This window comes from Pezoporus occidentalis, unplaced genomic scaffold, assembly GCF_034315485.1.
Source record: "Pezoporus occidentalis ecotype Australia unplaced genomic scaffold, CSIRO_AGI_Poc_V1 ctg3, whole genome shotgun sequence".
In the NCBI taxonomy this organism is placed as follows: Eukaryota; Metazoa; Chordata; class Aves; order Psittaciformes; family Psittacidae; genus Pezoporus; species Pezoporus occidentalis.
The window spans coordinates 3,062,263-4,215,695 of NW_026914940.1; the positions used below are offsets into that span (position 1 = coordinate 3,062,263).

General features: G+C 41.9%; 6 protein-coding genes, 4 long non-coding RNA genes and 1 other non-coding gene across 41 annotated transcripts; 6 read left to right on the forward strand and 5 right to left on the reverse strand.

Annotated features, from left to right (window-relative positions):
* Positions 1–23,794: 23,794 nt before the first annotated feature.
* Positions 23,795–31,430, reverse strand: LOC134167829 (uncharacterized). Its single transcript, XR_009966297.1, has 4 exons — positions 31,348–31,430; positions 29,155–29,220; positions 28,799–28,973; positions 23,795–26,427 (listed from the first exon to the last, which is right to left on the reverse strand). It is a non-coding gene; the product is annotated as an uncharacterized LOC134167829 (long non-coding RNA).
* An 8,529-nt stretch (positions 31,431–39,959) lies between these two features.
* On the forward strand, positions 39,960–240,952 carry PTK2 (protein tyrosine kinase 2). 27 transcript variants are annotated; one of them, XM_062626924.1, is made up of 37 exons: positions 39,960–40,094; positions 54,006–54,064; positions 79,552–79,578; positions 124,794–125,020; positions 135,710–135,876; positions 142,926–143,013; positions 159,321–159,400; positions 161,127–161,189; positions 165,574–165,628; positions 168,787–168,927; positions 169,638–169,715; positions 170,690–170,797; positions 172,115–172,232; positions 178,394–178,424; positions 180,840–180,892; positions 190,137–190,220; positions 191,416–191,433; positions 195,217–195,273; positions 196,671–196,691; positions 197,730–197,827; positions 199,320–199,404; positions 203,504–203,604; positions 205,328–205,443; positions 207,702–207,802; positions 208,740–208,829; positions 210,142–210,346; positions 216,733–216,844; positions 219,733–219,819; positions 220,998–221,135; positions 222,011–222,142; positions 230,666–230,728; positions 233,174–233,213; positions 233,826–233,932; positions 236,743–236,751; positions 238,093–238,248; positions 238,798–238,878; positions 239,721–240,952. In XM_062626924.1, the coding sequence occupies exons 4-37, from the start codon at positions 124,826–124,828 to the stop codon at positions 239,931–239,933; spliced, it is 3,291 nt and encodes a 1,096-aa protein (XP_062482908.1). In that variant the 5' UTR covers positions 39,960–40,094; positions 54,006–54,064; positions 79,552–79,578; positions 124,794–124,825; the 3' UTR covers positions 239,934–240,952. The 27 variants fall into 27 exon arrangements, with proteins under 27 accessions (XP_062482908.1, XP_062482909.1, XP_062482915.1 ...); XM_062626925.1 differs by lacking the exon at positions 79,552–79,578; XM_062626905.1 differs by lacking the exons at positions 39,960–40,094; positions 54,006–54,064; positions 79,552–79,578 and adding an exon at positions 99,143–99,315.
* LOC134167856 (uncharacterized) lies at positions 239,953–241,430 on the reverse strand. The gene is made up of 2 exons (XR_009966304.1): positions 241,155–241,430; positions 239,953–241,115 (listed from the first exon to the last, which is right to left on the reverse strand). It is a non-coding gene; the product is annotated as an uncharacterized LOC134167856 (long non-coding RNA).
* Positions 241,431–242,152: 722 nt separating this feature from the next.
* Positions 242,153–243,981, reverse strand: RPLP1 (ribosomal protein lateral stalk subunit P1). The gene is made up of 4 exons (XM_062626899.1): positions 243,816–243,981; positions 243,655–243,729; positions 243,323–243,443; positions 242,153–242,273 (listed from the first exon to the last, which is right to left on the reverse strand). The coding sequence occupies exons 1-4, from the start codon at positions 243,885–243,887 to the stop codon at positions 242,194–242,196; spliced, it is 348 nt and encodes a 115-aa protein (XP_062482883.1). The 5' UTR covers positions 243,888–243,981; the 3' UTR covers positions 242,153–242,193.
* An 838-nt stretch (positions 243,982–244,819) lies between these two features.
* On the forward strand, positions 244,820–250,184 carry LOC134167832 (uncharacterized). The gene is made up of 2 exons (XR_009966298.1): positions 244,820–247,472; positions 249,433–250,184. It is a non-coding gene; the product is annotated as an uncharacterized LOC134167832 (long non-coding RNA).
* A 7,297-nt stretch (positions 250,185–257,481) lies between these two features.
* Positions 257,482–312,479, forward strand: AGO2 (argonaute RISC catalytic component 2). 3 transcript variants are annotated; one of them, XM_062626942.1, is made up of 19 exons: positions 257,482–257,766; positions 280,313–280,508; positions 284,284–284,404; positions 289,296–289,480; positions 290,811–290,947; positions 291,082–291,216; positions 294,362–294,449; positions 295,836–295,983; positions 296,306–296,425; positions 296,780–296,902; positions 299,391–299,524; positions 301,251–301,435; positions 303,281–303,440; positions 305,460–305,550; positions 306,297–306,491; positions 307,959–308,093; positions 309,457–309,558; positions 310,360–310,559; positions 310,892–312,479. In XM_062626942.1, exons 1-19 carry the CDS (start codon positions 257,736–257,738, stop codon positions 310,998–311,000), a joined length of 2,595 nt encoding a protein of 864 aa, XP_062482926.1. In that variant the 5' UTR covers positions 257,482–257,735; the 3' UTR covers positions 311,001–312,479. The 3 variants fall into 3 exon arrangements, with proteins under 3 accessions (XP_062482926.1, XP_062482924.1, XP_062482925.1); XM_062626940.1 differs by lacking the exon at positions 257,482–257,766 and adding an exon at positions 271,417–271,588; XM_062626941.1 differs by lacking the exon at positions 257,482–257,766 and adding an exon at positions 271,418–271,588 and having other exon boundaries at positions 289,299–289,480.
* An 18,781-nt stretch (positions 312,480–331,260) lies between these two features.
* Positions 331,261–335,163, reverse strand: CHRAC1 (chromatin accessibility complex subunit 1). The gene is made up of 3 exons (XM_062626963.1): positions 334,987–335,163; positions 334,261–334,387; positions 331,261–333,069 (listed from the first exon to the last, which is right to left on the reverse strand). The coding sequence occupies exons 1-3, from the start codon at positions 335,119–335,121 to the stop codon at positions 332,927–332,929; spliced, it is 405 nt and encodes a 134-aa protein (XP_062482947.1). The 5' UTR covers positions 335,122–335,163; the 3' UTR covers positions 331,261–332,926.
* A 5,250-nt stretch (positions 335,164–340,413) lies between these two features.
* Positions 340,414–839,579, forward strand: TRAPPC9 (trafficking protein particle complex subunit 9). Of its 3 annotated transcripts, XM_062626937.1 has the most exons (23): positions 340,564–340,674; positions 342,295–342,895; positions 353,366–353,511; positions 354,982–355,110; positions 361,746–361,772; positions 363,151–363,272; positions 366,042–366,167; positions 369,011–369,227; positions 372,130–372,273; positions 389,980–390,106; positions 395,326–395,471; positions 400,285–400,370; positions 407,862–407,988; positions 410,081–410,213; positions 416,113–416,276; positions 426,423–426,575; positions 437,993–438,117; positions 506,615–506,757; positions 520,297–520,407; positions 569,443–569,596; positions 580,922–581,012; positions 827,927–828,150; positions 836,550–839,579. In XM_062626937.1, the coding sequence occupies exons 2-23, from the start codon at positions 342,312–342,314 to the stop codon at positions 836,727–836,729; spliced, it is 3,459 nt and encodes a 1,152-aa protein (XP_062482921.1). In that variant the 5' UTR covers positions 340,564–340,674; positions 342,295–342,311; the 3' UTR covers positions 836,730–839,579. The 3 variants fall into 3 exon arrangements, with proteins under 3 accessions (XP_062482919.1, XP_062482920.1, XP_062482921.1); XM_062626935.1 differs by lacking the exons at positions 340,564–340,674; positions 580,922–581,012; positions 827,927–828,150; positions 836,550–839,579 and adding an exon at positions 340,414–340,487 and having other exon boundaries at positions 569,443–569,750; XM_062626936.1 differs by lacking the exons at positions 340,564–340,674; positions 580,922–581,012; positions 827,927–828,150; positions 836,550–839,579 and adding an exon at positions 340,469–340,487 and having other exon boundaries at positions 342,302–342,895; positions 569,443–569,750.
* On the forward strand, positions 479,868–479,940 carry TRNAK-CUU (transfer RNA lysine (anticodon CUU)). The gene has a single exon. It is a non-coding gene; the product is annotated as a tRNA-Lys (tRNA).
* Positions 839,580–888,087: 48,508 nt separating the features above from the next.
* LOC134167858 (uncharacterized) lies at positions 888,088–898,353 on the reverse strand. Its single transcript, XR_009966305.1, has 2 exons — positions 898,156–898,353; positions 888,088–888,924 (listed from the first exon to the last, which is right to left on the reverse strand). It is a non-coding gene; the product is annotated as an uncharacterized LOC134167858 (long non-coding RNA).
* Positions 898,354–898,440: 87 nt separating this feature from the next.
* KCNK9 (potassium two pore domain channel subfamily K member 9) lies at positions 898,441–979,177 on the forward strand. The gene is made up of 2 exons (XM_062626968.1): positions 898,441–899,249; positions 976,254–979,177. The coding sequence occupies exons 1-2, from the start codon at positions 898,670–898,672 to the stop codon at positions 977,093–977,095; spliced, it is 1,422 nt and encodes a 473-aa protein (XP_062482952.1). The 5' UTR covers positions 898,441–898,669; the 3' UTR covers positions 977,096–979,177.
* Positions 979,178–1,153,433: the final 174,256 nt, after the last annotated feature.

Here is a 1,153,433-nt window from a genome sequence, read left to right on the forward strand (position 1 = left end):
ATGAGAAAATGAACATGGGCCGGCTTCAGTGTGCGCTTGCAGCCCGGAAAGCCAACCGTATCCTGGGCTGCATCAAAAGGAGCGTGACCAGCAGGTCCAAGGAGGTGATCCTGCCCCTCTACTCTGCTCTCGTGAGACCTCACCTGGAGTATTGTGTGCAGTTCTGGTGTCCTCAATGTAAGAAGATATAAAATAGAACAAGGGGTGATGGGTTCAAACTGAAACAGAGGAAGTTCAGGTTAGATATAAGGAAGAAGTTCTTTACTGTGAGGGTGGTGAGGCACTGGAATGGGTTGCCCAAGGAAGCTGTGAATGCTCCATCCCTGGCAGTGTTCAAGGCCAGGTTGGACAGAGCCTTGGGTGGCATGGTTTAGTGTGAGGTGTCCCTGCCTGTGGCAGGGGGTTGGAACTGGATGATCTTAAGGTCCTTTCCAACCCAAATCATTCTGTGATTCTATGATCCCTTGTCTCATTCCAACATGAGTAATTACAGCTTTCTCTCCAAATCGTTGTGGAGCTCATGGTCAATGCTGCAGCCACATGGCCTATTCCATGCTGAGCTCCCATCTTCCCTCCCACTGACACAACCAGATTTCCTAGTGGATTCCTGTGTGTGGCAATAAGGGACAAGTCCACAGACCTGCTTCCCTCAAAGCACTCCTCAGCTCCTTGCTTCGTCACACAGACATTCCTCCCTGCATACGTTAGAGCATCACAATATTGCCAGATGCACAGCTCAATAAAGGTACTGAAATAAATCACTGCAGCCAAGGATTCACTTGCTGTTATTAATCATAAGCTATTGCTAATTAATGTCATTACACATCATGACTATTAATCATAATCTGCTGATGCAAGACATATTGTCTCTGGTAGATAAGAAAGAGGAAAAAAGCAAGGAAGCAATATCCACACTTGAAAATGACAGTGGGCAACGTCTGCAAATTCACATCACAGACTTCATGCTAAAAGGAATGTCCCTGCCTCAGTGGCTGCACCTCAGTTATGTTCTAGCCATTACTTGTCACAAAGCCACACACGACCAAACTGGCCATACAGCTTTCAAACACTATGGAGGATATAACATCTTTTGATGATACAAGCTCTCTACTGTGTGGGAAGGGGTAAAGGATTTAAACTGAAACAGGGGAAGTTCAGGTTAGATATAAGGAGGAAGTTCTTTACTGTGAGGGTGCTGAGGCACTGGAATGGGTTGCCCAGGGAGGTTGTGAATGCTCCATCCCTGGTGGTGTTCAAGGCCAGGTTGGACAGAGCCTTGGGTGACATGGTTTAGTGTGAGGTGTCCCTGCCCATGGCAGGGGGGTTGGAACTGGATGATCTGAAGGGCCTTTCCAACCCAAACCAGTCTGTGATTCTATGAATGAGATTTCAGTTAAACTAATTGTCTTTTCCATAGCCCTACACTGCTTTCCCCCAAAACACCCCCATGCTACTCTCTTTATGTTAAGGTCTTTCAAAAGGAGTTCACCAGTTCAGTCCAAATACAAGCTGTTAGGCTTCATCAAGAAAATGCCCATGACTGTTGTTAGGCAGAAGGTGCCATTAGCTGACCCTAAAGATCCATGAAGTCTACACAATGCTACGGTGCAGCAAATAACTTGACATCGGAAGCGCTGGGTTATTAGGATTTGGTTGTCATTAGGCTTAAACACTCATTAATCACTGTTTTTAACCCATAAGGAAAGAAAACAAGATTTCCTTTGGTTTTGTCGTGGTTTAAACCCAGTCAGGTAACTCGTTCGCTCACTTCCCCCCCCCTTTTCTTGGAGGGACGGAGAGGAGAATCGAAAAGAATGCAACTCCCACGGGTTGAGATAAGAACAGTTTAGTAACTAAGGTATAACACAAATCACTACTGCTACCACCAATGATAATAATGATAAAGGAAATAACAAGGGAAGAGAATACATCATCTTAACTCGCCCCCCCCCAGCCCGACCAAGCTCCGACCGATACCTCCTCCAACCTTGCAGTACCCCAGCCCTTCCGGCTCACTCCCAGTTACCTCCTGGGCATGACGTGCTGTGGTATGGAATACCTCTTTGGTCAGTTTGGGTCAGGTGTCCTGTCTCTGCTTCCTCCTGGCCTCCCCTCCTCCCTGGCAGAGCATGAGGCTCACAAAGTCCTTGGCCAAACCTAAACATCACTATCAGCTCTGTTCCCAAGCTGAAAGTCAAAACACTGCACTGCACCAGCTACCAAGAAGGGGAAAAATGAGTGCTACTGCTGAACCCAGGACAGGTTTGCATTTTAAACTCAAGTGGAAATGGAAATGCTGGTGTCTGAAGGTGAAATGCAAGAATGAATCAATTCTGTAGCTCTCTAAATTGATTTGCCCCAGACACGAATTTGTAGTCTTTCCCCTTAAGCAGGCAGCTGGGAGCCTGGATTCCCTGTGCCACAGGAGAGGGCTCACACACAGCCTTCAGCTCCCTGCCTTCGTACTGGGGACTGTGGACATTGCCTGCTCAAAAATGAAATATCCAAGCAGGAGGTTGATCAGGGCCTGCAGCACCTCCTGTATGGAGCCAGGCTGAGAACATTGGGGCTGTTCAGCCTGGAGAAGAGAAGCTGTGTGGAGACCTCAGAGCAGCTTCCAGTGTCTGAAGGGGGCTATAAGGATGCTGGAGAGGGACTCTTCATTAGGGACTGCAGTGACAGGACAAGGGGTGATGGGTTCCAACTGAAACAGGGGAAGTTCAGGTTAGATCTAAGGAAGAAGTTCTTCACTGTGAGGGTGCTGAGGTGCTCACACAGGCTGCCCAGAGAAGTAGTGAATGCTCCATCCCTGGCAGTGTTCAAGGCCAGGGTGGAGGAGCCTTGAGTGACATGGTCTAGTGGAAGATGTCCCTGGCCATGGCAGGGGGGTAGAACTGGATGACCTCAAGGTCCTTTCCAACCCAAACCATTCTGTGAGGCTGTGATTTAAACAGAAACCCACTACAATGGCAATCTTATAAAGGTATGGTGCAAAACCCAGGACATATCTGCTGGCTTTGTGTGTGCAGGCTCAGGGGTAATGGGGTGCCAAGGGTGGTTGTACAGAGGAGAAGGTGTCAGTCCTCTTAAACCCAAGTATTTGTGCCGCATGTTGAGATGGCCACATCTCCATCTGCTGTGGGAGAAAGGGCTGTTGGTCACAGTGGTGAGCTCATTAAAGTGAGATCAGTCGAGATTTAATCTAATACTGAGGATTATTCCGAGTGTAATGCTCAATTAAGTGTGGAGGGGAAAAATGTAACGCATCAAATGAATTGCCAGCTGATTCCCCTGCTTGATTTGGAATGTAGCCCAATACCAAGGAGGGCTGATAAGCTAAGGCAGAACTGTGAAACCAGCAGATGCTGAGGGTTAGTGGTCAGCACAGACGAGGTAAATGTGCCACATCATTACTCATAAACTCTTCAGCAAGCTCTACAAGCATCTTGCTGGGATTATGTACCTGCCAATCTCCACTTCTCTTCACACCAGTGCCTCTAAGAATATTAGAGAACTGCTAAGGTGAGGATTTGCATAAATACATTTACCATGGAAAACTGGAAGAGTTCAGTGTGATGAGTGCTACGGAAGGGCCTCTTCTTTGCAGTTCTCTGTAATCCCAGACTTTTCCCCCCTCCCTCCTTCCTCCTCCAGTCCCAAATCGAACCCACTGCCTCCTCCCCAGCTCCTTCACCTCTCCCAGGCAGCGGCCACACAGGGACAAAGAGGATTCTGTTTGGAATGAAACGTTTTCTTTTGGAGGCATGAAAACGCAGCACCAGGCAGGAAGCCAAGAAGCAAGAGAAGAGAAACATATTCATTAATTAAAACAAGCACTGCTCCCTTTGAACTGAGAGAATCAGGGCAAGGAAGAAACCTGAAGCGATGAGTTCTCAGCCTCTCCAAGAGAAGACCATGCTCCAGGCCAGGCAGGGGCACAGCAAGAGCCTGCACTGCTGCAGGAAGGGAGAGGCATTCCCCAAGCTTCCTCATTGCCCGGCTCAGGGCCCCGTGCCACTTACAGAGCAAAGAGTTAATCCTAACACGAACAGCTCTGTGGGCTGTTGGCACAATATCACAGCAGGGTTTGGGTTTTACCAGCAAGCAGTATTTAATCTTTGCCCAAGGCAGAGCTGTCTTATTTCTCCCTTTATTGGCAGGACACCTTCCCACGCCATTCCCTACAGCCAGACTTTATGGGAGCTCAGCAAGATGATGTCCAGCCAATCCCGACCTCCCTTGTGCATCTTCTCTTCCTCTAAGAGCCTCCCCATCCCTAAGGCTTCCAAGTTCAGCAAGTTGCCATCCTGAATAGTTCATCCAAGCTCCCACACTGCCTCCTCTCCCTGACCAGAGAGGTTAAAAGCATCCCGAGGCTGCTCATTGTTAATGGTGTATGAAGCAATGCTGCCTTTGGGGCTCTCCACGTCGCTCTGAGAAAGGCCAAGCACAGAGTTAGCTTCTACTGCCTGTTACCAGCTACCCATGGCCCTGTTTCTTTGCTGTTTATCACTCTGCTGATCACTATTTATCACTGTTGTTATCATCTCTGTTTATCTGTGGTGCAGGGTATGCAGTGGGAGTCTTCCTCCCACTCTCTCCATGCTGTTCAACACAGTAAAGGGAAAGCATATTTCATACAGTGGTTCAAGATGGGCTGGAGGAGGATGAAAAACCATGAGCCAAGGGATTGAAAAGACCGAGTGGCACCTACAGCTCAAAACTGGCTTTGGGATGTTTTGCTGCAATTCCCCATACTGAAACAGTGGTTTTGCAGCCCCCAGCAGCAATCCCTCTACTCTGTCCTGCTTCTGCACAGGAGTTCCAGGGGCTTTTGCAAGGCTTTTTGAACTCAGAGGGACAAGAGCCACCACTGGCACCACGGGGTTGCATTACCCCATCTGGCTCCAAACTGGGGCGAATGCCTGTAATATTTAGAGCCTTCCCTGTCATTGCCCTCAGGAGGCTCCCAACTGATCCCACAGATGACAAACTGCATTGTCCCGTGCTTATAACACAGAAGACTGCTCTGACAGTCACTCCACAGCCATGCCTCTATGGAAAACTGGCAGAAGAGCACAAGGAAAGGAGGAGGAGTGATGTTTTTACACTAAAAGAGGAGGATTCAGGCTGGATGAATTCCTTACAATGAGGGTGGTGAAACACTGGCACAGGTTGCCCAGAGAGGTGATGGATGCCCCATTCCTGGAGACATTCAAGGCCAGGCTGCATGTGGCTCTGAGCATCCTGATCTAGTTGAAGATGTCCCTGCTCATTGCAGTGGATGAGCTTTGAAGGTCCCTTCCAACCCAAACCATTCTATGATTCTATAAAAAGAGCTGCTATATGCATACACAGAGGAAGAGCATCCTGCAGGATGTGTTACAGGATATGGGGCTTGTCCCAGCACTGTCTTAGCCTCCAAGGGAGCCAGCAGGGATAATGCATCTACCACAAGAGCCTCCTGGCTCCTCAATGGAAGCAAAACATCTCCCCACCGACGCTTGTGGTGTCAGTCCATTGTCAACAGCTCTTAAAGTCTGGGCTAGAAGTTCCAAATAAGAGTGGCATTTGAAATGCACAGAACTCCTACATGATGGAGAAGAGAAGCTGCGTGGAGACCTCAGACCAGCCTTACAGTGTCTGAAGGGGGTCTATAGGGATGCTGAGGATGGACTCTTCATTAGGGACTGTAGTGACAGGACAAGAGGTAACGGGTTAAAACTTAAACAGGGGAAGTTTAGATTGGACATAAGGAGGAAATTCTTTACTGTGAGGGTGCTGAGGCACTGGAATGGGTTGCCCAGGGAAGCTGTGAATGCTCCATCCCTGTCAGTGTTCAAGGCCAAGTTGGACAGAGCCTTAGGGTGACATGGTCTAGTGTGAGGTGTCCCTGCCCATGGCAGGAGGATTAGATCTGGGTGATCTTAAGGTCCTTTCCAACCCAAACCATTCTGTGATGCTATGATTCTATTCTATGAGGAAAAATAAAGCAATGGGATTTATATATAGCATAGTTCTGTATGCTCAGTGTTTTCCCAGTCATCAATCCTGCAAGACTTTCTATACTGTTCTGGCAGTGTCTTGTCCTGGGGCTATTTTGAGGCTGTCAGAGCAGACGGAGCATGCCCAGCTTCAGTGGCATTTGAAGCAGAAGGTGCAGAGTTGCTGGTGCAATTCCAGCCTGACCACACCATCACCTTGCGACAGCCAAAGGGAAACAGCACCAGCCCCAGCGCCTGCGTGTGGTCTGGCAAGTGCCAGGATCAATATCCTCATGAATACCATTGTGACTGAGCACTCTGGTCGAGCAGCTGAGCTGTAGTAAATCCTTCCACTTGCTGTGTCCTTGCTATAGCATCAGGAGGCTTCACCTTGAAACCTGTGTTCAGTTCTGGGCCCCTCACTACAAGAGAGACATTGAGGTGCTGGAGCAGGGCCAGGGAAGGGCAATGGAGCTGGTGCAGGGCCTGGAGCACAAGTGTGATGGGGAACAGCTGAGGGACCTGGGGGGCTCAGTGTGGAGAAGAGAAGGCTCAGGGGGAACCTTATTGCTCCCTACAAGTGCCTGAGAGGAGGATGGAGCCAGGAGGGGCTGGGCTCTGCTCCCAAGGAACAAGGGATGGGACAGGAAGAAACGGCCTCAAGCTGCACCAGGGCAGGTTTAGATGGAGCTGAGGAACAATTCCTTCCCCAGAGGGTGCTCAGGCATTGGAACAGGCTGCCCAGGGCAGGGCTGGAGTCACCATCCCTGGAAGTGTTCACACACTGTGGAGATGAGGCCCTCAGTGCCATAGGTTAGTGGTGGCCTTGGCAGTGCTGGCGTAAAGGCTGGGCTTGGTGATGTTAAAGGTCTTTTCCAACTCAGCTGATTCTATTCTATGACTCTAAGATGAAGATAAATGCCCAGACCAGCCATTTTCAAGTAGAAGAGTAAGAAGAATTCCATCCGGATCTGGTGCAGAACCTGGCACGTCTGTGCATCCCCGAGCACCCCGCGCTGTCCCCAGTCATGCAATTCTTTATAAACAAGCATCTCTTCGCAGTTATTTGCTGGCACTCCATGAAAAGCAAAGCCCTTTCAGTTCTGTCTTTCTGGGCTCTTTATTGAAACCAGGCAGTCGAAACCATGCAGTTCTATTGGAAACAGGACACGAGGACAGTTTTCGCCTGTGTGGCAATGATGTTCTTCTTGAGCTCTGCTCCCAGCGACAGCCTATTCTTCTCCAGGACTTGAACAATAAAGGTCTCAAACAAAGGAGGGTCACACAGCTGGAGAAAGGCTGCTTGAGGTCAGGGCTCCTTCCTTAACCTCACAAAGGGCACTAAGATGGGTTGTGCTGGTCCCGCTTGCCTCACCACAGCTGCTTCCCTAAGCCCAGGAGCTTAAGGAAACACAAGGTCTCCTGCAAGACGGGGTCCACAGTGCTCATAGACCTTTGGGCTTCGGCCCTTCATGCTGCACAGAGGTTGTCTCCACCAAGGTCCCTGCTAATCTTAGGCTGGAGGGCTCCCTCCATGGCTCTGCTCTGACTCCTCTATTTAAAAGGGTGATTTTTGTCAGCTGCAGTCATTTTTAAGCCACAATTTGAGACTTCCTGGCTGTGGGGCTCTTAAAACGTTTTCTAAGCCCATTCCATCCATTTAGGAAAACACAGAGAGAGAGAACACACAAACATGTATTTTGGGTGCAGCTCTGTGCCACTTAATACCACTGGGGTTTTCCACCCTCCCTTTGGACTCCATTCCCCTCTGTAACATGGAAAATCCATTTGTCTGCCTCGCTGGATGCTGAGTGGATAAATGCATTCCATACTTTGAAGCACACTGGCCTGCTTTTATCCTAGTCAGGACATCAAGAGCTCTGCACCACAGGTAGATGGAAACTTGGTGAACCGTGTAAACCACAGCACCCTGGGGAGGCTGAGCTGAGCTAATGCTCAGTGCATACAAAGCACGTGGCTATCCAGAGCTCAGGATGGAAAAGAAACTGATGTCAGAACCAGGTGAAATTGGCACAGTCAGGGTGTTTGTGTGGTTCAACTCCTGTTTTCATAGAATCAGCAAGGTTGGAAAGGACCTTTAAGATCATCAAGTCCATCCTTTTCCCCTGGTAAGCAAGACACAAGTGGCAGAGACAATATTTGCTCTCTGCTTTTATTTCCTCCCTTCCATTCAATGCCAAAATGCCTTTTGTTGTTGGAAATCTTGCCTTGTGCATCCCATCTGCTGCTTCTTCCTGCTGCTCTGGTGCCTTTCTACCTCCATTTCACAGGCACAGGCACTTCCATAACATAGTAGTGAGCAAACCCCCCAGACCAGCCATCACAAGCAGAGCCATCTCCTTCTGCCATGTAATGTGTAAGCGTGGAGTCTCCCTTCTGCAAACCTTGCCACCAAGGCTGATTCACTCTGACCACAGCTTCCCATCCTGTGTGCTTTGCCTTCACTTTCAGCAGCGATGTGCATTCGTGAAGCCAAGAGAGACACCTTCTCTTGGGTGTGAGTTTGAATTCATTATAGTGGGTCTTTTAATGCCATTACAGGCCACACTGAGCCACTGACATGGTGGGACTCTGACTTCCAGATCTGAGTATTAAAGCACAGAATGGTTTGGGTTGGAAGGGACCTTAAAGCTCATCCAGTTCCAAGCCTCTGCACAGGCAGGGACACCTTCCACTAGAGCAGCTTGCTCCAAGCCCCTGTGTCCAACCTGGCCTTGAGCACTTTGTTGTGACACTTCCAAATCAAAAGGTATTTCTCTTCCCTGTGAGCGATGGAAGCTCAGCCTCAAAACTAAGGGATCCAGCTGTTGCTCGTGCTCCTCACATCATCACCAGCAGCAAAACCCCTGTATTCTACTGCAAACAGCCAGACTCATGGTCCAGCCCCCAGCAGGATCCTGGTGAAGGGTGAAACACCCTTTTGATCAGAACCAGCCCAAGGGCAGACACACCAAGCAAGAAGATGCCCTTTCACGTGGCCACTGCTCTGTCTACCCCAGCACTTTAAGGCACTAATGGCAGAAACAGGATATAGCAGAAAAGGTGTGAATTTAGTAATTACACTCTCAGGTCTATTGTATCAGTCCCTGGAATCTTAGGTGTGGGAATTCAAGAGCCAAATGCATTTCTCTTTGCAAAGGGCATTGCAAAAGGCATCTCTCTTTGTCCCCGTATTTGCTCCCACTTTCTTTTTCTTGACATGTTCTTTTTACCCCCCTTTTTGCACATCTCCAGCCCTCACAAGTAACACAGCCCTCACCCTTGCACCACGCAGCATCTGGCTGTTGACACCAAACCCTATTAGCAGCTTATCCATGGTGCAGCCTTGCGTGAAGGTTTGTCAAGGACATTTCCCCATCTAAGACCTGTTATCAGTAAAATTGCCATTCTAAACTCATATGGCCACACAGGTATTCCCCAACGGCAGCTTCCTAATGAATGGGGCTTCTTGCTTTGGAGCTTCTGGGTTTCTTGAGACAAAATACACACCGTTTCCACTCCCCTGTGCGTATTCTTCCACAATCAACGTGCACCTCTAAACCAGCAGTGTATGAGGGTTTGTTAGGAGCTGAGAGAGGTTTGGCTACTTCACCTCTGTCATATTGTAAGATGCAGTGATTCGGGTGTGAATGGAACAGATTCCTATGGATTCATTTGGGATCAGCTTACACTGAAATCTGGATGTTGATGGCCTGCAGAGGAGGTTTTGGCTAAAGGAATGGCCCTACAATCAGGCATCACTTTGGTTTGGGTATCTGTGCCGCTATTTGTGGATAAACCCTCAATACTTTCAGCTTGCACTCAAGGGGATTCACGACAGACAACAGAAGTCTGAAATGGTAGGAAATTAAGGATTTTAAGACTTTAGTATGAGAAGAATTATCTCCTCAGTCACCACCAGGTATGCTTTGATGCTGTCTAGTGGAAAATCCCCCGGTGATGGCAGTAACAAAGACTCCATGCTGATGCACCAAGAAACCTCAGTGCACTTGTCATTACAAAGAGCATCTCTGCAGCATCATCCTGCAGTTCAGGCTGGGAGGGAGATGGGGATGCCACTGTCCTCACCTACAGCACTACGGAAGTACCCATGTTGTGGCAGCAGAAGCCATCCCCAAGCACAGGAGTGGCTCCATCCCAGCTTGGGACTCCCTCCTCTCCTTTTCACCTGCATTCAGCTGGAACCCAAACTGCGTATCCCATTCCCAGTGAATTGCTACCACAAACCCATGTTTATTTTCCTTCCCCTATGCTCGTAAGCAGGATGTTTGGGATCTTCCCTCACATCTTTTCACTCTGATGACAGAAAGGAGGTAGCTATTGCCAGCACATCCAAAAGTAAGTCAGCACCTGGTGATTTTGGCATAGTACATGCTGGTAACTTGACTGTGTGAAGAGAGGAAGGGAAATACTGAGTCAGTGAATACAAAACCTCATCCTTGCTGCAAGGATGCTCTTCTTTCTGATGGCGATACTCCAAAGCAGGTGGCAGCTGAGCAGACAAGCACAAAGCTTCGTTTCTTTGTACAAAACAATGTGAAATGCAGCCACTTTCGATGGTTGGGGGCATCTGGTACTGTTAAACTTTAATACCCTTCTCACTTGGAGCCAGTTTCTGCTTTGATGTGGTGCTGGTTTCAGCAGTGCTCGCTTAAGGTGAATACCTGATTAGCTATGGGGAGATGAAGGGGGGTTTTCTTTCCCTTTTTCTTTTACTTTGGTACTACTGCACACAAAGAGCACCAGTGCCCTTCCCGTGTTAGGAACATACCCCAGAGGAAGTGCCTTGGGGCACGCCTGGCAGTTCAAATGGACTAATTCATGCAGCTTTCCATGCAAGCTCTCTCCGCGCTTCACTCTGTGGTGGTCTCAGTCTTCTGGGGCTCTTTTCTCCCTCAAACCCAGGGCAGCTGCAGAGTAGCTTGTAACAAATACTTCACTACCCCTCAGCACAGCAGCTCTTCTGCACAAGGGCCGTGAGGGATCTGTGAGCACGCAAGGGCTCGCTCCAGGTCTGATTTCTACACCCACAGCAAAGAGCTGTGCACATGTGGGTTTCCAGCAAGATCAAGGCTCTTCCTTCCATTTTCTGCTGGAATAAACCTATTGACCCACTTGGAAAGGGGCCTTCTGAAAGTCTAGATAGATCCTAAATATCTTTTTATCCCTTCTTTCCCCAGGAGAGCGCTGTAATAAGAGGCAGACTATGCAGTACTATGTGTGAGAACAAGGAAAGGGCTGCAATTTAGGGAAAAACAGATAAGAAGACTTTGGTTACCTGAGAACTCCTAAGAAATAAACTCATCAGGCCATTTGCAAAAGCTTCACAGCTTCTCTCTTTGATTTCCTACACCACTTCACAGACAGAACACGGAGTAATAAGTACTCAGAAGCTTCCCAGAGATGCTACAAGATGTTAACTGAATTTCAGGGCAGTTTAGACCTCTCCAGAGCCCATCAATGTGTCGTTCTTAGATAAGTTGGGTTAGTGGTGGAAAGGGAAAGAAACTCCTATACTTTGGAATAATAATATCATCATAACAGTAAGCACTTAAAAAGCCGCTCAACAGAAGAGATGCCAATGTCCTCTATGAATGACTGCTTCACAGGCAGGGGAGACATGGGAGGGTGGATACAGAGCATTAATAGAAGATATGGGTGGCAACTTGCCTGTTGCCATTCAACAGAGCTGAGCTGGGGGGATGTAGTGGCACAGCTGAAGTCACACTTCCTCCAGCCTTTTCCACGCTATTTTTGCCCTTTCACTGTATTCCTGATTTTGAGCTTACTTTTTCCCATTCTCCTGACCTTCTCCTCCTGCCTTCCTCCCCTGTCACTCATTTGGCAAGTAGTTTCTTCACTATCCCCACGAAGAGCAAGACATTTACACCCATTTCATGCCATGTGTTGGGGTAGATCCGAACGTGCTCCTCTTTGTCCTCAGGTGTCTGGGGGACTTCTGGCCATTGTATTACCTGCTGTGAGGACACTTTGTGCTCTCCCGGCAGAGCAGGAATGCAGAGCAGGAGATGCCAGGGGCAGTCAACACGTGGTCCCCCTCTATCTAGAAAGCAGCAATCAGGAAACAAGAAGAACCAAAGCAATGCTTTCCCCACCCAACATCCTCACTACATCATGTCTCTCTCCCTAGTAGCATGACAGGACTCCAGGACCCGACATTCCCATCATCTGGCTCCATCCTGGGGTTTGATAGATCCTGAGGCTCAATAGAGGTGCAGACAGCCTCTGAACCGTGTTCTCCAAGAGAATCTTGCTGGAACCAGTCTCTCAGCACCCTATGGAGTCTGCTGCCTGGGAAAGACAATGCTGATCATTCCAGAAAGCTGCATGGGACATTCAATAGACTTTGTATAACAGAATATCAGCATCCTGACCAGCTCCTCACAGATTCAGTGTTCCTAAAGACAGGAAGAACCGGCTCACTTGCCAAGAGCACACAGCACAGGATGCTCATCCAGTCCTGTTTTCAGCCCAGGAGTTCTTTCTTTCACCACTGTGCAGAATGGTGGTGGATGTTCATCCAAAGCTGTCAAGAGATGGAAAGCCCACCACTGAGCAGCCATCGTGTCCCTGTGTTTAACGAAACTCTTCTTTCTTGGTTCAATTTGACCAGTTTAACCCCCCAGCACTGGCTGCTGTGATGCCTTCCTGCCCAAAGAGCCTGCAGTTACATGGTGCTTCCCCCACGCAGTACATAAGCAGACACCAAGTCATCTTCTGGTCCTCTTTTGCATCAACTAAACAGATGGAACTCCTAAATCTGGCTATGAAGCACTTTTGGTGAGCCTCAGGCTGTCTCCAGCTTCTCCCTCCCACCAACACCAGCTCAGCCCAGCCTTCAGCATCTTCTAAATCAGAACATGCAAACTGGATGCAGCATTTCAGCCACCAAAGGCAAAAAGCTCAGCCCTGCACTGCCCTGGCAGCATGGGCATATGTAGCTGTTCACTTTAAGGTGGGTTTTATTTGTCCCAGTGGTTTCCTAAGTTATTTGTGCCTACTGTGTGACATTCTCCCTTTATAGCAGATGGGGTTTTAATCAAGGTGGTTGGTCAGCTGGTAAAATCCTCTTACAGAAAGCCCCATTCTTTCATATTCTGCTTCAGTACTGGGGAATTATCCCTTTTGAACTCTCCAGTATATTCATTACTGCCCTGGTCCATCCTCCGCCTCTATTGCAAACGAGCCATGTGTTCCTAAGATACCATCAGCTTCCAGTGCACAGACCAATCTGTCAGAATGAAAGCTGAAATACTGTTATCTCGTGTTGGGTGTAATATCTTCTGGGCTAGGAAATGATCACACATCATTTGAGAAACTTCAAGGAGATTTATTTCTGGTTATATGAGACTTCCAGCATACATCTTTGTGATTGAAATCTCCCATTACCCGCTATTTCTTTCCATTTATTACAGAGTAAAGCTCCAGGAGCAACTCACCTCTTGATGGGAGCTCATGGTCTGTAATCCCCTTTACAGGCATAAGCACTCTCACCCCTCACTACACCCCCTAACTTCTTTAGTTGGAGCTTGAATATCTCTGTATTTAACAGCTGAATGGGTCGTGGTCTCCTTCCCACTCAGCCTTTTCACTTGGGCACACACCACCAGGTTGTAGTCAGTACTTTTAATGCTCCAGCCATAACTCAGCATCCTCTCACTCCATTTGGGCAACTGTATCAGGTTCTTTGAATTACAAGCATTTCAATTCCTGTCATTGCCCACGTGCCTCAGAAACATGAAGAAGAATGAACAGGAAGGTGTTCACACAGCCCTCAAATTCCAAGCCTCGATATTGGAAATCGGACCGTTTGCTTTGTCACAGGATCTGCCTTGATGGATGAAACAAATCTGCCAGAGACATTTTGGTAGGTGCTTTTAGGCAAATAACTGCCCCTCTTGTGCTGTGCCAGGTAGCAAGATTGAGGAATGCTATTAAACATTGTCAGTCAGCTGGGGAATGATAAATAACATCCATAGGAGAAACAGGATAACGGGAGAGAGTTGCAGGGGACTCTGCAGCGTCTGCAGAAGACGTTCAATGTCAACCTGCCTCAGAGGAAGGCCCTTTGCCTTTGTTTGGACCTGGGCAGGAAAGGATGTTTATAGGTTGTGTCTTTTAAAGTACACCCTGCCTGGGTCAGAGGCTGTGTTTACATTTGGGGTTTGGGTGTTTTTCAATATCAGCACGAAGACCAAATAACACAGAATCATAGAATAGTTTGGGTTGGAAAGGACCTTAGGATCATCCAGTTCCAACCCCCCTGCCATGGGCAGGGACACCTCACACTAGACCATGTCACCCAAGGCTTCATCCAACCCGGCCTTGAACACCGCCAGGGATGGAGCATTCACAACCTCCCTGGGCAACCCATTCCAGTGCCTCACCACCCTCACAGTAAAGAACTTCTTCCTTATATCCAATCTAAACTTCCCATGTTTGTTTTAACCCATTACCCCTTGTCCCGTCACTACAGTCCCTAATGAAGAGTCCCTCCCCAGCATCCCTATAGCCCCCCTTCAGGTACTGGAAGGCTGCTCTGAGGTCTCCACACATAAATCACTACAGCAGGAAAATCAGGTAATGTCACTTCCACTGCTGCAACAAACTGTAGTTCTGCAAAGCCAAAGGGTAGGAGGGCAAGTCTGCCTCATGGATATACCTGGTGCAGTGCATCTGCAGTGCTGTTTGACCACAAAGCTGAGCACTGGCAGGTCCAGGGCATTTTGAGACAGAAAGGCACACACGGTGGTACAAACCACCACTGCTCTGATGGCAGCTTCTTGGTCCAAGCATATGGAACCAGGGAGCGAGGAGGTGTAGCAGTAATTGCTCCAGGAGTAGGAGGGAACCATTCCTGAAATAGTCAAATCTCCCTCAAAGTCTCCTAAAATGTTCTTCATAACCAGACCAAGAGGAAAATGGAACCAAGTTAAACCAGCAAAGCACCATGCACTGGAATTCCTCTCTCTGTTGGGGAGCAGTTCCCTCTTGGCAGAGTAAAACATCTCAGAGACACTCAACCAGTCCAGGTAGAGTTAAAATCTCACTGCAATTCATAGAATCATAGAAGAGTTTGGGTTGGAAGGGACCTTTAAAGGTTTAGTCCACCCTTCTTGCATGAGCAAGGGCATCCTCAATGAGATCAGGTTGCTCAGAACCACATCCACATGGCCTTGAATGCCTCCAGCAGTGGGGCATCCACCACCTCTTTGGGCACCCTGTGCCAGTGTTTCACCACCCTCACAGGGAAGAACTTCTTCCTTATATCTAACCTGAATCAACCCTCTTTTGGTTCACAACCATCACCCTTTGTCCTATCACTACAGGCACTGATAAAAAGTCTACTCCCACCTTTCTTGTTGGCCCCTTTAGGCACTGGAGCTGCTCTAATGTCTCCTGGAGCCTTCTCCAGGAGACATCTCCAGCTCTCTCAGCCTGTCTTTATAGGAGTATTTAGCCCAGATCTAAAGACAATAAATTCTTTGATATCAGGCCATGAAACTCAGCACCATCAGATGCTGACAGGGACACAGAACACCCTCCAACCATCACAACTGCTTTTACTCTAGAGTAGGTGGTTCCAGGACCTTTTGGACTGTGGAGACTGCCTAACCCCCCATAGTGAACCCCAATGCAAGCAGGAAGAATCCCTCACTTTTTCCCAACCAGCTGCTAAAAGCCTGAGCCCAGCTCAAAAGAAACTGATCTCAACTTAACAAAGAGGTTTACACGTGTGAAAACCAAACAAAGGGGCAGCAGATACAGGTCAGAGGATGGGAGGTGAGCTTTAAACAGGTTGTCCCAGTGTTTTCCTCAGCAGGGACTTGTGTTCAGTCCAAAACGACTTCCCTGTGTTATGTTTGGTTAATTCCACATCTCTATACTCTGCTGGCACAGCGGAGTCTTGCCCAAACGGGATGTTAAAGTGGCACAAGAAGAGGCTCCTCCAGAGCATTTCTGAGGCAGTAGAAACCAGGAGCAGGAAAGCCACAGGCACTTGGGTTCATGCACAGGTTCCAGCCCCAGACTGCTGGCTCTGGAAGCTGGATTTTCATTGATCCTCTGAATTAAGCCCATAATGGTCTGTCCTGGCTTGGGAGCAGGTGCATGTTTACCAAGGGTAGTAACTGCCCTGGAAATAACACTGAGAGAGCCCAAATCCCCATGCAAGGCACTACCAGTAGGAACTTCACACAGAAGACCTTGTTTTGCTTGTTTTAACATGAATACTGCCCTTGGCATCCTATAAGACATCTACATTCCTGTGGGGATAAACGGAGGCTTGTTGCAGCTTTGACTGGTCTCTTGTGAGACACACAACATCTAATTCACTAAAGGATTTCTACTTGTCCCACTCTGGTTGCACTTACATACTCCCACCATGATGCTACTACTTTTAGCTGAGGGGGTTCACATCCTCTTTGATTGCTTTATGCCCTGTAAAGCAAAGGGAAAAGGGATGGGGATACCAGCGCGCGGCTCAGCCCCAAGGTCAAGGCAATGTATCTCAAGGGATCTTTCCATTTCTACACACTTACATCATGGGGTCTGCCCACCCAGTTTCTCTCCCTGGATGCTCCTCTTATCCCAACCAAATTCACCTCACCTCTAAGTGTCTACGTCTGGATTTGGTTTATGACTTGCTCTTTTAATCAGTGGGGAGAAGCAGGTTCATGAAGGATGCAGCCCATCTCAAATCAGGTTTCTGAACCAGCCCCTAGGATGACTCTGCCCTCATCAGCACAGAGGGGAGTCCAGACACTCAGATAGGGCTGTTCTCAAAGGAGCCAGCTTTTAGGTTAGGTCTGAGTTCAAATGGGGAGACCGTCAGCCCTCCAGCCCTCCTTGCTGAGCTGGGAAAGAAAGAATCCCAGGCACAGCCTATTAAACACACTTCCCTTCCCACAGCCTTTTCCTCTCCTCTTACTGAGGAGATGACATTTACATTCTCACAGCACTGAGCACCAGGGACCCCCCCTCTGATTTCATCCTTGGGTGATGCTGTAGTAAAGACAATAGACACGGACTGTGGTGGGGGGGTTGGGAATGGTGCCAGCTCACATTTAAAGGTTATTTCATGGGGAAGAACAGCATTTACAGAAGGCCTTTCACCCCGAGGTGCTTCCCAAACCATAACCATCCATCACCACATCACAGGATGGGCAAAGCAGCCGACTTCGGAGTTCCAGCTGGGAAAATCCCATACACATCCCGCTGCAGGGAGCGATTCATCTGAGAGATACCAAAGGTGAGGCAGTCCTGCACACAAAGGAGGGGTTGCTGCTAGGCTCAAAGCATGTCCAAGCTGCAAAGCAGACCACAGGATCAGCGTTCTCCTCTCTGGAGGTTGTCTGGATGGTCTTTGAGTGTCTGTGCTTAAACAACCAAGAGGTGAAATCGTCTCTGGTTTATTGTGTTTCAAGGTGTTTGCAAGGTCTGCAAACCGTGATTGTTCATCTTGATTTTCTCTCTGAACAAGTATTCCTCTCCATTTCCTTCACATGTGCTTGTGTCAGCCACCCCTTCCTCACAACCAGCAGTCCTGCAGCACATCACCAGTGCAAAGACCCAAAGGAGAAACCAGAACAGGACCATGCCATAGGCAAGCTGCATCATGGACATATCCCAGCATCAGTGACCACCTGAGTGTTTTCCCATCCATCCATAAATAGGGATCTTCAAGCTTCATGGTCCAATTACATGACACTTTTACAGAGGAATCATAGGATACAAAGTGTATAAGAAGGTGATGGTGCAAAGGGGAACCTGAATGTGTATCTGGCATCCTTTAATTTTCATTCACCAGTTTATACTGGGACTTCCTGTTTTTAACAGTGCTCCCTGCCTGTCCCAGTGAAGACTAAGAGGCTTCAGTGCTGGTGTTGAGCACAGAGGCTTTACAACCAGGATTCCTCTCCTGTGTTATGTAGTGCAATGCAGGTTCATTCATTCTTGGCTGGAGCAGACTGAATCAGCACATAGATGAGGGCAACAGAAGGACACCGTTACAATCAGAAGTGAGCAGGAAATACTCAATTGAAGTATTTTGATGTAATTGCCCAAAGGAAAATGCAGATCCTGCAAAAAGAAAAGCTTCTCAATGGTGTCTTTTATGAGACTACAAAATAATCACACACATCAAATATAGGAACCCCCAAATTAGAGACATCAGAGCATCCAGAACCCATGTGAGTCCTTTCTTCCTCTCCCCAACTTCCCCAGTGCACAGTTAGCTCTGCCAGGCCCGGTTTGCTTTCAGTGATTAATGTTCAGCAGCAGCAGCCATTTGTCTCAACCCCTTCTGCAGACCATGGGAGGGAAAACCTGCAGCTCAAGCAGAATTCCTTCCCTGTGCTCCCTGCTCCTGGCATGGCTAGATTCTCCCAACAGCAACGGCAGCTACAGGTGAGTGAAGCAAGGACACAATGCGAGGAGAGGATTTGCTCCATGTCAGAACTGACCCACCCTCTCATCCTTCCAGAGCTGATTGCTCCTTTTCCTTTATTTATACTCATGAACTCCGGAGCGTTTGCTGCATGATAAGAACTGGGATAACCCATTAACCACCTCGAGCTGGGAGGCTGCCCCTGGTGAGATGGGATTTGCACGTCGTGTCCACGTATTCCTGCCATTCAGAGCCTCCCCCAGTTACATCCTCATGCACATTAGCATGAATTAAAGGCTGGTTGCAGAGATCTTGATTCCTATTCTGTTCCTATAATGGGTTTTGTGCTGGCTTTAGCAATCAAACTGAACCTGAAAGACTTCTTGGGCTTCACAGCAAACAAGGCCATGGTAAGCAGCAGAGAGAGTGGAACAGCATTGCCCTTGATGGGTTAACCTCCCCCTGCTCCAGTGTTTCCTGTTTTCTCATTGTCCTTTAAGCTCTATATTTAAGTTACTTACAAGCATTAAATCAGAATTTATGTGCACTGAAAAACATTGACATTATCAATAGTCTAATCCTAATACATAGATATAAATAGGTATGTAATTACTGAAAAGGCATCACTAGAATCTGTCCTTTTAAACAGACAATGTAGAGACGTTATTATGCCTTCTCATGCCAAGTGAGACCATATCATGCCTAGACATTATCTCATTAACATCCTGTTCATTCCCAACTCTAAACCCAGATAACAACTGTTTAGATTTGTGTGTGTATATAATTCGTGGCTTGTCTATCCTTTGGAGAAGTCAAGAGACCCAAGGCTACCTCAGATAAGTGAATTTCCATTCCCACAGGAGACTAGCATATTCCACAGGTCCCTCCTCTGAGTCCAGAAGGTGTCTTTGAACAGGACAACTCTTTGCATCCAAGGAAATGACTAAATTTGTCCTGATCACACCACTTAAAGGTAACTAAAGATATGTACCATGACCTAAACCCTATTCCGTTCATCTCCAGCACAGCATATACGTTAGGAGCATATCATGGAAGATGCTGCTAGAGCTGGAAAAAAGGCAGACAGTCTGATCAGCCTCATTCCCTGATAAAAATCACGTCAAACACTCTGGGAGAAGAGGATAAACATCCTGCCTCCAGTTTCATTCTCTCCATGTTGCCCTGCAATGCTTGAGACAGCAGAGAGATGCTGTGCTTAGCTGGCAGCCCACCGGAAGGCTGAGGTTACCTCCAACATGCCAGAAAGGGTTTTAAACACCTTCATCCTACAAATCCTTTATGGAATTACAAACAAGGGAATCTGGTTACAAAGGGGTGGTGTCAGTCCTAGGAAAGCTGACTCTCCTCCAGGACATTGCTCAACGGATCATGTAACCGGCTTCCAAAGAGACAGCCTGAACTGTCCGCAGCAGCTTTTCACCTTGCCAAGAGCAAGGCTGCAGGGGGAAGCAGGGAGCAAAGAGCATTTCTGCAGCACTGTACTGCTGTGCCTACTGCTGGGACTCAAATGAGGCACCTTAATGCTGTTATGGGTCTCCCTACACCACACTGGCGTGCAGTGGGACCAATACCTCCCATTATCCCCTTTGTTAAGGCAGCTCGGGGAGGTTTGTGCTAGTTACAAGTTTGGCTGATGAGGGAATTGATGTTGGGCTTCTGTAAGAAATGTGCCTTGTAAGAGCTGATGAAGTAACTAAACCAGTCCAAACCCACTGTAAAACACATCAAATGGATTAAGAATTGGCCAACTTCAGGTCTCAAATGTAATTATAACCAGAGAAATTTTCTTTGAGTGGGTGTGTGTTTGGAGAGATACCACGGGACCGAGTCTTGGCTCTGCACTATTGGATTTTATCAACAACCTAGGAAAAAAAAACCCTTTAAGTCATTATCAACAGGTTTTTCAGATGAAAAAGGTTGGGAAAATGGTAAAAAGAAGGAACACAGGTCACTGATTCCAATGGTGATCTGAAGGCAAGCAAGAATGGAGAAAGAAGATATTTGCCTGGTGGGGCTGCAGCGGTTCTACACTGGAAAGCCATGACTGAAATAGGAGTTATCAGCAATCCATGAAATGATCCAATCTGTGTATCTCTAAGCAGAGGAAATCCAGGGAGAAGAGGATGTTGTCTGAGTATTCCCCCTCTCCCAGATCTGCTGGCACATTGTACCCTGCTCTTGTCCACAAAGCAAGCAGGAGGTTGAAAAGCTGGAGACAATTCAAGAGACACAGGAATGTACACAAGCCTGAGAACAATGGCTTACAGGGAGAGATTTAAGGAGCTTGTCAGAAGAGAGCTGAGGGTGACTGGACCGGGATCAGAGAACATCCAGGGAGAAATCCAATATCAGAAGTTGTCTTCAGTGCAGCCAACAGAAACGTCCCAAGGCTTGGTCCAAGTTCCCATACCGGCTGCATGCCTTGGCCATGTCCTGCCACTATAGATGGAAACACATCAACTCTTCTCTCAAAGAAAGATCCAGGTGCCTGGTCCAGCCAAGAGCTACAGCGTGCTCTGACCTGTCCTTCTATCTAGACAAGCCAGGGACTGGGAGCCGGTTGATTCTGGGTGCCAATGTGACCAAACAATTTGGGAGTGGGATCCTCCAGCTCTGTTTTCATTCCGTGGGTTCTGTCTCTGTTCTGATCCCGGTGCCAAAGGAGTGCTGCACTGTTTGAGAGATGTGAATCGGGTGGCATTGCCTGTCTCAGAAAAAGCACTTTGAAAGCTCTCCACTAACCCAACAGACAAAGAGAGCAGGGTCAAGCAAGGAAACTGCTGTCTCCCCAAATGAAGGAAGGATTATGCATTGACCAGTCTGAGCAAGATTAAAACAGAAAGGCTGGGGAGCAACACCACTTTGGAATGCTGTTCATAGGAAAGACATTAAAAGCATCAGTTATTTACTGCACCCATATCTGAGCAGCATTTATTTCCATCGTCCTACCTGCCCCTTTTGGAGACCTCATATCCCATCGCTTCAAAGGCCGGTAGCCAAACATGACAGTTAAGCAAAGGTCACAAAGGGGTGGGTAACATCAGCCTGACTCCATCTGGCTGCAGAAACTGCCTCGAGTGCGGTCCCTCCCTTCTCATGTGTGCGGGATTTCTGCTCCAGCTCTGCTGGGAGATGGCTGGAAGCACAAAGAGGGAAAAATAACCGGTGAATGCGTAACAGGAACAACTTGTTCTTGGATTCAGAGCGGTCTATGGACGGTATGTACACAGTGTTTTGAGTGAAGTATTTGACTAATGATCCCTACAAGGAGTATGGAATAGTTAATGCCTGGAAGTGATATACAGGGATATGGGGAAGTTGGAAGTGGGTGTAACAGAACAAGATCATGATGGTATTTGAGAAAAGCCCACCCCACTGGAGGTAGCTTCCATGGGGGAGCAAGCTGTGAAGAAAGATCACACAATGACGAACATGCTGGATGCTTTAGCACACTTTTAAAGCGTCTTTAACACACTGTAAGAAGAAGAATGTTCCTGTGCTTTGCCAGCAAACACAATGCTGGCTGCATAGTTTTAATTGCAGCAAATTACTGACTTGCACAAGCTTTACAAACCATTGCTGGAACCCGGGCCATTGTACTGGAGAATAATTGCAGTAACTGCTGAAAGTCAAACACGGGGACTAAATAAGTATTGTTCTGTAGGAAGTCCTCAACAAACGGTTGCTTCTTCTGGTTGGACCTTGTGTACACTGCAAAGACTTTCTTATGGCCCTTCTCAAAGCTGATGTGCAAGTGCAAGTGCAACGTATAATTTGAGGTCCTTGGAGTTAGTTGCCCACACAGCTGAATTCCCCATAAGTGCCACATTCCACAAAGCCAAAGCCAGGGCTGTTTATTTATCTTCTCTTCAGTGGGAACTGAGCTTTCTACTGATCACTGCCTGCAGCTGACATGAATTCAGCAGCACAGTGGTAAAACAAGAAGTGCATTCATTTCGCAGCACGTTAAACTGTGGCTGCATTTTAGCCCCTCTGCAATGTGGTTGCTATGGCATTTGTGGGTGGTGGTGAAGATGACAGGAGATTCTCAACATAAATGCCAAACCACGCTGTAATACATGCGATCCTGACCTGCCTTTGATCCAGTGGCTGCTCTTTTATCATCGAATAAAGAGATCAGCTCAGCTTTCCCTGGATGTGAAACTCAAACCAGCAGCGGCTCTGAAAGTGTAAAGCACATGCAAGAAACTTTAAAGGTTGGGTTTTGTGTGATGGGGCCTTCTGAAACCATAGAAGCATTATAAGGAAATGGGAATAAGCTGAGAGTTGCACCTGCCCATGGGCTTTGTCTGAGCAATTCCATCTTGCCATAAAAAGTAATGATCGTCAAGAACATTTATTAACTTAAATACAATGTTTTAATGCCATCGTATTTATCTAGAGGCTTTCTCATCATGTTTATCACCTAGAGGGTTTTCTAGATGGGTGTGAATCCTGTAGCAGAGCTGGGGGTTTCTTTGGTCCCATGCTCTTTATTTACAAAGAACTTGGAAGTTTGTTTCTTGGAAGTTTCTCTTCATCAGGGACGGTAGTGACAGGACAAGGGGTGATGGGTTCCAACTGAAACAGAGGAAGTTCAGGTTAGATATAAGGAAGAAGTTCTTTACTGTGAGGGTAATGAGGCACCGGAATGGGTTGCCCAAGAAAGTTGTGAATGCTCCTTCCCTGGCAGTGTTCAAGGCCAGGCTGGACAGAGCCTTTGGTGACATGGTTTAGTGTGAGGCATCCCTTCCCATGGCAGGGGTTTGGAACTGGATGATCTTAAGGTCCTTTCCAACCCAAACCTTTCTATTATTCTATGAAGTTTGTTTTCCTCAACCTCAAGAAGAATCAAATAATGACAAATGTCTTCCATGGTCCTTTTCCTTAGGACCATGCTTCTCACCTTTGTGCCAGGGGCTGGGGCTTCTTTTTCAGCTGCATGGAAGCTCTTCTCCATGCATGTGTCCTGCACATGCTTTTGTTTGGGCAGCAACAGACAAATGTTTTGTGTAACTGCTGCTGTTATGTCAATTATCTGTGCCTGTAATGAAGATTACTGGTTACTTACAATTATATATATGACTTTAAGACAGTCCTGTGAAATAAAACACAATTATATAGGAAGCAGAAGGTACGGATTTGTGGTTTCTACTCCAGATTAGCAAGCCCAGGATCATAGCAGTGGCTGGTGGCTTCTTTCTTATAGGAAGGTGACACCCTTCCTGCAGGCACACACTTCTTAAACCACTCTGGAGGCTAGGCATCAACAGGCAATGAGAGGATGCTGGCACTGCCCTGCTCCCAGGAGAGCTGCCTGCCCTAAACCTGAGCTTCTCTGATGCTTGTGACAGGGTATCCTACAGTGAGCAAGGTGGGGATAAAGACATTGCCTGCTGCTTGCATTGGCAAGTAAAGCACTGCCAGAAATCAGTACAGCAGAGGATGTGAAACCAGCCTGGAGGTGCCAGATCTTGTCCTTTTGCCTTTCCCTGCATTGTTTTGTGGCCTGCAGCTCCTGACCAAGGTCACAGCCAGCGATATAGCCATTTCCCCAGCAACAGAGAGAGTGAACACCAGGACTATTCACAGACAGAGACTATTCTCTGCGCAGAGCCAGCCAGAGCTTCCCTTGTTCTGTGTAAGCATTTCAGCTCTGGCAGTGTTCATTCAGCAGCATTAACCTACAGCCCCATACAATTATGTACTATATGCTCTTAAATTTTTAATTAGTTACATGCACTTGAGAGCAAATGGTCTCGTTCCCCCCGCCCTACCCCCAGCAGACACATACAACTCCTCTTAGCGCTAATGGGATTTACATGGCTTTGTCAAGTGATAATAAAAGCCTAAACGTCAGCTTCTGCTGACATTTACTGTGTAATTTCCTGCTCTCTCAACACACAGGGAGTATAACTGCGCTAATAAGTGCAACATAACAAGGGGAAAAAACATTAAAGGTTAATGCTCAGCTTTACCCTTATCATTGCTCAAATCTGTTACATAGGTGGTTCTTTTGGAAGTGTTATGCCAAATCACACAGAGATAAGCAAATCCAAGGGAGAACTGATTTAAAAGTGTTGGATGGGGGTTTTCCCCTGTAAAAGGACACATCTGTACTTTGAAACATCTGGGTGAGCAGAAATCTCTGTAGGAGCCTGTGTGTTGTTGCAGCAGCGGAATGGGAGGGTCCATGCAGCACCTTGCTCTTGCTCTGAGGGGAATACACGAAGCAGATAACACCAGCTGGGCTGATTTCATCTATTCTTATAGGCCTCCAGCCTCCGGGTCAGGCAGGCTGGAATCAACAAGTCCTTCAATGGTGCCTCAGCATTTCCTGGGGCTGGAAACAAGGTTTAGTCCCACAGGGTGGGACTCATCCCTTCCAGCTCTGTCTGCAGCATTAACTGCCTCCCACAGTCTTCTTATCCTTAAAGAACCTACATCTTTTTTACTAAGGAATAAGAGTAGCGCACCTGAAGGCTGGTGACAGCAGTTCCCACCTGGACTGTGCATGAGCGGCTTCTCTGTGATTTCTAGCTACAAAGCAGTGGCCTGTTTCTTCCCTTGGAAGAGCCCTGGCCTTTAATGATGAGAAGAAACAGCTACAAATGGGTGTGCACAAGGCTTGTCTCACCCCTGCTCCATCCAGGCAGCTTCAGAGTAGAAAGGGTGTCGTGGTTTCAACCAGGTTTAAACCACAACAAAAGGCTACCTTACAAACTGGATTATTATTAAAGCCATTTCCACAGTCATTCAAACCAAGCCATTTTAAAAGCTCTTCATAATGCCGGTGTTTCTTAATGCTTTGAGGGCTGAATTTTTCATCAAGAACCTTCTTCCTATGAAGGCTTCTCATGCCACGTGCAGAAACACACAGCCTGGACACATTTTATATGGAGTTCCAGTGTGGAGTCTCAATATTGTTCTTCCAGCCATTCCTTATGTGCCGCAGCAGAGGTGACTTGTAAAGGAGAAGCTGAGCACGGAAACACAAACCACTTTAGTAACCTCTAATGTCAATTCTATCCACATGCTAAACTACCTCCCTGAGAAGATCCTATCAGCATCAGCAGTAACACCAGGCAGATCTGTTTATCAGGAAAATCAAAAAGGAAAACCTCTGGAGAGGGTAATGCCCCAGGCTGAACGTGTGTTGGACAGATGCTGAAATCAATCTCCCCTCCCACCCTACAGCCACACAAGCATTTATTGGGATGGCTTGATGGAGTAGCCATGAGATTTGCTGCCTTTTATCTAGCAACTGAAATAAAATGGGAGAAGGGGCTGGTTTTTAAACTTCCATATTGGAAAACTTGTGTGTTCCAAGGGGAATGTCATGCAGGATCAGCTGCGGGCAAATAGAGCCAGCAGTGTCCCACACACATACCAACAGACACAGGGAGCCATACACTGTGTGCAAACACCCTGAAACCCCAAACAAGTATCTTGAACACCAATTGTGCTCCAGAGGAAACACAGCCCATGCCCACACACAGAATGAAGAAGTTAATTAGTGTCTGAATATTTCCTTGCAAGCTTTGGCACTGTGACTGCTTCAGTGAGCATTCAACTAGCGAGAACAAGTGACTCGATGGGAGCAGAATGACTGCTTTCAGTCTGCTGAGATAAATGATAAACCATGCAGGTAAATTGTGCATTGGTTCCATTGCAGATATAATATGGCATGATGGGGAACTGAGGGAAATACTTCTTTTTTAAAGCATATTTGTTTTGATCTAGCACTGACCTTTTAGTATGTTCAGGTCCCTGCAGGGGAGACAAAGCTATTTGTGATCTTCTGTAAGAAGGGATGAAGGAAAAAGGCTTTTCAAGATCACATAAAATCAAGGATCAGCCACAGGGAAATATGTTTTCACCTTCTTAAGTTTTTTATCAGACTTAATTATCTACTCATTATGATCCATTACTCTATAGGACCTCAAGGCAGGATGGGTTTTGCTGGGTCTGCCAAGAAGGGTCATCCATCACCTGTAGTTAGAGAAGAAGGGGTTATCTCCACTATAGCTGGCAGTGGACAGATGAAATACTGTGTACCCATTGCTGTGATCATTTCTATAATCACCCGTCTGAGATGGAAGTTATGATTTTCTCCTGTTATCTCTTTTGAGTGCCTCCAGCAGACAGGTAATGTACCGCTGGGGAAGCAAAGATGTCCAAGGCACCCTGCAGAAGTTTTTATTCTCCCTTTATTGTTAATATAAACAGTAAAGGGAATATAACAAATGGGAAGAGATGGACGGTAGCAAGGGGTATGGATTTATACTTTTCTCTCATAACTTGGGCTTTTGGATTTCTTTTTTGGATAGGATAGGATAGGATAGGATAGGATAGGATAGGATAGGATAGGATAGGATAGGATAGGATAGGAGTGTTTCAGTTGAAAGGAACCTACAATGATCATCTAGTCCAACTGCCTGACTACCCCAGGGCTGTCCAAAACATAAAACATATATTAGAATCACAAACTGGTTTGTGTTGGAAGGAACCTTAAAGCTCATCCAGTTCCAACCCCTGCCATGGGCAGGAACACCTTCCACTAGAGCAGCTTGCTCCAAGCCCCTGTGTCCAACCTGGACTTGAACATTGCCAGGGATGGGGCAGCCACAGCTTCTCTGGGCACCCTGTGCCAGCACCTCAGCACCCTCACAGGGAAGAGCTTCTGCCTAAGAGCTCGTCTCAATCTCCCCTCTGGCAGGTTAAAGCCATTCCCCTTGGCCTGTCCCTACAGGCCCTTGTCCAAAGCCCCTCTCCAGGTTTCTTGTAGCCCCCTTAGGCACTGGAGCTGCTCTAAGGTCTCCCCTTCAAGAGCCTTCTCTTCTCCAGGCTGACCCAGCCCAGCTCTCTCAGCCTGTCTTCACAGGAGACATAAATATATATATATATATATGTTAAAGACATTATGCAAAGTTTTTTAACTCTCTGGTGTTTACTTTACCTATAGGCCAAGTGTGCACCTTGCCTCTAATGGCACAGCAATTTGACTGCAGGTGTTGAAGCTATACATTCCTCTTTTCTGCCTCTAGGGACTGAGGTATAAGCTGGTGCTTCTGCTTCCAGGAACATGACTTGCATGCCAAAATGGGAAGCTCCTGGAACACTGAAGCTAAAACAAGGTTTTCAGGCTGAACTACTCCGTGATCAGAATATGTGCACAGAAATGACTGCTGGAATGGGTACACTGCCAACTATAGTAGAGATACCCCTATAGCAGAGCGACTCTGACTCAGAGTTCAATAGAAGCACTGGTTTCTAAAAAAATAAAGGAGTATTCTCACTGCTGAGACACCTCTTTAGATCTAACAGAAAAACACATTCAGACCTTTGTGTCCAGAATGTGCTGAGGACAAACACTGCTCACATGAGACCATGAGAGTCCCTTCCAGAAAGACTTTTATCCATGGCTTCTACCTGTGTGTTTAAATAATACCTGCGCTTGTGTGATGTTTCCTCTAAAGAGCTCAAAGCACTTGATAGGTACAGGTTTAGCTAAACTGATAGTAGCCTTGGGAAGGTAAGAAGAATTCCCATCTGCAGGCACACCAGGCATAAAACACATAAAACACCTCACTCAAGGTCACTTGGGGTGAGCACAGGAAGTTCTGCTCACTTTTGTGGCCACATTATGGCAACAAAGGATTTGGTTCAGATAAATTAATCACCAAAAAATGACACATCCATCCCACTATCCGTCAGCTCTTCAGAGAAGGGAGCTTTAAAATGCCAGCCTGTTGCAACTGTAATGCAGGCAGCAATTAGTAAGCACTGAAGTGGTGATGCTTCCCATCTCCATCCTTGATGCCTGTTTCCATAAAGCTTTCGTCCTATGTAAAGCTATCTGCTAGACTCTTTCATATGTTCAGGCCTAACTGAATCGATTTTTTGATGGTGTTGGAGCATGTATAGGACAAAGGGAGATAAACCTGTAGAATTGCTTGTGCAATCCCCTGGAGGGGTCTTTGAAGTGAACAAACCCAAGCACTGCAGCTAGTTCTTATTTCAGAGGGCACTACCTGAACGACTCCCAAAGACACAGCTGGGACTGAACTGATGTTTTTGCATTGTGGTGCTTAAGGGAGAAGAGCCCAAAGTGAGTGGGAAGTTATTTAATAGGGCAGAGGCATCTTAAAGGGAAAGAAGAGAACTGGCTGCTGCTTACAGATACAGAAGAGGAGATGGGAAGGGAAAGAACTGTTTAGCCTGAGGTACAACCTAGGGGAAAAGGCAAACACAAATCACAGCACAGGAAAACGTGGGGTGGAGACTGAGAGATGGTTTCTCACTCATGACTGGTTTACTATACACGCTGACTACACACCCTTGAGTAGGACAGAGAAGTTACCTGGTTTGTTATTAAATTTGACCAATTCAGGATAAGGTTTATGCCACAAGATAGCTGGTGATAGCAGAGCACCACAGTGATGACTCAAGAGCTTCCTCTTGGTCCCAACCTCTCTCTTGACAGGATGGTCCCAAACTATCTTGTCTCAGGATAGATCCCCAGGCTTAAGCATTTCCTTTCATAAAGACAATAATGAATGTTAAATAGTAGCATTTATTTTAAAAGAAATAATAAATATGGATAAAATATGTGAAATAAAGAGCTTGCTCCTCCCTTGGGGTGAGCATGGGAGGTTCTGTTCACTTCTGTGGCCACATTATGGCAACAAAGGATTTGGTTCAGATAAAATTAATCACCAAAGAAGGACTTGATCCTCTTTTGGAGTATCATTAGCTCCTTCCTCAGTCTGTTCTTCCAAAATCCTGCTGAACAAGAGAGGAAAAAGGATGAATCATTGCAAAGCTGCAAATATTTGGCCAGTTTAACAGCAGTAAAAAACCATTCTCCTATAGTAATCTCTTCCTCTGTGGGCTCCCTTCCGTTTATTTTAGCTCATGAATGAATATATCGAGAGTGCCTCTTGAAATTCAAGACAAATACTTTAATTTTGAGTGAAAAGACAAAATAATGAAGGATTGTTGATGTATGTACCTAAAAATACACACCACCGGGCCTGTATTTAGGGACATCAAATATTCCACAGGTGACTTTCCGGGATTTTCAATACTTGACACTGCAGCTGCAGAGTAAGAAAGACAACAGAAGCTTGATGGGCTCTAAACCTCAGTTCTTGTGGTCAATAGTTTAGCATTTGTATTATATTTACTGAAGGGACATTGTTCAAGGCAGTAGCTTAAAAATAACACAACTATTGCTATTGAATTTGTTCTTTTCAGTTCTTTTTTCAAGTTTCCTGTGGAGCACTACCCAGGCAGAGTGACTAAAAGTGGTGCAGGGGCTGGATCTATCCATATTAAAACTACAGCTGCAAACTATAGAATCACAAAATGTTTTGGGTTGGAAGGGACCTTAAAGCTCCTCCAGTTCCAACCCCTGCCATGGGCAGGTACAACTTCCACTAGAGCAGCTTGCTCCAAGCCCCTGTGTCCAGCCTGGCCTTGAACACTGCCAGGGATGGGGCAGCCACAGCTTCTCTGGGCACCCTGTGCCAGCGCCTCAGCACCCTCACAGGGAAGAGCTTCTGCCTAAGAGCTCATCTCAGTCTCCCCTCTGGCAGGTTAAAGCCATTCCCCTTGGCCTGTCCCTACAGGCCCTTGTCCAAAGCCCCTCTCCATGTTTCTTGTAGCCCCTTTAGGCACTGGAGCTGCTCTCAGGTCTCCCCTCCAGGAGCCTTCTCTTCTCCAGGCTGACCCAGCCCAGCTCTCTCAGCCTGGCTCCAGAGCAGAGCTGCTCCAGCCCTTGCAGCATCTCTGTGGCCTCCTCTGCACTCGCTCCAACAGCTCCACGTCCCTCTTATATTGGGGGTCCAGAGTTGAACACGTATGTGTGCACAAAGCATATAATATTGTGGCATTTGGTATAGCCTGGTCCTTAACAAAACCAATTGCTTTTCAGCATACCAGAAAGCTTCTCATTATTCTTCAGCTCTCACTTCTGATACACGATGAAGATCACCTGAGACTGACACTCTTCCAAGTATACAGATAACCCTATAAAATAAAACTGAAGCCTACAAATGGTCTCGTGCTGTAGGGAGGGTAGGAGGTACATGGGCCAAGCTGCCCAGATTCTAATATCTGGAGGAAGTGCTGCAAGCAGCACACAGCTCTTTGTTTGCCTACCCAGGCACTTAAGCTGGTGGCTCTGCAGCTGCTTCCAAGTCACTGGAATAGCTGGATATGCTCAAGAAGCCTTTTTTCCCTTACTAAATCATAATAATGGCAAAATACACAAATATTCCCTAAATATCATGTGTTTCCCAGAATATTTACGTATGATTTCAATGTGAACTTCAGGATAACAATATTAGCTGCAGATAAGAATATTTTCCTTGGCACCAGGTTTGAAGTAAAGGACATTATTTCTATTCCTGATATCAACATCTGTGAGTTTTGGGTTTTGGACAAACTGCAGGGCTCCCTCCTTACTTAAAGGGCAAACAAAATGTACCTCTCCAGACAAGAATTTGCTTTTGAAGAGTTGAATATCTTTACAGTGCTTTTTATTACATACTTATTACATATTTATTAGCTATTTTTAGTACATTTTGGCTGCATTAATCTAATTTAAATCATAGTGAAAGAAGCATTGGTGTAACTAACAGCAGCTTGAAAAATCTCTACCCTTGTTGCACCTGCCTGGTAAAGAAGCAAAGCAGCTCAGAATGTATCCAGCTTAACATAAATAGGTTAAAAGGTAGAAGTCTAAAGCAGGAACTGATCAAGCAACATTAAGGAAATCTTTGCTTCTCTGTTCCACACAACCCCAGTCCTTCACTGAAAGTGGAGGAGTTTTTCCTAAGATTCAGATATGAGTGTTGGGAAAACAAGAACTGTATGAAGAAGGAGAAAAAAGCCAGGCTCACACACTTTGCCTTCACTGTTCAGGCAGCTTCAACCTCTTCTGAACCTGTTCTAGCTGTACCTCCCCATATCTTCCCATTGCTTTATAATCTATAATCCCCCCTTTTCTCCCCCCCCACTCCTGGAGGGATGGGGACGAGAATCAAAAGAATGTAATTCCCATGGGTTGAGATAAGAACAGTCCAGTAACTAACGTGTAACACAAACCACTGCTGCTACCACCAATAATAATAATAATGTTAAAGAAAATAACAAGGGAAGAGAATACAACCGCTCACCACCAGCCGACCGATACCCAGCCCAACCCGAGCCCTTCTGGGTAACTGCCCCCAGTTCTACATCCTGGCCATGATGTGTTGTGGTATGGAATACCCCTCTGGTTAGTTTGGGTCAGGTGTCCTGTCTCTGCTTCCTCCCGGCTTCCCCTCCTCCCTGGCAGAGCATGAGACTCACAAAGTCCTTGGTCAGAGTAAACATTACTGAGCAGCAACTAAAAACATCGGTGCTATCAGCGCTGTTCCCAGGCTGAAAGTCAAAACCACAGCACTGCACCAGGTACTAAGAAGGACAAAAATAACTGCTACTGCTGAACCCAGCACAAGTTCATAGCAGGGAACAACAGACTAATGCTGCACTGCTTCTGCTAACTTTGAAGCTATCTGACAGTTAAATATCCTGTATACGTATTATGCTGAAAAGTAATATTCTTACAAAGCTGATATTGCAATGTACAAAAATATGTGTTTCTAACTAAATAAGAAGAAATAATCCCCCTCTGATTTATAAGGCTTTCCCCTTCCTGCATAGCAAAGCAGCCAGATAGCTTTCTAGAGGCAGACATCCATAAGAAAGGAATGTTTGACTCTTTTAGAAGGAGAATCTGTAATTTGGTATACTCCTTTTTGCTGTTCCTGAAGCAGCCTTTCTTCAATGCAATAATTCTGTTATAAAGCAGAACATTCATACATTTAAAACTGATTCAATGAAAATTAGAACTATTGCAGTTTTCTTTTGGGGAAGAGAGCAACATTTCCAAGAACAAATTCTGATTAAAAGCTGTGTTCTAGATGACTCAGCTGCTGTCAAGTCACTTTTCTATAGCTAATGGTGACTTGGAGGCAAGGATATTAGATGGCCACACCAAACAATAATCTCTGTGCAAACTGAAATGCATCTGGCTGCACCTTTCTGTTATAGCAATTGTTTTTAGAATAAAGGAACCCAAGAGAAATATTTGTTTTCATTGCTTCCTACATCAAAGTGGAATGGCAGACAACACGAGGATATATAAGAATACAATTGTTAAGGAATGTGGTCTATTCCGCAGAGGTTATTGCAAAGTATGAACTTGTGCCATATTCAGCTCAGTCCTGCAAAGCAAAACACACTGATTTAAGTCAAATCCCAGGTCTTCCTCTTACCTTTTTTTGTGTGCAGTGTTCTTCCTACAAAGTTCATAAACTCAAATGTGATTTTGAGGTAGTCAGAAACAAAGGCACTTCACAGAACACCTCCAAAGGACACAAAGTTGTGCCTGTACTGAGAAAAGTAGTGAGCAGAACTGTGTGTGTAACATGGTAAAGAAGACAATACAGAAAATCTCTCATTTTCTATACTGCAAATGTATATGCACCAATGAATGTCAGCCAAGGGATAAAGAATAGGATATTCATGAGTTCAACAGTTCCACAAAGAAAGTATTTTCCAGTGCATCATTGTCTTTTAAATGTATCTGCTATGAGAATGAGCTCTATATTTCACCCACTGCAGAGGCTCTCTTCAAACACTGTGTACAAGAGTGGAACCCTTTCTCTGCAGAGTCCTAAATGAGAATACAACTGTTCATTAGGCAACTGAAGAGCAAGGACCTGAACTCAAGAAAATCATAATCCTCTTTTACTTGAGCTTTATTCCAGCTTCCAAAGCAGCACAGGATGAACAAATGAGAGGAATGACAGAAGCCTTCTCCCTCCTGGCTGACTTAAATTTATGAGGTCACTCATCCAGTGGTTCCCAGTAATGACTTCATGTAGGCAGCAGGGACTCTCAATGCAGCCATCGTACAATGAATTCATACAAGTCAGCAGTATCTTGCCTGTAATTTAGAGTAACTCTTTAATAACATGGGGAAAATGTAATGCAAGAGGATTGCCTCTGAGACAGGATGCAGGAGGGGAAGATCCACTCCACCCCTGAAATAAGTGCTAGAACATGTCCTCTTCACTATGTACCCACAGCTCAACACAGCTCTCAAACCCAGTGACCTGGCAGTTAGAGCCCCTATCTCCCATTCTGTTGTTAGGAGAGAAAGAGTGCATTTCCAAGGCCACAATTTTAAGGAAGGTGAGGAGAACCCTATAACTCAGAGGAAAGGCACATGGAACAAGTACTAGTCCTGTATCCTACTTCTAAAATCTGAATCATAGTAGTGTCAAAGTCTTCATGATTCCGGGACAGATTCCAAGATGACTGGTCACCCTGTCTCATCAGAACTCCTTCTACCTAGAAATAAAACTTAGGTTGATAACAAATTCATAGATACTAGAGTTGAATAAACAGAGACTGGAAAATAAAACACTGGAAGATACAATATTCACAGACGTTCAAAATCATTCATTGCAAATAGGATTAGTCAGCAATGGCCACTACTACCCACAAAAAACAGTCTCCTTACTTAATGTATTCGGTTCTGTGTTTGAAAAGAAATCTACAGAACCTTATTCTCTGACATCTAAAATGCCATTTGAAGTGGCTGAAGGACTGCAGGAAGATTTCCTGCCATTTGCTCAGATGTTGAAAAAAGGTGAAAGGAAAAAGACCATTTTCACCAAATGTGGTCACTGTAACCTGTCTAAAGGTAGGTGTTCAGCACATTAACGTTACTGTACATGGATAAAGCTTAATACAGTCTTAAAATGAAACAAAGAAGTTATTCTTCACCAATCCCCCCTGCCCTTGCTGGCTGGACCGATGTCCCAGGGGCCCAGTGGAGATGAGGAGGATTAGATCTATACATTCACATCTGCCTGCTATGAATGTGTTGAAATTTGCATGAAGTACAAGAACTCCTTTGATCAAAACACCTCATACATTTTACACATCAAGGGGCTCTACAGCGCAAGTGTGAGCTCACCAAAGCAGCTGAAGGGATCTGGGGAGGGATTTGACAGGGAACAGCGTGATGATGCTAATGTCACACCTCCTGCAAAAAGCTGACTCGATCTGATGGATGACAAAGAACCAGAGCAGTGTATGGACAAAGTAGGAAAAAAAAAATTAGTTTTTTTCAATACCAGGTTAACTAAAGGATCGTGGGTTGGTGATTGTGGGAGATTTAGATTAGAATTTAGGCAGAAGTTGTCCTTGTGAGGGTGCTGAGGCACTGGCACAGGGTGCCCAGAGAAGCTGTGGCTGCCCCATCCCTGGCAGTGTTCAAGGCCAGGCTGGACACAGGGGCTTGGAGCAAGCTGCTCTAGTGGAAGGTGTCCCTGCACGTGGCAGAGGTTGGAACTGGATGAGCTGTAAGGTTCCTTCTAACCCAAACCATTCTATGATTCTATGATGTGCACATTCACATTATTAACATTTTTGTGTCTTTATTTGGTCAAGTCTGTACCCTCTAACCATGAGGCTTCACATCCCACTGTGCCCCTGACTGCTGTAATGCTCCATCTGGGTGGCATTATGCACTGTTAACATAGGACCTGATCCCTCAGGGTTACTCATGCCACTGGCTCTACTGCTTAAACATGAGAACTCTCCCATAGGAACAATCTGCAGCAGCAGGACAGCAGCAGATTGTAACTGATGATACAGGCATTGTTGTTTTATTTCTACCTACTTATAAATTAGGTATTCACTATATACTTTCCCTTCACCAGTGCCAGCTCTATGTAGACTCATGTATGCAGTTGAAGACTTCTTCATCTGAGGTTGATTTAGAGGATTTAAAAGGAGTAACGTTCTTTTTCTGATGAACGTTACTGTGTATTTTGTGAAATATTTAACATCTTGCCATTTTCTCCTTTTTTTCTCCAAATCCCCCTGCATTTCATCATCACAGCTTGAAGCAGCCCTGCAGTTCAGAGCTACCTGCCTCTCACAAGCCTGCTCTCTCTGGTTGCTTTAATGAATATTTACCATCCTGCAGAAAAGCTGGAATGCCTCACTGCAAAACCACTGGAAAGAACTAGTTCTCTTAAGAGCCATTATCCCCGGCTCCATTGCTTAATAAAAGGAAAGACAATACATGCTGCACTGTAATGAAGTTTCCTACCTTTTTGTTTATTCCAATGCAGCACAGGTTTAATAATCACTGTAAATTAAATGAGATAATGGCATGGACTGGACAAATAACACCATTAGCATTGAACTGAATGTCTTGCCTCAATGTTAATCATCTGATAATAAATTATAAGGGGACTTTTTCCTACCTACCAACAACCTCTGTGCACACAGGGCAAGAAAATCATTTTACTTTTCTGTAAGATCTCAAGAATCAGAAGAAAAGAAGCATCTTCAAAGGCAAAGGTGTAAGTCTCAGCTTATAAAGGGTTAGCTATGTAAAGATTTAGGTGAATTACCTGGGATCTCCTGTTGTCAACTGAGAAAATAGGGGTAACCAGAGAGGAATTCATTGTCCCCTCAATAGGAAGGAAGCTTCTGGAAGCACATCTCTCACAGGCAAATAATTTGGATGAGGGCCTGAAGATGGAGGGGGAAAATGGTGATTTGAATTTGGTTTCCTTGTAGTCCATGCAGGAGCCATGACTATCATCCTGCTCATGTCCCATGAGCTTCTGCTGAAACTATCCCGTAACTTCTCAGTCACTGGATGTGAGCACAGCTCCTCTGCCAGCTGAGAGCCTGGATCCTCAGGTTTGATGGAATTTCCTCTGCATTTGACTAAAAATTACATTCTGTAACATAAGGAAGATTGCCTAGCAAGTGTTTCACCAAAATCAGTGTGTTTTTACAAGCATTTTGCTGATGAAAGAAACCAACAAGAAACCAAGATAAAAATCATCACAGAAACTGAAATTGCCACAAACAATCAACTTGATCTTTTATTTTGGGCTTGCCTTCATCCCATTAAAACCAATGGGAAAGCTCCAAAGAACTCCTTTTCCATATGAAAGAGGGTAACTATTAAAAGATTGAGCAGAAATAGAAGGTTCAGATTCACAGTTTTACCACTGCTCCAGCTTTACTCTGTCTCCTCCATAAATCACCCACGCACCTCTTCATTTTTTTCCACCTGTAAAATGAAGAAAATGGGTAGAATGATGTTGCCCAGAGAACCTACAGAGGATAAAGTTATAAAAACGCAGGGATAGTACTTATTTAGTAAAGCAAAGACATTTGGAAAGATACCTAAAGGAAGAATGTTTATTAAAGCTGTACATAAAATCAATAGAATCATAGAATAGTTAGGGTTGGAAAGGACCTTAAGATCACCCAGTTCCAACACCCTGCCATGGGCAAGGACACCTCACACTAAACCATGTCACCCAAGGCTCTGTCCAACCTGGCCTTGAACACTGCCAGCAATGGAGCATTCACAACCTCCCTGGGCAACCCATTCTCGTGTCTCACCACCCTCACAGTAAAGAACTTCCTCCTTATATCTAACCTGAGCTTCCCCTGTTTAAGTTTTAACCTGTTACCCCTTGTCCTATCACTACAGTCTCTAATGAAGAGTCCCTCCCCAACATCCCTATAGGCCCCCTTCAGACACTGGAAGGCTGCTCTGAGGTCTCCACGCAGCCTTCTCTTCTCCAGGCTGAACAGCCCCAACTTTCTCAGCCTATTTTCATACAGGAGGTGCTCCAGTCCCTGCTCATCCTCATGGCCTCCTCTAGACTTGTTCCAACAGTTCCATGTCCTTTTTACGTTGAGGACACCAGAACTGCACACAATACTCCAGGTGAGGCCTCATTAGAGCAGAGTAGAGGGGCAGGATCACCTCCTTTGACCTGCTGGTCAGGCTCCTTTGGATGCAGCCCAGGATATTGTTGGCTTTCTGGGCTGCGAGCGCACACTGAAGCTGGCTCATGTATCCAGTGCTGCTCCTGTGGGTGCCCCATTTGGGTAGGTCTCTGTGTGGTACCGGGGTCTACTTGAATGCTGGTGCCTCTGCAGGGGGAGGGGACAGCAGAAGCAGCAGCTCAAGTATTAGGGACAAACATGAGAATATGATCAGACAGAACATGAGTCTTAAGTTAGCAGTCTGTGTGAGCCTGAGCTGCAGAGGGATAGGATAAAGCAGGTATCGCTGCTATCCTGTATGTGTAGGATATAGCTGTGGAGAGGAGCAATTTGCCTTCTTGGTCTGTTCATACAGTGAATAATGTGTGAATTTGGCAACTGCAACACTGTCTTATCTTTCCAGTGTGAAACCCAGGGATCTTCTCCACTAGTTTGCTAGGAGGGTAGAGCACTTTGACATCTTTGGATGGAGGCTGAGACAAAGGAGAAATGATTAATACTGGGGATCAAATGCTGGGAAGGGTCATTTAGAGCAATTCCCTGCTATTGCTAACAACCGTATCATACACATTTATGAAGCTCCATTTTCTCTTTCATTTGCTCTTTCCAGTATTTATACTGCTCCTTCCCTGTATATTAATCAGAAAATATACTCCTGTTTTACTCATGCATTTCCTTCCAGTTTTACTATCCCAGCCCTCAGGAGCATCCAATTTTTCATGTGTGTTACTGTGAACACCCTCTTTACTGATCTTCCTTCCCTCCTTCCTTCCTTCTTTCTTTCCTTCCTTTGAACTTATTATATGGTGCTCAACGCATTTGTTTCATGTTCAGAGCTCACCTGATGGACTGGCTTCTATAGGGGCTTGGGGCATTTCAGGTGGGATTCACCTGAAAAATTGCATGTACAGTCTAGGTTTGTCTCCCTTGAGTTTCCCTATAGTGCCTGGAAAAGTGATAAACGAGCATGAGTTGTCTTACCTGAAAGTCAACTACCCATGTTTGCTCAGATGAATCATAGCACCATAGCAGGGACAACTTCCACTAGAGCAGCTTGCTCCAAGCCCCTGTGTCCAACCTGGCCTTGAACACTGCCAGGGATGGGGCAGCCACAGCTTCTCTGGGCACCCTGTGCCAGCGCCTCAGCACCCTCACAGGGAAGAGCTTCTGCCTAAGAGCTCATCTCAGTCTCCCCTCTTTGAGTTTAAAGCCCAACACATGAGGGACATGGAGCTGTTGGAGCGAGGCCAGAGGAGGCCATGGAGATGCTGCGAGGGCTGGAGCAGCTCCGCTCTGGAGCCAGGCTGAGAGAGCTGGGCTGGGTCAGCCTGGAGAAGAGAAGGCTCCTGAAGGGGAGACCTGAGAGCAGCTCCAGTGCCTAAAGGGGCTGCAGGAAACCTGGAGAGGGCTTGGGACAAGGGCCGGAGGGACAGGCCAAGGGGAATGGCTTTAACCTGCCAGAAGGGGAATTGAGATTAGGTAGTAGGCAGATGGTAACAACATCAACACCAAGGCCAGGTTAGATGGGGCTTGGAGCAAGCTGCGCTAATGGAAGGTGTCCCTGCTCATGTCAGGGGTTGGAACTGGATGAGCTTTAAGGTCCCTTCCAACCCAACCCATTTTGTGATTCTATGAACTGTGCTACTGGAAACGAAGCAAGGTCAGAGCTCCCAGAAAAGGCCTCACAGCGAGTTTGCCTGAGGCGTTTTCACGCCTCCAATGGAGACACCGAGGACGGGGCTGCAGAGCCGCTCTGAAAACCAGAGGACCAGGGGTTCACCCTCGCCTCCTCCCGAGCTACCCCCACTTCCACCGGCCCTTCAGGCTTTGCACTGCCTCAGGGAGTGCGCGAGCCATGGCAGAACCCCTTGAGGACGCTCACACACGGTGCGCTCCCCGACACCACCCGCGCCCGCAGCACCTGAGGCGAGCTCTCCGCGCCTGCGCGGGGCGGGGCGGTGCCCCCCGGTGCGAGGGGCGGCAGCGTGACCCCCCCCCCCCCGCCCGCAGCCATGTTAGTGTGGGGAGCGAGCGGAGAGGGCAGCCGCGCATCCCATGGTGCAGCGCGCCGGGAGGGCGGGGAGCGGCCTGGGGTGGCCGGGCCGGGCGGGCGGGCGGGCACGGAGCGCACGCACAGGGACTGCCCGCGCGCACCCAGCGGCAGCGCGGCCGCCTCAGTGCCCCCCTCCGCCGGCGGGACGGGTCCGCCGCTTCCCCGCCCCTTCGCCACAGCCCCTCCGCCGGCCGGAGGCGGCTGCCCGCGGCGCGGTGAGTGCTGAGGGAGAGGCGGGAGGGGCGCGGGGTGCGCGGCGGCACCAACTTACATAACGGGGAGGGGGCCAGGGGTCGGCGGGGAGCGGGTTCTCCTTCCCTGTCTCTCGTCTCCTCAGGGGACGAGCCGCCCGTTACGGCTGTATCCCTCGGGAGGGGCTGCGGTGGGCAGCGGGGCCCCTCGCCCGTGTGTCCGCACACGGACGGTGCCCGCGGCTGAGGTGCGAGCGGAGGACTCCGGGGGTGTGGGCTGAGGTCCTGGCAGAGCCGCTTCCCCCCGTCCTTGCCTCCCTCCCTCTCCCCAGCGGCGCCTCGCTGGGCGGTGCTGCGGGGACGGGCAGGGTGGGAAGGGAACGGGAGAAGAGGAGGCTGCGGGCAGAGCAGCGCTGCACCGCCGGGCCCGGAGGCGAGCCCCGCCGCTCCCTCGCTCCCCGCCCGCCCCGGAGGCTCGGCCGCGCCGGTCGGTCCGGCCGGATGCGCCTTGAGGCGGCTCGGTGAGGCGGAGCGGGACGGTCCGTAGGGTAAACAAAGGGAACGGGAAGGGAGGAGGAGACGGAGACGGAGGGGGGTGTCCGCTCGCTCCGGAGCCGGGCTGCCTGCCGTTGCCTCTGCCTGTCCCCAGGCGCTGCTGAATCCGTGGTGGCCTCATAGAGGCGCGGGGGAAGTGCTGAGGTTTATTCTTTCCCTGTGTGTTGGGTGGTTTTGGCATTTAGGGGTTTGTGTGTGTGGGTTTAGGTTTCTGTTTAGCGGGGTTTGTTCTGTTACTGGGCTCGCTGGAGAGTGGGATTGTGTGGCCCATAGTAGCTCTGTGCTCACAGAAGACGGTTTAACCCGGAGCAAGTGTTCCCAGCGTGGCTGCTGATGGGCCCACGGAGGTTGGGTCACACAGAGGAGCCTTTGCACTTCTTGAAGAAATCCGATATATTTTCCTTTCCGGTTGTAAACCCGATTTTGGAGCGTAGTGAGGATCGTACCTCTGCAGCTGGAGCAGAGTATCTTTCCCCTTAATCCCTGGGACTAATTTTGAGCCATGTGCTGCATATTGCCAGTTTTCACATCCATTCTCTTCCCAAATTTACTTTACTCGGAGGATGCTCTTCTGGAACAGGGGGTAATCTTTCTCTGTGATTTCCCTTTATTTTTCCTGGCTGGAAGACAGTTCTCTGTATTGTTTCTGTGTTAGCTGACTTGCAGTCACTCTCATTCAAGTGTATCCCGTAGGCCCTGGCACTCTGCAGCATCAGTCAGCAGCTCAGATTTTGGCGCTTTGAGTAGGATAGTAGCAGTGCTGTAGTAAATGGGGTGAACAAAAAGTTCACTCGAAAGGAGGAACACTTGGGGATCCATGTTGAAGTATTTAATGGAAATGGTAGCTTAGAAGTGGCGTGGTATTGCAGTGTCCCTTAAAACAGTCAGACTCATTTGGTTCTTTAATATGCTTTCTTTCCCTTTCCCGTGTTAACTGGAAAAGCCCCACATTCCTCAGAGCTAATCTGCCTTTATCATTTCTGCTTCTGTTAAACCTGGGTAAGGTCAAGAGCGTAACTGGATTTGGGCCAGAAAATATTAACTGTTACATAGTTATTTGGAACAGTTTGTTATCTTACTGAGGGTGCCCATGTCCAAAATTCCACCACTTCCTTTCTCCACCCGGCTCCTTTTTTGTTACCTCTGGAATCCGGCTGTTATCCTACCTCCTATCTTTGTTGGAACACCTTTGCCTGTGTTGGTGTGGTTTGTGGATGGGTGCCACAGCCTTTGGCTTTCTTTATGGCTGAGATTCTGTAAGGAATGCAGAGATTGGAGCCCACAAAATACATTTAATGGACCTAAACTCTGAGGTACTGTTAACACCCAAAAGAGGGAAGAGGCAGGAGTTGCTGGGGCACAACCCTTCTCTGACAGGACTGTCATTCAGTCCTGTTCAACAAGAGAAATAGTTGTGGAATTAATTTGTCTTTTGTGCTATTATGTCTCAAATTCATTTTTCTGTAGAATGTGGCTTAATGTTTGTGTTGGTTGGCTTTTTATTTGGTGGGGAAGTTGAAATGGCCACATGAAAGGCAAATAGCATAGTCCATACTTGTCAGAATCTCTAAGCTTTATTTGTCCTCAGCCTTAGGTATTAGTAAAAGTACTCAGTATGTGTAGTAATAACTAGTAGTGTGTCTGGTACTTCATCATCCAGAAGGGAGTATTCTTAGACTACTCAGTGTGTCTTGAACACATAATTTGTTGAAATAGCTTTAAAATGGTTTTAACTTATACCTATCCAGTGATATAACTTTGCTTCAAAGTATGTTACATGCTGTTAAATGGGCATTTTTGGGTTATAAAGGTTTACCACAGGATGACTAATAGTTGAAAGGGGGAATCTTGGTTTTGTAAGTTCCTTCCCCAAGCTAATAGATTCTTGAGGGGTGCTTGAAGGGGAGGAAAGCAGGAGTGCTTTTTGGAGATGAAGTAGTAAACGAGGTGGTTTTGATGGTTTAGGAGATTGTCTCCTGATTTTTAATGCATCTGTAAATGTGGTTGTTCTCAAGAGAAACTCGAGAAACAAGAGGTTGCTTCTTGCCATTTGAAGAACAAAATGTGTGTGTGTTTTCTTCCCCTGGTAGTAGGCATGTCCACACGTAGTAGTACTTTCATGTGATGTAATGCTCGCAGTAACAGTACAGGCTATTCTGTTATTCCCATCCTTGTTTTATCTCTCAGGGCTTGTGGAAAAGTCTTCTTAAAGTGCAGTTTTCAGGTTGTGTCGCTGGATGTTCTTAAATATACATGTGTCTGTTCACTTACAGGTTTTTAGCAGCTGCCTGCACTGGTGTTTAAACAATAGTCATGTTTTGAGTATTGGTACCTATAAGTAGGTTGTAATTTGCTGTGAAATTTGTTCATTCAAAGCTCAAATGTTTTTAGTCTTTTTATCTCAAATTGAACATTTGTAGCTTTACATTTGCTGTAGATTATTGCAGAAGGTGCCTCTGTACTCATGTTCTGGATGAATTTCAATACGTTGGTAGAAAGTATGTAAAAAGGACACTCTTATGGTAGTATTTGTGCTCTAGCTCTTTTTTTTTCCTTGTGTAACAGCTGCCACTCTGGGATACAAGCAGTGAAAACATGGGGTTTATGTACATTTGAGTCTTCATTTCAGACAGTTGTCACTGAAATGTCAAATGTGACACTGATTTAGCTCCATTGGATGTGGTTTCCAGGCTGAATCTGGGTTTCCTCTCATCTCCTGTTGTTGTAAATCTAAAGTTTTAAGTGCCATTGCTGAGTAACATGAAGACATGAACATATTGACTGAATTTGTTGGAAAGGTTTGAATTAAAGGTCAGGATATTAAAAACTGCAATAAGCAAATCCTTACTTTCAGCTCTTGTACGAAACAACAACAGAAATGATTTAGGAACACTCTAAACCTCTTAATTTTGATGTAATTATTTAGCACCTGAACAACAGTGATTGTCTCTCTGAATGGTAACTGCTACATGATAGTTACTGTGTACATAAAACCTGTCTGTTTTGTTTTGAAGTGTTTGAAGAACCCCTAGAGCTTAATGCAGATGAACTGCAAGTTCGGAGTTTGTGAATTGGTAGCAAGTTCAAGTGAGTCTCTTGGTTTTTATGTGACTGCCACTTAGGGACCTCCAAAGTCCAGTGTGTTTTACCACAGCATTCAATGAATGTGTTTTATTGTGTCTGTTAGAAGGGCAGGAAGTTGAAGGAATGGGAAATTAAATGGAGAACATAATATTCGGATAGATAATCTGGTTTTAAGTAGTCTCCTTGGGGTGGGAGAACAAGAACTTCTGTGGAGATGATCTAGTAGATATATGTAAAAGCTCTCATTTTTCATGTCTTGCTCTCCATATTCAGATGAGCTGTTGAGGAAAGTGGCTGTTTGGGAACTGAACTGTTTAAAAACCTTCAGGTTTTATGCTTTAGGCTTAAATGTTTATTTTCCCTATCCTGTTCCTTTGCAACTTCATGTTCTTTCTACTGTATAAGTTTCTGAAGGTGGGAGTTTGATGCTTGCTCAGCAGTTAGTGTTCCTGACAGTGGGATGTGAGTCTTGCAGTTGGGGGAACTTTTGAGTGTTAGGTCTTCATGAACAGAAAATGATTTAAGAAAAACCCAACCCCAACCTTGCAAATAAAAATCATCAAAGAACCAAAACCACAAAATGCTTCAGATGTGGCTTGAGCTGATTTCCTCTGTTAAAGCAGGCATGAGACAGTTGTGATGTCTTGTGCTGGAAGGTGTAAACTGTGAAAACTCGCAAAGGGATGTTCTGAAAGCTAAATCGGTGGCTGTTGGAGGGAGTTGGCACAGGGAATTGTGTATAGGAAAGAAATAGTCTCAGGGATGGCAGAACCATATAAACCAAATGCTCTCTGTCTCTAACAGTACTTGAAATCTGGAGGAGCACATCACTGGTGATGTCAGTAGATGAAGAAGGGATTGGAAAATAGCTTCTGAAATCTGGTTTACAACATTTGAATACAACTTGTGTCAAGTAGAAATCAGCATGGAAGAGGTAAATAACAAAAGCTGATGGCACCAGGCTTTTGTAGAGAACAGCCGATGATTCCTTTGCATCAGTGTTGGCTATGGGTAGAGCTGAATTGTCTTCAGATCTGCAGCAGTCCATGGTTGAACTGGTAACGCTCTCCTGTACTGGATTTCCTTTGTTCCCTGTGACTTCAAGACTGTTTTTTTCCACTCTCCACACTGGTCCTCTGCCCTTTTTTATCATGCTCAGTGCAGAAAGGACATGTAGAAAAGGTTCGGTAGTTTTTGTTGGCTTCCCAGTGCACCAGAGTGCTTTCTTTCCCACTGGGAAGGGGAGCTGAGAAGCACTCAACTTGGTTTCCTTTTTCCTGCAGGCTTACAACTTCATTGAGTTTAATATAGGTCAGTTTAGAGCTTAATCCATAAAATTAATCTTGACCCTTTCTGTGCCCGTGGAGCTGTAATTTAACTCATTTTAAGACCCTGAACTAATTGCCTTTCTTTTGAGCAAATGTGTATAACCAAACACGTGCATCAGTTGTCCTGGATACCGTAGTAGGAGATTACATCTTTCTTGCTGCTATTGTTGTAGATATGTTGATGAACAATAAATTTAGAAGCATTTAGACAGTGTATATGTCAAGAGCCCTTAAATGAGGTATTTCTGTTGCCTTTGCAGATGTAGGGATAGAGCTGGAGCCGTTTGCACTGTTGGGGACAGTAAGAAAGAGGTCAGAGGGCTCCAGTGCCTGTGAACTGTTCCTGCTTCCTGCTGCCAGGCATGGGGTTCTCATTGTTTACCCACATGAAAATGTGCAATTCCTGCTTTTGTTTGATTTGGGGTTGGGGGAGGGGAGAGGGAAAGGACCATCTGGGGCTGGGAAGTGTCTTTGGAAAGCAGAGACAATTTTTCCTTTAGTCCCATTGAAGTTCCTGGGAAGGATTTGAAGCAGCAGCTGATTTTCTTATTTACTTATTCTCATATGGGAAGAGGGAGCTGTGCTCTTTCCTGTTTCCTTGCTGCTGGGATAGCAAATAATTTGCTTGCAGGGAATAAGAGAAGTCTAGTTCAGCAGAAGCTCAGGATGAGCTAAATGATGATGTTTGACAGGTCTGAAGGCACCCTTTTAACCAGGTACTCGGCTCTTCTCCCCAGACTTCTGTTAACGCTGCCAGGAGTATTTACTGATACAGTCCATGGGATGTACAATAGCCAGGAAGTCTCCAGTCCATCAACATTTGATACTGCATTTCCTAGCATTGCCTTCAGCATTCCTGCTACTGAAGGTACTAGTGAGACTTTTAAATCTCAGTGTCTGAGTAAGACCCAGTGGTGATTTATATCAGTCAATGCCCGTTGCATCCTGTCTGCTGTAGGTTGTATGTTAGTTGTGAACACTGAGGCAAGTTTGTCCTCAGTAATACTCTGTAGCATTGAGATCCAGAAATTCTGTGATCTTGGAAAGAGAATTTATTCTTACTGATTTTTAGGCAATCTTTAAATGTGTTTTTTTTTTTTTCTATGAAACATACCGTGAAAGCATAAGATGTGGTGGTATTTTATTGTTTTCATGTAGGTATCTGTTCCTGATTTCCTTTTCTGGACTAGGCAGTTGTAATCCTTCCTTTGAGGGGGAAGGATTGTATTCTGGTTTAGGAGGCTGAATTTTTTATTGGCTGCCTATTCTAAGTAAAGGTTAATCCAGAAAGGAGAAAAATGAAGTCACTGTTTCAAAGAGCACCGTTCCTTTTCATTTTTGGTTAATTCCCCAAGTTGTTTACCATGTTTTTTCCTTTGCTATTCCTAATACTCTTCAAGCAGAAATTCCTTTTGCTAGTGGCTGAATGCTCTTGTGGTTCTTTTAAGCCTGCTTATACCTCAGGTTTTAGGAGATTGCTCCTTCATCCCCTTTGCTTCTTCACTGCTGCTCTTCTGCAGTAGAAGCTGTTTAAAGGCAGAGATGCTTCTTCACAATTGATTTTACACTCCAGGCAGTAGCACACCAAAAAAGCATATAACAGCTACCTTCGTAGCTCAGTTGTTTGAACTACCTGTAAAGAGTTAAACTTCATACTTGAATTCTTTATTAGTCCTTATGTCTCTTTCTTCCCTGTCTTCCCTAGCAAGTGCAAGAACTTGATGGTGGTGGTCTTGTGTTTTTGCCAGTGCCTCAGACTCTTGTGCCTGATACCACTGCTTTTGTTAACCAGTGGTGGGAAGAGATGGGAAACACTGATAACAACTGCAGTATAGGAAGTCAAGAGGCAAGAATTGTATTTCTGCCTCTTCTCTGGCTGCTTCTTTTCCTTTTGATGACTAAAGTAATTCAACTGCTGTGCTGTTGTTTATTCCTCTATAAAATATGGACAGTGCTTTGCTCAGGGTTCACCCTGAAGTGCTTTTCTGTAGAGAGATCTGAAGTACCCCTCACGAGGAGAATGAGAAATCATGATATGGGATCAAAGTTCTTCGTTTAAGGTGCCGTCTTTCTGCTTGGGGTGAGCCTTGGCATGGCTGTTGCAATTAATTCACCTTTGTCAGTGTATTCATTAACCTTTCGTGATGCCTGATTCAGAACTGCATTTCAACTTACTAAATAAATGCACTCAGTTTTATGAGAGGGGGAAAAAAGCTGGTTGAGAATAAACATATAAAGATGCACCTCCCAGTCCACAAGTTGGAGAGTTTTAATCTCTTAAATTCCAGTTTTAATTGCATTGAAGACTTGAATTTTGTAATGTTTTAAACTTGTTTTCCATCGCCAGCCTTCACTCAGGAGACCTTTACATGCTGCAGATGTGGAAGGGGCTTTTGCCTGCAATGAAGCTCTTAACAAGTGTTACAAATGGCAGTTTCTGTTCTGACTGGTGGTAACAGCACCATCATGGGAATGCTGTTAATTAATGGCTAAAGAAGGAATTCTGAGCTCTTATCAGGGCTCATTTTCTATTTGAGGCTTAAATAACTGAAGTAGATGCTTCCATATTCCAGTTGGTTTATTAATTCTTTTAGTTTTCACTAGAGTTTGTGTAAGTCACAAAGCTGGCTGTTTTCTGTGCTAGTTCTGGTGTCTCTCAACTCTACAGCTTCTTTTCCTATTGTTTAGTGCATTTTGAATTGTGGTGTTCAAATACCTGCTCAAAACAAACTTCTCTAGCCCTACAAGAGTGAAACTGTGATGTGCAGGTTATTGATTCATTGGTGCTCAGTTTGTGATTAACCTTGTTCTGCTGCTGCAGAACTGTGCTGTAGCAACGGGGCGAGTACGCGAGTACTTGGAATACCTGTTCTGTTGGGATTTAGTTGGGATTTCAGTTTTGGGCACTGTACATGGAGAAGGGGTTTTCCTCTCTTGGATACTTTTAGTAACAGAAGATACCTAAGAATGTGATGCACAAGAACTGAAAGCATGAAGATGTTAACTTTTCATCTCCGCGTAGTTTTCAGTTACACAAATACATCAGGCTACTACAAGAATGAAGAAAAAGGCTTATGGGGGCTAAACCAAGAAATAGTTGACTCAATAGGACTGAAGACTTGGATTATTGATTTGGGAGGAAGACTTCTAATGCTGAGAACAACAAACCATTGGAATACATTACAGAGGGGGACTTTGTCACTGATGGTCTTTAAGAACAAATCAGGCATGTCAGAAAAGAAATGCTGTTGATCCCTGCCTCGGGGGTGGCACACTGCCAGTATGGCCTCTCGAGACCTCTGCAGCAGTGACTTTAGTGATGTGAACAGGTAAGAGAACATGGGGTTGTTAGTTTCAGGTGTACACTGATAGCAAAAAGTAGTCGACAGCAACTCCAGCAACTGTTTTCTCTGAGCTCTTGTAAGCGATTCCTCTCTGTTCTCTTCCTAGCTGTTGCCTGGGACTGTGCAGCTTTGATGTGATCTGTTGCAGGCAAAGCAGCTTGTATTTTCTTTGGAATGCTGTTCTTTCTTACGGCTGGCTGTAAAGGTCATGGAGAGATGATTATTTTCGGTAAATGAAAGGGTCATGCTCGTGTTTGGAGTCAGATGTTATCTGGATGTGGCTTGAAAACCAGGTTACCATAAAGAGCAATATAGACACCTACAGATTTAATGGAAGAAAACATGCAAGATGTATGTGCATTAACTTCCTGTGCAAGAAAGTAGCCTTAGATGATGGCTTTTCTTATTCCTTTTGGTATCATGCTTTAATTAGTGGTATATTTTATTATCTATTAATAAACTGAGCTTTGCTTTCAGAATAATAGGAACTTCTGGTGAAGCTATATTTTTATGTCTCTCTTTCACTCTTTGATGCAATAGTTTGTGTTTTGGTGTTGCACCAGTAGCTTCCTTGTAGTTGTAAATCCAGTGAATCTGTTTTAAAGCAAGTCAGGGTGTTTTGTCATGGAAGGAGTAAGTCACTCCTGAGATTGGGAAAGAGAATTAAGTAATCTTCAGTGACAGTGGGTATGGAATGGTGTGCATGGCTGTGCTCAATACAGCCTCTGCTGGAAGCGGGTGTAATGACGCACCCCTGCGTTGGAGGTGTTGAAAGTGGATAAACTAGATCTGAGAGCTTTTTAAGCACTGTCGAAATTGAGAGGCAGAAGCTGCTGGAATCAGTGCTACATCTGAGTTTCCAGGGAGCCTTCAAGCTAAAAGGTGAGGCTAATTGTTCATCTATGCAACTTTTGTAAGCTGCTTGCTGTGGTCTGGGAAACTAAAAGTCATTTAACCCCCCCCAACCCTATGGAGGCAAGGGGAAGCCTTGTGTCATTTGTGTTAAACTCTGTTGAATCAGTTATGAAAGCACCTGGTCACACTGGACAGGAGATCTTCATTGTCAAGACAATGGGATAATTTCAGCTTTATGTGGATTTCTTCTTTTGCATTGACTTTGTAAACTGTGGGACTTCATCCAGTAGTGAGGGGATCTCCTCCAAGGAGAGTGTGGCACTGTTGTCATACACATTAGTGTGTATAAATTGTTTAGGACATATTGAATATCTGTGGTTGTCAGGGAAAATCAGTCCATTTCCAGAAGTGGGTAATAGTCCTTTCATTTTGCCCATGTATTTGATGGCACTGTTTAAAGATTCAATTTTAGAAGAGAAATGGGGGGAACAGAAAGTATATGGCATGTGCTTCTCCTGTGGGAATATTCTGAATTAGATTGAGTTTATGACTGGTATTTCTCAGGCTGTGGATGGAAATACAAAGAACAAAAAGCTCCTGTGAAACCTAGTTGAAGGATGGAGTTAAAGAAGGAGCAGGGTATAACACCGAGTGCATTTGTGTTCCACCTTCTGCCTAGAGTTCATGTCAATATTTAATCGTTACAAGAAATCATAGAATGGTTTGGGTTGAAAAGAACTTAAGATCATTTAGTTCTGAACCCCCTTTAGCACTAAATCTAGCTTTAGTACTTGGAATTTCATTCCCTTATTTATGAAGATATGTTACCTCTATGAAATCACTAAGCCACCACGTGGCTTCCTTTAGAAGGGGGTGTGCAGCATACATAGATGTTGAATTCCCAGAATGGGGCTTTAAATAAAGTGAAAGTTTAGTTGTGTTATATGCTACAAGGCCCTGGTTCTTCAGCCTTTGTAGAAGGGTGCGAGTTCCTTTGTGTGACGGCAGTTCTGCTCCTCTCGTGCTGGTTCAGTTCTTTCAACAGCTACTTCTGTGCCTTGTTCTCCTTTCAGCAAAAGAGGAGAGGGAATTCTTCAAGGCAGTGTGTATCACTGGCTTCATTTTACAACTGAGTCAGCTTTTTTGTCTCTTAAAGGCAAACAGAACCTTTAAACTGTTTCATAATCGGAAACACAGGAGTTTCCCTTGCTAGGAAACAGGTTCTGGAGTTTAATGTATTTATTTGTATGGCCTTTTGGAGATAAATGGGATTTGCATTAAAGTTTTTTCTTTTGTTCTATTGAAATACATCCTGAACTGCAGTATTCCCAGGGGGAGTGGGAACATTGGTCATATTATACCAAGCAGCAGATCAGACTGGAACTATGGAACTGAACTGCAGTGAGTTGTGAAAATAAATGTATGTAAACCACATTTGCTTTAATACCTGACTCCTGAAGTTGATAGGAGTAAAATAAAGCAAGACCTTGTGGGTAGTTAGTCAAGGTTGGTGTTAGAAAGGCAAGATGAAAGTAGTGAGTCTTGAAAAGGATTTGAAACACAGTCAAAATGAAATGGGGAGGGGGAGGAAACCAGGTGCCCATGTGCATATAAAGTGAGTACTTAATGCACAGCTGTCACTTGAAATGTAATAGTGTTTAGGACTGAGTCTGGGTTACAGCAGTTTTGTGTTGAACTTGTGTTGTTTAATCTTCCTTTAGGAAGCTGATTTTGTGCAGTGACTTTCACGAATAAGAGGTGATAGTGTGTGTGGACTCCTTTAGTTTGTGTTCCTAATACTATGTGGATTTGAGATCTTTTGAGGTTTGCCCCTTTTTTCCACACTTGGGCTATAACAGTGTGGTTAAAAGGTGAAGAAGTCAGACTGGAGAGGAAGTGGGGTTATACTGGGAGACTTCAAATTTCAGACACCTTCTGTGGAGGTTTAGATGTACAAGAAAGATGCTCTATCGTCTAATTGAAACCCAGGTAGGATTATGCGTGCTTTTTAAGAGGAAAATAGGGAAGTCATAAAAATGAATAACAAAAGCAAAGGAAACAAATAAAACTGGATGAGATGGGTGACTTGCAGCCAGTTGGGAAAAGTTGAAAAAGAATAGTTTTCCACTACCAGAAATGTGTTAAACTTAACATCAAATATTTTGAATTTACTGAAAACCTTTTCATTGTGGAGAAAGGTAGAGAGATTTCAAACCTATGGAAAGTTGTTGGGTGTTTTTTCCCAGGGTGCACATATATATATATATATATATATATATGTATTTATTGTGGAGAAATTAATTTACAAGGGATCATGTTTTTTCCTGCAGAAAATGGAAATAAAAGCACAATAATTTACCTAACCCAAACCACTTTTTGTGTTCAGGCTCCTTTTAACCACTTTGGGAGCTTTCAGCATTTGTCCCTATTAGAATGAGAGTAATTGATGCTTTAAGAAGTGTTACAACTGGTCAGACTGAAGTGTAGGAGAGTCCTTGTCACTGCTTCCTCAGTAGCTAATGAGTGAAATGGATCAGTGAATAACCTGTGAAAGTGAATCTTGGGAAGACAGGCCTAGAAGTGGCTGTCAGTGTAGGGGAGATGGGAGGATGCTGTTCTCGGATCATCTCTGACTGCATTACTCTTGTAGTAGCTAATGACCAGAAGAGAGGCCCTTTATCAGTACTTCAGGGTTGCCATCCAACATCATGTCACAGTGCTGCGTGTTTGTACACTGAGTTTACACACATGGGTAGTTCTGTTGAAAAGCAGTAGAGTAACTTGTGTGGAAAATGTAATATTATTGATGCTTAAGCATTTGGATAATATTTTTCTAGTATATGGCTCGTTTTGGATGTTGGATGTAAGTCCCATGGTATCACACAATTACTTTAACAAATGCTTTAAGGATGCTATTGATGTAACTTCCCATAGGAGGGAACGGTCATTACTATCGGCCTTGGGAATTAAAGACAACTTTTGCTGTATCAGAAAACATCTTTAATTGAATCAATAACTGCTCATGTTTCTAAATCTGAGAAGTGGTCTCAGGAGTGATTTGGGTTGGAAGGGACCTTAAAGCTCATCCAGTTCCAAACCCCTGCCATGGGCAGGGGCACCTTCCAACAGAGCAGGTTGCTCCAAGCCCCTGTGTCCAACCTGCCCTTGAACACTGCCAGGGATGTGGCAACCACAGCTTCTCTGGGCACCCTGTGCCAGCGCCTCAGCACCCTCACAGGGAAGAACTTCTTTCCTGTATCTAATCTAAATCTCCCCTCTTTCAGGTTAAAGCCATTCCCCTTGGCCTGTCCCTCCAGGCCCTTGTCCAAAGCCCCTCTCCAGCTTTCCTGCAGCCCCTTCAGGCACTGGAGCTGTTCTCAGGTCTCCCCTTCAGGAGCCTTCTCTTCTCCAGGCTGACCCAGCCCAGCTCTCTCAGCCTGGCTCCAGAGCAGAGCTGCTCCAACCCTCGCAGCATCTCCATGGCCTCCTCTGGGCTCGCTCCAACAGCTCCATGTCCCTCATGTGCTGCTGCCCCAGAGCTGGATCAGGACTGCAGGGGGGTCTCCCCAGAGCACAGCAGAGGGGCAGGATCCCCTCCCTGAGCTGCTGCTCACGCTCTGGGGGTGCAGCCCAGCACATGGGGAGGTTCTGAGCTCAAGCGCACACTGAAGCCGGGTCCTGGGGAGCTTCTCATTGGCCAACATCCCCAGGTCCTTCTCCTGAGGGCTGCTCTCAGTCCAGTCTCTGCCCAGCCTGGGTTTGTGCTTAGCATTGTCTTGACCCATGTTCAGGACCTTGCACTTGGCACTGTTGTACTTCATGAGGCTGGCATTGGCCACCTCTCAAGCCTGTCCAGGACCCTCTGAATGGCATTGCTTCTCTCCAGTGTGTCAAGCACCCCACACAGCTTGGTGTCATCAGTGCACTCGCTGAGGACTTTTCATAAAGGGCTCTCCCTGGTGTCATTCCTGTTGAGTAAGAGCACCAGTGATGAACAAATTGTTCCAAATCATGACTGATGATTCCATAAAAATATTCGGAGCAGACGTGTTTCTGGGGAGGGCTGTTGTTGGCCCCTCACTCTGGTAGATGTGATGGGACAGTTGCCTGACTCAACAGATACCATGTTAACTTCAGCATCAGTATTCTGAGGCAGTGCCAGGCCTCTTGTGTGCCACCAAAAAGCACTTCAAGTTCTCAGTGGTAGTTTTCCCTGTGGTGTGGATGGGTGTTTCAGGTGATGGTCTGGCTCCTTTCTGTGCCTTTCATCTACAAATGTTTGTTAGTTTGTTACAGCCTTTAAAAAGGTCTCCATGGTTTATTTAAACTTTTCTGTGTACTTTATCTCATCACATTCCTGTGTGGAAATCTATAGATGGCCTTTGTGGGAAAACCTGAAGTAGCTGAAGTGAATTAAGCTTCAGAAACAGTTCTTAAACGTTGATTTCTGAGTGCTTAACACGTAAGCTTGAGCTTTCTGCTGGTATTGCCTTTGTCCCTGTGGTGTGTATTTGTTAGAGAGGCAAAAGCAAATGTAGCCTGTGAAGTAGCCAAGCTGCCTCTGTAGGTAACTTGGCACTGGAGTTCTTTCAGGTTCATCAGTTCCTTTAAGAACAACCCCACAACTCTTTCTGGACAGTGTGCTCTGTGTGTGTGCTGAGCTACATCTGTCTATATTTGTTACTTCAGCTAAGAACTGGCTTGGCTGTCTTCTGATGCACGTACCCGGAGGAAATAAATGCTTTTCACTCGTTCCTCCCGCATGCCTTTTGTTTTCCTCCAGGGAAGCACTTTCTAATTCTAGATCTGGATGCTGCTCATGTTTTGAATCATGCATCAGGGTTTTCAGCACTTGCTGAATTGTTCTTGCCATTAAATGTGTGTGAACTATATTGAAGGTCCACTTCAGAATCCTTTAACCCTCCCCCTTCTTCAAAATCCCAAACCCATACTACAGCCTGTGGAATTGTTGGTTTATGGTGATGGGACTTGCAGGGTTTGTGGGGTATCTGCTTGAGTTCAGAGTAGGCTTCTGGCTTCATTCATGGGTTTTTATTCTGTTTATCTGGTTTTGTTGGGTTTAGCCCTAAGGACTTCCAGCTAAATCAACTTCCATTGTAAAGAAGGTGACGTGGTGCAGCTCGTTGCTTTGGGAGGTTATCTGTCTTCATACTAAGAATGTCAGTTATTTGCTTGTAAGTCTGATGCATATTTGACTGCTTTGGTCAGGAAAATGCCCTAATAAAGTCTAAATGTTTCATTTCAGATTTCATGTTTCACCCTGTGTTGAGCACCTGCTGCTGAGAGCTGGAAAGGCAACTTAAGGTATGTGGAAGAGCTAAGATCTCGCTTTCACACAGGGTTTTATTCTGGGTAGAATGGTTCTAGTTGATGCATTTTGCTTGTTCTTCCCTTGTAATTATTGTTGAGAAACCTCATTTTTAAACAGTGGGTGTTGAACCAGAATTTCTTTTGTCGTCTTCCTTGAGTTTCCTAGAGCTGGTCTGGCTCTGACTGCCCATTTACTGATGGGGACTTTTCATAAGAGCAGGTAGGGATAGGATAAAGGGGAATGGCTTTAAACTGAAAGAGGGGAGACTGAGATTAGATATAGGGAAGAAGTTCTTCTCTTTGAGGGTGCTGAGGCGCTGGCACAGGGTGCCCAGAGAAGCTGTGGCTGCTCCATCCCTGGCAGTGTTCAACGCCAGGTTGGAGAGGGCTTGGAGCAAGCTGCTCTAGTGGAAGGTGCCCCTGCCCATGCAGGGGTTTGGAACTGGATGAGCTTTAAGGTCCGTTCCAACCCAAACCATTCTGTGGTTCATGGCACTTCTGTTCAGCCTGAAGGGTACAGACATGGGTAGACCTGTGCAGGACGGAACTTGCTGTGTATGGGGGGAATTTGTAAGGTGTTTTCTCACCTATTAAACTGGCTGGAAATTGTCTGGCCAGACTGATGTGCTGGTTTGGAGTGATATGTCAATGATTTTCTATCCTCATGTTCTGTTTTCTGCAGTACGTAAAGATTTGTCTTAAGCAATATCTTTGCTGTAGGGATGCTTTGCCTTGTCTTAAGTAGTTCAGCTATTAGCAGGAGTAGAGAAGTTGGGTAACCACAGTATTACAGGAATCTGTTTCTGTTCTGGTTTTGATTCCTTGTGACCCCCCCTTCCTCAGGGTGAATGGTTATGTTTGCAAACTTCAGTTTTCTACTTCACTATACTTGGTATTTCTGACTTCGGCTTTTATTGCGGCTGACATACGTGGATGTTTGGAATATTCTTTCATTTCAGTGTGGCTAAAATACCTTGTTGGATATTTCCCCCCACCTCCCTTTTCTGGTGTGAGTTTCCCTACAACCTTCCTTGTAGTTGGTGGTTTGGGAGCCTGTATTGTATTATTGTTCCTTAAGCTTTGGCAGGTAGTAATAGTTATTTCCTGCTACTTCAAGAGTGCTTTTGCGTCTAGATCTAGAACCATATCACTTACTTCAGGAATGCACTTGAGAACAGAGGAGGTACGGCTGCTCTGCATTTCATATGAACAAGGCCACTAGTGAGACTTCAGGCTGTTACCTTGCATCTCAGCTTCAGAGTATTGCCACTCCAGGATCTCTCCATGTTTTCACCTAAAGGAAATAGCAGAGGGTCACTTGGTGTCTCCTGACTATCTCTATTTGCAGGAGTAGATGTCTTTATTCTTCAGTAGCTTTTTTGCTTAACTTCTTACTTCAGGAGTGCTCTGAATCTTAGTCAGCCTTTCATCAACTTCACATTTCATGTTTATAGTGACTAATTGCTTCTCCTTTCTCATTTCTCCTTTTCTGGTATTGGATGATGTTTGTATTTCTCTTTTCCCAAGATATTCTGTCTACTTTCACCACCCTGAGGAATCGGTGGAGTAGCTTAAAAAAGAGTAGATTTCAGTGTTGTCACTTCAAATGGGAAATAACCAAAGTACCTCAAAGTGAATAAAAAAGCACCAATTTTTATCAAGAATAAATACGCTGACTTTAGTATCTGGTAAATTCTGAGTTGAGTCATAGAAACACAGTAATTTAAAGGGTATTTTCTGAACATGGAAGACTGGTAGCGTGGGAAACAGAAAACAGGAGGGGGACACAAACCAGGGCTCCCCTTATTTATAGAATTGTAGACTGGTTTGGGTTAGAAAGGACCTTAAGATCATCCAGTTCCAACCCCCCTGCCATGGGCAGGGACACCTCACACTAAACCATGTCACCCAGGGCTCTGTCCAGCCTGGCCTTGAACACTGCCTTGGATGGAGCATTCACAACCTCCCTGGGCAACCCATTCCAGTGCCTCACCACCCTCACAGTAAAGAACTTCTTCCTTATATCCAATCTAAACTTCCCCTGTTTCAGTTTTAACCCGTCACACATTGTCCGTGTCACTACAGTCCCTAATGAAGAGTCCCTCCTCAGCATCCTTGTAGCCACCTTCAGACACTGGAAGCTGCTCTAAGGTCTCCATGCAGCTTCTCCAGGCTGAGCAGCCCCAATGTTCTCAGCCTGTCTCTATACAGGAGGTGCTCCAGCCCCTGAGCATCCTTGTGGCCTCCTCTGGGCTTGTTCCAACAGCTCCATGTCCTTACCTTGAGGACACTAGAACTGCACACAATGCTCCAAGTGGGATCTCTATTTAGTTTATCGTATGCAAAGGTCTACAAATCAGACTTCTGATTTCAGGGTGGTTTTAACACATACTTTCATTTTGCTTGACCTTTCCAAAGGAATAGCTCTGACTGTCGTGATGTCGTGTAAAAAGCACATGTTGTATGTGGTGTGACCTGAAGCAGTTTGTTCTTTGGGATACATGGTTTGGAACAGGCAGAAGTGAGTCATATCCTGGTAAAACCATGACAACGAAGTATGTATTAGTTTGTTAGGTAAATATCTGGCAGTACCTTCCTAGATAAGACTTACGGGAAACCTAGCCTTGTGAACATCCAGGCTGGGTAATAATAGTGGCAAGTAAGCAACAGCAAAAGCTGGTACATGTGAATTGTGAATACTTCTGACTTGTCAGGTTTTCATTGAAGTGTGTGTGTTTTTTCCCTGGGGATTTGGTGGAAGGAGGAGATTAGTGCCATTTACTCTTCAAGTTTTCTGTTACATATGCAAATACTGGAATGATGGTTCCAGTGGAAATGACAGAACAGTGTGCTGAATCTCTTGCTTACCACCTTGTTTCTAAGCTGTTAATGGAAGTCTTGTGTTCATATTGCAAATACTCATGCTCTTGTGAGACCTCACCTGGAGTATTGTGTGCAGTTCTGGTGTCCTCAACATAAAAAGGACATGGAACTGTTGGAACAAGTCCAGAGGAGGCCACAAGGATGATCAGGGGACTGGAGCACCTCCCATATGAAGACAGGCTGAGGAAGTTGGGGCTGTTCAGCCTGGAGAAGAGAAGGCTGCGTGGAGACCTCAGAGCAGCCTTCCAGTATCTGAAGGGATGCTGGGGAGGGACTCTTCATTAGGGACTGTAGTGACAGGACAAGGGGTAACGGGTTAAAACTGAAACAGGGGAAGTTTAGTTTGGACATAAGGAAGTTCTTTTCTGTGAGGGTGGTGAGGAACTGGAATGGGTTGCCCAGGGAGGTTGTGAATGCTCCATTGCTGGCAGTGTTCCAGGCCAGGTTGTAGAGAGCCTTGGGTGACACTGATTTAGTGTGAGGTGTCCCTGGCCATGGCAGGGGGGGTTGGAACTAGATGATCTTAAGGTCCTTTCCAGCCCTAACTATTCTATGGTTCTTTGATAGTCTTTTCATTGCAGAGAAGGGCAATGGAGCTGGTGCAGGGCCTGGAGCACAAGTGTGATGGGGAACGGCTGAGGGACCTGGGGGGTTCAGTCTGGAGAAGAGAAGGCTCAGGGGGGACCTTACCGCTCTCTACAGCTACCTGACAGGAGGGTGGAGCCAGGAGGGGGCTGCGCTTTGCTCCCAAGGAACAAGGGATGGGACAAGAGGAAACTGCCTCAAGCTGCATCAGGGCAGGTTTAGATGGAGCTGAGGAACAATTCCTTCCCCAAAGGGTGCTTTGGACCAGGCTGCCCAGGGCAGGGCTGGAGTCACCATCCCTGGAGGCATTTCAAAGATGTGTAGGTGTGGCACTTAAGAACATGGTTTAGTGGTGGACTTGGTAGTGCCAGGTTAACAGTTGGACTCGATCTTAAAGGTCTTTTCCAACCTAAGCAATTCTGTGATTCTTTATTAGTGAATGTGGAAGGTTTATCCATAGGGAGGGGATTATGAGCAGCAGTCTCTTTAGCTTTATAATTCCGATTTACTCCTCAGGCCAGTCCTTATGCACTGGGTTGGTGCAGAACTTCTGTAGGTAAGAGCACTTGTAATTGAGTGGGTGTTTATGGTGAGGTTTCAGAGATGTCAACCTGCCGTTGACAGTAGGTGGTACCAACACTTCCACCCACAGAGCAGCTTCCAAAAGATGTTCTGATTGCAGGGGACATCAGCTGCCTTCCAACTTTGTGGCTTTATTTCAGTTGAAATTGAGCTGGTATTTGGTGAGCAAGCTTGTATCCAGCATGGCACTCTTAAAAGGATGGGAAATCCAGAAATTAATGTTCCTTTTATCTCTTACAGTAAGAAACTTTTCCCTAATGAAACATTAACATTTCATGTTTTCTGTATGTTTTGAATGTTGTGTGTTTAATCTTGTTTTGATACGTTTTCCTTTCTTGCTACAAAATCTCTCTCAAAAGATTTCACTTTGCACTTGAAGCTATCAGGAAAACCACTCTTAAGTGTCAGGATGATGAATGTTGCTTCTGGCCACTGACACCTCTGTGCTTACAGCTCCTCCTGGCTTCTGAAAGGGGAATTCTTCTGGGCTTATCTGGTTTGTTATTGTGGACTTCTGGGCACTGGAGGAAGATTTACTTTTGCACCAAGGTTATGGTAAAGTTCAACTTCTCCCCAGCAGATTGGGCTCACAAATGTGAGTTCACCAGTGTTCCATGCAGAACATGCTTTGCTTCTCTCTGCTGGGGTCTGGCTGCAAAGGGCTCTGTGCTCCATCTGTGCTGGCAGGATTGCCAGGCTCTGAAAGCACTGAGCTTCAATGTGCTGAATGAACACAAACTGTGCCATGTGGTGCTAAGGCCTTTCTGAACTCTGGCCTGGCCTTTGCTCAGCAAAGCTGCTGCTTCTCAGCCCGTCCCCTGAGCAACTGCTGTCTTTTACACAGAACTGAGTGAACTAAGGAAGTCAGTTCTGGTGCTTGTGATACTGGCTCATCCCTCAGTGGAGTTTAGTGAAACCTCAGCCTGTCTGGATTGTGTTGGAATCTGTTACAGAGGTGTAGAATGAAGGAGGGTTTTAATCTTCCCTCTGGAGGTGCCAAAGGTCTTCTGTACACCAAAACAAGTTATTTGTTTTGGTTTCCAGCCCTTCTGGTAAATATGAATAGGGAAATAGAAAGCAGAAAACCAAGTCTGACTCTGTGAATAGTACCCCTTTGTAATATGGCTTGGATGGATCTGTGCTAGCACATGCTGCTCGTGCCAGGAGTAGCCTTGTGATGCTGCTGCTACTTTCCAAGCTGTTTAACTTGCAGATTTCTGAATCATTGACTTGGTTAAATACCCATGAAGCTTTTCCCCGTTGTCAGGGCATCAGCTTTTACGTTGCAGCATTGTTTCAGCTTGGAAACATGGAGAACCCATTCTTCTTGTCTTGGGGCAACTCATTCTTTCCTTCACCACAGCCCTGCAGACACAAACCCGTTCAGGTTTGTGCAACCAGGTTGACATGTTCAAATCAGAGTAAATCTCATCTTTCAAGTCAGGCATGCCTAGGCATGTTTCTTTAGCTATTATGGTGGTAGGCTTGTATTTATAGCCATAATGAAGGTGGATGCAACCCGTTTCATTGGTCTGAAAAGCAAAGCTAACTCTGTCTCCCTGTGGATGTTCTGTTCCATCCCACTCGTGTGTTTATCACTTCTCTAAAAATAGACCCAGAGCTTTTGGGAGTGCAGGGCTGTATCTGCAGTGAAGCTTTTGCTGTGGCTCTGTTTTAGTGAGAACACTTATTCACTGGTCATATAAAATCGTCCTGTGATCCTGTACTTTGGTTCATGGGTTAAGATCTCTACTGCTTGTTGTTTGCTGCAGGAGATGCACAGGACTTTATAACACAGGCCTAGGAAAGTGTGTAAAAGCAGCAGGACGTTCTGAATTGTTCACCCAGATGAGTTTTATATACAATAATCAACGATTATGTGCTCCTCACTGCTACGTGGTAGACTTGTGAACTCTATAGTATGTCCAGACTTAAGACACTTCCTGAATCAGCTCCACATCAGCCTTGCACCTTGGCAGGTGTGTTGCCTTCTGCTTGTAAAAAGAGAACTTGAAGAGAATCTTCTGAGAGCATCAAAGAGACCAACACTGAAACCAGACCATAACCTTTTTCAAGGCTTGGAAAGGTCAATTTTCACCTGTTAGGCTTCCTGTTATCCTTTGTGGTAGTGTTTGTTGGGGTAGCATCTTGAGTTGTGGTTGTAGACCAGGTTGTAATGGGTGTCCTTGTAAGAAAAGGAATATCGGTGGATACACATGTACCAATGAGTAAACACTGTGGAAGAATATTGTCCAGTTTGATAGGCAGCAGGAGCACAAGTGACCACCCAGGGGCTGCTGAGGTTGGGTTGTGTGCAAAAGGAAGATGTGGGTTATTTCCTGGCAGACATTCATGGAGAGCTTCCTCTGAGGAGAAGCAGGCTTGAGTGTGCTTCCTGAAATGTGTTTTAATAAGCAGGGCCCGAGATGCAGGAATCTCACTTCTCAGGAAATTCAGGGCTTATAAATACTGTGCTGTGCTCAAAACAGGACCTGATATTCTGGTTTAACCCTTACCAGCATTGTATGAAGTGACAAATGACTCGTCTTCCTTATGTTTGGCATCCCCTGTTCACAATCCCCACATAATCAGGTTTTCATTTACTTTTCCTGTTCTCTCAATAGCCTCAGTGGTTCTTGTTCACTTTGGATTCACTAAAACCTCAAATTTCTGTGGTGGTATTATCTTGCTGGGAATCTCATGTTGTGTCTGCAGGGTTGGTGATCCTGACCTAGCTGGTGGAAAATCGTGTGATACGTTATTAGAAGCCTCTGCTGTAGCATCTTTCCTTCTCATGTGTTTATTGTTACATATGTAATATACTTAAATAATTTATGAACTATAATTTCTATAGCTTTGATTTATATATTATACATTTGTAAAGTGTTGTGTGTTATGTGTTGTTACATATATATATATTTATATGTAAACAACCAGTATAAATCTTTTCAAGTCAGCCCGACTCTCCTACTACACCTTAATACTCACGCTTTGCCCACCAGGAATTAATATCTACATTATGTGTAGGTGCTTGTAGAGAACTTCATTTGCTTATTGTTTTACTTCTTTGGGGATTGGATTAAATCAATTTGTAGCAGCAGGAAGTGGCAGAAATAGTGGTTTATTCCCTTTATCATATTCTGTACTTCCCAGGCACGCTGCTGTGGAGTAGGTGCTATCAGGAGCGATGCGATTTCTCTTGTTTATGGTAGCTATGACTCAATTCCACTCTTCTTTCCTGTGGCAATAAGTAAAGAAGGCAACTTGGTTTCCCTGAATGAGATTCTGGACACATGCAGCTTGCACAGTGTCTCCTTCATAAGGAGGATGAAGAGGACATGAGAAGGCAATAAGAGCCTCTAACTACACCCATAAATGAATGCATTAACTGTGATATAATGCTCTGTAGCAGGAGGGAGCCTGATTGCCCAGCAGAAGTTACGAATAGCTGTTCCAGGTACCACTGAAGTCCATGGAATGTATATTGTAACCCAGCTCTCAGCTGTATTGTGGAAGGTGCAGTCTTTAAATTAAGATTCCCATTAAATAAAAGGTCATTTCTTATTTTAGTAAAATAATATTTAGAATGTGGAAAGAACAAAGGGCACTTGCGAAGTCATGGATGTCAACAGGGCTCCAAGTTGGGCATTCCAGGTTATTTTTGTATGCACTGTAAGCAGGTGGTTGTGTTGTCATTACTCTCTTTGAGGATCAGTCTACTCAGCTTCACTTTCAGGATAGGGCTATAAAAGCTTGGCAGAAGTGTGGTGGGTATTAAGGCCCAAAGGAATTGGGGCAGCTGTAATCATGGAATTCTTCCTTGATTCTAGATGCTCTCTACAACAGCAATATCCAAAAGGAATGATACGGTTATTAATAAGATAATATTCAGTATATTTTAATTTTCTCCTGGTTTTGGAAGTCTTTTCCTGTTGCTTTGCCAGTTGTAATATTCCTGGGAGTCTGAACCATATTGTATCCATATTGTATTTTAAACAGAACAATTCAGGTTGTACTCCTCTGCCCTTAATATATGCTGACTCCTACAAATCACTTTGCATCTAAATTTGAGTTGGGGTCAATTTATGATGGTGAAGAATAAGTCCTTCTTTGATACCTTAAACATTCCCGAGCACAGGATGTATTTGTAACCAGCCTGAGCCTTGTGCTTCTGGCCCTGTGCTAAATCCCAAACAGATCTGACCCTAAATGAATGTATTGGTTAAACAATGAACCTCTGCATCATTTGGCTGTAGGTTGATGTTGGGTTATTTTGGGTTTTAATTTTAGATGGATGGAAGCAGTTGATGGTATCTGGTGATGGTAGTGAAATGTGGGCTTCAGTTCAGAGCTTTCCTGTTCATAAGGCTTGAAGAGTAGCCAAACCAAAGCTACCTGGAAGATTGTGTATGTGCATATGCATCTGTATGTGGTGTGAAACTTCCACCAGTTACTTTTCTACTTTTTAAAGGAAAAGAACAAGAGTTAGAGCATCAAGTGACATAAAAATCACGGAATGCTGATACTAACACCAGGAATTAGTATTTTTGATGTTGCTTTTGGTAACAAACACTTGGCTTTGGTGAAAAATAGAGCTCCCCCCCTCCGGAAAGGAGGAAAAAGAGTAAGTTACATTGCTTAGTACACCGATAATCTCTGTATCCATAGTGATGCCAGCAGGAAACCTACACAGAACGCAGCACTGTGCTAACTATAAAGGCAGCGTGAGTAATATGGGTCAGAAAATGCTAGTTTAGCTTTTCTAACTTGAACTTCCACTTGAAGGTATCCTCATGCAATGAAAATCTGTGGTGGGCAGAGCACCACAGCTTTGAGAATAGCTGAAATGCACTGCAGAGTTAATTCTTCCTTTAGCATCTAATGCTTTCCTAAGGAAAGCAAGTTGTGCATCCCCTAATTCTTGGTGGGCAAAGTGTGAATACTAAGGAGGGGAGGGAGAGTTGCCTTCAATCAGAAGGCTCATCTGTTTTAAGTACCAGACTAAGTAATCCCTTCCTTCAAATTCCTATATCATTAAAGGAAATATTTAATCCCTAAATTTGGATCTGAACTGTAGAATGTGTTAGGAAAAAAATCTGTGTCATTTGGGTGAGCTGGGTAGAGGTTTTGCTGTAGTAGAAGGGGAGACTTTAGAGCAGCCTTCAAGTCCCTAAAGGGCACCTATGAGAAAGCTGGAGGTAGACTTTTTATAGGTACTGGATAAAAGGGAATGGCTTTAACCTGCCAGAGGGGAGACTGAGATGAGCTCTTAGGAAGAAGCTGTGCCCTGTGAGGGTGCTGAGGCACTGGCACAGGGTGCCCAGAGAAGCTGTGGCTGCCCCATCCCTGGCAGTGTTCAAGGCCAGGTTGGACACAGGGGCTTGGAGCACCCTGCTCTACTGGAAGGTGTCCCTGCCCGTGGCAGGGGTTGGAACTGGATGAGCTTTCAGGTCCTTTCCAGCCCAGACCAGTCTGGGATTCTATAACCAGTTAGAGAAGATTATAGAAACTGATCAAAACTCTTGTTGCCTTTGGGGATATAGACCTATTATTTTTCTCAGTCCTCTTAAGTGGCACTAATGCAGGATTTCTGCAGATTGTCACATATCAGTTAATATTACTTCAGTAAATATTTTTTCTCTATAGCTGGTCTGATGACTGATCGAGGTCATATGTGGTCTGCTGAGGAAATCCTGGTACCTTTGTGTTTTCTGACCTCACTGTTCCCTTGTGTGGTTAAAATCGCCTCAAGTGTGTTTTGAAGCAAGGACTTGTCTTGATTTGTCCACCCTAAAACTCAGCTTTCTGAAGATTGCAGAAGCTGGAAGGAGGGAAGCAGCAGTGAGGGCTGTGTGCAGCACTAGGACAAGGAAAGCTCTCCAAGCCTACAGTATTCCCTGTTTTAGAAAGAAATATGTGGGAAAATTTCAGTTTAGATTGTGTGACTCATGGGACATACTTGACATTTGTAGCTTAAATGGGGTGGTTGTTCCTGAATTTTGTTAAACGCAAGAGATATTAATAAGAACTACATTAAAGTATTCACAGTATGTAATTGCTGAGGCTGTTGGTATTTATTTCACTTTGTGGTTCATAATCTGTGCACTTGGCCCATAACTTCAGTGACATTTTGAACTCCTACACTGACTGCAAATGAAATGCTGAGTTGCGAAGCTTCAAGGCACTTGTGAGTTGTGGTAGACTGATCTTGTGCATGATCATGAGCACATGGGGGTTCTGAAAGCAAGTCTGGATTACAAATTAGTGCATGTTTTATATGTGTGGTTCATATTTAACCCATTTCATGATCTCGAGACTTGCTGTGTTTGCTGTTCAGGTTACTCTGACATGCTTGCAAATATGAAGGGAAATAAGAACAGAAAATAATAAGGAGTAAGTTGCCACTGTCAAGTTGTCTAACATGAAAGTAATCTTGCTTGCCTGTAAGATACTTGGCAGTTCCACACTCCCCATTCACACTGTCCATCTCATGGCATTGTTTCCCAAAAACCCCAAAGGCACACCTCAATTTCTTTGGAGCCTTTGGTCCCAAATGTCAGTATTTAGCCATATTTCTTGAATGAGAGGATTTTGTCCCTAAACATAAATAGCTGTGGCTTGTATGAGGCCATGGGAGTTATCTTTAATATTTCATGCTACTTGAAAGCATTAGGGTGGGTGTTCATTTAGTTCTTCATGTTACAATTGATTGTGTTTCATTTGAATGACGTACCCATCTTTGAAGGGTGTTGGTTGTCCTATAAATGCCACGTGATGGCACTCAAGATGATCGGCTCCATCCGCTTGCCTGCGCTGAGGTCAGGCTCCGCAGGTCCTTCTTCCCCCTTCCTCGCCTTTGCTCACCTCCAGTCAAGTGGGGCCTCCCTAGTTCACCAGGACTGCTGGTAAGTGATGGGAAGTAGCTCCATGAACACTTCTACCAGCTCTCTCAACACCCTTGCGTGGATCCCATCTGGCTTTGTGGACTTCTGTGTGTGTCTCGGTGGTGTAGCAGGTCGCTGACTGTTTGTTTTCCTTTGGATTATGAGGGCTTCATTCTGCTCAGAGTCTTACAGCTCAGGCCTGAAAAAAGGGCAGGAAGAGACTTTTTTGCTAGGGCTTGTAGTAATGGAACAGAGGCGGTGGTTTTAGGCTCGGAGGGTAGATTTAGATTAGATCTAAGGAAGAAATTGGATCACATTCCCTGTGCAGGTGCTGAGGCGCTGGCACAGGGTGCCCAGAGAAGCTGTGGCTGCTTCATCCCTGGCAGTGTTCAAGGCCAGGTTGGGTGGGGCTTGGAGCAATGTGCTCTAGTGTGAGGTGTCCCTGCCGGTAACAGGGACTTGGAACTGGGTGAGCTTTAAGGTCCCTTCCAACACAAACCATTCCCAGACTCACTGATTCCAGCCTTGCTGGGTTACTGGGGAATGCTTTAAGTCACTAACAGACCTAATCCAGATATGAAAAGTCAGTGCTCTGCTTTCTGGAGGCCAGAGCTGCCCCATTTATCCCACATTCTTCTAGAGGATTCCTGTGGATTTTCTTAACTACAGAAATGGAGCCACGCTCCAAAGGTTTCCTTCTGGCCTTGTGACTTTGTCACTGCTCTGTGAGTCAGGAACTGGGAAAAAGGAGATAAATCAACTTAAATGGTGTTCGTGTGGTAGCAGCATTAACATCCTGTCATTTAGGCCGAAAAGAATTCTTCCTCTGGTTTGCTCTGTGCTCTCAGCATCCTGTTGTTAAGAACTTGGGCATGTCTCGTTCTGCGGGGCTGCGGTAGTCAAGTACAAAGTAGGAATTACTTGTACTGCAGTTCCCTGACACATTGTTAGCATAAGCTGTCTGAAATTCCTTTGTACTGTCACAAATGCTTAGGTTGCAGAATGACAAATCTGAGCTGTACCAGAGCTGCCACTGGAACAAGCACACACTCCAGTGCTTTAATGCGATCTCTCGCTGCAGAACAGCAAGGATCTCTGTGGTCAGAAGTCCCTGAGATACCAGCGCCCTTGTGCAGTAGCTGGAGAATTTTGTGCCAGAATTCCTTTAACATTTGATGTTGGAAAACTGAATAAGGTTTTTCCTTTGGGCCTTAGGCCATTTACTTATTCATGCTTGAACTCTAATGATTGTTTTGAGGGTGAGTTTTAGGATACATTTGCCAGCAATTTGGAGAGGGAAGAAAGGGATCTTGATGAACTCTGTTTCAGTGTATTGATGAATTTGAATTTTCAATAAGCATTGTATATGTATTCTGCATGGGAGATAGAAGATATTATTACATCATATTCTTTGTAATGTGGTGTGCTGGGGGTGCCTGACACTTAATACACTGAAAACTGCATCGCAGTGTAATTAAACACTGTCTTCATGTTACTGATGTTGAGACTGTGCGAAACAGCTGTCAGTTCAGCTGTAGCTGATCATGGAATCACAGAATGGTTTGGGTTGGAAGGGACCTTAAGATCATCCAGTTCCAACCCCCTCCCATGAGCACACCTCACACTAAACCATGTCACCCAAGGCTTTGTCCATCCTGGCCCTTCACCAGCTCCATTGCCCTTCCCCAGGCCCGCTCCAGCACCTCAATGTCTCTCTTGTAGCAAGGGGCCCAGAACTGAACACGGGATTTGAGGTGCGGCCTCAGCAGTGCCTAGTACAGTGGCACAGTCACTGCCCTGTCCTGCTGCTGCACTGGTGCTGATCCAGGCCGGGATGCTGTTGGCCTTCTTGGCCATCTGGGCTCAAGCTCATGTTCAGCAGCCATTGTTCAGTACCCCCAGGTCCTTTTCTGCTAAGCAGCTTTTATTAGGGCTTTAACACTCTGTAGTACCTGAACAGTTATCAATATAACATAAGCCTGAGTTAGTAAGGAGCTTAGTGCTTTTTAGCAAAGAAAGACCTGAGCATGTTTGTGAGCAACACTCCCTCAGGATTCCTTTCCTGCTGCTGCCCTTTAAACTGTCTGGTTCATTATTTGTGAGGAAAATGGGTTTGACAGCCTTGAAGACAGAAGCGTTCATTGCACATGCAAATAGTGCTGTCATGCCACAGCCTCAGCCTTGGACTGACAGGAGATGCTTCTTTGAGCACCAGCTCCAGTCTCACCCCAGGACTGTTTGGACTGACTAGTAGACATGTCTCCTGTAACGTGTGTTAGCTTCTGACTTCAAACCACTCTGTATGGACCTCTAAACATTCTTACACAGCAACATCCCATCAGTGCCTTGGGTACTGTGTGGATAATCTAGTTTAAATCAAACCATGATTCATTTTGCGTAGGGTTGTACGCTGCTTCTTACCTTGTCTTAGACAGCATGGACCTGAACTTGAAATGCATTTGGATCCAACCAGTGCTTATCCCACCTGGTTTTAGCCAGAATCAAACTGAGAGTTGTCTTTGCTCTCTTTGTTCTATCTCCCTGGTGTCTGTGGAGTGTGTCAGCATTGTATGAAAGGATATTTCATAGAACCGTAGAATGGTTAGGGTTGGAAAGGACCTTAAGATTCATCCAGTTCCAACCACCTGCCGTGGGCAGGGACACCTCACACCAAACCATGTCACCCAAGGCTCTGTCCAACCTGGCCTTGAACACTGACAGGGATGGAGCATTCACAACCTCCCTGGGCAACCCATTCCAGTGCCTCGCCACCCCCACAGTAAAGAACTTCTTCCTTATATCCAATCTAAACTTCCCCTGTTTCAGTTTTAACCCATTACCCCTTGTCCTGTCACTACAGTCCCTAATGAAGAGTCCCTCCCCAGCATCCCTATAGGCCCCTTTCAGATACTGGAAGGCTGCTCTGAGGTCTCCATGCGGCCTTCTCTTCTCCAGGCTGAACAGCCCCAACTTTCTTAGCCTGTCTTCATATGGGAGGTGCTCCAGCCCTTGATCATCCTTGTGGCCCTTCTCTGGACTTGTTCCAACAGTTCCATGTCCTTTTTATGTTGAGGACACCAGAACTGCACACAATACTCCATATTTGATGAGATTTGACTTTAAATGCCGCAGTCATGGCTTGTGTAGGAGGCAGAACTTGGGTTAGCTGCTGAGGAGGCAGTTGCAGTGTTAACTAAAACCCACAGCTCTTCGACACAGTATTGAGTCTACGGAGTGTGGAGTTTATAAAGCACATCTAATGTTTATCTGCCACCTCGCATGTTGTGAATCTTAAATCTTTCTGTAAGTGTTTCTGGTGGTCTTAATCTCTTTCATGCCAAGAGGCAGAGAGAAATAATGCTTTCAGTTTCATCAAATTAGCTTTTTACCACGCATTAAATTGGTTAAGTAGAGCAGCAGATTAAGGCAAAAATACTGTCTTAAATTGCAATTCAGGGCTGATAGGATCTTAATGATGCCACGCTGAGGTTTTTCAGTGATCTAAGACTCTATTAATCATATATCCCAATGCTACTGCATTAGAAACACACTATTTGACTTGCTCACTTTGCTCATGCGAGTAATGGTGGTGCTTGGAAGTCACAGCAGATAGAATGTGGAGGCTGCACGTGTGTTGTGCTCTGTCAAGCTAACTGGGTCTCCTGTTTGATCATGTTCTTGCAGAGAACAGACGTGTTGGGGGTTTTCCTTTTACACAACTTCGCTGTTGAGCGTCGGGCTCTGACGGCTACATGACAGAAGCAATTAGGAGCAGAAAGCCTCGTGTTGTGTATTGGAACTCTCCCGTCTGCACTCTTGTTCCCCCACTACCCCCTTGTTTCCCTTTGTAATCGAGTTTTTGTCAGTCATCTTCTGGTTTCTGTGTCCTGGTGGATACGTGTGGTTTTCTGCTGCTGTTTTTTCTGCCTGTGGTTCTTCCCCCACCTCACTTGTCATCTTTTTTGCTGTCTTAATTCATCCTCTGTCTCTTTCCCATCTGGAAACCTGCATTAAAGGGGACAGAGAAGCAGAGGAGAAGCTGGGGAAAAGATTTTTCTCTATTTCTACTGGTGCATCTGCCTTGGGGTGGGGAGGAGGGAACTGACCTAACACAAGTGATGCTATCATGAAACATAGGAAGAAAAATTACGTCTGTTTACACAAATGTATAATATACAGCTCTGTAACAACTCTCTTCATAGAAACAGCATCAACCAGGTTGGAAAAACCCTTTAAGATCATCAAGTCCAACATTTATCCCAGCACTGCCAAGGCCACCACTAACATGTCATTAAGGGCATCTGCACGGTTTTGAACACTTCCAGGGATGGCGATTCCACCACTTCCAATGCCTGATCAGCCTTCAGGGAAGAGATTTTTCCTCGTACCCAGTTTAAACCTCCCTTTTTTTTTTTGCCCTTTCCTGATTTGTTGTCTGTATTTGCTGTCCCTAAATTCCTGTTTAAGACCCTGAGTTAGGCTCTGTGTCTTCTTGGCTTAAAAATGCTTACGTACCCTTGTGTAAAGATAGAAATAATAATGTTTGGGTTTATTTCCTTACTGATTCTCCTTGCCCTGTGCCTGCTCTGTTCTTTGACAAATAATTTCGGCAAGTTACCTTTATGACCTATGGTTTGGAAAGCTTTCTGGCTTCCAAAAAAACCCTCAGATCCACCAGAATCATGCTTTGCAGCATGTTGTTGTGCCTCCAAGCAGTGCAGTCATTGGGAGCATTGTAATCTATGTCCCTGGTTAAGACATGTAAGAGTTGCTGAAACAACAGGATTACATTGAAGGAGTTATCCCTGTGCCAGTGGTGGTGAACTTATTGGAAGCACACTGAGCATGCTGTCCTCAGTGCTTCAGTATTTCTTTCATCTCAACCTCATGTCTCACTGGAGAGCTGATTTCAGATTCTCTGTAGCTCTGCCTGCAACTGCCCTAAGCCATGTGCTTGTAAATGATGGAATCATGGAATTGTAAATCATAGATGTGGGTTGGAAGGTGCCTTAAGGCTCATCCAGTTCCAACCACCTGCCATGGGCAGGGACACCTCCTACTAGAGCAGGTTGCTCCAAGCCCCATCCAACCAGTCCTGGTTTGTCCTTGCCAGACCTTGTGCCTGTTTGTCCTGGGATGCTGTGCTTCACTTTGAGAACAAGTTCTAACTGCAGCAAAATTCTTCTCCATCCATAGTATCCTTATGAGACTAAGGAAACACCAGTATTCCTGTTAAAAATAGGTTCAGTCTTTATTGGGGTGGATTTCTGTACAGAGCAAGACTTGAGCAGGTGCTGTCAAGCTGCTTTGGGTGCCTTGCACTAATCCCATTGAGAGCAATAAAAGGTGGTATTTTTTAGGCACTAAGTCGTTTCACACCTACAAGTATTGACCAGTACCAACCTTTTTTTCTTGTTATGGGTAAGTACAGTGCAAGTACAGAGGTGCCCATCTGCTGTTAAACTTCGGACAGACCACTTTGTGTGCTCTTTACTGGAAAGCTGTGCTTTAAATCTGCCCTCCCTCCCTCTGTGCTGGCTGCATTGATCATCTCCAACCTTCTTTCACTCATCTTGAATGTTCTGTAGCTTCAAATGAAAAAAACCCTGAAAACTTGAATTGCAGCTCCTGGAAACCTGCTGTAACAATGGGATCTGTGTGTGGGCCACAGCTATGGAAACTGCATAATTTTACAGGGTTGGAAGATGAAGGGAAGTGACTTTCCCAGCTTTCTAAGGCTTTGTATTAAAAAAAGAGAACTCTTCCTAAAAAAACCCAAATGCCACCAAAGGTGAAAAATAAGATTCTGGTATTAAGAAAAGAAAATCCCTGGTTGTTTTCTTACACTCTTAGCCTGTTAATCTTTTTGACAAGTTACCCTTTTAAATACGCCTCTAGAAAACCCCAAACCCAGGATGTTTTCTCTGACATCTTGGTCTGGGATGTGTAGCTCCATTTGAGTTATTTTTCAGTACTTTGCCTGAAGTAGTTTCTCCTCATTCACTCCTATTCCTGGTTGTGTTCATGGTTTTAATTTCTGTACCTGGAAAAACTTCTATAGAATCATAGAATCACTGAATGGTTTGGGTTGAAAAGAACCTTAAGATCATCCAGTTCCAACCCCCCTGCCATGGGCATGGACACCTCACACTAAACCATGTCACCCAAGGCTCTGTCCAACCTGGCCTTGAACACTGACATTGATGGAGCATTCACAACCTCCCTGGGCAACCCATTCCAGTGCCTCACCACCCTAACAGGAAAGAATTTCCTCCTTATATCCAGTCTAAACTTCCCCTGTTTAAGTTTGAACCCATTACCCCTTGTCTTATCACTACAGTGCCTAATGAAGAGTCCCTCTCCGGCGTCCCCATAGCCCCCCTTCAGATACTGGAAGGCTGCTCTGAGGTCTCCACGCAGCCTTCTCTTCTCCAGGCTGAACAGCCCCAACTTTCTCAGCCTGTCTTCATACGGGAGGTGCTCCAGCCCCTGAGCATCCTCGTGGCCTCCTCTGGACTTGTTCCAACAGTTCCATGTCCTTTTTATGAGGACACCAGAACTGCACACAATACTCCAGGTGAGGTCTCCTGAGAGCAGAGTAGAGGGGCAGGATCACCTCCTTTGACCTGCATACTCGTGCAGGTACGTCTTTATGGGGGTTCGGATACAGGAGCTATAACTTCCTGTCACCTTTTGAAAACAGTGCATGGTCACTGCCCTGGGCCTGCTGGCCACACTATTGCTGACACAGGCCAGGATGCTGGATGAGACCAGTGATCTTCCACTTGGATCACTACCTGGTGGAAGTGGAAGGTAGTGTTTGCATGCCTGGGCTTCTATTTCCTCAGCATCCCCATTGCATCAGGGATGCCAGAGTCAGGTACATCCCTGATTAGTCCTCCTCATCTTTCCTTGTCAGCCTGCTGTGAATCTGACGTCTGTATTTGCTGATGGTAATTGCTTCTAGACCCTTCTGTCACAGGAACTGCTGGGTGCTCCCTGCCAGCTGTGAAGAGAGACACTCCTACTGACTTGATGCTGATCTCCATTAGATCCTGGCCGGATTTGATGGAATGGTGCTGCATTGATTTGCTTTATCTTCTTGTCTTGGTCGTGTTCACGGTGAGCCCCATGTCCTCCCAGCTGAGGGGTCCCAGGTTTTGTACTCTGGCCTTACATGGCAGCCACTCCATGCCTTGGTCAACTCAGATGTCCTGCTTTAGACAGTCTCTACTTCATATTCCTTTTGGTGCAAGGACCTGAACTGAACACGAGATGTGAATGCTGTATTGTTTTGTACAGTAATGTGTTTAAGTACTATGTTTTCAGTACCATTCCTAATGGTACACAATGTCTTACTGCCTTTTTTGGGTCAACCACTGCACTCTGAGCTGATGACTTCAGAGGAAACAGTGACTCAGCCTTCCTCCTGCAGTTGGAACTGGTCAAAGTGCAAGTGTTAAGTGGTTCAAGAGGTATTGCTTGGAATGGTTTTCCCCTATGTGTGTACATCACATCTGTATGTTGAAGTGTGTCTGCTTTTAGCACTTTGCTTCATTTAATGAGATCTTTCTGGATTTTTCCTGTTGATATGGCTTTCACCTACCCATAAGAGCTTAAATATCACCTGTAGACTTGGAGATTTCACTTATTCATTCTGTGATGCTGAGTAAAACCAACTCTTGAGGACTTTACTCCAGTCTCTTCTCTATCCCTGTCTCTCCCCATAGTCAAAAAATCTGTGTAGTACTTGTGTAGCTATTGACAATAAATTCTTTATCGGATTTGCTCAGATACTGCATGTTCTGTAACTCAGTGTGTAATGAGATTGATCCCACCTGCCCCCAGTAGTGATTGAGTAATTTCTCTTGATTTTCTTAACCTCCTTGAATGTATTTCATTTCATCAGATGTAAGGCAGAAGCTCTTCCCTGTGAGGGTGCTGAGGCGCTGGCACAGGGTGCCCAGAGAAGCTGTGGCTGCCCCATCCCTGGCAGTGTTCAAGGCCAGGTTGGACACAGGGGCTTGGAGCAACCTGCTCTAGTGGAAGGTGTCCCTGCCCATGGCAGGGGTTGGAGCTGGATGAGCTTTATGGTCCCTTCCAACCCAAACCAGTGTGAGATTTAGTGTTTTACTATTCAGTATGCCTGGTTTAAAATACTGGTAGCTGGGTAGATAACTGTGGACATGCTCAGTGATGTGGTACAAATGAATTTGAAGTTTCCAGGTGCTCTCCCTTTTAGTTAAGGCCAGAGTTCAGCTGGGATGAAGGAAAAGTCATGCAGATCACTCAGAGCATCTTAATCAGAGCTTCAGTATTTTGAGAATAGACTGGATTGAGAGCAGCCCTCAGGAGAAGGACTTGGGGGTATTAGGTGAGGAGAAGCTCCCCATGACCCAGCTTCAGTGTGCACTTGAGCCCAGAACCCCCCTATGTGCTGGGCTGCACCCTCAGAGCGTGAGCAGCAGCTGAGGGAGGGGATCCTGCCCCTCTGCTGTGCTCTGCGGAGACCCCCTTGCAGTTCTGATCTGCCTCTGGGGCAGCAGCACAACAGGGACATGGAGCTGTTGGAGAAAGTTCCGATGGGGCAACAAGGATGCTGCGAGGGCTGGAATAACCAGATGTATAATTTGAGACAACCACCCCCCTTCTTACTGTTCTGTGCAGTGCTTCAGTTGGTCCTCTTAATTTTTCCTAGCCTTCATTTTGTGTTGCTTTTGTGTTTCCGTGGCAGCAGTTGCATTAACACTAATAACTGGTTAAACAGAGCTGCCCTAGTCTCCCACAGGCTGTGTGTGTCCTGAAGAGGGTCTCTCAGTGGTTCATTCCTGGCTACTTGCTACTTAACCTTTTCAACAGACAGGAGTGAAAGCATTAAATCATCACTGCTGATATTCACAGCTGAAGCAATGATTAAAACAAAGGTCATAAAGACCACAGTGCAGCGTGGCTCTCCTGTGGAGCAGGGTTATAAACCAAAGATGTGTAGGTTTGTACATTGCATTTCTTGTCATCTGGCTGAAGCACCAAAAATATGCTGGCAAGTGCTGTGGATGGAGATGTCTGCCTGGCAGTTATAACTGTCCTATTCCAGCTCTCCCCACACTTACAAAGTGGGCACTTAGTGCTGGATGCTCAGCTCTGCCTAAGGGAAATGCAGTAAATGCTCCAATAAGGGGAAAACTCTGCCTAAGTAAGCAAATAGTTAGGTTTAGTGCTGTTATGTTTGATTTATGAATGCAGCATCATGTACTGGTATGTGCAAAGTGGAGAAATGACTAGAAACAGAAATAGTTTGAGCATTTAAAGACGTGTGAGGATGACCAAAGGTTTAGAGAAATAGGCCATTATAGTGAGCTACGCGTGCCTCTCATTCTGTCTGCATAGCTAATATAAGAAACGGCTTTGAGTCCCTCTTTAAAATTGCCTGAAAATTCCCTTAATAGGAAGTAATATAATAAGGGGCTGTTAAGATTCAGCTCTGCAGATTGCTGAATTGGAAGTAGGTTAGGTTCAGGTTAGAGATAAGGGATGCACTTCCAATGAGGAAGGCAATAAAAAAATACATATCTGGAGCAGCCTAATGAGTGGTCTGTGCTATCTTTTAATCAGGTTGTCAAACTTCTCAACAGCTTCTCCTTAGTGGCTGCTGTCAGGATGAATTCATCCTTCTGCAAGGTCTTCACCTGAGAGATCAGGTGATCATGGATAAATCCTTGAGTTTCTCCACAAATGCAGTGGGTTCAAACTGAAACAGGGGAAGTTCAAGTTAGATATAAGGAAGAAGTTCTTTACTGTGAGGGTGGTGAGGAGCTGGCATGGGTTGCCCAAGGAAGTTGTGAATGCTCCATCCCTGGCAGCGTTCAAGGCCAGGTTGGACAGAGCCTTGGGTGACATGGTCTAGGGTGAGGTGTCCATGCCCATGACAGGGGGTTGGAACTGGATGATCTGAAGGGCCTTTCCAACCCAAACCGTTCTGTGACTCTATGAAATGTAGTTTTGCAAAGCAGTGTTTGTGAAACATTACTTGTTTCCTGGTTACTCTTTTAATAAAGAATAATTTTAATGAAATGGAGATACCATAAAATATCTTGGGAACATCCAGCTGCCTTTTCAGCCTGCCAGAGAGTAATAGGAAGGGAGACCTCCAGGCTCTTGAATCCAGCCTCTAAGCCAACATCCTTCAGCATCGGTCATGCAAAGCTGAATACACATGTGTATTTCTGCTTGATATTGGTACTGAAAAATTACATCTTGTGTAGAGTCTGTGCTGTTCCTCATTCAGTGGGAAGGATTGTTGTCGAATGACATGTGCTCCTCAGCTTCCTGGTGACTGTGGTCTGTGGTTCCTCATGTGCTCTGAGCTTTACTCTTTGCTGGAGTGAGAAATCGGTCCATGAACTGAACATCTCAGTTTGCCTCAAGGGAATGGTGGTAGGGTGGAATCAGTTCCTGCTACAGGAGAACAGGATTACATTTCTTGTGGTCTGCTGCTTACCACAGCCCTGGAAAGAGACCAGTGCTGCAGAAGGGTGAGAGTCTGAGCTTCTGTGCTTGTCTATGGAGCCATAATCTCATTTTACTGAGGTAGGAACATGATGCTCACAGAATAGTCCTGGTTTTGATGATTAGATGTTACTCTTGGAAAGAAGACTGAAAGTTGCGGCTCCATTTCCAAGAAAACATTTGAGGAAACTTTGCCATGCAAAATTCATAGTTTCATAGAAACAAATACAGTGCTGGAGAGACCCAGTACTCAAAGCATCTATCAATGGTGGTAGCAGTAGTGATCTGTGTTATACCTTAGTTACTAAACTGTTCTTATCTCAACCCGTGGGAGTTGCATTCTTTTCGATTCTCCTCTCCGTCCCTCCGAGAGCAGGGGGAGGGCAAGAAAGGGGGGGAAGTGAGCGAACGAATTACCTGACTGGGTTTAAACCACGACACATAGAAACAAATACAGTGCTGGAGAGACCCAGTACTCAAAGCACCTATCAATCATAGAAAAACCTCTTTATGACAGGACCCTCAAAGCCTGTTTGAGGACTCCACTGCCCCAAACCACCTCAGTGCTGATAGAGTAACTGGTAGCAGCCTTTCTCTAAAGTATAGTCTTTCGGTGGTTGTTCCTCAGTAAGCTCATATGGATGTTCGCTCTACTTGCCAAGGTTTCTTTGGCTGACGAGCTTTATTTTGTAGGAGCTCTGCTGTCATTATGGCTTCTTTCCTGTCCTGTTATTGTCATCTGTCCATGGTAGTAGAGAAACCTTGGGTGGAAAGGACCACATGAGGCCATCTGCTCCATCCTCTCTGTTGTACAGCTGGAAGTGTGCTTTGTGTGACAGCATTCTCATGCGTTCAAGAAATGAGTTGTAGGAGGAAAGTCAGTCCAGAGCTTCATCAACCAATAGGACAGCTCCCCTAAATGCTCTTGTGTCTGTCCTTATAGTGATAAACCAGATTAGGAGCCCAGTTCTTGTTTTCTCTTCAAATCTCAGTATTGAGTGACCTTCTCCTCTACAGAGACCTGAGTGCTATAGTGTGCTTCAGAGAGGGGAAGGCTTTGCACAGCAAAGGTGGCAAGTTTGTAAACATGATCATCATAGAATCATAGAATAGTTAGTGTTGGAAAGGACCTTAAAGCTCATCCAGTTCCAACCACCCTGCCATGGGCAGGGACACCTCACACTAAACCATGTCACCCAAGGCTCTGTCCAAACTCACCTTGAACACCACCAGGGATGGAGCGTTCACAGCTTTCTTGGGCAACTCATTCCAGTGCCTCAGCACCCTCACAGTAAAGAACTTCCTCCTTATATCCAATCTAAACTTCCCCTGTTTAAGTTTGAACCCATTACCCCTTGTCCTGTCACTACAGTCCCTAATGAAGAGTCCCTCTCCAGCATCCTTATAGGCCCCCTCTGAGATCTCCGCTCAGCCTTCTCTTCTCCAGGCTGAACAGCCCCAGCTTTCTCAGCCTGTCTTCATACAGGAGGTGCTCCAGGCCCTGATCATCCTCGTGGCCTCCTCTGGACTTGTTCCAACAGTTCCATGTCCTTTTTATGTTGAGGACACCAGAACTGCACACAATACTCCAGGTGAGGTCTCACGAGAGCAGAGTAGAGGGGCAGGATCACCTCCTTCGACCTGCTGGTCACGCTGCTTTTGATGCAGCCCAGGATACGGTTGGCTTTCTGGGCTGCGAGCGCACACTGAAGCTGGCTCATGTATCCAGTGCTGCTCCTGTGGGTGCCCCATTTGGGTAGGTCTCTGTGTGGTACCAGGGTCTACTTGAATGCTGGTGCCTCTGCAGGGGGAGGGGACAGCAGAAGCAGCAGCTCAAGTATTGGGGACGAACACGAGAATCTGATGAGATAAAACATGAGTCTTAAGTTAGCAATGTGTGTGAGCCTGAGCTGCAGAGCAATTGCTGGAGGTGTTTGAAATTGCATGGCTAAGTTCCTGGAATGTAAATGAATGTTTTCTGCTTCTCTGTGTGTATATGATAACGTATTTGTCTGGTGGTGTTTACTGTTATTTGCTTGAAATCTGTTCTGGAAAACACTTAACCAAATAGTCTGCTTTGTGAGTACTAAATGCTTTGATTCAAACGTTTCCAGTACATCAAGCATTAGAAGGACATTGTAATGTTGCTTATAATTTATTGTAGTAACTCATATTTTTTAATGTCATTTTAATTAGAAATGGAATTTAGAGGTTGGTTTCCTTTCCTGTAGAGAAATGACAATGAAATATAGCATTTTCTATGCTGCTTTTTCAGTTGCTTTCCTCAGATGGCCACAGCTGTTTGTGGCCTATGTGACAATCTTATGCCCTAGTGACAAGCAGGGGTGGTTTTGTGACTAGAAGAAAAGTGCATGGAAAGAATTAAACATCTGTGAACAGACCAAAAGGTGCAACATTTCTCCTCATTTCACTTTCCACATGAAGAGTCATTGCTGGGTATTTTCCTGCTGGGAAAAGCTCCCCTCTCCATGTGCTGAGCTGGATTCTGGGCAGGAGCTGTTGCAGGACAAGACTCCAGGCTTTTCCTTCCTGCAGTTTATGCTGTTTCTTCCCATATGGGTGTCTCCTATCTCCAGGCTTTTCTTATTGCATAAAATGGTTTTGTTCATAATTAGACAGCAGGATGAGCATCTTCTGAATGTACCTGCTTACCTTTAAACGTTGTATGTTCTACCACAACACAGCATTCACTATTTTCTTTCTTAGTGTCTTACTGCTGTTTTCATGTTATGCTTTAAGTGTTTCAGTTTCATGTTGTCATTTCATTGTCTCCTCGAAGTACTGCAGTTCCTTTTTGATACTTTTAGTAGGTGTAATTCTTTTTGGTGCTCGTATTTTAGCATGTTTTGCAGGCGCAGACATGGATTGTAAATGAAAGCAAGCATAAGAATCTGTTGGTGATAGCAGAGCTAATATTAAGCCTTCTTACTTCTTCTGTTAGGTAGCAAAGCAGTGACCATCTGCCCTGATAATCTCTGAATCTGTTCCAGTTTCTACACCTGTGGTTAAAGTTCAGTTTACACATGGATTTTGTACCCAGTATGCCACTGTTATCACTTGACATTGTTGTCTCTTTTTAACCACAAAGGGTGCAGACCTTTTTCTTTGGTTCAGTTCAGTGTTCCTCTTGTTTTTGACTAGTTCCACTTTCTCATTCCCCCCACATTTGTTATTTATTTCAGCTTTTGAACCCCTTGATCTGTGTCCCCAGTCCTCATCCTCACAGCCTTTGAAGAATTCTTGCTTTCTGGTTCTCTATGGGTTCTAGTTCCAGTTCTGAATGCTGGTCAGCACCTCCAAGTCTCAGTTACAATCCTGTGTGCTGAGATGACAAGTAGATGTATGAAAAGCAGGCAGGAGGAATATGAATTATAGTTTATATAATTGCCTATTTAGGAAAATTTAACGTCTGTGCATTTATAGTCATGTTTCTTTTTTAGTATGAGCTATTTAGACTCTTAAGACAGTGCTTCTTGTGAAGCTGATGGCAGCTTAAAGACCCTTGGTTTACTATAAAGATATTCAACAGTGTCTCATGCCTCAGTGGCAAAAATCCCTCTCTTTTAATACGATTTCTTGTGTTCCATACTTACCCATTTGTAAGCTTGACTGTTTAAAGGTTTAAGAATAAATAAAACACATAATGTCCTCTTCATATGCAAAGCCTAACCCTGACGCTTTCATCTCCGAACTGATGTAGGTGATAATGGTGAAACCTGTATGCAACACTTCATTTGTGCCTAGTGACCTGTATTCTGCTGCTGCAGTAATGACACTCGTTGCCTACCAGTAGGATCTTTGCCCTTCAGTTAGGTGGGCAAAACCTAATCTTGTTAATGAACAGGGTGAGACAAGGAAAACCACTGATGATTTGCATGTGGCATGCCTGAGAGCTGGTAAATTGCTTAGGATTAACAGTGTGCTTTATTAAACAAGTACAGCCTTGAACAAAAATGAGGCCAATGCGATTTCAGAGCTGTTTTCCCTTCTGTTTCTAATTGTATTCCTTTATTGTTACAGATATTTCAAGACTTCCCTTGCCAGCAGGTAAGTTCTCTTCTTTCATGTATGTCTTGATGTGGCAGCAAGCAGCTTTTAAAGGCTTGCTTGCAATGTAGTCATGCTTTTATAGCATCCATCAGAGTATTGGTTCTTCCTGGCACTGTTCTGATGCTTAGTCATGTGGGGAGCTGAGGTCTAAACAAAGGCTGTTGAGGTACGGATTTTTGTCCTGTTTAAATAGTGTATTTTGACAAGGGGAGGAGGTAACTGAGATGTGTTTATGTGCAGTTGTTAAATATGTGTGGGGTATAGTTAATGCTTGCAGCGACTCAGCACAGCATGTGATCCAGCTGTCAGAAAACCAGATTAGGAGCAGCCACAGATAGTGTTAGTGGTGAATCAGAGGGCCAATGTGCAAGGAAACGTGGATAAAAGGAGTCTCCTTGGGTGGTAGCAGGGAAAGTGACAGACATGTTCACTTGACTGTTGGTCAGAGGGGACTTGTGTTGGAGTTGGAAGGATCCCTCTGCTCTGTTGGACCCTGTGTCTCCTGTCAGTGGTGTTTAAAAGCGAAAACCCTCAGAACAATGACACTAACCCCACCAAAAACCTCAACCCCACCAAAACGCTAACCCCAACAACCTGATTATGGTCTAATTTGGTTATTAGCCAAGTATTAAGCTTTATAAATTGACTTGTGCTGGGGGCTCAACTTGTGAAGTAGCACTCAGAACAAGGATGTCTTCTTTTCCCTATGGGATGGGATTTGTCTATTCACTGTTTGTAATGTGAATTTTGTTGTAGTGCATGACCGTAGTGCACTTTTACTCCTGGTTGAGCAAGGGGTTGGATGTTCATTGTCAAGCCTTGTCCTTGGTCTGTGTTGGCGATTTTTGCTTATGTATCCATTCTTTTATTTCTTCTCACTGAGATGTACTTCGTATCTATCCACAAAATAGCTTTTCACAGGCAAGTATCTGAAGCACAATGGTTCTGAGTCAACAGGAATTTGCTCCAGAGGCAGTTGCTCTTCCCCATTTGAACCAAATGGCAATTGCAATTAAAAGCCTGAGAGCTGATCTGTTGTAGTCTTCCCACAAGAAAAAAATCATGTCTGAAGCAGTCGGAAGGTCTCTAAGTGGGGCAGAAGTTTGCTTTTAAGGAAGGCATCTTTAAAATGACTTTGAGTGCTGGGAGCGGTTGTCAGACAGGGAAGTGCTTGTGGAGAACATGGGGGAAATAAATGCCTGATGTTTTGGGCAGGCCGACAGGAAGGTAAGAGTTGTGGGGTTTTTCAGCAGCTTCTGAAACAAGGATGTGTGAGGCAAGTTGTTCCCAGTTTCCATTTGGATTTGTAGTTTGGTACTGTGACTCTGAGCCACAAGGAGATTATTCTTGTCATTTTGGGGGTGTGTGTGGAACTGTGTTCGTACTTTCTCCCTGTGTCATTGAAGAACTGAGAGAAGGCAGAAATTTGCCCAGCATTTTGAAATGGATTTTTCATCAGGGACTGTAGCGATAGGACAAGGGGTGACGGGTTCCAACTGAAACAGGAAGAGTTCAGGTAAGATATAAGGCAGAAGTTCTTTACTGTGAGGGTGGTGAGGCACTGGAATGGGTTGCCCAAGGAAGTTGTGAATGCTCCGTCCCTGGCAGTGTTCAAGGCCAGGTTGGACACAGGGGCTTGGAGCAAGCTGCTCTAGTGGAAGGTGTCCCTGCCTGTGGCAGGGGGTTGGAACTGGATGAGCTTTAAGGTCCTTTCCAACACAAACCATTCCATGATTGTATGATGGACTTTATGTGCCTGTTTCATCTGCCAGTGACACCAGTACAGAATTAGGAGCACATTGAATGATGGAATTAAAATTCAAGGGAAATCTGACAAACTGTAGAAATACCCAGGATAAAAGAGTGCATTGGAGAAAGATGAGGTTCTGCAACCAGAGGGGAAGTTTTAATTATCAGAACTTGTATCTGCAGTAAATAATGGCATTTTCTCATTTCATGTTTTGAAGAACTTTCTTTTTCCCGGGTGCCACTTTTAGCAATGGACAATAGATGTCAGTAGAAATGCTCTCCTGTCACCTGGTTTTAGTACTCTAGATTTGCATCATAATATCAGGGGGTTTTGCAGTGCTTGAAGACTTTGTAAGGAGGAGACTACTCAAAGTGGTCTTGTTTATGGTGCCTTGTTTGAGCTTGTATTCCATCCACATTTGTTATGGTCAGTGGTATACCAGGGTCACCCAGAACACTTCTTTTTTCTCTTTGATTTCCTAGCAAGTTCTTCTCGTAAAGAAGGATTGATGTGCTGTGGGATGCATTAGTTAACTCCTTGATCAGGAGAGCTATCCCACGTTAATCCATCACTGCTTTGCAGTCTGTGGATCAATTGGTTTTTTACTACCTTGTGATTGAGGCCATGGAGATGAATGTAGAGGAGTTTTGGAATATGAACCAACAAGGGCTTGGAGCGCAACATCTTAAGCTGTTATCATTTCAGAGATGGACAGAGAACACTGTGCTTGTGTCTCGATGTGAAGTTATCTCGGAACAGAAGTGTGGGCCCAGTATGCCTGGATGGATTAAAGTCTAGTTTCCTTTGGTAAACGCAGTGAAACTTTGTCTTTTGGCACTGTTAGGATTAAAACCAATCCCTCCTGGGTTTTGTCACTCTCTTGAGCTTAAGCTATAGCATCTGTGTGCTTCAGGTGACTTTTCTTTAGACTTGGTCCTTCGTTCTTGATCCTGTGGTGCAAATAAGTATTCATTCAGAATGAAGAAATAGTAAAGAAGCAAGAAGCTTTACTGAAGAAGTACACCAGATGGGTACAGGAGAATAAAGACAATAGAAGACAGTAGCATCTACTGGGGTTTCAGTTAAAAATGGAAATCGGTGTTCCTACTAATCTATTACTTCTAGAAGCTGGCCTTCTTCTGGACTTCAAGCTGCTGGTCACAGCCCTTTGAGCCTGACAGTGCAGACGCTTTCAGTTCATCAGTTTGTCTATTAAAGTGTTGTCATAGGAAACAGTGTTGAAAGGCTTGCTAAAGTAAAGAGAAAGCACATCTCCTCATCCATCCAGGTAGCATTTTCATTGTAGAACTCCATTAGGTTGGTGAGGCATGACTTTCCCTTCAGATATCCATGCTGACTACTTCTGGTCATCTTCTTGTCCTCATGCATTTAGAAATAGCTCCCAGGGTGATTTGCTCCATCACCCTGTCAGGAATGGAGATACCTGCACCTTAACAGCCTGTAGTTACCCAGACCCTCCTTTCTTGTCCTTCCTGAAGACAGGCGTTCCATTTGCTTTCTTCCAGCTCTCAGGAGCCTCACCCATTTTCCATGAGTCCATGAAACGGTTTATAGATGGGAAACTTGCCCTGGAAGCAGACCATTGGTTTTCTAGGAATATGCATAGGGATTGAGGAAAAAGGAGGAGATGGGGTAGAAGGAAAGAAGTTTTAATGTAAAGTATTCAGAGTAGGATTTAAACAGACACTCAGGACATAAATCAGGAATATTGGGAATGTTGTGGCACCCCAGTGACTGCTTTAGGCTGTTTTGATGCTCAAATAAGGTGAAACTTGCTGTATTTATTGCTTAGTGGGACTATGACATGGTACATGAGGAAGTGTAGGGAGCAGGAGTCAGTGCTGTGAAAGGTCCTTTGAGTCCTGTGCCCGGTGTTCCTGTGAAGGTGAAGAAGCTGGTAAAGGTGAAGAACCAAGAAAAACCACAGTAGTCTAGCACATTCCTGTATCATTTCCTGGCTGTAGCTCTGGCTCCCAAGGTTTGTTTTGGGGGCATACTCATGTGAGGATCGTTCTTGTTTGCTCCTATGCAGTCATCTCAGTGTATTCCGGTAGTCAAGGGGGCATCATTGTGTCACTTAAATATATACTGTGTAAGGTTTTCTCCTTCTGTGTTCTATTTCACTGCTCTTGTAGGACAAATTGGAATTTATCTGCTTCCTTTGAAATTCATACCATGGATTATGTCTTTAGAACGGGAATTTTGCTGTTTGGAGGGATAAGGATGCTCTTCTGGGGGAAAACGTTCAACTTTTTCTTGCAAGTGACAGCAAAAGGTGTTCTCTTTTTGGGGAGGGAAACACCTGCGATAGAAACTATTGAATTTTATGGTGTTTTGTCAGTAGTAATAGCAGAGGATTTGCAGGAGGATTTGGAACTCTGTACTACATGCTGTCTAAAGGTAAATAACTTGTAATGTTTTACTTAGAAGAGGATGCTTATTTGCTATGACAAGACGTTCAGCTGTTCTGGAGTCAAAGGAATACAGACTGAAAATGCTCATTTGTGGGTTGTGTGCCATTGAATATTCTGTTTCATTCTGTTTGAAACAAAACAGGTGTCTAGGACTGCACTGGCAGCTTAGATGCAACTGAAGCAGTCTGTAAGTGATGTGAACAGAGTTCATTCCATGCTGTTCACCCAAACCTGTGTTCTTAATGACAAACTGGCTGGTGATGGTAGTGCAGAGCAAGCTGAAGGGCCATTGACAAAGGTTATTCAAGCAATGTGCTTGATGTAGAGCTGGAGTCAAATGTTGTCTGGACTCTACCAAGAAATGTGACATTTAGCAGATTTCTGCTGAAGAAATTCTACTTCATAGAACCATAGAATGGTTTGGGTTGGAAGGGACCTTAAAGCTCACCCAGTTCCAACCCCCTGCCACTTGCAGGGACACCTTCCACAAGGGCAGGTTGCTCCAGGCCCTGTCCAGCCTGGCCTTGAACGCTTAAATCTTTGGCCCTGGGGAGCAGCAGCATAAGGAATGCTCATGTCACAAGTGGAGGTTGCTGGTGGCTTGCAGTGGAGAGGTGGAGCTGGTGCACTCGTTTCAATGGGTACCTTTGTGAAGACCTTACTGAGTGTTCCTGTCCAGCTCAGTATGGAACAAATCCTGCTGGAACAAGACATCCTGGTAGTAGCAGAGCAGTTAGATTGTGATCTGCTTTGTACTTGGTGTGTGCAGTGAACTCATTTCCAGTGCTGTAGTTAAGCATCAGCTGGAGAGAGTTGCTTTTATGTTGCAAGACAAGGGGTGATGGGTTCAAACTTAAACAGGAGAGATTTAGGTTGGATCTAAGGCAGAAGTTCTTCCCTGTGAGGGTGCTGAGGCGCTGGCACAGGGTGCCCAGAGAAGCTGTGGCTGCCCCATCCCTGGCAGTGTTCAAGGCCAGGTTGGACACAGGGGCTTGGAGCAAGCTGCTCTAGTGGAAGGTGTCCCTGCCCATGGCAGGGGTTGGAACTGGATGAGCTTTAAGGTCCCTTCCAACCCAAACCATTCTAAGGCTGGCTGTACTCAAGTGTGCTCCTGGTCATTTACCATGGACACTGTGTGGCTGCAAATTTTAGAAGCACTTTTAAAGGGTATTTGGTAAAAGATTAGGAACTTAACAGAATGATTTTTGCTGTAGTGTAGGGTTTGATAGTTTACAACTGTTTGCCGGTGTTGAAGGTGGAAGACAGGGAGCTGTAATAAAGGCACCAGGATATTATGAATGAGTGATGCTGTTGCTTCTGTAGAACACACGCAGCCCTCAGTGGCAGACACTCAGAGTGTCTTGTTCTGGTGGAGAATTACTGAAGGAAAACATGAAATTCGTAAAAACTGAAGAAATGAATAATAATGGTACATGTGCACGAGACCTGAAGCTTTCTTGGGTGAGTGCATCGGAGATGCTTCCTGTTGCATCAGTGTGTTAGGACCTAAGGCTTTCAGAGCAGCAAGTGTGAAGTAAAGGAAGGGTGGGGATGACAGTGTTACTGAAAGCAAGGTTCTGCAGATCAAGCTGGATCTTGTAGAGTTGGTTTATGTAAAATATAAGTTGTTTTTGTTGTGTGAGACCTGGACTGGGAGTGGCGCAGGATCTGCTCCCAAAATACACAGGAGCTTGTTTGAAGCAGAACAGCACGGGCTGCAGTGAAGCAAGAGGAAAAACATTGCCTGGCTGGACTTTTATCAACTACTTTGTTGTAGATAAAATGACCATGAATAAAGGATTCTGTGAGCTTCCCTCTGGTTTGTTTTTGCATCCTTGACAGCTCTTAATGTTCCAGTGCTCTGCTCGTGTAGCTGGTGAATAACTTTTTTATCTCAAGGTTTCTTTGCTCAGCAGAAAATTGGGAAAATTGTACATATTGTAGCTGTGACATCTCCCCTCTTTCCTTTTCTGATTTCATAACTTGCAGAATGGTTTGGGTTGGAAAGGACCTTAAAGCTCATTCAGTTCCAACCCCCTGCCATGAGCGGGGACACCTTCCACTAGAGCAGCTTGCTCCAAGCCCCTGTGTCCAACCTGGCCTTGAACACTGCCAGGGATGGGGCAGCCACAGCTTCTCTGGGCACCCTGTGCCAGCGCCTCAGCACCCTCACAGGGAAGAGCTTCTGCCTAAGAGCTCATCTCAGTCTCCCCTCTGGCAGGTTAAAGCCATTCCCCTTGGCCTGTCCCTCCAGGCCCTTGTCCAAAGCCCCTCTCCAGGTTTCCTGCAGCCCCTTCAGGCACTGGAGCTGCTCTCAGGTCTCCCCTTCAGGAGCCTTCTCTTCTCCAGGCTGAGCCAGCCCAGCTCTCTCAGCCTGGCTCCAGAGCAGAGCTGCTCCAGCCCTCGCAGCATCTCCATGGCCTCCTCTGGGCTCGCTCCAACAGCTCCACGTCCCTCTTGTGCTGCTGCCCCAGAGCTGGATCAGGACTGCAGGGGGGTCTCCCCAGAGCACAGCAGAGGGGCAGGATCCCCTCCCTGAGCTGCTGCTCACGCTCTGGGGGTGCAGCCCAGCACACGGGGGGGTTCTGGGCTCAAGTGCGCACTGAAGCCGGGTCATGGGGAGCTTCTCATTGACCGACACCCCCAGGTCCTTATCCTGAGGGCTGCTCTCAGTCCAGTCTCTGCCCAGCCTGGGCTTGTGCTTTTCAGAAGGTTAAGAACATATTTAAGATAATATCCAAACAGCTTCTCATAGCTGTGATGTTTTTTGGTTTTACTGTGAAGCACTGCAGAAGGTGTTTTATCAGGTATAGAGCTGAGGCTCCTCAGGTTTTCATGTGGAAGGGTCAAACAGAAAAACCACCATCCCAAATCTGTTCTTGTAGGGAGCACATGTTTCCTCAGGTGTTTATTCTGATGAGGGGTCAAAGTAACAGGAGTGGGTTGTTAAATGCCTGTGCCTGTGTTGGTGGGTTGGGATTACACTGGAGATGATGTGAAACTTCTTAAGAAACTCGTGAGGAGCTGTTCAACGCTGGCACAAAAATGTTTTCCAGATTCTGTCTTCATTCACTTGTTGGGGGCTGGAACTGAATGGTCTTAAGGTCCTTTCCAACACAAACTGTTCTGTGATTCTGTTATTCTGTCCCTTTAAAAAGGTGTTTGAAAGTAAACTCTCTGTTAGTCTCCATTCAGGTTACCTGCTGGAATGGTTTCACATGGTTTGAATTTTTAGGCTTTAGCTTTAGGTTTCTCACAGCAGCTCTTTCTCTGAGGGGTTTAACGTAGAGAAATGTTGGAACTCTATTTTCAGGAGTAGTGGAATTGACGTTGTGCTTCTGATTTACCTGCTTTTTACCTCAATCTATGAAGGGTGGGCCAGGGTGTAAGCACACATGGCTGGGGATGGTTTTCTGCTTATCCTGCAGGCACTTTACAGGCACCTCCAGCAAAATGGTTCAGTGTCTTAGTGGAGCAAACATCCATGGGCTCAAAGAGCAGCTGAGCTGCTAATGATAACAGACTGCAACCAAGGCTTTTAGTCCCACTAAAACATCATTGATTAGCATTGAAGTTATGCTGACTGGTCTACTACGTGTCCTCCAAGGGGAGTTGAAACTTGAGGCCTTGTGATAAAGGTGGAGGAGCCAAATGATAGAGTGAGATGTTAGAGGTAGTCATGATCATTTAGGTTCTGTTAACATCAGTAACTGAATTACTGAGATTTTTATGTAGAACTTCTGTATAAACTTGACGGACACTAATGAGGCTTTGTTTAATGACCTGCATCCCTCAAAACTTAAGGGGGAAAAGGAAGCCTATCCTACCCAGAGCAGAATTGAGTAGCCTTAATTCATTCCTTAAAAATACTTAACCTATTAACATAGCAGTTTAAAGATTCTTCCTGTGCTTTCATTTAGGGCTGCTTGAGCACCTCTGCTACCAGTTTAAGTTGGCTGTGCTGTGTTCTCTATGTCCTGGCAGCAAGACAAGGTTTATAGTGTTCCTCTGTTTCTGCATGCACTAATTTTTGTCCCCGTCTCTTGTTTTCTTAATGGCTTTAGTTCTTGGTTGACAGCTTTAGTGTCTTGCTTGAAATGTATTAAATAGGATTGTGGAGAGCAACAGCACAGGGCTTTTGGAAGTGGTGTTCAGCAGCTCAGTACTATACAAGAGATCAGCTTTTGGCCTGTCTCAGGTGCTGTTACCTTGTTCTGTGATGTTTGTAATGCAGGTCATTCTGGCTGCCGTCAGAAAAGGCTTTGTTTTCACATCTGGGGCATGACCAGCAGGTCGAAGGAGGTGATCCTGCCCCTCTACTCTGCTCTTGTGAGACCTCACCTGGAGTGTTGTGTGCAGTTCTGGTGTCCTCAACATAAAAAGGACATGGAACTGTTGGAACAAGTCCAGAGGAGGCCACGAGGATGATCAGGGGACTGGAGCACCTCCTGTGTGAAGATAGCCCCAACTTTCTCAGCCTGTTCAGTTTGGAGAAGAGAAGGCTGCATGGAGACCTCATAGCAGCCTTCCAGTATCTGAAGGGGGCCTATAGGGATGCTGGGGAGGGACTCTTCATCAGGGACTGTAGTGACAGGAGAAGGGGTAATGGGTTAAAACTTAAACAGAGGAAGTTTAGATTGGGTATAAGGAGGAAGTTCTTTCCTGTGAGGGTGCTGAGGCACTGGAATGGGTTGCCCAAGGAAGTTGTGAATGCTCCATCCCTGGCAGTGTTCAAGGCCAGGCTGGACAGAGCCTTGGGTGATATGGTTTAGTGTGAGGTGTCCCTGTCCATGGCAGGGGGTTGAAACTGGATGATGTTAAGGTCCTTTCCACCCCAAACCATTCTGTGATTTTTATGATTCTATCTTCTCTACCATTTGAAGCCATCAGATACTTAACACCTCTTCCTCTAGAAGGGCTGTCCCCAAAATTTAGCTCTTTTCCAGCTGTATCAGTTGGTAGATGTTGCTCTTGCCTAGTTTAATTTTTATAATGGCTTTCTTGAACATGCTTTCAGCTGCATCAAAACTCTGCATTTCCTCCTGAAGTTGTCCTCAAGTCAACAGAAAGAGTTTAGTGCACTTAAAAGATCAGTGGAATTTGGAGCTATGGAGAAGAGGTTGTATTGGTCTGCTCATGCATTTGTGTATTACAAAGATGCAGGCTGGGACTATTTGCTGTCTTTGGAATCCTGAGTGCAGTTTCATCTGGTTTCACAGCTGGTTCGCTAGGCTAACTCGAGCTTTATTTGGTGGTGAGCTCCTGGAAGCCTTCTTAAATGCAAGCAACATGTTCTTGTGTTTTGATTACTCTGATACCTGTCTGCAGGCATTTCTGTAGGCAAACAGAACTGGCTCAAGAGAGCTGTGCTGGGACAGCCTGTCTTGTGTAACTGGAGGAACAATAAGGCTATTTGAGGTGGTGGATTGCTGCATCCGTTAAAAGGTTTTGTTTTAGTTGAAGATGACCTTTGATTCCCCATAACACAGCATAAAATGACTGCCTGAGGAGCTGCTCTTAGAAAGTTCATTGCTGTTCCATGAAGCAGTGATGGAGGTGAATGTTCTTGTGAAGTGAATGTGTCTCCTTAGTATAAAACTGGGAGAGAGGTTGATGAAAGTGAATAGGGATTGGACTTTCTGTGGTTAAGGCTGAGCTACACTGGGCTTTCCTAGAGGTTCTCCTAAACAAGTTCTCAAACACTATTGGAGTTTCTCATACAACAGTTTTGAATCCTAGTTGTGCTCACTGGAGGGGGGGCGGGTTTGGGTCTATTTAACAATATTTTCATAGACTCTTAGACTGGTCTGGGTTGGAAGGGACCTTAAAGCTCATCCAGTTCCAACCCCTGCCATGGGCAGGGACACCTTCCACTAGAGCAGGGTGCTTCAAGCCCCTGTGTCCAACCTGGCCTTGAACACTGCCAGGGATGGGGCAGCCACAGCTTCTCTGGGCACCCTGTGCCAGCGCCTCAGCACCCTCACAGGGAAGAGCTTCTGCCTAAGAGCTCATCTCAGTCTCCCCTCGGGCAGGTTAAAGCTATTCCCCCTTGTTCTATCACCACATCCCCTTGTAATTGTCCCTTATCAGCTTTGTTGTTGGTCCCTACAGGCAGTGGAAGCTGCTGTAAGGTCTCCCCAGAGCCTTCCTGTTTTTTGAAGACATTAGTCTTTGCTTCCTAGGTTGGGCACAGACTTTGCTGAAGCAATAGAGCAGCCTTAGAATCATAGAATGATAGCATGGTTAGGGCTGGAAAGGACCTTTAAGATCATTCAAGTTCCACCTCCCTGCCATGGGTAGGGATGCCTTACCCTAGAGCATGTCACCCAAGGCTCTGTCCAACCTGGCCTTGAACACCGCCAGGGATGGAGCATTCACAACCTCCCTGGGCAACCCATTCCAGTGCCTCACCACCCTCACAGGAAAGAACTTCTTCCTTATATCCAATCTAAACTTCCCCTGTTTAAGTTTTAACCCGTTACCCCTTGTGCTATCGCTACAGTCCCTTATGAAGAGTCCCTCCCCAGCATCCCTATAGGCCCCCTTCAGATACTGGAAGGGTGCTCTGAGATCTCCACGCAGCTTCTCTTCTCCAGGCTGAGCAGCCCCAACTTTCTCAGCCTGTCTTCATACAGGAGGTGCTCCAGCCCCTGATCATTCTCGTGGCCTCCTCTGGACTTGTTCCAACAGTTCCATGTCCTTTTTATGTTGAGGACACCAGAACTGCACACAATACTCCAGGTGAGGTCTCACAAGAGCAGAGTAGAGGGGCAGGATCACCTCCTTCGCCCTGCTGGTCACGCTCCTTTTGATGCAACCCAGGATACAGTTGGCTTAGTGCTGGTGTTATGAAACTTTAAAAAGATGCTATGTAAAAATGAATTACCAGTTTTCTGTCTGCTTAAAGGGAGTCAGCACTGGTGGTTGATTCAGTCTGTAACACTGGAACTTTAAAGTTCCAGAGCTATTTGTCTTACACCTGCAAATATTTGTTTATACATCAGGGCTTTATGCTCTGGTTATCCTTCACTAAGGAATACAGTAGTAACTGTTCCTTGAGTGTATTTTTAAATACAGATGGGAGAATATTGCATTAATGTGAGCTCATCTTCCATTGCATGTAATGGTTTGGAAGTGTGAGGAATTGCTCCCTTTGTGTTTGTGTTTTATGTAACAGTGGGAGCCTTTGAAAATCAGACTTATTCTGAGATGCAGTGATACAGCAATCAGGTGCAATTCTGTGCTAAAAATACGTTTACAGCTAAGTCTTTTTGTAAGCTCTTGTTCTAACTTTGTGGTTAGCATGTGGAGGAGAAGCAGGACAAGGGACACATGTCCAGACAAGGCCATTTCATGTTAACTAATTGAACCCTCTTGGCTGCACCATTCTTTTGTGTTATTAGACAGATGAGAGAGAAAGCCCTGATACGAGCAGACCCTGAAGAGACTTGCTGACCCATAAGCAACTTTATTCTCCTAAATTCCCCCCCTTAGATGTGACTAATTGTTTCTAGGTTACCCTTGAATTAACGAAGAGGGGGTTTAAGATGCATATGGAAGGTCAACTGATCTGCTCACTGGTCCTTTCCACAGAACAGAAGTAATCCTCACAGAATGCGCTTCCTTTAAACAGCATCCAAGGGTTGGAATCCTCCCCTTGAGGTACCTTCTGCTCTGTTTGCCTCATCAATAAAGGTTTTCTCCATAGATAGAGAAAGCTTTATAAGGTCAGAAAGGCTTTGGTGCCCATTCTGGGTTGCTTTGTCTCACTCTGTCACCCCTCTTCTTTCTCCCTATCTGAGAAGGCTGAAAAGGAGTGTGAACTGATGAGTACAGTGAGCAAAGTTATCAGACCTGATTTTGCAGTAAAACAAGGAGCAGGGTGTGTAGGGTTCACTTTTTCTCCTTAGTTTTCCAGGTCTCCATGAAGCAGATTTTGGGGTTTAAGCATTGAATTGTGAATGAGCTCCATGAAGTTGGAACTGGATGATCCTAAGCTCCTTTCTAACCCAAACCATTCTATGATTCTGTGCAAGATGTCTTGAGGATAGCAATGGTTTTGTTGGTTGGTTTTTTTGGTGAATAGCCTAGAACATGTAGAGGAGGAAAATTATAATCAGTGGCCTAAAGAAGGAGTAATTTTAAACCATTCTGAGCTTTCATGGTGCTGACTTTATACTTCTCTGCAGTGAACCTTCACAAAGTAAATGGAAGGAAATAGGAGAACACAAGCGGGTTGCAATGTCCACCCACAAGGAAATCTGCTACAGCTCTGATGCCTGGAAATGAACCCAACCCATATGGATTTAAAAGTGGCCAGTCTTTATTTAGGAAATAATAAACCTAGTGATCCTTCTAACATCTTTTGTCTTAACAGCATGGGCTAGGGAGGTTCCTTTGGGAAGGGGATGTATGGGCAGCCTCAGTAATGCTATGTTCCTCCGGCCTTTTCCCAGCATCCTGCTCTGTTTCCTTTCCCTACCTCTCTACTATCAGTTGGGATTTGAAAATGAAAGCAGGGAATTCTGTCAACTACTCTTTGAAGATGTAGTTCAGAGGATAGTAAGGCGAATTTGGTGAGCATGGGCCAGAAGGTGATGAAGTGTTGCTTTAGTACTCTGTACTTTTCAGAAACACCCTATATATATTGTACGATAAAGCTCACCAATTGAGGAAGATAGCAATAAATTTAGTATTGGATTAAATTTATGGCAAAAGAAGGTCTTAAGCAGACATCCAGCAGTTCATATGCTAGAATGATTTTGTTGGGGTAGTGGAATCTCCTGGTCAATTGAAGCACTCCAGTGTGAATCGTGCAGTGTGTTTTCTTCTGGGCTATTGACTATCCCAAGTTGAAGGTGAGAAGTTTGAGCTTCACTCTGTTGTACTCCTTCCTATCTCAAGCATTCTCTGAGCAACAAATCTTCAAGCAGGTACCACTACAAGTTCAACATGAAGACTAAAATCACAAATCCCAGTTTGTAATTTCATTGGTGGCAACCTCACAAAAGAGCTCTTGGCTTTACAGGCTATGCATGTTACTGGTTTGCTTTGCAGGGGGGGTTGGAACTAGGTGATCTTTAAGGTCCCTTCCAACCCCAATCATTGTTTGATTCTGTTGCTTCCCTAGACTTTACTAAGTCTACTCTTTGCCCTTTTCCTTCGGGAGAAAAGTGGTCTGATTTAATCTTAGAGCAGGGAATTGGAGTTTGTCCATATTGCAAAGATTTAGAGACCAGGTAGATTTCCAAGACAGCTTTAGCAAACTTGAGCTTAGTGTAAGGTAGACTTCAGGAGCCATAATTCCGGATGTGATGTAAAGGTGATGCACCGTTGTTCAGCAGTTCCTGTGAATAAAAGAGATGTTTGACTAAAGAGGAAACTTTGGGCAAATAAGCTTTTCTACTCTGCAATATTACACACACAAAATAATTATAGTAATTAAAAATACCCCAGCCACATAAGGAGCAAGCTTGAGAGGATGAAGATGGATGAAGATTACAGTACAATGCCAGTGTTTGGAGAGCATGTTTGCTGGATACAACCATGGGAAAGCCAAAGGGATGAGGATGCAGAAGATTGTCACATGAGCAATAAACATATTTTCAGCTTAAGAACAGTCACTGGGCACACTTCAGCTTTACAGGCTGGTCTGCAGTTGTCTCAATAAAAAGCATTTGTGGCTTTATAGAGAAAAAATCCTCCGCTTTTCCTGAGGGCAGACTTGGTTTGGGAGCTCTCATTATTGTATTGGCAAAAATAACGCAGTGAAGAAATGTTCTTCAGTCTCTTACATCACTATGGAGATCTTCTAAAACTAAATGTGTGTGTTCTTGTCATGGTTTAAACCCAGTCAGGTAACTCGTTCACTCACTCCCCCCCTTCTTGCCCTCCCCCTGCTCCCAGAGGGACGGAGAGGAGAGTCAAAAAGAATGCAACTTCCACGGGTTGAGATAAGAACAGTTTAGTAACTAAGGTATAACACAAATCACTACTGCTACTACCAATATTAACAATGATAAAGGAAATTACAAGGGAAGAGAATACATCACCTCACCACCAGCCAACTGATAACTCGCCCCCCCCCCCCCAGCCCAACCAAGCACCGACCCATACCTCCTCCAACCCTGCAGTCTCCCAGCCCTTCCGGCTAACTCCCAGTTACCTCCTGGGCATGACATGCTGTGGTATGGAATACCTCTTTGGTCAGTTTGGGTCAGGTGTCCTGTCTCTGCTTCCTCCCGGCTTCCCCTCCTTCCTGGCAGAGCATGAGGCTCACGAAGTCCTTGGCCAAACCAAAACATCGCTATCAGCTCTGTTCCTGAGCCGAAAGTCAAAACACTGCACTGCACCAGCTACCAAGAAGGAGAAAAATGACTGCTACTGCTGAACCCAGGACAGTTCTTCAGCTTCAGTAACTACCAGAGGAATAAACAGTAGCTGTGAAGTGGCTAAAACTCCAACTGAGCAAGTCCAGAATCACAGTGGTGGTTGTGATGTGATTGCTACGCTTCAGGCTGTGGCTCTTCATTCTTTTGTCTTAAAAAGCGAATGGGCTGCTCTCTTCTCTCTGCTGGAAGGAGATGTCTGGTGCTGGGGTGTTCATCTGGTAGCTGAGAGGTTGCAGAAGAGAAATTGAAAAAAAAAACAACCTTTAGTATTGGTTGATGAGGAACTGAACATGAGCTGGCTTCAGTGTGCGCTCACAGCCCAGAAAGCCAACCGTATCCTGGGCTGCATCAAAAGGATCGTGACCAGCAGGTTGAAGGAGGTGATCCTGCCCCTCTACTCTGCTCTTGTGAGACCTCACCTGGAGTATTGTGTGCAGTTCTGGTGTCCTCAACATAAAAAGGACATGGAACTGTTGGAACAAGTCCAGAGAAGGGCCACGAGGATGAGCAGGGGACTGGAGCACCTCCCATATGAAGACAGGCTGAGGAAGTTGGGGCTGTTCAGCCTGGAGAAGAGAAGGCTGCGTGGAGACCTCAGAGCAGCCTTCCAGTATCTGAAAGGGGCCTATAGGGATGCTGGGGAGGGACTCTTCATTAGGGACTGTAGTGACAGGACAATGGGTAATGGGTTAAAACTGAAACAGGGGAAGTTTAGATTGGATATAAGGAAGAAGTTCTTTCCTGTGAGGGTGGTGAGGCACTGGAATGGGTTGCCCAGGGAGGTTGTGAATGCTCCATCCCTGTCAGTGTTCAAGGCCAGGTTGGACAGAGCCTTGGGTGACATGGTTTAGTGTGAAGTGCCCCTGCCCATGGCAGGGGGGTTGGAACTGGATGATCTTAAGGTCCTTTCTAACCCTGACTATTCTATGATTTCAGTATCTGAAGGGGGCCTGTAAGGATGCTGGGGAGGGACTCATCATTAGGGAATGTAGTAATTGGGCAAGGGGTGATGGGTTCAGACTGAAACAGGGGAAGTTCATGTTAGATATAAGGAAGAAGTTCTTTCCTGTAAGGGTGGTGAGGCACTGGAATGGGTTGCCCAGGGAAGTTGTGAATGCTCCATCCCTGTCAGTGCTCAAGGCCAGGCTGGATAGAGCCTTGGGTGACATGGTTTAGTGTGAGGTGTCCCTGCCCATGGCAGGGAGGTTGGAACTTTAATGTTCTTCAGGTCCTTTCCAACCCAAACTATTCTATGATTCTGCAGTCAAACACTGCCTTGATACAGGTCAGCTTTCTTCAGTTTTTGAATACTGAGTTGAGTTTGGTTTGTCAGAGCAATGAACCTCAGGCAAGTGTTCTGTATTTGATTCTGTTCTGCTCCCATTCCAACAGTGCTTGAACTTGCCAGCCAGTCTGATGAACATTTGATGAATAGAGATATTAACTGATGTGAAAATAATTGGTTGAATAGCTGAGAGCTCCTAATGCTGCCATTCACCATGGGAGAAGCTGTAGTCAGCTGCTCTCTGCTGAGCAGACACCCGAGACACCCACAGGAGCTCAGTCTCTAGACATAACCCTAGAGAAAGCCAAGTTCATCTTGTAGGCAGTTTACGTCTTTATTTTTGTTTGGATAAGCTTGAGTAGAAAAAATTACCCAGGCTTTTATGTGCCTCCCCGTTGTACAGAGCTGTTGTTTAACTCTTTATTCCACCAGGCTTTGTGATTCTTGCAGTCGACTTCACTAGGAGACAGGCTCAGCCCTGCAGGCAAAATGAAAGCAAGAACTAAATGCCTTGATACAATCCAAAAGCTCCTGACCTTTCTTCCTTCTCTTGCTTTCACAAAGCCGATGCTGATATTTAGTAGTCGTTCAAACCAGGCTGAAATTGAGCAGCCAAAGTCATACAGTAGAAAGGACTTGAATTTCCTAGGAGGCAAAATGCCATTTCTTAGCTGAGGGCCTTGGCTTGCCTGTTGCTGTTGGGGAAGTCTGGGTTTTTCCTGGTTAGAATGTGTATTTTAGGGAGATGGGCTGTGCTTCTACATGTTCTTGATAGAAACTGATCCTTTCTTCTTAAAAATCAATGTTGGTTTGTGTGGTGTGTGATAGCTGTTAGCATCACTGCTTACACGGTGAGTACTGTGCATATACTATCGCTCTGTGTCAGTACTGTGCAGATGCTATCGCTCTGTGTCAGCATGTGCATTTTCCACAAGAAGAAGGAACATTCCTGTTCCACACTCCTGATTTCTGACAGATGTTCCCTACCTCAGTGAATGCTATAATCTGATTGGCATTACTTAAAACAAATTATTTTACATAAGTGGTACTCAGATACCTACTTAATGAGTCTAAAATGTTTCAAGTATCAAGTATCAAGACCTATTTAACTTTTCTAGGCTTTTTTGGGTTTTGTTTTTCCTTTGTGCCTTGTTTTCTGTTCTATCCCTGCCCTTCTTCCCCCTCCAGCTGAAATTTGGGGGTTTCTTATTTTCTTTAGAACACAAATTTATGCTTTTGGGTGTTTTTCTTTCGTGCAGACAAAACTGATTCTGTTGTTTGAAAGAGGAGAGTGAGCGTATGTCTCTACTGGTTACTACTTACAGTAACAAATAGAACTGAAGTAATGCATAAGCACTAAAAAGCATCAAGGAAATGGTTTATTTTGAAACATACGTACTCAGAGTGTAAAATATGGGGTAACTTCTACAATGGAATTAAAACAATCTCATGCTATGCAGTACGTTGTCTTCACCTTCGTTTTGTAGCCTTATATTACAACAGGGAAGGATGTCCTTGAGGAGAATGATTATAATACTCATGTCATAGAAAGGGTAGCTGTAACCAGCTGACAGCATCTCTTGACACTTGGATTGATAATGTGTAGTAGTCTCATCTGTTAAAAGTATAACAAAAATGCAAGTCCTTACATTCTGTTTATTAAAAGTCTCCTTGGTAATGCACTTACCAGTTGCTGTTTAAAGGGGTTTGTTTTCAGGAATAAAACTGAACTTAAGCCATACCATTTTTACCTCCTCATTTTTTTTAGCTAGATTCTGCAGAACACTTAAAGGAAGGAACGCAGGCGTTTATACATTACACCCTAAAGCACAGAGCAAACCAACTAAAGAAAACTACAGCCTTCTGTTTTGTGATGAAACAGGAGTGACTTGTGCTCAAGGTCATCAGAGAAGCCTGTGGCAGAGCTGGGTGTGTAAAAGCAGCTTTCCTGCGCCGTGAGCTGCAGCTTGAACCAGGAAGGCACCAGTCCTGTATCTGTGCATCTTCTGCAGGCACACAACTGCAGCCATTTCCACGTTTTGCTTTATTATTGAAGGTAAACACAGTCGACCTTGTTGCTGCAACTGTTCGTCTGGCTGCGCAGCACTTAGGGGCTTTGCAAACTTTATGGCAGGGGGAGGAAGGCATCCAGGCATGTCTTCAGTTCCCTTTGGCTTTCTTCAGCCCCAGAAAGAGCTTTGTGCCTGCGCAGTGATGCAGAACATCTGATGGGCCTGGTTGTGGCCTAATCTCTCTCTTTCTCCCCCTTTCCTCCCCTCTTTTTTTCCCCCCTCCTCTTTTTTTCTCCTTTAAACAGAAGAGAAAGCAGTATTAAAAGCAGCATCTGTATTTATCAAGAGTTCTGACACACACCACTGCAGTTCTACATAGCCAGTGTATCGAGCGAGCACGATGGTAGTGTTTTAGGTGAAGAGTGGTAATTAAACACATGCTGTTAGGTGTGTGCTGCTCCAAGTAGGCAGATAGGTTAAGTTGAAGGCTGCTGGCTTTAGATTAATTCCCATTTGGTTACAGTCTTGGATAAGCCTTATGCCTTACTGCTGAGTGAGGAAAGATTACCATGGAATATATAAAGAGCTTTAATGATCAGTGTGAGTCCTGTTCAGTTTATAAATACGTATTTTAGCTGATTCAGTAGTTTCTGATTGTCGTGACATCTTTTGCTAGGAGTAAAATGGGTATTTTTTCCCCTATCCATATGCTGTGTGAATGCCTGTTTATAAACATGGGCTTTTGCAATGCTTCTACTTGCATGTTAAAAGGGAAAATGGATTGCTGTGAGCACTTTTGATGCGAGGTGCTGCAAGTTGAGAAGGAACAAATGCCACGGAGCGTGCGATGTGTGCTTCGGGTGACCTTTGCCTTCTGGGTATATAAAGTCTAAGGAAGTGTGTTATATGTATAGAAGTGTATAAAGAAGCCCTGGCTTTAGAGGAGGGCTGGATGTGGTGCTGTGTACTTACTGGCATGGGCTGTGATATTTGGCCTTTAGTTAAGGCAAATGATTGCTGCCAGGGTTCTTTCATCAATATGAATCAATGATTTCGGTAACTTCAGTAATAATTTTAATCATTTAACCAACGATAATCAGTCATTTCAATAACGTTGTGGCTGTGAGGTGAAGCACGCGGTGCGGCGGGCTCCCACCCCACTGCCCTGGGGAGCTTGTGGCAGTTCCGCGTCTTTAGGGTGCCGGGTGCTTTTCCCCGCAGCACGTACAGGTACAGACCGCCTGATAGCGATGCCCGAGCGTTGGTCCTTGGGGGGAGCGATGCGGTGCGATGCGATGCGGTGGGCCCCGAGCCCGCAGAAAATGGCCGGGGCGCAGGCGGCTCTGCGGAGCGGGCCGGCTCTGAGCCGCAGCTCCGCGGCTGCGGGCGCAGCGAGCAGAAGGGGCAGATTAGCATATTAATGTGGCGCTCGCTAATCGCCTCCCCTCCTTCCTCCCCGCCTCCCTCGCTGAATGGAGGCAGGAGCACGCTCGCTCCGCTGCCCGCTTTCCCCCCTCCTCGGCACCTCGCCGCCGGGAAAGGATGTTCCGCGCTTTCCCTCGCCGAGGCGTGAGGAGATGAAGCGGCGGCGCGGCCTCCCCCCGCCCCGCGCCCGGCCGCGCTGAGGGGCCGCGGTGCTGCTCCTCGTTTAGGGACCGAGCTCGGGTCCCCGCCGCAGCAGCCCCGAGCCGGGACGCTGTAGCCCGGAGCCCGGACGCTGTATCCCGGAGCCCGGCGCGGTCCCCGCCCGCTGTGTGTATGTGGTGGCTGGAGGTCGCCGGCCAGCAGGCCCCGGAGCGAGCAGGTGCCATCTGTATGGAGAAGAGCGGCTGCAGCCCATTCCCGATGTGCTGGGCTAAAGGTACACGGACCTTTATATATATATGTTTTACGTATTTAACCCTTCTCCCCCGTTAATGTAGTGTTCTACCACCTGTGGGTCTAGAGGGATTTTTCCTATAAAGCTATAAAATAAGCTATTTCCATGCTGGTCATGTGCTCGTAGCCGAAGCAGCCTGCAGGATCCTCTTCACCTGACAGCCGTAATGCGCTGGGTTTTTCTGCCTTTGCTTTTCAGACCGTATGAAATTTGAGGAGCGCTTGAGCTGTGTTTGGTTTGTGAGGATCTGACGGATTTGCTTTGTGTTTGATCTTTGTATGTTTGAAACCCCTGCGAGCGGGATTCTGCTTTCACTTACCTGATGGATGGAGTAGTTGGGAAGCGCCTGATCGCAGGTAGCATTTGCAGGGGAAGACTGGCGTCTTTTTACTCACTGCCTTAGAAACTGTGACCCCTCTTCACCTCCCCAAAAGAGACAATACCCAGCCACAAAGCGTGCGTTTATTACGATGAGAGGGGTTTGACTTGAACCCTGGAATCATAGAATCGTTTAGGTTGAAACCGAAGCTTAATTAGATGGACACATGAAACTCATTCCCATGATTATCTTAACTTGCATCCCAGGACATGAATATTTACTCTGTTATAATCTGAACGGTATTTGTATGTTTGTGTTGTGGGTGGGAGCGTACAGGGATTAAGCTCGCAATTCTATTAGTAGCCAAGGAGTCCAGTTTCCTTAGATGGCAAGCAACTAAAAGGTTGTGTGCTGCTGGTTGTAAGCATAGCTTCCCTCGTGTTCACGTTCATTTCAGTGTGCTTTCTTTTTTGGAAGAGGAGCTGGCAGTGAAGTATTGCGTCACTGTAACCTTGGGTCACAGACAGAGGCAGTTACTGCACAAGTTCAGGGGAAACCGATCTGAACCCAGGCTTTGGTTGGCGTAGCTCCTGATGAGTTGTCTTGGAAAGAAACAGCAATACATTTACTGGGAGTTTTTACTGCGTTGTTACGTGGAGGAGGCACAAAAGGAGCGTTTAACACTGCCTTTGTCTTGGATGCTTTCTGCACCTTGCTGAACTGTTCAGACTGAACCGGCATTTGCCACACTCTGGCATATTATAGTAGCACACGTAGTAGAAATAACTTAAAGAGAAGAAGTTACAAAACTTGACCACCGCATCCTGGTAATGTCCCCTGAAGTACAGAATCTGTCAGTAGTAGTTAATAAAACAGTGAGTAACAGTAGCTGGAAACAAAGCTAAAACCGGTTGTGCTTTGCTTTTAACAGCACTTGTTTACCATGAAGGGGTAATAGCCATGCTTACTCCTGTGTGTTGTAAAAAAGAGGTTTAGGTGAATTTGGGATTTTCTCCTTGTTCGAGTCATAAATAAGGTACTGACCAGAGCGTAACTTCCAAAAGTAGGGAGGAAAAATCTTTCCAATGAAAAAACAAGTTGCCACCATCTGTTAAGGCTGGTTAGAAGTAGGGGTATCAGTTTCTCCCTCCTGCTCCAGCACCAGAGGATGGCTGCAGCAGGGATGCTGCTTCTCACAGAAGATGGCTGTACTGGGCATTGATAAAAGGTATTGATTCCCAACCCCCCTCCAGCAGCTAAAATGAATGAAAACCAATCCCTCCCTCTTGCCCTGGTCGCCAGCAAAGTGTTGTCAGAACACACAACTTGAGGGCAGATTGCATCTCCAGCCTGCTCTGCCCCGAAATGGAGGCCAGTCCTATTATTCCTGCTGGGGGGGGGGGGGGGGGGGCAGAAAGGGGGCACCAGGAGTTGCATAAGAGGACAAAGGCACCGGCATCTCCCAGCTGCCAGTTCTGGTGATGGTTTCTAGAAAAAGCCACATCTCAGCCTCCCAAAAGAAATAGGACAGATGAGAACTAGCTCGTGCTATATTTGTCATTGAATGGTGACCATTCCTTAGTTGATGAATACTCTGTGTACTGCTCACCAGCTTAACCTTAGGGAAATGAAACGGATCTGGCCTACTTTGATAAGGGTTGTGAGATATCTACAGTCAAAGAAAGGTAATGTAATTTAGTGTGGATAGCTTTATTCTGGCTCTTTGGCTTTTCTGTTAAAAGCTTCAGGTTACCTGCAGTAAAAAAATGGATAAAACTTTTACAAGTATTTTATAATGTCTTAAAATGTGATCGTGATGTATAAAATGTGTTTTCTTATGCATAACTTCTGTCTGAATGGTCTGTTCTCCTTTTAAATGCAACAGTTTAAGCTTTTGGTATATTAGGTGTGATCTTGTAGCCAGTGTTCGCCTTGGAAATGTTTCAGTGAGTGTGTTCATACAGAGTGTCCTTCTGCTTTGGTTTTAAGTGTTTTTAAATCTAATATCTTCAATCTTCACAGTGATACTGTGTGATGACCTAATTGCAGCTGAGTCTGTGTCTGTAGGACTGCACGAAAGAATATAACTTGCTTTAGAAAGTATTCCTGTAATCTGTGTTGCAGCTTTTGCCTCCTTTTTATGCTGAAGTCCAGTCTCAGCAGTGTTGAATTCAGTGATGAAGTCTGCATCTGTCTACTCCAGATTTAAGAACAGTTTGATAGAACCAAGAGAAAAGTGTGGCTTTTGGTTACTGGCACATTTGTTCTCAGCAAGTGAGTCTATATTGCTTCAGTTCAGTAGTGATAGGAGTTAAACATGTTTGGCTGCTTCTCTCCCCCTTTCCCAAGTAATCTGAGATTTAAAATCTCTGGTCTTTTGGAGTAAACAGGGGGATGCTGAAGTGGATGTCTTGGTCCCTGAGGAGGCAGTTCTTGTTTTCCATCTCAGTGCTGATAATTCATGCCAGTATCAGGGCTGCTTTATTTCTGACTGCAACAGTAGACTGGAAAAGTAGTCCTGAACCATCGAACGCCTCTAATCTTTGGTAATTTCATTAACGGCACAATGTGTTGCACTTTGGTTTAGATACTTTTGCCACTGACCTTTATTCCTGTGTTGCCTGTGGCAGTACCACTTTAAGCTTACAAAGTAACTGGGTGAAAGAAATGTAAATGTAACATTCAAGGATAGCTGGGGATGGCTCTGCTGAATAGGTGGAAATGATCGGAATTATCCCCCAAAGAAGGAGGAAGTTTCATGAATAACTTCCATGCGAAGAGCTCTGTTTAATAATTCATGAACAGTAAATGGCCGTGATGTTGTTAATGTCCAGTGAGTCGTTGGTGAAGGGTGATCACAGCCCTTGAATTCAACCCTTCAGCCTGACATGAAAAGCTCTGTGCTGTCTGAAGAGGATCAAACCTAGTTCAGTCGAAACCCTTGATTAAGAGAAATATCTGGAAATTTAAGCTAGTCGTGTTGTGAAATATATTTAATCATGTGGGAAGGAGTTTTACCCTGTTCATTGCAATCTCTTGATGTTGCAATGTGTTTTAAAATGATAAGCAATTCCAAGTTCAGTGTCTTTGGATTTTTTTCCTGGTGAACCCTGCTGTTCCAGGAGCTGTGCTCAGATGGAACCTGATCTGCTGAGTATAAGCAAGATGGTTGGATACAGAAAAGTTCAGTGCTGTTTCTCCTTCAGCTCAGTCTCTACTGTTTTTTTGCTAAGAGAATACTTGGGTGATAACTGAGTCCCTTAGATTTTACATGATAGGTAACACTAAAAGGGACACAGTGATAAAAACAGAGTAAAGAGAATTGCTGTTACTGTGAAGGTGGACAGGAAAATAGTCTCTAAGTCAGGATTTCTTAACTTTTTAAAACAGATTATATATAAACTGTAGAAATATAACAGTTATTGTGTATTAAGAAGGAAGAAAATCCCTCCTGTTAGCATGAGTGTTCTGCTGCATCTTCACAGTGAGCTCCAGCTGAGGTGAGTGGAAGGAAGCACCCATTCCTGCTCTTCTTGTGGATCTGTAGTGTAGTTTGGGAAGTGCTTTTCCTTGGCTTCCAAGGGCCTGAGGACTGGGAAACGAGTTCAGTCTGTTATTTGACAGTCTGTTGTTAAGAATCACTACTTTGTCTCCATCAGCTGCTATGGCACAACAGCTGTTCCCTTCCAAAGCATAAATCTGCCTGAACTTGTGTTAAACTTTATTCACTCAATGGCTTCTTAAGGTGTGAGAGTTTTAAAGTGTCGAAGCATCTCTTGATTTGTGTGTAGAAAAAAGAAAGCCAGTGTTAATCTCATCCAACCACTGCTTTTCAAAGGCAGTTTCAAACCATTCCTGAGATACCCGTGTCTATTTAAAATAGTCTGGAAAAGCCAAGGGGGTTCTTCCCTGCAGTGTTACAGCATTGATATCCTTCAATATGTATAGGAAGGATGCAGTACTGATGGATTCCCATCAGGGTGATTTGTTTCTTATTCAAAGACTACTGGAATAGAAGATGGAGCTTCTGATATCCTTACAATAAAGGAAAGCAGTGTTTTAGTGCTGGGGTGTTCCCTGTGTAATGGAGATGTATGATCTTATCAGCTGTAGCACCTGGTAATGAACCTCCGAACCAGAGTCACAGGGAATTCTGAGCTGCCTGGGAAAAGCTTAAAACTGAAGGCAGGAAAGAATGTTTTAAATACCCTTTGGAAGATGCAGTAGGAAAAGGCTGAAGAGCAGGGTCTGGAAGTCAGCATTTAAGAGGATGCATTGATGGGACCTTTGCATTTTTGCTGGGAAGTTAAACAGGAGCTTGTGGCCTGAACAGCTTTTTTGTTCAGTTTATATTTGACAGCTTTGATCATAAATTGCACTGTGTCTATGTATATATATTTATTTCCTACATGGCACATATATACACAGGTGTGTGTGTGCACATGCATGGACCCAGCATCATTTTCCATACTCTGGGAACAGCAGAGGTAGTTCAGAATCAGCATCCTTAGCCTACTGAAGGTGGTTTCTTACCTGGCTTTGCTGTTTTAGTGAATGCAGCTCATTGGGCTTCTGGTCTTCATGCGCAGCTTTTATTGCAAGGACTGTTGTAATGAAATACATGTAATGAATAGTATTATGTATGTTATTCTATACAATAGTAGTAGCTGGTGTTTGTAAGTAGTATATCAGCTTGTCTAAGTCCTTCCACTTGCTGAAGTGTGGCTTAAATGAAGCAGTTGCAAATTCATGTCTTGGTGAAGTTTCAGTTTAACAGCAAAGAGTTTGTATTTTCACTTACTGTGAATATGGAAAAAGCACCTCACTGGTATCCTTAAATTCATGACCTGATGGAGATTTGTTCATGGTAATCTACTAAAACCTCGGAGACAAATTAATACACACTCTCACATTGCACTAGGCAAGCCCATACATGCTACTGGCTTCTATAAACTAGCACAGGAAACACAAGACAGGCATAAGGAAATGTGTTTGTGAATATGAAATTAAAACAAGCTCAAGTACAGCACCTCATAAATGTATTTGATTAAAGCACCTACAAAAATACTGTGGCATTTAGGGAGATGTCATCATCTTGCAGAATAAATGAGATCACTGCAATAGCTACTGTTGAATCCGTGTTGAGAATGAGTGGTGCCACTTCTTCATGACAGGTTGTAAGGGATGGGGATTGCTGGGGTCAGGGAGGTGACTTGTGGTTGTCCAGCACTGATGTGATGCTTCATTTACTGACACACAGGAAGAGGCTTGGATTTTCCTCTTCTGATATTGAATGAGAAGTATTTCTGGGTGGAATTCAATCCTGCTGAGTCATTTCATTGACAGTAACCTGTAAACAAACTCCGTTCTTATATATGGTAACCAAGGTTTGTTCCTTTGCCAGAGGAGATGTTGCTTACTGCTTTTCCCAAGCACTGTCACTGCTTCCCAAAGCAGTGTTTCTCCTGCCAGTGATTTCACATCCACAAAACTAAGAACTAAGGGTTTGGTTTGTCTTATTTTTTGGATTTAAGTTGGACTCACTTTGCTTTACTGAGGAAATTCGGAAGGAAAACAAGCTTTTTGCATAGCCTGAGTCTCCTCATCTCAAGTACAGGAAGAAACTCAGTGTGTGACCTTCAGTGGCCATCATTTGGTACAACTGCTCACAGCACCAAAGCACTTGAATGAAGAGCTGCAGAGAGTGTCAAATCAACACATGAAGAGCATAATAAACAAGTGTGGCATTTTGAGACTGAAAGCTAATCTTTAACTTCAATTTGAGGTGCTGTAGAACTGAAACACCCATTTTGTCAGAGGGAATTTAATAGTCTTCCCTTCTACATGCAGTGTTTGATGGCTCATCATACATGAGTTGAACAGGCCCTGAGTGATGTGCCAGTTCCGTTTCAGATTGGAAGAGGTTAGGGATACATGTCCAGAACACTAATGGAAAGCTTTTTTGCTTCTCAACCTTGTAGATGATGCAGATCATCTTCAGTGTCCTGTTCCTTACAGTATGGGATAACCTGTGGCTCTCTGACTAATGATTAAAGAATGGTGGTGCCTTCCAGTCACTGCAGGCTTTGTGCGAGTTACTGTGAGAGTCTGACAAAGCCAATTCTACTTAAAATCGTCAGTAAAACCAGACTTCTCTTCACTTGCATCCCAGACTGGTTGGGTTGGAAGGGACCTTAAAGCTCATCCAGTTCCAACCCCTTCCACGGGCAGGGACACCTTCCACTAGAGCAGCTTGCTCCAAGCCCCTGTGTCCAACCTGGCCTTGAACACTGCCAGGGATGGGGCAGCCACAGCTTCTCTGGGCACCCTGTGCCAGCGCCTCAGCACCCTCACAGGGAAGAGCTTCTGCCTAAGAGCTCATCTCAGTCTCCCCTCTGGCAGGTTAAAGCCTTCCCCTTGGCCTGTCCCTACAGGCCCTTGTCCCAAGCCCCTCTCCAGGTTTCCTGCAGCCCCTTCAGGCACTGGAGCTGCTCTCAGGTCTCCCCTTCAGGAGCCTTCTCTTCTCCAGGCTGACCCAGCCCAGCTCTCTCAGCCTGGCTCCAGAGCAGAGCTGCTCCAGCCCTCTCAGCATCTCCATGGCCTCCTCTGCACTCCCTCCAACAGCTCCATGTCCCTCTTGTGCTGCTGCCCCAGAGCTGGATCAGGACTGCAGGGGGGTCTCCCCAGAGCACAGCAGAGGGCAGGATCCCCTCCCTGAGCTGCTGCTCACGCTCTGGGGGTGCAGCCCAGCACACGGGGGGGTTCTGGGCTCAAGCGCGCACTGAAGCCGGGTCACTGGGAGCTTCTCCTCACCCAACACCCCCAAGTCCTTCTCTTCAGGGCTGCTCTCAGTCCAGTCTCTGCCCAGCCTGGGCTTGTGCTGGGGATTGCCCTGACCCAGGTGCAGGACTTTGTACTTGGCCTTGTTGAACTTCAGGATGTTCTCTGGGGCCCACCGCTCAGCCTGTCCAGGTCCATCTGGATCTCAGTACTTCCCCATGAAGCCAGACTGGTATCTTTATTGCCAGGCACGGATTCCCATGCTGCTGGAGTTTTCTCCTTTTATAAGCGTATAAAGTTACTGTAGCAGAGAACTTTATGGTCAGAAGTAGTTGCAGGGTGAGTAATGACCTGCAGTCCTATTAAATCTCTATTTCTAGGGAGGAGGAATGGGAAAGAACCTGATGTATTCCTGCAGCCTCTCAGCTGGCTTCTGAAGGTAAGGGGCAATAAGATTGAAGCTCTTCTTGGAGGCCTTCTGCTGTTACATTTGCAACTCAGCAATGACCCATTGTCCTTGCTGTTGTGGGGAGATTCCAGTGGGAATCATATTCCTGAAATCCTAGTGTGTGCAGCTCAAAGGGGGTTTTGTCTGGTCTGTGACATGATGGTCACTCCAGATAAACTGCAGAATTGCAACAAAGACAGTTTAGAGTAGTGCAGCCTTTTCAATGTGATCATAAGGGCTGATTCCCACACAGCAGCTTGCATTGCCAGGCGACTTCAGCAGTAGCTTTTTGTCCATTCAGGTGTTTGATTGCAGTGGTCTCTTGCCTCATACTGGTAGAAATCAAAAGGCCCGATTTAAAGGTCTCTGATTTATGGTTGTCAGTAGCTGTGCCTCTCCACATGGACGCATTCATGTCCTGTCCATATCCATCCCAACCCTTTACCAGAGGGTAAATGTACAGCCCAGATGGCTCCACAGGAGTTGTATGCCTGCCCTTCACGCAGTGGTGTTGCAGTGCAGTGCTGCTTTTATCATGGGAGTGGCAAAGGAATCCATGATGTGCACCCCGAGCTGTTCCGAGCAGGGTGAGCTCTGGCACAGAGGTGGTGTGAGCAGATAGAGGTGGTGCCTGTCAGTTCACCAGTTAATATGTGATCAACTCACTGTAGGTATTAGCAGCGGGGAGGCTCTGCTCTATGTCTTTAAATCTGTGCTTTTGAATACTAAGGGTTTTTTTGCTCTAGTTATAATGGGAGGATTTAATGCCTGGGGTTTTCTTACACAGAGGTAGGAAAATGTCATTGCACTGCTGCTGTTCTGCCCTTGAAGTGAAGAATTTGCACCTTAGTGCTTTTGTAACTAAATGCCTTCAGCCCCACTGCTTTTAATTCTGTTTTTAATATATACACTATATAGATTCTATAATGTAAAATATGCAATATTTTATATAGAGATGAGATTTCGGTGATTTTGTTTTGATGGTTCACAAACAAAGTGACAGTAGTTTGTATTTAGCAGCCTTCCAGTAGCTGAAGGGACCAACAAGAAGGATGATGAGGAGCTTTTTCCAAGGGCCTGTAGGGACAGGACGAGGGGGAATGGCTTTAGCCTGCCAGAGGGGAGATTGAGATGAGATTTTAGGCAGAAGTTCTTCCCCGTGAGGGTGACTCTATGATTATGTTATATACATATATATATGTACTCTTGTAGGAGAGTTTTGCTTTCATCTGAGGTATATGTGATGCCTCAGCCCTAGAAAATTCATACAAAGCAGGAATTCATCTATAACCTTCTAACTTATTACCATAAAATTCTGGCATGGAATAGTTTTCCTTCCTTTTATTAGACTTTCTTTGCTCTTTATATCCAGTCTGTGCTTGGTTCCAACAGAACTGCAGCAGTTCTCTTTGAAATGAAAATGCTGCCTTGTTCCTTTCCTCCACTTCTCAGCTGAGGCTGTAGATAGGATGTAGGCTATTGCCCTTCTGTGCGTGCAGGGACAGTCAGCCTGCTGTAATGCCATAAAGCTCCTCATAAAATGTGTCCTTTGTGACTGACTGCAGGTATTACAGGTTTGTAGGGCCTAGTCCTTTCAGGTGTTGAATGCTTCCTCCTTCTGTATCCAGGTGCTCATACGTGTTTTAGTGCTTATCAACTGGGCACAAATTCACTTCTATGGTAACACGTGCTGTTTTCCAGGAGATCCATAAGTGTGCTCATTGCTTTGTAAAATCAAGGCCATACAGGAGAAGGTGGATCCTGAGCACTCTGGTTGTTGGTTTGTCAATTCATTGGTGCTGCGGTGGAATTTGGCACTGGATTTTGATGGACTGTTATTCATGGCTTTGATCGCCGCTCCTCTGTGTTCATTTCCCTTTCCTCTCGCTCCTTGCAAGCCACAGAGCTGCTGTTTGTTTTACCCCTGGGAACTGTTTTGTTGAACCTGTAAGAGTAGATTACATAAATGTTCCAGCAACTTGATGTAGAAGTTCAGAGCTTTCTGTCAAAACAACATGTTCTTAGGAATATTCCCAACGTGATTTGTTCTGTCTCTCTTCAATCTTAACAAACAAACAAGGAGTTGAAGCCTCTCCTGCAGGAAGTCCTGGAAGAATTGACAAACCCTATCCAAAAGGTATATACATTGGTAGACACCTTTGTTAAATGCCTTATAGAACAAAAGAAAACATCAAGGTAAATCTGTAAGTTGAAATCTGTGCTGTGCAGCAACACAGTTCTCTTGGACAGAGCATTGGGTGACCTGGTCTAGTGTGAGGTGTCCCTGCCAATGGCAGGGGGTTGGAACTGGATGATCTTAAGATTGTTTCCGACCCAAACCATTCTGTGATTCTAAATATGCTTATAATGACACAACTGCTGTGTGCAAGGGGAAATGGGAGATGTTTTTAATGGATAACTTGTTTCGCTTTCTGTTACTTCAGTAACAGAAAGTGAAACAAGTTCTGTGTTTAGGTTCAGTATTGATTGTCTTTGACTCAAATCTTTGAGCTGTTTCTTTTGATTAATGAAGGAAATGAAGACTCTCCACTTGTTTGCGTTAAATAACACTGAGCAGACATTGGGGTGAGGAGGGTCTTCAACAGCTCAAGTTGCCCAGAGAGACCTCAACTCTGGAGATCCCGCAAGTAGTAGAATCATAGAGTGGTTTGGGTTAGAAAGGGCCTTAAGATCATCCAGTTCCAACCCCCTGCCATGGGCAGGGACACCTCACACTAAACCATGTCGCCCAAGGCTCTGTCCAGCCTGGCCTTGAACACCACCAGGGATGGAGCATTCACAACTTTCCTGGGCAACCCATTCCAGTGCCTCACCACTCTCACAGAAAAGAACTTCTTCCTTATATCCAGTCTAAACTTCCCTTGTTTCAGTTTGAACCCATTACCCCTTGTCCTGTCACTACAGTCCCTGATGAAGATGCTGCTCTCCGACCTTCAGCAAAAGGGTGGTAGGGGATAGTTAAAACAAGGAAATGGGGATAGGCTGTGCTGCCACTTTGGCAGGGAAGAAACCTGCCCCTGTCTGTTCCCAAAGGCTTATTTTTCTTACAGCAGCACCCTTTTGTGTGTGTCTCCCTTCTGCTACCAGGTACAGCAGTGAAACAGCCTGTGCAGCTGAAGTTCTTGCTGAGGAAAAGCTTTTTTTCACCAGAAGAGTGGAGCAGGGATGTTCCCAGTCCCTTCATCAACTGGCATCTTAAATGAGGAACTAGTCTTGCACATTAATTGGAATTTGCTCTTTATTAAACCTTTCTAACACTGCCTTGGAGTAAATGGAAGATGGTGGCATTGTGGGGGGGTGTCTTTGTTTAGGGGGTTGGGGTTTGGTGTTGGTTTTTACCTGAAGCATAGAGTTTACCATGAAGTCTCATCAAGTATGCTGCTCTGTATTCCTCTTTAGTCTTCTGTTCACTCCTGGAAGTGGGAAAACTCATTTCCTTCTGGAGTGCGAAAACAATTTGCAGCTTATTTCTTTGGAGTAAATCTTATTAACTCTTAATGTCTCAAATCTTACACTGATGTAGAAGGAACATTGTCTCTACAAACACCAGCAGCAGAGCAGTAGGTGCATGGTGCCCCACAGGGGCAGTTCCTTGTTGTTCAAGTGGAACAAAACTGCTCTTGAAGTGTGAGCAGCTCTGCTTTTTGATCTTTGCTTCTCTCCTCACCTCACCTCTTTTTGTTGGCCATCATTTTGTGAGTAGCTTTGGCTTTGACAGAGGAATAGAGCTGCACTGTAAGGGAGCTTTTCTCTTTGAACGCCTGTCATCTGTGCAACTCACTGCACAGTGAGTGAGAGTGAAACGCTCTGCACCTGGTTAAAATGGAATGGAATCATAGAATAGTTACAGAATCATAGAATGGTTTGGGTTGTAAAGGCCCTTAAGATCATCAAGTTCCAACCCCTTCATGGTCAGGGACACCTCATACTAAACCATGTCACCCAAGGCTCTGTCCAACCTGGCTTTGAACACTGCCAGGGAATGGAGCATTCACAACTTCCTTGGGCAACCCATTCCAGTGCCTCACCACTCTCACAGTAAAGAACTTCTTCCTTATATCCAATCTGAACTTCCCCTATATAATGTCTCAGACAGATACTGAGTATCTTTAAAACCCATCCTTTGACATTTGCAAAGTCTTGGGAAATAATGAGAGGTTGGGATGCTTGTGGTGCCACAGAGTGTGGCAGGCATGTTCAAATTAACCTTTTCCCTTTAAACTTCATTCTAGTTACTTGTTGTGTGTTCAGATGGTCTCTGGCCAAAGAAGTCCTTGTAAAAGGTAATGTGGTGCTTCTGCCACCTCTTCAGATCCCTGGCTGAAGATGGTGCCGTGATAGTCATCTGTGAGATGCTTTGTTGATTTTTGTATAGATTACAGGTGCTTATCACTGTCTGCCTGTATCAGAAGCAAACAAGCTCTACTGCTCTATCCTGTTCCCGAGGAACATCATCAACTTCTGCCCATGTCCAAATTATTGGATTTAAGAATTTGATTGATAAGAAAGTATGAAATGATAAACTGCTCTCATACCAGAGCTGCTGTAATGTGTTAGTGAACACTCTGCTACTAAACAAAGGGAAATAGTAATTCTTTTGAGTAAATTAGGTAATTGTACTATTTTTTTCAGATACATCACAGAATGGTTTGGGTTGGAAGGGACCTTAAAGTCATCCATTTCCAACCCCCTGCCATGGGCAGACACACCTCACAGTAAACCATGTCACCCAAGGCTCTGTCCAACCTGGCCTTGAGCACTGCCAGGCATGAAACATTCACCACTTCTTTGGGCACCCTGTGCCAGTGCCTCACCACCATCACAGTAAAGAACTTCTTCCTTAGATCTAACCTGAACTTCCCCTGTTTCACTTTGAACCCATCACCCCTTGTCCTATTGCTATGGTCCCTTGTGGACCCCTTCAGATACTGGAAGCTGCTCTGGGGTCTCCATGCAGCTTCTCTTCTCCAGGCTGAACATAACTACAATGGAGACGATCCTCTTCCTCTTCTATTGGTGCTCTGCCCTCCCTCCTTCTCTTCACCCCTTTTTTGACCAGGTATTAAAAATCAGTAGGTGCTATTCAATAGTTCAGTGTTGTAGGCTCAGAGCTGTCACATTTGAATGGCAAATGATTCATACAGCTGGGTTTCTTCAGCATCCACTGCATTAGAGACTGTTAGAGAACCTTTTAATACCCACTGAGGTGCCTGTTGCCCAAACCTTTCTGAATTTGCTGCTGCCATCTCCCTCCATCCGTTGTCCAGTACCTCCTGTTTAGGGTCCAGTTTATCTGTCACCATGGATCAAGTCACTCCAGCTTTTTCAGGTTCTCTGCTCTGCCCCTTCGTCCTTTTAGTGCACTTCTCTGGACAGTGCTCAAAATGCAGTGGAAATCCCAGTGACTCTTCTACTCTGGTTGTATCTTGGGGTTAAAATAGAATGAAGTTAATCCATAGTTCTCTGTTGGCAAAGGGTTGTATGATGCTGAAGATACAAGACATCTATCCCTTGCTTTAATAAGCACTGACAAAACTTATTCCGAGTTATAAAGATCCTAATTTCAGGCTAAAATGAATAATGCAATGAAATAGTGTATCCTTCAGTTGGAATAGTTTATGATGTCTGTGTCATTTCCCCTAAAGCTACCTGCTGGACCAGTTTGATGGAGGTTTGAGTGACACGAGTCACCTCTGACCTGTGAAATATTGCTGCTTGGATAAAAAAATGCGCTATTTGTAGTGGGGAGGGTGTATTGTCATACCAACATTCTGGTTTGGTGCAGAAATGGATGTGTTTCATACATATTAAAGCACACTTTCTCCATGCTGCAAGGTTGGTTTCCTCTTTTCTCTCTAGCTACTGTGAAATAGTTCTTTTAAATTGATTTTAAACATATTAAGAGCACAGGTTGCAAATATACGAACCCTTTTTGCCTCCTGAAGGAGAGGTGGATCCTTTAGAGAGATTTTGCGGCCAGGGATAACGCAGCATTTGGAAACCTGCACATGTTTAACCCCCCCCAGATGACTATTTCTTTGTGTTCTGATGGGAGCTGCATGAAGATGGGATGGAAAGCTCTGGTTTGTGGAACACTAACTTCATTTCTCACCACCTACTGGTTCTGCAAATGGTTGGATCGTGGGGCACAAATTGCATGTTTCATCATTAGGATGTGGTGGGGAATTGATGTATTGTTTCCAGGGAAATAATGGAATAAAAATGCTGTGTGAAGTAACAGTTTCATCTTTAGGAGTGTTTTTAATGCCTCTCTGTGGTCAGATATAGGAAGATGCAGTAAGTTCTTGTGGAAGTATTAAAACCTCCTTACTGGATTTCTTCAGGTCTGCCCTGGTTTCTTGACCATGAAGGTGTTGCGCCATCATCCCTTGTGTCCTCTGTCCTCACCTGATGGGGACAGCACACACTGGTGGTTCTGTATTGCAGCAGGTTGCTGGTAGGTCTGTCATGGTGGTTGTGCTCAGTGGGGGCTGCCAGAGAATGTGGGAAGTGAATTCCACTACTGATCTTTCCTCAAAACATGCAGCAGTTGAATACTTGATGCTTCCGACCCCACTCCAAGTTGTTTGCAGTGAAATGATTCTCATATCTGGATTTGTTCAGGTGGGCTGAGATGGATGACGTGAGCCACCACACACAGCTGCTTTAAAGGAACAGCCTGGAGCTTGTGGTGGCAAAGGTTGTGTTGTATTGGTTGCCCGTGCAGTGTGAAGCATGGTGTAGTTCTAACCCGGGATGCTTGATATGCCCAGAGGAGAGAGGAAAGCAGTGCCACACACACTGTTGTGGAGTGTTCGTGAGGTGTTTTCCTGCCTGATTTCTTCAACAATTTGAAATGACTTAAACCAGTGAAGCTTAATTGTAACAGAACTTCTTTTGCTGTAGGGGATTGAACCCAGATATCTTACCTTCTGGAGAACAAGGGCATATAATATAGGACAAGGGGGAATGGCTTTAACCTGGCAGAGGGGAAGCAGAGATGAGCTCTTAGGCAGAAGCTCTTCCCTGTGAGGGTGCTGAGGTGCTGGCACAGGGTGCCCAGAGGAGCTGTGGCTGCCCCATCCCTGGCAGTGTTCAAGGCCAGGTTGGACACAGGGGCTTGGAGCAAGCTGCTCTAGTGGAAAGTGTTCCTGCCCATGGCAGGGGAGTCCCTTCCAAACCAAATCATTCTATGTGTGAAAGAGTGGAGGTCCTGGGTTTGGGTTCAGCCCTGCACAGCATGTCCAGAAGATCCACCCAAACTGAAAGCACTGGTAAAGAACCAATAAATCTTAGTGTGCCCCGGGGCAATATGGAATCATTGCTGTTGATTCCAGAAGTCTAGAGAGGGCCTTGACAGAGAGTTTTGAGTGGTTTAAGTGTTTTAAGTTGCCTTTTTAAGTCTGTGTCATGTTTTATTTTGTGGTTTAAGTTAAACTCTTGAAATGGGCCATGGAGTATGTATCTGTTCTAGCTTTACTTAACCGGAGTATTGAGAGTTAGCTGAGGTTTGGCCTTGTGGCTGTTTCATGATTGTGTCACTGCATGAATCCTGGAAGCCACCAGCTGATTTCTTACCAGGCATTACACCTTTAACTCAACCATTAAGTCAAATGCCACCTTTGAGAAGGCTGCTTCTGCTTTCTCTCCTTCGGGTGCAGTAGATGGAGACTTGGAGAAACAAATGCTTAGCTGAAGAATGATGCAGCTGCTATTTGGGTCCTCAAACACAGCATAGGGTCTTGAGGAGCCACGAGCTTTGATTCTTAAAGGGGATCCAAAGGAATATCACATTGTTCAAGATCATTCGTGAGGAGGCACTTAGTACATGACCAGTTCCAGCAACCCCAACTGTGAAAGTCACTTTTTTGCTGTGTGTATGTAGAGATGCACTGAAGTGTGATACCAAAAAGCTTGTAATGTGGAGAATTATTACGGTCGGTGTACTTTGAGCTTCCCTTCAAGCACCTGAATAAGAATCAGGTTGCTCTTCATTTCTGCCTGTAAATCAGAACCTGTAGTTACTGACTGGGGGGGAACACTTGAGCTTTACAGATGATGGAGTTTTGTCAAGGCCATTATCATGCAACACAACAACATGGCTGTTGTCCTGCTCTGTTCCTCTCCAGCACTCAAGTGCCTTTATCTGATGTGTGCTCCTGGTTACAACTGCATTAAGGGAGGTTAAAAATGAAAGGCCCAGACAGTGGAATGTTGTAAAGTGTAGGACTGGGATGCTATTTAGTCAGTAAAACTAGGAAAGGCAAGTTTAAAGTCAGACCCGTGGAATCATAGAATGGTTTGGGTTGGAAAGGACCTTGAGATCATCTAGTTCCAACATTCCCTGCCATGACCAGGGAAACCATAGCCAAACCCAGATGTATGAAGCTGTGCTAGTGCATAGCCAGGATACCTCATAGCTTTCTTTAGCTGCCTCTGGTTTCAGCATTTCTGGTTTTTAATATCTGGGCCCTACACTTGCATTATCACTAATTCTTATTAGTTTATACTCTTCTGGAAAGACAGTAAATTCCCACTGCTTCTGTTTAGTTACAGAGAGGCTGAGAGGAAGAGCTTGTGTTCTGTAGGGCCTCCATAAGGCAATATTTCAGTATTAGAAAAGATTACTTGAATTCTTATGGCTTCACTCTCATGTTTTGATGTTCACAGGAAGGCTGCTGCCAACCAGAAGTGCAGCTTCAAAATAGAGACATTTAACTGAATTGTTTGTTCCATGCAATCACAGAATGGTTATGGTTGGAAATGACCTTGAGATCATCCAAATTCCAACCCCTTGCCATGGGCAGGGACACCATGTCAGCCAAGGCTCTGTCCAGCCTGGCCTTGAACACTGCTAGGGATGGAGCATTCACAACTTCTTTGGGCACCCTGTGCCAGTGCCTCAGCACCCTCACAGTAAAGATCTTCTTTACTTGCTCATCTCTCTAAAACTCACACAACTCTTCTCTACAAGTTGCTAGAGGAATTCAGAAGATCAGCAATAGAAGATAGAATAGCAAGAGAAGATAGAAGGAGCGTGACCAGCAGGTCAAAGGAGGTGAACCTGCCTCTCTGCTCTCTTGAGACCCCACTTGCAGCACTGTGTGCAGTTCTGGTGTCTTCAACATAAAAAGGACATGGAACTGTTGGAACAAGTCCAGAGGAGGCCATGAGGATGATCAGGGGCTGGAGCACCTCCCATATGAAGGCAGGCTGAGCAAGTTAGGGCTGTTCAGCCTGGAGAAGAAAAGGCTGCGTGGAGACCTCAGAGCAGCCTTCCAGTGTCTGAAGGGGGCCTATAGGGATGGTGGGGAGGGACTCTTCCTTAGGGACTAGTGACAGGACAAGGGGTAACGGGTTAAAACTTAAACAGGAGAAGTTTAGATTGGGTATAATGAGGAAGTTCTTCACTGTGAGGGTGGTGAGGCACTGGAATGGGTTGCCCAAGGAAGTTGTGAATGCTCCATCCCTGTCAGTGTTCAAGGCCAGGTTGGACAGAGCCTTGGGCGACATGGTTTATTGTGAGGTGTCCCTGCCCATGGCAGGGGGTTGGAACTGGATGATCTCAAGGTCATTTCCAACCCTAACTATTCTATGATTCTGTGAGTCTATATAAGGGTAGATGAGTGTTTGCTTGGCTTTCAGTGGTGCCACGGGACCACAGAGCAGGTTCAGAGCACTGTTGAGAACTTAGCATAGTATCCAGCTGGATACTTTAGTCTAATTAAAGCATATACAGGCACTGATTGTCTTTGTATTCCCAACACAACTGATGTTTCCTCACTATTAAATTTTTAAATATTAAAAATAGGAATCGGTGCCAACTCCAGAGGGAGTTGTTGATAGCACAGCTTATGCAATGTTACAATTAAAATTGGGTTAAACTGAGTGTGTGAGGTGTGTTAGGACTTAATCCTGTGGGATCAGTGCTGAGACAGATTGGTACCGTTTTGAATGTTGTAGGATGACAAGAGGGCCAAGGCATCTTCATAGAATCATAGAATCCCAGGTTGTAAGGGACCTCAAGGATCATCTGGGCCAACCTGTCTAGGCAAAGCATGACCTAGATTGCATGGCCCAGTACCCTGTCCAGGTGACTTTAAAGTGTCCAAGCTTGGGAAGTCCAGCACTTCCCTGGGGAGATGATTCCAATGGCTGATTGTCCTCATTGGGAAAGATTTCCCTCTTGTGTCCAGTTGGAATCTCCCCAGGAATAACTTGTGCCCATCACCCCTGGTCTTTTCCATTTGACTCCTTGTAAAAAAGGGAGTCTCTGTCTTCTCTGTAGCCACCCTTTAAATACTGGAGCATGGTGGTAAGGTCACCCCTGAGCCTTCTTTTCTCTAGGCTGAACAGACCCAGCTCTCTCTGCTCTTCCTCAGTGGCTTCCCAATCCTTGGATCATCTTAGTGGCTCTTCTCCAGCCTGTCCACGTCTTTTCTGTATAGTGGGGACCAAAACCGAACACAGTATTCCAGATGTGGCCTGGCAAGTGCTGAGTGGGACATTGACTTTATCTCTGCTGGTGATGCCCTTTGGTATAACCCAGCATCCTTGGGGTCACACCTTGGTAAGCGTGAGCTGCTGCTTTGCAGCACCGAGGGTTCAGCTGATTATCAGTACCCTGAACCTTTCCTGTCTCTTCATCCCAAGGCTCAGTGCTGCCCAAGGCCCAGGCTTCTGTAGCACTGAGCAATAGCAATGTACAGGTCCTTAAGACAACCTGTACATGGAGTATGCCCTTGTTTCAATTAGTTTAGATGATACATATAATTTATTAATTGATTGTCGCTGTGATACACTTGTAACAGGCTGAATGTTGTCAGTTTGCTTTGCTTTATATGGATCTTTTAGTCCTTGCTTCTGCTGAATTCCTCCTTCATGCACCCCTGAATGTTTCATCTCCTAAAACATGGGTTACCCATGTTGGCAGCCTGCATTGTTAAACGTGTTTTGACTTTGGTCTCTATCTTTTCCTGTTTTCTGGTGTATTTCTAAAGTGTTTAACTCTGCAAAGAAAGAAAAGCCATATTGAGATGCAGAGTTACTGTTTAGGAACTGTTCCCGGGGGAAAAGGTGTTCAGAGGAGCATGGATGTAGTGAAACATTTGGTGTGTCAGTTTGGACTAAAATAGGTACTAAAACCTCAATTTTGGAATGGTTTTAATGTGGCTACGCAGGCTGTTCTATACTTTGACCTGAGGGCCTTGATCAATGCTTTTGACTGCAAAGAATGTACTTAAAAATAGATATCTGGAGGAGCAGGGCAAGAGCTGTGGCCAGGAGGGGATCAGAGGAGAGGCAGCAGGAGAAATAAATGCATTTTTGGATGCCATAGCAGATATTACCAAGAAGAGTGAATACAGCTGAAAGTTGTCTAAGGTGGAAAAAAGGATCACTGCTTTTCTCTTCTACTTTTGAACATCAGCATTAGCTGAAACAGAACAAGAAAAATAAACTCAGCAGGAACAAGCAGGGACTTCCCAATGTGATTTATGGAAATAGCTGAAATTATTCACTGTTTCTGGAGACAAAAATGATGATAATAGGAAAAAATTACCCTTTCTCCTCTCCTTTTGTGTTTGTCCCTAATTTGAAATCACATCTAATGGTTTTCATACAATCATGGAATGGTTTCGGTTGGAAAGGCCCTTAAGATCATCCAGTTCCAACCCCCCTGCCATGGGCAGGGACACCTCACACTAAACCATGTCACCCAAGGCTCTGTCCAGCCTGGCCTTGAACACTGCCAGGGATGGAGCATTCACCGCTTCCCTGGGCAACCCATTCCAGTGCCTCACCACCTTCACAGTAAAGAACTTCAAAGTTTCACCTTAAATCATTATCTTTAAATGTGTAAGGAGATGTTAACATCAGGTAAATGCAAAAGCCCTTGTGCACACCAAGCACGTTTGCTTCTTCTGGCCTGTGGCATGTACATGTTCTGGGGGTGCTGCTTTGAGCTTTTTCCACTGTCCCATTTGCCTGATCTTCTGGGAATGGGACTGTTGCCATAACCAGGCACTCCAAGCGTGCACCCATGCCACAGAAGCATCTGATTGCATATGCTGTGACTGTTTTCTTAGAAGAAACATGTCTTTTAAGTGCTGCCAAGGATTTTAGCAAGTGACAGCATGTCCAACAGCAAGTGCTGGGACCAGATCTTACCATAAATATATATATAAGGAGATTATAGAATCAGAGAGGGTTGGAAGCGACCTTAAAGCTCATCCGGCTCCAACCTCCTGCCACGGGCAAGGACACCTTCCACTAGAGCAGGTCGCTCCAAGCCGCTGTGTCCAACCTGGCCTTGAACACTGCCAGGGATGGGGCAGGCACAGCTTCTCTGGGCACCCTGTGCCAGTGTTCTCAGTGTAAGGAGGACAATCTCTTCCTTACATCTCATCTCAGTCTAGCCTCCTTCTGTTTAAAGCTGTATGAAATGAATGTCATATGAGATGAATACCATCTGAGATGGCATATCAAAAGTCAGCAGTGTGCTGACTTCTGACAGAGGCTCCTGAAAATATAAACTTTGTCATGAGGAGCACAGTTAAACTTGTACTCAGCATCCTTCCTTTCTGTGAGGTTGAGATAGTCAAGTTAATATTTGCAAGGTGAGCTTCTGCAGGATTTAATACTAGCTGTGAAAATGGATTGAGCTTGAAATTCATGACACGTTTACTGTGTGATGCGAGATGGATTATGGAGAATTCCAAGGAATTTAGAGTGTGAAATAAGAATTTCTTCTTAATTGCCAAATTGCTGAGGTTGGAAGGGACCTGTGGAGATTGTTTGGTCCAGTTGCCCTGCCCAGAGCTTGGTCAGGGCTGTGTCCAGGGATGGTTTGAATATCTCCATGAGTGGAGACTCCACATTCTCTTTGGACAACCTGTTGCAGTGTTCACCTACCCTGTGTAGAATCATAGGATCGGCTGGGTTGGAAAAGACCTTTAAGATCATCAAACCCAACCTTTGCCCCAGGACTGCCAAGTCCACCATTGCCCCATGTGTAGTGCAAACCTTTCTCTTCTATTTAAATGGGAATTTCTGTCATGTTTTTGCTGCTTGCCTTGTGTCCTCACTGGGCATCACTGGGAGCAATCTGGCTCCATCTTAACTGGTATTTACACCCATTGGTAAGATTTCCCTGAGCCTTCTCAAGGCCAAACCATTCTCTCTTATCTTCTTGTATAACAGATGCTCAGATCCCCAAATTATCCTTGTGGTCCTTCACTGGACCATCTCCATTATGTCCATGTCTTGTACTGGTGAGCGCAGCACTGGGCACAGCGCTCCCAGTACCCTCACCAGTACTGAATAAAGGAAGGATCACCTCTCTCAACATGCTGTCAATACTCTACCTGCATTGGTGAAAGAGCTGGTGGCTGCCTTTGCTGCAAGGACTCTTGGTTGGCTTGTTGTCCCTCAGGACATCCAGATGTTTCTCTGTGAAGGTGGTTTTCCAGGTTGGAACTGGATGATCTTTAAGGTCCCTTCCAACCCAAAGCATTCTATGACTTCGTGGTCAGTATACTAAAGCAGCTTTGTTCATGGATGCATGTGTAACTTAAAGGCTTTTATTTCTATTTAATAGCATTACTATTTTAAGTCTTGTAGAATTATTACACCAGGACCAGAGAAGAAATGAGCTCTGAGTTTTTATTGTCTTTTTTATAAATTCTTAGATTTTTAAGAGATTTTATAGATTCTTACAGGTTTTTATAGGTTTGAATTGAGATGGACTAAGTTATTTTGCAGAAATGTGCCCTTTAGCTCACAGATGTTGATGCCTTCAAGCCTGAGATGAGAAGTTGAGCAATATCATAAAAATGTCGTATCTATAAAGGACAAGGTGAAGTCATAGTGTGAGCGATTACAGCCTGGTTCCATGTGGCATGAGCTGGGGAAGGCTGTGGTGTTGGCCGTCTGCCCGTGCTACTATGAGGAACAGTTCTGTTTAGGTTTTAATGCATTATCCAGCTGCTGATAGAGTCATGGAATGGTTTGGATTGGAAAGGACCTTAAAATTATTCAGTTCCAGCCCCCTGCCACGGGCAGGGACACCTTCCACTAGAGCAGGGTGCTCCAAGCCCCTGTGTCCAGCCTGGCCTTGAGCACTGCCAGGGATGGGGCAGCCACAGCTTCTCTGGGCACCCTGTGCCAGCGCCTCAGCACCCTCACAGGGAAGGTGCTCATTTAAACTGAGATCTGTAAGGGCAGGATTACAAATCAGGCTGGTTTGAATTTAGAAGAGCCCAAATAAGCATCTTAGCCGTGGAATCTTAACTTTCTTTGCATTGTAAAGCAACCTACATGTTGTAAACTGGTTGTTTAACTCTCCTGGCTGGAGAGCAGCTCTGCTTTACAAAGCTTTGGCCTCAGGCAGAGTTTTACAGTCACATTATAAACTCAAACCCAGGGGCTGGTTTTAATGGGAATGTTAATAGGTCCGTAACCAGAGGGTACAGCATGTGTTTCTGTACCTTGAGCTATGTGATTTATTGCTCTTGGTACCTCATAAAGCAAGCATTGGGGTTTTTAAAAGAAGTTGTAAGGAGCCCAATGATGACAAATCCTGCAGGAAAACTGCTCTTCTGATTTTGCATAGGGGTGGTTTCACCTTTAGAGACTACGTCCCATAAAACCTGGTGAAAACTGACAGTGCCCTGTACCCAGTACGGGCAGTATGATGTTTGATTCAACATGTTCCCCTCAATGCGATGAATAGCTAAATGATTTTAATCGTGTTTTGTTTGTCCATTGACATTCCACCACCTAAGAGCACTTTTGCATGTAGAAACTGGTGTCTTCCACCACTTTTCCTGTTTGCTGCTCCCAAGGGATACAGATTGTCCATATTTAAGTCTGTGGTCAAACATCTAAATGCTTGTTTCGGTATTTTCCTGTGGCTTTTCTCCCTATTCTTCTTCTGCCAAGTAAAACCTGATGAATGTGTATGGAATACAGCCTGAATACAGGCTTCCTTTTAGTTCTCCTTTACTAAAACAGATGCTCGGTTTGGTCTGTAGCAAATCTTCCTTGCTTAAGCTTGAACTAAAGCTTAGAATCGTAGAATAGTTAGGGTTGGAAAGGACCTTAAGATCATCCAGTTCCAACCCCCCTGCCATGGGCAGGGACACCACACTAGACCATGTCACTCAAGGCTCTGTCCAACCTGGCCTTGAACACCACCAGGGATGGAGCATTCACAACTTCCCTGGGCAACCCATTCCAGTGCCTCACCACCCTCACAGTAAAGAACTTCTTCCTTATATCCAATCTAAACTTCCCCTGTTTAAGTTTTAATCCGTTATTCCTTGTCCTGTCACTACAGTCCCTAATGAAGAGTCCCTCCTCAGCATCCCTATAGGCCCCCTTCAGACACTGGAAGCTGCTCTGAGGTCTCCACACAGCTTCTCTTCTCCAGGCTGAACAGCCCCAACTTTCTCAGCCTGTCTTCATACAGGAGGTGCTCCAGCCCCTGATCATCCTTGTGGCCCTTCTCTGGACTTGTTCCAACAGTTCCATGTCCTTTTTATGTTGAGCACACCAGAACTGCACACAATACTCCAGGTGAAGTCTCACGAGAAGAGCTTAATGCTTTTACTCATGACTTTGAGCATAGGTAGCTTGTTCTGAAGGAGGAAGAACATAAGGCAGAAGTGGCCCATGTCTAAGCCTGAAAATGCTGTTTCATCCCAGCAGTTGCACTATGGAAGGGCTCCATTGACTTGAATTTGTCCTGATGAATCTCTCTGCCCTGTGGCTATTTTAACCACACAGGAGTGGAGCCTGCAGTGAGGAGCATGTACGGTCACGTCTCCTCAGTATTACTTTGCCGCAGGGGGGATTCTTATACCTGCTTCAGCTTTCAAGTCAGGGTTTGTATGAAAACAGCTTGCAAGGTCTTTTGGTGAGGATAAGTCGAGAGTGATGTTGCTGAGGGATCTGTATCTGGTGGTGTAGGGTGGATGGGAGGAAGGGTTTTAAGGCGGGCCTAAGGTTGGCTTAAGACATGGGTATTGATAGCCAGGAAAGAGAACAGGAAAGCAAAGTGCAAAAGCTCTGATGGTTTCTTGTTTTCCAATAGAGGCAACAGGGATATGGAGCTAAGCCGGGGCTTGGGAAGTGGGGAAGTCCCTCAGGGGTCAGACACTGAGAGAATATTGGGGATAAAGGTCTGCTTGGCCTGTTCTCACCATCTTCCCTCAGGGCAGGACATCAGAGGCCTTTTGTCTGACCCAGTTACTGCCCATTTTAATTCTTTTGGTTCTGCTGGATGAATGCAATTCAACCATTTCTTCAGGACACCCTGCTCAGATGGGCTCTTTGTTGCCTCTTTGTCCTGAAGGTCTGAGTTAGGTAAACTCTTTGTTTTAGACTACAAGTCCTGGTTTAGCCTCTAGCAAATGTTGTTTTCTGCAGCCTGAAGATTTCAAGCCTTGATATTGCTGGTGCTAGATTCCTGTTAGGTGAGCTCATGGTGTGGTTTGACATGACTGGTGAGCTGGAGTAATGACTGGTTGGGGAGACGTCTCCCCTCCTGCCCCTGACCACAGGCTCCTTCTGCTGCTCCTCCTCTGTGCTTCTCTTAACATCTATAGCAGCTTCAGGCAGCTGTGGTATAAAACTAAGCCAGTCCTAGAACCCAAATCACCTTCACTTTGTTCCTGATAGCTTCCTGAACCCCATTTTCATGGAGGATGGCATGTTGGTAGCTGCAGCTCTGTTGAAGCCGGCCATTACAGGAGCTCATCTGGAAGCATCAGCCTCTCTTCTGCCTCAAAGGAAAGTAAATGAAGGCTGAGGCTCCCAGCAGCAGTCCTGAAGCAGTCTCCCTCTCCTCCAGCCCCTTTCACAGGCCAGCTTTACAACCAGCAAGGCGTTCGGAGCACCGTGTGTGCCAAAAAGAGCAAGTTTAGTTTATTTTTAACATCTCCAGCATCTCCAACACTGCCTCCCCACTGTCTGCTCCCTGTGAGGAGGAGGAGGAGGGTACAGAAAGCTCCATGCGCTTGTCCAAGGCCTGGAGCAAAGCCCTGCAGTTCTTTGCTGTTTCCAGCCAGCAGACTGGAATGATGCTGACTGTGGCAGGCGAGGGAGGAGGTTTTGTTTGCTCTTTTTCTCTTGTACTGCATTCATTTCTCAGACACCATCTGCTTGTGGCTGACTAAGCTGCAGCAGTAGCCAAGAGGCAGTTTTCTCCTTTTTTTGTTAGAGATGCAAACTCATACCATGGTCCGTGCCTTTGCTACCAGACTGAAAATCATTTGGAAACTGGGCCAGTTGGTGGTAGAGCTTAGCCACTTACTCACTAATTGATGAGAGGATGGACACTGGTGGTGTTAATGGTTCCTCAGTGAATAATGAATCTATCTCTGGGTGGTTTTGAGTTCCCAAAATAGCACAAAACAAGTTGATGTGGCAGTGTCTTAACCTTAGACAGGAGAGCCTGGTGTTGCTGTGCAGCTTCTTAGTGCTCAACCTCCAGTCTGGGCTGTCAGGGTTTCCTTATACTGATCTTTAGAGGTTTGTTCCAAGACCAGAGTTGGTAGATTTTAAGGATGGGAACCCCTGTTAAAACTGGGGGTGCTGTTTGGTCTTGAAGGCTTTGGCAGGGGCCTGGTTAAATCATTGAGAAACTAAAGGAAGAAGTCTTGCTAAAGATACCACTTCTGTTAATGATTGTGGTGGTCAAATTCAGTTCTCTTGCTCTCGTATTATCTGGGTAGTTTTTATGTTTGTAGATGTATAACTTATTTTAGGAGTGGACTCCAAAAATCTCCTTTAAAAACGAGTCTGTATGGATTTCTGGTAGGTGCTTTGTATGAATCAGTGTAAGATCCAGGTATAACTACAATGAATCTCTTTCTTGTTTCCCTTTCCCAGAATATGACAGATACCTAGCATCTAGCAAAACCATGGCAGCGGCTTACCTTGATCCCAACTTGAATCATACACCAAGTTCAAGTGCAAAGACTCATCTCAGTACTGGGATGGAGCGTTCCCCAGGGTCCATGGAACGAGTCTTAAAGGTTTTCCACTACTTTGAAAACAACAGCGAACCGACGACGTGGGCCAGCATCATCCGGCACGGAGATGCTACTGATGTCCGAGTAAGTCTGCTTTGAGCATTCACAAGCCATCTTTAGCTTAAGTGTTAACACCCAAGAAATGGGAGGTTAAAGCAAACAGGAGGTTTGCAGTTCATTTTAAAGAGTCTTTACCTGTTGTAAGGGGTGAGTAAGTTCAGGGAAAGCTTCATGTGGTACCAGCTTTCCTTGAGAACAAATAAAACCTGATGTATGTGTATTATCTTAAACGAATACTCTTCCCATTTCTGCACAATAGAAACTTGGCAGTTACACCACTGGTTGTCAGTCTGGATAGCACTGCTGATATGTGTCAGTTGACTTTTAGCACTTCGTGCTTCCCAAAAGCTTGTGTGACCCCTTATGGCAGGAATGAGAGCTGGAATGAAGGTGACACTTTTTGTATGAACTAAATAATTTAGCATATTTAAATGTAGCTTGTATGTATTTGCATGTTTAAAATGCTTAAATGTAATGTGTACATTACAAAATAGCCTTGCTTGAGCACTCATTCCCCCATGGTGTGGGGAAATGAAGCTGAGGAGTCCATTTTACCCTCAGTAAGTCCCTTTGTTCCCCTCTCTCCCCCCCCAGTCACCAGCTGCTTGTGTTTTTACCATGCTTGTCCTTCAGTTAGTTGGACAGAACTCAAAGCTGGGGGAGTTTTAAGAATAACTTTAAGTATCTGTAATCTGAGAGGTGTGTGGAGCTGTTATGTGTGCATGAAACCCAGTGGTTATTCTGAAGCATGAGTTCTTTCTAATGCTGAGGCCTTTGCTTACCATTTGCTACTCTTACTCCTTGAATTTTTGAGGTGTTGAGGTATTTAAGCTGAAATGAAGCTCACTTCATGTCAGATGCTTTTAAAGCTTCATGGTTTGGTTGGCTTTTAATGATTCTCCAAGAGCAGACTCTTGCATGGTGGTAGGTGGTATGGAGGGTTGTTTCCTTCTCTGAGGTCCTTACTGTAGGAGCAGGTTCCCATCTGTTCAGTGCTGCCAACGTTTGTATTCTCTGCATGTACATTGAATTCCACAACAAAACCCTGGTTCCAATCTGCTGAAGGGAGCTGTTGGGGGTTAAGGAGCTCTGTTGTCTCCTGCCCATCATTTCCTTTGTGTAAGAGAAAACCAAGTAAAAAAGACTGAGGTTTTGAACGTTTTCTCTTCGTCCTGTTTATTTCCTAGCATGGCTGCATATGAAGACACCAAAGAAGCATTCCTCACAAGTAGATCTTGTGGCCCTGATCATAGACCTCTGAAATTCAAGGATTTTCACTGGTGATGATAAGAAAAGCTCTCTCTTGTCAGTTCAGTGAACTCAGATCTGTGTGTAGGAACTTGGCGAGCAAAGCTAAAACAACAAGAAACATTGTCATCAATAGCACACGCTTATTTTTATATAGAATAGGTTGGGTACCACTTGAAACATCTTTGCTCTCTGACTCAAGTATGATGGTTTGAGACACCTAATGTGGTTGATTCATTTCATGAAGTGTAGCCCTTTGTACAAGGGAAGAAAAAGGGTGTCTCAGTATGTTTTTAACCTTGCAAGCCTCTACTGTGAACGGATGTCTATGGATCCTCACATGGGACTTGAAATCCAGGTTGTCTTTCCAAAGAAGTGCATAGAAACTTGAAAAACAAAAGCCGAGATTACATCTGTGGTTCCTCCAGCTCAGAAATACCTGTGGTTATGGGCTTTAGGGATCCAAAACTTACACTCCCTGTAAGAAATTCAGTGCTGAGTTCAAGCTGCAGAGTTACAAATCCTTGTTCTAAGCAAAAACGTGCCATAGCTTTGTATAAAAGCAGGATCAAAAAACCAGGCAAGGAGCAGTTACTGGGGACTTAGCTTAGTTTTTAGCTTTCTTATGTGCACATTAAATGAGATTGTTGTTTCTAAAAGTAATGGGGTTTTTGTATTGTTCTTTCCTGATAGAGAATGTAATGGGTTGCTTTTAAACTTTGTTATTTCAGTCAGTGTGGTTCTTTACTTTGTTAAACCGGGATAGTGACTGTTGAACGTGCAGGTACTCCATAGTAAAGATCCAGCACTGAAGTATTACCATGTCCTGACATTTATTCTAGCAACAGTAAACCCGTGTTGGAGGAGAAGCCTACATTCCATTGGAATGACTGCTGTTCCAGCAAGCTGAATAATTTAAGGTTAAAATAACCTTTAAGGGGTTTTATGCCTTAGTTTTATCATCCCCCCTTCCTTTTGTGGAGGAGCTGGTCTGCAGTAGAACTACATAGAATTACAGACCAAGGAGGAGGCTGGTGCTGGGTTGGGCCTTTGGCTTGTTCCCAAGGAGCTGTGTAAGGATATTCAGAGGTGAATGTCTTTGAGACAGCTCTGCAGTGCAAAGGAAATGCAAGAAGGGTTTTCAGGGCTACTCCCTGGTTAGCACAGCTCCTCTGGGATGGCAGCCCAGGAACCCTTCCAGTGTCCAAAGGAAGTCAGACACTTGGTCTGGAATCTCCAGGGGAGCCAAGTCAAGGTGAAGCAGAGGACTTTGGGGAATGTACTGATACCATGGGGCAATAAGGGTGGGACTTTCTCCACTGAGCTGTGATTTCTGACGTCTTCTGTTTCCAACGAAGTCGAGTTTGTCAATGGAAAGGATGTTTTTGAGAGTGAAAGATGAGAGGAAAGGCTGTTTTCTATGTCTTTTATGGCTTCCTTAGAGTGCATACCTTCTATACCTTAATCTTTGATCATGCAGGGAAACCCTTTTCATTACAAAACTCGTGTTAAGCTCAGATGAGCAGGGCTTAGCTTTCTTTAAGCAGCTAGACTGAAGGTCTGATTTCATTGCTGTTTGACTTGAAATACCTTTAACCGAGACAACAGTGTGGCTGTACATGGGCCTTGCTTTGAGAACTTCTGGCTGTGGCCCTCTGCTTATCCAGGATGGATTTAGTCCCTCAGAGACAGCTGTTTCCTCGGAGGGATGAGTGTTTTCTGCAGTGGATTCAAGGGCAGCTTTTCAATTCTTGGAAATGCTTTCTTGGATTTCAAAGAGCTGGCATGCTTTCCGTACCCTTTTTTTCTCCTTGGCATTATACTGAAGACATGCTTCATTTCCAAGAGAAAAAGGGAAAATAAGGCTTTTATGAATGTGCAAACAGTGGTCTCCTACCACAAATGTGTATATAGATAGCCGTGCATTTGCTGGAGGAAGAAAGGCTGTTTATCTTCCCTATTTATCTTGGCATGGCTTGTTTGGATGTGTTGTCTACGTGCATATTCACAGAGAGGGATTCGCAGCTTTGGGGCTGGAGAGGATGCAGGGCATGCTCTGCCCTGTTCGCAGCCTCAGGTGTGGCATGCAGGAGGGTGGGTGTTGCTGAGATGGAATGTCTTTGGTCTCCAGTGCACCCTGAAAGCAAACACTGCCACCACATCTGGATCAGCAGTTAGGAGTAAATCACCTCTGTGCTTTCAGGAGATGGGGTTGAAGCAGAGTTGGATATTCCATATCAAATATATTCTGTATTTGATAAATGAATGCAGTGCATTTAGATTGAGGGCTTAGAAAGCAGGCACTGGAAACGTGAGCCCTTATAGGTGGCTTTAAGTGGAAGCTGCATTCCCACCCCAGAGGTGCCCAGCTTGCATCCATTACACCTTCTTTTAAACATCTAGTCCTTAGAGCTTATTCTTGAGTAGTAGTTGGGAGAAGTAAAGATGACATTATTTATGTGGAAATAACAACCAGACTTCTCAAAGTAGGCTATTACCAGACGTGTGTCATACCTTGAATCACACACAGGTTGATTTTCTTCCAGTTCTGTCTAAAACATAAACAGATAGAGATGGCATTAAAACTTCAGCTGTCAGCTTTGTCCTTACCTCTGGAGTTGGAGAGAAGCGTGGTGAGAACCCTTTCACACATAAAATGCAGTGTCCAGTGCCCTCTTAACCTGTTCATCATTCAGATGTCTTTTCCCTCTTTCTCTGCAGTAGCACCCTGACATGGTGGCTTCTTGAATGCTGACAGAATAAGCTCAAAAAAGCAGAAGGAAAAAAAGAACATCCTTAGCTAAGGATATACCTCATTTAAATTTGAAGTCAAGGGGCATGACTTGCCTGTGTCCCATCTCAGCATCATGGGCAAAGACCAGAGCAGTTTCATCAGTTTCCCTACTCATCTGCAGAGTCTTATTTTTCATAGGTAGAAGGCATGGATGTGGTACTGGAAGACTGTGCATTCCAAACTGGAACTTCGTGGGAGGAGAAGGAATTATGAGGGAGAGAACTCTTCCCTGTGAGGGTACTGAGGTGCTGGCACAGGGTACCCAGAGAAGCTGTGGCTGCCCCATCCCTGGCAGTATTCAAGGGCCAGGATGAAGGAAATAACAAGGGAAGAGAATACATCATCTCACCACCAGCCAGCCCCCCCCCAGCCCGACCAAGCTCTGGCAGCACCTAACTCCCAGTTACATCCTGGGCATGAATGTGTCAGTTTGGGTCAGGTGTCCTGTCTCTGCTTCCTCCTGGCTCCCCTCCTCCCTGGCAGAGCATGAGGCTCACAAAGTCCTTGGCCAAACCAAAACATCGCTTGTTATCAGCTCCGTTCCCGAGCTGAAAGTCAAAACACTGCACTGCACCAGCTACCAAGAAGGGAAAAAATGACTGCTACTGCTGAACCCAGGACACTGCCCCATCCCTGGCAGTGTTCAAGGCCAGGTTGGACACAGGGGCTTGGAGCACCTTGAATCCTGAATGTGCTTCAGCCCTTCTCATGGAATTCCGACTGATTCTATGCGAAGGCCTGAATCATATTCGGCCAAGACGTCACTAAAGCAGTTTACTGAGCTGCATTACTGTGTTAGGATTTGTTGTTCTTTCCTGTTTGCCTCTCTTCAAGCCCCATCATGTTGCTGTACTTTTATCCAGCAATACAGGAGACCTCAGTATTTGGAGATCCAGTTTGCAGTGGAGGAATGGAAACAGACTCCACAGTTCAAATGATGCCCTATTAGACAAGCTGTCTTCTGGCACCGTGCCAGCTTCCTTCTTGCTGTTTGTTTGCTCATGCTGTGACCTTAGCTCTGCTGGCATAGGTGGTGTGACTGTTTGGCAACCTCAGTCCAACGTAAAATGAATGATTGTCTTAGTGTTGCTCTTAATCCAGATCAGTTCTGCATTCTTGTTACCTGCATCCTCTTGCAGACTGACACAGTTGAGAACACTGCAGGAAGAAAGGAAATAACCTGTTCCTGCTGGCACTGCAGTGCTGCTGAGGGAATAAGGTATTAAAGCCTGATTTGTGAGCATCCCTCAGCATCCACTGCAGCATTCCTGCTTTCCAAACATTGCTCGAGAAGGACATTGCCTGTCTTGAAAAAGGGCAAGAGGTTTGTCAGTCTGACCTCAGTCACTGAGAGCACTGACTGTGTTGTTGTTAAATACGTATCTCCCTTCTGAGAACTTCTGAGTACCAAGAACTCAAACCTATGGACCTGCAACTGTAATCAGTATCAAGCCAGAAGGTATATGGTCTTGTGATAATCTAATTCTAACAGACAAAAACCACCTTTGGTCTTTAGAATGCTTGTGGAAAATACTCTTGATATCCTCAGATGAGACACACATCTGAAATCTGTGGATGGCTTCAAGTCAACAGCACATCCTCCATTAGCGTTTAACCATGCAAGTGCTGGATCCAGGGGAGTTCTCAGACTTTGCAAGGATAGGGGACTTTTTACAAGGGAATATAGTGACAGGGCAAGGGGAAATGGCATTAAGCTGAAAGGGGGCAGATTTAGGTTAGGTCTTCAGCAGAAGCTCTGACCTGTGAGGGTGCTGAGGTGCTGGCACAGGGTGCCCAGAGAAGCTGTGGCTGCCCCATCCCTGGCAGTGCTCAAGGCCAGGTTGGACACAGGGGCTTGGAGCAAGCTGCTCTAGTGGAAGGTGTCCCTGCCCGTGGCAGGGGTTGGAACTGGATGAGCTTTAAGGTCCCTTCCAGCTCAAACCATTCTGGGATTCTATCAATTTCTAGTGGGTTCTTGATGTAAAGCTTCTGAAATTGTCAGCATTTAAAGTACTGTTATTTGGGAAGTGTGCAGTAGGATCACAAAAGTGCTGATTCACCTGAGAAGGCTGGAATGCTGCTCCAGCTCTGCTCCATCAGTGCTCTCAGTGTGTGCTTGGAGGTTCCCTGTGGAATTACGAGTGAGTGAGGAGGGGTGCTTTGGGTGACACATCTGTGTATGGCTTAAGCAACAGAGACACTGAGGCACGTCTGTGGATGTGTTGCTTGAGTTGATGGTGTTGCATGGTGACAAAATCCCAGGCACCAGAATAAGGTGTTTTCAGGCTATAGTTTCAATACATACTTGTTGTGGGGCTTCAGTGGCAGAGTTCTTGTTCAACTGGATCAGTTCCCCAGTCTTGTTTATTGTATGAGTGTCCTGGGTTCAGCAGTAGCAGTCATCTTTCTCCTTCTTGGTAACTGGTGCAGTGCTGTGGTTTTGACTTTCAGGCTGGGAACAGCGCTGATAACACCAATGTTTTTAGTTGCTGCTCAGTCATGTTTACCTTGACCAAGGACTTTGTAAGTCTCATGCTCTGCCAGGGAGGAGGAGAAGCTGGGAGGAAGCAGAGACAGGACACCTGACCCAAACTGACCAAAGAGGTATTCCATACCACAGCATGTCATGCCCACTGTATAAACTGGGGGCAGTTACTCAGAAGGGCTAGATCAACGTGCACAAATGTGTTTGCTGGATCAGTGCAGGAGAGAGGAAGTAGCACAAGAATGAGAAGAGGAGGGATGTGGGCCTTTCTCTTTGAATGTCAGACATGGGCTCATCAGATGACAACCTGCCCTTTAGTGCTGTGAGGGGATGCTAGAGCTTTCCTTCATGGAAATAGTAAATCCATTTGCATCAGAGCTTTATAGTTTACTTGTGTCCAGCTTTTCATTTAAGCTCCCCATATAATAACACCCAGGATTGTATACTTGATATATAAACAGCATTTGCCATATTTGAAGTGCTTGACAAGCTTCAACACAGCGTCTTGTGTCAGAAGTGCTACTTAGAGACTTTTCCTAGTGCAAGACACTTTCTCCTTCCTACTAAATAGGGAAATGAGGTTTACAGTCACACTGGGATTATATATTCCAACTTCAGTTCACTCACTGTAGCACATCAGCTTTGTTAATTTACAAGCAAGCAGTTCATTTCCCCTCAGTTACAGAAGCACAAGGTATTGCTGATACATGCAGGAAGAGCACAGGGGATCTGGTGCCTTTCGGCCTTTCTCTTGTCTTGATTTGTCAGCAGCCTCCTGAACAAACAGTGCTGGAAATTCTATTTTGGGGCACATTCTGCTAATTGAGGACAAATATTAATCTGGTTTTAAAATGAGCTGTGTTGAATATATGTGCGTTCTTCAGATAAATGGGGAGGAATGAGCGCTAACCAGGTTTCTAGCTATTGAAAAGCCTTATGGGGATTAAAGGGAGGGAAAGGGACCCATCACTTCCCTATTAGTGATAGAACTTCCTCTGAGGACTTCCCATTCTCTTCTGCTCAGCTGTACAGCCTATTTTATGGTCAGGATGTACATGTTAGCTCTGGAAACCTAATGAAAGTTAATGTGATTACAGGCAACAGCACTCAATGGGCAGATCGTGGTGCGACTTCCTTACAGTTGGAGGGTGTTTATGACAACAGACACATGAAAACTCCTCATGGAAACTGATATTTGTGTGGGTATCTTGCATATACCCAAAGTGAAATCTGGAGGAGGCTTCTGCTGGAGTCAAGTTTGTAATCCAGGTTGAAGCTTTGGTGTTCCTTACCTGCTTTTCCCCTGCTCAAGAGTGCATCTGAGGAGCTTCCTGAGCTACAGGGCTGGTTGTAGTGGGGTCTGCAGAGACTGCAAGTTTCTTTAGCTGTGCTTCCAGTTAAAGGATCATCATGGCACGTCCCGACAGGATCTTAGTCACTGTTGTGCAGTGGTTAAGCAGTTCAGCTGTCTGCAGACGGCTGATTAAGCATTCTGATCACTACCCCAAGGACCATCAGGCGTGCTTCTGGCAGGGCTCCTCATGTTGTGGCCATGAAAGACAAGAGAAGCTGTCAGCCGTCCTGGAGGGATGGCAGTGGTTTTGTTTGATGCTCTGCTTGCTCTGTGGAGCCTGTCCAAAACACGAGGAGACTCAATGTGTTGTTTACCACCCCATTGGAGTTACACTGACCTGATTGTGGCTGTGGTGCCAGTGCAGGTCTTGGACATTAATCCTGTGCTGTTTGGGAATAGCCGCCAGATAAAACAACCCCTGTCCCGCTGCATGGGAACTGTTTATAAGCTGCACTTCCTCTGCTGTGAGTTCCTGTTGCTGAAGGAACCCACTGGTGTGGTGCTGGTTGATGCTGATAGAAGGTGTGGCTTCAAATCTTCTAACACCCAAATTCTTTGGTTTGTTAATTAAAAAGGAAGTAAGTGGATAGATGTTTCACTTGAGAGGCTTCCCCTGCAGAGCAGCTGTTCTGAGTGTGTTAATCCCCACACTGGCTTATTCCATCAGGCTTAGGTTCTGGCTGTGGTTTGTTGCTATCTGGAGTCAGCTCTTAAATGAAAAGGAAGAGAAGCCCCTTAGGGTGTTTGTTCCGCAGAAGGGCTCTGGGGAGACCTTACAGAAGCTCCAGTGCCTGAAGGGGCTGCAAGAAACCAGGGGAGGGGCTTTGGACAAGGGCGTGTAGGGACAGGACAAGAGGAATGGCTTTAACCTGCCAGAGGGGAGACTGAGATGAGCTCTTAGGCAGAAGCTCTTCCCTGTGAGGGTGCTGAGGCACTGGCACAGGGTGCCCAGAGAAGCTGTGGCTGCCCCATCCCTGGCAGTGTTCAAGGCCAGGTTGGACACAGGGGCTTGGAGCAAGCTGCTCTAGCGGAAGGTGTCCCTGCCCGTGGCAGGGGGTTGGAACTGGATGAGCTTTAAGGTCCCTTCCAACCTAATCCATGCTATCCTAAGTCTCCCTGCCACATGCCAGACGTAGTCTTCCACATGCATCCTGTGTGCTTTGCTGTTTGTGTCCATCTTCCAAGTTTGGGCTCGCCATCGCTTGGCAGTGGATGTCCAGCTTCTGGACACGGGGGAAGACAAAGGGTGCTGGGAGACACAGTGGTACCCACACAAATGATGCTTCTGAGGATGCTCAGGCCACTGCTGTTGGAGGCAGGGTGCTGAGTGTGATGGAACCTCTTTGGATTCAGACTCTGTGAACTTACTGAACACAGGTTGTGCTCCCTTCTGGAGAGTCTTTATTGTTTCTGTACATTTCACTGTGTTGCTACTGCAAGATTATTTAAAGATTGCAGTTGGAGAAGACGTGTGAGCTGATCTAACAGCTCGCTCTCGCCTCACCAGAAGCACGATTCCCCTCCTACATGTGTCATCTTCCCCCTCTAGTCAGATTTAGTGCTTCCTTCGTCTCTTTTGCGGTTTTCTGCTTGCTTTCCTTGCAGAATTGGGGTCTGTAACAATTCCTTTGGGATATGAAATCATGAACTTGGGGAAACAGTTTCATGCTGTAAAAAAACCTTTTGCCTCACTCACTCCGGGAGCCCAAATCTGGCTCCTTTAGTACTTACACTGGCTCGACGTTGATGTGGCCTGAAATTCAGTGCAAGAATCATCAGCTCGTGCATCTGTGTGTATATGTGTGCTTGTGTATTATATGTATGCTTATACACAGAATCAACTCAGTTGGAAAAGACCTTTAAGATCATCAAGTCCAACCTTACACACTCCCACATGAACTCTTCAGGCCATTACAGGGTCGGAAGCAAAGGACTCTGAACTCCTGAAGGAAGCAGTGTCTGGGAGCAGTGATAGCCCGTGCTCCTGCTGAGCTCTGAACTGTGCAGTGATGGGGATGTGCTGCCTTGCAGAGACAAGCCTTGTCTCCTTGGGGTTGTAGGCAGCGGCTCTGATCGCCTGCTGGCTTTCTAATGTGGATAGGAGGAGGACAGCCTGGCAGGCTGCACCTTGCTAATCCACGATCCAGTAACTCATCTCAATTTTAGTTACTGTGTGTTGGAGCTTTCGGACACGGATGGGAAACAGCAAAGTGTTGTCATTCGTTCTAAAGGTTCCTTTCTTGAGCAGAGAGCCTCAAACACTGAGATTTATCACAGAGCAAACAAGTGGGACATTGGTTTTGTTTGAGAATCTGCCCAAATAATTGTTGCTTGCCTCCTTTTATAAGGGATCTGTGCTGAGTCTCGGGAGAAAATGAGATGGGGGATGAGGAGGAAGGAAACCAAGGGGCTGTGATGTGACTGACCAAATCCTGCTGCTGGGGCATCAAATAGGATGAAAGCATGAGATGATTTTCCATTTGTAGATAGGGAATTCCTAAAAGGGCTGGATGTGGGGTTTTTTGAACAAATACATCTTGCTTTCTTCCTCAAACGTACTTTTATATATTGGCTTTTATATTATTCTGTTTTGCATAGAGGAAAAAACAGCTTAATTCTCTGAAGATGAATGGAAATGTGTTTACTGCTGCTTTGTGGAGCCATGCTGGGAAAACGTCAGAGGTTGTAAATGCCTGTCTGAAATAGCAGCTTACAGCGGCACATGTTCGGTGTTCTTACTCAGGCTGATACTTGATTTATTGCTTAGTGTTTTGTATGAGTTATTCCATGGTAATATTTCACATGGTAAAAGTGTGTGTTTCTCTGTTTTAGGGCATAATTCAGAAGATCGTGGACAGTCAAAAAGTGAAAAACGTGGGCTGCTATGGGCTACGGCTCAGTCACCTGCAGTCTGAGGAGGTTCACTGGCTACACTTGGACATGGGGGTATCCAATGTGAGAGAGAAGTTTGAACTAGCCCACCCTTCAGAGGAATGGAAGTAAGGCTACAAATCTGTTCAGTGTCAAAACGGAGTCATTGAAGTCTTTTTCCTTGATAAAACTCTAATTGCTTCACAAAGAAAAATCTTGTGGTGGAATGGGGGGGGGGAGAAAACCAGTAAACTTATCACAAAGGTGTAAGTGGTGATGTGATTCTTTTAAAGGGTTTTTGTTGTTGAAAGGAGCTTCCTGCAAACTGAAGAGAACAGATAAGGGTAACTTGGGATTTAGAGGAGGCATAAAGTAGGAACAGAAATCATAGAATGGTTTGGGTTAGAAAGGAGCTTAAGATCATCCAGTTCCAACTGCCTGCCATGGGCAGGGACACCTCACACTAAACCATGTCACCCAAGGCTCTGTCTCACCTGGCCTTGAACACTGCCAGGGATGGGGCAGCCACAGGTTCTCTGTGCCAGCGCCTCACTGCCCTCACAATAAGGAACTTCTTCCTTATATCTAACTGAACTGTTTCAGTTTGAACCCATCACCCCTTGTCCTATCACTGCAGTCCCTGATGAAAAGTCTCTCCCCAGCATCCTTGTAGCCCCCTTCAGACACTGGAAGCTGCTCTGAGGTCCCCAAGCAGCCTTCTGAGTCATCTTCATGTTGCACATTCTCTTCTGTCCATGCTGCATTTTATTGGTTGTGGGATGTGCATCAGTATTTTCCCTTCTGTATCTCACAAGAAATTTTTCAATAATACAGTGAATTAGAGAATCCAGGAATCCTTTCCATGATAGTAGTGCTGCATGTAAGGTATAAATCATTTATGCTGTGGACATTTATTCCATAGTGTACAAGTGTCAGTTCCATTTATATGTGCCATTACAACTTGCATTATACACATTACAGAACCAAGTTAAATCAGTTTTACAAGCAGAGTTTGCTACTGTTTTGAAGTTTGTGCAAAGGAATTGTATAAATACTCATGAAAGAGCTATGATAAGCTGTAAATTATTCAGTACCTTTCCAGGGTGTCATTTAATGTTTTATCACATGTACGCAGCCTGACATACCTTTTAAACCCATAGAGATTTGCTGTGCATAATCAAAACGCCGCTGTCATATTTGTAATACCATAACACAGAGTGTTTAAGATCATATGACAGTCCTTGTAAAAATATTTAGATTAGTAAAGGGGGCGAAGTCTTGGAATGGTTCTTACATTAAAAGCTTCCTATAGTTTTAATAAAGCAGTAACTGCCTCTTATGTGATTTGTTTGGGGGTTTTTTAGTCATCTAAATTCAAAGGGCTGTGTATTCACAGTGTTCAGAACTCAGATCTCAGCCCTTCTCCTGCACTCATCCAGATACTGGAAGTTACACTGATTGTCAGTAGGTTGTACGTAAAAAGCTACCAGAGTAAAATCAATCTCCTCTTCATAGGCAGCTTTTGTTTGATGCTGTACAGTTTATAAACTGCCAAGGATGAGCTAGCAAAGGGGAGATACAGGGATATGACTCTGCTTCAGATCACATGGCTGTAGTTAGAGTTTAGGAAGGTTAAATAACAGTGAACAGGTCACCCAGAGAAGCTGTGGCTGCCCCATCCCTGGCAGTGTTCAAGGCCAGGCTGGACACAGGGGCTTGGAGCAAGCTGCTCTAGTGGAAGGTGTCCCTGCCCGTGGCAGGGGATTAGAACTGGATGAGCTTTATGGTCCCTTCCAACCCAAAGCAGTCTGGGGTTCTATGACTTGAGGGCAAGGTCACCCCAAATTCTGTCACTTCACTTCCTATGGCAAACAGTTCAGTTTGAGGAGCACTTGGGATTCAGCTTTGCCAATGGTAACCTCAGTTACACTGCAAAAGATGAACAGGAAATCATTGCTTATGGGAAGTCTTTTTTCCCCCATCCTCACATTTGCTTTTACATAGCACTCTGACCTTCTTGCTGTAAAAAGACCTGTATTTTGCAGGAGATAGCAAAGGGCTGAACTATCTTCTGGTGCTTTTTTGTTTGTTTTAAATCACACTCTGTACTACTAATATTACCTTTTCCTACCAAGAAGAAAGATTGGCACTAAAGGTCAGACAGAAACCTTTCATTGACTGTGCCTGCCTTCACTGTACATTTACTTCAGGGATGTTTGTGCTTCTTAACTGGATTAAACCAAATATCCTTCTTCCATTTTATTTTGTTCTCTGGCAATGAAGATAATTCCATCCAACATCAGAACATTCCAAATGCATCTAAATCGTGGTGGAAAAATGCTCAGAGTTACGGTTATTGGAACCTCTTGGTTTGACCAGGAAATAAGTATTCTGGAGTCTGCTGTGGTTTGTGTCATGTTGAGTAATGCTGTCTCACTTCTTTGAGTTAAGCAGGATTTAGCACTCCAGAAGAATTCGAGTGTAATTCCATGCAATTGCTTTAGAATAACCATAGTCTTCCCAATGCCATCTGAGGGTGTCACTCATCACTGAAGTCCAGCAACAGTGCTGCTGTTGGGTTCTCTTGTGATAGAATAAACTGGTAAATGTTCCTTAAGCATTTGCCTGTAGTGATACCTGTGCATGTGAGGTGATCCCAGATGACAAGTGTAATGCAAACAAAATCCTAGGGCTTTCTTAATTTCATTTTAAATTTCATTTAAGGCAATAAATGGAGTGGATTTGTTTGCTTCAGGTTTCCTCTTTGTGTTTATGCTTGCAAGGCAAGTGTTAAACTCACTTTGTGATGAAAAGCTTCCTCTTATAATAGTATTAATAGTTTTAATGATTGGATGCTTTCAAGGGCATTGGGGGGGGAAATGGGAAAGAGCCTTCATCTTCACCTCTGTACTGTTAGGTGAACCAGGGGTAGCAGGATGTGGGACTCTTAAATCTGAAATAGCATCAACTCTCATCATTTTTTATAGTACAGAGCCTTAAACAGCAGTCACAGGTGTCTCTAAAGATGATGTGTGCCCAAGCACCATTCTATTTGCTGGTCGTCTTTGTCCCATGGAAATCCCAAGATGTTCAAGTAACACGTTGTATGTGTTAGAGCTCTCTGTGTTCCCCAAGGGGTAGACACTGTCTGTTAGCTTTGTAGACAATGGAGGTCCTTGTAACCAGGTGACATTCATGCTTTGGCTCTAACAGGTAGCAGGTGTCCCGTCCCAGTCCTTAGCAGTCCCCTACTATAAGTTTCAATAGCTGCAATACAAATGCCTTGGCACTGGCACAAAGCCCAGACCACCTGCAGAATGATTCAGTGAGTTAAGCTGATCTTACAGCTCTGTACCTCTTTTCCTCCACAGTGTGACTTCTCCCCTCTTTTGCTTCCAGTTATGCAGTCCTTTTCTTCTTTGAGCCTTAACGCTCATCTAATCCTTCAGCAAGCTGATTCAGTTCATTACACTCACACAAGGCTCTTCCTTTGTCTGCCCTTTTTGTTCCCATTTTCTCCTTTCTCATTACTTAACTGTTGATGTGAACTGAATCGGAACCTGCTGGAAGCGACCTGTGTGCTTGGGACTGGTGAGATAATTTCTTTCAGTGCCTTTTAGAAGGTTGTTGTGTGGATGGAGCTCCTCTGGGGGATGTGCAGCAGGTTGAGTGAGCCTTTGTGTGGGTGATGGTCAGAGGAGAGGCTACTTGGTATAGGTGGGAGATGAAGAACCTGTAACCAGGGTAAGCAAGTGGACCAAGTGTTCTTTAAGCAATCCAAGGAAGTCTCCAGATCAGTGATTTCAGGTCTTACTGGGCTTTAATGACCCTGACACTGGAAAGGAAGCACAACAGGATGCATGCTCCAGCATGTTCCTGGGTCTCTTGGAGCAGTTCTTTGCATAGGTGCAAGGATGGTCTACAAAGTGATGCTCTTCTGAATCCAGTTCTTGCAGTGTGAGCCTGGGCTGTAGTGACCAAGAAATAGTGGGGTGCCAGCTCCAGAGGGAATGAAAAGGGACTGTGTCATGGTGTAACTGCAGCAGAGTACAGATCCCAGGTCTCCAGAGGACTTTCAGTGGGAATCCTATAGGCAGCATCTCTCAATAGTTGGATAATCCTTCTGGCTTTAACAACTAAGTGTGTGTCTGACTGCTTATGTGGTCTGGTGCAGATGCAGAGCAGTAAGTAGAATAGTAGTCTTCCAGTCATAGTTCTCTCAACCGTAGGGGATCATCAGCTGGGATACTTGCTCGGAAGGCAGACCTGGTCTGTGAGAAAGGGACTCGTCGATCCTCATCACTTGCCTGCATTTCAAAGACGGGATTTAGAGGAAATTAAAATCAAGCCCATCCTTGAGTTGACCTTTGGAAGTCAGCTTCTTCATTCCCATAGGCATAGGCAAAGCTCAGGTTATTAATGGGTAATGAAGGTCACTCTCAGTGACTCTCAGCCAACAGCCAAACTGCTTGGCCCTACCTTGTTTCTCAGGAGATCCTGTTGCAGAAAGCAGTGCTTCTTATTATGGCTCCTCAGTTAAGAAGACAAGTCCCTGTAAAGGAGGAAGAGTGCTTTTCCCATGTTTTCTTTATTCCCAAGAGAAAAGGCAGTCGACATCCTAGTATCACAGAATCATTTAGGTTGGAAAAGATCCTTAAGAGCAAGTCCCACTCTTAACCCAGCACTGCCAAGTCCACCACTAAACCATGTCTGTCCCTCAGCATCACATCTGCACCTCTTAAATACCTCCAGGGGCGGTGACTCCACCACTGGCCTGGGCAGCCTGTTCCAATGCTGGACAGCCCTTCTGGGGAAGAAGATTTTCCTAACATCCAATCTAAACCTCCCCTGGTGCAGCTTGAGGCCCTTTCCTATTGCTTGTTACTTGGGAGAAGAGACCAACCGCCCTCTCTCCATCCTGTCAGGCAGTTGTAGAGAGCAATCAGGTCCCCCCTGAGCCTTCTCTTCTTCGGACTGAAACCCCCCCCCAGGTCCCTCAGCCGTTCCCCATCACACTTGTGCTCCGGGCCCTGCACCAGCTCCGTTGCCCTTCTCTGGCCCTGCTCCAGCACCTCAATGTCTCTTTTGTAGTGAGGGGCCTAGAACTGAACACAGGATTCAAGTATCATGGACTAGATCAGGGTGACTGAGACAGTTTGTGTGCTCTATGTAAGATCATCCAGTTCCAACCCCTGCTACGGGCAGGGACACCTTCCACTAGAGCAGCTTGCTCCAAGCCCCTGTGTCCAACCTGGCCTTGAACACTGCCAGGGATGGGGCAGCCCCAGCTTCTCTGGGCACCCTGTGCCAGCGCCTCAGCACCCTCACAGTAACAAATTTCTTCCTTATGTTCAATCTCAATCTCTCGGGTGTTCTCCACCTCTCTCGTACCTCCTACAGTCCAAAGGCTCTTTAGTTCAAGAACATGTTTTCTGTGCACAAGAAGACTGAATGTGCAGTTTTCTTGATGAAATAATCTTGCCATGCATGGAATAATGCACAGTGTGTGTGTCTGTGTTTGCAGTTTCTGAATTCCCTTTTTCCAGTGATTTCTTTTGAGCCAGTATATTTCCAGTGGCTTCAAAGCAGAGGATACCGCAGCTCCTGTTGCAGTGGAATCTTCAGCAGCAGCAACTCCTAGTAACTTCCTGTCAAATCCCCATATAAGTCTTTGATTGCAGGCAGCCAAACCACTTGCTGAAGGCCTGCTAAAACCAACAGATTGAAATGTTGCAGTATTTGTTCTTACCATCATGAGGAGTTTGTTAAATAGACTTATTTTTGGGTAGGGCTGTAAAGAGTTTCATGCTTCCGATATGCTGTACTGGCACACCCAAAGGGATGAGGACATTTGTTATCGGTGCTTCATGGCAGGAATGTGTTAGAGGAGGAAGTGTGCAATGTGTGTCAAACATTGTGGGTTGTTACCACGGGATAAGCAATAGTAATAAATTTGAGGGTTGGAAGCAGAAGTTTAGGGTTTGAGAAGCAGTAGAAGTTTGGAATAGGTCATGGATCAAGGCCAGTTCTGAATCTCCTTCACTCTGTGGTGTACTGTTAATTTGAAGAACAGGACTGTCACATCAAAAACTGGTTTGCTCAGCCTTTGCATACATCTTGAATAAGGAAGTAGGAAACCTTCATACAGAGAAATTCCTTCTGGAACAGTTCAGAGGTGAATATTACAGCACTTGATCAGAGAAGGAGTAGGGTCATGTTGTCCCGAACATAAGAGGGCTACAGAGATGCTGTGAGGGCTGGAGCAGCTCTGCTCTGGAGCCAACCTGAGAGAGCTGGGCTGGGTCGGGTCAGCCTGGAGAAGAGAAGACTCCTGAAGGGGAGACCTTAGAGCAGCTCCAGTGCCTGAAGGGGCTGCAGGAAACCTGGAGAGGGGCTTGGGACAAGGGCCTGTAGGGACAGGCCAAGAAGAATGACTTTAACCTGCCAGAGGGGAGACTGAGATGAGCTCTTAGGCAGAAGCTCTTCCCTGTGAGGGTGCTGAGGCACTGGCACAGGGTGCCCAGAGAAGCTGTGGCTGCCCCATCCCTGGCAGTGTTCAAGGCCAGGTTGGACACAGGGGCTTGGAGCAAGCTGCTCTAGTGGAAGGTGTCCCTGCCCGTGGCAGGGGGTTGGAACTGGAGGAGCTTTAAGGTCCCTTCCAACACAAACCAGTCCGGGATTCTGTGTTCTTTGAGTAAGCCCTGGTCTTGTCTGTAGGATGTGGCTCCTGGTGAATAACACTGATTGCTACTCTTACTTGCAGCTGCAGGATTTGTGTTGTTAAGTACCATGCTTGTCATAACCAAAGAGAAAAGCATTTGTATGGGGTCACAGCAGTGGTTATGGCAACTTACCTCTGTCACTGCCTAATTGAGGTCTCTCTTCCCATGGATCTGGACCTGGTTGTTATCTGCTCCAAGATTTGATTCTTCAGTCCTCCCTGAACCTTTGAGAAGGTGATGACAGAGGTCCTTTGCAGTCATCTTTATGAAATGTCAGATACTACATTCCAGTTGAGTTCTCCGAGTAGTCAAAAGAGGGATTTTCCCTTTAGTTTTCTGGCTTTATTTTGATTTGATCCTTATTTTTAAGTGTTTGAAGAAGTGCTTTATGTGTGAGGTAATCTCAGTTACTCTTTCTGTCTGCCCTGTTTAATTCTCTTTTTCTTGCTTTCCAGATATGAATTGAGAATTCGATACTTGCCAAAAGGTTTTCTAAACCAGTTCACTGAGGACAAACCAACTCTAAATTTTTTCTATCAGCAGGTATGTTCAGTTCTGCTATTCCTGAATTTGGTGGGGTTTGGGATGACTTTGCTGGATTTGACAAGTTCTGGATTTGTTTATGCAGGGAACATAACTGCAGAGACAGAGTAGATTCAGGGTTGCATATATGAAGCAGAAAGGGCAGGAAGCCCATGGCATCCTTCTTCAGAAGTGATGAGGAATGTTCCCCAAAGCCAAGCTAGTTCTGCAGTTGCCTTCTTTACTCAAATCAAAGTTACTCTTATTCAGCTGACTTCTTATTGTTATTTCACCCTTTATTATTGCCAGCGTGAAGAAGTGGGCAGTTTCACTAGAATTCATTGGAATTACAGTGAAAACATGTTTTTTTTCACTCTTGAGGTTACTTTCATGCTTTGAGTATCTGTTACTGATTAGTAAAACTACAGAATAGTAAAAGTCTCTGTATATTAAGGACCTAAATCATACTTTTGTTCACTTAAATACTTCAAATCTGCTTTTAGACTGGGAAGCTCAAAGTACAGCTTCATGCAGGTATCTTTTAGAGGAGTCTGGACTAGGATGGTTGTAGTACTCCATAAGAATAGACTTTAAGAATCCATGCATCTGTGAAAATTCCAACCTATTATTTATTTCCTACTTGTTAGGTGGGTCTTTCCTGCTCTGTGTGGTATGGTGTTGATGTTCTTATGCTGCAGTGTTGTTAAGAAACAGTTTGTGTTACTAATGGAGACAAATTGAACCAGATAGAGGTTTTTTTGTCATAGTTTTAAGCAAAACTAAATGGAGGATTAGTTGTAATCTGGATTATTTAAAGGAGTCATTTTCTAGAGTATTGTCGTGGTAGAGGTGGAATAAGGTAGGAATGAGAAGCAGGGCAGTGTTGTCAGCTTAAATGGCAGAGCTCATGAACTACACCAGAAAAGCTCTGGAGTTTGGGTTTGAAATAGGATTTAGTTTCTATTTTTGTAATACCTGATGCATTTTGTTGTGTCAAAGGAACAACAAATGACATGGCGATAATGCTACTCAGGTACCAAAGGCTTCTTCCACCAAGGAAAACTGTTCCTGTGACTCCTTTTTGTTGTGTCTCTGCATCACTCAAAAATACCCTGATCCTGGATTGCTTGTTTGGGATGAATAAACCGTGAATAAACCATGATTCTTGAGCAGCACCCACTAAAATTAGGCTGTAACTGGAGCGGGTCCAAAGTGTGGCACCCTTCCGCCCTTGTGAGCAGACACGCTTGCAGATGAGGAACCAATATTTCTGATGAATTTCACATTACTTCATCTGAAAGCAGAATATATCCACTAATGTGCTCATACTCGTTTCTTTAATGTCTTCCAGCCCTTACTGTACACAAACACACCTGCTTTAGGTAGATGACTTGATTTCTTGAATGTGTGATGAAGGTTTTGTATTGATGTATGACAGAGTTGACCTCTGAGGAGACAATTGCAGTGCAGTGATTCTCTGGATGTAGCATCTTAGATCTGGGTGATACACTGTTTCAACCTAAAAATATCTGGATTTTGCCGGCTTTCTAGTACTGCCAGGGGTTCTTGCAGAAACCACAAAATCCTGTTCCCTTTCACTTTAGCAGCAAGTGACTTTCTTCATACTGGCTTTAAACATAGATTTTATAGTGATAGAACAAGGGGGAATGGCTTTGTGCTGAAAGAGGGGAGATTTAAGTTAGGTATTAGGAAGAAGCTCTTCCCTGTGAGGGTGCTGAGGCGCTGGCACAGGGTGCCCAGAGAAGCTGTGGCTGCCCCATCCCTGGCAGTGTTCAAGGCCAGGTTGGACACAGGGGCTTGGAGCAAGCTGCTCTAGTGGAAGGTGTCCCTGCCCGTGGCAGGGGTTGGAGCTGGATGAGCTTTAAGGTCCCTTCCAACCCAGACCAGTCTGGGGTTCTATGATTTGTGTTTCCCATGATACAAAAGTGGGTGATGACTTACAGAACGATTTGCTGCACTCTATCATTGCTCAGTAGCTGGGAAGCTTCCTGCAGCATCCTCTCATTTGTGCCTCAGAGAACTACTTTTTTAAGCAAAGAATTTAAATTGCCAGAGGGATGTTTTTTAACGTTTTGTGAGAAGCACATTTTTACTAAATTGGGGGAAATGATGAGAAATAGACCCAAATGGCTCAGAATAGCAGAAAGGCTTAGAAGGTCTTCAGGAACTGACATGCAAAGGCGAGAGCTTCAAGTATGTGATGATGCCCTGAATCCTGCTTCTGTTCCATAAGGAAAATCAGAGGTTCTTGTCTCCTTGCACATCATTTTTGTTTCACTTCCCCTTTCTCCTCCGCCTTACCCTGAAGTATTTCTAAATGCAGTTGTTCAAAAGTCACTGTTCTTTTTGCTAGGAAGTATTTGGGTCTCCATTGTCATGGAAATGAGGCACACACATTTCCAGAGCTGTCATTCTTTGTCCATGACTGTTTTGCTCCAGAAGTCTCACTTGGCCTCTTGAATACATTAGGAAAAAAATGACTTTTCTCTGATGCAGCGTTAAGGCAACACCACTGACTCAAGAGGAGGCAGCAGGAAATGGATTTGAGCGGTAACACTGCATTATAATGCAGAGTGACAACGGAGTGGGGGGGATGTGGAAAACCAGGGAAAGATGTTTTTTCCCATTCTGTCTCATTGTCATTCCGGCAGCATTTTAACATCCTCTTTGCTGCCCACAGCTCTCAGACACATCGTGTTGTACAGAGGCAAGAACAGCAGAATGTATGGGGGGTGGGGGGTGTGTGTGTGTGGAACTAGATGATCTTAAGGTCCTTTCCAACCCTAACTATTCTATGATTCTATGATCATACATGCACACATGGGTATCACAAGCTTTCTGCACAGAAATAACCACATTAGATAGTGAACATAGGACTTAGTTATAGAACTCTGACAGAATAACATTCTGTAATCAAATTGTGGGTGTAAGTAGAAGTTGAATACATTGCTGTGTCACGTATTATAAGAGAGAAAATAGGAGATTTAGAGGACCAGATGCTGCCCATGGCTAAGTCTTTCGAGATGAGGCCGAGAACCTATTTCTAACGATAACATCTAAACACATGTTGTCTGGCTTATTAAAAATGTATAGCATCAGATTAAGAGTTCATGAGGAGGAAAAGAAATCTGGTGACCTGTGTCACCCTGAATGGTCTGTGGGGTTTAGAAAATGAGATTTTCTATTGAATGTGAGCTGCAGAGCAGTGGCGTTGTTGGAAAAGAAGCCAAGTTAGAGTAAGAGACTAAATCCTCAAGTGATCTTCGTCTTCCAGAAGAGCACAGAACGTCTGTAAAGATAACAAAGCATTACCTTAATCACTGTCAGCAGACGTGGTTTACTCATACAGTTAACCCAAACCACAGTTACCAGGCTGTTAAACTGAAAACTGGCAGGTTTCTCACTTCGCATGCATGACTACTCCCATTCACTCCACCGAGCGCATCGCCCTGGATAAACTGGTGCAAGCATCTCAGTCTTCTCAGCTTGGGCTTAATATGTGAAATGTTGTATTTCATTTTCCTCTTGATTTTCACTGTTTTAGGGATGCTGTGAGCTGGTTTTCGTTTAGATAGTCTTGATTTCCAAGACTCCTGAACAAGTGAAGAACCTGTGAGCAGGATTGCGGGTGCAGCCGTTTGTCATCGGTGGCCGTCATTCTGCCATCTGCAGTGGGCGTAAACTGGTCTAATTGGAAGTGTAAAAGGAGGGCACTTAATGAGGCTTTTCGTAAGAGTGCCCCTGGTTTGCAATCTGCACAGCAAAGGATTAACAGTGTGTGTGAGGGGGGAACCACACAACTTGTGTGTAACATCAGGGTTAGCTGTACTAACACTGGTACCGTGTGGTTCATCAAAGCAGAGAATCACAGAATCCAGGTTGGAAGGGACCTCAAGGATCATCTGGGCCAACCTGTCTAGGCAAAGCATGACCTAGGTTGCATGGCCCAGCACCCTGTCCAGCTGAGTGTTGAAAGCGTCCAGTGTTGGGAAGTCCAGCACTTCCCTGGGGAGATGATTCCAATGACTGATTGTCCTCATTGGGAAAAATTTCCCTCTTGTGTCCAGTTGGAATCTCCCCAGGAATAACTTGTGCCCATCACCCCTGGTCTTTTCCATGTGACTCCTTGTAAAAAGGGAGGCTCCACATTCTTTGAAGCCACCCTTTAAATACTGGAACATGCTGATGAGGTCTTGCCTGAGTTTTCTGAGGGCTGAACAAGCCCAGTTCTCTCAGCCTTTCCTCATATGCATCTTGTGTTTCAGGCTGTGCTGCAGCTTTGAGATGGGGTAGAGAAGCTGACAGTTACTCCATCCCTTTTGACTGGAGGAGATGGGTGTTCAGGACATGTCATTTTACATTCCCATTGAGAGCTCTGATCAACAGCCTAATACTAGAACTGTGTCTTACCTTTTACTGCTGTTTGGAAGGTGTCAAAGGCAGTAGGTGCCTCTGAGGTGTCTTCCATTCAATGAAGCATTTACGTGGTGATGCAGCGCTGTCTTTATTATTCCCCTGGGCCCACGTGCTTACAGTTTCAGCCAAATCAGGCAGATTGGATCCCACCCAGTGCTGGGAGGTTCAAGTGTTCACAAATCAGGAAACCCCAGATTTATGGCTGCCTGCACAGTTGGCAGATGCTCGTGGCGTGGGTTTTATGTCCCAGCCTTCAGCTGTGTCCTGATGTATTGTATGGCCACATCTGAACCAAAGTGAACTTTAATCCCCTCCCCAAAACCTTAACCGTGAAGTACACAGGATTCCTGAGTTAAAAACACTGTGAGTTCATGTGTGTCAGTAACCTTTTGCATTTGTCCTTGTGGGCTGTTTTGTACATCTCAGAAGAATGCAGATCTGTGTCTTCTCCATGAATTTTGTCCATTTCTGAAGAAAAGAGGAAACAAGCATGGAAGTCCAATAGGAGAATTAAAGAATCAGAGTTTTCAAGTAATGAAAATCAGACTTCATGTTTCTCTTGTACTTTGTGGGAGGATTTCCAGTTGCTTTCAATAAGCGTTGGTGACATTCATTGAGGGTGTCTTCCCTTCCCTGTGTTCCATTGATATGGCTGTTGGGAGGTGGAAATAAGGGCGACAGGCTTTCTCTTTTGCCTTAGTGGCTGAGTGAGGAAGGAAAGCCATATCTCACATCAAGATAGGGCTTTGAAAAACACTCATATAATGAGAATCAGACGTAAGCTACTTGAATTGCCTTCCTTTTATCGTGGGACAAGAGCCCGCACACATTTATCCTTCAATAACATGTTAGCCTCCAGTAATTGGAGATGGTTTATCCCTTGATGAAAAGGGAGTAAGCATCTGTATAGGGGGGTGGAGAGGGGGAACCCAGCTCTTGGCATCAGCTGTTCCATTGTCACTGTCCTTGTGCTTCAAACAGGGATTCTTAAAGTAATTTGGGGGGGTTTATTGGATACCAAAGAGCAAGAAAAGGGTGTTTTTATCAGTGTAAAATTCTTCTTCACGCTGCCTTATTTAGCCTGCAATGTGGAGCTGCCCTGGATGTGCACATATATATATGCACACACATATATACACATATATGTATGTGTATGTGTATAAGCATGTATGTGTATATATACACACACATACATATATATACACATATATAATAAAGGAGAACATAGGACTGGGCCATGTTTTGGATTTGCTATTTAAAACAAGTCAAAGTCTGTGTAATGCACAACAGAAAGAATTGCAAACAGAGAGGATGGTCTCAAAGTTAGGGCAGATCAATGATGCTCCACACAAACTGAGCTGAATTCTGTGCCACAGGGATTCTGTGTTTCACCAGACAGGTTCATTTTCATAAGAACACTGTTTTTAGAAGGAAAAGAGGAAAAAAGTGATACCGGTTTTCATTTAAAATAGGAAAAATAACAGGAAAATGCTCTAAGGAAAGAGACCTTGTGTCTGTGGGCAAATGGCACTTTTCTGCTCTGTCTTGGTGTTGTCTGTAAAGATAATGTCAGCACTTTAAAAGCATTTTCTGATATGAAAATTCTCTTTTATATTTTGGCAGATAAATGCATTTATTTTTATAACACTGTCCCCAACACATAGGAGATTTTAAGTGCAGGCAATTACTGTAGTAACTTAATGAGTAAAGTTTTCTAAGGCTTCGGTGTATGAGATATAATTTGAAGTCAGGCTGGGAATTATGCTCTTCAGCCTAATTAAATAACAGCACCTCTTCTACCCTAATAAAACTAGGAGACCTAAAGCGAATGACTTTGACAGGAAGAGCTTTGAAGGGAATCGAGGACACAGGGAGAACAGTTGGCATCCTTCCCAATGGCAGCAGCCTGTTGCACACAGAAAGTGAACCAAGGAAGAGTTCATGATTGACTCATAAACTGTGTCCTGCAGGGAAGCGGTAACACATGTAGGAATTGCAGCTGCTTATAAAGATATCTACGTATGTATTTAAAACATGATCAATTTATAAATCAGTGTGAAGGTCACCTGCTCCTCACAGCTTGCAGAAGTTAATAGAAGTGAGATATCCTTTATGGAGTTTGGTTTCTGGCTGAAATCACACCACCTCATAAAGTACTCATTGTTCAACTAAAGGTTTTATGCTCTCAAAACCATGCTGGCATTGTTGTTATTGATGTTGCTTCTTCTGTAATTGTGCAGCTCCTTTGATATCTTCCAAGTGTTCTGTGTCAAATGCCTGCTTTCTGCTAGCAGTGCTGTATGATAGGAATGTAAAGCCTACTCCTGTTCCTAAATACCCCTGAAACAGTCAGCCAAGCTCAGGCCAAAGCTTTGATTTAGATCTTCCACCTGTCAGTTGGGGTAGTGAGAATAGTGTATGTGGGCTTTCTTGCAGTCATCTATGAATCAATCTTCATTCAACATGTGAAATGTAAAATGCTCAGGACACGTTTCCATGCACAGATGCATGGATATGGCTTTGTTAGTAATCTTGAACAAAATGTCATTCTAATCACTATATTAGGTTGTAAATCACATGCATCAGGCCTAAAATAAGGTAGGCTCATGTTGGTGCTTGGCCTCATTTGTCCTGGAAAAGCAAAACTGTGTCGGAGAGGGTAAGTATAAAATTAGCAGTTAGTAAGGCACGCTTAGTAGGTTGAGTATTCTATGGCTCCCAAGAGTATAGTCCTACTTTAGGGAAGATCTGAGAGGCAGCAGTGCCTATTGCAGTGGCATCTGGAGATCATCCCACTCGGACAGAAGGGATCATTTTTAGTCATTCTGTCCCTAACAATGCCTCGTCAGAAGTTGATTTCCCCCCACCCCATCCCTAATGCCCTTATTATTAACAGAGGAGCTTCCAAAATTAGGTAGAGATGTCAAAGATCACCTCTAGATAATACAGAGTCTGTGACCTTGGATGATGAAGGGGAGGAGCAGCTGAGGGCAGATGGCAAATGAATGTTATCCTGACACTGAATCTGTGCTTTTAACTCAGCTACAAGAGGCCCAAGCCTTAATTTTCCCTAATGTAGACTTCTACAATAAGTAATATTATCAGATGGGTAAATAGGGGAGGGAACACAAACCTGTTTCCCTTCTGTGTATGTTTAAAAAAGCCACCATTATGATCATTAAGGTGGCTCCTAAAAATATTGATGACATTAGAGGCATGCTTTGGGCTTTTGTGCATATGGTACTTCGTTCAAAGCAGATGAGGCACAGATCTGAGGGTTAATTTTGTATAGGATTTGTGAAGCTGCAATGGTGTGGGTTGGAACCCTGTTCTTTCAGGCTGATTATTCTGATTCTGTAATGGAGAAAACTCAGTGTCCTGTGGGAACTTGCTGTTGGTAAACGAGGGTGGGCTCTGCTTTGAAGAGATGGAGGAGCTATCTCCTTTTGAATTTGGTGATGCAGATATAAGCAGTTATATTGGGTGACCTATGAAAGGTGTCCCTGCTCATAGCAGGGGGGCTGGAACTAGATGATCTTTATGGTCCTTTCCAAACCATTCCATGACTGTTCCTCATTAACTGGATGATGTGTCTGTCCCAGGGTGCACTACAGTGTTTCTGTGGTGCATTTAATGCTACAAGAACAATTACAGCAGAAACCACAGAATGTTTGAGATGATGATGTCTGTAGGGTACCACGCAAGAGCTGTGCCATGGATTGTGGTGAACTTCATGTGGTACCTGCTCCAGGTGTGGAACAAAAGAGGAGAGTTTTCACAGTGAGAAGAATTAGCCACTGGAATAATCACTGCAGGGAAGTGGTGATTCCGGAAAAGGAGAAAACGATGTAATGTGACTTTTTGTTGTCCATGCTTCGTTAAACTATTATAATTGCAATTCTTATCCTGCTTACTCAATGGAGAAGGCATTTTGTTTCTTTGTTTGCCTATCTAAATATCTTGTGATTTCTTTTGGTTCTGCACTTAACTCTTTAGGGGGTACTTCATCACCGAAGTGCTGTTTAAATGCAGCTTTCAAAGCAATGCCACTTGGGAACTAAAATCAAGGAGGACTCAGTTGTGTAAGTAGGTCATAGACATTGAAAGTGAAGCAAGAGAAATAGATGGCTTATTTTTACATGTCCTCCTGAAAATTGGGGATTATCCTATGGGAAATGGCAGGGTAACATGAAATGAGCCAGGAAAGCCAGTGCAGTGGCTGGTTATTGGTACTCACCCTGTTTGAGGCATCATTTCATACTGCCATCGCTAAAGAATTTACACCGTAGTTAACACTTTAAACCAAAACTCAGTGGAAAGTTTGGTGATTTTATGTCATAATTTCTAAGGATATACTCAAAATTAAACCTAAAATACATATTTTAAGACACATCAGAGTGGGTTTAGCTCTTGAAGCCCCAAACTCTGGGAAGACGCTCAGTACGAAGCTGAGGATTGTTTTACTCTTGTTCTTAGTAAAGAAATCCCCCTGTAGCTTGGTGGCTTTATGCACTGCAAGGCACTTGTCAGCCTGAGAGAGGCTTTTCCTGGAATACTGCAGCTGCAGGGGAAGCTCGTGTGCAGGAAACTGCAGCAGATGGCTCCTGAAAGCAGCAGCTGGTACATGAAATCCAAAGCCTGTGATAGATTTCTGCTTAAATCATGTGTGCTAGTGCAGGGCTTGTCTCTGCTTTCTCCGGCCTCACAAACACGGGCTGGCCTCTGTCTCCAGTTCTTGTTTGAAATTATACCAGCTGGAATTTGCTGGCCATTTATAGAGGAAAGCGCCCATTATTTCCCAGTGAATTTGAGGAAGTTTGATGTTTCACCATCAGTCATTTGCCCGTTCAAGTAGAAAACCAAATACGTTAAAAGTCTGACATCAGAAAGGAAAGTGGGCTTTTGTTTCGGTGCCTGTCTTCCTGGTGGAAAAAGCTTGGTTCAAGGTTCAGTGTTCTTCCTTTCTTTTGTTGTGATTTAAGAGCATCTTGGAACTTTTGATGCTCAAAAGGCCAGAGACATTGCAGAGATTTTTGTTCTAACTGGTGAATAGTGGCCAAAAAATCAATGGAAGCAGTAGGTGAGAATGCAAAGTAAATAACCAAGTGAATTCTCACTGAGTATCAGGGCGTTTATATGCCAGGGAATCTGTTATGCTGCATGCCTAAATTCTTGTTGGCTTTAAGTACTCGGCTGCCCTTTCTAAACATGGATTCAGTGCACACAGGCAGTGTCTGTTGGGGGGAACTGACAGTTTTCTTTCACTTTTTATTTTACCAGAGCATGGAGAAGACTCCTTTTTCCTACCCCTTAGAGGTGCTGTTATGGTTGGCATTCATGTTTTCCACACAGTGCATCCCTTCCTTGTAGACTGTATGAAGTTGTTGTGACCAAGAAGTTAACTGCAAATGTGAAGCCTACTTGAATTCTTCCTTGCCAGCCTGTGAACAAGCAAATGCAAGTGCCAGTCCTGGGTCGGGGCAGTCCCAAGCACAAACACAGGCTGGGCAGAGAATGGATTGAGAGCAGCCCTGAGGAGAAGGACTTGGGGGTGTTGGGTGATGGGAAGCTCCCCATGACCAAGAAACGTGCACTTGCAGCACAGAAAGACAACTGTGTGCTGGGCTGCATCACCAGCAGCTCAGGGAGGGGATCCTGCCCCTCTGCTGTGCTCTGGGGAGACCCCCCTGCAGTCCTGATCCAGCTCTGGGGCAGCAGCACAAGAGGGACATGGAGCTGTTGGAGCGAGCCCAGAGGAGGCCATGGAGATGCTGCGAGGGCTGGAGCAGCTCTGCTCTGGAGCCAGGCTGAGAGAGCTGGGCTGGGTCAGCCTGGAGAAGAGAAGGCTCCTGAAGGGGAGACCTTAGAGCAGCTCCAGTGCCTGAAGGGGCTGCAGGAAACCTGGAGAGGGGCTTGGGACAAGGGCCTGTAGGGACAGGCCAAGGGGAATGGCTTTAACCTGCCAGAGGGGAGACTGAGATGAGCTCTTAGGCAGAAGCTCTTCCCTGTGAGGGTGCTGAGGCGCTGGCACAGGGTGCTCAGAGAAGCTGTGGCTGCCCCATCCCTGGCAGTGTTCAAGGCCAGGTTGGACACAGGGGCTTGGAGCACGTGGAAGCTCTCCCAGGATCTGGTCTGCGGGGCGAGGCTTCCTCAGGCTTTGGTCAGGGGTTGTGTCCCTGCCACAACTGTAAATCTGATTTCAACTCGTTACATTTACCAGAGCAAATCCTAGGGAAAACCTGAAATCACCACCACAATTTGCAGGAGAAATGATTTTTGCCTCTGTCTTCCCTTATGCTGTTTTCCAGTGTATTTTTTTTCTTCAAGTGCAGATAAGCACATTATGCTAAAGTGCCAAATTGGGTAAGTGGAAGCTAGAGTGTTGCAAGCAACATAAACCAAAGTGTTTCACTTCAGATGCAATAGTCAGGGGTTTTGATTGTTACCAAATAAAAAGTATGTGGGCTTTCAGCAGTAAAACACTTGAACTCATAATCCTGGTGTAAATCTTGAGTGTTGCCATGTTAATCTTTAAGCATTTTTATTGCTAAAGCATTGTAACCATGAAGTACGAGGTGACTGAAGGCTTCATGGAGTCATCATTGAAGAGCGTCTGGTCTCTAGTATGTAGTGTAAGTGAAGTAAGGCCACACAGGTCTAGAAGGAATGCCTGGAAGCCTTTGTTGGGTTGGTGGAAATCAGGTTCCTTCTTTGGCTGGTTGGGTTTTTTGGGGTGGCTTTTTCAAAGGTAGGTTTGTGTGGCGAGTTGATGCAGCGTGCTCTTGCGAACTAGGTAACATTAAGGTACATTAAATAGCATCCTGCAATTGTCTGGTTTAGCTTTTGGAGCGATCGCATTCTGAACAATTAAAATGGGGAGCAGACTAAAAGCAGAGGCACTTGATCTGTGTGAAGAGTATATAAATATATATATTTTGATATATATATATATCTTGGTGCTGTACTCTTCAACCTTCTTTGAGACATTGCAGACTGTTAACTGAATCATAGAATCATAGAATAGTTAGGGTTGGAAAGGACCTTAAGATCATCCAGTTCCAACCCCCTGCCATGGGCAGGGACACCTCACACTAAACCATGTCACCCAAGGCTCTGTCCACCCTGGCCTTGAACACTGCCAGGGATGGAGCATTTGCAGCCTCCCTGGGCAACCCCTTCCAGTGCCTCACCACCCTAACAGGAAAGAATTTCCTCATATCCAATCTAAACTTCCCCTGTTTCAGTTTTAACCTGTTGCCCCTTGTCCTGTCACTACAGTCCCTAATGAAGAGTCCCTCCCCAGCATCCCTATAGGCCCCCTTCAGATTCTGGAAGGCTGCTATGTTCCACCAAGGAGGGCAGTTCTGCACTATAATGTGAGCTTACAGATAACAGTGTCTCCAAAATGCATAGAACAGGATTCATCCTTCCTTTTGACACAGAATCCCAGACTGGTTTGGATTGGAAGGGACCTTAAAGCTCATCCGGTTCTAACTCCCTGCCATGGGCAAGGACACCTCCCCCTACAGCAGGTTGCTCCAAGCCCCTGTGTCCAACCTGGCCTTGAACACTGCCAGGGATGGGGCAGCCACAGCTTCTCTGGGCACCCTGTGCCAGCGCCTCAGCACCCTCATAATAAAGAATCTTCTTCTAAATCCACAGTGTATGGAAATACCTGGTAAAATTCTTTAGGTTTGTCAGAGTTTCATTTCCCTGTCTTTGTATGTATATAGGCTTTAGACTCTTAAAGAGAGGGCCTTCTGTCTCTTAGACAAAAATTAGTCTCATTTCTCTCATCTAAGTATTAACAATAATAATAATGAAAGTAATAATTGAGCAAACACAAAAGACTTGGGGGAAAACTATTCAATAGCTTGTGGCAATGCATTTAATTACCATGAAATTATCTCTTGTGTCTCTTCCATTTCAGATCTGCTCGGGCTTTTTCCTAAGGAGGTTTTGCAGCTTGTGCTGAACCTCTTGCAAAACTCTTATCTCATCTTCGCACGAGCCTCAGTTCATGCATTGATCTAATGCCATCTCAAAGAGAATAGTCAAGAAAAATTAAAGGTGATAAGAGAAGTTTGCATTAGTATTCTGGGAGCAGATATTGAATCTGCTTTCCCCCCCCTCTGTAGACTTAAATGAAATGTAAAGAAGAATGTGTGCAGACAGGTTTCTGAGAGAAGGAAGATAAAATGCATTAATTCCATCCATTTGTTACCTTTGCCATCCATAATAGGATACTGCTCAACCTAGCTAGACCACAAGATTATGGCCAGAGGCTTCCTCAAGCTTATAATCTCTTTGTATAGCTTCCAGTATTTAAATACAGCAATAAATAGGTGTATATAATGTACCTGCAGTGCTTTATGAAAATCCAGTGCAGCTGATTTTGATGAGAGGATATCAGGACTGATGTTGTGAACACTGCTGTTAGTTACTTGTGGACACTGAATAGGGGATTTTTTTTCCCATGTTTTCTTATTTCTAATCCTATTTCATAGGTGGATAAAATCATTTTTATCCCACTCCTCAGGTTGAGTAACAGTGAATGAGAAAGACCTAAAACTCCCCATCCCAGTACCAAGGAACTTCAGATACACACACAAGGGAGAGTCTCTGTTGATTGAAAAGTGTCATGTGTGTTTACTTTACTCCACCTTTATGATGTATCTGTGTTTGTCCATCTCTTTTGGACTGGGATGGGCAAAACCACCCTTTCTGGTGCTTGTCACACTACCCAAGTTGTGCGCTCGAGTCAGCAGCCGTCTGCTTGCAGCGTTGTGGTAAAAACACCTCACTGTTGTCTTGCAAAGAAGCTGAGATTTTTCACAACACTTATTTCTTCTCCCAAATCGTTGGAGTGGGGAATGTTTTAAACTCTCACAGTTGAGTTCTGGTGCCTGTGGTTGCAGAGTCAAACTGGGCAAATGTGACTGCAATCTGTGAACGCTCACAAGCCAGAGGGCAAGAGGAAAGCACCCCCAGCCTGTAATTGTTTGGGTAATGTTGCTTATTTATTTATGGGTAAGTAGTTACTTGAGGCTAGCAGCATTTTGAAACATGTTTGCATGAAACTGAAGATGCTCTTCAGCTGTTTATTTTAATAAATGAAGTAATTCAGTACTGGGATCTACAAGGCAATGAGCTGTTAAGAGAAATTAATACATACAAATATTGTATTCTGTGATGCTGGATTTGTTCATGATAGTCTAGTGGCCTCAAGTGAGTGTTGCTTCTGCAAGGGAGAATTTTATATGTGAAGACTGGAAAAACACTTTGATACACTCAGTTCTTTTTCATGTCTAAATACCTGAAGGAATAGGTCGATAACACGAGGCAGGCCAGCTAATGCTATAGCCTCCTGTCAGGCAGTTGTAGGTAGTGATAAGGTCCCCCCTGAGCCTTCTTTTCTTCAGACTAAACCCCCCCAGGTCCCTCCCTCAGCAGTTCCCCATCACACTTGTGCTCCAGGCCCTGCACCAGCTCCGTTGCCCTTCTCCAGCACCTCAATGTCTCGCTTGTAGTGAGGGGTCCAGAACTGAAAACAGGATTCAAGGAGCAGCCTCACCAGTGCCCAGTGCAGGGGCACAATCACTGCCCTGGTCCTGCTGCCTCACTGGTGCTGATACAGGCCAGGATGCTGGGGGCTTCTTGGCTGCCTGTGCACAAGCTGCTCATGTTCAGCAGCCCTCAGGTCCTTTTCCACTAGCAGCTTTCCAGCCACTCTGCCCCAAGCCTGGAGCATTGCATGGGGTTGTTGTGACCCGAGTGCAGGACCCGGCACTGAGCATTGCCGTAGCTCATGCAATTGGTCTCGGCCCATGGATCCATATCCATGGTAGGTACTGTGGATACACAGTATGTGTGGTCATACAACTGACAGTTCTGTCTGATCTATGCATGGTTGTTCATAAATTATTTCATACGTAAGATGCTTTGTCCATTAGAGCAGTGACTTTACCTGGCTAACACACACAGGACTCTGCACTTAGGGGCTTTCATGGTTTTGAATGAAAATACAGAGTCAAAACGTCTTGCTGGAAGATGCATCTCAGTTTATATCATTTGCACCCTTTGTATTTACCAGATAAAGAGGCTGGGGAGCTTTTTTATTAACCTTTAATTAGCTCAAACCTCATACACGTTACCAGAAAAACTCAACCAAAATGGGGGTTTAACATGAGAAGCTGGTTTTGGTTGGGGTTTTTGTGTCTTCTGTTGTGAGCATAATGAAGAAAAGTACTAATTCTCTGTATTTTGTGTATTACTACCATGGGAACACTAAATTACTATTTCCATAGTGTATACAGATAGCAAACCACATGATGGTGAAGGGCAATTATTCCTTCTCCTGTCTCTCTCATTAGTATTGGTAGGAGTTGAATTGAGAAGTGTTAAAAGCGCGTTGTATGAGTTCAAATCCAAGAAGCTTTGTCCTGATGTTGCAGCTATGTAATAACTAATATTTTCACTCTTGCACAGTTTATCACATCTTTCTTTCATATCTGTCAATAGCACATTAATTTTTTACATCCACTTCATATCTAGGAGGGACTCTGTATTTGTTGCTGGATCCAGCTGGCACATTGATGAGGGAATCCTGTGGTGCACGCTCGTGTTCCTGGGAGGATGCTGACTGGAGAGGACCTCCAGCTGCTGAATCTGCTGCTGCACCTCCTTATCTTTTCAGTTACGGATTTCATAGCAGTAGCAGTTTGAAACAGTTTTCCTTACAACTTGTCATCCCTCCAAAACCCCGTTTTGTGAGGTGTATTGCTTTCATGCCATATAATCTCTTTGATCTCCAAGTCAGTCATGTGGGGTTTTGTGATGCTTCAGGATTTTCTGCAGCTTCAGGATCTTAGGATCTCAATAGCAAGTTTATGATTCCATAAGATAGAGGATAACATGAGGCATTAAAAGAAAAGTTGTACTTCTATAGAGATACGTCCCTGGTAAATGCGTGTTGCTCAGAAGACAGGATTTGCAGGGTTAAGTTCTTCAGCACTCATTCTGTTCAAATTTATTGTCTCTTTGAGGTTAGTAACTGTATAAATTACTTCAGTTTACTTTCAGTGGTCAAAGTGTTAGTAAAAAAGTAGGATTTCTGCCTATATCAATGTTACTAAATGAAACAAGTTCAGGATGAAGCTTTGACCCACCATAATCCGTCTTGTGGAATGCTTGGCATGCTCTGTGGCACAGCTGGGGGACAATGCATGCCAGCCATGGTCCAAGTATGCCGGTTTGACCCTACCATCCTCTGCAGGAGGGATGACCATTTGGCTTCCTCTTGGTCAGAGCACACTCCTTGGCCTGTTTTATTTCCTACTGTAGAGGGTCACCATCTAGTTTCACTCCTTTCTTCTTCTTGCTCATTCAGACACTATTTTAAATCAGTATATATTATGATTTTCACATGCAACTTTTTACTTCCTGCAGTTTCTGTTTTCACAGTATGGATGGACGTGCATGGACAATTGTCCATTCTATCTGCATGATTTTAGATGTGCCTACAGAATAAAAAGCTCCTGACCAAGGTGGTTCAAAAACACAGCATACGTTCCTGTATCTTGACTGCAGATGCAACCATCTGCTCAGCCTCCTGTGATGGTTTTGATTGTACTTAATAAAACACAGATAATATTGATGTAGATAAGGAAGTTTTTTAATCAAGTTCATTGCAGTCAAAATGGATTTCTTGGAGAAGCTCAGGTCATTTGTGGAGAATACGAACATAACTTGTGTTGTCTCTTCATGCACTGTGAAGAGTGAATCCAAAGAGCTAACCAGAAGACGTGTGTATTCTGAAGTTGTTTGGGCAGTGTTTCAGTCTGTATTGGCATTGATCTCCCTGTGACACATACCTGCTTCTTTTGCTGTAGGTGAAAAATGACTATATGTTAGAAATAGCAGATCAAGTGGACCAGGAAATTGCTTTGAAACTAGGCTGCCTTGAAATCCGGTAAGCTCATTGTTTCATTTATTATTTAACATGTTTCTGACTGAATATACACATTAATTTTGGAACTGCTTAGAGTTGATCGATGTCTGACCAATACAGTTGAATAAAGCACTCCTTTTGCAGCAAAGTAGGTTGAAGAAAAGCAGAATTGACTGTGTTGTAACTGATTCCTGATGATAAAATTAACGTTAATTCTGACATGTTAATTTATTACATCTTGATACTGCCTTTTGGGTGAATTCTTCATCCGAATAATTCCAAGACCTCTACAGTGAAGTATATTTAAAAGAATAAGAAATCTGTGGTGTTATTTAGCAAATAGTCTTGTCGTTGTGCCTGCTAAAGGATGTAATTAAAGAGAAATGCTGCTACCTTTCCTCTGTGCATTTCCTCAAGTGTTACTGTGCTATTTTCAAATGATTACATCTTGAAGGATGCTTTGTGGTGGTTTTGGTACTGGTGTCAACTGTGCGTAGACAGCTGGAAAATAAAATAAAGATGTATTTATCAGATGAAGAGATCCTTGAGCTGGTTCCCAGCACAGCTTCTGAAATGCATGTTTGGGGGTTTTGCTAATTTATGGAGAATTTCCAGCCTGAAACGTTTGCTTTGGTTCTACTGTTGTCTCACACAGGGAGGTTAGGGATGGAAGAAGTAAAATTGATAAGAAATTGATGTAAACTCGTTACCAGAGAGTAAAAGTGTCCTTTGAACAGTTCTTCCCAAACTAAAACGCAATTTAGGCTTATGAAACTTCCCAGGTATTCACAGGAGAGCCTGCTGTCTGCTGGTGTTACTGCTGGTAGCCCCAGAGAAAACAAAGCTTCTTTTAATGTAACTGCAGACTCTTTATGCACTTACATTGTTGTTGGTGCCTTACTTCAGAACACGAGGATAATAATGCATGGTTATTTTGTCAGCCAGGGTCTCATGCTGGGAATCTTCAGAGTGTTGTCATGAGATATTTCTTGTAGATGACTGCTAATATTGGTTGATTTGCATTATGGATAAGTAAGAAATTTTCTATGATGTAAAGTAGTTAGAAGGAAGAAGTTATTTGCTTTGAGTATGATGAGGCACTGGCACAGGGTGCCCAGGGAAGCTGTGGCTGCCCCATCCCTGGCAGTGTTCAAGGCCAGGTTGGACACAGGGCTTGGAGCAAGCTGCTCTAGTGAAAGGTGTCCCTGCTGATGGGAGGGTCTTGGAACTGGGTGAGCTTTAAGGTCCCTTCCAACCCAAACCATTCTGTAAGTACTGGTCCACCTTCTCAGTGAAACCAATGATCCCATCCCTCTCTCAGCAGCTACTCAATCTTGATACATGTGTTAGTTTTTTAATGTGAACATATCTGGATTGACACTGGTTTCACTATTGCCTGCTGCCTCTGCTTCTCCCTGTTACATGCACAGGCAGGAGTGCTGATACAAAGGAAGGAGACACTGTTGGAGGTTCAAAGGAGCTGCTGAAGGGCAGGTTAGATGACTTTGGTAGCAGCATAGTTAAGCTGGCTTAAAGTGCTTCTGTAAATGCAGAGCTGCTGTAGTCATGTTTTGTACAATAAAGATCTGATCTGTTGAGGTAGGAAAATAGGGTACTCATATTTATATTTGAATTAATTCTGCCAGTGGTTTCTAATGGTCTCTTAAAGATTTGACTGTGTTGATATTGTAGTTTTAAGCTGGATCATCCAATAATGGTTGCTTTCAAATATTTTTCCTGACTTCAGGAGATCCTACGGAGAGATGAGAGGCAATGCATTAGAAAAGAAGTCCAACTACGAAGTGTTAGAGTAAGTATGATGTTCTAGCTTGGGGTCTGAACTGTTTCCTCATGATGACCATTAAATTCAGTTGATTACAAAAATTCCCATTGTAACTTTGAGTTCCATGAAGTTTGTCGAGATCTTCCAGTGCTTTATTATAAGAAAAGGATGATGAAGCTGTTCAAGGTATAGAAGTAAGAAGAACACCTTTAATTCTAGTCTAGGGAAGCAGGGTTGGAGTTGTTCAAACTGGGTCAAGCCTATTATGATTTGTTGCTATTTTGCTGATGTTTATGGGTTCATCAAGTCTAATTCTGAGGTGATTTTGCTTCTAAATGTTTTTCTGTGCATTCTTCACTTGCGACTCACCTATGGTAAAGTTCGAGTCCCTTGAATACGTTTGTGGCATGAGTTTTAATTGGTTTTACTTCTGTTTGCTCAGGATGTGGATTTCCTGAAGTGTGACCTTGCAGTTAGCAAGTTTACTGTTTATGTATGCCAAATTTGAAGAAGGGCAAGAAGCATCCTTACGCTGAAAGTGTTTTGGTTACTGCTGTGGGTTAATGCCAGCTGGCATTTAAGCCCTCATACTCTCGCACACTCTCCCAAGTGGGCTGGAGGAGAGAAGCAGAACAGTAGAAGTGAGAAAACTTGTGGGTTGAGATAAAGACAGGTTAATGGGTAAAGCACAAGCCACAACACACAAGCAAAGCAGGGAGTTCATTCACCACTTCCTGTGGTCAGGCAGGTGCTCAGCCAACCCCAGGAAAGGCTCCATCATGCATAACAGTGACTTGGGAAGACAAGCGCCATCACTCCGAATGTCCCCTCTTTCTTCTTCCCCCACCTTTATATCCTACGTATGACATCCTGTGGTCTGGAATATCCCTTGGATCAGTTGGGTTCAGCTGGCCCAGCTGTGTCCCCTCGCAACTCCCTTCTGTTTTCTGTCAGTAGTGAAAATGCCCTGGTTGAGGAAATGCAGGAAACAAAATGAGAACGGACTTACAAAGATGAATGGGAAGAGCAGATAGCCACGGCTGAGAGGTGACGTAAAGGAGATCTGAATGTCCTGTGAGTTACAGTGGTTGCCGTTTGCTTCTGTTCCAGTAACAACTTGAGAAGGATGTTCTTGTGTTAGGTATTTGGCAACTCAGAAGCTACAAACAGGAGCACTTAGGTTAACAGCTTTGGAAAAACTGAGATGGAGGAATCCCTGCCCATGGCAGAGGTTGGAACTGGATGATCTATAAGGTCCTTTCCGACCCAAACCAGTCTGGGATTCTGTAACAGATGCCACCAAGTAGTAATTAATAATTACAATAGGTGAGAGTTCCTGGAGGACTCAGCATGGGGCTGCTTCCAATTGAACAGTGGCGTGTTTCTTTCCATCTGTTTTCCACTGTATTGTCCAAGCAGTAACTGATTTGGTAGGAAACAACATAATTCCTGCTATGAAAGACTGAAGTGAAACAAACTCCTGATATGCAGAATCTAACAGCATAAGATGCCATGTAGAATTGGAAAGGTACAGTTGTGCACTTCAAGACGTTATAGTTTATATGTTCTTGAGAGGCAAGATGTGGGTTTATGGGATTTACCTGGAAGAGACAAAGGATAAAAGCACTTTCAAGTGGCTATAGATAATTACAAGCCAGTAAGAGTCTGTGAAAGTGCCAGTGATGCCCAAAATGTTCTTATTCAATCTTATCACCTTAAGAGCTTATAAAGGGGTTATCTACGTAGGTCGTATTTATTTCTCAAGTGAGGCTTTTTGTTTGTTTGAGGTTTTTCACTTGTTTTAGTCCATCTTGAGGCACTTCACCAGCTGAGTGTGATTTTTAAATGGCACTTTTTGCATCTGCTGTGATTGCTCCTTGCCTGGCTTTGTCACACAGCTATTTGATGGATATTTGTCTTTGATCGCATTTTCATACAAGCCCCAATCTGGGTGGGAAATGCTAGATAGAATCAAACTGTTAAGTAGCCTTTAATAGTTGGGCCTTCATGTAATGAAAGAAGAATTTCTTCATGATAAATGTGAAGCCTGTTAGCACAGAACAGGGGTAATTACAAGTACAAAAATGGGAGCTATATGAAGGAACAGCTGCAGCCACAATTTTGTCAAAAGCATGTTAAAGTCTATTATGTTAATCTAACATTACTTTTTTGTTGTAACTTCAATTGAGATGAAAACCAGAAATAAAGATATATGTTCCCTAAAGCTGCTTATCATTCTATGACAAGCGGTATCTGTGTGTAGCTGGTGTTCTATTAATCCTCTTGAAGTTTATACATTAAAAAATGCATTTGCATGTAAGCCCACGAGTGGGATGGAGTAGATGAGGTTAAAAACAAAGCTGTCATAGAACTGCATGAACCAGGATCTTGCTGCTAATTATCTCTTGCTGGCAATCAGAAAGCAGATGTCTGAGTTCTTAATGTGGAGGACTGAGTTGGTGTGTGTCCCGAGTTGGCCATGCCACCCCACGCAGTGCAGCTGAAAAGTGGGAAAACATCAGGTTTGAAGGGTTTTGTGTTTAAAACTCTTTGTATGTTCCAATTTCCAATGGTTAATTCTCTTATTTATAGGTACCCAGAGCTTGTTGTTGCCCATGGCATGAAATCTGTATGCTTCTTGTGTTAAATTCTCCTCCAGTAAAGAAATCTGTTGTCACAGTTAAACACAGGATGAGCTTCATTAACATTATTAGTATTTATTCTTAATTGTTTTATTAAGAGTTGCTTTGTTGTGCTCTGCATAAGTATTTCTGCTGAATTTGTTATCTGTACCAAGGGCTGCTCTACAACTCTCCTTAATAACAGATCAGCTTGTTGCAGCCTTGTGCTTTGGTAGTTAACATGAGTGATACTGGAGCGATGCAGGGTGCTTCGTCTTCCAACACACCATTTCTCTCTCAAATGCTTAATGTTAAACTAATACATCCCTTGTCAAAATGTCTTTGCATGTTATTGAGATGGTAATAGTGTGTTAGATTTATTTAACCGTGTGGGATGATAAACCTCAGAGCATTTGCATTTGAGAAGAAATGCATCAAAGGAATTAGCATTTATGAAAGTTCTATAATCTTCCAGCGCACTGTCATTGCACAGATGCCAGCATGTGCTGCTGCGTATGAACATTCTCCTTTTAATGAGGATGGTTTTAGTATGTTTTGTGAAGTGGGATATTACTTGTCTTTAAAAATACCCTGGGTTATTTTATTGAGTAGGCTTTTTATATTAACTTTAATGTTGGCTTTCTTCTCGTGCCATTAGGTAGCAGTAAATACATACTGTGGCTTTTCTTCCCTTTACCAAATGTAGAAATTCCACGTGTATCTCTGTGTCTGCTCAAAGCATGCAGTCATGGAAAGCTTGCTCTCATACTTGTTTCAGAAGCAGATAAACATGTTTAAAAGAGATTGTAACATCTTATATGTAAAAGGAAAAGGTCAGGAACACCTTTGAGGGGCAGGAAGCTCCGAGTACTTTCCTTATTTGCATTTTTCTGCTAGTTTTTCCTTTTTCTCCTGCAGATTTTCTGCTGATACTGTACAAGCAGTACCGCAGTCACGCAGCATTCGTTACAGCTGGTTGTACAATGATCTTCTGCACTAACTTCTCTCAGGCGTCTTCCTTGGGGCCAGTCTTTAGTTGTAGTGATCCACACGTCAGACATAAGCTGGGTGCAGCACATCTGAGACACACAAGTATTTAATCCTTCCAGCTCTGGGTTTCAAACCAGGGCTGCAGCCCTATCTCTAAGTGTGAAAGTGAGCTTGATGTAATGCAGTTTGCAGAATCCAGGCTTATGGACAGAGTGAAGATCCTGATTTACAGAGGCAAAAAGGGAGGTTTCTTAAATACTCAAAATGAGGAAAAAGTGAGAGTAGGGATTAAAAAAACCCTCTAATTACACTGCTGCAAAGGGTCAAGCAGTAGTGGAACTGCAGTCAATGTGGTTACTGAGGTGATACCACGGAAGTCCTTTCCTTTATGTTGTATCTTCTGGTCTACTCTAATAGAAGTTTTCATGTTGTTCCCTTCTCACCTGACTGTAAGAATATTTTTCCAGTATTCTTTAACTTGTTAAAACATGTGCCAGATTTAATTTTAAGACTTCTGTGTGCCCAAGTCAACATTTCACATAATATCCTTTTGAATTTAAAATAGAAGATACCACTGTCCTGCGTTTGCTATGGAGTGGCTCTGGTTACCATTTTAGGAGTATGGTGTTTGTTACTCTGAGATGGTTAAGGTCCTTACTATGAACATCAGTGACTATATTGCATCTGCTAGTTAAAAACTAACACAAACCAAACCCAGACCCAAACCACCCCCCTGAGAATGGGCACTATAATACTGTCCAGTGGTTGTTACGTTAATGCTCTGTGTGTTTCTGTTTCAGGAAAGATGTTGGTTTAAGAAGGTTTTTCCCGAAGAGTTTGCTAGATTCAGTAAAGGTAATTACAATTCCAGCCAATTGTGGACCACTTACATAAGAAACCTGAAAATTACACAGTTGTTTTCACCATACAGTCAGAATGGAATTGCTGTGGAGTTGTGCTGTCATGGTATAAAATAGCAAAGCTGTCAGATTGGTAGGCAGGTTATAAATCCCAGTAGCAGAGATGTGCAGTTGGCAGAGCTAAGAGAGTAGCGATATATGTGCCTTACTGAGCACAGCTACACCTCAGCCTCTCAAACCTTATGCACAGAAGTTCAGAACAAGACCTCAAGTCCTTTAGTATCAAATACATGTTTTCCTCTTAAAAGTGAAATGAGACTTCTGGAGAAAGAGGAAGGGGACATGAAGGAAAACAGCATCTTTTTAGCAGTAACTCAGTAAACCATATTCTGCCTCCATTGCTCCAGTATCTAACTCATTCAAGGAAGATTGCCAGTAATTTCTACTTAGGTTAATCCTAGCTAAGACTATAAATGTTAGTTGAGTGTTGCTTCCACTGAAGTCCATATGTTCCCAGAATAAAGAATGCAGATTTTTCTCAGCATGCTTTGAAAAGGGGGATTAAGGATGGTCACCAAGTACTTCTACAGCTATAGCTGTCTGATGCGATTGTCTTGGTAAAAATCTCTCTTCACCATTCCTATGTGAAAGGTATAAATCATAAACTGACATTTTAGTGCTGATTTTGGTAAGCAGGGATAACAGAGTTCAACTTAAGGTTTAGGAAGTTTCTAAGTTGTCATTTAAATGAATAAACAGAGAAGGTCTGTTGTGAAGGGCTTTTGTTTCCAGAGACTCCTGAAATCAGCAGCTAATGAAGTCAAGTGGATTTAAGTAATCCCTCTGCATTTTAATTCAAGCAATTATCTGCAACTGTACTCTCTGCTAACGGGAGAAATGGTGGTGAAAGGCTCCAGACGTAAAAGAATGAATGACTGTCTCAAAAATGATATTACGGAGCCAGAAAACTGACCAACAAAGGAAATTGCTCTTTAGAAATCATGTGAGAAGAGCAGAAAGAAGTAGCAGGAATTATCAGAAGGGGAAGCTGAGCAGAACCTTGCAAAGCCATGAAAAAAATGTTGGACATTTCAAGAGGAAAAACAAGGGAAGGAAGAACAGGTCTGCTTTTTAATGAAAATGAAATCCCTGTGAAAAATAATCTGGGATTGGTTCAATTTATTAACTGACTTGCTTTGTGAAGACCAGTGATTTTGAAGTAGCAGGCAAAGGAGGGCTCCTCATGCCCATGAAATAGAAAACTAATAGAATCATAGAATGGTTTGGGTTGGAAAGGGCCTTAAGATCATCCAGTTCCAACCCCCTGCCATGGGCAGGGGCACCTCACACTAAACCATGTCACCCGAGGCTCTGACCAACCTGGCCTTGAACACCAGGGATGGAGCATTCACAACCTCCCTGGGTAACCCACCCTCACAGTAAAGAACTTCTTCCTTATTTCTAACTTGAACTTCCCCTGTTTAAGTTTGAACCCATCACCCTTTGTCCTGTCACTACAGTCCCTAATGAAGAGTCCCTCCCCAGCATCCCTATAGGCCCCCTTCAGATACTGGAAGGCTGCTATGAGGTCTGCATGCAGCCTTCTTCAGGCTGAACAGCTACAACTTTCTCAGCCTATCCTCATACAGGAGATGCTCCAGCCCCTGATCATCCTCGTGGCCTCCTCTGGACTTGTTCCAACAGTTCCATGTCCTTTTTATGTTGAGGACACCAGAACTGCACACAATGCTCCAGGTGAGGTCTCCTGAGAGCAGAGTAGAGGGGTAGGATCACCTCCTCGGACCTGCTGGTCACGCTCCTTTTGATGCAGCCCAGGGTACAGTTGGCTTTCTGGGCTGCGAACACACACTGAAGCCGGCTCATGTTCAGTCTGTCCCTATTAGGTAAAGCTTAGAAGTGTAGTGCACCGGTAATCAGATTGATTAATGTTATACATTAGGAGATGCCAGCTAAACAGAGGATATCACTTTATGTATAGGAAGACCAGAAGGCTGGAAAAATGGAAATCAAAATAATTTCACCCTGCAAAGTATGAGGTGATTGACAAGGGTTCAAAAATAGAAAATTCAGCTTTGTTTAGGTTGCTCATTAAATAACTAAGGAAGTTGGAAGTTTAAACACATCTGTGTTTTAGCTGATCATAGAATGTCTGTAGGACATAATGTAAAACAAAGTAAGTGCTGTCCTAGCAAGTGTCTAGGGAGGTTTCTCCAGGAGGAAACATTAAAATCGTTGGACAGTGCACTATAGCTTATGCATGCTGCAAATAATTCTTTTTATCTGTGTTCAAGAAAGAGTCAGTCTAATTCAACTACAGAGGAAATGTTCTTGAGTCAACAGGTGTTCCATTTTCATTACTTCAGTAGAGAAGAAACCTTCCTGTGTTTAGCTTAATAAACAGTGCCTTAAAGACAGCACTGCTGCTCGGCCTTGCTCTTTGTGTATCATAGGCTCATAGAACACTTTCGGTTGGAAGGGACCTTAAAGCTCATCAAGTTCCAACCCCCTGCCATGGGCAGGGACACTTTCCACTAGAGCAGCTTGCTCCAAGCCCCTGTATCCAACCTGGCCTTGAACACTGCCAGGGATGGGGCAGCCACAGCTTCTGTGGGCACCCTGTGCCAGCGCCTCAGCACCCTCATAGGAAAGAGCTTCTTCCCAATACCTAATGTAAATCTCCTCCCTGTCAGTTTAAAGCCATTCCCCCTTGTCCAGGCTTTACAGCTACGGCTGTGTCGTTACTACCAGGTAAAAGGAAGTTGATTTGCATTAGTAGAAAGGTGTACGTTGCTGTGGGTTTGTATTAGTGCACAGTTAAGTTGGGATAAATGAGGAGTCTTGGAAAAATAGTTCCTGTAAAGGTTACATGTTGTCTTTTATTATCATTTATTCAAAAGATGATTAGTTAGATAGTCCCTCTATAATCTCTCCAACCCTAACTGTTCTATGTTTCTAATGTATAGCAGAGATAATGTTCTTCTAAGCAGAAGTTAGAAGGCAGAACTGATTCTTACATTCTGAAGCTTCTCTTCTTGGGAATAGTCTGCCTCTGATTGATAAAGAACCTGTCAGGGGTACTCTGAGCCGTGATTAGATTTGAAATAACTGATCTTTGAACATTTTAATACCCAGGCCAAAACACTACGAAAATTAATCCAACAAACGTTTCGACAGTTTGCCAACCTCAACAGAGAAGAAAGTATTCTGAAGTTCTTTGAGATCCTCTCTCCAGTGTACCGATTTGACAAGGAATGCTTCAAGTGTGCTCTTGGTGTAAGTAAGCAATGGGCCAGTCACCAGAATACGTTATGACTAATAGGTGTGCTTAGCCCTGCAGCTCACTGCTTGCTTAGTTCCTGGTTTGATGACCAGACAGTTGGAGTTCATTAACAACAAAGTGTATTTATTGATTTTACTTAAAACTTTCTCAATTGACTGCTAAAAACTCACCATTCGTTAGTAGGGTGAGAATTGGATGTTATTAAATACTGTTATTGGTGCTTCTGGTGTGAAAATCAAGCAGATTTGAAGCTGGTTTTGTGAGGAAATGGGACCTCTCAGCTGCTGCTGCTTGTCATTTTTCCCCTGATGCCTTTTAATCTCTACCAATTTCATACCAATTTTGAGAAACAGCTTTAACTCTGCAAGCTTTGTGAAAATAGATCCTCAAGTAGAAATTAGAACAGGAACATCAGTGTCCATGAGAAGAGGAAATACAGGAAATACATAGTGCTCATGTAGACCTAAGGTAAAGCACATGGAAATGCACTTTGAGTAGCAGGGATCCCCAGGAAGCGAGTCAGGAGGAGTTTGCCACTTACAAACCTACTTGATTTTGATACATCTTAAATCATTTGAAGAGTTTAAAAGCTTCTAATGATGAATGACTAAAAAGTGCTGTTCTGAAACTGGGGGATAGCTCCATAGCAGGGTCTTGTCTTACTATTGAAATTCTGCCCTGTCTTTCTCCTTTGATTCTCAAGTCAAGCTGGATTATTTCAGTGGAACTGGCAATCGGTCCGGAAGAAGGAATCAGTTACCTTACAGACAAGGGGGCAAATGTAAGTCTGCTTCTGGTTTCTTTTCTCAGTTACTCTCTTTAACAACCATGACCTGTTGTGAACTGAACTTAAAGAGGGAAATGGCAAGTCTTATGTCTGAGTTAAACACAGAAGAGCATCTACAGTCGTTACTCAGATACTAACTCTTGAGTTGGGATCCGAGAAAATGCAGTTGGGTTAAGTAGAGAAACTGTGTCAGCCTTAGCACTGAATTTGGTGGCTGTTGTACCCAGTGAAGTGCTTGCTTGCAGAATGTAAAGCATTAGTAGTGACTTTCTATTAATAAAACATGCAGCTTATTCTAAATTATTCTTTTTCTTAAGAACGTGTAAAGAAGAGCGTGTTGAATCAGTGTCTGGTATTGCTGGCTCATTTGCTTTACTTTTTACCGCTAATAGCCTTTTCATTACCTGATCTTGACTGTATTACAGTGTTTCCTGTACCCCTCCATGGTGCAAGGAAGTTAGTTCAAAGAGGTTCTTCTAGCAAAACATTTGGGACCTTTACAGTCATGATTTAAGTTGAGCCCATGTCCAATATCTGTTGTAATTAAGGTAGTGAAAAGGTTTGGAGATCAGGAGTCCTTGCCTAGCCAAGAACGTACCTTACAGCACTATGGAGAGGTACGTTAGGTATGCTGTGAGCGTAGGTTCCATGTGGTAACCTGTTGAGATTCCAGTCTTGACCTCCAAGAGGTTTTTCCTACTGTGTACTTCATGTGCTTTAACATGTGGCTGGAGTTACTTAACAGTGACCTCTGTAGGCAAGCTTGGTGCTTGGTTTCATTCTGCAGTATTTGTATGTGTTATTGGTCAGAGCCTAATGAAACTGTGGAAGGAAGCAGAGGGACAGATTTCTACAGGTGTCATTTGGAGGTCAAAGTCTACCTCTGTTTTTGCAGCATCAGGAATAAAGGCAGAGTATTTTGCTGTAGTTTTGCCCTTTTTCTCACTTTCTCCATTGCCTTTCTGCAGCCCACTCATCTAGCAGACTTCAATCAAGTGCAAACTATTCAGTATTCAAACAGTGAAGACAAAGACAGAAAAGGGATGTTGCAACTCAAGATAGCAGGTGCCCCTGAGGTATGATAGTGACCTTTGTGATAAACTTCCTAGTTTTGGTTTGCCTGGGAAGGGAGGAAGATGAGTATATTCTTAATGCAGATATTCTGTATATGTACTTTTGTTCTGGTCCATACTGTCAGCATAATGATGGTTTACTAAATGTACACTTCCTTTCGCATGTGCAGGTTTAAGCTGGGGATTGCCCATCTGTGTATGTGTTCAGTGAGTTCAGTTGTTGTTAAACTGCTCCTCCTGCAGTTACAGGCAGTGCTTTAGGTTTTAACATTTTGCATTCTGGGCATTTTGTGGTTGTCTAGTTTTTTATGTCCTTAAAGGGGAAAGGGAAGTTGAGTGTGAGCAGTTGTCATTATTCTAGTCAGATATTTTTGGTGTTTAAATAGAGCTCGTTACATAGAATCATAGAATAGTTTGGGTTGGAAAGGACCTTAAGATCATCAAGTTCCAACCCTCCTGCCATGGAGAGGGACACCTCACACTAAACCATACCACTAGGTTTTGCATATGTGGCTTGTAGACTTTGATATGTGTAAAAGAAGCCTAATGTAAAAATATGAACTCTTAAATCCAACTTAATAGTAACCTGCTTATGTGTATGATGCTACTTCCTAAAGAGGAAACTGAGCAATTTCACTTTTGTGAAAAAGGGGAAGTATGAAAGAAGGAAAATTTGTTCCCTCGAGTTACATGGAGGCAGAGCTGGAAGTGAAATGGAATCTCTTCCTTGGTCCAGTGCACTGGAAAACAATCACTGTGGTAGGGAAGGATTTAGGACAAGTGGGCAAATCTATGCAGAGGATGATGGATGATGGTGGTATTAAAATCAATAGCATGTCTCTATGTCTCTCATCTCTTTTTCCACTGTCTGTCTTTTTATGTATTTTTTGCAATTGTGAAGGTTATTTTTTAGGGCAAAGAATAATCTGCTGCCAAAGGGTGGAAGATTGATACCACCTGTAAGAGCTTTAAGGAATAAGTGTCTTCAGAACTATCATAATTCCAGCTGTAAAGCCACAGCAGATGTGGTGAATGAACGGTGCTTGACTGGAAATGTAGCTAGCAAGGCACTTAATAAGCCCAGATTAATATTGCATTTGGGTTTAGGGCTTTATTGGTTGTGCTTTCTGAACCTTGTGTTTTACATTTGGTACGTAAAAGGTGAAACAAGAATCTGGTGGTTCTTTACACACGCTTGCAAACTGTAAACAGCAAAATGTGGGTGAGCGAACTTCTGATGCAATGACACAGCTGTCCTACTCAGTGTTTGCAACTGCAATAATACCTCTTTGTTGGTGCCTTGTTTTTTTCCTTCTTCAGCCTCTGACAGTGACAGCGCCATCCTTAACCATTGCAGAGAATATGGCTGACTTGATAGACGGATACTGCCGGCTGGTGAATGGAGCTACGCAATCTTTTATCATCAGGCCACAGAAAGGTAAGGAGGTGTTTCGTTCTGTTAGGTGCTATGGTTGTATCTACTAAGAGATTACTTTGTGCTTGAAAGGAAGACACAAGGTAGCAGCAAACCCCTCACTCGGAGGCTCTTTCAGAGAGATGAACCATGAGGTACTTCTGTTATGAGAAACACTGATATATTACTCCGTCCAAAATGACTTAATTTGGACTGGTTTTCAGTAATCACTGCTTTACTCTAAACTGAACTAGTAGAAGTAAATTATAATTAAAGGCACTCCTAACAAGTATGTGTTATCTTGAAGTGTGATTTCCTAATACATAAGTGGAAATTCGGAGGTTGGTTAGAATGCATCTGGATATGGTTTTGACTCATTTGACTAGGCATGAGAAGTGTCATGAGGTTTTCTCATGAAATAGAACTAAAGCAGAGATGCTTTTTGTACTATCGATCGATTGTTTTTGTAGCAACCCACAAGCTGGAGGCAGTGAGACAAGGGTCCCACAAGGTGCAGGTGCACTTGGCTTTGAAGAGAGAATGTGAATTAAAATTCATTAGAATTAGTGAATAACATCCAAGCAAAGCTGCTTAGGGCAGAAATTTCCATCTTCCTATGCTGATCTTTACTTGTAGAAATTCATCCAACTTCTTTGGTTTCTAAACAGTGAATAAACTACTTCCTTCTTCCCTATTTGTAATACAAGAAAGTGCATGAACTGTCCCAGAAGCACTTCAGTCCAAAGTTCACTCCCCTTTTAGCCACGTTTTTCTGCCTTTTTTCTGATCCTTTGCCAGAGTGACTGACCTTAGGCTCCAGCACAAGCAGCTTTGTTACAATTTCTGGTAGTCATGCAGCCTTCTCTCTGTACAAAGGAAATTCATCCTCCCTCAACACACACTCAGCTCTTGTGGTGCACAGCTCCGTGCTGATGACCCACTGGCACCAAAATTCAACACCAAATAGACAATCACAAGACAGTGATAATGCAAGTTTATTGTTTTAAACTAAACTAGGCACCAGAAACCAGATTTTCATTCCACCAGACTGCTCTGTACCTGTGAGCAATTGTCTTTTGTGCCTCTTTGTTTCTGAAAGATCATGGTTTGGTGTTTATCACTATCCTTGTTCACTCCCCATACTCACTGGGTTGGTGGTTTTCAGCCGGAGCTCTAGCAGCCAAAACTGAGGTTTTAAAACTTTTTCATATCCCAACACATTACCTCCCCACAGCTCTCAGCTCGTGAGTAGCCCTGCCTCTGTGCTCTGCCTTTTCTTTAGAGGCGCACATGTAGAGTATGCCCAGTTCTTACCACTTCTGCACTGGTCTGTTCAGTCTGCACTGCTAGTGCTAGTATCAGCTTGTTCCTCTGCTGTAGAATGGCTTTTATTTTCTTACCTGCCCATAAATGCTCTTAACTCCGCAAAAGATCACTGCCTGATGATTTCAAGTTCTGCCACGGTAGCAATCAGGGGCAGCCAAGACGTTCATAAAGGACATGGTCTTGTGAGAGGCATCCCTGCCCATGGCAGGGGGTTGGAACTGGATGATCTTAAGGTCCTTTCCAACCCAAACCATTCTGTGATTCTGTGACATCATTAAGACAGGCTGAGAGAGTTGGGCTGGGTCAGCGTGGAGAAGAGACGGCTCCTGAAGGGGAGACCTTAGAGCAGCTCCAGTGCCTGAAGGAGCTCCAGGAAACCTGGAGAGGGGCTTTGGACAAGGGCCTGTGGGGACAGGACAAGGGAAATGGCTTTAACCTGCCCGAGGGGAGACTGAGCTGAGCTCTTAGGCAGAAGCTCTTTGCTGTGAGGGTGCTGAGGCGCTGGCACAGGGTGCCCAGAGAAGCTGTGGCTGCCCCATCCCTGGCAGTGTTCAAGGCCAGGTTGGACACAGGGGCTTGGAGCAACCTGCTCTAGTGGAAGGTGTCCCTGTCCTATGCTGTCGTTACCCACCGTAAGAGCACCTCCCTGGCAAAATCTCTACAGGATTTACTGTGTCCTCTTCAATACTTACTTTTCATGATGCTTACAAGCAGCTGCCACCTAAGGTTAGCAGGGCTGCATGGGTCCTCACTTACTGCTGTAGGTGACAGAAAATGGACCCACTCTATTTGTACTTTTTCTTTCCAGTTCTTGTCCTTCTCTGACATGACTTACCGCTTCGCTGTTATATCATCAGATGTAACAGATGATTTTGCTGTTACGTCATCTACACCCACTAAACCCTGTGAAGGGTGAGATCTCTGATTTTATTTTGTTGCACAACTATGCCTTGCACTGTGGGTTGTGGTAGGTATGAATGCAAAATACATCAGTGCATTTAATGGAGTGTGTTTATTTGTGTGATGCTCTTATTGGTGTACTTTAACATCAAGTGAAAGAGCAGTGATTGAGTTCAAGGGACATCACATAGCACTTTGGGAACCCTCCTCTTTATGCAAACATGAAGGGACTCCCTCCAGTTAAAACCAGTCGCGGGGCTCTTTTGTCTGAGGTTCCTTTGTGTGAAGTCTCATAGCAATACTCAACACGTTAATTAAACATCTCCTAGGAGAGCTGTCCCCACCATGAGCTGCATTCCCAGATCCCTCCCGCAGGGAGCTTTGATTGTATAAAGCACATCAGAAACAAATCATGTAGCAAGGCTTCATCTGAGAGATGTGTTTTCTCCTCTCTTTGAGCTTTCCCATCCACTCTTTGTTGTAAATGTACCTGTTTATTGCAAGTCTCCTCATAAATTATCCCTCTTGATTACTAAAAGAGCCTTTGGTTTTTGATATTATCTGTCTTTTTATCCATTAATAATCCAGTTTCTCTTACTTTGGTGAGAGCTCTTGGCAAAGTTTAAGACCTGGGCTGTATTGGTCATATGTCCAATCAGTTTGTTGTATTTTCCGTAAATGTTTTGGTATACAGGTCTGCTTAAACCAACATGGACATTTTAAACATAATGCCTGTATCCATGATCACACTTAACCCTTTACAGGCAAAGAGCACAACTGAAGCAACGGATTAAAGTTGAAACTGATATTAAATGGCTCTTTACTGATGGAGCTGTGCACTCAGCAGCTTTGCTGTGGTCTTAATTCCAGTGGCTGAATTTTGTATCCATTAATCTCTTGAAAGAAGTTTCACAAGTAATGCCAAGTTGTCAAAATGCTTATAAAAGGCTTAAAAAAAAACGGGGAAAACAAACACCTGAGCAACTGAAATAGTTGTCTGATTGTAATTCCTTTATGGAGAACTCACCCTTACATTGAAACATTCCCTTTGAATCCGGGATCTGGAGCTGGGATTACAGGAGTGGTGGAAGGTACTGGATGTCTGTGCCAAGGCTTTGGTAGCTGCAGGGTTGGCTGCTGTGGGAACAGAGATGGGGCTGCCCTGTGCCTGTCTCAGCTGCCTCCACACCATTCCGCCCTTGCCTCTGAGACACATACATTTGATAACTGTCATTAAAACACACATTCATCATGCATTCTTTATGGCTTCCACTTATATCAGCAAAAATTCCCAATGTCAAAATCTATAAAGTAACATCATAGAATCATTTGGGCTGGAAAAGACCCTTAAGATCATAGAGTCCAGCTGTTAATCAAACACTGCCAGGTCCACCACTAAACCATGTCTCGAAGTGCCACATCTACACCTCTTTTAAATACCTCCAGGGATGGTGACTCCACCACTTCTCTGGGCAGCCTATTCCAGTGCTTGACAGCCCTATCATCATCACAAAACCCTAAAGAGAAACAGAACAGTTTATACACAGTAAAACTCTCCTTGTCCCATCATCACTTAGAACAGCGCATTCCCAGCACCAGCATGCAAGCTCCCCCCATTGCTGCAGTGCTGATACTCTTGTCAGCCTTTTTGGCCAATACCTCTTTTTGTTGCTGCCTTGAACGCCTGAAGCTCCACGTTGGGCAGTAGAATGGTGGATTAGGGCCAGCAACAACCTCAGCCACTTCTTACGCCCCTCCCCAGCAGGGCAGTGGGGAGAAAGCAGGGTGAGAAACTTCATGGGTTGAGATGAAGGCAGAGAGATCATTTACCTGTTACTGTCAGGGGCAAAACAGACGTGGCTGGAGATAAATGACTTTTATTACCCATTGAAATAGATTTGGGTTGTGAGAAGCAAAGTTTGAGCAGCTCCTCCCCTGTTGCTCTCCCCTCCCATCCCCACCTTCACTGCTCTGCTCCCAGTCCCTCTCCCCGAGGCGCAGGGGTGCGGATGGGGTCGCGCTCAGCCCAGCACAGCCCCTGTCGCCCACTGCTTCCCCCTCACCCGTGCCCCAGCTCCCTCTGGGGCTCTGCACGGCCTGAATCCCCCCTTGCTGCAGCGTGGGGCCCTCCCCGGGCTACAGGGGGGGGTCATTGCTCCTGTGGGGTCTCTGCAGGGCTGAGGGGATCCCTGCTCCGGGCCTGCAGCACCTCCTGCTTCCTCCTCCTCCTCCCTCCCTTGGGGTCCCGCTGCTGCTGCTCCCTCCTTGGCTTCCTCCTCCTCTGCCTGCACCGCCTTTGACCCTGCCTGGAACCTGTTTTCCACCCCGGCGCCCCCTGCTTGGCTGAGGGTCTCAGCTGGGTCCTGCGCTGGGTCTGCCCTGCAGCCCCATAGCCAGCATTTGGGTACAGGCATCCCAGCACCATCAGGCATATCCCATGTTTTTAACTGAAAATAGAATTGGGCAAAATGTTGTGGGTTTCAACCTGTGAAAAACAACATATGCTTTTATTCTGATGCTGTTAGTAACAAATTTTGACTTCAGACCTACAAGGGTACTAATGAACATCTCATAGTCTGTTTGGGATATAAGCTGTAAACTTATATCCCAAATAGATATAAGATGAGCATCAACTTGGAAACACTGCCCAAAGTGAGCAGTTTGTACCCAGAAACCATGTAGGCGTCTCTAAGACCAGCTTTGATCTGCCATTTCAGCAGCATTTCCATGAGGATGGATTTAGAATCATAGAATACTTAGGGTTGGAAAGGACCTTAAGATCATCCAGTTCCAACCCCCCTGCCATGGACAGGGGCACCTCACACTAAACCATGTCACCCAAGGCTCTGACCAACCTGGCCTTGAACACCACCAGGGATGGAGCATTCACAACCTCCCTGGGTAACCCACACTCACAGTAAAGAACTTCTTCCTTATTTCTAACTTGAACTTCCCCTGTTTAAGTTTGAACCCATCACCCTTTGTCCTATCACTACAGTCCCTGATGAAGAGTCCCTCTCCAGCATCCTTATAGGCCCCCTTCAGATACTGGAAGCTGCTCTGAGGTCTCCACGCAGCCTTTTCTTCTCCAGGCTGAACAGCCCCAACTTTCTCAGCCTGTTTTCATACAGGAGGTGCTCCAGTCCCCTGATCATCCTCGTGGCCTCCTCTGGACTTGTTCCAACAGTTCCATGTCCTTTTTATGTTGAGGACACCAGAACTGCACACAATACTCCAGGTGAGGTCTCACAAGAGCAGAGTAAAGGGGCAGGATCACCTCCTTGGACCTGCTGGTCACGCTCCTTTTGATGTAGCCCAGGATACGGTTGGCTTTCTGGGCTGCAAGCGCACACTGAAGCCGGCTCATGTTCATTTTCTCATCGACCAACACCCCCAAGTCCTTCTCCGCAGGGCTGCTCTGAATCTCTTCTCTGCCCAACCTGTAGCAGTACTGTTATCATAGAAAGACTGGCAAAGATTTGAAAATAGATTACAAAAAGCTAACTTCATCTCTGGCTACTCAGCATTACTATCATCTAATCTCAACCCATACGATAAATTATGTGTTTTAATGATCTATTTCAGTTGTCCTACTTGGAAGTTTTATTGTTTTATTTATATGCTAGGACTTAGCACATCTTGGAGATAGAAGCATTTCTAGAGATGAGATACTGTCATACCTTCTGCAAGTGATTTATTGGAGGTATTTGTTCAGAATGAATAAGAACTTACATATTCTAGTTTGTTTTCTCAGATAAGAGTTTGCCAAAAGGTCTGTATCACTGCTCAGGAGTTGTGTTGAGGCACTGCTTTTAATACATGTATAGAAGAGTCTTGAATCACCAGAGGTTGCTCTGAAAGATGGTTGTTTCAGGCATGTATATGTTACATTGCACATTGAAAGAGCTTATTTGGAAACCTGAAAATGTCTTAATTCTGTTTTCTTCTCGTTTACACAGAAGGTGAAAGAGCTTTACCATCAATACCAAAGTAAGTGTCGTGCTTCCTTTTCTTACATATTTAAGAACAAAACATTTTTAAACATAGTTTTGCTTAAATGGTGCTTTGGGACTTTTTTTATACGTGCTTCATTTTTATTGTTGCTTTGGGGTTCTAGCATAAATAGCAGGTGATGATTTGGGACCATGGGGGCATAAATGACTGACAGAAGTATTAAACTTTTAAAGATACCAGAAATGCAGTCTGGGGGGAGAAGTGCATAATGCATCCATCATGTTTGACAGTAACCAAAGGAGCAAGTTGAAAACACTTGACTGGGATTCAGGCAATTTAGCTTGTGTCCATGGATGTATTTAATTATAGGAGTGATGCTGAACAGCTTTGAATTGCGGTTTCAATCTCAGTGAGTCCATGCTCTTGTTTTTCCTATTTGTCCCCTTTTCTTCTTATGTGAAACACAGAAAGCATTTTTCTGTCTATCATGGTTCTGCCATGTCACCGTTTGTTAATAAAGCTTCCATACTGGGGCCAGTTGAAGTTTGGATCTCAGGGTTCAGTGTAAGAAAGAATACCATTCACACAGCAAACACTGCTTAATCTATTGTTGTAAATATAGTAATGTAGAACATTCTTCTCCAACAGTAATTGTGGATTTGTAAAAAATGCTGATCTTGCATTTTTTCCTCTGGCTAGTTTTACGGTGATACTATACCCAAGGTATGCTGGAGATGCTATCTGCATCTAATAATTCTTGTTATTAGATCTATATATGCTATATATTAGATGTATCTATAGTATGCTAAGATACTTCTGCATTCTTCTCCTTCCCAGGCTTTAAGGTGAATAAGAAAAGATTTCTAATTTAAGCTCTGTTTGAACGAAGAATACTTCTTACGTAGTTGGAGTTGGTAGTCCATAACACAGTGGTAGGCAAGCCCATTAATTCCTCCTGATTCTTCACACTCCTGGTGCCAGTGGATAGGTTTCCATCCTATCTAGTAGGTTGGGATGGGTGTCTCCCCTTTCCACAGGCAGTTCGTTATTGTGGCCTCCTAAACTTCAGTCCTTTAACCAAGCCACTTGGGTTTTTTCTGCTTTTTTTAATCTGGCTGCTTTCTCAATAGCCATGCTCAGACCTGGTTTAAAGTCACGTATCATCACATCATCTCCTTGACCCTTAGCAGGCAGCATCACCAGGATCCAGCAGCAGAAGATAACTGCTGAAAGACCAAATGAAATTTAGCAGTTTATAGTGTCTTCTCTCTTCCTTTTGGGACACATGGACTGTGCCTCCTTTGCCCCAGCCACCTCATTCTGTTTCTTCCTTGATTCCTGGAAGGAGTCCAACGTTATTATTTTACCATTTGGATAGAGTATGGGACACAATTTGTTCCTCAATCTGCAAGAAACCAGCCACTTTGGATACCAGTGCTTGTTCTTCCTACACAGGTCCTGCTGCAGTCCTTTGCTAGCCAGGTTGCTTTCTCATAGTGCAGAAAGAGAGGGGTGAAAATGAAGGCAGGAAAAGGAAATAAAGTTGAGGCTGGAAGCAGTAAAATGGATAAACTTTGTATGCACTCAAATGGAAGAGAAAAAAATACAACTGAGGAACACAATAACTCACTAACTACATAAAGTTTATCCTTTTTATTTATAGGGCTTTCTGCGATAAAGTAGGAGTAAAAGAAAAGCTTCTTCCTGTTTTGGGGGCAGTTTATCAAAACCAAATTTGTATGCTTGAGTCTGTTTAAACAAGGGCATTGCCTATGCTCTTCATCTGGCAGCAGAGGACTGGGCTCTTTTCAGATGCATAAAGCTGGTAGTCAACAGCATCTTGCATCTGGAAAGATGTGCCTTTGCCAGCTGAAATTCCAGATTTCTGAAGGCATGAAGTGCAGTGCTCTCATACAGTTAAAATTGTGTTTCTGCGGAAAAGAAATAGGAGAATTCTTTGGAATTTCTGGTGCTAATGAACAATTATCCCTAATTACATTTAAATGGGTTTTGGAGTTATTTGCTTGACATCTAAATTGATTTTAAATTGTGCAGGATAAGTCATCTTGGAGACAAAAGCTGTTCGTACTCCCAATAGATGATACAGAAAGTAGAAGCACCATCAGATTACGCATATTGACTGTGTTTAGAAGCACACAGTTTAATCTTGAAAGCTTGTTAAACCTGGGTTTTGGTTTCACCTTTCTATTTGCCCTCTCGCTGTGCATCGACGTGCTGATGGAAACAGGAGCGCATTCCCTCTGCTCTCCCTCCCCCCGATGGGTTTGAAATGGTAGATTCCTTTCTGACTTTTCTCCCCCTCCAAAGCTGTCACTGTGGGGAATGGATTGGCCCTGCTAATTACAGTAGGTGCCCTGTTAGGAGGAATTCCCAGTGTATGGGACCGGGAAGAATGTACAGCATTCAGCGCTTCCAACCTCTCTTTTACAGGCTGGCCAACAACGAGAAGCAAGGAGTAAGGTCACACACAGTCTCTGTGTCAGGTAAGGCTCATAAAATCAAATGCAACCTTATTTATAAAGCTAGCAGGCGTTCAGGCAGCCTTGTCACTGATTTGTTTCACTTCTTCCTGTGTGGTGGTTGACTTTGCCAGGACTCGTAGCTCTGCTGCCTTTGTAGTGCAGTTTCTAAAGAGAAACTTATTTGAGCTCTCCTACGTAGTCTCACTTGTGAAAACACTCATTTCCAAGCGGGAGCGCAGGGCCAGGATGCTTCAAAGCAAAGCTGCATGTCAGTATCTTCACTGCACTTTGTGATGAAGTAGAATATTGTGGGTTAGAACTTAAATTACCTGAGTGTGTGTTAATTATGAAGCTTTGAAAAGTGAAAATAGGCAATTAAATATTAATGGTTGCTTTTGGGAAAGAAGAAACTTAATAGCAAGTATTTCTTTGTTACTGCTGTTCAGATCAAAGCGCTTAATTTTCACTATTGAAAATCCTGAGTTAATTGAAGGATGAGCATGGGAGGTGATCCAGGTTGTTCCTACAGCTCAGAGACTGCTAAGGTTTCTCTCAGTTACTGTGGGGTTTTTAAGTATTTATACTTGAGAGAGGACAGTTTCTTTTACAGGATCTTAAATACTTTTGAGGGATTTATTCAGTGCTGGAGTAGAAAATACATTTTGAAATCCTTATGCATAATATTAAAGAGATATTCACTGCAAACCTGCATTAATATTATGTTTTCCTATAGATTTCTAGTATTTGTCTGTGAACCTCAGGAACCAGCACTGGGGCTCGGTCCAGTGTCCACCCTTGACTTACTACAGCCCCACTTTAACAGTAGCGTGAGCACTTAGTGGCATATATTCAAAATGCCAACGTGTTCCGTACAAAAGAAGGGGGAAAGATCTGTAGATGTTTACCCAGTTTCCTACTTTTCAGATTCCTTTCCCCACCCTTAACCTCCTTTTAAAGATGTTTGAGATTCAACCCTCGGCATAGGAAGCCCAAGTAAACAGACCTTTGTGCAAGAAAATAGGTGGCAGGATCTGGGATTAGAACATGTATCAAGTTGCAGAGGTATGATAGAGTTTCCTCAGTTACTGTTACCTCTCCAATAGCAGCTCTTGTTCCTTCAGTCCCTATCAAGCAAGCATGATAGATAAGGTAGATGAGCTTGAAGCATGGTCAGCATGTTCTCTCTTGATTCATACCTGTGTGGCTCGTTTTGGCTGCTGGAAGTTGAAGTTTCTTAAGTGATGAGTGCTGTGCTTGTTCATTGCTGATCTTAAACCTCCTACTCCTCTGCCACCTCAGGATTTTCTAATCTCTGGATTTTTCTAGGAATGCTGATATGCTTTTACTGTTAAAAGCAGTGAGAACTGCTTACTTCATGAGCCTTTACTGCTGTCACTTTGACTTTGCAAATGCAGGTATCTTTTGCTTAATGTGGTACATCTGAAGTACTCTAGTGTCTCAGAGCACAAACTCACTTCTCTACTCTGAAAGTAGTGATTTGGCATGAACATAGGGAAGTTAGTTGTAATACCACTTAACTGGCGGTTAGGGCATCACATAAAGGTGGATGATGGGCAAACGAGAGCTTTGCTGTAGCACCACAACAGTAGCAGTGCTGGAGATGAGCTGGTTACCCAAGTGAATGTCAAGGAAGCTTTAAGGCACAAAGCTGGCTCCTAATGCCATAAACAAAGCAAGAAAATTAAACCAGAAAGTGCCCTTCTCTTTCTTCGTAATACCAAAATCAAAACCAATTAGGTATTCTTCTTGTAGTAAGGTTATATATCCTTCCACACTGAAATCATTGTGCTTATTTCTTATACTATGTTACACTGGGAACACTTGACATAATACTGGAATGATTTAAGCCATTGCATCTATTATTCAATCTTGAGGGTTTGTTCTTCTTTTATTATAATAAGGGTACATAAAACACAGACATACTTGTTCTGTTGTTGAGGGGTTTTGCCCCCAACATGATTTGAAATGCAGTAAGTGTGACATGATTGTGGAGATGAAGTTGCATGATGAGGTTTTTGACTCATCACAAGAATCTCTTGAGTCCCCAAAGGAATCAACTTGCTATAACTGAAGTATTACTTGATGTAGACAGGAAGAAGTGTCACTCCTGTTGTCACATGTAACTGGATCCATCAGTATGGAACAACGGAGGCAACAGATGTACATTATGTTCGCTTAACCCAAGAGCTGCAGGTCAGCAGAGTGACAGCATCCAGTGCAGCGCCAGCTGTGGGTGATGCTATCTTGGTTTGCAGAATAAGAGCTTTTCTCTGGTGACATTTAAATGACTTAGAGCGAAGGGCTTCAAATAAAATGAGCTTTTATAACTTAGTGACAGCTGTAACGTCCTTCATGCCTGTGATAGTTGTAATCAGGAATTAATTCTGCCTGTTGTTTTGCCTGAGATTGCTCCCCTTTGTTTAGACCTCTCCTGATGCTAAAGCTAAAGAGCAAAAGCTGAGACAGGCATTCAGCAGGAAAATTAAGCAGTCAGATGTATTTATAGTACTTACAGCCTTAGTTGCAGGGGAAGTGAATTCCCCACCAGAAGGTGGGGGAACGACCAGTAGCGAAAACCCAGTGTGGACCATGATTTGGTGGTCTGAAAGTATTTGAAGTTGTGTAGGGTTGCAAATGATCCTGATACTGAAAGACTCCTTGTGTGTCTTTTTGAAATGGTTTTTAACCTACCTTGAAATATTTCTGGTCTAGTGAAACGAAAACTTGTTCTTTCCAAGTGTTTCAATATTCCAAAGCATACAAAGATAGAAGGGGTTTCATTTTCTTACTTGTTTTTTTCCTCTCAACAAAGGCCTTTTCAAACTTAGTGAATGGTGTAAAGTTGGTTTCAGGAGTCCAGAGCAGCAGAGTGCTGGGCCTGGGAGCCAAGCTGTGTGTCAACTGAACCAGGTTTCACCACACACCTCTTATTACATGCTTCTGCTTCTGTTTCTTCTGGTGATACTTGTCTGCATTGCTTCTTCAAGTTCCATGTTCCTTGCAGTGGGCATTGTCTTTCACTCTGTGCAAGTAAGGTGCCTACCACATTTTCCTCATTTTTAAAGAATAGTGATAATTTTATCCCTCAAAGAGATAATTCCAGCTTTTACCTTCTTCTCCTTCAACTTCTGTCTTTACATTAAGAAGGAATTCTTTGTACTTAGCCAAGAGCATACAGTCAGGAAACAGTAAGTTCAGACTATTTGCTCTGTGCAAATAGTACATCAAATGTGTAAGGAGCAGCATGCCAGTTTTACTGTGATTTTATGGAGTAGATTTCCTGCTGTTTTGCTTGAACTCCCCATATTAAAACGTTCTTCTCTAGTCTACAGGAGCTTGTTTTGGCCAGCAGTTTGTTTTGAAATAGCAAACCTTAGCCTAAATTAATAAAGGGATGCATTTATTTACTGATAGATGTGCTTCCAAAACTAGTATTTTACCCAGTGAATTATAGATTGTAAGAAGCTCTTAATGAAGTAAAACCAGTAAAGCTGTAGTTTGCTTGCTCCCTTTTAACATAAACTCTGACACGGAGATCTTTGGTTTCTTCTGCCCTATGCTTGCTTATATAAATACAGCTAGGAGGAATAAATAGGATTTGCCTCCTTTGCACTAGAGAAGTCCATGGAAATAAGTTTCTTTACTTGTAGCTCAGTGTTACTTTGCATTCAGTGCTAGAGAATATGACATTTCAGGCCCATTTGTTTCAGCCAGTATTGAACAAGAAGAGGATTGAACAAGTCTTGGCACTGCAGGGTTCTTGGCAGTGTTAGGTTCACGGTTGGACTCAAGGATCTTAATGGTCTTTTCCAACCGAAATGATTCTGTGGTTCTAAGCAGCCACTTGTGGCATTTGGTTATTCAGGTACTGCTCAGTAGAATTAGGTGTTTGTGGAGAGAGAGCTGTAACTGGAAAGAATCAGTCATAGAATCCTGGGTTGGAAGGGACCTCAAGGATCATCTGGGCCAACCTGTCTAGGCAAAGCATGACCTAGATTGCATGGCCCAGTACCCTGTCCAGGTGACTTAAAAGTGGCCAGTGTTGGGGAGTCCAGCACTTCCCTGGGGAGATGATTCCAATGACTGATTGTCCTCATTGGGAAAGATTTCCCTCTTGTGTCCAGTTGGAATCTCCCCAGGAATAACTTGTGCCCATCACCCCTGGTCTTTTCCATGTGACTGGTTGTAAAAAGGAAGGCTCAATCTTATTTATAGCCACCCTTTGAGTACTGGAAGGGGTGATAAGGTCTTGAGTGAGCCTTCTCTTCTCCAGGCTGAACAAGCCCAGCTCTCTCAGCCTTTCCTCACACAGCTTCCCAGTCCTTGGATCATTTTTGTGGCCCTTCTCTGGACCCTGTCCACATCTTTTTTGTATAGCAGGGACCAAAACTGAACACAGTATTCCACCTGTGGCCTGACAAGTGCTGAGCAGAGTGGGAACAAGAGCCAAGTGGAGTGGGCATGACAGTAAGGAAGAAGATTGAACTGTTCTGGTTCAAAGCAGCTTCTGCATGTGCATATTTAATGAAGGAAATTAAAAGGTGATTAAAAAGATGGTCACTGTTTGAGATGTTAAAGCAGACAGTTTAAGTCATGTAAGTAATAAACCCCAGGACACACACCTTTAATAGGGAAATAGGTCTCTTAAAGAGAAGTTAGTTTGTTCCCTGTTACTAACACGAATAGCATTTTAACATCAGGAGGGGTGTAGCTCAAGTGCCTTGTGGTATGGTGGCAGAAGTTTCTAATAATGCTGGTGCAGTATTAGAATGCATAATAATGCCATTGCCTCTCTAAAGAGGGGAAAAAATGTGTTTGCTTATAGGGACTCTAAAAAACTATAACTGCATCCAGGATTTAGATATATCCAGTAACGTGCCCTGTGAAGAAGAAATCGGATCTCTTGGAGAGAGATTCCTTATAGGAACTGAAGGATTTTAGCATCCTGAAAGAGGGGCTTCTCAGTGAGCTTCCAGATTCTGCCTCAGAATCGTGGATTTATAGTATAACATCATTGCACTTAAATCACATATTGTGGTTAACTCCTGGTCATGGCAGTGAAGTGTCATGAGAGTTCTTCTCTAAGGTGCTGATCAGATTCTAGTTGAAGTAGTTGCCAATTGAGTTGTACCGAGTAGCTGAAAATTCAATTTGAATGAAAAAACCCTCTGTTGAACAAGAGAAGCCTGATTTAAGTGAGATTTTAGCCTGCAGAAAAAGATCCTATGGTATAGTTCTTCTGTGAGAGAGACTTCCAGCAGGTTACCTAGAACAGACTGAAATGTAGCAGGAGCCAGAAGTCAAAATGCAGCAAAGAGGAGAGGAGAAACAGTAAATCTATTCACCTGATTTCATAGAATCCCAGAATGGTTTGGGTTGCAAGGGACCTTAAAGCTCATCCAGTTCCAGCCCCTGCCATGGGCAGGGACACCTTCCACTAGAGCAGCTTGCTCCAAGCCCTGTCCAACCTGGCCTTGAACACTGCCAGGGATGGGGCAGCCACAGCTTCTCTGGGCAATCTGTCCTAATTTCAGTATTACAACTCTTTAAGATGTTCTTAATGAAGGAGATGTTGGCCTATGAAGGGACCTGAGTTCATGGGTGAGTGATGTGGGCTAAGAACAAGCAAAGCTATAAGCAAGGATGGAAAGACAAATACCATTTTCCTGAACCACTTCTCCTTGAAAAGCACAGTGCACGCTCTGTTCCGTGATTCCTGAGCTCAAGATGAAGGCCTTTCCTGTGTTCAGCTCTGAAAGAGTTCCTTGTGTAGGACTTGTATTCCTGGTTCCATTTGAATTAGTTGGTAGGGGAAAAGGTGTTCTTTGCTTGAGGTTATAAAGCTGGGGTTTTCTTTCATGTTCATTTTATCCACTCACTCCAAAAAAGGCAATGCTGCAAAGTGTAGTAAAGTTTAAGAGAAAGAATTGTACCTTGAGGGCTTATGACTGTGTACTTGAACTCAGGACTGGGAGATGTTCAAGCCTAAGTTTTACTACAGAGTGATTATACAAACCTTGATGAAGTCATTAGCTTCCAAGGGAGTTCCTTGATTCTTAACTCATCCACATGTTCCACTGATTAATAATATAGCTAAAATACCCTTAATGCTAATAAATCACAGTAATTCAGACTCCCTCACAGTTGAATAGTCTGGTGGTGTTATCTTTCTGTGTATTAGACTGACTAAAATGCAGAAGACCACCAGAATGAGCTGTGGTGACAGTCTAAACATATCTCCTCCATAGAGTGCTCAGGAAGTTACTGCTTTGATTTCATCCATCTGTGTTGTTCATTAGAGAGTTCTATCCTCCTACACTCTTCCTTTGTGATCCGTTCACTTGACTTGAGCAGCCACTTTGCTCTGCCAGCAATAACACTGTGGTATGACTAAAGAAATGTTTCATGCAGTAATAGGACAGGGGGTTGTTGTTTTATGTCTAAACATATGACACTTGGTGCTCATTTAATTTCAAAAGCTTGAAAACAAATAGATTCATTTCTTAGAATCATAGAATGGTTGGGGTTGGAAAGGACCTTAAGATCATCCAGTTCCAACCCCCCCTGCCATGGGCAGGGACACCTCACACTAAACCATGTCACCCAAGGCTCTGTCCAACCTGGCCTTGAACACTGCCAGGGATGGAGCATTCACAGCTTCCCTGAGCAACCCATTCCAGTGCCTCACTACCCTCACAGTAAAGAACTTCTCCCTTATATCCAGTCCAAACTTCCCCTGTTGTACAGATTTTTCCAGGGTTTTCCTAAGAGCAGTTCAGGAGTGTGTGATTAAAATAGAATGGGACATTATCAGTCTCAGCCTTTCAGTATTGGTTATCTACTCACACAATCCCAACCAGTTGCTACAGTAGTAACTGCCCTCTGGCCTGGCCGCATCCTTTCCTACACAGTCTGTTGCATAACAGTGATTTTGCTTTTATCTTCCACAATGATTTCAGTGTATACTTTGTGTTAAGAAGAGGAAATAAATAAATACAGCCCAGTGCAGTTTTCAGCAGCATTTCTGAGATTTATAGGCGTTTAGGTAGACACCAGTGACATCCTGGCTGGAAACTGGTGTGCAGTGGTGGAAATCCTTTAAGTAGTATTCATTTCAAGCAGGTGGTCTCTGAGCTCCTGAAGAAGTTTTGTAATTTCTCTGTTTTTTTAACTTAAAGTTAGCTCTTCACCTAAATCAGTCTTTGTATCTCTACTGAAAGATTTGGACATTTAAGACAAAGCAGTGTTAATGTGGCAGAAGAGTTGAACAAACTTTAGCCAATAGATCGTAAAGGCAAAGTTTGAATGCAGAAGATGGGTTGGACTGAGTGTCACAGGGCATCTACGTGATGAATTAAAACCACCTTTGTCATCGCCATGTGCCCTTCATATGAAACAGGTTAGTCAGGTTTCAGTCAGCTTCTGCTACCCGTGTGTCAGTGGAAGAGGGAGGAGGATTTCAAGCTTAAATTGAGCTTGAGCAGACAGGTCAAGAGTTGAAACATCTCTTCCGTTTCAGACAGCTTGCATTGCTTCCAGTGACTCTATACCTGTTCTTCTGTTTCAGCAGAGTACTGGATTCCTTTATTCTCCTTTCAGTACCTTTTCAGCAGTCTCTTAAAATAGCTGTGGTATTCTTGTCTTTTCTTTCATCCTCTGAAACTTACTGATGAAAGTTACCTCAGGTTTGTGTTAGAATGAAACAGCACTGAAAATTGCTGTGTGATGTTAGGAAGGTAAATCCCTAGGATTGTATTAATGTAGTTTACATGGAAATATTGATATTCCAACTACTCCATAATTTTGCCCTTTTAGCTTTAGCTTTGAATCTGATTAATGTTCAGTCATTTTCCGTGACATTTCCCCAGATAGCAAGTGATTTGTCTCTTTAATCCCCCCAGCAGCTTTTGCAATGGTAATTTTTGTTGCTTAGGATACAGTGATCAATCTCACCCCCCTGTTTCAACTTGGGATTTAGGTCACCATGTTAGCAAAGAATGGGTCGTACATAGAAGTCTATTGCTTGTTAGATTTGCATGCGTGACATTCAACATACAGCTTCCAGACTGGACAGTGATTGAACACAATATACACACCGTCCTGCAGAGCTGTGTAGAAGATGGTGCTTTGTGTCAGTATGGGCTGCTTTGATGGTTCTTAGGTTTCCAGCATCTATGAAAAATGTGAAGTTATCCAAAGTTAATCCTCTTTTTCCACCCTTCCTCCAGTCCCCCCACCACCAATGAATGTGCTGTGCCTGTGGGCTTCTCTACTAGCGCCTGGACCTCCGGGCTGTATTCACTCAGGGTGACTGGACCCGAGTTGTGACTGTGGAGGACTCCCAGGCACAAGATGCGGGTTTTTAGTTGATTGCCTTTTTAAAGCGCCTCTCACATTTCCTGAGATAGAGGAGAGAGAGAAAAGGAGGAAAGGAGAGAGGAGCAAACAGATAACAAGGGAAATAAAAGGAGCAGCTATCTTTAGGTCCTTAGTGTCGATCTGTGTCCTCTTTTCTCACCTTGTGCAATCAGCTGGGGCTTCTTTGTATTTTCTCCCACTCAAAAATCTCTCTTTCTGATAAGTACTTTGCTAATTAAATGCAGTGAGGTGACTAGGAAAGGGGGCAGTGAGGCCAGTATCTAGGGATTTTCACTCAGAGGTCCTGGGAGAGCTACAATAGCAATAGGCATGACAGGTCTGCACTGGGGATAGATCTCCAGACTTGACCATAAAATGTGTCAGTGTTGTATTTCAGTGGGACAGAGCAGCTGTGGTTTTCCTTGTTCTATGTAACCCTGCTATGTGAAATGCTTGTTTTGTGTTAGATTAGGGGTCCAGAGAGTCAATACATCCATGCTGAAGTCTGGTGACTGCCACTAATCAGAATTTAGCTATAGCACAGCCTGGCAGAACTGAGATGGGGATCTTGCAGTAGCAGATTACACTTCTGGGGTAGACAGTATTCTTTGCATGGTGGTGGATATAGCTGGCAAAAGCTGACCTTTTAATAGATAAGAACTTACATTTAAGAATAACTTTGCTGTAGAAAGAAATTTGAAGGAAAGCACCAGACATGCTTTAGAGTTTCAAAAGCATTCGGATATCCATTTGCGTATGCGGAATTGCAGTGTAAACCTTTACCTTTATGTTCGTTCATTGTAGATGTTCTCTCCAGTCTCTTTTCTTTTATTTCCAAATAATTTGTTTCTGTTTTTCTCTTTCCTTTTCTTGCCTCTGTGTAAAGGAGTCAATCACTGTCAACATAAAGTAAAGAAAGCTAGACGCTTTCTCCCTTTCGTCTTCTGTTCCCATGAGTCGCCGCCTAAGGGTACTGCACTGCTCTTTGTATAGGCTGCCTTATTAACCCAAAAGCTGAATATACTAACTCAGTTACTGTTCTTAAACTACTTTAGCCTCAGGTAAACAGAGTTCCAAGAATAATTTCATTACCTTTCTGTTCCCTTACCTCCTATTGAATTGGATTTTCATGCAGCGTGGCAAGTTTGCTGGTCCCCATTTTTATGGGGGGGCTTGTTTTTAAGCATCATATGCTACAACAACAAACATATCAATAATTTCACTTGTACAGCTATGCAGCACCATCTACCATGGATTTTCTGTTAATAGAATTTGACTTCATTCTTGGACCCCTGATACAGCATGCTTATGAATGAAATAGAATAGCAACAATAAGCATCAGCTGAGATCATTTTGAGTTAAATACTGAATATGGCTTTTGGCTGCATACTGGTTCACCACTTGCTCTGGACCAGTTTGGCTTTGTTAGGGGGAAGAAGAATTGGAGTAATAAGTGCATTACTTTTACAACATTAATGTGCATTTTCCTGTCATTTATAAGTAATGTCTGAAGTGCATCAGCTTGTGCTGTGGGGATTGATGGGCCGCTACAGTACATGCGGGATGCGGTGCTTGTTTGAACATCTTCCCAGTAGAGTTGCTCCATTTGCCACTGGTTTAAATTTCAGCTTTTTATGATTGCAATATGCTCTGTATTATTAATACTTAGTTGGCTCAATTTCTTACTCACGTCTTCGTGATAGCACAGGAGTGCGTTTCCTTTGAAAGGGTCAACACCAACTCTTACTTACGCAAAGCCATAAGTGTACGTACGTGCAAAGTCAAATTGATCTGACTCATCTGGCTGTAGATCTGTTTTGTAGTGAAGTATTGAATAAACCCAGAACTTGGTGTTTCTTAACAATGCTTTAAAATAACTAGTTCCACTCCTAAATTTGTGTGTAAATTTATGTTTGAAAGTCATTAACTCTGTTGCATCATACAAGCTTCTTAGAACGTATCTTTGTCCCTTGGGTTTTTAGGTGAGAAGTCTTAAATTCTGCTACTTTTCTGGTTTCTCTTGAGTCAGGTATATAAGATAACTACAGTCTGAATACTTTTGGATTACTCATGAATTTAATAGTATATTTTCCCCTCCCCCTTCTCTGTCCCCTCTCTCTCCCCCTCTGTTTTTCTCTCTCCTTGCATGCCACCTGGATCTGCAGATGAAATTAGTGGGGACGGTAATATGTTTTCTAGTCTGTGTGTTACTAACATGCAATATGCAACTCTTATATCCATAAACCACTTAATGCACATTTCAGTAATGACTTTTATACAGCTTTTCATATTAAAAAGCGGTCTGCTTTGGACATTAGCCAATAAATATTGTGCTGTACAGGCTGTGCAACTAACACTTGCTGCTCAACTGGAATGGGAAAAGGAAAAGCTTATTTCAGACACCCAAGGCTGGGGTATTGCATGGGTTTGCAGTGAGACTTCTGGCATGTTGCAGAGGAAGTTTAGAGGTTTGCAAGAGTGTCCATTCAGTTTGATTTCATCACAGATAGGTTTTGGTCAGTGGTTGAGATTAATGGGTGCAACACAAGAGAAATGAACCTACTAAGTGATACTTTAAAGACATGGCAGCATCCGAGTGCTGTGTACTCTGCTACTACTCCTTGCATACAAAGAAGATGTACAAGACAGATTAATGTAGATGGAATGCAGTTAATCAAGTTTCAGCTGCTCAAACTGATAATTTTAAAGACATTTTAATGTTTTTCTTCAAAACTTTGAACATTATTACAAAAGATTTGACTTTTCCAGACTCTCTAAGTCTTTATTTCTAGAAAATACCCACTTGCTGTCCTCTGGGAACAAGCTGAGTTTTATTTATGGTTTTTTTTAGGGAGATTTTTAGCTATTTTTCCCAAGGATTCCATCTGATGTTGGGAAAAAATCAAACTGCTAGTACTGGTAATGTGTGTATCCTTAGTATTAGAAGTAGGAGGTACTAAAAGGTCATAAAAAGCAGTATGCAAAGAAAGGTGCTAAAAAAATAGAGATAACATCTTGTGGCCTTTCAGTAAAATGTATAAGGGGTGTATAACTGTTCATCTCCTTTCCTTCATGTTTAAATCAAAGTTAATAGTACCCCAGTTTTCTTAAGCATTGAAACCTCAAAGGACATTTTTACTGTCATAAATACAGAAATTGTATTGCAGATACTACCCCTACATAGCTTTTTATTGGTGCTTCTCTTCTATAAATTACAGGCTCTGATAAATTGGAATAATTCATGGAAAGGGAAATTCCAAGCAGGTGGTAAAGGTCATGGATTAGCTGTTATGGATTTAATATCCAAGGATGGTTTTGTACTGTTTAATAAATACACTCAGATTTAGTGAAGCTCAAGTTGGCTCATTTACCTCTACCATCAACTCTGTCCAAAAGCCACCTATTTGGTTTTCCATCTGGAAGAATCTGGGCTTGACCAACAGGTGAAAAGGCTCAGTGCTGGTTGTACAATGTGCAAGAAAGCAGCATCTATGAGCTAGTTTTTCTAGACTGATTAAGGATCTTGAGGATAGGCTATCAAGTGAAATCACTGCTTTGTTGTGTTTAGCGCTTGAGACCACTTTAACACCTTCTTCTTGTTAAAGCAGCCTGGAGAGCTTTGCCTAGCTGAGTTTTGCTTTAGGCTTCACTTAGGTTCTGGAATATCTTAGCAGACTTGGTAATAGCCTCAGTAGTATATGACTAATAGTGGGGTGAAGTCCACAAGTGAAGGAGGTCAGTTATCTGTGGTGCAGAACACTTGGAGCACGTCACTGTTAATACCTTGATGAATTTTCCTCTAATTCCCAGAAGCAATGCCAGGCATGTATAGGAATTATTTTCTGAATTCTTCCTATAGATTCCTCTCTTAAACACATAACAAGAAATATTTGTTTAGTGAATTACATGCATTTAATTAAGGCTACTGAAGACCTTTTTAGTTTCAGGGTGGTTTGGGGCAGTGTATCAAAACCGTGTGTGGTGTTCTGATAATGGATTTATTATGGCTCAATTAATTTAAGATAGAGAGGTGAGCAAACCAAGCCGTTTATCACGTTTTGTAATCACTGGTCCATAACCTACAGTGACGAATGCTCTGGGTTTTTTAAAGACCAATGTGGCACCAGTTCTAGTTTCCAGACTTTAAATTCTTCTCAAATACGTTTCTCATATCATTCAGTCTAGTTTTTTTGCACAGATTAAGAACTTTCTGTAGCCTTAAATACCAGCTTGTAACAATCATTGAGATATACCACACTTAGAAGTTAAAAGCATCTTACCATAATATGGCAAGGAAGCTGAGTGATTTATCCCCATCACGTTGGTGTCACACTGATGGTTTCTTTCAAGCAGATGCATGGGGTTTAGATCAAACTGGAGTTTGTTTTCTACAAAACCATCACTTTATAATGTAGGGAGGGAAAAACCAAGGAAGAGATTAGTGGAGTTTGCTGCCTGTTTAGAATTGTGCACTGTCTTCATACTTAATTGGGTTTTCCTTAGGTGACTGCTTTGCTGTGTCCTAAATAGAAATTTCCTATCAACAATTTAAATGGCATAGAGTTTCCATAGAATTTCCTGGTTCTGTTTGTACAAGACATGGTAAATTCCTGCAGGAGTTGGAAAGAAAAATAGCTTTCATTTCATTTTAGTAGTAAGAAGTAGGGGTCATAGAACTACGTTTGCTGACTGAAGTGTCGAATGTCAGAGGTTAGAGGCAACCTGTAGTTTCCTAATAGTGAAATATTCAGTTTGTCAGAAAATGAAGCCTCTTCTTCATGTATGTGTGTAATATTGATGAGCCTTGCTCTGGTTTCAGAGCTGGCTTAAGTTGCTTGACCTGAGGGCTGCTGCAAAAGCGATCATCCCATCCTTCTTTCCACTCTCACTGTGGCTTCGTCCCATTCACCATTTGGAAGCCATACCTCTAGAAATGACACCAGGGAGAGGTAGGGATATACGTATGCTCCAGGGCAGATGAGGAAAAAAGGGGAGTAAATCATGTCTTTGAGAGGTGGCCCAATATCTGATCACCTGAAACCAGGCACAGAAACCGCATGTTGGATTGGAAATCAATCAGTTTGGAGAGCCTCTTTATGCATTTGAAGTTTGTGAGTAGAATTTATCAGCTTTGACGTGAAAAATTATCTCACTCTTGCAGTTTTCTAACCTACCGAGGGATTTATCTGACCATTAGGAAACAACCTGTACACACTGCAGGTTCTTTAGAGCAGGAGAAAGACCTTCTGAAGTGACTTGACACCATTTGAAACCATTTTGAGACCAGGTTAAGTTTTAAACAGAAGAAGAAATAGACTCTTCTGCCAGTTTTGGGGACTGGTTGTTTTCAAACAGCGTCCAGGAGATGTTGATTCTTGATGTCAGAACCCGCGATGAATTTCCACTAAACAGCAACAATTGAGGCTAATGCAGGAGAAATGGGTGTAAGGCGAGAGTGTGATTTGAAAGATCTTTAGGTTGTAAAAGTCTCTGTGGAAAACAACTCACCTTGCCACACTGCCAGGAGGTAGATGCTGCCCTGGAACATCTTTAGTCTCTGTTCTGCCTGTTTGACATAATAATCCTAGCAAACTATGAGTCACACTTTACTGAACAAAGGTAAAGCAATTTAATCCATTAATAATGTTTTGTCCTTCCTGCAATGGAATTTGCTTTTATAAAGATTTGAAGTCAAAGTTTAGATGATTTTCAGTTGCAGACTTGAAGTTTTTTAAGTACAAATGCCTCTTCCTTTTATTCCTTGCTGAATGCATCTATGTGATGTTGTATAATTGGCACCAAGGTCATTATCATACCATAAATTATGCATGAGCCAGTTTTATTCATGCTATTGTAAATGCGTCCCAGCAATGTGTAATTGGGGGTTGTGACCTATTGATAAATGGGAAATGTTGTTCTGGAGGTGTTTTCATCTGCTTTTCCCGAAACTCTTCCTCCCTTTACAGAGACAGATGACTATGCAGAGATTATAGATGAAGAAGATACTTATACAATGCCGTCGAGTAAGTATGGTGCTTCTCTTGGGAACTTCTCTATCCAAAAGCTTCTTTGCTTTAGCAGGGACTGAATCTTATATTTCAGCCTTAAGTAAATATGTGCGTAAAGAAAATATTGCTCATGGTGTTTTGTAAGCTTTGGTAGTTTTGTAAGGTTTGGTGGTTTTCAAGTTCAGGTTTTGAAGCAAAGAAAACCAACTTCTGGTTTGCTGCTGTTGGTGACTTTTGTGTCTCAAAATGTAGATTTTATGATTGTGATGGCAAACAAAACACTTAAAAAAAGAATGGATGAGGTTTCTAGGGTAAGAGCAAACTGTTTGGAGAGCTTCTGTGTGTTGCTGTCTAAGCATCTTTCACCCTTGCTCTATGACAGACTTGCTGCTCCGTGGTAGAGGAAAGCCAACTGTACCACGTGTTAAAGATGAAAGACTTCAGGAAGAAAAATAACAATTCAAAATTCTTCTGTCTTCATCTTTGAAGCCACAAAAATGAGGCTTTAGCTGCCACAAGGACTTTGTCTTGTGGCATATTTGAATTATATCAACTCAAACTGTCACGGCTAACTCGTTCAATGTAGTAGTCTGGTTTCAGAGTTGTATATGTGAAAATGCAGCTGCGTTTGGGCAACCAAGGATTGCTCTAGGAGCAGACAATCCCTTGATACCCAGGCCCTCAGAAACGCTGGGTTTGCTTAGTTAAGAGGGAAGGATGGTGCTAAACTGGTACCATGTTCAGCTGAAGAGCCGTGGAGTTCACCATGTGGCAGGGATGTTTCATGATCACGTCAGTGTTTGCAGCATCATTTCCACTACTGTGGAAAATACTGGAAAAGCAAGGATATATGTTTTGAAAAACATATATATATATATTTGAACATAAAGATTTGAAAAGCAAGGATATATGTTTTCCAGAAGTAAGCAATGTGTTTTGAATGTCTTGCAGTAAGTCACTACATGGTTCTACTAAAGTAGTTGCAAGATCAAAAAGTATTGTGTTAAATTATGTCCTTTGGTTTTTGTTAACATTTTAACTCTGTGTGGGCTTGGGTGGGTTTTTCCTGCTCTTTTCATTTGAATCCTCATGGAAGTAATTACTTGTGGGCCCAGCCCTCGATGATGCTGAACACTTAAGTGTGCCTACAATTCAGACCCCACGAGATGGGCTGTTGAAGTGAAATTCATTAAGTGCTTTGCTGGATTGAAGTGGACTCAAGTGTTCAGCTCTCAAAGGCCTGAGTCAGTGACGATCACAAGACCTGTGACTTCTGCTAATGTAAACTTAAAATTGCATCAATATATTTCTTCATTTAAAACTAATAACTGTTAAAAAGTGTCTGTCCTTGTCTTGATTGTAAGAAGCTATATTTAAGTAAGCGTTTGATTTTTCTCTTAATTGCACTGCAGAAAGCTATGGAATAGATGAAGGTAACAGGAGCCCCTTTACCATCCCTGTATGCTTGCAGTTTGGAATGATGTGGATTTTTAAGTTTACTCTTCACTTTCATTTAATAAACATGATCTGTAGTTAAACCAGTTAGCTTTGGGATTTTAAAGAGGAAAATGCAGTACTTAAAAAGAAGTGAAAAGGGCATTTATTTGTTATCCAGCTCTAGATGACGTTATTTCTTTGGTGTTAATGAAGCCAAATTAGCAGTCACAAAGTCCTAAACTGGTTGGTTGTGGTTTTTGTCTCTGACTACTACACGGAGAGGTGAAAACATATCCTATGTGTGCTTTTCTGCCAGTCCTGAACTAGTTTCCCATGTCTGCTAGAAATGAAATTGCAACTGAAGTAATTCAGTTGCAATTGATTCAGTGTTTTGCTGAAGCACTGAGCCATTTTTATCATTAATGTTCTCAGTCTGTTAAACCACAGTTAACAAAATTGCCTAAATCTGCCAAACGCATCAATTTTACTTCAGTTACACACTGCTAGCGGTGTAATGCGCTCAAAATTCTGCTCTTTCATTTGATCTTTATTTGCCACGCTCTTGTTTCTCTATTTCTTCTTGCAGTTACCTCTTTAAAAATTCTCTGGGCTCATTTGATGGTTCCAAGATCTAAAAATACCACATAGTGGAGTTCTCTTAAACATCTCAAGCCATGTGTGCTAAGGCCGTATTTAATATCATTGCTGTTGCCCTAGACTGTCCTCTTTGTCTTTTACTGGCTATAATTAAGAAGGGTTCAGTTACCTCTATTGCATTGAAATAAATAATGCATAGTAGTTCATTTAGCAAATCAGATTTCACAATTCCTGCCTCATTGCTTTGGTTCAAACATTTGTTTAAGAGGTTTCCACTGTGTATACGGCATTTGTATAGGTTGGTGTGCAGCAGCTGTTAATCTTAGTAATTCTTATGTGAGACTTTGGAGTGCCTGAGTTTGAGTTTTGTGTCTTGTGGGTTATTTCTTTGCCCTTCCTCAGAAATTTAATATTTGAAGTGCATTATATTCTTATAGCCAGAGATTATGAAATTCAAAGGGAGAGAATTGAGCTGGGGCGCTGCATTGGCGAAGGGCAGTTTGGAGATGTCCACCAAGGAGTTTACATGAGCCCGGTAAGCCTCCCTTCTGAAATAAAGAGAAACCACTGTAAAACCTTTCTAGTTAAAAAATAGCATAAAGCCTAAATGTCTTCCTCAGATGCCTCGGTCTGAGTTTTCCAGAACAAATAAAAACTGATTTTGTCATTTGTTTTTCAGAATAATCAGCATGTAGAGAGTATTTCCCATGCTTCAGATAAGTAGAAAGCTAGCTCCAGAGTAGTTTCTCTATTCCTATATTCCCTTTTTTTATAGATCGGGAAAGAAATCACAAGAGTCAAGTAAATTATTCAGGACTTTAGTACTAAGTCACTGACTCAATCAGAATTGGAAGTCATTCATTTTAACCCTAAGCTTACACTCCCATCTTCATTTTGAGTGTGTCTAAGCATGTGTCCCTTTGGCCATAATCCCATATTGAACATTCAGTGCTGAGCCTGACCTGGGTTTAGCTTTGGCATTTGATGCTGAATCACAGAATCCCAGGTTGGAAGGGACATCGAGGATCATCTGGTCCAACCTCTCTATGCAAAGCATGACTTAGACACCTAAAGGATCTTTCCAGAAGAAAACCTCTTGCAGCTTCTCTGGGCTGTGTGTAACTTACGGAAAAGGGTATCTACACACCAAAGCAAGAGAAGATGAAAGATGCTGCCTGAGCTCTGAGAGTCCTCCTTTGGGCTGCCTTAGTGCATTCATTTTTCAGTGTTCAGAGGGTAAACAGTCAGATGGCAAAATCTGTTCCTGATTGTGAATACGTGTGCTCTGATTAACTTTTGTTTAAGCCTTTGATGTGACTGATTTCGAAGCTAATACGTAAGATCTTTGGTTTACTTTCCTTTGTAGTTTGACTTCAAAATTAGAGCCACTCTTTGCTCTGCAAGAGCCACTAAAAGTCCTTTATTTGGCTTTTCAGGTTGCTTGATGGCATAAGCAAAGTGTGGGGTTTAGGCATATATCTATTTCTGTCTCTGCTTTTGCTAAATATCATCAAGAGTTTACCATCCTCAGTAATACTATTCAGCTAAACTCCCTTCTTTTGTAATAAGTTTTGGATGATTTAACATAGTTTAAAACTGATTAAAAGAAGAAAGCCTTTACTAAGGAAGTTCTTTATTAAGGCAGAAGATCTTCCCTGTGAGTGAAGCTGTGGCTGCCCCATCCTGGCAGTGTTCAAGGCCAGGTTGGACACAGGGGCTTGGAGCAACCTGCTCTAGTGGAAGGTGTCCCTGCCCATGGCAGGGGTTGGGACTGGATGAGCTTTAAGGTCCCTTCCAACCCAAACCATTCATTGATTCTAGGCACATTAGATTTAAATGTTACGCAGTGGGTGTCTAGTTTATAATAATAGTTTAACAGTCAAGCCTTGAAAGTGTAATTTCTTAACTAAATATGTTTTCATGAATAGTACCTTTCTCTAAACACTTTAGGATTTTAAAGGGCTTGGCTTTTGGAGGGCTGTATGTTGTGGGTTCTATTTCACATGTTTCCCAATCATGTCTTTCAGGAGAATCCAGCCATGGCCGTTGCAATCAAAACATGTAAAAACTGCACCTCAGACAGCGTTAGAGAAAAGTTCTTACAAGAAGCCTGTGAGTATTAAAATACTGCTGCTGGGGTAGCTTCTGGAACTGGCCATTGCAAAGACCACAGTATCTCTGCCAGACACTTCTGATTCTGACATAAGTCTTTCATTACTACATAGCATGACCTTTTCCTCTACTGCAGTATGTGCAGTACAGCCTTGCTTTGCCCATGTATACAGTTAATACGGGGTTCTTTGATTTTCTGACTTGAACAGTGATGTCTGAGTCCTGTAAGGCTTCAGAACCAGTTTGAGAATATTAGAGCTCTGATCTTCCATTTTCTTCTTTCTCCTTAATGAATTCACATAGCACCTTTCCCAGTGTATGACTTCCGCAGGTCAGGGGGTTGTCTTTGCTAACAAAGTTGCTAAAATTGTTATGTTTAAGAGTTTGAAAGAGTTGTGAAAATTGAGAATTAAAAATTATGATTGAATAAACCCATTTTCCAAATCATTGCCAACAAATACTGCATTCCCCCAATGATACTTGTCATACATGGAGGGAGGCTTTTTGTGGCGGTAAGTACTAACAGAAAACTTCTCCAAGTGCTGTAGTTACTGCTTTTCTCTACTGTTCGGTCTTGTAATCAAATTGAGATATGAATACAGATCTTAATTCTTCCCTATTATCCTCTGCTGTTGTGTTTCTATAAATGTAATAAAACTATTTTAGATTGGATATAAGGAAGAAGTTCTTTACTGTAAGGGTGCGGAGGAACTGGAATGGGTTGCCCAGGGAGGTTGTGAATGCTCCATCCCTGGCAGTGTTCAAGGCCAGGCTGGACAGAGCCTTGGGTGACATGGTTTAGTGTGAGGTGTCCCTGCCCATGGCAGGGGATTGGAACTGGATGATCTTAAGGTCCTTTCCAGCCCTAACTATTCTATGATTGTATTATACCCATAAATTATTTCATTAAGGCCAGATATTACAATATACTTCTATTCGCTGTTCTTTGTTCCAGGATGTTTTCCTAATTGTTCAGAAAATCTGTGTTCCTGCCTAATGGCTTCTTATTTTTGGATGTCAGACTTCTCTTTAAATTACTATAATTTTTCCCATTATGTTTCTAGCTGTTGGAAAAGTAAATACCATTGCTTGTAGTAATAACTCAGCAGCCGAAGGTAGGCTGCTGTCTCTTCACAATGTAGAAAATAATTGCTCATTGAATGCTCCTTATTATGCTTTGAGCTTGACAGATTAGGAAATGGCAACGTAGTAGACAGATAAATGGGGCTTTTCAGTTCTGATTAAATAGTTTTGCCACTTCTTCTTTCCTGTTTTTAATTCTAATTCCCCTCTGTTACCTTCCTTTTGTTTGTGTTCATACCGCAGCCTCTCAAAAGAATGCTGCCTCCTCGTTCTTAAGAGTACGCCTCAAAACGCCCAAATCCCATTATCTGGAGAGGCAGATTTTGTTATTTCACTGAATTAAGAAATTTATTTCCTAATATTTTAATTTTAAAATATTTGGGGGTTTTCATTATTTGCCTGTGGTGAAGTTTGCAATGCTGAAAAGATGTAGTATTGATTCTTGCAAGGAGGAATACCTCAGATTGAACAGTAGATGAAAGATGTTTTTACATGCATTACTTGTCTTTTCATTCCTCTCTGCTTTTGTGTAGCAGTGTGTGACTATTAATGCATTTGTACATGCTAAAATACAATCCACCTAGTTTGGGGACATCTTCATTGATCTTCCACTGGCTTTTTGGTAAACTGCTCCTTTCTACAAGTAGCTCATTCTTCCTTCCTCTAGAAACTAGGTGGCACAATGATAGAATGACTGCCTTTCTGAATGTGTGAGCTTGTTAGCTGACATTAATTGAACTCGTTTTCCACTTTGCAACAATGGAGTATTTCATGTTTAGAACTTGCAAAACAATATGATATAAAACTATTTGTGTTTTTTTGCCTTTCCATTGCTTTGATAGTTAAAACTCTCTTTGTGCTTCATTTTTACATCAATAAAGCAACACTTCCATGTTATAAAGCATTATAAAGCAGATTGAATTTAGCACAAGAGAGTCCTAAATAATTAGAATGTTTGGAATATATACTTTATTTACTGAGATTTTAAACTAACATTTGGTTCTTAAGAACTAGTTTAGCAATGCGTACTTTGTGAGGTGTCAGAAATAGCTTCCTTCCCTCAAAATCCATTTACTTACAAGGGGAAGAGGGGAATTGAACGATTTAGGAATCTAGCTTCCTTTCTGTGTAGTATTTCAGCAGTTGTGTCATGGTTTAAACCCAGTCAGGCAACTCGTTCACTCAGTCCCCCCTCTCTTTCCCTCCCCCTACTCCCTGAGGGATGGAGAGGAGAATCAGAAAGAATGCAACTCCCACGGGTTGAGATAAGAACAGTTTAGTAACTAAGGTATAACACAGATCACTACTGCTACCACCAATAATAATAATGATAAAGGAAATAACAAGGGAAGAGAATACAACACCTCGCCACCAGCTGAGCGATAACTCGCCCCCCCCAGCCAGACCAAGCTCTGACCGATACCTCCTCCAACCCTGCAGTCTCCCAGCCTTTCCAAGTAACTCCCAGTTACATCCTGGGCATGACATGCTGTGGTATGGAATACCTCTTTGGCTTGCTTGGGTCAGGTGTCCTGTCTCTGCTTCCTCCCGGCTTCCCCTCCTCCCTGGCAGAGCATGAGGCTCACAAAGTCTTTGGCCAAACCAAAACATCAGTGTTATCAGCTCTGTTCCCAGGCTGAAAGTCAAAACACTGCACTGCACCAGCTACCAAGAAGGAGAAACATGACTGCTACTGCTGAACCCAGGACAAGTTGTTACTGCCTGTTTGACGTTGCACATCATTTATTCCTTTTTATTAATGCATGAAGCTATGCCATTGATAGGGATGTTTGTTTTACTGTGTTTTTTTCTGCATTATTCATAAGCCATTAATATTTTAAAGAATATGTCAAGTTTATCTATGTAAGTTTCTTTGCAGGAAAATGTTATAAATTTTTATAGCATTAGGTCTTACAAACAGCATTGTCAAAGGATTTTTCTTGGGATTTGTGGTGTCACAAGGTGTGTTGGTTATGCAGCTGCTGTGTACCAGTGTACAGAAGTAGAATTCAGAGCTCATTGGAATAAGAATCCAGAAGCACCTGCTGGTTTTAGCTTGTGGTTAATTGAAAGCCAAAAGATTTTCAATTCTTGCCTGATTTTAGGTGAACTGAAGCAGACTTTCCAGTTATGTATTTCTGTTGATACTACGAGCTGTAAACGTAACAGAGGTCCTACTTCAAGATTAATTAAGGATGTTTATCAAGGGCACGAGGAAAAATTCTTTACAATGAGGGTGGTAAAATACTGGCACAGGTTGCTCAGACATGTGGTGGATGCACCATCCCTGGAGACATTCAGGGCCAGGCTGGATGTGGATCTGGGCCACCTGATCTAGCTGATGATATCCCTGCTCATGGTAGAGGGTTGGACTAGATGAGCTTTGAAGGACCTTTAAGGATGCTGGGGAGGGACTCTTCATTAGGGACTGTAGTGACAGGACATGGGGTAGTGGGTTCAGACTTAAACAGGGGAAGTTTAGATTGGACATAAGGAAGAAGTTTTTTACTGTGAGGGTGTTGAGGCACTGGAATGGGTTGCCCAAGGAAGTTGTGAACGCCCCATCCCTGTCAGTGTTGAAGGCCAGGTTGGACAGAGCCTTGGGTGACATGGTTTAGTGTGAGGTGTCCCTGCCCATGGCAGGGGGGTTGGAACTGGATGATTTTAAGTTCCTTTCCAACCCCAACTATTCTATGATTCTGTGACCCTTCCAACCCAAACTATTCTACATTCTGTTGTATGATTCAGTAGAAAGGCACAGGTTAATTGATTGTACACTGGATTAATAGCAGGGCAAGAGAACTAGAGCCGAACTTGACTTGCACCTTCCACAGCAGGAGAACAGTACTGCTAAAGCAGTGTTTCCTACTGCCCGCAGACCAGATATTATCGCTTGCAGCAGTTTTGTAGAACTGTGGTTGTATTTTCTGGTGATAGACTAAATGCTTTTTAACTGATTATTTAAGGGGAAAAAAAGGTTTTCTGTAACACACCAACTTATTTCTTTTCCCTTTAGTAACAATGCGTCAGTTTGATCATCCTCACATTGTGAAGCTCATTGGAGTTATTACAGAAAACCCAGTGTGGATAATCATGGAGCTCTGTACACTTGGAGAGGTATGAAAAGTCCTCGTGCAACTTTAGTCTTCTTTTAGCTCACAGATACTTTTACCAAAGACTGAGAGGAACACTTCATGGCACTAACACAAAGGCACTCTCCTCAAACATGATATCGTACGTGTTTGTAGAGTTACAGACTCAGAAACAGGAGTGGCAGCATTTGACCCAACTCCTCCACTGAGGGAACTGCATCAGCTCATACCAAAGTGATGTAGTCATGGTTTTCAGAGAATTCAGTTACTGTTCCAGAGAGAGAGCATGACCTGTGTCGAGATGATGATAATGCAGTATCGTTTAAACAGCATTTTTAAACATACCTTCTAGAAGTGCAGTTATGTTACATCCTTTATTCTTCCTGAGTAACACTGTTTTTTTCCCTTGGAACGCTGAATTTCTTGCTGTTTTTTTTCTGTACAATTTCTGCAGCAGAGGCCTGAGACAAGATAGTGATAGGACAAGGGGCAATGGGTTTAAACTGAAACAGGGGAAGTTCAGGTTAAATCTAAGGAGGAAGTTTTTTACTGTGAGGGTGGTGAGGCACTGGAATGGGTTGCCCACAGAAGTGGTGAATGCTCCATCCCTGGTAGTGTTCAAGGCCAGGTTGGACAGAGCCTTGGGTGACATGGTTTAGTGTGAGGTGTCCCTGCCCATGGCAGGGGATTGAAACTGGATGATTTCAAGGGCCTTTCCAACCCAAACCATTCTGTGATTCTATAATTATTATGTCTTTTGGATGAATGGCTTAAACAAAGCTGGATCTCAGTTTTGATACCTGTTTTGTTTTCTTTGAGCCACGTGTTTCTGTAAACATGAGCTGAAGTGACATTTCTTACTGCATTGTACATTGGTCACTGCAGTTATCAAACTGCAGAGCATTGTCCAAAAAAAACCCAACCTGGGCGGAAAAACCTGTTGTGAAGTCATTTCCTTTCAAGAAATCACAGATTTCCTTTCCAGTGCCCCAATCACTTTTCAAAGCCTTGTTTTAGTTTATAGGCTCTAATGCCACCTTCGGTTGGTCCTAACTGCCTTATACTGGGAATGCAGCTTATAAGTATTCTGCATTGACATTGGCTATCTCTGAGCTAAATCCAGATGTTTTAGCAAATGTACATAAAAATTAATGCTTCCAAAAGAATATTGATCTAATCACTGGGTTGCCCAAGGAAGCTGTGAATGCTCCATCCCTGGCAGTGTTCAAGGCCAGGTTGGACAGCCCTGGGTGACATGGTTTAGTGTGAGATGTCCCTGTCCATGGCAGGGGGTTTGGAACTGGATGATCTTAAGGTCCTTTCCAACCCTAACTATTCTATGGTTCTATGAATCAGTGTTCAGATTGGCCATGTACTGGTTTGGTCTGAAATCAGTTCAGCCAGAAACATGCACAGTTCCCAAGGAAAGAGTGCATAAAAGGTCCAGCAGTGCTTTACTCTCTGGAAGAGCATCATCAGCATTTTGCTCTTCAAAAGGAGCCTGAAAGCAGTGCCCAATGATGTTGTTGTTTGGTTTGGCTAACAGTTTTCACGTAGAAGAATCTGCTTGAGTTTCACCCAGAGTCAAATTCCTTCATGCCAAGGGATTTTGTTTTCTCATCCAGTCTTAAGGGAAGGCATTGCCACTGATGCTCGTGGAAACGTTACAGTTTGAGATATGCCTTGTTCAAATTTGTGGGGTTTTTTGTCCTAACTTCTTTCTGTTTCTTCCTTCTTTGTGCAAAAAGTTGAGATCGTTTTTGCAAGTAAGAAAATACAGCTTGGATCTGGCCTCACTGGTACTCTATGCTTACCAGCTTAGCACAGCACTTGCCTACTTAGAGAGCAAAAGATTTGTACATAGGTAAGATTTCATACATATATATATATATATGGGTATGTGTGTATTTTTGTATGGAACTGATCAGGATTTTAGGTAATACAGCTGGGGCTGTTCAGCCTGAAGAAGAGAAGGTTGCATGGAGACCTCAGTGCAGCCTTCCAGTATCTGAAGGGGACTTACAAGGATTCTGGGGAGGGACTCTTCATTAGGAACTGTAGTAACAAGACAAGGGATAATGGGTTAAAACTGAAACAGGGGAAGTTCAGGTTAGATATAAGGAAGAAGTTCTTCACTGTGAGGGTGGTGAGGCACTGGAATGGGTTGCCCAGGGAGGTTGTGAATGCTCCATCCCTGGCAGTGTTCAAGGCCAGGTTGGACAGAGCCTTGGGTAGCATGGTTTAGCGTGAGGTGTCCCTGCCCATGGCAGGGGGTTGGAACTGGATGATCTCAAGGTCCTTTCCAACCCTAACTATTCTGTGTCTCTATGTTTCTATGAATACATGGTGTCCAAGATACTGGATTTTGGCTGGCATCATTCTGGCTATCAGATACACTTGTCCAAGTGAAGACAAACACAACACATAGTTAAGATTCTTTGAAGCCTTCCTTTTATGTTTCTTTTCCTTGACATCTGATGAATGTGCAACAGCATTACTTGGAAACTCCTAAAATCCATTGAAGCTGGTTTATGGCAGTATCCGTGTTAGAATGCTGTTCTTTCAGATGCTGCCACCAAAATCACACTCTTTTCAAGAGTGACACCTGCTGGCCCACTCCTGGAGTGACTTGGAGATGGGGTTGGGTATTAGAACAGTTTTGAGCTGCCTTGTTGCTTTGTGAGTCAGCTGTAACCTTCCCAATATAGCAAAGCAAAAAAGGGGCATTTGGTTCCCTGAGTAAAGGACAGGGAAAACAAAACACTTGTTAAATACAAGAACTCGCTTAACTAAAAGTTGAACCTCAATTTCCTTCTAGGAATTTTATTCCCTTGAATTTGAGCGTGAGCTTTCTAGGGAGAAGAGGCTGGCTTTAGCCTCTTGCTGTGTGCAATTGAAAGTTCGCAGGCGTCCAGTTATCATGAACTGTTTAATTTTGAACTCAAGTGTTTGCTTTGTATTTAAATACTTACATTCAAAGTCTGTAGATGTGTTGTATATATTGTACATACAAACACATATGTATTAGGTATGTATAGATAGGTAGATATATATATTAAAACACTGTAAATAACAGACCCTTAGGTTGTTATTGATATTTGGGTTTCAGCTGGCTGCTCATGGGTATACCCTTCTCTGGGTAAAAAACTGGCTGAATGGTTGAGCCCAAAAAGTGGTGGTGAATGGAGTTAAATCCAGTTGGTGGCCAGTCCCAAGTGGTGTTCCCCAGGGCTCAGAATCGGGGCCAGTTCTGTTTAATGTCATTATCAGTGATATGGATGAGGGGAACGAGTACACCCTCAGTCAGTTTGCAGATGCACCAAGTTGGGCAGGGGTGTTGGAACAGGCTGACTAGGGCAGTGGTGAAGACATCCTCCCTGGAGGTATTAGAAGGATCTGTGGATGTGGTGCTTAGGGACATGGTTTCATGGTGGACCTGGCAGTGCTGGGTTAATGGTAGGACTCGATGCTCTTAAAGATCTTTTCCAACCTAAGCTGTTTATTTTAATTCCAGCAATAAATTTCCAAAATACAACTTGTTCATAGCACACTGAAATGGGAGGAAGTTCCACTGCTCAGCTGGCTGTACTGCCTTCACTGCTCACAGCAAAGGCTGTCAAGATTTAGTCAAGCCTGCTGAAATCCAGGCTCAACAGACACATGCAAGGCAGGTTGTCTCACCTGGGAATGTGCCTGTCTTCATAATCCCTGTGGCATCACTAAAAACTGAGCCTCATATTAGAAAGCCTCTTGAGATCTTAAACTTTGCAGGGTCAGGAGGCAAATTTTGTGCTGTCCATCAGTTCTAATTGTCAACAGTTGTTCTCTTCTGATATTTAAATAGATGACTAAAACTTCTTCTGACATTGACACTGATGGTTACAGTTACTGCTTATATGGATCAAACATACTGCAGCATTCTGCAGTCTTCTCAAGTCTTCTCAGGATCAGTAAGCAAGGATGTCGTAGTCTTTTCCTTTAGATATGTACCCAAACCACAAATAGAAAAATCATAAGCTCCTCTCAAAGGAGTTTGATGCTTCTGGGTTTTAGTATTTGAAATGATATTTCACCCCTTTGTGTTTTTAAATGACTAGAAATAATGTCTCCTCTGTTTGGCAGGGATATTGCTGCTAGAAATGTGCTGGTATCTGCCACTGACTGTGTGAAATTAGGTGACTTTGGCTTATCCAGATACATGGAAGATAGTACTTACTATAAAGGTAAGCTGATGCTCTGGACCCTTCTATGCCAGGCAGTTGGAACACAATTGGTTCTCACAATACTGAGGCTGTTGTCAAAAGGAATTAACTAGATTTTCTTGGTGTAGCTGCTGTATTTGTATAGGAAGGGAAGCTAGTCAACAGTTTACTAGATGAGGGTAAAGTCCTGAATTACGTGCTTAAGAAGAAGAATCGCAAGGTCTGATTAAGTTGTAAAAGTAGGAAATTCATATGTAGGTAAGAGTCTGCTTTCAAGGTTAAGCTTTCAGTGCTTTCTTCATGAGTTTTAGAAGATTATCCTCATTTGAAGCCTGTTTGAGATGTATATATGGTATATATTATGAAACCATGCATTCATAAATTAATCTTGAATTCATTTCTAATTTTGGTCATAAAATATCCTGTGTCTGTCCTCTTACAGTTCCATGCATTTCATTTCTCTTGTATCACTGTGAGCTCTGTATTGGTTTAATTGCTAAGAGGGGGGAATGCTTTTGACATGATCATTACTTGCTGTGCTTTTGCGGTTTATTGTTGGGGGCTTCACTGGGACGTTTGGGGTATATTTTAGGTTTTGTTGCTTCTTTGTCATTTGATGTAGGCCAAACAACCTGCCCTTTATGAGTCATTTTAAAACACTTGTTCCCTCAAGGAGATATTGTGATGGCCTCAGATTTGGTGCCAGCACCTTCTTAATTGCAGTAGCTACATGTGGAAATAAGAATTAAGTTAAAACTTGAAGGAACTCAGTCTGAATATTTAGGCTGCTCTTCTCTCTAGACCAAGGACTACCAGCAGGTCAGAGAGTGCAGAAATCTCTTGTCCAAAATTTGGTAGCTGAGGTGCTTCACTGGAGATGGGGTTTGCCTGTGAATTATTGCACTGAGAGCAAAATCTGCTAGGAATAACAGCCTGCCTTGTCTTGCCTTCCCTGCAGCTTCCAAAGGAAAATTACCTATCAAATGGATGGCTCCAGAGTCAATCAACTTCCGACGGTTTACCTCAGCTAGCGATGTGTGGATGTTTGGTAAGTGAACACCAGTGGGGCTTCCTAAGGGTCCTGTTGAAGTTTGGTGTTTCATTTTAACTGCTGTAAATGAATCATTTCCAGATACTTGGCACTGCTTTTACCATGTGTTCTGAAAATCCAGTTTCTTCCAGCACATTTTCCAGCTCTTCTGTGTTTTTCTTTCCTTTTTCTACTCAGTAAGCGTAAAGTTTCATGTGCCTTTTTGCCTCTTGTAAGAAGCTGACAGAGGTGAAGGTACAAGGAAATTAGATCATAGTCATAATGGACATGAGTGTTTCACTGTTGTTTTTCCCTCTGATTTCTTTCTGTTACCCCATTGTTCTGTGCTGTTTCTATTTTATATTTTCACTTCCATGGTGATTATCCCTTCTTCCTTGCTTAAAGCATAGATCAGCCTGCCTGTTCCCAGATCTTTAATGCTAGATTCCTACTTAATAGCTCCTATTAGCTTACAAAGTAGGACAAGAAGCTGAGAAAAAATCAGGGTAAATGGGAATATCCTGAAGCTTTGATCTTTTTTCCTAACTATGCAAGCTTTTTAATGGATCTGATCACCTGTGCTCAAACCGGTTGAGACTGATGTTTCCGGGCAGACAGAACAGGGATAGGCTATGTAAAGGGACAGAGATGAGGAGGCTTGAATTAAGAGCAGGGCAGTCAAGTAAGAGTTCACCCTCTTACAAAGTGAAATTTTAACTCAGTAAATGAACTTTTCAGGTTTATTTTAATTTGAAGAAAACTCTCGTACAGTCACAGCTGGAAGAATGAAGCCTGTGGAACGTTCTGGCCAGTCCTGAGCTGGCAGACCATTTTTCCCTTTGTGCTTTTAGCATAGTTTCAGCAGAAACTGCTTTATTACATAGTTTCAGTACAAAAAAAAATGGGATCAGTGCCAGTGTTAAAACACCCTCAAAGGGAAAATAGGCTCTACGTGTCGAAACAAGCCGGTTGGAACTAGTCAAAGGGAAAAGCAAACACAGCTCCTACTACCTCATAAAAAAAGTAGATTTGAATATGAGCAACCCTTCTGATTTACTCTAGGCAGAAGGTAGTTAAATGTGAAGCCAGGCTGCTGTGAGCCAGCTGTGGGTCATGCTTCCTCATAAATTGTTGAGGTTGATGCTGCGGGTGTAATCTCACTGCACATTGCTCCTCTCTGCTGCCAGCCGGTAAGTCAAAATTGATTGCCCAGTTAGGTGTTTCAGTAGCAACCCCACTGTCAGGCTGTACAAAAGTGGGGTTTGTGTCTTTGTAACAGGTTTTGTTGTTTGCTCACAGTGGGGAAAATGTTTTTTGTTGTGTTTCTCAGGTGTGTGTATGTGGGAGATCCTAATGCATGGGGTAAAGCCCTTCCAGGGAGTGAAGAACAATGATGTGATTGGGCGAATTGAGAACGGTGAGCGGCTCCCAATGCCTCCAAACTGCCCTCCTACCCTCTACAGCCTTATGACCAAGTGCTGGGCATACGACCCTAGTAGACGACCCAGGTTTACTGAACTTAAAGCACAACTCAGGTAGGGTTATACTTCGGAAAGGTCGTTTCCTTGTTCAGAAATATTTCTTTTCTATCTTCTGTTACTTTCTTCCTGTGGGAAATGCAAGGCATAATACACTGAGTTTTCTCTTCAGAAGGCCAGGTTGTTGCTACTCTCTTGGAAATCTAGACCTTATCTGTTGGAGATTACGTTAGGCAATAAATTCAGATAACTGGAAATAGGAATCACCTTTCTATCCCAAGAAAAACTCCAGATTCTGGTAGCAGTTATAAGGTTAGCTACGTGTGCTACAGTCCTTGGGGAAGGGGATAGAAAGGATTCAGAGGCATTCCCCACCTTGTCAAACATGCAGTGGACAATTTTGGGATAGAAACATTGTTTCTTAACTAAATGAACCATTAAGTGAGTGCTGTTGAAAGTTACTTTAATCACATATGTAGCACGCTGGTTGCCCTGTGGCAACTGTGTCTGCGTAATTGTGGAGCCTGCAATAAAGGCAGCATCATTAGCTAGGAATTCTTTTGTCCTTAGTAAACCAGGATATAGCCTACCTTATGTTTATCTTGGAATAACTGTGAGCACACACATTGAGGCCAGTCTAAATTCACACCCTACTTTATTCTGCAATGATTTATTCCAGCCTCCATATCTGTATTTCACCAGCCACAGAATGGGAGTGATATTTGAACTTTGAAACATGACTGAGATATTGTGCAGACACATTTGATATTTGTAACCATTTTGGGTATCTTATGAGTGCTCAGTATCTATTTTGCCTAAGTCAATATAAGCTTCAAACAATATGCAGGTATTGTAAACTGTAAATCCTTGGATTTGCTGCAATTCACTGCTGAATTCTTCGGGCCTGTCTTACATCTTGTTTCAAAGTTGTGCTTTGTGGCATTGTTGTAGTGTCATTTTGTGCTGTCACTGGATGTTCATGGTACAAGATGATCCATAAGTGGTTAAAATAAGGGACAGTTGTAATATAATTGTGATGCTGTTTCAGAGTTGCTGGATGGATACCTTGGCTACCTTTCATTTTGTTCCTCTTTCTTAAAGTTTCATATGGTTCCACCATCTGTTCCTATGATAGCTCCTGTGTAGACTAATAAATTACATAGCTGGAGGAGGACTTAGCGCTTCTCGTAAATAACATATCATCCTGTTGACTGTGTGGAGCTAACCACAAAGGAAGGAATGGTAGGGCTGGGTAGGAGTGCAAGGAAAAGGTATGACACAGTTGTGTGATTTGGATCATAGGTGGAAATTGGCAATTCATTTGGGGTTTTCTTTGGCTCTGGAAGAATAAGAGTCTTTATTTGCAGTTGGATTGTACCTGATAATTTACAGCTGGATGGCATGGAGGAAAATGAAGCCCTAAAAGTGTGATTAGGAAGATGCTGTGTAAACTTATCCAGGGAGAGCATCTCACCAGCAAGGGAAGGCGATGAGTGAATCCAGAGTAAAAGTAGCTGTGTTTGGGGGGTGAAATAAATGTAGGCTGTACTTAAAGCAAAGGCAGCAACACTTGGAGAGGGAAGGAAAGAAAAAGGTGAATTATGTTGGAAAGGTGTCTCCAGATAAACTGATCACTGATCAGTGATAAACTGATGCAGATCAGTGCCCAAGAGCGTGCCTCTCCTCAGAATGCACAGCCCAGGGGCGAGAACCAGCACTCAAGACGTGGAGCAAGGCAAACTGTCACTGGTTACAAACCCAGACGTTTCCCAGTGTGTGGATAAGCTCTGATACAGGTCGCCCAGAAAGACTGGAATTTCCATGCTAGCAGGCTTTCCAATCTTCACTGGAAAAGGCTCTGAGCGGCCGGACCAGGAGATCGGAGACTGGAGACCTCCAGGAATCCCTTCCAACCTAAACTATGCTCTGATTCCAGATGAAAAAAGGACCACGGCGATGGGGATTTTGCTCTTCTAGTCATAGGAGATTTGAAGCATTATTTGGTGGAGAGCCTCTCTCCTGGGGCCACAGCAACCCTAAAATCCAGTTTTTGCTCTCTTCTCACCAGAATAGCAGAGCATTTTGTGCCACTTCAAGCTGGTGACATTTCTATCCTGGAAGCTAGGCAGCAGGCTTGTCCTTAGGGCTTCTTTGCTCTGCTCACAGACAGCCAGGCTCTGCTTGGAAAGGTTGCCAATTCCCTTATGATGAGGCAATCTGAGGCAGCCAGAAAAGATTGTGTTTCAAAACTCCCAATTCCCATGAACTTGCAAAAACAAGTCATTTCCCTGGTGGCCTTGTCTGTGTGATGTTGCTGCTGCTGCTCATTCTGGATCCCATCCAGGGCACTCTTTCCAAGCTTAGAGCAGACTGAGTTGTTTGCTTGAAGCCAGTGATACAGCACCTCTGTCTTAATGAGGAAAAGTCCGTGGCTTTGGGAAACAACTTCTTTTCTGCATCTGCAATAGCCCTGATGTGAGCATAAGCATTTCATGTCCTCTCTGTTATTTGTTGCTTTTCCCATTCCATAGTAACATTTGCTTTGCACAAACTTTGTTTGCAGCTGATTGTGCAATGCAAAGATGCTGATTTCTGTTGAATTTATGTAGTGTTATCAGAGTAGTAATAAGCCCTCGTATCTTACAGCATTTCATCTGTCCAGAGCGGATAGGGGTGAATCTTCACAACAAACACCGAAGCAAATGGGTGAATTGTGGACTTCCAAAATTGATTCCTCTTATGATCCTAGGACCCTTCTTTTTTGTGGGGGTGAAGTTAAATGAGGTGTTACCCTGCTACTCCTGTGATTCCATCACTGACTAGGCCAGGGTTAGCATCTGGGGTATTTTCATCAGGAAGCATGTGTTGCCTTGATGTGGTGTGGAAGAGATTTTTAGTCTTGCACTGCATGGTAAATAATATGAAAGGCCCTTTGCAAAGTGTTGAGTGTACCCAGGTCATGCAGTATCACTTTTACAGCATTCTCCTTCAGAGTAACTCCTGGGCTCTTACTGTGACCATACACTTACTATACTATAATCATACACTCACTATACTATAATCATGCACTCACTGTAACCATACACTTCCCATACATCATTGTATTATTAAATGTAATATATTCTTTGCTACCTTCAATGTGTTGCAAGTGTGCTAAGGTAGCAGCAAGGTACTCTCAGGCTTCCTTAACAGTCAGCTCCCAGATTTGTGCTTGTTTTGTGGTGCCCTGAATGTGCCTTTGGATGGTGATTCTGTTAAAACTGGGGTGGTTATTTTGCATTGAAGGTTAATTTGAGCTTTCAAATTAATGGAATTACATGACACTTTCACAGCATCATTGAATGGATTTTGCTCAAGGTACCTATCACTAACCCTTCTTCCTAAAAATAGCAGGATGAGCAGCAGTGGTATCACTGCTGTGCTGAGACTGTGCTCTCTTGGTCACCGATGAAGAAGCGCAGGTTTTAACAGGAGCATCCCAGTGCTGTGGATCACATTAAATGCAGCTCTAAAAAGAATAAAAAGGGGGGAAAAAGACCAATTCATATTTTTCAAGTCTGTTTCTGTGACAACAGATAATTGAGAACTGGACTTGAGCCTTTGTGTGACTGCATTTGATGGAGGTCCTGAAATGTTCTTATAAATTAAAGAAACAAAACTGATTAGAGTGGGGGCAGTTTGAGTCCTCTCCTTTCGTGGCATCCTGTCAGAAGATACTTTAACTCATACTTGAACTGCGTGTTGGAGGCTGTAAAATGCTTCATTAGCCTCTTGCTCCTTGATAGTGACCTTTAGGAATAATCCCCAATCCATATGAAAGTGCTTTTAAATTGGAGCAGTCCTCAAAAATCTCTTCCTCTGCATCCAGCTTTGCATTTCTGATGGCTGAAGACTACAGAGAGAAAAGAATGAGCTGCTTGTTTGGGGTCAGTGCTTCCTGTGGGCTCCTGCACCACCCCAGCAGCAAACAGTGGTCTTGCTGTGCCTTTTGAAATGTAAGGGTACATTTTGGTACTTCAGCTATTCCTGAATCTCCCAGTAGAATTTTCCTTCTCGATGACAGTTTCAGTGCAGAGATTCTTTGTAAGTTAAAGCAGTTTATCAGTTACACAAACTTCTAATAGCTGAGATTTTGCATCAGACATAACCTAGCCAAGAGGATGAGTTAAGTTCGTTCTACCGTAGGATTTACTAGAGCCATTACATGAATAGAATCTCTTCTTGCTCCTTTCTGCTGCTAAAAATACATTCAGTTTGGGAAAATATGCCTAGATTTGACTTCCCTGACCTTCTGCAAATCCTAATAAACTGTTCAGAGTACTTGGAGCAGCTGCACTGAGAAAAGGTCAGAAATATCTCTTGGCATGCTTTTCCTGCCTCTATGGATTGGTCTTCCCTTTGGAAAAACAAAGCTGTTTCTGTGAGTCATTTATATTCCTTGTGTTTTTTCAAGTAATGCTGCTCTGAGGCATTTCTATTTTATATCCTTGTCAGCAGTACTTAAGGGCATCTGAGTACAAATTTGGCTGCAGCTGATGAGCCTTTGACCAGGCTCCTTGCTGGGGAAAGGATCTCCCAGTGGCACGGGCAGGATGGGATGAATTAGGGTTGTAAGGCAAAAAGCTGAGCCTGTAGTATGAAAAGGAAGTTATTTCAGTAGAAATATGTCATTTCCAATGTGATGTGATTTAAGTTAATGGTATTATATTGAATACCTTGACACTGTAGATAAAATGGCTTCAATAGCAAGGCAGATATATACTGGGATTATATTCCTTTTAATGGAAAAGCAGGACTGTGGTGTGGCAAGTTAGACCCATGGCCCCAGATTGTCAGTAAGCCATCTTTAAATATAGTTGGCTGCTTTTAGCTGAATGCTGTTCCACTCCTTTGCTCGGATGAGAGCAACTGCTGTATCAACAGCTTTGTTAGGAAGCTGGGGTTTATTCCTGCAGTGTCTGGATGGAGGTCCTTTATTGTGGGTTTCTTTAAATCTCGTGGTATTCCTTGAAAGATCATAATCATGGTTCGTGGCTGTGGATGCGCATTGACTGATTTCTTGTGCTACATAAAAATGCATGCTGAATGGCTGAAGTGTGACGTAGCTTTGAAACAGTGTTTTTTTGATAGTTCTTTATGGGTTCAAATAGGGAACGCTGCATTTTCCTTATTCTGGAGGAAGAAAGAGGTAAAATAGAAGGATTTTCTCTCTTTAGTTCCCTGTAGCTTTGTTTCTTTGGTATCTTTATCAAGATGACTTTTGCAAATAACTTGTATGATTTTGTTTTTCTTTCACATTCTTGTGTTCCTTTAGCAATGATGGATTGAAATTGCAGCAATGCTTGTAAACTTGCTTTAGCTGCAGTGAGACGAGATGACTTCTCTGCTTTTCAGAAGTGGCATAGATAGTTTGGTGTTTTGGCTGAGTAGGGGAAAGCAAAGTTCCTGTCTCCAGCCAAGCAGGAATTTATTCTTGAAGTAAGCAGCAAAGTTCCAAGATTAGAATAGATTGCTGTAGTTGATCTCATCCCCCTGCATGAGTAATTCTGGGTGGTTATTTAGCAGACTGAGCAGGAGATTATAAACTCAGGACCTAGCTTTGTTTCTGGAAACTCTGGAGCGATAAAGAAGCTGGAATAGCTCCTTCCCGGGATTATCTTTGCCCTGGGGGATAGCGATGTGTAAATAATCCTCCCTGCTCCCATCTCCAGACTACCCCTGTAGCGTGCAGCTCCAGCGGACTTGCAGCTCCCTCTTTCCAAAGCTTCATTCTGAGTAGTTTTCAAATGGCAAATATCCAACGTTAATAATCCACATAGCAGAGCTGGGAGGAGGCTGGCTGTGGGGGCAGCCGTATCACGTTGGACTTCAAACAGGCTTTTTAATAGTCAGAACAGTGGTAAGTAGCAAACGAGTTTTACTGCTGTCTTCTGCTTTGTTGAAAACGGAGCCTTTTGACCTGAATGTTTGAGAAGCGGCGTGAATACCGTCAGCTATTTCTGGTTTGCTAAATGAGTGTGCTGAATGTGTTCCTGGCTAGGCTAAAATGTAAGAGAACATCGTATTTAAAACTCTGTGTGTGTGTGTGTGTGTGTGTGTGTGTGTGACTGCTTTGCTTAAAAGAGAACAAAATCCCAGTGATCTGAAGCTCTGTTTGAGTGTCAGGAAAGGACATTTTGAGGTTTGAACCTTTGCAGCAATTCAGTAGAATTATTTTTCTGTGTAAAATAACTTTTCATGCAAGTAAGCGCTCGGTTTACTGTCTTTGAGGGTTTCTGTCTGTAGTTACACATCAAAAGAGCTGTTAACAAGTGAAGTTTGTGTTTCAGTGCTCAGTCGCTTTGGTGGATGGTGTTCATCAGTCTGAAAATGTGAGAGCTCTGGGGAGAGGTTTCTTAGGCGTGGAACTGGAGTTTTACTTAACTGTAATACGTTTTTCTTAGTACAATACTGGAGGAAGAGAAGCTGCAGCAAGAAGAACGAATGAGAATGGAATCCAGGCGGCAAGTCACAGTATCCTGGGACTCAGGAGGATCAGACGAAGCTCCTCCCAAGGTAGCTAAGCCTGCAAGTTATGTGTGTGTGTTGCTTCAAAGCTTCCTTTGATGGGTTCATTCAAACAATGGCAAATTTTGTCATCATCTGCTAATACTTGCCTGAAATGACCCAGCTCTACCTGGAACTGTTACTAGAACTGATCCATGCTATGATATCACATTATGTGATAATATTGTATTACCATATAGTTTCTGTCTCTTGTTGTTTAACTTGTAAAAGCCTACCATAGTTGCCACAAAATTGTTTCCTGGCTTTTTCATCTTCATTCTTGTAGCACTCACAAAACATTAGCAGCGAGTTCCAGACCAGTGTGTTTATTCATAACACATCTGTGAGAGGATAGAAATGAACTAACTTCATTTTCCTTACTCTGGACAGAAAATTAGGGGGTTGCTTCCAAAGACCTTCTGTGGCTTAGTTTCCACTTAATTTTGTTTCATTACATGTCTGTCCTGTTTGTATGTCGCTGATGTGTTCTGCAGCTGTGGTAGTCTTAACCTCACCAGTTACTGAGCGCTCTCATCTCTCAGGAACTTGTCTCCTCGTCTGAATTATTTAGCACTTTAAAGGATTGAGCCTGTATTTTGAAACGTTTCATTTTATGCAGTCACCACTGCAATGTGGAATATTATCTGTATCCTGATCACCAATAATGGTGTCAGTGGTACTCGTGTGGCATCTTCTGTCGCACACATCCCCAGCCATTCTAGGAAGGCAACCTCTTTTGTCCTGTTTCCCCATCCCCACGTTGTTGCCTGATAGATTTCTGGGCTTGGTTCTGTGTTTTGATAGCTTTATGGCAATCAGGAAATACGGGCAGTGGACTTGCTGCTTTCATTTCAGAGTTAAAAGCAGCAAACAATCCATCAACCTCTTTATTCATTTGAGATCAACCAGCAGGATCTGCTGTATATGTAAATGGATAATGTTCCCAGTTACAGAAGCAGATAAACTGCATAAACTAAAACAATGTGCTATTTGATTATTACAACCTTATTTGAAGAATTTGTTTACTCTTGAAGCTTTGGGGCTAATCCAAACAGAATAAGTACCTTTTACTAATGTAGTATATGAATAAGTACCTTATACTAATGTAATATATGAGCTATGCCATATTAGACATTATCTTTAGAGCTTTAGGTGTGATGTATAAACTCAAACATTTGACTGTGTGTTAAGATGTGTTAAGATTGACATTAATTCTACCACTGCGTATCTTTCTGAGTGGGTCAATACATCCTCACTGTCTGAGCAATGCAGTTGTTGGTTAGGTTTTTTATACAGTATTTTTTGTGTAAAATATAGATCAGAGCATGGTTTGGGTTGGAAGGGACCTTAAAGCTCATCCGCTTCCAAGCCCCCTGCCGTAGGCAAGGACACCTTCCACTAGAGCAGGTTGCTCCAAGCCCCGTCCAACCTGGATGCACATACAAATGTCATTTGAACAAGCTGAGTTTCATGGATAGGAGATTTTGAGTATCTCTTAAGTTATTGTCTAATTTTCTAATGGTGACAACTGATTTTTAAATCCACCAATTCATTATAAGTTTTTCAGGTTGTTACAGGTCTTAAACCCCAGTTTATTTATAGGCTTAAACTACACATTTTCAAATGATTCACAGGTATCACAATTTGTACAATGATATTGCCTGTATTCACAGTGATTTCCATTAGAAACCTAAGACGGGAAATATCCTAGTACAGAATGCTGACACATGCTGAAGTGATGATAAAACTACAATCTGAAAGCAATGTTTTGGTCACCAGAAGGACTGAAGGAGCCCATTTGCAGAACAATTGGAGGCTGTTTTTCCCTCTTTGGTTGCTTTTACTCCTCCTGAAACACACAGCAGCACTCTTACTCAGGCAAAAAATACATATATAAACATATGTACACCATTAGAGGTGAATATCAACCAAAATAACAGAGCAGTTCTGCTTGGAAGATGAAAGTCTGTTGTTCAGAACAACATTTCCCAACGTTACTTCTTTCAGTAGTGTGAAATTCCTGTACCTGCCCTAGCAAAAGGATGATCTGTTCAACATGCATGGAAAACCAGGCTCCTGTAATAGTGCTGTCAGAATTCCTGGTGTCTTTCCTCCTGCTTTCCTGTGATTATACATCTCGTTTTATTGTGTGTAAAGTGTTGCCTTTCTCCTGAAGGGGTAAAGCAAGACAATCAGTTAAAGGCTCCTGATAGGTGTTCTTTAGCTGTTGTTTCTAATAGGAGCTAGTTCTGTCCTGTTTTTTCTTGGCTAGGAACGGGTTGCAGAACCAAAGCGTGGATACTGAAGTGCCCATGGAGTCCAGAATATGATCAAAAGCACCTTCCATGTCGAGCCAGTTGGTTACACAGAAGTGAATGCTCAGAACTAACTTTAACCCTCAGACTTAGCACATGGAAATGCTCGTGCTATGCAAACTGCTAAACCAGTTTGATTTGTGTTCAGACCGAAGCAAAAGAATTTACTTTTGGGAACAGGCACAAAAGCAACAAATTAATGGCAAACCTTTATGTGCTGCACATTGTAAGCTTAGAAACACTGCTCTGTTTGCACCTGGAAACGTGATCGAAGAGTTATGTTCTTAGCTGATGCTGTCTCTAGAGTTGAACAGCGCAGAGCGGGTCATTTAGTGCAAGCAATTAAATATACACAAAGAACTGACAGAGCAAGTGTTGTTTATTGACATACCTGCAAATAATCCAGCCATTTCCAAGTAAAGATGGAGGAAAACTTTATTTTAGTTGTTTAAAAGAAATATTAGTCTTTTTAGAGTGTTTATTGAGGGTTTCTTTTGAGCTTGCTGCTGTGATGCACCACCTGTAAATGTTCTGGTTCCAGTTTCCTGTTTCTAAAGACTAACAATTCCATTACATTTACAGCCCAGTAGGCCTGGTTACCCCAGTCCGAGATCCAGTGAAGGGTTTTATCCAAGTCCACAGCACATGGTACAGCCAAATCATTACCAGGTATTATATTTGTAATGCCATGCATGTGTCTTTTGCTGTGTGGGGTTTATAACTCAGTTGCAGTTGGTGGCATTGATTTGCTCCTTGCGCAGTTTATAGTCATTCCGTTGTGTTCGATGGGTTTTGTTTTACACCAGACCAAATCCCAAAGTGAGCCTGGCAGGTTTCCTCCAGATGGCAAATATTTTCATCTCAGATTCCTGAGGCTGCAGTGAAACACATCAGACATTTCCCTATTTATCAAAGGAATGTGGTGTTCGTGTTAACATTTGTGCTACGCCACAAACCAGCTTTGACTGGGCTTTTCTTTGGCTTATTGATCCTCTGCTCCCTGATGTTTCTCTGTCCCATTTCTGTTTTCTGTTGGCTGATAGCTGCCTTTAGATCTACCACATCACACACTCAGAGGTTTTGCTTTTCTTCTTAATCCTGCTGAAGACATTTAAAGCAAAAGGTTGTCACGAAAGTACTTTAAGCATTCTCAGGTTTGTTCAAAGCTAGTCACATAGAGCAGGCTCAGTTGAGACTTCCTTTATTCCATGGGGAGGGGAAGGCTTTCATTGTTTTAATGAGGACTTCAGACTATTAAACCTACTTTGATTCTCCTGTGGAGAAGTTCTCAGGCCACACAGCTGAGAACACTAATTACATGCTGTCACTTGAGTCTTAAGCTTGTAACCTGCAGCAGAGGGTGTGTTTTTATATGGCTCTGTAGGGTGATGTTTGCGGGCTCCTGGTAACTTGAGTATGAGCTCTGCATGTGTAGCTCTTTTAAATGTATCAGTAGATTTATCTTTGGTCATCAGAAGACTTTGATCTGCTTGACAGAGGTTAAAACGCGCTTTCTAATGCTGCTGTTTTGATAGGTATCCTCAAATAGTTCTAGTTATCCTCAGAAGTTATATATAGGTATACATATATACCCTTATAGTTATTCTCAAATAGTTGCTATTAAGTTACAATAAGCATCCTTAAAGACAAAAAAGGGGGTTTTGTCTCATATTTTGGCTCAGCTTCCTTCTGCTGTTGCTTCCCCTCCTCCCTCTCAGTGACTGCTTGAATTGAGTCATTTCTGCACTCTCATATTGCTTCCTTGGGTGGTGGAAGCTATTAATTATGGGAAAGGATAGGTCTTATTAATGTAACTTTATCTTTGGGTTTTTCACCTCCCTTCAAAGGTGTCTGGCTACCCTGGTTCTCATGGAATACCAGCCATGGCAGGCAGCATTTATCCAGGGCAGGCTTCTCTCTTGGATCAGACAGATGCCTGGAACCATCGGCCTCAGGAAATATCAGTGTGGCAACCAAACATGGAGGTATCGTGAAGTGACACATCTCTTGTTGCACTCTGTACAGTAAATAGGATTTCTTATAAGTGTGCTCTTTATACAAAATCTTGATGGAGATATTACTTATATCTTAACTGAGTGAGTGATAGCAAGTATTTCATGTTTGTTAAAAGAAGGCTTTACTGGAATTTATTGCTGTTAATAGAGATGGGAACAGTCATGTAAAAATATGCAATATCATTACTGTCTAAAAATACCTCTCGTGGGAGATTCCCAGCAAAGCTGAAGGATGGGAGGCTTCTTTGTAACTGTTTCCAGAACAGACAGTGATCTGGTCTCGAAACTGTTCTGGTGTTGGATTCTGTTAGATGCTTTTCAGCGGTGAGGCACTGGAATGGGTTGCCCAGGGAGATTGTGAATGCTCCATCCCTGGCAGTGTTCAAGGCCAGGTTGGACAGAGCCTTGGGTGACATGGTCTAGTGTGAGGCATCCCTGCCCATGGCAGGGGGGTTGGAACTGGGTGATCTTAAGGTCCTTTCCAACCCTAACTATTCTGTGATTCTATGATTCTATTATTGCTCAAGACCAAGAAACCAAAATTGATAGATCTGGATTTGTTGTCCAGCTTAAATGAAGTGCAGTGTATGAAGTGACAAAGTTACTGAAACACAGAACAGAATTCTCCAAATCTTTTCGGTTCCACTGATAAGGAGCAAGATAAAATGTTCCTCGTGGGAAAGGGTTTCCTCTGATGCTCTGCTTCAGTTTATAAGGGGTTGAAGGAGCTCTGCTCGACGGCTGTTGTGCATTTGCCCTTTTAAAATGTGTTCTTTTATAATCTCTTAAATTCTTGCAGCTGCTTTCTCATTTGTGAGACTGAATAAACTTACTCTGGTTTGTAGGATTCAGGCACTTTGGACATAAGAGGAATGAGCCAGGTTCTACCCACACATCTTATGGAGGAGAGGTTGATACGACAGCAACAAGAGATGGAAGAAGATCAGCGCTGGCTCGAAAAAGAGGAACGATTCCTGGTAACACATCATTCCATAGTGCTTCCAAATTCATTCTGATGTTTCCTTTTGTATTGCAGCTTGCTAACACTGCTCACTTCTGTGAAATAAGAATGTGTACTGAGAACACAGGGGTGCCTACCAAAATGTAGGTTTGGAAACAGTGTTTACACCAAGCGTTGAACAGTGAGTCCTGTATTTCAAATACCTGGAAGAGCTCAGGGGTTTAATGAATCTCATTTTACCCAGCTGAGTATTTATTTATGTGTGGGAAATCGTGAGTACAATTTTGTGTCAATCTGGAGATTGCCTCTTTGTTCTTAAGGAGATAGATCTGTGCATACTCCCCCCCTAAAAAAGGGACAGCTATCAGCCATCTAAGACTATAGGAAGAGTTGCAAGCAGACTTGCACTAGAGGGGTAATGTTAGTGGGAAGAAACTTGAGAGCTCTGTAAGGTATGGGGAAGCCCTCACCAAGAGGAGGAAGAAGAAATGCATTGGAAAATGGGATCTCCTGTTGCTGTTTCTCTGCAATTCCATGTTTTCTTGGTATCACTGCCACTAGTGTATGGTTTTAGTTCAACTCTGGCTTCCAGTTGTCAGAATTCAAGTTCTGTGTTAAAGTTCTCTTACTTGAGACTGCTGGCTGCAGATGCAGAAGATGGTGGTAGCACGTTGTTCTCTATAGGCTCATGCTGAGGAGCCTGTGGGCTTGTGATCTTCATCTCACAGGTCGATAATATCCAGTGATGTGCTACGGGCTGTGACAAACATCAGGCACATGTTTGGTACAAGCTTTCAAGGAATTCTAAGTATTTTAGGATTGCTTCGGCTTGGAAGCATAAATGTGCTCTCTGTTTAAAGCAGATCATAGAGCAGTTTGGGTTGGAAGGGACTTTAAAGCTCATCTAGATCCAATTCTGCTGCCATGGGTAGGGACATCTTCCACTGCACCAGGTGATGATAATGATCTGTGGTTTCTGTAAGAGTTCTCTGCACCATCTGGAGCTGTTCTTAGGCACATTCTTAGTTGTACAGATGAATTATTTTAGACACCAAAGCTGCTGGTCCTGATTGTCTCTCATCAATTGAAACAGTTTTTAAGGGATCTTGAAGCTAGGATGTTGAGTTCCTTGAGAATAAGAATTCATGTTTTACTCTGCAGGAAGCCAGTGGGTGGGAATGGAGAGCAGATCTTTTATGTAGATGCTGTTACCAGGACCTTATTCCTTGCCAATTGAATTGTCTTAGTCTCTCAGGGGTTTAGTTATGTGTGGTATTCAGAACTGCTCAGAACAGCCAATGGCTGTGAAGACAGCCAAGGTAGGATAAAGCTCTACTAGCTCTTGAGAGGTACTAATAGATGCCCCCATGTCCAGTACATGTTCAAGCCAGGATCTACATTATGGAGTTAAGGTGTTACTTTTGATTAAAGGATGTTGAAGGTTGCTTTTGGCTGGTTTCCTTGTGAGTGCACTTGGGAATTTGTGGTTTACCATTGGATTCTAGTGAAGAAACCACAGTACCCAGATTGCTTTGTCCAGTTTATGACAAGGGGGAGGAGAGATGAGAATTTCTTCCCTAATTTAGGCATTAACTTTTCCAGTCTCGAGTGCTACCTCTTGCTTGCGATTCTCACAAGCCCAGAAGGTCAAATTGATCCCACTGTCAGTGGAGGTGGTCAAGAGCTCTTTGAGGTTTGCATCTCTTACTGAGAACAAGGCATTGTGATGGCAGGTGGCAGGAGATTGTGTGGGAACTTGCTGAAGAAAGCTTTCTGGCTTTCTCCTGCAGAACAGATAGTGATTGTTTGGAGTGTTTGTTATTGTAGTTTGGTTCAGTCTCTGGACCATTAGGATGTTTACCATCCCCCAGATGGCTCTTTGAGGAGGGACTTGATCATTTTCCCTTTGATTCAGTCCGAGCATATTTTTGGGAAAGAATTACTGTGTTTTCATTATGTCTAAGTTTGTATTGCGAGGAGGCACCATCCCTATTGCCACCCCCTGTTCAAAGGAGAAGTAGCACTGATGAACTTGTGAGCAGCTGTACAGGTTTGACAGAGCTGGATTTGGTTGATGTAAACCCTTAAAGGGTTAGAAAGGCAAGAAACGGGGTAAGTTTGAGTGCAATAAGCATGAACTTCAATGGCCAAAATGTGGAATTGGAGGAATCCATAAGAGACTTCAGTTCTTTTTCTTTCTGTGCTAATGTTTTGACTTTGGGGTTTATACTTTGATGCCTGTTACAGATTATACTGTGTCAAAAGCTAAACAAGCTAATGAGAGCCGCAGGGTCTATTTGAGCCCACAGCAGGATGTGTGTCAGAGGAATCTTTGGTTTATAGATGGGTGTTTCTTGGGTAAGAAATGTGGTTTTCTAGGTTTAGCCCTGAAGAAATCGAGATGGTGAGAAAGTCTTTGTTGGAGGACTTGCAGATCTCCTGAAGGATATCCACAGTCTATACCTGAGAGTGCAGACACAGGTCCGGTATAGAAATAATCCATACATGACAGGCACATGCTCCTTACCCTGTCCTCTAAGGAGTGACAAGTGACATTTCTTCCCTTGGGAGAAGGGTCTTCCCTAATTTCACTGCAGGTGATGTAGGGAAGAGAAGCATCGATGTCATGTCTCTTGCTTTGAGACGGCTTCCTGCTCTAACCCCTTAGCTTGTGATTAAATAGTTTGCCCAAGTCTGGGTCTCCCTTGCCTGCTATAGGCAGGTTTCAGAATATTTTTCCTTTTGAGCACAAAGAACAATGGAGAGGGAAGAGCCAGGCTTTAATTTCTAACTTCTGTGACCATACAGTGGAGGGTTCTCAGCTCAAACTGGCTGCTTGCAAAACCAGCTCTATTGACGCGGTACTCCTGCAGTACATCTCACTCCTGCCATGTAAGAATTGGACTCACAGGGGAGCAACTACAAATCGTGTAATGTCAGACACTGCAACAAGAAGAAAAATCCTCAGTGGGGTTTCTGTTAGTACAGTTCTTGTAACACCAGCTTGCTCATGGCTTGGTTGCTGCTTCTACAGGGAAGAAATACAACTCAAAGCCTGTTAGTATGTGTATAAACAGCAACTAATGCTGTATGCTAGAAGAGACACCCCAGATGAAGAATTAAATTGCAGTGGCATTGAAATGGAAATGGGCCAGTCTTTGGGGAGGTTGTTATCTGTGTAAGCAGTTTGCCTGAATCTGGTCCTTTGAGAACACGTAGCTTGATACTTGAAAGGAGGAATTTGGTTTGCAAGCTGCAGCCTTTAGAGAATCCTGAATGCTGGAATTCTGCTGTAAAAAAGAGAAAACAAACAGAATCCTCTTCATGGGAAACTCCTGAATGAAAATAAATCTGTTGTGGAAAAACTGAAGTGTAAAGAAGTGCTCAATTTTAAATTGTACCACTAAATCCATCAGGAGAAATGGGGGGCGGGCACTTTTTCACACTAGTCTGGTAGCCTTAATGGACCCTGGGGCTTTCATGGTCCTGTGATAAAAGTGCTTTGGGTATCAGCATCTCCAAGGAGGAGGACAGAAATAGCTGAATTATTTTTGAGGAAGCTAAAGCTAAAAGCAGTAGACACTGAGCTTAAAGCTTGATGCAGATCACTGATGAATATGGTGTCTGTTCAGGCTTATGAAGGTGGAGGGGTGCGACGGTTCCAGTACAAACATGTCACATCAAACAAGTGGAAGTCTGATTGGCCTTCTGTGTAAGGAGTCTTGCTGTCTGCAGTGTTATGTGCTTCAGTCTCCTGGGCTGAGGTTTTCACTCATTTATATCCTGAGACATTTGAATACCTTCTTGCACTGTTACATACAGGCAATAGCACAAGAAATTCATGAAGTCTCATTCTGCACTTTCTCATGAGCTATTTTTTGATCATACCCCAAAAAAATGAAACTGATGAAGATTAATCAAGATTTTACTTGTGCATAATGGCATATAGAAGCAGAATGGACAACCTCCATCACCAGAAGCAGAGCTCCACAGTCATGAATGGTTTCTACTGCTGGCATTTGCAGCTCACTGCACCTAAAAGACAGGCTGAGAGAGATGGAGTTGTTCAGCCTGGAGAAGAGAAGGTTTCAGGGAGCCCTTACAGGAGCCCTCCTGAACCTAAACAGGATTACAAGAAAACTGAGAGGGTTTTTTTACAAGGACATGCAGGGATAGGACAAGTTGGAGAATGACTTAAAACTGACAGAGGGGAGACTGAGATGAGCTCTTAGGCAGAAGTTGTTCCCTGTGAGGGTGCTGAGGTGCTGGCACAGGGTGCCCAGAGAAGCTGTGGCTGCCCCATCCCTGGCAGTGTTCAAGGCCAGGCTGGACACAGGGGCTTGGAGCAAGCTGCTCTAGTGGAAGGTGTCCCTGCCCGTGGCAGGGGACTGGAGTGGCATGAGCTTTGGGGTCCCTTCCAACCCAAACCGTTCTATGATTCAGCCCATTACCCTGCAGTCTGGCGTGCATGCTGTGATACTTGCACTTATGTCCAGCACTAGCTGTCCTCTGTGGTCTTTGTTCACACACAAAATCAGCCCATAATAATCAAATAACTCCGTTAGAGCCACAGTGTGTGTATCTCAGTCTTCCAGCCCTGACTTTTTGTGTACAGAATTCATTTAAAAGCAAATACCTTAATTCATTGACTTAAAACAATTTCAGATGCCTCCCTGTGAATGCTTTCAGTTGTGGGTTTGGACAGAATCACCTGTAACCCCAGGCACGAAGCCAGTGGTGATGATGCCACAAGAGCCTCCTGAACCAGTAGTGAGTTAGTTTGCTTTGCAGACGTTGTAGGGAAAGAAGCTATCATCCTGTATCTTTTCAGGGGGATCTTTGAAGTTCAGCTCTAGAGTGAAGTGAGTGATTTTATGCTGTGACTTTTGGCACTGTCACTAACTAGCTCTGAACACTGCAGAACTCTTCTGTTTAATTACCTGCTTCCTCATTCATATTTAGTTTCCAGTTTGAACCTTTTTTTGTGGCCTTCTTGCTGTTATGTGGCATGATTTTTAATCACGTAGAATAAAGAGATATATATGATATATATAGTAACTCCTTAGCAGACCAAACAGTGTTGTCCTGAGAAATGTATAGTCCTTTCCTGTGATAAGTTAAGAAGAAATAACTCACATAGTTTCCTTATCGGGTTTGGGGCTGGGTTTTTTGCTGAAATTCCCACATAGTTGTGGTTTTGCCCTCTTCTGACACTGAGAACTGCAATTCAAATGGAATGGATGGGAACTGCTGCTAAAATAAGGATTCGGTTTTTAGCCTGAGAAAATCCCACCAAGACATTATAATCTGGCATGGCCTGGGAATGCTGAGACTTACATGTTCTTTTATTAGTGAGTAACCAGTAATAGTGGAACTAAAGTAGATGATGTTCCAGTTTGTCAACACAGGCATCCTGTCTGAAAAGTCCTCTACACGGTTCCAGAGATTTCAGATGGAAGACTTTTTATTAAGGAAAAATCCATTGACTTTTGAAGGATTTTGATTTTCTGCAAGATTGTAACAAAATATAGTGCCTCCCTTAAGTATGTATCTGTAATGAATATAGCAAGCCAAGTTGGACAGAGTCTTGGGCTGCATGGTCTAGTGTGAGGTGTCCCTGCCCATGGCAGGGGGTTGGAACTGGATGATCTTCAGGTCCTTTCCAACCCGAACCATTCTGTGATTCTATGAAGCAGAAAAGACTTTGTTTAAACTTTGATTTTAGTTTACTACAGTTGGCACTTCCGCAATAAACATGCTTTAGTTTTATGCTTGAGAAGACCCACTGTAGCAGGAGCATGAAACTCACTGGGAGATGGTTTGTCATCAGTTGGCCACTGTTTAGCTTCAGCCTGGACAAGAGAGAGCTCTGGGAAGATGCTGTAAAATGGTGTGTAAAGTATGGAACAGGTCAGAACAGTCTTTTATGGATTGATCTAGACAGTGTTGCATTATGCACATCTGAAGGACCTCACTATTAAAAGTTCAACACTCTGTTGCTGTTTAATGGCAGCATGAGGGGCTGGAGTTAAAGCTCTCCACCTTAGAAGCATAAGAATTGCTGCTACATAAGACTTTAAAATACACTGGGAGTTTGATCATAGATCTCTCCTTACTTTTAAGATGCCAATACGCAGATCACCAAGATGCAGGTGGGTTGTGCAGCTGTGCAGTGGACCCTCTGGTTTGCCATTACCCATTGGCACTTGGTGTCTTTGTTTTCAGATCAGGGTCTTGGAGAGCCTGGGCAACACCATCACCGTCCATGGCTTCGGTTGCCTGGGGGTGGTGATCAGCAGGGCTCCTTATGTTGGTTTGCAGTGTGTGCAGCAAGTGTGTGTAAAGTTAATAATGCTCATTTTAGTCATATTTTATGTGTATTTACAACCTTTCCGTGAAACAATGCTTAGACTGTAGGTGGGTGCTTGTATCCTGTATGGGATGTCCTGAAGTCTACTCCTGTGCTGCACAGCTGCTGCTGTGGGTGAGTTGAGTAGTTGTGATGTGAGGTTGTAGAATTGGGTGTTTGGAGAGTTTAGATGCTGAAAGGGAGGGCCTTAGTAAGACAGGGAGGGCCTTAGTAAGACAGGGAGGGCAGGAGATGGATATTGTGCCTGTTAATTTAACTTCTGCCTTATAATACAGAAAAACTGTGGTTTGGAATAGTGCATGGTCTTGTGCTTCTGAATCTTTACAATGCTCAGTATTTTGTTATCTTTGGAGTCTGCTTTAGGTGCGTTTCTGGAGTAATGAGTTATTGAAAGTGCAGAGAGGATCCAAACCCCATGTGATTAAATAGTCTTTGGTTATTTCCAGAGACTTTGGGCACTTCCCTGACCAGAAGCGTACATGAAACAAAGGCAAATTGTGAACACCAGTGTAACAGAAATTGAGTAAGTTGTATGCTTAGATGAACAAGGGTAGTTGTTTGTTTCAGCTTAAAAACGTAAGAATCATGACTTACTTTGGATATCTAATGAAGTATCTCACAAACCCATATCAAGTGAGACTTTAAGCGTAAAAAATCCATCATAATAAAGGAAATCCAATGGAAATTAATCAGTGGTAGGTTTCATCATAAGATTTGTCACAAATTCCTGGCAAAACACTGGGAAAGCTCCTGCTTGTGTCTGCTTCAGTTCTCCCTGTTTAAGGTGGGGCTCAATATTTCCCTGTCTCCTATGATTTGTCTGTTTTTCAGCTGCAGGTTCTTTCAGGCAGTGACTGTCTCTGGCTGTGCCTCAGTCAGTGGAGGGCTGAATGAAAATCCAAAGTATAAACCCTTCTGACAGGCCACAGCACAACTGGACTGGTTTTAATGATAAAAGAGCAATATTAGTTCATCTTTGCGAGTGCCATCTGCCCTGCTGGCTGTTTAGACTCGTTTAGCAGGTTGTGCCTTTAGTGCTTCTAGAAGGAAAGAGGGAGAAGGATCTAGAGTAGTTGTAAAGAAGAAGCAGATATATTTGTCCCAAAACTGACCCTGAGAGAACATGGGGTGAGTTTAGTCACAGTATTTACACATCGACATTTCCCTACATAGAAGATGTTCGTTCTCATGCTGTGTGTGTTCATTTATTACACATACAGACATATGAAGGAAGTTGTATTTACACTGATGGAGATCTGGAATGAACCCATTCTCATTAACTCCTCATCCAGTCTCATAGAATAGCGACTTAAAGACTCAGATAAATCCTCTTTGCATTTATGTGCCAGAATTGGTGTGCTTAGAAAACCTGGGTCTTCAGATCATCGCTAACCTGTGTTTCACATTCACTCTTCCTTTGTCTTTCCATGTAATCAGTGTTGTCCTCAAAGAATAAATATACCTGGATTCAAGGCCAGGCTGGACAGAGCCTTGGGTGACACGGTTTAGTGGGAGGGTGGGGGGTTGGAACTGGATGATCTTAAGGTCCTTTCCAACCCTAACTCTTCTATGAGTCTATGATATGCTGGGAAGAGGAGGAAAATGACCAGGTTCTGTGTGTCTCACTTAAAACAGATCAAAGAAAAATTCGCTTGCTCCTTGTATCAGGAGGACACTGCATTTGGATGTCTTCGTTAGCTTTCTGTATCCAAATGCAGTGTTTAAAGCGCTCCAGTAATTGGCCCCATTTGCAGCTTGGCGAGGGAGCCAAGTCCATATAAGCCATCCTCAGTCAGGAAGCGGGAATTAATGCGCGGTGTTTCTCATCCCGTGGTTGCAGTTCTGCTGTTGGGAAGCAGATCATTTCTAAACCCACTTTTGGCTGCCTTTGAGAGAACCCAAATGCAGGATTTCCAGTGTTGTGGTAGGGAAATGGTACTGTCACTGTTTCCAACCAGCATTTCCTGGGGATGGGTGGCTGAGGAGCAGCTGAGGAGGCTGCCAGGAGCAGTTGCAGCAGCGGGGGTGCATAGACTGGGATGAAATAACATCTGTGTTTGTCAGTGTCAGCTTTTAACAGCATTTCCCTGTCCTTACAATGCTTTGGAGTCTCAATTACATGAATCAGTTCAGCAAAGCATGGAGTGAAACCTTGACCCTTTGTTTTAGAAACCCGACGTGCGGCTTTCCAGAAGCAGCATCGACCGAGAGGACGGAGGTCTCCAGGGCCCAGTAAGTATGTGTGGGATCCTCTCATCTCCCACCTCCTTCTCCAGTTTCCTGGTGGAACGTGTACCCTGTCTTGATGGTGGCAGGTGATTTAAAGCTCGTGCTCAGTGTTTCCGCTATCATTGCATGGTTCTGCAGTATTCCAAGAGTCCCAGTTTTGGTGGGAGCAGCAGCCATGGCAAACTTGTACATGCAGCAGTTTGGGGAATTTGGGGTTTGTTGGGGCTTTTTCCCCTCAAAGCTGCTGTTGAAATGAATATTAAATGGATTTTTCAGTGTTCACATGCTGCAGACCTGGGCCTTTTCCTTAAAACTGGGGATAATTTTCTGGAAGTTTTGTCAGCAGGAATAAAATAACTTCTGCAGTTGTTTAAATATCCAAAGGGTTTTCTTACAGGGAATGTAAATGTTGCTGTTGTATTACCCAGCAGTCTGTTTGGGGTAGATGATCCGCTATGAAACAAATGGAATAACCCCCGTAGCCATTCATTTATTGGCAGACAACAGCTGTGGAATTCTTTCTGACTGGCTTCCCTCCTGTCTAAGTAAAGCTATCTCTGCAGTTGTTAAACTGCCATTGGAATCTCTGCATCACACAGATAGAAAAGAGGAAGGGGGGGGGAGTTAGGCATGGGACTGTTATTGATAGAAACCTGATGCTTCATCCACTGTTTGTCTTCAGGGGTCACCTTTAAGTAGTGTAATAGTTAAATTCACTTCCCTGCTTCAGTTGGGGTGTGATTGTAAGCTCCTGGTCTGGCTTCAGTACTTCACTGCTGAAGAATTTAGGGACTCTTCCTGCACTTGCAGCCAAAGCACAGTCATGAATGAGTGTGTTAATGACACACTGCAGCGTGGTCTCCAGACACATCCATGCCTGGAAGAGGCTTTGTTGGAGGCAGAACCATGTTAGTTATTGTTCTGTCTTTGCTATTGCTGCATCTTTATACAAGAGCCAGGAAAGTATCACTGCATTTAGTGCTGCTCATGAGGATGCTTTGAGGTAACGTGAGGTTTTGAAGCCGTGTCAGGGGTTTGGTAGGGTGCAGGTCAGTGGCACTGGGTTTAAAGTACTGCTTGCAGCCAGCTGCTTTCTCTGGCTACTGCTGGATTTCAGCACGACTGCCTAGGGTTAGAATTAAGGTTCCAACACCCAGATGCCAAACTGCTTGTAGGGGAAGTCCTGTCTTCCCGGAGGAGGTAGTTCAATATCAACCCCCATTTGAAAGAGTGTGAAGAAAACACTTACTGATCATTGACAAAATGAGTTATAAAAGAGACTTCTAATCTGTGGTACCTGCATTTCTAGTTCCAGAATTTGACTTTGCATTTTTATAGCTCTTAATACACGCAGAACCTCATTCTGACTGATTTCATTTGCAGTGGGAAATGTCTTGTGCTTCTGACTCACAGAAGTTTGGATTGCTCATTGAGAGGGTGAGAAATAGTGGTTATTTCTAGGAGAAGTGGGATTAAATAATTGCCCAGTGTTGCACATAGATTTCTGTGACAAGGACAGAATCTGGTGCACAGAGGTCGTTTACATCTTCCCACAAAGTGACTTCATGGTTGAGTAGTTGCGGTACTTGGAGGAGTGTAGAGCAGGAAGCACAGCAGCTCTGATTCCTGCTCTGGAGCAAGTGCCTGTAGTTCAGGGGCACTGGGTGGGAGATGCAGTAACACATGAGCCTGTTCTTGGATGTGATGATACAAATGCTAAATTGCCACACACGTTTTATTAGTCCCTAACTGCTGTGCATGTGGCTGTATATGTAACTGTGCACATCGACATTCACTTCAAATGTGCCGCTTTCTGAAAGCAAAGATTCAGGAATTGTTTCAGAGGAATTTTACTCTCCTTCCTCTCTCCTCCCCGTTCTTTTCCCCAGGGTTATCAGGTTGGAAATACTCAGGTTAACAGCACAAGTCAGTTAATGACACGACTGATGGTGCTGGCAGGAAGCAGATGGATTTTCCAGCTATAGAGGGCAGGTGTAGGACAGTGTGGATGTGGGTTTCAGAGGCTCCTGGTGACAGCAGAAGAGTTCCAGGACTTTGGATCTTTGGTTTCTACCCCTGGTTTCTGAAAGTGAAATCTGATTTGAAGTCTGCAGTTACAGACCTGCACTAGGCAGGGGGAAGATGCTGCTTTATTTCTGGTCATCACATTTCTGCTGTAAAGCTTTAAGTTGACAGGACATGATCTGCCCCTCAACCTTCTCTTCTGCAAGCTGAGCACACCAAGTGAACTCAGCCCCTCCGCTAAGTCTTGTTATTAAAGCCCTCTTTAGGTACTGGAAGCTGCTGTAAGGTCTCTCCAGAGCCTTCTCCAGATAGGGTTTTATATTTCACTGTTGGGAAATGGGCTGCTTGCAGTGTTTGAGATGATGCTGATGGAAGTTATGAGCACCACAATAACTGATCTAAATGTGTATTTTTACTTTACAGGCTGGTAACCAGCACATATATCAGCCCGTGGGTAAACCAGGTAAGCAGTAAGTTCCTACACTGTCATCTTGAATCCTTGATCACAAGTCTTGTAGCAGCAGCAGTGAGCAAAGGTTCATGCCAGTATCTTCATACTAGGGGTGGATTCATTTCCAGGTAACTGCACGTAGGTGTTTTGATGCACAAAGTGTTTGGTCTCCAGAGATGCAGTCACCAAAGCCAAGAAGTGTTCAGATCAACAGGCGGGGAGTGTCTGGAGGAAGCTGAATCACTGTGTAGGACTCCACCATGTGGGGAGTTCAGACATGTCAGACAAAAGTAGACACCTACATTTGGGGTTCTGAGTGTCAGAATGAATCACAGCCAGGATTCCTGCCATGAAGAGGTCTGATTTCCCCAGACATAGACGTGTGTGGTACGAAGGGGTGAGTACCAGTCATCTCTGGGGTAGGTGTACTGAGATGAGCAGCACTCACCCCACAAAGGGAGTTCTGAAGTGTCTTTTGATACCTGTAAGACACATACAGATGTGCACCTCCTCTGCTAGTGCAGTAAGGGAAGAGTAACTGCCTTTGTAGTGCTGACAGACCAGAGCTCTGCAGGTGCATCTGATGTGTTGCTCCTCTAAAATGCCTCTTGTTGCATTAACCAGATCACGCAGCTCCGCCAAAGAAACCTCCTCGCCCTGGAGCCCCCGGGCACTTGGGCAGCCTCGCCAGCCTCAACAGCCCCGTGGACAGCTACAACGAAGGGGTGAAGGTACGTCCCTCGGTGCCACGTGAAACGCACTTCAGGAGAGCAAACGTTGCCCTGTGAGGCAGCTCAGTGCTCCTGAAGCAGAGGCTGGGACTGAAGTGACTAAACCCACCCTGTAAATGTTGTCATGGGGCAAACATGCACTGGCCGCTCTCCAGGGAGGTGGGGAGGTACTGGTAGGGTCCTGTCCTCCCGTGCTGTGATTCAGCATCGTCCTCACTAGAACTTTTCCCAGGTGAGCTTATGAGCCGATGAGACTTCCCACAGGGACTCGGCTTCCCTGCTCAGCAGCTTTGTTACGCAGGAAGCAGCACAGCCAAGGGTTCCCAGTTACTTGGTTGTACCAAAGCCTTCTGTCCTTGGTTACAGAGAAGTGAGACGTGTCTGAGCGCTGGTGCTCAAAAACCCCCTGCTGCAGCACCAGGGCTCCTAAAACCCTGTCAGCTCTGGAGAACAGGGGTAGAGGGGAAATGGGTTGTCTGACCTGTGATGGAGATACTTACTAATGTGTCATTTCATCTCCACTGAATAGGCAGTAAAGCCAGAAATGAAACTTTACAGTTTTCTAGCAGAGAGATGCTGCCCCCTCTGTTCATAGAATCATAGAATCCCGCCCTGGTTTGGGTGTGAAGGGACCTTAAAGCTCATCCAGTTCCAACCCCCTGCCACGTCCAGGGACACCTTCCAACAGAGCAGGTTGCTCCAAGCCCTTGTGTCCAACCTGGCCTTGAACACTGCCAGGGATGGGGCAGCCACAGCTTCTCTGGGCACCCTGTGCCAGTGTCCCGTCAGCCCCCTTGTTGCAGTTGGTGTCAATGGAACTGCTCCTTAGCGTGTCCATCACTTTTAAAGTCGTACCTCTAGGTGCTGTTCCATCCTTTGGGACTCTGTTACCTTCCTAATCCAGAGGAAACAAACATGAGTGATCTCAGGACCTCCCGAGAGGATCCAGTGGAGCTATTTCTGATGCTGGCAGTTCCCAGCAGCCAGTTATAATGGTGGTTGGGAATTGTCAGCGTAACAGGAATGCAGCTGATCAATACAATGCAGCTGGACCATCAGCAGCACCCGGGGAGGTGATGTGTTTGTGTCCCAGCTATTGCCCAAGAGGAAAAAGATGGGGTCTGCATTAGAGCCCAGGCTTCTGCAGGTAGATCGGGGCAATCCCTGCTGTAATAATACAGCTCCCCATGGAAGGAGAACCTAATCTAAACCCTGCCAAGCCTGTAGTAAAGAGCAGGAATATATTTAGGGATCAGCGGTGGTGGATTTGAGCAGGATTATTTATTACCACTTGGTGCCAGTGCTTTTCAAGGAGCCAAGCCTCAGAAAATGTCAGCAGTCAGTAAGAGAGGTGTCACTGAGGTTGGTGTCTCTCAAATTGCCTTCCTAAATGCTGATACTGGAGCATGAAAAATGTTCTCTGAAAGGCATCACTTTGACAGCAAACAAACCTGAGCAGCCAAAGCCATCAGCAGTAACAAGTGATGAGATGTGTGTGCTGCATAGCTGCTGTGGTAGGGAAAAAGGCCTGATTCTGGTTTTCCTGTTGAGAGATTCCTGAAATGGGGTTGCTTTATTGCCCCTTGAATCAGACAGCCCATCGTTTCTGGTGGCGTTATAGCTTTGTTAACGCCTGCAGTCCTAAACGTGCTTCAGGGGCTCGTTTCAGACTCCCTGTTCTGTTACAGCCATTGCTGATTCCCACTCCAGCCCCCCTTTTCTGCAGAGTACAAATGAGAGGACTGGAACCTCTTGTCTTCAGGAGCCTTTAGGGCATGTACAGGGAATACCTGGGTTTGTGTTATTAAGTCACCATGTCCACACAAGGGAACTCCTGACTTCACAGTCTGCAGAGCAATGGTGGTGTGTTGGGTATGAACAAGGAAGAAAATGGAGTGCTAAGGAACACAAATGTCCATAGTCTTGGAATGTTGGGGCCTGGCTGTAGGAATTGAGTTGGGTGTAAATCCATCTAGAATGGGTTCTTGGTAGTTTTTAACCATAACTGTGGTCAGTCATCGTGAACAAGAGCTGCACAGTGAGATGCCCACGTGGCTCCTATCATGGCTTTTCTGAAGGAAAAAGGTTTGGGAAGATCCTAGAGCCATCAAATGGTTTGGGCTGGAAGGGACCCCAAAGCTCATCCAGTTCCAACCCCTGCCATGGGCAGGGACACCTTCCACTAGAGCAGGTTGCTCCAAGCCCCTGTGTCCAACCTGGCCTTGAACACTGCCAGGGATGGGGCAGCCACAGCTTCTCTGGGCACCCTGTGCCAGCGCCTCAGCACCCTCATAGTAAAGAATTTCTCATAGTAAAGGACTAAAGAAGATGAATACAACATTCTTTGATAGCTGTTGAGGACTGGGTCGCTTGTATAAAGGCACTAGGGTTGCACAGGATGTGTTGTTTCCCCCCACTGCCAAGGCCCTCTACTCCATTCACCACTTTGCTGCTCACCAGACTGGCTTGCTCCTGCCAAGCTTTGCATGATCTCTTCCCCACGTGTTCAGTGCAAAGCCAGCATGGGTGCATGGCAACTCCTTCCACTTTGAACGCGGGTGCACAGCAGGTCACGAGCACACGGTGCTTCCGTAACAAATGGACCAAGAGCTAACATGAGCGATAGCGTTGAGGATGCGTTTCTGCTGCAGGCTTTTTAACTGGTCTCTGATTGCTACACATGGTTTGGGTTTGGTTTGGTTGGTTTTGGTTTGGTTTTTTTCCTGCTGAATTTTATTAATATTGTTTTTCTTTTTTCCCTTCTTTTGGTAAATTTCTTTAACCTCCCCCCACATTCTGCTCAACCATAGCCATGGAGGGTAAGCAGCGCGCGAGCGTGTGTGTACGTGCCCTATCCCAAAGTGTCTCTGCATGTGACTTTGCCAATGACTGTTTTAACTCCTCGATTGCTGAAACCAATGAGAATCACAGCCTTTCACTGGTGATTGGGGCCATTACAGGGCTCTCCTTCCTAAGGTATATTGGGATCAGTAATACACTAAGATTGAACCTCTGTAATAATTGTCAGTACCCACTTTGTAAATGCCATGACATGGAACCACCATGCACTGAGTCCTGCGCTCCTGCCTTAGGCAAGGTTTCATCCATATATGTTATAGTTTCATCAGGGTAGCATCTCAGGTGCTTCCAGTGAAACAGCTCTGTAGTTAGGGCCACTTGGGGTGGATCTCACACCACCAGGGTGGATGGGCACTGTGGGACCAGTAAAAGAAGCAATTAATTCTTTAACGTTCTGCTCCCACCAAGCACTTGCTTGAGCAGCTCCAAGTGGTGAAGAGCTGAAGGGAACTGGGGTGCTCATGGTTTTCTAAGGGAAGTTTTCTGTCTCTTTTCTGGCCCAGGATTATTTTGGTCTGTGTTGGATTTAACTCCAGACAGATCTGACTCAGTGGGAGCTCTGCATAAGAACTACAGCATTTTTAACCTGTCGAGGTGTTTTTCTGATCTATTGGAAGCAAACTGTATGAAACCATTTGGTGTTTCCCAGCTGTGCTGGTGACACCAGCTTTGTTAACCTGCTGGGAATTTTCACTGAGAGAACAATCATACGCACTGCGATACTCTCTCTGTACTGTATCATTATGTTAACTGTGCCCTGATGTTGTTCTGGAGCACAAAACATCCTGGAGCAAGGAGCCTCATACCTGTTGCCTTAGCAGTGGAACTGTCCATCAGTAGTGAATCATAGCATCATAGCATGGTTTGGGTTGGAAGGGACCCCAAAGCTCATCCAGCTCCAACCCCTGCCACGGGCAGGGACACCTTCCACTAGAGCAGCTTGCTCCAAGCCCCTGTGTCCAACCTGGCCTTGAACACTGCCAGGGATGGGGCAGCCACAGCTTCTCTGGGCAGCCTGGTTACCCCTTAAACAGGTCAAGTGCTTTGCGCTCCTTGTTCCTCAAATTACTTTGATTGTTCAGGGAAGTCCTGGTAGAAGTCCCCCAGTGTCATTCCAAAGATGACGTTCAGTCAGAACTAAAGGAATCTTCCTTCAGACCCGGGTTCGAGCGCACTCATCCAGTGCAGGAACACAGCGGGATCGGGTGGGGGCTGTTGGGAATGTGAGGCTTTCCCGGTTGGGAAGTTGCTGAGCCCCATCTGCTGGGCACAGGCGGTTGAACATCCCCTTGTGCTTCCAGATCCAGCCGCAGGAGATCAGCCCTCCTCCCACCGCCAACCTGGACCGCTCCAATGACAAAGTGTACGAGAACGTGACCGGGCTGGTGAAGGCCGTCATAGAGATGTCCAGTAAGATCCAGCCCGTGCCGCCGGAGGAGTACGTGCCCATGGTGAAGGTACGGAGGCAATCCCTGAAATCCGTGGTTTGTTTCTCCCCTGGATGAGGTCCTCCAGTGGCTTAGGAGAAACTTCCTGACAGCTGGAAGTAAAAGATCTCTGTGTGCTTATGGGGCTGGAGCTTTTAGTGTTAACGGTACTGTAGGCAGTGGTGCTTCCATTCTCCACCTTGCCTGTGCTTATCCAGGGGCTGTGAGTTGTGCATCATCTTAGAATCGTAGAATCATAGAAGAGTTTGGGTTGGAAAGGACCTTAAGATCATCCAGTTCCACCCCCCCTGCCATGGGCAGGGACACCTCACGCTAAACCATGTCACCCAAGGCTCTGTCCAACCTGGCCTTATCTTCTGTGTTTCTTTCTAATTGGCCCTTTGATGTCTGGTTAATGGGGAAACACAGATTTGAGAGTAGGATTTGAAAGTCTCTCCTCCAGGTTCTAACTCCCTTCTTACCCAGATGAGGAATTCAGTTGCTTCCTGCACTCCTACGGTTCTCTCTTCCCTTCCTTCCCAGTTTTTAAAGTTTATTTCCTTGGTTTTCTTTCCATAGGAGGTGGGTTTGGCACTAAGGACTTTACTGGCAACAGTGGATGAGACGCTCCCAGTGCTCCCTGCAAGTACCCACAGAGAGGTACGTGGGGCTCCTGCTGCTCAGTTAGTACATTGCAAGGGAGCCTCAGCCAGGAGTTACCTGGGCATGGTCTGGCTCTCTCTTCATGCGTGCACACACATTGGGGATCACTGAACTTTCTCAGGGACAACCCACACTAGAGCAGGTTGCTCCAAGCCCCATCCAACCTGGCCTTGAACACTGCCAGGGATGGGGCAGCCACAGCTTCTCTGGGCACTCTGTGCCAGTGCCTCAGCACCCTTACAGGGAAGAACCTCTTCCTTAGATCCAATCTAAACTTCCCTGTTTCAGTTTGAACCCGTTACCCCTTGTCCTGTCACTACAGTCCCTAATGAAGAGTCCATCCCCAGCATCCCTATAGGCCCCCTTCAGATACTGGAAGCTGCTCTGAGGTCTCCACGCAGCCTTCTCTTCTCCAGGCTGAACAGCCCCAACTTTCTCAGCCTGTCTTCACACAGGAGGTGCTCCAGCCCCTGATCATCCTCGTGGCCTCCTCTGGACTTGTTCCAACAGTTCCATGTCCTTTTTATGTTGAGGACACCAGAACTGCACACAATACTCCAGGTGAGGTCTCACAAGAGCAGAGCAGAGGGGCAGGATCACCTCCTTAGACCTGCTGGTCACGCTGCTTTGGATGCAGCCCAGGATACGGTTGGCTTTCTGGGCTGTGAGCACTCCGTGCTCCTGCTTTAGAGCAGCGAGTGCCAGTATTCCATCTGCTGCTCCACATGGTGCCCACAGAAGCAGGCCCAGCTGCAGTGTCAGGGGCTGTGGTGGGAGGGTCACTGCTGCATGGGAGATGCTGATGACAGCTTGCACTCGACTGCCTGTTCTCATTCCAGATCGAGATGGCACAGAAGCTGCTTAACTCGGACTTGGCCGAGCTCATCAACAAGATGAAGCTGGCGCAGCAGTACGTCATGACCAGCCTGCAGCAGGAGTACAAGAAGCAGATGCTGACGGCAGCTCACGCTCTGGCTGTGGATGCCAAAAACCTGCTGGATGTTATTGATCAAGCCAGACTGAAAATGATCAGTCAGTCCAGACCGCACTAAGGCACCGAGGGGAGAGCTCCATCCAGGAATCCCGCTTGCGAAAGGATGGTGTTGGCCTTCCACCAGCAGTGAGGATTAACCCAGCGTCGTCCTGGCTTTCCAGCGCCTCTTGCTTCAAGCAGCCCTGACTGCCCGCTGCTGGTTCTCTCTCATGACAAGTTTAACCATGTTTTCCTCACCAAGCCAAGCTGGGATTCGGGAAGTGGCATTATCAGAGATGAAGTTTGTACAGAGAAGTCCTTGAGAGCTGCGGAGCACAAAGCAGCTCTGCACCCATCGCATGGGCCACGCTTAGCCCAGAGCTGCCACAGGGCTGTTGTGGCCTCGGAGCAGCAGATGGGAGAGATATTGTGAAGAATTCGGGGAAACCTCAGGGCTGAGAATTCTTGCCCACAGTATATGAACTATCCAGACTGGAATTTTTGTATTAGAACACTTACGTCGCAATATGCTAATCACAATTTACAGAGAAAAGAGTTAAAAGCTATATTTTCAAGACTTCAGTCATTTCAAGACGAAACTAAAAGCCCTCTCTTCATCTTCCTGCCTTTTACTTTGATGTGAACGTGTGAAGCCTTCGGTTGGAATTAGCTGTAGAACACGACTGAGAACTTTTTTTTCACCGGAATAACGTGCCAGTTCTTTTGTAGCAATGGTGTTTTCCTTGGAAGTGGAAATGCTGCTTTGTACCAGAGCAATTCAGAGCTGCATTTAGAGGAGTTCTGTAACCATCCATGCCCCCCATTTTGATATAATTTATAAAAGACAGATTAAAGCCATGTTGACTCTTTTAAACCCACTGTAGTTAAACTAACCCATCCTTTTGTCTATCTTGCCTGGGAGGAGTTACAGTAGAGCAGTGTAATTAGATTTTCCTTGGTTTTTTCCAGTTATGCCATCTGTTCTGTTAAAATAAAACCCACACTCCCTTCTTGCTGTTGAGGGATATAAATTATTCTCAGGAAGAATATAATGAACTGTACAGTTACTTTGACCTATTAAAAAGGTGTTACCAGTGATATCGTGTGACTGTGTGCGTGTGCATTGCAAGAAAACACTCTTGAGTTTCCTCCCCTTGCAGTTCATTCCCCACCCTAATCCACCAGCATTTCAGAATTCACTTTTGCAGGACCCAAAGAACAACAATGAGCTTTTGAGGAGGAAATCCAGACTTGTGTTTTCCTGAAAGCAGCTTTACTTCCAGCTGTGGAGTACAGCCACAAGTCAGTATCACCGTCAATGTAAGTGACTTGTAATGACTTGGTGGCACTCCTTTAGACTTCTACAATCAATTGTCCTATGGGGAGGTTTCTTTAGAAGGGCTGGGGAATGGTTGCAGGATTGTTTGGAAGCTCAGTGGGGTTCCAGCAGCAACAGGGAACTAAATTCTTCCAATGGGTGCCTGCATCTTTCAGAACAGAAATGAGCTGCAGCTTTGCTGGAAGCTGGGACACTGCAGAGCACATCACGGTTGGGCCAGATGCGGAACTATCTTCCTACATATATGACTCTGGAGACCTTGGTACACAGCAGGGACATGCTCCTAATGCAGTTTTCATTTCAATACACCTGTGGAAGTCAGCCCTTACCTTGTAAAGTCACTCTGGAAAGTCCTGTTCAGAAGTTAAATAGAGACTTAGGTACTTCTATGTATACAATCTTCCACACCCACCCTTCAAAGCAGAAACACAGAAAACGACACACAACAGCATAGACTCGGTGCCTGGTACTGCGAGGCTCCATCTGCTTTAACTGTACCTACTCATGAACAGCCTCCCAGCTTAGCTGCCAACAAGGATCTTTACCTGAAGAGTACAGCTATCCCTACTTGTTCAGTTCAGCCACTGCCCTGCGCTGTGAAACTCACATAATCCCTGCTGTCCGCAGTCCTTACTGCCCCTCTCTAGGTTACATTACCCAGTACGAGGTGGAAGCTGCACTGCTGCTGAAGCATTAACTGGATATGTCGGAGCTTCATGAGAGGCTGCAGCACCGAAGTCACAGCACTAAACATGATCTCATCCTGTAGCTGCCAAGCTCCCATGCTCCCTGTGACATTCCACACTGCCTTACTCCTCACTGTGCCATGCCTGCACTAGGTACAAAGACAAGGAAAGCTGTAAACCCCCTGATCAACACGTGCCGATGGCAGTTTTGGTACCTGCAGGTAACCTGGCTCCTTCATCCACTCCACATGCATCCACTTTAAGAGACAGAAGTACAATTCAATGTTCTTTATTATGGACAGGTACAAAACTAATTAGTCGAAAAGACCAAAGCCCATGTCATCATCAGATTCCTCTGATTCTTCTTTCTTTTCCTCTTCTTTCTTTTCCTCAGCTAGAAAAAGAGAACAGAATCAGCATTTTCAATGTTATCAGCTCACACAGGTCACATGCATAAAGACTTCACGTGAGACAACTAGCATCAAGAAGCAAAGCCTGGGCAGCCCAGACAAAGTAAGCTAATAACTAAGGAAGCGTTCCCCCTAGTAGGAAAATGGGTTTGTGCCTTCAATATTAATGTCTATCATAACTGAAAAGCTTTAGAGAAGCTCATGATGATAAACAGGACGATGAGCCTTAATTCTGAGGTTATCCTCTACACTGAGTGCAAAGCAGTATGCGCTCACAACCCAGAAAGCCAACCGTATCCTGGGCTGCATTAAAAGGAGCGTGACCAGCAGGTCCAAGGAGGTGATCCTGCCCCTCTGCTCTCCTTTTGTGAGACCTCACTTGGAGTACTGTGTGCAGTTCTGGTGTCCTCAACATAAAAGGACATGGAACTGTTGGAGCAAGTCCAGAGGAGGCCACGAGGATGATCAGGGGCTGGAGCACCTCCCATATGAAGACAGGCTGAGAAAGTTGTGGCTGTTCAGCTTGGAAAAGGCTACGTGGAGACCTCCTAGCAGCCTTCCAGTATCTGAAGGGGGCCTATAGGGATGCTGGGGATGGACTCTTCATTCAGGATTGTAGTGACAGGACAAGGGGTAAAGGGTTAAAACTGAAACGGTAAGTTCAGGTTAGATATAAGGAAGAAGTTCTTTCCTGTGAGGGTGGTGAGGCACTGGAATGGGTTGCCCAGGGAGGTTGTGAATGCTCCATCCCTGGCAGTGTTCAAGGCCAGGTTGGACAGAGCCTTGGGTGACATGGTTTAGTGTGAGGTGTCCCTGCCATGGCAGAGCGTTGGAACTGAATGATCTTAAGGTCCCTTCCAACCTAAACCATTCTGTGATCCTAATTCGAGCCCCTCTCAAGGTGAGGCCGTCGTTAACACCCACGTGCACGCTGCAGAGCACAAACCACACCGAAGCTCCAAGAGGAGGAGCCGAGCAGACTCGGGCTGGCAGCAAAGCGCTTTTTAACCGAGCACTTCCAGGTGCCACTTACCAGGGGCAGCACCGCCCGCCGGCGCAGCGCCTCCCGCGGGAGCAGCCGCGGCTGGAGCACCGCCGCCGCCACCGGCTCCTACGTTACAGATCAAGCTCCCGATGTCGATGTTGGCGAGAGCCTGGGGACAAGCGGCATCAAGAAAGCCCCGTTAACACGGGCCCAACACGGAGGGCGGCTCTGCCGGGTCACGGCATCACAGCGGCGACCGCGACGAAGCAGCAGCACGGCACGGCCCGGCCCAACCCGGTGCTGTTCACACCGGTGAACGCGGCATTTCCAAGGTACCCGTGTCGGGTCTGTGGCCCGCGGCAGCCCCCACAGCCACCCACCTTGGCGAAGAGTCCCGGCCAGAAGGGCTCCACGTTCACCCCGGCCGCCTTGATGAGCGCGTTGATCTTGTCCTCCTGCAACGAGACCGGCGCTCAGCACCCGGCCCGGCCGCGCCGCGGCTGCCGCCATCTTGTGCCGGCGCGGCCGGGCCCGCACTCACCGTGACGGTGACTTCGTCATCGTGGAGGATGAGGGCGGAGTAGATGCAGGCGAGCTCGGAGACGGAGGCCATGGCGGGGCTGGGTGCCAGTCGCCGGGGACGGCCTTAGCTTCAGCTGAAGGACACAGCACCTTGGGCCGCCGCGGAGGAAAGGGGCCGCGCCTCCGTGAGGCAGCTTTATAATGGCGCCCTCAGCCAATCGCAACCCCGGAGGACGAACACGCACCACAGGCGTCAGCGGCGCTGCCCAATCTGGGCGCTGCCCGGGAGAGCTCCTCCAATCGCGGCGTAGAAGGGGCCGAGGGCATGGCGGGAAGGGCGGTGTGGGTTAAGGGGCGCTGCAGCGGCCATGGCGGGGCTGCACTGGGCGGCCATGGGGCTCCCGCTCTGCTTCTGCCCGCCCCGGCCATGCCCCGGCCGTGTCCCGGCCCTGCTGCCCCGGCCCCGCTGCCCCGCCCGGCCCATGGGACAGGCCCGTCCTTTGCCGCGCAGGCAGGCAGGGCGCCCCTTAAACACCGGTGTGCTCACAGGGGTCTGCTTTTACCTCAGCGCCTCAGAGTGGAAACAGCCTCGAGGTGTGTCATCCTTATAGAGGGAGCGAGGGCTGTGAACTGCTTGTGCCCGGGTAGGAGCGATCCCCAGCACAGGCCCAGGCTGGGCAGAGACTGGATTGAGAGCAGCCCTGAAGAGAAGGACCTGGGGGTGTTGGGTGAGGAGAAGCTCCCCATGACCCAGCTTCAGTGCGCTCTTGAGCCCAGAACCCCCCCGTGTGCGGGGCTGCACCCCCAGAGCGTGAGCAGCAGCTGAGGGAGGGGATCCTGCCCCTCTGCTGTGCTCTGGGGAGACCCCCCCGCAGTCCTGATCCAGCTCTGGGGCAGCAGCACAAGAGGGACATGGAGCTGTTGGAGCGAGCCCAGAGGAGGCCATGGAGATGCTGCGAGGGCTGGAGCAGCTCTGCTCTGGAGCCAGGCTGAGAGAGCTGGGCTGGGTCAGCCTGGAGAAGAGAAGGCTCCTGAAGGGGAGACCTTAGAGCAGCTCCAGTGCCTGAAGGGGCTGCAGGAAACCTGGAGAGGGGCTTGGGACAAGGGATGTAGGGACAGGCCAAGGGGAATGGCTTTAACCTGCCAGAGGAGAGACTGAGATGAGCTCTTAGGCAGAAGCCCTTCCCTGTGAGGGTGCTGAGGCGCTGGCACAGGGTGCCCAGAGAAGCTGTGGCTGCCCCATCCCTGGCAGTGTTCAAGGCCAGGTTGGACACAGGGGCTTGGAGCAAGCTGCTCTAGTGGAAGGTGTCCCTGCCTGTGGCAGGGGTTGGAGCTGGATGAGCTTTAAGGTCCCTTCCAACCCAAACCATTCTGGGATTTCATGAAAACAAAAAGAAAATGCAGTAGGGAAGACTCATCAGAGCAAACAGCACAAGTCTGATGATGGAGCAGGATGTTAATGCAGTGAACAGGAGAGGCTGAGACCTGCATGTTGTATGTCGGGCAGTGTCCTAAGAGCTGCCACTAGATACAAAGGAATTCCATTTACCTCGGAGTGCAGAATGGCCAATATTTGTTAATAGTCTCCAAAACAAGCCATTCCTATGTACCACTTACAGCATTTAACAAGTGCTGTTATTTAGGGTGTCAAATAAATGCTTTCTGATCTCCTGTTCTTAACAGAAGTGCATTTGATGGATGCCATTCAGAGCACAGTTCATGTGCTGCAGGGCTTGCCTAGAGTCCTGGGACACAGTGTGTTTAGGCCTTTGAGAAGGCACCTCTAAGCAGGGCTGAATCAGCTGTGGTCTGTCTGTTGCTCTCCCAGTAAATGAAGTCTCCTTCCAGCTGTGTCCAGGTTACAGAATCAGCTGAGTCTAATGCAGCTGAATGAGTCAGGACTGTGCAGTTGTAACTCAGATGGTGAATGGCAGGATTGGCGTGTTCGTCATTCCTTTAGAAAGATGGGTGCTTGCTTTGAAACCATTTTGTCCAAAGGAGCAGGAGAAAATGGTTGTTTTGAGTGAGAAGTGGGCACTTCCCTCAATCAGAACATCTTCCCCAGCAGAACAGCTCTATTTGCTATTCATGTGCAGTCAACCCACTTCCAGGCAAGTTACTTAAAGAGCATTTGTTCAGTGTTGGTGATGCTGCAACGGAGCTGGCCCCGGCTGTAGGGGGTATCCACCAGCAGAAAGCCGTTTCCACTCACCAGTGGCAACCAAGCCAGAGCTCTCACAGAAACATGGACCCATCCAGGTCCTTCATTAGTAACTGATGGCGTTAGTGAGAACAGCTGCGTGAGGTGTCACCAAGACACTCTGCTATGCCTGTTGGCAGAGCTATGGGAGGAAACAGGTTAAAAAGCATCAGGGAGTCTGAGAAAGAGGCTGGCTGTGGAACCATGCTCTGCCCTCCCTGAGGTGGGCACAGTCACCAGGAAAAACCAAGCAAGGTCAAGGGGGTCCTGTGTCCTCTCCCCGCCGAGCAGAAGGCAGTAGCTTAAAGGAAATGAGGGAATAGAGGCAAGTCCATGCTCAGGGTTGCAGGCAAAACTTGTCCTTGCCCACTTCCCTTTCCCAGGTGCCTCTGTACAACAGGTAAGAGGCTCTAGATGTGGAAGGGAAGTCAATTGTTAATGTGGATGAGGGTCCCTCTACACTAGAGGTGTTGCCAAGATCAGAAAGGCTTACCCCTGTATTGTGACAGATACATCAGGAAGGATTATAGCTGTAGGTGATTCTCTTCTGAGAGGAACAGAGGGTCTGAAATGCCACAGACCCTCCTGTGAGGGAAGTGCTGCTTTCCTGGGGCCTGGGTTAAGGCCATCACTAAGAAACCTCCTAGCCTGGTATGGCCCTCAGACTGCTGCCCATTACTGCTCTTCCGTGGGGGTGGCGATGAAGTTGCAATGCACAGACCAAGGGCAATCAAAAGAGACTTCGGGGCCTTGGGAAGGTTGGTAAGGGAATCTGGAGCACTGGTAATTTTTCCTCTGTCCTTCCAGTTGCAGGCAATGACACTGGAAGACACAGACAGACCCAGTCTATTAATACATGGCTCTGTGGCTGGTGTCACAGCCACGGTTTTGGGGCTCCTGAGGTAATAGGAGCTAAGAGAGAAACTGGTGAAACACCTCAAATGAATGATGGTTGTTCCACCAAAAAGGTGACAAGCTGACAGCCCAGCTGAAGTCCCTCTACACCAATGCAGCCAGCATGGGCACCTAAAAGGAGGAACTGGAAGCCATCGTGCTGCTAGAAAGCTTACAACCCAGTTGCCATAACTGGAGCTCAGAGGAACAAATCCCATGACTGGAGTGTGACTGCTGCTGGCTGCAGGCTGTTCAGAAGGGACAGGAGGGGAAGGAGGGGGGGGAAATGTCAAGAAATGGATAGATTGTGAAAGCTGTTTCAAGAATAGACACGAGCAGGTTGCAAAGTTAGGGGTAAGAACAGATACTGAGACAACAACGGAACCTTGTAGCTGGTCTTTACTACAGGCTGCCAGATCGAGGACAGCCTATTGATGTAGCCTTATTCCAGCTACAGGAAGCATCACGCTCGCAAGCTCTCATCCTGCTGGGGGACTTCAGCCACCCCAGTGTCTGCTGGAGAAGTACCATGGTGAGCTGTAGGCAATCCTGGAGTGCATTGAGGATAACTTCTTAAGCCAGGTAATAGCCCTACCAGGAGGGATGTGTTACTGGACCTGTTGGCCACCAATGCAAGTGAGCCCATCGGAAACGTCAGGATTGGAGGCAGCCTGGGCTGCAGTGATCATGCAGTGGTGGAGCTCACAGTCCTGAGGGATGTGGGTCAGATGAAGAGTAATGTCAGGACCCTGAATTTTAGGAATGTAAACTTCCCACTGTTCAAGGAGTTAGTCAGTAGGATCCCCTGGGAAGCTGCCAGCATGGACAAGGGAGCAGAACAGAGCTGGCAGATCCTTAAGGACATTTTCCATAGAGCATAAGAGCTCTTGATCCCCATGTATAAGTAATTAAGGAAGGAAGGCAAGAGACCAGCACGGTTGAGTCAAGACCTGCTAGTTAAACCAAAGGGCAAGAAGGAAATGCACAGGCAATGGAAGCAGGGACAGCTATCCTGGGATGAGTATGGGGATGCTGCGTGGCTGTGTGAGAATAGGGTCAGGAGGCCTTATTTTGGCCTTTCAATATTTAAAGGAGTTTTAAGAAAGATGGGCACAGACTTTTTAGCAGGGCTGGTTGTGATAGGACAAGGGGTGATGGCTTTAAACTAAAAGGGGGGAGATTCACACTAGGTACAAGGAAAACAGATTTTATGATGAGTGCGGTGAAACACTGGAACAGGTTACCCAGAGAGATGGTCCCTGGAAACATCCAAGGTCAGGTTAGATGGGGCTCTAGGCAATGGGATCTAGTTGAAGATGTCCCTGCTCATTGCAGGGGGGACTGGACTGCATGACCTCCAACCCAAACCATTCTTTATGATAAATAATTCAAACTTTGAAGAATAAGCTGGAGTAAAATTAGTGAAGAATTTGCAAAAAGCCTGAAAGCTCAGAATTCTCAAATGCCAATTTGCCATTACCAGCACAGTGTGTACAACAGCCTGCTCCTGTTCTGCTCCTTCAGTAAAATCTGAGGATTTATTAGACCATTACAAGTAAAAACTGAGGTAGGCAAAAGGGACTTGACCTCTTGTATCCATCCCTTCCTTGCAATCAGAAACAACTTGAAGTTTCACTGAATGAAGATGTTGGTTGATGAGAAAATGAACATGAGCCAGCTTCAGTGTGTGCTTGCAGTCCAGAAAGTCAACTGTATCCTGGGCTGCGTCAAAAGGAGCGTGACCAGCAGGTCCAGGGAGGTGCTCCTGCCCCTCTACTCTGCTCTTGTGAGACCTCACCTGGAGTATTGTGTGCAGTTCTGGTGTCCTCAGCATAAAAAGGACATGGAACTGTTGGAACAAGTCCAGAGGAGGCCACGAGGATGATCAGGGGCTGGAGCACCTCCTGTATGAAGACAGGCTGAGAAAGTTGGGGCTGTTCAGCCTGGAGAAGAGAAGGCTGCGTGGAGACCTCAGAGCAGCCTTCCAGTGTCTGAAGGGGGCCTATAGGGATGCTGGGGAGGGACTCTTCATTAGGGACTGTAGTGACAGGACAAGGGGTAACGGGTTAAAACTTAAACAGGGGAAGTTTAGACTGGATATAAGGAGGAAATTCTTTCCTGTTAGAGTGGTGAGGCACTGGAATGGGTTGCCCAGGGCAGTTGTGAATGCTCCATTGCTGGCAGTGTTCAAGGCCAGGTTGGACAGAGCCTTGGGTGATATGATTTAGCATAAGGTGTCCCTGGCCATGGCAGGGGGGTTGGAACTTGATGATCTTCAGGTCCTTTCCAACCCTAACGATTCTATGATTCTATGATTCTATGACTCTGCTTACTGCTGTAGACGATAAATGCAGTGTGCTGCAGCACTTAACTTGTGGGTGCTTAACCCTATTAGTGGGGTCACCAGCTCTGAATTTAAGCATTTACTTAAATGTTTTATACAAGGCACAGGGCAAATGTGTACATTTTTAGTTACTTAAAGTAGCAAATAAATGCATCATTCCGTTAGGATGTAATATGGTGGAGCCTCTGTCATTGTTAGGTGCTTGAGGATGGGATTTCACAAGTGACATGCAGGAGCCTGTCTTGTCTGTCCCTCACTCCAGTGTTGCCACAGCCTCTCTTGCTAAAGAACTCCGAGCTGTGCCAATAGGTCCATGGGGTGACCTGGCTGAAAGCTAGCAACATGGAAAGAGAAGATGCCTTTTCAATCGAATGAACTTCCCAATAAAGGTAGCCTGGGAGGTCAGCAGTGGTGGTGTGCAAGCAAACAACAAAACTGGAGGCTTAATAGAGACCAGTCATAATTTGCTTGTGAAAGAAGGTCATATATAGTATATAACTACATTGCAGCTATCAGGAAGCAGAAACCAGAGCTTCTGTTGTGGTGAAATGAACACATTTGGGGACAGTACACAAGCAGTCGTTTTGCTTGTGGCTCTGAAGAAAGGTGAATGCTGGGGGCCAGCTTTTCATACTCTGCTTTAGTGGTGAAAGTAGGAATGGAAACTTGCATAGGCTCTAACAGAGTGAGGAAGAACACTGGTAACAGTTCTGATAGAACAGTCCTTAAGCTAAAAATGGTTTAAAATACTGATGCACTGTTAAAATATGAAGTATGAAGCCCTACCATTTAAATGTGACATTCATATAAGCTTAGGCTTTGGTTAGTAAAGACATTCATTAAATGAGATTTGCCTACATCCTTGTTTCATGGCTGTCTTGCCGCATCTATTGAGTGACACTGATAAGGCTGCTCTCTAGGGGCTCACAATAAATTATGATGAAACCAAATCACTATGTAGTAAGAAAACTAAAAATTAAACCAATTTTGCTGCTTCCCAAAGCTTTTTGAATCCTACTGTCCCGTATCCAGTCAGGATTGCTGATTGACAAAGCTCAATTCCAAGGCAGACCAAGGCTTAAGGTCTAGATGTTTGCAGTGGTGCGTGCTTTTCACCTCTGATCCTGTAACTGTACTTTGTATTAAACATGTCACTATCCTTTTGCAGCAGAACAGTCTCTATTTGGGGAATCTATAGCAAATAGATGGGGGCTTAAAAAGAACCCTAAAAATGCTTCTATGTATTCTACAGTTCCAGAGTAGTGAGTTATTTCCAGGGTGATGAGTTCCAGGCACTGGATCCGGGAAAATCACAGTTCTGGTTTAGGATGACAACACAATTCTGTTGCTACCAAGGTGTTATACAATAGCACAGGAGTGTTTGTGATAAACAAAACAAGTAACTTGGGTATGAAACATCCCTAAAGGGGGTATTTTACATTTAGAGGATGGTCAGGGGTTGTGGCAGAGACTTGCTGTATGTGCCTGTGCATTACTTAACAGCCAAGAGAGGAAAACATCAGCAATGTGCAGATGAACTTGTTTCAAAGCACTGTTACAGTGGTATGTATGTAAGTGGGGAGGGATTATGTGTGTGTATATATGCTCCATTTAAAGAATTGGAGCTTGCTGTGGTGGGAGTGCCAGTTTCAAAATGTAAAGCAAAATTTTACTATTCATTAATATTCATTAGGAAAGCACTCCATACTAATAATCAGTTCTCTCAGTCATTGTCACACTCTTGCACATTATCAGTCATTAGCGCTACATATGCAAAGCAATCAGCCCTTAACACTTCATCCTAAATGAGCTGTGAGTATATCATCCTACAGAGCTGATGTCTTAGAGTTACAACATTGCTGAGATCATTGGTAGTCATCACAATGGTCAAACTCAAGAGGTGTTCACCAGTTGATACTTTCATTCTCTTTCCCTGCCTTTGATTTAACTGTTTTGTTAGTGCTTTTTAACCTTCCTAAGGTGATTCTTCCTTTCTTAGCTCTCAAGGTTGCACTTTCTTTTCTTGTTTAAACTGTTCAAATGGTCTATATTTCATTGGCACTGGGATCCAAATTTCTATACAAGCCCGTATCTCCTGCTTTTAGCAGCCACATTCTAAGGAACTTCAGGTCGTTGATCATCATCAACAGGGTAGGGGGTAGGAAGGTTCTGGACAGGCTGGATCAATGGGCTGTGGCAAATGGAATGAGGTTCAACAACACGAAGTGAAGGGTCCTGCACTTGGGGTGCAACCAACCACATGGAATGCTCCAGGCTTGGGGAAGAGGGACTGGAAAGCTGCTTGGTGGAAAAGGACCTGGGGGTGTTGCTGCCTGAACACGAGCAGCTTGTGCCCAGGCAGCCAAGAAGGCTAATGGTATCCTGGCCTGTATCAGCAGTGGTGTGTCCAGCAGGTCCAGGGCAGTGATCATCCTCCTGCACTGGGCACTGGTGAGGCTACACCTTGAATCTTGTATTCAGTTCTGGGCCCCTCACTACAAGAGAGACATTGAGGTGCTGGAGTGGGGCCAGAGGACAATGGAGCTGGTGCAGGGCCTGGAGCACAAGTGTGATGAGGAACGGCTGAGGGACCTGGGGAGTTCAGTCTGGAGAAGAGAAGGCTCAGGGGGGACCTGATAGCTCCCTACAACTGCCTGACAGGAGGATGGAGAGAGGTGGGGTCAGTCTCTTCTCCCAGGTGACAAGCAATAGGACAAGAGCCTCAAGCTGCACCAGGGGAGGTTTAGATTGGAGATTAAGAACAATTTCTTCACTGAGAGGGTGCTCAGGCATGGGAACAGGCCGCCCAGGGCAGTGGTGGAATCACCATCCATGGAAGTGTTCAAAAACCATGTATATAAGACCCTCAGTGTCATGGTTTAGTGGTGGCCTTGGGAGTGCTGGGGTAAAGTTTGGCCCTGATGATCTTAAAGGTCTTCTCCAACTTCGTGGAGTCTGTGATTTTATTATTACAACAAAGAGCAAAACTCTGTTACTACTTAAAACTGTAATAATCAGCGTACATAACATATCCCCAATAGGTGGTGCTGTATCTTTTTCATAGCGTTCGGATCGTTGGTCCTGATCACTCAGAAAACTTCTTTCTGGAGTGAAGTTAACAATGTAATAAAAGAAATACTTTGGGGGGGGGGGGGGGTGTTATAAATAAATATTGCAATTGATTTGGCAAAAGGAATCAAATGTAGCTTTGTAACTTAGTAATCACAGCACTAAAAGGACAAAAAAAATCAGGTTTTGGTCCCTCTGCCAGGCATTAATTTGGATTTAATCAGTAAGTGTAAAATAATGAACGGTCCATGAGGAGGGCACCAGGACCCTCAACGTCTTTGTAACCATGTGAACACATCAGATTACAGAGTGGCGGTCTGCTTCACTTCTGCTCTGATTTTATATGCAAAGCAGAACATGGAATATGTGAGAAGTCTAATGCAGGCACTCTGGGATAACATCATAAAAGCCAGGCCAGTTGAGAGCTGGGAAGTGTGAGCTTAAATCCCCTCTGAGTTAAGAATAAAACATAGCTCTTTCTGCTCTGAGTACAATTTTTTTGCCACTGTACCATTGTTATCAATGACTAAAAGCCATTTATAAACTAGGGGGATTGATTTAGTTTACAAAGGGAAGGATCCTTAGATCAATGTATCTCTTCTCATGAAAAGACGTATCATTTGTCACTAGCCTATTTGTAGATAAAATATTTACCCCAGATTGCCATTGCTGGTATACCTTATTTTAAAAGCTGGTCCTAAGTACTAAACTTTTCTTCCAAAATGGTTAGAAAATGCTCTGTTTTTCCAAAACTGGTAATTCATTCTTTGAGAGATATCAGTTCTGGGAAATATCGGCTTGAAATCCAGCACTTCTGATGGGTATTGTGTCCAACAGTCACTTCTTTCTTTTTTCCTTTAAAGAAACCTGATTTAAATGTTTAAGCAGTTGTTCTTATCCCACTCTATAATTGTTAGTATCACATATAAATAGCATGTATAAAAGAATGCTCTTACAGAGCTTTCAAACCGCTCTTACAACCCAAACCTTTTCAAGAACTGAGGTCATTTTTGGGTGGAATTGCCCACTAAGACATAATCAGGTTTCACTGTGCTCCAAAACTACTACTGTCGGTGACAGAAAGCATTAGAAATAAAGCAAGTGACATGGCCCAAAGTGAGTGTGTGATGGGAGGTGGAGGAGAGCTGGAACTCTCCCCAGTAACACAGAAATGCTGCTAGAAGTGTATAGTAGCATGAAAAAAGCCTGGAAGCACAGCAGGACTTCTACAGGAGAAAACTGGCTTAAATAACCCAGTATTTAACTGATTGTACATGTCTGCAGTCCCGTATAAACCATCATAAGCCCTTTCCCTTATGAAGTTCTAAATCCACAAAAATCAGATTTAAATCAATGCAAGTGCATTGCACTCTAGGATGTTCCAGGTATTAATTGCTGGGTTTGGGATCTCTGTTTTTGCAGAGTGTTTCTGTAATCAATTGCAGAGTATCCTGTGGAGCCTGAATGAAATGGGGGATATGCATTCAGGGTTTTGGGAGACCTCTCCCGATATTTCACCTATCTTCTGTTGCTTGTTAGCTTGTTATTGTCAAACTGATAGCAGAGTACCATCATTCACTTCTTTTCTGCTGCAACTAAGTCAGGTGTCAGATGAAGTTCTATGTGGGTGCATCCCTTCAGCACGTGAGCTTCACTGATTCCTGCTTTCAGGACAGGATTTCACAAGAATGATATAAAAAGGTCGACCCTGCCTGTGTACTCTGCTCTCGTGAGACCTCACCTGGAGTATCGGGTGCAGTTCTGGTGTCCTCAACATAAAAAGGACATGGAACTGTTGAACAAGTCCAGAGGAGGCCACGAGGATGATCAGGGACTGGAGCACCTCCTGTATGAAGACAGGCTGAGGAAGTTGGGGCTGTTCAGCCTGGAGAAGAGAAGGCTGCATGGAGACCTCATAGCAGCCTTCCAGTACCTGAAGGGGGCCTATAGGGACGCTGGGGGAGGGACTGTTCATTAGAGATTGTAGTGATAGGACAAGGGGTAACGGGTTAAAACTTAAACAGGGGAAATTTATATTGGATATAAGGAAGAAGTTCTTTACTGTAAGGGTGGTGAGGCACTGGAATGGGTTGCCCAGGGAAATTGTGAATACTCCATCCCTGGTGGTGTTCAAGGCCAGATTGGACAGAGCCTTGGGTGACATGGTTTAGTGTGAGGTGTCCCTGCCATGGCAGGGGGTTGAAACTGGATGATCTTAAGGTCCTTTCCAACTCAAACCATTCTGTGATTCTAAGGTGAGACAGAATTATTTGTGTTTATATGTCCCACAGTGGGACAATTTGGGGTTTGTCAGAGATGGGCATTTCCCTGGAAGGCTGTGTTAAGCTCATTCCACACGCCTCCAAACACAATCTGATGGAGGTTAGCTCAGTGCTGCCAGTCAGTAACCAAAGTAGTCAAGCGGATTTGTCTAGAACCCTACAGTGTGTATTCATTCTCTCTTGTACAGGCTCTAACAGGCAGGACAGTATGCAGAATGTTAGAGGGAGTTATCTTCCTAATCAGATCAGAAGATTGATTTAAATGTAATATAAAAAAAACAGATGTTGACTCAGGGACTGCGTGGTTTCCTGTCACCTCAGCATTTACTAATATCTAATATAGCAGAAAGGCCAAATTTCCCTCAGATAACTCTCTTCTGGCTTTTTTGGGGGGATTTCTCCACCCCCATTTTCAGCCTCCAGTAAGTTACAGAGCACAGACCAGAAACTGTTGGTGGTTGAGCAAAAATGTTGCCCAACTCCTCAGAGCAAGGGAAACAGCAATCCCATTGCCAGCTCCCTTGCTTCTAATTTTGCTAGAGCTGCTTGGCTTTACTCTAGAACTGAAGCTGACCCATGATTTGGTCCTTTATTTGTTTATAGTTACTGGTAAGTCTTTACTTTCCAGCAACTTGAGGAGCTTGGAATGCAGACAAATCCAAAATCACTCCAGTGGAAACTCTAGTGGTGACAATGGTTTCAGGAACAACTCACTTGAAGTGAAAGCTGAGCTGTTAATAGCAACCCTTGAACATCTACAAGTGTGAGCCAAAGGGAAGAGTAAACATAAACTGATGTAACTGAAACAGGGAGATGCCTCTATATCCCTTCAAATCCCTCCTACACCTGGGTCGGAGCAATCCCAGGTGCAGCTACAGGTTGGGCAGAGAAGAGATTCAGAGCAGCCCTGTGGAGAAGGACTTGGGGGTGTTGGTCAGTGAGAAAATGAACATGAGCCGGCTTCAGTGTGCGCTCGCAGCCCAGAAAGCCAACCGTATCCTGGGCTGCATCAAAAGGAGCGTGACCAGCAGGTCCAGGGAGGTGATCCTGCCCCTCTGCTCTGCTCTTGTGAGACCTCACCTGGAGTATTGTGTGCAGTTCTGGTGTCCTCAACATAAAAAGGACATGGAACTGTTGGAACAAGTCCAGAGGAGGCCACGAGGATGATCAGGGGCTGGAGCACCTCCTGTATGGAGCCAGGCTGAGGAAGTTGGGGCTGTTCAGCCTGGAGAAGAGAAGGCTGCGTGGAGACCTCAGAGCAGCTTCCAGTATCTGAAGAGGGCTTATAAGGATGCTGAGGAGGGACTCTTCATTAGGGACTGTAGTGACAGGACAAGGGGTAATGGGTTAAAACTGAAACAGGGGAAGTTTAGATTGGATATAAGGAAGAAGTTCTTTAAGGGTGGTGAGGCACTGGGATGGGTTGCCCAGGGAAGTTGTGAATGCTCCATCCCTGGTGGTGTTCAAGGCCAGGCTGGACAGAGCCTTGGGTGACATGGTTTGGTGTGAGGTGTCCCTGGCCATGGCAGGGGGGTTGGAACTGAATGATCTTAAGGTCCTTTCCAACCCTAACGATTCTATGATTCTGTGATTCTAAATATGAACTGATGGAGGATATTAATTGATCAATGAACTATACAAGCCATGTTTGCCTCAGCCTTTGGCAGATAACATTTACTGAAGGAATTTAGTTGACTTTGAGGGGGTTTGACTGTTCTGGGATAAGAGAACTGTGTTACTTGTTTCTAAAGGCTTCCACATCCAAATGGAGCAGGTGAATGGAAGTTTGGATCATAGCTGCTGTCCTGTAATCGTGTAGGTAATACCTTCTGGTGGAAGCGACCATCATTAGCTTGCTCTTTGCCTCCTTAGCAGGTTTGATTTTGTTTTCCTATTTCTCCTCCTGAAAGGAAGAGGTGCCAATGAGGAGATTATAAAAGGATGACAGTTCCCACAGGAATCATCCTCTGACATCTCCCGTGTCTCAGTGCATCATACTGATCAATACCTCTTTAGCATTATGGCTAGTTGGTATACCCTGTATATACATACAGACAGAGATTATCTGGTTGTACAACAGCAAGGTACCACACCACAGCTGGGTTTCATAGATACAATGAAAAGTGGATGTGGTGTAGAGGTGTGAGATCCTCACGGTGACTGATCCGAGGTTTTCACAGCAGTGTTGCTTTTTTCTCATAGGGTGAAATAAGAGAACGCATAGAATGCTTTGGGTTGGATGGTACCTTAAAGCTCACCCAGTTCCAACCCCCTGCCATGGGCAGGGACACCCCCCACTAGACCGTGTCAGCCAGGGCCCTATCCAAAATGAAACAACCAAATCTAATTCTCAAGTAAACAGGGCATTGAAGATCAAGCAGTACATGGAAAACTGATCCCATTCCAGCATCCTTTTTAAGCAGGCATAGCTAGGCAAACTGCCTTAAAGGAGAGGTAGCGAGAGCTAGAGGCACACGGTGGTTTCGCAAGGTTTCTGTGGCAGTCTGGCTGCAACATACACTTTTAGTTTGATGTTGCACCTGCCCAAGGCAGAGGCTTGGTTAAAAGAAGCCATGGTTCCCTCTGGTGGGTGACTCCAGGGCCTACAAAGGCTCCTGCTACACATGGCCGGTGTCTGGTTATCCACACTGGCGCGCTGCAGGAGCAAACCCCAACGTGCCCGAGTGCTGGGGCCGTATCCAGGCCGTGGAACCGCTGCCGGGCGGCAGGCGCAGGCGGACCGCAGGCCAGGGCCCCCTCGCCGCGCCGCCCGCTCCGCTTCCCGCCGGCGCGGGGCCCGCGGGCAGGAGGGCGGTGAAGCCGGCGGCGGGCGGAGCGCCCCTGCCCCGTGACCCCGCGGCTCCTCCCTTGTCCCCACCCACCAGCGCCCGCTCCTCAGTGCCGCCGAGTAACCTGGTTCTGCGGCGCCGGGCCGGCCCTGCTCCCGCTGCTCGCTCTTTTTGTTTTTCCCTCCTTTCCCCTTTTCTTTTCCTCCCCTTTCCCTCCCCTTCCTTCTTCTCCTCCCCCTTCCCCCGACAGCGCAGCCGGGGCTCGGGCTCGCCTCCTTCGCCCCCCTTTTCCCTCCCCTCGAGCTGCCGCCGCGGTAGGGACCTGGAGAGAGGCGCCGCCTCCGCCGCCGCACACGGAGACATGTACCCGGGAGCCACCTCCGCCGGACCCGGTGAGGCTTCGGCCGCTTTCCCTTCCCTCCTCGGGGCTTCCCCCCCTTCTCCCCGAGCGCTTTGCTCCTTCCCTTTCGAGAGGCGGCGGGGTTTGCGCTCGGCGGCCGTTTGTGTGTGGTGTGAGGAGCGGGGACCCTTGGCGCACGAGGCGTCTGTCAGCGCGGGCGTGAGCCCCCTCAGCGGCCACCTCTGCCCCTCTGTCCCCTTCCCTCCAGCGAGCGAGGCGCCGAGGGCCGGCGGTGTGGGGGGAGAAGGACCCTTAGAGATCCCCCCCCTTGTCCCCTCCCCGTGCTCGGGCCTGGCTGAGGCCGCGGCCGGCCGCGCTCGCCGGGGAAGGAGGGGTCAGGCCACCGCCGCCGCCTCGGGAGGGCGGTGAGCGGAGCCTGCGTGTCCGGAGGCCCCTTTTAGGGGAGGGTCGCCTTCCCCTGCCCTCCTCTCCCCTCCCTCTGCCGCGGCGGGAGGCTGGCCCCGGCCTGAGGGCGAGTGGGGCTGTGAGGGGGCCGAGGCGGGGGGGGGCTGCGCCCTTTGCCCGCCGGGGGGTTCCCTCACGGGGCTCTGGGAGCCGCTGCTGGGCCGGCAGGAGACGGCGGAGATCCCCCCCGCCCCGGCCCGCATGGTCCGTCCCCGGGGTGTCCCCTCGGCTGTGCGCTACGTGCTGCCTGCCCCAGGCCAGCGCTCGCTGTTCTGCCAGCTCAGCCTCCTGCTGGCAGCGCGGAGCGGACCGGGGTCTCCATTTCCTCCCTCGCACATCCTCGTAGCGGCGGCATCCTCCGGGGACAGCCTGCGATAGGCGTCTCAGGGCGCGCACAAGTTCAGGCCGCTGTGGCTGTGTTCGCCAGCGAGTGCGCTGTGCCCGTGTGTGGTGGTTAGGTGTAGGTAAACCGCGTTTAGGTGGAGGTAAAGCCGTAATCCAGATGGCGGGTAGGGTTGGAAGAGGTTATGAGCTTCCTTAGATGTCTTCAGGCTCTGTCGGGTACTGAAATCTGTGAGCAGAGGACAAGAAGAAAGGTTACCAACTCATTCAGGGACATCTAACATTATTTAGGGAGACTGTAGAGTTTGTGAGGTGTTTGTTCCATTCGGTGTTAGGCTGTTACTGTGGTGAGAATTCCTGTGCAGGATCTATGATGTTTGGGTGACTGATACCTAGTTTTCTTCTCGAAAAGTTTCAAACGAAGTGGAACTTTGTTTTATATTACTGTTCTCAACAGTTTTGCGTGAAATCTTTCACCTTAGCGGGGTAATCTATCAAAGAATAGTGTAGTGAAATGCAGGACCTGTAACTGAGATGTCTTTTACTGCTTGTTACAAATGTTCCTACTGTAAGGGCATTCCTATCTTAAGATCTTAGGTGTTGGCTTCTTCTCCGATTGAAGAATCGAGACAGACAATCAGGATTATTGCTTTCTTCTTAGAGTGCAGCTCCTCTGGTTTTTCCTTTCCTCCTTTTCTTTCTACAGTGCCCGAAGACTTTAGACACACCAGGAAGATAGGTCTGTGCAGCTCTGTATCCAGAACAATGTTCGCGACTTTCCTCTCGTGTGTAACATCATGTGCACATTTCAGCACTAATAAGTGGGTATCACTATCGATGTAATCATTTGGTGGCTTCTAGAGCCAGGCTTTCTTGCTCAGGTACAGGTATACTTTGAGTTTGCAGGTACTCACAGTGCTCAGATTATGCTGTTGTTGCTGAGGCTGTGATGTTCCCCTCCTGTCGGTACATCTGTGTTGAAACTGTGCATAAGGAGGCAAATAACTGAAAATATCACCAGTGCATGTGCTGAGAGTGGGTTGATGTGTGGGAGTCTCTTTATCTGCTTTTATTTGCTCTGTACCTGACCCTGCCACTGTCCCTTTCACTTGGAATGATCTTACACACCCACCAGCGTTGGTTGCTGCTGTTTACCATTGGGGGCCCGTGTTCAATGTGTAAGGGTATTTTCCTCTTACTGGAACAACTCTCTTAACCTCGGGCTCTTGATAGAACAACCACTATACTGACACGGAATCCTATATTACTGCATGTTAGTGGTGTGTGTCTCAGCCTCCTGGTATTATTCTCTTCCCTCCAGCCAAGCTCATCTTCCGTCTTGTTTACTTCCTAGTTTATCTCTGTGGCTCAGCCCTTTCCCCCTGCGCAGAGCTGGGCAGTGACGGTGCCTGTTCTGGGGTATGAGCTGCAAGTTGTTCTCTACATCATGAGGCTTTCTGTTTCCTTCCTGTGAAATCATCCATAGACAGCCTTAGCTCAGTGGCTTCTAGCAGTCCAGACAGCTTCCTGTTCCACCAAATTTGAGTAGTGTATTTTAAGGGAGCTGGCCTGTATTGTGAACCAGTCTGGAAACAGTATGCTTAGTGCCCTTGTATAAGGCTACGTGTGCCTGTGAGCTGCCAGTGCAAGTTCCCTTCCATATGTGAATCTGATACCTATAAAATCAAAGTGTGCTGGAATCCTGCTCAGAGGAGGGAGCAAGAAGTGTGATTTACAGCCATTCACTGAGCTCCAGCTGCCGTGAAAGCACAAGTTCTCAGCCTCTACATGTCTGTCAGCACATCCTCGACACTGTGTAAATGCTCCATTCATATCTCGTCCAACTTCGATCTTGCCGCCGCTTGCTTCTCTGCACGTTGCTGCTGCATAGAAGCTACTTTGCTCTTCCAGCTCCTGTTGCCAAACTGGACACAGCAGCCAGCCCCGCTGTGAGGGTGCCTGTGGTGGTGGCCTCCTGCCAGTGTAATCGCTCAATTTGCCGCAGGGTTTGCTATTTTCATCTTCATTCTTTTTTCTGGACACAGTAGAAAGCAAGTTAGGAGGCTGTATCTGACTAAGTTCAGAAGATTGCTGCTGAGCGTGGAAACTTTGTTCTAACATGCTGTTGTTACACTGGGAGTAAGAGCTTATTTCATACAAAAGGGGACATCCTGGAATCACTGGGTTTGCGGTTAGAAAACCTATGTTCCTTGCTCCCTTTTCCCAAACACTCTTTGAGTTCTTGACTTGGCGTTGAATTAGCTGAAACATTACATACATGTGCTTTAGTTTTGCCTTCAAGACACTGAAAAGTAATCTGAAAATGATATTCTTTAATTAAGAAATTAGATACTGCTACGTTTTGTTACACGTTTTTGTAGAAAGGCAGAAAATGTCAAAGGAATGTAATAAAAATCCTGTCACTTTAAAGCATTGATTAACACTTGTCTAAACTTCTATAACTTGCGCTGCTTGGTGTTCATGTAGTTACAGATTCTGAATTTGGCTGCTATAGGTTCTCTTTTCATCCTATGAAAGGATATTTGATTTATGTCTGCTGCTCAAGGTCTTGGTTTATTGTAGAAGCAGCAGTTGTCTGAAGAAGAGTGTCTTTGTGAAGGGCGTTACAGCTTTGCATGTAAAATAGAACCTTTTTGTAGCGCAAGAAATGATTTTGAGCCCTCTATCAAACTAGTGAAATTGAGGTTATTTTCTCACTTGTCATTTAGTTGGAAATTACTTCTTTAGAATTGTTAATAGGCTGTTGTAACTTTTGAGTCTCTCGTTTTTCAGCATGTGTACTTGTTTTTAACTCCCATATATTGAAGGTATGTGATGGGTGGATGCTGATTCTCTTTAGGACTCCCTAGTCCTAAAACATGGTGCCATGAAGGGTGTGCTCATGCCTTACTTGGGGTAGTAGAAATGGCATCCTGTGGCCTTACGGAATTTAACTTCACCAGCATCCTCTTAGCTTACACACCAGTAGCAGCAAGAACTCCTGTGTGCCTGTCAAGGGTCTGTCTTTCTTCTGTTAGAAAGCTTTCTTGTATTCTTTCGGGAATGGTTCCGAACCTGCTCTTACTGTGCCAGCTCTGCAGGTATCACAGAGCTGCCCAGTTTCTTTGCCTTAATTTTAGACAGCAGATTGTGTTGAAATTCATTGTAAGCTGCCACACATAGAAGTGGAAATGAGAACTTAATGTACAGCTTCAGCTCTCTTTGGTTTTGCCTGAGAATTTTCCCTTAGATTTGAATTGGATTTGGCAACATTACAACCTACAAAAAACAGTGTTAATTTTTTCCTGTGTGTTGCTGTTGTGGCCAGTGTATTTTCCTAAGGAAGAGAAAGATTGTGTATTGTTTCAGTTAGCTGTGTAGGCTTAAAGTAGCTTAAAGATGAGATAGTCATTTGATGAAAAGATAATTGATGTTGTCATTCGTGTGAGCCAAACTTTCTCCTTTGCTTCCTGAAGTGTATTATTTGCTATCTGAAAAGTCAAACTTTGTTTTTCAGCAGTGATTCTCTCACTGGCTGCATTTACATGGGATTTTGTACACTTAGTTTTCCCTTGTCTTGAAGTTACTCACTTTGGCAGGATCGTCATGTACTCATACATACTCAGTGGTGTGTTGTAATGGATATAGAAAGAGTACAGAGGAACAGCCAAACCTCCCTGACTTCCAGGGAAGTACAACTTTGACAGCTTGTACACCCTCTTCTGCACTGCTGTCACCCCACTCTTCCTGTGTTTCACAGAGGGAAAGGGAGTTCAGTGCTTTAACTCTGTGAGAGAAGATGTCTTAGATTAACATGGTCTGCTCTTAGAATCACAGACTGGTTTGGGTTGGAAAGGACCTTAAGCTCATCCAGATCTAATCCTCCTGCCATGAGCAGGGATGCCTCACACTAAACCATGTCACCCAAGGCTCTGTCCAGCCTGGCCTTGAGCACTGACAGGGATGGAGCATTCACCCCTTCTTTGAGCAACCTGTGCCAGCGCCTCACCACCCTCACAGTAAAGAACTTCTTCCTTATCTCTAACCTGAACTCCCCTTGTTTCAGTTTGAACCCATCACTCTTTGTCCTGTTGCTATGGTCCCTTATGAAGAGCCCCTCTCCAGGATCCTTGTAGCCCCCTTCAGATACCGGAAGACTGCTCTGAGGTCTCCGCTTTTCTCATCCAGGCTGAACAGCCCCAACTTTCTTCTACCCACTTAGAACAGTATGGGAGGGAAAGAGTTTTCTGTTCAAAGAAACAACCCTTCTAAATACTTCTGGCCTTCCAGAAACTGCAGGCATCAGGTTGATGAACGCAGTGAACTTCTAACTGCTGAATTGGCTTTACGAACATACACAGTTCGGACTAATTAGGAACTTTACATGCCTAATGAAAGTGTGTTTTGTGTTGGCTGAGCATGTGCTGACAACAGCTGTACGAAACTTGTAAGACTTGTCACAGTTTTATTGTATATTGCCTCATTTCATGTTTTACCAGAATACTTGTGCGTATTTTTAGTGCTGGAATTTCTAATACTCAGCCTACCATAAAATATCGCTACATTTGAAAATGAAGAAAAGTCCACCTCCAGTATCTTATTTTTGGTAAGTTGCGAAGTAGGAAAAAAATAGCTGGTGGAAAGTATTACGTAGCTTTAACTGTAGTGACTGTGGGTAGGGATCTGTTCCATGCATTGTCCAATTACTTTGCTTTAGTGTCGTGCATCCTTTCTGATGTACACACAAAAGCAGCCCTCTAGAATGTGAAGTATCTCCTGTCCTATTGACTAGGGAAGTGCAGAGATTTCCAGCTCAGTGCAGGGGCTTTTTGATTTCTTTCCACACTTACTGTAATACCCGGAGTTGAACTTAAACATTTCTTTATATGCTTTATACTGTCAAACTTGGCAAAAGCAAAAGACATCATCCCCAGATACACTAGGCAAGGCCAGTCTTCCCTCCTGTCTTACCCCAGAGTAGTAATTTGTTAGTACACAGTTCTCTTTGGTAGCCATTTCTAGGAAATAGTGCTTCAAAGAGACTTTAGTACTGTCCAGGAAGTGGGTTTTTAAATCCTCAGACTGAGATAATGCCCGTAGTTTTGTATGCTCATGACTGCTTTAATAGGTCTTTAACTGTGTTTAGTGAGCACTATAGGTTAGTGCAACTCTTTTTAACTTTTCCATTTTAATTTATTTTGCTTTTACTATTCCTTTTGTTCCAGAGTAAACTTAATGCTGTTAAAGAAAAGGTTTCAGTGTGAGCGTTATTTCATCTCTTTCTCTGGTTTCTCTTTGCATTTTCTATTAGGGAAAAACTCTTTTCCTAAATACCCTTTTTTACAGCATTGCCTCAGTTGTGGAGCTGTGTGGTACCTGGTGACAGGCTTTCTACAAAGGGTAGCTTTTCAACTGTATGACCTCAAAAACCTGGACACAGCCAAGGTAGAAGCAAAGCAGTGATTTAGATGGGGAAGTACTGTTGATAATGAAATAACCAAATCAGTCCAAAGCTTGCTTTGATGTTTTTCCCTCTTGCTGCCATCAGTGATGTGTTTTGAATTAGGTTCTCATTGAGCTCTCCACAGTGCTGCCAGATTCTGTTCGTATTTGGGTTGTGAAACAGGTTTTATTTTTTAGTCACAGATACATTAAGAGTAGTTCTTTCTCTCCTGTTGTAATGTGTCCTCTTTTGTTTTTCGCCAGTGCTGCTCAGTTGTGTCTTATCTTTGTTGTAGGTTTTAATCATGGAATGATTTGTGTTGGAAGGGACCTTAAAGCTCATCCAGTTCCAACCTCACCACTCTCACAGGGAAGAACTTCTGCCTAAGATCTCATCTCACTCTGTCCTCTGTCAGTTTAAAGCCATTCCCCCTTGTTCTATCACTACATGCTCTCATAATAAGTCCCTCTGAAGGCAAAGAATGAAAGGGACTTGTTTACCCAACACTGCACAAGGCAGCCTCCCACACTAATGCCTGCATGACCATGTCTCTCTGCAGCCAGGCTGCATTAGGCTGCTTCAGGATGAACGTGAAACTACACGCTGACACATGGACAGCTTTGAAATCTGCTTTCAGCAAAGGAGAGTTTTATTTTTCAGTTACCTACTTAATGAAGGTTGAATGGAGAGGGACTTTTCCTAAGAGCAGGTAGTGGTAGGACAAGGGAGAATGGCTTTAAACTGAAAAAGGGGATTAGGTATTAGGAAGAAATCCTTCCCTGTGAGGGTGCTGAGGCACTGGCACAGGGTGCCCAGAGAAGCTGTGGCTGCCCCGTCCCTGACAGTGCTCAAGGCCAGGTTGGATTTGGCTTGGAGCAACCTGGTCCAGTGGAAGATGCCCCTGCCTGTGGCAGGGGGTTGGAACTGGATGAGCTTTAAGGTCCCTTCCGCCCCAAACCATTCTGTGGTTCATACCCCCTCCTATTTAGTTTTAGCTGCTTTGCTTCTCTGCAGGAATGCTCATGGTAACACAGGTTTGGGGATCATAGAGCAGACTGAACAGCTGCGTGAAGGCAGGACTTCTCTTTCTGTGCTAGTTCTGTCTTACACCAGCTTAAGTTGTATGTGGGCTTATTACTGCTTGAAGTGAAGTTGTTATGGCCTGGGTCCCACTGTTAATATATGCCATGATAGCTCTGGAGTCGTGAAAGCCTCTGTCTTTGAAAGAAGTGTTAAAATATTTAACTTCTCAGTTAATACAGAATCACTACATACATCTGCACTGTTTTGAGCTCCACATGGCTTTCCAAACAGCTTTTCTGGCAACAACCTGATTGCATTCCCTTGTACAAGTCGCTTTATAATCAGAAGGTGGAGAATATGCTTAATGTTAACTGTTTCACCTGCGGGAAGCGTTAAATCACATAGCACATAGTTCCACCAAACACGTATAAATCGAAACACGTATTTAAACAATACATGAATTTTATGTATCACTGTGTCTCATTCCAACCTGTGTCAGGGTGTGACTGAAGCAAAGGGACTGCAGAGCAAAAATGAAGTCTTTAGTCGTTTGTGGAATCAGCTAATTTCAGCAGGTGTAAAGACAGGCTGAGAACATTGGGGCTGGAGAAGAGAAGCTGCGTGGAGACCTCAGAGCAGCTTTCAGTGTCTGAAGGGAGCCTACAGGGATACTGGAGAGGAGCACTTCATCAGGGGCTGTGGCGACAGGACAAGGGGTGATGAGTTCAAAGTGAAAAAGGGAAGTTCGGGTATATATATATATGTGTGTGTGTGTATATATATGGCAGAAGTTCTTTACTGTGAGGGTGGTGAGTTGCTGGCCCAGGTTGCCCAAAGAAGCTGTGGCTGCCCCATCCCTGGCAGTGTTCAAGGCCAGGCTGGACAAGGCTTGGAGCAAGCTGCTGTAGTGGAAGGTGTCCCTGCCAGTGGCAGGGAGTTGAAACTGGATGAGCTTTAAAGTCCTTTCCAGCCCAAACCATTCTACATTTTGTTGTTGTCCTGGGGAGCTTGGAAATGCATCTTCGAAACTCTCCTGGTTTTACAGCGCAGATCTGCATCCAGGTGGTCAAGTTGATGATTTCTTATGTAGTCTAGAGAAAAAGAAAGTTGTAATGCTTTTCTGGGCACCCTTGGCAGGCTGTGTTAAATACTGTGGGTGGCTCTGTTCGAGCTGCTAATGTCACAGTTTGGAGCTTTAGAGCTTTTTGTCTTCGTGGTGCTTTTTTGTGTGTTCTTAGTTCAGTCATGAAACCTATGGTAGAGCTTATTAATGTGAGAAAATAATGAAATTTAAATGGTAATTTAGTAGTAGGAAGTGTGTGTGGATGTGCTAATGTAGATTTATTTTAAATAAGCCAATTTTAGAAGAATTCCCAAGAGGGGAGGTTTCACTGGCTTAGCTAGATCAATCTAAAAATTGTTTGAAGTTAAACTTGTCATGTAGATGAATAAGGCTTTAAAAGATAATTATTACTGGGGCCTTATTATATACCTTCTGAAACTTGTTTAGCCAGTGTTTACTATTAAAGGACAGACATCTATTCATGCAGAGGGTAAATTCCTATCTAAATGTTGCTGGGTTCTTGGCTTCGCTTCTCCTTTGATACTGAACTTACTCCATTGTCCTTTCATACGACTTGTGGTTTGCAGTGAATGCTCCCTTTCTGCTGGTTTTTATCACTCTCTCTTGGTTGTGTTCTCTTGCCCATCACACTCCATCGTTTCTGTAATCATCATCATGCGGAGGACGAGACTTTGGGAGGCCAGGAGGTTTTTAGCTGTTGGTGAAAGGGAAGGTTTCTCAAGCAAGAATGTGTGTTACCTTCAGCTCTTTCTGACTTGATAATTTCTGTGGAGAAACCTAATGACAGACATAGTTTAAAAAGAAAACCCCCAAAACCACCAACCTTTCAAACCACAAGCAAATAAAATGAAGAGTGAAACCCAAGGTCGGGTAGGAATGACAGTGCAGGAGAACGAAGGTCTTGGTGAATCAGAACAATTCTGTTTGGGAAGAGCATTTAATGAAGGAATGCTTAGGAATAATTCACATGGGTTCAGAATGTTTGCATAAGGGTGTGTTGTTTAAAAGTGAAAGCTTCATTCAGAAGGAGGAAGCTTCCCACCAGGGCAAGGAAGTGAAGCTTTATTGTTTGGGTCTCGCTATGTGATGAGAATACAGCAATGGTGGTGCTTTCCTAATTGTTTCTGACTTGCAAATCCCCTTTAATGTAAAATTACAGTGGAGGTTTAGGCCTCTGTAGGAAACTTATCTGTGCCTTTTCTCTTCAAACTTACCTTTCACAGAATCATTAGAGTAATGCACAGCCCAAAGAAGGGAATTTCCAGGACAAGGTGTGACATGGAGTAGGTTTCTGATAGGAGACAACTACCCAGAGAAAAAAATCAGTGGGGATTTGGACCTCTGTAATAAGATGCCATTATTTGCAGCCTCCTCCCATGTTGTTGCTCTCACTTCTGTGGGGGCACAGTGCAACATCTGAGTTTTGGTTTGTATCAACTAATAAGAGGACTTAAGTTCTCTACAAGAAGCAGGTGGAGGAAAAAAACCCCAGCTGTAATAGGAAAACCCCAGTTCTCCCAGGGGAGTTGTGCTGAAAGCCTCCACTCCCATCGTATCCCAGTTATTCCATGATTACGAACCTGCATTTTACCCCTCTTTTCAGTGATGCTGCAAACCACAGCCTTTCTCTTGAAAGGGCATTAGATGCTATTGAATCTCCTGCATGTTGGAGATGCTCCTCCAGCTGCTCTCGCTATCTAAAATGATAAAATAAAGCATAACCTCAGCTCTTAACTGTGACTGTTTTGAATCTAAGCCATGGAACGGTCATGTTTTTGTAGATTAATCCAGTGTGGGTATGGGAAAAGATTTCTTTTTCAAGGAGATCATGACTGAGTTACAGCTCAGCCCTTGAGTTTTGGAAATAAGAAAACATTTTAGGTATGAAAACAATTTTATTTTTAGATTTTTCCATAAAAGTACTCCTAGCCAAAGCCTGTGGGGTAGAAATGTGCTCACAAAGGTACAGCACAAAATACAGCCATCCTAGCTTCTTGCTTTACTAAGCTGAGGCCAAATAATTTCTGTGTTTCATTGCATTGTGTATAATGTGCCTACCACAGGAAACATGGATTTGAGGCCTCTGTGGTACCAGCTTCTAGCACACTAGAAAGACAGACCAGTGGCACGGAGTAAAGCCCAAGCCATTAGACCTTGTTAAGCTTGGTGGAGCTTGTGTGCATGTGGGCAAGGATATCTCTAATCATAGAGAAGGCCAGAGGAGAGGCATGGGATGGAGTGGCAAGGGATCTGGAAGGAGAAGGAGGGGAAGGAAAAAGTGTTGGCAGGGTGGTTGTGCTGATCAACAGCTCTGGTTCAGGTGATTTAATCATAGAATCACAGAATAGTTTGGGTTGGAAAGGACCTTAAGATCATCCAGTTCCAGCCCCCTGCCATGGGCAGGGACACCTCACACTAAACCATGTCACCCAAGGCTCTGTCCAGCCTCGCCTTGAGCACTGCCAGGGATGGAGCATTTCCACTTCTTTGGGCAGCCTGTTCCAGTGCCTCACCATCCTCACAGTAAAGAACTTCTTCCTTATCTCCAGTCTGAACTTCCCCTGTTTCAGTTTGAACCCATCACCTCTTGTCCTGCAACTACAGTCCCTAATGAAGAGTCCCTCCCCAGCATCCCTATAGGCCCCCTTCAGATACTGGAAGGCTGCTCTGAGGTCTCCACGGAGCCTTCTCTTCTCCAGGCTGAACAGCCCCAACTTTCTCAGCCTGTCTCCATACAGGAGGTGCTCCAGTCCCCTGATCATCCTCGTGGCCTCCTCTGGACTTGCTCCAACAGTTCCATGTCCTTATGTTAAGGACACCATCTATCTAATTTATCCAGTGTGTCTGCTTGTGAGCTGTTACAGAGACCACTCCTCACTATTCCTAATGGGGGAAGAGGAAAATCTGTGAAGCATGGAGACCTCAAGGTATAGAGATGTCGCAGGTGTACAGTCCGATGCTGTAGTTTGATGTTGGTTTGTGCTTTCAGAAAGTGTTGAAATACTTAATTAATGCAGGAGATTTGGGCATAAGTACCCCTCACTGAGCTCAGTTCTGCAGCTGGCATAGACTGAAATGAGTGCTCTCCTTGGGACTGAATGCAAGCACGTGTTCGACTGATACACCAAGCAGTTTGGAAATCCCAGTCTGTGTATAAAAAGTAAATATTACTGGCAGAGTCAATGCTGACGTATAAAGAACTCGTGGTTTACCAGCCTTGTAATGTCTTAAACAGGAAATAATTAAAACCAAAAGACAGTGGAGGTGGGTTATACTGTTTCCTATATTACTTACGCAGTTCCAAGTGTCAGCTAATCAGAAGGAGGGGGAGCCAAGTTTCTTTCCTTACCAAAATGTAACATTTCAGCAAACAAGGGGTAAGGGAAGGGTAATGTGGGATGATGAATACAGAATTTCTGGTTGTACCTTCTTAGGGGAGAAGCAGCAATGTAGAGAGGAATAAGTGCTAGTGGGTGGGGTTTTCTTCGCTTAGAAGATGTGTATATGCACTCCATAGGCCTTTTGGAGTGGCAGGGAACAGATTGTATAGAATGGAGGCATTACTCCTGGCGAATGAAGACATTACTATTGTAGTCTTTATTTCAAATTGCCAGAAAAGGCATCTGGAATTAGTTCAACATCATGAATCATTCTGGTTAAGTGTGATAAATAGCACTAAGAACGTTCTCCATTTCCCCCTTCTTCGAGTAGAGGTTTGCCTGAAGATGGGAGTTTCTTTGTAGTTCTAATTCAACTGGGTTGATGACTTGTGGGTAAGCCAGAAGCATCCCCTCCATTGTTTGCATGAGGCTTACTATTTGGATGACTTAATTCACCACTGCAGTTTGTAATTAAAAGCTTTTGTCTGCATCCCTTAAGAAGGATTTCAGTTGTACTTTGCAGTTCTGAGTGTAGGGATCAGTTAAGCCACCCGGCTTGCTACGAGTGGGCATAGATGTGCTCTTCCACCCCTCATTCTGCTTGCAGGTGGCCGGTAGAATGGGGAGAACCAGTGTGTTAGTATTCAAAACCTTGGAGGATCGCTCTGAAGATGTAGGCCACAGGGAGAATGTACTGACACTTGGTGCCTTTTGCTAGTTGATGTTGTCCAGAAGAAGCCTGTGGGCTAGAAAGAACAATTCTGTATTTATTCCCTGCTGCTTTCTGCTGGAGCATTGATCTCTTCCTCTTTGGTTTTCTGGTATTTTGTTCTTAGTCTTTCACATATTCTTATTTGAAACAGGGTCATAATGTACAAAGCAAGATACATTTATGTCTTCTTTCTCCTTTTCATCTCTTGACTGCAACACCTGCTCACACCATTGGTGTCTGGGAGTCATTCTGGTCTCTGTGGATCATACCACCTCTGGCACTATGAAAGAGATCATGTCTCTTATTTTGCAGAGATCAAAAAGTAACCAAGATAACCAAGAGTGCTGTAGATCTGTAACTGATCATTTGTTCCAGGCAAAATAATCATACACTGGTTTGGGTTGGAAGGGACCCTTAAAGCTCACCTAGGTCTAACCCCCAACAGGCAGGGACATCTTCCACTAGATAAACGGGTTGACTTGAGAATTAACATTGCTTGAATTCTTTTGCAGTAAGTGACAATTAGTCAATAAAAACCATGTCTAGATTGGGTCTGCTGAATGTAATAAGATTACAGTTTGAAGCAGGGCTGTTTATCTAACACTGACTCCTTGGTAAAGTATTTGGTTTCATGCTTCAGCACTAAGAAGCAATCTGGTACAGTGGGATCCCTAAAACATCTGAGTCGTCGTATATGGGACTTCAAATATGACCAAATATGAGGACTGCTCCCTTATTTTTGATCATCAGTGTTGAAGCAGCCCTAGCTCTGATAGCCCACCTTGGTATATGCAGTGTGCTGTGGGTAGAATGTGTGGAGGCTGCTCCCTGAGAGACCAGGAGACCCTTCAGAGAGGGGCTGCATCCAAAATTATGTGAAAGGCGTCATATTTGAATCCTTGACAATACGTGGGCACAGTTTATATATGGTCAGAGTGAGAGAAAATAACAGAAATGGAACATACGCAGAAAAAATTGGGAATGCAAGAAAATAGTTCCTGTGATGGTGGTGAGGCACTGGCACAGGGTGCCCAGAGAAGCTGTGGCTGCCCCATCCTTGGCAGTGTTCAAGGCCAGGTTGGATGGGGCTTGGAGCAAGCTGCTCTAGTGGAGGGTGTCTCTGCCCGTGGCAGGGGTTTAGAACTGGATGAGCTTTAAGGTCCTTCCCAACCCAAACCAGTCTGGGGTTCTATAATTGTCTTTAAGGGTTGGCTTCCAAGTTTAGAGACCTGGGATGAGCAGGTGCTTGAGAGAGTGCAGGAGCAGACTGAATGTGATGGGGAGCAGAGACTCCCCCCATGCCCAAGTGATCTAACTGTTGATAGCATTTTAGGGGCCATTCTAGGAAAATAACAATTTACCTGTGGGGTGATACATGTGGTCTCATGCATGAAGTTGGTACAAATCCAGCTTGCAGGCATAGAGGTAAGCAAGGAATAAGTGAGCTTGAGCTTTAAGAAAAGGAAATGGTAATCTGCAGGTCCAGTGATCCCGGTGGATGGATATGAGTGACAACCTAAATGCACATGCTGGAGCATGCATAGGTGTGTACAGCTGGAGGTGCAACCTGTTTCAAAGCAGAAATGAGGCTCTGGACAAATAAAGCATCATTAACAGTGCTACCTGTTTACTTTGCTACCAAGTTAAAAGAGAAGCAACCCTGAAATTGATTTTTGATGTGTCCAGTGACCATTTTGCTGTACAACTTCACTGTAGTGCAGGGAGTCCAGCACGTGGTTAGTGAGTTGTCCTGAGTAGTCTTAGATATATATACTTCCTTTGCATAAAAAAGGTAAGAATTGTTTTTCCCATTTGCTCGTCACCTGTTTCTATTCCTTCCAATTGCTTCTCAGGTTATTTACTGGGCTCTACCAAGTATTGTTTTCCTAGAGGCTGCATTGTTAGCAGAACACATCATTAAATCTGACACAGTTGAGTAAAGAACCTTCAGCAGTTGATGTCTAAGATAATGCTGGAACAGGCATTAGATGTAACCGAAGTTCTGCTTACATCAGTTCTGCTTCCCTCCGGTGCTTTCCTCATGGTTTGCTGAGTTTTTGGGGATAACCAGCAAGTCTGCTACCTTTATTTGTTGTGCATCATCTAATTCAGCAGTGTGTAGCTTGACTGAAGAGCTTTCAGCTTCCATACTCTAAAACATGCGTAATGAGCAGCTGAGACAGATGTAGAGGTTCCATATATATATAGAGAGAGAGAGAGAGGGAGAGAGAGAGAGAGACTCCTCTACCCCCATAATATCAGGAGCCTAGGAGCTGCAGCTTTAAGTCTTCCTTATCTCCTAGAGAACACTACCAGCCTTTCTCCTATCTTGCTCTAACGGTTCTTAACAGAAAGCCAGTGTGAAAGTTGAACTTCTTTATGAAACCCAGCCTGAAGACAGCCCAGAGATGTGGGTTTCTTTTGGTTTTGTGTTGGGTTTTTGGGGGGTGTCCTGGGTTCAGCAGTAGCAGTCATGTTTTTTTTCCTTTGTGGTAGTTGGTTTGTCTGGTTAGGTCCTAAAAAGAAAAGGCTCAACTCCCTGTACTCCTTTTCTTGCTGTGATAACATATATATGTAAATAAAATACTTAAATTCTGTGAAGATCCTGTCAATGATTCATATTGGATGTTTCCCACATTCTTTTTGAATTCCTTCTATTATTTGTATTTGAATAGCTCTTTGTGGAGATCCTGTTTCCTGCAGCATGGGGTATCCCTTCTCCAAGTCTCCCATCCTCCCACTTCAACTTGCAGTCCCAAAAGGGGCCATTACCCACTTACAAGCCCAGTGACAGGCCACTGAGGTGGCTATGGGGAAGGAGACCATGGCATGCCAGGAGGGGCTAAGAGTCAGGTTTGTTTTGAAGAGAACACTGATCTTCTGGTTGTCTGCAGCTACCAAAGGGGAAGCTATGGAGAAGACAGAGCCAGACATGTGGCAGGTGCACCAGAACAGGGCAACGGGCAGAAGCTGGAACTTCCCAGTTGAGTAAAAGGCAAACTTACTTTGCTACAGGGATGATCAAACACTGGAACAGGTTAAGAAATGTTGCGGAAATTGTGTCCTTGAAGATACTCCAAACTTGACTGGAGAAGCCAACCAGGTCCCTGCCTACGATATTCTATGCTGATGGTACTGAGCACCTCTGCAGCAGCTCCTGGAAAGCCCTTTCCAACAGACGTGTCTGTTCATTTGCCAGTCTTGATTGCTCTTAACTTGATCATGATGAGTGTGTTTGTCATTTTCTTTGCTTCCTGCAGTTCTGGAGGCAAAATAGCTGATCGCTGGTTGAGGGCAAGTTACTAAACCCCATTTTTCCTATGGGGCAATACCTCCTTTCTGTGTCTGTGTGCTGTAGCTGCCAACGAGTATGCACAATGGTTGGTGCTGTCTGCAAGGCTGGGGCTGGCAAAGCAAGGTAGATCACATCAAGTGCTGCAGAACTGAGTTACATATTGAATTGCATTGACGTTCTGGATGCAAACATGAAATTTGGCCTTTTCTTCAGTACTTGGGTATCAAGTCATCAGAGTACCTAGAATACTTTGAAATGCACATCTGTTACTGCACAGCAATATCTGAAAACACTTGTAGTGATGTTCCAGAAGAGCTGCCCTGTTGTCTGATACCAGAAACCTTACCTGAAAGTGGAGCTTCCAAATAAGGTTTCCTTCCTTCTTTCCTTCCTTCACCTTAGTTTCATTTAAAGACTATAGTTTTAGAAGAATGGTTTTAGAGACACATCCTATTGACCAACATAGGTTGCATTAGCCCAGTGCTAAAATATACCTTCAGTTGTGAAAGCATCACCTGATTATTAAATATGCGTTAGGACTTGCCGCACAGGGAAACTTAGTGATATAATTACGCTGGTATAATTATGCTCAGATGATTTCCTGTATCAACAAGCCCTTAGATGCAACTAGTTTGGCCCCTTATTTAGTAACTCATTGGGCCTCTGACTGCACATGAAAATTGCATAATTCTTTGCTAAAGGAAAATGTCCATGTGCAGGTTTAGTGCTGACTGGCAATGCTGCTGGGTGCCGAGCAGAGCAGCAGGTAAGCTATAAGAAATGATGGGGAACAAAGGACGAAAGAAATCATAGACTCATAGAATAGTTAGGGTTGGAAAGGGCCTTAAGATCATCCAGTTCCAACCCCCTGCCATGGGCAGGGACACCTCACACTAAACAACGTCACCCAAGGCTCTGTCCAGCCTGGCCTTGACCACCGCCAGGGATGGAGCATTTCCACTTCTTTGGGCAACCTGTTCCAGTGCCTCACCACCCTCACAATAAAGAACTTCCCCTGTTTCAGTTTGAACCCATCACCCCTTGTCCTATTGCTATGGTCCCTAATGAAGAGTCCCTCTCCACCATCCTTGAATCACAGGGTTTTAAGATTGATAACTCTGAATGTTTAGTTTATGTAAATCGGATGGATTTACATATATATGGATGGATATAATAGAAAGTCTGTTTTTTTATGATAAAAGTAAGCCTTAAGACAGTATACTGGCACCTCCTTGCTCAATACCCAGCTTACCTTAATGCACACCTTTAAAATGGAGCTCCTGGTGATCCCAGTCAACATATCAAGGCTGAAACATTTTCATAATTCAGGTTACCATCTAGCAAATGGGTGAGAAGCTTCTGATATCTACCATTTGGGTGTTCTGGTATATGAGTCTTCATGCTTTAATTCATTCTTCCCTTGACAGAGCTTTAAAATCCAGGTACGCATTTTCCAATGCTTTGAAACACTCTCTCTGTGAAAGCATCATCCATGTTCGTGAAGGGAGCCTTTGAAAAATGGGAATGGAGCAAATAACGTGTGTTGGGGTATGAAGTTTGGCAGGTTTCCTTGGGCAGGGCATCACTCCAAGCTCCAGTGTCCTGCAGTATCCTCTGTAGCACTCCTCGCCATGCTGTAAAACCTTCATAGTAGGAACCTTGGTGCTAAGAGAAGCGTTCTTACATCTGTATGTCTTCTGTCACATTTAAAAGTGAGTGATGGGTGTTATGCAGTGCTTGAACAAGAAGTTGGGGCAGCTCAATCACTTTGAACACAGCAGTTGTGTTTTATGATTGAGACTCATGCTTTTTTCTTTGATAAGAAAGACTAATAACGCTCTATCCTCTCCACACCAAATTCAGTATTTTGTGACCCTACACTTCATGGTTGGGTGCTATAATACTTCTTACACAAGATAGTTTGATTTTACATTCTTAATTTGATGCAGTAGTCCAAAAAGTGAGTTCAGATCAATAGCAGTAATACTTAGGTTTTCCTCTTGAAGTTCAATTCACATCCCTCAGTTCTGTAGCTAACACATACGTGTCTGTTTTATGCGGCAGAAATATAGGTTGACTGCTTATCGGGTCAGTGCTGCTTCTTAATAAACAGCACTTATCTCTTTGAAACAACACCCTGCCCTAAATAAGTTTGTCTGGGGAGTTGAGCCAGAAATAGCTTCTTGGTTTTTATTGGATGGTAAAAAAGAAATCATTGGAAAAGAAGATACTTAACATGAAACTAGACGGTGGTGGTTGTCATGCATTCGGAACAGCATGGATCTTGGGGTTTTCTCTCCCTCACATGTACAGGTTGAAAGACTCCGTGATCACATCTTTCCCCAGGAGTCTGCTGTTCCCAGCATTTCTTGTTACTCTCAAAAGTGAATATATGCCCTCATTTGTATTTAGTTTGTCACTAAACTCCAGTGGAGGAATGTAATCATGCTGTTGAGCAACATGTGTTCGTGTTGATCCCTGAATGCAGATAGATACAGATACTGCAGATAGATGCAGATATTTACAGATAGAGGAGCTTCATTGCACCCCTGTGAGAAGTAATAATCAATCCCATTTTAATATATAGAGAGGAGGACTTGTTGCTTAATTACAAAACTACTTAATTTTACAGCATAAAAAGGTGTGTGTGGGGTCCCCTCTTCAATGATGCTCTTCCTATACTTCCAAATCTTGTAAGCTTCTCTGCATTTCTGAAAACTAGTCATGATGTACCAAATTTGGCACAGAAAAAGGAAGTGGAATTGGGATGTGGCAGTAGATACGGGAGCGTTAGAAGGCATAGAAGTAGGCAGCAAGGAGAAGGGAAATGCTTACTATTGATGATAGTTGACCAGGTAATGGTGGTAATGCAGCTAGGATGCAGTGTGTGCAGAAAATGAAATGTTAATATACAGATACCTGGAGCTTGGGCAGAAAACTGAAATACGGGGATCATGGAATCATCAAACCATGGATTACCAAAAAACACAGAATAATGTTAATGACTAGGAAGTGGCTGTTACAGAAAGAAGAAAGTAAAGATGGAAGTGTAAGTAAAGATGGAAGTGTAAGTGTAGTGATGAACTGCAAAGGTGAAGCAGGAGAACAGCCAAAATCATTGGTGGGGAGCCCCTTTTGATGGTAAATCATGGTAAAAAATGATGGTAAATCAGAATCTGTCAGAGTAGAAGTGAGTGCTTGTACATCCCCTAGATCAGATTTGGAGGTGGGTAATAGAAACCTTTGTGATATTGCAAGTATCAGTATTTGTGGGAGTATTTTTATGTTGCTCTCCAGCTGATAAAGCTGTAAATAACTCGGTTACGTGTCAGATCCACAGCAGAAGGTTCTTTCCACTTAATGACACAGAAACTCTGTGAATTTGTCATGCCAAGCAGAGGGATGTGGTGACTGTGGGGGCCACCTGAGGGAGTCAGTCACCTTCAGAATAATATGTGAAGTAAGCAGAGGTCCTGTAAGTGTTGGGAAATGATGAGAAATCCGTGTCTTGGAAGTCAGGGTGTGCAGGAATTCAGAAAAATGAAAACTCCTAAAGGTTGAGCTGAGTTATGAAGATGCGAAGATAGGCTGAGAGAGTTGGGGCTGTTCAGCCTGGAGAAGAGAAGGCTGCGTGGAGACCTAAGAGCAGCTTCCAGTATCTGAAGGGGGCCTGGAAGGATGCTGGGGAGGGACTCTTCATTAGGGACTGTAGTGACAGGACAAGGGGTAACGGGTTAAAACTTAAACAGGGGAAGTTTAGATTGGATATAAAGAAGTTCTTTACAGTGAGGGTGCTGAGGCACTGGAATGGGTTGCCCAGGGAGGTTGTGAAAGTTCCATCCCTGGCAGTGTTCAAGGCCAGGTTGGACAGAGCCTTGGGTGCCATGGTTTAGTGTGAGGTGTCCCTGCCCATGGCAGGGGGGTTGGAACTGGATGATCTCAAGGTCCTTTCCAGCCCTATTCTATGATTAGAGTCAGCAAGGTATTTCAGCTTGCCTTTCGGGATGTGAATGGCAAAGGTCAGATGCAGATGGGCTGCTTGCGGTGAGCACTGAGTTTTCGGTAGGAGCTTTTGTTTGAAAACTAAGATGTTTTGCCTCATTTTCCAGTACAGGTGTTGACACTGCAAAGGCAAGGTGGATGGCTTGTAAGAATGATACTAAAATGAGAATTTCGGTGTTTGCATTGAAAGCAAAACTGAACGAGTTGGTGGACTTAAACTGGGGAGGCAGAAAAAGCCTTTATCACAGAAACGTGACGTTTTAGGTCATGGAAATTACAAGTATTTAGGAACAAGCATCTTATACATATCAATTGAGATAGTGTTGGAGGATCACAGACTTTAATGGTAATGCTAAAGAAAGGGAGGGGAAAAATCCCCAAATTGAACCTTTGTAATGTGACATCAGAAGGGTGTATGGCTCAGAATGCATTTGGAAGTTCTGAAACAAGCTTCCTGAAGTAAAATAAATGAGAAAACCTAAGAATCTTTTAAATAGAATAACTAACCCCCCCCCCCCCTTCATATCCCCAGTGTCAAACCAAACTGTCTGGATTCTGATGAAATACCTGTATGTGAGGAAATTGGTGCTGAAAGTCAGATTAGTAGAATGGTAAAAATAAATGAGGAGGTTGAGGCCCCCAACACACGAGGGATGTGGAGCTGTTGGAACAAGTCCAGAGGAGGCCACGGAGATGCTGCGAGGGCTGGAGCAGCTCTGCTCTGGAGCCAGGCTGAGAGAGCTGGGCTGGGTCAGCCTGGAGAAGAGAAGGCTCCTGAAGGGGAGACCTTAGAGCAGCTCCAGTGCCTGAAGGGGCTGCAGGAAACCTGGAGAGGGGCTTTGGACAAGGGCCTGGAGGGACAGGCCAAGGGGAATGGCTTTAACCTGCCAGAGGGGAGACTGAGATGAGCTCTTAGGCAGAAGCTCTTCCCTGTGAGGGTGCTGAGGCACTGGCACAGGGTGCCCAGAGAAGCTGTGGCTGCCCCATCTCTGGCAGTGTTCGAGGCCAGGTTGGACACAGGGGCTTGGAGCAAGCTGCTCTAGTGGAAGGTGTCCCTGCCTGTGGCAGGGGTTGGAACTGGATGAGCTTTTGAGGTCCCCTCAACCTAAACCATTCCATGATTCTGTCATGAGTGGGAAACTGGCCATGGGGAGTGTTGAAGGATAAAATGGGAAATGATGCTACTGAGGTTGGGAAGAGTCTTGTTCATTATTTCATTAATGATCTTTACATAAATGTTAGGAATAAGTACCTGAAATTTCATCATGGGGCATATGAGGCCTTGTCCACACAAGGAGGACCTGAGCATCATACAGAATAAAGCAGGATAATAGGTGGTGGGTTAAAAAATTATCTATTAAAGCTCATGTAGCTGGGAGTTAGTAGTGAGCTGAGAGATGGGCACGTGTCTGACTGGTCACTGATGGCCAGAAGCTGCTGTGAACAAGGCAGTGGTACAACAGGTAAATCCAGTTTAGGGCTTGCTAGCCTTCTTTCCAATTCAGAGATGAAAGTATCAGTGTGGCTGTGCTGGACCTTAATGGGACCTCATGTAGAGTAACAGTTGCTCTTGTTCAGGAAGGATGCACTTTAAAAGGAACTGGAAGGATGAGAACAAAGCCTTGTTTGTGGGAAGACACTGGTAGAAGTAGTATAGACTAGAATGAAGAATTAAATGAGAATTTGTTTAAGATCTTAAAATGCAATAAGGAATATTTAATCTTAAGGTCAGTGAGTGTAACCTGACAGTGAATAAATAAGCATGGAAGGATGTTTCAGAGCATGAGAGCACCACATTCCTGGAACAGCTTTCCAGTAGGGAAAGCAAGGGTGGAAAAGTGGTGACTGATGTGCTAATGAAGGGATGTGTATTATTTCTGGTGCTAGCAGAGGACTGAATGGGATAAACCCAGGAAACCACACCTCGAGTTTTACATAGGGAATGAGAAGCCTCCTGTGTTATTTCACACACACAAAGATTTTGCTGCTAGTTGTTACTGTTCTAGAGGGTGGAAACGCTGAGTACTGATGCTGCAGGAGTTTTGGGTACTCAAGTTGGTACCTTATGTGCTTCTCTGTGAATTTTTAGTGGAATTTCCTAGATTGCAATAATCACAAGCAGCTATTTTGCTTCTGCTTCACATTGTCTAATCTGTGGCTGATGTCGGAGCTCAAGAACACAGTACAGCAGACTATTTGCTCTATTTCCTTCCTGTTTATAGGAAGCAGTAGGATACAGTTTAATTCTAATGCATATCATTTTCCAGAGAGCTGCAACATGTAGGAATAGCTCCTGTGCTGTATTCACCTCTTTGACAGGCTGTGCAGTATGGTCATTAGAGCAAAATACATATGGCTGAAATGCATGCATTGTAGTTGCTTTAGATGCATGCAACTCATCCAGATGTGATTGCAGAGCTGGTTTAAGTGGCAGGAACTCCATTCTTATAGGTGTTTGCTCAGATAAATGTGGTTAGGTGAATGGCTTTGGTGTGTGGTTTGAAACTGAGGTTCTTCCCTGCAAAGGAGATCTGGTTCTCACTTTGCCAATGCCCACTTGGTCTCTAAAATTCCCACCTATTCCTATACTTGTAGTATAGGAAAATGCAACTGATTTTAAGGTTTTGTTCAGTAATCGGGGCTTGGTGAACTACCACAGGGAGAAGACAGAATTCAGGGACTCCTAGGAGTAGTGGGTTCTTTTGAGTCATGTTTTTCCCCTAGTTTTTACATTGTTTAACAAAAGTTACTGGTTTAAATGTGCTGTGCTTCATTGTTCAAATAGCCTGTAAATGTGTTTAACTGCCACTTTGGTATAACTGATAGCTAATTTGTACTTGCTTTATTTTCAGTGCTTGCACCTCCTCCACCGTTGCCACCACCAGTACAGGGATATGCCTTTAAACCCCCTCCTCGACCAGATTTTGGCACTTCTGGGAGAACAATCAAACTGCAGGCCAACTTCTTTGAAATGGACATTCCTAAAATAGATATCTACCATTATGAATTGGATATAAAGCCAGAAAAATGCCCTAGAAGAGTTAACAGGTAATAACTCTGTTTTGCTTTTCCTCAGTTTTCCTTTGAAATGCTGGAGAGTGTGTTGTCTTCACTGATGGCTTGCAGGATGTGTCTGTCTTCAAGTCGTTGTTTGTGCTGATAGCTTCCAACTTGGCATATCCATCAACAGGCTTCAAGTCTTTCTGTACCAATTCAAGATTTGAGTGTTAATCGTCCCTTATTTTGATTGAACTTGTCAGCGTCTTAAGATGCTGCTGATCAAAGCCACTGTGACAGATGGATAAAGTGTACTAACTCTAGTGGAGTGAGGTCAGTATAAGCCAAGTTGATAAATACGATTCTTCATATTGCTTGGTTAAATATTGAGTGCAGTTGGCTGACAAGCCCTTCAGAAGGGAGCTGGTGTTACCAGCTTGTTTTTCTAACTTCCCCTGCTGACAGGGGGAGGCAAAACCCACTTGTTTGTGCTGCTGCAATAACATCGTGGAGGGACTAAGAAATTATCCTTCATTAGTGGATTCTATATAAGAAAAAGATATGCTTCTGAAAACAGATAGCAAGGTGAAAACATGCATCAGTTGGTGAAGGAAACAAGCAATTAGGTGTTGCGTTTTGCGTATGTGCCCTATTAGTCAGTGTGGTAACCTCATTGACTTGAAAGAGTGGTGTTGCCAGAAGTGAAACTTGAAAACAAGACTTGGCAATAACTAGAAACCACAAGTGTCATCATTGTAGCTACCTACATCTTGACTGTGGAGGATCGGAATGGTGTGTTTCTGTATTCAAGAGCAAAACCTTTCCTTATTAGAAAAAGAGCACATGGGTGGGATATGCAGTCGGGAACATGAGCAAAGTGTGGAGCCACTTGAATGCCAACGTTTTCTTAATGTGAATTAAGAAACTGGAGTACATTATCAGCTGCGATACTAAAGAATCAGTAATGCTTCATTTTCATAAAGCAGCACCACTGCTCTTTGCTGTCCTTTTTTGATGTATTACCAGTTTAATTTTTAAGCTAGTTGAGAAGTGAATTCAATTTTAAAAGCAAACACTTGTAAGTGTATTAAGCCAAACTCTCTCTTTGCCCAGGGGCAACCCTGCTAATTATACTGAGCTCCTCTTACCACATTGGGGCACTGAAAAGTGTTTGCAGCACTCAGTTTTTTCATAGTGGGAGCCATGAGAGCTTTGCTTTCATTAACAGATACCCCTGCCACCAGCTCCAGCCCTGGCAATTGCTGTTGTCTGGTGCAGATTGCCAATGTTACGTAGCTTCTCTGGGAGCTAAGTGCTGCACTGCTCCTGGGTGTTGTAGCTCAGTGTGGTCACCCCCATGATGGTCCAGCATGTGGGTACTTGCTCACCAATGGCAGAGAGCTTAATTATTAAATCATAAAGCATTTTTTCTCACTGAAGAGGCAGATTATATTCAGTAGCAAGTTCTCTCTCAGCTGACAGCTTCTGACCTGCTCTGCTTTGTCAGGTTAATCACTCCCTCTGTTGTGGTAACAGGAGCAAGTATAAATCTACATATATTAAATGCCTTTTGCAGTAGACAGAGATGTCATAAATGCATTTGTCAGTGGTATGGTGCATATTTCTCGGTGCAGTGTCGGAAGAATACAAATTGGATTCACTTAATGAAGTGTATGTTTTATTTCTTTTAAGTGCTTATGCCTCTGTGTCCTGTAGGTGTACGTGTACACACCTGTGCCTGTGTTTGTGAGCTCTGATCTTTAAGTCCTACATGGATACCTGTATTTTTATGTGTACTTATACATATGTATATAGGATTATGCAGTGCAATTCTAAATTCTATTTATTCATCTGGCTTATGTTTTTCTAGTATTTTTGGTTATATAATTCATATGTATATTTATAGTAAATAGTTCTTGTCATTACTTTATATGTTGTAGCCTCTAGAAAGGATGGAGGGAGATTTTATGTTCATTTACACTGCTCCCTCATCTGTTCCCAGCTTTGTCCTTCAGTTTTATGCTATAACTTACTACAGCTTGGACTATGGCCCTGCAGACCCGCTGCAGGGATGTGTACATGGAAATTCCTTACTGAGACGGGAGCTGGAGCAGGACTGGGAAACACACAGCTGAGACAACGTGGTGTTGTGCCAGACTAATACAGTCTGGCGACAGTTTGTGTCTTGCAGAAAGGCCAGATCTATTTGCATAGTTAGATAGAGTGGGCAGTGTCAGTTTGGTTCTGCTCCGTGGATGCCTTTGGTTTAATTCAGGAGGACAGTGAAGACTCATCCAAGGTTCAAGATGAACTCTGCAGTCGCTGTCCCCAGGTTCTTGCTGTGTTTGCATGATCTCAGTAGAATAGTAAGTCCCAAAGGGCTGAAGTTAGTGAATTGGTAAATCCATCTTCCTTTAACTTCACAGAGAGAAAATAACTTAGTTTTTAGTACGCTTTCTCCACCCACAGCTGAGAACCACCATTGCTGAATGTGGTTTACAGCTTGAAAAGCTTAAGCAGAAGTGTTCATTTTTATATGAAGTAGTTCACAATCGGAAGAACTTGCTCAGTGAGAGAATGGGTTTTCCATTGCTCAGTCCTTAACTCAAGCTTGAAAAATACCTCCTTCCTCCCACCCTCCAGTTTAGGTACTTGTTCAGACACTGCAGACCTGAGGCAGGTATTACTGGGTCAGGTTTTACTCGTACTTCTCTGGAGGTCAGGCAGGTTTCTTTCAGCGGTCACATCTTGTCTTAAAGCCTTGGGACACAGCAAAGAAATTGGCAATTGAAAAAGTCTTCCTCCTTTTCTTGACTGAATTCAGCGTTTCATCTCAAAGTTTTGCTGTAATACCTAGCTGGGTGCTGGGTTAATGACCTTTCCAACTCAAGGCGTATGAAATAGTCACCTGCAGCATCTCTGAGCTGCTGTTTGACAGCAGCACTGTGGTTTCCTTTCTGTGTCACTTTAACCACTTCATGCCCTTTTGCCCCAAGCTGTGCGTTAAGGATCGTGGAGGCAGCATTTTGCAGACTGCTGATGGCTTTCAGGTTTTACAGCCTGAAGGATGTCTCTCTGGGACATTTTGACCAAGGACCTTTGGCATCAAAGGGTGCTGTTTTACCAACAGCCCCCTCGTCATGCAAAGCAGTTTGCATGACCAGTGTGTAAACACTGTGGTTTCACAATGACTTTGTGAGTGGTTACCTCATTCATACAAACACACAACCTAATTCCACTACCCTTAAATGAAGGTGTATTTTTAATATGCACAGGTCCCAGTGACTGCACATAACCAGTTTTGTTGGAGGGAGCCCGGTTCTGCTGCGTACAGGAAAATACTGCATTTAAAAGTGAGCTTTTTTAGCGCAATGCAGAAAGTTTGCATATCACTCATCACAGAATTATTGTCCTTAAGGCTGTAAGCTTGGATTTGAAAGCTTCTCCAGCTGCTGAGCTTTTGGTCCATGATCCTCTGCAGAAAGGACTGTAAGGTGGGGAGCAGAAGCCCCAGGAGAATACCAAGCACCTCTCATTTTGAGTTTGAGAGAGCACAAGTTTTCGCTTTACCACTTTCAGTAGATCACAAAAAAGAGGAAGGAAAGTTTCAATCTGAAACAGCTAAAAATAGTTGCTTTAAGAAAACAGTTTAGTCTGTGAAAAGGTTGCTTTGATTCAGATCAGTCAAACAAATCTTTCCTTTAATACCCCGCAGTGGACAACCCTTTCATTTACCTAATGCCTCTATTCATAAATATTAGTGTTCATCTGCTGCTTCACGTTAGAAGTCAAAAGCTGAATTAACGTTTTCTTTTTATATTTTCAGGGAAATAGTGGAGCATATGGTTCAGCACTTTAAAACCCAGATTTTTGGGGATCGCAAACCAGTGTTTGATGGAAGAAAAAACCTTTATACTGCTATGCCGCTTCCCATTGGGAGAGATAAAGTAAGTTTTAAATAGAAAAGTTTCCAATTGGAGATTTTAAGGTAATATTTGCAGAGCCTTTCTAACAACTGATCAAAACTGATTTTCTGGAATAGACCTATCCTGCTGCTGCTGCTTTGCTCAGAGTGTGGTTTGCCAGGACAGGAAAAGTGAGCTTGTTGCAGTCAAAGGCGGTCATTCCCCTTCCCATATCCTTCTTTCCTGCCTCTCTTTCTCCCCACTTGCATGGTTTCTTCTGGTTTAGTGAGCTGGATCAACTGCCCAAGGCAGCGGCCAGGCTCTGTGCTGGCACTGCAGAGAAAGTGAAAGCACAGTTGGGTTGGGAGAGGGGAGCAGAAGCTGTTGTGTCAGCTCCTTAATCTCATCAAAGCCCACTGTAAGCTGATTCTTGCTCTCCACTAGCTGGGAGAAACTCCTCCATCCCTTCATTGCCTCTGTGGAACCTCTTCCCTAATCCTTTACGATGTGAAAGCCGCATTAATTTAAACTACACAGGTTGAGACCTGCTACCTTAGCCCTGGGGCAGTTGAAGAGGACTCGTGTGTTCTGTTTCCCAGCTCTGTATGTGGGGCAGTGGCCTCTCTGGTCACTCTGGTTGTAGCAGCAAAGAGTACCCCTATCTGTGCCCATTGACTGGTGAAGTAGAAGGGGCTGTGTTGGAACACAAACTCTATAAAGTAATTAAGCCTACACATCTGTGTTCTAGTATCAGATTGGATTTTCTGTGGCCTTGTTTATTTGCATGAACACTTGAAGACAGTCCTTCTTGTTACATGTTTGTAGCACAGTTAATTCCCATTTTTGGGAATGGATTCATATGGTTCCATAGAATTTGACTGCCACGTAGGCAGCAAAAAGAGAGAAAGGTAAATAGCAATGTGGAAAATTGCTTATGTGATTAAAACTGTGAAAAGAGCTTAGGTCACCCAAAATCCAGTAGCAGTGTGCTATAGAGTAGCTCTTGCTATCTTTTGCTGTCTCATGTTGTATCCCTGTGCAGTGCTTGACATAGTTCTACCTGTATCAAGCTCTTGATCTCATATGTGTAAATTTAATTTCCCCCAAATATATTTAAGTGCATGTCATGCAGTAAAGGTCAGTCTCTATTCTAGTCTGTTATTTTTCATTAACTGATAAGGTGGCATCTGGGAAAACTCTAAAGGAATCATTAAAAGTATTAGAGATTATCCCCCCCCCCCCCCCAATTCCACATACTGTATTCCAGTTCCTACAGATCTGCCCATATATTTTACAACAAGTTGGAAGTTCTGCATTAAATCAGTCAAGGCAAATAGAAGAACAGTTTATGGAGGATAAACAAACTGAGATCAAAATAATCCTTGGATCTGATGAAAGTGTGACCCTACTCTGATTAGGAACTGCATAAGATGCCTTCCTCCCTCTCCTGTTCCTTCTGTGCCTGAATGTTGCTCATCAAACAGGACTTGATTCTTGATGTTTTGGATTTTAAAGCCCAGATCTACTAAATCATACATGGTAAAAATGAAGTTGAATTGCAGTATCAGCAGGAAATCCTTTTGATGCCCCAATGCCTTTGTGTCTGTGCAAGTGAGTGGTGCGAGGTAGCTTGTACCTGGGAAGAGGCTGGCTTGAATGATTGTGTTCACCATTTTCGGTGGGACAGGATTATCCAGCCAAAGAGATGATCATTTGCAACAGATGGTCACTGAGGAGTCTTTATAGTGGAGGTTAGCATAAGATGGTTCAGAGAGTTTCATCTGTAGCTCATTTCTAGGCTTACTTTTAATAAACTCCTGTTTTTCCCTGTTGCTCATGGGATGTAGGACTTTGGTTGTTCAGCCATACATAGAATCATAGAATAGTTAGGGTTGGAAAGGACCTTAAGATCATCAAGTTCCAACCCCCCTGCCATGGGCAGGGACAACTCACACTAAACCATGTCACCCAAGGTTCTGTCCAACCTGGTCTTGAACGCTGCCAGGGGTGGAGCATTCACAACTTCCCTGGGCAACCCATTCCAGTGCCTCACCACCCTAACAGGAAAGAACTTGTTTATATCCAATCTAAACTTCCCCTGTTTAAGTTTTAACCTGTTACCCCTTGTCCTATCACTACAGTCCCTAAAGAAGAGTCCCTCCCCAGCATCCCTATAGGCCCCCTTCAGGTACTGGAAGGCTGCTCTGAGGTCTCCACGCAGCCTTCTCTTCACCAGGCTGAACAGCCCCAACTTTCTCAGCCTATCTTCACACGGGAGGTGCTCCAGCCCCTGATCATCCTCGTGGCCTCCTCTGCACTTGTTCCAACAGTTCCATGTCCTTTTTATGTTGAGGACACCAGAACTACACACAATACTCCAGGTGAGGTCTCCTGAGAGCAGGGTAGAGGGGCAGGATTACCTCCTTGGACCTGCTGGTCACGCTCCTTTTGATGCAGCCCAGGATGCATATGTTGATGTTACTACCCTGGAGCAAAGAGCTAATGGAGGTAAATCTTCAGCTGGTTTAAATAGGATGTGGGGAAATGTAGCTTAATGGGGGAATATTTTAAATGGTGCTAAATTGGTTTAAGCATGATTTAAACCAGTATAAATCTTGTAGGCTTTAGGACTTTCCTCTGACACAATTAGATTAAGTTTTGTTGATGGGGTTTTCTGGCTGTTCTGTACATAACAAATGTAGCAAGTTTGCTGCACATCTGATTATATTTAGGTTCCTATTGAAAAGATCCATGAACCTACAGTGATTAATAGGTGATCCTTAATCTCAGTAGTAGAAGACCTTGATTTACTTGCAGTGTACATCGCTAGTGGAAGAACTGATGCTAAACAGAATGCTGACACCAAATTGCCAACATGTTTCCCTCCTGTTGCTCTTTAACTTAATTAATGGACTTTGTCCTCATCTCTTGTCAGTAGTGGCTGTTCTGGGATTAGTTTGGTTCTTTTGTCCTTGCTGACAACCCTCTTCTTTTACAACTTCTGCTATTACATATTCTCTGCCTGGCCTTCATGGTTATCATCTCTGTTTTCATTCCTTCCGTAGCGTACCTTATTTTCAGTCTTTAATTCCTTCATTTCTTTAGACCTTTGGAGATAAATATGGAATATGTAAATAGTAACAGAATATTTTCTTAGTTTTTAAGGAGTATTTTCAGTCTAGGAATTGGAATAGAAATTCTCCAGTCTTGGGTCTTTTATTTCCTCCAGGGTCCTGGGTATTGCAACACAGGTAGTCCTGCTCTACATCTTTTTTCATGCCATTGCAATGAAGGAGTTCTGTAAATTGAAACCAGGAGGGGGGGAAAAATAAAAGTAAATCTTTTTTTTTTTTTTTTTAGATTAAGGGTAGCAGAGCTGTTAATAATCAGAGCAGTTTTGCATTAACAGTATCAGGACTAACAGAAAATATGAAACTTGATTTGGAGGAGACGTTTAGAGGAAAATACAGTTCAGGTGTGACAGATGTTTTCCATCTGCTCTAAATAAGATGCAAGTTGAAGACCTTTTGATGGTGTGGTGGGAAATGAATGCTTCACAGAAGGCTTCCAACCTTTGCCAGCTGAAAACCTGTACCTTTATTTGCACAGCTTTCCAGCAGAGTTAACCTTCTGGGCCAGATTCAGACCGGTGACCCCACAATTAGAGCCTGCAGTTCCCATTGCCTTCCCACAGCCATACAGCTCCTTCCTCTGCTCAAGTCTCCTGGTGAATGGTGTTTGTATGGGAGGAGGGATGTGACTGTAATACTGATTTGGTGTGCACACTCTAAACTGTGAACTCGTCTTTTTGCATACAGGAACGCTTGTTATTTGTGTTTCATCTTTCCTTCCTATTGTTTGACTGGGGAAGCTAACTGTCGCCGAACACCAGCTGATTGCATATATTAGCTTGCTGTTATCCATGTATTATATTTGCTAGCCCACTAATTACAGTTTGTCTGTTAAGTGGATGCCTTCTATATGTAAATTGTGAGCTCCCTAGGACAGGAAAGTACACTGGTTTTGTTTATATGCAGCACAAAGGATACTGTGATCTTGTTATTCCTTGTAGTCACTCCCAGCACTGCTCATCGCTTCAGACAAGCCTTAATTTTAGTCAGTTTAAGAACTTTGTGGTGCTCAGGCTTTCTTTGTTTTAATAAAGAGGAGAAATGAGCATTACAACTAATTACAAGTCATTAGCTGAAGTATTTTACCAAGATGTAGTTTGCCAGTGTTTTTTTAGACACAAAATTCTAAGTAGGGCTTGACATGTCAAAGGAGTGCCCCTGTTTGCTGCCTGATAGCATCACTGCATCGCTACTACTTTGGGGCCATCATTTATTCTTTCTTTGGTACTTCAAAATTGAGAGGGTTTGGGGTTGATGGGTTTTGTGGGGGTTTTGTTTTGTTTGGGGTGTGTTATTTGACCTTTTCTTCTTTGAAAGGTCCTGTTGAATTGTATTTTCTCCTGTTTGAACTATGTCTACAGTAATAGTATTTAAAGCCCTCTGGTGCTCTAGAGAGTGAGTACCAGAAATACATGAATCTTGGCAGGTAGTGACAGACCAGGTTTTACTTCAGATGTGCAGGAGCTGACTTGAGCTGTGATGCATTGCAGTGTGTTAGCTATCTGAAATCAGGTTATCGGATCTTCACAGAGACCTCCCAGTTGATATGCAAGCACTCCCAAATTATAATGTTGACTTAAAGGAGGAGGTAGGTGCCAGCTGGGAAGCACGCCCGCTCTCTGAAATACACCTTTGGAAAGATCTACCTGTAAAAAGAGGCTGTACCTGATGTGTATTGTTTCTTCATCATTGCTTTTTGTCTATTCCCATGCCTTATAGCACTGTGTAGAGGAATCCATCGTCTCTTCCCTTTTCCCCTTTAAATGGAAAGAATCATCTTGGTTTGTTGTTTGGCATTGTTGCAGGTGGAGCTGGAGGTCACGCTGCCAGGAGAAGGAAAGGACAGAATATTTAAGGTGGCTATAAAGTGGATGTCCTGTGTGAGTTTGCAGGCATTACATGATGCTCTTTCTGGTCGGCTGCCGGGTGTCCCATTTGAAACCATCCAAGCACTGGATGTAGTGATGAGGCACTTGCCTTCCATGAGGTGAGGGGAAGACCTTGACTTTGCTTAGTTGGTGGTTTTGTTATTTGAATTGTTTTAGTGGCTTTTTGGGTAGGATGTGCTTTCATAGCTCAACTAAAGCAATAGCTATCTAGCAGATGGTATGCTCAGGCAAGAGGCAGTGCAGTGATTTTCTGCTCATTCAGTGGAATTAGTAACCTCCAGCCTTGGACACAAGACACTTTCCACACTGGTGTTCAGTCTGTGTGCTCTCAGGTGAGGGGTGCCCTGCCATCTCTCATACCCACTTCTCTGTACACCTCAGAGAAGGAAGCTCTCCCCGAGTGGAAAGTAGTTGGAGATTGATGGATGTGTGAGGGTGGCTTTAAAACTTGTTACCCTATTCTGTGTGTCCTTGGGCAGATGTTACTGCTGGTTTTGTATGAAGGACACTGTGCTGTAGGGGAACATTAATGTCACTCACTATAGCTCTTTTTATAGAAAGGAAAATAATTGGGTTTTTTTCTTTCCAAGCAAGTGGAATCTACAGCGTTTGCAGCCAAACCCAGGAGATACTGGGTTTAATTCAGCTGCCGTGAAACAAGTTGCTGAAGACCGCTGATCGAACTGCATTCAGTTGGAAAGTAAAGAACAAAATAGGGCTGAACTTTCCCATTTTGAAGGGCTAAATAGGGAAAATGAGTTAAATTTATGTAAAGATCTTTAAATAGCCTTACAGTACATTGACTTTATCTGCTTATTAGGGATTAAACAAAATCACTTCAGTCAAGTTTTGTAACACAGAAAACAGCCGAGATTTGTTAGTCACACATCTTTGTTCAGAGAACCATACTGGCTCTGGGTTTGATTAGTTTAATGTTAGGTGTGCAGTGCTGAATTTCCATGGAGAAAGATGCCTCAAAAATATCTGTTAAATCAGTTGTTTTCCGTAGATTTCAGGGGAAGCAGTGCATAAATAAGGGGAGAGTTTATTTTAGTGTTGCTTCAATAGCAGGGATGTTTAATTATTTTCTCACTAAAGCATAACTGATTTTTCTAATAGAGTACCAAATAAAAGCATAGCTGAATTTTTAGTAAGAGTACAAAAGATGGTTTTAGCGCTTTTTGTTTGAATTAGTAGGCATAATAAGGAGTATACTGAAAATAGATTTAAACAATTATGAGTAGTGGTCAGTTTCTTACTGTAACTTACCTGGATTTTAAGAGATGTCCTGACGGGAATCTCAGATTGTTGGTAATCTGAAACAGTGACATTTCTCTGCTTTTGTGAATAGGAATTTGCATTAGTTATGGATTTATTACCTTTTTCTTGCTTTAGTTTTATGATCTGAATTTCTTCCCTCTGTTGCAGATATACTCCTGTGGGGCGATCTTTTTTTACAGCATCAGAAGGGTGCTCCAATCCATTGGGTGGTGGCAGAGAAGTTTGGTTTGGCTTCCATCAATCAGTCAGACCTTCATTATGGAAAATGATGTTAAATATTGATGGTAGGTCCTACAGAAACCTTTTCTTCTTCCTTCTTTCCCTTTCAATGGAAAGGCAAAAATTGAGTTCATTTGTTTGATTCCTTCAGAGTTTCCTCAGTATTGCTGTAATTCAATGTTAATGTTTTTGTCTACAGTGTCTGCAACTGCATTTTACAAAGCACAGCCAGTTATTGAGTTCGTGTGTGAAGTTTTGGACTTCAAAAGTATTGAAGAGCAACAAAAACCTCTGACAGATTCCCAAAGGGTAAAGTTTACCAAAGAAATAAAAGGTAATAATTAAAGTACATAAAACTGCTTTGTTCTGTCTGATGATGTTACCACTACAAGCTCAAAATGCATTCTATAGAGGTCGTCTTACTGGGAGACAGATTATCATAACACATGCACTTTCTGAGCAAAGCTAAGAGGCAGGAATTGTTCTATCACTTACATGTATTTTGGGACTTTCAGAAGTCAACCAATCAATGTTATGTTTCAGTCTACTTGTCTTTTTTTCCTGCTACATTAGTTAATCTCTGTAGTTTGCCACTTTGTGGATATAAGGTAAGTTGAGTCAGTTCAGATAAGGATGTGGCTTCAGGTTTGATACATCACTAGTGCAGAAAGTAAGCATATTTATTTATTTACTGAACCATCTATATTTAGGGCTCAGGTATGCACATAAGTAAATTATCAGATATTCAAGAATCTGTGTTTTAGTGCAACCATTAAGATGATGTTTTACTCTAAATGATGGGCTGAACTAAATTTTCTAGCAGACAGATGATTATTTTAATGACATTAGTTACTGGCTCGTGATGTGTGCAAGCTTTTCCTCATTCAAGTGTAGGTTCTCTTGACATACCTTCATTTATTACATTTTTTTGTGGCTCAGCACCACTTGATGAAGTGTCATGTCGAAGTTAATGGCGTGTGTTAGCATCGGAGAACATCTCAGTGCAGAGAGAATACTGAGATCTTTCCACTATGGGGAACAGCATCCTGTATTATGTCAGTCTCCTTAAAAACATTTGATCTTCCCAAATTAATATTGTAAGGCCAGGTTGGACAGAGCCTTGGATGTCATGGTTTAGTGTGAGATGTCCCTGCCCATGGCAAGGGGGTTGGAACTGGATGATCTTAAGGTCCTTTCCAAACCTAACTATTCTATGATCCTGTATTTACTGTAGTGCTTTACTCTTCATAAAGTACCTCCATCTCTACAGTAAACAGGCCAACAAAAAAATCCATTTTTTTCACTTCTGAAATCGTTTGGAAGTGCCAGTCCCAGTTCCATGATAAAGACATTCCAGTTCCTGATCTGATGGTACCAAAACGTTTATAAAGACCTGGGTTTTATGTGGCCTTTGGTTTGTTTGTTTTTTAGATTACCTGATCTTAGATTTTTCCAATTACTGATGCCAAGATTTTCACATTCTAAATTAAACTGTAATTTAGTGATGTGGTTTTGCGCACTGAGGTATTTCATACATATGCTCTCCTGGAAGCAAATTATGCTAATCGTAACTTTAATTCTAAAAGTAAGTTATTCTAATACGTAATGACTGAATCAAAGAGTAGGAGAAAAGGATCTTTCTGGTTTTGTTCACTAAAGGTTTCTTCTGAAAAATCAAAGTCTTTCCTTCATGATGTGCTTGATAGAAAGGACGTTAAAAGAGAAAACCAAGCTCTAACTCTATCCTGCAGCTTCCTTGTGGCCATAAAATGTCCTCAAAACTGTGTTTGCCCAATTAGAAGTTAGCAAGAAAACTATAAATAGATCCTGTGTTTGTACAGGTTGTAACTGTTTTCCAGAGTAATCAGGCACTGAATTGCCAGGTGGTGGTGGTGTTTTTTCCACGAGGATTTCCATTCTTCAGGTGGAAATGACCATTTCCAGTGTGCAGCAGAGCTCGGTGTGAGCTGAGGTCACAGTTTATCTTTTAATGAAATGCTAGGCTACAGAATTTAGAGATATTAATAAAAACATGAAATTATTGAAGGTTTTAGACCACGCAGCTGCTTACTCACATTCCCCCTTCTTCCTCCCCTGCTCCCAAAGGGATGGGGAGGAGAATCTAAAGAATGTAACTCCCATGGGTTGAGATAAGAGCAGTCCAGTAACTAAGGTATAACACAAACCACTGCTGCTACCACCAGTAATAATAATGATAAGGGGAATAACAAGGGAAGAGAATACAACCGCTCACCACCCGCCGACTGACCAGAGCAGCGATCACTCCCTTCCGGGTAACTGCCCCCAGTTTACATCCTGGGCATGACGTGCTGTGGTATGGAATACCTCTTTGGTCAGTTTGGGTCAGGTGTCCTGTCTCTGCTTCCTCCCAGCTTCCCCTCCTCCCTGGCAGAGCATGAGACTCAGAAAGTCCTTGGTCAAACTAAACATTACTGAGCAGCAACTAAAAACATCGGTGTTATCAGTGCTGTTCCCAGGCTGAAAGTCAAAACCACAGCACTGCACCAGCTACTAAGGAGAAAAATGACTGCTACTGCTGAACCCAGGACATAGCCCTAACAAATTACACTAAGATTAATACGTTGTTTGGCAAGTTATCAGTGCCTGTGGCAGATAGGGTAAATTCAGCAGCAGCCTGAGTTTATATACACGTGCAGATGTGTAAGGAATTCCAATCTACAGTCCCCTCTTTCGTATTCCCACACATGGCAACTTCCTATCTCTAATCCTGTCCACGTACATCTGTTTCTGCCTGAGCATGAAAGTAATAGAAATGAAAGCACTGCATTCAAGCTTATACTTGTGGGTAGTGGTAAATTGGAAACACTTCTTCATGGGGAGCTGTGTTGTGCTGGTTTGGGCTGCATAATTTATTCCTCTAGAAGTTATTCGCCTTCAGGTGAGCTTGGCTTTTATGCCAGTGGGATGTGCAGCAGATGTTTGTCTTCATGAAGAGTAAAGCCCCATGGCCTCATTCCCTTGGGCTCCTATAGGCTGAATAGGTATTTCCACCCCCTCTGACTCATTAGTTCAGGGTCGGTTGCAGTAGTTGGAGGTCTCGCAGGCACCGTATGTTTAGACATAAAGTATAAACAAGCTGTGTGCTTCAAGGAGGTTGCATGCCCTTTTTGTCCTTTCACCATCCTGGGCTTCCTAAGAGGTACAGAGTTGGAATTAACAGAATGCACTTTGCTTCGTCTGTGAGCTCTTGGAGCTGTGGGGTTTTGTCTTGTTTGTCTCTAAAGCTCTTTGTTGAACTTTAGCTGAAGCTCAGGGGCTTTGAATGTTAAAGCTATAAATTAGGCTTTTGAGTTCTGTTTGGGATACTCTTTGGTGTTCAGACGATGTACTAAATAGTGAAGAGCTTTACTGCAGAGTTACGTGGTCTGGTGTCGCAGTTTAGGGGGACTAACACCTTGATTTTGAAGAAATGGTGATACTTGTTTTCCAATGTGTAGGTCTGAAGGTGGAGATAACGCACTGTGGACAGATGAAAAGAAAGTACAGAGTGTGCAATGTCACCAGACGTCCAGCAAGTCACCAAACGTAAAGTATTTTGCTGCTTTGTAAGCATATGGTCAGTCTCAGGCCAGAAAAGTATCTGGCCTGGGGAAAAGTAGAATGGTATCTGGAAAAATAGAGAAGTATCTGTTCCTTACTGACATAGGAAGAGCTGTGTTGAGAAATGTTGCTTTCTTTGGTCAATATATTTACAATACACCTCAAAGTATTTACTCCGTGTTGCTGCTGGTTTTGTTCTAGTTTTACTCTAGAACAAATGCTTTGGTGTTTGAGCCAATCTCTTTGTTTTAATCTCTGCTGCTTTGGGGTTGGTTTTTTGGTGTTTGGGGTTTTTTGATTACCTTATTTCTTTATGGATTTCTCCAACATTGAAGAACAGGGTTGCACTATTGGTAACCTGATGCTTCCCAGATCTATTGAGTAGAAAAGCAGTGCCAGCTGGCATAAGCTTTCTAATCTTGATATTACCCATCGGTTTTTCCTGTGGAAATAATGTTTGTTTTCAATCACTAACCAGAGATTTACAGATAACTTGTATGTGGAGGTATTTATTCCTATTTTCAAGCCAGTGGTGTAAGGAGCCAAGCTAATCATAGACTCATGGCGTGGTTAGGGTTGGATAACAGCTGGATAACAAGAAAATAACTGATCAGTATCTAGACCTGGTATTTAATTGTCTGGGCTTTGTTTTGTGCTATCAGTGAAGAAACAGTGTTTGTGTGCCCCTTTGCATGCATATGCAAATGTGTGTGCACATACAGAAGTATTTGTGATGCACAGAAAGAGAGTAGTGCATTTCTGAAGCAGGAATTGGTTTTTGCAACTCTCACAGTACATTCGCTGTTTCCTGTGCATGCTGTATCATAAAATGTAGTACTACACATATCCCAGATAAGCAGGAAATACTAATCTTTGTCTCTAGGGCACATGCTCTAAGGAAACTTAATTCATAGCTTTAGGTATCAAGAATGTTAGAGAAATAGCCTGCTGTTGTACTGTTAGAAGACACAGTAGTGGCAGTGATGGAATCTGAATTCTAGAAGTACACTGTAGTGACAGGACAAGGGGGAATGGGTTCAAGTTGAAACAGGGGAGATTCAGGTTAAGATATAAGGAAGAAGTTGTTTACTGTGAGGGTGGTGAGGCACTGGAATGGGTTGCCCAGGGAAGTTGTGTTCAAGGCCAGGTTGGACAGAGCCTTGGGTGACATGGTTTAGTGTGAGGCGTCCCTGCCCATAGCAGGGGGTTGGAACTGGATGATCTTAAGGTCCCTTCCAACCAAAACCATTCTATGATTTCAACAAATTAGGTTTAATCTCCAGTAAGCTTCACTTGCTTAATACATTTATCAGCACAAGTGTGGGAAATTACATGAAGTAATGTCTTATTTTAATACTTGATTTCCAACAGATTCCCACTTCAGCAGGAGAACGGACAAACAGTTGAATGCACTGTAGCTCAGTATTTTAAGGACAGGCACAAATTAGTTTTACGCTATCCTCACCTTCCATGTTTACAAGTTGGACAGGAGCAGAAACACACATACCTCCCTCTTGAGGCAAGTAAACTTCTGGTTAATACTGGTGTTGGGAGAATGGGGGTTAGAGGCATATTAGCTCAAACCTTCCTTCACTGTACACGTGAAGGTAACCCAGCAGTCTTTGCATGATCCGCATTACAGAGTGATCTCATGAACTATTCTGGTTAATACTGGTATTGGGAGAATGGGGGGTCAGAGGGAAAAGGGCTCAACTATTGACAAGCTGATTTTTGAGTAGCCAACTTTCCAAATTCTCTAGTGCAGCAATGAAAAGAATGCAACAAATCAACCCCCCGTTACACTGTGCTTTTTAACTTCCTTTGGGGGGGGGACATTTCAGGTGTGCAACATAGTGGCAGGACAAAGATGCATAAAGAAACTGACTGACAATCAAACTTCCACTATGATTCGAGCAACTGCCAGATCAGCACCTGACCGTCAAGAAGAGATTAGCAAATTGGTGAGTGGTCTGTTGAAAATGAGTGAAACACAGTAATGGCCTTCATTTTATTGCCATTAGCAGATACTGAATGGTTTGTGCACTATGCACAGGTTGTGAGCTTGTTTTTATAAGCCTTTGCCCATTAATGTGAGAGAAATACATTCTCACAAAATGTTTTTAAGTGGGGTTTTTTGGGTGCTTTATTTCAAATGTTGAGGCATCCGTGTATCCAAGTGGAGTTAACAGAGGTTCTGGATGCATGGCATCACCCATATATAAGGGGTATGTGCCCAAACACAGGTTATCTCAGATTTAGATCATAAAAAGAACTTCTTTTTGTGCAAGAGGTGTCTAATTCCTTTGTAATTTCAGATGCGGAGCGCGAGTTTCAATACTGACCCTTATGTTCGTGAGTTTGGAATCATGGTCAAAGATGAAATGACAGATGTGACTGGTCGAGTCCTGCAGCCTCCTTCCATCCTCTATGGAGGCAGGGTACGTGGAACACATAGTGTGCAATCTGTGATAACTTCTGTAATATGGTGGTTTCAAGTTAGTTATGTTGAATATGATGAGACAATGAATATAAAGTCATCATAATGTTTAGAATTTAAGTGTAAACTTTGAAAGGCCTTAAATGTAATGGCCATTTTGCATCTCCCTCAATTGCTTCTTTATTTCTGAAAGGTTAAAAATCCTTAAGGTAAAGTTAGGAGGAAAAGGTGTGTATTTTTCCTTCACACACTGTTCTGTTGTGTGTTGCAAAAAGAAACCTATGAATAATGGTTCAAGTCAATGTGTATGAGAAGAACAGAGACAGCTTCAATTACTACTGTTCCTATTTTCCTCTCAAATCTGAAATCTTACAGAACATCTCATTGGTTTTGTGTGTTCTGGGTGGCAGCTGTGTTTAGGACAATTAGCTTCAGGTATCTTCTCTGTCAGCATGTTTTTCTCTAGAGCCGTCTCTTCCTGTTGGAGTATTTACTCACAGGTTTTGTTTTTACAATGGCTTTTGAGGTGGCCTTTCCAACATGATCTTCCTATTGTGGTATCCTTCAAAAAAACTTCAGGAAACAGAATTTTCTATCAGTTCTATAACATGTCTTGGTTTTATGCAAGATGAAAGGTTGATAGCTGGGATAACATCATTTGTGGAGGCTTCTGATGTGCCTCTTCTAGATCATATCTGAAGGGGGCCTACAAGGATGCCAGAGAGGGACTCTTCATCATACAACTGTGGAATAGTTAGGGTTGGAAATAACCTTAGGATCATCCAGTTCCAACCCCCTGCCATGGGCAGGGACACCTCACACTAAACCATGTCACCCAAGGCTTTGTCCAACCTGGCCTTGAACACTGCCAGGGATGGAGCATTCACAACTTCATTGGGCAACCCATTCCAGTGCCTCACCGCCCTCATAGTAAAGAACTTCTTCCTTATATCTAACCTGAACTTCCTCTGTTAAAGTTTAAACCCATTGCCCCTTGCCCTATTGCTACAGTCCCTTATAGGTGTGTCGTCGTCCCCCCCCCGAGCATTCACAACTTCCCTGGGCAACCCATTCCAGTGCCTCACCACCCTCACAGTAAAGAACTTCTTCCTTATATCCAGTCTAAACTTCACCTGGTTTAGTTTTAACCCATTACCCCTTGTGTCCTGGCACTACAGTCCCTAATGAAGAGTCCCTCCCCAGCATCCCTATAGGTCCCCTAAAGGAGGACCTATAAGGGTCTGTAGCAATAGGGCAAGGGCAATGGGTTTAAACTTTAACAGAGGAAGTTCAGGTTAGATATAAGGAAGAAGTTCTTTACTATGAGGGTGGTGAGGCACTGGCACAGGTTGCCCAATGAAGTTGTGAATGCTCCATCCCTGGCAGTGTTCAAGGCCAGGCTGGACAGAGCCTTGGGAGACATGGTTTAGTGTGAGGTGTCCCTGCCCATGGCAGGGGGGTTGGAACTGGATGATCTTAAGGTCCTTTTAAACCCAAACCATTCTGTGATGCACAAATCAGACTGTTACCTCCATAAACTGCCAGTGGGAGAGGATCTTGTGTCTTCTACCTAAAGTTCTTCAGACAAAATTGGGCATATTAGCTCAAACCTTACTTCACTGACACGTGAAGATAACCCAGCAGTCTTTGCACGATTCGCATTATAGAGTGATCTCATGAACTGTTCTGGCACCAGGGGAACAAGAGCTTAATGTCAGATGAATGATGGAAACGAATGATGGGGGTGGTAACGTCTTCAAGAGACACAACCCTTTTGCAAAATGAATTATGAAATTTGTGTGGGTGTCCTGAAAAATACCCCTAACTTTTAGCTGTTGCTGCCAAATGAGAAGTCAGACGTCATGGGAACTTGTCTAAAACATCTACAGGATACTGCTACCTTGTAAGGCAGTTAACATCACCAGAGTTACTTCAGTTGTCTCATTATATCCCTTGTCCTCGAGATAACCCATCAAACTAATGTCTGCTTGATGGGAGAGAGGAAAGTGTTGTGCAGGTCAAAGCTGAATAACTGATTGTCTTTGTCAGCTTGTTCACATTTTTCCTATAGAGTTGTGTGAATGGCATGAAACCACTGTTTGCCTCTACTTAGTCATGTTTAAAGGACTGATAAAGTCTCTCTGGAAATTTCACTGAGTGGTTGTAAAGTCGCTGTGGAAATAGCATTGCATACCAAGTGTGAATCCGATTGCTATCTGTGTGTAATTTCTACCTGCTGCTGATTTATATAACCAAATAAAACCATCAGCAATAAAAATGAACAATGTGAGCTTTATTTTTCAGCAAAATGATTGCTACAGTGATAAAATGAACTTTATAAGATAGGATAGATGTTTGAGTAGTGGAGACAAAGACTTCAGAATGGAAGTTGCCTACTAGGGGGAGGGAAGTAGAAGCAGGACTGGTTTATGTTGGCTTGAATCAATTTTTGCCTTAGTGTTTAGTTTTCTTTTTCCTTGCACTTCCAGAATAAAGCAATTGCTACACCAGTTCAAGGAGTCTGGGATATGAGGAATAAACAGTTTCACACTGGAATTGAGATAAAGGTTTGGGCAATCGCGTGCTTTGCTCCCCAGCGCCAGTGCACTGAAGTTCATCTTAAGTAAGTGTTTTTCATAAGATGGTGATTTTCTTATTTATTATGTATGGAAATACCATAATCTCACTTATTTAGAACATGTGAGTTGTTAAATTGTTTGATGGATGGCAGTCAATCTTTAACAGTGCTTCTGAAGTTCTATTTGAAGTTCTATTTGAAGTTGAGGCTGTTCAGCCTGGAGAAGAGAAGGCTGCGTGGAGACCTCAGAGCAGCCTTCCAGTATCTGAAGGGGGCCTATAGGGATGCTGGGGAGGGACTCTTCATTAGGGACTGTAGTGAATAGGAGAAGGGGTGATGGGTTAAAACTTAAACAGGGGAAGTTTGGATTGGATATAAGGAGGAAGTTCTTTACTGTGAGGGTGGTGAGGCACTGGAATGGGTTGCCCAGGGAGGTTGTGAATGCTCCATCCCTGGCAGTGTTCAAGACCAGGTTGAACAAGGCCTTGGGTGAGATGGTTTAGTGTGAGGTGTCCCTGCCCATGGCAGGGGGGGTTGGAACTTGATGACTTTAAGGTCCTTTCCAACCCTAAATATTCTATGATTCTGTTTCATTGCCTTGAATGATGCCACTGTGATTTCAATGCTAGCACCATGAAATCCTCCATATCAGACTTACCAAAAGCAATTTACACTATGTGGCAGGTTTTCTGACAGTGAGGCCTTAGGGCAGACCTTAAGATTAGAAAAAGGATGTAATGATAGGTGTTTATCACCTAGCATTTGTCAAGTGTGAAAGCTAACACATGTGTTGTCTTAGATTCTTTTCCTGGTTATATTCATGCAGAACTTACTTAAAAGGAAAGCTTTAAAAAGCAATCCAACTTTTGTCTACGACTTTCTAGCTGTTAGAGTATCTGTAATGTGCAGGTTGCTGCATTTGCAAGGTGAGTAGGACTAGTTGTTTGGTTGACTTTGAATAGTTGAATGAAACTTCCAGATTTGGTTTCATCTGTTTTGGATGGAACATGAAAACCAAGTTCTTTCATTCATTAAAACACATACCATGTAACATCCATGAACTACATGAATGTTAAAAATGACATCCTGGAGCAACCTGGTCTAGTGGGAGGTGTCCCTGCCCATGGCAGGGGGTTGGAACTGAATGGTCTCTATATCCCCTCCAACCGAAACCATTCCATGAGTCTATGAAAACCAGGTTGTCTCTGTTTCTCACCAGTTCCATCAGAGGGTGAGTTATATTTGCACTATCCTTGGAGAAGGTTCATCTAAATGTCCAGAGCACACCTTTTCTGTGATAACCAGCAAGGTTTTCTTGTGCATTATTACTGATGTTAGATCAGTTCACTGAGACACAATTGCTGGTAACTTCTGCTGGTTGTTTCCTCAACAAAATAAAGGAGGAACTTCAGACATCTTGGTGATACCATGTGGAAGTATGGTAGAGCAGGCCATCCAAAGGATCATTGTTGCAGTGTTTTGGCACAAAGTAGCTTACCTCCTACAGAAAGATCAAATAAGGTGGAATTTGCTTTGGAAATGAAGTTTTTAGTAATGGTGTCATTTATACTCTGTATTTCCTCATCTTCCCCTGTCTTTCCTTCGGGGACTGCATAGGGATAGTCAATTAAAGATGCATTGGGGGAAATTCCCAGCTTTTTGGACAGCTCATCTCTGCAAGTTTAACAGGGCTGTTCCATTAAAAATAAGAACAAAAATCAAGGTGAATTTTGCTACCTGAGGATCAAATGTGTTCATTTCCATCCCTTAGGTCCTTTACAGAACAACTGAGGAAGATTTCCAGAGATGCAGGAATGCCAATCCAGGGGCAGCCATGCTTCTGTAAATATGCCCAGGGAGCTGACAGTGTGGAGCCCATGTTCAGACACCTCAAGAACACTTACACTGGGTTGCAGCTCGTGGTAGTAATTTTGCCAGGAAAAACACCAGTCTATGGTCAGTAAGTGCAAATCCTGTGTGTGTGTTTCAGACACAACTTCGTGTCTCTTTTGGGAAGTATTTGAATGAGAGAAGTTTATTTTAACTACATCAATTCCATTTAGGGAATGGGCTATAAATGATTTTTATTCTCCTTGTGCTGTGTGATGTTTTATATGAAGTTCTTAATTCTTTTCATTAGTTTTGTCTATGCTTTTAGTTTGCTCTTCCACATTCTTCCTGTTGGCTGCATTTGAGATGCAGTGAGGGAGAAAGCTAAAGCAGGGCTTTTGTGAAATGGATTAAATTGATACGTCCTGGATTAAAATATACTTTCTGTAACTTGTGTGCTCAAAATTCCAAGTGATTGAAGAAGTAATGACCTCAAGAATTATGTAGCCTTTAGAACTTCTTTGCCTACTCATGCCATCACCCTTTGTCAGAAGAAGTTGAGTGAAAGAGAAGATTGTGTCAATCACTTCCTTTTCCTATTCTTTCAGGTTTTTTAACTCTTGGGTTGTAAGGATCAGGTGGTAAAAACTCAGCAACTTCAGCTGGTCTTTGTGGAGGCAAACTGACACTTTACATAGCACATACACATAGGTTTTAATATGTTTTAGATAAACCATGCATTTTGGTATTCAGCTAGCTTTTACTATAGCAAGATTGGGTGGTTTCCTATCCTGCCTTCCTCCTCCTTCCACTTAGCTTGCCCAATTGCAGCACCGTCCACTATTTTCTCCTGTAGCTTCATGGACAGCTTCTCTAATGTCTCAGATCTAACAAGCAGCTGCAGATTTGGTTTATCCCATCCCTCACCAATTTAATACAATAGAAAATAATTTCCTAACTTTCTTTTCCCAAGATTACCTCATCTAAGATGAAAAGAGAGGTTTAAGAAGGAAGCTTCCTTGCAAAGCAGGTGGCTCCTCTCTAATTTGTTCAATAGAAATTCAGTGCAAAATGACATTTTCACTTTTCCTGCTTGGCATTAAAAGGGGACTCTTTACTTAACCGCTAAGAGGATGTGGTACCACTCGCATCTGCTTTCCTTGTCATTATCTTTAATTACAGTTCTTTCTGCCCCCTCTAATCATCTCTCTTTGTTTTCTCCCTGTGTTCTCCCATACTCTTGCTCTTCCTATAGCCACAGTCTTGTATTTTCTCCTCTCCTCACCCTGTTCCTCAGAAAGCCTCTTTCCATCTCCTGTTGCCAGAGGAGGGGCTGCATCTTTTCTAAGCCTGTCTTGGAGCCTAAATGTCTTCTGAGTATGGCTCTTTTAAAGCCTTTAAGCCTTAATTTTGTTGTTAACAATAGGATTTGTTTTGACCTTTTGAACAATAAAGTTCTTAATAAGTTCCTTTTGGAGTTTTTATGGGCCATCCTTTGGTGAAGTGGCCACTTCTTCTGCAAGGGGTGAACTGATAAACTTGTTGGCTGAATGTTACTTAGCACATTAATATGGAGTTTGTGTTACTGGTCTGGTGTTCCAGAATGAAACAAGTGCTTATCATCATCATACTTTTCACATTACCAGCTCCATTGGCAAAGGCTTTTCCGTGCTGATAATAAAACACTGTTACTCTAAAATTACAATTAGTGTCATTTAAAGAAAAATCATCGCTAAAATAAGCCACTGGTGCCTTTTAATTATATTTAGGACCCAGTGACTGTGCTGTTGGCAGGTGGAGCAGGAGGGAGGTTCATTGAAGGCTGTGTTTGGGGGTTATGTTTCTCCTTGTTTCTTTAAGCTTAAAGACCCCTTTGCTAAATCTCTGTGGGTAGTTCATTGTCACTGAAGGTCTCTTGTGTTGTTTGTCTTGCCATATGCAAGTATTTATTGGTCGTAATTTGTTCTGCAGCGGAGGTGAAGCGTGTTGGTGACACGGTGCTGGGGATGGCTACGCAGTGCGTCCAGATGAAAAACGTGCAAAGAACAACACCACAGACTCTGTCCAACCTTTGCTTGAAAATCAATGTCAAGCTAGGAGGCGTGAATAACATTCTACTGCCACAGGGAAGGTAAGCTGGCTGTCAGAGAGGAAGGGGGAGTTGCAGCATAAAGAGAACACAGGTCGTACTAGGATAACTGCGTGTTTCATGTGTAGCCATAGCACTGTGGTTTACGTGACTCTTGGGTTACAGAGACTGGAGAGGAATACGTGTTCCAGTTGACATTTGTTATTTCAGTCTGACCATTGGAGTGTACAGCTTCCACTTGAATGAAACGCTTGTGATGCTTTACTTGCCTTGAGTTTCCAGAAGCAAATGGAGAAGTGCCTTTTACTTTATAGCTTGTGGTCAAGATTCTTTGTTTTATTGTATGTCTTCACTTACATAGACATTTAAAAAAACAAGCTGGGAGCAGAAAACGCTTTAACTGGTTTCCAGGTTCAGTTTACATTGCAATTTCTTAGTATTGCATTGATAAGTCTTAGTTATACTGTTACTACATTCCATGAAGTTGCTTTGATACTACTGAATTGCATATCTGACATGTCACTGAAGTCCTGCATATAGGTGGGAGTGAAATATTAACAGAAGGGACCTTGCTGTTGATACACAAACCAGATTTAGTCTTTGTCTGAAATCAAATGTTCTTAAACTGAAACTAATTAAAAGCTTTACTGAAAAATCAGTGACAAGAAATCCTAATGGAAGAATGAACAAAGTAACAGCTTTTGCCTATGCAGGATAGACGAGCCGTGCATAAAGAGATAGACACTTGAATCAAAGCAAACAACTAGGTTTTGCATCATTAAGAAGATGGCATTTTACAATCACTGCATTTCAGTAAGTAGAGGGAGCTCGGGGTAGGATCTGCTGCATCGTTCTTGGGAGCCTGTTTTAAAGAAGTCAGTGTTCTGCTTGGCCCAGATAAGCAAAGTTTCACTTCAGTATACTTAGGCTCGCCAGAAGGTGAAATTAAGAAGTTAGGGAGGAAAAAGAAGAACATGGTATCAGGAGGGATATATATATTGTTTGTTAAATCCTGTTTCTTGAGCTAAATATAGTCAGCCTGGGTTGTGTGCTTGCTGCAGGCTCCTGCTAAATAAAATCCTCATATTACAGAGCATGAATTAGAGCAAGGCACAGTGGGGTGTTTGGGTCTTTGGTTTTAGTTTTGTTTCTCCGAAAGGAGCTAAAGATACTGCTGTGGAAACAAAATAGAAACACACATCATATAAGTAGTTCTATGCTCCTTTTTCATAAACATAAGGCCTCTGTTAAGTGTTGTGTGTTGACAGTAATAATGTGGCCAGAAAGGTGATTTATGTTCATTATACCAAGAAACTGCATTTGTGAAAATGGAGTTAAGGGGGGAAAAAGTGGCACCACTACACACCATACCTGGGCATTCTGGAAAACTGCAGGATTGGGGTATTTAAACCAGAGCTCTGTTATTTTCTGTTGGTTGAGGGGATGGGAGCAGAACAGCTTTTTATTTGTATAATTGCATTGTGAGTTCCAGTGCTATAATTACCTTCAAATGCCTTTTTAGAGAAGGTCTGAAAACAGCTGAATGTACATCACTGTTTCCCGCACACCCACATACACAGATTCTGCTGGCCTAAGATTTCTTGTTTAAAATTGTTTTATTAAGGAATAGAGTTGAAGTTTAAAACTCCCAGTCTAGTCTTTTGGTGTTCTACCCCTGATGCAGTGATTGATGTCTTAAAGGTTTGCTTAAAACCATCATAGAATCATAGGATTGGGTTGGAAGGGACCTTAAGATCATCCAGTTCCAGCCCCCTGCCACAGGCAGTGACACCTTCCACTAGAGCAGGTTGCTCCCAGCCCCGTCCAGCCTGGCCTTGAACACTGCCAGGGATGGGGCAGCCACAGCTTCTCTGGGAAAAGCATAGTTTTCTTCAGAATAATCTACTTTTAAAGTAATTGCTACAATGTCAAGGCCAGTTTGGATGTGCAAATTGTTGACTAATTCACTGCAAGGGTATAAAGTGCAATTTACCTGTTTATAATGTGCTTTATTAAGCATAAGCTTTGCTGCTTTTACAAGTCTCCTTTCTCTTTGATCAGACCACCAGTGTTTCAACAGCCCGTCATATTCCTTGGTGCAGATGTAACTCATCCTCCAGCTGGAGATGGAAAAAAGCCTTCCATTGCTGCAGTGAGTAAATTGTGTAATGATCTTTAACCCCCGCTCTGTCCTGCTGTTCATCTCCAATGCATTTTATTGGTTTCAATTCTTTTGTGGTCCATTTCTTCTCTCCAGTTATAGTGTTATAAATGACTTTTCTGCAGGGATCTAATGAACTTCAGAGAACTTGCTCCAATACTAATTCCTTACATGTGTATAGTAGCTTGTAAAATGCCTGGGTTGCTGCTACACAGAGGAGCTTTTCTATTAGCTGCTATTTATCAGCACCAGTAATGAGTTGGTGCCTGTTTAAATCTGCTTATTCAGTAGTTAAAAATGTTAAGACTTTATCCATTACTGCTGGGGAGCTGGGTTGGCTTAGTTGTAGTTTTAGGTTATTCAAGCTTCCTCATAACACAAAATGTGCAGTAATCTCTTGGAAAGGCTGGGAATGAAAATCTCTGGGGAATGGCCTTTGACTGCATGATGTTAAAACACCTGTAGTGCCTGCTCTGGCTTATTGAATAATGAAGATGTTTGGTGACGGTATGTGCAGTGTCTTATCTGTGGTGCTAAATACACAAAGAACTGAAAAGCCTTCCCTTGGCAGGCAGTGTCTGTTTTAACTGACTTGCAGAGTGTGAATTTGACTCCATCTTTGCTAGGTCAACCACTTAGTTTACACGATACTGTTAGTAAGTGAGTGCACTTACCTTCATGAAATACCTTTAATAAAGTGCTTTGAATGGTTTGATACTAAGCATGTTCTCCAACAGGTTGTAGGAAGCATGGATGCTCATCCTAACCGATACTGTGCCACTGTTCGGGTCCAGCAGCACCGCCAAGAAATCATCCAGGATTTGGCTGCCATGGTCAGGGAGCTGCTTATTCAGTTCTACAAATCAACTCGATTTAAACCAACTCGTATCATCTTCTACAGAGATGGTGTTTCCGAGGGGCAGTTTCAGCAGGTTAGGTTTTTTCTTGCTGAGGTTTTGATTATGTAGGTTTCTGGTAGTAATGTAGCTTTATGTAATTGGAGTTCTGAAAAGAAGTATACCCTCTACAAATTCCTTGCATTCTAACCAAGCAGAGCAGGGAAACTGCTTTCATGTCTTTCACGAGCTTTGTGTTTAATAGTTTCCTCCTTTAAAGTCATGGAATAATAAAATGATACTTCAGTTTGCATTATTTCCCTTTGGAATATTTTGCCTTTGAAATACTTCCCTTTGCAAAATTACAAATGATCAAGTCTACTTCTAGCATTCAAGTTATGTTCAGTATCTGTGACCTGTCCAAGATACATTAGTCCAACTGTATCCCATTGAACTTGGACTATTTTTAAATGAAAAGTATAAGCTACTTTTCCTATTTTTTAAACCAGGATTAATAAATGCTGTATTTTCACATTGCCACTTTTAATTCATTCCTGATGAAACTCGACAAATTCTTGTAATTCTTTTGTTTGCTTACAAGTACCATATTTTATGAGATATTTTCCTATATGGGTTCAAACTGAAACAGGGCAAGTTCAGGTTGGATACAAGGAAGAAGTTCTTTACTGTGAGGGTGCTGAGGCACTGGAATGGGTTGCCCAAACAAGTGGTGAATGCTCCATCCCTGGCAGTGTTCAAGGCCAGGTTGGACAGAGCCTTGGGTGACATGGTTTAGTGTGAGGCATCGCTGCCCGTGGCAAGGGGTTGGAGCTGGATGATCTTAAGGTCCTTTCCAACCCAAACCATTCTGTGATTCTGTAAATTTTAAAGATATTCACATACACTTTTCTGTATTTTTATGTGTAAATTTAAAGATAGAGAATTTAGTGAATTTCTCAAAATCCAAGGGGAAGGAAGTAAAGATCACTTGGTAAACTTGAATTAAGAAAATAATCTTAGTATGAACTTTTGATTTTTTTTTTTTTTTTTCCCCCCTTTTTTTCAGTGATTACTTTATAATTAACCCAAATCCCAAACAACTGCTTTTTGTTCTATTGCCTTCCCCTTCTCCATTCTTACTGATGCCTGCAGTCCTGCCGGAGACTTCACAAAGCTGGGAAAGAGCACATAGTTGAGCAATTCTGGATTGTATCCCTTGTGCTAGCCTGAAAAATAATGAGGCTGTTGTATATTCACTAGCCTAATTAAATGTTCATTTGTATTTGGCAGTTAAGAAGATTTTGACATACAGCTTATTAGTCCAAGCCTTGTGCTTGGAGCTGAACAAATATGGAGCCAGCTCTTTGCCTGGCTCAGGAAACTGGTGATTTAATTTGTTCTCATTAAGTGAAGAGATGAAGGTTTGATGCTGCATGCTTTGACATCTCATTACTGAGTGACAATGAGGAAGGAACATGATAAATAAGAGTCATCTGCAGATAAATAGGAGTAAGAGATAACTATCTTTCGTATTTATCATGCATCTTTGTGTTTATGATTCAGGTCCTCCATCATGAGTTGCTGGCTATCAGAGAAGCATGCATTAAACTAGAAAAGGATTACCAGCCTGGAATTACTTTCATAGTTGTGCAGAAAAGGCATCACACCAGACTCTTCTGTACAGATAAAAATGAACGGGTATGTTCTAATTGGGACCAGCAAGTACCTAGCAGGCAGCCAAGTTCCCTGTTACTCACTCCTTGTTTAGGTAGTAAGAGACTTGTTTGAAAAACTACATAATACAGTGGGTGAGATCCTTTTATCTGGAAAGGAAAACCTTTGTTTTGTGTCCCATATAATAAACTGGTAAGAAGCTTTTATGAACCATCAGCAGGATTTGCTTTTCAACAAGTCTGTCCAGCCTTTATCAGATTTTTCAGGCTTCTTTTCCTTTGTTTTACTGTCTGAAGATCCTCAAGGGTTGAGATTAATCTGAGTGGTGAAGGGTTTATAATGCAGATATCTGCATCTGGAGTTGTAGGCACTCTTGGTTGCAAATGGAGATCTGTGTATTATTTCCAACTGCACTTTAAGGCACATTTCTTGTGATTCCAGCGCTAGTAAGTTCACTGGTTTGGTTATCGTTGACTAGAGAGGTACTCTTGGGTTACCAGCAGGTGTAGACACCTGCACAGTAGACAAATTGTTAGGTAAGGTGAACCCTACACTTTGAGGACACTTTCTTTTCCATTATTGCTACCTTTAAGGTATCCTGTGTGTCTAATGTCAGACATGTGGAGTTTGTTTTGGTACCACCTTTGGTACCAGTACATTATTTGTAGTACTGAAAATCTCAAATGGTTTCATGAGTGTTTCTCAGCTGTTACTGTATCTGTGTGAAGTACATGTAGAATTACTTGATGCGAGGAGATTCCTCAAGTCTGGGATGGAGTCATTGCTGTAAGTGAAGAGTTCCCAATGGCAAACCTCTTTTCACAGATGAGTTTTTTCATGTTGTTCTTCCTTGTGTCAGGCTTCTCTGTGAGCATTTGAAGCCCAGTAGGTTTCAAGGCAATAGTAACTTTAAATGCTGCCATGAAGGTGGTTTTTATATTGATAACATACTACGATAACAGTTGTTAAATTGTTATAAAGAGTATTTTAAAGTTCTGCTTTTAAGTAAAGTGGTTTTGAGGGAAGAGGAGGCCTGTCTTACAGCTGTCCTCTTTCAGGTATAAACAAGAAAAGTTAGAGGGGAATAACCTGTTCTGGGGTAGGAAGATGAAAAGAAATTGACAAATGAGTTGCAGGAAATTCTTTTCACATTAATCAGAAAAGCTAATCCGTGGGTAACTTCTAAAAAGGTTTTTCAGCTCTTTTTTCCCCTCCATAGTAGAGACTCCAGGTTTTCAGTTGAGCAAAACTTGAGTTATTTCAGTTTTGCTTATTGTTTCATTTTGCTTTTCACCGTTTTTGTTTTTTGTGGTCTTTCCTTACTCTGCAGCTGCAAAGGACAAACTCTGTGTGTGCCTTATTGTCTTGGCATTTTCTGTTCACACAGGTTGGAAAAAGTGGAAACATTCCGGCTGGTACCACAGTGGACACAAAAATCACCCATCCATCTGAGTTTGACTTTTACCTGTGTAGTCACGCTGGTATTCAGGTACAGCACTTTGTGTGGGATGGTAACTTTCAAACACTGGTTGGTAGTATTTTCTGTGTTCTTTGCACAGGAGACAAAGGGTACAACTTTCATGTGTGTGTGTTTCAGCTTCTGTGCCATCCACAGCGCTCTTCTGTCATGATTAAACTCTAACAGAAACAATGAAACTAAGCAGTTATGAAGCATCCCCTGTGCATTTAGTTTATTGTGCTTCTCTCCTGTCTATGTATTGCTTTGAATGGTCGGAGGTAGTTGGACTATCTTGCATAGCTGCCTCTTGCATTAAAATCACTTGAAATGTGCATCCAGTTCCTAGGAAACAACTACATTTAGACAGCACCATTGTAATTTCACATATTCTTGTGATTTCCTCCTCCCAGTCAGGAACAGAAGCTAGTAAACAGCAACAGTACTGAATATGCTTTTATCCACAGTATTAAAATTTAACAGTCAACAGGGTCACCAGTTAGATTGCTGTGAGCTGTTAATATTTTGCCTAAAGATACTTTATATGATGGCTTTTTGTCAAAGTTGAGTTTACAAGACGAAAGCTCAGTTCCATAATATCACTTAATTTCAGTAACAGGGATAAAATCCCTGGAAACGCAATCCTATCTAGAAATGCAAAGGGATAAGTTCTGTGGGGGGCACTTTTTAAAGCAAAACTTTGCTGAAGGATGTGGAATTGATCACACATGATTTTTGAGGACGGGTCTGGTTTTGCTGCAGTTGTCCTGCAGAGGTGGGAACGCAAAGAGCTGTGTTTGAAATGCTGACATCCTGTGTGTGATCTGCCTTCAGGGAACAAGCAGACCTTCTCATTACCATGTCCTCTGGGATGACAATCGTTTCTCTTCAGATGAACTGCAGATTCTCACCTATCAGCTGTGTCACACGTATGTACGTTGTACCCGTTCTGTTTCCATCCCTGCACCAGCATATTATGCTCATCTGGTTGCCTTCAGAGCCCGGTATCATCTGGTGGATAAAGAACACGATAGGTAAGTTACATAGTTTTGAAATATAACAGAATTGGAAAGGAAGCAGGAAGGAGGTGGGCTTGTTCATTCTGGGGTCAGTAGTATCCTCAGTTAGCAGTTTGAGCGTAGATTTGGTCTTACCACTGAATGCTAACTGTGGAAAAAGGCAAATGTTCCATTTGCTTCTGTGCTTCTTTTGCTCTCAGAACCTCAGTGGTGTTTTAAGGGTCATTAACTTCTGACCATTCTATTCAGAACAAATGAATGAACCACCACCACATGCAAGGCCAGGCAGATTAAATAGGGTTTCTCTTCCCTCCAACCTTTTTGTTCCCCCCCCCGTTCTCTTGCAGTGCTGAAGGAAGCCACACCTCCGGTCAGAGTAACGGCAGAGATCATCAAGCACTTGCTAAAGCAGTTCAAGTCCATCAGGACACCTTGCGCACTATGTACTTTGCTTGACATGTTTTAATGTTTAGCAACTCAGTACAGTACAGAGTTGGATTCACATGAGACCAGCTGCACTTAGACCAACAGTTGCCCAAGCTACAGTGACAGCCAGCAATGAGTGATGCATCTGAATTCTTTTCCTTTCCCATTTACAAGCAAGCCTTCCGTCCAGAATTTCAGACTCGATTATGAACTGCGTTCTTGTACCAAACCCCACTATTGTTAGAAATGTGGTTTGCCAAAAGTCTCTAAGCTGCTTGCTATAAAACAGACCCTTATTTTATAATTGAATCAAGAGCTGTGATCTCAGGGCTTAGGGAAAAAACAAAAAACCAACCCCCAAACCTCCTCATTCAGTTTGCTATTCATTGAATCGCTTTTAATAATTTGGAAAGATCTAATTCATACTGGAGTTTGGGCTAAAATACCAGGAATTAGCTTTTAATACAAAGGAAAGCAAAGCTTTTTTTTTTTTTTTTTTTTTTTTTTTGGACTCTTGATGAAGCCTTGATGATTCTGGATGCATTTACAAAATTGTTATTTTTCAAAAGAAAAGAGTGACAAAATCCTGGTTTTCACTGTCTTACAAAGATCCTGCTCTGTGTGTCTAAGGGCAAATGTATTTTCTGAAGCTTGTTCTTGAATGTTTTTTATTGTGCTGCATTTGAAAATGTTTTTCATAGACTTAAAGAAGAATTTTAAAGCAAAGACTGAACTCGTACCTAAGCTTTTCGTAGGTCCACTTGGATTGGCAAAAGACAATGTGCCATTGAAAACCTGATTTGTAAGGAGTTTTTTAGAATCACACTGACAGCTAACGTTAGGGTTTGTCATCCAGGACTGTGACACTTACCTTTCCAAAGTCTCTAAAGAATACGGGTCTGTGGTGAGAAATACAGTACAATCCTTTTTCACTGTTGTTTGAGTTAATGTAAATTTTATATATGTTTCACAGTATTAATGTGATAGACTAGATGCTATTATTTATTTTTATTTACTAAGGAGTGCTCATTATACTTCTGTTAACATATCAAGAATGCTTTGGATTTGGAAATGAAAATGTTATCATGGGGACATTACTCTTCAAGTGCAAAAATATGCAATCGACTTTGGGAGGGTTCAGAGATCCAGGCAGTGTATATTGTGTAGCTTGTAACTTGTAGAAAGGCTTTTTAAGCGTGCACGCGACACAGCAGGTTGTACCTGTGCAGTTCAGAGACGCACACAAGACCAACATTCTACATTCATTCAAGCACAAACCAATTGTATGTTATTTATATGTTGAGTATTGGTGAAGCAGGAGCTCTGGTAGAGAGAGTGGCTCACTGTGATTGAGACAGAAGTCAGTATCTATGCAGTAAAGAGAAATCTTATGAAACTGAAGTTTACTTATGAAGGGAGGTGAAACTCTCTTTGTTATGCATAAGGTCAATAGTAAATGTGAGAGTTTTGGCATTCTCTTAGGAGAAGCATTAATTAAAACTGATCATTGTTAGACAAACGCTTCTGTTAGTTTGCACACTGGATTCATAACAAACCATAATACATATGTAAACCATTGCACTAATGATGATGCCACAAGCAGAAAACAGAAGAAGCCCAAGGAACTTGTTTATGCTGACTTGATTTTGTTTATTTTCTTAGATAACTGAAGTAACGTGCTATGAGGCAGGTTTTACACATGTCATTCTCTTCCACTGATCCATTTTGCTTCACCTTTTCCCTTCTCTCTCAGCAGATGCTCAGTCACTGTTTTGAATACATTTACCTCTAGCCACTCAAACGGGCGAGTAGCTTTAACCAGTACAGAGGTCTGTGCCATACAGCAGATAAACTAACCAGTTGCTGTTGAATAAGCTAGAAAATGCCCGACCTTTGCTGCATAAAGAGTTTTAGGTACATAACTTTGTGCAAGATCAGATCTTCAGCTTCTGTGTTGGTTGTCAGTGTTGTTTAGGTGAAATAACACTGTAAAACCTATTAATAGGTTCATTGTATTATTCTAACTTGGTGATTAGGCTGCTGGTTCAGATTTTCTTCTTGGTCATAGTTATGTAAATCCAGGTTTTAAATGTAAATCCAGAGTTTAAATGCTGGTATAACAGAAAGCAAATTCCAGGTCACGTTGTCTGTCTTTCTGTGTTCCAGCCTTTCCATGGTGGATGTGTTGTACTTCTCTGTGCGCTTGCTTGAGAGGTTTCATACTTCAGTGAAGATTTTAATTTGGCAGAGTTTTATATAAGAATTATTTTTTTATATGAATTATTCTTAACAAATAGGAAAAAATTCAACCCTTTAAAGACTCCATTTAGTTTATTTGATGTTTGTTATGCAGAGACCTCTTGGATGTGATATTCCTTCTCCTCTGCCCTCTCTGTGCAGATCTGGAGTAGTAAATGACTTATGCAGGTGGTCAGACGGGGTGAGGAGGGCAGAATCTGTCTTGACCTCAAATCTTATCTCTCAAGCAGACTGTGGACTTCACTGCATCCTGTTCAGGATGCAGTCTTTGGGCTGGAATACTTGTTGCCGCTCCTTGTTGTGAGAAAAGAAGTATTAGGCAGACACTTAATCTGAGAGTAGCCATTGTCTGTGTATGCTCTTGGAAACAAGGAATTTTATGTAGCTTTCCTTCCCCGAGCATGAAGAACTTGGGATGGTTCTATGCATTTCAGGCTAAGCACATTTTTAACTTTTACAATTGTTTTAATCCTCTTAATACTGCTAATTCTTTATGGCTTGATTTCTCCCTCCTTTCCCCTCTCCTCCTTCCCCTGCAAGTGGTGAATTAGTGGATAATTTAAAGCCTTTCTAAAAACATATTGATAAAGTTTATGCTTTGAAAAATACAGTGTGCTCTAAGTCCAGCAGCTACCTTTCTGGGAATGCTTTTAGTATAAATTACATATTCAAAAGTGTCTCCTGCCAAAAACCCTACCAAAACACCTAAACCCATATTCTTAGGGTCTTTTTCTTTCTTACCTCCCATGTGTCTTGTAAGAACAGCAGTATCTCAGGTAAACACAAAGCTCAAGATGTCTCTATCTCACACACATTCCTGCTGTTGAAGTCGCAGCTGAGGTAATTATAACCACTAAGTCACTATGCAGCTCAGGTCAGCAATAACCAAATGTGCGTTACCCTCTGGCAGTTGGGGTTTTAATCATCCCTTGCATGACTTCCATTGTAAGAGAGTGCTGAGCAGGACCTCATCCCTTGCCTTTCTCCTGCTCTTTATGTTCCTGGCAATGACCTTGTCCTTGAATTCGGCCATTGGTGCAGGTTGTCCTGGTGCTGAGAAGTGACAAAACCACCTTATTTCCCGTGCAGGTGTGAGCAGTGTGATGGATAAACTGATCACTGCCAGCACCATGCCATTTCTTTTGTTTTAAAGGAGTGTGCTTGAGGGATGAACTGAGTGCCTGCTATGGGTTTAGTTTTCTCTGATCTTGGTTTTTATGGAAATGGTAACACTGTTGAAACAAAAAATATTCCAAGATTCCAAGTTGGTTGTGGAATTTCTGTCTTCAGAGATGCTCAGACTTGGCTGGATGGGTCCTGGCACAGTCTCAGTTCACTGGACCTGCTTTGGGTACGGGGCTGGACCAGCCATCTCCAAAGAGTCTTTCTGAAGCATGGGGTTGTGTGGCAACAGCAGCTCCTTTTTGGGAGGTGAAAAATAGTATCAACAAACAAAATATACTTTAAAAATGTCCCTTTTTATTATTATTTTTATCTTATGTACAAAACATTACACAATAATTGTTTGCTTGGGTTTGGAACTTTCTGCTCCTGTGGCTGAATAGAAGAATAAGGTATCCACTTCATCTCTTCTAGCACTGGGGAACAGCCGAATTGATCCTTAGGAGGAAACGTCCTGTTGTGAAATGCTGAAAGTAGGTGGATTTGCCTTTGTGTTTATGAGTTTGGCATTCAAGATAGCCCTATGCAATCTTAACACTTCTAGTGTGTGTCTATGCACTGATGTATGGCGTGAGACCACCTGTTTTTGTTAGAGCTCCTCCTGGCCTGGTGTGGTTTAGACTGTTTCAGCAGTCATATTTGGCTTGCTGAATCACAATCAATGATATTCCATCTTTCCAAAGCTCTGGCACATGAACTTCCTCCTTTCTAGATCTGTTGGGTTTTGGGTGAGTTTGTTGTTTGCTGCAGTTGTTAGGGAAAGGTCTTAACCTGCTGGAGCCAGTGTGGAGAATTTACAGGCAGTTTATGCTTAAAACAAGAAATCCTAATAAATACTTCATCCAGGCCCCCAGGCAATGTGTCCTGATTGTAAAAGCAAAAAGGTTGTGAAGGTTTAACTTCAGTTCTGACTCTCTCAGTAACTCCCATGGCCCTTGTCCATTTTTAACTTGTTCACATCTTAGGGGATCACTTTTACAAGTAAGACAAAGAGATCCTATTTCCAAAAGGATTTTTCCATTTCAGCTCCTGAAGGGTAGGTTCTTGTGTGCCCACTTGCCTTCTGAAAAGACTGAAGTTTCTAATTGAGTTAAGAGGCTTCTGAAGCTTTTACCTCAAGTCAGATGTACATGCACAAAGGCTTTTGTTCAGCAGAAGATCAGGAGGGCTTTGCACCTTGTTGCCAGTGCTGCTGTCCTTTCTGCAGCAGTAGGTTCCTCAAATACAGTGGTCATCTGCATCTCCCCTGTAGAACCCCCAACATTTCTTATGCCAGTGAATTGCTGGAATTTAACTGAGAGCAAGGGCAGGAGGAAGGTCTGTGTTAACATCCCCCAGCCAAATAGAATGGATTGTTGTAGGGTTTTCTTACTGTACCTGTTTCTTTTTGAGGAAGAATGTTGGTATTTGAAGTGAGAACAGGTTGTTTCATGCTTATTCAAGACCACAAGTACTAGAAATGCAGCACTGGGACCTTTAGAGATTGAGATGGACACACTTGCCTCTGGATGTAACCAAGTTGAGCATCTGGTGGCATACATGGCCCGAAGGGACTTCTTTCTTTTTGAAGAGCTCTTTTACACATTAACTAAAGGAATGTAAGGAAAGTTTTCATTAGTATTTTTCACACTTGATACCAATGTAATAAAATCGCATTCTTTTCCTAGTTTTTTAATACTTTTCTCCTACAGTAGCATCTCTTCTTGTGTATTGATCCTGCCAATGTGGCTTTCTCAGTTTCTAATGCAGGGCAGTACATTGTTTCATTACTTTTCTATTACATTTGATAACATGCTTCTTGATGCATACATGCAGTCTTTTCTAAGGAAAACTTCAAGTAAAAGGTAATTGCACTGATTATTTTGTTTTTAAACTCCCTTTTTACTGTAGGACTTCTTTTTTGCGTCTGCTGTAGCTGTTTGACATACTGTAAATAGTGCTATGTATAGCAAATACTGAAATGCTGTGGGTACCATTCCTTGTTGTTCTTGCTTCTTGGAATGCTGCCATATTTTCCAGTATTGAGATATGAGCTTTGGGTTTTAAATGTTGTTATACTTTCTGTTTGCATCATAGAATGAATCCAAGGGCACAGTTGCTATATTACAGTGGAAGTATTTAGGGTTCATCTGAGTTTATAAAGTATTTCTTCCTTCTTTATGCACATTTCTCCCACACTGTAAAGATACAAGGACAGGTTTTAAGCCATCAATGTGCTTGTTATCTGTGCAATGTTTAAATGCCAATCTTTGATATCACTGTTAGATAACTTATAGCATTAATGTAATGTCCATACTATCAACTGTAGCTGTCACACGTGTTCCGTGCTTCTTCCAGCATCTAATTCTTGTGTCATATGAAGAACTGGTCTGTGTGGCAAAATCAGTGGAATATTAGGGATTTGGGATCCAAGTTGCAATGTCTTGCTCTCTGTCCCTCCATGGGTGTGATACTGTTGAGTGCAGTGGATGTTTCAGTGCTCTGAACTAAGAAATAGTGTTGTCTCTCTGATTGCCCGCATCAGAAAGCCATTGATCTCCTCTCCATCAGTAGTTGCCTTTTGCTTCTGTAACCCTTGGAAACAGGAGAGACCCAAACTCCAGCCCCATTGTTTAGCATTAGGATGCAGAACAGCAAGTTTTGCCTTCTGTTTCTGAGGGTTAATGACTGGAAAGATGCATTCAACTGAGATGGTTTTAATCTGAAGGTTGAGGAGGGGGGTGTTGTGTGTGCTTGGTGTGGCACCTAATCAGTTTTATCTCATTTAGTGTGTTTTAGTTGCTTTTTCTGTGTTGTTTCTTTGCCTGAAGTGTTAATATGAATGTAATGGCTTGGCCAAATCACTACAAAAGGTGGTTTTGTGATACTCTCTAGTATCAAGCAGATGCAGTTAAAGGCTACCTCCTGTATTCTTCCACAGATGAATTCATTTTTAAAGTGAACCTACTGCTAAGCAGCCAAAATATTCCCAAACCAACTATTTGTACTGTTCTGTTTCTTGCTAGTGAATTAGCAGTGCCATACTGTGATCTTGGATGGCTGCTCGTTGCTCCTTCCGTCTTCCTAAGGTGTAGATGTGGCTTGTTGGGTGTTGAGAAGGTATCAGAAGTGGTAAATCAGACATGTGGCACAATCGCTTTTGGTCAGGGTTACTCGATAGCAACAGCTCCCTCTTCGACCTCTCCCCTCACCCGCTGAGTTTCTGTTGTTTCTGAATGAGAAATGCTTTTGTATTGTAGCTATTGGCCCAAAAATGTCACGTTTCCACTGAAGATGACATGAAGGTGCTTGAAATCTATTTTGAATCTGAGGCAAAAATTATGTATTGAAATATTTTTGTAAGGTATTATTTAGCTAAGTTGACACAAGACTGTAACAGTGAAAATACTGCATCATTCCCTGCTCAGGTCATGATAACCTTTAACATGGGGAAACCAACCCAAACCACCAAAAAAACCCACCCCAAACTCGAGTATGTTCATGTGGTGACTATTGAGTGTCAGTTATATGCAAAGCCTTGGCTGTAACTCAACCTCAAAATAAAGGTGCTTTACCTGACCTGAAATGAAACTGTACAAAACTGTGTTAACACATCACATTCTGTTTACAGTGAATCCAGACAAGCTTCCTCATGTCACAATTAACCACTCTGCTGACAGAAATACTACCTGTTGAAGCACAACGCACTGGTGTAGTCTAATAGCAGTGTTAGAGTTTATTCTTATTTCTTATTTAAAAGTAACTGGGCTTTATGCTCCAGACATTGGCATCTCAGAAGTGAGTTTGCTGGGTTTATATGCTACCTGCAGTTTCATCATCTTCATCCTTGGGTGTAGACACTAACGAAGCTTCTTGATGGCAGGGAGGATTGATGCTCTGACTTTCTGCAGGCCAGTTCCTATTGAGCAGTGGTGAGGGACTGAATAAATCAGCTCAGTAATAGCTGAATGGGGTAAAATCCTGGAAGTTTTGTTCAGTTCTCAGTTATAATTTAACAAAGCTCTTCCCAAAAGCACGAATACAGGCGTTTGCTGTAGAGTAAGTGGCTGCTTTTCAGACAGTATGTCACTACATCTTGTATCACAGATCCATAGACACTATTGATGTTGCTGTGGCCTGGAAGGGGTTTCATGGTACAGGTGTGCTATATCACTTCCCTATGAGCATATTCCGGGGAAACAGAGTGATGTGTTGTGCTTTCTAGACCAGGTCTGCCAATTCAAAGCAGTATCGGGAAGGGATGAGCCCTGTGCCAGGGGCTTGTCATGCCTTTTTAGAAGAGAAATGCCATCTGTGCTATGCCAGCTACCCCATCCCTTGTGGAAATGAGATAAGGAGGTGAGGGGAACCATTTTATTGCAGAGCCGCTGATGAAGCATTTGTGAAGGTGACAGTTACATTACACCCTCTTGGTTTTCCTTATGGCTTCCCTGTGAGGGGGCCCCTGAGTGCAGGCAGAGCTGAGGGACAGCCCCTTGCAGATGGGAAGCAGGCAGTCCCCTGGAGTTGCCTTTTGATTTCAGCCGGCTGTATTGAAGGGCTTTGGACTTGGGTGGCACAAGGACAGGAGTGTTTGCTGGATTTGGAGGTGTGAGAGGATGGCACAAGCCAGTCTTGGGAGCTTTGCACGTGGCAGCACTAAGGAAGTGGATCCACAGCGCAAGGTGAAGGCTGGCTACTCCCTTCCTCCCATCTAAATATCCTCAGAAGAGGAATTGCTTTGAATTTGTCCATGCACTGCGTCAACAGATGCATTTTAAAACTACCTGTGGCTACTCCTCAACCACCAGCCTACCTATGTTCTTTTGAAAAGCCTGCTATTTGCATTGCAAGTCTGTTTTAAAGGGCACATTCATTTTTATGTGGCTCTGATGAGTGCACAGATTTTAGCCTCTTGTGGTTTTTTTAATCCCAACCTTTTGGATGTGCTGTTTTACCAGGTTGCTTTAGTTTTGTTACTCCCCACCCCCTTTCTTTAAGCACAACTGAAATACCTGCTGGAAATCATCAGCAGGGATTACAGATATTGACTAACCTGGAAGCAAGCCTTGGAATTGTCCCTGAAATACAAAGTTTTCTGGCCATTTTATGGTTTTCTGAGTGTGCTTGACAAGCGTGAATTGTGCAAAGGTCAGCAAGCAGGCTTGGGAGTTACTAATCCCTTGGCTTGTGCTCTTTTATTTGCTTTGTTAGGTTAGATTTCCTGTCAGAAAACAAAAATACCTTTAATGTTGACTCTATTTTGTATTTCTCAGCTTTTCTTGTCATACAATCCATGAAGAGAGGAGGCTTCACTCATGCCAGTTTATGTAAAATTGCACATCATTGCTTGCCACATACCTAACTCGCAGCAGATCTGGTCTGTGCTTTCTGGGCACCCCAGAATCTCTGCTGCTTGCCTGTGTGCTGTGGGTAGGATCAAACCTGTTGTGTATCAACAGAACATACAAGTTTGTTTCTAGATTTCACCAAAGTTAATTCTCTATCAGCTGTGAGATGTTCAGATCCCATGGTTTCTGTGCTATAAAAACATAAGGTATACTGCCATGAATTCTGTTGTTCCTGATACGTTTTCTCATAGAACTTCACAAGGCTGAGCCCTTAAATTGCTCATCTCATTTCCAGGCAACAACTTTGTAATTGTATTTTAAATAACATATCTATTTGCCTGACCTCTTGGTTCTAAACTTGAATCTTTAACTGACGCTCAGTTGTCTGTCAGTGCTGAGTCCCATGAATGTCTCCCACCGAAAGATTGTTGCATTTTTCCACTTATTACCTCATTTTGAGCAGTAGAAATAATCTGGGGAGGGATGGGGTTAGATATTATGTGCTTTCTTTCCTAAATGAAGTTTACTTAAGGAATAATTCCCAGTAGACTGCTTGGGAAAGCAAGGCATTTGTTCACGGAGGGGAAGGAAAGAAAAGGAAAAGAAAAACCCAAGAAACAACAAATATTAAGTTTTAGTATTACATATTTTGGAAAATCCAGTTATGAATTAGGTGCAATCTGGCAAAGTTCTGTGCTATCCTGAAGAGGGTTACCACTTGTTTTCTGTAACGTGTTGACAAAGCTGAGTAGATTTTATATATGGATGGATGGATGTGAGTATCCACATGTGTGGTGATCACACGTGTTGGTGAAAGGAGAGCAGGGCTGTTTATAGACTGTTGAAAAAAGCATCAAAGATGGTATCTTGCTGGAAAGATAATAAGCACAATTTCCCTGGTTTTTGCATTACAAAAATCCCTCAGTTCAGGGCAGTTCAGCAGTAAAGATCCAGGCCCAGATTTCTGTGCAGCAAAGTGGTTAACTTGATCTCGGGAGGGCAAGATGGAACCCAGAATGTATTGATTAAATCTGTATTTCTGTTCTTTAGTTTTGGTACATTGCAGGTTTCACTGACATCTGTGAAGGTTTTCATCTTCTGTTTAGTAGTTGTCAAAATGTTTTTTAAATTATTTTTTATAAAATAACTGAAAAAGAACCAAAAATCCATTCAGAAATTTAATATTGTAAATGTTTTCCCTTGGATCCAAATGTTAAAGTTTGCTATTTTTTTGAAAGAAGAGTATAAATAAATACAATGTTAAAGGCCTCATTTCAAGTGGTACTAAATGTATGTTGAGTAGTTTGTGTGTTGCATCTGTAGTCAGATGTCTTGCGCTTGCAGCATAGAGATGATAATAGTTCTGTCTGGCCAAGAGTAGCACTTGTAATACAAGAAGCAGCCAGAGAAATACCCTCAGTTGACTTTGAAATGCATCAGCAGCATTGTAGAATTTACCACGTAGGTTGTAAGCGTCGCTTTATGTTACTCAGCTGAGGCTTCACATAGGTGTGTGTAGTTTAAATACCTGCTGTGTATCTTGCTAGTGTAGTTGAACATTTGCATGATGCTGTGTGGCGATGCCACTTTAAATTAAGCCTTAACAAAGTGAGAAATCTGTCAGATCTTTTTTTCCTCAGAGTATGCAAAAATACTGTTTAACAGAGAGAGCAGGATGTTCCTATAAAGCTCAACCAGTAGAAATCTCACCTGAGGAAGAAAGGGAAACTTGTCGATCTGTATATACTGTGACTGACCTCTTGAGGCACTGGCTGTCACTGTTGCTCTGCAGAAACCAGGCTCGCGGGCATCTCTCCGCAGCCTTCCAAAACCAGGCTTGCTCAAACCTCAGCTTCTTTCTTGGTGGTTGTTGTTGAACGTATTCTCCTCCCTCCCCGGCTAGGAAATCTCTGCTTGAAGGAGGATTGTGATTTAACACTTAAACATACAGCACGGAAAAGCTGTTTCTTGAGTTTTGTGCTTGCTTTCAGATAGTGCCATCATTTCCACTTCTTAATGACTGACACAGAATCCTTCAAACATTTGAAATAGAGGCAAAGAAAGCGTTGGGGACCCAGCTTCCTTTATTTTTTTTGTCTGATTTGGATCTACCTCATTGAAACAGTTGGGTGCTATTGACTCAAATTGTTGAGGAGATTGGCAAAAGCGACCAAACTGCGTGTGCGAACCAAAACCTCTGCGTTCATTGTTCAGAGACAACAATATTGTGTTTGAGTTTGATTCTTTGTGCCTTTCTGTTTTGTTGTTCTTTTCTTTTCCCAGTGCATAACAATCCAAAGTCATCATCTTAATGAGAAACAGTAACTGAATTCTAACCACAAAGTTTAGGAAAAGAATAAAAGCCACAAAATGCTCTTTTAGCAAGGTTTAAAGTATTTATGTCTCAAGAAGTCATGAAATGTAGTGTCACGGCAGACCTAAGCAATGAGAAGTACCCAATAAATAAGTTTTGGAAGCATGTAATCCCAACCCTGGCTATATACATCTCTGTGCATATATGCATATACACATAGAGAGCACAGTTTGTTGTGTCGGTATGTGTGTGCATGTATATGTAAAATAGATACATGTGTGAGGGTGAGGGTATAAAACGTCATTTACTTTTCCACAGTTTTGTATGTAACAGTTTACAACTATGTGTAAGTTTTTCTACTATGTGAAACCTTTTTTACTTCAAAAAAAAAAAAAGAGTTCCTTTTTGGAAAATTTTCAGTTGTGATAAACTATCATTTTTTGAAGCTTAAAAAGAGATAAAAAAATATTACTTTTTACCAGTACCTAATGCAGAGGGGGGATTCTCTTCTGTAAAATCGTATTTAGTTTAATTCGTAAAGAAAAGTCTATCTATGGAACTATAAAAGTGCTGACATTCCATCGTGGCAGGACTTCAAAGCTGTTTCCTACAGGCTTTTTGCTGCAGAGAAGACATGAACAAAAGGAAGATGCCTCTGTTCAATGTGTTTTGTAAAACTGCTCCATCAGGTCTGTACTGAAGCTATATTTTCTAAAGCCTAATCATCCTTTTAATATGCTGCATATAAATGATCAGCATGGTTGCACTTTCTCAAGAATAATGTACGCCCTGCAATTGGCTCATGGATAAGGACTTTAGTTTTTTAACAAAACCAATAGTACTTTGGGCAGAAGGTAATATTTATATAGGTACCTCAAGAAAAAATAAAAAGAGCCTGAAAATGCTGCATTTTGTTCCTTTAACATTTTTCATGTAGCAGTTGTTCGCTTTGATTTTATTTTAGGTGACTAGCTACCTGTTTTGCTTTGGGGGACCCTGATAGCATTTTAGACCGTTGTTTTCTGTTAATCTCGTAGAATGTAGTATCCTTCCTTGGTTTCATGCAGTAGTTTGGGATGGGATTTGCCCTGGTTTATGTACACAAGGGGAGGGGGACCATGAGGAAATACGCTTTATGTAGACATCAGGAAAAGGATACTATATTCCTAAAACAGACAATACATGTTCCTACTTCTTAATTATTAGTTTTGGGTTTGCTCGTACTGCTTTCTTGATTCTTTTCTCAAATACGAGTGTGGAGAGGGGCAGCTTGGAATGGAGGAAACCCAAACTGACCAACCTCACCCTTCTTGGTCCATGTTTTGGGGGTGATGGCGAAGCAGCAGGACATGGGCTTGGCCACGCTGTGTGCCAAATGCTGTTTAATAAGAGTTGTGCCCCATCTCTGAGCAGGACCCATTCTGCTCTCTGGCTGCTTGCTGGTGTGGGTGCGTTGCCTACTTCATTTCTGAGTCAGTAAAAACCTACAAATGTGCAGAGATGGGGAGTTTCTTTGTTGAGAACTGTTGAAGGAAGCTTCAAAGGCTGTGAAATTGAGCATTTATTGTCATGTTTTTAAGCTTAGGTGGGTCCTTTTCCAAGTTTGTTTTACAGCTTGCAAGGTAAAATAGTTTGCACTACTTTTGCAATAAACTCATGAAAAACCTAACAGTTTCTGTTTTGGTTTCTTACTGTATATATACAACTAATACTAAAGATTTAGCATAGTGTTTTTCACCTCAAAACATAAGACTTGTAACAAGCTCAGAATGCTGTAATTCCTGACAAAATAATGATGTGAATGATATTTTATAAAGTTATTTTGTATGGTGTCAATTTTGTTTTGCCTCATAGTATGTCAATAAAATAAAATTCCTCATCTTTACAAGTTGTTGTTTGATGTCTTTAATTTGGCCATTTTCTGCAGTTACTTGTGGACTGGGAGACTTTGTGAGCACACAGTGGGATGTATCCATGGCCTAAGAAATTTTCCATAGTGAGTAGAGGATCACAGAATCGCAGAATCACATAGGTTAGAAAAGACCTTTAAGATTGAGAGCAACCATTAACCTGGTACTGCCAAGTCCACCACTAAACCATGTCCCTAAGCACCACATCTACATGTCTTTTAAGTATCTCTAGGGATGGTGACTCCACCACTGCCCTGGGCAGCCTGTTCCAATGCTTGACAACACTTCTGGGGAAGAAATTGTTCCTAATATCCAATTTAAACCTCCCATGGCACAACTTGAGGCCATTTCCTTTCATTGCTCGTTACTGGGGAGAAGAGACTGACCCCACCTCACTACATCCTCCTCTCAGGCAGTTGTAGGGAGCAATAAGGTCCCCCCTGAGCCTTCTCTTCTCCAGCCTAAACCCCCCCAGGTCCCTCAGCCGTTCCCCATCACACTTGTGCTCCAGGCCCTGCACCAGCTCCGTTGCCCTTCTCTGGACCTGCTCCAGCACCTCCATGTCTGTAGAAGAGCAGGAGGAGGACATCTCATGAATGGGAAGCTGCTGAATGCCACTAAATGGAGAAACCAAGGACATGGGTAAGAAGTCCCTCTGTACTATACAAATAGCAGTTACATTGCAGCATTGGTGCTGTTTCTTTCTTGCTGCCAGAGGCCAGAATCAAATCTAAAATCATTGATTGCTTGGTAGCTCAGAAACCTGTTAAAGAGTCCTAGTGTTTGCTGGTCTGGAGGCTTCTTGTGACGAGAGCCAAAAAGTTCTTCTAGTCCCACTGCCAGCCCTTGCATTATACTTCTTGGATGTATTTCAGGTGGTTCCATGGCCACTCCAGACTTCAGAGGCAGTATGTGCTGCTTTTAACTGTCTTATAAATCTCCAATGACTTATGGAAGGTCAGCCTTTTGGAAATACTTGCTTGCAATCTTACCTTTTGTTGCTTTCTGAGCGATTAAATACACAGAAGTAGCCACTTGGTGTTTACTGTAAGACATCAAGGGGAAGGGGATATCAAAAAGAACTTCAGGTATGCTGAGGAGCTCCTGTTGGGAGCCCAGCCCTGCTAGCACAGATTAGTTTTACTCAGTAACATGAAATAATGTCACAGCAGTCTTCCATTTCAGACAGAGCTTTAACTTTCCCCTTGTTTTTTAAATGCTGCTTTGAATTGGACGTGGGTTTGCTCTGTGTCAAGCTCTAGGGGAAAACAAATACCACTTACTGGGTTTGATGGCAACGAGCCTTGGCGGATGCAAGGCCTTGGAGATGGCTGTGGCAAACGCTGGCAGCTCTGAAGTCCCCATTGAGGATTCTGGCTGAATGAATACAGAAGGGAGTTCAAGATCTTGTGGTCTCACTAATTAACAGAATATGTTCATCATCCCACAGGAAACTTCTAAAGGGAGTGAAATATGGTGATCTGTACTTAGTAACACTGTTCCTTTGTCATGGTTTGCAAGCTTAAGAAGTTTCATCTCCTTTGAACAGCTTTGGCTGGGGGGAAGATCTCACCAGTTAGCACTGTAGGGGAATATACAGCAATATGTATATAATGATAGAGTCATCCTGGAAAGTGTCTCCTGGTCTGTGTTCCTCTGTCTAAAGTCCCTGAACACCTTAAACGGGCCAGGATACCCCAGGGAAACACCAGCAGCAGCTCCCCACCTCGCAGCTGGCCCCCGTGCAGTGCAGGAATGTTCAGCAACTGCAAGCTCTGAACACTCCTAAAAGAAAAAGCCATGTTCCTCATAAGCAAAGCTGGCGCCTTCCCACTATAACCCTGCTCAGAACGTCTGCCATCTTGTTGAGATTTAGCTGTTTATTGCAATGTTTCCCTTACGAGATATGGACAGAGACCTGACTGCAGTACCTGAAAGGTTGTCGTGGGCATCATGGACTTTCCTGTTCCTCCTTTGGGTGTAGGAAGATCTGCCCAGGCCATGGTGGCTGAAGCATTCATAGTTTTGACCCATGAACAGTAAGCTCTTCATCAGAAAAGCTGGCAGGAGGTAAAGTCCTTCAGAGTCAGCAGGGGCAGCTGTGGCCAAGCAGAGGTATCAGAGGCTTTGTGCCATCTGCTTGGGCCCTTCAACAGCAATGGAAGACTTGGTGGTGGGGTGGAAGAAACCCCTGAGCTGTAATGGTAGAAGTCAGAGCCAAGCCCTTTTCTTACCTTCCCTGTTGTTTCAGCTGCAGTTAGACACAGGCTGTGTGATTTCTTTGTTCCAGTGCTCCTCAGTCGCTTTTGGACCAGTCTGAGGAAGTCCATGTTAAATGATGGTGGTCTGGAGCTGGAGCTTTGTAATAGATGGTGAATGTGTCTTTTGATTTACCGCAAGGGACAAAGGTGTGCTGTGAGGGCACTGGGATGTGTCACTTGAAATCCTGCCTTTTGTGTCCCACTGCTCTGGTTTGTGTATTTGCACATCTGATCTCACCTGAAATGTATTTCCTTCAGCGCGTAACCCAGTGTTAACGGGCTGGTTTGGTATTTCTCCTCTTGAAGGACTGATGGGGCCAGAAGCCCCCACAGCTGCTCACTCCTCCTCCTGAGCAGGACAGAGGGAGAAAACAGGATGAGAAGGCTCAAGGGCTGAGGTAAAGATGGGGAGATCACGTACCAGGGACTGCCACAGGTAAATCAGACCTCGCCTTCCCCTCGCCCCTTCCTTCCCAGCCCGACCCCTCTCCCCGAGGCGCAGGGGTGCGGATGGGGTCGCGCTCAGCCCAGCACAGCCCCTCTCGCCCGCAGCTCCCTCCTCACCCCTGCTCCAGCGCGGGCCCTTCCCCGCCCGCACCCTTCAGGGCCCCGCCGGGGCTCTGCAGGGCCGCAGCTCCTGCAGGAAATCCCCCCCTGCTGCGGCGTGGGGCCCTCCCCGGGCTGCAGGGGGGTCTCTGCTCCCGCGGGGTCTCTGCAGGGCTGAGGGGATCCCTGCTCCGGGCCTGCAGCACCTCCTGCTTCCTCCTCCTCCTCCGCCCTCCCTCGGGGTCCCGCTGCTGCTGCTGCTCCCTCCTCGGCTTCCTCCTCCTCTGCCTGCGCCGCCTTTGACCCTGCCTGGAACCTGTTTTCCCCCTTGCCCCCCGCTTGTCTGAGGGGTTCAGCTGGGTCCAGCACGGGGCAGCCCCGGCTTCACCTCACGGAGGGGAGCAGCGCCATGGCCGGTGGCTGGGCACGGGCACCCCGCACACCGGTGTCCCTGCGTCCGTGTTGCTGTACATGAGCTATAGCGTGGCAGGAAGGGGAAGCTGTGAGGAAATAAAGCACAATGGGGTGTGTGTGGAGGGAAACCAGGGTAGGCACTGCATGAACAGGGGTAACCGAGGTGCCACAAGGAGAACCACTTGTGGAGTGATTCATGTTCCTGGTTTTCAGCGTGTGTCCCTCCTTAGGGCGTGCGGCTCCTCCACCCAACCACCTCCAGCTGATTGTTCCTCCTCACACTTTCCCCTCCTCATCACATCTTTGGTCTCATACTGGAAGGTAACCAGTTGTGCAGAGCAAGGGCCTCGGAACTCACTGTGCTTGCTCCTTCTCCCAGGCACACACCATGGCGTTTTGCAGCCTGGCCACAAGGAGAAGGTGACTGCCAGGGCCAGTGTGAGGACATGGTGCATGCCAGGTCTCTTCCCAAGCAGTTTGGCTCTGCTCAGGCTGTGGAGCCACTGCTTGAGCTATGGGTGAGAAGGAAAGGACACATTTCCCTCTGCTGTGACCAACCTGGGATGCAGGACAGTGAGGCACGGCTGACTGCTGGTGTGTGCTACCTGTGACCAGGTACCAGCTGCCAACAGAGCCCAGGTATGTGATGATATGGTCAGGCAGTGGCCTTTTGCCACAGCAGCAGAATTTCCTCCTTCAGTTGACCCTCAGAGGTCTGGCCATGATCTGTCCTGTCCCAAGAAAGCATTTTGTCTGCAGTCCCAGTGCTCCCAGTTGTGTCATGGTGTCACACTGTGTCCTGGACACGTCAGCTGAGCACGCAGACATGCTCCTGCCCAGGCTCGTGAGTATGCAGTGACTGAGGAATGTGTTGGGGATTTTGGTTTTCTCCTTTTTTGGGGGGTGTCTAAAAGCAGAGTACTGGTGTTACCTACCACGTATCATAGAATCATAGAATCGTTAGGGTTGGAAAGGGCCTTAAGATCATCCAGTTCCAACCCCCCTGCCATGGGCAGGGACACCTTACGCTAAATCATATCACCCAAGGCCTCATCCAACCTGGTCTTGAACACTGCCGGGGATGGAGCCTTCACAACTTCCTTGGGCAACCCATTCCAGTGCCTCACCACCCTAACAGGAAAGAATTTCCTAATATCCAATCTAAACTTCCCCTGTTTAAGCTTTAACCCATTACCCCTTGTCTTGTCACTACAGTCCCTAATGAAGAGTCCCCCTTCTCCGCCCCCCAGCGTCCCTATAGCCCTCCTTCATATACTGGAAGGCTGCTCTGAGGTCTCCACGCAGCCTTCTCCAGGCTGAACAGCCCCAGCTTTCTCAGCCTGTCAGTGGTAACCATCTGCAGAGTTACCAGGCATGATCAGCCCCTGCAGATGATGAAGGGTGGGCGATACTTGGGGCTGGCAGCTATTTTAGCACCTTTCACTGAGTCACCAATATCATTCTTCATAAGCTATACCTGGCATCAAGATTGGCTTTAAATAACTCACCACATTTCAGAGGATGCTGCATAATGGACAACTGGATCAGCTGCTCAGACAGATTGAAAACAGAAAATACTGACTCTGAAACTAATCAGAACTGGAATTTCCATAAATGCACCAGGGAACTTACCAGCCCTAAGGCCTTTACCTCAAAATACCTGTGCCCAGCATAAAGACTGCTTTGCCAGGGCTGTTTGAGGTTGCTGCAGTCTTCGATTGTGACCACCTAAGATAACTGTGGGCCAGGTAGTGTTTGGCCTTTGTCATTAGTACCAGTGAGCTGAACAACATTGATGCCAGCTCTGTGATCAGGCTGGTCCTCTGTGACTCTTCAACACAACTGGGGTGCCAGCCAGTGGATTATGCCCCCATGTTTTTATTTATCTGATTTATCCCTACCCTATTTAAACTTCAGAATCATGATGGCAGTTTGTGCTGGGGTACAAGTAGCTTTTCTTTTTCCCCAGAAAAGCTGGCAAGGACTGGACCCATAAAATGTTTGGTGATGCCACACAATTTACATACCCTACTGCAGACAACCCCGTCCCTCCTGACAGGCAGCATTCAGCCCTCAGTTTTCCCACAGATTTCCATGCATTTTTAATAATATTATTCAAAAAAAAAAAACCTGAAACCCAGGCAAACCAACCCTTTCAATAGTTCAGCTCTGCGTGCCCACTTGGGAATTGCGTTGGGGAGAAAGGATCCCTTAGCACTCACTGCAGCTCTCCTGACACAATACCATTTCAATTTATGGTAACTCTGGGAATATTTTTTATAGTACAACATACTTTTGATCTTTTCAAGTAATAAGAGCGCTTGTGTGGCTCAGTAGATTTACTCCTCTGCTAGTGTCTGATCTTACCTGCCTAAAGCCTATTTCTTGCTTTTTTAGAACAAACTTGGGGTGTGATGGATTATGAAGTAGCCAATTCCTTCTGTGTCGTGTTTCAGGAGCAGTTGAGTGTATTTGTGTCTTCTGCCTAAGAAAAGTGTTACTATTTATAACAGTTGTGGTCAATGGCTCAATGTCCGGCTGGAGACCAGTAACGAGTGGTGTCCCTCAGGGATCGGTGTTGGGACCGATCTTGTTTAACATCTTTGTCGCTGACATGGACAGTGGGATTGAGTGCGGCCTCAGCAAGTTTGCCGATGACACCAAGCTGTGTGGTTCGGTTGGTACCCTGGAGGGAAGGAATGCCATCCAGAGGGACCTCGACATGCTTGTGAGGTGGGCTGATGCCAACCTCATGAAGTTTAACCATGACAAGTGCAAGGTCCTACACCTGGGTGGGAGCAATCCCAGGCACAGCTACAGGTTGGGCAGAGAAGAGATTCAGAGCAGCCCTGCGGAGAAGGAGTTGGGGGTGTTGGTTGATGAGAAAATGAACATGAGCCGGCTTCAGTGTGCGCTTGCAGCCCAGAAAGCAACTGTATCCTGGGCTGCATCAAAAGGAGCGTGACCAGCAGGTCCAAGGAGGTGATCCTGCCCCTCTACTCTGCTCTTGTGAGACCTCACCTGGAGTATTGTGTGCAGTTCTGGTGTCCTCAACATAAAAAGGACATGGAGCTGTTGGAACAAGTCCAGAGAAGGGCCACGAGGATGATCAGGGGACTGGAGCACCTCCTGTATGAAGACAGGCTGAGAAAGTTGTGGCTGTTCAGCCTGGAGAAGAGAAGGCTGCATGGAGACCTCACAGCAGCCTTCCAGTATCTGAAGGGGGCCTATAGGGATGCTGGGGAGGGACTCTTCATTAGGGACTGTAGTGATAGGACAAGGGGTAACGGGTTAAAACTCAAACAGGGGAAGTTTAGATTGGATATAAGGAGGAAATTCTTTCCTGTTAGGGTGGTGAGGTACTGGAATGGGTTGCCCAGGGAAGTGACGAATGCTCCATCCCTGGCAGTGTTCAAGCCCAGGTTGGACGAGGCCTTGGGTGACATGTTTTAATGTGAGGTGTCCCTGGCCATGGCAGGGGGGTTGGAACTTGATGATCTTAAGGTCCTTTCCAACTCTAACTATTCTATGATTCTATGATTTAGGCCAGATTGGATGGGACTTTGAACAGCCTGCTCTAGCGGAAGGTATCCCTGCCCATGGCAAGGGGTTGGAACTGGATGATCCTTAAGGTCCCTTCCAACCCAAACCATTCTGTGATTTCCTTGACTGGGAAGACAAAGTAAGTCTTTACCAAACCATCCAAATTAGGGTGTTGCTTGTGACACCTCCCTTCATAACTGATTTAGGGCATTTTGCTGCCCAGCTTTCTGGAGTGAGAGGTATTGTTCCTTAGGTATGTTCCCATGCTTACTTGAGGCATTCTTCACAGACAGGGAGAGACTCTGGTCACTTCTCTCATTCTGATGACAACACTGTGCAAGCGTTAGTTGTGTGCCAGCAGAGGCTGAGTGGATCTAGTTAGTATTGCTGACAGGGCCTACTCAAAGCAGCACAAACCCTTCTGTACCTGCTTCCTTCCTGGAAGGATGAATAGTGAGAGTGCTGGGCTTGTACACTGACCATGTTGTGACTGAAGCTGGACAGAACTGTGAAAAATCTCTGCATCAACTCTCACTTTTCATACAAAACATTTATTTTTAATAAGTTGCATATAAAGGTCTACACAGGACGGTTACCATTTCTCTAGTAAAAAACCCAACAAAACAAACCTAAATGATAAATCCAACTCTGTCACTCAATAGGGAAAAGGGTTGCTCATCCTCACCAATCCACATCTAACAGACTTCAGTGTGCATTTTGGTAAGAACACTTGAGACAAATTCAAGAAGTAAAGTTCACTGAAGTTTCTACATGTACAGTTAAAGGTTCTAGATGTACATATTTACATCATTATCTAACACACACATGTACTGTATACCACCACAGCTGCAGAAACACATTAGGTCTTGGAACACATCTCATCCTCTACTCAGTTCCTGTGCTGACATGGCTATTTGGGCTGCATTACAGAAGGAGCAGTTTTTACAGAAGACTCTTTTAATTGGTTTGGTCTATAGTAATGCCCCAGCACAGTCCCAGAAAAGTGAGAGTTCGATTGGTTATTTGCTCCCTGAGGAGGAGAAAGCTGAGGATAGTAAACACTGTATAAAACACTTCCCCTTACCTCATCGTCCGCTCTAAGGACGGGGAAGGAACCTGTTCTAGTCAGAGGGTGAAAGAGCTTTTGGACTGAAAGCTGCCCTTTGGAAATTTTACATTTGGATAATGATTGTCTGAAGAAGTAATTTTAAATAACCTGAGCAAGTTCTGCTGTCAGATTAGACAAGGCCAATGCAAGGTCCTGCACCTGGGTCACAGCACAAACAGCAAGCACAAACACAGGCTGGGCAGAGCCTGGATTGAGAGCAGAAGGACTTGGGGGTGTTGGTTGATGAAAAGCTCAACATGAGCTGGCAGTGTGCGCTTGAGCCCAGAAACCACCTGTGTGTTGGGCTGCATCAAAAGGAACATGAGCAACAGGTTGAGGGAGGGGACTCTGCCCCTCTGCAGCACTCTGGTGAGACCCCTCCTGCAGTCCTGATCCAGTTCTAGGGCAACAGCACAAGAGGGATGTGGAGCTGCTGGAGTGAGCCCAGAGGAAGCCATGGAGATGCTGCAAGGGCTGGAGCAGCTCTGCTCTGGAGCCAGGCTGAGAGCTGGTTCAGCCTGGAGGAGGCCCTGGAGAGACCTTAGAGCAGCTTCCAGTGCCTAAAGTAGCCACAAGGAACCTGGAGAGGGGCTTTGGACAAGGGCATGTGGTGACAAGACAAGGGGGAATGGCTTTAAACTGACAGAGGGGAGACTGACATTAGGTATTAGGAAAATATTCTTCACTATGAGGGTGCTGAGGTGCTGGCATAGGTTGCCCAGAGAAGCTGTGGCTGCCCCATCCCTGGCACTATTCAAGGCCACGCTGGACAGGGCCTGGAGCAACCTGCTTTAGTGGAAGGTGTCCCTGCCTATGGCAGGTGAGTTGGAACTGGATGATCTTTAAGATCCCTTCCAACCCAATCCATTCTATGGCTTTTATGATCTATATTAGCTCTTCTTACCCCACCGTGTTTCTGAAGAAAGAATTCCATTCTTCAACAAGTGTAAAGTTCAATTTCTCAACTTCTTAAAGCAAAAGCAGATGGCTCAGTGTATAAATATATCCAGCATCTGGATTCTCAGTCACAAAAATAACATCTTTTACAAAACAGAAAATGGATCAACTATGAAGCAATTCTCCACAGACTTAAGATCCAACATCTTCAACAGCTTCATCTTCATCCTCTTCCTCCTCATCCTCTTCATCATCTTCACCCATGTCTCCATCTTGCTTCTCTTTTTCAAGCATTTTTAGATATTTGCTAGCTAGGATCTTCTTTGGCAGGATATCTGGAAGGTAGAATTGTTTCTTTTGTAGTCAGTTTGAATACTTATATTGCCTCATTAATACTCTTGCATCCTTACTACCAAAGAAATGAAGTCAAAACTAGGCTTTGTTAAACCCATTATTATTTAAGTGAATAACCACGAGTTAGTCTGACCTATACAGCTGTAAGAACAAGAGGGAATCACCCACTTGCAGTACAAGTAACCAAGAGGACGAAACATATTTTACGATGGATTACTGACAACTGTCTTTGCTATCTGCTCATGCATGTTATTTATTTCATGTAAAACAGAGTGCTCAGCTACTCAACTGCTTTAGATTCAACAAGCCAGCTACCCCATTTCTGTCCTGCAGAAGCAGTTTTCTGTGTTAAGGTAAAATACTTGCTCAGGGCAATAACAACAGACCTGAGAACAAAGCAGGACTGTGTGCTCTGGAAGTACGTCCATGGGGAACCCAGAGAAAGACCGGGCTGGAACTATCTTATTCTCCACCTATATCCTTGAGGTCTCAAGTATTACAACAAAAATCCAGTATCAGTAAAAAGTGTGTACACACACATTTGGGTACACACACACACACACACACACATATATATATAAAGAAAGAGGAACCATACGATGACTCAGTTTGAAAAACAAGATTTACAGATTTAAATGTGGGATTTTGGGGCCACATAATTTCTCACATAAAGATGTGCTGTGATCTTGTTTTGTAGGCTGAAAGCTTTCAGATGGAGGTGCTATAATTCAAGAAATGCTCAAGGCAATATGCTGCGATCTCCTTAGCCTTGTGTAATTTTGAAGCGCCAGGAAAATTCCCATTCACAAAGAGATTTAAATCAGGTATCAGGAAGAAATTCTTCCCTGTGAGAGTGGTGAGATACTGCCCAGAGAAGCTGTGGCTGCCCCATCCCTGGCAGTGTTCAAGGCCAGGTTGGACACAGGGGCTTGGAGCAACCTGCTCTAGTGGAAGGTGTCCCTGCCCATGGCAGGGGGTGGGAGCTGGATGAGCTTTAAGGTCCCTTCAACCCAAACCATTCTGTGGTTCTATGAAATGTGTTCAGCGATGTAGTTTATGGGTTCCAGTTCAATGGTACACAGAAGATTAATGACCAGTAGGAGAATAATGCAAAAACAGCAAGATTTCATTTTGAGTATTACATACTGGCTTTACCATCATGCTGTAGATACCTGCAAGGAACTGAAAGGTCTCGCACTCTTCTGCAGTATGAGACAGGTCACTGTAAGTTAAAGCGTTCTTCTCCTTGCCTTTGCCATGTTTGTAGGAGTATGCAGCCAAATACTGAACAAAAAGCTCCTAGAAAATTAAAACAAAAGCAAATTGTCAAACTAGGAATGCACATATATAGTTGGCAGCAGTTTTCCTCAATCCTTATTTAAAAGCACAAACACCATATTTAACTGTACATATACTGGATGCTGTGCAGACTCATTTCAGAGAAGCTTAAGGTGAGGTTATGGTTGCATCTCTTTGGAGCACAGACAGTAGGCTTGGCTTCTCAGACACAAGCTCAAACAAACACCTTCCACAGTGCTGCAAATGCCGCTCGGGATCAGAGAGCAGCAGCATCATTTCCACACGGGCTAATTTATATTGATTGCCAGCGGTGGAAATAAGAACGTCCCGATCGCTCCAGACTCGGAGCTCAGCTGGATGGCGAAAGCCGCCTTCGCACGGCGGGAGCCCGAAGCGTGATGCGCCAAGGCCGAGTGACAGACACAGGCAGGAGGGAAGAGGCGCTCCTTGGGGACGAGGCGGGCGCTGACACAGCGCGGCCGCACTGCCCGGAGGCAGCTGCACCTCAGGGAGGCACCGGCACCTCAGGGAGGCACAGGCCCAGCACGGCGGGGAAGCAGCAGGGTCGGAGCAGAAAGAAGGGAAGAGGGAACCGGTACCGTGGCTTTGGCGGTGAGGAACAGCGCGTCCTGGTTGATGCTGGAGACCTCCGGCGAGCTCTTCATGATCACACGGATACGGGACAGGGGCAGCGACACCAGCCGGTTCTCGCCGCCGCTCAACCTCGCCGCCATCTTTCCCCCCCGCCCGGCTCCTTCCCCCCGCCGCCCGGCGAGCGCAGTGCGGCCGCCGCGGCGCGCTGGGAGCTGTAGTCTCCGGCCGCCATGGGGGGCCCGCGATGCCGGCGGCGGGACTACAACTCCCGCCGGGCCGCGCGGCCGCCGCCCGAGCGCCGAGCGGAGCGAGAACTACAAGTCCCATCCCCGCCCGCTGCCGCCTTCCCCCGGCGGCGGGGCCCGCGCTCCAGGTGTTCCGGCGGTCGGTACCCGCCCCGGGCCCCCGCGGGAAGGCGGGTTTCCAGAGGGGAGAGGCGGAGCGGGCCGCGAGGCGTCCCTTCCTCAGCCCCTCGACATGTGCCTTAGCCCCAGGCTAGAGCCTGAGTTTTGGAAACTCATTTTTAATGGCAAATGGGCACATCCTCTATGTACATATTCCAATTACAGGCCAGTGGCTACAAAATCGTCAACTCAAACTGTAATTACAGGCTGCTAAATACCTCTTTTGCTGCTGTAGTACGCTAAAAGGGAATGCTGCCTGGTACTCCTGACACTTGTCTGTGGTATGCTGAGGTGTGGAGGGCACATGGAAACTATTAAGTGATTATGGGGTTTTGTCTTTATTATTAACACATTCCTGTGTGTCTGCTGTGCAGGTACCTGGTTACATGGTTACATGTCAGCCTCAGCCCACTGAAGGCAGTGGGTGTTTTGCTACTGATAGTGTTGGGTCCAGAAGTTCATCTGTGCCCATTTGGATAGGTGCTACTGTACTTCTATTGAGAGGGAGTCAGCTGTTCCAGAAATGATGAGGCATAGTTTGCATTTAATTAATGGCTTGAATAAATAGTTTCTAATATGCTTTACAAACAATATGCCTGATGATTAGTGTTGGGAAGAAGTCTGCTAAGGTAAGTAATTAACATGAGAGAGAAGAATCAGAGAGCCACAGACTGGTTTGTGTTGGAAGGGACCTTAAAGCTCATCCAGCTCCAGCCCCTGTCACTGGCAGGGCCACCTTCCACTAGAGCAGCTTGCTCCAAGCCCCTGTGTCCAACCTGGCCTTGAACGCTGCCAGGGATAGGGCAGCCACAGCTTCTCTGGGCACCCTGTGCCAGCGCCTCAGAACCCTCCCCTCACAGGGAAGGTTCTTCAGAACAAAGGCTTTTTCCATAGTACACAATGCTAGTTCACATAGAATTTAGGGAGGAAAGGGATGTACCCATAAAGATCGTATTAAATAGAAAATACAGGGACTTTGTTAACTATAACTAGCTTATATAGAATTTGTCCAGTAGATAAGGACAAGGCTTTCCTACAGATGATACTGATTTATTAATAAAAGATAGACCCTTAAGCAGTTGTAAGCACCTTAGTGCAAGGATAGTACAATGATGTGTTCACTTGCATCAGTTCTAACATTACTGTATTTGGAGACCTCTGTTACACTTAGCTATTACAGGTAACCTACATCTCTTAGACTGCATAATTCCCTTGAGGTTACAACTTTTGTGAGGCCGTTCTGTGTAAGTTATAGCTGAAGTGAAGCACTGTACCCTATGATACTGTATAGATACCTTAGGTCCTTCGGTTCCTTCTCTGATCCTTATCATCTTGCGACATCTTGTGGACACAGTTGACATTACTATGACAGTGAAGTTCTTGCTTCCATGATTTCAACGTACATATAAACCCTTCAAACTATCAAGATTTCTGAGGTTGTCGAGCTATTTGGATGCCAACTTAGGATCCGTATAGATCCTATGGGATCAAGGGACTTGCCTGCAGGCATTTTACTCATCTGCGGACAATGCAGTTTAAGGTGGTCTGGACAAACCAGGACTCTCTCCTCTTCTAGGTCCTATCTCATCATCAGATATTTCCTCTTTTCCTGTGCAGTGCTCCCTGAAAGGCCACACTGGGATAAGTCTGTGTTCTTCAGCACTGTGATGGGTGGATGATGCCTTCCACCTGACAGATAACAGGAACACAAGCACAGCAAACTTAAAGGCATCTTTCCATGCTGCTAACACAGCTTTAGTCTGTGGGAGACAGAATCACGATGTAGCTGTGGAGCATAAGGCGGGTGTGCTCACACGCTGAGAATACCACGATATTGCAATGTCACTGATGTTTAATCATTTAACTTTTTTAGTATATTTTGAAACAGCACAGTTAATGTTGTACCAGTAATGGAATGGAACTTGTTCCTAATTAAAACAAACAAACCCATAGAGCAGTTCATAGTAAATTATTTCTCTTGAATCAGAACCTAATTGGGTTTGTTATTAAGAATTCTTTGTTAAGCCTGACTGGAAACAGGTAAAATTAATCTCTGCTCCGGAGAGTTCAGAATAACTGTTTGCTTAAAAACTAATACACCCTATTCAGTATGGACTGTTTGTACTAATTACAAACTGCAGAGCAGCATCATATCTCAGTCTTTCCTTTTCTCCTCTTACTTGACTCACCAGACTGCGCTTGAGCTCTTTTTGCTGTGCTTTGTAGACCTGAATAAGTGCAGGTTATTTTTGAGCTCTCTAAATAAATTATGTTTAATAAAAGAGTGGCCAGAGATGCTATTCTTGTTCTTTAGTGAAGAATTGTTTCTTGTTGCTGACATTCTATTACAGAAACTGCATAAGGCAATTGTAGTTCCACTGAAGATCTTGCATTTATTATAGAGAAAATATTACCAGAATATGAGGCAAAAAAAAATCCTGAAGAATTTTCTTTACATAAAACCAGAGCATAGCTAAAAAGATTAGCCACTATGATGCTGAGTGATGTTTTAAAACAAATTCATACACATTTAATAAGACTAATTAGAGAGTAATTAATGATCTGTAATCACAAAAAAAAAAAAATTCAGAATTATTATATGAAGAACAGAGGATAAGTGCTGGACTAGGGAAAAATCTGCTAGTGTCAGCAGACAAGGGAAAGAGCTGAAGTTGGTCTGGCAAAGTATAAATGCAGTATGTGCATAAGTTGTTGGCACAGACAATAATAAATGTAAGGTTATATTTAAAGAAAGAGGTGTCTAGCACAAGATGTATACTGCAACAAAAGAAATTCACTGCTGCAGCAGCATTCTTTAGAATTCAGATTTGCAGTAGAGCCATATAAAAGCAGCATTTATAAACCAGACAAGTTCATGATGAAGAAGAAGTGTTTCTTGTGCAGCGCAAAGAAAAGCTGTTCTGTGGGGATCTGGTGAAGTGTTACTTGGTGGTGATAAGAAGGTTGCATCATATTCAAAATATAAGATAATCAGTCATAGAGTAAGAGGTTGGAAGATACCAAAAGGATCTGAGCAGTTGGTAAACTATATGTTACTGCACAAACGCAAATAGAAAATGACTGAACTGACAACAGTCACTTCAATGTATCTAAACATCTGGAGGTCTCGGGTAAGGCTCGCAGTGTAGCAGTTCCTCCATAACCATAGCTGGAGCAATGAAGATTATCAAAAGCAAAAGTAAATTAATCAAGCTTTTAGGCAGACAATACCACATGTAATCGTCCATTTCTGTTTTTTGATAGATGATACACATTTAGGCAACTTCTCTTTGGAGTTGTTCTACCATGTGGAACTATTCAGAACATTAAATACTTCCATCCCGGAGATCTTAGGAGACTGAGTAGCTTAATGGCAGTAAGTGAGCTCTTAAACACAGCATTTGCAGAGCCACGGGTTTGGCAGAGAAGAGATTCAGAGCAGCCCTGCAGAGAAGGACTTGGGGGTGTTGGTCAACGAGAAAATGAACATGAGCCGGCTTCAGTGTGTGCTCGCAGCCCAGAAAGCCAACCATATCCTGGGCTGCATCAAAAGGAGCATGACCAGCAGGTCGAAGGAGGTGATCCTGCCCCTTTACTCTGCTCTTGTGAGACCTCACCTGGAGTATTGTGTGTAGTTCTGGTGTCCTCAACATAAAAAGGACATGGAACTGTTGGAACAAGTCCAGAGGAGGCCATGAGGATGATCAGGGGCTGGAGCACCTCCTGTATGAAGACAGGCTGAGGAAGTTTGGGCTGTTCAGCCTGGAGAAGAGAAGGCTGCATGGAAACCTCAGAGCAGCCTTCCAGTATCTGAAGGGGGCCTATAGGGATGCTGGAAAGGGACTCTTCATTAGGGACTGTAGTGACAGGACAAGGGGTAACGGGTTAAAACTTAAACAGGGGAAGTTTAGACTGGATATAAGGAGGAAATTCTCTCCTGTGAGGGTGGTGAGGCACTGGAAGGGGTTGCCCAGGGAGGTTGTGAATGCTCCATCCCTGCCAGTGTTCAAGCCCAGGTTGGGCAGAGCCTTGGGTGACATGGTTTAGTGTGAGGTGTCCCTGCCCATGGCAGGGGGATGGAACTGGATGATCTTAAGGTCCTTTCCAACCCAAACCATTCTGTGATTCTGTGCATCACTGAGGCAATCAAGTCGGGTGCCAGTATGATCCACACCTAGAGGTTCTCAAGGCCAGCAACCTGCTCTAGTGGAAGATGCCCCTGCCCATGGCAGAGGGCTGGACCTAGATGAGCTTTAAGGTCCCCTCAACCCAAACCATTCTGATTTGGGGAAACTGGAGATTGCCCTCACCCATGTGCAGGACCTGGCACTTGGCCTCACCAAACTTCACGCCATTCTCACATCCTCCACTGGAAAAGCTCCCTAACTCTGACACAAAGCTCATGCTTCCCAGTCTTCAGATTTTTTGCCCTTTAAGCTACAAGACACCAAAGGCTGATTTCAGGACGTGGAAGTGCTGGGAAGGCTCACTGATGGCCGCTACTGAAGTTTTCAGTTACACAATGGGGACAGTGGCGTCTGGGATTCACCTGCCACTCATGCTCATTGCCTTCAATGAACTCCTCTTATTCTTCGAGGAGTAGCTCGTGTTTGCAGACAGAAGGTGAGGTAGCGATGGGACAGGCACCACGAGCAGCGGACTGAGAGCGACCGGACCGCGCCGCTCCGCTCCCCACACCGAACCGCTCCCCACACGCGGACCCACGGGCACCACTTCCTCACGGTACCGCTCCCCACACCGAACCGCCCCCCACACGCGGACCCACGGGCACCGCTTCCTCACGGTACCGCTCCCCACACGCTGACCCACGGGCACCGCTTCCTCACGGTACCGCTCCCCACACCGAACCGCCCCCCACACGCGGACCCACGGGCACCGCTTCCTCACGGTACCGCTCCCCACACCGAACCGCCCCCCACACGCGGACCCACGGGCACCGCTCCCCTCACAGCTCCCGCCTCCCGCGCGCCCTAGTGCGCATGCCCGCGGTCCCCCGTTGCCGTCAGTTCCGCCGCACCCCGCCCCTGCCCGCCCCGCTCGTCCGGCAGCAGGAGCAGGCGGGGCCGGTTCCTGTCCCGGCTGTGAGTGCCCCCCCTCAGACCTCCTTCCCCCGTTAGTCCACCCGGGGCCACCGCTCCCCCTGTACGCGAGAGACCCGGCCCCGCAGCGGCTCCTCAGGACTCGTTCTTCTCCCGCTCCCTGTCAGACCCTTTCCTTGCGGGGCGCGGGGGGTGTGTGCCTGCCGCTGGGCTTGCCGCTTGTCTTAACGTGCGTTTCCTTTCCCCTCCTAAACTTCGTCGCGCCCAACGCAGGGGTCTGGAGGGCTGTGGGGAAGCGGAGCGGTGGCGGTGCCCCATCGGAGCGGGGTGAAACCCCCATCCTGTCTTTTCCTCCCTTCCCGGCCGCTGCGGCGGAACGCGGTCGGGGCCGGGTGCAGCTCCGCTGCCTGCGGGGCTGGGGAAGGGGCTTCATAGGACCCGGTCTTGCACTGTCGGTCGTGATGAGAGCCCTTCAGAGCGCTGCTTTTCCACCGCCTCTGCTCATGGGTTTAGAACTCGTTGGTTCGTGTTTGGTCAAACCGGTAGTGTCAGTGTGAAGCTGTGTTGCGGGTTTGTTGTTGTTGGTTGCTTGTTTGTTTCTCTTTGGGTGTAGGTACGTGTCAGAGGGTGCTTTGGAGCTGGAATTTACCAAGGGGTCTGTGTGGTTTGGAGGTCTCAGAAGGAACGTGAGGGCTTTGCTATGTGCCGGTTCGTTTAAGACACAGCTGCAGCACAGAAATCGGTTTTAGAGAACTCAGGGGAGAAGGAACTGTAAATGTTTAAATATAAAAGAAGAAAACGTTGCCTGCTCCCGCTGATGAACCTGCATGTGTTTTGAAACAAGAATGATTTCACTTTACCTGAAAAATAAGTGTTTTGGTCTCGATTTCCCTCTGCCTGGCCATGTGGGAGCATTGACAGCTGTGTGAAGTTTGGCCGTTTCGATTTGGTGTTGGTTTACATCCCACCTCACAGTTTCCCGTATTTCCCCAAGATATGGATGGGGCTCGGAGCAGCCTGGTCTGGTAGGAGGTGTCCCTGCCCATGCAGGGGGTTGGAATTGGATGAATATTTAAGGTCCCTTCCAACACTAAACCATGGTATGTTGTGGGGAGAGATTGAAGAGCCTGAGCCCCAGAGGAGCCACTTTCCTCAGTGGCAAGCACTTTGTGGCTCTGGTAGAGTCTCTGTTTCCCCATGTGTTAGGTTGGCTTGTGTGGCTGTGCAGTGAATAAGAAAGTGATTTGGTTGGAAGAAATTAATGGATTTTTGTTTGTGGCCATACTCATACATGACAGAACACTCCTTGAGCACAGTATAGCTTTGTCAGCAGGCTGCATAACTGAAGATTTAGTAAAATGCTGAAAGAATTAGTATTGTAATACATGCCTAAGAAGAAATTCTTCCCTGTGAGGGTGCTGAGGCGCTGGCACAGGGTGCCCAGGGAAGCTGGGGCTGCCCCATCCCTGGCAGTGTTCAAGGCCAGGTTGGATGCAGGGGCTTGGAGCAAGCTGCTCTAGTGGAAAGTGTCCCTGCCCGTGGCAGGAGGTTGGAACTGGGTGAGCTTTAAAGTCCCTTCCAACCCAAACCATAGAATGGTGATTTGGGTTGGAAAGGACCTTAACATTGTCCAGTTCCAACCGCCCTGCCGTGGGCAGGGACACCTCACACTAAACCATGTCACCCAAGGCTCTGTCCAACCTGGCCTTGGACACCGCCAGAGATGGAGCATTCACATGCTGTGATATATACTGGATGCAGAAGTGTTTAGCATGGAAGTCCTGGTTTGATTCAGAAGCCATGTATATATGTGAATGTTAAAAAATAATATGCATTTTTCTCTTACTAGTGTGCAGTTGGTGCAAAATGAGCGTTCCTGACTACATGCAGTGTGCTGAGGACCATCAGACTCTCCTGGTTGTGGTTCAGCCAATTGGCATTGTTCCTGAAGAGAGCTTTTTCAGGATCTACAAGCGCATCTCAGCAGTGAGTCAAGTTAACGTGCGCGACTCTCAGCGGGTGCTGTACATCCGTTACAGGCACCATTACCCCCCAGAGAACAACGAGTGGGGGGATTTTCAGACACACCGGAAGGTTGTGGGGCTGATAACTATTACAGACTGTTCTTCTGCAAAGGACTGGCCTCAGACGTTTGAGAAGTTCCATCTTCACAAGGAGCTGTACAGTGCTACTCTTTATGATTCCCGCTTGTTTGTCTTTGGGCTTCAAGGAGAGATTGCAGAGCAGCCCCGCACAGATGTGGCATTTTATCCCAGTTATGATGAATGTGAAACAGTGGAGAAAAGAATAGAAGATTTTATCGAATCCCTCTTCATAGTGTTGGAGTCTAAGCGACTTGACAGAGCCACTGATAAGTCTGGAGACAAGATCCCACTCCTCTGTGTTCCCTTTGAGAAGAAGGATTTTGTAGGTCTGGACACCGATAGTAGGTAAGCAGCTATTTTTGTCAGCTTGCAGGTCTTGAGAAAATGTGTGGTACTTGTTAGCCTTTAAATAAGCCTATTAGAGAGGACAAAGCACACTGTTGCAAGAAAGGTCATGCCCCGTTCTTATTGTGTATGTCTGCTGCAATTTTAGAGAATCTAATTTGTAGTCTGGCTGTATTTGATGTTTTGAGTTTAGATATATTTAATTTATGAGGCTAATCAGATAGGAGGATGAAGTCACAGGAAATGTTTGTCAGATTCTGCTATAAAAAGACTTTTTGCTGGAAAGCTTCAAATGGTTTATAGATAATACAGTATTAACAAAGAAATTCAATTAACATTGATGAAAAATAATTGTTTATTATGTTGAGTAGTATCTGACTAATCCTACTTACCATGTTTTTTTTTCTCCATAAGCCTCTGTCTACTTTTTTATCAGTGACCATTTGTTTTGGTGACTAAGTCCAGCATCTTCCCCTGTCCCTTGTTTTTATTTGTTTGATCTTGCCCCATCTTGTTTTGCTGTTCTCACAAGTGTTCTTTTTGGTTTTGTGTATGTTATAGATCTTATTTTTTCTCATCACTTCCTAATCATCTGCATGCTCAGCTTTCAGATTTGAGTGTTAACATAGTTCTTGTAAGGGATTAGTAATTCTGGCTTGCTAGCTATGGGCTGGTGCAGGATCTGTTTGAGTTCATTCTTCACAGTCAAATCCAAAGGATGGAAGCAACTATCTTCCTTTTTTTCTGGGAAAAAAACAGAGGTGTGGAAGCCCTATCAAAATCCATAGTATGTTTCATGTCTGTCTTGTACTGCTAGGGATGTAGCAGGGTTATTGTCTGGAAGAACTCAGAGGCATCTGGACAGTGTTGTCCAGAGCTCTCCAGGCAGGCTTGTGGAGCTTCTCATCCTGTTAATCAGCTCTGCCTGCATAGTTAGTCCTAGCCTTAGAATCTGTATGTAAGAATGTGATATACTAATTAGTTTCTAATTAGTTTGAAGCCCTCCATTAAATTGTCTCTGATTGCTTGAAGGACCAGCAGTACCTTTCTGCCCTGCTCCTGCTCCTCTTTGCTGGTGGGCAGTTGAACTTGCTCTGATTTGCTTTACCCAGTGTTGTTCCCTACTTGAGCTACTCTTTCAGTGTTCTGGTTGGTCCCTGCACTATTCAACTCTAATTAGCTGTATAAATTACTAGGTTATTAGTTTTTGTACTCTGCATGGGTGGTAAAGTTGTGTAGACTAGACAAGCCCTTTTAAAATATTGGCTTTAATTACTCAGTTTGGGTGATTACCTTAAACGTAATCACAGAGATTTCCTTTTACAACTGGCTAAGAAAACTGAGTTTTGGCCAAAAATCTCCAAATCAGAATTAATTATGCTGTTCAATTGTGCCTTCTAATTAGCATGCTTCCAAACTGTACTTTGGAAGTCAGTTGCTTACATAAACGACTTATTTATAAGCAGTGGCTGTGTTGTAGCTAGTGGCTAAATAGTTCCTGTGAAGTTCTGAACTGGTGGGGACCTAAAATGACAGGCAGTGTGTTTGTCCACATGTATCCAAGAAGATATTTTATGCTGTTGCCCTGAAGAATTGAATCAGATTTAGTGTGATGCTTCAATTCTTTGCAAAAAACACTGATTTTGTAAATATATGGGTTTATACAGAATTAACCCCTGGTTCAGACAGACATACAGCATTGCTGGGTAGTTTGAATACCACAGTTTTTCCATTGAGTCTAGATCAGTGGATATACCATGTTGCTGCACTTAACTGCCCAAAGAAAAGGTATAAATACTCTCATCCTCCCTCTTTCAGTTCAGGAGTAAGAAAGCTTTTCAGCTTTATTTTGCTGTGGAGTTGGGACTTTTGGCTGGTTTAAAACTTAGGATTTATATATGAATATATAAGATCTTTATATTCAGTTTAGTACTTTGCATGGATGAGGAAGCAAATATTCTGAATGCCTGGAGATTTTTTTATATCTTTGAATTTTGTAACAGAAAGGAGAAGCTTATGTAATCCCAAGTAAGCATCAGAAAAGGAGTTGTCCTCTCCCTGTGCACCATGTACTTGAGACTCTGCACAGAGACCTGGGCACCTCTGGTGGAGCATGATGCATCTCTGCTTGTGTATTCTAGTTCACAGAAATTCAGGACCATGAAATATAATTGAAATAAGATGAGTTTATTAAACTAACCTACACTTTCAAGCCAAAGTTTTGAGATGTGAAATAGTAGTATATTGCATCATTATTTGGATTGCAATAAGAGGTTTTTATTTTAGTGTGTTCTCTTTTGCAGTGACAGGTTACCTAACCAAGGGGAAACCATCACGTTAAGTCGTAACAGGGAGATACAGGCCTTGAAAGAACCTTCTTCAACAGAGTCCAGTGTCTGTTTTTGCAGGATGTGGTGTTGTATAATGCTGTTTAGGGAGGGGTAAAGGTTGCGTGAATGCACATATAAGAACATCTAGTAGAGTAACTTTATCTGCTTTGTTGGTTTTGAGCCTGTCAGGATAATGAGTCTGAAGAATGAATTAAAAAGAAGGGATATTACTGAGATAGTGAGGCAAATGAGACAGCTTATTCTGGATTAGGTGGAAATTTCTAAAGGCTTAAAGGCAAAGAATATCCTCATACTCTTTTATATGTATCCTATGTTCCTTTAAATTTATTAATATAATGTATCCTGACCTCTAAGTCAGTGTGCAACTAACTGGCTAAAAAGCACAAATAATCTATATTAAATAGATGGAAGAGAAGACAGTGAGAAGAGATGAAAAAGAATGCTTGTCACAGAGAGTATATGTCTTTGCTGCTGTAGTTGAAGGTATCTGCTTAGGCTAAATAAGAATATCTCTTCCTGTAACTTCCCAGAGTGAAACTAAATTTCACAGTGTGTAGCAAAGGTCTCATTAGCTATAGAATGCAGCTGTAACCTTGAGCTAATGAACAGGGTTGATAGATTGGGTTAAAAAATGTTAAGAAGTTACATGGGACATAGTAATTATGACCCTAACTATCCTATGATTCTGTGTGATTTAAAGACAAATGAAAAGTACTGAACTTTGGTTTTGTATCTTAAAAGAGACTTTTCTCTAAGCCATTTATCATAAAATATTAAGGTTAGTACTTGCGTTATGAGCAGGACTAGATACACAGAACTGAGCTTCTCTCTCACCCAGTTAGCAAGATGAGCATGAATTTGGCTGCATAATAATTGCAACATGATGGGCTTCTTGTAAGATGCAGAGTTCATAGAATCATAGTATCAATTAGGTTGGAAAACACCTTAGGAAGGTAGATTATGCTCCATTTCAAATAAGGTAATTCTTGGAGAAAGTGGAGCTGATCTTTGTCTTTTGAAAGTTACTTGGGTAATAAGCAGAAGAGACAACATTCAGAGAACTTGTACTGTGATGATGGTGTGCACAAACCCACTGTATTATTTGTGTAGATTTTTTGATTGATAGAAAAATTAATGTATGAAAAATAGTGGGCTTAAGGCCTAAGAAGTTTTTAGAAAAGATTATTCTGTTAAATAGAAGTTGTAGGACTGGGAATCTGACCTTGGTTTAGTTCCTAGAGCAAGGAGCCAATAGGTGATCTTGGTAAACATGTTCAGTTTTGTTTCTTCAGCTGTAAATTAGGTGAAATATTGATGTGATCATAGGGCTGCTGAGAATAATAGAAAAAGTTTCTGGAATCAGTTGTACTTGTTAGTTATTTGTAGAGGCCAGGAGGCTGATTGAAAAGAATGAAAATGCATCTTCTCATGATGATACAAAGGTCCTACAAACCTGAAACTTGGAAAAATACTTGCCAGAAATACCAGCAATCCCATTTGTTTAATTTGTCTATTTTATTTATGTTTTCAGCTTAAAAAAAGAAACATGCCCATGTATGATTATAAATCTACTTGGATAAGCTCATTTTAATGTTGTTTACATCAGTTCGTGTCTTAACTTCTTTTTTAATACTGGTAAGGCATCCATTTAATATTAGTGAGTGATGAGAAAGTAGGGTTGTATTTATAGATGTGTCTTTCTGTACACGATATCGTAGATGGGATTTGTTTGCTGATTTATTGATGATACCTCAGTATGTGTATGTGGCTGTTAATTTTCTTTCTGTTCTCTGTCTTTCTAATTTTTGGTTTGTTCCTTGTTTTTTTTTTCCTCCCTTCTTCTCTCATACTGCCCTGTGAGTTTGTTGTTGGGTCTAAAAAGGTAGGCTGTGATTGCGTCTATTTAAAAGTAGTTAGCTTTCTTCCATCTACTGCCTTTCCACTCCGCCTTCATTGCATATTTTAGTGTGGCTTTTTCTCTTTCTTTTTCAGTACACACAAAAATAATTGCTGCCTGGAGCCTTACAACTGTGGTTGACCCCTTTTTGGCGCATTTGGCAATTATATTTGGTAGCAAGGCTGAGTTCTGTTGTAGGACACACATAATTTGCTTAGGCGGCTGCTGGCCTCTGGAATTTGCTTTATTTTTGAAACTCCAAAGCCATGAAGCTGTTGCTGCCTGTGTTTGGTTTCCAAATTCAAAAGTTCTGGCAGTTGATCAAATGCTGTAGCTGTGTCTTTTCAGTCGGGATAATGTAATGATTGGTGATACCTCTCTAGTTGTGCATGCTAACTGGAATTAGCAGGATTTGATGGACGTTTTTTGTTGAAGCATTTTGCATGAATACTTTTGCAAATTCATTTTGCATGTTTCTTGTTTTTAAATTTGGCCACTTTGAAAAAAAAAAGATATTGGGGCTTCAAACCTATTGCTGGATGGTTTGTAGTGAAAATAAATCCTGTCTTGAAATATAACATTGTTGCTCTGAATTTTCCATAAAATTGTGCTGGGATCCTAGAAAAGAGCTGGGGATAAAAAGCATGTGTTCTTTATGAGGTGGAAGTGGAAATGGTGTTGAGCAGTGCTTTTTGGTTCCTGGAACAGGTTTGTTCTCCAGTTTGAAGCAGTACTAGTGGTCAGTGATAGTCATGATCATGGTTATTATTCTGAAGAGAACATGAAAAGTGTGTTAGGTACCAAATTATCCTTTGAGAATAAGATTCTAAGCAAGTTTTGTAGTCAACTATATGCGTAAATGCATTGAGGAGAGGATCTTCTGAAGGAGTTTTGTATGACTAACGCTCTGGAGTATTCCACATGTGACCCTGCATTGTGTCATTGCTTTCCTTGAGGGTGTTTCCAAGTGCATCACACTTCTGAAGGGGCTTGCGGTATCTTTGGGTATATCTTTGAAATTTAATGTCTTAAATGATCTTCTAGAGGAAAAATAAAGATAATAAATGGGTCTTAGCGGTATGGTCCTACAAGGAGCTGGCCTAGAAAGGTTGTCATCTTATCCTAGAAGAGGTAGCAGTTAATTTACATGGACTTTCTGCCATCAAATAGATTAGAATTAAACAGTAGGGAGCCAAAATAATTAAACAGTGCTTTAATAAAACAACTAAATCTGTAAGCTTCTCACTTTCAGCTTCGTGGCAAGATTCTTCAGGTAAAGCTGTGAAGCAAAACTAGCAGGGTATTAAAATGAATAGTCATAACTTTATGGTGATATATATGCACATGCATGACTTTTCCATTAAATTTGCACCTCAGTATGCTCTGAAGAAGCCATCAGTCACTTAGACATACTTGTAATGACCTGATCTTATAAATTAATGTTAGCTTTTCTTCACAACAGGCTTCCCAAATACAAAGTAAATGAAGTTTTGCTGTCTGTGGAGAGGGGGTTTTGATTCAGTAGAATCATAGAATAGTTAGGGTTGGAATCTTTGCCTTTTGCCTTTTTGGGCATACTTGCAGTAATTGGGGCAGTGGAAAGAAGCCTGAATTCATTGTACTTAATTGTGAGCGTTAAATTAAGACACAGTTTATACATATGGTGCAAACTTACTCTATGATTAGTGAGAAAATGTTTTCCAGGAGGATGGTGAAGGCTTGCAGGGACTGTAGGAGATAGGTCCTATCTTGGCACCACACTGAAAAGCCTTAAAGTAGGTGGAATGAATTCAGTCTTTGAATAATTCATAGCAAATTTCTTCAGCACCAGGGATAAATTATCTGTTTGTTTATAAATAAGGAGAGTTTCTAAGAGAGATGTGTTTTATATGAACAATGTTTATTGATGTCTAAGTGAATAATGCATCCAAACTTTGCATATATTGACATATGCATAAATCTGCAGCAAAATCAGGTATTGGTTAGGAAGAGCTGTTGGTGAGGCTGTATGATTGGTTTTTGGTTCTGATTTAGGAGTCTGCCACCATCTCTTTTCCTTTGGCTGTATGACTCATATTTATCAGCTTAATCATATGCGTTCTGGAAACCCCCAGTTTTGAGAGAATAAGAAGTGTAATTCGTCCATAAACAGAGAGCTCACTTGAAAGTGTAGAGAGAGGAAATTTGAAGTGTTACCGTTTTTGAAAGGTATTAGAGCTGTGTAAGGAAACAATGATTCTCCAATTCCCCTGTTTATTATACAGCACTTTTAATTTCACTCTGAAATGCAGAGATAGTAAAACCTGACTTGTAAACAGCTTGCACTCTCCTGTACAATACTGATTTGACAGTACAGAATATCTTTTTGATGAAGGTATTTATTTCTAATGCAAAGCTCAGACTGAAATCCTGATGAGCTTTGGTGCCTTTCCATGGTTTGTGTAGAGCAGCTTCAGTTTGCACTTTGAATTTTCTTGCCTTTTATTCCTTAAGAATATCTGTAAAGTAGATGCTTGCTGAAAAATAAAAGAAATAGTGCAATTTTTTGACATATCTGAAACATAAAGGACAAGGGTCATATTTAGCTTCATTTAATGTCATCTTCGCATCAGTTGTGAATATGATGTGATAGATCAGAAAAGTGGAAACATTTATATAGGAGTGATTTGTAACTTTTTAGGCAGAGAGGAGCAATAGGAGACATGCTTCTTGCCTCCTTTTATCATTTCTTGTAATCAGTGACACTGGTTCTGGTTGCTTTTCTATTTAAGTTTTACAAGGGCATTGTATGTGCTTCCCTGTATCTTCTCTTTTTAAAGGTCCTCCGTCCATATAGATCATTTACTTTCTCTTCATCTTGAGCTGTTGTTTTTCAAACCAACTGCAAGGAATGAGGCATTTGGTGGCTGAATGCAGTGGTTATCCTTTGGAATTGCTGCTTCCCTCTAGTGTAAAAAACCCAACCCAAGAATCTCAAAAGCAAACAAACCAGTAACATGTAATTGCTTTTATTATTACCATTTCTCCCAGGCTTTCTGCCTTAAAATTTAAAGGAAATAATTTAATATGCTTATTCCTACCAGAACACTTTCTGTGGTTCTGTCTTCTTTTTATTCCCCTCCCATTACAAACTTCATGAAGGCAGTCTGTTCACATGCGTTAGAAGAGGTTATTTTAGCTTCACTTTAATTCATCTCTGGGGTCCTCTGGGAGGTTCTTTGTGGGGAAAAAAAACCACCACCCCAAACCCCATTTCATTCCATAATTATGGTATTTCCTCTTGTAGTCAAGTCTTGCTCTGGGACTGTAGGGTTCAGCGTCTGGAGAACGGATGTTACACTGTTTTGAAGTTGTTAGGTTCAAATATGCTAGGTAATTTTGTAAAAGATATTCTCTTGAACTTAGTTGAATTGAAACAATATCACTATACCTACTAAAATTTAGTAGATATAGTGCTCTAAAAGCTAAAAATGTGGAACTGTGACAGTCAGTCCAAGATGGTTCTTTGTATTTTTTGTAACCCCTTTTAACCAGATTCTTTGGAGATGCTTCAGGTGTATAATAAAAAATGGCATCTTCAGCAATTCTTTTAATTAAAATTCAACTCTCAGGTAACTTCTAGTTTAGTTTAAACCAGCAAAAGAACAAAAATCCCTTGGTACGAAGTTTGGCCAATAAAACTGTAAGCCTGTATATGTACTTAGAAGACATTGTTCAGGAAAAGGATATACTATTGGACTAATGTGTATAGATGAATAAAATATCTAAGTTGGTGCTTAATTTTGCACTAAGAAAACAAGTCTATAATGCAAAGCAAGGATATTCTTGCTAGGGAATGCTTTTGCAAGAGGGTGAACAGGAGAATTGCTGATGGAGAGTAGCATTGTCCTGAACTGGGACTTAATCCATGAGGTGCTTTGAATGTCTAGCATGGTGTACTTCACATCTATTAATGTTTTTTAGATGCAGCTTACTAAACCCACAAAAGTAAATAGGTTAGTGCATTTATCACATGGATTTGTGCCCAAGTCACGTTTTCAGTTGTACCAAAGTGTCTAATATATTCAGTAGGACTTCATTGGCCTTGGCTATTAGTTTTGTTTGGGAAAGGGAAGAACTTCACCATTTATTTTAATATGTAAGTAAAGGAGGAGCAAGAGAAACCCTGCCAGTTCTTCCCTGAAGTGATAGTGGTCTTTCACTGGTCATCCTTTCAGAAGAAAAACATACTTGTTTCACGTTTCTCATTGTTTCACAAGGAGAACAATCAGCCATTGGAATACTCTCTCCAGGGAAATGGCGAACTCCCCAATGTTGGAAACTTTTAAGATTAGGCTGGATATGGTGCTGGGACGTCTAGTCTAGGTTTTGCTTTGCCTGGAAAGGTTGGACCAGATGATCCTTGAGGTCCCTTCCAACGTGGTCTTCTACGATTGTTTCAGGACCATGATGTTTCTAAAACCACAGTATTTCTCTACAAAAATAAGCAACTCTACAAACAGTGAGAAGCTGGTGCTAGCAGCAGTAGCAGTTGCTGCATGGTGAGAGGAGTGAGAGGCCTGCGAGGTCCCCAGTGAGTGTCTGAGGGGGTTTCTGGGCAGGTCCCACCAGTGGAGATAAGCAGGGGTCCCCTGCTTTTTCTCTGTGTGGGCACCAGTGGCATGGTAAAGCAAAACCCAGGAAGATCAAGCAGGAGTTCAGGGCCTTGGGGGCACAAGTGAAAGAGTCATGGGTGCAAGTGATTTTCTGCTTTGTCTTGTCAGACAGTCAGATGGAAGTCAATCCATCTTGAACATCAATACCTGGCTTCATGGCTGGTGGTGTCAGTAGGGCTTTGGTTTCTGTGATCATGGGGAGTCCTTCAACAAATGCAGCCTATCTGGGATTGACAGGATCCACCTTTCCATGCAGGAAAATCTTCTCTAGCAGATAGGCTGACTTCGCCAATACTGCTTTAATTAATGAACTTAGGAAGGTAGTGTCCAAAATTGTGTGACACCTGCATATTCATAAGGAGCATGGTGGATGAGTGCAGCTGTGAGAGTAGTTAGGAGTGCTCTCCAACCCTCTTCAAAGGCAAGATTCCTTGGTTCAGCCAAGTAATATGGACAACAAAAAGGAGGAACTGGTGCTCCATGCACAGCCTGAGAATTATGATGTCAGGAACTACAGAAATGTTGTGGGAATACTCATGACTGGAAGACAGGGCTGATGAAACCTTCAGCTGCTTAAGGAAGACGTGGGCCAGTGGAACCTGCTTCTCATGGGTGACTTCAATTACACTGACATTTCTTGGGAAGCAACACAGTGGTGTACAAGTTGTCCATCAGTTTCCTGGGATACTTCCTGCTGTAGGTGCTGGACCTGCCGCCTAGGAGCAGTGCTAGGTTACTGCTCACAAACCAAGAAGATTTGCTTGGCAACATAGGTTCCAATGGTAGCCTTGGATACAGTGACAGCAGCGTTGTGTGGTTTAAAATCCTGCTGAGCACACTGAAGACCAGTAGCAGCACAAAGACCCTGGATTTTAGAAGAGCCAACAAGTATATGCCTAGAGCCCAGATGCGAGGGATTCCATGGGAAGCATCTATGGAGGGCAAAGGAGCTTGTGAGTGCTGAGAGTTATTCGAGAGCAGCCTCTTGGATGCACCAGAACGGTCCATTCGCTACTAGGGGAAAGGCAGAACAAGAGATTGCCCTGGCTTAGCAGTGAGCTTTTGGGTATGTTTAAAAGCAAAAAAGAAGCATGCCAACTATGGAAAGGCAGCCAAAAATACCCATTGAGGACTAGGAGAACCTTGGTTTGGAGGTTTTCAAGATATAACTGGACAGGGTGCTAAACAATCTGATCTAGGCTCCCCTTCCCATGAAAAGTTGGACCAGAGGAACTTCTGAGGTCCCTTCCAAATGGGATATTCTATGATTGTTTTATTTCATTTGTGACAAAGTCATTAAAGTGCTCTGAAATGTAGGCTTTTACTTTTGACTATCTGTGTAAATGCTGTGTAGCCAAAATACATGAGACATGATTTTTTTTTCAATATATCCCCAAATTATTGGGTGTTTTGCATATTATGCTGGTTAGAATTTGCTCATTTGCTCAGAGACAGTAAATAAATGTTGATCTACTATTAAGGAGGAAAGAAAATTGACTCTAAGTGTTTAATGCCTGAAATAAGCATTTCCTGTAACTAACTGTAAATGGTGTCTTTTATTTTGCAGGCACTATAAGAAGCGCTGCCAGGGCAGGATGCGGAAACACGTTGGTGACCTGTGTTTACAAGCTGGAATGTTACAAGATTCCTTGGTCCATTATCACATGGCGGTGGAACTTCTGCGCTCTGTGAATGACTTTCTGTGGCTTGGAGGTAGGATCAAGTGATGATGGTGATTCAAAGAGTTGCTAAACCTGAGTATATCAGACTGTCTTCTCTAACTTTCCTTCTGTGTTGTATAAAGTAGGGACGATTTTAGTGACCAGCATCTGAATATCAGGTGTGATTAAGAATGAAGTTGAAATAAAAGTGAGTAAGAAGTGAAAAAGGAATGTGTTTGAGAGAACCTGTAACATAAAATGTGTCACTGTAGTGAAGTGCGTACTTTGAAAAAGAAAAATGATTCTTTGGAAAGTATTTGTTTTTTTTCAGTGGATTGTACAGATGTTTTAAAAATCTTTCCTGTGGATATATATTATGGACTGTTGGGAAACGATTTCTGCTTTACATCTACCAAGGTCACAAGTATTTGACTTCCACTGTTATATATTCCTTCCATTCACACTAGGTCCTAGCCTTCACTTTTTTCCTGCCTTTTCTTTTATCCTTTCCCTTTCTCATTCCTGCTTTTTTCTGTTTATTGGATGTACAAGTGATCTTTGAGCACAATTTCTGCTTCTCAAATTCATACCCTTTTAGGACAATTGCTGTCTCCAGTTCTGCTTTTAGCTCTCTCATTCTACTTGAAAATCCATTTAGCTTCCTAAGGTTGCATATTTATCTTACATTTAATTATAATTATCTAATTATGAATAAGTAATAATAGTGATTACTATCAATCATAATATTAATATTTATACATTTATATTATTTATTACATTATAATGTTACATTTAGCTCCATAGGTTACATATTATGAAAACTGTAACACCTTCTGACCTTCCACTTACTTCCTTTTACTTTTCCAAAAAGTTAATGGCTCAGGATTCTTCAGTCAGGAAAGGACATCTTGTGCAGAGCTTGAAAATATTTTAAGACCCATCTGTTGGACAACCAAATTATACTTAAGAGACTCATAGAATAATTTGGGTTGGAGGTGGCTTCTGGTGGTCCCCAAGTCTCGTGTCCTGCTCATATCACATCCATTTAAATCAGGGTGCTCAGGGACCTGTCCAGTTGAGATTGAGGTGTATTTAAGGGTGGAAGTTCTGCAGTCTCTGAGCAGCCTGTTCTAACTTTTTGCTGCTCTTAGTTTGAAAAAACCCAACAACAAAACACAAATTTTACTTCATTAAAGCAGAATTTCTTGTGTCAACTTGTGTTAGCCCTAGTCCAATCACTGCACCTCTTCCGTGGTTTTGTGGGTTTATGTCCATTTGGATTAAGCGTTTTGTATGTCTGTCTTCCTCTATTGTGGCTAGTATAGATTCTGTTTGGGGAGGTCTGATGGTAGACCTTGCCAGTGAAAACAGAGACAAAAAGGACATTGAGTATCTCAGGCTTTTCCATGATGTTTGTCACCAGAGGTCTCCAATTTGAGGTGTACTTCATGTTTGTGTAAACAGACTTTACTACATAATACTTTGCTGCTTCTCTTCTAATCTGTTGTCTTTTTCTTTACAGCTGCTCTTGAGGGGTTATGCTCAGCATCAGTCATTTACCATTATCCGGGTGGTACTGGAGGTAAAGTTGGATCTCGCAGGGCACAAGGAGGTTCTCTTTCTGCTGAGGCAGGCAACAGGCACAGGCCAGGTAAGGATGGGATTTTGGTTTTACTCTGTTTGCCACTGCTGAACATCTGGAAGTTTCCTCCCTGAGTGAGTCCTAACTGTGTAAACTACACCAATGGCAGGATGGAGGAAGGGGGTGGGAAGGGAAGTATGTATTTCTTTTAAAGATTATTACATCAGTGACTTTACTGTTTTGGTCTTAATGTCAACTTGTACTTTGCATAGAGTTGCAAAGGTTTTGATCTCTTCATCTGATTGTTAGTAGTGGCTGCATTAGTTGGAATTTTGCTGGAGGAGATGCCAACAGCTTTCATAAAGTAGGGAATATGTGCAGCTCTGCCACATCACAAGAAGTTAGGTACATTTATTCAGAGGTGTTTCGCTATTCTAAAGTCAATATTTAATAAATAGATTTAGTTAAGTAAATACCGATAAACTAACATAATTTTTAAGGTTTAGCATGCTTTTTCTAAGCTCTCAGATTGAATAACTAATACAAGGATTAACATTGATGTGATAGACATTCTTTGAGAAATGGTCTGCTTAAAGTATTTTAGAAATCACTAGGAGAGTAACACAGAGAAAAAATACCATTAACTCTGCTGTTCACCTGCACCTGGAATATTGTATGCCATTTCCCATAAGAAATCTTGTACCATCCAAGATGTTCTTTCCCTATAGTAAGCCCCATATCCCTGTAGGTAGTAACCAACCCCCCCCCCCCCCCCCCCCAGTCTGTAAAGTGATTCAGAGAATGGTCATGTTAACTGATCTTGATGGGTTTCACCCTGGGCAGCTCTGTTGGGTCTCTAGGTTCTTGGCATTCAGCTGCTTGTCACTGTTCCTCTGCTCCTTTGTGTTTGTGGCAAAGAGCCTTTAATCACATAATGTAACACTTGCCACACAGTGTTAATGCTCCTGGAAGTTTCTGGGGTTCCAGGAGAGGCTGTGTAGGGTAGTGAATGAAAAAGGTTTTATTTATTATGAGCCTGTGTTCTAACACAGCTGCTGCTATGTATATACTCAGGTTCTTATACAGTACTGAAACAACCAGAAGCTGGATTTAAGTGCTGACATTAAGTCCTTTTTGTGTGTAATGTGATGTCGTGGTTTAAACCCAGTCAGGTAATTTCGTTCGCTCACTTCCCCCCCTTTCTTGCCCTCCCCCTGCTCCCGGAGGGACAGAGAGGAGAATCGAAAAGAATGCAACTCCCACGGGTTGAGATAAGAACAGTTTAGTAACTAAGGTATAACACAGATCACTACTGCTACCACCAATGATAACAATGATAAAGGAAATAACAAGGGAAGAGAATACATCATCTCACCACCAGCCGACCGATAACTCGCCCCCCCCCCCAGCCCGACCAAGCTCCGACCGATACCTCCTCCAACCCTGCAGTCTCCCGGCCCTTCCGGCTAACTCCCAGTTACATCCTGGGCATGACGTGCTGTGGTATGGAATACCTCTTTGGTCCGTTTGGGTCAGGTGTCCTGTCTCTACTTCCTCCTGGCTTCCCCTCCTCCCTGGCAGAGCATGAGGCTCACAAAGTCCTTGGCCAAACCTAAACATCACTATCAGCTCTGTTCCCAAGCTGAAAGTCAAAACACTGCACTGCACCAGCTACCAAGGAGGAGAAAAATGACTGCTACTGCTGAACCCAGGACATTATCCACCCCTTATTCCATACCATTCACGTCATACTCAGATCCCACATTTTCAATATACCATCACTCTTATCTTAGTGCATGGACCAGTCCCTATAAAGCTGCTGAGTCCATCTGGTCCATGATGTCAGTCTCCATCTCTTCTAACAGTCTTCCAGATCAGGAGAGACTGTGTGCAGTGTTCACACTCGTGAATAACCTGGGCAATAGTGTCCATTGCTAACTCCACCCCTCGATCATGAGTCCATATCTATGTTGCATCTTTGCTCTGATGGCCTGAAGTGCCATGGGCCCACCAGGCTTAAAATAATTCACTGTCCCCTTAAGCAGTTTCTGCAGCTTGTTGCTGGGGACTCCATACAGCTGCCTTCCATCTCCGACGCTTCCAAAGCACTGGAGGGGCCCAGTGGACTACATAGTTGCCCATACTGTCCCACACACCCTGCCACTCATGACTGTCCAGCCTTGGGGAAAATCTCTTGGTCCCCCCATATCGTCGTCTAACCCCAGACAAGACCCAAACCTGACTCTGCTTAACTTTTGAGATCAGACAAAATGGTGGTGGGTAGAACACAGTCTGTGTGTGTGCCAACATGCTGATCCCCATCACAATCAGCAGGCAGGTCCCAAGGACACCCAAAGGCCATTCAAAATCTTCAGAACTTTCACACGATGCTGCTGTCCTTGTCACTGGGGCTGGTGTAGCTGCTGTGCTTGCCGGCTCTCCCACCACCAGCTTCTCTTTTCCTGAGTCCAGCTCTTCCTCCTCTGCCTTGCTGGGAAATGCCGCGCGGTCTCCTGCATCCTCCTGGGGCTCGGCAGGCGGCTTCCGGGAAACGCTCTCGGCCGTCGCGGGGCTGGGCTCGGCCGCGGGGCTCGGCTCCTCCGCGGGGCTCGGCTCGGCCGCGGGGCTCGGCTCCTCCGCCGCCTTCTCCCACTGCTCGGCAGCCCCTTCCTTCTGCTCCTCGACCGCCCCGACCTCCTCCACCGGCAGCCGTCCCCTCGCGGCCTCCGGCCCCGCTCCCGCCGCCGCTTGGTCCCCGGGGCCGCTCTCCCGGGCCGCTTCGGCTGCCGCCGGCTCCCGAGGCCGCTCCCCCTCGGCTCCCCGCAGCCTCACGAAGATGGAGAGTAGGGTGAGGGCCAGGACGGTGAAGAGCAGCCGGACGGCCAGGTACAAGTCCACGGCCACGTCCATCCCGCCCTGCTGCTGGAGCCCGCCCGTATTACAAGCCATTGCCATAAAGCACAGTGAGACAAGAACCTTAGCCCAGGCCCCATACTTGATAAACACTATCACAGCAAATACCGGCTCTACGTAAGTTACAACATTCTGAAGCTGTGAGATCAAGCAAAACAACTCTGAGAGCCAATAAATCGTCATTGTGATGAGTGACTATTAATCTGGTCAGATCTGTCGTTATCTCAACCCTTCGTGCCCCACGTTGGGCGCCAAAAAAGAACTGTCGTGGTTTAAACCCAGTCAGGTAATTTCGTTCGCTCACTTCCCCCCCTTTCTTGCCCTCCCCCTGCTCCCGGAGGGACAGAGAGGAGAATCGAAAAGAATGCAACTCCCACGGGTTGAGATAAGAACAGTTTAGTAACTAAGGTATAACACAAATCACTACTGCTACCACCAATGATAACAATGATAAAGGAAATAACAAGGGAAGAGAATACATCATCTCACCACCAGCCGACCGATAACTCGCCCCCCCCCCAGCCCGACCAAGCTCCGACCGATACCTCCTCCAACCCTGCAGTCTCCCGGCCCTTCCGGCTAACTCCCAGTTGCATCCTGGGCATGACGTGCTGTGGTATGGAATACCCTTTGGTCCGTTTGGGTCAGGTGTCCTGTCTCTACTTCCTCCTGGCTTCCCCTCCTCCCTGGCAGAGCATGAGGCTCACAAAGTCCTTGGCCAAACCTAAACATCACTATCAGCTCTGTTCCCAAGCTGAAAGTCAAAACACTGCACTGCACCAGCTACCAAGGAGGAGAAAAATGACTGCTACTGCTGAACCCAGGACATGTGATCAGAATGAATCCTTCCATCAAAGGAAAACAACCACTCATCTTTATTCATGTCTAATTCATAATCTAGTTAACCTAGTAAACACTTGCTTTGTATTACCTTTATTGCAAACTGTGTATGTTGACACCAGGTAGTTGATATAATAAAATTACCTTATTTCAGGGGAGAATACTAGTTTTTCATATAATAAGTTACATTAAAATCTGTACTTATGGTCCCATTACCTATGAGGGCATTTTATGTTGTCTGTTACAGTATAATTTTCACAGTTACTGAACTTCATCCACTTTTCAATGAGTATTTAACAGTAGATGTTGCAATCTGTTTGTAATAGGTATTCCTTGTTTCTAAAGAAGGTAATAACTAAGTCATAGCTATTAAAATAATTGAGCAAAATATGTTCTGGGTATATTATTGCTGCTCCTCTATATAAATTATCTTGTAATTCCAAGTCCTGTTTGCAAACTTGTTGGTTTTGTCATGCTTAGTTTCATATGACAAGATTTTCAGAGGATTTTTGTGTGAAGAAAAGCTGGTTACAGGGTTTTGTCATCGCTTCCAGATGAAAATGTTACTTTAGTAGATATTGTTCCCTACCTCTACTTACGATCTCTTGATGTTTTCAGACCTGAACTGCTGAGCTCTATCTAGCCAAACAGCTATTGGTGTGATTTCTTTTTTCCTACAAGGATTTCTGAAAGTTTCTTTTCAATACCTTTTTTTTTGACTCTGCAGTGCCTTTCATTTAAAATCTTTTCAAACTGCACCTTTGTTTATAATCCACGTTATTATAATTAATATTTGGGGACAGGATTTAATCTGGGGAACAAATTCCAATGTATCCTTTCTGTAGGATAAGGCCAGAAACAAAAGGGGTTTCCAAATTCTTTGCAAATCAAGAAAAACTGCACTTGGAACTGACATTCAATTCGTGCCCACTTTTGAGGCATTATAGATGTGAGAGTTACCTGTATTGCTTCCTGATGTGCCTGGAACTGCACCTCTTCTTGTGCCTGTACTTCAGCCTTGACAGGACGGGGTTTCTTGGTACTGTTTTTGTTCCCAGACCCAGTCAAGAGAAACATCTTTCTCTTGAATCTCCTGTGATTTCCGCCATTTGGCATGTTGAGGCTATTGCGCAGGACCTGGCTGCTGAAAAAGCGTGGTGGTGTCTGCTTTATATAGAAACATCTTGGGAAAGAGAAGCATTAATATCATCTCTGTTTGTATGATACAGAGCACAGACTTAAGAAGACAGCATTAAAGGGTTTATTGTTGTACCCTTCGGCTTTTTCTGAAACATTCTGGATAGGACTAGTTCATTCAGAAGAGAGTTGGTTGATAACCTCGTGTTTAAAGTACTTGTCTGGTGGAATGAGGCATGGAATCTTGCCTGCTTCAAGGACAGGTTTCTTCCGTGGTCATTGCCATGAGCAAGGTGCAGTGTTTAGCTGATTGATTATGAAAAGACATGACATGGACCTGTTGGAGGAGTCCAGAGGACACAGTGAAGATGCCCCAAGGGCTGGAGAACCTCTCCTATGAGAGAGTCTAGAGATCCGGGCTTGTTCAGTCTGGAGAAGAGAAGACTCTGGGGAGACCTTAGAGCAGCTCCAGTGCCTAAAGGGGCTACAAGAAACCTGGAGAGAGGGACTTTGGACAAAGACCTGTAGGGACAGGACAAGGGGAATGGCTTTAACCTACCAGAGGGGAGATTGAGATGGGACCTTAGGTGGAAGTTCTTCCCTGTGAGGGTGCTGTGTCGCTGGCATAGGGTGCCAAGGCCAGGTTGGATGGGGCTTGGAGCAAGCTGCTCTAGTGGAAGGTGTCCCTGCCCATGGCAATGGGGTTGGAACTGGATGAGCTTTAAGGTCCCTTCCAACATAAACAATTCTGTGATTCCATGAAAAGGGAACTTTGATTTTTCAGATCTTTAATCAAGGACTTGTCATATTCCTAAATCCTTCTGTTTGTAAGGGGGAGAGCTTTAGGCTGTGTCCCCTTGAAGGGATGGATTCCTGTCTGTAGCTTTCTGTGTAAAAGATGATTTTGAGTTGCTTAGTTCCTGTTGGCCCGGAACCTGGCCGTATTCAGTTGGCTGTGTGATTTTTGCGTTGAATAACCTGAGTTTAGATTGCTTTGTGTGTCCCTTACTAGCAGTTTTGAGTTTCTCTGTTGTGTTTTATTTGCTTGAAGTGCTAAGCTCTTAATTTTGTCACCTGACCTTCCTCTTTCTCCAGGCAGAAGTAGTACACCTGAGTGAAGTGTTGGAATATCTTACTGATCTAGCTCTAAATCTCTACTTCACCAGCCTGAGGTCTGAGCAAATCAACTGAGGGGAGATCCTGCCTCACTCAGAAAGCAATGGCTTTTAAGTGCTTTTAACATTTTACTCCCACGTTTAATCAAAGTTTAGGGCAACAAGGTGTTATATAGCTGATAACCCTACTTGCAATACTCCTGGCAACTATTTTATGTGAATATCCTGGCTCTTTGGGTTGGCTTGACTCAATTATTCAGAAAATTTGGTGGAGTGAAATTAATGGCAATTGAAAGGGATACAGTTGCTTGGAAATGTTATTCATGTGTATTGTGTAGATTAAATGAGCTCCCACAAGGAGATTTAAGTGCTATAGGAGCTGATGTTAGACTACAGTAAGTGGATTGTGATGGAAACTTGCCACCTAAACCAAGAAGAAAGAAAAAGGACATGGCTTTAACTTACGCACTGAAAATTCTTCAGCTGTTGATGTGTTTTAGAATTCATTGCAAGTTTATGGGATTTTTACATTCATTTTTTAACAAAATGAGACTTAACATGTGATGACTTCTTGAAATATAAATGGTAGTCCTGCAAAAGAGCAATGATGATCCTGATAAATCTTATCATTTTGTTCAAGCTTGTTGTGTTGGCTATATTTAAGGCTGAAAACAAAATCATTTTTGTTCCTCCTTTTAGGGGCACAAGAAGTTCTCATTGATCCAGGTACATTATTTTCATGCATGTTTCCAAAGTATTTTCTTTCATTATTTGCATATGTTTTGCATTTGTATAGACAGTTACTGCCATTGGCCAAAACTAGGACTGATTCCTGATGTTGCAGGTTTTGGCTATAAATTTTGAGGAAGCAAAGAGCCTGAAGGGTAACTGGCACAAAATAAATGATGTAGTTCCATGATTGCGTCCCTGTAAATTTTAACCAAGATTGTTTCTTCTCATGAGTAGGGAGGATATACACTTTTTAAACCAACAAACCTAAATGGTCCCATGTAGTCCAGTAGTGCTATGAGGCTCTCAGTCATCAATAATGAAGATTTTTACTTTTAACTTCCATGAAAACCCTAAGGTTTAATCTACAGATGTGCTTGGTGGGATTCTTTGTAGGTTGATGAAGATATAAAATAGTTGTTTCAGCATTTGAGCATAACGTGTTTCTGAATATATACACGGAGTAGAAAGTGTGTTTAACAGATACTTTAACTCTCTGTCCACTGAGAGTGAGAACAGTTCTGAAACACAAAGATTCCATCTCAATAGGGGAACCTTTTGGAAAAATAAATTACCATATAATCCCACAGATGAGCATTTAAAAAGCTACAGATCCTTGCTAAACCTTGGGTTTACATTTTCAATGTTATAATGTTAACTCTGCAGTAAAATTAAATTCTAGACATAAAACGTTCATGGTCTTTGTAATACCCCAGATTTCCTTGGCTTCTGCTTCAGATTCTTACCCCTTATGTATGTAAAGACTCTTTCTGTCTCTCACCTTCTTTCTCATATAAGAAAAGCAATGTCTTGCTGAGCTTCCTTTTAAACATGGAAGGCTCAGATTTGGGGGCCTTTGTTACAACACAACACTAGGTTTTCTGTGATAGGCCATAGGGAAGAGAAGTATGTTTTAAATGATTGGAGGAGGTCACTGTTCTCATAACCAGTTCATTAAAAAAATACACTTTTTGTTTTTTAGGTGTGCTTTAAAAATACAGTTTTTAAAAAGAACAAGGAATAATTGAAAGATTAAAATCACATGTTCATGCAGTAATCTAGCTTTAGCAATCTGATATTTTATGCAGAGTCCAAATGTTTAGATAAGTGCAAAAGATGATGAATATGTTTTGTTTTTACTAAGTGAAAGGTTATTTCCTGTTTGCTGCTTTATGATTGAATCAATTTTTCATGTGTACTCTGTAGCACAGTAAAACAGAACTAGTGTTTTCTAGGTGGGGCATGATTTCTTTCTATGTAGGACAAGTATTTGTGTTTGCTTTGGTCAAACCTACAGCATATCCTTGTTTTCTTCTTAGCTATGTAGTGTTTCCTTAAAGTCCTTCTGCTCATTTCTTACCCTGTTCTGTTCCAGGTGCACTGACTTCAAATGGTATTAATGCAGATACCAGTGCTGAGATAGGACGTGCCAAGAATTGCCTTAGTCCTGAAGACATCATAGATAAATATAAAGAAGCCATCTCTTACTATGGCAAGGTAATCCTGCTTCATTTTGAGAAAGTTTAGTGGAATTCTTGTAAATAATGAATTGCTGTGGTTTTCAGAGCTTCTTCTGAAGCACATGCAATAAAGTTTGTAAACCTTATGATAATGGAAGAAACAAGAATAATTTATACTGTTGAATTAAGTGTTTGGTTTAGAGTCTGGGAATGCCAGATCTTAGGTCAAAACCAACAGCAATGTGCTGCTGTTTACTGTGTCTTCTAGTACTTGGAGGTTTTGAATTAATTGTTCTGTATTTTTAAAGCACTCTGATCATAAGTATTGGATACTTGGAGGTTTGATAACGTGTTTATGGTCCTTAATACATACATCATCAACTCCAGTGATGCTTTTATGTATTGTGTAAACAATGCTTATTTACTGTCCCTGCTTTAAGGCTCTCTGGGGAATTCAGGAGTTTATGAAGACATTGCTGATGATGGATATGATTTTAGGGGCTTGTTCAGGGAGGCTTGGATATAGAGCATGTGGAGAAGTTAAGGGGTCATGGAGGAAATGTGAAGGACAAACAGTTTTAAAACAGGATTTAGAAAAACTAAACAGTTCTCAGCTCTACTGGAGCATTTCTTTGGATCTTTGTGCAAATGCTCAGCACATAATATAAAAGGTGATAAGGTAGCTTAATGTTTGCATTCATAACAAGAGGAAGAAATTATACTGTGACAATAGTGGCTCAGTATCCTAATCAACAGTAAAGATAAGTTTAATTGTATTGAAGTGTAGTTATTTATGCTTTAATCACTGTTTAATTTCAGGTATCTCTCTGTGTGATATTGAAAGTACTTTTAGACTAAGCTATGTAAATACGACCTGGTGTATCCATGTCTGTGTTGAAGGGAGACTATCCAAAGGAATAGATTATATGTGTGAGTTAATTTATGATCAGGAGCAATGGAAGGTGATAGCTTTGGGGATGGTTTCACATAATTGAGTCCATCCATATAACAGTAATTCTCAAGTATGCATTCAGGTTTTTGTTACCTTAAGGGTAAGTTGCTCACCTAGAAAGAATGAGATTGCTTTAGACATATAAAATTGGGGCAGGATATTTACATTTTTACTGTAATAACATACATTCTGCTCTCAGCAAGTAATAACTGCATTTCTTAACAGCTTCACTTGCAGCTAACAAAGATCTTTGTCTTGGGACTGATCTGTAACTGTTCAGGACAATCGTAGTTAGCTTTTGTCTGTTCAAGACTTACAGGTAGAATAACTCCTAGTTCTAATGCTGAGGAATCAGCACTTTCTATGTATTTTTTGTTACCACTTTAAGAAACTTTAGTAGCATTTTCTAAAATGGATTCAATCTCCAATGGTTTGGTTTTTGCTGATGTAAATACATGAGAGGCATGGGGAAGAGTGTGGAAAGCTGCTCGTGAAAAAGGACAGTGGGGGCTGCTGAGCATGAGCAGCTTGTGCCCAGGCAGCCAAGAAGGCCAACAGCATCCTGGCTCTTTTGTCAGGACCAGTGTGGCAGCAGAACCAGGGCAGTAATCATCCCCCTTTAGGCTGGAGAAGGCTCAGGGGGACCATATCACTCTCTATAACAACCTGACAGGAGGTTGTAGTGAGGTGGGGTCAGTCTCTTTTCCCAAGTAACAAGTGATAGGACAAGAGGAAATAGCTTCAAGCTGCACCAGAGGAGGTTTAGATTGGATATTAGTGAAAATATCTTCAGTGAGACAGTGGTCAGGCATTGGAACAGGCTGCCCAGGGCAGTGGTAGAAGTCCTTGGGAGTGTTCAAGGACGAAGCCCTCAGTGACACTGTTTAGTGGTGGTCTTGGCAGTCCTGGGGTAGAGGTTGGGCTTGATGATCTTAAAGGCCTTTTCCAACCTATCTGATTCTATGAGAGGAATACATAAGTGCTTTGGTGAAGTAACTCTTGCGTTTTGTTCTGAGCTTTATTTCCTCCATTAGATTTCAGACATGATAAGTACTCAAACAGTGTTTAACTTCAGCAGGAGATGGGCTGACCGAAATATCCAATATTGGCATTGTTTGAGGAAATAACTTGGTCATATTGTCTAGAAAACTGCCTGTGTTTGTTGCCAGGCTCAGACAGATCAATGCACATCTACTTTGTCTTCTGCCTTTCTTAAGCAAGCTGGATAACTGAAACAGTCATTTACAGAAAATAGTTTGTAAATAGATACTAGAAAACTTAGAATGGTTTGTAATTCACTTGTCAGCGGTGAGAATGTTTTAGCTAAAGAGAAAATGGATGCAGTAAAATTAAAGTTGTTGGCTACAGCGTCCTGTCCTGTATAAAGTATTTCATAGTAAGTAGAAAAGGTAAGATTAATTCCTCATTTATCATGATAGAACAGTTTCAGGTGATGATGAATTATTGTCAAACTGACCCTTTTGCTTACATACCTCTTACACTGGAAGGTAAGTTGCAGACACCTCACCCACACCCACGTATATATGACATTACCCAAAATGATCCTGATATTCCCAAATTTTCTCCTCATCTGAACTCTCAGTCTGAAGTTGTGCCTCAAAATAAGGAAAGTGAATGAAATGACTGAAAGCCATTGTTTTGCATAATAACATTTTAGATGACACCTTAATTTTCAGTTGGATATATGGTGATAATTTAACAGCATAGTCACTGGCATTAAGGAATAGCTGGGTTTGGAAGATGTGACAGCTGATTTATGTGTTGAGCAGAAATACTTATCAAATCTAGCAGGTGAAATACTTCAATATAATTTTAATTTTCCCCCTCTTCAAGTACAAGAATGCTGGGGTGATTGAACTGGAAGCCTGCGTGAAGGCAGTGAGAGTCCTTGCAATACAGAAAAGGAGCATGGAAGCCTCTGAGTTTCTTCAGAATGCAGTTTATATCAACCTTCGTCAGGTCAGTGTGGAAAATCCATTTATTCTTTTCTTGTCTGAGAGATTATGCTGAGGTGTGAAAGTTACTTAGATTCAGGAAACTTCATTTTCTGTATCGCTACCTTCGTTGTCACTAGGACTTCTAAGGATTTTCACATATGCGAGTCTGGTTTAAAAGGTATTCAGAGCTCATCTAAAAACATGAGGACTTAGTTTCAGATTAAAGACTATTGGTTTTTCTCCCTTGTGAAGAAAAAAAATCCAGTTGTTCTGCTGTGATGTTTTACTACAGAAAAATAGCTGCTTGGGACAGATCTGCAATGGATTTTTTTTTTTTTTTTTTTGGTATCTTGTTCAGTGAAACTGTGAGCAAATCAGAAATGATCACTGTTACAAAGTGATTTTAGGAATGATGAGAATGAATAATCTTGTCACAGGTTGCCCAGAGAAGCTGTGGCTGCCCCATCCCTGGCAGTGTTCAAGGCCAGGTTGGATGGCACTTGCAGCAACCTGCTCTAGTGGAAGGTGACCCTGCCTGTGGCAGGGGGCTGGAACTGGAGGAGCTTTAAGGTCCCTTCCAACACAGACCAGTCTCTGATTCTGTGATTCTCTGTATTTTGTTGTAGTTCAGTTGGAATTTAGGGAGTTAGTGCAGCAGAGTGTTTGACAGTTTTCTATAGCTTTCTCCTGAACAAACTGGCAAAATACAGAGTGGATGAGTGGTCTGCAAATGGATAGGAAGTGGGCTAACCAGCCCCTCTCAGAGGGTCCTGATGAAAGGTTTTTACTTGGGCTGGTAGCTTGTCACAGGTGGGGTCCTTGAGGGTTTGATAGAGGGCCCCATGCTGTTCAACACCTTCAGAATATCTGCATGATAGGACTGATGATGATACCAAACTGAGTGGTGAGGTTGGTGCATCAGGTGGAGGAATGAAGACTGGAGCAGCTTTCTTCCTGCTGGAGTAGGTAATGTTGATCTGGTACTTCATGTTCTTTCTGAATAACAGCTTTTGGGGATTCTAATAAACTGTTACAAAGAAGTTGTTCTGTAGTTTACTTTTGTGCCTTGTGTTCTTTCCAGCTGCATTGATTCATGGCAGTTTTCAGCTTGGTGTAATTGCCTTTTTACAACTTTTGTTATAGGGATTGGTCTTTTGTATGGATGGGCGGTATTTTTGCACTGGACCTCATCCTGAGGTTTCAGTTCTGAGGGAAACAGGAACTTCAGCTTCAAAGATTGTCTGGAACTTTCTATAATGATTTACAAGTCTTATCTGCCTATGTCTCTTCAGCAGTCTCTCTGCTGAAGTACTAAGATCTGAGCTACTAGATAAGATCATTATGCCTTCTGTGAAAAGTAAGGCTGCTTTGAGGTCTCTCCTATCCTTATGTCTAGATGTGACTTTTGAAAACAGACTATTTTTTGGTAATTATATTAGGATTTAAGTGACTAAAAGATGTTTTGAAGCTTCATTTATAAGACCTAATTATTTCTGTAAAATTAAACCAATGTGGCATCATCTTTTGCTTTTGAGTGTTTTAAGTATCTGAAGTAAAATGCACAGAATCCACTGATTGATATCTTCAGGTTTGAAGAATGAGTTGCAGAAATGCTGTTTCTGTCCTTTAGTGCTATTTTTGCATGAAGTTTGTCATTTTAAACGCCTTTGCAAAACGTGTTAGAGTCATTTAAAGTATCTTATATTGCTTTTGGTTGTGCATGCCAGGTATTGTGCGCTAGGTGTCAGCATCGGTTCATCACCAGAACTTGATATTGTTAGTGGAAAGTAGGCTTGAAGTAGTTGGTAGCTTCCAGAGTTTTGCAGCAGTTTCTTCTTGGCCGTCTAGTTTCAAAGCAAGACAGTCATTCAAACCAGAGGGGAAAACAGTGGTTACTTGAGACGTGTGGCAATATATTGTTAAGCTAAAGAAGCACATGTTGGTAGTTCCTTGCCAAGTTTGTTTCAACTTTAAGCCTAATGGGGCTTTCAGTAAATTCTTCCTCACTGGTTGGCAGTCTGCATATCATGGAATGAAAATTTTGTGGCTTACAAGATCAGAGACAGGTAAGATAGATAGTAGTATCTATCTACTACTTGAGTTAGTATTTTTCTTACTTTCATAGCCTGAGATTTCAAGAGTAATAATTAGATTCAGTCTTACAGGGATGAAAATATTTAACTTGGTAAATCAGTAGAGTTTGGAAATGATATTTTTTTTTTTTTTTCATTCTACAAGAGAGCTGGAGAGGAACTTTTTACAAGGGCTGTAGGGACAGGACGAGGGGGAATGGCTTTAACCTGCCAGAGAGGAGACTGAGATGAGCTCTTAGGCGAAATTCTTCCCTGTGAGGGTGTTGAGGCGCTGGCACAGGGTGCCCAGAGAAGCTGTGGCTGCCCCATTCGTGGCATTGTTCAAGGCCAGGTTGGACACAGGGGCTTGGAGCACCCTGCTCTAGTGGAAGGTGTCCCTGCCTATGGCAGGTGAGTTGGAACTGGATGAGCTTTTGAGGTCCCTTTAACCCAAGCCACTCTGTGATTCTGTGATCATGTTAAACATCTTCCATGAAATATGGAGCTGTTAGTGACTGTTCTATTTACTCCTTAGTACTACTGAGAAATAAAGTTGGTAAAGAGCTCAGTCTTTGCTGCTTTTGTTAGCTGCTGAACTTGAACCAAGCTTAAGTTCTCCTGTCAGTAAAAGCTGTCATGACTGACTATATGCAAATTCCCTGGCCTTCTTAGTGTTGGAGAAGTCTCTACTACATTTTTCCCCCCCTGCTGCTATTTTTTGTTTAAATTCAGATATATGCTTTAAAATATTGCTTAAAGCCAGTCCTTTTCTCTTTTTCCCTTTACATTTCAGCTTTCAGAAGAAGAAAAAATCCAGCGCTACAGCATTTTGTCTGAGCTGTACGAGCGGATCGGCTTCCACCGCAAGTCTGCTTTCTTCAAGCGCATAGCAGCAATGCAGTGTGCAGCCCCCAGCATCCCAGAGCCTGGCTGGAGGGCCTGCTACAAACTGCTTTTGGAAACCCTCCCTGGCTACAGCTTATCATTGGATCCTAAAGATTTCAGCAAAGGTAAGTGTCTCTGAGAAAGTACTAGCAGAGGACTTCACCCAACCGGCTTTCTGGAACTGATTTCCTTGAGAGATATCAAATGAAGCTAATGTCATTTACCTACACAAAACTGGCTGCAGCAAACAGCAGTTCTTTAACACTGTACCATCACTTTTTCATAGTGTTGCTTTCAAAGACTTAAAGTTTTAATGATTTATATGAATATATTGCTGTATTCCTCCGTTTGCAGCAAATAATTGTGTTATTTATGAGAGCTTCATTTCTACTCTTCTTCAAAATGTCTTTGTTTTTGACTATACAGTACAAAAAAGGCCAGACTTTATTTTCAACTATTTTTTTTCCATGAAGCTCCTTCAACTTCTGCATCCACAATTGTATTTCTTCTGGTATTTGATGCTGTTTGATCTTATAATGAAAGAAAGAAAGAGTCTTTTACACTTTTTTTAATGTATATATATATATAGACACACATATGTATAATGTAATTATACATCTATATATATTTGACCCTATCTGTAGGGTCAAATACATCACATTTTCCCACAGATTAGATCAGAGTGATGTTATCTGTAAGCCTAGCATTTGGTTAAGCCACTTCAACAGTTTTTAGAGGCTAGATACCCTTTGAATTACTATTTTGTTGCATCTATTAAAAACCAATGGAAAAAATAGTCCATAAGAACACATGCCAATTCCTGTAGCTGTTAAATGCTGTGTTCACTTTCTGCAATTTAAGTGCTGTTTCCTTCCCCATTTAGATAAGGTATATTTCAACAATCTTATCAATGTTATCCAAAGCTGTATATAAAGTAATAATTCAAAAAGTTTTCTTGGTTGTAATATACAGTGCTGCTTGAGAACTCCCTTTGAGTAAACCTTTGTTGCCCCAAAACTTGCATTCTTTTACATAGTGGAATTGTTGTGGACCATTCACTAAATGTTACTGCTGCAGGAAAGGAGCAGCAAGCAATGGACTGTGAATGTACTGGTGGAAAAGAGGTGGAGTTCACCAGCATAAAACCTCTGAACTGGTTTAAATATGAATGAACAGCAGCTGGGATATTCTTCTCCCTTTTGTGAGAGTGCATTGACTGTTTCTGAGATTCCAGTTTAATGTTGGAAGTTCAGTTGTCAGTGCAGTTGTTTCTGTGTGTGCTAGGTCACTTAGCCATTGAAATAATGGAGCTATCCAGTCAATTCAGTTAAGGAAGGACATGGAAAAACCCATCTGACTAGCCACTAGGTGATACTTTCCAAGCTCTCTTAGCTCCACTGACAAAACATGCATGTGGACAGCCCACTGTGTGTGTGGATAGTTAGTTATTTTTAAAAGTGATGTGATTTTAGCAGTCACTGAAAGAAATGATTTGTGAGAGGAGGCAGAAAATGCCAACTGGACTAGACAAAAAGATACAAAGGATCTAGGAAGAGGGGATGTGCTGGAATTGTGCCTGGATACAGCTCACCCTGAGCCACCTCCTGCTTCCCCAGTCCAGAGTAGAGCACACCCTCTGGGACAGGACATCTGTACACCTTAGAGGAGCAAATAACATGGGCCCCAATCCCAAACAGGGGTTGGAACTAGATGATCTTTAAGGTCCCTTCCAACCCAGTTATGCTGTGGCCTATGAGGGGAAAGGAGAAGACTGGGGTGAGACTGTGTTGGCAGAACAGGTTGTAGAAGTTCTGCAATAAGTGGCGACATGATTGGTGTTTATCTTCCATATTTAACTTGCTTTCATGTTGCACTGAAGTGCTTTATCTGATTTTTACCCCTAAAATGGCTGTTTCAGTGACATAAAGGAAGGTCACTGTAAAGTCTAAGAACTACTTGATAAGAACGACATTTCACACATGCAAAGTAACAAGACTTATGTGCAGAATCTTAACTCTAAAAGTTTGGTTGCAGTAAATATGGCTGAAAAGTTTGCTGAATGCTGAAGGGTGATACTAGGAAGAAGGCTCTGTAGAAGTTTATGAAGTATTGCACATCTTGGAATAGCTGTTACTTAGAAATTACTGCTCTTGCTTACTACTAAAAGCATGTTAAGTTTGATGAAGAGAACTGTGTATTACTGTTTTGAAAGAAAACTTACATTATTATCTTTTTATTGTTACTGTAGATACTTTGCAAATATGAGATAATTTATAGTCTGAAACTTAGTTTTTAAAGACTGAAAATGAACAAATGTGCTTCATGTCCTGCAGTTTTATTGTTTCTAATTGACTTTTAATGGCCAGGAGAGAACTTAGAGAAAATACCTTTTGCTTGATATTTAAAGAGACTTAAGAAGTACTTGATTTGGATAAAAAATAAATTTTTGTATGAAACTATGTGTAGTGAGGCACTGGCACAGGGTGCCCAGAGAAGCTGTGGCTGCCCCATCCCGGGCAGTGTTCAAGGCCAGGCTGGACACAGGGGCTTGGAGCAAGCTGCTCTAGTGGAAGGTGTCCCTGTCCGTGGCAGGGGTTGGAACTGGATGAGCTTTAAGTTCCCTTCCAACGCAAACGATTTGATGAGTGTAAATCTCATGTGAATTTCTTGTTCAGAGAATTTAAAAAATAAGGCAGATTAAAGGTTTTGTGTATCATTTTGTTTTTACTTCATGGAAAATGTAACTTCATTTTCTGGTTTCTAAGGATAAATTTAGTATAGACAGGCATATATTTAGTATAGACAAGCATATACAACAAAAATTGCTTTCACATTTAAATACTCAGGCAAATGCAAAGATCCTAATCTTAAGTACAAAAATTGGATTTTGTAATTATTGATTCCACTGGGTGATTCTTAAAAGTACCATTAAATTATTGCTTGATATATAAAGGAAACATAACTTTATGATGATTTTCATCTATGATGATTTCTTTTTAAAGTATTCAATGGCTGCTTTCTTTATAGGAACTCACAGAGGATGGGCTGCAGTGCAGATGCGTTTGCTTCATGAACTAGTATATGCTTCCAGAAGAATGGGCAACCCTGCTCTGTGTGTCAGGCATCTGTCTTTCCTTCTCCAGACCATGCTGGATTTTCTTTCTGATCAAGGTATGTTTTTTAAAAGTAAGATGTTGGTACTTTCTTCTGCTTACAGTCAAACAATTTGCCTTTGATTTGAAACATACTTAATTTGAGAAGGAATGGAGAGCACAGAAGTGATGGAATTCTGTATGTGCTGGAGGTAGCTTATTGATGGTATTCAATTCCTTTAAATATGACTGTTCTGACCTTGATGTGTAGTATCTAAAATAAAAATTCCTGTAATATTTTCCATCTGTAGATTGACTCCCTCAAGCCTAATGCTCTGTTTCCTCTGTAAGAATTAAGACTATGATCACAGGGCTTAATTTATGCATGGGTTAAAAAAAGAAGTATTATTTAAAAATGCTACCAGCTTTCATAAGTGCTTTTAATGAAGAGATTGAGTGGAGCTGAGGTTGAAAAGTAAATGCAGAAGAGAAGAGTATGGTAGCTCAGACTAAATCTACCATGAGTTTTCTGACGAAATATGTTTTCTGAGGAAACATTGATTGTGTGGAATCAGAATTCATCTAATTGAGTAGGCACAGTCCTTGTCTCTGTGTTTGAGACAATGACCTTGTAAAATCTGTACGTGATGGAATTGAATTAAACTGTGTTTAACATGGGCAATAGGCTTAAATTTTGATGGTTTCTTCCAAAAGGTATTTTTTAATCCAGCAATAAATTTCAGTGGAATTTGTTAGATTGGAATAAATGTGTCTGGATGATTTTTTTAGAAGTGGTAATGGTGTGTTTGAGGACCCCTTTGTGGGGGAGAACCATGCAGCATTTACAGAGTCAGCTGGAAAAGCAAAAGGTGAAATATTCTTCCTAAGAAATGTAATAAAAGCTAACGAGTTGTCAAGCAGGTTTGTTCACCACCCAGGATAAAGTGGTTGAACTAGTGATGAAAGGGGTTTTAAAAATTGCTTTTCATTCACAGTAAGCAATGTAAAAAGTTTAAATTTTTCAGTATTCCCTTGTTTTATGATAAAGAGGATGGGAGAAAAACGTAGTTTCTTTTCCCTTTTCTCCTTAGTTATGGCCAAATTGACTCCTGCAGCAAAGAAGTTTGCTTCTGAGCTTTTGGCTGCTGATTAATTCCCTCTGTTTAGTGGCACAAATCAGTGGTGGAGGAAGGAGAGGAGCTGAGAGGAACTGAAACTGTTATAAATTATCTTTCTATCTGTAGATCTTACTTGCAGTCAAAAGGTCCTTGGATATACCAGGGCTTTTAATGAAGCTTAGTTGATGGATATATGGAAAGCTTGCTGAAGACAAGGTTTTAAGCTCCTCTGCTGTGCTCGTTTACATCTGGTGATCCTAATCCTAAAAAAGTTTGAAATCCTAAAGTGAGGCATTTTTTGTGTTTCTTGTCTTCAGACATTATACGCTTGAGTAATCTGTGGTAACAGGGGTATTTAGTGTCTTTGAAAAATCAAACTAAATGTTCTCAAGCGTGTTTGGAAAGTAGCTGAATCTTTTTATCTTTCTCCCCTGAAGACATCCAAAATAGAACTCACTGTTGTGTTTGAAGCCTTTTATTGATGGCATGTTGCTCAGACACGGTTAGTGGTGTTCCAAACTAGTTGGAGTGTGGATGACAGTGCCAGAAATGTATTTATGAGATTGGTATTGTGTGATGTTATGCAAGGGTCTGTTTAGCATAGAAAATGACTTAAAATTTATAGTTCTTTCTAAGATGTCAGAATATTAGGGAAAAACGAACCAACAAAACTCCTTCAACCTTGGCTTGTGATAAAAGGACAAAAGCAAGATGATTTGAATGCTAAGGTTTATGCTACTGACTGTTTTAAGTTTGTGGACAGTTTCCCTTATAATATGAACGTTTAGAAAGTGTTGTAATTAGTATTCGTCTCTGATAATAACATGACTGAAACCTTCAGGTTTTCTTAACCAATTAAAGGTTGAATTAGGAAACTGAAGTAATACAGTAGCATTGGTGTTCAAGAATGCTAAGATCTCATTAATCTTCTGTGCTGCACAGAAAGTTTGCCAAGTTACTAGTTCCTAGGGAGAGGAAAACTCAGTCTTTTAAAACTTAAGTTTTCACCTGAATGTGTTTTTTCTTGAATCAAATAAGCGTATTTTAAAGCCTGTAATTGATAATATATGTCAAATCCTACACTTGTATTTAAGGATCAGGTAGTTTGGAGATCATCATTAAAACCAGAGCGAATAGAAGTGAAAACTCTACCTGGTAACTTTCAGCTTAAAACATTTGGCATTGGAACTTAATCTTCTAGCCCTGTTTGTCTTCAGGATTAGCTGCCTCTAGACACAGGAAAAAGAGCATTCATTCTGGTTTGTGAATCTAATTCTCTTTATTTACTAGTTCAGTTGATGCTGAGATAATGAGACTTCAGAAAAGAGAAAAAATTGATTTCTTCTTCAAGCAGGAGTTTAGAAGGTGAAATGTAGTAGTTATGAGAAAGATCTATTAGTTACAAGCTCTTGCTTCTATTCCCAGAACACAAATGCATGCTCAAAACTGGTTTGTCTTTAAAACAGAACTTTATTATGTTTTAATTGAATGATACTTGAGAATTAGTTTAAAATACAACTTTTGTGTACGTTTACTTGAATTACAATTTCCAGCCATCCAGCCTGGCAAATCTGAATAAAAATACCATCAAGGAAATGGGAGATGTCAGTCGCTATTTTAACAACATGGAAGCTAAGAATCCGATTTAAAATTAAGCTATTTAGTTGCATAAATATGTAAAATGCAGTCTTCTGCTTAGCAAAAAAGAGGTACCAAATATTGCATAAAAGCTCTAATCTCCAGCCATTATGTTTTAACGTTAACAAGCCCTTGAGAATCACTCTTTCTTTAAATAAGAATTAAAATGTGCAATTGCAAAGTTGCTTGGAATTAAATCTCTCTCTTTTGCATAATGCTTTTTGAACCATAACACTGTGTAGAGCTCACACTGCATTCAGTTTGGGTAAGGTCAGATACTTCGGAAAATTCTGATATTTTATTGTGGGACTTTATTGATAAAATCCATATGACTTAAAAGGACTGTGATGTTTATTGTGTAGACTATTCTGAGGTAGCTCAGCTATGATTCGAAACACGGAGCAAATATACCTTTGGTATGGTCTTAAGGTCCTTTCCAAGCCTTATGATTCTAAGATAGAAGCATGCCCTCCCTACAGTGGGTGCTCATCATCTTGGCCACACTCACTGATTCTGCTGGAAGACATGAAATCTTCAGTAAAAGACTTGTTACACAACACTTCAGCCAGAGGGCAGATGAGGTCCTGCATGCGATGAAGGACTTAGGGGTTTCTCAGTTGTAACTGGGTATTTTATCTTCAGAAGCAAACCGTATCAGCAAAGTTCATCAGACTCCATAGGGAAGGATTTTTCTGTGTGGATTCTGATTTTCAGTATGCCTACTCTGTTGTATCTCCATACTGACGTTGCACAGGAGACACTAGAGAGTGGCTGAGCTCATTACTTGGTCAAGAGTTGTTTTCAGAGTTTGTCTCAGATAGTGACTGCATGCCATGCTATGCTTGGTCAGTGGGGTGACAAAAACATCTCTCTACCTAAGGAAAAGGTTTTTGTTGCTTTCAAAGGTCCAGAATTGAATTTTCAGACATAAAACTAGTTGCCTGAATTTCACTGATGTGATTCTGAACTCCATGATGGCAGGATTCCATCCCTTACTGCAGTACTGGCTATTACTGGAACTTCATCTGACATGTTGATCCACACCATGCAAACTGTAGAAGTTTGTAAGTTTGGCTGCAAGCTTTTTTCTCATGAAAACAACCTCTCACCATGTAGAAGATGCTTATTCTCAGCCTGTGCTGAGATCATCCTCCCCGATGAAGTATTTCTGCCAAAATTTCTGCTGAATGCTATTTCAGTTCCCCTCATCCTGTACATCAGTTGTGATAGACTTGTCAGTGTTGGCCGGGCAGACCACTCTGATGCCTTGACAGCTCGGAGTTGTTGGTAGCTGGAAGACCAGGGACTGCACACCAATAATCTGAGATCTCTTTTAGAACCTTTCCATCCTCCTTTCAAGGTTGCAGTGCTCAGGTGATGGCTGATACGTCACCTGTGAGGTCTGTGCCTTGTGCAGAGAAGTGATGAGCTTCATGTAAGGAAAAAAACCATAAACCTTCTTTATCTTCAGAAATTATGGCTGGAGCGATCATAATTTGATGATGTCAGACAGTGTCTGACAACTCTTAAAATATGCCTTTCTATCTCACAGCTTGAAAGAGGAAACTATGCAGTATTTTACAGGCATTTTTATTTATAGAACAGATTGGATATGCATTCACTTGGTGAGATTTAAATTTCAAATTCCCCTGTAGCAATATGGGAAATAAGGAAGAATATTAAACTGGGCTCATAAAGATTGACAGCTAGATCAAAAGCAAATGTGGAAATGTCTTTAAGTGTAACCCTTCTGCCAAACATATCGGCAGCGGTAAAAACCAGACTCAGTTTCTGAGGATCTTTACTTCAAACATTATCTTGAATTTCCACCCAAACACCTTGGAAAATGAAATCAAGCTGCATGGGCACTTGGTGAGCTGTACTAAATAGTGTTTCACTGGAGGAAGGGGTAAGGATAACCTATAAACTGCTGCAGCTGTAAAATGTGGAAGGATCTAAAGCTACCTATTGATTTGAGGGATGCTGTATATTCACCTACCTGTATACTATTCCCTTGTCTATGTCTTGCTGTGACTTTCTCCTTTTCTCCCTGTTTGGAACGCCATAGAAAGGGTTTGTTGAGCTGGTGGCTTGCCATTCCTGTCCTGTGTTTGCTGTTCCTTCCACCTTACTTCTCCTTTCATTTTTCCTGTTGTTCATGTTTAGGTCCCAGGAAACAAGATTTCAAGTATTAGAAATAAAATGTAGAATAAACAAATATGAATTCCTGATTTTAGAATAAAACCTTGACAGTAGTATAAAAGAGGAGGTACATAAAAGTAAAGAAGGTAATCGGAGGAAATTAAAAGAAGAGGGTATGTTTGCTGGTAGCACGGAGACTGCTTAAAGATGTCACAGTAGATTCTCAGTAAGCGTATTCTCCTTCTCCATCAGAATAAATGAGAATGAAAATGCAAGGGTAGTTAAACAGCAAAATAAAAGCAGTTAAGGGAGAAAAAAGTTTATTAAAGCGAATGTTGTGTCCAAACATAGAAAGGAGAAGGGAATGTCAATCCTGCTAAATTAAATGAGGTGGGGGAGGAACATAAGCCTAGAAAAGATTTTGAGGCATAACTTGCTGAACTTATGAACGCTAATAACTTCTTCAAACATATTAGAAGTAGGAAGCCTGCCAGAACTGAAACATAATCGAGGTATAAAAAAAGATGCTCAGGGAAGATTGAGATTATCAGGAAATTTTGATCAAGATTTGCTGTTTAGGAAGAAAGATTCTGAGGTTTGGTCCTTCTTCAGAGAATAAATTTGTGGAATCCTTCCAAAGTGTAATTAGAAATGGTTTATGGTACAGTGTGCTCTGAACTGTAAAATGATTAGTAACAAATCCAGGTACCAGATGAGGTTTAAAGATGTTAAAACAATGGTGAAATTAAACAACCGAACTGCTAACATTTGCACTGAATGAATTTCTTAAATTCTCTTCATTCTCATTTTAAAATGACAAATGGCAAATGCATCTTTGCATTTCTTTTAAGAGCTCAGAATGGATAGAAGCTCTTCTGAGGTTGGTATGGCTGCAGTGTAGTTGTTGGCATCCCCATCATCCTAATGATCCTGGCCATCCCAGTGACTCTTTTGACAGGATTTATCGTTCCCTTTACACATGCACAGCTATCTCAGTACTGACTGGGTGTCTGCACCTGACCCTAGTTGTCACCACTTCTCTCCTTAGAATCCCAGGTTGGAAGGATCATCTCAAGGATCATTTGGTCCAGGCAAAACATGACCTAAATTAGATGTCCCAGCACCCTGTTCAGCCAAATCTTGAAAGAGTCCAGTGTTGTGGAATCTCTTCTCTGGAGATGTTATTCCAATGGGTGATTGTTCTAATCGTGAAAAATTTCCCTCTTGTGTCAGAAATTACAGTAAATAACAGTAAGCACATGGATAATTGTGATCTGTGGGAAGGAATTACAACATCTTTGAAGCATGGCATCTTCCCAAGGAATAAATAAGTGTGATTTAGTTAATACAATGTTCCTAAATTAAACAAACCCAACCAGGAAACCAAAAAACCTTTTGGTACATTAATTAATGATTAGAATAGAGAGAAAGAATCAGTAAGTGAAGGAGATTATGGTGTTGAGAAAAGAGACCAGGGTTATTTAGAAGAGTTTCCAGAGTAGACTTGGTTGGGATTTTGTTTCTTCTTGAGAGTGGGAAGTAAGAGATTGTGTGGAAACCTTTTCTTTTAAGCTCTGCTTATGCTGACCATTGTAAGTAATCCCCTGAAGTGTGTGTAATGTGGGCACCAACTGCTTTGCTCTACAGTTGCTTTCCTTTTGTGCTGCAATACTTGGAAATACAGACATAGCCTGTCAGTACTTCATAATGTTTAATCATAAGGAACATTATTCCCAAATATTGCATTTAATTTAGGACAGCATTTCCCCTATGATCCTTTATAGTGTATAAATTCATGTTTAGAAAGGTAAAAAGGGGCTAAAAAGAATGAAGTTTTAATCAGACTGAAGAGAGAATATAATGCAAATTAAAAGTTGATGTAAACTTCTGAGCTGAAGTGAGGCTTCCTTAACTGACACTAATGAACTGGTTTTGATGCATTGTGTTGTATTTTAGTTGACAAAGTACCTGCAAGTTGGTTTTGCCTCACCAATACATCTTTCAAAAGGGAGCTAGTTTGGTTGGTCTTACGTTGCTAAAATGAACTGATTTCAGGATGGAGACTGAAATGTTCAATGTAATTACCAGGGAATATTTATAGCAGCATGGTAGGTTCTTAGCCATTAATTGGAAATCTTTTACACAGCTTCAGCATAGTGCTATATATTATCTCTGTGCATATCTATGAAAAAATATATATTTGTGTATATATATATATAAAGTGTAATTGAAGAGAGGTGTCACCTCCTCTGTGTTTGATGTATAGCAGTGGCACAATATGGAGTAAGAATGAATATATTAAAGCTTGAATGGAAATGCTTTCTGACATAATAAAAGGCTTGGAGATGGTACATGAAGTAGGAGGAAGCCTCTTAGAAGCCACTTAACTCTTATTTATCATGGTACTATGATTTGAGCTTCTTTTCGTCTAGTTCTGTGTTTTCTTCAGTTGTGTACTATGAAAGGACTGTTTTGTACTCTTGTTCCCGAGAGTTGTTCATCTGCAGCACTTTTTCCTGCCTTTTTTAATCCCTCCTTTATTTCCTGTTTAAATTCAAGGCAGTAGCAACAGAGTAAAACTCTCTGGGCTTGCTTTATTCTTCTGTATCTCTCTCTGGAATCAGTGTTATCTAGAGACAAACTGGCTTATTAAATAACTTCACTCAACCTTTTATATTAAGAAGGTGTACTTCATTTTCCTGGAATGCATGTCTTTTAGACTATGTAGAAAGTAAAAGCCCACAATATGTATACATGTTTGTGTTTCAAATAATGATCTGCTTATCTCAGGGTTCCTTGAGAAGCTCTGGTTCAGATCTCAATTCAGTGGATTTATTTTTCTTGAAGTGGAATAAATAAATGAGGCACACTAAACTACCAACAGTGCTAACATTTAAATTCATTTGCAGAGCACAAATTATGAAGACCAGAAGTTTAAGTCATGTTACATGAAAGAAAAATAAATCACTGTAGATAAAATGAAGACTCGTCCAACTGGTCCAGCATTATAAAGCCCAAAGTCTTTCGCACATGATTTACCTTTGTTTAGACTCGTGTTTTGATGAGATTCAGACAAAAAGTCCAGTCAATACCATATCCCAATTCATAGGTGAAACAGAATATCCATCATTACAATGAAATAGTGCTTTTCTTTATGACTAAAGTTCCTTGTTAAGTTGGTTAAAATCATTAATGAAAAACAAAATGAAGTTCCTGAGGTGTAGCTCAAAATTCCTATCTTCATGTAGACAACTCTGACTCTTAAAAAAGCCCGATTTGATTAATTGAGGGAAAAGATACAGGTGTTGAAATGAAGACAAGTGGCAAAGTTTTTGTTGCAGGAGAAAAGATTACTCTGGGAAAGACAAACTTTAATTGGTAGTAGGAAGACATGAAGAATTTGTGCTGTATTTTTAGGAGATGCTATTTTGGTACTGAAGGAAGTACAGTTGTATCCTCAAAAGCAGCGTGGCCAGCAGGTTCAGGGAGGTAATTTTCCCCCTCTACTCACCTGTAGTCTGTGGTTTGGGGGCACAGGACATGGACCTGTTGGAGAAAGTCCAGAAGAGGTCATGAAGATGATCAGGGGGCTGGTGCACCTCTGCAATGGAGGCAGGCTGAGAGAGCTGGGCTGGTTCAGCCTGGAGAAGGGAAGGCTCCAGGGAGAACTTAGAGCAGCTCCCAATGCCTAAAGGGGCTACAAGAAAGCTGGAGAGGAGCTTTGGGCAAGGGCGTGTGGTGACAGGACAAGGGGAATGGCTTTAAACTGACAGAGGGGAGATTGAGATTAGATATAAGGAAGAAATTCTTCCCTGTGAGGGTGCTGAGGCACTGGCACAGGGTGCCCAGAGAAGCTGTGGCTGCCCCATTCCTGGCAGTGTTCAAGGCTAGGTTGGACACAGGGGCTTGGAGCACCTTGCTCTAGTGGAAGGTGTCCCTGCCCATGGCAGGGCGTTGGAACTGGATGAGCTTTAAGGTATTTTCTGACCCAAAGCATTCTGTGATTCCATGAGTTCTCACTCACTGGTCATTTTTAGATCCAGCTGTCCTGTCAGCTTGCATGTGGTTCCTGTCTAACTGGTTACCTAATGTCTATAGGTAGGGGTCTGAAATGTGGCTATTCGGGGCAGTATAAAAACATAGGTAAGTGATGAGGGGAGTAGCTCGAGAGAGGACGCCTTCAACACCGGAGCGGGGGGAGATCAGCGTCCAGGAGCCTCAACTCAGAGCGACAACAGCCACCGGGGGAGCCTCGAGTCCTCGACAGGACCTGCCCAGGAGCCGGCAGCTCAGCTGACGAGAGCGAGCAGCTGACTCACAGGGGGCGGAGCCAGGAGCAGCGGCACCAGCGCTGATTGGTTAAAAACCTGCCCAGGGAACGCGGAGAGCAGAGCGGGTCGGGGCAGTTTGTGTGGGCAGGCGAGCGGGATGGTGAGCGCTCGGCGTGTGATGGTGAGCGCTCGGCGTGTGATGGTGAGCGCTCGGCGTGTGATGGTGAGCGCTCGGCGTGTGATGGTGAGCGCTCGGCGTGTGAGCAGGGCCCGGTCCGGGAGCTCTGCTCTGGCTGCCCCGGCGGTGGCAGCGTAGGCACCCAGACAGAGCCGATGAGAGGGGAGGCTGCAGTGCAGAGAGTGCCTGCACTGGTCTGGTGAGGGGAGGGTGCACAATGGGGAAGGCTGCACTCGGTGCTCCCTGGTGGACGTCCTCCTGCAGCAGGGGCTGAGCCGCGGGATGCTGTTAATAGACTGCGAGATGTCAGGGAAGCTGAGAGGAAGCAGGAATGGTTGCTCCCGGCCCAAACTGTGCAGGGGCCTCGAGCTTCACCTATGCCTCATGAAGGAAAGAAGGAGGCCGTTAACCCGGGAAGCTGGGAATTAGTGACAAAAAAAAAACAACAAAAAAAGGAAGGAAAAGGACAACCAAAAGCAAGGGGCTTCCCCCTAAATCCCCTGTCCCCATGCAGAACCGCTTTGCTGTCCTGCAGGGGGGCTAACGAGGAAGCGCACTCGCGCCAGAAACAGCCGGCTGATGCACTGCTAAAGAAGATCTCTACTGGTGCTGCCAGGAAAAAGCGGCGGGTCGTAGTAGTAGGGGACTCTACCCTGAAAGGGACAGAAGCACTTGTCTGCTGGTCAGACCCCGTCTCAAGGGAGGTGTGCTGCCTAGCGGGGGCACGGATCAGGGATGTGGCAGAGAGGCTGCCTGCTCTAGTAAGTCCCACGGACTATTACCCACTCCTGGTGATACATGTGGGCGCTAGGGACATAGACAGTAGTAGCCTGGGGAACATAAAGGAGGACTACAGAGCACTGGGGGAGGTGGTTAGGGGCTCTGGAGCTCAGGTGGTCTTTTCATCAATTCTCCAGGGTACAGGGGAGGACCTAAAATAAGTTAGGAGGATTGGCCAGGTTAATAACTGGTTAAAAGGGTGGTGTCATAGTCAGGAGTTTGGGTGTCTTGAACACGGGACCCAAACTTGTAGGCCAGGTCGTGTGGGGGCTGGTGGAGCTGGTCTGGTTATCCATAAAGAAGAGGAAGAGCAGTTTTGGCAGGAGGCTTGCCAGACTGGTCAAGGAGGCTTTAAACTAGATGTGTTGGGGAAGGGGGGCATCATTCCATTCCAAAACACCCAGTCAGTGTCCAGCACCTATAATAAATACTCGGAGCAATGTAGAGATATCCCAACCGCTCCAGCCAATGAGCCGGCTTCAGTTGGAGCTCGGCTCAGATGCCTCTCTACAAATGCCCGTAGCATGGGGAACAGACAAGAGGAATTAGAGATGTGTGCACGTCTACAGGGGTATGGTATAATAGGCATCACAGAAACATGGTGGGATGGCTCCTATGACTGGAGTGTTGGAATGGAAGGTTACAGGCTCTTTAGGAAAGACAGGCCTGGCAGGCGGGGAGGGGGAGTTGCCCTTTATGTTAGGGATAGGCTGGAGAGTATGGAACTCTGTCTGGGGACAGGTGAGCAGCCCACAGAGAGTTTGTGGGTCAGGGTTAAAGGGAATATAGCTATGGGAGACATTACTGTGGGGTCTGTTACAGACCGCCTGATCAAGGAGAACCTGCGGATGAAGCCCTCCATAGACAAATAGGAAAAGGCTCACGCTCGCAGGCCCTTGTTCTCATGGGTGACTTCAACCACCCTGACATCTGTTGGAAGGACGGCACGGCCCGGCACAAGCAATCCAGGAGGTTCCTCAATTGTGTGGAAGACAACTTCCTTCTGCAAGTAATAGAGGAGCCGACAAGGAGAGGTGCCGTGCTTGTCCTTGTGCTCACCAACAGGGAAGGGCTTGTTGGAAATGTGATGCTCTAGGGCAGCCTTGGATGCAGCAATCATGAGATGCTCGAATTTGAGATCCTCAGGACAGTGAGAAGAGCGTGCAGCAAGCTCACTGCCCTGGACTTCAAAAGAGCAGACTTTGGCCTCTTCAGGAACCTGCTTAGTAAGATTCCATGGGATACAGTCCTAGAGGGCAGAAGGGCCCAAGACTGTTGGTTGATATTCAAGGATCACCTGCTACAAGCTCAGGAGTGTTGCATCCTAACTAGAAGCAAGTGCAGCAGGAGGGCCAGGAGACATCCTTGGATGGATAAGGAGCTCCTGAGGAAAATTCAATTGAAAAAAGAGGCTTATAATAAGTGGAAGCAAGGACAGATGGCCTGGGAAGAGTACAGGGATGTTGTCCGAGAAGCTAGGGACCAGGTTAGGAAAGCTAAGGCTCAGTTAGAATTAAACTTAGCTAGAGGTATTAAGGATAACCAGAAGGGATTCTACAGGTACATAGCAAATAAAAAACAGACGAGGGAGAATGTAGGCCCCCTCAGGAAGCTATCAGGAGAACTGGCTACACAGGATTTGGAGAAGGCTGAGGTTCTGAATGACTTCTTTGCCTCGGTCTTCACTGGCAAAGGCTCTGACCAAACCACCCAAGTCTTGGAAGGCAGATGCAGGGACTGTGAGAATGAAGACTTTGGGCGCAATGTAGGAGACGATCTGGTTCGAGACCATCTTAAAAATCTGAACGTGCACAAGTCCATGGGTCCTGATGAAATCCATCCGCGGGTCCTGAAGGAGCTGGCAAATGAAGTTGCGAAACGCCTGGCCATCATATTTGAGAAATCATGGCAGTCAGGTGAAGTTCCTGATGACGGGAAAAAGGGAAATATAACCCCCATTTTCAAGAAGGGGAAAATGGATGACCCGGGGAATTACAGAGCAGTCAGTGTCACCTCTGTGCCTGGCAAAATCTTGGAGCAGATTCTCCTGGAAGGCATGCTGAGGCGCATGAAAATCAACAAGGTGCTTGGTGACAGCCAGCATGGCTTCACTAAGGGGAAATCCTGCCTGACCAATTTGGTGGCCTTCTATGATGGGGCTACAGAACTGATGGACAGGGGTAGAGCAGTTGATGTCATCTACCTGGACTTGTGTAAAGCGTTCAACACTGTCCCACACGACATCCTTGTCTCTAAATTGGAGAGACATCAATTTGATGGATGGACCACTCGGTGGATAAAGAACTGGCTGGATGGCCGCATGCAAAGAGTTGTGGTCAATGGTTCAATGTCCGGCTGGAGACCAGTAACGAGTGGTGTCCCTCAGGGATCGGTGTTGGGACCGCTCTTGTTTAACATCTTTGTTGCTGACATGGACAGTGGGATTGAGTGCGCCCTCAGCAAGTTTGCTGATGACACCAAGCTGTGTGGTGTGGTTGATTTGCTGGAGGGAAGGAATGCCATCCAGAGGGACCTTGAAACGCTTGTGAGGTGGGCTGATGCCAACCTCATGAAATTTAACCATGCCAAGTGCAAGGTCCTACACCTGGGTTGGCGCAGTCCCAGGCACAGCTACAGGTTGGGCAGAGAAGAGATTCAGAGCAGCCTTGCGGAGAAGGACTTGGGGGTGTTGGTCGATGAGAAAATGAACATGGGCCGGCTTCAGTGTGCACTTGCAGCCCAGAAAGCCAACCGTATCCTGGGCTGCATCAAAAGGAGCGTGACCAGCAGGTCCAAGGAGGTGATCCTGCCCCTCTACTCTGCTCTTGTGAGACCTCACCTGGAGTATTGTGTGCAGTTCTGGTGTCCTCAACATAAAAAGGACATGGAACTGTTGGAACAAGTCCAGGGAAGGGCCATGAGGATGATCAGGGGCTGGAGCACCTCCTGTATGGAGCCAGGCTGAGGAAGTTGTGGCTGTTCAGCCTGGAGAAGAGAAGGCTGTGTGGAGACCTCAGAGCAGCCTTCCAGTATCTGAAGGGGGCCTATAGAGATGCTGGAGAGGGACTGCTCATTAGAGGTTGTAGTGACAGGACAAGGGGTAACGGGTTAAAACTTAAACAGGGGAAGTTTAGGTTGGATATAAGGAGGAAATTATTTCCTGTTAGGGTGGTGAGACACTGGAATAGGTTGCCCAGGGAGGTTGTGAATGCTCCATCCCTGGCAGTGTTCAAGCCCAGGTTGGACGAAGCCTTGGGTGATATGATTTAGCATAAGGTGTCCCTGCCCATGGCAGGGGGGTTGGAACTGGATGATCCTTAAGGTCCTTTCCAACCCTAACGATTCTATGATTCTATGATGAGATTTATTGCAGGAGGCAATATTGGAATGAGAACTGAGCATTCCTTGTGTTGCTTTCAAAACAACTTGTTCAAGTATCATGTCTCTCAGTAGTTTGAAGTTACGCTTACTTGCTCCATGTATTTTTCAGGAAAACATCAGAGATGCTGTTTGTTTGCTAAAAATGTAGAAAATGCCATCATCTAATGCCCCTCAGACTTATGTCATGGAAAACCAGGTGATGCTTGCCTGCAGATTAGAGGAGACCTGTTCCTTTTCTGCTGAATTAAACCACCATAATACCGAATTAGTGGCTTGCTCATGCAAGTCTTGCTAAGGCACTTCACTCTCCACATTACCTTGCTTGTGGCAGGAAATGTGCTGAGTGTACAACTTGGATGCTTTCCGTCCATCTGTATCTATCTGAAAGTGGTGTTGAGGGACTGCCTGGAAGCTCATGAAGGGTTGCATATGTACTATAATCCAGTCAAGCTAAAAAGTTTGTAGTGGCTACTGTCTATGAATACTCAATTTCTACTTCAGCTTTTGTGAGGGTCTTACCGTGTTTTGTGGCCTTTTGATAATTAGTTTTTGCTGTAAAGAATATACTGCATCTTGATGTCAGGGTGATGCTGAAGAAGGCAGGGTGATGCTGAAGATACTGCTGGCAGCAGACAAGCACTGACCTTGTTTTTCTTCTCTCCCTGTCTGAGGGGCACCAAGCCATTTTCTTCTTTCTTTTGTAAAGCAAAATATATATGGGTGCAGAAGCTACTGTTTCTATTGCTTTTAATGCTGTCAGACTTGACTTTTCTGTCTTGTGACATGTTACTAGTAATCTGTCAAGGAGATGTTGGTGTCTTTCTTCCGGAGAGAGTTGGGTACTGACTGCTCCAGGTGTTCTTGGACTTCTCGTTTGTGAATGTTATTTGCTGTTTTCAGGGGGGAAGGAAAAGATCAGCCAGCACCAAGAACTCCGGGTACTAGGTTTATTTGTTAAAACATTGATTCTGGGCTTATCACCAGGGGAAAAATGGAATTCAGGTGGCTTTGAGCTCTTAGTTTCCCGAGTTTCATTTTCAGTGTTTTAATGGGTTCCATGAGGAAACAGTCATTTGTCTTCCAGAGTAATTGGCAGGTCAGACCTAAAATGTTCCCTTCCTTCATTCTACCTTGCTGTAGGTTGTTCTGTAAGGCACACAGTAACTTGATCAAAGCAAGGTCAACCAGTTATTTGCCAGAAAACAAGCACATTCTTAATATTTGACTTAGTTTTTAATGGGTAATGACTGAGACTCAGTCTGAGTGTTTAAAATCTGTTCAAATATTAAAGAGCTAAAATGTACAGTTCAAGCAATTGTATTCATCTGATTTTAGCCGTTACCTGCCAAGTCATGAAATCCTCTTTGCGTGATACTGTTAAATCACAGTTACTGAAGTGCCTAAAAATACTAGTCTGTAACTAACCTTCCTTCCTTGTGTGTTTTTTCCATGGCTCCATTATTGTGAAATACTGCTTCACATTATTGTGAAACCAGCAGAAAATCTCTTCTTTTTCACATTTAGAAGCTTCCAGTCACAAATGTGTGCTAACTCTGCGTTCAGATTTTTGTATTCTCACATTAGAAGAAGGTCCAGAAAAGCTCTGGGACAAAACCAGTGTTCATTGTGTTGCCATGAAAGTGGTTAAGCAAAAAATCATCAAGAATACTGTTGGAATATTAAGTTGTCAGAAGCAGCCAAAAAAAAAAAAGGTAATGAAACTGATTTGGTATGAAATGGGGGAATTGTGCTAGGTTATACTGAACAAACAGAAGTATGTGCTCAAGTGGCAGCACTGGCTATGACTTGACTTGGTTGGATCTTTGATTGAATCTCTAGAGAAACTGGAGGAAATAAAATGCTGAACGTAGTTATTTCTGATGAGAAAATAACCCATCATTTGTCACTCAGTAATACCTACAGGTGAGTATCCAGTAGTGATCCCAGCTGCAGAGCAGGCTTTTAAAGCTGTGAATTCACAGGTTAAGGGATCAAGTGGTAATTGCTCTACTGCTGACATGTACAACCATGAAGATACTAGGTGGGTGAAAACCTCCAGGAGCAGCTGTTTTCTGTTTCTCCTTTGCAAGGAGAAGGATAAGTACTGGTGATAACTGTTCCAGTCATAGATAGTCATCTAAATTAGAAGTCAGGAAGACTTGGTAGTAGAATAGATTCTCCCGGGAGGTTTCTGATTGTGTCAAATGCGATGACAGGCAGGCAGATGCTAGGAGAATTCGGAGCTGTTGGAAGGTAGCAGTCTGTAGCAGGTTTCTGGCAGCTATTAGGCTTTTCAAATTTGACTTAGTAGGGAAGCTTGAAACATACATTCGTACCACAGAGGTCGGGTAGCAGAGGTGGTGAATGGAGAAAGGCTGGAGGGGGACTTTCTACAAGGGGCATGTAGTGATAGGACAAGGGATAATGGCTTTAACCTGAAAGAGGAGAGATTTAGATTAGATCTAAGGAAGAAACTCTCCACTGTGAGGGTGGTGAGACAATGGAACAGGTTATCCAGAGCAACTGTGGCTGCCCCATCCCTGGCAGTGTTCAAGGCCGGGTTGGATGGGGCTTGGAGCAACCTGCTCTAGTGGAGAGTGTCCCTGCCCATGGTAGGATGTTGGAACTGGATGAGCTTTAAGGTCCCTTTATACCTAACCTGTTCTATGACTCTATAAAGATTTACTTTTAGAAGTGGCTCTCGAACAAGATCATGCAGCTCTTGCTCTTCTGTATCATGAATGCTTCTTGATACGTCCTATTGATGTAGATTTCTTTAGCATCTCAGCTGACATGAGGTGCTAAATAAAAAGTAATGGAGCTGCTGGCTTGGTAGCAGCATGTGTTAAATGGCATTTCATAAAGTATCAGCATAGGAAAATGTCTTGTTTTAGCCTTGTCCTTGCAGAAAGCGTGCTGAGCCTCTGTGAAATAAAAATGTGACTCAAATCTATAAACAAATTAGTTTTGCAGGTGGCAGCATTCTTTCTTTGAATACAATAATTGACAGTGTTTCACACTAGGAAATGAAAGCCAGTTTTCCAGAATGACAGACCTCTAGTTTGATGCAGAATTAAGCTCATACTGTAGTGTTCATCATTCTTGGTAGCTGTGAGCTTTCCATTTCAGTGGATTCTACTTGTACTATATGCCCTTGCTCACCTAACATGGAAAATAACAACCTAAATGCTGTAGCCTAAAAATCTTGTTAAAACACTCAATCTTGAACCTGGCTGTGCTACACTGATTTGAATGTATGTCTATGTCTGGTAATGTGTTTTCTGGAAACATTTCCTACACACAAATAGAATGTAGTGAGTGGCTCAAGAGACAGTTCAGTGAAGCATAGACAGAAGCAAAGAAATTTGTCAGATACGTGGCATTAATTTCATAGTGAAGGCAATTACAATCAATATTTATTTGCTTTGAAAGAGTGCTCATGGCCTTAGAAGCTTACAGACTCAGCTGGATTGATGTGGGCAGCACTAACATTGATGGATGTTTGTGCCTTTCAAGGTGTTTGGGGCAGTGACATGGTTTACTGGATACTTTTCTCTCACTTTTTTCTCGGTCCTTCCCCTCACAGCCTCTGTGCATGACTTTTTACCCGTTCTTAGGGTGCTGAGGCACTGGCACAGGGTGCCCAGAGAAGCTGTGGCTGCTCCATCCTTGGCAGTGCTCAAGGCCAGCTTGGACAGGGCTTGGAGCAGCCTGGTCTAGTGGAAGGTGTCCCTGCCCATGGCAGGAGAGTTGGAACTGGATGATCTTGAGGTCCTTTCCAGCCCTAACTGTTCTATGATTCTATGATTCTAACAGAAGCTAACATCAAGTAATTTGTTTCTCTGCTTTGGTATTGTTTATTCTAATGTTTCAGAGCAGGGCTTGTTGACATAACAATGCCATTATTTTTAGCCATAATATGCTTGAGGCCAGTTGTGTCAGGTATTTAGATTTACTGGATAAATTGTAGGAATCTTTATTTTGACAATGAAAACTAACAAAAAGTAGATACAAACAGACTTTAAAAAGCCTGACAAGGCCAGAAAACTTTCTTGCTTAAGGTTGTTTAATTGTATTTGATCCATTCATTAAAACTTCTGAAGCATATCTCTAAGCATTATGTATAAACATTAGTTGGCATTCCATTAGACTTATTTTGTATAAATACAAAAACAAAACCCAAATAGAACTTTTGGTCATAACTTCATCTTAAACTTTTGTTGCATGTATGTTAGAAATTGTTTTTTAACTTCATTTTCAACAAATTTGTTTTCTAGAAAAGAAAGATGTAACACAGAGCTTGGAAAGCTACACAGCAAAATGCCCTGGTACGATGGAGTACATCACTCTTCCAGATGGTTTGAAGTTACCTCCTGTTCCGTTCACCAAATTGCCTATTGTGAGGTAAGACTCCAAAATAACAATCTCTAACTTTTGCACAGTACCTGTCACACTTTAAAAGATCCTGGAAGGACATAGACTTCTGTAACAGTTGCTCACAGTAACATGGCAAATGTCAAAATGTCAGCTTGTTTTGAGAAGTTACTAGGCAAAAATAGAGCCTTTGAGCAGAAAATACTTTCTGTGGCCTTTAGTTTCAGGAGGAGAGTAGCTTTTTTTGTTTTAAACTGTCACTCAAGAGTTTCTGATACAGATGAGATCTGCAACTGAGATTTAAGTTAGATACCGATCATACTGAAAGTCCACAAGTTGAATGCTGTCTCTGTCTGTGGAGCTTGGAAGTCAGCTGGAACTGATGCTTTTTGTAGCTGTTCCTTTCCGGATGCTGCATTTTGAAGCTGGCACCTTCACTGGTCAGTTCTGCATCTGTGTTCCCTTTAGTGCCTCGGTGCCAAAGCACATCATGCAATCAGTCCTATGAATAATACTGTGTTTAGGTTAAAGTCTAGTATGAAGTATTAGAATTAGAGAAAGAAAACAGCTACTGGGCATCAATGATAAAAGAAAAGGCTAAAAAAATCTTTGCCAAGAAGTGGCTTTTTTGAAGAAGAGATTCTTTCTATTCATAAAAGATATAGTAGAAGTTACTGCAAAGAGTTCTTACAGAGTTTGGAGTTCACAGAGGGATGTCATCAAACATTCCATGAAGCAAAAGTTCTAGTATCAAAGAACATAGGAGATAATAAAGTGCATAACCAAATAATGAAATTTATATTGATTTTCAGATCTTAGTTCTTGAAATGAAAATGCATATTTTACCCTATGGCCACTTTCTGTTACCATGTTCTAACTTACTAATTTCTTTTTACTGAAGAAAGAGATCTTATCTAACTATCTGTAATGCGCTTAATGTGATAGGTCTGTTCACACTAACAATGTTGTGTGGGAGGTGCTTGCTTGAGGTGCTTGCTTAAGGTGCAGGTTTGACCAGAACATATGGCTGGCCGTGGGCAGATGGAATTGTATCTGAAATTGGAATGGTCACACCACTTCTAGTGTCCTGGAAAGAGTGTTTTATCTCCTGGTTGGAGCAAGTACAAAGCTATGTACTGACTGACCATCTAGGTCACCCCTCTTTTAATATGTACTCACAGAGTAAGTCTTCCTTGATGTCTTCCAGCCTTGTTGCCTCACTTAGTGCTGGCAAGGCATCTGGGATGACTTTACAGATACCTGCTTTGCATTGCCTCCGCTGTGTTTCAGTAGTGCAGTGCGTACTTTGGAGTTGCAGCTGGTTTTGGCTTCTTGGTTGTGATGTGAACGTATAATCCCAAAATCATAACTGTTAGAACTAAAGCTGTGTATTACAGTGGGAATGTTAGTTGACTAATTTATTATCAGCTAACCTTGGAGTTGATGTAGTTTCACAAAAAATCTATGTATAGAGCTAAACCAGTCATATTTGACCACCCTAGATCATATTTGCAGTCAAGGCACGTAAGTAGCTGTTTCCCGGTTTTTCTAACATAATTTAGGTGTCTTGTTTAGGATGAATTGAATTACTGGCCTGTGTGGATTATATTGTTTCATTTTCCTTTGGCTTCTTGGTTGGGTGGCCTGTAGCAGACCCCCCCATATAACATCGTCTGTCCTTGCCCTCCTTTTAACCCTGACCCATAAGCTTTTGGTTGGTGCCTTTTCCATCCCAAAGCATAGCTCCATGCACTCTAGGTGGTCACTGACATAGAGGGCAGCGCACACTCCTCATCTCCCCTGCCTGTCCTTCCTGTAGAACCCATATCCTTCCTTCCAGCACTCCAGTCATAGGAGCCATCCAAACATGCCAATAAGATCGTAGCTCTGCAGGGCATGCACATGTCTCTAACTTCTTGGTTATTCCCCATGCTGCGTACGTTTGCATAGAGGCATTTACATTTGTATGCTGAGAGAAAGGGACAAGCACATTATCTTTAGTTGTTATTCCTAGTCCTAGCTTTAAGAAATTGCTCACCATCCAGGTGCTTCATTTACACCATCAGCTTGTGCTGACCTGGCTGCGCTCAGAGTACTGAACATAGTTGCCATGGGGTGAGGACCCCAACATCAGCAGTATTTAACAGCGAAGAGTTCCTGTTTGTGCTCTTCTTCTCCTCTCCCTTTTCTTGTTTTTGAAAGTTCTAGAAAAGTCATAGTGATAAAAATTGGTAATCCAACAAAATACTAGTTGTGTCTATATATAAAGCCTCCATTTTTACATCTACACAGCAGATGTAGCATGCTGTAGAGTTGTCCAGCTAGTTGGAAAATAGCCATGGTGCAGGAGTGCAGAACTCTTTCAGCTAAATCATGCTAATATTTGAGACATAAATTATAAGTGTGTGGAAATGTGATTTTGATTAATGTTGAACAATCTAAGTTTATCATTCCATGCTAGAGCCTTCTAGAAACATCCACATTTTTACTGACAATGATGACTTCTGTTTAATGTTGACATTTCATGGTCTACCAGTTTTTAATCCATTTAATAGGGGGTTCTTAATTTGTATGCAGATTTTTTAATCAAAATACTGTCAAACACTGAAATGCAACAGTGAAGTTGGAACATAGTCACACTGTTACCTTTTTCTCCCCCTTGCCTATAAAGCAATAAGAGATACGGCTTGGCAAAACCTTTATATTCCATTACTCATGTCAACCTAGTATGTAATGTCTACCTGTGCTTTATTTAAGTATAGGCTTCTTTATAGTCTTTCATTTTTTGATGTGCATCATGTCTTTTAATTAGATGATTGGTCATATCATAGAATGGTCTGAGTTGGAAAGGACCTTAAGATCATCCAGTTCCAGCCCCTTGCTGGGGGGGCAGGGATGCCTCACAGTAGACTGTGTTGCCAAAGGCTCTGTCCAGCCTGGCCTTGAACACTGCCAGGGATGGAGTATTTATCATTTCCTTGGGCAACCCATGCCAGTGCCTCACCACCCTCACAGTAAAGAACTTCTTCCTTATATCTAACCTGAACTTCCCCTGTTTCAGTTTAAACCCATCACTCCATGTCCTATCACTACAGTCCCTGATGAAGAGACCCTTTCCAGCATCCTTAGAGCAATCTGGAAAGCTCCGTGATGAATTTTTATTTCTTTCAATGAAGCTTCATAAATTAAAAGCATGTTGGATTGGGAAGTATTCCATTATAGCATAGTATGAAATCATCATCTGGTATTTTCTCAAAATCCAGAATAATTTATTGCTTTTCTATTCTAATAGGTAAGATTTCACTATTCCCATTTTCATAACTTACCTGTTACTAAGACTCATTTTCTTACTAATATACTTAAATTAAGAAAAAAATTTATTCCTTTTCACCAATGATGTCTTTTAGTTGTCCCTATACACTTTTGTTACTACTTTAAATTTACTTGGGGCCATTTTTTATCTTCCTTTTGTCTACTTCATAGACTGGCATTTTTTATTTATCTCCATTTCACCTCTAAGCAAAGTTATTTTTAGTTAACACAACTTTTTCCAAATACAAGATTTTGATCTTTTGGGGTAGCTAGTGAAATTATGTTGTAATTCCTAATTGTCACTCATTTGGATTCAGTCAGGCTGGGCCAGGGACTAGGAAATGTGCATTATTGAAGCTCTTCACACAAAGAAGTTAAATGATTTGCCACGTTCCATGTATGACCTGTGAGGGTACAGCCGATGTGGTTCAAGAGTATTCCTTCCACTGTCATGCATTAAGATGAAGCTTATTAAAACTTACATAAATACTGTTTTATGCAATGAGTGTTTATATAATAATGATGGATGAGCTGAAGCATTTCTCTCTATAAATTAAAATTGCTTTTTATTAGCGCTTTATAAAATTTAATGTTTGCTTCCTCAAATAAGTATCATTTTTTTTTTGTTTGGCTTTAAGTTGCACTCTAATTTCTAGCAAAATTCTATCAGAAGAGGTTTTAAAATACAAAATATTCAGGGATCTGTCACAGTTACTCTTTATTCTTCAGGCTCACGTCTGTTATTTTGCATTTGATTATGATGCAGACACTATCACCAGCCGATAATATATGCATGTAATTTCTTTCTTGTTCCAAGTTACTTTTAGTGTTATCTAGTAACTTCTTCTCAGGTGTTTAATATTGGAGAGATAACATGTCTGTGTAGTGCTACTCTTGCAGCTTTGTTATTTTTCAGCAGTAGCTCATTGTCTTGGTTTTTTTTGTATTCACGTACTTTTTATAACTGTCCTGAGGACTTTTCATGCTCTCAATAACAGCTCATTGTTTTGAAGTAAGCTATGATTCTGTAGCGTTGGCAGGTGAATGACTTCAGCACTATCTTGTAAATGACACAAAATTGTTTTAATAAAGAATACTTATCTGCTTTTCAAAGTGAAGCTACTTACAGAATCGTAGAATCATGGAATGGTTTGGGTTCAAAGGGACCTTAAAACTCATCTGGTTTCCACCCTCTACCACAAGCAGAGACACCTTCCACTAGAGCAGGTTGCTCCAACCCCCATCCAGCCTGGCCTAGAACAGTTACAGGGATGGGGCAGCTTCTCTGGGCAACCTGTTTCTAGATGATTTGATTTTGTATTATAATTTTCTAAATCAGTTTTAAGTTGTTTCTGTGACCTTTACAGTGGAAAAAGGCAGGTTTCTTTCTTAGTGCTCCAGTGCTCTTGTCACAGTATTTGAAGCACTTCGTAAAACATGAGAATTTAATCATGTGCTGTAACATTTATAATCTCTCTGTTTTATTATGGCATTATGAAAGAATGCTAGGGAGCTAAGTTTTCCAGTGGGAGGTGGATGTAGGAAAGGGGGGAGGAAGGGAATTAATCGTTGAAGAAGTTGGGCTTTTATGGCATTCTAGCACTTGGCTTCTTAATTGGTTTTAGAAGTCTCCTTGGGTTTTAGCTAGACCTAACTCACGTGTCTCCTGAATCAGCTCTCTGGTGAGGTTTGGTTTTGTTGGTTTCTACAGCAGATGCTTTTCCTTTGGGATTTCTTTTCTGAGAGCTTTCAGAAACTTTGTCTTCAGTTTCCTTGGGTTGCTATTACTTTCTTTTGTACTGCAGGTGTTTACTTCACGTTTTCTATTTCATGTGTATTAATCAGTGCTCAGAGTGGCATTTAGTATTTATCAGTTCATTTTTAACACAACCAGCTATTATAAAATAGAACTTTAAAAAGTGATTTTTACTCAACAGATCGGTGAAGCTCTTGAACCTCCCAACCAGTCTCCGACCTCACAAAGTGAAAAGTCTACTTGGTCAGAATGTGTCAACCAAAAGCCCCTTCATATATTCTCCAATTATTGCGCACAGTCGTGGGGAAGAAAGAAGTAAGAAAATAGGTAAGAATATTTTTCATCATTTTCCATTGTTTTGTTAAATTAGAAAATCTTTCTTGGTCAAGGAAAGCAAGTATGTACATTGCTTTCTTGTGTTGGAAATAATCAGCTTCTTAGCCTACAGTTCTGAAGAAGCAAAGCTTTGTTTTCTGTGAGACAGTTTCACATTCAAAAGAGGAATAAAGTTTCAGAGATGATCAAATTGATCTTCAGAGGAGATAAACTTCCTTTATTTCCATCTCACGCAAAAGAGAAATCAGGGAAAACTTAGTTCTGACACATTCTGTTCAGCAGTAGCCAGCTTAGCCAGTTATCATGTGTGGTGCCCTGAGGTAGATGCATTGCTGGGGTTTCTCCTTTTCTGATAAGGGTATCATGATGAACATGAAGAAATAAGGGTGAAGGACCTGCAGTTTCTTGGCTGAAAGATGCAAATCCATAGGGAACTGGACTGAGGTCGTTCACCACCTATGGAATCCCAGTGTTAGACTGCTTGGATTTTAAAATTGGTTTTCAATTTCTCTCTTTCAGGAGAAAAAATGCATCTATCTGATATCTTACTATGATTTAACCTGCATTTTGTGAAATGGTTCAAGTTAGGATTTGTGTATGTGCACTGTGTACCATAGGAGTTTTATATTCTACAGGACAGTAGCTCCTTTTATGTTTTTATTTAGCCTAAGGAGATGTCTGAACTCTGTGTGTTCCTGTAAAGCATTTGTCTTTTTAAGTACATACACAGTGTGTTCACTTTTAAAAGCCTTTAATGTTTCGTTCAAAGTTTTGCAAACAAAGGAATGTACAAAATAGAATCAGATACTTCCTTTGAAAGGAGATGGGAAATTTAATGGACTTTGAAACTAATGAGAATATTTTAATTACGTGTATTTAATGAAAAGCAATGCCGTTAACAAATGAACAGTGTTTTTCTTACATGGAAGTATGTAAGCCATATTTTGGTTAAATTATTGTTAGAGCAAAGGAAATCAAGTACTGCTGACAAACCAAAGCAAAACAAAATTCTTTAGAAGTCTTGAGGAAGTGCTTTCAGCTTGAAAAGCTTTTCTGTTTGGAAACAGTAAATGGGATAATTATTTTCTGGTTAAATTGCTTTAATTGCATGCTTGTCATAAGAAATAAACCTGCTGATTTTGATATAAATTTTTCTTTGTTGTTTTAAAGTGCTGATAGTCTAAAGCAGAAAGAATGCACAATGTAGTAAATCTGGCAACTAATGTTATACCTATATTAGATGCTATAAATGTAGCTGTTTAACTAGGACCACATAGTTTTACCTTTTGTAAGCTTTTCCCCCAGGGAAGCAATTCTGTAACATTGCCCTGGTGTCTTTTGCATGGGGTAGCTATATCTTCTGGAAAGGAGACCAGAGGTAGCTAGTGAGATCTCAACATTTCATGGGAAAGGAAGCCCAGACAAGATAATCTAGCACTCTGTCTAGTTGCATCTTGAAAAGCTCTAATAATGTGGACTGTTAGCACATCTCTGGGGAGGTTGTTCCAGTGAATGATCATTTTCACTGTAAGAAATTTCTCTCATTATTAGATGAAACCTCTCTTGGTGCAGCTTGTACTCATTGCCCCTTGCCTTCTCCATCTGTTTCCTTGTGAAAAGAGCCTCTGTCCTCTTTATAGGAAGCCTGGGGTATTGACAAGTTCCCCCTGAGCGTTCTCTTCTCTACGGAGTAGAGACTTAACTCATTCAGTCTTTCCTTATGGGGTTGTTTCAGCATCCTCTTGATCATTTTTGTGGCACTCCATCGCATTCTGTCCACATCTGTCTTGAACAGTGGGGACCAGAACTGGACGTAGTACTTCATGTGTGGCCTGACAATGGCTGAGTAGAGTAGGAAGATCACATCTCTGCTAGCAATGCCCCTGCAAATGCAGCCCAGGATCCAATTCACCTTTGTTGCTGCAGCAGTGTGCTGATGGCTCCTCTTCTGCTTGTCCACCAGGACCCCCAGGTCCTTTCAACAGAGTTGCTCATCAGCCATCTAAAGATCCTGGCCTGTACTGGGCTCTTTGGTTGCGTCATTGCAGGTGCAGGGCATTGCACTTGTCACGTCTGTCCTGGGTTCAGCAGTAGCAGTCATTTTTCTCCTTCTTGGTAGCTGGTGTAGTGCAGTGTTTTGACTTTCAGCTCGGGAACAGAGCTGATAACAAGGATGTTTTGGTTTCAAGGACTTTGTGAGCCTCATGCTCTGCCAGGGAGGAGGGGAAGCCAGGAGGAAGCAGAGACAGGACACCTGACCCAAACTGACCAAAGAGGTATTCCATACCACAGCACGTCATGCCCAGGATGTAACTGGGAGTTAGCCGGAAGGACTGGGAGTCTGCAGGGCTGGAGGAGGTATCGGTCAGAGCTTGGTCAGGCTGGAGGGGGCGAGTTATCGGTAGGCTGGTGGTGAGATGATGTATTCTCTTCCCTTGTTATTTCCTTTATCATTATTATCATTGGTGGTAGCAGTAGTGATTTGTGTTATACCTTAGTTACTAAACTGTTCTTATCTCAACCCGTGGGAGTTGCATTCTTTTGATTCTCCTCTCCGTCCCTCCGGGAGTAGGGGGAGGGAAAGAAGGGGGGAAGTGAGAGAACGAATTACCTGACTGGGTTTAAACCATGACAACGTCTTTGGACGCTACCCTCCCAAGTTCATTAGTTTAAAGCAAGACGGCAAGTCAGCCAAGCCCCTAGCAAAGGTTCTCCTGCGCTTCTTGGTACTTCCTGTCTCTCCCCATTAGGCTGTATTTGTTGAGGGACTCACCATGATCATAGAAACCAAGGCCCCAGTGACCGTACGAGCCCTGAAGCCAGGTATTGATCTGCATAATGGATTGACTTCTGCCTGCACCCCTGATTGGCAAGGCAGAGAAGAAAATCACTTGTGCTGCCAGGGAGTATATTCCAGGGATCATACCTGTAAAATTTAAATAATCCTAGAATCCTTTCTTTTTGGGAGGAAAGGCAGATTAAGGTACCAGACAAATCAGTGGTTTGTGTTTAATACTTCGATGAAATCAATAGTTTCCAACATGTTCTTCTCATTTTCCAGAATCGCTTTTTACGCAGTTATATTCGTGAAAGCGTTGTCAGGAAAAACATTCCAATCTTGTGGTAGTTCTTACAGTGTAGAAATTGATTTAGGAGGACTGAAGTGCCTACTTTGGCTGCTACAAGTGCTTATGTTGATTCAGTCAAGCATAATGGGGCTTCGGTGCTTAGATCTCTTTGAAGCTCTGTACTATACCTCTTTTGAGGAGTAAATGAATCTTTTGGGGACTGCAGAATGCATAGGACATTGTGGACACTAATAAGCAGTTAAATAAAAAGAAATTTACAGAACATCCCTTAGAACTGTGCTTTTGAACATTTTGTTTTAATCACCAGTTTTGCTTTTCAGCTTTCATAGTAATAGAACCTGTTAACAGCTCAGAATGTATGTTTTTAATTTCCACTAGCATTAATTGCAGTTAAACATTTGCATTAAGTACATCTCCCCTGAGCTCTCTAATACTGCTTGCAAAATGTAATCAGGTAGTAAATGGTTGTGAATGCACAATTAGAGTACAGATGGTTTCAACTGTGAATTACAGTCTTAATAATATATATGTATGTTTTACTGGACACTTTCAAATATCCTAGTAAAAAAGAGTTAGTAACATATGTTGAAACTGAGTAAACTAGTAAAGGTTAATCCACAAATGTTATAGATTAGCTTATAGTCATGATTTATTTAACCAAACCAGTTAAACCACCTTTGTTTATTTGGACTGCAGGTCCTCAGCTTGTATGGAGGATCTCATCACGTTCAGGTTTAAGTCTGAATGTCAGATGCATGTGGTTAACTGTAAGAAATATGGAAGGCAGACAAAACCTTGTGGGCTGAAAAGGTTATGAAGTGCTGATGTAAAATAATCTGTCTGCATTGAGCAGTTCCTTAGAACTTGCATCCCTGCTGCTGCCAACACTTCCATAAACTTCTTGCCTCTTTAAATCAAAAAAAACCACACAAATTTGGAAGTTGGCAGGGTGAAGTGTTTTTAAAGTAGAACCTCTGTCTCTTGTTGTGAAATGTGTGCTTTCAGTTGATCTTACTACCTGCTCTATTTTTGTTCATTATCTTACTTAAATATTTTCACAAGTTCCCTGATTTCTTAATGCTTGAGTCTCCCATTTTGTCAACCTCAGAAAATCTGTATCTGTAGATCCTAGTGTCATCTTCTCCTCCCACAGCATCTATTTAGTATTTCCCAAAGAAAATTAATAGGAGAAAACTAAGGTAGCATCTTGCTGGTGAGTAGTTGTTTCCTTCTTAATGTAGAAGGATCTTTTATTTACTCCATATCATCAGCTGTGCCTATATGAAGATTTGTTCCAATTATTTTCAGTTTCCTTCTTCCTGTTGTGTTCATTCCTCATGTAGTTTCTCTAATGTGTACTCTGTACCTAACTCCAAGTACATAAGACTTTAAATGTTTAACATTAAGAAGGCTATGTGTAAGTACTGCTTTGAATGGATGCCTGAGTTAATTTTGCCAATGTAATGTTGGGTTTTTGAACCACTATTACTATTATTTACCCCATTGCTTTGCCTGTGATTTATAGCTTATATCCTGCAGTGCAGGATATGCAAATCCTGTGAACAGGATTTGGATTGTGAAGATTATGTGGAGATGTTAATTTAAAACATAGGGTAATACAGCAGTCTGACAGCTCAGCTGATGATGGCTTTTTATGACACTGTGATTAGGTTAATTCCTAATAATTAAGTTAATTTTATAATCATTTCATGTAGAGTTCCAGTGGGTCCAGGGAGATGTATGTGAAGTTCAGTTGATGGTGTACAACCCTATGCCTTTTGAGCTTCGAGTAGAAAACATGGTAAGTATCTTTCCAAATCTCCACTTTTTGTTATTTTTCTGGAAAATAATTCTCAAATGGACTTTTCTAAATTAGTTTAAAAGAACCATTTACCTCAGTATAACCTCAGTTCAACAGTGCAGTACTGTCAATTTTCTCATATTTGTTGGTGATGAGGTATTGAAGTGAAAATCTCTGCCACTCAGTGTTTAAATGCTTTACTGTTACTGACCCATAAATCAATTCTGTACCTTTCTGCACTGACTAGAACTAATGCTACATAATTTATATATACCGATTTTCAAGTAATGAATATATTCCCAAACCTAATAATTAGTATGTGTTTGCCACTGTAGTTTGAAAATCCTCTTTATGCCAACTAATTTAAAGGTAAAAAGTCCTCCAACTACCAAAGCAACTTAATTTTCGCTCAGTCCTAATCCAGTGTTGTCCTTTATGTTAAATATTTACCTTTAATATTACTTTAAAAAATAAACCCTGTCTCTTAGAGCCTATTGTTAGGTCAGAGAAGAGAAGGCTCAGGAGGGACCTTATCACTCTCTACAACTGCCTGACAAGAGGATGGAGTGAGGTAGGGTCAGTCTCTTCTCCCAAGTTACAAGTGACAGGGCAAGAGGAAATGTCCTCAAGCTATTTCAGGGGAGGTTTAGATTGGATATTAGGAAAAATATCTTCAGCGAGAGGGTGCTCAGGCACTGGAACAGGCTGCCCAGCGCAGTGGTGGAATCACCATCCATGGAACTGTTCACAAACCTTGTAGACGAGTCCCTCAGTGCCATGGGTTAGTGGCGGCCTTGGCAGTGCTGAAGTAAATGCTGGATTTGATGATCTTAAAGGTCTTTTCCAGCTTAGTTGATTGTATATTTCTCTAAGTGAATCAGCATGTGCTTATTTGCTCAGCATTTTTGTTTGTTTGCTTTATTGATAGGTCTACTGCAGTGGCTAGTCAAAAAATTTGACTTAAATTACTGGTAATATGGCACATATAATAAAGTGTTTTTCCATGGGTAATGAACATGCACAAGGGTTGTACTTACAGCATAATACAGTTCATTCTTGGAAACTGACATGCTGATTTCTTCAGCAGCTTTTTCTCTAACTCTCACAGAGGCAATCCAAATTGTTAGGAGTGGGTAGAAAAAGTAGTTTTAAAGCTCTGCATCAGAAAGGACTCTATATAGGACTGAATTTATTTAAGAACATTTTGATTTCTGGTCTAATTTCTATTGTGTAAGTAATGATGTAATTATATATTTAAAAAACTTTGTGTTTGGGTAATATCTTAATGAGGAAATGTCTTATGAGTGCTTACACACACTTAAGAACTCAGAATAGTTATTTGCATAGATGTGCATTCCATCCATTCCCTGAGCAAATTAATTGTAGTAGCGTCAATACTTCTTACTGTTAGCGTGATCAAGTTCTGTCTTTGAATTAATATTCTAATTTAATTGGTAAGCAGAGGATGAAGCAGGCACGCAAACTAGATACAAATAATTGAAGTGATTAACGTAACTCTTTAGTCAGTGCTCCATAAATAGAGTGCTTTGAGAAATTCTGCTGTGCGCTCATGTCAGCTCATTGGTAGAGATGAGTTGATTTTGCTTGATTTGTCTGTGGTAGCAAGACTGTAGCCAGCATGTTGAGGAAAGTAATTATTCCTCTCAATTTGGCAAGTGAGAGACAACGTCTTTAGAACCAATGCCAGTTTTGAGCTCCCTGTACAATAGAAATACTGACATACTTGTGTCAGTCCAGCAATATTACCAAGATGTTACCCCATATACTCGGCTGCATCAAAAGGAGCGTGACCAGCAGGTCGAAGGAGGTGATCCTGCCCCTCTACTCTGCTCTCGTGAGGCCTCACCTGGAGTACTGTGTGCAGTTCTGGTGTCCTCAGCATAAAAAGGACATGGAACTGTTGGAACAAGTCCAGAGGAGGCCACAAGGATGATCAGGGGACTGGAGCACCTCCCGTATGAAGACAGGCTGAGAAAGTTGTGGCTGTTCAGCCTGGAGAAGAGAAGGCTGCGTGGAGACCTCATAGCAGCCTTCCAGTATCTGAAGGGATGCTGGGGAGGGACTCTTCATTAGGGACTGTAGTGACAGGACAAGGGGTAACGGGTTAAAACTTAAACAGGGGAAGTTTAGATTGGATATAAGGAAGAAGTTCTTTACTGTGAGGGTGGTGAGGCACTGGAATGGGTTGCTCAGGGAAGTTGTGAATGCTCCATCCCTGTCAATGTTCAAGGCCAGCTTGGACAGAGCCTTGGGTGAGATGGTTTAGTGTGAGGTGTCCCTGCCCATGGCAGGGAGGTTGGAACTTGATGATCTTAAGGTCCTTTCCAACCCTAACTATTCTATGATTCTATGATTGGCAGGCTGGAATGTATGACACATGAGGTCAGGTTTGAGAGCTACATCTGCTGAGTTTGTAGAGGAGAAGAATACTGGGGTAATTCCTATTGCTTTCCTTGATCCCCAAATGGGAAAGTGTAGTGAAAATGAAACCAGACTCTTACTAGAGGTGCCAAGTGTAAGAGTCAGAGTTGGTGCAGTAATGGAAAACTTTCCTAATAGAAAATTCCCTTTTTTCCAGTCATGAGGGTGATCATACACTAGAACTGGTTGCACAGAGAGAGCATGGGATCTCCACCTACAGAAATCTTCAAAACTTGAGCAGTGAAAAACCTAAACTACTATCAAAGCTGGCATTGTTTTGAGCAGTGGGCTGGGCAGAGGACCTTTAGCATTTCCTTCCAGCCTAGATTGTTCTTGTTTTCCAGTATCGTCTGTGAGCTTTCTAGAATGTGGGAATAGTTATTACTTTATCACAAGAATAAACTGTTCTGGTTTTATTTGAATAATTCAAAGCATTGTTTAATATTTTAAGATGTTTTGTTTTATTATTAACATGTACTCATGCCTGCGGTCCCCATGCCGCCTTGTTGTCTGATTTCTCATCGTGTATCACACTCTGTTATATTAGTCTCACAGAATCATTCATAGCAAATGTATCTTTTTCTGTCAGTTAGTGGGAGTTTCAGCTTGTTTGAAACAACCTTTTTCCTTCTGACTTGGCACCTTACCTTTGCAATATGACAACTCATTCAGGCTTGTTTCCAATGATGGGCAGTATTAAATGTTCTCCATTGCTTGATTGCCTTTGTTCTTTACCCTTTTTGTTGTCCACTGTTAATCATCATGTAACTGTTCTGAAATCGATAGTCTTATACCTTTATTCTGATTTTCCTCCTTATGTTACAATTTCTGATTTCTTGTTCTGTTTGCTTACTTGTTTCTTGTTAAATGAATGCTGGAAGCATTGATCCAACCTTTTACCATGATACTTTTCCCAACGTGTCTTCTTGGGGTTTATGGCTGAGGTTTATGGTTTATGCCCCTGGAGGCATGGGGAGGAGAATTGAAAGAATGTAACTCCCACGGGTTGAGACAAGAGCAGTCCAGCAAACAATGTACAACACAAATCACCACCACTGCCACCAACGACAGCAATGACAAGAGAAAATAACAAGGGAAGAGAATACGATACCACCCGCTGAAAAACGAAGGCTGCTCTGAGGTCTCCACGCAGCCTTCTCTTCTCCAGGCTGAACAGCCTCAGCTTTCTCAGCCTATCTCTGTACAGGAGGTGTTCCAGCCCCTTATCATCCTTGTGGCCTCCTCTCCACTTGCTCCACCATAGGGATAATGTAATTTATAGTATGAAATCATTATTCATACAGAAAGTCTTTGTTCTGTAGTTCTTCTGTTTGGGGCCTGTATTTATTTGAAGACATCTTAAGTGTGGCATTTTAATTAAGGATGCTGTAAGACTCAATTTTAGATACTTTATTTTTGTAAACTTCCAAAACTCCAATCTAGCAAAGAATTCTACGTTAAGGTTTAAAAATGCCATCTAAAATTTTGATAAGTCTTTATAATCAGTCCCATAACTTAGTTTATGATCATTTGAATTGTTTCCATGAACCACTCTTTACTGAATACACATCTTTGTACTGCTTCTGCCATCTTGAGAGTATATTTACTTACTGATTCACTACATTTAATTCAAGCTATATTGGGCAGAAATGTGCACAAGAAAGGTGAGGGGGAGAAGGATAAAAAGGATCATATTTGGTGTTTTCTAGGTCTGCCTAAAATAACCTTACTAGAAATAGTAGGGAAATCTTTCCTTTAAATAAACCTCTGACCCATTTTGTGTAAAGTATTTGAGGACATTGTATAAAGTACATTCAGCATAAAAACTAACTTTGAAGGCAGTGTTACGTTAAAAAAAGAATGGTTGTATTTCAGGATTGGTAAGTAAAGCCTAAAAAAAGCAGTTACGTACTCGTATTGCTTTAACAGCATCCCCAAATGCTACCATTTACATCCAAGTTGTTTTGTGACTCTAAAACTAAATCGAGGTTTGAAGTGATTGAAAGACATGCTGTGATAATAGCATGCATATATTCACTAAGACAGTTTAAACTGCTTTGTAAGAATGCAAGGGAATATAAGATTGGTTTTTTGCATGTGTGTATGATTCATATATTCCCTGAAGAAAGTCTTGTATCTGGGTAACTTTTCCTATAAGATCAGAAAGAGCAATGATTACTAAGCAATTAATAAATATTATTACTTGAAATAATGAATAAGACTCTAGGGGAGAGAAATCTAACACTTATTTCCTTTCATCTGCGTGTCTGATATGTTTGGCTAAAGGATATGACAGTACTTCAGCCTTGATTTCACTGTTAATCTAAACAATTTTTAGGCACCAGAGGGCAATGTTGGGCAAATATTGCTGATTCCTGCTATTCAGCAAACGGCGATATTGAAAATGTCTTTCCGTCATTGTAGATCTGTCATTGTCTTTTTAAACTTATTTGTGTGGGTTAAGTTTTAAGGGTAAGTATCTTGATTTCAGTTTATATCTGGAACTCAGAAGCCTAATTGAGGTTTATATTGGATTTTGTCCATTTCAGTGAGTTTTTATTTTTTCGTAATACCTTTACTTTAAAAACTTAAAGTTCTACTGAATACTAAAAGTCTTACAATGAAAGAAGTGAATGTTCTATTCTCTTTTATGGGATAATAAGTTTGAAGCTGTTTTATTTCTAGTCCAGGCATAGCTTGTGCTTAGTGTAGGTGTTTTGGCATTTGCATTGCATTTGTTCTGTAGAAAATCTCTTCGTTTTCATGGGTTTTGTTGTTGAAGAATAGACTGAGAATGCATTCTTAATGCATTGTGAGAAAAATACCTTGTGCTGAGGACTTATTTTGCTTTAGCAGTTACCTGTGATCAATATGCTGTTATTGTGATCAGCATGATCCAAGGGTGTCATTTTGATATCATTTCAGGGGTTAGGGAACTATGTACACTGAAGATAGCATTTTCTTTTTCCTTGACTGTTACTAAAGCATTTTAATACCATCAATTTTAATACTCTTAATAGTAACTCTTCCTTCTTGTCCATAAGCAGATTCATGTTTTGGGTGATTGTACTCCAGATGCATTCACGTGCCTTTTTGTCTATTACAATCTCTCTTTATCTTGATTTTTGTCTGCTGTTAGTACGCTCCTCTTAAACGCTTTGGCAATGAAGGTGCTTTCTGTGACATGTGGGTTGCAGTCACTGATTCTCCTGAGCCTTGACCATTAGCCTTTAAAATATTACCATTGATTTAATTTTTCTCAGGTCATTTCCCTGTTTTATTTCCTTTCATGGTTGTGATCTTTAGTTTCTCCAGTTTCTCTGATCCATTCCAAGCCTCAGTTCCCTGCAGTAAGTAAGGGAGCTCATAGCTGTCATAGCTCAAACCTTTTAGCTGGGCAGTAAGGTTTTGACTGGCACCTTTGGGGTCAGATGGCAGCCTGTATATGTGCACATATGGCTACTTTAGATGCACTTCCTGAGGCTGTGCTGGTTTATAGCCACCCTTCAAATTATTTTTTCCTTTACAGGACCCTAAAGGGCTTTCAGGGCAATGTCTTCCCATGCACCCCCTCAGTTCAGTTTGATAATGGAGGATGGGGGACCAATTCTTACTAAGTAAGAGCACAAGACTGATTATACTGCAAGAAGTGAAATGGTTGTATATAAATGTGTGTCCTGACATCCAGCTTGATTAAGATGTGAAGCAGAGGAGTAAGGACGTAGGAGAAATCTCCCTCACTGCTTCCCTGTCCCCCTTCCTGAAGGAAAACTGGGCTAATTAGGGCCATGTCTTAATGAGGAGCTTCCCATATTTGAGAAAAGTGACCTGACTGTGGTTTCACAATGGCATTGTAAGTAGTGTTTTGTATATGTTTGTAGGCGCTTGATAGACTGGCTAATTTGGGGAATTGGCTAGTAACGGAAAAATAATGATGTGTATTGCTTGTTTCAAGATAAGTCCAATGCAGTATTAGGAGAAAGTTTGAACTGGAAGGGCTTTCCAGTTTAACCACTGCATTAAATTACCTGATCCTCTCTTAGACACTACCACTGAGGGACATTCTAAAACTCCCAAGATAAACATACTGGGAATGTTTAATGTGGAGTTGGCTCTATTTCAGAGTAGGTAGGTGGATTAGATAATATTCAGAGGTCCCTATCAATTTATCATATTTACATTTGCTATAGCTGATACTGAATAAGACATTGGAGGGGTTTGTTTTTGTCATTGATTTCTTTGTAGGACTTTTAAGTAGTTGCATGGAAGTGTTTAGTTGAGGTGAATCCTGAATAATTCAAATATATTTGGATATTTGGCCAAGTGATAGCTCAGTGCTTTTGGGACTGAAATATTCTGACAAAGCCTTCTGTACCTGTTTTCACAGTGAGTTGTGGAGAGCTTATAGGGTCACCTTTGTTTATGTTCTGAGATTTGCTTCAGCTGCAGCAAAAGCAGAATGATTATGAAGAAGACTGCGGCTAAGTCAGTATTAATGTGAATGTTCCCCCGATTTCTGTGGGGTGAATCTCATGGAAGGATTCATGTTCAGTCACATACTATCAGTTTTGTTTCATCATATCCAGTATTAATTTTTATTGGCTAGTTATTACAATAATTATTTTAACCTCCTTATTCTGAATCGTTCCAGCCAGTATTGATGTTTGATTCCCACTATCCAAAATATAAGCAAATATGTAAGTAAGGTCATAGGTACAGTTAAGCACAGGTACAAACTGTCACCATACAGACTGTATCACTCGTTCTTTTTACTGCGCTTGGATATAAATAGTTATTAGTTTTTCTTACCTCATTCCCACCTCAGATCCTGAAACACATTCCACAGTTGAATACAAATCTTGCCCTGATTCTAGATGTATGCTTCAGTCACTGGAACTTAAAAGCCAAAGTAACTGCTATGAGCAAATGGGAATAAATCGTAAAAGTTTGGGTGATGTAGTGCAAGGCATTAAAATGGAAGTATACATATCATAAAAAGATAAGTGTACAGCATACATGGATTAATCTGTGTAATATGACCTCTTCCAGGGTCTTCTGACAACAGGAGTAGAATTTGAATCTCTTCCTGCGGCTCTTTCTCTACCTGCAGAATCTGGTCTCTACCCGGTTACTCTTGTTGGTGTTCCTCAAACTACTGGGCAGATCACTGTCAATGGTAAGGGGTGTCTTCAGTCATTCTTTTCCTATCAAAACAACTGCATGTTTTACATCTCTGTGGATTACATAAATTAGTACACCACATATATATTTATCACTAAGTTCTCCTCACTAAGTTAAAGCAAAACCAAAAAAAAGACATGTTTTTCTATACGAGACTTCATTAAAAACATGGCCTGATAAGATGCTTGCTTGCAACAGCGGTAATGAACACATACTTACAATATCTCGTGTATGAGAAGAAAAGGGTAATGAACACAAACTCCCCTTTATTAACACTTTCATTTGGAAAGCTTCTGAGGAGGATTACTTGAACCTTTTCATAAGAAAGCAGAAGATAATCTTGCAGTTGGTTTTTCTTAATTAACCATGTTCATGTAAGATGACAAGTTTTTGCAGATTGTTTCTGTAGGAACAATTTAGCCGATGCGTGCTGTGTGCTGCAGTTGAGATATCGTGTCATTAATAAGCCTAAATAAAATGGTGTTTATAGTAAGTAAAGAGAATTAAAGAGCTTTTGTAGAAGACGAGCCGATCAGTCTCCTTGAAAAGGAGATATATGTGAAGATGATAGAGTCAACATGTACTAGGACTGAATCATCTTAACAACACAAAATTTTAGATTCCTGGAATAAAGAGTTACAGGGAAAAAAGCATTTTGATAAAGCTAAACACCAGAAGAAGAAGGCTTTGAACTTGAAGAAACACTGTGCTCACAGATTTTTACTTAAGTGCTTTTCTGTCTACTCATAAAATGATTCTTCATATTATTTCTTTTCTTTTTCCAGAAACTGTTTCGGTGAATACAGAATAGAATCAAAGCATTCAGAACATTTGTGCTGTAGTTGTCTGCTTTTAGTTCCACGTACTAAAAATATATTGCAAGTAGAGGAGTTGATTTCTGTACTTGGTGGCTGTTTGTATGGCAGTGTATCAAAGTTTCCTACAGATAGAGCATATATATATTGTCTGGTAAGGAATTGGAGTGCAGGTGCTTTCCTTCTACAATTAACGTTTTAGAGGGTCAGCTGTGGTCTTCTATGGCAGGTGTGTAGATTTATAGAATGGTTTGGGTTCTGCTACACCAGGTTGCCCCATTCAGTCTGGCCTTGAACACTGCCAGAGATGGGGCAGCCACAGCTTCTCTGGGCACCCTGTGCTAGTGCCTCAGCACCCTCACTATAAAGAACTTCTTTCTGTTATCTAATCTAAATCTCTCTTTCAGTTTAAAGCCATTCCCCTCTGTCCTATGCTCATGTGCCATAGTAAAAAGTTCCTCTCCAGCTTTCTTTTGACCTCTCAAGTTACTGGAAGCTGCTCTGAGGTTTCCTCAGAACCTTCTCCAGGCTGAATCAGCCGAGCTCTTTCAGCCTGGCTCCAGAGCAGAGCAGCTCCAGCCCTCGCAGCATCTCTGTGGCCTCCTCTGGACTTGCTCCAACAGCTCCACGTCCTTTTTGTGTTGGGGGGGGCCCAGAGCTGTATGCAGAGATGCAGGGCGGTCTGAGAGCAGAATAGAGGGTGCGAATTACCTCCTTGGACCTGCTGGTCCAGCTTCTTTTGATGCAGCCCAGGCTTTCTGGGCTGATATCTCTATGTGGGTGTGCATATATGTATGCATGTATACTTCTTTTTTTAACTAAATGATTTCCTTTAGCATTCTTTTAGATTCTGGATACAGTTGAGACTCTTTCCTATAAACAGTTTTTGGAGGATGTAGGGAACTACATCACTGAAGGCTAACAAGTTTTAAGTACACCCATGGATTAGGTGTTGTTTGTATAAAATCTTCATCTCTATACCTTGTGTTGTCATGGGAGTTTTAAGGTTTTGTTTGTTTTTTATCTTACATCTCACAGATATGAAGCCATATATGACTGTTGTTTGTATGTTGTCATGTAATTATAAATGTTGTTTAGGAGGTTTGAAAACCTTTTGTGTACTTTTGTGTCCTGAGAAGGTTTTCTTGTAGAGAAGGTAGTGATTTGAGCAGCAGAAGTATTGGCAAGATCTGACTGGTAAGCTCAGTACTTTTAGACCTTTCAGAATACAGAAATACTCACATCATACTGGTGTTTTCTTCTAAAAATCAGGTTACCACACTTCAGTTTTTGGTGTCTTCAGTGACTGCCTTCTGGACAATCTGCCAGGAGTCAAGACCAATGGTTGTACTGTTGAAGTCGTTCCATCTTTGCCAAGGCTGCAGATCAGTACCTCCCTTCCAAGGTGAGAAACTGAATTCAAGGTTGATTTTATCTGGTCCTGTTTAAGCATTAGTCACATACTGATTAAAACCTCTTTTGTCTGAGTATATAATCAGTGCTTTAGTAAAATAAGACACAGACTGTATCCCTGCTATTTACTTTAGGATATAAATCTGAGTTTTTTGTTTTACTGGCTAAAACCTTGTGATTTCAGAGAAAATATTTTGAGATTTAATTGACTGAGGGATGATTAAACCATATTGTAAAACTGTGTAATGGTCATTCATTGTTAAAATCATACTTCTAAAGGAATGAATCTTTTAAAGGGGAAACAATCAGAAAATCTTGAAGAGGTAATCCATGGAGTTGTGTAGGTTGGAAAGGGTGCCTCTGGAGGTCATCTGGTCCGGGATCTGGCTCGCAGCAGGAATGGCATTCAGAAGTTCTATAACTTAAATGTTAGATCAGGTTACCCAGTTTACAATCTAGTTAATTTTTTATTGTTTCCATGGATGGGGTTTCCCTCACCTCTGTGTGAAATCAGTTCCAATGTCTGACCACATTCAGAAGAGTAAAAATAACCCACTCTTCTCCAAGCTGAACCAACCCAGCACTTTGAACCTGTCCTTGTGTGTCATGTGCTCTTGCCTCCTCATCATATTGATAACCCTCTTCTTGACTTGCTCCAATATATCAATGTTTCCAGTGTTCAGAAGGGGCCCAGACTTGATACCATACTACAGAAACAATATGTTTAAGAGGTACAGGCCTATACACTCATCAAAAAGGACACAGAAGTAGAGTGGGGTTTCATGCAGGTTATTTTGAAGAATGTGGCTGACTAATTCCAGGATTTTAGAGAGGGCTGGTAAGACACTGATTCAGTTCATGTTTTGGAACTGTTCAAGTTTCCAGAGCATTCGTGTGTTAGGCTGCACACTGATGACTGTATCTGAGTCTTGCCATCCAACTACCATTTTAGAAAGTGTTTTAAAAATACAGACTTTCAGGTTTGTTTGTTTGGGGTTTTTATTTTTTCATTTATTTTTAATTTTCCTTTTATATGGTTTAGTCAGTAAAGCAAAGGAACCAGTTTGGTTCTCATTTTTCCATACTGAATTCTACTTTGCTGCTGAGGAATGGCCTGTGTTGGTTGTATTACAGAGATATAAAAGTAATACCCTGATGAAGACAGCAAAATAATAAAACACTGCAGTTAAGTTACATAGACATGGAGTCTGTGTGGTTTAGCTGTAATCGGAATTAATAGTGGATAGTTAAAGTTGCACTTCTAAAAGACATGGTAAAGAAATGAAACAAAGAATATTCTTCATTTGCAGACAGCAGGATAAAATCTGAATCCGATTTCTTGCGTCTTTGCCCAGAGAGGTGGTAGATGCACCAGACCTGGAGACATCCAGCGCCAGGCTGGATGTGGTTCTGAGCAACCTGATGTAGTTGAAGATGTTCCTGCTCATTGCAGGGGGTAGGACTAGATGAACTTTGAAGGTCTCTTCCAACCCAAACTATCCTGTGATCCTATGATCTTGCTGGTTTGGTTTACATCTACATTTGCATTGACACCCATCTTGCCAACATTTGATGTTGACCTCTGTTCTTGAGAGCGTCTTTTCCTGACACAGCACATTAGTTTTTAGAGCTGATGGTCTTTGGAACCTTCATCTGAAGCTGAGCTGCCTTTTCTTAATTTTTCACCAAGTTTATGTATTTTTGAAGTATTTCAGATAATCTTGATCATGTATTTACTGCCTTGTTTCTTTGTAGATAAAACTGCTCGTAAGTAGGAAAAAGTTTGTTTGAAAGGCCAAAGATAGATACCTGTTTGTAATTTCTTCAACAGTTGATTGATCTGATGGTAATTTTTGGGTATAGTTGTATTGGTAAGAATAATTCCAGGCCTTTTTAAGCATACCATAATGTCTTGTTAGAACTGGAAAATCTTTTTTTATTGATCTGTGCTATGGAAGGTCAATTTAATATGCTTAATTTAGCAGAAACTGTAATGAAGCTTGCTGTGGGTTGAGACTGTTAGTATATATTTTCATCATTCTACTTATGCATAAATTTGTATGTATCATATACATATAGTACATAAAAATATGACGCTACTTAGTAAAACAGTTTTGATGGAAAAGCCTATAAAGTAAGAAAATTGAGGGAAGAAAATGCAAAACTATAAATTAAAGAAGTAGTTCTAATATGGATGAGCTTAGACAAATATCGATCATTTTCACAAGAACCAGAAGGTTTTCAGCCAGTGTGCCAGGTATTATAGGTTGCTTTCTTGATGAGTCCTTTCTAATATACTGAAATAATGGTGCAATACTGTGTGCCCCATCTCTTACCATTGCATACCAGTAGTCCTCTCCACTGGATCCTCTGTCTCCCCTTTGTAATGCCTCAGCTATCACACCAGTCCTGTGTTTCTTTTAGTACATGTGCTTGTTACTACTGTCTGTATAAAAGTATGGTTGTGCCAAACAGAGGTAACAGAAATAAAGCAATAGGTGTAGCCACCAGGTCAAAAGAAAAAAACTGCTGCTACAGCAGTGGTAAAGTCAAAGTGAAGTTGCAGGTGGGTCAGGACAAGTTCTGAACAGTCATAGAATCAGACTAGTTTGGATTGGAAAGGATATTTAAGGATCATCTAAAGATCATCTGCACAGCAGGGACTGTTTTTCACTAGAGCAGGTTACTCCAGGCCCCTTCTAACCTGACCCTGAACATTGCCAGGGATGGGGCAGCCACAGCTTCTCTGGGCAGTGTCTTGCCGCACACACAGGGAAGAACGTCCTCCTAACATCCAATCTTAATCTCCCCTCTGTCAGTTTAAAGCCATTCCCCCTTGTCCTGCCACTGCAAGCCTCAATTAAAAGGTTTCTGTGATTCTTATAAACCCCCTTTAAATATTGAAAGGATTCAATAAGGTCTCGCCAGAGCCTTTTCTTCTCCAGGCTGAACCAGCCCAGCTCTCAGCCTGGCTCTAGAACAGAGCTGCTCCAGCCCTTGCAGCATGTTCATGGCCTCCTCTGGACTTGCTCCAACAGCTCCACATCCTTCTTCTGTTAGGGACACTGTTGCTGTACACAGTACTCCAGCTGGGGTCTCATGAGAGTGAAACGGAGGGGGAGAATCATCTCCCTCACCCTCCCGGTCACACTTCTTCTGGATGCAGCCCAGGATATGGTTGGCTTTCCAGGCTGCAAGTGCACATCGCTGGCTAATACCTAATTCTTCATCTACCGTTATACCAGTGACAAGCCTAAGAACAGTTTAGTAACTAAGGTATAACACAAATCACTGCTGCTACCACCAGTGATAATAATGATAAAGGAAATAACAAGGGAAGAGAATACATCATCTCACCACCAGCCGACCGATAACTCGCCCCCCCCCAGCCCGACCAAGCTCTGACCGATACCTCCTCCAACCCTGCAGTCTCCCCGCCCTTCCGGCTAACTCCCAGTTACATCCTGGGCATGACGTGCTGTGGTATGGAATACCTCTTTGGTCAGTTTGGGTCAGGACCCAAACACAGGACACAGTGAACCCAGGACACAGTGACAAGCCTCAGTCCTGAGATCTTGCAAGTCCAGAGCAAAGCTGAAACAAGGTATATAAGAATTAGGATGTCTTTTTAATTTTAAGAAGGTTCATTACAGAAAAGAATGCAGAGGCTGAATTTGCTTGGGCTCACATTTCACATGTACATGTATAAAGTAACTGAAGGTACCATTTGTTTGGTTTGTTAGTTTGAAATTCCTCGATGCTTTTGTCTAAATCTAAAGGGGGAAGAGAAATTCCAAATGCCCAAACTTCAGAGTGCTGCAGTGATAATGGTACATGACAGTAAATTTTCAATGATCAAAAAATGCTTGGTTTATGTACTTGTTACAGGTTCATTCTAAAAGACAAATCTGCTCTTGTTTGTGGATGCTGCTTACATTGTGCTAAGGAAGGATAGGATCGAAAGGAAGGGTAGCAGAAATACCTGCTGAAAGAAGTAACTGAACCTGGGATTACTAACAGATTTATTGGTCATTAATCTCAGTAGCTTTTGCCCTTGTATCCTTGATGCCTTCTGACCACATTGCATAAGCATGAAAAATACAGTCTGAAACTGAACCCCTGCCCATCTGTCTTGTTTTGCAACCCTTCTTTCCCTCATTCGTGTTCTGTTGAGTTCATTTATATTCACTCTTTCACCTTTCACACTGTGAATTTCTTCCATGATCCGTTCCCATAAGGTTTCTGCCCTCTGCTCTCCACTAAACTGCATTCTCCCAACTCCCACATTAATTCTCCTAGCAAAGGTCAATTCTCCTTTATCCATGATGCGTTGTCATAGTGCTGTGGATATCTGCTCTTTCAATAATTGATTGGTTTGACACATTTGTTACATTCAAATTAAATCCTTCATAATCATTTAAATAGATTCTCATGTTTCTGAAGCTTTAGATACCCATGCGTTTTCTCTAACATGTGCAACTCATAGAATAATTTTTTTCTTTACAGTATATTTCTCTACTAAGTATGTCTTACCTCATGTGTTTGATACTGTTATCATTCCTTAAGAAAAGTTTGCATGAACAGCTGCACGAGACAGTGTTGTGGATCTGTCATTAGAGAGTCCCAGACTGGTTTGGGTTGGAAAGAACCTTAAAGCTCATCCAGTTCCAACCCCTGCTACGGGCAGGGACACCTTCCACTAGAGCAGGTTGCTCCAAGCCCCTGTGTCCAACCTGGCCTTGAACACTGCCAGGGATGGGGCAGCCACAGCTTCTCTGGGCACCCTGTGCCAGCGCCTCAGCACCCTCACAGGGAAGAGCTTCTGCCTAAGAGCTCATCTCAGTCTCCTCTCTGGGAGGTTAAAGCCATTCCCCCTTGTCCTGTCTCTACATTCTCTTATTAAAAAGTCCCTAAACCATCATATGTTGGTGGAGTTTGGGAATGCCTAACAATGTAAGAATATGTATCCTCATTTGTGAGTGAGTACAAAGGTTTCATCTTCTGAGATTTCTTCTGGCAGCTGACTGCATTCTTACGTTTGTAGTTTTAATGGGCTGATCAGAGCACAGTATGGACTTTCAGGGTCTTGCAGAGGACTTTCCACCTGGCTTAAAACTTAAAACTTTCCATGGGTTAAAACTTAAAGGTGGGTTAAAACTTAAACAGGGGAAGTTTAGATTGGTTATAAGGAAGAAGTTCTTTACTGTAAGGGTGGTGAGGCACTGGAATGGGTTGCCCAGGGAGGTTGGAAATGCTCCATCCCTGGCAGTGTTCAAGGCCAGGTTTGACAAAGCCTTGGGTGACATGGTTTAGTGTGAGGTGTCCCTGCCCATGGCAGGGGGGTTGGAACTGGATGATCTTGAGGTCCTTTCCAAGCCTAACTATTCTGTGATTCTATGTTTTTTTCAATGTAGTGCTCAACTTCATATTCTCCTCATGGATACTCATTGTTACTCTATAGTGTTCAGTCACTAGGTAGATCAGATACCACTTGTCACGTTTGCTTATTCTCATGATCTAGTTTTCTTTTCTTCTCTTTTCCCTTTCTTACTTTTCTTCTGTTTTCAGCAATTTTAAACTAGCTTTCACAGCCAGGAATACATATTTTATATTGTTTGAAATTTGACTTGTCTTACACATACATTATTAACATTTGCTCTCAATGGGTATAAAAATGATCCTGGCTAAAATGAGAATGGGAAATTGTATCTAATATCTTCAAGACTGGAGTGCAGTAGTTTCTGAGTCTTCAAGGAATAGTTAATAGAATACATACAGTAATATGGAATATATGTATTTTAAAAATATAGTAATATTTGTAGTAAATACTAACTTGGACAGGCTTTTAACTTTCTAATCATAATATTTTGTTCATGTGCCATATTTTATAGGTCTGCTCATACACTTCAGCCTCCTTCAGGAGATGAAATCTCTACTACTGTGTCTGTCCAGCTGTATAATGGAGAGGCCCAACAGCTTATCATTAAGTTAGAAAATATTGGAACAGAACCACTGGAGAAACTAGAGGTCACAGCAAAAACAATCAACACCAAGGGTGTGTATGCTGATTACGCTTCTAAATAATAATGATCGCTTTTTCTCTGGTGAAAGAGGGGCTAGTTGAGTTGTACTTTTTAGGTCAGTTTAGAATACATACTGTAATTTGTGTTATGGAACTGGAATCATTTAGTTTGATTTTATTGCAGGAATATAGAAATGAAAGAGAATGGAAGAAAATAGAATGAAAATGAAAGAAGCTGTAGAACCATTTGTGTGTCAAAGGCTATCACCTGCTTTTGAAAATCTAGAATTCATTTTAATGTTACTTAGGAAAATAAAATCCTGAGGCATTAACTAGGCAAAGGCAGCAATCTTGGGTCTGAATATACTTAATATACATAAATATACTCCTTATGTCTAAATATACTGATTAGTTAATTAAATAAACTACCATTAGCAGTAATGTCTTATTTGAGGAAGCTGAAGTAAATAAGCCTACTTCTCTGTCACTCAGTGAACAAGAAGAAAAGAATTGGGTAAAAGACTTTAAAAAACAGGGCAATGAATGAAGTAAGCTATTGTGAGTTAAATGATTAATTGAAGGTATGGAAGAAATATAGTGCATCTCCTGCTCCCACTTATTTCTCCTGAAATGCTCTGTATATATTAGTATTAAAAAGTAGTCTGATGGGTGAACCTTGCTTTTGTTTTGTGATCTGTTTTATCGGTTTTGGGGGGCATCCTCTGGGGCATTGTTACGAAAATGATTATGAACAGAAGCACTGCAGATGACAAGCAAGATAATCTTTATTGACAATAGAAATACCTTATTTTATTGCAGATTTTGTTCTCTCAGTGACAGAGTATTAAAATGCAGTGCGATACCTGGTGATTTTTGTTCATTTCAGTGTTTGAGCTCATGACTTCTTTTTAGCAGAGTATCCTCTTCTCTTTAACCTGAGAGAATCGGTTGCCAATCATTTAAGAATAGATTTTCTGCCTGAGACTTGTTACCAGGAATGATTTGAGAAGCTGAAATGTATGATGACTTACTGTTCTTATTTCAGTAAATCAACATGTTCCTACTGTGCTTGTTGCTGTATGTATCTGACAGACCAAGTACAGCACAAACATTGAATGGTGAATTTGATGAAATAAAATGTATTGAGTGGTGGTGTACATGGGCCTCTGGATCAGATGCTCATCAGATTCTTAGTACGTAACATTACACAATTAATTGGGTCAGGGCTTTGAAAAAGTGACTTGTCAACTTGAAACCCATCATCGCTCAGTTACAACTTTTGTTAAAAACAATAGGGAAAGAGAAGAGTCGATATATGCAGCTATGAGTTCAGTAAAACCTTAATTTTACTTAATCCTTCATTTTCTTTTGCTGTAGAAAATGTTTATAGTGAAGCCTATTTGAGTATTTGACAGACTCTTAGATGTTAAGTGTGATAATTCTCTTTATCAGAAAAAGGAAAACTAATGATGACTGAGTTTTTCTGATCATGCATATTTCTTAAATCACCATTTTGGAGAACCTTGCCATCAAATCCACAGAATAATGGATGTCTACATGGGCAAGGACCTCTGGAAATAGTTTTAAATCATGTCCTTGTGAAGGCAGAAGTTTACATCAGGTTATCCAGTGTCCTGTCTGGTAGAATCTGCAGCTTCTCGTATTGTTTCACAAAAACAAATGTACCCCTATATTTGGAAGTGTATGATTGAGATGACCCTTGTCATCAGAGGAAAATGCATACTTAAGTATGACTTTTTACATCTCTGTGTGCTGTGGGCGTGATGTAAAGCGCTGGAATACTGTGGCAAAAGAGCTACATTAAGCATGCTATTTCAAATGGGATTGCCTGTAGGCCTTGCAAAGGGTGGACCTTTGCCTTCTTGGCAAATGGGCTCTCTTCCATTTTAATTATTATTGTAAATTGATACAAATGCATAAGGATGGACTCATGATGTATGTGATGTGTGACATGAAATTCTGGTGATGAATGGGGAGGGGAGCTAAAGATTTGTCATGTCAGCAGCTCAGTTTAGTCAGTACTATGTGCATGGAAATAATGTGCTTATGACATTAAATAGTAATTAATAGTAATACAAACTCGTGATATTATATATCAAGTTGAAAGCATATGCAGACACTTATGAACTTGTCTGTAGTGCATTAAAAAGTTCTATTGGGTGTTCTTTACTACTTGTCAGCTGCAGTATGCCTGTGATTTAAGCTGCTCAGGGCCTCCTTGAAAGCTGTTAGGCATCTTTCTCTGCCATGACCATAGCTTGCCTGTCAACCTGGGAGCCTGTGAGAAGTTGTCTAGTTTCAGCCAAATGCAGAGTTTTCAGTCATCCTTTATGTCACCTGATTTGCTTTGGGTTTTTCAGCCTTGGCAGTTGCTTGTAAAACTTTTGTACCTGCTGCACGGCTGCCTGTCTGACTTCCATTTCCTTTCCTTGTGTTTCTGGGGCCATCTTTGAGCACAAAGATGGATGCTGTAAAAGGCAAACATTCTCTGGATGGGATTAGCTGTTGCAGTGCGGTGACCTTTGTTATGTTAGCTATAGCCAGTCCCTTCTCTTGAGGAAGCCCACTTCTCTGGCATTGTTTTCAATGGTGTCTTGTGAATGAGAACCTCCGGAGATCAGGCTTTGAAACTTGCCCTTCCTTACTTCCTCTCTCTTTCAGGTGCACCTCTTTAGTGCTTTTTCCACTCAGGCCCTCAGATAAATGACCAGAAATTGCAGCTCACCCTGTGCGGCTCATAAAGGACATCACAGGGTTTTTGAGTCCTTCAGCAGCCATGTGTCACGGAACAGATCCCGAGGCAAATCAGTAAAAAGGACTTGTCATGCTGGCACAATAAACACATCTGTCATGTCTTTTAATGTCTCGTTGCACGACCCTGTCTACCAGGCTGTGGTGTCTGTAGGTTGGACGTCACATGTATACTGTCAAGGTCAACTCTGTCACCTTGCATTGTCCTTCACTAGATCAGATAGTCTAATGCTTTATTTAGAATGATGACGTGCAAAGCTGAATGCTTTTCATAGACTCATAGAATGGTTTGGGTTGGATGGGACCTTAAAGCTCATCCCGTTCCAGCCCCCTTCCACCAGAGCAGCTTGCTCCAAGCCCCATCGACCTGGCCTTGAACACTGCCAGGGATAGGGCAGCCACAGCTTCTCTGGGCACCCTGTGCCAGTACCTCAGCACCCTCACAGGGAAGAACTTCCTTGTATCTAGTCTAAATCTTCTGTCAGTTTAAAGCCGTTCCTCTTTGTCCTGTCACTACGTGCCCTTGTAAAAAGTCCCATCCTTTGTTTCCAATCTAGGTCTCAGTTGTGGGGTGCACTCTAAAAGCTTTGATAACCCAAGCGTTTGATCTACTCAGGCAAATAGAATGTGGGTATTTTCAAACTTGAAGCCCTAAGATGCGTGCCAGGCATTCTTACAGCCGCACAGGTTGTTAGGCTCTAGTACTGAGCACCAGCTGCACGGGCTGAATGAACTCAGACGATGAAGAAAAACCTTGGTGATCTCTCTTAGAAGTGGTTGACATCTGGAATTTCAACATAGAGAAATAAATTCACCTGTCTCGCTGTATTCTTCCCATGGTCTTGGAACACATCTGCTTGTGGCCTCAGCTGTTTAGCTGTGCCAGACCACAAGTGAAAACCTACTCTGGGTCCAGGTAGCCCATTTTTAGGAACTGTGGCTACCCTGGAATAGATCTGTTTATCTTCTTTTTTGCCAAACAAAACTGTCTAGTCTTTCAAATTGGGAACATTCCATAGAGAGTTGTGAATGCAGGCAGGCTTTTCTCCAGTTAGTCCAGATGTCCTTGTGAAGGCAGGACCACAAGAACTGTTAGTATTTCAGCCCCAGTCTAGCTGCCGTGGATTTACTATCTCTGTTTCTCAGCTCAAGTCTTTTCCCTGCCCACACTGGCTGATTGGGATCATGTTTTTTGTATGATTCTTACTATTTTTTCCACTCATAAATATCAAATGGTTCATTATTTTAGATCTGGTTTTCCCCTCTTTTTAGGAATACTTCCTAATTGCCTAGAGGGAGCTCTGCTAGATATGCTTACTTTGGAAAGAACATAACAAATCCAACAAGTTCATTTCTGTCTATCAGGTCTGAATTCGCAATACTCTGGATTGTCTCCTCAATTCAAAAGATGTTGTTTGCCCCCAGTATAAAAGTAAAATTAATAACAATATTGGTATGCTGCCTATGAGCCAATGAACTACTTAGTGCTTTTAACCTTGTAGTTCTAGTGTGCACACCCCCCAGTTTCTGGTCAGAAACAAAAGGTAGCAGTTACTCTGCAGTGCTAAATACACAGTGTTAATTTTTACTAGGATTTCATACACTGAGGGAAGTTAAGAGGTATGAATGCCAGTGCCTTTGCATTCAGAACTTGTAGTTATTTTGAGGTCCTGTGTTCTGTGCTAGGAATATTGATTTCAGTTGGTGAGGCATCAAGAATCAGATGCACGGATGACCATAGAAGTCTGAAGAGCTTTATTACCATGAAGCACGTCAGATTTCTGTCTTCAGGTGTCTGATCATAATTGCATTTAGTGTACTTTGTGCATATTGAATTCCGAGATGTGGAGTACTCTGGTCTCATCCTTCCGTGCTACTAGATGGAAGCTGCTCTTGCATTTATATTTCTTTTTTAGCTGCTTGGCTTGAGAAGCAGCATTGTTCTGGTTGTTCCGCCCAAACTTCACCTTTCAGGTTCTTCTTTCCACACAGTTTCTTTTTTGTCCTTACTTTTAAACTCTTCTCCCCCAGTTTTCCGAGTAAACCTCCAGGCTCAACTGCATCTTTTTATCCTCCTGTGGTCTTCTCTGCAGGTTTGCGTTTGTCAGGAATCTACAAATATGCTCATAACACTATTCTACGTATATACAGTTTCTTGGATGCTTTAAGTTCAGTTTGCAGTTTGAGGCTGTCTGCAGATCATAATGCTGTGGTTAACGGAGGAATCAGTCCCGTCCTTCATCTTCACCCACAGAAAGACAAAGACATAAGAATTTAACTGTGATTCCAGTGCTAATGGTCCATCTAGCTCAATACTCACTAGGGGATGCTGCTTAGGGAGAGCATGCAAGTATTGCCACTGTTGTTTCTGTTGTGCTTGCTCAGCATGTAGATATATGCATGCATACTCTTTTAATTATCCTCTGAGGACTTGGCCATGAATTTGTCTATCCCATTCTGAAGCTGCTGGTACTGCACACCTCTGCAGTCTCCTGTAGCAACAGATTCCAGAAGTCCACTACCAGATGGGTAGGAAAGTGCTGTATCTGTTTTAATCTGATTTCCTTCTAGTTTTATCAAGTGTTCCCAGTTCTCATACCAGGGAATTTAGTGAACAGCAGTTCTGCATTCACTTTATATGCCATCTTCGTAATGTTTATAATCTGCAGCCATCTTCTGCTCAGCCTTTCAAACTGAAGGGTCTGTGCTCACATGGCAGCTGCTCCACACCTTCATCATTTCAGTTACCGTTCTTTGGACTGTCTCTAGTTCTAGTATATCCTCCATGCAGTACAGAGATCAAATCTGCAAGTGTTTAGGATGTGAGTGCACAAAGTTTTTATACAGTGGGGAACTGCTTCCCCCTTTGACTTGGTCCAGTTCTTCTTCCTGAAGATGACCTGGGTTTTTTTCTTGCTTGGCTTGGTTTGGTGTGTTCTGATGCTGCTCACTAAGCTGATGACACGTGGTGATTCCATGAGTCAATGATGACTCCAGTTTCTTCGTGGAGCTGCAGTTGCCAGATCCAAGTTCAACATACTGGGCACAGCTTGTTCTTCCCCCTCCTCCCAGGTTGTATTATTGTACCTTTATGTATGTTGAAGTCCTATATTTTTCCAACGTGCTCGATTTCGTGAGGTCCGTTTGAGTTTCCTGTTTATGACAGTACTGCTTCTCTAAATGATTTTGAAATCTATTCAAGATGAACTCTCTGGAAATTAATCTGATCAAGTGGCTGATGCAATTTACAGAACAATTTAATGCTGATACATTTTCTTTTTTTGGCCGACCTCAAAATCTGTTAACTCAAAGTTAGGGTTAAGGATTACCCAGAGTTAGATTCTGGGTAAGCTCTTCTATTTGTTACAATTACAGTGATTCGATATCAAGTAAAATAATAAAAGAGGTTAATAATTTAAACTCTACACTAGCAGGCCCTTGTAACTTGTTTGCTAAACACCAGTTTTGGACTGTAGAAACCACTGAATGCAAACATGCCTCAAGTAAGACTGTTTCCCACTGAACTGAAAGGTTTGAAGCCCCATGCCATAGTATAGAAGCTCTTTCCTATGAGGGTGGTAGACACTGGCACAGGGTGCCCAGAGAAGCTGTGGCTGCCCCATCCCTGGCAGTGTTCAAGGTCAGGTTGGACAGGGCTTGGAGCAAGCTGCTCGAGTGGAAGGTGTCCCTGCCTGTGGGAGAGGATTGGAACTGGATGAGCTTTAAGATCCCTTTGAACCCAGACTGTTCTGATTCCATGACTCTAAAATTTACTCTGATGATGGTTACTGAACAAGCTGAAATAAACGTTATTAAACTACAAACCATTCTCTGATAAATATAAATTAGATTTTTCTCTACAGCTTAACTGATAGCTCAGATATTCAGATCTTGTCTTGTAATTGTAGGTGTTAAATTTGAGATGATCCGCAAGGGCTGTTCTCACATGGAAAGTGTTTTCAGTTACAATACCTTCAAATAAATCCCCTACTTAATGAAAGTACATTTTAGAAACAGTTTGTTTATTAAACTGAAGATACACTCGAGTGCTTGGGAGATGTCATTCTTCTTTGCTTACACTGAGGAAAAACATCCCTTTGGCATATTATGTTCTTATGTATCAGGAAAAGGGGATAGAGATTGGCATTCTTGCTAAACTGCTTCTTTTCTTGAAAACAGAAGAAAATCAGAACACTGATATGGTTACAACTAACTTATTAGAGGAGGGCGAGGTGACTTTAAGAATACAATTGCTAGGGTGATATTTTTGTTCTTGCCTCATCTTTGTTATAAAGATGTCTATAATATTGATTTGATGTGAAAAAGCACAAGGCAGCAATTGATGGTCTGTGAGAAAAAGTTGTCTTAGACACAAAGGACTTATTCTTTCTTAGGTAGAAGTCAATGGAAAAATATTCACTGTTTTCCCCTTCTTTAGATGCGGTTGTTTCTGTGCCAAACAACCAAGTTTGAACTGCAATTCTAATTATCCTGTTTTAAAGACCCTTAATTCTAGACTGTGGTTGTTGAGGCAATATTCCCTCCCTGTTTTCACACGTAAGGATTATAGATGAGTCTTTGGAAAGCCTCTGAAATGCCGATACACTAACTCGCTCTTACATACAGTAGCCTTGTGTGAAGTGGAGATGAGCTGCGTGACTTTCAGTGGTCGCTGTGTTACAAAAAACAGAGCTCAAATGGTGTTTCATTGAGCCTCTAGAAGAATTCTTCAGTGTACTTCGGAGTGGTATGCATTGCTATTCATGTGAATGAATAAATATAATATTAGGATTCTCCCAGTCAAACCATCATGTTTATTTTGTGTGTTACAGACTTTTCTTCAGTGTTTAGCATTGTATGGTGCTACAGATGTTAATGAATTTATGGAAGTAGTTGGGAAACAAAGCCCATAAACCAGTTGCTCATTCATGCTTCCCCCAGCAGGGGGAGGGAAGTGAATCAGAAGGACAAAAGTGTCAAAACTCACAGCTAGAGATAAAGGTTGTTTAATAAGCAAAGAGGAAATAAAAACCAAAACAAAATGACATTTTTGGCATGGAATCGTAGCATCACAGGATGGTTTGTGTGGGAAGGGACCTTAAAGCTCATCCAGTTCCATGGGCAGGGACACCTTCCACTAGAGCAGGTTGCTCCAAGCCCCTGTGTCCAATCTGGCCTTGAACACTGCCAGGGATGGGGCAGCCACAGCTTCTCTGGGCAGCCTGAGCCAACTCACAGTGCAAGGTGAGTGGGAACAGAGGAGGCCTTAATGGCATGCAGGTGCTACAGGAATAGCCAAAAAAGCTGGTGAATTATCAACCGCATTCTAGTCACAATTCCAAAACACATCACTGGGCAGGCTGCAGTGAAGAAAATTAACTCCATCTCATCCAGACACTCTACAGTGGATTTCCTACCTCAGGATTATTCACAAAGTGTAGAAAAGAAATAAGACATTAGCAGATACTTCTTGAGCCTATTTAGTATCAGAAGTAAGGTGAATCCAGGAAGAAGTCACAGTGTGATTGTATCATTCTAATCCATAGCAACTATTTCTGTTATCTAAAAAGAAAAGATTTCTCTTGCATAAAGTTCACAGAATATCACTGTTTGATTGCTTTTGCTGAAGGATACTAAAATTTGTGTCCCTCTAGCTTTTTGCATGCTTCATAATTTGATATAAGACATAACTAATTTGCCCTTCTTCCTGAAGCAGACATAACCTTTTGCTCCTCTTTATTTCAAGATGGATCTTTCAGTGTTACTGGAGCACTAAGGAGACTGAATAAGGGGATAAATTATCTCAATGCATTGATGAACAGTAAATATTAGGGTTATTTCCTCAAGTTATCTTCTGGCATGTTAGGCTTAGGAGAGAGGTTAATTATTACAGATGCCTTATCTCATATGGACCAATGATAAATCGTTTATCAAACAAATATCTTTTAACACAAACTAATTCTATTTGGTCTTGTATACTTCGTGCTTCTCAGATTTTATAGAATCACAGAATCATAGAATAGTTTGTGTTGGAAAGGACCTTAACATCATCCAGTTCCAAGACCCCTGCCATGGCCAGGGACACCTCACACTAAACCATCTCTCCCAAGGCTCTGTCCAGCCCGCCTTGAGCAGTGCCAGGGATGGAGCATTAACAAGTACCCTGAGCAACCCATTCCAGTGCCTCACCACCCTTACAAGAAAGAACTTCTTCCTTATATCCAACCTGAATTTCCCCTGTTTAAGTTTGAACCTGTTACCCCTTGTCCTGTCACTACAGTCCCTAATGAAGAGTCCCTCCCCAGCATCCCTATAGGCCCCCTTCAGATACTGGAAGGCTGCTCTGAGGTCTCCACGCAGCTTCTCTTCTCCAGGCTGAACAGCCCCAACTTTCTCAGCCCATCTCCATACGGGAGGTGCTCCAGTCCCCTGATCATCCTCGTGGCCCTTCTCTGGACTTGTTCCAACAGTTCCATGTCCTTTTTATGTTGAGGACACCAGAACTGCACACAATACTCCAGGCGAGGTCTCACGAGAGCAAAGGGGCAGGATCACCTCCCTGGACCTGCTGGTCACGCTCCTTTTGATGCAGGCCAGGGTTGCCCTGACCCAGGTGTAGGACCTTGCACTTGTCATGGTTAAACTTCATGAGGTTGGCATCAGCCCACCTCACAAGCGTGTCAAGGTCCCTCTGGATGGCATTCCTTCCCTCCAGCGTATCAACTGAACCACACAGCTTGGTGTCATCGGCAAACTTTCTGAGGGCGCACTCAATCTCACTGTCCATGTCAGTGACAAAGATGTTAAACAAGACCGGTCCCAACAGCGATCCCTGAGGGGCGCCACTCGTTACTGTTTTCCAGCTGGACATTGAGCCACTGACCCCAACTCTTTGAGAATGGAGTTTATGTTATTAAAAAACTGAAAGAGACAGTGGTCTTTCCAGCCTTCTCCTTGCTCAAGAAGTAACTAATGGTGTCAGAGGTGCTTCAGAATTTAAACTGATTCATTTTGGTGTAGTATTTTGATGAAATTTTGTTCGCATTCATGTGACATTTCCTGTGTTGAAGTCTGTATGATTCAGAGCTATATGAACTTTTACGTCCCTTGCTGATTGTCTTTAAAGTGTATATTTAATGTTGCCTGTTGTGCAATATTTCTTTTTTCTGGTAGTGGTAGTCTTCACTTAAATCTGTATTTTAAGCTTAGTGATCTGTATACTTCCAGGTCAGTGTCAGGAGCTTCTCTGATATCTTTCTAGTGTTGCATTCATTTTTAATGCCCTAATTTTAAACATTTTACAGTTAAACAGTAAATGCCACACAAGTTAATACTCTACAACAGTTATAAACTTAAACTGCCTTAACACAGGTTATGCTTCTGACATAATTACTTCTTTCAATACAGAGAAGCTGTATGGAGACTTCTTGACTTGGAAGCTAGAAGATATGCTCTCCCAGTTTCCTCTAAAACCTGGAAAGGCTGCAACACTCACTGTGACCATTAAAGTGAAGCTGGACTTTTCATGCCAAGAAAACCTTCTGCAAGATCTCAGTGATGGTAAGTTTGTAATTTCTTCTTGCTGCAAGAGCTGTATGTACTCATAAGAAAGCCTTACCCAATAGTGCTGTTTGGTTTAAAATACAGTATTGATGTGGCTGTGTGTTTTCATATTTTTGTCTTGTAACCCAAAGACAATTCCTCAGTGAGCTGTAGGGATTAAAGACTGAATCGTTGTGACAGCTCTGTGCATGACAGTTTGACCAAACAGACCATGATGAGACCTTGCCCTGGTATCTTCTTAAATCTTTCTTGATGGACAGTGTTTTTGGTGTTTAGCATAGAATAGTTAGGGTTGGAAAGGACCTTAAGATCACCTAGTTCCAACCCCCCTGTCATGGGCAGGGACCCCCATGGTATCCTTATCTTATGAAGATAAAAATAGTTTGCAAACACCAGTGAGCTTTAAAGAGAAATAATGTGAAGTTGAATATTTAGTTATTTAAGATTATAGAATTAGTAATTGTAATTGACTGCAGTTTTGCAAGAAGTGACATACTGAAATGTACCAGCACAAGAGGACCTTGCTTGACCAAGTCCAGAAGAGGCCATGAACATGCTCTGATGGCTGGAACATCTCTTCTATGGAGACAGGCTGAAAGAGCTGGGCTTGTTCAGCCTGGAGAAGAGAAGGCTCCAGGGAGACCTTAGAGCAGCTCCCAGTGCCTAAAGGGGCCAGTGAGAAAGCTGGAGAGGGGCTTTTTACAAGGGCAGATAAGGATGGGACAAGGGGAACGGGTTTATCCTGCCAGAGGGGAGATTTAGATTAGACATTAGGCAGAAGCTCTTTCCTGTGAGGGTGCTGAGGCGCTGGCACAGGGTGCCCAGAGAAGCTGTGGCTGCCCCATCCCTGGCAGTGTTCAAGGCCAGGTTGGATGGGGTTTGGAGCAACCTGCTCTAGTGGAAGGTGTCCCTGCCTGTGGCAGGGACTTGGAACTGGGTGAGCTTTAAGGTTACTTCCAACTCAAGCCATTCTAGGAGACTACATTTGTAGAGCAAAATGTCGTAATATCTGTACTGAAAGAAAGTTTCATCTGCTTAAAATCATTGTTTCTTTTGATTAAAAAACCCCACAATGTTTGCTTGTATTAGAATTATCTGGAATTACAAGTACCAGATACTTGTAATGAAGATTTCCTTTTTATAACAAACACACAGTCTCACTGGAGTAATTGCTATACTCTGTATTTTTTCAATTGCATGATCTATTTACACTGATTGGATTAACTTGACAAAACAAGATATTCCTGTATTAAAGTATCATTATTATTTGGCCTGTTTCCCAGGATCCAGTTGCAGGTATGCTTATCACTATCATTAATCCTTAAAGATAAATGTTTCCACTGTAAAAAAAAATACAGCAAAATTCTTTGCATAGCTTACTGAAGTGGAATAGGAGTGATTTCTGTGAGTCATCTTGTAAATGCATTTAGACAGAAATTGTATTAATTGTTAGTAAATATTTTAAATCTCCCTGGTGTAAAATACAGAAACTAGATGAAGTATTTGTGGATTTAATGGCACAAAACCCAGTGTTGCTGCACTAAGATATACTTTAGAACTTACTGGAAAAGCTGATGATGAAGGAAGTCCATGCTGGGATATCAGTGTGCAAACACAGCTGCCAAGGAATTGAGGCTTTGAGAAATGCCCTTGGTAGAAAATGTAATTCCATGCAGCACAATTTCTGCTACAAATTGAGACCCAGGGGTTGAGGGAGCAGATCTGATGCTGATTCTAGGATGATTTTACTCTTTCAGGAGCAGATGATGCCACATTACTTACAGATCACTGAACTTTTGGTCCTCACATACCCTGTAGATGACCTCTCTTTTCCATGGAAATTCTAATGGCGTATTGCTTCCTTACTTTACAAGAGCATTTCTTAGCTCAGAATTAAATTCATTTTTTATTACATTGTGTGGAAAAGGGTACAAGTCAGTTGATTCAAAATTTAAAGAGAACTTAGGAAGTTTAGCTTCTATATGTTGACAGGTTAACATTAATAGGAAAGAAATCAGAGTAATTCAGCTCACAGCCATAGGATTCCAGGCTTTTTTTCTCCTTCTTGTTTTCCTTTCTCCCCGCCTAGTAGTAAGATATCTGGCACAGTCCTTTAGTTTCAAGACAAGCATTGGTTTACAGTTGGACTCAATGATCCTAAAGGTCTTTTCTAACCTCAATGATTCTGTGATTCTAAATGAGAAGGAAGCTGATCGACATAATCAATGTAACATGTATCAAAGTCAGTATTTTAAAATCTAGACATTACTGTCTCTAGTGCCAGTTCTCTTGATTTCATTTTTGCTACTTCCAAATATTTATCTAGCTGTAGAATTTCCTTCACTTGCTCTGTCTCCAAAACCTTTCAAGCGCTCTGAAGCTGCATTTGCCCAGCGGTTTTTCAGGTGAAATCACATACAAACAGAGTATTTTCTAGAAGGAGAAGATAACGCGTTTGTCAGTTTTGACATCAGACAGTTGTGGGATTTGGATTTAGGCCTCTCTTTCTTACCTGTATCTAACTTCTATGGGACAACATGCGAATAAGTTCTTTGAAAATCATTTTTACCTTATTATGTCTGCCCACGTCTTCTTTGACTGGTTGTGGAACTGAAGCCTGGGAGCAATTCAACCTTTTCTCATTCAGTGATGATAAAGGAGTAGAATCCGTTAATGTTTCTTTAGAACTTAGTTATATTTGAGTGCTATTTACTGTGTGTAATCTGAAAGTATTATTAGAGGCAGGCAAGAGCCTGATGTGAAGAACAGTAAAGAGGTAGAAAAATTGATGGCAAATGTGACGTGACTTCTAATCCTATGGTAGCTGTGGTACCTTTTTCTTTTGAAGACCAGATTTATAATAATGATCAAAATACTTTCGTCTTTTAAAAGTAATGCCCTTAGCAGGGCATCTGTTACTTTGATCTGTTTTCATTTGCTGCTGAAATTGTTTCCTTTTATGCTGTTTGTAATCAGGACATAGTACAGAAAGGATAAATTACTGTTGTTTCTGATGAGACACTTATCCAATTGGAAAATAAACTAAGTTATCAATCAGAATTGCTGATCTAATTCTTGTGTGTTGATGGTATACCATCTTGTAAAGAAAAATGTTAGATGTTCTTGTAGATTAAAAGAAGCAAAAACACATGAGTGGCTGTACAGGATCAGATCAGTGACCATCTACTCCAATATCCTGGCTGTGATAGTGCCTAAGAACAGATGTCTGTGGGAGAACATAGAGAAAATCATGAACATACATGCTACTACTTTCCTTTAGGCTCTTGGGCACCAGCTAATGTTAACTTAGGAACTACCAAAGTCTGGTGTGTTTTCTTCTGGTTTTAGGCATAGTTAGTGGGTTTCTCTTTCATAAAGTTCTCTGGTCCCCCCATCAGCACTGTACAACATGCTGTCGCAAGAAGAATCACAGCTAAATTACTTTTAGCAGCTTGGCACTTAGTGGTATCCTTACATAACCTGGTTCTTGTATTGCAAGAAATGGGTAACAGTGCATCTTCTAAATATCATACCTACAGTCATGATTTTATGCATTTCCTCATGTCATTGGCACAGTGGTCTCTTTTGCAGACTGAAGGTTTCTAACTGGCTTAGTTGTTCCTGGCATGTGAACAGTTCCATACTTTGATCAACCTTGTGCCTTTTGAACTCTTCCAGTTCTGTATGTCTGAGGTAGGCTGCACACACTATTTGAGAGGTGATCTATGTATTTCTGTAGTGATGTAATGATGCTCTGCATTTTGTTTTGTATTATTTTCCTTAGAATAATGCAGTAATGCACTGTTTGTCATTTGCTTTTTTGACTGTTGCTGAATGTTGAGTTGATAGATTCATGAATCTGTGAACCATAGCTCCAGGATCTTGCTCCTGAAAATAGCAATATGCTGAGAGCCTTCTATTTCACATGTCAGTTTAGGATTGTTTTTTCCTATTTATTTATACTGAATTTCATTGGACATTTTATTGCCCAGTTGTTAGGTTTTGTAAGGTCCTAGCTGTGATGTCAGGAGCATGCCATTCTGTTGTGTTGTACAGGCTTTCATGCTGGGAATGGATTAATGCACATACAGCCTCATAACACACCAGATAGATAAACATTTAATTTGATTCTAGGGTTGCTACACTAGGTAAGGCAGGAGGAAGCAGTATGAGATTCATCTGCAGAAGGTGTTGGGACATCTAGTCTAGGCCATGCTTTGCCAATAAAGGTTGGACCAGATGATCCTTGAGGTACCTTCCAACCTTGTGCTCTGTGATTCTGTGATCTGCTTGGTACAGACAGGCTTAAGGAGCTTAAGCAATAAGGACTCAATCACCTGCTAAGGAGACCTAAAGAGGTCAATGGGATGCTCACATTATCAGCTTAATGAATTCTCCTTCCCAGTCCTTATACTTTAATTGCTGAAATCCAGTATTTTCCTGATGCTACATGGGAAAAGAGCAGTAGCTGCTCTGTCTGGATTGCATTATACATGGTATCTTACTAGTAGGAAGCAGTCTTAAAAAATGCTTCTGTTATATAGGACTAGTGTTTTCCAACTAAATGAATTAATCTACAATGAACACTTCGTTATGTAAAATGTTAGTGTTCATTCATTCTGTGTATAGGGAACAGAGGCAGGTGTGAGAATATTTAAATTCATAAACTCATTAAAGGAACTAATGAATTACACACTAAGAGAGAAGCAGATCTATGCCTTAAGTCACTCCTTCCCTTCTCTGGGGGAGAAAAGGTAGCAGAGAGATAATAGCATATGTCTAAAAGCAGTCATCTTGAATATTCATTTTAACATCGGTATGCAAGACCATTCTATGTTTCATACCCACTTTGTTGCTGTTCTGTTTAAAAGACTAGAGTTTATCTACTTAAAAGTATAGCTACCCTTATATGGCATGTAGACAACAGGTTTCTTTGGAAGAAAGATACCTGGTTTTGAATTTAAATGAAGTCCTGACAAGTCTTCTGAAGAACTAAGTAGCCTAGAGGACTCTGAGAATAATGGTATAACTGATGATGATGACGATGGAGGTCCTCAGAGATCTTTTGCATCATTTACATGTTACTGTGCTTGGTTGCTGTATTACATTTGATCGTTCAGAATATTCTTTCAAAGTGATGTTAATCTCAAAGAAGTTTTTATCTCTGTGGTTTGAAGATGAATCATCTTGTCTAATAATCTGACTGTTAGAAAGTGGTTTTTTTTAATAACAGTATACAAGTGCTATGGGACCTCAGCCTGTATAACACCCATCCAGTACCTAGGGAGGCCAAAAAGAAAGCTAGAAGGGGAATTTTTCCAAGGGCATGTAGGGACGGGACAAGGGTTAATGACTTTAAACTGAAAAAGGGTAGGTTGAGGAGGAAGTTCTTCCCTGTGAGGGTGCTGAGGCGCTGGCACAGGGTGCCCAGAGAAGCTGTGGCTGCCCCATCCCTGGCAGTGTTCAAGGCCAGGTTGGACACAGGGGCTTGGAGCACCATGCTCTAGCAGAAGGCATCCCTGCCCGTGTCAGGGGGTTGGAACTGGATGAGCTTTAAGGCCCCTTCCAACACAAACCATTCTGGGATTTTATGACTGATTCTATAATCAGTAGTACCAGCCACTATACAAATATGTTATAAGAGATGTTTCAGGCCCCAAATCTTTACGATGTAAATAGCTAAGGCAGACATGATGCAAATAACAATAAATTTTGCTCCTGGCACATACAGGCTAATTGACCTGCCATCCTGTTATGCTGTTTCCTTGCTGAGGCACTTTATTTTAGCATCTAATGCAGTATGCATGAATAATCTCTATTCTTTGAATGTGAATTTCTTTACACTTCATTTGTTTCTTTTGTTGCATTCACCCTTATTCTAAATTTAGCTTCCAACTCTAGTTAGTTCAAACCTCAGGAAGGAATCATTACTTACACTGCATTTGCTATTGTTAATGATTATTACCATCTTCAAATGTAATGGAGTCTTGAGGAAGTGCTTAGTCTGCTATCTGTTGTCTCTGCCCTGCTCCTTGGAGCTAGAGGGTTGATGCATTCCCAGTAGCTCTGCCTGGAGTGCTGCTGCCTGTGGTCTCTCGTGTGACAGTCTTTGGTGTGTTTTCAAGAGAGGGAAGGAACTGCATCTTAATGTCTCCCTGTACTGGGAAGGGTGAAGTGGATTGTATTGCCTTGGAATTCTATCCCCTTCTGTGTTATTCCCCTCTTTGTTGCAGACAGCATGTTGCTAAAATTCTGTATACTTCCAGCAGAATACAAGATGGATCTTTTTTTTTCCTAGGAAAGAAAAAGGCCTATTCTGGTTTGCATTTGGCAAGAATACTCATTCTCCTGTCTGAAGTTCTTTATTTGTGCATGCTGAATGTGCATTAAAACTGTTCCAGTATTCTTAAGAGAATTTTCCTACCAGGAGGCTTTTTGTTTTGAAATTTCTATCAGGCAGTGGATTGACAAAAAAACAAATGGGTTGAGGGACCATTTAGTTTTCATATTTTATGCTCAAGTTATGTACTTTCCCAAACCTATCGTATCTCTTGGGTTATTATTTCAGACTGTTAAAACATTCATGTAAAGATTCAGTAACTACAGTGGTTTTATGTTTTTTAATACGTGGTGATTAGCCTTGACTGAGGGACCTCCCAGCTGCTTGTTCCTGCCCCATCTTAGAATCATAGAATAGTTAGGGTTGGAAAGGACCTTAAGATCATCCAGTTCCAACCCCCCTGCCATGGGCAGGGACACCTCACACTAAACCATGTCACCCAAGGCTCTGTCCAACCTGGCCTTGAACACTGCCAGGGATGGAGCATTCACAACTTCCTTGGGCAACCCATTCCAGTGCCTCACCACCCACACAGTGCTCCATCCCTGGCGGTGTTCAAGTCCAGGTTGGACAGAACCTTGGGTGACATGGTTTAGTTGGAAGTTGATGATCTTAAGGTCCTTTCTAACCCTAACTATTCTATGGTTCTGTGATTAGAATGGGAGAGAAGCTGTCCCGTGTCGGCAGTTTCTTCAGTGTTCAGTCATCAGGTTGTAGATGTCCAGGTTTAGCTCCCTTAGTAAACTCTCCCTCATTCAGATCCAAAACCTCTATTCTCGTGTGGCGTGCTGTGAAAGTGGCTAATGAAGTTAAATTGACAATTTACTTAACATTTGAGAGGGGATAGGAAATGCTGGTAAGAGATTTTGCTCTGTTGTGACAGCAGTGATTGCGATGTTGGAAAGGCGCGTTGTATTTTTGCAGTTACCATGGAAAAAGTGTTGGTCATGTGCTGTTACCATGGAAATATTCAATGTAGAGTCTAGAAATTAGGAAGATTTCTGGACAGAGTAGAAAGACAATTGTTCTTTTTATAGTAAAAGGCTGCTCAAACTGTTTGACAGTATGAACTGATGAAAGGAAACTGTGGAGGATTTAGCATCTTCATACCTCTGAACTTTGTGAGAAAAAAATAAAACATGTAAAATCTCAAAAAATATAAATATCAAGTGATTTGAAACTTGCGGTGAACTCCTTCATTGATGCTCTAATTGATGCTCTCAGTCACCTCTTCTCTTACACCAGAGTTTGCAACCTACCAGGCCTTTTAACAGAATGCGTTACCCCATTCTGCGGCGGCTACTTACTGCCTTGCAGAGGAGCTGGACAAGGTTTAACCACCTTTGCTGCCTGCTTAAAAAACAGAAAACGTTAAATAATTAAACAAAAACATTGCTGGCAGCAGAACATTGTTTTTTGTTCTCTGTGGAGAAGTCCCCTTGAACAGTCAAAGATGCGAAGGGTGAGTCATTTGAAGTATAGCGCAATGCCTTGCAGTAGGGTCTGTGTTGTATGCCATATTGGAGCTCCACAAACTTCAAACAGAAAGGTCGATCACTACAGTGATTACCTTAGACATTGCTTTTAGCCTGGAGCAGAATAGATGCTTCCTTTACTGTAACACCTCCTTTTGCAGGTACAATGTAGGATTAGAAAATTCCTTCTTCCTTCTTCCACAGATTAAATGTTTAAGCTAACCTTTTCCCCAAGAGAATGAAAATAGAATGGGTTTTTAAAAGATAAAACAGTTTAAAAAGACATTAGTTGTAGGTCCATGATGTTGTTTCAGGTATTATCTATTCCTTTCTCAAATAAAGGAAAACTTGTGCCTTTTATATAAAATGAAAAATCTAATGCCATGCAGTTCTTCATGCTTGGTTTTCATGTTTTGCTTTGCAGTTTTGCACACAAATCAGTGACAACTTTTGCTCTGGATACAGAACTGGCCAAAATCATTCATCAATTTGAAAAGAGTATTTTTCCTCAAGTAAACCCTTTTTATTCTCATTAAAAATAGTGTCTCAAATAGATTTATGCTGAGTTGTGTTGGCAGGCTGTCTTGAATTTATTAGCATATTATTGCCTCAAAACTTAGGCTAATAAGTACATTTGCGTCAGTATCAGTTGGCTTTTAAGAGATTCTAAGAGCTGGTCTAGGAGTGGCTTGATACTCGTTATTTCTTGTGTAAGTCAGAAATAAAATACTTCCTAGCCTGTGGAGAATTCTTTCATGCTCTCATTTCACTTTGTTTTCTCTGCTCTTTATAGGTTAGATCAGTGTATGATTTTATATAGATATAAGAGAAAAGACTTTCCTAATTTTAGTTGAATATTCATAAAAACTAGGTTTAGCTGATGTGCTGTCCAGTTTTCCAAGAGAGACGATTGTCTTCCCATGTGTAGCTACTGTGTTCAAGCTTACCCCTTCTGATTTTTGTATCAGTTAGATGCTGCTGATGGATTTTTCTGCAGTGGACCCACATGGAAAAAATATGTTTTAATATTTAATATTAAGGAATGCTCTTAGTTTCAGTGTTCATAGAATTTAAAAGAAGAATTCAAACAATAAGGAAAACCAGGCTAATGCTACGTATGTTTCAAAGTAGTACAGTGTGGACATGTTCCTCTCATGCTCTGGTTGCTCTCTTTTGTTTGGGTTGGTTTGGGTTTGTGTTTGTTTGGTTCTGCTCTAAAGTGTAAGTTAGTAACCACTTAAAGTGAAAAGAAACAGTGATGATGGAACAAGAAGATGAACTGGGGTTTGGCCTACATGATCTCCAAAGCTTCCTTTTCACCAAAACCATTCTATGAAATGCATGGGTTATCACACAAGCTGGTAATTGAAATACAAACCTTTGGGATGTGTAACTGGAACCACTGTTGCTTGAATCTGAGACATCATGATGCCTTATCTTGTTCTTAATCTATGAGGCTATCTAAAACATGGAACAGGTATTACATCATCTATTTCTCTTACTTTGATAAATCTGTGCGAGTCACTTCAATGTCTGCCCCTTAACAGTAACCTGTTAATAAATTTGCTGCTGAACTGTTTAAAGCAGTGTTTGCAGATGCATAATCAAATTCATGCATGGGAAGTTTTGATTAATTCTTAGTAAATCTGCATTGCATGAGCAGGATGTTCTCCCTTGCCTGTCCTGCTTTCTTCCAGTAGCTGAGATACAACAGGGTATTCAAGACATTGGCAATATGTGTGACCAAAGATACAACCCTGGAATATAGGGTATTAGTCTTCCACTTTGAAATCCTATCAGGCTGTCCACTGAGGAGAGCTTGATCTGTGCTGGCTGCCTGAAGGTGGCTGGAAATTAATCTGACTGGCAATAATTTATTTAATTAAAAATTCAATTCATTAAAAGATTAATTAATCTGGCTGGAATTAATCTGAGTGCTTCCATCAGATGGTTGGCCACCCAGATTAATTTAGGAAGACTGCAAGTTTTGTGGTCCTGTAAATTTGTGAGGGGCTTTGTTGTATTTGCATCTTACATCTAACAAAACTCCAAATGCCTGGTCTTAATGTATAGTACATAATGTCTGCTCATACAGAGCTTTTTTTTCTGTTCTTATACTGCCTGGTGATCTCACTATAATTCCTGATTTAGAATTGCTGCATTTAGTGACTAAAGGCTCTGTCTACATTAAGATGAGGCAGTAGGAATGGATTGATATGTAGAAGCACTTGGTGCTAAAGCTCTTGCATTTCACTGGGGTAATTCAGATAATTTACCTGTGTCCATACTTTGGCTCTCTGTATAAGGGATCTCCTCTGCCTGTGACCCAAATTTGTCTGGAGGGCTGCTTGTTGGTGCAGACTGTTATGCCCCATTAGGAATTGGCGTATGTGACCTGTATGTACCCTGGGATTGAAGTCTTTGGTTTTGTTTTCTTTACTCCAAGAAGAATCTATTTTGTACACACTGAAACTGCTCTGCAAACCCAAGTACATGGGGGTGACGATGATATTTGCTTCAAAACCATACCACCAAAGCATGAGGTGTAGCAATGGGAATGGAATGTGATACCAGCAAATACAATTTGATCGGAGCAGTTTCAAACCATGAAATCTCTTTGGGTTTTGTGTAGTAATTTGGTGTTTCCCACATGTTTAGATAGCTCCAGTATGTGAGATTTTGCTTGTATTTCGGTGGTGTTTGTGGATTGCTGTTGCTGTGCACAGCATAAAGGAACAAAATCCTGCCCTTTGGACTACGTGTAAATCTAAATAATAAAAATTGTGAGTCTAGTTTTAGTGTATGTTAAAACTTAAGTATTTTATTTTTTCTTTTTTTGTTCTTACTGTTTTTGATTCAATTTTCACACAATTTAATAGTTTGTGCTTAGAATATAGCTTTGGTAGGATGAAAACCGTAAATATGCACCAGTGTATTAATTTAACTTCAAGTTATACAAGCTTGTCAGCAATAAAAGTTGCTACTAAGTTGTCATATTGTCTTTTATTGCTCTGCCTTACGCCAGTACACAGACTGGTAGTAAATGCCAAACTGAGGGCATTGCTCTAAGGATATAATTTCTGTTAAGCTTTTTCTTGGTTATTAAAATGCAAAGCTCAGTTTCTATTCTGCTTTTCTTATACATGAGAAATAGTTTATGTATTACATCAGTAGATGGTGCAGAATGTGACTCCTCTATTTTCTATTATTTTCCACAGTATGTACTTGAAAAAGGTATCCTAAGGACTCATGTTGGAATTTAGTTTAAAAGATACTAAGCAACTGATAGGGCCACTGTCATGGAAAACAAACATTTATCCTTGTTATCTTTTAATATGGTAAACATTAAACCTAATTTGATATTATTAAGACATCTCTGTTGCAATATTCCAATTGCAGTGACCTTCAGTGAGTTTTTATTCTATTACTCTTTGAGTATATTTGGCTTCTAGAGAAAAATGTGTCAGAATAATCTTTTTGCTTTGCCTTTTTGTATAAAGCCTGAATTTGGTGTATTTTCTCTCCCTTTGATGATAAATTTGTCCCAGTAAAACAGAACATTAGACAACCAAAAGTAATTTCATTTATTCTGTTCCCAGATGGAATCAGTGTTAGTGGACTTCCACTCTCCAGTCCTTTTCGGCAGGTTGTCAAACCGAGAGTAGAGACTAAACCTATTAATCCCCAAGAAAGCAGCAAAGCTGGTGACTTCAGTCATGTGAAGGTAAGTGAGTGACATCAGAATAGGTAATAAACGTGGTGTTCATTGGGCTGTGTTATGGTTTGTTCTGTGATTAAAAATAAAGGTTTCTTTGCTTCATAAATATTTCCCTTCGGGTTTTTTTTTAAGAACAGCTTGATGTTTTGTGTTTGGGTTGCGCCATTAAAGCAAACAGACAAAAAGGTCTAACAGGAGGAGTTGTGGAGTTGGTTATCAGTATGGTATACTCAAGGAACTATCAGTTCTTCGCCTTATGTTGCTTTCTTATGCTGCGTACTCTGAAGGAAGGTGCTTCTGAATGAATTCTTGGTTTTGTTATTTTGAAATGTATGGAAGATTGTTGTACCTTCTAAGCTGTTTGGGATCAAAGTCTTGCCTTCATACTTCTGGAAGGAAGCCTTTTAGAGGTGTTCTTACAAGTAATAGAATAGTTGAGAGAGCCAAAAGGAAAGTAAATAGAAGTAGCAGGATGAAAGAACAATCGTGTAGGTAGAAGCTGCCCTGTGCTTAGTGAGAGAGACTTTTCCCTGGGGTAAGCTGCTGTTTGTTTTTGATCTTGCCTTTGGACACGTGAACTTCCTATTCTGAGCAGTGCAATAAGAACAGCTTCATACTGGCCAGAGTTGCAGAAGATATAATTTAAAGTGATGATAACAAAGAATGTCAAAAATAATACTGTAGAACTTCACTGGTCTCTTCCATGGCTTTGGCTGATGTTTTGCATGCCTTGCAGTACTTGATACATTTCCTGCATGGGTCTGTATTCTCTGTCCATTCAGACAGAATTCAGATTGAGTTTTGTACAATGCAGTACATGACCTAGTGTGCCTTTGGCTGAGAAGCAAACATCAGCCTTGCTTTTCTCAGTAATTTGCTTTGCGTGTGAATTTGCATTCTTTTTGGTGAGATATTTTTTACAATTCTATTTGATCAATAAACAGGTGAAGCTGTTAATTTTTAAGTATGTTTCTTTTAGACCATTAGCACTGCTAATTCATCATCACTTGATGCTGCAGTACGGGAAGGATGGTGACAGCATGTGACGGATGATAAAAAATTAGGAAAGCCTTTCTTTGTATTTTATGACATAACAAGGTATTTCCCAATTGCTCATAAGTATAAATCAGCATGACTGAGGAAACAATTTAATACTTCAGTGAGTAAAATGTCCAGTATTAACTTTTAAGCTTAGAGGTTTGTGCAGAACGTCTAATCTATAGACATGTCTGACTTAGAGAAGCAAGGGGAATGTTATGTGGAAATAGGACTAAAACTCCAGAAATGCAGAACTTCTTTGCACTAAATACATGGAAAAAACCACCCCATTTTGGTGCACTTTTTCCTTGTCAGCCAGTTGTCCTGGCAACCAAGAAGTTGCTGGTTCGCAGTGATCTATGTGATTGTGTTACAAGAGTGTTGAAGAGCTGTAAAGCAGTAACTTAGTTTTTAATGGTGTACAGTGAAACAGTCTGGATGGAATACATGTGCTTGATTCAGTTTTTGGGTACCCAGAATGAATTCTCAATTACTCAATTGGCATTTTATGATGGAAGGATCTTGCAGGTCATCAAATCTGTGTTCAGTAGAGAATATGCATTCCAATAGCATTAAGGGGTTCCTTGCTCTGTGGAGTTACCTGTGTTTTGAGCCTAACTATTAGGACTGCTGTACAGCTCCCATAGCCTGCCCTAAACTAACGATTTACCATGTTAACATCCACTCTAAACCAGGCTTAATCACTAACCTTGCTCTTTTTGTAATGTTTAGAAGAGGTGATTTTTAGAGCAGGTGGGAATAAAAATCAGGACAATAAAGAAGTCAGCAGGAAAAGCTCTGGGGGATGTTTATAAAGTTATATCTCTAATTACTTAAGTATTATCATTCTGATCCTGTATTTACAGAAAGCATCCATGGTAGGAAAAATAGGACTTAGTTTTCCAATATTTGTACGATTTGTCTGTTGTAGATGGGAGAAAACCACAGTAAGGTGGCACCATCTGTAGGGTGATTTACTGTTATGGCTTACTGCATTCTAACAAATGTCCATTTCTGTAATTTCCATTTCTGTTTACAACATTAATAGAAGTAATAATCTTATCTCAGTTTTCCCCAACTAAACTCTTATAAACCAATCATTTGCTATACCTAGATTTAAAATGCTTATGAAGTTTAGAACTATTTAGAAAGAAGTATTTTTTCACCAGGCTATTCACATAATTAGGTCTCTGTATACATGGACATACATAGCTGGTACTGGGCAAATGAGGAGAAGAAATTACCTTTCATAACTGAAGAGATTACAGTTGTCTACTGAGATGGCTTCATTACATCCAGGTTTTTATTTCTGCAGTCTACTTCTTCTGTTTAATGCTGGCTATTTCTGTTAATGCCTTCTCCCTACTTCGATAGTCCTCCCTAATGGGAAGAAACAGAAGTACCACCAGTAGTTTAAAAACCCATCAAATTCCAAATAAACTATCAGGCAGTTATTGTAAATAATTGGGTCTTCTATTCAAAGATAGTATTGGAATGTGTTCTGGTCCAGTTCTTTTGGCTGGGTTTTGAGGAATTTGCTTTATTTTGGGGTTTAACTTTCTTGGTTTTAGACTGGGTATCTTTCAGAGCACACAGATACATGTTTGTCATCTAATACAAACACTTTTGTTCAATCAGAATGTTGTTGTCCAAAATGTAGCAGGCTGGGATATATACAGAAGAGGTGATCCATGATTTCCTTTGAATTTCAGTCACAATTTGATATTTATGAATCTTTCAGAGTTCCCTAGACCCTTCTTAAAAGATATTTCAGTTTCTCTGTTGGTGCAGAACAATTCAGTGCTTGTGGCCTACTGCCTGTGTCCTGCTCAGTGCGACTTGTGATTGATTGCTTGATTATGTTTTAAGGTTTATCTTGTAATAGTCAAGCCAATTACAGTGATTTGACAAGGACTAATGTGAGAAGCAAGTGGGAGTTCTTAAGTTAAGAAACGAGATTGAGCTTAAACAATTTGTTTATGTAGTGAAAATGCTCTGCTGTCATTTATTCATGATTTAGCACTATGTGTCTGTTGTGAATATTCAGGAGTAGTAGTTATTTTTCAGTCCTGCATACTGTGCAGAAGTAGTCTTCATATAAAGTTAATTTTTTGCAAATGAAACTTAACGTACATCAGTGCTTCTCTTGTTGCTGGCTCTGAAACGTCATTGTTTGGGTCTTTATAAGTCTAAATGCTTAAACCTTCCATCCCTACTAGTTTGCCTTACAATTTTGGTGCTTCACTCTTGGATATTGCCAGCATTGCAGTTGAACATCTCTGCAATCTACAGTTTCAGTTTTGCTACAGGCTGGCTTCTAATAAACCAGTTGCTGGCTTCTGGAAATGACTGTTATAATGATCTCATAAATTCGGTATAAAAATTGCTTTATGACTTCATCATAAAGCTTGCTTATACCCTCAAGCTGAATAGAATATCGTGGTGTAATACCATGATGTTCATACCATGGGGTAATACTAAGAGTTCAGATATACTCTTTCCTGCTGTTTGCTACAGAGTAGTTGTGGTCAGCATTGTCTAAAAACCTCGCATCTGTAAAGCAGAGTGAGTTAGTCCCTGCTTAGCTCTGCATTGCTGTGGTTATACTGGTACGTGAAACAGTCTGTTTTGAGGATGAGTCTTACTTTTTGAGTACCACTGCAGTGTGTTTAGATATACAGCTGTTCTGTGTCTTAATGCAAAAGCTGCAGAGAGAAATTCAAACAAATCTCATAATCTCTCAGCAAACAATGTTATTTTTAACCTAGGGAAGTCTGTACTGGTTTTCATGCTTGAAAGCTGAAATTATTTGGCTTAGTCTAGTTCTCAGTGATGGAAGAAAGATGTTATTATTCCATGCCATGTATTATGGCCAAGAGGCTTAGAGATCAGTCTGATCCATGGAAATTTGTTCCTTAAAGTCCCAGTGATTACCATCATGTAATGATAATTCATTGGTTTTCTGGTTTTGTCACAAGGTGAAAAGGAGAATTATTCATCAAGGATCGGTGTAGTGTCCATGGTTTCTTTGGAATAAATCTTCTGGGATTAAGAAGTGCTACATGACATTTGTTTTGAAACTTATATGTTCAGGAGAATTTGTCTCTGCATTCTGAACATGAGTTGTAGTTCCAGAGATTCAGCTGTAGAAACGGGAGAGGTTTGAGTTATCTCATGGACCTACTCTGTTCCGGCACTCTCAATAAATGGTAGGAGGTGTTAAAATATGGTAGGTAGAGTTAATATAATTTAATACACTCTCTTTAGTGTATCTTTTCTGTCTTAGAAGTCTATGAAAATGAGTTACAGGCCTTAATTTGATTTTTTTTTTTTTTTTTTTTTCCATGTAGATTTCAGGCTCTGCTCTTCTGGGCATGGAAATAAGCTGTTGACTGGGCTAAATTTTATATTGTTAATGTTTTTAGCTCAAACTCCTTTAACCCATAATCCTTAAATCTAAGTTTAAGCCCTTACACAAAGCAAGTTGGATTTTTTTTTAACTTTTAAATAATTCTCAATCCTGATGAAGTTAGTGGGGATGTTGAATCTGCAGAATTGAAGTTGAGATTCCTTCTTTCTGGTTCTCTGAGTGTGATCTTAGGCACATACGTACAAACCAGGTTTAGATGTTCTGCTTCCACATTGTCTTATTTTGGAATTCAGTACTATGCTTGGAAATTCTGCGGCCCTGAGTTTTTCTTCAGGATTAAACATGTCAAGTCTTACGAAGAAAAAATAAAGGGAAGACACAAGTCTCTGTGTTTCCCTAATAACTTTCAAGCCTTTGAAGAAGAAGATAAAACCCCCAAAGTTCTTTCATTTCCCTAGTGGATTTTTTAGTAAAAATATATATATACTTTTTTAATAATTTATTGACTTTTGTGAGATATGTGCTGTAAAGACATTCGTATTTCCTGAAGTCTGCTTAGATTGGACCCTTGAGCAAAATGAGTCTTTGCCAGGTATGGAAGGTGTTTTTTGTTGCCTTCGTGGCCAAGAATTGCTGTTTCCTTTGAGGTAAAGTGAATAATAAAAGTAGAGTTGTTCTGTGAAAAGGAGAGTGGGCTGAATTCTTGGTGGTTGGTACCTGTCTGGCAAAACATGAGTGTCATCTGGATTTGGATGAAAGCCTGAAGTTGTTGAGTAGTCTGTGTCCAATGCTCCTAACTTTCCTTCTGTGCAGTTTGACATTGCTGGTATTCCTTTAAGTGCTTTTGGGTTCTAGAAGTAGTTAGTTGAGTATTCAGCAGTATTTCTGCTCACCAGCCCTGTTCCTCTTCTGTGAATTGTTCCACGAAGAAATGAACACTCTGCTGTGCCCTAGAGAGGACTGTTTTTCAGAACACTAAGATTGAATTAAAGCTATTCTCTAGAGCGATGGGAAAAAATATTTGCTGCTCCCCCCTGGAATTGAGTAAATTCAATTCATTTATCTCATCTGGTATTTTACTTTAAGTCTTACCACTGTAGTACCTGCAATTTCAATCCAACACATTTTACAATTTGAAGTACTTATTTTTACCATTTTATTTGACATGAAAGAAGTATTAAAAACTTTGTGTAGTACTGGTAGAAAAATGTGTATAGATTCACTGTCTGCGTGTCAAAAGCACTGTTTTCTCTGGACTTTTCTCATTGTCACTCAATAATAAACAAGAGTTGATAGTCTGCTTATACCCAAACAAATGTCTCATCAAGGCTAGTTACAGCAGGTACAATCTACTCTATCAACCACACTTCATCTATGTTTCTGCCTTGTGTAAAGATGAACTAAGAAAAATTAAAGTTGACATCAACACAATAAACAGTTTATGTCAGCAGTAAAAGACTCTGCAGTTGTGAGAGCTTCTTTACTGAGGGGACATCATTGGTCTTTTTACTCAATGGCAGTAAAATCCCATTGCTGTAGTTAGAATGTGTCAGTATTACATGAGATGGACAATTTCTGGTAGTCTTTCATCAGCTTGCCAGCCTACATTTGCATCATTAGTGTAGTCAGTGAGCATCAACAGCAGACATCATTTGTATAGATGTTACCTGTGCTCAGCATGTTCCAGTGCTGTCATACTAGAAATATTTCTAACCAAAGGAGTTCCCTCTGAGCATCTGTTGTAATTTGGAAGGTAATGTTGGAAGAACCCATTTGGGATGGGGGTACCCTGAGATCACTGTGAAGTCAAAGATTACTTTGGATTGTTGTACTTTGGATCATGGTAGTGCCTAAGAAGTGCTGTCTACAAAACCAGAACAGCAGTAAGTGGTTATTTGCATAATGACATCACAGTAAGAAAGCAGAAATGCTTAATATTAAAGTAAACTTCATGTCTACTACATGATACCTTCCTGTATAGAAGGGCATCAGCTGTGTGGAAAGTGAAGGGAAAAATGGAGGGGAAGGTGACTGGGTTAAAGTAATGGAGAAAAGGTAATGATGGGCTTATGTGAAGACTTGCTAAGGTGGAAACTTGAAGTGGGGAGAGGGTTGGAGCAAATGTTTAGAATAGGGTGCTGAAAATCCAGACAGCTCTGTAAGAAATTTAAGGAATGATTAGAAATTGAGATGTTTGAATGCTCTACTTGCATTGGATGTTACATTTCCTCGCAACAACTCTTCCAGAGGACAGAGATCATCTGTAGCCTAGATAGAGCTTTCGGAATGTAAAGTGCTGTGTGCCACATGGTCAGATGTCACAAATGCAGAATACCTCTGTAGATGTATACCTCAGTTTTGCTCTTGAGAGTTCTTGCATGTTTAGTTTTCCTCTCTTAATAAGAACGGATCAGCTAGGTCAGGCAGGGGGTTTAGACCAAAGACTACTCTTTATTTCAGGTGGCTTATATACATGTTGCTCAGTCTGTGTACTGCTTGTGTTGTGGATCCTTTGGTAATGAAGAGACGTTGCAGTAGTCCTTGAGATTGCTTCTTCCAAATAGAGAATGTTTCAGCACCAAGAGTACAGTTGATCAGACCTCTGATAGACCTACTCCACTTAGTAGACGTAGTTCACAGCAGTGGACTGCCTTTTGTTGGTACTCAGCCTCCGTGCTCACGCTTTGGATTTGGTCTGAATATCTAATTTAAAGCATTTTTTTTTGTCTCTCCTGCAGGTGGATTTTGATTCATTGTATGTACTCCTAAAAGAGAGTATTACCATCCATGTCTGAGTCAGAAGCTCTGTAGCGTATTGGGTATCATGCTGTGCTTCAGCTAATGAACCCTTTCTTTAAAACCCTGCTTATTTTATTCATAGTGCTATACTTTGACTGCGTGTCTTCTAGTTCTTAACAGACTCATGTTCAGTTATATCAGGTTCTGGACCAAGTGAGCTCAAGTATGTTTATGAAAAAAGTTGTAGGTAACATCTAAAGATCTGTTTTATTCCTAAGTGCAAAAAAATCCTAGTCTGAAACACAAGAATTCTTCCAGAATGATTTACCTGGAGATGTGGGAGAGGCTTGCATTCTGTTCCAACTAGAGACTCTTTCAGGTATCTGATATTTAGATTTCATTCATAACGGAAATTCTGGATATTCTGGTTAACTTTATGGACAAATGTATTTACATGCTTCATCCTTACAGAAATTTCATAGAATCATAGAATGGTTTGGGTTGGAAAGGACCTTAAGATCATTCAGTTCCAGCCCCCTGTCGTGGGCAGCGATGCCTCACACTAGACGAGTTTGCTCAAAGCTCTGTCCAGCCTGACGCTGAGCATTTCCAGGGATGGGGCATTCACATCTTCCTTGGGCAGTGTATTCCAGTGCCTCTCCATTTATGTGCATTGATAAACATGGAATTTTGCCATGCTCACTTAGACTGAGCTCGTGATGATAATTTCTAAGGTTTTAGCTTAATCATTAGTGTGCAATTGGCTGGGAGAAGGCAGGTGCTCTGATGGGAAAACATGCTGTCAGAAGCTGAAATGCACCAGAAAGCAGACCTGTGGAGACCAAATGAGAGGGCAGCTCTGATCAGCTGGAGGATTATCCAGTGCCTACATAAATTGATCCAGTGAAGTTACTATATGTGCTTCTGAAACTAATCAAGATTATATTTCAACCCTTGTGAGTGTGAAATTACATGCAGAGACTGTCATACAGTTAACTGTAACCTACATTAAGTTATTGTTCCTGACACAACAAAGTAGCTATTTAATGATCAGTATCAGAGAGAATTTTACTCAACTCTTTAGATCTGGGCTTAGAAAAAAATGTGGCACTATATCAGATTAGAGTTTAGATTATAAAGCATATCTTGTATTAAACAGTTGGAGAAAAGCTGGAGGTTTATTAAAAGTAATCTTATGGATTTGGATTATTCTTTTCTGTAAAGCAGAATTCTGAATATAAGGAATAGATGGAATCAGGCTTTTCATTTCATTCTGAAATTACCGTTATGTCATCTGTTTCAATATCCTGGTACTACGTAGTATGACACACAGTTGTCCTCAGTTGAGTATCTGTACATTCCATTTAGTAGCTTTTCATTTTCCAGTTTTCCATGTAAGTTTCCTAAAATTCTTGGCTGCACTTTCATTTTTAGCTAGATATTTAAACCTTAATCCTTTTAAATGTGCTCTAATACAATCAATATTCTAAAAACTTGCTTGAACAATTTTTGTCGTCCATAATTGAACTTGTGCAGTTCTGTTGGTGCCTTAGCAATGCTAAGGGCCTTCCATCTGCACTTCTTCAGCTTGCCTTTCATCTGGTTAATTCAGCCTTTTGTTTCTCTGCTTTCTCTTTTCACCTTGTAGGTTTTAACTTGAAACTCCATGCTAAGATCTCTTCACCTTCATCCTCATAGCTGTTAGTTTATAACTTCAGAGCCTATAGATAACATATATAGATTCAGATAACGTGAATCGCATAGCAAAACACATAGCAAATAAGTCCTGCTCATGCCTAACAAGGTACTTTTAGTATCTCTGCTTCTTGTTTTGACCCTAAAAATAAGGGAGACTGCTTTGTTATAGCTCTGGAAAACTGCTACCTGGAGAAAATAACTTTTCTAAGTGATTTAGTAAGAAAAGTAAGTTTACATGCAGCATTGTGAGTGTACATTATATTTCCTTTGACTTAGACCCTAATAATGATGCTGTATTACTGTTATAAATCTTCCCCTGAAACAATAACAAATGACCTGCCTCACAAAATCGTTCTGATGTGACAGACTTAACCACATGAGCTTATAAACAGTCATTTAGGATAAAAACAAAGTGTTCTCCAGAAGATCAGTTTGTGAGAAAGGAGGCATGATCTCCAAATTATGGTAACTGGAATGCTTATTCCATAAATGTGATACCACTTTGGATCCTGTGCAGGAATTGCATCCTCATCATCTTCCTTCACATCCCAAACTGCCTGTTCAGTCTTTAATTTCATTGCTAGGTAGTGGTAACACACAATGTCTCCATCCTTATTGTATTCATTTATGTAGCTCCTACACTTTTTATTTATACTTCTTGTCTGGAGCCTATTACCAATAACTTCTCGGAATATATGGAAAAGACATGGATAAGAAAGGGTGATTAAGGTTATTTTTCCTCTCTTTGGAGCATTCTGAACACTGAAATTTAGTTCTTGCATTATAAAATAGTCAGGTTCAAAAAGTAATGATCTAAAAGTTTGCTGCTGAAGTTGATTTCAACCTCATGTTACATTTTTGCTTAAATATTGCTCATGCTGCATATGATAGTCTGTTCTTGACAAATGCTTGGTGGAACTTTTGTGAAATTCCATAGATTTTTATCCATTTAATCTTTTTTCTGTGGTCTTCTAACCACCAGGACCTATTGCACTGGTGAATAATGAAGAATAGCTTTTCTGAAGGCTGAGATAAACACTGTGCCATAGACAGGACTTTCTTAGCAGCATGTGCTTGATTAGTTTAAAATGGCTCAGGTTTTGGTCTGTTGTTTTTTAAAGTACATAGATAAGTTCTTTTTCAACTTGAGAACAAATAAATCTTCAAGTTTGATTTCTTAATAACTTTCAGATAACTTTCTTGCCTTATTCTTGATTTCTCTATCACTGGCACAGTTCATAGTTACTCTTAGAGGTTTGTTCTAGTGTTTTTGCAACTACCCAAAGGAGATAAAGAGCATCTTGATAAAGTAGAATCTTTAGACTGCAGGTCTGCATTTTAGCTAAATGTGGCATTCTTAATAGGTGCCTTACCCAGGAGTAAGAAGGAGAATGAAGTTTAGTCATTTATCACTATGGGGACTTCTAAAGAGTAGGTCAAGTGTGGTAGATTTCCTCAGAAGAAATTGGAAATGCAGAGTGTGATAGCTGTAATTGGTGCCAAGCCATTTTTGAAAGGGCACATCAAAATCTGCTTTACTAACTTGATTTCATCTGGGGAAACGACTGGATAATCATCACAGCAAGCTCCACATTTAATGTTTATGGGGTAAAACAGGTTTTAAATGTCATAGTTTGCAGGTTTTTAGTAAGGTTGTTTGGACTCATGTTCTCATTGAGGGATTGCTTAAGAGAGCTTCAATTTTAGGGCTTTCAGCTGCTATCAGTGAAAACAGGAATGAAATCCCAAATTTTTATGCAGATTTATGTGTAACTGTAGTATTAAGAATAATGTTGTGCAGACTTTATCATTGATCGGTGGTAAAGGCTGACTCTTTCTTGGGCTGAGTAGGAGAAGTTTGACCTTAAAAGCCTTAAATGATCTAAAACTGTCAAAAGTAAGGGAGAGGGTATTTGTAGTACATGGGGGGAAAAAGTGATTCTTGCATAAAGAAATGCAGGTTTTAGTATTGTGTTGCATGGAATAGATCCAAGTTATAGCTCATAATTTGTTGGCTGTTTTAGGAAACTGGTTTCTATGCATTGTCATTAGCCTGCTGTTCTGGCAGTCTATGGCAGTGACTGATGATGTGAGAAAGGAAAAACAGTTGATGAAAAGAATTCTTATATAAAGAAGACAAAGTGAAAGAATTTGGAGATGCTGATCAAATAGAGTGTAATTTATTAGATTTTTCTCTATGGATTGCTTTAGACCGGATTTTTTGTAGGTGTAAACTTATAGTAAATTAAATTTCTAATGTTACTGTGTTTAAATGGAATAAAAATCTTGTTCTCAGGTGGTAGAAGATGTAGAGAAAAGTACTATGACTGCTACTGTGGAAAAATTAATCCTTTGCACTGGAGGATGTTGTTTATGCCTTGAATATTTGCTATGCTCCTTGCCTTAGAGATCTGTAGTTTGATGGTGTATTAATATAAATATTACTAAGTGACTTGGATGTGCATCAAGTGTCTGTAGACATTAAATACAGTAAACATACCATCCTATGCAGTTGTATTTGTAAAAGTGTAGAACTCATAATGACTAGGTGATTTTAACCCGAGACTATTAAAATGCATTGATTTAGCTGAAGTAGGTCTGTGCAAAAGGAAAAGACAAATGATATAAAGCAGTTAAAATCCATGGTTTCTAATAAAGTGATCCTCAGGAGCAAGGAGGCTTCTAGATTACTTTGTGGTGGTAGCTAGTTTATATAGATTTTATTAACTTTACTTTCAGTTCTCCTCTATCTTTGTATAAACTGACTAGCCAACTGAGCAGTGCATTTCAAGTATGGTCCAAGTAACTTCATTAGAATTAAGTCATTCCATAAAACTCCATTCGTTTTTTTTTGTTAGACATGATGCAAATGCAAGTAATAGACAATTTTATTACTACTGCTACTAGACCATGTCACCCAAGGCTCTATCCAACCTGGCCTTGAACACCACCAGGGATGGAGCATTCACAACTTCCTTGGGCAACCCATTCCAGTGCCTTACCCTCACAGTAAAGAACTTCTTCCTTATATTTAATCTAATCTAATCTTCCCCTGTTTAAGTTTTAAATTAATATAGTGGCTGACAGTCCAGAACAAGGGGTAAATGACTTGCTGAAGATCGCACAGGATATACAGTTAGGAATATTTTTGATACAGCCACTAAATGCAGTTCTTACTGGGACTAGTTTGAGAAACAAGTGGTATAAACCTATTCCTTAAGAGCATAAAAAAAAGAAAGGTCTAAAATGCCACATTTTTCAGTGCTGGAGAACTTCAGTATGAGCTTTTCTCTGCTCATCATCTTGATCCTTTTTCCAGAAGCCCTTTCTGGAATTTGCCCCTTGCTCCATGCTTGTTTCTGTAGGCAGTTGTTGATGTCTGCGTGTTTTAATTCTTCCATGTTAATTTCTGTTGCACCTTAATGTTTTTTTCTGCCTCTTGTTTGGTCAGACATTGATGTCATCCACCCAGACCCTCTCTCTGAGTTTATATGACAGCTTGGTAGCCACCTGTAGACTGTATTGTTAGCTCCTGCTCCAGTGTAGAATAGCTAAAAATGGAGAGCAAAGGAGTTGAAATGCAAAAAGTTGGAATGTTATTCAGCAAAAAGCTGTCCCCAAATTTGCTAAGTTACTGTATTTAATGGCATAATAACTTTGACTAAGGTTTCTGTGGAGGAAAATACCCAAACCTACACAAACCAGAACACGTAACCCTCAGATATTAGTTTAGTGGCAGCTCTGCTTACCTTACTTCTTTTGGGGAAGTCACTCGCTTTGAGATGTCCCCAGTGAAAAAGGTAACTGCTGTGGATATGTGAGTCACAGAGAAGACTGGAAGTGGCAGAACCAGTGGGAACCATTTCCAACCTAGCAGCACTTTTTCAGTGCGTATTTTCTTGAGGCAGTTGGCATGTGAAATCAAAATCATGACAATGACTATATGAGAATATTGCCTCTTTATATATTGTCTCCAAAGGGCCTTGTTTCTTCTGGAAAACTAGAGATGATGACATAACTATGTGTGAAACAAGACATGGCATCTCTGCACGGTGTACTGCCAAGTCCTGTTGGGTTCCAGGTACATCACGCTGGCTTGCCTAAATGTGAATGTTCAATCTGCCCTGTAGCAGTAAGGAATAAGATAGTGCATTTGTAATCATAGAATCATAGAATCACAGAATCAAAGCATAGTTTGGGTTGGAAAGGACCTCAAGATCATCCAGTTCCAACCCCCTCCCATGGGCAGGGACACCTCACACTAAACCATCTCACCCAAGGCTTCGTCCAACCTGGCTTTGAACATCACCAGGGATGGAGCATTCACAGCTTCCCTGAGCAACCCATTCCAGTGCCTCACCACCCTTACAGTAAAGAACTTCTTCCTTATATCCAATCTAAACTTCCCCTGTTTGGGTTTTAACCCATTACCCCTTGTCCTGTCACTACAATCCCTAATGAAGAGTCCCTTCCCAGCATCCTTATAGGGCCCCTTCAGGTACTGGAAGGCTGCTGTGAGGTCTCCACGCAGCCTTCTCTTCTCCAGGCTGAACAGCCCCAACTTTCTCAGCCTGTCTTCATATGGGAGGTGCTTGTGTCCTCCTCTGGACTTGTTCCAACAGTTCCATGTCCTTTTTATGTTGAGGAAGTCAGAACTGCACACTTTACTCCAAGTGAGTAATCCAGAATCAAACTTCTAGGGAATACTGGCTGAAAGAGAAAGCGAGGAGGAATCCAGGCATCAACTTAATAATTTTGCTTAGTGAGAAAACCACCTTCTGTATTCTGGACAAATTTTACAGATGCTTCTCTAATCTCTGTTACTGTGATATCCAGCTCATTCCAGCAAGGAATGTATGGGACATGAAGCCAGAAGGACAACTTGAGAGCAATAACCCGAAATAGCTCTGTTTGCCTGTCGTAACAGGGAAGAGGGCTCATAATTGCTACTGTCCAGTGACAGAAGAAAGGCCCAGATCAGTTCTGAGTATCTGGAGTGTGTCTCCCGTGTACAGGGAGCATATGGAAGTGCAAGGGCCATGTCACTGATGCAGAAGCGTCTTCTTCCACGTCTATATCTACATGTTTCTGTTGTAATTTCAGACATGTACACTGCTGCCTTATCCCTTCACTTAGTATTTTCCTCCTTTGTAACACTTGTATGTGTCTACCTATTTCTAGAAAGGTCTTTGCTGGGTAGGTTATTATTTTTATAATAAGCTGTTTGAAGTTGTTCTGCCTTTTGTTGTCGCTTCTCTTCTCTCATAGTATTTTGTACTCACTGAAGTGCTTTGCCATGTACAAAACCCTGGCTTTCTTTTTCAGGAATCTTGCCATCTGTTGAGTACCTTGTACTAGCCTAATGTGTGAAAGTTAGTAAGACTTAGCTCATGTTCTCTTTTCCTCATTTGTTCAGCTTACAGGCTTGCCATCTTACTCGGAGAGAAATTCAAACTGTATGAACAGTAGGCTTTTTAAGGATATGTAGAAGAATAGCAAAGGGGAATAAAAGTCAGTCTATAGCTGGGGCTATAGTGCATTTTCATTTTGCATCTTATTTTTTACTTTGCTTTCTCAGTTCAACAAAATCTCTGTTATGGTGTGTATGTTCTAGATGACAGCATCATGAGGCCATATGGTTTGGGGCTCACAATTCAATTTTTCTCATGTGTTTGAGCATACTCAAATGTGAGGAGTCAGTTGAGAACCACCATGGTGGTAGGCACACTTAAATTTACTGTTAGAAGTTTCCAACATCCCTATTAAAAAGAAATAATAAAAATTAGGTGAGTTAACTAGTTTAAAGTCTTCAAACAGACGTATAGAATCATAGAATAGTTAGGGTTGGAATGGACCTTAAGATCATCAAGTTCCAACCCCCCTGCCATGGCCAGGGACACTTTCCAGTAGACCAGGTTGCTCCAAGCCCTGTGCAACCTGGTCTTGAACACTGCCAGGGATAAGGCATCCACAACTTCTTTGGGCAACCTGTGCCAGGGTCCCACCACCCTCACAGTAAATAATTTGTTCCTAATATCCAATCTCCCCTCTTTCTGCTTAAAGCCATTCCCCCTTGTTCTGTCACTACATGCGCTTATCAAAGTCCCTCTTCAAAACTTTATCAGAAGACTTTTCCCCCCGCAAGTTGGTTTAACACTGTTATAAAGTGTAAGATTTGGTGAACGTTGTGTTACCAGGCTTATGCCCCTGCAAAAACCAACCAAAAATAAAAACTTACTGCAGTCTTCTCAGTGAATCAAGATTTAATGGTGTTCAGAAGAGTTAGAAAGTCTGTGTATCTCTGTTAATGTTCAGTATGCTTTCCCTCCCTGAAGACAATCTGGAATTTATAAAGGTGGAACTTGCTTTTTGAAATCCAAGACTTCGGGTCAGAGGATTTGGAAACCAATGGAAAATGCCCTTTGTGAGCTTGTTCTCTGAGACAAGAAAAGCTTTTTTGAAGTCGTTGCAAAGAAAAATTCAGAATGCTGCAAAATGAGGAACTGGTGAAAGCCTCCACGACAGCGAAATGCTTCATTAAAATTTTGCCAGCCACACTGAAGTGTTGGCCTCGGACTAACCTAAACAAATGTGATGGATTGGCACAGGGCATCTTGCAGTGCTACATAGCAACACAATTTTACAGCTTCTCTTATGTCTTTGCTCTTTTTTCTCTGTGCTGTATTCCTCCTTTGAAGGAAGGTACACATTATCTCAGTCATTTAGTTCCTGCACTTTTGAAATCAGTTCATCACATTTGTGTGGCTACCTCTTTGGAGTTATGGTGGGCCTATTATTTTTCCAGCCGTTAAATAAGCCTTGAATTTTAGCTCATTGTACAGCATAAACAGAGTTAGTTTACACTGCTCTGTCTGTGCGACTGGTTTGCATTTTATTGTTGTTTATGAATTGGGAAAATCTTGCAGAATAGAAACACTTCAAAAGAGATTTCCATATTTTCCTCCATATAACTGGAAATGCAGTTCCTTGCAGTTTTGTCTGTGGGTTTTGTTCAGGGCTCTGTTTGAATTGAAAGCAATTAAATGGAATATAGACACTACAGAGTTACTCTGCAAATTTCTCTGCAGGATTTATACTTGGGGAATAGGATCAGATCTGGAGTGGCTGACAGCAGTTGTGGGGAGTATCAAATGTGGATTATTAGTATAGAGCATGAGAAGCACTGGGGTCCTGGGAGATGAGACTTAATGGGAATTCTGAGGTGAAAGGAATGTGGATTGAGTGAAGTCTACTGTTAAAGGAATTTTAAGTTGAAGAGGCGAGGGGTATCTGTACATCCTTAAGGAATACCATTTTTCTATAATATATGTTTCATAGAATCCCAGCCTGGTTTGGGTTGGAAGGGGCTTTAAAGCTCATCCAGTTCCAAACCCCTGCCACGGGCAGGGACACCTTCCACTAGAGCAGCTTGCTCCAAGTCCCTGTGTCCAACCTGGCCTTGAGCACTGCCAGGGATGGGGCAGCCACAGCTTCTCTGGGCACCCTGTGCCAGCGCCTCAGCACTCTCACAGTGCAGTTTATTTCTAATAGTTAATCTAAATCTCCCCTCCTTCAGCTTAAAACATTTCTATAATTTTTCTATAAATCTATAAAATCTCTATATTAAATTATTTTAATATAACTCTATTAAATTGATAAATCTCCCCTCTTTCAGTTGAAACATTTCTATAACACTTTCTCCTTTTTTTTTTTTTTTTTTAGCAAGAGAACCAGGGATCAAAATTGACAAAGCACGAATAAGAAAGGGTTTTTGGATCATTGTCATATAAATTGGGTTATAGCTTAAGGTTTGCTCCATATTTGACATCACTGCATACATAGTTCATAATCTGAATAATGCTTTTTATATGATGAGGCAAGGATCCTCCTTTCTCATTGAAGCAACAGGGTTAGGAGGATACTGTCATCTGCTCACTGTACTCAATTTAGGTACTCTTTTTACTGTGTGCTTCTCCTTGCTTTAGCTACATTAACTCAGTAACAATTAATTATAGTGTGAATTACTGCAGCTACAAAGAAAATGAACAGGAAAAACACTGAAATTTGGGCATTACTTGCTTTTTTCTTCTGAATCTCATGCTAATGTCCAGATCCTGAAAATAACCGTGGTTGCTACTGTTGTTTTTTTTCTTTCAGGAATTCCCCTGATTGCCTGCCACTGCCACTTCTTGAGCTCTTTCTATGGCTTTATGGTGATATAATCTATGGCAAATTGCTACCCTGCATCTTTTATAAATATTCAGAGCACAGAGTGAAAAGTAATGTGTGACCTCATGGAAGGAACTAAGATTTTTCTTCTGCAGCCAGAGGTTTTAATCTGTGCTATAAACAAAATGATTTAACTGCAAATAACCAGAAGGGAATTGTCAATGTTTCACCCCTCTAATTGCACAGTTTTGTTTGCTTGCTCCTGGGCAGGTTTTCACTTTTCCTTTTTTTTCACTTAGGAACTTAGAAGAAGTTATGCCTTGGAAACTTACCTAGTTCTGTAGCAGTGTTGTGATAACAGTGTCATGTTAAAAATGTCAGCAGTGTCAATACACCCATAGATAAGTGAGTCTATTTATGTCACTGGCCTTTTGAAAGCAATCTTCTTAGAACTGATGTGTGTGTCAGTGCTTATTCTTGAAAATGTAGTGATGCACCTGTTCTGAAATGAATTCAAGATGCTATTTCAGTGTTGTGGCAGGCTTGGCAAGTGTTAAATGCTTTAATCCTTATGTCCTACCAAAACGTGCATACTATTTGGATAAAATTCAGCTTAAATTCTCACAGCATCCCAGCTACTTCTGCTGCCTTTTTTTTTCCCCTCCTTTTTCTTTTTAGCTGGAATCTGAATCTTGCTTTATAGAAATCTGGTTGAAAGTCAAGCCTCTTAATATGTCACCAAAATGAAACTTCCCCATAAAGATAATAGATTAATTTTTAATAGCTTTCTATTTTCCAGCAGTATATGGTTTAAGATAAAGCTGAGGCCAAGTTACTAAAAAACCTAATGATAGCTAGAGAAGGCATGCATAAAGTAACTCATCTGTTGGGCTTCACAGTAGCCACAATGGGAAGTTCATGCTATTTGAAAGGAAAGATACTTTAAAGAATACCACAATTCACTACACTTTGAAACGTGGAGGTTACTTGTCCTACCATTAGCTTGTGATAGATTTTGAAGACGTGACTCTAGAAAAATGGCCCCTGGGAATGGAAAAAATGGACTTGTAACTCAAGTTTTTATTTAAGAAATGTATGTAAAATTTAAGCAGGAAGTCATTATATTAATTTAATATTGCAAGGAAGGAATTTAGATGTGATCTAAACATGAGTCCCCAATATTAATTTAATATCACAAGCTGGATTGAATTGTGAGTGACAAGCTTCTGTCCTAAATGCATACAAATGTTTCCTCTGGATGATGAGCTGATGAAAGTTTATTTTTCATATATTCTATACAAGAATACTTAATTTAAGTCAAATTGCATATGCATATGTATAGGAGATGAAATAGTGGGGAAAACTCAGAAATAATACAGAAGATACATCTTCTGTAGCAGAGAAATTTACACTTCTATTGGAAGTAATTGATCTATCAGGTGTTAAATAATTACAAGAGAAAGGACTGAGATTCCTATGAGTTCCTACATTTCTTAGGACTTCAACAGAGCATACAAAAAGCCCCTCAAGAAAATAATGTACCAAACCAGTTTAGGAATAGTCAGACTATATAACAGGGAAAAGTGTTCAGAAAGATTATTTTTCTTAGATTCCATTACAGAAGAGAAATACCTCAATTTTATTTAGTCCCCAGGGAGCACCTGTAAGCCTGAATAGTCTACATTTGCTTATACTTTCCCTTAGTGATTCAGATGTTTGTAATATTGACCGTCTAAAAATGCAGCAACACAGTTTGCAGGGGAAGAAAACAATGTAATTAAGGCTTTACAAGCAAGCAGTAGATATATTTGAGTAAGTGCAATGTTAAGGTATGGAGCAGAGGTATTTGGATCTGCTGATTTTTTGATGGATATTAATGAAGGCTGCCTGGTTAGTGATCAGAGATTGTTGCTTCAAATTCTCTTGCTGCGTCCTTTCCTTTTTTGTCATATAATTATATGGTATGTTCCCTGGAAATTTATTCTACTTGCATTAAATATATGCATCGATGCTTTTAGCGTTCTTAATCAATAGCCAAGGTTCTGAGCCACGCAAGCTTGGAAATTGCAAAATAAAATCAATTCAGCATTATGAAAAACAGTTTAAGCTGATTATTGCCCTTAAGATTGCATACGAGTAGGTAGGTATAAAAGAAGAGAAAAATAACTTGCTTTTATAAATGAAACTGGAGATATTTCAGTCTTACTTGATTTATATTTAGTAAAAAGCCCACAGTGTCTGTTCTACTTTCAGCTGTCATTTTTGTCAGTTCATAATTTACTTCTTTCTAAACAAGTTTACAAATTTGTTCATTTAAAATTGAAAGTTGGCTGCTGCTGTTTCTGTTTAACACATGCTTGAAAATGTGCTACTTTTGAAGATGCTTATTTAGGTGAAAGCTGAAGTCAAGCATTGGAATGTGTTTACTTTCGGAAGTCTGTTTCGATTGTCTGCCCAGCTAGCTCGCCCATGTTCCTATATTCTTATTTAACTTGAAGGTGGAATGAAAAACCAACCACCATTATTTGTTTAAGATGAATTTGGGAACTAGTTTGTTTCTGCTGAGGAATCTATTACATGAAGTTCTATGCATATAGTTATATATAGTTGTAGAAAAATTCTTCTTACTTTCTGCTGAGAAGTCCTGAGAAGCTGTAGAAATCCTTACACTGTTAAACACGGACTTTTTACCCTGCAATTTTATGCTGAATGGTTTAATTCTGAAAGCTTACAGAATACGTAGTGGTTAGGATGTGGCCCCTTGAATGAAGCTTTGTGGTAAATTTCTCTTTTCAGGAGAGAATTTCTTTGTGTGCTTTGGCGCACAAATAGGTTGATAATAAGGGCAATTGCTTGGAGTGGTTCAGCTCGAATCAAGCAGTCGAGGGATTTTGAATAGATTTTTCTGTTATTATAGGAGTGCCCTTTAAGGGTTGGCTTGGCTGGTGTCTGCTGTCAACTATTCCTTCTTTGCATACATATTTCTGGGGGCACTAGAAGATCCATTGGCTTAACACAGTTGTTTGGGATTGAAAGGACGCAGTATAGTCTCTTAGGAGACCACTTTTTCATTTTAGTGTGGGTTGCTCCATGCCATTTTTCATCGAAGAACATCAAGGTCAAAGTGCTGAAGACAAAAAAAATGGAAAGACATTTTTCAGAGTCAAACAGTATGTTGTAGTTGTGTTATCATTTTTCTGCATTTCTCTGGAGAGATCTGCAGCATTCCTGCGGCGTTTTTCACCAGTCCATGAAAAAGTCTTGAGGCTGTATGATGCTGGCTGTATTCTACATCAGAATAATCACTGTCAGAGTGGAAAACATAAATAAATATATGAAATTATTTTAATTTTCAGGTTCCAATTCATTAAGGAACGTCAATATTTGCATTACTGAGTCATGTTCACTGGCTAGGAGCTGCACAGGTCAAGCAAGAAGGGTATCTGCCTAAAATACAGTGCTGTCTCAGACAAGGCAGAACAGAACAGACAATTCAGGGAGTACAAGAGAACATACCAATGACATCTGTTTATTTATGTAGATATTTATAAGGCATCGTTCAGAGAATCAGACTCACAGAACGATTGAGGTTGGCAGGGACCTCTGGAGTTCATCTGGTCCAGCTCCTTGCTCAAGTAGGGCCACCTCAAGCCAGTTGCTCAGGGCCATGTCCAGATGTCTTCTGAGTATTTCCAAGGATAAAGACTCTGCAGCCTCTCTGGGCTACCTGAGCCAGTGCTTGGTCACCCTCACTGTAAGAAGGTGTTTCCTGATATTCAGTTTGAACCTCCTGTGTTTCATTTTGTGCCCATTGCCTCTGGTCTGGTGGTGGGCACGATTTGGTGGTGGACATGATTGGAAAGAGTCTGGTTCTGTCCTCTTTATAAGATAATAATAATTTTTGGTCCACGTATCATTATAGAAAGAATAATAATGCAGTTTGGGTTGTTGTACACTGACTTCACACTAGGAAAAGGGTAGAAACTATGCTGACCATCCCACTGCTCCTCTGGGTGCAAGGTTGACCCGAGTGCTGGTGAATTGTCAGCTACTGGTGTCCTTCACTGGGAGGAATATGACATAGATGGTTTCTTCTCTAGGATACACTTGGGGTACTTTCACTATGTTTGCTAATGTGTTTTTACACCTTGCTTTTTCTCCATTGGTCTGCAGCTCCATGTTACGTCCAAAATCACTATATATGGTGCCATTTACATCTGTTAGCTATTATTTGTTCTCTTTGTGTTTTTGTCTAGCTCTGTATCTACATTTCTTCATCTGACTGTTGGTGAGTTACTTACAGCCTTTGGGATTTCAAGTGTGAAGCATGTATCCTATCTCTTGTCATGCCATGCCTATATTCCTCTGTGCTGGAACCATGTCTCAAAGTGGCCCGTTACCAGACAGGGCAATACGGTGTTACAGGACAACCCAGTTAGGTGAGACAAAGTTTGGTTTAGATGATCAGTACACAAGGGAGGTGGACATGGGTTCCAGTCACTTCTGTAATGAATGTTCATTCAGGTGAACAGACAGTGATTTGATGGCACTATAGAATGCTAAGTTTTGAAAAAATAGGTGAGTTGAATTACTGTTCCTTGAGAAAGATTGGGGTTTTTCTTCCACCCAATTTATCACATAATTGTGTATAGTCATTGTTGTCAGGAGTAGTTTATATTAACATTGAAAAACAAAACTGGTATCTTTGAGTATTAGCCGCTTTCTGTAAAACAGAGTTCCAACCCAAACCATTCTGTGATTCTATAAATAATCTATTTCCTGAGTGTGGAATCAGAGCAGTTTCTTCCAGTGAAACTCTTAGAAGCAGTGAATTTTGGGTTTTGGCAATAGCCTTTCCCATTTTCTACTGTGAACAGCATCCCTGCTGAAATATCTTACCTGAAAAGCAATGTAAAAATGTCTTCCACAGGAAAACAGGCAATAGTTGTTCTCTTTGAGCATCTCAGTTGTTTTTCTTAAGGAGTAGTTGAAGCATTTTGTTACTACTTTGAAGGAAAATGGTATCATATATATCAAGTAATACTTGATGCTTTACGCATGTGGTTCCTTGATAATACATTTAATAACAGAAGAGATACTGGACTGGAAATTGAGGTTGTGTTAATGACCATAGGCAGCAATGATATCAATTAATCTTCCAGGTCATCAGGTTTACACAGTTTGTTTCATATGAAGTAGAGATGTGATTACTCCTATTGGAAAACTTCAGTGTAGTATTACTTATTTAGTCAAGAAGGAAGAAGAGACAGAAGTCTACTTGTAATTTTTGTTCAGTAGCTGTCCTTTTTAATGTAACACTTTCTGGCTTAATTGTTTGCTCTGTCTTAACTTCCAGTCAGATATTATTGCTATGGCGTGTCTGTATTAAGGACGAACACTGCCAAATATAATACAATATTTCCCCTGATGGTCCTTTTTTATAGATATGCAATATATTATAGTCTTGTCACTTATTTTGTTGTTGGACGGGGTGAAGGGTGAGTAATGATGGGAATATTTGCTGTGAGTTTGGGGAAAGGGAGAAAATAAAGGTCAACATCAATATGAGAAATCTTTCTCCCATGCTACTGTCTTCATCAAAGTGTCAGAACTTGGCTCTTCGCTTCTATGAATTGTTAAAAGAAAGAAAATATACAGTGAGCCTGGGAAGACTGTTTGAATTTTTCAGATGTGAACAGAGTAAGCTGGTTGATAAATTTTATTCTTGATATTCTGATTTATCTGCACTGAGTTTATTTCTCTGCCACCACTTTTTACATGAAAGCTATGGTAATTTTAGCAACAGAACTCGAAAACCAAAGTTCAGCAATGTTTGCCCTTGCATAGCTGGCTTTTAGAGGTCAAAATCCAGGCAGAAGCAAACAAAAAGCATACCCTTCCATTTCTCTCATTCTTGAGATCATGCAGTTCATTTCCATCAATAGGAACTTTATTATTTTATAGCAATATTCAGGTGGCATAGTGGTTAAAGTCCACCGTGTTCCTAGTGCACTTTGGAGTTTGCAGGAAGAAAGTGCAAATGGGAAATCTTGAACCATTCTGGTTCATAGAGAATTGTTTCTGTCCTCACCTTCAGATAAAACTGAAGACAAGGAGAGGAGTTTAAGGTAGGGGAATGGATGACCTGAGGCGGTTGGATGAGCCTAAAACATAGCATTCGTTTAAAATGTGTAAGAGTATAAATAGTCACCAGATGGCACTGTGACTGAAATTTCAACAAGGCAACCATAAATAGAGGCAGATCTTGGAATAAATGGTAGTCTTCTCTGAAGTTGTTATATCAAACAGCGTTCTGGGTTTTTTTCCCCCCGTTTTTCCCTGTGTTGAACTTTAACTGTACCTTTTCTTAGCTTCAGTAGCTAGTGCTCAGGAATTGCTCATTTATCCAAGCAAAAAACATATATGTAAATTGAGCCTTCCAACTGAAACTTGCTAGCAATTAATTTTAGACCATCTGATTAAATTATAATGAACTCAGGAAACTTTTGATATTCTACTTCTAAGGGAATACATGCAACAAATTATTTGAGGAGCACAGTCTGATCAGAGTCAAATGCTACTTGACCAAAGATTTATATCGAAACTGAGTCATAAAGTAATAGAGTATTTGGTTTAAATCTATGGCACGACTTTAACTGGAACTCTGTATTGAACTGTTTACTGCCCTTGGAGTAAAAGCAGTTGTGTAGTAGACATTTTGCACAGAGGGTTTGTCCAATTTCTGTTTTATTTGTAAGAATCAGTTACTTAAATGATGTTTTAAAAGAAATCTTCCAGTCAGGCTACTGCTCACTCTAAAGGCTTATTTTGTCATGAATTTTAATTTTTGAAAAAATACATAATTAGATCTGACATAACTTTCCTTTAGTCCTCAGCATCACACTTTGACCGGTTGAGTAAAGATCTTAGTGGCAGTAATACCACTTGGCAGAGATGCAAAAATCCTAGAGAGAAATGGAGTAGTACTGTCACTATCTGAATTTTCAGGAGTTCAGAGCTGTAATGGACCCTCTGTGTTCTAATTCCGCTGTGATAGATCTAGAAAAAAGATTGCAAGTATTTAAACTTTGAAGAAAGAGCCAATGTGTAGTTGATAATGGACAAATCTGAGCAGAAGTGTTAATTTGTTTTGCCTTGCAGCCTAAATTCACTGCCATGATCGAGTTGATCCATTTGCTTTATGAAAACAGCAATTCTAATTATCCCAAGAGCTTAATATCCAAAGATCTTAAATGGGTAGTACTTTTTCTTTCCTAGTCTCTGATTTTCACTTGCATTTGGAAGTATACATCAAAGATCTTGCCTTCACTGCTGGAAGAACACAAATTCAGTGCACTTTAAACTTTGTCTAATGTCTTATTTTTAATGCAGGTAATACCTTTTAAAACCCTACTACTGAAACTTGCTACACACATACGCACTTCTATTACTCATGGCAGCAGTATAGGCTGGATGCTGACTGGCTAGAAAGTAGCTTTGCAGAAAAGGGCTGGATAGAGGATAGATACAACAGGAGTCAGCAGTGGTGTAGTGTGAGGTGTCCCTACCCATGGCAGGAGGATAGAACTGGGTGATCTTAAGGTCCTTTCCAACCTAACTATGCTGTGAAGGCCAACTCCATACTTGGATGTATCAGCAAAAGGCTGATAGTCAGCAAAAGACTGATATACTTGGATGTGTCAGCAAACAGCTGATAGGCTATCAGTCAATAGGCTTAGGGAAGAGATTCTTGTGAAACCACATCTGGAGTTCTGTGCACAGTTTTGGGTTCCTCTCTATGAAATATATATGGACATGCTGGAGTGAGTCCTGTGGAGGACTGCCATGCTGGTTAGGGCATTGGATTCCATGATGTATGCAGAGAGTTGAGAGAGTTGGGTTTCTGCAGTCTTAGGTGGTGATGTCTAAGAGGGTTGCATGATGGGAGAGTGTAGAGAGGATGGAGCCAGGCTCATATTAGGAATGCACAGTGAAAAACTAGTAAGCACAGTATGGCTGAGATTGGAAAGCACACCAGGAGGTCATCTTGTTCAAGCTCCTGCTCAAGCAAGGCCACCTAAAGTCAGTTGCCCAGTTTCATGTCTAGATGGTTTTTGAACATCTTTAGGGAGGGAGACTCTATAGCCTCTCTGTGCAACCTGTATCAGTGCTCAGTCACCCTCACAGTAAAAAAGAGTTCCAGAAGTTCAGAGGGAAGCTTCTGTTTCAGTCTGTGCTTATTGCCTCTGGTCCTGTCCATTAAGTTTGTGCTCATCACCACTGCTCCTGTCACTGGGTACGGCACAAATAATAAACAATAAGCACAAGCTGGAGCATAAGACATTGAAGTCAAATACTGGGCAAATTCTTGTTCACAGGGAGGATACTCAAACACCAGATGGTTGCTCAGAGATGTTGCAGAATCTCCATCCTAACAGATGTGTTCAGAATTTGACTCAATGAAACCCTAAAACCACCCACTGTAACTTAGCCCTGCTTTGAGCAGAGGGCTGCAGTAGATAACCTTCAGAGCCGAGTTCTTCTCAACTAAAATATTCGATGACGTGACATTATTTACTCTGCAAGCGCATCTTTCTTTGTAAAGATCTTCGTTGTTCGTATCCTCACTTTTTGAATGGCCACAGTTTCCAGTGTACAGTTGCTCAGTAGAAAATCAGCAGGCTGTATTTTTATTTATTAACAAAATGGAAACATTTCCATGAATAAAAAAGGAAGCTTGTTTGCTTTTCATCAATGGACCTAACTGGCCACGGTGGTATTGCTGCCCTGTTGTCAACTGTGATCACAAAGATTTTGACTTAAGATGATGAAAATACTAAAAGCAGCAAGTGGTATTTATAGCTTTTATTGAGAGTGACTGAATTCATGACTACTGAATTTAGAAATCTGTTTTCAGGCTGTTTTCCTTTACTCATATCAAATAGTAGCTCATACACTAGTTAGTAAAAACAGTGTAACCGTTATGTCCTTGTTTCAGTTCTGTGGATGGATGTTAGAAAGAAGCCGAGCTCCAGCAGCTCAGATGATTTTTGTGCTGTTGATTGCCACGTGTTCTTCCCCCTCCCTTCATAAAATGATTTTTGGTGCTGCCCTTGCTTCACGTACTTCAAATTCTAGGCATTACTTTGTGTTTTATAGCAGCCTTTGCAAGGTTTTTTTTTACTGTTGTGCTTTTATTTGTAGCGTTACAGGGAGGAGGGAGGTCAAAAAATGTCACGCTGTCTGTCTCCTGTGTGCCACAGATGTTCATTCCCAGCCTCGTGCAGAAAGAAATTGAAATTCGCTCTGTGTATGTGACAAAGTGTTTGTGAGGACAAGTGTTCAAATGCAATATTGTCGAGCTATTTTTAGCCAGCTGCTGTCCCTATAGTGCTGTTTAAAGATTCAGCTCAGGCTGCTAATAGATATATTTATAACCATTCTGTCAACTGCCCCAGCGTGAGTGCTGTTACAGATGATAATTCTATTCTTGGAAGCAGTGCCATGGTTACCATTCCCCGAGCTGCTCAAATAGAAGCTATACATCTGTACACACTTAGTAACGTTTTAATATACCAACACGTTTGTACACTGCAAGGGAGAACGAAGCTAGACGCGATATTAAAAGAAATAACGCATGCAGAAAAGCACATGAAATAATTAAAGTTGGTGTATTTACTTGTTTAAGAAATAGAATTTCTTTAGTATTGCATGTTCTGAAGTCTGGGTGTGAAGGAAGCTGCATGGGGGGGTTAACTGCATTTTACTGGCATTTATTTTTAATGTAGGCAGTTCAGCTTTACTGTCGTTCCTTTCATGTGAGATTGCCATTGTATAGATGTAGACAGTATAAGTATGTGTAGACATGCTGTCGGTACTGTAAGAAGTCATTATGCTGATAAGATGGGTATTGTGCCTTCTAAGAAATTCAAAATTTTACTAAATTGGAGATTCTCTTCAAAGGTGAAATTTAATACAAAACATTTCAGATGGGTTTACATTCTTGTGTTGTGCTCTAAGCATGGGTTCATGAGGTGCTTTTCCTCTGGAAGCCCCCAGCAGTGGCTTTAGTAGAGTGCCTGGCATCACAGCAAGCACCCGAGTCTATCATGAGGCTGGGTTTCATGTGAAAGCCTCAGGTACTCCTTCGTTTGGACCTGAAACCCAAGTGATCCAAAGTCCTGAAGCTTTTTTAGTCTCTGAATCTTGGCTAAATATTTGCTAAGTGACAGGGCAGAGTCTGGCACTCAGCTGCTTTATTTCCTTTGCCGAAGCACTGAGGAGGCTTTAAATAAGTGTGACTGGAGTGAGGACATTAGGTCCCATGTTTGAATAAGCTGTATTTCTAGTGGCTGCACAACACTGCAGCAGAGACTAGAAAAGAGAGTGCAAACCTGCATAGCAGGGGACGGGTCAGGTCTTTGGAGTTTTTATGTCTATTTTTGATCTGTTTTGTCTGTTAGGTTTGCAGGGAGTTGGACTGTAGAGCCATAAGCAGCAGTAGAAGGCTCTGAATAATGATGATGCATGTCTTGGGATGATGTGCTATCATCCACCATGCTAGGAAAGAGATGACCTAATCTAGTTTTACCCTGTTGCTTCTATGGAGTTGGGGAAAGGGCTTCTGTGAGTCATGGACAGCAGCAGTTAATTTTCTTTGCCTTTACATTCATTAGGTACAGATCAGAAAAGTGCTGTTTTTTAGCTTAGATCTGTGCTAAAAACTTATGTTGCTGCATACTGAGAATAAAGGAGAGTGATGACCATTTTGTTGCCTTGTTTGTCATATTCCTCCTTAAACAGATACTGCTGTCCATTGTAGTGTGGAGAGCTACAGGGATACCTGGTTTGTTCTAGTGAGACAAGTCCTATACTAAGACAAGGAGCAACAGGGCTCCATGTAGCCAAAGGATTTTGTTAAAAAAGAAAGAAATGTCCACAAGTCAACCAGTAATATCGGAAAGCATCTTATTGGTGTAACTAAAATGCAAAAGCCAAGTTTGTTGCTTTGGCTGCTCAGAGGAAAGTTTGTATTTTCAAAGTTTTTCATCCTTTTTACTGGTCTATTAAGTGGGTTTTGTCAAATCTAAGGAATTTCTTGAACAGGTAAAAAAGAGATAATGTACTGGCTCATGTTTTCATGTAGATGGTAGAGCAGTTACTACTTTCACTTAGCAGTCTTGACCATAACTTGTAATCAGTGCAGGCAAGTAGTCCGTGTCTTCTAATTGTGAATGTGATGAGGAATGAATAAATCCAAATGCAAACTCTTTTCATAGGTTTGCTTAAATTTCCTCCAGAAACGTGAATCGTTCTGCAATTTGTCTTTCTAATTTATCCTTGGAATTGGGATGTGACCAATAGTGACTACACGTGATGCATGCATTCAGCTGGTATTGTCTCAAGCATGAGAGCGGTACGCAGTTTCACTGGCCATAAGAGATGGTTGCCAGGTCTCCATGTTATCTTAGTGCTTGGCAGAACCATGCTTTAATCACTCCCTTTCTATTCTTTCCCAAACAACGGAGTTGTTTAACCGGTTGTTTCTTCTCTTCCAGAAGTTTTCCCATGGAATTTTTTTTAGATTCCTGCCAGCCTTGCCTTTTATGTGAGGCTGCAAAGGAGATTGTGACAGATTGGTTTGCAGTTTCATCAATATGCTGCTAATATTCATTTTTACATCTCCCTTTCAGGAAACACAGATGGTCAGGTTTTTTAGATGATTAGTGTGTGACTGAAATTGGGTTTTGGCTAAGAGCTTGTTGGCTCAAAGTCCTCCTTACTGCAGCAGATGACACTGGTTGACAAAGGGGAAAAGATGGGAAGGTAGGGATTTGTTTCTTCAAGAAGGTGTACCTGCATTTAGTTGTCAGGACACATGGTACTTGGCTTAGGTCATTGCTTTTGCTTTTTTGATACAAAGAAAGAAGAGGCATCCAATTATATTTCCTAATGTTCATTTAAAATGCCATTTTCTACTTTTACTGATGAGATGCTGGCTTTAGCTGATGATGTCAAATGTCATTTTTGTGGCTTTGTCTTCAGATGTATTGAATTCCAGTTACCAAGAGTGTATCTATGATACAAAATCTTTCTTCTGTTCAGCATTCTGCCTTTTGGAATGAACACTGCCTTCCAGAATGGTTTTTATTTCTATTTGGAGTCCTAAACTCAACTTTCTTTGCATCCATGTATCTCGGTTTCCTGTTCTCTTGACTGAGAATAGATAGACGTCTTCGTAGATTGAGTTGCTGTCATTCATCTTCTGCTTGGCATATTAGTTTCTTTCCTTTTAAGAAATAATACTTTCCATAGCCCACTTAACAACAAATATGTGTGGTAGACAACAGTGTTCATACCCACATTGTACTGAGATGGTTTGTTAGATGTAGTTTTTCATAGCACTTACTTACAGAATTAAATGCCTACTAGTCTCAAGCAAATACCTGGGACAGCCCCTGCATTTGAATGCAAATTGAAAAGAGAGATGAAGTTATCTAAAAATATCTGTAAGCCTAAAATATTGTTTAGTCTTTGAAAACATTACATTCATAAAGCAGTATCCAATTCCATTTACTGGAGCTGCGCATCAAGAATTCCACCCATGTGTGCACAGAAACTGTGCATTTCTATGCAGCTCTCAATGGAATTTGCTTTATATGGATGTAAAGAAAATAGGAGTTTAATTTGCAAAATATTTCTTTCTGTGGTGATGCTTTTGTGATCTGTTTAAAAACTGGTGTATGACACGTAGAACGCTGGAGACAATTCCAACTTTGAGGAAAACTCTTTCTGGTTCAAAGTTGATGGTTTCCTGCTCTTGTTTATTTAGAGAGATGTCCCATACCCTCAAAAAAATGCAACACTGAGAAGTGGTCACTGTATTTTAGCATTGAATGGAAATTGGAGCATGCTTTGGGAAGCTGAAAGGGAGCAATACAGATGGGCAGAGGGGTTGAAGAGAATCATAGAATGGTTTGGGTTGGAAAGGCCCTTAAGATCATCTAGTTCCAACCCCCTGCCATGGGCAAGGATGCCTCACACTAGACCCCATCACCCAGGTCTCTGTCCAGCCTGGCCTTGAACACTGCCAGGGATGGAGCATTTACGTTGTGTGACATGGACAGCCATGAAGTGCTAAGCAGTTGTAGTTTGCCTGCTCAGCTTCTATTTCATGCTTCCATCAAGTGTGAAAGAAATAGAGTAGGTGTCCTTTGGATGAGAGAAAGATGCATCCTGTGATGGGCTGAAGTGGCCTTGACTGTTCTTTTCTCTGTTCTTTTTGGTTATAGTAGGAGGGGCTTGTGGTACTGTGTAGTTTGGCATAATAGTAACAGCAGTTGGATTTGGTTTTAATTCTAACTATAACTGGTGTTGATATCTAGTGGCAAATATGAATAACATACATGAATTTGGAAAACTTCCCTTTGTGAAAAGTATAGTTCTGATATTCACCACCTGTTTTTAATTCCTTTCTTTTTGTCTCTTTTTGAAAGTATCTTTAAAGAAATTTTTAAAGAATTTATTGTTATTCTATAATCTGAAGACTCATTGGCTAGTAATTGTATTTATCGTGGCCCTAGCTGTAAATCTCCAACATCATTGTTCTTCCAGGGGATCAAGCCCCATCATTCCTGAATGCTGTGGGGCAAGTTAAGACCTGTAATACCCAGACTTTGGAGTAGAGTAAGGAGGAACGTGATTCTCACCTTGCAGATATGGGCCATGCCTAATATCGTAAAGGCCTTTCTCTTTGTCCAGGTCTGCTAAATAAGATCGATGGACTATTAGATCAGATTTCTCTGAGGTTCCAAGTTAACCTAATGGCTTTCTCAAAACCTTTTTCTGTCCATCCTCTGACAGTGCCATTTCGATTTTGACATTCTCTCTTCCAGAAGCCTTGAATTCCCTGCTACTTTTTATTCTAGCAGAACTTGGCACTGTTATATTGCAAGAGAGATCCTGCAAATGATTGGTTATCCCACTGTCCCATTCCCACAGTTTCAAGAATCCATCATTAGCAAGTTCTCGTTTGTCTGAAAATTTGTGGCCAGCTCAGCATCTATCTGCTCTATTGATATTTAAGAGAAGATAATTGCTACTAGACTCCTTGTAAGGACTCATCGTGTTTCTTAGACTTTCAGTTTTAGGATCATTAGTGGTAGCACTGCTGATGAAAGCTGAATGCTCCATTATGAGAAAAAGGACTAAGCTTCTTCAGAAAGCTCTGAGCCATAAGCGCAAAGAACTAATTTTTATAGCCTTAACGTAAGGACATCTATCTTTTTTCTTGATAAAAGAGCAGCCAAGAATACTCTATCTATTCAAAAGTGCTGTGTAAGCAGATCAGTGCAAAAAGTACTTGTTTTACCAAGGTAAAAGTAATTTACTTTCCATACAGCAACAGTACTTTTTCAAGCAGACAAAAGTTTTCAAAAAGTTAGAGAAAGTAAGCATGTCTGTCATCTGGGACAAAAATAGCCCATTTCACACTCAAGAATCCCTTGGATTTCTTGTGTCCTGCCATGTTGTTCCTTTCTAGTGGATGCTGAATGTTATCCTTCATTAAAAGGAGGGCTGCGATTGGGAAATGCTTTTGTTTGCTTTAAATAAGGCTTCATCCGCTTCTTAGTCAGTCAGACTGTATTAATACATCCACCGTAACATTCTCTTGCTGTTTTATTTTGTATGTAGAATTTGTTGTCTGCCAAATAAGGCAGACATTCAGGTTAGATATAAGGAAGATATAAGGATATCAGGGTATATATAAGGAAGAAGTTCTTTATTGTGAGGGTGGTGAGGCCCTGGCACAGGCTGCCCAGAGAAGCGGTGAATGCTCCATCTCTGGTAGTGTTCAAGACCAGGTTGGACAGAGCCTTGGGTGACATGGTTTAGCGTGAGGTGTCCCTGTCCATGGCAGGGGGTTGGAACTGGATGATCTTAAGGTCCTTTCCAACCCAAACCATTCTATGAATTTAAGAAATTAGCCTCTCTTCCCCCCCCACCTCCACCCTGTGGTAGCTTAATCATTCTGTATTAATTCTCTGCAGAGAGTTTATTATTTGATAGATTGCATTCATATTGCTTTGCAGTAGTCTCTATCTATCTGAAGAGCCTCAGTCTATTAAGCCTCTCTTTTTGGGACTTGCTAACTACTAGCTATCCACAATGATCAAGCTGTAATTTATAACCAGTGATTGTAGTAAAAAACTTAGTATATCATTATGTTAACATATTATTAGTAAATTTCGCCACTTACCATCAGCTTTGTTTTCTGATTGTGTTATTGCATTCCGCAGCATCCAATGAGCCAGCACCATCTTGACCCCGGTGATAGTATTTCCCTGCACTGTTTCAGAACTGTGTGCAGCTCTGTGTCGTTTACTGTCAATTGAGCCAGTTTTCTGTGATGAAAACCTTTTCTCTTACCCCATGTACCTTGGTGTTCCTTAAATGCTTTTTAGGGAGCTCTTGGAAAATTTGCACAGAGATCCTTACTCATGTTGACAGTGACTTCCTTGGAAAATGGATTTGGCAGATGTTGTTTCTGACCTTAAAAAACATTCGAGCACTTTGGATGTATCAGTCCCATCCGTTTGTCCACTAACGCTGGTTTCTGTTATGGTTCCTTCCCATTACCCTGTAATTTACAGATCCGTAATTTCCTTTATCATTTGTTGAGAATCTCCTTCCTTTATAAAGGAAGAAAAGCACCTTGGACATTGTTTTGTTTTACACTTTACTCCTGTTTTGCAGATAGTATATACAAAGAGTTCACCAGTTTGGTATGTGTGTTCATGAAGGTCTCTAATGTGAATACCACTGTGGCAATTTGGAATCAGAGAATGGTTTGGGTTGGAAGAGACCTTGAAAGATCATTTCATAAACATTTCCTCCCTGAAAGGGTTGTCAAGCATTGGAACGGGCTGTCCGGGGAAGTGGTTGAGACACCACCCCTGGAGGTATTTAAAAGGCATGTAGATGTGGGGCTGAGGGACATGGTTTAGAGGTGGACTTGGCACTGCTGGGTTAACAGTGGGACTTGATGATTTTAAGGGTCTTTTCCAACCTAAATGACTCTATTTCAGTTTAAAACTACTGTCTCCTGTCCAATCACTACATGCCCTTGTAGAAAGTCTCTCTCTAGATGTATTGTAGTCCCCCCTTAGGCTCTGGAAGCTACTCCAAGGTCTCCCTGGAAGCTTCTTCACTCTGAGCAAGCCCAACTCTCTCAGCCTTTCCTCACAGGAGAGGTGTTCTGGCTCTTGCATCATTTCTATGGCTCTCATTTGGTATTCTTTCCTTATTACTTCTAAAATTTACTGGCCTTCCACATTGAAGATAATTCTAAAGACTCATTGTATATAAAGGAAGTTTAATGTAGTCTAATACATAGAAAAAGAAAAAAAAATACTGAGTGGTAGATAGGCACTGAGAGGTTTGCTGGAGAATTACAATACATTTGTATTTACAGTCTTTCTTCCTATTTATGTCTATGAATATGAATAACTAAAGAAATGTCATTGAGTAACATTTAGAATGGTATGTGCTAGAAATGCTCAAACCCTTTTTGATTGGAAGCTGGCTCTAAACTTGAGTTTAGAAGTTGGAAATGTGATGCTCCTCTGCTTAGGCAGTGAAAAAAGTGAAGAGAAGAATATTCTTAAAACTTAAAAAAACCCTTAGAATCACAGAATGGTTTGGTTTGGAAAGGGCCCTAAAATCATCCAGTTCCAACCCCCTGCCATGGGCAAGGACGCCTCACACTAAACCATGTCACCCCAGGCTCTGTCCAGCCTGGCCTTGAACACTGCCAGGGATGGAGCATTCACAACTTCACTGGGCAACCCATTCCAGTGCCTCACCACCCTCACAGTAAAGAACTTCTTCCTTATGTCCAATCTAAACTTCCCCTGTTTAAGTTTAAAGCCATTCCCCCTTGTCCTGTTGCTACAGTCCCTAATGAAGAGTCCAGAAAAACCCTACAGTGATTTTATGCTCAGTTATCTGTACAGAAAGTTTTTTTTAGGACCTAATTACAAATAAGGGAATCACAGGGAGTTAGTAAAATTACTTTCTGCTCAACTCTACTTACATCTGTGTGTATTGCTCTACCTTTTAGCAGTATTTGTTTGCATATGATGTTGGTAACTGTTATAATAGTAGAACTTTTTTTTCTTCAAGAAGGGCTTGAGGGAGAAATGCCACGCTTGTCAGTGAATGATGAATGCATCGAATAAAGGTTAATTACTTTGTGATTCACAAAACAGCTGAAAGCACAGATGAATGCACCATGGAGACTGACTTCAAAGCAGGATCAGAGCTGACCTTAAGTGGTGCAAGAAATAGTGAAAAGCAGTTTTCTAGGCTAAAAATGAGTAGGAGAACAGAGCTGTGTTTGAAAAGCTTTGGTATCTTTTGCAGAGTAACATCTTTTGTCTGTATTTGGGAACTTTCTGTGTAGGAATGATGAGAGAAATACCAGTTACATCTCTGAAAGCATCTTGAAAATTCGGTCATCGTTTTTCCAGTGTGTAGATTTTGGTAATAAAAGAATAATAGGTAAGAAAAGGCAGTGTCCCAGCTCTAGATGAGCATTTGTATTTTCAGACTACTCGGAGTGATAATTCATTACTCCCTAAAGGTTAAAATAGTAGTAATTTTATTATATTTGATGAGAAAAATGTGCATGCTTGCTATAGTGGTTGCGTCAGTCATTCACTGACTGAAAGTTGTAGAATTGATAGTTAACATTACGAGTAACATGGGATTTTTCTATTTAAGTTTTAGATACATGAGATGCTTCCCACTACTTGATGTTGCCTTGATCTTACAAATGTTCAGCATAGTAATATTTTCAAAGGTTAGAATTTGAAAAACTTGCAGATTTCCTCACAAACTGGAGATTACTCATTCCTACAAATGCTTCTTATTATACTTTCCTCTGACTGTCTTCTTCCTTGTTAAGAGGCAAGGTTATCTGTTCTGTAGCTGCTGAACACATTGACGTTCTTTTTGCAGCTGATATCTGAAAGTCGGTAAAACCTAAATTATTTTAAAATTCCTGCTTAAGAAAAAGTGAAATGTGATGTTCTTTTATGTGTGTGCCATTAAAATAAAATAGCTTCGGTTAATAATACTGCTGTATGATAAGGTTTTTTATCAGAACCTTTTAAAAAACCTTCATATTCTGCCTGAAGAGAGAGTAGGATTTCATTGGGCTTGTACTCACTTTCATTACTGACTTCTTAAACAGATATTCCAGCTGCGGTTAATAAATTTTCCTGTCTGTGTTTGTGGAAGGGATGCTGAATAAATCACAGGAAGTAGAGCTGGGAGGGACTTTAAGAGAATACCCAGTCTCTATCTTGCTGCCTCTAAGGTCCAGTTACCAAGAAGCGATGTTTCTTAGCCATTCTGGAAGAAGCATGGAAAATTCCAAAATCTATATTTAATTATCTTTAGTCTTTGCTATTGCAGAAAGCTATAGAAAGCTTTTCTTTTTGTGTGCTAGTTCTTCCTTTTCATGGTTTTCCTGTCTTCAGTGGAAAACCATCCTCTGCTCATCCCACAATCATAGAATGGTTTGGGGTGAAGGGACCCTGATGGTCATCTAGTTCCAACCCCCTGGCATGGGCAAGGACACCTTCCACATCAGACTTTCAATTACTTAAAAAGCTGTTGTTTGATCTTTTCTTTAGTCTTGCAGATTAGGAGAAAGGACTCTAAATAGGAAATACAGCTTTAATTCAAAACTGAATCGCTTGTTCATTTGTTGACTTTGGGAGAGACGTCTAACACAGCCATTTCAGGGAAAATTCAATTCAAGATGAAGATCTGCTACATCTGGTTGAGCAGAGCTAGATTAACTTCCCGGAGTGTTTCACTTGCAGTCACCAAGCTGTTTCAGATGGAAGGCAAAACTGAATTCTGCAAAACAGTGCCGTAACTAAAAGATGTGGTCCATGTAAGAAGCAGACCCAGACTACTTCAATAGATGAAGAAACCTTCAATTCTCTTCTGGCGTTCTTGGCTGTGCATGGTTGATTTGGCAAGTTTTTAATGTCAGAATGACTTCTGTTATAAATTGAATAACACCACAGAATTGTGTGCTTTTTTGCTCTCAACTGTCAGGTGTAATCAACTAATTTGTGAAACTGTGAGAAACTGATTTTAACAGTAGAATTCTCCTTAAAATGTCTACAATTATGATGCTTCTTTTAACAAGGCTTCTGAGCAGTAGTCAGAGTAAGAAAAAAGGTCAGTGAGCACTATTAGCATACAGTTTGAGATAGTGTGGGCAAACTCTTTGATTAGCTCTGATACAGAGTTTACAACACCTTTACTTACTTGAATACCAGGCAGTTGTAATTTATTTTAAGGCTTTATTCAGAAGGGCATGTGTTTTTTTAGGCTTCTATAGACTGAAGTACCTTATGGCACCAGAGTCACAAAGAAGTGAAAGACTTGAGAAAAAAAAAAAAGTGATACTGATTGGAGCTTAGGAAAAAAAATATATCCTGTTTTCTTCTCCCCTTACACTTTTTAAAGTTGCTTCACCGAATTCCAAGAGGTAGGAAACAGATGGAATACTCTGCATAAAAAAATACGATAGACTTTGTTCATCACCTGCCAGGGTAGCATGTAATGCTGGCATACACAGTGCTTGACAAGAAATGCAGTATGTATGCCTGAACTGAGAAGGCCAGTAACTGTATTTGGAAGGTCAATTCAACACAGAGTTCTTTAAATAAATAGTTTGGCTTTTACTATATGGATTAGTTATTCATAAATTCCATTTCACTCAGTGTTGATTAATAAAATTCTATGATCAGTTTCAATTGTGTTGATCAATCACAGTTTGTAAAGCTTCGCAACAGAACAGGGATATGGAATTGGACAATGTGTTCTACCACTTGTGTTTTCCTTCGTTTCCTTCTGAAGGTCCTAGATAATGTTTAAATGAAATGTTGAGTGCTTTGATTATTACATGCAGTTCCATGCAGAGATAAAGGTGGCTAACATGAATGTATTGGTTGCCTGCATGTATCAACTACTGATACTCTGAGCAAGGCAAGTTAGCAGGGTACACTGAAAGTGTGTGAAGATGCAGGGTTTATTTTATGTATACGTGGTATATGTGCTTATGAAATTTGTTTTTACTGCGTGTGAGAGACTTAATACACACTGAGCTCTAGTTCTGTTAAATCTGATGCAAGTTGGCCTATTGATGGAGACATTTTAATTTGAAGAAGACAGATTCTTTTCAAATTTGAAGTAGCAGAGTGCTGTACATAGAGCTGGTTATTCAGTTTGCCTCAGCAGTTATCTTATTAAGCTATCACCTTGGATAGAATACATTAAATGATTTACAACAAATGAAAACATTGTTTCATAATTGCTATTTAAGTTATAAGCATTTTAGAAGACATTATAACCAAACACACTGCACCAGAAAGTGCCTTTGTAAGTAAATAATTATTAAATTGCAAACGTTTTATATCAGCAGCAGATTTTTCTTTTATTGAGGATTCAATGTAGAATAAAACATTCTTAAGCTTGAAATCTCTTGATGCATTTGATAACATGTGAAGCGAAGTCTTGCATTTTTTCATGGTTTTGCCTTTTCAATGTTTTCTTGTAGTAAGGAAAGATGAATTTGTTTTTCATTTACTACATGTTTCAGCAATATCAAACTTCTCCAGGTGTAGCCAATGAGATTAGTGTTTCTGCAGAGTTTTGAGGCTAAGATATATGTTTTAGTGTAGGTGTTAGCCCTTTTGCATGTTGTTCTAACGTAGTCTGGGTTTCTATGAAGGCGTATGGTGTCCTGTAAAGTCTTTAGGGTTGTTTGAGGTTCTTGTCCAGACTTCAGTGGTCATCTGGTTTGTTTGTCAGTTCCTGATGTTCTTGTACGTAATTACACAAAACAACCTAGAAAAACAGATAACTTTTTCCTGTATATCTACATTTGCATTATGTATGCAGTTATATTAATGTAACCTTCATTAGGTTTTCAGTTGTAAAATGGTGGTGGCTTCTTGGTTTCTAAGAACATAATTTAGTTGGGTTTAGTGGACTTAGCTGTAATACTGTGCTCACAAATGACATAACTAATGAGATTTTTTCTTTTCTCCTGACTGCTGAAATAATGGGGTATAAAGAAGCAAAAAGTGTTTAAATTACTTGCACATGTAACAGATTGAGGCTCTCTTGAGATTCCATTGACTTGGGAAGGAGCATTCAGTTGAACCTCTGCAAAAAGCTTGTTTGCTTTGGCTATCTGAATATGATTTTTCACTGGAGCTTGAGTTCTTTATTTATTGTTCTTTCTTTTGAGCTTAGCTCACTGCTCTTCATTTCTTTAATGTGGTCTTTGTCTCTGGGCCATAACGTCAAGAAATTTCCTTCTTGTGGATCATCTTATGGCCTTTTACTTGATTTTTTGTTCACTTCGGTTGTCCCTTTGACAGTTTGTGTTAGTGGGTTTTATTTGGAGAGGACTAACTGGAAGTTTAACAGATGCTAAATTATATTACAGTCACTACAGTTTTTGGAAACAATTTTTACTGGCTATGAGCTTGCTTAACAAAAGCATAAAACCGCTGTTTCCAGATCCTGGTTTTGACTCAATATTGCATTATGTTTCTTAATCTTTTAAGACGCACATTGACTTTGACATCCATAGTAGTACAATATCTCTCCAGAGAACAGGAGACAGGTATAATGCATCAAAACTAATATTCTGGCCAATTCATTGAGCCCTCTTTCTTTTCTGCTGGGTTGTTTTGTTTTTTTGAGACTGCACGTTAACTTACTGCTTCCAGTGCAAGGTTGCACAGTATTGCTTGGGTTTGGCCTGGCCAGTGTTGCTTTTGGCTGTGATTTCTGCAGTGTAATGTACCATGTCACAATTCAGCAAACCTAATTAGGTTTGGCACTCCATTTACTCCAAGACTGTAGGTTTTCTGTAGATGTGAAAGGTTAAGCAAGCACCAGGTCTAAAGTGCAGATTGGCTGTGGAAAAGCTAACCGCGCTGTTGCTTGGAAGACAAGTAGTTCTTAAATAGCATGACAGTATGAGAGGATTGCATGAGATGAGCGATGTAATGAGATGTTTTTTCTAATAGCCTGTTCATTTATTAGCCCTTATTAACTGATTATTACATTAATAATAGTCCAGGTATAATTTTAATTGCATGAATTTTGAATTTCCTGGCCACGTGGGACTAAGGGAATCAGTCAGAAAGATCTCATGAAAGTGCACATGGGCAGAAGAAAACGTGGTTCTTGAATTCTCTTGTGCCATTATCAAAGCTCTCTGACAAACACAAAGCTGTTTCACAGTGCAGTTCTGGGAGTCTTGAGTATTTGATTTTGAGGTCATACCTTTTGGTATCAAGGCGAGCACCTCCAACACAATCATTGTGCTTTGTTGTAAACATGCTGTACTGGGGAAGAAACTCCTGCGAAGACTTGAAGAAAGGACTATCTTTCCTAAGTGGTGCATAGGTGTGTTTTATGGGTCTCAGATGAATGAATTGCATTCACAACAAATAAGGCATTAACATGCCTCTTTAAAATTTCTACAATAAAAGTGTAAAATGCCTAGATGAGGAGATACCACACTGCAGAGCAATCTGTTCCACTGTCTTGCTGCAGATGTTTAATATAACTTGCTAGAAGTGTTAAGGAGCTAACAAATATATTCAGAATTTGTTTTTAGGCTTTCTCTTTAGCTCCTTTTGCAAATCAGTTTTGTATGCTAGGATTAAAATCTGTTGTTTGTTCCTTTATTTACATAGTATTGAAATGTTCAACAGGGTAAGGTGTTACATATGGAAAATATAGGTAAGGGGAAAGGTAAATGTCATGTTTGATGAAGAGTGAGCTTACCAGAGTTAAAGAGTAGAGCAATTTTCATGAGTCCTTGAAAGGATGTCTTTTATGTATGTGATATCAAATGGAAGTGTTAGAGTGTAAGTCTGAGGTCCATCAAGAATAGAATATTAGTCAAAAAAAACAGTGATGATCTGTTCCCTACTATAGGAAACAAACCTTTTGGATTATTACATTAACGTGATACACTTGTAGTGTTTCAGAATGTGCAATACATCTATATATATACTCTGAGCTAAGGATAAACACTTCTCTGAGAGGGCTTTAGAAGCTTTTTCAGCAAAATGATTATGGTTTGAATAATGGGTGTAGTTGGATGTCAAGTAGTATAGCACTGTTTCACTGGTTACATGTATTTTTCAGATGAGTGGTAGGCTATTTTAGTAGGATATTTTTATTGCCAGTGGCGGTGCAAAAGTGATCTCAAGTGAACAACTTTACTAAGGAAATATCTTCTTATTTTTCTGGTTACTTCCTAGATATCTTTTTCAGATGTAGTAAATCAAATGGCTGATATCTTCAGAACTGTAGTGTAAGGGCTAAATTTTTCTATTTCAAAAAGACATTTTTGTTGGTTTGCTTTTTGTCTTGTCATTTTCTTTCCTTACTCCAAAATCCTTGGTTTATCCTATTTTTGAAACAATGAAAACATCCTTGTTCTGTTTCAATGTCTTTAGCGTTTGCAGTTGATTTGAACTTAGCGTTTCCTTCACATGAAAGTCGGTGATATGAAAATATCGCTGTTTTGTCCCTTCTCAAGCTTTTCTAATATGTGGCATTATACCTTTGATATTATAGTCTTAACTCTTCTAACAAGTTGAACAAATCTGTTGTATTATTTGATATTACCTTATAAGTACTAAGCAATATGTTGCTTTGACTTCACCCATTTTCAAGGATGCTTTAGGTTGTTTTTTCATTCTTACTTCTGATTAGCCATTAAAGCTTGTTTAGTATTCATTTTTTTACTACTTACCCTGTTTGCTTGTTTCCCTCTGATGTAGTATTTCTTCTGTGCTTGTGGTATTCCTGGTATTGTAAGGAATATTAAAGAATTATCCTTATTCTGCTCCGTGAAAACAAATATTATGCACGTATACGAAGGCTTTCTTTGGCCAACGTGCAGAGAGCAAATGCGCTTAACAGGAGGATAGCATTTGTTAGTAGATAAAGGCTGTAAAAGGAGTCACTGTCTAAACTAAAACTCAGGTTTCATGGATTAATGAATGCAGTCCACATACTGTCCGTAGAAATGTTACCAAACATCCCATATATATCAGTATGATTTCCACAAATGTTGCCTTATCTCTCCACTACATTTTATATCCCCCACAAAACTGCTTAGTTGACATTTAAAATTGTCTACCAATCTGCTGCTCCTTATCTAAATGAACTAGTTCCTTATATTCTGGTCTGAGAACTACGTGGTAGTGTAACTTGTTTTGATGACCCTTAGACATTTGAAATTACAGGAGTAGTTAGTTGGAATATAATTATCCAAATTAAAATTAGCCAGAACATGAAGGTTAATACTTCTCTGTTTACAAAACCAGGTTTATAGAATGGAGGCCAGAGTTGCAGTCTTAGGTCTTATCAGGAGGATAATGCTTTCAGCAATGTATTTAATCATGGAATGGTTTGGGTTGCAAGAGACCTTAAAGCCCATTCAGCTCCAACCCCTGCCACGGGCAGGGACACCTTCCACTAGAGGAGGTTGCTCCAAGCCCCTGTGTCCAACCTGGCCTTGAACACTGCCAGGGATGGGGCAGCCACAGCTTCTCTGGGCACCCTGTGCCAGCACCCTCACAGGGAAGAACATTTTACTTACATGTGATCTAAATCTACCTGGCTAGCTCAGTCAGTAGAGCATGACATTCTTAATCTCAGGGTCGTGGGTTTGAGCCCCACGCTGGGTGCCAAAAAGAACTGTTGTGGTTTAAACCCAGCCAGACAGCTCGTTCACTCGCTCCCCCCCGGGAAGACCCCAGTGTCCTTCCGGCTAACTCCCAGTTACCTCCCCGGGCATGACGTGCTGTGGTATGGAATACCTCTTTGGTCAGTTTGGGTCAGGTGTCCTGTCTCTGCTTCCTCCCGGCTTCCCCTCCTCCCTGGCAGAGCTTGAGCCTCACAAAGTCCTTGGTCAGGTTAAACATTACTGAGCAACAACTGAAAACATTGGTGTTATCAGCGCTATTCCCAGGCTGAAAGTCAAAACACAGCACTGCACCAGCTACCAAGAAAGAGAAAAATTGACTGCTGCTGCTGAACCCAGGACACACTTTAAAGCTGTTCCCCCTTGTCCTGTCCCTCCATGACCTTGTGGAAAGCCCCTCTCCAGTTTTTTTTGTTGCCCCTTTAGGCACTGGAAGCTGCTCTGAGGTCTCCCTGGAGCCTTTTCCAGGCTGACCAACCCCAACTGTCTTAGCCTGTCTCCATAACAGAGGTGCTCCAGCATTTAGCAAGGGTCTTTGTGTCCTTCTCTGTACTTGATTCAATATATCCACTTCCTTATGCTGAAGGCCCCACAGCTGAATGCAGTGGTTCAGGTGGGGTCCCCCCAGAGCAGAGTAGAGGGGGAGAATCCCCTGCCTTGACCTACTGGATGCAGCCCATGGCACAGTTGGCTTTCTGGGCTGTAAATACTATACTAGTTAATAAAGTCAGCGCATCATCCTAAAGGAAGAGTGCACGTTCTGAAAGATGAAGGATTTCCGTTTTTTAGACTGCATTATAAGATTTGAAACCATGTATTCATTTTTTCCACAACTCCAATCTAAGCCTAAAGTCTTTCTGTAATGTGGCCCCCTTTACAGTTTGTTTTCTACTTCCCGCAGACTTCCACTACTTGCAGTGTGCAAAGCCTTAATTCTTAAAAACAGAGAATGGGAATGGTTCCTTTAGTTCTTGGAACTGGTAAGGGCGAGGACAATGTAAGTGGCACCTTTATTATGGTTCCACCACCTATATTTAACTCACATTTGATGATATTTCTGACAAGCTGCTTGCATTTAGACAAGTCAGCAGTTCTCAATCATGACACATGGGCTGGGACAGGAGAACAAATCATCTGAAAAGGACAGAAAATAGAGGATTCAATGGTGAGATGTTAGGAAAGACGATATAAAGTAAATATTGAAGGGAATATTATTGTTAATTTTAATCAGTCATTTTGACATCTGTGAAGTGCTGAACGCTTCACTTTTTCTATTACACGTGTGTGTAATAGCTGGAATGAGCAGTAGCATCAAAGAACCAGAAAGACTTAGTTTGTTGTGGTCTTTACAAGCACAAGATTATATAGTTTTAGTGAAAAGTTAGGATTCTACATGCTATATTTCATTTATTAACCTTTTTGAGTTCCTATTAATGATCATCAGCCAGATCTTCTGTGCTTGTTTTTCTGGTTATTTCCAGTATACACTTCATTATTGACAACTACAGCTAGACTTGAGAATGAAAATCATGCCAGTGAATGAATTCATAAAAATGAACAACTTAGGGGAGGAGGGAGTTCACATTAGAGTGCTATTGACTGAATTCAGCTCTTTGTATGGTCATTGTAAGATAAAAGCAAATTATCTGTTTGGGGCCTAGTAAGAAGGAAAGTTTAAGATAATTATGTTTTTATAGACAATTCCAGTGTTGTGGAATGACATTGGCTGGCTTCTTGGGTGCCCCCCCCCAGGCTTCTTCCCCTCCGTAGTAAGGTGGGGAGAGAATTAAATGTAAAAGCTCACGAGTGTCAAAAGAGATGGTAACTGGGAGAGGTAACAGCCAAAACTCAGACTGGGCATTGCCAGAGAGTGGTATCATCATTATTGTTGTAAAGCAGTGAAGGAACAGAGGCTGTCCTGCAGCCCCACAGCCAGCATCTGCTCACTGACACCCTGTTCATATAGGAAAATAATGTAAAAAACCTTCAGTGGAAGTAACTTCCACCCCAAAATGAGGTGCTTCTTTTCCCCCCATTCTTGGCTATTTTCTTGTCAGATCTTCCTGATAAAATTCCTTATGCTCTCAGGTTAAACATACAGTAATGGTGAAAAAAACAGATTCTTTAGGAGGTGATGCAGTAAAAAAAATCCAGTATCTGTAATGAATATGTGTGCAATTAAAACATGAAAATAATGCTATGTAAAACAGTTATCACACCATCCATCATGATCATTCAAAGGAACTGCTATTTTAATAGCAGAACCAGTTTTTACTTTGGGTGTCAGTGAATTTAATGAGCAATTTGCTGTTAATATATTTGGAAGCTATAAAGGGTGAACATTTGCAGGTCATGCTTTCAATATTGGGCCTTTTACAAGAAAGGGGTTTTATCTTTCAAGGATATGATTGTTAGGAATCGCATGTAAAATCAAACTACAGTCCTTTCTCCTGTTCCTTGAGCTCTCCTCCGTGTGGTGCTGTGTATCTACAGCAGTACAAAGCTGAATTTTGGTGAGTGGTTTTCCTATACATTAAGACATGTGACATCAGCTTCTTAGTATGATTGAAGTAGAAGAAAACATTACACATCTATAGATAAATCAGCAACCCGGAACTTTGCATGCATGGATTGTCTGTCACATCTCTGATGTTTTGACTGATATAATAGCACTTAAAAACTCAGGCAGATTGGTGGGTTCCCTTAATAAGGACTTAAAATGTAGTAGATTAAATCTGAATTTATTACCTCTCACATAGGTAATAAATCACATAGGTAATTCCACGTGTACAGGTTGAGTGCAGGATGGGTATTCCAGAAGTGAGGTACATGCACTGTGTGGTGGGAGAAGGAAGTCTTGCGGACAGGTCTGCAGGTATTTGAGCTTTGAGGTCTTGTTCCGTACTATACCAGACCATTCTCTTTAGCATAACTATAAATCACAGATCATCCCTTTACAGATTTTGTTAAGAAAAGTCAAGTTTCTATATACAGATTTACATTAGATATTAGCATGAAATTCTTCCTTATGAGGGTGCTGAAGTGTTGGCACAGGGTGCCCAGAGAAGCTGTGGCTGCCCCATCCCTGGCAGTGTTCAAGGCCAGGTTGGACACAGGAGCTTGGAGCAAGCTGCTCTGGTGGAAGGTGTCCCTGCCTGTGGCAGGGGTTTGGAACTGGATGAGCTTTAAGGTCTCTTCCAAACAAAACCATTCCATGACTGTGTGATTTGCTCTGCATTACAATGGTGAGCATTTTGGCGAATGCCTGATAGGTTTTTAGGGTAGCAGAGTGCTCTGATTTAGGGAAAATTTTAAGTGAATCAGATGAAAAACTAACCGCATCATTGAATAACACTGATTTTTTTTTTTTTTTTTTTTGCTAATAAACCACAGAATTCCAAGTGCTGTCTATGGCCTAGACAGCATGATGGTCCTGATTGTAGGACCTTAAGAGAAATTAGAGAGGTTGTGAGTTTTGGATACAGTGGTAGGAGATTACTCCAACTGTTCTCTTGTAATATGGATCAGGGCTGCACTGGGACATGAATCAGACTAAATTTGTAGACGTGTCTGTTTTATGCCAATGAGAGAAAATCAGTCTCTGATATTGGGGGTTGGAACTAGATTGTCTTAAGGTCCTTTCCAACCCTATCTATTCTATGACTCTATGATTCTGTGATTTCCCCAGGGAGCATGTAGGACCTGGTTCAAGGTTGAGAGGCTGAACTTTCACCTTGTAATAGTGATTTTGGTATGCTTGGATACCACAGCAGCAGGTAGTGTGCAGTTTCTTAAAGCTACGTAAAGCAAATGTCCATAAGCCCAAGAAGAGTTGCTTAAAAGAAAGGAAGCAGTAGGTGAGAGCTAAATCTTGGTAGGTAGCACCCTGTCAGAAGCACAGAACAGAAGTATTTCCATAGGAAAAGCCTTTTGCATATGAAGAATGATTTGAGAAGAGGGTAAGAGACATTGGCATGTTCAAAGAGTAAGGCCAAAGAACACATTAAAAGCAGGATCTTTCAAAAGTGCCCTGAAAACATTTTTCTTAGGACCCAAATTTATGTGGAAAATAATATGGTATGACTGAAGAAAACTAATATTCTTATCAGCAAGAGCACCTCTGAACTGTGAAGTATTGTAATGGTTAAGCTGTCAGCTGTAGTTTGGCACCTCCTGCTTTCAACCATCTTTGTGCTTGAGGATTGATTGATTGACAGATATCAAACATGATGCCAGTACTTTCTGAGAATTCCAGATCTGGGACACTGCAGGCTGCTAAGCCTGATGTCTCTATTGGACACTTAGATAGAATTTGTAATATGGAATGAGTGGACACATGAGTGTGTCCATTATAGTGGGGACAAGGCTATTTTGGTTTACTTTGTTTGAAGTCAGTGCTTCACAGTCCGTATGTTCTTTGAACATGTGAAGAAACACTTGAAAGAAGGACATGGTGAAAGGTTTTCTGGGTTCAGGGAAACATTGAAAAGGATCTGAGATGTTGGGTGGGGATTACTAAATACTTAGAAGTCACCTTTGTTTCAGGCGATCACATAATGTAGTGGTAGGACAAGGGGTAATGGATTAAAACTGAAACGGGAAGTTCAGGTTAGATATAAGGAAGTTCTTTACTGTGAGGGTGGTGAGGCACTGGAACAGGTTGCCCAGAGAAGTGGTGAATGCTCCGTCGGTGGTAGTGTTCAAGGCCAGTTTGGACAGAGCCTTGGGTGACGTGGTCTAGAGTAATGCTTGTTGCTCATGGGAGGGGGGTTGGTACTGGATGATCTTAAGTTCCTTTCCAACCCAAACCGTTCTATGATTCTATTTGTGACTGGGAGAGTGGGTTGGGAAGTATTTTGTGTTCTTTCTTTGGTCTCTAGGCATTCTGTTTTGAGTACTCTATTTGGCCACTCTTATGGCCAATATGAACTGTAAAAGATTATAATTCTTATGTAATGGAATTTACAATAACTGCATCATAATAATATAGAATAACTGTTTTTCTGCAGACTGTGCCATCAGTCAAATTTTATCTTAGTTACGATAGAAGACTGCTTTTAGATTATGTAGTGAATCTCACTAGATTTAGGTGAGCAGGTATCCACCTATGGAAAGGATTGAATGTGGTGCATAGTGGTCTAGTTTTACTGGGAGAAAGAACAGTAAATGAGCATTAAAAACACACTGTCTGAATTATTATTGAAGAGAATGTCCCATCCCTGGCAGTGTTCAAGGCCAGGTTGGACACAGGGGCTTGGAGCAACCTGCTCTAGTGGAAGGTGTCCCTGCCCGTGGCAGGTGATTGGAACTGGATGAGCTTTAAGGTGATCTAGATTATTGCTTCCAGCCCAAACCATTCAAGGATTCTAAGATGCATCCTAGCAAGTACTGAAAGACAGCTGGGAGCTTGATCTTCTAATGCAAAAAATCTGAAGTAGGAAACATTTGGGTTTTTTACATTATTGAACTGACTGTTGATTTTTTTAAGGCATGGTTTTGTATTAGAATTCTTAGTGCAAACCAGGATTTATTTTTGGTTTATATTTCTATGCTCATGTATTGATTCTTGCATCAAACATTTCAAAGCAGCACTTCAAAATGTGACAGTCCGTATAACATGGTGTGATGATTTTGAGAAAATCAATGCAAACCTACGGGCACTTCTAGCACACTTGGTTGTGTAAGTTTGTATTATAATCTCCATTATATGGAAAATGGCTAAGCCCCCTAATTATTCTTTCTCCAATTACCAAGCTTAAACTGTATATTGTATTGGCCTCTTTCACAACCTGAAAGGAGGTTGTAGTGAGGTGGAGTCGGTTTCTTTTCCCAATTAGCAAGCTATAGGAGAAGAGGAAATGGCCTCAAGCTATGCCAGGAGAGGTTTAGATTGGGTATTAGGAAAAGTTTATTCACAGAGAGGGTGGTAAGGCATCGGAACAGGCAGCCCAGGGCAGTGGGAGGTAGAATCACTGTTCTTGGAATCGTTCAACAACTGTTTAGATGAGGTCCTTAGTGATATGGTTTACTTGTGGACTTGGCAGTCCTGGGGTAATGGTTGGACTTGATGATCTTAAAGGTCTTTTCCAACCTATTTGATTCTATGATTCTTTATCTTTTTAAACTAGTGTAGTTAAAAGTAAAATAACTGAATTTATACGAAGCAGGAGGAAGGACGACCAAGGAATAAAACATTGCGGGCAGAGGGCGAGTACTGCATAACTTGCCATGTATTTGCTCTGTAGAACAACCGTTTTCCTTGACGTCATTCCTAAAGTTGTACCCACACTACAATAGAAAGATACTTCTCTGTACAAATTTTTCAGTATCTTGCAAGCTTGTTTGATAGAGCACAACAGGAATTGTGTACCCTGTCAAAATTGGAAGTGTCCTTTGACAAAGTCTGAGACAACTGGCAGACCTTAAATGGAAAAGGTGGCATTTATATCTATCGAAAGCAGCCTCATTTTTATTTATATTTCTGAGAGCTGCCTTATTTTTCCTTCTTGTTTTTCTATCTTTAGGATTTGAAACACTAAAATGAAAAAAAACACACTGAAATGCTGTCTGGCTCTACCATGCTTTTTTATAATCTTAGAATCATAGAATTGTAGAATAGGTAGGGTTTGAAAGGGCTTTAAGATCATCCAGTTCCAACCCCCCTACCATGGAGAGGGACACCTCACACTAAGCCATGTCACCCAATAATCTGTCCAACCTGGCCTTGAACACGGCCAGGGATGGATCCTGCATGAGCACTTTCTTCTCTTCTCTTTGGATTTCTTCCTTTACCTTATTTAATTGGAAAGAATGAAAGTGGAGCAAAGAAAATTAATTATGAAATAAACTTGAAAATAATATTTTCCTTGTATTTTTCCCTCAAATCATTAGAAGCTTGTGGTCATTGAAACAGATGGCTGAGGCCTGACCTGCAGACTGCTGTATGCTGACAAAGGCTTGTGAGTTCTTCTACTTGAACAGGTGCTCTAATGAAGCAGGCTGAAACAGAGCAGAGAGGCAAAGGGTGTGATGGACATGGAGACCATAAATCACAAATGCTACATTTCACTGCCTGAGGACATGAGGTTTTCTTTTTATTAATTGAGGGTATATTTAGAACCCTGCAAACTGTTGTCCACAGCACTTTCTTAAAGTGAGGAAACATTAGCACATGTTGATTTTAATACTTAAAAATGCATAGTCATTCAGTGGTGGTATACAGCCCATTACAAATGTATTTCAAGGACAAATGCATTGCTTTGCAAGGGTTTAGCTGGGTAGTGGAGAAGGAGGGTAGAAGGTCCCTGCTTGCTGTGTCCCGACCACTGTGTCTTGAGTTGTTCTCCACCATCTGAATGTTTTTCCTCCTGGAGAAGAAGGTTGAAAGGCTTGAGAGGGAAAGAATTTTCAAGTGAGAGGTAAGAAAGGGGGAAAATGGGATGGCTGAAAGGATGGGAGCTCTGTCATCAGGACGCTGAGACCTCAGCAGCCAGGGAGACTCATGGGACTAGCAAGAATTGGATCGTCAGCTCTCTCTGGTGAAAGCAAATTGTCATTAGGAAGTAATGTGGCCAAAAAATGTGTTTTTTTAAAAAAGTAACAGTTGCTTCTAAGGATAGAATGTCTATGCTAATAGAGGGGAATATTAGTTTAGACTGTCTCTAATCTGATGCTATGGACATGGATGCCTAATAGTGGACAGAGTACTTCTTCGAGTTTACTATCTCAGAATCATTTCTGTTGGAAGGAATCTCTGGAGTCCTTCTCTGGGGAGAATGAATCTCAAATCTAGTCCAACATACCTGGTCAAACCATGGTCAGCTAGAGCAAGTTATTCAAGGCTATGTCCAATCAGATTTTGAGTATTTCAAAATGGGTGGACACTTCACAAGCTCTTTGGGCAACCTGTTACAGCACTTGATTATGCTAATAATAATAAAGCCCTTCCTTGTGAATAAAGGGAATTTTCTGTATTTCATTTGTACTTACTGCTTCTCATCCTACCACTCGTCTAGTGATTGCCTCTCATCCTTCATCATCTTCCAGCCAGAAGAGCCTGGCTCCATCTTCTTTGGTCCCTCTCACTGGGTATTCATAGACAACATCTCCCTGAGCCTTCCATTCCCCAGGAAGACCACTCCAAGCTCTCTCTCTTTCTTTGTATGATGGATGCTCAAATTTGTCAGTCATCTTCATGAACCTGGGCTGGACTTAACTCCAGTACACCTGTATCTTTACTGGGGAGCCAAGCACTCCTGATGGATCTGAGCAGTAGAGGGGAAGGATCACCTCCCTTGACCTCCTGGCAATACATTCTAATGCAGTCCTTCAGGGTCACTCTGAAATAACCAAGTTTGCATGCTTTAAGACCCCTCCACAACATGAACAAAACCTTAGTAAGTTAGAACAAGTAGGAGATTGACCACAAAAGTATCTTCCTCATCCGGACAAACCAAATCCTGAAAACACGCTCAGTAAAGCCCAAGAGTAGATTGTGCAGAGTTCACACTAAGTCGCCAAGGTGCACTGATAGAAACTGTGCACGTAGGCAGGGAGGACTTATTTAGAAAGCTTTTAAAATTACCTTCTCTCTCATTTTGGTTTTCTTCTTTAAATGTCATCTCTTCTCTGAAGATTGTAACTCCTAAGACAGGGGAAAGAGGCTTTTGGGAGAGAGAAGTTTGGGCTGACCTGAGGTCTCATCATGATTTTGTGGTTAATTTTATTCTGTGGTATTTTAAACCTGGCTATTTTCTTTTTAATGTTTGATGCCTACTGCAGTTACCTTTGCACAATTTTAGAACCAATATTTGAAGTAGTTGCATATAAGCCTAATAACTCACATTTTTCAGAACTCACTTGGATTTCATGTCTGCTTCGGAAGAGATAATTTGCTTTTTTAAATCCACAGAGCTCCATTTTTTTCTCTGATACAGGTTGAATCCAGATAGGTTGCCTTAGGCAAATAATTGCAAATCAGCTGTTAAGCAGCATCTTTAGGAGTAATTTACGCATTCCATATATTAAAGATTCAAGGCTTACGTATTTAATCTGAGTTCTTACATGTCTTTATCTCAATAGGAAAAAGTTCCCCTCATGTTATCTGGTAAAAATAGATCATAATTTGCCAAACAGATTGTTTACCATTTGGTGTGATAAAATTAAAATGGTAGAGATGGACAAGAACAACTTGATTCTTTATATTTTTATTATTTTTTTAAAGCAGGGTGTGACACTTGTCATCTAGATGCAATAAATATAGTGAACTATTCATTGTTGCTTGACTTTGAAGGCAAGCTTTGTCTACTATTTACTTCTTTTAAAGAGATGATAGTACAAATTTACTGGTAAACACTTCTTGACTTTTAAATGTTACAGTTCCTGACTATATTAAGTAAAAGCCCGTGTGGCAGAACACAGCTATGTAATAGTGTTCATAATTCTTCCTGGTAAGCAACTAAAAGGAATGAATGTGTGAATAGGCAGGGAACACATTTTTTAGAGCATAAGGTATCAACAAGTCCTTACCTGAATTTAATCATTTAGCTTTAAAAAGAGGAGCAGGCAAAAGAGGACTTCTGAATGGTTAAAATCATGTATTGTGATACTTGAAATAACCAGTTCTAATTGTCATGTAATTACTTCTATCTTCAAACAAACAAAACCAAACAAAAATCAAAAATCAAAACCCCTCAATAAACTAAAGAGAATAAATTTGATTTGGTTTTCATTGACACAAAGCACCATCATTCAAATTGAATCACTTTGAATTAAAAAAGTAAAATCAAAATAACCAATCAATCATTATTAATTTCCTTTTTTTTTTTTTTTTGGCATCCCTATTTTATCTCAAACCTTTGTGTCCCATGCATTTTTTCCAATGGGATATGAATTTCTTCTGACTTGACTGTTGTCAAGGCTATTGTGTAACTGAATGGGATTGTACCAGTAATTATTCCTGACTTTTAGCGAGGAATTATCCCAGTTATTGCTGCAGTAACTGGGAAGTATTTGGCCTGTTGCATGCAAGTGCAATGTCCTGACCTGCTGTCGGAAGTGGGTATGTAGCAGTTCAGGGCTGGATTCGGGAACAGGCTTCCCAGGGCAGTGGTGGAATCACTGTCCCTGGAAGTGTTCAGAAACCGTGTAAATGAGGCCCTTAGTGACAGGGTTTAGAGACAGACTTGGCAGTGCTGGGGTAAAGGTTGGACTTGATGATCTAAAAGACCTTTTCCAGTCTGGTTGGTGCTATGATTCTACATGTATCACATTCTTTGAGCCCTGTAGAGTTAATTTGCTTTCACTGAACTGCTCAAAATAGTCCTTAGTGATTGCTAGAATATCGTTCTTTAGGCAAAATAATTCATGATGGGCTGTTGGTTATAGTTTATACATTTTCAGACCCATAGGTAGTTGACTAATCCTTTTGCTTAAAATTAATTCCTATGGGTATCATTGCATCTCATGCAGTAGATTTGTCATTGGAGTGAGAAATGGGATGGATAGATGTTTTGATTCTTGTTTTTCTCTGATTGGATTAGTCTGCTTGTGTATGGTTTTTCTATTGTGCATATATTAATTTGCCTTTTGGCGAAATGATTACTAAAATGTCTACAAACCCCTGCAGTATTTTACTAAGATTTGCAAAAATGAGGCATTCTTCCTGTTGGCTGTATAGAAATCACTACATTTGAAGTAATGACATACATTTTTAATACTGTTGAAATTTAAAAAGATCATGTATTTCAAGACAGAATAGAGCATGATGATGTTTAGCAGTAACTCACTAAACATGTATTCTTAATTGCAAGACAAAATAGGAGCATGATGATCATATTTAGCAGTAACCCATTAAACGTATTGTAAGTATCATAAATTCCATAAGAACAGGGTATCAGTACATTGTCTAATCAAGAATGTGCCAGGATCGTTGCAACTTTTAGTAGATACACACAAATAGAATTTGAGATTGTTGCATGTTCTCATTTTTCTTTAGGTGAAAAATGTTCTTAATGTTAGGTTTTGTTTCTTTATTTTCCTGAATCATTCATTCGTAAATAAGGTGAAGACAAAACCCACCTACACATCAGTTGTAATGGAAAGAATTATTGTTCAGTGTATGTTTATGTGAAATTGTTTTTTTTTTCATGTAAGCTGTTAGGGATTAGCACTCTTCCCAGTTATCTCTTTTGGTTGTTTTTTCCCTAATGCCCTTATTTCTGTGGAACTTAACGGATGGCCAAGTAGAACTCACAGAAGCAGGATGGTTTTGGCTTAGGATTTAATCGACTATGAGTAACAGTTGGAAAATGCATGATTATGTGGCTGTTTTAAACCTCTGAAGTTATGAGTCACTGTTTGGGAGTTTCCTGCTGCATATTTATGAAGTTGAGTGAGCTGACTCAGTGTGTTTTTAAAATAAGCATTTGTAATCCTTTTAAATGCGTGTTAACCGCTTAGATAGGAAATCAAGTTAACATCCCTAATAAAATAGAAATAGTGATTTAAACACCAGGTACCACTACTTACTTACTTACTTACTATCTATCTATCTATCTATCTATCTATCTATCTATCTATCTATCTATCTATCTATCTATCTATCTATCTATCTATCTACCTACCTACCTACCTACCTACCTACCTACCTACCTACCTACCTACCTACCTATCAGTCCATTCATCCATCTATAGTATTAAATAGAATCATAGAAAAGTTAGGGTTGGAAAGGACCTTAAGATCATCCAGTTCCAACCCCCCTGCCATGGGCAGGGACACCTCACACTAAACCATGTCACCCTAGACTCCATCCAACCTGGCCTTGAACACTGCCAGAGATGGAGCATTCACAACTTCTTTGGGCAGCCTATTCCAGTGCCTCACCACAGAGTATCTCAAGTTGGAAGGGACCCATAAGAATCACTGAGTCCAACTCCCTGCTCCTCGCAGGATTACCTAAAATTAAATCATATTGCTCAGAGCATTGTCCAGATGGTTCTTGAATATGTAGATATTTGTATATAAAATGTGCATGTGCGTATTTTGCAAAATACTTTTAAATTTAAGAGTTTGCTTAGGTCAGTTCACCACTGGGGATCTCTAGAGAGTAAATTAATCACATGAGAAAGTGTTTTTGCTGTATTTTGTGTGTGTGTATAAGCAGTTGTTGGAAATGGGGGAATATGTTTAATGTTCTTGAGTATCTCGGAAAGAAAAGGAAAGAATCAGGGGCTGTTTTCCTGCTCACACAGAAGATTTTGTCTTTTTGAAAGTGGAGAGTTCTGATTTGTTAGCATATGGTGGTTTTAGGTGGTTTTACAACTGGAATTTGTTATGTTTCCTTCAGGAAAAGATCTCTGAACCTGCTGATTAGTTTTCTTGTTAATGGTGAGTTACTGGACCTCATGGTAATGACCTCCAGTTGATTTCTGAGCATCTATTTTGTTTGAGGCAGGAAAAAACAAAAATTACAGCATACATACGTTAAGGCTTCTTTTTAAGGTTATTTTTAAGGATCTCCTGTTACTTTTAGACCATCATTGATCTATGTGAAGAATACAGACGTGTGAGTAGTGGCAGCTCAAAACCAATAGTAGTCCAAGCTTTTCCCGAATTGCAAGATCATGCTCAGGAATCAATGATAAATGCATACTGCAGACTAGCGTGACATGTGCTGTTCAAATTGTCACTCACTGGCTCTTTATAAACCTGTATTTCTGAGAACACAGTTTGTGATGCCTTTCACCTGTTTTAAGGCCTTTGCCATTGAAAAATTTGTCTGGTTTTGTTGGAACATAGCAGAATTCAAAGCGTATTCTCAGCCTTCAGGAGTCTTTTGTGCACGTGGGACATGGAACAGGCAGTGGTGCTGGAGCCTGCTGGCACGGATTGTGTTTACCTGGCTAAATTAAGGCAAAATGGGATCAGTGAAGTAAGGAAATGAGTTTTAGTGTCATCTCTACTTGTGATTTGTATCTGTAATTATCTTCTTGTGTTTACTGAAGAGATACATCCAAATTCCCTATATAGAAGAAAAACATTTGAGGAAATAACATACACAGGGCTTATTATGAGACATGTATGTTTTAATAATATGAGTGGATGCTTGGTTGCTTGGCATATTAGCTTTTGGATAGCATACCCAGTGAAAGAAAGAAGATACCTTAGAAAGTTGCTGTTCTGTAGCTGTAGGTAGGACCTGATTTCTAGCTAAACTAGAGGACAGATTTACTTTCTGAAGTGATAGTGCGTGAAAACTAATTTCAGTATTTTTTCTTCTGTTACTTTTTATCATCATAAAAAGGAGTAGGAATTTACAACATTCATTCCATATAAACCTCATTAAATCAGTGATAAATTTAGCTCAATAACTTTACTGATTGTGAAAATGATTGTGCTGCTAGGGCCTCTATTTCCAACCCAAGTAGCAGCTGATAAACCTGAAGTACTCAGTCTTTCATATTTATGTGTTAACGGCTGTGCTGAATAAACAGATCCATTGATGAAGTTGTTCAAGCATTCCTGTTTTAAAACCTCATTCTTCACTTACTCCTACTTTTGTACAGTTACTTAGTTGGGCTTGTCCCCCCTAATCACAGGAATTCCTGAAAAATATGAGGATTGTTTAACACAAGAATACAGGAAAGCTCTTTCCTGACTTCTTTTTAAGGTATTTTAGTTACTGCAGAGGAGGATTTGCTTTACCTTTTGAGGGTGCAACTATCATTTTCATTTAGAGTAGAGCAATATTATGAATAAAAAGTATACAAATAGTGAATGGAGCCAGGTTCTTCAGAAGAACAGTGAATGGATTTGAGATCTTCAGGAAAGCATTTGTACTTTCTATGTGCCCTTTGCATGGGGTAGATTTGTCTTGTAAAATAAAAGACTTATTTTGCTTATGTGTGTTAATGGTGATGGTCTCGGACCAGTGTCAGACCATACATCCATAGAAGGTGTATTGGACTCTTCACTCTGTGTCTGGAATATAATCTTCCTATTCTCTTGTGGTTTAAAACTTTGGAATTTTGAATAGTGAAGTTTTATATTGCTATTGGGACAGCAGAGTAACTAATGCAGTTAGTAGTAAATACAGTAAAACCAGACGTGTAACAGCAAAGTTAATACTAGTCAGGTACGTAAGTTGGGCTACACTGTTGAAAGGGTTTTTAGGAAGGGCACTTGTGGTAAGCAAATCTGTCAGAATTCTTTGAAGCATATGCTGAGCTCATGAACAAAGGGAAAATCATTGACACTGCTTACCTGATTCCTAAAACACTTCCAAAAAGGCTGTCATAAAAGGCTTTTTGAGAGATACAAGTATGCTGTGAGATGAAAGTGGAAGTCCTGTCATGAGTCAAGAGCTGGTTTAAGGTGGATAAATGGCCCATTTGCTCAGTGAAAGGTGGTCTGCAGCCTAATTCATACGGATCTGTGTTGTGTTTGTGCTTGTTCATAAAGGATCTGATTATTAGGGTGAATAGGATTGTGTCAGAGTTTATCAATGGTAGCATACATGAAAAGCATGTTGAAGGACTGCAGGCTTGTAATGTGGTAGAGGTGAGTTGTTATTGAAATGGGAGATGAAGATCAGCATTGATCCACATACGTGTTGTTAAGTAATGCAGTGATCAAAAGGCATTCTTAATTCCAAATACAGTGATGGGCTCCTAATTAACTGTTGTCATTCAGGATAGAGATCCTGGAGGTATATGACATTCTAAGATTCATTTTAGAAGTCTATGAAATTACTTTGTAGTAGCAATGCAAAAGGTAAATAGAATATTAGGAATAAAAGAAGGTACAGGAATAAGGAGCCAACCAAAAAGTTTCTTCTGTGTTTACCCCACTTTGTGTGCAGTCTCATCCCTGTTTCTCACAAAGGACATGGTAGAAGAAACAGGGGAGGGATGGGTTAGGGTTGAGGAAGTGTGAAACAGTGTGGAAGTGTTTGGCGTGAATAAAGTAAAACTGAAGAACTTCATTGTGTTACCCAGAGACTTCAGGGTGCTGCATATGAACCTGTTAAGGCTTGGTGGTGTTGCTTTGATTCCCCTCCTGGGTGGGAGGGTTGGAGAAGAAAACTGTCACTCACACTTGCAAACATTGTCATACAGCTTTCTAAAATACTCCTTTGCTTAACTCAAAATATATACTGGCTTGCTGAGTCTGCTTTCACAACCCTTTTCTTAGGATTGTGACTGATTCTGTACTGTGTTGTTACTTCCTTTATAATTTCATGACATGTAGGGCATTTATGCTTGACACATAGAATGTTCTTTGCACTGTTATGGCCTAGAGTTGTTTTTCTCCACTTCTTACAGGTGTGTTCTTTTAGTAAGAACGTAGCTGCCAGCATCTTGTGCCGTTACTTTTGAGAACTCTGCCTGCAAGGTGTAAGGAGCAGCTTGCATTGAAGAAATACATTCAGTGATGCTTCTTTACAGCAACCACCATCTTACATTGCCATTGCTGGGAGAACCAGGCTGACTTGTTGGTCTCCACATAGAGAAATTTCCCGTTTTGAAGGGTGTTTATGTGTGTGTGTGATTTGTTCATCAATATCTATCCTTGCATTTACTCTCCTTTTGTGCTTCAGAATCAGGGCATGATTTCCGAATAAGAGAGGTTACTGAGGAACACATGTGATGACTTGCTCTCCCATTCCTTCAAGTCCTCCAAGAACAGCAAGCAGGGCTCCCTAATTTCCTAGCACATGTTTCTCAAAGAGGTTCTGCCGTTTAGTTTGTGCAATAAACTCTCAATGGGATTCATCCACATAAAAGTGACTTATGTTTAAACTGTTTTAAATCTCTCATCTGTAGCTCAGCCAAGAATGGGATTCTGTGGTAGCTGTGGTCAGCAGTGCTAGGTTGATGGAGGTAAAACCTTTGAGGCACTTAAGAGCATGCATGTTCTGATGCAGTAGTACTGCCCTGGAGACCTGGATGCAATTTGCCTTTAAGTAATGAAAGTAGAATTCTGTGATTAATATTGTATTATATTTCCTGAATATTTCCAGAGGGGAATTGAACTCTAGAAGGGAATTCTGCCCAGAGGAGTAATGCTGTATGTTCCTATCCTTCCCCTGCCTTTTGGAAGTAACAGCTTGTGGTCTAGCTAAACGCCCAGAGTAACTTATGAATGTGTGGCTGCAGTAGCCAGTTAGAAAATGCAGTTTAATGTGAGATGAATACTCTTCAGTAAAAAATTACTGCATATTGTATTTTATCTGTCAGTCTGTGTGTGTGCGTGCTAGAATGACCTTTGGTTCACCCTATTTGTTAATGCAGAACAACTATAGCAGCTTGCCTGTAAACTTCACATTATTCTGCTCACATCCCCGTTCTCATTATAAACATGGCTATTTTTAGCTAGCACAGATTCAGAATATGCCTGGCAAGCTTAAGGGGGATTTATTGAGCTCCTGTGTGTATTCACTAGAGATTCCTAGTTGAAGCTTACTGATTTAGGATTGGGGAGGGGTAAAATGTACTATTTAATCCCCGGCATATGCCTGCAGGAGCTATATTTAGCTTCAGCTACTTGTCATTGCCATTGTGCTATTTTTACAAAGGGATGCAGCAGTTTCATTGTTCAGGGGCTTAACGAGACACTAATGTGGATGGATGAGCTAGATCAACATTGGTGTGCTGCAAGAATTGCTACTGAAAGTCACTGTGTGTGCAGAAGGTGTGCTTGAGCAAAACTGTTAGAGCACAGCAGGCACCTTGTTTGATAGACTAAATTCATCAGATTAACATACATGCTAGAAATTAGGTGTAATTTTGTTTTAGACTAACAGAGCAGTTTAACAGGAATAGCAATATAGGCTTTGTTTGTATTTGTACATAGAAAGGTCTGACTCACTGCAGTGGCACAATTTATTTCATCGCTTAATCAGTTATGAAGAATTTTGTGATAGCTTTTGTGGTCGCCACGTATCCTTTTAATAGAATACAGAGGAGAAAAATTAGTATGGAGAATGCTTGCTGCAGTTTGGTCCTAGAGGATGATTACATATGCGCTACAACCTGATTACATATGCATATCCATTTTATAATGCATGTATCAGGGCTCTTGCCATCACTTACTATACTATTTGGTGCTTTAAGGAACAATATCTACTGGGAGAGTCCTCTTTTACTATTTGGGGCAAAATAGGAATTTTGCCTTGATTGATTAAGTATTCCAGTTGATTTTGATCTGCTTCATGATTTGCATTCAGAGAAATCAGTGGGTACTTCCTGTCCTTTCTTGGCTCTTTAATGTCTGCTTAAAAATACAGGATATATTTTTGAGCTAAATAAGAAAGAAAAGAGTTGTGTCACTTCTAAAAATACAGAAAACCTAAAGTATGTTTTGTGTATCAGAAAATCAGACAGATTAGCAGTAAGTGAAAAGACTGATGTTCTTCAGTAAGAGAGAGAACAAGGAATAGATCTCTTTCTGGAAATTTGCATGATATTTTCTTCTGCAGCTTCTCAGTGTGAATGGAGGTGAGCATGTAGGACTGGCCTGAGGCAGCGAGGAGCAGAAGAGGGCTTGAATGCATGCATGGTTTGGAGCCATGGTCTGCAGCCTGAAGCATCACAAAGGCCACATGGGGCTGTGCATGTGCAACAGCCCTGAGGAATCACAGGATTCCAGGTTGGAAGGGGCTTCAAGGATCATCTGGTCCAACCTTTCTAGGCAGAACATGACCTAGACTAGACGTCCCAGCGCCCTGTCCTGCCTAATATTAAGTGTCCAACACTGGGGAGTCCACCACTTCCCTGGGGAGATTGTTCCAATGGTTTATTGTTCCCATTGGGAAAATTTTTCCTCTTGTGTCCAGTCAGAATCTCCACGGAGTAATTTATGTCCATTACCCCAAGTCTTTTCTGTGTAACTCCTTGTAAAAGGGGAATCTCCATCCGCCTTATAGCCACACTTTAAATACTGGAGCACGGTGAGAGGGTCTCCCCTGAGCCTTCTTTTTGCTAGGCTGAACAAGCCCAGCTCTCTCAGCCTTTCCTCATATGGCTTCCCAGTCCATAGATCATCTTTGTGGCCCTTCTCTGGACTCTTTCCAGCCTCATGTCCCGGCAGCAGCAAGGGAGCTATGGGAAGGCAGAGGCTTGGCAATGGCACCAGCTCTGCATCACTGCAGCTGTGGGACACCATCTGTGCCAGCAACAGTGACACTCCAAGCACGCTTTTGGCTGGCTATCTCTTTGCTATTTCTACTAGTATTTATTGCCAGGGTTACCTGCTGCTTTTGAAAAGAGTGTGGTTAATGTGAGAAACTCACTTTCTTCTTGTTACTGCCAGATAATTTATTAGTTACAGCCAGGCAGCTGAAATTCCTGATCTGTGATTTATTCTCACAGTCCTCATAGCTCTTAAAAGAATTTAAGCATGGCACCCAGTAGAAGAAACTGAGAAATTAAGTTTGTAGAGATCCTCTCGTGCCTTTTGCAAGATGGAACTGATGAAACAATACATTTTTATTTCTCTTTATTACTAATGAATATCCATGATTGCCCATCAGAGTTGAATATGGGAGTGGAATGGTCAGCGAAAGAGAGAGGCAGAGACAGTTTATAAAAATTGGGGTTTATAGTCTGTTTAAGGAGAAAAAATACACCTAAAGAAACCAGAAAACACAAGGCATCCAATGGGAAAAGGGCCTAAAAGTAAGAGAGAATGACTAAACACTCATGAATGGATGGAGCATGTCCTGCTCATGCTAATTTTCATGAGAAGCAGATCAGGAGCATAATGGGATTTGGGAAGAAAATGTGTTTGCTCACGGGCAAATAATTTTTATTTCTATTTTTTATAAAGGAGAGCATATTTGATGATTGCACACCGAGAATAAATTCTTCTTTCAAATTTCAAGCCCTATTTCCATGAGAAATGATATTCATTAGTAAGAATTGTTTTCTATAAGCAGTTCAGGAAGTAAAATGGGAAGTTCATATTCTGAATTTATATATTTTTAGTTTGGTCTTCATGGTCCTTTATTTTTTTTCTTTAAAGGTTGTATCTTAATGGGGAGCTTGCAATGGTACATCCTGGTATGTATTTACAGTTACTGCAGTCAGGATCTGCAGAGTCTCAGGAGCAAACTGCCTGTAGCTAAGTACTGGCATTTCATCGTGTACTAGATGTTGAGATCCACTCAGTGTCATTTTTACTATACTAAAGGAATTTAGAAAAGACCTGAAAATGCAGCTTGTGAGCCTTTCTTACAAAGTATGGTTTGTTAATTTAGTTATAGACAATACTGATAATAATTATCTCAAAAATTAATATTCCAGTTTGGAAAAATATTTGAGGATAAAATCTTGCTTTGCTCTCTGAAACACAAAATGCAGGATATGCAGTGGTGTGGTACCATGAGTAGAAATCTTATAAACCAGAATCTTCTGGTTCTTCTGGTAGAAGATATGCACAGGGATAAAATCAGAGATACTGCTAGTAAAATTGCTCAGGAAGAAAGAAACAAAGAATAAACAAATACATCTACTAAGCAGAATAGATGATGGAGCAGTTAAACCCAGGAGCTTCTGACCTGGACTGGCTCTAACTTGGTATTTACAAAATGAAAAATTTAGATATGTTAGTGTTATTTAAATAGCAGTTATTTTCTAATTTTGCTTTGAATTCTAGTGAGAAAGTGTATATGGGAAGGATTTCCATGGACAGACTGGAGAGAATAATTGTTTGTTTTTTAAACTGGTACCTGCTCTGTACTGAAAGTATGACTGAGGACAAAATGCATGAGAGAAACCAGAATGGTAGATTTTTAATAGTTTATCTGTAAAATATTTCTTGTCATAGAATCCCAGACTGGTTTGTGTTGGAAGGGACCTCAAAAGCTCATCCAGTTCCAGCCCTTGCCACGGGCAGGGACACCTTCCACTAGAGCAGCTTGCTCCAAGCCCTGTGTCCAGCCTGGCCTTGAACACTGCCAGGGATGGGGCAGCCACAGCTTCTCTGGGCACCCTGTGCCAGCGCCTCAGCACCCTCCCAGGGAAGAGCTTCTGCCTAAGAGCTCATCTCGGTCTCTCCTCTGGCAGGTTAAAGCCATTCCCCTTGTCCTGTCCCTACAGGCCCTCGTAAAAAGTCCCTCTCTAGATTACTTGTAGGCCCCTTTAGGTACCGGAAGGTAGTCAATATAGTAATACTGACATATGGTGCCATTGGTCGAGTGTCTTGTCATCTGGAACTTAAGCCGGAAACTCTTTCTTCACTAGCCGAGGGACCAATGAAGTAGTAAAGAATGTATTAAGCCAGACATCGTACAATGTTGAACAATCAGACAAGGTTAAACAATTTATCCGTGTTTTTACTACTGAGTTTCCAGAATGCAATTCTGCTTAAAAACAAGACTCCCACCCGCCTTGTCCATTGCTATTGTGAATTCTAGATGTGTTCAGCTTCTTTTCCTGGCTGCCTGCCCCAAGACGCCAGTATACTCCATCCTTCCTTCCTTATCTTTTGTATGGATCATCCACAGGCAAAATTCTGTTCATGGTGACACCCTGCTGTTTCTTTTTGTTAACACAGTTTGGGGAAATCTAATAAAGTCTATTGGTATTTGTAAAGATGAGTAGAATCTGCAGCTCAGTCTGTTATGAGAGTAGGTTTGACAAGGCCATTGGAGTAAGTGTACAACATTAGTTATATTGGGGACTGTAGCATTTGGACCATTCTTCTGTGCAGGTGCTGCAGAAGAGAGTGGTAAATTGTTTTAAATTGGAGCTTTGTAAGTTTATGAAAGTGTAGGATTCTGTTTCTATCCTAGAGATAGAAAATGAAGCTTTCATATTGTGAAATCCAAGGTACATGTCGTGGTTTAAACCCAGTCAGGTAATTCGTTCGCTCACTTCCCCCCCCCTGCCTCCCCGCACCGGGGATCTCCCCTTCCCCGCTCTCGGAGGGACGGAGAGGAGAATCGAAAAGAATGCAACTCCCACAGGTTGAGATAAGAACAGTTTAGTAACTAAGGTATAACACACATCACTACTGCTACCACCAATGATAATAATGATAAAGGAAATAACAAGGGAAGAGAATACATCATCTCACCACCAGCCGACCGATAACTCGCCCCCCAGGCCCAACCAAGCTCCGACCGATACCTCCTCCAACCCTGCAGTCTCCCAGCCCTTCCGGCTAACTCCCAGTTACATCCTGGGCATGACGTGCTGTGGTATGGAATACCTCTTTGGTCAGTTTGGGTCAGGTGTCCTGTCTCTGCTTCCTCCCGGCTTCCCCTCCTCCCTGGCAGAGCATGAGGCTCACAAAGTCCTTGGCCAAACCAAAACATCGCTTGTTATCAGCTCTGTTCCCGAGCTGAAAGTCAAAACATTGCACTGCACCAGCTACCAAGAAGGGGAAAAATGACTGCTACTGCTGAACCCAGGACATTATCCACCCCTTATTCCATACCATTCACGTCATACTCAGATCCCACATTTTCAATATACCATCACTCTTATCTTAGTGCATGGACCAGTCCCTATAAAGCTGCTGAGTCCATCTGGTCCATGATGTCAGTCTCCATCTCTTCTAACAGTCTTCCAGAGCAGGAGAGACTGTGTGCAGTGTTCACACTCGTGAATAACTAGGGCAATAGTGTCCATTGTTAAGTCCACCCCTTGATCATGAGTCCATCTCTATGTTGCATCTCTGCTCTGATGGCCTGAAGTGCCATGGGCCCACCAGGCTCAAAATAATTCACTGTCCCCTTCAGCAGTTTCTGCAGCTTGTTGCCGGGGACTCCATACAGCTGCCTTCCATCTCCGGTGCTTCCAAAGCACTGGAGGGGCCCAGTGGACTAGATACTTGCCCATACTGTCCCACACACCCTGCCACTCATGACTGTCCAGCCTTGGAGAAAACCTTTTGGTCCCCCTATATCCTCGTCTAACCCCAGACAAGACCCAAACCTGACTCTGCTTAACTTTTGAGATCAGACAAAATGGTTGTGGGTAGAACACAGTCTGTGTGTGTGCCAACATGCTGATCCCCATCACAATCAGCAGGCGGGTCCCAAGGATACCCAAAGGCCATTCAAAACCTTCAGAACTCTCAAACGATGCTGCTGTACTTGTCACTGGGGCTGGTGTAGCTGCTGTACTTGTCACTGGGGCTGGTGTAGCCGCTGTGCTTGCCGGCTCTCCCACCGCCAGCTTCTCTTTTCCCGAGTCCAGCTCTTCCTCCTCTGCCTTGCTGGGAAATGCTGCGTGGTCTCCTGCATCCTCCTGGGGCTCGGCGGGCGGCTTCCGGGGAATGCTCTCGGCCGCCGCGGGGCTGGGCTCTGCCGCGGGGCTCGGCTCCTCCGCCGCCTTCTCCCGCTGCTCGGTAGCCGCTTCCTTCTGCTCCTCGACCGCCCCGACCTCCTCCACCGGCAGCCGTCCCCTCGCGGCCTCCGGCCCCGCTCCCGCCGCCGCTTGGTCCCCGGGGCCGCTCTCCCGGGCCGGTTCGGCTGCCGCCGGCTCCCGGGGCCGCTCCCCCTCGGCTCCCCGCAGCCTCACGAAGATGGAGAGTAGGGTGAGGGCCAGGCCGGTGAAGAGCAGCCGGACGGCCAGGTACAAGTCCACGGCCACGTCCGTCCCGCCCTGCTGCTGGAGCCCGCCCGTATTACAAGCCATTGCCATAAAGCACAGTGAGACAAGAACCTTAGCCCAAGCCCCACACTTGATAAACACTATCACAGCAAATACCGGCTCTACGTAAGTTACAACATTCTGAAGCTGTGAGATCAACAAGAACAACTCTGAGAGCCAATAAATCAGCATTGTGACGAATGACTATTAATCTGGTCAGATCTGTCGTTATCTCAACCCTTCGTGCCCCACGTTGGGTGCCAAAAAGAACTGTCGTGGTTTAAACCCAGTCAGGTAATTCATTCGCTCACTTCCCCCCCCCTGCCTCCCCGCACCGGGGATCTCCCCTTCCCCGCTCTCGGAGGGACGGAGAGGAGAATCGAAAAGAATGCAACTCCCACAGGTTGAGATAAGAACAGTTTAGTAACTAAGGTATAACACACATCACTACTGCTACCACCAATGATAATAATGATAAAGGAAATAACAAGGGAAGAGAATACATCATCTCACCACCAGCCGACCGATAACTCGCCCCCCAGGCCCAACCAAGCTCCGACCGATACCTCCTCCAACCCTGCAGTCCCCCAGCCCTTCCGGCTAACTCCCAGTTACATCCTGGGCATGACGTGCTGTGGTATGGAATACCTCTTTGGTCAGTTTGGGTCAGGTATCCTGTCTCTGCTTCCTCCCGGCTTCCCCTCCTCCCTGGCAGAGCATGAGGCTCACAAAGTCCTTGGCCAAACCAAAACATCGCTTGTTATCAGCTCTGTTCCCGAGCTGAAAGTCAAAACATTGCACTGCACCAGCTACCAAGAAGGGGAAAAATGACTGCTACTGCTGAGCCCAGGACAGTACATGTGGAGAGAGGGATTTAAAGGAGATTGGTAATTATTTGTTAAGATTTTGTTCATATGATACTAATTCAAAACAATAGAACTTTCTCTGATCTCCTGATGTCTCTTGCTCCCCATCCACGTACATTTACAGTCCTGATACAAAGCCTTGTCCTGGGTTCAGCAGTAGCAGTCATTTTTCTCCTTCTTAGTAGCTGGTGCAATGCTGTGGTTCTGACTTTCGGCCCAGGAACAGCACTGATAACACCGATGTTTTTAATTGTTGCTAAGTCATGTTTAGTCTGACCAAGGACTTTGTGAGCCTCATGCTCTGGCAGGGAGGAGGGGAGGCCGGGAGGAAGCAGAGACAGGACACCTGACCCAAACTGACCAAAGAAGTATTCCATACCACAGCACGTCATGGCCACTATATAAACTGGGGGCAGTTACCCAGAAGGGCTAGATCACTGCTGGGTCAGGCTGGGTATTGGTCAGCAGGTGGTGAGCATTTGTATTCTCTTCCCTTGTTATTTCCCTTATCATTATTATTATTGGTGGTAGCAGCAGTGGTTTGTGTGATGCCTTAGTTACTGGGCTGTTCTTAGCTCAACCTATGGGAGTTACATTCTTTAGATTCTCCTCCCCATACCTCCAGGAGCAGGGGAAGGAAAGGGGGGGAGCAACTGCGTGATTTACAGCTGAGCTTAAACCACGAGAAGCCTGCCTGATGTTTGTTTCTTTGTGCCTGTGGGTATGTTTCTACGAACCTTGCAAATTAACATGGCCAGAGAAACAATATAGGTTGGGATGTTCTGTGGTTCTCAGAGATATTCAAACTCTCACATCCTCTGTATGAAATATTCCCAGTTAGATCTTGTATTTCGGGTGAGAAGAAATGTCCTCCTGTTGTCTAGATTACTAGAAGGTCATTAGGTTTTATTTCACTTGTTCCTTTTTCTATGGGACACGTGTAGGGTCATCAGCAGATTTTCTTTGACTGATTCCTCATTTTGACAGGGAGCAAAATTATGGTGATGTTGTTAAACTGTCCTGCTCATCAATGGCACGTAATGGTTGTATTTTTCAGTCTGTCTTTCTGGAGGCTTTTCATTTGGTATAGGACGTTATGAAGGCTTTTGCATCTGGAATGCTAATGCTCTGTGACCTCTTAAACTAACTTTATTACATGTTTACCTGTATTTATATGGGACAGGGCTTAATAAAACAGCTTTGTGCCATGGTCTTGTGAAGAACAAACCATGGATCCATACCACAGTAGCTTTCCCAAGCAGGATACTCTGTCTATTACAGCAATAATACAGAACAAACAGGTTGTCCAAGGAAGTTTTGAATGCTCCATCCCTGGCAGTGTTCAAGCCCAGGCTTAACAGAGCCTTGGGTGACATGGTTTAGTGTGAGGTGTCCCTGCCCATGGTGGGATTTTGGAACTGGGTGATGTTAAGGTCCTTCCAACCCAAACCGTTCTATGATTCTGTAGCTGGAATTTTCACAATTTCCTAATTGATATTGAGGTCCATTCTCATAATATGATGTGAGCAGTGCTAGATCCCTGCACTTACAGAGTCTGGCTCTGATTTTTATTAAATGGTCCAGCTGGTTCATTAGAATGAAGTGTGTTTTGAATGGGTTTGCATTTATTTTATTATTGTATTTAATACTGAGTAGTTCTCCCAACATGACATAAATTTGAGTTCATTAACTACGAATTAGGAACTGACATTAACTGAGTAGATGGTATGTCCTGACTGCCCAGGTAAGGTTTTATTTCTATTGTAAGGTGCCTCTCATGAATTTTAATGAAAGTAAATTAGGAATTTGACTTAGCGCACTTTCCTTAAAAGCAAGTGGGAAATAGGCAAAACATTGAAGCGTGCACATGCAGCAAAATGTCCAGCTCTTGATTTTGGTATGCTTTGAATCAATGGATTGTGGTTGTTTTAAGAAAATGATTGTATCCCTGTTCCTCTTCCTTCAGCAGGACTAAGAAACAGAATGGTATGAAACAGAAATGGGGTTTATTGTAAGGTAGAAAATCCTTAGGTAGTTCCTTAAAAAGAAGTTTGGCATTGTTTCGAAATCTTTTTTAGAAACGGGTCTCCTTTTAGACTTCAGCATAGTATAGCAAAGTCCGTGTAGGGTAGAGGGCTGTCAGTAATCCATAGAGTCATAGAATCGTAGACCGGTTTGGGTTGGGAGGGAACTTAGAGACCGCCTAATTCCAACCCCCTGCCATGGGCAGGGACACCTTCCACCCCATCCAACCCGGCCTTGAACACTGCCAGGGGTGGGACCTCCACAGCTTCTCTGGGCACCCTGTGCCAGTGCTGCCTTCTGCCCATGCTCTGAGATGTGGCAATAGCAGTTGCTTGGGTAGCAGAATGAAGGCTGAATAAATAAAATCCAGTGACACTTCACGAATTCTTGCCTTGCTTCTAGCAGATTCTATTCTGGGAACATAATGAAAGAAGAGATAGTAAATAGTCTGGTTGTATCAAAGGTTTGTTCTGAGTTTGAACACTGATGGTAACCTGGGGACTGGTATTCTGGGACACTTTCCACATGCTGTTTGTTGAGGAAGAAGAAACAAAGCCCCAGATTTCATCACAGAAGTAAAGGCTTGGTACTACTGCAAGACTAATCATCCTCATTTTTAATATTTGCTAACAAATCATGTTCTATGGAACGAGCATCAAAGATGAGCATATGTTTACAGTGAGTTGTTGAGAGACCAGATGCTGTTAGTTTTGCATAATCTTTATGTGTCCACACTCAAAAACTTTAAAGGTTTTCCATTTGATTATGAAGGTAATGGATTGGTGGTTATTTTTCAAGAATATGAAAGAGCATCTCATTTAATAAACCCTAATCTCTGTTAAGCAAAAATAAGCTCTTCATTTTTTCTGTGTTAAATGTGGTATGGAGAGGAATTATGTAAAGGGACATCCAGCTGGCTTTGTTCTGTACTCTTTAGTTTTTGAAAGGATTAGGGAAAAAAAGCAACTGTTTACCTAAGATGCTTACCTAATTTGTTAGATTGCCTTTTTTTCTGGAGATAATAGAATGGATGGATTAGGAAAGCAAATTCTTAGGGCATGGAAACTTTGTTGGTAAATCACTCCTATGGTCTAATTGAATTGAACTTGTAAAATGCACAGTAATGAAACATGGCTAATAAGTAATTTACTTTTATTTCTCTAGACACTGGAAGCTATTTTGAATTTTAAGTACTCTGGCGGACCAGGACATGTTGAAGGATATTACCGGAGCCTTGCGCTAGGCGTTCATGTGGAAGTGGAGCCCTCTGTTTACTTTACACGTGTTAGCACCCTTCCAGCAACAAGGTAAGCCTTGTTTTGCCTGTTGTATATTTGACTCATTGTCTCTGTTATATTGGCTGTAACTTCAAGGTCATGTTGGAAACTTTCAGTGACAACAGCAGCATAGAGGTAAAGAATTATGTGAACAAACGTTCAAAACTCCTCCTTTAGGATTTTGGCCTCCTTTAACTACAGAGTCTGATTAAAGCAATCCATGTGCATTATTGGACAGGTTCTGAAGTTCAGACATGTTTTCATGATGGTTTATTTTACCAGGGACAGGATAGCTCCTGTTTATTGTCAAATTTCACGATTTCTTTCCATATCTTGTGGCTGTTAACGTATGTTGTGCATTACATTGGCTTGTGTTTGTCTAACAATCTTACCCAAAGTTCATGGGTAAATGATCATCTTTGGATGTGAGGAATAAATTGTAAGCATTCTCTCCTGTGGTGCTTGCCTTCTTTGGTTAGCCACAGGGTGGTTTCACATATCCTAGTGAGTTTCAAAAATCACGGTAACGTGCGACGATGGTCAAATGCCATAATCATGAAAATCTAGTTGCCTGAAATTCATCAGCCACTGAGTGCAATCAATTCTAATACGTTTTTTTCTCATAAAGTTGTCTTTATTTGCTGCTAAATGCACGGTTTCTATTTTGTATGTTTTTATTAATTTTATATTACTTACGTACTGCTTAAGCAAAGCAGCTTTTGCAGAAATGAATTCTGTAAGTTAGTGATTTTACTGATCTTTAATTTTTTGCTAACATAAGTTCACTTACATTAGTAGTTTGTTAACGCTAGTTACGTTACTAGTTTTTGCTAATATAAGTTCAGTTACATTAGTAGTTAAATGCTCCACAATCTTTAAATATTTGGGATGTATTCAAACTCTGGCAGTTCCAGAGGTAGCCTTTCAATAGCTGTCATTCAAAGCATGAATAGATTGGCTTGGGTTTGTTGGGAAGAAAGACGATTGAGAATGGGCTTTGTTACAGTGCAAAAGTTCTGAGTTATAAATACTGAGGAAGAGGAAATACTCTTTTAGATGAAGAATGAAATTAGTGCAAGAAGAAGTTGTTATGAATTGGACAGGGGTGTGCCACACCAGCTGTCAACTAGCAGGATTATTGAAAAGAAAGCCAGTGTGTATAGTGGGAGCAAGCATCTTTTGATTTAAATTCTGGTATAATTTCAGTGCAATTAGGTGGTACTACTACTAAAAATAATTGAGAGTGAACTGAATTGGTCCAAAGCATTTCTTCTGATCCTAGGATCTTTTTCATGACGGACTAGGCAGGAAGGAAATACATGCCTAGGAGATACTGGGAACATATTTCATTTATGAAGGAAAGAAACGAGTGATGAGTCGCATACCCCTGCAGAAATGTCAAAGGGTGGATGGACAGCAGCACAGCTTGTAAAACATGAAGTGTTTCTTTTCTTCCTGTGAACAAAGTAGTAAAGCCTCAAGAAAATCTGGGGCTTGATCTTTGAGAAACATGAAGAAAAGTGGACAAGTTGGCAAAAGTCTAGAGCAAGAAGAGTGATGACATGTACCTTACACTAATGCGCAAGTTTAAAGAAACTCTTGGTCTTGCTGAAGCAGAGAAGACTGACAGGGGACTTTAATTTGTAATTACATAGAAGGTATTGCCAAGAGGCTATGTATCTGTTTTTCACAGCAGCTAATACAGTAAATAATGAGCTTTGCATATAGCAATGGAATTTTAGTTTTGGCAAAGATAATGAAACACCAAAACAGTTTTTGTACAAAATGATTAAAAATGAGACAAATAATATTTTGCTTTTAGGAGCAGATTGTGTCCGGCTCTTACAAAAGAGACCTAAAACTGTGTGGCTTTATTGGTAAGCAAGTTTGTCAAGCATTTTGCTGCTTGAAAGTACAGCGTTATAGGCATCATTTTATTCTTTTAGTAACTGCTCTAGTAAAGTAAATCGAATGCTACTTGCAAAGTCAGTGCATAGTATCCGGAACAGCTGTATGCAAAACTCCAGGAACCTTATTAATGACATTCGGAGTTTCATCCCTTCGATGGCACATTTTCAGGCCTTTCAAGGTTTAATAAGCGATCTCCCTTTATTGACCTGGAAGCACCACAGCATTGCCTTTAAATAGCTTTCAAGAAGGTTCATTGTGCAAGTTAAACTACTCAGATGCATTTGTTATCTGCATGCATAGTCCTTTTCTTTCAGCATCAAAAAAAGTTCTTTGTGTTCTGTCTGCTTTTAAATGGACTTCTTGGTTCACTGCAATTCCTTTCTGTAGTCACAGAGTAGATTGGGTGTGAAGCTTGGGTTTGTTTTTGTGTGCTAGTTTTACCCAGCTTGTTTTGTGTAAGACAGCGTTATCCTACCCCTGCCTTGTCAGTCTATTCCCAGGAATTCACTAGGTGAGGAAACTCTTTAATCCTGCAATGTTTAAAAATAGATTGAGGTGCTATAATTCAAAGGTAGAGTTTCTGTGTTGTTCAGCTGTGTACACTTTCACAAGTCTGGTAGCAGCAGAAGCTATATATAGTGGCTCCAATTCAGCCAAGTGCTTCAGCTCATATCGTATGCATTCACTTCATTCTTTGCCTGTTCATCATACTGATCAGCATTTAAGTCAGTGGAAACTTTTATTTTAAGTGATTTGCTGATTGGAGATGTAGTTAGAGATGTGACTGCTTTTAATTAGGGTGCCTAAGCTTTGCTGAGTTGGGGGAAAATAGTGTGATATTTAAATTTCTTTCAGAAATCCTTCATTGAACCCCTGTCAAAAGGCAGGTTTGGGGTTTTTTTGTTACTTTGGGTATATATTGTCTGCTAGGTCATTTAGATTTTAAGCGCTTATTATCTGTTGCTGTTTTGTTCCATATTTTGAGCTTTAGGGATCAGGAGCCCCATTCCTTTACTCTTGCGCTTCCCTGTGTTGATTCTCCATTAGAATAATTCATGTGTCATTCAATATTATGTTTTAGAATGAAAAATAGCAGGAATATCTTGTCTTCCAATCTGCTAAGGGTAACTACTTATCATTAAATGAAACAAAGTTTGCTTTTCTGCCCATACCTGAGACACAATGACAACAAATTTTAAGTCAGATTTTGTACTTTTACTTGGCCTGTTAAAATCTTGAATCTGATTTTCTTTTGATTTGCAGATGAGAGTTCATTTTTTAAATTCTATCGGAGCTGTATTGGTTTAATCATGATAAGAAACTGTATTTTATAATTCACCTTTCTCAGCTGTCATTTCACAATGAAAGTTCTGTTTGCTTGCTTTCTCTGGATTCAGTTTTTTCCCCTTTCTTTTATTGTTTTGCTGTTTTTATTTTACATTGTACCTCAGCAGAAGTAAGAAACAAAACAGCTGCTGGGCTCAAAAAGTCAAAGCAAAATAAAAAACTTTGAACACTGATTTTTCCCTTAGGCCTTCACTGTGAAATCCAGGAAAAATGTTACTGAAATAACTTTTTCCCACCCAATTGTAACGTAAAGTTTATGGTTTATGTAAAAGTCTTCCCAACTTAGCTGGTATGTCTGTTATTTAACCACTTGAGCAGATATGCATGGGAAACAACTGGGAATTTTGGTTTGGTTTCTGTGTTTCTAAATATCCAGCCAAAATTTTGTCTTCCCTCTATGCATAGATTTCTGCTTTATAGGGAGAGTTTTCATTAAGTGCATCTCCTATATATCTTAGGATGTGTTTATCCTGTTTAACTGGGCTAGTCTGTAGAGGCATCCATAGTTAGCTTGATACAGACCTTAAACATGCTGCAGGACCTAATCCGTTGCCTAAGTCTGATTCAGTTATCAGCTCTTCTATTGAAAGAGATGGTGTTCTGTCAGTAAACAGCCGTAATTTCCTCCAAGGATATATCAACCTATGTTCACTCAGCTCACTACATCTGAAAAGAGTGGCAGAACAGCTTTGTACTGGGGAATTGTTTGCCTCTCACCGTGTTCCCTGTAATCCTTGAGTTCTGCTTATTTATGCTTCCAGGGAGAGGATTGTCCCGTGATGCATAATCAAGAATGCAGGTGTTTGAAGCAGTCCTGAAATAGGGTGTAAGAGATAATGAGTTAATGTTGTAAAGTTTTCCCAATTTGCCCCACAACTCACCTAAGTCTTAAAGGGCTTCAGGGATCCACTTGCTTAACCATTTATTTACCATAAGATGCAGACATATCTAAGTAGTAAAATTATATTCCTTGTCTTCTGTAATCGGGTGAATCATAGAATCACAACATGGTTTGGGTTGGAAAGGATCTTAAGGTTATCCAGTTCCAACCCCCTGCCATGAGCAGGGACACCTTCCACTAGTCCAGGTTGCTCAAGGCCCTGTCCAGCCTGATCTTGAGCGCTGGCAGGGTTGGGGCATTCACCACTTCCTTGGGCAGCCTGTTCCAGTGTCTCACCACTCCCACATTAAAGAATTTCTAAGGCATTATCTGCCAGTTTTGTGGGCACTGAACATCCTTCATTATTGCCTTTATCAAAGAGCAGAAAGCGTGAAAAAAAGCCAGAAAAAATACTGCTTCTCTCCCCATGTTTGTAAGAATTCAAGTGAGGGCGTGCTCTGCATGCTGTGAAGTGCCAGTTGGTCTCCTTGTGTCCCTTGCTATTAAGCCATCAATTCAAAAGTGTCTTAAATATGAGTTTAAGCGTTCTACAAAGGTCAGAAAATCAAGGTCTTCCTTATTACAAAGATGGTGAGAGGGTCTGAATTTGTAGATGGAGTCAATCCACAATAACACAGGGGAGCTGCCTTCACTTGGACAAAGTTCAGAAGCCAGATGTGTAAAAGGAATCTTGACTATCAATTCTACCAGTTCAAGGTGGTGAGCAAGGTAAATTTTATGAGGCAACAAACTTTTCTACCTATCTTAAAACCACCGCACAGCTGACAAGGCATCAGCTGCGCATCTCTTTTGGCAAGTGCAGAGGCTTAGACTCTGTTCTTGTAATTGTGTCAGAAAACAGACAAAATGAACTGCAGCAGGTCTGCCACTGTGAAATTCAGAACGTCAGTTCTGGAGCTTCAGGTTAATATTCTTTTCTACCATTTACATAAATCATTTAACTGTCTGGCTTTGAATGTGTCAGTTCATAATAAAGCCTGCAAGGTGCTTCCTTAGTCTAAGACTTTCATTGTTTTGTATTTAAAGTTGAAGTATTTAAACCAGTTTTTCCAACTTGGTTTCACAAGAGTGAATGGAGGCTGCAAAAGAACAGTTTGACTATGTTGAGGGTTCTCAGGCGATCCTCATATTGGTGCAGAGAACTTTGGGTCTTATTTAAATCAGGCGTAATTGTCAGAAATTCCATTCCAGTTTCCAGGGTTGCCCCCGTTTTCACTACAATAAATTGCAGCAAAGCTTTTTCGGCAGTCAGGTTCAGGGAAGAAAACCTGATCATTATAAATCATAGAAGGGAAAGAGTGAACAGCGTGTTTCTTCGGCTGTGCTCGAACAGGCATTTTTTGCTATGCAATAAAAAAGTTCTGTAGCATTTTCTGAAGCAGTTTCTTGTTTTTATGTGGCTGAATTCATAAATTAAATTGTCACATTTGCTGCATGCAGAGTGAGAATCAACCTGTTGACAGGCAGCTGGCTAGCTCTCAGTATTTCAGTGTTCAGATGTCATAGAGCTTTGAATGGTGGAGAGAAACTCTTGTTTGGGTGCTTGAAGAGCAATCTGTTTAGTTTGGAGGAAGGCAGAGATAAGATCTGTGTAAAATGAATGGATAGAGAAAATAATTAGTATTAAAATCACTGTTTTGTTAATGAAAAATGGTAATAATAAAAGCCAGTCAGAATGGAAACCAGGCAAATTCAACTGCAAATAAAGCTCTCATTTTGATCTATGAGACTGATAAACTATTAGAGAAATCTGTTAAGCAATGGATTTAATAACCATTTTTTAATGTTCTCTTTCTAGAATATATTCTTTATTGATACACACACCATTGAGCTCAATATAGACTCTACCAAGTTGGAACCCATGACACATTGGGAGGTTACATCCAATAGTTAAATCACCTTGCTAACCTTAAACTCAGCTAATGGTATAAGGTTGAAGAGGGTTCATGGAAGAGCAGCAGAAAGCAGCTTTAAAGATTAAGGAAATTGATTTTTGAGATCAAAATGTTAAATATGTACAGTTTGGCACATAAGATGTGAGAACATAAATCTGCAAATATTTATAGATGTGCTGGGAACATTTAGCATAATTGAAAAGGTTTACAACTGGGAGAAGTCAAACGAGGACAGTTCTTGGAATATGTGAATAGACCTTTTAACAGTAAGGTGGATAATCTGATTTAATCAGCTGAAGTTACTCTCAAAACTTCATTTTCTGAAGATTTAATAAACAATAAATGAAATTAAAGAAAACCTATTGAAAATTACAATAGCACCAACAAAGATGCTTTAGTTTGTCATTTTGCTATGTTGCTCTTTGTCAGTGAATTTTGGAGAATAGGGTTATCACCTAGCACACCATGGCCAGTGCATCTTCACTTTCTGATGTCTCACTGGGAGTAGGGATACCTGTTAAAGGAGAACAGAAAAGAAACAAAGGAAAAACATGGATGTGAAAACACTCCATGATTTCAGTGGATGGGGAAACTGAGCTGAATCAGGATGCAGGTAACTTGCGAAACCCCCCTGAGTGTTTCTTATTTAAACTGAGTTTAAAACTAAGCTAGAAACAGAACTGCAGTAAGATTATTCACTGAAGTGAGCCCTCATTACAGTGTCGCAGCTGCATCTTGTTTTTAATACTGTGTTAAATGTTACTGAAGACTACCTGCTGCCATTTCAGAGTGGATAGGAACAGTAGTTGCAGTATCTCTGAAGGAAATTTCTGTATCACAGTGTAATTGTCTTTTGCCTTAAGTTCCCTTAGCCCGAATTTTTGACTATTTCTGGAATTCTGACATTGTAAGATTTTCAAACTACAGCATGATTCATCCTGTCACTAACTTGGTTGTTCTATATCCAGAATTCTGCAACGGAGGAGAACAGACATTAATTTATACAAAAAATCTTCAAGATGCTGTTGAATTAACTCAATTTTCAATTAAAAAAAGATAAGGATTCTTATTCTTTATTGTTTGAAATGAGCATTGACTTAAATTTGCATGTCATTGAGACCTTCACATTGTAAATCAATCAACTGAGAAAGTTTCCTTGTCATTTTAGTTTTTACCTGATGCAGAGACTTTTGTGTTACTTGTAAAAAAACATCTTAAATATGGAATTTATGCTAGATTTTTTGAAAGGAAACTTCATGGACAAATAAGGAGAATCACTGAAATGGAAAATGTTTGCACACTGTGGTTTTTTTATGTTCTTCCATTTAGGCTCTGAAACTCTGTTTGACCCAGGCTTGTTTCCTTTCCATTAGCAGTCAAAATGACAGATGTAAAGAAGCGTAAAAGCCTTTCAAGAACTTTTATTCTTTATCCTAGTGTCTATACACAGACCAGTACATCTTCATTTAATTTGGACTTTAATTTAATGCAATCAGTTGTATACCATGCCATTCAGACAAGACAGATGTTGTGTTTGTTGTGTCTGCTGTATTTTTCTGGTTCATTTTATATTGTATCTCCTAGGGAAATGAAATTTATATGGTCACTCTGTTTCTCCCTTGCCCTATGGTACATTTTGACTAATTTCAGCCAGCTTTAGGGAGAAGTTAAATCTGTTCTGCAGACTGGTAACTGGGCAGTGAAGAGATACCCTAAGTTATGTCCCAGTGAGGAAAGGCAGAAGCAGGAGCTCAGCAATTACCTGCTCTATTCCCTGTGCCAGTTGGCAGGGTTGAGCTCAGGGCCAGTCAAAAGCATTGTGCTGTCCACTGTGGTTGCTGGATAGGTGGGAACGGATGGGTGGGTGTATGATGAGGAGCAGGAATGTGGATATATGGGAATTGAGTCTTTTGTGGTGCAATAGTGTTTTTCTGTCCTGTATAGTCCAGAAGAATTGATAGAGTGGGTTATTTGGGTTTTGCAGAAATGGGAAACCTCGTACTAATTAATGCTGTTCTCTTAAGTGCTTTTAAGTCCTAAGTATATGGAATTAAACTAGGTGATGGTTTAATTTTGTGTGTGTAAATGTGTGATGATACCCTGCTATCTCAATAGATGCTTTGGAGAAAAAATAACAGCCACAAAACCAAAACACCAAACACAAACTGACTTCTTTTAGATGCGTTTGACCCAAACTTACTTTAAACAGCTGCTTAGTAGTAGCAGAATGACCCACAACCTCTAAAAAGACTGGGAAGCCACTGATTACCCTGCACAGTGTGTGAAACATTGAGTTCTCCACCTTCTCCGAGTTGAATGGTAACATCTACTTAAGGAGACTTAGAGGACTCAAAATGCTCTCAAAGTGGATTTTTTCCCAGTAATTCACCCTTTACCTCTCTCCTTAGCCCACTAAATATTTAGTATAAACTATTACATGGTTGTAGAAAGGCTGGAAAAGGAAGACATTTTATAAATGTGGGAAAGTCTTTCCCAGTTCCAGGAATCCGTGGCTTATGACTGGTATTTAGAATCATAGAATAGTTAGGGTTGGAAAGGACCTTGAGATCATCCAGTTCCAGCACTCTGCCATGGGCAGGAACACCTCACACTAAATCATCTCACCCAAGTCTCTGTCCAACCTGGCCTTGAACACTGCCAGGAATGGAGCATTCACAACCTCCCTGGGCAACCCATTCCAGTGCCTCACCACCCTAACAGAAAAGAATTTCCTCCTTGTATCCAATTTAAACTTCCCCTGTTTAAGTTTTAACCCGTTACCCCTTGTCCTGTCACTACAGTCCCTAATGAAGAGTCCATCCCCAGCATCCTTACAAGCCCCCTTCAGATGCTGGAAGGCTGCTGTGAGGTCTCCAGGCAGCTTCTATTCTCCAGGCTGAATAGCCACAGCTTTCTCAGCCTATCCTGAGCCACACATGTTGGTGTCATCAGCAGAGTTGCTGAGGGAGCGCTCAATCCCACTGTCCCACTGTATTTCTCAGCCAAAAATGTCGGTAAGCCATTATGGGCTCTAAATTAACCATCTTTTAGATACATTTATTATTTTGAGTATGTTAAGTTTTTTATAAGCTTACACACTTTTTTGTTTTAATTAATTATGTATTATGGAGGGCAGGGTTAATGGTCTGAAATGTCCTTAATTACCTTAAAATCCTTAACAGAAAGGTAATGTTTGTCTGTGGTAAAAAGCTTAGTTTAAGTAAGTAACACATTGCTGACTGGACTTACATGTTGAAGTCCAGCAAAGTCATGCTGGAGTTCCTTTATCACATGTGCGTGAATATAAATTTGCCCCTCAAATCCCATTTACTGCCACTTTGAGATAGGTTCTTTAATTCCTATCTCACCTCCTGTAAGTTCAGCTGTAGTGAAAATTGATATAAATCCTTAATTTGGCTTTCTTGCTCATTCTTTCTTTTCCTTGAACAGTCACTTTCACACAGCTTGTAACTCAGGATCATGTGTTCTACACAGTCCAATTGATTTTAGCATTTCTAAGGTCCCTTCCAACCCCAACCATTTAATGATTCTATTCTATGTTAAAAAAACCCCACCAAACAAATCATGCTGCCTTTCAGATCTTCAGCAAATTCCTCTTCTAGAACTTAAGGGTTTCTTGCTTCCTTTTTAACTTTATTACAGTGTTACCTCTAATTTTCCAGAGCTTCTGCTTTGTCTTGGTTTGCTTACCTGGCTGCAGCTTCCACTATTGGGAATTTTAATTCAATTTAATTGCAATTTTAATTCAAAGATTTTTGTAACCTTTAATTATCTGTGGTTTTCCTTGCTCTAATTGTCTCTTTGATACTATCTTGTACTTACTCTGAATGGCCAGTACTATCTTTTTCTGCACTCTTTATGTTACCTTCAACCATTCTATATCTTATTCTTCTAAGTTTTCAAAGTCCCGTAATAATTCTCAAACTTTTTATTTTTATTTTTTTTTTTTTTTACTTAAAGATTTTCCTGGAGAATGACCTAAAATTTGAAAAGGAAAGAATGATTTCCCCTATATGTCTATTTTGTGTAGTGCTTGAAGAGGATGAAATAAATGTCATGCTGATGAATAATTCTCACTGCATAGTCCAGGAGTTCATATTTGGGACATTTTAGTATTAGGGATGCTGTTTAGTCCTGAAGAGCTGCTGCTTATATAGGTCCTTTCTATTTATGACATGAATTGTTTTATTTGCAAAACTTTCTTTCTGCTGCCAAAAGATACTGCACAAGGCTCGAGTGTTATTTCAGGTAACTTTTGGATTTTCCTATGGGATAAAATTCCTTCCATAAGGAATTTTGTAAACATAGTCTTAGCAGAAGCTGCTTTTGCAGATCATAAACTGGGAGAGGGTAGATTTAGATTAGATACGTGGAAGAAATTCTTCCCTGTGAGGGTGCTGAGGTGCTGGCACAGGGTGCCCAGAGAAGCTGTGGCTGCCCCATCCCTGGCAGTGTTCAAGGCCAGGCTGGACACAGGGGCTTGGAGCAAGCTGCTCTAGTGGAAGGTGTCCCTGCCTGTGGCAGGGGTTGGAACTGGGTGAGCTTTAAGATCCAACCCAATCCATTCTGTGCTTCTCTCATAACTTCATATCTGCTGCAGGGGCAGAAGTTGTTTTACAGGTTTTATCCCACTGCCCCAGTGATGAGATAGAAGCCAGAGTTTTTTTTCTCCCTCTCTCTTTCATTCCTTACTGGTAACAGGGTAGCTACAGACTCAGATACTGCTCTTCCAGTTACTTCTTTCATGTGAACTGTTGAGGAAGGGAGTTTCTAATACGAGCTATGACTCCGTGTATTTTCTAAATTCTTGAGTTTTGACACGGGCTTTAGTCACCCAGCTACCCTCATGCTGCCTTCTCTCTATTCAGTATTCACTGGGGTTTTACCCAAAGAGAGTGAAACCCCTGAAAATGTGTCTAAAAAAGCTTCCACCCCCACTTCTGCTTTCTACTTTTGCCAAGAGATGGGCCACTGCCTCCAAGGAGTGCTTGCTTGTTATTTAGTGCCTGACTGCGTGTGACATTGCTATCACTTTTGTGACCTGAACCTTAAACTCCCGTACTTGTCCTATGAGTGTTCCAGTCTCAAGGGTTTGCAAGCTAGCAGCACAGGTCCTCTTGTATATGCTCTGAAAAGGATGTCTCTTCATTTCTTTTTTTGGAAGGGAGTTGTATTATGAACCAGAGAACCTGTTTCCAAAGTAGGAGATCGGTTCTTAAACTCTTGCTCCTCTTCAGTGTAATTGCCTTTGGAATGGCTGGTGTTTGATTGTAAATTATTATGCAAGAGGATAAATATACTTGGTTGCCTCAGGCACAAAACTGTAGCTTACTTAGTTTGAATATGCATATTTTTGGAAGGATGGCTCTGATGACTCAGCTTACCAGCATACTCCTCTTTCTTCCCTTTATGGAAACTTCTGGTTCCAAATGAACTCTCTCAAATTAATGCTGCTTGTGAGTTCTGCTTCACCGACTACAAGATACTTTTCTCTACTTACTGATTCTGATAGCAGTTATATGGGATGAGATGATCCATAGTCTTTGTGCAATGGCTGTATTATTTTATACTATAATTCACAATGTCACCTAATTTTGTTATATGTGCATTTAAACGTCTTTGATGTTTATAGCTAAAGCTAATTTGTAGTGATGCTTAAGGCTGGAATATTTGTTGTTAGTCATAGAATCATAGACTGGTTTGTGTTGGAAGGGACCTTAAAGATCATCTAGTTCCAACCATTCTGCCATTCACAGGAACACCTTCCACTAGACCAGGTTCCTCAGTCAAAGCCTCATCCAACCTTGAATACTTAAGTAGCTTCTTAGGGAGTTTTGAATTTCAGAGTAGACTGATTAAGCAGTCTGGAGACATTCGAGTCCAGTCTGGATGTAGTTCTGGTCAGCCTGATCTGGTTGAGTATATCCCTCTTCATTGCAGGGGATTTGGACTAGGTGACCTTTGAAAGGTCCCTTCCAACCCAAACTATTCTATGGTTCTATTGCAGCTCTGTGATTGTGTTTGACATTTCACTTTCTGGTTCTGTTGTTATTTGTGCATATTTTCATAAAGAAAAGTTTAGAAATAAGAATAAAAATTTACCATGAAGTTTCTTCTCTGTGGCTTTATCAGTTTGTTATTTCCTAAGGTGACCAAAAATGCGGTTGTTTTATTAATCCTGAATGTTTCTAAGGAAATTTGTATTTGAAGAGTAGTAGCTGAAAAATAAACACTGTGAGAGGTGCCTGTGTTTGCCTTTTTCTTACAGAAGGGACAGTGTTTTCTCAGAGTAGTTGCTCTAATGGAAAAGTACTCGAGTTGGCAGCTTGTTTTGGTCTGTAGAGAAACCAGCTATTGTAGTAAATGGAATTTCTCCCTGACACTGGGCAAGGGTTTAAATTTTTCCTTGTAAATTTATTCTTAACAAGATATTGTCAAGGTAATTTGAAATAATAAATCTCTTTCATGTGAAAGCTCAGAGAACTGAAAAAAATCTGTGGCTTTTTGATAGAAATGAATGAGAATTCAGATGCTATGGGACTTAATATTGGGCAGGTTGTAACTGTCATAGAACTTCTCTTTTAGGCTATACACTTCTGTCTAGTTTTAGTAAAAATAATAATTAGAAAAGTTATTCACTAGAATTATTATTTAAAAATATATTGCTAAAAATACTATTATTTCAGTCAGATAATATTTTAATGTTTCTGCATACCTCAAGGGAGGTGATCCTGCCCCTCTGCTCTGCTCTGCTGTCATGAGGCCTCACCTGGAGTATTGTGTGCAGTTCTGGTGTCCTCAACATAAAAAGGACATGGAACTGTTGGAACAAGTCTAGAGGAGGCCACGAGGATGATCAGGGGCTGGAGCACCTATTGTATGAAGACAGGCTGAGAAAGTTGTGGCTGTTCAGCCTGGAGAAGAGAAGGCTGCATGGAGACCTCAGAGCAGCCTTCCAGTATCTGAAGGGGGCCTATAGGGATGCTGGGGAGGGACTCTTCATTAGGGACTGTAGTGACAGGACAAGGGGTAACGGGTTAAAACTTAAACAGGGGAAGTTTAGATTGGATATAAGGAAGAAGTTCTTTCTTGTAAGAGTGCTGAGGCACTGGAATGGGTTGCCCAGGGAGGTTATGAATGCTCCATCCCTGGCAGTGTTCAAGGCCAGGTTGGACGAGGCCTTGGGTGCCATGGTTTAGTGTGAGGTGTCCCTGCCCATGGCAGGGGGTTGGAACTGGATGATCTTAAGGTCCTTTCCAACTCCAACTATTCTATGATTCTGTAATTCTCTATACATGGTCTAGTGGAAGGTGTTCATGCCCATGGCAGCGGGTTGGTACTAGATGAACTTTAAGGTCCCTTCCAACCCCAGCCATTCTGTGATTGTGTGATACATATTTTTATTTATGTATAAATACTAATTCTGATATATGTATAATAATTTTGTGTTGTGTTACTGAAATTGTGCTATTCTTCTTTCCCCTATCTGAACAGCACTCGGCAGTGCCATCTACTTCTAGATGTCTTCAATTCTACAGAGCATGAGTTGACTATCAGTGCTAGGAATAACGAAGATTTAATTCTGCATTCTGGGGAGTGTCAGCGGTAAGTGCTTTCAGTATTAAAACAGCCCTTGGTTTAACCTGGTTATTTATTTATACATAATTGATGATGTTTAGGACCTATTTTTCTTTTTTAAACATTGTACAAATGTCAAAGAGTATGAGTTTTACTTTCTCTGAGGTGCATCAATGAATTCTGGCAGTATCGCAAGTGAATTTATTCTGACTATGAATCCAGTAGAACTGAGAATAAGAAAATACAGTTGGTTCTGAGGTGTACTGCTCAACTTGTCTTTATAGAATGTTTTAATATATTTTTAGTGTGCTCTGGATGTAGTTAAAACCTGCTCTCACTAGTTTATTATCCTTTCCCAGTATTAAATAGTCTGTATGTGGTTCCCCAGCTGTTTCATTAGTTTTTGTAGAAAGGAAACTGCAGGAAAGAAAAACAGAATTGAAAAAGCAATCACAATTTCAGTGGAAAAAATATTTTACATTAAGTAGGCTGGTTTCTGTATTGGTTCTTACAGCCCTGCTATGGTGATGGTAAAGGTCATTTTGTAGCTAAGTATAACCACTATTTGCCATGATATATCTGCTTAGGTCTCCTACTGCTGGCTGTACCCTTGGTTACTTGGCTTATCTCCTTTAATGATCATTGCATCTTGATAACACCATTTTCATCTTAAAAAGGTGAAAATGTGAAAGAGGAAACATTTCCATTTGCTCATAGGCTATCTCTGCACAGTTCTCTTCTTTGGGAGAGTTCTGCTGCAGTTAAATGATGAAATTGATGAGCTTATTTAAAGGGAAATACTTTTAAGTCTTCAAATCTTAGTCTAAATAGTAAGTTCAAAGTAAACCCCCATCAATTGAAGGAATGCAATTGTCAAAAAAAAATACAGAATAGGCAATGATAGCAGCACATTTAGAAAGCTTTTTGCATTAGTGACTCGAAAAGCACAACCACGACAAGTACATCGACTCAAAGCTAAGCTGAATAGTCTCAATTTTACTTTATCAAGGAATGGACAAAAATATGAGTAACATACAGTGCTTATTCCTTTTAGGTAGAAAGAATTGCCTTTTTCTCTCTCTCTTTCTCTCTTTTTTTTTTTTTTATAAAGCAGTCTAAATACTCACCAGAACATTCATGTTCTTACCTGTTTTGCAGTTAAAATTGGTTTGTAATTTTGGTTTTATGCCTCTTGCTATTTCACATCATTTTTGTACTTGATAAACTGAAAGTTTTCACTCTGAGTTTTTTGGACAATGTGTAACGAATAGAAGTAATGCTGCAATAAACTTGTAAGATTACTTTACATCTCCTGGATTGAATTACTTTTCTTTTCCTGTGGTTTTAAGAATTTCAGTTTTAATCTCTTTAAATCATTATTGCAATGGATATAAACCCTTGCAATAAGTTTTTTGATATAGTCATTTATCAAGGCTGATTGTGTATTTGTTGCAAGTATTTAAACCTTTTAACATTAGTGATTTTTATTCTTAGTGCAAATTGTTTTGTTTGACCCTTGGTTAGAAATTGCATGGGATTTCTTATCAGGTCTAAACTCTTTTGTTACCTACTTCTTAAATGATGACTGGTTTTAACTGTAGTGATGTATACATAGCTCCTGTGTATATTAGAGTTTTAATTCTGATTTTGATCAGAAATTGAGTTTTGGTTCTGATGGATCTGCTACAGAAACGTAGCTGGAACATACACTGGGCCTTAAAATGAGCTTTCCTCTTCTAGCAAAGGGCTTTGGATTATTTTACCAAAAGAAAAAAGAAATTAAAATTCAGAAATCTTCCCCTTTTTTTTGAGCAACGGTTCCAGACCTTTCCTTTTTAACATAGGACAGTCATTCTCAGCAGCTTGCTTTTCTCTTCAGTCCAAATACACAATGCTTGTCCACAAGGCCTACTCTTAGGTTCTCCTTTTATCATATTTTTTCCTTTGGAGATTGATTTTTCTTAATATCTGATTAATATTTAAAGAAAGACTCTGAAGTTCAGGCTTTTTTTCCCCTTCCCTGTACCTTCTGGATTCCATCCTCATTCTTAATGTTTTCCTCATTCCACTTTTTTTTGCCAGCTTTGGTCGTGCTGGCTTCCTTTGTAATTTACACTCCTTCCATTCATCACCATCATTTTGAAATCTCCTGTCCTGACAAAGTGTAGATAGCAGGAAATTGTTTTCTTCATTTCTGTGTTTATTGCTGCAGACTAGATGTGTTTCATATTCTCTGCCTACAGACCTACAAAGAAGGATAATGCTGCATCCTGCTTACGCTTGCCTCTTTGCTTCCCACTTTGTATATTTAGAAGGTGAACCAACTTGGAAGCCTCTGATGTGTTGCTTCTCTTTTCTGTATTATGGAGCCGTCACTGTAGAATACAGGTTTTGCTCCCTTGTGCCTGGTGAAAGGGAATTTGCAGGGGATTCTTACGTTGCTTTTATGTAAGATGAAGCATAGTGATGGAAGGTTCTGGATGCTGCACTTATTAAAGCACTCTCCATAGCATACTTGATTTATAATGAAGGTATATAATTGGCCATGGTGCTGGAAATGAGGAGGACATGGAATGAGAAATGCCAAGAAAAGTCCGGGATCATCAGCAGATCAGTACTGGCACTCTCAAATCTTGCTGGGTCTGTGCAGGGCTGTCCCTAGTATCAGCCTTATTATTTGGTGTGTTCCAGCTCCCTCTTTTTCTCCAGTTTATCTGTATTTATGTAAAAGGGATCGAATGTGTAGAACACTGCACACTTTTTTTACTTGAAAGACTTCAGTTTACTTCAATTAATTGAAAGATAGGGTAATAATAGCTGCTACGGTAAAACTGCATGCAGTATGAAAAATGGTATTATACAATTAAGGAAAAGTGACATTCTCTAGGCTGTTAAAATACTAACTGGAAAATATATGCCTCTTTTTGTACTGTCAGATTATTCCACTGACTAGTGAAGATTATAATTTTAGCTCTCAGAAAACCTTTAGCTTACAATTTACTGTAATTTTAAAGCTGTTGATTGGGAATGTTTCGTGTGTGCATTGTAACTGTTCTCAGAAGCAATGCTATTTTCCCTCTATTTTAGAATAGAGAAACACATGCTTGGCTCCCTGTTGTTTTAGGGTAAGAAATGATAATTTGGGTTTAGAGATAATTTTGTTCATTCATTTTTCTGTCTTTTATCGTTCTATGTTCTGCAGACATACAAATGGAAAGGATCAGCCTTTCATTTTTAACCTGTATCCCAAGATGTTAATTAATTATGAATTGATCTTCCCACTGCCCTTTTTGTTTTCTGTATGCTTTGAAATGTTCCTTTGTGTCCCATTGTGGGAGAAGTAGTGATATGTTTTCCTTTGAGCTCCTTTCAGAAGATTGTGGGGAGAAGAGAGAACTAAGGCTCATTTGGAGAAGAAATGCAATTTGCTCTCCCTCTCCTGTTGAACGTTGAATAAAAGAGAGGTGCAAGAAGGTTCATTACAAAGCTAGGTTAAAAATCAAGTTAGTTTTTGCTGCTTTACATCTGCAGTAGTTCTTTTTTTTAAGCTTTAATAAACACAGTAAAATACATGGGACAACTTTTGTCCTGACAAAAAGTTGCCAGAGAAATTACTCTGCTGAATTGCGTCTGATGGAAGTGATGCTAAGATGTTGGTAACATCTTCAGTTAGTTGCAAATATGTTTGATATACCACACTGTGATGTCAACATGCAGTGTTGATCTATGCAGGTGAATATAATTCACGTGATGATGAGGGGAACAAGTACTGTGAGGGTGGTGAGGCTCTGCCACAGGGTGCCCATAGAAGCTGTAGCTACCCCATCCCTGGCAGTGTTCAAGGCCACACTGGATGGGGATTGGAGCAACCTGGTCTAATGGAAGGTGTCCCATCACAGGGGTTTGGAACTGGATGAGTATTAAGGTCCTTTCCAACCCAAACCATTCCAAGATTCTGTGATGGTAAGGTTCTGTGATATATATTATTAGAAAGTTCAGCCTTCAGACATTTTTCTAGATTAGTGAGATCACCTGTCTGCAAAGCTGTTTCTTGAAGCAGTCATATTACACGCTGTTGAAGTGGCTTTGCTATGACCATAGGAATGTTTTGAATGTAATCAGCAGAGAAACTAAACTTGTTTATCATGGTGATGTGGCATTCAACATACTGTTCTGAAAGGGAAGGGTATGGCAGACAGCTCCTGGGGGGGAGCTGTATTAGGTATGTTAACAAAAAAGTGTTGCCACTAGCAGTGATTTTGATATATTGAAAAACTTAGGTATGGTAATTATTGTGTTTCTTACTTGATTATCAAACCATTAAAATTAATTTTCATGACAACCCTCATTTATGCGTAAATCACTTCATAATTTATGGTAATAGATGTTATCTCATTATGTGCCCCAGGGTATCTTATCTTGTACAGCGTACCCTGCACTGCCTTTACATTTCCATTCTGTGCACGGTGTGTCTGGCATTCGGGAGTGGCAAACATCATCATCACTGGAAGATTTATCATGGTGATGGTCTGAGTAGATCAATCCTCTCATCTATCCTTGTAGTACAACACAACTGAGTTATTAAGGTCTTCCATGTGGATGAGACTCCAAAGTTGGTAGCTGTAGATGTAAAACTTACAGTTTAAAGTTTTCAGACTCTTTTGACGTTGATGTGAGGACCAGAGGAATTAAAGCTTGGGACTGGAGTGAGGAGTTAAGAAATCAAGGGCAAACAGGACCTGGGTAAGAACAGGTGTCAGTCATGAGGAGCTGTGAAGTATTTCTTAATGATTCAGGCATCTTCTCCACCACAGAGAGATCTTCTCCACTAGATGCTGGAATACCATCTAAAATATTTTGAGAGCTGTGTTTCTTTGAGAATAATAAGTAGCCCTGAAGTTCTGGATACCATCACTGGTACAGGCCTGGGGTACTGCAGTATGTGCAGTATTAGTTAACACTGCCTATACATATTGGGAACATTTTGCAAGAAGTCCTCTTCCAAAGGGTATGAGAATTAAAAGTTCTGCCCCTTTTTAAACCGAAGTTCCCTTAATAAATTTATTGTCGTTGTGTAAGTAAATCACAATTGTGATTTCTCATAGCTGCCGAGTCAGTGCCTAATTTGTGTGTTTGTTTATGACAAGGCATGTTGTCTATATGAGAGATTAATGATTTTTTCCTTACACTGCTGTTACAGTTTATGCTTTAAAGACAAAGCTGCTCTGACTAAAGCTTTATGTGCTGTCATCAAGAGAAAATAAAATTTCACAGCAATTTCTCTGGGTCTTCATATTAAATCCATGGCAAGCTGAAAGCTTCTGAGATACCTTCAAGTCAAATAAATAGTACTAAAGTTTTTATTAACTAAAACATGAAAATCACGTGCTGTTTTCAGGGTAATTGTCTTTCTTTTGTCCTAATTTGATATTTTTTTAAATACACATCTAAGTTTTTTAAGGCTTGCCATTTTTTACTAATAGCCAAATCAATTTTTAAATATATACTACATAATTTTGACTGAATAATTAGCTATTTTTAGCAAAGAAATTGGAGAGGGTATGTTTGGGCAGGGGAGGGTGATTTATCTAGCACTGGTCAGATCCACGGTATGGTCCAGTTCTAACGTTCATATACATTACAAAGCACTATGAAAATATTGGAAAAGTTACAGGAGGAATATGCAAAAAATCTACACTGGCAAAGTAATAAACAATGTAAAATAAAGATAAAGGGCAATAGAAGGAATAATAAGGAGAAATGTCAGTTTGGGACTGCTTTATAGTTACAGCACTCAAGGAATTTCTTTGCAGAAAGGGTCATTCTTGCGGTGAGAAGTTAGTCCAGATGCTCTTTTGAGGTCACTTCCAACCTTAGCTCTTCTTTGATTCTGATTCTTTGGTGAAGTATAAAGGAAGGTGATTGCTTGTGGTTGGAAGTCTTCAGTGTGAGTGTATTGCAGAAACCCAACACAGGATTGGCGAAGAGAATAAGAAGTGAGAATTATGAAAGTCCATTCTGCGCACACTGCTATAAGAAAAAGGAGATCAAGTGGTAAAAGGCACACATAATTTATGAAAATATCATAGATGTCGACTTCAGTTTGATAAGCACAGCAAAATTTAAAAGGGATTATTAATGTATTCTGTAAATTTGCGTGGATACAAGGACTCTTTTTAAAGGCTAAGGGAGGTGAGGACACCAAGAAAAATTGAGCTTTGAGCTTTCTGTGAATACAGCTAGAAATTTCTAAGAGATTTCTAGGCCTCAGGCACTGTCAGTGTTCAGCAGCCTCCCTTACAGAGAAGGCATGGCAAAGAAGCCGACTGCTTCTAAAGTGTCCTCAGTGAAATTTGGCAAAGACCTGCCTGCAATTGCTGCACTTTCCAACAGTAAGACGTTTTCCAGTGCTCTGTTGCTGTAATTGATGACGGGAAAACAAATACCCTTGTAGCTTTTACAGCAATAAATACATGAATAGATGCCTGTTCCTCCTTCCATTTCCTCCCTAGTGCAATGGAGTTGTAGAATAATAGAATCAGCTAGGTTGGAAGAGACCCTTAAGATCATCAAGTCCAACCATTACCCTAGACAAGATCATCCTTTTTTCTCAATAGATAGTTATGGCATATTTCCATAGGTGATCATCGAATCACGGAATCCCAGGTTGGAAGGGGCCTCAAGGATCATCTGGTCCAACCTATTTTGGGAAAGCATGACTTAGACTAGGTGGCCTAGCACACTGTGCAGCCAAATCTTAAAAGTGTCCGGTGTTGGAGAATCTACCACTTCCCTGGGGAGATTGAATGTGCAAGAGAATCTCTTTCCTATGATTTGCATTTGAATTTAGCATTTCTGGTTTTGTCAAAACCGCACATATTTGAAACACAGATAAACATCCCTTCTCTAGTTGGTGATATGGAGCCTTCCCCTTGGGTAGGCTTCTCAGGTTTGTCTCATTAGGTGTTTCTCCACTCTCTTTCCCCAGCTCAATGTATTGATTATATCAGTTGGAGGATGCTACATTGGGAAGGCACTTGTTTTGGTATTATATGACTTCTCATAAGATGATTTTTCTCTTCCCACTTCTTCAGAATGAGGTCTGAGTGAATTGACTGTTTTCCTGAATCAGAGGTGACTAACTCGCCACATCTAGCCTGCATGGCAATTTTTCTGACCTCTTTGAACATGGTCTTAACCTCAGGAGTCCCAATTTGTGCTATTTCAAGTGTTTTGTGTATGCAGTTAGGAAGACGGGAGGTTTGTGAATGCAGGTCAAGTTTGTCTCTGACAGAATTTATTAAGTTTAATGGGGTAGTCATAAGCATGGCTAAATAGATTGGCCCGTATACAAAATATCACACAGGTTTAACATAATTTTGCTATCCTGGTTTTATATGATCTATAAATCACTCAAATTCCAAAATAATCATCTTTGTTTTCCCCTTCAATCGGAAGTAGATCACAGGTTGTAGAAAGTGCAAGGTTCAAAATCTGTCTCTGAAAAAGAATAATTGGTTTCAGAATTCAGATTTAGAAATTATTGACAAAATAAGGTTTGGGGGTTTTGTTTTTCCTTCCTTTTTTAACAGAAGAAACGAAACTTTTTTCTTCCTTCATTTTTTTCAATACTTTGGAGACAATTTAAGATTTTGGGTGCTCGGCACATTGGTGTGAGCATTTGACAAAGTGCAGACCCAATAAAAATCGGCTGAATACAATGCTTTTTTATTGGGGGTACATTTTTGTACAATATTTGTGGAAGAAAAAGTAAGAATGTAAGAAAATTTGTATTATTTTCTTTTGTTAGAGAACAATGGAATCACAAGCTAAAGAGTTAAAAATAATGCTTCCTGAAGGAAGTCATAGTTGCGTGGCTTGTGCTTGCCCTCAATTCACACCTACTCCATCCAGTAGATTCATATTGTGGTTTATGGAAAATCCGTGTTTCAACATAGATGGAGGATGGATCAATAGTGGAGAAAGAAGCTGAATGTTATAAGCTTTTCACTGGGCATTATTCTCCTCATTAAATAAGAAATACCAGTATTCACCGGAAGAAATGATTCAGTGGAAATTTGGGGTTCATCTGTTCTTTTTAGTGGATTTTCTGAATGTTCAAGGAGACAGGTAAATAGTATTAACCAACATTGTTTTTTTCTACTGGTGTTTGTCAGTATTTGTGTGAGATGAAACTCGGTCAAAATGTCTGTTCTGTCCTGACCTCTGTGGTCAGCACCCCTGAGGTAGGCTGTTGCTGTCTCTCCTCTTTTAGTAAAGTTAGAAAGTTTCCAAGTTGGAAACCTAGGAACACAAAGTCAAATGATAGACAACCACAAGGTAAAAAGAGGTGCCAGCTCTTATCTGCAGCTCTATTAATACAGTTGGCATGGCTCATTCTTCCCAAAGCCAACAGTGTTATGGGCACATGCCCATATGAATTGGTTCATCCATCACTTTCTTTTGTCCTCTATGACTTTCTGTCTTCGCAGCATTTGTCCTATTCTGTCTCTTTTTCCAGAGGACAAATTCCTTCCCTTAGCCTTTCTTCCTTTATTTTTGTGCTGTTACAGGTGGCATAGTTCCAGTTTATGGTATGGCTCATGGCCTCCAGACTCATAAATTACTTTAAGTAGTGAGTTACTGGGAGAAGAGCGTGTTTGCATGATTCTCTGTCATAGGCCCGGTTAGACACATTACTCTTTCTTTTTACTCACACCTAAAACCTGGTGCCTTGTACATTCACCTAACAGACAAAAAAATGCTGTGGAATTTATTTTCCTAATGAATTAATCTAATATTGTACTTGGAGACTGGAAATAAGAAGTGAAGGATATCTGGATGAGTAGAACCTTTAGAGGTTGTAGGTTCAAATGGTGAAGATAACTGAATAGTTTTAGTCCATTTCCTAATTAACCATCATCTATATTTTCGGGGAAAAAGACACCTAACACATTTTAGGACATTTTTGTTCATGCTGCCAGTAAGAGTGAGCATTTGGGTGTAGGTATAGCTCCGGGTCACACCCGGTTTGATCGATATCCTTAGATAAATAGATTCATTTAGCCTACAGCACTGTCTGTATTTAGGAGCACTTGCTGTGTTTTGTGGCTGTGGTGACATGGTGACTGCATTAATGGGATGAAACAAGATTGTCTTGAGTGGCTGCCAGTTACGTCTGCTTTAATAGCCAAAGAATTTATTAAAGTTGCACTCTGATGTTGCACTGATTTGGCTTCCTGCTTGCTCTCTGATGTTCTGTAAAATATCATGATGGCACAGCATAGATTTTCTGAAGTTGGGAATGAAAATACCAAATTCCTATTAATTTATCTTAGATGATCAAAAGTGTAATTAAAATAGCTGGTTTATGAGTCTTTCCTTCAAGGGGAACAGTCATTTGAAATCAGCACTTCAGCAGCTTGAATTTATTCTTTAGTATCGACATCCATTTACTTCTTCCTTCATTAAGTGGAAACAAAAGCTAAACCAACAGTGATCTGAAAAGATCACTGAAAGATGTTGTGGAAAGGCTCTGGTATAGAAACCTGGCTTTTTATGACATTTTCATTTTGCAGTGACAAAGGTGTCTCTAGAAGCTGGAGTCTTTGTTTTCTCTTTGTTCTCCTGATGCTACTGTACTAACTGGGATCATAGGCAAAACATTGATTCCTTCTTTGGAGTAATGCAAGGATTTATATATTCTACATTAAAAACCCCCAAACTGCTGAATTCTGCTAAGTTTGAATACAAGGTATGATTAGCCCTATAGAAGTGCATAATCTGGTTAGGGAGTGGGGTGATGTTAAGTCCATAATCTTCCCTCTTCATTCACTTTGTCTCTCCACTCCAGCTCACTTTCTTGAAGGCTGGATCTTCCCAAGGGAGAGCTTTACCCATGTTATCTCGGTATGCTTGTAGTTCACAATGCAGCATTTGAAGCAAGTTTATTCAGTTACTGAAAATGCATACTGCTTCTATTTTGTTTTCTTACTGTTGACATCTGTAATTAAAATGAAGAATTCTGCTCTAGTTCTGGATTTTTAAAGAATAATAGACAGTTCTCAACCAGGATCTGTGGAGTTGTTTCATTTTCTGCCTTTCAGAAGTATTGTTGCTTTAGGGAGAGGAACTGTAAATCTGAATCCTGTAGTACTTTGATTTCTGTGTAGTGTTTAAAACTTCCATATATACTTTTAGTATATACTTTTAATATATAAAAGTTCCGTATATACTTCCGTATACACTTTTAAAGTTACTCCTTGTCTTATATAGTGCTTTCGGGCTATGAAAGATCCTGAGATTATGGAAACATTCCAGATTTATTATGTTGAATCATAAGTGGGAACCCTCAGGAAAGAGAGTGACTTGTAATAGAGAAGGTTAATTACAGGTTTATTTCAGTATTTTTTGTGTACAGCTGCATCCTTTAAATGGGCTGAATTGGGAAAGATTAAACATGGTTTTATGCAGGGAAGGTGTAGCTTATAAATCCAGTGAAGTTCTGTTAAGGAGCTAACAAGCTTCAGGGTAATATAATTATTGACCTGTGACAGAGCTTCCCACCAAAGGCTGATCGAGAATCCAAGCTGCTGTGGGATACAAAGGGGAAGTTGTTAATTGGGTAAGAGGAAGGTGACGGAAGAGTGAATGTTCACTTGTAGAGATCACATCATCACTGGAGCCCTTCTGGGGTTTGGGCTAAGCCAGGAGCTGCTCAGCCTCCTTGGAAACTGGGTGGGAAAAGGAGTGAGCAGAGGGCTGGGAAGGTCCCAGTAAACTGATAGTAAACTCTGGACCATAAAGAGGGATCTGACTGTGAGTGACTGCAGAAGGGCAAGATGATGAATTGGCAGGTGAACTTCAGCCTTAATAAAGGCACAGTGATGAACAGGGTGGAAGAAGAATCTGTACTTTAAATAGTGAATGAGCTCAGAGCTGTGTTTTAACTCTTAGGAACTGGATGCAGGTTTTAATACATCTGTGAAAATCCTGCATATGGCTCAATAGTAGTTGACTAGAAAAGCACCATCTTTTTGAGCAGATGCAATCAGCATGGGGTAGGATGTTTTCACTTTGGTACAACCTCACCAAACGAGAAGGTGATACTTGAAAAATATTTAAGTTGAAAGGAAGTGCTAGGAAGAAAACATTTGCAAAAGGGAACAAACCTAATAGGAGAGGTGAATGGAGATACTGTTACACATGGGGGGGTGGGAGAAAATAAAAGCAAGCATAGATGAATGGAAGAATGAATTATAAAACTACTTCATGTTTGATAGCCCAAGATGATTGGTAGTATCTTTTTTCCCTGCTTTCAATTATGGGATTAAAGTTTTGCTGTCTGATTAAGTATTGGTAAGTGGTTAAATGGAAACTGGTTTATTGATTCTTATCTTCACAAACTAAATTATTTACTTCTTGGTGAAGATTTTGCTACTGTCTGCAGATCTCTTCCTGACTCCTGACCTGAAGGTTTCTGGGGTATTTCCACATGTGCAGCTGATGCAGGATTTCCAGTGCTGAAGCATAGCTTTAAGGAGACGAGCTGGTAATGGGTTGGAGCCTGTTTGTACTAGGTAATTTGGGGTTGGAATAGTGGTTTCCTCACAATGGCAGGCGCTGTTCCACATTCTTTTAGTACTCTTGTTTCTCTATTCCTCAGTTGTTTATATTCTCCTCTTTCATAGTCTGCTTTCCCATGGCTTGTGTTGATGTCAGTCAGGGAATTGTAGGCCTGACCTTCAGGTGAGAGGGGAAAGCAGTGGACAAGTATCAACAGCAATCTTTGCTTTCCTATTTTTAAAGTCAACTGAAAGCATTATAAATTCCGTGACAAAAATTAAAAGTTATAATCTGGATAAATTCAGGTGTGTATTGAAACTGGATAAACTCAGTATAACAGAAGAAAGTTTGGCCAGTGGTTTAGTGTGGCTGCATGCCTTAAATAGAGTTAAAAATACTGTTTCTTCTTTGCCATATAAGCCTCCAGAAACTAAGCTTGTTTTGGAAAGGGCCTGCTGAGTCATTGCTTGCATGAGAAATTTTTTCTCTCCAAACTACTCCTGCTATAACACTTTACTAGGTCATCTGTATTTTTCTTGAAGGGTTTATTTGTTGCCTTTATTTTTTTTGTCAGTTCAAACTGAAAGATATGTCAGCTCCACAGAACCCATGGCAGAACATTAATTCTGTTAATAGTTGCTGTGAAACACGTGTGTTAACATCCCAGCCATGGATGTATCTCAGCTAAACCTTCCCCTTTGACAAATGAGGGCCTAAAATGTCAATTATACACACTGATCACCAGAGTTTCCTTCCAGGTTTACCTCATCAAGGAATCTTTGTTCTCAGCCCTATCTTTTATATCCAAAGGGTGCTAATGAGTTGTACATCTCCCAGGGAGTTGGCAGAGCTTGCTCAGCTTCAAGGAGATCTAACACCTGCTAACGCCAGTGCAGAAGCTTGGCTCCTGAGCTGTCAAGACCATATTTAATGGGTTGAAAATCACGAGCTACCATTGATCTGGTTTTTGCAGCGTGTTCTCAAGTGATTTGGTTTTAGGTGATGAATTATTTAGACAAGTATTTTAGTATTTAATTTGCAGTGTTTAAAAGGGGAGAAGCTGCCTCTTTGGGACTAATAAAGGTAAAAAAAATAGAGTTTAGTAATAATTTATTGATAATAATTTCTAAGCTCATAAAGAAGATCCTTCTAGTAGGGTCCTTCTACTACATGAAGATTCAGTTCTGTATGAACAAAACCAGACTTGATGAGAAAGGAACTTCAAGCGGTACACAGAGAAAGTTTTAGTGAACAGTATCTGCATTAATAGTGAGGGTAGGAACAGTGCCTGACACTGTGTATAAACCAGGTGTATCCCTGTGGTTCTGGCCTAGTTGAATTAACACTTTCACCTAGACTAGTTTTTTAGAATATGGGAAAGTCCATCCACATGGACGGACGTCCACATGGATCCACATGTGTACTTTGATATCCCTCAACCACAGAATGGTTTGGGTTGGAAGGGATCTTTAAAGCGCATCCAGTTCCAATCCCCCTTCCATGGGCAGGGACCCCTTCCACTAGACCAGGCTGCTCAAAGCCCTATCACTATCCAGTGATGGGGCAGGTTTGAAATTGGCTTTTTTTTTTTTGTAAGCACTAGAAATGGAAATTGAAATGGACTTTGTGTAGAAAAAGGAGAAACCTTGTTTTTTAAAGCTGTTCACACTGAATACTTGCTTGTGGTCTTTGGAAAAAGTAGTAATTATCTGATATAATTTCCAGCTGATAAATATATGTTTTAAAGAGCTGCACATAGTATTGGCAAATAAGAGAATGTCTACGCTTTATTTTTTTACAAATACCTGTTTTAGTTTCAGAATGTCTTGTTTCACAATACAGTAAAACTGTTATTTTACTCCAGGTCCTGTGGCTGTATATTTTTGTGCCCCTCGATGGAACATTTCACCGTTTACTACTTGGAGTTTTGGCTTGAGTTGTGAGCTATATTTGTTTTGCAAAGAGTAGGCAAACCACGGGTAACATCTGTAAATCTAACCTGCTCCATTTAAATAAAGCTTACACTGAGGTCTTAACAGTTCAGTGACTGAAGAAGTGGAAAGAGAATATAGAATTAGAAAAATACATGTATTAAAGCTACTTGTGTAGCAGTTCACTTACCCGCTGCTCTTTGAAAAAGGGGGCAAGGAAGAAAACAGGGTCTTTAAATAGACTGTCAGACTGCTGCTGCATCAACTTTCTTAGGTGACAGATACTGCATTTCTCATTAATGGTACCTTGCAAGCGCCTGTGGTTGCCATAGGAACTATCTCTGAGTTTTATACCTTAAATTTATCCTGACAAAGGTTATTGTGGCAATTCCTGCTAATTGGCTTTTTTTTTTTTTTTTTTTTTGCTGCTGCTATTTTTATTCCATTTCTCCTCTATTTAAGTTACGGATCCTAATGGAATGAATTGGCAGAATGGTAGTGGGTGAAAAAGTGCTTTACAGAGCAGGACAAATTGGCAGCTAAACTCTGTGTTTTGCTCTTCAGTGCTTGGTCAGAAAAGTCTAAACCAACTTTCAGTGGTAACTAAATTACCTGATTTGTCCTTCAAATATCTTAATATGAAGTAGTATAAATGCTCTTGAAACACAGTTTTGGTCCATGCAGGCTTCTACTATTGTTTATTACCTAACATTAGTCTTGTGTTTATTACCAGGTATTACTACCAGCAGAGATACAAGGAAATAAGCCATATCCTGAAGACCTGAAAAGCTAATTTAAAGCAAGTCTCTAATAAACAGAAGACTGCACAATAAAGAGAGTTAGCCTGGTGCTGTGTTAGCACTTGGGACAGGTGCTGTATTGGTACAAATGCACTCATGTGGCTTCTGCTGGTCCAGCAGGTTAAATTAAAAAGTTATTCATAGGCTGATGATATCAGTGTTTAATTTCTGTGGGTGCTTTAGGGGAGCACAGCTACAACAGTTCTAGTGCCCAAGAAGTCTCAAATTCAGTTGCTTGATTGACTTCAGTCACGTTTTTTAGGCTCGGGACTGAGACAGCAAAGCAGTGACTTGATGAGCACTCCCAGGGTATTCATTTCACGGGTACAGAGCAGCAGAGAAAGTTGCAGGTAGAATGGGGGGCTGTCAAGCACTGTGACTTCTCATAGTGTGGAGGGAACAGTTCAGTTCTGATGAATAGCAAGAAGTGTGATTGGTACAAAATGCAGTGATGAAGAGCACAACACAGTAGGAGTAAGTCAAACCATGCTATTAGAGGAACAGAAGGGGCAGAGGATTCTCAACTTTTAGTAAGGTGAAAGATACTGATGCACATTCAACCCAGTGTTTTGCACTCAGCCAATTTCTGCATGGCAGAGTTCAACCCGTGGCACAGCCAGCATTCATTTGACCTTTCTGTTGAGATACATGAGAAAAACCTCCTAACACTTCACAACCTTTAAACACTGAACTTTCGCAGTTTAATATCTTCAGTCCTGATGTAGATGAGCAGTTAAGTTTAGGGAACAGCAAACTTAAAGGTGTAAGAAGTGTTTTTTTCACAGTTGGCTTCTTCTGAAACATTGAGGCTGAGGCATTCAGTTGCTTTGAAGCCCAAGAACACATCCAGTAGAACTTAGACCAGTTTCATTTTCACTCCTTGTAAGAAGGAATTTACAGGGACTGTGATTCATGTCTGGGAATGGAAGTTCGGTACTAAGACAGAAAGGTCCCTGTGGAAATTTTCTTTGGGCAAGGTGGAGGAGATTAGGGAAGTGTACATCTCCTTAAGGTCTATGCAGGTGTATGTTTCATTCAGCATTGTTTCTTCTTTTTAATTCTCCTCCTTCAGCTTGAAGGGTAAGATGGGGGACAGCTTTATCCTAAGTAGGTGGACAGGACTTATATCTTGTTTACAGTAAGTCTGCCTTTCATATCATTTAAAATAACAGAGCTTTATGGGATGCAAAATTGGTATTTTGTCACTGTGAAGCCAGTTCAATGTTCTTCTGTGGAAACCTCATTCTCTTTCCTTCTGTATTTGATGCTACAATTCCTAACACAGTCAAACTTTCTAGATTTTCCTATATTCTTCATTTGGTGTTTTGATCAAGAACAGAATTCAGAACTGATGCATGCTCATTTTTGGGGAACTTCACTCATTTCATGTAGCCGGTAGTGAATTGGCATAACTAAGTCCATCACATGTTTTTTTCATCTGTATGCTTAAGTACTTTATAGCAGAGGTGTATGTTGTGATTTGAGGCCTCAGGGCCAAAATGGTGAGTGATTTTCTGGCTGTCACGCAGCAGGAAAGTGCCAAGAGCAGAAACACAATCTGCCCTTTTGGGTTTGGTATAGCCATTGCTATTGAGCGCTGAATTCACTGCTCTGGCAGCAGCTGAGCATGTACCACGTACCTGTATGCGGCTATAGGATACATGTGCCATGATCGTAAGAGCTGGGATGTGTAAAGAGCAGCTTGAAAATTGCCAGAAGTTTTAACTTTAAATACACTGGCAATAGTGGTCTGAAATGGAAGTGATGATTTACAGTCACGTAGAGAATTCAGTGCATTGGTCCAGACAAATTGTTTCTTCCTGTGGTCAGTCCTGGAAATACGAGAGCTCTGTTGGAAATCTAAAACTCAATATGGACAAGGAGTAATGGGTTAAAACTTAAACAAGGGGAGTTTAGATTGGACATGAGGAGGAAATTCTTTCCTGTTAGGGTGATGAGGCACTGGAAAGGGTTGCCCAGGGAGGCTGTGAATGCTCCATCCCTAGCGGTGTTCAAGGCCAGGTTGGACAAAGCCTTGGGTGGCATGGTCTAGTGTGGGGTGTCCCTGCTCATGGCAGGGGAGTTGGAACTACATATCTTTAGGTCCTTTCCAACCCTAACTATTCTATAATTCTATGATTGAAGAAGACAGCATTCACATGCCATTGTAATTTTTCAAGCTTTTAAGGCACTTCAGTTTTACATAGCAATTTATACTCATTTGCTGCATAAAAGATGTTCTGGCTGAACACCTACTGAAGAGTTTTTCTTGTGTTGACCATTAACTATAATTTTTGTTTTCAGTAGTTTTATGTCTTTTTGTGTATAAATCCACTGACAATGGGGTGTCCTTTTCCTCTGTGTGTGTTCTCCCTGACACAAAGTGGTTCTGATCAGTACTTAGGTTTTTTATACTTGCTGCTGAAGAAATTACAAAGATTAAGGAATAATAGAAAGTTATGGTAAGAGAAGAAAACATCAATTTAGTTGCAGCAGCAAATGTGTTCACAGATCTTTCACTTAAGCGAATCAAATGTATCTTAATACATCAGAGATAGTAATTTTATTGTTGTTGGAGAGACTATCAAAATTATATTTTATACTATGGTAGAACATAATACATTTTACTGAATTACGAGCTCCATGTTTTATTCTTCATGAAACACTGTTCTATCCAAGAGCATGACATTCATAGAGTCATTCAATTCTTTAGGTTGGAAAAGACCTTTAAGACTGAGTCCAACCGTTAACCTTGCGCTGCAAAGTCCACCACTAAACCATGTCCCTAGCTGCCATGTCTACACATCTTTTAAATCCCTCCAGGGATTTCCCTTCTAGGGAAAAGTTTTTTCCTAATATCCAGTCTAAACCTCCCCTGGTGCCCATCTTGCCTCAGTCTCCTTTCAGGCAGTTGTAGAGAGTGATAAGGTCCTCCCTGAGCCTCCTTTCTTTCAGGCTAAACAGTTCCTTCAGCTGCTCCTCATGAGAGTTATTCTCCAGACCCTTCACCAGCTCCATTGCTCTTCTCTGGCCCCGCTCCAGCACCTCAATGTCTCTCTTGTAGTGAGGGGTCCACTGAACGCAGGATTTGAGGTGCAGCCTCACCAGTGCCCAGTACAGGGACACAACCACTGCCCTGGTCCTGCTGGACACATCACTGCTGATACAGGCCAGGATGCTGTTGTCCTCTTGGCTGCCTGAGTACAAGCTGATTCATATGCAGGCAGCTGTAGACCAGCACTCCCAGATCCTTTTCCACTGAGCAGCTTTCCAGCCACTCTTCCCCACCCCTGTAGCATTGCATGAGGTTGTTGTGACCCGAGTGCAGGACCTGGCACTGAGCCGTGTTGAACGTAGTGCAATTGGACTCAGGCCATCAATGCAGCCTGTTCAGAAAAGTCTAAGGTAGCAATGAGTTTCAGTTGAAGCTAGTTATATACCTGGTTTTGAAAGAATTTAAGTTGGTATATAATAATCATGTAGTGTGTTCTTTCAGAATCTGCTTTGCAGTCTGTATTAAACCCTACTTCTAGATAATTCCAGATGACTAAGCAGACGTACAAACTGAATGGAGTACTCACACAGTTAACACATTTCTGTGATTTCTTGCCATGTGAATCCAGTTTATGAACGACTCACTGTAAGAGGTTTGTCAAAGCTCATGGAGGGTAATGGTCTAATAAAATCTGCAACAAAATTTAATTTGTTTAAAATGACATAAAATTTCAGATTCATGCATTAAAATATAAATCATAAGCTCCTGACAGCTTGAGCCATTCAGAGTTTTTTCTTTGTGTTGTTACCAACAACAGCTACGGTTTAAATGGAATTTAAGACCATTTTGGTTTGGATGTGAATGCTCCATCAAATATATTAATGAAATATGTTTTCACTGAATCTGTCATAGAATCATTTAGGTTGGAAGGGACCTCCTGAGGTTGGGTAGTCTCACCCTGTACTCATGCAGGGTCACCTACCTCAGGTGCTCAGGATCATGCTTAGTCAGCTTTTGAAAGTCTTCATGGATGAAGATTCTATGGCTTCTTTGGATAGCCTCTTTCAGTGTTCAACCATCCTCACAGTAATTTCCTTTTGGTCTCACATTCAGATAGAATTCTGTGTGTTTTATTGTGTCCAGGATCTCTTGGCTTGTCACTGGGCCCTACTGAGAAGAGTCTGGCTCCCTCATCTTCATTTTGTTTCATCTATTTACACACATTGATGAGATCCATCCTGAACCTTCCTTTCTGCAGGCTGAATGGGTCCCAGCTCTCTCAGCCTTTCCTCATATAGAAGATGCTCCAGTTCCTTAATCTCAATGGCTCCATGCTAGACTCATTCCACTCAGTTCATATCTTTCAGTAGGTAGCCCAGCACTAGACCCATCACTCCAGACATCTCTCAGTAGTTGAGAGGATGGGAAGAATCACCTCCATTGGTCTGTGGGCAACACTGCCTAATTCAGTCCAGGATGCTGTTGGCTTTTTTTGCAGTATGGACACATTACTGCCTTGTGGTCAGCTTGTAGTCCCCTAGGGAAACAAAGTCCTTCTCTCCTTCTCAGCTGTTTGGTCTCCACTATATAGTGATGCCTGTGGTTTTTCCTTACCAGGTGCAGGACTTTACATTTCCTCTTTTGCAGTTGAGTTGGAACCCGATGATCTTAAGCTCCTTTCCAACCCTAACTATTCTATGATTCTGTGGTTCTGTGAGATTCTACTTGGTCCATTTCTCCAGGCTGTCAAGGTCACTCTGAATGGCAGCATGACCCTCAGGTGTATCAGAAACTCCCTCCAGTTTCACATTATCTATGAACTTGCTAAGGATACTCTGTGCCCCATAACCAGGTTGTCAGTGAAGATGCTAAGCAGCATTGGACACAGTACTAACTGCTGGTGACTGACTTCCAGCTGAACCTTGCGCCACTGATCACAACCCTGTTGGCTCAGTAATTCAGCTAGTTTCTATCCACCTCACTGTCTGCTTATCTATCTTGTTCTTTGTCAGTTTGTCTATAATGATGTTATGGGAAACAGTGGCAAAGACTTTACTAAATTTGAGGTAGGAACAATGTATGTTTCTGATCCCACCAACTGAGCTACTCACCTCATTGTGAGGTTGTTAAAGCATGGTTTCCCCATCATAAATCCATGCTAACTGCTCCTGATCATCTTCTCATCCTAGATGTTTTTGGAAATGGTTTCTTTGATGGATTTATTTGATGGAATCCTTGATGTTTTTTTTTTCCATCACTTTCCCAGGATTGAAGTGAAGCTGACTGGCCTTAGTCAAAAATGTAACTAGGTCTTTATAATACACTGTGTGCCGTGCATTTTGTCTTTGTAAAAACATTATTGCTGTATGATACTAAGATGTACTGTAGATACTTTAAGATTCATGAGTGCATCTTTGATCTACAAGTATTGATTTGGGAGCTATTACTACTGGCTGCCAGACCTGGTAAAAGTACCAGACCACCAGATAAGGAGCTCCCTCGATGGAGAGTGGAGTACAGCTCTCCAAGGGACCAAAGTGATGGGAAGACCATTCTTGATTCTGAGTACCTCCCAAGTATTCTGTGTTTTACAAACTGATAGAAGCTGAGGCTCAAGGCTTAGGTCTGGTTAAATCTGATTATTTTGTGAAAAATGTGCTTAAATCCTTTAAAAGGTAAGTAATTGAATGTGCTGTGAAGCCATATGCATATGATTTAAATATTGTGATTTTGCCTTCATTATCACAACCTGGAAGCTAGTGGTTATGGTGAGGATTAGAGCTCTGCCCAGCCTTGCCAAGCTCCCTTTCTGAATCTAATCTAACAAATCTGATGCAATTGCTTTTTCTGTTCTCTCGCTGCTATGTTTTGAATTCACCAGAAAATTGAAGGCTGGAGGTCTCAAAGATAGATTTAATTGCTAAAAGTTTTGGCAAATCATTGATGGGTAGAGAGGAAAGAGAAAAATCACTGCTGCTATTCTGAGAAAGACAGAAGTTAGTGAATGTATATTTGATTTGACACCTGGAGCTTTTTGGTTGTTTGGCAGAGAACATGGAGAAATCAAATCTGAGGTTAGAGGATAAAGAAGAGTCAAGTAACACAAATTCTTATGAAACAGGCTTTGTTATTCTTTCTGCTTATGAGATAACTTCCTTGACTAAAAGTAGTGTTCTCAGAGGGAAGGATTTTCACCAAATACTTTCTGTGCTTGTGTTTTACTTTTGTTACAAAGGAATCTGAGTTTTTATCTCCACCTGAGATAACTTGTTATATTGTCTTCAAGGAACACAGTCACTGGACAAAGAACAGAATCCTAGTATCAAGTGTACTCTTTCTGTTAAGGACTGACTGAGTTTTCTAAGACATAATTCTTTTAGGCTGCTGTGTGCCTTCTGCTCCCATGCCTTTGAAAAGCAGTTCTGGAAGTCCAAGCACTTATCTCTACTTCTGCTAGGACTCAGTCCTGAACAATGAAAGGAGTAGGAAGATTCCCCACAGAGCAGCCAATGAGTGAGTTGTGTAGGATGCTGAAAGTCCTCCCTTAACTGAGAGTGATCCAGGAACTGTGGTGCCCAATAAAAATTTGTCCTTCTGGGGTCCATCCTGATGACATTTTGCCCTTTATTTTTCAAATCTCTTTCTTAATTTATTTCTTTTTTTTTGTTAAGAATTTGTTTTGTTTGATGGATTTCTTATTTTTTTCCTTCCTTTCAAAGATTTGAAAGAGTACCAGTGTTATATTCAGTTTCTTTCAACTTTTCGTTATTGTTTTTAAAGATGGCTTTATTGATGATGGTCATTGGACATGTGGAAATCTACCCAGTCTTTTTTGCCACGATCCAGAAAAGCTGAAGATTCTTCACTTGCTTTCATGGTGTCATTTTCTGTATCTCTTTCATGGGTTTTATTTGCATTAGCAAATTACTGGCTTTAAGTATCTAATGGGAAATTTTCATCGCGATCGGATCTCAAAATCTGTGTTGGCATCTCCATTTTTGTCAGTGTGTTTTCTGCAATTGCCTTTAATCCATTCTGTTCAGATCTGACCTGTGTCAGAGATCGGTGCCTCACTGTTTTGTAGATGATATATACATATATGTATATTTTGGCTTTTTTTTTTTCCCATGGTTGTATTTTTCACATTGGAGACTTTTGAATTTTTCCATCTTGTGTATCCCTTAACTTTCCTAGTCTTTATTTGCAGAATGTTGGAAGTATGTTAGAAAATCAGAAGTTAATTATTCAATTCACAGTTTTCTGTTAGTGGTATATGGTAATTAGAAGCTAAAGAGAGGTTCATCACTAAAAGGCTAATTTATTAAATGTGAATAGGTTTGTAATTTTCAAATGATGGCTGTGCTTGTGGTTGATGTCTGATCTCTTAAGACCAAAGATTATTAGGGTTTTAACTCTTTTTATATTCTAAGATCTATCTTTGTTACCTCAGTATTGTTAAAATAAAACTTGGGTTTGGTTTGGTTTGTACCCTCTTTTCAGGTAAAATATTTTTCTTTGTCTTACTGAAGGAAAATTAATTACAAATAGGTTATGTCTGTCTGTGCATCAGAACTGCATAGATGCAGATCAAGAATAAAATACGTGGATCTGAAAGAAGTTAACAGGTTTCCAAAATTACTGTATTTGCTAGAAGATATTTTTGTTGCATCCAAATTACAGCAAAGCCTTACAGGGAGGATTCTAGAGGAAGCACAAGCATTAGAGAGGTATTTTCCGTTAGTGTGAGCAAGATAATACCTACAGGTACAGCATTACAGAGTACTGGAGTGATCAATTCTGCATTGACTGTTACTGAAGCAGAGGCATCCATGTGGCTAATATGCTTTATTGCCATCGTACATACAGTCTAAAAATGACTCCATGTCTGTTCTCTGAGTCAATGGGCAGCTGCAACAGGTTTTTCCCAGTTTCACACAATCAATATATAATGGTTGGTTAGCTGCTTTTCCAGAAGGAAGCATCCCTGCTTTTCATCATCTGCCAAGACACAGTATCCTGATAATTACTGTTTTCCAGATGTGGCTTCCTGACAACCTCGGCACATTTCAGTCATGCATGACCTGTCTCCTTGTTTGAGGGTCTCTGAGCAGGTGAATCACAGAATCAGTCACACATTTATACAATTCAGTTCATTAAACTAGTATGCAGTGGTTTTGCAACTGATTGTTATTAATACCTGAGTAATTATGTCAGTGTTACTAGTGTGTTATTAAAACTGCTTATTATTATATATATTATATTATATTACATTATTGAATTTACTTAAGGTCATTAGTGTCAGGTTACAGCAGTGGAGGTGGGACACATGCTTTGTCTACAGCAGAATGCAGATTCTGGTTATATGCTGTGTATAATAAATGCATAAAATACACATGATGAAGTGGTAATGGATTTAAACTGAAACAGGGGAAGTTCAGGTTAGATATAAGGAAGAATTTGTTTACTGTGAGGGTGGTGAGGCACTGGCACAGGGTGCCCAAAGAAGTGGAAAATCCTCTCTATCCATGGCAGTGTTCAAGGCCAAGTTAGACAGAGCCTTGGGTAACATGGCCTAGTGTGAGGCCTCCCTGCCCATGGCAGGGGGTTGAAACTGGATGATCTTAAGGTTCTTTCCAAACCAAACTATCGTATGATTCCATGGTTTACTGTTACACACACATTTTATTAGTTTTTAAAATGTTTTTCCTCGTTTCAGGTCAGAGATGTCCGAGTAGTTTCTGAACCCAATCGTGTTCTCTTAGTGTTTAAAGCAAAACCAGTTCTTTAATAATGTGCAGAATATGCTGATAAAAAATAAATTTTATAACCTAGGGGAAACAATAACAGTAACAACACTCACAAGATCAAAAAGCAGTAATATGCTCAGCCAAAGTTCTCTGACAAGCAACACTGGGGCCTCTGTTGTTGTTAAACTGGTTTTATACCATCCAGATAAGCAAACAGGGTACAGAACTCCTTTGGCCAGCAAATGAATCATGTCCTATATTTAGAACAGACGATGATCTTTGGGGTGTTGTGTCTGGCCTATGGATTAAGGTTGGTGTAAACGCAATTTTTCTCATAGGAAAAGGTTGTAATTAAGCAAGTGCTTGATCAAAAAATTGTGTTTGGGACTGACTTTGCCTGAAGCTTAGAAAGTCAGAAAACCTAAGTGGTCTACAAGCTTAGGCAGGAGGTGTGTCCGTGGCCAGAAGTGAGGCTGAAGGCAGGAGGCCAGGAAATTAATGTCAAAAACTGTTGTGGTGTGACAACAGCAAGGGCAGAGCTTTGGCTAGGCTGGGTGTTTGGGCCAGCAGTGGAAACTGAAGTTGGAGACCATTCAAGCAAGACATAAAAAGCACAGCAGAAAAAAGCAAAGTGTGGCAAATTACACAATTTTTAGTAGAAATAAAATGTTGTTCTGTCCATTACAATGTAAATAAAGAGCAGCAAGAGTCAGCTGTGTCAAACAGCACAAATGTTATATATGATAATGATGCAGATGTTCAGATTTGGTCTTGATGAGATGTTTGTAATCCTTGTCAAGACTGTGAAAGGGAAGGAGCAGGGATTAAGTAGAAAAGCATCAAAAACAGATACAAAGAAATGAATTTGAAAGTTTGGATAACACAGTCATTTCAGATTCAGGCATAAGAGATTGCATTTGGAGAGGCAAAGATGAAGAGCTTGGATTTCTTAGATTGGAAACTTGCATTATAAGGAAGCAATCTAATAAAATGGAAATGTAGAAAGAAAAATAAGTGAAAGAAATGAGAATGTAGGAACCTACATTCCTGTGCAACAGGGAGGATAGTGTTGCTGGAATAGCAAAGAAACATCAGAGAGAAGGATTCAGGAATGAAGAGTTATTCTTAGTGTGTGCTTAAAAACACAACACCCTTGCTTCTTAGTGCTTGTTAATAAGGAGGAAAACAAGAGGAGAGTTAGGCTTATAAACTCTCCAGTTCTCAACCAACATTTACCCTCTCTCAGCTGCAGACTCTCTTCTGACATATGCCAGAAGACTGGGCTTTCTCTATGTGGTTTGTGTTTATCTGCTGCCTTAGACTCTTCTGTTCCTCAGGGTAATTCTGAGTCATCTTTGAGACGTTGGTCTGCTAAAGCAATAAACCAACTTTCTTGTCTATAAAATTAAGGTTCAATTTTGCATGGTGTGCCAGAAGAGCGATTATGTTTGACAGTTTCAATGTTTTGATTTCACACTGTGCCCCATTTTGAATTGCATCTGTCAAGGTAGAGGAAAGGTTTGGTTCTACAGAGAGCACTGTCTATAAGACATAGTCTTTATTATGCTGCTCAGCAAATTTGCGTATTTGTCTTCAGTGGGCAAAGAATCAGTTTCATTTTGGGTATGATTAAAAAAAGAAAGAATCCATAGGAAATTAAATGGTCAGGAATCAGATAAGGCCTGTTAATGGTGGAGAGTTGTATTACAGTTTTCTACCTTTTTGCTAGCTAGTGAAATGAAAGTGCAGAAAAGTTACAGAAAGTAAATAAAAAGAAATACCCAAATTAGCTGAATTACTGTGATTTAATGTTTGAGGTACAGAGCTTGCCATTGGTTCTCTTTTCCGCTTGCACTCATCAGAGGTAGTTGATTTAAAATAACTCGTTTAGAACATACTGGCATAACTTCAGAAAATTGTTTTAATTGTCTTGTTAATTTGCTCCTTTTTTTTTGTTATTTTAGCCTTTTACATGGGAGAACACTTGCTATTACATGATGCAGTGATTTCTACATAAAAGTAATAATGAGACTGGTCAAGGACTTGGTAGCGATCGTACAGAGTGCACCCATTAACTACTATAACGTTATTTGTACTCTTCAAGCCTTTTCAAACCAATATCGAGTTTCTTGTTATGAAGTCTCTTAAGTGTCCTCCTGGTTGGTCAGGAGAGCATTAATGAAGGCAGCCGGTGTTTTGGCCTCTTAATCCAACAAGAGCTGCTGCTGTTGAAGGAGCAGTAGGGCATTGAAATGCTTGAATGTAGGAGAGGAAGAAGGAGAATCGATTAACACGCATGTTTCAAAATCTGGCTTAAGGGCTGAAGCGAGCAATAAAGAAAAGGGAGCACTAAAGAAAAATCTGCTTTTATGTCTGGTCTTTGAAATGTTTCAAATTGTGGAGAGTTATGTGAAAGAAAATGAATTTAATGGAAACAAGTATTGAAACTGAGAAATGCTTTAGTTCTTAAAGAGAAGTATGGACGGCTATTTAACATCATCCTGAAATTCACTTCAGTTACAAAATACAAATGTTACACGTAGTTGCTGCTATAACATACAGCATTTTGAGGAATAAAGCTTGAAATCTTAAATTTCACCAAAAATCCCTATGAAACCATAGTAGAGGGAAAAAACAGACTTGATGTGCTTTAAGTAGTGCCTGGTACTGAAGTGTTGTTGTCAATGTGTTTGTGATACTAGAATCAGGTACGTGCTCAGAAAGAGAACATGAGAATAAGAAGCTTTACCATTCTGGTGGAGGAGAACCTCGAAACATCCTATTTCGAGGTCATGTAACTGTTTTATAAGCACTGCATGTTGATCCATTGCATGATATTCAGCAGTCTGAGAGAAAAATCAAAGAGGATTTTCCTTTTTTTCTGAATCCAGCAGAAAGTCACTCCTGAACTCCAGTTTAGGAAGGACTATGCTGCATCCTAAGTCAGTGATCCAGGATGCTGCCAGAATGGTACTCAGCTTAGATGCACCAACTTCTATGACCTTGTCAAATTAAAAGAGAATAGAACTTTTACTGTTACAGCAAATTCTTCATCTCTCTGAAGTTTAATGATGCATGTTTTGTTTGAGCTATCGTGGTGTATTATGGTTAGTTTTACTTACGACTCTTTGAACCAGCATACTCCTCCTCGTGTGATAGAACTTCACACTTCAGGAGATTCCCATAAGAACCCAGTTCCCTATTCATTAATTTTCCACAAATAACGTGCTTTACTGATAGAGGATGTTGCTGAGTAACCTTAAAAACTGTAGAAATTAAAAGCCATAGTAAAATGCAGTTTCACAGTTGTTGTGTTGATGGGGCTTTACTGATAAAACTCCCACTAGATTTAAGTTCAGAGCTCACTTTGAAAGCTGCTTGGCGGTTCGGAGCAGTACGTATGTATGAGTTTCCTTGTCTTCATGTTACCTATTTATTTCATGTTACCTGGGTGCTGAAGTGCTAAATTCTTCAGGCTGTGTTCTTCGGATGATGTACCAACCATGTTGTTCTCAGATGCAGATCTGAGTGTTACATCTGTCTTGTATCAATTCTATATAAAAATCAGCATTATGAAATTCCTTAGGGCTTCCCTTTTACATCTTGCTCCCCTTCTCTCACTTATTCCCCAGTTTAACCTCTACTTTCCTCTTACCCCTTCACCTTAAGCTGCTCCCCATCTCAACATATTTCTGAAGCAAAAGGCTTTCCTTCCCCCCCCCCCCCCCTTCCAGTAATATTCTGTGTAGATGTTGGGATTAAGCCAAGGTTGGGGATTTCCTTACAGAGAATTCATTTTTGTGAAATTAGTTGAAACAACAGTATGAAATGAATGTAGAAAACTTTCGGGTTTTGTGAGGGCAGAGATAATGAGCAGGAGATGATCCCACAGGTTTCTGTGTATGTTTCTCTTCTGCTTTGTTAACATGTTTTCTGAGCTAACTATGCTTTATTCAAGCAATCTTTCAAGTGCTTGAATGCAAACCCAACTCTGCACAGCTTCACCTGATAAACAGAAATGCTCTCCTTTTGCAAATGACATGAATATTTATTGCTCTAGACCAATCCCCAAAATGTTTTGTTTGTGTTTTTCAGATCCTTTAATGTTTGGAAATGTTTTATTTATTATCAATGGAAGATCTTTTCTCTATTGCTTTCTAATTAGTAAACATAAACTGAAATGAGGAACTCTTTGAGGATAGACATCTGGAATAACCTTCAGACTGGGTTCTTGCCCTTCCAGTCTTCCTGAATTGTTTGAAGACAGAATTGTCAATGAGTAAGGTTACACACAATCATAGACCACATAAGGATTGCACAGACTCTCTGAACAACCTGTTCCAGCGTTTGACCATGGTCTACTATGTCTAGATGGAATTGCCACTATTTTGATTTGTGCCCATTGCCTCTCGTCCTGTCATTGGGCACCACTGAGAAGAACTTGGATCCGTCCTCTTTGCTCCTTGCCCTCATCAAGTATTTATTCACATGGAGAAGATCCTCCTGAGCATTCTCCTCTCTGGGTTGAACAGCTCTCTCAGCCTTTCCTCATATGACAGATATTCTCATCCCTTAATCATCTTCATCACCCTGTGCTGGACTTGCTTCAGTATGTCCATGTCTCACTTGTATTGTGGAGCCCAGTGTTGGACACCTGAGCAGGGAGGAACGATCCCCTCTCTCAAGCTGCTGCAGTGCTCTACTTAATGCAGCTCAGGATGCCATTGGCCACCTTTGCTACAAGAACATATCACTGGTACATGTGCATCTTGTCTAGCAGGACCCCCAGGGCCTTTTCAGCAAAGCTGTTTTCCAGCCAGTCAACCCCAGCCTCTCCTGGTGCTGAGGTTATCCCTCTCCTGGGATAAGACTTTGCATTACATGATACATTGGTTGTTGCAGCTGGAAGCTACACTTTGTGACCCTGGAGAATGTATCCAGCAATAGGTTTTAATGAGACTAAGGAGAAGAATAATGAGCAGACCTTCTCTGTTTTTATTTTTTCTCTGAGGGTTTAAATTCAGCCTGTAGCTGAAGTATTTTTTTTCCATTGGTACAGGATGCAGTGGTCTTTATTTCAAAATGCTGCTCTATTTACTTCAAAAAGGGAATACAAAACACTGCATATTTTTTCAGGGTAGTTTCCTTTTATTTTTTGTCTTAGCCTTATCTTCAATGGAAAGTCAAGTCAGTTGTTGATTTGGGATTTCAGCTCACACCTCATTCCTTTCTTCTTCAGTTGTAGTTCTTAGACTTCAATATATACCTTATAATTTTGATCTACCAGGGTAAAGATACAGTATGTCATTTTTAAAAGGCTTTCATTAGAACATGACTGTGTGTCTCCTTACCATGAATACGATATTAAACCGTTTCAAAAGTTATCAATATTTGAGTTAGAGTTTCCAATTTAGCACATGTTCTCTTGCAGGAAGCACTAGATAGTTCTGAGCACTGAGTATGATTTCCCCATAAGTAATTAACCTCTAGTTGGGTAGTACTCTAAAGCTTATCTGTGGGATGCTGTAGCTTATATTTTCTTCTCAGAGACATTATTGTGTTTTAATTTTTCTTTCTGTCCTGACTTCTGGTAGTGGTGAATTAACCTCATCTGGTGTCTGATGAGTCCTCTACCAATGAAAGGAAATGCAAATTTGACATCTTGTGGAAAGGGTTGTTTTCTTGAGCTTCACTTAACAGTAAAATCATTTCATCTTTTCTGTAATGTCATCCCCAATTAGATAAGTATTCTACAGAGCAAAGCCATTTGTAACTATTAGAGCGAGAAAAAAGATTTATTTGAAAATATATTGTTTTTTTTTTCAATATTTTGTTAAGATTTCCACCCACATAAATACATACATTTCTTGGTTTTAATACATGTTCAGTAATTTTACTTGACACACTATCATAATCAATACAGGTTTTGATCAAGCGTTATTAAGCAGTGCTGCAGACACTTTCTATCCTGAAATAGATAGAAAGAACTAGAAGAACTTTGATAATATACAGCAAACCCCCTAATTTATTTTGGCATGCACCAGTGTTTGACTGTACTGTCCTTCAAGGATATAACAGCCAAATTCACCTCATTTAATTTAATACATAATTCTTAAGGCATTTTGTGATTTCTCCCAGGAAGTTACTCATTCATCCAGTTGAAAAGAGATTCTTGGGCAGAAAAAGCTGTTTTAGTGTTCATGACTTGTTTGAGGTCATATTACCCAAAATTGACAAATCTTATCAGTAGCATTGAAACTGAGAATCAAATATAATTACTGAGGAAAGGAGCATTTCTGTACATAGCTTTAGCTGGAAACATGAAAGAACCTCAGGACACGATGGTGGTAAATCTATTTTTAAAAGAGAGCATTGCTATTTAATGAAATGCTGAGCCCAGGGAATGCAGTCAAGGATAATCAGAGGCAGTTATCACGTTTGACAGGCTGCACTATTATGGCTTTGTTTCAGCCCATGACTTCTTACTTTGGTGATCAAATGCTCTCTGTGCCTACCTCTGGAGAAAACATTAAAGTTTTAAAAAAGCTTAGTAAGAAGAAAAGTATAGCTGGAAGGGATGGGAGAACGCTTGAAACATCACCTTTGAAATATTTAAACACTTTAAACCAGAGGTTTAATCCCAGGAGGATTGACGTAGTCCATCTTTTGCAAGCTAGATAAACTCAACTTGATGCAGAATCATTGAAGTCCCTGCTTCAGTGGTGTTCAGAGCACACTTGTAAATGGTCTTGTTAGCTTGCTTTTCAAGATCTATAGAGATGAGCTCCCTATCATGATATTCGACCAGGCATAGTCCTGCCACAGCCGAAAAAAGAAAGTTCTCAATGAAGTCTGAATTTCCATTTTAATCGCCATTTTCTCTATATTTTTCAACTTGAAGAAGCATTAAGTATGTTAAAATAATGGCTGATTTAATTTCCATCAGGAGATGGAGAAGAATGTATTAGAAGATCCACATAGGCGAGGTTTCTCATGTAGTGTGATCAACACTGTGCATGTTCTCTGCATTCATAGTAACGAGGCATGGTGCACTATACTGGATTGTTGAAAATTAGTGGTTACTGCCTTAATGCATCTCAAATACGTTTATTCTCCTTCAGTACATCATTCGTAAGTAGCGGAAAGGACGTGCACCAAAGTTTAATTTCAGTTAATAAGTTCAAATAAGTATGCTGTGAACACCAGGAAAATGTTTCACTGATGAGAGCTGCATATTCAAGATTACTCCTACATCTCAAACCATTTTAACTTGAGTATAACTCAGCATAATTGACACTAAAGAACCGCATAGAAATAGCTGTGAACCAGTGGCAACACCTTCACTTTTGTCAATGGTATTTTCCTCACTGGAAGCTCTTCATAGAGCTTCAGCTCTTTGTGTCTGCTGCTTCTGACCTTGTGGGTAGGCAGCTTAAAGTTATTTTTAGACCGTTTGTGAGTGTATTTATGTGACACTGACTCTTTTAAATTTGAAAAGCCAAGAAGCTTTTTATAACGTTGTTAAAGAGGCAGTGGTCATGGCTCAGTAGTTAAAATTGAATTCTGTTTTACACTTAAAAGCTGAGATTTATCCATTTAAGCCCTGCACTGGCTTAATGGTTCAATACAACTGTGTGTTTGCTGGGAAATGATTTCTGGCTGCTTTGCTCTGTTTGTGTGCATTTTTCCCTTAAAAAGACAAGGTATAGTTTGCAGCTTGTACCACCTTTTTGCTATCTTTTCATGTTTTAATGGTTATTCATTTCTGATATTGTGGATATTTTTGAAAAATAATGCAATCTGGGGATAAAACCAAAGCCTCAGTTATACCTAAAATAGAATAAGGTTTGAATGTATCAATCAGCAATTTAAACTAGGGGGAAAACTCAGAGATATCATAACTATTCTCACATTAATCACTGCATATTCAATACATTCATGAGTATAACTTAGCCCAGAGAAAGACTGATGTGTGAGATACTGGAAAAGGGGCAGTTTCACCATGCAGTGACTTGCATTTTGTCTTTCTGATTTTTCTTTTTCCCCTGATGGAATTGAGAGGAGCTTGGCTTGGAATCTCATAAAATACCTTGCTGCTTCTGCATACATTATTTGATCAAAGTCTAGGATCTCCAGGTATTTTTCTGTTAATGAAAACTGGCTGTGGAAATAATGCTTTATAGCAAGCACATCTGTTCTCTTTGTGAAGTTTGCTTTTGATGCACTTTTTCTGTTATTAGAATAAATAGTTGTGGGATGTTTTATTTTCCTTTGAGTGGTTGCCCCATGCACACTTTCTAACATGGATGTGTGCAAATCCAACTGCTTGCCATCAAATACTTTACCTTCTCCTGTACTATGTGGGTATCTCCCAAAGGAGGCTTCATCTACCTGTGTCATTCTTGGCATGGCATTGCAGCTGTGTTCTTTCAGTTTCCTCACTGTCCCCTTTAGAATATTGTCTTGGTTGTGTTCTGAATGCTTAGACAATAATGTATGTAGATAGGTTGCACTTTTGGATGTCGACTTCAAAGCTGTTGGGCTTTGAGGATCTCACTTGTTTCAATCTGTTTCTACCTCTCTATCTTAATTTTTGATGTTTGATCCCAAAGCACATAGATTTTCTGTTCCTGATTTCCTCTTTTCAAGTGAAAAAAGGCAAAAAGTTTCAGAACAGTCAGTCTTCAGGGAGGTCACTGGTTAGTGTGCTCTGTTGTGAATTGCAGAATTACCTTCTCTATTGCCTTATGGCCCTATGGGTATTTACAGTGTGGGGTGGAGTAGACCTCAGTCAAGCAGCCTCTATCAGGTGCAACCGAAGGAGAAAAATACTCTTCATCTGCTCTGATGGGTGCTTATAATTGTGAGTTTCTGTCTTCAACACCTTGCTACAGCCCCCTGTCAGGTCACAGTGCTCTTCAGTGAGCCCCCCAGTTCCGGGGAAATCTCAGTCTTTCCCTGAAGCTTCCACAGCATTAAAACTTCCAGGACTTCCCAAGAACATTTTGGAAACTTTTCCTTGGTAATGCAATTACCTTAATAAAAATATATCATCTGTCTGTGTCCTTGAGATAACTGGAATTATTCTCATCCATAACATGTTATTTACAACATACCCGTTGTTACTGCTGATGTGCTGAACTAAGGCAAACCTGTGTTGTTACAGTGTCTCAGGTTGATGCAGTAGGCACATCCAGCAGCTTATATACGATTTTCTCAGTATCATAAGAGGCAAAGTACTCTGCCAACAAGGAATCATATTGTGGGAGAGCTGGAGAAAGAGAGGCGGTTAGTTCCTTGTGCACAATATGTGCCTCTGGAGCTTGAAGTAACTTTACAAAAGATGCCATTTGTTCTCTGTCCCCTAATCGGGCTCCAGCAATGATCTGTAGCTTTACACAGGCATTGTCAATCTCCCTTACCTGCTTTGGCTGCAGTTGTTGATTCACCAGTGATGGTCATCCTCATGGCATCCCAGACCTCCAAGAGACCATCCTCTTTGTTTCCTCCCTTGAGTTTAATGGGTGTTTGAACACCTTTGTAGACTGTGGTTCTTGAAGTAAATCCAGCTGTTAGGTCCCTCTTAACTACTTTGTCCATGGGCTTTTCTCTGTCTGTTTCAGGAACATTCCTCATGAAATCCTGCTTAGAAACACTGCTAAATGTCTTCCCTGCCAGGTTTCCTCTCATTTGATAAGAATGGAGCTTTACAGCAGCTGTTTTTCTTTAAGAAAGAGAAAAAAAAAGACAGAGACTTATTCTGAATTTCAGAAAATGGTGAACATTTTTTGTGGTTCAAGTTAAGTATGGTAACTGTGGTTGAAATACACTTCTATCACTTCATGAGGAAAACAAGCTTGTTTCTATCCATCTTCTGGGATGTGTGCTTTTCAGACTTAGCATGTTTTACTGTAAATAGAATCAATTTTTCATAGGTCAAGACCACTGTTGGTGCAAGGATGTGTAGTTTGAATTCTCTGTAGCTCTGAGGCTGTTCATGGAGGTCTCTGCATCGATAGCTATGTACATGGCAACTTAAGTGGAGTTATTTTTTATCATTACTTCAAACAGGTACAAAGATTCCTAGAGATGACTGTGCAGCTGTCTCACTTACTCAAGCTAATTTGAGCCATGCTTTTCCTCTGATGATGAGACATGGCCAGCATCTGCAAAGAGGAGCCTTTCATCTTCGGCTTTTACCCTGTTGTGTTTTTTTCCCTGGTTAGGACACAAAATCTCTGATGCATTTAAGAGCACTGGCGCTTTGGGCTCCTTTTATATCAGCAGTGATTGTGTTGCAGGTCCTGGTAGGTGTTAATAGGACTGTATGGTATGTAGTCAAGAAACTAGTGTAAAATGAAGCACAAAACCTTTTGATTTGTCTTGAGTAATTTCTCGCTTCCAAGATAATCTCCTTGACTTAATGTTAAGCACTGAAATGTGCCTGTAACTTCATTTGTGTTCGATACCAACTAAAGATTTGACTCTGCTGTGAGTTCTATACTGGCCCAGATCAGATGTGTTTCTAATTCCCTGATTTGTGTTCCTGATTTCCTGGCTGTAACTAATGATGGATGCTTTTCCTCAATTCCAGCCCTTGTTGAAAGTACCTTAGGAAGGAGGTGCTATAGTAATTATCTTTGTATGTTAATGAGTAAGTTTCCAACAGCTGCTTGGTCTTTTGAGTTATAAAGTTGCCCCAAAGCTCAGATCAGAAGTGCACAGTGTGGGGAGCATCTCTGCACTTAACTGAGCTGCTCACAGAGCTACAGCAAACCCACGTCAGATCACCTAGACAGACTTCTGTTGGCATCAGGAGATAGTGTGACTTGTCTCTTAATTGTGGTGGAAAGGCCAGAGAGTACTTTAACACTGAGCTTAATGAAGTTGATTGCAAACCCTTTAAGACCTGTAGTTGAAAAAGTCAGTTGACTTTTTCCTTTTATCAGTCTCATTTTTTATGTTGAATTTGGTTTGGACATTGAGAGAAGCTGAAGGCTGTGAGGGAAGCACACTAACCTTTTTTGGGTCATTTTCCAACAGCACGTGGATGGGTCAAGGCTTGAATGAGGTGTTAGATGAGGTGATAGGGCTAAGGGGAAAGTACCTTATGTGAATGTAACCAAAACACCCAAATGGACCAGGACATCTTAAAAGAACTTCCAGTGTTTGGTGAACGACCTTCCTTTTCCATGTTTATAAATACCAAAGTCTTTCTAGCTACAGGAGTGGAAAAACATTATGAAGGTTTTCAATATAGCCTGGCCCATGTCTAAGCTACAGAAATGTTAGCTGAATTCTAGTTGCTTGGCCAAATTCTGACCTGCCTTTGCACTGTCTTCTCTTCTGGGCATAGCAGAGACTTTGGAAAAGTTGGGTATTGATAGTGATGAATGGAAAGAAGATTGTAAACATTAATAATCTTGAGTGTGGGGATCAGATGACTGGAAGGGAGGAATTAAAATGATAACCAAAAGAAATTTGATTTGAAGTCACTGACCCATTAAACCATCAGATAGTAACTTAACTTAGTTTAAGCGATTTATGAGTAAGGCTGAAGTTTTGTCTACAGATTTGTCTATATTTTTGAGAAGACTTTTGTGCTCTGAGGAATCATTTTAATTATTAATAGAACTGAGAATAGATGATGTCTTCACTGAAATGAGCAGGGTACATCAAAACAAAGTATTTTTGTACCTTGAGATCAGTAAAGCTACATCTGCTAACTCTCTCACAAGAAATTGTTATTTATTTTCCTGGAAAGGCTCATGGCAGTAAGAATCACAAAGGAATCAAAAATTTCCACCCTTAGAAAAAAAACTCCATTATTAAATCTCCTGAACTTTGGAGGTAATGGAAGTAAAAGAATCATTATTAATTCCATGCACTTGCTTATGTATTTGATAACCATTATTGTTATAAGTGTTATCTTTTTCTCTACTTGATCAGATCTTACTGTTTTGAATCCTGACACGAATATAATAATTTAGTTGCTTTTCCCCCTCTAAATTCAGTTTCGGTTTGTTCATAGTCATTGCACTCTCTATATTCTATATTATTCATTGTTCACTGGATGGAAAAGCAAAATACATATGCAAAATGAAAGGTGAAAGTTAAGAAATTCAGGAACATGCATTTAAAGATAGGAAAGTGTATGCATCGTGCTTGAAGTCGTGAGCTGAGGTCTTGTTTTTCATTTCAATTGAGACTTGTTAAGCACTAAAGTAAACATAGAAAGTGAATTTGTGTTAAGTCGATGAGGTGTTTTTTAAAATGTCCATAATCTTAAATAATATTCAGTGCTGTGTTCTGTAAATAGTGCTCTAAACTGGTTCTTAACATATTTTACATTACTCATGAGCAGCCTTTATCCCATCTCATCCTACAGCAACACTACCATACCCAACAGCATCAGGCACAGCATAGGCATCATACCAATATTTCCTTTTTTTTTCACTTGATATATTGGTGGAAAGCATATTTAAGATGGGCATCACTTATTTCAATTTATTGAAATATTTCAGTTTATTGAAATAAGTATTTCAGTTTATTCTGCTTATTTCAGCAGCTTATTTCAGCTCTCACTTTCTTTCTGAATACACAAGGACTTGACTGGGATGGGACTTAATTAACAATATTCAATCATGACCTTTAATATGAAGAGAATTTAATGAAAGTAAGTTATGGAGTGATTAGTGAGCACTGATAAAATGGTGACAACAAGCAGTAAGTACATATACCCAGGCTTTAATCATGGTATTTAAATCTAGATGAGGAACATTCTGTCAGCAGTCATTGTTTGCTTCCTAGGCTGTTCTGTGTGGGTTCAAGTCAGCTTCTCTCTCATACTTTCTCCTGTATTTTGATGTTAGGTTTCCTTTTCTGCAAAGAGCCAGCCATTTGTAATTTTGAAGGAGAGTTCCTTGTCATTTATCTGGCTTTATCTGAGAGGCTCTGCAGACTGGGCTCCTGTACAATGATATGTTCAAGCACACAGTGACATTAGGAAGTTGGTTTTGTCTGCACTATTTGTCCTGAAAACACGCTCACCAAAACAAGCCCTGTTTTTTGTCTTTCATATGGCCTCTCGCTATTCTCTGTGCTTCTGTCAACTGCACAGACTCAACTTATTTTTGATCCCTTGTGCACAGGAACTGATTGTGAAATAAACAATAAACTATGACTTCCAATATTGAAATGATGATAATGATGTAAGCAGGGTTTCTAAACCTGCTTAGCATGTATTGCAATAGGATAGGAACTTTCTCGAAACAGAAGGTCATAGATTTGCTATTGATTTGATGTTATCTAAAGAAATACAACAATAAAAAGGGATAGAAATTAAGTTACTGGGAATTATTTGAAGGAAAATACCAATTTGGCTTAGAATATACAGGTTGTCCCAGGTTTGTCTCCATATTAGCTGAACAAGTGCAGAATTAATTTAGTTCAAAAAGCAATTTGTGCATAGAGCTGTTTATCCATATCTGATATGAATGAAAAATTATTGGTTTAAGTAAATCATACTGTGTTTTTCTCAAAATGGGGCGAAGATGACTTCATTTTTGACAGGTTTTGACAACATTCAGAAAGAAAAAGTGTAGAAAAGCACCTGGGGAGAGCTAAGTGTTGCTTCTCCTCTTCCCCTGGTTTCTGCAGCCTAGGAGGGTCCCTTGTATCTGAGTTTGGAGTGTGCTTTCACCCTTGCTTTCCAGCTCCTGAAGTAGCTGCCGAGGGCTGGACCAAAGCACCCGTGCAGTGGCTTGAGGACAGGGCTCTGTGTGCTGCTGAGTTGATGCTTGCAGCAAGCAATAGTTAGCCTCAATGCTAACAATGGCTAGAGATGAAGAGCCCCAAAGCTTGTCAATTAGAATTGTTTCACTGCAGGTTTTTTCCCCATTGTGTTATTATTTTGGATTATATTCATGATTATAACCCCAAATTATCCCTACCTATTGTCACTCACATTACAGTTGGCAGTTAATGTAGTGGTTTGGTTTAGTGGTTTCCTGCATTCTGTGTTAGCCTCTGGATTTGCTTAAGAGAACAGTCCAACTGACAAAAACGTATGTAGGAACCTATTTGAAGGATATTACAGGTAAAAAAAAAGAGAAAACTACTATTTTATTACTTTGTCCTCAATTTTGCATCATTAGGGTCTTGTATATTTTTGGAAGAGTGCTGCTATTTAGCGCTACCACCTGGAAGTAACTTGATTTACAATTAAGAAAACTGCTCTTTCTAGTAATATGAACTCTTTAACGTACTATTTTAGTGACATGTCATACAGTGTGTCATGTGCTGATTAAAGTCAAGGTTTGTCCTTTTTGGGAAATGATTCTAATGTAGTCTAGTCAAAGAATTCCATTTAATTACATGTGTAATACAACTTTCTGCCTTTTACTTAATTGGTCTCGCCTACGATGTTTCTGCCTATTAGATGATAATTTGGCAATTTCCAATCTGTGTATCCCTGAGGGAGGCTCAATGGGAATAAATGGGAGTAAAAAAAATCTCTGCAGCTTTATTCCTCGATTTACTGCTTGGTAGTGTTTCTTTTCAGTTGTGTGGATGAAGAGAAATGGAGAATAGTAAGCAATATAAAAGGAAATCTTTTGTATAAAACCCTTAGTTTCAGAACAAAGCAGATTGTGTAATCTTTGCTTAGTATATTTACAGTATTATTTGCTTAATTTAGGATCTATAAACACAATTTTAATAATCTCTGCTTCTAGTTTTAATATCAACCCCATAATCTATTTATACCTGTCTAGTTGAATAACTTGGCAAATCAGCACATCAGGAGCATGGAGGTTTCTTAGTTGTAGATGGGGAAGTTTATAAAGCTGCTACACAGGTCTGTGGTACAGTTTGTCTGGTGGTAGTAGCCTGTCATTTTGGGATAATCTGACTGGGACTTGCTACATGAATTTGTTCTTTAGGTGGGAAAGGTTTGTTTTTTTATTGTCAACTGTCAAATTAGCCTAGCACTGTTTGTGTCTGAATATGTGTCCCCTCTTTGTATTTATAGACTTCAGCTTCTTTGCAGGAACTGGAAACCAAGTGGGACGGATGGTTTTAAAGAAGAAAATATTGGTGATCTCAGTACAAGTGAATTTCAACTGTCTCAAAAGCTGGAAGTGAAAATACATTGATTTCCCCCCCTTGTAAAAGTAGGCAATAAGATTGATTCCTAAACTGGATTCAGTTTGAAGTGGATGCCTAAATCTAGATATGCCTATAATAAAATAACATGTTTTTATTATAGTCAGAAAAATCTAGTCAATGAGTGAAAAGCATACGTAATTTCATGGAAGAGATCTCAGATCATGGTTCTCTGTTTTAGTACCTATGGATTTTTACTTGCAGTTTGCATTTTTTAAAAGGAAAAATTGTCTTGCAGAAAATTAGATAGCATCATCTGTGGAGCTTTTATCTACAAAGAAATACTACAAAGAAGCAGAGATTCCCTGAATTTTCATTAAAATTCTTTCTTAGTACATAAAATTAAGGTTTAGGTAGAATCATAGAATGCTTTGCATTGGAAAGGACCTTATGATCATCCAGTTCCAACCCCCTGCCATGGGCAGGGACACCTCACACTAAACCATGTCTCCCAAGGCTCTGTCCATCCTGGCCTTGAACACTGCCAGGGATGGAGCATTCCCAGCTTCCCTGGGCAACCCATTCCAGTGCCTCAGCACCTTTACAGTAAAGAACTTCTTCCTTATATCCAATCTAAACTTCCCCTGTTTAAGTTTTAACCCTTTATCCCTTGTCCTATTGCTACAGTGAATAGATGAATGAAAAGAATTAGTAAGTTCTTAGGTTAAAGAGAAATGCTGAAAAAAAACCCCACCTTCAGCATTTACATGTTTTAAAACATTGCCAAATCTTCAAATAATATCAGGCTTTTTTTTTTTTTTACTTGAAATAGTTGTTTCTCAGTTTCAGGAGCACTGAGCAGATTAATCTAAAAAAAAAGTATTTTAAAATATATTTGAGATATTTATAGCCTACTAACAAATAAATAAATAAATAAAATATATAAAAGAAATAAATTATTTATTTAAAATAAGTATATAAAATTCATTATATAAAAATTATAAATATATATAAAATAAGTATGTATTTAAAATAAATACATTTTTTATATTTTTAGTCTACTAAGACTGAGTAAAATGACTGCTACTGCTGAACGCAGGACAGCCAGGTATTTTTAAAGCATTATTTAAACTAGCCTGGAGTGAAATACTTAAATAAAAAATGACAGCATTCCTTAATCCTGTTTGGGTACTCCTTATTTTAAGAATACTACTTCTCTAATGATAATTTTGCAAAGCTTTAGTAGCAGACTTAACATGATACCTTCAGTGTGAACTTTTAATTGGAAGTTCAGATTTTGTGGGTTTTGATTTAAATTGTTCCTCATCTGGAAATGTTGTGCTGACTGTGAGAAGAAAGAGAGCTCTGGAAGTCCATCAAAGTGTCATCTCAGACACCATTAGTTGACTGCTCATAAACTATGGTATTTATAATCCCCCTTCCCTCCACTTCCTCCAGATGTAGTTCATAAATGTGTTTTCATAGAAGAAATCTGTGTATATGAAAATCACAGAATCACACAGAATGCTTTGGGTTGGAAGGAACTGCTCATCCAGTTCCAACCCCTCTGCCACGGGCAGGCACACCTTCCACTAGACCAGGTTGCTCAGCCATTGCAGTCATTTTTATGGGAAAGATGATGAGCCTCCGAATACCTATTCCCTGTATCCCCGAGCAGACCCCTTTTCTAAGACTCTGGAGGTGGACAAGGGACCTCAGCTGGCAGCTCACAAGTTTTCACCCATTCTTAACATAACTTTCTAGACCACTCTGAATACAAACTGTTCCATCTCTGCTGGGAGCTTTGGGGTGCTGCTCTCTGCATGTCCTTTTTGGGGACCCGACATGATGAGAAATGTTGCTTTATTAGTGGCATCAGAAATCCTGGTTTTACCTCCAAGTTCTTTCATGCTAGATGCATATTCTGGGAAAGCTTCCCAAGCACGACTTTGCTCGCAGGTGAAATTTTCCTTTCAAAAATTCCAGCTGCTGTGTTCAAACTCTTTTTGAATCATAGGACTCAAGAGCCTTATGATCTAGTTTGATTTTAAGAAGGGGTTTTAATTTGCTTAGTTCTGTGAAGATGCTGCCCAGACTTTAGGCAGGCACGCAAACAGGGCTGTGCAATTGATTGTCGGTATGTAATGTGTGTTCCATACCACCCTAGTTAACTGAGGTGGGTTAATATGGCAGGGAAGTGCTCCAAAATGAGTATTTTTCCATGTGAATAATTAAATAAATACTGCATTTCTAGTTCTAGCGTTCAGCTCTAAGGCTGGTGGCCATTCAGTTTTGCTGTCCTTTCCCATGGGAGCGCAAGTTCATGACTTGCCCAATCTGGCAGGGGAGTTATTTGATGAGAAATGGTGACTTCCAAATGGGATGTATTGGCTTAAAGAACAAAGTATTTTAAAACTGTGATTGTTTTCTAATGTACTAATAAGGCAAATCAGATGCACCGCAGCGGTATGTGGGGCAAAGTGGGCACAGGTAAATCAATGTAAACATGATGAGATAAAAATGAAGACAATCCTAGCTCTGCGTATTGCTGAAGTTGGATCCGGGGCTGCCAAAGGCTGAGTGTAATTAGCAATAAAAGCAATGCCTTGGTTTATTAACCAATCTTTCCTGTGCGAAGTTGCAGAGGGAAAGTGCTTTGAGGCTGTCACATTGACATTTATGAAGGATCTAACTGCTGTTGAGAATTGCTAAGACCAGTGTGGTCTTTCAGGCTGCTGCACTCCACAGTGGGAGAGTTTGGTTTTGGAAAATAGGTTGTTTCTGAGTATGCTTCTAAATACACGTTTATGTGTTATTTGTAGAGGAAGCATTAAATAAACTTATACATACAGAATTTTTAGGGAAAAATACTGTTTAGGTGATGATTTTGTTTGTGTGTGGTAAGGTGTGTATAATTTTTATTAATAGTGTTGAGCAGTTGACTGCAGTGGGACCTATACGCCTCCTCGGGTGAAGCTTACTCATCGGGACTTAAGGTTTTGGGAGCATGATTAAAGCTTCTTGTGCCCCTGCTCATGTTTGTGAATATTATTCCTAATGCCAGTCACAAAATAAGCTCTGCAGGTCAAAACTCAGGCCGTGTTGCTATAGTGGGAGGTATTCATTGCTGTACTGCTGCTTTGCATTCTTAAACTGATCAGGGGACTGGAGCACCTCCTGTATGAAGATAGGCTGAGGAAGTTGGGGCTGTTCAGCCTGGAGAAGAGAAGGCTGCTTGGAGACCTCATAGCAGCCTTCCAGTATCTGAAGGGGGCCTATAGGGATGCTGGGGAGGGACTCTTCATTAGGGACTGTAGTGATAGGACAAGGTGTAATGGGTTCAAACTGAAACAGGGGAAGTTTAGGTTGGACATAAGGAAGAAGTTCTTTACTGTGAGGGTGGTAAGACACTAGAATGGGTTGCCCAAGGAAGCTGTGAATGCTCCATCCCTGGCGGTGTTCAAGGCCAGGTTGGACAGAGCCTTGGGCAACATGGTTTAGTGTGAGGTGTCCCTGCCATGTCAGGGGGGTTGGAACTGGATGATCTTAAGGCCCTTTCCAATCCAAGCTATTCTATGATTCTGTGTCCTGACTGTCCCCCAACTTTAGTCCTTGGCAGGCTAGTTTTAAGTATGGCATTGCTCCCAGAACTTGCTTCTGGGACCCAAGAATCTTTAATAAAGCCTGTATAACTGTATACACTGAAAGAATCAATGAGTCTGTGGCAAAATAAACATTGTCAAGTCCTTGGTCTAACTGGAGTGCAAGACTCTTTAAGGAACTAACTAAGGATTGCTCTGAACAACAGTTGTTTATTTTAAGAAATCTGGAAAATGTGAAGGTGATGTGTGATAGGAGTGTATGGGTTATGGGTCTAGGAAGGAAAATTGTTTGGGAAAACAATGACTTGGGAAAGAATTTGGTTATCACGTTGAATTATCTCAAGGCGAACTTCTACTGCCGTGCTCTGGGGAAAGGGCGGATGTTATCTTTGTGTATAAAAATAGAAGACAAACAAGTAGATTGTGAATTAATAATTCAGTATGAATGTAAAGTCTAGCTGTATCTCAAAGTGACAGTCCATGGTGAAACATCCACACTTGCACGCTAAGATGTGTATAGTATAATTTTACCAAAACACGTTTGAATCACTTTCTTTATGAAAAACTTCTTTTACAAAGAAGTTCAATGTAAAGCTCTGCATCACTTAATTTCCTCTTATATAATCAGTGAGATGGACTGCTTCATGTCATGATTTTTCACCTGTGTAGGCTGTTCTGGTGTTCTGAGCATGTTTTGATTTTGACTAGGATCTCAGTATCTTCTCTGAAGGTAAGCGTTCAGGTGCGTGCCCTGTGTTGTAGTCATCCTCCTTGAAAAGAGGAGCATTGTCTTCGACTGCATGATTGACTGGGGATTTTTAAGCCTTTTCTCTGAAGAGGTAGTTGATGAGAAGCTTGGCATGACCCAGCAATGTGTGCTTGCAGCCAGAAAGGCTGCAGGTTGAGGGAGGGGATTCTTCCCCTCTGCTCCGGTGAGACCCCACCTTGAGAGCTGCATCCAGCTCTAGAGGCCCCAGCAAGAGAACAATGTGGACCTGTTGGGGAGAGTCCAGAGGAGGCCATGAAGATGATCAAAGGGCAATCTTCTTAATCTTTTCCTGAGAAAGTGGAGAAAGCTGGAATGTTAACTAGGCATGACTGTAAAACAGGTTGTTTTGGTCTTATTTGTTGTACCTGACACAAAATATTTTTAATTTACTTATTTTATCTTTTGAACTTTCTGCCGCATGAAGGCAATATTGAATTATACAAATGAGCAACTGACTATGAATATATATCTTTTAAAATTCATATCTGCAATTATTAATATTCTACTGAGAGGTAGGAGGTTCAGTATGGTATTATTTTGGATAATGAGAGGATTGCAATCCTTGCGTAGTTCAGCTGTGATAAAGGGAGGATATTCAACTCAATCTTCAAGTATTACTGTGCTTACTCTTTTCTAGATTCCCTAAAGATGTAAATGACTATTGATTATTAGTCTCTTGTGCCCCTATAGAAATTGCTGCATCTATAGAGCAGGCTATTACCTCTGTTACTTTACATTTCTTATTTCAGTTTTGCTGCATAGTGATTGCCATAGAATTCAAAATTCTTGAAATGGGCAAGTAAAAAAAGGTGGAAGTTGAAGATAATTGTCCTGCCTCTTCATTTCTAGTTTATGGGTTTCAGGTTTGGAGTTAGGAATTAAAAAGCTAGATTCTCAGCATGCATAGTATAACCTCATTTAAACAGAAGATTTATGTAGCTAACTATCTCTGAACACTGTTCCATTTTCAAATATTACATTATATAGAGTAGAACTATTCTTTCCTAGTTAATTTTTAATCATCTGAAACACTGTGGATCGGATAAGTGTAAGCTGTTGAATTTTGCAGGCTTCAGCACTATAGTTTGACTTTTATCTCCTCTTCAATTATTTTAAATAAATAATTAAGTTCTAAATGCAAATTTTTTTTAATTTAATTGACCGTTCCAAGATTAATGGAAAAAATTATCTTTTGCTCTGCATAGTTCTGATATTGAAGCAATCGTTTTTCTTTATGAAGTCAGTTTTAGGCCAGGAGGAGAGATCATTACTTGCAGGTCACTCGAGCTACTTATTTTTACAGTTATATTTTCTAGTAGTGAATGAAATACAGATTGTGGTTCTAAAGCAGTGAAATAATTAGAAGTAAAACTAAGGTGTATGTTAGTTTTAATTTCTTGAGATTCCAATTTTCATCTAGGGATACATATGTGTTCCTCTCACAGGAGATTTGATTCTTGAGGTCCCTCTTTGGCTGTAAATCATTATATACTGGTTTGTCACTCCCATTTTTTACACCAGCCCTTGAACTTGTATTTAGGATACAGTTATAAGTACCTGAAATATCATGTTATAAACCCGTTACGGACAAGATTGCACAGTGGAATTTTCTTAAAGTAGACTTGTCTTTATGCATTTTATTTTTCCTTGTGATAGTGAGAACAATAGTGTCATCCTCACTTCCAGCTTGTCCTGAAATTTCAAGTCATTGAATCTACAGGGACTATTTGTATACATAAGCATTTTGTATAAGCAGTAATGTGGTCTGGCTCTGTGTCTCTACTGTCTGCTTCATATAGGAAAGGAGGATGAGCAGTAAGCATCGTATTGAATGAAGTCTTCCACTGCCTCCTTTCAGCTTCATTATGAAAACAGCTTGCAAACTCATCTCTGGATGATAGTATTTAAATAGGTAGTTAACTATGAGGAAGAGGTTTTGGGTTCCTGTTATATTGTTTCTTCCTAAAGATAATTGAATAAGGACTATCTCTAGATTTTATTCTTCCAGCCTAAGCAGCCTTATTTTATTTACTTAATGAAAGATGAAATTTAACTATGTTAACCAGATTGCTGCTTTTCTTTTAACACCATGCCTGCTTTTAACTCTGTTTTATTTGGAAAGTGTCACATATTTCATTTCGCTTTATAGATTCATCCGCTTACAAGAGATGAGGACATCTACAGAGCTAAAATGCGTCACTGGGGAATAGTGTATGCCTGGGACCTGCCTGCTGTCTTGCTGGGAGCAAGGGCAGGGGTTTATAGCACTATAAGCAGTACTCTTCTACTGAATTTTCCCCCTATTAGTTATATGTGCTACTTGCCACTTCCGTGAAGCTGTTTGTGTTGCTTAGTTTTAATGGCTCTGCTTTGGCAAAGAGGGATGTGCAAGGCACCGGCTTAGGAATTGTCATGATGCCGGTTACAGGAAGTGATTTTTCTCGATACAAAGCCTTTTCTGTTGTACATTTAATTGTCAGGATGGAATAAGATTTCCAGTAAAGTTGAAACTCGTTTTATGAGAAGTGGTGAAATGAACTGCCCAGTGTCTTTAACAATTCTGTACTGTTACTTTAATAGAACTTCAGATAACTGTCATTGAAGTGTCTGCTGTACCATCAGAAGGTTTGTCTTCTTTTTTGCCTCTAAGTCACCCTGACAGGAGACGTGGGATGATGCCACACAGGCATATCATCAGCACTGGCAATGAGCTGACCTTCTCCTCTTCATTCAGTTAATTTGTATTTGAATAATTTGCATCCCTGTAATGATGCTTGCTGTCTGAGCAGCTGTCACAACGGCTTGGGCTCGTTTCATGACAAAACCCAGTAGTTTCAAAATGCGGTTGTTTCGTTATTCATGAAAGCTGTTGTTCCTTTATCCCTTCCCCTGCACAAGCAAGGTTAGCACGAGAGAAGCAAAACGTGATTTGCATTTGCAGGATTGGCTATTTAATGTTTTTACATGATGCAGAGTTCTTATACAAATACCTCATGATTTATTGAAAACTGTTCCTGTAGGAAATTTGGATAGCTACCTCTGAGGCAAAGAAGGTTAAACTGAACTTCTAGTCCCTTTTCCTAGAGCAGTATATGTTTGGACTTATGAGTTTTAAAATCCTTTATGTTTGCCCTGATATGTAATTGCTTTGAAGAGCAAGGTACTATTCATACAGGTACCCTTGCTCAACGTGAGCCATTCATTATCCCAGCTGTGTAATAAAGTGAATGCGTGTTTCAGACAGATTTGTCTTTTTTTTCCTCTTTCTGTATAGATCCTATAGATTCTTGTATATCACAACAAACAAGGACAAATTTGGAGAGAAAAGAAGTGCGGAGAACTCTTGACAAGAAACAGGTTGTAAACTGTAGACAGAAGTGGAGGAAGACTTTTACAGCTAAAATGCATTTCAATTTCATGATTTTGAGGCATAGTACAGTGAGAAAGTTGGGAAATATTCAAGAGGTCTTCAGTGCTTTCTGCTTCTTTTAGGATAAAGCCGGTGTGATTGAAATATGTGGTTTTCTAGTTGGTGATTGTAACCCAAGGTCCAGCTTATCTGTTTTCTGTTTCAGTCAACTGGCTTTAGGAATTGTTTGTTCATTTGTTAATACCTCTGTGGTGAAATGCATCTTTTGGGAGAAATCATCACATGAAAACTGCAGCGAAGAAGCTGTGTTTGTGTAGGGGTACATTTCTAAGTGTGAGTGACTGATTTAGGTTATGGCATTTATTTTTTTGTTTGATTTTTGTGTAAAGCTTTCCAATTTACTACACATTCCATAGGCTGTGGAATAAACACTGAAGCAACGTTATTGATAAAAAATGCAGAGACAAAACTCAATACGGATATTTTTAGCACAAGTGGAAGAAGAATACTGATGATAGAAGGCATATACATCTAAGAAAAAGAGCTAGGATTTAATTTTGTCATGCTTTACTTTGAGTGTAACTATAGTCTCAAAAAACTTTGCTTTATCTCTCTTTGTTGCTTTCTTACATCTGTATTCATAACTGTTTTGTGTGATACTTTTCTCTCCACAGTTCTCTTTTACTCAGGCCTCTTCACTTTCTAGCTGCCAAGTGTGTTGTTGGGGGTAGTTTTGTATCTTCTCATGTGATACATGGTGTCACTGTGCTAAATACGGTATACACAGTATAGCTAAAAACATGGTTAAAAGAACTGGAAAAATAGTAGAGGTTCTGAGTAGTAGGAGCCCTATTTACTAAAGTTTTCCATTCCTTAGAGCTTAATAAAAATTACTTCAAACAGAGCTGTACAGTGAAGCAATGTAAAGAGTAGTCTAGGCTGTATTCCTGAAGCTGATGTGGATTTATTATAGACTGTTGTTGAAAAAAGTGCTTACATGCATTTTTAATTTCCAGAAAAAATATCACCATATTGCCAGTAATGATCCATTAACAGAGGAATGCGTTCGGAATGCCCTCAGTTGCATATTAAATGTTGTTAGGCAGGAATGCTTTTCTAATATATCATTCGCTTAGAAAAGAGTGGCTCCATAATGAGGTGAGAGCTATTTTCCAGGTCCATTGGGAGGTGGATTCTAGATATTTTTGACTGTTCAGAAACCAAGATAATTTGTTGTCAGAATATGACCGCAGGTAACTGGCTGTGAGTACTTACGTGAGAATTTAAGCAGTACTGTGTAGGCAGTTAAAATCAAGTACTGTGTTTGCATCTGCTCGTGTACCAAAGAGTGATGGAGGAAGTTTGGAAACAAAGGCAAAAATGATTTTGGAACGGTCCAGTTGTCTCTGTCTTCCACATGCATTGCCCATGCAAAATCCAGGAAACTCAACCTGCACTTGCAGAATCAAATCATACTTCAGTGCCAGTAAGACTTGATGTTGTTAGTCATGGTTTCAGGCCTGAGTTTTAAAAACCCACTCTACAGATTTTATCTGGGTGTTTTTCATTGCATTCTTTCTGGCCATTTCTGTGATACACTTTTGTTAGCTCAGTGTTAGCTTTTTTATATGCCCAGTGCTTGATGGTCTTCGCATGCAAGTGGGGAACTCTTAATGATCTCTCACTGTAGAAAAATAGCCAAACCAGAAACACCCATTTAGAGAGGAACAGATTCATTCCTCTGCCTTTCTTGATCTTTTAAATGTGAAGATCAGCAAAGATGGGGACTGCAGGAGAAGGAGTTTGTAGGAATAGTAATTGTGCCACCATTGTCTCAGTGCTGTATTTGTACTTTTTAATGATGAAGGTAGTCTTGGAACATTAACAGCTTCTCTTTAGATGTCAGTTTTTGCTCAGGGTGAAACATGATGGGCCTATTTGAACTTCGTAAGTTCTAGGTTATTCCTTGTTACTGTAATTGCCTTGCATTTTCTCCCAGTTTCTTTTAGGGTCAAGATTCTCTGAAATGAATACTAATTATAGACGATCTCTTCTGGTCTGGGGGGATTTCAAAGTTTTTTCTTGTTGACTTTTGTTCCTAGTGTTTTCCTTTTGCAGCATTTATAGAGTATGTTTCTCTCTTTATATGGAACAAGAGTAATCCTGTGTTTTCATGAAATGCCCTTCCCATGCCCCTTGATAGATTGTAGTTGCATTTCATTGTGAATGGTTTCCAAAGCTGTTGCTTGATCTTCTGTTTTCCTGAAGTGCAAAGTCATCTCAAGAGCAATATATTTTAATTCTTCCCTAATTATTTTTCTATTTCAAACGATTCAGGAAATTAAAGCTGGTTTGGCAGCACAGTGTATTAGATCTGCTATAACCAGATTTCATGTGATGTGAGCTGGTCTAAATTCCCTTTTATATTAGATTAGTGATTCTAATTTAACATAGAAATATTTAGTATGCATTACAGCCTAATATATTTAATTTAATTTGCTTTTATGCCTTACCATACATTTAATAAAGCAATTATTTAACCATTTTTTACCAATGAATTATAGTATGAAATTGAAATTAGTATTGTCTGTAATTCATGAAAAAATATTATGCAAGATGGAAGTATCTTCTCACAGAAGAAGACAAGAGCCATATTTAGGCGCTAGTACTGTGGTTATTTTGTCTTTCCTTCCTGGGTTTTATATGGAAATTTTTAGAGGCAAATTTAAGAAGTTGGCTTATAAAACTAATGAAGTGTACGTGGTTTTCCAAGTGTGTTACTGTTCACTTCAAGACGCACTTTTGTCTGAAGTCTTAAGCACACGAGGAACTTTTACATACCAAGAGTGATGGCAAGTGAACCTCAGCAGAACAACAAGAAACATCAACTGGTTGCAACTGCAGAACAGATGACTTGTGTACCACTCACAAAAGCATTAAGATGTTGATTGATGAGTTATGAAAATTCAAACTGTCTTCAGTAGGGTTAGACTTTTATTTTCAGTAGCATAAATCATCTGGGTTATGTATCATTAGTACATAGACTAGATGCCACTGAGACTAATCTATTCTAGTGCTTGGTTTCACAGTGCTCTGCATTTTCTGCAGGAGTATTATCTGTAAAATTGTTATAGTAACAATCCCATTTTTATCCCTCTTTCTTTTTCCTTTGCTACAGTATGGCTGTCCAAGTTGATAAGTTCAATTTTGAGAGCTTCCCAGAATCCCCTACTGATGGGACACAGTTTGCGAATGCAAAGCAGCTGGAAGAAGAAAGGCAACAAGCAAAAGGATTGGAGATTAACAGCAAGCTGGATATTTGCTGGAAAATTATATCCTTTCATAAATACTTGCTTTAAAAATACATAAATAGTGCCCTATGACACATGATATTTTGCAATTCAACTCACTTTATAGCAGTGTTACTGAAAAGAAATGTAATTAGAACTATGAAGCTTGTCATAATTATAGACTCTTTAAGGTTAATTGTGCTGTATATTATTTGGACGATGCTTGGATCTTACTGTAATGGCTTTTCCTGAGTCATTGAGCCTGCCATAAACCCTGTGTGTTTTTCCCAACTTTTAGGCAACAGTTAGGATTGATAAGTAGTAATTTTATAGGGTCAATTTTTTCTATTCTCCCCCACAATGAGTAATTGAATCTTAAAGAAATACATGAAGCTGGATTTAGACAGTTTGCATATATTTAATTAAATTTGAGAAAATCAGAATATATTAAAATAATTTATTTCTGAATCCTCTTTACAGATCTAGTTTTAAGGTTTAGAAAGGACTTGCATGATGACTTAGTCATTCTAAACATAAAATCCCTATAATAATTCTAAATGCAGTAAAATATTGCCTTAGTATTATTAATGAGAAATTACATTTGGTTTTGAGTTAAAATAAACCAATGATGTTGCAGTAAATTTAAAGATTTCCATAAAAAAATCTTCTGCTTGGCTTGTCAAAAATTCACTTTTTCATGGTTTTCATCAGCAAAATGTTCCGTTCAGCCAACAGCCCCCCAAGCCATGTGTTGATACTCAGTATGTTCCAGGAGATTTTTATTTTCACTCAGATCATCCTCAAATTCATGTGATAGGGGGTGGCAGGAAATGAGAGAAGAGTGGCAATCAAATCATGCTTCATCTTTTTGTTCTTTTAATTGTACTTTTTATCTCGTGATCTGATATGATTTTTCATTGCTAATTATTAAGTTAATTTCTCAGGGGTTGTCAAAGGCAAGATGCAAGACATAAATGAGATTCCAGTGCCTTGTTCTGTCCAGGCTCCCTAAGCAACATCTCAGAGAGAGTTCTGTTTATCCAGAATATGTCAATATTTAACCAGAAATCACTCAGAAAATTCCTGTGTTATGGAAGGGTATTCTTTGATACCACACTTGAATTCCTACACTTGGAATTGAATGCATTATTGTAATATTTTTTTCAGGGTGTAAAAATACATTCATTTCTGTTGCTGAGCAACACTGTTTACATCCATTCCATGTTCTGTGTTTAAACCCAGTTTTGATACCAAAACTATCGTGGCTGACATTTAAGTCAGTACCTCAGCAAGACAGTAGGACAAGGCATGAATTCTTTGTGTTAAATTCAGTACAAGAATTAGTTTCTGTGTTTTTAAGATTTGTCATGAATGTTCTCTCTGTTCTTAGAACTAAAACTGTTCTAATGCAAGGAAATGAGTTGCACACGTGCTTAAAAACTCTTCAAGAAAGAGGTACGCTGTTTTCCAGATTACATGTCCTGATTAGAATCAGTTTTTCTCATTACTTTATTTATTACAGCAACATTTAGATGAGAACTAGTAAACCCAAGAATTCTCAGGTCTGCTGAGTTTGAGAAACTTCATTTCTGAGTCATCTGTCCTCTAATCAGAATAATTTGACACTGACCAAGAGGGTTTATTTCCGACATACCGACAGACAACATGGAGAAAGGGATAGATAACTTAACTGTATAAGCCTTGTTTTCCTTCAGAAGCCAGCCTAAATGCAGCCAGGAGATAAGAAGTGTTTGCAGAAATACAAAGGGATATAGTGACTTGTATTTCTTCCTAGAGAAGGCATTTTTGCAAAAAGCCTTTTGAATGGTAAGCCAATGAGATCTCTTTGGTGTCTATCATCTTTGAAATACTTTCTCTGCTAAGTGTATGCATGAGAAGAGGAAGGTATATTTCAGAGAACACAGCTGAGATAATGTTGTTGTAAATAATCTTATATTGTTTACATGGGAGGGGAATGTACTATTTAGCTTGTAATTACTTAAACTCTTAACTGTATTCATTAATACCGTATGAAACCATCGCATAAAGAAGGCTTCAGATTTTATGTATGTGGATTACATTGACTGCAATAAAAAATCAGTTATATGGAACTCCTGTGAGGGCCAAGAATAGCTCACAAGGATGAGGATTTCAGGCTGTGTTTTTACGTCTTAAGGAGCACCAGAAGTATTTTCCAGTATGGAAATTGTCCATTTTTCCATGTTTTATCCATTGAAATATTGAGAGTTTCAAGTGATGAGATTTTCAACGCTTCATTTGTAGAAGTATGGTAAAACTTGATCGATTTTCATATACTTCTGGAGGGCTGAAGGCAGAAGGTAAAGACAACATAGCATATTAATTCAATTTTTATACATTTTTGATAGAATTAAAATAATTAGGAAAAAAGGCCTTCTTATGAAAAAGCTTACAGCCGTGCCATTCCAATTAAGAAACATTGTGGAGTAATGTAATTTAGTGTATCTTTGATATTGTATTGAGATCATTAAAATTAAGACCATGCTGTCTTGCTTTTTAGCATCTGTGAAGCGGCATCTGGTATCAGTGAAACAACTGGAGTTTGTTTTAACACAGGATTTAAACAGACGGAGCACATGTAGTATTCAGGTGGCTAATATTTTCAAATTATGCTTCTTTTCGTATTTTCTAAATATTTTTAAACAAAATTTATATTTTCTTCAGGGACTTTCTAATCATTCTGACTCACAGATTGAGGCATCTGTACAAAGTGTTCTTTGAAGTTTCTGGAGTGCTGTGTCTCTTGCTGAGTACACTAAGATTTTACTCCTGAATTTACCTGAATTCTTCAAAATCTTGAGTTAAGAAATGTCATGCTCCCCATGTGGAAGATGAAGGGCAGGTTAAACTTCTCTTTGTGGTCTTTACAAGCTCTGTGTTAGATTGTTACTCTTCAAAGTATTCCATCGATTTGTGCCATCTACATTTAGACTTCAGAAATTCAAATATGTTCAGGATTACTTCAGAGAATTTGGTTACAGTGCAGGTGGTCCTCAGTTTTAGAAGCATAAGCAAAGGTTTATCGATGTTCGGATGGTGGAAGGATTTCTTCATAGGAAATGCAGGAAGGTTTGGATAGGAACAGCATCAAGACATTATTTATGTTTCAGTTTCCTATCTATTTTAGTTTGCCATAAATCTTGCTGCTGCCTAATGGGCAGTCTTTCCCTGTGTTCTAGCTCTGGGTGCCTCTTGTCACCCTCCTGATGAAGTGAGGTAAGAACATCTTTGCCAGCAGACTTGCTAAGTCTAGTGAGTCTAGCTTTAAACTTGGTGCCTTGCAGGATGCACCCCAAAGCCTGTAGAGCAGTGCAAGAAAGGGGAAGCATGGGCAGGAGAAAGTGATGCGCTAAGTTCACTGAATCTGCCCTGAGTTTTGAGCAAGCCCATGTCAGATGCTTACAGAAGGGTTTGCAAAAGCATATGGAGGAAGAATTAGAGGTCAGTGTGCAGTTTCACAGCTCTGGTGTTATGAGGGTTTCAGAAAGTAGTAGTTTGCGTGAGCATGGTGCACTGACAAGTGGGTACGGTTTATTTAGGAAGGTTGTGCAGAGCTGATGAGGAGGGATTGTTGTGTTCTGCGTAAAGGATGGCTGAGGCACACAGGGAATTGCTAGGAAATGAGAGAAAAAGCTTTTGAATCAAGGACAGAGGAGTCCAGCAGATAGATACAGTGTGCATTTGTAACAGACTACCCAATCAAGAATTGAAGCTTGAAGGATGAAGTATTCCTGGAAGAAGTCTTCCAGTTGCAGGTTAGATTTCTAGAGTACTTGAAGGATGAGCTATTCCTTCAACAACTGGAGGAAGTCTTCCAATTGTGGATTAGATTTCTGGAGTACTTAAAGGACACTTTCTGTGTGCAGCTGCTGGATGGCTTGATTGGCATGTGCTGTACAGGATCTGCTATTTGAAAATAACGAAGATCAAGTTGGAGGGGTGAGGTTTGACAGCAGCCTTGATTACAGTTGCCCTGAGATGGTGGAGTTCAATATCCTGAGATAAGTTAGGAAGGCAAGTAGCAGGATAATAACTCTAGACTGTAGGAGAGGAGGCTTTGGGGAACTGGTAGGCAGGATTGTATAAGCTCTTGGGCTTAGGGCTTCCAGGGCAACCTTCTCAAAACCTAAGAGTTGTAGCAGTCAACAAAGTATATCTGGCTCTTCAAGCAAGGCATATCACAGCGCAACTGTAATAAATTGCAGCTAGGTAAATTCTGGTTAAGCAGTAGGAGAAATCCTTTTTACAATGAGGATGCTGAAACTGTGTGTAGTGGTTTAAACCCAGCCAGACAGCTCGTTCACTCACTTCCCCCCCTTCTTGCCCTCCCCCTACTCCCGGAGGGATGGAGAGGAGAATCGAAAAGAATGCAACTCCCACAGGTTGAGATAAGAACAGTTTAGTAACTAAGGTATAACACAGATCACTACTGCTGCCACTAATAATAATAATGATAAAGGAAATAACAAGGGAAGAGAATACAAAATCTCACCACCAGCCGACCGATAACTCGCCCCCCCAGCCTGACCAAGCACTGACCTATACCTCCTCCAACCCCGCAGTCTCCCAGCTAACTCCCAGTTACATCCTGGGCATGACGTACTGTGGTATGGAATATCTCTTTGGTCAGTTTGGGTCAGGTGTCCTGTCTCTGCTTCCTCCTGGCTTTCCCTCCTCCCTGGCAGAGCATGAGGCTCACAAAGTCCTTGGCCAGACCAAAACATCGCTATCAGCTCTGTTCCCAGGCCGAAAGTCAAAACACTGCACTGCACCAGCTACCAAGAAGGAGAAAAATGACTGCTACTGCTGAACCCAGGGCACAGTGGATCAAGTTATCCAAAAGTTCTGTAAAATTGAAGTCCTTCTTGAAAAATTCTGGACAAGGCCTTGAACAACTTGGTGCAATTCCAGTATTTCTGTGCTTTGAGCACAGGTTTGGACAGTGACTCTGGAATTTCATTATCAATTATTCTGTGATTTGTGCAGCCATGCAGAGGGCTGGTGCAGAAAATGACTGTTGAAAACCAGACTCCTTTTCCTCCTCCTGTCTCCTGCTGTCCCCAGGTTTGATTGCAGCCAGAGAACTTTTCTAATGTACTGTGAAAGAATTGCTGTTTCAGTGAAATGAGAGTATAACATTTTGGAGTCATTTTCTTGAAAATATTCTAAACCTGGCCCTAACAACCTTGAAAATATGAGACTTCCAGCACCACCTTAAAAATCATGTTCCAGTCTTAACTTTTCTAATAGTTAGGCAATTTTTTCTTACTTCAACATTAATTTCTGTGATTTAGCTGATGCCTGGCCTATTTGCAAAGTTTTCTTACAGTTCTGAAATTGTATTATGTGCCTTTCTCCTGTTTTCTCTTTTCTATATTTAAACCTAATTGCCAACATTTTTTCAAAGCCCATTTGCTTTCAGCCATATTGCTGATGTTGTTCTGCAGTATAGCTATATTTTTCTCACTGTGTGGCTTCCACAGTTGTAAGCAATACTTCAGGTGAGATTTCTCATAGAACAAAAGCTTTACCTTCCATGTTTCAGGTACGATGGTTATTCTGAGTACTGTTCTTGAGTTCTTTGGCAAGTTTCCCATGTCTGAGTGATTTATTTTTTTATGTGGTCCAGTATAACTGACTGAATAATTATTCCCAACTTCCATTTATAGACTCATTGACTCTTTCCAGGGTGATACTTGGAACTTTTCTTCATTGAATTTCATCCAAGTGATCTTCATACATTCCATTCATTTATTAGGTCAGTGAATGCTGACATCTTTTCCAAATACATACATTTTAGGAATGTTTTTCTATGTCACCATTTATGTAGCCAGTGGGAATGTTGAAATTAATATGTATAGGACAGAAGCTTGAGGCATTTCATTTGTGAAGTTCTTTGCTGTGAGGGTGGTGAGGCACTGAAATGGGTTGCCCAAGGAAGCTGTGAGTGCTCCATCCCTGGCGGTGTTCAAGGCCAGGTTGGACAGAGCCTTGGGTGACATGGTTTAGTGTGAGGTGTCCCTGCCCATGGCAGGGGGGTTGGAACTGGATGATCTTAAGGTCCTTTCCAACCCTAGCTATTCTGTGATTCCATGCCATCTAGGCTTGACAGCAAACCAGTGACAACTTATGAAAATTTACTTTTCTGTTTGTCTGTTCAGCTTTTCATGACTTCATCTTTATCATAATTATGAATCATAAGTAATGAAAATATTGCATGTTGTGAAACTTTTGTACATCTGTAAAGGTTTCCTTAGAAATACTTTAGTTGGATGGAGCTTTACATTTACATGCTGAGTTTGAGCTTAGCATCAACAATCGTTTGCAAAAGTAACTATTATTTAAGAACCTCAGTAACTGCATGTAATTAGTTTAAGCAGTAAAGCACCACAGTAATAATCAAGCAGAAAGCTTAAAATATGACTAAGGCTACTGCTCTATAAGTAAATTGTGATCATTAATCATTTAAATTTCTTTTTCATTAGTATAATTTCTCTTTATGAACAGTTAATAATTTGCTTATGGTGTGTATACACTTCCACCTGTATTTATTTGCAAAGGAACTGAGAAATATGTTCTTGCAAATAAATCTGTTTAGAGCGATGCAAGATGCAGAATGCAGAGAGAAAAAACATGATTACCTTTAAGATATAAAGCATTTTTAAAAATGGATTGTCTTTTTAAGCAGTAGGTTTTAGACAACATGCTGTGTTATTATTGTGGGTACCCAGCTACACGCTAGACAATCAGAATTAGTATAAAAGAGCAAACTTTTCCTTGGGAACGTAACAAGTTCATTCAACTGTCATTCAGGTTTTCACTCTGAAACATTTTATATCATATACAATCTGTTGCTAAGGAAATGTTAAATAAAGATGCCTACAATGAAAAATTAGGGTTTGATTTTAAGTTTTTTTTAAACAACATTTGGTGGTCTGAGGCCCCCATTGAAACTTATTTCATTGTGCAGATGAAAATGTCTTGAACTGCCAAACGTGAACTGGAGACTGGAAGTGAACTGTTTCAGTCTTGGGTGATTCATGTGTTGTTGATAACAACAACTTGACTGTTGGAAATGAGGCTTGGGTTAACAATTTAACAATCTGACTCTGATGGAAGAGAGGGTTTATAATCCCAGTGAGATGATAGCAAAATATTTGGAGGTTTCCTTAAGCAGATAGATTCTACAAGGTCACACTGAAGTTTGTCAGTCTGAACTTCCATTTGTCTGTGCATTTTTTTAATGAATCTTAAATTCTGGATCTTAATGCTTTTGTCTTTTATCAGACTCGACTTTGAGCTAAGAATGAAAGGATATATTGACAATCCCTGTTGCAGCTGCTTCGCTTTCATTAGCTTCTAAAGGCTTGGCTTAGGAAATAGACAAACTCTTGAGTTCAGCTTTTCTCTTTTTCCTCTGAAGTTGTATTACTCCACATTTTGGTTGCTTTTCATCTCCAAGGTGATGAGTTTGCTACAATATTCAATTTGTGTTTGTGCTATAATGAGCAATTTTATATAATTGCCTGATACATAGTTAGGAGACAAAGATCAATGATACAAAATTCCACGCTATTTCTGTCTATTAGGAATGGTTAGGCCATACCAACTACACTAGTTTCTCTATTAACTTAATTGATTTTTTTTTGCTTTGAGTCTCTTTGGCAGCAGAGTGTAAGCTGAATTAGATGCTTAGTGAACTCTGTGGGCAAAACTTTGGATACTCATTAAAAACCTGTGTTTTGGGGAGATATTTTTAAAGCACCTTTTCTGAATCACTTGGTGCAAGTTGGGCATTTACATTATGTCTGAGCATCTTTTGCCCTATCTGTGGGGCAGCCTGAATACTGCACTGAATGCTGCTAGAACTGCCAGATCTTCCTGGTGAGTAATCTGAAGACAGCAAGGTTGCACTGATCACAGAACAATTTAGGTTGGAAGGAACCTCCTCAGGTCTGTTATAACACTCTGTCCTGCAACTTGTGTTTGTTGCCCCTCTTTGTATTACTTTGCTCCTCCAAGGGAAATCTGGCTCCATCTTTTCTATACCCTCTCCATATTTCTCCATAGCCTTCCTTCTCAAGACCAAACAAGCCCTGTTCTCTCAGGGTTTAATACGTTACATGCTCCAGCTCTCTAATCATCTTGGTAACCCTCCAGGGAATTTTATCCCATATTTCAGTGTCCTGAACTGGGGAAGTCAGACTGGACACAGAATGTAAGAAGTGTAGATATGTAATTTTTATTAGTTGAGGTATAGCTTTGGGTACTTTTTGCACTTATTCCAAGAAGCAGTTGGTTTCAGAACTCATCAGTAGCTGTATTGAATTTGAAATTTAAAAATACGTTTTCCTTGTGGATTACAGAATTATAGAATCATTTATGTTGGAAAAGACCTTTCAACTAATCAAGTCCAGACGTTAACCTAGCACTGCCAAATCCTCCACTAAACCACCACACTACAAATCTTTTAAATACCTCCAGGGCTGGTGACAGGGCAGCCTGTTCCAATACTTGACAACCCTTCTGGGGAAGAAATTGTTCCTAATATCCAATCTAAACCTCCCCTGGTGCAGTTTGAGGCCATTTCCACTTGTCCTATTGCTTGTTATTTGGGAGAAGACACCAACCCTCACTTCACTACAACCTCCTTTTGAGTAGTTGTAGAGAGCAAGAAGGTACCCCCTGAGCCACATCCTTTTCTCCAGGCGAAACCATCCCAGTTCTCTCAGCTACTCCTGACTTGTGCTTTACCCTTTACTGGCTTCGTTGCCTTTCTTTGGACATGCTCCAGCATCTCAATGTTTTCCTGGAGTGAGGGGCCCAAAACCAAACAGGATTCGAGGTGCAGCCTCATCCATGCAGGGGGACAATCACTTCTCTACTCCTGCCCACCACACGTATTGCTGATACAGGCCAGGGTGCTCTTGGCCTTATTGGTCACCCAGGTACAAGCTGGCTTATGTTCAAGTGGCTGTTGATCAACAACCCCAGGTCCTTTTCTTCTGAGAAGCTTTCCAGCCACTCTTCCCCAATCCTGTAGCATTGCATGGGGTTGTTGTGGCCCAAAAGCAGGTCCCAGCACTGAGCCTTGTTGAGCCTCATCCAGTTGGCCTCAGCCCATCAATCCAGCCTGTCCAGATCCCTCTGTAGATCCATGCGAATACGTGGATCTACTTTGATAGCATTTACCAACCATAAAGGATGGAGAATCGCCTATTTTATAGTCATTTTATAGTGGCATCTGAGACATTAATTTTTCCATGGAGCTTTAAGCAGTAAAAATTTGCAATATTCCAGGCACCAATGTGAGCAAGTTAAGTTAGTTTAATGTTACAGTTAATGGCAGCCATTCTGTTTTAAAATGTCTTTTAAAAACTGCCTTTTTATTAGTGTTTTCTCTCACTTATATTCCTTACATTAAGGATGTGATAACAGGATTATTTATCTTTTCTTTCTATGAAGTAATCCAAATTATGTATTCTCTGTCCTATAGTTTGGTTTATGGAAATTATTCTGTTGTGCTGGTGTCCTGGGTCATACAGCAGCAGCGTCTTTTGGAAGTGGTATTCTGCTGCCTTCAGTTTTCCAGTGCATTTATTTAATGGTGTTTACAGCTTTTAGACTCTATAGGGTTTGTGAATTCTTCATTTGTAGTCCTTTTAAGGGGAAAAAAAGGAAAAAAAAAAGCTATTTAAGACATTTTTCAGGGCATAATGAGAATACTAAAAACATTGTGAGAATGCTCTGCAATATATCGATTTTCCTCTTCCGTCTTCTTCTTGAGCTCTTGAGTCTCACTAATTGTTAGATCTCAGGGTTTTTCTTTTACATCTCATGGAGAGCCTGTAAAATTATGTCCTGTGGTAGGAATTAGTTATCTGCAGTGATAACTAATAACTTTTAAATGACACAGACGGGAACATACTTTGTCAGTCAGATGATGTGCCTCTCTTTCCAGAGTTGTGCAGAAAAAAGACTGATCACATTTAGGAGTCTGTTTTTTTAAATGTATTTTTGAGGAACACGGTTCCAGTACTTTTGGAGTTGTTGGCTGAAACCTTGATCAAGCTTGTTAGGAGCTTAGGTCATAGTTACCTTGGGTCACCCCTTCACTTCAGTTGTTTCATTTGAAGACTGAGACTTGAAAGCAGTCTCTTCCCAACATCACAAAGAAGATCCTGCCTCTCCCTTGAGCTTTGTTCCTGTGTGATGCTCCCATTCTGGAAAAGCATGACCTGAGCTGTAAAGACAATAAAGATTGCCAGCGATACTCTAGTGTAAGCACACCAAAGCTCATATGCTGTATGTGTGTCAATGGAGGATCTGTGCTTGCTCCACCTCCCCTCCTTCGTCTCAACCTGGCTGAGAGAGGGGCTTCTTGTGGTACAAAATCGTGCCAAGCCCCTGAATGCAGCTTTGGCCAAATAGAAGATGCTGCTGTCATTTGCATGTGCTTCAAAGCCCTTTGCATTTAGTGCCTCTCTTAAGTAAGGGAATCAGGAATCCTGTTAGAAATGCATGCTATCTTCATTGGTGCATCACATGAAATTATTGTTAATTTGTTTAAATGGATAATACTAATTTTGTATTCCATTGGCTATTGCTTATGCTTTTATTTTAACACTTGTGTAAATGGTTTTGAAGCCCTTCAGAAACAAGAGAGTCTCCTTTTCCCAACGGCTTATTTCAGTGCTTCACTGTCCTTAGAGTAAGAGCAAATTCCTGATTTTTCTCTCGTTTCAGTCTGATCTGGTTTCTGAGCTCATACAGGAGTGAGTAGAAAGGGAAGCTTGCAGGTTATGTGCGTGTGTGATTCTGGTGTGACGTTTGCCCTCGATATCGACATTGTTGCTGCATTGTCTATTGTCCCTTGTACCTCCACAGAAGTGGCACTGAGCCAGTATATGAAGTTATCCTTGCCCCATTTGTGCTTTTTTTTCCTATTGCCCTATTAAATTTTATCCTTTTATTTTGAGATTGCTCTTACTATGTCATTTTGAACTGTGATCTTGCACCGCATCGTGACAGGTTTTTCATTTTTGCAGCTTCCAGACTTTTCTCCCCTTGTGTTTTACTGTGGTTCAAGTACATTTTGCTTTTGCATTTTCATATTTAATGGTTCTCAGTGGAATTAAATTTTATATTCTGAAGATATCAGTTTCTCTAATTATTATCGCTAGTCAGTTCATGGGTTAATAAACCAAATATGTAACATTAGCCTTTACGGAATTGCTTGCTTGGAGTTTTAATATGCAATAATAAAAGTTGTAGGTATCACATGCTCTTTTTCTCTCTGAAACAAAATTTTCCTTAACTCCAATTTACCCTTCCTTGAAACGTGAAGGGGAAGCAAGTGTGGAAGGCGTCCTTAATCAACTGGTCCTGGAGAATCTACAGTTGGCTCCCCTCCAGTGGGGTGAGTAATGTCAAAATCTGTTGATGATCTTTTTAGAGGAGATGCTGGCTTGTAATTTTTGCACAATGAGAATAATAATGTTTTCATTTACTGACAATCTATGATACATGAGAATTTGCTGGGAATTGTATTTTCATTGGGATATGTTACTTAGCTGAAGATAAACCCAAAATCGGTGTCTATTTTATTTTAAGTATCACTGTTCAGTGAGAGTAAATCTGAAACCTGAGTACGCACTTCTTTGTGTAATTTGCAGTCCTTGTATTGTATGAGAGATGGCCACTACTTACATCTTCCCTTTCCCTGACAGTGTGTGTTTTTAAAGTAATTTCTTTAAAGGATTTTCATACGGAATTGTAATATATGTTTTGGTGTATTTCTTACCATGATCCATTTGCATTTGCAGAATTTTAGGTACAGAAAAGGTTGATAAGCTGTGTAGTGGAGAAGAACAGTTTCACATTTAGAATGATGTTCCAATGATGAAATATTGAATAAATTTGATTTCGAAGAGTCGCAATAATGTGACTTCTGTTGACGTTCTTATCAAGGATATTCAGAGCCTTTAGAACACGGGATGTTTTATCCCTAACACTTCTGTGTCAGTTACAAGTTTCAGAAAAAGTCCCCAGTTCATCAGTTTATACTCATATTTTAATTAATTTGATGTCCGAGGGGAAGGCCAATTTTAAGGAACAATCACTGTTGTCTTCATTAACTGGTAAAACTAAAATCACCCCTAACTCTAGTATTTGTTTACTCTTAAATGCTTGAGGTTTTTTCAACCCCAGTAGACCATTATCAACTCATATGTTAAAATTTATAAGCACATTGTTTATAGGTGAGAAGATAAAACTGATGGTTTGAAGTTGCTTGTTGTAAACATGTGAAACTGTCTCTGAACTCATGCTTATTTGGCCTCTGTTCCTCAGAGGATTCAAGGATTTGGTAGCGCTTGCTTGTATGACTGGCCTTGGCTAAGATTGCCCCGGTCTTCATCAGTGAGACAAGCGGTTTGTGTCAGATGTGTGTTGTTGAGCTCAGACAGGTCACTTGAGAGTTGAGTTCTGCAGAGCAGTGTTGACCTTCAGCAGGTTTGTAACCTGGGCTCTGTGTTTGAGAACCTTCCCTTGGCACTTCTGCATGGTAGATAGCATTAAGGATGAAAACCGTAGTTTCTTTCTCCTTCAGTTTCCTTGGGTTTCTTCTTTTTTTAATTTTCTTTCTAATGCCAAATTCCACTATTTTCTTAGTAAAAGAGGCTTTTAGAATTGTAAGATTGTATCCAGTATTCTTGTCTAAATGACAATATTCATAGGTACTCTGATGCACTAGTTGAAAAACATGTACGTAGCTCTGATTCACAATAAAATCTGATTATCCATGGAGTTGGTAATTTCTCAGGCTGTTGCTTAATTCGGTTAAAGAATTCTGGTTACTTTAGTGTTCAGAATGTATGAACACCACCAACACCGTGATATTCTCTGCCTCATAACTTCAGAATCTTTTGAAGCACAATCTCTTGGCTGGTTGTGCCTTAAATGTTAATTTTCTGCATTAAATAAAGAGAAAGTGGGATCCTATGGGATATCAAATACTCGGTTTTCAACAACTTATGTATATTTTCTTTTCGGAATGTTCTGGTGGCAGAAAATACTGTTTTTGATGAAATCTGCTGTATTTTTTTATTCTAATATTTTCTCTCTCTGAAAATGCTATTAATAGAGTGCTTTGTATAACACAAAAAATATGTCAACGTAGAAGATGTAGCACTGCAGAGATTATTGAAGAGGACATTTTGATGAAATGCCTTATTCAACTTGAAAACAGCAAAAAAAAAAAAAAATTGGAGAAATTTTAGTTTCTTTTAATGAACCATAATTTCAAATATTCAGCACTTAAATCTGTGCAAGTTGATTTCACAGTGTTGTAGCCTGGTAGCCCCACCTGCACTCATCATGAGAGGAGCTACTGCAGTCCTTCCAGAAAGTGGTACCATGGCAATACAGGCTAATTTGGTTTTATTAATGTGTGGGATGGAGGAGGAATTAAAAGGTTGTTTTTTTCAGTTCAGTATGTGGGAGTAGTAATAAGGAGTTGTTGGAACGTCTGGCTAATCAAGAGTGTGTGTTTGTGTACGCATGTATTTAGACAATGTGACATACTACCTTTCAGAGTTTAAATTGTCTTTTGGTGCTAGAATATATTTCCTATTCAGTTCTTATAGGCATGGAAAAGTGTTATGTGTTTCTAATCATCTAAGATGTGAGTCCTGTTTTTTTCTCTGGCTTTTTTCTTGATATTTTGATGTGATTGACCTGAACTATCGTGTAAGAATAAGCTCTTTCAGTGGTAGTGATCTATCCCAAGTACCAATAATGACATAAACATATTCAAGCTATCTTAAAAGTTCTTTGACTGTTAATATTTCTACTAAGAGAGAACTGTAAACACATATATTATAATTGATAAGACAATAGTTTACAGATTTTAATTTCTCATCCAGCCTCATCCAGTATTTTGATGTCATTGATAAGAAGGTACTTAAAAAATGCCATAATATTGTAGTGTCAGCTAGGTTTTTTTTTCTCTTAGTCATCACACTGTTTGTAGTCACAACCTTGCTTTGGTTTGAGTTTTGTTTTTTGCATGCTAAGAGTAGATTGCATCTTAATATGAACCCTTTACTACCAGCCATCATAGTAATATAATCTTTGCATATATTGGGTGAAAATTTTGCCTTAGTTTTATGCAATAGAATTGATTCGATGGTTATTCAGGATTTTTGCTATACTGATGGTTCCATTGAAAGGTTTACTCTATTATAAGTGCTCACAGTGAAACACAGATGAATATTTAACAGGGTTTCGATTAAAAAAAATTACTGCCTCTTCTTCAAATTTATAAAAGCTGGACTTCAAAATTCCCTTTAAATATGACATATTTAATTCATATTATATTTAATATTACATGTCTAAAATAATAAAAGCTTATTGAAATAGTTTTTCATGTAAATTTGACAATCCTGGTTTTTATTCATGAAATGCAAGGCAAAGAGTAGAATTAAAAGTGGCACTGAAGTTTTGGTCTGAGGGTAAGAAGTCAGCTCTGAAGGCTGTCAGAGGGAAAAATCTGATTCTTAGTGAACACTGTTGGTTGTGATTTCGTATAATTAAATGACTGGGGAAGAGAGAAGTACTTAAAACATGAGGAATCATAAAAAGAAAATATGTCAAAGGCTAGAGTGAGAGTTCTTAATACGTTGTTAAAAATGATTTTAAGATTTAGGACATCTCTGTAAAATGAAGTTGTCTGTAATGTCCATTAGTAAATCACATGTAATTGAAAAACATAATCTTGCTCAACATCACCAAGTTCAATGTTCTTTACAAGTTATGACATATTTTCTTTTTACTGCTGGGCAACAAACCAAGTGTAGGAATAAATGTGGTTTTAAGGTGAATATATTAATATCATCAAATCAAGAAAACATTGCCTGCAAAGTTTAATGAGGAGAACCAAGACTCTTCAAAGGCATCTGTCGTGCAAGTTCCGTGGTTAGATTCAAAAACGATCAGATGGAGGTATTTGTAGATGCTGGCTGTGCAGTATTTTCTCAGTCGTTATTTGATTTATGTTGCTAGGTTTTGCAAGCAAGCAGAATTCTGAGGCTGAACACTTAACAGTTTGATGGTACTCTTCTGCATTTCATAGCAAAGCTATCATAGGTATAAATTCTGCACACAAAATGGGGCTATTGAACTCGAAATACACTGAGTTTGAAATGAACTGTTGATTTAACCTGGAGTAGGCTGGACTCAGGATGTTCTTACATTCAAATGAGAAGCACCTCTTGAGCAAGAGGTTCTCAACACTTTGCATGTTTAACTTCTTTCACTGCCTGCAGCCACAAAGTACAAACAGCTTTTCTTGATGATTGTCATATATATATGAGTGATGATATATTAGAGAAATTTGACACACAAATTCAGAACTGTAGCTACCTAAAAGTGCTAAATGTTTTAGTATAACAGGAAAACACTTTTCTTTCTTTATAGAAACTAATTGAATAACTGAAAATCAATGATTATACATAAACTCTAAGGGTATTTGCTGTAATATTCTAAGAAACATTTATTTGTCAAGCTTCACCATGGGAAAAGTCCCAAAAAAGGTTTTAGGCTTCATTCTTTTATTTCATTCACTCATTTCTTTCATTCTTCTCTTCTTCCTTTATAATAAAGATGGATTTCAAGACAGGTTGTAATGTTTAAATTAATTACGGATACCTTTTCACAATGCAGTGCATTTAATTTTCTAGTATGCAAGTAAAGGGAAAACTGCTGCTGCATGCTGTCTGGATTATAAGGGTTCAGACTGTATTGTGTGTCTACCTGCATCATGTAGACATATTGTACTTAGAGAAAACTCAAACCTCATATATGAAAGGTGGTTTTAAATTGTCCCTCACAGGTAATTGGAAACAATAGAAGAGGTATTTTGAAGTGTTTTATGAGCATGTGGCTCACGACAGCTTGTTTTGGACATCTGTCTGGATAAGGTTCACCATGGATCTTATGGAAGCATTACTTTTAAAATGAATTCTCTTAATAATCCATCGTGGGTTTTAGCATCAAATCAGAATCAATTTTCACAGCTTGTATCTTTCATGGATCTTAAAATTACTGAAACTACTCACCCATTTTATTTTGCATTTTCCAATCTGACCTTAGACCATAATTAAATCTTTCTCTCCACAATTTCCGTGATTAACTGTTAGGGATTGCGGCAGTGTCAAATCACTGCGTCCTGAACACAGAGGAAAATATTTTAAAGTACCTGTCGGTAAGCAGATGAGGAAATGCTGCATCTCTAAACCTGTGTTTTGGATGCTGCCTTGACACCCTGACAGCTTGTTTCTCCCCAAGGACCTAGTTAAAAAAAGCCAGACATCTGCAGACATGATCACTGGTAACAGTTTTGCTTTAGTCCAGGCAGTCCTAGGGTATTGCTCTTGCCCCATGTTTTAAATTCCAAGGCTGCCTTGGCTGTTTGGTCAAAGACTAGTTTTAATAGGGAACTGTAAGGAAGTAGTTTTACATTCTCTTTTCATAAAGAAACCCCTCATAGGCCATCCAAAGACCACGTAGATTATATAGAGAGAAGCTTGGAAATGTGGAGAGATCAGCAGGGTATATGAAGGTCTGCCCTGCAGAAAAATGTTGAATGTTATCTGTTCATTCATGAAACTGAAATATTCTTTAATTTCTATTTTAGAATTACAGTAGTCTGGCTATTATCATCATTAGAAAGATGAAACCAAAAGTATTAGCCAGAAAATCTGAAGAGTAAGCTGTTCATAAGGTAGAGAACCAGTCTGATTCATGGGAAGACTGAAATCAAGGAGCAATGTGGTGGTAAATGGATTTTACTAGGTAACCAACCTTTACTATCCACTTTTAGAAAAATCTTCAGGTTTTTCATTTTGATTTTTAAGATGCAAGAGAGGTGGGAACACTTTCATATCTCAACAGCTTGTGTGCAGGCTGTTTTGGAGGATATTTTGGCAATGTCAAACAAGCAAAATGCTTTACTTACTGGGAAGTGTTAAGCGACTGGGGTAGTACATTGAAAAAATGGACTAACTTGATAAAACTAGGGCATCTGGCACATGAATAATGTTCTTGCATGTCAAAACATGCTATTGTGTGATATATTTTGAATCAGCTGTTGTTTCTAATTCCTACCAAAGCCTTGGTTACTGTAAACTGAAAGGAAAAAAAACTTGTGGAGAAAAGGTTTTAGCTATAACCAGACCAGCTGTGATTTCAAAGAAAAGATGCTAAGACTATAGAAAGCATGCTAAAGTGAAAATAAATTGCCAAAACCTCTTCTGAAAACTCAGGGAGCTTGAGACAGGTTGGGTAGTGTGCCAGCGGTTACTTCTTAGCAGGTTTCTGAAAGAATTGGTAGTTGAAGCTGCAGATCCTGCATATCTAATAAAGCAGTGAAAATAGAGTGATAAATAATAATGGAGTTGTCTAAGTATGGGTCTAGGACCAGTTTCATCAATGGAAATAGTTACTGATTTTTGCTTAAAAAGAAAAAAAGAAAAGCAAATATGAGGGGGAAGAATAAACTGATGAAACATGCTGATGGCTCAAAGATGAGCACCACCATCTCTCCAAAAAGAGATCAAGCAGTATACTACATAAAGTCACAGAATGATTTGGGGTGGAAGGGACTTTCAGGAATCACCTAGTGCACACCCCTGCCATGGGCAAGGACATCTAGGACACTAGGTTAGGTTGCACAAAGCCCCACCTAACCTGACTTTGAACACTTCCAATGACAGTACATCCAGTTTTTCTGAACAGCCTATCCCGTTGTATCCCTACCCTCATTGTAAAAGAATTCTTTCTGATGTCCAATCTAAACCTACCATCTTTCAGTTTAAAACCTCTGCCTTTTTTCCTGTCACTACAGATGACAGGAGAATCCTCTGTAGTGATGATAGTAGAGACATCTATAGACATCTGTAGTAGAGACAGGAAAGTCTCTCCTTGTTTTTCTTATAATCTTTCAATAGTCTCAAATCCCATAAATTTACCATAGTACCATAAATTAAATGGAGAAATTTAGTCCAGAAAAGCAGGTTATCTGTTCTGAGACTGGTAACACAGAAATCTGCTGGAAGTTCAGGTGTCTTAAGTAACTGGAAAACTTTTGGTCAAGAAATGAAGACTTAGTGTTGGGTTTATGCTAGAGAGTTATTACACTGAATAAAATTAGATCAGCTCTCAAAAGCTGAGTAAATCTGTAATTTCTGTGTGCAATACTTAAACATCTACAGTCTTACTTGTGTTAAGTCGCAGTATCTCTGAAGTACATTTCCTTAATCTAGCAAACGCAAGAGTTGAATGATCTCCAGGAATCCATCAGAGGACTGGGTCTCAAGAAGGGGGAAAAATTTCCTGAAGTAGGGCAACTTTTGGCATAAGAACATACTGAATAGAAACTGTCTGTTAATAGATAGTCTAGATTTTTTTTTTTAAAGACTATTAAAGTTTTCAACACAAAGTTACAGCAAAAATACCAATGGAGAGGAAGGTACCAAATAATGGTGTATAATCCGATACAGAAAGGAGAAAAACAGGACATTGCGGTAGGAGAAAAATTAACTCATTCAACCTTGATTCAGGAACATGTGCCTAATACATTTTGTTACATTGAGTAAGTGACCTTGTTTTTAATATCTCATTTACAAACCCATTGTGGTTTTTTTTTGAAATAACGATTAAAAAAAAGGAAAAAAGCTGTGCAGTTTTTCTCCTTTATAGGGATGCTGCTTGTGACATTTCAGTTGGGCCTTAGCAGGGGATTGAAGAACACCCTAATGATGATAAATTGTTGCATAGTTGTGCAAGGTACTTAATTCTGTAGGTATTGTTAGGAGTAAATTGAATAATAGATTAACTGAACATCTGAATTATTATGAAAATGGGTTACATGTTCAAAAAGAGCTGTGGAGATAATTGTAAGGAAGAAGATTGAAAAGACAAAAAGGCTGTCTTGTAAGGCAGTTGGTGAAAAGTATCACTGAATCTGCAGAGAAATAGATTTCTATTCCTTTGATGGACACTGAAGATGGCATTTGAATAAAATTTTAGAAAAATATGATTCAGCTTGTGGACAATTGAAAAAAAAGAAAGGAGGAAAAAAGATCAGGAAATGTGTGTATTAACAAGAGAGGAAAGAAAGATGCTTTGATCAGGCAGGATTTTAATTGCCCAGCAATTAAATGAATTGTATACTTAAGTGCGTAGAGAATGAGAAATGGAAAATATGCTAATTGTAGTGGAGGAATATTCTGAATAGCCAATGTAGGACAGGTTCAGTGTGTAATTGGTTGCGGGCAGTAAGCGAGAAGAGAGGCATTATTCCAGAACGTATGCGCTGAGCCTTTCTTATCTGGCTTCTGACATTTTTCAGCTTTTGTTTTGTTTCACTTGGAAAAATCACGCATTTGCTTGGAACTGAATGCCATGAATGTTGTAAATGAAAGCAGTCTTTTCACTGACTATGTTGTACTTTGGATCAGACTGTTTTTCACTAATAAAGGGTGTCATTTGGCTGTGCCATTACGTCTTCTCTGTAGGAGTGCAAATGTACTCTGTTGTAGTTTAAAGGTGGTAGTTAATCAAGTTAAATGGAAAGTTTTCCATTCAATTGTGTATTTTACTAGAAGCAAGGTCTTCCAAGCATTTACATGTGTTCTCCCCGCACACCCTGTGTTTTGACTCGTCGGTTAAGGTCAGTGTGACCTATCATCAGTAGAAGTTCTCTAGGAAAGACATTTTGAGGGAAGGGAAGATGGTTTAATTTTCAGTGTTCATTCCGAAGTAATCCTTTATTTCATCCAGGAAGCAAAATTGAATTAATGACATAAATCCACCTCAGTAAGCCACTTAATACTAAAATTAATAGCTTCCAATGGTCAAAACCTCAAGAGTACAAGCACAGACCGGAACAGAAAGGTTTGTATGAAGAAACGTAAGCTTGGACTGAAGTATTGTCTTTCACGTTGTCTCTTTTTTTCCTTTTTAGTCTCCCTCTCTCAAAATTGTCAGCTAATAATCTAATTTTTAGCCTGATTTTTTTGTCTCCATTCAGTGATTTTTCATAGGCTTTTTCTTCTCCCCATTGTCCGTTTGGTAAAACAACATCAGAACTTGATTTTACTTGTGTTTTTATTTTGTGCCTCAGACCTCTGTATTAAGCAATCAGAAACTATCTTTTAAAAAGAAAGGTTATACAGACCAGCAGGAAGCTAATTTCATTTGACTGATTTGAAGCATGATTTGATTACAAAGGAAGCCAGTCACACAGAAAATCGTTCCTAAGCTGTGATTGCGTGTGCTTATTGATCCTGTACACTCAGTAGTGAGCTTAGACTTTTTATTTTAGCATCATTTTCCTTGTTAAGCAGAAATTTGGGCTTACTTTACTATCACTTCTGATTACCTATGGATACACTAGAAAAAGTTACAGAAGGAGGACATTTTGGTTTGCACCATAAGATATAAAAGAGGATCTGAGCAAATGTGTTCTGTAGGATGGCTTTGTGTGAAAGGGCTTTTATCAAAAGATACTTGTCTTCTGTTACTTACTGCATTCTGTATAGTATATAGAGTTGTGGCTTAATAATATCAGACATGTACAGAGCTGTTACAGAACTCTCATACTGAGGTCAGACACAAGAGATGAAGTAAGGAAGAATTTTAATTGGAAATGTTAGTGGTATATAGAATGTGTAAAATGCTCCAGCAGTCTGGAATTACACAGAGAGAAATAATTGGTTGCCTCATGTGAAAACTTCAGGAAAGCAAAAAAGAGCAGCAGCAGCAATCCTCAATAACTAAAAGAAGTGTTAAGGGATAATTGCATTTCTGTACTTTGATGAATGGTCAAGTGTCCGTTATCTGAGTGAACGATGGTGTTGGGTTGTTCGAGCTGAAGAAAAAACCCAGCTACTAAAATTTTTGGAGATCATAAATCAGAGATTTCAGAGCAGAAATGGGTGCCTCCAGCCCTGAACTATTCTGGCTGGGAGTCTTCCAACAGGGCTCCCAGCAGTAGGAGCGTTTAGTAAATTGGTTTTAGTGGAACATGAAGTCTCAGAGTTGGTTTTATGCTGCACACAAGTTCCAGACGCCAGCTACAGCACTGCGGAGTGGGGGGATCAGCAGCTCAGATCTGGCTTGGGCTTTGCCTTACTCATAGCTCGTGCCAGTAGACTGGGTGGGTAAAACATGACTTTGCACCTGTAAGGTAGGCTGCTTGGAGTCAGAGCCCTTGTTTGAAATGAGATGTAATTGTATTTCCTTCATTCTGCTCAGGAAATTGGGCCTGTGTATACACCCCCAAAATAGGAGTTGACTCCGTGGGAATGGGTGTCCACACTGTCTTGCCTAGTGGGCTTCTTCATGGCCTTTAAATCCCCATAACTGCATCACCTCTTGATTTACCATCAAACTTTTCCCCATATATGCTTCACTTCCAGAAAGAAAACTTGCAGGTTTCTCTCACTAACAAAATAGCCAAATTGTGATAATGAGGCAAAGAAAGTTAAAAATGAGTGAGAAACGATCTAAGGTTTGAGATTTGGGTGAAAATAAGCTCAGTGAACAGCTCTCGGTCAGAGTGAACATGCTGAACTTTGCTGTTAAAGAGGTAATATGACTTCTGGTTTCCTAGTGACTATAATTTTGTATAACTTGCTGGAGCAACCAGTGAGTTTTGAACATCTGTTCCTGATGAAGGTATTAATCAGCAATGTGCTCACTTTTTGCTACTTATGAACATTTTGTGTTAAAAGGCCATATTTGAAGGAAGTTATTTCTGTTTATGGGTACTTAATAGTTAGTGGTTTGTATTGTCTATGTATTGGTTTAAATTAATCTCATACCATGGGATGCACATCTTTATGTTACTTAATTCAGAAGTAGACTGCAGGAGGTGTCTCAATGTAATTTTGTTTGGAAAGCCTTTTGTAAACTTCCTGAGCTCCATCCGAGAAGCTTGCTGCGGATAGGAATTTCAAGATTAAATTTATTTGTGACTCATTTCCAGCCCTTTTGTTCTCATGTCAATATTGTTCTTTAGTTTAAATAGCTTCTCTCAGTCTCTGATGTTTGCCTTTTTTTTACTCTTGCTCTTTCTTTTGTGTACCACAGTCAGGACTACCCCTTGAAGTCTTCTTGATAGCATAGAGCTATTTTATTGTCCACCCCACAATTATCTCAGTAGCTTTTGTCTGTGTCTGTTGTAAAGTGTTTTCTGTTTTCTTTGATCTGCATGACATGCTTAGATCTTCCATAGCTTTACTTCTGACGAGGATCCTTAATGGTCTTTACCTGAATAAAATAAATCTGTGCTTTCATTTTCAAGTTCATTCATACTCCTTTATGAATCAACTATTCAGTGAAATGCTAAATATTCACTATAATTTTGTTGATTTGAAACCAACATTGTCTTTCTCACAAACACTAGTTTGAAACAGGCAATGATGGACTAAATCCAGCTTATTAAACTTTCTGGTTTATATCAATGTTAATGTATTATGACTAATGTGAATTTTGTTGGTGTCTGGCTACCACATACTGTTTAGCAAGTTGCTGCTGTATCTCTCATGTATCTCTAACAAGATCTTGAATGTTTAGGGTTGATAATAAAGGAATCAGTATGAGAAAATACAAAATAATTAAACCATAAAAACTTTAGGTAAATTTTGATTAAATTTCAAACTTCAGGTACTCAACGCCATGACTGATAGTAAAGTCATTATTTTACTACTAATCAGGCCTTATTTTTGACAGGGATTAATGTAATGAGGAAGCATCTGTAATACTTCTAATGGAGTACAGTTTAGTGATGTGAAATTCCTGTGTTGTTAGGTTTCTTTCATTGCTTGAAGTCCTTAGCAAAGAGTAAGAAGGATCTTCCACGTGACTTTGGGAGTCATTTCTCTGAGCAGCTGGAATGTTGTCATATTTGTCAGGCCTGTGACATTCCCCTGGCTGTGCTGATGTTGCTATAGAAGATATTTTCTGAAGAAAAGGATTGCTTCCTGCTGTCATTTGCCCTGATGCTGAGAAAAGCATCCATTTGTGGCTGTAAACCCTGCACCTGGGTAGCTGTCTAGTAAGAATTGGATTGATGCCTGCCTGCAGCTCAGTCACTAAATGGTCAGACATATAACAGCTTTTTTTCCTATTATCTAGGCTTGTATTCTGACTGACAGAGTGACATTGGTCCATCCAGGTGACTTGTGTTGTCCTTATGAATGTGGTGGAGTCAGTGTGTTTCTCGTAGCATCCTTTGATGCTGCTAACTGGAAATTCAACAGTTTTTAGGAAACCCTGAAATTCCCAGTTCAGGTTAGTTTTCATTGCACAATAATTACAGTTTTCACCACATGCAAGCACAAAAACTCGGGGATCAAAGCATATGGGGCGTCCATGTCAAGATGTTGAGCAGAGACCCCCCTGCAGCCTGGGGAGGGCCCCACGCCACAGCAGGGGGGGATTTCCTGCAGGGGCTGCGGTCCTGCAGAGCCCTGGCTGGAGCGGGGGTCCCTGAAGGGTGCAGGCAGGGAAGGGCCCACGTTGGAGCAGAGGTGAGGAGGGAGCTGCGGGCGAGAGGGGGTGTGCTGGGATGAGCGCGACCCCATCCGCACCCCTGCGCCTCGGGGAGAGGGGTTGGGAGAGAAGTGGGGACTGTGGGCTTGGGAAGGGGACAGGAAGGTGTTTTAACTTCTGGTTTAGTTTTTTTAACATCTAAATCTATTTTACTTGACAGTAAGTTTAGTTTTCTTCCAGCTGAGTCTGTTTTGATTGTGACAGTACCTGGTAAGTGATCTCCTTACCGTTACCTCTGCCTGTGAGCTTTCTCACCCCATCTTCTTCCCCTGTCCTGTTGTGGAGGATAAGTAAGGTGAGCAGCTGCATGGTTTGTGGCTACTGAGCACAGTGGACCCATCAGAAAATGCTTCTTCAGTATGTGAATATTCTCTTTCACTTACTGTCTTTTTGGGAGGTCTTAGTGCAGTTCACACAGTTCCTTGGAGCCAGTAATACTCAGAAATCTCTGCAAAAGCAGTAGATACTATGCAAAGGTAAAAAATAGTCTAGAATCACAGGAAACAAGGAATGAAAGTGAGACAATAAAAGATTGTTTGCGTGTGAGAAATCATTTTGGCTTTCTGGCTGTCAGAGTACATAGTTTTGGTACAGGAGGTCTGTTCAGAAAGCTGTGCATAGTTCAGTCAAGTGAAAATGAGCAGAGGAAACAAGGACTGTGACATGTAGTGATACATGCCTGATAGGAGAGACGGCTTGTAATAGAGGTTGGGGATGATAATCTGGAAACTGTTCTTCAAAAGATGCAGTGGCAGACAATGAAATTCGTCTGTTATTTTGAGAAAGTGGAAAAATCCAACTACTTGATCATCATGCAGAGCCAACCTTCATGGGTTTCTTTCTGTTCTTGTAATAAATTGTTTCTTAGGCAATGTATTGTGTGAGATTACGAACAGCTCTGACATACTGTATGGCATCATTCTTAATCCTTCTTGTTCCCTTTTAAAGTATAGTATGTATTGCATCAGTGCTGGCAACTTAGTAGTAATCCAGCCCTAATTTACGTAAAACCCCCCAGATGGCATTTACCTCCATCTTTCATCTGGAGTTTCAGTCTGTGGAGCTGTTCTTTTGCCATAGAGTGTGCCATAATAATCAGCAACCCTTCAGTCAAATTAAGTTGAGTTCAGTGGTATGAACTCAGCAGAATATTGCTACAGGTCTAAATTTAATGAGGAAGGGACCAAAGCATTACAGAAATCCAGAGATTTGATTCAGAGCAGGAACTACATTTTATTCAGTTTTTGCTGTCTGCAGGTACGGACTAAAGTGTTGCTTCACTGGATTTTTGAAGCAGGTTGTCTGTGACTTCACCTTAACTCACATTATAGTTTACTCTTCTAATTAGAAACTCACTGTATTCCGTATGGGATAGTGAATGTTTCTCAGTTACACAGATTCCAAATGTGGCCCTTGATCAGTTATTTTTGGTTTTCATTAAAGTTCAACCTAATAATATGCATAATCCCAGTATGCCAGGCCTTTGGATACCATTGGGTAGTACTGCTGAATAGTACTATTTATACAGAAACTTGAAGTAATAAAGTCTTTGAAGTACCTTTGGGAAGAAACTTTAAACTGAAATACTGTAGTGTTGACTCCTGTGCTTTTCCTGACGTGCTAAAATCTAGAGAGGCTTCTATATAAAGGGCTTTTCTGAGCTCTGAGATAACACGGAAGAAGCAGGAGATGGAAGTGCAGGTTCAACTATTTTCAGAGCTAAAGTGGAATTGCCTTGAGCATTTCACTATAAATTAAATTTGAGTGCACAGTATCTGGCAATTAATAGCAAATTAAAACTGTCTTTATAAGCAGTGATTAGACAGCCTTTAATTGTCATTAATTCATATTCTGATGGCAAAGTGAATTTATTAAAGTTTGCAAACAGTGAAGTAAACACAAGGAAATATTTTGTTCAGTAAAATTTTATTCCTGTGCAATAATGTCTGGGTGAAAAGTCATTTGGGATTCTTCCTATTTCGAAACAGGGATTAAAATGAATCCGAGTCATCTTGCTGTTTATTAAGTAGCTCACTCCTGCTCAATCATAAATAATAAATGGTATGATAGGAAGACTCATCACTTGTTAGTGAAATTTGAATATCAGCAAGTAAGTTAATAGATACAAATAAAAAGTAAGCTAATGTCAGCATAAAATGTCTTTGAAACTTTCCAAAGTTGTATGGAGAAGATCAAGATTGGATACCTTCTACTGCCTAACAAAGTGGAAGTTATCAAGATCTACTTATAGAGCTGTTCCTTGATTTTTCCATTTCCATCTGTCATTCAAACTAGCTATAATTGGCAAGAATATAGAATATTCATTTTCATAGGCTTGCCCATGAAACCGGGTGATTTTCAGATGTTCATATGAGCTCCTTCTGTAAGATCCTAAAGATGTCAGAAATAGATTCATACTTCTTCCTTTCAGCTCCTATTAGCAGAGAAACCTCACTATAGAAGGTCAAGGCATAAGATATACGTTGATTACCACCTTGACCCCACAAAACCCAACCCCCATAAAACCCCACCTGAGATCTCTGTCCCATTTCTGGGGTTCAGTATCTTACAGGTTTTATGGGAAAACCTGGGAAGTTGAGAGGATGGTGCCATCAGTAGAAGTGCATCTTTCATTCTCCTCTCTTTCCATCCTCTCCTTTTCAGTCTCCTGTGTGTCTCTTCCTGAAGCCAAATCATGTTTGTGATTTTAAAGATGTGTGGATTAAAATATTGTAGGCTCTGTTGGATGCCTGAAAGCACCGACAACACTAGAAAATTTATACTTTACCCTGCTAATTGTTGGAAAATATGAGCCCTTGATTGGTATGCAATTAGAAGTGTAACATTCTGTTAAACATATCACACAGCATATGGCATGTTAGTAGCAAATCCTCTAATTTAAAATGAAAAAAATACGTAGTTCTGCATATTAGCAAATTTTGCAGGGAATCAAAATTTGCCATTTATTAAAATGTCAGAGGGGAAAAAGCCATCCTTGGTTATTTTGGTAATCTAAATTGGGTTGGTTTGATAAAATTTCTGTTCTCTTAACAATAAACAAATATAAAAGAGGAAAACCCATACTATAGTTAAATGAGCCATTAGCTCCAACTAATCAAAACCATGCCTTCTGCAAGTTTAAAATGCCAAAGCAAAAACACAATAGCAGAACCACAGAGAAAAAAGTCAGAGGACCATGAGTGTAATTCTTTGATGGGCAGTCAGAGAGTGCCCTGTTTTGTCAATTAAAAACACAGAATGGATCCATAGACAGATGTTCCTTTCTTTAATAACCTCAATGGTTTAAAGGCTTCATATACTGGACAGGGTGCTGGGCTATCTTGTCTAGACTGTGTTTTAGCAAAGAAGGGTTGGAGCATGTGATCCTTTGATGTCCCTTCCAACCTGGTGTTAGAATCATAGAACAGTTAGGGTTGGAAAGGACCTTAAGATCATCCAGTTCCAACCCCCCCTGCCATGGGCAGGGACACCTCACACTAAACCATGCCACCCAAGGCTTCATCCAGCCTGGCCTTGAACACTGCCAGGGATGGAGCATTCACAACCTCCTTGGGCAACCCATTCCAGTGCCTCACCACTAGGTTCTGGATTCAGTGGTTCTATACCCTCCAGTCTTTCAGTTCATATTCTCTGATCACATTTTTGTTTAAGTAGCGTGTTTTGGGGCATTTTGAAATAATATTTCCACATGTATGCCAAGATGCTGCAAGAAATACCCTTCTGTTAGAGACTGAAGTCTTCCTTGTATGTGCCCAGGGCTGACTTAGTACTTAGAATATGTAGTAGGCCATTTATAAGGCTAATTGTAAGCACTGCTAGTTGTAGGCATTCATTGGATGATGATTTGGTAGTCCAGGCTAGGATGGAAGCAACTAAGCTGCATCTGAGAATGAAATAGTTTGTTTTCACAGTGGTTGTGCAGGGTTACTGTGTGTCTCCAAATACAATTAGTCTTGGAGGGTGTTGCATTTCATTTATTCACTGCACATCCACTGCAATTTTTATCGGTGAAGTTCAAAAAGCTTTGAATGCTTTTTGTTAACAGGGCACTCGACAAGCTTATTATTCCTAATATTTGTAGATGGTCGGTTTATCTCATGTGTGTCAGGTAATATTTGTCTTCTTCCTCAAAGTTTCTGACTTCCTAGTCCGTCTTTCACTATCAGGATTACTCATCACTTTTAAAATGCGCCTTATTTCTGCTTTAATTTACATCTTCTCTCCGGTCTTTTTCCCATGGCACGGTATTTGTGAGACATCAGTCTAATGTTATATTTGCCAAAGTAACCTCCTGACACTGGCTTTATTAAGTGTTTATCCTGAAATGGTTAAGTAGGATTCCCATTCTTCTTGTCTGCTTGTTGTCCCTGACTTTGTCACCCTCCTACTTGAGGCATTGAGAGTGACTTCCTGCAGTAGAGCTGGGCATGGCAGAGCCCTAGCCCAGCCTTGTGGGAATTTGCTTCCCTATCTTAAACTGGGCAGGAAAGAAGATTTTTCTGCTCTTGCAGATAACTGATCATTTATTATGCTCAAGTACTGACATCAGTTTTGTTGTGACTTTGTACTTCATCTTGACATTGCATTATATAGTCAATTTGGCATTGAACTGGAGAAAATGAGAATACGAGGAAGCCGATTCCTCAAACTATTAATTTTGTATCAAAGACAGCTCTCCAAAATGTTGCATGGGGGAGGAGGGAGTTCTTTTTCATTCTGTTTTACTCTCCAAATTACACAGTTACTTTGGAAATCTTAAATCTAGTAAATTTAAAATCAGCTTGTGCTACAAAGCCTGAGGTTTGGTATCGGTTCTTCTTGTTGTCTGCTGTAGTCGCTAATCCTTTTAATGAAGAGCTTTTAGCATTGAAAGGATTCTATTTATAGTAAAGCCATTAGAGCATAAAGCTCCTCATTGCTATTCTGCAGCATGTAGCTGTAATGTTTGTCAGTGGAGAAAAGATATTTTTAGCTGCAGCATTGAAAACCGAGGCTGAAAGGTCAAGAATCCTCGCGGGGATATGTTCTGCTACATCAGTGCTATCACACAGCTGCTGTTTACTCTCTTATCATTCTTCAGTAATAAGAAGATTTCTTTATTGTGACACTAAAGGTATAAAGCATCAAAAGGATTTTGTGCATGAAATGAATACTTGGGGTAGGATGATGTATCCAATCACATTAAATGTTCTACTTCTCCTTAAGTGAATGATTTTATTTTCCCAAAGACTATCTCAATACCTATTCGTCAAAAGAGTCATTCTAGGAAAGTTTTTTTTTTTTTACTATTAAAGAAGATAAGACCCAATGCAAGCAAAAGGCAATCTGCTGAAATAGCAAAGAATTTTAAGTACATACTGTTCTGCTTGACATCTACACCATTCATTTTCTTAGCAGCGTACTCCATGAACGGGAGACATAATATCAACGTGTAGTTTGCCAAGGAAGAAAAAAGAGCATGGAGATTTCTATTGGTAATTTGAGGAACAGAATTGTGGGTGGTGGTGATTATATCTGCTACAGGACAGCTTGTAGCACACTGGATAGGTACTCAGCAAGCACAAAAAAGATCATGTGGTCCTTTTAAAACAGGGTATGATAGATGATATGTGAAAGGGAGAAGGGAGAAAGGAGGGGGAAAAAAGAGATAATTATAGGAGTACAAGGCTGCATATATTAGTTGAGTGTGCAATGTGAAAGCTTCAGAGGATTTTCTAATATCTTTATATAAAAATCGGGGGAAAAAAGCTTAATTGCCACATTGAGAAAATTAGAGCTCTGTGATCAAAGGAAAGGCAGGGAAGAAATGGCCTGTTGACAGGTGGCTTATAAAAATGAAAAGATTTTTCAGAGGATATGAGTGGAGTTTTGTGCTGCTTGGGGAGACAGAGGCGCTCTCATCATATTTTAATAATAATAAGCTGCTATGTCACCCTTTTTACTCACCAAACATTATGTAGCGTAGGAAAAGTATGAGTAAAATAATACACTGTTAGCTACTCTTTCTTCTCAGGTTATAGTGAGATTAACTGTACTTCGCCTCTAAGAATTTCTTCAAGGTCTTGCTGCTGGAGGTTGCTCTTTTTTGACACATGGAGTACATTATCACAATACCTGTTGAAACAGGTTCCTTCACATCAGGAAATTATTCTAATTTTACTCTTTCTACATACCCAAACCAATTTTTAACGCTGTCTTTTTCAGGATTTTTGTATAGGCAGTATTTGACTGTGAATATAACTTAGTTGCTCTGCCTCCTAGAGTCCAGCCAGGCAGCAAAATGCAGTTAGCACACATTAATAGGGAGCTCCTGTCCTTAGGATCTCATACATAAATAAACGTAAAACTGAAGGATTGTCAGAAAAGAATTGGAGAAACTGAAGAGATTCTGCAATTATTTTATTTAGTAATTGAGTGAGATTTAGGTAAATGGGCATTGGCTGAGGGGCATGACAGAGAAAGGGAGGTTGTGGCTTTAAGAAAAGACATTAATGGCTTGTTCCTATAAAACCCAACGCATGTTGCTTAGTCCCATTATCTCTCATCTTTCAGTCTTACATGGAAGAAGTCTGTGTATTTCTGGCCCTGTCACTTCTACTACAAGAGTAGTTTCTCTTGTGTTTGTTTTTACTGTGGGGGGTGGTCAGGTTAGGAGGTTGATCAGCATGCCTGTATGTATATATACACACTTTCCTAATGCCTGTAACAGGGTGCTGAGTGCTGAGGCAGAGGAGCAGCTGGCTTATGCTGTGAGGAGCCATGGGTGGGCAGAATTGGAGGAATAGGAGCTTTTCCTCCTTCCAGCTGAGGTGATGAGCTCTTCCTTTAGCTTCCCATCGTATGAAACACAAAACAAGTCTGAGGAAGGCAATGAGGAACAGGGATGGTATGTGGAGAGATACTCAGTTATGTAGGAGGAAGCCTGCATGAGCAGGCAGTTGTCATGTGGAAGAGAATGACCTAAGAAGGGGTTGTCAAAAGCTGTCCTGATGCCATTCAATGGGCTTGGTCCATCCTTGCTTTAACTCTTTAAGCCTACATCGGTATCAGCTCCTCAGAACTTCAGGTCCTGTGATGCCAGGATAATTTTTTTTGTTTTATTACTTTGTTATCATCAAATATGCATGACTGGAAATACAACAGTACCTGGGCCTTATCACTGTCTTGGGAGGTTGTTGCTTATATGTGAGATATGCACATAGCATATGGAGTTGGAGAAATGTATTCTGAGTGCTTGGCTTCATGATGTGTATGTATACATGCTTTCTTAATGAAAGAGATACTTTATAAACGTGATGGATTTAAGGTGTTGGGAGAACTGGAAATTCCTGCGATTTTGATGGTAGCACATACATTTCTCTCAAAGAATTCAGGATGTGTTTTTCTTTCTGTAACTGCTAGAACAGAAGGAATCAGCAGTGAATATGATAAAAATACATAAATTAATGATCCATGACTTTCACTTCAAATTAATAAGTTATTTTTTCATGGACTGTAGAAGTGGTCATGGTGTTTGGGGGAGAAAAAAAGGAAGTTCTAGGTTCCAGATGGATAAATAGTTTTTAAATTGTTGATTATTGTGTATGAAAACACATAGATTTTGCTGTTGTAGCTACTAGTGTTGTGGAAATCTGGATGTAAATTTGGATTTTTCTCAACTTCCCTAGTTAATCTTGATGCTTCTAATACTCTCTAGTCCTGTGATATCCCATGTAGGTTGTCTGTCTGCGCTGCGTTCTCTCTTACTTTCTTAGACTAATTCTTATTTGGGCTTAGACCAGCTTTTGTTACTTTAATGGTGGTTGCAATTTTGCAGTCACTATGACACTATGCAGTTGCTTTTTTCACAGTGAGCTGTTCATGTGCTACCTAATTTGCTTTAATAACCAGACATTCTTGGGAAAAACAAAGTTTTTTTTACCGTTGGTGGCTTTGGTTACTAAAACCAGAGGCAGCTCATTTGGAGTCTAATAGGCTAATGGTCCTGCTTGGTTGTGCCTGGGCACGAAGTTGAAGGCTGGTAAATTTTGGTACCTACTGACATTCAACTTCTGAAATTCAGTGCAAGTCAGTTACTGAAACACTTTGTTTTCATGAAATTGTCCCCTGGATCTCTTCCATGGACAGAAATAGGTTAAAAAAAATTACACAGTAGACATGACACCCTTTATTGACATGGATTCTATGAACGTGCAGCAGCCTTGTACTGGTTTCATTCTTTAAACACATAGTTTCTGTGAGAGAGTGGAAATGTCAAAGCTGTATCTGTAGTGAAGACAAACAACTTGCCTGTAATTGCTGATCTCTGAAAAGGTTTTTTTTTTGTGAGAGAGGTTTTATATGTTCTCCTTTCTGCTGCATCTGAGACTCGTGTATTCTTAGAATCATAGAATCATAGAATAGTTGGAGTTGGAAAGGACCTTAAGATCATCCAGTTCCAACCCCCCTGCTGTAGGCAGGGACATCTCACACTAAACCATACCACCCAAGGCCTCGTCCAACCTGGTCTTGAACACTGCCAGGGATGGAGCATTCACAACCTCCCTGAGCAACCCATTCCAGTGCCTCACCACCCTAACAGGGAAGAACTTCTTCCTTATATCCAACCTAAACTTCCCCTGTTTAAGTTTTAACCCGTTACCCCTTGTCCTGTCACTACAATCTCTAATGAACAGTCCCTCTCCAGCATCCTTATAGGCCCCCCTTCAGATACTGGAAGGCTGCTATGAGGTCTCCACGCAGCCTTCTCTTCTCCAGGCTGAACAGCCCCAACTTCCTCAGCCTGTCTTCATACGGGAGGTGCTCCAGTCCCCTGATCATCCTCATGGCCTCCTCTGGACTTGTTCCAACAGTTCCATGTCCTTTTTATGTTGAGGACACCAGAACTGCACACAATACTCCAAGTGAGGTCTCACAAGAGCAGAGTAGAGGGGCAGGATCACCTCCTTCGCCCTGCTGGTCACGCTTCTTTTGATGCAGCCCAGGATATGGTTGGCTTTCTGGGCTGCAAGCGCACACTGAAGCCGGTTCATATTCATTTTCTCATCAACCAACACCCCCAAGTCCTTCTCCGCAGGCCTGCTCTGAATCTCTTCTCTGCACAACCTGTAGCTGTGCCTGGGATTGCTCCGACCCAGCTCTAGGACCTTGCACTTGGCTTGGTTGAACTTCATGAGGCTGGCATTGGCCCACCTCTCAAGCGTATTGAGGTCCCTCTGGATGGCATTCCTTCCCTCCAGGGTATCAACCGAACCACACAGCTTGGTGTCATCGGCAAACTTGCTGAGGGCGCACTCAATCCCACTGTCCATGGCAGCGACAAAGATGTTGAACAAGACCGGTCCCGACACCGATCCCTGAGGGACACCACTCGTTACTGGTCTCTAGCTGGACATTGAGCCATTGACCACACCTCTTTGTGTGCGGCCATCCAGCCAGTTCTTTATCCACCGAGTGGTCCATCCATCGAATTGATGTCTCTCCAATGTAGAGACAAGGATGTCGTGTGGGACAGTGTTGAACGCTTTGCACAAGTCCAGGTAGATGACATCAACTGCTCTACTCCTGTCCATCAGTTCCGTAGCCCCATCATAGAAGGCCACCAAATTGGTCAGGCAGGATTTCCCCGTAGTGAAGCCATGCTGGCTGTCACCAAGCACCTTGTTGATTTTCATGTGCCTTAGCATGCCTTCCAGGAGAATCTGCTCCAAGATTTTGCCAGGCACAGAGGTGACACTGACTGCTCTGTGATTCCCTGGGTCATCCATTTTCCCCTTCTTGAAAATGGGGGTTATATTTCCCTTTTTCCTGTCATCAGGAACTTCACCTGACTGCCATGATTTCTCAAATATGATGGCCAGCGGCTTCGCAACTTCATTCTCCAGCTCCTTCAGGACCCACGGATGGATCTCATCGGGACCCATGGACTTGTGCACGTTCAGATTTTTAAGATGGTCTTGAACCCGTTCCTCTCCTACAGTGGGCGCAAGGTCTTCATTCTCACAGTCCCTGCATCTGCCTTCCAAGACTTGGGTGGTGTGGTCAGAGCCTTTGCCAGTGAAGACCGAGGCAAAGAAGTCATTCAGAACCTCAGCCTTCTCCAAATCCTGTGTAGCCAGTTCTCCTGAGAGCTTCCTGAGGGGGCCTACATTCTCCCTAGTCTGTTTTTTATTTGCTATGTACCTGTAGAATCCCTTCCGGTTATCTTTAATACCTCTAGCTAAGTTTCATTCTTCTCTAGATTTGTTGTTAACCAAGAGGAATTTTTATCTTTTTACTTGTCAGGGTTGGAGGTTTATTATGTGATTGCCTCTAATTTGAAACCTGATCAATTTTATGAAATCTGGAATTGTGACCTGGTTCTGCCCTCATATACCTATAGTGCATTTTGTAGCAATGCCCCAAGCATATGTGATGGCCCTGCAAGTCCTTTTATTTGCAGTCTGTCATCCCAAAATGTATTTGGCTCCTGGTTACTGTATAAAAAGATTAATGATTCCTGACACAGCTGAAGGTTTTGTTTTGGAAGCTCAGTTTAAATCTCCTCACAACAACTGAAATATCAAGGGTTGTTATTAGAGAGTATTGAGTCGCTTTGAGAGATGTGTGTAAAACTGTATGTACATAGGAGAATCTATCTGTTCATTTCAGCTGCACTTTTTTGTCTGGTACAGAGCCGTATCTGGACATTTCAGTTTATCTACTTGAGCTAATCTGTGACTTTATTGTATAAACAGATCCTATGCTGTAGATCCAGTTCAAATGAAAATGAAGTACTAAGTTTAGCTCATTTTGGGAGTCTTGTCAATGCTGGTACTGTCTCCGTAATGCCTGTGATGACTTGTGATTCCAGTCCTATTTGTTAAGTGGAAGTATTTTATGTGTACCTAGTAACTTGCTGCTAGTAGACGGTAAGTGTAACTACTGACTTGTTTCATTGTCTGTTTAAAGCTCTGGTGAACCTCTGCAAGAATCTTAAGACACATTTTTGCTGCAGTTTCCTACTTGTGATTGGGTGCCATTCAAGATTTGTAAGGAATTAAAGGTTGGACTCGCTGATCTTAAAGGTCTTTTCCAACCTAAACTATTCTATGAATCTTTGAACTAAGAGCTACAAGTAGCCTTGTCTGACTGTGTCTCTTTCTATGTAGCATTTCAGTATTTGGAATCCAGTGCAATTTATGTTAACAAAAGCTAAATTGGGATACCCTTAAGGGTAAAACATTTCTGGAAAAAAACTTTGTTGTTCTTGCTGTCAATTAAATGAGTAGGTCTCAGTGTAAAATCTTCTTTGTTCAAGATTCTGACTTGTGTGTGGTTGACAAGCCAGAAATACAGATAAGGTGTGATAAAAGGCACTGTTGCTATTGTCTGCCCACGTATATAATTCGTTTGCTGCATAAATACACCTACAGGCTTGTTCCATACAGAGGTCTAAGTAACTACATAGAAACATGTATTTGCTGTGTTAATTCACAGAGTTTTTCTGTTTTATGTTCAACATAAACATAGATAAATAAGCCAAGACTTCATCAGGGAAAACTGTGTTTCTGCCAATTTATGTTACAGTAGGCCAAAAAAAGTTCCTTCCGAAAGATTCCTAGCCACTTCTGAAGGGACCACCTCAATCAGTGCATGTGACTTCTAAAACAACCAATCTATGCCTGTGGGGTAAAAGTTGAAGATGACAAAATAATTTTGCCTTTTCACTCAGTAACTTTGAGTCTAGGAAATGTGTAGTGAATAATGCAAACTGATTTTTAAATTCATGTTATGATGTGAAGGAGCCAAAGCCTATGAAGATGTCTAATGTGGGACATCATGCATTGCATCTAAAAACATAGTGACATAGGAGCTAGAAACATGAGTACATAATCAAATAGCCCCTCTGATAGCTTAAGTTTCTAACTCGTTCCCTGAAGGAAGTGTTGCAAAATTCTCTTGCAGAACTGCTAGAGCTCCTCTTTCATACTGTATATATCTGAAGAAACAACATTATTGGTCTCTGCAAATGCATTGCTGACCAAGTCTCCAGTGGCATTTTAAATGAGCAAGTCTGTATTACTGCAGAAACAAATCCTATCTTCAACATTTCATCTGGTTCCTTCTCTGAACTCTTTTTTCCCATGTCAGCTTTCCAACTCAGCTTACGCTAACATGACCTCCAGCATCTCCTTCATTTTTCTTGGCTTGTGTTGTCCTCCTGAGCTGTCAGAACTCAAGTGTTGCAGCTCCTGTTCTCTCTCAGGGTTCATGGAATGAAGATCTCATCCCTTCTAGCTCGAGAAGTCCTTAAACAGTCAAATGGGTATCTTTCTCTGCGGGCAGGGTGAACTTCTGGCTTTTCTTTCTTGGCCAACATTATGTTAATGATGCTGGAAGCTGACTTGAGAAGCTGATTTTATGTATTTATTTTTCAGCCATAAAGCTTTGGAGAGCTGGATACTGGAGAATTGTGTATCTCCAGGTGAAAAGTTTGTTGTAACTTTGAAAGCATCCAACTGCACTGGTATGTGAAGACAGTTGTTTTCACGCTGGTGCTTACCTCTTGTGAATTTATGATGCTATTTTCCTGAGAGCACTGAAATGTTTTTTCTCATCAGTGAGGGAATCATATCCCTGTGAGAAGCATAATGTGCATATTACATATAGACAGACTGAGAAAAGATCATTACTTTGCCTCAGGCTACGGAATAAGACAGTAATATAGTGGGAAGCTCAGTCTCGCAGTCTCCTGGTTTAACTAGTGAATGACTCATGAAAGTGGCTTAAAATGCAGTAGGAATGAATAATGGTAAATAAAGCTTAGAAAATGATTGGTCAGAACAATGTAGCCTATTCAGGGTTTAATAACGTGTGACTTTCACACCAGTATTGAAATTAAACTAAAACTATGGAACTATATTTTGCTTCTGGCAATATTCCTGATTAATAAGCAAAGCAAATATTTTTCTACATGGAATTGCTTCCAGTGTCTTTATTTACACATCAGTGTGTCAGAGTAGTCCTTTCACTTGTAATTTGGCTGTTTAGCAAATCTTTTTGTTATTCCCTTTAGCTGCCTCTGGTTTGGCAGTGCGGTGGCATTAGGCTTATGTCCTTCTGAACATGAAGACTTTGAAATATCCACCTTGGCATGACAGCAGTATTTCTGTCCAAACACCTTCCTGATCCTGGAATTGCAAGAAATCACCTCTGGGAAGAGGTGTAATTTTTTTATTACAGATAGACAGACCATCGACAAACCTGTGCTAAATTTATTCCAAGTCCAATTCAGTATCAAGACTCAAAGGAACTTTAGGTGGGATGCTAAATTCCTAGTGTCCTCCAGATCCTGTAACTCACTGTTTTCCTTCTTCTTCCTCAAGTGTAGTTTAAGGAAGACTTTTAATTGACCTAAGATGAGGGCTGCTATGAGGAAGTATTTGTGTATTCCCCTTCCTGGTTGTGTACTGGGTTTTGGCTCTAGTTGTATAGCTGTCAGAAAAGTCAGCTTAAGGAGTTGATCTCTCTGAAAACAGTTTTCTCCCCTCACTGCTGAGTCTTCCTCCAGAATATTTCCTCAATTACTTTGCACACTTTTACTACCTAGCTTCTTCCAGCTTTGCCTTTTGTGAGACATCCCTGCACTGATTTAAAACACCAGCCCAACGGTTGACAAACCCAGTGAGAAAGGCAGATAGTTTTCTATAGCGGTAGTGATTTGAATGACTGGTTGGAAAACAGCTTTGGTTGCTTTGAGAACTGCAGGTTTAACGTGCACAAGTCCATGGGTCCTGATGAGATCCATCCGCGGGTCCTGAAGGAGCTGGTGAATGAAGTTGAGAAGCCGCTGGCCATCATATTTGAGAAATCATGGCAGTCATGTGAAGTTCCTGATGATGGGAAAAAGGGAAAGATAACCCCCATTTTCAAGAGTACTGCTGGAGTACTTTGTAATCCAAAGCTGGGTCTGAGTGTATTAAACCGCATCACAGGATATCATTAGATGTTTATACCTATTCAGCTAGGTGTTTTAAAATGCAAAACTCTTAGGAATTGACTGCTCAATTGTACCCAGAATTTGCAAATTATCTGATGAAGTTTCATTTTCCTCCGGAGTTGTATGACTAAACACGAGTAGGCAAAACAGAGTACTCATCAGAGAAAATAAACAAATCATGACTTAAGAATCACAAATCTATCTGAGAAAGTGGTTTTAATTATTCATAGAGAGTGATTTATCTTAAAATTTACTCTTAGGATGGCAGCTGAAATAAAGGCAGATGTTTCTTCTTTGTCCCACAGGGCTGGAAATACAGGATTTGAGTCAAATTTGATATCCACTTAATGATCTGGAGGGTGTGAAGGTCTGTATAGTTGGTATTTGTGTAGGAAGTTTGTTTTCAGTGAACAGATGGAATCACTTTTTTCATTATTTGTACTGTTTCTAGTTTCTTTCATATGTTGTATAGAGACTGCACTGTAACATCTTTCATTTAGGACTGTTGCTGCATATTTTAGAATGAATATTTACAGGAAAAAATACAAATGAAAAATGCCATGCATTAACATTTTACTAGATATTTTTAAATTGTGAAATCACGTCTAGTAATTACGTTTCAGTTTTGAAGTGCTTTGCAAATGCAATTAAATACCACAAACCCAGAGTTTCAGGATACAACATTTAAATTAAAGGTGGAGGTGCTGAAGTAAGGTGGAGTTTGAAGGAAGAAATGTATTTCTGGCCAAAGCTCCCAGAACACCTGATTTTGTCCTCCACCTCTGTTGTAAATTTATTGTGATACTCTGGATAAGTTGGTTTTGTTTGCTTTGGTTGAAAGGATGGTTGCAAGGCATGAAAGTTTTAAAGAAGTTGAAAAGAAGTAGCCAGTGCAGTATGGAATCAGTACAGCGTAGCTGGAGTGGACCTGTGCCATCATCTGGTCTGGACCCCACTCAGAGCAGGGCCAATCTTAATATAAAAAGAAATGCCAAGTCAGGCCTGGTGTGAGGGGCGTCATCACTTTTGTGACTTCCCAAGGTGAACCCATGAGTTCAGAGGCAGGTTTGACTGCTTGTATCCATCCCAGCACTGTCTTCTAGTTAACTTGCTAATAAATACCTTCAAAGGCCTCTTACATGCACTGTGATTTTTCTTCAGTAATTACACTATTTGTATTTAGAATTTAAGGTGATACAAATTATATAGGGTTATGAAGAAGAAAGGGAAAACAAGCTGTAAAAGTTAAATAGCTTTATTAGAGTGGGAGCCCTCAGTCAAGATGTTAACAAGGTGCAAGAGTAATGCAGAAGACCTCATTGATAGAGAATGTTTTCTGCTGGTGTCATCTTTTCTCATAAAAGTATATGTATTAAACATTTTGACTAGCGGTTTAGCTTCTCAGCATTTCATTTAATCAGGTTTAAAGTCTGTGGCATCATCTTTGTTTGAAATGTGGTAGCAGGAGCTTTTCTTGTAAAAAAACCTCAACAAACCCAAATCCAAATCAGCATGCATCTGAATTCAGTGCTTATCCTGCTGATCAGCATATTTATGTGAAAATAATCCAGATTTACTTGAGCACAGTAAGAGAAGTTGTATTTAGTTATGTGTTTGTATTTTGCTTCTTGTCTCTGAATTTTGGGATGTGTTCTACTCCAAATAGAGTTTATTAATATACATAAATAAATCATGCAATGCAACGGAAGGGAGCTAGCGGTGGGCTGCCTAGCCCTGCTCTCTCTCACCATAAGATCTTGTCTTGGACTGATGGTGTACAGAATTGCAACAGGCATGTAAGGATGTGCAGGCAACCACAGACATGTGATGCTGTTTGCCTGCCTCCCACTCTGTGCGTGCATGGCCTTTGTGGAATCAGGTTTGGAGCATGTTTTGCATTTCTTTGATGGGGCTTGTGTCTGGCTTTACTGGACACAAAGGCCAATATGTCTTAGCTGTTTCTCTTGTGGAAATGCTAAAACCAGAACAGTTTGCCTTAAAGATGTTGCAAGAAAGCTGTTTTCCATTCAGTTCTTACTTCAACCATAAATCTGTTCCTGTGGGGTTGAAAGATCTAGAATTATTTGCAGTTATTAAATAAAATTCCATAGCTATTATGCTATGCTCAATCTTTCCAGTACTAAGTCCTAGGATTCCTAATTTTTTTTATCTGAACTATGCCAAAATATAATAGCTTTTTATGTATTTGAATTCACCTTTTTCCTGGGCACCCTGAGAATGTTTCCTATCAGCATCTCCATCTCAGAGATTTCAATGTTCTTTCTCTAACATTTTCTTTAGAGAGTCAGTTCTTTTCTGGAAGCTTGTTGCCAAGCTAACTTCATTATGCTATTATTATTTAGTGGGTTGTTTTTTTTTTCACCAAAGAACATCAGAACTTCCAAGAAGTTAATTTTGTGAGAGTGGTTGACCTTCCGTGGTATTGAAAACCCACACATTTTCTTTGGGAAGAGGTTTATATTTTATCTGTACGACCTGAGTCTGGAAAGACTGAGAGAACTTCTTTCAGCTACTTTTCTGTACTGATGCCCAAAATAAAACTGGTAACAATTACCAGTTTCTCTTCGCATGGCTTAATAATAGAACCTATGCTAGAACATTCTATCAACTGAAGATTTCATGTATCATTTCAAGAGAGAAATGTACGTGGAGTTTTGACAGCCTCAGACCTGTCAAAACAGGCGACTTCTAAAATTGCAGTTTTCTATTGAAGGCAGTAGTTCATTTGTTTCAGCATTAACAGTATTTGGAGCACTGCCTTAAACACACTGCTGACTATATGCTGAACCGACGTACACTCGACCTCTTAGCTGTTAGCTAGGTTCAAGTGCATGAACTTGAAGGAAAAGGACGTTTGGCTCCCAATCTTGTATGTTCTTCTATGTTTTTCTGCAAAAATGATTTTGTCCAGGATCATACTTCTTTAGTGTATGTCAAGTAAAAGCAAAGCATGAGATGGATAGATATTTGATCTCACTGGAATAATAGGGTTTTACCACATAATGAATTCTGGGTGAACAATTATTACTGCTATTAGTATTACCTGTGGTTGTCACATAGCTTCACAGATTTCTGTTCCAGCCAGATAAATCAAAGTAACCAAGGGAAAAAGAATTCAATTGAGTATTTCCAAGATTTAGTGCTTTTTGTTCCTTTACCCAAAATCATCTTGGTACTCACTCAAGGACGCTCATACTTTTTGTCTCAGCTGTCACATTTTTTCTCTAAAATGTTTTTTATTGCTGTTTCTATTTCTAGACACACTTTTATGTGTTTCTATTTATAGTGTTCCAATTGCATGTGTGTTTATGTGCATGTACAAAAAATTCACCGAGGCTGCATGCAGGTCAGTTTCCTTTACACGATTAGTGTGTGACTGTGTGAAAAATGCAAAATTTTGAGGAGAAAAAAAAAAGCTTATCAACAAGATTCTGGAATCCAGAATACAGAAACTTGCTAATTTAGTCTTTGAAGACACAAGTGATATTTTCGCCCTGCATCCACTTGCTAAATATTCCATAAATAGACTTTATTCATATCCCTCTAGGAGAGACGTGGCTGCAATTTATGGAAACCTCATCATGCTCCATGAAAAAGCTGAATGCTGCAGCTTTCAAACTAAAACCTGCTGGTTCATAAATGTTGCAATGCCATGAGCAGTGTGAAACTGTACTGTTTTTATTCCTTTCTGGCAGCTGATGTGATTTTATTGCTTGAAGATGATTCCCGGAGTTCAAAGAGAAAAAACATGATCTCAGTGAATTTCTGAAAGAATTTAATGTTGGCTAATAAAAAAGATAGATATAAAAAATTATCTGACAACCCGATCGACAGCATGTGGTTTCAATGGACCATATCATTCTGATGCTTCTGCTCTGACCTGTGTCGTGTTGCAATCAAATTCTCCATTCTTGATGTGCCTGTCAAGAACTGAAGTTTAGAGAGCAGCTCTGGATCGCTGCAAACCTTAGAGCTTTCATACACTAAGGGTGGTGTGAAAATTGATCAATAGAAGAGAACTTTCCTGTGTAGTCACTATTTATTTCTGAAGATGAAGGCTGTTCATCACAACTTACTATATTCTTATACCAACAAGTGCATACATGCTGAGTGGAAATACTACCACAGTGAAGCCTGTGCCTTTAGTGTCCCTGTGGTGTCCTTGGCAAAGTGCTTGATGGATTATCAGGAGTGGTTCTATTACACAGATTAGGTGCAACTCATTCTTCGTAATAACAATTGATGCATTGTTATTTACCATTCCATGCATACAAAATTAAAGTTCTAATTTAGTTATATTAAAGCCATATATTAAAAAAAGAAAAAAGAGATTCATTGTAGTTACAACTTGCTGGTTTTGAGCTCATAAAGCACCCTCAGCTCTCTGGTGGGGCCCAGAACATCAAGTTCTCAGTACCTTTGGAGATTTGGCTGGACGCTAAAGATTCTGAGTTGTGTTTGAGGAGGCACTAACTCTCTTAGCTCAGATCTTGTGTGTTTAAGTGTAGATGCTCCAACATAAAGTCAATGTGAGAGTACAGAAGGAATATAGAGAATATAGCCTAGTAATACTTAAATGGATGTAGCTTACAACTGGTTTCCCTCTTTCCTACAACCTAGAGCATGGTGGTGATGGCTTTTCACTAAATGGAACGATCTGGAGGATCAGAAAGATGTAAGAAAGCCCTAAAGAAATACTGAAATGAATGAAAATTTCAAAGAAAGATTTTATTTTTACTTTTTAAGAAAGTGATTAAGTATCATGAATATTTTGGTTACTCTGCAATAAGCAAATCCTTAAGGGATGAAAATATGCTCTAAGTAGCTGCTTTGCAAATGTATGAAATTCATAATGTGTTTGATTAAAACTTCTGTATTGCTTACTTAAGCTCTATATTGAATTCTACAAACAGTTCATAAAGAGTAGTTCATAAATCCTATCCTCTGTCAAAATCTTATGTATGCAGTGTTGAGAATGAAAAAATTGCGCAAAACCCAATAGGAAGTTAGAAATACCACAAAGAAAATGGTCCTTGTATTACTGAGACCTTGGCCAGTGCCAGGACTTGCTTAGAATTACCTTCTATGTGTGATATTTCACATATTCTTAAGCATCCTGGAAATATCTGACAAAGGATGAATGGGAAAGCAGTGCAGAAAAGAGGGCAGAAATATGGAAGTTGAGTTCTAAACTGGCAACAGATTGTTAAAGGTATTTCTGTTTGATTTATTTTAATATTTTAAAAATAGAAGAGTTAGGATAATTTTACTTTCTTTTCTTGAAAACCTTGAACTGGTTCGCTGTGAAATAAAGGCTTTCTTCGCTAATTGTGAAGCTATGAGTGAACAAACTAATGTGATTCTCTCAGTAGAAACACTTACAAATAGTCATCAAATTAGCTTATAAATTCTCCCGCTGAATACATGAATTGCATAATAATTAGAGGTTATAATCAAGCCTTAAATAAAATGAGTTTATCTGAATAACACATGTGGTGCAAATGCTTGTTAATACAATGTTTTTTGAGACCCTGTTTCTTGAATGATCGTCTCTAGGTCACCTGCAGTACCGTTCTTACCTCTTTCTTTGCTGAATTTTATTATACACCCTACTGATTTTCCAATTCAGAAATAGAAGAGGGCCATAATGACATTATTGCTGTGAGTTTTGTTGCTGAATTTTCTCAAAGCCCTTGAGCAAAGTGAAACAGAACCAAAATCAGTGGCATTCGTCAGTCACAGCGAGCAAACAGCATCACTCTTCACGTCAGAAAGAATTTTAATGTTTCATTACAATCCATAATTAAATACCCACTCTTTCCTCATCTCTCTCTCTCCAACCTATTTACTTGGCCATTCATAATACTGACATTTATGCTGACCTGTGTTCCTGAAAATTATTTTGTAGGTCTTTAATTCCAGTTTCCAGATTACCCTGAGGTGGAAATTTCTGCCATTCTCTTCAATGACAAAGGCTCTTAGAAACACCAGCTAGTCTTGGTATAGCCTTGGTATAGCCTTAATCTCCAAATTCCTTGGTATAGCCTTAATCTCCAAATTCAGTTCCAAAAGCTTCAACAAGAAGACATACTGAACAGAAAAAAAAGGGAAGGTCTCATGAAAAACGATGTGTGATGTTTCAGTTGGAGGGAAAGAAAAATCAATCGGATGTTTTAATGTGTCATGATATCTGAAATCTTATGTGGTGCAGAAGAAAATCGTAAATTGTAATTCCTCTTTAAGAAGAGGGTAAATCATAGGAAGAAAGCTCAATTCATATAGGCTTAGGATCCCTGACAAAGTGACAAATAAGCATCAGTCTGCTTGCATTTCAGATTAAATTAAAAAAGTAAATAGTAAATGACATGAACTTGAAAGAAATCAAACTTTTAGATGTTTGTAGTTAAATCTGGTAATTTAGCAATTTCATTTTATACTTTTCCTATAATAAATAAGTCATCTATGAAAAAAATAAAGTGTGATAGAAATGCAACAAAGAGTTTTGGATTCCCAAATGCTGTTACGTCTGTGGCCTGAAAACTGTTCCAAAGTGGTATAAAAAGGGAAAGAAAGAAAGAAAAAAGGCTGGTCAGCAAGAATCCCTGGTGAAAATGAGTCATGGCTCTACTTGTGTACTGCTCAACGCAGCACTTAGAGCAGCTGCTTTCTGGTTTTTGGTGATTCAGAGAAAGTTCGGAAGCCCCAAACTTTGCCTTCTCAATAGAATTTAATATGTGGTACTCCTTTTGAGCTAAAGTATGACCCACCACAGATCTATGAGAACTTGCAAATACAAGAGTTATGATGCAGGTTTCTAAGAGATTTCTTTTAACCCAAAGAGGACACAGTAGTTCCCTATTGCAAGAGAAACGTAAAAATCTTCAGAAGCTAATAATGGTTGTCCAGGCATTGATCACTTGGCAGTGGAATGTTCAAGACCTTTTAGGCTTGCAAGAAGGTGTTTTAACTATACTTACCAACCTAACTAAAACCCTGCCGTCAGAACACCTACCAATTTCAAATCATAAGTTTTATGTTCAGATATTCAGAGTGAGGCTTTAGCTACAAACTTTGCTTTCAGTTTTATTCTGTGATGCACAGAACCTTAAAAAGAAGTTTGAGCCTGTTGAGACATGCATGCTTTCCTGACTGTAACCTTTTAAATTGATTTTAACTTAATGCAATGCTTGCAGAATACCCTGCATAGCGCATCTCACCTGCTCAGGAATTTAGTGATGCACTTCATGAGCTCAGCATACAGCAGATAGGGAAAGCAGTATGGAGAGTCCAATCATCTGGAAAACAGTGATCTGATTTCAGTTCAGAAATGTCAGGTTATTCTTGATTTTAGATGCCATGGCATTTGCCGCTGATGTGATTATGGAAAACTTGTATTCATGTGTCAACACTTTTTCCCTTATGGGCCACGTTGAGTTGTGCATTGCAGTTTCCCGAGTTAAAAAACTTCAGTAAGAGAAGAATGTGGAGATTTAATAGGACTGTCTCCACATTTTGGAACAGTGTTGAAGATGATACGTATTGGAATGATTAATTTTCTTTGCTGTTGATTGCAGAAATCCATTTGGATTTAACTGACCTTTTATTCCAATTTGGCAATTCATCTGTGTGTGATAGCTAGCACAAGTGTTTTTGAAAACACAAAACAAATAGATTAACAAGCATTCAATCCAAGGGAGATCTTTTTCTTGAAGACCTTTTTTCCCACTAGAAATAGCTTTCAGTATTTTTGCAACTGTTTTCTTTAAAAGAAATATGCATGGTTTTGTTCAGATAAAATAATAAGAAAATAATATGAATTTTTTTTCTTACATAGAATTAAAATACCCGGTGTTGCATGTAAAAAAAGAAACTAAAAATATCCACTGGAGTATGAAATTTTGGCGCTTGCAGCTCAGAAAGCCATCCGTATCCTGGGGTGCACCAAAGAAAGTGTGACCAGCAGGTCGAAGGAGGTGATCCTGCCCCTCTACTCTGATCTCATGAGACCCTACCTGGAGTACTCCGTTCAGCTCTGGGTTCCCCAGCACAAGAACATGGAACTGCTGAAATGAGTGCAGAGGAGGCCATGGAGATGCTGCGAGGGCTGGAGCAGCTCTGCTCTGGAGCCAGGCTGAGAGAGCTGGGCTGGAGAAGAGAACGCTGGAGCCTGGAGAAGAGAAGGCTCCTGAAGGGGAGACCTTAGAGCAGCTCCAGTGCCTGAAGGGGCTACAAGAAACATGGAGAGGGGCTTTGGACAAGGGCCTGTAGGGACAGGCCAAGGGGAATGGCTTTAACCTGCCAGAGGGGAGACTGAGATGAGCTCTTAGGCAGAAGCTCTTCCCTGTGAGGGTGCTGAGGTGCTGGCACAGGGTGCCCAGAGAAGCTGTGGCTGCCCCATCCCTGGCAGTGTTCAAGGCCAGGTTGGACACAGGGGCTTGGAGCACCCTGCTCTAGTGGAAGGTGTCCCTGCCCGTGGCAGGGGTTGGAACTGGATGAGCTTTAAGGTCCCTTCCAACCCAAACCATTTGATAATTCTATTGAATTGGAAAAGGAGTTTAAGTAGTGTATCAGCCATTTCCAAAAATGTTTTAAATGACGAGATTTACTTCTTTCCTAATGTTTTCTGTCCAGACTTTTGATAAGGCAGACCTTCTCTTTGAAGACCTAATGCAGTTACAGTTATGACTTACTATTTTGATTATTTCCTACACAATTTTTTTATTTTACTGCCTTTGCTTATCCATTCCAATTTAGTATCGCTGAGCCTTGTTTTAGAAAAGATTAACTGCTCAGTATGTACTTTCCACTATTTCTGGCTGAGTGAGTGGGCAATGGTATTTGTTGTGGTTTGTTGTGTGGGTACAGGAAAGTAAGACATGTAGAACTAAATTCAGCAAAGTGATTCTCAAGGAAAACAATTTTTGTAAAACAGGGGTAACAGAGTGTGATACACGTACTGAGTCAAAGTTCCCTTCTTGTTTTCACAACAAGATAAAGGTTGTAAAACCTTTTACCTTTTACAACAAGGTAAAGTAAAAGTGAAGGTACAGCCTTTGCCCTCTAATTCTCTGTAGTTCCTGTTCTGCCTAAGAAAGCAAGAGAAATAAGGCCATTTCCCTTTAAAACATACCCCAAGATAGGTTAGCTGTATTTTACCAGATTTCAGTTCCTTACACACTCAAGCTTTACATGGTAGACACTAGTGAAAATCATACTGTGGGAAGTATATTAAAGGTGTAATTACAGAATGCTTCTTAATGGACTGTCTTATTTGTTAGTTTGAGCTTTAATTCTCTAAATACTTGGGCGTTGAGTAATCTTACACCTAGAAGTGTTCATACTGAACTCCGTGGATTGTTCACATTACTCCCATATGTACCTTTCAGAGACCTGGTGCACTTACATTAGTAAGTAATTATGTTTATAAGCTAATATAAGTGCTCCAGGCTGTAAGTAGCTCTGCTACCACCCTGCCTTGAGTAAGTTGCCAAATTCTTGTAACTTCGTTTTTGCCTCCATAAATTCCCAGGTTGTGTTTTTTTGACTTGTGTCTCTTTTGACTTCTGACTGCCTGTTAAGAAATAAACCTGACTTTTGTCTCTGGGAGAAATGCAGTGGAAGTCTTCTCAGCAAAAGTGAATGCACTTGGACATAGAAGTCTTAATTATGCAGCAGTATTTGTGGTAAGAACTATTTAATAGTAGCATACCATCAGTCTGTTAGAATATTGTTAGGTTGCACAGTGATTTGATAGGCCTAAATAAAATAAGGATTTAATTTAAATCCAGTTAATTTAATTGAAATCCAGACCTTGAGTCCTTTATGAGTTCTACGGGTATTTGTAAGTGAAAATTCTGACACTGTGTGTCAGAAACTCCTCAAATTCTGCTCCAAGATATCAGCAGCTGAGCAATGGCATCCTTATTACCTGCCAGCTGCCAGCAACTCATTGTGTGTCTTATACTGCAAAACCAGCCCTCTCTTGTTTTATTGGGAAAAAATTGCTTTTGCCCTTATATTTCTTGCAGAAAAATTGACCTTTAGGAAGTCTCTCACGGCTTCCCCAATTTATAAATCACTATTTGACAGCGTTGTTCTTTCTACCCTGTGTGTAAATGAAACATAGATCTGTAGGGACAGATTCGGAAGGAGACCTGTAATAAAATCAGAATTCAAACCAGAGACAGTCTCATGCTTGAGCTCATTCTTCTTTCTCAGGGATGCTCATTCAGACATCTTATCCTGGTGCACACTGAGCTGCACTATGACTTGAGTTGTCTTGGGCTTTTCTGGTGGCTGTATGCAGTCTGTAAGTCTGCAGCAAAACTGTCACAAAAGCTTTGCTTTAAGCTGTTTGTTTTACTGTTTCTGTCTGTACCGAATTCTTTCATGACATATGAGGAGAGCTTATCTGCTGTGCACTGTTGCTTTCTGTGTCCACAGTAAAAACAATTCCTGTGTGTACATTTTTTGCCTGTTCTCCCTCTCATAGGAAGTGAGTTGACAGAAGCCGAGAGTAGGAATATGCACAATTTCAAGAAACAATTCTTCCTAAAATAGGTTAGAAACCATACATGACTTCTTGGTTATAGGGGATATATGGGTGAAAAGGGCATGAAGTGGTAACGCTGTACAATACTTTGTACTCCCTATGGGAGCGAAACAGCAGGTAACTGTGTCCAGACCTTAGTTAGCTTTTAGCTCCCCCTCACCCCCTTCGGCATTCTTTCATCTTTAACTTTTGCCTTCAAGCTCACCAAATTTGATGAATTTATCAAATGAAATTCAAACTAGAGCTTTAGACCAGAGCTGAAATCTAAGCACCTGCCTAACTATAGGAAACTGGGGACAACAAAATCATCTGTTATAGAAATTGTTCACTGCAATAGGTTACATCAATTTAACATTCCTTTTTTCCCCTGCAATTTTTAAGTTAAGACAAATGCAGCTGTTTCATAGTCAGAACATTCTGATATTAAACCAGCTGCCTACCGCATCTTGGTCTCAAATAAAATGGTTTGGAAACACCTTATTCTCATTCAGAACCTTATTGAGTGACTGCATGATCAGTGCTTCCTCCTTAGGTCACCTGTATCTACAGCCAAGTCCAGTGCTCAGACACTCATGTGACATTCGCATGAAACACTGCAATGCCATGTGCTCGTGGTGCTTGGGAATGAAGTGTGAGAGATAAAGTAAGTGTATTAGTTGCAGATTTTAACATAGATTAAGGAAATGTGAAGAATGCATTGAGTCTTTATAACATATTTCTAAATACAAAAACTGCATTGCAATAAAATGCAGTATTGTACTACATTCGTATCACAAGCTTGTTTGTGCGGTCCACAGGTAGAAACTGGAGTTGCCCAAATTTAAGATTTCAAAATGTAGTTTGCAGATTCCAAACCAAACTGCAGGAGGGCTGTTAGCAGAGGCCAATTCTGCAGTGAATTAGCCAGTAGCAGAGGGCTGGCTGAGGTTAGCCGGTTTTGCTATGGGTTCAGGAGAACTTAAAGCAGCTCTAATAAGATGTTCAGTGTTGGTTAAAGAAATTTATCTGGGCACTGAGCAGAAATCGGGAGTCCTTTAAGGCACAGAAAAAGTTGGAGACTTTCATCCTGCAAAGGGGGACAGGCAGATGGGCACCTTTTTGAGGCAGAGACTGCTGAAACAGGGAGGATTAACTCAGCTGGCCCGTGTAGCTTGGATGGGAGTGGACTGAGTCTGCTGCCACTCAGAAAGGTGATACAAAAGGGAGGCTTTTTGGTTTTCTTACTTTCTCATCTGGTTGTTCTGAGTGAACTCAATTTAATTTCTAGGTCATATTGTAGGAAAATGTAGTATTGGTGGCAATTCCACCAGAAATCGCGGGCTCTGTTCTGTCTCACTTTATGTCTCTATTTGCAATTGTATTCATTCTTGCTTTCCCTACCAGCTCTTTCACCAAATTGGGCTTTTATGAAAACGACATATTTTTGCAGGTTTACTATTTGCTACCATAATATTTCATCCAAGACAAGGAATTTACACTGAAGATGCTTGGGGGGGATGATTTTTCTCTCTATTATAGCCTTAGGGTCAGTGTGTTCAGTCCATTCCCATGTACAAAGCTTACTTAAGAGAAAAAAAATCAAGTGAGAGCTATACTGGTTTAAGTATCATGGTAAGTTTTTCTACACAAGCTTCCATCAATTATTTTTGAGTTAGTTTTTAATTTCTTTCAAAGATGCATTTGGTAGTGGCTGAAGTCAATTCTTTTTTTATCAAAATGGTGCATAATGCTTAGTTTTTCTGGTAGTCATTAGGTGTTGCTGCTTGCAATGCTGTGCAGTGCAACATGCAAAGGTCCACAGAGACGGTCTTACTTTGGTGTGAAGTAACCATCCTTTTCTGGCTTATTATTAGTGATTCTCTGCTAAGAAAAAGATCTTAACATACTGAAAGCCTGACAGTATTTTAAACAGCATATGTGTATTCTGTGTGGCTGCTTGACAACGTGGACAAACAGGATGGTTATCTCAGCAGAGATTTTCTTCAAAATTGAAGGTTAATAGCTACTGTGTGCAGCTGTGGCATGAATGTGTGCTTTGAAATTTGGTCTATCCAGTGGTATCTCTAATGGGTTCATCTTCAACCAATTGTTTCTCATCAGAGCGCTTCTCAGCTGTGAGATTGATCACTTGAGTAGTGATTATTCCTATACACCTGCATTTTACTCTTATACCTTGCTCAGGAAGCTTGGCACAAAGTCTGGCCCTTCTCTGATAGGCAGTGTGAAAAATAGGGGGCTTCAAACGTAGAATCATAGAATGGTTTGGGTTGGAAAGGACCTTAAGGTCATCCAGTTCCAACCCCCTGCCATTTAAAAAAGTATCTATGATTCTTTCCAGTTTTAAAATAGCACAACTGTCAGAGAATGTCATTATCAGTTGGGGAGATGACTGAGCAAGGTTTTCCGGCAGGATTGCCGTATAAGAAACCTAAACTGAGGCCTCTGTGCATCTGAATTCCAAGAAATTAAGGGAAATCTTAGTTTTCAGAATTATGGTTTACAAACTTAAAATTATGTTACCTGGAGTAAAAGCAAGTAAAAACAATTGTCCTAGAAGTCAAGGAATGGAGTACGAGTGCAGGGGCTGGTTCAGCCTCTTTCTGTTTAATGCGTGCTGGTTTTAAGAGGCATCAAGTAAAGTGCTTGTCCTGGTTCCCAAAGCAAATAATGAAATATTCTTGCACGTAAAATATAAATAATTTATAAATATATTTTTCTACTCGTTCCTGTGAATGTTTCATTATATTATGCATTCATCTATTTTTTATTATTTGTACCTTACATTTGTCAGTGTTTGCACTCCTGGAAAACACATGTTCTTGCAAGGGGAAAAAGGTATGAAAAAGAAAGAAAAAGTTTTCTAATGTTGATGGCAAACAAAATGGATGAGATACACATTAATAATGAAAATAGTTTTTGTTCACTGGCTTCAGACCACCAGTGTATTTTACTGAGGAGTTTGGTAGCAAAGGGAATAGATTTGAAGTTGAGCAATGTTGCCGGGTGCTCTGATTAACTAGAAAGATCTGGAGACACAAAGCAGGTGGTGCTTGCATGCATTAATTCAGTCTTTCCTGGGCTACCTGTCAGCTCCTTCAGTTCAGGGCTGTGTGATGAGGTAAGATGGAAGAGGGTGGCTGTGAGTGCCCCTGTCTTTGAAGTGTATGTCAAATACAACCGAAGTTGTAAAAATAGTAATTGCAGGAAAAAAAAATACCATATCTATTTATCAGTATGGGATGTCAAAGGGAAAGCACTGAATCTGCATATGTGTTGGCGAGTTTGCATAGCACAGAAAAGGGGATTATTGCAGAACACTGTATGTTCTTTGTATCCTAAATTATCAGGATAAATTATTTATCAGGTTTATTTATCAGGATAAATTATCATTTATTTATCAGGATAAATTATGTTCTTTGTATCCTAAATTATCAGGAAGGGACAAGATAAAGAAATCATACTTACATTATGAAGCAGTCCAGTTCTTAACACTTCTAATAAACCCCAAATACCCAGTAAAGGCTCAGAGGAGTTTTATTGCAGTGCTCCAGCCACGGAGACCTGTTGTAAATGGTGTCATTTGTGGGAAAGGGTGAGATGGCTTAGAGAAAACTATATTTACTTTTGTATTTAAAAATCAATTTTAATGAGACCTGGAAGAAGAGAGCGTAATGTCAACCTGTAAGGGTATTTCTAATTATGATGGGTTTCAGGTGTCAGTCTTTCACAGTCTAACAATGCTGGTGGGTGCCACCCCTGGCAATACATTTTTTCAGGGGAAACATATAGTTCTGGAATGTTTTTAAGTCATTTGGTAATCTCAGCTCTTGAAATAAGGAGTATGCTTGTCTGCTCTACAGGTTTGCAATCACTAGTTATTCTGGGTCAACTGGCTTGTGTAGACACAACAAAGATTAAAGATGATGTTCTGTTATGTTCAAATCTGATGGTCTATTATTTGTATTGTACAAAGTCTTATAGTTTGTAACATACCCACGTAGTCTCAGTTGGAATAATCCCTTGGCGATTTGTAGGATGCTGAACCAGTGACTTGAAGCTGTCATTCATTGGTAGGATGAGAGAACACTTAATCTGTGTCTTTTATTTTGCTAGTGTTCATTAGCATCATGAATTCTCCCTGGGGGAAAAGGAAAAGGGAAAACAGAAAATGTTGAATTGAGAATATGTCATAAGGTGGAATAACAGTTTGTAGCTAAAAATATGAACTATAACTGGATGCTGCAGATGGATACTTTGAGTTTAGTGCACATGAAAATATTGCTAACCTACTGTTAAGGATGTTGAGGGAAGATGGCTCTGATCTGCAAATGGTATCTCGTACATTGGCAGAAAGGTCACCATCAATCATCGTGGAAGAGGAATTATCATTAGAAAGTTCTGTGAAGTTTCTTTCCCAGCTTCAAGCAGAATACTGGCAAACACAACCTCACACTGAAGCTCTGCTTTCAGGGAAATTTGCCTGCTTATTGTAGGTGCTGTAATGCACAGTTGTAACATCTTCTTTAAGATTGCTCTAAAAAATGTCCAAATTGCATTAATTTAGTAAAATACCTTAGCTAAGTGAATTTATTTTGAACTATTTATCATACTTTATGGCAAAATGGGTCTAGATAAATGGGATTTTGTCATGATGAAAAGACAAGTGTAATGTGAATTAGATCTTTAAAATAATTACAGCAGAGAGGGATATGATTGCAGTAAAATGCATTGATAATAAATACTTTAAAAAGAATCCTCAAATGAATATACAAGATGTATCATTGATAACTAACAGAAGGTATCTAGTTAGTACTAATTTCATCACAGGAGCAGACAGCTGGCTGAAAGTCCCACATCTTGTCTTTAGTTTTCCTGTTGGTTATAAAGTGGAAGCTTCAACATAGGTTCAGAGAATTATTATTTATGATGATGATATATTGATTTTTTAAAAAGACCCATAAGCTGGACTTTCAGGCAGTTTCAGATCTGAACCAACTCCAATATCTCCCATTTTGGTTTCAGACACTTTAGAAAACAGAACAAAAAGCCCATTTAGAACTTTTATTTGCATTCATGTAGTGTTGCCTTTGCTTTATCTAAGTATGCCAGGGTACTCTGCACAAATGATGCTGAGATGTGTCCAGTTGTCTATAATGTAACATCATGGGGGAGCCAAATTGTGTAGGTAGGTGAAGCTGTAGCTGTAGTAAGCCTGTTGATCTCAGCACTAAGAGGATACTGGGTAGCTTTTGGGTATTTTGGGTACTGTGGGAAGCAAACCTCTTATTGTTAGACGTAGATGTGTGAACCAAGTTAAAAGTTTTATTTAAAGTATGGAATTGAAAGTATTTTATTACTAAAGTACATTTAACATGCCCAAACTACAGTATGTATTTTATTGGAATTCTGTAGACACACACATAAGCCAGCTTCTTTGGCCACTTTTTCCCTCCCAAGTTCATGACTTATTACTCACTCAGATCAACGATTCTGGTAGGGAGATTGCTTCATGCTTTCTTCTTAATCAGGCATGAAGAAAAGGCAAGGAGAACAAAAGAAAAAGGAAGATTGAGCTAAGAGATAGTTTTAACTTTTTCTATTAAGGTGGCTCCTTTTTGTCTGGGAGGGAAACATGTCAACCAGATTTGCCCAAGTATAGGAGGTAACATTTTGGAGATGTAGAGATACCGATTGATATTTTTAAATGGTAGGCAGGCATGGAAGGAGATACTTTAAATCACATCTTGTCTTTCTAACAGCTAAGAGTTGGATTTAGTAGCTGGAAGATGGCTGCTTTCATAGAATCGTAGAATCATAGAATAGTTAGGGTTGGAAAGGACCTTAAGATCATCAAGTTCCAACCCCCCTGCCATGGGCAGGGACACCTCACACTAAACCATGTCACCCAAGGCTTCATCCAGCCTGGCCTTGAGCACTGCCAGGGATGGAGCATTCACAACCTCCTCGGGCAACGCATTCCAGTGCCTCACCACCCTTACAGGAAAGAATTTCCTCCTTATATCCAATTTAAACTTCCCCTGTTTAAGTTTTAACCCATTACCCCTTGTCCTATCGCTACAGTCCCTAATGAAGAGTCCCTCCCCAGCATCCCTATAGACCCCCTTCAGATACTGGAAGGCTGCTCTGAGGTCTCCACGCAGCCTTCTCTTCTCCAGGCTGAACAGCCCCAGCTTCCTCAGCCTGTCTTCATACGGGAGGTGCTCCAGTCCCCTGATCATCCTCGTGGCCTCCTCTGGACTTGTTCCAACAGTTCCATGTCCTTTTATGTTGCTTTTTTCTTGACTTTAACTTTGCGTGAGAACTAGTGGAGTTCTTTTGCTCTGTAGCATTCCTTTTTCACGAAGCTGTTCAGAACATTATACTTTTTAAGACTTCTACTCATCGTGTCACATGAGGTTGAAATAATAAAAAACTATTTAAAAAAAATTGCTAGAAAGGGAAAATTTAATTTGGAGAATGTGCTATTGAATAAATTTTGTTTTATTATGAAACTTGATACACAGGAGCAAATCTGAGCCAGATACACAGGGATTTTTGCCTTCTCTGCGTACATTGTCAAACTCAAACTTAGCTGGATTGTCTCCATATTTTCCCCCAGCCAATCAATTAGCAGAAGCATTAATTTTTTATAAATGTCACACTGCTATAAAATTACTTTGTGTCAGTTGTTTTTCCCCTAGAACTGATTTTTATAGCACAGGGAGAAGTACTGAAGGGTGCAATTTTTTGGATCTGAACAAGATTTGTTACAGTAGGATAATAACCGTATGCTTTTAAACAGATGGGATATCATTTATTTTCTTTGGGCCTGCTTTCTTTCATCACAAAACATTTAATGAATAATACAACTGGTTATCAGTAGCATCTTTCTTCCCACCCATCGTGATGAGATACCGCCACCATGTAAGAGAAGCAAATCAGGGGTCATCTTGAGCAAGTATCAAGTGATAACATTCTTTATATTTCTTGCTAATCCAAGGAAGGTTTGTTGTTAGGGTTTTCATGGTCTTGCAGTATGTTACACTGCCATTGCTTCTGTTTTGCTGCAAGTTTTGCTTTGGGCAAAGGAAAGAATTAGGAGCAGAAAGAAAGATGTCTTAAGATGGGCCGTTCTGGCTGACTTCTGAATTTTTTTCTTTCAGAAGTGTCTTCTGCTGAAGTTTTAACCTCTGAAATTCCAACTACAGTATTTGGCATTTTCTTACGACTACAGGGAAATATACCGATCTTCTTGACATTTTACTTCAATATTTGTTATTTTTCACTGTTGAAAGGTGAAGATGTTAAGAACTTCTGCTATGTTCTTGAGCATTCTGGAATAAGTGTAGAAAAATACAGCTGGGGACCAATGCTCACTGCTCTTCATAGACTTCCTCTGACCTGCCTGTGCAGTGGGAAGCATGATGCTGAACAGCCTTCCATCAAAACCTCTTGCCTTGATAATACTCTTTCTTAGCATCTTGCTTAGAGTTCACTAACAAAAAGCTAATGTTTCCTTTCCTTTGGCGTGAAACCGTAGGAATTCCTGTTTGCTCTGTTCTTAAATGTGTGAAATTGTGTTTTACAAAAACAGGAAAAATGGTTTTCTTTTTCTTCACTTTCTTCTGAATTTCTGTCTCAGGAGGGAGTCTGCGTTTTCTAAAATCTCTGCACTTTCATAAAGCTCTGCTTATAGGGATGATGCATGTTGCATGTATAGGCAGGAAGAAGGAAGTTTGGAGTTCTTGGCTAATTCTGCAATAACATTCCTCATTTCTCCTTAATATTCTCATGCCAGTTTTTCTCTACAGGGAATGTAGAGCTGGACTCACCTGGGCGATCCCAGTTTTTGAAGTAGGATATGACTACTTGTTTGCTGTACTCCTGCTTCTCATTCTCTCTTTGATTTTCTGTTTCATACTGAGCAGGTAAAAGACATTTGGTACTTTTTACTAAGGATCTGGTTAAGATATGGCATTAAAAAGAAATAATATTTCAAGAATACTTAGTAGCTGCCCTGGTACGTGTTTTCTTTCAGAGAAGGTAGCTGTATTTTATTGTAGTTTGTTTAGAAGTTATAAATCTGTATCTTTTTCTATAGTTTGGTGTTTAGGTGTGGTGTATGTTCATTCTTTATGACAGCTATATCAACTTGAGATTTTGCGAGGGTACATAATTGGAAAAGTAGGCTGTTAATTGTACACTCAGCAGGTTTGATCTACAGACATTGGCAGACAAGAAACAGTGACTCACAAAAATATCAATGTTCCTACAAAGCCATTTTTTCCTGTCTTTTTAAAATAGTCTTGTCTGGCTGGGCCAAAATGTACTGCACAAAAGGAGACATAAACCAAAAGCCCACTAAGAATGAGCACTGCACTTGTACTTTGACGTGGTCCACGATCTGTTTCCCATGATTAGGTTGTAAGACTAGAACATGGAACATTTTTCTGCTCTTTCAAACAGCTGCATTTTCAGGGTGGAATTGTTGTTTGGCACTTCTAGTTAATTTTGTACGTGTGCTGCTCATCAACCTGATAGTAATGCAGGTTCTGATACGTCAGCATATCCACCTTCATCAATCAGAACTATTATACAGAGTAAAACCGTTGTTACCCTTTTGAATTATTAAAAAAAGAATAATCAAAGGCATTAATGCCCTCAAATGAGGGGATAAAGATCAATAAGCAAGAATCAGAATGAAATCTGATTTTTCAGGGGAAGTGGTAAGCCTAATAGAGACAGAAGAATGATGTGTTTTGGAGGTTAGTAAGGTTTTGGCATTTGTTCTTTAAGCTGAAGAAACATGGCTTAGATTACTGTGGTATATAGCGAATGCAAAACTTGTTGGAAAAGTACCTACAGAACACAGTAGTATGAGAGGCTTGTTCTGAGACTGGATGGTTATGCTGAATGGAGCTCAGCAAAGACTTTTTCTGATTAATATTGTCATTAGCAGCCTAGGTTGTGCACTAGAAGGCATTTTTGTTAAGTTTGCAGATGCAGGGAACCTGGGAGAGATTGCAGGTGTGTCAGAATACAGAATTAAAGTTCAAAAGTACTCGAAGAACTGGACAGGAAAATGTAAGAACTCGTGTGGGATCCAGGACAAGCTGCTAAGTTTAGGTGGGAGCACTTTGTGGATTCTCAGGTGTGCCTTTCCAGTAGGGTACAAGCTAATTACAGCAAATTCAGAGTATAGTCATGGTTACGATTAGACATCTACACAGCATGATCTGAGGGAGGAATGAGAGAATTTGGGTTATTTAACTTGGCAGAAGAGCAGGAGGTACATAACAGCCATCTAATATGTTACCTTTTGTACTGATTTTGGCTGGGGTAAAGTTAATTTTCTTCGTAATAACTACCATGGAGCTATGGTTTAGATTTGTGCTAAAAACAGATGTTTTACTTAACACTGAGCAGTGCTTAGACAGAGTCAAGACCTTATCTGGCTCTCACACTGAATCATTCAATCATAGAATGCCAGGTTGGAAGGGATCTCAAGGATCATGTGGTCCAAACAGGGCAAAGTATGACCTAGACTAAATGACCCAGCACCATGTCCAGCCAAATCCTAAAAGTGTCCAACTTTGAATACTGGAGCATAGGGATGACATGACCCTTGTTTTCTCAAGCTTGAACAAACCCAGCTCTCTCACCCTTTCCTGACACAGCTGCTTAGTCCTTTGGATCATCTTTGTGGCCCTTCTCTGGCCTCTCTCCAGCCTGTCCACATCTTTTTTGTATAGCAGGAACCAGATTTGAAGACAGTATTCCAGGTATGGCCTGACAAGCTCTGAGTGGGACAATGACATCTTTATCTCTGCTGGTGACAGGAAGCAGGCTGGGGGTGACCAAGGAGTTGGGAGGGGACACAGCCAGAACAGTTGACCCCAACTGAGAGGGCTGAGTACCTGCCTGCTGATGGGAAGTAATGAATGAATTCTTAATTTTGCTTTGGTTGCACATGGCTTTTGCTTTACCTATTATACTGTCTTTATCTCAACCAACCAGTTTTCTCACTTTCACCCTTCCAATTCTTCTCCCATCCAACTGAGAGAGGAGTGAATGAGTGGTTGTATGGGGTTTAGCTGCCCACTGGGATTAAACACAACATCTGTGCTGCAAAAATGAAGAGAAAGGCAAAATAACAGATTATTTTGTTTCTGGTTAAAACAACTGTTGAAATAAAGTTGCAGGAAAAGAGATTTAGAAGTTATTGCAAAGTTATGGAAAAGATTTTCTTGGGGGGGCATGGTGGCTTTACTGTGGAAACCTTTGAGATCCAACTAGACAGAAACATCTCACGAGTGATTAGGTGGAGCAAGATCCTCTTGTGGGAAAAGGAGATGGAGCAGATGTCTTCTTCAGGATCAAGATCTTCTAATTTTCATGACAATCTCGCAAGGTTTCCATGCATGGTACACCAGGAATTTATGTGATCATCCATCCTCACCATTTTAATTGGTGGGTGTCTGCTCACGCATATAGATTTGTCAAGCTGTATCCTCCATTGTTGATGAGTGAATAAATTAGATCTTTTATTTTTACATTTATGAGACTATAAAGGCTTCCCTTGCTATCAAAACAGAAACTTACACATTTACTAATGGGTTGTAGGAAGCAAATGAAGCTTGAATTCAGTTCTTTTCATTTTGACAACTGTTATTGATATGAAGCGTAATGAAAACAGCCTGTCTGTTGTTAGGCTTTTAGTTATTTGGTATGCTGTTTCCAGCCTCTAATTACAAGGATGAAGTAATTGACCTTGTATCCTTACAGGGCTGATGAGGAATTACTGACTGCAGTTATGTTTTATTTAACCTGTAGTGCTATGCCACTGAGAATAAATCGTGGTGTGTCTGTAATAAGCATAGAGGATGGTCTGGTTAAATGTTCTCTTAAAGATTTTTGATACTTGGTAGCTTCTGATTGCACAAATACAGACTGAAAACACCTTGTGAATGATGAGTAGCAATAAATTCAAAGGAAATGAAGCAGAAGAGGCAGATTAGTAGAACTACTGCTGAGTTTAGGTTCTCATGGCAAGTACAGACTATCATGCTTTACTGTCCTACAGCTGAGTCCCAAGGTGCTTGTGAAGCAGCATGCTTTTTGGTGTAATAATTAGAATCATTTTCATGTAACTGTTGCTTCCTTCAGTTGGATCTGATTACCACAAAAGTTATAACTCTTAATTCTTGTTATTTACATCACAGATGTGAATATCCTTTGAAGAGAGTCCAAGCATAACTACTAAACATAAGTAAGCCTTGTGGAGCTCCCAAGGGCATAGCCACAGCATCAGAGCAAGTTGCTGGCTTTTTCTGTTGCAATTAGGGTCAGATTTCTGTCGGTTTAACAAAATTGAGTTGCACATTGGTTGTATTGCAGCTAAATTTTGGTGAGAAGATTACATGTGCTCTCTGATTGACATAGTGAAGGATATGACCTAGAAAATCTGAGACATCGCAAAACCCACTTCATGCTGACAGTAACTTGGCACCTCCTCCTCCTCTATACACATTTTTCAGCTATGCCCCATGCTACTACTGTCATGCTGGTATCTTGTTTGGGTATGTCTAATTGGAAAATTAAGAATTTTTATCATTAATTTAGAGAGTTATGTAAAGAGTGGATTTTCTTGGATAAGAAGGGTTACTTTCTCCAAGTACCTTTCATCGTGCCCTCTGTGGGTGTTCTTTGATACTTGCTCCTAACTAGTCATCCTTGAACTTCCCACCTCTCCTCAACTTATTGGTATATACTCTATTTCCTTCTTGTTGTGCTTTTTCTACCATACCTACTTAAATGTTAAAGTACCAAACATGAGAGTAAGAGGTCAGTTCATCCCATACTATTTTGGGTGCCTTGCTGCAGTATTTGAGTGCCACTCTTGGTGTTTTCTCTCCCTTGCTCCCTGGGACAGTGACGTATGCCAGATTATTTTCCCTTAAAGAGTTTACTTTCCTGTTTAAACAGGCAAAGCCATGTTGGTCAACGTGTTGGCAGCTGTCTACTGAATCTTCATTTCCCATCTTCTTGCCATGCATCTGTTCTTCCTCTTGCTTAAAGCCTGCCTGGTGTCTTAAATCCTTGCATAGTTTTGCAAACAGATTTATTGTTGATAGTATATTATTAGTATGGTGCCTAACACAGCGCCTCTGGGTGGCACCAGAACATGAATAATGATAATTATAATGAGTCGAGCCAGCCATTAAATCACTTCACCTTCAAATCTTGGCTATGTGTGGAAGCCTTTTTTATTTCTAGAGCTGACTTCTTCCAAATCTAAAATTCATTACTCTGTGCATTTTTCATCTCCACAGACATGCTGGTGCTCAGAGAAAATTGGTCTGCAAAAAGAAACCGAAAAGGCTTTAATTAAAAAGCAAATAGCATTTTTTTCAGCAGCGAAAAGAGGCGGTGAGATCTCCCCCAGGCTTTTCTTACTATAAAAAGATCGTTCTATTTTTGTTCCACTTGCCTTATAAAATCCACCACCTACCTTATTTATTCATCCCCACTTGGAGTTTACTGATCCAGTTGTAAGAGAGGTGTTCAAAATTAGCAGCTGTGCTGTGGCAGCCTTAAGGGGTATACAACTTCCTTCTGTAAAAGCAAAATTGCAGGCTCTGCACATTACTTGTACAGCTACTTCGCCAGGGGGATGAAGCTCTAATAGTGTCAATACCTTTTATTTTCAATATTTAATTGCCCAGTATGTAAAGACAGATTACTTTTGGCAATAAGTAGAGCAGGTAAGACATAGGGTTTATTTTTCAGAACAGAGCTGGCTGATTGGAGAAGGCAAAGTGAAATGCTGTGGTTGTCATCTCATTTCAATTTTCACAATTTCATTTAGGACGGTACTGGTTAGCAATTCCACTGTTGATATTCTAGGGAGAATTAAGAAAATCAGTATACGTAACTCTTAAGATATCTTTCACTTCTTTGAATAAATAATATACTTATCACATTTCCAAACTTAGCAGAGTTGGCTGAGTGGTGGGAGAATTGCTCTGCAAGCTTTTTTATGCAGTTTACTCTTTTGTATTAAAAATCAAAGCAGTGAAAGCCCTTTACAGTTTATTAGCTATTTGATGACCAATTTGAAATCAACTGTGATCTTTCTTTGTACTTCAGAAGAGCATATCTTGTTCTGTTATATTTAGCTGTAATTGGCATCTTTATTGGCAATCTTAAGAAAATGAAATGGTGAGGTGGGCCCTGGGAGCTGATTAGGCCCTTTTAATTACTGTATGTTTGTACTCCGGGGAGACGCTCGACTGTAGCTGTGGTGAAGGGGACCTTCACCCTGCCCCTCCATTTTTAATTATCTTTGCAAAAATGCAGCAGCTGGCACTGCTGAGCTTTCAGCTCACCATCCCTCATGTGAACAAACCCCAAGAATTATATTCCTGAAATCATTTAAATATCTTTCTGAATGTTCGACAGTATATTTCTAAGTGCTTCCTCAAGTGTTGGATGTTTCCATGTGCTGGAGCATGTCATCCGTTGTACAGTGTGATCTTCTCAGAGATGAAATCCTGGCTTTACTTCAGTTGGTAAGAATTTGGTTATGGGGTTAGTGACAAGAAGGATTGCACCTTTAATGTCATACGTTGAGATAGCTTAGCCATCAGTTCATGTGGTCAGTGATGGTTCCTGGATCTAGCGAATAAGATATCATCAAGTATATTTTCTTAACTGGCACTGAAATAATTAGTGTTACACTGTTGAAAAGTACTATACAGAAAACATGTAAAACTTGTTTATCCTTATAATGTTGGAATTGCTCTGAACTATACTGACAGTGTAGTTCAACTATACTGTCACTGAACTATATATGATTCAACATTTTTCTCTGGCATTGTGGTTTATGAAAGTCAGAAGTCATACATAAATATCGACTAACATGACTACAGGCTGTAGCCTGATTCTTCTGAAAACTATAGTTGCTTTTCAGATAAATGTTTGGGATTTTGAGGTTTTCTTCATTAATAGGCAGAATTTGGTTGCTGTGGAAAGCTCTGCTCTCTGCATGAATGTTTAAAACGTCTCTGTGTACAGTCTCTCTGGAGATAAGATTTGACTTCTGAAATGTGCCTCTTTACAGCTGCTTTGAAATGGATAATTTGAACTTCAGCATTTTCCAAGTGGCATGGACATGTGAACATTTCTTATTTGAACAACATAAACTCCAGTCAGCCAATGAATCAATGAATCAATCAATCTTTTCATAAAATGACAGAATCACAGAATGGTTTAGGTTGGAAGGGACATTAAAGGGGGTTCCAACCCCTGCCACAGGCAGGGACACCTTCCACTAGAGCAGCTTGCTCCAAGCCCCTGTGTCCAACCTGGCCTTGAACACTGCCAGAGATGGGGCAGCCACAGCTTCTCTGGGCACCCTGTGCCAGCACCTCAGCACCCTCACAGGGAAGAGATTCTTCCTAATGTCTAATATAAATCTCCTCTCTGTCAGGTTAAAGCCATGTAGTCCTATGCCTACATGCCTGTGTAAAAGGTCCATCTCTAGCTTTCCACCTTTGGGCACTAGAAGTTGCTGTAAGGTCTCCCTGAAGCCTTCTCTTCTCCAGGCTGAACAAGCCCATATCCCCCAGCCTGCCTTCATAGCAGAGGTGCTCCAGGTCTCTCAGTATCTTCATGGCCTCCTCTGAACTTGCTCCAACAGGGCTTTACTTCATCCTCCTCACTGACTGACTTGGTCCTTATGCTAGCTCAGATAAGCAGTTTGATAAACTACAGTTAGAGGTAATTTGACAGCCTTTTTTTTTTATTTTTATTTTTTATTTTTTTTATTTTTAGCTCATCACATATACGAGTCCTTCTCCTTTTTTGTTAGGACATAGATGTTGGATATCGATCCTTCAGTGCAGTCTCTCCGTAGCTGGCTGTTTTGCATTTGGGGAAGTATAAAACCATCAAAATTTGGGACTACATTTACCCTTCTGCTATCAAATGAATGCATAAGGCTTCAAGGGGTGTGGTTTAAAATCTTCTAGTAATACAAACTCTTTTGAAGTCATTAATTTTATTATAGACTTTTAGGTACCTTTAAGTCTGAGAGACATTGTCTGATATGCCTGAGTGCCTCTTCCTCTAGTCCATATTAGTGTTTGGAGAGAAGTTTCCATCTTGGTTGTTATTCTTTTAGTAGAGACAGACTGCTGATAAAATGAAATCTGTAATTGTATGATGAGCAGTGTTGAAATGAGTATCTGTTCATGTTGGAGACTATACTCAGAATTGTTGTATTAATGGATAACATTTACTTCCAAAGGGACCTTATCCACATTATAAATTGCTTGACCTTATCTTACCATATATAAATAAACTGGTATTGGATGTGTTCAATGATAGTATGATTTTTATGACTAAAACCAAGTTTTCTATGTTGCCCGATAGAAATATTTCAGATTTCACTCTTTCAAACACTTGTTGGAATTCTTTCATAGTGAACTTAGACTTTCAAAGATGATGTCGACTTGAATCAGCAGATGAGAGGCTTTGGGTGTGCCTCTGAGGTTCCTGCTCTTCATTTTACCAGCTTATGATTTATATTTTCTTGGCTTTAAAAAGTTTGTCTTATAGTTTGAAACAGACTACCGTACCTGTACTTTGGTATCTTCATAGTCCCTTTATTTCCAGCTTTTTAGGCAGTGTCAGTCACCATTGTTGTATCCAGCTTCTTGCCTTTTTCAGTCTGCTTTTGTCCTTATTTGTCCTCTAGCCAGGGCAATGCCTGCTTTCCTTGGGACATTCAGATCCTCTCAGAAGATATATTTCTATTACAATGCCGACAAAACTACAGACAAGTTATAATGGTGCAAGTTAAAGACATTTATTAATCTTAAAGGCATCTGTTAGAGACATACCCACACTGCCTGTTTTATTTATTTTACAAAAAAAGGCAAAAAAACGGGGATTTAAGGAGTCTCCATGTAACTGTCTTTTAATTGTCATCTTTCTGAAGTAGGTGCCTACAAATTACCTACAAATCCTTGAGGCGCCTAAGCTCAACAGCACTACTAGAAATAAAACCCAAAATCATCCATAGAAAAGTGTTTGCAGACCTATTAGGCATTAACAGTACTCTGAGATTTGAAGAATGATACTTCAGAAATCAGCCTCTGTAATTAAAATATTATTAAAGGAAAAGAGGGGAAAAGATAAAGTGTCAACAGAAGTTAATGGAGCCTAATGATGCTGTGTTATTAAATATGTCTCACAAGTTTAAAATGTTCTTGGAAGTTGTCACAATGGAAGTACAAAACACCCGAATTTTCTATCAATACCTTAAAAAAGTATTTTTGACTTGTTGGAAATAGTGATGGTCTCTTACAGACTTCAACTATTAGACTTGGAGAGGAGTAACAGCATTTCTTCCCAGTGATGAATGACCACTTAGATTTTCCTTTCAGTTAAAATTACTTCAGTGTAAAATGTGGTAGATTTTAAATTGGGAGAGGAGACTATTTATCCAGCACTTGCTATTTGTTATATTTCCCCTCTAATATTCCATAGAAAAATGATCCCCTTCACACAGAAAAAGATTGTAAGCACTGGGCAATTTGGTATCATAAACTATATTTCTGCCCTTAAATATTCTGTTGGGAAAGAAGCAGGGACAATCTGAAGTTCTCCAGGAGCAGGAAGATATATCTGTGCTATCTGAAGTTCAGTAAATTGAATAGGAAAGTAAAAGGATCACACAGCACTTGAGTACTTTAACTAGGAGGAATTGTGCGGTAACCGTTTAGTAAATCAAGAGTCACATTCTCCTTTAAAGACAAAAGGAGGGAGGAGGAGGATGTGGGGCTGTGTAATGTGTCCTTTAAATTTTCCAGTTAAATTGCATTCTCTTTGGGAAGCTCTAGTTCACCTTCTGAGTGCTTGGGCCCTTCAGGAGGCATTTGTTCACCTGCCCAGATAATTCGTGGGAGCATATAATTGATGGGAGCATCCATTCAGGAGGAGGACAGAGATTTTTTGGCCCCATGAATTGTCTTCTAATAGCCCCGTTGCCTTCTAATCCCAGCCAGTGGCTGATGGCTCAGAAGGGAGTGTAAGGAGCAGGGACAATACAAGGTGATCCTTCCTGTCCCACATCCGGGATTTACATTCCCAGCTTCTGCAAATAAGCTGGTGGATACCTGCTCCAACATCAACCTCAGTGTTAACTGGGCTTCAGGGGCACAGCCTGCCTCACCATGGTTTGCATCACAGGCTGCAGGGGAATCTCTGCTCTAGTGCCTGGAGTACCTCCTGCCCTCCTTCCTCACTGACTTCGGGGTCTGCAGGACTTTTTCTTTCACAGGCTCTCACTTCTCTCTCCTGCCTGCTGTTGCACAGCATTTTTTCCCCCTTCTTAAATACTTTACCCTGGATGTGCTCCCACTGCTGCTGATGGGCTTGGGGTTGACCAGCGGTGGGTCTGATTGGCATTGGCTCCATTGGACATTAGGAAAGCTTCTAGTAGCTTCTTACACAAACCAACCCTGTAGCCTCTGTCTGCTACCAAAACCTTGCCATGCAAACCCAATACAGAATTACCTATCTGCCTCCCTTTGCAATTCACCTGCCATTTTATCACCCCAACACTTAGGTGGTTTATCCAATGCTACAATTTTTCACGGCAAGCTTTTTATTTTGATTATTCTGAACCATTTTAGCAGTAAAATTCATCCCCGTGCTAGTTGATAATTTTCTAGATCATGTGTAAATCTTTTCAACTGCACAGTTCCCCTGTGTGTTTCCCTGCTGTGGAAACCTGGTAAGTGAGCTATATTTTTAGCATACTTACAGATTTTGTTTTTCCTGTGATATCTAAACATCTTTCTCTTTTAGAAGCTTTTCAGTGATCTGTATGTAAAGAATTTGGTGGTCTTCTCTTTGATCTTCTGCACATTGCTCTCAGCACTGTCATGTTACAACCAAGATTGAGCAGGGACATAGTAGATGTTGGAAGGAAGATGTTGTTGAACCTCCTTTTGCTTGCTCTGAAGTTTGTCTTGGTTAGGACAGAGGCTCATTGCATCCTCAGGCTGTGAGAGGTTTGCATGGCCATGGCTTGTACAGCCCCCTTTTCATGGATTAAATGGGGATTTAAGGATGAGTCGCCATCAGCCTTGAGGTATTGTTGATAAATACCCATGGCAGGGGGGTTGGAACTGGATGATCTTAAGGTCCTTTCCAACCCTAACTATTCTATGGTTCTATAAATGCAAAATGCCGTATTTTTTTAGGGAAGTTTATGAAACTGTGCAGTGATTTTTTGCTGCAGCCATTACGGTGTTATCAATCCTTAGACAGAAAACTAGCAAGCAAATAACTATTAATCACCTGATATTCCCCATATTTAGATGCACATAAGTGCAATTTCCCTTTGTGGGTTTGCTCTATGGCTGTAGTTTGGCCGTCAGAATGAAGTAAGGTTGACATATTTCAGTTTTATGATCCTTTTTTGCAGGCCAAAAGTTTGTCTGATTAGTGTTGCTGTATTTAATATTCTTTGCTGTATTTCCTTAAGTTGTGTGGTAGCGTATTCTTCTGTGGCAGAATGAAACTCTAGAAAACATAATGTTTATATTGAACTATTTTTGGTAGTATTCCAGCAGTGGGTTTTAATGATCATCTTGTGAACTGTTTGCCAGATGCATCAACATATTTAGATTGCTGATGTTGGCTTTTGGGGGTTTTACTGGTGAAGAGAAAGCAGGATTCTGTCAATCTGAGGGAAGTTCCTACAGAAACCATTGCAGGCAGGGAGGCAGCGTGCCCTGCCTTGAACACTGCTGCTTTGTAAGTGTGACTGCTGTGTCATTGTAGTAGTTAAGCTGCCCACATACATATTAAATTAAACACCTCCTAGTATTTCTGCAGAAATTAAAAACTAATTGTGAAGAACATTTCTCTGTTATCAGGTAGACCCGGTGTTCGTAGTGTTATAGCTTTAATTGCATTTATTTCTATCAAGCCTTGCTGGATAACGACAGTTTCCATATAGGCTGTCCAATGAATTAGTACCCAAGGGTACTGCAGAGCTGGAGTCAGAGGTTTTGCTGATCATGGAATCATGGAACACCAGGTTGGAAGGGACCTCAAGGATCATCCGGTCCAACATTTCTTAGCAAATGCATGACCTAGACTGCATGTCCCAGCACCTTATCCAGCCACATCTTTGAAGTGTCCAACACTGGTGAATCCACTTCTTCCCCAGGGGGGATTATTCCCATAGCTGATTGCTCTCATTGTGATATTTTTCCTCTTGTATCCAGCTGGAATCTCCCCAGAAGTAACTTGTGCCCATCACCCCATGTCTTTTCCATGTTACTTCATGTAAAAAAGGATTCTCCATCATTCCTATAACTACCCTTTAAAAACAGTTGTGCCTTTGCGGCTGCTGTTACCCTTCCTAGCCACAGTACAAAATCACTGAATACAAGTTGTTGTGGTATTCCTGCAAGTAGATCAGGGGCAGGGTAGTATTAACTCAGCATGTTATTTGCAAACTAAGATATAGTATTATATGCCACATACTTAACTGTGTGTAGTTAAATTTAAGGAATCTCACTGAATAGGTGCAGTTTTGATGTGCACTCTGGCTTTTCTTTCATTGCCTGCTTTTCCTGCTATGAGGATTTAAGCGGAATCCCTGGAGGCCTTGCTTATTAGTGTTAAGGGTTGAATTTATGTCTTCTTAGAAGTAGCTAAAAGCAAAAATATCAGAAACTGAAGGTGTGAAATACTGTTTATGGAAAAAGTTGGTTTGTGTAACTGCTCCTTAGAGAAACCCACCTTAATTTTGAAGACTGGTGCATTTCTTTGCATTTTTGCACAGAGGAACTCCAGTGTGGAAATTTTGAAGCTTATTAAGTTTATATAATGTCACACCTAAAGTTGGAGAGCTTTTATGTAATGTGAAATGGCATGGAATATTTAATGTCTATGCACTGAAATTGTTTGGGAAGTCTGGTAGGAGTCAGCTGCCATCATGACACAGTTCTGGCCAATCACAACTGCAGTGCAATCACAAACTGTGTTTGCATTGAGGATGCATTCTGTTAGCTTCTTCTGTATACTTGTTACTTTCACTAACACTTAAGTTGGGTTTGCTGATGTATTTGGCTACTCTTCCCAGTGCTTTAGGTTAGGATCTTCACAGGTTGAATAAGCTTGGCAGGGTTTTTGGACCGATGAGCTGAGAACATTTTGTAGAACGCAATCTTGAGTCAGGGTGGGTTGTATTTCCCAGTTTCTTCTTGTATTGATGCTAGTTTAGTCCTTTCGCTTCTGGAAGTTGTGATCTCTCAGCTCTGAAGAGCTTTTGAAAGAAAAGACCATGCTGGTTTTGAGGAGAAAATGCTTCAGTGGTACTTTTGAACTCCACTAAGAAAAATTTTGAAGGTACACAAAATTAGAACATCTCTAATTGGAAGAGAGTGAAAACATGGTATATTTTCCAGGCATGCATTAAAATCAAGACATAAGCATCTTATTAGGGGCAGAGACAAATCAGAGATGACACCTTTCTGGCATGGTAAAGGTTGTCACTTTGTAATGAATGATTGAAAAATTTATAGCTTTTAGAGTCTATAGACCAACACTTGTGAACTACTTAGTATGCTGCAGGTCAGGCAGATGTGTTGCTGTGGATGTGATTCCTGTTACAGATGCAGTTGGCACTTTTCTTCCTGGTCCTATTAGCAGTTATTTTCCTGCAGTTTCCCTCTGCTGTTTACTCAGTTACTGTTAGCTAAGTTGGCAGCTGTTGCTTCCCAGGACCCAGTGCAATATTATGTGGCTGCTGAATTTATTGTAGAATGACTCTGAAATGCTTTCAAGTCCCTTTTTTTTTCTCACCAGTCTTGTTGCAGAGGTACAGTCAACACATCTCATTGCAGAACACACTGGAAGTAGTCTTGTACCAAGAGCAGCAACAATGAGCCAGTGGAATTACGCATTTGTTTGGTCCACAGTGCTTTCTCAGTGCAAGATGTTGGGCTCTTGGGATATGATGCTGGCTAATCAAGGGGGGGGTGATTCAAGATTCCTTTCTCTAAAGTTCTGGTAAAAACATAACGGTCATGACATAGTTGGGACTCTTCATGAGGGACTGTTATATTAGGACAATGAATGATGGGTTCAAGCTTAAACAGGGGAGATTTAGGTTAGACATAAGGAAGAAGTTCTTTACTGTGAGGATGATGAGGCAATGGAACAGGTTGCCGAAAGAAGTGGTGAATGCTCCATCTCCGGCATTGTTCAAGGCCAGGTCAGATGGGGCTTGGAGCAACCTGCTCTAGTGGAAGGCATTGGAAAGATTTTTGAACTAGATGAGCTTAAGGTTCTTTCCAACCAAAACCATTCTATCATTCTAAGTGTTTAAAAATAATTTAAAATAACTAAAACCAGACTTTTGAAATTGACAGCTTAGTGCCTTTATAAACTGATATTTGAGTTCCTAAATAAATAAGCAACAGTTTTCAATTAAGCTAAATCCCAGTGGCTTTCACTGACTCAGTAATGGTTGTGGCTAAATGCAGCTACATGTAGCAGAGCTCCGTGCCATTACAGATGACTCGTACTCCTTAATGTATTAAATTCCAAACCTCAGAGAAGATTCAGCACTTAATATATTTTGCAGGGCTGGATGAAATTAGTTTGCACTTGCATGTTATTTTTGCTTTTCTGATAAATTCAGAAATTAGTAACTATGACATATCCAAAGACCCTCAGGAGAAAGTATCCTGAGAAACAGAGCTTTATAGCATAGGATGTGCTTATTTTAATTTCTGGTTTACAGTGTATTCAGTAGTGGTTTTCTCAGAATTCTCTGAGACTTCACAGCCAGACTGTAGGTAGGAGAAGAAGATAGATTTTTGAACTAGGAGATGTAAAGTGTGGAAGGAGGGATTTTTTTCATGAATTTTATCAGGATGACTCTGCATTTAGACATAGATATTAGAGCCAGAAACCTGCTAAATTTGCCAAGAAGCATTACCAGTTAACATAGTTAATTAACAAGAAGCTATGTTAAAATTAGTATGGGGTTGGAGGAGGGGCAAGAGAGTGAACTGTAATTAGAAAAAGAAATCACAGCTGCTATTTAGAGAACTGGTAGAGAAGTTTGCAGGTCTTGCTGTTGGAAGAAGCACTGCATTGCGGTTATGCCTCGTTCATTCATTCCATTCTCAGTTTTCTAGGAAAGAGCTACTTTGGTATTATGTGTCATGATTTCCAAGCAATATTGATTTCCCTAATCAAATTTAACTTTCTGCAGGCTAATATAATAATAAAAAGAGTCTTTTTTTTTTTTTTTAATTTCATTTCAGAACTTCTCGGGAAGGAGGGACTCTCTGTGTTTCTTGAGCATTTAATGTTCAAGAAATTATGCTGATTTTCTCCAGTTAAGGATTTGGATCCTTCTGAGTAGAATTTGCTCAAAGAAAAAGATGCCGACTTCCCCAGCTTGTATTGCCCTGTGTGCTGTTACTAAGCAAAAAGGAAAAATCAAAGCATTAATCTTTGCAAACTGTAGTGAGTTTCACATTAGACATATGTGAAAGTTACCCATGAAGTAGTGAATGTCTCACAAATACCATTTTATTTTTCCAGTGAAAAACAAACTGCAGTTTATGTAATAGATAATTTATTTAGCCGAGTTATAATATGATCGATTCAGCTTCCAGAGAGAGCAAATTTTGTTGAGACAGAATCTGGATAAATAGGAGTGCATGAAACCTGAACAGCTGATACTGTGGTTTCTCCAGGCAGTGCTATTTTAACCGTCTTAAAGTGACATAGTCTGGGTTTAGGTATTCAAAGCCTTCAGGTTTTCTTTCTCGAATGCCGTTCATCATTAAAGTTTGGGGAAATCCAAATCTTGTGCTCCATTTATGTTACCTTGTGGATGTGTACTCTGATCCCCACCAGAGGAATGGGACCTTTCGTTTGTGCCTGTTTGTCAGTTTATAAATAACATCAGTGAGGGACTCTATTGTAAATCTGCAGAGACAATATTTGTGAAGAGCTCTGGTTGCTCTGTGTCTCAAGTACGTGGCTGAGGAATTGCCTAATGTCTCTATGGCTCTTGTGAAGTGCATACATAAGTAGTGAAACTCGAATGGAGTCTTCTAAACACCTTAAATCATTACTTACTGCTCTGGTTACATTCAAGAAAGGCTAGAACAGGTAGTATTTTTACTCTTTCTTTAAAAGATCTGCTTTTTAGTTTAACATAACATTTACTTGACTTTATAATGCAGTCGATACATCCTGAAAAGGTCTGTATGTACAAGCAATTCTATTTAAGGGTTATTAGAAATGACACTAATAGCAAATCTGGTAGGTTCTGCTTCCCATTCTCCATTAGAAATCATGATCCTTTGTTTTTGCTGACATAATTACCTCTATATGAGCCAGTTCTAACAAGGCGGAATTAAGAGTTCACATTATAAATGAGCAGCAGGAACAGATGGACTCGGATAATAGTCAGGTTTCATGCAAATATCAATAAAGGGGATTAGTAAAGCAACAGAAACATTTGGCTCATACGCTGGGGAGGGACTCTTCGCCATGGACTGTAACGATAGGACAAGGGGTAATGGGTTCAAACTTAAAGAGGGGAAGGTCAGGTTGAATATAAGGAAGAAATTCTTTCCTGTGAGGGTGCTGAGGCACTGGAATGGGTTGCCCAGGGAGGTTGTGAATGCTCCATCCCTGGCAGTGTTCAAGGCCAGGCTGGACAGAGCCTTGGGTGACATGGTTTAGTGTGAGGTGTCCCTGCCCATGGCAGGCGGTTGGAACTGGATGATCTTAAGGTCCTTTCAAACCCAAACCATTCTGTGATTCTATGTTCCTTTGGATTAATAAAGACTGCCAAACTGGGAAAGTCTTGTGGCCAGTTGGAGTTCTGGGGTGTTGGGTGTTCTGCTTCTGTACATTGCAAAGTCAAGTTTTGGTTTCGAGAAGACGACATTGCCATGAGTGGTGTCGCACTGCCAGGTCCAATATTAAAATTCATTATTTTTCACAGATTCATTTAGCTTAAGGGCTGAAAGCATTACATTTCATGCAGTGAAACAGGTACTGAGCCGAGCAGCTTAAATTTGATTAAAACAATGCTGTGACTAGGTGAAACAGGATTAGTCACCCTTCTGCCTGGGTTTCAGTTTTCTGGTGTGTGAACCTTCACTTGTAGATTCGCCTGGCTGCAAGCCTTCCTCCTGTGTCTCCTCACTCTCTCTGGAGGTATTGGTCTTCTGCAGTGCTTTGCTTTTGTTGTTTTGTGGTGGTGCTGATGCACTCCTGTATTTCTCTGTACCATATGGATCTATGCCCTTTGGTAGATCTGTTAGTCTGCATTTTCTCTCACTACTGTAACTGCCAGAGGCAGGAGAGCAGCAGAGTCTCTGGCAACATAGAAGAGAGGAAACAGCTGGAATATATATATCATGTATAGCACATGTCTACATATTCCTATCCAGGATTTTTTGGAGAGGAGTGTCATTTCACATTATGAAACATTTGCTTGTTGACTCACATGTGCTCTGGACTCATCAGAGTATCGACACACACATTTGGATGCTATTTGTATGTGCTTGACAGGTGCTTTGGAATTGCTGCCCATGTAATTGGTGTGCACACACACTGAATGCCTGGACAGCCACATCGAGTCAGTAGCTCAGACTTGCCTCTGAACAGCTGGAAAAATACCAGAAGTCCTTAGAATTTGTGTGAACATAATTTCCTAACACAGGTATCTGGGGAAACCTGGTCAGCCTTCATCTAAATCAGAAGGTTAAGATTGCCTGCCCCTTTTTCTCACATGCTCAGAGCTGCTAAGAGTCACACCAATGTAGACATACATTTTTTGTTGGGGATACTAAGCATATGTGTGAAAAGCTATATTTATTCTGAAAACAAAATGATGTATCGTGAGAAAAAGCATACTGTATGGAAAGGCATCAAGGGACTTTTTGCCTTATTTCCCATTTACTAATGAATAAAGACTTGCAAACAAAATAATTCTTCACTTGAAATTCATGTAGCAAACTTCTTTCAGTTGTAAATACGGGAAATGCTCATTGCTCCAAGTAAGTCCTTATGCAGAGCAAGGTGATATTTAAGATCTTTGATGGCAATAGTCCTTTTCATTAAGTTTGCTTTAGATTTACCTTCCCATGACTGCCCCTGACTCTTGTGTATATTTCTAGCTCTTAATGAATTTAGAGAGGCCTTTGAAAAATAATAGTATGGAGTATTTGTATATAACAGATTTCTTGTTACCTTTGAATCACTTTGAAATACTGTACCTTTAATTCTGTTTTTCTTCCACTTAATAACATTTCTTCTCCTCAGTATTAGCAATTGATATGAAACCTTGGCTCTAAGCTTGCTTTCCTTTGTTTTTGCTGTGACCATAGAGACTTGTAGCAAAAGCAGCCCACTCTTGGTTTTTGCAGTCTGCTCTTGGAGGACAGGAGAGCTTTCTTAACTAAAAACATAGCTTCATGCATTTCACTTAGCTTTTGATCGATTTTGTTGCTGCTCACTGTTGGTATTGTATTGCAGTTGTATTTTTTATTGCTGTAAGCTCCCGTGTGCTGTGGTGGTTGGCAATCTAGAAATGTGTTAAATAATATTGATTTCTGTTTTCTCACTTGGCAAGCATTTTATTCTACTCTGTCTCTGATACTATTTTAAGTATCATTTGCTGGTTTTATTTTCTTTCTTATTTACGACTTGGCATCATGAAGACAAAGGGGCCGTCTCAGTGCCTGGAGAGAAGTCCTGAGAGAGAGGATGCTCATAAGAGTGTACTTTCCGCTACTAACTGCCTTTAGATAGCAGCTAGATGAGCCTGCACGCTGTATTCTTATGATATCATTAAACAGCAGGTGTACATATTTGTCTCAGAGAAATAAAACTTATTTTGCTTTTCACTGTAATATAAGTAACCTATCGGGTGGGTGTTTTGGCAAATTAACTTCCACAAAACATCCTTTGTGGACCTCCAAGTGCCAACAAGATGGCACAAGAGCACCTATCCATTTCTGATCTCTTTCACAATAAATACACTTCAAGATAAAGTGTGGGTCCATCTACTAAAAAGGACTTTCTCAATAGTTGTTGCGTGGCCTATGAAGGTATTATGGAAAAGAAGGCTGCCCTTCACCATGGGGAAATAAAGATTTGCTCTGAAGTTCAGGTCCCTTCTAACGCTACAGAAGTTGTTCCTGCATCTTAAGAGCCTTGTTCTTGTGGTTTTATCCTGAGTTGGAAACCTGTTCTAAGCAGCAAGCCATGCTGAGGAGTTTAAGGTACAGACAACAGCTGAGTGATAAAGCTGTGGTTTCTAACAGTGGTTTTTATTACAGCTGTTAAGGAAGCACAGTGGCCTTTTCAGCTATGGTAATTGTTTGTTTCTGTTGAGACTTTTCTTGAAATAATACTGGGAGGTTAGTTTTTAAATGAAAAGAGGTTAATATGGTGGTTTACTGTCACCATTTATTTGTTTCATTTTTGGTCTGTAGAGATTCTCAAAGCTCTGAGTTGTTTCCGACAATGAAACCTTTCTTTAATAAATAACGCTTCTATCCCAAATTTCGCTCAACTGTTGAAGTGTTTCATTTCAGAGGAATGGTTCAGACCTCAGGTCAGGCTGGTACGGCATCTGAAGCTCCGTGTGTATATGTGCCGGGGAAAAGGTTAACTGTTTTTCCTGGAAAAGATTTCTTTATTTAAAAGTTATGAACAAAAATTTTCAGAGAAATTCCATAATTATGCAAAAATGCAACATTCTTTTTTCTATAAGGAGAGCGTTTATCTTGCTGAGTGAAAGGGGTAAAAAGAGAAGCAATTCATCTACTTCTAATGAATTTCCTTTCAGCTTAGGAAAGCAGGAGAATGCTTGGAAACCCCTCCATGGGGGGCATGAGCACTCACATTTTTATCTTGATTTTTTCTCCGTGGAGACTGATGATCCTGACCTTAGATCCTGACTGGATCCTGACCTTGAATCCAGTTCTCCATAATTTGAAGCAGTAGTGAGGAGAATGTATGAATTTCCAAGGGAATGGTACAATATGAATCTTCCTTGGGGACAAAAATAAAACAACCCTTACTTATGAAAGGAAGGATTTACTGCTGGTATGACTGAAATCTTAACAGTTTATTTAAAGAATATTAGTTTCAATACTAGTTATTACAAGGTGAGGCTGTCCTTCCTGCACTGCAGCGTAGTGATGGGCAATGAACTCAGCAGAGCCTGAAGAATGGAAAGTATTTCCATTGGATGTGGAAATCTGAACCATCTCTAGAAAAGTTTTCCCAGGTGATTTTGGCTGGGAATTAACATCGTTACAATTGTATGTATGGCAACTTGTAGACAAATTGAATCTTATTTGATTTATAATCTAAACTAAATACAATGCAGGCTGTAAGCAAAGATAGGTGGCAAAGCGCATGGCAAGGTTAGGATAGTCAAATGCTGCAGCAAAGGTGTATTTTCATTTTCAATTTCACTGACCTGTGTTTCTAAATCAGACCTGCCCCTTGGAACTGTCAATAACTGCCAATGTCTGGATGAGTCTTTATTTTAGAATCTATTTGATAACCTAATTCTCTTCACTCGATTGATTTCTGACCTGACTTTCATTCTTGATTCAAATGGCTTTCTTAATAGCTTAGCTAACTATAGCTGCCAGTATAATTGATCCTTATTAAGCATTTCTTTTTTACATATCTCAGCATTTTTTTGCCACCCATCTGCTCTTAAACTGCCCGTTTGTATGGATTCTTTGCATAAATATTTTGTGGCTCATTTGGTTCTCTGCATAATTATATAATTGCTTCTCACTTAGTTTTCTACATCACTAATCTACTGCCACATAATTAACAAACTCTTTAATTCCTTATTAATTATTTACTGTTCTTTTGAATATATGAATTAATTGACTGTTTAAATTGCTGCTGTGGTGATTTGACATCTAGTTAATTGTTTTGATTAATCAATTAATTAGCTGCTTAATCTCTGCTTGAAAGTATAACCCTATGACTGCCTTGCAAATGTTCTAGCACCCTTCTTATTCAATGCTATCTGTATCTGGATGCTCAATTTTCTGTCCAGGCACACATGGAATTTTTGGGCTTACATGTATCCATCCCTTCAGTGAAGGCATCTCTATAACCCCAGTGGTGCTCCTTATATCTCCTCCTCCAAATGTCATTTCTTCCATGTGACACACTGCTCATACACTTGAACCTCAAGAGAGATTCAGCTCTTCTCTGACTATGCCAAAATGAAAAGGGGAGAATCAGGAAGAAAAGAATTAAAAGTACTGAGGAATGGTAATCCATAAGGTAAGGGTGATACAAGAACAGACTTTGTGAATTATGCATTTTTATGGCATACAGGGTGAGGATGTTTCATATGCAGTGTAACTACTGAAGACTTTTGTGGTAAGTTGATAAAGTTCCCAAAACTTTGTATTTATGTAAAGCTCTTCCACTAGACTTAGTTGTTGAGGCTGTTTTTCTTTGGCTTTTCACTACAGAAGAATTTTAGTAGAAAAGAACCTTTCTCTTCGCACTTTGCTGTATTTATGTGCTAATCCTGGACCTAAGATTTCACAACTGGTTGCTGTAGAAACTGCTGTTTTCTTTGGGGACAAGGCCTTTGAAAGAGGTGTTCCCTTAAAAAGTATTTGGTGTTATATATCACGAATAAGCCATCAGAAAACATACCCAATATTATGAAAACTCCTTCAAAATGGAACGGTTTGTTTTTTAAGTTTTCCACAAGGTGTTACCTGCTCTTTGAAGGTATTTAATTGTGGCTTCTTATACAGGTGGAAGTGTGAGTAACGAAATGGCTTTATCAAGCAAGCAATGTGAAGCATGGGAGGGTACATTTATGTCTTTAAAAGAGGTTGCTAAGTTGAGTATTACATCTAACAGCAAGAAAATGACCAGGCCAGAATTTGAACAGGTTGGACTTGCTCATACATATGATGAATGCTAACCTAATTTATTTTCTGATGTTGGGGGTTGGAATTAGATGATCTTAAGGTCCTTTTCACGCCCTAACTATTCTATGATTCTATGTTCATCAATCTACAGATTAATAGTGAGTGGTTGCCAGAAATGTAGTACTTTTGGAGTAGATGAAAATGTATAAAAACTGTGTTATCAATCAAAATTTTCAAATACATGGTATGATTATGGTTATATATTCTGTGTTTGAAAGTTAACAGTAGGCATGATATGTATGTCTTAAGAGGACTGTTTAGTGCAATCATGTGTCTGTTAAACCTCATTCAACAGTAAAAGGCTGGAGCTGGTAGAGCAATTCCTTGGATCTTAGAAGCGATACTGTTCTGGCTGCCCAGCTTTTCCTCCTCCTGTATATCATTGATTATAGCAGTGCACTGACCATTCACTAGCATTGACTGCATACATAAACTGCACATGGACATAGCAACATGAAGGAGACTAAATTTAGATGCCTTAATCTTGAGCTGAATCCTACCCCCAAGTATTTTGGCTTTAGCACGTTGGTAAGAAGGCTTACCAAGACCAGCTAATCCGTGAAGAATCACCTTTAACAGCGGTCTCCATGCCCGAATGTATGGGATTTGCTCCTCCGATGGAAAACACTGGAGTACGTGCAGAAATTGTTAATATTTCCAGAGAGTGGATGCAGAAGTCTGCTAATCTTTTTATCTCCAATTTCTTTGAAACTGATTAGCATGAAAAGTTGCCATGAAAAGACACTAGGCAATTTGCACAGCCTACTGCAAGTGTAGAGGTGAAGAATTTAAAGTAGTTTGCTTGTCTTTGTTTACCTTAGGCAGATTGGGTAGAGGCTTTTTCTGTGCTGTTTTACAATATATTGAATCTAATTCATAAAGAGTCTGAAACAATTGGATTCCCTGAACATGTAGTGAATATTAATGAAAAACAAAACATGAAGCTCTTGCTATTCCTCTGATGCTACTTTAATTAGGCTGGGATTTAATAAGTGTGCTGCAAAATATGGATCACCTCTTAGTCCTATATGTATCTCTGAAGAAAGAAGCTTTGCTCTTAATATTTCCAGACAGTGCCTTATACAAAAACTGTTAATAACTATGATCAGCATTAAGTATATGTAAGTATTGCATTTCAGGAAGGCTATTAATACAATTAAAATTAAGCATTAAAGTTAGATAACTCAGTGGACCCAAACCCTAACAGTATTCACATTGGAGATATACCATTACAAAAATTTAGTTTGAAAAGAGCTACAATCTGAATGAAAAATGTAAGTGATATAGGTTGGAGAAATTAAATTTTTTATTATCCAGAAATATGTACATATGTACTTATTGACAGTATTTCTTAATAGTGAGAAAAAATACAGCAACAACTCAGTGGTTTATAGGAATTATTAGAGAAGGTGAAATAGCTGAGCCTGCAGGAATATAGTTCCCATTCAGCTCTGTCTCATTGCATTTTTATGTCAGTATATAAATCCACTGATTCAGTGAAATTCAGCCCACACCTTGATTTCTGTGTCTAACTCAAGCTGTTCAAGCAGAAGCCTGTACATTTCAGAGTTCCTGTTTTATTTACTGCTGAGAGAACATTATTCCAATGTTGTTCAGAGGATAACATGGTTATTTCTTATAATATTTTTAAACTAAAGCTTCTTCCCGAGTTTTCTGTATGTTAGTAGCTCACTCTCAAATTTAAATTAGCTTTCATAATAATGTATTCAAATTGAATTTTAGTATTCATTTTCTTTAGTTTTCCTTCTTAAATATAGAAGATTCCCATATAAAAATGTCCTCACTCAGTTGTTTAAAAATCTGTCATAATCATAGCGTGTTGCTGTTGGTTTCATGAACAGAGTTGGGAGACAGTATGTCAAACAGGAACATCTGAAACACTGGTTTCACATGTACACAAAGGTGTTGAAACCTCAATGAACTCTTTTTTTTTCAGGTGTTTACCTTTCTACTAGTAGCAAAGGGTTATGAACATAGGAAATATGTAAAAGAAACATCCCTCTTTTGGCAGGATTATGCACATTACTCTGTGTGTGATGGAGTAGTTGTGGTTGGCAAAAAGGACAGAGGCAGAATACCAGCAACCATTGATTTGTCATGGGCTTGTGTTGTACCTCAGCTTCTGTAGTCTGGGTTTTAGTGATTATATGTACTTGCTAAAGTTTGAAAGTTGTAAGGGAGGATGCAGTGTTTATACTGGAACAGCATTAGCTTGGCATTGTTTTAGCAAAACTTTGGAAACATAACTGCAAGTTATGAAAATTGGCTTCCTTTGCTGCTTTGTCTTCAATATAGAATTTATTTAGATTTTCAATTTATGTGAAAGTAAGATTTTGGGAGAAGCTCAGTGTTCAACAATTTAATATTTTAAGTACCCAGTATTAAATTTTGCTTAATTATAAAACAACACATAGAACTTTCTGACATAGGAACAAAGCATTACCAGCAGCTTGCTTTTGAAAAGGAAAAAGGCAGGTGATGAGACATTTAATAACTCTCAGTCATTTTACAGTACTCCCTTGGAAGACAATGGAGTGTTTTAATGTATCAAGCAGAAATTATTCAGCTGTTATCATTTAATTTATGTACAAAGCTGAACAGCAAATTATTTTTCTGTGTATGTGCCTCAATACTTTCAGCAAAATGACTCAACTCTGTCTTTGAGTTTGACTTAAAGTAGCCCAGTGGTGTCTTAAAGCTTTCCAGACATTAGGGAGATGTCTGTACCTAATAGCATCACCATTACCCTTCTGCACTTGAGCTTTCACATCAGCTAAAATTAACCCCCTCCCAAACCACATACATTGAAACATTAGGCTTGGTCTTAGAGGGGTTCTTTTTCACAGATCTTGCGTAAAGCATTAATTACCAAAATAAACACTTGCCTGTTCATTGCAGTTAAAGCTTAGCTACTCATTTGTATGGTAGAGGAGATAGTTGTGTTTCAAGCCTGTGGAATAAACCAAATATACCGAAGCTACCTCCTAATTATAATATTTTGGTAGACTTGCAGTTTGGGCAGTCTGCAGGAAAGCATGTTCATCTGTGTAATATGAGAACTCAGAGTAGGTGTCTTCCAGGACGTTTGCGTATGAGGTCATAGAAACATAGAATCAACTAGGTTGGAAAAGAACTTTAAGATCAGCAAGTCCAACCTTTAGCTCAGCACTGCCAAATCCACCACTAAACTGTGCCTCACGGTTTCTGAACACTTCTAGGCACAGTGATTCCACCACTTCCCTTTCAGTGGAGAAATTGTTCCTAATATCCAGTCTAAACCTCCCCTGGTGCAGCTTGAGGCTGTTTCCTTTTGTCCTATCACTCGTTATATGGAAGAAGTCACCAGCCACATCCTGGCTCCATCTTCCTTTCACGTAATTATCAGGAGTGATGAGGTGCCCCCTTATCCTTCTCTTCTCCAGAGTAAACACCCCCCCCCAGGTCCATCAGCTGTTCCCCATCACACTTGTGCTCCAGACCCTTCACCAGCTCCATTGCCCTTCTCTCAACCCACTCCAGCACCTCAGTGTCTCTCTTGTAGTGAGTTGCCCAGAACTGAACACAGGATTTGAGATATAATATTGTATTTGATTAAAAAGGTTCTAAGGTTACACTTGGTCCTGACTTGAGCTTCACGAAATGGAGAAATCTGCTTCCCTTTGTCTTTTGCATTGTCAAGTGGGAGCTGCAGAAACCATAGCAAAATTGGTCCTTTGAGGCAGCATCAATCCTCACTCTGAGCTCCCCAGTTTTCACAGGCTTATTTATAACTGAGGGGCTCCAGAAAGACATGGAGCGATGCCGGATAACTGTAGCTATGCTTAAGTAGTGTTTCTGAGAACTCTGCTTGTGTTGCTGAAAAAGATGAAATAAAGCACGTAGTAAAACTGAATGCCACAATGAGCAGCAGTTGGGTTTTGCTCCTTCTGCTTTTTGGCAGTGACTGTCTAAGCTACAGAGAGTGCTGGCAGCACAGCAGGGTCTATCTCTCCCTGTGCTATATCTCACTGATGCATCCCAGACATCTATCCTCATGGCTCTTTCCTATAAATAACAGATTTTGCCAAGAAATATGCCTGTCAAGGAATTGGGGAAAAAGTTGGGAAATGATGTAGGACAGAAGGGCTGAGTAAGGATGCTTTTAATGGGGAAAGGGAAAAGATAAATTCAGCAATAGATTTACCTCTTAAATACTTCTACTATTCAAAGCATGTTGCTAAAGTTTAATTTCCCCTTGGTGGTAACATCTAGCAGTCTGATTATTGTCCTGTTAACTGACAAATCAGAATCTGTGCATGGATGCAGCTACGGTTTGGTAGCAACAGCTTTTTCTACTGTCTGAGGCAGCCTTCTCGCTTCAGCAATGTCATGGGCTCCCAGATGTTGTCTTTGATCTGAATCGTTGACTTAGTCCTTAGCAAATCCTTGAATGTAATACCGTGTCCCAAAGTCCGTGAGTGCCAAGTAACAAGTTGAGCCACATGTGAAGGGACTGAAATGAATTTGGGAGGATCAGAAACATAATCTTGTCCTCCTCATGTTTTAAAACCATTTGGGCTAATTAATTTTGATCTTTTACCTCAAAACAATTCTGGGAGCACCTTGCTTGAATTAATCCAAATGTGGACCTTTAGTCTGGCCTCATTTATGTGTTGCAAGCAGATACCAAGATTATCTGGGCAAACACATGGATAAAAGCATTTCAGCTATTGAATCTTTGACTGAGAAACGTTCATTGTTAAATGTCGAGCTGGTGCTCCAGTGCAGTGATGTAAAATCCAGTTTGAGGTTCTGTTCCTCAGCCTCCCACTGAATAACTTTCGGTCTGTTGCCTTAAGCAGTCTCTTAGTGTTTAAGTTGAGGAAGTGAGGGGTTCTGGGAAGGTACAGTTGACATCAGGAGGATCTGTGGGAGCAGGACATGGTGAGAGCATCAGGGCAGTTGTGTCTTCCTGCCTATTTGTACATTCTACTGAAAGAGGACTATGAAATAACTTTGTTTGCATTTGTTCTGTGATTCACAGTAAGGAAGCAAGTAGCAGACAAATCTCAACAGACAAAATCCTGAATTCTGTTATACATTAATATATAACAAATAGACAATGTTTTCTAGTCATAAATGCCCTGAAAAGCTCATCTCTCTTTGACATGTGTGATTACTGTAACAGGATTTATAAAAGGCCTGGATATAATAAATAATGGAAAATTTTCGAAGTAAGTATATGACTGCCACATCTTGGCTTTTTAGAAGTCTTTTCCTTGCTCTTCGTAGAATCATAGAATGGCTTTTCTTGGAAAGGACCCCTGCAATGGACAGGGACACCTTCCACTAGAGCAGGTTGCTCCAACCCCTGTCCAACCTGGCCTTGAACACTGCCAGGGGTGGGTCTGCCACAGCCTCTCTGGGCAGCCTGTGCCCGTGTCTCACCCCCCTCAGATTTTCATTCTTCTTCTGCATGTCTACAGCACCCAGGTTCTGATACTATAAAGTTTATAAATGAAAATGCAGGAAGTGATGGTTAGTGTATGGCCAGTCTGAACTGTGCCTTGTAAAGTATTTTATGTTACAAAGTTTGCTTCTAATAAAGGATTGAGTACAGTTCAGTTCACTGCTAAGAATCTGTAGAGAGGTTTTCCAAATAGCTCTTGTTTAGAGAAATGTTTTGTGCCACAAATTCCTTATTTCTTCTGGTAGAAAAGCACAACTGGGAGTGGAGGAGGAAGGCATCTGGTGGGAGGCTGAACATCGGTGTGTTCAGTGCCTTTGCCTGAAGGACAGCTTCTTCATAGACACTAGTGGGAAAGTTGAGATTTATTTCTTGTAACCCTGGAGAGCAAAGATGCAGAAATGTCTAAAAGCAGCACATGAGGTAATGCTTTAGCTTACTATAGCAGGAAACTGAAAATTCAAGCCCCAAAAATACAGGGAGAACATATTTTTGGGGAAATTATTATGCAGTCAAAATCGACCAATTAGTAGTACCACAGACAGGGCTTCCCTTGGATTCCTTCCTTGCATATAAACCATTATGAAAAAGTTCTTTCCATTGATTTCAACACAAATATCCTTTCTGAATGATACCTTATTTAGGCTTTTCCTTAAATGGGCATATTGTGCACTATGGAGTCATCAAATTGTGCAGAATTTTATGTCTGCATCTTGGTGAGCTGCAGCTCAAGAAAGCTCAGCTGCTGTTTGGCTTTCAGTTCCCCTTGTGATGTGAAAGTCAGTTCCTGCTCTTTTGGGATTAGAAATAATCACTGCTAAATGGAGTCTGCAATGATAAATTTATTTAATAACTTTCTGGATGATGAAATCAAAATGGGATTTTTTTTAACTTCCCATACTTTTATTTATTCTTTATTCAAGAAAAACCGAGACATGTATCTGGTTGAATTAGTGAAATATGAAGATGCAAATCAGAGTACTCAAGGTACCTTTTTCACAGAATGAAAAAGAATTATTACTTTTGAATATTGTCACATGATTATGAAAATTCTCATTACAGCATTCCTGAGAGAATACCATCTTATTAGGAAATAACTGTCTTTTCCAGCTTCTTCATGTGATTTGAAAAACATGCAGATGTTAGCAACACGTCTGCTGCATGCAGAAAGGGATGTGGCTTTTGTGTTAATGCAGAGAAAAAATATTTGGCAGAAATACCAGCCAAAAAGTTGTTGGTTTTGACATTGTCCATTAGAATGATCAAATTGATTCATTTCTTCTCAAGATAGTAGGTTGTCTCATACGACTTCTTCCATCCTTGAGCCAGTTCTTGAGCCATGGTTTTAAATGGAAGAGACACAGAAAAGCAGCTGTTTTTCCAGTTCAGTAATAAATATTCAGCCTGCCTTTTGTAGCTGCTGTGTACGATAGGAATAAAGTACAAGGGTTTAAGAGCTGTTCCTTTGCTTTCACTCATTTTACTGTCAATTTCCTTTCTTTTTTTTTAATTTTGTTTGAATAGATGTCCTCAGATTGGTCACCAAAGCTTCTCCTAAGGTTCAGTTACTCAGTAGATAAGTTATTCATAGACGTGCTGACATCAGTAACAGGAACTGCTGGTTGCTTTCCTTCTTATTTTGGTATTGTGTTTTAGTAACACGCCGTCTGGCAGTGTGTAATAGAAAGTAGCTCAGTACCTTTGGCTTTTCTACAGCTTTTGTGTTTTATAATTGTGTTCCAGCAGAGTTGCAGAACATGAATGTCTTCATTTTGAGCTGTTAATTAAGAGTGGACGCAGGATGTGTAGTAAACCGTACAGATTTAACATCTAATTTGAAAGTGGTGAAGTTATGTTTCAGGATGTGCAGAAGACTGGAGAAGGAGCAGTAGAAAGTTTTTATTTCTACCCTTTCTTCAGAAAACACACACTGAGGTTACAAAAATATCTGGGGATAAATGAGAGAAGAAGAAAATAAAGCACTCCTAAGCCTGGTCATGTTGGCAACCCGAGAGATTTTCTGAAGGCTGAAGGAGTTTTAAAAGTTACTTCAAATAATGGCTTAAGACTTGCTGAGAACATAACCCCATCTCTCTGGAAGGTTGCATTTTGAGTAACAGATGACAATACAAAAGGTTGCTAAGCATTTAATGGTCTTATATGTGTTTACATGTTAAAGCTTGTTTATATTTTTACTTAAAGATAACTACTAATATGTAAACTATAAAATGATAAAGTGATAAAGAGATAATATGGGGCTGAGAGGAGGCTACCAGTACCAAAGTGAACAGCCATGAACAGGAGTCTACAGCTCCCTGCACCCAGTTCTTCTGGATTGGTGCCTGTACAGGTGAGCCTTGTGTACAGGGATGGGAACAAACTTAAGCAGGACCTTGAAGCAACCTGGTCTAGCGGAAGGTGTCTCTGCCCGTGGCAGGGGTTGGAACTGGATGAGGTTTGAGGTGCCTTCCAACCCAAACCATTCCATGATTCTCTGGATCTATGACATATAGGGAGACTCAGCTCCTAGTGTGGATCCTCAGATGCATAATATTTCACATATTATGATTTTACTTGTGGATGCTTTTATCTAACAAACTCAAACTGAAATGGATTTTATTCAGTCATTAAAACTTAAAAGAGCAAAAAGTCTCAAAGCTGAACAACCAGCCTTATGAGATAAATTAACTGTGCTTGTTTTACAGCAAGAAGCAAGTTTCTTAGTGTTGAAATTTGCTTGCCTAAGGTCAAAGTGAATTGACAACAGATCCCAAACCAGGACCTATGAACACAGTTTCAAGTCTCTAATTACAAGCTGGAAAGGGAACAGTTTTCTTAAGCTATTTTATTGCATTGCATCTTTGACCTCAACATGGTCAAGAAAAATCAATATTTTCCATAGACTTCTGGAGTTGGCTTTGTGGGTGGATGAGGATAGTCTGATTTATTTAATGAAGCTGATGGTATGAAATAAATGCTGTCACAGAGTTTGTCACCACATATTGGAGGGAAAGCAGTGATTTCTAAAGAGGCCGCTATTTGCACTTCTATTGATCTTTTGGTGGAGCCATAGGTACAGGTCCTTTTGTGATGCCAGATTATTTTATCAGTGATGCAACATGTGTTTCCTCCTCAGTCCATTTATATTCCCTTTAGGCACTGGCACAGCATGGCCAGTTTTCTGGCAGAAAAGTGGCGTTTTCTTTTTGAGTTGGAGCATTAACCCTCTATCATTGCTGTGCTAAAAATGTCTAATTACTGAGAACTGATGGAAGTTTGGTTATAAAGAGCTAGTGGCTTTAAGGTTGTTACTACATGTGCTGTGTCTTTCTGACATAAAAATGGGAGAGTCTCAATCAACTGTTCAGTGAAAGCGAATATTTCTTGTCAGATACTCAGAGGATCCCAGTATGTTTCAAAAGGCTAAATCACAGACTCTGTATCGTTATTCTTGACAGCAATAAAAGACAATTTATGATGTGTTTTGCTCATGGATTTAAACACTAGTGGAATTAAGAAAGCCTCTTACAGTGTTACCAGAGTGATGACTGCCAGTTGCAAATTACAGGCTTTTTAGATCTGCTTATATCTGATGTTATATTTTAATATTGTTAAACTGCAGCATGTACAATATAATGAGTCCCTAACCTTGTTTGATGGAAGTGAATGAAGCAAACTTGTTAAAGTCCTGAAAGTCTCATAATTTATGAAGTTTAAAAATGATTTTTAAAATAGAGTCTAATTGAGGTACATATTGCCATTTTGGTTTCTTCATGCTCTGCAAAGTCAATTAATTCTCTCAGCAAACCAGAATGTGTGACAAAGGAGGAATTGAGCACAGCCCAAGGGTACTCATATCTTTGAAGGTTTATTTTTGGATGGGATGCAAGCAGGAAACTTTTGAGCCTGTGAAATTTCATAAGTGTCTAGGTAGTCACAAACACACTGAATGCCAAAGGTGTCTGAAATCAGGGAGTTGCTTGACATGGGGACACAAGTAGCAATCCAGGAGATTGGGCAGGCATCCCGCTTCATGCTGGTGTTGTAAGTTGACCACCCTTGCACATGTTACTGTTTGTAAGATCATATAATATAGCAAATTTGCATTTGTATGCTGAGTAGGCAAGCACGGGGCTTTTAGGTGTGACATATCTTTTTAGGGGGCTTGGAGACATGCAAGAGGGTTTCCAGCTGCCACTGCGGCACTAGAGGGAACAGGAGGCTGGTCTAGGGAAATGCTTATCCAGATGGTTGGAGGAGTTCCGTGGCCCAAATCAGAGTGGTGCAGAAGAACTTGCTGCCTTAGAGACAAGTTTCTTAGTTATCTTTAATGTTCATAACTTCCAAATAGCTTAGGTCAGTCCTTCTAACTCAGAGAGGAAGATAAATAAAGCAGTTCAGCAGTGGCTCAGTAATGGCATGTGGCTTCATCTTAATCCTTTTCCTCCTCTGACAATTCATTTTTAAAAATCACAAGTCCCATGAAACATTAGGTTTGCACTCAGTTAATTAGTTGAATTTAACAATGGCATCTTAATAAATACTGGCATTCAGTTCCTCTCTCTTTCTTGTAGAAGTTTGCATCTAAACCAGGAAATCTGTCTATTTACAGCTCACAGAATTTCTTTCCTACCTGCCAAAGAGATATTGCTCTTTGTAAGCAGAATAAAGCAACCAGTTGCATTTTTACCCTCTGGTGCTCCTTAATCTGTTTACCATCCTGTTTTCCAGCCAGGGTTTTCTTAGTACTACCAGTCTGATACTCTGAAGATAGAGATCTTTTTTTGCTAGTGTATCTATAAAGTGCCCTGAGCACAAAGTCATTATCTGAGAGCTACAAACTCAAACTGATTTGGTTTAGGCTTAGCATAATTTCCGTGTCTGGGCTGACCCGAATGTTATTGTTCAACAGGTTTCTGAAAATGTCAAGAGCCAGAGGGGAGGTCCCAGAGAAATTGGAGTTCTTCCTTCCCCCATAGTAACTGAATTTTAACGTCCCCAAGCCCTGTAAATAGAAGAGAAAAATTGGTAATGAGAAAGGGAATTAATAGGACAGTCTTTCACACGATTTATATAGCTTTCAAAAACTGTTGCATTATTGTGTTTAAAAGTGCTGGTCTGCAGCACTTTCACAGAGGGAAGACAAGATTAAAAACTCGGAGAGGCAGCTCTGGGAATTAGAAGCTGGAAGAGCTGATGGATTTGAAATGAAATAAAAGCTGCTATTGGGGGAAATTTATTTTGAAGCTAAAATAGTGTGGCTGCCAATAAAGTATTCAGAGGACTGGAATGTTTACCTTGATACTGATGTCACATTTCAATTTAGAAGACGAGTACTTTTTTTCAGCTACTGTTTTCATTATGGAAATCAGCTGAAAGAATCTCTGCCGTGTAAAACATTACAGAGTAAATTGGAATCCGATGCAAAGTTACCGTTACGCAGATGCGATATCCTGTTTGAATGCGTGTGCAAAGTCATGTCATTGCAACCCTCTGGAATATACTGCACTTGGACGTGAAAAAATTAAACCAGAAGCTAGAATGGTCTTTTAATTAGAAGGGAGAAAAATGAACAGGCAGTGATGCATCTGCAGAGCATCTGTCTTTAATAAAGATTTCTTTTTCGGGAAAGCTATTTATTTTAAACCTCTAACATTTAGAGTGAAATACATCTTTGCAGTGAACCCTATTTTAGGGAAACAAGGACGTAGATTTTCCTATCAGAGGTGATGTGTTCACTCTTCATGACTGATCTCTGTATGCCTGTCAACTGCTCTCTCTTTCTCTCAGATGTGTATATGTTCTCATTTGTTAATGTCTTATTTGTAGTTTTACCATGCAGTTAATACATTGGAGATGAGATTAAGTTGATTGCTTCTGAAGTAAGGTACCACTGGAGTATTCTAAGTTCCCGTGGCTGTCCAGATTTTATCAGAAAGTCTTCTCGTTGATACAGTTCTTGAAAAAACTCGTAACTTTGGTATTTCCTTTGATAATTTCCTGCATGAAAACTCATGCAAAAGGAGTCAGTGTTGCTGCAGTAAGGACAGGAATGCTGATTATTGTCTTTAATTGAATATGTGGTCTTTTCATTGGGAACTTACTTTTTTTTTTTCCCTAGTAATTTGCTGTAGGGAGTTTTTGCTTAGAATTTCTATCTTCTGATATTGTTGAGTTTCTGTCTTGCTTTTTTCTTCCCTTCCAAGAGCTTTAGATGTTTTCTAGGCAACCAAATTGATTGTTACACTGCAGTGCAGGAGGATTTTGTGTTACGTTTGTTTGCTATTGCTCCTGGAGCTTCATTATTAAACTAACAAACTTCCATAGTCCCTCCTCTGTTTTGTGCTCCATTTACCCCCTTTTTTTTTTCTGGCTGCATGGACATAAGCTATGCTAGTGTTAAAAGGAAGTTAATGAACGTAAATGTGCTGCTGGAATTAACAGGACTGTGAATAGGAAATGTATATTCTTAGAAGTTTGGTGTCAGCAGAAGCCAGGATCACAGGATGAATTATTTCTTTTCTTGTTTTTTCATTTGTTCTTAGGCTATTTATCTACAGTTTTCAGTTCAAAAGGAAGGAGGATAAAGTTTCTACCAGTATTTCCAGGGAAAAAAAAAGGAAGTTTTATTTTTGTCTGTTTAGAAGTAAAGTGAAGCAAAAACATCTAAAGGCAGACTTGGACTAAAGATTTTTAGAACTGAAGCTATTTTTTTCTGCTCTATAAATGTTATGCATTCCCTAGTAGTTAGCTTATGCAATACTTAAATGGTAGAAAGAAGTGCCTATAGTATGTTGTAAAGCTAACAAATTCATAGGTGCAGTGGATGACATAAAATACATGCTTTGCATAATTCTACATACCTGAACACAACTTGTACCTACCAACAGTGTTCCTCCAGGGAACTTGGCTGTATTTTGAAGGAACCACTGCAGTACACACAGAAATATAGCCCACCATAAAGCAGAAGGCTCCGTTGGCCATAGCTGGAGACTGCACACAGCCCTACATTGGAATCTATATTGAAATCACTAAATAATTGCAGCATATGCTGGAAGAGGGAAATTACCCTCTCTCCCACCTCTCAAACACCTTCTGGCACTGGCAGATGCATTACCAAATGGAAACTTCATGTCAGTGCCAAAAATTAAGGACAGACTACAGCTTGCTGGTACTTCTTAACAACGATCATCAGAGAGTGCAGTCTGCAGAACCATGAAATGAGTCTGGTAAATGTGTATCCCCTACTATGCATTTCTACCAATGAGCATGATACCTTGTGGAAGCTGAGGGAAGATGAGACTTGCACAGCAGGACTTCATCACAGACCCTTGATCAGGCAGGAGTTCTTTTCCTAGATTCATGTAGAAATTATGACTGATACAGTGCCAAACAGTATTTTGAAGTTGTTGGATGCTCAAGACATTAGAATATCAGGCAGTTTGTCTGAATGCTTAAACATAACACTAAAGCCTTTATATTTTCCTTTGATTTTTGTTGGAAAACTTGGGATTTTATGAACATTAGAGCCAGGAACTCCAACCAAGTCAGTTAAAAGTTCCTTCAATGTCCAGAGGAATGGGACTTTCTCTTAAAAATGCATCCAATAACCTCTTCCTGTGTTCCACAATCACCATTCTATAGCAACGACTGAAGAAGTGAACAGGCTTTGCTTTAAATCCTCTGTGCTCCCAAGGGGACTCCCAAGAGAAAATGATGGTATCTTTTCTGCATGGACATCTAGCTGTCCTCTGCATGTTGCATGCAAGCCTTGAGATCAAGCATGTCACCACGGCTTATGAGCTGGTTCTTTTAGAGTCAGAACTTTGTAAGTATGAAGTGAAAGGCAGAATTTGGTTTATAGTTTCTGCAGTCAGTTTGAAGTGTTTATAAAGTGCTTCAGAACCTTTTCCAGTAAAAGCCCTCATAAAATGTGAGAATTTTGGCATTAATGGCTTTGTCAATAGCCTGAGATGATGGTAAAGAAGAGTACTTATCTTCAGGGCCATGAGGACAAACTGAATATTATCTATTGGAAACAAGACCTGGAAGTCAGCAAAATCTTATTTTAGATAGAATTAGTAGATACATGTAGAATGAAGCAAGAAGAATGGTATGTGTAGGTACAGCGTTATGTTCTTGCCAAGCCTGGCTGCTCATCTGAGTGATTTGTTTGCACTGTGGAGAAGCTAACCTGAGAAAATCTACCTCTGTGCTAATTGTTAATGGAATCAAGGTGGTTATGCACAGACAACAAAAAAACCTGAATGGATTGTCATAGTTAAAAAAAGGGATTAATGGTCTGATATGTTTCATGCTACTGTGGCATGCATAGCTCTGAATTACTGTGATTAGATAAGGGGAGTATTATCTAAACAGAGGTGAGGTGTTTTACCTCAGCACATGACTCTCAAAGCAGCGGTGTCATCTGTAGAATGCTATATGCATCCTGGTGTTTCTCCAAACAGGCGATAAATGGTAAAGGACAACATCAATGACTTGGAGTTTTCTTCAAGTGAAAGCATCACAAAGAACTAATAAGAGGAGGAGACAGTCCATTAAATGGGAAAGCTCACTTTGCTTTGATTGGGACAGAAGGGTTGACCATGGTTTTTAACACTTCCCAGAACAAGGTGGAAACCTGTATGTCGATGCCATGTGACACACATAGTCAATGCATGTAGGCCAGGTAAACAGTACATACAGTGCTTGCACTCCTATCTTGCAGTGCTGTTGTGTTCTTAGAGTTCAGTTTTATAATGTACCAACAGAAAACATATTAGATTCAGAGTGAGTCAAGCCACGCTATAAAAAAGCTTTTCTGAGTAGCAGATCTGGGCATTCTGGGTAGCAAATCTGAGCAGTTGTGCTACAGGAAAAAAATTGTATGCCTTAGGCTGTCAAGCAAGCTCTGCCCTTCGGCCCTTCCTGCTATGATTATATTCTGTATCTGAAGCCATGGGCATCAGTCTGACTCCCTGGATACTGTTCTTGTGTCATGAAATTTTCAGTCCTTGTTATCTGAAGGAACTGGCAGTCAAAACCAGGTAACAGTTCCTGTGTCTAGACTGGGTAGTTCACTTTTCAGTCTTACGTTGTTTGGTAGCAGAAATAATTAGTATATGCAGCAAGCGCTGCTATCAGTGGCTGTTTTTCTGGTGGTACACCTGCTACACAGTATTGCCTGTCTCTAAGTAGACAATGCTCCCATTCCCACTTGCCTTCTGTTAGGGATTTTCTACTCTTGACCTTGATGCCGTCTCCTGTTTAATCAGTGGATCTTCTTCCAATTGAAATTCAGAGGTTTCACCCTGAAGTCTTCATTCCTTCTTCTTCCCTTGATACCTTGGGAAAGAGATTGTCAAGATGTTGAGAGATGGTGAATTGAGATGAGAGTCTTTCATCTGAACCTCAGGTGCGCTAGTACGTGGGCACTTGTAGCAATGCTCAGCCTTCTCCCTCCATGGGTGAGAGCCTGGACTATATCCGCACGCTCTGGCTTTTTTCCTGTATGCGTGTTAAGTTGTTTTGGTAGTTTGGGTTTCACTTCTCTTGCTTACAAGAAGAGCAGAGTTCAAAGTCCCCTTGGGTGTATCAGCGGTGTTTCAAATAGGCAGAAAATAAGCAGGCGTGGGAGCTCTGGAGACTGCAGCAGCACTGCTGCCCAGCAAACGCTCCAGAACAAGCTCTGCTAAGAAGGAATTGAGGTTTTGTTCAAGTACAGCAGGAGGGAGCACAATAGACTGGAAATGGGTAACCTGCCCCTTAGCAGTGGTTTCCCGTATGTGTCAAAAGTTTCCAAATACATGAACTTTGAGCAAACTATGGCAGAGTTGGAGAAGTTACCAAATCTTTATAAAAATCAGTGCAGGCCTAGTATTTGTAGAGAAACCACCAGCTTGGAAAGCCAACGGGGGGGATTTCACTGCAGAAATGTTTTTGTCCCATGAAATTTCTAAGGTCCTTGAATTATCTGAAGCACCTTGATACACTTAAAACCCCCTAACTAAAAGCTTAAGTGATGTCCCAGATTGACACAGCACAGTCTGCGTAGAGTAACCTTTGCTACCTGATGTAGTAATAATAGCAAAATATAAGGAAAGCTTTTGTGAAGCTTTTGGAAGTGAATTCATACCCCAAAAATGAGCTTACATGCACGATGTGCTCCTTACTGTGTTGGAAAGTGCCTGATTTGGATGTGATAAGTTTTAAATAGATAATTCTATGAAAATAGCCTCTTCTTCTTTGCCTTTTTTTTTTGTAGATGAAACTAAAGCTTTAATTAGCTCTAGAAGAAAACAAAGGCCACAGCATATGTATTCTGAAAACGCACAAGGGAAATAAAATGCCTGTCATGGAGAGAAATGAGAGAACCGTTTTCCCTTAGTTAATACAGTAAAAATTAAAAAAAGTTTACATATGGACTTTTTTTTTTTTAATATATCCCTGATAAAGTTAGGTTGGAAGAGCTTGAACTGTGCATCAAGCTAATGGTAACAGTAATCCTCAAAATCAATACAGAAGAGCCTTGCTTATTTAGTAGAAATGTATTAATTGGGATACTCAAGGAATAAACCAGAATTAACTGTTTTTTTCCAGGTATATTTTGATGGGAACGTGTGTTTTCTGACTAAGATGATTTATGGGAGAAGGGATTTCATTTATTGTTAAGTCCTTAGGCAGTTAGCTGAGAGCAAAATCCCATTTTTGCACATCTTTGCTGTGAACTCAGTTGCGATTTGCTGCATTTAATTGTATTTTTAGACTGATTCCTGCACAATGAGGCTTTCTGTGCCTGTGCTTCTCTCTCTCACCCCCCTACTACCTTTCTAACCTCTTGGGCAACCTAAACCAAGTTTAAGAGAGTAGAGTACTCCTCAAATGGAGTTTAAAAGGAACCCTGAAGAGACCACAAACGCTGTCAGCCTTGGGAAGAGGCTGGAGGATTTGCCTGGTTTATGTGGTGTTTGGCAGCAGCTAATTTACAGGTCAAAATGAACCCCAGCACTTAATCACTTTTGCATAGTGACTTTACAATGGAGAGGAGTGCAGAAGCAGGGCACACATGTCCATGGAGAACCAGGCTTCAGCAGTTCTATTTGCTCTGGTATTATTGGCATTGCTTTGGCAAGTTATTTAATGTTTCATAGCAAGCTCTTAACAAACCAGTGTGGACAACTGGAGTACATCGGGGACCACCTCACCCTGCCCACAAGCAGAGTGAGCAAGCCTCTGGCTATAACGTGCTTTCTACTTGAGCTCTCACTTTAAAAACCAGTTAACTGTGCTGTTGTTGTTTTACTAGGTGATATTTTTTTCTTATATTGTTCAACATAAAGACCAGTTATTGTTGTGGGTAAGTGCTGGACAAAATTATCCCCTGCAGCTTGATCAGCAGTATCAGATAGTGAAGTAGCTCCCTGAAGTGTGTCTTTGAGTGCCTTCTATACCCTACTTAAAAACTTAGTAAACCTCATATTCTACAGCGTACTTTAACAATTGGCTAAAACCCACAACAGTGTAGTTTCAGTGATAATGTGGGTACATGCCAAGAGCTGTTCTATTTGATACTATCCTTCAGGGCAGGATGAGTTAGTTGGCTTTGCTTTCTGGTGCTCCTTTGTGCTGGAAGAAGGGTTGTGTACTCAAGATCACTGGGAAAAGGGGACTTCATCCTTTACAAACCTGTATGAGATGATTGACCATGCGTCAAAGAGCACAGCCTCAGAAATATACTCCATTAGCAGGAAGGTGAGATGAACAAATGGCTGGTTGTGATGGACATCGAGTACAGAATAACAACAGATACCTGCAGTTTTAGCCAAAACAGTTAAATTTTATTCTTTGCTAAATGTTGCCTTTAAAAAAAAACAAACTCCAAAACCCTCTTGAGTTGTTTTGAATTTCGGTAACTGAATTCAAGCTTCTACTGAGATGGCAATAAGCTGTACTGGGCTGGTGATGTACATTAATTTCTTGGCTGGTGTAATGAGGCATATAGTTGTCATGCAGGGTCACTCTGGGCATAGGAAATCCTGCCAGTTGGAAGTGATAACTTGCATTCTGTCCTGCCCAGGTGGAATTGCAAAGATTTGGCTGCACCAGCCCAGGCTGTAGCCAAGTGCTCATCATGCATGCAGAAACTTGAAAGATCAGATGGTGCCTTATGTGAATGGCAGGGGAGCAGAGATTAGTCAGGAACAGATACAGTTCGTATGTCAGCATATTTTATGTTTCTATTCTTTATTCTTGACTTCAGAATTCAAATTCATTGATCTCTTTTGCTTATTTCTTTAGCTTATTTCACTACATTTAAAATTCATTGGTATTGCAGTCCTTTCCCTGCTATGCTTTTGACACAAGCTGAGGATGCATCATTTAACATGATCCTGTGTTTTTGCTTTGTTCAATGAAATGACGACAGTAGGATGATGTATGTTGTGCTAAATATATCCTCAGGGTTTAAAAATGGCATTTGGTTGGACATATGGGGCAGTGCTGTACCACATCAAAAGTCAGGCTTAGAAAGATTGAATTTCACCATAAAAATCATACAGTTTTTTGGCAGTTCTCAAGGTGTGTTACAGACCCAGTTATTTTTGCTACTGATGGGATCTTCACAACATGTTTCTTTGGGGTCTGACCTGTACTGTCATTTGTGGTAAAAAGCTATTCCAACCTGAATGTCTAATACTGGAAGACATTAATATAATCAGCAAGAAATCTTTTAAAAATAGAACTAGTTTTAACAGCAAATCAGAATCTGTTCTTCGCACCTGTTTAAGAATGTGGTCAGCTGTTAATTGACGGACCTTAAATCCAGGCTTTGGTTTTTAGAGGTGTTTAATTTTCCTTGCCTGTGTGGCCATATGACTTTGAGCTGTCATTGAAGGGCGTCTTTGCTGGAGTCAGTGATTTCGTTAGCCGCAGTGCAATGTGCTTTAGGTTAGTAGAATTTTTCCATAACTCAGTTTACCATAAAATTGTAAAGAATTGTTCTTGTCGCTTTTTATAGTGGAATGGAAAGAATAACTGTTATTTCCAAAGCATCCTGCCTTATTGATGGCTAATCACAAACAGCTGTTTTGAACTGTAAAACAAATTGGTAAGAAAAACACCTGTAAAGCCACCTGCCTGTAGAATGCAGACCTACACCTTTGAGAAGATGCTTCATGCTTCTCATGGGATGCACACAACTGGTACCTTGATGATCAGCTGTTCAGATGCTGTTGAATCAATTCCATGTGTTGTTTTGATACAATTTTAATATGTGATTGTGATTTGCTTATTGACTGGTGTAATAGATCATTAAATGCAGTCTGGAGGTGCAGTGTCATTCTTCACATGCTTTGTGTACAGCTTAGCCACACTGGGATATGACAAATTGTCAACATGTGCAAAGTTATTTGGAAATACTGTTTTGGCCTTTGAGCTACAGAGCAGTGGTGAAAAGGGATGGGAAAGAAAAGATTTCTTTTCTTGGGCAACCCAGAGTCCTTTATCCCTTAGTAGCTAAGGAGAAAGCGTATTATTCCAGGGAAAATAACACGGCATTGCAAGGGCATTGAGCTGAAGACAGTCACTCCCATGCTTCTAGCTGGGGAAGACAAAGATATATTAAAGGCTGGATTTGATGATCTGGAGGTTGGACTTGATCTTAAAAGTCTTTTCTAACCCAGTTGAGTCTATGTTTCTATGAAAATAAGAAAAGGAGGAAAAAAATGGCTGCCTTTCATTCTCAGAAAGAGCCTTGTTTTCCCAGTCTGGTTTCACTTGCAGTACCAGAAATGAGTTACTACAGAGCTTCAGGGAAGATACTCTGGTTGGCTGGTTGGTTGGTTTGGTGTAGATGATATGATGGGTTCACCTGCAGAAGAAAAAGTTGCAGTAATGGGCAGGAAGTAGAAATCAGCTGCTGTGGGATCGCCAGCTCTCATTACTGTTGTTGAAGCTACATTGGAGAGCTCCAAAGTTCAGCAAAGAAAAGGCATCTGGTGAGTGGGATCTAGTGTAGCTAATACTGATGTTTTTTCACCCAAAGACATGTCCTTGAAAAAGATACTTGTGCCTAGTTGATTGCCCCAAATAACAGCCTGAAACTTCTCATCTGTTTCTCTCTCCTTCCCCTTCCTCTGTCATGGTACTCATGTTCTAAATACTTGTACAAGGATTTTGTCTATTTTCTGTTTCTACCTCTTGAAACAAAATGAGGGAGTTTACTGTGGTTTATGATAGATTTTTAATTCCTGTCCAGAGAGCAGGTCAAAATTGCATTGTAGTTGGGTTTGTCTTCTATTCACATAGAAAGGGGTGAGTTCAAACACATCACATTTATCCATTTCTAACAGTGGTCTGAAACTGTGGTCCAGTGATAAACTGAGAAATCACTTAGTCGAACTTTTATCTGATGGATTTTCCTGTGATTTGATATGCTTAAGGGCTAGGGGAAGAGGAAGCAGGAAAGCTTTAGCATATGGACTAAACCTAATTTGTGTGTGCTTAAAAATGGGAAAAAAGTTCTCTGTCAGCCTTTTTGTGGGAAGTTAGAGAAGCCCCTGGCATGTTAAGCAAGCTGTTGAGATTATGTAGTAATGAATAATGCATATACACCAATGGAGAGATCTCACTGCTGATTATTTAAGTGGATATTTTTGTGGCCGAACTACTTGTGAAATATGCAGCAAATTTCTTATTATTGCAGAAACGATAAAGGGAAGATTGGACAAAGTTGTTGAATGATTTGGAGTGATTTGTCATAGGAGGTGGTTAACCACGCTAGCTGCATGATTTTTGGAAGACAGGCCATATGCGTCTGCCAGCAAAATTGTTACCATGACCTACAATGTAGGGTTCTTCAGCCAACCTGGCTCAGAGGAACTCATCCGGAAGGTAATACAGTGCATCACAGCCTTCTTCACTATCTTCCCCTTTTCTCTTGAGTAATTGATCCCAAACCAGATGCAACAGGAGACTTGGAGGGCTCCTGATGCAGAGTTTTCATGCTGGGGGAAGTGGGAAAGGGAGGCAGACTCCCACATTTTGGGAGTATTCAAGCAATTCGATGAAGCAGCATAGCACCACTTCTTCACACAGTGACTGTCTCTTTAGGAAGGCTGGCACTTGGATTTCACTCGGAGACAAATCAGGATTGTGGCTTTCAGGGAAATAAAGCTGCTTCCCTGCTGTTCAGAAAGATTTCGTTCTCAGTGAGGGGCAACATGTAAAGATGTGCCTGTCACCTCCATGTTATCTACCAGCTGAGCTTGATGTCTCCTGTGAAGCTGCAGAGGCCATGTGGCAGCAACTCATCTGCCCAGGTGTCCTTCACACTTCCCGGTTCAGGTGTGTGACTTCAGCTAGACTGAAATTAGATGATAAGAGAGAATACTGTAACATCGATTTCTCTTTGTGGATCCAGCTATAGTTGCCTTCTAGTGCTACATCAGACAACAGGCCCTGTGTCTTGTTTTTTCAAGTGTTTGGACTTCTTTTAGAATTAAATGTGGACACTCAAATAATCACTTGAAATCAGTCATTTTAATATGCTGAAGGTATGGTTTTATTATGTTTTATTTGCTTCTACCTCTTTTTGATTCATGTAACTCTTACAGAAAAGACAGAAAATGCATTTAAGTTTCCTTATTTGAGAATTTGACATTATTTATTATTATTGACAGGAGCTGTGGATGCAGTAGTTGGGCAGACTGAATTCCCCTCTTCATGAGCATGAGTGGTACAGGGCACACTTCTTCCATGCAGCAGTGCTGATGTCCCCCAAATCCAGTTCAAGGATAGTAACGTTAGCTTGTTTCACATATGTGTTTTGCTTCTGGCCTTTGTTTTTGTTTAAAGTTGCCATTGTGCTACTTCACCCAGGGGCTGTTACAGAGCTTTCATTCCTCATCCCAAAGGGCTGTGACTATGCTACAGTGAAGTGCCAAAGATCTTGACCCTTCTCAGATACCAGATACAGAAATGTATCTCAGTTATATTTATTCCATGCTGGGTCATTGCAAGGAGCTGATTTCAGTGTATTGCCCAGGCACTGGATGCAGGATGCAAAACACATGAGAGAATTCCGATTGTTGGAGAGATACATGGTAGAATCCTTCAGCTGCTCATAAATGCTATTAATTGACCCCGTTGACGCTCTTTGTACTCTTCTGATAACATATGAATTGAAATCACTGCAATGAATTTCCTCACTCATGTATTTCACCGTATCAAACACATCACATGGATTCTAGTTTATCACCCAAGCAGGTAACAAAAGCTTTGGCTTCACTTTCAAAGGTCTGTGTGGCTCTCATCTCTAAAGTCAAGCTTTACATCCTCTGCTTTGCTGCCATCCTGCCCGTTTTTTTCAGCTTTTCTTTCTTTTATATGGCCTCTAACATATATATGTTAGAGGCATGTTGTGGCACTGTTTGGCTCACATTTAAGTTCACATAGGTTCCTCATCAGAACTATTCTGCTTAAATTGAGGTTAAAAAGATTCTTTCCGTTCCTAAACCTCAGTCAGTCAGACTGTGACTCCATGCAAACCCTATACCAAACCTTATTTGCTTGCACCTCACTTCATTTTGGGTGCCTTGTCCCTCAGCTTTGTATTTCTGTTTTGCTTTTGGTTCCATAGAGCTCCAGAGGTTTTACAGCTCATTTACAAATTTGCTTCATCCTCATAGTGTTTGCATTAGACATTGTCTTGTTCCAGTAGCAGATTATGTAATTTAATAGGTTGTTTTTTAGTTAAATGGTACTCTCATTGCTAGGAATTAAGTCTAAAATACACTGCATGTGATTTTTCTCCCACTCTTTACAATAATGATCCCAAATTCTTTCAAAAATTGCATTCTGAAAATATAACAATTACCAGGAGCTAGAAATACAGTTCTTGACAGAGATAGGGTTCTTTGATGCTCATTTTCTCTGTTTGTCATCACATATTCTTCATAGCGGAATAAATGCCACCTGGGCTTGCCATAGTTTCTAACATCTCTGGCTTCTTCAATTTCCACTTCTTCCTCTTCCATACATCAAAAGCAATGCACAAATAAATGCAGTTTATAAATAGAATGAATTGGAGACAGTGGGACTAGGGGAAGAGATTTCAGCATTCCTGTGATTTGATTCATTGGTGATGAGTAGATTTTAGCTCAAGAAAAATAATTTTAACAAGTATCTTTGCAATCTCTGCCCATCACTGCCTGCCCCAGGAAATGCATTAATACTTCAGAGCTTTCCTGTGCTCATCTGTGTCTTGCTTTTGGGGGAGTTAATGGAATTTACCCTGTAATTTCATTGAGCAGATATATTGCTTTTCTGTCTTATTTAGGTTACATGAAAGAATTGAGGAAAGAAAAAGCTCTGCAACCTTGTTGGGAACAGAGATTGTTAAAGGCACAAATGTCCTTAGAATCATGTCATAATAATAATAGTTTGCTTAAAAGAACATGCCAATTATAATGGAACAGTGGCACTGTTAGATAGTGAGTTTTGTTTTGTGTGCTTGCACATTAACAAGAGTAGCGTCTTTGTGGTTGGTTTTTGCTTATTTGTTTGTTCCTTTTTTTTTCCTTTAGAGTATCCCAACAGGAGAGGCATAAGTAGAAAATAATTTTCAGAAATATACTATAGGGAGATGGAGGCATCACAAATAACTCTGTGTGTAAAACAGGTTTAAGTGTGGCTGACCACAGAGATGAGTTTAAATCAAACTTTCAGATAAGATTTAAGCATGAATGTAGGAGAAAAACTGATTTTGGTATAGGTAACAAAGCCGAAGTAGACAGTCTGGTTTATCTCCTCTGCAGATTTATCAGCTGCGTTGTCTTCCTGACCTTCCATGTTGCCTGTTTAGAGCAGCCTTTTGTTTGAAGACATATTTACTGTGGATATTAGGTGGGGTTTATGTTTGTATGTTCATATAATTTAAGCTTCCATAGAGCTGTAGACATTTTGGTAGACCCATGGTGTCACCTGCACCATTCTTCCATTCAGAGAGAGGTTGTTGCCAACAGTAGGTCAGGTGAGATGTCACTTGTCTAGCAGAGTTTTAAAGCCTCCCCAGAAGTTGATCTCCATCCTTCCAAATACCAAACTCTGATCCTTTTAAAGAGTTCTTGGATTATTTGTTCTCCAACTGCTAACCACTGATTGCTGAGTTTAATGACAGCCTGTATGAGGCCAGCTGTGTTATTTGAATTTGAGCATTTCAGCTCTTGGAAGGCCATACAGTATCTACCAGGCACAAAGTAATAAACATTAAATGTCTCTACTGCCAAGACTGGAGCACTAGCAAGGAATTGATATAGCAGAGAGAGAACACGATCATTTGAAGAAACAAGTCAGGTCCTATGTTACAAAAGAACTGAGAAAATAAATTCAAAACTCATCCTTGCAAAAGATAGTCCTATCAAAGGCCATCCAGAGAGACCTTGAAAGGCTTGAGAGGCAGGCCCATGAGAACCTCTTGAAGTTTAACAAAGCCAAGTGCAAGGTCCTGCACCTGGGTCACAGCAATCCCAAGCACAAATAAGAGGCTGGACAGACACTGGATGGAGCAGCTGTGGGAAGGACTTGGGGGTGTTGGGCGATGAGAAGTTATACATGACCCAGCTTCAGCGTGCACTCACGGCCCAGAAACCACCTGTGTCCTGGGCTACATCAAAGGAAATGTGAGCAACAGGTTGAGGGAGGGGATTCTCCCCCTTTACTCTGATCCCATAAGACCCCCACTGCAGCTCTGGAGCAGCAACACACGAGGGATGTGGAGCTGTTGGAGCGAGTCCAGAAGAGGCCATGGAGATGCTGCGAGGGCTGGAGCAGCTCTGCTCTGGAGCCAGGCTGAGAGAGCTGGGCTGGGGCAGCCTGGAGAAGAGAAGGCTCCTGAAGGGGAGACCTGAGAGCAGCTCCAGTGCCTAAAGGGGCTGCAGGAAACCTGGAGAGGGCTTTGGACAAGGGTCTACAGGGACAGGCCAAGGGGAATGGCTTTAACCTGCCAGAGGGAAGATTTAGATGAGATATAAGGAAGAAATTCTTCACTATGAGGGTGGTAAGACACTGGCACAGGGTGCCTAGAGAAGCTGTGGCTCCCCCATCCCTGGCAGTGTTCAAGGCCAGGTTGGACACAGGGGCTTGGAGCAAGCTGCTCTAGTGGAAGGTGTCCCTGCCCATTCTCTGAAATTGGAAAAGGAGTTTGAGTAGTCTATCACTCATTTCCAAAAAGAATTTAAAATATGAGATTTTCTTTTTAATATGTTCTCTCCAGGTTTTTTTTTTCCCACCATGCAGTAACAAATGGCTAGTACATTAGCATAAAGCAAAGTCAACTTTTTTTCACACAAAACTACTTTCTCTTGACCTGATTTTGCTCTCTAGCCCTGTTTTTCTCACTGTAAGTAACCATCCAGACTGCATCCTCTGAGAAATATTTGCTCATCTGTATAGTAAGACCTGGATAGTGGCAGTCAGTTGCCAGTTCTAGAGTCTTCCATAACAGAAGAAGGACTATATGGAATCATAGAATCAGGAAAAGGTTGGAAAAGACCTTTAAGATCATCAAATCCAACTTTTACCCCAGGACTGCCAAGTCCCCCACTAAACCATGTCAGAAAATCTCTCAAGAATAGTCATAGAATATCTCAAGTCATGTCATAGAATATTTCAAGTTGGAAGGGACCCATAAGGATCTTCAAGCTCAACTCTCTGCTCCTAGCAGGACTACCTAAAACTAAACCATATAGCTTAGAGCATCTTCCAGATGTTCCTTGAACTCTTGACAGGCTTGGTGCTGTGACCACTCCCAGGTACAACTTTAGTAATCACTTGTAACAGTCATGATGGGGACAAAAGTCAAGTCTGGCCTTGACCCCCTTGAAAGCAGAGTGTGATGGCTCCAAGAGGAGATGCAGCACAGTCGTATACGGATGTACTGAGGATTGGTTGTTGAAGCAGTTATTTTCAAGTAGCAGTATTTTCAGAGTTTCTGGGGCTATCTGACATTTGGGTTGTGCTTATGAGAAAGCAGCTGGTTTTTGTCAGGGTAACGTACACCAGGATTACTAGCAAATTCTGTTTGTATTAGTTCAACTTTCCTTGGCTGTTGGTGGATTGCACATTTTCCCACTTACCCTAAAAGGGAGGAAAACTTCACACTTTTAACTCTAGCAAGTCATCAGCATCCTGTTGATTTGGAAGGCATATACTTTGAAGGCTGAATTCTGTCCGTTGTTCAGTGCTGCCTGCTCCCCCCTGGCCAACCACGGGCTGACTGAGATGCTTGTAGGTCGTTGCGGTGGTCTTTTGAAAGCTAGCCACAGGTTGTGGTTAGAGAAATCAATTTTCCTCTAGCGATAGGTAACAAAGTGAAATGCCTCTTGCAAAAGCCCTCTGTGATCTGTAATCATTCTGCTTGTCTGAGCTCCTGGTTTTGCTGTGCTGGAAGTGGGAGGCAGCACTTGAGATTTTAATTTTGTGCTATCAGGAGAGCACGGTCTGAACCGATGTGACCAAAATGAAAAATTATTATAAACTTGCAACCACTGGGCAGGTACCAAAAAGAAGCAATTGTTAACATTTCCAGATTGTTTTATATTTAGAATCTGAATAAACTAAATCCAGGATGAAGGATTACAGGAAACCTTTCGGATAGAACATTGTGACAGTGGTTTTTGAGGAGATAAAGAAACTGTATTTCTGATAAGGTTTGCACAAAAAAACGCATGAATTCTTACGTCATTGCAAATGAAAGCTCAGTTTATAAGGAAAAAAGGTAATGTAAAAACCACGTCTTTATGTCACAAATTTTAGAGAGCAAAACATTTTCATAGCCATGATGTGCTCAAAGCACTACATGTGCAATTTGTAAATTGTCTTGAAGCTGGAGAAGATTAATCTGTGCAACGTCTGACTGTGCCCAACGCATTGGACAGACGTCAGAGTTTTCCACTGACTTCATTTCTCCCTTGTCTGTACTTTTGATGTTTTCATTTCCTTTAATGTAAACCGTAAGTCTGAATTTCATGACTTTCTAATAGTTGGAAGTCATTTGTTTTATCACTTTTCAAATTACCGGTTACCAAACTGTGCCTTTAGGCTTTGCTTTGACTTAGCTTTTGTTTGCAAGCTTGTAGTGTATTATGGTACAACCTTATGGTATATAAGATTCAACTTTCAGCAAAAACTGTAAACTTTTAATTGCAAACATGTTACTCAACACTGAGAGTGAAGAATTAGAGTACTGCTTGAACTTGCACGCAGTGGAGTATTGTGTGCAGTTCTGGTGTTCTCAACATAAAAAGGACATGGAACTGTTGGAACAAGTCCAGAGGAGGCCACGAGGATGATCAGGGACTGGAGCACCTCCTGTATGAAGATAGGCTGAGGAAGTTGGGGCTGTTCAGCCTGGAGAAGAGAAGGCTGAGCGGAGATCTCAGAGGGGGCCTATAAGGATGCTGGGGAGGGACTCTTCATTAGGGACTGTAGTGACAGGACAAGGGGTAACGGGTTAAAACTGAAACAGAGGAAGTTTAGATTGGATATAAGGAGGAAATTCTTTCCTGTTAGGGTGGTGAGGCACTGGAGTGGGCTGCCCAAGGAAGCTGTGAATGCTCCATCCCTGGCAGTGTTCAAGGCCAGGTTAGACATAGCCTTGGGTGAGATGGTTTAGTGTGAGGTGTCCCTGCCCATGGCAGGGGGGTTGGAACTGGGTGATCTTCAGGTTTTTTCCAACCCTAACTATTCTATGATTCTATAATATTATGAAAAATGGATGAGAGTAAAGAAAAAAATAGGTATTGACAATTACCTCCTTGAGAGATTTTCCGCAGAAAATCTCCTTGTTTTGCATGCTTTTCAAAGGAAGAATAAAAATGTCTTGTTTTCTCCCTAGTCTGTATCATTTAATCATTGCTTGTTGTGTACCGGCTCGTAGAGTATCAGTTATAGTTCAATAGCTTTTGTCTAGAGCTCATTATCTGTAATTGAATGTATGCACCAAGCTGAATATGTTTGTTTGTAACTTGATAATTAAGCTGCTGCAGACACTTATTCTGGGAGAAGGGAGGAGAGGAGAGAGACAGCCTGTTATCCCACAGACACTGCTCTGGCCTGATGTGGGAAAACCAGGATGTGTTTGAGGGTGATCAAAGTTCACCTCCCAGCATTTCCAACCACCCTTCAAATCTCACTGGGGTTACATTTGTTCATTAGTCTCCAAGCAGATTGGGCACTGAGGAAAAGGGGCTTCATCTTTCTTTTCATAGATTGTGTTGGCCCAAATCTTACTTAAGATAAGTGACTTAAGGTAAGACTGATGCTGCCCAATTTTTACCACTGAAACTCCTAATTTTACTGTACCCTGTGTGTTAAGAAGTGGTGATTTCACTACTTCTGAGGTAAGATGGGTAGGATATGCAGCAGCACCTTTCTGTTGTTACAGCTGATACCGGAGTATGTGGAGCTTCCTTTGGGTGAAGGAAGAATTACTAAGAGCAAGTTTAATGGGAGTATATTACATTTCCGTATGTCTTGGTGATGAAAATGAGAGCCTACTGACGTCTGGTAGCCATGGTTGCTAACATTTCAGGAAGCACAAAAGCAGTGATGAACGTAAAAGTCTTTTCTTTTTCAGTTCGTATGAGGTTCTGAATAAATCAGACATATAGTGGCACCTTAATTTTTACTAAATATATCTTGGTTTGCTAATGTTTTCTCAGAGCAGACCTGAGATGACATTGTAGAACAGAACTGCTTTGTTTTTGCTCTAGTTACCCTTGCGTGTTTTTTAAAGTAGAGCATGTTCAGTTGAAGTTTTATTTTCTGTCAAATGTAAGAGCTGATACTACATTATGTCCCATTAAACATGCTTTAAAAATAAGTCCAGATCCTGAGAGGAAAATCACTGCATTCACTGATTGGCTCTCAAGGTAACAAAATAGGGAAAAATAAAATGCCTCTGGAAGGGCTACGACACTGCAATGTCCTGGTCACTGCCTCTATTCTTGCAAAGTACTGAAGGGCGTGTTTAATGTTTGTGCCTGAGTTGCCCTTCTGAAGCCAGTGGGACCAGAGTTTTTATGAACCTGAAAAGAAAAAGATGCTGTGGCTTTTCGGGGGAGTGTAGTGCATGATTTGGGTCTTTCTGTTGCTGAATTTGAAGCCATCCATATACTTAGGTATGCAGTGTATGAGAGAGAATAAACCAAGGAATAAATTTCTGTCACTTGGTTAAAGATCTTTATAAACTCTTTGCTGAATGTATCAGGTTTGCTTTACCAAGTAGTCAACCTTAATAGTATCCTTGTAAATATTATAATATAGCAGAGATGAATATTTTAACACAGCAACATGAGCAGTGAAATCTCACTGCCAAGTAGGATTTTTAGCCTAGAATTTATCGTAAGTGCATGTATAAATATGAACATACACAAAGGTACACCACATTTTGTACCTTAAGGCAGGGTTTATTACCTAGGTTTGGTTTGTGTACTGCTTGGTTTGGGGAAATCTGAGGTGTTAGACGCACTCAGAGTTGTATGAGCTCTTATGTACACCTTTATTATCTGCTGGGCACTGAAGCTATCTGTGGTGATAGCTTTGGTCCTCCCAAGTTTTAACGACAGGACTGCTTTCTGCCTATTTTCTTTAATAACTGTTGTTTGGTGATGTTATTTTTGTGCCTTGATGTAGGATCACAGCTCAGGGAGGATTGTTTTGAATCTTACCAGCTTGGCTTGGTATTTATTTTGGGTTTTGAGAAAAAATGTACCCAAAGCCATTCTGAATTAACGTGTCGTCACAGATATGAATGCAAAGAACAATTGTATGAGGCTGCAGAAGGTGTGTGGTTTAGTATCATCACCTTTTTCTGACACATCTATTACAGACCCCGAAATAGGCATTAGTTTTGTATTTATAATCCCTTAGATTTAATGCCATATTCTAGAATAAAGTGGAATATAAGAGAGAAATATATAGCTTCCTCTAAGTTCACTTTCTTCTCTCAAAGCTGTGCATGTTGAGTCTCTGCCTGGCACCATGTTTGAAAGACCATTAACATAATCCGTTTGATATGATACTCTAAAATGTTTTTTTTTTTTAATTCTGAAATGTTGCCTTAATGCAGAAAAATGAACTTAATGTGTAACTGATTAAAGCTTCTGAATTCATAGAATCTTTGAGTGTGGCAGACTTTTTCTGTGCAGTGGTGACCACTGCATCAACTGCTGAAAGTTATTCAAGGACCTAGGAAGATGTTTTCACAGCAGGGATTTACCACCCTCACTTCATTCTGTAATGTACTTGCTTCCTTTCCATGGAATAATATCAGTTAGAAAGAGGAGGACCTCTGGAGGTCCTCTCATCCACCCTTTGCTGTATAAATTCACCAATCTTTATATATATATTGAAACACAATAAAAAGTATTGTGCCAGCTAAAATATATGTATAAGTATAGATATACAAACCTTTGTTTTCTTACATCTGTAATTTCTCAATTTTGTTTTCCCTGTAAGTTCTTAATGAAGTATCTTTCAGTGAGTGTCTCTGCATCTTGTGGCATTCTATGGTTCTAATATTCCCTATGTGTTAAAATAGTTTTGAAGGATACTTCTCTGTTCATTTCATCATAACCTTAAAGTCTGTGGTTTTGCTGTTTTAATATTCTTTTGTGCTTGGAAATGGGCATCAGTTAGGATTTATTTGTGGCTAGGAGGATCTTAGGGGTTAGTCTGTAGTGGATTTATTTTGCCCGTTTGAATACAGTGAAAATAATTCACTGAGGGATTGCTGAATGCTGAGAAAAAGAGAAAAAGGTAATTAAACCCTTTGCATATTTCCTCTCTTGGCACAAGGGTATTGTCTCAGAAGCAAAGGTAAAATGATACAGTATTAAAAGCATCCCACCCAAACACGACTGTATCTAAACTGAGACTCAACAGTAGGAATGTGTGTGAAGATCTATATTGTCTCTTTGTATATACATATATACATGTGTGTGTGTGTATCTGTAGTTGTATAATTCATGTGTCCACTTTTCCAATCTGATTTCTTATCCTATGCCTTACATTTATTATTTATCACACACCATTATTTAAATGCCAGCATACACTGTAAGTTATATATTGTGATCTCTGATGTTGTGGTAGCAAATCAGTGGAGCAGCTACATTTAGCATCATCTGTTGTCTTAGATTGTAAAACTCCAAGAGTATTCCTGAGCAGTGCTGTCCATTGTGTCTTGTTGTTAGCTTGGTAAGACACTGAGGTGGTGAAGTTGCCTTTGGGGTAGATTTTGTCATTGAAGAGACTTGCTTTGTGCTCCCTTCCATTTGGGGAGGAAGCAGTGCATGCCACAGCTGCAGCCTTTCAACCTGGGACTGCCCTGACAAATGCCCACAGTACACAAAGAAACTGAGTGATACATTTTCTAAATTACATGCTTTGAGTCCACAAGGCAGCAGTCAGACAAATTATCAGACAAAATGCTTGACCAGTTGGCTCATGGGCATCTCGTACTGAATATTTGTACGAAACGTGTCTTTTTTTAATTATATTTTTTTTCCTTTTGCACAAACATAGGCACCAGTTTGGTATTGCTAACAGGGCTCATATCTGTTGCTGAGAATTCACTGCTCCCTATAATGGTATAAGCAACTGAAATAGGATTTCTTGCCATGTCTCTGTTTTGCTTAAGTCGCAGGTAGGTATTAAGTGGTTGCAAACACAAACTCTAGCAGTAGTTGGGTCAGTTTTTAGTTTTCATATTAACACTGAATAATAATGGGAGTTAGACTTAACTTGATGATGCCTGGATGATCATTTTTGGCTTGAATCCTTGACTGTGATTTCCACTGTGACTGCTGGTGGTAAACCCACCACCACAACACCTGAAAAGAGCTCAAGTGAACAAGAAAATCGGGCCTTATTTGGGCCATTTTTGTCATGAATTGTTCAAAGGCCATTTTGTGTTTCTTGCTGTGGTTTATGGGGAGTGAGCAGAATCAGGTGCTCCAATGTGATCTGTTTGAATGGATGGTGCAGGCTGGGGTGCGGCTGGTTTAGTGTGTGGTGTCCCTGCCCATGGCAAGGGTTGGAACAGGGTGATCTTAAGGTCCTTTCCAACCCAAACCATTCTATGATTCTATAAATAGTGTTTTGAAATGGAAGAGAAGAGCAATTTCCAAATCCTCTAAGCAAATTGGGGTTCCTCCTCAACTTCTGACAAACTGCTAATGTATGTCTGCGTTTGGATGGCTTTGGTAGGTTTGCAGAGTTTACAGTACATTTTCCAGTCCTTTCTCAGCAACTGACTGGATTTGACTTCTTGCTTGAAATGCAAACGTTAAGATGTATTTGTTGCCAACTGACAGAAAGCAAGAAAAATTATTTTAGGAGAAAGAAATCAAGCAAGAAAGCATAGCCATTCATTATTTAAGTGACAGTGTTTCATGGCAGTTTTGTCTTGAAATAACCTCCTGGTTTTGTAAATTGTGCAGCACTGATTTTTCAGTAGCCAAAACTCTTTGTCACACACGCAAAAGCCTTTGTGATGCATGCATTGATATCTCAGTAACAGGAACAGATAGCTGGCAAATAGTATTAACCAGTAGTATGTTCCAGTGAGGGTACTGAATCGATATTTTGCTTTGGTAAATGCATGTTGGTATCCAAACAATTTGGCAAACCTTTAGATTTGACCCAAGAAAATAACTAGAAGAGGATTTTTTTATGTGTTCCCAACTTCTGTATCCTAGAGTCATCTTTCCCATCCTGCCCTTCCACCCAGAAATGTGGAATTGAGAGCTTATTCCCCACCAGTGCCAAGAAGTAAGTTTGTTGGCTCTGTCTCTTTCATTAGGATGACTATATAAAGTGGACATTCTCCATGAGGATCAGTCTTTGAGCTGAAGTTACAGGATATGCCAGTTTTTGAGGCTGCCAAGATGTTTCAGGAGAAGTTAAGAAGTGGCCGTCTTGTGCATTCAGTGTTTTTTCTTTGCCATCTGCCTGAAAAAAGTACCTTTAAGTTGATTCACATCAGGGAAGGAATTGCAGTAATTCTTTCCAAATGGCCATTTTGTGATGAATCAGTTGCTTTAAAGATATGGTCTTTTACAAATGATGTTTGGCTCCCCCCCCCCCCCCTTTTTATTACCACACCCATATTTAATAGGTATTCTATAACATTAAACCAGCATTATTTAAAGTTAGGTTTAATTTTTCATTAGGAGACCATCAGAGAGCTAGTGGTATACACAAAATGTGTTGATTCTCCCCAAGCTACTTGTATTAGACAGTCGTGAGTATATGAATATTGTTACAACATACCTACACGCAGCCATCTAGACACTGCTTTTGCCTGGGCTTTGAGGGAAAATGTCTGACTTTCAAAGCCACTTTTAGGTAACAAAATAATTGCCTTAGGACTCCAGTCATCTTCCCTTCAGAGCTGAATTTCTTTTGCTATTCGCAGAGGAAACTTTTATATTGTTCATAACTCAGCTGTTTTGTGATCTGTGTGACTTCTTTTTCCGCGGGCTTTTCCCTTATAGCAACTTGCCCTCTGTGTTATTAGTGAACTCTCAGCGACAGTAATCTCTGTATCTGTTATGATATGGATGAGCCCTACAATAGCTCTCATAAAAGCTCTCGTAAACACTTACTATGTGAGTGTAAAGGGCTCCAGGCAAGAGCTTGTTTAAAAGGGGTGCTATATTTCTCATGTGCTGCTTTTCAGACTCTCAGTTCAGGAGTGGTTTACTGGAATTAAGTTTATTTTATATGTGTCATTAACAAAAAATTGCCATTGGTGAATCTGCTTTAAAAGTCCCTTGGAGAGGGACTTTTACAAGGGCTTGTAGGGACAGGACAAGGGGGAATGGCTTTAAACTGGTAGAGAGTAGATTTATATTAGATATTAGGAAGAAATTCTTCCCTGTGAGGGTGCTGAGGCGCTGGCACAGGGTGCCCAGAGAAACTGTGGCTGCCCCATCCCTGGCAGTGTTCAAGGCCAGGTTGGAAAGGGCTTGGAGCAACCTGCTCTAGTGGAAGATGTCCCTGCCCGAGGCAGGGAGTTGGAGCTGGATGAGCTTTAAGGTCCCTTCCAACCCAAACCATTCTGTGATTTCAATAATTTAAGGTCAGAAGGGAGGAAAAAGCTGTGTTAGAGCCCTCAGTTACCTATAAAATCATAGAATTGTTAGGGTTGGAAAGGACCTTAAGATCATCCAGTTCCAACCCCCTGCCATGGGCAGGGACACCTCACACTAAACCATGCCACCCAAGGCTCTCTCCAGCCTGGCCTTGAACACTGCCAGGGATGGAGCATTCACAACTTCCCTGGGCAACCCATTCCAGTGCCTCAGCACCCTTACAGTAAAGAACTTCCTCCTTATATCCAACCTGAATTTCCCGTTTAAGTTTGAACCCATTACCTCTTGTCCTACCACTACAGTCCCTGATGAATAATGTCCTACCACTACAGTCCCTATGATAATGATAATGCTGGTGTACACTGGCACAGTCCTTATTCATCACTGTTCCCTGTAAAACCAGCCCCATTTTAATGGCTTAACATAGATTTTCAGCAGAAGAATGTGCTTTGACTCCATTCTTGAGAAAAAGGAACTGAAGCTGTTGCTCTCTTGGCCCTTCCTGGAATCTGGATTGGACAGCTGCCTCGGCTTGCTGTGCAGTGCTGGAGCAGCGCTGGTGTATTTACCCATGGTTAGTGATAATAAATAGTGTTTGTACTGCACATTTGGGTCTTGAGCAGAGCAACGCTTTATATTGGCTTCAAGAAATATTATAATAATAAAATTTAGCTACCATGTTTGTTATATTTCATCATAGTGCTATGCAGAAGTATAAATAAAGTAGTAAGCACACCGAAGAAAGGGGAGGCAATGGCTGTGAGGCAGAGCCTGCACTGGTACTGTTTGTACCCAGCACCTAAAATTACATCTGTGTCCTTAGTGGGGTTTCTAGGTACAGTCACCCTTCAAAAAACAAATCAAATAACCTTTGCTGGTCAGTATCTCAGTGTTATTAAATCAGTGATTCATGACTACACAACAAAAACCTATTGTTGTCTATGGACAAGTGGGCTGCATTTTGGACCTAAGAAGGGAAATTAAATTCATGAATTAGTGATGATATCCACTTTTATGCTGTTCTTTCTCCTTTTCTTTGCCCTGATGCTGAGATTGTGTTATGAACATCTTACACAGATGCATCAGAAAGCACCTGGTGCTGCAGCTTAACAAAGTGAATATTTAATGTTCCACAACAACATGTGACTAAAGCAGGCAATGGAAAAAAGAATCAGTCCATTGTTGGCAGAGATTATGCAGACAAAATACATTTCCTTCATGCAGCGGGAAGGAAAAACGCCAGCGAGGATGATGAAGACTTTCTTAATAAGATTTCTGTTTTCAAATATTCCGCTTCAGACCTCTTAGTAAAATGAATGCGCAGAGTTAAGATCACTGTTGAATGAGATTACACTCTCATCCATTTAATATTGATGCAGTTGTAGGTTTTTTCCCTACCTTCTCTTGTAACTTTAAATATTTAGTGTTGGGCAAATTTTGCTTGTGTTTAAACGGGTAATATTTTTTTCTCTAAATAAGCTTTAAATTTATGTAATCTGAATATCTCATCTCACAACAGGCTAAACATATTTTCCAGTCATCTTGTGACTTCAGTGTGTCTTCTTACTGCAGAGGCTACAGAGAGAGGAGCCTTTTTAGGACAGCGTATGAAAATTGAATTTAAAGAGAGCATTTTGCTTTAATTTGCTGGCTCAAATTGTTTAAATAGGCAGTAATCTTGTATTTGTCCTGGTGAGACCTTGGACAGGGAGTACATTTGGGCTTCATTCTTGATGCTGTAGAATATAGCACTTGTGATAATAACTGCTGGTAAACTGATATGTTCATGTATTTTTACTCGGAATGACTGATTTTGGGCTTATGTATTATTTGTGATTGATTGCAGGTTGCCTATTCCTTTTCTTTCTGGCTGGGCTATGGAACGATAAATGACTCTTTTCTCTTTACTTCCTTGCTCCCCTCTGTTCTCAGCCGCCTCCCCAAGAGATCAGCTCCAATCTCAGCACTGTGTGACAGTTAGCAGTTGTGACAGGCTAGCCTATTTTTGGAAGTCTGTCCCCACTCTTTCCCTGCTGGAAAAGAAAAGCGAGTTATCTTTAAAATTTAATCCATCTGGAAGAGAAGGAGAAAGCCGCACGAGGCGCGAGGCGCTGGGGCAGCAGTTCTGCTAATTATTTGTTCAGCTTGTGTCACGGGATGGGAGAGGTTTGCACTTTGCCTGGCATTGATCACCTGCCCTTAAGCTCTGCAAAAGCCCTTCTGTTCTGTGCGGGAAAAGCAGCAGACTAAAATACAGCATGGAGCTGCATGGATGTTGTCCAGTCATGCCTTATATTTCACACATTTCTGAGCGGCTTCTGCACAACCAGAAATACTACTGCTTGTCTCCAAGGAACAGAAAGAGAAGTTCAGAATTTGGCAGTTAGGGTGGAAAGATATCTTTTTCATTTTTTTTCTCGTTTATTTTGCCCCTTCTTTAGACTCTGCAGGCTCTACAAGTAGTAAAATATATGTGTCAAATTGTACTCTCAGTGGGGTAACATCTGTAATGATGTTCCATGTGAAGAAGTAACTGCTCTGTGCTTAGTGATTACATCTCTTGTTTTGATACGGTCTCCTGATCGAACTGCTGTATCTCTGTGCATTGCAAACCCAGCCTGAATAAGGCACATGTAGTCCTGGAACTTTCTCAGGGTTATCAATTAAATAATATAAAGCAAATGCTAATTTATGGTAAGGAAAGTATGGCAGTGTATGACAACAATTATGCTGTCAATGGACAGTTTATATTGTGTCAAGAAAGCAAGAATTTCAAGTATGTGAAACTAAGACCAAAATGGCTTTTAAATCCTTGTTCCATGTTGTTGGTGTCCCTAAGGCTCAGGAGCGTGCTGAACAGATCTCCCAACGTGCTATTGTTTTGTTTTCTCATAGGTGGTTATTATTGGAACTTTAAAAATAGACTCTGCTGTCTGTCTTATCTGTTCTTTTAATCTTGTTCTAGATGGTTCTCTTTATTTCCTTGTATATGATGTGAATACCTCTGTGCCTACACGTTATATACCTGTCATTACTAGAATATCAGAACACTTTTCCCTGGAAAGTCAGTGCTGAGTCATCTTCAGAAGGTGCTCGTCTTCCCCATCTCTTGCTATACAAGAAATTAAGTATTCAAAATGCCATTGATGTAAGTGCCACAAAAGAAGTGGGGAGCAGATGGTCACTCAGGGCTGATCCTGTATTTTTGAGGAGCTCTGTGAAAGCTGTGATTTCAGGCTTTTGACCCACAAGGCACAGATTGATGGTGTTAGTTGGCTAATGAGACAAATGCCATAAAAATCTCCAGAACAAAGTGCCTTTGGAGGCAGGACTAATCACAATGCTCTGTTTACAGAGGTAGCATTTCCTCAGTGTGGCTTTTCCTTTGTGTTCTTTTAAAGATCATGATAACTCTATATGGCTGTTTCTGTTCCCTGTGCCAGCAGAAGCTCAAAATAAACATAGGCTTCTCTGGGTGGAATGGGTTGAATTGAAAGTGAGACAGTACATCAATTTACAGCTATGGCAAAATGCATATTGATTCCTCTACTACTTTTTTTTCTCCTTTCTGCCTCCCAAATAAATGCATATGTTGCACATTTTAATCCTTCAGGGTTAAGACCTTCTTGAGGAATATAGCTCACCTGATAATATTCTCACCTGAAGGCTTTATTTGAATTATTGCTTTATAATAACTTCACACATCTCTCTCATCTCTGCCTTTCTTACCAGAAGGAGATGCCCATGAGTGTGCAGGTACACACACCATGTTTATACTGTCTCATATCAACCAGTGGAATGCATATGCACGCTGCATAAATTCAGACTGACATGGCCAGTGAACCAGCCCCACATGTTTGCATATCTTTCTTGTGCACTGTATATGATCAGCGGCATAAATTACATGTGTTATTCTGTGGATTTTGGGGACATATTATCACACCAGTTAGATGTTCTGATAGAACAGAATAATTCCATTGTGGCAGATAAAGAAAGGGAGAGGAGAAAAAGATTTTAGGGTAATTTTTGTACATGTAGAGTCATATAATCATAGAATGGTTTGGGTTGGAAGGGACCTTAAAGTTCATCCAGTTCCAACCCCCTGCCACGGGCAGGGACATCTTCCACTAGAGCAGGGTGCTCCAAGCCCCTGTGTCAACCTGGCCTTGAACACTGCCAGGGATGGGGCAGCCACAGCTTCTGTGGGCAACCTGTTCCACCCTCACAGGGAAGAATTTCTTCCTTATACCCAATCTAAATCTCCCATGTTTAAGTTTGAACCCATTACTCCTTCTCCTATCACTACCATCCTTGATAAATAGGAATGGATATATGTATGTGTGTGTGTCGGTATGTATATATTACCTGTTGTTTCTACATGGTAGATCTGTCTGGGGCATCTTCAATTGGGTGTTGTGTTCCTTCTGCATGTCTTTGTACATGAAAGGAAAATGTTTCCTTAATTCTACCCCTCATCTCATTTACAGAAGGTAAGCATAATTAGGCCTGTAAATTGATGATTACTCTTTGATATCCATCAGTGCTCGGATGCAGCATTCTTAAGATATTTATTTGAGTACATGTGAACCAGCAAAGTAATGAATGAACTGTGCTTCTGGACTTTGTCTTTTCATATGCTAAGTAGTAATAGTTAATCAGCACTGGTATGTGGTGCAACATCAGATAATCAGACCAAAAACATCCATCTGCTTCTCTTGAAGTGAATCATCGTTCCAGCATTCTTACTCAATATCTTCAGTAGGAGGAAAATGAAACAAACTTCTTTTAGCCTAAAAGTGTTTGCTTTATCCCAGATGAATACCGAAGAGATGGAGAAAAAGAAGTGATACAGGAAAGTATTTTTATAAGGCTAGATGATGTGTAGCATTATCTCTATGTCCTTTGGATCAGTGTATCAGAAACAAATGTGTTTCTCCATACTCTGTCTTGCCTGGGCATATGGAGAAATGTCTGCCCCTTGAAGTAGACTTAATTACTTGAAGTAGCTCTTAATTTATACCTTGTGTGATTGGCTCCAGTCATCTAAACTTTCTATTTCATATACTTTATTTTTCTAGGGAAAATATGCATCAATTTAATGTAATGGTGTGTATTTCAGTTAATAGCTTTTTGTGCACAGTGATCAGAAAATCATTCCTTCCTTTTTCGATGTATGTATAGATTTTATCGTTTTATCTGCTTTCTCTCCAAACATGTGGTCAAAATGGTCTGAATTTCTTTAATCAATTCTGTAGCCACAAAATGTCATGACAAATTTCCAGTCAGTCTACATTTGGACACATAGAACAAGTCCTGGGAAGTTGCTCTGAACTATTTCCAAGTTTAAACTGTTGTCCTCCACTTATGTAAAAATCATTGAGGCAAAGGGTTTTACATTCACTGATCTACAGTTCTTTGAGATTAAATGCTATTTGTACTGTGTTTTTTCCTGTTTTTATTTCTTACATAATTACTGAAGAAAAATTACGAAAATAGTCCTTGTTCTGTGTTACTAAATGCCCAATTACAACTATAAACTGCAAGAAGTTACAACAGTTAACACTTTATAAAAGTCATGTTGGTGTTTTGATAGCTGCAACAAAAATGGAAACTGTTTTTTACCCTTTTTTGAGGGTGCTTGATTTTGTTCAGCATGAATTTGTGCCCTAAGGTTGTATTTGCCAGGTTGTAGCACAAGGGGTGGGAAAGGGGAACTTTGCCCAGCTGCTTCTGCTGTACCTAGTCCAATTCTTATGCCTGACAGGGTTGACTGACAGCCAAATGGAGTGTCCCAAACAATCTCCTGGTTTTTTCCTGCTATAAAAGTGTTAAGATTGTACATAAGACATCAATAGTAGAAACTTTTCCGCCTAAGTGATTATGAAGAACAGGCTTTTGTATGTCATTAAGACTCGAGAGAGGTTTTGTATCTAGTCAGGGTATGTCAGTAAACCCCATGTGGAGTACTGAATTCAGCTCTGGGGCCCCCCAAAAAAGAAGGACGTGGGCCTTTTGGAGCAAGTCCAGAGGAGGCCATGAAGGTGATCAGAGGGCTGGAACATCTATCCTATGGAGACAGGCTGAGAGAGTTGGGGATTTTCAGCGTGGAGAAGAGAAGGCTCTGGGGAGACCTTAGAGCAGCTCCCAGTGCCTAAAGGGGCTACAAGAAAGCTGTAGAGAGGCTTTTTGCAAGGGCAGATAGGGATAGGACAAGGGGGAATGGCTTTAAACTGGAAGAGGGGAGATTTAGATTAGACATTAGGAAGAAGCTCTTCCCTGTGAGGGTGCTGAGGCGCTGGCACAGGGTGCCCAGAGAAGCTGTGGCTGCCCCATCCCTGGCAGTGTTGAAGGCCAGGTTGGACACAGGGGCTTGGAGCAAGCTGCTCTAGTGGAAGGTGTCCCTGCCCGTGGCAGGGGTTGGAACTGGATGATCAGTAAGGTCCCTTCCAACCCAAACTGTTCTGTGATTCTGTGAAATAACGCATGTGCTGGTGTGGTCATAGGATACCACAATCAGCTGGAATAAATAACTGAGCAAAAGGGATTTGAGGAGTCTCCTGACAAGCTCACACAACCTTCAAAGGGAAGTTTGGGAAATGTTGGAAAAAAAAGAAGCAAAGTAGAAGAAAAAAAGAGGCAAAGTATTTGTGTAAGGATGTAAGTTTGAGTTGTATACTTTGTGTCCCATGCAAATAGATGTGTAATGTGTGTCTGCAGTCAACTAAGGATGTGTAACTATCACTGGGAGTAAGTGAGAAAGTATACCCAAAGCATCTGGCAAATGTCTTGTTTCCTCATGTCTCCCATTGGGGTTCCTTCACTGTGTCTTGCCAGAGCTAGTGCAGGCCTGTGCTCTGTCATTTACACTACTTGGAGCCTGAATCAGACAGTTCACAGTGCACTGGAAAATGTAGCGAAAATCTCGCTTATGCCAGCCTAGGGTTAATTCCCCTTTTGCCCTAAGATTGCTATGTTAATCTGGTTTTAGTGTTACACTTACCAGTCCTTCTGTTCTTCTTTTGTCTCATTTAGATATAATGCATATTTTTTGCCTTTTTTTCCCTGAATCCTTCTATTTCAGGAGCTTTCCAGGGGCTAGTTATGCATATGATTGTGATTCTGCAAATCACAGAAATTCTGAAGCATGCAAATTGAAGAGCTTCCATATGGCCACTCAGCTTTAGCAATTTGGTAATCGATAGAGGAAGGGGTCTAGATGATTTTGTATTACTTTTCTTCCTATATGAACTGTTCCCATATAGTGTTGTATGATTGACTTCATCTCCATGACTTTGTCATCATCATGCTTTGCTCTGGCACTTATCTGGTTGTAAAAAATGCTTCTTTATAGATTTGGTTGTTATACTTGCTTCTCTTTGATTACTAACTTGCAAGCTGATCAGTGTCAAAGCGCTTCCATAATATTTATTATAATACAGAGGAAATCAATATCTGTATAATGGAATAAGAATATATGCATTAAGACTGTGAATTATGGTGGGATGTCTGAGGTGGTTGGTGTTTCTGGATTCTAGCATTTCATAAGGCTAGGAGGATGCTGACTGACAAAAATATAAAAGACGTAAGAGAGCTGGTTCATGTAATTTTTCTTTACCTGGATTCCTAAATAAAGAGACCTGTTTGCTGTTCATGTCACTTTTTCACAGGGTAAACCAGAGTGCTTTATACTAACGCGTCTAAAGCCCACTGTGCAAGCACTTTATTTTTTATTTATCTCAGACCTGGCTCTCTCCTATTGATTAAAGAGCTTCCATGTTTACATTCTACAAAAACTCATCAAAACACAAGTGAAAACACAAATTTCTAATAGCCAAATATCACAATGTTAACATGTTTTTGTTCTCCTTCCCTACACAATAATGATAATGAAAACTAAAGTGACATTGAGACGCCTACATAGTAGTGCAGAGACAGAGCTGCTATTTCAGTTAGCTGGAGTTACCTTATCAGATGTAAGAAGAAAAAATAAATACCTAATTTCATCCAATCACCTAGAAATGACCTTTATGCCACTCCTCAAAGCTTGCTCGTAGCTCTTCTTTTCACATAGTTGCATCTGATGACTTGTGTGGCAAAGTGTTTTTTCTTATTGCTAAGGACCCTGGAAGCCAGGTCATCAAAGAGAGCCAGCTAATGCCTGTTTATCACCATCATGGAATCATAGAATCACAGAATGGGTTAGGTCAGAAGGGACCTTAAAGCTTATCCAGTTCCAACCCCTGTCACAGGCAGGGACACGTTCCACTAGAGCAGGTTGCTCCAAGCCCTGTCCAGCCCAGCCTTGAACACTGCCAGAGATGGGGCAGCCACAGCTTCTCTGGGCAACTTGTGCCAGCGCCTCACCACCCTCATGGTAAAGAACTTACTCCTTATATCTTATCTAAATCTGTTCTCATTCCCTTTAAAGTGTTTATAATCTTGAGGGGTTTATAACCTGACTGAAAGGAATGTGCTGGGATTGTCGAAAAATGTGTTCTTTTGTCCTTTTTGATGCAGTTACCTGTATTGCATCCATCATAACATCTTGTGTTACGAAAACTACTGGTATTCTTGCTGTGTTTCCAAGAAAATATTGGTGTAAGGGAATAGAGCATTTATTTAAGTGAAAATTCATTAACATAATATAGGGTTTTTTTTTTTTAGCAAAGGCAAAGCTGTAGAAGTTCATTGGTATTTGGATGTGAGGACATGGCTAGTGACATCTGGCATTTTCTTCAGTCTTGGATCAGTCCTCTGACTCGTGCAGTTTCCTCCCTGCATTGTTGTATCTGGATAATGGATTTTTTACCTTCAAAGTGGTGGTATTTGGTGATATTTTGCATGTCTTTTCTGCAAATCACTTGGAAGCATTAAGAACTGTAAGGCTGTGTGGTGTAACTGGTGTAGAATTGGGTTTGTGAAAGCTTTACTATTGGAGATTCTGTGTGAGATGATGATAATGCAGGTTGACTTTTAGATCCTGGGTTGATCAGGAAGTCCTAGCTTTTAGGAGAAAGCAGAACCAGTGCATTAAGTATGGCATTATGGATTCCTCACATGGAAAGCCATAAGGCTGTTTTTTTTCTAGGAATATATCTCAGAGCAGAGTCTATTTCTCATCACCAGTGTCCTTCATATCATGTACTTTTATTAGATATTCAAATAGCATGGGGAAGGATATCCCTACGCTGCTAATTTGGTCTCCGATCTTTCAAACATTTTCTTATATCCTTATGTTTATTCATGTGAGTAGTTCATTTGACTAGTCTCGTTGCAGAAAAAGAGATGCATTCTGAGTTTATTATGCAAAGTTAAGGAAGAGAAAGAAAAGTATGCATATGTCATTGCAGGCTCATTTATTTCATAGTGTACTGCACAGAGCACACCAGCATGTTCTACAACAAAATTTGTCCTTGTGCTGCTGGTGGTACAGAGGAGTGAATAAAATACATTTGTTATAACATAATAAGTCATACTAATATAGAATAAAATAGCGTAAGTATCTTGTTATAGATAATGTGGCTGCAGTGTAACCCAGGGCAATATGTGAATAAGTAACATTTATTATTAAGTGTAATTGTTATGCTGCTGTGAAAGTGACAAACATTTGACATGTTCAGTTAATAGGTTTAATTAAAATTCAAGATTAATTATGAAGATGAGTAACTCTCCTTCATTACCTTGTAGGAACAAAAGATAACTTGCATTTGGAGAAAGAAAAGATGATTAACCCAGTAACACGTATCAGAAGAATTGCAAATACTCCCTTCCAGGAGTAGAGATCATAAATATTAAATTCTACCTCCCCCAGCAAAGAGGGAATGAGATTCAAAGTAAATTGGGTTTGCAGAACTGCTGGTTTCAAAAAAGTGATTTTAAAATAATCATAAGTACACTTGTCAGAGAGGTGAACCGTTGCTTCAAACCAATCAGGGATGATTAGAAGATGGGAAGGTGTTGGAATTTTGCTCTGCATTTCAGCATGTTATTGAAGTATAGCTGAAATGTAAAACACTGAATGTGGGATTGGTTCCCTGTGTTAAAGTTTTGCATATTCATCCCATGGTCATGTAAAAAACTAGAAAGAGGGTGTTCAACAACTATCCTAATTTCTTCCACTGTTTCCAAGAAAGTGGCAACACCAGATGATTCATTGTAATATGTTATATTTATAGGTCAATTTAGCAGCTTTTTCTATTAAATCTTGTCAGGCTCTATGATTTGTATGTTATTTGTTCAGCATGCCTGTAGCAGACATGACTGGGTAATTTGAAATATGAAATGTGTTAACCTCTGAGTTGAGCTAATGATGAAGTCGAATTAGGCTAATAACAGTTTAAAACAGCCATATGTTTTCTTTCAACTGAATAGATTCACAAACTTAGATATGTTTTAGCCTCGTGTAAAAATACAAAGTGTTATTTCTTTGTAAGTACAGCATGTTGTTCTGAAGGGTCACCTCCAGGTCTTCAATTTACAAGTAGGAGAAAAAGGGTTTTGGTTTTAATACATTCTGAAATGCCAGTCTTTGAAAGATATCTCCTTGTATTTCTTGTGTCAGTCATTGGTATTTAGCTTAGATTCTTAATCAGTTGCCAGCTCTCACACATGGTCTGAAATGACTAGTATCATTTAATCTCTTCGGTCTTTTCTGTTGGATCCTTTGAATTAGCTCAAAATAAGTTATGAGCACTGCAGCACTCACACAATTTTATGGATTTGATGTGAAAACAAGGCATTGCTGTACCTGTCAGACAGAGAAACTCTTGAAACTCATCTGATGAGAGGAAAGTATTTATGCCGGGATTCAACTCCTGGCTGTCAAACCTGGCAAGCAAGTTGAGCTTTCCAAAACTGCCCTCACTTCTTGGGTGGTTGGTGTGTCCTTCTAGAATGTGCTGCAGTCAAACTATTGTAAATGCAAAATACTACTGAGAGGTGCCTTTTCCAAAAATGGAGTACTGTATTTTGCTCATAAATGACCATCAATTTTTAGGAGTGACATTTGTGTCAGTGTCATGTCTTGAAGGTCACAGCTTGTTTAATGATGTCTCATCATTGCTGTTCCTTTTATATCAGTTTTCCAGTTTGTGTATCCCAGTTTCTTATTCCTGGAAGCCAGGTCATCAAAGACAGCCAGCCAGTGCCAGTTTATCACCATCATGAAATCACAGAATGGGTTAGGTTGGAAGGGACCTTAAAGCTTACCAGTTTGCATATGAATTCCTGGGGAAACCCAGATTACGGGGTTCATCTAGACCTTGATTCATCTGTGACAGTAAGTTTATGTCTGGCAATGTGGAATTATTAGTGGAGCTGTAAGACTGGGAGAAGGCAAGGGACAGGTGTGATACAGACTTTTTTATTCTACAGGTTGAGAAATTCTCATTTGAGTTAGGAAGTCCCTGCTGGTGGCTCCTTGAATTGCTGTCATGAATATCCAGGTGTAGAAATCAAGTTTTTTGTGTCATTCCAAATAAACAGTAATGACTAGAGAATTTAGAAAACTTAGAAAATCCCTCTCCCTTGTTCTCTTTCCAATCATAAATTTATATACAAAATGAGTCTTCTTTTCATTTTCTTGATTAACAGCCAGTTTGTTTCCTCATCATCATTAGCTCTTTAGGCAAATTTTTATATGTAAATGTAGATACACTTGCTGCGTCCACAGTCTAAAGTGCGTGGTCATGAAGATTGGCTGTGATATGTGATATAGAGGCCGTAGAACATAATTAAGTTCCCAGAGAAAATTCCTCTGTTAGCTTACTCATCTAATGCCTAGAGGTAACCCTTAAAATCATCCATATTTGTGCTGTGAAAATGGTGCTTGTCAAAATGTTTCTTTTGAGGGGAAATGGGGTTTTTATGTGGGCAAGATTACTGCTTGGATGCATTAGTGGAGCGCTGTGCTTTGCCATAGGCTGTGCAATAAACTTCAAGATCTTGACTGTCACAGCAGAGGTACCAGTCGAGGGTAAATTCTCATTGCTTTTCAACACATGGCTGGGAGATCAGAATGGAAGAGCCCAGGAAAATCTTTGGAATGGAGTGTATCAGTCATCCCACACATGCAAATGTATTTGCGTCTCACATAAAAATGTCCTGTGATATTAAGCAGTGACTACAACATATTTCTTGGGTAAGCCTGGTGGCATGTGGTAGATTCGAATAGAATAAAGATGATCTGCAGCACAAATAAAACTGAAATGGAAATCCCTTTGTTGGGCACAGCTGTGCTGCAGATTGTTTAGGTATCTTGTGTGTCATTGTCCTCGCTTCTTTCTGATGCTCAGCATTTATGTCAGGGACTAATAGTCCCTCAGCATCCTGTATCTGTTCAGGCCATCTCAAATGGTTTCCCAGCTTTTTTTGTCAGCACTGATTTGGAAATTTGCTCAGTGATAGTGACTCTGCTTTGGGATCCTTCAGCCAATATGGTAAATCTGATGGGTTTTCTCTCATATTATGCCAAAGACCCCTTTCAGTTGTTTTCTTGGAAAACATAGGTCATAGCCTTGCATCATGGCAAGACCCCAGTTTAAGAAAATGCTGACTTCCAACCTATACAGGAACACCTCATCAGCTTCATGGGGTCCTTCCCAATCCAGATGGTGAAGACATTCTTACAGAAGATATATCACCTTCTGGAACCTCGGTAGAAGCTGCCTTCTCACTGTCTTTCAATACGAGGCCAAACTTGGGGCCATTATTGCTATTCTTCTGTTTCATGTAAGGGTCTGAGGAAGAGCTTTAGATGCCTGTCTTAGCTTACAGTAGTTGGTCTAACCAAGGCGATTACCTCTTCTAGGAAACTTGCCTACATCAAAGAAATTATTTACTCTTACTGTTGAGAGGCCCAGCTCTTGTTAGAAGCCATCACCTGATGCTAGAGATTCAGTGGGTGAAAAAAATAAGGCAAAATATGGAGTTCTTCATCTGCAGATAATGTTCAATGTAATTTACAGTGTTTTGGGGGAGAAATAGAAAACTTGCATGTTTTCCAGTGTAGACAATTATAGGCTGAAGAGGGGAGATTGCAAGGTACATGGTTAGAGACAAACATTTGTGTGGGATGACAAATGATAGCTTTTATGCATTGTTTTACTGGTGATACTTTTTGTGTTGTTAGCAGACACATTTGAACTCCGAGCACGTTTGGAACTTTCCCAAAGTGCCTTTAAACACAGAGCTGGGCTGCATTTCAGTCTTTGCAACAGATAGTCCAGAAACTGACAGTTGGCATTGAGATATGATTTTAGCTCTGAGGATTTCTTAGAGTGTAGCACACAGAAAGTTTTCAGGGAAGGAAATAGCTCATCCCTTTTACTTCTGAAAAGTGCCTAGTCTCGAGCAAACAAAAATAACTGTTGGTGTGCACACTTCAGTCCCTCAAAAGGGGGTCCATAGATATCTCTTCCATACTAATTTCTCATTTGTCTGTGGGAGACACTGCAAAAGAAAAGGTTTTGTCCAATTTGGTTTACTGTATATTTTTCTTACTAAGATTTCATGTACTTTCTCAAGAAGGTTTGGCCCACAAGGAATCAGGTCATACGTCCAGTTAGTAGGGGATAGGAGAAGATGGCAACTTCTCATATTTAGGCAAGGATATGAAGGCCTGTTGAAAAGAAAGTGGGTTTTCCTTTATTATCAGGGTGACCTGAAATATTCAGAGCTGAGATGCCCTTCTGCCACTTTTGTTCTCTGTCTGGTCCCTATGGATATCATGCCATTTGCTACATTTTCCTGCTGACCTTCTCAGTATATTCCCTATGTCTGAGCCAGTGGGATGTCACATCTAAGAAAGTCTCACCCTTAGCCTCCTTTATTTCCATCCAGCAGGTCTAAGGCCTTTATACAAATGAGAAATAGGTTCCCATAGGTTGTCCTGGGTTCAGCAGTAGCAGTCATTTTTCTCCTTCTTAGTAGCTGCTGCAGTGCTGTGGTTTTGACTTTCAGCCTGGGAACAGCGCTGATAACACCGATGTTTTTAGTTGCTGCTTAGTAATGTTTAATCTGACCAAGGACTTTGAGAGTCTCAGGCTCTGCCAGGGAGGAGGGGAAGCCAGGAGGAAGCAGAGACAGGACACCTGACCCAAACTGACCAAAGAGGTATTCCATGCCAAAGCATGTCATGCCCACTGTATAAACCGGGGGCAGTTACCCGAAAGGGCTAGATCACTGCTCGGGTCCGGTTGGGTATCGGTTGGTGGGTGGTGAGTGGTTGTATTCTCTTCGCTTGTTATTTCCCTTATCATTATTATTATTATTGGTGGCAGCAGCAGTGGTTTGTGTGATACCTTAGTTACTGGGCTGTTTTTATCTCAGCATGTGGGAGTTGCATTCTTTCTGTTCTGCCTCCCATCTCTCTGGGAGCAGGGGAAGAAGAGGGTGGGAAGTGAGCGATTGGTTGAGTGGTTCTGGGTTGCCGGCTGGGCTTAAACCACAACAATAAGTTAATGAGTTAATAAACAAATGTTCTCATAGACCACTAAAGTATGTCTTTGCTCTTCAGCTTTTTGGAGTCTAGAAAGAGTAACCATACCAAGATTTGATTTAGGTGAAACCAGATCTCCTACCCTAATCCAGTATCTTTTATATCTGATTGTGGCCAGTAGCACGAGTATTTTTTAGGGAATAAAATGTAAAGTGTAAAATAGCACTTTCCCAAATGCGTGCTCCTCTAGTTTTGGAAGATGGTATCTCAGGCGCTTTTTGAGCCAGAGATTGTAGCCACAGCTCTGTGCTTCTTAGGTCAAGCTGAACTTTCTTTGATGGATTTATCTAATTAGTCTTTGAAAACACTTGTACTTTTCAGTGTGTATATTACAGTGAGTAAATTTTTATACATGATTTATAGCAGCTTAAAGGGCCTCCTACAATCACCTACTTTTTTGTGTGTGTGTCTACCATAAATCCATTTCTAAGTGCATAAATCCAATTAATAGAGCTTTTATTCTATCTGTTGATGTTTTGGTAAACATCTCTGCATCAACATTTTTATCAACAGGTTTATATAACAAGCCAGTATTCCAGTTTCTAAGTACAACTGTCCTTTTTTAGTTGTGGGAGAAGGAAATACTTTTACTTTGCCAAACTTCATAAAACAAATCTACTGATAAGGATTTAAAGCTCTTTTAAAGCATTTAGAATTCAGATATAAACTGATATATAATTAGATTATCCAGCCTCATTCTCTCATCTTCTTTTTCTTACTGAAGCTGGTGTCAAACCCTAGGATGTTTGGTTGTCTTTTGTGTAAAGGAAATGTATCTGTTCCACATAATTCTTTACAGAGCATGTCCAAAAACTTTTCCTGTTTATTCTGAACTAGATATCAGATATTTCTTGCTGTTCTAATTGAATTGACTGGCCTCATTGTCCCTTTTTTAAGCTTAGCAACCTATTATTTTTTCTACATTGTCTTCTGCTGTTAAAGAAATGTGGTTTCTCACACTTCTCACTTTTCTTTAAAAAGTTTTAGATCTGACTGTGGTTTTATTCCAGGGCTAATGAGATTTTTGTTAGATAACATTCAGTCCTTGGGTTTTAGGATGGGAAGGTTTATCAGTTAAGGATGCGTTTCATTACAGCCACTGGTATCCATTTCTGGGTTTTATGTGTTTCTTCTTTATCTTTTTCTCTTAGTTCTGAAAAACCCATTCATGATTTTTAAGGGGCACCAGATAAAGCTGTGCTGAATCTTTATGAATATCACTTGGTTTTTATTTCTAGCCTTTTTTACCCTAAATTGGTGGGTGATCTTGTATCTACAGTGTTTTTCTTACTAGCCAGAAGGGAATAATGGGCTTGCTTTAATATTTAATAGGATCTCTCCTCTGGAAGCCTTATGACTGTATGTTATTATTTCGTGCTTTTCTTATCCTTCATGTTCTCTGTAGGGCACTTCCTTATTTAATTTTTTTTTCTTTTTAATTTTACAACAGTGATCTTTATTTTACTGGTCTTGTCTTAGTCTTAGTTTTAAAAATGTATTTATCTCTAGCTTAGAGACTGTACTTCCAATTCCTCCTGACTCTTTGATTCAGTTTTGGAGGTACCATTTCTGATCCCAGCTCATCGGGGACCTGTCTCCTCACAGAAGCTGTTTCATGTCTCACGTCTACCGCATATTCTGTTTCCCACTTGAAAAGCCATATTTTATTTGGCAAATTCTATGAGGTATCCAGAGCTGTAATCCTCCCTGGGAATTTCTTTTGGAAAATAGCACTTGTAATTGCTCCTTCCCATAGAGTATCTGTTTCATAACCAGATGAGTAAAGGTACTGGGTGAAGAGAGATTGGTGGTTTTGGGAGATTCGGACATCTTTCCCTTGAAACTCCAGCACCAAGCAGTGACACTGCAGGTTCCTGGTCTCTTAGATTTTATTTTTCTTCTTATAATATTTGCAAGTTTAGCATAAAGCTGAATTCAGAAATTAAAAAATGTTTGGCTGCTAATAACAGGCGGTTGTAAAAGAGCACTACCAGAGAGGGTGTCTTATAGATTTAAAACTACCTTTAAAACTTGCTTTTCATTTCCAAGCCATTTTGCTGGTGTTCTTCAATATCAAAATATGTATCCTTATAAACCACAAAGGAAGTAGTGAAAGTTATCCAGGTAATGATTTCTGCAAAGGAGAAAAATAGGAAGTGTTTTTTTAAAATAAAAACAATTTTGTTCTTGTTACCAAGCACTGGGTTTAAGATTGCAAGATGTTGTTTCCACTTTTTTGATAAAAAGCAATTTGTCTGGAAATTCTTGAGCTTTTCCTAAATGAAAAGTCTTATAATGGAAAACCTAGCAGTAAGAGACACTCTGCAGTTTCATCTGTGGAAGATGAAGGAGGGATAACAGAGGAGGAATAAGAACAAAAATGATGAAAAAATAAAGGCTGTGGGTTTGATGGCTGAAAGAAGAGCAAAGGGCCACAATAGGAAATGAAATCCAAGATATAATACAAGGGTCAAGAGCTGAGAACATGCACATGCTGTTGTTAGATGTGACATTTTGGGGAGAAGGGGAATACTCCATAGGTAAAAGCTTATGTATCTTGAGAGGAAAGGAAAGATGCTTCTAGAGTATCAGACTAGGAAGATAATTCTAGCAGCTGTGATTTGAACAGGCTGGCAAGGAAGAAAACATGTGGGAATTGGATGCCAGGTAGGAAGGAGTCACAGTAATTGAGGCAGGAGATGATGATCAGGGCAAGGATGAATGATTTAGCTGGGCTGGTAGGAAGAGTGTTTGATACTCAGTAAAATGCAAAGCAGGAAAGTGATGTGCCCTGCTGAGCAACCAGATGCTGTGCTGAGGGCAAAATGAGCAGCAGAGTGGATGGCAGTATTGCAAGGCTGCTTGAGCACAGGGTTGGGAATGGTGTTCGCAGATGTGGGAAAAGGAGAGGGGTGTTGGAGGGAAAAGAACCCACTCGTTGCTAGTGTGTGATTTGCCCTCCTGGCTGTGAGGTCTGGGTGGTGCACTGGAGACCATGCAGCAACAGTAGTGTTGAATCTGCACTTTAGCTGTAACGCAATTGCTACTAGCTCATGAATAAGTGCTCTTGTAGGGAAGGGAAGAAATGTGGAGGTGAGAACTTAATGCACACACACACTTTGCTGGTGGGAGACTGAAAAGAGAAAGATGCTTGACAAGTGCTCAAAAGGGAGGTTAACTTTAACCCCTTAACAGCTTACTTTAACAACTTAAAATTACCCTATCACCCTGTACTGCAGCAAAGAAAGAAGCTTTCTAGTGACATCTAATCCTGTTTACTTCAGTAGGTTTTGATTTTTCAGCAGAGTAGCCGTATGCTGTGTTTTCAGTTGGAGGGAATGACATATGGTGTTGTTTAATAACTGAATTTATTTTAGAGCATCATGTAACTTAATTGCCCTGGAAGTACTGTACATACTGCATAGCTGCCTCTGAGAATGAAGAACAGTGCTTGTTTCTTGCCTGCAACTGTGCTACTGTGCTCGTAGATGAGCTGTGAACATCAGCAAGTAAAATCAGTGATGGAAGTGATTCTGGAAGCACTTTTATCTGGGGAGGCAAGAGATTTTTCCTGGTTTTCTCTCTGGTTTTGTTGTCAGCTGGTTGTGACCATTTGCAGGTCACCATGAGACAAAGTTAAGACACCTAAGTGTCGCTGGCTGCAAATGCGGTAAATGTATCATGGAGTCATGGATGCCCAAGCACTTTTTATTCTTGACTCCTCTTTGTCCATTAATGCTTTTTATTTGTGGAAACAGATGGGGGAAAAGTTAACATTTGCTCCACTTGTCCTTTCTGTATACAGATTTTTCAGAGTGAGTTTTTACTTGGCCTCCTTTGCCCTGACTTCCTCTTTTTTTTAGCAGAGCTGGCGATTGGGAGCACATAGGAAGGCATTTGTAGAGCAGATTTGGGCAGCACCCATAGTGGCAAAAATGCTTTCCCAACACAGCTCATGCCCGCTGCTTTATCTGTTATTAAAGGACCTTGTGCAATGGGGAGATTCTTCCGCTTTATTCCCAAAAGGAGTGAATATCTGAGAGCACTGAGACTCTTCCTTGTGTGAGTCCCTGGTGATATTTTCTTGTTCCTGGGAAAAGAAACTTTTCTTCTAATTGGATTGTGCTAGTGCATTATTTATAAGTATAAATATATAAAAAAACTTCATTCTGTCTATTCTTAAGATTGATTGTGAGCCAGAAACAGCAGGATTGATATTCTGCCTTTGTTGGATATATTTTTTTATCATGGTAGCAATTTTGTTGTCGTATTGGTTTTCACTTTCATTAGTACAACGCATTCAGATGTTTATTTTCCTTTGGAGCTATCTGAAATCAATTATAGTTTAATAAATTCAAATAGCTGCGTAAAAAACAACATTAGGATGGAGGGGGAAGAAAAATAAGAAATATTTAATATAGAGGTAAAGATTCTAGTTTCTTTTCTCCTGCTCCCACAGGATCCCAGAATTGGCATTCCCATTGCAGAGACTGCATTGTATTTTGCCATGCAGGAAATTTCCGTGTGGAAGTGACCACAATGTGATCCTTCCTCACATTGCTCTGAACCAAGCAGGGGTGATACGCAGTCTGTCAAAGGGTTTCCCACCCTCTTGGAATTGTCCTTTATTTATTATGGTGTACTAAAGTATTTATTATGTTCTATTATCTATTATTAATGCTGTTAACTGCAGCAAATAACTTTAGTCATAGCTTTCTACATCACGCTCAGGTTCATAGGTCCCTGAAAAGGTAAATCAGCTTCTTTACGGACTGTATTGGAGGAAGTTATTTTGCTTTTACAGTTTGATGTTGGGTTTATCGAGCTTCCATTAGTTCTTATAGTACTCCTGGCTACTAGTTTTTCAAATTTAGAGGGACATTCCTCTAAATGTTTGTAACTGTAAAATAATTATTTCTGGATAATGATTTGGCCCCATAATGTGTTTTTCCACTTTTGAATTACATCTGCAATTGCACTTACTTGGGGGGAGGACAGTCCTTTTGCTGAGCTCTCTCAGGAAATTGTTTTTACCAGTAGACATTTCAGGCAGGAAAGCCAGAAAATCAAAGGCATCAGTCTCTGTGTCCATTATGAGCCCATTAGTCCTGTGTTACAATGGGTTATTTTAGCTTTTTGGCTGATAAAAGACACAAATAATTCCTGGCTCCTGCTGAGGAATCACCTCTTCTGTCCTTCCCTTCCATTTCTTTCAAAAGAAAATGAGAAGGACAATGTGAAAGATAGTATCTATATATGTGAAAATTTCACCAGCAGTTCTGCGCATGGCTGGCGGTCAGCAACTTGCCGTACACATTGTCAGTCTAGAGAGTGGAGTAACTAGGAACTGCTTGCAATGACTCTATGGATGAGGCTATACTGATCTGGAAGGAAAAGAGTTCAACCACATGTAGGTGAGACTTGACATGGCACGTACCTGCCTGCTCAATTTTTTATACTGATTTAGTGCTTGAGGGTGTCAGAGCTCCTTTAGGAAGCTGAATCTCCAGCATCTTCCAGGAGAGATTAATTTGTGACCTCTTGGAAAGGAAAGACCATAAACTTAATTTCCAGACTCCCTGGTGGGGAGATTCATGGCCAGACACAAATGACTAGAGTTTCAGTAGGAGAAATGAATGCAATTATATATCCTGAGAAGTAGAAGGGGTCAGAGAAGAAGAAGATATAATGTTACCTGTTGCTTGTAATGCCTATGGATCAGGGACAAACTCTCAAAGGAAACATTCATAAATCTGAACTAGTTGCCCTGCTCAGTTTATTTTAGCCAAACTTATGGGTTGGTGGTTGGTGTCTTTGCATCATGAATAGCAGCAAAGGCCCTTCTCTTCACTTGATATATAGGGACCTGAAATCTTACATCATCTTAGCAGAAATTATGTATGTTTCTGCTGCATATTTTTCCACTGTTCTGCATGGCTACAGGAAAGACATGAAAGAATAAAGTCTATGCATATAATTCCTTGCTTCCTGACCTCTCTCTGAAGCTTGCAAGGCAGGTTAACATCATATTGTCCTGTTATTACGGCAGGCTGCTTTTTCCCTGTCCCTTTCTACTTAATAACAAAAACCTTAAAGCCCCTCAAAACCAACCCAGCATTTGGCATCAGAGGCTCAAAGAAGGGTGATGGGATGAAAAGCGTATCACTGCTATAGACTGTAGAAATAAAGAAACAAATCAACAAATTTGTTGCATTCAAAACAGGGTTTTGATTTGAGTAGTTAAGAAGAAAGTAAAGAATAGCCTTGCATTCATATGAGAGACTTCTCATTTATTTGTATAAGCAGAAAAGGAAAATGATACTTTTTTTAATTATCTGGGCTAATATGTGGGAAGGAGGTTGCATCCTAACAGCAAGGACAAGATTCATGTTACTTGATGTAGATGTCTGTATCTAATCCTGTTGTATTAGGCTACCTTTTTACTGAAAGGATAGTAAGAAGCAGTTGCGGGGTTTGAGTTGCTTGGCTTATATAGTCTGGGTCAGGATCAAAGGATACTTGTGTCTGCCACTGGTCTTAAAGGGAGCATAGGGACATGTAAAACTGGTGAAAAAGAGCTACATTTGCTCAGCTGACTTCTGCCTTAATTATTTCCTGTATTAAGAAACTAAGTTTTTTTCTAGCAGTTTGAGTTATGGAATAGAACCTTGGAACAGCTCCAAACACACAGCATGCTATAGTATGACATAATGATAAAATCTTTATAGTTACTAAGAAGTCAAGCAGGGTTTGTGCTAACTACCAATCCAAATGTTGCTTTACATCCCATTAACAGTCACTGGCACGTATGCCAGACCAGAGCAATACTAATATATAAGTATTTAAATGTTGAAGGAAATATGGAAGCACTGTGATGTAAGCTATAAATGAGATTGGTAATGCAAAAAAGGCAATATCGTTTGGAGAAATTTATTTAAATAGTTGCTTTGTCAATTAAACTAATTTGGAGAAGGTTTATTGTCACAGATAAAATTTCACAATGGATGTTTCTTTACTGTGAGAGTGGTGAGGCACTGGAAGAGTCTGCCCAAGGATTGTTCCATTCCTGGCAGTGTTCAAGGCCGGGTTGGATGGGCCTTGGAGCAACCTGGTCTAGTGGAGGGTGTCCCTGCCTGTGGCAGACGGTTGGAACTGGATGATCTAAAGATCCCTTCCAACCCAAACCATTCAACACTGTAATATTACCTAATGTATCTGTGGGCAGGATTTAAGGTACGTGCAGTTAGACTACTAAATACTTAAATGTGAACAAGCCCTTGAGCCACAATTTTGTGAGTAGGGGTAGCAGAATACACATTGCTTTCATAAAGTTACTGTTAAAACTGCACCATGTTGCACCTGACGGATATTTGAAGGGTGCAGGTTAGTTTTATACGATACGATCAAACCCAACGCAGGTGGGTTGTTGAATACACAAAATGGAGTGGAGGAAAAGATTACAAGTGTGTCTTGAAATGTGGCAGCACAACTACTGTAGTTTGCGCAGGGAATATTAAAAGAGTTAGTTGTTTGCTAAAAATGTGAAAGTAAACTGTTGGTGTTTGTTTGCTTTTGTTTGTTCCCATGAAGTTTGATCTTTGGAGATGTCGGTGTTAGTTGAGTAAACTGTGCCCCAGAAATTAGGTGCCACTCAGAGAAAGAGAGGTAATTTACAAAACAAATGAGGTCTCCTGAGTAGACAGGTCTGTAGGGCTTTTTCTAGAGCGCTACAAAAGGAAGCTGTAATACATGATATAAAATTTCTATGAATTCAGTAACACCTTTGCTTTTGGTTCCTCTGTAATACCTACTTTCCATTGTGACAACTTTGCTTTCCTTCACTGCATGTCATGCATTTTTATGTGATGCAAAGGAATGCAATTAAGAGCAAAAGGAAATTGGAAATGTTTCCTATTGGGAAAACTCTTTGGTTAAGACTTGCTGTGCTATAGGTCTTCTTGCAATGGTGGTGGTGCTTATCACCATCATCATCATCATAGACTGGTTCGGGTTGGAAACACCTTAAAGCTCATCCAGTTCCAGCCCCCTGCCATGGGCAGGGACACCTTCCACTAAAGCAGGTTGCTCCAAGCCCCATCCAAGCAGCCCTTGAACACTGCCAGGGATGGGGCAGCCACAGTTTCTTTGGGCATCCTGTTCCAGTGTATTACCACCCTCATAGAAAAGAACTTTTATCTAATCTAACTTTACACTTGCAAGGAGATGTGAGTTTTAATAGTGTTTTTTTCATAAGTCCTACGATGGTTTTTCCCCCTCAGGAGCTGGCATGTGTCTTGAGTTTTACTGGGCTTAAAATTGCTCTCCCTTAAAAGTTCATACGGTCAACAGCCCCTGCAATGTATACCAGCTCTAAAGTGTTCATGGTGACTAGCGGCCTCCTTCCAGCATCCTAAAATAGCACTGCTTTTTCTGTCCTGAATCCTGGTGAGGATTTTGGAAACTCAGCCACTAGGCATAGACCTAAATTTGACAGTGAAAATCCCATTGGTATCTCAAGCTGTATAGCTTGAAGATAGACTGTATTTCCATGTGTCTGTCTCTACCACATTGAAATAATTATAGCTTTAGTATTAGAAAATTGATATTTTTTACTTTAAAAGAAGAAGAATAAGGAGAAGACTGAAATACAGTATCAGATTTTTGAAAGAGTACTAATGTGGGAAAGGAAATTAGAAAATATGCATGGAAAATGGCAAATTTGCTTATTTATTTTCTCGAACTTGTAATGGTTTATTATTACTATTTTTGCTAGCATAGAACATATAAATCTCTTTAATCCTGCTGACTAACTGGTGCATTCATTGCAAGCAATGGGAGAAAACAGGCAACTGTGTCCAGAAATAACCATCTGTGTAAAAGATGAAAGAAAATAACTGAATGAGCTGGGGAGGATTCAAGAAAACAAGAGATGCTGTGGTTCACCACGATAGGCAGTGATCTCATGTCAACAGCATTACCCTTGTGAAACTTTTGTGGGCATCACGCTGGGGAAGTGCTTTAAAGAGCGTAAAGTAACATAACTCTTCCAAGAGCTAATGGGCAGTGTAAGCAACAGCTTGGAGAAAATCTTGATTTCAAATCAAACAGATGGGCGATGGATGTTCTCACATGCCTGCTAGAGGTGAGCACAGCCATCCAGTGCAGAAAGAGAGGAACAGACACGGAGGACAGACTGTGGGAGAGGGTGAGAGCAAAGAAATGTGGCACGCATTACATTTCTATACTGCTAATGTGACGGCATGAAGTCAGAATTCATTAAAGCCTTTTTATAGGTACAGTAGCAACACCATATGGAATACTTCTGTCTGGCCGTGGCCACACGATAGTCTTTGAAGAACGTCATGCGCATTCAGTAGACTTGAGACTGAAAATCTATATGTGTGTGTGGATATACACACAGACCTAAACTTCTCTAGTAGCCAACTAATATCTAGTGCATCCCCCTGCATCCTTCAGGGACACCCCGCTCCCTCTGGGGCTCTGCATGGCCACAGTAAATCCCCCCCTGCTGCGGCGTGGGGCCCTCCCTGGGCTGCAGGGGGGTCTCTGCTCCCGCGGGGTCTCAGCAGGGCTGAGGGGATCCCTGCTCCGGGCCTGCAGCACCTCCTGCCCTCCTCCTCCTCCTCCCTCCCTCGGGGTCCTGCTGCTGCTGCTGCTCCCTCCTCAGCTTCCTCCTCCTCTGCCTGCACCGCCTTTGGCCCTGCCTGGAACCCGGTGTCCCCCGCTTGGCTGAGGGGCTCAGCTGGGTCCTGTGCTGGGGCATAAACATCTGATACAGGGCGACATGTAAAAGGTCCCAATTATATCCACGTATTCCATAATAGGACATTGCTGCTATGTTGCTAAATAAGAATGGCACAAAATACAGGATTTTCTACCCCCACCTTTACCTGTGGGAACATGGAGAATTTCACAAGAAGACATGGTCAGAATCCCCTCACATGTACTTTATCTATAGAGGTATGAATATGAGAGCTTCTAATTACTCTAATTGGAGAAAACGCTACTGAGCAGCATACTTCTAAGCTACCAAATGGATTTTATTTCTGATTGTCCTAGATACTTTTTCAGTATGTGATAGCAAGCTCCTTCAATAAAGATTGTTTGCTAAGTGAGAGCAAGCAGGACACATTGCTGCTTTCTTATTAACAGACCTCTGCAACTTCAAAAAACACATGTATTTCACATGCTGCTCCTTAACACAGCATGTAAGACATGACGTGTGGGAAATAACCACTTCCATCCTCATCTCAAAACATCCCCTTTCCTAATAGCCATTCCAGGGAGTCAAGAAGGAAAGGAAGGCTTTGTAGATTGTCTTTACACTGGCTCAGTTAGATGTGGTACATCTTGTTGGTGAATTAACCTCTTCAATCTGAACAGAATTTAACAGCGTGGAGGAGCAGTGTTGGGGAAAGACTCCTGGTCTGAATTCAATATCTCTAAACAGACAAAAAAATCTGCCTAAACAGCTATAAACTTAGGAATTGAAATAATCAAGACATCAGTGGTGGTTTTGTTGCTGCCATTGTCGTTGTTGACAAATATCAAAATACTCTAATTCCCCCAAGCCAGGCAGTGTTTGCAGTTCTTCATCATCTGAAGCCCATTTCAAAGCATAAGATAAAATAAGAACACTGATGCAAATCTTGGTGCAGATTGCAGATCTGGGGCTGAAACCGTGTCCTTTTTCAGTTCAGCTAATTGATTTCCAGTTGCCTGTCATTTCACTGCAGCTGAATGCTCATTTTCAAATCTGGAAGCAACTGCATTACTAACTCTATACAACAGAATAATTTTTACTTGGGTTGTTGATTATCTGAAGCATTTTTTGTGGTATCAGTGAACTTAGAGGTGTTTTTATAACACTGATAATTAGAGTTACTTGATTTGCATTACTCCTGCAAAATGTAAACTTAAAAGGTTCCTGTTGGTTCCTACTCTACTGCTGTAGTCATGTCAGAAAATAAGTTCATCACTTGAAACTTCCATAAAGACAGGACAAATACCTTGATGTCAGAAATGTTCTAAGATTCAAAAGAATTTCACATCAAGGAGAGATGCAGGTTTTGTTGGCTGTCTACACCCATATGGCAAGGCTCACATGTATGTCAGATGCAAGTGTTTGATGTGTACCTTTTAATTAGCTATCCCTTGTCAGCCCAGAATAAGAATTAATAGATTAGTTATGCTAAACTGTGGATGTTTTTCTTTCTTTCTTAAATGTTTACATGTTGAGGAAGACATTTTCATCTGGAATAGAGATTTACCCCACTGTCTGTTTCTAGTTTGCATGTCTGAGGTTGTCGATACCCATCCTTCATGCCATGCTCCGTGTCATTGCACCTTTCCTCTGTGTATAAACTTCAAGAATTCATACTTGAACCAGCAAGTTACTGTCTCTGTTTTCAGTATCATCAGGGAAGATAAAATACATCAGTTAAACCTGATATATTTAATGTAGAAGCAGTATTGAGCACTAGTAACATCCAAGGTGGTATTAATCACAAAAATAAGAGCAGCACTAATACACTTTATGAGTTGAAGATTGTTAATGTTTCCCTGATGAAACTTTTACATTTTGTTTGCCTGATTTGTGATGCTCTCCTCTTTCATTTTAATATTCCAGTTTTCTCTTTTACTTGCCTACTTAGAGAATATCTGAGAAACACATTTATGTTTATTTGAGCACTTAGAAGAATTAATGCTGCTTTATGCCTCTCAAAGATAATTATGTTTTACAATTAGCTATATTTTATTCTAGTTCTTCTGTCTAATTGTTTAGATGGTAGCAGTAAATCTAAAATGAAATCGTACAAACAAATACTTAAAGGTATGTTGCTGAACCTCATGCTAACAAAGGACGGCCTTGTTGGAATCCAGGACAGCCTGGACTTCAGTGACCGTAAAGTTATGGAGTTCAGTGTCATGCGAGGACAAAACAGGGCAGTAAGATCACAACGCTGGATTTCAGGAGAGCTAACTTTGGCCTCTTCAGGGGTCTTCTTGCCAGAATCCTGTGGGAATGAGCCCCAGAGGAAAGAGGGGTCCAAGAGAGCTCATTTGTATTCAAGGATCACTTTCTCCAGACTCATGAATGGTGCATCACCATGAACGGCAGGTTGAGCAAAGCTGGCAGGAGACCTGCATGGATGAAAAAGGAACTGCTGTCAAAACACAAACACAATCAGGAGATATACAGGAGGTGGAAGCAGAGACAGGCCACTTGGGATGAATATAGGGATGTTGTCGAAATATGCAGAAATGAAATGAGAGCCAAGGCCCATTTGGAACTGTATCTGGCTAAGGCTGTCAAGGACACAAGAAGGGCTTCTTCAAATACATCAATATTAAGAGGAAAACTTGAGAAAATTTGAGCCCGCTGCTGAACGGAGCAGGGATCCACAGGACAGAAGCCACAAAGAAGTCAGAGATATTGAATACCTTCTTTACTTCAGTCTTCAATGGAAAAGGCTAGCCTCCAAGTATCTGTGACCTAAGAGACCCAGTGAAGAAGGTCCCAAGAAAGGAAGTCTTTACCTTTGTTGAAGAGGATTGGGTTAGAGGTCATTTAGAAAAACTTGGCATCCACAAGTCCATGGGCCCTGTTGGGATGCAGCAGCCATGAGTGCTGTGGGAGGTGGTGAGCATCGCTGCTAGGCCACTCTCAATAATCTTTGAAAGGTCGTAGAATTATGGAATCATAGAATGTTTAGGATTCAAAATGACCTTAAGATCATTCCATGGCAGTCTGGAGAGGTGCCTGAAGACTGGAAGAAAGCAAATAACAGCCCAGTCTTCAAAAAGCACAAGGAGAACCCTGGGAACTACAGACCAGTCAGCCTCACTTCAATCCCTGGAAATGCAATGGAATGGATCATCCTGGAGGCCATCTCTAAGCATGTGGAAGACAAGAAGGTGATCAGGAGTAGGCAGCATGGATTTGCCAAAGGGAAATCATGCTTAACCAACCTGTTTGCCTTCTGTGAAGGGACAAGTGGCTGAGTAGGTGAGGGAAGAGCAGTGAATGTTGTCTACTTGGGTTTCAGAAGGGCTTTGGAAACTGTCTCCCGTGACACCTTCATAGGCCTGCTCAGGAAGTGCAGGCTGGTTGAGTGGACAGCGAGGTGGATGGAAAACTGACTGGCAGATTACAGAGGGTTATGATCTAGCCGGAGACCTGTAACTAGCTGTGTCCCCCAAGAGCCAGTACTAGGTCCAATATTTCTTTTGACCATCAGTGATGAAGATGAAGATGAGGACAGAGTGCCTCCTCAGCAAGTCTGCTGATGATACAAAACTAGGGTGGGTGGCTGTTGTGGTTTAAACTCAGTCACGCAGTCTCTCACTCCCCTCTTCTTTCCCCCACGCTCCCAGAGGGACGGGGAGGAGAATTGAAAGAATGTAACTCCCACGGGTTGAGATAAGAGCAGTCCAGTAACTAAGGTATAACACAAATCACTGCTGCTACCACCAATAATAATGATGATAAGGGAAATAACAAGGGAAGAGAATACAACCGCTCACCACCAGCTGACCGATACCCATCCCAACCCGAGCAGTGATACAGCCCGTCTGGGTAACTGCCCCCAGTTCTACATCCTGGTCATGACGTGTTGTGGTATGGAATACCTCTTTGGTTAGTTTGGGTCAGGTGTCCTGTCTCTGCTTCCTCCTGGCTTCCCCTCCTCCCTGGCAGAGCATGAGACTCAGAAAGTCCTTGGTCAAACTAAACATTACTGAGCAGCAACTAAAAACGTCAGTGTTATCAGCACTGTTCCCAGGCTGAAAGTCAAACCCACAGCACTGCACCAGCTACTAAGAAGGATAAAAATGACTGCTACTGCTGAACCCAGAGCAGTGGCTGATACCCCAGGGTGCTGTGCTGTTATTTAGGAAATCTAGACAGGCTGGAGAGATATGGACCTTTTGAAATTCAACAATTGCAAGTGCAGCACCTGCAGAGGAACCCCATGCACCAGTACAAGCTGGGCGATGACCTGATGGAAGGTGGATCCTGAAGGACCTGAGGATGCTGGTGGACAAGTTGTCCATAAGCCAGCAATATGCCCTTGTTGCCAAGAATGCCAATGGTAACCTGGGCTGTATTAGGAAGAGCACTGGCAGCAGGTCAAGTGAGTTAATCCTCTACTCAGCCCTGCTGAGGTCTCACCTCAAGACTATGGGGCCAAAATCTTCTTAGTGGTGCCAGCTGATAGGACAAGAAGCAGTGGTCATAAACTGAAACACAGCCAGTTCCACTTGAAGAAGAACTTCACTGTGAAGGTGACTGAGCATTGGAATAGGTTGCCCAGAGAGGCTGTAGAGTCTCCTTTCCTGGAGATATTCAGGAGCCATCTGGACACAATCCTGAGTAATGTGCTCTGGGTGACCCTGCTTGAGCAGGGAGGTTGGACTAGCTGACCTCAGGTGATCCCTTCTGACCTCAGCCAGTCTGTGATTCTGTGATTCCTCTTCTCTGAGCTGGCCTATGTTCCTTACAAATAAGCCTGTGGGAAAATACTGACCAGCAAAATTTCCTTGTTCAAAGGCAGCACACGTAATGCACACATGGAATTCAGTCATTTTCCTGTTAATTTATGTAACAGCAATATGGAAATCTTGATGAAATCTGATTATGGTAATCCAAATATAGAGATGTATTTTATATATTCCCTTTGCACATTTTCAGTTGTAAGTTATTTTTATGTTTTCTTTTTTTGTAAAGTGATACTTTTATACTAAAGATTTTAAGATGTTACGTGAAAGCTATACAGGTTCCCAACATATGGATAGACTTTGACATACTTGCATCTTTAGAGCATCTTGGCTACACCAATCCAGTTGTTATAAGGAGCTGTAGTTCTGAAAAACTGAATGAAATTCAGGAATGCTCAGATGACTAGAAAAATGTATTACAGGGACTGGGAGGGAGCTCAGTGTATTTAAGAATACATGGTTATCCCATGTTGATTACCATCTATGCATTTGCTTTGAGGAACAGGAAACTGGTGATGGAAGGAAAAAGTGGTGATGGTAAAGAAAGATCCAGCAGCTGGAGACTGAGGCTAGGTATGTTCAGACTTGAATCTGGTAGCTTTTCTGAAGAGGAAGATCAACTCACTGATCACAGGAGCACTCACGTGAAGGGTGTTGGATTTACCATTGCTCAGCACCTGATTGATGTTTTCCCAGAAGTCATTCCAGTGTGAACACAGATGAGTTGGAGAGTCTGGTGGTGTGTGTTGTAGAGGTCACTCTGAAAGTTCTAAGAAAAGCTGTTTTCTCTTAAGTTATGGCTAATGTGGGTGGACATGTTACAGATGGTGCAACCAATCGAAATAACAGTGTGACCTGTGGATAATCTGGTGTCAGGTCTCCTCGGGCGTGTGATGCTCTCTGAACTTAAATGGTTTGCTAATATTCCAAATGCCCTAATTCTTTTATATGTAATAGGCAGATTGAGAGGAACAGGCACTGCCTACGTCATAAGAAGATGAAGTTCAGTTAGAGGCATGAAATCATAGAATCATACAATAGTTAGGGTTGGAAAGGACCTTAAGATCATCTACTTCCAACCCCCTGCCATGGGCAGGGACACCTCACACTAAACCAAGTCACCCAAGGCTTTCTCTAACCTGGCCTTGAATACCGCCAAGGATGAAGCATTCACAGCCTCCTTGGGCAACCCATTCCAGTGCCTCACCACCCTTACAGTAAAGAATTTCCTCCTTATATCCAGTCTAAACTTCCCCTGTTTCAGTTTGAACCCGTTACCCCTTGTCCTGTCACTACAGTCCCTAATGAAGAGTCCATCCCCAGCATCCTTCCAGGCCCCCTTCAGATACTGGAAGGCTGCTGTGAGGTCTCCATGCAGCCTTCTCTTCTCCAGGCTGAACAGCCCCAACTTCCTCAGCCTGTCTTCATACAGGAGGTGCTCCAGTCCCCTGATCATCCTCGTGGCCCTTCTCTGGACTTGTTCCAACAGTTCCATGTCCTTTTTGTGTTGAGGACACCAGAACTGCACACAATACTCCAGGTGAGGTCTCACAAGAGCAGAGTAGAGGGGCAGGATCACCTCCTTGGACCTGCTGGTCACGCTCCTTTTGATGCAGCCCAGGATACGGTTGGCTTTCTGGGCTACAGGCGCATTCTGCTGGCTCGTGTTCATTTTCTCATCAACCAACACCCCCAAGTCCTTCTCCACAGGGCTGCTCTGAATCTCTTCTCTGCCCAACCTGTAGCTGTGCCTGGGATTGCTCCGACCCAGGTGTAGGACCTTGCACTTGGCATGGTTAAACTTCATGAGGTTGGCATCAGCCCACCTCACAAGCGTGTCGAGGTCCCTCTGGATGGCATTCCTTCCCTCCAGGGTATCAACCGAACCACACAGCTTGGGGTCATCAGCAAACTTGCTGAGGGCGCACTCAATCCCACTGTCCATGGCAGCGACGAAGATGTTGAACAAGACCGGTCCCAGAACTGGTCCCTGAGGGTCAACACTCATTACTGGTCTCCAGCCTGACATTGAGCCATTGACCACAACTCTTTGTGTGCGGCCATCCAGCCAGTTCTTTATCCACTGAGTGGTCTATCTATCAAATTGATATCTCTCCAATTTAGAGACAATGAAATGTGTGTTCCTGTTCTCCTTTTCATTGCTAAGTAATACTATTGGTATGAAACGATTGTAGCCAACACACATGGGTAATCATCTTTCAGAGTGGCAAGCTTTTCTGCTCCATTATCAGGTACATGATTCATCCCATTGCATGACTTCAGTTGAAAATAAGCGTAGTGTTTACTGATGTCAAGAACTGTGCCTATTGTATGTCAAGACCTTTGATTTATTAATTCTGTTTTATTTTCTTTCTCAATTGAGATCTTCTCTTACCCAAATCTGCAGTGATCAGAGAAAGGATGTAGGATTCCTTCATTTTTTTCCCATTTCTTTCTATTTTTTTTTTCACATCTCATTGGATTTAGTACAGTATTGGAAGAACATTGTAAGATTTCAGACTCTCAGTTATTTATTCCCAGCTACCGTGAACCTACGTTCTTTAAAACTTTGTTGCTACTCTGCATTTAATTTGCATAAATTGCTGAAAACAATCCAGATATTGGAATTAATACAGTTGGAATATTAAATATTTAAAATTAAATAGTGGGACACTAAGTCACGGTTTTCTGGTGTTACAAGAGGACAAACAATCAGAAGCAGAAATATCCCATATGGATATAAAAAGCTTGATATTTTTCTCGATAGATATTGGTGTACATGGTAGTTTTCAATGTGAATAAAACTGACTTTACAGCCTTGAGAAACAGGATTTGTGTTTCACATGTGGGACCTCTATTTTGCAAACAGAAACCTGTATCAGTGCCACACACATATAAATATATCTATATTTGCAAGTTAAACTACATTACAAAATGTAGTTTAAAATGTTTTGGTATATGGATTTAATGCTGCTACTTAAAATTATATTAAATGTGAAAATCATTACTGACCATTGAGTGGTAATAAAATACATATATATTATTTTTTACTAATCAGTGGTACATGAAATACTGTGTTTCCTGTATATCATGTCGTCCGTTCTAAAAATATCTTGTATACTGCTATGTTACAAACTCCAATATTGACTTTTATTAAATTTACACTGAAAAAAGAGAAGTCATAGCAGTATTTCTACCTTCATATCCCACATCTAGGCTAACTGTGATCGACTTGCTACCATGGAGTGTTAAACAAGAAACCCAGCTACACTCCAGAGACCAAAAGTTGGCAAGTGATGACTGGCTTCCAGACTTACTGAAGAAGGGAAAATAATCACTGTGTGAAGATGTAGAGAAAAGAGATAAAAATTCCATGTAGTTTTGAACTGCTTCTCTTTCTCAATCCCTAATAAATTTCAGCAGTTTTTACACTCTTGGAAATCCAGTTTTTCTCCATAATATATTTATTTGCCTTATAGTCCAGGTAGAATGGTGAACCCAACAGTAAGACCTAATACTCACAGAAGTGTAATTGAGTTTGCTGGAGGAAAAATACTGTGGTTTTTGTATTCTTAGATCTGGGATTCTGTGTGCTAAGTCATACTGATCAGCATGGCTTTATTGCATTATTTCAACAGTAGAGGTAATTGAATGGTGACTAAAAGAGGACATTTATATGACATTCAATTATTTAATGATGTAAACTGTCAAAAGTGTTTTATTCCAGGACTCGAAAAGCTGAATTTAGAAGCCAATCCAGTGGAGTCGTTGGAATTGAATTTTTCATTAGCTTTAATGACTTTTTTCAGTGGTTATTGTACAGGTCATCTGCAAATGCAGTAATTAAAGCACTGGTGGTAATTATAACTTACAGAAAATAACTGAAACTGAGTTTGAGTATAATGGCTGTCTTTATGCTGCAGGACTACACCACGGGCAGGTATGCATGCTTTGTTGCCAGTTGTGCTTTCCTTTCTATGGTGGATGCCACTGGGAGATAATTCCTCAGGAATTATGAATATCTTCCATCACATGATATTTAAGGCTCTTTTGAGTTTTTTTTCTAGTCAAATTTGAAAATAAACTCACAGTATCTAATATCAGAAGTGTGTTTTTGTGCCAGACAACCCTCTTTCTCAGCCCTTGGGCATTCTTCACATATACTTCATGTACACAGTCCCAAACATTTTGACCATTAATACATGTGTGAATTAAAAATAGTTGCCTATTTTTCCACAGAGTCTTCATCCTCGCTCACTCTTCAGTCTTGCTTTTAAAGGATATAAGTATCAGAACATGGTAAAGCTCCGTACCTCAAAGAAATTGTTGTATGTCCTTTGCATCTACAGTCTTCAATGATCCAGGCTAACTGATGATCCTCGGCATATGTTTCACTTTTGACTACCAGTGGTTTATTGTGGTTACAAACCTTAGTATTGGAACAGTCCAGTGGATAGGGTACTAGACCGAGAGTCAAAAGACCTTGTTTTCCAAGTTTTTCTCTACCCTACTGAATGAACACTATTTTCTGTATCTGTAAGAGAGGGGGGACATCTTCCCCTTTGAGGTACTTTGAATCTAGCAATGGAAAAAAAAAGATAGATTTTAGGCCTTCTTTTTATTATTTTACTTTGGACAGAGTGCACCTAAGGTAGTCTCTTAAATATAATTTTAGGTTGAGTTTGACCTCTGGCATTCATTTATTTATTCATTTCATTCATATTTCAGTTGATTCTATGATTCTGTTTTGAGTTGGAACAGCCACTTAATGGTATGTTACTTGTTCCTTGTCTGTAAACATAAAGGTCTATAGGGGAGAGGATCCTGCACTGCTGTGCTTGATGTATTTCTCAATGACTTAAAATTACTGAACAGTTTTAAGTAGGAATGTTCATAATTAGTGTGTGTTAAATGCCCTTCAACGTAGTGTCAAGTTGCACATCAGCTGATTAAAATTGAGGACGATGTTGCTCCTACCAGAATAAGTTTTGAGGCAAAATGTCTATTTCAGCATTAAGTACAGTGGCAGAAAAAAGAAGGGAAGCTGTTTCTGGTATTTATGGGCTTCTGGCCTGTTGAAGTTCTGCAGCAGAGGCCAAGAAATGGAACTATTAATTGAAGTGTTAAGGTAGCCAGATTGTCCTGTTCAAAGATGCTTTGAGACATGTGAATATGTGTAGTGTTCTCTTTCAAAGATTAATTGTGAAGTGAGAAGGTATGCAACATGCTTATTGGATAGAGAGAGAAAGCTAAATGCAGATGAGTTTTGGATTTTTCTTTCTAATGTCTTTAAAAACAGATAAGAGCTGTGTTGTTTGCTTCATTAGTGTGCAGAAGTTATAAATGTCTTAGCTTTGGGGGAGTTTCTCAGGAAATACTGTTACTTTGGGTTTTGAATCATTTGTTCAAGTCCCAGGTTCTTGTTGACAAATCAAGATTCCGTATGTGTAGCAGAATTGTAATTTCTTGGATATTACTCTTATTTTTGCTCAGTTTCACAAAACACTCTATTCTCAGGGAAAAGTAGTATTATTACTTTAGCATTTTGATTTTTTTAGTGCTGTGTGGCTTCCAGAATAAGTACAAACTCTTTCCTGGGAAAGCCTGTTTTGAGTTTGTAGTAAAAAGGGATTTAAAGCTTGCAGATGTTGCAGTTTTGGAAGCAGGCCAGACTAGAGCTACAAACTGATTTTATACCCTATAAGGGTAAATAGATAAGAGAGATTTTACCAATACTATACTAACAGATTGGACTTCTCTTCAACGAAAGCTACCAATTAAAAATCTCCCTCTTAATACTTAAATATTTTGGTTCTAAAGGTCAGAAGTCATGGGCCCAATTCATGTTCCTGTTGAAGTTAGCGAGATCTGTCCTTCATCAGCATGTGACACTGTGGTTGGGAGAAGCTTTTCATTCTGCCTGTGTGTTACTAAGCACCCAGGAGCCTGACTCTGAAGATGTGTCTCAGTCTACCTCAGGCAAGGGTAAATGGAGATCTTGCCTGAGGAATGACTGTTTCATGTAGGAGTCCTTTGTATATAATGTGATTTGTAGTAAACAAAGAGAATTCTATTCCTCATAAAGTGCTGGCACACAATTCCCACTGGCTCATCCACAGAGTATTTGTTCTTTCTCATCTGATCTTATAAAAGTAATGTCTGCAGACCCTTAAAAATCCTGCTTTGTACCAATGGTAAGATGAGAGGGTGACTGCCAACTTCTTTCTGATGGTTGAGAAAGAATGGTTTGGTAAAGAGGGACAGTCATTAAAACACTTGATACGAGCCTGAGTGGCATTTCAGAAAACCAAGAAACTTTTCGAAAATGGGTAAAGATATGGTAAATTTTCATTGGCCTTATGTTTCAGAGATGTTTTGTGAAAAAGCTATCAAAAGACTTAGTACCATTTTCCCTCCCTCTGTTGGAAAATTCAGGTTTTCTTAAATGCCAGATTTCTTGACATCAAGACAAAAGAATTAAAAAGGTGTGTTGCTCCGTTTTGTTCCCTCCCATTACCAGAAGATGAAGATCTTTTCTTTATTTCTGAAGTATCTGGTGCAGAGATAGTGTTGGACTCCATGAGTCTTGTGTGCAGTTCAGCATGAAATTGCATTACTGATCTTTATGAATAGCTTCTGTGAAAGCATCCTATCCTTATGATGCTTTAAAAAAGCATAATATCCTTAACATGTGTTGTTTAAACCCAGAACTGTTGGCTACTTCTATTACAGTGAGTGGGAGGAAGGAGCAAGCAGAATTCCTTCCACTCTAAGACACTAGAATATAGTGGATCTGGGTCAGCAACTGAAGGTTATGGGCCTTAGTAAGGAATCCATGAAAGGATGAAGATATATATCAGTATTGCTTACCACACCTGTCCAGTGTTTTGAGCCTTCTGGATTCCTCCCATGATTAAAGTACATGCCATTTTGGTGGTAATAGAGAGCATTGACAATAGCACTCTCTATCCATATATTGAAACAATAGTTTACTTTTGAAAGAGGATGTAAAGACAAGTGAAATTTCAGGTTTCTAAGACATCTTGGTAGGGAGATTGCTACATTTTCCCATTTTGACAGAAAAGATTTTAAAGAACCAGCTGAAAGCGCCAGTTGATGCGATTTTGTCTGGATAATGACAGGTTCAAATCTACCTTGAAGCTTAGAGACCCTTTTAATTGTTTTGAACTGAAGTGCTATCAGGAGGAAAAAGGCGTGTGAGATTGCCTTGAGCAACCTGCCTTTGGCTAAGTTGTGAACTCAGTCCACCACTGAGAGAGCAGCAAGCAATTCCCAAGCCAGAACTCAAGCAGACAAGGGCAAGAAGTGTGTATCAGGGTGCTTACCCAACTCCTATCCATGGAGTCACTACCGTATGTGCTCAAAAGGATAGATAACAAGACAGTTTTGTGAAAATCTGCTGGAAGTTATTTTAGGTAGAAAAAATACACCCTGAATCCCTTCTGTTTCTCTGCCCATAGCTGAGTGAGTTGTTTTGACCTGCAGATTCTCAGTTGGAGATCTAATTGGAGCCTCAGTTCTCTAGGATGATTTTCTTCTGCGTAAATACAAACTGCCGAAAGTCAGTGTTTGAAGCGTTGACATCTGAAAACTGGTTTTGCCTGATATTTGGAACTGCCTTTCAGCAAAGGTAACATTGTGTTTCCCTTTAAATGTATAGATTTAGATATGGTGGTTCTTAATTTACAAGGTAAATTTGCTCTGCACTTACGACTGTATTAAATCTGTCTGGTAAATTATTGTACTTGTTTTCACACTGTTCCTTAGAGAGATTATTTTGTTTTTTCTGAGAGAATGGTGATCGAATTTATAGCTGTGTTCTCTATAGCAACATCAATTATTCCAATAAAAAGAGCTATTTACTTGTTTTCTCAAAGACTTGTTGGGACTTTCAAGTAGCTCAGATGTCTTTATCACAGCAAGCCTCTGTTAACACAATGAATTCTTATGCTGCCTTCACATACGTTCCCACACTGTTCAGTAGAGAGGTCCATGAAAAGGCACTTGTTGATGCCCTAGAGACCAGCTTGTTATGCTTTTTGTAGACTGTTTCCCCAAATAATGCAGTTCAATGCAATGGAACTTAAAATAGGAGCCAATAGTGTTGAAAATGGTTTTGGTATTTCACTGGGCGAGTGTCACTTTAACAGAAGTGTGTCTTTGGTTTGCTGGACTAAAATAAATTTGTTGCTGTTGAATGTGAAAAACTAGAAAGCTCCCTGCTGTTTATTTTGCAACAGCAAAGATTGTTGTTGTCTTTCTGTTGGAGTTCATACTATCCTTGTACAGAATAGAGAGGCATGAAGGATGGAGAAATCTCCATTTCTGCTGATACAAGGCAATTCTATTGTAGAATTACTATATATATATATATATATACATATATATATATACAACTAGAGGCCTCGTCCTATGCATGTGCAAAGTGGCTACTTAAGGCTTAAGTGTAAGTCAGGATGACCAAGCTGATTCACTCGGGCTCTGCTAAGTTATCACTTTTGAACTGTTTATTGCAGAGCTGATGGATTGCATGGCATCAAAGTTACACAAGTGAAATTTCCCAGATATCCTCTTTTAAAACTGTGGGGAGAATGATAATTAACATGGGATTTGTTTAGATTTATCTTTTTTCCCTCAGAAAGTTCGTTTTCACTATGCATTTCTCACTTACACACTGACCATGATTTCCCCTTAGCCTAAAACAAGGGAAATTACCTCCACAATTTAATATTTTACTTTGATTAAATTTTTCTAGCTCATGCTGAGAGTAGTAACATGGTTTATAGTTTTTTCTTTATCTTTACCATTCAGAGGGCTCCATAAAGAGCCAGGTGGCATTAACACCAATTTGTAGATAACAAATTGAAACAGAGAAAAGGAAATGCCTTTCTCAAGGTTTTGCTCAGTTGACCAATCTCGTGCCCTCTGTTTATCTGTAAATAACTCAACTGAATGTTGGTGAATCAGATTATTTCACTCTGTCTTAGGTGATTTAGTTGTACGCTGACCTAGTCTTGCTTTGCAGACAGTGTGTGCTGTGACATGTTAGTGGTCCTAATGCTGATAACAGAAAAACACAAGTACTTAATTTCGAGCTCTTTTTTTTCACCTGTGATTGTAACAGAGAACCACATCTTTCTAGAAAAATTCATATTGAAAGGTAGCAGATGAGAGAGTTGAGCTGCTAAAATGTCCCAAAGTTCAGCTTCAGTGCTTGCGCATTGAAGATGAGGACATTAGGCAACCAAATCTTGAGATGAAAAGCTGACATTCTGAGAAAGAGCCAAAGAAGTGACACCTGAGGGACAGGGATCTCCAGCACTGCTCCTGACAGCACTGGTGTTTTCTGTAGCCACTTTACTACTGGTTTCGTCATAGCAGTGGAAGGTATCGTAGTTGTACCAATAGTTTTAGATCTGCTCTGGAGCTTGCTGTTGGATGATACTTACAGCACTTGGTTTTTGGTCATGCATTGCCTAATGCTGGTAAAACATCTTTGTCCACAGTATCTTTCAAAACACCTAAGATGAAACAAAAGCTTCATCATTTTCTGGAAGTAGGAGGTGAAAAGTTGGAGCAAACAGTACCACAGCAGTACCTAACGGGTGGCCTGAGTCTTTTCACCTTTTGATGAGTTTCTGTTCATAGGCAGCTGTAAGAACTTACCAGCTGAACAAGGTTGTTTGCAAAAGAGGACTTCAGTCATGCCGAATTCAGTAATATTTTACAGGCTTTCAAAGGCAATATCTATGATGAGTTCTTGACTCCTAAATTCTATACCCAGGTTTGATTAAAAATCTCCATTATTTGACTGCATTTACTCACATGAAAAAGAACTGTTCACAGTAACCTTGTTGTAGCCGTGGTAGTCTGTAAGGGTATAAATGAGGTAAAGTTTGCAAGAAGAGGTCATCTCTTCTATTACTTTTCTCTACAAACCCTTCATTCTCATTAACATGCATTCCTGTTCTCTCGACTATAGAAAACATAATCATGTACCAAAATGACTGTTCGCTTTGAGCTTTGTCACCTCAGGCTTTATAGTGTTACTGCGATTTGGTTCTCATTTAAGAAATTACTCAAGTACTGTTTCTAAAAGAAGTTTGGAATGTTAATTAGGTCCAATAGGTCTATGCTGAGGCCATCAAATTAATTTTGCTTCTGTCCTATGTAGATACGAATCTCAACTTCTTGAATTGAAAAGGCTGTTACATTCTGTACAACCCGTTGTGTTCTAGAACTTCTCTATAATGCATTTATAGTACTTATCTGGCCCAAAGGAATATTTCTGCTCATTCAGGAGAAGTTTAAAATGCCTTCTTTGGACAAGGCAGCAGCCTCTTCTGTCTCTTCTGATTTGTGGCACAGGTCAACTGAAGTAGTTGACTGAAGTTAAACTGAAATAAGTATGTTCTTATTTAAACCATAGGACTTTTATGCGAGCTTCAGAATTCCTGGATATTTAAAGCAAAATGAGTAAGAAATTTTACATCTTTAGTTCTAATAACAGTGCTTATTTTTTATAGAGTCCAGCATACAAGCTGCATCTAAAATACTTTGCAAGGTGGAATGGTAACAGGCAGAAGGAGAATTCATGCCCTTGGCTTGTTTGAAGGAGGCAGGAATTTGTATCGTTGTTGTCATGAGTCCATTCTGATACTACTAGAGACGGACATGAAAGCTACTGGAAGATACGATGACAGGTTTGCATCCCAGGCCAAAACGGTTGATAACTGTGAACAGCTTCTTAAGGAAAGCATTACTCATGCCAGCCAAAAAATGCAAATAAAAATGAACCTGTTGTGTAAATGGATGGAATTACAAGTTTTAACCATTACTGCAACATTCCTTGTGAAGGAAATCTGGAACACGGCACTGTTGTGCATTTTATGAGGTAGGGAGGATTAGAATTTACCTCGGGACTTCTTAGATTTACTTTTTTGCACTGACTTTGGCTCTGAGTAGCATTCACATCATTTGTGTGCACCAGCTCATGCTTCACATCTCCATCTGTTTCACACAGAACTCGTAAGTATCTCAAATACCCACCTAGGAAACCTAATCTGTTTATAAAATTAATGTTGGTTGGGAAGGACAGATTTAAAATCTTTCTAAAAATTATCTGTCCCTGTCCCTGATTTGGGATTTACTGGGGGGAGATAAGGAGTAATTGCTTGATGACACTGGGGGTTCTTAAATATAATTGATGAATGACTGTTGGTGCTAAGAACTGATAAAAGATACCCAGGACATAGAAAATATACTCATTTTAATGTCTCACTGCAAGGACCCTTTCTTCAAGTGAATATCTCTGGGATAATATAATTGTCATGATAGTAAATTAGAAGTCTGCATGGTCTTCTGTAATTTGTTTTTTTTTCTTTTCTAATTGTCACCTTAGGAAGAAATTATTCCAGTTACATTTTTCACAGCCAAGCTGTAAACTGTAAGTTCAGCTTGAAGGAAGCTACTAAAGGAGTGCAGTAAGAAGATGCAATTTTATGTTTGATGTCAGGTATAATTGGGATTTTTCTCTCAGAGGGAGGGAAAAATAAAAGTCCTGGTCTTGGTCTGGAGCACAAAAAAAAGTCAAGTTTCCATTTCTGGTATTTCCAGTGAGAAAGAGATGTAAAAAATGTGAGATAGAAGCACTTTACTGAGCTCTGTACTAAGTAGACAAGTTACCCACTGATAGGAGCTTGTCAGTAATATCTTTCCAGGCCATTGAACTGGACCTTGATTTCTTCATCATGAAAATTAAATCAGGGATTGACGTTTTGCTTCAGAGTATTTTGATTAACATAGGTGAGTACATTTGAATAGTTCTTCAGACTTATTTGCCAGTAAGCTGAATTTAGCCATCCAGAAAATTGCAGCTGATATTAGTAGTACAATAAATGGACAGCATTCTCCTTTAAGCACTCAAAACTTAAACAATGTACAGTTTGATTTAATGTCTTTGAAGTTCTCCTTGGGGACATTTTGGGCATTTGAGCCTGCTATATTCCTTGCTCTTCTGCAAAAGAAATCACAGTTTTTTTCCCCAGAAACTTTACAAGGTAAACACCATGGTAAAGTCAGTGATAGGTACAGACTTTGATTTTATATCTGTCTTTTTCCCACAACCTTTGATGTTAATTCTGAAGACAAATTTGTACAGGTTTTTTTGGGCAATTCAGGACCATGAAGCTTGGTCTTCCCAACAGCAGGTGAATTTTCATTTCTTTATTCCATTTAATTCATTGTTCTTATTAACCTGATCCCTGATGGTATGCAGCAGTCAAGAATGCATCGTTCCTTATTGCTTTCCTTTCCCAGTGGTGAAGTAGCCGAATACGTCTTCACTAAAAGTTGTTTTTATAAAATAAGAATCAAGTAAAAGCTAAACATTACTGCAGGGAGACTTAACTTGGCATAGCTTGGGGTGTCTGCTACTGTGACTGACCAGAGATGGATAGATGTCTTTAACTTTATAAATGTTATGATGTTAGAAATCTAAGATGAAACAGCGCGGTGTCATGAGCTCAGTCAGCACTCAGGAGATGAATGCATCCATCACTGACATTGTGATTAAAAAGCATAAAGTGGCATAAATCCAATAATTTATTCCAGAATTTTGTGAGGCTTTTTGCGTCTTTTAAATATGAAAACTTGTGTCAGGGGTTAAGAAATATCTCATCAAACTACAGAGTAATAGATTCTCTCCTTAAAAATTATGATCCATATCATAATAAATATATGACACCACCCCCCACCCCCCCCATGGCAATAAAGGAAGGCAGCCAAATCCATGTCAAAAAAAAATCATGAAAATATGCTCAGTAATATATCCAAAAGAGTACATGAATTATCAAAACTAGAGCATAAAACCTGAGCTGGCTCTAAGTAAATTAATTAGGTATTTGAGGAAATAGCAAGAACTTAGGTAAATGATTGATCCAAGGTAATGCTGTGCTGCTCTGCCACATCCATCTGCATCCACTCTGCCTCCAGTGATACGTATTTCGACTTTTTGCTGACAGTGCCTGAAAAGACTACAGTCTACCTAGCAGAAAACTGTTTTTTCCTAGATTTTATGAGTGTATTATAGATCTTAGCATAATATTTTCTATGTGTTAGTTTTGATTAGAAGAAAAAGTAAAGCTTTTTGATCCCTGGATCTTGTGAGATGGACTAAGAGCCTGTGGGTTCCTGCTATATGTATTAATGTAACAGGAACATGCAGAGGCATGAACTGCCGTTGGAATGAAGTATTGTCGCAGCTCTGTAGAAAGGATGTCCAGGGTGGAAATGCGAACAAGTACAGCATGAATTAGCTATTTGAAGGCCTTGGTCTCCAGGCAGATTGCCGTTTGGCAAATAGCAAATTTTCAGTCCAGACTGGACAGTCAAAATTAATGCATTTGAGCATTATAAAATAATGCCTTTGCTAAAATGGAGGATCAAATGGGGCAGTTAGGAATTGAAGACTGTTGCTAGAGGACTGTGAATGCATGTGTCTTAGAAGGTCTGGTGACTGAAACACATGTGGGGAGATGAGGAACATCTCTGTGTCTTCAAGATTTTTAAGGAAGTATACACCATTGTAATAGTAGTATGTGTCTCTTAAGCAGTTTCACCTATGCGATGGATGGTTAAGCCATGAAGTGATCCTCATGACATGTCTGTGAATGAAGAATAAGTAAATTCACACTCTGTGGCTTAAAAATGCATGCTTTGCTCTTTCAGAAATAGCCTGTCACTCTGTTAGTGATTCAGTGGGAGACCATGGTTTTAACTTAGGTGTGTTTCATACCCAGAATTTCTTACTTGAGCTGTATATGTTGAAAAGCCATAAAAACCTAGTTGGCTTCAAGAAAAAAAAGAGGAAAACAGACACAAAAACCAAGGCAACCACCAAGGTTTTTCATTGCTACAAATATAAATAAATTTAGCAATAGTTCTCTCTTTTTCCCTAACATGTTTTCAATGTCCTGGATACCCTCAAATCTTTTTACTGTGTTGAATTCATGGCTTCAAGTGGTGTGTCTGCTGCTGGGTGTTAAAGATGTGAGAAGGAATTGGGGTGAAAACTTAGTAGGACCATCTGCGGTGCAATTCCAGTATCTAGAAGGAGGTCCCAGAAATACCAGATTGTAGCAGAATGTTTTGGCTTCTTATTTTTTACTGTTACTTTGGCAAATATAGGAAGTTACTGTCATCCCCCAGTGATTTTTCTACAGCATCTTCCTTTTTAAGTTGCGGAAGAACGTATGTATTGGTCATCTGGGAGAATGCATCATCTAAAGCATTGAAGACCTTGTGTGATTTGATTATTTTCAGTTCGGGTCACTATTCCAAAGTCAACTCTCTGGGTATTCACTCTCGTCCTGTCCTCCAGGGTGGCTCCATGTAGGTCTTGGGTCTTGAACCTCATGATGTCTAAGCCACTGGTCACAGATAACATCTCCAGCATCACTGGCGGGCACAGGAAATTAAAAAGCTGAAACAGAGGCCAGCAAAGAGTATTCATAGAACCACAGAATGGTTTGGGTTGGAAAGGACCTTGAGATCATCCAGTTCCAACCTCCTGACACAGGCAGGGATGCCTAACACTAGACCACGTCACCCAAGGCTCTGTCCAACCTGGACTTGAACACTGCCAGGGATGGAGCATTCACCACTTCTTTGGGCAACCTATTCCAGTGTCTCACCACCCTCACAGTAAAGAATTTCTTCCTCATATCTATCCTGAATGTCCTCTTTAAGTTTAAACCCACTAGTACACCTATTAATGAAGGCTTGTAGCCTTCAGCATCACTGCCTGTGGCCAGTGAAGGTTGGTTACTTGGTTCATGCCCAAAGATCCTGAATTCTCCCTGTGAAACCTCTGAAGAATCACACTTTCAGCAGGTGTGGTTTTGTCTTCTCACAATGTTTTCAAGGTTCAGCTTTAGTAAAACAAAATGCTACACAATTGAAACAATCCTGTCTGGAAAACAGATTAAAACAAATTTCAGCTGAACTACTTTAGATCACCGTGTGCTTTCTCTGCTAGTCAGGAGGAGCATTTGTTTAATGCTTTTCCTGAATGATCTTCTTGAATTCCACCCACAAATGCTTTTCTGGAGGGAGGGCACTGAGTCCTTCAGAGACCATGTGGCTCCTTATGGATTTACTTAGAAATTCTGTTGCTAGGAAGCTTGTAAAGAGAAATGTTGTATGAATAACATGAATACATACAGTAGTCCTCAAATAGCCCTTGTATCCATCTGTCATGTGTCAACATTTGTTTATGGAAATATCCTTTCCCAAATGTCAGTCTGCTTCATTCAAAACTTTCCAAGTTTGCTGTAGAACAGTCATCTTCAGATATGCAGATGAGTCCAAATAACTCTAGTGCAAATAATAAGCTTTGACCTCAAGCGGAGAACTTTTATTGTTGGGTTGCCGCATTTCTTCTTTAGCTTTCACTGCTTTTGTTCAGCTGCATGTGTAATTTATTCTTTATTTTTTTCTTGTTACAGATTTCATAATAGCAATTTTAGCATTACACTGAGACAGGGCAAAGATTAATTTGATTTTAATTCATTTTTTAATTGCAGTTTTCTCCAAAGCTTGGGTTACATTTCTCTGTGTATTTAGATTTGCTACTTTGGTCTAACATAAATATTAACCCACTTAAAGCTATCTATTACTTTAAATCTTGGAAAAATACTCTCTTTAGTGTAGAAAGACATTAATCTCTGTTCACCATGAAACTGCCACAAATAAGCAAGAACGGAGTTGTACAGTTAATTCCGTGTGTGTGGCATTGAATCATTATTCTTCAAGGCATTTATGAATTATCCTTTGAATAAAGAATTTAGTTTTAAAAGAAGTTTAAAGATTTAATGTTATCTCAAGTTCCTAATGTCTGAATTTTCCATGTTCTGTAACTAGACTAGTGTTTGTCTAGGCAAGAGATATCTCCTGCCACTTAGGGTCACAGTAAAAGGCTAAACACTTGTGCTAGAAGCAGAAATAGACTGCAGGATATGGAATCATGGTTGTCACCAAGTTGTCCCACTGTCCAGACACACTTTGCAACTCAAAATCCATTTTGGAATTTAAGTTTACAGCAGGATCTCCATATTTGTTACCAAGTACCATGTGTAAAAAAATAAAGAGATCTACTCAGTGGATTTATCTTGTTGGCATACTGATAGGTTGATAATATGTGCTCATGTTGGTGCACCTTCTCGAAAAGCTTCAAGGTTTAATGTTTCTGCCCATTTGGTTCTTATGGGAATGATGTCCCCATTGTATGTTGCTTTTTTTCCTAGAAAACTGGTTGGGCTAGGGCAGATCATAATGCCAGAAGAAAAAACAATTTTACAGGTCTTAACAGCAGAACTTACTTGGCTTCTAAATTTGTCTGAAGTATTAAACCAGCGAGATGATAGTCTGCTATGATAAAAGCCTTCTTAATTTGTATGATCTCAGAGTTCTATCGCTGTAAATATCTTTGTTTTGAGAAATGGTGTTATTTACCTCTTTCTCAAATCAGAGGATCACTAGCATTGTGGACCTTTTCATTCCTACCAGTCTTTTCATGTTAGCAGTCATGCTGTTCTTAGTAAGGGCAGAAATTCAAGATGATAACTCTGTTCCAAGAACAGGTAGGAGTTAATGTTAGCTCCTGAGGTTTTCAATCTCTCTTTGAAGGAACAGACTACATCTGTCAGCCCTTAGTTGTGTAACAAGGCAATAAGCACTGTGTTGCATCGTGATCCTGATAGGCCTTCCCTGGGTTTGCCTTGTTTTCAGGAGCAATATTTCAGGAAGATCTGTAAGAATTCCAGGTGCCTTGAGGAGCAGTGAGAGCAGATACGCTCCAAAGGCCAAAGGATGCAGTGATGGAGATGGCTTCACTGGGTATGGGAGCCACCCTGACAGTGAGGCACACAGGAGTGCTGAGCCAGGATGCAGCACAGCAAGTTAGGATTGGGTCCAGAGACACTGCTCAGGCATCAGGTTTGGATCTGGAAGGGGGATGCAGGAGACCAGGATGTATTTGCCAAGCATGTATGTGCCAAACATGTAATGTACATTGGAGCATCTATGATAGTAGGAGATAGAAAGACAAACACAGGCTTCCAGGAACTTCAGACAGGTCATTTTAATGGATTCACCACATTATTTAGCCATTCCGAAGAATCTTAGAAATGCATCCGTTCCTCAGCAATTTAAAAGCCATTTATTAAGGTGTCACTCAAGTGAATAATTCTTGCTTGTAAAGTGTCACCTTTATCATATGATGTTTCCTACTTGCTGACAGTAATGAAACTTTCTGATGTTAGTAATTTGAGTATGTACTAAGACTTTATATAAGTACTAGTGTAATTCCCATAAGTTTCCTGGATTTTATATGCTGTTTTGGGTACTGGTAGCTTAAGTAGTTTTATTGCTAGCTTGTGCTGCAACTATGACATTATAGCATTTGGAAAGATCTTGGTGAATCTCTGCCCAGTATTATGTCCTTTTACAGAAAAGCTTTTCTTGGTGGAGATGAAGAAATAATGAAGGAATCTACAATTTCTATGTTTATTTAAAATACAAATCTGTTTCTTTTTTGAGCAGGTAATCAATAACAAGAGCTATGAGGATACCACCTCAGTGAATCTTCCCTTTCTAGATAAGGTGGCCTTCCACCACATGGTAATATGTAATATTGCAGAGCTGCCTTTCCAGCATATTTTACCACAACCTTGCCAATGATCCAGTAAGGCAACTGAGAATTGCTGTGTTCTTACACTGCATTTGGTATTGTTTTAATCTTGTGCTTTGGAAAGAGAAGTGAAATAAGTAAGAATTAAGCCTATTAGTAAAACTGTAAGTCAGAAACTTGTACAGCAAGGGCTGGTAACGTGCTCAACTGCTACTGTTGTAGATACCAGTGCTTAGCCTATTGTAAATTTGCTCATGTTCATGGTATTTAGGCATCAGCAATGAGCTACTTTTTCATGTTCCACATTAACAATAAAACCAGAGCTTTGCCTGAAGTTTTTGAATGAGCTCAGGGATGTGGTTTTTTGGCTGTTGAACAAAGAGATGCAAAACAGGAAGATGAATGTAAAGGATTTGGGGAAGTGCTGTTTGGGTCTGCTCATTCAGCTCCTGGTGCTTGTGCAGTGAGCGCTGCTGTGATTTTCTACATTTCTTTTTCTGGTGGTTGTTTTCCATGCTACTGGTTATGCATTTTCTCTCAGTGAGGTGGTGAGGGCTTGGTACATGAAAGGATCTCTTCTCCAAAATCTATATAATCCATAATATTTGCTATACACCTTGAACCATCTGTGTGGTCATGTGTACCCATTCTGGAAGGATGACCGTTTTCTGGTAAGAATCGGGTGATAAATCACAATTGTACTTTTAACTAAGGTAATTGCAATCCTGAATTTGCTTAAGTGTTTAACTTTTCATACTACTTTATTGCAAACTTAGAGGTGATCTGAATGTTGTTTTCTTCAGCAACCAGGATGAGTAGAAACACTACGTAGGTGGCTGGCTAGAGGTTTTGTCACATCTCTAAAATAGAAACAATATTCCTTTTCATTTGTGTGGAGACTTTTGCCTGAGGATATTAATGCAGCTTTATAACATTCTTGGGAAAGAGAAGAATATTATTAAATCCAGTCTGCCAGTAGAGTAGATTTAGTCACTCTACAGCAGAGACAGTGTACCCCAGTGGGGAGCAGAACTATATTTTCCCCATCTCTCGAGTTTAGAGCTTGCATTGGACAAAGTCACATGTTCTGACTTAAATCAGGGGATGTCTTTTGTGTGGCATGAATAAAAATAAAACAGGAAAGCACTCCCAAGATTTCCCTTTGAGACACTGAGAAACTGGTAAGAGTTGTCTCATTCAGGAATCAAAGCTCATGGCAATCCAAACCCAAAGGAATATATAGTCTCTTGTTATGGTTTAAACCCAGCTGGTAACAAAGTGCCATGCAGATTCTCACTCACTCCCTTCCTCCTCCATCCAAGGTGGGATGGGGAGGAGAATCAAAAGAATGTAAAGCTGGCTGATGCCCTGGGTAGTTCCCTTTGAGAACTATATTCCTTTTTCTCACTTTGGAATAACTTTTCCTTTCCCTTCTCATTTTTATTCACCCTATTTTTCCAATTTCGTAGAATCATAGAATAGTTACGGTTGGAAAGGTCCTTAAGATCATAGAATCATAGAATGGTTAGGGATGGAAAGGACCTTTAGATCATCTAGTTTCAAACCTCCTGCCATGGGCAGGGACACCTTACACTAAATCATATCACCCAAGGCCTCGTCCCACCTGGTCTTGAACACTGCCAGGGATGGAGCATTCACAACCTCCTTGGGCAGCCCATTCCAGTGCCTCACCACCCTTACAGTAAAGAACTTCTTCCTTATATCCAACCTAAACTTCTCCTGTTTAAGTTTTAACCTGTTACCCCTTGTCCTATCACTACAGTCCCCAATGAAGAGTCCCTCCCCAGCATCCTTTGGCAAACAGAAACTGATAGAAGTTTGCTGATGAGACACTGCCTCTTTGTTACATTCATTCTGGCAGGACTTTTAAGCACTCTTTTCCCCATTGCACTTGTCCTCTTTCTTCCTTTGGAGGTACTGGTCAATTTGCATAGAAGACAGCATCTTAGATTTGATCCCATAGATTTTCCTTCTGGTCTGGTAACTACCACTGTAACTACAGTCAGGTGAAGCATGTAATGAACACAAGCTATTTATGACATTTACTGCAAACATTTAGGAAAGAGCATGTGGAAATTTATTCACAGTGGTACTGTGAACTAAGTCTTCCTCTTCAAAGTGCTTGACTGTGTGCTTGCTCCATGAGGTCAGCAGAAGAAAAGCCTCCTTCATCTTGTTCACGTTCTCAGCTTTCTGGGGAATTCACACAAACTCTACCTGTCTTAGAAATGCCTCAGTGTTTGCAGGCAGGACATAAATAGATGTGTTTATGTGGAAGTTGATTAAAAAACAAATAATCCAAATAAAAACCTTACTGTGTGATGAATTCTACATGCTTGCATAAGGAATCAGTACCCTCTTTGATTTTCACAGTATGGATTCAATTTATATGTGCTGAGAGAAGCAGGAATGCCCTTTTCTAAAGGAAACAAAATGATTCTTTAAGTTTTTTATATAGAGTAATTTATTTGCAGATGAAGGATATCATGTGCAAGTGTAATGGATCTGTCAGTTGCAAATGATTTCCATGTATATAAAAAGAGATCAAAGATATAAGCTTCCTAAAATAGACTTCTTCATGTAATTATTATAAAGTACTACCACAGGCAAAATAAATAGAGGGTCATCATAGTGATAATATACATAGAAAGTTGAGTTCAAGCCTAATAAGGAAAGTAGTTTGCTATTATTGCTGTTCATATATTTTAATTACTTATAAGCATACTATCAAGAATAAGACAGGGGTTTTACAGATAAAAACATTAGAAAGCTGCTAGCTTTTTCCTTTTACTTGCTTACAGGTTTTGACCAGTATGATTTTGTTCAAAATGTTTTATGTGGACTGTCTGATGTCAGTCCAAAGTGGGAAGGCAATGAGAATAATGTAACAGAGGTTTGAGTATTTGACTCAAGTGAAAGGAACCAGCAACCGGGCTAATTTATAGCATGAAGCACCATTCCAGTTGTTTTTGCTGGGAAAATAAGGTATGAGCTTTCACGTTGTTTTTCATGGGTAGCTTTGTATAACCTTTGTATAGTTTCAGCAGAGATGGAGAAGTCACAGTTAAGATCCTGGAAGCATTTTTGCAGAAACCTTAACTTGGATGTGTAGAAGCAAAGATGTAGTGCTGTTTATAAGTGATTCTAGGGCTATGGCTTAGAAGAAGAAAATAAGTATCAGAGTTTTTAGTTCTCCCTGTTACCAATATAGCAATGTTCAACAGAAGATCCAGTAGCTAGAGGCGCTTCTGCTGGTTCCTGCCTCCCTTCCTCAAATGAAGCAGTTGCTCAGTGCAGTCTTTTTGTGTTCTTTTTTCTTTTCTTTTTTTTTCCCCAGCAGTCATTTAATTATTATTTGGCCAAGCTGCACTCACTGCAGTATCTTTCGTACTAATTCAGGCACTCCAGCTTTTGAATAATTAATGTTGACTGTGCTCAAAACTCATGTTGAACCTTTCCAGCCCTGAGTCGTGTTGGAGAGTAAGAACTAATTTTGATGTGAAGTCCACTGTGCCCAACATGAATAACTAACGTGTGTCTGGACTGGTCTAATATGTATTCTCTAAGTAATCTGTTGACCTTGCTGTCTTGGCCAGTTTTAAGACTGTCTGAGTTACTGTCTTTTCTCTGGGGACTCTGGTGTTGCTGTTTTCAAGGTTTTTCTCTCAAGTATCTTTTTCCTCCCTCACATGTAATTCTTGCTCTAACTCTTAATTCTGATCACTCTATATTCCTGCATTTTAACCTTTTCCATCCTGGCAGTATTGGCAATACTTAATCAAATAACTTTATGAAACCATTTCATTTTAGCCAAATCCAAGTCCAGCTTTTGTGTCATAGCTCTAGCTTTTCTTAAGCAGCACACTGCCATCTACTATTACCACTTCTTATCTATCCTTTAACCAATTTTTGTTTATAAATATAAAACTTAATTTTTCATTTCAAGTCTAGTAACTCGCAGTGGGGATTGTTTTCATGGAGTTCAGACAGGCAGTTAAATGCACCATGTCCTCTACATTCACTAATTTGTGTAGGTTGATAAAAAATTGCTTTCTGCATGAAATTAAATATCCTGGGAGAGAGGATGTTTTGAAAGCTGTGTGGCAAGACATGTTCATATAGTAATTAATATTCAGTGTAGAAGAGAATTTGGCTTTTAATTTTCACAAGTGTTTTATGATGGCAGTCGTGCTCTAATACAGAAAGCACTTCATAGCTAGAGAGAATAGATAACTCTATTAGCCATAAACAACAATAGAAACTATATATCAAGTTGTTTATGTAGCCATCCCATTTTTAAGATTTAGGAGGCTTACTTTTAATTTTAGTTTCTACCAAGACTTCCTGATTTATCACTTCAGCATCTCTCAGTTTATCGTAGTGCTGAACTGAGCAGTCTCCCCTCCATAAATAAAGACACCCCATTATTGTATTGTTTGTTAGTACAAAAAGCAAAAGTAATATTTAGGCATAAATTTGGTGGTTGTCTCCTCTGGTTTGTTCTGTCTTCTCAGTAGCAGACCTGTTTGACAGTAGATAGAAAACAAAATAGGAGCATAAAATCTGTCTCAACGATCTCAGGTGGTCCTTGCCACCCACTGTCCCTTTTCCAGGGCTAGGCCCTCCCAGGTCTTCTGAGCAAAGAGGAACATAGCTGAGAGCACACATTTCTGGAAATGCTTGCCAAGAGTCAAAGTGGCTTCATAACCTTCCCCGAGTCTCGTCTGTTGCGCTGAAGATGAAAATGTGTACCTCTTCCATGTCTTTTTTAGTAATTTCAGTAAAAATCCATTCATTTGGTGGAGAAATGAAAGTTTATAGTGTCTAAGTAAGCCACTGGTTTTCCTCATACCTTGAGAAATGAGTTTAAAATTCATACATGAAGTTGTCTTTTGATTTTACTACATCTAAAATACTAATCAGCCAATTGGTATCAACATGGGGTGTTTTCGTGTGTGCAAAATTTGCTTTGGGAAGTTTAAAATTTCTTTTGAAATCAGACAACTGTGAAAAGGCTGCAGGAAAGGCAGAGGCCAGTGTACACTGCGCTCGGTCTGATTAACATTGCCCTGCAAATAATTCAGGCCTTAATTTTTAGGCAGGGAATACAGTCTCGATATATTTAAAGGCAAGTGAGAAGTTGAGGGGAAGGAAGAATTCATTAAAAAGCTGTACAAAAGGAGAAACCAGGTACCAGTGACTATTTGTGCAGCCCTGCCTCACGCATGTATCTTTTCTGCCCTTTCCATCAGTTTAAGGAATTTTCTCCTCCAGAGAAGAGGAGGTCAAACCTAAAGGAATCTTCCCATGCCCACTATGAACCTCCAGGGTATCTCAATGCCATAGAGATGAGTTGTGAGTGTGATGGGATATGCTGTTTTATCTTTGTTAAACCAGTTGTTCTCAGATCTGGGGAAAGAGCCTGGCAGTGTAAATGAAAAGTGGTTTTATTGCACCGAGAATTGAATTTGTGGTTGGAAACAGGTAGGAATCACTGCTGCAAACCAGCATGACTAAGCGTCTTTGTCTCCAGTTAAATACTCGAAAGGGCCAAAATGAAACGATAAACCAGTTCTAATATTTTTATGTCTTCTGGATGCTGTGTTGGCTGATCGCTCTGTGATGTCAGAATTGATCTCTCTTCAATATTGGTCTCAGTATTCTATCTCATCTTCCTTTCTAAATGTAGTGGAGGAGCCAGGCATGCCAAACCCTAAGGTTGGGGCGATCTCATGAGAAAAACTGATTTTTCAAGAAGAAAAATTCCAAAGAAGACAAAAATTGTTGGTCCAATTTGCATGTTCTTCAAAAGAACAATAAAAAGAAAGTTTGGCTTGTAAAAATGCTGTGGAGGTGAAAGCAAGACTTTCCTGTGTGTTAAAAAAATACTTAGTGGCACATGGGATTAAATATGGATTTCCTTTCTTGGATGAATGCCCTAGTGATTCTACTGGTCATGTACCTGCATGTATAGAGTGCTCTGTATAATGTGCTGCTGTAAAGGGGAGCCTGGGAGACATGTATTTCGAGTCTGAAATTGTGAGCCTCTGAAACAAAACCTGGCCTATTCCAGTCCCTCCATGGAAAGCTGACTTCTTTCTTAGGGTTTATTTTTAATGCACTCTTGACATCTAGCAATGGGATTTCTATCACTCCCTCAGCTAGTGGTTTGGAGGCTGATCTGTTATTTCCAAGATGTGTTTGCCAGGACCTGAAACACTACTCACACCTTTCCTGTTCTTCCACATCCTTAATTCAGGTTATAGGTACAATTTCAAAGGTAATCATAGAGGTTCTGAAAAAGGAAAAAGAGTGTTTTTACTGGGCTGTTAACCTTTGTCTGAAAGGGGAGAGTGAGGAAACATCAATATTTTGCATGAAATAATGGAAAGTGTCCCTATTAATGGTGGATAAAGTATACATATTTGCACTCAGTTAATGACTGTGCATTTTAATATTTGTAAAACATGGAAATACTTAGATGTCTCCTGTGATTTGTGCAAACTTTGGGCCAAACAGCATTTGACAATGGTGCTCCAGTTGCTGCAAAGGTTTTTTTTCTGGTCCTCTCCTGGGAAAAATAAACCACATTAAGAGAATCTGCGGGTAGTCATGGTTCTTCCTAGCCAAGTGCTAAAGCATTCAGCCTCATAGCCACAGAGGTGAACTGAGCTATAAAATGTGGATACAAAGCTGTGCTGTAAAGCACTTTATAACCTACCAGCACAATGTACTATTTTGCAAAGCAATTTATTGCACTATTCAAGCCTGGCTAGAGAAAATGCATTACCACCTTGCAGGTGAGAAACACGTTATAAAAGATGGCAGACAGGACGGTTTTGAATCCTGCTGTAATGGGGGCCCTGTGAATATACCAGAAAGATGCTCGACGTGTATTAAGAAGGAGGTGAGGTCTTGTCTGTAGTCCAGGGAGGTGATACTTGATGAAATTGCATCTGTACTTCATCATGTTATTTATATCCAAAGATATTGTGTTCTGTCCCTGATATAATCTCTGTATTATCTCTAGTATGTATAGTCTCCCTCAGGCTTCTTGTGAAAATGAGGCATTTATGATTTCCTTGGAAAATTAGATTTTACCTAAATACATCCACTGATTTCAGAAAGCTCTGCAAAAATCTTCACATTTAGGGTTGCATGAATGTTTCCATTCTAATTCCTTGACTTCAGCATTAAACCTGTCTGCATTTTCCTCCTGAGGAGTTGTTTTTCCATCCCGATTTCTGCCTGAAGACTAATACATGGTTTTTCAACCTGGAATAAAAGTTGTTCATCTGGTTGCGAACAGAATGCTAGGCAGAAATATTATTTTTCTTATTATTAAATAAGCACAAGCAAATAGGTCTTGCAGCTCAGGTTAGATCCATGATTATATAGTGCACCATCATTCATAGCTTGAATATTTTTTTAGTCTTTAAGGGATAATTCAACTCTTAAAAGGGTTAAGCAGAATTTGTTTATGGTACTACAGTAGTTTCTTGTTGATTTATCTTTGGCAGTTCCTCTAAAGAAAGTTTGCTGATGTCTAAAAAGAAAGCATATAGTTTTTTTTAACTCATTTATAATGTGACTGTATTTGAAAGAAAAAAAAGGCTTTAGAGTAAAACTGTAGCAGTTTAGTGATCGCTTTGTGTTGAACGATGGCACCATGAGTTCCATAGCCCACAACATGATCTGGAAGACAATAGTTTGTAGAAAGCAGCCCAACCTGTTATTTCTGTTGAGACTGTCTTACCTGTATTAAAGTAGCACCACAGGGGACCACAGAGAAAGGCTTGGTACAGGAATTTGGTTTGTTAAATGTCATAGCAATAAATGCAACAGTATTTTTGTGGAAAAGAACTGGGGCAGGTACTTAGCTCAGTGCAACAGCTGATACTTCTTGTAGGAAAACATTTGGTTTTGGTCACTGGCAGGATGCTCAAAATTGAGAAAATGCTTGAAAGTTACAGGATTCATCTTGATTTATATTGCTTTGCTCTGTAGAAAAGGGGCCAGCGAGGAGGTTTCTCTGTCTTTACAGAAGGAGGAAAAAGCATATTTGGACAGCCAAGATGCCTGGTGATTGCTACTAAAAAGAAGCATCCACGCCAATGTGCCATTCCTCATGCTTGATAAAATGCAAGTGAATGAATTATTACTTCATTTGTAAATCACCAGCAGCACATGAAGTCATAAAGAGGGGGTGTATTTTGAGTTTTGGCAGGTACGGATGGAGAATGAAATTGTTTGTCAAACCCATATTACCTGTCATGGTTCCACCTTTCTGTTTCTTTCTCTTTAGCTCTTCTGAAGAAGTGCAACCTTTAAAAATTAATCAATGCAGTAATGATAAATCCAACAGTGAAAGGGAAAGGAGGAGACATTAGTTTAAAGGAAGACTTGGCAATCATACAGAAACATCCTTAAGCGAATATTTGGAGTTTTTATGTAAACCAGACCACTGCATTTAAAAACACTTGAAACAGAGTATAGAGCCCAAGCAACTGAAAGCTGATTTTAATTTTTAATCATATCTGAAATTTACCAGGCAGACTTAAAGCAAAGCCTTTTCTTTTCAAAAGCAGCATCTACTTCATCTTCACTTCTTAGTTGCAAACTTCTCTGTGCCTACTAAGAGAGCTCTACGGTGGTGCTTGTTGCTGGCACGCTTTTACCTCTATTGTTAGTATCATCAGAGTATGTTTGAGGTTCTTGTAAAAGTTCTAAGAGTGAAAAACTAATCAGCACCTTCCAATTTCATATTTTAAATTCTTTACAGAATTAGGTAAAAAAAAGAGCATTGGAGATGTATGTGGGTAAAGCAGAGGTATCATATCCCAGCTGCTACAAAATTCAGTAGATTTGCATGCATATATCTAGAAATCTGTCTAGCTAAGTTAACACAACTAAGTGTTTTGTTGGGGCTGGTTGCAAATTCTCACATGAAAATGATCATCTGGCTGATTGAACAGAGGGGGAAAAAAATACCGGACAAGATGAGTCTGAATGGATGTAGGTGAATGTTTTGCACAAAATCACTGCACACTGTATAAAAGAGGTGGGATGATGTGGAATAAAGGGGTTTAGACCAGAGTTCCCATTTTGGACACCTTGAAGGGAGAAGGGAGCTTGGTACAATGGATTTCAAGGGCAGGGTTGGGAAGTGGTTGTGACACTGAGGAGGTCACAGACAGCAAACATTGACACCCTGCAGAGGTAGGGAAGAGCTCCCATACCTCTGCACTTTGGTGTGCCAAGAAAATGGGAAGTTTTCTTAGAAGTCCATCAGTAAGTCTTGATAAGAGTAGACTGGGCACAGAAGGAGTCTCTAAAGTGCACGGCTGAGTGCAATAAAGATGCCTTTAATCAATGCTTACTTTTCTGTATTGTCAAGTCTAAAGCAGGCATGGAAAGAGAAATCCAGTCGCAGATCTTTGAGCAAGTCTGAGGCAGGAGTAACATGCTGTAGTTGTCACGGCTGTCTGACGGGGAGGCAGCTTTGATGTGCTTTATTTGCAGTAGGTTGGCTTGTTTTCACCCAGCACAAACTGGCTTCTTGTTCTCTCTCCCATTCCTTCATGTAGGTAGATGTTAAATAACAAGGACCTTGTCCCCCTCTCCAAATTATAGGAAAATCTACACTATTGATGGCAGTTTGATGTGAAATTCATACATAGGGATGTTACCAAGCCCCAGGGTTGATGAGGGCTCATCAGGCAGTCATCTGGGTGCAGCCTTTAACTCCTCTTGCTTAGCTCTCTTAATGGGGCAAGTCCGGTGGAAATCAGATGCTCGATTACAGATCAAAGCACATCTTGCTAATCTCCTTGTACTGCAAATCAGGATTAGAATGGTTTCTTTAATCCTGTTAGCTAAAAACTGTTAATTCCTTTCTCCTCTTGAATGGTGTTTTGGAGACAAGTTCTACAGACCTCATGTTTTAAATAAAACCCATGACATAATTTGGGGTTGCTAACATACACTTTTTGTAAGCGATACACTGAGGAGCTGCTTGCAGCATTCTTGGGGGATCCAAGGGTTGTGAACACCTCTGGGGTATCTTTTCCATTGGCTTGAGGAAATCTCATGCATGTAGGTGCCTACCTATACCTTTGTGAGGCATTCGTGGTGTCCAAAATAATTGCCTAAAAGAAGCAAGCTAAACCATTTAATGTCAGTCCCTTGTTTCATACTGTGGAGATGACTAAGCTGGATGTGCTGATAGCTTGCATGCTCCCCTGTTGTGTTTCTTATGCCAAATGAAATGTGCTTTTTGACATCGGTTAACTTCTCTTGAGTAGTTTTGTCTACTTGGAACACTTTAGTGAACACCATACAGAGGTAATGAGCCAGCAGTGCTGGGAATCAAAAAATTGACACTGCTTCAGAAGTGGTGCAGCATATTCTGTCCCTGCAACACTATGTCATCAGTGTGCCTGGTCATAGATTTACAGTGTAGGCACTTGTCACTGCGGAAGTAGGCAAAGACCACTATATTACACCGAGAAGCAGGTGGAAGGAGGCTGCAGATTTCACTCTTTAGATTAGTGGGTTTAGATATTGCAGAGCAAAGAAAAAACTGCCTGAAGCCTGTAATTGAAGCCTTTGCACTTCTGAAGTACACCAGCTTGTATTACTTTTGAAACTTGTCCCATTATTGTTAATGGAACCTGTTCATAAAATCTGCTTCCCCAAATGCTTACCAGAAAGAAAGCACTGCACAGTAAGATTTATAATTATAGAGAGATGTCTCTTCTCGTTTTTGTACTTCTTAGTTTATTTGTGCTTTCTCTATTGTATAGAAACATATGGAATAAAATAAATAGAAAAACACACATGAGAGGGGGAAGGACAAGAAATCAGAAGACGTAGCCAAAAGAGAAAAAAAATGCGTTTCCATGTATGTCATTTTCATCACTACAGTATATCAAGTTAACTAATAATCTGTCTCCTTGTTTGTAAGACTGTCACAGTCTTTGCCAGATGATGGACTGAAGCACAAATGCTTGAGCTGAAAGCATAAATCCATGCTTTGTACTGGTGAGCTCCCTGCCACAACCAGGATGGTCCAGCTGCCTTCTTGGGTCATGTCCCAAATGGCATGCAAAGCACATTCTCTGAGTGGAGCAGTCTGTGGTGAAAGATTGTTGTTTTAACAACGTATGGGATATTTTATGCTGTTGCCAATGACTGGAGACTTCAGAGTCTTGCAGGCTTTTGGTTTGACCATCAGCCCAGTTCTGAAAACTTTGCAGAGATTTTAGATGAAGGCTGGAGACTGAGAGAAATGGCAGGAAAAGGAAGATGAGGTGGTTTTGTAGCCAAGAACTGAAGCATCTTCCCAGTACTGAGCTTTCTGGCAAGCCAGGCCTGGTCAGTACAAGGCTCTGTGAAATTAAAATACCTCTTTATGACTGACACAGATTTATAACTCTCCATCAATTCTGTTTTAGGTCATAAATATCCTTTAAATGCCCTTATTAAGATACATACCTTGCATAAAATTGCACAGCTGATAAAATAATGCAAATATGTAGATACATTAAAGCTTCTTCATTTAATTACTGTAGGTGGCTGAAGGACAGTGGGAACAGAGAGAATTTAAATAGGTTGAGCTGGAATGCAGAAGCAAGTGGAAAGTTTTCAAATCTCCCCTGTCAAAAGCAGAAACTCTTGTAATATTGATCCTTTGCTTTGTATTAGTTTAAGTGGTAGACATGCCCCTTATGGAAATTTATGGAAGTGCTTTGGAGATATCTGTTTATTTTTCAAGGCTTAGCTGCAGGTTTATTGTTACCCCTGATTATAATTTGAAGTGACTCATCTGCTTTTCTATATGTTAAGGCATGAGATCTCTTCATTTTGTGTGTAGATTCACTTCTCAGTTGATGCAGTTGATGAAATATGGACCCTTTGCCTTAAAAATAAAGAGGCAGGACGAAACATTGAGCATTAGCTGCAAAAAATAGCTTAGGCCCTGTTGTGTTTAGGACTTGCTTTGTAAAAAATTGTTTCTTTTCACTGCAATTTTGCTGTTGCGGAGAGGAAAGATGGTGGCACACTGAGCCATAGCAGGGCAGTCCATTAGAAATGTCTCTCTTTGATCAGAGTAGATGCATAACTAATTGCACCTTGTCTTGTCACCCAGTGGATTGAGGCACTTCAGGTTGCAGTGGCGTCTGTCCTTTTGAGTCATGGTGTGACCTAATATTGATCCTTTCCCTTCTAATTGGGCAAATCTCCTCAGTTAGCAACCTGCAAAATGGTAGTGATAATTGTTACCTAGCCAGTAGAAGTGTTATGAAGTCCAATTAGCGAACGTTTTAGTGTTCATGGGTGAAAAAAAATAACGATGTACAAATGCTTTGATTTTTCTCTTTTAAGATGGAATCTATTAAATCTGCTATTGTGGTCTTGTTCACAGTGCTTTCATGTATAAGATTGGTCATCTAAGAGGGCTTTGCCATCCTGAAATATTGTGGGTCTTGACCAGCCTTAAGTACAAAGGTTTTTTTCTCACAAATGTAAAGAAAATAATGCTTCAGAGCCCTTCTCTTCCTTCCAATAGGGTTTTCTAAAGGGAAACTTTTCAATAGGAATGCAAAGCAAATCGTAGCACTTCAATAAAAGCCTCATCTTGCCACTGTGTAAGGAGGTAAGTAACTTTTCACTTGTGAGTCTCCCTGTAAGTTTGCAAGGTCTACTTGAGTAGCAGTGTTTCCAAGACAGACAGTGTTACCTGCCTTTTTGACAAGCTTAGATGATTCTGTCTCTGATCTGTCTTTGTTCTTTTTTGGTCTTTTTTTTTTTTTAAGGTTTCTCTCTATGTCAGTACTTCAGCACTTCCTAGGTAAATTACACTTACCGCAGCAAACCTCCCAGCACGCTTCATGGACTCTTCTTCCGAGTGGCTTTCTCCTTACAGATCTTGCTCATTAAAGTACTGTTAAATAAAGTATGCTTCACAAAAATATCCCCAAATCCTACAAGCTGTCCTTCTGATAATAAAACATTTCTCAGCTTGGTGTTCTTGGGGAAGCCAATCCCTTGGTCAGAGGTATTGTAGGCCCGGCTCTGCTGTGTTTCATGCTGAGCTCTGTTAAAAATAGCTTCCCCAAGGATGTCTCTTTCCTGATTGTCATAGACTGAACAATAAATAAAGCTATAGCCAATGAAATTATAGTCCTGATAATGTGAATAGTTGGAATAGAAGAATCAGTGGAAATGTGCTGTAATTGCCTTCCAGTCTGAGATCGTGGTGTGGAGCCAGGTAGAGGGCTAGCCAATGGTTTTGGCCTGGTTTACCATATAATCATAGCAGACTATGAAGTGCGTTGTCACTTAACACAACAGCATGACTGGCATTTCAGAAATATGGTTCTAATTTCTGCTGTGAGCTGTAGGAAAAGGTAAATGAGGCAAGTGACCTCCTTGTCTTCTCCTCTTTGTCAGAAATTCCATGTGGGACTAGGTTCAGTTGCTGTAGCCTGATACCCAGCACGTGATAATGAGGTGTGACACTGGAGCACAATCTGAGAAAAGCCTGGTTAAACTAAAGTTATCCTGGTGTTTCATTTAATTAAGTGCAGGTCTCAGTAAGCAGGGGATAAGACTGAAGCCCTGCTGTGTTCTCACACATCTCCCTCCTCTATTTCATGTGTATAAAATAATAGATGGGCCAGTCTTTTACCTGCTGTTGATTTAATAATCTAGTGGTGTAATGACAGAAGACCTTCCTACCATATCTTTACATTTAGGAACAGTTGTTCTTTGGGATTTCATTCCCAGAAACCATACACTGTTGTCCGCTGTTTTGTCTGCCTGTGCATTTAAGGTTAAGAGCGTCTCTCATATACCTTCACTTACTGCAATGCAAAACCTGCAGGGACATCTTGAAGTTTCATGAGGTGATTATAGTTCCAATTGAATTGTTAGGCAGGCCATAATACCGTTATTATTTAATTATATAATTAACTTCCATTTGTTTCATAAACCATTAAGGAAAAAGAAGTGTGGTTAAATATTTGACCATAGTTTTGACAGCCTAATCCTTGCCTGAAGCAAGGGCTTCTCTTTGCTGCTCTGTCATTTGAAGATTATGCAAGCTCCTCCTTCTTTTAATTTTACACTTGATTAATTCTACTTTGTTTATGAATTTGTTATTTGTGGCTGACTCCCCAGGATGCTAATTGCTACTGTAAACTACAGATACTGCCGAGCTAATGCATTCTGAAAGTACCAGGAAAATAAAGGATGCCATGAATGTAGCATTAAAAAAAAAAAAAGCCACTGATTTGTCAGATGAAATGGATAAAATAGAAAAAGATAGATCCTATATTCTTTACTTCTGTTGGGGAAAATGCCCATCTCCGCTTTATTTATATCTGTGAAAGATGAGAGTGGATGTGGTAAAAAAAAAGTTTTTTTTTTTTGTATTTGTTCTTGCATATGCTACATTCTTTTCCATATTTATTAAGAGGACAGTATGTCCCTGTATGACAGTATGACCCTGCATAGTCCAGTCAATTTCAAGGTTATCTAGACTATAATATTTAGGAATTGGGTCCTGGATAAAGTCTTCATCTAAGTGAAAGGAATAGAAAAATTGATGGAACCAATCGTATAAGTTCCTTGCATTTTCCTTTCATTGCTGCCTTTTTACTAGTGAAGAGAAAGTAGGATGATCAGTGCAGATCAGCTGCAAGAAATACAAACCAAGATAGCAGTCCTTTCGTAGGGAAAGTTGTCCTATTGGACATGTGATGATCTGGATGAGAATCAGAAAATAAAGTTGTTGCTTTGTTGATCTTCCAGACAAAGTGTGACAGCCTAATGAGGAGTCTCCCATACAGAGTTTGGCTTTTGGTGGAGGACTCTGGATGGACATCCAGATGTTGTGGAACTTTTTAATAGCCTGAGGCAAATCGGTTTAATCATTTGAACTTGAGTTTTGTACTTTCACCAATGTAGGCATATTTGTGTTTATCTGCTATTATAAGATGTCCCAGGGAGCAATCCTTCCCTGCCAGCGTGAGAGAAATTTTCTGCATCGTACTGGTTTTCCCTATATCTCTTAGGTTTCAAGGTGGCATTGCCTTTTCCTGGTTCAGGATGGATTTTGTCTGCCTTATCCATCTTTTCCCAAAATATGACTTGTTCTTTATCACTTTTCCTGGTTCAAGATGGATTTTGTCTGCCTTATCCAATTTCCCCAAAATATTACTTGTTCTTTATCCCTCTCAGCAAGAGTCCTAGCTTCATCTTCTGGGCAATACTGAGATTTTATATCCTTCTTTCTTCTGGCAGGACAGTGGATTACTATGTGGCAGTGAGAGGCAGGTCATTGTAGCATTCTCCCCTCTTCAGTCTTCATTAAATACCTTAATTATTATGTCTGTGGCTCCAGGCTGCCTTTTCTTACTTGAAGCCTACTGTAGAAACACTGGTAATACTATATATGTCAGATTACCTCAAATATTTAGACACTTGTCTTCAATATTTGACTATTAACTTTATCTGAATACTGATGAAAGGGAAAAAGAAGGTGCTTGGACCAAGTGCAGTATTATCCTCCCCAGCAAACCCTCTGATATGGGATGAGTTTTGCTCTGGCTCACTGCAGGATTCCTCTAACAGCTACACTTTGAGAGTGTTTTGAGATCAACAATCAAATACTTGCAGTGAAAAGCATGGTGTTACTTCTCAATAAGGAGCACAGGAGTTAGCTGTAAACTAGGTGGAGATCCTTATAGGAGTTGCTTAGATGGCCATGACTTTCCTCAGTGGGGTTTATAGTGTTTAACAGTCAAGGTAAAAGAATACTTGCCTGGGGGAACAGACAGACCCATCATGGCAATGTCTGCCAGCTGCAGGAGTTTCATTTACAGCCCTGAAGAACTGTGCAGTGCCATGTTTTATCAGTGAATTACGATACTGAAGGTGCTAATAGCTCATTATACAGCAAAGAGGTGGTGGAGATTCTTGCTGATATATGTGGAGAGCCTGTGGAAGTGTGATGGTTCAGCTAGAAAGGCATCACTGGCCACTGGATTTTCTGCAGTTTCTGCCAGTATCGAAGCAAAATACTATTTGCAGTGTTTGTCCAGGAGCTAGGGCTGTGTGCTCTGTTTTCCTGCTGCGTTTGGGCTGAGACTTTGCATTTTCATTGGGAAACATTAACATGCTGTAATATCCTGAGGATGAAGCAATTACCTTAATAGATGCTTCTGTCTTATTGTGTGGTCTAGACAAGAGCATGTTACTTGCATTCCCTTTCTCAGTGTTGCCTTCTGTAAATTGAAATATTTACCACCAGACTCCTGCAGAGTCTTCAAAATAGCGTAAAAGTATTGCATTGCATGTTAATGTAGCATAATAATAGTCATATGCAGAGATTAGAGGCTGACATAGTTCGTGCAGAAGTTAAAGAAAAAAAAGGCAAAGCTATTTCATTATCTTTATTTAATCGTGCAAATGTGAAATCTCTGTGGCCCCCTGGGATTTTTGTTTAACTTGGGTCCAAATCGTAGAATCACAGAATCATAGAATAGTTTGGGTTGGAAAGGACCTTAAGATCATCCAGTTCTAACCCCACTGCCTTTAGGCATTCTAACCCCAGGAATGCCTCGCACTAGACCATGTAGCCCCAGCTCTGTCTAACCCAGCCTTGAACACTGCCAGTGATGGAGCATTCACCATTTCTTTGAGAACCCATTCCAGTGCTTCACCACCCTCACAGTAAAGAACTTCTTCCTTATATCTAACCTGAACTTTCCCTGTTTCAGTTAGAACCCATCACCCCTTGTGCTATCACTGCAGCCCCTTATGAAGAGTCCCTCTCCAGCATCCTTGTAGCCCCCTTCAGGTACTGGAAGCTGCTCTGAGGTTTCTACACAGCTTCTCTTCTCCAGGCTGAACATCCCCAACTTTCTCAGCCTGTCTTCATACAGGAGGTGCTCCAGCCCTTGATCATCCTCATGGCCTCCTCTGGACTTGCTCCAGCAGCTCCATGTCCTTCTTGTGTTGAGGATACCAGAATGGCGCACCTTGATCTTTATGACAGTTGGGTTCTCCTGGCCTCTGCTCTGATCTCCTTTGACACCATGTAGTACTTTGAACTTCAGTTCTAATACCGAATGTGGAGTTTGCAGGTCCTGAAATCAAATCAAACATTAAATCAGGATGTGCCCAGTAACTATTTAACTTGATTAGCATTTTGACTGCATAGGGAACCTGAAAAGTGTTGGATAGATGCAATATAAGGCTTTGCAGTGACTGCAAAATATATTACTTGTTTAATGTCAGCACTAAATAATGTAATGTTGATATCGTTGTCAAATGTCAATTTTCATTGCTATTTTCAGTGCAGCTTGATTGCTGGAAAATTTATACATCACAGTTTCAGAAATCTTACAGCTTTGCCATGAAAAAGTAATCTTCAGAGACAGCATTTGGAAGAATGAAGGTTTCTTCACCCCAGACACCAAATTTTAAAGTTAATTCTTACTTTTTTATTCATTAAGGTCAACAGGGAGGGAGTAAATCTCAGACTTTCAGATTTTAGGTTGTAATTTTGAAAATCTTGTGATCTGAGACTGTTCTTTAGGAAAGCAAAAGAGCTTTCTGCTTTGCATCAGTAATGAAATATCAGACTTCTCATATGAATAACATGCTGGCGCTTAATTAAAAAGTATTTAACCAAATATTTAAATCAGAGCAAATGTAGAAAAAATAACATCCTGGTTTAATTAGAAAGCAGTTAAGAAAGGTTTACATTGCTGTAAATCTGAGAGGTGAATGAAGTATTAGGAGATAAGGAGTCCTGCCTTAGAAACATCACAGCTTTGAGAGTGGCTGTCTCAAAATACTGATGAATGTTTTGGCCCTGTGGCCAATACATATCTTTGGATTCTGTTCCCACCACCAAAAGCCTTTGTACAGACACATCAAGCACCTACAATAGATTTTGTCTGAAATTAAAATGTAAATTCCGGTGGCAGTCTTGCTTAAACGTGTTTGTGTCACTTTGTGTACGTACATTACAAATATTTCTTCAGCATATTTTATTCTGACATAATTTAATGGCTTTCTTTCAGAAGTACAAGTGAATATTAGTCTACTAAATTGCATTACTACTTGGGAACTCCCTCTGGTAGCTTTTCTTAGTCATTAAAAATGCCACAGCAGTCGAATGCTGCATTTTACTTAAGCACAGCTAAGAAGCCTTTATTCTCCAAAGTGGGCACAGGATCCTCACTATAATGTGACTACAGCAGTTTCTGCAGATGCAAGGAAAATTTCGGTTTCTTACGTTCAAGACACTTTCAAGATGAGGCCGTGATTTGTGTCGCTGTAAATCACATCAGTGAGGTTCTTGGTTAGCTTTCCTTTGACGTGTTGTTAAAATGGTTTGGTGATGAGACACCCAAAAGCCAGTTTGTTGCTGGAGTCAACGTGCCGCTCTATCATATCTGAAAGTGACACTGGAGGAATGTTAAGTCAGGAATGTAAAGACTGAATTGCAAAGTCAAATCTTCAAGGGGTTAGGAAATGTAAAAATTAAGGCTTCTGTGACTGTGACTCTTGATGGACATTCAAGCTTTTCATAGGCCCCAACATTTTGCTTAAGGCTTCTTTACTTTTCTTTCACTTCCTCAGACATAGAATTTGTGTTGAAACCCACATTGCTGTAAAGCTGACAAAGACTCTTGGGCTTCCTTACCTGTGACTAATTGTGTGCATGCATGCACGGGGAAAGGCAGAAGGGAGGTTTGGACATGCTTGTTAGTCATCCTGCTTTCTTTCCACTCTCCTGACGTTGCTGACACCTTGTGACAAGTGTCCTTTTCCCTTCTGGAATGGCCATGCTACAGATACGGTCCTTGAAATCTTGAGGCTTAGATGTTAAATCTCTTCACTTCCCTGTGTATCCACATGAGGTTGTTCTATTTATTTGTTCTGTGAAAGCACTTTGTGCATCTGCTAATTGTTTTCATGCCTTCCAAAGCTATCTTGACAAAACCATCATACTTCCCTTCTGCCTGAGCTTGTGAAAAAGAGAGGAGGAGGAAAGCAAGCAAAATCAAGATTCCTGCTGACTTGCATGGCAACAGCGATCTCCTTCCAGTTGGAATTAATCAATTGTGTAGTTGTGTGAATCAATTTATCTGCAGCATGCTGTCAACTTATTATTAAGAAAGTGAAAATGAGTGCTAGCTAATCACTTGGAGCAGGCTTGGTAGTCATGGAAATAAAGTTATGGAAGAAATATCTTCTTGGTATGATGCGGTTCTGCCTTGGGATGCACTAATGGGCCAATTGACCACTCTATGGAGTTACTTGCAATCAGTGCTAGGATATTTTTCTCCAACTTTGAATGAAGAATTTTGTGGCTTTCGCTGAATTTCAGGAGAATATGTTGATTTACATTTCTGATGAGTTTAGGGTTAGGTGTTAGGGTATGCTTTTGAAGCAAAAAAGTACAAAACCAAGAACCACTGGGGCCAGAAAGGGACCCAACATTGTTAACAGCCATTGCCTCTGTACAAGGCAGCATTTTTATGTATGAACTTCTTAAGCTGCAGAAGTTGATAGGGAAACCAATAGTTCAGTGTGATCAGGCAAATGTGTGAAATTGGGCATTGAACCAAAATCATTTCTTGCTGTTCATGGGGTACACCTGCTCTTATGCAGACAACATGCTCAGTGATGTTTCTCTTCGTGCTTAGCTACCATGGTAAGAGGTGCTGTAAGAGTGTTAGAGAAAAAAAAAATACATATATTATGAATGAAGAAGTCATGTTTTTTTGCTGTTGTTTTATTTTTGTTTTTCTCAATGAATGTACAAACATGGCACTTTTTTCTTTCTTCCTCCAAGTTCTCCTCCACCTTATGATTGATCTTCAAGGAAAATAACTCCTCCCTTCATTCCTTAAATAGTTATGGTCTCTGTATATGTCTACAAGGAAGATAAACATAATAAATAATGCAACATAGGCACTACAAAGACAGAAATGATAGCAGAAGGGAGACTAGTAATTTTGGAGATTTGTGTGGGAAAATGTTCTCGAGCTGCTGTTACCAGAACATTACCATTCTTAATTCACAGATATATTTTTTAGGGGGTACCAGAAGCTTTCCCACTTATCCTAAGATAGCACATTGAAACCCGTTTCATAACTGGCATTAGTGTCTCTGGAAAAAATTCTTCGAAATCCTGTGGTTTAGGAACAGAACTGGGATGGATCTCCACAAACTCTCTTTTGTGGGGATGCTGATGGTTGAAGACTGTTCAGGTGATTCAGACCTTTTATTAGCCATGGAAGAACCTGTTGCCTTAAACAGTGAGAATGACAGCAGAAGAAAATCAACCTCTTACAGGATATAGAAAGTACTTGAGAAAAACCCCTCAATGTTTTCTACAACATGAAGTTAGGCAGTATATGGATACTTTGTCCAACAGCTTATCATGCCTTCCTTAAAGTATAATAATAATTGTAATGGAGTATCTGTGACATTAATGGTATAGAGCAACTGCATGTGTGTTGGTAATTCGCCAGAGCTGTCAGAAAACCTATTAAGTTGTATCAATCATAGTAAGTATATCATCAAATACTAGGTAATGAGAAATAAGAGGAACTTGAAGAATTGTAGACAACAAAAACTAGTTCCTACTTCTCAACTAAGAATATATTATTTTTGCTTAGAAAGGGTGTTTACACCAGAAGGAAACTACATTTTTGCCTTTCTTTACTATTTTGTATGTAGATAAAGAAGGATGTTTTGAATATAAATACTAGAAATACAACATTGTTCCATATTTTAATACTACAGGAGATTGTTTGGCAAGCGCTAATGATGTAACAGCATAAATGGGAGTACAGAGGTGCTGTTTAACTTTTATTGGTGGCTTGTACTGATGTCCTCAAGAGAAAACCCCATGGAGACTGTTGCAGGCATCCTGCACTTGAAACTGGCATCTTTTGCAGTCACTTAAGAATACTGTATTATACATGCAGTGTAAAACTTTATGTCTCTGCAAGTAGGTACTACCTGTGAGTAGCCTATTGAGCAGAGCTTATGGTGTGATAAGCTGTGAACCCTTCAGATTCAAGCAGCCTAACAATTTGGCTAAGGCTTCATTGCTAGTTTACTGTTTTGTAAGTCCGTGTGTTTTTCCCCATTTTGTTGGTGTACTATAGAGAGCTTCAGAAAACAGCACTGCTAACCAAAAGCAAAGCGTAACATTGAAAATAACAACTGTGAAGATATCGAGGCTATCAGACAAGCAACCTGGCAGTGGATGTTTGCAGATAGATACAAGAAATAGCTAAAAATACCTCCAAAATACTGCAAAGATAAATTCAATTGATTTTTATCTTACTACAAGAGGTTAGAAGTCCAACAGGAATATGATTAAAAAGTGATGGACACGAAGCTCTCTAATACCTTCACAGCTGGCATGTAGCATATGAGATTAAATTTCAGCAGTGAAGAGCAGAAAGAGAAACATTCAAGCATCCTTCCATTTTGGTGTCTGGTTGCTGAGGGTATCCTTCAACAACTGACACCCCCCCCCATTTCGTTACGATATGTTGATGGTTTAGAAAACTTAATCTAACTTTAAGGTCTTTTTTTTTCTGTCACATCTGAGTGAGTCACACATTAGTTGGGACTATGCTTGGTTTGCTGTAAGTATGAAATACTTTAGCTTGCATTACACTTAGGTGGTAAATTGATTTATAGTTTAGAGAACAATGTGAAGTTTGGTACCAAAATTGTATGAAATCAGAAGTTATTTTCACCCTCTGGTAGGTCCTTGTTTCTGCTGTGCTAACGAAATCAGACTAGCTTGGAAGTTCAGTTCCTGGACCCCTTTCAGCTAATATTTCTTCTGACAGCATCTTCAGGCATTAATGAATGTGCTTCAAGATGTGAATGCTCCATCCCTGGCAGTGTTCAAGACCAGGCTGGACAGAGCTTTGGGCGACATAGTCTAGTGTGAGGCAACCCTGCCCATGGCAGGGTGTTGGAACTAGATGATCTAAGGTCCTTTCTAACCCAAGCCTTTCTGTGATTGTATGATTCTGTCTGTGATTAGGACGGTGTATGAGAGTGTGCTGTTATTGAAGTGCCCTTAAATTTTGATTATTCCATAGTGGTTTAAATAAACCTGTAAGTTCAGCTTGTGTTTAAGCATTGTTTTGAAAACAAGTCCTTTCCTGAATCTTGAATTTTAAGATTTGACTTTAGAGGATGTGGTTATGTCTGAGCACCCCCAATTTTTTGGCTGACAGCTCTCTCCTAAATTAGGGAGGAGCTTTTATCTCTGCTGTGCAGCTGAGAAGCAAGGGGAGAGAATTCATGACATGCCTCAAGGTGTGCAAGAGTACTGTGGCAGAGCAGGGAGTGAAGCCTGGGTCTCAAAAGTGTTTCATTACAGCTATGTCACTAAATCTTGAACGTGTGAACTGCCTTCTTGATTCGTTTCTTTTCATGCAGCTGCTCAGTCCCACTTGGACTAAGGACTGAGAACTGATTTTAGGTGTGAACATTTACTCCTTGACTCTGATTAAGGGCAGACACAAAGCATACGGTGAGTATGAACAATTGCATCTAGCACTTGCAACTACTTGTCTCAGTGATGGAAAAACCTGAGCTATGGCTGGCTAGTACTGCTTTTTCTTAAACTCCATAATCCCCATTGAACTCAATGCCCGAGTTCCCTGGGCTAGCATTTGTTAGCCCAGCTCCGGGCTAAACCATTCTTTTTCTCCAACTGTAGGCCTTGGCAGTGGTGGTTTTTATTAATCTTCTTTTCCAACATTTTTTTTCCCCATGGATAAGACTGGGATATTGAATCACTACCTTTCTAAAAGCTAATCTAATAATGCAATGATTTTCAGACTCTTAGGTACAAAACGAGAGAAAAGTCTCTTTAGATTTCCTCCTTAATAAGATTTACAGTGTTTTCTATTATCCACATAGTTCCATTCCTAGGCTTGGAATATGTTCGCTTCACGGTCAAGCTTCCTAAATAGATGCCTGATTCTTTTTCCAGCAGTTTTTCATCTCTTTTAATTGGCACTGGTCACAGGTCACTCTCGTCATATTTTACCACCTCCACTTCAGTGCTGGCTGTCTGCTGCTCCCTGAGCTCATCCCTTAACTTCCACTGATCCCCACCTTTCCCTCCTTCAGACCTTTCCATTACATCCTACCATCTCTGCTGTCTTATCAGTCCAAGACTTTCAGCTTTCATCTTAGCCTTTTTCATGTGTGCTGATATCTGAGGAAGAAATGGCTTGTTTTGTTTAGTTTGCCTTGTTTAGGTCAAAAAACCTTAGAAAAGCTAAGTAAGGTCCAGCAGCCTCTTGTTTCTGATGAACCTCTGATCTTTTGCAACTTTTGGGATATTAAATACTGAAATTATAGCTTTAAAGGAGGCCTCAAATTGTGTAACATTCAACTTCTGTGTCCTGTAAGAGTTATCTATAGGGAAAATGTCAGCTGTATAACCTTAACTTTCAATTATATAATTAAAAGAACATATCTCACTGATATATATTTTTACTTTGTACCTTTTCATGTATTTCTAAATGTATTTTTTAAACGAGGTCCTAATTATATCAATAATAACTAACACACACCTACTCCAGTTTTCTTCATGTAGGTGGTTGTTAGCGCTCAGTAGCAGAAAGCCTGTGGTCTGTTCACTTCTATTCTATGTATTTCCTACTTTTTACAATGAATGCTTTAGACTTTACTCCAGTTTATCTTAGCTAGCACTGACTTAACACCACTGACTTCAGTGGAGTTAGCTATAATCTTCATTTATGTAGGAGGTAAATTGTGCACATCTAGCTAATTCTCTAGGTGTCTGGACTTGAAATGGAGTGTAATGGATCTTAGTCACTGCAATGTTTTCATGCAGACTGTTAAATCAACACTTTATTTGCACAATTTCCTAAAGCAATGGAAAATAAAGAAGCTCATGAGCAGGCTTTTGGCTACAGAAATGCATATCTAAAATGTGCTGATTTCACAGTGAATGGCCCTGAGAGAAAGAAAGGAACTTCAGTAGCATCAGAGAAACTCCAAAATACCAATGGAAAACAAACATTTCCAGCTGTGGCTCCTTGCTAAGGATTTTCTTAGTATTTTCTTAATGCATTTTTTCTTAATTCTCTTCTGTTTTCGTTTGTATTTTCCATTGGAAGCTGACATAGGTTGAGTGTGGTCCCTGCAAGCACGGTTAGGAAGCAGTAGAGTGTAGCTAAATAGGGGACATAAACCAGAGCACTTTGTCATTCTCTTGTTTTAATACCAAACATTAAACAAACCCCTAAGTGCAAGTGTTGTGCACTTGTGTTTGTGCAAATTGTTTAGACAGAAGGACGTCAACATCAACTGACGACAAGCCGGCTGGGAGCTGATGGGTCAGGTTCAGAGGGCAGAGCAATGCAGGCGATGCTGTGCTGAACGTCCCCCTACAGACAGAGTGTGCAGGGAGAAGGAGGTGAGGCCTTCTTCAGATGAGTGGAAGAAGCCTCATGTGGACAGGCATTGGTCCTCATGGGGGACCTTAATCACCCTAAAAGCTGGTGAAGGGGCAATAGAGCAGGGCACAAGCAATTCAAGAGACTTATGGAGTACGTTGGTGAGCTTCCAGATACAAGTTAATGGAGCCAGTGGGTGGACGTGATCTGCCTGCACCTGATGCTTTAAACAAGAACTGGTCAGGGATATGGAAGTCAGGGCAGCCTTGGCTTCAGTGACTGTGGGATTGTGGAGTTAGTTTAACGCCTTTCTAGTTTAAAGCCAATACCCCTTGACATGTCTCCGTGTGCCCTTGTAAAAAGTCCCTCTCCAGCTTTCTTTAGCCCTACCTTAGGCACTGGAAGCTGCTCTAAGGTCTCCCAGGAGCCTTCTCTTCCAAGCAAGCCCAGCTTTCTCCGCCCTTCTTCATAGGAGAGGTGCTCCAGCACTCTGATAACTGTCATGGCCCTCTTTTGGGCTCGCTCTGGCAGAGACCAGCTTTAGACACTGTATCATTCTCATGGGCAAAGTGATGAAGTATGGAGAGAAATGAGTAGTGAGATAGACTGGGATGTGGATCTGACAGTCTCCAGTTCACACAAAAAACCTTCAGAAAGCCTCATGGTTCTCTCTCCTGGTGTGAAAAAAAAAGCCTTGTATCTTATCCAGTTCAAAACTCTTCAAAGTTACATATGGAACTATAACTCCATGCAGTATGATTATATTTGGAAAAGGAAAATGAAGGAAATCTCTTGATCCAAAGACCAGTCTGCTGGGAGACCTATTGGGTGTATTTAAAGTGACATAAACCAATATAGGAAACACAACACAGTAGCGGAATAAGAGGATGTAATTTAAGTTTCATTTAGCAGGGGCAGCAGCAATGCCTTCAGGCCCATGCTGTGCTCACAAGGGCTACAAACTGTTTTTGATTTCTGCCTCTTGCATGCTACAGAGATGAACATGCCTCTTTTGGCTTCTGAAGGACAGCATCTGTGTGGTAGCACAAGCTCAGACATACCTATCCCTGCTCTACATCACCTCTGTCTTCAGACTGCTCTCCCTGGCTTTCTTTAACTCCCATTTGTTTTTCAATACCATCTTTGTTCCTGGTAATGAGTATTTTTGTGCTCTTCTATTTGTTGATGAGGTGTTTGCCATTCCGTTCTCACACTGGCTTACATTAGCGAACATCCATCATTCCCTGTTTACCAGCTTTTGTCTCTGCTGTACAGCCATTGTTGAATTGAAATCGCCTTCTGGGGAAACTAGTCTGCCAAATGATTAAATATATGAGGGAGTGAGCAGTGAATCAGATTTATGAAAAGCTCCAAGTCCAAGAAGATGGAAAAACTCCTGGTTCTTGCAGACCTCTGGTTGGATTCCGCCTCCCTTTTACTTTCAAAACAAGCCCATATAGATCTGATGTCTCTTTATCAAGTGTTACATTTATGGAAAATCTTTGGGAAATAATCTCCTTTTCTGTAGACAACTCTTTTGTTAATGGCTATTTTGACCCAATAAAATTAAATCCCTGCCAAAGGTTTCCTGTTTTTCCAAACCAACTATTTTATATCTATGGTATCTAGAAAAGCTGTTATTTCTGCTCTTATTTTAGGCTTAATTCTTTGTCTTCTCTGCCTTTCATGGACATCAGTGTGAGGATGTGTTGCCCCACTCCTCCCCTGCTGTTTATCTTCAGAAGGTGACTGAGAAGTAGGAACATACTGAAAAACACAAGGGACTGAATGTCTATCCCAGGCAAGGGGCTAGTTTGCCACATTCCCTGACTTACACAAGCCACCCCAGCTAAAGCTGCTGTCATTCACTGCTTGGGTCATGTCAGTGGTTGCTTTAGTTGGAGTTATTTGCATTTACCCTGTACATCCATCACTCTTCATCCTCCCACCCAGGCTGTCCAGCATCACCCTTCATATCTGCTGGGTGCTCCTTTTTGTCAGATGATTTTCCCAGTTTTAACAACAGACTTTCTCTCTTTTGTTCCGTAGTAAGCCCCAGCTCACTGCTGTCTTTCTCTTCTCTCCCACTAACCACTGCAAAATGATATCCTTGACTCCATCGGATTTATAAGCATCTTCAGTGAAAAGATACTGTTCAATCTGCTCTCCCCCCCCCCTGTTCTGTGAGCATATCTGCCACTCCTTGATAATACATTGTTCTCAACAACTTCAGTTTAATTGCGGAAAGCCACTGGTCTTTGTATGAAGAGGACAGGATAGGATTAATGCCCTTCTTTCCTGCCCAATCTGAACTTCTCCTGCTTCAGCTTCTAGCCGGTACTTCTAGTAATGTGTTTCTCCACTAAGTTAAAGAGTCCTTTATCGCTCTTCATTGCTCTCTTTAGGGATACTTATATGCTAGTAAGTAATTATTTCAATCTTTCGGTTAAGATAAACAGATTAAGCTTTTTAATTCTGTCGCTGAAAAAATATTTTCTCCAGCCTTCAGTTAGTTTTGGTTGTTTTTTTCTCTTTTCTGCTTCCCTGTTGTTCTGCATTCCCACTCCAAATGGGACACTGGCACAGCATTGTGGTCATAGGGTTAATCTTACCAATGGCAGATGCAAAAGTAAATTATTTCTTTCTGCTTGTTGCCTGTTGATGCATTTCACCATGTTTTTTAAGGGAGGATGGCATTAGAAACAGAAGTTACTCCTCCAATTCTTTTGTCTACCCACTTTTTTTGAACCCAAGGAAACCTTTTATGTTGATAACTTACGTTAGCAAGAGACTCTACAGCTTAACTGTGGTTTGTGTGGCAAGGCATGTCCTTTCATTGTTTTCAATGTGCCATCTGCTACTTCTGTTTGACTTCCTCTGCTGCTTCTGATAGAAGACTGTGAACTGTCATTCCCTTCTCACCTACTCCATGTCCCTCATGTTTATGGATCTGTATCATAACCCTCCTACATCAGTTTAAAAACTACTGATTTTCATGGCATGTCTTCCACTCTCTAAGAATAACCTTTGTAACTTGAAGAAGTATGGATGTATTCATTTGTATGTGTTTGTATAACAATAATGCTTTTTGAATGAGCCCAGCTCTCTGAGTGGTCTGCGTTTTCCTTAGCACTTCCTCCGTCCTCATTTATTATCATCTCTGGGCTTGCCAAGAAACAAAAGGGCTCTAATATTATTTCTGTGCAGTATTTTCTTTCTTTAAAACTTTGACATTTGGTCTTTTTTGTACTTCTTCTCCCAGACAGGTTGACAGTCACCACAGCTCAGTAACAGTAATGTCACAATTAAGTCCAGCTTGCAATCTTAGATACTTAAACAGCCTTAGCCAAATAACACTGATTCATTTATGATCTTTTTGACATGACCTTTCTTACAGATCTTTTAATGTAAAGGATTGCTGTAAGTAATATTTATAAGAAGTTCTTTTGATTTTCCTCTTTTAGGAGGGCAGATTAGGAAGTTTTCAATGTAAATCCATAACTCCAGGTGAACTTAACCCCCTGATATATTTATTGCTGTAGATTTTACTTAAAATACATTCCTATCCATATAAAATATCAGGGGTTCACTTTAACCCGGTAAAAGAGCAGCTCTGCAAATACTGACTTGTGTGGAGAAGGTCAGGTACAAACTTCTGGTTGGAAAACAAATAAAAGCAAATCTTGTCTCTTCTTACCTGCGTCATGCTCTGGCACAAAAACACCTCCTGAATGAGTGGCCTGTTCCGTAGGCTTGGTCTGTTAAGCCAACAGTGTTTCATAAAAGGGTTTGGGTAGGGATGTGCTTTTTAACATGATGATGATGATAATTGGAAAGAAACCAACCCACAGAGTATTTTATAGCTCTAAGAAGAGTCTTACGGTGAAAATCAGATTATTTCAGTTCTGTTATTATACTACAACAAAAAAACATTCTGATTAAAATGTGATCTTTAGGCAATAATGGGTAATTGCTGGGTGCTGGTCTCTTAGAAGTGTTCAGAGTGTAATTCTGAATGCACTTTCCCAAGAAATGACATAAGAAAATTAGAGAAAAGATTTGGAGAAAAGCAGGTTTTTGCTTTTTTTCCTAATCTGGTAGTGGCAATTCAGGGGCAGGGAGGGGGTGAGAAAAAAGAAAAGGAAGGAATGAAAGGAATGAATGTTAAAAATAGTTCAGGTATCTTTTCAGTTAATTATAAAAGTTACTCATAATTAACTTCTTTTCCCAGCTGCTTCTAATGGAATTTATTTATCAAATTATGATGTAAGTTATGTTTATGAGGATTTTGTGTTTCAAAATAGTGCAGTTGGGAAGAATTCTATCTCTTCTCAATCAGATTGGATTGAGAAAGCAACTTGTTAACTCAGTGTTTCATGGGACACCTTCAGGATCTGCAGTATCCAGAAGCACTGAAGATGCACTTAAACAGGCTTTTGACTCCAATACATGGAAGTAGGAGAATGAGGATGTTATCAAAGAATGATGCAGGCTCTGTGTTATGTTTGCCTCTTGTTAGAATCCTGATACAAATCAGAGTATGTGCCTGTAATGACAACTGGAATAAACTTGGAACAGTCCCTCCAATACACTGAAAAACGTGTCTAGAGCCTGACTGTAACTCACTGCCAGAGTGAAGAGAGAGGATGAGTCTTTCTGCCACCTGTAGCTGATATGTGGGAGCAACAGAGGTTTACCAGTACTAGCAAAGGTGGTAAAATGGAAGCTTGACTTGTAGAGCTGTTGTGAGAGAAACCACGAAGTTCAGTATTTCAACAGCCATTCTCACAGCTTTCATTCCTTACTTGCACACCTCAGAGGACCTGCAGAGCTGTATTTTCTGTACTTTATAAAGCATCTTCTCATGAGCTACGTCAGTAGTATCTTATGAATAAAAAAGATCTGAGTTGTTGGACTCACCAATTGGCCTGTTGTTCCAAAATCGTAAGCCAGTTCGGGAGTGAGAGTAGACCTTGGGTGTTGCTCCACGGAGTAAACAGGTGCTGTGAGAATTAAATTCACAGTTAACTATTCACAGAATAAAATGCTTGCTACATAGGACCACGGAGGGACTGGTTTAAAATTTCCTTGGTACAACTAAATGCATATTGGAATAGTAACATGAATTCAGACTTGCTCTTCCACTTTTTTCTTAGGTCCCTAATTTCTGTTTTACCAAGGGGATGGGGAAAGTTGAAAACTTGTATAAACTCTCTGTCTAAATCCCTATAAATTAGGTCTGAAAGTAGATGAATTACTCTTTTCTCCAGCTCTTCCCTCTCCTGTCACATGCACATACATTCATACTCAGAAATAGCATGCTCTTTATGCAAAGGCTCCCCTCTTTGAAATGAAACTAATATTTTTTTTTAACATTTCATAAGGAGCGGATAATTTGATTACCTCATGCTCCTAAATTCAGCTTTTAATTATTTATTTGGAGGTGTTGGATGGCCTACCACAATTAGCCTTGACATATTCAATGGTTCTTTACAGTAATTGGTGGTTGATGCTATGCTGCTTAGAATAGGTTTCAATATTTCATTCCTGTCTTGGAGCTGGCTGTAATTTTGAATTCTGTGAAACACTTTAGGACGCTGTAAGGAAAAACAAAAATAATCACATCAGAAGTAAGAAGTTTCCAGTAAAATTCCTTTTACAGAAATTTGCCCGTTGTAAATTTAGCCCATAATTGGTACCATTACAAAGTGCTGAGATGGAAAACAAACAGGAGGAAACCTAATAATCTGTAACGGGAGGAGTCTGCACCTGCAGCTTGGTCGCTGTCTGCTGCCAGTGTGTGAACAGGCTGTTGAAGAGGTAGAAGCTTTCAGCAGTAAGACAAAATAAGCTGCAGATACTCTGTGGAAAGGTGTACAGCTGAGGAAACAAGAGGTAGGCAATGACCTTTCAGTTCTTATTTGCTTTTATGGTCTCCGCTTTCACATGCTGTTGCTTCCAGGGCAGCAGGGCAAGCCATTGGTTCTCCAGGTTTTCTTTCTGCCAGGATGCGTTCTCTCTCCATGGGCAAGCTGGCCTCCGAGTTTTATCCAGTCTGTTGTTTGCTTTCAGCTCTGGGGTTCTCACATCACAGTCAACTGGAATGGAGAAAAAGCCCCAGATCTGGCTGCATGGTGATACGACTGGGCTGTGTAGGTACATAGATCTGGCTCCGTAATATCTTGTGGCTGACTAGAAGATATCCAAGCCAAAGGAGTTCTTGTCCTCTCACTCTGGGCCTCCTGACAGCAAAGGAGCAGCAGGATTTGGGTTTGCATAGCAATTCTATCCATCCAGGAGCTCATTTGGCATTCCTTATGCTGCCTCTCTCCTTCCATCACCATCCAGGTAGTCTGTACTTTGAAAGACTTACAGGAATGTTAAAAAGGGCACTTGGAGAGCTGTACTGTGTCTCAGGCTTTCATACCTCCAGCAGAGTAAGACGCCATTCACGTATATAGTTGACATGTTTCTTAGGGAGCTTCAGCGCTCTGTTCCTTCCCATTTTCCTATACTCCTAGTTTAGGCACAAGTTAATAATATGATACTTGTATGCCGTGGTTGATCCTTCCAGGAGCAGGCTCCTCCTAGGTCTTTCATTCCATGTTTGGGTCCAAGTTCCAGACATATGGCCATGGCTTACTCGCTTTAGCTTCTTAAATCCTCTAATCTCTCCATCACTGGAGCTACTGATTGTTCTCTGTGGACATTACTTGGGCAATTGGCCACAAGCTTCTATAATGGAAAATGCTGTGACAATAGTTAAAAGTCCCAGAAGAATTGTTTTTGTACTGGAAGTCTTTAAGTTGTAGAGAGCTGATGATGTATCTGCTCTTTTCTGCTTATGGGAAGCTGCATGTCAAAGGCAGCTTTGAGAGAAACAGTACGATCTGCTTCACAGTGCTGGAGGTTTGATGGGTGCATGTTTCCAAATGAGGGACTTTGTGCAAGGTGATGTGTGTCTCAGCATGCTCAGGGACCAGCTCTTCTTTACCATCCCTCAGAAGCTGACAGTAGGGCAGCATTTTTAGCCTTGTCTTCCTTTCCTTACTAATCAGAAGTCTATTTCAATTTGCAAATACATAGTAATTTCTCTGTACAGCTGAAGCCATTGACCTTGCTGTCTTTAAATCTAGTATAACAGTGTTCTGAGAGGCTGAGAAAAGAGACAGCCTTTTTTCCCTGATACCACTCTATTTCCTCTGCAACGCCTTATGTTAAACTTCTGTCTTCATCATGACCTTCTTCAAGAAACAGTAGCCGTAAAGGGCAGATAGATTTGGAATGGTGGCTTGTGGAGGGGCAGGGAGAACTGTGTGATGGAATATCTAATATAATATATAATATATAATATATAATATATAATATATAATAGGGAAACTACATAAATTCTCCTTGGAAGAGAAAATAAATTCTTGTCTTTCCAGAAAGCCTACGGTTTTCTTTTTTTCATGGTCCTATAAGAGGTAAGAAGTTTTGAAGGAGGAGATATGGTAATGTGTGTGTGTATGTATGGAACCCCGATAGACTTTGCTGTCTATTCTACACTTCTGCAGGGATTTTGTCTGACCTGGAAGGATTCCTCTTGCTGTAAATCCCTGTTGCACCAGTGATTTCTGGTGGTATTTCTGTAAGCTGTCACTTTTTGGAGGGAACAAGAAGCATCCTGCTTGTTTCCCTCATTGGAAGTTCCTAGTCAATTACTGTGTCCTCCTACATTGAGTTCTTTCTCTCCCTCTGCTCCTTTCACATACTAAACTGCCCTTTTCAAGGGGATGAACTTTTTATGAGATAAACTTGTGAACTGACTCTGACAGACCGTTGCTCTCTAACACTGGATGAGATAAGGCTTTTTTGCCTTTATCTGTTCCTTTAGGCATCTGTATAAATTCAGACAGTGGTGTTTGATGTCATGATTGCTTGAATTTTAATAGAAGTTTAAATTGAATCTTAATAAAACTTTTTATAGTGGCAAATAAAGGCAATTATATACACAGGTCAGGAAACTGAAGTCGTCTATCCATTCAGCCAGGGGATGAGCTAACTTCTGTGCAGTGCTCTGTGAATATCTTTCCTTCCTAAATGGAATCAGTTACGTAAATACTTGTTTCTCGCTTTGAATGCTCTCGTGTCCCTATCCTGACTTTGTCAAAATACACAGTGGAAGAGTATGTACCTAACAAACATCTACCACTTGTAGATGATTTTGGTAACCTTGTGCCTCATTGTATAAAGTTGGCTTTGCATAATCAAAAGACCTAAGCTAGTAATAATTAATGCGTTATAGTGCAATGCTTTAAGTCTTAATCAGGATGCCCCATTTGAACACATTTTTCTGGTGTACTGTTACTGTACAGCTCTGTCTCATTGCAGTAGACACAACATACATACCTAACAGAGAAGATGTAGTCAACCTATCATCTAAACACCAAAAAAGAGACTTCAGTTCTTGACAACAGAGAAGAGGGGAAATGACGAAGATGAGCATAATCAGCCTGTATTTCTGTGTGTTCATGGCCTGGCATGAGTATTTGGGTGAAACATCTCTGAAACTACTGCTGTGAATGGGGACAGCTGTCATAGTAAAGGTTTGTAAGACTGTTTATTTTTGATGCGAGGAGGAACTGAAATATGAATGAGTATCATAAAAAGTTGATCTATTCTGTCTCCAGTGTCTCCTATCTGTCATCTTTCAACTTTTCTGTAACCTCTTGAGAATGGATTTTCCAGTAGGCTAATTAAAATCCTCCTGTGACATCCTGTCCTCTCAACAAAGTCCTGTTTCTGTGTGATGTTTTGATACTGTCACTGGAAGGATAAGTTTGGATTGTTTGGACTATATAGCATACATACGGATTTCTTTGATGTTGGTCTGGTTTTACTAGAATGTGACCGTATTGGTTGGTTTTAAGAGTATGTCTGAGAGGAAAGTAATGGAAAAATGATAGCAGCAAAATTTAATCAGGTCAGAAGAAAGAAAAGGCCATGGCTGTGCCTACCTGAAGAGAAAGACATTAACTAAAATATAGTGTATTGATGAAGACTGAAGCAATTGTCCTCATTCTTCTCTGAACTAGTCTCTGCAAACTCCTGTGCATTCTGGCTTTCTGCACGTAATTCCATTAATTTAAATTCCCAGGTAAAATGACATACTCCTTCATAAAATTATAATTATTTTCTTAATAGTGGGTACCATTTTGGTGTAAGGAAGGCAAAATTTTTACAGGGCATCATGGCAGCTTATTTTGCATGTACAGTTAGTGCCTCCAGTGTGTTGCATTTCCCATAATATAGTAAAAGTTAAGCTGAAGGTCACAAATAATAAGAACAAGTAAGAATCTTTGTTTCTTTGGCTATGTCCTAATTGTCAGGTCTCTTGTCTGTGGGAGAGGACTGATCCTTTGGGGAGAGGAATGGTCATTAACATCATAGAATCATAGAATAGTTTGGGTTGGAAGGGACCTTCAGAGATCATCTAGTCCAATCCCACAATGAGCAAGGACATCTCTAACTAGATCAGGTTGCTCATGTTGGTGAGAGTTTTGTAGAAACTCAGTATTCACTATTCAGGGCTCATGCCCTTGTGAGGTGTATTTGTGTGGCAGTCATGTTTATTTAATGGGAAGGATTACCAGGGTAAAGCTGGTGCTTTGAAAAATTCGGTAGGCTCTGCTTGTGCTTCCAACATCTGTATGATGAACAGGAATGATGTGCAGCTGGACCCCCCAAAAAATCACTTGTGGTCGCTCAATAGCATAGCCAGTTTCATTTTTCAGGATGGTATTGCACGTACTGAAGTACTCTGTGTGTGAAGAAAGCTTGATTTCCTGTAGGAATACATTGTTTTTAGAGATTTAATCTCATAGATCACTTTTATGGTTTTCCATTTCTGTCCTTTCTCTGTAGTCTAAACAATAAGTCTTTCTATCCACAGGTGGTTGTATTGCTTCCTCAGGGCCCCCATTCGAGGGATTGCTTTTTACAGGGTTTTAGATTGCACTAAAAATGGAGATAAAATAAACTGTCCAGATTGGGCTTTAAAGATACGGACTGGGGAGATGTACAAGCTACACACACTGTGAATGGTTTCTGATAGTCCTGCAGTGTTACAAGTGAAGTGTACTTTCTTTGTGGTTCTTTTCTACCTTGGAAGCCAAGTACAACAGAAATCCCTTTTTTACCATCATCATCATTGTTTTCATTTTAAACAAATCCAGGACTACGAAAAGGGTGCAGGTAAAGGACACCCGTCAGCACAGGGCATACACAGGACCTTCAATCCAGATAGCCAAGAAATCACTATAATCCCTCTCTTGGGTTGTTTCATCTTCACATCTTAGTATGTAAGATAGTTTCTGTGATGATTCACACAGAGCTGCATGGAAACATCTCAGCCTTTTCATACTGGGTCTTAGAATTGCTTAGCAGTGATTTTAAGTTGGTCATTGAAGGACTGAAGTCTGCATAGTCATTACTAACCCTCCAAATGCCCATCTCTGCTCTGAGAGTGTCTGTATTTAAATAGAAGCTTAAGATGTCACCTTTTAAAATGCTTCCTGACTAATAAGTAGAATTTCATGATTGTCAAATATTTGTATGCTATGTTTCTCAGTAGTCAGTTTGCAGAGAGAGGGAACAGAAAGAGAGGGAGTTGGCATGCACTGTGGCACTCCAACAGGAGTGGTTTAGGTTTTGGGAGGACCAAGACTCTGGAGCAGAGCACCTATGTCCATCAGCTAGGACATAAGTAAGATGCACATCCAAAACACTAGGCCTGTAGGTCCTATTGTGGTTGCAGGGTGACATTCCCATCAAAATATAACACAGCAGCAAAATCTGGTGGGACAGCAATTCTGTCACAGAGAGCAAACGTGCGCCTTATGTTTTGTTAGAAATCTAAACTGTGCAACTCTTTATAAGCCATTTAATTTACTTCAATTTCTTAACGCAAGCAAATGTCTCTTTCTGCCAGTAGTATATTCTCCCAAGTACTAAAAACCTTGCTTTTGCTTGCCAGTACCTCAGTGGCTATACATCTGAAAACCCTAAACTCTGCAGCCTAAGTTCAAACTATTGAAAAACGTGCATTAAATCATACAGGTGAAGGCAGCTATAGCTTAGAAGTGTGTGATTGTTTTCTTTTGAAAAGGATATATAAGTTCAGTGACAAAGTTAACATAATGATGTTATGTAGGATGGGCATGTTGCTCAATGGAATCATTTATCATGGATTTTAATGTCTTTCAGTAAACTGTTCTCAGCTACATTCACAAATACTAGAGCAAAACCTAATAAATACAATAATATTAATTAAGTTGGTAAGTAACTTTTTCAGGGATTACCACTGTATCTATGCTCAGTTATTTGACAAGCTGTCATGGGCAGTTCTTGTCAGAAGTCATGTTTGCACAACTCTTATTCCAGCACTGATTTAGAAGATAATGAAATAATCTTTTACAAGTTTGCTTTACAGTCTGGTCAAAAGGTTGAGAGCTAAAGCTTAAACTGATAATGTCCAAGTGAATGAAGGCATTGCGTGGAATATAAAGCTTTATATAGACATATCTATACTTTATAGACATATCTAAAAAGAGGGCAGGAAATGTCATTTGAAGCCAAAAGGATTGCTGGTAAAATTTCTAGCGAGTCAAAGTTCTTCAGTGAGTGTTCATCGAGTGTGCAGCAGCATGACAAAGAGGAAGATGAGCTTTTTCTATCAGTATTGCCTCACCTCAGCCATCTCTTTGACAATTTCAAAAGGAATAGGGGTTTGGATCAGCATAATACGCCTGGTGCAGCACACTGCTGAATGTCTTGAATTAGAGGAGCCATGTTCCCAGGTAAGCTGTGCTGGAGGAGCTGCAGAGGTCTAGGGGTTCATAACACTGGTTTGCTTCACAAGAATCTTGTGATGTTGTCATGCTACAGAGCCACATGAGTGGAGAAACTGGAGAAATTTACCATCCTGCTATTTCTAAGTAGCTGTTATATGAGCATGCAGGGTGGTAAATTCTTCCCCTTCCCTTTTCTGCTTCTCTTCCCTGGCTGTCCCAGTGATTTATGGGAATGAATTATTTTTAAAGTTATCTTTAAAAACCATTTTTAACCTGACAGTCTTCCTGTCAAGCACACTTGAGCAGAAGCGACCACACTAGGCACTTGCTGCTACTGAACAGATCAGAAAAGATGAAAGTGGAGAGTTAGAAATCTTGTGTGCTAAAGACCTTGCATTGTTGTTTTTCCTGATTATATAGTTTTAAAATAAACTTTCTCACTAGAGCACTGTTCCAGTGTCAAAATCTGACTTTTTTCTCATTAAAAAGCCTTTAAAATAGTAAGCAGTGTTCTGCTTGCCTGTTAATCTTAGCCCTTGTCTTCTTCAAATGAAAAGATACCCAAGAAATACAGCCTAACTGAATGCAATTAATTTGATGCCTCCTGCAGGAAATACAGCACAAAATTTTTAGACAAAAGAGACTTTCAAGTTTGCTGTGTCCCACGGAAGGGGAAGAACCACAGAAACCGTTATTAGATGAGAAGAAGCATATCCAAATTCTCACTGCAGGAAAAATGAGGATAAGAAAGAACATCTTCTATATGTTATTGAAAAAGTTGGTTTTCTGTTCGTTACAGGTGGATGGGATCAGCATATTATTTCATAACAATACTGGTCGTGGAATTTAATACTTGACTGGGGAGTCTTTCCTACTGCATTCTGGAATCCCTAATTAAATGTCAGACTGTGTTCAAAGACTTTAAGGGATTGGCCACTATTTGTTTAGTTTAAAATAGTGGTATTAGTTGTATTAATAAAGATGTTCTCTTTGAAAATATGTGCAGCAATCAGTGAAACATCACTTGTTTTGCTGTATAAAAAGCAGTTTCCTGGTGCACGGGTAAAAAGCACTCTATAAATGTCTTTGGCCTTTGGAAGAAAGAGACCCTTTTTTGCACTTTTTATATCCTCAAAATATTTACTGAAGCAGAAGTGCCTCCATTTTGGAGTGTTTTGCTCATTGCATGTTTCCCTTCCTGTTTAACAAGATATTAAAAAGATATCCTTCAGGGCAGGCACTGAAATGTAACAGCAGAAAGGTCACCCAAAGAGCAAGAAGATGGCCTTTGAAGAGCTAATTCTGCAGGAAATAGAGAAGAATTTGCTGTCTAAAATTTCATTTCAGGACTAAGAAGGTTTTCTTCTTTTCCCCTCCTTTTTTGAGCCCAGCGTTGCTACTTTTCCCCCTGCATGGATAACAACTGCCCTACTTTCAAGATTTTAGGATACTTTTTCTTAATATTCTGTATAAGTTGTAGGGACCCAGAGTGCTACAGATGAAAGTTGTGCCGAGTGCATCTAATTTTGGGTTGTGCTTCAAAGGCCTATTTTAGCTCGTGGAAAAATTAATAGGCCTCAGTTTTCTTAAAATGTCATTACTTTTTATAGCTTTGATATAAACTTTCCTGTCTGATCATGTTAGCAAGAGGATGAGTCCTTCTAATAAAGGAGTGACAACAAGGACTGCATGAGTAACTGGGGTTGGCTGGAGTTTTAAGATGGATGGTGGCTGGTTTGCCTTCACAAATCCTTCCTCCTTAGTACCCAGTTCTTGTTCCATGGTGTTGTTAATCCTTTAATTCAAATTGAAGTCATCATGCTTCTTTGTGTATGAGTACAGTAAAGGAAGTCGTGCACAGGAGGAGGAATTGCATTCATGGCTTTGCCCTGTTTCAATTGTTTCAGGTCACACAAGCAATTTAAAGATATTATTGGTGCTACAGCATCAGTTGTTCAGAACTGTATGTCTAATCTTAGTCTCAAAGTTTTAGAGCAGGTCATTGAAAATGTTCATGTTACTTTTCTTCCTCAATTTCCCGCTCACTTTGATATTACTGTCGGGGAGATGAGTTAAAGGAAATGTCTGTCCACAGATGAAAAACCAAAGAATTTCTCTGGTTTGAATGAAAGTTTTGAGTCCCTGGACACCTTTAAGGACATAAGGGTGAGAAGGGGAGAGAAATGCAATAACCCAACTAATTAATCACTTACTTAACAAAATAAGTGAATAACGGAACTAAAGCTGTTTTGATGGTCCAGATGGATTAGTCAATAGAGCAGTGACACTTCTCTGACTCACCAGTTAAAATTAGTAGAAGAGTTATGATGGATTGCGTACATGCAATAAAAAAATGAAAAACTTTCATTTTGTTTTTATACTTTGATTTTTCTTTCAGTTTTCTTCTGCCAATATAGAAATAACATTCCTTTGGGTGCTCTTCAAGTGCTCTTTTATTACAAAGAAGTTGTGTTTGTTTCCTTTTTACTGTTTTCAGACTGCCTTTTTAGGAGCTTTTGACTAGAGATCCCTGTATGGAAGACCTGTATATGTGGTGTTTTATAGCATCATATAGTCTGTGAAAATTCCAGTTGTTAAGTTTGGATCAAAAGAAAGACATTTAGTTATGTCTCTTTATGAGACATCTTTCATTAAAATGATACATGTTCCACGATTATACTATTGGAGAATGGTTTGGGTTTGAAGACACCTTAAAGCTCATCCAGTTCCAACCCCCTGCCACGGGCAGGGACACCTTCCACTAGAGCAGCTTGCTCCAAGCCCCTGTGTCCAACCTGGCCTTGAACACTGCTAGGGATGGGGCAGCCACAGGTTCTCTGTGGGCACCCTGTGCCAGCGCCTCAGCACCCTCACAGTAAAGAACTTCCTAACACCTAATCTAAATCTACCCTCTCCCAGATTAAACCCATTACCCCTTGTCCTGTCACCACATGTCCTTGTGAAATTCCCTCTTCAGATTTTTTGTAGGTATTGGAAGGCTGCTCTAAGGTCTCCCCTTAAGGAGCCTTATCTTCTCCAGCCCAGCTCTCTCAGGCTGGCTCCAGAGCAGAGCTACTTCAGCTCTCACAGCATCTTCAAGGCCTCCCGTGGAGTCACTCCAGAGGTTCATGTCCTTCTTTTTATGTTGAGGACTCCAGAGCTGAACACAATACTCCAGGTGGGGTCTCTCATGAGAGCAGAGAGTTGCCTCCTTCAACCTGCTGTCACACTCCTTTTGATGCAGCCAGGATAGAGCTGGCTTTCTGGGCTGCGAGCATACACTGCCAGCTCATGTTCAGCTTCTTGTCAGCCACCCACCCCCAAGTCCTTCTCCTCAGGGCTGCTCTCAATCCAATCTCTACCTAGCCCATATTTGTGGTTGGGATTGCTCTGAGCCAGGTGCAGGACCTTGCAATTGGCCTTGCTAAATTTCATGAGGTGTGCACTAGCCTATCTCTCAAGCCTGGCAAGGTCCCTCTGAATGGTATCTCTTCCTTACACCATGTTGATGTCACCATGCAACTTAGTGTCATCAGCAAACTTGCTGAGAGCGCACTCAATCCTAGCATCCGTGTTGCCAACGAAGATGTTAAACAGTGCTGATCCTGATTCCAGCCCCTGAGGAATGCCACATATAGAATCACAGGATAGTTAGGGTTGGGAAGGACCTTAAGATCATCTAGTTCCAACCCCCCTGCCGTGGGCAGGGATGCCTCACACTAGACCATGTTGCCACCCATCATTGAACTCTACTTAGACACTGAGCCCTTGACCACAACTCTTTGAATGTGACCATCCAGCCAATTCTTTATCCACTGAGTGGTCCATCCATCAAATCCTTGTCTCTGCAGTGTAAAGACAAGGTTGTCATCCAAGTGAGAAAAGTATTGCAAAGAAATGACCAACTCTTAATTCAGCTGCTTCTTACTTCAAGTTTGGAGGATGGATGCTGCAAGGTACTGAAACTGTTGGGATTTCGATTTATTGGTTGTTTTGCTTGGCTTTCCCCTTTGTGAATTTGTATTTCATAGATCTCCTTAATGCCTCAGGAACTTCTTAAAAGCCTACCCCCAATTACTATTCCTCAGGTATGTGTCTCTATGATTAAAAAAAAGAGAAGCAGTTTTACTTTTGCCACCCAAATTACTGTCTCAATCAGTAGTCTTAGGAGAAGGGGCACAAATACTTGAAGAGTTACCTTTCCTTTTCTGGTTGCCATATTGCAGTCCTTCTCCATACTTTATCAGTGACTGTTCTACAATTATTTTGCTTTTATTTTGGGTATTTTAAAGGAGTTACTCTGACTCTAGATAGTCTAAGTTCAGGGAAGCTTTATTGTTTGCTGTGTGTGAATTCTCTGTTAAGCCTTTGTTGAGGTCATTATGACATGAGTATTATTGAAGCAAAATACTGGAAATAAGATACTATCACGAAAACTTTTTCATGCTTTAGAGTAAATATTTCTTTTTGTCAGAAGGTTGTTGGCTTAGCAAAGCATGGAGATGCCTAATTACTTACATTTAAAAGTACAATAGAAGATGTCACACTTGCAGCACAGTTAGAGGCGTTGCTCCCCAGCCTAGCCTGTAGTGAAATGGTTACCTGAGCTAACTAAATAAAACTACCATACTGCTTTGTAATTGTTTGCAGGTTTGTTCCTATGTGCTGTTCTTCATAAAGCCTTCCATTGCTAACCATGAGATCTGGAATCTGTCACCCTTACCTTGAAACCCCTCAGTTCTTCGATCTCTGTTTTTTCAACTTGAAAAGTAGGAGTGCTATTCTAACATCACTTGGCTACTAAAGTGGTACTGCTGCACAGTGAGCTTATGGTATGCAGCAGGATGCATAGTAGGGGTGCTAGTTTTCAAAGTGATCTAAGCATGACAGTGAAATAGAAACGCAGCTGCTGTTATGAAGAGTGGGTCTGTAATTCTCTATGTGCTTGCTATTGACCTCTATATTTTATTTCTCAGTTCCCCCAGAGGGAAAACTGGGAACTGAGTCACAACGAATCAGCTGCTTTTAGTCATACTGAGGTCTCCTTCAGGGGAGCTGATGATGCTCTTTCTCTTAAAACCAGAAGAAACAAGGAGGCCACCTCATCTCTTCTTTAATGAACTTCTTTAAAACTCTTCTTTAATGGTTTTTGGTTTCCTCCTATCCCCCCACTTCTGGAGTTCTGAAAGATGTGGATAAGTCACGCCAATTATAAGTTATACACCTATCTCATTCTCATTGAAAAGTCATGATGGAAACCTGACCCATTTGCCTGCCTTGTGCATGAGTACAAACCTAGATGTTGAGCATCAGAGAAAATGTTTGGTTGGAAGGGGCTTCTGGAAGCCATGTAGTCGTACTGCCTGCTCAGAGGAAGCCTAATCTCCAAGATAGGTCAGACCAAACTTCAGCAAGTTATGTGAATCTCCAAGGATGAAGAGTCCACACTTTTTCCTTAGTGTTGGTATATTCTTCCATGTCTTTGATAGAGATTTCCTTCACTACAACTTGTAACCATTGCCTCTTGTCCTGCTGTGCACCTCTGAGGAAATCTGGCCTGGTCTTCTCTGCTTATGTAGGGATATTGAGGATAGCCTCCTCTTCCAGTTTTTTAAGTCTTTCAGTGTACATTGTGTGCTCCAGCCCCCAACCATGTGGATTCATGCCATTTTGTACTGGGGGAGTCCCAAAAGTGGATGTCATATCCCAGGTGAGGCAGGTGAATAGAGGAGAATACTCACTTCCAGTTGACTTGTGCTCTCAGGAAAGCAGTCCAGCATGCACTTAGCTGCTGTTGCTCCCTGGGTACCTGTCTGAGGTTGTTCCTTCCCAAATGCAGGACTTTGGTTGTGCAGTTTCTGGCAGCCCGTTCTTCCAGCTTCTGGATGTCCCTCTGAATGGCAAAATCCTCCATCATCCTGACCGATCTCCCTCCCCAGTTTTCGAACTTGAAAATTTCACATAGAATCATAGAGTCATAGAAGAGTTAGGGTTGGAAAGGGCCTTAAGATCATCTAGTTCCAACCCCCCTGCCATGGGCATTGTGTCTTATCAGCCAGATAAGGATGGGAAATATCAGCTCCTGTACAGACCCCTTGAAGCATCCCTTGTAATCATTTGTGAAAAGTTCAGGCTCATTAGCAGCATTCTGGCTATGGTCAGATAGTTTCTTTTTACCCATGTAAAATGAAAATGGCTAGAGCAAGTAGGGGCTCTTTTTCCCTGGAAATGAGAAAGTTCAATTCCTTCAAGATTGTTTTTTCTGAATGAGAATGTTCTTTGCTGGCTTTTATGGTGACTTAGACTAGAATTATTGCATAGAAAAGCAGAAAAAGATCATTCTTGTAATTTTTTTTCATACGCAATGTGATGTTAGTTTTGTTCTAATAGGCTGGCTATTGCCCCTCATCTATTTCAGTTCAGCTGCAAAAAGTCAAAAGTACTGCTGCAGTTATTCTAGACAAAATGCCCTTTCGAAAAGCGGCTTAAAACTTCACATAACCACTGGTATGGAACTGCCAATACTGGCCCTGGTCTGCATAATATTGATGTATCCATATGCTTGTGGAAGATGAGCATGCTGAGCCTTAGATGAGTTTGATTGTCAAAAGGTTATGTGCATTTGGTTGAAGGATTTGGGGAAGAAGGGGGATGTCCTTAGCATGCACTTGCAGTCTGGAGAACTGCTCTGTCCTTATCACAGCCTCAGTCCCCTCTGATTCTTTTCACTTAGATCAATTTAATAACCTGACAGGTACAAATGTTTATTACTGGCAGCACAGCACAGCCAATATGGGAGCAAAAGATCAAGCTGTGTGCCTGCTCCGCTTCCCGTATCAGCAGCACAGTTGCCAGCTTGGTTGTATCTCAGCAACTCAGTGCAGGGATGAGGATGGACTGCTGGTGGGGGAAGGTTGGCAGCTGATATTTCTCTGGTTGTAGGCTGAACAACATAGAATACCCTGTTTTGATTTGTAAACAGAGGAAGCTGAGAACGAGACCTGTTGGGGATTAGTATGAGACTACGTAATGCCATGGCTGTGTGTGGCTTCAGTACACAAAGTCAATGAAGATCTTTTTCAAAGAGACCAAGATGCTTTTTCTCCTTCCTAATGGCATCTCCCTAGACATCTGACTTTTGCTGTGTGGATGGGATTACAGGTAGAGGAAATCCTCCTCCCCTTACCCATCCCCACAGGCAGTATTGTCTTCTCTTGGGCAAACGTGTGTGTGACACATTTGTCCACCTCCCCACCTGAGACCCAGTTCAAGAACTGACTTGGCTGCCTGTATTTTTGTGGTTGTTCCAATATCCAACATTTTAATGTTTCATTTTTATTGTTTTAATGCAGCAGAAGGTGCTAAATAACAGTGCTCTGCTTCTGAGGAGTGCAGGAAGATCATATTAGCTTTAGCCTGGCCTGGTTAATCACTGATGGAGAGGCGATAGCTCCTAGCCCATCTCCTTCCTCCCTCTGCTTGTTTTCATTCTCTCTTTTCCCCACATGAAATTCAATTAATATGCTCTATTATTTCAGGACAAAACCTGATCTTAAAATATGCAAAATAAAGTTTTCAATTTTATGTCTCCAGTCACCTTGGCAGGGGGTATATTTTGCCCAATTTCCACATGAATATTATATCATCAAAGGGCTGATTAAAATGAGGTAACATGACAGGATTGACTCGTAGTGAATGGATATGTTATTTGTCCTGTTGAAAGGACATTACTTTAACCTTGCCTGCAGTCCTGCAGAGTGGTTCCCAGTAAGTTATGTGCCATCTAATCTTCCCTGAAATTTATTCCTAACAATTGACATGTAGATTATCAATGCAGCAGGAGTCTTTTATATCCTCTTTGGAGCAGGGGGTGGCAAGTAAGCAACCTTTCAAAAAGAAATCTAAAGCGCCCATTGATAAAACTGGAGATACATAATTTCAATTTTTTTAAATTCTTGATTTCAGCAGAGAAAAAAAAAGCATTGAAAGAATTTGGCAGTCAAAAAGAAAAGAAAAAAGTGAGCTTTTTGTTCTCATTTCAAAGGGGTTTGCCTTCACTTGAGTAAGGTGTTTCATTTCTAAAGCAGATACCTGTCACAGTGCAAGCCTATTATTTTAGAGGTGACAGAAAATTACCTTTAGTACTGAAGATTTACAATTAACCGATGAAAACGTTTCCTGGGTTAACAGTAGCATCACTTTAGAAGAACTTTTTTCAGCAAGACTGATCTTGAAGTACTGAACATAAGACATCAAGGTCATCCTTCACCACTTGATGAGTGGTGAAACCAAAGCATGGAGTGAGCCACCAGTTTGCCCTGCATACCAGTGGCATGGTTCTAAATCTAATGCAGGTTTTCAGGGTTCTGCTGTGGCACTATGTGCTCAATAGTATCACTGGCATCATGTGCTGAGGCACAGGAGGGTCTGCCATTGGCCATATCCTATTTTCAAGGAACATCAAGAAAATACTGCATGTGAAATACTTTTGCAGATTCATTCACCAGAGCAACATTCTCCTTTAAGGCATCCTGCTTCTCACTCTTTCTTCGCACACATCTGATGATTGAAAGGTCTGAAGGAGAACTGCTGTGGCCAGTAAATTCTGATTGATGGACTGCAGGATTTTCAGAAGGATACCAGATTTTGCTTCAAATTTTCCACACCCTTCAAAAATCAACCACCCCTATGATTTGTTTTTCATTTCCTATTCTAATTTCTCAGGGCTTAACCTCTGCTACTGGATTTCATTGTGCCTTCGCTAGAGTGGGGAACCTTTCCAGTACTGAATAAATGAAAGTTCCCTGTGCAGAGATGGTGACCCAGAGAAGGGACCTTAAAGCTCATCCAGTCCCAGCCCCCTGCCACAGGCAGGGACACCTTCCACTGGAGCAGCTTTCTCCAAGCCCCATCCAACCTGGCCTTGAACACTGCCAGGGATGGGGCAGCCACATGTTAGTATTGCTATAGATAGAGCTAGAGGCACATGAGTTTAAGGAAGCAGGACTTTTGCCTAGCAATATAGGCAGGAAGCTGGGGTTTAGCTTTATTTCCTAAGGAAATTAGTATCTGCAGTGCTGTCTGTGTGCCTGTCCCCAGTAATTTTTCAACATAGTGGTTGATTTCAGCAGTATTTGAAATAAGACAGAACTCTCAAAAAACAATTATGTTCCTACAAATTGGCACAGGTGAAGATCTCTATGGGCCAGAGATGGAGTTTTGTGTCACTGAGAGGTTCACAAGAGGCTGGGTGGGAGCCAAAATGATTGAAGGAGCGATGGTGCAGGACATGGGACAGTGAGCATAGCTTTTTCAGGAAAATGGGCAATTCTTAATCTTACTGCTTGCAGGAAAAGGTATTCTCTGTGTATGTATGGGAGAGCATCGTGCAAGGGAATGGCTTCTGCTGTATATTGCACTGGGGCCACTTTGGAAGGGGTGAAAAGGATGAATTTCTTGACCATGAGCTGTGCTTTCGAAGACACAGGGACCAACCTTTTGGCTGGGGAGAGGGGGGGAGACAGATTTAAGCCTATATGGCAGTGGACACAATTTAGTGCAAATCTCTTTCTGTCCTTTCATTCTCTCTGTGCAGGAAAAGGCACTTGTGGGAAAGGAGTCATCTTAGCTCAAGGTTTGTAGCTGGTGAAGGCAGATCATCCTTGGGCTAATTAAGGCTCCTGGTCAGGCAATAACGTGCCAGTTTTTTGGCACGTTTATTTTTGCTCATTTGATTCAACACACAGGGAAGGGAAGTGGGTGCCAAAGGGATGGTTAGGACAAGCTGTTTGGATCTGGTCTTAAATAGGAAACAGTCTCTCCATCCTTGATTTCTTTCTCACTTTATCTGAGCTATATAAAGTGAATGTTGTGCACAAGCTATTTTCAGAAAGTGATAATTATATTAAATTTTCTTCTTCCAGTATTCTTTCATTTTCTAATGTATTCAAATGCTGGTAAGACATTGTCCAGACAAGATGATGATAAAATCTGATCATCTGTTACTGTTTACTAATGAAAGCAAAATTGGAAGATTATGTAGCAACTTTAAAAAGGGTACTTTGACAGTTTTTATTTTATTGGAGTTGTTCTAGTCTATTATTTAACTAACCGTCTCTTTATTGCTTAAAGAAGTGATTGCAATATTTCACAAGGAGCTCATTTTTCTTCAATTTCTATTCACTTGTGGAGCATTCTCCTGATAGCTTTGTGCTCTGCTTCTCATGCTAATTCCTTTTACAGCAGCTGCTGGAGAATCTCAATGAAATTTGGCATTTCAGCCCCCTTCACTGCCTGCCATGTACAGTGCAGCAGCACAACCTGGTCGAGCATACGTTATGACTTCAGCACAGGCTGGGGGTAGATCGCCACTCCTGAGCCTGCAAAACTTTCCTCTTAGATTCTTCTACTTATATACATACCCCTTTTTAAGTCACTGTGTATAAAGCAGCCCATCTTTTCAGGATCAAATTGGTGTTGCTCCAGCAATGACCAAAGCTAAATATTTGTAGCAGAGGAAAAACGTGTCTAAGGGAATTACTGTTTAATATTGGTAGAACATTGCTGCAGTTTTTTTGACCAAAGACAACCATCACTTTACTCTCTGGTGCTATAAGCTACTCTAACATTTCAAATTTAATGAGTGATATGGTGAATACTATACTATACATGAAAATCTGCCCTGATTTGAAACTGGTGGCAGGGAGTTCTGCAGGTTAATTGAATTAGAGTCTGTGTGTGCTGCTTTATCGTATCAATTTTTATCTTTTAGTTTTATTGGTAGATCTTTCAACTGCATAGACAGGAGAAAATGAACATGAGAGTTCAACCAGTTTTCTCATTCTTTGACTGCTGTTCAATCATCCATGTTTTTTGATTCCTCCTCCATAAGGTATTGGGTGAAACAGTTGTCTGTGTTCCTGCAAACACAACCAGGCAAATTTCGTTTAGGATGCAAAGGTTTGTCAGGTCTTGTTTTCTTTACACCTGTGGATATATATGACAGGATATATGAATATGTATGTTTTGTAGAGATAAGAGATTTGGGGATTTTAGAGTTGCTAATTTAAGGTGTAGCAAATAACATATTTAGTGCACAAGCTCTCGAAGGAGCTTTTATAGACATTAGAAATGGAAGGTAAATATGTCTGTATTCGGACTATAAAAGTAGGGCTTCACTTCTGGCTTTTGGGGTTTTAAGCGGGAGGTGTCCAAAAAGTTACTATGAGGATAACTGGCTTGTGGCATCCACGTGTTCACAACAATGTTGTTTTTTGATCCTTTGGTGTTGTCTCTTCCCATCACTGTGAAGCAGAGTTCACCAAGCACAGGGTTGTCCACCTGCTAATAGGGAGTGTGAGATGGGATTAAACTGTCATGACACAGGTTTTACCCTTCTGATGATGTGTTTTGCAATAGCAATGCTGCTCAGTACAAGAGGAGCTGCAGGTTCAGACCCCCCAGTGTGTGTGCTTGATTGAGGAGCCGCTGGCGTGAGGCTACCATCTATGGGCTTTTGGCTAAAACTCTAAGTCAGAATCCCATCTGGATGTAGCAATACCATAGTGCTGCCTGCGCCTCAGTGGGGTTGTGATAGCCTGCTACATGCCCTGCAGGAGGCAAGCCCTATGCAGAGCACCACTGACGGTTTGGACCGAAGGGGTGGGGAGATGCATCACCACATCTCCACTGTAGCATAGCACCTAATCATGAGCCACTTGGTCCTAAATCATTCATAGATGACCTTATTCTGAGTCAAGGTTTTGTATGTAGCAGAGCAGCTTCCTTGCTGTGACCTGTTGGGAATCAGCCCTTGACACGAGCTTTTGTAATGAATTCTTTTACAGGTTGCTCAAAGAGGTGGTAGATGCTCCACCCCTGGAAGCATTCAAGGTTACATTGAACCATCTGGTCTAGTTGGAGATGTCCCTGCTTATTGCAGGAGGGTTGGACTAGATGACCTTTAAAGGTCCCTTCCAACCCAAACTATTCTATGATGCTATGATTCTGTGATTCACAACCTGGCTTGAAGAATTTGCCACCAAAGAGCCATTTTTCATTCAACATGCTGTTTCACTTATCTGAAATACAAACCCATTGCAGGGCATATTTGTCTGCCTGCTTTCAGCTCTGCAGTTGTTGTTTGCTTCTCTTAGCTATCAGTTCTGAGGCTCTGGCTTTCTGCAAACCAAAAGAATGAATTTTCTATTACATACTGTGGTCTGAAGGATCCATAGGTTGCTGGGTTGCTGTATATCACCAGACAGTATTTGTTCTTGTAGACTCCATCCTTCAGATATGCTTTTCACTATAACTCTGTATTCCCCATTAGTATTACTATTATTTTGAATGTTTATGCTGATGCTGTATTTGTCAGGTGGACTCTGAGTGAAGTGCAAGTCCTCTGCTTTACTTACGGTAGACAGAAATGTGTTTGAGTGTGTCGTCAAATTATCCCAGCCTATTTTCTCCCCTCAGCTCTATACTCATTGTGTGTCCGTTTAGACCTCACAGATTTACAGCAGTTGAAAACCGTGATATAGAGATGAGGTTTTCCTGTCCCTGGAAGGGGAGAGTCATGCTCCAAGTCCTCATCAGCTTTTCCAAACCTGCTGCTCAAGGAACAAGGGGGCTCCCTACAAGCAGAGCCTCAGTGGTGTGTGCAGTGTTGTGATGTTGCTACAATGCTCAGGAGCAATTCCCGTGGATGGTGGAAGGTACTTTTAATAAGAACCAAATAATGCTTTTTTGAGGAGCTGGGTTGCCACTGGGGTAATTGCTGTTATGGAACTGGAAGGGTGTCATGATACTGTTGTTTTCATATTTATTTGGTGCTCTCTTTGGCTATTATTTTACTTTTACTGAGTCCACTATTGTATTTCCCATTCAGATCTAAACACTCCCAAGCCCTGGGGGTCTTTGCAATTATTGCCGCTGACAGAGCAAACAGGAACGAGGCATCTAAGCCGTTGCTATAGAGGCTTTATATAACACAATACCCATTGAGCACTGGGCATAATAACCACAACATGAAAAATGAGTTACTGGTTCTCTGCCCACTTCCAGGGAATGAAAAATTTCCTCCCAGTCTGTAAACCAGTGTGCTGACAGCATCATCTGCCTGACTGCTTGTCCACAGAGGTCTGACTTCATCCTCTGGTCACCATTTAGTTTAGACTAATGAAAATGCATGTGTATTTGAGGAAAAAGCTTGTCATAGGATTATTTAGTGTCCATACAGCATCATCCATGCAATGATTTCACAGCACTTACACATGCAAGATGCTGTCTTGTCTTTGGTGGGTACCAGTCGTGCCTTATGTTTCAGGGAGGAGTGAAGACTGAATCATGGAGAGAATCAAGAGGCAATTCTGGCATCCTTATTCATTCAGAGCATTGTTTCAACCTCTGCAAAGCTGCACTGTGCATAAACAGTCCTACTTGATGTGAGCAAAGGTGTCATGATTTAAGTGATTTTAGCCTAATCACGCAGGAAATGTTCAGTAAAGATTAAGCCCCAGTCGTATGTCCTAAGTAGAGACAATGCAAGAAGTGATCACCCCCATCCTCACAAGCTAAAATTCGGCTGTTTCCTTTGATGTGATCAACTATTTAGTTATGCTTCAAATCTTCCTTTTGCTTCTCATTCTGTGATTTTCACCACTGCCCAGTGTGGGTTTGCTCTAACTTCTTCTGTGTGCAGTGGCTGGTGGACACATGTGCCATGAGAATTAACATCAGTTTTCCTTTCCTTGACATCTCTGTCACTGGTTTTAGGTACAATTAGAGGGCAGAAAGCCCTCACAAGGCAGTATTAATTCTTTGTGGGTAGCTGAAAGAGAAGTGCTATGTGGATATCAGCAAAACTTGGCCGCTTGTTTCACTGGCATCAGTGCCAGCGTTTTCTTTGGTTTGCTCCATGCAGATTTGGGACCTTGTGTTTCATTTAGAATTTTGCTTGGGACTGAACCCAAGTTTGGGAGATAGCACTGCCAAGTTTTGTCTGGTTTTGTGTCAAGAACAACTTTGGATTGAAGCTGGAGCTGATCCAGGCATGTGATCTAACTCCTATACTGTCTCATACATTGAGGAAAGATAGTCTCGTCTAGCCAAGATGGAGTCAGACAGAGGGTGTTATGTGTTCCTTATGTAAGATGAAAGTAACATCCATGGACATTTTTCCTCTCCTTTTTATTCATAGTCTCACAAAAGAACATTTCTGGAACAAACTTGCAGTGTGAAGGTTATGAATGTTCTTTTTCCCCCCTCTCTATTTCTGAAGCAGCGCATTGAAGGATGACTGTCCTTTTTGAGTGCATGGTTGATGGAAAAGGATGTGGGAGCAGCAAGTGAAGCTCAGTGATTGCATGTCAGGTGCTTGGGGCTGCTGCCTCCCTGTAGCCTTGGAGGAAGGCCCCCAAAAGCAGCCTCTGACTTCCTCTTTAAAAGCTTCACAGTGTTCTGCTGGGTACTGTGCGAAGGCTGTCCCCTGAGGATGACACATAAGAAGCCAAAGTAAATTCTTTGATGTGTCACCATTTCTGTTAATACAAATAATTAATGAGAAGATTGATTTTTGGACCAAATTCATCTCTCAGGGAGATGATCTCACTAAAGGTATCTTGCTCTTCATATGTGCTTTTTGTCACATACCGAAACAGGCATTGCAAAAGGGGATTGGGATGGCATATGTAACCTGTTTTCAACAAAATCCATAGCGTGAATCTCTCAGATGTGAGCAGCAGCTCTGTGTAAGCCCACAAACAATCTAGGAGGCACAGGCAAACAACTGCTCTGTATCTGCAAACACCTTTTGTGCCCCTCTCTTGTCTCCCCTACATCATTATCCCTTCACTGGCTCGTGCCAAAGCATCTGTGTGCTGCTGTGCTGATCATTTATGCCTCGATGCTGGTTCTCCAAAACCAGAAAGCCCCTTCCATGGTCTTCTGCTGAGCTTTGCCTCCAGCACAGAGCGGAGACCTTGGGCATGGGCCATTAGTTTCTATGTTCCCAGCTGTAGCTCCTGTTATTTTTGCTCATGCAAAATATCTGTGCTGTTGACAGGAATTAATTTGCCCAAATTAAGAAGACCAAAAGAGATGGTATAGGGTATATTTTTGTTTTGGATGGAGATCTGACTCCCACCTGTTCATAACTAGCAAGTTTTATTTTTAGCATTTGGATTCAGAGTGGTAAACAGGCAGGGAAATAAAAGCAACCTCCAACTGTTTTCAAATGTATAGAGATATCACTGTTTTGTGGAGTTTCTGGTATTTCTCATCATACCCGTGCATGTTTCTGAGCTCTCTGCTGAATCAACCTATTTGCTTTCCCTCTTGGGCTGCCTTTCAAGCAACACCTGACCGATGCTGATCAGCCAAGAGAGATGTGATATGTGACCTACCCACTCAGCAACTGCAGCAAATCAGGCTCTGCACAGTCTATTTTTAGAAGTCTGGTTTCTGTGTTAGGCTCCTGGAATTCTGTGTTTGCTTCATCTGGAATACGACAAAAATCTTTTGATTAATTTTAGAGGCAAAGCTCCTTGGAATAAAATTTGGTTTAATAATGGAAGGGCATTAAAAATTGATATGAGAAATGGGAATTTACATCTCTCTGGGAACTTTGATTTAAATACAGTCTACCTGAAACAGACATTCAAGATGTAATAAACACAAGATTCACATTGAATGTTTGAGCCCTGCTGAGGTCTCCAATCCCATCCTGTTTCAAAACCTTTCTGTGTTACCTTTTTGCTGGTTACCCTTCCCACTCACAGCCTTTTTCTGTTTTCTAGCGTAAGTAAGCACACTCCCTCCATATTTTCCCTTGGCAAGGTGAAAGCCTTTCACCTGTCTTGTTACCATCCTCTGGCCAGTGCTGAATCTCAATGCGTGGGCCAAACCCAAACCTGGTGTTCATGCTATCATGCTATAATGCCAGCAATGCTGCATGCAACAGAGCGATGCCCTTGCGAACTGCCCTGCCTATGTTAGTACAGCTGAGAGGGATGTGTGGGTATTTGATATACAAGCCTCTTATGCCTGGTTAGCCAATGTGCTAACAGAGAGCTACTGGTCCCTAAGGCAGGGTTTTGGGTTCATTTGGATTTTTTTAGTCACTGGATATTTACATTTGCTTTCTCTTGCTGAAGGTTAGTATTCTATCATCTCCTTCAGTAAACTGCATTTTACTGATTTTGGGGATGAGTTATCAAAATCCCCTTGAATTTTATTTCATGTGCTCCAAACTAACACTAGCACCATCCAGTTTAAATCAGTTTTCCTTTATTTTTTATACTTCCTGCCCTCCCTAAATTTAAATTGTCAATGAAAATGTTGGCTACACCTCCTGGGTTTCACCTCTTTGAAATATTCTGAAATATTTTTGACAAAAGATACCAGATTTTCAGTACTCTCTCTTTGAATACAGATTTTCAATTATCTTTAAATCACGTGTGTCACATACGGATCCAGACCACAAATGGAAAGTTAGATAGTGAAGTGCCATGGAAAAGGCTGTCATTGCTCTTCTTCTATCCCAGCTGGAAGCAGGAAGCTTTCTGATTATCAGTAATTATTTTCTGGTTCTGTGCTATTTTGCAGCCCTGCCTCAGCCAGCCTTTGAGTTCAGAGCAAGGAGTTAAAAGCAGATAACCTACAAAATTTTTCTATCTGTGACAATATAAAACAGGGCACCCTGAGGTAGCAGATATTTTTAAAGTTAGATTTAAGAACATGAAAAAAGAGATGATGTCATTTAATTCTGGGGCCTAAACGCAGACCTGAGAATCCAGAGCCCTCAAGCTTTATACCTGGCTCAGTGACTCGGTGTTGCAGAAGGCGAATTGTGTTCTGGATCACTTTTGTCTTCTTTTAAAAGAGATTTGTGTGGGCAAAGTGCACTGTGAAGGCATGTTTTAAATTTACTTGTACCCACACAAATTGAAATGGAAACTATTATTTTAATGTTAAGCATTATCTTTACTTTTTGTCACACTGCAAGGTCTAGATCCTGCACTCTTTTTCAACAAGTGCTGGACCTAAATCATATTTCATTTTTACAACTCAATCTTATTTTTTTTCTTCCAACTATCTTTTAATCCAGTTTGCTTATTGCCTTTTCCAACTCTTCAAAAATCTATTTGGTTTCTGTGTTCTGCTTAATACACTCTCCCAATACTTGATTTTTTGGAGGTTAACAGTATTCTGCTTGAAATTTCCATCACCTTGGAAATAGTATCAAAGAAGAAAATGATAGATGGGAGAAATGTAGGGTATTTTGAAACCTAAAAGGCTAATTTTGACTAAATGTAAAATGAGTGTGAACAACTGCTATAGCATTTTCACACTAACCAACCAGATGCCATCTGAAAAAGAATTATAGAAGCATAGAGTCACAGAATGGTTTGGGTCAGAAAGGACCTTGAGATCATCCAGTTCCAACCCCCTGGCATGGGCAGAGACGCATCACACTAAACTATTTTGCCCAAGACTTTGTCCAGCCTCGCCTTGAACACTGCCAGGGATGGAGCATTCACCACTTCTTTGGGCAACCTGTTCCAGTGCCTCACCACCCTCACAGTACAGAACTTCTTCCTTATATCTAACCTGAGTTTCCCTTGTTTCAGTTTGAACCCATCACCCCTTGTCCTATTGCTACAGTCCCTAGCGAAGAGTCCCAGCATCCTGAGGAAAGCTGCTCTGAGGTCTCCATGCACCCTTCTCTTCTCCAGGCTGAACAGCCCCAACTTTCTCAGCCTATCTTCATATGGGTGGTGCTCCAGCCCCTGATCATCCTCGTAGCCTCCTCTGGACTTGCTCCAGCAGCTCCATGTCCTTCTTATGTTGAGGTCACCAGAAGCCCTAATATCTTCATTTTTTTTAATGCTAAAACATTGGCAGGTATTGGTATAGGAGGCAAACTAACTCATTTGAATTATAAAGGGCAGTTCATACTGCAGTTGTATATAACATGGTACAGAGATCCCTTGGATCCTGGAAATTAATGTGAAAAATTGTCTCAGACTCCTTTTGAGTTTATTTTTACTGAGATTTTCTGTCCAACTTCTTCTCACTTCCAGAGTGCAGACTGGAGTAATTGCATCTAAAATCTGGGAGCACAGGTCTGGGAGTAAGGCCAGGTTGGACGGAGCCTTGGGCAACATGGTCTAGTGTGAGGCATCCCTGCCCATGGGATGATCTTTCATGTCCTTTCCAAGTCTAACTATTCTATGATTCTATGATTTTATGGTACTGTCTACTCTGATGAGCAGCTTCTCAACAACTCATTTGAGATACAGAAAAAAAAGTCACAGCAGAAAGTTTTGAATATTTGCCCAGAGGCAAATCTGGGGGTTTGCCATAGTGGCGATGATTTGCATGGCAGAAAGAAACTGCGTCTTGGTTAAGATTGTTGTCTTGAAAACCCTGGAGATTTAAGTCCTCTATAGATGTGATCATCATCAAAGCAAAGTGAGTCCACTGAGAAGTTTTCTATGGAAGTGAGAAAGTAAGAAACTTTTGGGTACCAAGAGTGCCCCTTTTTCTGATATATTTTTAGCATTGATCACTATGTGTTAAGAACAGCAGTGAAATGTTGTGTAGTATATGCCAATTTGTTTCTGTTTTCATCAAGGTATTATTTTTTCCTGTATCTTCTTAATATGCTGTGTGTACCTAAAGCTTCCTGCCTAGCTCAGTTCAAATTCTTTCCAACAGTTGGTCCCTCTTCCACCCCTGACTATGTTGTAGTCATTTGTCAGCTCATTTGGGTTTTTTCCTCCATAGTATAGCCACCTCAAAACTCTCATCCCATTGCTAAGAGCACAATCTGTTGTCAAATTTGATCTTTAAATAGGCAGACACAGTGAGTAACTGGCCTGGTTCAGCTCTGTTAATTCATTAACTACACAGATGAAAAGAAATCACACAAATATACTACTATTGCAAGTAACACCAGAGTCAAGCCTACAGAAAAGCAAACCCTACCACAGTAATTGGAAGGTTCAATCCATGTATGGAATGATCAGAGTCCATCAATAGATACTTGAGGTCATATCCTGAAACTCTTTAATAGCGGGAAAGTTCATTGTGGGTGAACTTCTTGAAAGTTCAGTCACTTTCTAATCTCAATCCTGTTTCATGAAGAAAATTATTTAAAATTCAATTAGTTAGTACAAGTTGCACTAAGGAGGATGAGGATTAATTGTCTTTGTGGATGAGGCTTTTTGATCTGGCAAATGGCGTTGCAAGAAGCATCACATAAGGCCAAGGAAATCAAACAGACACTAAGAAATCAAAAGAGGAAGGGAAAAAAAAAAGCGCACTCTGTGGTTTTTGAGATTCCCTTTTGTAGCATGATTTATTGGTCTCTCAGTTTCGTTTCAGGCTCCAGCTTGGAGGACAGTAGCTTACAGTACAACCACGTAGTCTGGCTTGACAGAGATGCATGTTGGATCTGTAATGTAGAGAAAGCTGGAAAGGAAAGGTGTTGAAGAGTTCAGGGAAATATGGGAGCCTTTTTTTTTTTCTCTTCCTTTCTTTCTATCTTTTCTTTCTTTTATCCTTTTCCTGTAACAGAGTTTGTTCACAACATCTGTGAAGATAAACTGAGAAAGTTGGGGCTGTTCAGCCTGGAGAAGAGAAGGCTGCGTGGAGACCTCATAGCAGCCTTCCAGTATCTGAAGGGGGCCTATAGGGATGCTGGGGAGGGACTCTTCATTAGAGACTGTAGTGATAGGACAAGGGGTAATGGGTTAAAACTTAAACAGGGGAAGCTTAGATTGGATATAAGGAGTAAGTTCTTTACTGTAAGGGTGGTGAAGCACTGGAATGGGTTGCCCGAGGAGGTTGTGAGTGCTTCATCTCTGGCGGTGTTCAAGGCCAGGTTGGACAGAGCCTTGGGTGACCTGGTTTAGTGTGAGGTGTCCCTGCCCATGGCAGAGGGGTTGGAACTGTATGATCATAAGGTCCTTTCCAACCCTAACTATTCTATGATTCTATGATTCTATTTGCTGAACTATTTTTCCTTAGGCCATTGAAAGTTTTTATGTGCTTGTCCTCAGTATATTTTTGCTTTGGTTACTGTGTGTATGGAAGTCTTACTGTGTCATCATTTTATCTTAATGACCAATAAGCCATAAGTCAGCAGCAAGATAAACAACTTCCAATAGTACTGCCGTGCATTGATATTTATCTTTACAGTGGAAACAAGATAAATTGCAGAAACCCCACCTACACTTCTAACACCTGCATGCTTCTCAACTGGTTTTATGCCCATGTTATCTGAAAATGGATTTGGCATTAGAAATGTGCCTTCAAAATACTGATAACAATAAAAAGGCATCCCACTGAATTACGGTAAAGTTGTGCCTGTAGGTGTTTGTGCATAATTATCTCTTCTGTACTATAGGTGATATTTATCTCCCTTAATTAAAATTGCCTGAAAGTCCAGGCTCTGTTTACTGTCAGTGGAGTGAGATTAGTAGTCCCAGAGTAATTCTTCCCATCCTACAAGAACTGTCCAAGTTAGGTGGAACAGAGACACATTTAGAAGGTTATTTATCTCCATGAAGTTAGAGAGAATCTTCTTCTTACGTGGCTGCAGTTTGAGGAGATGAATCGTATTGATGTGAATGATTATATTAGTACTGCATCATGCCTTATATGTAGAAAACGTTGTAATAGCACTTATTTAATGGGGCAGGTCTCAGAAACAAGCATATTGTACCTGACTGAAGAACTCTCCTATGTCAAAATGTACATGTAGATGCATTAGAAATGAAGGACAGATCATCAGCTCTTTTTGTCACAGGCCACTGTCGCTCAACTACACTATTACCAATTTGAAGACATAAGGGATATATGTTTCAGTCTTTCAGAAATTCAAATGGGGGCTTCAGGTGGAAAAGGAGGGGAAGAAAAATCCTAGTGCACATGGCCCATGTCAAATTGCTATGTAGTTCCCTCAGAAGACCCTATTCTCTCATCTTCCAGAGAAAGTTAAAAAATCCCAAAGGATGGGAGGCTCAGTCTGTGCTGCAGCATCGTTGTGCATTAAAAATAGTGATAGCTGTCTCAAATGATGCTTTCCTGGCCCTTTTCTTCCTGGTTTGTGTTAAAATGCAGAACTTGCTGTTGTCTTCCAAGCTGCTTGATGTGAAGCCCCTTTGAGGAGAGGCTGTGGTTGCTCTTTGCAGCTTGCTCTTCCTTCTTGATATGCCTATTATGGCTTTGTATGGGATGAGGAAGATGGGGAAGCAATTCAACTGGAATTGCTTGAAGCAATGGATGATTATGATTTTCCACAGTGATTGTAAGTCTTGGCATTGTCAGAGAATAACTTGTCCTGGGTTCTTCTGATAAATTGGCTTGATCGTGGCTGAGGAACGCTGTATAGCCACAGTAGCTGTGGCAGCGAATCTTTCAGAATCATTGCAAATGTGTTCATCTCCCAATAAAGTGATAGAGGCATTTTTTTCCCAGTGAAACCTTTGTGACTGATGCCACAGACTGGTTTGGCATGACTGAAAATTCACTCTGTCCATTTGCATTCAACATCTATTCAGCCTCACAATGTCCCTTTAATGAAACCATTTAGGAAAATGATTCTATTTTGTGGTAATACTCTCAGGCCAGGAAGGTTCATGCTTGTTAAGCAAACTGGCTCATACACTGACCAAATCACTGCTGCAGTACTCTCTTTGAGAAGGCATTTACCACTAAGTGTTTGTTAGCACAGAAAGAGCCCAAGCTGTTTCTAAACCTTTGCAAATCTAATACAGACAAGTCTTACCTTAGACTATCTTCTTAGGGGTGATCTCGGGAGCTATTATGGTATTGTTAGCAGAGAGAAGAAAATAAAATACATGCTGAAAAGGGAACGTAGGATTAAAGATAGTAGTTCTGCTGTAGGGGCCCCTTTAGGCGACCAGGAAAAAGAGAGTAAGGTTTGTGATACTCTTTTCTTTCTCTCATTGCCTAGAGAAGTCTTCATGTGCAAAATATTTTTAATCTCATTTTCTATTTTGAGACTGTTTCGCAAAGTCATTTTTATACGTCCCAGTATAAACACTGTAGCAGATTTAAGAGGGATTTTGTGTCTGTCAAAATTAAGTGCATCAGTCTGTGTGCGAGGCTGGGAAATGTTAGGAGGCAATCACAGTGAAAAACAAACATACAAAAAAAGGGAAACATCAAGTATGGAATAGTTTTATGTTTCAGATAAGTGACTTTATTCCCAAGGCTGACTAATGACGGAGGAGAGAGAGGTTATTCAGTGGTTATCACAGACGGGGGATGATTGGGGCTTTTGGGTTCTTTTTCTTTGGTGACTCATTTTCTGGCCTTTAATGAGTCAAACTCTGTGTCACTGTAGTCTGTAAGAATGAGTGTAGTAAGGATGTGTGTCCCAGAAGCGTTCTGAGCTTTAATTGACATTGACAAAAGTATTGGTATTTTTGTTTGAAGACACTAAAATGAAAATAGCAACACTAGGGGAAGCACCAGCTCTTTCTGTGTGAACATTTCTTTATGGAACCACGCTGTTGTGGACCTAAATATTTTGCCTTTTCTATCCCTTAGTTTTTATACTTCATGGATCATGCAGAAAGCTGAATGTTTCCATTGGTGCATACAGCAGTGCCACTCGTATCTGACATCTTGTCATCTTCCCATGTTTCTGTTTCTTCCTCCAGTGTGAATGCTTTTACACTGAAATTTAAGATTTATCCAAATTGAGCTTTTTTCTTGACAGTTGCTGTAGCTCTGCTTTTGTATATGCTGCCAGGTTTTGGGCAGTGTAAATGTGTTAAGTCCCTCTCCCATGAAATTCTGGGACAAAATCACATTGATTTTCAGTAGGGCAGGATCAGATTCAATATTAAGAAAACTCCATTTCCTGCTAATAATCTATTTTGGTCTCGAGACAATTTGCAGAGTTGCCTTTAAAACAGATGTCTAAATCTGATCATCTGGTTGTTTTGTTCTCTCTAAATAACCTGCACAAAAATACATTTATAAGGTTCAGTCCTGCAGATTCTTATCAGTGTTGTGGCTGCTCATTCAAAGGTGACTTTTTATAAATGAGGATTACTTCTTAGAATAGAGGATGGCAGTATCAAGGGCTAAAATTCTCACAGCCATTTGTATTTCAGACCAAATACGTAGTCAGCTGACTACATTTGACTGCAGTGAAGCCTGGTAAATAGAAAGCAGATGAATTATTAGTGAGCTCAGCTCAAACAGGAAAGTTTAAAGTGATGCTGAAAGGCAAAAAAAAAAGGTTTTAGGCCTGAATGAGAGAGTGCATTTGCCATGTTGCAGGGCACTTGGGTTACGTGGTCAGTAATACTTAGTGCAACACCAGCCCTATCCTAAGAAGTATTACATTGCATTGCCCATGGCATGGGGATTGGAACTAGATGATCTTTAAGGTCCCTTCCAAACTAAAGCATTCTGTGGTATTAAACAGAATATAAACAGGATCTTCAAATGAGTTCCAAATAGGGATTACATAATGCAAAGTAAGGGGGATACTACTAAGGAGGGAAGCAGTCACATGGTTATGGTACACGCTCCAGGAAAGAGACATTGAAGTGCTGTGTGTTTCTTGCAACATCCTTGATGAGATTTTGAGAGGTTCAGAGCTGGGCAAACACAAATCACAAGAGAAGAATTGGCAGAGACACGGGGCCATATTCAGACTGTTTTTCTCCAGAAGCCTATCTTTAGCATCTGAATTTGAGAAAGTGATCAGTCATTCAGGCCACCTACAATCCAGCGCTGCCAGACCAGGCTGTCTGCACTGTCAGTGGAGAAGAGCAGTCATGATACCTGAATTAGCTACTGGGAGCAGATTAATCTGTATACAGCTCTGAATTTAGGAATGGAAGCAAGTTCTTGCACTGTTTAACTCAAGAAAGGTGGTGAAACAACTGGGGACCCAAAAGCATGGAAGTGTGCATACTGCTTGGCTCTTGTTTCCCAATTTAATAACTATGGAGGAATGTGAAAATCTGGTTTAATTTAAGGTAAAATTTAAAGGAAAAAAATAAAAGGAGAATACAGAAAGTAATGGTGATTTCTCCAGTGCCCCTACATATTTTTGGGCAAGGGTATGAAGTCATGCACAGTGGGAAAATTCTAGGAATTCAGTGAGGAACCTTAAAACAGAAGTGCAGAGCTGGGCAGCACTGCAGCAAAAAAGTCCATGTAACTCAAGCAGGATTGTGTTTAGCTGATGTGGTAATGTCAGCAAACCTGTTTATCAGGAATCACATGTTCACTGTTGCTCTTTTTAATATGTTTGCTTGTTCTCAAGGTTCTTTTGCATTGTTTTGCCTTTTTGTAGCTGTATTTTGGTTTTAACTCACTGTCATGCTATAAGATTTTAGTGCTAATAATAATTACAGACAGATTTTAGTTGTCCCGTGTGGATCTATTATGCTTGCTGTTCCTTGTTTGTTTTTTTTTCCCCTTCTGTGTCTGGTATGTTGTTCTTAGAATTGCGTACAATAATGCCTAATGAATTTCATGGGTGAAGATGTGCAAATAAGAGAGGAGGCAAAGAATGAAGAAAAGGGAGAAAATGAGGATTCCTCAGCTCAAAAGTGTAGGAAAAGCTAAGAAAATTATTACACAATTCTCTGCATATCTCTGACAAAGATGATTTTAGCCTCTTGATTCAGGAAAAAAAAAAAAGATTGGAAGTTAGTGGGTGGCTTTTCTAATGGCTCAGTGGGTTTTGGCTGACTAATACTCTGAGTATGAGCAAAGTACTGTTGTTATCTGTCAGGGACGACATGATTGCTCTGCCCAAGAATTAAGTAGTGTTTAGGGTGGAATTCACTTGGCTGGGTGTTGGGTGGCTATATCTGAGCTTATGCAAAACCTGTGAGAAACCTCATCAGATTTTTTTTTTTCCCCTCTGGAGTGAGGTCCCTGAGGTCATGAAAGTGAATGCTGTCAATCTCTCAGTCTCAGATTGCTTCAGATAGGCACAAAATATGTGCCTGGTTTTAAACGGTGTAACATAATGAGACTTCTTCCAACCCTAACTACTCTATGATTCTATTGTAGTGATAGGACAAGGGGTAATGGGGTCAAACTTCAACAGGGGAAGTTCAGGTTAGATATAAGGAAGAAGTTCTTTACTGTGAGGGTGGTGAGGCACTGTCAGGGGTTGCCCAAATAAGTGGTAAATGCTCCATCCCTGGCAGTGTTCAAGGCCAGGTTGGACAGAGCCCTGGATGACATGATCTAGTAGAAGGTGTCCCTGCCCATGCCAGGGGGTTGGAACTGGATGATTTTAAGGTCCTTTCTAACCCTAACTATTCTATGATACTTCTGATTCCCACCACTGTAAATGGAAGGAATAAAGCAGATCAGAAAGTTCCATTCAGCTGCAAGCAAGGAATTGTGACCACAGAGATGGTTCTGGAATGAGCCTGCAGGCAAATGGTGTGTATCCAAGCCTTGACCATTGTTAAGAAATAGTGCTGAACTTCTTTCAAAAGGAGAAATGAATGAATGGCATTTACAGTGCTGCTCTCCAGGCAGAAAGAAAGCCAACCTTGTCAGGCAGTGAAACAAAGAAAGATCAAACAAGCTCTTTCTCATTTGGGGTTGTTACCAAGACAGAGGTTACTGTCAAGAAACCCTAAGGACTTTCGGTATTGATTTTACATGGAAGGTTTGGGGAGTTTGGTGAACGATGGTTGCAAGTAAAATACATTTAATGATACATGGGGTCAGAGCTCAAAAGTCTCACTGGAGCTGTATGTCTTCTTTTCCTTCCCATCTGGGCCAACATCCCTGCGTGGAAGTGTAAAACGGACAGCTAATGTCTTCCAAGCAAATGCCAAAATATCTTTTGTCAACTCAGTGGATGTAATGACTGGTATTTCAGACATCAGTTCGTGCACTGTGTGGGTGCACATTGTGTTCATCCTTAAGTGTAGAAAAGACCAATTGAATATGTGCAGTATTAAATGAGACTTCCAGATTCTGTCCTCAACAACTTCCCAACATGGACAGCTAGATGTTTCCCACTGAACTCACTGGCTGACGATGCTGCTATTTGCAATGCACAAACACATCTTTCACTCGGCATTTTCCTATGCTGGCTTTGATTTCTGCTTTAGTATCATGGAAAGCATGACTCTGTAACTCACTTTCTCAACTCAGTCAATACGTGAACAGAAATACCACTCAGAGGTCATAACATGCTGTTCCATCTTCTCTGTCCTGCCCTATATCATCAGCTGGATTTGCAAATCAGGTCACGGACATAAATGTTACATGGGGGCCAGAACGAAGGAATTACAGTACCAGGTCAGAACAGTTGTCTGCTTCATCTAGGATTATGTCTGGCAGAGTTGGCACCATGGGCCTCAGGAAAAGGAGTGTACTGGAGAGCAAGATGAATGGTGATTTTGTGCCTTCATATCGCTGTGTTAAGGACATACTGAAAAGGACAAGAATTCACACATGGACTAGCCTGTGGCAATCCTCCCTGTAGCATAACTTTGTGGGAGCAAAACAAAAATGAAAGTGTATTATCTTTCTTTCCTCTCTGGAAAGAAAGAGAGTAAATATGCTTGCATTTTTGTCTTTCCGTCCCTTTCTTCCCTCTGTCTCCCCCAAGGTCTTTTGAATTTGTTCACTAATTTTGCATGCAATTTGGTAAAGAGGTAGAGAGCTCAGTGACAATGAAATTCCTGCAAATCCATGAAATTTAGGGAGAGGAGAAAGACTTTATAGGCACTAACAAGCAGACTGCAGTCTGGGCAAAATCCTTTGCAGGCACCACCAAGCCCACATCAAGGTAAAGATGTCCTTTGGAAGGTGCTACTGGAGGTCTCTACTCCTGTCTCTACTCAAAGCACCAAACTGTATTAGACTCAGCTTTGCCTGGGCTGAGTCTCAACTACTGTTAAGGCTGGAGATTTGACAGCTGCCACAGACGAGCACTCTTCTGCAAATGAAGAATCTTTTCTTGACATCCAAGCTGGACCTCCATCCTGGGGCCGTTTGCCCACGATTGAGAGGCATTTGTCTTTACAACTTTACCATCATTTTTACAGCTCCCATTGGGGTAGTGTTAGCCCAGAATTTGAGGCCCCTCAGCCTCCTTTTCACAAAACAAGCTGATGTTGAGTCAGTCAACAAGAAAAAGAAGCTGTAGGCAACCAGCATCCTCAGAATTACTTTTTTTTTTTTTATAAATGGGAAGATAGAGAGGTGAGAATTAGATATTTCTGCATTTCCTACAAAAATGTATAAGCACAGCACTGCAATGCACTGATCTCTACTGGGGAGCGCTGGGAGAGCCGCGACACAGCCTGTCTGCGTGTGCTCCTCTTTGCACGTGGTGCTGGCGTGTGGCTGCTCTAATGGCGTCTTCTGCGCCGTGTGTTGGGAGTTTGGGCCCGGCGTTGTGAGTGGGAGCGGTCTCGCACCCGCACGGGCCCGGTGGATCTTGAGGCGCTGCCTCTTTGTCGTGCTCTGGAGCCATGGGATGCGCTGACGGCCGCTGTCTTGTGGTGCTGCGGCTGTGGCTCGCACATGCTGGTGAGCGCTGGGACAGCCTGGATGCAGCCTGTCTGCGGGGGCTCCTTCCGGCTCGTGCTGCTGGTGTGTGGCTGCCCTGGGAGCGTCTTCTGGGCCGTGCATAGGGAGCTTGGGCCCGACGCTGCACGCGGGAGCGGTCTCGCACCCGCATGGGCTCACCGGGTCCGTTGCTCCTGCTTCTTTGCAGTGGTGCAGAGCCACGGGATGCTGCCGATGGCTGCTGCCTGGTGGTGCTGCACCTGCAGGTCTGCCCCGATGCTGCCTGGTTGCTGGGGCTGGGGCTGCTGAACTCCAGTTCCAGAGATCCAGGAGACTGCCCCGATGCTTCTGGGCTAGCAGTGCTGGCACTAGCAAGCTGTAAGCTGGCACTGGAGGCTACAAGGGAAAGCAGGAACATCAAGGGCTTGGCTCCCAGGCCTGGGGCAGGGTAGGCCAGAGCGGTGCCCCAGCCCTCCTGGAGCAGACAGGCTCTGCCAAGCCCACACCAGACACCCACTGCCCGGCCTTGCCTGGCCCCTGGCCCCAGCCCAGGAGCACCTGGGTGCTTTGATGCTTACAGGTGCCCAGGCCAGCATGGCTGTCACACTCCCATCTGGCCTCATGGCTGTTCCCCAGGTTGGAGCAGCATCTGTGAGTCCCCACAGCAGCGCAGGAGCTGCACAGAAAGAGCTGCCAGGGCCTGGGGAAAGAAATGGGTTCATGTCTCTAAGGATAAAGTGCCCACAGAATGGGACTGTCCAGCAGAGCTCTTGTTATCAGCCCTTCTGCTTTGAGCCCTTGCTGAGACAGAGATCCCATGCCGAGCCCCGGGGTGCATCTTTGGCAACTTACCCATCTGGCTCTGCCACCCCTCTGCCTCCTGGACAAAGGCACTCCCTGGCATCGCAGCTCCTGTGCCTCTGGTACAGTTCTGCGCATGCATTGTTGTCTCCCCTTGACGCTTGTCTGATGGAGAAAGGAAACTTGATGAGCCCCTGCTGCCACAGCATAAGGCATATGCAGGGCCTCCCCGCTCTTCCACCCACACCCCGTTTCAAACTCCTGCATGGAGCTAAAGCCTAGACTTGGGGGTCAGCGGAGGGCCGTGACTGCGGGGGCAGGTCCAGGCGTGGCGCAGTGCTGGCCAGGAGGACACCAACCTCACTGGGATTCGGATCCCCATGAAGAACATTTCTGTTAGAAACAGTCTCGTATTTTGACGCAGAGGGCACTGCAAGGAAAAAGCACCAGCACACATAGCCAGTCCCTGCAGGAGAAACAGAAAGAGCGTGAGCGAGGCTCTGGTGCTGCTGAGAGCCTGCTGTGCCCGGAGCAAGGGAACGGCTCCTACCTGGATGCAGGCCCTGTGGAACCAGGCATGTTTGCATGCTGGGCACACCATGGTCCCATAGGTCGTTCTGCCTTCAACAGGGTCCATGCAGGTGAGGCACTCGGTATCCTCTGGAGCCACCAGCTCTTGCTGCTGTGGGCGGTGCTCCCAGCAGAAGGAACTAGAGGAAGAGGGAAGGGATGGGTGAGACGAGAAGCGCTGGGTCCTTCCCTGGCGATGGGGAGAAGGGTAGAGGGGGTACCTGTATGGCACGAGGTAATGGGTGACACATCCGCCCTCCGCGGCACAGGGGAGATGGAACCTGCGGTCGCAGCCCACCTCCTGGCAGGTGATGGAGGCACCCCTCTCGCCACACACAAAGCAGACCTGGAAAGAGCAGAGCAGCCCCTATCAGCGGCAGGCTCAGGGTCTCCACAGCCAAACCCACACCTCGGGGCAAGGCGCAGGATGTGGCCCCAGCTGGATCACAGGCCACAGATCCACCTAGCAGAGCAGGCTCCTGTGCTGGAGCCTCTATGGAGCTGCTGGGAGCAAGACTTCTGTCCCAGAGCTGGGTGGAAAGGCTGGGATTCTGTTCAGATCGCTGGGGCGGCTGCTCCACCTGCAAGTGCAGAGTCAAGCGCCAGCTTAGGGGCATGGTTTCCTGCTGAACTTGGCAGTGTTAGCTTAACGGTTGGACTCGATGACCTTTATGGCCTTCTCCAACCTAAATGATTCCTGTGACTCTCGTTACCATTCCACCATTAATTTATCACCATTTGCTTGTGCTATGATTTTCCTTCAGTCGTTGATTCCTTACCACTTGATCATCACTTCATCATGAAGAAAGCCCTTTTAATTAACCCGCCAAGGATGACTTCCCTGAATAATTCCCCTGCGACACCAGGGCAAACACCAGACCGTGTCTGGAGCACAAGCAGAGTAGAAGAAAAAGAATGATGGAACAGTTTGGGTTGGATGGACCTTCAAAGGTCCACTTAGTGGCTGGTGTATTGTTTATCCATAAAAGTAGAGAAGCCGCTGTTGGTTGTGGCAGTGATCGGGACTCCCTTAAACTCATGCAGTGAGTGCAGCTAAAAGAGGCAGCCAACAGATGAGTAGTTTCTCTGCTTTCCTTTGAGATCTCCTGGGAACTTCTAGGGCTGCTGGAGAACTGGGAACTCCTCAAGGGTTTTCAGGGTGCTGGCTGTAGCTGGGAAGGGATAAGTACAGGAGGCCTGTGTTCCAGCAGGCTCTAGGAACTTCTAATGAGCTCTGCCAGCTATGCCTGATCAGAAGGTGCTTTGAGCTTTTTTCCTTCTCCAGCTGACTCCTAGTTTGGGAAGATCATGCACCCTTTCAGCAGGTGCTGTGGAGAAGCCTATATAGCTGCTGGCCTTAAAACGCAGCTCCCAGATGTAGCAGTTGATGCAGTAGTCCAGGAAGAGATTAGTTCTTACCCAAGACCCTGAAGATACAAAAGCCTGAGCCCCTAGCTGTACTGAAGAATGTGATGGAAGCAGGGCTGGAGCTCTGTCCAATAAAGCATCTGAGCCTGAGAAAGAAGGCTGGTGGCAATGAGTGACTGTGAGGGATGGAGTCCTCATCTGTGAACCCAGCCTGTGTTCTAGGGGATGTTTTCTGCTTCCCAAGGGCTCAGATCTCGGACGTTGTAGACACACTGGTTGGGCTCGTCCAGCCCCTGGCCTATTACTCACTTCAGGTGAGCATCAGTGCTACAGTCAATGGCACCTGGAGCATATGAGTTATGTCTGTAAGTTTTCACAGGTCATGCTTGAGGACATGTGGCCCAGGTGGTTTTCTCGTTTATGGGGTAGGGCTAGAGAAGGAGTGGACAGACCCTGTAGGTCTGCAACTATTTGCATATTTGGTGTCAACAGCAAGGACTTGTCTTTTATGACTGTGGGATCTTCTCTGGGGATCAGAGGTGCCTACAAAGAAATGTGATCTTCCTGATCAAGTGGGGCAAAACCATCACAGGAATGACAGGGGAGGGCAGTGAGGAACCACATCAGGTTTTGCATATTATGTGAGGGAACTTTGCCTTGGGACCAAACAATGAGCCGACTGGGAGCTGCTAGGTCATACACAGAGAGCAGACCAATGGAGGTGATGCTGTGGTGGGTGTTCACCACAGACCACCAGATCAGAAAGAAGGAGATGATCCCTTCTTCAGACAATGGGAAGAAGCCATCCCAGAGGAGACAAGGCTCAGGGGATTTTATCCGTGTGTATAAATATCTGATGGGAGGATATAGAGACAGAGCCAGACTTCTTTGTGGTATCCAGTCAAAGGGCAAGAGGATATGGGCACAAGTTGAAATTTAGGAAATGGCATTAATAAAAACCCCAAAATGCACAGCTTTTCACAATGTGTGTGTGTGAAAACTGGCACTGGCTGCCCAGAGAGGTTGTGGCCTTTCCATCCTTGCAGCTATTCAAACCTTGCTGGACATGGCCCTGGGCAACATGCTCTAGCTGACCCTGCTTTGAGCTGAGGTTGAACTAGGTGATCCTTAGAGGTACCTACCAGCATCAGTGATTCTGCAGCTCTGTGGGAAGCCACAGTCCTTCTTTTGCTTTACATCTGTGAGGAACAAGGTCCCTGATTTCTGGTGATGTGCTTGAAGTTTATGTGAAGACAAAGAGTGGGAATGATTTGCAGCACAGCTTTCCCAAAGCTTATTTGCTTTTTGTGAGTGAATTAATCTACCTTGAATTGCTTAATTATTGGCAATTAAAGAAACCACAAGGCTGACCTGCAAATTACAGGCATAAAGATCTAAGTACAGGTTTAGGCTTCACTAAAGCTTTGTTGAAACTCTGTACATATTCCAGGTGTATGTTTAAGCATGTCAGATGAATAAATAACAGCTACTTGAGCTATCTACTCTTTCTAACTGCAATTAGTGGTACACTGCAGTCTTCCTCTTGGAAGAATTGGAAATCTTCCAGAAACAAGGCCACAGGTTTTAATACAGTTGTGGGTGGAGGAAGGAAAACAAAAAGCGAATGACCAGGAAGATGCTGAATTGCAAATGTCTTGATTTCAGCTCAGACTGGACAAAAGAAAAGATTTCACTGTCTTACAGTCAGATAATAGCTGGTGTTACTCTTAAAATGATACTTTGCAGAAATCTTGAACATCTCTTTTGAAAAGAGCAGCATAAAATGAATAACAAATTAATGTATTTCAATAGCAAATGATATTTGATATAGGTAAGTTGCTGTGTGCTCCATTCCAGTAATTCATACATTGAATGTGATTCAGCATAGCTTGGGACAGGTAGTTAAGCACATAGAGGAATGGTTCAGAGTCCATTCAAGGAACATAGGAAAAGATGTTTGGTTAAATCAGAAATGATAACAAAGGGAAAGTCAGTGTCATATGCTAAACTTGGTTCAGAAATGCATGTTTTGGACTGAAGACCTATCTGGACCTTTAGATCAAGAAATTAACCAAACTTACCTGTAGTCATAATCATGTTGAGTAGTAGATTAGATGGCCAAAGACTTGACCAGAACAGCTCTAATGCAAAAAAGTAGTTGCAAATTGTGTCAGAGCTGCCTTACAGATAAATAGGACCAGTTATTTTGTGCTGTGCCAAAGGAGGAGGTTCATTCACCTGTTCTGCCTCTGGGGCAGGGGATCGCTAGTGATGACGTGATGTGACATTGTGTATTGCAGTTCTGGCAGGTGCCATTTACATCCTGCCAGTTTACAGCAGAACTGTAGCCGTTCACTGAACGATGTGTCTGGTCTGTTCCCTCTTCTTGCACATAGTGCAAGGTGCTGATGTGTAAATAGTGACTCATCCTTACAGCCTTCCTCCTCTTGTTTCTCCAGTTGCAAGGTCTAGCCAATGTTGATGCAAAGACCAGCAAGGTCTCCTTTTTTGCTTGCTTATTTTCCGTTCTTCCACTACTTTGTCACTGGCAGAGACTTACACTTCCTCTTTCCCTCTAGTACCTGCCTCTTTGGCCTTCATTTGCAAGATAATTTCAGGGTCTCCACTCTTGCACCCTCTCTGTTCCTTCTCTTCTCCTTGAGGTGAAGATTCCATCTCTTTTTCTTCTTGTCAGCCTCACTTCTGAAGTCTGCTTTGTCTCCACTTTGTTGATTCCTAGAAAATCCACTAGTATTTATTATTTTGTTGCTTTGAAAGTTGGCTATAGAAATAGATGAACTATGGAACTGCAGTTATTTAGAGAGACATAGCAAATAATACCCTAAACCTATGCCAAACAGGTGTTCTTCTTCCCTATTGAAGGGGAAAGAAGAATTGCCTATGTAACTAATGCCAGTGTGGGAAAAAGAAGGAGATTTCGAGGAAATGATGAGTCTGTTGGTTGTTCTGCTGAAAGAGAATAAACTATGAATGAAATGAAATCAAACCTCAAAAGGTGACATTGTTCTGCAGAAAACTGAATTAGATTTCTCAGCTGCAGGTAAAGTTGTTGTTTTGCTCTTGTGAAATTTGGAAACAAGTATGTCTTATATGTGTTGGAAATGAATTTGTTGCTAGAGACTGCATCACAGTGGACAGGGCTGAAGAGTTTGGGGATCCTATTTCCACCTATATATCTGGTGTATGGTGTAATTTTAAGCAAATTGTTTCACCTCTCTGTGCCTGTTATTAGTAAGAAGGGCTAACGATACTTCCTTCTTTCGCAAAGCTTTTTCAGTCTAGCTGGAGAACCAGGCTATGAAAGTGTGTATCCTTGCTGTTATTACACAGCAAAATATCTTGAAGGCTTCTTTAAAAATTTAGGAGAGGACACATCCACGTATATCCAGACTCAGTGTGAAGCATAATGGTTGTAATATTAAGACCTAGGAATCAAAATAAACTAGAGTTGGTGCCCAGTGCGCATTTTTATGCTTTATGTTGCTGTTTGTTCACATGTATAAGAGGATATTTCGTGTATTACCCACCATCCTCTTTTCACTGTATAGAGCTTTTTAAATTGCCAAGAATAGAACTGACTACATAAATGGATGTATTTCTAAGCCACCTTCCCCTTCTTTCAGAATTTAAAATGAGGAGGTTATTTCTGCTATGCCATAAAGCGTGTGGAGTTGCAGTGGCTTTGAGAGGCTTCAGCACCATGAGCTTTGCAGTTAGTTTAAGGGTATGGTTTTGTTACTAGGACGCTATAGCGTCTGCCAAAAAAATAATGCAAAATAGTCCTTTTCTTCTTTTATTTCTCCAAGGCACTGTATTTGTGTTACAATCCAGAGTGTTGTGATCTGATTACTTCAAACGCAGTCTAACTTTGAGCTCCTTGTGTGTATAACTATGTGGTCATCACACGTTAGTCTCTCTGAAGGTCTTGGATAATGATGTTGCCATTAGAGCTTTTATCCATGGGTTAAATATTTAGGGCATTCAGAACAGCTGTGCTGCAGAGACAGCATTGACAGTCTGTTTTCCTCTTCTTCCTTGCTGTTTGCTTTCTGAGATAGGTGTATTTTGAGAGAAACTGTGTGTGTCTAAACAAAGTGCTTGGTCACTGTAAATATAAGCAGGAAGAGTGAGTTCTACAAACAACGAAGACTTTGCAATGTGACCTCTTTTATTGAGAAGATCCCTGGGGAGATACATGGATGTGTAGAAGTAATACGCTTCTCAGTGTGTTTACTTTCTGGAGGGGTTACTGGTCGGCCTGACTAAACCTGAGACCTCTTGAGAAAGATGGCTAAGGAAGAATATTTCAGATCTTTTTGCTGAAAGGTCCTGCGTGACTCTCAGCATTGAAATCAGTGTGTTAAACTTTGCTTATCAGCTGGTATTCGGTACAGATTTGCTAAGCATTGACTTCTGAATAATGGTTGAAGATCTCAGTCCTGGTTATCGTCCTAGAATCTGCACATTCTATTATTTGCCATTTTAACAGAGAGACTAAGACTTCAGTGTGCACAAATACACCCTTGTGAGAGAAAATGAGCTTCAAATCCGAAATCATGTCATGCTACCAGGGCTAATAGTGGTCACATTCCTCCCTATGATGTTAGGGGATTCAAAGCCAAAACTCATTTATAATTTGAAAAGCTACAAATCCTTCTGCTTTGGAATATGTTTTCATCTTTATATTATATCTGTCAAAACAGAGAAGTCCTATGCACACTTGTCCAATGCATGAATTATGGATCCAGAACAGAGAACTGCAATTCCACATTGAGATGTTTCTTTGCCAGGACATGCAGTTCTGTTTTCTTTTCTCCTTTATGTCTATGTATTAAACAATGAAATAATTATGAGAAAAAGAGATAAATTATTTTGAATGGTACCTGTAAAAAAGTGAGGATTGATGCTCTCCAAATCTATCTATTCTATCTTCAAAATTTAAAATTCATAATGAAACCATATAATAAACCAATATTATTAGTCAAATAGTTTCTGAAAGAGAATGAAGGTTAGGACGTAATGTAGGCTGGTCATGCTAATTAATTGCTTTCATTTATGCCATAAATATGTCAGAAAGCAAAGAAGCTGTAAAGTTGCCTCTTAAGTTTGTTCACAGATATTAGATGAGATATAATAGCTGGAAAGAGTTTGTCCACATGTCAGTGTAAAAACTTGGAAGTGCTAGTGTCAGTTCTTCTTCTTGTCTTGGGTTGGACAGATCTGCTAAGCTCATTCCTTGAGTTATTGCAGCAGCTTAGAAAGGACACAATAGTCAGAAGTCCGTCAGAACTTGTATGTTGAAGTTTCCAAATTAGGGAAAGCTGCCCTGAAAAAAGTATCCCTTATCTTGTTTATGGACTCTAATGCTGCTAGACTGTAATGCTGCTAGTGAGTTAGGGTTGACATTGCTCCTTCTGACTTTTGATTGTTAGTAAAAAGTGTATCTCCTAGGAGAGAAGGGTTTGATCATGCATATACTGGTCTGACCAAAGGTCTGAGACAGGAAATCTCTCTAACAAAGTTATTGAAAACCTCTCTTGGCTTTTATCCCCCACAAATTAAGTGACATGAAAAGATGTCCATGGTTTTCCATAACCATACCATTCCTGAGTGTTTAACTCACGTAATTTGAAGTTTCTCATGTGGTTTTAGGTGTAGCTGTGGGAGTCCTGAGGAACCAGGCTGTTCAGACCTTGGATACTCATAGCTATAATAGGCTTCACATGGAACTTAGGAGGGAAACCTTCCATATTTTGTGGTGCTGGAAATGGCATTACTCAATAAAGGGGACATGGAGAGTATCTGGATAAAAAGTCTTGACTATGAATACAGAATATATTATTTATAATTTATATTATTTATAAGTTATTTATGATTTACAGGAATGTGTGTTGAGCTGGAAGAGTATCATGTTTAACAGTCAGGCAACTGTAGCTCCCCAGCCAAATTCCAGACCGTAGTTATGATGTCTGAAAATTCTAGAGCTGCTCAGGAAGAAGATCTGTGCAAATTCTAAACTCAGTTTAGAAACTTTTAAGTCATACTAGACACTATACTAAAAAAAACCCTGCTGTAATTGTGCCCGAACTAATTCATCTCAATGGTGAAAGACAGAACTGGCATCTTTAGTCAATATTTATCCAGGAATATTGAAAACAAAAATCTTTGCTGTCACTCAGACCACTGTATTATCAGATGAAATCCGTGGAAGAATTAAAAAAGCAAAAAATTAACCAAAATACAATTCTCCTTTTGTAGAAAAGCAATTTAACATCTAATAAAGAAAGTAACTTCACTTGGGGGGTTAACCTGCAGCCTATCAAGCCTGCCATATAATTTTAAAATTTATAACTCTTATGATTAAAAAAATGTCAAGATAATCAAAATAGAGGGGAAATTACAGCTGCGACAGTAAATAAATGCTCTGAAAGTACTCAGATTGTGTGCTGTTATAACATCCACGTTAGAAAAATAACATTTAAAACACAATTTCACAGACAGTATTTTGCTTATACATTGCTTGAAGATAGCCAGGATTTGGGTGTGATTTCATAGTTGATCTTAAGCGCAGGTTATTAAATCCCTTACATTTGATACACCGCTCTGATAATGAACTCGCACTGCAGAGAAAGTGTCAGAAATTTTAATTTCCTTTGTGTTGAAACCCTCCATATAAATCTGTGTGGGTAATAAAATTATAATCACATATTCATACCTCTTTGCAAAATAAATGTGATGATACTTTTGTATTTCGTCAGCACAAGCTCTCCCAAGTTCTTCAGGCACTTTATAAACATTAAGACTCACATCTCTGTGTTGCATCAGTGCCATAGGAGGCCTACAAGAATGCTGGAGAGGGACTCTTCATCAGGGACTGTAGTGATAGGACAAGGGGTCCTAAGGTTCAAAGTTAAATTTGAACCCATCAGGGGAAGTTCATGTTGGATATAAGGAAGAAGTTCTTTACTGTGAGGGTGGTGAGGCACTGGAATAGGTTGCCCAAAGAAGCTGTGAATCCTCCATCCCTGGCGGTGTTCAAGGCCAGGTTGGACGGAGTCTTGGTGACATGGTTTAGTGTGAGGTGTCCTCGCCCGTGGCAGGGGGTTGGAACTGAATGATCTTAAGGTCCTTTCCAACCCTAACTATTCTATGATTCTATACTGATTACATTTATTGTTTTATGAAGTGTCTGCCACATTTTGATTACTCCAGAGCTACTTGTTAATATGACACACATCAGTAAAGTGAGGCAGAGCAGTTAAGTTGCATGATTAAATTCCAGCAGCGAATCAGTGATTAAGGTTGGGGCTGCAATTAAGAGTTTCTCTTCCCCATTCCCTATTGTAGCCACCGGACAAACTCCTCTGGGGACTTCAGTGTGTTTTCAATGATTCAGATTGGTTTTGGTGCTGAAAGAAATGTAATTCATAACATGCATAGGTGTAGGATTATTAATGCGTTGTCACCTCACTCTTGAGGGCAAATGTGTGGGAGTAGGGCAGCTATGAACCATACCATGGCCCTGTTAAAGGCTCTTTTCCTGTAATAAACTGTGATAGGCAGCCGTCTGCAAGCATAAACTGCACATTATTGTGTCTGTGGCTCATTTATGACTGAATGGACTCTTTTTTCCCTATTGGTCCTTAGCTGGCAATGTGTTACTTTTTCCTCATTTTCCAGTTGAGAAAATTGTACCTTCTCATGGAAGCGGCATTTCTCTTCTCTCTTGCCAAAGGCTGTTTTATTAACTCCCGGCCAACTTCCATTTCCTGTCATTTTCTGCTGTTTTTCCATCTGAAAGAAGACAGTGGTCATGTCATAATTGTTTTCCTTAGTAATTGCCATGAAGATGCTGAGTGTTTCCTAATTAGATCAGGCAGTGTTCATGGCGAAGCCTCAAGAGATGCTGTCCGAGGACACGAGTTTCCTTCAGATCTTGGTAATTGAGTTGTACAGCTTGTGCTTGTGCAACCCAGGTTTCTCTCTGCAACTCTTGAAGCACACCAGGAGCTTGGGAATTATAGTATTTAAAGAGAAAGGGGAAAAAAAGCTTAACTGGGGAAGTGAAGTAATGGGATTTCACCCCGCCCCTCTTCTTTAAATATGCCACGGCTACAAATCTGCTAGGTTGTCTCTCATTGTGGTCTTCTTTCACAAAGAGCAAATTGGAGCTTATTATATTCTCTATAGGTGTGGATCAGCTAAAAGAAATGAAAGACTTAGATGAATTTCTGGGGCAGATGGATAAAACTTATCCAGGGATTTAAAACCCATTTGTGAACGTACTGTTATTTTGATGTGAAATAATCTTACAAAATGTTCTAAATAGTGCCTTATTTTGCTGCAAGAGGGCTGTGAAATTATAGATCATTGTGCTGTAGATGAGATGTTAATTTGGAGGAATTTGTGAGCAACATAGAATTGCTGGGTACATTCGGTGTGCAGCTTGATTTCATTTTTATTAGTCAAAATGGACAGCAGGGTGGTCAGCATTTGAGAGCACTGACGGGGTGTTCCACTGATAGGATTAATGTTCATGGCAGATGTCAAAAGTGATGGGAGAAATGGGAAAATTTCCATTTATCTAACATCATGGCGGTGCGGGAATATTATTTTTGCCTTGCTATTTGTGTTAAGAACACCTCCCTTCCACCTTTTTTGCTTCATGGATAGGAATGGGATGCTTATCCAGAGATAAACCCACAGAGCACCTGGGGGTGATGGGGATCTGGTCCTCCCTTGGGCGGCTGCTGCTGTGGGTTTCCTATGCCATTTCAGTACACTGTCTGCTGGAGCAGGATTAAATAGTTCTCTGCACTGTGCAAGCATCATTACAAAGCAGATTAGGAGGGAAAGTGAAGCTTTTACCCAGCTCTAAGCTGAGGTAGGCCAAAGATTGTCTACCACCCCTCAATTCCATGTTTCCCTTTAAAATCGTTATTTTCATTGTCGATTCTTGAGAACAATTGCACCTGATCAGCTTTTTGTATTCATGACTTCCATGTAAAACAGGCAGCAACACTGTGCTGACGCATTTTTAGGAAAAAGGGCACCTTTTGGCTGCACAATGTCTCCTTGAGCTCTCCCCATTACATGATGGTCAGACCCTGTGCAGCTTGACTTGTGACGCTTCTTGAGCTTTCAACTCTGCAGGGCTAAAAATCAATTTCATCCCTAAAAGAAATGGTTAAAAACTAAATGCATCACTTAAAACAGGATCGTGAAGTGTGTGGTGGTATATATGTGTTGGGAGGTAAAATGCTGAAGAAAAGGAAGCCATGGGTTAGTCAGGAAAAGAAGATAATATAGTTTTATGTCAATAGCCATGTTTAATAATAATAATATTAATTACACCAGATTATACTTTTCTGGAATGATGGTTAAAATCAAAGGCTGGCTTTCTAAGTCTAGAGTGATAGATACCCTGTTCATACTTGTTTTTAAACCCTTCATTTGATGAGCTACTTAGTGTAAGCGCCTTCGTGTAATATCTAAAAATGATTCTAAAGCCTGAGCCACAGACAGGCAGAACACAACTAGTTATTTTGTTAAGGAGAAGGATGAAAAAGCGACCATCCCCTGGAAAACAGGCAAAAAGATAGGAGAAAGACATGAACTGCCAGCTTCTCTCCTATCAGTCTTTGTGGTCTAACATTTAATGATAGGAAATGCTACTGAAGGACACCAAAGCAAAGTAACCTTGTCTATATCCAGCAGGAAATGGAAAGCATTGCTGTCATTTCCAGGGCTTAGTGAATTCATTCTGTTCACCAACATTTCAGCCTGCTGATGCTGTGTATACAGGATAATAATGGAGGAAAGCTGTTGCACACTGCACGAATATGAGACACGTATCAGCAGCACAGTTCTGCTTTGGTCTGTTGGCAATGGGATTCAGTCATCTTTCTCTCTTAAGAAAGATTAGGAACAAATTCAAGAAACACACTACTTCTCACAGACAGAAACCACTGTGATATATAGGTTGGCAGAGCTGCTGCGTATAAGCAGGGCTTAATCTTTTTCCTTTTTTCCAGGTAGAAATCACATAAATAATTTGAAAAAATACAAAACCTGATTCAACCTGGCTGTGCAGCAGAAAGGAAGATAAATATTTGCAAGATTCTAAAATACATTGTCATAAAAGAGATTTGTGGCTGGATTCTTCCCAGTGTTTTGTGGTCTCTTTGCCATTCCCATCTGGTTTTGTCAAGTTAGATTCTCCACAAAGTTTGTAAGATCATACACATATTTGAGACTTTTAAGGTCTCAGCTTGACATGAAGATAACAATGACTTAGTGATCAATTCTGTAGCGATGCTGTTTGCAAAATCAGAATCTAAAGACTTGAAATTGATATCAGAATTGAGCCAGTCAGGCCTGTTTTAAGGGTTGGTTGCAAAAATAATTGGCCCTGCATTAAAATACAGAAAATCTGAATTGATCCCTTTGACTCTGCAAAGATTGGTGAGCATCTGAACTCGTGTTCAGGGCATATGCTTCCAGCTACAGCCTGTCAGGCGTATCTTGAGAAAAAGAACTTTTCTTTCTTTAAAAGATATTCTGAACACTTCAGGCTTTTATCATCATGAATAAAGGGATTTTTCTTTATTCAGAATCCATCAGATGTCTTTCATTGCAGTCTCCAAGTAAAAGCTGTCATAATTGTTGAAGTAGACATTAGTTTTTCTTTAAAAAAGCAGAGTATTGTTGTTTAAGTGCTTGCTGTTTGTCCTATCTTAAAACCAAAATTCCAAAGCAATGACCATCTTAAACCAGGTGCTGAAGAAGCACAAAGCAAAACATAATGTTACTTTCAGTAGATTGTTGAGACAGTATTATGGGTTAGATGTGTGATGTCCTCTAATCTTTCCAGACAGGCTAAGTCATTGCATTACACATCTTGAATATTTAGCAATGAAACTGAAATATCTTCTCTTGTGCTGCTTATACAAAAGGGAAGATAGAAGGTCCAACTTCACACTAGAAGCTCATCATACCTTAAATTTTCCAGGAACAAGGCAAATGGGAAGACCTGAACTCAGCCTTGCTTCCTCTGTGCTTTGTGAGCATAATGCGAGCATCCTCACTGAAGTCGTTTACATATGTCAGCAAGTGTCTCTTGTATAAAAGACCTGGAGAGGCTGGTAATAAAATAAAGCAAGGTAACTTAGCAAAGAGACAAGTCACTTTGGTTTTCCCCTAGTGGTTAGCAACGAGTGTGGTTTTTCCTGCTCTGTTTAAGTTGCTAAGGAACATTATTTGCTCTTGAATCCATTTTTAATTGACCCACCAATGAAGAGTTTCAGTACAAGAAAATGCTTTCTTGAGTCTAGGTTTGTGAATCAAGTTCATTCAAAGAAACAGAGTTCATTCTAGACTGAGGCGTCTCATATTTTTAGAGCAACTCTTCAGTCCTTAAGATGCATGTTTAGAAGTAAATACAGACTTTTACAAACTGAATCATAGAATCATAGAAGAGTTAGGGTTGGAAAGGACCTTAAGATCAACTCGTTCCAACCACCCTGGCATGGGCAGGGACACCTCACGCTAAACTATGTCACCCAAGGCTATTAAATATTAAATGAAGCCTATTAAATATTTTGGAGGTCAACTGTGGTTTTAAAATTTTAGGAAAAATTCTGCTCTTCTTCCTTGAGGGTCCTCTGTTGATAAAAGGAAATTACTTGTATTTTGAGTTAATTCAGGTATAACCACAAAGAATACTTAAAAATGCCCCTAACTGAAGTGGGGCTGCTGGTGGTCACAGTCATGCTACATGGTCTGACTTTGGGATTATGTGTTTAAGTTTATGTTCCCTTTAAAATAACTTTCACAAAACTGAGATTTTGATGTATTGCTGCTTCATTTGTATCATCTTTCTTCTGATACCCTGAAATGGTATTTCTTGTAACACAGTTCCTATCAGAGCCATGGTATTATTAAAAATCAAATTTCATCCTTCCTTTGCCAGGCAAAGCTGCTTGGCATCAACACTGTTGGTAAACAAACACAATCAAATATTCTCCCAGTACTTCATTCCCATGTGTGTTTGTTGAAATTGCAGCTTAAATATGGTTGGCTGCAGCAGTTCTACCTGACTGCAGACAGGCACAGCAATATTTCTCTTTGCACTCAGTTTGAAGAAGGCATGGGCTTGACAGGTAACTTTAGTTGAGTCCTGTCCAAAATCTTCACATTTGCTGTGAGACAAAGTACATCATTCTATTAAAAAAAAAAAAAAAAGGGAAATTATTTTAATTTTTGAAACATAAATTAACACACCTTCAGGTGCTGCTGTATTAGCATTTTGAGATATAGTGTATAAAGGCCAAGAAATTCTAGATTAAAGAAGATGCGCAAGGTTCTTCTTGACCATTTTGGCTTAGATCACATTTAATATCAGATTAAGACATCCTGTATTCAGGGGCGCATTCAGTAATCTAATAGGCCTTCTCCATTTTTAACTGCTCAAATTGCATTTATTTTTACATTATCTGTCATTCATTGGTTTTTCTGACAATTTTCATTTAGTCTAGCATATTTTTCTGATGTCTTCCTGTGCCAGAGGAACAGGAACAGGTGAACTTGACAGTGTTAGATTAACGGCTCGATGACCTTTATGGCCCTCTCCAACCTAAATGATTCCTGTGACTCTCATTACCATTCCACTATTACTTTATCACCATTTGCTTGCGCTATGATTTTCCTTCAGTCGTTGATTCCTTACCACTTGATCATCACTTCATCATGAAGAAAGCCCTTTTAATTAACCCGCCAAGGATGACTTCCCTGTATAATTCCCCTGCAACACCAGGGCAAACACCAGACCGTGTCTGGAGCACAAGCAGAGTAGAAGAAAAGGAATGATGGAACATTTTGGGTTGGATGGACCTTCAAAGGTCCACTTAGTGGCTGGTGTATTGTTTATCCATAAAAGTAGAGAAGCCGCTGTTGGTTGTGGCAGTGATCAGGACTCCCTTAAACTCATGCAGTGAGTGCAGCTAAAAGAGGCAGCCAACAGATGAGTAGTTTCTCTGCTTTCCTTTGAGATCTCCTGGGAACTTCTAGGGCTGCTGGAGAACTGGGAACTCCTCAAGGGTTTTCAGGGTGCTGGCTGCAGCTGGGAAGGGATAAGTACAGGAGGCTTCTGCTCCACCTGCAGATATGCAACCACAGAATAGCTTCAGTTCCGTGGATGCACAGGCGGGGCTGGAGCTCTGTCCAATAAAGCATCTGAGCCTGAGAAAGAAGGCTGGTGGCAATGAGTGACTGTGAGGGATGGAGTCCTCTTCTATGAACCCAGCCTGTGTTCTAGGGGATGTTTTCTGCTTCCCAAGGGCTCAGATCTCGGACGTTGTAGACACACTGGTTGGGCTTGTCCAGCCCCTGGCCTATTACTCACTTCAGGTGAGCATCAGTGCTACAGTCAATGGCACCTGGAGCATATGAGTTATGTCTGTAAGTTTTCACAGGTCATGCTTGAGGACATGTGGCCCAGGTGGTTTTCTCGTTTATGGGGTAGGGCTAGAGAAGGAGTGGACAGACCCTGTAGGTCTGCAACTATTTGCATATTTGGTGTCAACAGCAAGGACTTGTCTTTTATGACTGTGGGATCTTCTTTGGGGATCAGAGGTGCCTACAAAGAAATGTGATCTTCCTGATCAAGTGGGGCAAAACCATCACAGGAATGACAGGGGAGGGCAGTGAGGAACCACAGCAGGTTTTGCGTATTATGTGAGGGAACTTTGCCTTGGGACCAAACAATGAGCCGACTGGGAGCTGCTAGGTCATACTCAGAGAGCAGACCAATGGAGGTGATGCTGTGGTGGGTGTTCACCACAGACCACCAGATCAGAAAGAAGGAGATGACTCCTTCTTCAGACAATGGGAAGAAGCCATCCCAGAGGAGACAAGGCTCAGGGGATTTTATCCGTGTGTATAAATATCTGATGGGAGGATATAGAGACAGAGACAGACTTCTTTGTGGTATCCAGTCAAAGGGCAAGAGGATATGGGCACAAGTTGAAATTTAGGGAATGGCATTAATAAAAACCCCAAAATGCACAGCTTTTCACAATGTGTGTGTGTTACGGTTTAAACAAAGTCAGCCATAAATCACACAGTCGCTCTCTCACTCCCCCCCTTTTTTGCCTTCCCCTGCTCCCAGAGGGATGGGAAGGAGAATCAAAAGAATGCAACTCCCATGGGCTGAGATAAGAACAGTTTAGTAGCTAAGGTATAACACAAATCACTACTGCTAGCACTAATGATAATAATAATGATGAAGGAAATAACAAGGGAAGCAAATACAACACCTCACCCCCCGCCAACCAATAAGTCGCCCCCCCCCCGCCCGACCGAGCACCAAACAAAACCTATTCCAACCCTGCAGTCCCTAGCCCTTCCGGGTAACTCCCAGTTACATCCTGGGCATGACATGGTGTGGTATGGAATACCTCTTTGGCTAGTTTGGGTCGGGTGTCCTGTCTCTACTTCCTTCCAACTTCCCCTCCTCCCTGGCAGAGCATGAGGCTCAGAAAGTCCTTGGCCAGACCAACCATTTGAGCAGTAACTAAAAACATCCGTGCTATCAGCACTGGTCCCAGGCCAAAAGTCAAAAACACAGTGTTGCACCAGCTAACAAAAAGAAGAAAAAATGACCGCTACTTCTGAACCCAGGACAGGGTGTGTGAAAACTGGCACTGGCTGCCCAGAGAGGTTGTGGCCTTTCCATCCTTGCAGCTATTCAAACCTTGGTGGTCATGGCCCTGTGCAACATGCTCTAGCTGACCCAGCTTTGAGCTGAATTTGAACTAGGTGATCCTTAGAGGTACCTACCAGCATCAGTAATTCTGCAGCTCTGTGGGAAGCCACAGTCCTTCTTTTGCTTTACATCTGTGAGGAACAAGGTCCCTGATTTCTGGTGATGTGCTTGGAGTTTATGTGGAGACAAAGAGTAGGAATGATTTGCAGCACAGCTTTCCCAAAGCTTATTTGCTTTTTGTGAGTGAATTAATCTACCTTGAATTGCTTAATTATTGGCAATAAAAGAAACCACAAGGCTGACCTGCAAATTACAGGGATATTTTTACATTATCTGGCATTCATTGGTTTTTCTGACAATTTTAATTTAGTCTAGTATATTTTTCTGATGTCTTCCTGTGCCAGAGGCTAGTGCAGGCTTGAAATGTTAGAAGGATATCAACACCATGTGGGAACAGAATTATTTTGAGGCTAGAATATAGGCTATAACTAAGAGTAATGGGATAAGATGACGATGCGAGCATTTAGACTGACACCTAAGGAGCCTTGTCAGTAAGATCCTTTGAACCATGAAGGTATTTCCTACAGAATATGGTGAAAAGTCCCATAAATCTGAAGTTGCAATGACACATATTAGAAGAATTGCTATACGTGGAGCAATCAGACTTACGTATAATTGGAAATTACCTCTCTTTTTGGTCTAAATTTTGGCTATTTCTCCTCTTTTACTCTATCCAGCCTCTTCAGTGGGACTGGACAGAATTTATGGAGAAAAAAAGTACGCTGTATTTATATATAGGGTTACCTGAGTAAGCTGTACTGCAAGAGGTATCTGTACCATTTCCAAATGGAGCCAAGAAACCACCAGAGCTCTGATTTTTCTCCATTGCTAACTGCTGGGGGGAGGAATGGCGTGACTGTTCTCTGCCTTGCTACCCAATGAATTAATAAAACTATGTTTTTTCATTGCTAATAGAATTTTTTGAGACAAAAAATGCAAAGTAAGAAATCTCTTCCTTGAATGGCTACGATGGCATCAATAATGTGATAAAAGTCAATTTTAATAGCTAATTTGAGAAATGTGCCTTTCTGTAGTGCCGAGTTTGATTCTCTGTGAGAACTGGTATTATAATGATGAAAGTGAGGTGTGATAGCACCTAGATGTGGTGGGATCTGAGCACCCATAACTGTCAACAGTACATAGAATCACAGAATCAACTAGGAAAAGACCTTTAAGATCATCAAGTCCAACCTTTACCCTAGGACTGCCAAGTCCACTACTAAACCATTTGCATACGGCAGAGATCTCTACTGCCCCAGTGAAGCTGAGGCGCTGCAAGAGGTGAGAAATATGCTCAATCTACAAGCCTAGGGAGACAAGGTCTGGGAAGATTTTGCTATGAAAGTGTATGTAATAGCCAGAAAAAGAAATAGTGGTCATTTCTTCTGGTCACCTCCCAAACTATTTATCTTTTAATAGTGTCCCCAGAAGTGATGTGCTCTGGGAAGCAAGGTCACTTGGCTACCTAATGGTCTCATGTGGAGAGGCCATCACATTTATAATTGTCATTTGAGGAGAAGGCTGGAGGGGAAAGAGCATTTGAGACCAACCTCAGTGGCAAGGCTTTGGTCATGGATGGAGATGAGGGCACAGCTCTAAGAACCATCAGAAAGCAGCCACAGGTTTTTTTGCAGTGGTGCAGTGGAGTATAGGCATTTGGGGACCTGATCCAAAGAAAGTGTAATATGACCAGAGTGATAGCCCATGAAATAAAACTAGGCTACTTTGCCACTTTGATTAAAGTCTTTTGAGGCTTTCTTTGAGCGCATTAACTGTCTGATGTGTAGTGATCACTATTTTTTGTGTGTTAGTTATGTGATACCAGCTCTAAGTAGAGAGCCATTTCTGAGGCATGTGTTTGGGTCCTGCCAATTTAACAGACCTGTTACAGTGATGTGAAAATAGAAATAGAAGAGAAACCAACCAGACAAGCAAACAAATTCTTAGTCTTTGAAGAAGAAAGGAATTGTTGTCCCCCTAACTTTTTGAATAATAACCATTTCTGAAGCATTAGGACTCATTTAATCATCGCTATCTCCATTGTTACTGGTCTCTTTCAGAAGGCTGTGTGGTAACTTGAAAAGCAATAATCATAATATCAGCTCTGCTTATTAGTATAAACAACCTGCAGGGGAAAACTTGTGATAATTTATTAATTAACAGCTGTATTCTCCCTCGGAAATCTGAAGACGAAGGTCATTCTTATGAGTGCCTAGCAGAAATGGCTTAGCTCTCAGAGCCAAAGATTTGCAGGTGGTTTTCCAGGGCCCTCGATACAGTCTATGTCATATTTCCATTCTACTCAGGGCTTGGCAAGTGGGCAGTCAGGGAAATGGTGTTTGATGCCTTTGATGGCAATTCACACTATGGCCAAGCCGTAAAGAGCCATGCTTGCAAATTATCCAAGAGAACATTACAGTTCCCTGTCCCACACAATGCAAATTCTCATACAGGGTTCAAGTATTTAGGACTGCTTTGATAGGATGCTAAGTTAGGTAAGGTAAATTGTTGCTCAGTGTTATTAACAGGCAAACCAGATCACAGAACAAAGATTGGTGTAAATACTTCAACAGACTGCCAGAAAATTAAGTCATGCTGATCTCAGCTGGATTTTCCAAAGTGATTTTGCCATAATTTCTTTCACATATTTAAATTTCTTGTTGAGGTTATTGTGATCCCATGGATTCACAATGCGTGAGAAAATATGTGCATGAAATACTTCTTCATTTGTAGAGGAAAGACTGACTGATCAAACATAGCCTTTCTTCCATCTCAGTGTCAAGCAGAAATATTCCAGATATATCTAGACCTCATACTCTTAGGCATAGAAATTCTGTTACTGGTACAGGATTGAGTCCTTCTGGACAGGCATAATTTGGAAAAAAAATTTATACTTAGTGAGCCGTTAGATAAGGATGAACAAGGGATATATGAAAACGCCTAAGATTTAAAATGCTACAGTGACTCTCAAATGTATGGGTCAATGGACAAAAGAAGCTGACATGGTAAAAAGTGTATGATGTAGCTGTACGTATAGATAGCTACTAGGAAATAATAATCAATTAGCTATGTTAATGATGAACCTGGTAACTGGAGTGATTACATGCATTCTATGTATTTCTGTATGAACCTTGTGGATATATGCATGGATAATTTTACATATAAGTTCAGGAAGATCCTAATACCAAATTCAAATAAATGCAGGATGTCCAAATACCAAAGCCATACGGTTTCTACAGGCATGTATATTAGTTGCAGTATCTTATGTGTCACAGTCGAGTAGAAGTTGTCCCTGCCTGTAGCAGGGGAGTTAGAACTAGATGATCCTGAGGTCTTTTCCAACCCTTACCATTCTATAAAGCTGCAAGACCCTTCCTTTCTAGACCATCAAACTGTAGGCAGGACAGAAATTATCCCTGTGGATCCCTATCTGAAACTATCCCCATGAATTTTTGACGAGGTTCATTGCTGTTTACTCACAGAAGACATAACTATAGCTCATATTTTGTTAAGTGAACTACAGCTTATATTTTATGAACCACAGGATGTTCCTAGGTTGGTTGCTCTTAATTTTTTTCCTTATTCCCACTTCTCTGAACTTTTTAAATCATGTTTTCTCATTAGCAGGATATACTTGATTAACTCATTTAATGAGGTGTTTGGGGATGGTAAAGACAGCAGTCCATTCTGCTGAATGACATTGAGATGTTAAAAAACAAAGCTTTATAAGCGTCAGTAGATCTCCTATTGGTCTTTACTGGTAGTTGTTCTTTGATGTGAGAGAATACTCCGTTCTGGCTAGCGTTCCCCTTCAAGAAGGTGATTTTCAGATTGTTGTTAATAACAAGTGTTGGCACACTGTGATTTTTCTGGTTTCTTCTCTTAGACAAGTAAGAGAAGGTCAAGCTTGCCTGATTTTCAATTAATTAAGAACTTTGTTAGGTTTTTGTATCCTGCTTTTTAGAGAGAAGAGAGTGATATTCATCTACATTAGATCTCAAGACTGTCAGAGGAAATGGACCTTTGCTCTTACAAAGCATCTTCTATTTGAGGCTGCCATGCTTCAGAATGTAAAAATGGAGCTGAGACACAAATTAAATGGGTAAAAAGAGAGGATGGATGCTATGGTTGGGTTTTGAATGATTCAGATCATTAAAGACTACTGGAATTAATCTTTTGTGTCAAAGGCAATTCTCCAGTATTTTTATAGGTTTTTCAGTGTTCTATAGGTTTGCTGCTTCTGTATTTGTGTAAGAAACCTAAAAGTAGTGTTACCTTATTGGACTTTATGGTAACAAAGATCTTGTCTCAGTGTTTTTAAGATGAGGAGTGTGTTTGTTCCCTTTATACTGAAAGGTCGATGGTTTAGAGTTCAGTGTGCGCAACATCTGCATTTCACTTCAACAGCTTCAACAGATGTTCTGGAACATCTGCTTTCTATTACAGCTACTTTTCTCTGAGGCAGATTGAATGTGGCATCTGAAAGGGCTCTTGGCATACATGAAGATTTCACTGGCCATTACGTGACAAAGTGATTACTTAAGGACACAGACTTTGCATGTTTTCATACAGTGCCTGGTACACTAGTTGCTGTCAGAGGCAAATGCAAGACATGTTAAGAAATGGTCAGGAGCAATGTGGTGATAGAGGAAAACAGTAAAGAAAAGATAACGAAGTTGTACATCTGTAGTTGTTTACTACTGAACTTCTAAAATGCTCAAACATAACTACAGATTTTGAATGCTTTTTGTAGTTTTGGATGTGGTGCTTCACTTAAAATGTTATCCTACTGTGATAGCTGTTTAATATTGATATTTTTAGAACCCTCTCAAAGTCAAACCTCTCATGCAGGTGAGTAATTTTTCACCTCTGATTTTTGTTCCATTTGCTTTGATCATACTCTTTTGATCAATTTGATATCTAAATCTCAGGAAATCTCATCATGTTTCTACAATATTAGCATGTAACTGTGCCCTTATGGCTAGATATGACTCAGTGATACCTTTATGGAAGAAGAAATAGCTTGGATTTGGCCAGTGATCTTCCCAAATTACCATTTTATGCTCTCATTTCTCATGAAAAAAAATCAAGAGATTCTTATTGATTTGACTCAAGCAAAAAATGTGTTCAAAGGAAGCATCCATGAATGGTGTACTAATAGGTGATTATATAGCTATGAAAGGAGGCTGAAGCCACCTGTACTGATCATGTGTTTGAGCAATAACATCTGAGACTATGGGTGAGGACATTTTGTTGACTCATAGTAACATGTATGAAGATTGGATGTAGTTTTTCCCTTCCTTGAAAGCATATCTTCTTCCAATCACCTATGTCAGGTCAGGGTCCACCTGCTTCTCCTGATACATGATAATGAAAGAGGCTACCTCCTTGCCCAATCTCCTATGTTCTCAGATCCACTGGGAATACCATCTTCATCTGAAGAGTGAAGTAGGAGTTCTCTGGATGTGCACACATACCAGCAGGATCTTGCATTATGGTCTGCTGAGCATGGTGCAAGTACTGAGGCCCCTCTTTGGAGCACATGGGTTCATGCTGCAGGTGTTCAATCAGTGAACCACAAGGGAACTAAGAGTCCCAGCTGAAGTTTCCTAAAGCTCGAGTGAGGTCTCTGAAAGTGACTATTTTCTAGGAAGTAACTGCAGGCTTTTTATTTCCTGCTCCCATCCTGATGTTTTACTTCCATTCTGAAATGTTAAGCCAGTAATGGCACAAGCTGTATCCTCTGACTGAGCTCTGTTTATACCCTGGTTTACAAGGGTATAAAACAGGCTGAGAAAGTTGAGGCTGTTCAGCCTGGAGAAGAGAAGGCTGTGTGGAGACAGAGCAGCTTCCAGTGTGTGAAGGTGGCTACAAGGGTGCTGGAGAGGGACTCTTCATTAGGGACTGGAGTGATAGGACAAGGGGTGATAGGCTCAAACTGAAACAGGGAAGTTCAGATTAGATATAAGAAAGAAGTTCTTTACTGGGAGGGTGCTGAGGCACTGGAACAGGCTACCCAAATAAGTGGTAAATGCTCCTTCCCTGGCATTGTTCAAGGCCAGGTTGGACAGCCTTGGGTGACATGGTCTAGTGTGAGGTGTCCTTGCCCATGGCAGGGGTTGGAACTGGGTGAGCTTAAGGTCCTTTCCAACCCAAATCACTCTATGATTCCGTGATCTATTCAGGACCTTTGTGGAAAAATAATTCAGTTATATTGTTGCCTGTTACTGCTTCCTCATAGCTGTTTATCCAGTTGTCATATTCTGCTGTGCTCTTGCCACTAAGCATGCTAATTCCATTAATGTAAATGGATGAGAGAGAACTTCATTTGTTTCAGAAAGTATTCCAGGAGAGGGCAGCCATAGTTAATTCTGGGTCAGTTCATGTAATACAATGTGAATGTAGATTACTGGCAGCCTTTGGCTGTGATGCTGTATTGCCCAGTATGGTTTGTGTGCTTAGTTCTTTTAGCTTGTTCTTTTGTTTGGATTGCAAGTGCGTAAAAGACCTTTTCACAAATTAATGCTGGAAAATACAAACCACATAATACAGTGGTTAACCCCCTATGCCCTGTACTGGCTGAAATCGCAAATGCTGTTGGGAACAGTTTCCATTATATGTCACTGTTTGCTTTATGTACTTTCCAACGAACTCATAAGCTTTTATTCAGTCTCTTACATCAAAAATGCTTATGGAAAAGCATAGCCCAAATGCTTGACAGAGACCTGAAAAATTCAGGGGAGAAGTAATCTCCTTGCCCTGAAAACTTTTACTTCTTTTAAGAGTTTAGAAATTATCAGGCCAAAATTATCCTCTCCTGTTTTACATAATGAGGATACATATAAAACCTCTGTTGGTTTGGATGCAAAGGTGATAAGTTAGCATGAAGGAGCATATCCCATATCCAGAGTTTGGAGATTATACTCATCCAAACAGCAATATTGGTGTAAATGGCATCTACATTTAAAGTTTTAATACTGCCCTCCCAGCACTGTTGCTTTGGCAGAACTGCCTCTGGGACCGGGGTGGTAACCAAGACCTCTTGACATGCACCCTTAGTTTTGTAGTAAGACTGCAAAAAAAGTTGCCTTTTCATGTAAAATGGGAAGCTTCATTTCTTGGACCAGTTCAAAATAGCAAAACTGGTTTTCTCCTTTCCCTCCTTTGTTTTCTATTTTAAAAATGAAAACAACTCTATCTTCCTGCACCACCAAATAAAAACTCCATGAAATACCTTCTGCCAGATCGCTAGGTAATATAAATCCATGGATTTTTATAAAGTTAAAAACCAGGTCCCTGCAGGTACAGAGGTGATGGGGTTTGACAGGATGTTTTGTAGGAGGAAACAAGCTGCAGTCAGTATCACATCACATGCAAATCCACAAAATGATACATGACTTCAGAGGTACTGCTGAGGAGCCCATCAAGTCTTTTCCTGTACATTGAGTTATGAAGACTTTTCACTTCAATTTTGTCAACATTGTCAGCTTCCTATGCTTTACAACCTCTCTTCATTTGTTAGGCATTCCGCTGATGCGTATCAAACATAGAATCATGGAATAGTTAGGGTTGGAAAGGACCTTAAGATGCATCACACTAGTCCATGTCACCCAAGGCTCTGTCCAACCTGGCCTAATACACACATAACCTCAAAATACATAAGCCATTGAAAGGTTTCACCACTGAAAGCTGGTCAGACTGCACGGTGTTGGTCTGCCTGCTATGGAGGTGTGCAGTTAATAATTTCTCTGCTTATGTGTCTGTGGGTGTCTAGAGGTAGAGCAGTCACAATACTGTTCCTGTAGCTGTGCTGATAGCTCTGGCTCCAGTCTGCACACAGAGCCTTGCGAAAACAGTTCTTAGAAGAGACACCTAATCAGTCGCTGCACTGCGCTGATTTGCACATAATAGTATCTGTCTTCTCAAAGCCAGAGATAAAAGGACAGAATTTGACACCTGCTCATTGCTCATTTTTCCAGCAGCTCCATGGGCTGGAGCAGGGCTGCGGGGTATGAGCCAGGAAAGGTTTTGCCACCCGGATGGCCAATTAAAGGAGAGGGTTTGCAGGAATGCTTTGCAGCACTTGACAGGTGAAGCCTAAGGCATGGTTCGCAGCCTTGGGTATGGAAAGGACTGAATGTTTTATTCTCTCTTGCTGAACTTAGTGTTTCTTTTTTTTTTCTTCTCCCCCCCCCCTTTTGCCAAGTATTTAATGTGTAGTTTTAATTAAACACGAAGTTTTCATCCTCTGCACTTCACTGTGAGGGTATCTGATGTCTCTGTTTCCTCAGAATGCAGTGATGGGGAAGAAGGGGTTTCTGTGCTCTTACTTTATTTCTTTTATCAAATAATTAAATAGCAATTTTATTTCAATTTACTTTTGCTAACTGTTGGGTTTCCTTTTATCCTCTCTCTCCCTTGATGTCCTATAAATCCTCAGGTTTTACCTTAAGTTTACTGTAAGACTTATTCCTGTAAGGATTTGGAACCTTGGTGAGCCAGCATAGAGATTTTGAAAGCTTATAATCAAGATGAGCAGCTGGTCTAGTGGAAGGTGTCCCTGCCCATGGCAGGGTGCTGGAACTGGATGATTTTTAAGGTCATCTTCGAACTATCCTGTGCTTCTATAACTCTCTTCTTTCTCTATCTTCTGAAAGTCACCATCCCCTCTCAATTCTATTGGGTATCTTATGCATTCATTTCTGCTCAGTGAAACCTCCTGACTGCTCTTCACAGGACAGGTTAACTCCTTCCTAAAATGTCCCCATGGCAGGGGGGCTGGAACTAGATAATCTTTAGGTCCTTTCCAACCCTAACTGTTCTATGATTCTATGATGTGGAAAAATGGTAATATGCTCAATTCTCGCCTCACCAGATAGCCTGAGACTTGAGATACACAGATTTAGGTATTTTTAATCTATTTAAGGTTATTTTATTGTTTCTAATTCTTTAGCAGTGTTTGCTGGGCATCACAGGAAAATAGGTCTGCATAGTTCTAAGTGCCATACAAATTGTTCTGCTAAGCTTTTAGGAACATCAGTACTGTTGTCCCTAAAAGTGTTGAGTCTGTTATGTATATACACATATGCATATATATATCATATATATATGCTATAAAAGTATATATGTTTGTTATATGGAATAAAGAAAAAGGTTAGCAGGGAAGAGGAATAGCGAAAATAGTATAACAGAGTAATAGGAGAGAAGTAGTTTTGCACTCAATTTGTAGACCCTAGGTAGCAGTGAGCACAACTTGCCACCTCTGGAGCAATCAGAGAGCTGGTTTCTCTGATTTTTACTGTGTGACCTCAGTAACAGGTTTCAGCTTGCACAGGAAAAGTTGGGTCATTATGTGTGGATTTAGCCCGGGCTGAGCTCTACTGCTATAGTTAGAAAGTAGACAAGCTGGGAATGATGCCTATGTGAGGTGCCATGTGTATATAACCAGGTTATAGACCTTCAGGACAATCTTTGCAGCAAGGTCTTCAGTAAAATAGAATGGAACTAGTTTGGAGGTTTCAAAAGCAGGGGTGAAGAGATTTTAACTGTTAAAGTTTGTAATCCAATTAGGTCTTAGACAAGGGTTTGGCAATGTAGGCAAAGTGAAAAGGTCAAATCTGGAGAAGTTTTGTAGAAAGTGGCATCAGGATTTAATCACAGATGGGAGGTGTGAGTCATGAGAGGAGATCAAGTCAAAAAGAAAGTCAAGATTGGCAGGAAAAGTCTGATTTTATTTCTGAAATTAAGATACATATGGAAAGGACTTCATGAAAAATTCAGGAGCTGAGTTTTGAGCATGTTCAGTTTTAGTAAGTAGTAAATTATTAACAGAAAGAACTCAGAGGCAGGCCAAAAGTTGTTTGGTTTGATGACTCCAGGCTTCAAGATTTTTTGTTTTCAGTAAGTTTGATTGTTATTTGTTTGTTCATGTCCTGTCTAACCAGGAAGAGTATGGATTTGTGTCACAGAGGATGACCAAAATCCTCATCTACATGTATCTAGTAGTGCAGTTCTTTTGTGGATTCAAATTGGATTTTGAGACACATCATGATGTAGAAGAAGGATGCAATCAGAATAAAGAAGTCATAACACCATAGTAGGGTTTCACGGTTTCCAAGTCACATCTGTCTGGATTACTGTCTCATGTCTTCATGCAAAAGTGTCAGAATGGACTAACCATACATAGGAAAAACAATAAAACATTTTTCCTATTTACTTATAATTTTTTCCAGTAAAAAAATCAATCCACTGCTAAGTTAAACAAATTCAACTGAAATAGGCTGTGACTGAAACTCAAAGAAACTTTGTTAAGAATATGTCCATTTTAATGTGCATCTCACCTTTTGAGCAGCTCTAGTCTGTAGACATTAGGCACATGTAGTCTAGTAACCACACGTCACACCTTCCCCGTACATAAAGTGCTGCAGTACAGCATTTGTACCTGGAGTTGTTTAATATCTCTCATTTAGCTCAGCTCATTGCGTTTCAATCATGGTTGGCCTAAAGGAGGCCTATGAAGCTCAGTGTCCTAGTGCTCATATTTACACAGTTACTGAGATGTGGTAAATAATCTACCTGCCTGTTAATAGGGGGTTATAGATTATCTTGCACCAGGCTTTGGCTGCTCTACAAGGGCACAAAAATTCTTATAGCCTGGACATCTCATGCCATATTTCACTGTTCTTTTTCAAGACAAGCATGGAAAATGGGTCATGTACCCATGATTTTTCTTTAAATAATTAGTATCTTTTTTTTTTTTTTTTTTGCTTTCTTAAAGCATCCTGTGTCTCTATACATCTGAACATGGAGATACCTGCTGTCTCATCTCTCTTCTCACCTCTGTTTGAGTTTCTTCTGCTTCTGACATCGTGTATTTCATCATGCAGGTCTCAAATATGACAGTTACACTACACGTAGAATTAGTTTAATTAGCAACTTAAAAAACAGCTACCTGTTAGATATGATTCCTTATCTATATAAGAGTCCAGAGTTGCACTGTGTCTGTTGAATGGATAATGCAGAACATACTGTTTCCACTTGATACAGTACAAAATCCAGAAGGACCAGTTTCCACTTCCATATTCCCATATTCAGTGAGATTTTAGATAGGTCGAGTGGTGAAATACACATATTTGACTTTGCATGCACAGAATTGAGTACAGGAGCCTGGTTTGGTGTCTCTGCTGGTAAGTAGGCATTACTTCTTTTGTGACCCTGTGCTAGCTCACTAGTATCTCCATAGGGAATGTACCACAATCACCATCCTTATCACTGATTTCTAGAGCAAGTAACACTCCCTGGAGGTCTGCAATCTATTCAGTGTCTAGACTAAACCTGCTTTGTGATCAGACTCCCAAACCAGCACATAAGGGCTACAGACTCCTTTTTTTACCATTAACTTTCGCAAGTCAGAAACTCTCACAAAGTTTGAATGAGAGCTTTAAAAATCTCCTCTGCAGAGGGACAGGCTTGTCTCACATCCATCACTGCAGAATGGCAGAAAGAAGGAGAAAATCTGAAGTGTCAAGGAACCAATGAGGAATAAGGTGATTTTTCTTTCAGTAAGCTTTAGGTTAAGCCACGTTATTCATGACCTGCAGTGGTTTTGCACAAACCTGCCAGAACAGAAAAAAAATAGTACTCTATGATATATCCTAGTATGGATTAGAATCATAGAATCAATTAGATTGGAAAAGGTGATTTAAGATCATCAAGTCCAGCTGTTAACCCAACGCTGCCACGACCACCACTAAAGCGTAGTTTTGTTTAAATGTTATATAGGGGCTTTTTTCCCCCTTTTTTTTCCTTTCCTTTTTTTTAGCAAGGCAGGGTAAGAATGCTCTTGAAAGTAGCTGTGCCACAGAGAAGCTATAGACAGAAAGTTTTCAATAACCTAAAATAACATGCAAATCCTGTGAAATTTCAAAACTCAGGCATCCATTGTGTGCCAGCCTGCCTGTGTAGCAGATAACAAAAAGAAGTCTTCTGCAAACCTGCTTGGGATGAATAGATAAAAAGGGGTTGGCCCACATTTGGAAATGAGGCTGTTTAAGCAAGCTGGGGCTATGTCATTGAGTATTTTAAGATAAAGATAAGTCAAAAGGAAACACAGAGCTTTGGGAATTTTAAAGTTTTAGAGGTCTGCCTTTGAGCATTTCAATAAGGGCTGGACACAAGCAGTACAAACTCTGAAGTGATTTTCACTTTGATAGCAAATTGGGCACATCACCAAATGACAGGTTATCTTGACTGCCAGAGGATAAAGGAGAGAGGCAGGTGCCATCCATGTGCCAGCAATTTCACAGGGAAGAAGAGATGTCTGTTGTAAAAGATACATGCAAAAGAAAATAGCTCCCATCAAAATCAGAGAGGTTAAACTGAACTACTCATCTCTTAATTAAACCTGTGGTTAACGTGAATTCAGGTTTGTTGTTTTAAGATCCCAAATAGAAGTTGGAGGCAGTCAAACCCCAAAGCACTAGTCATGTTCACGCTTGTCTTTTGAGGTAGCGTGACCCAGGTATTTAGAGTTGATTGAAGAAGATTGTACTACATCTAAATGTTTACAGCCGAGATCAAGTAGCACTGAAATTGAACGCTCATCACTTGTCTGCCAAGGATAGATTTGGAGTTCAAAATTGGATATAAACGTTGTACTGATTTGGAAGAAGAAAGCTTCCTCGGTGCAAATGAGCAAGGTTGAAAAGTCCTTTTGCAAGCGAGTCTTACAGGGATGCTGCAGCATCCTCAGTCTGTTGTCATCACAGAGTTAAGAACAGAAACAAACTCAAAGCCATTTGGCAAAAATGATAATCGGACCAGTCAGGATCTATCATCAGCATACTGGCCACTGCAGAAGAGTGATTAAACAGGAAGACACAAACAATTATCAAAGACTAATTGCTTATTGTTGCTAGAACTATATTTTAAATGTGGTTTTTTTTTTTTTTCTTTTTAATTGCTTTTCAATTGTAAAATGTTTGGGGATGGGAATTCTGCCAGGAATCGGGTAGCTCAGAGGTCCTGTGAAAGCAATTGCCTCTTTCACTAGCATATATTCATGTTCAGCTATACCATCCTCTGCCAACTTTCCTGTTTTCAGGTTCGTGCCCCTATGTTAGCTGAAGGTCTCTGGGTTACTGGTACTTGCAGGAAGCTGCACTAGTTTTTTCATATCTTTTCCTGTATTTTTTATTCATCCCTGTCTAAGGGCCTTGACCCAGAGAGGAGCTGAACTTTTCAGGTCTGAAGGGGTTTTGGATGAGCAGGCTCTGAGTATAAGGGCACTTTCGAGGACAGGACTAGCAGTGGTTGACAAGGTGAGATATTCATGTAAGTTGAGCCTGTTATAGTACAAACATCTGTATACCTCTGTGCTCTGTTACTATTGACTGCAGTGAAATTATGCAGGGGATGGATTTGGCTGTGTTGTGTCAGTAGAACAATGAATGAACACAAAGATGTTTTTACGAGTTAAGATGCTCAGGTCTGGTGTGAGGAGCGTATTGAAACCACATACAGAATGTTTTATGCAAATTGCTTTGAGGCTCTTGTGTTATAAAATAACCGTGCAGCATTTTCATGATGAGAGTGACAGGGAACCCAGTTTTTATATTCATAGAAATATCTTTTGTATGGATGTATTCAGCTCTGAAAATATTGCAAGAACTTGTCGTGGACAAATGTAACCAAAGCTGTATCTCTGTGTGTAAATAGTGCATGAACAGTTTGGAAAATGAAAGGGAGCTGGTCTGTGTGAGGGAGAACAAGTGGGAAGAGGGGAAGCAGAAGCAATGTTTAAGTTCATAAAACGATAGAGACAGACACATAGGAAAATTCAAGGAGCCTTTTGTCTCAATAGAATGCCACATTAGCTCCTCTAAGCAGCCAACCGAACCCTAAATAACAGGATCCTAAAACTCTTGCTGACCTGACAGGCAGCATGATCAGAGGGATGGGGAACTTTGATTTGGAGACAGGCAGGATCAGCTTGCTCTGTACATAGAGCATTTCCCTGTAGTACAGGGGTTTTTCTCCATTCTGATCTCTGTCCCATCTGCAAAATATGTAAGATCAGAAATGGGCAGAATTGTTCAGCCTATTTCTAAATGAATCATTCAGAAAATAAATACATAAAATCCTCTTTGCTTTTTAAGTCCCTTACAAAATCCTGAGCAAACATTCTTGCAGAAGAGGCCAGGAATAAAAAAAAGTAAAAACCAACCTTGTTACAGACAGCATGGCCTTTTCCTTTCTCTTTTAGGACAATTAGAAGTAAAGCTGGCCTGGGCAGACACTTTAATCAGCACTTTAGATTTGGTGAACACAGGAAAAGTGAATCATTCTGTTGAGATTTTCACTGCAGCATCTCTGCCTTGGGCTCTTGGTCTTGGCTTTCCTCCATCGAAGTACCTGATGAACATTATCTAGAGACATCGGCATTGTTGCTGCTCCTCTCCCCTGCTCAAATCACAGCTACCCCAGTTTCACAGATGGGTAAAACTTGTATTTAGGAACAGTTCTAACAGCATAAAAAATGGTTGATTGACTAAAATTCATCACAGTACACAGTACAGCTGGGCAAGGCTTGCGTTTCTGGGCTCGAAGATCTCTTTTGCCTTTCATGTGAGAAGTGTTTAGTCATTTGGGCATCTCTTGCCTTGAGTTTTATTGACCTACTTGTTTGTGCAAAGCCATGCCTCTGTGAGCTGTTTTCTTGAAGTCTTGAGCCGGGTTCCCAGCTGCACTGAATGGCAGGGGCCAGTGCATCTGCATCAGCTAGGAATTCAACATCCCATTTAAAAGCAAATATCCAATGGAAATTTCCCCATCCCACACTGCAGAGATGAGCACAAACACCAACACCCTGCCTGCCTTTCTCTGCAGCCTGTTTTTGAAAATCAACCCAAACTTAAGTGAGAAGAGTAAACATTGCTGGAATATGCATTTCCATTGAGATTAAACACGTATTTGTATGCGGCTTTCCAAAATTAAACTTTCATGGTGGCAAACCGGGAGTTGGGTGTGGAAATGGAATTAGCCATGGCTCAGGACTCTTGACGTACAAGTGGGCCCATGAGTTGGGAGCACTCACAGGGAAACTTGACAAAGTCACAAGAGCAATTTACTATGTGTTAATATGAGCAGAGTAAATAACACAGAGTGCTGATAATGTTTGGTATTCATTTCCAAGGTGCTCCTTTGGGTGATGTAGACAGAAGTGCACCTGACAGGTGATGGTAAATGATGATTTTCTTGTGGACCGGTAGTTGTCTTCTTGTTAGTAACATTCATTCCCTTTTCTTGAGAGTTTTAAGATCCCAAAAGAAAGATGCTAAAAGAATTCTAAAGTATTATTTTCGTGGTCTCCCAGACTTCCTGTGATGTCAGTAAGCATCACTTACCAGCTGGGCCATGAACTAGTTTTTCCAACCGAAAGATTAATTCACAGAGATCCTAAAAGGCTTGGCTAAGGCCATCAGTGAAAAAGCAAGGCTTTCCAATCACCTTTCTTAGTGGCTTGTATCATCTTCATCTTCTGCCTTCCAAATGTGTTAGACAACATTTTCTGCCTTGGTACAATAAACAGTTAGAGAACATCATAGAGAGATCTGATGCCTGTTCATGGCAGAAACTGTGTCTTTCTTTTTTCATGGCTATCAAGCATTGCAGGATAATGTTGGCACCAAGGATGCCAACATCGTGGATGTGTATGTAAATAAGCAGGAAAGGAGCAGGGTATAAAAAAGCAGCCTTCTGTTGGATAATTAAAGTACTTATAAGGATTTAACTTTTAATTAGAAGGAGATTGACAGGTCTTTGTTCTTTTTTTTTTTTTTGCCATGACAGCCAGATTTTACACTTCCACCTTTTTAAATGTAATTTATGTATGCTGCTTGCGTTATACTTGGTCCTTCTCTTTCTCTTGTATCTGAATCTTTGGAGGATGGAGGTACGGCCACCACTGTCTTCTGTGCTAGTGACTGTATCTTCTGATTCAGAGCTCCTGTATACCGAAGCCAATAATGATTCACTCTCACAGCAGTGGTGTGAGCAGTCTCAGTTTTTATACGCCATCTGTGTGAGTGAGCTGAATCTGCAGAAATGGGACCCCGTACACATGGCTTTTCCTCTGTTCATAGATGAAAATATTAAAGCAAATCCGTATGGTCCATGAGATGTTTTCTGTGTCAGGAAGGGAGTAAAGCTGCCTGTCAAACCAAGCTGTTCTCTCTGATGAAAGGGGACTGTTTTTAAACACTCCTTTCCATAGTATTTTGCACGCCAGCCATGTGTGTTTTCTCATCTGACATCTCATTGATATCCTTGGCTTCAGTACTGCAGGAGGGAAGGGTGTGCTGGAAGGGAAGGAAATAATCTCTCAATATGTACGCGAGCACGTGCGCACACACACGCTCTTAAATCTATCTTAAATGAATTGATTTGGGGGGGGGGGTGGAATAAGAAAGAAAATGAATCTGGTTGAGCCAGACTTAATTGCTTCCCTTTTGTTTGGATTTTCTCTTTCACATGAAGATATTAGGCAGCAATGCTCTGAACTATTGTTAGATAAAAAGGTGGAGACAGAGGGCAGAGGGTTCATGTACAATTCTTACAGCAGAGAGTTGAATTTAGAGCTAAAAGGCAAGTTGATGAGCAGCTTGAAAATGAAGATTTGTCCATTTGGCTTACTGAGTATTTCTGAAGGTTCCTGCTGATCTGGGAATATGCTTGAGGTTTTTTTAATGAAAGCAGTTACCTTGCAGGGAGAAGGATAAAAACATAAACTCATATAAAGTAATGAATTAATACAAGCAACTGGACTTCACTTCTGTGGTGGGAGGTTGGAACTAGATGATCTTGAGGTCCTAACTGTTCTATATGATTATACACACACACATTGTTGTGTTTTCTCAGATAGTGCAATACCATTATAACCACTATTTTACCTCCATGGTCTTAAGGCAGTCCTGCAAGAAGCAATTGGATCATCTTAGGCAGGAGAGCCCATAACAGATTAGAGTGTTCTAGTGCAATATGTGCAATGCCAAACAGTTTTTCTAGCTCTTTCCTAAAATTCGGTAGTGAATCTAACTTCCTTTCACAGAATCACAAAATGGTTGAGGTTGGCAGGGACCTCTAGAGGTCATCTGGTCCAACCCCCTGCCCAAACTGGGCCACCTACAGCCGTTTGCCAAGGACTGTGTCCAGATGGCTTTTGAAGATCTCCAAGGATGGAGACTCCACAACCTTCCTGGGCAAGCTGTGCCAGTGCTCGGTCACCCTCACAGTCAAAAATATATTTCCTGATGTTCAAAAGGAAGCTCTTGTGTTTCAGTTTGTGTCCATTGCCTCTGGTCCTGTCACTGTATACCACGAAAAAGAGCCTGGCTCTGTCCTCCTTGCACCCTGCCTTCCGGTGTTTCTATGCATTGATGACATCCCCCATTGAGCCTTCTCTTCTCTAGTCTGAAGAGTCCCACCTCTCTCAGCCTTTCCTCAGAGGAGAGGTGCTTCAGGCCCTTCATCATCTTCATGGCCCTTCACCAGACTCTCCATTATGTCCATATCTGTCTTGTACCAAAGAGCCCAGAACTGGACACAGTGCTCCAGATGTGGCCTCACCAGGACTCTTGTCAAAAACTGGGCATCTGCTTTGGAAAGAAAAGGCTGTGGCACAAACGCTGTTCCAACTTGGACACTGGCACAGCTTTTGGATAGCTGCAGCTTGAGCAGTGCAGAGTTGCTTTGTGCTTGCTCTGCCTCTTGTGTCTGGGACATGGGGCTGCACTTGGACACGTTTGGTCAAGGAGGGATTTTCATCTGGGTAGCTGAGCTTTGCCGACCTGACCTCAGGAATACATGTCCCTTTCTGAGCTTGTATTGTCTTTGGCACTAACTTTACAGGGTTTTTTTCCAGTTGCTGCACTAAGCTTGTTCAGTTTTCCAGGCTAAAGGGCATCACAAGAACGTGCCTAATTTTGTAGGTTTTTTTGTCTAAGGCAACAAAGAAAAATAAGTAAAAAAAAAAACCACTTTGGTGTAAAATGTTGCTTTGTGCTTTGTTTTTTTTGTATTTTTTTCTGCGAAAGCTCCTGAAGCATAAAAATAGTGTCTGTTCTTGAAGAGGAGATATTACTAATGTAAATCTGATGCTGTTGGCAGAGGATAATATTCTGTATGTCATAAGGCAAGCAACTGAGGAGGAGCTGGAGTGATCGAAATGCCTCATGGGCATATGAGATTGTGGGGATAGGTATTCACACAGAGGATGCTTTCTTACATGTGCCAAGGGCTTTCTCTTATCTCTGAACATGAACCCATAGTGAAATAGAAATGTTCTTGTATTAATAGTGCATCGTAGATAACCTCATGTGAAATATGCAGCAATACTGCACAACTGGGAGCCCTTTCAGACTGGGGTATTGGATTGGCTATTTCATAGTGTGGTGGTAATGAAACATTTTGGTTCTGTATAAGCAAATGGGAAAGGTTAGTGGACGCATTACTCTGGCTGTCATTGTCCCAGCAGTAGCCAATTTAGAGGCTTTATATTTTCTGCTAGCCCAGTAAGGGAAGGAAAAGTAGAAAGTTAAAAATAGAAATCCCACAATGAATTAAAGTGCAAGGAGTGAACAAGCTCGTGGTACTGCTGTGTAATTTTTTAATCCCTTTTCTTTGTTATAAGCTGGGCTTTAATGTATGTATTAAATTGCAAATTCTGGCAGTGTCTGTCCTGCTCCAAAAGGTCATCTCCATACAGGAGGATTTACTCTGGCTGTAACATGTGAACATGGATCTATCTAACTACCATTTGTATTGATGGTTCCTGTTTGCATTTCCCTTCATCTGATGCTGTTGATCTGCAGGAGGAGCATGAGAAGTTGTCTATGGCTTTGGCCTTCAAGGGAGGAGGCTAAAAAAGTATCTTTTGGTGCCTGTATATAGGTTGGGATGGGGCTTTTCAATAGCAATTTTAACAGCTGAGAACATGTATCAGACTTAACTGAACTGGTTTTAGGAAGCAGTTGCCCTGCAACATGGCCCTACACAGCACTGCAGCGTTGGGTTTCCTTTCCTAATGTTAACCATTATTTAATGGTTATTAGGTTAATCTAATGTCATTCACTCTTGGTTTCATTGAGATTACTTTGTCTTGCTCAGTTTCCTATCAAGATTAATTCCTTTTCTAAACCAAGAGGCCAACATTTTGAGGGATTCTTTTCTTGATTTGCAGATATCCTCGTTGATGGCCAGCCTTGTGACTGTGATATCGTGGTGAACTGCAAAGTGGGAGACCCCGTCCCGCTGCAGGTGAAGCTGACCAACTGGAGCAAACACAGTGTGGGGCCCTTCGCTCTCACCGTGATGCCCTACCAGGATTACCAGAATGGGGTGCACAACTATGAACTGCAAGATGCTATCACCTTTGTTGGATCCAACACCTTCTACATTGATTCTGTAAGTCTTTCTGTCATGTGTATCATGATTCCGGATAACGTGCATTTGTAAAGGGCTTCATTATTCAACTGAGTGTTTTAAAGCAGATTAAGTCTTGGAAAGCACCATGATTATGCCAACTGTTGCTAAAGGTGCTGCTAAGTTTGGGGATGTAGATTAATCTCCCTGAAATGGTTTATGACTAATTTCCTATCATGTAAACTATCAGAGCCAGTAACCTTTGGTCACTCTAGAGCTGAATAAGAGCGGGTAACCTAGTTAAAATGTTTAGTACCATATTGCCAGTCCCTTGAGCCACTCAGTGCAGCAGCAGTAATAGATTTTAAGTAACTTTTCCTCTCTAGTCCCTAAGAAATACTTCTCAGGCTGAGGCAAGGAACTCAGGAAATCAGTTTTAGTCAGATCCTTAGGAACTGCAGCAGACTGCAAAAAGAAAATGCTAAACATTAATGAACAATATGAGGAGCTGGTTCATTTCCTTGTTGCTTAGAATTATGTTATAAAACTATAAAGAAAAATAGAAAACATGCTTAAAATGAGGAAAAAATAAGTCTTCTTTTTAGAACAATTGAGACTTTGATTTTTTTCTCTCAATTTCTTCTTTGGACAATTCAAGTCTGGCAGCTTTTTGCTCCTAAGGCAAGAAACTGAAGTTACCAAACTACTTTCTCCCACATCCTTCCCAAAAAAACTGCTACAAAAGATAAAAAAAGGAATGAAGAACATACAGACAGTACTGCAGAGAGGAATAAACAGTATTTCTGGTAACTTATAAAATAAACATGAAGAAGAGGGTGTTTGGGGTAGTGCTTAGGACCTTTGCTTAGGTCAATTCCTCAGATCGCTAATAAAATGTGCCTGTCAAAACTGAATATATAAGTGAACCTTAGTAAAGAAGAAATTAAAGGTTAACCGCAGTGATAGTCACCATGCATATTCTTCAGTTACTTATCATGGGAAGAAAACATTTCAAAAGCTAATGATCATGGAATTTACTATCAACTTGAGTTTTAATGGGGGCCAGCTGTATTCTTAGCTGAATACTTTAAATATGTCAACAGAAATCATCAGGAAATGGCTTTCTTTGACTCTGACAACCTGGGCTTTTCAATCACAGTGTTTGGATGCTGAAGGGCCTGACCCTCCAGGCTAATGAGGGGAGAAGGAGGTGTCAGCCTCATCTATTCTTATCTTCTGATTGAGTCTCCTACTGGGCAAGAAGTCAGGAGGTCACATCTCTTGTGCCTGCCCAGGCAGCCTTCTCATACTTTCCAGACCCTGCTTTTGCTCCATTGTTGAGTATTTCTCCTGTAAACAGAGTCCCAAATAAGTTAAAAATAGAGCTGTTTTCTGCTGTTTGTTCTCCTTTTTATCCAAAAAGGTGAAATGAAGAAAATGTCAGCTCTTAGATGAGAAATGTTACATTTTGGAGTATGTAGTATTGATACTTGTGCTATACAGGATTGTGGAGAAAATGTTTAGTGATATTTCTTTAAGGCATAGAGCCCTGCTCATGGAAGAAAATTCTTAGAACAGTGTATCTAATGCTGTCAGAGGGCCCTTCATTCCCTGTAATAACTAATTCAGTAATGGAAAAAAGATTTCAGAAAGCCACACCTGGTTTGGGGGCAAGACGAAAGTGCTGGTTTGTGCATTTGATGCTTCAGGGAAGAATGAACATACCAAAAGTTGTGTTTGTGGTCTGAGTTTGGCAGAAACTCAAACAGACACTGGTTAAGAAACCAAAGAATCTCGTGTTTGGGTGACATGAAAGACATTCAGAGTTCCTCTTTTTATATAAGTGAAAGCTGAGACACTTGAGCCAGATTCCCTGCTGGTGTAACTCACTGCTATTAAACCTGTGTCCATTATTCTTATAAACTGAGCTCATGGAGCCACAATCATTTCACTTGTTAAATGGAGGTGAATTGGGATGCTGCTTTTTCCCAGCTGCTTGTTTCTGCCCCTCTGCAGGGAAGATGCTCCCTTCCTTCCAGTACCCATCATGAGAGACTGTCTGAGCATTTGTTTTCTTGCAAAGTTGGTCAGTTTAGCCCAAACTATGTTTGTCAGCAGTTTAAGCTAATTGGGCTGACTTTACACTGACACCGGCAAGGAGGTGGTGACATGATTTATTGCGCTGCTGAGCTGGGGGCGAGGAAGGATGGAGAGCTAGCATATGGTTTGGCGTGCCAGTAGTGGGTGGTCAAGAACCAAGCAGGAACATCAGGTATTACAGCAGGACAATGATACTTCTCACATCTTAAAAATTTGGTCTGTAGTCATTCTGCTGCAGAAACTCCATTATTGGTGCTGAGCTGAATGTGATTTCTCTGGGGAAGAAAACAGAACCCAGACATGCTCTGCTTTCCTAATGTTCATTTCATCTTAAGCCTCATGCTCAGCAAATCACAGTTATTTTTGTTTCCAGACTAAAAAGTTTCAGATCAGTTTCTGCTGCTACCTGGGAGGCAGGGGATATACACAGGCATTTTCAGTATGCACATGCTGCTTCACAGCATGAATATAAATTGTTTAAAGGGTAAAAGTCGTACGATTTCATATTTCTCTTTCTTGCGGCTTGAAGTCCAGGTTAGATGATTTATCTTGGAAGTAACGTAGTGAGTGGTTATTCACCTTTTTGTGCCCTTACTTCAATTCAATGCAGCAGCCGGGGTTTGTGTCACAAAGTCTCTGCTGGGATATACTACTTCAAAAAGCAAATTCCTTTTACTGAAAGGTTTAAAGGATATTGAGATATTTCCATGCATTTTAAATTAAGTAGAATCTTTATTTTGAAGCACAACTTCTAATTTGGTTAACCTTACCTTTCTGTGCCTGTATTTAACAGAAAAAGAAGCTTCATCAGTTATCATTTAGATAGCAGACATCTTTGTTCTTTGTGGGGTTTTGGAAAATAAGATAGCATGGTGCTCCCCCATCCATTAAAATGCATTGCATTTTTTATATCTTTATACTCACAGCCTGAAGTTTGGCTTTAGCCATATTATAAAAAATTTTTAGTTATTACTAGTGGTGGATTGGGTTTTTTTGCTAATTAGTTGAGAAGAGTTCATTCTTTCCAAATTAAAACCAAAACCTGTATCTTCTGTAGAGCTTACTGTATCTACCTTCCTTCATCCTTCCTTGTTGCCCCTGCTTTTGCCATTACTATTCTCAAGCAGCTTTCTTAACTTCACGTGTTATCACACACTAGCTCAAGTGATTGGCAGTGGGAGATGAGGAGAAAATCATTAGTAGATGGTCATTTTGCATCATCTCAGGAGCTATGATGAACGTTTGCTCACTTCTGGCAAGTCCTCTGTGGCCTATCTGGAACAAGTTAGTTTTCTTGGCAGTGTCTTCCTCACACTGTAAACTCTTTGGGGCAGCGAACAGTAGCTGGCACTAGCCCTAATCTCCAGCTGAGCTCCCTAAATACTACAGCAGGAAAAATAAGGAATAATTAGTTCTATGCAATCACAGTCCCACATGGTAACTGGGAAGGATTAGAGGTAGAAACTTAATTTTTCTTCTATCTCAGTGGAACAGAGGGGTGATGTGGGCATCTTTTTCTTGATTCTTCATTTTTTTCTGGGGTAGAAGTTTCCCATCTTTGCTTTCCATGGTTTGGTAGAATTTTAGTAAAGCTGTTTCAGCTCTGGTTCAACTCAGCAAGCAGGTATTCAACAGCATCCCAGATCAGCACAACATATAGGTACATATCTAGGCAGTGACACTGCGAGAGCTGTGTGCTTCTAGATTGATTGACAATACAAATTTGGTCTGAATCAGGCACGAGTATGTGATCTTCATGTTTCTTGTTTGGTAGATGGATCATGCATTGCAGTCAGTGGTAGAAACATGTAACTTGTGTACACATCTAAACAAGTCACAGTATCACAGTATCACAGTATGCTGGAGATTGGAAGGGACCTCAAAAGATCATCTAGTCCAATCCCCCTGATAACGTTACACAGGAATGTGTCCAGGCGGGCTTTGAATGTCTCCAGGGAAGGTCCACAACCTCCCTGGGCAGCCTGTTCCAGTGTTCCGTCACCCTCACTGAGAAGAAGTTCCTTCTCAAGTTTAAGTGGAACCTCTTGTGTTCCAGTTTGCACCCATTACCCCTTGTCCTATCATTGTTTGCCACTGAGTACAGCCTGGCTCCATCCTCGTGACACTCCCCCTTTATATATTTATAGACACTAATAAGGTCACCCTGAGCTCCCTTTGCAGGTAGTGGAGAGCAGCTCATCAGGATTGATGGAGCTTAAGGGGGTATTTTGGGGGTTGGAGCGAGTCCAGAGGAGGCCAAAGAGATGCTGGGGGGCTGGAGCAGCTCTGCTCTGGAGCCAGGCTGAGAGGGTTGGACTGGTTCAGCCTGGAGAAGAGAAGGCTCCTTAAGGGGAGACCTTAGAGCAGCTCCCAGAACCTGAAGGGAGACTACAGGAAAGCTGGAGAGGAGCTTTGTACAAGGGCCTGTAAGGACAGGCCAAGGGGAATGGTTTTGACCTGCCAGAGGGGAGATTGATATGAGCCCTTAGGAAGAAGTTCTTCCCTGTGAGGGTGCTGAGGCGCTGGCACAGGGTGCCCACAGAAGCTGTGGCTGCCCCATCCCTGGCAGTGTTCAAGGCCAGGTTGGACACAGGGGCTTGGAGCAAGCTGCTCTAGTGGAAGGTGTCCCAGCCCATGGCAGGGGGTTGCAACTGGATGAGCTTTAAGGTCCCTTCAAACCCAAACCAATATATAACTCTGGGATTACCTCATTCTACATTTGATGAGATGAATCCTTGTGTTGAACGGCTGACTCAGATGTGGACATCCACTCCACAGACATTTGGGTGGATTCAGTTCCAGACTGAGACATCTGAGTGAGTAGGTGTCACCATGGGATGCTGGCCAGCTAAGCTCCCATTAGTCAATGAGGATGTAGTCTGCAGCTAGTAGAACCTGGCTTACACTAACATAGACACCATGGGTGAGATTCAGTTGCCTAAAAGTAGGTCTCTACCATCCTTTAGGTGCTGTGGGTATCCCATCTGGCCTCCACCTCCTGCCAGAAATCCTGTAAATCATCCTTTAAATCTTGCCAGTGCTGGGCACATGTCTCAATGTCTTAGATCATCCAAAATGTGATGAGATGCCTGTGTTTAGGCAGCTGTACCTTGACTCTAGTCTGGCTTGGTAGACTATTGTGTGTTTGCTCCAGTGGCTGCATTGACTAGATGTCTTCTTATTGTAATAGGAGCTTGGATATCTGGTGTGCAGAGAGACACCAAAATGTAGGTGGATTAACTTCAAAATCAGTGTTGTACCTGGTACACCAGCTGGGCTGGATCTGTCCCTCTCCTGACCTGCCTGCTGCTCATGTACCTATGGTGTTCTGGAATGTTTCTAGGCAGCCCCATTAGAGAAGCAGCCTTACTTTTCATAGTTACTATTTTGGAAGAAAGTTCTTGTAAGTTCTGCAGAGCCACTTACATCCCAGCAGTGCAGAGGTTTCAGGCTACTTTTGCTTCTCTATTTCTTCCCAAGCCACAGGTGTTGGTTAGAGTAGTGGTGTATAAATGGCCATACAGACCGGATAGTCCCCAAACAATGAACACTGTTGTCTGGTCTGTGCGTACTGCACACAGAGAAATGGGGTGCAGGCAGAACAGGACACATACCACTACCTGCCTCATTGGCTCTTCTCCTTGACAAGTGGTAATGAGTTTAAACTTAAACAAGGAAAATTCAGGTTAGATATAAGGAAGAAATTCCTTACTGTGAGGGTGGTGAGACACTGGAACAGGATGCCCAAAGAAGAGGTAAATGCTCCCTCCCTGGCGGTGTTCAAGGCCAGGTTGGACACAGCATTGGGCAACATGGTCTAGTCTGAGATGTCCCTGCCCATTGCAGGGGGTTTGAACTGGATGATCTTAAGTTCCTTTCCAACCCAAACCATTCTATGATTCTGTGATTCTATAATTCTATGACTGGTGCAGAGACTTGTGCTGTAAAGGCAGGAGGAATGAGCAACCACATAGGCGGAACTTCAAATGAGTGAAAAGGTCGCATCGATGCCTGAAGCCACCTTCCTGCTTGTCAAGGGCTCTGATCAATGCTGTTACAGATACTTCCTCATGGTGCAGATAGATTAGGAAAAATAGACTGGGAGCTTGAAAAAGGTATGGGTCCTGAGGAGGCTCCGTTTGTTGTTTGCCTCCACCCGTTGCTGGCATTAGTGTCTGCCCCTGATGCAAGTCCGCATCAGTTCCAGTGAGGTGGAAATAAGGCAGGAGGGGAAGGAAACAAGAGGGGAGACAGCTTGATGTTGTTCTGCATGTCCAGACGCAATGCCAGAGGGCAAGAACTTATACCCAGAGAGGAGGGGAGATGCCAAGGACAGGGTCAGGAGAACAGCTGTGGCTCCTTTGATCATTCACATGGATGATAGGATGCCCATGTGAGTTTGCTGTAGGTCAGCAAAAGTGCTCAGCATCATAGCCAAAGGGAGCATGGGCTCTGCCAGCTCTGATGATGTTGTGTTGCTTGTGATCAGCCAGGCCCCTGTGCAGGAGCAGCAATTTAGGGGGGTTCAGCAAACAAGCCTGATACCCCAGGGGTCTATACATGGTGCATGTCTGCTGCCCAAAGGACCCAGCAATAAAGGTCAAAAAAGCCTCTAGAAGAGGAGAAAACAGAAACAAACAGCTCATTCCCCTCATAACTGAAAGCTACAGATAACCTTCCTCACTGGAAGTGGTGGAAGGCAACTTTCAGCTCTCAGGCATATTTCTGAGGTGCCCAATATCCCTGGAAATTTCTCCTAGTGGTTCATTTGGCGGTGTTCAAGGCCAGGCTGGAGAGAGCGTTGGGTGGCATGGTTTAGTGCGAGGTGTCTCTGCCCATGGCAGGGGGGTTGGAACTGGATGATCTTAAGGGCCTTTCCAACCCTAACTATTCTATGATTCTATGATTCTATCCCCCCCCTCTCTAGTGGCTCATACATAGAAGAAGGATGATGGTCTAGTCATCATCCTTGTTCTGATCTTCCTATGCAATGGCAAGATGTCCTTCAGCATAGACACTCCATAGACCCTTTCCCAGTTAATGCCCCATTGTTGATATCCCAGTTTACCATATGACCAATTTTTTTTTGTAGTGGGCAAGAATCCTTATAACCTGTCTCAGAACCTTAGCCTTATCCCTTCACTGTTCCAGGTGGTGATGTCCCATAAGTTCCCAGTGATGTCCCTTTCTTTTCTCCCCGAATCCACTCAAGTCCAGCACACGTAGAGAGCTCTCTGCTTCAGCATCCAACACCAGAGTTTCTGTTGTGATTGGGTTTGGGTCTTGGTTTAGCTGAGCAATGGTAGGTCATGCTGTCATTTGGAAACAGCACTGGACTCTGTAACATGATGAGCACTGAAGCTTTTGCAGAGGACCAAAGAAAGGCTCGTTACCAATGAGTAAAAAATAATATATATGGACACCAGCTTACCCATGGAAGTAGGGATGACCCCATGAGTATATCTTGAGTTGATGGTTTCAGGATCCGTAGAGCAGAAAGAAACTGGTAAGATGGCTTGGCTGAGGGAATACCAGTACTGAGAAGCATCAGGTGCCCTTTATTGGTTCTTTTCTGCTGGGATGAAGTTACCTTTCCCAATTTATGTGAATAAATTCCATTCAGTTGAATGACTTTGTGCCGTTTCCATGTTTTGTATCTGCAATAACTTTAACCCAATTCTAGGCACCCAGAAACTGGCTTCAACATCTTGTGGAAGCAGATATTAATTCAAACATTATCACATGCTGAACAGTCGTGGGAGTGTGAAAGTTGGGAATTACTTAAGTGTCTTGCTGAAACGATGGACTGAGATACATTATTTGTTGTAAAGATATGGATCGTAAGTGGTTTTGTGATGAAGGGAGATACATAAATGTAGGAACAGTGTGAACTCTCTATTTAATTTGGACAAGTTAAATCAGGGTGGCTACTTTCTGTGGGATTTTTCTTGATAATTATTTCAGTGATGGTGTATATTAAAGATTCCTGTTCAGAGTCTGCAGTCAGATTGTGTCTGAATAATAAGTGGCATGAATTTAGTTATTACTAAGTTGTTAAATGGTGTTTAACCATATGTTTGACATGAGTTCAGAGATATGATTTAGGCCTGATTTGAGCTGTGCCGCAGTTTTGCTGCACAAGAGAATAAGGCAAGATTTAATTTTCAATGCTCCAGTTTTAGCATTACAAGAAAAGGGACAAGATCTTTATTCCTCTATGTGTGAAGGCAATATTGAGATGTGAATCTACAATGCTTTGAGATCATCTGAAGGAGCTACTGAATTGCAAAATGACATTGTTATTGGTTTAATTATACTGAGTTTCATGTTCTCTTTTCCAGGTGAAGCCGACCAAAGACTCTGTGTGCTTTGGAGCACTTCTCTTTCTCTACACGGGCGATTTCTACCTGAATATCAAATTCCATGAAGACAACTGCAGCAGAGAGCTGCCTCTCTCCTGGTTCTGCCTTCCTAGCGTCCACATCCGTGCTACAGAGCCTGTGGTCCAAACTAAGCTGTAAATATGATGTGTGCTGTTTGATTAACCACAGCGCACAGAAATGCTTGGCACATCCTCTGCTTGACCCCAGCTTGTTTCTGTCCAACCCCAAGCCACAGTCCCTCCTTTGGAGGAACAGCTGAACACTTTCTGAATTGGCTGATAGTCATTTGGGCAGCTGCTTTAGCTAATTTCAGAGAGAGACAGAGAGACAGATTATAGCTATGCTAGAGTTTTCCTCTGCTTCAAAAAAGCCTTTGAAACTGCTAATATATGCATTATACTTCCACAAACTCTATTGATATCAATGGGTTTGAAAGGGTCTCGAGGGCTGAATTTAAGAGGGCTGAGTTTAACCATGTGTTTGAAGGTCTCAATTCCAAATTGAATAATCCCAGTTTAGCATTTTTCAACAGGAGTTGTGTATCTGTATGAAATTACTCCTGGCTTACACTGGACCTGTGACATGTACCCTTGAGGTGTAGGTCTCTCTTAGGTTTTTTCACAGGCTTGTTCTTGTTCACTTGTTTGCTGAGTATTTGGTATCTTTGGTCGGAAATAGTAGTGGTGATGCTTCTTCCTGTGTTACTGAAAGTAAGAATAGCAAATGTGCCTCCAGCTATTCAATTCCTCCACTGAGCTCAGTGCCACTTGCTTCGGGTAAAATCACTCCGTTTAGTCTGGTAGATCTGTGAACAAGGGAGGAAAGCAATGAACAGCTAAAGAGTTAAAGAGTTTTGTCCTTCAGAAAGGAAATGAGCCAAGTTTTGGGGTTGCCCAGGGCTTGCCTGTGAATTTGGGCTTTCACAGTTCTGTTTCATACAGCCACTTGAAATGATTGAAGACAAAGAGAATTAATCAGCTGGTCATTAATATCACTTTGTGTGAGTTTTCATAACTTTTCTGATCAGATTTTCTGTGCTAATAGACTGGGCTCGAGACTGGTTGGTTATGTGGTTGTGTTTTTATATAAATAGACCTGCATTTACCCCATGTAAAGCATGGAGATGTCTTAGCTGTATGATTAATATATTATTTGTTGGACCATGTTTCTAAACTGTCTCAATCTTTTCTTAAATTAACAGCCTGCAGCTCTTAAAATTGGTGGTAGATGTGGCAGGGGCGCTCCAGGTAGCTCACTCAGTAGGTGCTGAATCTACATGCACAACCTCTTTGCAGACTTTCTGTTTGCTTAGGCTTCATCCACATGTAGGCACGCCACTTCATGCCTGACCTGGTCCATCCTGCTCATGTGATGCATTAGCCCAGGTAGCGCATTCTGGCTCTCTGCACCATGCCCAGATGTGTCCTGTGTTTTCTGTAGGAATGACAGGGCTCAGAACACAATTCATTGCATGTTTGCAAATGACTGTAATGTATTAATCGGAAATGTATTTCTGATTTGAGGGAACTATAGCTACAGCATGATAGCTGTATTTCCACTGTATGCAGGGTATTATCTCTAAAGACCTGTATTTTGGCAGTGTTACCAGTGTTTGCTCTTGAGCCATGGCTTTGTACACAGCTTCAAATGCCAGAGTGGAAGTCTTATATCTTAAACTGATGGAAAACTGAGACCGACTGAAGATTTACTTGCAATGATGTACTGCTCTGTCAGGTGCCATCATGCAATGTCCAGTAAGAAAACTGTTCCTTAGACTTGAGCAGTGGCTCTGGGATAGAGACAGCCATGGAAAGAGGGTCCAACCAGCCAAGTTAGGCATGATTTTGGTGTTGGTGGAGCTTGGTTGAGCAGGTTATGCCATAAGACTAAATTCTCTGTCACTAGATAGGTGGTACACACTGACAGATAAGATCACAGGAGAGCAGGAATTAAACCAGTTAATCTCTGTAAAAGCTTGCTTTTGACATGTGTGTCTGTACTGTGTTACACAACACTGTTACAGCAAAATCCAGATTGGGTTTTATTCAGTATTCCCAGCAGGTAATCTGCAGATGCTAGGAATGCAGCTAAGGCTTTGTAAGGACCACTTGCATTTGAAACAAACACATTGCAAAGCAGATGCTGTTGAAGTCAGGATGCTTCTGCTTACCCATCTAAGGGATCATTTCCTTATGTTAGTTTCTCTGAGGAGATACTGTTCTGTGAAGCTTATACTGAGATGCAACACTCCTTTGCTGTTTACTTATAAGGCATCCTGATCCACAGTCTGCTGAAGCTGTTGGAATGGGATCAGGTTTCATTATAACAAAAGCAAGCTGCCTGTTTCCTACGTATCCAATATGCCATTATAAATCTGCCATATGTGCTCATAAATACAAGATTTTTTATGTGAGCTGACCCTTAATGGTTTATCTGTTCATTATCTAGTAGACCACCCTGTCCCTTGTCAACTTGGATGCTTAGTTGCTTTTGGCATTTATGATATCTTTCCCAATTTTCTCACACTTCCGCTTGTCTTGGTGAGAGAGATAAAACACAAGAAATTCTTCCTTCTGGGGGTCATTTGTGACTTGTCCAGAAGGGGAATATTTAAGTGTCAGCATGAGTTGGAGAAGAGTGAGGGGAAGATACTTGAAATGAGAACACTTTGTCACTGGGGTTGCTGTCAGGGTTGGACCTTGCAGTGCTTGAAAAAGTGGTGATACTTCTTTTGATCTGCTCTCCTTTCTTGGAACTGAAAACTTGCTTTTATCTCTCCAAACTACCCAGCTATTATTTTGAACAAGATGAGCCAAACCGTGCATTGTTACACAGGTGTAAATCTGATACCATCTCACTTGGTTGAATTAAATCGTTCCTAATTTAAATCACTATTGCTGAGAGCAGATGTTGGTCCAATATATGCATTGGAGAAGTGTAAGTTGTGTAAATTGAAATGTCTGAATAAATACTGTTCTGTGTTATTTACACCTCTGCCTGTCTCTTCTGTCTGTAATACTTGATAGTGTTCTTCTGTAGCATAATAACGTATCTCTTGATGCTGCATTCTGTCTTCAAAAGGATGTATTTGACACTGGAACTGAAATTTCAGCCTTACTCACACTTTCTCTTCCTAGATGAAGTCAGAGCAGACGAAGGATTTGTGACTCCTGTGTTGGTGTCCATTAACTGTCATCTGAGAGGAGAGAGATGCACTCACGTGAAAGGTTACTTATGCCTCAGTAGCCTAATATTGATAAGGAGGGCGGTGAAACACTGGCACAGGTTGCTCAGAGAGGTGGTGGATGCCCCATCCCTGGAAACATTCAAGGCCAGGCTGGATGGGACTCTGAGCACCCTGATCTAGTTGAAGATGTCCCTGCCTATTGCAGGGGGGGTGGACTAGATAACCTTTAATGGTTCTTTCCAACCCAAGGTATTCTTTGATTCTGTAAATTTATGATCCCTCCATCCTCTACAAAAACAGCTCAAAGGCTGAAAGAAGGACCACTTAGGGAGGTAGTATATCTGGGAAGACTGACAGAAGGAGCTCAAACAAGTCAGGACATCAGATGGTGCACAGGAAACAAGTGCTTTCTGTCAAAGAGTCCTGATGCTCCTCTATTTGGTTTCCCAGTCTAGAAGATCTGAAGCTTTCCTTAGTGAAAAGCCAGATGCACTCCTCCTTCCTTGGATCTGCTGTCTTGCTTCCTGGGCGTGGGCAGTTGTCTCTCACTGAAATGGGACTATCCATCCATCCATCCCACTTTCAGTGTGCACACTAGAAGTGTCTGCCAGCAACATGGAATGTTAAGCATGCCTTTTAGAGCTCTGGGCTTGCAGCTGAGCTGTTTGGGCACAGGTTGCATGTGAAAGCTTTCCTGCAGGTATGTGCTTTACAGAGGTTTTAAACACAAATGCTCTTTTCTTAATACAGAACACACACGGATTTCATGCCCAGTGTTCAATGCTACATGTTTGTTTGCTTTTGCAGATCATGCTGGGGCTTACATCAGCATTCTTGGGTTTTCCAGCATCTTTTTAGCTCTTGCTTTTTCATCTCTTTCTTACTTCATCCTTCCCATCAGCACTTCCACTCACTACATTTCTGCTTTTCTTTGGTTGATTCTAATAGAAAGCATCAACTTATGCCTTTCTTCTTCTCCCTCCTTCCTCTGCATCTTTGCATCTGAGCCCTCCTAACAAAACACTTTGGTCGTTTACTGGGGAAAAAAAAAGCTTCAAACCTGAAATTGTTAAACTTGTTTCTCATTCCTCTTTTATTTCAGTCGAATGGGACCTTGTTGATTTTATTACTATCTGGTGTTGCTTGTTTTAGTGACCGTCGTGGTTTAAGCCCAGCCGGCAACCCAGAACCATGCAGCCGCTCGCTCACTACCCCCCTTCCTGCCCCTGCTCCCGGAGGGATGGGGAGGAGAACTGAAAGCATGTAACTCCCATGGGTTGATATAAGAGCAGTCCAGTAACTAAGGTATAACACAAATCACTGCTGCTACCACTAGTAATCATAATGATAAGAGAAATAACAAGGGAACAGATTACAACCACTCAGCACCGGCTTACCAATACCCAGCCCAACCTGAGCAGTGATCTAGCCCTTCTGGGTAACTGTCCCCAGTTTATACAGTGGGCATGACGTGCTGTGGTATGGAATACCTCTTTGGTCAGTTTGGGTCAGGTGTCCTGTCTTTGCTTCCTCCCAGCTTCCCCTCCTCCCTGGCAGAGCATGAGACTCAGAAAGTCCTTGGTCAGATTAAACATGACTGAGCAGCAACTAAAAATATCGGTGTTATCAGCGCTATTCCCAAGCCAAAAGTCAAAAACACAGCACTGCAGCAGCTACTAAGAAGGAGAAAAAATGACTGCTACTGCTGAACCCAGGACAGTGACTCTTGGGCTACTACACTCATGATGTACCAATTCTGTAACACCAATGGGATTTGTGTAGGTAGATGGCATCATTTAACATGTATTGATTACTTATTCTCCCTGTGTTCCTGATCTGGCAAGATAATCTAAGCATGTGCTTAATGTTAAGCACATCACTAGATTCACTGATTACTGCTAATTCAGTCATGCATGTGCTTGAGGAACTTGTAAACATGTGTCCAGATGCACAATCTGCATCTGAACCCACAAATCTGAGATTGAGGCCCCTCCCCCATTACGTTGTATGGGCCGTCACCAGTGACTCCCAGGACCTCTGGTACAAGGAGAAGACGTCTCACCAAAATCCAGCACTGTTGTTGTAGTATGTGAGGGATAAATATACACAAGTTTTGGAGTGCAGAAGATCCTTCCAGGCTCAGTGTATATCTTTACAAACTACAGCAATGAAACTTGAAGGCATAAATCACATGCATAGTGTTGCTTGGGAAATCATGCTATACTCAAAAGCGAGGCAGTGCTCAACTACCTCTTGCCTGCAGTTGCTTTTCCAAGTGCTTCTTTTCCAAGGGCTGGCACAGCACAGACTGCCCCAGCATCCTCTTAGCCTCCCCATCTTCACCTATCCAGGAACTGCTCAGGAGTTACTTTGGCATAAGGGAAGGCATATGTTAACAATGAGGAAACACAGCACCACTTTGGTGACGAAGGAGCACTGGGTTCTCTGAAGAGAAGAATTCATTTTGGCCCAATGTACTCCGATACCATGACTGAAGAAGGGCGATTTCAGCCCTTTTTCAGCATATATTCGGACTGAAGAAAACAAGTGCAGATGCTGCCAGAAAGAAATCAGGCCAACTATTGAAATAGTTTAACCATGAGCATCTTGTTAATGACTATGAGGATGTCAACACTAATCTGTGTCAGAAACAGGGCCCTTCTGCTCTCCAAAGTCTGTTCGTGGTCCAGTTTAGGCATTTCTCTACCACCTCCTTTCCCAACAGCTCACATCCAGAGCCCAGATACCATTACCTCACTATCTCTTTGTCTGATTTGCCTCTTTGTGTGGCCACACCAGACTGAACTCATGCGATGGGTTTGGATTGAAAAGGGGAAAGAAAAGGCAGAGGAGTGTTTTCCCGTAGTGTGTGTACACGTGCGTGAGGGGGTTATTGATGTGCAGCTCAGTCATTGCACAGATTCTTGAAGCCCTCATGGACACATTTACATAGCACAGGGGTAAATAAGCAGTGGGAAAAAGGGAGGGTTAAAATGCAGAGAGAAATGATACGGGGCTACGAGAAGAGACACCTCTGCAAGGTGCCTGAAGTGAACTGAGATGAATCAAGGCCAAATGATGGGTTATGTAACTGCCACGGCATTAAAAATAGGTTACGCTGCATATTAAGATTTCATTTATAAACTATTTATAAAGCAGTCATGAATGTTAGATATAGTAAGCGCGTTATGCACATGAATACTTTGTGTTCCAACATTATCGATGGCTCTACATGCGGTAGCTGCAGGTATTATAGATGGTTAGGTCAAAGCCATAGAGACCAACAGTTCAATAGCAATATACAATAATTGATTCATCAATCACTTAAACATGTATTAAGCATTTATGTGTTCTTTATAAATGGAACCTTAAATATGAACCATGTCCTTAAGAAGTGTGGAACAGGGAACTTTTCCCCTTTCATCTTCTCTTTTATCCCTAAAAAGAGAAGAATTAAAATAGCTCTCTCAATACAGTTTGATAATGATTGTACTTTCCCTCACCTCTGGCTTGAGAGAGGCTACAGGCTCCTGAGAATTAAAAAGGTTTGGATGTGCTCCCCTCTGCCTGCAAATCTATTTCATATCTGTTGTGGGTATGGGCTCCAGGGATGCAGAAGGATGTCACCCCAGGAGGATGTCACCTTGCCAGGCCGGCTGTCTCCAGATCCCTGGAGGAAGCACAAGAGCAAAGGTAACGTGAGTATAAAGTGAGTAAAGAGCAGAGCAGGAGAACCATGAAATGAACAGGATAATTTAACTTACTAATATAAACCCTACAGCCAGCTGTGGGTATTTGCTTACATGGAAGAGAAGATGCCACCTCAGCACAAAGCAGACCAGGTAAGTGGTTTCCCCTTCCCTACCATGGCATCTGCAATGTAAACAGAAACCTGGAAGAAGGTGTAAAGATGTAAAGCTCATCCCATCCCAGTTCCCACTCCCTTGGAGAGCTGAGCATCACAAGATTTACTAGTGAAAGAGATACAAGATGCTCTTGTCTTTCCACACTTGGCTGACATCCTGGCCAGGGCTGCGTCTTTACAAGTCCCTTGAGGAGAGCATTGCAGGGATCTGGCCCAGGTCTGTAGTATTTGACTTGTATATTGATATTAGCCACTTCCATGTGGTGTCAGAACAAAGCCCTTGGATAATATGTATTTAAATTTAGCACAAAAGAAAGTATGTGCTAATGCTTTGGGATAATATTTTCAGTACAAATATTGGGTAAATTCACCAGACTGCCCTTCTGTATAGCTTTCCAAATGTTGCTGCTGTTGATTTCAATGTAAAATAATGTCCTCTAAATCTTGTGGTCAGTCCATATTAGGGTAACACAACTTCTGCTGGGAGAAACAACAGGAGGTATCTGTGATGTTATTAACACAAGCCTCTTTATTTAAAACCACTACGTATCACACAGGAGCCATATGATCTGATATACAGGGCAGTCATCTGTACTTCCCAAGGAGAAAGGGGCTCTGTGAAGAAACTTCCACCCTGCATCAGAAAAGTCATGTTTCCAACCTGAAATGCCTTTTTTTGTTGCCTATAAAGTGCCTATAAAGAGAGGCCAAGGTGACTAGTTGAGATGGAGACAGGCACTTACCAAACCACTGCATTTGGGTGAGACAAATCCCCCTACCCTGTCCTGTCAAACACGGATGAAGTTAGCTGATGAGTTTAACAGTTTCAAAGGATGCAGGGGGACACCTCTGCACACAAACCGCATGAGCACAGGAGCATCATTTCTTTGAAGGTGGGCTAAACCCATACAGAATGCAGTTGCATGAGGGCCAGGTTTGTACATGGGCTCTTCAGTGCTGCTGTGCTACAACTACCAGAACTGTGGCTCATTCCCAGTACTTTTCCTCTTTGCTCTGCACACCATCAGCCAGCTGCACAGTGACCTTCTGGGCGAGCAGGGCATCAAGCAATGTGTCAGCAAGGAGCCACATGATGGGGAAATAGAGGTCTCCTGGGGACCACCGACGTTAAATGTCCAGGGGAAGAGGGAAACCTGCCGCAGCTTTATCTGAGCTTTGTGCAAACCTGCTCTGATGAGACCCTCAGCTGAGAGGTGCTTTGAGCTGTTCCCAAATGAGCATGGTCATATTTTCCCTCTCTCTTTTCCCCGCACCCCTTTGCTGCACTGTAGATAAGGTGGCAGTGTTTTGGCAGCTGGGAGGTGATGATACGTCTGCTTGCACATATCAGGATGCTAATGGAAATGTGCCACCCATCACCATTACTGGGGTTTAGTTTGCTCATCGCACTGGAGACATTGGCTGGTTCTTTTGGTGGCAATGCAAACAGCATCGATGCTGGGCACATCACAGACCAGGCAGATGTCTGCACTGACAACTGAAAAGCTCCTGCATCAGCTTTCCTTTCTGCTCTGCTCTGAGGCTCAGCTCTAAACCTCTTTTCCCTTCTGCCTCTTCAGATTTTCAATTTCAGGGATTTTTTTCTGACATCAGATGTATTTAACTTGTAATCCCTCGGTCTTCTTTGTGTCACTTCTATGCAACTTAGACCGTACCATTTTGTCTGTTTGACATAACCCTCTGGGTCAGAGAGGCTCTTGGTGTCTGTGCCACAGATTAAGTTCTCCTCTCTGTTTTCAAGTGCATCCTTCATTACTCAAGGCTTGTCCACCTTCTGGCCTGCTCTGCTGCCTGCCTTATTTCAAGGTGAGGCCCTGGGAGAAGAATAAAGCCCCAGCTTGTCTGAGCTCTCCCTTCAGACCTGGCATATCTGGTTTGAACTAACCCATGATACTGTGGTCCTCTCTGTCCTCCTACTGACTCCAAACCATCATACAGGTAAGACTGAGGTTCTGGGCACCTTGGTGTATTGGAGAGGAGGGAGGAGGAAAGGAGATTTAGTGTCAACTTCCTATCGCCTGCAAAATCCTTGTTTTGTTGCTTAGTGACAACATCTTTACATGCAGTCCCAGGGCTACATGCAAAATATTGACTGCATGTGCAGCAAGAAGTTAAGCTGATGTGCAGCAAGAAGTTAAGCTTCACTAAAACCCATGTCTCCCTACTTGTCACTGGTGGTGCAGTTCATGGCTCCTCTGCCAAACACTTAAGGTACATCAGCTCCCAGCACTGCAGATTGGCACAGGGCCCCTGTGCCCCCTCCCCAGCTGCATGGCAGAATGGTGCTCAGCCAAAGCAGTGGCGGTGATTTTGGTCTCTCTGATGTTATTTGGGACGTCCCAGATATTGCTGGTGTACAAGTGGGTGGGATCTGGGGGCAGATTTAGACTGCCTAGGAGGACAGTGTTCTTCGGATCACCCTGCAGAGCCCAAGAGTGCCAGATCTGAGTAACACTGTCCTCCTAGGAGAAGAGCATGTGTAGATCACTTGTGTAGATAAAGCCTTGCTTAGCTTGACCCAAAGCTTATTTTTACTCCAGTCTTTCCAGGAGAAAACACTTCAGCAGCTCTATTTCTCACTTCCACCTAAAGATATAAAGACAACTCGTAACTGTTTTCAAGCCTCCGTCTTGATGATACTATAATTCACATTATAAATGAGGAACAGGAGCTACAGGCAGTCCAATCCTGCAGTAACAGCCATGGTGTGTGCCAACCTCAAACACTCGAGCAAGGGAACACATTGCCCAGCCATATGCTTTCCCTTGCCTTGTGAACCTTGTGCACCTTGTGCTTGTGGGTCCAACAAAAGCAATATAGAACAGAACAGACAGAACAGAGGAGAATAGATTTAGAACAGAATATATTTTGAATATATTTCAAATAGAACAGAATATATGAGAATGGAATCGAATATACTGTAATAGAATAGAGTAATTTTTATGTAATAGAATGGAACAGAACAGAATAGACTATTTCCATTGGAAGGGACCACAGTGATCACCTAGTCCAACTGCCTGACCCCTTTATGGCTGACCAGAAGTTAGAGCATGTTATTAAGGCCATTATCCAAATGCCTCTGAAACAGGATTGGGGCATTGACCACCTCTCTAGGAAGCTCACTGCAGTGTTTGACCACCCTCTAAGTAAAGAAATATCCCCCTACTAACCCAAGCAATGTAAATTGGCAGCTATCAATGTACCAGGATCGAGCCACCCTCTCCGTAGCAGATGGTGGCAGCGAGAAGTGAAGAGGATTTTCTGTGCCTCCTCAATGTCTCCTCTCTGGTAGGAACAATTAGCAGCTGCTCATTTGTCACTATGACAAAGCGAAGCTGGGAGAAGCAGGTCTGACCTTTGGGTTGTGACCCGTGTTTTAGCTGGTAACTGGATGTGTGAGATAAAAAAACCAAGTGAGAAAATCCCCCAGCTGTATCCGACAGAAGACCTCAGGGATGAATGCCTGGTTCAATCGAGATGAAGTGACTGCTGTATGAAAATGCATATTTCATGGGCTACCTGTGACTGACAATGCACCAAATGTATTTTTGGGTAGTTTGCCTTGCTAGTAAACTCTGCCTAATCGACTCCAGGGACTGAAGTGGTTGCAGCAGCCTTGGCTACACCAACACACTATTCCATTTTTGTCTCGTTTGATACCATTTCATACAAGGCGGCACGCTCTCAGCTGAAAGCTGCACTGCTATTCTTATAACAAAAGAAAGATCTCCTCTCACTTTAGGTGAAGTCTCCATTTGCATTAAGAATGCCCAGGGGATGTGGATATACAAAAACACTTTATCTGAGGGAATTGTTGAGCAGGGCTCTTGGTAAGCCCCAGCTCATCTGTCTTGGAACAAAAAGTGTAAAAGACCAAGTCAGGGCTGTAACACCGTAGTTGGCCTTTTCTTTATCTGCTGGGCAGCAAACCTGCACCTGCAACGGTACACAGGAGGGTTGTAACAGCAAGAACATGCCTCTGAAATGGATTTAGAGATAATAAGAAATCATCTTAATGTGACTGTTGAATGTACAAGGGATCCGGTAATAGTCATCACAGGTACACTTTCATTAACTCCCTTTAATTTAAAAGCTCAGTGTTTGTAGCAATCTTTTACAGGCAAGAAAAAGTCTGATCCAATATAAAAAAGGTCCTGCTGAAGTGCAAGAGCTGTACAGCACAGTCTGAAATCCATCTGAATAATCCATCCATCCAGGTCTTGCTCTTTGATGGGTCAGGCAGGCACAGCCGGTGTCACCCTATTACCCCCCCCTTATCTCTTTTCAGCAGGGACCAATGCTGACAGCATACAAATGGAGCTTGGGTAGGACCTCAGTACAAGAAAGACAAGGAGCTACTGGAGAGGGTCCAATGGAGACCACAAGGATGCTCAGGGGGTCTTGGGCATCTCTCTCTTATGAGGAGAGACCGCGAGAGCTGGGCCTTTTGAGTCTAGAAAAGAACAGAGTTGAGAGAGGTTCTCATCAATGCAGATCAGTATCTCAAAGACAGGTGGCAGGAGGATGATGCCAGACTCTTTTCAGTGGTGCTCAGTGACAGGACAAGGAGCAATGGCCATAAACTAAAGCACAACAAGTTTCACCTCAACATAAGGAAAAACTTCTTTATGTTGAGGCTGGCAGAACACTGGAGCAGGCTGCCCAGGGGGGTTGTGAGTCTCCCTCTCTGGAGACATTCAAACCCCACCATGTTCTGTGTAACCTGCTCTGGGTGGCCGTGCCTTGGCAGGGGGGTTGGACTAGGTGGTCTCCAGTGGTCCCTTCCAACCCTAATGATTCTGTGGTTCTGTTTGCAGTGAGCAAAACACAAGCGACAGCCCCTATCCATCACCAGAGGTGCAGCTTTACTCCATGCTCCAGGTGAGATAGGGAACACAGTCCAGGTTTGCAGCAAGAAGAACCCATGTTCATACCTACTAGGGAAAGAAAGAAGAAAATAGATGGTTTAATACATAAACCTAGTATAGTTCTGTGACAAAACCCTAAATTATATAATCAGGATGTGGTACAACTCTCACGAATGCTAATAAGCTATTTGACCTACCCAGTACATGATCTGCACAAATCAATAACCAAGTTACAGAAATAAGAGATTTCAAACAAAAGCTCATAGTTTTTGAAACTTGTCATTTCTGAGGTGGGGGGCGGTGCGGGGTGGGGGGAGACCATTGCTTCAACACAATATTACCCCTGTTTTCTCATCCATTCCCCCCCCCTCCACCCTGCAGAGGTTACACTGAACAAGGAGAAAAGCTGACCCAACTGTTGGTTGACTTTTCAACATCTTGCTGAGCTCTGCTCCTAGTTTTACTGTGAGCAATTGGGCTGTATGAAAACCTTCATGCAGACTGGGGCATTTAGAGGACGAATGCTGGAAGGCTGTTTTGGTGCAGTGATGGAGTATTCCCGTGGCTGCAATAGGAAATGCCTTTATTTGCGGAAGCAGGATGAGGGGTGGGGACACAGAAAGGAAAAATAGTTCGGTTCAGGAAAGGTTTATTAAAGGAAAATAACCATTAGATGCTATCTGTGTTGTGAATCACATACATTCCCAGCTCAGATTCAGTGGAGGATTCTGCTCAGTTGGGAGTGTAGTGTAGTGTAGCAGCATGGTGACCTTTGGGGACAGTCTGGGGGGGTTTAGGGCTAAATGTGTCATAGATGCTTTGCTTAACGTGTCCCCTCACCTTGCAGCTGAGATTTCTGTCACAGCTGAATTATGACGAGAAGTCATTCTAATTGGGATAACTAAAAGGGTTTTATTAATGATCAAATGGTGATCGGAAGGTAATTAATAGATGATTAAATGAAAATCAAATGGTGATTAAGCAATAATTGAATGCTAGCTAAACAGTGATTTAACAATGATCTGACAATGATTTAACAATGCCTTAAATGATAATTTAGACAGTGATTAGACAGTGATTTAGACTGATTCAAACAATGGCCACACACTGTACTACTTACCACACTTCTAATAATTAGGCTATAGCTGGATATAGATAAATGCTGCTAGTGTACGATATAATTTTAGGCCCAACATAAAACATCACTTACCTCATTCTAGATATTAAGCACTGGGTAAGGGGTGTCTCAACATCAAGGAGTAACCTTGAGAAGTGTCCGTGCTCAAAGGGTAGATCTAATTTACGTGTTAGGAAGAAGTTGTTCCCTGTGAGGGTGCTGAGGCGCTGGCACAGGGTGCCCAGAGAAGCTGTGGCTGCCCCATCCCTGGCAGTGTCCAAGGCCAGGTTGGACACAGGGGCTTGGAGCAACCTGCTCTAGTGGAAGGTGTCCCTGACCATGACAAGCTTTAAGGTCCCTTCAAACCCAAGCGTTATATAACTCTGGGATTACGTCATTCTGCATTTGATGAGATGAATCCTTGTGTTGAACGGCTGACTCAGATGTGGACATCCACTCCACAGACATTTGGGTGGATTCAGTTCCAGACTGAGACATCTGAATGAGTAGGTGTCACCCTAGGATGCTGCCAGCTAAGCTCCCATTAGTCAATGAAGATGTTCTCTGCAGCTGGGATGGATGTCCCAGTCCAACAGGGAAGTGTCTGGCTTGGACCCTCTCTGGTTAGGTCGTCACTGAGACACCTGAAGTGGACTGTCATCCATGAGCCTCTAGTCTGCAGGTTCAGCAGGAAAATGGGGACCTCAATGGAAAACAGCTCTGAGAAGGCTCTTGTCTTTGTGAAACTCAACCCATTATGGGCTGTGACCCCTGCAAAGCATCTCAGTATGGGAAATGGCTGCTCATCCAAACCCTTCTCTCTTAACCTCTAATGTTTTGCCCCAGACTCAGCAGGAACCTCAGTGACACCAGGTTTGATCTCTGTGAAGTAGAATTAAATCCACCTTCTCTTGTAAGGGGCTCTATAGGGCACATCCACCCCAATGCTCTGAGTTTCATTTACCCAACTTTTCGCCATCCCTCCCCTAGTCCCAGTGCATGTATCACCCTTCGCTGCTGAGGGCTGTTCCTTGGTGCATTGGGCAGCTCTGGATGCATTTCTGCATGGAATAAGAAACAACATCGTATAAGGGAGCCCTGCAGGGTGCAGCTCTCTGCATGCTGAGATTTGCAGCAGAAGAACCAGCGCTACAAGGCATTCCTTCAGGCTTTGGGTCCACTGAAGGTTCACAAGCAACCCAAGTACCACTGGATCCCCCTGTGAAACCTGGAGGAAACCTATTCCCATGCAAGGGTCAGCTGGCACATAGATTTTTGTCTGAGCAAGCTGTAAAGGGTTTCTGAGCCTTGCAGCGTGCTGCCCATACGCTGCAGAGTGGCTGGCACGCGTGTCTCGGCAGGGTGAGTCACACCTCTACTCCACTTTCAAACACAAGGCACTACATACACATGCTCTCGGGTGTTTTTGGCAAGCAGCTTCATCCTGGTACCCCCCTCTGCATCTCCCCATCGCTACAGCACCTTGTGTAACTGAGAAATAGGGAATATTTATCCCATACCTCAGGCCGTTTCTATGCTCCTTCACTGTACCTTGGAAACCAAACTTCTATTCTTGCCAACAAATCACTTTCAGACAAACGGGGGAGTGTGTGGTAGCTTGGATTTCTTTTCTTTTTTTTCCATGAAATTTTTTGCAATCTAAGAAAAGACTTGAAGATCTATTTTTAAAGATTAACCCCCCTCCTCCACCCACTGTGCTGCAATAACTGAACACTTTGGCTTGATGAGAGTATTAGTAAAGCAGTCACAATCTGTAGGGTGCACCTCTTAAAACTACATTGCATAATGGGACAAGCAGTGAGCATAACACAGCTGGGGGCTGGGATTTTCTGTAGTATGTGAACTGAAAAGTCATGTCTTCAGTCAGGATTGATGGCCAACTAGTTTGCAATAACCCACCCCCCAGTCTTTCCTGCTTTTGTTTCCCCAGATTTAATTCCATCAGTCTTACAGGTATGCTAGAGCACAGTTAATACAATGTTCCGTGGGAAATGGAACAGCTAAACAATCTCTTTCTCCTTCTCAATATATTTTGGTACTTAAGCAAACCAGTAAGTACAGCAATGGCAATAATACGCCTTTAAGATGATTTGAAAAGTGCGCTTTTATCATTAGAGTCTGTGGGAATTGCAGTAGCTCTAATAAAATCCTATAGAACTGCAGCGAGGGTAATAACTTTAAAATGTTGTTATTAGTAGCACTGTCAATTCTATTGAGAGATCTGCAGTGTCAACAAATTAGGTGTAAGGAAAAAAAATCCATTTGATTTGGTTGAAGGCTACTATGTGCAAGGAAAAATATAGCACTGTCTAGGTTTTATTGAGAGTCCTTGAGAATCAGCCACCCACCCAGGGTGTACTGAGTGATTAATGCTGGTCATGTGCTATTTATCCCTTAAAATGTAATCACAAGCTGATTATTTTGCTCAACACATTTTTGGTGATTTGATTAAGAAGCTGCACAGATTTAGCAGATTCAAAGGAAAACATGTGGAAGAGGAGTTGAAAGACAAAGGTTGCCGCTAGGTAAGGCTGTTCTCAGGACCTTGTTATAACCAAGTATCTCTGACTGAAGTTCAGCTTTTACAGTGCTTTAGGATTCTGCATGTTTGCATCTATCTTAAAAGAAGTGGGCTAAGTTGATGATGGCAGATGAGGGAATTAGGCAGATGGCCTAATTCTGCATACCTTTGTGCAGCTAAAAGGAGTATCATTGCACTTCAGCTCTAAAGAACATATAGGGGAGAAAAGGTGAAGATCTGACATGATGTTTAAAACTTGGAGGAGAAGGGTGTTCATTCTGAGCTGACCTTCCCTCTTCGAACAGCCACTCTTCAGGCTTGCCTTTCGGATCCAGCAAACAGGAACCTCTGGGTAATAACAGTAAAACAATAGTTATGTGGATCTTTGCATTAGCATATAATGAAGCATATTGAAAGACAGGTATGTGTGACTATCCCTGCTACTGAGATGGGGGTACAAGTGCACAGACAAATCATCCTCTTTTGATTAGCCAGCAAGCACAGCACCAAGTCGTGGGATGGATATGATACTCTCTAGCTCACTGCTTGTTTCCGATTTCCTGAGCTAATCTGTGCTGGCCTACAAGAGGGTCAAAGCTATCTGTTTGGGATATGGTGAGAAGAGGAAGATGTTTCCTTCTTCCACAGCTACCTGTGGGCTTTGTTTGTTTGTTTGGGAGGTGGCTTTTCCTTTTCTTTTGAAGAGTTGAGATATGACAATGACAACTGAAATACCCTCTCCAGCAGGTGTTAGACATTAAAGTCCAAAAGGAGTCTTGTCGGAACAGGGAACTGGGTCTAAATCAGCCACAGAAAAGCCTTATGCTGGCAATTGCAGGAAGCAGTAAAGGAGATCGTGCCTGCATATGAATGCAAAATAGCTGATGTGAGAATGGAAGCTTATCCTAATTAACTGAGTGAAAGCAAATTCAGTTTGACTGGCAGCATGTGCAGGTTGGATTCAGTTTGCCTAATAGCGGCTTGAGTTTAACCCTGTTAAGAGCAGAGCTGGGATGCAGGACATGATGTCTGAAGTTATTGGGACACTTCACTCACGAGGTGTCTGTCCCTGTCTGAGGAAGCAACTCAGGAAGGAACAATAAAGATACACAAAAAGTTCTCAACTTCCATCTGCTGTGTGGCAACTAGTTTTTAAAGTTAGAGAGACTGCATTGAGCTAAAACAATGGCTCATATTCAGTGGTCCACAGACATTAAATGGCCTTTGGCACTTTTTGGCTTTGCATGAGCTGAGGTGACATTCAAACATGTTGTGTTCAGCCTGATAGCTGGAGGACAGTAGCTAGGGTTTGATAGGCCGTGAAAGTAGCTGGTGGTTAAGCCTTGAGAACTTGAAATGAGGTGAACTTACTCATACAAAAATCAACCTTTTGTTGAGTCCCGTCATTCACAGTCTCTCTGAAAGCTGTTTGATTTGGAGGCAGTTATTTTGTTGTTTCCTGGAGTGTGTTTCTCCTGGAAGTGGTTCCTCTGCTTCCTCAGCACTGGCTGAGATTTTCTTGCTGTCTGTGCTTTCCATGCCGAATCTCTTCTCACCACTGCTTGCTTGCCCTCACCTAGGGTCCCATTCCTACCTTCCACTGCTTGACACCTTTCAGATGATTCTCCCTGCTATGGCAGACACACAGCATCAGCTAGGATCTTTGCAATGCAGTGTCTTGCTCCAAGTAGCTTTATGTGCCCCATACTCCTCGCCTCCAGGAAATCCTCAAAATACTGCTCTCCCCTGCCTTTCCGGGCCATGCCACCACCATGCATTTCATCCTTTTCCATGTTTTCACTGGAGCTGCACTGAAATCCGTCCTCTTCTCACACTATGTGCAATAGTGGATCCTTTGGATAGCACTTACATATCTAGGTAGGCATTTCATAGGCACTCCATTCTCAGACTGCTCCTCCTGATTCACATCTTCTCAAATAGCCTATCTCATGCTTCACCATTGACTGAGATGGGCGATGCAGGGCTTCTTATCTTCTCTCTGCCAAGTCTAAAGCAGCTCTGCTCTTCATAGCAGTTAAACCTACAACACAGGTGCCACATTTGAGTTTGTCGATCCCTTCTGCTCAGATGCCCCTTCTTGCCCGTGTCGAATGACCCAGCCATCACACCAATGCACTGCTTGCAGTGCTTTACCTACCTGCTTGAAGCTCTTAAGGTGTGTGAGAGAGTCCTGCTCTTTCCATTTATCGTAGGAGGTGCTACAGCAGCTTTAGATGACATTAAAATAATAGAGAGCAGAGGTTATTTCTCCCTGGAGCACAAAGTAAAGGATATCTTGCAAGAAAAGCCTCTTCTCAGGAAACAGCAGCAGAACATTTAACTGAGAAGTGACTTAAATACCCAAAAGCAGAGCTGCATTTGGTGTAATGTGGCATGAGTCCACTTAAGTCAAAGGAAGAGCTTGAATCTCTGGTCCCTGACAGACTTCATACAGGCTTCAGCTGAGACTGGTTTTGTACTAGAGAAGCCAGCACTTCATAGCTGTGGTCTCTAATTTTTTGGGTTGGATTTTTTTTTTTTGGTTGGTTTTTTTTCTCCTCCTCCTTCCAAATAATAACAGGGGAAAAAGCTGCCAACTGTGGCACAAAAAGCTCTTACAGCAGGGAAGGAGCCCAGCACAGGCTCAGCTACAGCAGGGGATTTTAAGCAATTATTGCCTCTTAGGTGAGATCAAAAGGCTTCTGAAGCATTGCGTGGCCCAGTGTGGGACCTGGGGAAAGCACTGCAGGGAACAGGACATGCTGCTGCCGGACTGACTTTGGCTTAGTGGAAACATGATAGAAGCAGGATTTCAGCTACACATCTCTTTGAGGTTACCCCATGTCACAGGGTGGTGATGAGATGTGTGTAAGTGAGTAGATGTCAGGGATCCAGAAGTGTGCTGGGATCAGTTGAATAAATCCAAAGCTGTAACTGAGAGCCAGAGATGGTCTTGCTAGTGCCGACTCCTCAATATTAACTCAGGGGAGTGAGAGATAAGAAACCTGAGAGTCTCATTTATTGCTGCTGAAGAGAGAGAAAGGCATGTTCAACACTGAAAAATTTGTGCTTTTTTCATTATTCCTTTTTTCCTAAAGCCAGAGAAGCTGTTTCAAAACTATTTCCCGCAGAATTGCAGGAGGCTGAGAAATGGAGTCGAACAGAGGAGATGGCTGTAATTTCCATCACACCCAAGTGAAGAATCGCTATCGACAAGGCTTCTGCCAGGCCATTAAAAAACCCAGCAGCCATTTTTTCACTCCTGGTATTGTGTGAGATAACGAAGTCGTCAGTAACACGGACAACTCCTGCCTCATTACTCTAACACTGTGCTCAATAGATTCCAACAGGGAGCTGCTGGAGATGGGACCAAAGGGTCTGCAGGGACTGAGTGATGCTCTGAGGCCACTTAGACAAAGCTGGGGGTCTCAGGCTGGAGGCTTCTGCTAGCAGTTCTGTTTGGGAGCCAGAGACTAAAACCGTGACTGGGGTGAGTGGTGTTGCAGTTAAGGGGTATAAATAACCTTGGCCTTCTCATTACTGGGGTGAATGAGCTGCTGCTTTCTTCCTTTGAGGAACGAGTTTCTAAACCATGAATAGTGTTATCCCCTCCAAATTGTGGTTTAAACTCTTCATAGCTCTTCTAGTTCCTTTAGTGAACTGAATTCTGTGGAATTTCATACAATGGCTTAAAATCTTCTTAAAGCCCAGTTTGTTAAGAAAACCAAGCCTATTGTTAATTTTCTAGAGGGAAACTTCATTAAGAGATTTTGCTGCAAGAATGTGCCTGTGTAAAGGCAAGATGTCTGAATGATGACCATGGCGAGAAATGCATCACCTGTGGTCTCTGATCCCACCACATCAATTTGATGCTGTGCCAACTGAAATGATGGAAAAACTCCCATTGCTTTCAGTAGGGTTAGATTAAATCTCTAAGAATAATGGTTTGGAGGCAGAAGTGTGGCCCACGTGGTTCTTTCCCTCTGATGTCTCGTTAGGATTCCTTTGAAAAGGATCTAACACAGGCATTTCACTTTTAAGCCACAATCTTATAGACAGTTCCAATCAATAGTGACTGGGTTGGTTGCCCTCTCCTGTGTGATCAGAGGGTTTCAAGACATGGACAGATAGTCTTAGAGCATCTCACTGTTTAGATGTCCACATGCTCCTAACCAGAGCCTTTGTTCTAGGCTCAGGGGTGCAATGAAGATGTGACTGGACCTGCATGTTAAATTATCCTCTCATGCTGTAGGTGATCCAATTAAGCCAAATTTGAAGAGAGCCAGAGAAGTTCATGTTCTGCCTTGCTGCGCATGAAGTCAGCAAGTTAATAATGGACATTGATTTCTAGGGTTGTCAGTCTGTCTAGGGCTGTGTGGAAGAGATTTCAGATTTACTTATTTTTTTATCACATCACTAGGTTTCATCCTGCAAGCAATGAACTCTGTAGTCTGCAGCTGTGAAAACACTAATTTGAAAGATATTATATATATATATATATATATCCCCAAACTCCTGTAGCTCTGTAGTTCTTTTGGTATACTTTTCCCCTTCTGCACTTTCATATCAATTAAGTTATCTCTTTCCTCCCTTTCCCTCTGTTCCTTTTTTTTTTTATCCCTCTCCCCCCCCGTTGCTAAAGCAACAAAAACCTTCAGAGCAGAGGGGATTTACCCAATACAGACTCTAAACATAAGATGACACCAAAGTCTGCTATGAATATAATATGAGCACTTCTCATACCTACCCCTCCATTACCCTCTAATATCTGCCTCTCCCTTTCTTGGACTGTAATTTCCCTCATCTGTTGGCTTCAAGCTTTGTAATATCAAAAGAATAGCCCCTGGCTAGCGCTGAGTGACACTATCTACAAAAGGAATTGTCATCCTGCAGTGGCATGTTCAAGAGTTTTTCTCTCCCCTTTCTATTCTGACTTCACCTTGTGTTTACTCCCCAGAGATCTCTCTGCTTTATTAGTCCCTACAGCTCCAGAGTCCTGTGGTAGTTAGTGAAGGCAATCTTTTTAGGATAGTTCCCCACCTAATCTATCAGAGGGTTATCAGTGCAAAAGCTGGCACTGGGAATAGTTGTGAAAGCAACAATATTGTTAAATCTTGAGGCAGTTTTGCCAGCCTGTGTCTTTTGCATTAAAGAAAGAAGATGCAATACCTGCCCTTCTGCTGCTGTGGGATGGTTATGGTTAAACATGCTGGCGTATACAACTGGGTGATGAAAAGCCACATTTCTGTCTGACTTAAATACAGGCTTGGAAAATAATAATGGGACTTAAAGTGTGACTAAGCACTTCCAAAGGCTGTCATGCTTGACACTGAAGGCAGCTGGTCATGCCCTTCAAGTCGTTTTTAATAAGATTACTGTGTTGCTCATTATTCAGAGGTCTTGAAAAAGCAATAAATTGTTATTTTTTTATGAAGGTAACTAGCTCCTTAGGTATGTCCATATTCCTCCTGCACCAGGGCTCCTGAAGAGCCATCTCTGTGATGGTCAAGTTGGCCCCATGATATTTAATTTAGGATACGAACTTCCTTCTCAGAGTTGCCTATTTTATAACAAGCTTTTAGTTCACCAAAGTCCTTAGATTTGTGCCTAAAGACTTCTGAAGTCAGTAGCACATGCTTTATGTGTGTGACAAAAGACACACCAATGACGTAGGCACTGCAGAGCAGCAGTTGGGGAACTTCCAAGACTAATCCTGAGTGGCCTTGTGTGGCCCAAGTCAGGTTATGGTCGATGTAAAAGGGTGCTTGATCTGCCCCTGTTATTAATGAACAAAAAGCAATCTTTCTCCTGTCTGAGTCTACACTGGGCTGGAAAATGAGCCATACAGGAAACCCGACTTAAATTTCCTTTCCAATCCCCATGTTCAAATGTCCATGACTATGATTCATTACTGAGAAATGACTCTGTTCTACCTCTGTATGTTGTAACTAGATTAATATAGCCATTTCACATATATTGGTGATGATGGCTGGTGGTAAGCATATCTGAGATTGAATTAAAAGCCTCTAGAGCTGAAAGCATGAGTCATATGTACAGGCTGAGATCAGGAGTCAACCATTGTAGCTGGGGCTGAGAAACACTTTTCTTGTGAATGAAGGATATGTGAAACCTCTGCACAGAGCTGGGTGGTAATATTAGCCTCATCCCTTTTCTGTCTTGCAAAGGGGAGTTACTGCCTCTGCATCTCACCCACCAATATTGGCACATTCATCAGACTAAGAGCCCATGTGTGTGGGGATGCTGGGGGTACTGACTCCTCCCATCATCAACAGGCTTGCTGTAAAGGATAAATACCTTTGCGATTAGATCCATAACAATGTTTGAAGGTATATCCTTCACTGCAGATAGTTGTTCCCAAGTGTTAGCCTCCACCTGAATTCATCTTCCAGTGCAAGTGCTGCTGGTACCACCAAGGAGACTGAGAACCACATCTGTGTGACAACACCATGCACTGCAGCAGGTGGAGTTAAAACTGGATTTCATTTTGAAGAGAAAAGATGTTGGAAAACCACAGATTGTCTTGAGTGTCTGGGTAGGTCGGCCTAAGTACAATAATAGGTGATCCTGCCTCTCTACTCTTCTCTCGTGATACCTCACTTGGAGTATTGTGTGCAGTTCTGATGTCCTCAATATAAAAAGGACATAGAGCTGTTGGAACAAGTCCAGAGAAGGCCACGAAGATGAGCAGGGGATGGGACCACCTCCTGTATGAAAATAGGCTGAGAAAGTTGGGGCTGTTCAGCCTGGAAAAGAGAAGGCTGTGTGGAGACCTCATAGCAGCTTCCAGTGTCTGGAGGGGGCCTATAAGGATGCTGAAGATGGACTATTCATTAGGGACTGTAGTGATGGGACAAGGGGTAACAGGTTAAAACTTAAACAGGGGAAGCTTACATTGGATATAAGGAAGAAGTTCTTCCCTGTGAGGGTGGTGAGGCACTGGAATGGGTTGCCCAAAGAAGTTGTGAATGCTCCATCCCTGACAGTGTTCAAAGCCAGGTTGGACAGAGCCTTGGGTGAGATGGTTTAGTGTGAGGTGTCCCTGCCCATGGCAGGGGGGTTGGAACTGGGTGATCTTAAGGTCCTTTCCAACCTTAACTATTCTATGATTCTATAGCAATTAAGAGAGGGTTACTTTGGTTTGGTTTTGTCTTAAGCCACGACACTGGGACAAAGCCACCCTACAACAATGGTGTATTAGACTGAAATGGATGTTGTGGGAAAGGCTGGGGTGATGCTGATATTTGCCAGCATGCTCAAATTGCTCTTTTAGGAGAGACTCAGCACCTGCACCTTGGTCCATGTAGACAGGATTTAATGCATGGAGACCTGGTCACTGGTCCCCAGCTGACTGAGGTCAGATGCTGGAAACCCTCTGCAGCAGCAGCAGCAGGATGGTAAACAAGTACTCAGCTAGTTTCAGTCTTTGAGGGAAAATATACATACCACTAAAGCTAAAATCGCTGCAGATGGTGCCTCAACAGCTGCTGACATGGACTGGCCAGGCCACAGAAGCTAAACTGCCCTCCACTGTCACCCAGAAACACCCTCCTAAACTGGGGCCGATGGCAGTTAAAGTGCTGTTTGTGTCCATGTTTCCTCCATTCTATGGCACATGTCCAACACTGTTCCCAACCTGTAAGCAGCAGAAATCACTGTGAATTCTGAAATTAATTATCTCCCTTTTTAATGGATTAGGCTGCTTTTGGATACAATGAATTTGGGTTCATTTTCAGCTTAGAGAATGTGAGCTTAAGCTATCTCTGACTTCTTTGAATCTGTGGAAATAAGAATAAAGCATGACCCTTTATGTGCTCAGTAGCTCAAACTGAATTGAAATAGATGATTATTTAAGGTTCGGAACAGGTTTGCTATCTCCCCTCTGCTGTACAGACAAGTCTCTCTCCACCTCTTTCTTACTTTCCCTTCCTCTGCCCTCTGGCCAAACCCTGGAAAAAGCAGATGTACCAAAACCAGTCTTGGATTATGTACATTCTTCATCAAAACAGAGTGGAAGTACTAGAAATCCAGTAAGAAAATATATTCTCCGTGGCTAAATGACCTGAATAGTCAACAAAGCTTAGGAATGAGTTACTGACTGCTCGATATTTTCTGTCGCTATTGCTTTTGTTTGTTTGTTTAAAAGTGAAGTGTTTGGGGCAGCCTGGACTGGACTTATATTTGTTAATAAGCAGATACTATTGTTTTCAACAGAGAGACACTGAAAAAAATCACTGCTGTGCTGCAGCCCTATCCATCTATGATGAATACAGTCTACAGATCTGAAGTCACTGCTGAATGTTAGCATTCCAACACGAATTATTAGGTTTCTAAACCATTTTTGCTGTCACTGTGAGACCCTGATATTCAAGATTGAGCCATAGCAACTTCTAAAATCTGCTCTTTGCCTACTAGTTGTTTCTTCTGGCTCTTTCTAACTCCTGTGTGTGCAGAACCGGTGCTGAAAATGCTTTAGTGCCAGTCTCAGCCATCACAGACCAAGACACAGCCCTGTTTTGCAGTGAGAGACTGGAGCACTTTCTACTGTTGCATTTAACTAGAAGTCACTCTCCCTGCTTATTTCACGGCAGAAAATCAATGCCATAATAGCTATTCCTTTTTGGCAAGAGACTGATAGCATTGGCCAGCACCCAGAATAATGCAAGCTGGAGATACAGAGTTCTGCCAATGTACCTTAAATCTCCTGACCTTCAGCATCTCAGGATTTCCAGCCCTGAGAAGAGAGCTTTTGGGAGAAGAGATTGATAATTCTGCCTGGATGCGAGACTGTGTCCAAGAAAGAGCTCCACTGGGAAACTGAAAACCTCCTCTATGTTGCTGCTTCTCTCACAATAAGGTAAATAATGGCTGATACCAGTGAAGCCAAGGGAACCGACTACCAAAATTAGGGCTAAAGGCAGCAAAATCAGTCCTCCCAGGCATGTCCTGGCTCCAGGGCTGCACTGTGCTGAGTTTGCTTGCAAATGTCTCTTGGATGAAAACAAGCATGTGCTTGGTGTGATTACCTTCTGCTCTGCAGATATTATCTTATATATGTATTACATATATTGTCTTTTTGCTCTCAGTCTGTGTTTTGGAGAGGGAAGCCCTGTGGATGCTCATCTGCTCTTCCCCTGTGGGCTACCCACTTGCTATGGTTCTCCTCATGCTCCAAGCCAGCCAGGCTGTCTGACCCTTGGAGATTGCCATAAGACTGTAGTTGCAGTCCAGCATCTCTTGGCTTCCAGAGGTGCAACTTGCTCTGATTTTACCCTGATTAACCTGCTGTGTAGCTGATGGGCCAAGGCAAACTCACCCTGTTCTTCAGACATTAACATTTTACATCTTGCTGAATGGGAGGGTTTGGTTCACTAGTCAAAGCACGGCTCTGGGAGCCAAAAGCGCTGACATCTCAGTCTGCCTTGAGCGGTGACTTAGCACATGACCTTGTCCCAGATGCTCTGGCTTTATTTTCCCCTCTGTAAAAATGGGTTTATGGATTCTCAGCAACCCACCTTTCCAAGAGTGTTTACTAACATGCAGAGTAGTAATTTTTCCTGTTTATTGCTCACTTGACTTGCTTCATGAACTAGAGTGGGCTGCGGGATGTAATGATGCAAAGGAAACATTGCCCCAAGCTGATCCCCATAATATAATTCCACCATGAAATATGACTTCTGAGGAGATACCAAACACAAAGATACTTATGCGTTGCTGTAACTTTTCACTCCTTTCAGCTTTAAGCTTGCAGTCCTGTTGTCTACAACACAGCTGCTTCTCTAATCCTTCACATAGTACTTTCACTTAATCTGTGACAATGGCTTCAAGGGGATACTGTGTTGTGCATTTGTACCATTTTTTGTTCATAGTGAAGGAAACCATCCTGCCTATGTGCAAACAGAGGAGTGAAAGGGTACTGTTACTTCATACTTCTTGGATCAGGTGCATCCATTGTAACTGTTAAACCTGATCTTCCTCGTAGCCAGACTATGGAATTTTACCAAGAGATTTCTGCATCAGTGTATATTTTTTACATCTATAATTATTTCTGTTTCTCCCTGAAAAAAAAACAACCCAGCAACAGACAGCATCACTTCAGACTCAAATGTTAATTAAAAAAGGAGAAGCAAGAGTTAAGCTGAACTGGAAAGTGACATTGTACCAAATGCATTGACACTAATGTGCCTCTTTAGAGTTCACGCCTAAAGGCTTTGTGTGCAATGATAAATATATTTGTTTTGGTTGCTGGAGGTGCCCTTAAATTATTAAAAGACAAAACAGAAAAAAGGGCTTTTCATTTTCTAGTCCCATTAACTTGTTTCTCTGGTCAGAGACTCGAAAAAGGGCTCAGAATTGAAAATCAAGGCTCAGACAGCCCTAAATTTAGTTATAATTTTCAACCTTTTGTTGTGGTTTGTGATCCTATCTGTCTGGGTCCTGTTACCAATGCTACTTAATTGCAAACCCCACAACCTCGGGCTGCTGCAAAAGTCTTTTTATAATAAAAGAGGGAAAACAGGGCATTTTCAATATTTCATTTTATTGATTTTGTGTATATGTGAGGGAGAGAGGAGAGAGAGGGAAAGAGAAAAAGCACAATTGTGATAAAATAATAATACAGTAGGGGTGTAATTTTAGCAAAAGAACGATGTTAAAGGGAAAAAATATCTCTTGGTTCTGTGAAGTTCCTTGATTGTGTCAAAGAATTATTTTGGGCTAAACTTTTTAAAGTGAAGATTCACTTCCATGAGGTGATCCTGCCCCTCTACTCTGCTCTCATGAGCCCCCAGTTGCAGCACTGTGTGCAGTTCTGGTGTCCTCAACATAAAAAGGACATGGAACTGTTGGAACAAGTCCAGAGGAGGCCACGAGGATGATCAGGGGCTGGAGCACCTCCTGTATGAAGACAGGCTGAAGAAGTTGGGGCTGTTCAGCCTGGAGAAGAGAAGGCTGCGTGGAGACCTCATAGCAGCTTCCAGTGTCTGAAGGGGGCCTATAAGGATGCTGGGGAGGGACTCTTCATTAGAGACTGTAGTGATAGGACAGGGGGTGATGGGTTCAAACTGAAAGAGGGGAAGTTCAGGTTGGATACAAGGAAGAAGTTCTTTACTGTGAGGGTGGTGAGGCACTGGAATGGGTTGCCCAAAGAAGCTGTGAATGCTCCATCCCTGGCGGTGTTCAAGGCCAGGTTGGACAGAGCCTTGGGTGACATGGTTTAGCGTGAGGTGTCCCTACCCATGGCAGGTGGGTTGGAACTGGATGATGTTAAGGTGCTTTCCAACCCTAATTATTCTATGATTCCATGATTCTATGTGCTACTGCTGGCTGTATTTTTCTTGCTGTTGCCCATTCACTTAACCCTTTGCTCCCTCCATAGCTTTCCAGATTACAGACCTTTTCAAAAAGGCAAGACCTCACCTTAATCTTGCAGAGCTCCATAATTACTATTTTTTTCTTTTCCAAACTGAAAATAAACCATTATGTTGCATACTGCAGATTCTTTAGGCATTCATCCATGTTATGCTGAACTTGTGGCTCAACTCAGCCTGGTAGTGGTCAATGTAACGGTGTATGTCCATCAGCTCTTCATGTCCTTTATACCTTCGTCTGCTTGCTCTCAGGTACAGACTGAATGTTGATAAACAGATATCAAGCTTTGGGTCTCTCAGTTGTGAAAATATTTTTCTTTAAAATAAACCCCAAGAAGTTATATTCTCTAATTACTGTGGAAAACATCACTAGGTGCAGCATTGTGAGACGGGTAACAACTTCCCAAGCTCTGTTAGCAATGTAGATTGTCTCAAGGTTTTTGACCGTTTCTGACACAAACCTCCTGACTGATGACAATAATAGAACAATATCCCATACAAAGACATGCACCCTTGGAAGAAAACCAAGTAAATCAGACATATCTGCATTCATGGGTTCTGTGCAATGCAGAGGGGAGAATCTGTGCAACTAAGTGCACACAGAGCAGAATGGAGAGCTCAGGATCCCTGCAACTTTATATGCTTTGATACAAGCATGGCCTGTAGCAAACAAATACATATAGGACACTAGGTAGAATTGCTTGTCTTGGGACACAGGAGAGCTTGCCAGCCTTTTCATCATCAGTGTCAGTGAGATGGTGAATGAGGGCTAAACTGAATACATAGAGATGATGAGATCCATAGTTAATGAAGCATTGATTCAAAGAAATGGAGGTGATTTCTTCTTCCTCTCTGGCGGGGAAAGTTTGCTATGCTGTTCACCCACATCTTTGGATACCTTTTCTATACGTTCTCCTCAACAGCTCCTCTACATAAGCACCAAAAGCCTATGTACAAGGTCAGCCTTACTGACACCAGCTAATGTGTATGTAATACATATGGGTATATCCCCTGATCCAGTTAGAAGCAAAAACTCAGGAATTCCTGAATGTAGAAATATCAGGGAACAATTAAGGCTTGGAGGAAGTTTTGAGGAGGCACTGAAAAAGCAAATGCCACAGCAGTCAGCAGTGGTCAGATGCCTGTGGCTGGAGAACAGCAGCCATCTACCCATCCCGAAATGCAAAGTGGTTTCAGGGCTATATAAGACTAAAGACAGTGGTTCCCTGGGTGGGTTCAGTTGTAAGTAAAGTCTCCCACAAACTTTCAAGTATCTGTTTTTACCACAGTAAAATCTATGTATATTTATTTTTTAAACCATGTTCTTTCAGGCTAAGAAAGGTCCTCAACTATGATAACCTATGATCTTTCTCCCATTAAACACGCAGTGACATACTATCAGAACTCTCTTGTTAGTGCTTTGCCCAGTATGCCATATTTTAAACTGTAAAGTCCCATTCATTTCATAGGTACCTTCACCATATGTAGTGGAATAACATCTTAAAGGTGCTGGGCAATCAAATATAGATATACTTGAATGCAATTACAGCAGCAAATGATTGTGTACCAGTGAATCTTGGTCTGCTCTATGCTATACAATCACCTTCTGTACCCTTTTCGTCATCTTGGTTTCACCTCTTGTCTATGGAAAAACTACTCTCAAAATGAAGGAGCAAATGAAAGTAGTTTTAATGTTAGGCTTTAAATCTTAGCTGGGTCTTCATTCAGGAACAAGCACAGACAGAGCTGACAGTGCAGCCTATAAAGCTACCTAACACTTTCACATCTATATGACCCCTCTTTTTGAAAGTTTTGCCAGACTTTCATACAATCATAGAATAACGTTAGGCTGAAATATGCCTATTTCTGAGCTACTTCCTGGTTTGGTTTTTAACTGGTTGGTTGGTTGTTGAGATTTTTCTCAATATTATTTTTTCCCCAAAGACGTATGCTTTAATTTCAGCAAAAATGGTTTGGCTGCAAGATGTACCAAGGAAATAAAAAAGCTGCTTGTTCTGCCCAGATGCTGAGATCTGTTGGGAAGCTGAGCACTTGGATGTTCCACAGCAGACATGATGTCCCCCTTGTGCCATGGATGTGCCTTCTCCTGCTCCTATTAAAATTCATCCTCATTAATTTTAGTTATGAGCTGCTGAAATATCTGTGCACATAGAATGGATATATTGGAGTCTGCATGCTACATTTTACAAAGTGGACACCCACCCTGAGTATGCTCTGCTCCCTCACTAGACCTCCTTTTTGGCAGGACTGGGTGTGCAACTATCTAAAATACATTAATGTGTAAATTAATTGTATTAATCTACAATCTCCATCTGAGAAAGCCGCACTTCCTTTATAGATAGCGCAGAACTGATCCCAGTGGTCAGTGGAACTCAAGATATGAAACATTTCATTTTTTGAAATTTTTTAAATCTGATCTTTCTTTGATCAGATTTATCCTGAACCCCAAGCCCTCCATGGGAACACCACTAGCTTTCCATTGGAGGTTAAAAGCTCAGGTGGAGGCATGTACATTGTGGACAGATAAAATTATTTGAAATTGATTTTGCCTAAAGTAACTGATTTGTCCAGTACTGTAGGGATTAATCAGTTACGTGCCCTGGGAATCCATCACAATGAAATATTTAGAGGGAGAAATTACTTGCCTGGACATCAGTTTAGCATCACTTCTGGGTGGAATTTCTGACACTTTCTTCCCAAATTAACTCAAGCTACTATGGATTTCAGGACCATTCCAACATCTCTAATGGGATGAGGAAAAGAAGAAAGAAACTGCAAACCTATGAAGGTATCACTCTAGCCAGATGCAGTGAGGTGCCACTGGAATTTTTTTCTTGCGCAAGGGTTAAGAGAAAAAGGAACAATGCTACATAAACCAAGATTTTAAAGCAAAGACTCATATTTCTGTCATAGAAAAAAGTATCTCCAACAAAAACCTGTAATTTTTTAAAAAGGGAAAGATTTAAAATATTTGGAGAATAATTACGGAAATGGATTTTAGGTTGAAATAGAAGACCCATATTAGTTGGAACTAGATGATCTGAAGGTCCTTTCCAACCCCAACTATTCTATGATTATATGATTCTATGACTCACATCATAAACTCAAGTGGAATTGCCTACTACTAAAGTACATGTCTAATGGATGGTGGAATGCAACAACCAAATTCAAGCCTCAGTTTCAATTGCGGATTTCAAAGACTCAAATTCTGCTGATGTTGTCATCTAATAGGCTTGTTAAATTAGCTTGGATATGCCTTATTAACAGCAGGAAAGCCTGCAAGTCGTCCGTCTTTGTAAATGAACTGAGCTTCCCTTCCACATTTGCTTTCATGATGGCCATTACCTAGTGCTTAAGAAGCTAAAATGGTGCCCTAGAAGAAACGGGTGAAGCCTCAAGACTCTACATTTTCCTTTCTCCCAAGCCTGCTAAATTTATTTCAATACCTTCCCCTGTTTCTAACGCCTGTATGAGTTCTGAACAGGGGGATGATCCTCTCTTCTCCAACAGGCAGGAAAGGCAAGAGCTGCAGAGATGCCAGAAGAAATTGCTTTCAGTGCAAAAGCTAGACCAGTAAATTCTTGCAAAGAAATGCTGTTCCTTTAGAGGTGGACATGCATCTGCTCCCTCAGCACAAGAATTAGCTGCTCTTGGAGATTCTCCTCCAAGAGCCGATGAAAGAGGAAATGACAGTCAATCCACAGAGATACTTCCTAAAGAGCAGATGACAGTAAAAAATGGGCAGTTCAGTAATTTTGTGAGAGACTGAGGATGCAGCTACACAACCAGAAAATTCCCTGCTCTTCTGATACATGCCTTGTGCTCTCCTGGTCTCATAGCTGTCATCTGTCTGCATTTTAGCTGTAAGAGCTGGACTCTCAATGAGTAGCATCTGCAATGTAGTGAGAGCCTTGGAGAAGCAATTTCTGGCTACAGACAGTGGGAAACCTGACTAAATTGGTAACCTCTGTTGCAGCCTCTGTGAACTGCTCATCCAGAAACTTCTCAGCTGTTTGTTAGCTACTGCACTTGAGAACATGACAATCCCTGGTGTTGCTGAAGAGTCTGTTTACTGCTACAACCCTTAATGGGACACAGCATGTCTCTGCTGCGTGTTCTACCAGCCCTAACTGCAAAAGGGAGGAGGGGAAGAAAGGGGTAGGGCTTTGCTTCCTTTTTCCATTAGGAGTACTGGGAGGGAAGCAGTTGGGAATAGATGCTGCATGTGGATACTGGGGTCTGCCAGACACTCCAGTATCTGCATGCTTTGCCTTAAAAAACATATATAGAAATGCTTGATGATTCAGTAGCACTGGCCAGTTCTAGGCATGGCACTTCCAGCAGCCTCAACAGATTCATTGGTAACTTCATGTTTGTCATTCTAATACTGCTACCGATAACGATGTAAATGATCATTACTGCTTTGATGAGTTTTTGGAGGGTGTCAGTGAAAGAATGGAAAATATCTACTGATGCATTCTATTTGGAGATGATCTTCACTGGTGGCATTGTGTACTTGGAAGCTTGAGGAGGAAACAAGACTGAAATGGATTGCTGCAGATGGTGAAAGATACCACTTCCTGATCACCTCAAGAGAAGGATGTGTTTCCAACATCTACTCCCATTGCTGCCTGCTCTCAGGCTCCAAAGGTATAGGTGAAGATTATTTATTTGTTATCTGTAAACCTGCAAAGAAATGTGCTGAGGAGTTCCAGGGAAAGCAAATTACTAGTTATGGCATTGCTGCTCCACTGGAAGACCTTGCCAGCTGATCTAAATGTGATGCTCAGTGTGAGCAAAGCTAAAATTAGGAGTGTTGAAGTGATCGGAATTTGTGTTGAGTTAGTCTGGTGTTTGTGTGTATGTCTGTGTGTGTGTTGCTTGTTCTTTTCCATAGATGAAACAGGTATCCAAAACTAATGAGTTTGGCTAAGAAACACAGGCTATACTCTTCTTGGCTTTTGAAATTCAAAGGCTGTGCTGTCCACTCCCAGAACAACACAGTGCATTTGAAAGTAAAAATAAGTCTTGTTGTCCATTCACAAAGAACAAAAATGATCCTAAAACGTATCCTCTTCTCTGGATGCCAAGAGAGGACTTGCTGCCCTATCTGCCTTTCAATCCTTCCCATAGCTCTTGCTACTGTCTTCCTCAACAAGTTCTTTTGAAAAGACATTGGGAAGCTCTCTTCTGTTTTCACATTCTGGTGCCTTGTGGCCTGATGGATTTTCTTTCCACCCACAAAATAGTGTTTCCCACTTAGATGAGCTTCTTGAGATTGATCAGGTTTTTATGAGACTTGATGCTGGTCTTCAATTCAAAGAGAAGCGCCACATTCTCATGAACTATAACCTTGAGCCAGATAAGCTTCCAGTGATGGGTTTCTCACCCCACTTGCTTGATTTGAAGGGCAGAAGCAGCCAAACAGAGCTACTAAGGAAATATTATGTCCCTGAAGCTTCCTACCATGACTCTGGTGGGAAGACATGATCTAGTGGTCCTCTTCTGCCTCCCACCTTCATGGTGCCTGGCTTGGAGTGAACTATTTATGGCTTGTGAACAACCTAGGGACAAGGATCCAGAAGTGCTAAGTTATCTTCTGATGTAGCTGTACTGACCGATTCATCTACCCACTAACCTATGTGAAAGGGATTTTTCGGAGCAGAAAATTAGGACTGAACATGTTAGAGGATTTTCTGAATGAAATATCTGTAGGACAGGGGAGGAGGAACAAACTAAGAAGCAAAGATGCTGTAATGACAACTGGTTTACTTTTAATTTGATTAGCTTTTCTTAGGGGCTTACTGTTGTTTCTCTGAAGTTTGTGTTTACCTGTTTATACCCTTAAAAAGCAGTGCAGTGATTCTGCGCTGGTATGGTATTAGTGGCTGGCTAAGTATAGTCCAGTTAAGGTAGCCCAAACCAGTGATATTGATTAATTTTTAGGACAAACTTCTGAACATTTATTTCTGGCACTTAATGTAGTTAAGAACATCCCTCAGAAGCCTTGCACAGAGTTATCATCCTGAGAATAAGGAAGAGCTTGACCTGACCAGCACGACTTTATGCCCAAAGATACCATACCTGTGAGGAGAAAGGGGTCCTCTCCAGTGAGGTGGGAAATTGTCACCACATCTCCTTTGTTTCCTGCCAATAGGATTGGCAGAAAGGATCTGCATAATTCCTAAGTCTCACAACAACAATGTACTCACAAGGTAATTTTCCAAACTTAGGGAGTCCAGTTAGGTGGAAAATATTCCTTTGATTTATTGCCCTGAGACAGTCAGCTCATAAATTAACATTTGTGTTGGCAGCTTCAATATGTGCCTTTTACATCTGAAGGCTGCAGGTAGCAGAGTGACGGGAGGCATCAGACTAAGATGTGTAAAACATACAGAAACTGTGTTTATTTTCCGTGTCTCAAGTGAGAAGGCATTTCACTATGAGTGTTATACCATGGCTCTTTAAATGCTTCATTATTTATAGACATGACTTGGATAGTATCGAAAGCCAGATTTCTGGGTGACAGCAGTTGGTGAGGAGAGGTAAATAATGAAGAACAATGCAGTTAGACACAAAAGGTCTTAGATCATTTAAATAATTGGGCAAAAAGATGACAAATTCAGTTCGGTGCAGATAAATGTAGAATAATGAGTCTTGGAGAACAGAATATAAAGACAGAATATGTTAACTAGGAGAATGCCGCAGCATACCGACTAGCAAAGAGATCTGCCTGGCTAATGGAGAGAAATCTCCTTAAAGCTCAGGATGTAACTGTTCCTTAATGGGTGGAGGCAGAGAAGAATAAGAAAAGGGTCAAGAATTGTGTTTTTCATAGATATAAAACTCTTCAGTTATCTTGTCCATCCCCTTGCATCAGCTGGGAGACAATTCTTTCTGCAAAGAACCCTATTATGTTGAATTATGAGGACTGTCAAGGTGATTTATAAGACAGATTTAGTTGGAGTGTGAACATTTTTGCTAGCCAACACAAAAACCTGAATGTTATGGATGAGATTCTCACCTCACTGACACAGATGTAAATAAAGTCACCTGTGCAGTTTTGAGTAGAATCTCTCATGCTATTCAGAAGTATACATGCACTTCTATATTCTCAGAACTGGAATCTTACCATTGGCTTTCCAATACTGGGATTGTAGCTTCAGCTTCAGCTGAGACAATGCAGAATCTGGTGAAGATGGGTTTTCTGTCGGGGAAATTCATAGGACCTGTGAAGCCCAAGCTGACTTAAGAGTGGTGATTGGAATCCTGCTCCCTCTCTTGCATGGCTGTTCCATGGTGATCCAGTTCAGTTGTTGAGCTGGATAAAAGGTTATCTGCTTTCTCAGCAGACCCACTAACTTCAGAAGGTACTGACTGAGAGTGAAAAGAGTAGTAGCTGGCTCATGCAGTAAGAATACAAACAAGAAAATCAAGAATCAAAGCACAGAACTGTAAGACTAAAATCCTGTGTTCAACTCCCACTAGAAACAGACACATCTTCCATCAGAGAGTATTTCACACAGAATCACACAGAATCCTACGGGTTGGAAGGGACCTCAAAAGATCATCTAGTCCAACCCTCCTGCAAGAGCAGAGTAACCCAGAGTACATCACACAGGAACTTGTCCAGGCGGGCCTTGAATATCTCCAACGTAGGAGACTCCACAACACCCCGGGCAACCTGTTCCAGTGCTCTGTCACTCTCACAGTAAAGAAATTTTTCCTGATGTTCACATGGAACCTCCTATGCTCCAGTTTACACCCATTGCCCCTTGTCCTACCACTGGACATCTCTGAAAAAAACCTAGCTCCATCATCCTGACACTCACCCTTTACATATTTGTAAACATTGATGAGGTCACCCCTCAGTCTCCTCTTCTCCAAGCTAAAGAGTCCCAGCTCCCTCAGCCTCTCCTCATAAGAGAGATGTTCCATTCCCTTAATCATCTTTGTAGCTCTGCGCTGGACTCTTTCAAGCAAGACCAATGTCTTCCAGATTCTCAAAGTTCTGCTCTCGTTCTCTACTGCTGGAATCTGCACCAAAGGCCATACAAGGTCCAGAAAAAAGTCTAAATTCCTTGACTTATCTGGGAATCAGAAGACCTAGCTTCTGTTCTTCCTCTGAGGGCTGACCATACACTTTACATTTAACAGGCACAATAGCAGTGAGAGGAACCCAGACCTCCCTTTTCCTTAGGAAGTCAGAGCAGATGATAGCACTCTTGTGCTTTTGCCTGATGGGTCAATGAAGGTTGTGTTCCTTTCTTCTGTTGACACAAGGAGTGGAGACTTCTGAAGCTTGACGTTACAGACATAGGCAAGATATCTCTTCCTATGAGTGGGGCACTGATACCAGCATCTCTGTTAAACAGCATAGAAATAACAACTATGAGGGCACAGCATAGCTCTAAAATTGAAAGAAACCCCTGCTCATGTCCTTCAGAGGATGGACTTATGTCACTTCTTCAGGGAAGGTTGAGGGTCTTCAATACTTTCAGTCCTGTGAAGATGGAGGTTCTTTCCCAACACCCTGTGCTGGGTGAAAAGGAAAGGATGCAGAAGAATCCAGTCTCCCTATGCAGTAGTGCAGGGAATCAGCACTGGCTGCTGGGTCTTGGATCTTAAATGCCTAGGATCCTGCATAGCAGGCAGATATTATGCCTACATCTTTTCATGGAAAAAGCCTGAGATCTACAATGAGTTTAGTGCAGAACTAACAGGGTAATCTAATCAGAGCAGTGTCAATTTGTTAATTCAGCCTTGGAGAAACTTACCTCTAGGTAAACAATAGCTGCAATACCTGTTTGTCATGTCAATGAGGTGTATATTGTACTGCACCATTCACCTCTGGCAGTTACTTCCAAACGTTGTTGGGGAAGCAGAAAATGCTTACACCGTTAAGCATAGGCAATTTATTGGAATTGAGAATATGAGATATTAATTAAAAGTTTGATTTCCTAATCTCTAGTTCTTTTTTTGATTTCTGTTTGCATCAGGTTGAGTGAGCACTAGCTCTAAGGGAGTATAGCTGAGGTTGGGTAATGTGGAAATACGTAACACAGGACTGATGGGAGCAAGGGGCACCAAACTTTTCCCTTTGTATAAACAGGTCTGTTTTAACAGGGATTTTCCAAGAGTTGTACCCAGAATGTGGAAAGTGGAGGGAAACCCTTGATCCATCACAAGCTTTCTATACCACAATTGCAAAGGTACTTCTGGCTTCATACCACTGTCTAAAACACATACACACACAAACATACAGTATGCCTATAGAGCCCTTCCCCATCTCCCAGGGGCAGGATACCAATAAATGTGTTAAAACTCCCTATTTCTGATAATCTGCCCTTGGGAGCTTTTAAAATGCTTGGGAGACTTTTTTTTGACACCCAATTCCTTTTCCTAAGAGAGCTGCTCTTTCCATAAGGTGTGTTGTTTGTCACGAGACACTGAAACCCATTTGCAGCTTTGATGGTTTATGCCAAAAGAATTTTGATTCGTGATATTACTGACTTTCTGAAGCAGTGCAAAAATAATTCTATTTTATTTATTCTTCCTATTTTCTTTCCAAGCTGGGGTTACTGTCTGTGTGTTATAAAAGCTGCTAACAAGCCTTTGCAGCAATTTGTTTCCTTCTGAGGCCTCATTCACAAGGCCCTTGAAGAGTGTGAAATCACATTGGCTTTTCAACATATAAATGAAGTGGGTTTGCTGCTCTTTGATTTGCTAGAGGTTCCAAATACCTTTACTTAGTTGTCAAATGGATGCCAGTGTTCAGTTATACGACAATCAGGCATTCATTTAACCTTTTTGACACACCGAATGTCAAACACTTCAAGATGCCTTCCCCTTTTGAGTACAAGGATATAGAACTTAAATTCTGATGTGTCTTAACATTCTGTTAATTTAAATGCTATATAGAGCTTTAAAAAAAATGATACCCTGCTTAGGACTAACAAGCAGCTCCTATCGACCTTTAGCTATATAGACTAAGACAATGACAGTTGCATCTAAATGGGAAATCTCTGACTGTAGCCAACCACAGAGAGAACAGATGATAAAGCTTTCAGGTAGGCTGTTATCATCCCAGCCTGACAATTTATCTTCTTGTGAAGCATAAAGAGCGTCTCCTGACACAGCGTATGAACAGACTATGAACCTTGGGTTTCTGTGGGCATGGGAGATGACCTGATCTGATGAACAAGATGAAGCAATTCTGCATGAGGTTGTTGTTAACCATCTATCATTTTCTCCATCAATGAACCCTTTCTGCAGTGCTGCAGATGGCATTCCCCTTCTTTAGAGGAGAGGTTCCAACACATGTGTAATCTCCAGTGCATATTGATATTCACATAGCTGTTTTTGAGATCATGTCCCACCAGCCCAGACTCTGGATTAATGTCACTTGGAGAAAGAAATTCCATTTTTGAAAGACACAGTAAGATTCTTCCTAAAGAAAAGTCTGATGTATTGCAAACATAAGGTATGTTTCTAGTAACTAACTACTAGGGACAGTTCTACAGAGGAAAAATGGTGTTCTTTCACTTCATTTTTTTCAGTCGAGAGCAAATATCTTTCCAAAAGATATTGCTTATTTCAAAGAGGAAGGAGGAACTCAATACAGCAGTTGTTGGTTGTAATCATGGAATCATAATAGCTGATTACAGCAGTTCCCTTCAGCTTGAAACTCCTGGGCAAAACTCACCAGAACAGGACAGGATGGGATTTTACCGCATCAAGTGATGCTTTGTACATCCAGAAGATACATGCACATATCCGCAATTTATATTAACTCAGAATTTGAAATCTGTTTGATTTGTTTTTTATCATTCAGTACAGGAAGAACTCCAGAATCAGCTGGAAGAGGCAAGTACAACCAGTGTTTTGATTGAAAGGTGTCCAGTGGCATCACAGGCGGATAAGGATAGAAAATGCTGAAGTGCTGGAGTTAGACTGGAGGATACTATCTACAAGCCTTAATAAAAGGAACAGAGCAGGACATGAAGCAGTGCTGTCATAGAGGAGGAGCGATGTGGGCTGATTTCTGACAAAAGTAGTCTGAGATCAGCTACACTGATGCATCTAGTGTCAAAGCAAGCCTTCGAAGTCTGGGACTGTAGTAGGACATATTAGCATGCATTGGCATATTTATAGTGATGGAAATTACTATCTAGGCTTGAAGGGAAGTGTATATAAAGTGCTGTAAATGTAGTGTGCGTGTATATGTATATATATATATATATATACCTGGGCATGAAATGCATGTACATGGGGCATTTGGACCTTTACCTGTTTTGGATGAGTGGATGTCACTGTGATCCAGTGAGAAGGGAACTGGACAGGACTTAAATTCAGCAAAGGAGACATGAATTTTCCTACAAGCTTTGTGGAGACAACTTGAGCTGTGGAACATCTTGGGCAAAATCTGTGTAAATCTGTGTGCGTCGTCTTTGCAATCAATGAAATGGGGACATTGTGGTGTGTTCCGCATATAATGAAATCTACAGTGACCAAAACCTTGATGCCAGAGCTAGGAGGCTAAGAATGGGTTTGTGGTAGCTGGCCTTATGGATGAGTAAAGGACACACTCCTCATTCAAAAAGAGGATTAGAAGCTTTTCGTGCCTTTTACTTGCTCTAGCAGGACATTGCTATTGGTGAAGCCTCTGATTAAGAAGCAGCACTTGAGAGATAACAAATTTTCAGTGATTACCATGGGAACCACAAATGATTTCATAAGGGTGGAGAAATTATAAGAAGTTCTAATTGAGAGAGGATAAGGCTTAAAACAGTTTCTATGGAAACCAGAGGTGACATCCAAAAAAAGTGTGTGTACTAATCTGATAGTCTGATTGGCAGGTAATTGGTGCAGTGTTGGAGTGTGGAAGCCTTCGGATGTGAGATGAAGTGTCCATCACACACATATATAAACCACATAGTCTTCTGAAGAGAAGCTGGAGCCTCAAACTCTTTCCCTCCCAGCAGAATATGCTCATCACTCAACTGGAGATTCATTTTCATTCTTGTCTCTGTGCTGAGTGAATCTGGTTTGGATTTTTCTCTTCTGTTTTATTGCAGTGTTGAACAACTTCAACAGAGGTGATGGATGGAGCTGCTCCCTCGCCTTACCCAAAGGGTAGAAGTCATGAGGGTGCTTTTATGGACAGCAGGAGATAGGGTGCTTTTATGGAGAACAGATATGAACTCCAGTGCCCTTCTCAAGCAGAAAAGAGAAATGAACACAAGGCTTGCAGCCTTCAGTAAGCACTCTAAATAGTTGGATGAGATACTTGCCTGTGTTTTCCAGGGCTTCAATTCCTTCCGACTGGCTAATATCCAGCTATGCTCAGTTCACAGAATTCAGAATTTCTGCAGTACACTCACTTGTCAGATCACAGTGGAAAGTCCCAAGAATACAATGTCCTGTGTGACCTGTGGAGGAAACGATAGGCACACAATAAACCAGCTAACCTAGTATTTGTGTCTACTAGACCCATTTGCTTTTAGAGCAAGTGGAAAACTGTTGACAAGTTTTTTTTGGCGGGAAGACACAGGATAAGCAAATCAAATCTTTCCTCTCTTTCATGGGGCTACAGCCCGAGTACATTAAACCCTCCAGCTTGTTGCCTGAGGAAGGAAAATAACATAACACTGTTGTCAGTAAATTAGGTAAGTAACAGGCCTTTGGCCAGCTGCAAGTCCTCAGCAAAACCTTTGCCAGTGACTTGGCAGACACATGCTTTCCCCCAGTAGTATTCTCTGAGCTCACCAAATTCATTTCCCCATTCAGCAGATGTGGACAGAAAAGCCTACCATTTTGAAATAGATCTGAAGTGTTCTGAAAGAAGAGAAGCCTTTCTGTTGGATGACCTAGAAAGCTGGTCTGCGATCTCTGTGTTCAAGCCCTCCCCCCTGTTGCTATCCATAATCGTGCTCTAAATGAAGTATGGCAAAAGTATTAGGAGAAAAAGCATCCCTTAACTTAGTAAATGTGCGCTTGGAGAATTTGCCCATTTTCTGAATTACCAGCGCTAGCACTAGGCTGGAGCCATCTCTAGAACAGCCACACTTCCCACAGGCCAAATTTTAGGCAAATTTGTACCCAGAAAGGTTGCTATATCATAACCCCTGCATGCTCCAGCATAAGCTGGGTTTGAAGAAGAGTACACAAAGGTACTCAGGGAGATGGGGAAGGTTTCTCACTCCACTTTTACTCTGGCCATTTTAGACAAACCTTTGGTCAGGCTTCAATCTGTGTTCTATATAAGACTAAGGTTAGGTGAGACTTACACATAACACGTCTTGCAAAACATTGAAATGTCTGCTTAAGCTGTAACCTTTCAAGGATTTTGTCTTTATGGTGTGATAAAAAGATTGTTTTGCATAGACTGAAGGGTTCAGAGAGGCTATGAGGAAGGTGGTGGCATTCATTTAGAGAAGGCTTTTGGAATAATGCCATATTAATAGCTGTCATACAACTGAAAGGGGTCTCAGGTTTTCACACTTTGCATAACAACATAACCCTGCTGCTCCACAAGGACCAAAAATACAAATCAGATGTTGGAAGAAAAGGATTTGACAACATAAGTGTGAACTTAATCATACCTATTGTCATGGTATGCTCGCATCCTGGTAACTGTATGGACTTGCGCCCCCTCTATCTCAAAAAGGTACAGTAGAACTGAAAGAGACACAGCAAGGGATAACTGTGAGGGATGATTAAAATACTAAGATTCTTTGCCCTCAAAAGGGAACAGCAAAGGAGGAATTTTAAAGAGGGCTTTTAAACCCTAAGTGATATGGAGAAAATGAAAGGGAGTTTTCTTCATGTCCTCTTTCAATACAAGGACTAGGGGTTAATAATGAAACTACCAGGCTGCAGACTGCAGGTTCAGAACAAACAAGAGGATACAGTCCCTTGTGTAACATATAATTAGGCTGTGAAATTTCTTCCCATGGGATTCTGTAGATGCTAAAAGTTTACAAGGGTTCAAGAAATGATCAGGCAGATTTATAGAAGAAAACATCTGCTACAGACTATTAAATACATAGACGTAATGTCTAGGTTGGGAATTCCTGGATGACAATTTACAGAAGCTGGGCAAATATGAATACAGGGTGACTCAGTTCTTTCTCAGGAATCCGCTTCTGGCCAATGTCAGGGATGGCATAATGAGATGGAGGAAATTTGGTCCCCCTGGAAAAGCTGTTGCCTTGTGAAAAGAAGTGCACCTGTACAGGAATCTAGATGTGAGAATGAGAAGCTGAATGTGGAATGTGGAGCAGAAGAAACTAGCACAGGACAGTGACAATCCACTGATGAGATGTGCAGTTCAGGAGTACTAGGTAGGGTCTCAAAGAACTCTTTACTTCTGTTTGAGTTCAAAATCATAACCCTAGATGCGACCTTCAGAATTCTTTGCTACACTGTGAATATGCAGTCCTGTAGATTAAAATTTTGCTGCAATTTTTGGGGCTTGGCTAAAGGCACATTCAAATGCTGATGTTCAAATGATGGGAAGTCCCATGCCTGTTCAATAATGTCACGAACTCCAGGAATAACGAGGATCTTGGTTCAGCTGAAAGGAGTTCACATGTAGATGTTGCCTGATCCATATATCCAATGAAGAAAAATACTAACAAGAAACTCTTTACTATGAGGGTGCTGAGGCACTGGCACAAGTTTCCCAGAGCAGTTGTGGTTGACCCATCCCTGGCAGTGTTCAAGGCCAGGTTGGACGGGGCCTGAAGCAACTTGTTCTAGTGGAAAGTATTTGAACTAGATGAGCTTTAGGGTCCCTTCCAACCCAAACCATTCTGTGATTCTATGTAATCATGGCTGACATAGAACAGGTACATTTAAAATACAAAACCAGACTTGTTTATAGTTTTGTTCTAAACTTATTTATTACTTAGGCATTAATGGCCTAATGATGCCATTATAGATATCTGTGCAGATTTGAGCTAAATTAAAATAACTTAGTGTTTTATACTTTGAAAAAAAAAAAAAAAAGAACATGCATGTTCCCCATAAAAGAGATGATAAATCAAACTTTAAATTAAACACTGCCAGTTCTATTTGTAGGCATGCTGAGAGTTACATGAGAGTGAAGTCAATGTGCATGTTCCTAAAGATTGCTTACAGTCATTTGCTTGCGGAGTTTGCAAATATAATGATTTGCTCATTTGCTGAGTGACAGTTAATATAGTAGCTTGGCTAATATATTAGCCTGCTTTCCTCCAAGCTGTGAGGTAAGGTAACATTAACGGAATATAGGGAACAGGCAGAGTTGGAGGAGTAATTTGCCGTCAATAATTTCTCTAATGAGTGTTACTTTTCTTCTTTTTCTTGCTTTTCTCCTTCTGCCCACAAACTGTCCATGAATAGGCTGTGAATGGGATTTTGTGCTGAACAATTTCTGCCACTGTGTCTCCCTCTATCATGAAACTTATTCTGTGAATGTGTGATTGACAAAGGTCAAGCCGCTTTGACCACACACATATGTTACATGGATTGTTTCTTTTTCATCATTGGATGGCAGGAAATCTCAAAGTAAAGCCTTCTGGAAAAACAGCTGTAAAAACAAATCCCGAGTCTGCCTGCTGATTGATTCACTTATATTTTGCTGCTTTTTAAAGCTTTTCAAAGTGCATGACATGTTCCCTTCCAAAATATGTCATTCAGAAAAATCCCTGGTAGCTCTTCATCTCAAAAGCTGAAGAAACCCATGAGCTCCAGTACAGAAGCATTCAGATCCACCTTTCACACCATTTAGAATACATAGTATTGCATTTGCCTAAGTACCCCGGACAATAAAATTTTCTTACAAATGTATTTTAGAATCAGAGGGTACCATATATTGGAAAGCACCTCTGGAGGTGTCTAATTCAACCTCCTGCTCAAAGCAAGGCTCATTTCAAAGTTAGGTCAGCTTGCTTGAGGTCCTCTCTTCCTGAGTTTGACATATCAAAGGATGGAGATACCACAGCCTCTCTGCATAGCCTGCTCCAGTGCTTACGGATCCTCGCTGTGAAAAATGTTTCCTTGCAAATAGCTGTTATTTCCCCTTCACTGCCATCTGTATCCATTGTTTTTTGTCTTTGCACCACCCTGAGAAGAATCTGGTTCCATTGCTTCTGTAAGCACCCACTGGGAGTTAATAAAGTGTTCAGCTTTAATAATGGCAAATATGAAACACTGGGAGCAGTACTTGTTTGCATAAGGTTATGTCCAGAGGTGAGCTACTTAGAAAATTAATAATTGGGATATTATCCCAGCTTCTAATGGCAAAATTCATCAGCACAGATGTCACTGAGGTAGGGCACATGGAAACATAAAAGCAAAGGAAATAAAAAGAGATGTATTTAATGAATAGGATAGTTTCTATGTCTGTAATGTTCTTCATTACAGCAAAAGTTCTCCTCCCATCCAAAACAACCAGCTTTCACTCCAAACTGCCACTTTTGTGTGTGCATACGGTGCTCACATAACCTGACTCAAATATGCATGACTTTCTACAATTTTCCATTAATTTCATGGCATTAACAGATATAGAACACTACAGGAAAGGAAGAAAAAAACACACCATGTCCCACTGAAACTGCAGTGCATTTGTTCTGTAGGAAATAAATCCACTCCATAAGCCGTGCCATATGCAATGTAATAGCAGAAGAAATTCAGAGCGATTTACACTAGCCACTGCAATGATTGCAATTGCCAAGGAGAATTTTTCAGATGAGATTAGCATAGGCATCGGGGATATACAGTTACAGTCTTACGGCCTTTCCTGGTTCCTTTACTGACTATTGCACACTCTCTACTTGCTGATGATGGAGTCCTGAGGCACAAGGTTTGCTAAACTGGGTTTAGGGCATGTGGATGGTGGTTTTCCATCCCCCTGAAGGTAGTATGAACACCAAGTTTAGCTGCCCAAGGGGCTTCTCTGCTCTCTGTCTTAGCTCCCCTTTCCCACAGTGGGAACAGTAAGACCCCAGTACAGTCATTAATACTGAGATTTGTCTGTGTAGAATTAGCTTTGCTCTTTATGGGGGACACTCAGAAAAGGATACCAAGTCCCTCAGAAGGCATGTTTGGCTCAGTTATTGTTATCAGTATTGAGTTGTTCATTTCTGAAAAGGCAAAGAGTACACCGGTATCAAGTGGCTCATTTTTGCCAAGGCACAGAGTAAAACAACTGTTAAATACCAAAGCCCTTATTCTCCTGTGTGTGCTAACCTAGCCCTTCAAGGAAATTTTCAGCATATGGGTGTCACTAGTCAGACCCATTCTCATTACAGTACAGCTGTTTTAGTGCCTTTCTATAACCCTCGTGGATCTCTCTGAGTCAATACAGCATCTTTAAATGAACTGCTCTATTCAGCTCTTGTATTAGGGCTCTTGTGATAGGTCTCATGGGAGAAAAGGAGATCACAGGCAGAGCAGTGCTGCTTGATGGCTATTCATAGACAGTGGGATTGTGTCAAGACAATCTTGAGGCTGTTTTAAACAGTACCATGAGCACACAAAGGGCCACCACTAAGACCAGGAGGGTATGAAGGTAGGTTAAAACAACCTTGATTCATACCAAATGGCTGTTGTGCTGAATTCAGGCTCCTGGAACACAAATTAAGACAACTTGTGTGATATTGTTGAGTGGTGGCACCAGAACACTTGGTACCGGGTACTTAGAAGTACAGCAGCTGATGTAAGACTCTCTTTTCCAGCTCAATGGTGTCAAATGACATCAGTTAGGTTCAGAGGTAACTAGCATCTACTCTGGCACATGTTAAGTGCTGGGCGCCTACATTGCACTATATGCTGATGTTAAACTATGCTAAAAGAGAAGTTCTGCTGGCAGTCTGGACACTGACTTTAATGAAATAGCTAATTTGATCATTTTAATTATGAGTTGAGGCAAAGCAAGAGCATAAATGTTAAAATATCATTTCAAACCAGTAGAGAGAAAAGTTGACATTTACCTAAAACAAGGACTAGATTGTTGAGAATGAAGGAGAGAGATAATGAGCAAATGCAAAAGAAAATAAGAATGAAAAGGTGAGAAAATCTGAAAGCTGACAAGACATGAGAAGGACATGACCTGGAGGCAGAGATGGCTGGAAAAGCCTTCAAGCAGAGAGAAGATGAGAAGTTTTGTGGAAAGGTTTCATGTACTTCTTTAGTTAGGAAGAGTCTCAGTGCTGGAAAAAGGAGCATCTATTTCCTGCAGTTCTGAAACGAAGCATTGGATATCACATACACGACAATATCTCTGGATTCTCTTCTGAATGGAATTATTTCTTCATTGGTAAAGCTAAATTTGATCAAATTCCCACAGGAAGAGAAGCAGGCATGCAGATTGTCTTTTTTTTTTTTTTTCAAATAAATCTATACTTGCACTGTGAGAGGCTAACAACTCCAATGGGCAAACAACGTTAACAAAAAGGAGGTTTCTAAGAGAGGAAGAAAAACAGGATTACACAACCTTTCTGATAACAGAAGCAGAGCAGAATTACCAAAGCACTGCAATTACAAACTATTCCAGCATCAGAGTACCTCCTCCTACACAGGTTGAGTTCTTCTTTTGCTTTAGCGATTGATTAGGTGTGTGGACTTCACATTAATCATCTAAATTCCTTAAGCAAACTCATGGCACTGCAATTTTTCCATTGGTATCATTGGGGGCCAAAATGCTGCTGCTAGTTTTGATAAGAGGGTATAAGAGTATTTACTGACTTTGCAGGGATGTTAGTCACCCATTGAGTGTTCCTTTAGCACTTGGACGGACATGGTGCAATGGCAAGGCTGACTGCATTTGAAGGTTGATCAACTCCTGCTTTATATACCTTGTGCTAGAGACAGGTTTTCCAAGCTTTTTTGGGCAAATCGTTTCTGTCTTTATCAAGAAAACAAAATCTATGACCTGAATAATTGCAGTTAGCTGTGTCAATGCCTTTGCCCAAAAGCTGAGAGGTCAAAATCACCTTAAGAGCTGGCACTGTGTGCTGTTGTTCCCTAGCCAGGCTTTATATGGGTCTGGGAAAGATGCTGTTAATCAGTATCCTCACCAGGAGATCCTGAATGGCATCTCAGGGAAATACAGAGCTGGAGGAAAGTTTCTTCAGAAGTAATTCATCATGAGAACACATTTCCTCACAAAGGAAATTCCCTGTTTCTAGTAAATTTAGTAGCAATACTGTAAAAAGAGAGTTCTTGCCTCACATTAACAAAATTTGTTCTCACTAATGCAGTAGAGATAAATTCCCCAAGATCTTACAGTCTAGAAGACTGCTTTGATCTTATATTGAAGATATATAGTATCTGACAATTTTAGTGGTTTATTGTCTGTGTAATTAGCTGCAGTAAATGGATTGGGCTGAATTCTCAGCATGTGTAAATTGACATCACTGGCAGCTTTGAAGCTATGCATTATCTTCAGTTTCTGTCAGCTAAATATTTCAGTATCACTTTGACATTATCATGTAGTGGTTTGAAATCTGGTTTGTGTGGGTCTAGCCAGGGAGCAGACAAAGAAACCTGGTCCTCCTTCGTACTAGACAAAGGTACATGGTGAGGCAGATTGCCTCCTGTTCATAGCCTTTGTGTCCACATTGCTTTTGATTGACATTTATGATCTGCAGAGATTTCCTGTGTGCTCCCGGTCCATGCTGTGATTTCTCTAAGATGCAGTTCCCTGTCTGTGTGATGAGGATAGTAATTGAGGACTGAATTTCTCCTCACTCAAGTGATGCAAGGAGAAATCCATTGATGCGAGGCTTTTAGGTAATAAAGTAATGGTGGCTCTGAGCATCACAAATACCTGTGTCTAGTCCTGCAGCGGGATGCACTTTTATATTTATATGGAGATAAGAGCTATGTTTTTCTATCTGCTACCAAACCATTTGACATTCTGTGTTGAAAAAGCACAACACAGGAAAATAAATATCCTAATTACAGTTCCAGAGAAGAATTGTGTGGAAATAAGAAATGGGAAATTGGAAAGTGCTGTTTTAACTTCTGTTGTCATTTGCTTTGCCAAGCTATGGGAAGGTTCTGAAAAATAAAAGTGCTGTTTTGTGGCTCCTGCTCTCCCTCTGTAATCATACCCTCTCTTTTCCTCTAAAGCATCATGACAGCATGTCAGTTAATAGTGTTCTTACACAGAAATAAATTCTTCCTCTGTCCTCATGGCCCTCAGATACAGCTCCAGGTCAAGCTTGGAGCTCCTGTCCCATTCCTTAACCACACGAGTTTTTCTAGAATGGATTTAATGACATATTCATAATAGATGCTTTGGGCTAAATCCTAAATGTCTTTTCATTCATTCTCAATCTCTGCTCATGCAAGCCCCCAGTGAAACCAGCCTGTTCCACCAAACCTAGACTTTGATTTATTAGACCTCAAGACACACAGAGAATCAAGCATCAGCCTGAAATGAGGTTTGGGTTGGGCATCAGGTAATAGGTTCTTCTTCCCATGTGTGAAGAAGCTGAGACCCAGAGGAGTGCAGAGAGTTGCACCATACCGCATGGTCACCCTGTGCACAGCCAGGAACACTGACCTATGGTGGCATCTCATGAAGACCGCCTGGAGCTTTTGGCTTGTGCCATTGCAGAAGTGATTTTTACTGCAGACTTGCATGAGCTGGTGGCACTGGGGGTCAGCAGGACAACTGAATTCAGGAAAGTGAGAATCATGGAAATAGCCATGGACTCAGGACAGAAAGAGGAAGATAAATAGAGCATGAGGACCAGAGTAACTGCGATGTAGGAACAGAAGGTGGACGACGGCAGAGGATGTGATAACAGATGAGGCTGCTTTAAGAAGACTCAACTATTAGTAGTGTATCAGTCTTCTGTTTTACTTAGCACTGTGCTGGAAAGTGTGATGAATTCAGTCTTGTATAGCTTGTGGAAAGGCAGCTCTATGTACATTTGAAATGCAGAAGATGCCAAGATCTGGAGTGGATCTCAGCCCCTGTTTTATCTTGCACACCTGACATTTACTGTTGAAAGAAGCCTGCAGCAGGAAATGGAGTGCGGTTTATTTCACGTTTATATGAAAAGCATTCAATCATATGCCCTGCTGTTCATACAGTTGCTAAGAGGATGAGATTGATAGTAAGTGGTCTTATGAAGCTATCAAGCAGCTTCATATTCAGAGCTCAGATTTCTGCCTTTTCAATCTGCCCAAAACAGGCCTTTTGAGGACTTTCCAATCTGCCCAACAGGATTTTTCAATCTGCCAGAAATTATTACCCCTGCCAAGACATGATCTTCAGGGAAAAGTCCCAACCCCCTTCTTCCCCATCTCCTGTGCCTGACTCAGCAGGCCAAAAATACCACTTGCCATTTTCCCATAGAGTTTTGACCTGTAACTCTTGCCTGTTATTTAATGTGACTTCAGAGCAGGTTCAGCAAGGAGAAGCTCGGCATCACCCTGAGCACACACACTGGAGAACCAGGGCCAGCTCCAGTCACGCTACTTGGCCAACGTTAACCACCAGCTTCTTTGCTGGCTGAGCGACATTGCCCGGGGGTGTGAGGAGGTGTGAACCGTGACTGTCTAGCTATGCTGGCACCATGTCCTAAAAGCAGTGCGGTTATACAGTGAAATCTGTGTGCTGCAATCAGACAGCTTGCTGTGCTGATGGGGAAAATCTACTAAGATTATGCAAAGCTCTGCTCTGCAGGCAGGAGTCTGCAGATAGATGCTTTGCCACTACAGTCCCTGGAAAAAGTATTTTTAAACAGCAATTTTCCCTCCTGAACAGTGTGTCATGAGCAGCCTTTTCAGGAGAATGGTGGGAAAGGTTGTTTGGGAGGTTAAGGTTAATGCCCCTCAGCTATCAGCACACGCAAGGATTCTCCAGTTGCACTTGGGGAGGTTGGGACCAGAAAACCAAGGAGCTGGTAGAGCTCTGGCTCTTTTTGCCCCTCACACCATTGACACGGAGGCAAAAGTCTCTGCAGTGTTTCATTCCATGCAGGAAAAAAGCCTTAGTAACAGTTATGTCTTCATGGCATGACGCCTGCTGGAAATTTGGTTAGGGTCTGAGAGCCCACTTTAGTCTGCCAGTACAGTGCAACTTCACTGAACACAGTGAGCCTTTCCCAATGATCCCCTAGAATTTGAACACTGCATGACAGACTGTTATGTCCCATGGGGAAAGTAAAACACAGGTGCTACCTGTACCCTTCTCTGTTGTCTTCAACAAAAAATGAAACGAGGATCGAGCCAGAATCTCCAGACAGCTGAAGAAGCTGCAGACAAAGCTGAAGTAGACATTGATAAACATTTTCTGCAAGTTTGACGGCATATTTTCTTCACCCGGTGCCAAATGGTTGATTGCACCAACCGTTTCCCTCCTAGCCCCACATCCTCAGCTCTTCATTCCTCCACCCACTTCCTTCTTCAGTCTCCCACACCTTTCCAGTCTGCTTTTTCCTCCCATCTAGGTTAGTTTGCCTGCATGACAACCATCACTGTCATAATCTTTACTCTCTTTGTGCATTCTGCCCCTACCATCGATCATTTCTCTCTTGCACATGTATATTATGAGACATCAGCGGCAGCTTTCCCTAGTCTTGGCTGGTCCTTCAGGATGGTATTACTGAACCTGGCATTACTCTCTAAACTTACTAGTAAGCATAAATTTTCAACTCCTACCTCAGCAACTTCAGTGGGATGTGGATTGTTAAGCAAAGCAACAGGTCTCAGAGTGATGAGAGGTGACACCATGCAGGTATAAAGGCAGCAGCATCATGACAATGCTAAGATGTCATTTTTGATAGCCAAGAGCAACAGAACTACAGAAATTCTCACCCTAGGTACTATTACAACCTTATTCAGTCAATCAGACTGGCCTGCACTGAGCAACCCCCAGGAAAAAATGCTGTCCCAGAGCACTGCTGTATGATATTTAGGATATAGCAACCTGAATTTGGTTCATGCTCTGCCACTAATTCATTTGCTGGGCTTGTAACCATATAACAATGCTGTGCTTCAGAGCAACCATCTGCAAACGGAGTGTAGTCCTTACTGAATCACAGGCATGTTGTGAGGCTTCATCAATCAATTGTGGTTTTAAAAGGATTCTCAACTCCTGGCCCAAAAGTGTAAATCATCATAATTTATGTAATTGTTAGAATTTTTTTATACAAGTCTTCATCCTATTCTTTTCTCCTAACAAATGTACCCTGGGTCAACTCTCAGTGGGTTACTCCTGATTTAAATGTGTATAACAGAGCTGAGAATCAAATCCTTCATCTTCAGCCAGAGGAAGGCTCTTAACACTATAGCCATTTATGAACCCTCTAAAATGGAAGCTTTTTCAAAGCTTTATTTGACTTCAACAGCAGGAAAATATGCACCTCACTTTCCTCAGCATCAATCCTTTTTAAAGCATATTGTGTGTTTACAAGCTGTCTGGAGCACTGAAATTGATTTTAGAGCTGGGCGGTTATTAAAGGTTCATTTTCCCTCCCTCCTCCAGTTTCAAACTAAGTGATAATATGAGGTGGTGAGAAATTCTCTCCATGAGATGGTTCTGCCTTTGCCCTGACTCTTGAGTTTCTCAGCAAAGGTTTTCACTAGAGTATATATCCTGCTTGATCTCTACAAGTAAAACTATAATCTTCCTTTCAAAGAAACAGTTTAGCCTTGTGGGTCTATGCAGGTTGGAATTTATTTTGGAAAATAGCTGTAAGAGACTCTGGCATGGCTAAATGTAATTGGATTAGCTGGGGCTTAAGCTACTGCTATGGTCTTATTTCTATTTCAACACAGTCAGACACAGTAATAACAATATTTAGCATCAATTTCTTAATTACTAGTTAGCCTGACCACTGCCTGGTTTTGGTGAGATAAAGCTGACACTTTCAGCATGCCTGTGGGGAAGAGGGAAGATGCTCTTCCACTTGCTGTACAACAGATTGAGTTGCTTGGCCCTTGTGTGTCCTAGGCAAACTCCAAAGCGGCACCCACAGCTGGAGCATTCAGGAGTTACACTGGAGTGTTCAGGCCTTGGACCACTGGGGCAGGTTTGCAAGAGATGCAAGTGAGGATACACCAGGTGATGTCTGTTGTCATTTGTGAACAATCCAGACTGATATCCAACTGGATAACCTATTTGCCACAGGCTTCTTTATGGTTTTGGTAAATCTCTCTATTCCCTACCCGAAAAATGGTATATGCAGGAGGAAAATGCTGGTTGGAAAAGTTTTTCCATTACTGAGAGGCGGTTGGGTCATAAATGATGAGAAGAGAGGCCAGAAAAAAATATATGCTAGAACAAAATGCACTCTGAAAATTACGGAAGTATCTGAAGGGTGAGTGTATTCATGAGTCCTTAAACAGGGAAAAAAAAATAGAAGGATGTGTGGAAGAGCCCACTCAATCTCTTCCAAATAAAAAGGATATATATACATCAACCATTTAGTCAAAGGAGATAAAAGCTAGGTCCTGCTGCTGAAGCAGTCAACACAGAGAAGTAAGGTAAATCAGCACATTTTATTCAGCCTTATTTTAAATATCACAGACAATATGGAGTCTTTTCTTCTGGACAGGACAATGTCAAATATTCATGATAGCTCCTATCTTCCCTTTACAGTGGCATTCCATTAGTAATAGTTGCAGCTTACTTCACTAGCAAGAAAGCCCCCTAAGCAATTAATTTCCTTCTTTGGCGGTGCTTTTAACAAAACACACGCTTCCACAGGTTCATTCAGAAGTTGTTGCATCAAAACACTGTACCCATTGCTATAGGAAGATGTCTCTCCTAGTGCTCTGTATCTTTGCAGCTCAGTTACCTTTGGTGATGATGGAGGAGGATGTACCAGTACAAGGATCTTCGTTTCTACTTTGCCAGGATTCTCTTTGAAGACTTATTCAGTGGCAGTTTTGGTATGCAAGGTAATGATCTAAAGTATGCATCAAATATTACATTGAGGCATCAGCTGCAGTAAATGCAAAAGTGCCAGTCACACTGTGAGCATTTGGTGATCTAGAAATAGATCTGGAAGTCACACTGGCTCAGGAGACTAAGGCGGAGTCGGCTCAGTAACAAACGCATCAATAATCAACACCTTTGCTGTATTAATTTCTCCAAGGCAGCCTGTTCCTCTATAATGTGCCTTCAAGACGTGCATACATTACTGTCAGCGAGTGATGCTGTCCCCTTAGCTGGTCATGTTTAATGAAAGCGCTGTGCCTATATATAAATTCTGTGTTTGAGTGAAACATCTTCCAAATCCTTCGCAGCAGCTCTGGAAGAGACCTTTGGCTTGCACACTGAGAAGTGAATTCACCCCTTCTGCCATGCACAAGCTCTGCAGAATAAAAATGATACATGGATATAAAAATAGAACAGAAGAGACTATTTCAGTTGGACCAGATGCTCACATTCCTGCCACTTAGGTGGATTTAAGATTTGTGAATTCCCTGTAAAAAGAAATGAGTGTGGGGAAAAATACGAAGCGTAGGTCTGATCCTGTTATTCTTTCTCCCACATGTGAGCTTGCTTCACACAAGCACCCTCTCCCTAAGTCAATGAGACTTTTCGTGCATGTTTTCTGTCACTGCTGATTACTTTCAAGAGGACTGTCATGTTGCAGGAACAAGGCGGATGGAGGCAAGAATTAAAGCACCAGTCCCCCTGTTCTGCCTTCTTCTGCTTAAACACTGCTTGAGGAAGGGAATGCTGTTGACTCATTTGAGACCCTCCTGAGTGTATCCAATAGAGGTTGCTCTCCTTGGAACATCAATGGGGAAAAGATATAAAGAATAAAATGAGAGCTGCAAGGAGAAGGTTCCCTCCTCCATCATTTTCCTGTGCTACTGCTCTAAGGACACTGGTATATTCATCTAGTAACTCAGGCTCAGCTTCCTCTCATGGTCAGCCAGATAAGTCCATAGTCCACGACTATAGAAATGCACATGGCTGGCAGAAGGAAAAGACATGAAGGGAGCCTGTGAAACTAAAGGAAGTTTGGCTCCTTACAATAAAGTCTCTAGTACTTGTGATTCTCTTTTCATCTTGGTAACACACCGATCCAAAGGTCCTCAGAGCTGACAGATACAGCTATGGTAGGCTTTGAGTCAGGCATTTTTAAGCTAAACCGGTTCTTAAAATGGCAATGTTTACCTCCGTGCTGCAGCTGCATTATGAAGGACGGTCTTCATTCATGGTCAGACCATTTCATGAATGAGTTTTGTAGACTTACAGGGAAGAATTTTTTGAGGGACCTCTGGAGAGCTATTCTTAATCCCTGAAATTGCAGTGTTTTTCTTATGCTCTGCCAATCTTGCTGGCTGTTCAAATTATAGAATCCCAGACTGGTTTGGACCGGAAGGGACCTTAAAGACCATCAAGTTCCAGCACCCTGCCATGGGCAGGGACACCCTCCACTAGGACTAGGTTGCTCAAAGCCCCGTCCAATTTGTCCTTGAACACTGCCAGGGATGGAGAACTGCTACAGATCTGAGGCACTCCTCTCATGTAAACAGCATAGCTACAACCACTCCTTCTATGTGACCACCTTCCACAAATAATTGCCTATCGTCACTTAAAAGAATATCCACAGAAAATTTCAACACCCATCAGGTACTGATACGTATCTGTTGCTTTCCTTGGGCATGTGGCCCTGGACAGGACAGTCCCTCACATGGTACCTTCATTGTAGTAATTCAAAGAAATCCCCCAAAGGGATAGAGACACTTTACAGGGCAAAGTGAGCCGGGGTTACACCTCTGCTTTGCTCTGTATGCAGTAAGAGGAGCCTCTTCCTCTTATTGCCATGGCAGACATATGGGGAAGCCACACAGAGCTGTCTTGTTACACCCCTGCATGGGGGACAGTGGCTAAAATATGGGGCCACCTTCTTGAAATTCGAAGTCTCCATGAGTGGCATAGAGAAACTGCAGTTTGCTCCCTCTTGCAGCACAGGCAATGGGGAACATTGAAGGAAGCCTGGTCTGAAGAATTAAATGGGAGTGCTTTTCCTGCTCTGAGTAACAGCTCTGTTGAACTCCTCCTTCAGGGAGGATGAGAATTTTTGCTGAGTATGCAAACATTTTAGCTGTATTCGGGAAGAGAGAGGACAAGTGCTTGGGAGGAGGATCCATCATGGGTCACTAAACAGAACAACTAACTGAGGCTGAGAAAAAACCCTGAATCAAAATAGTCTGAGGTTGGGAGAGTATCTAAGGTGCTGGAAAAAAGAATCACACATACGTGTTCTGTTTGTATTTCTCCCTCAAGTCTGCTACAGCCTCTGTGAGAGAGAGCCTTTTGGGCTAAATGAACCTTGGCCCTGGACAAGAACTGCCTTTCTGACCATCATCATGCCACTGTTTCAAGGGAAATAAAATAGTTTCCTGATAACCTCTGTAGAAAAACAAATAGGTTTATTCATTTTTCTCATATTACATATATATATATTTATGCATGTATTATCAAGCCCTTCTTCTTTCTAGTTTTGTTCACGGGTTTTGGTTATTTTTCTGATTTGGAGGCTTTTTTCCCTTATCTGCTTTGTTGTGAATGCCATGGCTCAGCTGGAAGATGGCTCATGGGTCCAACCTCTTCTTGCACAGAGAGAGGCATTAGATCTCTCTCAAGGAGCACCTCTGGCACGTCAACAGGAGTGACTGGACAGGTCCACAGAAGCGACTCAGGAACCAGTTGAAACTAGCTCTTACCTTCGCTGCAGAGTGAATTCAAGGTAAAATGTGAGAGCTTCTATAATACAACAGCACCCACACGCTCTTACCTTGAACGTGGGAGACTTCTAACTCCTGTTGGCTTTTTGTGGAGAGAGTAGGCGAAACATTGGGTTAGCACAGCTGCCAGGGCAACCACTACACAGCTCAGGGCTATCTTACAACCTGCTTACTCTTGCTCAAGCTAGACTAAACCAAGAGGAGCCAAGACATATGCTGACACTTCGAGTTAACCCTCCTTTTGGTGACTAAACAAGTTGCGCTCCTTCAGTAGCCCCATCTACAACAGAATAAAAGAATTTACTTTTTTTTTTTTAACCTCATGGAGAAAACCTTTGGGCAGAAAAGATCTTTTTAGCCATTTCCATCTATTTTAAAGAGAGAAAAGCTTTTCACTCATCCTTTACCCCTCCAATCCTTTCCACACCAGCTTTACAATGAGGTATTTTCTAGATTCTTCATCCTTACAATTTCCTTTTCTTTCAGTCATGCTATACACCCTGGGTCCCAGTCCTCCACTCAGGCTCACAATGAACTTTCTGCTGCTCGGTGCACGTGTCTCTGTCTCTCTCTTGAGTGATGCCAGCACAGCCTGGCACTGCAGCAGAGCCATTGATCATCCTGTCCAATGTCAATCCTTCTCCCTGAAGTTTGCCTGACTGTTGTTGATGGAAGGATTGAATGACTTCTCTTTAGGCATTATTTGCTCTGTAGTTCAAACAGAGGCTTGCGCCGGTGAGCCTGGATGCGTAAAGACTGGTCCTCAGGTGAGTATTTTCTCAGCAGCAAGGTCAGCAAAAAGGCAGGATGTAGATGCAAATAGATGTTTAAAAACTGAGTGTGATTTTTCTCTGAGCAATGTTGAAACCTTTGCAAGTACACAGAACTACAAATATTTCCTGTTCTACAACCCCAGCAAAATGCAAATACTCAGATTTTTCTCCAGCAAGCACTACATCAATCTGCAGCCTGACACTGCAGCCTGATCAGAGGAAGGCAGCAGCCCCTGTACCATCCATGACAGTCACACTACACTGTGCTCTTAAGTCCCACTGAGACCCCGTCCTTTCTCAGCTGCCCCACTTTTACCCCACACTAACCACCATTTTCCAGCTAAAGGTTAATTACTCCAGGGGATATTTCCATCCAAGCTGCTGCCCGCAGGTTGCAATCCCTGCTTGAGTGCTATTTTTAGCCCAGCTCCTTCGTTGCTATTGATCCCAGTCACCCTCTGTTAATTAGATAGACACAACACACACAGCATTTGCAACTCATTTATCAATTCTGTTCAGCACCTCCCTCCCCTGAGATGTAATTTGGAGCCCTCCTTGAATGATGATATTGATCCTTCCCAGCAACTTTGCTATAGGATTCTCTGTGTTGAAAACTATTTATAGATTCTTCTTCTTCTCCTGCTCTCCCTTGGGGAATCAGAAATGGGCAGCGGGAACCAGACTTCTATTTTTAAGGGGGCGATCAAAACCAGATATTTCCTCTTTTCTTCTTCTTTTCCCCTCCTTTCCCCTGTTGCTGTTATGTACAGGCTTCCCTTGGCAGGCAAGACCTTCCTGCTCCATGTGGTGCTGCAATGATTCTGGTAATGTTTAGGTGATGTGATGCGGAATTTGCCCTGGGTGAAATCTTGTTTGCTGAATTAATGAAATTAATTCCTCCTCCTCCCTGTGTCCAACAGTTTCACAAAGGGCTTTGTGACCTGTTTTGTCTGCTCAGCCTGAGGCACACCTTTCAGAGGGCTTCAATCTCGGAGACTGCCTTCTCAGCCCACGGATTTGGTCCATTTGCAATGCTCTGCAAATCTGTTTCCATCTCAGGAAGGGTATCCAAAGGCCTTGGACAAGTGTAGTCAGGAATGACACAGATGGAGCTGATTTTAAGGCTGGAGGATGACAGTAATGAGCCCCAGGGTCCTAGAATTAGAGAAAGAGCTAAAATGAGGGAACATCACCTGAGGCTCACAGAAGTTGAGTAAGGTTGAAAATCCCAGCTCCTACACAGGAGGAGGCCTACAGCTACCATGTTGACACCAGAAGGGACAGCCCTGTCTCGGGGCATACATGAAAGCAGCCTCAGGCTTCTGTGGTAGCACCTGTGGCTGGAAATCCAGCAGTGAAGTGGGAGAGAGGAGAGCCAAGAGGAGCAGGGCAGGATGCAAGGGATGGCATGGGGCTCACCATGGGCAAAGAGAAGCCATGGGGTCTGCAGCCCCTGCAGCAGGGTGGTGGCTCAGAAGACAATGGTGCTGGTGCCTCTGAGCCACTGGGAATGTGGCACTGTGCGCGTGAACATGGTGCTGTGTGTACCTGTGCTAGGGGAGGTTATGGTGCGGTTGGGGAAGGGGCTGTGTGGTTGTGTGGGATAGGGGTGGTATGCAAAGGGCTGTGGCTGGTTGGGTGGTACATGTATGGCTGTGTGTTATGTGGTGGGCTATGGTGGGTGTGATGCTGTCCTGCGTTTGGACAAGGACTGTGGTAGGATGTGGTGTGTAGGGCTGGGTTTGGGGAGCTGTGATGTGTGGGGCTGTGGTAGGTATGGCCATAGTGGTATGGATCACAGAATCAACTAGGTCGGAAAAGATCTTTTAGATCATCAAGTCCAACCATTACCCAGGCACTGCCAAATCCACCACTAAACCACACCACTAACAGCCTCATCAAAATGGTCTTTGAACACTTCCAGGACGGTGATTCCACCACTGCCCTGGGCAGCCTGTTCCAATGCCTGAGCACCCTCCTCGTGAATAGATGTTTCCTAATGTCCAATTTAAACATCCCCTGGCACAGCCTGAGGCCACGCATACATAAAAGGGATGTATGTGCATGCATGGAGCTGTGGTGTGTGGCCGTGATCTGTGTAGCCCTGGTCTGTGGTGTGTGTAGCTCTGGTGTGTGGGGCTGTAGTTTGTTTAACAGTGGTGTGTGTGGCCATGGTCTATCGTGCATAAGGCCATGGTATGTGTAGCTGCGGGACTGTGGTATGTACGACCGTGGTGTGTGTGGCTGTGGTCTGTGGTGTGTGTAACTGTGGTGTGTGTAACTGGTGTATGTAACTGTGGTGTGTGTAACTGGTGTACATAACTGTGGTGTGTGTAGCTGCAGTGTGTGTAGCCATGGTCTCTGGCGTGTAGCCATGGTCTGTGCTGTGTGTAACTGTGGTGTGTGTAACCATGGTCTCTGGTGTGTGGCCATGCTCTATGATGTGTATCACTGTGGTGTGTGTGGCCATGGTCCATGGTGTGCCCATGGTCTGTGATGTGTGTCACTGCAGTGTGTGCGGCCATGGTCCATGGTGTGTGCCCATGGTCCACTGTGTGTGTCACTGCAGTGTGTGTGCCCATGGTCCATGGTGTGTGTCCATGGTCCACGGTGTGTCAGTGCACTGTGTGTGCCAATGGTCCACGGTGTGTGTCACTGCATTGTGTACGGCCATGGTCCATGGTGTGTGTCCATGGTCTGTGATGTCTGTCACTGCAGTGTGTGTGCCCATGGTCCATGGTGTGCGCCCATGGTCCACTGTGTGTGTCACTGCAGTGTGTGTGCCCATGGTCCATGGTGTGTGCCCATGGTCCACGATGTGTGTCACTGCAGTGTGTGTGCCATGGTCCACGGTGTGTGTCACTGCTGTGTGTGTGTGCCATGGTCCATGATGTGTGTCACTGCTGTGTGTGTGCCATGGTCCACGGTGTGTGTCACTGCTGTGTGTGTGCCCATGGTCCATGGTGTGTGTCACTGCTGTGTGTGTGCCATGGTCCACGGTGTGTGTCACTGCAGTGTGTGTGCCATGGTCCATGGTGTGTGTCACTGCTGTGTGTGTGCCATGGTCCACGGTGTGTCACTGCAGTGTGTGTGCCATGGTCCTGTCACTGCAGTGTGTGTGCCATGGTCCATGGTGTGTGTCACTGCAGTGCTTGTGCCATGGTCCATGGTGTGTGTCACTGCAGTGTGTGTGCCATGGTCCACGGTGTGTGTCAGTGCAGTGCGTGTGCCCATGGTCCATGGTGTGTGTCACTGCTGTGTGTGTGCCATGGTCCACGGTGTGTGTCACTGCAGTGTGTGTGCCCATGGTCCACGATGTGTGTCACTGCAGTGCTTGTGCATGGTCCATGGTCTGTGTCACTGCAGTGCTTGTGCCATGGTCCATGGTGTGTGTCACTGCTGTGTGTGTGCCATGGTCCATGGTGTGTGTCACTGCAGTGTGTGTGCCATGGTCCATGGTGTGTGTCACTGCAGTGTGTGTGCCATGGTCCACGGTGTGTGTCACTGCAGTGTGTGTGCCATGGTCCATGGTGTGTGTCACTGCAGTGTGTGTGCCATGGTCCATGGTGTGTCACTGCAGTGTGTGTGCCATGGTCCATGGTGTGTGTCACTGCAGTGTGTGTGCCATGGTCCATGGTGTGTGTCACTGCAGTGTGTGTGCCATGGTCCATGGTGTGTGTCACTGCAGTGTGTGTGCCATGGTCCATGGTGTGTCACTGCTGTGTGTGTGCCCATGGTCCACGATGTGTGTCACTGCAGTGTGTGTGCCCATGGTCCATGATGTGTGTCACTGCTGTGTGTGTGCCATGGTCCATGGTGTGTCACTGCAGTGTGTGTGCCATGGTCCATGGTGTGTCACTGCAGTGTGTGTGCCATGGTCCATGGTGTGTGTCACTGCAGTGTGTGTGCCATGGTCCATGGTGTGTGTCACTGCAGTGTGTGTGCCATGGTCCATGGTGTGTGTCACTGCTGTGTGTGTGCCATGGTCCATGGTGTGTGTCACTGCAGTGCTTGTGCATGGTCCATGGTGTGTGTCACTGCAGTGTGTGTGCCATGGTCCATGGTGTGTCACTGCAGTGTGTGTGCCATGGTCCACGGTGTGTCACTGCTGTGTGTGTGCCATGGTCCACGATGTGTGTCACTGCAGTGTGTGTGCCATGGTCCACGGTGTGTGTCACTGCAGTGTGTGTGCCATGGTCCATGGTGTGTGTCACTGCAGTGCTTGTGCATGGTCCATGGTCTGTGTCACTGCAGTGTGTGTGCCATGGTCCATGGTGTGTCACTGCTGTGTGTGTGCCATGGTCCATGGTGTGTCACTGCTGTTTGTGTGCCATGGTCCATGGTGTGTGTCACTGCAGTGTGTGTGCCATGGTCCATGGTGTGTGTCACTGCTGTGTGTGTGCCATGGTCCACGATGTGTGTCACTGCAGTGTGTGTGCCATGGTCCATGGTGTGTCACTGCAGTGTGTGTGCCATGGTCCACGGTGTGTGTCACTGCAGTGTGTGTGCCATGGTCCACGGTGTGTGTCACTGCTGTTTGTGTGCCACGGTCCATGGTGTGTCACTGCAGTGTGTGTGCCATGGTCCACGGTGTGTGTCACTGCAGTGTGTGTGCCATGGTCCATGGTGTGTGTCACTGCAGTGTGTGTGCCATGGTCCACGGTGTGTGTCACTGCAGTGTGTGTGCCATGGTCCATGGTGTGTGTCACTGCAGTGTGTGTGCCATGGTCCATGGTGTGTGTCACTGCAGTGTGTGTGCCATGGTCCATGGTGTGTCACTGCAGTGTGTGTGCCCATGGTCCATGATGTGTGTCACTGCAGTGTGTGTGCCATGGTCCATGGTGTGTGTCACTGCTGTGTGTGTGCCATGGTCCATGGTGTGTGTCACTGCAGTGTGTGTGCCATGGTCCATGATGTGTGTCACTGCAGTGTGTGTGCCCATGGTCCATGGTGTGTCACTGCAGTGTGTGTGCCATGGTCCATGGTGTGTGTCACTGCAGTGTGTGTGCCATGGTCCATGATGGGTGTCACTGCAGTGTGTGTGCCATGGTCCATGGTGTGTCACTGCTGTGTGTGTGGCCGTGCTCTGCGCTGCCTTCGGTCGATCCCCGCACGGTGCCGCGGTGCCTCTTCCCGCGGGCGCTCCCTGAGGTGCATCCCCGCCCCGTCCCCGCCGCTCCCGCACCCGTCCCGTTGCTCCGCTCCGCTCCGTCCCTGCGGAGCCGCCACGATCCCGCCCCGCCGCCGCCCGGCCCCGCTCCTCGGCCGGGGCGTGGCCAAGCAGGGGGGAGGCGGGAAAGCGCCGCGCCGGGGCCGCTCCGCGGCTTCTCCCAGGCAGGGCGGCGCCGACGGGGTTAACGCGGTCCCCGCGGCGGCCGGGGCAGCTCCCGCCTCCCGCACCGGAGCGCACACGCACACACACACACACACACACACACACACACGCACACACACACACAGACACGGGCAGGCGATGACCGAGGGGCGCGGGCTCGGTTCTCCCCGAGATGATGTCAAGAGCTCGGGAGGAGGAGGAGGAGGAGGACGGCCGCTCTTTTTCTTAACGGCTTTGTTCTAAAACCATCCGAAATAAAGCAGCCCCAGCCCCGCGCGCCGGGGGAGCAGCCGCGAAAGTACCTTTTTTTTTGCCTTCTTTTGGTTTTTTCTTTCCTTTTTCCCCCTATTTTTTCCTCCTCATCCCTGCCTTTGTGTCCGCCTGGGGCCGAGCCCCTTCCTCGCTCTCTCCCCGGGGAAGCCGCCGGCTTTTTTTCTCCTTTCCTTCCCCGCAGCCCGAAGCCGGAGGCAGCGCCCGCTCCACCGCTGCCCCGGGCAGGTGCCTCGGCGGCCGCCGGCTCCTCGCTGCCCTCTCGCATCCCCATCACCCGCCCGCCGGCCGGGGCGGCTCCGCGCCGCTCCTCCCGCGGGGCGCTGGCTCCCCGCCGCCAGGGCCACGCCGGCGGCCCGGCTCTCCCGCCTCCCGCCGGAGCGGCGGCGCGGCCGATCGCGCCCGGGGATGCTGTCCCCAACTCCCCGCCCGCCGCCTGACACCGCCGCCGCCGCCCTCACCGCACCGGACACCGCTCCGCTGCCCGCACCGCGGCCACCTGCAGCAGCCCGGCTCCCCGCCGCACGCCTCGCCCCGCGGCGGAAGGAATAAAGCGCTCAGCCCGTCCCGACCCGCCCGGCCGGCGCTCCCCCGAGGCAGCCGGGACCGGGGCGGGTCGGGGCCCCTGCGGGCCACCCCCGACGGACGGAGCCCGGGCTCCCACCGCCCCTCATCCCTCTGCGCGGCCCCCCGCGGATGGGCGGGCTGCCGCCGCCCGGCCCCCCCCGGCCCCTCTGCGCCGCCTGAAGAAACTTGGGACGGCGGCGGCCTCCGCGTCCCCGCCGCGCCCCGCCCGGGCTGCGGGGGACCCTTCCCGCGTCGACGCGCCAACTTCGCGGGGGGACCCGCCGGCCGCAGGACTCCGGCTCGGGGCTGCCGGTCCTTCCCCGGCGGGGCGCAGCCCAGCGCCTCCTCCCCGCGGCGGGGACCCCCTGCCCCTGGCCGCGGTGCTGGGGAGGAGCGGGGGTGCCCTGGATGGCCCTGCGCGCTGGGACGGCTTGGTTTGGGCAGGTCCTGCGCAGAGTTTCCCGGCTCCAGGGCACTTGGTCCCGGCGCTCCAGCAGCCTCCTGTGCCTCTCCTCCTCCCAGGAACCCGAGCAGGCGGGCGGAGAGCGGCCGCCGCAGCAGCACAAGCTGCCCCGGAGCAGCGGCAGCGGCGGGCGCCGGCAGCCCCGCCGGCAGCTGCCCCGCTGCTGCGGCTGCTGCGGCCTGTCGGATCCCCGGGCGGCCAGGGGGGGACATGGTCCCCTCACTCGCCCCTTGCTGGCGGCCATGAAGAGGCAGAACGTGCGGACCCTGTCCCTCATCATCTGCACGTTCACCTACCTGCTGGTCGGGGCTGCCGTCTTTGATGCCCTGGAGTCCGACAACGAGATGCGGGAGGAGGAGAAACTCAAAGCCGAGGAGATCCGGCTCAAAGGAAAGTACAACATCACCAGCGAGGACTACCGGCAGCTGGAGTTGGTGATCATGCAGTCCGAACCACATCGGGCCGGTGTACAGTGGAAATTCGCTGGCTCTTTCTACTTTGCCATCACGGTCATCACCACCATCGGTGAGTGTCTGCCCTCCGGGAGGTTCTCTGGGGCAAGGGTGAGGGCTGGGGTGAAAACCCCCCTGGTTGGGAGAAAGGGCAGGGGGCAGCAGGGCATGGGAAGAGTTCTGTGCTTGGATGAGTTTTTTTGGCTTCCCTCCTGTGTTATGTAATTCATTGCTCTTCATGGGCACTTGTTGGATTTGGCAGTGTCCTCCACCTCTAACTCTTAGAGACAGAGCCTGTGGCCCCCCATAGAGTGGTAATAGAGAGGAGTGAGGCAGGCCTGGCTGGGGGCATTGGCGCTGGCCAGTTGGCTACCATCGAAATGTGGCTTGGGTGTCAAGGAGGAGGGGGGAAAAGGCAGGGTGACACTCCTGGTGTTCCCTTTAGGAAGACGGAGGCCCTGTTGCCATGCTTCTCCTTGCACCTTTGCTTAAAGAGATATAGGGAAAACTCAGACAAATGGCATTTGGATGACAATGGAAATGATGAGAGCATGGGTTCTGGATCAGCTGGGAAAGCCCTGTGTGTAGCCACACATAGCCCTGCTTTCATAACTTAGTTTTGGTCTTGGGCAGGGCTATGGAGGGGATTCCCGCAGATGTGGTCCCATCGCTGGGCCTCTCCTGGGCATTCCCAGAGTGTTCCTGAAGTTTTTACTGCAGCTGGAGAGTTGGCTGTGCCAACAGGTCACAGTCTGCGTCTGCTCTTTGTGAGCACATGGTCTGACAGGTAGAATGATGTCTGCTGTCACATTCGTGCTGCCCAGCTTCCCAGACATGCCATTTCCCAGGACAGTCAGGGTACAGTCAGTGGACACAGCCACAGGCTGTCATTTTGTACTGCTCTGCTTCCCACAGTTACAGCAGAGCATTTCACACAAAGTTTGCTTCCCTGCCATACAATAAATACCAGGATAACGAGAGGCTGTGGTGTGCACGCAGAACTGTGCCACGACTCCAGCTCTGGCTTGGTTTCTTCCTCAGTGTTTTTGTATCCATCAAGGATGGAAGCATTTGGTAATGTTCTTCTCCCAGCGCTTCTCAGTGTTCACCCCCTTGCATCTGGGGAGATCTGGAAAGACCTCTCCAACTCAGCGGCTGTTTGATAGTGCATTGTATGGAGCAGGACAAGAAACACCAGCTCTCTTATTAGTACAGGACTCAATTGTTTTACCATTTTGGGTTTGTTACAAGAAATTTGAGCATTGCCACCTGAAGACAGATAGCTTTCAGCAGAACATGATATGGAATACCCTTTGAGCAGGGTCTACTTACATGTGTACTTGATTATATTATACCTGGATGGTAAAAAATATTCTTTGAAGGACAATCCGATAGTATAAAGCCTATTTGCCCATACAAAAAGAAGATTTTAAAGGGAAAATTTCCTCTTATTTTCTGTTATTAGATATATTATATAAAATACACGTACTAACAGGCTGTAGAATTGGAGTAGAATGTGACTTTGGCTGCTGACTTAGATTACCTACTGTTCATTACGATGTCAGAACTGCCCTTCCTCCTTTAGTCACTGATTATCTCTTCCTCCATCAGTCTCTTGTCATGTATTTGTGCTGAGTGTGTACCATCCAGTCATGCCCCTCTGGATTTACGAGGCTTCCACGCACACGCCTATGTACTCACGGTGCCTGCTACTCCCACCCAAGAGGTGGCTTCCACACTTTCTATGTTCTTAAGCTCAGTTGGTGACAGGTAGAAAGGGTAGTTTGCTGTTTTGGTTATATTTTACTTGGAAACAAACCCAAATTGCTTGGGAAGCTGAAGCATTTTCTCCTGCAAAGAGCTGGTATTTGTTTAGGAAGCTCGGAGCACCTCAGCGTGCAGAGCATGGCATGTGTTTCTGTAGGCGGAGGCGCTTTGGGATGTTAGAATTGTTTAAATTTAAGATGTGTATAGCAACAGGGAACCACTGGGAGGAAGAGTGGTAATAAAGAATGGTGCGGAAAAACAGACGTTCCTTAACAACTGTTCATTTGGGAAACTCTGCTCCGGGAGGATCCATCTTTTGAAAGTTTATTAATAGTTACTATTTGCGTCTTCTATTCTGTGTATCATCTCTTCAGTACTAAAGGAGCTTTGTGATGGTGTCTCATTGACTGGTAATCTGTAAAAGTGAGCATGGAAGGTTGTTCTTTAATTTCTACTTTATCCTAAAATAATCTGGTTCATAGAGGGGAAGAAATTACTTCCTGTATTTAAGTTCTCTGGAAAATAAGAAATTTCTTTTCTGTGATTCATAGGGCAGTGATCTTAAATGTTCATGTTAATCTTTTGTGAGTCTGAATTTTAATCTGTGTGTATGCTCTCACACAGATTTCCTTCTCCGTCTGCATCCTTCCATACTTGGAGGAGCACATGCAGTGTTGTGTGCACTTGTGAGCATGCTGTAGTCAACCAGTGCTCCTGCAAAAGTGCATCTAACTAAGCATTGCAGGCTGATTTTTAAAACAGAGTGAATGAAACCCTTCGTTGCCTAATTTAGAGTGGTACACCTATCTCCACAAAGCTTCTCCTCAGAGAAGTGTGGTAAGAATCAGTGGAACACAAGGTCTAGCAATGCGCGTATGACAGCAGACTAATTTATGTCTAACTTAATTGTTCTCCTTGATACTGCTGTGCTAGCAACATGTCTGAAGCGATTACCCCTTCATCGGATCGATTCAGACCGCTGTGGCTTTCATTGCACCGAAGGCGATTGTGGCTGGCCGTGGCCACGGGTACCTGTTCGAGTCCGGGTGTTCGCGGCTAGGGTGGCCCGTGGTGCTGAAGGGACAGCTCCCGCTCTCGGCTCGGGCCGCGCCTGCTCTTGCACGCCCCGCGGCCGAACGGGGCTTGTGAAAACTCATCACTGAAGACCTGTTTGGAAGGGAGGGTGGCAAAGTAAAAGCATCCCGTGAGAGGCGAAGCGCTGAGATTTGGTCAGCTCTCACATCTCCTCTAACACATGGCTCTCCGGCACAAAAAAGCTGGATAGGGACTTTTTACAAGGGCATGTAGTGATAGGACAAGGAGGAATGGCTTTAAACTGACAGAGGGGAGATTTAAATTAGATATTAGGAAAAAGTTCTTCACTATGAGGATGGTGAGGCGCTGGCAAGGGCTGGCCATGGAAGTTGTGGCTGCCCCATCCCTGTCACTGTTCAAGGCCAGGTTGGACAGAGCTTCGAGCAACCTGGTCTAGTGGAAGGTGTCCCTGTCCATGGCAGGGGTTTGGAACTGGATGAGCTTTTTAAGGTCCCTTCCAACCCCAACCATTCTACTATTCTGGCTTTTATTAGAGGGTGGTATGGCATTGCTGCTGTTTTGACAAGCTGCCTACTACACAAAAAAGCGAGGGCTGATGAACTACATGGAAACAGGGGTCTTATCATCTGGGACACAACATTTTTTATCTACTCCCCAGGTGCAATGCTGTTATTTTAACTGACCCAATAAAAACTATTAACAGTCACAGCTGCTACAGCATTCAGTGTGTCTGATCTTAAAATCCATTAACAGAAGAAAAATACACAGTTTCTGCAAAGTTTTGGTCATGTTTGAATTCCGTGAAAGTTTGTAGGTGATCAAAATAAGTTAATAAGATGTATTTGGTTCTCACCAATTGCTGAGTTTATTTTGGGATTGTTCTCCCTTCAGAGTTAGGTAGTATAATTTCCTGTCCGTTTCCAGTTGCACAACCATTTCCAGTTACACAGCCAATATGATGACAGAGAGTAGTTTAATCGAGTTCCCCATCCAGCTGTTTATCTTTCATGAGCTATGCTGTAGAATATGCTACAGAATTCATCAAGAGGCTGGACATGATGAATGAAAACACCAATTTTTGAAAATCAAAGTTAATTCCTTGTATTCCTATTAAGTTTTAATGCCCTTTCCCACAGGTTTATAAGAGTGAGTAAACTGCTTTGATGTAAGCAGGTGTCAACACTGTCAAAATGTGTTATTGGTATGGATATCGCTCCATCATTTAGGCCTTAAAGGGTGATAGTCATACTTGATTTAACACTACCAAGCTCTAGTAAACACTGAATATTTCTGGAGGCTTGTGCAGAATGTAAAGAACTGAAAGCTGTTTATGTCACCCTAAAATGAACTGAAACAACAAACAGATTGAGGATATTTATTTATTTATTTATTTCCTGAGAAGTGACTATAAGGGGCGCATAATTAAATACGGTGTGTGCTGTGAATGCCTAGTCCCTTTTTCTAGACTTTAGCCCTTTTTTTCAGTTTCAAACACACTACAAGCAGTGATTCAACTACCCTGGTGAACACAGACTTAATATTTTATAAGAATACAGCGCAATACCTGTAATGGTGAATGGAATATCCACTTATTGACAGCTGTTTGGCTACTGAATAGCTAAACACTCAGGATCTGCCTACATCCAGATGAGGAGATTGCATACTTCTGGTAGACGGTGGCCTGAAAGGGAGTTTGAACCTGCATTAATGAACTAAACAAACACTTGCTCAAATCCATTTCAGGATTAAGTCTCTCTATCCTTTCTTTAGCCTTCTGTAAAATGGGTATAAAAATACCAAGCTGGTAGTGTTGCAATGTCTCTAATTTTGCGTTGAAAAGTGTTTTCATGTATGAATTATGTTGTCAGCGTTGCTCCTCCTTGGAGACCAGGCTCTGTTGTTTTTGAGTCTGCTCTTGGTTTTTGATGGATGTTTATGTTTAAAGGCAGTCAATTGAAAAGCTTTGAATAGGGAATCATGGCAGATGGACAGTTGGCAATAGAAAGAAAATTAAGGAAGACAACAAGACATGAAAAGGGAAAGATAAGAATGAAGATACCAATACTTTGGTTAGTTAACTACTACATTCATGACTTGCCACGACCATGAAGGTCATATCTCATATAAAAATCCCCAAACAACTACAGAGTAGATTAAAGCTACTCTTATTAATAAATTCAGGTGAAAGTCAAGAGCAAGATTTTCTGGTGATTCCAATGCTTGTAGATGCACTGGAGTAACAAATCTATTCATTCACACCATCTGGAGCTTCACTGGAGAATACTGGATGAACAGGTCTTGAGTATCTGTTGGTGGTATCTCCCAAGCAAGGAGGCAGTGAGCTTCAGTGAGCTGCATCAAGATGAACTGTGAATAGGATTTTGCTCACCTGCATAACTGAAATATTCAGCAAGATCTTTTCACACTGTATTCTTTGTATCATAGAGATCAAAATAATAAATACACAAAAGAGTGTTCTGCTAACACAGAAGGGACTAACACAGAAGGGACTAACACAGAAGGCACTTTGTGGCTACTTTAGTCACACCTCTATAGAAACAGTTCTGGAGTTCTTGAAAACTGGTTTTGCAGTGATATGTAACATTCCTGCCAGAGGCACATTAGCAAGAGCTTTGTAAAAATCACTGATAAGCAAGGCAAAAATACAGCTCAGACTGATGCTGAACTGCAGCTTCACACTGCACGGCTTACTGGCACTGCAAATGCAATATCCAGTAAGGGTCTGAAGGCAGTTTTGGGGAAGCACCGAGAAACCTGTAGCCACTCATCTGGTGGATGGTGTCAGCAGCTTTCTGTAGTGTAACCAGGCTTGAGAAATATGTGTCTTGTAGTTTTTTAGGACTTGGTGCTTTTTCATTTCTTCCTAACTAATTCATAACTTTAACTGAAGCAAGTGAGATTTAGATTAGGCTAAAGAGGAAACTCTTTCCAGCTGTCAGGGTGGTTGCATGCTGGGAGGGATTGCCTGAGGAGATTGTGGAATCTCCATCATTGGATCATTTTAAACAGAGCTTAGACAAAAATCTGTCTGGAATGGTTGAGTTAGTGCTGCTTTATTTGCCTTTGGGGAGGAAGATGGACTGGCTGACCTCTTGAAGTCTTTATCAGCCGTATGTTCTGTGATTTTCTGAATCTTTCTTTTTCCACTTCTTGAGCTATAATAGTTCCTGGGCTTGTTTTCTTAAGAAAGCAAGCCAAAGATCTTTGAAATTCCATTTTCTTCATGATATAGTCTTTGCTTATTTTTTTTTATGCAGTAGAACCATTTATGTACCTTTGCAAGTGTCAGCATGGAAGTATCTGTGTTTACCCACTGTTAAGGCTACAAGTTAGAGGTGTCGGTGTGTCTCCTGGGAAAAAAGTGAACTGAAGAAGAAAATGATCCTGCTGATATAAGGATGGCAAGCAGAAATTTAAAGAGCAGAATTGGAAGGGAGAGGAGGATTTCTAGACTAAGAATAAGGGAAGAGTTTAGCTGTTAGCTAGGGGCTTATGCCTGCTTCAACTAAGAATAAAGCCACCTTGGCTTTCTCTGGGAACAGCATCAGAACGATGAGGCTTGATCTGAAGAAAAACTGATTAATGCAGAGCTTGCCTTTTGGACAGCGTGTGTTTTGGCACAGAGGCTGCTGGTGTGGCACAAAGCAAGGGCCAGAATGCTGTTTTCTTCCCTTGAAGGCAATTTGAGCTAAGATGCTTAGTTCCTTCAATGCTGGAGTATATTCCTTCATAAATGCTGAAAGCCATGCTCACGGCTTTGAGCTGGAGTAACACAGCATTTTATATTCAGAATACTGTACTGACATTAGGTGATTCATCTTCACAACACCTCTGTGTAAAAATTACCCTCAATTTAGAGAGAAGAAGATAAAATGACTTTCTGAAGATTCAGGTTGGGAACTATTTCTAATTGCCAAACAGCTCACTTCTCTCTCTTTCAGACCACAGGGCACTAGTTTACAGCCAGATTAAACAGTGAAGATGAACCAAAGGCAGAGGTCCGTAATGAATACAAGGTGATGTTAGTGAGCTCCTGCAGTTTAGGTCTTCTGACATACAATAGTATCAGAATCAGGAGCTTTATTACATGAAGGAGCATATACATTGCTGGGTTACTCCTCTGTTACTACTATGTGTCAAAGGCCCTTTAGGTTTTTAGGTACCCAGTTTCTATGGATTTTACTGAAGATCCTTGGCTGAATCTGGATGAAGGCCACATGGAATATCCCCTTCCCCTGTAACAGATGCTAGCAAGGACACTTGCTGGTGATGCAGAACTAATCAGTAAGAATCCTTGCTGCTTCTGAGTTGAACTAAGAGGTTACTATGGACTTGCATTAGCTACTTGCTGCGTGTAACAGGCCTATTCACTTCTTTTTGGCTTGTGGATATTTCTAAGTGAAGCTATGGACTACCAACATTTATTGCACGTAGATTGCTATGATGCAAATTAATTTGAATTTATTTCCTTCTGTGGATTATAGTCCATGGAATCTACTGACTTTAAAATGTATAGACAAGAATCCTTCCCCCAAGTTACCTATTCCCTACCATGTGTCTCTGATTTGATGAGTGACATTTATATTGTTGGTGTTGTAGTGCAACAGTTTCTTTGATTAAAGTGAGAGGGTCTGTGGATGAGGAAAAAAATCTCCCAGAAATTAAAGCCTGATCCAAAGCCTGTTGTAAATAATGAAGAGGGTATTTTGAGTCACAGTGATTTTGGATCAGGTCATTATTTGACATGCGTTCTGCAATGCAAGTTGCTGCATTCTGCAGCAAACCAACTCCTGGAAAATACCTGTAAGAGCAGTTTTCAGATTTATTTTTTTTTTTAAATAATGAAGCAAACAGAATTTGTAGAGTTACAGTATGTGCTGACTTGGGCATTTATACTGATTTTTATTGGTTTTAATTGAAAGTGAGAGGCTAAACTACTTGGCTTCTGCATACCTTAAACTTTGATAAAAGAGTAATTCTGAGGAAGGATGCTGATGCTTTTTATTCCATTTATTTGTTTTAGTGGTGGTTGTTGGTTTATTTTATTTTCTTCTGCTTTCTTTCATTGCTGCCAGACAGTTAACAGCCTCTTCTGATCCACTGAGATGCCTTTTATGTTTTTAACTTGTAATGCACACTTACATCTTTTCGAATTTGGGGGAAGAATCTCCTAAATTTCTTAGCACTTTTTTTTCTCTATCTGGCCAGTTGCCACAAGAGGCTTCTGTAGTCATTAGCTGGCTAAAGGGTTCAGTATCCTTTTTAACTGCTTTCATTATGGAGATGATTAGGGCATGTCAGTGAAAGACATATCTCTATTAAGGACTCGTGTATTTGTTACTTCTTAGGATGTCCTTTCAATTCCCTGCGCCAGCAAGAAAGAGCTTCAGAGCAAAGCAGACAAGTAGTGGGGTTAAAAGATCTGATTGTCTCCTTGCTCTCCTGTCACAGAAGAGGATCGCTCCCTTTGCTAGCTGCGTGAGCTTTCCCAGCCAGGAACATTTCACAGAGAGCTTTAGGACACAGATTGATGAATGAAACCCGCAGCAGCTCTCTCTAATTGTAGAGTGCAGGAGATTAGCTGCGAGGAAATGCTTGTAGACTCCCAATTTAGGGATATTCTTGACATATTGAAGGGAAGGTAGAAATAAAAGTGATCTACTCCCAAGGCAGTTGGCACTATCAGCAGTTTCCGATTCATGCTACCATTAACTCATTACTGAGATGTTTTGGGTGCAGATGGAATGTTTTACTTCTTCCACCCTCTTTTCTTTTGATGTCCTCTAGAAAGAATGTCCTCCTCCTGTGTTTAAACTGTCACAGACCATTGCTGTGGGAACTGTATCAGAAATTAACAGTTGCACCAAACCTGTACCCACCTGGATTTTTGGGTTGTCGCTTTGCTGCATTTCACATCCATCTGGAACTTTTCAGGACCAGACACAGTAAGAAAAGGTGTCAGATACTCCTGTTTAAAAGGTATAGGCCTCTATTACTTGAACGAATGAACAGTTGCTATTAACTGTTAATAGTTTACACTGTTTGTTGAAACAGGTCTGACTTCACTCAGTGAAAACGGTGTTATTGGGAGTAATGACTTCTAAATACCTGCAGTCTGATGCTTAGGTTAACTTTGCTGTGGCAACTAGGGAACTTGCAATAAAAAAAAAGCAGCAGGAGGGATGTGGAGCCCTGACCACAAAGCTCTGCATGCAGGCTGTGTCTCATAAGATACTGCATCTGAAACGTCTTAAAAGTCTTACGAAACAAAGACGACTGGACTTGCTATCGCAACCTTGCATCAGAGAAACACCTCGTACTTGCAGAGGTGACTTGAAGTCTCAGTGCTATCCCACAATTTTTTCTGGCCTTTGGGAACTTCTTGGGCTTCCAGAGGTTGGGCTTCCAAGTTTCGGAAGAGTTCCTTAGAGGATAAAGCTATAGTATTTTCTGCTAAGGACTAGAAACAGCAAAAGGATGCCCTTTCTGCATTATTGAGAATCGTTACATGTATACTAGTCTGTCAAAAAAACTGGCAGCCCTAGGCTGCCAAAGAGGGAAAAGAAAAGCATATTTTGGGATGTGGAAGTCTGGGGACTTGATATTTGGGGAGTGAGAGTCTCTCCCAACATCTGAAGGGATCTACCCACCGTCACTCTGACACATCCTCCATAATAATCCCTGATCTACTAGTATTCTCCTGGATATCAAATATGAGTTATCGTTGCAGTCTTTTTTTTCAGTATTACTTAGGTGTGTTAGAAATGAGATAAAGCTCATTTTAGGCAACTGATAGTTAAACCAGAGACACTGTGTCTGTACCATCAGAAGCACCTTTAAATCCCAGTGATTTGACCTGAATTCTTCAGTTGACCTTTCAACTGATAAATTAAGAATTCAGCGATCATCTCAAACTCTCTCCTTCAGTTTCTCTCCCGCTTTCCTATTTCATGTGGGGATGAACATCCCAAGAAGAGGAAGGAGATGGAAGCTGTTCAGTCTGTACTAGTGCTCTATTTCTTTTGCATTCTTTTCTGGTATTTTTTGTCTGACAAACAAATAATTGATCAGCCACTCTTTTGGCAGCAAAGGCTTAAACTCGTGATTTGCTCTTAAAACACATCCTGCTTTGTAGTAAAAGGCCAGCTATTTAAAGGGCAATTTTCAAAACAATTAGGGCTGTAGTAGCAATGTGTTTGCCTTAATGAGTGCACTCTGCCAGTCAGAGGAAACGGCAGAAGCTGATACCTACTGGTGCAGGCCAACAGAGGCAAATTAGCAGTGTTACAAGTCAGTTAGTGAATGTACTGCATATCCAAGAGGTTTCTTTTAATGTCTGAGAAGCACTAGGTACGATTCAGAATGGCTTCATTTTTGTTTTGTTCCCTAATATCCACCCCTAATTATATTTTCATTCAGAAGCCTTCATATCACTCCAGTGCTTGTGATAGCTTAATGTGTATGGGTTGCATTCAGCTCTGGTTTGACTTGTTGGATGGGCACCAGAGATCATTTTTCCTAGAGCTTCATTCTTACTCCATTGGTGTTGCGTGATGTTTGACGTCCGTGTCCCTATGGTGCAGGTAGGTCAGCTGCTGGCATTTTGGTATGACATATATTTCTTTTTAAGGATTTCAGGGCTTTTTTCTTTTCTCAAGATGAGCCATGGTAAAGGCTCGTGATACTGAAGAGGCAGATGCATGGGATGTAATCTGGTTGTGAGTCCCTAGCAATAGGTAAAACAATAGAAGTTACTGGCTCTTGAGCATATATGGTTTGATTTGGATGACTAGCTAAAACCTGACTGCAGGTTGGGTGATGAGCACTCTGAAAAGAATCCAGCCTGTGGAACTTCTCAAATCTGATCAAAACCATAGTCTGCTTCTGAGGACCTTGAGTGAGGTGCAGTTAAACCTCAGCAAGGAAGCATTAAGAGTGGCCACAGAGAAAAAAGATCTTCCTAGCAATGATAACAGTAAAACTGTGAAATACATTCGCCTGCGAGGGGGTGGGCTCCTCTTTGCTAGGTCTTGAAAAACAGGATAGACAAGCATCTGCCAAAGATGGCCTGTGTGTAATGTCCTGCCTCGCGGCAAGGTATGGACTAGCCTCCTCCTCCCTTACTTTTAATGGTTCTGCACACACACACACAGGCTGTTTGAAGTTTGTCTTGGATCTTGCTTGGTATCTAAGTAAGTTTATTTTGTCCTTTTTTGCTGAAGGCTCCTGCTTCCCCGAGGGATTATCTGTGCGTCCTACAATTTTGTCTCCAGCTGAATATCTGGATAAGAATCAAACCCCTTCTCTAAGCAGCAACTGTTCACTGTCAGCAGTGTCACCAGTTTTTTATGGCTGCTGTTTGAACAGCTCTACCAGTGGCTGTTGCAGGGAAAAATAAACATGCTGCCTATCTTTAAAAAAGGGACAGGAGAGAACATGGGGAGTTAATGCTCAGTCAACCTAAATTTGATACTCGGAAAGATATTTGACCAAGCTGTTAAACAATCAGCATGAAAGTTCCTCGGGGATAACAAGGGACAAGCTGGAACAAACATGAATTTTTCTTGACTAACTCACGTTGCACTTCTTTGGATTGTTTTTTTCAATAGATAGCTGATAGTGGAGGAGCAAGAGATCATATCATTTATTACATGTGTGGCATTGTAATAGCATTGAGTTGCAGTAGAAAAATACAGCCTGGATTGAATTGCCATATGAGGATGCAAGGTCTGGATGCACACACGCTGTGGATTAGAGGTTGCACTGTGGCTGGGCTTATCGCGTGTATGAAAAGCACACACACTGTGCAGGTGGTTGTAAATGGGGCAGAAAATGCAGACTCAGTTGCCCCCTGCTAAATCAGCCACTGGATAATTTCATATAACAGGAGAAAAAACAATATTTATGATTAGTTTCTTGTCAAATTGGATGGACATAACACATACAGACCATTAATGGCTTGTCTGATAGAGCAGAGAATGGACATATTAATTGTGAGAGGGGTGGCTAGCGCTTCAGAGGGCAGGAGCAGAATACAAAGTGATTTTGATAAATTGGAGAAATAGTCTTAAATCAATGTGATGAAATTCAATAAAGACAAGTGCAAAGCATTATACTGCAGAAGGAAACATCAGATGCACACATAGAGAAATGATATGAACTGACTCTATGCAAGTACGGCAACATCATGCTGGTAAAGTGGATTATAGTCTAAATATGAGTCCATGGTGTGAGATGTTCAAAGCAGGCAAATGTTGGATGTAAGCCACAGAAGGTAGCTGTTCTGTTTTGTTGGTATTGGTAAAGCTTCAGCTTGAAACCTGTCCAGTTTTGGGCACACACTGTTTTGAGAAAAGGAGAGAAAAATCAAAATGCTAAGAAGAGACCTGCAGTCAGTGTGAAGTGGACAGATATGTTTAGTCTTGAAAAGGAATATTTGAAGGGAGGCCTAATAACAGTCTTTGAGTATGTGAAATGCTGTTGTAAAGAGAACAGTGATGAGTATTTTCTACATATATATAAAAGGTTTACTTGTCAGCATGGCAGATGTAGGTTCATTGTCAGCAGTGAAAGCAGCAGGAACATGATCTCTGAGGAACCTTCAAAGGGCCAGTAGTAAGATATTTATCTGAATAAACAAGTTGTCCAGCACACATGGGCTTGGTATATCCGTCATCCTGCCTCAGACCTGAGTGGACAAGTTTACCTGTTGAGGTCCCTCCAAGCTGTGTGTTCCTAGGGGTGGGTGGCTGATAGCTGCTATACAGGAGCTGACCGATGAGTTGAGTAAACTGAGTGATGACTGAAGATCTAAGCATCCTGAAACAAGTCAAATAGTTCACTGGGGCTTCTCTTAGCCCTCAGCTTCTGGTAGTATACACTCTGGGTCTTCTGAGTACCATGCTAAGTGCACAGCAACATTTGCTATCTGGCAGTGGACTTCATCGTGGCCAAGGCTCAATTTGCCTTTAAGAGACCATTCCTGTTAGAATTGCATCAATACACATCTTGCAACCACTGATCATCCTGCGTTTTGGGTTACGAATTCTGTCATGCTGAAACAAAGAGGTTTCTCCTCTTTCCCTAAATCCCATGCATACAAACCAGCAATTTCCATAACACAGACAATCATCCAATCTGTTGTCTTGGCAGACACTAAAGCCTTTCTACTTTGGAGAAAGGAGATCTATCCCATAATACACCTGTGCAATATATGGCGATGGTGGCTTTGTTGCTAACCCCCGCAGCAATTAGTTTATGTCCCCAAGCATGGGATTTGATTATCCTTGTCATTATTTTAGCAACAAATGTTATTAGCAGCCCTAAAATTGTCCATTAAAGTGGGAGGAATTACTTGCCTGCATCAAGGGGAGAACAGATTATTTACTACACAGATTTTAAGCCCAAATGCACTTTTTTTTCCAGAAGAGCCCTCTAAGCCTTTGTACAACTTCCATTTTTCTACTTTGAAACCTGCTTCTTCCATGGGCTTCAAGTCTGGGTCTTTTACTATAACGCTGGGGTAGATACATGTGGTTCTTGGAAGAAACCTCAGAGACCATGACCATATATTTCTTCATGTTCCATTGCTTGTGTGAATTCATCCCTGATTCTGCAAGTGCAGATGCCTAAACTTTGGTTGGTTCCATAATTTCTTGACTTTAGTGCTGGTCCTGGCTTCATTTACAAACAGTTCTGGATGCCTGGGGCTGACTTGGCACGCATGGACTGACTGAACATCACTGGTTGAGTGTGGGTTGTTGATCTGGCAGGGTCATTTTTATAGGATTTTCTTGACACTGCAATATTAGGTTTTTATGAGAGAAAGAGATAATGTGTCACAGGGGCCAAGAAAAGATGCTGTGTCTGAGTGGGTGAGATCCAGGGTAGTGTCTGAAAAATTTCTTTGTCTTCACTGGGAGTAGCTGATTCATTCCCTTCCCACCACCCTGTTAATTCCTGTTCATATATCAGTTCACCTTAAAGCTGCCTTTTTATTCCCATGGGGTATTGTGTTCCCACCCCCTTCCATCAACAGGGAGTGGGAGAGACCACCTACAGCTTTCTCAACAGACAATAGTGGTGGATCCTGACAGACTGGAACAGATTCTGTTCACAGTTGCTCTCTGTAAATCCTGTGGAACTTGGGTGTTTTGGTGTATTCACTGGTTTTAGACTGAGATGAATGCATGCAGAATCTGGTCTGGAGAGCCTGTATTTTGAATGAAGCATCCCCTCCTACTCACCCAACAAATTCACACACGCACGGTGTCGCATCAGTATTAGCTCCTGTAGCAAACAGAAAACGCGCCAGTAGCCCAAGAGGAACAGAAAATGTTCTCAAACAGGGCTTAACAAAGTAAATAAGCATCATATAACCAACAAAATCAGTACAGCTCCATATTAGCCATTACAGATATCTCTGGCTTTTTCTCCATCATACTGTGCACATTTCAGTGCTGTGGAAAATGTATAACCCAGAGGACCTCATTTCAGATCTCGGGGATGGTTTATCAAATGCAGGGTCTGGGATAGAACACCTGACAGAGATTCCTGTTGAATAACAGAAGTAGTTTTCTCCTTCCACCCCCCAAAGGAGCATTAACTGAACCAAACAAATTTAAATATATATCCAAAATGGATATATATTCATAGATGTGACAATGTTATTAGAAACAACTCCTCAAAAGCTCTTTTTTCCTGAGTCATCTCCTCTGACTTAAAAAATGACTTCACAGGAACAAATGTTAGAATCAGGACATCAAGAGCTTTCACCTTTCTGCTTTGTAAGAGCTTTGTATTCCTCAGCTGCTCTTCTGCTTGGAGGCAGTCCTAGATGGACGAATGTCTTTATGCTTTCCAGTCTATGCCTCCCTCATGGCCTTCTTCCTTTACTCTTTGCACCTTCCAACACAATCAGTAATAATCAAGCTATTCTTGTGGGCTTCTCTGTTGAATTTGTTCAAGCCAAGCTGCTCTTGGCTGTTGAAGACGTTCTGTCTTCACCTCTTCCTTTGAGAACTTGGTGTCCCTATTGATCCAGGAAGCAAGAGTTAGGACTGCAGACTAAGCAATGGCTGGTGATCTTCTCAACCAGAAGACTGTGTCATCTCTGTCTCAGTTGAAGTTGTGTTAGATTTAAAGGGAGAAAATGCTTCTGTGACCCAAAGACATTCTTTGGTTGCTTGCCTAATACACATAATATTGGGGGAACGTCTTATGTCTTTTGGATTTTGACTTTTGCTTCCATTCACAGTGTAGTGCTTTTTGCCAAGGGGAGGCTGGCAAGTTTTCCTGCGCAACACATTGGAGAAGAGGAAGAAGCCTGAAACATCTATTGGGACAAAATGGACCATTGCTTGGAATCCCTCATTTGGGTGGTTTCCTCAGACAGAAGTGTCTGGTTTTGGTGGTCTTCAGTCTTCTAGTGTTACAGTTCTGAGAATCAGAAGGAGTGTGCATGCTCGCTGAGTGCTGGAGAGCCACAGGACCTGTGCTTCACTGTGTTTGCTTTTCTAATAGAAAGATACTAGTACCCAAAATGTAGATTGATAGATGATAATTTATTTTCTTTTGAGTGTAAACTTGTAACATCACATGTGCCAACCCTTTTACAAGTGTCCAAGGCCCTCTGGGAGGTCCACAGCCTTTCATCTTGAAGGCAAGGCAGAAGGCTTTTGTTTCTTCTCTGCCTTCTCCTTCCCCTCCCAACTGCAGTGCTTGATGTTGGTCTTGCTGCTCCAAGTGCCTGCAGCGTGTGTGAGACCTGGGGGCCTGGGTTTCTTGTCTCTTTAATGGCATTCTGTGAGCTTGTGTTCAGAGGGAGACAGAAAGATCAAAGGCTGTGCAAGTGCACTGCGTTTGATTTTGCTTACACCAATATGAATCGATTGACTTCACTGGGTTATGAGGGATTTACAGCTAGGGGAGAACAGATTCTGACCTAATGGCTCCAGAAGAGGCTTTTCTTGGATGAGCAATGTAATTAGAGCGCTGGAACAGACAGATTTCGTGACTCATCTGTGGGTCTGCAGTCTTTCTTTGCTTCTAGTAGGGTGTTCACTAATGTCACCACACTTTCATTTCACCCGTGGGCTGATCTAATGAAGGACCAAACTTTGCTTTAACGGAGATCTCTATTCAGCTGCAAAGCATTCTCCAATCTTCATGTCACTATACAAACCTTATTTACTGCAGAGGACCCTAGGAAGAGACCAGCAAGCTCAGGGCCAGATGCTGTGGAAGTGGAAAATTCCCACTTTTTTCCTTTGCTGGAGTAAAGCAGGGGATTAAAAGAAATAGAAGAAGTGAGGTGAGGGCCAGGGAGAATTCATGACTGGATCCAGTTATTAATCCCTAATATGTGTCTCAGCAAGGGTCAAAATGGTGGGGCACATGTGCCAAGACCTACCTGCTCTTTTCCAGCTGGAAAGCAATACATGTGCTTTGAAATCAGTAAAGCTCCTTTCTTAGACCATGTTGGAGGTCTGGGGAAGAAATAGTTTTGTTAAAAGATACCAATTCATTGAGATTGCAAGGCATTAATTTGGGAAACTTTGTTGAGAACATTCCCTAAGTTTGGGGAAGAGGACGTAGTAATGGTCAGTGTAAGAGGGACGAAGCACGTGTTTGGAATGAGGGGAGGTGAGCATAGTCACAAGGCTGGGGCTTGTCCCTTCCAGCTCTTTGGAGGCTATGCTGTGCACCAGGGTCTCATGGAGAGTTGGCAGCACTCAGGAGGAGGTGCAACGTTGGCTGCCAGTTCTCCTTCAGTCTGAGTGCAACAGGAATAGGAATTATGGCCAGCTATTGCAGTTTGGCTGGTGGCCACATCCATGACAACAACAGTAGCAGGGTTGTGTCAGGGCTGAGTAGATAGAAGCCCCTACCCTGCTGCTCACATAGTCTCACCTCTTCTGGTCCATCTCTTTCAGCTGGGCTTGAGCTGTGAGACCCCTTCAACACCAGGGCTGTTCAGTGGCAGGCAGCAATGGCCTTACTTTGGTCCATCACAGTAACAAGGAGACAGTAGACTCAGGAAAGGATACGGAGGCAGTGTTGCAGTGGACTAGTGTTTGGCATGGAATGGGAGAGGTGAGGCAGAGACACAATATCTGACATCACTGAGGCTTCCTCTAAAAAGATTGTGGTTATTGATATAGGGAACCAAATGGAGGTGCCTCCCTTACATGCAACCCTATCTTGTGTACCTGTGTGCTATCTTCTGAAGCCTTCAAGATGCCAGTGATCATCTGTTCCAGAATCACAACCTACTGCATCTCTGCCTCTGTAAGATTCCTAAGTGGGTTGCTGCTGGTGCGGTGCTCAGCACAGATTGTAAGACCCACCTGGGAAGAAGGTGAATTGCTATGTGTACCTCACCACTTGGCAGTGACAATAGCACAGCTATTGGATTTGATGTTGGTTTTCTTTTGATTTGCCACTCACTGAAACTTAGAGCCAGTCATGTTGATTGGTCCTGTCCTTGGATGGAAGCCCTGCTGCACCGGGCTCTGCACCAGCGTGAAACTCAGGGTAATATCAAAAAGTGTCTAGAAGACGATGGAACTGAAGTTCCACTCTCAAAAGTAGCTTTTGCACTTAGGAGGCTACTTTCCAAGCCAAGTAAGCTTGTACTTGCCAAATACAGGTTTAGAAAACAGGTTGGTTGGGGTGTGAAGTTATTGAAGAACATGTGAAAAATCTGCCTTTCAGGGCAGTGTGAAAAAAACAGGTAACTCTGAGTCTTCTGGTAATCCACTTTCCAGCTACCTGTCACATAAACTGCACTTGAAAGTTTTTCCTTCCCTTTTACTCCTGAGGATGTAAGTCACCATGTGAAGCATTAATGAAAGCTGCAGTAGGTGCTGGTCTGCTCTTTGTGCATGCTGACTCATGAGGTACCAACCCCTGGTGATACTCACAGGAGCTTTATGAATACAAAACACAGGAGTAAGTCATTGCCTTGGAGAAATTCCTGTTGATGTAAATAAGACACAAATGAATGCAACAAGTAATAGCATAGAAGGAGGAGAAATAATGAAAATAATAGCAATTATGTTCTGCTAATTGCTTTCAATTGCCACCATCACTGACTGGCTGAAGAATGTATCCCAAGATAAAGTTTTGTGGGTTAGTTCAGGGACATCTTTTGTGTCCAAGACATTGTGAGGAACAATGCCTGGAGATACGTTTTGAAGAAGCCAAAAAATGCTAGTCACTGCTGGCACAAATGGCATTGCAGATGGGGAAGTGGGAGATGAGGAATGAGAGCTGGGAAGGATGGAGCGGGGCTGTGTGGTCATGAAAAGCTTGGCAGATGTGGGAAAAAGAGAAGTCAATAGAGAGGGAAAGGTGAAGTTCTTAAGGTAACATGCTTTTCAGACTGGAAATGGTGATCTTGATGCCTTCTGATGGTTTTTCTCAAGGTGCCTGAGGATATCCCACCTGAATGGGGTATCCTGCAGGTACAGAACATCACAGCTTATGCAAGTGTTGTTCAGAACAGTTATGACCTGATTGCCTTACTGTGGGATACCAGTGGTAATTCGACTTGGCTGAGAGTTATCTTTGTGCCTTGCATGGTTATGAGGATCTGGATGTGGGATGCACTGTCCTTTCTGAAAGCATCTGAAGCTACGTATTTTCTTTTTCAAGCCTCCTTGAAAAGCACACATTCCCAGGCTATGTGCACTGCACAGCTGTCTGTAATATTGTCTAATACAACATCAGAGGTTGACACAGCTCAGAAAGCTGCAACATATGCAGGGTTGAAGCATCCCAGCACAGTATTGCCTGAACCTACAGCTTTTATGTGCTTCCTGCACTAGGTTTAGCATCCTAGCACCAGTCTCACTAGTAGCACAGCTCTTTTTAATGGTCACCAAGACTTTTCAGCAAACTTTGGGGTTAAAACTCTGGTGGGAGAGTTGTAATCTTTCCACTGTTCTGGCATACAGAGGTATTTGGCTGTGGAAAGAGTTTTACCTCAGCAGGATTAGACAAAGTCCAAGTAGAAATACCTATAGCATTGAAGCCAGGTCGTTGATCAATAACCTGCAATCCTAATTGTCCAAGCCCAGGTACTTCTTAATGACTTCAGCTGAATTTGTGGATGCCTTCCAGCTTTGGGTGTCTTGAAAGAAGACTTCTAAGGAGGGAAGCCGCTATCGCAGATGTGTGGCAGATACACTGATGCTTCTGTTTTCAGCCTGGGGCAGGGCATGTAAGCTCCTTCCTGGAGCTCTTCTCTAGGTTAAACCAGGCTCAGGGAGTACTAAATATTGTCATTACTGCTTGTGTGACTGAAGAGAGCAAAATTACCTCAGGGAAGAAGGAACCGGCCAAATCCACTCTCCTGGCCTCATCGCCCTGAAGAAGAATTTGGATTGTGAGCAGCCCAGCTCCAAGCTGTCTTGATGTTCAGCTGCTGTCATTGTAATGCTGAGGCAGACGTGCTGCTTCCTCCCTGGATTGTGTATTTTGAGCACGTTTCAGTAGTGCTCTGAGTTAACATATTTTTTTTCCCCTTCCTCTACAGTGCCAGTCATTGCCTTTTCTTCATTTTTGTGATTAATTGCTCTAAATACTGCTCCTGGACTGCGGGAGTGCAATTTCTGAGCTGTATTTCATTTGAACTTGCTATGCAAGTACAAGCGAACTTGGGGGTGTGCACACACCCACGTATTGCTAGGTAGAGATGGTTGCCAAAAGGACACCGAGCAAAAGAACAGTTAGTTCTTAAACAAGGGTATAATCTAATAAGCCAAAAAGGAGAAAATTACATACTGGAATCTTCAGTGCCTTTCCCCTTCCCCTCAGTTTCAGAATTTGAAGTTGGTACAACCCCTGACTAGAGCAGTGATTTAAATATATATAGGCATCTGTGCTTCTAAGAAAAGGAAGTGTGTCTGTTTGGGGAGCTGTGTGGAATGAGTTGGTGGATCTCAGTCCAACTTCTGGCAGGCAGGTTTTCACATCGCTCAAAGCCACCCCCTCCAGGGCTCGTGCCAAGCTCTTCATCTCTTCCTCGTATGATCCCACCTGCCTTAGCACCTTCTGCAGAGACGGAGAGTTCCTCATGTTCGATTGTGGTCCTTCTGGGCTGGCACTGGGATGTGCTGCTGGCCTGTCAGCCCTGCACGTGGGGGCTTGGCTGTCTTCTTGCTCTCTCTTCCAGTGCAATTGATCCTTTGCCCCTTGATCCCCGTGATCCCCATGTATTAGACACTTGTAGCCATCTGATGACTGGTTTTGCCTGGCATGTGGCAGCATCTTTTCAGCATGCTGGAAAGAGGCCAACTGAAAAGCACCGTGCTGTGTTGTGTTAGGACTGTGGCATGTCCCATGTCATAAGGTGGACATGCTGACACACACCCCTCTTGGGTCCAGTGCACCAAATGTATCAGGAACATGGATGTTGTCTGGGATGTGGTAAGACAGCATTTCTTCACATTTTCTATACCATGGCTTTGTTTAGTTACAGGCAAAAAGCTTCAGGACTTGGAACAAATTTAGCTGCTCAGATATAGGTTATTTCATGCTGCCTGGAGGTTACAATTTCCTCCTCAGCTCCGAGGCGGAAAATCCATGGCTTGCTGCTGCCCTCCTTCATCTATTCTTAGGATGCCCATTGCCAGGGCCCTCAATCTGGTCTTGTTTATGTGCTGCTTTCCAAACCTCACTGTGCAGTTATTTCTCAGGAAGCTGTTGCTATGCCTGAGTGTATTTAGCTGGTTTAACGATCCTCTTGTGCCCCTTGAAAAGCACAACAGTCCTTTCTGATGAAAGCAGCACTCTTCAGGCTGAGTGCTTTTACCTTGACTCAAAAACTTTAAAGGAAATGTTAATTGCTTTAGTGGTGGTATTGTCGGAAAAAGGCACCAGTCTAGCTCAGAAAGATGAACCCTGGTGCTGATAAGGGAGAGAGCAATCTGTGTGAGCCTCTGAGAAGTCAGTAGTACCCAGAGCAAATTTAGAAGTGGAATGGAAATATCTCAGTGATTTGCTTCCTCGTTGCTTTTGTTTGGGGATGGTGGAGCTGACTGGCATCTCAGGGCAGTGTTAAGTTCTGCACTGCTTTGTCACAGGCTCTGGGATTTTTTGGTGTGCTGCCTGTGCTGCTTTTCGCTGTTACGGCAAGTGGCAAGCTGCAATGGAAATGCAAAGGGGAGAGGAAAAGAGAGATTCTTTAGGGAATGTAATGAAGAACATGGGCACGGTGCTCACTCATCTCCACAGCTCGGAGATGCTGTGAATGGAACAGCACAATCAGATTGAATATTCATTCAAGCCTGGGGGATTGAATAGTCAGGAAAAGGTGACACAGCTCTCTAGGAGCCTGTGTTCAGATTGCGGAATACGACCCCAAAAACATGAGGATGTCCCAGCAAGTTCCCTTTCCCACCTCCATACATGCATACATGGCCATACAGCCAAATCAACACCATCCTGTAGTTAATAGTGGTTCTAGATGTAGGTAATGTGTCTCCATGTCTCAGGCTATCTGTCTTTGGTGCTCAAGTGATCTAACCGGGTGCCTCTGCTGTTCTTTTTATTATTTTCCTTGAATTTTTGAGCTCTTCCAGTTAAACAGTTGCAGTTTTGCATGTGTACAGAGCCACCCCTTTTATCACCTGGACACCTAACATGCATTTAGGCATCCCCTAGTAGAGGTTACATGAAGGAAGAGGAGGTGAGGAATGAGCACTTTCCACCTGTGTTAAAAATGATCCATTCTATAGAAAAGGATCCAGCAGGAGAGAGTAGAAAGGAAGGAAAGTGTGATGCTGTAACATGGTGATCAGATGATGAGAAAGTGTTTGACGTTGTTGGTGTTTTTCTGTTCCTTGCATTGATACTATATTCTTTATTTGAATAAAATACTTCAGCAGTCATGACAGCCACATCTCCCAAGCCCCTGAGACAAGGGTTTGAATTTTACTCTGTGAACTTGACGCGTAAAGCATATGCATCGCTATACTTCTGGGTGCCCAGGGACCTTACTGCATCTACCCTTGACTGTATCTCAGTTTCCTGTAATTGAAATAGGTATAACAGTGTCTCCCTCTTCCCCTGCATGTACGGTCTACACTGAGAAAGAATCCTTGCCTTGTTTCTTACTCCATTTGGGCAGTTCATGTTATATAGATTCTTGGCTCGGGTTTTAAAAGAGACCTCAAATCCCATGAATGAATGTGTTATTTCAATTTCTGTATGCACCTGTTATTGTTCTCCAAATTTCTGGATTCATTTTTTTTTCTTTAACAAATTCATGCTTATTCTCCCCAGAGAGGTTTTAATGGGCAGAGGGAATTAAGGTAGACAGCCTGTAAATTCCAGACACTTGAGAAAGGGCAGCAACCTAAATTATCATCTCAAGTTATTGCTGTACTGTGTTACTGCTTATACTACAAAGTGCTTTGAGCTGTGAGGTTTTTAATAGCAGAGATGATTGGTATCAGGTAGAATCAGAAATGCCCCATTGTGTGCTATGTGGTAACAGTGGTCTTCTGCATGGTGGAAGCTCTCCCGTGACAGAGAAATGATCACTGCCTGATGTGGCCACAAACTGACTGTAAATGTCTTTTATTTAACACTATCTCCAACTCATATTGCAGAATACCCCAAAAGATAGCCTATAATCAGTTAATCTTAGTGCTGGGTGTTGGGTCAGGAATAGAACAGCATAAAAAGCATCCTACTGGACAAATGGGAAAGGAAAGAACCTGTAGTTTGTAGAGTAGGAAAGAAATTAGACTGAGCCAATCCTGGATAAAAGGTAGTCTTATGCTCTGCAGATTTCTAGGCTGCCAAATCGTTCCCTACTTGTTTTTCCTTGCTCTCACATTCACTGGTAGATTCACTCCCTTTGCATTACGCTTTCTATTTGTTTTTTACTTTATCACAAGCCATACCCCAATTCCCACCCTTTTACTCTGTTTTTGATCCTTAGCCCATGTTATGTCTAGTTCATGGAATTTTCAACTGAGAGTATTTAATCCTAGTACAGGATAATGTTTTTTTCCTGCTCCCTGACTTTTTAATCACGAGTAATGAAGACCATGGCAGTGAGGCTATAGTGCTGTGGCAGAATGTGGCTGCCTGGGTAACACCACAGTTATCATAGAATCATAGAACCACAGAATAGTTAGGGTTGGAAAGGACCTTAAGATCATCCAGTTCCAACCCCCCTGCCATGGGCAGGGACACCTCACACTAAACCATCTCACCCAAGGCTTGGTCCAACCTGGCCTTGAACGCTGCCAGGGATGGAGCATTCACAACCTCCCTGGACAACCCATTCTAGTGCCTCACCACCTTAACAGGAAAGAATTTCCTCCTTATATCCAATCTAAACTTCCCCTGTTTAAGTTATAACCCGTTACCCCTTGTCACTACAGTCCTTAATGAAGAGTCCCTCCTGAGCAGCTGTGGTGGTGTTTGAGTGGGTTTCCCCTGGTTTTCAGATTGGTCTCTTTTTCTGAGGTGGTCCTTCTTTGTGCTTGTCAGTGCTTCAGAGAGGGCAAGTATTCAAGAGATGGATGGACTTGATCGAGATTCATGTTATCTCTGTGCTAAGTAAGGTGCATAGAGTAAGGCTGAGAGAGGGAAGGAAATAGTGTTATTGGAAGCTTGATAGTGAGATGCCCAGATTCAAGTTGTTCATGAGTGGAGCTGTGTCCCTTACTCTAAAGACAGTGCTTTTCAGCCTGAATTTCATCCTGCTCCTAAGAAATGCCATATGCCAAAAGTGGTGTATTCCCAAGCAGGGGGCAAGGGCTGGATTGACACTTCTAATAAAAAAAACAGGAAAATTACTGTATGTTCAGTATCTGCCCTCATTGCTGCAAGGGAATCCAGCTGAGTGTCCCGTATGTCTCCCAGTGGAAGCAGTCTCTACAGCTCTGAATTTAAGCACAATCCCGGTGCAATCAGTTCTGTTCTTGACGTGCGTGGGGCTCCTTAATATGTCCCTGCAAATACAGAGGGAATGTCAGTAATTCACCCTGAGATCTGCATCTCTTGCTAAAATCTAAGCAAGCAGAAGAGGGAAGAGTGAATGTCTCATTCGGCTCAAGTGATGGGGACAGGACTGTCCTCACAAATTCGCTTCAGGTATGTGTTTTAGGCAGGAGAGTGACTGCTTCCCATGCTCTGGAAGAGTTGTTACTGCTGGGCAGCCCCAGAGAGTAATCTTTTTGGCCACTTTTAAGCCACGCAACACTGAAAAGAGCCAAAGAAAACTCTGGTATTTTCAAAGCTGTGTATGCAGCCACAGGGACCCTTGGAAAGGCAACTGGCAAGTGGGACCTGCTGGGCAGATGAGGGGTCCCTCAGAACACACCCTGGGCTGTTGAAGTAGGAACTTCATAACAAAAAGCTTCAGGGAGCCCAGTGTTGTGCTTCAGCCAATTTGAAATCATCTAATACATTTTCCAATATCCTGTGAGCAGAAATAATGTAACTGTAGTGCTTTTTCTTTTATCCCTGACATTCATCACAAAGACGAAAGCAATGATGTTGTGACTCAGCCAACCTGAACGAGCCTGACAGCTCGTCTCTCTGATGGGTTGGGTTGGGACTGGGTTATGATATGGAGTCATTTACTCTTAGTTGGCTTTCAAGCAGTAAGGACTTCAGAAATGTCCCTGGTGAGGTAGGGATGAGGGCACTTAGCACAAGATGTTTCTTCTCTAACTGACAAAAAAAAAAAAGCTGTAAGAAGCTCCCTATTCCTGGTAGAAACGTAACATCGGCACAAAGAAGATGGAGTTGGAAAAATGCCTCATTCCAAAGTGTGTTTATCCATGGTAAAGTGCTTCTATAAAAGGCATCTTGGGACTCCATGTTTATTCCCCCTCAATGACTTCTAGACTGGGTTTGCTTGATTTTCAAGTCAACAGTGGGTTGTTGTTTTTTTTTCCTAGTGCCAACAGTATAAGCTCAGCTGGGTTCTAGAAATCAAACAGTGCTTCTGCCTCATGACTGTCGCCTCCAGTAATATCCTGCAGTCAGCACATGGGAAACAGCTTTATTGGCAATACGTGAGCCAGTTTGGGTACCAGTTCATTCTGCACCGCGCTGACCGTATCATGCTAACAGGGGTAAAGACCTGGTCCCTCTAAACAAAATCAGAAGCCCTAATCAGGGGACATGTCACCTTGAGCCTTGAGAAAGAAGGGGCTGCTTTTTACTTTGAGATAGTGGTAACTGTGGACTTCTACCCTTTTTTTCCCCCTAATTCTCACACTCATATTTAAAGTTCACTTTTTACTGTGATGATGCATGTATGCCTGTTTTGTGGTGGTGAAGGAGATAAATCCGTGTATGTACATATCTTCTCACTTTCTGGAAGGTCATAAGGGTATTGCACTTGTACATTATAGAATCTGTAGGTTGGGATGTGCTATTTCCTGAAGGTTGCAGCTCGGAGGATGATTCCCAAAGGGGAATGTGCAATTTGGCATTAGATTTCCATTTGGATCTCTTGGATTTTGGGTGGGTGTCTGGGTCAGTTTGGGTCTTTGACAGTGTTACAGGGAGGGGAAGAAGGAGAATGATTTCTGTGAGTTGTTTCTGATGCAGCTCTAAATCTATTTTGTGTTTCTGAGGGCTCTTGCTCCTAATTTAGCTTCCAATTTTGGTTCATGTGAGCTCCTTATGTAGAGCCACATGGCTTAGGTTGGAAGGCACCTCTGTTGATCATTAGTCCAAGCCCCTCCTCAAAGCAGACCCGGTTCTGAATTAGGACAGCTTCGTCCAGTTGTGTTTTGATCATCTCCAAGGCAGATTTTTAACCAGCTGGAAATCACACAGCTCTGTTCCTGTTTGGTGTACGTTGTAAAGATTTTTATCCTAATGCTGAACTTGAGTTTTCATCTCTGCAATGTGTAATCATTGCCTCTCATTTTGCTGTGCCCCTCTGGGTGTGCAACTCTTTCCTCTCTTGACCTGCCACTTCAGCTCTTATTAATGCAACCCAGTGTGACTGGCCCTTGTTCCTGCAAGGGCACACTTCTGACTCCTCTTCAGCTTCTTGTCCGCCAGGACCCTCAGATCATTTTCTGCTCTTTAACAAACCATGATGGTTTTCAGGCCCCTCATCACTGTTTCCAGCACTTGCACTTCCAGAGGATCACAGGGGCAAGAGCAAGGAACCAGGAATCCATCCAGGTGAATATAAGGGGATTGGAGCACCTTCCATATGAAGACAGGGTGAGAAAATTGGGGCTGTTCAGCCTGGAGAAGAGAAGGCTGCGTGGAGACCTCAGAGCAGCTTCCATTGTCTGAAGGGAGCTGCAAGAATGCTGGAGAGGAACTCTTCATCAGGGACTGTAGTGATAGGACAAGGGGTGATGGGTTCAAACTGAAACAGGAAGTTCAGGTTGGACCTAAGGGAGGAGTTCTTTACTGTGAGGGTGCTGAGGCGCTGGCACAGTTTGCCCAGAGAAGCTGGCAGTGTTCAAGGCCAGGTTGGATGGGGCTTGGAGCAACCTGCTCTAGTGGAAGGTGTCCCTGCCCATAGCAGGGGGGTTAGAACTGGATGATCTTGGGTCCTTTCCAACCCAAACCATTCTGTGGTTCTATGATTAGACCTTTAAGCCTGGAATACCTTCAGCGAGGGGTCTGTCACCGAGGAGCCGAGCAGAGCTGCTTCCTTTTGTAGCTGGAGTGATGTTTTTTTCCTGCCTTAGTGTAAAGCTGCTAAAAAATTGCACAGTATCAGTTGTAACAGCAGCATTACAATTTGCAAACATTCTAAGTAGTTAGTGTGAGGCTGCACGCCGGAGCCTGCAGGTTCCTCCACTGCTTTCGGCTGAATCCTCGCAGATGTTATATGGTTCTGAGAGTCTGTATCTGTATTAAATGAAAGGTTTTTTTGGGAGAGATCGCTTTCCTCGACGGCTGCTCCACTGATGCACAGACCCAGTGTTTAGAGAGAGCTCCTAATTTTTAGCCTGCATTTTGTGTTTCAACAATTCCTTCAGTTCTTGATAGTTTTACTGCATCAGGTAAAGTTTTTTCATCCTCTCAGTATTTACAGGCTGTTATAAAGTCCTCACCACAGGTTATATTTAGTCAAACTATATATTTGACTGTTTTAATCTCCCCTTGTTACTCCGTTCTTTCCAACATTGACATAATTTCTCATGCCTTTATTGGATTTTCTTATCTCGTACAATTAGTTATCCTGCCCTTCTTGGCCAGGGATTACTGTGGAGAAGCACAGGCGAGATTTCACCTCTCGTTCTTTCACCAGAATATTCACCTCAATTATATTTCATCAGTGATTTTAGCTTTTAATTTTGCCTTCTCTGATGAATGTGTGAATGTAAGAGTGGTGCAACTGCGTCAGCAAGTACTGCATTGAACCGTGGTCTTCTGGAACCAAAAGCCACATCTATAACTGAGGCTGAAATGGAGGTGCCACACGCTGACCAACTGCCTTCATATTTCACTCTGCTCTTCAGAAACGTGGCTTTTCCCAAGCTCATCTTAGCTAACGTCAAGGTCCTCCACAGTTAAAAGCCTAAAGTCAGACCAGCAAGTGGGATGAGGACAGAAGGATCACAGATTCACATTTCCCATTAATAAGGGGATGCTTGGCATGTATTCCCATAGGCTTTTCTGAACAAGAGGTGTTCAATGAGCTGTATTTCATTGAGACATACAAACAGACTGCTTCAGTCCTCAGTGATAATGCTGGTGGAGATGGCTGGGACAGGTGCTGAGTGACCAAGGGAGAAGATTTTGAGATTAATTAAATCAGAAGCCATTCAAAATGCCTGAGGCTCTGAGAGATCACACAGGAGCTGGTGGATGATGTGCCACCCACTTCAGCATCGCTGCTGGAACTCACAGCAGTGCCTGGGATGCCTTGGCTGGGAATCCAGCCCTCATGTGTGTGATGCCATACACAGGTACACATGGTAGCACCGAGGAGGAGCACTGTTGTTGAGAGCATTGTTGCAGGGCCCAGTATAGAATCATAGAATAGTTAGGGTTGGAAAGAACCTCAGGATAATACAGGTTTGCTCAGCCTTCATCTTTCTATTTATTTTCAAGCTAGCTGATGAAATGCTGTGAAATAGATACCTGCGTTTCCAAAATGAATTTCCAGGGGAAAAGGATGGTTGTTTCTCAAACGAGAGGCAAAGGGGAGAGGAGGATGCTCTCCCCTCCTCTTCTCCTTTCAGAGCTGAGGCAGCGAGATGAATTCAGCCCTGAAGTGGGGGGGCGAACTGCGGTTCCCGAGCTCCCCCCAGAGGCACGCCGGAGCCCCGCCATCCTCCGCAGGGCTGCAAAGTCTTTTCCCTGGTTTTCCACACCTTTTCCTTTTATTTCTCTCCCCCTAAAATCTGTAGATAAGTAAAATATTTCAGATCTTTAGCACAAATGTGATTCCCCCCTCTATTTCCTTTCCCGACGGGTGGATTTTGTTTGTAGAATAAGGCACCATCACCGTCTGCAACCCCAGGTACTCTCTGATCGATCAGTCATGAAGCCTATTGTGGATCTGGGGTAAGAACAACAAAAAACAAGTCCAGGAAAGGAAAGAAAACCCTCCAAATTCAATATTAAACAATTTAAACTGCTTTATTTTTGGCGTTGGCTTTTTAGGAGAGACTTCAGGGTGAAAGACATTTGCAGATGTCTGAGAGAGTACAAACACTTCTCATTATTTAGGCTGTTTTAGTACAAGCCATCACTGGAAATGGGATATAGAAGGCAGAAGGGACACTTGTGCATAGTCCTTTGAAGGATGTGGTTGTACTTGGCATTTAGACATCCCCATATTGTATGTTCCTTTTGGCTCTGGGTTGCTGGCCAAACCAAACTCCCACTTTTAGGGAGCACAGTCTCACGTCTCTAGGTAACGCTTGTTTCTGGCTGAGTTGTTAGGACTTCTGCAGGTTGAAGGGATGTGCTTGATGAAGCTGTGTTTTTCTTCTGATCGTGCTGGGGAATTTTGGTTCAATTCCTCATACCATCCCACTTCTCTCCCTTTCCTCCCCAAAAGGGTGGGTTATTGTGATAAAGAAAAATGAGCCACAGTGTAGCAACATAAGTGTGGGGACTGTTTGTCAATCTTGTGCTGTGGAGGAGGGGGATGAGACAGGCAATAGACCAGTGTTTTGTAGCAGCTCTTCACATTACATGGGTTTCATGCAAGGGATTAAAGGAGGAGATGGTAATGCTTTGTCAGTACTCATCTCCCAAGCCTGCGTTGTGGTGTTTGGTTAACATTATGGTGACATTTCACAGAATCATAGAACCATTCAATGATTTAATGATTCTATTATGTGTTTCCAATCAATGTAGGAATTTTTTGTCCCTTTATGGCTTGAGTACTAAAGACTGAACCATATTTTCCAGCAACCACATTTGATGTCAGTTCAGCAACCATGAGGAGTTGTGCCCTGGGGTCACTGCAGCTACTGGGCAGCAGTGCAATACCAATGGACACCAGAGAGGTTTTGGCATGTTACAGTAAAGCATCTACCAGAGTAGATCTGGCCTGAAATTGTCTGGTCTGACATTTCTGACCAACAAACCTGCCTCCTTCTCTGTAGCTATGAAGCTCAGTGTGGTTGGAATTGCACTGCTTTTCTTTTTCTTCTTTAAATTTCAGAGTTTTTGGTAAATGATAAAAAATTAACGAGCTTTCAGGCAGTGATGTATAAACAAGAAATAAAGAGTTGGTGACTAAGTGCTCCAAATGCTGTGAGTAGTAATTCTGTGTTAGATTAAAAGGACAATGATTTGGACTTGATGATCTTAAAGGTCTTTTCCAACTTAGTTGATTCTATGATTCTATGATACCATGTAAAATCTTTTCACTGTGTGTAGATCTCATTCATAATAAAATGTTATATTCAAAATATGCTATTTGTTAGCCAGTATTTAGTTAAATTTGACCTATGTTGTAGTGACTAGGAAACACTTAGAAACTAAAAAATACCCTGTACCTCACTGAATGTGTCAGTAACTAAATTCAAATCATATTATGTTCTGGTTAATAGGTTTAATAGGACAGGATAAGAAAATGCTGCTTTTATATGTTTCATTTCAAAGACTATAAAAAAACATAAAACATTGCGGGTAATGCACATGTATTTTGGATAGGTGTACTCCTAACTCAAGGAGGTGTTAGTAGCAGCAGTCATGAGAAAATGTACACCAAAAGACTTCTTTTAAGAATATAGTGAAAACCATGTTCAAAATGACCAAAGAATTCCACAGGAATGATACAGAATTAGGTCTCTGTTGATATTTTGTTAAGGTAATGACTTTTTTTTTTTTACTTTCCAGACCATAAGGTTTCAATAAAAGAAAGTGAAGTTGAAGAACAGCGATGACATTCACATTCTGATGGAATTGACTCAAATAATCAATTCCCTTGTCTGAATCATTCAACTTTTCATCAACAGATTCATTTATCTTCTTTTTTTCCCCTTGATTTGACTATTCAGAAGTGCCACTACTTTATCATAATCACACGAGAGCATTTTTAGTGTCTTCAGCAAAACAGTATTTGGTGGAAAGAGGAAATGAAATAGTAAATCCTAGTGAAGACAAACAAAAGTGTTTTTTTCCTAGCAAAGGTGCTACTAAAATGTTAGGTGAAAATTATGAGATGTTTAAAATTAAACTTGCTGTTTGCTCTTTCAACAAGGAGCTCAGTCAGTCACGATCTGACACCCCTCAGTATGAACCAGTCACACATATGGGATCAGTAGTCCTAGAAGTGCCTGCACTGACATAGAATCATAGTATAGAATCATGGTGTAGCTCAAGTTGGAAGGGACCCATAAGGATTGAGTCCAAGTACCTGCTCCTCACAGAACTACCTAAAACTAAACCAGTATGGCTCAGAGCATCATCCAGATGCTGCTTGAACTCTGACTCAGTGCTGTGGCCACTTCCCTGGGGAGCCTTTTCCAGTGACCAACCAGCTTCTCCATGGAGAACCTTTTCCTGATTTCCCATCCAAACATCCTCTGTCACAGCTTCATTCCATTTCCATGCATCCTATCACTGGTCACCAGAGAGAGGAGAACAACGCTTCCCTCCACTGCCCCTCTTAAAGAAGGTGTAGACTGTAATGGGGTCACTCCTCAGCCTTCTCTTCTCCAAGCTGAATAAACCAAGTGACATCAGCTGCTTCTCCTAAGTCTTGTCCTCAAGGCTTTTCACCAGGTTGGTCACCCTCCTCTGGACACACTCAAATAGTTTAATATCCTTTTCATACTGGGGTGCCCAGAACTGCACACACTACTCAAGCGGGCTTTTACGCCACTGCAGTGTAAAATGGGACAGTCCTCTTCCTAGATCAGCTAGCTATGCTGTGCTTCATGCAGCCCAGACCATGGTTATCCCTTTTGGCTGCCAGGGCACACTGTTGACTCATATTCAACTTGCCATTAACCCAGACTCCAGATCTCTTTCCATGGAGCTGCTCTCCAGCCTCTCTTCCCCCACTTTGTGTGTATAATGATCTGCTTCTAATACAAATATTTGCTTAATTAATTGTTCTTTCCAGTCTTCATTTGTTGGTGCTATCTGCGCAGCTCAGGAAGCCACCCAGCCCTTTCAGCTGCATCCCATGGTGTCCTCTCTTGGGACTGTAAGACTACTGAAGGGGCCTGGGGGCATCTAGAGCTGCTCTGTGCTGTGGGAAATCTGCCCTGCCTATAACAGGAACCTCCTGTACCTGCAACAGAATTAAACTAGTGCTCAAAAGCTGGAAGGAGGTGATTTCTCCTGAGATGAGAAGTCAGAACTGCCAGAGTAGCTACACCATCGTCCTGGCTTTATCCTTCTCTCTAGAAACATTTAGAGGGACAGACAAACCTCCCTGAAAGGTCAGTCTCTGACCTGACAACCCAGTTTAGTGGGTAGATTTGGGGAAGATATCCTCTTAGTTTTGCTCCTTCTCGCCTTTGTCTTGTTGGTCATTCTGGGCAGTTGGCTTAGGTTTGCTGCCTCAGCTCCTTCCTCTAGCTGCAATGGTACCCGCTGCCTGCATCTCTGAATCCTTGCTGAGGATTATTTAGTTAATGTTAGTGCTGTTCTGTGGGAGCGAAGAAATACCTTCAAAAGTGCTAATTGTGAACCCGAGTGATGAAATGCTGTTGTGCACAATAGTGCATTTCTTTTCTGGATGAATTGGGTAGTGGCAAATTAGCTAATGTTTAGAACAATTCACTCCAGGATTCTTCTTAGCTGGGTTTATCAGCCACTAAATTATCAGCCTGACGTACTGTTAGGTGTTACACAGTGAAGCCATCAATATACATCAGCAAAGCCTCTATTAGCAAGACAGGGTGGTATAATGCTCTAAGTTGCAGCGAAGTCCAATTGTCAAGCGAGACCATCTCTCCTGTTTGGTGGGTGCCAACCATTCCAATTGCGTATCGATGGCATTCACTCCATTTAAGTGGCTTTGCCATCCCAGCCCTGGCTTCTGTTTCTCTGGTGGTGCTGCACAGTATGTTCACAGGTTGTTTCAGCTTAATGATGGGATCGATTGAAGACAGGGCTGGGGTTTGGACTAGTTGCTACCCCAACCATCATTTGCATGGGGTGGGAGTGCGTGCGTGCTCTGTGGCCATCTCCCCCTAGACTTTCCTTCCTACACCCATCTTCCCCAGCTTTCAGTTTGGCTGAAAGAGCCAAAATTCACCCTGAAGAGCTCCAGTTTGGCTTCTGAGCTGAGAAACCTGCACTGTCAGGCTTGTCCGCACCAGCTAGTTCAAGCCAATGTGAGATGACCCATATGATGGGGATTCCTCCATCTCAGCCCTCCTGTTGCTGGTACAAAAGAGGGATTAGGCCCACGTCTGATCCTCCCTGCTAATCTGAGTCCAGACATGGTCTTTGTTTCCAGTAACAGTTGCTGCAAAGACTTTAAGGATGTTGTCACAGCTACCCTCACAGGCAAAAGGAGCAGTTTGGCTGCTTCAGGCTGTGAAGATTTAATTGAGCTCTGAGGGAAGGCTCAAAGCTGAATTCAATCTTTTCTTGATGGAGAGCAAGGTCTGCCATAAAGAAATTCTCCTGATGCTTGCCTTGCTTGTGTGGTGGCTGTAATGACCCAGGACCAACTCTGACCCAGTCCAAAGCAGGGTTTGTGCTCAGAAAACAGGCTGTTTGTCCTGCTGGAGTTACTTCTAATAAATAAAAGAACCCTATTTTCTTCTCTGTTCAGCGTGTGGAAAAGACATTTAGAGCAACTGAACTGTCATTTTGTTGTAATTGCTGTTATTCTGCAGCTAGAGATCGTGAGATTTGCAGACTCTCAGCTGAAATGTCATAGCGAGATTGTTTCTTACAATTGTGTAAGAAGAAATAGTGTGTGTGAGAGACACGGGCCGTGAAAAAGTAGATTATCTGTTTTCCTTAGTAATGTAAGGATGACACATGTATTAGTGTTGGACCAGAGTGGAGATTTGTCATAGGACCTCATGGGTTTTACTCCTGAATAAACTCCCAAACTCCACCATGTTTTGAGTCTCAGGCCAGTTCTTCATTTTTTTTACTGTCAAGGTACCTGGTTGGTCCATCCCTTTAAGGATTACATTTGGATATTCCTAAGGGACTAATCTTATGCTGGTTACTTGGAATTAATTCCCCTCCATTTCTGCACAGTAAACACCTCTTAAATGGCTTTTTAACAGTGCCTTCAGTCCTGTGTTGCTGTTGGTAGGTTTGACAAAGACATCCACAGCAGCCAGGAGTCCACTGCTGGAACATGGATTTGTGGGATCCTCTGGAGATGGACAAAGGCTTTACTCCTGAGCCTTGCAGACCCTGCAACTTCTTTAGGGATGTGTCCAAAAGAGCTTTCATGGAAGGAGATCTTTATGCAGTGTCATGAGCTGACTTGGGTTTGTCTGTGCTTTGTGAGCAGGAGGATTTGGATTGTTCTGCAAAATAGTGTGGTTTTGTTTAGGATCTTATATTTGGGTTTTATTTAAAGAGGAAATAAATACTGAAAATGTTAAAACCTCCCCAACTCTCTCTTTCGAGCAGTTTGGCAAAACCAAGAGGGGCAGATAGAATCATAGAATCAAGGAGGTTGGAAATGACCTTTAAGATCATCAAGTCCAACCATTACCCCAGTACTGCCAAAGCCACCACTAAACCATGAACGGTGGTATGAGTAAGATGTCTGGGTAAGGATCAGAACTACAGGATATTGGTGTGAATGAAACTCTTGGGAATTTTTGAGGTACCACTTTTGTTACCTACCGTAGAGAGATGCTTGCTGAGAAGATAGTTTTGTAATCACAGTCTTTCCATAGATGTAACAGGAATTCAGAGAGGTTTCCTGGCATCAGTTTATGAACATACCCCAAACTTCAAGTCTCCTAAAGACTTCGTCTTTCTTTTTTTCAGAGAACCTCCCTTGTAACATGTCTGAAAACACTTCCTTTCAGATATAACTAAGCTGATATAGCTAACTACACCAACACTACGGTGTCAGAAATAATTAAGCTAGAACAGAGTTATTACAGAATTCAACCTTGAACTACCTGAGATTACAGGAAAGCACAGAACTGGGCATGAATTAGAAGTAGACATGAGGTAAGTGATAGGTAATATTCTTGGAGACTATGATTCCAGGAAAGAGAGAAATGTGAAACGGAAGGTGAGCTAAAATTAGAGGCCCTTCAGAGGCACTAATAAATCTGAGGGGTGCTGATAAGTGCAAGGTTTGTGAGCAGCTTCCCATCTTTTGTGCAATTGAGGGATAATTCTTTCTGAATCAGTGAGTGCTAACCCAGTTCTTACCTTGCACCATCATTTCCACAGGCACAAAAGGTGACATACATCATAGAGGTGATGTGGTTTGGTGGTTCTGGACAAATGAAAGCAAGCGTCATGGAGGCTATGCTGAATTTTGCCCTGTGACTGTGGGATTTCATTGCACAGTTCTGGGTCTTAATTCTTTTTTATTATCTGACATGACAAAATTGATCTAAACCAAACGTAGCCTCATCCATACCAAAACTTGAACCAAATCTAGTGCAAAAATGAACAGGCTGGTGCCTATCACTGAAGCTTGTGGATGCCTCTTCCCTTATGCTGAAACAGCACTGGGAAGGGATTACCTCTCCCATAGGAGATCAGAGTCCTGTTATGCTGTTAATTCTTCCTTGTGACTTAGGTACTCCATCAAATCACTCTGCATGTAGCTTATTGCTGGAGCTAAGGCTCTCTGTGACCTTGGTGATGTTAATCCTCATGTGTGCTAGCCTGAAAACAGAATCCAGTCCATATGTTCAGCCTTGTGTGTGGCTGCAGGAAGTGCCGTGGATGGGTTCAATATCAGAGTCATATCGCTGCCTCCTTGGGTAGATGGAAACTTGCCATGGCTGCAGGGGAAAATGTTAGCTGGCATTCATGAAAGCAAGGACATTCATGACTCTTTTTTCTCTCATCTAAGTTAGACACCTGGAGAACCCGAGGACTTTCCTGTTTTGTTTTATGAGCAAAGAGAAAGACTGATTTTGATTCAATGTCAGCTGACAGAATTACAGCCTTGCAATGCCTTGCATGCCCTTTTGTTTAAATGAAGCATCTGCACAAGAACTGGTACCTGCCAAAAAGCCAAGGTCTCAGACAGCAAAATTAAAGTGACTATAAGCAACTGGTAAACACAAAGCACAAGTGTGTCTGAACCTGCCTCAGAAAGTTCAACTTCTCTTCAAGCTACAGGGTAGGGGCAACAGATTTCCCTAATCCACTGACTTACATATCAAATTGTTCTGCAAAGCCTGTGAGCCATGGGATGTATCATTGTCCCTGGGAGGTGAAGGGATGGGAAGATTCAGGAATAGCTTCGTGGGAGAGGATGGTAGTTTCTCAAGAATCAGTGGCTCATTTGGGTTTGCTGGGTAAACTGATGGGGTTGGTTTCAAGAGTCCTGGGTAGTCTCAGAGGTCCTGTATCCAGTTCTGGGTTCCTCAGTGCATGGGGAGCATGGACATACCAGAGAGAGACCAGCAAAGTTATCACAAGGGTGATGAAGTTCCTGGACCATTTCTGCTATGAGGAAGGGCTGGGAAAGTTGGGACTGATTAGCCTGGAGAAGGCTCAGGGTACTTATTAATGTACCTGAAAAGAGAAGGCTTCAGGTACTTATTAATTTACCTGAAAAGACAGTGCAAAGAGGATGGAGCCAGGCTGTTTTTCAGTGGTGCCCAGTGATAGGACCACAGGAGTGTGCATCTGAACATCAGGAATCACTTTTTTACTGTGAGGGTAACCAAGTGCTGGCACAGGTTGCTCAGGGAGGTTTTGGAGTCTCCATCCTTGGACACGTTCAAAAGCCATCCAGTCATGGTCCTGGGAGGATGGCTCTAGGTGTTCCTGCAGGGTAAGGGGGCAGGATTACCTCCAGAGGTCCCTTTTCACATGGTATGACCATGCCAATATCTTCGAGAAGTCTCTAATAGAGACTATCTTGGTTTCTAGAGCTCCATTTGGAAACATGAAGCACAGACTATGGGACAAGGATGTGCAGGCTGGTGTTGAGGTACAGGCTGTGAAGTGATGTTTCACTGTGCTTTGCTCACATAAATGGGCTTTGATGGAGGGAGTTGCTTGTGTCTGGGGGCAGCATCTCATGTCTGGGTAGCAGCAATCCAAGGGGTGAAGCTACAGACTCTCAATCTCCATCCCAAGTGGGCCTGCTTGGAGCTTTGCAGCACATCTGACTCGCCTTATGAGCCACTGAAACACTGTGCAGTGACCCAGCAGGCCTAAATAATATCTGCAAGTCCACTGATGTCTCCTGGAGAGGTCTGAACTACCAGCACTATGCAGTTCAGCAGAATAATGGGAAATGAGTTTTGAAGGGAGGAAGGGCGACAGTAAAGGCAAAAATCCCTTCTAGTTCAAGAGGTTAATATGGGCAAGGCCAGTGAGGTGTTGCTGATGATAGAGGTGTGGATAGGCCATGAAAAATTCATAACATCCAGAGCTCCTGTCAGACTGCAAAATGTTGACCTTAATCCCTCAAGCCTGTCATGCCGTTGACAGGCTGTAGATGCTGAGTCTTTGCAGAAGATTGGGTGCTGATGGTCAGTCTGCTTTCCCTGTGGCATTCTTCTAGGATCTGCTGATCTCTGTGTCCCACTCGGTGTCATCCCAAATATGGCTGGATGTCTGATCCGTTTGCTCTGGAAAGGCAGAGCTAAGCCCTCACTGGAGGGTTGACAGGAAGTTGGGAGCTAAATGGTCTTTGGTCTGATCACTGAGCTGTGATCTTCACTGAAAACATGAGGAATGCATCTCATCCTAAAAGGTTCTAACTACCTCCCATTCCATATCAGAGGGGTCTCTTTGGCATAGCAGTGGCATTGTGACTGTTTAGCATTTCTTTTTATGCATTGATGCTTTTTCATCTCCATAAAATCATTGAGGATGCTTCTCTTTGTCTGGAGGAAGGGAAGGCTCACCATCTCTGCTCAATTAGATGAATACTAACCTAAAGTGCTCAAAAGTTGTTCTATGTGATACAGATTTAATACCTTATGCCTTGTCAAAGCCCTGAATGATGTGACCGATGAGAAACAAGGAATCTTCCAACATCTCAGTCCCAAAGAGGAGAAACTGGTTGGAGGACCAGGCTAAAAATGAACAGTGTCTTCATCCCAGTTCTAATCCTGACTTGCCATGACAGTTGTGTAAGCACTCTCCTCACCCTCCAAAGCATCTCACTGCCTCACCAGTGTCAGAAGGTCTGATTGCCTCGTGTTTATAAGATGTTGGAAATACTCCAGTGAAAGGCTAAGTGCTATTTCACTCCTTTAACAACCCACCATCTCGCATGAGCTGTAACCCCAGTGACAACCTTGTGTCACTCTTATTTTAAGCCTAACCTGATTTAAACTCACTGCCACAAAACCAGTGACAAGGACAGTTGACCCCATACATACCTACTTCGATTTCCAGTTTAAAGGCAGTGTAAGTAAAGAATAAAATCTGAGCAGGGTCTTCACAGTTTGGCCCCTAGGGATCCCTTTCCTTCCCCCATGGAATTAATGCAGTGGTAATGGGAGTCTCTTGTCTCACAACTCTGGTGCACCTCTTCAGGTGCTCTTGGAGACAAAGGTTGTTTCCACATCTCTTGAGATGCAGCCCTCTCCACTATGCACTGTCTCACCCATGCACCATCGAGCCATGACAGAAAAAGCCAAATCCAGCTGATACTTTGGGGTCCATCAGCTGGCAACTTACACTCATCAGCACTGAAAATGTGGTGGTCTTCAGGCACTAGCACTGGAGATTTTGTCCATGCAGAGGGGTAAATGGATTTTATCCCCTTAGCAGAAGGGTAAATGGATGCAAAGGGTACCATCCAAGCCATTTGAGGTCGTCTTAGTGATCTCCAAGCCATAGTAGTGGTCAGGCAGCTGTTTGTCTAGTGAAAGATGGAGTAACTACTTGCAGGGTAAATCAAATAGATGCGAGATGTACAGCTGGAGTCTCTTAGCACATGCTGATTGAGTATTGGTTTTATTAGCTTCATGGCTTCCATTGAACTCACAGACCTCAAAGATTTTACTGCTGGAGGTCAGGGGAACACTTGGGTACATAAAATAGTAATAAATCAGAACCTGAAGTTTTTTTGATTTGGTGGGGTAGTGAACAGCATGGAAAGACCAAGCATACCACGTATCTCTCCTTCTTCCATATCTTTTTCCACTCCTTCCATAGCTCTTTCTCCCTTAAGTGCCTTGCCATAATGAAGTACTGAGAGAAGCTGCACAACATCACTTTAACAAAGATGAAGTCCCTAACTGTTGTTTTATTGGTTTGGGTTTGTTTTTTTCCATTCTGCAGCCACAAAATTTACAATGACAGCAAATCAATGGTGGTAATATGCTCCCCAATTTATTGATCAATTCGTGCATAAAAACAAATGTGAAATGCAGCGTTCCTGCTGCTGATTGGTAGTTTTGTCACAAGGCAGACAGAAACTATAGCTCTCCTACCCATAGAGGGGGTGACCCCTCCTGCTGGCTTCATTCATGCGGAGGTGATCAGGCTTCTCTTAAAGCTTTGTGGGCTTCCAAGTGATGCATCACTTTCAAATTCATTTCCTGCTTGGGTTAATAAACAGTTGAGTCATCTCCTTCTTCCTAGTTACAGGCTAGTTGCAATGATTCTGAATACTAGACTGCCAAGGTGAAAGGGAGGCAATCATGGGCAATAACAGACTGCAGAGGAGTTCGATTACTTGTTTGCATCAATCTTCACTCCAAAGCTATGTTTGCATTGAACTGGAAAGGGTTTGAATGGCAGGATGAGACGTGTGGAGAGGAATCCCTTTCCTCCTCTGAGTTTTAATTCATGAGTACCATTGAACTGTTCCCACAAGCAAAGCTCTGTGAGCCAGAGTATTTCTGATATAATGTCCCCTGTGAGGGCATCACTTCAAAGCAACTAAAAGACTATTCTGACTATGGAATTGCAGGTAATCCAGGATCCCATTTTGGAGAATTTTTCCTTCTTTGCTCATGCTTTGGCAATAGAATAATTAGAGGGGGGAAGGCAATACAGAGGCTAAGAAAGGGAGCCAAAATCAACATGGCATTGGAACAAATGGGGATTGTAAGGCTGCAGCACAGTAAGGAGCACGTCATGGGCACATCACTGTTGTACCCCACTGAAGCCAGCTGGGCACAGGTTTTGTTTCTAAGAACTGGGTTCCAGAAGAAAGGCACAGATCAGAGCAGTAGGGAAAACCTAGGTGTCTTGAAAGAACTAAGCTATTCAGTATTACAAAGGAGGTGAATAGCCATGCTGTTTAGCATTAAACCCAGCGGGACAAATGGAATAATAATGCAATTAAAATAAAGTGGTTTATTTTTGTGACTGAGCTCTTGACTTCACTATGCTTTGCTGAGTTCACTTCATGGTGTTTGCAAGTATATTGAGAGCCCCCAAGGATCTGGGAAAGTATCTTCTACTCTTCAAGGTCCAGTGATGATAAATCAATTTATCATTGATCAACGATTTTCCAAATATAGTGTGTGGCTTATTGAATAAAGCAGTTACAAAAGATCATGGACGTGGGGGACCAACTGGGAATCAAACATTAAAAGTTAAGAGTCAAAGAAAATTGTTTCTAAATAACTTAAGATCTATCTGCTAATTGCTTATAAATAATCAATACATTTAAAGAAAATCAGCATGGTTCCCACACGTTCTGCTAATCAAAATGGGGTTATTCATAATAAATTCTATTTCTTATGAATAATTTGACTGGGGAGGACTGGCGAGAGCCCAATGTATCCATCTATTTAATATGAACTATGGGTGATCCACAGAATTACAGACTTCTCTTATTTCAGTTGCTGAAAGAATAACTGTGAAATTAATTAAAAACAGGCAATAAAACATCAGGATAAATATAAGCATAAGCTGAAAACAGCAAAACTCTGTGGATTTTACAGGTAAAATCCTGCATGCTTTCATTCATTTTTTCTAGAGTCAGGATAAGAATTATTCCTTCTACTGGCATTTCTGTATCTACTAAGATCAGAACAGAGATGGGGGCTTTCACTCAGTGTAGACAGAGCTTAGCATGTTGCCACCTAATCTTTGCTGGTGTCTTTGAACACTGCAGCACTTGAATGCAAATAATAAATTATGTCTCTGATGTTAATAACCCCTCAGTTTTTTGTGCAAGATGAAGAGCAGAGCAGATAAAGGAGAACTGGCAAATACAGTTAATTTAGATTTTCAAGATGTTTTTGGAAATGTGCCTTGCAGGAAGCTATTAATGGGATTTGGTGGCTATAGAGGGAGACAGCCGGCAGAGACATAGCTTCATCAGTGATGGAGAGGAGGGACAGAAAGAGGAGGGTTAAGAGTTCAATTCTGAGCATGGGAAGAGGTTAATAACAAGGTCTGCCCAGAATCAGGTTTGTTAAGACTAGTGAAGAATAAAAGCAACTCCATAAAGGCCTAATAAACCTCAAAAATTACCAACATGAATTTCAATATAGCCAAGGACAAGGCAGTATGGCTTGAAAGGAATGATTTAAATGCTCTGTACATGCTGATGATTTCTGTATTCCTTTTAACCCTCCAGACCTTGGGACATCATAGCCAACAGCTGAAAGAGGAGATTTGACAGTACACAGTGGGGGCTTGCAGCAGTGAGAAGACTGCACAGCTGAGTTAAGGGATGGATGGACGGAGCTGTGGCTAATAATAATGATGTGGCTAATAATAATCTGATGAGCTAATGCTTCATCTGTACCACCTGCTGTATTGCATCCTAATCGCCCTTTTGTTGAGAAGAGGAATGGTAGAATCATAGGATCATTTAGGTTGGAAAAGACCTTTAAGATCATCGAGTCCAGCCATTACCCCAGCACTGCCAAGTCCACCATTAAACCATGTCCCTAAGTGCCACATCTACACATCTGTTCAATACCACCAGGGACAGTGACTCAACCACTTCCGTGGGCAGCCTGTTCCAAAGCCTGATAACCCTTTTGAGGAAGAAATTGTTCCTAATGTCTAAACCTCCCCTGCCACAGCTTGAAGCCATTTCCTCATGTCCTATCCGTTGTTACCTGGGACAAGAGACCAACCCCACCTCACTAGAACCTCCTTTCAGATAGCTACAGAGAGCAGTAAGGTTCCCCCGAGCCTCCTTTTCCCCAGGCTAAACCCTCCCAGGTCCCTCAGCCTTTCCTCATCACACTTGTGCTCCAGACCCTTCCCTTCACCAGCTTTGTTGCCCTTCTCTGGTTAGCCAGGATTGCTAATAAATGTTGGACAGTGATAGGTAGGGCAAACAGGAAAATAATGGAGTGATCAGCACCATGTGGTTCCTCTCTACGGGGAATGTTCTTCAGAAGGAAAAGTGATAGGATCCAATCCATAGGTAAAGATGATGAATAAGTTAAAACTGATGTACTTTATAGGGTTAACACTCATAGGAAAAAGCTCGTAGCTCGTCTGCCACTCTCTGGTTTTGCTTTTTGCCTTTTGATCGTGTGATGAGTAGAGAGAAGTACAAAGAAAGCTAAAGGCAGTTTGTTTCAGAGGGGAGAAGTGTTCCGAGGCTGCATGACAAGTTTGTGTACCTTGGTGGGGAAAGTATTTCTTGGAGTTTTGTACAGGCTTATATATGTATGGATCTATATATTATTTTTAGTTAAGGATCTAGTACTTTAGGGATCTAATAGTTTAAGGATCTAGTAGTTTAAGGATCCTAGTAGGTCTAGTACATGCCAGTGTCAAACTGGGAATGGAAAGGGATGTCATGCTGCGCAAATATCACCCTATTCATAAGTGCGGCTATGCACAAAATCCCTCGCCTACAGCAGTGATTGCAATGTGGGTTATCTCCTTCCAAAGGAGATGCACATGGTTCAGGTTTGATGGCAGTTTTTGGCTCTAGGTCAGGCTGTCTAGAAGTTGCCTGTGCCCAGTGTGTGGTGTCCCAGACCACTCTGAAATGACTTGGGGTGGGAGGCTTTGCCTGTGTATGGCACCCAGCAGTTTTGGTTTAGTCTCAAGCTCAGTTTTTGAGCTCTTTTGAACCCCAGGAATGAAACATGGCTGTATGCAAATTCATAACGATCCAGGAATAATAATCCTTAATCATGGGTAATTTCTAAAATGAATCAAACACATTCTTTTCTTTCCAATTAATAATTCTCTTATTGGTAAGCGTTAGTAATGATAAGGGCTTTCTAATGTCCCTACAGGATGTTTTTAAAACGAATTGGTCTCTCCTTTTAATAAATTCCCCTTGGAAATGTTCAGTTCAATTGAAAACCTTAGAAAAAAAGATGGGTCTGGTCAAAGCAGTCACTGCTGTTCAGCCTTAATTACATCAAGATGTTTTTTGTCTGCAGATTTAATGTATGTGTGTGGATGTGTGGCTCAGACTCTTCCTTAGGCATGAACTAACTTGATGAGCCTTAATGGCCATGTCAGTGATCCACGGATGATAGGTCACCAAGAGATAGGGCATTTTGAAACTGCACCTTTCAATCCATGCTACTGAACCTTTGAGGTGATTCTGAGGCAATTACAGGAGCCAACCAAGAAGCAGTGATTTTGTACCCATCATGGAGCATCCTAGAAACATCTTGGGTAGTGACTTTCATCATAACCCGGCCTTTGAAGTGCTCTGAAGGACTGTTGAGGACTGCAGGAAGTTGAGAAAAATCAGAAAGCCAGGGGGGTTTGTGTTGGACCACATTACCCTGCACTGGTATTTCTTTGCTGGTTTGGGACAAAGCTGCTGTAGGCCTGCTGAATAAACCTAAAAGTAAATGTATAAGCATAGTCTGCCCTTGAGGAAATTTATGGAGTTAGTGGAGGAACATCAGGAGGCATCTGGCTAGTGATGTCTGCCTTGAAGTGCTTGGACTCTAATTGGGGACATAACTGAGTTGGGCTGGAGATATACAGGCAGTCACACAGGTGCAATGCACACACATGGCCTCACTGTTAGGAAAGTCATGTTTTCAGTGTGCCCTTCCACTCTTTCCTCCTCCTAGTCTAGGTGAAAAAAAAGCAGTTTTCATAGAGCTGCAGCAAGGAAAGACTGAGGAAGGAAATTTTATGGATATTACGAGGGCTCTAAATGCAGAAGGGCTGTCGAGTTAAAACACAGATGCTTTTGGCTCTGAAGATGGTATAGTAACTGCATGTTCAGAATGCTTGTGTGCACCAGCATGCCAGCTGCCCTGCTGCACAGGGAGGCATGATTTCATGTGGTTCCCCACTTACGTGCACACAGGACAAGTTTGTGAGCACTCAGTCCTATCTTCAGGAAGGCAGAGTTACACTCAGGAGTTCCTGGCAGTTTAATTCTTACTTTTCCCATAGGATACACCTGGCACAGTAGTTATTTTACCAATTTACTTTTGGTAAGTCAGAAGTAAGAAGGTGTAGATTTAACAGCAGAAGACCTTTATCCCTTTAGGAATGTGTTTCACTGGGTAATGAGAACTTGTTCTAGTTGTTGTTCCATGCTGCACAGAGTGTGTAGATCATGGGACAGGCCATTCCTGGACAGTGTCTTGTTCTTTCCATCTTCTTACAGTTCTACTTCCCTTGCCTCGGACTGTAATCCCTGTGGTTCATGTGGGCTCTCTGCCTGGGTTTGCTCTCTTTCTACCCTCACCCTGCCTCTGACGAAGAGGACCTTTAACTATGCAGAGTTAATGGGATAATTTGACTGAAAATTATCCTCTGTCTGATCTGGATGTCATGCAGGACCCAAAGTGGCCTTGTAGGGTGCAAGTCAGTTGCACTCTTCATGGGAGCCATGAGTCAAGTAATGCATGTGGCTTTAGAATTGCAGAAGACAAACATCTACTGACAAATTCTTCCTATCCCATCCTCTAACATTCATTCATGTTTTCTTACAGAGAAACTGTTCTGCAAACATTATAGAGAGCTTTAACGTGTTAAAATTAGGTTTAGATTAGCATCTGCCAACCTGGAAATCCAGGTGCTTTAGTTACCATGAGTTGAGCTCTCTGGAGCTTGGAGACAACCATAAAGCTTCAGTGAACATCCTTAAATAGCTATTCTGCATGTACAAATGCTGCTCGTTGGAAATCAGCTACCTCATTTCCAGAGCAAATGGCATGTATTGCTGTGTGCAACTTTCTTCTTCCCTGGGTATTAATTGCCCTATTATTCTGCTGAAAAGCACAAACCAGGCCCCAGAGTAGCGGGTTTTGTGTTACATATTCCTGTCTGGTCCAATTTTCCTTCTCTATTTAGTGGAAGGTGCAAGTGGGCAAAAGAGAAGAAGTGCCGTGTTGGAGAAGAAAGGGAAAGAAGCAGTGTGTGGATGATTTAAAAAAATAATAGTGAATGGTAGTCATTTGGAGGGAGACCTTTGATTCAGATGTTGATTTTATATTATTGAGGAGAAATAAAATGAGCTCTGAACACCCGACCTCTGCAACTAAAGTCTTTGGTGACACAGGGCTAGACATTGGCTCAGAAACTTACAGACACCTGATTAGCACCCTGGATTTTACATTTAGTGAGGCCTGTAATGTATTTAAATGGGCATCTGATTTTTAACAGCATATGTAGGTGATATTAATGTTCTTGAACAGCCAATAAACTGGGGTGACACTTGCATAATCACATAGTTGTGGAGGTTTGGAGGAATCTCTGGAGATCATCTAGTCCTGAGCTCAAACAGGGTTAGCTGGAGCGGGGTTGGTGAGGGCCACATCCGGCTGGGGGTTGATTCGGAGAGTATTTCCGAGAGTATTCGGAGAGTATTGTCCTGAGTATCTCCAAGAAAGGAGACTCCACAGCCTCTCTGAGCAACCTATTTTGATGGTGACTACTCTCACGGTGAATGAGTTCCTTCTGTCTAAATGGCATTCCCTGTATGCCACTTTGTGCTTGTTGTCCTGTCAATGGCACCACTGAGAAGTCTGGCTGCACCTTCCTTATGTTCTCCTATGAGGTATTTATAAGCATGGAGAAGATCCTCTTGAGCCTCCTCTTCTCCAGGCTGAACAGTTCCAGCTCTCTCAGCCTCTTGTGTGACAGATATTCCCATCCCTTCATCATCTTCATGGCCCTTTGTTGGATTCACTCCAGCATGTCCATGTTTCTTTTGTATTGGGAAGCCCGGCACTGGATGCCTTGGCTGCAAGCACCATTCTTTGGAGAGCATCCCCACTGTCCATCAGAAAATGATCAAGGGAGGTGGGATCTGGACCCATAGGTCTCAGCTCCCTGCTGTGACAGCAAGGCCAGATTTTCTAGCCAGGCTTGGAGATGGTTCCCTTCTGTGGCTTCTCTTCCTTGCTGCAACGAAAGCCTGGTTGGACTGATTATCAGAAGTGGAGAAGTTGATGAGTCACTGTCTTATAGAGCAGCGCAATTTTGTGTGGAGCTCTGCACTGATCTGCCTACCCATCTCGGGTGAAGATTTATTTATGGTGCTCTCTGAAGTGATACTGTAATATCCTTTTCTAGCCCACATTCCCTCTGGTGCCTCCTCACTACGAGATTGTTGTTTGGCTTTCTTTTCCCCCCAAGTGTGTTAAATATAATTACAGCATATTGAGGGTGAAGGGAGCAGGATATTGTTAGGATTTTTATCACCAAATTACTTCTTTAAACAAACTGGAAGGCTCTGATCAGCCATGTAGAGCAAAGTGTACTGGTCCTGGCCTTGACGACTTCTCTCCTTTTAAAGCCCTAGCAAGATTCAGTGAGGATTCAGAGGTTATCCAAGGTAAAGGTGGAAAAAACATTGGTGTGAACATCTGTTCCTGGTGCTGGCTTCTTCACTCTCAGGGTGAGTTCAGAGGCAATAGATTTATCTCAGTGAAGCATCTCTTCTGCTTGGTAAGTCATGCTTCACTAATGTACTCATCTACCAGGAGGCTATTTTCAGTTTATGCCCATTCCAAAAATGAAAGCACATCTCCCCACTCCTCCCCACGCCCCTTGCTCTGCCCTGGGAGGGCTTGAGGGGCTGATGGAAGCATCTGATGCCTGCAGGGAAATGTGGGTGCTTTGCCGTCTTCTTCAACGCAGCGTGAGAAGAGTGATCTGCTGGAGGTGTCTATGACAGGCAGAGCTTGCCAACCACTGCTTTCCCCTCCTCTGCTGAAAGTGTGAAGGTGGTCAGGTCACGTTTAATTTTGATATAAGATTAAAATGTGTTTAGAGGCAAATTCGGAGTGTTGCCTGGCAGGGGACCTGCATTGCCCTCAGCACTGCTAAAATTAGATTGCTAAGTGCAAGTGATGAAGTGGTACTTTCCCTGCTTCAGCAGAAGTCCAACTTCTCTCTTTCTACAATGAGCTGATTGATGCATTGTGGTGATGTTCCTTTCATGTCTTGAAATACTAAATTTGCCTTATTTTGACTCATGCTGTCTTTCAGTCAATATACAGAGGTCTAATACTCAAAATGTTAACCCAGAAGGGGAGCAGTGAAATGATTAACAAGAAGGACAGGAGAGCACGGGGATGGAGATGAAAGGGAGATGAAAAGGGGGATTATCCGAGTTGCTTTGGTTTGCTGCAGGGGGATGAGTCACTGGTGATGGTGCCTAATGTGGATTTTGAGAGATGTGGGTCTCTTTCTGAGAGAGATTTCCAGTGGAAAATACGGTTTAAATGTGGGCTAATGTGCAACGATGCAATGGGGACAGTAAAGTGCATATGCTAAACTGAACAGCTCTGCAGCCAGCCACCCGGTGAAAGGATTGATGGACTATTTATTGCAGATTATATGACAGGGGAAGAAATCTGGCTCATCAGGGGCCAGGGAAATTAAATGTTATTCTCCTGCCACGGTAGGTGCTGAAATCAGTCTGTTACCTCCTGTTTCCTCTTTTAATGAGCATGCAGAGCAGCCTGTTGCTTCAGTGGATAAGGCCAGCTTTTTAAAGTTGTAGTTGTCTAATTCTGAGGGCAGCAATAACATTTCTGGTTATGAATTTCAGAGCGTAAAATGTTTTCTGCATAGATCAAGGAAGATGACATCCCTGCCAGGTTAAAATACTTATTTCCCATTATGGAAGTTTTTTACATCAAGACAGCTTCTTTGAACCATCAGATAATGGTGCTACTAGAAGCATGATACTGAAGCAGACCTGTTATGTGCCTTATTTGACTTCCATAGGTTTCGGGAGAGGTCACTAGGTTTACAGCCCTATAGGGGTTGACCCTGTCTTCATGCCATGCAATTCTGTGCCATTATGTGGATACTGCATCTCTACTTCCTTGCGGATGTATGACAACATTTATTTAAGTCCAAAAACATGTGTTGGGAATGTGTTAGCCAGGACAAACTTAGTTCTGTGCTTACAATCAGCAATACCGCTCCCATAACACTTCTTAGCTCTTTAAGCCTGGTTATGGTAAGGGTTTTGTGCCATTGGTGACTGATACAGTTGGACCAACTTTTCTTAAATGAGGAAAAGGTACTTCCTGCTTTGAAAACAGTAGTAATTTCTTTGCTCATCTGCCAACATCTGTCAGTGTGTGCCAATCACAATTTACATGTCTTAATCCATGTATATATAATATAATGCTCTAGCGCCTACCAAACACCAGGGCTAAAGGGCATTGGATTATGCCTTTGGGGACCATTGCTATACATGATTAATAGTGATAGCATATACACTGTGGGCCTTTATGGCTGTTAGTACCAACATTTGGTGGATTTTGGCAAGTGCTGAGCATTGAGGGTTGCCTTATGGCTATCCTTTATGTGTTTTGTGGTGCAGATACACGCTAACAACTACCTAAGCAGGCAGAACAGGAGAGATGTGACTGTTGCTTTTCCAGTGGAGGGACAGACTAGAAATCCAGGTGTACCCTATGACAAAATACAGCTAAGTTTTTAAGGGACTTTATGTGCAAACTGATTGCTTTTTAGTGGAGAGACATTTCCTCTGCTATGAAGAACCTGGTAGCTAGCACCTGACAATGGGGTTCATTGCATTAGGCTTATAAAAACACTATTTATATATCAGCAAAGATTAAGGACCTCAGACTGTTCCTACTGAAGTGGCTGCGAGGTTACCAAGCAAAGAGCACTCAGAATTGTGAAATGACTTGGTAAATCTGAATGAGATCAGTAGTTGTTTTTGGGAGCAGTCTAAAGAACACCACAAACAAAGCAATCTGAATGCAAGCTGAATAGATGGGACATGCTGCTCTATGCAAGTGGCAGTCATATGGAGTCAGGACATGGGCAAAAAGCAAGGCTAACCTGCTTAGTAGAAAATGAGGTTGTGGCTGAGTGGAAGGAGATGATAGTCATGTGATTTAAATGCTAACAGAGCTGTCGGGTTGGGGTTCTGCTCCTAACCCTGCCTCCGGCTGGTAGGTCCCTTGGTTTGATATTGATGCTCTCCCCAGTGGAGCCTTGTTTCTGCTTCAGAGCTGCTGAAATACAGGGTGGCCATGTGGGGAGCAAAAGGTTTTACTAAAGACTTTGAGCTCATTGCAAAACCATTCAAGTCTTGTTTGAGAGAGGGATGCTAGCAGCAAGGTTGGTTCCTACAGTACGTATAGCTATATATGCATAGATGTGTGTATTTTTGTATTTATATAGCTATGTTTGTATAGCTGTAAGGCTGCCATTTTTGCCTCTGCTTATCACAGATTTGGAAGTGCTTTTTAGGAGGTGATAAGGCAGGTCAGAATGAAACTGTACCCTTGCCTTGTCCATCCTGGTCACAGGCCCTGGAGGGAAGATTAGAGGACCTGCACAAGGATCATCAGGTTTAAGTAAAAGCTGAGACTGTGTTGTAATACAAGGTGGTATCTTAGGTAGAGGAACTTGCTCACTGTGATCATCTAGTAGAATGGTGACCCTTTTGAAATACCTTTGCTATGTGGCAGACCTGTATTGGGAAAATACATCAATTGCCTGCTCAAAAGGCAGTATTTGCCAGCAGGTTTTATGCCAAAGAGTCTGAGTCAGTGTTCTGCACATGGGGAGATTCTGGATGTCTCCACGCAGGCCCAGTGACCAGGAAAGCCCAGCAGCAATGGAGCTGGCACTGGTCTTTGGAGATGGCCAGTCTTCCTGCCACTGCTCACCAGCACCATGGAGGGGCTGAAACCTTTCACACAAGTCACTTGTGCTTGTCTTGTGCACGTAGAAAGTTCTGTGGGACCACAGATTTTGCTGTGGAAAATGGAAGGGAAAGGGAGGGAGAGATGGGAAAGAAGGAGGCAGGTGGAAGAAGATAAATAGGTCAAATGCGGGATAGACTTGGAACGAGTGGTGGCCAAACCTGCTAGCCAGACCATGCCAGGAAGAAGCAGAGATCACGATGAGACATTGAAACATACCTGGTATCCATTGCCAGTCACTTCTCCATGGAAAGGTAAAGAAAACAGGAGGCTAGCTAGCTTCACATCATCCCAGGAGCCTCCAGCACAGCGTCATCAGCCAGAGCATGCCATAGGGTGACCTTCGCAGTATACTGAGTCAGACTTTGTCCTCTCTTGTTTTGGAGCCCCTCTCTCAGATGGGCCTGAGATGATTAGACTGCCAAGAGCCAGATTGTGAAGGGCTTGACAGGCCATGACGGCCATGTCCTTCATGGCCAGGAGCAGAAATGAATGTGACATGGCTCTGCAACTGAAACACAAGAAAATACGAGTGGCACTGTCCCTAATTTGTCAGTCAGTCAGAGCTCTGGGGACGTGAGGTGACACCCCATGGCACAGCCACCGTCAGGGAGGAGGATGCTGTGTGCATATGATCAGCATTAGTGGGGCAATTATTTCCTACCAGTCCCCCTCCCACAGGCATACCAGAAAAGATATGCCAATAAGCTGAATTAGCTGTTTGACAGCAAAACCCAGTGAGATAGGAAATCTGGCAAAGAACGAGTTTTCTGGAAATCAATTACCTAAAATTCAAGCTCCGGCTGGGTAAGGGCCTGCAGATTCCAGTACAGCGATTGCATTGCCTGATGGATTTCTTGTGTTGGGGATTGCTCTCTCCTCATTTTAATTATGGCAACTTTCTACAAATGCAGCAAGGAAACACCCTTTAAAGCCAAGTCAGGCAGCTCTTCCCCATGTGCCTGTCAAGCACGGGCAATGAGGCTGTTGATCTTGCCACCTTGTTACATCCAGAGATCATAAAATGAGGCTCGTGCTTAAGTGGATTATGTAGTTTTGCTCAGTGGCTTCACGTGGAGAGCAGAGACCATGAGCCAAGATTTCTGGTTCCCTGCACTGCGTGTTGGCAATGACTGGGCTCTTCCACAGCATGTGACATAGCCACCTGTTTCATTGTGTGGTAGAAAGCTGGGACTTCCTTTGAATGCACCTTCCTAGGGGTCTGTCCTGGATCCTTGCCACAGAGCTGGATTTCCTCCCTCTTTATTCCTTTCCTGTTTTCTTTATACGCTTCAGTCTTTAACTCTGCAGAATGCAACTGGAAAGATGCTATGTAGATGAGATTGCAGCTTGCATGCGGATCCCCCTGGGCTCCTGACATCACCTCCAGCTATGCTGTAGGTGCAGGGAGATGGGTAGATGCCTTCATGTTACGATATAAAATATGCAACGCTGCGTGCAAGCACAAGCATAGTGGGGAGAAGCAATCACCATAAAGAAAGAGGAGATTGAAGGTGTTGTACCCTATTAAGAAAGATGAGTTCCCCACTCATAGCTTGATCTGCAGACCTCATTGCACTGTTAAAAGGTGAATTACCAAGAAATGCACACAAAGCAGTGGGAAGGCAATGCAAAATACTAGTGGAGGGTTAAACCTGGAGAGCTTGTCCAAGGGATGCACAAAAGGGCTGTTGCTACCTAGGTGCAAATATCTAATGGATGTAGAAACTGAATAAAGGGTGGAATGATTTGGCTTAATCAAAGGGCGTAGCACTCATCAGTAATGGCGGGGGGGGGATTATGGAAGGTTAAAATCCAGGTTGAGAACAATACAAATTTGCAGTCAGAAGTGTTAGTATAGAACATAACCTTCCATTGAGACGTGTGGCACTTTGCTAGCATTTTGTAACTAAGTGCACAGAAGGGGTAAGGGTGATCTGAAAGAAGTAATGGTATGGGAGCAAGTCTGCTGAGGTATGAATGAGTGTGAAGCTGTGTTTTGAGGACCCAAGGGGGTTTTGCCTGTTAATAATATGAACAGAAGAGCTGGGAGAATCCAGTAGGATGGCTTCCCAGGCATCAATCCCAAGAAAGACTCTTATGGTGAAAACCACAAATCAGCAGGGTTTACTGGAGCATTTTTATATCCACTGCTTGCTGTTCGGAGATCCCAGAACCATTTTTGCTTACTGATAGACAGGCAGCACTATTCCCAATTTATGGAGGCAGTAAAGAGAAGACTTGGAAGGCTACAACTGTCTAGCCACTTAGTTGGTTAGCAGCTGACCTGAAAGAGTTTATTATTTCCTATCATTTAGATTTTTCTCTGAAGCATACAGTTTCTGAAGCTCATATCTTTTATCTTTCTTTCCCCCTTTTCCAGTTGGTACTGGAACCTGCTGTACCAAAATGCTGCTGAGAAGCTGTCTCTTGGAGGGAGGACAAGCTCCAGCTGAATCACAAGAAAGACTGTACCTAGCAGATTTACATCACAAATTTTGAGGGGCTTTTAAATGCTTTCTAAAGAGATTTGAAGCTGTAGATGGTTCTTCAGACCCTCAGGAGAAATGTCTGAGGTCTTATCAGCAATCATGCTGACAGCTTCATCCATCCAAACAGCAGCTTGCTTGGCTTCTAACAGTACCTGTTGTTATACCCAGTATGAAGAAGCTGCTATATTGAAAGGAAGCCACAAAGTTCTTGTTTTCATTCATTTGTTTTTCATCCATGCACTGAGAAGGAGGCAGCCAACAGCTGCTGCACTGGAATCCAAGGAGGGAGAGAATGGCAGCAAATCAGGGATTACAAATAAATCCCTCATGAACAAATAGCAGGATTTCCATGCGAACAAGTCAGAGACGTCTGTAATTGTTAAGGAGCCAGCCCCTAGCTAAGAAGTTGGTTTAGTGAAGTGCTTCAAAGAAATGTCCAGAGAGTCACAACTGTTTGAAGCCTGCACATCTTGGAGCAGTTGTGAATTTGTTCTGAGACAGAGAAGTCCAGTGGTGACCAGAGACATCATTACATTTTCTTTTCTTTCCTTGCTCATTTGATTTTCCTGTTTATTCTTAGCTACACATGCAAGACAGTCATTTTCCCAATCTCTTTAAAGCCACAGGATCCAGTTCTACTCATTCTTCATCCTGTATTTATTTAACATGTGCGAGCAGAAGTTGGTTGATGAAACATGATACTGAACTCAATGAGGCCATCACAGGACAAAATGGGTTTATTTTTCTCCTTAATGACAATTCAGATCAGTAGGCAATGACTCCTGGAGGAATTTGCATTGAGATCATGGAGATACAAGCAGCTCTTCTTCCATAGTGCCCCTCAAAGCCTCAGCCTTGGTGCTAAGGTGTAATATTTATGTGGTTTGGTACCTTTTGGTACTGATGATGTTATGCAGTGAGATGCATTTGGGACTTGGAACAAAGCAGCCAACATGGACTTGATGTTCAAAGATCCCATGTTGATTACTGAACCCATAAATGTCAATAGAAACATGCTACACAAGCACCTCACCTCTAAACCTGAGCAGAAGCATGTTGCCATGCCCCCCTTCCTTTCAATCTGTGTGCTGTGTTGACTGATAACAAGAAGGTGGAATCTCTCTTATCTAAGGCCCATTTGTGAGCACAGTGGTCTCCAAATTAGTACCTGGACAGAGTACCTCCAAGTCCATGAGCATGCGAAGTGCTAGCATGGTGTTGGTTCAAAGACAGGCTTTGACATGACATGCATGCAGTTGGCAGTCCAGACACCTGCTGCAGTGTGATGGTTGGTGTCCTGACTAACAGACCAGGGGGTTAACCAGAAACACAAGGTTAGGTTAAAGAAAAGCTATGTAGTTTTAAGACTTCCAAGACTAGCCATTGAAGAGGATGTATAACGCGCAGTGGTATGTCCCCACATCTGTATATGACGCTATCTGACACCCTTTACTGCTTAACTTAAATTACAGACTTTGCAGGAGCAAATATCTTGCACATCAAACAGCAAGATCTTCCTGTTGGAGATAGGATTTTTTCCTAATTGGTTAACATCAATTGCCTGTGCTTCCTGATAAACTAAATAACTGCAGTTGGGATCATCTTCATGGAAATTTCCATATGCCCCTTGCAGAGAAGCCAATAACCAGCTGTCAAGCAATGAACCTCAGCCCAAACCACCCGACAAGGATGGCTGCTAAATGGGTATGGAGGGAGTGATGACTCCACACCCAACTCCTGCCTGTGTATGACGACAGGGTTGCATGACGGCTTGCAAAGCTGCTGTTGAGTGGCTGTCCCATCGGTATAAGAAGCTCCAGGGTGGAGCTATGGGAACTACTGCTGTAGGTCTGCCATAAATCCAGCCAAATTCTGGATGCAAAGGAGTCTCCTTTGTTTGGTGCTCATCTGTTTTCCAGTGCAGAGAGAAAATGAAATGTGACCATCAGCTTTGGCTTACTATAGCTGTTCCTTGGTGTCCAGCAAAGGTGGTTTTGTCTTCTCCAGCCCCTACAGAGCTTCCATGATTGATAGCAGGGTGAGCTTTGCTTTTGTCACTTACCAGATTGTCAGCAATACAATGCCTGTTGCAGCTTTCTTTCTTCCCTTGGAAAGGCTACTGTCTCCTATTTCCCCTATGCTACTCAAGGAGTGGTAGAGATGGTGTATTTGGAGTATTTAGAGTAGAAGTTTACCATTATCTAATCTGCAGCTTGAGAGAAGTAATACATGTCATTCAACAACTATAGCAAGTTGTTTTGCTATTATTTTATTAAAAGTGCATTTTTTGGTAAAGGGGATCCTTAGCCAATAATCAAACAAGAAAAGCTGCAGATCATTAGGAAAACAATAAAGAATCAGACTTAGGCCTCATTTGCTCTCCAGTTAATTAAACAGACAACACAGATGCTGCTGCCGTTAATAATATCATTCAATTACTGTGCTGCTAAGTATTATGGTCCCTAGGAAACCATTACCCAGTGCTGACTGAGAAGGGGAATTTTGAAGGGCTACTTAGGGGACAATAAACCATGTCTCTGTTGAAAAGGGGGCTGAAAGCTGTGTTTAGTGGAGACACAAGGTGCTCTAGTGCAAGTAGGTGCAAGGTTGTTGAGGAGCTGAAAGGTTCATCTGAAAAGCTACACTTCTACCCCTGGTGTGCTAATGCAGCTCACCAGTTGGGGGTCAATGGGAGGCATTTCTATGAAGAAGGAGCTGGGGAGGAAGGCTTTTTGCTTGTGGAAAGAAGAATGTGTGTGTATACCAGCCGGGAGATGGATGGTGAATAAAAGGGAATTGGAAATGGAAATGAATGTATCTCAGCACCCCAGAGTATACTAAGCATCTCTCCGAGGGGGACAGGCAATATCATAAAAGCCTCATTGAGCAGTGCAAGTAATAGATTCACTTGTCTGATATTTCCACTCTCCTAGTTTGAGGGTGAGTTTAAAATCCAAGGCTGGCAGTAGAAGACCTCATTTCAGCTCTTCAGACTTCATCAAACTCAGCTTTCTCATCCAGGCATTGCAGTAACAGGGGCTATCAAGCTGAAGGGGCATAGCACAGCATGGTCCCACGTGCCTCCTGTTCATGGCATAAACCTGCTTCCTCCGGCATCTGAGGAGTGTGATGGAGAAGGGTGTGAGTGGGCAGAGGATAGGTATTGAAAGGAAACCTTGATCTTCCCTAGAGTCCTGATGTCTTCCTGCACCATTTCATAGAATCATAGAATGGTTTGGGTTGGAAAGGACCTCAAAGGGACACCTTCCAATAGAGCAGGTTGCTCCAAGCCCCTGCATCCAACCTGGCCTTGAACACTGCCAGGGATGGGGCAGCCACAGCTTCTCTGGGCACCCTGTGCCAGTGCCTCAGCACCCTCATAGTAAAGAATTCCTTTCTCAATCCAGCCTGAATATCCCCTCTTTTACTTTAAAACCATCACCCCTTGTCCTTTATAGGACAAGGCAAATATATATATATATATACACATATATATATTTATGTATGTATACAGGCCAAGCTGGACTTAGTCTTGGTTGACATGGTTTAGTGTGTGGTGTCCCTGCTCATGGTCCGGGGCTGGAACTAGATGATCTTAAGGTCCTTTCCAACCCAAACCATTCTGTGATTCTATGATTCTGTATCACAACAGACCCTGCTAAAAACTCTCTCCCCATCTTTCTTATAGGCCCCTTTTAAGTACTGAAAGGCTGCAATAAGGTCTCTTCTCCAGGCTGAACAACCCCAACTCTCTCAGCCTTTCCTCCTAGGTGAGGTATTCCATCCCTCTGACCATTTCTGTGACCCTCCTCTATACCCTTTGAACATCCAGGCCCTTGTGATCACCACTGTGGAGAAAGATTTATTGTGAATGAAATCATTCTCCAAGGTGCTTTGGTGTAACCAAAGCATCTTTCTGTTTCCATACAGCTTGCCTCTGCTGACACTGAGCTGCTGGAAGGCAGCTCTGGGTCTCCTTCACATCAGCAGGGCAGGAACTGGCTTCACGAGGCAGGAACATTGTGCTAGGCTCCCCTCATCATTTGGGTTGTGTGAGAGAAGGAAGGGGCTGGTCCCTGATCCGTGTCTGGGGAGATGGAAGCCTTTCCAGGATACAACCTTCTATGATGCAACCTTCTTTGCATTTCAGCTCTCCCAGCCTCCTGGAAAGGAGCTGTGCCCCCAGAGACACTCACTTCCTGTGTTGTCAGGGGTGCTTGGTGGCTGTGCAAACCTTCCCACTGCTCCCACTTTACCTTTTGTTGGTGTTAGACCCCTCCTTTACTGCAGTTCATGACTTGCCTTATCATGAAGTGCCTTATCTCATCACTGGCATCCCACTGCTGTTCCAGGAATGGAAGCAGTAATATCAGCCCCGCTGTAGGGAGCTCAAAGTGTGTGTGCAGGGGTGGACCTCTCTCCATCAAGGCCATCATCCCATGCCTGCAGACTGCTGATGTCTGTGGATCTTGGCTCCTTCCTCTGTCATTTCTACACCTACCTGTTATTGTACTAAAGGATCCTCTCACTCAGAAGCTGCCACAGGCATCTCTTTAACCATGGCGACAAGCCACAGCCAGTAACTCTTCTGTCCCACACTGCGTGTTGACATTTCCTATTTAATCCCTCAGCATTACTCATTTTCACAAGGGATTCCCTGTGGGGCATATTAATTAATCTCACTGGAGTACAACAAGAACACACCTGCATTTTTGTTCTTTCTTTCTTTAATTAATTCTGACATAATGATATCTGGGTTTTATATGTGCAGAGTTGTTCAGGACTTGTAACAAGTTCTCTATCCCAGTTACTAGTCTCTGTCTGGACTTTGCCTGAGCATTAAGTAACCTCCTTCCTTCTGAAAACCAAGCAACATACTCATAATGTGTGTCTTATCCTCATCCTACCCTCGTTCCCAGCTGCCTTCTTTCCTTACACGTCCGAAGAGCCCTCTTCTAACTTGTTTTAATGTTATTTTTAGGCAGTTCTCATCTTAATCCTACATACAGAAACTTAGCAGACATGGATTTGTCAGTTTGTCCTTTACTCATTCCTTTTAAATATCCCTGTCAATTCTTCCCTTGCAGGAAGTGTTACTGTTATCTTGCAGGTTGCAAGACCTATTCCAGTAAGCGTTATTGTAATCTAATCCTGGTGTTCATTGTATATTTGTCATGGAGAAATCTCAAGCTGCTGTTTTATCATCTGTGCGTTCTCCATACCAAATGATTCAGTTACTAATGCCTTTAATTTTTTTACCATTGCACTTTGGAAATTAAGGACTTGGATACTTGCTTTTGCTTATTTTTCCTTTTAAATCAAACAGTAGCAAACATTTGATCAAACAAACACTTTTCTGTAGTGTCCTCATTGTTGACCTAAACCAAGTCCAAAATAGAATTGCTTTTTGCTGGCTCTGGTACTATTTCAAGGGGGGAAAAATCCATTGCCTGTTACATCCAGGAAGGACTGAGCTCAAGTATTGCGGGTAGCAGTAACTCTCTGCTTGTCATCTAGAAAATTGCAAAATGACACATTTCCCAGTATTGTTCATATTTCTAATAATTTTCCAGAGATCTCTTGTGTCTGGATACAATGGCAGAGATCTGTAACAGCTTCCCAGAAAATGAACTGTATTCATATAGATCCTGTTATATGCATGTTCTCGTCTTTTAAATCCTTATGAGCTACTGTTATTCACCTGCACTACAGTTTCACCATTATAGCTTCTTAATCTTTCTCATATCATATCCCCCAATACCATGTACCGATTGTATCATGTTCCTGTTATCACATAAATACTCTGTTTTGCACCTGGTACCAGGAGTTCTTGTTCTTCCAAGCACCCACATTGCGTATATGCCGTTTTCCATGGGCAAGTTTTCCTTATCTTTTTATTCCCTCCCCACTTTCTTCTTTTCTCTCTCCTTTCTCATTCTTTGTATCCTCCTTTCTCTTTTCAACCTCTTCACTCTGCTCTTTTAATCTCATTTTCATACCCTGTCCCATCTCATCTTATTTCGCATTCTCTCCTTTTTCCTCTCTCTCTGTGAATTAGCTCCCATGTCCTTATAAATCCATTTGAGCTTCTCTCCCTGCTTTAGGTTAGCCTGTGAAGTAGTGACAGAGAACCACATCTTAAAGGCACTTACGATGGGCTTAGTCTATAAAACATGGATCATGTACAAATACAGCAGCTCTGTTCGTGTGCTGGTATGTGAGCAAGAGTTAAACAATCAAGGTCAGTGCAGTTTGGGGCTTGTGTGCACACTGGATTACTCAAAGCCCTGCACATAATGACACTTGTTCTTTCTGCTGGCTGTGTTTAACTATTTTGCTTGTATTTCCAAATTCTGATGTTTTTTACACCAAACTGCCCACTCCAGGCTCCAAGTGGAGGAGGGAGAGGATGAGTCCAGTCTGGGAAATGCAGGAGAAGAGTGTAAGAGCTGAGAAACAAGGAGGAGAGGGGCATGTGAAGGGGCTGGAAGGTATTGAGGGTGGAGAGGGGTAATGAGAGGGGAAGGTTAAGACAGTTTGGGGGGAACTGTGGTGGTCAGGATGGAGTAAGAAGAGACACTCAGGCACCCGTATAATGCTGGAGATGGTATACTAGCCAAGACAAGCTCCAGATCTATGCTGTATTGCATTTATGCATGTGAGGGGAGGAGGAGGGAAAGTGCACGCAAAGCAAAGAGGAGCAAATTCATGAAGAGAAAGGAGGAAACTGAGCAGTATAAAATGTACAGACTGGGTAAGAAGTGGGAGAGAGTCACCCCTGATACCTCTTGCATGTCTTTCTCACAGTGAGAGGCCACTGTTCTCTCTCCAACCAAGCTCCACTGGATGCCAGCATCACCCTGACTTTGTCTGCCTGCTGCACCCTATGAATGATGCCTGGCTGCAGCTTCAGTGCTCCCTCCCTGGATCAGCATCAGCAGCACTTGCAACAGCAGCCAAGTATCGGGGTCATCCTCTGGCGAGCTGCTATAGTTAAAAACAGAACAGCAACAACAAACATTATATACATAAAAGAAGGAAAATGAAGCAACGATGGGGCGGGCAATTAAACTAAAAGCATTTGGGAATGTAATCCAGCTCTCTCTACCAATAATTCAGGAGTCCAAGATCAGTCTAATTGATTGAACACCTTCCACAGTAGTCAGCCACTAATAAGACAAATGAAATGTCTTTTTTATTGTCAAATCTCCATCTCACATTTGCACAGGCAAAATCCTGCAGGGCTTTTCATTTGAGGAGCTTGGATATTTTTTTCTCTTGATGGAGATGAATCGAGGGCCAGCGTCTGTTTTTAAACAGCAGTGAATTAAGCTGGTCTGCTCCTTTGGCTGCGGGTGGGTGGAGAAAAAGCTTCACACATTAAACTTGTGAGGGTTGTCAAAGTTGAACCCAGTTCCCACAGGACATGTTATCACTGTGTAATGATTTAAGTGCTTAGGACACTTGGCCTTGACAGATTCCAAAGAATTACAGATCTTACCCTGAAGCCTGTGTTTCTTATCTCCCTTCCTCTAAAGAAGAACTGCATTAGGTTCCTTGGTTTCCTAACAGCGGTATTGAATATAGCCATATATATATATTTTCTTCACAAGCCATATATATATATTTTCTTCACAGGTTAACTTTTAATGTGGGATAGTAGTTTAAAGGGGGATGGACAAATGTTTAATTTTTCCATTTTATGTCAGTAAATCACATCACAGATTGTGAAAAAGGAAAAAGAAACAAAAATGGTGGGTTGAAACTGTTCTTTTATAGTTTTCTTCCAAAATCCTGCCAAATGCAGTGATTTGGGGACCACTGTGATGACAAAGTAGGGCATGCTCAGCAAATTTGCTTGATTTTGATTCCTTTGGACTGTGTCTCTGAGGGTGCTGGCCGGGGGGGAAGAGATTGACCCAGCAGGATGGTGCTTGTGGGCACCAGCTCTGGAGCATTGCACATCAATAATCAAAACCTGATTTGGAGAAGAGGTAAGGCTTGAGTTGCTACTGATGAATATACAAGGTCCTATCTGCATGGTGAAAATCTGTATAAGCGAGACTGCTTTAACGCCCAGACACTCACTGGTTATGCCAACACATCCTCTTGTACATAGAGAGGCTCTGGGACTGGGTTTTTAGCTAACAGAAATCAAAGTAGTTTCTTAGGGCATTCTGCTGATTTATACAAGCCGGAGATCCAGACCTGGGGTGAGGGCAGAGCTCTGATTATGATGTGTGTGTGTGTGTGTGTGTTTAATTCAGAAGCCCCACAAGCTGTGTGCATGCTCCGGGGTCCCCACGCAGTTAACCTTTTTGCTCAGGTGGCACAAGTTACCTTCTGAGCAAAGCCAAAGTCTGGAGACCTGGGTAGTGCCTTTCTTCATTTGCTATTACCACATGTGCTTCCCCACAGCTTGGCTGGGGAGGGAGGGAAGGAGGGAAAGTGCCTAAGAGGTTTCATTTTGTCTCTATTACCTCTAAAACATAATATAATGTGTTCAAGCGCTTGATCTAACCAAGGAGTAGGTGGTTTACCTCCTAATCTAATAACTTCATGATGTCTGTCTCCTCTGAGCTTTGCTCTAGCTTGACTGTGCAAATTCCACTTAATTGTGTTCCTGCTAAAACTGAAGGCCAGTAGCTTTGCCAAGGATGGCTAATTTTATAATGCACCATGCCAGAATTAATCTTGACTGCAAAGATAAGGCTGATGGTTTATAGCTGGCAATTGCAGTCATAGAACAACTGTTGTATAGGGTGGTTATAGGCTATGAAGCTATTTTAACTATTATGAATTGCCTAAGGAGGCAGGTGTTTGACTATTCAAGACAGAGGAGAATGATGGGAATGAAAGAAAGTAGGCAAAAAAGAGGATGAAAAGATGACCAAACAAAGGCAGGTAGCAGCAAATGAAAACAAGTAGGGTGAAGACACAGGAACAGCATGGGAGGGATGTATAGGTGGGGCAGGGGAAGAAGAGGAATGGCTATGGCCAATAAGCAGTTTGGGGGAGGTGATTCTGCCCCTCTATTCTGCTCTGGTGAGACTCCCGCTGCAGTCCTGATCTAGCTCTGGGGCAGCAGCACAAGAGGGATGTGGAGCTGTTGGAGTGACTTCAGAGGAGGCCATGGAGATGCTGCAAGGGCTGGAGCAGCTCTGCTCTGGAGCCAGGCTGAGAGAGCTGGGCTGGGTCAGCCTGGAGAACAGAAGGTTCTGGAGACACATTATATAACAATCATCCAATACCAAAGGGGAACAGCAAGAAATTTGGAGAGGGACTTTTTCCAATAGGATGTAGGGACAGGCCAAGGGGAATGGCTTTAACTTGCCAGAGGGGAGACTGAGATGAGCTCTTAGGCAGAAGTTCTTCCCTGTGAGGGTGCTGAGGTGCTGGCACAGGGTGCCCAGAGAAGCTGTGGCTGCCCCATCCCTGGCAGTGTTCAAGGCCAGGTTGGACACAGGGGCTTGGAGTAACCTGCTCTAGTGGAAGGTGTCCCTGCCCGTGGCAGGGGTTGGAGCTGGATGAGCTTTAAGATCCTTTCCAACCCAAACCATTCTATGGTTTTATGGTTTTATAATATAGAAAAGAACTAGAAAGAAGCTGTTGGGAGAAATAGGCCAGTGAGTACAGAAGTCTGTCTGAGATTCAGTGTAGGCAAAGAAGAGTTGTGTTTTTTTTCTTTTGATGGATATTTTCAGCTTCTCTGTCGTTAGGCCATGTACCACCTATCTGCCTAGTAAGAAAAGCAATGTGGTTACCCAGTGCTGATGCTCACTGGAGTCTTCTCCCTGGGACAGGCTCTTTCAAGCTTAAAGCCAGTCTTCTGCAGACATAAATAACCCATTGCCAGGTTTATAATCCTGTTGCTGCTACACAGCCAGGGAATCAGGAGGTCTTCAGGACTAAGAAACAGCTTGAGCCTCAGTGTGAGCACTTGAAGCAGGCGACAACAGCTCCATCACACTGCTTACAGTTTTGCAAAGCAAATGAGACCAACCAGCAAATGAAGTAGCAAGTCTGAAAGTGGACTTGTTATTTCCAAGACTTACAAGCAAAATGAAAAATAGCTATTGATGTGTATTGGGTTTACATAGCAAAGTTTTGGTAGCCGGCAGCTGCAGGAGTGGCTTTTGTGAGAAGACACCAGAAGCTGCCCCCACATTGGGCAGCTTCAGCCAGCTCCAAGCTGTCCAAAGCTGAGCCCATCAGAGATGCTGATGGTGCTGCTGTGATGTATTTAAGAAAGGGTAAAAAATGCCATGTAGCAGCTCTGAGAGTGAAATTCTATGAGCGAAACAGCTCTGCAGACATCAATATCAGTTCAGAAGGAGGGGAGGAGATGCTCCAGACATGAGAGCAGAGATTCCCCTGCAGACCATGGTGTGAACCATGGTGAAGCAGTCTGTGCCACTACAGCCCACTGAGGTCCACGATGGAGCAGATACCCACGTGCAGGCCACGGAGAGGAGCCCACACTGGAGCAGATTGTCTGGCACGACTGGAGCAGTCTGTTCCTGAAGGGCTGCACCCACACTGGAGCAGTCTGTGAAGGACTGTAATCTGTAGGAGGAACCCCACGCTGGGGAAGAACATGAGGGGGAAGGAGTGGCAGAGATGAAGTACCATGGACTGACCACAGCACCCATTCCTCATCCCCTTGTGCTAAATGGGGAGGACAAGACAGAAGAGTTGGGAATCGAGTTGACCCTGGGAAGAAGGGAAGAGTGGAAGGAAGCTTTGCCTATTTACCACTGTCCTACACTGTTGTTAGCAGTAAATCTTCCTCAAGTTGAGTCTCTTTTGCCCATGATGGTAACTGTTGAGCAATGTCCCTGTTCTTACTTCAAGCCATAAGTTTTACCATCCTTTTTCCTCCTGTTTTGTTGATGAAGGGGAATTAAGAGAGAGACTTGGTGACCAGCCAACTCACCACATCATTATAGATACTGATACCCAGAAACATGCAGATGAGGGAACTTCCACAAAACTAAGGTCTTTACCGAGAGTCCAAAACAGGGCATGTGATGCAACTCCAATCCCAAACTAAGGAATGTGATGATATCACTCTGGAAATACAGGGCATGGGTGGGAAGGGTAGTGCAGTGGAGCGTCATTATTATAGACAGGAACTCCAGTGGACCCTCAGCAATGCTGTTTCTTACTTATATATGCTTCAAAGCTTGCTAGTGAAGCTGAAACTGAGGCGTAAATCACTACAGGAATTGTTCTAGAAGATGTTTTGTCCAAAGCAGTTTTAAATATCCCTCCCTAGTGGGTGTTCTCCCTTGTTGAACAGATTAACTTCCTAACTATATGGCTCTTTTTTGGGGGGATATCAAACTCTGATCTCTATTATTCATTACTAGGCCTTCTCCCTTTCTGGTATCAATCTGTGGAAGATGCAGATGGTAATTCCCAGTTTCAGAGGAGAACTGTGAATAGTTGGGAACCATTCATATATATTCTGTGTCAATTATATAATATTTGTCTTGGATCACAGTAGATGTTCTCAGGTATAAAACCAGTGCAAGTGATGGCTAGGACTGCTCAGAAACATCACATGAACTATTTTGTTAGTTGGATTTTTCAAGCTACCTTGTAAGGAGGAGTTCAGAGAATAAACAAATTGAAAAACACCTGTTTATGATACCAAAATACTATAGTAGGACACTGTTTTTTACCCATCATAAAAAGGAATGGTGAGGAGTAGAGGTTTGAAGAAGTTTTGGTAAGCGGCTTCCCATTTCTTCCCACACAGTTTGACTATTCCTGGTGGCTGGGAATAGAAAACTGAAGTGATGGATTGCTCTGATTATGCCCAGTCAGGTGCATTAAATGGTGTCTCACTCCACTGCCTCCTGTGATCTTGCTGCTCCGCGTGCTTATCAGAGCTGATGTGGAAAGGGAGATGTCTGTAAACAATAAAGAAATGAAAGGGGGGTGAAAGGTCTCGGGCTGGTCTTAAGAAAAGCATTTGTTAAGAACTGGAAATGTGTTGAGGAGATTAAACTGAGCCACTTTTAGAATAACTAATTGGGATATGCTTGTCAGCTTCAAGACTCAGTAGCGCACTTGAACCCCATCCTGCTTTTCATGGGTCATTTGTTGGAGAGATGCTTGCAGTCTATGGAAAGTTTTTTTTTAGCATCCATCTGTTTAATGCTAAGATGGAGCTTAGCTCAAATGCCTGTCTCTAGTTAAACCATGAACTCATGGATACTTGAGTTATGGTGCTGTGAGTTCATAGTCACCAAGAAAGATTACTCTGTTTTCATCAGTGTGAGACAAAATAAGATCCTGTAGATTTTTAGTGCTGTGAACCAGACAGGTAGTTTTGAGATGTATACTTTATTTCAAGTTTTCTGTCAGTGCTGTGTACAAGATCTGTCTAAAACTGTATGAAATACTACACAAAGCATTGAATTTCTGGATTTTCTGTATCTAAATTTGGGTTGCTGATGTACAAAAAAATTAAATTCAAGCTGGAAAGGTGCAAAATGCTGTGAGAGTGAAACTGTCTCATGCAACAGATTAGCAGTGCCTGGTTTATTCACCCCAAACAGACTGGTGAGTTATGTCTGATCTTTGTTAATCTATGGCAGTAGGGAAGATTGGGAAGACTGCTCTTTGAGCTAAGGACTTTACTTTCATGGAAACAAATAGACCATGTTTAGATTGAAAATAGGAAGACTTTTAGGTGTAAGAGCAGTGTGTTTAGGGACAGCATTATCAAATAGAGATAGGAGCTCTGTGGTGGATGTCTTATCTTTTTACGAAGGAGGTTCTCACTGCATGTGAACTCAAGTTCTGGGTTTGATATCTCTTAGGCTTAAGTTCCTAAAACACCTGACTTAACCTTGGACAGTTTCTGCTGGTTGTATCAGCATCTTATGAGAAGCCCCTCTGGTTTTGGTTTGGTGGGGAAAGGTACTGACAGTCTCTGTGCTCCTGGTGTGTGCTTGAGATGAAAGTTGCAATCACAGAAAAAAGGATGAGGTGGCTTCATTCGGAAGTGCCAACCCAGTGAGTTAGACCACTCACAGCTACAGCAGTGTAATTACCCTGATCCTGCAATTCCAGCACATTTTCCTGTAGACAACCCTGAATAGCACTGCAAAACTTTGACCTTCACATTTTAGCTCAGCTCTTCTGTCTCAAAGTGCAAGGATAAATATACCTCAGAGTTAGTACTGGCTCGATGGAAAACTAAACAGGATGGTAGAGTGGGGCAATATATTTCTATTAACTTCCTTGGTTTCAAGTTCCAAAAATGCTTTCTCAGGCAGAATTACACTTCTTCCTTCACAGAAGTTTTGGTTACATTATTTTCAAAGACAATTGACAGAACACACAACTAAAATATGTAAATATGAAATCTCTTTTTGCTTGTACTTTCAAGCATAAGCCTGGTTTGGAAATAAAAACAACAGAAAAAATCTGACATTGGTAAAATAAACTCAGTCCAAAGCATTTCAACAAAATAATTGTCTTCCTTTGTTTTTTCAATAAATATATGTATCCCTTTGATGAAATCTATATAAAAATCCAATTAAATCACTGCTCAGTCTGTGTGTGTGATGCAGTGGGGGAAATTATGATGGACTCTACTTGCTTAGTCTGTTAGACCACTGAAGCCAGTTTTCAACTAATAAAGCTACTGCAAAATTAGAGTGTCTGCAGGGAAAATAGCTTTGGCCAAAACTGCAGCCAGCAAGAGTCAGAAGCCATGCTTGCAAGTTCTTCTCATCAGAGAAGGGTAAAATACAAGCTGTAACTGATGTCAAGAAGTCTATGATTGCAGATGTCTAGAAGCAGGAAAACTTGTGTCCATTTGGCTAATTCCTTATCGTGGTCAAGAAGGGGCAGAGAATGAGACATAAAGGAGAAAGAGGAATTGGTGTTTCCTCCTCTCACGACTGTTCACCTACTGAGACAGAGTCTACCCTGGAAGAAGCACGTTTGTATCTGTAAAACTTTGTTTAGATCAGACCTTGTACCCATTTATCTGTATTAGTAAAAATTGTGTCTCCTAATCGATTTGCTGGCATGTTTTACTAGCAGGGACCGAAGCTGAGCACAGTGGGAATCGATAACCCTTCCTTTAGCTGCCCTTTTGGATGGGGGAAGCCCTGGTTTCTCAAGCAGCAGAAAGGAGAATCTGCTCAAAATACCATGTGCCTATTAGCATTTTCTGAAAGCTTGAAAAATATCCCTTTTGTCTTCTGCATGGGAACAACCTTCAGTAGATGCGGCATGAAATAAAAACAGGTGAGCAAACTCACGGCAAGTTGTCTGTGCTCTTCTCCCGGTTGCATATAGACAGTCGCAGAGGCAAAATGCAATTGCTTCAGTAAGAACACAGCTGAACCGCTTGCCTAAATGTCAGCCTGCATCTCTCATTGGATGTGCTGTTTCACACTGGACCAACTCTGTCAGCATTTGCTGTCACACTGATCTGCAAACAGAGCTCTGTGAAGTGCAGTGGGTAATGGCATCACAGGTTTAGAGGATGTGGTTACTACATCAGTAATGATTCAAGCCACCCTGCCAGGTTAGATACAAGGAAAAAGTTCTTCCCTGTGAGGGTGCTGAGGCGCTAGCACAGGATGCCCAGAGAAGCTGTGGCTGCCCCATCCCTGGCAGTGTTCAAGGCCAGGCTGGACACAGGGGCTTGGAACAACCTGCTCTAGTGGAAGGTGTCCCTACCCATGGCAGGGTGTTGGAACTGGATAAGCTTTAAGATTCCTTCCAACCCAAACCATTCTATGATTCTGTGATTTATTTTTGGCCTCTTGCTAAGACATGAGCCCTTACACTTCTTCCTGATGCATTTTTTCCACATGCCCCAGAGCACTGTTTGAATCAACTTGCCAGCTCTGCCAGGTGGTGATTCCTTCATCTTCCTCCCTCATGGAGAGGTCGCAAATCATTGCCAGTAAACTGGGAGCAACCAAACTCAGTTAGAGAATGCTATTAAAATTTCCTAAGAAGGCCATTTATGGCCATTTATAGAGGGGGTTGGGAAAAAATAATGGTTAGTGCAATTCCATAGCAATAATAGAAGGAGCCTTTATGATGTAAGGAATGGCAGCATCAGGAAAGTTTCCTGTATAATGAGGACATAATGTTAGTGATGACCATTCAGACCTACATACCCGAAGAGGTTATTTTGCAGTCCAGAGAGCTGATAACTGCTAGCATGGTTCTGCGTCTCTAATGACTGTACCCAACTTTAGCAAAGACCCTGAAAGTTTCTGAGGAGCAAGAGGGATGTCAGGCAAGCACAATAGAATTGATCACATAAGGAGCTGCTTCTGAAGAGACATTTAAAATCTAAATATAGCTATATGTTGTAAAACACCTGTTATCTTTCTTGCTGCAGGTCTTTGCCTCAGAGATCTCTGTTTATAGCTAATGTTGACTAAGGGATAAAGCTGTTATTATCTCCAAGAAGAGTAAAGGAGCAAGTAATGATGGAGAGAAATGGGGTGTGTTGGATTGAGGGCTATGAAAGAACACTGTGATAAAAGGCAGCATAGAAAAGTACAGGCTATCTATGTAAAAAACCTTCCTAATAGCTGAATCTGGTAGACAGGGAAATAATTTCCTAAGGGAGGGAGAAGAAACCCTGTTATTTCAATCATTTAAACAAAACTGGACAAAGCCCTGGAGAATATATTGTGGGGAACAATTACATGCTGGCCCTCTGGAATGGATAACGTGACCTGATATGTCTCTTCCTAGTGGTTGCTCTGATCCTCTTCAGATTGAGAACTTCTTCTGGGCATGATTTGTCTTGGGACTAGATGTGATGTGAGCCTCAGGTCAGTCCACTGACGTTTAGGAGGACAAAATGGAGAGGATAAAGAGGATAGAGAGGAAAGGCATGCAGGGGCAGTCAGAAATAGCATGGGAAAATGTTGACTCCGAAGCGCTACCGGCGTTTGTGCAGTCAGGTATCTCAGTGCCTGAGAGATACAAAACAGATGCAAAAGTTCACAGTGCTGAACTGCTGGTGTTCAGGCTCTGGAAAACCTGATCATTTTGTGCTTATGACAAAGCTCCAAGATCACAGAATCATCAGTGGTGGAAGGGAGTCTGGAGATCATCCAGTCCAACCCTCTTTCAAGGCAGGGCCATTCAGAGGAGGTTACACAGGAACATGTCCACGATGGGGTTTGAATATCTCCAGAAAGGGAGATATTCAACCCAGTGACCCCCCAGGGCAGCCTGTTCAGTGCTCTGCCGCCATCAGCATAAAGAAGTTCTTTCTCATATTGAGGTGAAACTGGTCGTGTTTTAGTTTATGGCCTTTGCTCCTCATCCTGTTGCTGGGCACCACTGAAGAGTCTGGGCACCATCCTCCTGACACCCACCTTTGAGATGTTGATCTGCATTGATGAGATCCCCATTCAGTCCTCTCTTCTCTAGACTAATCAGGCGCTGCTCCCACAATCTCTCCTCATAAGGGAGATGCTTCAGACCCCTAGTGTGACGATGTTTGAACCTGGAGAGTCGTGGTCAACCTGCTCATCCTTGGACTTTGGAGGTTTGTTTTTCTTGCTGTTACAAGAATCCAGCTTGTTGGCTGATCTGCCTTGCTGCACCCCTGTGGTGCACACGTGCTCTCCTGGTGATGTGCCTAGCTGCTGGTTTGTACTGCTGTTGATGCCTTCAGAAAGGTGGCCAGGCTCAGCTGCAGTCCAGGAATCCAGCAACTACTGCCCAGCTGGAAAGCCAGAACAGAGCTGCCATTGGTTTTGGGAGTAGTTATGAAATGGTATACCAGAAACATGTCCCATATGACTGCTGTTTTCAGTGCCAGTCTTCTCATAGCGCTGGAGCTGAATCTCTTCCCTCTTCCCAGCCTCTTTTCTGAAGCAGAGGCAGTTGCAGAGATGAGTAGAGATAATGTTGTCATGTCAACAAAATTAACTGGCAAGTGTTGACATCTTTGGTTTCCTGGGGAGGTGATACACAAGGTGGCAATTACCTCGGATGCTCTGTCATCTTATTCAGAAGAATTGCCAGTGATCACAGGCATCTCTCATCTAAGCAGTAAAAGTTCAAGCTAAGTTCAACAAGAGGAGATTTGAGATAAACAGGTCTTCTTTGTCATAATAGATGAGCAGAAAGATTGTCAGTGGTTTCATGTGACCATTTGAACATTTCCACTTTCCCTCATTTACTTTTTTAGTAAAAGCCCTTTATAGTGTAAATTTTACGCAGAAAAAATGGAAATGATTCATGTGCAAAAGAAAATAAGACAACAAACAGAAATGCAGAACTCTGAAGTATTTCGGTTCATGTGAACTCCAAAACATCCTCCAATTCTCTTGAACTCTGATTTGCATCCTCAACCTTGCAGGCAGATAGGTATTCCATCACAGGCTGTCTGATGGAGACATCCTATTCCTGAAGTCATATCCCATGCCTCTATGTCTCAACCCACCTTGCAAGACCCCAAACTCCTGTCTCTTTCCTCCAACCAAAGGCCAGAGAAAGAGCTGATCACATTGCAGCTGACTCTGCACTATCTCTGCGTTGATTTTTTTTGGCCCTTTTACGTGTATTCGCATATTGGCCAGATGGCAGGCCCAGCAGAACAGATTAATATCGAGTTTACATCACAGCTTCTTTAAGTGGTGGAAATTGGTGAGCAGCTTCAAAACTATTGGCGAGGAAAGACAGATGGGCATAGATACAGATATATGTGGCTCATCATTATCAAGAAATGAGAATAGAAATAGAGCTCATTAGAAAAGTTTCTTATGGCTTGGTTTAAACTTGTAAACCAATTTCTTCATGCGATAACCCAGTGGGTATCTGAAAGAGCCAAACATTGTGACCAAATCTCTGCTTCCCTGTTAGGCAGAAGCAATTTCTCTCAGAACAGGGGAGCTGTGTCCTGTTGTTGTGTGAGTTCAGGAGGGATACAAGCTCTTTTCCAGGAGAAAGCAGAGAAGCCCTCAGGTCTCTCCAGCTATGGGGAGGGTGGAAACTGCCCGGGCACACACCACTGATGGGCACACAACTGAATGAGCACCACTTCCAACTACTCTGCCCCAGTGACCTGAATAGGTTTGTACCCCCACCACACCAGGCAGGCATCTGACAGGTAATGTGTGATGGCTGCAGACCAAGAGGGAGTGAGAAAACATGATAGAGAATGGGTAGCACAGAAACTGGCATTGTTTTCAATCTTATCAGTCATTTTGGATGAGTCCTTCAGGTCTGCTGCTGGGCTGTTAAGCAGTCCATTTGCTGACAGTGCCTGGTGAGCTTAGAGAGATCACTGTGGTGGGGGTAATTTCCAAGGCTGAGGCACTTATCTGTCCTGACTTATGGTATGCGTGGATCAGGACTGGCTTTCTGCCTGCAACACCAGCTTTGGCTGCACCCTCACCTGCCAGCTAGTGGATCAGAGAGAGAAGCCATTTCTTTTCCACATTTCTTTGCTGCACATTGCCTGTGCATACGTGCATGTCTGACTATCCGATCAGATCTGCTTTTGAAGCTGTTTGCCCTGAACATCTTGACAGTTTGGTTCTAAGATCAACAAGAAAAGACATCTGTGGTGGGGAGACTAAGGTGAGGGGAGCCTGCTTCATCCTTGCTGCCCAGAACAGATCTTCTGCAGGTCTTGATGCAATGGAAAACAGTGAGTGTAATTTCCAAGGTGGCATGGTCTTACCTCTGCAGTCAGGACATGGAACAGAGATGAACCAGGGTGAGAGGCTGTGCTGCCGTTATTGAAGGATTTCAAATTTAAGGTTATACCTGGGGTTGGCCCGTCCTTTTTCCTCTCACAGGATGTGCCTGTCTTCAAACACAAGATGATGTCATCCCATATTGCTGTGTATGTCTCTGGAGAGCCTTGTGCCGTGCTTTGACCTGGTATTAGAGATTGACTTTTGAGCATGGAAGGGGAGGATGTCTTTGAGGACGGAAGGGGAGGATGTCTTTGAGGATGGAAGGGGAAGCTGTGCAAAACTAAGAAAGGTTGTTCAGTTGGTGTGCTGCAGTGGGATAAGGGAATGAAAGAAATAAGGAGGTCCTGGAGATGTTTAAGGAGAAAGACAGCAGGATTTGGGAAGAGTCAGTGGTGCTTGTGTGCCAGGAGGCTGGTGTAGTTGCACAGCAGCTTTCATCCATGTAACAGCAGCATCCATGATGTGCTCTCAATTTCCTTACATGAAAATGCCTTTGTCCTGGCAAATGAGTTACTACCAGTTAGAAAGATGAAGTATCTTCTTGATCCATACTGAAACCTCTTTCATCTATACCTCAAAGGACATGTTTTTTCTCCCTGCTGAAAGCATGACCAGCAAATCTGGCGGAGACACAGCCTGTTCTTTGTGGCAGTTCCTCTGACGTAGATGAACCTCTGAAGTGTGTGGCATCAGGAGGATGTTTTAATCTGAATTATGTTTGCCCATCTGAGTACCAGGTGCCATTTTCCCGTTTTCATTATCTCATGGCCAGGGCTGCTGACAGCATGAGTAAGAAAGATTTGAGTCACAGGGATGGAGTAAATAGTTCATTTCTTTCCAGAGGCTGTTGTCAGAGACAACCAGGCCCAAATGTCCATCACGGGGATGAATGATGTGTAGATGAATGAGAGGAGAAACCTCCTCCTGAGAGAAATAAAGCATCTCTCATGAATAACGCAGTGCTGCTTCAAGATTCAAGACATCTAAAACCCCGTTATACATTGAACGTGAATATGAATGAGGCTTAGCCACTCTGCAGCTACACACTGGCCTGAATGCTACCTATAAATAACTTACCACTGTCACATTTCATTTTTATGTTTTAACACTGATCATGTATTTGGCCTGGTACCAGTGCATATCTAGAGACAAACCTCTCCCAGTCTCTGATAGAGCCCAGCGTAGAAAAGCACCTTTTGCTTTGCACCATACAGGCTCCATCTATGCTACTAAGTAGAGCGTGAGCTGTGTTTTGAAAACACAGTATGGAGAATGTCAGTAACAGCTAAACACACGTACTGCTCCAGAGTGATGCTCAGCTACAGTGATCCCTGGCCAGTGCTAACCTCCATGGCTGGACTGGTCATGGACTTTGCCTGGGACAGTGCTGATTGGTCCAGTGTAAAGCCATGACACAAACTGTGCTAATGATGTAAGTGTGGACACTCATGGGTTGGTGGTGGAATCCATCCCTTGTCCCAGTTTACTTTCCTAGAGTAGCTATCGCCTTACAGTATTGTAGTTGGTTCCATGTAGATGTAGTACAGTGAAAGGATTTTTTCCCATAATGTTTTAATTTTTATCATAGATCTACTTATTCTGGGCAATCTGTGTCATTGCAGTGGTATGGAAGTGTTTGTTGAGACTCTTTTTCCCCAGAAGCAAAGTGTTATTCAAGAGAATTTGTGTTGGAGGACAAGTCAGACGTTACGGGCCTGTCTGTACGCTGCAGCTGAGCGTGGTGCAAAGATCACTGATGTAGATCTAAACAGGCTGGTCTGTCCACATGAGGCTATACAGTGCCAGAGATACTTGCTTAGAGTCTGAATGCAGGCATGGCATTTTTGTTGATAAAATGTCTCTAAAACCATGAGTGACACAAAGAAGGGAAACAGGGAATGATTCATGTGCGCTGTGTTCCACTGCATGCTAGGGTTGTGGCCTGGTACCCCAGCACAATGTCCTTTTAGAAGTGAGAGATATTTGGATTGTCCTCCTGAATGGATCTCACGTAGAATCTATAAAGAGTTTCCCTCTGTGTCTCATCTGAAAGAAACCATGGAAAAATAAGCTTTGAAGGGGGTTGAGTAGGTTTTTCCCAGACTACACTCTGGCAAACAGGAAAATAGTATTCTTTCTTTCTAGAATTGCATATAGAAGCATGTGGTCTTTGAGAGTTTTCCACCTGACAATGGACAAGGTCTGGAAAGATCAAGGGCAGTGAAGACTTTAACAGACTACACATTCGGTGTGCAACTCCTTACAGTCTGACCCTTTGCCTCCCTTGCCTCCTTGCCTGCAAGTTCTGCTTGATATGTGTAGCCCAGCCCTTCTGTAATCAGGAGGAGACAGCTTTTGTGGTGCATTGGTGCTCTGCAGTCCAGAATTGGAGTAACAGTCTGAGACAGGGAATTTCTTCATGCTGAACCATTCTTGGTGGCAGCCCAGATGAGCTTTGTCTTGAAAGCCTAAGCAGCTGGGTGTTATTATGAAAGAGAGAGTGCTAATGACATCACTTCCAATCAAGGTGAAAGTTATTTAGATTGTCCTTGATCAATCAGATTATGTCTCATTAAATATCAGAGAAATCTGCCTGCTGTGGTTCCATTACTTTATTGTGGGAGCTCAGCAAACTGGTTAGTATAGTGAAGTAGTATAGGTAGTACTTACCTAGGTGTGGTGCAGTGTAAAGCTTCATCTGTACCTTTCTCATTGTTATCACAGCCACATGGCTTGTTAGGGGATGCATTTGCTATACCTAATTTTAAGGTCTTCTCATCTTTCTTCTTCACCACAGAAGTGTGAGAAATGCCAATATCATGCTTAACCTTTCTACTTCTCTTTGAGCCTTGTGTTTCTTCTGTGAACCATGTGTTTCTTATGGTTCACATGGCGTCATCTCTTTATATTCTGGTAAAGGGCAGAAACATTCATGTAGAGGAAGCTGGGCTGAATTTTGCTAGCTGAAATCTGCTACCAAGTGGTTTCTGCTTCTGCCTTTACTTCAGACAAGTAAAGCCCAGCTACTTGGAGACTGATTCTGGCATTAATGATCCTCTGTGCCCTTCTTCTCTGGCAATGACTGATGTCCTCATGTTTCCCAGAGGCAGTCTTTGATGTTGAAAAGACAGTGTTTCATTTTAAATTTGAAATTTACTGAATTTCAGAGAACGTGCAGTGCTGGAGTTTGCTTTTCATGCATTGCTCTGTATTGCTGGACAGATTCTGTAATGCTAAAGTAATGGAGAGTTAAGTCTTTGTCTAGTGTGTTTTGAAACCCGTCATTCCAGTGTAGGAGGAAATGGCTAAGGTGCCTATTCCTTAAAGCCATATTGTACTGGAGAAATATATGACTCTGTTCCCCTATACATGAATCTATTTGCAGAGTTTTATTCCATCTTCATTAATAAAGTCCTTCCTTTACCCCAGCTTCATGGTGAAAATATGGTAAAATACATTTTTGTATTTTGCAGTCTGATATTGTGGAAAGTGAGTATGACATGGGACAGAATAGAAATCAGAACTTCTGGATATTCTATCTACCCCTGTGAGTTATAGCCTGCTGGTGCCTGTGCTTTCCTGTCTGTAAAGCAGGGAATTGGGTATGTTGCTGTCTTATGGGAGAGCTGTGAGTCCCAAGTTAATTCTGAAGTCTGTGGCAAATTTTAGAAATGCAGTTGTGAGATAGTGTTTAAGCATTAATGTTTTATAATTTCCCTAAACTGCCTCTGTGGATATATTTAGTGAGAGGGATATAGCAATATAGAGAGGAAGCTTTTTTCACCCCAGCCATTTTCTTTAGAACCCAAAGTGAAAGTTGTTTCCACCAACTGCCATCCCTGCAACCATCTGGAAAATCACATTTTCCGAAGCTTTCCTTCTCTTTATCAGCTGTAACTAAAGCTATAAAATGGGAAGATGTCCCTGGTTTAATTAACACCCCTGTAGTTCAAAAGCTGATCTTAGTAATGAGAGGCAATTATAGCCTTTACTGAGGGACAATCAGGTGGAACAAACCCTGCATCAATCTATTCAAGACATTTCACTTTCCAGGTAATTTGGAAAACTGCTTTTTATGATGAACAGGCTACCTAGCCCGATACAACAGGTGAATCCCTTTGTTTTGTAACCTAAAAAGAACTTTCTATATTCAGTAATGTGCTGCTTTTGTGCTTTTTACATAGAATAATAGAATCATAGAATAGTTAGGGTTTGAAAGGACCTTAAGATCATCCTGTTCAAACCCCCTGCCATGGGCAGGGATGTCTCACACTAGACCTTGTCACCATCCATCTGCTAACAACTAGCAACTGAGCTGAAGAAATGCCTGCTGCTTCTTGGAGGGCATTATTGCTCATTTTCTCATTTTATTTTCCTTATCCACTGTTGATTTCCATTTTGAAGGTTGAATGGTGTTCATATTTTTGTACTAACAGAACTGCAGACTCCATGCTGTACTCACATCCTGAGGGCTGTGCAGGGTTCTGGCTTCTGCACCTCAAAAATGATGCAATAGAGCTAAAGGAGGTCCAGAGAAGGACATTGAAATGACCAAGGGAATTCTGCTATATGAGCTAAAAAGCCTGTGGCTCCAGTTCAGAAAGGAGAAAACTGAGAGCGGAGGTAAAACTGAGTTTAGCTGAAGGCAGATGTAGAACTCTGATACTAAGGCTAAAAAGCACTAGCTGAAACAAGGACATTGCTCTACATGATGCAGGTAGTGAATTTCTGTAATCTGTTGCCACAGGAGACTGAGGAGGTGGGCAGTGTCAGAAGTTTCATAGAAAGGGTCAGATAGAGAAGCAGATTCATTACATGGGTCTAAAGGTGAGGAGTAGGACTGAGGCAGTACGAAGGGAATGATCCTGCCTCAGTAGTATCTAAGGTGCTGTCTGACCTCCAGCATCTGATTTGTAAGAGTGTGGGTCTGCTGTATGCCCTGTGTTTCATCTGGATATCCTGATATCTCAGAGGTCTCAAATGCTTAGTAGATGCTGCTAATTTAAACCCTTTGTGTCCACAATGCAGACACCTACATTGCACTGGAGTTCTACTCATGATTAAGATGCCTGCATTTGGCTGTTTGCATATGGCTGTCTACTTGTGTAGTAGGTGTCTAAATTCTTCTTCAATTAACAGATATTTAGCCACACTAATGGGGACTCAATGAATATGGTCAATGGAGCAGTCTGCAGTGTCATTTCATCTTGCCATAAGGTAGACTTGGGGTGATCAGTTAAATAACTCACTACTACCTGCTTTCATTAAATCTTTGTTGACTGTAATGGGAGCTTGGACACCTAGCACACACGTAGATGCAAAAATTTAGATGTATTAATCCTGGACTGAGTTCTGTCCCAGGATTTCTGTTATAATGACTGTAGAGAAATAGGTGTCTCCTAAGAACAACTCATTGACCTAGGTATAGATGAGGGGAACTGCAGCTGTTGCATGTGCAGAAGTGCATGTTCCTATTCATTAACTTCAAGGAGAGTCTGGATACTGGTACCTACATTGTCAATGTACACCATGGCCAGGTGGGTCCCAGCTATCCCGTTTTGGAGACTTTGGTACTGTCACTTAGATTCTCAGCTGTAAGAAATGTAGAGTTTTAAAGCAGTGTGATATGAAAAAGTGAACTTAGAATTTCAAAACACCCCCCGCCCTCTTTATGGTTTGATTTAGAATAAAGGCTTAGCTGTGATATTACCTTCTGTAAACTATGCTGTCCTGGATTAGATGAAATTACCTTTGCCACATTAACTGTAAAAGCTGTGAAACTACAAAGCAAGCTTGTAAGTTGTTTATTCGTCAGTAATTAAAGAGGGCCGGCATGGAATCTTACAGTGTTGCAGAAGAGGGTGGCTTTCATAGGGTGTCTGGCAGAAAGGTTTGTTCAGCCTGGAAGAGTCTGAAAAGGAATTTCTTTCATTGGTGGGTGTGTTAATATTGTTAATTCCATGCTGCCATAAGTGTACTCTGGGTTTGGGATACGGCAACACCAACTCCTCTCAGAAAACACTGTTGAAGTGTCTATCTATTTCCAAAGTTTCCACTTCTGTATGTATTAAAGGATGGACGTGACATTTCTTTAGTGAATGAATTCAATACAGTCTTGTTTAGGAGACTGCACAGTTACTTGAAGTAGGATGGCTTGTCCATCCTTTCATCTTTCCCACTCCTGTGTGTACAGCGGTTCTCTGTGTCTTACTTGCTTTGGATACAGGACACAGTCAAGGAGATAGAAAGGCTGTGTGACTGCAGTGTTCCTGTAGCTTTGGATCTGGCTGTGGCATCAAACTCTGTGATTCACGTGGCTGGCACAAAGGGGGACTTGTGGCCATGATCTGCCTTGCTGACTGTCCTATCTTTTCATTCCCAGGTTATGGACACGCTGCCCCAGGGACGGATGCAGGGAAGGCCTTTTGCATGTTCTACGCAGTCCTGGGGATCCCACTGACACTCGTCATGTTCCAGAGCTTGGGCGAGCGCATGAACACCTTTGTCAAGTACCTCTTGAAACGCATCAAAAAGTGCTGTGGGATGAGGAGCACCGAGGTCTCCATGGAAAACATGGTTACTGTGGGTTTCTTCTCCTGCATGGGAACACTCTGCATTGGAGCAGCAGCTTTTTCCCAGTATGAGGAGTGGAGCTTTTTCCATGCTTACTATTATTGCTTTATAACATTGACTACCATAGGTTTTGGAGACTATGTGGCCCTGCAGACCAAAGGGGCCCTTCAAAAGAAGCCTCTCTATGTGGCTTTTAGCTTTATGTACATTCTAGTGGGGTTGACAGTCATTGGGGCATTTCTAAATCTGGTTGTTCTCAGGTTCTTGACCATGAACAGCGAGGACGAGAGGCGGGATGCTGAGGAACGGGCGTCCCTGGCAGGAAACCGCAACAGCATGATTATCCACATCCAAGACGACTCCCAGCATGGTCGGCCACGATACAAGGCCGAAGTAACAGACCTTCAGTCAGTTTGTTCCTGCATGTGTTACAGGTCCCATGAGTACACCAGCCGGGTGGTGTCCCACCAAAATTCATTCAGCTCAAAGCTGAACCCCCAGTACTTTCACTCCATCTCTTACAAGATAGAGGAGATCTCGCCAAGCACATTAAAAAACAGCCTTTTCCCATCTCCTGTCAGCTCCATCTCACCTGGGTTGCACAGCTTTACAGATAACCACAGGCTGATGAAAAGGCGAAAGTCCATTTAAAGGGATTTGTCTTCTTTTGCTTTCCTTGTTTCCCCCCAGTTCTTCTCCATTGTTTTGGGGTTTTTTTGTTCCTTGAGTGAGACGGAGTGAGGCTGAAGGGAGTAGAGAAAGCCAGTCCTCCTCTGAGACTCAGCTCTTGAGCATGAAGCATGGATTATTACCGTTCCAGCAAAGTATGCCTTACATTACCCCCTCGGTGGATGTCAGAGGATTCAAGGTGACGTGAAGTGGGTACCAAATCCAAAGTTGCACACACAGCTGGGAGCCTTCATGTGCCATTGGCACTCTTGACCTAATAAACTCTTTTCCTCACGAGCAGGTTGTGTGCTTGTGTGCGTGTTGGGTGTGCGTGCGTGTGCGTGGAATTCCACGACTAGTGCCATGCGACAAAAATCAAAGCATCAGGTATTATTTTGGGTTATTTTTTCCCTTGAGGCAATTGTGTTCCAGTCTGCTTTTAACTTTTAGATTGCTTCCAGAAGGAACGGGGAGGGTGGGAGGGGAGCAAATTTGGTTCATTTCTTTTTTGCCAAGACAAGCATGCGCCATAAGCAGTCAATATACCAGGTGTATCATGGTAAATTTTTTAATGCTAGATTTTAGATTGTATTAACATTAATTAAAAAAAAAAGGCAGGAAAAGATGGATCATTTTAGCTTGCCAGTTCAAAATTAAAAAAAAAAATAAATAAATAAAGCATGCACTTTGTAAAACTGGTATGCATAATAAAAACACAAGAAAAACTAGCAACGGAATTAATAATCAAAAGCAAATAATCCTATTGATTTAACTAGATTTCCTTTTATCGTTTTCAACCGTTCCAACAATTTTTAAGAGAAATTGGGAGAATTGTTGGAACCAAAGAGTGTATTTTGTTATTTTAATTTTATTTATAAATTTATTATTATTATTTTTTTTATTATTATTATTATTATTATTTTGTGCAGCAAATACCTGCATGAATAGGAATTATATTTTTTTTTGAATGCTTGGATTAGGATGGGTATAAATAGGTGGATGTATATTTTTTCTTATATAATAGTGACAGGGCATTTCCTTGTTTTAAAAAAAAAATAAAGATGATTGTCTCTAAATGCTTTTGATTTGTAAATAATGGAAAGCCTTTGTTGGTCTCAGGAAGAATTCAAGGGACAGTATCTTGTGTTTGGCTCACTGGGAACTTGTGAGATAAGATGTGATACTGGTTTTTTGCTAGGTAGAAAGGCAAAATGCATTTAGCAGTGATGGACAAAAGCAGTTTTACTCCAGTGTTTGGAGGGTAATGTTGGGAGTGATTCATTGGCAAATTGTAGCGAAGGATGTTGAGACCATGTCATAGAGTTGTTCCTTGGAGATTGTCCATCTCTCGGCTGTTCATCTGGACCAAACAGACTTTACAGGACTGAATTAGAGGCCTAAACCAGCTCCCTTTTAAGATAATAGGAATTTGCAATGATTACATGGGATTTAGTGCTTTGGGAGATTTATCTTTCATTTGACAGGGGTAGGACTGGGAGTTTTATAAACCTCCACCTTTGTCTCTGATTTAATCCTATCTTTTAAACTGCCTTTCGTGTTAATTCGCCATACAAAACACATCCTTTTTTGGCACTAATCACCTCCTGCTGATTCTACCATTCTGTGCTCTCAGTGTAAAAGCAATAATCCCTTTTTTTTTCCCCATTAAAGCTAGATGGTATGTTTCTGTACAAGCCCCAGCTCTGAGCTCTGTGTGCTGATGGATGTTGATACCCTTTCAAAGAGGCTTCTATAAAGAGAATTTAATAGGGAGAAATAGGAAATTTCAATTCCTCCTCTGTTCTCTTCTCCCTGGCTTTAAATTATTTGGTATATCAAATATGTTCATGTTCTAATTTCCATATCCGTGCTTCAACAAGTAGATGAAAAGCAGATATCCATGTCTTTGGCTCTCCTATGCAGCTTCCTTTGGGATTATACAATCCGGTGGTATGAAAATCTCCATTAAGATTAGTGAAGAAATATCTTAGGATTCTTAATGAGGATGGATGAGGATTGACTTTTTTCAGCCTAACATGTGAGGATAACTTCCCTGAATACAGTAGGAGAGATTCTTAATGAGGATGGATGAGGATTGACTTTTTCAGCCTAACATGTGAGGATAACTTCCCTGAATACAGTAGGAGAGCATGCTGGGTGCATTAATGCTCTGCTGCTGGCACCATGTTCTAAGGCTGACAGCAGAAGTATTGAAGCAAGCATATCTAGAAAAACAGCTTCAGGATGTGTTAAACCAGCTCAGTGATTGCCACCTAGAAGCTGGTTTCTTTCAAGAGTGGCCCATGGGGTTCACAGTGCTGTCCAGATTCACGACCGCAGTTTTTGCTTGTGGCATTCCAGAAGTGCAAATCAATGTAGGTTTCTATTCCTGCTAAGGAGATAAGAAAAAGTATGCCTGGAATATGCACATCAATATCATGTACACCTGCTGGGTGTATCTGACACTGGAGAAAAGCAGAAAAACTTTGGGGTTTTGCAGAACTTGAGTGAAATTCTGTCTGCCTTGCAAAGAAGAACTTGTGTAAAGGGACTTTTAGCAAAGTTTAAACAGTTTTGTGGGGAAAAACGCCATCCAAACAAACCCAAACCAACAATTTTATCTTATAAAACATTGGTCAGCTTTTTCCTTTTGTCCTGTAAGTGGAAAATTCTGCTGCATATAAAAATCATCTTTAAATGTCCTAAAGATCATGTTGAACTCCAGTCGTTCAAAGCTGTTACATACTCTAGCTGATTTTCTACTACAATCTTCCCTCTGGAACCATGAATGAAGAGTAAATTTTAATGCATGGGGTGTATAAGTAGGGAAGACACTTACCGTGGCATGTCATGGTTCATCTTCTACTTGCAGTCTTTGCATTAAAACTCAATGGCTTTGTAAAAGTTCTGCTTTAGTTTAGTTGAAGTTTATAGATGTTGTTGAAGAAACCCATATATGTTGTTAAGAAGGAGCCAGAGTAGATATCTGTATGAGTGTGTATGTGGGACAGTGTTTTGCCAAGATGTATCTGCATTCCTTAGGATTTTAAAATATGTTTCTTTTTATTTTCTGCTTGAAGAACCCACAATTCTGTCCAATCTATATTTTTGTTACACACAACATTTTAAAGTGGGAAGACATTTCCTTTGGAAGACTGCATGCATTTGGACGTTTGCATGAGCTTTTGCAGGACTTTGCTTTGTGCAGCCGTAAAGAACTCTCATGTGTACACACCAGTACGTCAGGCAAAATATGCTTCTTTTATCTTTTTGTGGTTCTTGGCTGATGTGTGAATAATGACTTGGGCTGTCTGGAACTGGAACAGACTGTGAAAGGGAAGCCTTTGTCCAAGGTTAATTCCAGTTATTCAGTTGCACATGAAAAATCACTAGTGAAAGGTGAGCTGATTTTTATCTGCTCTATCTCTGACTTCTTATTGCCCTACCACTACAGTCCCTGATGAAGAGTCCCTCTGCAGAATCCTTGTAGGCCTCCTTCAGATACTGAAAACTGCTCTGAGATCCCCACATAGCTTCTCTTCTGCAGAAAGCTGGAGAAGCCCCAGCGTTCTCAGCCTGTCTTCATACGAAGACCAGTTTTCTTCCCACAACACTGCTTTCCAGAGTACATTTTCTCTGGTACATCAGAAGTTTTATTCCACATAAGACATTAAGTCTTGCACAACAACCTCTCTTGCTCTCTACTCTCTATTTTGAAATTCAGCTAAAGCAAGTAGTAGTGGTGCTGCTTATGACAAGACATCCTAACGCCTGCTATCACTTTGTTATGCACTCTCATTCCCCAGAGTCTCATTTCCCCTACCCTTCCCTATTATTAAGCATTAGAAATAATAATAATAAATCAGATTAATCTATTTATGTCACACTAATGTGCTCTTCATCAAAACAACACAAATTTAGCTCCCTGCTGTCGACTTTGATTATATAACAACGCTATTATCCTATCATATTTCATATTATCATCAAAGGGAAAAATCAGTTTGATCAGTGAAGCACCAAAATAGCTTTGACTGAGCGTGCTGTGATATGGAAACGAAAGAGGAAACTTAATAGAACAATGCAGGCACAAGTCTCTGCTTGGTCTTTGTTACTGTGTAAGGAAGATCCTGACTGATCCGACTGGAGCTGCTTTGCCAAAAATTTGTACATACATCTGCTTTACAGGAATGACTGTAATGGGACAGCTCAAGAAGGGGTGTTTGGATGTTACTCCAACAGCCCCTAATAGTGTCTCAATTGCTAATGAACGGAGAAGACATAAAGTGACCTTTATCAGTAGGCTTCTTTGTGGACTTCTCTGTAACAGCTCATTAGGACACGATCAACAACAAGGAAAAAGAGGGAAGTGACCAAGTTAATCTACGGTATTGTACGTTGTCTCATTAGTTTCCTAGTGCTTTGATCGAAGAAATGCCAGAGCAGTAATCAAGATTACTGTGACTCAAACCTGAGCAAGATAATTCCTTGTTTTCTCTAACAGATTTGAAAGTTTTTTTCATGGGGAAAAAGAAAGCATCATTTGTTGCTAAAAGCTTAGAAAAGAGCAATCAATGGAACCAAGATGGAGAATGGAAACCTTCCAGAATGCTTTGGGGTGTGCAGACCAGGGGGCACGGGTTTGGTTGGAAGTAGCTTTCAGCTGAAATTTCTATCCTCATTTAAGTTTGTGTAATATTCCTGTTAATATTAAGATCAAATTAGACAGTAATTTTAAATCTGTTTGTGGAAGCCAGACCAGAGGGGAGTGTTGGAATGTATCCACTGCACTAATGTTACGGGCTCTAATGCATATTTCAACAAGACACTATTATTGACTGGAATATTGCACAAATGACAGTGAGAATCACACCACCACTACTTTCATTAGCTAGGGATACGTAACAGAACTGCAAAGGTAATATTGCCTTTCTGACCAGACTGCCTGTCATCTAACTTTAATATCAAACTTTATTTTGGGAACACCAGGAAGATAAAGCGCACGAAGAGGATTAGCTATCATAGCAATCCACCAAAACTGAAACAAATGGAATAATGACGTCGCACAGAGAGAATCTGATTTCAGATGGAAGGCGCTCTGGGACTCTTATGCTAGTTAATCTGAGCTCAGAGGCTGATCTAAACCCATGAAAACTGATGGTATCCTTTGCTAAAATGCATTTTTCAATTTTTTCAATTATTTTAGATGCAAATAATCAACATGGAAGAGGGTAGCAATTTGGAAAGAAAGAAATTGTACTCATCAGCATGACTAGTGTTCTTTTGAGTTGAAATCACTGTGTGGTGGTACTGAAGGCTGTTGTGCTTTGATCTAGGAGACCATCCTCTGCTCCACCAAGGTCTGTGCCACTGTGTTTCACTGATTACTTCTGATAGAGGGATTCATGGAGTTCCTGATTCTCCAGTTACTTTTTTGCTGCTGTTTTCATTAAAATCAGGATTTTATACATCCAGCTCAGCCTGAGCAGTGCTGATCCCTGTGATATGTTAGTCATGCTATTCTTTTACTGGTGTTCCCTAATGCAAGGGTTCAGGAGGATGTAACCAAACTCTTTCATTCTCTAAAGCCTGAAGTGGCAGGACCTTCCTCTGAAGCCAGTATTTGCTTTACTAAGGGTAAACTTGTTTACACTGGCCCCAAGTCTTTCATTTAATTTGAAATTGTTTGGTGACTGTTATTCTTACTTTTAGTTTTTCCCCAAAGAGGCATCTTCAAAGCCCCTAACTGATTCAGGTTGGACATGGTCTAGTGGAAGGTGGGATTGGAACTAGATGATCTTTAAGGCCCCTTCCAACCCAAATTATTCTGTGATTTTGTGATTCTCAGTCAAACGATATTGCCCTTTGCACAAATTTCAAAGTCATGTACACATCAGTATTCCTCTGGGAAAAAAGTCCAGCACAGAGCTTCAAATTGAGGAGCTTTCAGCATTTGTGTCTCTGTTACACTGGGAGCTCCACAAAGTTTCTCCTTGTGTGCACTGGAGAACACAGACATGGGGAATGCATGATGGCTGGGTTTGCACATAACCTAGGTGGATGTTGCAGCTGCTGCTTGACTGTTTTCTGTAGCTGGTGGGTTTATATTCTGTGAATTGGTAAGAGAAATCAAAACACTCTAAGGCTATTTTTTTCTCACAGATTTCTAATACAGTGACTGAACCGACTTGGGTGCAATGCAGTGAGGCCTCATTTATACTCCTTTACTGAAATTGGAATGTGAGCCTTTTTCTATTTACTGCTAGATATCATATCAGTGTCTGCAGCTACTACTTTTCATGAACAAGCTTCCCTAAGCCTAATGGAGAGCAGAAAGACCTTAAGACAGCAGTTAACTTGTGTAATTTATGCAACTGTGTTTTGCTTTATGGGATCCAGTCATCCAATGCTGCCTGCTAATTTTAGGCTGGAAATGCTATCCCTGGGGCCTTCAGCCTTCATTTGTCTCTCCTTCTGTGAATATTGTAATTAATAAATATCCCAAAGCCCTCCCTCACCTTGCTTTTTGACAGTGTAAGGAGTGCTGCCATACATCAACACTCACAGCAGAATGGGGGCTGGGGGGGGGGAGGATAAAAGGTGGGGAGAAGAAAGATTACTGCTGCAATTTTATTGGTAATTAATATTCACAGTTCCAAACTGTGTCTGTGTTGTCTTTTAGTTCACTTTGAGAAATGCAGAGCAAACAACAGCATGATGACATTTATCATAGCTGGCTAATTCACAAGTGGAGCAGCTAGCAAATATAATAATTGAAACTATGCTCTCTAATGCCTCTTACTCATGCATGAGTTCTCATACCACTAGTCTGGCTTTGATTCATTGTTTATCTGGTCTATGGAACAGCTTGCATTAATTGCCATATCCAGAGCACTATACTTGAGGCTAGAAGAGAGATCCATTTCACAGACAGCGGCCCTCAGGCTTTCTCCATATGCCTTCCCCACTTTCGTACCCAGATATTAACTCATTAGATTGCCATTTCATAGATATATCTTTAGACCTAAGATCACCTCATTCTGTACTTTCCCCTTCATCTATTAATGAAAAGCATTATGCTAAAGAACTGCAGCCTGGGGAAGGAAATGTTCCACTCTATTTAGTACTGACAAAAGAAATCTACAGATTGATTAAAAACAATATGCAGGAAATCAAGTAGGAAATGTAAAGTCCATAAACCCGCACAGGTCAGATCCACTTCTCCCTGGCTGGGATGCAATGCATTAGCCTGCAAGGCGAGTTTGGGAACGTGTTTGTTTGAAGACTGTGAGGAGAAAGTGAGGCACAAACTACATGTTCAGGCGAAGAGACAGTGGCTTGGCTCATTGTCTGTAGGTCATTGGTAAGGTCTGTGACATGGTTTCCAATTAAGGAAGAGCCATGATTCTTCTGGGTTTAGTCAAAACAATCATCATCCCAAGCAGGAGTGGAGGGGTGTATGGGAAGGATGGACCATGGCTGGTTCATGGTAGAGTGGATTATTGGTGTCAAGCAGGGAGCAGGGAAAATTGCATCTCCTAGAGCATCTTCCCTCTACTATTCCTTGGAAGAGATCACTTATATTATCCCTCCTGCTGCCTGCAGCAAACCTGTACTGTGGCTCCAAAACCTGGACTGTGGTATCCCTGCCTATCTTTGATATCATCTCCCCAGAGCTTTGCTGTGGAAATGTGTGGGAAATGCAAAGCTTCTCCAGCCGGGTTCAGGAGGTGACAATATAGCAAAGAATCCTCTTCAGATTGACTGTGTTTGGGCAGCTTCTACATGTCAAAACATAATCAAAATTGACCTTTGGAGAAATAACATTAAGTCATTATTGGTGCTTCTCTCTACAGCATGAGTATGCAGCTCCTTAATCATAATTACTGTTAAGAGGCTAATTAATCTGATAACAGCATTTAATTAGATTAGCTGGAGTAGAGTGTGTAAATTATTTTTGGCCTCCCAGAATCTGAAATCACAGGTCTACAAAATGATTTGCAAAAGGCCTGTTTGGTGATACCACTGCTGACATGCAGGTCATGCCATGGCTGTCCTATTGACAAGCATCATCTTGGCACATTGACTGGAGCTGGTCATGGGGGTACCTGGGAAAGGATTTTAGCTTCAATCCAATATATGCAGTGAGGCTCTTAATTCCCACTGAACTAAATAGGTGCTTAAGTGTGGAGGTAGGCTTTGGGCCTGATTCTGTCTTGCCTGTGGAGGAAAGGATCAGTTTTGTGTCTTAGAGAGTTGGGATGATGCAGACGGATGAGTGAGAGGCTGTATTTCAGGATGGAGCATGTTTCCGGTACCCATTTAGTGCAGTAGCCAAAGTGTCTCAGCTGTGCTTCCTGGGATAGATCATGCTTCCAGGAGGGAGGATTGCATGGAAATGTGTCTGGACCACCTGGGGAAAGGGGAAGATACAGTTGAGTGTCTGTGTTACGTGCTAGGTTGATGAGGACACTGATGCTATCCATATCCTTCTCCTCAACCCTCTCTGACTGAGGTTAAAAAGGCGAAGCAGAAGGTAATATTTCTTTCTGGATGGGGATGATAGAGGACAGGGATGATTTCTAACTTGCACACTGAGCAAGATCTCAGGGGAACATTCTCCTTAGGAACCAAGACAAGGAACGTTGGTGAAAGGTCCTTCAGATATCTCTATAGTTGTTTGTTCTAATGTTTCCCTTATGGTACCTAGCACATTTCTCTGATCTGTCTGATTTGCATTTCTACTTCTGAGAGCCCCTTCTGAATGGCGATGTGGGTGAATGGGGGTTTCTTGTTCAGCATGCAACAGTGGGCACATCTCATTATCTTCTTTGTGCCAGCCATCCACATAGATCTGTGGGGCAGCTCACAGTTACTCATCATGTTTGTGGCCAAGAGAACTTCGCCAAGTTCCTCTGGTTGCTCTGGCAGCTGTTGTTTTGCCAAAAGATTGACTAAATGCAATACAGGAGCAAAGACATAGACATGAGATCCTTGTAGTAATGCACAGTTAGTTGGTGAGGGGATTTTTATCTTCACTGTACATTCCTTTCATGTTCTTTAGCGTCTAAGTCCCCATTGCTCTAGTGACTTACCTTTCCATGTGACTTCTCTTTTCTTTGAAGAATTCCTGTCACACACATTTTCCAGAAGTCTGGATGCCATATTGCTCCTTTTTAGCATATCCCTTTTCAACGTGGAAAGATACTGGAGTCAAAGGCAAGAACAGGAAATTCTTCTCCATCACTGATACTGAGCCCTTTTTATTTTCGTGGGAAGATTAGTACAGCAGAGTCTGGTGTGGTCACCATCAACCACCACACTGTTATGCCCAACACAACTTAAGTGTTCTTCTCATGCCAGTTTATCTCCTTTTTAACTGCTCAGCTGCATTTACGTTGTGTCAGATGCTTTCTGTGTAAGTTGTTAGTGCAGGAATATAATTCAGATATTGGAGGACAAGGATACTACCTGCATAACAAGAGAGGAATCCCACTGTCCAGGTTACAACACATTTAAGACTCTGTTAATCTAGTGGTTATCTTTATTAAGTCATTTCCTGGGTACCATTCTGAGCACCGCTTTTTTTTGACTTTAACAAATTGGTTAATCCACACAAAGTTTGGGTGTAATTACTGTTGGGTTGACCCTGTTTGAAAACAAAGGACTAGTAGTTCTGCCTACTACAGGTCTTTTTAACAACTAACTAATAAGCAGAAATAATGAGAGACTGTCTCATTCTAAGAATACAAACCTAATCTGTCTTTCTTTTACTGAATGTAAATTTCCTATAATTTACTTTTCTATTCCTGTTCCTGTTCCTATTCTTATTCTTAATTCCTATTCCTAATTCCTATTCCTATTTCTATTCCTATGCTATACATCCAGTAATCCATCTGTTCTTTTTTTGCAAGGTCAGGAGTGAACTATGGAAGAAAAAGGTGTTTTCTTTTTCCTCTTCCCTTGACTTGTTAAGATTTGTGTGGCTGTTTGATGCCATTGAGGAGGATTGACTGAATCTTTTGATCCTAGTGATAAGATGACAAAGGAAATTATTTGGAGCTGGATAGGTCAGTGGAGAATGGGGGGGGGTGGGGTGGGGTGGGGGGGTGGTGTGGAGGTTAAAAGTTGTTTCCAGTAGGCCAAAAGAATGTGGATACTGTCTCTTCAAGGTGCAATTTCTTACTTCAACAAACTGTTCATCTATGAGAAACAGGGATAAAAGTGTTCAATTTGGGACCTAAGGAGTTTATATGGAAATTCTTGGATTTCTTCCAAACACACATACATGTTGAAATTAAATTGTGATTCCTACTTTGGAGACTGAGCCTTCCTGCTCAGACAGAAGCGTGCGTGTATGTGTGTGTTTGTGAGTGTGTGTTGATGCTCTGTCTCTTTTGGATCTCTTGACACTTTTTGGTGCATTTTTGTACTTCTTTGAATGTGCATATGCGGACTTACTGATGGTGTATTGACGGCATTCTAAAGGCCCTCAACAGCCTGAGATAGAGCAAAACTCTCTAAATTTCTACCCTGGTCAATACATTTTCTGTGCAGCACACAGAGCGTTAGGAGCACGGTCACCTAGAAAGAGGAACTGCTTGGCTGTGGAGACTGCACTGGGAATTTACCTCCTGGAAGCTATTTTCTCTGCTCATTTCAAACCTCTAACTTCAACATAGTTGTTGAGCTGGTCCTAGCAAAGGAGAAAGAGCAGGTCATGGCATCAAGATGCGATTTATTAAACCAGTGATAACTTGATTACAAAGAACCAAATTAAAGACTCTTTTGTGTTTTCATTTCTTTTCCTGGCCTTCTCCATAATGGGAGAGGATGCCTTCACACATGGCCTTAGAATGCCGTACTGGAGTTAGAATGCAACAACAGTCAAATGAAAATAAGATGTATTGCAGCTTACATAAAGAATGAAAACTGTATCACACAAATGTTTACAAGTCCAAGTAGACAGCGAACCCCTGTACAATATGTAATTTATGCAAGGGATTGCATCTTTCTTTTGTAATGAATGCACTAAGCAACCCTGTATATATTTTACAATGTCTTTACAGAGAAAAAAGAAAAAAAGAATCATTTACTGTAGTGTTGTAAAATAATGCACTTTTCTAATTTTTTCATTAAAAATCCTATGGCACGTTTTCAAATGTATATTGTTTCTTTTATATTGAATGTGGAAATGTTAACTTCCTGTAAAATTGCACTACAGAAGTAAAATCCACTGATGAAACTTATTTTGTTAAAGCAAAGTCCCTTGACAACCAACAGTTGTTTATGATTATATGATATGTGTGTGTGCACATATATGTGTATATAGTGTATATGTAATGTATATATATGTATATGCACACACACACATATAACTAGTGATATGTGTAAATATATAAAATGATATAGGTCCAGATTTATATATGATTGTATTAATATAATATCTATAGATTGATAGATATATAGATATGTATATATATTCATACATACACACAAGAATCACAATGTACAAACCCAGAAAGGATTACTCATTAAATTTAAGGGGGTTGGGGGGGGGGGGGGGGGGGGAGGGGCGGAAAGATGTCATATACAGAAGATATTTTGCATTGCAATAAAAGCTTTTTTGACAAAAGTACGTGCAGAGTGAAGTATGAACCTTCATCAGATACCCAACCATGCTGTTCCCAGAAGAATACAGCACGGAATAAGCAAAAGGGAAGTGCTTTAGGGGAGGCTTAAGAGCAGAGCCAGTACATGGCAGACTGGAGTTGGCTGTTGAGACTCCCCCCACTGCAATATTGTGGAGCTGAAGGGCAAGATCTTAGGATATCAAAATGAACAGTGTAACTTCTCCTAACATGAGGCATTTCCCTCACAAAGCTGTTAATCTAGTGCTTTCTATCAAAAGAGGGGAAATGGGTCTCAGGATAATTCTAGCTGTGTTGCTGTGAGGCACAAGAACAATCTCTCATTTGGGATGGAGCATTGGGCAACTTGTACTGTTGCTGCTGCCCAGATGAGTCACAAGTGAAGTCAGGTACAGGATCTGCTTTTGCAGTTACGATGTGATTTCTACACAGTACTACTCATGGAAGAATTCAAAGTTCCTGGAGCTAATATTTCGTATTTGAGAAACATCTCTTACCAAGAATGGAAGAATCTCATCTTTTTTCTGTTTTTTTTTTCTTTTTTCTTATTTCTCTTTTTCTTTTTTCTTTGTATTTTCTGTTTTCTATTTTTCTTTTGTTTTTCCTTTTCCTTTTTTCGTTGTCATTTCCTCCTTTATTTTTTTATTTTTTCTTTGTTTCCCTTTTGTTTGTTTTTTTTTTCTTTGTAATTTTTTCTCCAATGATGCCATGGCCAGAAGCTGATCCCTGCTTCACAGAGAGAATCTGAGGTTTTATATTTCCTTCCAACAGCCTTGATGAAAGAAAATGTCTACATGAACGGTGAGATCAGTTAACCATTACAAGAAAAAACTGGTTGCAGCAAATTTTCCATTACATGGAGTGAGAAAAGAGACCAACTACTTTGTGCAGCCTTAGAGGAAGAAACCATTTCCTTAATGCAGAAAGTACTTGGTAGAAGTCACTGTTCTTATAACGAGAGTGATATTAGCTTGTCATCATAGCCTTCATCTGTTCTTGCTGTATATGAGACTCATTTAGAAATGAGTTAAAAGCCAACATATCTCGTGTGTTGGGACACAGTGAGTGTTATATGCACCCTGTATTCAGTCCCCAGAAACATTAAAACAACAAAAAAATGCTTGTAAATACTTCATTTTCTGATGGTGAAGACAGGAGTTATTATGGCACAGAAAGGAGAAAAACAATTTATTTATCTCCATTTAGCAACAGAGATGAATATACCAAATCAATCCCACATGCGTTTGCTGTGCTGCATCAGACAACATCTCTGTTAGTCATTAAAATCAACAATCTCTTTTTGGAGTGGTATTTGCCAGCACATTTTATCATCTTGATTTATCCAGCATGCACAGAGAAGCCAAAGTGGTGTTGAACCCTGTCCACACCTTTTGCAAGCAAAAGAAATCCCCTTTGAGTAGTTAATTAAGCAATCAATAATATAGTCTAGAAGACCAGATTTTAAAGCGTTCCAGGTAGTGCAGTGGAATCCCAGGAGGATTAGAAGAATACCTCATGTGCTGAACATTAACAACCACAGGAATGTTAGACTTAAAAGCACCCTCCAATCTTTCATGTATAGGCATATAAATATATGTATAAAACTAAATCAAAGTCACAGATGACTGATTGCTCAGGGTTTGGCTGCTGACATGTGCCTGGGTCCCATCTCGGATGATGAAAGAAATGAAGCATCCTGCAGCAAAATTCAAGAGCCTGCTCAGTCCACATCAACCACTTGGTTGACAGCAAACAAAATATCTCAGGAGCTGAAAATGGGTTTGTGTCTGTAATCATGCTGTGACCAAATCTCTGCATCTTTCTCACCTAAGGCAATGTCTTCAGTTCAGCTTGCCCATTGTAAAAACAGTGATTTCTGAGAGAGGATAAATGAGGGAATTGTACTGGAAGCGTACAAAATAATGAGCATTACAGAAAAGGTAAATTAGCTCTTCCCTGAAGTGGTTTCTCACTCTCCCAGGACAAAGCAGTACCCAATTAAACAGAAACCAAAGCATTCAGAACTGAGAGAAGGAAATGTCTTTATTTCTGCTATTAAAAGGAAAAAGCCCTGGTTTTAGGAAATAAAAGGCACATTTCTAGGATCTTCAGAGCCAGGAAGAAGCTGTTACTTGATTAAAAGGCAGAAAACAAAAAGGTCTGGAAGACCTGCAGTGTATTAGTCCAAGTTGAGCCATTGAAGGAGCTATAAAGACTAGTTGCTACTTATATTCAGCCTATCTTTGGCTCCAACATTTTACTGCTGGGAAATTTTGACTATTGAAGCAAAGGAAGAAAATGTTCCTATAGATGAAGTTAATGTACTGTGCCACTTACATAGTGGCTATTAATGGAAGCTCTTAGCTTTAACGCTTAATGCAGACTCAGATGAGCTGCCCTGTCTTAGCACTATGGTTATTTGTTCCAGGTTTGACTGGTGTGGGAGTGTGTCGCTTGGTTTCTAGGAGGTTGGAAATGCTAGAGATAAAAACTACTGACCTGTACCACCTCAGACTATATGGACTCCACCTGGAAGTTAATCTTTCCCTTCTACCTCCTAGTCAAGGTTGAGAGGAAGAAAAAGTCCTTTTGATAGCCACATTACTTCTGCAGACCTCATCCAATAATATTCTTGTGTCACAAAAAAAAACAATTTTACAGTGACAGTTTGGATCATATGAATGAACTTGGTATTTCCAAAGAGAACAACCTACGGCTCTGACTGTTCCCTAAATCTAAACCTTAGATTTTGGTTTGAATAAAAGGCGAACATACGGTACATCTTGATCACACGAAATTTCAGGCCTGACTCATGACCCGTTTCCATTTTGCTTATATCTGCTATAGGGGACCTAGATAGTCCTAAAGGAGATGCTAGATTGCTGGTGCCACAGGGCACGAAGAACATCTCAGTGTGTCATACCACAGTCAGCTTAATCTGGTGTCCTTCTCTAGGCAAGAGCCAGCAGCTGACTTTCAAGCAAAGAAGACAGTTTACACCATCCTCTGGTGTCCTGTGCTGCACAGTGCATCATGAGCAACAGCTTTTATCTTGTGTTTCGCTGTTGTACTGATGAGTGTTACCAGCTGCATTTTGAATAGTAGGATGCAGAGACAAACTGCAAGATGCTGACACATCTGTGGAGTTTTAGGACAGAGGTTTGCTGTGCTGTATACAGAAGTGAGAGGAAAAGAGGCCAACTCACAACGTGAGTGACCTTGATCTCAAACTGTGAGTTATGACTCTTGGTGACATATTTAGTGCTATTGCTGTGCTTTTCTTTCCTTATTTCTTAACAAGAAATTCCATGTATAAAAAGGGGGCTGCTCAGACATGCAGTCACCCTTCTGCAAGATTTCTTTGGGAATGTTGTCCCTATTTTTGCCTCAAAAACGTGGGTTGAAATGATTTTCCCAAAAGGCAAGGAAAAACAAGGAGCAGAGATGGAGCAAGAAGGCAACCTCCTGCCATTTTAGACTCATGTTGCCAGTGTGGAATACGTGCAGTACGAGTGATCCAAGCTTGTATTTCTGTGTTAGTCTGTCTTTCCCCACATTGTGCTTGGGCTCTGACTATCACAGCATGGAAGCTGTATTTCAGAATCAATCTGATCTCAACTCACTGAATTTATATCACTGTAAACAAGAGAAATATTTGGACTGATGTGTTAAATTAGTCTGTATTTTGGTACAAGAGCCTGTGGGGTGATGTGAAACAAACTGTTGGGTGGTAGTGTAAAAGCCAGCATCACTGAGATGGGACTCAGCTGAATATGGATGTGATGAAAAAGAATGGATTAGATAGAGCAGCAATTAATACAATTTGAATTATTTACCTAGTCAGATTTAATAGAATTTACCTCATTTTTTTCAGCATTGCACTAAGCAGTTTAATGTAGGCATAGCCTCCACTGGTGCTGAACTTTGCTTATTTGAGCCAACCCAGCAAATCAGTGCAAGTTACAACACTTTGCTAGTTCTATGGTTTGGCTTTAGGTAGCCTTGCAAGGAGCAGGCAGTTGGACTTGGTGATCCTTATGGGTCTCTCCCAACTCAAGATCTTCAATGATTGTTCTAAACACACAACTCTTCAGGACAGACCCAGACACACTGGGAAAAATGCCTCCTATCCTTTGGTCTTATATTCATGATTACATGTTATTTTGACTGCAGTTGTGCTTAATACAAAGCAAAAATGGGGCTGTTCAGCTTGGCATTGTAAATGGACAACACTGAGGCAAATTGGTCCCTCAGAGTGTTTATAATCTAATACGCTATTATGCACCGCTTTCTTGGGATTAAAGAAGAAAGGGAGGGGAGGAACCATATTCTGCTAATCCAGTACATCAAGTGGTTACAAGCAGGTAACTGCTGCTGCTGATGTGTCAGGGAGGGAGTGAACATCATCTTAGGGCAGTTTGTAGTGAAGATCATAATTGAAAGTGAGGGCAAAGAAGGTACCACAGGGATGAAAAGGGTGGGAGAGCAGTTGTCTAGAGCAGGTAAAGAGTCAGCACCTGGACTGTGTGTCCATGCCCAGGAGGAGAAGGAGGGCGGGAGGTGCTGCAGGCCTGAAGCAGGGATCGCCTCAGCCCTGCAGAGACCCCGCAGAAGCAGACACCCCCCCTGCTGCTTAAACATAGTCTCTCAATATCAACCGCACTTCTCCAGAGATAATACATCTGTCACTCCAAATGGACACAGTGGGAGATTTGACCTGATGTTCATGAATTAGGAGGAAGCTTAAATGAAGCATAATCTAAGCACACTTAAAATGAATGTCCTGCAAAGCACGGCCTCTCTTGCACATTCCTGTAGCACCCTGGACTTCCCTTGTCATGATCACGCATTCATCCCCATATTCCATGGGATAAAACATCATACATATAGCTCCACTGCCTCCCGGGGAGAGCTGTGTGCAGGCTCTGGGGGATAGACATTAATCATTCAGGACGGCGAAGTGACGGATGGCTGAGTGAGCAGGGCACAATGTGCTTTCATTCTCAAAGAAGGCTGCGATAAGCAGGAGCCAGGGTTGTAAGGACATGATTATTAGTGTAGCTGTCTGATTACCAAAGCAACAGCAACAGAAAACACAATCTGGTTGCAACTGCTACCCGAACACCTCTTCTCCACTGGGACACCTCAGGGAAAGGTTAAGTCATGCAGGAAATGGGTAGCCCTGCAATGGTTGCAGCCTCGTGAGCTGCCTGTGAAGCCATGTTACATGCTGAGCAAGACAGAGGGTTGTTCCCTCTACTTCTAGAGGAAGAGGTGACCCTGTACATATAGACCATTGCAAGTAAGTCTCTGTTTGCCATTCCAGCTCCATGGAAATGCATGAGGAAATGTAAGCTCTTTGACCACTGACTTGGGAAAGGGCTGGGGAAAGCAAAGAAATAAATGCACTTATCAGTGCTGCTGCATTTTGCCTGGGAAGCTGCTGGAGGCTCAGTGGTGGGTCTGGGCTATCTCCTCAAGTCAGGGGGGATTTCCCTGTGTGTCACAATTGGTGCTAGTGCAGACAGCAATAAACAGCATCAGAAAGACAGGTTGTTGACAGGTAGGTGTCTGGGTAATAAAAGCAGCATTCATGATGCCAAAAGTTTTCCTTAGTGGGGATCTCAATACAACTGTAAAGCAAGGGTGTGAAAAGGCCAGAATTCAAGGCCAGGTTTAATGGGACTTTGAGCAACCTGGTCTAGTGGAAGGTGTCCCTGCCCGTGGCAGGGGGCTGGAACTGGGTGATCTTTAAGGTACCTTCCAACTCAAATCATTCTATGATTCTATGAAAAGAAATGAACTTCCTTCTAGCCACCTTCTAAGATGAACTCAGGTCTCTGCTTTGGCATATAACTTAGAGACAGATAAAATCATAGAATCATAGAATAGTTAGGGTTGGAAAGGACCTTAAGATCATCCAGTTCCATCCCCCCCTGCCATGGGCAGGGACACCTCACACTAAACCATATCACCCAAGGCCTCGTCCAACCTGGTCTTGAACAGTGCCAGGGATGGAGCATTCACAACCTCCCTGGGCAACCCATTCCAGTGCCTCACACCCTAACAGGAAAGAATTTCCTCCTTATATCCAATCTAAACTTCCCCTGTTTAAGTTTTAACCCGTTACCCCTTGTCCTGCTTTACAGACCTCAGCAGGCAGTGGGGAGAAATGTCGCTGTACCCTTTGCCTTCTCCAGATAGCTTACATAGGTGTTGTGACTGTTTATCTCCACCAACTCTATCAAAACCTATGCTCTGGTGCCCCTTACTAAAAGGCAGTCTGAATAAATCACAGTCACATCATCTGGGAGGCACGTGCTGCTGCTTCCCCTGCAAAGAACAGAGGACTCAACTCTCCAGTTCAGTGGTGCTTGACTCAATTGATTCACAGGGAAAACGGCCACAGAGGGGAAGAATGACACTGGTGTATTTGTGAAGACTCCTACACACCGCTATCATATGTAAAAAAATTACCTTTCTCAAAACTTAGTTTGGAGTTTGAATAACTTACACAGCCTAGATTCACTTCCAGCCACTGTTTTCACGGTTCTGCTTGTCTCCAGTACATGTTGCCTTCCATTCTACTTCAGTCTGTTCCTCATCTGTGTCACCCATATCTGAAGGACAAGGGTATTTCTCATCTACTTAACTTCTAGACAGGAAGCTACATGAACTCTTGCACCACCTCTAAGGATGCTTCTGAGGGAATACTCTATGGCAGAGATTTAGAGGTCCAGAAGAAAGGAAAGAAACACTTGCATACAATTTTCAATAAGCAGATGGTACACAGCTTGTTTCATACTGCAGTAAATCTTGAAGTCCCTACTGAAAAATAAGCAAAGCAAGCATATTCACTTTTATTTCAAACTTTCCCTGTTTCCATGGCAATATCCCAGTGAGGTACCACGAGTAAGTAGATGCTGGGATATGAGGTATTAAATAGTTCTTTTTCTGTGCATCATGAAAGGCAATGCTGAGATCCACGTGTAAAGAAAAGAAAGTCGGGAAATGACTCAGGGCCATTGAAAAATTATTACACTGAGGATGAGAAAAAATCCAGCACTGTGAATCCAGAGAAGAGAAATCGATTTGTCCCTTTGTTTTAACTCAGTGCAGCTCAGTTGGTTTTCGGTAGAACTGTACTAGCACTAAAAAAGGCTGAGGTTCTGAATGACTTCTTTTCCTCGATCTTCAGGGGTAATGGGTTAAAACTTAAACAGGGGAAGTTTAGGTTGGATATAAGAAGGAAATTCTTTCCTGTTAGGGTGGTGAGGCACTGGAATAGGTTGCCCAGGGAGGTTGTGAATGCTCTATCCCTGGCAGTGTTCAAGGCCAGGTTGGATAAAGCCTTGGGTGATATGGTTTAGCGTAAGGTGTCCCTGCCGAAGGCAGGGGGGCTGGAACTGGATGATCTTAAGGTACTTTCCAACCCTAACGATCCTATGATTCCATGATTCATTGGCAAAGGCTCTGACTGCACCACCCAAGTCTTTGAAGGCAGACACAGGGACTGTGAGAATGAAGACCTTGGGCCCACTGTAGGAGACAATCTGATTCGAGACCGTCTTAAAAATCTGAACGTGCACAGGTCCATGGGACCTGATGAAATCCATCCACGGGTCCTGAAGGAGCTGGTGAATGAAGTTGCTAAGTCCCTGGCTATCATATTTGAGAAATCATGGCAGTCAGGTGAAGTTCCCGACAACTGGAAAAAGGGAAATATAACCCCCATTTTCAAGAACGGGAAAATGGATGACCTGGGGAATTACAGACCAGTCAGTCTCACCTCTGTGCCTGGCAAAATCTTGGAGCAGGTTCTCCTGGAAGGCATGCTAAGGCACATGAAAATCAACAAGGTGCTTGGTGACAGCCAGCATGGCTTCACTAAGTGGAAATCCTGCCTGATCTATTTGGTGGCCTCCTATGATGGGGCTGCAGAACTGATGGACAGGAGTAGAGCAGTTGATGTCATCTACCTGGACTTGTGTAAAGCGTTCGACACTGTCCCACACGACATCCTTGTCTCTAAATTGGAGAGACATCAATTTGATGGATGGACCACTCGGTGGATGAAGAACTGGCTGGATGGCCGCACACAAAGAGTTGTGGTCAATGGCTCAATGTCCGGCTGGAGACCAGTAACGAGTGGTGTCCCTCAGGGATCGGTGTTGGGACCGGTCTTGTTTAACATCTTCATTGCTGCCATGGACAGTGGGATTGAGTGCGCCCTCAGCAAGTTTGCCGATGACACCAAGCTGTGTGGTTCGGTTGATATGCTGGAGGGAAGGAATGCCATCCAGAGGGACCTCGACACGCTTGTGAGGTGGGCTGATGCCAACCTCATGAAGTTTAACCATGCCAAGTGCAAGGTCCTACACCTGGGTCGGAGCAATCCCAGGCACAGCTACAGGTTGGGCAGAGAAGAGCTTCAGAGCAGCCCTGCGGAGAAGGACTTGGGGGTGCTGGTTGATGAGAAAATGAACATGAGCCAGCAGTGCGCTTGCAGCCCAGAAAGCCAACCATGTCCTGGGCTGCACCAAAAGGAGCGTGACCAGCAGGTCGAGGGAGGTGATCCTGCCCCTCTGCTCTGCTCTTGTGAGACCTCACCTGGAGTATTGTGTGCAGTTCTGGTGTCCTCAACATAAAAAGGACATGGAACTGTTGGAACAAGTCCAGAGGAGGGCCACCAGGATGATCAGGGGACTGGAGCACCTCCCGCATGAAGGTAAGCTGAGAAAGCTGGGGCTGTTCAGCCTGGAGAAGAAAAAGTTGTGTGGAGACCTCATAGCAGCCTTCCAGTATCTGAAGGGGGCCTATAGGGGTGCTGGGGGGGGGGACTCTTCTTTAGGGACTGTAGTGACAGGACAAGGGGTAATGGGTTAAAACTTAAACAGGGGAAGTTTAGATTGGATATAAGGAGGAAATTCTTTCCTGTTCGGGTGGTGAGGCACTGGAATGGGTTGCCCAGGGAGGTTGTGAATGCTCCATCCCTGGCAGTGTTCAAGGCCAGGTTGGACGAGGCCTTGGGTGATATGGTTTAGTGTGAGGTGTCCCTGCCCATGGCAGGGGGGTTGGAACTAGATGGTCTTAAGGTCCTTTCCAACCCTAACTATTCTATGATTCTAAAAAGATGGGACCATTGTGGGTTGGAATTAAATGATCTTCACGTCCTTCCCAACCAAAACCATTCTATGAGTCTATGATTTCCACATTATATGGTTATGGAGAAGATGGAGGCAGGCTCCAGTTGGAACTGTACAGCAAATGGATGAGCAGCAACATACACAAGCTGTAGCAAGTGATATTCCCATTAAGCATCAAGTAAAAATGAATAACAAAGAAAATGGTCAAGCCCTGGAACAGGTTGACCCAGTACTAACCTCAAAATTATCAAAGCCTGATTGGAAAAGCTCTAGAGCATCTTGATCTATCTTTGAATCTGGCTTTTCTTTATTCAGAGGATAGATGGTCAAGTTTTGCTTCCAACCTAAAGTATTGCTATTATTTTTAAAGGCATTTGTAGCTCTTTCCTTACTGTAAAGTCTTCCTGAGCCTCTACAAATTCAACTTTACCTGTAGCCCAGCTTCTGTAATAACTCTGAACTGACTACCAAAATGAAAAGTAGCTGAATTTACGAGTTCTGCAAGTCAAAGACCATCCTGCTATGGTGCCCAAGGAATCTGGTGTATTCCTATCCCTTTATTCTTGTTCTTACTGGACTTAATTTATTAGTTCTGTTGCTTATTATTCTATTCAGATTTATTTTATTGATATATTTGTCACTGATTCATTATAGACTAAATATGCTTCTTTAACACAGCCTGTAATTTTCTAATGAATTTACAATACACCATTTCTCCAAACGCGGCAGGTGTCAGTGTCTTTGCTCAGTTCATAACTTCTTTGCAATCAGTGCAACACCACATCTCTCCTTGTTGTTCTCAGGGTCATACCATCGGTATTTCTCTTTCTTCCGTTTCTTTCCCAGCCTATCCATTTGCCATCCTGTGGCTGCTTCTATTAACAAAGGTCCTGTGGAGTGCCTCTCCCATCAGTCCGTTGCGAAATAGCCAGTGGTTTGTGCTTCAAACAGTGATTCCAAGTTTGTTTCCTTCTTTCATTAATCCTGGAAGAAAGCTGGTTTGATGCTCACCACCTTCCCAGTGGTTCTATCTAGGGGTTGACACAGAGGGCTGTGAATGCTCTCTGTTGGAAGGGGATCCTAAAGCAGTGGCATTGATTATTTGATTAGAGTGAATAATTTAAGTATACCTTGATCCTGCCTTCCTAGACATAGAGGCACTATCTGGGCTCTTAGGTCCTGCAAGCCTTTTCACCCATCATCGGAAGGGCTAAAGGGTCCCCATGGGTCTACTGCTAATGGATTACAAAGAAAAGATTCTCGTCTTGCAGAAAAGTGGGACAGAAGCCCTCTTAGCACAGCCCCATCTCCTCAGAGAGGAGCAACATATTCTTCTGTAGTGCAAAAGAAACCACTGGTTGTGAGGTGGGCAGTGACAGAATCTTAGAATCATAGAATGGTTTGGGTTGGAAAGGACCTTAAGATCATCCAGTTCCATCCCCCGTGACATGGGCAGGGGCAGGGACAGGAAGGGACACCTTACACTAGACCGTGTTGTCCAAGGCTCTGTCCAACCTAGCCTGGAACACTACCAGGGACGGGGCATTCACCACTTCTTTGGGTAGCTGTTCCAGTGCCTCAGCACCCTCACAGTAAAGAGCTTCTTCCCTATATCTAACCTGAACTTCCCCTGTTTAAGTTTAAACCATCACTTATTGTCCTATAACTACAGTCGATGAAGAGTCCCTATCCAGCATCTTTGTAGGCCCCCTTCAGATACTGGAAGGCTGCTATGAAGTCTCCACACAGGCTTCTATGATCCACAATCCATGACACCAGGAACTTCTGAGCAATGCAAGCTGTTTGGTTGGGACCATTTTAGTTGTGGAGAAAGAATTTAGGAGCATCAGTTCTGTTCTGACTCCAGGAAAGGCATTTGTAGTTTCAACTGAACACATGCTGGGATCCAGCCAGATCCTGAGGATGGGTGTGTTTTAGTAAAATTCACAACTGAAAGTGTTTGGTAAGACAGGTCCTGTCTGAAGACCAACCAGGAGCACCCCAAACGCCAGACAATACCAACTGCTCAGGAGCTATTTAGGAAAACAAATACTTCCAACAAGCACTTTCCTCTGTAGCAACAGATGGCTTGAAGCTGCCATGAGTGAGGATTCCTAATGCGGTTCTTCTAATGGAGCTCCTGCAAAGGGCAGAAGAGGGAGAGAAATGTGCCCTAGATTCACAAAGTGCTCATCTGCACTCATTCTGTCCTTCTCTGACCAGCTGCAAGGGGAGAAGTGGAATCTCACTGCTTCCTTGCAGAGGTTAACTTCAGTTAACAGAGACAAGCCAATGAGATGAATACAGACCGAAGCAAACAGTTAAAGACAAGAGCTATAAGGTGGCTTGTTTTCAAGGTTTATTGACAGCATATTGGAGGGAATGTGGTAAACTGGGATGAGGCTTTCGTAGCTGCAAAAGCAATGACGCGTGAGTGCTGTGCAGAGGACGTCGGGCAGAGAGACCCCTTTGCCATCTCTGCTGCAGAATGTCAGAAAATCAATACTAATAATATTAAGATTCAGGGAGGCTGAAATAAAGTGTATGCACCAGGGCTGTGATATTTAAATATGGTCTTTTCAGTGAGCAGCAGAGGATAACGAGATATGACAGGGAGAGCAATTCTCAGATCCAGAACTAATGAGAAACTTGGGCCCCTGAAGTTATTTTCTGTGATGCCTAATTCTCACTCTGCTGGCTCTATGAGTAGAACTGAGTTGTCCTGCATGAGATTTCTGAGTCTCCTGTATTATGTAAAGAACACAAAACTGGGAGGCATATTTGAGGGTCCAGAGGGTTGTGCTGCCTTTTAGAGGGATCTCAGTAGGCTGGAGAAATGGGCTGGTGGAACTTCATGAAGTTCAAGAAAGGAAAATACCAGCTCTTACCCCTTTCTGGGGTCTGGAAAGCAGCTTAGCAGAGGAAGAACTAGAGGTCCTGGTGGACAACAAATTGCATATGAGCTGGCAATATGCCCTTGTAGCGAAAAAAGGGCCAACAGCCTCCTTGGCTGTATTAGGTGGAGTGTTGCCAGCAGTTCAAGGGTCTTTCACTTCTATCTAGTGCTGGTGAGACCCCCAGAAGTGCTGGACTCCTCAGTACAAGAGAGACATAGGTATAGTGGGATGAGTCCAGTGAAGGGCCACAAAGATGGTTCAGATGTTGAAGCATCTAACACATGACAAGAGGCTCCTATGGGACTATCCAGCCTCAAGAAGAGAGGATTCAGGGAGATCTTATCTAATGCTGTGAAGTGATGTGGTGGAACTCTCTTGTGTTGCCCAAGATGTCCCTGGTGGTGCCCAGTGACAGGACAAAAAGAAATGACAGAAATTGAAATAGAGGAAATTTAACTTAAACATAAGAGAAAGCACTTCTATTGGAAGAGGAGAGGTTGAGGGGGGTAGACTCTGGAACCAGCCACTCAGAGAGTTTGTGGAGTCTCCATCCTTGGAGATACTCAAAACCTGAGTGTATCTCGTCCTGAGTATACTCCTCTAGCTGATCCACAGTCCTGTTGACCCTGTGGACCTCCATGACCCTCACCCTACCTCACCATAGTCTGCACCATGGGCTGCAGGGGAATGTCTGCTCCAGTGCCTCCTTCTTTACTGACCTTGGTGTCTGCACGGCTATTTCTCCTGCATACTGTTATTCCTCTCTCTGGCTGAAGTTGCTCCTATCCTACATAGTAGTGTTTTTCCCTTCTTAAATACATTATCCCAGAGGCACAACCACCATTGCTGATGGGCTTGGCCTTGGCCAACACTAGGTCCATCTTGAAGCTGGCTGCATTGGTTCTGTGAGGCATAGAAGAAGTTTGTAGCGGCTTCTCATCCCTATAACCTCCCTGCTACCAAAACCTTTCAGTGTGAACCCAATACAATGACTCTGTAGAATCTGAAGACAAATAACGAGGCTTCACTCTGGCATTTGACTGTGGCCATCATAGGGAATAAGATCATTTTCTTTTACAGTGACTTAATAATTTATTCCTGAGCACAGGAATATTCATTAAATATCTTTATTGACTATTTGATTTAAAGACTGTACTCTATTGAATGCTAGAGGGGCCAGGCCATGGTGTGGGGATAGAACACTCTAGTGTCTATCTTGACCTAGTAGGAAATCTTTGTATCCACAGAAACTGCAAACTTAAATTATAAGCGAGAGAAGGGCTCTATACATGGGTTGCCTTTTGTGAGGCAGCCAGATGGTGAATGGGTTGTGTGAGTCCTTGAATAAGAAGGCTGAGAAGCATCTTTCAGCTTATTAGCTGAATCACAGAGTGTGAAAGAAACTTTGAAACCTGCTAGACTAGAAAGTAGTATATTTATAGAAACATCTCTGTGAACTGTGTTATCTATTCCTACACTGCGTACTCTGTCTGGTATTACTACTATTTGCTCTTACCTTAGCTTGAAATAAAATGATTTAGAGATAATAGGCTAACACCATGTCTTTTCATCCTTTTGGCATGCCAGTCATTAAAATGAAATTGCTGAGCTCCAACAGCTCTCAATTCCTGGAAAATCACAACTAAATTGGAATGTACATCCTCTCACACCCCACAGGGTGCCTGACAGCATGATATTTGGGAGCAAAAAGAATCTTCCCATGGCCACTGTTAAGCCAGAAGTTCTTTGATGGAAGTTTGTGCTGAGGCTGTTGAGCTCACAAGGGTTCTAAAGTAACACTGCAGAGACATAGGCAAGAGGCTGATAGGGCAAAACCAGAGTGATTCCACTACAACTGTGTCCTGAGAAGATTGTCCCCTCCCTGGAAGAATTGCTTGGCCCAGAGCCCAGCTCCTTGGGCTATAGGAGTAGACCAGGAATAGTCTGGGTTTTGGGAAGCTACAGTTCAGTTGTTTCAATTGGCCTGAGAAACAGCATCAGACAGAGCAGAGCTTGCCACAGACAGTCCTGCTTTCTTCAGAATGCAGTTTTTTAGCAGATATTTACACCAGCAAACCAAAAGTATCTGGGCTTATCAGGCCTGATCATGGAGATACATGTTTGCAGATCTTTCCCTGAGCGTCTCGGTGCTTTTCTTGATGCCAAGGTTAAGAAGGTTAGTGGTAGTGTGAGAAACAGTTACATCCTTAATCAATCAAAGCCTATTCAGTGAGAAGCAGATCAGTGTAATGCAGAGGATTAATCCTAACAAAGGTCCACACCACTGCAGAATAGTAAAACCAATTCCCATGGTCCTCAGCTATCCTTGTAGCAGTCCACATGTTCTGGCAGAGATTAACTTACTTAAGCAATACCTCCCAGGGCAAAAAGAGCACCTGAGATGTTAAGAGCTGAATGAGGCACCATCGCCGTAGAATCATAGAATAATGGAATAGTTTGTGTTCGAATGGACCTTAAGATCATTTAATTCCAACCCCTTGCCATGTGTGTCTCTCCTTACGCAGAAAGTGGTGAGTGAGACTCAGCACACAAGGTGATGAATGGGATGAGGGGTATGTGTGGGGTGTAGACAAAGGAGGGGTGTACCAGGGCCCAGAAAGCATCTCTGTTCTGGTCTGTCTGAGGGGGCCATTCCCATGAGGAGACACTGTTAGGGAGCTACTTGGTGGACAGCCCAGCCTTGCTGTGCGCTGCTGGGATGGAGGGAGGAGGAACAAGGGAGAGGGCACAGAAGCTTTCTTGTTCTACAAACACAAAACACACTGTTTTGTGTGTTTTCCACAAATCCAACTGTTTCCTAAAAAGTAATCTCTAGTGGGGTTCCCATACAAACATACAGTCCATAGCAGACATAGAGAAGGGTACAGTATAGGACAACGGCAGTAAGAAGGCCAGAAGGAACAATGAGAAGCTGGTTAGGAAGACACAGCAGGATGGCCAAAGGGGACTGGCTTTAAATAAGGAGCTGAGGGCAACTTGTGGGGCAAAAGGAGGCACTGTTTATCACTGCAGAGTCTTTATATCAAGCCTTTTATTACAGGGCACTTGTTTGTGCCCTGTAGCAAGATGGTTCCTGCTCTTCTCCCCATTCCTACAGGCCAGTTGCTCCTAAAGTCACCTCCTTCCCCACCAAACTGCTGCTGAGCAGAGGAGGGTAATCAGCACATCACATATAACCTTTCAGGTGTTTTAAATCAGGTCAGTCTTGTGGCCAGATCTTGGTATGTTTGGGATTTGGAATAGGGGATTGCAATGTTTCAGCACAGCAGTATGTTATAATGCCATGGTATGATGAGAGATTGCTTAGGGTGGTGGGCCAATGCATTACTGCTATCTCCTGCCAGGTCTTCACCACTCAGGGCTGGAGTATGAGCTTTATGAACAGGAACTGAGAACAGCCATGAAAGTAGGAGTGACCTGGTTTCTGCACAGAATTATTTCTTTCTGTTTGCTTAGGTTTTTCTCTTTGTTTAATAGCAGTTGTGATGTTTAAAATCAAGACAAAGGCTACTGCTTTGTGGGAAAAATCTAGAAACAATAAAAGAGTTGAAAAGTCAGAATTGAGGGTCTAAATCTCTGCCTTGCAGGCATCACCTGAAACCACATGGGATCATGGGCTTTTGGTTTTGAATGTTTGTACTTTGATGAAAGCAAAAGACAAAGCCATATCTCCTGGGGCTTGGGCAATGCTTGTGTTCCCTTGTACACAACCGAGCACTGCTAAGCAAAGGGTCTCCATTGATCCTATATATTAGCTGCAGATTCAGTGGGAAGAGGCATTCCTTGATGTCAGGAAACTTCTAAGTCACAAATTCTGGGTCTGACATGACTTTTGTAGGTCTCTACAGGGACTGACACCTCCTGACCTGGCCCTTTGTTTCAATTCACCTGCACCATGCAAACAGAAGAGGAGACCCAGCAGTCTTTTCTCTGCAGGCAGGTCTGGATCCAGACTTTTGAATGTCAGGGTTGGCAATATCAGGTAACATCCCTCCTCAGTTTTCCCACCTTGTTATATGTTGCAAAGAGGGTCGGGAGAGAGGTTTGACCTTCAGTGTTTGCCTTGTCAAGCTACTGAAGCAGCTGAGATAGCTGACTGAGAGGAATGTAATAAGAAATTCAAATTCATTAAAGCAATTTAGTTCAATAATCCAAGGAGGAATGTAAGCAAGGATAGGCAAAAGCCAATTTCTCACAGCCAAAGCCAGATTTTGGGTGTCTGGGAGTGCAGAAGTCTGGCCTGTGTTGGATTTTCCTCCTTCAGGAAGTATTTTCTGGGCAGAGCTGGGCTTTCTGTCTCAAAAGTACGTTTTACACAGCCAGGATATGGTCTAGTTCTTTAAATGGAGAATCACAGAATCAGCTAGGTTGTCCAACCCCAGGACTGCCAAATCGACTACTAAAACATGTCTCCAAAGACTCATCAGTACCACATCTCTCAGTCAGAGAGCTGTATGTACAGCTTGTTTTTCTCCCCTTTCAATGGGAGGTAGCTAAATTTCCTCAAATACAAACCTCATCTCTGGGAAAGGGACTTGCAGCAACATCCCCGCATAAGGCTCATGGGGAGAAACAGGACATTTCCAGCTGAGTAGATGTTTGAGTTATTGTGGACATCCCTTTCCTTCTGTGGAAGTTATTTTTCACTTGCACTCTTAGTCTGCTATTCAAACTGATGCAAAGTGCCTATCACAGATAGCAGTATCCAAGTCTGCTGCAGGTATTAATGGGTGATTGAAGAAGAAATGCAAGTGAATGGTGAGCATCCTTCAGCACGTAATTGACTCATGTCCTCACTTCTACAGAAACTCAGAGATCCAAAGTCTATTGAGGAGGAGGAATAAACCCACCTACACAAACAGAGATTTTGCCTTGTTTAAAGACTTCCTAAACCTTATGGTGAGATCTAAAAGAAAAACATTTTTTCCCCTGAAAATAATAACTTCAGTAGTTAAAAGAAATATAGGAAGGCAATGCAATCTCCCTGCAGGTGCAGATAACCTTCCAGGGCTTGCATGTGGGACAGAGAAGGTAAAGCATAACTCACAGACAATGGAGGAAGGATGAAAAAAAAATCTCTGAAAAAGCTTTCATCAAAGAGAATTGAATTTAGGGAATGAATTTGGCTCATAAATCTAGGAGTAAAAATAGCCAAGGCTGGCTGATAGTGGTCTGAAAAATGAGTTCAGTTAGAATGGTCACAGATGTGATGGATAGGGAAGCTGTTTCTTATCAGGTCAGGCCAGTAATGGAAAGGCAATGGGATAATCATCAAATAATTCTTTTTACTAACTATCAGTTACACATAAGTGGTTGCCTTACAGAACCAGTTAACTGGTGACGGTAAATCCGAGCAGACCCTGTACGCTTCAAAGGAGGATCTCCTTGTGCTCCTCCCCTACTCATTCAAGTGCATTTTGGTTTTCCATCTCTGGTGTTGCCCAGTTTAGCTCTAAGTGCAGTTGCCATCTGATAGTGTCTTGGTACCTATGGAAGTGGGCTAGAGATGCCATACTGACTTCAAGCAGGCATGCATCATCAGTTACCCACACTCCCCAGGCTTAACTGGGTTTGCCAGTGCAGCTAAGCTGAGATGCTTTAAGAGATTTATTCTCCAGATAAGGGTAAAGCTGAAGTCATGACTATGGCTCCTACGAATGATGCTCTTGTTGCTACTGTTATTGCTACTGCTACTACTAATACTATTACTAATGCAAGTGATACAGCTTAAGCAGTAGTGCTAATGATAAAAGCAACAAGAAATAATAATAAAGACATTTGTCTCCTTCTTTTTGAGCACTAAAACTCCCCTGGCAAGAATGAAAAGAATAGCACTGACTTCCCAGCACGATCTCGCCTTAGATCCATGCAAGGATTTCCTGGTGTCTTGCTTTAAAGCTGATGTTCTTTCAATTTGCTGAAGGGGTACCTTTAAAATGAGGAACGAAAAGTGTATCTGTGTGAAGATAAACTGGGCAGGGGGAGCGGCTGTGATGGAGCTGAAAGCAGTACAAATATTACTAGAGTCCAATGATAAAATTGTGACCATGGACACATTTACGTGAATGTACAATATGTCTCTTAGGATCATTTACCCTTTTCACAGTAGAAATGATGCCCATATAGGCAGATACCTGGCTCCCTGTGTTTCCAAGTTGAAATACACTCCTGTTTTGTAAAACATTTACCTTCAGAATATTCTGGCTCAACTCTTGTTCTGAGGCATGGTGTATGCATAAAAAGCCAGGTTAGCACCTTGTCTGCCTGCTGACATTCACTGTTTTCAGTTTAAAGAAGATAACCCCATAACTGGGCAGAAAGGATGGTTATTTGTATGGCACAATCCCAGTTGTTTCTGTTACTTAAGATGGTAATAAAATATCATCTAAGAAATCTATTAGCCTAATAGCATACTCTTGGTCATGACAGGATTGCCTCCAATGAAGGTACCAAGCACCTCTGAATCGCAAGGAAACCTGTAGCCATGCTCTGTGCTCCCTGCTCTCCTCAGCTGCAGAGTAGAAGACATTGACCTTTCTCACTGAAACAGGGACTGTCTCTTACTTTGCTGCTAACATCTTCAGTGTAGTCCTAATTATATTGTGGGTTTGCATGCTGCTGTATTGTAGATACAGTAATAGTTCGTAAAAGGGAAATGACCACTTCTTTGTGCCTCTCCTTCTTTTAAAACCAAAAAATCTGCCAAAATGTAAACAGTCACCATTTGATAACTACTGATGCTGTCTTTGTAGCTCTCATCAGCAAATCCTCATCTTCAGAGCTTCAGCTATTCACAGAGCTTTCAGTTTTCCTTCCAAAGCACCATATTATTCGGTGAAGCTTGAGCCAACTCGTGAGTTTAATTAGTTATGTGACTTAAAGCAAAACATGGTTGCAGTTTCCTACATGCCATGTCACACTGTGCATCTGTCAAATAGGCTGTGGGAGTCTTCCAAGAATTGCTTGCCCTATTATTCAGAAAGCCAAGGCCTTTTGTTCCCTTCAGCAGCAGCTTGACTTAGTAATTAACACTTAGCACTATGTAAACATGAGTTAATGCTACCCTAAGGCTAAGGATTAGTGCTTCCTTTACATGAAGGGGGAGACTGGGCCACAGTGAGCCCTGTTGTGAGTCTTCTTCAGTTATGATGACCCAGGAAAATTCAGGACTGTGATGTCCCTATAGAAGAAACTGGCTTTAGACAATGAACTGAAACAGGAGGGGGTTTTATTTAGTGACAGTAGGAATAAATGCTCAGTATAGGGGATCTGAGCTTCTGGAACCTGATGTTCTTGCTGGTATGGCAGAAAGCCATGATACCCACAGTTTCTAGGTATAGACAGAAATTAATTCTATCATGAGTGGGGATGGATAATATAAATTCAGCTTCCATATCAAAATCATTCCGAAGGGACCATGACTCTCATGACAGCTCCTCCTTTACCTTTTGGAAAGTTTGGTGTCATAGACTGAGATAAATAGCGATTAGTCAGGCTTGTCACTCTCATCCCATAAATCAAGAGAAAGGGTGGATCCTTGAAAAATTTAATAGTTAAGTGCAGGTGCCTGAGTAAAATAGAATAGAGAACTCAGGTCAAGGAGAAACAATCCAGGTTCAAATAAATAACTCCACCAGATAATAATCCCTTGAGCATTTCTTCTTAGGAATACAACATGCAGAGTCTCCTGCTCCACAGAATAACTATGTAGAGTTTAGGAAGATACAGATGACGTCAACAATATGTTCCTCTTCTCTACCTTTTCCCACATACCACAAGCCCCTAAACATCCAGTGTTCCTATGCCATAAGATTTCCAAAGCACAAATGACATACTGTCATGGAATGACATTTCATGGTCTGGAATTCAGACCTGCTGATAAGATAAGCAGGACAAATCTGGTCTTAGCCACCTGCTCCATAGTCTTGCTTTGGATTAGATCTCTTTATAGCTCATCACCTAAAGTTGGCAGGCAAATACTGAGGGTTTTTTTGAGCATGTCTTAGAGGAAAGTTGTGTTCCCAAGGTACATAGGTTAGGTGAAGCCTGATCAGTGGTTTACAGTATGTTGATGATGCCTCAGCAATGGCTTGTAAATATGATAGAAGAGGATAGGATAGGATAGGATAGGATAGGATAGGATAGGATAGGATAGGATAGGATAGGATAGGACAGGACAGGATAGGATAGGATAGGATAGGATAGGATAGGATAAAAAAATGGGTGTCAATGGTTTGACCAATTCACTCTGGCAGAGCCAATAACTGGATCCAAATCTTCCAGTTCCTTTCTGTGTCTGCACACCTAGCCGGTCATAAAACTGAGCCATAGCTGTGAGTCTGTGCCCTATTACCCTTTTTCTCCGTGGCATCAAAGCCTAAAATGCTGTAGCCAAATCTCTCTCATCAGGCTGTGGGTGACTTTAACCTCTTGCAGGTCAATGCACAGCTTGGCAGGGAAGGGACTCCAGAGAATGGAGAGGCCTTTTCTTCAAAGCAGCTTAATCCTGCTAAGGAATTGCTTTTGAGCCGACTGCTGGATGTCATCCTCCCCTGCCCGCCTCAGCACTGTGGTGAAGAGCAACTCAATGGCTTAAGCTTCTCCCTGTGACTCGGGCTTTTCCCCAGTGATTGCAGTGATGATGCAGTGGCAGCAGCTCATCACTGACTCACTCCATTGACATCTCTGAGAGGAGCAGGGGCAGGAGGGGGATCTGTGTTTCCTTTATTCAAATTCCAGGTTTTCTGTGAAGCTGGCAAATCATGCCTGCTTGTCATGCTAGAGAGACCTCTGGGAAGCTGCCTGTGGCATCCAGCACCCCTCTGACTCAGAGCTGGTGGCTATCCTCTTTGTTTGTTTCACAGGACATAGATGGATGCATCATGTGGGAGAATGGAAAATGGAAATGCACTAAAGGACAGTCACTGGCACAGTGGTGAATGCTGTAGCTTTTCACACAACACAAGGGAAAAGAAGACTTAACAATAGCGGGATTAATAACATATATGTGTGCCAAAGCATGACAAGTAACCAGAAACAGCTGCATGTCACACAGGCTTCCCCTGTTCTCTGTGGCAATTGCCTTGGGATGTCTGATAAATCACCTTTGTCCCGAGCTGAATTAAGACAAAGGCCTCTTTTGTCAGTGCATGTGTTATGACGATGTTCCCAGTACTCTGGCTCCTTGTCTGCAAAGCTACCATGCAGCAGTGCCTCTTGGAATCCTTATCTTGACATCTGACACAGTTTTGCCCTGAACATGTTGTGCTTTTGCAAATTATAATCCGATTTGAAAGTGATACTTATCTAAAGTGGGCTAAATGACTTACAGTTCGTAATCCTGGACTTCAATAAAAGTCTAGGCATCAGACACACAATATCTCTCTGCCCAGAATGTAGTGTTATAATCTGTCAAGAGCCCTTATTTGGGAGGAGGGATTGAATTCCTTGTGTGTAGTGCAGATATCACTGCTTGCATGATCCCCTAGCTTTCAAGTCATTACACAACTGACTGCTCCACTTCTCAAGTGACTTCTACAGCTTTGTTTCTGTGCCTGGTCTGAGGAGTCTTATTTCCCCTGGTTCACAGAGTAATCACAGCAGAAGTCTTCATCGTCAAACCATTGGTAACATCGACGTCTCAGAATTTAAAGTCTTCTCCAGCTCAAATGTTTCTGCAAACAAATTTCAGCCTAGGGTCTTTTGAAGAGAAAGGATATTGTCGCACTCATCAAAACAGGTTGCTTTCAGTATTTGCTGCACAATGGTGTTCTCATCCATTAATGGGAGTTGTGTGGGCCTCCATACATGCACAGTTCTTAGTACAGATGACTTTGGTATGCTGGTGTCCTGATGCTTTGCACCAGCTCTTGTTGTCACCAGGTGAATGATATCTGGGAGGGAAAATGCTGCTGGTAGCTGGTATTACAGTTGCTACCAGCAACTCGTGTTGCTGGTAACTGGTCCTTGCTGGTAGCTCCTGTGATAATGACAGTGACCCTGGGAAGAATCTGGAAATATGGCAGATATAAAATATGGCTAAGTCTATTTACACAGCTGTGACCTAGCACTGCAGGCATTGCAGTTCCCAAAGGATTTCCTCCAGGGCAAGGAAATACAAAAAGTGTATTGAGAGAAGAAAGCAATGTTTAACATTGGAAGGCAACACCAACTATGCTTGTCTACAAAGACCCTGCAAACATAAAGCAATACAAGGCAGGAACAGCTGAAGAATGACTGAGGTTGTTCAGGGGATTTGGGTTGAATCTGTGCTTTGCTTGCCTTCCAGGCATTGTTGGACTTCATGAGGATCTGCTCAGCAGGCATTCAAGGTCCGGTCTCATTACCGAGTGCAGACACTCAATGTCACCTGCAGACACAGCTGAGTTTAGCTCAGTGAGCACCTTGGCTTCAGGTAGACACTGGATTAGCTTGTGAATACGTTGCAATATTTCGCTATAAAGCAATACCTTTCTTCAAATCTGGACAACCTTGAATAACCTTCCCCAGGCAGCTCTCTTCCTGCTTTTGAGTCTTTTCTTCTGCAAATCTGAAAAGAAGACAAGCATTTCTAGTTCGATGCTGCACCTTCCAGACACGTAATGGAAGCAATGTGCTTTGTTTCTGCTCCTCTGGTTGTGGCGCACAAGACATATTGAAACAGGTCTCAAAAAAGCCTCAGTGAGGAAGAGAGGAATAGAATGAGATTTTTCTGCCTCAAGTGGCTTCCGAAATGAATTTGTCTTCCTTTACTTTGGGCACTGCCTTTGTGCTATGAAAAGGATGGATACTGCACTGCCTTAGAACATGTGAATGACGCATTCTGCTTGTGTGACCCATTTTATCCCCATATTTTCCACCACTATATGAATCCCTCCAGGGATGGCTTCTTTATCTCTGGCACATCCCACCTCTATTTTCTAGTGTTGCTGACATGTAACCCATCAGGCTTCAAACTAGCTGTTGGGGAAAATCTTGTCCAATAATTGGGTAAGAGTGGGATGAAATCCCAGCTTTTATGGGGTTTAATTTTTTATGGTAAGCATATTTGATTCCTTCAAAGACATTAGCTTGATGTCATTAAATTAGAATTTTGGAAATAAACTGGAGCTTAACTCATGGTTTGAAGGCAAAATGAGGTGCCATTACCAAAAATGCAGCATAGGCAGTCTCTAGAAATGGGAGATGTGATGTCTGTGTATCTGGGGGGAGATTCTGTTTAACCCATTAACAGTTTCATGGCGAAGCTTAGACAGGTGTATTATGGATGAGTGGCTCTTATACCCATGGTTTGTTTGTGCCACAGATTCCTACCGAAATGTTATGAGTTAGAGAGTTATAAATCTTTTTATGGTCTGCACATCCCGCTATAAATCCAGGTTGCCTTAGTTACCATCTTGCTAACTGCACAGGTGAGGAAAAAGAGACAGACCAAGAGGGAAAGAGAGAGATTAGTGCTAATACATTTTTAAAATCTCAAAAGATCTTGTGAATTGTAATGTTGTGATACAGCAGAAAGCTTTCAAGACCTGTACAATACAAGAGGACTATGAAAGGAAAGATTTGGACTGGCAGCTCTCTGACAAGAGAGGGAACACATTTATGTGTCTTTTTATTCAAAAAATAATGAAATATTGCTTTAGCAAAGCTAATACTTTGTCCCTTCTTGAACACTTGCAGTATTACAGCTGGATAGCTGTCTTCCTGGTGATAAACTGTGTTTCAGCCTCTGATTGTGAGAGCAGGTTGCATGATACAACTTATATGCATATGATTAAATCATCTCCCTGACCCTCTTGTCCAAACTGTGTATGGGGACCAGTCTAATCTGTGCTACCTCCTGACCTGAGTGGTTAGGCTGCACTATCCTGTGAAGCAGGCACAGGCACTGCCTGTTTTAGTTAGTATGGACCAAAATGCTGCCACGAAGTAACCTGATGACTAAACTGTAAAGACTGGATGCAGGATAACTTAATCTGGTCCATGCACTAGTCTGGTTCAGTGTAAATGAAGGCACAGGAAGAAAAGACATCTAAATACCTTCAAAACTGGTATGGCTGCTTGAGCAAAGCAGGCTGGAAGGGTGGCACTGGTATTCCTGTGAAGTTTGGTGACACAGTTGTGAGTCACGTAATAGTTGATGTTTTTCTTAGAGCAAATCCCAGCTGCCAGAATCAACAGCAAAGGCTTGATATATTCAGCCTGCATTTGAAAAGACAAAGGAGAAGATTAGATCAAATAATTCTAGTGCAGGCTGTCTAGAAGGAAAGTTTGCATGAATGGAGGTCCCCTGTGGGCAGAGGCCAGCATTTCAGAAGAGTTGTTATTTTAAGCCAAGTTTGTAATCTTCTGAGAACAGACTCATTTCTTTGAGAGGGGTATCGCTAGCAGGTTAGATGCCTCTGACATTAAATGCTTTCTTCATTCAACTTCTCTGTGCATCCACAGTAAACTAGATTAGTTTTGGGGGCTTTTTTTGTGAGGCAAAATGCACCTAAGCTGGAAGAAGTTTGGAAACAAAAATAGAAGTGCCTGTCCCATGTCTACTCTCTCCCCACAATCTGGAACAGTAGTCATAGCTCATTAGGTCCATGGATTGGCTTCTTCGTTAACTGCTACTGAGTAATATGATCATATAGGTTCAGAGCTCTGTATTGACTTACAGGGGAGTCTAAGCCTCCAGGGAAGCTCAAAACAGATGTTTGCAGTCACTCTTCTCTAAACAATAGCCTGGGGATATTAGTGATGAAAGCTCCTGACTGTCCTGACAAAAATAGTTTCTCTAAATTAGAATGAGGAGAATAGGTAGAAATCATTCTTTTTAGTGTGAGCTTGTACTGAAATGAGTAGGAAATGTGGTTGTGTGGACACATTGGTTGTTCATTGCTCACTGTCACCTAACCCCTTATAAATTTCAACCTGATGGTCAGTTTCAAACAAATCTACCAGGAAGTTTAAGATGTCAGATCTCAATGTTCCATGTATATAGGATAAAAGATTCTAGTGGTACTCTGACAGAAAGATCATAGGCATGGTAACTCCTACTAGGGGAAGGAGAATGCATGTCAGAATACCACTTTAGGACATGGAACCCCCACCATGGCTTCCCACTCAACAGCCTACTAGTTTCTAAATGAGGTAGCAGATTGTAGGGTCCCAGAAACCCAATTGGATGTTGGGGATAAGTGGAAGAATGTGAAAAATGCCTTTATTTGAGGGCAGGAGTGAGCCGCAGCACTTCAAAAGAGAGTATATCTTCTTACCTTGACACGTCCAAAGGAGTTTCTATGTTATGTCGGAGGTGTGAAAGATTTGCTGCTTAGATCAGATTCTAGCTGGTGTGCTGCATCTCACTGAGGTTTTTCTTACTGTTCATGCCCAACCAGTATGTTAAAGGTTTCTTGCCTCACTGCAGTGGGTTAACACCACACAGCCGCTTGCTTGCTCCCCTCCAGTGGAATGGGGAAGAGAATGAAAAGAGACAAAGTGAAAAAACTTGTGGATTGAGATAAAGACTGTTCCACAGCTGAAACAAAAGCTGCGTGCAGAAGGAAAGCTGTATGAGAAGTTTATTCACTGTTTCCCATTGGCACAAAGATTTTTAGCCATTTCCAGAAGAGCAGAGCTTCATCATGTGTAGTGGTTGCTTGGGAAGACAAAAAGCCATTACTCCCAATGTCTTTCCTTCTTTTCCCATCCAGTGTGGATTGCTAAGCATGATGTCATATGGTATAGGATATCCTTTGGGTCAGTTGGGGTCAGCTGTTCTGGCTGCATCCTTTCCCAGTTTCTTGTGCACCCCCAGCATACTCAGCGTTGGGATGGTGTGAAGAGCAGAAAAGGCCTTGATTCTGTGTAGAAATTGCTCTGCACTAGCTAAAATATCCCTGTGTTATCATAGTATCAACACTGTTGTCATCAGAAATCCAAAACATGTCACCATATGAGCTACTTACAAAGAAAATTAATTATCCTAGACAAAATCAGTGCACTTGCTAAGTAACAGATATTGTATGTGTTGAATAAAAAATGCCCCAGGTCTCTTTCTTCACTTGTAGTCATAGTAACGAACCATAATAGACAAGAAAAATGGGAATGCTGAGTTGATGTACTTCTTGGAAGGAAACAGGATCCTCCATTCTGGTGAAGGCGAACCCAGGCAGGCATTTGCTCTTCCTGCAGTACCTCTGGTTGCCTAGTGGTATTAGCTTTCCCCATAATGTAATGACCTTCTTTTACCAAGCCTGCATTCAGGCAAGCATGTGATTCTTAGGATAATAAGACAAAATCAGTTCTATTGGCAACAGTGCATGTTGAAGGCAGAATTATTGAGTTTCATCCACAGATGGAAGACTTGGACATCAAATCTTATTCTCAGTTTTGGAATTGAAGATGTGGTTCCTTAGAACTCCTTTTTGCCCATTTCCATAATGAATGCAATCACAATTTACCTGTCCTGTCTGTTGAGACTTTCCTAAAGAGATTATGACATAAAAATAGCTTTCAAAATGTAACTCAGGAATCACTGGACTGATCACTGGACTATTTGGGATCAAATTCTAGATTGGAACGCAGAGTTGGGTATAAAATACTGCCCGCTATTTTCTCCATGTCCCCCATTTTATTTTGCTGACAATGTCTGAAATACACTGGACAGGTATTTTTTCAAGCAGTGTTAAACATAGATGAGTAATTCTTACAGTCTTTAAAAACAGTTCAAACAAAGAACTCCCTACCTGCACCACTAATGCACTTAGAACCGCGACATCTTGAAATTGCCTGGCTTCCTTTAAGGGCTTCTTGTTCCAGCAACTGAAGTTTACTGTAACCATAAATATGGCAATACTGACATTTCTGATAGGGTGAGGAGCTCAAAACTGGTTACTGTTAATTTACTCCTTGAGGTGGTTTGAATTTTGACAAAAATATAGTGTTTTGCTGTTGCTGTTTCAGTTTGCTGGCTGAGCATTTCTTTAAATGCTTACTGCCTCTGCTCAGCAATATAAAAGCAAGATTGCTTTTTATTGCCATTCTCTCCTAGCACAAGATTGTGTCTGGGTCTTTTACAGACTTAGCTAAGTTTGTCAGTCTGAGAACTTAATTTGTAATTTGTCAGGAGCCCTGAGGCCATATTTCCGGCGGTAGCCCTCTGTCTCACAAGGAGATGATAGATTCAAGCTTAAGAGTGTAGAATGGCAAAGGACCAGCACTCATCCCCCAGTGCAGGTTCCGTGGGGGCTTGTGATGCTATGGTAGCAGGGCTGCATGCTTTCCCTTGTGTCCCATTTGCAGCAGGACTAAGCAGCAAGCTGCAGGACTGTGGTACTGTCCTGATTGTGGCACTGCTCATCCCAGTGCTGTTCCCTTTCCTTACCCTCTAGTCCTCAGTCTCCTTACTGCATTTCCACTCATAACCTGGTCCTTGTCCATTCTGCTCCTTTTGGCTGCCCGGGTGTTTGTCTCCCTGCCTACAGTCTCATTAGTGTCCCCACAAGCCAACAGAGGCAACTGAAGGGAAAACTAGGTCCAAAACCTCTTTGTTGGATTGAGAGCTTAAATGGACCCAGAGACTCTGTGCAATGTTCTCCTGAAACTGCAGCTCATCAGATAGAGGGAGAGTGGACAGAACACTGCTGATAAGTGAAGCGTGGAGGCGAGCATGAAGGTGCTAGAGAATCATCACGAAATAGTTACATCTATGTGCAATTCACTTCCCTAACTTGACTTCAGATTACTTAAAATCTGCTTCTTTCCCTTGCCTCATTCTTTCAAACAGCAAAAGCAATTTTGCTGAAAATTTCTAAGGACTCTGCTTTTTCCCTACTCAAAGCATAGATGCGGGGAAAAATGGTTGACTTCCAAGCTTGCTGTTTGCAAATATGAGTTAGGGTGTGATAAGAAACTTCCTGTTGATCTTAGTGGAATTTGAGGACAAAGAGAGAAGGCTGAGACAGGCACGCAGGGGACAAAGAGGAGAGATCAGTCAAAATGTGTCAGATCAGTGAACACATGCAGTCCTGCCTCGGCAGCTCACTTTTGCTTGTTTTCCTCCAGCATTAAAATAAAGAGTGTCTTTTTGTGCTCTTGCAAGTACAGGCTGTGTCTCGCTGAAGATACCGAGAGGGGGAAGGGAAGGCTCAGAGAGGAGCTGAAAAGTGAAGGGAAAATTCCACTCATGATTCATTTCTGTGCTTGGAACTTGAAATTCAAGGTTCAAACTTCATTTAAAGGGATATGATTAAAGCTTGGGGATTTCTGCATACAGAGATGGATAACGGTGCTGCATAGCACTTGCAAGGACCTAAGCCGGGTGGGTGCCTAATCCTCTACAATTCCTTTCTTAGGCTCTTTTGTAGATCATACTGAGTTTCTATCTCACATCTTAATATGCTTTTGTAAACCTTATGTAATCCTTTCTTCACCAAATTCCTTTGCTTGGTTATAAATCAGGGAGTTATTTGCAGCAATGCCCTGTGAGAACAGAAGATGCTTTCAATCAGCATTTCTCCAGAATAATTTCCTTTCTATAAACTTTTCTATCTTCCCAGTAATAACAGCAGCCCCTAGGAAAAGCAGAGCACAAGGGCATGGCTGACATTGAGCGTTCCCTATATTTGTGCTGCACTGGGGCCAGTATGGTAGGAGCCAGCTGCACTTTATCCAACATAGCTCCAACCTAGTATTCATTCACTAGCCATTGAAGTCTCTTGCTATGACATCTTCTCATTGTGTTACTTCTTTTTCTTACCTTCCCCAAAAAAACAGCACTTCAGTATCCAGCTGTTCCCTTCTTTGCTAAGTCTGCATCCAGATATTATGTGGCTGCATTTTTTTTCCCTCCTAGCTCCATCGTCTGAAATGGCAGAATACTGAAACTTTAAAGAGATAACTATGTATGTATGTATGTATCTGTATCTCTTCATATATTTAGATAACTATATATATATCGATATCCCTATATGTAGATATATAGATATCTGTATATATAGATATCTGTATATTTAGATCTGCTTATATCTCTCCCCATTTTGTGGCCTATTTTTAGGTGCTACGGCTGAGTACCAGAAGCTACTGCACATGAACAATGTATTACAGGTTGACGTATTCCGCCTTTTCCTTGTTTCTCATCTTCTACTACAACTGTAAAGAAAAATGTGGCTTGAAACAAAGTAAATCTAAGTAATTCACTTTATGATTACTTGGAAAATCAATCAATCAGTTTTTCAGAAAAACTTGTAATTGATTTTATGTAAGAAAGTAATGGCCTAGCTAGAGGAATAAGTAGAGAGAAGTTAGTTTTATAAGAGTATTGTATTTGTCTGAATCTCTATATGGAGGTGTCGGAGTCTCAGACATTGCAGAAAAACCCAACTCAAACAAGACAGGAAACAATGCTGGAAAAGGTCTTCAGAAGTTACCTATCTACCCCTCTGAAAGAAGCCAAAGCCTAATAGATATTTCTTTATCCCAACAGTACTGAAGCGTTAGGTTACAAGCAAAGGGCCTGATTCCTCTCATATGTGTAAAGGTCTCTAGCAAAAGCAGTCATTGATGAAATTTTATGTTTTTCTGTGTTTTTATTGCCCCTTTTCCCTGTTTACCTCCCTCAAAGCTTATTCCTCTTCCACACCCATGTAACAGCTTGTGAGACTTTGGGATCTCTGCTGAAACTTCCTTATTCTACTCTGTACTGGTTTGGGCTGGGACTGAGTTCATTTTCTTCACAGTCACTGGTCTGGTGTTATGCTTTGGATCTGTGATGAAAATAACATTGGTAACACACTGAACCCAACTGACCGAAGGGTTATCCCATACCATATGATATCATGCTCAGCAATAAAAGGTGGACAGAAGAAGGAGGAAGGGGTGACATTTGAAGTTATGCATCAGTCTTCTTAACTCACTGTTGCACACGATGAAGCTAAACAGCAAAAAATCTGCCTGCCAATGGGGATTAGTGACTGAATCCCTGATTTTGCTTTGCTTGCGCACACAGCTTTGGTCCGTTGGTTTATGGACTGCTATTTTTGTTCTTCTGCTTATTCATCTTATGTCTGAACTAGAAAAAAGCCCAAAAGACATTTGAACACACCAATGTAATCTCTCAGCAAAGTTCCTAATGAGTGTGCCTTGGACAGAAACAAAGGAATGGAAAATACTTGCTTTCTTCTTTGCTTTCTTCTTTGGGTTCCTTCTGCAATATGCCAAGAAACATTGCTCTACACATTATCAGCAATATAAATCTAATCCTGCTTAGAAACACTTGTTTAAGAGATAAGAACCAGAAACCAAAATATATAAGAATTTGATGCTAGGTCTTCAACCATTGCTTCACAACAAATGATAGCAGGGATTTATTTTCCTGTATTTTTCCTCTCAAGGAACTCAGGCTTTTGCTTCATGACAGATAAAAATATTTTTAATAACACTGCAACAAGGAATTCAGTGTGTGATTCTTAAAACTAAGGCAAGACAAACAAAGCCTTCTCTGCTTCAGGAGCATGAGTGATCAAAGAGGCACATCTGAAACAGCTCCAGTGCTGCCTGGTACAATTCCATTCATTGATGGCTCACTCTTTTTCATACAAGTATAAAAAAATCAGCACTATTTAATGCATTCATATCCAGTCCCTTTTTTACACTTCATTTCCTGTTCTTATTATGAAGCATTGTCAGACAACTAGATCTCTGTACTTTCTGGTTCATTAGCACTCTTACCAAAACACGCACAGTATTATCCAATGCTGAGGCAGACTCACTATTTGCACAAGCACATATCCACACGCATCTACACACAGGATATTTAGATTGAATTATTATTCATAAATTAGTCTTAATTAGACTGTTCATTAGTCTGAGAGATTAATTTCCCCTGTTATGAGTAGCATTAAATTACTACTTAAAATTCATTACCATAGCTTGTTTTTCATGTGTGTTTTTCCTCACAGTTTCAAAATAACATCCTCTTATTGTTGATAGGATTTTGACATTGCCCCAGCTTGGCATTAACTCCATAATCCTGGTTCCTTACGTTGCATAAGAAGGGAACAGTTATGGGACAAGACCTTATCAAGCAAAACTGGCTGACAGGGAAATGATCAGGATCTGGCCCATATTGCATTCCCAAAGATTTCATACATGTGATTCCACATCTACATCCTATGCAGACCCTTGCACTTCCAGCAGACTCTTTGAAAGGTAGCTCCTGACTTAAGGAGAGGTTTTAAATGACTGTTGCACTGAGAGACTTAGATCCTGAAGAGGAAATGGATTAAACTGTCCTTAGCATTTTCTATTTCCTAGCATGGGTGCTGTTGGCTTTCATGCATGGCCTTTATAGATCCTTTTGAGAAAAATCCATCCCCTTTTACTGAGACCCTGAGCACTTTTCCCAAGTGCAAGTTTTCTACTATAAAAACACACATCAAAATAGGATTTGCTGTCCTGAACCTCACAGAGGCTTATTGAAGCTTTGGGAGGGCTTGGCTGGACACAAAGGGTCAATGCACAAAGTGGGGGAGCCATTTCTTTTTCATATGGGCTGTCTCATATAATTTAATGCCTGCTCTTAGCTTCACAGTCAAGCTGTTTGCATGCAGTCCAGGCTCCTGTGTCTGGAAGTGAGGCTTTGGATCTGGCATCTGCAGGAGAAGCTGGATCTTTCCCACCTTTTTCACTAGAAAATATCCACTTTGGGGCACTGTGTGCTGTTCTAATGTCCTCAGCATAAGAAGGATATGGAGCTGCTGGAGTAAGTCCAGAGGAAGCCACGAGGATGATCAGGGCCTGGAGCACCTCCTGTATGAAGACAGGCTGAGAAAGCTGGGGCTGTTCAGCCTGGAGAAGAGAAGGCTGCATGGAGACCTCATAGCAGCTTCCAGTATCTAAAGGGGGCCTATGGGGATGCTGGGGAGGGACTCTTCATTAGGGACTGTAGTGATAGGACAAGGGGTAATGGGTTCAAACTGAACCAGGGGAAGTTTAGATTGGATATAAGGAAGAAATTCTTTACTGTGAGGGTGGTGAGGCACTGGAATGGGCTGCCCAAAGAAGTGGTCAATGCTCCATCCCTGGCGGTGATCAAGGCCAGGTTGGACATAGCCTTGGGTGAGATGGTTTAGTGTGAGGTGTCCCTGCCTGTGGCACGGGGTTGGAACTGGATGATGTTAAGATCCTTTTCAACCCAAACAGTTCCATGATTCTATAATGCCTTCAGCTGGGCAGTCAGTTTTCCCTTTTCTCCATGATCCGTAACAGACTGCACACTCAAATGCTTTTTTGTTTTGCTTGTGACACAGTCAGGCAAGAGGCAAGAAAGCTCGGGAAAAAAATTATACAAGCAGCCAAGAGGAAGAAAAGACAAAACAAACCGTCTCACTGAGGCAGAGACCTCAGAGCTCATTTATTTCAACTTCCAATTTGCGCTGAGATTTTCCAATTTGCTGATGTTGAGAAGTACATCGAATCTTGGCTCAGGTACAAGATCTCAAAGTTGGGTTGTTTTTTTTTTCCTTTTCTTTTTTTTTTTTTAAGCAGAATTTAAATGTACAGCAGCACAGGAGACAGGCAGAAGAGCTGGCAGATGAAGCCTGCCCTTTCCAGGATGGGGAATTTGCAAGAGCTGTGATAGGTTTCAGAGATGGAGAATTGTTTCCTTTGAGTTTCAGTTGTGTTGTGATATTGAAAACCATCAAAGCAAATTTCCTTGTTAGAACTGTGAGGGAGAAAAGAAACACTGCTGGGTTGTTTACTTCATTGATACCTTTTCTTTACTTGGGATTGCAGTATCTGTGATCTTGATGATGTCCAGCTTGTCTAACTATGATATCAAAGTGTTCTGCCAACCAATTACCTCTCTTCAACCAAGGCTTCCAGGTACAAGAATGACAGAAAAATCATCTGTCAAATTGTGTTAAACTTGCTTTTCCTTCACTTGAGAACTATGAAGGAGAGTGCATGAGCTGCTGGGTGGAACTTTTGACACTCAGCCAGGACTAACCTGCTACATCATTACAAATCAATCATATAATTAAAAGCATCTATTAATTTTCTTTGCTTCTTAGACAATATCTTTCCTTATGTGCAAAACTCCAGTAATATTATTCTGTGTTGACAACTGTTCGTGCCTAGTCTCTTTTCTCAGTAATAAGACAAGAGGAAATGGCCTCAAGCTGCACCAAAGGAGGTTTAGACTGGATTTCACCAAGAGGGTGATCAGATATTGGAACAGTCTGCCCAGGGAAGTCTTGGCAGTCCTGGGGTAAAGGTTGGACTTGATGATCTCGAAGGTCTTTTACAAGCTAGTTTATTCTATAATTCACTTGATATCATACCCCATGGTTTCCTCAGTGTCATAAGATGTAATGTTTGAAGATCTTCGCTACATTAACATAAAGACACTGGGAAAATGAGAGTTTACTGGTAAAGTAGCTTGTGTAGAGACACATTTAGGCTTCATGAGAAATGTCTGGCATCACAAATGCCCAACATATGGATGAGGACCTATTGGAAGCAGCACTGGTGCATACCATGACTTCAAATAGCTGCTGAGATGACTTTCTTGTGAAGTGTTAGAAACTCTGTATGCTGTCTTCAGAGTGCCCTTTCAAGGCAGTATTCCCTAGAGGAAAACATATTTAGCATTACAGTGACCATCTGAGTACGGAATAGGTTAACTGCTGGAGCTATCTGTTTCCTGCTAGTGCAGTTTCTTTGCCTGACTGCTCACACTTTCAAGATCAAAGGACCGCATCCTTATATTGGCCATTTATCTGACTAGGTTTTCGCTCCCAATAAAAAAAAAAGAATATGTGATGGCCAAAATTTCTCCTGAAAAAAATAGAAAACCTATCAGAATACATGGTTTTTCTTGCTCAGGTCTCCATCTTGGCTGGCCACTCAGGTTAGGCAAAGTGTTTTCAGAGACTGAGTTGTTTTCTTCAGCAGCAGAAGTTAATGCCAAATGGGAATCTAAGGGCCAGAGGAGTATCAGTCACGCCAGTTTGTTCCTTGCTCTCTATGCAGGAGACAACAGCCTGAGAAATGTGATGAGTTAAGCTTGAAATTGTGCCCTACTACACTCAGTTTTGTACTTAGCAGGAAAGGGGGTACTATCTAATTCCATAACTGGAGCTAACACTATAGAAAGACGCAAAAAATGGAAGCCACAGTGTTACTTTCACTGGGGACCAGTAGCAGGAAGAAAATATTAGTGAAAAGTAAAGAAAGAACAAGTTACAAAATCCTGAAGTCCAGGGAATTCCCCTAAGAGTGAGAAAAAGGGAATAGTATGCATGAAAATGATAGGAATGAATCTGAAAGACAGGCTTAGGGCAGGGAGAAAACCATTAAAGGAAACTGAGTCATGGACATGGAGCAAAGCTTGGTGTCAGGAAACCTAAGATCTCTCACCAGTTTAGTCATGATTTGCCCTCAGGTGAATTACTTGCTTTCTGTAGACATCTAATTCCCTTTCTGCCCTTTGTCTATCAGCCTTTAGATGGAAGGTTCACTACAGCAAAGCCCCTTTTTGGTAGCTGTGTGAGGAGTGGCACAGTGAATTCCTATCAGTGATGTAGATAGAGTAATAGAATCATAGAATGATTGTTGAGCTTGGAGAAGGATGAGGGATGCACTCATCACCCCTCAAGGGGGAAACAGAGGGAGGTGCTGATCTTCTCTCTCTGGTGACCAGCAATAGGACATATAGAAATGGAATGAAGCTGCATCAGGGTAGTTCAGACAGGACATGAGGAAAAGGCTCTTCGCTGCAAGGGTGGTCAGTCACTGGAAGGCTGGCCAGGGAAGTGGTCACAGCACCACGCCTGTCAGAATTCAAGGAGCATCTGGACAATGTTCTTAGTTGTATGGTTTAGTTTTAGGTAGTCCTGCAAGGAGCTGGACTTGCAATGAAAGGGTACATCTGAAGAGAAGCCTACCTCTTGGATGGATCTGGGATCCAAAGCAAACAGGAGGTGGGTTGAGTGGACAAGAACACTGATTATAGATGGTTCCCACCTTGTTTGATGCACCAAGATCCAAAATGAACTCATGGATCAGGAGTTGTCTAGGGCCTTCAAATGCAGCCATGACCCTTAGCAGTAAGCCTAATAGCTTCACATCTCCAGAGTGATTTCAGAAGGTCAGGAGAAAGACAGTTTTACATTCCTGGTGTCACCCTTCCATGATTTCTATCCAAGTAGCTGTCGTAAATACATCAGAAAGTTACTGGATATGGAGCAGCACCTCGAGCAGAAGGAGTGGTGAGAGTTACCTGTGAGAGAAGTTTAAGGATAACTGAATGTGATGGCAGGCTTCTCTCCCATCTCTACTTGTGCTCCTTCCAAGTCCTTCATGCTGAACTCAGTGTCCCCCTGTGTCCTAGGTCTTCTTTAGCTGCCTGGATAGTATGGTTTTAGAGACCTCTTGATGTGAAATAATAACAAATGAAAGAGGTTATTGAAAACATTACAGGCCATAATTTTAATAAATGTTGGCTCCTGTCACCATGTTCTCTAGTATTTATAGTTTTATATACTGCCAACAGAACCAAGTGTTTTGTCTTTCTGACAAACATTTCATGCAATCATAAATTAACTAATTTTTCAGCAAAATCTGACATCAGCAGTTAAGCTGTCAGTATATAGAAGTACTGGGTCTGGCAAATACTCATCTCATCATGAAAACAAAGAGCTTTAAATGCATCCCAGACAGTGAGCTAAGTGTGGCTGGGCTGCGTCTGCTATTGCAGGCCACATTGGTCACAGAGCTGACAGCAGTGATTCTGCAGCTCCTGCATCAGCTAAAAGAGCTATCACAGACATTGGCCTTACTAATAACACTGCACAGGTATGCGAGAGCAGCTCCTGTGCTTTCAATGAACCTAGGGAACTGAAAGCTTCTTCATTGTTTCTTGCTGCCTGTGTTGAGTCCATGTGTTATTAGTTTAGATTTTAAGAGTTCTGCACCAGGGGTGTGGGGTTTTTTACATACAGTGCTAATAAAATCAGATTACAGACTGATAGAAGATTATTGTATTCATTTGATGACGGGACTTACCTGCTTTCTGACTGAATAGGATATTTTTGGCAGATAGATCTGCTGCCACCTCTTTTGAGAGAACTGCAAAGGAGGCAGAGCTGCCCTGAACCATGTAGAAGCTCTGTTTATAGAAGCTTTAATCCATATGAATCTTTCATTCTGAGCAAAGGCTTATGCTTAACAAAAATAGTATTTTACTCTCATTAGCTGCTCCATTTCTTAATATTCATAAAAAGCAGGCTTCTCCACTGACTTCCTCAGGGGGACATCCTACCTGCAATCTGTCTAAGCATAGCGCTGTTAAGGCATTCCTCAAAAAGGGCAAACTTTTCACCCTTCCAGCACCTACATGTCTTCTCTGCACAAAGATTGTACATGAAATAACATCTATGGCAGGCGGTCGGAACTAGGTGATTTAAAGTCCTTTCCAACCCAAACCATTCTATGATTCTATTCTATAATTCTATGAACAATAAATTGTTCCTTGAAGGAGCTGGGGCAGAAGGCAAGAGCAAGGAAATTTACCAAGGCTACTACCAACACAGTTGTATCTGATGTGGAGATACAGGTGTTTCTGAAGGAGCACTTGGCAAGCTTGAGAGGTTTGGGTGCCTACAGACCAACATAAGTCCTTCCAGAAGTCTTGGTATTAACAGGTATCACCCAAATCAATCATGAAGTTCTAAGGTTAATGATGAACAGGGATTTTATCCCAGTTCCAGGCATGCATTTCTTAGAGGAAATGGCTGATCTTAGTATCAGGGAGTAATGCACAGATAAAGCTCAGCTCACATTGCCTGGACTTCAAGCTGGCCACATGTGTGCAAGGTCCAGGATCCATGAGTATTTCTTGGTTTCTTGGGAAACTGATTTTCCTATCCTGGGTGAGGCACTACACCAGCACAGCTACACATCTCCAACTGGGAACTAATTCATGCCAAGATAACTATGAGCAGGACTGAGCAAATACAGTTTATTGGTGCATGCTGAAAAAGACTGTTTAATTTGGATTGGCAAATTGTCTAGGTCAAGTTTTGGGAGACAGTGTGAAAAGATGCTCATAATTCACTCAGTTCCCACTGTGTAAACATAAATACTTAGCCCCATCTTAGACTTTTTGGCACATCCCACCTGGATTAATGGTTTAGAGACCAACAAGATTTATGACCCAATAGAGACCACCTGGCCTATAAGACCCGTGTCGTATCTAGGGCATGGTCAGGCATTTTACGATGTTTGCAGAATGCAATGAAACCTTAAAATCTGAGGGAACATTAGCAAAAACCTCCACTGTGCTTTGGAGTTAACTTCCAAGTGACTGGGAGATTTGTGATCCAGGAAAATTCTCCACTGAGGAAAAGGTTTCTATAAGCCTGTTTTGACTGCACACTTCTTGCATGGGGACAAGGAAAGAGCTGGCTTCCTGCACTAGGAGCCAGCGTGGAGCAGCTCTCTTGTGCATCTCACAGCCAAGCAGCTACAGCCTCTGTTGGTCTGATTCTATGATATATTTCCAGTTTCCAGCCCACTGTTTTGGGACTGCATGTGGCAATGGAGGACATTAAATTAAAGATATCCAACATTCAGTTTATAAAGAATTAATTACTAAGTTGAAGAAAAGAAGTGCTTATGCTTTAATAAGAGGCAGCCTTCAGATTCCTAGTGACAAGGAAAAAAGCAGTACCATGCCGATAACTTGCATTTTTTTGTTCAGTGTTCCTGCTTCAACTAATGTCTGCTCTCATTCATCATACCTTTTGAACATTTTGGCTTTCCTCCCAGGTAGGAGATGTTTGATTTTATGTTTTGTTTGTTGTTTTTTTTTTCTAAAAGGAATGGAATATAATAGGAACCATTTTCATTTAGTTGCAGCAAAATATACAAGGAGCTAAATAATACCTGAATCAATAATGGATGAGACCACAGGTCTTACTGTTTAAGGATTTAAACATTGCTTATTTCTCCATTCTTCCAAAGTGAAAAAAAAAGTGATTCTTTAATCATTTGAAAGCAGTTATACGTTCGGAGAAGGCCTCTGTTTATCATTGTCTCTAGTGTGCTGTGTTCTTCTTGTCTTCATTTGTTTAATACAAAGCCTTTCAAGATCTTTTCTCCCAATTATTTTGTTGAGGAGTGTATGGAGTACTTAATACAGTATAATGCTCAAAGTACTACTGACATCTCACTTACACAGTTGTAAAAGAAAAACTGATTTTTTTGCTTAGAGAAACAAAGTGAAGGAAGGTGGAAAGCAAGGTAAAAAGGGTAGGTAATGATTTTTCCTAGCAGAGCTAGGCTAAGAGCAGATTTGGCAGGTCTTCACAGCTTTGTCTCCAACAATTCTGGTCCCTTGTTGATTTCAAACCCTGCTGAGAAATCTTCTTACTACCCGACTTGCACTCTGGGCTTCTCCTGCTGGCCACCCAAGAAGAAGAAAAGAGAGAAGCATGAGGAAAATGTTCCTGAGAGCAAGGTTTGGGCATGAAAAGATTGCAAGAAAGGTTAGGCTGGCTTGTGTGACCTTATGCTCTGTTTGCTCCTCAATAATTTCTGTTTTCTAGTAAAATACAGCTCATTTTAATAATGCTGTGGATTCAACCCCCCGCTGGAGACTGTAGGCATTGTCCAGGTATTAACCCAGTAACTTGATACAAAAGGTCAAAACAAGTATAAAAGTCCTAGCAGGAAACAAGAATGAATTCATTACCATTTCCTCCCCACAATCTAGAAAGAGTGAGAGTATCTGGAGAAAAAGTGGCTTTTGCTGTTAGAAACCGGTTTGTTTTACCACAGATTAGTTGCACCACAGCCAGGAGTACAGTTGCTTTCTACAGCAACGATTTCCCCTTCCCAATCAGTAAACCTAAACTTGGTTGCTTAACGAGTTGATATATTAGCAAAGTGCTAATCACATCATTCCCTGATTCTCTGTTAAATGTAAATATGGGGAGGCTTTAACTGCATCACCCCAGTGTTCTGTTTGTCTTGGAAATCCTTGCAAATCCAGCCATCATAATCCCAGTCCTCTTCAGTAATTACTCTTGAGTATGTGTTTAAATGCTTCCCTGAAATGGGATTGTTTCTTCAACTGGGCTCAAGTGGCTTATCTAAAAGCAGGCTGTACTGCAAGATTATCACTTCAACAGGTGGTTAAAACTAGTAAAGATTCTTGTAGTCTTTACACACAGAGGAGTGCAGCACTAATTGGGAATCAATTGTATAAGGATCTTTGACAAATCCATTAGAAGAGTTTGGATGATTCAAGAACGGTTCACACCAAAGCGAACACTCAAACACTGCAGTGGACTACTTGGGTCAACAAGTTCAATTCGTTACTATTATAAACAAGTGTATAATAAAGATGTAGTACAGAAAGGTCTATAAAGCATTTATTACAGCTGCCTTCACAAGCCAATAAATCATTTTTAACAGCCTGTGCCCAGTCTTATTATCAAAAGTTCAAATGCCACCACTATATGTGTCATGCAAAGAAGACCAAGGGCTTTGCCATGGCATCCTCCAGTAGTCATAGGAGACAGGCAGTGCAAAATGCTCCAGAAAAAGACAAAAATTCAACTCCACCACCCTGATCTGGGAGGCACATCCCCCAAGGATGTCAGTGTGCCAGTGAGACTCACCAGCAAAGAGACAACTTATACCCTATGCGTGTCTGCAGCAATCTGCAGTGATTCAGGGAGACATAAAATCTTCCTCTAGAACATCCCAGGAGACAAATTATACCTAAGAAGCAAACAGTTCCTCCTCTAGGCAGCTGGCAGAAACCCTGAGGAATGACAATGATATATTCAATGATCTAGGCTTCCTTGTCAAACCAATGGCATCACCTGAAAGCATCAGCTGCTTCAAAGGAAGTTGAAAGGAATAAAGCTAGCATCTAAAAAGAAATAAGAGGATAAAAGGGGTGGGGTGGTGGGTGAGGAAAGCTTTGTCTGGCATGTAGGTCTAGATCATTTCCAGTCTTCCTATGGTATACTATAGACAGATGCTCCATGAAATGGGGAAGAAATAAAGGAAAGAAAAGGACAACATACTCTCTGGCTTATGGGGAGATAAAACTATGCCACAGACCTACAGAGATAAGTATATGGCATGGATATTTGAAATGTTCATGAAGAGGTATGTATGTTTGCTTAAATATAATTGCAAATATGCACCAAAGACATTTAATCAGGGAAGAGACAGTCTCAGAAAGTTTCCATCACTGAAGTGTCTTCTGATTGCAGAGGCTTATAATGAAGTTAATGAGGATAACACTTTAATCACAGATAGCTGCTGTTGTGCGGAGTATAATAGCCACAGTGTTTAGGCTGGATTTTTGCTCTGACAAACAGAAATTTAGATCATAATGGTCAGATGTTTGGTTCCCAATTCTCAACTGAGGCAATTAAAATTAGAGAGAATAGGAGAGTTCTTGCTGAGAGATGAATAGGCCCAAACTCTTTTGAAAGGCCAATCTTTTTTGTTCACATCCCTACATATTGATTTAGGAACTTCGCAACTTAGCGTTGGCTACTGAATTTAAATTAGGAGCCAAAAGATACTGCACTGCTTTATGAGCATAGTTAATGAATTAAGCTTCCCAGTAATGCCCTCAAGGTAAGTAACAATCGTTATTTAAATTTCAGAAATGCAGAAAGCTAAGGCCAAGTAATCTCTGAAGTATCCATCAATGTGCCTAGTTCAGGATACCTACCTTTTGGTTTTCCAGGGGCTTGTTCAGCATTCTGCTGACAGCCAGTGCAAGAATAAAGCCAAATGACAAGATCTGAAAAACACCATAAGCGCTTCCAATTTAGGTGTCAGAGGATGAAAAACTGTCTGTGCCCACTGCTCTGCACCCTGAATGGTGAGAATAAGGAAACGTGTGGTATCCCTGCCAACTATATGGGGAGAGGTTACCATCCCACGGGCAGTCACACATAGCCTGGCATTAAATAGACCAGTATGTTTGAGCAGGGTATGTTCAAGTGTTCTGTAGAGTGCATGTGTCTGAATGAAGTGTGTAGCTTAGATGCTTCCATCTGCTTGGGGTCCTTGGCTGAAGGAAAGGTTGCAATGCAAGGAGATTATTTTCTCCTTGAAGGCGCTACTGTGGTGGACCTCATTCAGATCCAGGTCTGTGTTGCCTCTAGGCTTTCCCTATATTCAAATATCTCATCACTGAAAAGAAAATCTGAATCATATCTTTTACTGAAGCTAGTTTACTATTCAGTCAAAGCTACAGGAGACATTGGAAAGGAAGTTCCACAAAGAGGTCCTAGTAATACCTCTATATACATACTTTAATTAAGGATTATCTAATGTGATGTGTGCAGAGCAAGGGCTGGGTAGAGCCTTCCTTTCAACGCAGCCGAGTCTTCCAACGGCACAGCCAAGAGGCCAGCCAATGCGGAAGGTATGCTCCCAAGTCTGAAGCTGATGCTAGTCCTATACTCACATGTTTAGGAATTAAATCTGAAGCAGCAACAGTTACATTTTGCACCAGAAATCTGCACCAAAAAGAAATACTATGAAGATGTCTGGTTGGCAGAGGAGGGTCACCTTCAAAGTGAAAACTTATTTTCTGGTAACTATAACTACATATTCTGAACATTATGTATGGTATCCAGATTTCTAGGAGTGTAGCAGCATGGAAAATTGAGCTTGTAACAGGGAAATCTGAGGAGAAATCGAATAAAGTTGGAAGCTTGCACACTCACTGTCTGCTGCTTGGATGAGGCAGCAGCTGTTGTCGATGCAGCCCGGTACTCCTTTGGATGATATCCATAAAGCAGGGTTTCAAAGGAGAAATGTTTCAAACTCTAACAAAACACTGGGAGGAAGTGTTTTCCTTCTATTTGTAAGGTAGGTGGAAGACATGGATGTGCTTATTCCACAACTTGTTTCAGTAAGAACAACTGGTGGTTTTCCCTTAACTCAGAGATGACACCACTCTACTGTGCAGGAAAGAGTTACCTCTCCAAGGCCTGTAAGTCCCTGCTATGGCTAACAGTGTCCTTTGGTAGCAAAGACCATCCTGAGGACAGCAAATTTTATCCCTGCCAGATTCCATTATTTATATCTTTTAAATGATCTTTTAATAGCGCACATTACAGCTGCCTACCTTCTCCACACAATGGTGCAACAGAAAAGGAAAAACACTGAAAAGATTTCAAAATCTTCTACACAGAAATATGCCACTTCTTGGGTGAAAGACATAAGCAGTATGAAGAACTCGGTGTCCTCCACATTTGTCTGGTTCAGCTTTTATTGTTGAGCTGACATCCCAACTTAAAGATCTTGAATTCCAGGGGAAGGGAAAACTGACACAAATTATTCCATCAGTAAGTGCTTTCAGAATGAAGCTCGAGCTTAGATAACCCAGTTCGACACAGATTTCATTTCTCTACCTTTCAAAAGAAGAAATAAGCTTTCCTAAGATGAGGTAATCAGGGTATTTGGAAAATGCCAAGGAGAATTTTGAGGTGTCTGTCTTCAGCTGCAACACAGTCACCTCTTCTCTAGCTTCTTGGTTGCTAGGCTTATATGCAGAATTTCTAATCAGTTTGGAAGTGTCTTGAAAGTAAAGCTCACTGACCTGGAATGGAAATTATAACCTTGCAAACAGATGTGCCATTAAATGCACAGCCATGTCAACCGTATTTTTAGTTATTACTGGAAGAAAACTCAGCTTTCTCTTCCCAAGTGGATTTCCCTTTTGATTAAGTGCACATTTCAGGTCAACACATTCGAGTGAAGCTGAAATTTCCATGATGAAAATGTTGAAATCCAAGTTCAGGTCTGTCTTGTCGGATGACCTCCTTAATGAATGCAGGCAAGTAGCAGTGACACCTTACATATCCTGGTAGTTGGCTGAGAATATGAGATGCTAGAGTTCCCGTTATTGCTTCTCTGAGAACAATTTTTATGACACTGGTGGCAATAATATACCTTCAGGTCTATCACTGCACTGTATTTTTTTAATATAATGTTACGAGAAATTAAAAATCATGTAAAAATGAGTTAATTATTAGCTACATATGATTTTAACCTCCCATTTTGTGCAGATCGTACTGAAAAATCTCACCCTGGTGTTGGCCCTGAAGGAGAGCACAGTGGAGGCACACCAAAGCCACAAGATTCAAGCCATAGAAGATATTTAGAGGCATCCACACATATCAGTGTTGAAAATGATTTATTGGTGCTGGATCTGAACTGACATTTCCATATACCCATGCTGGGGTTTGTGAAATTACTGGTTTGCTTGAGGATCTTTTGTCTGCACTTTATTGTGCTCTGTAGTTACACACACGTCTTTGATGTGTTGGTGGTCAATAAATGTTTATGCTCCTAGTCTAGTTCTATGGTTGGATATAATCAATGAGGGAAAAAAAAAACAAACCCAAACAAACCAAATCTCCCCAAAAACCTGTTGTGTAGAGAGTAGATAATGTGTCATTCAAGCGAGCAATGCTGCCTACCTGGAGCAAGCTGGCCATCAGCAGTCTGGCAGTGCATTTTGTGGGCATCCTTGAAAAGGTGAGTCCCAAAGAAGAGGATATGAAGGAGAAAGAAATGACGAATGCACACTTCAGGATCATGTTCTCTTTAGCAGCAAAATGTGATCCAGGAGGTGAAGCTGATGTGAGATGACTGGTGGGTAGATGTGTACAGTATAAGTACCTATGGCTTTATCACAGTGGCTGTAACGCTTTGCTGGTTTAACATGACCTGGGTGTGTAGCTCTCAAAGTTCTTCAGAACAATAGCACCTTGTTAACCTAGCTCATTTTTGCTGAGGTAGGTTGAGGTGCACTGATACCACCTGGTCTGAAGAACACGTAGCATCTTTGGAGGGGGAAGCCTGGGCCTGCAGGGGTGATAATCTCTACCTGTATCTGGGCAAGGACCTTACTGAAGGCCTCAGGAGGACAGCAAACCCCTTAACTCCTTTTGACCTTCTTCATCCAGGTGAGTGACTCATGAATCTCTTTTTTTTTTTCTCTAAATAGGCATTTGTATCTGTATCAACATCACCAGAACAAAAGAGGAGCAGCTTGAAATGAGTCTCATTCTGTCTCCTGAACACAAGGGCTCCACAGTCTATGTCAATGGCCCCTCCAGTTTGGTAGCGTCTACTGTTCTCATGTAATTATTCCATTAATTCATATTTCTACCAAAATGTTTTAGTCATTCCTGGCTTCTCCTTTATGAGGTTTACCACATTAAAAATTTCTCAGTAATGGACACCTGAGCTTAACCTCAGTGCTGTGCTGACATATTGCGATCATACATTAAGAGCTATTGGTTAATGCATTGTCCAGCACAAAGCAACTTCTTGATAAATTATGAATCAGCCCCACTGTAAAACACATAAATTATGATCCTCCTATGCCATTGGTATTTTCTCATTGTTTATTGTACTTTATAGCACAATGCATGGCCATAAATATCTCTCAAATGACTAGCATATGACTAGGCTGCACAGTAATACTGTACCTTACCTCTGTGCAGATGTAGATGTAATCATAGCTTCTAGGGTCTGTGGAGGACAGTGGCTGGCCCCTGCTATAAGGTAGAGTTGCCTCCAGCCACTGCACTCTATATTCAGCACATGTAGAGCTGAAGAGATTGGTGTATTTCAAAGACCTCAGCTGCTCTTGAATAGAATCATAGAATCATTTAGGTTGGGAAAGACCTTTAAGATCACTGAGTCAAACAGTTAACCTAACAGGGGACTCTTCTCTTTATTACTGTCCTGGATTTTTGCATGTTTATTCCAAATCCTGGATTTCTACTTATTCAAGAAGTAGATCAGAGTAGATCTTATTCAAGAGCTTATTTTTACCCCCTTATTCCTTTCAGTGATTTTGGTGGAGCTACTTTTGCCCACCAAACATCAGGATCTCACCAGAGAACCAAAATATTAATCTTAGCTGTGATAAAATATGTCTTGTGTTGTTTCTCAAAAAAAGCCTTGACTACAGTTCTAATGTTCTGTAAGAATGGAGCCATCTGCTTTTGGTCAGCTCTTAACAGTAGAGCAGAAAGACATGTTGTAGAAGGTGAACATATAGTGATGGATATTTTATTATCATGCAGCATCTGGAAGTGTTGAAGACTGTGAATATAACCTGGGAGATTACTCTTTTGTCTCAGTACTGTCTAAGCAAGAGCACACAACAGTTCCTGGGAGGTGGTTGGAGGTGGAGGTTCCATGTAATCCACCACTGTTCAGAGAGAGAAAGGCAGATAGAGCTGCCTGGGCTTGTTCTGGAAGCTGATGAAGTGTTGACTCATAGTCATTTATTCTATATTAAAAAAAGGGGGAAAAAAAGTGGAAAAAAAGAATTATTTTAAAGTAAATAAACACCTTTTATTGATTCAGCCTGATCCCACACCCTTGCAGAAGGAGGAGAAGTGGAGCTTGAGAAGAGTTATCAAATTACCATAACATCTTCCTGGCTTTTCTCTTTCTGCAAAATGAAAAGGTTGGCCATGCTCTTCACCATCCTAAGCATTTCTGGATAAGCTCATTGTTATAATTATTTTCCTGCATATGGATTGGAAAACGTAATTTAAAAGCACTTGAGCTTGCAGAAGGACAGTCCAAATAGTCTGGTCGGACTTACACAAACAGGGATTTAAGTAGATGCGTACTGAATGGGGAATTGCTGTGGGACAAAAACCCTTGAAAGATGTTACATGGCTGCCTGCTTTCCTAGTCAGGTCGAACCCAATTCTATGGTAATGGTGAAAGTGTATCTCTGTACAAGTGTGACCCTGTTGTATGCAACAGACAAAATTAAGGTCAAGGCAGCAAAATCCTTTCTGCAGGAATAGTGGTTTTGTTACAGGAAAACAAGCGAGAGAAATGAAAAGTAGTTTCTCCAGCTTCCTAGCATTAAAGCATGCCTGTCCCCAGTATGACTCTCCTTAGGTGGTGGCATGTTTTCCTTCTGGTGCAGCGTGCTCTGCATTATTAAAAGGCTTCTTGTTTGACCTCATCACTAGGTTTTTATTTTACTTTTTGATTGTGGTGACTAAATATAACAATAAATGATTTAAGGAGGAGACAGAAATAAGTGTTAGAGAAAACAAACAGCCTCCCCCCTGCCAAAATGCTGAGTGGCATAGCAGCGAATGGTTGAAAGAATCAGATTTAATTAGGGTTCCTTTCAGCACCGAAAATTCCATTTATGCACACTATTAAAATAATCTTCTGCATTAATACTAATTTACATCATCAAAATAGCACTTCATCTATTATTCATATGGCATTGTAATTTCTCCCAGCTGAGAGGGTGAAGCGTGGTAAGACTCTTGCTAAATACTGCACAGATATTAAGATATCAGTAATGGCTCAGGGCTTTTTTTTTTTTCTACCTCATTAGATATCCCACAGTTTCTTCTCTTCTCTGGAACTGTGTAATGACTATTGTAATAACTATTGCACTCTTTCTGAGCGCCTTATGGCCAAAAGGTCTCTCTTTCACAGGCATTCTTGCAAAGTCAATCTGTCCTTGCCTGCTGTCCAAGTGCAGCCTTGTTAAGGGGGGGTGCAGGAGCTGTTTAAGCAAGAGAGTATCTCTTGAAGGAGGGGAAAGAAAAACCTCATTTCTTCTCGAGTCTGAAGAATGATAAGGAGAAGTAATGTGCAGAGTGCAGCACAGCTGGAATTTCATGTGGTTTGTCCTGGAGATGGCAAACTCTTGCTTTCTGTGTAAAAAGCATGTAACCAGTGCTAGTTGGCAGCTTTCACTCTCTGTGGCAAGCTCACCATGTGTACTTGTGCAGGATATTGGTGTAGCTCCCTCTTTTCAATAGGCATCATGGCACACACCTGTCTCACACTGCGCTACATGACAGACTGGGGCCTCTAGGTTTTTGAGGAGCAGGTGGTAATGGGCATGTCCATGGCATGGGATTGGAATTGGATGATCTTAAGGTCCTTTACAACCCTAACTATTCTATGATTCTGATCCTATGACATCATGATGTTTTTAGATTTCTGACCCCAACCCTTATTATGGTTAAAAGACAGACCAAAGGTGTCATTGGACTACTTTGGCAGCATAAAAGGGTCTTTCACTCTCTATAGCTACCTGAAAGGAGGTTGTAATGAGGTGGGGATCAGTCTCTTCTCCCAAGTAACAAGGGATAGAACAAGAGGTAATGGCCTCAAGCTGCACCAGGGAAAGTTCAGACTAGATGTAAGGGACAATTTCTTCACTGAGAGGGTGCTCAGGCATTGGAACAGGCTGCCCAAGGAAGTGGTAGAATCACTGTCCCTGGAAATGTTCAAAACCCATGTACATTAGGCCCTCAGTGATATGATATAGTGGTGGCCTCGGCAGTGCTGGAGTAATGGTTGGACTTGATGAACTTAAAGGTCTTTCCCAGCCTAGCTGATTCTATGATTCAACAGTATAGTTTTCATCTTCATGAAATCACAGTTCCCTGAATGCTTACCAGGCAGATTCTTTCTTCATCTATTCATTTGTGAAGTGAAAATAAAAACTTCTGAATCACTGCTTAAGGACAAACTTTCTGATAATTTATCTATTAGGCTGAAAAAATTGTTTGTAGAGATATGAGAGCACTTACTGCATGGAACTTCAGCTTGTATCTCCTACTCCAGCTGAGGGAAGGGAGATGACCCAGCAGGACTTTCATGTTCTGTGCTGGAGTGAGTCACCGTGCTTCTACTGATTAATACAAAGGAAAAAATAATTGCCTACAAGGACTGCTGCTAATCACTGAATAACAACGTGGAGGGAGGAAGGGGGGTAGGTGCAGCGTAATTTTACTTTTGGTAACGAAAGAGGTCTAAACACAAGTTTCATGTGTCAATTGAAGATGAAAAAAGACTTCCGGTGCTATTTTTTGGCTTTGGGTCTGAAGTGGCCTTTCTACTGCTTGTTGGTTTAGCCCCTGCACCAATATGCAATATGACTCTGCAATGTTTAAAGAGCAATAATCCTGTAGACTTGGAAATCAATAAATAAGACAAAGTCATTCCAGCCCTAATAACCCTAAATATCAGAAATCTTATGAAGGGATTATTTTTGCCATGAGTTTAAAGGCCTTCCTTTATTACCCTTGTAGTTCTATTAATCTCTATAATGCCTTTTTTTGCAACTAGGCTGGTGTGTATTAATTACTGTTTGACATATTCTTGGCTTTTTAGAATATATTAAGCACTGTAGAGCAGATGTATGGTAAAGTGCAACTAAGCCTGACTGGTCATCATGAAACTGCCTGTGGGAAGAATACTTGGATAAAGACTTAAGTTTGGAGGCACTGTAAACTTGTGGAAGTAGACTGAGTTTTCAAAGCACTTAGAAAACCATTAACTAACATGCCTTATTAATAGATTTCCGTCTCTGATTTCTATTTCTTGCTGTTGCATGTGATCATAATAACATAATAAAAGAAAGACCTCTGACAGAATAAAAATAAGTTTCAAAGTGGATTTATATGATTTAAATGAATACATGAAAAAAAAGATATTTTAATGTGTTCTGCATTATCTCTCGCAGTATGAGTTCTGGGAACTTCATGAGGTCTTGGTTAACTTATTGATATTACTGTAACAAGTCAGGGTCCTCACAATAAGATATTCCTCATTGATTTATTGATTAATTGGTCTTTGTAGACAAGACCTTACTGCTTCAATGGGGAAGATAAGCACTTAAAAGATATGTAAAATGAGTTTAAATGGACGGCTGGGTATTTGTAGCAGAGGATATACAATGACTTCGTGCTCATGGTCTCAGGGGATGTTTGTAGAAAGCAGAAGTAGATACTTGGCAAAAGAGATCCAAATTAAGTGGTAAAGGTTGGATAAGGTTTCACAAAGTTTTGTTGGCTCAGAACTGTAATGACCGGACAGAAGGGAGCTGTTTTGGAGGAGCAAAGCTGCCTTTAGCAAATGTCAATGTCTATGACAGAGAAAGCTTGAACAGATGGTTAAGTTTTCCCTTCTCCGTTTTGAGAACTTTCAATGAGAAGCTGAAGGACCATGACCTCACATTATACTCAAGATTCTCTGTGAAACTAAAGATTCTACTTTCCAGACCTACCAGAAGTTTCAACATCAAGTTGTTAATGTAAAATAGGCCCAAACAGTAATACATCTATATTTACAGACATACTGACAACAGCAAGAATGGCAGAATTTACAAGTCATCAGATACTCTGACCACAGCAAGGACACCCAAGTCACCAACTCAGATGTTAAGCAGGAAAATGGTGATCCTCAAATCCCAGTTATGATTCTCAGATGTGTGGCTATTTGCCTAATGTAACATCTTTTAAAGAAATTATCCAATATGAAATGCATAGACTAAGCCTTAGGAAGTGCTTTAACTGATTCCTTTTTCAAGACCATTATCTCTCCTCGAGCTGTGATGCAGCTTTCAGAAAAACATCCAATATTGATTTAAAATTTTCCAGAGAGAAGATCCATCATAGCTGTTGGTAGGTTGTGCTGATAGTTAATTACCTCGCCTGTTGAAAGTTCATGACTTATTTCTTGTCTGAGCTTGTCTAGACTAAGCTAGATCTTTCCGTGTGATTGCCTGTGAGACAGAGGAACCTTTAATTCACTTTTCAGTGCTGTATGTGATAACTGGTGGGCAGCTTAAACTACTCATGTGATCTCCCTAATATTTTGATACCCATCATGAATGCAGAGACCAGAACTAGGAGGAGTAATCCTACAGCTGCAATACCCTATCAAATTGAGATACTGTGTAATTTCTGTTCACACACTCAGAAACCCTTCAATGTATATATCCAGGACTCAAATTAACCATTCTGATTATGTTAGACTCAGAAAGCATGATTTTTTCCAAAGTCACTAATTTCCAAGAGGGAATGGGATAATACATTATTCTTTATTCCTTCATGTATAACTTGACAGTTGACAAAAGCATACTTTCAGTGTGTCTGCTTTATTAGGTGGCTCTGTCTCAGTGCCCTCCCTTTTTAGTATTGGCTGCTTAGAAACCCAACTAAATATACACTCTGTTTGCAATTACATGTCAAAGACTATCAGTCAACCAGTTGTAAAAAGTTCAACATCTACATATTCATTTTGTATCCTCCTTGTTCTTGTACAAGTTGTTTCTGATGTAAAGTCAAATACCATAGTGATTTCTACTGTTTTGACATTATTGTCTTTTTCATCCAAGCCTGCATTCTCAGAAAAAAATACACTATATTATTTTAGCAAGATCTGTTCTCACACTTACATTCTGACTTGCATAGTACCATCTTTAATCCCTTATTAATAAATTCTCATATTCAGCAAGGTATTTTTTTTCCCCAGGATAGGTGTCAGACAGGAATTTAGTTCTGTAATTACCTATATTTACCTTTTAAAACATATGGTTATGTGCATTTTACCCACTTCCTTGGAATTTTACTAGTATCCTAAAATATTTTGAAAATAAATGAAACATAGAATGGTTTGTGTTGAAGGGACTTTAAAGCTCATCCAGTTCCAAGCCCCTGCCATGGGCAACGACACCTTCCACTAGAGCAAGTCCAACATGGCCTTGAACACTGCCAGGGATGGGGCAGCCACAGCTTCTCTGGGCACCCTGTGCCAGCACCTCAGCACCCTCACAGGGAAGGATTTCTTCCTAAAATCTAATCTAAAGGTACCCTCCTTCATCTTAAAACCGTTACCTCTTGTCCTATCCCTGCGCAGTATCCCTCCTTTCAGGTACTTATATACATCAATAAGCAGCCTTCTCCAAGTTAAACAGCCATAGCTGTTTCAGCTTCTCCTTTCTCTCATCTCTCTTTTCTGAATCCAAGTATCAAAAGGACTTTAGCATAATGAATCATCACATGTTCTGGGGGAGGTCAGTTACAGAGACTAGAGTTACAGCTGTCATGGCTAAATTGTAAAATAATATTTACAGAGCTGTTAGAGCCTTATGAACTCAAGTTATGACACCGCTATTCCAGGTGAAAAAGGATGCATTTCCCCATCTGTTCTTTCAGTCCTAGCAGTTAGACATTAATTACTGGCATGATTCCGGCACATTAGGGATTGATTTGCCTGATTTGTGTGTGTGTGTGTGTGTGTGTTATGGAAGAACTGCAATGAAGCATATAGTAATTTTAAACTAAAGAGCATTAACCTATAAGCTCTGGAGAATGTGTTTCAAATCTGCTTTAATTTACTGGACCTTCACTGTCTGAAGCATGTCCTTGATGAGCATTTACCAGTGTTATGAAATCACCAGAAAGTGATCTGTTGCAGTGCTCAGAAACTCCTGAAGGCTGTGACAAGGCAAACAGCTCCAGCTAAGTTACAGAATGGACATTTTGCTTTCTGTCTATTGCTGTCTTCTAATATGAGAACTCAATTGAGGTACACACAAAGGGTAAGCAACATCTTCAGTCTACGCTAAAGACTTTACAAAGACACATTTGACTTATACTTGCTTAAACACAGGGACTTTCACAGCATTCAGAAAAGTCTAGCACCTATTGTCCCGTGCCCTGGTTAATATTGTCTCACCACAGTTGAAACTCAGCCTATGCAGCCTATGGGAGGAGCATAACTCTGACGTCTGGATTACCCTTTATCTGGTATGGGGTGAAGGATTCAACCGTTTCTGTTTTTTACAGATACCTCTGGAACACTCTCTGTCTAACTTGGTTCTTGCAAGCACTCAAACGCAGACAGCTCTTACGGTAAAAGTAGAGGGTGTATGTACAGATGCAATTCATAATTTACACAGCAACAAAGTAGGAAATGAAGGTGGCCTTCTATGACTGTGTAGATTTATTCACCTTGAAGGGATTCACTCTATTTCAGCCCACTTGCTCAGCTCTCCCAGCTGTGATGAAATCCTTCAGCAAGTCTTTAGCATTCAGAATTGCTTTCATTGACTGAGGTCTTGATCTTGTTTGTCATTGGAGACAACCATTTCCCTGGAGACTCATTTTGTGCTTGGGATTCTGCTCAAGTTCAAACCTTGCCCCTTGAGCACTTTCTATCACTCATAAAATTGATATATAATACAGCCATTATGTTTTAACTTTTCATCTGAAGGGTCTTTCCAGCACATGCCTATCTTCAGAGGTGCTGGTGTCTTTTGAGTATAGATGGCCAAGTAAATGGACTCTGTAATATATTCTGTGAAGGAAATTCTGATTGGGCAATGAGTTTAAACACACTAAACTCTATAAAATACCGAAATATCAGGCATGTAAGTATCAGTTGAGGATTACACTTATGAAAGCATACATAGGAAATCAGAGTCTACAAGCGGCTATTTTGATTGTGACTATATACGGCAGAAGCTAAGTATAATTTTGATCATAGTAGACTTGAGACAAACAACCCAACAGCTCATCTTTGAAAGACACCACAAGGTGGACGTGCCACATAGGCTCAGTGGCTAAGTTAGGATAAAGGCTGAATCTTGATCCATGTTTTCTCAGAACAAACAGGATATTGAAATATTGCCACAGTTTCATTTTTATTGTTGGCTGACTTGATGCCCTCTGGGGTTTTCAGACATGACAAATACCTCTCCTGTGAAGAAAGATGGAGAGAGTTGGGGTTGTTCAGCCTGAAAAAGCAACTTCAGGAAGACCTTATCATTGACTTCTATTACATAAAAGGACTTAGAACCAGAGCATATTTAGAAATAAGGAAGAAAATTTTTATGATGAGTGTGGTGAGGCACTGGAATGTGTTGCACAGGACTGCGGAAACCCCATCATTGGAAGTGCTCAAGGTCAGGTTGAATGGGACTTTGAATGTCTTGATGTAGTGAAAAAAGTTCCACCCCATGGCAGGAGGGTTGGACCTAGATGATCTTTAAAGGTCCTTCCCAACCAAAACCATTCTATGAAATATAATTTGGGTAAATTATATAGGTTTCTTTTAACACAACAGAACAGTTGCTTTCTCTTCTCCCTCAAGCCCTTGCCTGACTACTGTTTATTTGATATTTGCAAGTAATCTGTGTTTGATCTTTTCTTTCACATCTGTTACTGGAAAATACTTAATCTTTAAGCTAGCCACACTGGTAGGAGTGATCAATCAGTTACAGGAAATCAGAAGGACTACGGTAAAAGAGGCAGAATTTATCAGACACTTGCAGTAATGTCACTGCCAAACTGTGAGTTCTGGCAGCTTTTCTAAACTAAGCAAGGTCAAGCTAAATCAGTACCAAGATGAGAGACCACCAAATAAAACCTGACTCAATAAGCAGCACTCCATCTTTTCAAGCAGTTTTGTATGGCTCTTCCAACACAATGTCATTAGAAGTTATGTTCTTTATGAACAAAGAACTATTGGAAAATAATCATACTCAGTGCCTTGCTGTCTTTCTTTTGTGCTCATTTTTTACAGAAGGGAGACTTTTTAGTTTCAGGAAAAGTAAGAGCTGCTTCAATATCCCCAATTTGATGAGTATGTTAGTTGTTACTGTCCCTACAATGCTGAAGTGGAGCATTATGCCTGTTATGAGCTATCTCTTATTTACTGCTTATGAATGCCTCCCTCCTAAGGTAAATGGAATTTTCAGACACTAGACTTCATCTTGATCCCAAATGAAAACCTGGTTTTAAAACATACTTTTTCTTGAGCTGAAGCTGAACTGAATTGTTCCCCTTGAAATGGAGATGAAGCCAAACTGTTCCTTTGAAAGATGTTGAATTTAAATCTGAACTAAAACAGAACAGCTCAGGTCATGCTTGAAACAAGATGAGATTTGAAAAAAAAGTTTCCTTGTGTTAATCCTTGTTTACAAGTAGAAAGGCCTCTAAAACACAAAGTCCTCAAAAATATAAGTTTATGTCAGCTCTGCAAAAGCAATCAGAAATAAGACAGGGCTTTCTTTCTCATGTACCAATATTGGAATCATAATTCCTTGTGCAAGTGACTCAGTGTCCCTGTGCAAGTGACAAGAGTGGCATTGCAAGTAATAAGGCAACACAAGTGAGGAAAGCTTTGTTGAAAGCCTGCTCAAGTGACACATTCATTGACATTGGATTGGGCTCTGAGACCACAAAAGCATCCAAACTCCCCTGAAGGGTTTGGGCTTCCTTGGTGGATCTGGGGATCCCAAAGACAGTACAGATTGTCTTCCCACTGATTTTATTCAAGGAAAGTTAATATACTGTCTACAAACCAAACGTGTAGCTATTTGAACATCACGGCAGTAGAGAGTAACACATCCCTCACTTATTGTAGCTACTCCTGGGGAAACTTTGTTAACAGGATTTAACAGTCTGTTGCACAAGGAAGCCAGTGGCATTTAAAACAAAACCTCTTCATTCGTCTTTTCTCTCTCTTCTGTTCAAAGATGCCAGATTGAAGTTTACTCAGTAAATATGCAGAGACTTAAAATTACCTTTCAGTTAGCATGGACTGAAATGTGAAAAATCTAATTTACTGCCAGTATCAAGAGTGTCGATAGAAAAGAGTCATCAATATGATGTGCACATGAAAAATAATTCATTTCCCTGTGTTCCCAGGTGGTTGTAATGCAGATGCAGTGGTTGCCTGTGTCCCATAATTAAGCCCCAACAGCTTTGCAACTATATTATCTGCTACATACATTATCCTCAAATTGTCTCCTTTCTGATGATGTATCTGACTGATAAACTGTGCTACTAAACAGCTGACATGAGGATGATGATGCAGCACTAGCAAAACGAACCCTTTGATGCAGGCACTGGCATGATATATAACTTCATAATTGCTCTGTTTAAGCTGGGAAGAAAGCATCCAGGTGGGACAAGATGACAGAGATGGAGGCTTTTTGGGGAGCTGGGAATAACCTCCCATTTAGGCTCTCTCTTCAGCACAGCTCTCCCTTCTGCTGGTTTTATAACAGTGGATTTCTAAACCTGTCTAACTTTCCTCCTTCCCTGTGTGTTTAGATAACAATATTTAACTTTTTATAGCACTGCAGTGGCAGGGGATAAACTGACAATCATTGCTGAAAACAGAGAGAAAGTACAATGCAACCCTGTTCAACAATGGCTGTTGGCTCCTGGTTCATCACATTAAATGTTCTTGTCACTCTATTCAAAGTTCTGCATAACTCTTCCTTTCCCTACTTCTTCCCCACTGATGTACTCCATGGCCTCCTCACCCCATATCTACTTCGCTCTGTCAATGCTCCTAGCTTCATCAGGTTGTTGATCAATGAAGCTCACTGTTGCCCATGAGCCCTACCCCACATAGAGCCCTCTATAAAAATGGCCCAACTTCCACCCATGTCTTAAAACCTCCTTCACCCTGTATTACTTACAATGAATTGATTTAAATATACTCTGCCCAGGCAGAGGCTTCAAAGCCTGACAAGGTAGATGATTTTCTAACTAAGATATTAAGTGCAGCAAGTACTTATTATTTGGTAGCAAATATACCTCATTAAAATTTGCTATAGTGGAAAGTCTGATCCTATTCATATTTGATGAGGAGTTAGTCCAAAAACTTGGCATCAAGTACTGCCTTTTGCTCCCAAAAGTAGGCTAAAAACTGGCTCTGTGCCTGATTCTCTTTCTCTTCTTTAAACTACATCCATTCTTAGATCATGAGCTTCTGGCCATAAAACTCTCCCATCCTGAACCAAACAAAACTTGGGCAAAACTTTAATGAAATAATCATCTTTCATACAAATGATATCCCATAATGCTTTACTGGTTTAAGGGAAGCCAACTAGCATTAAAAAAAGTAAAAGATAGGGCAATTTAGAGGAGTTGTGGGAAGTATTCATAGCTAAGGTTTGAAATGGGAGCTCACACATGACACATGGAAGAGGTCCATATGGAACCAGATTGTAGCAATGAAATGAGCTACTGTATTCCGGAAGTCAAAATTGTAGTGTGGAGATTAGGAAAACATTATCTAAGGTAGCTTTCCAAGAGAGAGACAGTGATGGTCTTCATGATACAATATGAAGAGGTGCAATCAAATTAAAAAAACAGAAAGGAAGCTCAAATAAGATTGTACATTCTCAGGAAAATGCATAAAAGTTGATTATAGACCTGAAAGCTGGGAAAGAAACAGGATTAGAAAGTACAAAGTACAGTGTGAATAAGCACTTCAAACACAACAGTAATTCTGGATGATAAGGATTTAATCTGTCTATAGACTTTTTGTGCACATGGTTCAAACCAAGTCAATATAATTGGCCATTGCCAAAAAACCATCTATGTGACAGTTACAAGGAGGGGTGGGCTGTTCTGAGATGTCCATTTGCATCTGATTCATGACTTCATTGGGAATTATACTGGAACTGCTTTGCCTTTCTCTTAGTCAGGTCTTTAGGCTTTTTTTTTCTTGGTTGATCTTCATCTAGCTGTTCTGTGCTGACTTTGGGCCCAATCCAAAACAATGAAAAATCAAATTGAGCCTTCCTAGTAATTCAACAGATTTTGTGTCATGCCTTCAAAGTCATTAACAAGGGATTTGGGAATACCTCCGTTGTTTGTCCATGGAACAAGGCTGAGAGAACAGAAGATTTCTTACTGTGTCCCCAAAGTCAAACTATGAGACACTTGTTCAGATGGATCTTAAATGCTCCAATGCTGGGACTTTGGCTCCATGCTTTTTTTCTTTGGGTTAAAAGGAGCTGCAGGAAATTTAGAAGAAGTCATTGGAAATGAAATGACTCATCCAATAAGGCAGTAAACGATTTAATTAGATCCCAAAGCAAGTAAATCTGGTTGGTATGTAGCAGTATGGAGTAGGTGCCAAACATGACAAGCATCTTTGTGAGGGTGGAAAACCCTGTCAGTTAGTACAGAACAAGAGGGAGGGGTGGGTGGAGAGGTGAAGGGTGCCAACTATCTGTCGATAACTCTACACAGGGAATACATAACGGGAGGGAGAGACATGCTATCAATAAGCTCTACAGCTCATTGTGTCTGCCCTGATCCCTGGAGCAGAAGCTTATTGTGAAAGTCCCAGCATGCAGTGTTCTATGGGATCCTGCTCCAGGGCTTGTCATTTATTATCTTTGTGGCAAACAGGTGAAGAAATGAAAATTTTTAAACAATGACAAGTGGAAAATTCAGAAAAAGAGAATGGCTGAAAAAATATCAGTTCAAAGACATTTAATGAACTGGGATTAAATAATACATGTTTCAATTATGGCCTAACTGAAAGGGAGTTCAGCTCCACTCAAAAGCTTCAGTTCTGGCCCCTAGCATAAAGTTCAGGTTTTATCTATAATGTCTGTTGCATGGGAAAGCTTCACACTGGGGTCTAGTCTGGAGGTTTGCTAACTTTTGTTTTTTTTTAATGGTGTTAAGGGAGGCTGAAGAAGGATGGTTACGTGGTGCCTTTCAGGCACTCCCTCTTGGTGTGAAGAAGAGAGCTCCTAGAGTTTGCTCACACCAGGTCCTTCCTGACCCCTGAAGCAAGTCATGCACGAGTATGGCAGAAACAGCAGGTTAACGTCCTAATAAAAAGTGAAGTGATCAGATGCAGGGCATCTCAACAGGGACCTGAACAATCACTTCTGCAGGAGAAAGATACAGTTCTGTAAACATAAACACACTTATGGCCCACTTAACTCTTGCTATTATGAGAGGAGTGAATAGCTCCAGCTTCCACACAGCTTTGTTAACTGCAGGTTTTCAGCAGGGGCCACTTGAGCCTCCTTCAACTCAGATGCTTTTGCTTTGTTCCTCCTCCTGCCATGGCACTGAGGGGTATTCGATGACTGCTTTATTTCCATTACAGAGCTGATCAGCCTTTTACTTCCTTAAACAGCTGCCACCAGTTAAAATGAAGTATTTGCACATATTACACCTTTTAAATCTAGTCCTCTTCAGTTTGAAATCTCTTCCAAAAACCTGTACTTTCAAAAATTACATATTTGAAAGTAGAAGATATAAATTGATTGTAAAAGGAAAATGATTTAAAGATTTCAGTATAATTTAATGTAATTCAAACAATATTCTGTATCATTTTACCTATAATAGCTTGTCTTTGGTGATGGAAAGTTTTCTCTAACTCTATCCTACTCTATGGCAATTACTCATATCCTGGTTGAAAGGCTTTACGTTCCTATAACTGTAATCTTTTATATTAATGATTTTCACATCAGCTCCCCAGTAATATTTTATAGAGATTCTTCCTCATTCGACAAAATTCCTTCCTGCCTTTTATAAGTATTCAGAAACCAAAGAGCATAAAATGTGCTATTTGGAAAGGAACTTGTTGATACCCCTTATTTCCTGGAGATTGTCAGTGGGAAGTTCCCCAAAACCTGCAGCAACCTTCATTACGTGTCACTGCCTTAGCTTCAACTACAAAGATAGTGAAATCAGGATATAGCTGTATTTTTCTTGGGAGTCAAAGATTGAAAAGTAAACTCTTGGATAGTTGCTCACAAATATTTTGAAAATAGTTGATAGCCACTTGGGGTGCCCACACTTTTAAGAAAGACAAAAGGCCAGAAAAGGCCAATTGTCCTGCTTTGGTTGCTGCCACAAATGAGACATTTTCCTCTCTCTAAACAACTTTGCAAAGGTTGAAAAACAGAGCTAAAGAGGACCAATAGCTCAACTTCTAATGAGCCACTGTGTCTACATGACCTCAAAAACTGTTAGGCACAGTGTGTCCAGATGCTGTACGGTAATAGTCTTATTTTCACTGTTGGGCAAGACAACAGCCTGCATCATTTAGACACGCTCCATTATGGGGTTTTCAAAGCATTTGGTGGAGGTACCATTTATTTGTCCTGCCTGAGGGGATTTTAACCTCGTTGTGAAAACCACCTTGGAATTGATTTAATGAGATTATTTTCATTTGGAGAGACTGAATACTGGGGGTGGAAGGGGAGCTTTATACAACTTAATGTTTTTTGTCCTTCATGGGATCATGTTGATAAGCCCTAAAAATGCTTGGAGAACACCACAAATGAAAACAGTTCCTCTAAACATGGTAATCAAAGTTATTAACTCTGTGAGTCCTTGTCTTAGGAATTCCTCTTCCAACATATTTATCAAACTGGATGAAAAAAGGAGTTCTGACATGTCAAGGGGGTGTTTTTGTAGTAATAATCATAGTGCAACCAATTATAATTGCTTGTATTTAAAATAAAGTAACATCCTTCCTATAAATGGCAGCTCATTTTTTAGTCCCTCAGACTCAATGGAAGAAAAATTCATGCTGCTGTTCTAGCAGTTCTGTCAAACAGTAATTCAGCTTGGCTTTATTTTTCACGGCAAAATGGGATATTAAATATGCAACTACAAATTGGAGTAAGACCAATTTACCAAGGAAAGAAAACAGGACAAAATGCTGCTTCTAGAGGAGACCCTAACTTAATTTTTAAGCATTCATATTTGGATTCTTGGAAAAAGTGATTGAAGTTGTGAAATAATCAATAAAAACTCAGAGTAAATTCCCTTTACTGATATTCCTCATAACTGAGAACATCTTATCTTTCTCTCACCATGCTTCTAATCTCACAGGCTGAGATTTTTTCCCTTCCCCACAGCTGCATGCAGCATAACTGGAATTTCTGATTTAATCATGCACTGTAGTTGTACAAGGAGCAAAACTTATGCTTGCAGATACAATATCAGCTACAGGTTCAGAGATTCCAGGACTAGAGCATCCAATGGAACCACTGTAATCAGTCTGACCTGTTGCATAGTACACCCTTGAGGACCTCCCTGATTTTAACTGTCTTGGAACATGAGGGTATAGTTTCCAGCTCACTGTGATTTGGCTCTAAGTGTCTACAGATACTTGTCTCTAACTTCTGTCTACATGATTGAAAAGCACATTATCTATGAATATGCTGAAACAGTCTGCTCCTGAAGGATGCACCTCATGGAAGGACCCAGGCTGGAGCAGTCTGTTGCTGAAGGATGCATCCCATGGAAGGGACCCACACTGGAGCAGTCTGTTCCTGAAGGATGAATCCCATGGAAGGGACCCACACTGGAGCAGTCTGTTCCTGAAGGATACACCCCATGGAAAGGACCCACATTGGTGTAGCTCATGGAGAACTGCAGTCCATGGGAAGGACTCACATTGGAGAAGCTGGACAGCTGGCATTCAAAGAGGGTCAACCCACCACAGCAAGGATGGTAGACTAGGATAAACTGACACCCACTTATTGCCATCACAAAGATGAGAAGTACATATGCCTGTGCTGAAGGCACATGCATTGGTCACCTCCTGGCACCCAGGACTGTGTCTTTGTGGCCAGGTTGTGCTTTCTAAACAGTAAACATGAAATGCACTGCAATCCTATTTTATGTCAGGAAAGCAAAAAGTGTTGGGGCTCTGTATTGCTCAGTTGCATATCAAAACTCATATTTAATCTTTCCAATGCAAGTAAAAATTTTAAAAGGGAATAAATATTTTTATCATCAGGAGAAAAAAGAAAGGAGAATCTCTGAAGACTCATGGTGGAAAATGTTTGCTTTGATCCTGTGCCAGCTAGCAAATAGAGGATGGTGAGCTTATGATTTTAAACTACAATAGCAACAATATAAAATTAAAAGTTCATACAATATTAGCTCTTGCTTTGAGGACTCGATTGCATCTCATAATTACCAAAAGCATGTAACTCAGAAAAATATCATCTTCAAGCATATGGCTTTTCAACATTTCTAAAAAGCCATAAAAGTGCCAATTAAAATTCCCATAAATCATGTGTAGCCCAGGATAAGTCTTTGATGCTTGATGTTAGATGTTCAGTCATGTCCCTTGTGAGCTTGGGATACATCCCCATTTCTGGTTTTCACTCCAGCAAAAGTATGTTCAGTGGTCCACTCTAAGCAAAATTACCCTATGGGTCTGGGTTAAAATGCCACTGAAACATCAAGTTTAGACCTTCTTTTGTACAAATGTTAAATGTATATTATACCTTAGAAAAGAAATGAGTAAATAGTTATGCTGAGTTAGTCCTTAGGTTCTATATATCAGAGCACTATTAGGAAAGATGCTGTACAACTGCCAACCAGAACAATTGAACCATCAAGAGCTCACAAATTAGGTGGAAGTCAAGACTCAGGAGGTAGTTATAACATAGGCAGGAGAAACATTAAAGAAAGCTGTTTCTGCTGCTGGAGACACATGTAAATTTTGGCCTTCGCATGTTGGGGTACTATTAGAATAGCACATGGTCATGAGCTTGCTCCAGACAGCTCTGTTATCCCATTTCTGGCATCAGATATATGTATTTATTGAATAGGCATAGATTATTTAACTTTAAATATATATAGAAACAAAACAAAACCACCACCAACAGGAAAAAACCCCAGCAAATGCTTATTTCAAACTTCTCACATTTGAGAAGTATAGGGTGGGAGTGTATTTACATAGGAGTTGTGCATTGAAGGCAAGTTGTCTTAATGGATTTTTTTGAACATTTCTCTGAGAAATGCACAATGTTATACTGTGTCTCAAGGATTTCTGCTATATTGCTGTCTAAGCTATTCATGGTAGGACAGATTCTGTGTGCCCCATTCCTCTCAGGCAGTGGGTGAGCCTCTCCACTGGTGACTGTGGTGTCGCACCAGGTATTATTTGTGTATGTAAGATGAGAATTTACCTCCCCTTAATGAATTTAAGGTGATGAACCAGTGAAATACAATCTAGAAACACTTTTGCAGCAGCATTTGTGTTTTCCTTATCCAGCCACCTACAGTAAAGCTGGGTGGAATTCTCTTCACTAATTGCCTTTCATTGCAGACCAAACATAACTCCTGCTGGGCTTGCTGCAGGGGCCAACAAATCTGTAGGCGTCTCATTAGAGGAAGTCTGATAGAGCACACACCACATTGATGATGCTGGGCAGGAAACTAGGTAAGCAAGGAATATCTGGATCAATGAAAAGAACTTCTGAACTATCGAGTTCTGCAACAGCTTTACTGAAGTAAGATGTGTGGATATATGCACAGGAGATGCTGCTGTAGAGTCTAAGGTAGGTATGAAAGGGAAGATGGATCTCTGGGGATCCTGTGGAAGTACTGGGTTCCCTCTGAATTACCCAGTGATGTTGCTACTAGAAAGCCATTCCAACTGCACCAGACAGGGATGGATAGGGGAAAAAACTGCAACAGCATCAGTCATAAGGCTGTTGTGTTGTCTGATGGATTTGTGAACTGTTTACTACCACCCGGATGCTCTGCTTTTGACATGAAAAGGAGCCTTTTGAAGGGATGTATGGCAGCCCTGCTCAACTCCAAACTCATACCATTGACATAAGTCTGGAGTGAGGCAACTGAAGCACTGGTTGTTATCATAGATATGCTCCTCTCTTGCAGCATATATTGTCTCAAAGACCCCTTTGAAACTCATGTACTGTAATGAGGGAAGGGTAGGAGGGAAATGAAGGCCTGGCTGTACAATAAAAATCAAGCTTCACAGTGGGTCAATGATCTCTTGGCTTTCTTCTTGCTATTCTTTTGCAAACCAGTTTCTTACAAATTTTTCTCAAAGGAACAGATGAAACAGATGCATCTTGGAATATCAGCTTGGATACAGCAGGAAATTGCAGCTTCATACACATTCACAGCGAGTTTCCTACCCACAAGGCAATTAGTTATCTGGTAATGTTTCCCTTTGGTCTCACTTGTACCCTGATATTATACCTTTGAGTTTATATATTGACTTACAGCTGAGGCCTGGAAAACCTTATTGAATAATAACCATGCAGAGCATACCATCAAGAAAGCCCAGACCAGTTCTTGTGCATCCGTTTGTAAGTGTCAAATACTCCTTTCTTCCTCTTCTGTTCACTGTTGTAAAGGTCTTGAAAGGTGCTGTGTTTTGAGGAGTTAGTAGTTAATCTTCATTTTTTTCTTCAGATTGATTGATAGAAAATAATTAGTTGTGGAAGTGAAGAACAGAAACATTTAAAGAGCAACACAAGCAGGAGTAAATGTAGTAGCATCAGTATTTTCCATGTACTTTTCATTTCAAATATCTCTGCACAGGGAAGGTCAGTTGCGTTTTCAGGTGATACACAACATATATTGGACTTCCATCACTGTTCTCCGGTTTATGGCATCATCTTCACTGTAAGGTCCATGTGAATAGCAATGAAGAAGTGTGATAACATATTACATCTGGTTTAAATTGTTGTGAATGAGTTCAGCATAAGGAAAGCAAAGATGAGCTCCAAAAACCTTCAGTTTTGACTCATCTTGCAATTATGGGGTGGGCTTATTTTTCATATAAATATTATTTTCTTGCACCTGCATAAAAGATAGGGTAAAATAAGTGGCTTTACTGTGTTGCACCAGTATGTATTTTAACCTCCCTTTAGGAGAGGTTACTTAGTTACATGCAGTACCATGCCTTCGGCTTCATTGTCCTCCACAAAGCTCATGCTGAATCCTTAGGGTTTAGGATTATAAATAGTGTATTTTAGGATAAAACATGAAGTGTGACATATGCCTAACAAGGAGCTATTCAATTCAAAAATCAAACTGAGAGAACAAGGGGACAGGAAAGGTTGGGGGAGAGGAAAAAAGGCCCATTTTTGATGCAGAGAAATAACTCCTTTGTCCTGCTTAACATTGAATTGTCTTTCTCCCGTGAGTGTCCCCTCTTCTATTCTAGTATCATCAATCCACTGCATTAATTTGGGTTTGCTCCCTCTTCTAGATCGTTAATGTAAGTGTTCAATTTTCAGTTCACTAATTAAAACTGACCTTGACAAAGACAGCTTAGGTGGACATTAGGGACTAGAAAGCATGTTGGAGGAAATCCTACTTGGTGAGGATTTCCAAATAGGAGAGTTTTAGGATATGAAAACTGAATATCTAAAGTCAGAGAAAGAGCTGAAGTTCCTGGAAATTTGGTCATGTGTCACAGTTCACCAGAAACAAAACAGCAAAGCCCATGTGTAGTCAAGAAGATGCAGATATATTGTGGTCTGGTGATTACCAGACAGAGAAGTATCTGGGATTCTGTATCCTGAAACTGTCAGGAGAACTGATTGCAAGCTTTCCAGTAAATTTCAGTTTACCTGAAAGCATGGTCTTATAATATACACTATTTGGGGCTAATGATTTAAAGGGCCTTCATTTTGATGACCAGATTCATGAAAGCAAAATAGGATTTGTGAATAAAGCAGGATGCTTTTCCAGGAAGTCAGACAAATATATTGCATTCATTATTTGATATTGTTCATCTGAAATTTTCAGTACATAGACATGAGAGTATATAATTTATGAACAGAGTAAGATTTAATAGTGTAATGCTGAAATATCATTTATTTAAAGGATGCCATGATGAAGAAAAGCATATTTAACAGGTAAAACAATGATGAAGAAGGATATGAGCCCTTTAGCCCATACATGCAGCATTAAAAAATGTCTTTTATAGCAGGTTGTCTTCAGATACTGTCTCAGAAGTTAAAATAAAGAAGAGAAAGTGTATATTTTTTAATTCGTCTTTCTATACACAAAACTGCGTGTTAGACATAATGCTTTGCAAGAAAGAGTCCAGTTAATACTCTATTAAAAGATAACCACTCTGAGTAAATAAACATAAGTTGATCTTCCTCCATCAGCTGTTGGTTCAGCAACTTTAATATCATCCGATTAAATTTATAAGCTATGAGTACAATTCTAGTTGGCTGGAGGAAGATTTCTCCTCATTGGTTCCTCACTACAAGAGACATTGCGGTGCTGGAGTGGGTCCAGAGAAGGACAATGGAGCTGGTGAGGGGTCTGGAGCACAAGTGTGATGAGGAATGACTGAGGGTCCTGAGGGGGTTTAGTTTGGAGAAGAGATGGCTCAGAAGGACCTTACTGCTCTCTAAAACTGTCTGAAAGGAGGTTGTAGTGAGGTGGGGTCAGTCTGTTCTCCCAAGTAACAAGAGATAGGAGAAAAGGAAATGGCCTCAAGCTGTGCCAGGGGAGATTTAGATTGGATATTAGGAACAATTTCTTCCCCAGAAGGGTCGTCAAGCATTGGAAGAGGCTACCTGGGGCAGTGGTGGAGTCACCATCCCTGGAGGTATTTAAAAGATGTCTAGATGTGGTGCTTAGGGACATGGTTTAGTGGTGAACTTGGCAGTGTTAGGTTAGTAGTAGGACTTGATGATCTTAAGGGTCTTTTCCAATCTAAATGATTCTATGATTTTATTAGTCTAGGATTTTTCTTTTCAGTCTGCTATCTGTCTCCCATGACTTTGCAAATTTTACCTGCTGTTTTCAGAAACAAAAGTATGTAACAAAACTTAATATCTTGCAGCAAATTATTAGATAATTTAAAATCCAAAAGCTGATAAATCAGCACCAGGTTACAAAGTCAACAGAGAGTGCCTGGATTAAGTGATAACAACTAAAAAAGGCAAAAAAAAGTCTTAAGTTTAACCAGGTGATTATGTGGCAATGAGCTAGTGCAATCAGACTCCAGTAAAACCTCTGCAGTGTGCTGACATGTTCTGTAGCTTCAGGTCAGCCTTGGTTTGTTCAGTTGCAGATCCGTCTGGCTAGCAAGTTTGCTAGCTCAGATCATAAATCATTAAAAAGTTATTCTGTTATTCCAGGCACTGATGTTCCAGTTTGTTGATGCTTTTCTCATCCAGGGGCACAGCACAGCTAAACAGGTCATTGTTTGACTTATGCAGCACTTCTAAGAGAGGTTGGTAGAATGTTCAGAATCGCTAATGCCCATTATGTGTCCACTGGCAATGACCTTTCTGAGAGATACTCAGAAAAGTACAGCTTGCGCTGAAATTTATCACTAGGAAAAGCTGGAAGCTCTTATTGTTGCTAGGCAGATGTTATGGATGAAGATAATGTTAGCTGTTAGTTAAGCAATGATCGTGATGATATAATAAAATATCTCTGATACTGTATCTTTTCCACCTATTCTTGGTACGCATTGAAGGTGTGTGTGCTGGAATTTCCTGGATGCTTTCTTGCAGCCCTCCTTCTCTGGTCAGTACTTATCATGGTCTCCATTGTAAGGTCACTATACTCTCTACCACCAATGATGGCTCCAATACTGCCCCTCATAGAAATTCCCATACATGTGTGAAGAAATACGAGTCGAGCAAGGAAAAAGGAACAATCATACTATCTGTAACAGCACCATGAAAAGCAGTCTTGAATGTAATTGTTCTCTGATCAGTGTTCATCACTAAAGAAGCATGCTACCAAGTTCTCATGCTATGCTGGATATTCATCGAGATAGCTATAGTCCTGGGGTGGAAGATGAGGTAAGTGAGCACACACATTGTTATGTACATTGACTTTCACAATGTACCTATCTACTTTTCTAGACCTTTATTTCCGAGTGTTGATGTTCATTGATGTGTTTCTACAGATAATTCAAGGAACTATTGAGCTCAGGGCTAGCAGCTGGCTATGCTGGGGACTGTAGAGATGAGAAGGGGATGTCAACGTTACACATGTGTAAGAGAATCAGAAGGGTCTCCTAAAACCAGGTCCAACCAAATAAAGACCTTTGTTGGCCTGCCTAATGAAAAGGCTGCCAGTAGTGATTTAATATGGCTGAGCTATAGAAGACAGCAGAAAAATCTTGCACATACATCAGTAATGGGTAGTTTCCTATATAAGGGGAATGGAAGGACTTCCAGCCATGATGCATTTGGAGAAGCCAGTGGGTGACTAATGGATGAGTAACTGCACGCTGACTAATTGCAGTGCCTGGGTCTGTGCATTTTGAGTCTTCATGGAGATCTTAAATACGTACCTTCAGCTTTCAACCTCCTCCTGAGCCTCCCATTTGACTATTCAGATCCTCCCCCTACCTCTGGTCCTTTGAAACATGCATGCAAATAGCATGCTTCTCCAGCAAATACCACAGGCAACAAAAGAAGCAAAATCTGTAAGATCTCTCTCTATAAAATCAAGCGTAAGTGACTATGTCAAGCTCCCTTCTCCTCCTGCCTTTGTTCTAAACACACCGCATCACCTACAGCACAGCTTCATTTTACATGGTGACTTTGGGACAAGCTGCATCCTTAACTCGCAGCCCAGAGATAAAGAATGAGCAATGCCATGAAAAGAACAATCAATGTACTGGGCATACGGAGAGAACTGGGACTGCAGGGGAATTGCAAATTAGTGGAAAAAGTAAAAAGGTGGCAGCAACACTGCAGTACCTGGTTCAAATGTAGGACATCAGCCAGAGCTGAAATGCTCCAACTTGAAGCGGTACTTCAGAAGGCCGGTTTTCTCTTGGTTCATATTTGTTAACAGTAAATCACAGTACATAAAGCTGACTTGCCACTAAATCAAGAGTCAGACAATCTGGCTTTTCACTTGGAAAGAAATTTTCTTGTTAATTAACGTAAAATAAAGCCTTTGGGGCTCACAGGTGTCAAAGCCAAGGCACAAGGGAGAAAGTGATAAAGACAGGCAACTGTGGCTGGCAAGATGGGAGAGTCATTAAAAAGGTTGGAAATGGACCTGTCATATTTAGTTTTGCTAGTAATTTGATTATCAAAATAATTACATTTTGATGATCTTAGAGAATAAATGGCTTGTTTTGCATGGCTCAAAGGGAAATGCAAATAGACTGAAGGGAGCTGCAGACTCCCATATATTATGTTCATCTCCTTTCAGAAAACTGGAGGAGAAGGTCTCCTACTGATGATTACAGGAGTAGTCACTAAACTTCATCTTTGGAACAAAAAAGTTGTCTTATCAATGGCTTAGCTTTGTTTTGTTCTTCCTTCATCACACCACTTCTGTATCATCAATATAACATATGGGGCTAGTTCAAGCACCAGTGAAATGTCCTGTCTAGAAATATGACCAGTGTTTTCTTCTTGGGGAATAAAGCTATGGAGCAGGTTATGGAGACTGACTCCTCAATGATAAAGGGCGATGTAGCAGTGCTGACTCCAGGTGCAGCTGAAGCAACGAAAGAAAAAGGAGAGATTTTCCCCTTTGGTTCCTCACTCAGCCCCATTGACCTCTCCTCTCCACTTGTAAAGTGATGGTGATGTATACAACTGGGATCTCAGTGAGGCATATATACTCTAGATTCTGAAGCCTTGTTTGTATGATACCAACCTGCAACAGCAGCTCTGGTCAGGAAGGACATTTGGGAATTCCTTGTTCCTGTTCCAGCTCATAGATATCTGACAGTTTACAGGTTCTGTCTCATCTGGCTTTGGAAGTAATCCAATCCAAGAACAAAAGTGGCACAATGTTCTTGGTAAGTTACCTAGAATCAAACAGCCTGGTGCCAGGAGGAGTGCTAGCATCAATGCATGGCATTCAGGTATCATGCTAAGCAGAGGCTAAGGCTTCTCTTTAACTCTTCTCCCCGTCACTCCTTTGTTTCACCAAAAGAACTTCTAGGAATCCTTAAAGAAAAAAATAGAAATCTCTTGATCTCAAATCTCAGAATGGATTGTTTTTTTTCTTGCCTTAATAGAAATTGTTGGTGCTAGCAAGAGACTCATTAAACAAAAGACTTCCCTTTGAAGCACCTCTGTTCATGTGAAAGGAATAAAGGGCAGTTTTCCTAGAAGAATAGTCAGTTGACTTCTTCACTCATAGTATTTTAAATTTCTTTTCTTTCTTTTTGTTTTTCTTGATGTGTTTCAAACTGTTTAAAGGGATTGCTGTACAATCACAAAGCAGCTGCTATGGGAGAAATTAGTGTTGTTTTAGTCAGCAGTCAAGTATTTCATGCTTTAACGATGAAAATAATTTTTAATGAGAAACTTTTTTTTAATGTTTGTTTGTTAAGCCTCTGAAGATGGAAAGAAGAAGAAAACCTTGGAACCAAGTTTTTTTTTTACCTCTGAAACGAGGTAAGATTTCAGAGTTGAAATGTCTCTATTTTCTTCTTGTCCTGGGTTCAGCAGTAGCAGTCATTTTTCTCCTTCTTAGTAGCTGGTGCAGTGCTGTGGTTTTGGCTTTCAGCCTGGGAACAGCACTGATAACAACGATGTTTTTACTGAGTTGCTGCTCAGTAATGTTTAATCTGACCAAGGACTGTCTGAGTCTCATGCTTTGCCAGGGAGGAGGGGAAGCCGGGAGGAAGCAGAGACAGGACACCTGACCCAAACTAGCCAAAGAGGTATTCCATACCACAACACATCATGCCTACTATATAAACTGGGGGTAGTTACCTGGAAGGGTTAGAATACTGCTGGGGTCGGGCTGGGTATTGGTCGGCGGGTGGTGAGCGGTTGTATTCTCTTCCCTTGTTATTTCCCTTATCATTATTGTTATTAGTGGTAGCAGCAGTGGTTTGTGTTACACCTTAGTTACTGGGCTGTTCTTATCTCAGCCCATGGGAGTTACATTCTTTTGATTCTCCTCCCTATCCCTCCAGGAGAGGGGGAAGGAGTGAGCGAACTGCTGCGTGGTACTGAATTACCAGCTGGGCTTTAACCACGACACTTCTCCATGATATATATCACTAAAAATGCTGTGATTTTGCTTGAGGCAACTTGGTTAATTCACAGTGACAGCATCCCAGAGATTTAAGTTCAACTGGCTTCTTGGCAGATTCTGCATGAACTCTCCTTTCATAAACCTGAAACTACTTGGAGTGCAGGTCTGTCAAACTGTCCTTCTTCATTCAGAAACAGGCATTCAAAGGGCCCTATCATTATTCTCCATTGTGTAAGAACTGATACTTTTCATTACAATGTGGTTGTAGCCATTAGGGCATGACTTAGTGCTCTGTGTTACTCAGCTTTGGAGTTTTCTGTAGTGCTCCCAGATGACGAGAGAGACACTGGGTATTGAGGTCCTATCTGGGAACTGGGACAGAAAACAAGAGACACCATCCTCTAAATTTCTCTCTGGAAAGGCACTGGTCTGATTTAGGTGGTCTTGGTCCCACTTAAGCCCTTGTGTTTTCTACCAGCTTGATGTATCTGAAAGCCTGAATTAAGCCCATGGGAAGAATTAAGTCCAGGGTCATAGGTAGGTCTTGGGCACATTAATCGAAGCTGGCAGGTCCAGCCCTTGTACAGCTGTGTGTGGAGCCAGTAACTGAAACTTCAGCCCAAATGCCGTACCCAAGTGGGAAAGAACATATAAGAACTGCTCTTTTGACTGGGAAACTATCACAGAATGAGTTTTACTGGGGAGCCAAAAATCAGTCATGTCAGCAATGGCATGAACAAATCAAGCCACTCATTGAACTGCTAGTGGCCATATAGGATCCAGGAACATATGCATCGTCATAAATGCATAGACCTCTTCTCACCTGAAGCACTATGGGCTTGGAACGGCAAAATTGGAAAAATCAGTTAGACCAACGTGAAACAGCATCAGAATTGCAGCATCTGACTGCAGTTGTACCAATGCAACCTTCTTAGTCTGAAGGATGTCTTATTTCTAAACACAGAGACAGAGCCGGCCTTCCCCCAGGAAGGTGAGGCAAGGAATGGGACATGTCTAGGCAAGTAACTGGTGTTGAAGACCAGAAGCTTCCACATAGGGAAGGCTGTTTGGAGACCTCAGAGCAGCTTTCCAGTATCTGAAGGGGGCCTATGAGGATGGTTGATATTCAAGGATCACCTGCTACAAACTCAGGAGTGGTGCAACCCAACTAGAAAGAAGTGTAGCAGGAGGGCCAGGAGACCTCCTTGGATGGATAAGGAGCTGCTGAGGAAAATTCAATTGAAAAAAGAGGCTTATAATAAGTGGAAGCAAGGACAGGTGGCCTGGGAAGAGTACAGAGATGTTGTCCGGGAAGCAAGGGACCAGGTTAGCAAAGCTAAGTCCCACTTAGGATTAAACTTGTCTAGGGATGTTAAGGATAACAGGAAGGGATTCTGCAGGTACGCAGCAAATAAAAAACAGACTACGGGCAACGTAGGCCCCCTCAGGAAGCTCTCAGGAGAACTGGCTACACAGGATTTGGAGAAGGCTGAGGTTCTGAATGACTTCTTTGCCTTGGTCTTCACTGGCAAAGGCTCTGACCAAACCACCCAAGTCTTGGAAGGCAGACGCAGGGACTGTGAGAATGAAGACCTTGGGCCCACTGTAGGAGAGGATCTGGTTCGAGACCATCTTAAAAATCTGAACGTGCACAAGTCCATGGGTCCTGATGAGATCCATCCGCGGGTCCTGAAGGAGCTGGCAAATGAAGTTGCTAAGGCACTGTCCATCATATTTGAGAAATCATGGCAGTCAGGTGAAGTTCCCAACGACTGGAAAAAGGGAAATATAACCCCCATTTTCAAGAAGGGGAAAATGGATGACCCAGGGAATTACAGACCAGTCAGTCTCACCTCTGTGCCCGGCAAAATCTTGGAGCAGATTCTCCTGGAAGGCATGCTGAGGCGCATGAAAATCAACAAGGTGCTTGGTGACAGCCAGCATGGCTTCACTAAGGGGAAATCCTGCCTGACCAATTTGGTGGCCTTCTATGGTGGGGCTACACAGCTGATGCACAGGGGTAGAGCAGTTGATGTCATCTACCTGGACTTGTGTAAAGCGCTCGACACTGTCGCACACGACATCCTTGTCTCTAAATTGGAGAGACGTCAATTTGATGGATGGAGCACTCGGTGGATAAAGAACTGGCTGGATGGCCGCACACAAAGAGTTGTGGTCAATGGCTCAATGTCCGGCTGGAGACCAGTAACGAGTGGTGTCCCTCAGGGATCGGTGTTGGGACCAGTCTTGCTTAACATCTTCGTCGCTGGCATGGACAGTGGGATTGAGTGCGCCCTCAGCAAGTTTACCAATGACACCAAGCTGTGTGGTTCGGTTGATATGCTGGGGGGGAAGGAATAGCATCCAGAGGGACCTCGACACGCTTGTGAGGTGGGCTGATGCCAACCTCATGAAGTTTAACCATTCCAAGTGCAAGGTCCTACACCTGGGTTGGAGCAATCCCAGGCACAGCTACAGGTTGGACAAAGGAGAATTTTTCAGAGCAGCCCTGCGGAGAAGGACTTGGGGGTGCTTAGTTGATGAGAAAATGAACATGAGCTGGCTTCAGTGTGCACTTGCAGCCCAGAAAGCCAACCGCGTCCTGGGCTGCATCAAAAGGAGCGTGACCAGCAGGTCCAAGGAGGTGATCCTGCCCCTCTACTCTGCTCTCATGAGACCTCACCTGGAGCATTTTGTGCAGTTTTGGCGTCCTCAACAGAAAAAGGACATGGAACTGTTGGAACAAGTACAGAAAAGGGCCACAAGGATGATCAGGGGACAGGAGCACCTCCCGTATGAAGACAGTCTGAGAAAGTTGTGGCTGTTCAGCCTGGAGAAGAGAAGGTTGAGTGGAGACCTCATAGCGGCCTTCCAGTATCTGAAGGGGGCCTATAGGGATGCTGGGGATGGACTCTTCATTAGGGACTGTAGTGATAGGACAAGGGGTAACAGCTTAAAACTTAAACAGGGGAAGTTTAGATTGGATCTAAGGAGGAAATTCTTTCCTGTTAGGGTGGTGAGGCACTGGAATGGGTTGCCCAGGGAGGTTGTGAATGCTCCATCCCTGGCAGTGTTCAAGACCAGGTTGGATAGAAGCTTTGGGTGATATGGTTTAGTGGGTGGTGTCCCTACTTATGGCAGGGGGGTTGGAACTAGATGATCTTAAGGTCCTTTCCAACCCTAACTATTCTATGATTGTATGATTCTATGCTGGGGAAGGACTCTTCATTAGGTACTGTAGTGACATGACAAGAGGTAACGGGTTAAAACTTAAACAGGGGATGTTTAGATTGGATATAAGGAAGAAGTTCTTTACTGTGAGGGTGGTGAAGCACTGGAACAGGTTGCCCAGGGAAGCTGTGAATGCTCCATCCCTGGCGGTATTCAGGTCCAGGCTGGACAGAGCCTTGGGTGATATGGTGTAGTGTGAGGTGTCCCTGCCCATGGCAGGGGGGTTGGAACTAGATAACCTTAAGGTCCTTTCTAATCCTAACTATTCTATGATTCTATACGCAAGAAATGATTGTGGTATGATGTCTGTTAATACAGGGGAAGAAGTTCAGGTATTTCCATAGCATAAAATGTAAAGAAACAGTTCCTGATGGATCCTTTGGCACCATAAATGAAGACTTGATTTATTCCAGCCACTCTGTTGGAGATAAGTTGTTATTACTAAAAGGTTTCCAAGAGACATTTCACTGAGTTCCCTATGCAATGAAAGGCAATGAAATGAACAATCTAGAGGCAGAGGTAGGAAGGAGAGGAGTAGGCTCTCATTTGGAGCGGGAGTTTGGTTCAGAGTCATCTTTAAAATGAAGAAAGACTTTTAAAAGTCTTTTAGTCATAGAAGGTGGGGTAGAGAAAGCAAATAAATATTGGTGAAGAATGAAGCCACATTCATTCGCTTGCTCTCTCTGTTCTCCTGTGATGTTTTATGCATTTTAAATTGAACAAGTTTAGCAGAGGACAGGTTAATTCCTACCACCTGGAAATGCATATATAGATATATATATATATGTGTATGTATATTTTGAAGGTGTTTCTAGAAGCAGGAGGTATTCACCAAGTGTATGATTTGCTCTGCAAATTTTCATTTTAAATTGACCAATGTCTCATAAACAATGATTTGAAGCCTAAAGAAGCTGAGGCCAACAGTAATATAGAAAACCTTGAGGGAAATAAACATACTCACATGCAGAGAGAGGTGACCACAACCAGGTCTACAGAAGGCATTCAAGTAATTTTATGGCAACCTTATTGTACCATTTATGCTCAAGACTGCAGAGAAATGAATCTGTTCAAACCTTCCTGTTGAGTGCTTTGAGAATTTTTATGGCAAATTTGTTAACAACAAAAATCTAGTCATATTTTCACATAAATGTTTCCTTGCTCTTATCCCAGCTTTGACACTGACTCCTGTTGCCTTAAGCAAATTCCATACGTTAATTAAAATTTAGTTTTTCTAGCTCTGGTTTGCTGCCTTTGTGAAGAAATTAATGAGTGGAGGTACTGTTTGTTCATCATGTGTAAGGACAAAATCTTTCCTGATGGTTGGATTTGAGACACAACCTTGAGATGGGAATTTGTTCTTTGGTGTCCTTCTCACAGAGCAGAGATTGCATAAGGAAATATTCAATCCAGGTGAAAATGTAACAGAAAATTAGGGAAACAGATTAGGATTGACTAAAATACTGAATACTTCTCTTTCATTGTGGTTGACAATCCAGATATACATATTGACAATTCAATCTATTTTGCTGCAATGATTGAGGAGAGCCCCATTTTCTATTTCTATAAAACGCCTGTTGCAGAGGATGGATAGTTGAATTGTTATTTCTTGGCATCATTTTGAGTGAGGAGCAGCAGAAATAGTTGCTGATCTTGTAGAATGAGAACAGGCACGGTGTTATTCATATCTTCCTGGGGAACTCCTTCTTTTCATCCAACTTGAAAACTGTGTCAGCCTCAGAGATGAATCAGACTTTAAAAAAATAAAAGGAAATATAAACATAATGAAGACTGAGGTATTGTCACTGATGCTGATTTATGTTTAATTAAATTAGCTGCATAGATTTCACTAGTATTAATTCATTATGCTATCTGTCACTTACTGAGGATTTGTTCTGAATAGGGGAACACAGAATCACAGAATCACAGGATAGCTGAGGTTAGGAGGGAGCATTGGAAGTCAGCTAGTCCAACCTCCCTGCTCAAACAGGGTCACCCAGAGCACATTACTCAGGACTGTGTCCAGATGCTTCTTGAATATCTCCAGGAAAGGAGACTCCACAGCCTCCCTGGGCAACCTACTCCATGCCCAGTCACCATCACAGTAAAGTTCTTCCTCATGTTTATGTGGAACTGACTTTGTTTTATTTTATATCGGTTACCTCTCATCCTATCACTTGACACAAGCAAGAAGAGTCTGGCCTCATCCTCTTGGCACCCTCCTTTCAGATACACATTGATCAGAACCCCCCTGAGATTTCTCTAGGCTGAACATGCTCAACTCCCTTAGCCTTTCCTTGTATGAGAGGTGCTCCAGATCCTTAATCATTCTAGAAGCCCTTTGCTGGAACTGCTCCAGGAACTCCATGTCTCTTGTACTGGGGTGGCCAGAACTGGGCTTGGTACTCAAGGTGAGGAGCAATCTGCAGTCCAGTTGCAGTTTAAGGACAACTGAAATTGGACTTCTCCAAAGATCTGTCACTAGTAAAAGGTCTCTCTACATTGAGGAGCAGCCCTGAGAGGCATCCACCTCAACTGGAGATCACCACCGTACAGCCACGTTGTCTAGCAGGGTGAGCTCAAAGAAGGCTCACTTAGGCTTCCATACTTATGGAAAGAGGTGGTTGACTCATAGTCAAATAGCATACAATGCATGAGACTCCTTGAACCCACAGCTTGCTTTGTTCTTCAATAAATGAGTCTCAGAAAAAACATCCGCTATTCATGTGCTGATAGCATGATTAATGTTCCAAGATCATATGTACTGATGCCCACAGAGTCACTCGGTTCCTTTGTGGGTTTCCTGGAGGAGGTTTTGGCCTGGTTGCAACTCAGGTCTTTCTCTCCTTTGGAACCTGTACGAAACTACACAGTTTGGTTAAGGGCATTGACTACAACTGCCACAGGTATGTGCAACAGTTATTGCACATTTACAGTTTGTGATATCATCAAAATCTATGTAAAAACTGGAGGATTTTCTGATCACATTTACAGTAAGATATAATTGGGGCTTTAGATACAAGCTCTGATAACCTTAGAAGTCCTTGACTCATAAAATCATATAACCACAGAATGATTTGGCTTGGAGGGTATCTTTGTACCTTTGGTTTGGGTTGGAAAGTACCACACCCCAGTTCATTGCTTTCACCTTGAAATGAACGTCAGTCTGGTGAACTGCTGAAATGAACTGTTTGTTGCAGCTCTCACATGGTGCCTGATTGCTTCCCAGTGTGTCCGTGATGGTAGAGTTGGTGCATTGGCCTGATCCTGCTTCCTCAACACCGAGGCTGTAGGGGAGTACAACAGATTAGACATGAGATACCACCACTTATTTCCTGCAGTATCTCAGGTTGTTGCTTGCCTTCATTCATCTGTTTTCCAACCTCTGATTCAAGCAATAGAACAATCTCTAAAATTAAAGCAGCCTTGTATGTACTCAGAATTGCTGCCTGTGACAGTGTTACCATAGCTGGCAGCTGGCATTGTCTCCAAGTTCATGTAGCCTGAGGAAGGCCAAGTCACAAGAAACTGTTTTGCATACTGGACTTGCCTGTGATTTGTTTCCTTTTGCTGGGGCTTAGAAAATCCATGTGCTTTCTATTATAAGTAATGTGGTGTTAGCTACCAGATGCGGTGCTATCCTGCGTTGTACAATCACTCTCACTTCCTACATATTATACATAAAAAGAAATTAAACTTTTGGTGTGGATTTATTTATTATTTAGTTACTACACTGAGCACTATTTTGAGATAGAGAGCTCCACCAGAGTCAAAGGTACAACCAATTAAGGAGGAGATGCCAGCCCAAACCCTTCAAGTGTTGAAGTCTCATTTTAATTCAGAAATGTTTTCTGACTTTCATGAATATCTGCGTTATTTATAAGCTTTTGCTAAATACCATCAATGAAAACTTTTCAATCTGTGCACTGTTTGCAAACTATTCAGTTCAAATCATCACTATTCATCATGTGTGTGAGCTCACATGGCCTGGGTGTTTTTTTTTTGCATTCTTTTTAGATGCCTGAGTTACATTCATAGGAAAATAATGAGTAGTACTTTCTCCAGTACAATCTGTTTAACATTCACAAATATTTTCCAGAGTGGGAAACAGTTCTCCAATTCAAAAATATGCAGAATATGAAGAGTGGGACCTGTTGAATAGAACAGCTCTAAATTAGAATCTGAATTAGATTCGATTATTCTGAAATGCATTCATGAATATTTCACTTAGTCAAATATATGCAGAAAAATATTTAAAAAGTAGGGCCTGACTCATGTTAGAAATAACTTCAATGTTCAGTATGAATAATGACAGACACTTTATGCAATTTCTCTCTGCAGTCATATTATGCCCATGTACAATACTAACATTTTCCATTACTGTAACACGTGACACCACAAAAATGTATAAACTTTACAAGTGAATGTGCTTGAAGTACCAAGGTCCAATAGCAATGTAACATGCGGGCATCTTTACTATGATGATTTAAGTTAGGCTTAACATGAAGTAAAGATTAGCCTGACCAGATCCAGCTTTTCCTTATGAACTCTTTCCCAGAATATCACAACTGGAACCAGGTTTCTGACTTCCCAACATCATGCTCTAAATTTTTTTAATAGTACCTTCTCAAAGGTATTAATTCCCAGTCTAACTCAATCTACATTATGGTTTTTTAATGTTCCAAATTATCATAGACTCATTGAATAGTTAGGGTTGAAAAGGACCTTAAGATTATCTAATTCCAACCCCCTGCCACGAGTTCAAACTTAAACAGGGAAATTTTTGGTTGGATATAAGGAAGAAGTTCTTGACTGTGAGGGTGGTGAGGCACTGGAATAGGTTGCCCAAGGAAGTGTGAATGCTCCATCCTTGGCAGTATTCAAGGCCAGGTTGGATGGAGTCTTGGGTGACATGGTCTAGTGTGAGGTGTCCCTGCCTATAGCAGGGGATTGAAACTAAATGATCTTAGGTTCCTTTCCAACCCTAACTATTCTGATTCTATGATTCTATGGGCAGGGATGCCTCACAGTAGACCATGTTGCCCAAGGCTCTGTCCAGCCTTGCCTTGAATACTGCCAGGGATGGAGTATCAATGTATTTAAGGCTTCCCATGATGTAAGCTAGTTTTGTTGATTTTCATTAATAAATTACATGAATGCTTTTGACATTATCATTTCATAGTGGCAATAACCTGCAACATCAAACAGTTTTGTCTAAAGAATTTTAAAATCATTCAATTATTAAAGAAATCTGATTTATGCAGTACTTTTGCACTTGTCGTGGTTTAAACCCAGTCAGCCACGCAGTCTCGCTCAGTCCCCCTCCTTCCTCCCCCCTCTCCCAGAGGGATAGGGAGGAGAATCGAAAGTATGTAACTCCCACAGTTGAGAGAAGAATAGTCCAGTAACTAAGGTATCACACAAACCACTGCTGCTACCACCAATAACAATAATGATAAGGGAAATAACAAGGGAAGAGAATACAACCACTCACCACCTGCTGACCAATACCCAGCCCGACCCCAGCAGTGATCTAACCCTTCTAGGTAACTGTCCCCCAGTTCTACATCCTGGTCATGACATGCTGTGGTATGGAATACCTCTTTGGTCAGTTTGGGTCAGGTGTCCTGTCTCTGCTTCCTCCTGGCTTCCCCTCCTCCCTGGCAGAGCATGAGACTCTCAAAGTCCTTGGTCAGATTAAACATTACTGAGCAACAACTAAAAGCATCAATGTTATCAGTGCTGTTCCCAGGCTGAAAGTCAAAACCACAGCACTGCACCAGCTACTAAGAAGGAGAAAAATGACTGCTACTGCTGAACCCAGGACAGCACTTTTTCACCAAAAGCAGTTTGTGTGTGATTTTTATCACAAAAAAAGAAAAGTCTTTCAGAAGTGAAGAAGTACTTTTTGACAGTTATTCAAAAAGACGAAAGAAATGATAGTGGCTGAAAATGAGAGTTGCAAAGTGCTGAGCTTTCCAAAATGATGCGGAGCTCATATTGAAGAGGATGAAAGAGTAAAGAAGATGGATAGTGAGAGAGTGAAGCTGGGCAGAAAGTGTACTTTGGTATGGTAATCTGTTGAAAATTTCAGAAAGTGAATCAGAGCCCTATTTTAATAGAATATGAATGATTTATATCTCTCTCGCAATCTACTCTCCAGAAGCATAAGCAAAAATCCCCTGTTTTTTAACCTTTTATCATGATCAAATCTGCATCGCATCTCTGCTTTGTAACTTTAATGTGCTTTCAGTCTTATCTCCAGCTGCAAAATGATAATGACAAGTACCTGAACCTCTTTTGCTAGTCTTGCAATGGCTCTTTTTATCTGTTCCGCTTTGTGGTTTGTGCGAGTGCACTGTCAGCAGCATTTAAGGGTGTTGTTTGTAGTTTGATGCCTCTCACTTCTGTACCAATAACTATATAGACTCTAGTAAATAGAAGATATAAAAGCCCAAGTGTAAGTGGGAAACCTTAATCTACGCAAGCTTCCGAGGAGCATTTAGGCATTAACTCAGGAAGGAACAGTGTGGAAATCTTGCATATTCTTTCACTACTCATTTTCTCAGTACCTAAATATATCCCTTTCTTTCACCATTAAACCAAGCATGATGAGGGCAAGGTGAGCCAGCATGAAATCAGAGGATGCTCTTTCTCAGAACTAAAATATCCAAGTAGATCAGTATGTACTGACATACATAACCGATGATCTGGGTTGTGTTCAAAGAGCCGTGCGGTGGAAGTGGTTTCCTTGGAAGTGGAAGAAGATTTGTGTATGTTTTGGGAAGAAGCAGGATTTGAGGAAAGAGCTTATTTTAACTTCAGGCAGCAGAGAAGGGAGACTGCCATTGCTCTGAAAACCTTAGCATCCAACAATAACCAAATTCTTGTTACGTGCTCCTTTGCTCTGATTATATTCTGCACGCCTTCTCTTTTATGCATGCACAAATGAAGACTATTGGGTTTTTTTCCAGTGAAACAAATTAGAACTATTTTTAAAATATATTTGTTCCCCTTCTCCGTTCCCTCTAAACTTCAGTTGTCAGGTTTCCAAGCCTGCTTTCTCATGTGCTGTAAATAAAACAAAAGAATCAGAGTTGGAAGATTTCTGCTACACTTATATAAGATGCACAGAGAACAAATTCCAAAGGAGACAATCACAGATGTCCTCAGTAGGGAAGACTGAATTTGGCTTAAGTTCCAGGATTAATGACTGTGCAGTTAGTTATTGTTAAAATTGCATTTACTGCCAAGTTTGCTAAAAAGTATCAGTAATTAAGCCTGAAAATATTTTCTCCCTATATAAGCTAATGCAGTCATGTCTTTGAAGTCATCATGCACCATGATTTTATTGGTACTGCCCAAATTTTACAGGCATCTTTGGTCATTCTTTTCAAATAATTGACATGTCTTAGTGTTTTCATTTGATCAGTTAAAATTTTAGTTACTGAAAAAAAAATTAGGTATTTTGATGTCAAGTAGAAGTAGCTTATGTATAACAGAAACTAATAATTTAGTGCCATGAGTGTTCTTGATGGTGAACAGTGCTTAGAGAGAAAAGCTAAGGGCCACAATACAGTCAAAGTGGCTCTTTGGCGTACTAATGAGTCTCCTCCACCACAGCATAATGAGACAAATGGGACTTCAAGTTATTCAAAGAAAACCTTCCTGTTAAGAGAGTGGAATGTGTTACAGTTGAATCAGACGCTGACAGCAGAGAAATTCTGCAAAACAAAGTAAAAAATGCCTCCTTTTCAAACTGATTTCCCTGGACTGTGAATTGTATAGGTGATAGATGTGGTCTGTAGAGCTGTTAACAAATAGTTAAGTTGGGATATGCAGAAAGCCACAGCAGGTTTTGTTATCCACAGTGGGACTCAGTCTCAGTCATGATTATAATGATATAATCTTTATATCTATATAATCTGTCTATCTACGGGGGGGGGGGGGGGGGCCTACAGAAGCTGTAGACCCCCTCCTCCTTCCTCTTGTCTGCTCACATGAGGAAGGGAAGATACTCGCTTTAAAGACAGTATATCTAGACACAGCAGTTGTACATGGATTTATCAGCTTTAAGCTAAGAGACAGATTTTGTAGCTAGGTTTGGGGTTTTTATTTTCATTGTTGGTCTTGTTGCAAAACTGGGTAATTTTATGGCTGTCTGATGTTAGGGTAAGACTCAAGTCCCAGGTCCAGCACTTGGCGATGCAATGGTTTAATAACTCCCAAGGGTCAGCCAAAACTGTTTAGTGAACCATTCATCTTCTGACTTGAGTTGTACAGCCATGGTTCTCTTCCTGTTAAAACTTTGATGAACTTTCCCTTGAACAGCTGCATGGAAGAAGTATTTGATGGAAGGCTCAATTTCAAACTAACGCAATAGGCCTCAAACTAGCTTTCCAGAACCAAGGTCTTGCTAATTGTCCTAGAGCTTCTTCATAACATCTGCAAATAAAACAGTTATACAGATTTTAAATTGCTCTTCTTGAAAGCTGGGTGTTAATTAAGCTTGCTCCTATGAAAGCACGTTAAGCATATTTGCTCACTCACTTTTTTATTTATTTATGCACTTGCACTATAAAAATAGTTCATTAAAAGAAAAAGGGGACCATATTGAGATGTAGAATAAAGACTCCTCAGCTACTGAGCTTGAAATGTTGCTGTAAAAATACAATGCTTTCTGATGAGATACATTTTGTAATGTTTAATGAAAGGTAAAATGAAGACTTTAAAAATGATAGATCATAAAAAAGCCCATACTTAATGCATCACAAGGGAGAGAGATTCATGGCTCTGGCGCATGCACATAAGGGGAGTGGTTTCAGTGGCAAACCTGCTTTAACTCTGTTGAATTTCCAAAATATGTTTTAGATGCAGAGTAGCACTGATTCCATTTTTGCTTCCTCATGCCCAGCACTGAATTCTTTCTCAAATTTTATGTATATATATACATGATATGTGTGATATATACATATGCTTTTGTCATGTTCAGACAAACAAGTAAACAGAGGTTTGTCTTAGCATTCTCTAAATGTCTGCATGTATATGGGTGGGTTTTTTCCCTGTAGTTTTGTGGGTTTTTTTGTGGTTTGTTTTTTTTGTTTGCTTTTTCTTTTTTTTTTTTTTTTAGCAAATGCCAATGCTTTTATTTGAGATCCAGTGAATAGGGCATCTCATAGATCCCATGACCATGATTGGTAAAAGATTCTTCTAGACACTCAAAGCTTGACTGCAAATGGCACTGAGCAACCTGATCTAGTCTAACTACATTTAAGCAGGAGGTAAGATTAGGGACCTCCAGAAGTCCCTTCTAACCCAAGTCATCCTGTGATTCTGTGATTCTTTATTTTCTGTAGGCCATCTTGGACTGATTTAGTGCTAATATAAAGCTGTTAACCAGATTAAATTCCCTATATGGTTTATTTTTGAGAAGACGCATTTAGTAACGTTTGTCCAAAATACAAAGGAAAGCAGTCAGCTCTTCTATAGAAAAGACCTGAATAGATTGTCTTGGTTCTTATAATTCAAAGTTAATAAGAGAATTATGAGGTTTAAGTTGGTCAAAAGATATTAAAAATAAGTGGAATTCAGAGACAACTGGTTGATGATAAAGAAAACAATACTATGAATAAAAAAAAAGTGAAGGTAGTTCATTTTTTTAGGAAGTTTTTGGTGAAACTAAGGGAAATATGAAGACAAGTGTGTGGTCTAGGGTAGAAAACTTATTATTTGTCTCCAAAAGATACATATCCAATCTTCTTTTAGGAGAATAGTGAAAAAATATGTTTGTTCTGTCTCGTTCTGGTCTCCAGAACACAGCAACATTTCAACAAAAGCCTTCTTCTCAACTAAATGAATTGAGATGTGTTGCACATTGGAAAGGTATCTATATGTAAAACCATCGAATCATAGACTGGTTTGGGTTGGAAAGGAGCTTAAGATCACCTAATTTGAACCCCCTGCCATGGACCTAGACCATGTCACCCAAGACTTTGTTCAACCTGGCCTTGAGCACTGCTAGGTATGGAGCATTCACAACTTCTTTGGGCAACCCATTCCAGTGTCTCACCACACTCACAGTAAAGAATTTCTTCCTTATATCTGACCTGAAGTTCCCCTGTTTCAGTTTGCACCCATCACCCCCTGTCCTATCACTACAATCCCTGATGAAGGGGCCCTCTCCAGCATCCTTGTAGGCCTCCTTGTTGTATATATGAGTTCTTTGCTCTACTATGTAACATAAAAAACCCAAATGCCCTTTCTAAGTGGTTATAGGCTTCACATTAAAATTTCTGTCTTAATAATTTAGTATATAATTAACTTAGAATTTTGCAAATCCTTTTCTATGAATTTATAAAGTAAACATTATTTGGTACTCTTAAAGACCACATTGTTTTCAGAAGTGAACCTCTTCAGCCCTCAGTAACACATTTGATCATTCAAACAGGTGAATTCCAGGAAGAAATAGAAGCTAAAAGACAAGTGGGGTATAAACTGCTCATAAATATGGTTAGGGAATTAAAAGCAGCCTTAGAGGAAGAAGATTAATGCAGATCAGCTGCTCACTTGGAGTAGTGGTACAGATCACATAAACTACTTTTAAGAGGGAGTTTGATAACCGCACAACTGGAATGATATGACATGACTTCCTGTGATGACTGAGGACTGGAACTGATTGCCCGGGAGATCAGTTCCTAAGTGGAGAGATAATTGGTGGCAAAATGAGAGAATAAGCCAAGCAGCACATAGTGTTGGGACCTGAATAGAGAGAAAGGCAGAGATTAGAATTCATTTAACCATTTAGGAAGTAGATATATAATTTAAGAGAGTCTTCTATGTTGAGCGTGCAGACAACACAGAACAATTTCAAAACACAATTCATCCCACCAAAACAGAAGCATATAAAAGCAGGGGATAAATTATCTTGAGTTATCTTTTTCTAAGTCCTTCTCTGCTGAAAATAACATGGGCATAAAAAGCAGCCTTAGAGACCCAAGACTAGCTTTTCAATGGCTGTAGTTAGCTGAGCTAAATCTTGCCATATCTAAGGGAAAATGTGTGAATAAATAAGGAGCTACAGAGGGAGATGTGAGAAATTCGTCTGCAGAGAGAAAAATAAGAACAGTGATTTGGCTTAATTCCCGTAGTTTTATAATAACCTTGACAACTATCTGGCATTTAAATTACTTTTGCAAGTGATTCCTTTGGCAGTTGAAACAAGCTGACAGTGACAGCATGTTCATCAGAGAAGGCCTGCTACAGATGTGTGTTGGGAAAGTCGAAAGGTGAACATTTCATCTAAGGCTAAGACAATCATTCTCTTATTTTCTGTCACTGTTTTTCTAAGTTACAAAGCTGTTGCTACCTAATTATTCATTGCATTTGATCTCAGGAGCAACAGGAGTTTATACACGTTTTCATAGATTAATGTTGGGACTGGCTAACTGTCCTTTATCACATTTACTATAAAACCGCAATTTTTTCTTATGTTAACCTGAGTGCTGAGTTATACAAAATTCTTCATCAGTGCACAGGGTATTTTTCCCTTAATATTGTCCTTTGGTATACTACAGGCAATTACCATAATACAGAAAATGCACTTATAACATCAATTTGCAATTTCCTCAAAACTGTGCAGACATTAAAGCTTGTGACATACATGAATGGACAATTTCAAATGCATGCCAAATGGGGCAAAAAATCAAGGGGCAAGATCAATAGCAACTACCAAAGAAAAGGAAAATGCTTCTTCCTTATGTGAAGAAATAACAATCCTTAGCAAAGGTCATTAAACTTTGCATTGTTCCTGCCATGCCATGCAGATGAAAGCTTTCTATTTAATTTTTATAGGGAGTTGTTTGTCTTTGAGGTTTGCTTTTTTTTTTTGCTGTGACCAAAAAGCCAGTTCAAAGTTACTTTGAAAATCCCTGTCACACAAGCACACACGTGCACATCCTTTGTCCTTTCACTTCTTCTAGGGGTCATACTCTTCACCTGGGAAATATGACTTCTTCCTGACCTTATCCAAACTACTCAAATGGAAGAACTACTGGTATCTGTAGGCAATGGCTGAAATAGCCATATCAGCTCTTACAAGGCAGTTGTTAACAGCAATGCTTTGCTTCTTGTGTCAGGTGTCAGAAGCCAACAAAGAAAACATCTGCCATTATTTTCCATGTTTGCCCTCACGTTGTCACAAACTATGTGTAGTCCCAGTTTAAACGATACAATCCCTCTTGACCAAGAAGGTGAAAAATCAGAAACTTAACGTTCTGATCATTGCAAATGGTGTCTCAACGATGTCAGTGCTTCCAGTGGATAAAATTGGAGGATTTATCATTTCAGAGATACAGAGGTTGAATAATGGTGTATGAAGTTCTGCTGCCACACCAACATGTGCCATTATTTCCATATTCCCTGCAAGCAATAGTCGATGAATAAAATTAGTATAAAACTCTTTAGTATGCCACATGTTTCAAGCACTCAAGCTACAGTAGGCAACCCACAGTGCTATCTCAGCAAGAAAGTTACTTGTCTTTTAAGAAGTGGATGTCCAGCTGGCTTCCTGGAGCTACTGCCGTGCAACTGGCCATTCCAAGGGAATATTCACTGCAGTGAATCTGCTGAGCCTAGGCAAAGTTGGCTTGGTTAGGTTAGTTTGTTGGCACATTTGCATTCTGCAGCAGACAGAGGTTTGTTTTAATTACTTAGAAGTGTTGCATGCACACAAATCATTACCAACCATTTGCTTGTAATGCAGACACACCAGGGGAAAAGCTTCTGCCAAGCAAGTATGACTGGGCCAGTATTTTACTGTGATTGTTATCTTGCAACTGAAACATCAGAATTTTTTACTACTTTTTTGATTGGTTTTGGCCTCCCAACTCTCCCTAACATTCTGGATTATACATTTGACCTGAACATCTGCAACAGAGTGAGGAAAGGAGAGGATTTCCATCACACACATCACCCTCCCTCCAGCACTGGAGCTGCCTTGTGTTCTAAATATTTCAGAGCAAAGGAAGACAGATTAGGTAGAGCAATTACAGAAATGGATATCTGGTGTTTAAAGTCCTTTTTCACATCCGAAAACATTAATATACTGGTAGAATCATAGAATCGCTTAAGTTGGAAAAGACCTTTAAGATCATCAAGCCCAACCATTAACCTGGTACTGCCATGCCCACCACTAAATCACATTGCTAAATGTCACATCTACATATCTTTTAGATACCTCCAGGGATGGGTACTCCACCACTGCCCTGGGCAGCCTATTCTAATGCTTGACAACTGTTTTGGAGAAGAATTTTTTCCTTGTATTCAATCTAAATCTTCCCTGATGTCACTTGAAGCTGTTTCATCTTAGTCCCCCCTGAGCCTTCTCTTCTCCAGACTAAACAGCACAGGTCCCTCAGCCATTCCCCATCACACTTGCGCTCCAGACCCTGTACCAACTTCGTTGCCCTTCTCTGGACCCACTTCAGCACCTCGATGTCTCTCTTGTGCTGAGGGGGCCAGAACTGAACACAGGATTCAAGGTGTGTGCCCAGTACAGGGGGACAATCACTGTCCTGCCCCAGCTGCCACACCATTGCTGATACAGGCCAAGATGCCATTGGACTTCTTGGCTGCCTGGGCCAAGATATTCTTGGATATTATTGGATAATCTTGTGTTTGGAGAGTGCCTGGAGGAACTACCAATAATAACTGTTATATAAAGAGAGCTAGCGTTCAGACATCTCATCTGCAGTCTTGACAATTGTAGAAACACAAAGCAAATGGTTGTGCCTAATCTGAGATGCCTTTTTCTCGATGGATGAGACATAAAACATGGCTGACAAACAAGAGGACTAGATAGAAAAGGAAAAGCTTTTGGCTGTAACAAGCTGCAATAACATGCACCAGCTGCGTGCTCGGTTTTTAGTCCATTGGTAACAGAAAGCACACCAGTTAAGTCACAACTTACTGCATAGACAGTCTCTGATGAGACAGCCATGAATTTCCCAGCCAAGTACAGTTTTTCTCAGTCTGCCATTTTCCATAATTTCTACCAAACTGGAGAGTGGATGGGGCCTGGCTCAGTGCAGAGGCTGCGGACATCCAGCCATTCGGGCTGGACCACTTCATTGTTTTGGAGAAGATAGGGATGGTCAGACTTAGCACAGCATACAGAATTATTGCAAGTCCTTGGAGCTGTGATAGCTGTCTGTGTACATCCTCTTAATTCATTGCATTTAGTCTTCATTAAAATTCAGGTTTGCTTAAGTCACTATGGGGTAAAAGAATGGAAAGTCCATCCACAGTGCCCAGAGTGACTCCAGAGCCTGTGATTGGTCAGCTGAACTCTATTTCCAAAATAACTGAGTCACAGAATAGTTCCTTTGCTTGCTTGAAGCACCCCACAGCATGTAAGACTTCTGTGCAGGGTTGGCTGATATGGTGCAGGATCAATAGGAGACTTCTGATTGCTGAATGGTGGTTACAGAAAGGCCAGAAAATGGTCAGACACGTGAACCTGGAGATGACCTGTACATCATGATATTTAATGTGACAAACGCCAAGTTTTAAAATGTAAAACCACAAATAAAACCCTACATGTAGAACTGACTTCCAAATTAAGACATCTGTACATGGATGACATGTCTGTCTAAATCTCATGATAGTCAGTGGAACTCAGTTGTCTATCCGCTGTTATATGAAGTGCATCTCAGACATCTTTATGTGTTGTCAGATATGACAGAGCGTCTGAAGAAGGTTATTTAGCTGCTTGAGAGGAACATGAAGAACAGACAGGATACATAAGAGAATCTAAATTGGATTACTATGCCTAGGCAATCAGATAGGATGACAGCTGGTCAATGCAACTTAGGGAGCAATCCTGGACAAACTACAATACTGAGTTGCAGCTAGTTCCCACTGATTGCATTCTCTCTATCTACATTAACTGGAATGGGAGCTCGAGTACCTTGCTGTCATGTAGTAAATTGCATGTTAACACCTCAGTTTAAGAGCTTCAGTCAGGAGGTGTTCCCCATCCAGTCTTCCTCTGTTTCATTTCCCCCATTTATAAAACACATCTAACAATACTTCCTTCTGTCCTGCCTACTTGGACTATGTTCTTTCTGATCAGCCCATCTCCTATATTTTCAAAGACCCTTTGTCCTATAGAGAGGCTTCTATGAATTACTTCAACAAAATAATAATTAAGTACTTTAATACTAAAATATTTATATAGATGTTCAGAAATATAAATACTTTAGCTAGTACCATAAGGATACTTTTCTAAACCCTGTCTCCCCTTCTAATGCTCATCACATATCTGTTGTGTTTGGCTCTTTCAGATCTTAAATCTTTAGAAGACTCCTCTTGGTCCTCACACAATTACAATTACAAGCTCACAATTAGAATCATACAATCATAAAATCATAGAATAGTTAGGGTTGGAAAGGGCCTTAAGATCATCTAGTTCTAACCCCCCTGCCATGAGCAGGGACAGCAGCCACTAATCTCACCCAAGGCTTCGTCCAACCTAGCCTTGAACACCACCAAGGATGGAGCATTCACAACCTCCCTGGGCAACTTACTCCAGTGACTCACCACCCTAACAGGAAAAAATTTCCTCCTTATACCAAATCTGGACTTCCCCTGCCGAAGTTTTAACCCATTACCACTTGTCCTATCACTACAGTCCCTAATGAAGAGTCCATCCCCAGCATCCCTATAGGCCCCCTTCAGATACTGGAAGGCTGCTATGAGGTCTCCACGCAGCCTTCTCTTCTCCAGGCTGAACAGCCACAACTTTCTCAGACTGTCTTCATACGGGAGGTGCTCCTGTCCCCTGATCATCCTCGTGGCCTCCGCTGGACTTGTTCCAACAGTTCCATGTCCTTTTTATGTTGAGGACGCCAAAACTGTACACAATACTCCAAGTGAGCTCTCACGAGAGCAGAGTCGAGGGGTAGGATCACCTCCTTGGACCTGCTGGTCACGCTCCTTTTGATGCAGCCCAGGATACGGTTGGCTTTCTGGGCTGCAAGAGCACACTGAAGCTGGCCCATGTTCATTTTCTCATCAACCAACACGCCCAAGTCCTTCTCCGCAGGGCTGCTCTGAATCTCTTCTCTGCCCAATCTGTAGCTGTGCCTGGGATTACTCCAACCCAGGTGTAGGACCTTGCACTTGGCATGGTTAAACTTCATGAGGTTGGCATCAGCCCACCTCACAAGTGTGTCAAGGTCCCTCTGGATGGCATTTCTTCCCTCCAGGGTATCAACCGAACCACACAGCTTGGTGTCATCGGCAAACTTGCTGAGGGTGCACTCAATCCCACTGTCCATGTCAGAGACAAAGATGTTGAACAAGACCGGTCCCAACACCGATCCCTCAGGGACACCACTCGTTACTGGTCTCCAGCTGGATACTGAGCCATTGACCACAACTCTTTGTGTGCGGCCATCCAGCCAGTTCCAGCCATCCATCAAATTGATGCCTCTCCAATTTAGAGACAAGGATGTCGTGTGGGACAGTGTCGAACGCTTTGCGTTAGTCCCAGTAGATGACATCAACTGCTCTGCCCCTGTCCATCAGTTCTGTAGCCCCATCATAGAAGGCCCCCACATTGGTCAGGCAGGATTTCCCCTTAGTGAAGCCATGCTGGCTGTCACCAAGCACCTTGTTGATTTTCATGTTCCTCAGCATGGCTTCCAGGAGAATCTGCTCCAAGATTTTGCCAGGCACAGAGGTGAGACTGACTGGTCTGTAATTCCCCGGGTCATCCATTTTCCCCTTCTTGAAAATGGGGGTTATATTTCCCTTTTTCCAGTCATCAGGAACTTTACCTGACTGCCAGGATTTCTCAAATATGATGGACAGTGCCTTAGCAACTTTGTTTGCCAATCCATTCATTAGTTTTCTTCATTGTCCCAGCAACTTTCAGTGAAGTGACAGGCATGAAAACTCACAACTAACTTTATAGGAGTCCTTCTGCTAATCCAATAAAAATGTTAATCGCCATTAACAATTCCTTTGCATGGTTAAATAAGAAAAAAGGCAAGAATGGCTTTTCTGTTTTAATGGCTTTACTGAAAATAAGGTTTGCTCTGCTGATTGGAGGTCTAAAATAAATGTACCTGCTCTAAAATCTAGGCAGCAGTTCGCTGTACAATATTTAATCACAGCAGGGTGGTGAGGCTTCTGCGGATGTTATAGCTGTGTTAAGACTAAAAATAGAGATGAGTTGGTACTAAAGTACCAACCTGCTTTTTCAATGATGTGTACTCAAATATTAAGCACCTCAGCCTAGTGCCTTAAAGACATGTGGCTTGAATATTTATTGCATTGCATTGCATGTTGTGAATTAACTTTAATTACCTGAAGTCCTTTAACTGAGTTTTTTTGACTGGGTGGCTTTGTTCAACGTGAGTAGTCCCTTGTCATGGGTCGCTGAAGTTACTGGAGACCTAGGCCACAATGACCTCTGCTTGGTTATGGCAAATGCAAATTGGAAGATAAAGGAGGTGCATCCTTAGCAAGTGGATACAGCCTGAGAGATAAGAAGGAATTTTTGGCCTGCCTTAAGGTGGTGAAAGAACCAAGTGATAGACAAGGAGACCCTAGACCAAAAATCATTGTTGCACCAAGAGGAGCATGCTTAGCATGTGAGAAGCATGTGATGGTTGGGTGCATAGACTGTAAGGGTGTAAAGCCCTAAGAATGTCTTTGCTCCGGCACACAGCTCAAGCTTCTCTTATTCCTGTACCACTCAATTATTACATTATTTTTCTAAGAATTGGATGTCTGAGACTTTGCTGTAGGAAACCTAGGGCAAATAATTTTTTTTAACAAAAGGATGAAATCATCTCATGTAGTGTTTGCCTCTGGTACGGCATTAGCTGGAGGTAGAGCTTTTGTATTTGCTCTCACCAATCTCTTGTTCACAGAGAAAATAAAAACAACCTGCAGATCTGTTTGAGCTGTGTTTTATCCTCATGCAATCCTCCTTTCCTTGGGTAAGCACCTAAGCAGTGATGCAGAATTTGAGGGGAATTTGGGTGCTGAGTCACAAGAATAGATGGAGAGTGTAGAAGGAGGAGGGCTGAGATTGCCTGAGATCATTCCCAAATTTGCTTTTCATCAAGCAGGGAAGAGATAGCTACAGTATGCTCTTTGGACCCTCATAGCAACAACCGTGTATTTAGGCTCTCTGATGGGCTTCATGTCGCCATTAGCAGCGTATGCAAAGACCACCAGCTTGCAGGAAGTTCAGGAAAGGTGTTCTTATGGTCTGGAACTGATTGCAACAATAATCCTCCTTAAGGGAAGACAGAAGTGCCTCTGTCCCCTCATCTCTGAGTCAGTCCTCAAAGCTGTGCATGCTCTTCTGCATACCATGGTGGCAGAAAGTTTGGGCTGCCTGGCTGCAATTAGCACTGTTACTATGCTACTACAAAGTGAGGAGCAGCACTTTGTTGATGGCTTATGAAATTATGTGGGATAGAACAGTCATGTAGGTGGCTCTGACTGGAGCTGCAAAGAGCAACTAGCAAAATGACTCTGCAGGTAAAGAGGAAAGAGGGCTTTTTTCCATAATAAAAAGAAAATTACAAAACCCTCTAAATTGTACTTTTTGGAGCCTCATGCAGAACATTCAGGTAAAAACAGAATTATACATGTTCTGGCTATCAAGAAATTATTTCATCTTACTACTCTACTGTTTATGAGTGCTGGAGACAGGACCTGGTTTGGGAATATCTGGAGAAAGCAGCCAGGCCTTATAGGATATGATACACAATATGAGTTCCTGTGTTTTTGCAGTGGGAAGTCCAAGGAGAACGCTTCCTTAGCAGCTTACATCTTTCCAGAGGCACTGCTGGAGCTTCAGAAGGATTAATAATACCAACTGCTTGTGGAACCTGAGTTCATCACATTTACTGTGCTAAAAATGCTGAATTCACTGGCTCTGTGATCATTCCTCTCTTGTGTTTGCTTTGGAAGACCTTCTAGTGAGTAAGTATATTGCCACATTGCTATGTGGATAACATTTCTTTCCCAAATTACTTTTAACTCAGTATTGGAATTAAGAGGCATTGTAATTCTCCTAAGTTATTTGTTAAATTCCTAGCATTTGTGAAAACTCACCAACATATTTAGCCTGATTCTGAATGTCAGTTTTGTTTCCCAGTCCTTAAATGGGTCTGTATTTCTTTTCTAATCTTTGTTGCTTACTGCCTAAATTTTACTCATTTCTATAATTATATCTGCTTAAGGAAAGGGAAGTTTTGTGTCTTCAATTGCTTTTCAAAGTGAGGATTCATGATTTCTAGCTGCATATTTTCTAGGCCTGTTCCTTTGTCCCATCTCTAGATGAAGTTGTCCCCATGGTGCTTTCAGGTTGATTCTGTTCTGGGTGTTGGCATGCTCCATCCCTTCCAGGATTTCCTACAGACCCTAATAAACCTTCACCCTTCTTCCCACAGCTTCTCTCAGCCAGTCATTGGGTGTTTGCTTCTAGTCACGTCTGGGACTGGCACTGGAAATGGTTCAGAGGCTGTTCCTGTGGAGTCATGCTCTATAATTCTTACCAACAACTTGGAATTTGCTTCCAGGAACACATTTCCTCCTCTTCCATAATTTTTGATCTTTCACAGATTAGAATAGAACAGACTATTTCAGTTAGAAGGGACTGGAAGTGCTATCCATGACACAGCATGCCTGCTAGATGTAGTGAAATGAACAGCAAAGTATGCAGGAAAATGAGGCTTCTTACTGGATTTCCACCTGCATTCTGGTTCACGGTGAGGGTTCCTGTGACAGTTGTTTGGTATATTTGTTTCCTCATCTCTCCGCTCTTAACTTTTTGAATTAGGGTGGTAAGTAATCAAGTAATTAAGTAAACAAGGGAGTAAGAAAGTGAGTATTGAAGTGTTGTGTACTGTTCTGATGTCCTCAACATAAAAAGGACATGGAACTGTTGGAACAAGTCCAGAGGAGGGACACAAGGATGATCAGGGGACTGGAGCACCTCCTGTATGAAGATAGGCTGAGAAAGTTGGGACTGTTCAGCCTGGAGAAGAGAAGCTGCGTGGAGACCTCAGAGCAGCCTTCCAGTATCTGAAGGGGGCCTATAGGGATGCTGGGGATGGACTCTTCATTAGGGACTGCAGTGATAGGACAAAGGGCAATGGGTTAAAACTTAAACAGGGGAAGTTTAGATTGGATATAAGGAGGAAATTTTTCCTGTTAGGGTGGTGAGGTATGGGAATGGGTTGCCCAAAGAAGCTGTGAATGCTCCATCTCTGCCAGTGTTCAAGGCCAGGCTGGACAGAGCCTTGGGTGACATGGTTTAGTGTGAGGTGCCCCTGCCCATGGCAGAGAGGTTGGAACTGAATGATCTTAAGGTCCTTTCCAACCCTGACTATTCTGTGATTCTATGATTCTATGATTAAGTAAGTAAATATTTTTCAGTAGGAATGAATAGTCCTATAAACTCATCACAGAAGTTGAATTCCCAGTTGGGAATGTTAAACCACCCTATTGACAGCATGCAATTTCCCAAAAGCATCAGTGGACAGACATGAGTGCTCTAGCTCTCTATAAACTGCCCTTAAAGCGTTTAATCCTCTCTGTTGACCTGCACTGACTTGGTTATCACCTCAATTGGATGGCTGGAAACATGCTGCTCTTTTTAAGCATTCCAACAGATGCCCAAAGTAATCACTTTATACATGGTCCTTTTCTTCCACAGCAGTAAGTGGGGATTTTAGAATGCCTGTGTCAAACAGAAGCATTACAAGGATGTCATGAGGTGCTTCACTGCCTGTCCTAGAGGAACTCTATAATAGTTGAGGTTGATATGTGCTGGCAACAGAGATCATAGCAATGCGGCAGACCTTATCAGCTGGAAATGACTGCAGAGGAGAAAAACATGGTTGTTTGCAGGTTAACAGTGAAAAACTAAGGTGGCAAAACCATGGAAAGATCATTAAACGGCACCTGTGTCTCAGCGAGTATCAGCTGAGCCAGTCTAGTAGGTCAGAGAGTGTAGTGATAGGACAAGGGGTAATGGGTTTAAACTTGAACTGGAGATGTTTGGGTTAGATACAAGGAAGAAAGCCTTTACTGTGAAGGTAGTGAGGCACTGGAACAGGCTGCCCAGAGAAGGGGTGTTTGCTCCATCCCTGGCAGTGTTCAAGGCCAGGTTGGACAGAGCCTGGGGCAACATGGTCTAGTGTGAGGTGTCCCTGCCTATGGCAGGTGGTTGTAACTGTATGATCTTCAGGTCTTTTCTAACCCAAACCATTCTATGATTCCATGATTCTATGATACAGAGAATTGGAGACCACTGCAGCTATGTTATCTTTATTCTGGAGGCAAATAAACTCCAACTGGAGCTTGTAGAGAAGAGTTACTTCAATGTTGACAGGAGTGCGAGCCTTTCTTAACTGGAGGGACTGAAAGAGCTTGGTTTGCTCACACTAGTAAAAGACCCTGTCTGTAGCTGAGATTGTCTTTAAGCTTAAACAGTTCTTTTATCATCCAGGTGTTTACTTTCCTGTTCTATTTATAGGCAACAATGTTGGCAGGAGAGCAAAGGCCTATAAAGTGACTAGAAACACATTTTGGCTGGAAACCAGAAGAGAGTTTCTCTCAGAGGAATTGAAGTTTTTCAGAATGAGAAACAGGAAAGAACCAATCTCATTTGTTTAATGAGGATGGTACATTGGAGCTCTGAATACAACGGAGCTGGATTGTTGACATAAGACATTGGTTTTATTCCAAGGTCATGATTTGTTTCACATAGATGTTTAAATGTGCACTGTTTCTGCAGTGCTAGCAGACTGGCTCTTTTGGAGTTCTCATAAAGCCCTTTGTTTGTTAGTGTACAGGCCATTTATTGAATTTCTCCATTGTTTATTTAAAAGGCGCTTGTGAGTGGGCTTGGATGTGCTTGTGGATTTGTTGCTTATGATCATCTCTGATGGGAGAGAAGATAATCAAGGCATGATTCAACCACTGGTTTTGATGACAAGTGCTGTAATTCACATTGTGCTGCTTCTGATGTTGACAGGTTAGCACAAGGGCAGTGTTGAAGGATTTCAGCTTTTCTGAGGAAGGCAGAAGTGAGCATGGGGGCTGCGTGTGTCACGTGCATTATTCTTTACCCAATATCAATTGTGTATGCTGCAAATGTCCTGCTTTATTTGGCCACCACTCACCATGGGCATTCAGTAGCTATAAGGGCATACACGTAACTAGAACAAGGAATTGGTAGTTACTGCTGCATACTACCTTCACTTAGCAGTTGAGGGAACATTTCACCATGTGTTTCACTCTGAATCAATTATCTATAGCTGTTTTGTTTTCTTTTTTTTCTTCTGTTTTTGTTAAGGGAATCAAATAACCCAGAAGAGAGACACGCATGGAAGAATGTCTCCCATACAAGCTCCCATATATATGGGCCCATGTAAATCCAAGAGAGCTATTTGATGTGGATTTTGATTGCATGTGAAAATGGCTTGTCACCACCACAGCCTGCATTCAAAATGGTTTGGATGCAAGATTTTGGATTTTTACCTCTCACTGATGTCTACACTTTAATCTCATTATTTTTTTACCTTGATGTTACAGACCAGGAAGTCTAACTTTTTACCTGAAATATTCACTATTACAGAAAAATCTATTTAATAGTGTTGTGTAGTATTAGACCATGAGAATCTTATAACTGATTCCTTAGTCCCCATTAACTGTGTTGCCCTGGGTATGTTGTAGAAGTTGCATACTAAAACAGGAACTCTGGCCTGTGTTCTCAGCCCTACTGCACATTCTCTGCCTTACCCTTGTGCAGTGTGCCTTAGTCCAGTGCTTGAAGTTTGGAGCAGAATAGCTGAAATAAAAGGTTTGTTATGGCATTTTGGGAATTATTACAGCTTGCCCTACCTTCAGTTCAGAGCAGAATAGCTGAAATAAAAGGTTTGTTATGGCATTTTGGGAATTATTACAGCTTGCCCTACCTTCAGTTCTTGTCTTTGGGCTGTTTTCCTTTTGCACTGTTTTTCCTTTGCTGTTTTGAAAGGGCTGGTGTGCATGCACAATGTCATGTCTTATCGAGTATACTCATGCAAGAGATTTCCACCAGCTCCATTGACAATACATGAGGGGAGTTCTGTCCAAGCAGAAAGTTACTCTCTAACTCAGAAAGTTACTGGAAAATTCTCTAAGGTCACCTTAACCATCCTTGTCCACAAGAGTTTTAATGCTGTAAAATCTAGGTCTGAAATACGACAATCCAAGGTTGACTTTTCTTTTTGCAGATTACCTTTTCTATAAATATTACTTCTCCCATCCCAGACCTCTCTCCATTAGTAGTTATTAATGTCTTAATAACACCAGCATTCATTAGGAAAATGTATTTCACCTTCTATCACAAATCAGAATGGATTTTTTTTTAACTTCAGAGAAGATTTTTTTTTTTCCAGCAGGTTGTATTTCATGTTTCAATTGAAAGGGATTTAATGATCCATTTATAATAATTAGAACTGTCACGGTTTTGTTCTTAATACATTTTGTGAATGACTAACTGCAGAACTTCCCAGCTGACCCCAGTAATGCTTCATGGGACTCTTTGCCCCACCAGGTCTGGAGAGTTTCGTAAAAAGAGTGATTTCAAATAGTGGAAGTTAAAAGGGTGGTGCGTAAGTCTTTATTTGACACACATATTCAAATCAGTCATCATGCAATGGAATTGCTGGAATAAAACTATAAGAATAGAAAGAATGAAAAGTGTTATGTGGTCTCCCATAATTTTATGCTTTATTTACTCCATAACCTTATTTTACAGTAACATTTGAGGCCCACCAGACCTAACACAACTAGAAACTGTAGCCTCAGGCTGTATTTGCCAGCTAAAAAGCATGACTGTGTTATACCAGGGGAGTCTATAATGGTATAATAGCTTTATAGTTGGCTAAAATGTAATTAATCATCTAATAAGAACTCAGAAATAATTGTAATTGGTCACCCTGCATAGCAGGAGCTGGTTAGGAAGAGAATTAATGAATTTAAAGTTGTGCCATTTCTCTCATTACTTTACCTAAACATCTTACTGTAGCAATTTACTCATTCATTTATTCATCTTTTCATTCATTCATTTATGTTCTCAGCATTGCTAAGCATCAGCCTCTTGTTCTTGAAATATTTGTTTTCTTCTATTACTGGCAATTTTCAACATGTTTTATGGGCTGGTACTTAGGTGTTTTGGTGAATGGAGTATGAAAATGTTAATGGAAGAATAGCTCTACCTGGTTAATCACCTTCTAAGATTCAAAGGAAAGAATAATTAGACAAGGATGTCAGTGAAAAATATGATTGCCAAGTGGCTTTATCAGCACATAGAGCATGCCAGATCCATCTGGTTACTTTCTTGATAAGAGAAACACAGTATACTCCCTGCCTCTGGATTGATGCAGTGTTAAACTTTTCTAATGAAGCAAGAAAGACTTGGAATTAACACATGAATTGTAAAATGTGCAAAGAACTGGAAAAAACTGGGATGAATGTGAATTGTCTGAAAAGGAGAACTAACTTGTTTCAAAAGGTAACTTTGTCCATTTCCAGAATAGATTAGATGATGTGTCTGTCCTACTGGAGGAGGTTTATGGATCTGGAGACTGAAGAGATTCTTTCCAGGTCTGCCTTCCTGTGGAAGGAGTGAAAGAGGTGACATATTCAGAATCACAGAGCAGGAATTAGACTTCGACTTTAGTTTCTTGGTTGCTGAGGCGGTGGTAGACAAAGCCAGAGAAAACTTTCCTTAGATAAGGAACACATCTGCACCCAAACATCTGTGGACTCAAATCAAATGTGTTTCCCAGAGGTATTGCAACAGTAGATGCAAAAGTTTACAAGCTCTCAGCACAGATAGAGCAAGAACACCAACACTTAGATATTTTAATGTTGTAGTAAGGGCTGAACATGCATATTATTACAGGGAGGCACTGGATCCTTAAGATACTGTTGGGGCACAAAGAATAACCATAAGGCAAACAATAGCACACGCCAGTAGACTTTGGTAGGATGGGGCATTTCAGGCACTGCCTTACACTCTGTCAGTCTTAAGCAGATGAGCACAAATTGAATTTCATGCTAACTTGCTCTGGGCAATGAGCACCCAAGTTTTTAATTAAGTTTCAGTGAATTAAGGTATGTTAATTTGTTTCCCACACAGTTTATACGTATAACAAAAATACTTGCTAGTAATATCAATCTGCTCCATAGTATATGATAGGCAAGTGGTGTCATTAGTAATACTGGTGAAATAACTGCATGCTGGTTGTGAAAGATGGCAAAAACCTGTAACAAGTAAATAGCCTGGTATAGAATAAATAGGTAAAACCAGCAGAATTCATGTATTTAGAAGCAACTAGGTGGGGATGGGAGGAAGAACACTGAAACTGGAGACTAGAATGAAACTTTTTACTGTGGGAGTGGTTGAGTACTGAAACAGTTTTCCTGAAGAGGTTGTTGAATCTTCATCCTTGGAGATATTCAAACCACAACTGGACACATCCCTGGACATCCTGTTCTACCTGTCCCCACCCTGAGCAGATTGGATGGACTAGATGATCCCCAGAGGTTCTTTCCACCTTCCGTCTTCAACTAAGCTGTATGATTTTGTAGGAAATTATAGTTACACAGAAACCCTCGCTTCTGATGCTTGCACATTTTTGAGTGGTTGATTCTGTAACACTCTCGGTCTTGTAAAGTGTTTATATATATATGTAGAGGCGATGAGTGTGGACATGAATACATATTTAAAAGAGAAATCTTTTCTAAATCTCTTCATATTTTTACTGGATTTCCATTTTAAGCAGTATTTTCTTTAGTAAACCATGAAACAATGGCTAAATATTTGTCATCTGCAGAGATATGCAAAGCATTAGTAGGAAGCAAAAATACCTACAGAAGAAAAACAAAAGTAAAATGAAAGGTACAACAACAACAATAACAATAAAACAAACTAAAATCCCAAAACAGTGGAGTACTGTGTGCAGTTCTGGTACCCTCAACAGAAGAAGGACATGGAGCTGGAGCTATTGGAGCAAGTCCAGTGGAGGCTACAAGGATTATCAGGGACTGGAGCACCTTCCCTATGAAGATAGGCTGAGAAAGTTGGGGCTGTTCAGCCTGGAGAAGAGAAGCTGCATGGAGACATCAGAGCAGCTTCCAGTGTCTGAAGGGGGCCTATAGGGATGCTGGAGATGGACTCTTCATCAGGGACTGTAGCGATAGGGCCAGGGGTGATGGATTCAAACTGAAACAGGGGAGAGTCAGGTTAGAGATAAGTAAGAAGCTCTTTACTGTGAGGGTGGTGAGGCACTGGAACAGGGTGCCAGAGAAGTGGTGAATACTCCATCCCTGGCAGCGTTCAAGGCCAGATCGGGCAAAGCCTTGGGTGACATGGTTTAGTGAGAGGTGTCCCTGCCCATGGAAGGGGGGTTGGAATTAGATGATCTTAAGGTCCTTTCCAACCCTAACTATTCTGTGATTCTATGACATGGTTTAGGGTGAGGTGTCCCTGCCCATGGCAAGGGGGTTGGAACTGGATGACCTAAGGTCCTTTCCAACCCAAACCATTCTATGATTCTATAATGTCGTGGTTTAAACCCAGTCAGGTAATTCGTTCGCTCACTTCCCCCCCTTTCTTGCCCTCCCCCTGCTCTCGGAGGGACGGAGAGGAGAATCGAAAAGAATGCAACTCCCACGGGTTGAGATAAGAACAGTTTAGTAACTAAGGTATAACACAAATCACTACTGCTACCGCCAGTGATAACGATGATAAAGGAAATAACAAGGGAAGAGAGTACAACACCTCACCACCAGCCGACCGATAACTCGCCCCCCAAGCCCGACCAAGCTCTGACCGATACCTCCTCCAACCCTGCAGTCTCCCAGCCCTTCCGGCTAACTCCCAGTTACATCCTGGGCATGACGTGCTGTGGTATGGAATACCTCTTTGGTCAGTTTGGGTCAGGTGTCCTGTCTCTGCTTCCTCCTGGCTCCCCCTCCTCCCTGGCAGAGCATGAGGCTCACAAAGTCCTTGGCCAAACCAAAACATCGCTTGTTATCAGCTCCATTCCCGAGCTGAAAGTCAAAACACTGCACTGCACCAGCTACCAAGAAGGAGAAACATGACTGCTACTGCTGAACCCAGGACATTATCCACCCCTTATTCCATACCATTCATGTCATGCTCAGATCCCACATTTTCAATATACCATCACTCTTATCTCGGTGCATGGACCAGTCCCTATAAAGCTGCTGAGTCCATCTGGTCCATGATGTCAGTCTCCATCTCTTGTAACAGTCTTCCAGAGCAGGAGAGACTGTGTGCAGTGTTCATACTCGTGAATAACCTGGGCAATAGTGTCCATTGCTAAGTCCACCCCTCGATCATGAGTCCATCTCTGTGTTGCATCTCTGCTCTGATGGCCTGAAGTGCCATGGGCCCACCAGGCTTAAAATAATTCACTGTCCCCTTAAGCAGTTTCTGCAGCTTGTTGCCGGGGACTCCATACAGCTGCCTTCCATCTCCGATGCTTCCAAAGCACTGGAGGGGCCCAGTGGACTAGATACTTGCCCATACTGTCCCACACACCCTGCCACTCATGACTGTCCAGCTTTGGGGAAAATCTCTTGGTCCCCCCATATCGTCGTCTAACCCCAGACAAGACCCAAACCTGACTCTGCTTAACTTTTGAGATCAGACAAAATGGTGGTGGGTAGCACACAGTCTGTGTGTGCGCCAACATGCTGATCCCCATCACAATCAGCAGGCAGGTCCCAAGGATACCCAAAGGCCATTCAAAACCTTCAGAACTCTCAGAGGATGCTGCTGTACTTGTCACTGGGGCTGGTGTAGCTGCTGTGCTTGCCGGCTCTCCCACCGCCAGCTTCTCTTTTCCTGAGTCCAGCTCTTCCTCCTCTGCCTTGCTGGGAAATGCTGCGTGGTCTCCTGCATCCTCCTGGGGCTCGGCGGGCGGCTTCCGGGGAATGCTCTCGGCCGTCGCGGGGCTGGGCTCGGCCGCGGGGCTCGGCTCCTCCGCGGGGCTCGGCTCGGCCGCGGGGCTCGGCTCGGCCGCGGGGCTCGGCTCGGCCGCGGGGCTCGGCTCCTCCGCCGCCTTCTCCCGCTGCTCGGCAGCCGCCTCCTTCCTCTCCTCGACCGCCCCGACCTCCTCCACCGGCAGCCGTCCCCTCGCGGCCTCCGGCTCCGCTCCCGCCGCCGCTTGGTCCCCGGGGCCGCATTCCCGGGCCGGTTCGGCTGCCGCCGGCTCCCGGGGCCGCTCCCCCTCGTCTCCCCGCAGCCTCACGAAGATGGAGAGTAGGGTGAGGGCCAGGACGGTGAAGAGCAGCCGGACGGCCAGGTACAAGTCCACGGCCACGTCCGTCCCGCCCTGCGGCTGGAGCCCGCCCGTATTACAAGCCATTGCCATAAAGCACAGTGAGACAAGAACCTTAGCCCAAGCCCCATATTGATAAACACTATCACAGCAAATACCGGCTCTACGTAAGTTACAACATTCTGAAGCTGTGAGATCAAGCAAAACAACTCTGAGAGCCAATAAATCAGCATTGTGACGAGTGACTATTAATCCAGTCAAATCTGTCGTTATCTCAACCCTTCGTGCCCCACGTTGGGCGCCAAAAAGAACTGTCGTGGTTTAAACCCAGTCAGGTAATTCGTTCGCTCACTTCCCCCCCTTTCTTGCCCTCCCCCTGCTCTCGGAGGGACGGAGAGGAGAATCGAAAAGAATGCAACTCCCACAGGTTGAGATAAGAACAGTTTAGTAACTAAGGTATAACACAAATCACTACTGCTACCGCCAGTGATAATAATGATAAAGGAAATAACAAGGGAAGAGAGTACAACACCTCACCACCAGCCGACCGATAACTCGCCCCCCAAGCCCGACCAAGCTCTGACCGATACCTCCTCCAACCCTGCAGTCCCCAGCCCTTCCGGCTAACTCCCAGTTACATCCTGGGCATGACGTGCTGTGGTATGGAATACCTCTTTGGTCAGTTTGGGTCAGGTGTCCTGTCTCTGCTTCCTCCTGGCTCCCCCTCCTCCCTGGCAGAGCATGAGGCTCACAAAGTCCTTGGCCAAACCAAAACATCCTTGTTATCAGCTCTGTTCCCGAGCTGAAAGTCAAAACACTGCACTGCACCAGCTACCAAGAAGGAGAAACATGACTGCTACTGCTGAACCCAGGACATATAAGAACTCTTGATAATCTCAGGAGAGGTGTTAAACATTCGATTTTTTTGAACTGGGGGCAGGGGGGAGCAAGTATTGTTCAGGTAAGTGAAAGAAATACAATTTTAGATCCTATAGATAAGAATGCTACATGAATAAGGGGCAAAAAACTGCCAGAACATGGGATGTCAGTGCCAAAGTCACAAGGGAGATAAGGAATAAAAGGCAGCATTTGAAGACCTTTGAAGACCGGCTCAATGTTATAGAAAGAGAGACAATCTTGAATTTTAATGGAGAACCAGATTGTGAAAGAGCCTTATCTGGTCCTCTGCAAACATTTGACTGTCAAAAACCGAGCTCTGAGTGTCCATTTGCTTTTATTGTCATTCCTAATAAGTAGAGGAAGAGAAAATGGCAAAGAAGATGGTACAGAAATCTTTTAAGAAGGGAGGAAATAGCAGAGTGTTTGGACAGCTGTGAGGATTTTGGAGTCAGGTGAGAAGGGAGTCTGAGAAGAAATAGAGCAAAGCATATTTCATCAATGGACAGCCATTTTCATAGAATCTTGGAAGAGAAAAGTATGCAGAGAAGGACAGGAAACTTGTTCTGGTGAAGATACGGAGCCCAACCTGGCTGCCTGGGAGACCAGTGCTACCTCACCACAATATGGAAGGATTTTAGGCAGAGAAGAAAGAAAAAGAAACGTTTTCTAACTTCAAAGAGGGCTGGATGTCCAAAGAACGGTCTGAGGAGAGTTAATGTTCAACTAACCATCACTGATGACCAGACAGATTTAAGACTGTTAAGAGAAGACGTGCCTAAGAGACAGACTGGGAAATGTGAACCAAGATTACAGATATCACCAAAAAAAAGGGGACTAAAGTGTGATGGGACACTAGCAAGCGCTTTGGAAGGGAAACCATTGGTGGGGAGCAAGAAGGATGGACTCTGATGTGAGAGAGGTGGTTGAAAAGCCCTCAAGATGGAGAATAGTAAAAAGAAAAGAAACTCAGAGGAGTGGCTGTTAATGTTGGAGGAAGCTGACAATCAGATATGCAGAAATGAAAAAAAACTTTATCTTAATTCTGTCCTTGAACAATAATCTTCCAAAAGACAGAAAAACATTACCACTAAAAGCACAGGAATTGAGATAGAAGAAAGCATGGAGTGAATATTCACTAAGGGAAGAAATAAAGTCTTGTAACATTAAAGATTTGTCTAAAGATGGGATGTTGTTCTCCTGCCTCTAGTTGTTACAGTTCTTGGACTGAAGTCCAAAACAAAAGCAGAAAAGGAAGATCCAGCCAAATTGCAGCTGGCAGGTTATCATAGATTCCTGGCAAACTGCTGTGAATGTGCCTGGCTTGCATTTTCTTACAGCTCTCACCAGCAGCTACTTCAGCCTCTTCAGTAATGAAGACGCGTCTCTCTCATTTACACATATTGAAGCTGTTCCGTTTTAGCAGAAGTAATTAATTATTCATTGGAGCAGGAACTAGGAGAAAGTGTCCTGCATCACAGGTGAATGCCCAAACTACCACATTATGGAGAAATTCCCACTTTCTCTTGCTCATTAGGTCTTAATTCAGCTATGCAAACCAGAGCAGGATCAACAGAAGCAAATGAAATGGCTCTGTCCCAAATAACCATACAATGCACTGAGGAAAGCATGTCCAAGGAAGGTGAAAAACCTATTTTCTAGCTCTCTGTCTACTTCATTTGAAGCAGAGCTCTGAACACTTAAGAAGATGTAGCCTCATGAGTATAGAGTTTTCTTAGGCTGAGGACTTTTATATACACTTGGGGCATAAATTAGTTAAATTACAGATTTACTAACCCTTAGAAAAGAATAATGTCTGTGTGAAGGGCTGCCTTCAGAACTTAAGATAGAACTAAATTCTTTCATTCTTAAAAAGGAACTTCTAAGAAAAAGAGAGAGAAAACAATGCACGGAGACTTTCCAATCCCCTACCTGCAGGGATATCAGCAACTTTTGTCTATTGAATCTTTTCCATAAATGAAGATTGCAGATGGAAAAGAGAAACAAAATAGCAGGACATGAGTGAGTCAGAGGGATACTGCTTTAAATATGGGTATTTTATATGCCTGATGTACCTCCTAGTGCCTGGCTAAACTACTTAGAGCGCTATGGATATCTTTACAAAAGGTAGAACAAATCGGGTAATTTTCATGTCTAGGCTAGTCAATGAAATGTGGAAATGCAAAACATATCAACATGCAATAACTGATGAGCATTCTGAAGAAAATGAAATATACTACTACCATTGCTGTGAAAGCTAGCTCTTTGGGAGAATGAGTCAATGAAAGATCATTACGGAGCTATTAGATGACATAGCCACAATGACCCCAACATCTCCTCCAGCTTCTGTTGGGGATTTCTTCACTATAAACACTGATTGAAAGGATGCATCTATGGTTTAATCCCACAACAAGTATCTAAGTATCTAAGTATCACACAGCCACTTGCTTCCCAGGCAGGATGGGGAGGTCGAATTGAAAGAATGTAAAACCCATGGGTTGAGATATGAACAATTTAATAATTAAAATAAAGTAAAAACTACTACTAATAGTACTAGTAGTAGTACTAGGGGAAATAACAAGGAGAGAAATATAAAATTAAAATAGGAAAGAAAAAAACCCAACAAACGCAAGTGATGCACAATACAATTGCTCATTACCCTCCAATCGATATCCAGCCCAACCTGAGCAGCGATCTGGGCCTCCTGAGTGACTTCCCACAGTTTCAATACTGGCCATGACGTGCTGTGGTATGGAATACCCCTTTGGCTGGTTTGGGTTAGATCTCCTGTCTCTGCTTCCTCCCAGCTTCTTGTGCCCCTCCTCACTGGCAGAGCATGAGACTGAAAAGTCCTTGATCAGGGTAAGTGCTAATGAGCAACAGACGAAACATCGGTGTATTAACAGCATTGTTCTCAGACTAAAGCCAAAACACAGCACTGCAGCAGCTACTAGGAAGAAAATTAAGTCCATCCAAGCCAAAAGTAGGACAGTGTCTGTCAGTCTAGGAAGGTTCCCATGGCAATGCAGAGAGGAAGGTGGTGGAAGCTCAGTAATAAGTTTGGTGCCAAGACTTCTAAGTACTTGAGGCATCAACCTGGTCACAATGAGCAATTTGCCATACCATGAGGAGGAAGAATGGAAAATGCTTGCCACAGACTTTTAGAAGCACAGAATCATAGAATGGTTTGGGTTGGAAAGGACCTTAAATACATCAAGTTCCACCCCCCTTACCATGGGCAGGGACACCTTCCACTAGACCAGGTTGCTTAAAGCCTCATCCAACCTGATGTTGAACACTTCCACAGATGGGGTACCCACAGCTTCTCTGGGCACCTTGTTGCAGTGTTTCACCACCCTCAATGTAAAAAACTGCCTTCCTTAAATTTAATCTAAATCTAGCCTCTTTCTTTAGATTCCTGTGCCTTTCTCTCCCCTTCTTTTTCTGGGTAAAACTGGGAGATGATGAATGTTTGTTGTCAGCTCAGCTTTGGTTTTACAGGGTTTGAGGAGCATGAGACAGAGAAACCTCTGCATTTCTTATCAAAGTCAAGGACTGAGATCATATTGGAATTTAGATCCCTCTTCCCTTATGATCAGTGTAGAAAGTATTTTTCAGGAGATTACCTTTGTTTTTAAAATGTATTTGCTGTTGCAAATACATCCTACAACTTGGTTTTCTGTTTCTCATAACAGCCTTACAATGCTCTCAACAGCCTTTGACTGCTTTACTCATTTAGGTATGCCCCATGTGGTGTGGATGCTTTTCCATGAGATTTGATGATGCAGTCAAGCAAATCCTTCACAGTAACTTGTTACTTGTCAGTTATGATACAGGGGAATTGATAGCACACCTCCTTTTCAAGGTAAAAGAAGGCTTTTCCTCAGGTAGCCAAACCAGTGATTTATCCATTTGATACTCAAAGTTGACTCTGAATACATGTTACCAAACAAAACAACCCCCTAAGCCCATCACATGGGAACATGGGGAGTTACAAAAATCGTATGTTTATATAGTGTCATAAGGAAAGTGTGAAACAGCTTCACACCCTGCAAAAGCCAGGATGCCTGGGAGTGCTGTGTGAATATGGGAAGTTGCTTTAAAAGAGGAAGTTCTTGCACAGCACAGTATTAGGATGCTGTTGGCCTCGTGACAAGCTTTGCAAATAGTTGTTAACGTTGTCCAGAGCTGACTGCTGCATGCGAAGTTACCTAATTCAAGCAAGAAAATACTGTCAAAGAGATGGGTTGCATTTCTCTTTGATGGCATGCAGCATCCTATATATTGGTGTCAGATAAAGGTCCTTTTCCATGCTGCCCCTTGATCTGGTGGGTGAAAGGCACTTGCACTGCCTGAAATGAAATGCTTTTAGTTTTCTTTTTTTTCTTTATCTGCTGAAGCATTTCCTGGCTTAGTTGGTTTATGGTCACACTTTCTATGAATTTTTCATTATAAACAGCTAAAGGTTTAGTAAATAATTAATTGCTGCTATAAACACCTTACAGACACTAGCACCTGCATAAGAGGCATTTTTAATTATGAAAAACTGTGGTGTGGAGAACCTATTGGGCTGATGGGCTTTCTGAAAACTAATTTCAGAATGCTTATTAAATGATCAGTTATAAATTAACCCTTTACAGGTAATCTTCAAGGAAGATTTGACCACATTTATATTTGAAATGAACATTACAAAGCTTTTGTAATTGCTTTAGGCTCTTCTTCTGTCTGACTGTGAAAACACCTTTGATGGGGCAGGTTTGGAGCCAGTTTCAGATCAAAGCTGGTTGTGTGAGCTCTGATGTGAAGTGAGGCTGGGGGTGCTGTGAAACTCTGCACTGTAGCTCTTTGGAGTCGTGCATCCTGAGGTTATAGGGGTGACACATTTGAAATTATAGGGATAGAGGAATGGCCATGATGTTCCCATGGCACTGCAGGACTCAGAAAGTGAGACACTGAAACAATCCTTTACCCGGTATGTGCTTTGCTCACTGCAACCAGCTCCAGTCATGCTCCTCTGTGAAACCTGGGATCTTGTCCTAAATAAACAAAAATTTTGTGATAACAGAACAAGTTCAAAGAATTAGATCATAGGAGGAAAATAAAAGGAACCTGTCTTGAAAGAAGAACCCAAACCAATCCCAAGTACATGTTTATCTCAATGAAAGTCTTTGATTGACAAAGACTTTATTTAGGACCAGCACTAAGTTGACCCCCTCTCTCACATTCAGATATCAATAGCACAGGCACACCTATGGGAAAAGGACAGTAGCTTTTCCCAGCAATTGGTTCAGCTCTTTCAAGCCATAGCCCAAAAGGTTTCTTTTATGTTAAGCCCCTAAACTGTCATGGTGACATGGAAGAGCCTGGGATCAACACCTCTTTCCAGTGCCCTCGATTGTGAGATCAAGGCTGTAAGCTGTGTAAACCCAAGTTGTCCTTGCACTTTCTGAGAGGCTGCAGTGGCTTCAGACCCATCTTTACATGGACTGGGTATTTCTTTTATAATCAATTACTTTCATACTCTGATAAATGGAGGCTGTTTGAGAACACAAGAGGAAAAAAAAAGAAGATAAAAGACTTCTCACCTGTTTGAAAAATTACTTCACAGCCCAACAGCCTCCTCTCCCTCCACCCTCTTCACACACCAGTCAGCGCATTGCATTGCCTGGCTGTGTTATTCCTGATTCAGCTCCCTTCTCCTGTGCTAGGACCAGTCACCTTGTGCAAAGTCAAGTGGCAGCAGAAGTCACGCAAGCAGGTTAATGCTTGGGCTGTCTGCTCTCAGGGGACGGATCCTGCACAGGAGCTTGGCTTGGGATGCTATGCTGGAGCTTCCCTCAGCATCTCTCCTGTTGGTGCTAAAAACTCAAGGCCGGATTGATGGAGACGTCAGAAGTACATTTTCCCAGAGGTCAACTAAATTCAGGTAATGATGCAATGCCGCATTGCACTCCTCCTAATCCAATTCAATCACATAATGGTTTAGGCTCTATCAAATAAAGTTCAAGGGAAGCATGTGAAACGTGGCTGTTCCTCAGCTGCTGGCAGCTTTCCTAAGTGCTGAGAATCAGATCAGAGGAAGAAAAAAGCCTCCCATTTCCAAAGAGAAACTTCATGCAGACACACACATGTTAAAAGGTCAATACTTGAGTGCAGCTTGCTTTGCTAGGCTTATTTTTGGTAATGATTTTGGTTTGCTCTCATCTTCCTATTTTAAAGCTTATTTGGTTTAGGTCTAGATGATTTATAGAACTGCTGATGAATTTGTGTTCCTCAGTTTACGGGTTGAAACCATATCTGGACTGAGGAGTACTGATTTGTTCTCAGATGGGAGCAGGCTCGGTACACTGGAGAAACTCAAGCCCTTGTTAATACTGTTTCTCTATAAATTTAATCCGTCAAACAGTAAATGCACCACCAAAAACTCACACAGCTATTGATCTGATTTATTCCTTATTAAATATTAATTGAAGCTTCTCCATCATGTCCTATGAAATTTGTCCAGCTGTGTAAGAAATATATGCATATTCCTCCTTTGCATAATGCAGTGCATTCATCCAAACAGCATGCACCATCGACTAACATACCAGTTATCTCCCATGCAGAACATCTGAATGAAAGCAAATTGGAGGTACTCTGAAGACCCATCTGCTACCTTCCAGGATGTGGCCAACTCTTAATTACCTGTGAGGGGATTATCCAAGACATGGATTAACCCCAGTGTGGCTGAAAAGGCTGTTGCTGCCTGAGCTGGCTCAGACCTGCAGCCAGCAGGACTGCACTGGCTCAGTGCTGCAATGATGCGGGTCTGGACTCCCCTGGGATGTGCAGCCACTACAGACACCTTAAGCTTTAGCCTTCTTTGGTCTTTTGCTTTTGTGTTACTTTGCAGAATGAGGATAGAACCACAAATCACTGTCATGGCAATGAGTTAATTGTACTGAAACTCTGCTAAACCCAACTTACTAATATAGAACCTGCTTAGAAGGAAAATGATCCCTGAATTAATTACTTAAGACTGGGTTCCTTCTTCTGTTTCAGAGCCCCTGATTTTTGCTTTCTGATGAACCCAGAGTGCTCAACTTCCCATTCACAATAGCTTTCCCAGCTTCTGCACTGTTGTCACACCAGTGTGATGTATAAGGAGTGAAACAGCTCCTCTCCTCTGATTTATTTGTGTTTCCTGCCTGCTGTGAGCTCAGGGGCCTGACTCTGCTTGAGCAAGTGTTTGGAATCTGATTGCTTTCTCTGAGTGAACTGTTGCTGCCAGTGTTTACTGTGACTGGTAAATGAAACTATTTCTTCCCCATTGATTGCGACTCTTCCTAAGCCACTGCTTTGAAATGTGCAATGTTTTCTGAAGAGTTCATTATACCTGCTGAGGCTTTTGTTTTACTCAAGTGCAGCTCATAACTCTGCAGTGTGGATCTCAGTTATTTCATCTGTTGGGGTTTTTTGTAAGCTTGTTATTAGATGACTCTCTTCAGCGTTATAGAAAAGGCAGCCATGACGGATCCAGCCATCCCAGAGATAAACCTGAATGGTCATAGAGCAGTGGACAATGCAGCAGCTTCCATCCTACATCCAGACCTTGTACCTTCTGAGCACCCCTGGTCACTCCTGTGGGAAGTGACTCCCATGATCAGGCTACATCAGGAAGAATTCATGGTAGGCATATGCCTTGCCTTATCCTGGGCCAAATGGGCTTTGATGTTGAGATCAAGGCACTTGTGGATGTGGACAGATACTTCCCATCCACTGGCCATTGCTGTCCAGTGCTGCTGGAGTACTGCAACCTCAGCTGCAGAAATCCTGGGGAAACAGGGATCATCCTGTCAATCTTGTGGGCGCAGATGAGCAGCCATAGTGGCAGCAAACCAGCGACAGCACAGAGCATGAAGCTGCAAAAGCAAGTGTTGACTCGGTGACAGCAATGCAAAGTACCTCTGCTAGACAGCAGTCCTGGATCAGTCTCTAACCAGGCATGTCCTCTCTTCCTTGCATTGCTTATAAAACACAATATAAGAACTGTCCTACTCAGGAGGAGAGCTCTATAAGATGATGCAACTCTTTTATCATACCCTAAAGTTTGATTGCACAAGGGAATGAACCAACATGTCCCAAAGTCTGAGAAATCTGATTTTGGCAAAGAGTGTTTATTTGAAGCAGTCTTTTCAGGGTATCTTTTCTTTGGTTACACCTAGTTTTCTAAATACAACCCAGCGTGAAAGATGTGCTTTTTAGGGAAGAAATGCATTTAAAGCTAAATTTCACCCTGAGATGCTCCTTTGTAACGCCTGTTGCCTGGGACAAGACACAAGTGCAGGCATTTTAAGTCAGAAGCTGCCTCTCATTTATCAGAAAACAGACATTATTGTAACATCTGGTTTATTCTTGGGAGGAAGCAACTGGGACAGCTTCAAAGTACTTCAAGAACCATTCATGCACATGATTTAAATCATGCTGTTCTGCTGACAAGCAGAAACCTACTAGGAAATGGGTTTTACTTGCTCTTTATGTAGGTAATTTTGGGGGGGGAACTGTGAAATTAGGGGATATGACAGGAGCAGCAGTTGTGAAGTGACAAAGACAGACAAACTTCATAAGAAAATGTTCATTAGGCATTCAGAAGTAAATAGTCCTGTACTTTCTGAATAATATTTTTAGATAATATCCCTTGAATGCTTATTTCTGTTTCTTTCATTTCTCTGACCATTTTGTGAGAGAAAACTTCCTTACCTTCTCCCATTTTTACTAGTGAGCCACAGGGTAGGAAAAAAGTGCCAAGACTTGAATCCAAGGAATAAAGGATGAGCGTGTGTCGTGGTTTAAGCTGAACTCAGGACAGTGTGAAGCAAAAATTACCCATTCATAGCCTCATCACTGACTCCTTGCTTTCCCCTTAACAAGTTCCTCAAGGCCGTGTGCAAAACAGTTATCCAAAAGACTAGAAACATGTCCAATGCATGCAGCATGGTGGGTGAAAAAGGGTCTGTCATCTCTGTGCTCAGCACGCAGCTATCCAGAGTGAGCCAGCAGAAGATGCTGATGACAGGGATGTTAAAATATTGGTTATCCACTGCTTGATTCAGAGAGAATGTCTTTGTTTCCTCTGCATCCAGCCTGCAGCCACCCTTTGAATGTGTCACAGCTCCTTCCTGACACTCATTGTATCCAACCAGATGAGGTTTTCCTGGGTTCTCTGCTTTAATTTACTGGGCTTCCTCCCAAGCGCAGAGAGTTTTCAGACATGAGGGAGAAGGAAGGGAAAGGATATTTATTCCTGAACAGGGTAGGAATAAGCATATCTTTATCTCATCAGTGATAAATATCTGTTCTTTAAAAGCTCTGTTGGAGGAGCTCTCCAAATTATCTGAGGTCTTTCTGCTGCCCTTCTTCATTAGCATCCTCTAATAATTTAATGTGAACCGTCTATTCTGCAAATTCCTTTTTCCCCATAGGCCTCTTTCATAAACAGAGTTTATATGGGTTGGAAGACCACTGATATATCCCTCCTTATACCATCATTTCCTGAACAAAACAAAGCCAGTTTCCCCACATGTCATTTTTAAACCTGCTATCCTTGCTGTTATCCTCTGGACTCTCTCCAATCTTTCTAACATCTTCGTGGGATGCCGAATACTAGGCACAATACTCCAGCTGAGGTTTCACCACCAAGATAAAGGAGAATAATTTTAATTACCTCCTGTGTCTTCCGTATGTTAATACAGCCAGGAATGAAATGTGCCTTTTCTGTAGCAACAGTGTATTGTTGAGCTCTATTTAGTGGTCAGCTCTCACCCTGACTTCTTTTCTGCAGTATTACTGCCTAGCCAGTTATTTCCCATTTCTGGATTGGAACTCTCCATCCTAAGCAGAGCACTTATTTATTGATTTTGGTTTTATAAGAGCAACTCCTCAATATGTCAAGATCATCTTGGTTTCTGATCCTGTCCTTTGGGGATCCTCTGCAATGCCTCTCAGCTTGACTTCATCAGCAGGTTTTATGGGCCTTTTCAATACTATCGAAGGTATTAAAGAAAATATTGAATGAGCTATATGGATGAAAGACCCTCACAGGACTCGTTTAACGACCTCACGTTGATAGCAAGGTCCAATTAATGGTTGAAATGCTGGATTTACCTGAATCCAAGAAACATCTGTAATCTAAACTTCATCTCTGTGCGCAGAATTCATTAAAGAAAAAGGTTTTAATTCATGGACACCACCCATTAACTTCACCAAAGCAATGGCCACTTCCCATACACAGAGGCGCAGACAAGGTAGGTTGGGGTTTTAGGTTCTCATCCAAGGCAAGAGATGATCAATTGCCACTCTTTAATAGAAGCACTTCCAGCTGCCTCACATTCATCAATGGGGAAAGGGCTGCATAGACCTGTTCTTGTGAAGCGGTTAATGCATGGCAGCTTTTTGCCCTGCTGTGCTTCCCCAGGATAGCTAAGGTAGTCTGGCTAAACACAATTTGAATATTCAATATTCTTGGGGCAGAGAAAATAGCATCCTGAGTATGGATATGTATGTTTGCAATGTTGAGCACACATTTTAAAAATACCTTTTATACCATATTCCTCTCAGCTGCTCATAGGGTGTTATGTGGGACTCAATGAAGTCAGCTTAAATCATATCCACCACTGCCTTTTCACCCAAATCTTGTGTTAGCTTGTCAGGAAGGAAATGGGGTTGATCAGACATAATATATTCTTTGCAAATCCATATTGGCGCTATCACCTGTTTTCTTTATAATGGTTCCTATAAATTGTTCCATAATTCCTTTCAGAGTCACTCTAGGGATAAAGGTGAGGATGATTGGCCTCATGATTTTGGGTCCTCCTTTCTTTATATGCTCTTTTTTCTCTGCTTCATTCCTCTGGCATCCTTCATGTCTTCCACAAGTCCTCAAAGGTAATGCAAATGGTTTGCATATTATTTTGTGAGCTCCCTCAAAATCCTTTGGTGAATTCCATTTTACCTTATGAAGTTGAATAGCGTTATCTTATCTATATATTCTTTAACCTATTCATTTTCTATCTGAACTTGTTCTCTTGAAATTAATTGCCTTAAGTAGCTGTTCATAATTATTTAGTGTAGTCTTCAGCAAAGATAGTATTGAATTCTTCAGTCTTCTCTGGATCATGTGCTACTTGTTCTCCTTTTCTGTGAAGTAATGGGCTGGTACTTTCTTATGTTTTTTACTACCTTTAATGTACTTATCAAGCCATTTCTTATCACTATTAATGTTCCTTTCCACCTGTAACTTATTTTATCCCAAACCCTTCCCAAGGTTTTTATACCTTGTGCTTAATGATGCCCTCTTTTACCTTTTGTGTAATTTTTTTTTTCTTAGTTTACTTTCAGGCTCTTAAACAGCTCCTGATGCAGCCATAATGGTTTCTCACTGTGCTCTCTGTCCTTCCCCTGTATCAAGATAGGCTACTACTATGCCTTTAATACACTCTTTTTCTGTAACTGCCAGCTTTCTGCCCTTTTTAATACACCCTAAATTACTTTCACAAAACCCCCTACATATGAGTTCCCTGGATTTACTGAAATCTACTATTTTTATTTTTTTGGGAAGTCCATTATCCTTACTTTTTTCTCTGACTCCTACCTTTTTCTTAGAATAGTTATTCACAGTCCTTTTACCTGTCAGTAATTTTTGTAGTTTTTACCTTTTTTCCTTTTCAGATTCCTCACCAGTTCCTCTCTATTAGACAGAACCAAACCCAAAACTTTTTCTTTCCTTATAATTTCCTATACCATTTGATACATCCCTGATTCATTTCAAAGACCTTTTAAATAGTTTAAAACCACCATGCTTTCGCAATGTATATTTGGGCACTTGATGTTCCTTAGGGACACTACAACCTGCCCTTCAGGTGCTCAGGGTCTACAGGGGACCCGTGTTTTCCCATTGTTCCTTCTCATACTCATGTGGAGACAGCAGCAAACCCGCATCACTTCTGAACTTCATGGAAAATGCACATGATCTTGATGAAAACAAAACACCCTCTTTCCTTTCAATCCTCCCAAAACAGGCTGTCTCCCTTGTAGACATATTCTAATTTTTCTGCTTATCCCACTTACTGTTAAGGGGGGATAGTTCTTCTCAGTGGCAGGGTATGTAAATGATTAGGTTCCTTCACAATTTCTTCATGATTTTTGCTTTTAAATCTAACAATTGTCATAGTTTAAGAGGTCTGGAAAGACCTGGGAGGAAACAGCAACATCAAGATTGGTGTCCACACTGCCTGTCTGCAAGCAGGCTCTGGTTTGCTTCTGCCTGAATGCATACAAGTCTCAGTTCTGGTTGATTCAGCTGTAGAGGGGGGCCTGAAAGAGATGTTTCTTGAGGCAACACCTCATATGAAGATATATTTGAAGCTCCAGGGTTGGAGTTAAGACATCAAAGAGTCATACTGTGTCAGATGACAGTCTTTTTAGCTCGATAGCCTGTATGTATCCATTGGCATAGAAGATGCTTAAGGAAAGAATATCAAAACAGGTACATACTGATGTTACCCCGTTTCTGTGGCATAGTGTCCCACCTCTAGGCAGACTCCAGCTTGAGATTTTCCTGTGCTGCAGGTTCTATTTCTGCTTTGAGCTTAACAGATCCTGATAGCCTTTTCTTCCATGCAGCGCCTAATTGCTTTTTGAACCTATTTATAACTTCCAGAACATCTTCCTGCAATGAATTCCATGTTTTAATTATGCACTGCGTGAACAAGCACTTCTTTGTGTAAATCTTCTGGCTGATCATTTCATCTGGTACTCACTAGTTCTTGTGTAATGACTCCATGCTGTGCCGAATTCTGTTACAGCCTTTCCACGTCTCTTCCTTTTCGAGGCTAAAGACCCTGTCGTTGATTAGAGCTGTTCTTTACATTTGATCCCCTCTCATATCCTTCACTGTTGCCTTTTAAGTTCTCTGTACCTTCTTAGATGGTATAACCAGAAACATACGTGCTTCACACACTGGACTGGAAGGAGATGTTCTGGCTTCTTGTCTAGTCTTTTACTAATAACCCCTAACTCTGTTTGACTACTGGTCTCCTGCTGACATTGTGTGGACATTTCTGTATGCATCGAATCAACCTCTTTTTCTGGAGATATATTTTAAAAGTTAGAGTTTTTTGTGATGTAGGTACAGATAAGTTTCGTTTGATGATTTTCTTTCGTGTCCTACCATACAGTACTTTGTATTTATTGGCACAGAATTTAGTTCACCAGTTTCTCTGCTGTCATCAGATCATTCTGCAGTGTTTTGCAATGTTTATGAGCGCATATAATATCATATCTGCGGTAAAATTTGTTGTCCTAGAACTCAAGTTTTTCTGCCTCTGTTCAGATGTAGTCTCTATTGATTATGCAGTTTTGACTCTATTGATTATGTGCTTATTCTGGACTCTCACATCTATTGATTTTTCTTATTTTGTAATATTTTAAAATTCAAAGAGTTTAAAAAGTTGATTTGGAACAAAGAGCTTTTGTAGGTACTGTAGACCTACATTCAATATTCCTAAAATATTTTTGTGATGCCCTTAATTCATCCCAATGAAGTAGAGAAGTTTGGTGGATGCTGTAGAGCAGCTCATGACTGGTAGCTTACAGTCTTTCAGTGATCTGAAGCCTCATCTGTCTCTGACTTCCCTCGGTTACCATTAGTGATGAAAAGGTGGTTTTCCTTTAAAAGTTCATATAATCAGTGTTAAGGACACCAAACAACAAGGAAATTATTGTCTTCACTTTGAAGAACTGTGGCATTTTTGCAGATGCATTTGCAAGCCTTTGGTAAGTGGGAGGCACTAGAGAGCAAGGCCCTTTATCCATCACGTTACCTTAATAATTAAACTGTCAGCCAGGGATGCCAGGCTTTAATAAAACAAAAAAAAAAAAAAAAGAGAATTAAACAGTGGTAAAAAAAATTGTGACTATTTCTTCAATTAAGCCTATAATTTTTTTATCTTAATCGTTATGTTTGCATGAGGCATTGCTCAGAACACACATTTTAACATTTTTTTTAATACTTTTTATATGTTTTAAAATAACAAGAAGTTATTTAACAACTCTGCCTTGTTCTTGTGACTCTGGGGAACAATTATCCTAAGAATCATTGGTGGTTTATTTCTAAAATGAACTCCAAGGGTGGTTTCTGGGATCTCCAAGCACCTTTTCCTTGAGGCTGTAAATGCACCTGATGGTCTGCTGCTTCAGAGCTCTTCCTGTGGGCTCATTCATCAGGCTGTTATATCAGTTCACTATTAGAAGGAAAGCCACTGAGCTTCTTCAGTCTCTTTATGGCTGGACATGGACAGCTGTTTCCCTTATATTTGCTCTCCACTTTTGAGTTTTCCAGTCTTTTCCTATTTTTCTGCTTCCCAGCTTGTGGTTCAGGTAGCAACATAACTTGTCTAGTGTGAAATGGGTGACCCTGAACTCGGGCCATAGAGCCTTAATAGATGACCATGAGAAGCATGACAGTGAAGTCCCTGGCAGGTGGCTTTGCCCTGTCTCAGAGGCATCATCCCTCAAACAGATTTCTTCTCCTTCTCTCACCTTTGTTTTCAGGATCTGTCCAGATAAATATTACCTAAGTGTAAGGATGAACTCTGAGGTAAGTGTAGTTTTCTTCTTGGAAAGAGACAAAAACCACCTGAAACCTTTCTCTCTCATCAATAGAGCCACACTAGACATGCTGGAGGGCTGAAGCACCTCTCCTATGAAGACATGTTGAGAGAGATGGGGTTGTTCAGACTGGAGAAGAAGGCTCCAGGGAAACGTTAGAGCAGCTCCCACTGCCTAAGGTGCCTACAGGAATACCAGAGATGGACTTTGAAGGACATGTAGTGACAGGACAAGAGGAATGGCTTTAACCTTACAGAGGGGAGATTTAGATCAGATATTATGAAGAAATTCTTTATTGTGAGGGTGGTGAGACACTGGAACAGATTGCCCAGAGAAGTTATGCATGCCGCATCCTTAGATAGGGCTTTGAGCACCTTTGTCTAGGGCAAGGTGTCCATGCCTATGGTAGGGGGTTTGGACCTGAATGATCTTTAATGTCGCTTCTAACCCAAATCCTAGTCCTTCTATGATTCTATGATATCATCATGCCCAGCCAAAAGCTATTTAATTGTAAAGACTCAATGGTTTATCTGACTGAGATGATACCACTGGCCACAGATGGTTGAATGGTATTTGAATGTGAATTCACACCTAAAGAAAAGGACCAGAAGTCACATTTATCACCTACCCTTGGATTAGTCATGAAGAAGATAATAACAATATCTGCTTCTATATTTTGACCCATATTTTTCTACATTTGGAATAATAAAGGAATACAGCACATAGCACACTGTGAGAATAGGTGGAAAGTGCTGATTTCTTTATGTTATCATTTTCTTTAATGGCTCCCTGTGGTATATGACATTGCGACTGTCATCGCCTTTGTCCTCTTCTAACTAGGATCAGACAGGGAGAAGTGTAAGGTTTTAGTATCCCATTACCCATTTCCTGAGCAACAGAATGCCAAGTTCCAATTTGCCTTCTAATTTTAACTACAGTATAGATTTTTAAATAAGCTTCAGGCTTCCTATTAACATGATCTGTCTGCTTCTATGGTGCTCTCTCATCCCATTCTGATCGACCCATGAATGGGCTCCCTGTATTATTCATTGTACACTAAATTAAGCTTTTAGTGTTAAAGGCTTTCAAGTGTAGCGTTCTTTCCATAGAACTCATTACCTGTGTCAATACACAAAGCAGAAGCACTTAATAGATTTAATATATCTAGCATCTGCTTTCTTTTTTTTTTTCTTTTTTTTTTTCAGCTGTTATTAAGACTCAGGATCATTTGTTATTCTGGTAGTATTCCTTATTGTTCTGATATTAATTTCATTAGTCAGTGAGTTTGCACTATGGAGTTCCAAAGTGTCGTTGCATCATATGAACTATAATTAGACTTGAGGTTTTCTAAAAAGGGTTAGGTAAATGAAAATTATTATTATTATGGTTTTGCACATCTTGAGAATTTAGGAAATCTGTTTCTATCACCTGCGGGAAAGCAGGAATAATTACATAGGAAAATCTCGATCTGCAGTCCTCATTCCAACCACAAAACAACAAATATGACACATAGGTTTAAATGGTTTACTGCTGGGTTTTGTTATGGTCTTCGAGTTTAGGTTTTGTGTGGCAACATTTAAATAAGTGTGTAGCTTCTTAGCTGCATTTCCCTGCACTACTCACTGAAGCACCCTACAGAAGGCGTCACCCATACATAGGTGACTCCTGCCTCACTCAGACAGGAAGAATCAAAGAGTTAACTCAACTCTATGCTTACTAAACATTCAGGTAACACTTCATGAAGATGACTGGACAGGTTATTTCTCTCAAAGCTGCTGTTCCAAGCCTGTGCAAGGCTGTGGCTCTAGTACCCAACATTATCTTTCCAACCCCTTCAGTGTCCAAAATACATCTTTCTGCTCCCAGGCTGCAATGTATTGTCCCTTTGCTTTAGTTATGCTATCATTTATAGGCCATGGATTAGACAGAATTACTGAAGCCAAAACTTTTAGAACCTGAATCATTATACAGAGGTATTTTGCAGCAGTTTGGGTTGAACATACTCCACTCCTTCCCTTGCCCAAAGAACCAATGTATTTCCAGTAAAGCTTCACAAACCATTTCAGTAGCTCAGCAATAACTGTGGAGTTGAAAACTGTCATGGGGAAGACATGCCCAGTGGGGCTCAAAAGGGAGGCTGGAAACATGTGAACTTATCTGTTGTAGGAAGAATGGAAACATGAATGGAACAAACCCTTCAGACACACAGACACAGCATGCGTGAGTTATGGGCATTTGGGGGTTTGCTTCATTTTCAAAGAAGCTGAGGTACAAAAGAGATGCTCGCAGGGCACATGAGCACAACCAGCTGTCTCCAAACCTCAGTCTGCTGTTCAATCCAGAACTAAATCCTCCTGGGTGGTCTGCCAAGCTGTTTCACTGCTGTTGGTTGAGGAATGAGCTCCGACTGTACAAATAATGACCAGACAATGTCTTGTTTAATTGACCTTGATGTAAATACCAAGGAACCAGTCAGAGGCATAGCTGCTACATGTCATGGGACCAGTGCATGGGAAGAGCAGAACGTTTAGACTCAAAGTATGAATGAACAGGAAAACTCAATCATTTTGCTCATCTCAGCTCCTAATGTGAGTTTCTTTGTTGTTAAAGGATGACAGAACCATTGAAAAATGTGTTCCGTGGGTGTCTGTGTGATGTGGCCAAAGGACACAAATGTTCAGGTGTATGCCTCAGGGTCACAGCTTCTGTGTTTCATCAGTGACTGCGATCAGACACTTTTCTTGTGGATTTGTTTTTGCATGGACAAGCTCATTCTTTGTAAAAGCAGAGTTTGTAAAGGACACTGACATGTCAGAATTTGCCTCCTCACAGAAGATTCAAGTCCCTTCCCTTCCATCTTTTCTAAGCTGATGGCTCCCATAAGTCATTCAAACGGTTAAAACAAAGTTCAAATCCCTTTTTACTCCTTTTTAGTAGGTTTTTTCATATATAACAGATATAGAACAGGGAGAAAACATTAGGTGTCTAATGACTACACTGTTTGAGAGTTGGTAGACTCCAGGAGCTTAAACAGATGACCTAGCAGAGAAGGTGGGTGTAATGCATTCTGTTGCACTGGATAATGTATTCTGAGCCTCTTAGCTCCAGGGGAGAGAATGTTAAAATAAAACCCCCATCCAACCAAGCAAAACCCAAAACAAAACTCAGAAATAATCCTGGTTAGGGGAAGAAGTGATTTCAGTTCTGTTGCTGTTGAACAGCCCTTCCCTGCTTGTCCTCATCTTCACATCCATATCAAGGTGAAAACAAGAAATCAGTAAGCCAGGAGTAGTGTCAGCTTGGAACATCTTCCAGGCTGCCTTTGTCTGCTTCCTAATAATGAAAGTCTATTTATAGCTCAGCGCAGAACAGGGAGAGTGTGCTCTGGGTGACAACGTGATATGGATTTCACAGTCCATCAGTTTGGATTTCAAGTTTACAGTCCCTTCTCGGACTAATTGAGAAGTCAGACACTGTTTTGGGATGTTACAGGCAATGCAAAATAGGGCGCATGGTGCTTGTTTAGCAAGCATTTGGGGTCAGGCTGGCTGGGGCCACGTCAGAGCATTGAGAGCAGTCAGGCTCTGCACAGTGGCCTGAGAAAACCCATCTCATGCAGAGGGGATTTGCATGCTGAGTATGAAGGTGTTTGTGAGCTTGATACCATCATTCCCCCTTTGCTGTACTGGCACAGCTGAAGGGTGGCATCAGGACAAAAATGGGGATGTACTGGGAGAGAGATGCAGTTCCTTGCATGGAGGAAAAGGGACATACTGGGAGCTGGTGAGCTGCATATTGCACTAGTGGCACTGTCCTGAAAAACAGCTTCTGCTCCAGAAGGTTAACATTTGAAGTTGTCAAAAATTGGGAAGAGAAATAGACACACAGAGATTGAGTCGATTCCTGGCAGAGTGGGAAACAGAAGTTGAGGCTTCTTTTCAGTCTGTTCTATCACAGTGATTCATTCATGAATGGATCCCCTCACCACCTTGTAGGACCAGAAATATGTTTATCCTTTCTGTGGAGGGGCAGAAGAAATGATCCCAGATTGATCCATGAGGTCTTTGCCCTTCTCACACAGTGACAACCATGAACCATGCCCCAGAAGTGGGCCTGACCTGCTGTGGTCATTGTTGTGGTTATATGGATTGGTCTCATTGTGTCTGCAGCTTCAGTGTTTGTTTTGTTGGTGCCATGAAGCTGACTGATTGTACTCAGGTCAGTATAAATGGGGCCAAACTAATAGGAAGAGGAAATACTTTTGCTGGTTAACCAGTGGTCCTGAATAGCTCCCAAGCCACTGGGAGCAAATTGCTCTCTGTGGTGCTGGGACTTGGGTGCTTCTGCTTCTACTTTCTCATCCTTGCAAGTTCAGTTCTTTGGGCTTAATTCCATCCATTTGTCTCTTTCCTGACATATTTCCAGTGCACTGCACTGGAAGACAAGTATCTTGATGAAGCATTCCTGCCTAGTGCCTAACCTTTTCCTATTTCCATTTCAGCCAGTAAGCCCTGCCCTCGAGGGTGAAAACCCCACACTCAGAGCTCCAACTCCTCATCATGGGCCCATGTCAAAGGCTATTTGTCCAAACACTTCATCTCCACAGAGAAGATGCTATGAGTCGTGAGTTGACACTGTGTACCACTGAACCCTGGCAGCAATAAGATACATGTTGAATGCGTTCAGAGTTTTAGTCTTTGCTTTTCACATTTTCCTTCTTGCAACAAGTGAGTCTGATTGTATTTCATGCAGTTCTGATGCTGCCTTCAGGCAGGTAGATAGACTACACGACCTTCTGCATTTTGACCCCGTTTTCTGACTAGAAGGACCGTGGTAAGGCTCAGTAGTTTCATATAAGAAGAATCTGTTTAAAGCACTGCAAATACTAGATCTTTATTAGAGTCACTTCCAGACTCTTTTACTTGTCCCGAATTCTGTAAACACAATGTAGCATTAGCTCAGTTAACTATGAACACAGCAATGGCTGTTCTTAGCTTCATGCTCAATGCTTCAGAATTTGCAGGGTTCTATGGGAACATACTCAACACTTAGAGATAGCAGTAGGCACCTGGGTCAGCATTTACAAGCCTGTTTAGATACTAAATTTCATAATCCCAGTGGAAATTCAGGTGCCTGTATCCATTTGTAGGGCTGGTCACCAATGATTAAGCAGTTTGGATGATGCTTATTGATCAAGGGCTGATAATTATCTTGAAATGAGCACTCATCCCACTTTCCACTGCCAGGTTTGTGATCACCTGAGGAAGCTAAACATACGTAAGTCTATGGGACCTTAAAAGATGCATCCCAGAGTCCTGAGGGACTTGGACGATGTAGCTACCAAGCCACTCTCCAGGATATTAGAAAGTCATGGAAGTCAGGTGAAGTCCTCAGTGACTGGGAAAAGGGAAACCATTCTTAAAAAGGTAGAAAAGAGGACTGACCTGTCAACCTCACCTCTGTGCCTGGGAAGATCATGGAACAGATCCTCCTAAAGCTATGCTAAGGCATATGGAGGGCAGGGATGTGATATGAGATAATAAGCATGGCTTCAGCAAGGACAAGTCCTACCTGATCAACATAGTGTCCTTTTATGATGGAATGTCTACATCAGCAGACAAGGGAAGAGCTACGTATGTCATCTATGTGGATTTCTGTAAGGCCTTTGACACAGTCCCCTACAACATCCGTATTTCTAACTTGGAGAGGGATGGATTTGATTGATGGACTGTTAGCCAGATGAGGAATTGGTTAGCTGGTCACATCCTGAGGGTAGTGGTCAACAAATCAATATCCAGATGGACATCAGTGACAAGCGATGTCCCTCAGGGGTCCATATTGGCACCAGTGCTGTTTAATATCATGATCAATGACATAGACAGTGGGATCGAGTGCATCCCCAGCAAGTTCATTGACAGCACCACCTTCTTATGCTGATGGAATTAAGTCTCTTTTGGAGCAAAATCAGGCTGTTTGAAGGACTCTGTACTAGCAAGCTGACGTTGAGAAAGGTGAGGCAACAATGAATTAGGTCTGATCAGCTTTGTACAGTTTTAGCAGGAAGAGTTTGAACATAGCATTCAGATAACACAAATCCTCGCACCCACTGTTTTTTCATGCAGATAGATTTAGAGTCCCTATTGGCATTTTCAACTTTCATCTCATTCCCTTTGTCTTCAGTTAAGTTCACACCCTTTCCATTGACATGTCTGTAATTCAGTTTGCTTGACATAGTCCCAATGTCTGATAATAAAAAACTTATTGGCTCTGAGAAAAACAAACAAATTTCAGCTGAGCCTCTCAATAGTCTCAGCTCTCTCCTCCTGCTCTAATTCACCCACACAGAGGAGTTTTTCAGCTTTAGGGGGAACAGCACTACAGCCACAGTTACTAGTGTCATGAGTTAATAAGGTCAGTTATCTGACAAAGCCTCCACACCTTAGATTGTGTTTGAGTACAATGATCCTAAATTGCATCTGATAAAGGATTATTCTGCAGGCTTGCTGTCAATGGCTTGCAGTAAAGACATGAAGAAAGGAAAAAAGGTAGCTAATTTAGTCAGTGAGGCTAAAAATATGCTCTTAGAAAATGCAAGAAGCAAATTCCTGGATTGTTACATGTTCTGATATGAAGCAGTCTGAATACAACTCATTGTCACTTGTCAAAAGTAGTTTGCTTCTTCCCTTTGTTACGTAGCCTTTGGGTTCTGCTTTTGCACTGGGTAAAATGCAGCCTGGATCATCTGGTGATGACTGTACCATTTCCTTTCTACTGAAGAATCAAACAACCACCTGCTAAGAGAAAAGTACAGCACCTTCAGGTTTACCAGTTTTATCAGTTGTGTTCCAGGCTTGTAAAGTCTCCAGCTGTCAAGAACAAGGTGAACATCTCTATGACTTGCCTCTCTACTTTGCTCTCAACAACCCTCATCTTTTCTATTTAAAGGCTTGTCTTCCAAAAGCAGCGGAGATCATACCAGGTCTGCTTACTGAACTTTGGCATGGGCTGGATGAGTTTGCACTCTTTGTCTTGAATAAGGCTCCATGCTTTACCATTACTAGGCAAAAGAGACTTATTTAAGAACTGGTAGGATGTTGCGATCACCTTTAAGGCTTTGATGCCGAAAGCAAAATTTTGCCTAAGCCAGGTACAAGATTCATCATTTGCATTGACTCCATTCTTCTCTGTATTAACTTAAAGCAACTTGCTTCTCTGTATGCTATTTGCTTAAAGCAACTTGGTCTTGTTCTAAGATTGCTTTGATATTCATAACTTTCCCCAGCAGACTTCCCAGAAAAAAAACGTGTTTGTGTGCAGTTCATGGTGATAATAAGTCCTGATTTCTTTGTCCAAGCCTTGAATCTTCAGCCTGTCACACTTTCCGACATAACAACAGGTACATCTGAATACTTTAAGTCCCTTCTTTTGAGGGTTTTCAGAGACCTCCGATACCCTCTGCATGTTTTACACATATATACCTATTTATAAAAATAATTCTTTTTCACACTTTAATTTTCAGTTTTTAATTAACAGGCTATCAGTGGAAGAATCAGTAACATAACACAGTCTGTGGCATCAGCAATAGGCAGGCTAGGGGCATAAAAATGCTATAGGGCTGGGCAGTATGATCAGTGTAGAGCCAGGTTGGTGCAGCCGCACAGTACAATGTTGAACACAGATATGAAAAAGGTGTTGGGAACCATATTAGTATGGCACTGTGCTAAAATGCTCTGTTCATTACATGCAGAGGCTGTTAACATGTGTCAATTGTTTCCATCTTTGGAGTTATTGTGGGCTCTGATAGTTCAAACACCATGAGACATCCCAGAGCTCAAGAAATTACGACTATGGGCACCACAGGAGACTGTTTCCCAGCAGAAAACATTGCTGTTGGCACACAAGTTGGGGCAAACAGACAGGGGTAGCAATTTTTTTGGCTTTGTGAGTTGATGTCTTCCTCTATGTGCCTTGGGGGATGTACAATGCCTTCCTCTACAAGGCACTGATATCTTGGTTGCTCCATGTTGAGGAGCATATTCACTTCTTACAGGTGAATTCCTACTCCTAAGAAGTGCATGGTGGGGGAGGCAGAGGCATGCTTGTGGTGACAAAAAGAAAACGATGCTTTCTGATGATGATTTTGGAATCTGAAAGCTGTGGGTTCCGAAGTGGTTTGATGTCCTTAGCACAGGGAAGATATGTTGGCTCAACCTCACCAAGGATAAAACCATTTTGAATCACTCAGGGTCTTGTTTTTTACTGTATTTTCCAACTCTGCCAGTGGGAAGGGGTGAAGGGGAGGGAGGTGAGTGGGAGTCTGAGAGAGCTGGCAGTAAGTAGCAACATATCCAAGCTTTGACAGACTCCGGTGGCGTAACTTAATTAACTAATGGCCTGTATAGAGCTGTAATGGGATCCAAAAACAGAAAGCTTTTAAGCAAAACTTAACGCCAACAGCATCAATAACAGTGATCTGAGGGTACTTACTCTGTTTTTTCCTGTAAGACTGGTGACACAGCCCCTCACCTACTCTCTATCCCCAAAGGTGTTTCTCCATCTAGTGTCCCTGGGCAATAACTACAGCCAGCTTGGTCCCAGTATCCCGCCTTTGCTCCCATATGGCTCAGAGGTTTCCTCATAAACTTACAGGAGCTTTAAGCAGAGAGAAAGAAGATGGATTCTGAAAGCATGCTCCATGGAGCTGTAGCTACGTGTATGAGTGCCTCTAGTCACTGGCTGCTGAGAAGCAGCATTTGGGGTGGTTTGGTTTATCTTGACATCATGGAGCAGACATAAATTTTGCTTTTGTACTTTTCTTTCAGTGGTGCTCACCTCTTTGAAACTCTTGCTTTGGTTCAAGTCTCACTATCTGAAGTTGCTTCATCAAGTTGTTATTGAACACAGGGTTTCAGGCTGCTGGGACAACCCTTTGCTTGCATGCATTTATCTTCAAGAGGAATTTAGTGTACAGGAAATACCTGCTGCTCTACCCAGCATAACCCACAAACTTCCCACAGCATCATCATGTGTCATACATATGATGTGTGTTCACATAGGTATGGTGTCTAATGATGCATGTGTTTTAGGCAGCATCATGTCTAAACGAGGTAGGGTGGCAGAAGCTGTCATTTACCTTCACTGCTTGCCTTCTCTACTGAGTTTTTAATGTAGTTAAATCATCGTCTTTATTTGCACCACTATTATTAATTAGTTGGATGAAGACGTCTCCTCTCTTCCAAACACAGTATCCCTGAGGTCCTGAAGCATGCACATATGGCGACACACCGCTCTGCTCCAGCAAGGGAGGTGGTCATGCTGTTCTTCTCCTCTCCAATTTCCTCTCCCATGCATACCTCTTTCTTAAAGGTCAATGTTACAGGCTTCTTGTCACGTTTCCCTCTCTGCACCAGGTTTTTACACGAGGCCAAACTCAGTTTGTTCTGCAGGACTGAGGGAACTTGCTGGGCAGCAACAGCAACGGCAGAAAGGAAGCATGGACAGATGGCTCCTTGCCTAATCTCCTGCTTGTCAATGGCTGGCAACACCTCTGATATCTATGGTGTTTCAGGGAGAGCAGGCAGAGTGCTGCCAGCTCCTACGTTTAGTGTTGCTGGATGTACCTGCCAGGGACAACATATGGTCCATGGTACCTACAGAGAGAGTTGGACAGGAGATGGCTGCAGGTCGCCCACTGTGATTCAAGGCATGTCTGGTTCTGCTGGTTGGCACCAGCCAAAATGTCACACAGCAAAGTGTGTTGGAGTGCTCCTGAGAGGGGATCTTATAGCCAAAAAGCAGGGAAGACATCAGGGAATCAAAAATACTGAGCCTGTGCTCTGTCCTACTTAACACCATTTCATCAAAGGCTTTTGGGAACCAGGTTAATAAAAATATTAACACTTGAGGATTATGTACCTGCTCTACTTGTGGCCAAGAACAGGAAAGCTATGATGCAGAATGGACAGGGCAGTATAGTTTTCTTGCAGAATGATCTAATCTAACATTTCATATTCTAACTCGGGATAAGTATACCTCTGTCTGTCAGCTTTACACAGAATCAGAAGACAACATTCTCTGTCCCTTTAGGATGCAAGGGGCTGCTATATAGGTCCACAATGCATACTGCCCAGCAGCACAGCAATGCTTTGGAGCTCCAGGAGGAGATCCTTACCCTGGATATGACTCCAGCTGTGTTATAGGAATCCCGTTTAAGATGTGGGGAGATTTGGTCCTGTGGCTCTAATGGAATTGATATTCTAAGGGTCTATCAGAGAGAGCAGAGAATCATGGCTTCTTGTCTGGATCTTGGATGGGCCCCTTGCATGGCTTGGCATGTGTTCTTGGGAGTTAAACTTCTTTCTAAGTGGAGGGGAAAAAAAGAAGGTTTTTTTTTCAGCTGTGAAAATGATCTGATTCTGTACTCTTCCTGCAGGAATAGAAAATCTGCCAAATTTGGGGAATTTTAATTCCGGACATGAATTCCACAGTTGACCACAAGACTGCAATGACCATAACACAAGCACAGGGAGAGTTACTGCTGCAATGGAGTAGCAGGCTCAGAGAACATCTCCACAGAGGCTGGTTTATATTGCACATAACTGATCAATAGCAAGAGCAGAAATGCTTCATATTATGGGAAAGACTTCATGCCAATCAAAAGTGTGACTGCAGCTGTTGGACACATCCCTGAAATGGAACTTAATTATATAGCATCAAGGAGCTTAGAGCGAGATGTCTCTAGAGTCTCAGGGAGATTGTGTTATGACTAGTCTGTAATTAGTACTTAAGTTATTTGGTTTAGAGCTTACTCACATCGCTGTTTCATGTTGTACTCACCAACTCTGGGTATCTCCATTGGCAAGAAATAGTGTGACATACCAACATTCATCTCTTTAAAACCCATGGGAAGAAAGACAGTCTTTACACTTCTGGCCAGCAGAAGCAATTGTGTCAGCCTGATTGATAGCTTCAGTCCTGTAGTCCTGAGTCTGCTCTATTATGTGAACTAACTCTTTATAAGACAGTTCATCCTTCTGATTTCCTTCCCAGCTTTTGTTTAGGTTAGACAGCACCATGTCTGTATTGAGATGCAGAACTTAGCACAACATGATCCAGATCTTAAGTGGGTAAAGACAGTGTTTCAGGGTAAAGAGGTGATGATACTAATTGTCTGGATCAGAGAGATGGAGACCCTTTGTGATAGCCAATAAGACTTCCACATGCCCTCTGGTTGTCATTAAGCACACAGCTTTGAAAGCAACAAGGAACTGAGCAATTCTAGAAAACCTTAGAATCATTAAAAAGGGTTATTTCATAGTTAATCATAATTTCCTAATGAAAGGTGAAATGCTAATTATTTCCCCCTAATTACACTAAAATCTTCAGAGGATTCAAATATTAGCATGACCTATAGTTTGCATGGACCCAGATGACACCCACGTACCACCTAATTAGCAATGACTTTCCACAGAAGGCACCTCTTTGAAGCATTACATTTTCCACATGCTTTTTCACATTAACATTGTGAAAATAACCCTCCCTACTTGCTACAATAAAGGATGAGTCAGACACATCATCACAGAGCACCCAAAGCCTTCCCCAATAACCAGAATAATCCTTGTAACACTTGCTAATAAGTGAAAGCAGAGGGAGTCTGTTCTGATGTCCCTGTCAATGGAAGTTAAGTGTACTTAGGGAGGAGAGAACACAATTAAAATGAATACTTTGCATTAGATACGCATTATAATGAATACACACTAACCATCAGGGAATAATGATCTGGTTGCATTAGTAACCAGGTCATGCTTAGGTCCATGCCCTGCAGTCACAATATATGACTTGACTTGGTTTCCAAAGAACACCAATGCTTCAGAGATACCCAAGTTGTGCATAGAGCTGCTTGGGAGGGCAGGGCTGGCAATCAACCATCAATTTCAGACTTATATATGTCCCTTAGCTCAACTGTTATTTTTTCTGCCCTTGTATGAGGCAAGAAACATAGAATTTCACAGACACAGAGGTTAAACTGGTTACCTTATGAAACAGCATCCTCTTTTCCAATCTGAAGCCTGCAGAAAGGAAGCAGGAGTTTTACTTTGTGTTCTTGTTGGATTTGTCAGCTCTACAAGTTGTTGTGTTTTGTCTAAGATTTAGTCATTCCAGCAATGTGAATAAATCATTCCCATGAGAGTAGTGAAATACAGATGCTCTTATGCATGCTTAGGAAGCAGGGGGTAAACAACAGACAAAACTGGAAGTCATGCCGTATGGAAACGTGCATCTCTTTAATGTAAGAGAAGATTGATGGTTTTAGCAGACTGATGCTCCTAGCTGTAGTTACCAGTGAAGAAAAATCTCTAGGTGTATCAGAAACTGCATAGGGAACCCTACAGGAGAGAAGAAAACTGAGTGAAATCAGGCTAATGTAGAAGTTTGTCCTTACCTCCCCAATTTGTCTCCCCAGATTTCATTAACACAGACAATAAATAAAGCCTTAAGGAGAAGGTGCTTTACTGAGACAGCTTTTTGCTTTCTGAATCATAGAATCATAGAATAGTTGGGGTTGGAAAGGACCTTAAGATCTGCAGTTTGTATTTTGACAGAGCTGGTTTCTTGTTTTCTCCACCTAATCCTAGAGGTGGTATGGGACATGGTACAGCAGTTAGTATAAGTAGGATCTTCTGAGCAAACACTTCCCTTCTGCAGAGGATCTCAATGGGGCAAGGTAAAACTCTTGCACCTCGAAGTTTGTTATCTTTTATCCTGGCATAGAGGGGATTCCAAGAAAGCGGATTCCAGGTTGGATGGAGTCTTAGTTTAGTGTATGGTGTCCCTGCCCGTGGCAGGCAGTTGGAACTTGATGATCTTAAGTTCCTTTCCAACACAAACCATTCTACGATTCTATGATTCCCCTGTCTTAAAAGAAATCACCATGGGCTAACATGCTCTAGGGGAAAGGGAACACAAAGGAGGTGGCTGGTTCAGCATGGGAGCCATAATTACTTTCTCAAGTAAGAAACAATACATGTAGAATTCATTCCAGGATGAAAAGGAGGAAAAAAGAAGTTAATACTCCTGGTTTCTAGCACAAAATGCCACACATTGGAATCCTAAATCCACATTATCTAAATGTTTGAAGAAATCTGCATTATTTTACTGGTTTGGGATAGGGTGGAGTTAAAATTCTTCATAGTACCTTGGTTTTTATTCACAGGGTTAACACATATTCCATCAGCTGGTTGTGAACAGAGGTGGGCTCAGTAGACATGTGCTTCCTATTGCAAATTATACAACAGTACAGTCCACTTCAGCTGTAAGTTAGATTTGGTGGTGAAGATGATAAAGAACATATTTTTTTACCTTTTTTACCTTTTTTTGTCCAATGGATTATTTGATGAGTTACTCGTTTTGCTCTGTAGCTTGTACAGTCCTGTTTTATTGAGTAATTTACATGACATATAGTAGCCACATTCAAATATATAATATTTTGGAGTTGTTTTTCATGATTTTTGATCTCCATTTGTATCTTCCACCAGCAGAAATGCTGACACCTATTCCACACAACATCGGCTCACTCATTTGAATTCACCCCTCCCTCTAAACTAAGGACTTAAAGAAAGGAACAATTTCATTGAATAATTAGCATCATTAATCCTTGACTGTTGACACCTGAATTGTCATCCCAGCCCATAAAAGTGCATATATAGCAACTTTCATGCAATGCATTACAAAACACTTTACAAATAACAGCTTAATGAAACACAATAGAGCAACAAATCATTACCAGAGCAAAAGGATATGTCATAAAATCTTCTTGAACAGTGCAAGTGATATCAAATGATTTAAAAAACAGATACAGTCTGTGCTCCTTGTACTTCTCAGTAGAAGGCAATTCTGTGCATGAGATGCATAGCAAGTAAGAGCTTTTGAGCCATTCAGGTTTCAGGCAAACTTTTCTGTAGGCAGATTTTCCACTGATCTGAAAAGATGCCCATGGATATAAAAAAGCAGATTGTGCTTCCATTTAGGCTTTATTTTGTGTAGAAATTTATGATTTATTCATATCTGAATATAAACAGGGCAGCAATTTCAATCATATGTGTATTCCTAGCTAAAATCCTTATATCTGGCCTTTAGCTAGTTCCAAGGACTTCATTTGCTAAGTGGACAAGGCAGTTTTGCACTTACGGGTGTCCTGGTGGGGACCTAATGAAAAATTTGTTGAGAACTTTACATTCAAGGACATCCTAACTGAATGTGTAGTAACTTTAACCTTCAAATATATCTCTGATCTCTGCTAAATTTCAGGGAGTTATTCCTAAGCAGTACCAGTGGGAGAAGACATAAACCCCTTGTTCTTCTGGATCTTAAGAGGCAAGAGATAATGCTGAATGTGACATAAATCTCTTCTTTCTTTCTTTTACTGTGTGCAAAAGCAGATCTGAACCACAATAAATCATGGATGAGCTGTCTCTCTTCTTTGTGTGAAAGTCACCAAGTTGCAGTGACAATTGCACCTTTGCAAAGCTGAGACTTCACCAGGATCTCTAATCTATCCTGGTGCATTAAACAATGACACCCTGTGTCCTCTTACAGGAAGAAACCCATGAAAGTTTTTCAAATCTGAAAGGTTTCTCTCCAGGAATAATTGGGAAATGCTTTTGATTTACAAGGTAAGATGGCAATGCTTCCCAGAGGCTGTAAACTGGTATAACTGGGGACAACATCGAGAAACAGACCCATGGAGAACTGCAGTAATATCTGTGTGAAATATGTGGATAATGTTTTTGAGTTCCAGGTGAGACATCAGTAGCCACCACCTGACAAGATGTCTTCTATTAGATAATGTATATAGCAGCACGCATCGCACAGCTCATTATGCTGAGGCACCCCTATTGTGCTGAATGGATGAATCCCCTTTGATAAGATGCCGAATCAACTCTTGCCACTAGTGCATAAGGGCAAGGGAGGATCTGCATAAACTGGGGAAGCACTCAGAGCTGTTCAGAGTACAAGAAAGGTGATCAAATGATACTATGATACTATAGACTGTATTACAAAAACATCTGGAAAACCTAGGTGAAGGTAGAATGGATGCGACTGCAATATAGAGTACCAGGCAAGGTCTGCTAGGCTTAGAGAGAAATAGGGGAGAAGTGATGTTCTGAAAGTCCCACAAGAGGTTTGTGGTTATTTTGATTCCAGTGCCAGCAACCTGATTTTGTGGCAATATTAAATCTATGTGTATTAAATCTATTAATTAATCATTAATAGAATTAATATATTAATTAATAATACATTTTAATTTAATTTAATATTAGTTAATCTACTGATTATTATTAATCATATTAATTATACTAAATCTATATGTATTATATGTAACTGGTTCCTAGTCAAAATGATGTAATGTAAATGGGAAAAGTGGCAAGCGAGTCCGTGAGTTCTTAGTCAAGAACACATGGAAGTTCTGATGCAACAAGGATTGTTTGGTGTTCTAAAGCACTTTCTAAAGCACTAATGACCGGGAGATGAAAACCACTGTATAAGACTTGAAGCTGACTGTGGCACTTGGTGCACCACATGTTAATTTTCTGTGAAACTGATGAATGTTGTTATTAACATGCTAGAGTCTACTCTCTTGCTGAATTTCAAAGAATTATAGAACACAGAATCATAGACTTCCAGGTTGGAAGGAATCTCAAAAGATTATCTTGTCCAATCTTTTATGAGAAAGGGGGCCAAGATGACATTATCTAGCAGCCTACCCAGTCACCTCTTGAAAAACTCCAGTGATGGATATTCCACCACATCCCTGGTGATGTTGTTCCACTGAATGATTATTGTCACTGTAAAAGATATTTCTTATACTGAGATGAAATCTCTCCTCATGCAACTTGTCTTCTCTATGTGGCTTCTTGTGAAGAGAGAGTCCATACTCTTTGTAGACACCCTTTAAGTATTGGAATACTGTGATGAAGTCCCCTCTGAGCCTTCTGGTTTCCAAGTAGAAAAGACGTAACTCTTTCAGTCTTTCCTAATAGGGCAGGTTGTCCAGCATTTTGGTGATTTTGTGGCCTTTCTTTCCACCCTCTCCATTTGTCTGCGTCTTTTCTGAGTCATGGGGACCAGAACTGGACACAGTACTCCAGCTGTGGCCTGACAAGTGCTTCATAGAGTGGGTTGATCACATCTCTGTCTCTGCTAGCAATGCCTCATGGAAGCAGCCCAGGATCCAACTTGTCTTTGTTGCTGCAGCAGTGCACTGATGACTCCTCTTCATCTTGTTGTCCATCAGGATCTCCAGATTCCTTTAAGCAAAGCTGTTCCCCTGCCACACAGGTCCCAGCCTGCATTGGGCTCTTTAATTATGTCATCCCAGTTACAGGACTTTGCACTTGTCTTAGTTAAACTTCACACAGCTCTTGCTTGCCCACTCTTCCAGCCTGTCCAGTTCTCTCTGGGTCTGCCTTCTGATGTGCTCTCTTCACCATCCAGCTTGGTGTCATCAACAAACTTGGTGAGGGTGCTTTCAACCTCACCGTGAGGTCATTTATGGAGATGCTGAGCAGTGTGGGGCAAAGTAATCCCTGGGAGATGCCACCAGTGACAGGCTGCTAGTCTGAGTAAAAACCATTGATCACCACACTCAGAATGTATCCAATTTCCTACCCATTTCACAAACCAGCCATGCAGTCTGCATCTTGCCGGTTTGCTCAACAGAGCAGTAACACAAGATAGAGGAGAACAAGCACTCTATAACTTTGAGAGGGCCCAAGTCCATTCAGCAATGTAATACACTCTAGAGCTGGTAGTAGCCTCCAGGATGAGCGCAGCAACATAACTCATATAAACAGAACTTCTACTTTTATAGTTTGCTATTATGCTCTCCACTCACATTGAGTATACTCAATAACTTTATCTACATGAATTTCAGAAGTATGGCTTCATTCCAAGCATAAAAGTAAGATAACAGAAGATAAAAAGTGTTTTAACAAAGTCAAGGACAATGAACTCAAAATGCTGATGTATGATGAGGAAAAAGTTCTCCCAGTTTTTCCCTCTTTTTTAATGGATTTGGGCAACACTGTATATGTCTGTCCTTCCATTTAACACCAAATCAATTAAAACATTTTATATGCTTGTCAAATCACCTGAAGAAAGATAAAAACCCTCCTTGTAATTAAAGTGTGTATGGACTGATGTGAAGAGCAACACTGGAATTACAAAGGTGTGTAGGTTCCTAAATCCTATCCAGCACTTACTTTACCTCATAACCAAGAATTGTAGGTCTTGATCCTTATCTTTTATAGGCCATGGAAAAAAAGGAATTAATGTTAAATAAATAACCCCTTGTTTTCCTCTCTGGAGTCAAAAGGCCATTGAATCTTCTGGTGATAGGAGTCAATGGTCTTTCCTTTTACTTACAGCGACTTGATGTCACATCACTTCATGGGGGTAGAGTCATTATGAGCTGCATGCACAGAACTGAGAAAATAACCTCATCTATCATGTAACAATCCCAATAATTACCTGTGCACCTGCCATGGTTTAAAACCAGGCAGAGCTCCTTCACTCACTGTCCCCCCCTCTTCTTGCCCTCCCCCTACTCCCAAAGGGACGGAGAAGAGAATCAAAAAAGAATGCAACTCCCATGGGTTGAGATAAGAACAGTTTAGTAACTAAGGTATAACACAAATCACTACTTCTACCACCAATAATAACAATGATAAAGGAAACAGCAAGGGAAGAGAATACAACACCTCACCACCAGCCGACAGATAACTTGCCCCTCCCCAGCCTGACCAAGCACCGACTGATACCTCCTCCAACCCTGCAGTCCCAGCCCTTCCGGCTAACTTCCAGTTACATCCTGGGCATGACGTGCTGTGGTATGGAATACCTCTTTGGTCAGTTTGGGTCAGGTGTCCTGTCTCTGCTTCCTCCTGGCTTCCCCTCCTCCCTGGCAGAGCATGAGGCTCACAAAGTCCTTGGCCAAACCAAAACATCCTTGTTATCAGCTCTGTTCCCAGGCTGAAAGTCAAAACACTGCCCTGCACCAGATAGATACCAAGAAGGAGAAAAATGTCTGCTACTCCTGAACCCAGGACAGCACCCAAAGCACTTCCTTTCCACCCACTTCTACAGATGTTACTGCCTTTGCTAATACTAGTGAATTCCTATCTTTGAACAACAGGGCAAGACAGCTTAGAGCATTTGCTCATTAAGATTAATATTCTGTCTGGTTTAGGGGTCAAGTCAAGCTTTTAAGAGGAAAGAGCCACAAATCATCCATATGACAACAGGGAAATTCCTCCCTGCCTTCTTTACACAATGACTTAAATCTCAGGATGGGAAAATGAAAAGTACCTGGGTGCTAACAGAACTTCTTTAAAGCAAGTACTGTGCAGCTTTCCCTCATTCTCTATTGCCACTGGGATGATCCGTCACCTCTGACAAGCAGCTGGAAATGGGCTGGGATATTGGCATGATGGGGCTGGTTTGCCAGTATCTGTCTCCCCAAATGGGCCACTCTCCTCATGGGAGAAGGTGGTTCCTGGCAACTTAATACTCATTATTACATCCTGAAAGTCCCATGCTGCTGTTGCAGCAGTGCTGATCTCTCTGCAGTCATCAATGGTAAGTTCCTTACCTTAACTATGGCAAAAACTAGAAGTGAGACAGAGAATTCTGAAATCTCTCCAAAGCTCTTACTTCAGAGAAAAAAAATTTCTCTAGAAAGAGGTGTTTGAGCCAGTAACTCTGGCTTTGCAGTTGCAATGCTTCTCTCCTGCAAAGCCCCTGGAATGCCTTGTAAGCCGTAAACCAAATCCTGGGATGCCCATGAAATCCTTACCCAGACAAAGGTCTCATTGGCATCAGTTGCATCTTAGTCAAAGATCACACTTCACTGGGATGTGAAAAATGTACAAATATCTTTATTCCGCTCAAATCCAGCTGCCTTTGGGGTGAGAAGGGAAAGAGGAATGAAAATGTTGATCTCATATGGCAGAATAAAATAAGAAAACAGAAAATGTAGGTGATATTTGAAGAACAAATATCTATCTTTAAGAGAAGTCTCAGAGAATGTTTGTTTGAAACTATCAATTTTTTGTTCTCTGCAACCAACTGTTAGCTAATAATGATAATAGAATCATAGAATGGTTTGGGTTGGAAGGGACCTTGGAGCTCATCCAGTTCCAACCCCCTGCCACAGGCGGGGACACCTTCCACTAGAGCAGGTTGCTCCAAGCCCCTGTGTCCAGCCTGGCCTTGAACACTGCCAGGGATGGGGCAGCCACAGCTTCTCTGGGCACCCTGTGCCAGTGCCTCAGCACCCTCACAGGGAAGAGCTTCTGCCTAAGATCTAGTCTAAATCTACTCACTTTCAGTTTATAGTCATTACTCATTGTCGTGTCATTTCATGCCTTCCTAAAAAAGCCCCTCTTCAGATTGCTTGTTGGCCCCTTTAGGTACTGGGAGCTGCTCTAAGGTCTCCCTGGACCCTTCTTTTTTCCAAGCTGAACAACCCCAGTCCCCTCAACCTATCTTCATAATATGCTCCAGCCCTCTGATCATCGCTGTGGGCTCCTCTGGACTCACTCTAGCGTGTCCATACACTTCTTATGTTGGGTGCCCCAGAGCTGGACGCAGTACTGCAGGTGGGGTCTCATGAGGAGTAGAGGGGCAGAATCACCTCCCTTGACCTGCTGGTCACACTTCTTTTAATGCAGCCCAGGATACAGTTGATTTTCTTGGCTTCAGGTAGACATTGCTAGCTCATGTTGAACTTCTCATCAACCAACACCTGCAACACTTCTCCTCAGGGCTACTCTCAATCCATTCTCCATCCAGCCTGTATTTGTGCTTGGAAAACATCTTCTAACGTCTATAGCCTTTCCTGAGAGGGTTTGGTTGTGCTCATTTAGGACTGCCAGTGATATCAATCAGGAGTGGATATAAGATCTGGTCTTGGTGGTAGACATGTCAGGGTCAGATTTAGGTAAACAGAATGCAATTAAACACCATTATAGAATCATAGAATAGTTAGGGTTGGAAAGGACCTTGAGATCATCCAGTTCCAACCCCCCTGCCATGGGCAGGGACACCTCACACTAAACCATGTCACCCAAGGCTCTGTCCAGCCTAGCCATGAATACTGCCAGGGATGGAGCATTCACAACCTCCCTGGGCAACTTATTCCAGTGACTCATCACCCTAACAGGAAAGAATTTCCTCCTTACATCCAATCTAAACTTCCCCTGTTTAAGTTTTAACCCGTTACCCCTTGTCCTATCACTACAGTCCTTAAAGAAGAGTCCCTCCCCAGCATCCTTATAAGCCCCCTTCAGATACTGGAAGGCTGCTATGAGGTCTCCACACAAATTGTATTTCTATATTGGATATGGATACATCTATCTGGGGATAAAAAAGACTTCAATGGGTGTTAAGCGATCAGTCATGGCAATGGATATGCAATGTGTCCCAGTGCTTGTTTGAACACGGATATATGAGTAAGAGAGTGAGAACGCTATTACAGGCAGATGTTGGGGTCTTTGTTTTAGTTCTGGCATTAATTTTTCACCTTGTGCTCCTTCTCTTCAATTTCTAGGAAGGAAAGAAACCAAGCTAACCATGCAAATGTCCCCCTGCTCTGTCTCCAGCTATAAGCTGAAGAGCTTAACAATACTGAATTGTAGGCACAATCCTTTCTAGCACAGTAGCTCTGGGAAGACCTGTTTGAAGGTGCAGCTTTTTAAAAAGACTCTGCAGGAGCAAAACAGAAGAGTTTGTTGCTAAATGTAGAAGCACATTTGCTTCAAGTGTGGATTGTGTGTTTCAGGTTCACCTTTGGATCTGAATTTCTAGATTCAGTATAGATTTTAAAGAGAAAAAGCGAGATATAGAAGAAAGGAAAGAATCAGACAGTAAGAGTTCCTGCTGATGGGAAAAAGGTGAGACTGGGCTACTAACCAGCAGTCTGGTGTGGCCACGGGAAGGCAAACACATGGCATGAGTTCGGTGAAAGCTGGAATGAAATGAGGCCAATAACACCTGACAAAGCAATGTTCTTTTAAGCTGTAAATGGTAGTCAATATGAGTTCAGTAAGCTGAGGTTTCCTACCTCTTTTTCCACAGAAAACTTAAGCCCTTTCTGATGGTTACAAACAGAGGTGACATTTTCCTGTGTTATTTTTGCTTTTGAGGAAACCTTGTACTCTCAGCTGTGGTTGTTTCTGGGCTTGGGAGAAGATATTTTAAGACATAAAACCATAAGATTATTTCACACATCCACATTGCTCAGAATTATTTCATATTAGATCCCCCTCTTGGGCAGCAGCAGTTTTCACACTGTTGAGGGGAAGAAAAAAGACCGAAGCAAATGACCTATGAAGGAAGTGAAGAACAGAGTTTGTGGAGGTTCTGTTCCTGTTTGATATTGGTGCAGTGTTGTCCTTGGGTACATGTGGGGCTGGGACTAAAGCAACAGACATAAGCACTTGCCTAATACCACATGGAATCGGGTTCCTGGCTCCCTGGTGCAGGACCTTTGGGAGGTATTTCCACTTGAACCCAAGAAACTTGGGAGCCAAACGGGACACAGCAATGAGCCGCAAGTTTGGTGGTAGGTCCCTGGGTTTCTGAACACACTGCAAGCCTTCACCCCACTCTCCTTGCTGTGTGTTATCCACTGGGATGTTATTGCACAGAAGCAGTACCCTTTCAGAGGTGAAAACCGTCCCTCCCATCACAGAGTCATTTGGCACTTTGCTCTGATTCAGAGCTGACATATCATGCCTGTATCTTGCCCAGGGCAGTGAGCAACTGATGATGGTTTCAGGTCTCTGTGTGCAAGATGTACTATAAGCTCCTTTGCATCAGCCATGTGTTAATCGTCTTCACACACATATTCTCTGTGAGTGGTTTGAATGTATGAAAGTGCGGGGAATTTGTTATGAGGAGTACGTAACAGAGGGGGTGACTCATCGTGTCTTGTCACATGAGAACAGGGGCCATCGGGTGAGGATCGTGGGTGATGGAGTGAAATCAAGGGGAAAAGATTCTTCATGGAATGATGGGAGATCTGCAGAACTTCCTGGAAGGAGAGGGAAGGAGAGGGAAGGGAAGGGAAGGGAAGGGAAGGGAAGGGAAGGGAAGGGAAGGGAAGGGAAGGGACGGGAAGGGAAGGGAAGGGAAGGGAAGGGAAGGGAAGGGAAGGGAAGGGAAGGAAATCCTTAAGCTGAAAAGGATCAATGTGGGGGTAAACTCCCCACATTGGGGAAGTGGTGGGAGCTGGGACAATGCTGTGCAGGCGATGAGCCCACTTCTGGCTGGGCTCTGGTCATTAACAGTGTGGCTGTCCATATGCCATTACGTTTGCTTGTGTTTCTGTGTGTCGTTTCAAATGTGATGTTTTGAGCACTATTAAGAGAGTATTTTTCACTAAAAACTGTACTTTGTTGTTGTTTTGTTTTTTTTTGTTTTATTTTTTTTTTGTCTCTTCTTTAGCTTATTCTGGTATTTGTTATGAGCAAGAAGTTCTATCACAATTAGTTGCCTTGGCTACTAACGATTTTCTTCTATTCAAGTATAGCTTCTTTTATTTAAACACAGCACCTAATCTGTCTGCTTTGTGTTGCTCAATGTGACAAGGCCCTAAGATGCAAGGAGCTGGTGGTTACAGTTTTGATTACACTAATGGCAACTTCAGTTTGGTCTTGGAGGGGTGGGGCTTGCTTTTCTGGAAGTAATATTTAGCAGAGAGAGTTGATGAGATCATATTGAACCTCATATACTGTTTACAGTGCATCACAGCAACTATTCTCTGGCTAATGTATGATTAAAGAAATGAAGATAGCTATGTCTGTGTGCAGGTGTCTGGTACCTGGGAACTCACAAAGCTATGGGTTTCTGCTATGAGTTACAACCATAGGATAAAATATAAGGAGTGCCCCATAGGGCCAAGCAGATCCTGATGTCTGAATAAATGCGCATTTTTACACAGTCATTTCCAAGTAAGAATCAAGTTAGCTGACAAAGACATGTCTGTTCACTGTGATTTAATCCAGGTCACACCAAATATCCGTAACTGGGGCAGGAGTTGTGCCCAGATGCACTGGTCAGGCCAGAAGGTTTTGCAAAAGGTCATCTTACCATCTTGGAGCTGGAATAAATGTTCAGAGGGGGCTTATGAGGGTTTCTCTAATGGTGAGACTAAGGTGATTAATGCACAACTTAATTTTGCATGAGTTATAGGAAAGAAAAGAGCTCACTGAGGAGTTATGGCCTGAAATTTTCAGTTGGAGGGAGATTAAGGAAAGAACCTGTAGTCAGGTGCCTAAGTTAGTTTTGTAGCTTGGCAAAGTAAGTGACCCCCTGGCCCTCGAAGTGAGACACAGTTGTTATTCCAGATGAAGTCAGTGGGAGGTGGGGATGCTCTGTGCCTTTGAAAATCAACCGGTTTAGCCTCAGTAAAGGGAGGTGAAGATAAATGAGAGAGCATCTTTTCTTCAAAACAATGCCACAAGTGTGGCTCAGCTGGTGCCTGAGACCTCCTGCCAGCAGCACCTGTGCCACCAGCTCTGTGCTTTGGCTTCCTGCAACTCGAATTTCACATCATTGGAAGAAAAATGCAGGAAAGCTTCTTGTGTATCTTTTGTCTGCTGGGTGAAACTATGACCATTAGAATAGGCAGGAGCAATGTAAAGGCTTTGCTATGTATGTGCCATGTTATATTTCGCAAATACAGCTCATCCCACTTGAAGCACTGTGTGCAGTTCCGGTGTTCTCAACCTAAGGAGGTGAAACTGTTGGTGCAAGTCCAGAGGAGGCCACGAGGGACTGGAGCACCTCCTGTATGAAGATAGGCTGAGAAAGCTGGGGCTGTTCAGCCTGGAGAAGAGAAGCTGCATGGAGACCTCAAAGCAGCCTTCCACAGTGTCTGAAAGGGGCTTATTAAAGATGCTGGGGAGGGACTCTTCTTTAGGGATTGTAGCGATAGGACAAGGGGTAACGGGTTAAAACTGAAACGGGAAGTTCAGGTTAGATATTAGGAAGAAGTTTTTTACTGTAAGGGTGGTGAGGCACTGGCACACACTGACCAAAGAAGGGGTAAATGCTCCATCCCTGGCAGTGTTCAAGGCCAGGTTGGGCAGAGCCTTGGGTGACATGGTCTAGTGGTTTGGAACTGGATGATTTTAAGGTCCTTTCCAACCCAAACCATTCTTTGATTCTGTGGTTCTATGATTCTATGGTCTGTCATGCTTAGGAATAAACAATGCTTTGGTGAACAGAAGCACCAATCAATAAAGGTCTCAGCATCTGGGATGGATCCATCCTGGCTACGTGTAGTTTTTTCAGCCGCATGTTACATTTTTGCCCTTGAGCATTTACTCATAGCTGTATTCAGTCTTTCTTGGCTCTGGAGACAAGATTATACTTTGGTCAAGGCTGCATGGGACTGATCAGAGAAATAGATTTGCAGCGTGAAATCTTAGCCCTGCTGAAGTCATGAGGAGGTTTGCCATTAAACTGAGTGAATTGCACCTAAGGCCAGAAGAGGGATTGTTATGTTCACATAGACTCTTACTCAGCAGTTTCCTCATCTCATCTTCAAAACACATGGCTGAACCCAATGTATAATGTCAAAAAGGCATAGTGTTAATTTACTACTGAACAGCATGCTAGTTAACTACTTGAAATACTTACTGGAAACATTGGACCTTGCATTATATTTCCCATTTGAACTTCATTGACTTGCTCCCTGTCGATATACCTCTCTATGTCCATTACCACAATGGATATTCGTTTGGCCTTCTCTGAGGGTCTTTTTCACTTACTTGTTTCTTCTTTTGCAGGAGTACAGGGGATTTTAATAGCACAACTCTACTTTGAATGGTAGCCCTTTGAAGAATTCATGTTTGTGCTGAACGAAGTTGCTGCCCAGTCACATCTGCTCATGCAGATGATCCTGCTCCTTTGCCTGGAAAAAGGGGGAATGATGTCCTGGCTTTCCTTAATTATCCAAGCTCTCAACTACAGGTATTTCTACATGGTCCAGTGGAAACTAATGCAGAAAATCTCGTTCTCATTAGGTTAGCTCATTGCTCGAGCAGTAGGTGCTGTAAAGCAGAAACCGTCACATTAATGCTACTGCCACATCCAAATCCTGGAGAGGGTTTCAAGCCCTGATGCTTCAGGTAAGATCTGGTCTTGTACCAGTCTCTTCCAGGAGCAGGTTTGGGAAAACAGTGTATATAGTTAGAAACAGAACCTTGAGGGTATGGTGGCCCCTTATCTACTCCTCCCTGCTTTCTCTATCTTCACTCCTTAGTCAATAGGGACAACAAGGCACTTTCAGTCTTGAACCAGATGCTGCCTCCAGCCCTTACCATTGACAACAGAAAGATCCCATCACAGTTGCTTCCTAAGCAGGGATATTTAGGTGCCTACAATCAGACAGGATGAAACCAAGACTAAGGGACATGCCAGCCTTTATCCTGGGGCATAACTGTTCTTCTCAGAACTGCTCTAAGATAAAGATGTACAAAATTGCTTTTAAATAAATGTTTTAGTGAAGGTATAAGAATGTTTTAATGCCTGCAGCACTACACTTATGATGAGCAGCCTTACAATAACTAAGCAATGATTTGTATACATACCCAAGGCAAAAAGGGGTAGTAATAAGTTAAGGGATTAATGTACGAACATTGGGTTAAACATACTTTATTTTTAAAAATACTCAGGCAGCATCTTCCTATTCAACATTATTAAAATTGACCTGAGTAACTATTAACTACTGTACATAAGCACACTCATGTCATAACTTTTTTTTATGCAACTATAGATAAGTACATAAAAATCCAATGTGCTGTGTTTCCCCTTATTTAGATCGCTGTTCCAGTGAAATATATCACCAATAGATTTGCTCTGCTAGCAACTCCATAGTAAATTACAGACAGACTCATGAAGCTAATCCTCTTGTATTCTATTAAACACAATGTTTTTCCATTTATATTCAAGGTGCATTTTGACAAATATTCTACATCATTCAAAGGAAAAAGAAAATCAAACCAAAAAAACCAAACCAGAGTTTAAAAGTCTCTTGAGGTCAGGATGAAATAGCTACTGACTTAGAACATCTGCACTGAAATGAACTTCAAGAGAGTTCTCTTCATCTGTTGTGTCTAAGGATAAAGACTGCATGAGAGCACACAGTAGAACCACCACAGCAAAGAGCTGCCTTGTTCCTGTCCCCAGATAAGTTCAGAGGAAGGACAGTTCAAACACAGTAAGGGCCAAGGGAATCTTTCCATCCTCTAGAAGTCAATAACCTTATTTAGTCAAAGTCTTCCTCAAGACCACTGTATTTATCAGATTCATATATCTTCTGTAAATGTATGTAAATCCCACATAGACAGTTTAACACACTTAGGTACAGTTATGCCCTGTAGCAATTAGTTGGCAGTTTGTTTATGAGCTTTCTGAAGCAGTAGCTTCCCTTGTTTGCTTTAAATCTACTGCCTGAGCACTTCAGTTGGTGTTTTCAATCTGTGTATGATAAGAAATAAATATAAGTATTTCCAATTAATTTTCTCCAACCCATTCATGATTATTTTTCTCCCTTGACTTTTCTTCAAGTTTCAGGCTCTTCCTCTGTTAAATGTATATTCTTGTTTCGTCTTGCCGTTCCTGGTGTTCTTTGGAGTTAAAGGGAAATCACATGAGGGTAGACATCAGTCCATGAAATAGCTTCAGTGCACTTACTCTTAACAAAGTAAGTTTACTCCAAGAACTGCTATACAAAATGGAAAGCTGAACAAGGGCACAATTTCTCACTCACAGGAGTGATGTCTTTGTCAGATGCCTGCTCTAGAATATTTATGGAACATGATCAGATCAACACTAGAGGTAGGTAGGGATTAAATGAGACAAAATTCACTGAGTTTGGAAAGATTTTTTCATAAGAACACATTAGCTGAAAGAAAAACTTTACAGATCAAAAGAAATATATATAAAACCCCTCAAAGAACCACATTCTCAAGAGGAACTTGGGACATCAGCATCAATGGTTAATCTTGATGTAGATGAAGAAGCAAGTTGGTTTTCTGGGCCTTCATTGATAATATCCATATAAAGTCTCCAAATGATCATGAGATACAACAAATGGTTTTTGGAAACTTTGGCTGGTTTAAATATGAATTTTCACAAAACAAATTCTGAATTTATAACTAATGAGAAGTATTGAACTGATCAATAAAACGTGTGGTCCCTTCTGTAGATGTTCAGGTCACCCACCTGTAATGTCAACTGCAGTGCTGTATCCAACAGGTACAGAGGTATGCAGTGTTCCCTGGGATTCATGGCAATTACGTGCCAAAATCCCAACAAAATTCCCTTAAAAATAGGCACTCAGCCCTCCTTGGTCACCTAAAAGACCCCTTCCTTAGGCCTTTCCATCAGCACCGCCTTTGACTGATTCCTGTGTTATTCTGAGTGCAGAAATAAGCTATGCAGATTTATTTGAATAGAATAATAGAATCATACAATCATAGAATATTTTGGGTTGGAAAGGACCTGAAGATCATCAAGTTCCAACTCCCCTGCCATGGGCAGGGACACCTCACACTAAACCATATCACCCAAAGCTTCGCCCAGCCTGGCCTTGAACACTGCCAGGGATGGAGGCCTTGGGTGATATGGTTTAGTGTGAGGTGTCCCTGCCCATGGCAGGGGAGTTTGAACTTGATGATCTTAAGGTTCTTTCCAACCCTAACTATTCTATGATTCTATGATTCACAACTTCCTTGGGCAACCCATTCCAGTGCCTCACAACCCTTATAGTAAAGAATTTCCTCCTTATATCCAATCTAAACTTCCCCTGCTGAAGTTTTAACCCATTACCCCTTGTCCTATCACTACAGTACCTAATGAAGAGTCCCTCCCCAGCATCCCTATAGGCCCCCTTCAGATACTGGAAGGCTGCTCTGAGGTCTCCACACAGCCTTCCCTTCTCCAGGCTGAACAGCCCCAACTTTCTCAGCCTATCTTCATACGGGAGGTGCTCCAGCCCCTGATCATCCTTGTGGCCCTTCTCTGGACTTGTTCCAACAGTTCCATGTCCTTTTTATGTTGAGGACACCAGAACTGCACACAATACTCCAGGTGAGGTCTCACGAGAGGAAAATAGGGGGGCAGGATCACCTCCTTGGACCTGCTGGTCACGCTCCTTTTGATGTAGCCCAGGATACTGTTAGAGCCTGTATCTGTATTGAGAATAGCTGTAAAGTCTGCTTCAGAAAAGTACACAGTTACCTACTTAGCTCTGTCCTTAGAGGCATATTCTAGAGATGTTCATTTTTGTATATACAGTAATATCATTATAACCCACTCAATTCAATTAGCAGCACCATGAAAAAAGGATGGAGGCTTTTGTTTGATTCAATTGTAAGCAAATGAAGCAGTAATAAACCCCCAATTAGCACTGAGGAAAATAGGTTGAAGGATTTTTTTTTTCCCTAGCATTTCACTGTAAACAAAAATGTGTGGCTGGCATTCAAGAGGCAGGAAAATACAATTTGAAGACACTTTAAATCTTCAGTGATTAATGTCATGCCAAGTGACTCATTAAAATTCCAATAAAAATATGACCATAGAAAAGAATTATCTTCTGAAGAAAAATCAAATGTAATTAAAAAGAAAGAAAAAGAAAGAACAGGGGAGGAATTACCAGCCAAAATCAAGCTAAGCTCAGCTGCCAAGTAACACGTTTCATGGGGGACAAACAGACCCTTGTTGAGGGCATCAGACTGGGACTCAGGAGGACAAGAAGGAGTCCTGGGTAAATACCCTCCTAGACTAACAAAACAGGTTGAATCCTCCATTTCAGAAATTGCTCCTTGTGAATTAAATTCATCATGAATGTGTAGATGTAGGACTTGCTGCACTTAGGTTTAGGGATGCTTTGGACTCTAATAAACTTTCCATCCAGGGGCTACGCCACTCACAAGCGAGGACAATGTAGTGATATCTTACGAATCTTTGACCAAATACAGATTTCAGGACCTGTCTTACTGTTCCTTAGTAATAGCTCTTGCAGCCTGTTCCAATGTTTGATAACCCTTTTGATGATGATTTTTTTTCCTAATATCCAATCTATACCTCACCTGGGACAACTTGAGACTGCTTCATCTTGTCCTGTCACTTGTTACTTCGGAGAAGAGACCAACACCCAGCTCACTACAACTTCACAACTTCCTTTCAGGTAGCTCTAGAGAGCGTTAAGGTCCCCCTTGAGCCTTCTCTTCTCCAGACTAAACCCCCCAGGTCCCTCAGCCGTTTCCCATCACACTTGTGCTCCAGGCCCTGCACCAGCTCTGTTGCCCTTCTCTGGACTTGCTCCAGCACCTCAATGTCTCTCTTGTAGTGAGGGGCTCAGAACTGAACACAGTGAGGAGATGATAAGATTAAAAATGCCTTTCTTGCAGTCTGATGAGGCAAAAAGTGTCTTGATGGCAAGGAATCAGAGGTGTTAGGACTTCTTCCTGCTGGCAAGTCTTGAGCATCAGATCCCAAACTATCATGCTCCCCACTCTGAGGACAGATATATTTACAAACCCATCTCGTGGCATTAGGGCTTGACCTGATATTGGGCTGTCTTGCATCACTGACTTGCATTGCTGGTCCTTGGGACATCATGTCATAGTGTCATTGCAGGACCAGGTTTTGTCGGGAGACTGCATTGATATCCCCTGCCTTGAATGCTTGGGTTTTTGCAGCCCCCAGCAATGGGCTGAAGGTTTTGTTTTACTTGTGTTGTTTAGCGGACGTGCTAATTCATATCTAGCTTCAGCACACTCTATGCTATTTTTGAATGAGGAAAAATATCTTAGGATATTTTAGACATATAATAATATCTTAGTATCTCATTAAAGATATTATAGAGAAGTGGTCTAGCACAGCAGAGGCAGCTCTTGTATGTGGCAAAAAAAAACCCCCAAACAACAAAATCAAGCCAAAACAAAAACCAATATAAAACTATTTTGATTTCAGCATTTCCTTCTTGGTTAGTGACTCCTTCAGTTTGATTATCTTGGATAAAATGCCGACCACATTTCATTTTCCATTGGTTTGGTTTTTTTGTTTGTTTTTTTTTTTTTTTTAAGATTTTGTTTGTTTCTGAAAAGGAAAAAAAAGAAATAAAATCTGTTTTATAAGTGGTACCATGTACTGCAGATGTCCTATGAGGATTCAGTATGAGAGAAATACTTGCTGAATGCATAGTGCAGATAGGGAGGGGAGAAGGAAAGGGACCAAGTACTATTTATAGTCTATATTCAAGTCATCTGAGCTAAGTATTGTGACTACTTGTCTCCACTGGCAGTGCAATAATAGACTGGGAAGCCTAAACTAGACTGCCCACACTGTTCTTGACAGAAACACCATGACCTTTGCATATCTTCGCAAAGCACCTTTCTTAGCCTGCCTGATATGGCCCCAGGACTCTCAAGCTATAACCTAACACCAGCCAAGGTCTGTTTGCCACTGAGATCAAGCATACGGCACAACCCATGCCCAGAGATGTGTGCCTGCCGTCAAAAAGACATCTGGGCATGATCCCGGATGTGATGGGCATGATCCTGGCTGAGGTGGTGTCTGCATCATTCCTGGGCATCATTTGAGAGACTTAAAGTAGTCATGGGCTGCAAACCCACTGGGGTCATGGCAAAAGTTGAACTGCCTGGGATGATTAGTGCAGTGAAGCACTCTGTAATACATGAAGTCATTGAGCTGTCAGACCAAGAAATGACAGCTTAGATACAGATCTCGAGGCCAAATATGGTTGACACGAATAACTCGTGCCCCTCATAAAGTGACATTTTCCTTCATTAAACATAGATGCATGCAGTGCAGTGTTCAGCAGTTTGCTCTTTTATATCCAGGCTCTGATTGTTTTATTTTTATCCTTTAAGAGAAATCAGATGTTAGAGAGGAAGCTATTCTTAGACTGACTGTACAAGTGATCAAGCCAAGCATATCCATATAAGACAGCTGCTGGCAAATGATAATCCAGGGTTGTGCTTTCATTGCAGAAACAGCAGTGTGAGAGCTGAGCATGCAGACATGGCACCCTTGGGGTACAAGAGAGGAGCTGTCACTGTGCTGGTGGTTCTCATCTCCTCCTCGTCAGTGATTCTTTTTATACCAACAATTCATATAGGAAAATTAATTCCTTGGTGGCACTACCTCATTTACACAGCCACTGGTCCTGCTGCAGAGGTTGGCTGCAGCAGTGCTAACCCCAAGGTGATAAGTTGTGCTGGATGATGCTTCCTGGAGTCAGTCAGAAGTCTCTGCTCCACACTGCCAGGTTAGTGAGTATATAAGCAACAACCAAAGTGGAGTCAGCAATGGTGCTCAGGATCTGTCCTTGCTTATAATAGTCTGAGTCTTATCATAGAGAAGTTCATGACACGGTGGAGAACCACCACTCTTCTCTCTCTAGGAACAACTCTCTTAGTAGGTGGCATGAGCTGCATACAGAGGGCAAACATACAGAGTTACAGTAGATCAGAGAGGGAAGGGAACACACTTGAAAGGGCAGGCTCCTGATAGCAATAGTTCCAGGATCCCTCTGCAACAGCTCTGAACTACCCATCTGTTCCCTATAACAAAACAGACATTAATTTTTCCTTTTACCAATTTGGGGTAGACTCAATCTTATCCTGGGTGCCCATACAGTATCCAGCCCAACAGGCATACTCTCGTTTGGCATCTTTAGATATCACTGCACCAAGAAGAAATCCAACAATGTGGATGAGTGCATGTACCCAATCCAATAGCACTGGAAAAGGGCTTTATCCAACAGTTCAGGGGACCCAGTGGACCCACCATGTCACAAGTCATAGCTCTGAGAGCAAGCACCTTTTGGCCCACCAGAGCAGAACAGGGCTGTTAGTGTATATGCGGTACAGCACAAGGGAGGTTGTGGTTGGCCGGGAAGTGTCAACAGTGAAACAGACTATTGGTACTGGGTCCTCAGAGTCTATAAAAATGACATGTGTTAGTAAAGGCTGTTTATTCTCTTGTTCCTGAAGAGTTACTGAGATAATGATAACGATTCGATTCAGCTCAGACAAAGGTAATTAAATCAGTGCTTCAGTAGGCCACACGGGGCAATATAAAAGGTCTGATATCTTTTCTTATTAGAATAATTTTCACTCTACCTTGGGTGGTTTTTTATTAACCTGATTTTAGCTGCAAATCAAGCAGTTGTAAATTTGCTTACAGAGACATAGTTAGCTCATAAAATACAGACTGCTAGCTCTGAAGCTTTGCAGTATTAAAAAAAAAATGTTACCTTTTCATATATTCACAGGATTCTGGTTTTTATTTAAATCTTTTTTGCAGTTGAAGATTTTCAGGGTCTCACCTCCACAGATTAAAATCTTCTGGTAAAAACATGAAAAAGAAGAGAAAAAAGAATAGAAAATAGGTCAAATAAAACAGAAGAAAGGAAAAGCTAGAAAAAGGTTTACAGCAGAATGAGCATTCAACAATGCTTGTGAGATACACAATTAGTGTATCTCATTGTGTGAACAGATCGTTTCTGTTAGCAATTCATAGCAAACTGTTAAAAGAGGTTTGATTGTGCACCAGTAATACCAGTTTGCTTTGTGTTGCTAAGTGATCAAATACTGGGTATCAGATAGTGCTCATAGCCAAGTGCAGAGCCAAGCCCAAATCTGCCCAACCTTATTTCTGGAATCTGCTAAGGTTGAGCAAGGGCAGATGCAATAGCAGCATACGTGGGGAGCAACAGCTCTACAGTGCTGGAAGATCCCCAGATCTGAATCTGCAGTGCACAGGCATGGTTGCACTGGTGTACGAGGACAGGAGGACAGCAGGACAGCAAATAAGTGAGGAGCCACAGGGCAATACACTGTGGTCAAATCCTATGGAGGCCAATGGCATCATCTTTGAGCGTACACCGTAATCAAGTTATGAAGATGTAGACCAATGCAGTTTCTCAACTTGGAGGAAAGGAGGCTGAAAATAGGAATGACTCTTGCTGTAGAGAGTAGCGGAATATACTACTTTCCACCCCAGTGTATATAGAGCAAGAAATAGAGGGCTTAAATCATAGCAAAGATCAGGGACAGTGGGGATAATAAAGAAATTGGGAAGATGAGGGTGTTCAGTCACCAAATTTTTAAGAGTGTGGTAGACTAATCCTGGGTGGGAATGGCTTAAACGCACCTAATCCTGCCTTAAAGAGGAGGGATGGATTATATGTGAGATTAAGTTTAATTTCTACAAGACAAATCCTCCTAATTTGCAAATTAATTTGGTGCCTGGCTCCAAGGATTCCCTTTAAATGTGCTGGATTAAGAGGTTCTGAGCATTTTTATTAATAGCTTCACTACTAACCACATTAGTACGAGTTAATCATTAGTGTGTCTACTCAGCTGACAGTTTACTTATTGGCTTTTGCCTTTGGAGGGTGTGATCTTATCACACACCAAGGTCTCGGGGCTGAGCATTAGCAACTCACTGAAGTCAACAAGAGTCAGAAGTCTTCATTCGTGTGCCTTAAGTTCCATTAAAATTGTTAAGCATTTATGTCCTAAGACACTATTATATGATTCTCTTAAGCTACTACTCTGTTGATGATGCTTTTGGGAAACTGCCAGAAGAGATGCATTCTTGCCCTTTAAATGGATATTAAATTAATTTATATTAAACTAACCCCAGCTTCTTCACCCTAATGAATGCTATATTTAACTTGCTTTTTATCCAGCCAGGGCCTTACACTCATGCATGTGAGTACTGGTTTCTCATGTGACTGAAGCAGCTGAGTAACTTGTAGAAGCCTTGGTCCTAGGAGTAAAGTTTCAATTGTTTTCCCTGCATAGCCTGGTCACTTAAAGTAATCCTGTGCCTGGGTTCTCAGTCCACAGCTATAATAGAACCTGCTGTTGGACTTCAAAGGAAGGATTTGTCATCTTGACAGCATTCTTCCCCTTGGGGAACTTCTTCGTGTTGGACAAACAGCCAGAGAGTGTGAGTCTTTTCAGTTCCCAGGCATTCCAGCACGGACAAATTGCACCTTATCTTTCAGAAAGCATGGGTCATGCCTGTCATCTGTTGATCTGTAATGCAGGGAATTTGAACAGAAATCTATTTCTGTGTGGATTCTCTGATTCTGAGTCTGACTGGTTTGGTTTTCTCTTTTCTTTCGGTATAAGCCTCACTCCCTAACTTCAATAGGAACTTTTAACCACAATCAGAGGGGCTCCAAGGGTTAAACTGTGTCACACCGTTTCCCATTGCTTTTCATTTAAAGTCTTCTTTTTCCTGATGATACTTCTACTCCTTAAAAACATTTCTATAATTACACTTTCCTGTTTTTTTTTTTTTTGCCGTCAGTCTGGAAAACCATATTCACAGGTGGAAATGGTCCTCCCCTTTCCTCACCATATCTACAAGGGAAAGTGCCAACATTTGATTGACTTCCCAAACTGGCTATTCTGTCATGCTGAATGAGGCCTTTCTCCCTCACCTCATAACCCACACTCTGCATTTGAATAGTTTCAAATAGATAATAAAAACACTCATCTCCATTTATCTGAGCCCTGCTATAAATCTCCATGTAGCAGAGAGTGCAGCCTTTTGGCAGGAGCAAAGGCATGGCTTGATTGCTCACTGAAGAGAAGCATAATGGCTGCAGACATGCTCTTTCACCAGGTGCTGCTGGGAATTAGTTCATCTTCCAGGGCTACCTCTGCCATGAAGCTAAGCCCTTTGAGTCTGAAAACCATGGAAATTCCTGTTAAAGAGTCAGGCAAAAGCCAGGAATTCACTGAATAGCTTGAAAAAGAAGCTGAATAATGTCAGGTGATGTCTTTGAGGAGGGAACTATTGATCGGCTGCAGCAGGGGAAGGTTATTAATTCAGATATTTACCTTTCAGTAAGATGAGTTTTCATCTGGTTCCCTCCCCATGTCACCATGCCCCTGGGCTGCTGATTGAGCCACTTCCACACTGCAGAGGCTGCTCCACTCCATCTGATTTGTGCATTTAATAGATAGCAAAGGTGCCTAGAGCTGTCCTTTGTGCCTTATAAATCTAAGTAAATGCAGCTTCTCTGCTCTGCTAGAAAACACTTGGGCAGCCCAAAAGGCTGGGTGCTGGCCAGAGATTTCTCCTGATGATAGTGTCCAGGTCTGGTTGTTGGGCACAGATGGAAGGAGAATGGGGAGGAGCACTCAAGAAGCTATAGGATTTCTCCAGTTAGAAATACTGGGCTCAGAAAACACTAGAAATGAAGTACTGAAGCCCAGGAGGGGAGACATTAGACACTCATATACAGAAGATAATGGAAGTTTGCAGTCCATTTAGAAGCACAAGCAAGGACACTTCAGTGATATCTTGCAAATCTTTGACCAAGTACAGACTCCAGGACCCATCTTACTGCTCCTTATCAGTGGCTTAGCAATGGCTCTTGTTATCTGGAAGGCTTCAAGACAGCAAGATAGCTATACTTTGCCTAAATTGTAGGAAAACCTCTCATGTAGGTTCTCAAATGTTTTTTGTGCTGATTAAACATCCTATCAAAGGGGATCTGTATTAGCTGGTCTTGAGTGACTCTGGGAAAAAAAGTAATTCTAGCTCCAATGCAACCTCAGTTATTTCTTCTTAGCCAACCCATAGATGTACTTACAGAACTAGAGATTGCAGCTCAAGACTTTTTCAACCTCTTTTTAAGCTAATTGGCACATACTCTGCTCTGGCCTCCACCCTAATCCCTCCACTTATCATGTACTAATCACTGCCTGGCTGCTACTGCCTCATCTTCATTAGAATGACACTTCGATATTCATGTAGATGCTCTTAGCCACCTTTTGCTGTCTTCAGTTCCCAGGCAGTGATATTTAAGCCTTAGTCCCAGAGTTACTGGTCATTACTTTAGTCTTTAATCATCATGAGAGACCAATGAGGGAGCTAACCTTTATATAAATCACCCTGTAACAAGAGAAGCAGTTAATGTTTTAGGAGATTTAGAACCCAGAAGCTATCCTTGCTAAAAGCCAGAGGGCTGTTTACAATATTTAGGCAGGGAGGGACTCAATTTTGTGTCCTCAATCCCCATGCTGAAACAATTATACCTTTTCAGTAATACTTTGCATTGCTATAACAGCACCTCCTATCTGAACATTTAGCTTTACAACATTACAACATTTAGCTATTTTTCTCTGGAGTAATTTACAGAAATGAGTTTTATGTTTCCCCATTCCTGACTTGACTGATGCTTGCCTCCTGTTTAAGGGTATGGAAAAAGCAGATGTTCAGTAGGAGCATTTGATGACACCAGCAACCTGAGATCAGAGCCTCATGCTATGAGGTTATTTATCATATTGGTATATGTTAGCACTGAAGCACATACCAATATGATAAATTAAAATGGTATATGCTTCCTCTTTCTGCCAGTGCAGCATCCAGGACCTGAAAGGTATTGGAGTGAACATCTGCCTGTTTGTTGTTGGGAAGGTCTCTATGTGCCCACACATCCTCCTGTGGCATCTGGGAGAACCCAAGGTTGTTCTTGGGATTTCTAGGCACAGGGGAGTATGAAGAGCAGTCCATGCGCAGGAATACACTAGACAAGCAGAGCGCTGTATGCAATGATTGTAGAGGTTCCCACTTAAGAGTTGCTTTTGGTAAACTGAGGCACAAGAGAGCATGGTTTTGGATAACAAACCTGTGCTCAATAGGGCTGTAATAATCAGCTCTGTGTTGGGCAAGGAATGGGGTTTAAAGTATTGGGCGCCCAAGTGCAAAAACATGTTCCCACATTACTTGTGCTGTTGCAAAGGGTTAATCTATGTATGGGGGGGTAAGTCAAGCTACTTGCTTAAGTATTACTGCTTGCTCATGCTTATCGTACTTGCAGTGTACAAGGGGGTAGATCAAGCCGCTTGCTTAACAATGTTACTACTCATTCATGCTTATCGTACTTGCCGTGTATGCTAGAATAAGATATAAGGACATGGCTATTGTTAAGAGGTAGGAACCGTGACTTGATTCCCATCCTTTGGACTCCTAGGCCAGCTGAAATTGGCTCCGCGCTTTGGATAATGACCAAGGCTCCAGGGAGCATGCGTAAGGACTAGAGGTAAAAAAGTTCAGGCTTGAGGAAGTCTGGTTTACTTCATCTTGAGACCCTTGCCCACGACCACTAGGAGGCACTGCGCAGGCACAAAGGACTTCTTAGCTCATTGTAATATGAAGCGGGGATAGGACACGAATATGTATGGGCGTGTTGGGCAATCTCATGCATATGTATAACTTTAGAGGATAAACGTAAAGAGGAAACGATGCTAAGGTGCGCATGCCTTTGGAGGAGCCATGTGCCTCAGCGCTGAATAAAGCATACCTACTTTACAACTTTAACAAGCTGCGGAGTTTATCTGCACATCAATTTGGTGAGCCAGCCAGGAGACCTCTGTTCAGCTGCAGGATCAACTGAGGGGTGGACATCCTAGGAGCCCCAGGACGCTTGCCTGGAGGAGCTCTGCTTCTCATATGCTCACTGCGGGAAAGGACAACAATCTGTGCTGGCTGCAGAGAAAAGGTATGCTTGGAATTTAAGTAATTTAAGGGGCCTGTAAGGCGTACGCGTGGCCCGGGGCTGCAGGTAAGGTGTGCAGAGATGTCTGGTGCACAGTGTAGTTCCCCTTGGCAGGTAGGGCTTGCAAGCAGGGGACTCACCGACCGATAGAGCAGCCGTTAGCGATCCTGAGGGCGGATCGGGTGAGTCCGGGTTTTCGCCGCATCCCAGGTTTTGGGAGATAGAACGGACCTGCTAATGACTGGGTAGGAAGCAGGTAAAGGGTAGGTGGACCCAGGTCTCCACTGCATTCCAGGTTTTGGGAGCCAGGATGGACCTGCCACTGACTGTGTCAGAAGCAGGAGAAGGGTAAGTGGAACCATTGAGTGTCTGTGGGATCCTGTGTGCAAGTGTTTTGTGTGACTGAGACGTGGCATAGCTACAAAGTGAGTACGGAAACCTGATCCGTGGTTCCACGTTTTCCGCGAGGAGAGAGGCTGGAGATGGACAAAGCGTATTTGTTCTGATTTAAATGTTGGGGGAGAAGTAGATGGAAGTAAACTTTGACTAATTGGAAAATTAAGAAAAGGTCCCTCTCTGCGCCCCAGTGGCTGTATAAGAAAAGTATAGCATAATAACATTTGAACAGTGAAACGTGCCATGGATACTCGAACAGTGTAAATTTTATTAGAACTAAAACTATTATCTAACAGCAGAGGAGTTGATCTGCAGAACCCAGAGATATTATTTTACTGAACTTCCTGAGAATATCATAAAAACTGTGTGTAGGTACTCTCATATTTTTATAAGTGCATTTGCAGAACACTGGAAGAGAGAGGCCATAGAGATTTGTAAAAGATTGTTTGAAATGGGAACCGGTCAAAGCAAGAAAATTCTGAAGAAAAGCCCATTGGATTGCATTTTGGCACATTGGAAAGAACTGGGAGGGTCTCCTGGGGGCTTGGTAAACAAGAAAACGTTGGTAAGATATTGTAAGCAATGGTGACCTTGATATACTTTGAAAGATCAGAAAAAAATGGCCTAAAAATGAAACCCTGAACTATAATACATTGTTACAATTAATGTTGTTTTGAAGAGGCAAGGAAAATGGGATGAAATAATGTATGCAGATATGTTTTTCACTTTAAGAAACCACCTGGAGTGACAGACTGAATGTAAAATTAATATAGCTCCACCAGATCCCTTAATTTGGCTTTGGAAAAGGACAGGGGAAAAACTGAAAGTTAAGATGGAGAGATGTTGTTCAGCCTGTGATACTGGGGGAATGATGTTTAAAGGTAAAAAGAAAAAAAAAGCAAAACAAAAAACCAATAATCGGAAAGATAGGTTAGAAAATTATGTATCACAAATACCTGCGAGAGAATCACCCTCTGCCTCTATCCTATCAAATATTGATCAGGAGGAGGAGATTGCTGTCACTGGCAACAAGCAGCACATTCACATTCAGAGTTAAGGAAGGGTTAAAAACAAGTGCAAAAACATATTCCCACATTACTTGTGCCTGGAGAGAGGAGCTGTGCAAATAACAAGGGTCACTTCTTGGGTCTGTTAGTCATAGCAGTAACGCTTCAACCAACGCTATAGCCAAGACTTTGTCTACTGCTCTCACCTCTGGGAAATCCCATTCTCTTTTCATGCAGTGACCAAGCAGAAATCTTGAAGACAGCTACCCCGTTTGAGACAGGAGCCTTTCCTCTGTGGGTGTTTCTTTGGCAGCACTGAATCCTCCTTGGCATGTCTCAAACCTCACCACTGTCAGCATCGCATGATCTTTATGGGAAAAAGACACTCCACACTCTCAAGGCTGAGACTCTAATTACTTTAGAAGTGTCTTTATGTAATTATATTTGCATTAAAAGAATAATTTATCTCTTTTCATTGCACTCTTAATGATGCTTGAAAATAATGGGCTTGAATCAGTACTGTGCCCAGTATAAATGCAGTGGGAGAACAGTAAGGACCTTAGCAAAGCTCATTGCTTTTCCCTGATTTTTGGCTGATTTGGTGTTTTGACAAAGTATCTGTTCTAAGGACAAGCTCCTGCCATGCCGATTGATCCCTCTGAGGGGCTCAGAAGTTGAATGTCCAGTGTTACATTTTGATGCATCTATGGCACATTGTGCTAATGACACATAAAGAGAAGAGTTCATCTGTGCATATATATATGGGTGTATGTGCATATATATCTTTATCTACATAAAAATCTTCATTTTAATAAAATCCCTTGCATAGATTGGTTATTGAACTGACTAAAAGGCAGCAGCTGATCCTTGGAGCAGTTATAAGATCTGGAATGTGGGGTCTCCAGAGTTTAACGAGGTTCATGTCCTGTTTCCCTCTACTTCTCTGTGCACAGTGGAAGCGGCTGTAGAAGATGGTGGAGATTCAGCTTGCAGGAAATTACGTGGAAAACCAAGAATATTTCTGCACTTGTGGCAGTTTTTGGTGATCTGATTACTTTGACTTCATTGTAGTTCTTGCAATGGCAGTTACGGTATCTGGACTCAGGATGCCTCCAGGGCTGCAAGAACATCCTCTGGAAGAGGTTGGGATAAATACAGACCAGAGCAACTTAAACCCCATGGCAGGTTTTCCTGTCTGCGTGGCACCAGAGTGGGTCAAGTCAGGGTCCATGCAAGTCCCTGAGCACTTCTGGAGAGCTTTTTATAAAGCCATGAGGAATTATACAGCTTAACATTACTGTGGCACTAAGCCTACCTCCACTTTCAACTACACCATTCAGAAGATTGGTTAGATTTAGCTCTTTACCAGAATTTCCTGTTCAGTCTGATCACATCAGAATTTCCTGAGCCCTCATTTTTGATACTGGGTGTGGCACTGCAAAGCTAACTTATACCCTGATAAGAACAGTTAAAAATAGAGATGCAGGAGAGGATGATGGGAGGAAATCTGCTAGCTGAGGCATCAACTAGCTTGGATTAAAGAAAGCCCAAAGCCTCCTGACATGTTATGGAAGGTGAGGTATGGTTTTAGTTTTCTATTTACCAGACTGAGAAATAAAAAGAATACTGTCCTAATTATCTGGGCTGAATTGTCATCCTCCTCAGCTCCATCTCCATCATCAAATAAAGTGAGATAAGGGCTATTTTCTAGTCTCCTGGTGAGTGGCTGGGCATTGTTTATGTGGCTGAGTAGGGGGCCATGTGTAAACTCCTTGTTGGGAAGAACCCCTTGCTCATGCTACCTCCAAAGTCATCACAGGCTGGAAAAGTGCTGCCAAAACTGTGATGAACATGATGGTAACAGGTAAGCAGCAATGGATAGTGTTCAAATCCATGCCAAAACCATGTTCAGTTTAAAACTGCAAATGTTAGATGGTCTGTTTCTCTTTAGCATCCTGAATGTGAGAATAAAAATGCACTTGTATTGCAAAAGAGATTGTTGATGATGTTTAACCTGAAAAGTCTGACAGATACAGACCTCCACATAACACAGCCTGGAGAAGGAGACTTTGCATTAACCTCTGGAAGTGTCTGGGGGGAAATGTATCCAGATGGAAGACACCAATCACATTTGGATTCAGTTGTGCATCAATGAGTAGCCTCCAACCTGGGAAACTATTTGGGCAATCATCCTGAAGCCAGACATGGAAAATCAGAGTGTACAGGCAGGTAATTCCAGCTCTATACTCCTAATTTTATAGATATATTCTATGATTCTATGTGACTCCTAGCTCACATATTCCTGGTTTGGCTGAACTGGTTTTGTTTATGGGAAAGTTAAATCTGGGATAAGTTAAACAAGTTAAAGACTTGAGCTTAACCCTGTTCAACCCAAGGTCTGTCCGTTCCATGACCTGATGTACTCCAAAAATCCTTCAGCTAAAAACCAGGTTTATCAAAAGTCTTCCTGGCAACACAAAATCAGGTGAATGACACATAGGATGCTGCTGGGGCTTTGACTCAGCCAAATGGGACTAAAGGAGTTGCTGTGCCATTTATGTCTGTCTCTTCCCCCAATTTCAGTTAATTAAATGTAGTGAAATATTCTTATTTATTTTGTTTTTTAACACAGGGTTTGTTGAATATTTTTTAAATCATCTGTCTTCTATTTCCCAGGTAGCTGCAAAGGAGTACTCTATAAGCAGACTTGTTTCCACATCCACAGTTAAAAAGCAAATGCAGATATACATCCACATCTCCAAATAGACATCACAGATCTTAAAGCACAGCTTTACTGAAGCTAAGGGAGGAGCTTTAGGAGAACAATTAAATACTTATCCTAGGTTGAGACTTTAAAGTACGAGTTATGGTTTCTGGAGTGTCCAGTGACACTTTGTGAGTATTCAGGGTAAATGGAGTAAGGTTATCTGCTTCATGCCTTCATATCTCATAGTCTGATTCTTGCCTTCTTATGGGACATATTCTTGAGTGCCATCGGAAAATGCATATTGATGAACTTCACAATATATAGCCAAACTTGGCTGCACCCTTTATTTTTTCATTAGTCACTAACCATTTCAATTAGACTGAACATTAGCTCACAGATCATAAATTCAGGAGAGGAGGAGGTATCCCTCACTGCTCTGCAGTGGGATCTAATGACTTCTTTGCTGCAACAATAGAGAAAGCATTTAAAGTAATGTCCCTTATGGATAGTCTCCAGTACATGTGATGACTTTTTTATAGTACTCAGTATATTTACAATGAAGGAAAGCAAAATTGTGAGCAATTCTGTTAGAAAGAGAGAGGTTTAAGAAAGAAAACAAAACCAAACCATATCAGAGCAGTAAAATCCCAAGCATTCATATTGTACAGGAGCTCGACCTTTGGTGTTATCTACCTTCAGCCTTCCTGCCTATGGGCATTGCTGGTGTGTGCAGGAGAAGCAGTGGTCAGAGCCTGGCATCCAGGCTATGACTATGGAATGCAGAAATGAACACGTGCAGCTGATGAGTCCTCTCTGTCCTATGCACAGCTTAATCTCACCTTAAAATACACCTCTGCCTTCAGCAGACCCCTGCTCCTGTGACTGCTGAACTGTGCTGACTGCTGTCTTGCTCCACAATGTCTGATTGAGTTACACTCCTGGTGCTGCTGTGAATAACACAGCAAATACACATGGGAACAGTGATGTGTAGTGTCCCTTCCTTTCCATCTTAAAGCAGTGGGAGCAGAGAACATAAAATATTTAGACTCCAGATGTCTTTATTTGCCAAAATAAAAATTCTTGCTGCAAAATATCTACAAAATGTAATTAAAATTGCCATTTATTTTGCTCAGTGTTGCTAACATCGCTGGCAAAACTGAGTCACTTGGCACTGCCAAATATAGAATTCCAGGTGTAAAACACTCTCAGATGTTCATGACATTTTGCACGTAAATAGTGAGTCATTGAGAATGATCTGGTACTATCCATATGCCTGCACAGAAATACTGTGAAGAGTGGGAGATCAGTATACACACACCACGGGATAACGTTTGAGAATGAAAAAACTATGTTTGTGCATCATTCCTAATAAAGGTACTGAATTTTGCATGTACTGATTCTGCTTTCAAGACCATTTCAAATGGAGGATGACCATGTCCCTCCATCCCGCTACTTGCTATTTCATCTCTGAATATCAAGTTGGAGGATTTTTTGTCATAGGATATTTCCCTTTTCCAATTCCTTTTTTTTTCCCTGTTTTTTTTTTTTTGGTAACTTAGCTGTGCGAGGGACTTGTAAACTATGTTGTGCTGTAGATGGCATCTGAATGTACTGAAGGTAACAGAACGATGCCTACCATGCTGCTCTCTGTCCAAGAATGTTCTCTGCCAGTCATCTTTTCAATCTGTCTTTTGGCTGTTGCTGCTGCTCTGCACCAGGCAGCAATATAGGATGTGCTTTCAGGCATCATGTTTTCCTAGGTAAATGGATGTGCTTGTAGAAAGCATGTGGGAATGGTATGCCCCACAGTCACGGTGGCCCTGGAGAAAGGCAGTGCACTCTGAAGTGCAAGCCACTATGTTGAGATGAATCATTTCAGCTTGACAGACACCTCTCTTCTCGTCATGTACATGAAAGAAAAATGTCCTCTGTTGCTACAAGCGTGTGTGCTCAGAGTCAGACCTGTGCTGAACCATATGTCATGGGCAGTCAGGCTGGTCCAGTGGTCCAGTGGAGCCCACACTGATCTTGGAGTGACCTTAGGCACTTCTCACATTGGGCACACAGAGAGGCTCTACTCCTTGACCTTGAAGAAAGACTTCCTTTCTTCACCTGACAGTTAATCCTGCCATACTCTCACTTTTCTATTATTTGGGACAGCAATAACATTTCATCTTCAGACTTTGTCGTGCTCAAAAAAGCATGTTTTTTTTTTTAGCAAAAAAGAATGGTTTGGTACCTTGTGCCTGTTTTCCATCAGTCTTTCTAAAGGAAAAAGGGTGCTTCACTTCTTGTTTCCTTCTCTGTCAGGGGAAATACACTGAACTGTGCTAATGTAACATCACTGATTTGCTTGTTATACAGCTTTCTGTGCTTTCTCCCTGCTATCTCTCACCACAGGGCATTTCTTGCTATCACCTTTTGCATTGAATTGTTTACTCTGCATCTCCACATTGCTTCTCCTTCCACCAATTCCACTTCTTTTGTTCACCCAGTCCCACTTTCTGTTATTTCATCTTATTCCTTCTCCTGCCCAATGCATTTCCCTGATGTCTTACCGTGTTGATCCTCCTGTCTGTGCTATAGAAAAGCCAGGCCACAAGGGAACATCACTGGGAGGATTTACAGGGAGGCTTCTGTGAGAAGAGATAGTGTTCCCATCAGTGCCATCAGGAGTTCATTAAATAGTAGTAAAGATAATAAAGCCTGTATGAAAGGTCATTAACCTGGAAAGATGGATTGGATGGAGCACAGGAGCATCCCCATTGCCTTGTTCAGTTCTGTGTTTCCATTTGTCTAACTGTATTTTGTTTGAATGGCAAGGCTTTGGTACAGGGTGGGTTCTGTGAGAAGCTGCTAGAAGCTTCCCCTGTGTCTGATACAGCCAACGTCAGATGGCTCCAAGATGGACCCACCACTGGCCAAGGCTGAGCCCATCAGTGACAGTGGTAGCACCTCTGGGATGATGTATTTAAGAACAGGAAAGAGTTACTGCATGGAAGAAACAGTGGCCAGAGAGAGGAGTGAGAGGTTGTGAGAGAGACAGCCCTGCAGACCCCAAGGTCAGTGTAGAAGGAGGGCAGGAGGTGCTCCAGGCACTGGAGCAGTCTGCTCCTGAAGGACTGTAGGGATGCTGGAGAGGGACTCTTCATTAGAGACTGTAGTGGTAGGACAAGGGGTAATGGGTTAAAACTTAAACAGGGGAAGTTTAGGTTGGATATAAGAAGGAAATTCTTTCCTGTTAGGGTGGTGAGGCACTGGAATAGGTTGCCCAGGAAGGTTGTGAATGCTCCATTCCTGGCAGTGTTCAAGACCAGGTTGGACGAGGCCTTGGGTGATATGATTTAGTGTAAGGTGTGCCTGCCCATGGCAGGGGGGTTGGAACTAGATGATCTTAAGTTCCTTTCCAACCCTAACTATTCTATGATTCTATGATTCTATGACTGCACCCCATGGAAGGGACCCTCGCTGGAGCAGCCTCTTCCTGAATGATGCACCCCATGGACGGGACCCATGCTTAGGCATTTCATGAAGAACTGCAGTCCATGAGAAAGACTCACACTGGAGAAGTCCATAGAGGAGTCTCCTGTGGGAGGGATCCCATGCTGGAGGAGGAGAAGAGTGTGAGAAGTCCTCCCCTGAGGAGAGAAGCAGCAGAGACAACATATGATGAACTGCCCACAGCCCCTTGTGCCGCTGAGGAGGAAGGAGGTGGAGAATTTGGGCCCGAAGTTGAGCCTGGGGAGAAGGAAGGGTTGTGGGGGAAGGTGTTTTTAAGATTTGGTTCCTCATTATCTTACTGTAATTTGGTTGGTAATAAATTAAACTAATTTCCCCAAATCAAGTCTCTTCTGTCTTTAGCGGCAACTGATGAGTGCTCTCTCTCTGTCCTTACCTCAACCCATAAAACTTTTGTCATGTTTTTGCTCCCCTGTCTATCTGAGGAGGAGAGTCATAAAGTGGCTTTGGTGGGCATCTGGAGAGGGTCAACTCATCTCACTAATGGTGGATTCTAGGCATGAATTGAATTCATATTGCTTTTGAATTCCATTCAGAACAAAGTGTAGGACTAGAACGGATGAGGTCACCCTTCCACAGTGCAGAAGGATCAAATAAGTCTTGGCCACCACCAGCAGAAGATTGTGTAACATCTTAGAAGCTTCTTAGCTTTTAATCCACTGTCTTCTGGGCAATCTGTAAGAGCTTCACTGTCCTTCCTGTTGGAAGGTTTGTTGTCTGTTTTCCCTTTCCTATTAGCTAGCGTATGTCTTTGTGCTGTGTTGTGGTTTAAGCCCAGTCAGTAACTCAGAAACCACGCAGCTGTTCTCTCACTCCCCCCTTCCTCCCCCCTTTCTCGGAGGGATGGGGAGGAGAATCAAAAGAATGTAACTCCCACTGGTTGAGATAAGAGCAGCCCAGTAACTAAGGTATAACACAAACCACTGCTGCTGCCACTAATAATAATAACAACGATAAGGGAAATAACAAGGGAATAGAATAAAACCACTCAGCACCCACCAACCGATACCCAGCCTCACCGAGCAGTGATCCAGCCCTTCTGGGTAACTGCACCCAGTTTATATAATGGGCATGACTTGCTGTGGTATGGAATACCTCTTTGGCTAGTTTGGGTCAGGTGTCCTGTCTCTGCTTTCTCCTGGCTTCTCCTCCTCCATGGTAGAGCATGAGACTCAGAAAGACCTTGGTCAGACTAAACATTACTAAGCAGCAACCAAAAACATCGGTGTTATCAGAGCTGTTCCCAGGCTGAAAGTCAAAAACACAGCACTGCAGCAGCTACTAAGAAGGAGAAAAATGACTGCTACTGCTGAACCCAGGACATGCTGAAACCAAGACACTTGAGTCTTGGTGGGGTTTTGCCTTCTGTGGACACAGAGAGCAGTGGAACAGTTTTCTTTATATCAACCTTTTAGACAATTGAAGGTGGTTAATACATACTTACATATTCACAAACCAAATCATTCTTCATCAGCCATGCTTTTTAGCATCTGTATCACTCCTGTTGCTCTGCTTTGGGTTCCCTCCAGTTTGTCTTTACTACAGTGTTGAGTCTTTACTATAGCAACTGAAACTCCTCCCTGCCAGGTTCAGTGAATAATTCCCTCTGGGACCTTAAGTAAATGATGCTGTATAAGAAATCCCTGAGTGCCATATACCTTGTTTGAAACAGTGTCACAGAGCTTGTCTGCAGAGCAGTCACTGTGAAAATCTGTTTCCTTATGTGATGCTCCACACTAATTCCCTGTGGGCACGCTCCAGGCTTGCATTAAGGGCAAGGGCTTTATTTCACTTCAAGAGTGAAACTGTGAGCAAAGGTGGGATTCAGCTCACATGAACCTTTTTGTGCCCACAAAGAGGTATCTGCCTGTCAGCAGGGTGTCTTAATTTGCCAGTCCAGACAGAGGGCCAGGTTCAATCGCCTAAGCAAATCCATTTGGTACTGTTGGAGCTGCCCATGGAACCCCACCTCACATCTGGACACCAGTCCCAGAAGACAAGGGTTTTCATTAGATGCTGTATCCCTCTTCCTAGCCCAACCTGGAAGCCTTCTAAGAAATCTCAACTGTATTAACCACATGAGTGAGCTGAGCCCTGGTGTCTGCTATAGGGTGAGCTGAGTCACTTGCCAGAAGCCACTGACACTGTTGACTAAGGAGCCATACAAGCCTGTGGAGGTCCTTCTGGCAGTCTGTAAGTTGGGTCTCTAAGATTGCATTTAGCTGATGGATACACAGTACCTGCCCCTCCCTTGAAGTCTGCCTCCCTTTGGGATGTCCTTGAGTACCCTGCTTGGTAATTGCAATCTATAGCTTGCAGATTACAGGGGCATTGGTACAAATGTATGCAGCTCCATGGGCAACAAGCAGTTACCTAGTCTCTCCCTGCTCTGTATTGGTTAGCTCTCCATAGACTACCTTGTGCACAAGGAAATATACTCCTTCTGAGAAATGCATCTGTTTCAGAAGGTTGTTTGTGGTGCTGAGGCTATATTCATTCCCTTGGCACCATTGACTGGATAAACAGGTAGATCTTAAGCAAGCAGCATAGGTGCTTTAATCACCATTACATTAACTCAGAACTACAATAAACTGGCAAATTATGGCTATAATTTTTTGAAGAAAAAAAAGGATTATTAAAAATTAAACTAATTAAAAATTCACATTCTACCCAGGGGAAGTTGCTGAAAGTCATGGAGCCACATTACTACAATGTGAGAAGTTACAATGTCAAAGATTTGTGCTTCCCCTTACTAACTAGGTAAGTTTTCCTGTCTTCGCCTG

Bases quoted from the DNA above. Each gene is read 5' to 3' on its own strand.
- CHRAC1 (XM_062626963.1), bottom strand. From the start codon at position 335,121: ATGGCGGCGAGGTTGAGCGGCGGCGAGAACCGGCTGGTGTCGCTGCCC. The intron at 334,388-334,986 runs GTACCGGTTCCC...TTAATTTTCTAG, and splicing joins TCCTCACCGCCAAAGCCACG to GAGCTTTTTGTTCAGTATTT. The intron at 333,070-334,260 runs GTATCTACAGCA...TCTACCTTCCAG, and splicing joins GACCTTTCAGTTCCTTGCAG to ATATCCTGCCAAAGAAGATC.
- TRAPPC9 (XM_062626937.1), top strand. From the start codon at position 342,312: ATGAGCGTTCCTGACTACATGCAGTGTGCTGAGGACCATCAGACTCTC. The intron at 407,989-410,080 runs GTAAGGGGTGTC...TCTAAAAATCAG, and splicing joins TGGGCAGATCACTGTCAATG to GTTACCACACTTCAGTTTTT. The intron at 506,758-520,296 runs GTAAGCCTTGTT...CTATCTGAACAG, and splicing joins AGCACCCTTCCAGCAACAAG to CACTCGGCAGTGCCATCTAC.
- KCNK9 (XM_062626968.1), top strand. From the start codon at position 898,670: ATGGCCCTGCGCGCTGGGACGGCTTGGTTTGGGCAGGTCCTGCGCAGA. The intron at 899,250-976,253 runs GTGAGTGTCTGC...TTTCATTCCCAG, and splicing joins CACGGTCATCACCACCATCG to GTTATGGACACGCTGCCCCA.
- AGO2 (XM_062626940.1), top strand. From the start codon at position 271,549: ATGCATGAAGTTGGTACAAATCCAGCTTGCAGGCATAGAG. The intron at 299,525-301,250 runs GTAAGTGTTTTT...TCCATCCCTTAG, and splicing joins TGCACTGAAGTTCATCTTAA to GTCCTTTACAGAACAACTGA. The intron at 301,436-303,280 runs GTCAGTAAGTGC...TTTGTTCTGCAG, and splicing joins AGGAAAAACACCAGTCTATG to CGGAGGTGAAGCGTGTTGGT.
- RPLP1 (XM_062626899.1), bottom strand. From the start codon at position 243,887: ATGGCCTCCGTCTCCGAGCTCGCCTGCATCTACTCCGCCCTCATCCTC. The intron at 243,730-243,815 runs GTGAGTGCGGGC...GTCTCGTTGCAG, and splicing joins ATGACGAAGTCACCGTCACG to GAGGACAAGATCAACGCGCT. The intron at 243,444-243,654 runs GTGGGTGGCTGT...GCTTGTCCCCAG, and splicing joins GGCCGGGACTCTTCGCCAAG to GCTCTCGCCAACATCGACAT.
- PTK2 (XM_062626905.1), top strand. From the start codon at position 99,213: ATGTGGTGGCTGGAGGTCGCCGGCCAGCAGGCCCCGGAGCGAGCAGGT. The intron at 178,425-180,839 runs GTAAGTGTCGTG...TCTCTTTTACAG, and splicing joins GCTTTACCATCAATACCAAA to GCTGGCCAACAACGAGAAGC. The intron at 203,605-205,327 runs GTATGAAAAGTC...TTGTGCAAAAAG, and splicing joins AGCTCTGTACACTTGGAGAG to TTGAGATCGTTTTTGCAAGT.